General features: G+C 35.4%; 16 protein-coding genes across 30 annotated transcripts; 5 read left to right on the top strand and 11 right to left on the bottom strand.

Annotated features, from left to right (window-relative positions):
* Window positions 1–16,726: 16,726 nt before the first annotated feature.
* LOC101901103 (B-cell receptor CD22) lies at window positions 16,727–549,866 on the bottom strand. Of its 7 annotated transcripts, XM_059123997.1 has the most exons (28): window positions 549,802–549,866; window positions 449,360–449,492; window positions 385,600–385,746; window positions 224,292–224,405; window positions 210,151–211,248; window positions 127,309–127,480; window positions 123,929–124,077; window positions 120,159–120,329; window positions 117,305–117,463; window positions 117,053–117,129; window positions 113,600–113,698; window positions 113,274–113,433; window positions 113,058–113,169; window positions 96,642–96,823; window positions 96,401–96,576; window positions 96,087–96,218; window positions 91,537–91,652; window positions 90,197–90,575; window positions 85,591–85,720; window positions 84,968–85,063; window positions 84,568–84,726; window positions 77,457–77,539; window positions 69,037–69,223; window positions 58,748–58,777; window positions 48,949–49,089; window positions 35,044–35,141; window positions 28,798–30,831; window positions 22,204–26,341 (listed from the first exon to the last, which is right to left on the bottom strand). In XM_059123997.1, exons 5-28 carry the CDS (start codon window positions 210,242–210,244, stop codon window positions 24,017–24,019), a joined length of 7,461 nt encoding a protein of 2,486 aa, XP_058979980.1. In that variant the 5' UTR covers window positions 210,245–211,248; window positions 224,292–224,405; window positions 385,600–385,746; window positions 449,360–449,492; window positions 549,802–549,866; the 3' UTR covers window positions 22,204–24,016. The 7 variants fall into 7 exon arrangements, 5 of the variants coding, with proteins under 5 accessions (XP_058979981.1, XP_058979982.1, XP_058979980.1 ...); XR_009342470.1 differs by lacking the exons at window positions 22,204–26,341; window positions 28,798–30,831; window positions 385,600–385,746; window positions 449,360–449,492; window positions 549,802–549,866 and adding exons at window positions 16,831–16,970; window positions 18,145–18,289; window positions 18,597–18,631; window positions 261,627–261,975 and having other exon boundaries at window positions 35,044–35,138; XR_009342471.1 differs by lacking the exons at window positions 22,204–26,341; window positions 28,798–30,831; window positions 385,600–385,746; window positions 449,360–449,492; window positions 549,802–549,866 and adding exons at window positions 16,831–16,970; window positions 18,145–18,289; window positions 261,627–261,975 and having other exon boundaries at window positions 35,044–35,138.
* A 104,501-nt stretch (window positions 549,867–654,367) lies between these two features.
* Window positions 654,368–655,135, bottom strand: LOC105261992 (RUN domain-containing protein 1). The gene has a single exon (XM_011295267.3). It carries the CDS (start codon window positions 655,004–655,006, stop codon window positions 654,416–654,418), a length of 591 nt encoding a protein of 196 aa, XP_011293569.1. The 5' UTR covers window positions 655,007–655,135; the 3' UTR covers window positions 654,368–654,415.
* A 6,471-nt stretch (window positions 655,136–661,606) lies between these two features.
* Window positions 661,607–680,358, bottom strand: LOC101890044 (myb-like protein AA). Of its 2 annotated transcripts, none has more exons than XM_005185979.4 (3): window positions 679,592–680,358; window positions 678,967–679,267; window positions 661,607–663,307 (listed from the first exon to the last, which is right to left on the bottom strand). In XM_005185979.4, exons 1-3 carry the CDS (start codon window positions 679,833–679,835, stop codon window positions 662,179–662,181), a joined length of 1,674 nt encoding a protein of 557 aa, XP_005186036.1. In that variant the 5' UTR covers window positions 679,836–680,358; the 3' UTR covers window positions 661,607–662,178. The 2 variants fall into 2 exon arrangements, with proteins under 2 accessions (XP_005186036.1, XP_005186037.1); XM_005185980.4 differs by lacking the exon at window positions 679,592–680,358 and adding an exon at window positions 679,337–679,353.
* Window positions 680,359–751,680: 71,322 nt separating this feature from the next.
* LOC131803138 (uncharacterized) lies at window positions 751,681–765,519 on the top strand. The gene is made up of 3 exons (XM_059124213.1): window positions 751,681–757,111; window positions 757,340–758,008; window positions 765,422–765,519. The coding sequence occupies exons 1-3, from the start codon at window positions 751,681–751,683 to the stop codon at window positions 765,517–765,519; spliced, it is 6,198 nt and encodes a 2,065-aa protein (XP_058980196.1).
* Window positions 765,520–816,136: 50,617 nt separating this feature from the next.
* Window positions 816,137–827,943, bottom strand: LOC101901002 (uncharacterized). Of its 4 annotated transcripts, none has more exons than XM_005179192.4 (3): window positions 827,765–827,943; window positions 817,344–817,972; window positions 816,137–817,272 (listed from the first exon to the last, which is right to left on the bottom strand). In XM_005179192.4, the coding sequence occupies exons 2-3, from the start codon at window positions 817,646–817,648 to the stop codon at window positions 816,384–816,386; spliced, it is 1,194 nt and encodes a 397-aa protein (XP_005179249.1). In that variant the 5' UTR covers window positions 817,649–817,972; window positions 827,765–827,943; the 3' UTR covers window positions 816,137–816,383. The 4 variants fall into 4 exon arrangements, with proteins under 4 accessions (XP_005179249.1, XP_058980181.1, XP_058980180.1 ...); XM_059124198.1 differs by having other exon boundaries at window positions 827,768–827,943; XM_059124197.1 differs by lacking the exon at window positions 827,765–827,943 and adding an exon at window positions 821,416–821,598.
* Window positions 827,944–832,423: 4,480 nt separating this feature from the next.
* On the bottom strand, window positions 832,424–840,133 carry LOC105261538 (G-protein coupled receptor Mth2). The gene is made up of 8 exons (XM_011292475.3): window positions 839,602–840,133; window positions 837,446–837,599; window positions 837,191–837,376; window positions 836,902–837,138; window positions 834,388–834,520; window positions 834,191–834,323; window positions 832,706–832,767; window positions 832,424–832,636 (listed from the first exon to the last, which is right to left on the bottom strand). Exons 1-8 carry the CDS (start codon window positions 840,073–840,075, stop codon window positions 832,585–832,587), a joined length of 1,431 nt encoding a protein of 476 aa, XP_011290777.2. The 5' UTR covers window positions 840,076–840,133; the 3' UTR covers window positions 832,424–832,584.
* Window positions 840,134–842,899: 2,766 nt separating this feature from the next.
* On the bottom strand, window positions 842,900–844,015 carry LOC101899518 (uncharacterized). The gene is made up of 2 exons (XM_011292471.2): window positions 843,920–844,015; window positions 842,900–843,860 (listed from the first exon to the last, which is right to left on the bottom strand). The coding sequence occupies exons 1-2, from the start codon at window positions 843,920–843,922 to the stop codon at window positions 843,057–843,059; spliced, it is 807 nt and encodes a 268-aa protein (XP_011290773.1). The 5' UTR covers window positions 843,923–844,015; the 3' UTR covers window positions 842,900–843,056.
* A 14,383-nt stretch (window positions 844,016–858,398) lies between these two features.
* Window positions 858,399–883,561, bottom strand: LOC101899672 (cationic amino acid transporter 3). Of its 2 annotated transcripts, none has more exons than XM_020035286.2 (6): window positions 883,448–883,561; window positions 861,602–862,037; window positions 861,277–861,537; window positions 860,935–861,209; window positions 860,635–860,872; window positions 858,399–859,267 (listed from the first exon to the last, which is right to left on the bottom strand). In XM_020035286.2, exons 2-6 carry the CDS (start codon window positions 861,954–861,956, stop codon window positions 858,609–858,611), a joined length of 1,788 nt encoding a protein of 595 aa, XP_019890845.1. In that variant the 5' UTR covers window positions 861,957–862,037; window positions 883,448–883,561; the 3' UTR covers window positions 858,399–858,608. The 2 variants fall into 2 exon arrangements, with proteins under 2 accessions (XP_019890845.1, XP_005179240.1); XM_005179183.4 differs by lacking the exon at window positions 883,448–883,561 and adding an exon at window positions 872,295–872,447.
* Window positions 883,562–890,875: 7,314 nt separating this feature from the next.
* LOC101901177 (general transcription factor IIH subunit 2) lies at window positions 890,876–892,461 on the bottom strand. Its single transcript, XM_005179193.4, has 3 exons — window positions 892,048–892,461; window positions 891,840–891,979; window positions 890,876–891,784 (listed from the first exon to the last, which is right to left on the bottom strand). Exons 1-3 carry the CDS (start codon window positions 892,315–892,317, stop codon window positions 890,923–890,925), a joined length of 1,272 nt encoding a protein of 423 aa, XP_005179250.1. The 5' UTR covers window positions 892,318–892,461; the 3' UTR covers window positions 890,876–890,922.
* A 1,060-nt stretch (window positions 892,462–893,521) lies between these two features.
* Window positions 893,522–898,477, top strand: LOC101899847 (AF4/FMR2 family member lilli). Of its 3 annotated transcripts, none has more exons than XM_005179185.4 (8): window positions 893,522–893,815; window positions 894,551–894,620; window positions 894,677–895,084; window positions 895,143–895,395; window positions 895,460–896,189; window positions 896,253–896,405; window positions 896,476–897,889; window positions 897,954–898,477. In XM_005179185.4, the coding sequence occupies exons 2-8, from the start codon at window positions 894,563–894,565 to the stop codon at window positions 898,049–898,051; spliced, it is 3,114 nt and encodes a 1,037-aa protein (XP_005179242.1). In that variant the 5' UTR covers window positions 893,522–893,815; window positions 894,551–894,562; the 3' UTR covers window positions 898,052–898,477. The 3 variants fall into 3 exon arrangements, with proteins under 3 accessions (XP_005179242.1, XP_005179241.1, XP_011290776.1); XM_005179184.4 differs by having other exon boundaries at window positions 894,548–894,620; XM_011292474.3 differs by lacking the exon at window positions 893,522–893,815 and adding an exon at window positions 894,312–894,431 and having other exon boundaries at window positions 894,548–894,620.
* On the bottom strand, window positions 898,459–900,909 carry LOC101901350 (tRNA (cytosine(72)-C(5))-methyltransferase NSUN6). Its single transcript, XM_005179194.4, has 2 exons — window positions 900,739–900,909; window positions 898,459–899,905 (listed from the first exon to the last, which is right to left on the bottom strand). Exons 1-2 carry the CDS (start codon window positions 900,802–900,804, stop codon window positions 898,664–898,666), a joined length of 1,308 nt encoding a protein of 435 aa, XP_005179251.1. The 5' UTR covers window positions 900,805–900,909; the 3' UTR covers window positions 898,459–898,663.
* Window positions 900,910–901,081: 172 nt separating this feature from the next.
* On the top strand, window positions 901,082–908,351 carry LOC101900134 (ADP-ribosylation factor 1). The gene is made up of 5 exons (XM_005179186.4): window positions 901,082–901,222; window positions 906,035–906,382; window positions 906,443–906,552; window positions 906,620–906,745; window positions 907,124–908,351. The coding sequence occupies exons 2-5, from the start codon at window positions 906,235–906,237 to the stop codon at window positions 907,286–907,288; spliced, it is 549 nt and encodes a 182-aa protein (XP_005179243.1). The 5' UTR covers window positions 901,082–901,222; window positions 906,035–906,234; the 3' UTR covers window positions 907,289–908,351.
* A 1,943-nt stretch (window positions 908,352–910,294) lies between these two features.
* On the top strand, window positions 910,295–911,185 carry LOC101900650 (ER membrane protein complex subunit 4). The gene is made up of 3 exons (XM_005179190.4): window positions 910,295–910,453; window positions 910,516–910,645; window positions 910,706–911,185. The coding sequence occupies exons 1-3, from the start codon at window positions 910,401–910,403 to the stop codon at window positions 911,018–911,020; spliced, it is 498 nt and encodes a 165-aa protein (XP_005179247.1). The 5' UTR covers window positions 910,295–910,400; the 3' UTR covers window positions 911,021–911,185.
* Window positions 911,186–911,865: 680 nt separating this feature from the next.
* LOC101900829 (short transmembrane mitochondrial protein 1) lies at window positions 911,866–915,522 on the bottom strand. Of its 2 annotated transcripts, none has more exons than XM_059124190.1 (5): window positions 915,426–915,522; window positions 914,746–915,010; window positions 913,769–913,822; window positions 913,633–913,703; window positions 911,866–912,028 (listed from the first exon to the last, which is right to left on the bottom strand). In XM_059124190.1, the coding sequence occupies exons 2-5, from the start codon at window positions 914,758–914,760 to the stop codon at window positions 911,968–911,970; spliced, it is 201 nt and encodes a 66-aa protein (XP_058980173.1). In that variant the 5' UTR covers window positions 914,761–915,010; window positions 915,426–915,522; the 3' UTR covers window positions 911,866–911,967. The 2 variants fall into 2 exon arrangements, with proteins under 2 accessions (XP_058980173.1, XP_005179248.1); XM_005179191.4 differs by having other exon boundaries at window positions 915,304–915,440.
* Window positions 915,523–916,303: 781 nt separating this feature from the next.
* Window positions 916,304–918,091, top strand: LOC101901515 (uncharacterized). The gene is made up of 3 exons (XM_005179195.4): window positions 916,304–916,475; window positions 916,545–917,773; window positions 917,869–918,091. The coding sequence occupies exons 1-3, from the start codon at window positions 916,460–916,462 to the stop codon at window positions 917,977–917,979; spliced, it is 1,356 nt and encodes a 451-aa protein (XP_005179252.1). The 5' UTR covers window positions 916,304–916,459; the 3' UTR covers window positions 917,980–918,091.
* Window positions 918,092–918,308: 217 nt separating this feature from the next.
* LOC101901681 (protein O-mannosyltransferase 1) lies at window positions 918,309–922,797 on the bottom strand. The gene is made up of 4 exons (XM_005179196.4): window positions 920,641–922,797; window positions 919,574–920,163; window positions 919,327–919,513; window positions 918,309–919,268 (listed from the first exon to the last, which is right to left on the bottom strand). The coding sequence occupies exons 1-4, from the start codon at window positions 921,923–921,925 to the stop codon at window positions 918,541–918,543; spliced, it is 2,790 nt and encodes a 929-aa protein (XP_005179253.1). The 5' UTR covers window positions 921,926–922,797; the 3' UTR covers window positions 918,309–918,540.
* Window positions 922,798–990,774: the final 67,977 nt, after the last annotated feature.

The following is a 990,774-nucleotide window of genomic DNA, read 5'->3' as shown; positions in this document are numbered from 1 at the left end:
CCTCCCGCCAAAAGGGTAAGAATTTTCAATAATCATAGCACTTATAAAATGGGTTGTAAATTTTAGATTGTCCTCAAATTTCAAACATCCCAATAATTTGATTAACTCAAAGTTTGATTTAAAACTGGAATATATCGGTCCACTTCTTCTAGTAACTCCCCCACAAAAGGTCGAACTTTTCAAAAAAATATATTTTCTGCACAGAAAGAGAGACGATAATCCAATTTTGATCCAACTTTGCAAATCCTAATATTTTAGTCAGTGTTAGGTCAGGTGAGAAAACGGACAATATCGGTCCACTACATCAAGTACCTCCCCCGGAAAAGATCAGAATTTGGAATAATTATAACTCTTATAAAATGTGATGTAAGTGTCTGGTTATCTTCAAATTACATGCATCACAATATTTGTATTAGCCCAAGATCTGGTGTAAAGGTAGAATATATTGGTCCACTCCTTCTGGTACCTCCCTCACAAAGGTCCAAAATTTTGAATGTTTATGAAGTTCATAAAAAACGAAATTAATATTCGATTCCATTCAGATTAAACACATCTCAATATTTCTACCAACACACGATTTCTTATAAAGATGGCAGAGATCGGACCATTCCTTCTGGTACCTCTCCCACAGAGGATCAACGTTTTGAATAACAACAACGTTCATAAAATGCGAAATAAGCATCCGACTCTTTTAAAGTTACACACATTGCAATATTTGTAATAACCCGAGGTCTGGTGTGCAGGTGGAATACATCGGTCCACTCCTTCTGGTACCTACCATCCGATTCCATTCAGGTTTGGTACATCTCAATATTTCTATCAGCACAAGATTTGTTATAAAGATGGCAGAGATCGGACCATTCCTTGTGGTACCTCCCCCGCAAAAGGTAAACGTTTTGATTAACCAAAATGTTTATAAAATCCGAAATAAGCTTTAAGTTCTCTTCATATTTCACACATCCCATTATTTCTAATAAAACAAGATCTGCTGTGAAGATGGAATATATTGGTCCACTCCTTCTGGTATCTCCCCCACAAAGGGTCAAAATTTTGAATATCCATGGAGCTTACAAAACGCGGAATTAATATTTGATTCCATACAGATTTGGTACATCTCAATATTTCCATAAACACAAGATCTCTTGTATAGATGGTGGAGATCGGATCATTCCTTATGGTTCCTCTCCCACAAAGGATCAACCTTTTTTAATAACAAAAATCTAAGCTATATCGGTTTACTCCTTTTGGTATCTCCTCGACAAAGGTTCAAAATTTTGAATACCCATGGAGCTCATAAAACGCGAAATTAATATCCGATTCCATTCAGACTTGGTATATCTCAATATTTCCATCAACACATGATCTCTTATAAGGATGGTAGAGATCGGACCATTTCTTTCCCCAAGAAATGCTCAGAGCAACCTGAGATGAATATGAAATTTTCCGATATCACAAAAAATTGAATATAAATTTTCGATTTTCATGTAATTTTGTCCATACTAATTTTTTTTTATCTGCATTGGATGAATTATGAAAATGGGATACTTCGGTCGACTATGTCTGGTACCTCATGCAGATTTTAATATTTTCCAAAAATCACATATCTCATATAAAATGAAGGAGGCAGCCACTATAGTCCTAACCTGACACGGCGCAATATTTATATATTTAGGTCCGATACGAAATTGACAATATTGGCTCATTCCTTCGGAACCCAGCTCCATAGAGGGTCAACAATTTGTATAATCATAACAGAAGTCAAATTATATTTAAATACTCGAACATTGGGAACTGAGGGTATACATCTGTCGGCAAAACCGACTGACACTTTTTATACCCTCCACCATAGTATTTGTAACACGTCGAAACATACACTTTTGACCCCACAAAGTACATATATTCTTGATCAGCATATAATTCTATGTCGTTTTATCAATGTCGGGCCGTCTGTCCGTCTGTGGAAATCACTCTAGCCTCCGAACGAAATGAAGAAAGTTTATAAAAATGTACTCAAATGTGTATTATGTCTGCAGGGCTTTTGGTATTGAAAATGGGCTATGTAGGTCCACGTCTTCGTATAGCCCCCATATAACTGTAACCCCCGATATTCGGTATTTTGATGATTTTAGCGACATTATTTACCGGAATTATTTCAAATTTGGTATTTGAAGTTCGTAATGAATACTACAGCCTATATCAGAAAATTGTCTGTGCAGGTCCACGTATGGTACCTCCCTATATTTTATTTATTTTAGCTACATTATAAACACATTTTTTTAAGTTTAGCATTTGAATATTATAATAGCTTATGACAAAAGTTGCCTATGCAGGTCCACGTCGTCATATAGACCCTAATATACGGCTACATTCGGTATTGTGAAGATTTCAACAGAATTTTTAATGGATTTGATTTTTTTTTTGAAAATTGTTTACAACTTTTTTACTTTTAACTTTTAATTCTTATTATTTCAAAAATAAAATTTCAATATTTAATCATAAATTCATTTCAATTTTAATTTTTTTCTAAAAGTTTAACGTCATTGCGGTTGTGGTTCCCATTGAACGTTTTTTTTTTTTTTTTTTTGAATTCCCCTGGATTTATTTGTGCGGGAACACAAACAGTGTTAATGGCCAATTTGTCTTTTCAGTTCTCCACGAAGCATATGTTGTTGTCATCTTTACAAAAATATTGTTTACCAAGTTTAGCTCTTGGTGTCCAGTTGTTATTGTTTTTGTTTTTTGTTGTTTTTTTGTAGTTATTGTGCTCAATAACAATAACATTGCCACATAAACACACACTTAATCATCTTTTGGATTTTGTTGAGGGGATTGGAGTTGGCGATGGCAATGGCGTTGACGCTGGCATTTGTTAACGTGGCATATCTCCCGTAATTCTCTTCTACGCTGCTACTTCATGGCGAACACACATTTGTGCATTCATTCATTTATTTATGCTGTGGACACAACAGAATTCACATTCCAACAACAATAGTCAGCTGGTATTAGTTTAACTATCATAAAACATAGCCACACACATAAAGGTATTCCTGCTCATTGCCACGAGGATTAGCCGGGTAGCTTTCCACATATACACACACACATATATCATTAGACAAGCGAACAACTACAGCTGCAACAACAACAACATCAACAACTACTAAACAATTGAATGATGAATGAATTGTGCAAATGATTTTGACATATAGAATTTTCTAACTAATGATTGTTGCAGGAGCTGGAAAAGCAGTCAACGAACAAAAAAGTTAGCAAACAGTTCCAACAAAATAATGGTGGAAAACAACAATAGGTGAAAAGTCTGTTTATGAAATTTTCTGTATATATGTGTGTTCGTGTGTGTGTGAAATTGTAGAAAATTCTCCTCAATAATAGCAATGATGCAGAGAAAATTGTTTTAATATCTTTGAATCGAAATTGTGAAGAATAGCAGGGAAAACCATTAATTCAAGGCGTAGACAAATTAACACAAGCATTGTTGTTGTTTTGTAAATTAAATGCTGGAAATGGGAACACAACAAATTTACAAAAAAAAAAAAAAAAAAAAAATATATATATATATATATATATATATAAAAATAGAAATATTTAAAACAAGTTAAAAAGTATCAGTCATTTTAGCCGACAGATGTATAGCCTCAGCTAATGCTAGATTGTTATACCATACACCATAATATGGAGGATATATTAAGTTTGTTATTCCGTTTGTAACACCTCCATATATACATTTTAGACCCCATATATATAAGTATATATTTTCTTGATCAGCATAAAATTCTATGTCGATTTAGCGATGTCCGTCCGTCTGTAGAAACCACTCTAGCTTCCGAACGAAATGAAGTAGGTTAATAAAATTTTGCTCAAATGTGTACTATGTCAGCAGAACATTTGGTGCAGGACAATGTGCCATGTAGGTTCACGTTTTGGTATAGCCCCCATATAATGGTACCCCCCAATATTCGGTATTTCGATGATTTTAGCAACATTTTTCACCGGAATTGTTTCAAATTTCGTATTTAGACTTCGTAATGGATGCTACAGCCTGAGACAGAAAATTGCCTATGCAGGTTCACGTCTTCGTATAGCCCCCATATAATGGTACCCCCCAATATTCGGTATTTGGATGATTTTAGCGACATTATTCACCGGAATTGTTTCAAATTTGGTGTTAGAAATTCGAAACGAATGCTACAGCCTGAGACAGAAAATTGTCTCTGCAGATCCACGTCTTCGTATAGCCCTCATATAACAGTACCTCCCGATATTCGGTATTTGGATGATTTTACCGAAATAATCCACCTGAATTGTTTCAAATTTGGTATTTGAAGTTCGTACTGGATACTACAGCCTGAGACAGAAAATTGCCTTTGCAGGTCCACGACTTCGTATAGCCCCCATATAACGACACCTCCCGATATTCGATATTTTGACGATTTTAGCGACATTCTTCACCGGAATCGTTTTTGAAGTTGGTATTTGAAATTCGTAATGGATACTACAGCCTGAGACAGATTATTTTCTGTGCAGGTCCACGTCTTTGTATAGCCCCCTTATAAGAGTACCTCCCGATATTCGGTATTTTTATGATTTTAGCGATCTTATTCACCAAAAATGTTTCAAATTTGGTATTTGAAGTTCGTAATGGATACTACAGCTTATGAAAGAAATTTTTCTGTGCAGGTCCACATTTTGGTATAGCCACGGTACCTCCCTATATTCGGAATTTTGATGATTTTAGCGACATTTTTCACCGATTTTTTTTGAAGTTTCGCATTTGCATTTATAATGGTTTTAAGTTGCTAAATTCGGTAGTTTTAAGATTGTTTTTCAAAATCTTCAACCCTATGTGGGGTAGGTACCAGATAAAGTGGGCCGATTTCTACCGTCTTTACAAGTACCAAGTCTGAATGGAGTCGGATGTCAATTCCGCGTTTTATGAGCTTTATGAATATTCAAAATTTTGACCCTTTGTGGGAGAGGTACCAGAAGGAGTGGATCGATAACCCACCTTCACACCAGGCCTCGGGTTTTTCCAAATGTTGTGATGTGTGTAATTTGAAGAGAACCTGATGTTTATTTCGGATTTTATGATCGTTTTTGTTATTCAAAACGTTAACCCTTTGGGGAGGTACTAGAAGAAAACGTTCGATCTATACCATCTTTATAACAGATCTTGTGTAGATGGAAATATTGCGATGTACCGAGTCTGAATGGAATCGAATGTTAATTTCGTGTTTTATGAGCTTCATGAATATTCAAAATGTTGACCCTTTGTGGGGCAGGTACCAGAAGTAGTGGACCGATGTATTCTATCTTCACACCAGACCTTGGATTAAGAAAAATATTGTAATGTGTGAAATTTTAAGAGAGCCGGATGTTTATTTCGGATTTTGTGAACGTTTTTGTTATTCAAAACGTTGATTCTTTGTAGGGGAGATACCAGAAGGAATGGACCTATCTCTACCATCTTTATAACATATCTTGTGAAGATCAAAATATTGAGATGTACCAAGTCTGAATGGAATCGGATGTTGATTTCCTGTTTTATGAACTTCATGAATACCAGAAGAAGTGGATCAACATATTTCGTCTTCACTCCAGACATTTGGTTAATAAAAATATTGTGATGTGTGAAATTTTTTTAGAGAGCGGGACGCTTATTTCGGATTTTAGGAACGTTTTTGTTATTCAAAACGTTGACCCTTTGTTGGGGAGGTACCAGAAGGAAAGGTTGGATCTCTACCATCTTTAAGTCAGATCTTGTGTTGATGGAAATATTGAGATGTACCAAGTCTGAATGGAATCGGATGTTAATATCGTGTTTTATGAATTTCATGGTTATTCAAATTTTGACCCTTTGTGGGGGAGGTACCAGAAGAAATGGATCGACATATTCCATCTTCACACCAGACTTTCGATTAATAAAAATATTGTGATGTGTGAAATTTGAAGAGAGGCGGATGTTTATTTCGGATATTATGAATGTTTTTGTTATTCAAAACGTTGACCCATTGTGGGGGAGGTAAAAGAAGGAAACGTTGGATCTCTACCATCATCATATCAGATCTTGTGTTGATTGAAATATTGAGATGTACCAATTCTGAATGAAATCCGATGTTAATTTCACGTTTTATCAGCTTCATGGTTATTCAAAATTTTGACCCTTTGTGGGGAAGGTACCATAAGGAGTGGACCGATATATCCCATCTTCACACCAGGCCTCGGGTTATTACACATATTGTGATGTATGTAATTTGAAGAGAACCACAGGCTTTCGAATTCTATGCTCGTTTTTGTTATTCAGAACGTTAACCCTTTGTGGGGGAGATACAAGATGAAGTGGTCCGATCTCTATCATCTTTATAACAGACCTTGGGTGGATGGAAATGTTGAGATGTACCAAGTCTGAATGGAATCGGACGTCAATTCCACGCTTTAAGAGCTTCATGGATATTAAAAATTTTGACCCCTTGTCGGACAGGTACCACAAGGAGTGGACTGTTAAGTCGCATCTTCACACCAGACCTTGAGTTAATAAAAATATTGCGATGTGTGAAATTTTAAGAGAGCCAGATGTTTATTTCGGATTTTATGAACGTTGTCGTAATTAAAAACGTTGACCCTTTTTGGGGGAGGTACCAGAAGGAAACGTTGGATCTCTACCATCTTTATAAAAGATCTTGTGTTGATTGAAATATTGAGATGTACCAAGCCTTAATGAAATCCGATGTTAATTTCACGTTTTATCAGCTTAATGGTTATTCAAAATGTTGACCGTTTGTGGGGGAGGTACCAGAAGGAGTGGATCGACATATTCCATCTTCACACCAGATCTTGGGTTAATAAAAATATTGCGATGTTTGAAATTTGAAGACAATCGGACTCTTACATCACATTTTATAAGAGTTGTATTTTTTCTAAAGGTTGACCCTTTGTGCGGGAGGTACTTGATGGAGTGGGCCGATATTAACCATTTTTGCACCTGACCGAGAATTGAGGCAAATATTAGGATAGGAAAAGTCGGATTATAATATTTTTTTAAATGTGGACTTTTGTGGGTCAGGTACCAGAATGGACGGGCCGAAATGGTCCATTTCCGAACTCGATCCAAGTTTGACAATAATATTGCGATGTACCAAGTTTGGACCAAATCGGATACTCCCTTCAAGAGATACCGCGCGTACCAGATAGACGGACGGATGGACATCGTTAGATCGACTCCAAATGTCCTGAACCGGATTTGATCCAAAGAATCCTTGGGTCTAAAATCATTATTTCGATGAGGCACGTTTTGGTCGTATCAAATGATATATGAATTGTTCCTGGTTCCAAAAAAATAGTCTTTTAAATTTTTAAAAATTTTATCCTTAAAGAAGAAATGGTAGTAGATCTTTTCAAATTATTCTTTAAGGAACAAAATTCTCTGATGTCAATTATTTCTAGCATTTAAGTCTTGCAGCAAATTTTGAATGTGCTCCACTTCCCCAAAACCCCCCCCCTTTGCAAATTCCCTTTATTCCCCGAAATTTGAATGGAATATTAATCCTTTGCAAATGTTGGTCATCTTAGCAACTATCCATCATCTGCTGAACGACTGACTAGGTGACCGGTTGGCTGGCTACTTCATGTCCAACTTTATGATCCATTAACATAGTTTTTGTGTCTGACACACACACACACACACATACATACACGCACATATACGCTCAGACAAAAAGTAATCTGAGACATTTGCAACGCATCAGGTATACTTGCAAAATTTCTTGCTGCCCTGAGTGTTATTGTCCTGGCGGTGGTAGCAGTGGTGCCTGCTGTCATTGCTGTTAAAGTTGTTAGTTTCTCCCCATGATGTTGTTGTTTTTGTTGTTTGTTTTATTGCTTGCTGTTGCATATAAAATAATAACACAGTTGTCTGCAAATCTATGCTAGGTCATTAGGGTGTCTCTTTGGAGTATTATCTGGAGGGGTTTGCACGATGAAAAAAAGAAAAAGGAGAGAGAGGGAGGGGAGAGGGAAAAGAGAGCAAAGAAACTTTCCTCTGGCACACATTGTCTGAACCAGCTAGCCAGCCAGCCAACAAAGGAGCCATATATCATTGGTATATCTTTCTAGTTAAGTGAAATTGAATGGCTGGGGCTATTAACAACAAACAGTGGCAAACAACAACAACAACAACAAAACTGGAACTCTGGCAACATTAGCAAACAAAAATGTTGAGACAATACCCCAACCATGGCTGGGGATAACAACATAAACTTTCTAGAAAAAAAATATACCAAAAAAAGTACCAGGTAACAGCTGCTGGCCAGGAGCAATCTGAGGCTAACACATTAACACAGACACACACAGAAAATATTTAGGGTGCAAAGCAACAAACTAACTGCATTGGAACGAGTGGCAGTGACAATGACACTGTCTGAAATTTAGAATTAAAGGTAAGTAGTTGGGTTGTGAGAGAAGAAAATATGAGGGGTAAGAGAGAGAGAGAGATGGGGGGGGGTTTCCTGCAGTTTTCCTGCAGATATTAAAACACCATGGCCATGGAAGACAATGTCATTTGGTTATGGTGTCAAATTAGTTAAGAAATAGAACAAAAAAGCATACCCTGCTCTAGGCTTGCCACTGGCAGTCGGAGATAGTGCAACTGCAACTGAAACCATAAACAGTTTGTCTACAGCGGCAAAATGAGAGGGAGTAGTTATTGCTTTTGGGTCAATTTTGCTCTACATTTTTCAAGTGTCCTTGTCTCGTTTTTTTGGTGTGTGCGTTATATGGTACCTGGAGGCTCCACAGATAACAATAACACAAAGGCTACTAACCAACCGAGCAAAGCTAATGCTTGGCATTAAGGGACGGAGTGGAGAGCGAGAGCGAGTAATCAGCCGAAGATAGTTGTGTTGTTTTGATTCCCTCTCCTGGTGTTAGACACTACTTTAATGGCTGCTTGGGTGTGCCAAATTTAAGTAAAGAGAGGGAGAGAAGAGAGTGGATAAAGGGGAGAGATAATGGCTACCTTGGTTGGCCAAATTTAAGTAGTGAGAGGGAGAGGAGAGAGTGGAGTAAGGGGAAGAGATAAAGTCAAAAAGCTTTGCCTAGGAGATGCATTTGTGGATGGTTGAATGTGTGGGTGTGTTTTGATATTTAATTACTACATCCAGGCAATTAATAGAGCTCTTGCAACATGGACCTAGTTCGCTCTCTACCTCTCTCTCTCCCACTCACTCTCCCTTGCTCTCGGTGTAAAGTGACCAAAATTCTCTTCCGGAGAGCAGTAATTTTAAATAGTTTAACCATAAAAAATAAGTCATTTCCTAAAACGCACACACACCCCCAATGGAAGATAACAATGGTAGGCGAAAATGCAGTTAGTTCTGTGAATAGTGCCCTGGAGTGTGTGTTTGTTTCTTCCTGGTCCTTTTGTGATCCTGGGATCCAAAAAATTAAAACTTTCCTTTAGATAATTATGAAATGAAAAATGGAAATTTTATTAAAAAAGGATGTAGCTAAGTGTTGGAAGAGAAAATAAAGTCATACATAAAAGGCCAGCGGGGGATCTTTCGAGACCAAAACAGCAGAATTTATGGAAGGACTCAAGAGGGACTCAAGGATTTTGAAAGACTATGGGATTGTGTGTACGATATGAATTTTTTAAAGCAATTTTGGGACCAGAGCATTACTGTAAATGATCTCTAAGTCTCTATAGTCAAATTTAAGTTCAGGGTTTTATTTGGAGTAGGTACAGCGCAAGGAGGTTATATGTCAGCCATACATATGATTTAAGCTGGCCAGAGTGTTATTGTAAAAGGCTACAATAAACGATGATTCCCAGGAAGTCTGAAAGGACCAAATAATCTATGGAGATGAGCTGAAATGCCTAGGAGTCCATAAACGAGCTGAAGAGCCAGAGAGTCCACATTGACAAGCTGAGAAGCAAGCATTATATATTGACAAGGTGAAGGACCAGGATGAACAGAACATAAACAGAACAACTTTGGAGACTGTAGAGACCAGCTGAAAGTATAGAAAGTCTATGTAAATTATATATTATTATAGAGCCCATATTGAAAACCTAAAAATCGGATAGTAACTATAGGCAGGGTGGAGGACCAGGGAATTTATAGGACGAACTAAAAGATCATGGAATTTATTAGACAAACTGGCCGCCTAGCTAAACCTTCTTCAGACGAACTGGCTGTTCTGCTGGTTTTCAGGTAGACTAAGTGGCTGACAAGGTGGTCTGTAGATTGACAAGCTCCCAACCAGCTGGTTTCTAAATAGATTGATAGACTAGCTGGCTGACATGCTGGTCTTTAGAAAGACTAGCTGGCTGGCTAACCAGCTGATCTGTAGATAGAACGACAGGCTGGCTGGACAGCTGGTCTATAGATAGACAGGCTTGCTGGCAGGCTGGCCAGCTGGCCTGTAGATGGACTTGCAGGCTGGATAGCTGGTCTATAGATAGCCAGATACGCTGGCTGGAGAGCTGGTCTATGACCAGATAGGCTGGCTGGAAAGAACTGGTTTATGGCCAGATAGTCTGGCTGGACAGCTGGTCTATGGCCAGATAGGCTGGCTGGATAGCTGGTCTGTGATAAGTTCGCTGGACATCTGGTCTATGGCCAGATAGGCTGGCTGGAGAGCTGGTCTATGACCAGATAGGCTGGCTGAAGAGCTGGTCTATGGCCAGATATGCCGGCTGTACAACTAGTCTATGGCCAGATAGGCTGGCTGGACAGCTGGTCTATGGCCAGATAGGCTGGCTGGACAGCTGGTCTAGGGCCAGGTATGCTGGCTGGACAGCTGGTCTGTGGCCAGATAGGCTGGCTGGACAGCTTGTCTATGGCCAGATAGGCTGGCTGGACAGCTGGTCTAGGGCCAGGTATGCTGGCTGGACAGCTGGTCTGTGGCCAGATAGGCTGGCTGGACAGCTTGTCTATGGCCAGATAGGCTGGCTGGAGAGCTGGTCTATGACCAGATAGGCTGGCTGGAAGCTGGTTTATAGCCAGATAGGCTGACTGGACTGCTGGTCTATGGCCAGATAGGCTAGCTGGGCAGCTGGTCTATGGCCAGATAGGCTGGCTGGAGAGCTGGTCTATGGCCAGATAGGCTGGCTGGATAGCTTGTCTATGGCCAGATAGGCTGGCTGGACAGCTGGTTTGTTGATAGACAAGCTGGTTGGCGAGCTGACTGGCTAGTTTATCTCTCTATAAACGAGTTGTGTAACCAGCTGGTCCTTCTAGAGTCGATATGGCTGCTTATTCTAGAGATGAGCTGGTCTGCTTACTTGTTCTTCTGTAGACGAGAGACCTGGCCATCGTTTCTGGTATAAATTATTTCCCAGCCAGCTTGTCTGAACGACCATATCCGCCCTTTTATATTTTCCTTCATTTTTAGTAATTTTTATACACTCCACCTTTAAAAGGCACCCTCCTTATTAACTTTGTCATTCCATTTGTAACTCCTCGAAATATGTATAATAGAACCTACAAAATATATATATTCTGGATCAGCGTAAAATTCTAAGACGATCACGAATTGAAATAGAAGGCTATATTTTTGCATACAAGCATAGGCAGGTTAAGTCTGTAAATGGGCTATTGCGGTTCACCTTTTTTGTACAGCCCCCATATAACGGTACCTCTCGATAATCGGTATTTTGATGATTTCAGCAACGTTACTCATTGGAATCAGTTCAAAACTTCGTATTTAAAGTTCGTAATGGGCACTACAGCCAATGACAAAAAATTTCGTAAGCAGGTCCACGTCTTCGTATAGTCTCCATATAACAGTTTTCAGTTAAGTGATAGTTTCTGGAATTTTTTTTTTTGAAATTTTTCAAGTTCCTTCCAAATGGTGGAAGGTATTAAAAGTTCGGCTTGGCCGAACTTAGCTGCTTTTCGTTGTAATATTAACGAATAACACATTTTCTTTCTATTTACATGCTCGCATATTGAGCTCCTGGGGCGTATGCTTGTTGCCATACAACTGTTTCATTTAGACAATATTGCTCATACGCACCGATGTCCATTAACTTACCTTTTATTGTGCTTATTTCTTTATGTTTTAATTTGTTTCCTTTCTCCCATAATACCAAGAAAAAACTACCAACAAATATTATTTTTAATTATTTATTTCATTCTTTTTGTTGTTGTTTTTGTTTCTTTAAATACTTGTATCTAAAGTGCGTTCCTTGTATGTTTTTTGTTTTCTTCTTATTTTTTTTTTAATTTTTTTATAATAATTTTTATACAATGCAATTAAGTGTTTTTAATGCATTAAGGGTGTTTGTTTGTTTTTTTTTTTAAATTTTTATAGAGGGGGATTTGTTTTTTTTGTATTTAATTATATATCATTTTATTTGGTTTGTTTGTTTTGTTGTATTTAAATATATAAATATATTTTTGCATTTAGTGCTAAATGCCATTAGTTTTGTTTTAAATTATTTTTAAGTTTTGTTGTTGTTGTTGTTTATATGCAATGTTATTTGTTGTTGATGGTTTTAATTGGTTTTTAATTTGTTGAGGGATGGCAAATGGGGATGGGGGAGCGGAGGATATGGGGGCTATGTGAAGATTCCTATGCTTGTTATATAAAAACCACAAATTCAAAGAGTTGTTAATATTAATTTTCTCATCGTGTTTTTTTTTAATATTTACTATTTATTAATATTTATTGTTATCGTTATTATAAAATTATTAAAAATTAATTAATTAACATAATAGCTTTAATGGGTTTATTTATATATATCTATGTGTGTGTGTGTGTATGGTATGCGCGAAACTATTTGTTGTGTTGTTGGCATTATATGTTGTTGTTGTTGTTTTTTTTACAAAATTATGACTATGCGGATAAACATTAATACGGATTTGTGGTTTAATTTGCTGGCTTTGGTTTAATTCTTTGTCGGCTGTTTGTTGCTTTTGTTGTAGTGTCTCGTTTTAAGGGCTACTCAAAGATGTGTTGCTATTTTTTTTCGTTACTAACGGCGTTCGAGGTTTGTATTTTATTAATTCCATGTTTTATGATTTTTTTAATTTCAATTTTTATTTTGTTAATTTGGTTTTATAGGGGATTTTATTTTGTATTTTTTATTATTTTTTAATTCGAAGTAGAAAAATGTTAATTTTTACATAGGTTCTGTTTTTTTTTTCATATATAAATTTGTTAATTATTAAGCCACAGGGCTTAATTGCTGCATTAATGAGGGTGAGTGCGTTTTTTCATTTTAATAATGTTTTTGCTAAAAGGAATTCGAAATAAGGTAAAATGGAAGTCCAAAGGGAATTGTTTAGAATTTAGTAGTGGAGGGGCAAATATTAAAAAAAAAAATATTTTCCCTTGAATCAAAAATAATTATTTTTTATCAAAAGAATCAAAAAAAAAAAAAATAATTTTATCTAGCGAGTCTCTGAAGGGTCATTGAGCCTCAATAGACGAGCTGAAGGCGCAGAGAGTCCCCATAGATGAGCTGAGAGCGCAGAGAGTCCCTATAGCCGACCTGAGGGCGCAGGGAGTCCATAAATACGAGCTGGAGACCAGGGAGTCTTTACAGAAGAGCTGAAGACGATGGGAGTCCAAATAGACGAGCTGAAGGACCAGAGAGTCTATATAGAAGAGCTGAAGGCGCAGGGAGTCTCTATGGACGAGCTGAAGGGCCAGAGTATATAAACGAGCTAAAGGGCCAGAGGGCCTATATAGACGACCTGCAGGGCCAGAGAGTCTCTATAGACGAGCTGCAGAGCCACAGAGTATCTATAGACGAGCTGCAGGGCCAGAGAGTTTCTATAGACGAGCTGCAGGGCCAGAGAGTCTCTATAGACGAGCTGCAGGGCCAGAGAGTCTCTATAGACGAGCTGAAGGGCCAGAGAGTCTCTATAGACGAGCTGCAGGGCCAGAGAGTCTCTATAGACGAGCTGCAGGGCCAGAGAGTCTCTATAGACGAGCTGAAGGGCCAGAGAGTCTATATAGACGAGCTGCAGGGCCAGAGAGTCTATATAGACGAGCTGCAGGGCCAGAGAGTCTATATAGACGGGCTGCAGGGCCAGAGAGTCTATATAGACGAGCTGCAGGGCCAGAGAGTCTCTATAGACGAGCTGCAGGGCCAGAGAGTCTCTATAGACGAGCTGAAGGGCCAGAGAGTTTATACAGGGTGAGATGAAAAAACTTATGTCATTTCTAAGCCACTCGTCCGACAGCTGTTTAAATTATTCCAGTGACAGCTCATTATATTGTTTACAAGCGTACAAAAGCATTTTGGTCTTCGGCCACCAGAACTCAAGCGCCGGCCATTGTGATGGTGTGGACCGCTATAACAACCGATGGTCGCTCTCCGCTCGTATTAATCGATCGTAGCATCAGAATAAATGCCGAATATTATCGCGAAAATATTCTGGAGGGTGTATTAAGGCTTTGGGCACGCAAACATTTTGGCCGCAGACCTTGGACATTCCAAGAGGAAAGCAAGGTTGGCGCTTAGAAATACCAAAGTGTCGATCACCTCAAGCAAACGCTACGCCGGGAATGGGCCAAAATACTGCAGTGCAACATTCGGACAGTGTATGTGAATCATTGGCCGTTTGAAGGCCATAATTCGTGCCAAAGGTAACCAATTCGAACAAATCTAAACTTATTCTAAAATTTAATGCTATTTCCGACATTTTGAGCTTTTACTCAATAAAATTAAAAACAAAATGTAAAAATTATGGCATTTGATTTTGTTGCAGTTTTTTTATCTCATAGACGAGCTGAAGAGCCAGAGAGTATGTACAGACGAGTTATTCTATATACACGATCTTTTGAGCAGGGATATAGTCTAGGAAGCTATTAAAAAGGGTGAAAGGCAAAAGAGTCCCACTCTGGTGTGGGCGAGTAATACTATACAGCGATATATTTTGGAAATATGGGCCCAGTTTTACAAAATTTGAATTTTGAATGAGACTCATGTTAATATTTAAAAATGTAAAATATCATATCCCTTTTTTAATTTTATTGAAAATTTTTGAAACTTATTTGAATTTAAAAAAAAAAATCATTCCATTTTACCTTATTTCCCAATTTCCTGGTATACATATTTGGCTTTTAATCTTGTCCTATTTTTTATTTGCTTTGAATTACTATTTTTTACAGGAATTAAAATGAAAATTAATTTTAAATAAATATAACAGAAATTGGTGCTTCTTCTTATTTTGATCGCCTGTGTTGAATATTTATTTTCAGTTAATGTAATGGTTGAGTGACAATTTAATTTTGTTTTTTTTTTAATTATTTTTAATTTCATTTATTTTATTTGATTTTATAATAAATTTTATTGACTAATTTTAGGCTTAATTAACATTATTTATAACAACAGTTTATTATTATTATTTTTTTTGTATTTTCATTATTTTTAATTTCGATTCTATTTTTATTTTTTTTTTTGTTTGGTGAAATTCGTATAATTTTGTTTTCAAAGGAGATTTTATATGTTTTTCTTTACAACATAAAAAATATTAAAATTAAAATTATAAGATATTACAAACATCTTCTAAAATGTGTGTTCTTTCTCTTTTGAGTTGAGGAGTGTAAGAGAAATTTGCAGTGGATAATCAAAGAGATGCCATACACCAGTGCTGCTCAAGAACAAAAGCCCGCTCAGCAGACAATTTCTCTTTATCTTTCTCTTTCAGAAATCATCAATGATACACGCACCATTTTGTCAAGAGTTTAGCGGTTGGTGAATGGCTGGTATCTCTTTCTCTTCCTCTCGCCTTATTTCTCTTTTTCTGACTTTCTCTTTTTTATTCTAAACTCAGATCATTTAACCAAGGCTGCTCAAAAACACGAACTCGTTTACCAGTAAAATTTCTCTTCTATTTTTTCAATCATCGATAAATGAGGTATGTTTTAAACCTAAATTATCGACAATTAAATAAAATTCGATTAATCGATGATTTATTAATTTTTGAAAATGTGTTTCTTAATCAATTTTGGGCAGCATTCACCTTTAAAAAAAGTTAAAAGGAATCGTAAAATAGAAAGTAGTATACAATATTTGTCTTCTCTTAAATAATTTCTTTTTTGGACAGCGACTCCAGTGGGTGCTCGTAAACACGATTGCATTGAAGCAGCAAAACCGTGTTCTAGAACATGAGCCTAAAAAAGAGTTAATTTAAGAGAAAATTAAAATTCTGTTTTTCTTTATATTTTACGATTCCATTTAATTGTTTTTAAACATGAGTGTTTGCTAAAATAATTTATAAAGCAAATGGATAAAAAATATTTTTTTTATAAATGATGACTTAACACTGTTTTGTTCTTGATTTAAATATGCAAAGAGAAATTTGATTGAAAAGAGAATTTTTTTCTTGAGCAGCGCTGATTAAACTCATCTCAAAAGAGAAGCAAACCAAGAAATTAGATGGTATGACTTTATAAATGACGAAAATGATTTTTATGGTTAAACAAATATTAATAATAAATTTAATAAAATTTATAATAATTATTGATTTTTTTAAGAAATTATATAAAATTTATTTTTTTATATTATTAAAAATTTTATTTTTAAAAACGTTTATAAAAAAACAAATTAAAAATTTAGAAAATATTTTTTTATTAAATTATTAATTATTTTTAAATTAAATATATATTTTTTTATTTTATAAAAAAGATAACAAAATTCATATATTCATATATTATTAAAAATTTACAAAACAGAAAAGAACAACATAAAAATAAATTCTACATTACAAAAAAAGAACTCTTAAAATGCAATTATTTAAATTTGTTGTTGTAGTTTGTTTGTTTGTGGCTAAAATTCGTTTCGTCCATTATTTTTTGGCCTCAACTAAGGCTCCATCTTTGTTTTTCGAAACTTGAGCATAAACAGTGGAGGCCTTCTTGTAGTTGATGGGGCCATAATGTTGGCTTTCTAAATCGGCATAAATGAATTCGTCGTCGAAAATTTGGGTGTTCAATGGCTAAGGGGGAAGGAAAAAAAACGAGGGATGAAATTAAAGAAAACAAAAATAATAAAAATTAAAATTAAAGAAACAAGGTCTTTAAAAAAATATATAGGGAAAATTATAAAAAAAATAATAAAGCAGATATTGAAATTGTCAAAGAAACCAAAAATTTGAATTTGATTTTTATTATTATTATTATTATTATTATTATTATTATTATTATTATTATTATTATTATTATTATTATTATTATAATTATTATTATTATTATCATTATTATTATTATTGTTATTATTATTATTATTATTATTATTATTATTATTATTATTATTATTATTATTATTGATATTATTTATTATTATTTTATATTAATTTTAATATCTGTTATTACCCATTTGATTTTCTCTCAGGAGGATCCGTATAAAAAAGGGTATATTTTGTTTACGAGCTCTTTTATTTTGACTTTCCCTAAAAATGCTGCTCTTTGTTGCCTCTTTTCCCAGAGAAACCCACATTGACACCTTTGGCATTGTTTTCTTTGACATTTCAGTCGTTAGTAATTGGTTAAAAACACACACACATATACTTACTGTTCCGTAAATTTTTTAAATATTACATTCCAAAGCATTGAAAAAAAATTAGTCGTTTGAGTTTACAAAAGCCATTCTTATTTTTTATAAAATTTTGCATTAATTTTTGTTTAATTCATGCAAAGTTAATAATTCATAAAAACAAACTGTCGTGCGGTGTTAAAATCATTTGCACCATGGACGTTAACAATAACAACAAAAAAACATCAACAACAGCAACAATATTACAAAACACAACAATGACAATAAAGAGAGAGACAGCTCTGTATATGCAAATAACAGAGAGCGAGAGACAAAGAGAGGAAATATGCAAGAGAAATGAATGAAATGCATTTTAATGAATTGAAATTTGCCAATGGGAAAATAATTTGCAATAACAATATTTTTTTTGTTCAAAATAATTAATTTCAATATTTAAAAAAGATTTCAAATTTTTTTTATTTCTTTATTTTGTTTATTTTTTTTTTTTAGAAAAAAAAATAATAATCCGACAGTTTTTTCTTGCTTTATAAATTATTAACTTTGAGTCATTCCAGAGGCAATTGAAGTTTGTGCCATTTTCGTATTTGCTGTGGAAAATTATTGAAAAATTCATTTACCTTTGTAGTCGTTCAAAATCGTTTCGAAACTCAATTCGTTTTCTAAAAACTGTTTGTGACACGTTTTGTGTGTGTTTCGTTTCAAAAGTAGTAGGAATTAAAATATATAGGTATTACTGCCTTTGTACGGATCCACAAAATCTTGCTAAGGGAAATTAAAGATTAAAATTTAAAGAAATATTTTTTTGTAAATATTTAAAAAAAATTATAAAAATATCAATAATATTTATGGAAAAAGCATAAGCTTTAGAGATGTGTTGTGAAATTTAGAGAGAAAATTCTACGTGGAAAAGTAATGTATTTGAGAAGTAGTATATGTGAAATCCATGGGGCCTTACTTTTCAATTCCAATGAGGGCACTGCATGTTTTTATTTCGAAATATTTAAAACTAACCTCATTTACATTTTTTTATTATTTTTAGCGTTTTTTCTTTTGCCCAAACTCAACTCACCCATGTTGTGTTGGCTGATCAAAATTGTTGCTTCCCTTAATGGCCAAACAAAATAGAAATTAATTTTCAAAAATAAAATCAAAGAATAAATTCACTTTTGGTCTGTTTTTTTGTTGTTGTATAATTTTTGTCTGTTTGTATTATTGAAATTTATTTCACATTGGTATTTGAGGTGAACATGAATTGCCATGAGATAAATGACAATGAAAATGACGAAAATAATTTTTGATCATGCAAAAATTCTAGACGAGAACCTTAAATGTAATAATCAATCATTAAAATCAGGCATGTCACAAAAACGAATTCCCAAACGAAAGTTAAAGTAATTCCATATTTAGCTTCTTCATAAACGATTTTTTTCGGAATGAAAACACTTTCGATTTTCAAGTAGAATTGTATTTCTATAAGAAATTTGTACTCTCTTGAAACCCTTTAAATTAACAAAAACGTTGTTTTAATAACAGATACATAAATTCATCGGAATCTGAAGTAGCTTAAATAAACACGATCGAAATTATGTTACTTAATTGAGACCATTACGATCGGTATCTGAGATATGCCCTTATATTTCTATTTGTGTGGCAAAAGACTTAGGACACAAACATGCCTTATTACAATTTAACCTCTCTTTAATTATTTCATTTCAAAGAGAAAATACGGAGAGATGTACTCCAATGAACTCTTGATCAATTTCAATGATATATAAACAGAGAACTAAAAATGCAGTCGTTGTTTTATGCAGCAACTGAGGCTCTCTTTAAATCTCAACTGAGATGAGCGCAATACGAGAATCTCTCATTGCTTTTCTCTTTCAGCAGCACCATGTAAACAAAAGACTTAAGATACAAACCTTATGCCGTATTTTATTAATCTCTTAAATATTTCATATCATGAGTTGAAAGCATAATTGAAGAAAATAATGAAAGAGAAAATCTAAAGAGAATTTTAAAATACCTTTTCTGCGTTAGATTATTTATTTATTCCAAGATTTTCAAACAAAAGTAATATCAAAATTTAATATATGTATTTTTTTGGAAAAAGTTGAACTTTTGTATGGGAGGTATCAGAAAGAGTGGACCGACATATCCCATATTTACATTGGATCTATGGAGGATAGAAATATGGCATTGCACGAATTTTTTTTTTTATTATTCAAAATTTGTAAATTTCAAATTCATATCAGATCGCTGTTGATAGAAATATTGGAATATGTTATGTTTTAAAATATGAGGGTTATGGGTATTTAAAAATTTGTTTATCATTCAAAATTTTTACCACATTTTCGGGGGAGGTATCAGAAGTTGTGGGCCAATGACTGTCTTGTGTTTATATATTGGGATATGCATGTTTGAAAAGAATCGGAAGATCATTTTGCATTTTGCATTGCAAAAGCATTATTATTATTTAAAATGTCAACCATTTGTGGTGTAGGTCCCAGAAATAGTGGTCCGATGTATCTCATCTTCACACAAGAAATATTGGTATGTGCGAAATTTAAAGACAATCGAACTCTTCTTTTATATTTTATAAGAATTATATTTATTCAAAAATGTGACCCTATGTGGAGGACATATCAGAATGAGTAGTCCTATCAATCGAATCTTCACACAAGATCGTTTGTTGGCGGAAGTATTGAAATGAAAAGAATTCTCATTTTATGGGTATACAAAATTTTGACCCAAATTTTGGGGAAGGTATCAATCGGAGTGGTCTGATCAATTCTAACTTCATGCTCGATTTCGAGTTTAAGAAAATATTGGGATATACGAAATATGAATTATTTAAAACTCATATTTCGTACAATTTACAATTATTTGAAGTTTGTATCCTTTGTGGGTGAGGTACTTGATGGAGTAGGATATTGTCCATTTTCCTACCAGACCAAGCACTAAAAAAAATATTAGTATTTACAAATTTGCACCAAATTTGATGATCATTTCTTCTTCTATGAGGCAATTTATTTTGTGGGGGAGGTACCAGAAGGTGTGGAATGATATTGCCCATCTTTGAACTCGATCTATAATATTTGATAATAATAGCACAATCTCTTCGAGAGTTAACGATCTTAGCAACCAGACACTCGTCGGACACCCCTAAAACGACTCAAAAAAAAAAAAAAAAAATTGTCGATGAGGCACGGCTTTGGCCGTATTAAATGAGATATACCCTCTATTGCCATATGACTGAAGGTATAAAAAACAAATTGTTGTTTTTGGGTTTCCATATTTAACTATACAATACATACATACTATATATATTTATAATTATAACTAAAATTGCAGAGAACGGCAACCAAGACAGTGGTATCAGCATACCGCACAGGATCAGCGGCTATGATTTGGTAGCAGCTGAATTTACTTGAAGCAAAGCGTTCCCTATATGAAGTCTCAAAATTTGCTCAAATAAAAGAGGAGACATTCGAAAAATGACTGGCGCGTCGGAATCGTGAGACGTGGAAATATCTGTTCAAGCATGGCATTAGACTATGATGCCATGCATTCTCCTCATGCAGTCGGTGAGTGAGCCAAAATTTCAATCGTCAATATCGTCGTTATAAATTGTGGAAACGGAAAACAACTGTAAATTCTCGAATTCTGCGAGAAGTTATAAAAAGTAAATAAAGAGGATCTTAGACACCCCTCTAAGACCTCGAAACGAATAGCGGATCTTGGAAGCCACCTAGAAGAAGAAGAAGACCTTAGAAACCCACGAGTCACCCCTAAAGAATATGAAAGTGGGGCTGAGGTGGTAACTTCCAGAGGTTGGCAAATGGATTTATTGTCGGTACCAAAATCGAGCCCGACATACCACAATAAGCGAGGGCATTTTTCCAACTGCTCCGTAAATATGAAAAATATTTTATTGTTATTTACACCATTATACTTTATTATATTATTATTTTTTGTTATTAAGAGTTGTATTAATTTAATAATTTCCTATTAATTGCTGCCTATTGTTAGGAGCTGCATAAAAACTAAAATAAATAATTATGCCGATTTTTATTGGTTAATAATTTTTTCTGTTATTTATTGCCTGCTATTAAAAGCATTTTACAACTAATATAAATAATTGCCATAAAATTATGAAATAAATAAATAAATTGAATAAATAATAAATACTTATAAGGGTTTTTTATTTATATATAAACTTAATTAGTATTCACTAAAAATAAATATTCATTGTCTTCATTTGGTTTTTTTGTTTGGGAGGGTTTTTTTAGGTTCGGGTTTGTTTGTTTTGCATTTGAACTTAAGAGTATCCTAAAACTTAGACTTAATCAATAATTCAAATATATCTTTGCAAGGAGAAACAAATATACACATACACGTATTCCTATATATATGTATAGAGTACCTAATTTTTGTGTGTTCTGTATAATACATACGGACATAAAGAATAAATAAATGTTTATAACATACACATAGACTTTATGAGTTTTTGGGGGTTGGGGGAGGGTATTTTTTGTGATTTTTTCCCGTTTCTGGTAATTTTTTGGTTTTATTTGCAATTTTTTTAAACTACTCTCTAATCTTAAATGCTAGTTTTTTTTCTTACAAAATAAAAATAAATTAATTATAACTTTAGTCTAGTTTTTTTTTTCTCACGGTTTTTTTGGTTTGTAGTATGCTTATGTGTTTAATATCATTTAAGTTGCTAACAAAACTTACAGTCATTTGTTCTTTATCATCATCGTCGTCTTCAATTAACTTTTTCTTTCTTTGAGTGTATAAACAAAATATAATCTATAATACTATTATCAATATGTTAATGTATTTTGTTTTAATAAAATTTTGGGTTTTTTTCTCTTTGTGGGGGACTTTTTTGCAAGCCATATGCTTATCTGTTTTTTTCCAGTGTTTAGTTGCTGAGTTTGTGGTTTTGAAGGGGGTGTGGAGATAGGGGGGGGGGGGGGTTATTTTTCTTTCTATGTGTTAGTGATTAGCTCTATTTAATATTTACAATTAATGTTTTGAGTTTGAGTGTTTTTTTGTTGGGTTAATTGCAAGTTTAACCTGATTTCCTTGACCTTGATAGTTAGCCATTCTTTGAGACACATGGGACTGGTGGGGTTCCGAAAATATTTGCCCTGCATTACTTTTGGGAGATTTGGGCATTTTTTAACGCTAAAATCATTTATTGGTCATTTTTTAATGATTCTAAACAAAAGACTTAAGAAACGAACGTTATTTAATCCATTTAAACATCTCTTCTCTCATTTTTTTTTCAAAAGAGAGAATATTAACAGATTCTCTCTGAATATGTCGTTTCTTGTGCCACCTGTTAAATATGTCTAAACAAAACAAAGAGTTTAAGAGACGAGCGTAATTTTATACATTTAAGCCTCTCTTCTCTCAAATTTTTTGAAAGAGACAATATTAACAGAAACTCTTGGAATATGTCGTCTCGTGTAGCACCTGCTAAATATGTCTGTGAACAGGGGTGCTCAAGAAGAAATATCTGTTTTCAGTCAAATTTCTCTTTGCTTATTTAAATCAAGAACAAAACAGTGTTAAGTCATTATTTATACAAATATTTTTTATCCATTTGCTTTATAAACTATTTTGGCAAACATTCGTGTTTAAAAACAATTAAATAGAATAGTAAAATATAAAGAAAAACAGAATTTTAATTTTCTCCTAAATTATCTCTTTTTTCTCTTCATGTTCTAGAACACGGTTTTGAGCACCCCTGCTGTGAATGACAAATATTTTAAGAAACGAGCGCTCTTTTATACATTTTATCCTCTCTTCTCTTACTTTTTTTAAAAAGAGAGAATATGAACAGAATCTCTTTGAATATGTCATCTTCTCTACCACCTGCTAAATATGTCTATTTATTTTTTTCATTTTCTCTTAAATAATCTCTTTTTGTTATTTTGCTCTCAGTTCTGGTCTGTACATAACAAAAGTTTTACGGAAGGAGCCTTAATTTATACATTTGAGCCTCTCTTCACTACGATGATTGCAAAAGAGAAAATATTGAGAGAAACTCTCCTAAAATCTCGTCTAGTGTATCAACTGCTAAATATGTCTACACAAAACAAAAATTTTAAGAGATATGTACTTATTTATAAATTTGAGCTTCTCTTCGTTTAATTAATTCAAAAAGAGAAAATATTAAGAGAATCTCTCCCAAAATTGTTTGTGTTGTGTCACCTAATGAATAACCTTTGCTCTCTCCCCCTCTCTCTCTTCTCTTAATGTTTTTTTTAATGTCTATATTTTCATCTCCGAGTGAGCTTCAGTCATTTTAAACTTAACTTGGCTTTCTTGGATCTTAAGGTCTCTTTTCGTTCGAATTATTCAAAAAGAGAAACAATTAATAGAATCTCTCCCAACATTTCTTCTGCTATGTCATCTCTTGAATAACCCTTACTCTCTCTCCTTTCCTCTCTTCTCCTAATGTTTTTTTCAACATTTCTATATTTTCACCTCCGAATGAGTTTGAGTCAATTTAAATTTAACCTGGCTCTCTTGGCCCTGTTTGCTGGCCATTATTACCGTAACATTGGGAGAGGATTGGGTTTTCTCCCCCTGATTACTTGGGAAATTCTCTTTTTGCAGTTCTTCCTCTTCCTCAATATCATCCTCACAATATGAATAACCCAAATCTTCCTCATCATCATTGGCAACCTTTCCACCCGGCTTTGAATCCGTTTTATTTAAACTCCTCGCCTTTTGGAGAGTATGAAACAATTCCAATTGATGGAGATTTTGACGACTTCCGGCCTGATTGGATTTCCATAACTGGGGTTGGGACTTGGTTAACATTTCCAATGCCTCTAATGAGGCGGCAGGATTGAGAATTCTTTCCCTTGTCAGATGCTGGTCTTTGGAATCAAATAATTTCCTTTGAACTTTCGGCCCACTCAGGCAATCATCTTCGGAATTCTCCGAACTAGAGAGTCTATAAATTTTTCCCAACTGCAGTAGTTTGGCCTGGGAATTTTCCTTGGCCTTTTGCTGTATGGCCTTGAGCTGTTGCGGTGATTCCAGCTGGGGAGGATTTTTGTTTAAATCTAAACTAAAAAAGGATTTCTTGGGGTCTCCATCGGTTCTAAGGGGTTTTGGAGACTTTTCACATACTGCAGTAATATAGGCCACGCCCAGATTTTCTAGACTACGATTTAGTGGGGGCTTTACAAAGGCGGAATTAGGAGATTTTTCAAGGGACAAGGACTGAGTGACTGGATTGCCATTGGAGTCGGAAGGTTTCCCCTGGTTTCTCAAAAAGCTCACATTTTTCGATTTAATCTCCAAGGGAGGTAGAGTCTTGGGTAGCTCAGGAGGTAGTTCCTGATTACCATTTCCATCTTGGTTTAAGGCGCCCTCAGGTGCCACCGAAAGCTTGGTGAAATTGGTAAAATCTCCTGAATCCAAATACAATTCCCCCTGGGATTTCCCAACACCTACCCTGGCCTCCCGATGCAAATCTAAGGAATCCTCACTTTCCTCCGAAGCCTGTATGGGCTTAAAGGTTACCTCCTTGTTTAACTCAAAAGGACGAAATACCAAGGGTCCCTTTTGGCCATACAACTCATGTTGTTCCTTTAATGGTGGTTTCTCTGGTTGAGCAGAAGTACCCCCATATAACTCTCCACTTGTTATAACTTGTGACAAATCATAAACCCCTTGTTGTTGTTGCTGTTGCTTGGCCCTTAATTGCTGCAATTTACACAACTGCTGGCCAGCCACCATCTGTGTGGGCTGGAAATGGAAGCTATGATATTTACGCAGCGGCAACTTGACGGGTCGACCCACACAGCCCAATGTCGGATTGTAATGGCTTTGATTAGGTGCTGCAATTGTCATGGCTAATTTTGGTCTATTCGAGAGTTCGGCTATACAAGGATCCCTTACATCTGGTTCTACTCGTTGTGGTTGTTGTTGTTGGTGGTGGTGGTATTGCAATGACCCTTTATTATGTTTCCCATTCTTCGTCTTCTTTGTCTCATCAATGTCAGCAACATCACAATTTAAGCTCTTGTGTGGTGGCGAGAGGGGTGTGGGCAGGCTAAACGATTGGCTGCGATAGGGGAGGCCAATAACTGTAACAGCTTTTGCCTTAACCAGACCAGTGTTGCCACCCACCTGATCATCAGCATCATCGGCATCATTATCTCGGCTGGCAACTGTTTCGGTGTTATGGTTATGCGGTCGTTGCTTGTCGTCATTGTCATCGTCGTCGTCGTTGTTTTTGTTGTTGTTGTCAGTGTCATTGGCATTTCGAGTGTCAATATTTTTGTTGTAAAACATTAGCATTTGTTGTTGATGGCGTGTGTGGCCGGTGTTGTTGTTGCTGCTGCTGCTGCCACCACTGATGAATTGCTGTTCGCGTGACCGTTCATCAGACCGTTGCTGGACATTAGGGAGGAGGGTAGCTTTGCCGAATTGTTGTAGGCCAATTTGCTCAGACTGTTGTTGCTCAGACTGACCATGTTGTTGGTGTGATTTAGTAGCGACACATGCTGATGATTTGTCTGATGCGCCGACTGCTGCTGCTGTTGCCGGGAACGCGTTCGGGGATTGGGGGCAATAATTGTGGGCTTGCCCGCTGCCGTTGGCATTAAGATACTGCTGCAGTTGTCTCCATTGATGTGTGGCGTGGATGTCTTTGATATGTGCGTAGGGGTCGCAGATAGTCTGTCGTCGAAATTTCTTAGTGCAGGTGGTGGCGGTGGAGGCGGCAGGATTTGTTGCTAGAAAGGGATTATGAGCAAGCAGGCGTTTGTTAAGCTGGTTAGTCTGTGTTTTTGAGTCGAATCAAATTGAACGGAAAAAATGGTTGTGTGCCGAGTTGTGGGTGTGTGCGGGTTATTTGTTTGTTTTTTGTTTCAAAAGCAAAACATGCAGATTTTCCAGTATTTCAAATAAAACATGAAAATAAAATTAAGAACAAAAATTAGAAAAATTGAAAAAAAATAAATATTAAATAAAATTGGAGACTTGTGTAGACTTTTATTTTTCTCTAATTAAACAACTAAATGTTGAATACTTTTTTAGACTTAATTAAAAAAAATAATTTTTATTAAAAATTTCTTTGGAAATTAATGGTTTAAAAAAAATGGAGACTTTTGTAGCTTTAAAGAAAATTTTGAAAATTTTAGGAATTTTTGGTAAATTTTTTAATAAAATTTTACAAACTTTCATAGACTTGAAAATTTGATAAAAAATAATATTTCACGGAAAATTAAAAAAAAAATGTTTTTTTTTTTTTTTTTTTTTTTTTTTTTTGGGAGACCTGGAAAAATTTATATATTTGTGGGCATTGATCTGGAACAGTTACCTACTGCAAAATATGTCTATTTCGAATAAATTACAAATGTATTACAAAATATTTTTTTTTTTTGAAAAATTAAAGAATTAATATTTTTGGAGACTTTCTAGAGTTTAAGAATTTTTGGAAATTTATTGGGAATATATTTAATTCGAATAATTTTCAACGAAATCGAATATTATTTTATGGAAAAATTTAAGAAATAATACTTTTGGAGACTAATTTTCAACTAAATCAAATTGTAAGCCATCATCCACACCAAATATGCCTGATGAGCCGCTTAACCAACGGCGAAACGCGTCGCATAGTGGTGAGTGTGTGATAGTGTCTATCTGGCTTTCCTTTTCACTGCAAATTTCAGATCATTAAGCTCGTCTCGAAGGAGAAATCAAACACATAAATCAAATATTATTTAATGGACAAATTAAAAAAACAATATTTTTGGAGAATTTGTAGAGGTTACGAAATTTTTTAAAAATTTATTGGGAATAGTTATTTTGGTAACAATTTGTAACTAACTGAAATATTCATTTTTAATGAAAGAATTCACAATTTTGGAGACTTTGTAGAGTTTTAGAATTCATAGAAAGTTATTGCCTTCTGCAAAATTTATTCATTTTAAATGACTTGGAACACGTTCCTTTTTTGGAAAATTATAAAATTAAAATTTTTGGAGAGTTTCTTAAGTTTGAGAATTTATGGGAAACAGTTGCCTACCTCTGTGTAATATTTTCAAAAAATTTGAAATAAAATAAAATTTAAGAATTAATATTTTTTGGAGACTTTTTGGCGTTTCGGAAATTTCTGGAAAGTTATTGGAAATAGTAGTACTACACAGAAAAATAAATTAGTTCTTAACCGATAAAAAAAAAAACATTTTTTTTTTGTTAAATTAAGGAATTATTATTTTTTGGAGACTTCGTAGAGTTTCTAAATTTATGAAAATTGCTTGGGAATAGTTTCATACTATAAATATATTTTCAAAAATAAAAATATATATACATTTTTTTGCGATAACTCATGAATTTAAATTTTTGGAGACTTTGTAGAGTTTCTAAATTTCTTAAAATTTATTGGCAATAACGGCCTAGTGAAAAAACGTTTATTTACAATAATTTATAACGATTTAGAATATTTATCTTTGGAAATTTGGAAATAAAATTTTGGAGACTTTTTGATTTTTAAGAATTTATGGAAATTTCTTGGAAATAGCTAGCTATTGGTAATAAAGGCCTACTGCAAAATACGTTTATTCACAATAAGTTATAACAAATCAGAATATTTGTCCTTGGAAAAGTTAAATAAATTAAATTTTGGAGACTTTTTAATTTTTAAGAATTTATGGAAATTTATTGGAAATTGCTACTCACTGTATAATAAATTAATTTTCAACAATTTGTTAGGAATAAAAATATACTTTTTTAGAAAAAAAAATTTGGAGACTTTAAGAGTTGGCGATTTTTTTTTAAATTTATTGCAAATAGTTTACAAAATTCCAAATATATGATTTTTCAACAATTTGCAACGAAATTGAACATTTTTCCGGAGAGAATTAAATTATTAAAATTTTGGAGACTTTGTAGAATTTATGGAATTTCATTGCAAATAGTTTTCTAATTCAAAGTATGTTAATTTCAAACAATTTGAATTTAACTGAAATGTACGGTTAGCGAAAATTAAAGAAATAACGTTTTTGGAGACTTTGTAGAATTTAAAAATTTATTGAGGTAATGTTTTGTAGACTTTAATGAAAGTGAAATTTTTTTTTTTTTTGAAAATTGAAGAAATGGTCCAATTTTGGAGACTTTTTCGAAATGTTTTTAGTATTTTTCGATCCCAAAAGTCTCCAATTGTTCTCGATTAGTATTCAAATAAAAATCGCTCTTGTGAAGCATTAGTATAGCATTTGTTAGGCCACACTTACCTCCATTAGATTAATGTTCGCACCCCCTCCCCCTCCAGCCAATGTTCTCTGTTGTTTCTTACATTTCGTCGCTCTCCCCACCGCAGAGCTGCCCACACCGCTGGCACTTATGCTACTTGCCACCGACAGCGATGATGCCGAATGGGCATGGCTGTGATGGCCCAATTGATATTGTTCATACTCCTCGGGTGTGGTCAGTTCGGGGGCTGGTTGATGGCGATTGCAACGCATACCGGGCGGTAGCATCTTAGAGTTGGGCGTGGCACCGCCGCCGCCATTGTAGAGTGACGTTGTCGAGGACATGGATGTTGGATCGTTGCACGTCGTGTCATTTTGTGACGAGGAGGCTGACTCATAGGCCGATGTGGCCATGTTGGAGTTGGGCGATGAGGGCCGTTCCAAGTTGTGTATGGCCTGATTCGACTGATCGTTGACATTCATGTATAGCGGTGTGGGTGGTACTCTGGGCGCCGGCTTCTTGTGGGAGCTGTTGAAACTGGCCGTAACGGCGGAATGGGCCAAGGTGGAATTCTTGTGGCCCTTGGGCGTCTTTGGTGTCTTGGGAGTGCGTGGAGTCTTGGTGGCCGGTGATTGGCCCCGCTGCGTTCCACCACCATTGGGTATGGGCGTGACACATTCATACGAGGAGTTCGATATGCCCGAGTCGCTGCGATAAATGCTTAAACGTTCCGGCTCGATTAGATTTAGATCTTCCTTGGGCTGGTGCTGGCGTTGGTGATGTTTTTTCTTTGGACCCTGGGATCCTCCGGTGCCACCGCCAACCGCACTTGCCGTGCCATTGTGGCCGGTATAGGGTGGCAAGGGGTGCAGCAGCACCGTTGCTGTGCCGGCCGAGGACATGGGATCTGGCAACTCCATGTCACTCAGGGCGGCAGAGGCATGCACCTGGACCGCATCATTGACATTTTCATAGGCCGGAGGATCGTAGAAATGCAGGCCATTTCTCAGACCAGGGCCCTTGGATTCAATATCGCCAAGGCTACCACCAGCAAAAGAATGATGACGTTTACATTTGTTGCCGCCCACCGAAGCGCTAAGCAGCGAGGCCAACATACCGGCATCGGTGGCCCGGCCACTGCCACTGCCCGTAAAGACATCCTCATGGACGCGTCCACTGCTCACCCCATTATTCTCGGCAATGAGGGCAGCATTCAAATGCAAGGGAGCATTTTTGTTCGAAGCTTTGTTGTGTTTGTTGCCGGCAAATTTCAGGGAATAGAAACGTTTATCTTCCAATTTGTCCACAAATGTTTTGCGTTTGCCCTGGCGTTTCATGGAGGTGGTCTGATAGTTGCCACCACCACCAGCCCCATTTGAGGCACCTCCATTTTGCAGATCCTCATCACCGGAGGTATCGAATTTCTTGAAATTGCTGACTGCCAAAAATGGATTTGTGGTGCGGCCCACACCCATTGACGATGAGGACACCGACGAGGCAGGGGTGTTGTGGGGACGCTCCACCACGGCATACGTGTTGAAATCATGTTCGATGGCATTAAGCTGACTGGGATTGTTGGCGCCCAACGATGCCGAGGGACTGCTGCCGTACTTTTGTTGGAATGGATGATGTTGTTGCTGCTGCTGTTGCTGTTGTTGATTCTGATAGTATTCGGTGTAACTTTTGGGGAAGCAATTATTGAGATTATATGCCATTTGATGAGGATTTGGACTGCTGCCCCCACCACCACTACCACTTAGAGCCGAACCGTTTTGATTGTGTTGCAAAGTGTTGGCTGTCAGGGTGTTGTTGTGGACAATGATACCGCCATCAGGGCGGGCGTTGTTCACCGGATTGACTTGACGGTTATAGGGCATGGTGCTGTATTGATGGTGCTGTTGTTGTTGCTGCTGCTGTTGATAATACTGTTGTTGTTGCTGTGAGTCTGTTTCTTGTTCATCGTAGTAGCTGGGGGCTGTTTGGCTGATATTTCCATTGAGTCTCTTGGGTCGTGGCACACTGCGCACCACATTTGTGTTGTTATTAAAATTTGTAGGAGTCGTAGGAGTAGTAAACTATTTATTTGGCGATTTTTTTGTTGGATGTTGTTCGTGGTGGAGGAGATTTTATTTGCAAGCAGTTAAAAGGTGCATGGTATTTTTTTCAATTTGGGTTTTGAGGGGTATTCAAGTTTGAAGTTTCGAATTTTTTGCCAGAGATCCGTTTTATTTTTTCACATTTAATGGATGGTAGTTTAGCACAAGCAATTCAGGCATTAGTTTGGTATTTTTAGTACAGCATTATTCGTTTTTTTGTTTTAGGGGGTTACACGCAAAAAAGAGACACAAAAAAGAGGAAAAACATTTTTTATTAGAATTTGGGTTAGTTCCATTATTTTGCTTAAAAAATAAGTTTTTGAGTTATATGTGTTGGTGTGTTTGTTAGGGTTAGGAAGATTTTTTTTAAAAAAAGTTTTCTTTAAAAATTATACAAAAAGTGTGAGGTGTTGAGGAGGGAAAAGTGCTAAAATTGTAATATTGAGATTTCTTATTTTCAAAATTTGTTTTCAAATATTTTACAACACCTAATGTAGTTTTGAGTTGTTCGATTTTCGGGTGATGTTGAGACATTGATATTTTCAAAAGGGGTTTTGATTTATAGTTGTTAGGGCATAACTTAATAAATAAAAAATATTTACTTAAAAAAATTCATTATATGAAAAAATATTAAATGAAATTAATATTTGGATAAGGTTTGAAAAATGAACAAGAAACATGTTTTACTCAAAATATTGGAAAAAATAAAGAATAAGTTGCTTATTAAAAATGTATAAAAATTTCGAATTTTTTTTTAAAAAAGTATAAGTAAGTAATTGTATAAGAGGACAGCTACGGGTTGAAGTTCGAATTGCCAAAATAACCTGTCCATTGTTCTCTTCTACAAATCCCTCGGTTGGCAATTAAAGGGGAGTCCCTAAGATTACAGAATTATTAAAAATTTTGAATGTGTGTGTGTGGGAGAGTTATCGAATGAACCATTTAATCGATATCCATCCATGTATGGTGCCGTAATAACAAACTAGAATTGTTCTCTCTTTCTCAGAGATTGTTTAACAAGGGAACATTTTTCTCCCACAAACTCTCTATCTCTCAAATTATGGGGTACTTATTGTCCATATCTATATTCTATCTTCGAGATTAATGGAATGAAATATTTGATTGTATGTGAGAGTTTCTCAAGCCCGTGAGCGAGAGAGTTTCATGTTGCATACATTTAGGATTTTATATTAAATATGAATCGAAATAAGCATTGATAAAAAAAATGATAGTTCGTCAATGGGGTATATAATTCAAAATATCTGAAAATGTTGGCGTCAACGCTTTATACCTTTTTTACCAGATTTTATTCAGATCACATGGCATATTAAAAAAGGGACATTTTGTTGCCAGTTTTGAAAAGAGAAGAAATATTAACGCTACTTCCAACATTCAATTGGCGGAAATACTAATATAAAGCGCGTAGCACAGAAGATCGTTCTTCGTTATTTTTTCTGTTGTAGGATCTTTTAAGTAGAAATACTAAAAATCCAAGGAAAATATAATATATCAGCTATTTGAGTAATTTTTTTCCATTAAAAATACTATTCATATCACTCTACTACCACTGCCAAATTTTGATGGAGTTTCATCACTTACAGTACTCCTAAAAAATTAAACTATAAAATAGTCTCATAAACTTTGCTCTTCTCAACTGAAACAAATTTCTCTCCACTGCGACCGATAGTCTTTCAAGCTGGGGGGCTGAATTCTCTGTGCTTGACCCTTGAGTAATCAATAACCGCAATTTTATTTTTTTTTTAATTTTATAGTTCTTATGTGCAGTACATTTAGCGCCATCTATAATTGGGAGAATAAATAAGAGACATTTTGAAATATAATTCCCCGGTTATGTTACTCGTCCTACCATTTCGACCATTTTAGCTTAAGATCAGAAAATTTTGCGCTATCTATAAATGGGAAAACACAACGAAACTTTTAGAAGCTTAAAGTAGCAAGGCACAAGAAAACTATCCACTTGATTGGCAGATTTTTTTTATCTAACCCCATCCTGAAATTAAACAATCTTCATAGTATTGTAAGCCTAACAGGTCTTTTAAATTCGAATTTTGAATTTTTTTCCAACATTTTCAGGTCTATCAACATCAATTGGTAGTGCGGAACTTTCACTGCCATCTACACTTGAAACTCAGAAACTACATGTTTGATCGCCCAGATCGTTAAGGAGCCAATGCATGAAATGTTGCCGTTTTTGCAAGAAGGCCCTACAATCAACTAGAAGTTTTATTCTATAATTGGATGACGTCACATGGAGAATATTTTCTAATTTTTTGGTTTATCAACATTAATTGGGAATCTATAATGTTGGCACCATCTATATATGGAAAACACAAAGAAACTTAGCAACTTTTAATCGCACAAAAAATTAAGGAAATTTATAGCTCCGGCACAATCGGACAAACATCACATAGTTAATATTTCCGATATTTGAGGTCTTAGAAGCACCATCTATGCATGGAAAACGACAATAGAACCCAAAATTATTTTTTTAATCTTCAATACATTAAGGTACTGAAATCGAGAGATCCGGTTCACCATCATTTTGTGAAATTTCTCCACATTTGCCGACTTACAAACATTACTTGACAGTTCCGATCGCATTGCGCCATCTATACATGAAAAATCAAAACGAAACTTATCTGAAGTATGTTTAGGACTAATCTATGCTTCAAAAAGCTAAACAAAAATTAGAAATGAATTTTTTATTCGTTATAATCAATGCTTCGTCCTACAGGTAAATGTTAACAGTACTCTAAATATAGATGGCGCTCAATGTGGGTAGTTTTGTTTTTAATATAATTGCGATGGAAATTGGAAAAGTTACGGATTTACAAATACGCCCTAGTATTTGTTTTAATAACATCGTTTGGCAGTTCAGAAAAATTAGTGCCAAGGGGGTCTAAACGAAAGTTGGAAGCCAATTTTAATCGTCCGCGCCATCTGTATATGAGAAATTACAACGGAACACCAAAAATAATTATTTTAAGGCGGACTTTACTTAAAATTTGACAGTAATCTATTAATAGGTGTTACATGATACCCATCATATTGTTTTTGCTATAAATATAATTACTAGGGATGTTGAAAAAGTTAGAGACTTATCAATACGTCCTGGTATTGGATTTTGTTACACTTTTATAACATAATGATTATTTTACAAATATTATTTTTCACTGATTAATTGTATTATTTTTTAATGTTTAATTGCTTTTTAATACATATCAGTTACACCTCCTTTTTAAAAATATCAATGTCTTGGTGATTTATAAAAAATCTATAACAAATTACACAGAAATGGGAGAAAAATCTTAAAAATAAGAAAATACACAATTAAGAAATACTAAATCAATACTAGAAAAATTAAAATATTTTTAAACGAAGTAATAAAACTAAAGTCAATAAATACTTAACCAAAAGATGTAAATAGAGAACATAGAAATTTAAAAAAAAAATAATAAATATTATGACATACAAATAATTTACAACCACATTAGCTTATATAAGAATATTTTGGCAAAGCAAATAAAAATTTATAAAAAAGGAAACCCAAAATAGACAACAATATTTGCTTAAAATATATAGAAGAAAATAACGATTGGGATATGCATATTTTAAAAAAATATATATTTTTGTTTATAACATACAACAACAATACTGGTTTGGATGTAGAAGAAAGAACTCATACTGCAGTGTAGAAGAGAGTGTGGTGTGTTTTTTTTAAACAAACCGCCTACGAGTTTCAACAACCTAGCTAATTAAATAAAAAATTAGAGAAAAAGAAAGTAATCGGCAAAATTACATAGATAATGACAACAAAGCCACATTACAAAATGACCACGAGGAATGCATGATGTAAGGTATGATTTCAAAGCTACATAGAATGGGCTCAAACATTGAGTGACGATGAGTGGAGAAATAAAATTGAGGCTATGACGATACGGCAAATTACCAAGAAAAAGAGAGATGATTAATGTATGTATGCATGTACGTGGGTGTTCATGTAATGTATGAAAGATATATAGAGAGAGGTAGACAATAAAAGCTTTCACAGGAAATAAAAAATAGAAAGTGTATTTAATAAATCAATATTAAAAACAAATTTAATTTAAAAATGTTTTGGAAAACTAGTTGTGTAAAAAAACGAAAAATGAAATAAAAAAACATAAGTACCTTATTAGGGGCCGTTTGCAGGCCATGGAACGGCAAATTCTCATACTCTCCAGGTTCCGTTAATGGATCCGCCATAGAAGATGACTTCTCTTGCACTGCTAAATGGCAAACAGGTGGTTGAAAGGCGGTCCAAATTTATTTCAGACAGCAGTGAGACATTTTGTGTTCAAACGTTGATCCAAAAGAGGAGGGCAAATGGTGATTGGTTGGTTGAGGAGATGGTTGAAGTTGTTGTAGTAGTAGTAGATGACAGAGTTGTATTAATAAGGTATTTAAACACAACGTTTGAGTTTTTTTTATTTTTTTAGGGGAAGAAGGATTTTCAGATTTTTTGGAGGAGGAAAAAATATAAAAAAGAAAAATTAATTAATAAAAAATTAAAAACACATAAAGTACACAAAATTATAGAAATATAAAATAACCTATTACATTAAAAACTAACTTAAATTTATTACTCCAAAACATATAAGATAAAAAAGAAAGACCCTAAGAAAAATTGTTTTTTGTTTATAAAAATATATATAAAAAAAACATTGAAATATTCACAAAGTTAACGCAACACACATGCTTTGGAAATTAATTGGTTAATTCAAAATAGAAAACACACTTCAAAACACTTGTTTACAGGAGAGAGAAAAAAAAAAAACACAACACTGCAAAGCTTGGATTTTTTTGTTTGGCATTTTTTGATTTTGGCAAATTATAAACATTTAGGGGCTCAGGACAACATTTTGTTTTGGGTTAATGAATGATTGAAATTTTTTTGCTTTTGGTTTGCTTACTTGTTTTTGTTGTCGTTGTTGAACAATATAATATATTCAATTATAAGTTTTTGTTGATTTTGAATTTCGGTTATTTTTTCATTGTTCAGATAAGTACTTCACAGGATGAAGCATTAAGAATTACTTACATTTATAGAAAAAACATTAAATAAAAAGTGTTTATAAAAGACAAATAATTATTCTATGTGGAAGTAATGAAAAACACAACATCGATTTGGAATTTATGAGAGTTAAATGGGCATGGGGGCAAGATTCGTTGTTGGAAAAATGTAAAAAAGGCTTGAGAGACATATGAACATATGAAGGACGCCATAATTAATTGTATTATATTTCCGAGTTTTTGAAGCGAAATTCAACTTCTCAAAAATTATTCAGAACGATTTCTTCACAAAACATTTTGGATGAAGATTTTTTGCCTTGAGAGCTGCCGACAGAGAAAACAGATTTGTCGAGACTTAATACCTTTAGGTGAAATAGTTTTAAATAAGTCGGAGCAGAAAAAGTCTCCAATAAAACTTATTAAAAACAAATAAATAAAATAGAAAAATGGTAGTGAGTTTATGGGGAAAAAGGCGCAAAACGCCCATACCATATACTATGAAGAACAAAGATTTGCAGATAAATAAAACAGTTGCGAAGCGAAATTAAACTTTTACAAACGAATTCAGGGTATATGTTTTTCGCAATCAGATCAAAACCTCAGTAAAACTTGATGAAAAAACCAAGGTTCAAAAGGGAAACTATTAGTAGGGCGTTAATGGGGAAGCAGGAGCATATGAGCATAAATGTCTTATATTTCAGAGCTTTGAGGCGAAATTCAATTTTTCAACGATTTTTTCACAGAACGTTTTAAATAAAAGTTTTTTTCCTTGAGAGTTGCCGACAGAAAGCACGGATTTAATGAGATCCAACAATATATTAAATTAAATTAGAATATCCTATATTATTATCTGGCATATAATGAACAGAACAAGTTTCCACAACTTGATTTATTTTTGAAAGAAATAAAATAAAAAATGGAAAGTGATAGTAGGAAGTATATGGGGAAACTGGGGCAAATATATTAAGAAGAACGCCATCTATGCCTCAATTTATTAAATAAGTTGAGAAGTGAAACTTATCTCGAATAAACGTATTCAGGGAATGATTTTTTTTGCAAAATGTGCGGCATATAACAATCAGATCAAAACCCCAATAAATCTTGATGAAAGAAATGAACTTCAAAAGAGACACTGATAGTAGGGTGTTTATGGAAAAACAGGAGTATATGAAGAATGACACCTATTCTTAATTTTTTGATATTTATCTATGAGTTTTTAAAGCGAAATTCAAATTTTATAAAATTATTCACAACTATCTAACTATTTAAAGATTTTGTCCTTGAGAGCTGCTGACGGAAACACGCAGATTTGGTGAGAAGTTGGGAAGTGTGATTTAAGTTTTAAAACCGGACCGAGGGAACGACTTTTTTACAAAACGTCGGGCATATAATGGTCGTAATAAATTCCCAATAAAACTTGTAGAAAGAAATGAAATGCTAAAGAGAAATTGATAGTAGGGAGTTAATGGGGAAACATAATTAATTTATAATTACTATAGGCTCTGAAGAATGCAGCCTATATTTAAATGTATACTATTTTTTTAAATGGTTTAAAAGCAGAATATAGCCATCTTTAACATCCAGAGAAGGGTATTTTTACAGAACGTCTTAGGTGAAGGAACTTCCTTTGATAACTGCCGACAGGAAGCAATGATAAATCATGCTTAAGCAATTTTTTAAGAGGTCTACGATAGGAATGTGATAAACGAAGATAGTGTCTTCAACGGAACAAGAATAAATCAAATCTGAAATACAACGAGCAGGAGCAAGTTCTCAGTAAAATAAGTTAAAAGAAGTATTATTTAGGAGAATAAGGGCTGATGGGAAAGTAAATGGTTATGGGGGAAAAGAAGAAAATCGTTCATAACACGTTTTATAAAGGACGCCATCTATGATCGAATTGAATATAATATGAAGCAAGTGGTTTTTAATTTTAATGAAGTTCAGATGGCGCTAATACTAAATGATTATATTCTTCTAGACCTGCTTAATAAAGTATGAAGTAAAGATGGCGCTAAAAATAAGTGGTTATATTCTTCTAGTCCTGTTTAAGAAAATATGAAGTAAAGATGGCGCTAATATTAAATGGTTTAATACCAGAAACCATTTTGCCAGCTTTCTTACTTATTGTCTAACTGCTAATAATCTTGGGCTAAGTCATCGAATTATCTTTAATAGCTGGGATTGTTAATTCATTTTTTATGGTATACTTTTAGGCGATAATGGAATATGCTTGCTGCTTTAATTAAATTTTGGGATATGGTTTGAGATGGTTAAAAATATGTTGGAAAATATATTGCAGATTTGAATGCTTACTATTAGGCGTAGAAGAAAAAACTGTGGTAGAAACACGGAGAGGATTAAAAATCGGAATGTAGGGTTTGAGAATAGACTACCAAAGTTTAGACAAAATCCACACTTTCTGAGCTTGGAATAAAGAGAGATTAGCCACTCTTTTTACATTTTTCCAACAACTGATATTTCAAAGCGTTTTGCTTTTGATTTTCTAAAATTTTCATGGCTAGCCTAAATATGAGTAAATTATGGATGTGACCTCTCTTCAATGAAGACCTACTTGCAGATGAAATGATTTGGAACTGAAAGTGAAAATGAGAAATCAAACAAATGATAAGAAAACCCAAAAATCTTACTTTGTACTCTTTCGGTTTTGGGGCCGGGGCAGACCAGACTGACCGAACGTTGAACCAATCGTTTGGCCAAGGGACGCGCTTGTTGTGGTTGGGCCTGGGATTCCCGGCGCGACACAACCACCCGCCGTATTGGTGGTGGCGGTCTGGGCGGTGGTGTGGGTGCCTTTAAAATACCCTTGCGGGTGGAGCGCGTACTCGAATTTAGGCTGATCGTGTCTGCGGGTGTGTTCCCCGGCCGATTCAATGCTGTAGATGGTGTAACGTTTGTTGTGCTGTTGCTGTTGGTGGTGTTGATGACGACTGCTGCTGTTCGTTTGACGTTGGTAGTGGCGCTGCTGGTGTTGCGTACGTTTTTGGGGTCGGCGTATATAACCGGGTGATTGGTATTTAAGGAAGGCCCCGTTGAGATCATCGATACTGGTAATGGGCGTAAGTGTTGTTGTTGAGGTTGTGGCTGAGGTTGTGGTTGTGTTCGAACCACTTGTGGACTCTGTGGATGTTGAGGTGTTAGTGTCTGTGGCTGAGGTATTTGTTGTTGGCTGATGGCCGTTGTGATTACTGGAGTGGTAGTGATTAAATTTGTTGTTGTATTAGTGTGATTTGTTGTTGTTGTGCTATGACTCTCTAGAGATCTACTGCTCATCGTTGTGGTGGTGGTTGTGCTAATGGTGTTTGTTGTACTGGTGTTGGATGCTGTTGTCTTAGCGCATTTCTTATAGGTAACTAAATACGTGGCAAAAAAAAAAAAAAAACGAAAATGTTTGGCAAAATGAAGAAGAAAAAACATAAATAAAGCAAAAAATGAAAAGAAAATTGTTACAACAACAAAAAATGGAAAATGCAAATCAAAAAAGAGAAATAAAAAAAAAATTATTTAATTACCACTGCCACTGCTGCGTATGCCCTTTAGTCTATGCTCTGCGGCAAAGGGCGATGCGGCCTCGGAACGTTTCCAAAATTTCCCACCCAGGAGGCCAACATGACTGCGCTGGCTGTCGCGACAGGTGTTGGGCGCCGTAGAACGCCGTTTAAAGAAAATATTTACAAAAAACTGCTCAACTCTCTGGAGGTGGGATTTGCGTGCCAGGATTTTGTTGTCCGCTGGTTGGTTGGGGGTTGTCTGTTGTTCGGCCGCCACACGTATTTCCGTTTCCGTGGCCCCTGTCAGTCTTTGAATTTCGGTCACACCATCCTCAGGGGAATTTGTGGCCCTTCCCTGGTTGGATGTTACATTTTCCATGTTGTGTAGTTCCGTAGATAAATCTGTGGAAATTCCAGCACCCATCATTATTTTGGTGTCATTGGATGGCGATTCTCCCATCCCCTCTCCTTCGTGTGCATGATTCGATTCTGTGTTATTATTGTTGTTGTTGTTAGTTGAAGCTATCACCTCCACCTCTGGCTGGGTTTTGCCCACCATCATCCTACCTTGTCTGTTGCCCATGCGGCCCAGTGTGGCCGTCCGGCTGCCATTGCCACCGGTGACATTGAGCAATGTCGTCTGGGTGCCATTGCCGGCACTGTTATTTAGTGTCGTTGATGAAGACACCGAACTGTCATTTACTGTCGAGCCTGTCAAATTAGCCAGTGTTGCATTCGGTTTTAGTGTCATGCGATTTACGGCTAAATTCTCTTTGGTATCACTGCTGACATGCACCATAACACCGGGCCTCAGAGGCCAGCGGGGTGGTGATTTGGGAGCCTGGTTACTGTGGCGTACAGTGAGTGTGGGGGTTTTCGTTAGGGTGGTGGTAATGGTAGTTGTGGGGGTGGGGGTGGTGAGGGAGATAGCTGTGGAGGTGGTGTTATTACTGTTCCCATTAGCTGTAGTGTTAGTTGTGGGTGTAGGTGTGCCTATCGTTGGTATCGATGTTGTCATCATTGTTGTGACTGTGGTTGTGCCTGGGTTCGGTATTTGTGTTGTGGTCTTATGTGTTAATGTTGCCATATTGCCAACATTTTCTCTAAGTGTATATTGCTGTTGTTGTTGCTGCTGCACATTTGCATTAGCGGCTGTTGTTTTTGCCTGAATTTGTTGTGACTGGGGCGGTGTCATGACGGCGGTAGCATTGGTGCTGGTGGGTATAATACAAGGTATAACTGGCTCTTTATGGATGATGTTGCCTGGCATTAAAACGCCCGGCATTATCGGCACTTTCAATGTGCTGGGCAGCACCGAGTTGCTCTGTATCAATTGTGGCATATTTGGTTGATACGAGAGGACACTAAGAATACCAAAATGACGGGGAAATTGTTGTTGTGTCGAAAAAATATCATTTCGAAATGATTGAATGATGAAAGCGTGTGAGTGGAGTGTGACGTTGATGAAATGGTTTTCGATTTTTTGTTTTGTTCGTTCGTTCGAATTTAGGTAAATAAGCGTTTTGATTTTTTTACACAAAAAAGTGTGTGTTTGGAGAAATAAAACAAGCCATAATATTGTTTTACAATTACATATACAAATAATTACGCACACACACATTGATATATACAGTGTTGATACACAAACACACAGACAAAAATATAAGCAAAAGTGCAAAATACATTCGACATATGTGGCAATAATGCGTGAAACGAAATGAAAAAAATAAGAAAAATAAACAAAGGAAAATTAAATAAATATTTTTGTTAAATAAATAAGAAAATTATAAAATTAAGAATAATTATTTTTTAGAAAACTTGAAATTTTTATTGGAACATTAGCTTTATTTTAAATAAGTCAAGGAAAAACTTATTCCCATGAGCTGCTAAGTCAGGTGCGAAAATGGGATCGGTCTACTCCGTCAAATACCTCCCCCACAGAGGGTCAATATTTGGAATAATTATAACCTCTATAAAATAAGAAACCAATTATTTTCATATTTCGCACATCCGAATATTTTTTCACGACTCTGGATTTTGTATGAAGATGGAATATATCACACCCCTTCTTCTGGTACCTCCCCACAAAGGGGTTAACATTTTGAATAATCATGACGCTCATAAAAGGCGATATGAACTTCCAGTTATTTTCAAATATGCCACATCCTAATATATCATCAAACTCATAATCTGCTAGATAGATAGGATATATAAGACCAGTCCTTTAGATAGCTCCCCCCACAAAGGGTTTGCAATTTTGAGTAACCATGAAGCTCATAAATCGCGAAATAAGCTCAGAAAACGCGAAATTATCATCCGATTTCGTTCAAACTCGGCACATTTTAATATTTTTATTTACCCAAAATTAGGAGTGAGTATGGAATATATAGGCCCACTCCTATTGGCACCTCCCCCAAAAAAGGGGTTAATATTTTAAATAATAATAAACCCTCATAAAAAGCGAAATTAGCATTCGATATTCTTCACATTTCGCACATCTCAATATTTTTACTAACACAAGATCTGGTGTGAAGATGGTAGATATAAACTCACTCCTACTGGCACCTCCCCCACAAAGGGGATACATTTTTAAAAAAATTAAAAGCTCATAAAATGAGAAGTAAGCATCCGATTCCCTTCAAATTTCACACATCCCAATATTTATTTCAACACAAGGTCTGCTGTGAAGATGGTAGATATCGGTCCACTCCTACTGGTACCTTCCTCACATAGGGTCAACATTTTGTATGAACAAAACGGCTTATAAAATGCAAAAGAAGCAACCGATTTTCTTCAAATTTCGCACATCCCAATATTTTTACTAACACAAGATCTGGTGTGAAGATGGTAGATATAAACTCACTCCTACTGGCACCTCCCCCACAAAAGGGTTAAATTTTGAAATAACTTATACGCTCATAAAATGCGATATAAGAATCCGGGTTTTTTCAAATTTCACACATCCCAATGTTTATTTAAAGACAAGGCCTGCTGAGAAGATGGTAGATATCGGCCCACTCCTACTGGTACCTCCTCACAAAGGGTCAACATTTTGCATAACCTAAAAGGCTTATAAAATGCAAAAGAAGCATTCGATTTTCTTCAAATTTCGCAAATCCCGAAATTTCTTTCAACACAAAATCAGATGTAAAAATGAGGGATAACTGTCCAATCCTTCTAGTACCTCCCCCACAAAGGGTCACGATTTTCAATTTTATATATCTTATAACTTGCGAAACAAATCATAGAAGGTATATAAAAATCTGAGCTGATCTCGATAAAATTGGGCAGAGGTATTTTCGAACAGTATCTTATGTCCGGAACAGTATCTGATGTACAGTATCTGATTTCCTTGTTGTGGAGTGCATATTACCTATGTGAGAGAGATTTTAACACCAAATCGGATAAAACATATAGATATGGAAGCTATAGCTATATCTGAACCGATTTTCAGAAAATTTTAAGTACTTATTTCTAGGACAAATTCAGTCGGAATTGCCCTAATTCACACCATGTGGACTGATATTAGCCATTTAGTGCACAATATACCAATGATAAATAATGATTTTTCTGGTCTGTATCTGATATCTGGTACCGAATATCACGGATGTGCCAAAATTCAGGTTATTTGGACTGATATTGGCCATTTGGTTCACAATTAATCTGAAATCGGTTGACGAAGCTATATTTACATTTGAGTCGATTCTCATTAGGGATTCTCAACAGGGTTGGTCTTTGGGACAAACAAATATAGTTTGGAAAATTGAATGTCAATCGGTTAATAAATCCGACATACATTTTTTCACAAAAAAAAAAAAAAATAAAAAACATGGAAATACAGATGGACGGACTGACATGCATAAATCGACTTACAAAGGTCGTATACGTGTTGTCACAACGTATACGCCACCCATGGCCATGCAATTTAAGTTGGCTAATATTCAAAAAATTTCAAGTTTTCTTTTTTTGTTTTTTGCAAATTATTTATAATTCACATTGATAATTCATAAAAAATAGCAACAAATTAGCAATAATGTATAATACACAATATGTGAGTTATTTAAAAAAAGAGAAACAATAAACTTACCTGTGGGTGGCACTCATGGAAACATCGGTACGATCTTTTTTTTGATATAGATTTTTGATGTTAAATCGAATTTTGATGATGTTCAGGAGAAGACATTTAATGTTTGTGTGTGAAGTTCGAGTGTGACAGTTAGATAAAATGATGATATTTGCCAAAAAGTAATTTATTTATTTTTTTGTCGGGATTTTGTGTGAGTTGGTGACAACATTATGATGTTAGGTATTGTTTTGTTTTTTTTTTTTTGTTAATTTAAAATTTAAGAGAAAAAACACAATTTATGCAATTTACAAGAGTTCAGCAAAAGAATTCGAAACGCACAACATTTCCAAGAACGAAATAAAATTTCCAGTCACACCAAAAAAAAAAGCCCAAAGGCATACAGACAAGCCAGTGTTGAGGTTTGATGTTGCGTGTGTGTGTGGGTGTGTTAATGTTTTCGTTGAGTTTGAGTTTGACAATGTGTTGAGCATGTGTTTTAATGTTGTTGTTGTTGGTTTTTTGTGTGTGTTTAGTTTAATTTAATACATTTTTAATTAATATCATTATTTTTATTTAGTTTTGTTTAGTTTCGTTTTAAAAAATAACACATGTTTATTTTAATGTTGTTTATTATTATTTGTTTGTTTGTTGAATGGTCAACATTAATGTGGTCATTGGTGTTTTTTTTTTTAAACCAATTTGTTTATTAATTATTTTTAACGGAGTGTCAAAGTGTGTGTGTGTGTGTGTGTATTTATGTTATTTTATGATAATATGGATGTTGTTGGAATTTGTTATTTTTTTGTTCAATTTTTAATTGGAAATGATTGTAGGGATTTGTTGTCATCGATTAGTTTTCAAAGGCATGTTTTTTGGAGCATTTAATTAGATGGAGTGTTTTTGTTTTTTTTTTTTTTTTTTTTTTTTTTTTGTAAATGTGATGATATGCAGGTTTTTGGTGTTGTTGTTACAAAGTTAATGAGTTTTGTTGCGAGTATTTTTTTGTTGTTATGTTATGTTTAGTGTTCAGGCATTCCCACGCACGCACACACACATACATATTTGTGTTGTGTTTTTTTAGTTAATAACATTTAGTTGTGTGTTTTTGTTGTTTCGAGAATTAGTTGTTGTGTTTTTTATCAAAAGCATTTGCATTGCATTTATTTTTATTGTTTTTGTTGTTGTTGTTGTTTATTTCATTGGTTGATTATTTACATTGGCACAAAAAAAAAGCATAACACAAAAAATGGCATTTGAAAAGAGACAAAAAACATAGATATTTGTATTTAATTAATTGTTGCAAAATTTTTTAGTAAAATATTTACAATATATGTATATAAAATGTTTTAGACAAATAAGGCGAGTGAAAAAAAAAACAAGAAATGATATAAATTAAAAGTTTATAACAAAATTTGTTTGATTTATTTGATATGGGAAACAAAACAAAAAGAGAGAGAGAGAGAGAGATAGAAAGAGAGTGATAAATCAAGGGATTTATGAAAGCCAGCCTTCAAATATTTGTTTTAGATATTTACATAACCGTTGTGCCCCCCCCCCCCAAAACTCAACTTAGTAATTGAAAAATTATCATAATTAATATTATGTATACGCCCAAAGCAACATAAATCATTGAATTTTAATTGGAATTTATGTTTGATCTTGTTGACCTATTTTGGAGCTAGTTTTTTTTTTTTAATAAAAAATACAAGATATTAAATACTCTAGCTCATTGTTTCGTAGCTGAAATTAGTTATGGCAAAGGGTATTAGGTATAAATATTAGAATCATGAATGTGAGATATTTTTTTATAAACCATTTGAAAATGCTCTTATAGGTGTGGAGGCGTATACGTATTGTCATAAAGTATACGCTCAACGGCCTTATATCTAAAAAGAAGGTTTAACACCAACAAGGTGATGGTGGATTTTACCCTCTCTTCACATTTTCTTAAAATTCTCTCTTCTATTGCTATGGGTAAATATATACCAACTTATACCCATAAAACTAATAATTATCAACAAATATTTTTTAATGAACTTTTTTGGTTGTTGTTGCAAAATGGTCAGGCTTTATCCCTTTATTGTTGTTTTTATAAAAACAACGTTTGTTTATTAGTGGAGAACGATGGTAATGTTTACCAGGGGGTAAAGCAGGGAATAACTAGGTTTCGGAAAGAGCCAGCAATCCTCATCAGTTCCCTTGTTTTTTGTCTGGGATATTCTCCCCAGAAGTTATTTTAAAAATTCCCAAATTTTCACCTCGAAAGTTAAAGGTTAATAATACAATATTTCCTATGGGCAAATTACCCGAAAAAATTTGAAAGTTTTTAGAAACATTTTCAATGCTTAACAGCTCAGAAATTTTTTTTTTTCAGGACAATTATTTCCAAGACTAAAAGGCCGAAAACTTTAACTCTTCAAACAGTGTTTTTTATAACCTGTACATAACCGATTATTCGTGCTTATCTATCTTTGGTAGAGGTTACAGAGGGAGGGTTCTGGAAAAGCCAGCTGGGAATCGTCAAAATTCTTCGTGGCCTCGACTACTTTGTTTTTCGTTTTTACTTATATTCTTACTCAGTTCAGGGTATTTGTCCCTTAAGATCGCAGTTCCCAGATATAGACGTGAAAGAACGGAGAGAGGAACAAAGGCTTCAATATTAGTCTTAGAGGTAGACCAGATAATGCGTATAGGAGATCTATGACAGCAATATCATATTTTGAGTTGACTCCCTCATTTTAGGAGGTATTGTGAACTAGCTATTGGTTGGCGGACAGTTTTATTAAAAATATAACAAATAAACAGGCCAACAGTAAAAACGAACTATTAATTCTTTGGTGGAGGCTATTAATAGTTCGACCCGGCAGAACTTAGCGTCGAAAAATACCGCTGAAAAGAAAACCGTTATATAAGGGCTTTACGAAGACGTTATCCGGCAAAGGTATTTTTTTTGTCATAGGCTATAGTACCCATTACGAGCATTAAATACGAACTTTGAAACAAATCCGCTAACAATGTAGCTAATATTATCAAAATACTGAATAAAGGAAAGTGCCGTTATATTTGGGCTATATAAAGACGTGGACCTATCTAGATAATTTTCTGGCATAGGTTGTAGTACTCAATACCTACTTCAAATATTAGATTTGAAATAATTGCGGTGATTAATGCCCCTAAAATCATTAAAATACCCAATATCGGGATTTATCGTTATTTGAGACCTGTACGAAAATGTGGACCTGCATATGCAATTTTTTGTCATAGGCCTGTACGAAGATGTGCACCTGCATATGCAAATTTTTGTCATAGACTGAAGTACCAATTACGAGCTTCAAATAAAATATTTGAAAGAATTCCGGTAAATAATGTCGCTAAAATAGTGAATAGTGTGGGGGGGGGGGGGGGGGCATCCCGTTGTATGGGGGCTATATATGAAGAATTTTCTTCCAGGTGATAAAGTACTGACAAGGAATTTCACACAATTCAATTGAAAAAAATCATCAAAATACCGAATATAGGGAGATTCCATTACATGGGGGATATATGATATCGTGGACCGATATAGCCCATCTTCGAAGTTAATCTGTTTGAAGAGAAAATGCAGATCTGTGCAAAATGTTAGCTTCCTATCTTAATTCGTTTTGACTCTAGCGTTCTTATAACAGACGGACGGACAGGACTAAATCGTATCTACTTCGATTGGAATATTCTTTTTTACATTTTTTATTTAGTTTCGTCAAAATCTGGCATTTTGAGATTTTTTTCTGTGAAACGCTATTTTTTGAAAGAAGGCAATATAGGTCCAGCTTTTGGTACAGCCGCTATATAAAGATACCTGTGTGATTTTAATTATTGGAAAGGTCTTGGCCAGCGCCATCTATATTTAATGACCACCAAATCTCTCAGAATTAACAAAAGTGAGAATAAAGTGAATATTTCATAACTCAAATGAGTCAGAGTCTTTTGTTAAAAAAAAGAAAAACGATAAAAGACCACTCTTAAAAAAAAAAAAAAAAATACCCCCTCATCATTGAAATATTGGCTTCAGGGAAAGCAAGATTCCAAAAAAAATTCAAATTTTTTTAATTCAAAATTGAAAGAAAAAGGTGAAGTTGATCCATAAATGAAATTAAATATTTGGAAATAATGATAGTGAAGAAATATTGTGAGGTTTTGAGGGAAATTTTTAGAAGGAAAAGTATTGGAAATATTTTCAAATTTTGGAAATTTTGTTCAAAAATTTCTGAAAAATGTATTGGCAAAATTGAAAATGTTTGGGGAGCATGGAATGTGTCGATTTTTAATGACATTAATATGGACTTTTGGAGATATTTGGAATAAATAAAAAGGTTTAAATTTTTTTTTTTTTTGGGGTGAGCTCTTAATGCCTTTAAGAGAAAAAGGGGTACAGGCCTTTTTAAAAGGGTAATAAATAGGAAAATCTGCTGTTTTAAACAGCCAATTAGGTCAAAGGATTTTTGAAAACTACATGTCACTATTAAGATTAATACAAGGTGTCGGAAAAGTAATCCTCCTATCAGAAAATTGTATACATTTTTCGATTGGCCCCTAATGTCTTAATTACAGGCAAAAAACATTGGAAGTTTACTTCTGCGCCACCTTGTACATGCATGTGTACTAGACAGACATTCCGATTTTTTTTTGGCTGTAATTAAGAAATTAGGGGCCAATTGTACAATTTATAACAGTATTGTATCTGATAGGAGTGTGTTAAGTGTGATTTTTATGGGATTTTTGAAATGTGAAATTATTTTTTAATCATCCATTTTTTTTTAATTAATTAAAAAAATTTTTATTTTTTGAAATTATTTTTTTTTCTTTCAAATTTGTCTATTTTGCACTAAACTCAATTTCATGTTTCAATTTTAACAGTTCTTGTATTAAAATATCACAATTAAATTTTGGAAAAAAATTACATTTATAGAAAAAAAGTGAGGAAAGGGGAAGCTCATGCAAAAACATGCATTACATGCCCACGTTTCTTTTTTTTTTTTTTTTTTTGATTTACTAAAGCATTTGTGGCATAAAAAAGAGGCCATGCAAGCGTTGAACAAAAAAGAATAGTTTTTTTTCGGTCAACAAACAATAACATAACGGACATAATAATTAACGAGAAAATAGTTAAAATAAAAATAATACTCTTAAAAATAAATATTTTTTTCTTAATAAATTAAATTATATTTAAATATATAAAGAAAAATATAATAAATAAATTAATTATAAGAAATTAAACAACCCTAAACCTTAAATGTTTTGTTTCTTTTTCCTTAGGATTTTCTTTTCTTTTTGTTACTTTTTGCATATCAGGGAAGGGAGTTGTAGTTGATTTTTTTATTTCTTTGTGGTTTCCTTGCAAATCTGTTTTGCATTTTTTTTTTGTTTTTTGGTTTTTAAAGTTAACAATAACAACAGAATGGTACTTACATTTATCCTGACGTCTGCGGCGACGACAAATGCAAATGATAATACAGCAAATGATTATCACGGCCAGCAGCAGGACCAATATGCTGGCAACCAAAATGATGAGGGCTGGCTTGTCCCAGCGCTGCCACCAGGCCAGTTGTTCTGTTTGAGAATGATGACAAAAATAAGGCGATTAGCAAGGAATAAAATTTATTTTTAAGACATTGAAAATAAAATATTAAAAAAGTAGAAAACATTCAATAAAAAAATTCTCAAAATTATGTTTCAAAAAATCAAAAGTGGAATATTTATGGAAAAAAAAATTATTGAAAAAAATATTAAACATTGAGGTCATTTCATGCTTGGTATATTTTTTGTGTGAATATTTTTTGTAGTGAAAAAGTATAAAAATTTTTAAAAATATATAGCATATAGTGGTTAATAAAATAAAATAGTGTTATTTGGTTTCAGAATATAAAATTGTCGCACCATATCGAAATAAAAATAGATTTTTGATATTAAAATGAATTAAAAAAATACATAACCAGTAAGGAAGGGTCAAAAGTCGGCCAGGGCCGACTATATGATACCCTACACCACTATGCGTATTAAGTAGAGCTCTCGTAACAAAAAAGTGTATATCGGGAATTTATGTTACGGAATTTGGAAATTTATGTTTGGGAGTTTATGTAGTCACAATTTGGGAACTAAATCCAACTCTTATCCGATTTTCAAAAAATTTGACGGAGACCCTTGTACATGATATGTACAATAGCTATACCGGACCGAGCTATACCAAATGGTTAAATTCGGTTAAATATGAAAAAATCTAATCAATTTGGGCTTATATAACATATATGGTGAGCAATAGCCATTAAATCGGATAAAGTAGCCGAAAAATGACTCGTGAGCTGAACATATCGCAATATTCCATTCGCCAAATATTAAAAAATGGGGACGAGGTAAAGCCATTGAAATTCCAAATTCCAAAAAGTACAAGAACTTACACCGCTACAGAACGAAAATAGACTCAAAAGAGCCAAAGAGTAGCTTTGCTGGCCGAAAGTGGTGAACTGCCGAATTTAGTTTTCTCTGTCTCCGATGAGAAAAGGTTCGTTGTCCAGCAGCTGGTAAACAAACAAAATGATCGTGTTTACTTGCCAAAGAGGTCAGCTGAAAATGTGCACTTCGGTTGGCCATCAGGACTAAAGCGCCGGCCATGGTGATGGGGTGTGAGCCGTCATAACAGCCGATGGTAGCTCTCCGCTTGTATTAATCGACCATGGCATCAGAATAAATGCCGAATATTTTCGAGAAAATATTCTGGAGGGTGTACTTAAGTCTTGGACCCGCAAACATTTTGACCGCAGACCAACAGGTCTCAGCACCATCGCACTCAGCACGAGCGCTACCCAAGAATGGTTACAAAATGAGGTTCCTCGCTTGATTTCCAGCGCACAATGGCCACCAAAATCTCCGGATACCAATCCGTTGGACTATTTTGTGTCTGGAGTATTTTGGAAAGCAAGGTTGGCACTAAGGGTGGGAATACATAAAGCCCTTATTTGGGGGGTTTAGGTCATCAGCTGACTTCTTCGTAAATAAACAAAGGAGCCTAGGACCAAAATCGAACTAAGTTAAACTAAAACTCCTGAAGAAGCCTTCCGATGACATAAGCCAGCCAAATTAGCACTTTATGGATTCCCACCTTAAAAAATACCAAAGTATCGATCACCTCAAGCAAGCGCTGCGCTTCGAGAATGGGCCAAAATATCGCAGAGCAACATTCGGGCAGCGTGTGACGGTTTTAAGGTAGGAATACATAAAGCGCTTATCTGGCTGGCTTAAGTCATCGGCTGGCTTCTTCGGAAATGAACAAAGGAGCCTAAGGCCAAAATCGATCTAACTCAACCTAAAACTCCTTTGTTCTTCTACGAAGAGGCCAGCCGACGACTTAAGCCAGCCAGATAAGCGCTTTATGTATTTCCACCCTTATTGTCCGTTTGAAGGCCATAATTCTTGGCCACGGTGATCAATTCGAACAAATCTAAACTTTTTCTAAAATTTAATGCTATTTCCGAATTTTTTTTTATCCTTCAATAAAATTTAAAAAAAAATGTCAAAATTATGGCCTTGACTTTGTTGCAGTTTTTTTTTATCTCGACGTGTATATGGGAGCTATATCCAAATCTGATCCGATCTAGATAATATTTGTCGGAGATATTTCTCGGCTGTATCGGATATCTGGTACCATAGGTTTTTGTTGTGGAGTGCAAATTACGCATTTAAGGACTTAAACTCCAAATCGGATAAAACATATATATGAGACCCACGGCTATATCTAAACAGATTTTCATTAAATTTGAAGTACTGGTTTCTAGATTGAATTCGCTCGGATATGCCAAAATTCAGATCATTTGAACTGATATTGGCCATTTGGTGCACAAAAAACCTGAAATCGTGTAAAGTTATATATATGTGGGGAATATATCCAAATCTGGTCCGATTCCGATGAAATTTGTCAGAGGTATTTCTGAGGTATATAAGTTATCTTGTACCAATTATTATTTTCGTAGGAGCTATAGCTATATCTGAACCGATTTTCAACATATTTGAAATACTAGGTTCTACACTGAATTTGGTCCGATATGTCAAAATTCAGGTCATATGGACTGATATTGGTGAAAAAAACCTGAAATCGGATATGGGGAATATATGTCCTGGTCCGATTTCGATAAAATTTGCCAGAGGTATTTCAGAGGTACATAAGTTATGTGGTACCAAATATTATTTTTGTGGGAGCTATAGCTACGTCTGGACCGAATTTCACTAAATTTGAAGAATTTGTTTCTAGAGTGAATTCGTTAGGATGAGCCAAATTTCAGGTAATTTAGACCGATATTGGCCATTTGGTGCACATTTATCCCGATATCAGTTGAAGATATAAATGGGAGCTATATCAAAATTTGAAACGATTCCTACCAATTTTAACAGGGTTAGTCCTTGACCCAAACAAATATTATTTGGAAAAATTCTTCTCAATCGGAGAATAAATGCGACCTGCATTTCGTTTATAAAAACACATGAACAGAAGGACGGACAGGCGGCCTGACATGCATAAATCGACTCAGATAATGATTTTATAAAGATCCCAAAAAATAACTGTGGGTCTATCTCGCTTTCTTTCTCCATGTTACAAACAAATGCAGAAAGAGAGAATACCCTTACCTAACCCATGTGGTGTAGGGTATAAACATTTTGATGTGTAAAATTTGGAATCTCTATTGGCATTTTTTGGCAAATCGGAATCACTGTCTATATATCCAGACAATTTAAAATGCGTTTTTCGTTGTTAAATCCCTTAATTATTTATTATTATTTTATATATATTTTTTTATAATTATTTTCCCTTCTTTGCAACCTAAAATCGGTTTTTTGGTTTCACTTAAATAAAAAAAAAAAATAAAAAAAAACTATATTCTAAAGTATTCCATTACAAATTCCTTGCTTCGTTAACAATTTATGTGCCAGGACATGTTTTGTTTCATTTGCAACATTTCTTGGCATATACACCAGTTTGTCATACCTTTCTTGCATTTTGTCATACCTTTCGGTTTTCCAAGTTTTTTTTTTTTTTTTTTTGTTTTTTTTTTACATAAGCACATTTTACTTAACGTGTTAAATAAAAACCTATCATAACAACATTTCAAATTCCATACATCTTACGAAATGCATGCTTTGTTCCCTTCGCTCTATGTCATCCCTGTTATAACATGGTTTATTTTGCTTTTTTTTTCTTCTTCAGCCATGATTATTACACCCTTAAGGATAATATGTCGTGCTACTTACAAGCACTATTCATTGTAAATGTCTACGAGATATTTTCCAATGAAAAAAAAAAAAAACATAACAAAATGTTGGGTAAAAAAATCACATAACATGTCTTGTCATATTCATAGACGTCACATCGTCGTCAACTGTTGGATTTTTAATGGAGACGATACTGGGTAGAATGCCAAGAAACAAAAACCGAAAACAAAGCAAAACAAACATTGGAATTCTTGCTACCTTTGCTAAGAGTTATTGTGTTCCTAGAAGTATGCAATGGTTTTTGTTGCTTCGTTGGTTGGTTGGTTGGTTTGTTATTATGAATGTACTGTGACAATACTCTGGGTAGTTGTGGTATGAAGTGTTTATTATGGGGCGTTTTTGTTGTTGTTATTGCCATCATTTCTTGAAATCTTACTTGGCTAAGTAGAAATGCCATTGACTATAATGCTGGGTAATGTGATATTCATAAGAAATGACGACAACATTTGCCAAAGGATTCCTTGGAAAGTGACACAACTAACAACTCGTTTTATTGTTATTAGGAATATCTATGTATATATGTATATGTATGTGAGGGTTACAAATAATTTTTAGTTAAAAGATACTTTGATTTTAATGCCTCGTAAAGTGTAAATATTTATGTTGGATTGGATTTGGTGCTTTGGCTAAGTGTGATTGCTGAAGTGCAAAATCTTAGGGGTGTAATCGAAAAAAAAAAAAATAAACAAGAAATCGAGACAAGACAACTAAGGTGTGAACACTCAACAAAATATAAAGGAAATAAACAATAAAAAGAAAAAAATAAAAAAACTCTAGAAAAGAAAATAAAAATTATTATTGCTAGTAGATAATTATATTACAAGGAAAAATGGGCAACGTTACCAGGGAAATATGAAATGTATTTTCACAAAAAAATTAAAAAAAAATCTTAGAATTTTTCACTAGGGCATAGTTTTAAGGCCTTGGATATTTATGTCGATTTTAGATTTGAAAATGCAATATGATTTTTTTTTGTATTTTGTGCTGAACTTTGGTATCGATTTGTGCTTAAATGGGGCATAATCCAGATTTATCGTTTGACATTCGTTTTTCTCATATTTTATTATTTCACATTTTTACAGGACAAAAATTAAGCCTCTGCTAAATATGTATGTCGATTCGTCAAAATAAAAATCAGCTAAGTTCTTCCGGGTCGAACTTTTAATACCCTACAGCAATTGGAAGAAACTTGAAAAATTTCAACAAATTCCGAAAACTATCATATAAATGATGACCTTTATACGGGGGCTATACGAAGACGTGGTCCTGCATAAGTAATTTTTTGTCATAGGCTGTAGTACCCATTACGAACTTCAAATACGAAATTGTAAAAAATTCCGGTGAATAATGTCGCTAATATCATCAAAATATAAAATTAAGGAAGGTACCGCTATGTGGAGGCTATGCGAAGACCTGGACATGCGTAGACAATTTTCTGCCACAGGATGTAGTAGCCAATACGAACATCAAATGCCAAATTTGAATCAATTTGTGTGAGTAATGTGGCAAAAATCATCAAAATGTCGCTAAAATAATCAAAGTGCCGAATATCGGGAGGGATCGTTTTATGGGGGCTATACGAAGATGTGGGCTTGCATACGAAAGTTTTATTCATAGGCTGTAGCACCAATTACAAACTTCGAATAGGAAATTTGAAACAATTCCAGTGAATGATGTTGCTAAAATCACATGAATACCGAATATCGGGAAGTACCGTTATATGGAGGCAATAAGAAGATGTGGACCTGCATACAAACATTTTTATCATAGGCTGTACTGCCCGTTACGAACCTGAAATACCAAATTTGAATCCAATCGGGTAAATAATATCGCTAAAATCATCAAAATACCGACTATCGAGAGGTACCGTTATATGGGGGCTATATGAAGACGTGGACCTGCATGCGAAAGCTTTTGGCGTAGGTTATAGTACCCATTACGAACTTCAAATACCAAATTTGAAACAATTCCGGTGAATAAAGTTGCTAAAATCACAAAAAGTAACGAATATCGGAAGGTATCGTTATACGGGGGCTATACGTAGACGTGGGCCTACATACGAAAGTTTTAGGCACAGGCTGTAGTACCAATTACAAACTTCGAATACGAAATTTGAAACAATTTGGGTGAATGATGTCGCTAAAATCATCAAAATACCGAATAACGGGAGGTACCATTATATGGGGGCTATATAAAGGCCTGGACCTGCACAGACAATTTTCTGTCATAGACTGTAGTATTTATTACGAACCTCAAATACCAAATTTGAAACAATTTGGGTGAGAAATCATTGAAATACCGAAAATCGGGGATACGGTATAATATGGGGGCTATACAAAGTCGTGAACCTGCATAGGAATTTGAAATAATTCCATTCGCTTAAATCACCAAAATACCGAATATCAGGAGGTACCGTTATATGAGAGCTATACGAAAACGTGGACCGACATGGCCCATTTACGAGTTTAACCTGCCTACTATGAAAAATACACTTGTGTGCAAAATTTCTTCGAAAGACAGCGTGATTACAACATGCAGGCGGACAGACAGACAGGCAGGCAGATAGGCAGACAGACGGGCTTAATCGTCTTAAAATTTTACTCTGATCCACAATACTTTGTAGTGTCTATTATGAATATTTCGATAAGTTACAACCGGAATGGCAAAGCTAATATACCCTCCATTGAATGGTGGAGGGTATACAAATTCAAGAACTGAAAAAAGGTGATTTACTATTTTTGGTGTTGTTTTTAGATAAATATAAACAGACTGCTGTCATTTAAATAAATGAAAAAATGAAGTGAAAAATGTTACCATCCCAGAAGGTAGCTTCTAGTTCCATGAAAATACGAAATGATAAATATTTCCTTTCCAGAGGCTAGAAAGTAGTTCCATAAAAATATGAAATACAAATATTTGCTTTCATTGGACATTTCTTTCATTTTTGTGACAATTTTCATAAGACTAGAATCCCGCCTCAGGATATTTTAATTTCCAGCACATACCACATTTTTTTATTTTTATTTATATTTTTTTTTGTGAAAATACATTTCATGATTACTTCGAAATTTTCTAGCATTACATTGACTCCAAAACTTACTTCTAAGGCGCACTGTAGCCATGTTGTTACGAAAGCACCGATGAGTAGGGGGTAAATGGCAGCATTATCAAAAGATACAATTTTTGTAATATTAAAAGCATATTTTTAGGGATATATATTTTAGATTACATTAGCAAAGTTGTCCTTAGAACACTAGCATAATAATTATTAACAGCATACAACGTTATTAGTTACCAGTGAAATGAATTTTGATTTTAAATTTGATTTTTGGGGACATGATAAAATGGGAAATATGTCAGGGGGGGCTAAAAAGGATATACGTTTTATTTAATTGCCTACAACATTTCTCTGCAATTTTCTTTTAGTTCATTAATACGCTTCAATATATTAGCAAAATATTCAATAATATTCAATAAAATATCACGACAGCTTTTTCTATTTTAAATGCCTCATACTGGGAGGGGATATTTAAAAAAGTTACGAAAATATTAAATTGTCTTTGACGTTTTTTTTTTTTTTTAATAATGACTGGTTATAGATCTCTGGAAGTAGTGATAGTGGAACACCTATAAAGGCTAGATTTCAAATGATGTTAATGTCATATGTAAAGTGACTTTTTTCACAAGTGACTGTAGTCTTTTTATAGTATACTTTTAGGAGGCCCTTAGAATTTTTAATCTAAAAATAAGCTCTCTACAATAAAGTATAGATTAAAAGTTTAAAATAAATAACATACAAGTTCATTTATTGTGATGTTAGTACATTTTTTATGTTTTAAAAACTTGTTGGTAGCTCCTTAAAGTATGCTATAAAAATCTTAAATATAATATGTGTAAAAGTCACATCACAAATGTCTTTAACGTAATGTGAAATTGAGCTTTAAAAAACGACGAAGGTAAGCTAATTCCTTCGTGATCTCTTGGATCCGAGCCTTAGGACCTTATTCCCATTCCTGAATCTGAAAAATCTCCCAGATATGTTCATTTTTTAATGAAAATACCTTCTAAGAGCACTTTGTAAATATAATACTATGGATCTAAAATTTTTCTATATATAATACATCAGGGATGTACATGGCAAAGAATTGGGGCCCATCCATCGAGAATAGGGAGCCCATCCATCGGGTCCATCGAGATTACTATTTTTCTATATTTCGAACATTTCACATGGTTGAGAAGTTGAGCCCCGAAAAACATTTTTGTATAGTCGCCTGTTGTACACAGATCTTTTAAAAATTGAGACTCTCTATTTTTCTTCTCTTCTACAGAATACCATGTAATGATATTGTTTATAAGAAATTCATAAATAGTCTTCTATACATAGGATATCCTTAAATGAGAACACTTTTTATGAAATCCCTCTTAAAGAAGTTTTCGATATACCAAAGAAATATTAAAATTCTTTTATATACAGAAGTCCAGTTATAGGTCTGCTCTACACAGAAATCCTTTTTTCCATGCAATGACGACTTTCAAAAGTTCTTCTATATGGAGAAGACCTCCTGATAACATCCTTCACAGAGAACGTCCTTTAAAGGTATTTTATAAAGAAAATAACTTTGAAAGATCATCTATACAGATAGGACCTATCGAATGTCTTCTATGGGATATAAACTTTTAGAAGCATTCTATGCGGATACGATTTTTTAGAGGAATATTTGTGAAGAGTTTGTATTACATAAAGCTCTTTTTAAAAGTCTCCTACCTTCAGATTGAAATGAGTCCTTTGTACAAAAAAATCCTCGGCATGTTTTCTAGAAAAGGGATGCCTAATAGAGGTCTTCGAACCAGAATATATCTATTACAGATATTCTATGGAGAGAATATATTTTAAATATCATTTACAGCTCCTTTATGGAGAGACTATATTTCAAAAGTGTATACAGAAAAACTGTAAAGGAATTCTATTCACAGAGGTTTTAATAGGGGTTTCCTATAAATCGAAATCCTATAACCTTCTATGCAAATAAGGCATTTTTCATGTCTTCTGTACAGAAAATATATTTGCAAGGTTCTTAATACACATACTACTTCTATACATTGGTGAGAGGATGTGACTTCTTAAGTTTTTCTATACCGAAAGACCGTTTAGATGATTTCCATACAAAGAGGTCCCATTTAGGACCTTTTCTAAACAATAGTTCTATCAAAGGACTTCCTTACACAGAAGACAATTGAGAAGTTTTCTATTTACTCAAGAACTTTTAAAGGTCGTCTGTGTGGAGAATACATTTTTAAGGTATTCTACTATTGAGAAGGCCATCTAGAAGTTTTCTATGCAGAGATGAGCATCCAAGATTTTCATACACAGAGGAAAAACTTTCGTTTTATGACTTTCATTTTTACACAAATGTCATTCTCAAAGACTTCCTTGCAGAAAAGATTATATGAATTATATATAAAAAAATTCATGGAGATCTTCTCTGCTAAAAAGTCCTTTTTAAAGTCCTCTAATCGTTAAAATATTCTAAAGGTCTTCTATGCGGAGACAATAGCTAGAAGTCTTCCATAAAGAGTATTCTTTCTTGGGAACTTCCTTGCGTAGAAGACCATTTAGAGATCTTCCTAGTAGAAAACATCTTGCAGAGGTTTTCTGCTCGCAGAAGGCATTCTATGTAGAGAATATCCTCTCCATACAGAAAAATGTGTAGAGGTCTGCCAGAAGATTTAAATTCCAAACCAATACGGTAAAGTTTAAATGTGTTGAGGATTTTTAGGATAGAAAAGATTGTTGCCAATTGCATGTATGTGTGTTGGTTGTGTTATTACAACATTTCATGCCATATTCACAACAATTCAAAAAAAAAAAAAAAAAAAAAAAAATTAAAAAAATAAATAAATAAAAATTATAATAATTTTCTCTTTTCCTTGAAAAGCTGTATTCTTTTACCTTTCCACCATATAATGAAAAACGGTGTGGCTGTGGAATACATGAAATAAAATTTGATAAAAGAAAATAATAAACTAAAAAAAGTAATAATAAAAATATGAATAATGCAATAAAAAATTGGATTTATATTAGGAGTTAAAATCTACATAAGGAATAAAATATTAACAATAAAAATTAATAAATAATAAATAATAATAATATAACAAAAGTTAATTTCTTACATAAGCCGTATTGCCAAAAGTATTACCATTTCTAATATAATTTTTAAAAATATTCTATATCCTTCTCATCGCCCCGTAAAATTCGTGGCAATTTCCTCCTTTTTTTCTCCTACTCCCATTTTAATCTCCATTGCCATTTGAATTCATGGAAAACGTATTTTTCCACCTCCAAAAAAGAAAAAAAAAAATAAAAAACAGCAATTCCACTTCTTTTGTTTTCAAATCTTTTTTTCCACACCACATTTCAATTAGGATTCCCTTGTCTGGCCAATGCCATGGTTTCCATAATCAGCAGCTCGTTGTTAATTTATTCAATTTCAATTTTATCTTGAGAGGAGTGAATGACAAAAAAAAAACGAAGTTTCTCAAACCCCAAAAACCGTTAAGAGTAAACGAAATGAAAATCCAAAATCCAAAGAGTAATGGAAACCAGCCAAACGAAAAACAAACGGCCACAATCAAATCCAAAGTGAGAGAATAAAGTAAGTGAGAGAATGAATGAAACAACGAAAAAACTTGCAAACTTTATATTATAACTTTATATCATTGTCAGCTGTTGAAATTAGCTTAACCTCGCGCTGAATCAATGTCAGGAAGTGGAATCCGGCAACCAAACTTTGGTGGTGGCCACACTTCTTTTCGGCTGTTGTTCATGGTTTTTGTTTTTGTTGTAGCAAAATGTAAAATCCTCAAACAATTTAGATTGCAAGTTAAAGGGGATTTCAGTTTTTTTTTGTTCCGCGAGAATCAAAGTAGTCCAACATTGAATAACCACAATCAAGTGGAAGCAGATTTATAAACTTCACACTCCCACACCAATATCAGTACGCTCTCTCTCTCTCTCTCTCTCCCACGCACTCTGGGATTTTGAATTCACACTTAGACAGTTTTGAAGATATTGGAAGTTTAGCAGCAGAAACAGCAACAACAATGCAATGAATGTACGAACCAACCGGAAACTGATTACTGTCAATATTTGTTTCATTTGTATGTTTCAATACCAAAAAAAAAAAAAAAACATCAACAATGCAGTTGTATTGGTGTTGCTGAGAGGAGAGCTTTGGGGTGGGAGTATGAATTGATGGTGTTGCTACGACTTGGTGTTGGCACTGCGTTTCCTGTTGTAACTGGCAATTGAGTTCGTTTGATGTTTCAAGGCTGAGAGAGGGAGTTATGGTTTCTCTTTGGTTGGTTGTGATTTAGCGCTATATGGCATGAAATAGGAGACTGGATTAGAGATGGACCGTTGAGCGTGATAGGATGTCGCATAAAAGGGAATGGATAAGAGCTGGACCCTTGTGAATTTTGAAACCTACTTGACAATATTAAACGTATTTGACACTATTTAAGGACGTAGATGCCGCAAAGAGCGATTGGTATTAATGGGGATCCTGGAGAGTTATAGGACAAATTTGACAATATTTAAGGGGTTAAATTTTGTGGAGAATTAATTTTCTCCCACCTCGTAGAAGACAAAGACCGAATCTGGACTTCTCCAAGGCCAGACGGCTTTAATAGATATGCCTCTAGACCTATTTCGGCTAAAAGGGGTTTTTGTATATTTTAACTAATTTTCTAGACCTTAATGATATTTTTTTATACTCTTCCGAGGGTCAAAGTTATGGATTTTTAAAAAAAGTTTGGACCCCTATAATGCCCAAAGGCGTTGATTTTTTTTTTTACGATTTTTTCTAGAGCCACAAACGCCCCAAAGGCTTAGATTTTTTAAAATTTTTTTTTTTGGACTCCTACAAGGCCCAAAAGCGTGGATTTTTATAGAATTTCTCTAGACCGACCAACGGTCCAAAGGCGTGGATTTTTCAAGAATTTCCCTAGACCGACCAACGGCCCAAAGGCGTGTACATTTTAAAGATTTTCTCTAGACCGACTAACAGCCCAAAGTCGTGGATTTTTTTAAAGATTTTCTCTAGCCCCACCAACGGCCCAATGGCGGGGATATTTTAATGAATTTCTCTAAACCGACCAACGGCACAAAGACGTGGATTTTTTAATGAATTTCTATAAACTGACCAACGGCCCAAATGCGTGCATATTTTAAAGATTTTTCTAGACCCACCAACGACCCAAAGGCGTAAATATTTTAAAGAATTTCTCTACACCGACCACAAGGTGTTCTTCTACAAGGCCCAAAGGCGTTGATTTGTTAAAGATTTTCTCTAGCCCCACCAAAGGCGTGGATTTTTAAATATCTTTTCTGCACTCCTACAAGGCCTAAAAGCGTGTGTTTTTTAAAGATCTTTTATGGACTCCTAAAAGGCCCAAAGGATGAATTTAAAAAAAAAAAAAAAAATCTCTAGACCGACCGACGGCCCAAAGGCGTGGATATTTTAAAAATCTTTTCTGGACTCCTTTAAGGCCCAAAAACTTGGATATTTTAAAGATCTTTTCTGGACTCCCAGAAGACCCAAAGCGTGGATTTTTTAAAGAATTTCTCTAGACCGACCAACGGCCCAAAGGCGTGGATATTTTAAAGATCTTTTCAGGACTCCAACAAGGTCCCAAGCGTGGATTTTTTAAAGGTCTTTTCTGGTCTCCTACAAGGCCCAAAACGTGGATTTTTTAAAGATCTTTATGGACTCCTACAAGGCCCAGAAGTTTGGATTTTTTAAAGGTCTTTTCTAGTCTCAAACAAGGCCCAAAGTCGTAGATTTTTTAAAGATCATTGTTGGTCTCCAACAAGGCCCAAAAGCGTGGATTTTTTAAAGGTCTTTTGTGGTCTCTTACAAGGCCCAGATGTTTGGATTTTTGAAAGATCTTTTCTGGTCTCCTACAAGGCCCAAAAGCGTGGATTTTTTAAAGATCTTTTCTGGTCTCCTACAAGGCCCAAAAGCGTGGATTTTTAAAGATTTTCTGTAGAGCCTTCAACGGCCAAAAGCGTGGATTATTTAAAGATCTTTTCTGATCTCTTACAAGGCCTAAAGCGTGGATTTTTTAAAGATCTTTCCTGGATTACTACAGGGCCAAAAGCGTGGATTGTTTAAATATCTTTTCTGTTCCCCTACAAGGCCCAAAAGCGTGGAATTTTAAAAGATATTTTCTGTTCCCCTACAAGGCCCAAAGCGTGGATTTTTGAAAGATCTTTTCTGGTCTCCTACAATGCTAAAAAGGGTGGATTTTTTAAAGTTCTTTTCTGATCTCCTACAAGGCCCAAAAGGTTAGATTTTTTTAAAAGATTTTTTCTGTACTCCTACAAGACTCAAAGCGTAGATTTTTTAAAGATCATTTTTGGATTCCTTTGGAGGTTTAAAAAATCATCTGATGATACGAAGGGTCGAATGCATTTCAAAATATTAAGCTATTTTAAGGTCGATCGGCTTCTATTATTTTAAGAGTCCTCAATTACAAAATAATGTGGCTTAAAGATACATGTAGCCCCTTTAAAGTCCCCACAATGTCCTTATAGAGGTCTTCTATTTATTCTGGGCGTCGAATTAACAAATTTTGGAACTGCCCAGCTGACCTAGATTCTGATTCTAGTTATACTTTTGAAGTGGGTCTCCTATTATTTTAGGGGTATGGGTTTAGGGTATAAGTTGATCCCTTGAGGGACATTGCCCTAAAAGATCTCCACAATGTCTCTATTCCGGCCAATTTATTTTCATAATCTCTCTTCGATCAAATTTCCTCCTAGACTTAAATTTCCACAATTTTTACATTTCATAGCTATAACTGCCCAGCTGACCTAGATTTCATTCCGATTTATGAAGTGGGTCTCCTATAATTTTAGGGTTATTAATTTTCAAAAAAAAAAAATTTGCTTTAGGATAAAAGTTGATACCTTGAGGGCCCTTGCCTGAGACGGCAATTTATATTTAAAATCTCCCCTCGATCCAAAATGTTTCCTAGCCTTGAATTTCCACAATTTTCAAACATTTTTTACATTTCATACCTATAACTGCCCAGCAGACCTAGATTCTAATCCAATTCAAAAATTTGAAATGGTTCTCCTACTCTTTTGGGGGTATTTTTCCAAAAAAAAGATTGCCTTTATGATATAAGTTGATCGTTTGAGGGACATTGCCCTAAAAGATCTGCACAATATCTCTATATCGGCCAATTTATGTTTAAAATCTCCCTTGAATTTCCACAATTCTCGAATTTTTTTAAATTTCATACCTATAACTGCCCAGCAGACCTAGATTCCAAACCAATTCATGCATTTGCAAGGGGTCTCCTATTATTTTTGGGGTATCTTTGGCCAAAAATTGGCTTTAGGATATTATTTGATTTCTTGAGGTTCATTTCCCTAACAGATCTCCACAATGTCTCTACATCGGCGAATCTACGTTCATTATCTTCCTTCGATTCGAAATTTGTCCTAGGTATAAATTTCCACAATTTTCGAAAATTTTCCATTTCATACCAATTCCCTGTCTTTTATAACTTTGAGAACAACATCGAAAATTCTCCCTGACCCTCCCACTTGACTTGGTTTGGGCTGTCCATTTTGCGATAACATTCTCATTCTGATTTTTTTCCTCTGCGGAAATATCTAACCGACAGTCATGTTGCAACAATAGTTGCGTGCTTGGCATCAAGGCCAACAATAAGTCCGGCCATGCGAATGGTGGTTGTCCTATGATAACTTGTCATGCGAACACTTGGCCACCCACCTCAACACCCACTTTGCCTTTGGGTAAATATCAACTCTTCTGCGTAATACAGAGAGAACTGTGACTTGGAATTAAGGACGTGCTGGTTGAATATCCCCCTCCTACTCCCTACCTCCTTACTCACCATCCAAACAAGAGACGCTTGTTTCCTTTCATTTCTTTGCCAGGCAACACGAAAAAAGCGTTCAAACAGCGGATAGCAGATATCCCCGACATTTTTGGTAGTTGTGTTTGATTTTTGGCCAATGGGCCAATGTTTGAGTTGGAACGGCAACGATTCCCCAGCCATCGAAAAACAACAAAGCAAAAATTTACACAGAACTGTATGGGAATTAGGATATTGTTGAACGCGCTTCTCCACTAATCTCCAGAACCCCTTACCCTTTTATTTCATGCCATTTGAAGAAGAAGAGAGAAATTGTTGCTTATCTTTGGTTGTTTGGAGTTTTTCCGTGGACACTTTTTTCCAAAGAAAAAATCCAGCTGACGCTATTTGTTAAGTATTTTCAATTTGGGTGTTGATTATTTTTTCTCTTTCTCGGTGTGTGTGTGTGTTCCTGTCGATTTTGTTACAAAATTTAATAAACAATCTATATTGCTGTGTTATTTCCCTTATTTACTGTTGATAACCCAGCATGCCGCCACCGCTGCTGCCAACTACTTCTCCCTACATATTTTAGGAAACGGAAATTGATTTCGCTGTACTTACACATCCTTGAGTAGATTTGCTGCTTGGTAGGTGGCTAGCTGCTTTACTTCTATTGTTGTTGTTGCTGCTGTTGTGCACCACATTGTGAACTTGAGAAATTCAAAAGCGGAATTCAGCCAATGGAGGTTGGTTTTTTTTAAACATTCTTTCTAAAGTTGTTTTGCTTCTTCTTGGAAAAAGCCATTCAAGGCTAACCCTGGTGGTTTTTCTGTTGTTCTTCTTGGTATTGGTGTGTGTGTGTGTGAGTGTCTTGTTGTTTATTTTGCAATTTCCATTGCTATTTTGCTTCATTCATATTCTTGGTAAAGCTGCTTACTAATTTAGCACAAAGGTTTACTTACTTTGTTGTACTGTATTTCGTTACGCTTTGTACTATTTTGTATTCGCGAGAGAAGGCGTGAGGTCGAAGAGGGGGCCACGAGTTTTTTGTTATAGTGTTTTAAAATTTAAAAGAGATTTTTTTTCTTTAGATTTTATTTTAAGCTGTTTGCCTGAACAATTATAATTAAATAGCAATTTTAAATAAAAAACCGGGGATTTCAGAATTTTAAATTTTAATTTTATGAAGTCCTATAAAAAATGACAAATGTGGGTTTCGATATTTTAAAGGGGATTGTGAGAATAATCGATCAAAGGACTCTTAAAGCTATTAAAATGGATCTTTTGATGTACATTTTGAAAGAACTGTGGGAGATTGATTTCAGGATTTTTCTTCGAAGGACCAGCAGATTTAAAGGACTATAATCTCAAATTTTCTAGAATATATTTTTTTGGGAATCCTTTTGAGTTCAGGACTTGGATTTTAGTAATTTTTTATAGGAGATAAAGAGAACAAATTTTTTTCGGATTCTTTTTTAGACACGTTGATTTTTTAAGATATTTGTGAAACGATAAGGAGAGCTACAAAGATGGCATCAGCCAACGCTCGCATAATTTTCTAATGTTTAAGGATAATTCAGCAGGGGATTATAGGAGCCACTAGTGCCTATTTCAAGGATAATTGTGGTATTTCGGCATTATCTTTTCAAGGATTTTAGGATAATTATTGGAAGGACGGTTCGAGCTCAAAGATATGAAATATTTAGAAAAAAATTTTTGAAGGACTATTCGAACCATATATGTGTAATTTAATTATTATTGTTTGAAGGATTATTCGGAATTTAGTTATTACTATTCGAAGGACTATATTGGCCACCAGCGTCGATTTCAAGGATAACTTATCCAAAGGCTTTCAGAGTGACCAACGTGATTAGAAAATATGCAAATGAGGAATTTAATGATATTTTGCGGAAGGATCGCTAAACCTGTTTTTTAAAGGACCTGTTTGGGGGAATTTTTTAAAGTACCTGCAAATGTGTTAATAATTTTCAAAAATCTCTAAGCGATGACATTTTCGGAGAGAAATTCACTAGGATATGTTTAAGGACGTATAGACATGAATATTAAGAAAATATTTTCTGAAGGATGCATATTTTCTCAAAAACTAGCAAGCGTATATATTTTGGTTTAGGACCTCTAAATATTCTGAAAGACATAAAAATGTGTGTGAAAAGGACCTGTTAAAAGACATATAGTATGTGTAATTTAATTATTATTGTTTGTTGGACTATTCGAAATTTAATTATTACTATTTGAAGGACTATATTAGCCATCAAAGTAGATTTTTGGAATTATTTATTTAAAGACTCTCAGAATGACCAACGTGGTAAGAAAATATGCAAATATCGACTTAAAAGATTTTTTGTGAAAGGATCGATAAACGTGTTGGTTTTAAGGATATGTTCTGGTGAATTTTTTAGAGAATATCTTCTTAAGGATATGTAAACGTGATAGTTTTTTTCAAGCATCTTCAAATGTAAATATTTTCTGATAGACTTTCACTAGGATCTGTTGAAGGATATTCGAATATGAATATTTAGAACATTCTCAAGGACTTGTAAGCGTGAATATTTTTGCCTAGTACCTCTAAACGTAGATACTTTCTGAGAGACCTGTAAATGGGGTCTTTTTCGAAAAGAATTTGTTGATGGACATTTAAACATGGGCTTTTACATAATACTTTCAAAGGACATATATCTTCCCTCAAGGATCTCTTGAAGGACATGTATAAATATGGATTTTAAGACAATACTTTTCTCAAGGATCTGTGCAGCTGTTTCATTTTTTTTTGAGAATACTTATTCGAATGCGTATGCAACTGGATTGTAAGAACAATAAGTTCTCAGGGAGCTACAATAAAGGACATTTTCCACGGATTTATAAGCATGGATAATTTCTTAAGGACCTGCCAAGGTGAATTTTTTTTCGAGGACCCTTAAGTAAGGATATTTTCTCAAGGACCTTTAAACATGGTTTTTTAAGAAATCGTCTTCTCAAGGACCTTTTGAGATGAATTTTGTGGTGAATATCGACTCAAAAGTTGTGCAAACCTAGATTGTTTAGAGAATATGTCGTGGATATTTTCAAAAGAATCTGCCATCGTTTTTGTCAAGTACATGCAAAGGTGGATATTTTCTCGAGGACATGCCAACTTCAATATATTTTTGTCAAGAACCCGTAATCGTTGATATTTTCTCAAGGATCTGTAAGCATGGATATTTTTGGCAAGGGCCTGTAAAAATGAATATTTTTGTTAAGGACCTGCAAATTTGGATTTTTTTTCTCAAGGACATGTCAACGTTAATATATTTTTGTCAAGGACCCGTAAAGTTGGATATTTTTTCAAGGACCTATCAACGGATCCGTGAAGTTGAATATATTCTCAAGGTCCAGCCAATGTAAATATTTTTGTTAAGATCTGTTAACGTGGATATTTTCTTAAGGACCTGCCGTAAATAGTTTTGTCAAGGATCTGTAAAAGTGGATAAAATATAAATTTTCAAAATTTTGTCCACGACCTGTGCAAGTGACTTTTGTAGAGTATATCTACTCAAACACTTGTTACCGAGATTGCTTAGAAAATATTTTCCCACTGACCTATATTTTCTCAAGGGTACTTCTCAAGGACGTGTGAAAGTGGAAATTTTCTCAGGGACGTGTGAACGATTTGTAGAAAATATTTCAGAAGCATAACTTCAAGGTCTCCAGGATAGTCTTTCAAAGATCCTTCTAAATTAGGTGAGTGGTTGTAAAGAATAAGGACATTCCAATTTATAATTTTAAAATCTGCCTTTTAAGGAGTTAAAAATACTCAAAATTAAAAAAAATTAAGTAGTGTCAAGATAATTTTTAAGGACCAGTGAATGTGGATATTTTATCAAGGATCCGTAAACATATTTTTTTTTAAATATTTTTGTACAGGTCCTTTGAAAGAATATCTAATGAAATACATGCAAACCTTGATTGTTTAGAAAATATTTCCTCCTAAATCTCTATTTTCTCAAGGACCTGTGAAAGTGGTCATTTTTTGTGGACTTTAAACATGGATTTGTAGAAAATATTACTTGAAGGATAATTTCAGGGTCTTCAGAAAAGTTTTTCAAAGATCCTCCTAATTTACATAAGTAATTGTAAAGAATAAGGACCTTGAAATTCAAATGCGGATTTTAAGGAGTATTTAATTCAAACGTCTTCAAAATTAAAAAACTCAAAATTTAGAAAAAAATCAAGGAGCGTCCAAAAGGTGGTATTTTTTCAAGGATGCGTAAACATACATTTTTAAAAATTATATCCGCAAGGACTTGTGCAGGTGATTTTGTTAAAAAATATATTTTCAAAGTTCTGTAAACCTAGACTCAAGGTTCTGAATACCTTCTCATAGACCTATATTTTTATGGACCTGTTAAAGTAGACATTTTCTCACTGACGTGTGAATATGGCGATTTTCTCAAGAAGCTTTAAACATGGATTTGTAGAAAATATTATCTCAAGCATTATTTCAAGGCCTTCGGAATTCAAAATTAAATAAAAAATCAAAACTTAAAAAAAATCCAGGGGCATCAAGCTAATTATTCAAGGATCCTCTGAATATAAATGGCAATTTTTAAAGAAAAAGAACCCTTTTAAACGATGAATATTGAACTCTATAACTTGTTTAAAAATATTAAAATTTAAATGGCAATAAATGTTGGCAATTGAATATTTTGGGCCACCAGATCTCTCTCGGCATAGGAGAGATTTTTCTCTTATCAAAAAAAAAAAAAAAAAATAAATAAATAAATAAATAAAAAATAAAAATATGAATATATAAATATTAAATATTATAATAAATATATAATCTGAAGGGAAAGGTTAGAGATATTTAGCTTAAATTTGTAGTGCCATTATATAATGTTCAGAACTTATACTAAATTTCATTTCCTTCTTTCAATTTGTCATTACAATTCACTCCCTGACAAATTTACGTCAATAAAAAAAACTGTAAAATTGTTGGCTTCCTTGTTATTTTTTTTGCTTCACTTAAGAGACCATGCATCAATGGCTCTTTATTATAATTAAATCGTCGCAGAGCAAAACTTCTCCCCCAAGGGAAAAAACACACTTCAAATCAATGCAGCACACTAAAGAGCCACAATGGCAAAGGATCTTGGCTTCTTTGATTTTTTACCCCAGCCCAGCAACTTCAGTAGGCAAATCACAAAGTGCATTTATTTCCTTTTCCAATCTCTTCCTTCTTTTCATTTTGTTTTCTTTTTTGCATTTTCATTGTTGCTGAAAGCTTTCTCCTGCTCCGTTTTTTTTTTGGTTTTCCCATTTATTTGCTAGCTAGCAGTTTTATTTACTTACCGGCAACTTCGATTTCACAGAATGTGCCCACGCCCACGGAGTTGTTGGCCACACAGCGATAGGTACGTGCAATTTCATAATCTTCCTTGAGCACATAATAGCTTTTGTCCTTAAACGTTTTACTGTCACCGCTGCCCAGCGATTCAACCGATTCATTTTCAGCCTTAATTGACCATGAAAAATCGGCCTGCAATGAAAGAGAAAGAGGAAAAAATGGATAAAAGATGTGAGGTTAAAAGAAAATGGCTTGAATGTGAGTTGCAAAGGAAACAGAAGAGAAGAGGAGGAGGAGGACATGAAGGCCAGCAAAGAAATTAAATCAATGACATTAAATTGAAAAAATAAAACAGAAAATCATAAGGGTATGGCTTTGCAATAAAAGAGCTGATGACATTTCTTTAATAACAGAACCCACTCTCCCCCCATACTCTCCCCAAGCTCTCTTCAAACAAATTGAACGTAAAATGCTGCTCCTGCCATTTATTGTTGATTTTAAGTTGAATGCACTTTTTTTCGATGGGGGAGTAATGCCAAGAGTCGTAGAGAGAGTAAGGGAGAATGAGAGTTTATGTGTGTGAGTGAGGAAGTCTTTTTGTGAGTCATTTAAATGCTGTTTATATTTGTTTTAACCTTCTCCTGGTCGGTCGTTATTTCGTTTTTATCGTGTGTGTGTGTGTGTGTTTGTTTGTATTTGCTCCGTCTTTAATGACATTTAATTGCGTACAAGCCGAGAGCACCCTACGAATCTTAAAATGCCAATCAATTGAAATAAATTGTGCAGAAGAAGAGTGCAAATATTGATATTGTGACTCTTTTTTCGTCACGATTTTAATGAGGAGGGGGTTCGAAAAGGAATACCTCTTTGGCTGAGTGCTGATTAACCTTATAATTGATGGTAAGAGAAAAGAGTTTTTAATGTATAAAGAATTGCCAATACCTCAATCCATCAAGGAAAATGAGGCATAATAAGAGGCATAATGAGAGGCACAATTTTATTTTAAGGAGAGGGGAGTAAAAAAGAACCGTAGGGTCAATCTTGTTTCGTAGATTTGGTTTGATAGAGAATAGAATCTACGAAACAAAATTGACGCTATAGTTTTTTTTTTGAAAGAGTAGTGAAATAACTGACTGATTGAGAATCAACTCCCAGACGAAATGGCTGAAGCTAGAATCTTGAAATTTTGCACAAGGGTCAGTCTTTGCGTGTGGGCCAATGACACGGCTGGGTTTTTGGAAATTCGTACTAAAAGGTTACGAAAAGAACTAAATTGTAGTTAAATTTAAATATTTCGTATTGGTTAAACGGAAGCAGCTGGAATTCTGAATGAAAGAATTGGAATGAGAGTCACTGATGGAGTGCAGAATAGATGGACCAAAGATTTTTTGGGAATCAAAACTTCCGAGTCACGAAAAGTTCTAAAATTGTACTATACTTCTAATATGGTACCATTTGGTATTATGTGAACGGAAAGAGCTTAAAACTTGAAATTTGGTATGAGAATTCAGGTTGGAAAGTAAGATTGATATATAAAGGTAGTTCTGGAAATATGTACGAAGTTTGGGAACTATACGAAATAGTACTACATTTGGAACAGTTTGGTTCAGGGTGAGGGGATGCAGCTCAAACTTTGAAATTTTGTATCGAGGTCCCTGTTATGGTAGATTTGTGATAAATAGGTGATTTCGGAAATATGTACTAAAAGTGCACGAAATGTACTAAATAGTACTATAGTTGGTACAATTTGGTATTGGGTGAACATATATTGCTTGAAATCTAAAATTTTGCAAATATGTCGTGTTTTCGGAAATATGTACTATAATCGTACAAAAAGTCCTATATGGTACTAAATTTGGTATTGGGTGAAGGAGTAGAGATAAAATTCTGAAATTTGTTATTTAGATGACTTATGGTATCTGTGTTTCAGATTTGGTGGTGGTTTGGAAATGTGTCCCATTTTTGTGCGAAAAGTACTAAATGGTACTAAATTTGGTATTGGGGGAAGGGATACTTCAGGAATCCTCAAATTTGATACTGAGGTCTCTTTTGGTATCTAGAAATGAGATATGAAGGTGGTTTGGAATTGCATCCTATATTTGTACGAAAAGTACTAAATGGTACTAAATTTGATATTGGGTGAAGCGATATGGCCGGAATTCTCAAATTTGATATTGAGGTCTTTATTGGTATCTGTGCTTGAGATTTGGATGTGGTTGTGGAAATGCGTCCTATAGTACGAAAAGTACCAAATTGTACTAGATTTTGGATTCATTGCGGGAATAGAGCTGATATCCTGGAATTTGACATTGAGGTCACTGTTGGTGTCTGTGGTAAAGATATGCATATGGTTTTAGAAACGCGACCTATGTTTGTAAGAAAAGTACTAAATGGTACTTAATTAGTTACTGGGTGAAGGGAAAGTTTTGGTACCCTCAAATTTGATATTGAGGTTTCTGTTGGTATCTGGTATGGAGATATGGCGGTGGTTTTTCAAATGCGTCCTATATTTGTACGAAAAGTACTAAATGGTACTAGATTTGGGATTGAATGAAGTGATAGGGCTGGAATCCTCAAATTTGATATGGAAGTCTCTATCGGTAGTTGAGTTTGGGATTTGAAGATGGTTTGGAAATGCGTCCTATATATAAGGGATAGGGCTAGAATCCTCAAATTCGGATTTAGATGTCACTGTTGATATCTATGGTCAAGTCATGGAGGTGGCTTTGGAAATGTGTCCTATATTGGTACGAAAAATACCAAATGGTATTAAATTTGTTATTGGGTGAAGGCATACTTCTGGAATGCTCAAATTTGACACTGATGTCGCTGTTGGTGTCTGTGGTGCAGATATGGTGGTATTTTTGGAAATGCGTCCTATATTTGGACGGAAAGTGCGAATTGGTACAAAATTTGGTATTTAGTGAATGGATAGGGTTGAAATCCCGAAATTTGATATTTAGATCTTTGCAGGTATCTGGAATTGAGATATGGAGGTGATTTCGGAAATGTGTATTATAATTGTACGAAAAGTACAAAATAGTAATTAATTTGGCGAAATTTGATATTGAGGTCTCTGTTGGTGTCTGGGATTCAGATATAGACTAGTTTTTCAAATGCGTCCTACATTTGTACGAAAAGTACTAAAATGGGTATTGGGGTAAGAGATAGGGCAGGAATCCCGAAATTTGATATTTAGGTCTTTGCAGGTATATGGAATTAAGATATAGAGGTGATTTTGGAAATTTGTACTAAAATTGTACAAAAAGTGAAAAATAGTACTTAATTTGGCGAAGTTTGATAGTGAGGTCTCTGTTGGTATCTGGGATTGAGATATGGAGGTGATTTTTCAAATGCGTCCTATATTTGTACGAAAAGTACTAAATCGTACTAAAATGGGAATTGGCTGAAGGGATGTGGCTGGAACCCCGAAATTTGATATTGAGATCTCTGTTGGTATCTGGATTTGAGGTATGGGCCAGTTTTGCAAATCTGTACTGTAATTGTTCGAAAATAGTAAAATTGTTGGGTCACTGCTGGTGTCTAGGATGAGGAGATGTAGATTTTTTGGATGGTATTGGATGAAGGGATAAACATAAAATTCTGTTTCTAGGGTTTACATATGGAGACATTGAGATAGTTTTGGACAGAAAAAATTGATGCGTATCCATTGTGCAAGGGTTTGAAGAATTTTTGTTGTAGAAGGTTAACATTATATTATTACTTTTTCAAAAAAAAAAAAAAAAACTCAAACAATATATAAAACCTTGGATTAAAAATGTTGTCAAACTGAAGAAATCGTGTATTTTGAGTACTAAAGAAGCCGAACATGAACGCTTGGAACGAATATAAAATTTTAAGGTTATGTATTCGCTGACGAAATTGCAGGCACTTGCTGGTATATATGGGCTCTCATTCGAATATTGTGTAATCCGTAGAGCATATTTAAAAAAAAAACACTCCTCTATTGCCATACCTCCATCAGGTTAGAATTATGGTTTACAAAATCGCCGAATTTTTTTAAAAAAAAAAAAAAAAAAAAAAAAATTCGCAGCAAAAATATTCCATTTAAATATTTTCCATGGCAATTAAATTAAATTTTCATTTATTTCATTTTTAATAAAAAAAATTATTTTCCCCCAAATAATATCTCATTTTCAAGTTATACCCCTTAAATTACATTACACACACAACAAGTCAAAATGTTATTACACGAATGTTTTTTATTTTTCTATTTTTTTATTTATTTATTTGTAACTTGCAACCAGCAACAACTTGTTTCAGAAATTTCGTGATTTTTAAAACCAGACATGGAATTGGCTCCACTCCCCTAGACTACCTAGCTAGCAAGCCATCCAGCCAGCCAGCCAACTTGGAAGCTAACAAAATATCATAAAAATTGAAAACTCTTGTTAAATGTTGTACATTTTTGGTTTACTTCGTCATTCGTTCATTCATTTATTCATTCATCCGTTCGCTTATGGTTGTCGAAAAAATCGCTGGTTCTGCTTATTTCTCAAAGGTGTAGAATAGAGAAAAAAAAAAACAACAACTACGAATCCACACAACAAACTTTTACTGCAACTGAAAATAAAACCGAAAATTGATGTATGGTTTTTCGGGGCAACATCAGGCACTCCCACACCCGCACAAATGTAATTTTCCCCCTGTTGCTATTGCAGTTTGTTGTTATTGTTTTTGGTTGTTGTTCCTATGACTTGGCTATGAATGCATTTTTGGTTTAAATGTGAAATGTGGCAAAAACACGCCAACAGCATCAGCAGAAAAAAACAACAACAAGAACATGGGGGTTACTACAAAACCAAATGATATAAGTCCGGGCAATGTATTTATGGGAAGTTGGAATGTATAGCAAATAGAGGTGGAATAGAGAGAGAGAAGAACTTTGGAAAAAACGGCACGTCCTTTGGTCTCATAAACAATCATATTAAACATGTCTTGTAGTTTATGTGAAAAAAAACTAAAATTTAAGGTGTCAAGGGAGTTAAAGGAAAAATTCAATTGTTGAAATACCATCAGAAGAAAAATTTGGATTTAAAAAAAAAAAAAAAAACTTAAAAATATCATCTAAGCTGAATGCGTGGGGTTTTAAAATTATCTTTGAAGATTTTTATTGAAATTCTTTTTTTACATATCTTTGAAGTCTATAGCATATTCCTTAAGCCTTAAGCATATTTCCCAAGCACCATCAGGACTACAATCGTTATTTCCTTGGAGGTATTTAATCAATAGAATAAAAGTTTTCTTTTGCTGAAAATTTTTGAAAAAATGGCGCCCAATATAAAATTGTATATAATTTTTTCTATGGCGCCCAACGTGAGATTTTTTGGGTGTGTCTTTTAGTTATGGTTTTTTTAGAACAGTGTTGGCTTTTTTGTTCGGGATACCATACTATTTTGTTGTTGCAAAATGGTCAGGCTTAATCCCTTTATTGATGTTTTTATAAACAAAATATGGTTTTTATACCCTCCACTATGCATGCTATGGAGGGTATATTAAGTTTGTCATTCCGTTTGTAATTCAACGAAATAATAATGTTAGACCCTGTCCATCCGCCCGTCTGTCTCTCCGTCTGCTGTAATCAAGCTAGAATCAAAACGAATTAAGATAAGAAGCTAAAAATTTGCACAGAGCTGTCTTTTGTCGACAGGCAGATCAAGTTCGAAGATGGGCTATATCGGTCCACAATATCGAATAGTCCCCATATAACGGTACCCCTCGATATTCGACATTTTGATGATTTTAGGCACATTTTTCAAAGGCATTGTCTTCAATTCTACACAAGAAGTTCATTGCGGGTACTTTACTCCCTGGAAGAGAATTGTATATATAGGACCACAATATCGTATATCACCTCCCGATATTGGGTATTTTGATGATTTTAGCCACAATTTTCAATGGAATTGTCTTAAAATCAACAGGAGTTCCTTCTAAGTACTCCACCCCCTGAAAAAGAATTGTCTATATAGGTCCAAGATATCGTATATCTCCCGGCATTCGGTATTTTGATGATGTTAGTCACAGTTTTTAATGGCATTGTCTTCAATTCTACACAAGAAGTTCTCTGCGAATACTTTACCCCCCGAAAGGAAATTTTTTGTATAGGTTCACGATATCGTATAGCCCCCATACAATGTTACCCCCCGATATTCGGTATTTTGATTTTTTTAACCACATTTTTCAATGGAATAGCCTGAAAATCCACACAAGGAGTTCTCTCTGAATACTTTACCCCTGGAAGAGAATTGCCTATATAGGTCTACGTTTTAGTATAGCACCCATATAACGCTACCCCGAGATATTCGGTATTTCGAGGATTTTCGCAAGACGGAACCTATGACGGAAATTTTTCTATGCAGGTCCACGTCTTAGTATAGCCCCTTATACAAAGGTATCTCCCTTTTTTCGGTATTTTGATGATATTAGAGACATTATTCAGCGGAATTGTTTCGAATTTCGTATTTGAAGTTCGGAATCGGTACTTCGTCCTATGACGGAAAATTACTTATCCAGCACCACGTCTGCCTATAGCCCAAATATAAAGGTTTTTATTTGAACGGTATTTTTCGACAGATTTTTTTTTCGAAATCTTTTAAGTTTCTTCCGAATGGTGGAGAGTGTAAAAAGTTCGACAAAATAACGCCAACCAAAAATATAGTATTGCTGAAAATTCCTTTAAATGCGCCAAAAGTAAGAATGTTTTTGTCGTCCCATTTATCATTTGAATGACTGTTTCTCATGGTTTATTAATTTTGATGAAGTGGCGCCCAACAAAAAATTTCGTTTTGTTGAAAAATGTTTTTTCTAATGGCGCCCAACATAAGGCTGTTTTGGTCGTTCATGTTCAAGAAGGCTTTTTTAGGTCTGCGTGTTTTTTGTTCAAATATAAATTTTGTGAAAATGACTCCCAACATTAAATTAAGTTTTACTGCAAATACTTTTTCTTGATTTAGTAATTTTCAATCTTAGAGACTTCTCATCACAAACTAATTTTGGCGAAATTACATTTTCTTAAAATGGCGCCCAATGTAAGACTTCTTGGGTCTTCCTTTGCATTGATATTGATGGTAGATTATTTTTTATTTTTAAATTGAAAATTTCTCATCATCCCTCAATTTTGTGGAAATGGCGCCCAACGTAAAATTTCACGTTATTGAAATTGTATGCATTTTATTGGCTTTTTCTTTAAATATTTTTGTAGCGACTTTTTGATCAATAATTCTGGAATTTTTAAGAATATCTTTGAAAGAATTTCATATTTTTCTAGTAGGTCTTTAAAGGAGATTTATGTCATAAATCCTGGATTTTTAAGAATCTGTTTTAAGAACTTTCATAGGAATTTGCTCTTAAATTTTTAATAAAAGTTTAATAAATTTTCAGGACAATAATCCTTTTTTTAATCTAAATTTTTAATAAAATCAAATCTCAAAGTTTCGTAGAAATATTTTTTTCCAAAAATTATAGTTATATATTTCATTGATGATAGAGATCATAAAAAATTATTGCAAACCTGTCAGGCTGGGTTGAAATGGAAAAAAAAAACATCTACCCCCATAAAACTAACACACGCACAATTTCCCCAGGTAATATGACCAGTAATCCATGCCGCCAACACCATCCCCCCCTTCATCAGTTATCTCTTAGCCATCAGTCGCTTTAAACACTCACTTAACAGTCTATGGCTTTGGGTATCAATAACTTTGCGTAACGTTGTCTACATGTGTGTTTGTTTTCATATAACACACACTCATACACACATGAAACCTTAATATTGGTTTCTATCATGTGTGCGTGTGTGTGTGCAAAGCCTAAGGACCAAAAACCAAAGATTGTGGTTTGAGTTGGTTGTAATGTGTCTCCAGTGAAGTGGTGGATGCGATGGGCTTTCACAGCAACCAGTAGACAACAATAACAACAACAACGATGGCAGTAACGAAAATATTGCATAGCTAACATTTTGATAAAGGACAATGAAGGATGACGTCGGTTGCTATGCAATATGTATGTGTACATTTTTTTGTGTAACGGATATATTTTTAAATTGTTTTCACCGGAACAATGACTCTTTAACTGCTTAACTGCAAGGCAGACAACCTGGCAGCCATGTCAGTCCAATAAACAAACAAATAGACGGACAGACTGGCGGGTAGACTGAACGATAACCGCCATGGCATCAGACCCTTGTAATGCATTGAACCCTGCAAGTAATAGGTTATCGATGGCCCATCATCAGTTGTGTTATTATGGAGAGGTGATGTATCGTCTCGTTTTTTGTTGCATGTGGTTGGTTTCATAGTGTGTGTGAGGCAGTATGTCTGTGTATATGTTTTTGTTTTATGGTATGGTAACGTCCTACAAAACCATTTTCAATTGTTTGTTTGTCTGCATGCTCTGTTGTGCTTACCTCTTCCGGATTGCCATATGCTGTACAAATTAATGTATCCTGATCATCGATCTCTACTCTTTCGATTTCACAGCGGGGTTTGTCTGCAATGAAAAGGAGAAGAGATGTGGTTAAAATTTAAATAAAAAAAGGAAAATTTAATTCCTAAAAGATAAAAAATAAAAGATTAAAACTTGAGAAAAAATATATTTAACGATTAAGGCATTTTTTGGAAATGGCGCCCAACGTCAAAATTTGTTATTTTTTGTGAACTTCATTGTAGACTTGGATTATTAAAATAAAGTAGAAATACATGAAGGCCTTGGAACACCAGTTGTTCAATTTTTAAAAATTTCGCAGTGGCGCCCAAATGAAGGCATCTGTCTACTATTAAGGCATATTCTACTATTGAGGCATTTTTTGGGAAATGGCGCCCAACATCAAAATTTGTTATAGTTTTGTAAACTCCATTGTACACTTTGATTTTTGGAGTCAAGCTGAAATAGATGAAGGCCTTGGAACACCAGCTTTTCACTTTTGTAATAAATTTCCTTGTGGCTTCCAAGTGAAGGAAACTGCTTCATAGCCGTTGTTTTGATCAAATATCAAAGTGTAGACATATTCCTCACATTTGATTCATTTAAAAAATACTGCGTATGGTTGTGTAGTAAGTTAACGTTTTCTTTTTCAAAATGGCGCCCAATGTGAAGTTCTTGATATTCTTTATTAATAATATTTAAAAGAAAAAAAAAAAAAAAAAAAAAAAAAGAAAACAGAAAAAATTTAGACATGGGGACGCTGTTTTGTTTTATTCTCTGTCATTTGAAGATTTTGAAGAGGAAGTCTTCAATCTCTATACAACATGAGAAAGTTTTTTTGTCTTTAAGAGACCTACTGGAAATATTCTGGTTATAAATCACTTATTAAATATTTCTGCCTGAAAAAGGTTTGGAAAAGCCTTCAATCGACAAAATTCCACCCCGATGTTTTTGAGGATGTGGGCTATTTTTCGAATAGTGGTGCCCAACGTACACATTTTTAAAATTGGTATTAATAATATTTTTGGGGTTTTGAGAAAATAAAATCATGGCTAAATTTTTGATACAAATTTTGGATTTTTTTCTGTAATTTGAAGGTCTATAGAAGGTCTTTTGTCTCTAGACAACCTTGAGGGGACTTTGGTGTGAAGAAAACCTTCGGAAAATAGGCTATGCCCATACAATGCTCTGTCGAAAAAAGATATGGGAAAATGTAAGAAACCCTTCCTGATTATTTTCTATTAAAAATAAAGGCTTTTTTCAAACAGTTTGGGAAAAATAAGGTCTTAATATCAATAGTTGGTCATATTCCCCGAATATTCGCCATATTCCCCAATAAGATTTAGATCATAAACAATAAATATTGGGATCATTTTTTTTTTTTTTCACATTTTTTCCAAACGGAGCCCAAATCTTTAATATTTCGAATGACAATTTCCCAGTGGTTCTTTATTTTGGGAAAGGTTGAATTGTCTTTGGAAGTTCTTCGGAAAATCGACGATGCCCATAAAAGGCGTGGGGAAATAATTTATAAGTCCTTCTTGATTATTGTCCAATTTAGGAAAAAAGGGCTTAAGATCAATAGGTGGTCACCTTTTCTACCAAGTTTTTTGGTGGCGTCCAAGTAAAGGCTTTTGCACATTTATTAGTTTCATAATATCACCATATTCCCGAATAAGATTCCGTTTATAAAATATAAATATTGGGATCAAATTTTGTATTTTTGAAAATTAAAAATTTTAAATGGAGCCCAAATCTTTAATCTTTCGTATGACACATTTCCAGTGTTTCTTTATTTTGTGGAAATGGCGCCCAACGTTGAATTGTCTTTAGAAGACGTTTGGAAAATCGGCTCTGCCCATAAATGCTTTGTCCAAAAAAGGCCTTGGAAATCATTGAACAGCCCTACCTGATTATTTTCCTTTAAAAAATGGGGTTTCTTTAATAGTTTAGGAAAAATAGGGCTTAGAAACAATGGTTGGTCGCCTTTTCTGTCAAGTTTTCGTTGGCGCCCAAGTGAAAGCTTTCTTCATTTAAAGGCATTAATTTGATTAAATTTATAATAGAGCCATATTCCCGAATTAGATTCGGTCCATAAAATTATATTTGGATCAAATGTTGTATTTATGACATTTTCTTTCAAATGGCGCCCAACGTAAGATTTGTTTATTTCAAGATCAGGTCAAGTTTTAATCTTTTGAATGACAATTTACCACTATTTCTTTATTTTGTGGAAATGGCGCCCAACGTAGAAAGTTGTATTTCTGATAATTTTCTTTTGAATGGCGCCCAACGTAGAATGTTATATTTCTTCTAAATGGCGTCCAACGTAAGTTCTTTGGTAAGATTTCATGTCAGGCTTTATAGATTTATTTTAATTTTAATGATGTTAATTTATGAGATACGAGTAATTCTTCGAATTTGCAATTTTTGTGAAAATGGCGCCCAACGTAAGAAAGTCGTATCGATTTTTTCAATGGCATCCAATTCCTTTTCGATTATTTTTAATTGAATATAAATATGTTTTCATTTAAGGAATGCTTTTTTTATTTGCTTAATAATTTTGAGGCAATGACGCCCAATTTAAAAATTTATTTACAACGTAAAATTTTTTTGTGTTACTTTTTAATAATGCTTTTCTGGAGAGAAAAATTTTATCCTTAGAGTGAAAGTTCTCATTGTGTATTGATTTTGTAGAAGTGGCGCTTAACATCGTACATTGGGCGCCACTTTTTTTGCTGGCCATTTTTTAATTGGTGCCCAGTGTTTGGCTATTTTTGGAAACACATCTCGAATGATAATTATTCGGATGTATGAGCAATTTTAAATTTTTTTTTGCATGAGTAATTTTTAAAAAACAATTCCTGGAAGTGGCGCCCAACGTAAAAAATTGCATTTAGGAAATTGTCTACTTTACAATTAGTTATTTTTAGGCACCGAACTAAAGACTTTTGTTTCCAAAAATTGGGCCTAAGGATCCTATATGAAAATTTTCATTGCGGATTTAATAGAATATTAAAATATGGATCTTCCAGACATGCTTTGAAGGCTGTTTTGTCTCTAGAAAACCTTTAGTAAAACTTCCAGCTTTAGAAATCTAATAAGGTCTGTTTTGCCTATAAAAAAAATCTGAAGAAGTTTATCAGTTATCGATGTCCTTTCGAATCCAATTTTTACATTAAATTTTATGCTCTGATACTTTTTGTGCCTCTTCAAAAATTTAATCCTTGGAGTCTCTTAAAGTTGACCTCAAATCTCCACATAAAAAATCTCCATAAATCGAATAGTTAAGTCTCTCCCCACAAAAAATATGCTTGCTTTTTATTAAACCATTATTGGTAAATTTGTGGGTTTATTAAATTTTATCCTTTTCAATACCAAATGTCCCTTTCACAACCCTACCCTGAGCCATGACAACCAAAAAATAAGAAAACACAAAAAAAAATCACTGTCGCATCACACTCTTTTTGAAGCCTTTGACAAACGAGATTAAACCTCAACTTATTTCCTTTTGTAAACACATGTCACAGACCCATACATTCACACCAAAGCCTTATTAATAAAAACCTCAAATAACAACAACAAAAAAACAGGATCTTTTGCCATAGAAATGAGAACAATACTTAGCAAAAAAGCAGCAAAAACAACAAACATTTGGGCATCCCATCCAACCGACCAACCAACTTTATGCCATAATCATAACAATCAACACCAAATGTTACCAACAACAGGTTCAATAACCAGAACCCATTGACGAGACACGAACAACAACAAACCGAAACCATATCAAAGCGAAAAATATAAACCGGAAAAAGGACATAATCAAAAACATACTCAACAATATCCTAGCAAATTTTTATAAACCCTTTTTTTCGTAGTTGTTGTTTGGCCCCATCACCACAACCACAACTGTTGTTATAGACTGGGCGTATTGGCCACAGCTTTGATGGAGGCAACTCGTTTTTGGCCTATTGATGATGTCTAGATGTTGGCTGCCTGGCTATGGATAAATAGATGACGGTTTTTTCGATGACTGTTTTGTTAACTAACCGGCAAAAGCATTGGTCACATATGGAGGACAGCCCGGCGCAGAATACAAAAGGTCACAACAACCGCAACACACAACTTATTTGACGAAATGAAACAATGTTTGTGTCGGGAATTAAAAAAAATACAAGAATGAGTAAAAAAAAAATCAAACGAAAAGGAGAAAATTGAAAATCTATAAACATTGTTAAATGTTGCCATGTTGACAAATGAAAAAAAAAAAAAAAAAGAAATTAAACGAAATTCATTGAGGAAAAATTGAAGGAGGAAGGTATAACATTTGAGGCAATTTCGGTGCAAATCCTAGCTTAAATAGTACGGAGATTATTGTTCGAAATATATCTCTACTAAGTTCAATTTGTCATAGCTTTTCAAAATTGTTGAGGGTTCCATTGTTCTTTTTTTGGATACGATAACCTCTGATGGGTAAATTAATTATAATTCATATAATTTGATTATAATTCATGATATTTGAAAGAAAAACTCGCATTCTGTGTATTCTTTTTTTTTAAATATGGCGCCCAACGTAAAATTATAGTTTTTTACAGTAATACATTGGCTATTTGACTTGTTTGGAAAATATAGGATGATATGATAACTTGGGAAAACCATTTGCTTTCTTTTGCAGCTAAAGGTGTTTAGGCGCCCAAGCAAGGACTTCACATGCTATGTCAATTATTGATTTTATTTCACAAGTAGCAAATTTTGCGAAACTATAGTTAGTTTTCCCAATTTTAGTTAAGAAATTAACATTTTTCTTGTTGTATACATTTATTTTAAAATGGCGTCCAAGGTAGGATTTTTTTTGGTTTTCTGCTTTCTTGGTATTTATTTAAAGATTTGGGTTATTTGAATAATTTTTAATAAAAAACTTTAAAAATGAGAAATATTTTTAAGTTTTATTAGATATTTTGGGACTCTTTATAAAAAATCTCAATTAGTTTTATTAAAGTGGCGCCCAACGTAAGATCTAGTTTTCTGTATTTTTTGACATATTTCAGACATTTGGTTTATTTGCGGAAGTAAAGAAGCCCAAACCGCCTATGAAGACCTGTTGTCGACATTTGTAATACATATAATATTTTGGCGCCCAAGTAGAGGCATTTGTTGGTTGGCTATATTTAAGATTATTTCTAAAACTGCACATACTTCTGCCATTCGTTTGGAAAACTGTATAACTTTAAGTTGAAAAAATGTCGTTGCTGATTTTTTTTTTTTTTTGGGAATGCCTTGCAACGTAAGGTTCGTTCGCCTTTTTTCTTTCTCAAAAATCTCAATTGGTTTTATTAAAGTGGCGCCCAACGTAAAATTTATTTTTCTGTTTTTTTGTGACATATTTCAGACATTTGGTTTAATTGCCAAATGTCTGAAATATGAACCGAACCGAATAAGAGCCGCACATAATTTTCCAATTCAATGCACTTTCCTTTCCTGTGGAGCCTTAGGAAGTTTTTTTTTTTTTTTTGTAATTGAAGCTCTGGAAATGGCGCTCAACGTAAAATTTGTTCCCCTTTCATTTTCCCACAAAAAGCTTGGGAATGTAAGCTTTTTCGGATTAGGTTTTAAAATTTTATAATTTTATGCAGTTTCTTAATCTATAAAGCCTTAGGTTGAAAATTCCTTGTTTTTGATGTTTATTTTTTTTTGTAGAAATGGCGCCCAACGTAAAATTTGTTCGCATCTCTTTTTTTTTCAAAAATCTTGGGAGTATAAGCTGTTTTGGATTATGTTCTCAAAATTTTATAATTTTATGCAGTTTCTTAATCTATAGAGCCTTAGGTTGAAAATTCCTTGTTTTTGATGTTTTTTTTTTTTTTAATGGCGCCCAACGTAAGATTTGTTCGAATCTCTTTTTTTTCCTCAAAGAGCTTGGGAATAAAAGCTTTTACGGATTATGTTCTCAAAATTGTATAGGTTTTTTAATGCGAAGCCTTGAAAAAATATCCTTATTTGATAATGGCGCCCAACGTGAGAATATATATTGTTTCTAATTTAAGTGAAATTCATTGGGATTTTTTTTTTCAAATTATCCACTGAGGACAAAATAATGGCCTGTAAAGGCAAATTGTATAATTTTGCAAAAATATATCCTTTCCTATAGTGGGCTTATCAAAGTGGCGCCCAACATAAAATTTGTTTTGTTTCTGGTTGATACATTGCTGATATTTGGCATATTTGTATTAAAAATGAAGGTATAATCTCTTGAGATAACCAAAGGTAGACATTCGCAAAAAGTTTTATTTTGGAGTCCGACGGCAAGAGCGCCAAAATAAAATTCAATGGCCTTTGGTTTTTTATTGTATTTCCATAAATCCAAGTTATTTTCTCTAACTTAGAATTAAAATTCCACACCCTTGGTGCATTTTTGAAAATGGCGCCCAATCAAAAGTTTTTGATGCTTCCTTTAATAACATTCACCAACCATGTGAGTTATTTTGACAAATGCTTGGATAAATTAAGATGTTTGAGCTATAGTTGTATACTTTAGAACTTTTATTCTTAGGAATTTTACTAAAATGGCGCCCAACGTAAGATTTTTAGATTTTTTATTTATTTATTTATTTTTTGTATTTTTGTTAGAGGATCTCATTTTTATTAGTTTTTCGAAAAACTTTCGGGATCGAAAACAGTTTTTTAAATCTAAATGATTTTTTAAAATAATTTTTTGAGCACCCGAGATTATTAAAAATGTTTTTTGGAAAGATTTATAAACTTTTATTTTTTTATCGGAGGTCATTAAAACATTTTTTGGAAAGATTTAAGAACTTTTAATTTTTTTTTATCGGAATTTTTATTAAAAATGTTCATACTTTGGCAATTTTATATATTCGGGAAGCTAATTATGGAGTACATAAAATTCGTTTGGGGTTGTTCCAGCGTTTTAATACTTTTTGCCTAAAATGAAATTTTCCATACCCAAGCTGAATGTGTTCTGTGTTTTCATACCTCCCTCGAGTGAACGATATTCGGAAAACAAAATTCATTTATTTTTATATTTCGTTGATGTTTTCGTTTTTTTTAATTTATATATATTGGTTTCTACTTACATTGAACATCAATGACAGTTTCGGCGGAACTGCGTCCATGTTTGTTGTAGGCCACACAAGTGTAACGACCGCTATCGTTGCGGGTCATGGGTGTATTGATGATTAAAGCATTGCCACGAATAACAGTTTTGTCATTGAAACGCCATTCATAAGTGGGTTCTGAAAATAAAAAGATAACAAGGGAAAAATGGAAAATATTGAGAACACTGACACACGCCCACAGACAAAGACAAAAAGAGATTGGGTATCGGCATAAGCCAACCATTAAAGTCATAAACAATAATATTTTTGTAGTGGAACAAAACAAAAAAAAAAAGCTCTGCGACCCATACTATCACAATTAAGTGGGAGGCGTTTTGAGTTGCTTTGTTTTGTTTCGTTTCCAGCTAGTGGCACTTACCAGGATTAGCTCTCGATTTACATATGACACGTCCCGGTATTGTTTCCTCTGGTACATAAACAACTTCTTCGGATACAGTGGTATTATCGGGTGCATCTGTCACATGGAAAAGTGGGTGGCGAAACAATTCAGCAAATATTTGAAAAAAAAAAAACGGAAAATAAAGAGAATGAGGCCATGATGGGCTTAAAAGTCACAAAAATATGTACATTTTTATATTTTTTGATAAATCCTTTTTTTTTTTTTGCCTTTGATGTTAACCCACAAAACCAAACAACAACTGCAATCAACTATTATACAAGCGACACATATGTCAGGGGTATTTTAAACATTTTTTTCTCTTTCTCCCCAAACCGATAAATGGAAATCTCCATTCTGAGTTTTTTTTTTATAAAGTTTGCTTCACATGATGGAAGAATATTATCTAGATTTTTGCCGGGCGTTTCGTTTGGTTTGTTTGCCATTGTTGTTTGGTTTCCAGCCTTTATGGGATTTATTTTGTTTTTTTGTGGAGTTTTTATTTCTTTTGCTTGACATGCCATCACATCGATAGCAGCAGGCAAAACCCCAAAGCTTTCTTTCTCATATTTTTTTTTTTTGGTTTCGCAAAAAATAAAACTTACATTCGATACTGAAATAAGTGGCACTTTTGATGCCCGGTCCCACAGCGTTGCCAGTCGAAATGCATGTGTAATTGGCATTATCTCCTTCAATGTCAAATTTGTTATTTGGCCAATTGGACATATTAAAATGCTGCAAGCGTACATGGGGGAGAATGGCGGAGAAAACAAACAAAAGGATTAATATCATAAAGAGAAAGAAAACAAAAGTTTTCAAAAGAAAATGGGTCACATAGTGAAGTGTATGATTGTCTGGCTGAAATTGAAACTGTAAAGGATTTGAATATGAAACTCTTGAAGAATATTTTTTTTTTTTAATTTAAAAAAATGCAAAATAAAAATAGAAGGCAGGGGAATCTCATCGCCATGGAACACTGGAAATCGAATCAAATGTATTCAATTTTTTACAAAAATTATTATAAGTCCAGAAAAAATAAGATCAAAATAGACGGTTGTCGATTGGAAAAAATGGTCAAGACCCTTGCAAAAAATAAAGTTTGGAGGATAAATCGGAAATATCGTTACAAGGGTACTTTTCCAAGAAGAGGACCGATATGTCTCATTTTTAGTAGCATTGCCTCTGGATATAACTCGAAGATCTCTTTAAAATTTCAAAGCTTTATCCTAAGTATTACGAAATATGTCTCGAACTATAAGGCATCCTTTTTTATATAGAACTAAAACAATATAGACGCCTAAAAAACATTTGGCCTTAGAACCCAAAAATGGTCAAGACCCCTGCAAAAAAATAAAGTTAGGAGGATAAATCGGAAATATCGTTACAAGGGGACTTTTCAAAAAAAAAGAGGACTGATATGCCCCATTTTTAGTAGTTTTGATATTGGATATAATTCGAAAATTTCTTTAAAATTTCAAAGCTCTATCTTAAATATTGCGAAATATGTTTCGAACTATAGGCATCCTTTTATATAGGACCAAAACAATATATACAACATTTGGCCTAAGAACCCAAAACTCCTTAAGGTTTTTTGATCCACAAACGGGTTCTATCAAGTCCCTTTGATCCCCTTTTTCATAACCCAGACTGACTATTGTACAGTGAAATTATTAGAACATTTGCAGCGATTTCGAAAGGAGTTATATATTTTTCAGAAATAATGAAATTTTTTTTTTTTAACAAAAATTTATGATTTTTTTCCATGGTATGTATTAATTATACAAATTTCTGTTGTTCCGAGACCAACAATAAAATTTGATCTAGAATAATTATTCCTTTGACACTTTCTTCAAAAAATGAAGTTTTAATGGAGATTTTGGCTCGTAAATTTATAGTAAAATAGGCGCAAAAACATAACATTCACTTTTAGGACTTACATTTTGAATGTGATTTTCATAAAAATCTATTATACTTAGGTATATGATTTATTCAGAGATTTATAGTGAAATTTTGTGTAGAATATTTATTCTTTTAGTAGATTTTACCTAAAACCAAAGTTTCTGTTACTTTGAGGCCTTAAATCGATAAAAGTCCTATAGAAAATTTATCAAACATTTTTTGATATATTTTTAGTTTTTTTTTTTTTTTTGTCAACATTGATGGAAACATTTTTTTGATATGCAATGAAAATAGAAACTTCTTTTCTTTGGTGGCTCATCGTAAAATTTGATGTAGAATAATTCTGCCTTTGACACTTTGACTAAAAAATGAAGTATAAAGGGAGATTTTTGACTCGGATTGGTTCCGCAGTAAAAAAGCAAATCTACCTAATTTTAATTTTTAGTTCATACATTTGGAATGTAATTTTCATAAAAACTGTTGCACATAGATATGTGATTTATTCCGAGATTTATCGTAAAATGTTGCGTAGAATATTTCTTTATTTGGCACCATCCGCCTAAAACGAAATTCGATGGTACTTTCAGCTTCAACTCGAAAAAAGTGCAAGGAAAAATTAAATAAAATGAATTAGGCAATATTTTCATTTTTTTTTGCAGCATTGATACCAATTTATTTTTTTTCTTTGATATGCAATGGAAATAGAGACTCCTGTTTTTTGGTGACTTATGATGAAATTCGATATAGAATGATTCTCTCTTTGACACATTTCCAAAAAACTGAAGTATAGAGGGAGATTTTGGCTCGGATTTGCTACGTATTAAATTCGCAGTAAAAAATTTTTAGTTCATAAATGTTGAATGTAGTTTTCTTAAAAAACTATTGTATAAAGGTAAATGATTTATTAGGAGATCTATAGTGAAACCTTGTTTAGAATATTTCTTCTCTTGACACCTTCTGCCTAAAATAAAATTTTATGTCATTTTCAGCGTCAACTCGAAAAAAAAAAATATTTTCTTGATATGCAATGAATATTGAAATATGAAGAACTGAGGCCTTTCAAGCTGATGTTGTGCTGCAATTTGAGACATTAAAAAAACTGAAAGAACTGAATCTTATTCTTTTTCCTGGGAATATTTGAAAGGACTATCAGAGCCAAAGAACTTGGATAATTCTGAGGAGACTACTATTTTTTAAAGAATTTTTAAGGATTATTTTTGAAGCACAATGGGAAATGGTGAATGTTTTCAAGTACTGTCAATCCCACAATTTTTCTGGATTTTAAAAATTGTGAGATGTAGAACCCTGGAATCCAAAGGGTTTTTAAGGACTATAACTGCTAAAATTGTGAATTAGGTCATGAATATTGCCAAAATTGTGAATAAGGTCATGAATATTTTTCGAGGACAATGAGAGCCAGTATTAGGTATTTTCATGGAATATATATATATATATATATATATATATATATATATATATATATATATATATATATATATATATTTTTTTTTTTTTTTTTTTTTTTTTGTAACGACTAGAGCTCGTATCTTGGACTTCAAAAGAATTTTTAAGGATAATGATATCTAGAATGGTGGTATATGAGCAAATATTTGTTCAAGGACTAGGAGTGTTCAAGGAGTTAGAATCGTGGATTTTAATGCGATTTTAAGCCAAGGTTGGGCGTTGGGCTATAATGGGATCTTTTATAGAATATTTTTCAAGGAATATGAAAGCTAGAATTATTTATTTTTAACGTACAAAATCTCGTTTTTTAAATCCCATTTTGTGAAAATGGCGCCCAACCTAAAGTTGGTTTTCTTTCTGTTTTTTCTGATATACTTTAGTGCTTTGACTTTTTTGAATAAAAAGAAAAAATACTAAAGGAAAGTATAACACCAGTTGCCTGCTGTAAAAAATAGTCTTGGCGCCCAACGTAGGATAAATGATATAACCCAAATTATTTTATAACAAAACTATACTATAAAAACACATTTTTGAAAAAAAAAATATTGGGTTTTTTAAATTTGGGATAAAAAATATCATTTTTTGGAAAACTCATTTCTTAAAAATGGCGCCTAACCTAAAAAATGTTTTTTTAATGAAGTGCATTGGTTGTTTGACCTATTTGAAAGATACAGGGCAACATGAAAACACCATTTGTATATCTTATTTCTTAAAAATGGCGCCCAAGAAAAAAATATGTTTTTAATGAAATACATTGGGTTTTTAAGTTATTTGAAAAATACAGGATAACATAAGGACTTGGAAACACAATCTGTCTACTTTCCTAGAAATATTGATTTGGCGCCCAAATAAAGCCATTTTATGGCTACTACTGATTTAAATTGCATTTTTGCCCAAATTGCATTTATTTTTAACAATTTTTCCGAAGGGCAATGAGATTTAGGATCATTTATTTTTAAGGCATGTTTTTTTCCCAAAGCAGCATTTTTAAACTTAGAATGATTTGTTGAAGAACTTTAAAGAAACGGAAATTTAGGAATTTAAATTTTGGAATTTTTTATGAGAAATTTAAAGGACTAAAGGAGCTGCTATCATAGTTTAAAGAGTTATATTTTCTCCAGGACTTTCGAAACTATTATTTTAAATTTTTTAAAATATTTTTCAGGGACTATGAGAATTTCCCAGTAGGAATTTTTAGGCAATTGTTTAACAACTTCTGAGCTGTTTTCACGTGCTTTGTTAAGGACTTTATAATTATTTGGATATTTTTTCATTACGTTTTAAACCAAAATAATTTTTACGTTTGACAATATCGTAATAATTTTCTTTGAAGGCCTATTAAAGACAAAGCGATTTCTTTTTCTTTGGAAAGATATAATTGCAAAAAATGACTCTATTATCCTTTGTGAGATCCTTTGTCCTTTCAAACCAATTTTTCTCTTTTTCTAAATTGTCCCCCCTACCCCCAACCCATTGTTTAATAACTAAATTTGTCTTATTCAATGGAAATCCCATTATTTTCCATTCAACAACTTCATAAGCATTGAACTCCGCATCGTTTCATTGATGGCTGTTCGGTTTCCCCCGTGAGTTTCTATGGTTTCTTGTAGTAGAGTAGATCCTTGGAACTCTTTGACATACAATTTATTACTTTAATTGATCTCAATTACAGTTTTCAAGTCAAACCAAGTGATGCCTTTTCAGAAACGGAACGCGCTGGCAAAGACAGACTCCGATGGTGGGTTTCTTAATAAAAACATCGGCTTCACATCATACACTGCATTAGTGTGTGTAACTGTGTATCAGTGTGTGTGTTTGTGTGCTTTGCAATTTCTCTTCTCTACTTACCAGCACCGACAGCATACTCTCAAAATCACCCGTTGCCGGCGAGGCATCCATGTACTTGTCTTTGACAAAATAACGTGTATCATTTTTCTCAATGGCCACACCGTCCTTCAGCCAGGAGATCTCACAGCGTGGCACACACTCGATGCGACAAGTTAGATTGGCATTGCGCGACGTGTGCAACATTCCGGTGTACGGTGGCAGATTCTTGATGAAGAATGGTGGGGCATGCACCTCCAAATTGACTGTGGCCATGGCACCTTTGCCGCCGGCATTGAAGGCATAGCAGGAATAGTTGGTGCGACTGTCGAGGCCCACCGGTTCGATGGTATAGTCCTTGGTGTCGGAGTTGGTTGGTCGGCCGCCACGCAGCCAACGGAAGCTGGAGGGTGGTAATTTGGTGCGTGCATTAAACGAAAATTTACCCATTTTGCGATAGAATTCAATGGTGGATGATGATGGAGACGATGATGGGGATGATGACGAGGAAGATGACATGGAGACGGATGTCATTGCATCGTAGCCAACAAAGTCATTGCCATTATTATTTCCATGGTCGGGGTGTTGTTGGTGAGGCAATGGCGGTCCATTTGTTAGCAATGTCAAGATTTGTTGTTGCGGCGAGAATGTGGTCAAGGTAAGGAGAGAGCAGGGAGAATTGTTTGTTAAATCAATTAAGACATGGGTTTCTTTAAGCACATGCTGCTGTTGCGTAGCTTTGTTGCTGGCAAAGGGATTTGCAAGCAGACCACCAGATTTGTGACCAGACAATTGTTGTTCATGTGTGTAGGGTTGTGGTGGTGGCAATGGTGATGGTGATGAGGATGATGATGTGGTTGTTGGATAATGTTGTAGGTGCTTGTGGTGTGATCCTTGTTCTGGTCTTTGTTGTTGGTGTTTTAGAAAATGTTCGCCAATTAAAGCTTCATAAGCTTCTTCAATTTCTGAAGCCGTTAGAGCTTGTACCGTGTAAAAGTGAATTTGTGGTGGTATTGGTGGTGGTTGTGACGATGATGATGTTGATGGTTGTGGTGGTGTTGGTGGAACTTTGATTAAACTTTGCATTTGGCAAACCATAAAAACATGAACAAAAGCAATGCGTGGCCAGCAGGACAAATGAGGATAACAACGACAACAACAACGATAATGGTGATGGATATGGAAATAATGATGTTGTTTGGTTGGTAATGAAATGGAATGGAATGCGGTTAGGTTTGTGTTGCAAATGTTTAAAATTTCAATTATGTATGGTTAAGGATTTAAATATAGGTATATGTGTATGTAAATATATTCACATGTTGGTCTTTAGGCATGCTGGAGGTATATAAAACGTTCGAACTTACCTGTTGGTTTCAGGATAACCAGGATCATCAACGGAACACGAAAAGGTGACACTCTTCTTTTTCACAGCAATCAAGGGGAAATGGGCAATACTGGCTGGACCGGGTTCATACAAAACCTAGGGAAGGAAAAAGATTCGGAAGAGAAAAAAAAAATAGTTAAATTAAAAAAAATTGAATTAATTAAGAAAAATATATTTTTTAAATTAAATATATTATTAATTATAATTTGGGAAATAACAACAAAGTTTAAGAATTATCAAGATTTTTTTTCAACAAATACTAGAGGCATCTTCTTCAAAAAAAACAAAAATGAATAAAAAGGTTCATACTTGTGAAGACTATGGAGAAAATCTATTCAGATTTCTTGAGGATATTTTTCAAGGACTATTGTGTGTTTTTTCTGGGTGTAAATTTTCAAGGATACCATAATTATTTTTTATATTTTCTAAGGTTTTTTTTAATAGATTTCCTCGGTTAAAATCATGAGGTTACTGATTTTTATGAAGCATGATAAATTATTTATTCGTAAATAATAAATTTTTGTTTTATTAATTTTTAACTAGCCATAAAAGTGCATTTAAAAAAAAAAAACATTTTTTGAAGGCCCATATATAAGGATATTTAAGAATAATTTGAGGGCTGTTCGGGCCATAATTATTGTTTTTTTTTTGAAGGACTTTTAAACGAAAATTTTGCAAGAATTAAAAAGCCAAGAAACGTCGAGTTTTAAAAGATAATTTCCAAGGACCAATAATCTTCGATATTTAAAAGTTTTTTTTAAGCAATAAGGCCAAGAATCGTGGATTCTGAAAATAATTTTTGGTAAGGACCTACGGAGCAAAAATTTTGGATATTTAAAATACCTTTACTCATTCTATTTTTTTAATAATTTCTTCAAAGACCATAATATTTTATTTAAAGTATTAGAGCCACAAATGTGGATTTTTTAAAGAATACTCTTTGGTGGATCACCCATGCAATAATCCTAGAATTTTCAAAAATATCCTCGAGGATTATTCATGCAATAATTCTGGAATTTTAAGGAATATCCTTCGAAGACCATTTATGCAATTATTATTATCCGTGGACCATCCACAAAATGACCGAGAATAGTTTAAATAGTTTTTAAAGGCCAAAATGTCAGGAATAGTGGGGTTTGAAAAAGATTTTTTTAAGGTCAAGAATTGTGGATTTTTAGAAGAATTTTTATCTACAACAATATGGCCAAAAATCGTGGATTTTTAAAAGAAACTTTTCCAAGGACCAAAAGCCCAAAATTCGTGGATCTTTTTTTTTTTTTTTGGGTGCCAAAATGTCAAGTGTCTTGTGTTTGTAAAATAAGCCTCTAAAAGGACGAAAAGCCCAAGGATCGTGGATTATTTTTTTGAGGGTCAAAAGGCCTAGAATCGTGGATTTAAAAAGAAATGAGAACCAATAGGCCAAGAATCGTGAATTTTTAAACGAAATTTTTCCAAGTACCAAAAGACCAAGAAACTTAGATTTGTTAAAGAAAAATTTCCAAGGACCATCGTAGCAAATATCAAGGATTTTTAGAAGATTTTTTTTTTTTTAAAACAATAAGGCCATAAATCGTGTATTTTTAAACAAAATTTTTCCAAGGACCAAAAGGCCAAGAAACGTAGATTTTTTAAAGAAAAAATTTCTAGGACCAACATAAAAAAATATTGAAATATTGAATATTTTTGAAGATTTTTTTTCTAAAGCGATGAGTCCAAGATTCGTGAATTTTTAAACGAAATTTTTCCAAGTACCAAAAGACCAAGAAACGTAGATTTGTTAAGGAAAAATTTCCAAGGACCAACATAGCAAATATCGAGGATTTTAGAAAATTTTTTTCTAGAGCAATAAGGTGGATTTTTAAACGAAAAATTTCCAGGACCAAAAGGCCAAGAAACGTCGATTTTAAAAGAATATTTTCCATTGATCGACAGAGCAATAATCGTGGATTTTTAGAAGATTTTATTTTTCTAATACAATAAGGCCAAGAATCGTGGATTTTCAAACGAAATTTTTCCAAGAACTAAAAGGCCAAGAAACAAAATTTTTTTAAAAAAAATTTCGAAGGACCGGCAAAACTTTTTTGGGAGATTTTTTCTAAAACAATAAGGCCAAGAATCGTGGATTTTGAAACGAAAATTTGTCAAGAACCAAAGGGCTAATATACGTAGATTTATTAAAGAAAAAAATCCAAGGACCAACATAGCAATTATCGAGTTTTTTGAGAGATTTTTTTAAAACAATAAGACCTAGAATCGTGGATTTTAAACGAAATTTTTCTAAGGACCAAAAGGCCAATAAACGAAGATTTATTAAAGAAAATTTTTCCAAGGACCAATAATCTTTGATTTTTAAAAGTTTTTTTAAGCAATAAGGCCAAGAATCATGGATTCTGAAAATAATTATTTGAAAGGACCTATAGAGCAATAATTTTGGCAATAGAGCAACATAGCAATTATCGAGTTTTTTTGGGAGATTTTTTTAAAACAATAAGACCAGGAATCGTGGATTTTCAACGAAATTTTTTTAAGGACCAAAAGGCCAATAAACTTAGATTTATTAAAGAAAATTTTCCAAGGACCAATAATCTTCGATTTTTAAAAGTTTTTTTTTAAGCAATGAGGCCAAGAATCATGGATTCTGAAAATAATTTTTTGAAAGGACCTATAGAGCAATAATTTTGGATATTTAAAATACCTTTATTCATTTTATTTTTTTAATAATTCCTTCAAAGACCATAATATTTTTTTTAAAATTACCAACAGAGAAATAATCGAGCATTGCTAAAACCAGCAATGCATTTATCGTCGACAGAATCGCAAGGACCTGCAGGGAAATTTTCGTGGATTTTTTAATACATTTTTTTTGCTAAAAATTGTAGGGCAATTATAGTGAATATTTAATAATATTTTTTCTAAAAACCAATTACACTGTGCGACATGGCATTTTGTGTTTTCAATAATTATGAGGAAAATGTAGCAGATTATGAAAGTAGAGCCATCAGAAGAAGACACACGTATCGGCATTTTGAAAGTTTACATGGAAAAGAAGCCTAAATAGAGGTGGCGAATTCCAACCCCTTCCAAACATAGGGAAATTTTCAGATTAAAATTTTGGAATACGTGAATTTTAGGTTTATAGTGTCTTTGACAATATTGCAGATGAAACTACGGGGAATATTTTGGTTAAAAAGTTTAACCCTCAAATTGACTCGCTTGGTGTCTTTTGGGTGTTTTTTTTTCAAAATATGGCTAAAAAATACTTTTAGAACTTAGAAAGAATTGAAATAAATAAATAAATACCTTAAAACGGAACCATAGGAAGTCAAAATATTCTACAAATGTATTTGTCATGAAATTCTGTTATAGGTTGTAGAAGACGTCAAGAGTCTAAATTTTGTGTAAACGACAGGAATTCATATATATTAAAAACCCAATTTTGGATTAAAACAGTACTTTGTGTGACTTTGTGCCAAAATCTCCTACAAATGGTCATTTTAGGAGGATAACATTAGAGGCAAAAATATTCCTCATCAAATTTCACTATAAGTCGCCAGGGAAAAGAAATATCTATGTTAATTGCAGATCCAAAAAAATATTGGCATCTATGTTGCCAATAACACGGAAAATATGTCCTAATTTTAAGATCGATTTTTTCTTTGACTTTTTTCGAGTTGATGCCTGAAAGTCACTTAAAACTTGGTTTTAGACGAAATATGTCAAGGGAAGAAATATTCCCCACAAGATCCCACTACTAATTTCTGCATAAATTATATATCTAGATACAATAGTTTTATATTAAAATTACATTCAAAATGTGAAATACTAAAAGTGAAAATTATGTCTTTGCTTTTTCAACTGCTAATTTAACACGTATCTATTATGAGTCAAAATCTCCCCTTATACATAATTTTTTTGGGTAAGTATCAAAGGCAGAATTATTCTAGACACAATTTCACCATGAGACACCAAAGACAAGAAATCTGTATTTCCACAGAATATCAGAAAAATATTCCCATCAATGTTCCCAAAAAAGAGAAACCGAAAATATTCCCAAAATTTTTCCGCGGAGTTTTTTTTTTAAATTGACGCCCAGAAGTAATATAAAATTTCGTTTTAGGCAAAAGGTTTCAAAAGAAGAAATATTCTACACAAAATTCTGCTATAAATCTCAGAATAAACCATATATCTGGGTTCAATAGATTTTATGAAAATTACATTCCAAATGTATGTACTAAAAATGAAAATTATGTTTTTTGCTTTTTAAACTCTTAATTTAACACGTCTCCAATCCGGGTCTATTTTCATTGCTTTTTCAGTGTCAAGTTTTAAATCGACGATACACATGTCTCCTGTTTTAGCTCTGCTTTTATAATCTGCTGGATTTTCCCCAATTTTTTGTGTTGCACAGTGTAAGTGTTCTTTACAATACAATTTTTTCCAATATTACAATATGTTCTATACTTCAAGTTTCTCATAAGAAGTCCCATAAAAACTCCGCCCCCCTCCCATCAATAATGTGTTATTACTTACCAACAATTCCTTATCATCGCTGCGTGGTCCCCAGCCGGCATCGTTATAGCCCTCACAGGAATAATTATAGAAAAAGCCACGTCCAATACTTTCCAATAGCAATTTACTGGGATCAATGTGACACAAATCCTCCTACAAAAATGAACAGAGAACAACAAGAAGAACAAGAAAAAAAATAATAAAACAAAACCATAACAACAATGAGAAAACAAATGCCAGGACATTAAGCTTCTTGCAAAGGACAAGATATAAAACACACTCACTCACACATGCATGTGTGTGGAAAAGGCTCAAGGCCAAAAACAAGAACTTACTTTAGTCTCTTCACAATCCGGCAATTCCTTTAGCAAGGTTGAGTTGGCATACCAACGGACTTTGGTCAGGACCGGGGGATTGGCATCAATAATTTTGCATATCAATGTGACATTGGCCTCCTCACTTTCCTTGACCGAGTCGACGGGTGTCATCAGGACCTCAACGGTGGGCACGTCTGTAAAATATTTTATTTTAAATATTTTAAATTTATTTCAATTTCTTTCGATTTAATTGACTTACACAACACATCCAAAAAAATCTGCTGCTCGGAAGTACCCTTGCCAGCCTCATTGGTTAATTCGCATGTATAATTGCCAATATCCTCTTTGTTGGCATGGCGTATGGACAGGGCAACGTGCTCGGAATTGCCACCTTTGTAATGATCATTATCGCTAACATTTAAGCTGACGCCATTGCGATACCTTTAAAGAGAGCGAGAAAACAAAAAAAAAAACATCAAAAGTTATAAAATATTTAATGGGCATATGTACGGCATACTTTTAGGGGTGGTGGTGGTGCTTGCTTTTAATTTATTACAACCATATCTTAAATATATTTTTGGGCGCCAGACAATATCTCTTGATTTTCTTTGTTAATTAACACATTTGTTTATGACTTTGGCAGCCTCACTTTTCATAGCCCCCGACTGCCATGCTCACACAAAAAAAAATTTAATTTAAATTCTCCCCAAAATGTGAAAACCAGAAAAACAATATCCTCAAACCATCATTACCCAGCCGGCGTTGCCAATAAATACCTGAACGGAAGGATATAAACTTCCTTTGGTCGCGGCAATTGTTTTCCAATGCCTTTCACAAACACACACTCACACACATAGCAGAATGCAAAGCAAATGTTATAATAATGCCACTGAGAGCCAACACAATCATGTAGACATGTTCATTTTTCGCTCTCTGCCTTATCCCTTGTTTAACACATTTTTTGTGGCATATTTAAGGGCGGCGCAACCATCGATATGAACAACATTATCATATACACAACAGCAGCGGCAACATGGTTTGTTTACACTACCTGCACGACCGACAAGTGTTTTTAATATGTCTACATTATTAAGGTCGTCGTATGTGGTTAAAAGGGGGGAGGACGTTGGCAAGCCAGGAGGAGGATGGATGAATGTGTAAGTGGTTTGAAAAATATGTAAATAATTTAATATTTTATTAAAAAAAATTAAATTGAAGATGAAGAAGAACTGTTCCCTGAAGAGTTATCTAGTCTATAGTATAGGTAATCGGAGGTCATTTATTTCACAAACGATGTTCACCGAGGTCTCCTCTCTAGAGTAGATGCCACCAGATCCTGTCTACTTTATAGTATATGCCACCAGAGGTCATTTACTTTATAGTAGATGCCACCAGAGCTCAACTACCCTACAGTAGATGTCCTCTAAGGTCATCTACTCCACAGTAGATGCAATCTAAGGTCATCTACTCCACAGTAGATGTCCTCTAAGGTCATCTACTCCACAGTAGATGTCCTCTAAGGTCATCTACTTGACAGTAGATGTCCACTGAAGTTATCTACTCGAGAGTAGATGTCCTCTGAATTCATCTATTCCACACGAGATGTCCACTGAGGTCATCTACTTCACAGTAGATGTCCTCTGAGGTCATTTACTCGACCGTAGATGTCCTCTGAGGTCATTTACTCGACAGTAGATGTCCACTGAGGTCATTTACTTCACAGTAGATGTTCTCTGAGGTCATCTACATCACAGTAGATGTTCTCTGAGGTCATCTACTTTACAGTAGATGTCCACTGAGGACATCTACTTGACAGTAGATGTCCACCGAGGTCATCTACTTGACAGTAGATGTCCACTGAGCTCATCTACTTAACAGTAGTTGTCCACTGAGGTCATCCACTCGACAGTAGATGTCCACCTGAGGTCATCCACTCGACAGTAGATGTCCACCTGAGGTCATCTACTTGATAGTAGATGTCCACTGAGGTCAACTACTGGACAATAGATGTCTACTGAGGTCATCTACTGGACAGTAGATGTCCACTGAGGTCATCTACTTCACAGTAGATGTCCTCTGAGGTCATTTACTCGACAGTGGATGTCCACTGAGGTCATCTACTGGACAGTAGATATCCACTGAGGTCATCCACTCGACAGTAGATGTCACTTGAGGTCATCTACTTTACTGTAGATGTCCGCAGAGGTCATCTTTTTTACCGTAGATGCACGCTGGAGTAATTTGCTCCACAGTAGATGCTCACGGAGGTTATCTATTCCAGAGTAGATATCCATTGAGATTATCTACTCCAGAGTAGATATCCACTGAGGTCATCTACTCTACAGCAGATGTCTACTGAGGTCACGTACTCTACTGTATATGTCTACTGAGGTCATCTATTGTACGCTAGATGTCTACTGAAGTTATCCTCTGCACAATATTTGTCCTCTGAGATCTTCTATTCCTCAATAGATGTCCACTGAGGTCATCAACTCCACAGTAGATGTTTACTGAGGTCATCAACTTCTCAGTAGATGCCCTCAGATGTCATCTACGCTACAGTAAAAGGCATCAGAGGTCATCTACGCTACAGTAAATGGCAGCAGAGGTCATATACTGAACAGTAGATGCCACTTGAGGCCATCTACTGCACAGTAGATGCTGACTGAGGGCATCTATTCTAAAATAGATTTCCCCTGAGTTCATCTACCCCACAGTAGATGTCCCCTGAGGTCATCAACTTCACAGTAGATTCCCACTGAGGCCATCCATTTTATAGTGGATGCCACATGAGGTCCTCTACTCTAGAGTAGAAGTCACTTGAGGTCATCTACGCCACCGTGGATGTCTGCTGAATACATCTACCCCACTATAGATGTCTGCTAAACACATTTACTCCATGGTAAATGACCATCTACTGTAGAGATGATGACTGCTGAGGTTATCAATTCGTTAGAAAAAAAACGACCTCTTTGCTCCCCCTCCTATAGAGCAGTTAAAATGTTCCTCCATTAAAATATTTTCCTGTTTCTGTTGAAAACCCAACCATGTTTTGGCGGGTTTTAAATATGCCTTTGTATGTGTGTGTGTGCGGGAGCTACAAAATCCGTTCGGCTTGATTGTATGAGAGTGTAATTAATTTTAATTATTGCAATGCAATAAACCGAATTGCTCGTAAGTTAATGACCTCACACCATATTTCAACACATAAATACATATCCGAAAGCACACACACACACACACATACAAACACCCACACACACACAAAGAAGAATTGCTGTATAAGATCAATGGTTGGGGTTGGAATATTTTATGCTGCACGAGAGGAGACCATGGAATAAGCCAGCTGAGTTACCCCACAGCAATCCAACATCGAGTCAGCCAGGCAGCATTTCACTCAGCCAACCATTGCAATCTCATTACAATCGAATTTTATTGTAATTTTTTATGGCTCCATGCCTTATTTTTGAGTTCTCCGTTTTTTGAGTTCTCAGTGTGTTCCATACCACCCACCAACCCACCCGTAAAAGTCATTTTCATTTGCAGGCCAATGCGTGGCATTCTGTTTTCAGTTGTAGCTCTTTTTTATTGTTTTCTGTTTACCACTCTTGTAGTATTTAAATGCCGGGGATGTGGGTTTAATAGCAAACGGAAAAGTATTAAAAATATTTTCGAACGGCTTGCCTTCGGATATGCTGGAAAAGGGGGGTGGGTGTTGTGCAGTGACGGTCTTTTTGTGCGTTCGCCCCCCAAAAAGTATGCTTCAATTTTAATAGTATTATTATGTATTGCCATTAAATGTATTAAGATAATGACGCTCCAGCCAGGCACAAACACCAAAAGCTGAACATTTCCAGTTGTCGTTGTTGCTGTTTTATGCTTGCCACTGCCATTTTGCTTTGGCCATTGTTATTGGCCTCGTTAATGCAAATGGCCGGAGAGTTACTTGCAGCGCCAACGAATGACGGAGCGGTAAGTAATGTCCCATAATTATTGTTTAATTTTTATTTCAATAAAGACCAAAAGGATTTCGCCCACTTGCCATTTTTATTGGGAAAAAGTTATGATTCGTCTGTGTGTGTGTGCATCGAGGACCATAAAAGCTCGCCATGCGACAACTGAAACTTGGTTTTGCAATTCAATGCCAATTCAAGAGGTAATAATTAAGCAACAAAGTGTTTAGTGTCGTGGCGCATATAAACCCGGCTGAAGTAATGGTCGTTTGTTTGTTTTTTTTGTTTCTTTAACAAAGTAAGTGAAGTTGTAAAAATTTGTTGCTGTTATTGTTGTAAGGATAACATTATAGTTGGCCATAATGACGGCTAAATGATGTGAAATATAAAAGGGCAAGGGTTATGCGTCGCATTATGGTCAAAAGGGTTTTCAATAAGGCGAAGGGTGTAATGGTTAATATAAAAGGGTATTAGGGGGATTTTTAATATTTTGGATAATTGAAAATTATGGAGAAATTTTTAGAGGGGGCAAAGGAAAATCGGGATATAAAAATATTTTCGAGGTGTAACTTAGAGTGGTCATTCAACTTTTTCCTTGGGGTTTACAAAATCTTTGGGTCCCCTCTTGACAAAATTTCAAACACCTTTTCAGACACCTTCTGTACAGGATATCTGTGGACAGGATATCCTGTGGTATTTCACAAAAGGGTCCTTACAAGCATACTTTTCCTAGATGGGATTCTAGAAGCGCTGCTTAAAAATAAAGGGCAGTCTTGTAAAAGATAGATATATTTAAAAAAAATAGCTCTCAGAAATTTCTGAGGAAGGGTTCTTAGAAAAAAAAAAAAAAAAAACAATTTTCTAAAGGAGGGACTCCAAGAAACAGTTTTCCCTTAAAATTGGATTCTGAAAGGTTTGAGGTATTTCCCAAAAAAGTTGTCTCTAGAAGCACATTTGTCCTAGAGATCGCTGTTTCTCTAGAACGGACATTTAAAGGAACCTAGAACTACTTAAAAAAAGGACATCACTGGACTGGTTTTCCTTAAAATAGGCTTTCGGAAAGGCTTGAAAATACCCCAAGCATAGAAGTTGTCCCTAGAAACACTCGTCTTTTCTCAAGAAGGGATACTTAAAAGGAACTTAGAACCACTTTAAAAAAAGGACATCGCCTGAAGCGCTTTTCCCCAAGAAATGAAGTAAGAAGGACATTTGTCCCCAAGAAAGTGTCAAGAAAATCGTCCTTTCTCTAAGAATTGATTATTAGATGATGATTAGAAGCAGACGTTCCCCGACGAAGAAATATGCATTAAATAGTCCCTTCTCTATACCTTCTCTCATTTTTTCTCCTTGAAAAGGTCCTTACAGGCATACTTTTCTTAGGCGGGATTCTATAAAGGACATGTATAATTAGCATTTCTTCAGGAAAAATCTAGTAAAAGAAGTATATCTAGATTCTAGAAAAAGACCTCCTTAAACTCTTTAAGGAAGGGTCCCTAGAGAAAAGTATCCATTTTCTAAAGGAGAATCTTTAAAGAAACTTAAATGGGCTTTCGGAAAGGTTTGGGGTATTTCGCAAAGAAGCACTCATCTTTAAAAATTTGTCCCAGGGATCGCTGTTTCTCTTCAAAGGATATTTAAAGGAACCTAGAACAGCTTTAAAAAAAGGACATCGTCTGAAGCACTTTTCCCCAAGAAGTGTAGTTAGAGGGAACTTTATCCCCAAGAATGTGTCAAGAAAAGCATCCTTTCTCTAAGATTTTGCCCTTAGAAGTAGACGTTCCCCGATGAAGAAATATCCATTTAATCATCCCTTCTCTTGAATAAATGTACTTCTAGAAGAACTGTTTAAAAATAAAGGACACATAGAATTAGCATTCCTTTAGAAAAAATCTACTAAAAGAGGTATATCTAGATACTAGAAAAAATAGCTCCCAAAATTCTTTAACGAAGGGTCCTCAGAGAATAGAATTCATTCCCTAAAAGAGTGCCTTTAAAGAAAGTGGTTTTCTTTAAAATGGGATTTCGGAAAGCTTTGGGGTATTTCGCAAAGAAATTGTCTCTTGGAGCACTCGTCTTTAAAAATTTGTCCCAGGGATCGCTGTTCCTCTAGAAAGTATATTTAAAGGAATCTAGAACCACTTTTAAAAAAAGGACATTGCCTGAAGCACTTTTCCCCAAGAAGTGAAGTTAAAAGGGAACTTTGTCCCCAAGAAAGTGTAAAGAAAATCATCCTCTCTCTAAGATTTTGTCCTTAGAAGCAGACGTTCCCCGACGAAGAAAAAATCCATTAAATTATCACTTCACCTGAATATATTCTTTTTCCTAGAAAGTGTCCTTACAAGCATACGAAAAATCTACTAAAATAGATATATCTTGATTCTAGAAAAAATACCTCCCAAAACTCTTTAAGGAAGGGTCCTTAGAGAAAAGAATCCATTTCCTAAAGGAGGGCCTTTAAAGAAAGTGGTTTTCCTTAAAATGGGCTTTCGGAAAGGTTTAGGGTATTTCGAAAAGAAGTGGTCCCTAGAAGCACTCGTGTTTAAAAAATTGTCATAAGAATCGCTGCTTCTCTAGAAAGGATATTCAAAGGAATCTAGAACCGCTTTTAAAAAAAGGACATTCCCTGGAAAAAATACCTCCCACAACTCTTTAAGGAATTTAAGAAAGAAGGACCTTTGAAGAAACTGATTTTCCTTAAAATGGGCTTTTGGAAAGGTTGGGGTATTTCGCAAAGAAATGGTCCCTAGAAACACGTCTTTAAAAATATTTCCTGTTTCTCTAGAAAAGATATTTAAAGGATCCTAGGATCGCTTAAAAAAGGGCATTGCCTGAAGGACTTTTACCGAAGAAGTCTATTTAGAAGGACATTTGTCCCCAAGAAAGTGTCAAGAAAATTGTCCTTTCTCTGAGAGTTGGTCCTTAGGAGCAGACGTTCCCCGACGAAGAAATATTCACTAAATCATCCGTTCTCCTGAATATATTCTTTCTCCTATAAAGGGTCCTTACAAGCATACTTTTTTTAGATGGGATTCTAGAAGAACTGTTGAAAAATTAAGGTCACGTAGACTTGGCATTTATTAGGAAAAATCTAGTAAAAAAGGTATATCTTTAAAAAAGGACATCACCAAAAGGACTTTTCCCCAAGAAGTGCAGTTAGAATGTAATTTGTCCCCAGAAAGTGTCCAGAAAATCATCTCTCTTTCTCTAAGAGTTGGTCCTTAGAGGCAGGCGTTTCCCAACGAAGAAAGAGCAAATAAATCATTGCTTCTCCTTAATATGTTCTTTTTTTAGAAAGTGTCGGTAAACCTATCTTGTTGTGATGGAGCCGAATTTTCTCCAATAGAACTATTAAAAAACGATTTTATATACCCTCATGTTAGGACATCTGAGAATAAAGATCCTGTGGTATTTCACAAAACGCAACCATCATGACAAATTTTTTAAAATTCTACCTCTCATTGATAGCTTAATAACAAACGTTATATCTTTTAGTAACTTTCGAACTCCACACACAAAAAATTCCGTGACATCCCCTTCCCCACATTCTGCGAAAAAAAAACTCACACAAAAAGGAAGTGAAATGGTTAAGGCCTATGCTTAAATGTAAATTTTTGTGCCATTTTAATTTTACGTTTCGTTGGCATTGTAAGTGCCAGCCACTACGAGGAAAGGTAGCTGCTGCAAGGTAGGTGTCGCTGGTGGTGGTACGAGGAAAGGATGTTGCATTTAACATCCATGCCCAACCCCTTATCCCCACTCTACATTTACATATAGCTAAACAAGATTTTTACGCAAACAGCAACAACAATGTTGTTGAGAGCTCCTTCACACACACACACGCACATGACAACGACACCACATGAAAAATACTTGGCATATTTTAAGGCTAAGGATGAGTGAATGAATGATTGTTGCACAACACACACACAGTGGAGATGTGCAAGTAAATATGCAAAGGTGGGGGGGGTAAGTTTATGAACCTGAAGGGGGTACAAGGGGACATGACAAATACTTCAAAACACGAAGAAAAAAAAAACTGACACATAAGTTCTTCACAAAAAAAAATGCATATACATGCCCATATCCCCATATATGTGCAACCCCAGTACAGGCCCCTCTCATTCATACGCAATGTGTGCAGTTTTGAGTTTTTTACATGTGTGAGTGTATTTGTTTGGCAACAGATAAGACTTGTCGAGTTTTTTTCTTTTGGCTGGCTGTGCATATGTAATGCCGGGAATTTCGTTAGTTAAATGTGGGAGTATTTGTATGAGTGAGTATATGTGTGTGCTTTTTATGCATACGTATTTATTTCATTATAGAAGTTTGTATCCTCTTTAGTTTGGCTCTGATTTTTTTCCCAACGACTATTTTTGTTGTTATTTCTGGTGTCCTCTCTTGTTCTTCTCTCATTGCTGCCTTCTTGGCAACATGGTACACGGAATGGCATAACACAATTTTTCAAGTACCTCTTAAAAGATATGGCCTGCATATGTATAAGTTTTGAGGAAATGTGACGAAAAAAAAATTGCATAAAAACGAGGATGGGTAAGGAAGGGATGGAAATGATTTATTTGTGAGAGGTGATAAAAGTTTAAAGATTGATTGAAGCGAATTATGGGGAAAGAGAAATTAAGCGGATTTAATGTATCTTGAGGCCAGGAGGATTTTAAAAAAATGTCTACGAAAAAGTCCTCAATAATCCTTAGCTTCATTAAAGTGTCCCTAAAATTGTTTTATTTATTTTTTTAATTTTTATTTTATTTTCAGGACTATTTATTTCGTTATTTCAATACTAACTAAGGACTTTTTTAAGTCCTTAAAGAGGTCTTTTTGAGACCGCTTTTTAGGAAAAGACGACTATAAAATCTATAAGAAAGGGAAGCATATGCGATATTTTCCCATAAAAGAGTCCTTGAAGAGGTCTTTTGAGCACGTTATCTCTACAAAAGTGTCCTGAAAATTAAATGTCCTTTGAAGCAGCCACAGTCGAGCGAAATTTCTCCATTGTAAGGAGAAGGAGGTTAATTAAAAAATATTTAATTTTCATTTATTCGTTTTTTTTTTTTTCACAAAATGTAACGAAGGATGATCGGCGGACACCTCTTTACAATGGACAAATTTTGTTCGGCCGTCGCAGGTCACTGTTGAAAGTTTTTACGGTATAACCAAAACGATTTTCGGAGATCCTTTTGTGATGAAAGTACTTTTCAAATTAAAAGAAACATATTTTTGCTGCATAATTTTAGGCGTCTCAAACATTTTTTTAAACTAAAATTCCTAAAAGTCCTGAAAATTAAATGTCCTTTAAAGCAATCTTTCCCTTAGAAAATTACTACGAAAACAGATTAAACAATTGAATTAAAAACGCACATTGTCGGTGGGAAAGGAGTTTTAGACCTACTTCTGAAACCCTACTCTTATCAACAATATTTCTTTAAAAAAAGTCTTTTTAAAATCGCTCTCTTTAAGAAAGGGTCCTGACAAGCACACAACTCTTAGATGGGTGATAAAAACTCTGTTTCAAAATAAAGGCTACGTAGATGCTCCATTTCTCTAGGAAACATTTAGTAAAGGAGGGATATATATCTAGAAAAAAATCAACAAAACTCTTGAACTCATCTTTAGGAAAGGTCCTTTAAAAGACCTGTTATCACTTAAAATGGGCTTTCGGAAAGGTTGTGGTATTTCGCAAAGAAGTAGTCCCTAGAAGCACTTGACGTCAAAAATTTGTCCTAAGAATCGCTGTTTCTCAATGGAAGTATATTTAAATCATCCCTTCTCCTGAATATGTTGTTTCTTTTAGAAAGGGTCGGTAAACTCATTTTTTGTCATGGAGGATTCTGAAAAAAGAAACTTATATAACTATCAAAAAATGATTTTCTGTAAAAACACCTTCAGAGAAGCCTTTTTTTTAAAAATTGACCGCTAAAACAATTTTTTTTTTGGAAAAGGGGGTCCTTGAAAGTCGTCCTTGCTCCGTTTCATTGTATTTTCGATGAATGGGTTCTTAAAGCATAATTTTGTTAGGAAATTATATTCAAAATCACAATTTCATTGAGAGAGTATCCTTGTGCCCCTTCTGTGAGGAAGAATTCGTAAAGGCAGTATTTCTCAGGTGACGGATTCCTCAAAACATCCCCTTTCGAAAAACGAATCCTTGAAAGAACGTACTCTTTGAAAGAAGTTTCATTAAATAAAACTTTTTTCCTAAAAAGAGAGTCTCGAAATATTAGATCTTTGAAGGATATTTTCTATTTTATCCTTAAAAGCGTCCTTTTTCGAGGACAGGATCCTCGTTCCTTTTCTCCGGGAGAAGACATTATACATTCCTTTTATTCTCCAAAAAAAGCCCTTTAAAGGATCCTTTTTCTTAAGAAGTTATTAAAACACCCTTGCTTTTTTTAAGGGAGGTCCTTAATAGCACCCTTTCCTTAAGATGAGATAATAATATGTTCACATTTTCAATTGTTCCTTTTAAGTATCCTTTCCATACTAAGAGTCTTAAATCGCTTTTTTGCAAGAAGATATCCTTGTAGGTATTATTTCCTTGGGCATCCTTGTTCAAAGATCTTTTCACTAAAAATGAAATACTTTTTTACCAAAAAAGTCCTTGGAAGTACTTTTTTAAAGTAATTTTTTATCGAAGAGGGGTCCTTAAAGGATCCATATATGCACCCTTCTCTAAGAAAAGTTTATTGGAGTTATCCTTTGTTTTTGCATCCTTTATGTACATTCAAGGTATGTATATGTATGAAAAAGGCAACACCTTACTGAGAAAGGGTCCTTAATTGTATCCTTTCCCAGAACAGGAAAGCACATATCCTTCTTAGCATACATTCGAAGTACTTTTCCACATTTCCTCTAGAAAATGTTCTTGGAAAGATTTAAGATCACTGTATCATGAAGAAAAGTACCTTAAACGCACCCTTTCCGAAAGCGGTGAAATGTTTGTAACAACTGGTCCTTAAATCCTGATATCCTGTCTCTATTAACGGCTCAATTTTTAGATAATGCACGATTTCCACAAGAAATGAATTTATAAAACTAAAATAAAACTTTAAAGTTCAGTTCTTCCCAGAAAAAGTCAATATAGATATTTTTTTATCTATAAAAGACCCTTGAAGGTAGAATCCTTTAAAGCAAGGATCTATGGAAGCACCCTTCTTTAAAAATAAGATTATTGGAGTTATCCTTCCTTTAGCATTCTTCACTAAGAAAGCATTTAAGGATATTTTCAGAACAGGGAAACACTGATCCTTCAGGGCATCCTTTTCCCATAAAGAGTGCCTAAAAGCAGAAAAATCTTCGGTTCGGTTCGTGGAGTTTTTCTAACATTGGTTCTTCCTTAAATTTTTTTGAAATAAGGCTCCGAAGAAGCGCCCATTGTCCTCGAATGAATCCTTGAACAGACTCTCCTTCCATGCTTCCGGATTTATGATTTTGTTTGAGCCATATTTTTTCTCAAAAGGGACCTTAGAAGAATTTTTAAAGAAAGGGTTCTTTCTCCCCTTAAAATGCACTCTCTCTAAAACGAGTCAGTAGAAGAATCCTTTTTCAAAGAAAACATGATTTTTTCGCCTCATAATTATTATCCCCCCTCTGAACCAAATTTCCCAGTAATTCCCCTCCCCATCCTCGTTACACAAAGTACTTAAGCCAGAACTTTTACTTCCTGAAAAATATTTAACTAAAATAAAAAGCGACTCTTTATGTGTGTAACAATTTTCATTCTATCATTAGTGAGAAGGAAGGAAGAGCAACAGCAACAATGACAACAGTTGAAGGACGTATATAAAAACAAAGAACAAGAGATGAGAAAAAACAACTAAAACTAAAGGCTGGATGGTAACGTATGGCATGACACACCAACACACATTCACACATACGAAAGCCAACTTATGGTGATGACTTTAGTTTGCAATCTCTTCCATAATTAAGACTCAAAAGAATCCTTAAGACTCTTCTTGCGCTGTCTTCCACATTTGTCGTTGTTACTGCTTCTGCTATTCTGTTGTGGTTGTGTTCAACGCTTGCATGTTGTAATGCCGTTACATAAGTTTGGTTAAAAATGTCCCACAACTAGACATTTAGACAGTCAGTCGGACATATTTGTGTCAAATATATTTTATTATCGCATGATGTTGCATGCAATGAAAATACATGAAACCGAAGGCAAATGAGTTGTGTCATACATGTGTGTGTGTGTGTGTGTATGTTTTTACATACACATGTCCTGGACGGAATGACACACATCTGCTGCTGCTGCTGGTCTCAAATGTGCATTTTTGCAAATGAAGTTCCAAATCTTGGCGTAGACATTTTGATGGAAATGTTAAGATTTCCCTGGGAAAAATGCTACATGCATTTTCCTTTAGATTTTTTTTTTCTTGGTCTTGCTTCCTTTTGATTTACATGTGAGGATTGAGCTTGTCTTCCACAAAAGAAGTGAAAAAAGTCACCAAGGAAAACTAAAGACTAAAATGTTATCATCATATTTGTAGCCACCATTTGTAGTGGCTGCAAGTCTTCCACATCATCATCTGTTAAAGAGAATGATGATGACGTTGCAAGGAACTAAGCCAGAGTTGGCAAAGTATTCCAAGTGTGTGAAATAAACACACATGTGTCTGTGTGTGTTTCGTTAGTTTCTAGTCCTTGTCACCGGTTGCTGTGAATGAGTGAATTCAATTTTCTCAAGGATTTCCAAAAATGTTTGTCAATTTGTGGAGTTGATTGTGGGCAGAAAGTTTTCGGTTGCCGTTGCCACTGCCACTGCAGCTGAAGCAGCAGCTGCTGCTGCCTCGGCCTCTGTTGGTGATGATTGCTGGCAGTTACTGTCTTGTCTTTTAACTGCCTGTGCAATGTGCCACATGCTTTTGTGGCATTTTCAATTAGTGTGCACATGAGTGTTATTGTTGTAGTTGCTGTTTTTATTGCCGGCAGCCTGACAAAGCCAGTGGAAAAAGAAAGAAAGAAAAAAACTAACTTGTTAAGAATCTAACGTTGTTCACACATAAGTGACACAAAACGAAAAATGGCAACAACAACAAGTGCATGTGTTGGTTTTTTAACTATTTCATATTTTGACTTTTTTTCTGAGGTATCCTCTTCTTCCTCCTCTTCTCCATTTGACTTCCTGTTTTGAGGCTTGAAACAAATGTTGAAGTTACCCAAAAAGAAAAAAAACCAGAATTACTAAATTTTTAATTAAACTTTTTCGTAGAAGGAAAATTGACTTGGTTTGCTGGGGGAAATTTATTAAAAAAAAAAATTGATGGGGAAATGGGTAAATTTGGAACCAGGACACATAATTAAGAATATTCTTTTTGAGAGTAAATAAAAGAAAAATTAAAAATTGAAGGAAGCGCTCTTTAAAGCTACCTTTTTCTGCAAAATAAAACATGGAATTTCAGATAGCATAGCATACTTTTAGAAAACTCTTTCAGGTATTAAAAACTAGTTCCATTTTCAGTAAAACCTCCCAACAGTGAACAGAGACGTGGTTTGCCGAGGAAAATTTATTAAAAAAAATTGATGGGGAAATGGGAAATTTTGTAGCAGGACACAGAAGTTACAGTTTTCTCTTTGAGAGTAAATTAAAAAAATGAAAAATTTAGGAAACGCTCTTTATAGCGACATTTATCTGTAAATTAAAACCTGGTATTTTAGATAGTATAGCATTCTTTTAGGAGACTCTTAAGGTATTGAAAACTAGTTCCATTTACAGTGAAACCTCCCAACAGTGGCCAGCGACAGTCGAGCGAAATTTGTCCATTTGAAGGAGGAACGGACCTCAGTGGGAGGTTGAATTAAAAAGTTTAAAAATTCTTATTTATTTGTTTCTTTAACAAAATGTAACAAAAGGAGATCGACGGACACCTCCTTACAATGGACAAATTTCGATCGACCGTCGCTGTTCACTGGTGGAAGGATTCACCCTAGAACCAAAAACCCTTTCGAGGTATGTGGGGATAGTTGCTTTTCAAATTACAAAAATAAATTTTTGCTGTATTTTTTAGGCGTCTCAAACATTTTCCCAACAAAAAGTCCTACAGGTTTATGTTATCCATTAGAAGTATAGCCTTAAGCTGTCATATATATCTTAAATGTATTTTGGCAGATTTTAATACCAAAGGCGGCTCCTGTCATATAGCGGACCTATAGAATGTTTCTGTAAATTAAAACCGAGCATACTTTTAGGGGTTTTAGCTGAATTGGCATACTTTCAGAAAACTGTTTAGGCATTCAAACCCCTTCCAGAAAATAAGGCGATAGCGGTATACCAAAAATTACAAAAATTTATTTTTACTGCATATTTTTAGGCTCAATAATGAATTTAAACTAAAAGTCCTAAATGTTGATGAAATCCATTAGATATTATTTATATTTACTATATCTTTGAGCTGCCATATATTTCCAACATGTCTGATGGCAGATTTTAATTTCAACAGTGACTCCATAAAAATCTTTATAATATCTTGTAAATTAAAACCGAAAATACTTTTAGGGTTTTAGCTGAATGTACATATTTTAGAAAATTCCCGAGGTATTCAAATGTGGTATTTTTTTATAACCAAAACCCCTTCCAGGAAATGAGGCAATAGCTGTATCCTAAAAATTACAAAAATTGATTTTTGCTGCATTTTATTTTGATTTTGAAATTAAAAGTCCTAAATAATGATGAATTCGATCAGACGTTGTTCATATTTACTATAGCTTTAAACTGTCATGTATTTCGAACTTGTCTGATGGCGGATATTAATTTCAACCGTGGCTCTGGGCATATGTCCCATAAATATTCTTATAAGGTTTCTGTTAACTAAAACAAAGCATACTTTTGGGATTTTTGATTACATTGCATACTTTTAGGAAACTCTTTAGGTATGTTAATCTAGCAATATTTCCAACGAAACCGGAATTTTCACTAATAGAACTATTAAAAACCGATATTCTATAAAAAAAGGTCCTTCAGAGAAGTGTTCTTTGAGAATAAGCTCCTAAAATAAGTTTTTTTTGGAAAAAGGGACTCTCAAAGGTATCCTTACTACGATTTATCGTCTTTTCGATGGTTGGGTTTCAAACCCATAATTTCTTTAGGCAATTATCTTCAAAATCATCAGTTATTTGAGAAAGGATGCTTAAAAGCGCTCTTTCTTAGAGAAAGAATTCTTAAACATTTCGCAGGCGATGGATTACTTAAACCCTTTTCGGAGAACGAATCCTCAGAAAGTAGTTCCATTAAATAAATTTTTTTTTCATAAAAGGGATTCTCGAAAGATAATATCTCTGAAGGATATTATCTATTTTATCCTTAAAAGGGTTATTTCAGATGACTGAAGATCACTGAAGGATATTTTCTATTTTATACTTAAAAGGGTTATTTTTCAATAAGAGTATTCTCTTTGATTTTCTTCAAAAAAAAAGTTTGTTAAAAGTATCCTTTTTCATAAGAAATTATTGAAAAAGCCCTGTAAAAGTGCCAAACAAAGCACTTTCCTATAAAAGATCCTTAAAAAAAATTAAGGACGGTCTTTAATAGCATCCCGCTTGTTTTTAGTAAACGCTTAATAGGATCCTTTCTCTGAGGAAATTATTAATATATAATGCCATTTAAAAGCTCTGTAAAATGTCTAAAAAATACCTTTCCCTATTAAAGATCCTTAAAAAATTTTAAGGCAGGTTCTTAATATCATCCTGCATATTTTTAGGAAACGCTTTAAGTATCAAATATAAGTAATATTTGCAACCAAAAATCCCTTTCAATAAATAGACGATAGGAAATTACAATAAACAATTATTGCTGCATATTTTTAGGCTTCTCAAAAAAAAAACTAAAACACCAAAATATTAATGAAATCCCTTCTTAGTAGTTTATTTTTTACTCTAATTTTTATCTGTCATATATTTCTGATTTGCTGATAATTGTTTCAATATTTAATTTCTAAAGCATACTTTTGGGCGTTTTGAATTATTTTTCCAAAAAAATGTTAACTTCTACATTCCCTTTCGCATATTACCACAATCATGCACTTTATTCATCAGTTTCCGTGTCCATGGTAACATTGGCCAACAACTGTTCTATGCACCTCTCTCTCTCTGTGGGAGAAATTGACTCATGTGTGTAGGTGTGTGCGTATGATTACCACATGCATGTGTGCATTCCAATACCAATGCAGTAAAAATCCTGTCTAACAATTATAATAGATGATGATAGCCCGTTTATGTGGAACAATCGTTATTGTTCCCAGAACTCTAGTTGCCGTAGAGCTGTAGAGTAAATGTCCAATGTGGTTGTTGAGAGAGCAAGAAGAGAGAGGCAGGTGGGTTGAGGACAGTTAGTCCTACACACACAAATAATTGTTAGTTTTGTGCATTGTCATCTGTTTGGGAGAGTGTGGGCAGCTGTTTAAATGTGTGCGTGCGGGCATCCCACATGCTAGTGTTTATGTTGTGAGCCATGTTATATTTGCTTTTAATTAGAATTTCTATCTCTACAACTGGCCCCGAAACCAGCAGCAGCAGCACCTCCATCACCACCACTGGGAAATGAGCAGTGTGGGATTTACAGAGACCATAGAAGTTAATGAAAAGTAATTTCGAAGTTTTGAAAAAGCATTTTGTAATTTTCGGAAAATATTTAAAATCTAAACAATTTTTATAAATTAAAAAGAGCCCCCACCCAAGCCCAAACACACATAATTGCCTTGTGAGCTACTTACCAGACAACACTTTTCAGAGTGGCCGGATTTGCCACATAATCACAATAGAGTAGAACACTATCTCCGGTGTTCACTGTGGCATTGAGGGGATTGAGCGTTATGACAGGGGGATCTACAAGTAAATGGTTAGGAAAGTGGGTTAGATTTACATTCTAATCATCTGGGATTATTTGAAAGGAATAAGTTGTAATAATTAGTAATTTTCAGAAAACTTACAGAACACCTCCAAGCCCAGTAGGGCCTGGAATGGCTTTTCACCATTCATTTTGGTAACAATATTTTCAGCCTCACAGCGAAACTCTTTGTCATTTTCAAAACGTGTGGCATTGAAGAGCAGATCTGATTGGGTATAGAATGTGCCGTCGGCTTGTTCGATCTGAAAGGAGATTTTAAATTTTCAAAGATTAGTTAAAAAATAATAATAAAAAAATAAATAAAAAATATAATAAGTTAAATATATAAATTATATGAATTATTTAAAAAACAAAATATATAAATATAAGTAAATGAAAAAATAAAATTAAGATTTAAAAAATACTCACCGCCTTGGTGCGAATTTCTGTCAAATCATTATCGGCTGGATCTATGGTCTGTGTGGCATTCATCCATGTCAGGTTAACTGGGGGACGGGCTCCATAGACCTAAAAGAAAACAAAAAGAAATTTTAAAATATTATTTAAAGGATTCTCACTGGATTTTTTTTTTAATATAATTTTTGAAGGATTGAGTTTCCATTTTGGGTAGGTTGAAAATCTTTTCGAAGAAATATGATTCATTTATACAGCTCTAATTACAGTCCTGAATTGTAGGCGATTTTTAAAGGCTAAAGATGAATGATTGTCAATTATTTAAAGATTTTTCAGGGAATTTATGCAAAGTTGTTATCAAGTATTTTTTTGGAGAATAATCTAAACTGCAATTCATTTATTTATTTCTAAGGGACTTTTAATTTTATTGAAGGTCTATCAGATCCATTATTTTGGATTTTTTAGTACTTTTTATAATGGAAAAATCTTCTTGAAAAATCGCTCTAAAAATCTGCTTTTACATCTCTATAAATAGTTTAAAAATCCTTAAAAGTCCTTATTTTTTTCAAGAGTTTTTCTTAAGGACTCTAGGGCGAGAAATTCAACATTTCTACAAATTATTTTTTCAAGGGACCTCATTGAAATTGGTCAGGATTATTTTAAGAATGTATTTTAAAAGGCCCTCCAGGAAAACTTTCAGAAATTCTCTCCCGAGAATCCTTGAGAAAACCCCTCTTATCCGCTCTTACTTTTCTAAAAATCTTTTAAAAAAATCCTTAAGAGTCCCTTTTTTTCAAAGAACTCATAGGAAGATAACAGGGGATTTTTTTAAGAGTTTTTCTCAAGGACTCTAAGGCGAGAAATTATAGATTTTTTTAAAACCTAGTTTTAAAGAACCATTTTCTAAAATAGCTGGATTTATTCTGGGAATAAGTTTTAAAGGACCAACAGGAAAACTGTCAGAATTTCTTGCCCGAGTGTCCCCGAGAAAAAATCTCTTGAAAAATCCACTCTTACATGCCTATAAATCATTTTAGAAATCCTTAAGAGTGCTTATTTTTTAAAGAACTCATGGGGAGGGAAGATAGAATTTTTTAATGTTTTTCTCAAGGACTATAGGGCGGATAATTTCAGATTTTTTTTTAATATTGGACCCTCCTTATTTTTTAATGAACTCGTGGCGAGGCAAAAGGAGATTTTTCCAAAATTTTCCCCAGGGATTCTAGGGCAAGAAATTATAGATTTTTTAAAAACAAGTTTTAAAGGGCCCTTTTTTAAAATAGCTGAAAGTATTTTAGGAACGTGTTTTAAAGGACCCTCAGGGAAAACTATCAGAATTTCTTGCCCGACTGTCCCCGAGAAAAACTTTTGAAAAATCCACTCTTACATGCCTATAAATAATTTTAGAAATCCTTACGAGTACATATTTTTTTAAAGAACTCATGGGGAGGTAAGAGAGGATTTTTCAAGAGTTATCCTCAAGGACTATAGAGCGGATAATTTCAGATTTTTTTGAGTTTTTCTCAAGGACTATAGGGCGGATAATTTCAGATTTTTTTTTTTGAGTTTTTCTCAAGGACCATAGGTCAATTTTTTTTTATTTTGGACCCTCATTAAAAATATGTTGTAAGAATATGTTACAAAGGACTCACATGCGAAACCATCAGGAAAATTTACTCTTACATCCCTAAAAATCCTTTAAAAAATCCCAAATCCCTAAAGAACTCATAGGGAGGTAACAGGGAATTTTTCAAGAGTTTTTCTCAAGGACTATAGGGCGGATAATTTCAGATTTTTTTTTTAAAATTTGGACCCTCATTAAAAATAGTTAGGGTTATTGTAAGAATATGTTACAAAGGACTCTCGGGGAAAACCATCAGGAAAACTTACATCCCTATAAATTCTTTAAAAAATCCTTAAAAGCCCCTCTCTTACCCTAGGGCGAGAAATTCAAGATTTATTAAAATTCAGTTTTTCCAGGAACCCTAATTTTAAATGACATGTGTATTTTAAGAATATTACTCAAGATTCTCAGGACCAAATTACTGACAACTTTAATAATATTTTTTGAAAAGCTTTCAAGGAAAATATCCTTTGAAATTCTTGTAAAATATTCTTAAATTACCAAGGCTTTTTTTCATGAGAGTACTTGAATAGAATTTAAAAAAAATCTTGATCTTCTCACCCGAGAGGAAAAACCTTTGAAAAATTCCCTCTTATATCCCTTTGAATACTTTTAAAAAATAAAGACTCTTACGAATTTTTCAAAGGATATTTATTGATGTACGATTGTATTTTTCAAGAGTGGCGAAAACTAATAATGAGTTGGTTATTTATTAGATATTCCTCTTCAGGATGTTCTTGTTATGAGCTTTGATTTTTAGAGTACTTTTTTTTAAATATTTTTTATTAAAAAAAAAAAAAAAATATTAATAATATCCAGTTTTTATAATCGATTTTTTTAAAAAGGATATGATTGGTTATTTTATAATAAATATTTTGAAATTTTCTGGGGCCTATTTTGTAGAAAACTGTAGTTTAAATTAGTATAGTTTAGTATAAGCCGCCTAAGAAACATTGGATTTTGAACAATTTTTTTTTGTTTTTTATATTATCTTTATTTTTTTATTATTATTTTTTTTATTTTTATTACTTCATTTTTTTTTAATTTTATTTATTTTTTTTTTTTGTATTAATATATTATTTTTTTGATGACCTCTCTAAATAAAATTTCTGGAATAAATCTTGGGCGTATGTTTCATTAATTAACAATTTTTCTAATTTTCAATTAAGCCATCAATATTCCTTCCACCTGGAATTTAATGAAGCCCTTAAAATTCCAATTCAATGCCATTACTTTGGCTTTAATGTCTGCCTAGAAATTCCTTGGCAAATGTAAATTATACCTCCCTCCTTCCCCCCGACTTAAAAAATTATTTACACTCTCCAACAAATACCATATTTTGTTTCCCTTTTGATTTCTAGAATTGTGTCACTCTTGATGAGTCCCCGGTATGCCATTGTCCCCCCTCCCACTTTGATGGGACCCAGTGGCTTCGTCGTTTTTAAAAATCACAAAATAATTGGCACTTAATTATTGTCAATTACATGTTAGCACGTACGATGACCAAATCATTGTCAACACACCGCCAACAACAACAACAGTACCTTACGGGCAACACCACTGGCTGGCGGCGTAATCGTCCAACCTAACCTGACCTGACCTATAAGAGGATGATGTCATTATGGCCAATAAAGGTGAGCCAATGGATGGAATAGAAAATAGCAGAAGAAGAAAAACTAGAAACGAGGAATTGTATTAACAGGAAACGTGGGTAATGGTTAACTGTTAAGTGAAGTGCTGACTGACTGACTGTCTCCCAGACAGCCGGACTAAAGGATTCTCGGAAACTTCATATAAGAAAAACAGAAAACTACGAAAGCCATTGAAAACTTGTCGATACTTACACTGCAGGTTAACACCACTTTGCTGCCTTGTACGGTGTACTTCTCCACGCCGTTGATGTGAATGTTGGTGGGACGAACTGCAATTAGCACCAGAGAAAATTGGGTGAGAAAAAAAATCGAAAAGCAATTTGTTATTGTTGTTAATTTGTTTAAATATATAATTGTATAATTGCCGGAGCAGAGAGTACATTTTTTATTAAATTATTTCCCTCTTCCTCTCTCTCTCTCTCTCTCTCTCTCTCGCTCACTTACCTTGTAAATCCAAACTAAAATGGGTGGACATGACATTATCAATGGCGGCGGACTCGGCCCGACACTCTATCTTGTGGCCTAAATCTTCTCGCGATAATTGCAGGGATAATTCCACGGTGACATTGTAGAGACCATCCTTTTCGTCGTAATGGGGATCGACTGTAATAAAAAATGGGTAAGAAGGGGGAGAGGGGTTATAAAAAGCAAATTAAATGTTTATTTCTTTGTATTTTCGATTTTAAGTTTCACAGAAGTTTGTTAAAGAAATGATTGATTTCGAGAAACAAAATAATTGAAACATGATTTTGTCATTAAATTCCTTTTAGAAGTCATAGGGTTTTAATGGTGGTTGTAAAAAGAGGTAAATTGTTGTTTAATATATTTTTAAGAATTTTTTTATGGCATTGATAATAAATTTTTAATTGCCTTTACTTAATATTTAAAGAAAATAATATTGGAACTTCTGTCGGAGGGGCAAGAAATTCCTGCCCTGATTCATGACATTCTAAACATCGAACGAGTCCCAATATTTATTCATCACCACCGCAGTGGTGGACAAAATTATGGTAAATGGTGGATGAAATGATCCACAGTGGTGTATAAACTATGCATTTAATCCACAATGGTGGATCTATCTACGATAGAGGATAAGATTTTCCTCTGTGGTGGATAAAATAATCCACTGTGGTGAATAAAATTATCCCTACTCGTGGATAGGATTATCCCAACTCGTCGGTAAAACTATCCACAGTGGTAGATAAACTTATCCACACCCGTGAACAAAAGTATCCACTGTGGTGAATAAAATAATAGATTGTGGTGGATAAAAATTATCCAAAGTGGATACAACTATCCCCACTGATGGATAAAATTTTCCACAGTGATGTATAATATTATCCACAATGGTTTATATTATTATCCACTGTGGTGGATAAAATTATCCACAGTGGTGGATAGTATTATCCACTGTTATAAAAGTAAATTATCCAACGTGGCGGAGACAATTATCAACTGAGGAGAATAGATTTATACGTTGTGGTGGAAAAATTATCCACTGTGGTGGGAAAAATTATCGACTATGTAGGATACATTAATACAGTGAGGTGGAAAAAATCGTACACTGTAGAGGATAAAATTACCCACAGCGGTGGATAACATTATCTGCTTGGGTTGAAAAAATTATCCACTGTGGTGCATAAAGTTATCCACTGTGGTGGAAAAGATTTTCCACTGTAGTGGATAATATTATCTATCGTGGTGGAAAAAATTATCGACTGTGGAGGTAAATTTATCCACTGTGGTGTATAAAATTATCCACTGTTGTGGTGGATAAAATGTCCACTGGTGGAAAAAATTATCAACAGCGGTGGATAATATTATTTACTTTGGTTGAAAAAATTATCCACAGTCGTGGATAAAATTATCCACTGTGGTGGAAACAATTCTCCACTGAGGCAGACAAAATTTTCCACCGTAGCGATGGAAAAAAAAATTTTACCGTGGTGGGAAAAATTTACGTCTGTGGAGGATAAATTTATCCACTGTGGTGTATAAAATAATCCACTGTGGTGGACTCCGGTAACCTCTATTGTCGACACCGTTAACCGCTGTGGTGGATAAAATTATCCGCTGTGGTGGAAAAAATTATCCACAGCGGTGGACAATATTATTCACTGTGGTGGATAAAATTATCCACTGTGGTGGATAAAATTATTCACTGTGGTGGAAAAGATTCTCCACTGAGGCGGAGAAAATTATCCAATGTAGTGGATAATATTATCTACCGTTGTGAAAAAAATTATCGTCTGTGGAGGATAAATTTATACACTGTGGTGTATAAAATTATCCACTGTGGTGGATTCCGGTAACCTATATTTTCGACACCGTTAACCGCTGTGGTGGAAAAAAAATTATCCACTGTGGAGAATGATATTTTTCAATGTGGTGGATACAATTGTACGCTGTGGTGAATAGAATTATCCATTGTGGTGGATAAATTGTCTACTGTGTTGGATTAAATTATCCACTGAGGTGGATAAAATTTTACACTAGGTCGGGAAAAATTCTCCACTGTTGTGGATAATATTATCTACTGTGGTGAAAAAAATTATGCACTGTGGTGGATAAAATTATCCACTGTGCTAGATAAAATTATTCACTGTGGTGTATAAAATTATCCACTGTGGTGGACTCCGGAAACCTCTATTGTGGACACCGTTAACCACTGTGGTGGATATAATTTTACCCTGTGGTGGATATTATTATCCACAGTGGTGTATAGAAATATTCACTGTGGAGAACTCCGGTAACTTCTATTGTGGACACCTTTAACAACTGTGGTGGGAAAATGTAACTCCTGTGGTGGAAAAAATTATCCACAGTGGTGGAGAAAATTATTCATTTTGTTGGATAATATTGTACACAGTGGCGGATAGAATTTTCCACAGTGGTGGAAAAAATTATTCATCGTGGTGAAAAAAGTTATTTACTGTGGTGGGAAAAAATTTTACACTGTGGTGGATAAAATTAAGAACCGAGGAGGATAAAATTATCCACTGTGGTGGAAAAAATTATTCACAGCGGTGAAAAAAAATATTCACTGTTGTGTAAAAAAATTTACACTGCGGTGGATAAAATTTTTAGCTGTGGTGAATAAAAATATTCACTGTGGTGGATAAAATCGTCTATAAGATTATCCACGTTTCTGGATAAAATTAAAATTGTCCGCTTGGCCAGATAAAACTTCTCCACATTTATGGATAAATATTTTGATTCTTGATTATTTGGACTAAGACTAATATTGAGATTTAAATTTATTTAAAATATATTAAATTTTTTTTCCAAAAACACTCACCTGTTGACAAGCGTTTATTCCCCCGATACCAGCCGACCTGGGGCAGCGGCGTGGTATTCAAAACGACACACGTCAGATTCAGCATTTGACGTTCCTGCATGGGTCCAATGACGCTGCCATTTGTGATGCGATCACCTTTCTCGTCCCAAATAATCATCTCCGTGGGCGGTACTGTTTGCATATTTTTGTTGTTGTTGTTGATGATGATGGCGGTAGAGAGACAGCACAACATTTTGGTTTTTTTTTTCACACATACACACACATTGAGAGACATTGTTTAGTTGTTGGTATTGGTTGGTTGGTGGTGTGGTGGTCCAGTGGCGAGTGTGTGTGTTGTTGTTACAGTGTTGCAAGAAGTGATGAAAAGGTGATGTGTCAAAATGTTGTTTGGTTTTTGTTTTTTTGTTGTTGGGGGGGAAATGTGGTTTGGTTGTTGTGTTGTTTAATATGTGTATGTGTTTTTGGTTTTTTGTTTTGTCGATTTCCATAATAAAAAATTGAAAATATAATTTATTAATTTTTGTTAATAAAATATGGCTTAAACTAAAATCTAAAAGCTAAATTCTAATTCCATTAAAAATAAAATAAAGTCAAGAAATTAAATGAAATTAATAAACCAAAAAATGCTTTCATTAGTGATTGCTTAAATATTCTTAGTATTTGTTTTTTTTTTTTTTCAAAACCAAAAAATTTTATTGTTAAAATAAATCAAGAATTTTTTCCATTGTGATAATGACAAACAGAAAAAAGAAAATAATTTACCCAGGTTTTCTACGGTATTTTTTTGGTGGATTTATTTTTAAATGTTGTTTCATTAACATTTTTGATAGATGACAAAATATTAGTTGTTAGGTTTTATTGATTTTTTTTTTTTTAATTTTTGTGGTGGTGTTAAATTCGAATTTGTTTAGTTTTACGTTCCAAACACCATTCATGGTTTTTCATTCATTCAATATTTTTTTTTTAAGAATATATATTTTGGTTTTGCACATAAATATATTTGAATATTTGAAGTAAGAGAGATAAGGGTAAGTAAGTGGTGGCAAATGTGTGTGTATTGGTAAGTAATGATGTATGTGTGTTTTTTGGTTACAATTTTTTTATTTTATTTTAGGAAATTTTCAATTTATTTTATTACAATCCACATATATTTTTTTTAATTTTTTTTTAATTTTAAAATTAGTTGCATTAATCCATGATGATGCGTTGTTGTGGCGAGCGATTGTTATAAACGAGCGAGCGATCGAGCGTTATTTTTTATTGCGGATTTCAATTGTTTTCGGATTTTTTTTGGTATTTTTTTAAGAGAAAGGTTTTTGTTTTTTTATCATTATTATTTTTTGTTGTTTTTTTTTTTTTAATTTGTTGAAATGGAGGGAAAAGAGGGGGAATTGTATTAAGAAAACAATCAGTTAAAATGTTTTGAAAATGAGTTTCAAAAATTTTGTTTGGTTTTTTTTATCAAAATTATTAAATTGTTTTTTTCGTTATGAGTGAATTAGTAAAAGAACAAGAAGAACGAGGGAGGGAAAATTAGTAGATATTTTTGAGAAAAAAACAGGGGAAAAACTTTTTGAGACAGGCAAAGAACAAATTGTTACCAAATTAAAGGGGTTGTAAAAAAGCTTAACAAAAATGCTTACAGGCAGACATGATGTTGGAAAAAAACGGCGGATCCCTTAAAAAAATCGAAAACAAATAAAAAGGCACTGTATCAATCCAGGGTGAGATGAAAAACTGGCAACCACCAATCGAAGAGAAAATATTTTTCTGGTCTTCAAGGTTAGAAGACCCTCTCCAGTTCTTCTATTGATAGAAGATCTTTTTCAGGTGTTTTTCGGCTCGATGACCTTCTTCTGTCCTTCTAAGAACTTTTTTAAATCTTTTGTAAGTTAAAAGACCTTTATTAGATCTTCTATGACTAGAAGAATCTTTTTGGGTCTTCTCAAGAACGTAGACTTTATAATCGAGGCCTTCTGTAGAGAGAAGTCCTTACTTAGGTATTCTATGACTAGAAGACTTTCTCCAGACCTGCTATTACTAGAAGACTTCCTGCAGATCTTCTATGGTGTGAGGACGTTCCCCATGCCTTCTGTGGTTCAAATATCTTCTTCAGGTCTTCTATGGATAGAAAATCTTCTCTAGGTCTTCTATAGACGGAACACCTTCTCTGGGTCTTTTTAAGGTATAAGACCTGTTCTAGGTTTTCTTAAGCCAGAGGACCTCTTTTAGGTCTCCTATAGGTAGAAGAAATTCTCTAGGTTTCTTTATCAAGAATACACGCTGCAGGTGTTCTACAGATCCATGATCTTCTCCAAGTCTTCCTTGACTACAAGACTTTCATCAGTTCTTCTAAGGCTGGTCTTCTACAGATAAAAAATATTTTCAAGGTCTTCCTTAGCTCGTAGACCTTCTTCATGTCTCCTTTGACTAGAAGACGTTCTTTAGTTCTTCTATGACTAGGCTTTCTTCGGGTCTTCTTAAGAAGTAGATTTTCTCATCCAGGTCTTCTATGACTAGAAGATCTTCTTCATCTCCAAGTATTTTATGGTTCGAAGAACTCACTAGCTTTTTCGGAAGATAACAACTACTTCGGGTCTGCCATGATGAGAAGACCTTTACCTGCTCTATTTTGGCCGACCGTGGCGTCAGAATAAATGCCGAATATTATCGCTAAAATAATAAATATTAAAGCCTTGGGCATGCAAACATTTTGGCTGCAGACCTTGGACATTCCAACAGGACTCAGCACAATCGCACTCAGTATTTTGGAAAACAAGGTTGGCACTAAAAAAGAACCAAAGTGTCGATCATCTCAAGTAAGCGCTTCGCCGGGAATGGGCCAAAATACCACAGAGCAACATGCGGGCAGCGTGTGACGGTTTCATTGGCCGCTTGAAGACCATAATTCGTGTCAAAGCTGACTAATTCGAACCAATCTAAAATTATTCTAAAATTTGATGCTATTTCCGACATTTTATGCCTTCATTTAAAAACAATTAAAAAAATGTAAAAAGTATGGCGTTTGAATTTGTTGCACTTTTTTAATCTCAACCTGTATTTAGGCTCTTCTTGGTAAGGGGATTTTGTCTTTTGAATAATTTTGGATTTTTTTTAATTTTCTCGGATGGGCACTAGTATCCGAGTAATTAAAAAAAAAATTCAAAATTATTCAGAAGAAAAAATTACTTTACTGTATGAAAGTATTTTTATAGTGCCTTTTTATTTGTTTTAAAAAGCTTAAAAAATAAAAATAAATTTTATCCAAAAAATATAAATGAGGAGCAGAACAGACAATCATGGCGGGGGTAAGGGTACCGATTCAGGGACTTAAAAAAATTCTTTAACGCAACATGCAATTTTTTTTATTTTTTTTTATATAAACGATTGTATGTACAAAGTGACAGGCCAGGGCTGGGAGACAGACAAAAAAAGGGGTGTGTGACAGGCAGAATAATTTTTAATTTGTAATAATTTTTTTTCCGATAAAAAACAGGACTCATTGGTGTTGTTTTTTTAGCATGCAATTTTGTTGATGATGGCAGTTAGATGTTGGTAAAAAAAAATTGGTTTGTGTAGATGTGTTTTGGTTTTGGGCGAGCAGCAAGACACTTTCACATTAACAATGACATATTGAGATAATTAATTTATGAAATCGGTTTTTTTTTGGTTCATAACAAGCATTCCACATCAAGCTCACAAGCACAATACAATTACACAAATATTTGTTTTTTTTTTTTTTTGTTTTTATAATTAATCTTTGAACTTACCTAAAACTCTCAGATCCACACGATGCCCATTGAAATTATCACACGTTTCAATTGGTATAAAATATGTTGTATCACATAGGTAAATGTCCTGGTCGGCAATTTGTAAATTCCTAATTATTAATCTAAATGGATTTTGTTCAACGGAAACTCTGCAAAAGAGAAAAGACAAAGGGGGAGAATTTGTTAAAAATAAAGTAATAAAAAATCAAGGTATTAAATTTGGAATTATTTATAGAAAAAATAATAATAAATAAATTTTAAAGAAAAAAAAAAAAAAAACAGCTAAGTTTGGCCTGGTCGAACTTTTAATACGCTCCGCCCTTTTGAAGACACTTGAAAAATTTAAAAAAAATCTGTAGAAAAATACCTCTCAAATTAAACCCCTTATATGGGGGCTATACGACGACGTGTTCTTTCATAAATAATTTTTTGTGATAGGCTGTTGTACCGATTCCGAACTTAAAATACAAAATTTGAAACAATTCCGGTAAATATTGTCGCTAAAATCATCAAAATACCGAATATCGTTAGACTTCGTTATATGGGCGCTATAAGAAGACATGGCCTTGTATAGGCAATTTTATGTCATAGGCTGTAGTAACGATTCCAAACTTCAAATACCAAATTTGAAAATAAATTCTGGTGAATAATGTAGCTAAAATCATCAAAATACCGAATATCGTAGGGTACCGTTATATGGGGGCTATACAAAGACGTAGACAATTTTCGGTCATAGCATATATTATATATTACGAACTTTAAATACCAAATTTGAAATATTTCCGGTGAGTAATGTTGCTTAAATAACCAAATTACCGAAAAAATGGAGGTCCAATTATATGGGGGCTATGCCAAAACTTGGACCTACATGACCCTTTTACAATACCAAAAGTCCTGCATATATAATACACTTTTAAGTAAAATTTTAGCAACCTACTTTATTTCGTTCGGAAGCTCGAGTGATTTCCACAGACGGATGGACATCGCTAAATCGATAGAGAATATTACGCTGACCTAGAATATGTATACTTTGTTGGGTTTGATATGAGTTAATATACTCCACGAAGTTGATATACCTTTATAACCTTTACCTGGTGTAGGGTATAAAAATATTAATTTGGCTTATGGGGCGTATGAAAATTATAATTTTTTCTTTAAAAAATAAATCATACGCCAAATCAGCTACCCAGCAAACATACTCATTAAAATTTACACGAAAGGTTATTGCCACTAAAAATTGATAGTAAATCTGTCTATATATAAGAAAACAGAGTGATGACTGACTGACCGATTCATCAGCACTCTGATGAAAGGGCTGAAGCTAGGATATTGAAATATTGCTTGCGGGTTACTGATGGTGCGTAAGCGTGTGATAAGGCTCGATTCTTGGAAATTCGTACCAAAATGGTACAAAAATTACTAAAAATTTAATATTTTGTATTGGACAAACAGAATGAGCTAAAATTTAGAAATGTATATTGAGAATCACTGAAGGAGTGCATCGTGGAAGCACCATAGGGTTTTTTGGAAATTCGAATTTTATGGGTACGAAAAGTTCAAAAATGGTACTTAGCCTCTAAAATGGTAACGTTTGGTATTATGTGAAACGATAGACCTGAAAACTTGAAGTTTAGTACGTAAATCAATGTTGGAAAATAAATCTGACATACAGGGTGAGATAAAAAAACTTCAACAAAGTCAAACGCCATAAATTTTATTTTTTTTTTCAAAATTTTTTTGGATGAAAGCGAAAAATGTCGGAAATAGCATCAAATTTTAGAATAAGTTTAGATTTGTTCGAATTGGTCACCTTTGACCTGAACTATGGCCTTCAAGCGGCCAATAAAACCGTCACACGTTGCCCGAATGTTGCTCTGCGGTATTTTGGTCCATTTCCGGCAAAGCGCTTGCTTGAGGTGATCGAAAATTTGGTATTTTTTAGTGCCAACCTTGCTTTCCAAAAAATACTCCAGACACAATAGCCCAACGGATTGGTATCCAGAGATTTGGTGGCCATTTTGCGCTGGAAATAGAGGGAGGAACTTCATTTTTTTACGATTCTTGGGTGGCGCATGCTGAGTGCAATGGTGCTGAGTCCTGTTGAAATGTCCAAGGTCTGCGGCCAAAATGTTTGCGTGCCCAAGGCTTTAATACACCCTTCAGAATATTTTCGCCATAGTATTCGGCATTTATTCTGATGCCAAGGCCGATTGATATGAGCGAATAGCGACCATTGGATTCTATGGCGGGCCGCTTGAGTTCTGCTGGCCAACCGAAGGTGTACATTTTCAGCTGACCTCTTTGCCAAGTAAATGCGGTCATTTTGTTTGTTTACAAACTGCTGCACAACGAATGTTTTTTCATCGGAGAAACCAAAATTCGGCAGAGCGAAGCAACTCTTTAGATGAGAGAAGATGAGAAAACCAAATACGGCCAAGCGAAGCAACTCTTTAGCTCTTTTGAGTCTACTTTCTCTCTGTTGCGGTGTAAGTTCTTGCACTTTTTTAGATTTTGGAATTTCAATGGCTTTACCCCGAGCTCATTTTTGAATATTTGCCGAATGGAATATTGGGGATATGTTCAGCTCACGAGCAATTTATCGGCCACTGCGACGCGGGTTTCGATCAAGTCGCTTCTTTACTTTTCGAACCATTTCTGCTGATGTTTGCTGTTTTCTTCCGTCCACTTCCTTGACGTCGGTCGGCTACGGTACCAGTATCACGGTAACGAGCGATGTTACGAGACACCATAGATTTATTCACATTTAAATGCTGGAGTGCTCGAACGATAGAAACTTGTGATCTTCCAGCCAAATATAAAGAAATCACATTATCACGTTTGAATTCCATCACGAATAACTTTTTTCCGGAAAATTCTCACCAAAATGCTTTGGTACGCTTGTAAATAATATAATGGGCGGTCAGTGGAATAATTTTAACAGCTGTCGGACGAGTGACTTAAAAATGACAGCAGTCTGAAGTTGCAGATTTTTCATCTCACCCTGTACAATATATGAGATGACTTTTTTCAACGGAAATCATTTTTGACAAATAAAAATATTTTTTAAAAGTATAAATTGGCTCATGGGGCGTATGATTATTTTACCACGAAAAATAAAGTATACGTCGTATTACCGCCTATAGCTGGCTGCTAGTAATCTTTTGCCAATCGAGATTGTTTTTTTTTTGCAAATTGAAAAATAGAAAAGGACCCATAAAAAATATAAAATTTGCTTTTGGGGCATATGATTATATTTCCACGAAAAATAAAATATAAACCCCGCAATGTAATCCCCTAAAAAAATATAAATAAATTTGCTACCCTTTGATGTAATCAAAAGAGAAAAAATCCGGAAAAATATTTTTAATATATTCACTCACCTATCTTCATATCCATCTGCCACACTCGTGACATTACTGTCATCCAATAGCATGGCCGCTATCCGATTGTCACCCTTAAACCAATTCAGCGAATGTAATTCGCCGCATTTTTCTTTGTTCACCGGACATGGTACGTACACGGTTTGGCCCTGTTTCTCGCGGATAATATCATCTGGAAATAAAGGAAATAACAGAGAAAAAATTAATTTCAAATTCAAAGCCGGCAAAGACATAGCTAGACAATTTTCTGGCAAAAAGGCAGACCTAACATACACATATGTTTATTTTGCAATAAAACGAATTTTTTTCCTCTAACGGAATTTCATATTTTTTTTTTATTTTTTTTGTTTGTTCCTCTCCCAGCTAACCTTTTAAAGGAAAGGATGTTAACCCTTAACAGGAAATATGCACATTTTTATCTTTTTGTCTGGCAGAAGGTCGCCATATCCGGCATACCTATGCGAAAAAAAGCCAAACATGGCATTCCATGTTGTTCATTATAAATGTATCTTGGCGAGTTTTTCCCCGTACCATTTTCATATTTGTTTTTTTTTTTCATTTCTCGGAAAATCCACTTGGGAATAGAGGAAACCCAAGAAATATGGAACCACCAAAAAGGCAAACAAATAAGATTTGAATGCCAGAATGGTAGGTAAAAAAAATACTCAAAACTGATTTGCATATTTTATGCTACTCCAACAATCCGAAAGGGGGAGAGAGAGAGAGCTTTGTTTATTTGGTTATGGCCATATCCTTGTTCCATATAATCTATACGTGTATGTATGTGTGTTGTGCTTTTGTGTTGTTGTTAAATTTAAACAGGGATAATATTTTGATATGTATGCATAATAATCTGGAAACTAATATTTTTTGGCATCTCTCTTTTTGTTGGAAGGTTGTTTAGTTGGATACGAAAAAAAGGGAGGAACTGTATAAACTCATAATAAATATCGGTTTCTTGGACGACTACAAATCTACTTTTTTTAAATTGATATTTAAGAGGATATTAAGGTTTTGAAAAATGACTTTTTATCTCCATGTTCCTTTTCCACCCCTCTCCCCCCTCTCTCCCTACTCAGTGTCTTGCAAGGTATTTAAGAGGAAATCTTTGCCATAAAATATTCATGAAACTTAAATTGAAAGACAAAGATTTGTGAGTCAATTTAAAAGGGATATTTCATACAAATGGGCTGGGCAACGAGATTAGATGGCAAAATATGGAAATAATAAATTTATTGCAATTTTGAGGCCCAAGGTAAAAAATAAACAATTCTTTGGTGTATATGACATATGTTGGACTCTTTGCATATAATTCGGAAAGTGGAATCCCATTGGGCGTATGAGTTGTGACATGAATCATACGTTGCCTACGTTTGTGGATAATTTGTGGGGACACTTCGAAATTTAACAGTTAAAGCAGCCCTTAGGCAATGCGGTTTTTTTTTTAATATTTTTTCGAAGGCCTTCAATCAACGTGGATTTTTTTAAATATTTTTTTTCACAGCCCCCAATCGCCATGGATTTTTTAAAGTATATTTTCAATGGCCTTCTATCAAATGGGATTGTTTAAAACGTGATTTTTATAATATTTTTCCAATATCCTCCAAACACAAACGACTTTTTCTAAATATTTTTTTCAATGGCCCCCAATCAACGTAGTTTTTTTTTAATTTTCAATGCATTTCAATCAAAGCGGATTGTTGAAATATTTTTTCAAAGGATGCGGATTTTTTAAAATTTTTTTTTACAGCTCTCAATCACCATATATTTTTTTAAATATATTTTTTCAATGGCCTTGAATCAAATAGGATTTTTCAAATATTTTTGAAGGAATTCCAATCAACGCTGATTTTTAAAATATTTTTCTAAAGGCCTTAAATCATCGTAATTTTTTTCAATAATTTTTTCAAAACCCTCCAATCATTGTATTTTTTTTAAATATGTTTTTAAAAATTGTTATGGACTTTCCACAAAGAATCATCTCAGAGCTGAAAAAACATTTTTAAATATCACATAAGAATTGTTTCTAATATTGCCTTAGATTTGATTGAGAGACAAATTGTAGCATACTTTCAGGGGCATCCTTATAAATTAAATGAAATCAAAAAACAAACCATAATCCCCCGACATTAAATAGTATGATTTTACCTCCAAACAAATTTCCTTGATTTTTATTTTCCGTTTTTGTTTTGCTGCTCGAACTTATGATGGAACATAAAAATAAATACGCTCATATTTTTGTCCACAACTTATTTCTGGTCATGGTTTCATCAGAGCAAAACAAAATAACAAAAAATTAAATAACATCGAGAACCAAAAAAAAAAGAGAAAAACAAACAGCAATAAAAACATTGTCTCATAAAAATAAAGTTACAGAAATTAGTGTTTCTAATGATGATGTTTTCCTTTGGTTTTTCTCGTCCACTCTCTTCCCCTCTCTTTCTCTCTCTCTTTTAATACGCTGGGTGCCATAATAAAAACAAATTCCATTTTATAACCTCTCATAATAAAATTATGAGTTATATATTTTTCTGTGGGTGTGTGGGAATGTTTTCTGGGCAGCTGGATGGGCAGGGGAGGGGGAAATTGCCAAAGCCATAATAAGCTGGCAAACAATTTTGTAGAAGACCTTAGGCCGATTATGAAGACTAAAACAATAGCAACAACAACAGCAAGCCCTGGGACTGAGACATTTTTGTAACAGTTTTTGATGATTTCATTAAAATAATTAAATTACCTCCTCTCCACCACCCCTCCCTCCCTTCTTGAGAAATATAACTAGACTACTTTTGGGTGACACTGAATGTCAAAATGGCCAAAGTGAAGTGAGGCATTAAGGTATATTAGTAAACCCTTTCTTCTTTCCTTTCATTATACTCCTGTTCCTTAATAGCTGGGAGGGGAGGAGGGTGTTGTTATAGAAAATAAAATAAAAATTCATAATATTCCACAAGCTGTTGCATGTCATTCATTTCATTAGGCCTCACAATTGCCGGCAGCTTGACAGCTTTGCCATGCCTAGCCTAGGCTAGCTGCCAAAGGAAACCTGGTTTTCTTCTCGAAATAATAGTTACCCTGTAACATTGTTAGAAATGGAACATTGCCAATGAGTGTCATAATTAATTATGTTTTTTTTTTCTTTTAGTTTGCTTTTGAAATGTTCATTAAAATTAAGGGCAATACCATATGTCCCCCTGTTACGGGGATCATTTTAAGTATAGGCTTTCCGGCTTAATTACCTTAATCAAGGAGATCCGTTTCACTTAACTGCAAGTAAGTTGAAACTTTAATATTGCCATTGGAATCCATAACAGGTGGTCGGGGTCAGGGCATAAGGAAAATTGTGAGAGCCATTGAAGTTTTATGGGCAATTTTGAAAGTAATATGTTTGGAGGGTCGATTTTGGCTGACTTATGAGCCATTATTTTACTTGAAGAGAGATTTTTTTTCTCTCCTGTTTTAGAAAGGCTTTAATTAAAATGCCAATATATAAAATAAATTACAGAAAAAATTAAAAATGGAAAATTGTTATATTTGGTCGTACCCAACATGACGTATAAGCAATATTTGCGGAAGATATAAAGTATACGCAGCGATAGGCCTATACCAATGAATATTTATAATAATAAGACAAGAGAAGGGAGACCTTAAGGTCTTCAATTTATAGGGAATTTTAAGGGAAGTCTATATTTTGTAGAAGACCTCCACTTGGCTAATAGGGTCTTAATGTCTTCTACAAAAAATTGATTTTGATTTGATTTTTTAAAATTAACTTTCGAGATTTATTTATGAACTTAGATTCTTTGAAAGTGTTTTTGTAGGTCAGAACGTGCTTCTTTTTGGAAAGACCATAAAAATAAATATAGTCTTCCAGCATCACTGAACAATGTGGATATAGTAAGTTTTTCAGTTATTTATATAGTTATTATTTTTCAAAGGCCTCCAAAGATACAAATTTTTTCTAAATATCCCCCAAATCAATGTGGAATTCCTAACATTATTTCCAAAGGCCTTCAAAGATTTTCAATCAACGCCGATTTTTACAATATATTTTCAAAGGCCTTTAATCTAATAGGTTTTTTTCTAAACATTTTTTCAAAGGCCTCCAGTCACATAAGATTTTTTTAAATATTTTCAAAGGCCTCCAGCCATGGTGAATTTTTTAAAATATTTTTTTCAGAGGCCTCCAATCCTCCAAACTTTTATATATATTTTTTATAGCCCTCAATCGACGTGGAGTTTTTTAAATATTTTTCCAAAGGCCTCCAATCAATGAGGATTTTTTTAAATGTTTTTCAAGGGCTTCCAGTCAAATCGAATTTTTAAATTATATATTTTTTTGGCCTCTAATCATTGTCAATTTTTTTAATATTTTTTTCAAAACCCTCCAATCAAAAGAATTTTTTCCAAAATATATTTTCAGACCCACAATCAACGTGGATTTTTTGTAAATATATTTTCAAACGCCTCTAATAACTTAGGATTTGGATTTTCTAAAATATTTTTTAAAGGTATCCAATCAAAGTGGATTTTTAAATATGTTTCAAGGGATTCCATTCAACGCTGATTTTAAAATATTTTTTAAAGGCCTTTAATATTTTTTTCAAACCCCTCTAATCTTATAGCATTTTTTTCTAAATATTATTTTTAAGGCCTTCAATCAAATAGGATTTTTTCTAAATATTTTTTCAAAGGACTCCTATTTTTAGAATATTTTTTTCAAAGGCCTTCAATAATATAATATTTTTTAATATTTTTTCATAGAGTATTTTTTAACATAAATTCAAAGGCCGCTAATCAATGTGGATTTTTTAAAATATTTTTCAAAGGATTCCAATCAACGCGAATTTTTTAAATATTTTTTTTCAAAGGCCTTCAATTAAAAAGGATTTTATCTAAATATTTTTTCGTAGCCCTCAATCGACGTTGAGTTTTTAAAATATTTTTTTCAAAGGCCTTAAATCCCTGTGGATTTTTTAAAAACATTTTTCAAATGCCACCAACTAACCTGTATTTTTTCGAAATATTTTTAAGGAATATGAATCATTGCTGATTTTTAAAGAGTATTTTTCCAACGGCTACCTACTAACCTTCTTTTAGTTTTTTTAATGTCCACAAATAAGTTTTTTAGCCACTAATTAAATATTTTTAAGGCCAAAAAACAACATGGTTTTTATTTCATGCCACCATTTTACCTGTATTTTTGTTTTTATTTCCTTAAGGACCTCCTTTTGATTTGATTTTTTAAATATTTCCACCTATGTATGCGAGTTAAATTTCTTTTATTTATGGCTAAGAATTTATGGTAGATCTTAAGGATATTCATTAATTAGAAGGCATTAAGTTCTTCAATTCATAGAAGACTGTAAAGAGCCTTCCTTTACTTAAAGGTGACTTTCAGGGTCTCCTATTTGTAGACGACATTGAGGACTTTCCATTTATAGAATACCTTAAAGATCCCTCGAAAACTTTTCTGACTTTTCTTGTACATTCATACACCTAATGTTTTTGGGTCTCGGGGAATAGTTTTGAAATCCATTTCTTATTGCAGATTTTCCATAATAGAAGAGCTCTTCCTTTGATATGAAAACAAAAAGCCAAAATGCTGGCTTTAAATTGGTGCATTAAAATTTTATTTTTTTTAAACAATAAACATATCTTTCAAATAAAATTTAAAAATGTTCTTAATTTTTAGATCCTAAATTAAAGAGGAAGTCCTCTTTTCTTGCAAAAAAAAAAAAAAAAAAAAAAAAAAATCAAGCAATTTGCTTCCTCCTCCAAAAAGTAAACTTTATCTCCAACATTCAGTGAACATTACCTTTATTTGTTGTCAGCTATACCACAGGAATTCGGAATTTTCTTTATTTTCATTCCCTCTGTTTATATTTCCTCATTTTCTTCGACATTTTTCTTTCCTGTGTGATGCCATCAATTTCCAATATTTAACTTGTCTTTTTATGTTCGCTTTTTACGTTTTTTTTTTGTTATTTTTATTTTCTCCTCAGCATTCACCACAAATTCTATTAGACATGTGAAATATTCAATTTTTCAATGTTAAAACCAAATAGAAGCCATAACAAAGGTGGTGTGCAATAAAAATAAATTAGTGTGATAGATATTTTAAAATATTTATTTTTTATTTATTTATTTTATTAATTATTTTATTTTTATTTATTTTTAACTTTTCTTTTAAAATAGGAATAAAATATTTAATTTTTAATATTTCTAAAAATCACAAAATTCTCATTCATTCCCTTCCGCAACACCCTTTTCTACAACATTCTTAACAAGCAAACAAACACTTAGGTGTAAAAGGTAAACACCCCAGGCAATGCGATAAGTCGGGGAGTAACAGAAAATACCCTGTTTTCTACTTTCTGTTACAATTCAATTTTCTTTCCAATTTTCTCCTTTGGCATTCCCTCAGTCCTTAAAGTACCCTTTCCCCCTCCACTCCTACCCTCCCGACAACGAGTTTTTATCTTCATCACTTCTCTTCACACAACCAGACTGGACAGGAAAAAAAATACACTCTTCCACTGAATTGATTGTGTGATGGTCTTGTGGTTTTGTGATGTTTTCTTTTCATTCGACCATATTGAAGTCAGTGGTTTTTGGTTGAATTCTATATAAAAATTGTTTGAGTTTTCTTTTTCACCCCAGCCAGACCCGGTACTCTGACTGTATGTCTGTCTAGCTGGCTGGTTGGTTGGTTGGCCGGTATTAAGCATACAGAGTTGAAGAAAAATTGGTTTGTTACATTCATGAGCAAATGAAGCTGTTTCCGGTTAGACTGTCTCTCTGTCTGTGTGTGTGTGTGAGTTCGAGTTTTAGTGAATGGAGATTGACGAAGTATCATTATCGATATTATTGGCCATTGGCTAAAGAACATGAGGTTTTCATTTTTGCGGTTAAATAAATGAGGTTTTCCACCATTGTAGACATTGGCGAGGCGAAAAGGAGAGAATAAAGAGGAAGAGAAAATTGAAGCAAATCCAAATCTTAAAAAAAGGAACCAAGAAAGAGTTGGATTTAAACAAAGCTCTTTTGTGTGCCTTAATATTATCACAATGACTAATGACCTCGGGGTTTAGTTAACATTTCAATTTCATAGGCCAGCTCCTAAAAGTAGGCAAGAGAAATGATTTTTTTTTTTAACACAATGATGTTGCAAATTTTGGGCAAATTAAGTTGGAACTTAATATACAACTTAATTACAAGCAGGAAGTTGAAGATGTTGTCTTTAGCCAGTGGAAAAGAAAGCGAGTTATGTTAATTTTAAGATTTCAAATAATTAGAATAATGTGGCGTATACTTAATTTTCGTAGAAACGTCGATCATACGCTCACAGTCCCCTAAATTTTTTCCTAGATTTTTGAAGATGAATTTAGTATATTTTGCATGTATAGAAACAAATAAAATGCGACTAGAATGAAAACCATCTCTACAAAAATTGCGGTTTGAAAAATATTAAAAAAAAAACTTTATTTCGATAGACGCAACCTGAAGAGAAAATTATCAGCAACAGAACGAAAGCTTGCAGAAATGGATATTGAATTTATTTTATAAAAAGGGTGAAGAAGAGAGTTGGAGGGATGCCATGGAATCAACACAGAAATTCTGGCCAGCTCGTCTATAAAGACTCCAAGGTCCAATATGTCCTTAATACATATCAACATACAATATCGCCTATAGAAAATCCAGGTGTAAGGATCGTGTATAAGACTCCCATCTCCTAAAGTTCGTTGAAATGCATATCATTTAGCTCTCCAGCTCAATATATAGACACTTCGGTCTTCAAACTATATTAGATCTGCATTCATCTGAACAGATAGCCTAATTCATGTCCATCCTCCTAATATAAGTAGAACATATACGTTTCAAAAAAATTGGATTTTGAGGATTTTGGAAAATATTTGTTTAGGACCTACAACCGTTTTAATAGTGGATTTTTGGAAACAATTTTTTGAGGACAAAGAAGAGTCCATCAGATATAGTTCAGAAAATAAATTCAAGGATTAATGGCTATGAAAATGTTCAAGCGAATTTTCAAAGGAGGATTTAAATTAATTTTTTTTGGCCGTTTCTTACGGATCTCATCGAATAGAGATTTATAAAGGGTTCTATTGTAAGGACCAACGGCCGCATTCAAAATAGATTTTAGAGTAATGTTTTTAAGAACATACAAACAATTTAGGAGTGGACTTTTAGACGGATATCTCAAAGACCTCCAGATCTTTAAAATAGAAATTAGGGTTTAAATAGTTTTTTTTTCAATGACTAACAGCCTCATGATAATGGTCATTCTGAATGAGGACCAAAGACAAAAATTTGGCTGTCAAGTGCCACAATATTAACGGTGATCTTTCTTTATCACTGCCGGATTTATTGAAAAGTCCCTTAGGGTCTTCTAAAGATAGAAGGACATTGAGGAATCCTTTAGGTTGTTCACAGATAGGAGGCCTTTAAGGTATTCTTTCAAGAAAAGGACTTTGTAAACGGAAGACCCAAGAAGTTTCATTTAACAGAAGATCTTTGAGGCCTTCAATGCAGGTTTCAATAGATGGTCGTAATCCTGACCAAAGAAGCTAGCCTTATTGGGCATTTTATATAGGACTTTATTAAAAATCCCTTAAATTTTTCTTCAAAAAGAAGACCCTGTAGGTTGTTCACAGATAGGAGAGATAGAGATCTTTACGGTATTCTTTCCGTAACAGGACGGTTTAAATAAAAGACCATATAATTTTTTTTCAAAAGGAGATCTTTGAGGTCCTTAATGAATTTTTCTACAGATGGGTGAGATTCCAGCCAAAGAGAGAATTCTTTTTAATTCTTTCAGATTTCAGATGAAAGACCCTTGATTTTCTTAACATATCGTAGACTGTGGAAGAATATTTTAAATGGAAGACCGCAAGGTTTTTTTCTTCAAAACGGCCTTAAAGGTCTTTTATCTACAGAACAATTTGAGGTCTTTGATAGAGGGATCGTTTATGATATCTGCAACAGTTATGAGTTCTGCTGACCATATAAGACTTATGGTAATGTCTTTAGAAAGTATATCTGTGGTCTCTTTTACAGAAAGAGGACATATGAGTTACTCTAAGGGTAGAAGCTGTCTGATTTCTTCTGACGACATATGACATTTGAGGTCTTCGTTAAGCTGAGGACATATGGATCATCTCCTGTCAAAAGATATTTCAGTTTTTTTTTATGGAAAAAAGACCTTTGACTTGTTCTTTTAAAGACTTTCCTAAGAAAACTGAAGTCTAAGGTTTTTAAGGCCATCCAACGATAGGAACGTTTTGTTGTCTATTATGGAGGGTTTTTCCAATTTAGGGACTTTGCAGTCTTCCATCCATGAAGATCTTAAAAGTTTCTATCAATTCGAGAGTCCGAAACCTGTCATCTTCAACAACAAGGCCATAGGCCATCTGTCTTTTAAATACTTCAAATCTCAATAACTACCCCCATATCTCTGTTATTAAAGCACTCCAGCCTCGAGATTTAAAAAAAAACAATATCACCTCCTGTTTTTTAAATGAAATAAAATTCAATAACTCAGTGACTTGGCAATTAAAGCAACGTTTCATACTTCAAAGCAATATAACGAGAACAACAAGAAGCGGCAACAACAAATATTATATGTCATTGCAGGAAGAAGAAGAAGAAAAAAATATGAAAACAACAAGACCTCGATCTCTAATACAATCCACGTTTCGTTTATATTTTTTGCAATTTATTCTAGTCGCCTGCTTGCTTCTTGGCTAGGAGGCTGCGCTGTGCGCCTGCAAGTATGCTTTAGTTTTTTTTTGTGTTTTCGTTTTTATTTCATCTCCCTTTTTTTTCAATTTTGTGCTTGTATGGTATAAAACTTGCATTTCATGCTCTATTAACGTGAATATAGAAATTCATATAAACTTATTTATGCAATCTCACTAACACCGCTTCAGTGATTTTTCATATTTTTCAGTATTTTCTATTTTTTTCTTGTGCTTTGCTTTTTATCCGTTTGCTTGCAACGATATAAACGATGTGACATCGTAAAGTATTAAAGTGGGGTTGGGCTGGGAGGAGGGGTTCGGAGGGAGGGAGAGGTGGCTTAGTTGGCATACGACAATAAAACAAGGGGTAGTGATGGCTTTTAGCAGGGGTAGAGAAGGGAGAGGTATATGTGAAGAAAACTAAAGTGGCATTTAATTCTTGGAAGGACGAAACTTAAAATTTTCCGTAAAATAGGCTACAAAAAAATTTTTTTTGTTAAAAAGAAAATACTGAGATATTACTAATTGTGAAATTCGGAAACATATCGGAGGACGAAAATTGTTAGCAATAAAAAAATAAAGAAATTTCAAAGATCATTCAGAGTAAAAATTTGATATGTTTTAAGGATATTCTTCAGAGGACCCCCAAAGCAATAATCTTTAGGCTTACAAGGACATGTTGTTGAGGTTAATCCAAGCTTTTTTGGGAAATAGCTACAAGAGACAGTCAGATAAAAGAGCCAAAAGTTAATTCAGGCAGTTTTAGGAAAGGACCATCCGAGCAATAATCATTGTTTCTTCAAGGATATACTTCGTAGGTTTGACAAATATTCAGTCGACTAGTGAGTTGAACATATCGCAATATTCCATTCGGCAAATATTGGAAAATGAGTTCGGGGTAAAGCCATTGAAATTCCAAAAAGTGCAAGAACTTACACCGCAACAGAAAGAAAATAGACTCAAAAGAGCTAAAGGGTTGCTTCGCTTGACCGAAAGTGGTGAATTGCCGATTTTGTTTTTTTCCAATGAGAAAACATTCGTTGTCCCGCAGTTTGTAAACAAACAAAGTGATCGCGTTTACTTGCCAAAGAGGTCAGCTGGTCAGCGCCTGCCATGGTGATGTTGTGGGCCGCCATAAAAGACGATGGTCGTTCTCAGCTCGCATCAATCGATCATGGCATCAGAATAAATGCCGAATATTATCGTGAAAATATTCTGGAGGATGTATTAAAACCTTGGGCACGCAAACATTTTGGCCGGTGACCAAGGTATTCCAACAGGACTCAGCACGCGCCAACCAAGAATGGTTCCAAAATGAGGTTCCTCTCTTCATTTTCAGCCCACAATGGCCACCAAAATCTCCGGATACCAATCTGTTGGACTATTGTGTCTGGAGTATTGTGGAAAGCAAGGTTGGCACTAAAAAATACCAAAGTGTCGATCACCTTAAGGAAGCGATTACCGGCAATGGGCCAAAATACCGCAGAGCAACGCTCGGGCAGCGTGTGACGGTATCATTGGCCCTTTGAAGGCCATAATTCGTGCCAAAGGTGACCAATTTGAACAAATCTAAACTTATTCTAAAATTTTATGCTATTTCCGACATTTTTTGCCTCATTCAATAAAATTAAAGAAGAAATGGAAAAATTATGGCGTTTGGCTTTGTTGCAGTTTTTTTATCTCACCCTGTTTCATAGGGATATTATTTTGAAGGGCTATATCGGTTAATCAAAATAATGGGTTGTTCGAAGTACTGTTGGGCAATTTAAATGATATTTTCAAGAGGATTATCAAAGTAAGTATTTTGGAAAGTTTATGGAGTTCTAACTTAACTAAGGTGGGATGCATTTTAGAGGCCTAACTTTGCCATAAAATTTCAAAAATGTGTTAATTTGAAACATAAATTATGGCAAATAAATTTCGTCAAATTCAGGTTTCAGTATTGTGCTCTCTTTGGCAATTTGGTGACCACTTTCCAGTTATTAACAGCACCATAAACTTTAACCACAATCGACAATCTAATTTTCCCTAGTCTCCATAAATTGCTGCTTAATTTTTTGGCTCTTCAAAATAAGTTCCAAATTTCACCCAAACCTAGTGGTCACCAAAAACCTAAACTTTTCTGCAAAATTCAAATTAAAAAAGCCCTTAAACTTCTTGACCAGAAAACCACACCCATCTAGGAGAAATTTCATTCACAAGGATCATAAAGTCAAAAAGAGTCCGGAAAAATAAAAAGCTTAGCCAAAAAACCCAAATACAAATGTTAAGCTTAACCAAAAGCAATCATTATGAGCAGCAAACTTTGATTTGTACTTCATTTTGTGAGAATTTGTTTTTCAAAACTACACCAATACAAATACGATAAAAAAAGCAAGCAAATCAAGGATTTGTCCAAAATGGCATTAACACTCATAAGTTTGTCGTTAAACTTTTAGTTTTCCATGGGTTTGTATATCATTAGATTTTCTCCTCCACTTTCTTCTCTCACGACAACAAACTGGAGAAGAAGGAGAAAAACCAACACCGGACACTCAAGATTGACGACAGAAAAAAGGAGCCAGCAAAGAAACGTGTATAACAACCAGTTGTCCAGGCATTATGAAGCACCAGAAATTGGGTGCGGTTTCCTGTTCATAAATTTTCCAAAATTTCCATTTTGTCCTTTGGTGTTGTAGCTGCTGTTCTCCAAAGAAGTAGCAGAGTAGGTTTACAAGTGTTCCACCGGCTCATAGGCAAATGTGTTGGTGTTTGAGGAAATGTTTGGAAAAAGAGTAGGCCAGGATTTAAGGGTCTAGTTAAGGTCTAGTTTTGTGTAGGTTCTTCATCTTGGTTTTTTTTTTTTTTTTTTTGGTGGTAAATGGTCTAACTAGAAGTTAAATCACTTTTGGAAAAGTTTCAGAAAAAAAGACCATGGATGATTTTGGTATTATGGTTAGGGGATTGTGAGTCGAAATGGAAAAAAATGAAATGGAAAAAGATTAAAAAATATTCATTTTAGAATAGTTTTCCTTAAAGAGAACATTGGTGTTATAAAATTTAAAAAAGTCAGATAATAAAATATTCAAATTTTTTTATGTAAAATTTTGTTAACTATACAGTGATCACTTTTCAGAATTAAACATCACAAAAAAAAACCAAAAATAATAATAATAATAAAAATAAAATAAAAAAATAAAACTTGTTACATGCAGCAACTTCCGAACAAAAATTTCTATACCAAATTTTTTGAAAAATTTGGTGTTAATATATTTTAAGAAAATTGCAAGGATAAGAAATTATATATTTTATAACACTATTTTTCACGAAAAGGATGAGAGACTTATTATTGGGAAATAAAATTGAGGGAAGGTTTACGGGCGTATAATTACTGACGCTACTCATACGACCCATGGAACATAATTTAGTACGCCTTAAAAGAAAGTTTTTAAATATGCGGTCAATTTAATGCAATATTTCTTATCAAAGATCTCAGAAATGGATAAATTAATGATTAAAATTAAAAATATACATAATTTTTATAAAATAGTTTTTGTAGAAAATTTCTTAAAAATTTTACGTTAACATTTGCTTCGACAATTTTTGAATTAGAAATTATTTTTTGTGGCAACATTTTCCATGGAAAGAATGAGCAATTTACTATACTGATCTAAGTTAGCAGAAAGTTTTCGGCCGTATAACTACTGTCACTGCTCATACGATCCATGGGAAGTGAATAAATATTATTTAAAAGAGGATTTACATAATCTCCAAGAAATGTTCTTGTTTTAAAGAAAAGACTGAAATATGAATAGCTGTCAAATTTTCACAGACACATTTCGGAGGACTGAAATAGTTAACAATAAAAAAATAAAGAATTTAAAAGCTCATTCAGAGTAAAAATTTGATATTTTTTAAGAATATTTTTCCGAGGACTCCCAAAGCAAAAATCTGTAGGTTTACATGGATATGTTGTTGAGATTAATCCAAGCATTTTTGGGAAATAGCTACAAAAGACAATCAGATTAAAAAGTCAAAAGTTAATTCAGGCAGTTTTAGAAAAGGACCAACCGAGCAATAATCCTAGTTCCCTCTCGGATATATTTCGAAGGTTTAACAAATATTCAGTCGACTTCAATGAAGTTCATTTTGAGGGACTACAGTGTGAGATGAAACAAATTGCAACCTATTTCAGACTGCTGTCATTTCTAAGCCTCTTGCCCGATAGCTGTAAAAATTATTTCAGTGACAGCTCATTATATTGTTTACAAGCGTACAAATGTATTTTGCTGAGAATATTCCAGAAAAAAATATCCGCGACGGAATTCAAGCGTGATAGAGTGATTTCTTTCTGATATTTGGCTGGAGAACGACAAGTGGCTATCGTTAGAGCACTAGCATCCAGCATTTAAATGTCAATAAATTGTTTTGTGATACTGGTAGCGTAGCCCGACCGACGTTAAAGAAGTGGACGGAAGACAACAGCAACAGCATCAGCAGAAATGGTTCGAAAAGTAAGGAAGCGACTTGATCGAAACCCTCGTCGCAATGGCCGAAAAATGGCTCGTGAGCTGATCATACCGCAATATTCCATTCGGCAAATATTGTAAAATAAGCTCGGCGTCGGGTAAACCCATTGAAATTCCAAAAAGTGCAAGAACTTATATCGCAACAGAAAGAAAATAGACTCAGAAGAGCTAAAGAGTTGCTTCGCTTGTCCGAAAGTGGTGAACTGCCGAATTTAGTTTTCTCCGATATCCGATGAGAAAGCATTCGTTGTCCAGCAGTTTGTAATGATCGTGTTTACTCGCCGAAGAGGTCAGCTGAAAATGTGCAACTTCGGTTGGCCACCAGAACTCAAGCGCTCGCCATTGTGATGGTGTAGGCCGCCATAACAGCCGATGGTCGCTCTCCGCTCGTATTAATCGACCGTGGTATCAGAATAAATGCCGAATATTATCGCGAAAATATATTGAATGGGTGTATTAAAGCCTTGGTTATCATTTTAAGCAACAATAAATTCTTAAGACAAGATGTGTTACCCAAACACAGCAAGAAGCAAAAGCCTTACAAAATCCGCCAATAGATATCCTCGAAAAAGAATAATGATAAAAAAGTCCAAATAAATTAAATATTCCTGAATAATACGGGATATATCTCATGTCAAATAAATTATTTTTATATCCCTGAATAATAGGAGATATGTATCATAAGTCGGGTTGTAAATACAGAAAATTTCAAGAGAGTAACATTCAAGGGTCTAACTCAAGTGGTCAAGTGTTTTCCAGCAACTTTGGTATATTACTCATTTTATACCACTGGAGCGTATACGTGTTGACAAAAATCATACGCCTGTAGTACAAATATCTCAAAATGTTCAAAGCTAATGGAGCGTATACACATTGACAATAATTATACGCGACGAGTTCCCATGGTTTCATTTAACATTTTAATGAGCTTTTTTTAGAGAGTTCTCCGCGAAAGGAAAAATGCGTTTTAGTAAAAGAAAAAGCTATTTTCTTCTGGAATTTTCTGAGCATGAAGGATGTTGTAGATTTAATTAGCTATAAAGGAGTTAGGGGCGTATGATTATTGTCAATATTTATACGCTTAAATCAGCATCGAAAAAATGAGATAAAATACTGTTTTCTTGGAATTTTAAGTGCCAAGGTCATCGTAGATTTAATTGGATATAAGGGAGCTTTGGGCGTATGATTGCTGTCAATACTTATACGCTTTAATACCCTTGATAAGCATCGATAAAAATTGAGAGAAAGAGCTGTTCTCATGTGGAATTTGATGTGCCAAGGTCATCGTAGATTTTTTTTTATTTAATGGAGTTCAGGGTGTATTATTATTGGCAATACGTACACTTCTTAATACCTTCGATCAACACCGATAAGAAAAATGGTAGAAAGAGCTCTTCTCTTGGGGAATTTCCTGTACAAAAAGGACTCGGTTTATCAACTATTATATAAGTGAATTTTGGGCGTATGATTATTATCAGTACGTATACGCCTTAATACCTTTGATCAACATAAAAAAATTATTTGAAAACCTGCCTTTATATGAGAAATTTTTGCTTTCCTTGCCCCATTATCTTTCACCATCCACTGCCTGTGCACCATTTTCCTAGTAACTAACCTTGGTGACTTCTTCACATGATTTTCTTCGAGATTATCTCCAGATAGCATGATTTTTTCCTGCTGTGATTCGAATCTCTATCGCCTGGCGCAAGCACAGGCACACATTGTAAATATGTCAAACATAAATTGTGTAAATGGCCTTGTTGGGGATTATGGACATGCATAAGAGCTCATCTATATATGTATGTGTGTGTGTGTGTGAACGAAAGAAAGTAAGGCGGTTTTTCTGATACTATTTCCGTTTCCGTTTATCGCACTGGCAGCAAACGACAGATGTTGAGTTAAGTCTACTGACCTTTTGCCGGATGGTCTGGGTAAAGGTTTGGGGTACAACATAAAAATCTTTTTCTTGTAGATTAGAATAAAGGTAAAGGTGTGGGTGATTTCCCTGAGACATTTATATTTGTAGAGTAGGTTTTTTGTATGTTGCCAGGATTGACTTAATTTTTCCTGGTTTATTTACCTAGGCAACAATCTGCGTTATATTTGAATATACTTGAGGAGGAGGAGGACGAGGTTAACAGTATACCTTTTGCGTTTTATGCTTGGAAATAGGTTTCAATATCTTAATCGGCTTTAAAAATTGATATGACTTTTTGATATAACGTTTATTTGAGGGATTATTTGTGGAAAAAAAATTGAAAATCTCTGACAATCCACGACATGTGGCTTATTCGTTTCTTATTTATAAAAAATCAAATTTATTTCCTTAATCAAAAATCTTTGACGTTCCTATTGCTTTCCGGAACAATTTCTTTTACAGAGAAGTAGTTCGCATAAAATTTCCAAAATCTTCAGAATTTTCTTATGTTGCGTATAATTAACATTAATCAATTCCCTTTCATTTTTACCCCCGGGTGGCGTATGAGTATGAAAACTGAAACAAAAAAAAAAGTATAGCCTACAATTAGGCTCATTGAAAATGAATGATATTTTGCCATGTTGTTCTCCATTCGTTTGGAAAACTTTTAATTACGCCAAATCATGTACTTGATTACAAAGCAATAAAGTTTAGCATTTCCTCTTCGCCCAATTGAAATGGTATTATAACTTTCTTTGTGTTGTTGTAATACAATTTATTATTTGCAGAATACTTTCAATTTTTCCCAAATGGCAAAAATAACAAAAGAAGAGTGGGGAGGGGGGTGAGAATTGAAATAAGCACATTTTTTCCAGTTTGCACTTAACAAATAAGCCAAGAATGGCAGAAAGAAAGTTATATGGATATGCCATGGAAAACTAATACCGGAAAGTGAAAAGTGTTATCAGACAAAGTTGTTGCCAACAATGGTGAGGGGGAGGAGGTGCATGGGTGGAAATAAGGCTGAGTACACAAGCTGATAATGTTTTTTTTCTGCTTCATCCTACACATACCCTTTTATTTCACTTACATGGTTACTTTGTTGCTGCTACTAACGCGAATGCTTTTCCTGTTTGTGTGCCGAGAGAGAGAGTGGGAGAAGGAGATGTGTGTTCTTTTCTATTTATGCGTGAATGTGTTGGCAGCCGTGGTTTCACACTTATATTTATTATTCGCTTTTGAGTTATATTTCCTGCCGTACTTGTCAAGATTTATTTCAATTTCATTTCAATTTCCAGAACATAGCCCTAGGGTTGGGTAAGGCAAAAGTTTTGCTTTTTTTTCGCATGTTCATTTATACTTTTCTTCTTCCTCCCATGTTGTTGTTTTTTTTATCAAACTAGTTACACACACATGAACCGCATTTAACCACGTACACCTCATTCCCGCAACTCTATCTCTATATATTGGCAACAAGTTCCTTATAGAACTTTTACCATGTTTCTTATTCTTTTACCCCATTGCTCTAAACTAGAAGCTATATTTTCATTTCATTTTCGTTGGAGGCTTTTTGCAAAAAGTTGGAATGGGGTAAAAAAAACCAGAGGAAACATAAAAAACTAAATCAAGGCATACGTAGCGGAAATGTGTGCGTGAGTAAAGTTTATTGTTAACTTTGCATTCACTCACCCGCACACACACACTCATCCACCCACACGCAATGGAGTAGACACCAACAACAACCTGGCAAGTACAAATATCCCCAAGAAACTCTTAAAGAATAGCAAAATCTCTGACTGTGCCCTGGCGCTGGTGTGAGCCAAGAAGGGAAGATGCTTACAAATGAATTACAAAAAAGTGCTGCGTAAATGTGTGAAATTAATACACTTCTGCCGTTGTAGGAGTGTGTGAATATCTTCCCTGCAAGTTCAAGTTGTATTGAAATATATGTGTGTGTGGTACTTGACGTACAGTACAAGGTCACTGAATAGTTGTAGGTGAAGAAGTAAATATTGAAACTTTTAAAAAAAATATTATTAAAAAAAATATGTAAAAAAACCTTTAACTGAGCTATTTAATTAGAATTTAATCCTATGAGCGCATAAGTAATGTTATTATAACGTCCTATGATGCGTATGATTTATTTTGTTGAAAAAATTGCTTATACGCAAATTTCTAATTTTTCGCAATTTTCACAAAATCATGGTGTTCTATAAAATTCTTCGTGTGAAAAAATTCAAAAGGTATTCATCATTCATATATATTCAATTATTTAAATATAGGATATCATGGATAGAAATTGCCAAATTTCCACGTTAAGGTAATAAATACTTGGGTTTTCAATATAAAATTTAGTGTTTTGAAAGGTGCGAATAGATGAGTGGATTCTTCAGCATTCCATTTAAAATATTAAATCAAAAATATTGATGATGTCAGAAAAAATCCATAAGTTTGTACTGATAGTCCTTCATAAAAAAATCGGGAAAGGACACACGTTTCGGACTAAATTCTTCGGATAATATTTTGAAAAATTAATGTGTCAAGGTTTAATAATCAGTATGGTAAATAACAATCGGCACTATGCTCTCCAATAATCCTGTAAAAAAATAGCTTGGAAAATACACTTTCTGGCTGTAAAAGTCAGAAAAGTGGTGAAAATCTAATTTCTTGAGCTGTACCTGTGAATTAGAACATAAAAATCTAGAAAATTCACAATTTAGTATCTAATGGTTATTTAAAATCAGAAAAATAGATAAGGATCCACGTTTCAGCTATAAATAGCCTTTCTGAAAATAATGGTACAAATTATTCAATTTAGGATCTAATATTCCTTCCACAAATCGTAAATACTGTTACATCTCATCCTCTAAGGACGCTTCAGAAAATATTCTTGACTTAAAAATTATCGGTAGAAATTGTCCTCTATGCTAAGTATGTGATAAATACATTTTAGTCCATAAGAGAATATTCGAGTCTCCTTCAAAAAATATTCAGAAACATTCAGGTTTCATACCACATAATCCTTAAAACGTCTTCTCTTGCAACTCTGCAAGTCTCGTTGATTTTTTCTTTTTTTTTTTTTTGAAATTCCACATTTTGTTTTTTGAATGTCCTTTAGAAATATCTTCTAAAAATTTCCTGTTTCGCACTTCAAATCATTCAGAAAATATTTTTTTTAGAAAATCTTTCTTCTTTTTGTCGCATTGGAACTACTTCAAATTTTTAGAAAATCCTTAAAAAATTATTCTTTGAAATATCCATGTTTATGGCCCTGAGGGTCCTTTGAGAAAAAAATCTCCAAAATTACTACTATTCTTTGACATATCCAAGTTTATGGCTCAAAAGGTACTTCAAAACTATTGAAACAAAAAAACAAAAATAAATAAATAAAAAAATAACATTTGTGACTTTAAAGGCCTTTAAAAAATGTTGTTCAGAAAATCCACTTCTGTGGCTCAAAAATTCCTTAAAATATATTTTTTAAAAAATCCACGTTTGTGGCTCTGAATGTTCTTCAAATATATTTAAAAAATCCACGTTTGTGGCTTTAAAGATCCTTGTAAAATATTCAAAAAAAAAAACGTTTTTTCGTCGTGAAGGTCCTTCAAAAATAATAAAAAAATAATCCTAATCCAAAAATTATTCTTTGAAATATCCACGTTTATGGCCCTGAAGGTCCTTTGAGAAAAAATCTTCAAAATTAGCATTGTGGCTCAGAAAATCCTTCAAAAATTATTCTTTGACATATCAAATTTTATGGCCCTGAGGGTCCATTATGGAAAAAATCTCCAAAATTACCATTGAGGCTTAGAAAATCCTTCAAAAAATATTCTTTGACACATATGGCTCTAGGTTCTTCATAAATATTGAAAAAAGAAAATAACATTTGTAACTTTAAAGGCCTTTCAAAAATGTTGTTCAGAAAACCTACTTCTGTGGCTCAAAAGTTCCTTAAAATATATTTTTTTAAAAATCCACGTTTGTGATTCAAATGTTTTTCAAATATATTAAAAAAAATCTACGTTTGAGGCTTTAGATATTCTTATAAAATATTTAAAAAAACACGTTTTTTAGTCGAGAAGGTCCTTCAAAAATAATAAAAAAATCCAAATCGAAAAATTATTCTTTGAAATATCCACGTATATGGTCCTGAGGGTCCTTTGAGAAAAAAATCTCCGAAATTACCATTTACACTTAGAAAATCCTTCAGAAATTATTCTTTGACATATCCACGTTAATGGCCCTTAGGGTCCTTTGAGGAGAAAAATATCCAAATTTACCATTGAGGTTAGAAAATCCTTCAAAAATTATTCTTTGTCATATCCACGTTTATGGCTCTAAAGGTCCTTCAAAAATATTGAAAAAAAAAAAAAAAATAATAAAAAAATAACATTTGTGACTTTAAAGGCCTTTCAAAAATGTTGTCCACAAAATCCACTTCTGTGACTCTAAATGTTCTTCAAATATAATTAGAAAAATATCCACGCTTGTGGATTTAGAGATCCTTATAAAATATATTTTTTTTTAAAAATAAAAAATACACGTTTTTTCGTCGAGAAGGCCCTTTAAAAATAATAAAAAAATCTACATTTCATGAAAATTTTTTATCAACATTTTCTAAAAAAATCTACGCTTGTGGCTCTAAAGGTCCAAATTATTTAAAAAAATACACTTTTGTGGCATTGAAGGTACATCAAAAATATTTATTTTAAAAAATCCAAGTTAGTTGCCCTGATTTTTTATAAAAAAAATTTATAAAAAGCTCTGTTTTCCTGCTGAAAGGATGCTTAAAATATATATTTACAAAAAATCCGCGTTTGTGTCCTTCATAAATATTTTTAAATTCCATGTTTGTGGTCCTGAAGGTCCTTCAAATATATTTCAAGAAAATCCACTTTTGTACCTCTGAATGTCCTTGAAAAAATATTGTAAAAATTCATGCATGTGAATTTGAAGGTTCAGAAATACTCTTATAAAATATCTGGAGTAAAAGCCCTGGAGATCTCCCACAGAAAATATGAATAAAAAAAAAACATTATTATGTGCTGCAATTCTTCCGATAAATATTATTGAAAATTTCAAAAATATTACACTTATCACATATAAAAGGTTCTGGGAGTGTTCTTTTTCAAATGCCGGACAATATATTCCTCGAGAGAGAGGCTTTCCCCTGACGTAATGTTATGTAAAAAATTTGTTTTTACTTTTTAGGGTTTTTAGTTTCGAACCCTATTTTTATAACTTCATAACATTATTTTTTTCTTTCCTGTCCCTTTTCAATGGTCCATGGCTGTATGTCATATTCATTACACAATACTTTATTATTGCATTAACAAAGTTCGTTCGTTCCTTGTTTTTTTCCACGCTTGCTCTTGAGTGTTTGTTATTTAGCTTCTTTACTTTTTGTTGTGTTAGCTTGTTATTGCCTTCCTTATGCCCTTTTTAGCATTTTTATTTGCTGCTTCTACGTATTCAAGCTTATTTCTATTTTTTTTCTTCGTAGGAAAGAAATTTCACTCAACATAACCTTCTTTTAACCTCTTATCTATGGCACAGCAATGTCTTGCTGGCTGGTTGGCTGGCTGGCTGTCTATCTGTCTGTCCGTCTCACTCTGTCTATCTGTCATGGTCCCCTATTTATGCATATGGAGAGTCGTACATCAAATAGTCCCAGCTGGCAATCCCAGAAAAAATATAGAACGCAAGGAAACCAAACATGGAAAACATAATCAAAAACACTACTCAGAATCTGGCGGTTGCGGGGTGGTGTTGGTGGTGGAGATTCATGTTCATGTTGTGTGTGTGTGACTGTGATATGTGTAATTTTTAAGAATTTATAACTTTGACTTTCTGTTCTGCGTGTAATGCAACATAAATATTTGCTTATCGTGGCTATTGAAATATGTAAAGAGATTATAATTTGTAAAAGAGCGAAAGAAATACTGAGCGCAATATAATTAATGTGAGGGCCTATCAGGTAGAGATGGCAGTGGCAAACAATACAAATGGGAAATTCAGCTTGGCAGCAATTAATAGAAGAAATTTATGAAAGCTGCAAAGAATGATAAACAACAAGAAATAAGGATTGGGAATCCTCACATTTTGCCTTAAAGAAAAAATATGTTTTTTTCCTAACATAATTTTCGTTTGGTTTCTCCTTTGTTATCGATTCATGGAAATTCCATCAAATTTGTGTGTGTGTTATTAAATTTCAGAAACCTAGAAATTTCAGCAATCATTCCTAATGAACAAGAAATTCCCAGAACGTGGAACAGAAGATTGCAAGGATAAAGACAATTTTATTTTAAAAACAAATTCACACACATGGTGCTAATAAGATTTAATATTTAATTTAATCTAATCACTGGCAAAGAAATTTTATTTAGAAATGTGAAAAACATCAGAGAATGTGCAGAGAATTTCCAAGGGACAAATAAATAAAAAAAAACCTAGAGCCTGAAAATATGCAAATAATCATAAAGTACTCGGCATGAACAGAGGCAAATAAATAGGTACTAAATTCAAAGATAAATGGAATGGAGGATTCTCTATGGGGACAAGAATGAACGAAAATGAAAAAAAATCTGTAAAGGGAGACTCTTGGGAGTAGCTTGTAATATAAAGAAATTATTTTGTTTTGTTAAATATTAAAGATGCCAAACAATTTTTCATTATAGAGAACATTTTTCAAATTTCCATTTCGGTAAAATAGGGACAATCTGTATAATGCGTACGCAAATTGTATCAGGCAACAGAATACATGATCTTACGGGAGAAGAGAAAAATTTGCAATTTTTTAAGAAAATTAATATCGAAATCACCAGAAAGGTTTTATGACCCACACAAATTGATAACAACATTTCGAATGTCAGGCAATATATGTCCTTTGGAAAAATTCATTTTGTTCTCCTATGCGAAAAAAAATCCTTTGATCCTATATTGTAGAATACCTTCTTGCTCTCTAAAGGCAAGATATTTCCGTTTTTATATGATTTTATGGTCTGCTGTGGAAAAAACTCCAGATTTTTAAATGGAGAGTTTTGCAGGTCTTTAATTCAAGAAGTCTTCTATGACTTCTATAAAATGAGGGCACTAAGTTCTCTATACAAAAAAAAAAAAAAAAAAATTGTCTGTGGAAGAAGATCAACCCGTCTTCAATAGAAAAATATTATATTGTATTACAGACAATTTTTGAATCGAAAAAATCGCCACTGTTTAGAAGAGAACGGCTATAATATCTATTATTATTATAAATGCGGACTCATTACTCCTTTATAAGAAGACCATTAAGTCTTCTATACAACAAAAACTAACTGTCTGCTACAGAACGAGAGCAATCGTTTCCCTGAAGAAGGCAAGAAGACTACCAACTGGTTGTCTATGGAAGAAGACCCCAACGGGTCTTATGTAGAAGTCCAACATTTGGTCCACTTTGGGAGAAGGACAACATCTTGTCGTCTATAGAGTCTGGTCTTCTTTAGAAGGCTATCATCTAGTCTTCGTTAGAAGAGAACCAGCTGATATTCTATGGAAAGAAAAACACCATCTATGGACGAAGACGACCATTTGGTCTTTTGTGGAAGAAGACCAGCATATGGACTTCTATGGAAGCAGGCCACCATCTGGTCTTCTCAGGAAGTACACCACCATCTGGTCTTCTCTGGAAGAAGGCCACCTGGACTGGTCTTCTATGGAAGAAGATCACCTGGACTGGTCTTGTATGGAAGAAGACCACCTGGACTGGTCTTCTATGGAAGAAAACCACCTGAACTGGCCTTCTATGAAAGAAGACCATCCATAGATCTGGTCTTCTATGGAAGAAGACCATCCATAGATCTGGTCTTCTATGGAAGAAGACCATCCATAGATCTGGTCTTCTATGGAAGAAGACCACCATCTGGGCTTCTGTAGAAAAAGACCATTTGGTCTTCCATAGAAAAGGACCGTTTGGTCTTCTATAAAGGAGGTCTTCTATCGAAGAAGACCACCATCTGGTAGCCTATGGGAGAATATCACTTGGTCTTCAAAGGAAGAAGACCACTTGGTCTTCAAAGGAAGAAGACCAGTTGGCATTCAATGGAAGAAGACCAGTTGGCCTTCAATGGAAGAAGACCGGTTGGTCTTCAATGGAAGAAGACCACTTGGTCTTCTATAGAAGAAGCCCACCTGGTCTTCTATAGAAGAAGACCACTTGGATTTCTATAGAAGAAGCTTGACATTTTGTGGAAGAAGACCACTTTCTCGCCTATAGAAGAAGCCCACCTGGACTTCTGTAGGAGAGACCTGACATTTTGTAGAAGAAGCCCACCTGATCTGCTATAGAAGAAACGCACTTAGCCTCCTATAGACGAAAACCTCCAGGTTTCTTATAAAAGAAGACCACCTGGCCTTCCACAAAAGAGAACCTCCAAATCTCTCTCTCTCTCTCTTTCTCTCTCTCTTAAAAGATGGCCAGGAAAGTAGACGATCACCTAGTCTTCCTCATAATTGATCAACTTGTTTTCTGTAGACAACGACATTCGGAGAAGAAAACTATTTCACCGTCGCCATCAGAAAAAGTTACTTGATTTGCGGATGTTCTTTGGATTTTTTTTTTGGGTTCGGAATTGGACTTTGGCAAAAGAGAACTTGACATTCGGAGAAGAAACTATTTCACCTTCGCCATCAGAAAAAAATCACTTGACTAGCCGAAAAAAAATCACTTGAGTAGCCGACGTTCTATGGAAATTATTTTTTTAGGTTCGGAATTGGACTTTGACAAAGGAGAATTTGATGTTCCTCTAGAATTCCAAAAATAAAAAAATAGAAAAGAAAAAGCCATGAGATCCTAAGAGTCTTAGGGCTCATCGTGGATTTTCATAGGTTTTCGTGATTTTCATTGGAGAAGTTCTTTGGACTTCAATGTAAAATGTCATTTTTTCTCAATTTTTATTTAAGAAAATGTTTCGACATTCCTTTTAGATAAACCGCAGAACTTGAAAAAGGAAAAGTTTACAGTTTTTATGAAAGGAAACCTTTTGTTCTTTTTGACTTTCTAAGTAAAAAAAAAATCCTTTTAGTGTTCTATAGCCATTGTCCTTCAAGTTTTGATGTTCTACAAGATAACATTTTTGATTTTCTCTATAAAAATATCTTCCACTAATAATCCTCTTCTCAATGAGAAACCCTTGATATATTTCAATTTTATTAAGCCTTCTGGTCTAGCTTTTGAACTTAACTCCGATTATCTCAAGGAAACAAATTTCTTATTTCTCAAAAAAAGTTCTGATCTTCCATGGCAGAAGAAGACCTATGTGCGTCCCAAGCGTCCCTTGTTTTCCGCCCCTAACAAAACGGCCCAATTATTCTGATTGCCATGTAAAAATGAAGTGTTTCTGTGTGTGTGTGTGATGTTTTTTAATTATTATGACATAATTATATGAAATGGGATCCTGGAAGGCATATCACTGTTTGTTTTTTCAAAAATATTGCTGGCTGTTATGGGGCCGAACAAATTGTTTGAATATCGTTTATACATTTTGTTACGCCTAAAAGTATGCAAACGTTATCATATGTTGTTGCTGTTGTGCTGTTGATCGCCTCTTGTCTAGCTGTTTATACACTTATGGCTATTATAACATATAATTAAATTTTTCCATTAACATTTAACTGGAAACAAAAAATACAAACTGAAATACAAAAACAAAGTCAACTTCAATGGCTGGGCAAAGAAAACAACGCACACACACAGAGAGATACACATACATATGCGTCTTGTGTGCACAAAGGAAATGTTGTTAAAGTACACAACATATTGAGCAGTTCTGGAGAGCCACACACACGCACATCCTCATTGTTATTATTGTTATTGTAGGAAATCTGGTTCTGGCTCTGCTTTGCTCGCTTTCTCTCTGCCGTTTTGCTTTTTGGTGTCGGTAAAGACCATATTGTCAACACTTAATAGCACTTGTGGTTTAACACAAAAATCACTTTGTTTTAATATTAAAAAATATATAACCGTATACAAGAAGTTAAATTACATCAACACACTCTCAGACACACACACATACATGTGTTGGTACACACACACACACAACTGCCAGAGGCTGGCTGTTGGCAGCTGGAAATCTGGCTATGTGAAAATGCCAAATGATTATGATGACAATAATGGTATATGGTTGCGTATAAGTGATTGCAATATAACCCATAAAACCGCAAGCCCAAAAGTATGCAGCACTTTTGGCTTTAAGGGCGCCCCGGAAGTTGTGGTAGCCACATTTATGCCATGTCAGATTAAATCTACACGATTAAAGGCAACAAAACTTTTAAGCAACCTACCAAAAGGAAGTTACTCTTTAAATTTGTCTTCCTTGCAAGGCTTTTAATCTGGCCGCCCTTCCCTTATCGAGTATATTAAATTTTTCCTGGGAATTCCTCAAGTGCTTTTTTTATCTCACGGTAAGAAAAAAGGTGCCTTTAACTACGTGTTTCAGTTTTAAGTATTCAAGTGTTATTTTTAACGCAAACTTAAGCATGGCCTTTGAACTTGATCCCCTAAGATATGCTTCACTTTGGTATTTTTTTTCTCTATGAAGGGGAGGTAACTTAAAGTATGCCGTTGTTGTTTTTATTATTTTTTTCTTGTCATGTCTTTTTATTTCTTTTGGTGTAATACCTCAATGAAGTTGTTATTGTTTTGTTGCCAAAAGTTCACGGAGCCTCGGCCCTAACCCTCAAATGACCTTTAGCCGTGATGGTTGACAGTTATCCCAAAAGAAAAATAAAAAAAGAACACAATCCCAGGCGTGAGGGGCTGGCGTACATCAAAGCACAAGCAAAACAAAATTCATCAGGTCATCAAAATGTATGAATCTGTTTCTGTCAAATAATGAATATTTCCAGTGGGAGGCAAAATTCCGAAATATATGACAAGCTGTGTTGAAATGTCGTTTGTTGTGAGAGATTTACATTTGAAATTATTTGGAAAGATTATTTTTTTATTGTTGTTTTTGAAGTTCTGTTAGGATTTTTTTTATTTTCAGAATTTAAAGAGATGAGGGTCATGAGGGTATGACATGGAAAACCTGTAGGCCTGCTACGATAAGTTGGGTAAAAAGAACTCCAATGGCGGAAAAAAAGAGCAAATGATCCCAGTGGCCATATACGATAGAGTAGATGTTCTCAGTGGTCATCTACGATAGAGTAGATGACCCCAGAGACCATCTAAGGTAGGGTAGATGACCACAGGGAAAGATAGGTAAATTCTGTAGGTCTGCTACGATAAGTTGGGTAAAAAGAGCTTCAGTGGCGGAAACAACAGCAGATGATTCCAGTGGTCGTCTACGATATAGAAGATGTCCCTTGTGGCCATCTTCGATAGAGTTGATGACCCCAGGGACCATCAACGATAGAGTAGATGACCACAGTGGTCATCTACGATAGAGTAGATGTTCTCAGTGGTCATCTACGATAGAGTAGATGTACCCAGTGGCCATCTACCGCAGAGTAGATGTCCCCAGTGACCATCTACGTTAAAGTAGATGTACTCAGTGGCCATCTACGATACAGTAGATGTATCCAGTGGCCATCTACGAACAGTAGATGTACCCAGTGACCATCTACGATAGAGCAGATGTCCCCAGTGGTCATCTATGATGAAGTAGGTGTCCCCAGTGGCCATCTACGATACTGTAGATGTACCCAGTGGCCATCTACGACAGAGTAGATGACCTCAATGGCCATCTACTATAGAGTAGATGGTCCCTGGTGACCATCTACGAAAGAGTAAATGTCCCTAGTGGCCATCTACGATAAAGTAGATGTCTCGAGTGTCCATCTACGTTAAAGTAGATGTACCCAGTGGCCATCTACGATACAGTAGATGTACCCAGTGACCATCTACGTTAATGTAGATATCTTTAGAGGCCATCTACGATAGAGTAGATGATCTCAATGGCCATCTACTATAGAGAAATTGACCCCAGTGGCCATCTACGATAGAGTAGGTGTCCTTAGTTGCCATCTACGATGGAGTAGATGTCCCTAGTGGTCATATACGACAGAGTAGATGACCTCAATGGCAATCTACGATGGAGTAGATGACCTTTCGTGGTAGATTACATGACCGAATTGGCCACCTACGATCGAGTAGATAACATCAGTGACGTAGACTAGATATTCCCAGTCGTCATCTACCCTACAGTAAATTATCCCAGTGACCATCCACGCCAAAGTAGATGTCCCTGGTCATCTATTCTAATACAGATGATTTCAGTGGCCATCACCTGTGGCTACACCTGACCTCCTTCCCCCCTCTGCCATTTTTCTGTTTTGTTTTTAAAACAATCAAATTTTTTTTTTGAGTACTTTTGTCAAAATGAAATAAACAAAAGTTTTTGTTGATTCAATTTGGATTTTGATGAGATATTAAATTTATTCTTGTTAAAAACAAAAACAACAACAGCAACAACAACATTGACAACATTATGGCGTTAGCAAATTTTGTGGTTATTACAAAAATTCCGCACATAAATTATATTACTGTCCATATTAATAAACATTTATTAGCATATCTGGGATGCGCGTCCACATCCGAAGGTGGAACAGGTCGGGGTGGTTGGATAATGAAATTGGTATTGTCATCAAGCTGACAACAAATGCTGGACCAATGCTTGTTAGCATATTTGGCAGCGTTTCAACGCAACTTGATTTGTTTCGTTACAAATTGTAAATAGATTTTATGGAGCCTCCCCCCAACCTCTCCTTGCCTCTTTAAAATGACATTTTCACATCACACTGTTATTGTTGGCAACAAATTATGTGATTTCCTAGGAAAGCAGAAACCTGTCATTTGACACCAAAAAAAAGGGACCAGCACAGTTTTTTAGCGTGACACAACAAAAACAAACAGCACTGTAATACCCTTAAAATATGCAACACATTTTTCATACTTTGTAACAAACTTCAGAGAAAAATAATGTAATCGCATCATCTAACAAACAAAAATGTCAAAGTTATTAGAGTTGTGGGTGTGCGTGAGGCGGAGAGAAAGAGAGAGAGAGAGGGAATGATGTTGGCTGGTCTGAGCACTGGGCTGATAGTGTTCTTGCCATCTGCCCCAGAGCGGCGAGTGATGAGTTCTCTGAACAAAAATATTTTTTTTTTTTTTCCACAACATACTTATTATAAATTATAATTCATATTTTTCCTGTTGTTGCTGTTGCTGTTGCCGCTTATTCACACAAAATAACTTTGTTGTTGTTTATACAACACAATGCAAAACAACATAATTTTTCATTTGCAAAGTTGTTTACTTTGTTGTTGTTCTTTGGGGCGGAATGTTGTTGATGCACAGAAAGAGAGATGCAGATTTAAAGCCTCAGCAGTGTGGCAATGTTGATATGAAGATTTGTTTTTTTTTTCCTTTTTGCTGTCGCATTTGACTCATATATATATGGCGGCAGGAAAAAGTTCTCCGCACATCTATTTACTGACTGAGTCCTGCATTAAGGTAAACAGAAAATTACTATATTTGTGTTGTTGTTGCTGTTGTTCGTTTGTTTTTCCATTGAAATAAACAGTAAAAATGTAAAATTCATATGCAACCGCCTCAACATTGTTTCGTATTTCCATATTTTTTCCCAGTTTTGAATTATTATAATGTTGTTGCTTGGCATTCCAGAGCAGAGGAAAACAAGTTGCTTTTTTGGCATATGAAATTACTTTTTGTCATTTGTTCATCATCATCAACAAATAGTTGGGGGAGTAAACTCCAAACTTTGCGAACATCATCAGCAAAAGGAGTTTTTCACGAAAGAAGTTCGTTTTTGTTTGTTAAAAATGTACACAAATTGCAAACTGGAGGAGTTTCAGTTACACATTGCCGCGGGAGGTTGATTTTTGCGAAAAAAATTACAGTTATGGAAAATATTTAATTTCAATATCATTAAAAAATCCTGGAACAAATAGGGCGGTGCGTGTTGCTTTCCGGAACGAAGGACATATCGTTGGAATTAATTTTAAAAAATATATACTTTAGTAATGTCCCCAAATCGGAAATGTAGCCTTGTTTTCCATAGGAAAAATTAAAACAGTTGTCAGGGGTTTTCTACTTCGTTCTAGATGACTCAGTAGTCATCAACTTTGGCGTAGATTATGTCAGGGGTAATGTAGTCTAGTGTAGATGCCATCAGGAGTCATCTACTTTAGAGTAGATAACGTTGGGGGTCATCTCCTCCAGAGTAGATGACCTGAGATGACCCCTAATGCCATCTTTTCAGGAGTATATGACCCTTCAGGTCACCAGGGGTTATCTACTCCAGTGTAGATGTCACCAGGGGCCATTTAGATGTATATTAGGACCTGAGGGTCTATCTTTCCCAGTTTACAGGGTTGCCCATATTCGACGAACCCATCTGGCAACGCCATAACTTTTGACAGAGATGTCACATCGCTTAATGACATACCGCGTTTGAAGCATCAGTCCAAGTAGATTTTTACCATGAACCAATACACGACACGCGAGCGCTCTGAAATAGTTGAAATTTACATTCAACAGAAGATGTCAATTGTGAAAAAAAAATGTGAGAAGTGCGCCTTCTAAGAACACCATTAAGCGTTTATACGAAAAACTTTCGACTGGTAAGGCTCTTTCTAATCCGAAGAGGCCATATAAAAGTCGACCAAGGCGATCGGCCAAGAATATCGCTGCCGTACGAGCCAGTGTTGAGAGGTCCCCAAGAAAAAAAAAAAAAAAAAAATCAATTGACACAAAGAATGTTGCCTGCGGACAAGCCTCGTCGATTGGAATGGGCCCAAGGAGCCCAAAGGTCCGTCGAATATGGGCAACCCTGTAGATGAACTGAGGAGTCACCCACCCCACTTTAGATGGCCTGGGGGGTCATCACCTCCAGTGTAGATGACCTGGTGGTTAATCGCCAAGGGTTATCTACTCCTGTGTATATGACGCCAGGGGTTCTCTACTCCTGTGTGGATGACGCTAGGGGTCATCTACTTCGATGTAGATGACATCAGAGGTCTTCTACTCCAGAGTAGATAATGTCAGTGGTCATCTACTCCTGAGAAGATGACATTAGAGGTCATCTGCTACAGAGCGGATGACGACAGAGGTCATCTACTCCAGAGAAGATGTCGCCAGAGATCATCTACTCCAGAGAATATGTCACCAGGGGTTATCTACTCCAGTGTAGATTTCGCCAGGGCATCTACTCCGGTGTAGATGTCGCCAACGGTCATCTACTCTAGTGTAGATGTTGCCAACGGTCATTTACTCCAGTGTAGATGTTGTCAACGGTCATTTACTCTAGTTTAGATGTCGCCAGAGGTCATCTACTCCAGTGTAGTTGTCGCCAGAGGTCAACTACTCCAGTGTAGTTGACGCCAGGGGTCATCTCCCCAGTGTAGATGACGCCAGGTGTCATCTACTCCTGTCTATATGTCCTTAGGGGTCATCTACTCCAGTGCGGATGTCCTGAGGGGTCGTCTACTCCAGGGTAGATGACCTGAGGGATCATCTACTCTAATGTAGATAGCCTTAGGGGTCATCTACTCTAATGTAGATAGCCTTATGGGTCATCTAATCCAGTATGATGTCGCCAGGGGCCAGGGTCAGTATAGTTGACCTGAGGGGTTATATACTCCAGTAAAGATAACCTGAGGGGTCACTACACAAGTGTAGATGTTGTCAGAGATCATCTACTCCAGTGTAAAGGTCGCCAGGGGTCATCTACTCCAGTATACATTAAGGCCCATGTACTCCTGAGTGGATCACTTCAGGGTTCTCTGCTCCATGACCTGATGATGACATGCACGATTACCTCAGATGATATCTACCCTAGTGTAGAAGACCTCAGATCCTATTAACTCTATTGTAGACGATGTTTTTGACCTCACATTTCATTTACTTTATTGTAGATGATTTCAGATGGCATATACTCTAATATAGATGTCTTTTCATTTCGTATACTTGACTATAGACGACCTCAAATTTCATCTACTTCTCTGTTGGTGACCTCAGGTTTACTCTCCTCAATCGTAAATGACCTTTCCTCTGCTCTATTTTAACCACAACCTCAAATTAGGCAAACATCTAACCGCATTTTTTCACCTTTAAATTTTAAAAAAGATTTCTTATTCCACCATTAACCTCCCTCCCCACCCCCTATAAATTGTTCATTAAATCCCCCAACACAATTCGTTTCTCAAATTAATAATTAGGATATCTCGTCTAATTGAAAAAGGATAAAGTTCTAACACTTTTTGTTTAAATATTCACTCAGGTTGGGTAATCCATGGCTTACATTTTTAATGACATTCATCCCAAAAAAAAAACCTTTTTTAACACCCCCCACCTCTCAGAATTCGAAAAGTAACAGAAAATAAATGTTACATATATTTCAAAACCAAAACTTTTTTGTTCAGAAACCAGAAACCTTTAATTTTTAATCTTTTTTTCCTTTCAGTTTTTTGGGAAATTGTTATTCTATTCCTCAGCTCACCCGGGGGATATACCAACAAAAAAAAGCGGAAGAAACATGGCATGGAAACAAGAAAAAAAGAAACGTTCTAGCCGGTACATAAAAAATTAACATTTGACATTAAAGCTTAACGGCAAATATAACGAAAGTCGGAAAGTCGTGAAAAACAACAACGACAACTTTTCGCCCCCCAAAAGTATATAACAAAGTCAATGGTTAATTGCGCCAAAAAGTATGTTAACATTGGTCATAGTCATTTATTATAAGGCATGGCACACACACACACACAGCTAGCTCATTCACCTCAGAGTACAGAAACGAAAAACACGTATGGGATTCGGATAGGGTGTGTAAGAGTGTGTGTTTGGTGGAGACCATATGGACACTAAACATGATATAAATATTTAAAATACGAGGTAGGTATGTTTAAGTTGGTAGCTCATTATATAATTTCAAATTTTACACAACATAGGGAAATTTGTATTTTTCTCGGTGTGTGGGGAAATTTCCCCTAAATTTCCAGATTCTTTGCCTGGCAATCAACCTCATTGAAGAGGGCGACAAAAAAACTTCTACCATTGGCCAAAAAAAAGAGAAACAAGTACTTTTTGGTTGAGGTCATAGTATCAACACATGCAATATTGTGTATGTGTGTATATGTGTATGTGAACACACACACACACGTGTATACGTTTTTTCTCCAACTACGACCTCTAAACGGAGCAAAATCCAACAAAACTCGACAAAAAGGTGAATATTGAATAGTTTATAGCTGTGACCATGTGTTTGTTATTTGGGTAAGACCGCAAAAGTTACTGTTTTGTGACAACAATAACAACAACTAAAAACCCAATAATGTTATTTGTTGTTATTGTTTTTGTTGTAGGTCTAATATAAGTTTCGTTTTTTTTCCTCAAATTTACTTGATGACACTAACTTTTCACTATGAGGATTTTTGTGTGGCATTTTGCAAAGTTTTTTTCGTTTTAGTGTGGAAATGTGTTGTTGTTGTTGGTGGTGTTTTTGTTTTGCTGTTGTCGGTCAGGTGGAAAATTTATGTGAATGAGGTCAAATGTGATGACCATTAAATTTATGGTCTTTGCATATTCGAAGTGACATTGCGAAGCGTAAGGCATGTCCAGGGCTAATGTTGGCTTGAAGATTGGTGGATTAGGGAAAATGTCTTCTTTTGTATAATTTTAAAGGAAGAGGATATTATATTAAAGAGATAATTGAGAGAAAAGATATGCGGGATGTTGGACAAAAAATTTTAAAGTTTCGACGAAGTAACCAGGATATTAGCAGAATATACCCACGACATCTCAATGAAATATTGAGATTTTTTTTAGGGATATTTTGAAAAAAAAAAAAAAAAACTTAGAATATTTGGAAAAATATAAATAGGGCTATGACCTCATATTTAGAGGACAATTGAGAGAAAATATATTTGGGATGTTTAATAAAAATTTTTAAAATTTAGAAGAAGTAACTAGGGTATTAGCAAAAAATACCCACGACGTCTTAATGAAATATTGAGATTTTCTAAGGGATATTTTGAAAAAAAAAAAAAAAAAAAAAAAAAAAAAACAGAATATTTGGAAAAATATAAATAGGGTGTTATTTACAGAAGATCCACGACATCTGACAAATGTTGTTGTTTATTTACGATATTGGCATAAATATTAGATTTTCTTTTTTTTAATTTTAAGAAACTTATAAATGTTCTGACATTTACTATTTTTTCATTCATGGAAATTACAATTTTTTTTTTGGCATTTTATCAAAAATTTTTGCAATACAGGGTGAGATGAAAAACCTGCAACCAAATTCAGACTGCTGTCATTTCCAAGCCACTAGTCCGACAGCTATTAAAATTATTCCAGTGACAGCTCATTATATTGTTTACAAGCGTGCAAAAGCATTTAGGTGAGAATTTCCTGGAAAAAAGTTATTCGTAATGGAATTCAAGCGTGATAGTGTGATTTCTTTATATTTGGCTAGAAGACCACAAGTGGCTATCGTTAGAGCTCGCCAGCATTTAAATGTGTCTCGTACCATCGCTCGTTGCCGTGACACGGGAAGCGTAGCCCGACGTCAAGGAAGTGGACGGAAGAAAACAGCAACATCAGCAGAAATGGGTCGAAAAGTAAAGAAGCGACTTGATCGAAACCCGCGTCGCTGTGGCCGAAAAATGGCTCGTGAGCTGAACATATCGCAATATTCCATTCGGCAAATATTGAAAAATGAGCTCGGGGTAAAGCCATTTCAATTCCAAAAAGTGCAAGAACTTACACCGCAACAGATAGAAAATAGACTCAAAAGAGCTATGGTACGAATGGGTTTCTCCGATGAGAAAAACATTCGTTGTCATCCAGTTTGTAAACAAACAATATAATCGGCTTTACTTGCCAAAGAGGTCAGCTGAAAATGTGCACCTTCGGTTGGCCACCAGAACTCAAGCGCCGGTCATGGTGATGGTGTGGGCCGCCATAAAAGCCGATAGTCGTTCTCCGCTCGTATTAATCGACCATGGCATAAGAATAAATGACGAATATTATCGCGAAAATATTCTGGAGGGTGTATTAAAGCCCTTAAAGAGGTCAGCTGAAAATTTACACCTTCCGTTGGCCACCAGAACTCAAGCGCCTGCCATGGTGATGGTGTGGACCGACCATAACAGCCGATGGTTCCTTTCCGCCCGAATATTATCGCGAAAATATTCTGGAGGATGTATTAAAGCCTTGGGCTTGCCAACATTTCGGCCGCAGACCTTGCACATTTCAACAGGACTCAGCACCATCGCTCTCAGCACGCGCCACCCAAGAATAGTTACAAAATGAGTTTCCTAGCTTCATTTCCAGCGCACAATGGTCACCAAATCTCCGAATACCAGTCCGTTGGACTATTGCGTCTGGAGTTTTTTTGAAAGCAAGGTTGGCACCAAAAAAATAACAAAGTGTCGATTACCTCAAGCAAGCGCTTCGCCGGAAATGGGCCAAATACCTACAGAACAACATTCAGGCAGCGTATGACGGTTTAATTGGCCATTTGAAGGCCATAATTCGTGGCAAAGGTAACAAATTCCAACAAATCTAAACTTATTCTGAAATTTGAATGTCGGAATTTTTGCTTTCATTCAATAAAATTAAAAAAAAAATGTAAAAACTATGGCGTTTGACGTTGTTGCCGTTTTTTATCTCACCCAGTGTATCAGCCGACCCCTTTTGGGACCTCCCACACTGCCGGTCAAAATATTTGAATAATTATTACTCTCATAAAATGCAAAATATGCAAGCGATTACTTTTATGGTCGATACATCACAGTATATCTACTAGCCCAAGATCCACTGTATGTATTGGATATATCAGCTCACTCCTTCTGGTACCTCCCCCATAGCGGATGAAAATTTTAGAATTATTATACCACTCATAAAAAACGAAAAAACCATCCGATTATCTTAAAATTTTACAAACACCAAGATTTATACTAGCTTAGCATTTGCAGTAAAGATGGGATATATCGGCCCACTCCTTCGGGTACCTCCCCCATAGCGGGTCAAATTTTGTGAATTATTATACAACTCATAAAGGGCGAAATAAACATTTAATTCTCTGCATATTTCATTCAAATATCGATATTTCAAACATGTATCCTCAGGCACCGAAATGCCTTTCGAGTCCGTTTTTAGAGGGTGGCGGAGGTGAACCCCCCCTGGCTACGTTGGTGTCCCTAAAAATTTTGCCTCACACACCAAGATTTATACTAGCATTATATCTGTAGCGTTTCAAATTTATATTTATTATACCACTCATAAAAGGCAAAATAAACATTTAATTCTCTGTATATTTCAATCAAATATCAATATTTCAAACATCAGGCACCGAGATACCTTTCGGGCCCGTTTTAGAAGGTGGCGTGGGTCATAGAGTCAAAAACTGAGAAATTCTAGCAAAATAACCCAAAATATATATAAAAATTTATCATTTCGGAGGTGAACCCCTCTTTGGTTACGTTGGTGTCCCTACGAATTTTGCCTCAGCATGTTGATGGAACAAAAATTTTCTGCTTCATAGACATCTTCATCAGACATATTTATCGGGAACATATAATCGGGGATTCAATGTGGGTATAAGATCGTTGATAGCTCGATAAGTTATGTTTGGAAGTTATAGGTTTTCAGAAAACCTTCCTTCATTCCTCATTGAGTTTTTTCCTTAAATTCCAATTTTTGGTTATTTTTACATTTTTGTAGGATTTTGGACATATTTCGGAAGGATAATTTTCAAATTTGAACAAGACAATTAAATTAACAACTGTTGCAAACGAATTATCAAGAATATCGAACAATTCCTCGTCGCCTTTCACCCATTCCACCATTCCTCTGGACAAAGTCAATTCAGTTTTTGGTATTTTTTTGGTTTTGGACATTTTTTTTTAAAGAATATTTTCAAATTTAAATAAGACGTTAAAATCAACAGCTGCCCTTTTTTATCAAAAGAACCAGCAAGAATATCAAACATTTCCTCATTTCCAAATATTGCACTTCACCCATGCCACCATTCCCCTGAATAAAATGAGTGCAACACCAGCATAACAGCTTGTCTGATTAAGACCCGCATCATTGCTACAGTTTTGAATGACCAACTAGATGTCATATGCATGACTGACTATTTGGGGTGTATCGGACATATTTTTCACAGGCATAACACAGAACAATTGCTGTGTTTTAGCATATTTTCCCTACAAAAACAAAGAAAATGCACAAGAACAAAGAGATATGGAAAAAGACTTTTTTCTTTTGAAAGAAAAAAATGCCTGGCAAAAGGTCACAAATGTTTATGTCTGTTAGGAGCCGATGCCACACAACAAACAATGGTTGCACCTTGTTCCACAAGACAAGCTCATGCAAGTACACCCAACACGTGTCGCTTGTGGTGGTGGTGCAACAAGAATGGTTGGTTCTCCGGGTTACACTGTTACGCTACACTGGCAACCTGATCGAAATAATTGTGGTGGAAATGCAAAAAAAAAGAAAACAAAAACAAGAAATATGTGAACTAAATACAACAACGGCGGATGTGGCCAAAAGGTTAATGATATGTAAAAGAAGGAAAAAAGGAGACATAAATGCTAATAGGAGAAGACCCTCAAAGAGGGGTGGAATAGTGAATAAAAAGGCGGTTCAATAACAAAAAAAAAAAAAAAGAGATTGAAAAAAGAAGCCAACCTTTCAATAAACAAACGCCTGCAGTATTCAATATTTATGAAAATGCCGAGAAAAGGAAATTAAAAATGTTTTCGTATTTTTCCCTCGCAGCACCTGTTGTTTGTTTGTTTGTTGTTGACTCGACAAGGTTGTACGACCACCGACAACATTTCCTCTCTTGTGGAACTGGTGGCCAGTTTGATATTATATTTAACTCTGATTTCAATACAAGTGGAAGATTGGATTGGGGGAGAGAGGAGAGAGAGAGAAACCTCCTCAAAAAGGAGAACGGAAATTTACATCCCAATTTCCTTTGACAACCTTATTGGGTTACCCAAAAAAGCTCACCATTTTTTCCTCTCTCTCTCTCTTCATTTCTTTATTTTTTTTTCTTTGTGCCAGTGGTCGGTTTTGTTGGCTCTCTTTGCTTTTTGGCAAGTTTTTTAATAAAACTCATTTTTTATGGTGTTTACGTGGTGCTACCACCTTCATGTTCCCAAAAAAAAAAGTACTCATCTCAAACTTTGTGCTGGGTAGCGTCGTTGGTGGTGATGGTGGTGGTAAGTCATGATAACCTCAAATAAATCGCAAAGTTAACATAACTTTTGTAAAGAAGTTTATATACACTTTTTTTTGCAATAAAAAAAAGAAACCCAAAAAAAAACCTTTTTCTAAGATCCACAAAACGCCGTGGGTTCGTCTGTTTGTAAGTTGTGTTTTCCTTGTTTGGCTGGAAGCATATTTAAATTTTCGCAATGAAGAAACTTTGGAAAACTAAAGTTTCGTTTTGTTCCGCAATTTTATTTTCTGACCTTCACACAATGTGACAAAACAGAATTTTGGCAATTTGTCAAAACGATTGAAAAAGGAAAGGAAATTTAGGAGAAATAAAAAAAGAAAAAAAAAATACTTTTTAATATTAAATGTGTGTGGTCATAAGTAGTCGAAGTTTTCTGAGATGTTTTCTAATTTTTGCAGGGAAAAGTTCTTCTTTTGTGATTGACTACAATTTTTGATGTTTGAGAGGTTGTTTGAATTTAAAATTTAATTTTATATAAAAACCTGTTTGTTTTTGCGGTAGTGTATTAAATTCGTGGTCCATCAACTTACCTAAAAAGAGAAAAATAAAAGTAATATTATATATATATTTATGTTTAATTATAAATTTTAAAAAAATTGTGAAAAATGTATATTACTCTTAGAAGAGGCGGACAGCAGAGTTATCCTGAACCTTTGGAGGTATTTATTTGAGAGCCTTCGAACCATCATTCATTGATTATATGGTGTTTTTTTTTTGGAAAGATTTCTGACAAAATATGGAATTTTCAAAGGTCCCTCAGGTCAATAATTCCTCAAACCAATTTTCTTCGATTTTCAGGAGTAATTCTCCAAAAGCCTATAACCATAAATCATATGAGGATATTTTTCCCGAGGGTTTTGAGAACAATTAGGAATTTCCAATAACTGGGCCCTCAGTCCACTAACATTAAATCTATTAAAGATAATTTTTCCAACCATCAGACTAATACAGGAGAACATTTATAGCGAACTTTTAAAAGTAATATTTAAAAGACTTCTGCCAATCAAGCGTTGGTATTTTGGATTATTTTTTCAAGGTTCCTCAAACTAATTTTTTTCTGATAGTCTCGGACCCATAATAATGTATGTATGAATGATAGTATTTTTCCAAGGGGTTTTAGAAAAAGCGTGGCATTTTGAAGCATAGTTTTCAAAGGCCTTCAGACCAATAATCTTGAATCTGTTTAAAATTCATTTTTCAAACCAACAAAAAAATACTAGTGAATTCATTTAGTGGATACTTCTGACCAAAAATCGTAGGATTATTTGGATTATTTTTTCAAGGTCCCTCAAATTACATAATTTTTGTTCACATTTTTTAAGATAAGATTTCAAGGAAGTTCGGACCCACTAACACGTTTCTTAAAAGTTTTTTTTAAGGTCTTTCAGGCCAAGTATCGTCATTTTCTAAATTTCAAAATATTTTTTACTTTTTAAAAAATATTTTTGAAGAACTTTATAAAGGGTGAGATCAAAAAACAGCAAAAAAATCAAACGCCATAATTTTTACATTTTTTTTAAATTCTGAAAGCAAAATATATCGGAAATAGCATCAAATTTTAGAATAAGTTTAGATTTGTTCGAATTGTTCAACCATTGCACAAAACGGCCAATAAAACCGTCACATGCTGCCCGAATATTGCTCTGTGATAAAGGGTGAGATCAAAAAACAGCAAAAAAATCAAACGCCATAATTTTTACATTTTTTTTAAATTCTGAAAGCAAAATATATCGGAAATAGCATCAAATTTTAGAATAAGTTTAGATTTGTTCGAATTGTCCAACCATTGCACAAAACGGCCAATAAAACCGTCACATGCTGCCCGAATATAGCTCTGTGATATTTTGGCCCATTCCCGGCAAAGCTCTTGCTTGAGGTGATCGACACTTTGGTATTGTTTAGTGCCAAACTTGTTTTCCAGAATACTCCAGACATAATAGACCAAATGATTGGTATCCGGAGATTTTGGTAGCCATTGTGCGCCATTAAAATGAAGCGTGGAACCTAATTTTGTAGCTATTCTTGGTCGGGCCATGCTGAGTGCGATGATGGAATGTCCTGTTGGAATATCCAAGGTCTGCAGCGAAAATTTCTGCGTGACCAAGGCTTTAGTACACCCTCCAGAATATTTCCGCGATAATAACCGGAAATTATTCTGACCACTTAATACGATCGATTAATACGAGCAGAGAGCGACCATCGGCTGTTATGGTGGCCCACACTATCACCATGGCCGACGCTGAAGTTCTGGTGGCCAACCGAAGGCGCTGATTTTCAGCTGACCTCTTTGGCAAGTAAACACGGACATTTTGTTTGTTTACAAACTGCTGAACAACGAATGTTTTCTCATCGGAGAAATGCATATTCGGCAGTTCACCACTTTCGGCCAGGCAAAGCAACTCTTTAGCTCTTTTGAGTCTATTTTCTTTCTGTTGCGGTGTAATTTCTAGCTCTTTTTGGAATTTTAATGGCTTTACCCCGACCTAATTTGTCAATATTTGTCGAATGAAATATTGCGATATGTTCAGCCCACGAGCCATTTTTCGGCCACTGCGACGCGGGATTCGATCAAGTCGCTTCTTTACTTTTCGAACCATTTCTGCTGATGATGTTGCTGTTTTTCTTCCGTCCATATCCTTGTCGACGGGCTACGCTACCAGTATCACGGTAATGAGCGATGGTGCGAGACACAAAGATTTATTCACATTGAAATTCTGCAGGGCTCCAACTATAGCCACTTGTGCTGGTTTCAGTTTTTTCATCTCACCCTGCAATGATATTCGCTATTTTGATGAATTTAGCGACCTTTTTTTACCGGAATTATTTAAAATTTCATATTTAAAGTTCGTAATGACAAACCACGTCTTCGTATAGCCCCATATAATGAGTTTGCTTTGAGGAGATTTTTCGACGGATTTTTCTTTTTTTTTTGGAAAATTATTATTATTGTTGTTTATTTTTATAAAAACAACAATAAAGGGATTAACCCTGACCATTTTGCAACAACAAATTTTCAAGTCTCTTCAAAATGGTGGTGAGGATTAAGAGATCGGCCCGTCCGAACTTAGCTGTTTTTTACATGTTTTATATTAATGGCAGGTCACATAGACCCGTTGAATTCTGTATTTTTAAGATTTTTACAGAATTTTTAATGAATTTTACTTTTTGAAAATTACCAAATTCGTTCCAAATGGTGTAGGGTATTCAAAATTCGGCCCGGCTTTTTAAACAGTTTGATGCTATAATTGTGCATTTTTAAAGATATTTTTTAAAAATTTAGTATTTTTTTGGGTACTCAATATTTTCGAAATCAATTTTCACTTTTCCTTTTTTTCAAAATTTTTCTCACAAACTCATTATAATTCAATTATTATGGAAAAGCTTTTTTCAACAATTTCTAAAAGAAAACACTTTCCCATTTCCAACAAAGAAATTGGAATTATTCCCATTACTTATTCAAACCACAAATTGTCAACAACATCACCGCCATTGTTTATGCTAATCCCAACAATAACAACAAACAAAGAAAAAAACAGATTGTCATTAACAGTTAAATGTCATTAATCTTCAATTGTTTGCAAAATTCTATTGCAAAATGACAACAACAAAAAAAACAATATTTCCTAAGACGACTATTAGCTGGAAATGAATGGCTGAATGAGCGAAATGAATGAAAATACGCTTTACAAAATTTGGGAATTTCTTGGGAATTACAATACGCTTGCCACCATCAGCCCTAGATATGGCTGGAGATAACGCCGCCCTGAATGTGTGTGCTGCAGATTTTGTGGCAACAAGCTGGGAGTTTTCTTTATCATTTAACATAAATTAATTTCCTTAAGTGCTTTTACTGAGCTTTAAGTATGTAATCCTATTAACAAAAGCAGCGGGGCTGAGATGTGGTTGTTGTTGTTGCTTATTTTATTTTAGTTCTGTGCGGTGACGATGATGTGGATGATAATGATGCTTCGTTCACTTTATTCTGTAGATTCATTACAGCACCCTGTCTATGAATCTTCTCCCCCCTCCCAACACCTGAAATAGGGGAAAAAATGAAAAAAAGAAATCATTTCCCTCTAATCATTGAATTTGTGTTTAGGGTGAGGGAGGGGAGCTGAAGAGAGGGGACGAGTGGGAGTGTGAAGTGTGGAAACCCCCTTAGCACTTGGCGCCTTCATGTTATTGCCGATTTAACACCTGATATGAATTACAAATGTTGTGAATGGCAAATGATGAATTATCAGGCTTTTGAATATGTTTTCGCTTTCGCCTTCCTCTCAAATTCCTGGCAATTTGAAATCAAAATGATGATGAAGATAAAGCAATTAATTTCCCCCCAAGAGTTATTCAATGAATTTTTTTTGTAGTGGTTGTTGTTCGTTTTTCGATTTCGATTTTCCAGAGGTTAATACTTGAAAATCTAATTTATTAGAAAAACACATTCAATCACTTGGCACATCCAGCCGTTTTTGAATGGCAAGCAATTCTATGGCAACAATTGAGAAGAAATTTCATTTCCTCCTACCCCGCTTGGATTTGGCCAACAGCGGGAAGTCTAATTTCCAAACAAATCACATCTGTCTTTTTTTGCTGTTTTTCAAATTTTTTTTTCTTCTTTTTTCCCATAGCATCGGCTGTTCCATATCAGCAGTGAAATCTTTGTGAAACATATTTTAAATTGAATGTCATCAAAGCTGTAGGCACACACACACAGACAAATGTCAATAAACAATTTTGGGGCAGCTGTGCTGAATTGTTAACGATTTGTTTTATTATTTTTCCAAGTTGTTTAAATTTCTAAAGAAATCATTTTTTTTTTTAATTTTAATTTTGAATGATGGCATTTTAAAAGGTTCTCTCTTAGGAATTTTCAGGAGAATTCTAGTGGTCCTGTATTCAGGTGAGTCAAAGATTTCATGGCCATAAACGAGGAAAATAATTTCTAAATTCTCTGAAGCTGGAATGGAACACAACGGCACACTTAGATTTTGTTGCGAGGGGCTATACAGGGTGAGATAAAATAACTGCAACAAAGTCTACCGCCATAATTTTTACATTTTTTTTTAATTTTATTGAATGAAAGCAAAAAGTTCCGGAAATAGCATCAAATTTTAGAATAATTTTAGATTGGTTCGAATTGACCACCTATGGCACGAATTATGGCATTCAAACGGCCAATGAAACCGTCACACCCAGCCCGAATGTTGATCTGCGGTATTTTGGCCAATTCCCGGCGAAGCACTTACTTGAGGTGATCGACACTTTGGTATTTTTTAGTGCCAACCTTGCCTTCCAAAATACTCAAGACACAATAGTCCAACGGATTGGTATCCGGATATTTTGGTGGCCATTATGCTCTGAAAATGGAGCGAGGAACCTTATTTTGTAACCATTCATGGGTGGCGCGTGCTGAGTCCTATTGGAATATTCAAGGTCTGCGGCCAAAATATTTGCGTGCCTTAAATTTTAATACACCCTCCAGAATAATTTCGCGATAATGCCACGATCGATTAATAAGAGCGGAGAGCGACCATAGACTCTTATGGTTGCCCACAACATCACCATGGCCGGCGTTTGAGTTCTGGTGGCCAACCAAAGGTGCACATTTTCAGCTGACCTCTTCGGCAACTAAAAACGATCCTTTTGTTTGTTTACAAACTACAGGACAACGAATGTTTTCTCATCGGAGACGGAGAAAACCAAATTCAGCACTTCCCCACTTTCGGCCAAGCGAAGCCACTCTTTAGCTCTTTTGAGTCTATTTTCTTTCCCTTTCGGTGTAAGTTCTTGCAGGTTTCAAAGAAATTTCAATGGCTTTATTCCGAGCTCATTATTCAATACCTGCAGAATGGAATATTGCGATATGTCAGATCACGAGCCATTTTTCAGTCACTGCTGCGCGGGTTTCATGTCGATCAAGTCGCTTCTTTTTACTTTTCGAAATTATTTTAACAATTTTTGGTTTTGTTATTCGTTTTTCAGATTTTTTAGATTTTTTCTCCTTGCATTTGGCATACATATTAGGCTGTCAATTTTACAACCAAAACGTAAAGCATACTTTTAGGATTTTTCACAATTTCTGCCCACGTTTTATTATATTTTTCTATATCCCCCTGCAAAACATTGGAAATTTGCATAAAACTATAAGAGAAGACATAACAACACTATAAAATAAAAAAACTTAAAAAAACTTTTATCTTTTCCCAACTAAACATTTATATACCAGGCCATAAACTTATAGCAGGTCTGTCTTTCAAAAAACCCTAGTTATGAAATAAAAAACCTTACCCCTTCTCTGCTATTTCTCTCCCATTTTATGTTTATTATTATTAGATAGACAGACCATTCAGCTCATAAATGTTGTTTTGGGGGGGAGAATGTCAAGGCTGCTGTTACGCCCTTCAATACCACAACAACTCTTTCAGATATAGCCTTTTGTTTTTTGTTGTTGTTGTTGCTCATAACACAAGCCCCTTAAAGTTGGCCATAAAAGTTTTTGTTTTCTAGCAGCCCTCCCCCCACATATATTTTAAGAAGCAGGACCACCATACAAATACATGTGTGTGTGCGCGCTCATGTGTGGGTGTATTTGTGTGTAAAATCCCTGAGTTTTATTTATAATCATATACTATCATTGTTCAATGAGTTTGAGTTATTTCGATTAGTTTTTCAAACTTCTCTAGTTTTACTACGAGTATAGAAGCGGAGGAGGGTAATCTAACATCATAACATCAGTATGCTTGTTGAGTGCCTTGAGAAGGCCGGGCAGAGTGGCTGTTTAACGGCTGTGCGTGTGTGTGTGTGTGTGAGGAGGGGTTATAACGCTTGAGACCTCTTGACAGACAATAATGCCAGATATAAGTTTAGATGAGAGAGGGTTGTTTCTAAACATCAAAAAAAAATGAAATATAAACTTGAAAAAGTTGTGGATTAAGTTTTCGAAGGCTGGTGATGAGAGGTTGTTGTGGACGGTAAAATTTTTATTGTCTCCTTTTTTTAAAAGGACGAAGTTTATTTTTTTTTCTAAATATTTTGAGTACCCTTGATATGGATTTTTTTTTTAATAATTTTTTTAATCATTAGACCTATGATAGTGGATGAAAAATTATATTTAAAGCTATGATTTTTGAATATTTTCCTCTTTTTGGAAGAATCTGAAGAACGTAGCAATTTTTTTAGATGTAATTTGAAGTATTAACTGTCTTGAAATGTATTTGAAATTATTTTTAGACAGAAACACAGAAACTATTTTTTATTGGAGCAATTGAAGCCTTTATCAAATTTCGAATTTTTTGATTTTTTTTTTAATATTTTTGTTATAATTTTTTTTTTTTTTTTGGATTTCTGCAAAATATTTATTGACCCTTTTTGGGGAGCTTCCGAAGGAGTGGATCAATATTATAAATTTTATATATGTCCCAATAAGTCAGTCAAGGCTAAAGTCATCAGAGCCCATCCATGTGATACCCCACAACACCATAATACATTGGAAAGCACCTTTAGGTCCAGCCCCATTTTCCTCGATTTTGGTTCTGAAAGTTCTGCAAAAATTTTAACTTTGATTTTTGATCGGTGTCACATGCCCTATATTTACGCCCTCTGTCGATCTGATAGGTACTAAAAACAATTGCACGCAAAAGTTATAATCCATTTTATGCACATAACGTATGCTCCTTAAGTAAAGCTTTATTTTCTACATTTATGTCTAGAATTTCTATAAAATACTTCAAGGGGCTTCACTCAATTCCACAAAAAATTATTTCGTGCGCTATAAAAGTTTTATTGTAAAATATCTAAAAAACACTTTACAAAGGACTCTAAAACTATGTGGAAATTAGCCGTTTATATTGACAAACATGACAAAAATTTCGTAAGGATTAGACGATAATTGGGACTTGTATGTTATATCCCTGGGTATTATAATAGGGCACTTCTCAAAAAATATATAAAAACCATGGCCTCAGTAAAAATTCAAAACTGTAGGATTTCTCAAAAATGTTTAAAAAATAAACCACTGGAAGGCTCTTTCATTCCAAAACATTAAGTGAAAGGACCTTGAATATATTTTATATTTTTAAAAAATTGTAAATTTTAAATATTTAAAAAAAAAATATGAAATAATCCAAAATTGGGAATAAATAGAAAATCGCCAGTAACCTGGGGTAATAATGTTGTTAAAATCACTATTTATTTATAATATTTTTATAAAATCCACATGAAAAATCTTTCTGATCCATAGTAGTACATGGAAGGTCCCTAATTATATTTATAAAAAATCCTCCATTTTAAATAGTTTTTAAAAAAATATTCTAGAAATAATCCAAAATTTGATAAATCGCCAATTTAAAGGTTTTACGAATCCCAGGATTTAAAATATTTTTTTATAGGATCCCATATATATTTTTGATATATATATTTTTTATAGTATCCACATTAGAGAAAATCCTTTTAAATATTGCCTAGTTTACAAACCGGCATAGGGGCATGTATAAATTGACAAAAGAAAATTTGATGCTAATCGAAAATATATAGGGTCTTCGGCGAATATTTCGAGCCTCTATCCTATGGTGCAGAATATGTAGGCAGGGAGCAGAAGGCAGAGGCGGGTACCCTTCAAAGTGATACGGAATTTTTTCTTCAATTGCCTTAAAAGGTTTATATTTTTTCTACCTCACCTTTCAAATGATTTCAAAGGTATTGGTGTCTACGTCCATACCCATATCCCCTCAGAAAGTCCTTGTCTATAGCCGCTTTTAATGGACTTGGAATCAACCAAACACTTAAAGAAGGTCATATATTGGGTGTTGACTTAACCCTCCTTTAAAAAAAATTGAAAGGCATTTTTGGCCATGCCTGTGCCTATATTCCTCCCCAAAATTTCCTTGCCCAAAGAAACCACTTCAAACTGACTTTAAATCAACCATAACAGAGAAGGCCATTCTCAAACAAACTGAAAATTTATGCAATAACCTTCTGTCAATCAAAAAATCACAACAATCCAGCTCCCCTTCCCCTCAGCGCTTATGCACTCCTCAAATATCACAAAAAAAATTCTTTAGCCAGCAAAGCTCTTGAAAAACAACAACAGCAACAACAAAACATCCCACTGAAGTATGTGAATGCGTACGTCGAGTGCAGAATAAATGAATAAAAACAAAAGGCAAAGAGAAACCAGAAGTGAGCAAAAGTAAAGCCAAAAAAATTGAAAGTGTAATTTGATACTTTGGCAATATACTTAAGCTCTTATTTATGCACATGATGACAGCTAACTACTTAAATTTTATACACAACACACACAGATACACTAATCTATACATGCACGTATATGTGTATGTGCAGTAAGAGAGAGATATAGCCAAAGCTACTACACCCTAGAGGAATTTTGTACACAAGAAATACTTGTGTAAATCCGACAAAATAAAAACAGCAACAGACACACTCTCACACATACATATGAGACATACATACACTTGCAGACAGTCACACACACACATGCACACAAGTTGGAAACAAATACCTTTTGTTGGATGTTTGATGCTCTGCTTTTGTTCAGTTATTGCTAAGGTTTCATTTTTAACAACAACAGCAGCAACAGCAAAAATGAAACAAGTGTCTGCTGGTGTTTTGAGGGGGGAAGAGGAGAACCAAAAAAAAAAAAAAAAAAAAAAACACAAAAGAAAGGAACTTCCATATAAGTGGCTGGGATCAACGACTCCAATACTCTTGACTACAGAGAGTGCGAGAGAGAGGGAGATTGGAAGATTTTGCTCACCCAGAGAATATCCAACAAATTACAAATAATTTAGTGTCAAATCCCCTAAGACTTCATAATAAAGCAAGCAACCAACAACAACAAACAAACAAACTCTGTCACATAACTGCCAACAACACCTGCTGTGATTCACTTAAGGTATTGTGCAGTCTCCCCCCTCTATTCTGCCCACAATTCCCTTTCATAACAACAAAGCTTTTGTAAATGACCCCTTAGTTTTGTTTTTTTTTTTTTTGGGGGGGGGGAGGGTATGTATTTAAAAAATCATGTTTTGTGTCATGTCTTGACGGGCCGTTGCTTCCTTTTTCAATTAACAGACAATTTGGGAATTAACCGCACACTAAGACTGGCGAAAAAAAAACCTGGAGAACAAAAACTTGAAATACCACAACTCCATGGCATCAAGGCCGGCTGTCTGTTCATAAAGCATTCAGCAGTCCATAAAGTTTCACGTCCTGCCACCGGAAATTATATGTAATTTTTTTGGTTAAGTGTGATATTTTTTACAACAAATTTATCTTCGGCCATCCTTACCGGGCCACAAGGAAGAACCTTTTTTCTCTGCCGTTCAAAGGACATGAATAATGTTTAATTACAACAAATGTTATTCATTAGTGTTTGGTGTCAGTGTTAATTAAAGTAGCCAACAACAAAAGCAGAGCATGAAATAAATTGAAAGGACCTTTTTTTTTGCTTGTGAGATGTAACAAAATATTTACATACAATTTGTAGGTACAACAAAAAGGAGCTTAATTTTAACAGCAACAAAATAAGGCGAGCTAGAGGATCGAAAACCCAGGTGATTCTTTTTTTTATTAATTGCAACCGAGAATCAAAAAAAACTTTATCTTAGGACCCAATGTCCTTAAAGGTGTAACATGACACCCATCGATCATGGTGGCAAAGTTTGTCAGCTACCAATTACACGTTTTTATGTTACGACGTACATGTATGCATATATGTATGTATACGTTCTGCTTTAATTATCAACAAAACACAAATCTAAGGATATTTTTTCATCAATCAACCAGGTGTTTGAATGCTTGGATGAAACACGAACTTAATTGAGCAGATATGTCCCTACAAAGTTTGAAATTCAAGATATACGAGGTAGTTTGTAAAGGGCAAAAACTTTGGGATCTGCTTCGAAAATTTTTATTTAATTCAATTTCATCAATCAATCAAAAAAAAAAAAGTAAAAAAAAACTGTAAGTTCGACCGGGCCGATCTTTGAATACCCTCCAAAATTTGGAACGAATTTGGCATTTTTCAAAAATAAAAAAATTAAATAAATAAATAAAAATAAAAATAAATAAACAAATAAATGTATATAATAAAATCCATTAAATATTTTGTTAAAATCTAAAAAATACAGAATATAGCCGTTATATTAGGTCCGACGACGTCGAACCTGCAAAGGCACCTTTTGTCATAAACCATTACGATATTCAAATGCGAAACTTGAATAAAAAAATCGGTGAATAATTTAGCAAAAATCATCAAAATTCCCAATATAGGGAGGTACCGTAATATTGGGGCTATACGAAGACGTGGGCCTGCACAGACAATTTTATGTCATAGGCTGTAGAACCCATTACGAACTTCAAATACCTAATTTAAAACCATTCCGGTGAATAATGTTGCTAAAATCATCAAAGAACCGAATATCGGGAGGTACCTTTATATGGGGGCTATACGAAGTCGTGGACCTGCACAGACAATTTTCTGTTACAGGCAGTAGTACCCATTACGAACTTCAAATACCAAATTTGAAACAATTCCGTTGAATAATGTCCCTAAAATCACCAAGATGCCGAAAATAGGGAGGTACCGTCATATGGGGGCTATATGAAGACGTTGACTTGCACTGACAATTTTCTGTCATAGGCTATAGTACCCATTACGAATTTCAAACACAAAATTTGAGACCATTCAGGTGAATAATGTCGCTAAAATCATCAGAATACCGAATCTAGGGAGGTACTGTTATATTGGGGCCATACGAAGAGGTGGACCTGCACAGACAATTTTCTGTCACAGGCTGTAGTATCCATTACGAACTTCAAATACCAAATTTGAAGCAATTCCGGTGAATAATGTCGCTAACATCCTCAAAGTATTCAATATAGGGAGGTACCGTAATATTGGGGCTATATGAAGGCGTGGACTTGCACAGACAATTTTCTGTAATAGATTGTAACTTTCGTTACGAACTTTAAATACCAAATTTGAAACCATTCCGGTGAATAATGTCGCTAAAATCATCAAAGTACCGAAAAAGGGAGGTACCTTTATATGGGAGCTATACCAAAACGTGGACCTACATGGCCCAGTTTCAATACCAAAAGTCCTGCAGACATAATACACATTTCAGTAAAATTGAAAAAAAAAACAAAAAATCAACCTACTTCATTTCGTTCGGAAGCTAGAGTGATTTCGACAAACGGACAGACATAGCTAAATCGACATAGAATTTTATGCAGATCAAAAATATATACACTTTGTGGGGTCTAAAATTTATATTTCGAGGTGTTAAAAACGGATTGACATATTTAATATACCCTCCATACAATGTAGAGGGTATAAAAAACATGAAAACAATAGACACAAGTTAATTAATATTTATTAATTGTTGAATTTTCCTAATGTATTTTGAAATTGTAAATTTTCCAAAAATCTTCTAGTCCGTAAAAATTTATTTACTTTTATTATTTTTTTATTATTAATTTTTTTATTATTTTATCTACCATTTTTTATTATTTTGTTTATTTTATTTTTCAAAATCAATTAAAACCTAAACCTGATCCCTTTTTTTTATAAATTTTAACACTAAATTATTTCATTGCAAAATTTCCTCGTCTTTTCCAGCTCCTGAACTTTTCATTTCTTCCCTTCCAGGAATACCATAAAAATCCTTTTAAATTAAATCTACAAACATAAAATTTTATTCGAAATGTAATTCACAATATGTTCAAATTGAGTAAAGCGCACACATACACACCTAACGAAAGCCATTAACATGGCTTGAACTTTGTTCAATGGCAGCTTTTTATTATTATTGTAATAATGGCAAATGCTAGACATTTGTTTCAAGAAAATTGAAATAAACCATTTGCACATGAAGAGGATAAACGAATTACTTATGATTTAAGAAAAAAGGGAAAACAGTAACGAGGTATTGATTTCATTTCGAGGAAATGTAATTACGAAAGGAAAAACAGAAAAATGTTTTTTATGTTTTACTCTTTGATGTGATGATGTAGGGTAAGAGGGGATAAAAGGAAAAAATATAAATAAATTTAAAATAATTTAAATTGCCTATTTGGGTGTCTTAAAAATAAATTAAAAGAAGAAAATATTTGAGTTTAGAAAAATTAAAAAATTAAAGTTATTCATGTGCCTTTGACAAAATTATCAAGGCAATCCTCAAAAGACATTCCTTGAGCGTTTTGTTTTTCAAAATCTTGAACCCTATGCGGGGGAGGTAGAAGAAATGGTCCACCAGAAGGAGACGGTCCTTCTGATCCTTCTGAGGTACCAGAAGGAGTTGACCGACCCATTTTCGTATCAGACCTTCTTCAAATAAAAAAATTGAGATATGTGGAATTTGAAGTGAACTGGATGCTTATTTCGGTTTTTATGATCGTTTTAGTTATTCAAAACTCTTTGTGAGCGAAGTACCAGAAGAAATGGTCCAATCTCTACCATATCTATAACAGATCTTGTGCTTATGGAAATATTGAGATGTGCCAAGTCCGAATAGAATCGGATATTCACTTTTCGTTTTATGAGCTTCATAAGTACTCTAAATTTTGACCTCTTATGGGGCAGGTATCGGTGGGAATGGACCGATATATTCCATTTTCACAGCAGATGTTGGGTTAATAGAAATAATGGGATGTGTGAAATATAAAGAGAACCGTAGCCTTATTTCTGATTTTAAGATCGTTTTGGTTATTCAAAATTCTGACTCTGAGGGAAGTACCAAAAGGAGTGTATAGATGTATTCCATCTACGAACCAGACCTTGGGTTAATAAAAATATTGTAGGGTGTGTAATTTGAAGACAATCGACTCTTACATCACATTTTATAAGATTTATAATAGAAGAGAGGAGAAGGAGAGGTAATTGATGGAGAGGATCGATATTGTCCATTTTCGCACCTGACCTAGAAAATTTTTTGGAAATATCATCCTTTTGTAGGGGAGGTACCTGAAAGTCTGTCTGAGTAAAATTTTGACACCAATGAGCCCAAATTACTCTAAACAAAAATCAGTTTTTTTTTTATCAAAAATAAAAATTAAATCTGGGTTAAAAGTTTACATTTTTGTAAAATTGGGACTCAAATCGACCCAAAATGAGAACTTATGAATCCGAAAGGATTGGGTGTTTTTAAGTAATTTTAGTGATCCTCGAAAATCCCCACATAACCTAATTATCCTAAAAACAAACAATTTTCTTTTCCATCCTTTACCGAATATTCACCCCTTTTTATTACTACCAACAAATAAAGTTTTATTGCTCTCTTTCATATATACATATATATGTGTGTGTGTGTGTTTGTGCGTGAGTGTCCTTTATGGCATTTCTTACATTTTCTCCAGTTAATCGATTTGCAATTTTCAACAATTTTTATTGCTGTCTTCGAATTTACAACTAAAATCAACTATTACGACTCTGACATAAACAATCATTTGACATATGTTCTGGTCAAATGGCAGACACACATGTAAGTATGTATGCATGTGTGTGTGGCAAAAACTTTTCACACAAATACACACACACACACAGAATAACTCCAAGAGCTTGTCTTTGGCAGAAAAGTTTTCGATTTGAAACTAATTTACATATTCAATTGATGATGACCTAGAAAAATGAACTTTTCGAAAAGATACAGCAGAGATAGCAAACGAACAGAAACAACAACTGCAACAACAACAACAAAAAAGAAATGGAGAAAATGCTAAAACAAACACTTGAACCAAATGTTATTTTAACAAGAAATCATCTGTTCTTTTCAGTTTTTTTTTTTTTTTTTGGGGAGATTGTGGGTGGAGTGGAGTGGCAGCAAAGGGGTCTTGGTTTGTAAAAACATTTCTTTTTTTGTTGCCGAAACGATTTCGCAACGGAAGAAATGTTACAAAATATATTTTAGTTAATTAAAAAACATTTTATACTAAATAAATATTTGGACAGTTGTTATTGGCAAAATTGCGAAAAAGATTTTGTGTTCATGTGTGGGCGGTGAGGGGAAATAGATTTTCTATTTTTCTGAGAATATAAAATATCATAGAAGGGGATTTGAAAAAAAGAGGGAGGGAATACAAAGCTGAAGTTCAAAGTAAATATTACATATTTTCAAAGAATTATAACATGTGATTGGCAATGGAAATTAAAGTAACCCCTAGAAGTATGCTTTGCAGACATGAAACTATTAAACATATTGAGTATGGAGAATTTTGTTGAAGAAATTGGAAAACATATTGTAAATATAGGAACAAATACATAAATTTTAATTAAATTAAAATTATTTTTCCAATTAAAAAATGAAAGTGGATCTTGGAAAAAATATTGTAAATATATGAAAAAAATATAAATTTTAATTAAATGAATTTTTTCTAATTAAAAATGAATGTGGGCCTTGATGCATAATTTTTGCCAAAAAATCATATTTAAAAAATTGTCAGTTTCAAATCAATAATTATTTCGGAAGCCTTGAAATATATCAAAAGAAGAGAAGAAAGGCCAAAGTATAATTAAATGGGTTTACCTACACAATTTTAGAAATGAATTGATCTATTTCATTGTCTACATATTTCTAATTTTTCTAACACTGGAGAAGCTCCTAAAACTATACTTTGGCTGCAATGAAAAATATTTCAATACTAATGCATATTTTCCCCCACAGCCATATGACTAGAGAGGATATATAACATTTGATACGGCCAAACTAGGCTCATCGAAATAATGGTTTTAGACCCTAGGTCTCTTTGGACCAAATCCGCTTCAGGACATTTGGAGGTGATCTAACGATGTCCGTCTATCCATCCACATGACAGTCTGGCTGGTGCGAACGATAACTCACGAAGGGACTTTCCGATTTGGTCCAAACTTGGTACAACGTAATAGAATTATCTAACTTAGTTTGAGTTCGGAGATGGGCAATATCGATTCACTCCTAATGTTACCTTCCACACAAAAAGGCGACTTTTTCAAAAAATATATATTTTACAGTACAGAAAGAGGAAGGATAATCCAATTTTGCTCCAACTTAACAAATCTTAGTATTTGCATCAGTGCTAGGTCAGGTGAGGAAATGGACAATATTGGACCAAGTACCTCCCCCAAAAAGGTCAACATTTTGAATACTTATAACTCTTATAAAATGTGATATAAGTGTCCGATTGGCTTCAAATATGACACATCCCAATATTTATATTAACCCACGGTCTGGTGTAAAGATGGAAAATTCCGGTCCCCACCTTCTGGTACCTCCCCCAAAAATGATCGAAATTAAAAAAAAAATATTTTTTTTTCTGCACAGAAATAGAAAGGATAATCAGGTTTTGCTCCAATTTTGCAAATCCTAATATTTGCATCAGTACTACGTCAGGTGCGAAAATGGACAATAACGGTCCACTCCATCAAGTACCTCCCCCACAGTGGGTCAAAATGTTGAATAATAGCTCTAATAAAATGGGATGTATATGTCCGATTGTCTTCAAATTGCACATATAACAGTACTTTTATTAAACCACGGTCTGGTGTGAAGATGGATCATATTGGTTCACTCTTTCTGGTACCTCCCTCACAAAGAGTCAAAATTTTGAATATTCATGAAGCTCATAAAGCACGAAATTAATACTCGATTACTTCCAGACTTGGCACATTCGAATATTTCCATCAACACAAGACTTGTTATAAAGATGGTAGAGATCAGACCATTCCTTCTGGTACCTCCCCCACAAAGGCTCAACATTTTGAATAAACAAAACGTTTATAAAATACGAAATAAGCATCCGGTACTCTTCATATTTTACACATCTCATTATTTCTACTAACACAAGATCAGCTGTGAAGATGGGATGTATCGGTTAACTCCTTCTGGTACCTCCCCCCCAATGGGTCAAAATGTTGAATAACCATGAAGGTCATAAAACGCGAAATTAACATCCGATTCTGTTCAGACTTGGCAGATCTCAATATTTTCATCAACACAAGATCTGTTATAAAGATGATACAAATCAGACCATTCCTTCTGGTACCTCCCCCACAAAGGGGTCTAAATTTTGAATAACCAAAACAATTAAAAAATCGGAAATAAGCATCCGATTCTCTTCATTTTTCTTACATCCCATTATTTCTACTAAAACAAAATCTGCTGTGAAGATAGGATATATTGATGCACTCCTTTTGGTACCTCCCCTATAGAGGGTCAACATTCGTAAAATGCGAAATTATCATCCGATTCCATTCAGACTTGGCAGATCTCAATATTTCCATCAGCACAAGATCTGCTGTAAAATAGGAGATATCGGACCACACCATCACCATGGCTGGCGCTTGAGTTCTGGTGGCCAACCGAAGGTGCACATTTGCAGCTGACCTCTTTGGCAAACAGGTGGACAATGAATGTTTTCTCATCGGGGAAAACCAAATTCGGCAGTTCACCAATTTCGGCTTTAGGTCTTTCTGTTACGGTTAAGTTCTTGCACTTTTTGTAATTTCCATAGCTTTACTCTGAGCACATTTTTCAATATTTGCGGAATGGAATATTGCGATATGTTCAGCTCACTGCGACGCGGGATTCGATGAAGTCGCTTTTTACTTTTCGAACCATTTCTTTGATGTTGCAGTTTTCTTGTGTCTCCGTCCACTTCCTTGTCGTCGGACTACGCTACCAGTATCACGGTGACGGGCGATGGTACGAGACACAAAAGATTTATTCACATTTAAATGCTGGAGTGCCCTAAATTTAAAGCCCTTACGATAGCCACTTGTGGTTTACCAGCCAAATATAAAGAAATCACGAATAACCTTTTCTCTGGAAAATTCTCACCAAAATGCTTCTGTACGCTGGTAAACAATATAATTAGCTGTCACTGGAATAATTTTAACAGCTGTCGGATGAGTGGCTTAGAAATGACAGCAGGCTGTTTGCAGTTTTTTGTTATATCACCCTGTGTTCGAATAATCGAACATTGGCTGAGGGTATACATCTGTCGGCAAAACCGATTGATTTCCCATTGTCAAATTTAAAAAGGGTTTTTACGACAATTTTAGAAGTCGGAAAATCTTTTTCATAATTTGCACATTTTTCTAGTTCAACTTATGTTGCAAAAGCCCCTAAAACTATGCCTTCTTTGGCGTAATGGAAATATTTTAATTTTCTTTTTTTTTAATTTATTTCTCATTGTCCCGCCCTGTTAGTTGATCTGTCCATAAAATTCAATTATATTTTTAATCCATTTTAATTGTATTTATTTTAATTTAATTTGTTTCCACTTTGTGTGCAGTCATAACAATAAATATAAATTATATTTATTTCCTAGCCTATATACGTCCCCACCCCCTCTCTCTCTCCCTCCCTCTCTCTCGCTCGACTCCTCTATTTTATGCGTGGCATTATCATTTGTATGTAATTATGGCATTTGCAAATATTCACAGCAATAATTATGATTTTTGCATTTGCCAATAAAAATAATAACAAAAATCCATATAATAAAGCCTAAAGGTATGCCACACAACGACTGACTATTTATTGTTTATACACATCTCGGAGTGGAGTCGAGTTGTGCAGTGTATGGCAAATGATCAGTACATTTATTATTTACTGGTTTCTATTAAAATCCACGCACACACACGCAATGCAATTAAGCAATTAATTATAAATATGTTTTGCATTGAACCCAGCAAAGCAAAAAAAGAAAAAAAAAACAGAAAATAGTTTTATGCATGCCAATGTCATGTTGGAATTCGATACAATCAATAATGGTATATTACACAGAAGGGGCTTTGTAACAAATATATATTTGTATAGTATTTTCAATAAAATATAAATTATTTTTGATTTTAGTCATCTATTGCGTGTGAATGGAAAATATATTTATCGCTGCCATAACCAACACCGCCGCTAAATATGCAATTGATTTATCATTTAAGTAATTTAGTTGTGGGGCAACAAATATTCCCATGTCATGCCAATGAACTCAGTGGGGTGGTGGGTATTAATGGGGAATTTTTGGGTTTCGAAAGTATAACATACTTTTCGGCTGATTTTTTATTACACATATTTGCATACTTTTAGTTAAAATAAAAAAATTGTGACATATTTGAACATTGAGGGAAAGCAAAATATGAAGAGGTATATTCTTCTGAGGAGCTATTTCGAATAAAGTATTCCTGAATTTTAAGGGAATATAGGGTGAGATAAAAAAAAACTGCAACCAACTTCAGACTGCTGCCATTTTTAAGCCACTCATCGAGCAGCTGTTAAAATTATTCCAGTAAATGCTCATTATATTGTTCACAAGCGTACAAAAGCATTTTGGTGAGAATTTGCCCGGAAAAAAGTTATTCGTGATGGAATTCAAGCGTGATTTATTTATACAGGGTGAGATAAAAAAAACAGCAAAAAAGTCAAAAGCCTTAATTTTCATTCAATAAAATTTTAATATGTAAAAAAGTATCGGTCTGTTTTGCCGACAGATTTATACCTCAGGCAATGTTGGATTATTTAAAAATATTTTGACTTCTGTTTTGATTATTCAATTGTTTAACCCCTTCTGCAGCAGGTTCCGAAGGAATGGGCCAATATTGGCCATTTCGTATCGGACTTAAATAAATATGATATAAATATTGCAATGTTAGAATCGGATATCAATTTCGCTTTTATGGCGGAGGTACCAGAAGGATACATCCCATCTTTACAACGGATCTTTTGTTAGTGGAAATAATGGGATGTGTGGAATATAAAGCGAACCAGATGCTTATTTCGGATTTTATAAACGTTTTGGATATTCAAACTTTGACCTTTTGTGGGGGAGGTATCAGAAGGAATGGTCCGATCTCTACCGGTTTCTTTTTAACAGATCCTGTTTCGATAGAAATATTCAGATGTACCAAGTCTAAACGGAATCCGATATTAATTTCGGGTTTTATGAGCTTAATGTATATTCAAAATTTAGACCTTTTGTGGGGGAGGTACCAGAAGGAGTGGACCGATATTGTCCATCTTAACACCAGATCCTGGGTTTATGAAAATATTGGGATGTGAGAAATTTTAAGACAATCGGATTCCGACATCATATTTTATGAGAGTTGTAATTATTCAAAATTTTGACCCTTTGTGGGGGAGGTACTTGATGGAGTGGACCGATATTGTCCATTTTTACACCTGACCTACCACTGATGCAAAGTTGGAGCAAAATCGGATTATTCTTTCACTTTCTGTGCAAAAAAATATATAATTTTTCGAAAATTTCAACTTTTTGTGAGGGAGGTACCAGAAAGATTGGACCGATATTGCCCATCTCCGAACTCGATCTAAGTTTGACAAAGATATTGCGATATACCAAGTTTGGACCAAATCGGATACATCCTTCCAGAGTTATCGTACGTACCAGCCAGACAGACAGACGTACGGACGGACATTGCTAGATCGACTCCAAGTGTTCTGAAACGGATTTGGTCCAAAGAGACCTAAAAACATTATTTCGACTAGGCACGCTTTGACCGTATCAAATGATATATACGCCCTTTAGCCATATGGCTGAGGGTATAAAAATATAATTAATATAAATTTCAATCTCCCTTTCGAAGTTATGATTTTAAAAATGTTTATGTCCTCCATTGCAGAGTTCTCCCATCTTTCCTCCATTACAACCACGGATCTTTATAGACTACCATAAGTTTTGCAGTAAAAACTAAAATTCTTTGCTAAAACTTAAAGCCCAACAATGGCAGTCCCCTCCCAGGAAGACGTCTTGGAATTTTCCCTAACAAAAGAATTAAAATTCAAAAAAAAAAAAAATGGAAAAAAAATGAAAAAAGAAAAATCCCAACAACAAGAAATAACAACACGGATGTATGCTATTATTAACCATATAATACAATAACAGACATGGGAAATGCTTTCATGGAATGTTACATACACACACACACAAACACACATACTTGAGCTGTAACGAGACTAACGATTTCTTGGCTGATATTCTAAATATGGCCACAAATAAACATATCTAAGGGCTCTTTGGGTATCATAACATTAAAGTTGAAGTGATATGGTAGGAGAGAGAGATGAGAGGAGAAGAGGGGGGAGAGCAAGAGGTTGGCAGCGGGTGTGTGTGAATTGAACAAAAGAAAAGTAACTAACTTAACAAAAATTCCCACAACCTCAAGTTCTGGCTTTGCAAAAAAAAATTGCAGAAGACGAAGAAAAAAAGAACCAGCACGCCAACGATAAAAGTTGAAATTTAAAAGCAAAAAATCAAATTCTTATGCTTGGCTGCATGTGAATATTGCAGAACAACAGGCAATGCCGCTGCAGTACCATGGCAAAGCAAAATGCCAAAAGGAAAACATAAAAATTTAGCCAAGAAATGCACAAAATGGCAACATATGTTGTTTGGGGGGAGGGGGTTTTATGTAAAACTTGGATTAGCAAAATTGGTTTAAAGGCCAAAGGAAAAATGAAAATCACTCAAAAAAATATGCATCCAAATTTAAAGAGGAAAACTTAAGGGAAAAACCTTGTAACCTTTGTTACAAGATATGGTTCTATAGCCATCACACTGGACACCAATGAGTAGTTTTATGGGAATTAACACCTGGTCATGGTCATTTGTCATTTGAAGTTGTCTTCATGTGAGTTTGTGTGTTTTGGATTTTCTGCCATAAAATTCCCATTAAAAATTAATTGCAATTTTTTTTTTGCTGCAAATCCAAATTCCCCCCTCAAACCCAACAAATTATAAAAACCAAATTATGTGTAAAATGCATTTTGCGGTGTTTTTGTTAATTTGCCAAAAACAAATCTCCCCAAAACGTTATTACCGCGTTTCGGTGTAACCTAATGGCGAATTTATAATAAAACATAAATTTTAATTGCATGACTTTTTAAATAGGCTCAAAATTTTTGTAATTTGCATACATTTAGTGGCAGTTAAATGCAGCTACGCACCCGCACACACACTCACCTCAACATATGGCCAAATGGCCACAAAACGTGAACAAGAGTTCAAATAACATACAGAATTTTTGTTCGATAATTGTCACACTGAGGTTTTAGCGTCGTTCTCACTCACGGATAAAATGAGTGAGTGAATGATGTGTGTATATGTGTGTGTCGAACAATTATTTGCTTTGTTTGTTAGAATTTCACAAAAAAAAAAGACAAAAAATTAACACAAGCGTTGATTTTATGGAATGTTATTAGAATTACCCACACAGTCATATATATATTCCTATATCTATCTAAGTTTGTCTGTATGTGTGTAATAATATAAATACGTTTTTTTGCTAATCACCAAATGTAAATTTCAATCAATTTTTAATGAAGTTTTGACCAAATTATTTGGTTGGAGTGCCATATAAATTTAGTTGGAGTGTTGAAGCCTGAATGTATGCTTTAATTTTTGTTATTATTTCGGAAAATATGATAATATAATAAATAAAAATTATTATTAAAAGGATAATAACAAGCATAAATCAATCAACATTTTTGAGTTTTATATTGAGTTTTTTTTTCGATTAAAAAAATATTTTTTATATTAAGCATTTTTGAAATAGCGTATTTTTCAAAAAGTTTACGAAAAATTATGGCGTCTTTTTAAATATTTTTATAATTGTATACCCTTAGCCACCGGGGTGACGATCCAGGCCCCCTCCGAAATGGTAAATTATATTTTTTAGGAATTTTGCTTGAAAATCTATTTCTTCATTGGGCACTTTTATATTTTCGAAATAGATCTCTGGCTACGTTGGCGCCCTTAGCTATATGGCTACAGAGGGTATATATCATTTGATATGTTCAAAATATTCCTCATTAAAATAACGGCTTTGACCCTAGGTTTCTTTGGACCAAATTTGTTTCAGGACATTTGGAGTCGATCTAGGGGTGTCCATTTGTTCCTCCTGCTATCTACTCTAACTTTCCAATGAAATATTTGATTTGGTCAAAAATTTGGGACATAGCAAAAATATCAAAATTAGATCCAGTTCAGAGATGGCAATATCGGTCCATTCCTATTATTACCTCTACCAGGTACGGAAGTGGACAATATCATTATCAAAATTAGATTGAGTGCAGAGATGGGCAATATCTTTATATTTTTACTGATACCCCTCACACAAAAGGTCGACACTTTCACAGAAAATAATTTTCCTTATAGAACAAGGTAGGATCATCCAATTTTGTTCAAATTTCGGAAATTCCAATATTTATATCAGTACTCGTACTATGTCAGGTGCGAAAATGGATAATATCACCTCATCCCATCAAGTTCCTACCCCACAAAGGGTTAAATTTTTAAATAATTATTATATGTATAAAATGTGAACGAAGAGTCTCTGATTGTCGCAGATCCTTATATTTCTACCAATACAATATCTGGTATAAAGAAAAAATCGAACGGATCACTCTTTGTGATACCTCCCCCACAACGGGTCGAAATTTTTAGTATCCGAAATTCACATAAAATGCTAAATAAGCTTCCGATTCTCTGCAAATTTGACACGTAACAACATTTCTACTAGCACAAAATCTGGTGTGAAAATGGAATATATAGGACCACTCCTTTTGGTATCTTCCCCGCAAAAGTGTCCAGATTTTGAACAATTGCAACTCTTTTGAAATGCGAAATAAACATTCAATAGGCTTTAAATTTCACACATCCCAATATTTCCGCTAAAACAAGATTTGATGGGAAAATGGAATATTTTAGCTTACCCCTTCTGGTACCTCCCCCATAACGGGTCAAAATTTTTATTAAATATAAGTCTCCATAAAATTCGTATTAAGCATCCGACTGTCTTCAAATTCCTCACATCACATATTTTTATTCTCTCAAGATCTGGTGTGAAAATGAGATATATCGGTTTACGCCTTCTGGTACCTCCCTCACAACGGGTCAAAATTTGGAATAACCAAAACTCTCACAAAATTCAAAATAATGATCCGATTCCTTTCAAACTTAGCACAACCCAATATTTCTACCAACACAAAATTTGCTGTGAAAATGGGATATATCGACCCACTCCTTCGGGTACCTCCCCCACAACGGTTCAAAATTTTGAATAATTATAACTCTCCATAAAATGCGAAATAATCATCCAATTCCTTTCAAATTCGACACATCCTAATATTTCTATCAACACAAGATATGTTATGAAGATCGGATCGAACGGACCTCTCCTTCTGGTACCTACCCTACAACGGGTCAAAATTGTTATATATCGGATCAGATCTTTTGGTACCTCCCCCACAACGGGTCAAAATTTTGAATAATTACAACTCTCCATAAAATGCGAAATAAGCATCTAATTTCTTTCAAACTCAACACATCCCAATATTTCTAGAAACACAAGATATGTTATGAAGATCGGATCGAACGGACCTCTTCTTCTGGTACCTACCCTACAACGGGTCAAAATTTGGAATAACCAAAACTCTCACAAAATTCAAAATGAAAATCGGATTCCTTTCAAACTTAGCACAACCTAATATTTCTACCAACACAAAACTTGTTGTGAAAATGGGATATTTCGACGCACTCCTTCGGGTACCTCCCCCACAAGGGGGCCAAATTTTGAATAATTGTAACTCTCCATAAAATGCGAAATAAGCATCCAATTGCTTTCAAACTCAACACACCCCGATATTTTTATCAACAGAAGATATGTAATGAAGATGGATTATATCGGTTCAATCCTTCTGCTACCTCCCCCACAACGGATCACAATTTTCGAATAACTAAAACTCTCATAAAATGCGAAAAAGGGTTTAATTCCTTCCAAACCCAACACACACCAATATTTCTATCGACGCAAGATCTGTTGTGAAGATGGGAAATATCGGCTTACTGCTTCTGGTACACTCCCCACAAAATGGTCAAAGTTTTGAATAAGAAAAAACGCCCATGAAAAACGAAATAAGCATCCTTTTCTTTTCAAACTCAGAATTTCTCAATGTTTCAACTAACACAAAATCTGTAGTGAAGATAGGTTTCGGCTTACGCCTTCTCTTACCTCCCCCCACAAAGGTGCTACCATTTTGAATAACCAAAACGTTCACAAAATACAAAATAAACCTTTGTTTCTTTTTTCAAACTTCACACAATCCAATTTTACTACTAAGCCAAGATTTGAGGCAAAGATGGTGAATATCGGCCCACATCCTTGTGGTACCTCCCCCAAAAAAACGGTTACAATTTTCAATACTAATATCTCTCATAAATATTTTTTACTTACTTAGCCTTTTTCGAAGTATATTAAATTTAAATTATTGAGATTTTATACCAAATTTAAAAACAAAATATCATCTCCCCTTTACAAACATAGAACCACCGGAGGCCTAATATGCGTTTAATGACAAAGTTTTGCAAAATCACTCAAATACGATTCCTAATTCCCCACCATTTATCCCACATTTATCAATGTGCGTGTGTTTTTGGGCTTAATTAAAATCCCCTTTTCAAAATAAATTGTGTCTCTTGTCAGGAAATAAAATCACTAACATAAATTCTTGATACCCTCTACCTACCTCTCCCATCACTCTCTCTTTCCCTCTCTCCCCTACAACATGTTCCCATTAATACCTATTAATTATACCAGTGAGTACATCTCATTAGTAATTTTCGTCGTTTTTTGCCAAACAAATAAGGATATGAAAGTTTACTAAATACAGAAGGGAAAAATGAAAAATGTTTTTCACTCAAATCCCATCAACAGCCATCACAGCCAACACCACAGCCACTACCACAAAATCCACAACAACATTTGTCACCAAAAAATTTATTTTTCCATTTCCAAGAATGATATGGTTTGTGATTTTGTTATCTTTTCGATTTTTGATGGTAGCTGAGGAGAGGTGGGAAGAGAGGGGGTGTGGGGGAGAAGGGTGGTTTGGGAGAGGTGAGTATGTAACTCACACAGAGCATTCGTTGTGATTGCAAACAGTTATATGGATGTCAAACAGATTTTCAAATTGCCAATTACATTCACACACACTCACACACTCGATCATATGTACACACACATATACAAATGCCAAGCCAAAGCCTTTAACTCATACTCAGTTGCAAAAACAAACAAACAAACATAACCTCATCATTATCGTTGGCAAAACATTATTTTCATTAACAAATATACACACATGTTGGTGGGGGATGGGGGAGTTGGAAGGAGAGTGATGGCTGGGTGAGGGGGATAAAGGACACAGCCAAAAGCCTTTGGCCACAAATACACATTGACAAGTAAAAATGTTGTGTCTCTGCTGTATAATCAACATCATCAACATTTAGTTACTAATCATTACTCCAACCAAGTTGTAGCATCACCCTCCCCCACCACCACCATGACTGCTACCAACAACATCAGCAGCAACAACAACACCAACAACGCAAAAAACCAACAAACTGATAATTTATCTAAACCGTTTCTTTCTGTGGCCTGCCATCATTCACATTTTGGTTTTATTTCTGTCAGTTTTGTCTCTAACTCTTCATGGGAGAGAGTAGCATGCGATTGGGAGAGGGTGGTTGTGAGAGAGGTCATGGAAGTTATAAATGAGACAAAAACAAAACAAGAAAATCATTTAAGTTTTTGGTAAAGAACTATCATGGCATTTAATCATTGTCACAGAACTCTTAAAACAACTAACGCACACACACACCAGCACATAAGAAAGTTTTCTATTACCACTACTGGTGTCACTAAGAACATAAACAATTTTGTAACAAATAATAAGAAAACTCTTGTATGTTATAATAGATTTGTATTTGTGTATGTGTGTGCGTGAGTGAGTGAATAGTAAATATTTTTAATGTAAATGATTATGGTCTTAATCCGGAGATGAGAAGGTTTTTAGCCAGTAAAACAGAGATGGAGTGAGAGTTTAAGAGCTGTGCGATGAGAGCTTAAGAGGTTCATAAAATTACAGGTAAGAGTAACTTTGAAATGCTCTTAAATTAATATTCTTTGAATGTAAATAAAGGAATACCAGGGATTTTCACGGAGAATCTTATTAGGGTTCTCAAGAATAATTTTAAGAAATTATTAAATTCAATCCTGGATTGTAAAAATTGTGACTTTTCAAATCCCGATAAAATTGTAAAGAATTTTCCTATGTTAATTTTGAAATCTAAAAATAACATAACTGATTTTTTTTTTTGGTATCTAACCTAAGTTCTTGTAATAATATATATTTTTTCCATGCTGCTCCCCTTCATAATAAACGGTGCGATGACAAAACTGCAACCAATTTCAGACTGCTGTCATTTCTAAGCCACTCGTCCGACAGCTGTTAAAATTATGCCAGCAACAGCTCATTATATTCATTACAAGCGTACAAAAGCATTTTGGTGAGAATTTTCACGGAAAAAAAGTTATTCGGGATGGAATTCCAGATTTCTTTATATTTGGCTGGAAAACCAGAAGTGGCTATCGTTAGAGCACTACAGCATTTAAATGTGAATAAATCTTTTGTGTCTCGTACCGTCGCTCGTTATCGTGATACTGGTAGCATAGCCCGACGTCAAGGAAGTGGACGGAAGAAAACAGCAACGTCAGCAGAGGTTCCAAAAGGTTCTTAAGTAAAGAAGCGACTTGATCGAAACCCGCGTCGCAGTGGCCGCTGAACATATCGCAATATCCAATTCGCAAATATTGCAATATTAGATCAAGGTAAAGCCATTGAAATTCCGAAAAGTGCAAGAACTTATACCGCCACAGAAAGAAAATAGACTCAAAAGAGCTAAAGAGTTGTTTCGCTCTGCCGAATTTGGTTTTCTCATCATTCTCTCATCTAAAGAGTGGCTTCACTCTGCCGAATTTGGTTTTCTCCGATGAGAAAACATTCATTGTCCAGCAGTTTGTAAATAAACAAAATGATCGTGTTTACTTTGCCACAGAGGTCAGCTGAAAGTGTGCACCTTCGATTCGCCACCAGAACTCAAGCGCCGGCCATGGCGATGGTGTGGGCCGTCATAACAGCCGATGTTCGCTCTTCGCTCGTATTAATCGACCGTGGCATCAGAATAAATGCCGAATATTATCGCGAAAATATTCCGGAGGGTGCATTAAAGCCTTAGGCACGCAAACATTTTGGCCGCAGACCTTGGACATTCCAACAGGACTGAGAACCATCGCACTCATCAGGGGCCCCCCAAGAATGGTTACAAAATGAGGTTTCTCGCTTCATTTCCAGCGCATAATGGCCAACAAAATCTCCAGATACCAATCCGTCGGACTATTGCGTTTGGAGTATTTTGGAAAGCAAGGTTGGCACTAAAAAATACCAAAGTGTCGATGACCTCAAGCAAGCGCTTCGCTGGGAATGGGACAAGATACTGCAGGGCAACATTCGGGCAGCGTATGACAGTTTCATTGGCCGTTTGAAGGCCATAATTCGTGCCAAAGGTGACCAATTCGAACAAATCTCAACTTATTCTAAAATTTGATGCTATTTCCGACCTTTTCATTCAATAAAATTAAAAAAACAATGTAAAAATTATGGCTTTGACTTTGTTGCAGTTTTTTATCTCACCCTGTTTACTCCTCCAGGGAATTCTGTGAGAAAACTGATGGTGCCTTTCAAGAATAATTTTGAAAAATTATTGGTTTCAATTCTGGATTGAAAAAATAGTGATATTTTAATCCGCGATCAACATTTAAAGAAATTTCCTCTGTAAATTTAAAATTTAAAAAAAAAATATAATTGAATTTTAAGAGGCTGTTTCTCATCCTTAACCATAGTCCTTCTATTAATAGTTGTTTTCTTTCATCCCTGTTACGTCCAAGGCTAGACCGTGAAAATGTCCAAACTTCATAAATACATTTACATATTTAATATGATCTACTTTAAATAAAAATTATTACCTGCTGCTCCCCTTCACAATTCACCAGTCAACTAACCTCATTGTTCATTCTAATTCCCATTAAACAAGAATCCATTGCCACATGGAGTTTCATTTTCTATTGTGTCGTATCTCACACACCAACACACCTGTTCACCACACAGAGGAGGTGCATTAATGAATTTCAAATTATAATTTTTAGCCTTTTGCAAATGGCAAACCATGCAGAAATATAATTATAAGCATATGTGACTGAGAGACACTTGGGTGCAAAACACACACACACAAACTAACTTACACACATCCATACAAACATACATAAATCGAGAATGCAGTTTCCAAATCCCTGAAGATGCTAGCATGGTTTGTGTTTAGTGGCCATATTTTTTAAAATATATATCAGGCATGCAACAACTGTGGGAAATTGCCAACATAAAATGCTTTTACCAGCCAAGATGATTTAATGGGGGGAACGATGGATGTGTGTGTGTGTGTGTGAAATAGACTAAAGATGGTGTATTTGTAGAAACATAAAGACAGGTGCTCTAAAAATATTAAATTTAATTAACCGGATTTTGTTTCAAGAAGGAGTCTATTGAAAAATGAAGTATGAGAAAATCGAAATCCACAACACTTTCCTTGCCAGAAGGGGACCTTATTTGTTTGAAATTCTTGGGAATAAAATAAAGTTCTTTGAAATTGAATGAAAATTGAATTCTTATTTAATTTTGGAGCAGGTAATTGGAATATAAATTCCTGGTAAGTGATTAAGGAAGATTCAAAATAAAGGCTTGTTCAAGATTCAAATTATCTATCGCTAAGAGTACTTTCGATTTTTAGCCATTTTGGATAAAATGGATAAATTCTAAAATTTTAATATTTTTGGATAAAATAAATAAATTCAATATTTGTATACCTTGTTACCAGAATTTTTTTTTTAATTGATTTTCACTTAAAATTTTGTCCATTTGGATCATTTTTGATATAAAAATTCTCAATGAAAGGTTTTAAAGGGCTCCAGGACGCCTGTTTTAAATCTATATTGGAATGCCGAAGGATGATAAAAACTCACATTTTCCGCCATAAAATCCTTAAAAATAATTGTTAATCATTTTGTGATAAAGGGTATCTGTCCATAAACGGTATGATAGCAATTCGGATAAAACGGATAAACTCATAATTTTTTATCTACTTTATCCGAAGTGAGTGAAAATTATAGTCAAATATAGTCTTTCTCTAATTTTTATGTATTTTAACATTAATTTGTTTTATTTGAAGCTAAATATTAAAAATGAAAGCTTGAAAGGGCCTTAGGAGAGAGTTATTTTTCTTTTGAAACATGAACTTTAAAAAAATGGCAAATTTAGCCCTTTAAGCCCGTCAAATATGTTATTTAATCATTTCATATGTGTATTATTCGTTTACATTTGATCTGAGCCCATTTTGGATAAATCGGATAAAATCAAAATGTTTATCTTGTTTTTTCCTCCCAAAATGTGGATCTAGATATTAATGATCCTTCTTTCCGAAGTTACTCAAAATGAATGCCTGATGAGTGTTAACTAGTTTTTATACATTTTAAGATTTATAAAAGCATTTTCAAGCTAATATTTAACTGGGAAACTTCTAAGGATCCTTAGAGACTTGTTTCTCTCCTAAAATGTGGATCTAGATATAAATAAAACATTTTTCACTTAAGGACCAATAAGTATGTCATTTAATTCGTTGTAAATATATATTATGTGTTTATAAGTGATCTGAGCCCATTCCGGATAAAACGGATAAAATCCAAATTTTTATCCGTTTTATCCAAAGTGACTAACATTTAATGTCTGATGGATTTTAACTAGTTTTCATATATTTTAAGATTTATAGGAGCATTTTTAAGAAAATATTTCACTTGAAAACTTCAAAGCGTCCTAAGAGATTGGTCTTCCTCCTGAAATGGTGATATTTAAGATTCAAATGCCACATTTTTCACATAAAGTCTATTAAATGTATAATTTAATTAGTTTTAAATGTATATTATACGTTTATAATTGATCTGAGCCCATTTCGGATAAAAAAAAAAAATTATCCACTATATCCGAAATGACTGAAATTGAAAGCCAGATGCCTTTCAGCTAAATTTATATAATTTAAGATTTTTTTATCACTTCTCTGGCAAATAATTTTCAGGAATGCTTCGAGATCTCTACTTGCAATGCGAACCTTTCGGGACCTTATGCTAAATTCATCCTATAAAAGACTACATGTACGGGTTCTGATTTCGTTTGAAATGAAAGAATTCCGTTTATTAGTGATTTGATAACATTTCGAATAAAACGGAAATAATTTCAGGCCATTTCGGTTAAAACGGATAAAAATTAAAATCTTATCCGAAGTGACATCAAATAATTCAGCCGATTAATTTTTCGGAGTAAATTTTAAATTTTTCCAGTTAAACTTGACAAAAATATGTTTTTTTTATTTTTTTGTAAATGATGAGTGACATTTTGGATAAAATTATTTTTATTTTATACATTTGATCCGAAATCATATAAAATAATTTTTGAATGTAATTTACATTATTTAAGACACTTAGAATTGTTCGCTGTCCATTTAATATGTAAAACTTGAAAAAATTTAGGCTCAAGGGAATTAAGGTAAACTTACAGAGTATTGAACATCATTTGGATGGAATTTGGAAATTTTCCAAAACTAAAATCTAATTATAGCCGCTATATTGGGGTCTATACGACGTGAACCTACACAGGATTTGTTTGTCATAAGCCATTTTAAATTCGAAACTTGAAATAAACGGTGAATAATGTAGCCAAAATCATCAAAATACCGTACATAGGGAGGTACTGTTATATCGGAGCTGTGCGAAGACCTGGACCAGCATTGAAAATTTTCTGTCATAGGCTGTAGCATCCATTACGAACTCCAAATACGGCATCTCAAACAATTTCAGTGAGTATTGTACCTAAAATCGTCAAAATACAGAATATAGGGAGAAACTTATATATGGGGCCCATACGAAGACGTGGACCTGCACAGACAATTTTCTGTCATAGGCTGTAGTATCCATTAAAAACCTCAGATACCAAATTTGAAACAATTTCGGTGAGTAATGTCGTTAAAATCATCAAAATACCGAATAATATCGGGAGGTACCGTTATATTGGGGGCTATACGATGAAATGGACCTATGTAGACACTTTTTTGTCATACATTGTGGTACCCATTACGAACTTCTACTACGAAATTTGAAATAATTCCGATTAATATTGTCGCTAAATTCCACAAAAAACCGATTATCGGGAGATGTCGGTATATGGTGGCTATACGAAGACGTGGACCTGCACGGATAATTTTCTGTCTTAGCCTGTAGTACCTACTATGAACTTTAAATACCAATTTTGAAACAATTCCCTTAAAAAATATTGCTAAAATCATCAAACTAGCGACTATTGGAAGGTACCATTATATGGGTGCTATAGAAAAACGTGGACCGACACGAGCTTTTTACGAACGTAACCTGTCTACTGGCAAACTATGTATGTATGCAAAATTTTAGCCTTCTATCTCAATTTGTTCGAAAGATGGCGTGATTACAACAGACGGACAGACAGACAGACGGACGGCAGACAGACAGACGGACATCGCTAGATCGTCTTAGAATTTTACGCTGATGCACAATATATATCTTTTGCAGGGTCTATTATGAATATTTCGAGGAGTTACAAACGGAATGACAAAGCTAATATATCCTCCATAGTATGGTGGAGGGCATAAAAATATTGACTGCTTTGGACGTGATTTATGCTCTTCGAAGGGGATATATTTTTGAAGAGTAAAAATTTGGAAAGAGTTCTTCGGAGTCCTTAAAACAAATTTAATTTACCACTTTTGGAGTCTGAATTGATTGAAGCTGTCTTTGTATTATTTTTTAGCAGAACCGAATTGACTTATTTGTTCGGGATACCATAGTATTTTGTTGTTGCAAAATGTCAGACTTAATCCATTATTTTTGTTTTTATAAAAACAACGTTTGTTTATTAGTGGAGAACGATGGTAATGTTTACCAGGAGGTAAGGCAGGGAATACCTAGGTTTCGGAAAGAGCCACCAATCCTCATCAGTTGCCTTGTTTTTTGTATAGGATATTCTCCCCAAAAGTTAAGTAAAAAATAATTTCTATGACAAAAAAAAATTTACCCAAGTGACGAGATCGTGAGCTCCACCCACCCTCTCTCTAAATTCAGGAAGAATTTTAAAGAAGAATTCTTCTATAATTCGTGGATTCCGAATTGCTATCTTGAAAGTGTTATATTTCATGTAATATTATTCTCTCTCTCTCTACCTCTCCCTCTCTCTAGTTTCATTTTCCATTGTCTACGCAAAAGGGTTCTCCGCCATTCGCACAATTCATTTGTGGGTAAGTACAATTTGATCACTTTATCTTATTATCATTTCTTTTTTTATTTTTCAGTTTTAAATTCGAGTATTGCGTGTCTGCATTACCCAGACAATGAGTAAGCTACGTGCTGGTGGCTGCCACCAAAACTCCCACAGTCAGTAGCGCAAACCCTTGAAACAATCTAAAATCTGTAGCACTCACACATACACACAAATTTTCATCATCCACGACGTAATATGGCGAGCGAGTCTATATAATTTTTGGGTAATTTTAATAAGCCAAAGTTGTTGCCGGGGTATTGCCACGAACAAGCAAGCGTTTACCACCAAAAGGTGATGTGCTGAAGTCAATTGAGCTTCTGCTTGGCGGTGGTAGAGGTGGTGGTGGTGTTGCTGATGGTGTGGCCTGCCATCACCTTTGTGTGCACTGCCGCTGTTCGTGTGTGTACGTACGTTTTTTTGGCCAGACTTCTGCAGTAAAAGTTCCAAAGCAAATGAAACTAGCACGTCATCTAATTGTGAGAAAATTTTCAGTTTCGTTGTTTTTATTTGGCGTGTTTTTTTTTTTTTTTTTGTTGTCGTTTTACAACAACATGTGTTTCCATGGCTTATTCATTTACCACCTTTGATGTTGGAAAATATGCTGATGGTTTTTTTTTGCGCTTCTTCTCTGGTTTTATTTTTGTGTGTGTTTTTATATGGCCAGGTGAGGGGGGAGAGTAGTACATATGTTTCGAAACTTAGTTCCGAACTCCTAATAGTCCACCCTTGTGAGGTCAGTGATTTCGTGATTAATGGCCCTGCTGTGTGAAAATCATAATGGAATGTTTTAAAAGTTTTATGTTTCCTTGTTCGGTTCGGTTTGGTTTGGCTTGATTGGTGGTTGGCTGGCTGACTGGCCCCTGTTTAGAATTTTCACTATTAAAACTATACCTATGCGAATCTCTTGGTTCGTGTGTGTGTGTAGTGGTTTGCCATTTAGCCTGAGCAATTTTGTAAATGATTAATTACTGGCCATACATGTTGGAGAGGAAGTTTTTATTAGTTTCTCTCTCTTTTGATTGGTGGGGGGAAAATGTTGGCAATTTGTTGATTGCCAACTTGGAAAAGCTGGGACATAATTTTCCAATTAACAAGGTAATTTAGTTACATATGTCAGTTATTAAGATTGTTTTAATTGAAACTTTTCCCATTGTGTTATTTTAAATGTGCTGCTGGCGAAAATAAAGATTTTTTTTTTTAAAGAATGTATTTTTATCCTTGCACAACATTACTAGTGACACACAGATCCTAATGAGTAACAGACCATGGCCGGCAGGCAGGCAGGCAGACATGAGACAAAACAAGGAGTACAATTTCATTAACATAAACATGTCCTTTAAGCTTTCATAAATTATAATTAAATGTGATTAATATTAGATGGGTGCGAAACGTAAAGGAGCAAGGAGCAAAAGAGAGAGAGATAGAGAGAGTGGTCCAGAGAGGGAGAGTAAAAGATGAAAGTATGATTGTTGTGGAAAATAACATATCTTGAGAATAACAGCGACTCAAACAAAAGGGTTGCCAAATTGGGATAATTAATTTAAAAATTTTTAGGTCAATTTTTTTTAAATTAAAAAAATTGAATTAAAAATGCATTTCTTGTTTAAAAAAAGTAATAAGCCATATACATTTTACAAATAAACTCTTGAAAACACTTGTAATGATGTCTAGGATTTGTAATCTTTATTGGAAATATTAATGAATTACATATAAATGTTGTCAACATTTTCTGGAATTTCTCATTTTTTTAGTGCACTTTTAGTCAGTTTTAATCAATTTTTCAACATTAAGAGCTGTTTTCAGGACCCTTTTATAAAAAAAAAAAAAAAAAAAAAAATAATGTGACTTGTCAAGAACCCATTTCTACCATTTGTTATACAAGTAGAACGTCAATAAACAATTCTAAGCCATTTCGGATAAAACGGATAAAAATCATAATTTTATCCACTTTATCCGAAGTGAAATAAAATAATTTCTCATGTCACCCAGTCGACTTACAAGGATTTTTTTGGGGCATTTTTTGCACGATTTTTTTATGTTTTTCTCCATTAAAAGTGATTTTTGGGATATTTTTCCGAAGTTATCCTCAAAATTTTCTGTTAAACTTGTCAAAATCTAATCTAGCATAATTTTTACATTTTTTTTTTACATTTTATTAAATGAAAGTAATAAATGTCGGAAATAACATCAAATTTTAGAATAAGTTCAGATTGGTCACCTTTGGCACGAATTATGACCTTCAAACCCCCAATGAAACCGCTGCCCGAATGTTGCACTGCGGTATTTTGGCCCATTCCCCGGCGAAGCGCTTGCTTGAGGTGGTCGAAACTTTGGTATTTTTTAGTGCCAACCTTGCTTTCCAAAATACTCCAGTCACAATAGACGAACGGATGGGTATCCGGAGATTTTGGTGGCCATTGTGCGCTGGAAATGAAGCGAGAAACCTCATTTTTTAACCATTCTTGGGTGGCGCGTTCTGAGTCCTGTTGGAATGTCCAAGGTTTACATACAGGCTTTAAGGCTTTAATACACCACCAGAATATTTTCACGATAATATTCGGCATTTATTCTGATGCCACGGTCGATTAATACGAGCGGAGAGCGACCATTGACTGTTATGGTGGCCCACATCATCACCATGGCCGGTGCTTGAGTTCTGGTGGCCAACCGAAGGTGCACATTTTCAGCTGACCTCTTTGGCAACTAAATATGAGCGGATCATTTTGTTTGTTTGCAAACTGCTGGACAACGAATGTTTTCTCATCGAAGACGGAGAAAACCAAATTCGGCAGTTGACCACTTTTGGCCAAGCGAAGCAACTCTTTAGCTTTTAGAGTCTATTTTAGCGGTCTTTCTGTTGCGGTGTAAGTTCTTCCACTTTTTGGAATTTCAATGGCTTTACCCCGATCTCATTTCTCAATATTTGCCGAATGGAATATTGCGATATGTTCAGCTCACGAGCCATTTTTCGGTCACTGTTCGCTTCTTTACTTTTCGAACGATTTCTGCTGATGTTGCTGTTTTCTCCCGTTACTTCCTTGACGTCGGGATGCGCTACCAGTATCAAGGTAACGAGCGATGATACGAGACATAAAAGATTTATTGTCATTTAAATGCTGGTGTGCTCTAACGATAGCCACTAGTGGATTTCCAGCCAAATATCAGAAAGAAATCACGCTTGAATTCCATCGCGAATAATTTTTTTTCTGGAAATTTCTCACTAAAATGCTTTTGTACGTTTGTAAACAATATAATGAGCGGTCACTGGAATAAATTTAACAGCTGTCGGACGAGTGGCTTAGAAATGACAGCAGTCTGAAGTTGGTTACAGTTTATTCATCTCACCCTTCAATTGGTTTTTTTTTTGTTAATTCAGAATTTTAATATATTCAATTTTCTTCTTAATAAGAACTGATTCCGACAGACATGGAAACTGCTAATACATCCTTCTAAAATATACAGTTCTTTCTATAATTTTTTTAGTTATGCAGCATGGGACTTCATTTTGACAGGGATGGGAATTGTTAAATAATCTTTCCGATAAAAGTATTGATTTTATTTCTATAAGTGTTGTTTTTAAAATTTTTTTAATACAACATTTTATTATTAACATGAACTCATTTTGACAGGGACGGGAACTCTGTTGAGAAAATATTGATTTTTTCTATAAATATTGCTTTCTGACATTTTTTTTTTTTTTTTTTTTTGTAAAATGTTTGTTAGTTCTAATAATTTGTGTGGTATATCCTTGGATCCAGTCTCATTGAAATAGGAAAACCTTAAAATCCAATCTGGCAACTCTTGCTGCAGTGGCAGTCCATTGCATCAAAACACGTTCACACACATTCACTCACACTTGGAAACAAAAGACTAATTTAAACTATTACTAACATAATGGTTTGTGTATGGCTACTTGTCTGTCCCCAGCCTTAATACTTGGCAGGCACAATAATAACATATATCCATCCATATTTTCTGAGAGACAAAATATAAAAAAAGACCAACAACAACAACAGCAAAGACAAGGACATGTCCCATGTAGCCTTAATGACAATGTGTGAGTGAGTGAGTGTGTGTCTACGTTATGAAATAATACCAGCCTGCCAGCTGAAGTGCAATTTCAACATATTTTCTAGGTTTCTTCTTCCTTCTTTTTTTCTATGATGTTTTCATAACCTTGTTAGTAACCCAGCAAGCCATAAAGCCCTTGGTCCTTTACTGGTACTACCAAAAATCCAAAGATAACCAACCAACCAACCAAAAAAGAAAGTAAAGGGAAACAACAAGCATACAGTATGGCCTTAAGCAAAAACCAGTTGTTAAGCTAAGAAGGAACGAAAGGAAAGGAGTTTTTGTTGTGAGGTTTTCCTGTCCATGTTGAGGAATAGCGGAGAGGTGGGAGAGAGAGAGAGAGCAGAGGAAAGATGAGTCGTTGTATTTGGCTAGGAATACATAAAAATATTAAAAGTTTCCGCCCGGAACATCATCCATGATGTTGTCAAACAACTTAAATTAAGACAACAACATTGCCCACATCCTTTTTGGAGTATAACGAGATGAAATGAAGAGATTTTTTTTTTTGGGAGGGGAGAGAGGAGAATGAGGATAGAGGGGGAGGGAGAGATAGAGAGAGAAATATATGGGGTTTTGCAGAAAATTCCGAAATTTGTGAGTGTTTAAATTTAATAGAGATCAGCTGAATTGGTATGAGATTTAAGGACTTGGTATCACTGAGACCTTGAACAGGAATCAATTTTGAATTATTTTTCAAAATCATGTTATTTTGACATTTTTATTTTCGATTGGAGAAAAACGTTCAATATTCAAAGAATGCCATCACAGGAAATTAATTTTGGATAATAATTTGATAGTGCCTAATTTTTAGCCTCTGTACTCAGCGGTATCCAAGGACATAGTTCTAGGAAGAAGAATTTTAGGATATTAATTTGAAAGTGACTGAACACTTTTTCAATGGCATCTACGGGGTAAAGCGTGGGAAAACTGTAACCAACTTAAGACTTTCTCCGACAGCTGTTAAAATTATTCCAGTGACAGCTCATTATATTGTTTACAAGCGTACGAAAGCATTTTGGTGAGAATTTTCCAGAAAAAAAGTTATTCGTAATGGAATTCAAGCGTGATAGTGTGATTACTTCATATTTGGCTGGAAAACCACAACCGACTATCGTTAGGGCCCTCCAGCATTTAAATGTGCATAAATCTTTTGTGTCTCGTACCGTCGCTCATTACCGTGACTCTGGTAGCGTAGCCCGACGTCAAGGAAGTGGTCGGACGGAAAACAGCAACATCATCGCATCGCAGTGTCCGAAAAATGGCCCGTGAGCTGAATATATCGCAATTTTCCATTCGGCAAGTATTGAAAATGAGCTCGGGGTGAAGCTATTGAAATTCCAAATTTCAAAAAGTGCAAGAACTTACACCGCAACGGAAAGAAAATAGACTGAAGAGAGCTAAAGAGTGGCTTGGCTTGGCTGAAAGTGGTGAATTGCCGAATTTGGGTTTTTCCGATGAGAAAACAAAATGATCGGGTTTACTTGCCAAAGAGGTCAGCAGAATATGTGCACCTTCGATTGGCCACCAGAACTCAGGCGCCGGCCATGGTGATGGTGTGAGCCTCCATAATAGCCGAAGGTCGCTATCCGCTCCGTATTAATCGACCGTGGCATCAGAATAAATGCCGAATATTATCGCGAGGATATTCTGGAGGGTGTATTAAACCTTGGGCACGCAAACATTTTGGCCGCAGCCCTTGGATATTCCAACAGGACTCAGCACCATGGCACTCAGCACCCGCCAGCCAAGAATCGTTACAAAATAAGGTTCTCCACTTCATTTCCAGTGCACAATGGCCACCAAAATCTCCGGATTCCAATCCGTTGTACTCATGTGTCTGGAGTATTTTGGAAAGCAAGTTTGGAACTAAAAAATACCAAAGTGTCGATCACCTCAAGGAAGCGCTTCGCCGGAAATGGGCCAAAATACCGCAGAGCAACATTCGGTGACCAATTCGAACAAATCTAAACTTCTAAAATTTGATGCTATTCAATTCAGCAGTTTTTTGTTGCAGTCTTTTTATCTCACCCTGTATACAAAGAAATCTTCCATATTTGAGATATATTCCTCAATATTTATGATAGAGCCTTGAAATTTGATGGAGATCTTTGGATGACATCTGGAATCATTGGCACAGAAAATGGTCCACTTTTTATAATAGTCCCCTGGTAACTCCGATTTCAGGGATTTTTTACATCTCGGCCATTTTTAATTGTCCAATCGATATGTCTTTAACTAGGAGTCTTTGGCCTTAAAACCACTTTTTCGCAAAAAAAAAAAAATGGAAAGCAAGGTTGGCACTAAAAACTTCCAAAGTGTCGATCAACTCAAGCAAGCGTTTCGCCGGGAATGGTTCAAAGTACCAAACGCCATAATTCGTGCCAAAGGTGGGCAATTTGAACAAATCTAAACTTATTCTAAAATTTGATGCTACTTCCGACATTTTTTGTTTTCATTTAATAAAATTTAAAAAAAAAATTGTTAAAATTATGGCGTTTGTCCTCGTTGCAGTTTTTTTCTCACTTTGAAGTTAATTTGTAGGGTCTAATGAGTTTTTTATTACAATTTTGAGACTATGTTTGAAACATAGAGGAAATTTGATGAAGAGGCCTTACAAAGCACACCTTCCCCTCCCCCTCTCCCTCTCAAAGTGGTCAGTCTTTAAAAACGAAAGTTGGTTTATTTAAACTCATGCTTCTCTCTTTTACTTCCTTGGATTTTTTTTATTTTTCTTTTCTTCTCTATTTTTTTTTAATTTTTTATTTTCTCCTCTATTAACTTCCCAATTTTCCACCTCAAATTCCAACCATTTGTTTCTTAATGTCCAACACATTTCATTAACTTTCTTTACAAAAAATAAATAAAAAAATTAAAATTACAATATTTTGTTAATCACAAAAAAAAAAAACAGCTACAAGTACTTAAATATCCATTACAACATGTTACAGCAAACCTAGAAGCTGGCTGGTATTAAAGCTTTTTTTTTTTTTTGGTTGGAAGGAGAGAACACAAATCCATGGAAGAATATGTACAAAAAAAAAAAATACAGAAAATTTATAACGAGATCTGTCATCTGCACCAAAGAAGAAAAAACCCACACACACATAATGCCCGTACAAACAAATTAAGAGCGACAACAACAAAGTGCCGCCATCAACACCCAAAGCTCCATACAGCTGTATTCTACAACAACAATAATGCTTATGGCGCCACACGCATTCATGTCGTTCTAGACGAGGGGCCATACGGCCGAAGCAACAGCAGCAGCAGTACAACACTCATTGGCCCCATGTCCCATTTATCCATTTCGCCTGCCGCTGGCACAATGTGTACTCTTCAGAGAACGCATCGCATCTACATAATAAACCCGCGAGATGGGCTAGTTTACAATACAATTTTGCTCTGCTTACGGATAAACAGCTCAAACAGCTGTAGCTGTGAAGAAAAAAAAAACGCAAACACACACTCCCACACACACACACACTGAGAAGCGGAAAACATTGCGGGAAACGCACTGAACTGATTGATGAAATGAAATAAAAAAATATGGGCGAAAGAAACAAAAAAAGTGAAAACATAAAAATATTACCACCCACCTCTTACAGATGATCCACCTCCCCCTCCTCCCCAACGCCCTCAGTGTGTTCTGTAATGTGGTTGTTTTTCTTTGGCCCGGTCCTATGACACACTTTTATGACAAAATATTTCTGCCACTTGTAAAATGAGGAAACACTTTTAAATATAGCCATGGCAAACAGCAGCAGCAATTGCAATTTGCAGGACAATGTGGGTGAAAATAAAAAAAAGAAAGACATAAAACAAGGGCGCCAAAATGGCAAGTGTTTGTCCCCTTTTTGGGAATTTTTATAGTTTTGAAAAAAAAAAACACTTAAGTGGTGCTCCACAGTAGTATCACTTAAGATTTCAGACAGATTTCAACTAAATTTCTTCAAGACGTAATTTTTTAAATTTCATAAAAAAAATTGATAAAAAAAAAATTTATAGATATTAAATATTGTACCAATGCTCCACACGGTTGCCGCTAAAGAAAATTTCTTCAAACCACATTTTTTTAATTTAATTAAAGGGTTTTATTTTAATTAAAAGATTTTAATTTAAATAAAAGATTTTATAAAAAAAAATAAATTTTCAAAAGTTGATTTGAAAAAAATATAATTTTTTTGAGCGATGGACTTTTGAAGAATTCATTTCGAAGGATTGTCAGTGCTATAATCGTGGATATTTCTTAGACGTTTTTTTAACAAACTGTAAATTTGATTTTTTTTTCAAATATTTCGTGAAAATAATTGCAATTTCCAAACATATTTTTCAAAACTTCAAATCGTCAATTTTAATCTTCATTGGTCCATAGAAAAATTTAACTACAAACAATTGAAGCTAATCCTCTCATTTGCCCTTGGGGAGCAACTAACTAGAGATACTACAAGACCTCTCTCTCTCCCACTCTCTATCTCTCTTTTCTGTCTGCTGATGCACTTCTCATGTTTTATTGATTCCCTTAACAAGAATATCGCAACCTTGTTCAAATCCATAGCCTAAGCGGCGTCAAGAAATTATTCAGGCAATAAAAAAATACAGTTACTCAAGTAGCCATAACACATTTTTTTTTGCCACTGGCCTCTTCTCCAAGGAGCGGAAAAAAACATTCTATGGCACACAAAGGGGATGGCTAAAGAGAAAAGTGAAAAGAAAATCGCCAAGGTGCTATCTATCTAGCCATCGCTGCAAACTGTTGGCGTTGAGATTAGTCATCAGTGTCATAATCATCATCATCATCATCGCCACCAGCTGGACGCTGTAGATACTGAGCAGAATGATGATGCTGGCAATGATGCGGATATTTTATGTCTTGCTTTGCCAATAAAAAGTGATTTCCAAATGTTATTAATTAAAATGAAAAATAAAAATCCATAAATCTGTGAGATTTTGAAAATTTACAGTGGAAACAAAAATTGATTTGCATTTGGACCTTTTTTTAAAAAAGGCAGAAAAAAGAAGAAATTTTCCAAAGAAGATTAAAAAAAAAAAAAAATTCAAAACTTCAAATCGCCAATTTTTAGAACATATTATAATTCATATATTGCTGTCACACAAATTTAAGATTTTTTGCGTTGAGTTTTTCCTTAGCTTGAAGTGGACTTCATAACCTACATGAGCTCTTTTACAACCCTGAAAACCTCTGAGAACTCTTTTATATTCAGAAGGCATCTTTGAGGCTGTTTTGTGGCCTCCTATAGCAGGAGAATATCATTGAGCTTTTTTATGACTAGAATATCTCTCTGAGCTCTTCTATGGCTCTTTGAGCCCTTCTATGGTTAGAGGTTTTTTATGTTCAAAGAAGTGTTTTAGGCTTGAAAGAGCTCAAAGAGATCTTCTAGCCATAGAATAACTAGGAGATCTCTTTCAGCTATTCCAAGCCTAGAAGATTTCTTTGAACTCTACTGTCACTTCGACTTATTTCAGCTTTCCTATGGCTAGAAGCTCTCTCATTGCTAGCTCTTCAATGGCTAGAAGAACTTTTTGAGATAATCTATGGCTAGAATACTTCTTTGAGTTCTTCTATGGCCAGAAGATCTGTTTGAGCTTTTCTATGTCTAGTAAATAATTTTGACCTCGTCTATGGCTAGAAGATCCCTTTGAGCTATTCTATGGCTAGAGAATCTCTTCGAGCTATCCCATTGCTAGGATATCTCTTTGAGCTCTTCTATAGCTAGAATACCTCATTGACCTCTTCTATAGCTAGAATACCTCATTGACCTCTTCTAAAGCTAGAAGACCTCTATGAGCTCTTCTATAGCTAAAAGACCTCTATGAGGTCTTCTATAGCTAGAAGACTTCTATGACCTCTTCTATAGCTAGAAGACCTCTGTGAGCTCTTCTATAGCTAGAAGTCCTCTTTGAGATCTTCTATGGCTAGAAAATCTCTTGAGTTCTTCCATTGCTAGAAGATCTCTTTGAGCTCTTCTATGGCTTGAAGACCTCTTTGAGCTCTTCTATGGCTAGAAGACCTCTTTGAGCTCTTCTATAGCTGGAAGACCTCTTTGAGCTCTTTTATAGCTGGAAGACCTTTTTGAGTTCTTCTCTAGGTAGAAGACCTCCTATTCTATAGGTAGAATACATCTTTGAACTCATCTTTGGTTAAAATATCTCTTTTTGACTACAAAATTCCTTTGAGCTTTTCCACGGATCTGCTGGAACTCTCTCTCTCTTAGTCAGATTCATTTGACTCTTCTATAGCCAGAAGATCCCCTTGAGTTTATTTGTAGCCTGATGACTTTTTTGAGTTCGTCTATTAGTGAAAGGGCTCTTTGAGCTCTTCCCTATTTAGAAGGCCTATATGAGCCCTTCTATAGCTGAAAGATTCTTTATAGCTTAACCATAATAAGAAGATCTTATCTGTATTTTTTTTTTGTAAGGATAATGTGCTGGATCCATTCTTCAGCCAAAAGACTTTTTTGAGCTCTTCTATGACCAAAAGACCTCATAGAATGCTTCTGATACCGGAAACATTTCTGGAGCTCTTCTTTTGTGTGTGGAAGACCTTCTTGAGTTTTCCTGTCACTAAAGAGTTATTTTTGGCTCTTCTCTAGAGACAAGGGGAAATGTACTTAACATGTTATCATTTTTGTACTTGATGCCTCCACCTTACCTGTTGTTGTTAACTTCTTGTATTTCCTTTCCTTTTCTTCCTTCTCCCACCCAACCCCCCTCCTTTTTCGCCCTACTCTCCAATAAATTTCCATTTTTTTATCAAATAACATTTTTCACATAATAATAAATTTTTGTTAATTGTATTAAATGGCAACGGGCGAAAGTTTTCGTTTCTTAAAACCATTAGCCTACTTTTGGGCGTTAGCTGAATTTTGGCCTAGTATTTTCGGCATTCCTGGAGAACTAATTTATTTCTCTTATTGCCAACTTCTCAAAAGTACTCCAAAAAAAAAAACGGAAAATATATTTTTGGGAGCAAATACGAAAGGAAATATTTGTTGTGGTTGTTGTACTCACCCACTGCCAGAACATTTGTATATCCTTGTAAGCTATAAATTAACAATGTAAATCCGATTAGTAGGCTGCCATGCTGATATTGTCGTAGCAACATGTTGCTGCCGTTGTGTTTTAATGCCGCTGCTGTTGCTGCCGCTGTTCGGCGATGATGTTAAGAACAATGTTTGCTCCGTTTCCAGAGAGAGAGTGTGAGCCTAGAATCTTAGGGCAACTCTTTGGCTGCCACCAATTGTGCAATTGTTGTCTGTTGTTTGAGCCCCTAGAGGGGGCTGTTGTAGTTGTTGCTGGGTTTGGATGTATGTATGTGACGGCGATAATCGTTAAGCAATGTTTAAATGCTCACACGGGATGATAGACAACAATGTGTGGAAAATTGCTGCACGTTTCTGCTGCTGCTCCTGCTGTTGCGTGTGGTTGTGTTTGAGAGTTTGAATGGGTGTAGATGTGTTTGTGTTGTTGTGGTTGTTGTGATGATTGTTTGCTGTACATGTGCATGGAAATTGCATTGATGTCGCCTGTTTATAACATTGTCATCGACTGCGGCTGCTGTTGTTGTTGAGTTAGGAGAGTTGTTTGCCCTGTTTCGTTTTTCTCCTTGGCTCAGATTGCTCCTTAAGATGGCTTATCTTAATGTTGTAGATTTTTTTTCGTGTCGCAACAATTGCTGGATGTTGGATATTATTGCTTGGTTATTTTGTTGCCAAGTTCTGCTATCATTTGAATTGTTATACTTCCACTTTTGTTGAAGTTGTTGTTGTTGCCAATTGTATGAGAATACAATTTAAGTTTTATTTGTTTGTTATTTTTTTTATGTTTGCTGGATATTTATATGATTTTTATTTGCAGATTATTTTTTGGTGAATTGAAGTGGAGGCGTTTTAAAGGAAACAAATAAAATGCTTTATTTCTGTTTTTTTTTTTTTTTTTTCAAATTCTATTTTCTAAATCTTGGCATAATTCCTTTTTTATTGCATCTTTTGAAGTTGAAGTTTTCATTCAATTTTCTATTTCTTCTTCTTCTTCTATTTCTTTTGTATAACTTAATTTACAATATCTTTGGTAGTTATTTATGGATTTATTATTTAGTATGAAAAATGCCTGCAATGAAAGGAAATAGAAAAAAATCATGAATATTTAGTTTGTCAAAGTGGTTATTGATAGAGAGATTTCTTTTGTGTAAACAGATAGATGTCTTTGTGCAATAGAATTTAGTTTTTTTCTTTTTTTGGTTTTATGAGCTTAAACAATATGTCCATATGGAAAATATTCAAAATGGTTATTTGCTTTAATATTATTTTTTTGGAGATTCTTTTTAATGTCACCTAAAAAGATTTTAATTGATTGTTCAAGGATATATAAAACATTTGCGTATTTTTTTATAATTTAAGGTAATAAATATGCAATTTTAATGAAAAACAAAAAAAAAATAAATAAAATAAATAAATTAAAAATTTATTAAAATTTATTAAATTTAAATAAATTTTTGTGAGACTAATTTTGAGTATGAAATTTAAAAACAAAATCAAAAATGTTTCTTATTAAAAAATAAAAAGCATTTAGGACCAGGAATCGTAAATTTTAAAATTTATTTACTAAGACCATCCTGACCACCAATCGTGTATTATGTTGAGCTATTTACGATAAGGTTTTCCTCTTTAATTTTGTAATTATATTTGTGACAAAGTCTTGCCTATAATTTTTACAAAAAAATAATTCTTTTCAATTTTATTTTTAGGGATTTTCAATTTTTCTTTTCAAAAATATTTTCAAGGATTACCATAGCAAGAATAGAGAATTAAAAAAGTTTTTTAAGGACTTCCTGACAATGAATCGTGGATTTTTATACTATTTTTTTTTCAAAAATTTTTTGGAAATTTTAAAATATTTTTCAAGGGTTTCCTGGGCAGGAGCCATCCATTAAAAACTTATCGAGGAATTCGTAATCTAGAGTTGTAGATTTTTAAAATTTTTTTGAGGACTTCTTATTCAAGATCTTTCGATTTTTAAAAATAATTTTTTAAAGCACAAGATCCGATTTTTTTATAAATACTTCCGGACGTTCCAGTCAAAGGCATTAAATTTTTAAAAGGACTCTCTGGACAAGGATCATCTCTGAACAATAATAGTGGATTCTTTAAAGCATTATTTTTCAAGGACTTCCTGATTAAAGATCCAGGATTCCTTCAATAATTTCAAGGATTAAAAAATTTAAATGTGAATTTCGTAAAAAATATTTTTGAGGACTAAAAATGATGGATTTTCTAAACACGGGTTTAAAATGTCCTGGTCGTTAACTGTGGACTTTATAAGATAAAATTTTAAGATAAAAAAATATATATATATATTTTTTAGAAAAACTTTCAAGAAACTTATGAGTGAAAATAGTTTATTATTTTAAAATATATTATAACAAGTTTTTTTCTGGAGCAAAACCCTGAACTTGTTTAAAAAATTTGAAGCACCAATAGGTCTATAATGTTTTCTGAGCAATAATAGCAGATTTAATTTTTTTTTTACATTTTCTGACCAGGAATCGTGGATTTCTTCATTAATTTTTTTACGTACCTCCAAGGACTAAAACATATAAAATAAAAAAAATAACCAAAATTTTGAAATATTTCCTGGGACATTCTCATTGTGAATCGAATACTTTTCAAGGACTTCTTGACATCGTATTTGGAGTTATTAAAATAACTCAGATAAGCTTTCCGGCCACAAATTTTCCGCCTTAAAAAATATTTTGCACGGACTTTCTAGCTGTTGAGTTTCGAGACACATTTTTGAGGACTTCATGCCAAAATGGTGGATTTTCAAAAAACAGTTTATAGATGTCTTTTTCAAAAATCTCCCAAACAAAAAAAAAAAAAAAATCATTTTTTTAGAAAACCCATTCAATGACCTCCTGAGCGAAAATCGTTAATAGTTTTTAATAATGTACTTACAAGCCTTTCCTGGTGCAAACATTTATTTTTAAATTTCCTGACCAAGAATTGTAAATTCCTTCACTGCCCTATTAAGGACCTCCTAAAACTTTCAAGGGCTAAAATATATAAAATAAATAAATGTTTTTAAGGACTTTCATTGATATGAAAATGACTTCCGGACCAAAAATTACGAACTTTTTAAATATATCCAATCAATGAATGCAGTTTTTTAGGACTTCATGACAAATGAATATATTCCAGGGATTACTTTGCCACGTATAAAATATTTGCCATATGCTTTCGGGCCAAGAATTTTGATTTAAAAACATTTTACAAGGAGTTTAAAATTTTTGACCTTTTGAAAATTTTTGTGGACTCCGTTTCCAAAAACTGTGGAGAAATCTACCAATTAAAAAATTTTAATTTTTTAGAAAAAAAAAACATACAAGGACCTCCAGAGCGAAAATCGTTGATAATTGAGAAAAAATATTCGTAAAATTTTTCAACTTTTTGAAGAGATTTTAAAGGACCTCCTGGTCCATCATCATGGATTTTTACGAGTTCTTTCTATAAAAAAATCTAAAACTTATTAACAAAAATCGTCAAGGATATCCCGACCCAGAAGCATGTTTTTTTTCATTTTTCAATCAACACCTCTTGAATAAGAATCGTGAATTTATTAAAAGATAAAAGATTTCAGGAACTTCTTAAAAAAGAATTCGATTTTGAACAGATTATTTTTAAAATATACTGGACAAAATCTGTGGATTTGTTTTTTTTTTTTTTTTTTGGAACAAAAAAACCACGGACATCTCTCCTCAAAACTTTGGTTTTGGAAATTTTAAGGACTTCCTGACCAAGAATCTACGGATTTTAAGAATACCATTTTTAAAGGTCTTTCGTCAAAAAAATTGTTGAATTTCTGGCAGATCTATTTGAACAAAAAATCGAAAAATATTTATGAACATTTTAAGGGAAATAAAATCGTAGATTTTTTATGAACTTCTTCTGGATAAAAAAGTTAGACCCAGAAAAGGACCTAATTACCAACAATAATTGGTGTTTAGAATTTTTTTAAATTTTTTTAAGGATTTTAAAGGACCTCTTGGTCTATCATCGTGGATTTTTAGGAGTTCTTTTTAAAAAGGAGTCTTTTTTTTAAAACTTGTCAAAAATCGTCAAGGATCACACGACCAAAAATCTTGGATTTTCTTTTAATTCGCTATCAAGACATCTTTACCAAGAATCGTCGAATCATTAAAAGAACTTCGTATCCAAAAATCGTGGATTTTGAGCAGATTATTCTAAACATTTACTGGTCAAAATTTTTTGAGATTTTTTTTTTTTTGGATTTTAATAATCTTTTTTATTCAGATCGATTTGAACAAAAATCGTTGAATATTTGTGAATATTTTAAGAGATCTCCGGAAATAAAATTATAGATTTTTATGAACTTATTCTGAATAAAATTGTTGAATTCAGAAAATTATCATCAATTTTTGGTATTTAGAATTTAGAAATCTTGAATTATTTAAGAAAAGTCTTCAAGGACAAAGCGAAATTTTCGGGAATATAAGAATAAGAATATTTTTAAAAAGATTTTTTAGGAATTGTTTTTTCAAGAGCTGTTTAAAAATCCCGCATTGTTTAAGAAAAGTCGTGAAGGACCTTTATGCGCGACAAAATGAATTTTTAGGGTTTTTTTAATGAGCCTGATATAAATTTTTAATTTTTGGAATATTTTGATAAGTTTTTTAAATTATTTTTTATGAAAAAAATTGCAATGGAGTTACATAGTTTAAAATTTTTAAAGAAATTATAAAGGGTAAAAACATCGTGGATTTTTCAAGGACTTTTTGATAAAAATCACGAATTTTTTTATTTTTTAAAAATTTCATGAACAAAAGCCTTTAATTTTCGTCGGAGCAAAAATCGTACCTTGCAAAATGTTGTGAATTTTTTTTATTAAAATACCTTTTCAAGTAATTTTGTCCTTGAAGCTGACTATTTTTCTAAGAAACCTTGTACTAACATTTTCCCCAGAAAAAATCTTGCCAACCTCTTCGTTACATGCAAAAAAACTTTTCTATTCATTGTGACTACCTATTCATGATTCCTATTCATATTTTCCACTTTTCCCGAAAAAATGTTTACTTCTCCTTTCTGTCCTGTGTCCCTTTCGATTGATGGGACATATCACCTTCATCACTTATGAATAGAATGGACCATTTCTCATTCATTCAGTCATTTGTTTGCTTGCTTTCTTTTTCCATATTTGTTTTTCCTTCTGGATTTCTCATTTCAATGGGACCCGAGGCTCAAAACATGAAAAGCTGGAAATTATATTTGGACACTTGTGTCCAAGGAAAATAAACAAACAAACAAACAACCTTAATGAAATATCTCTACATCTTAGCTATTCAGATAGCACGTCAATGACACATTTCAATATATTCGGAGGCCATAGATGATGATGGGGAAAGTTACAAGGAAAAGTGTAAAGGAAATCAGGGAACAAGAAACAAACACAATACAACTAACGAGTGGAGCCAAAATTTGTGATCTGTTACCAATTTCTTTCATTTTTCCTTCCCATCTTTGCTTCTAAGAATGAGGAAAATCCAAAAAAAAAAAAATGTTTCTTTATGTATGTATATGTAATTCCCCAACTATTTTATTATGAATAAAGACCAGAATTTTGGCAAAAAAAGAAAAACTGAAATAATAGAATTTCTTCGCCTTTGAATCCATAAAATATGCTGCTAATTTATCTCCTAAGCCAATAATAGAATATTACCAATTTCTCATAGGCGCAAATTTCATTTGAGACAGCATTTTCTCCTACCCTATTCTCTGGTGGCCAGTTGATTGAAAGGCTGCTGTTTTTTTTTCATTTTTTTCTTTTATTCACTTATTGCTTTGTTTTATCTGCCTTTCTTCTTAGACTTTTTTCCGTTTTTGGGGAGTTGTTGATAGCAGAAGAAAAAAATCAATGGACCCTATAAATATATTACAAATTTCATAAACATTATTTAAAGATAATATTTTCATGGCTGATTAGATTTCTTTTGCTTGAATGGAAATCAATTTTTTTCGGACTTTATATTGGCCCAATATTCTGCAATTGGGGAGAATATTAGAGGGAAAAAATTAATTGAATTATTTTGGGAGAAATAAAGAAATTTCAGAAACTTATTTCCGGCAAAAATTTAATAAATTTTAAATTGCAAAAAAATATTTAAGAAGATAGCATTTTGGATGGAGGATGGGCCCTCTGGCTACTTCGGTGATAAGAAAGTCACTATTTTTTCTAATTGCACAGATCTTCTATTAATTTTTCTCTCTTTAGGGGAGAAAAATTACTCTTCCATTTAAAAAAAAGTTATTTCATTTTTATACTCTCAGCCAGCATGATGTTTGGAACAAGGCCAGCAATGTACTTTTATTGGAAAATTCTGTGTATTGGTCCCTGTAGATGATACGTTTGTGGTTTTTATACCCTACACCACAAGGTGGTCAGGGTATTAAATATTTGTGCCTTTGTTTGTAACAGGCAAAAGGAAACGAGATAGACGCATAGTTTTTTTTTTTTTTTTTTTTGATGATCTTCATAGAATCACATTATAAGTCGATTTATGCATGTCCTTCCATCCGTCCGTCTGTCCATGTATCTTTGTGAACAAAGTACAGTTCGCACTTATTACCCGATCCAGACGAAATTTTGCACAAATCATTTGTTTGGCCCAAGGATAAACTCTGTTGAAATTGGAGATAATCGGTAAAAATTTAGATATAGCTCCCATATATATCTTCGTCCGATTTGCCTTGTATTGTGCACCAAACGTGTAATATCAGTCCGAATAGTATGGAATTTGGCACATACAATCAAATTAGGCCTGAAAATAAGTATGCCAAATTTGATTGAAATCGGTTCAGATATAGCTATAGCTCCTATATATATATTGTTCATCCGATTTGTTACTTTTTATCCTCCGCAGCCGTAATATGCACTCTGCAACAACAATATTTGGGGAAATATATCAAATGCAGCTCAGAAATACCTTTGCTAAATTTTATCGAGATTGGTTCGGATTTGGATATATTCCATTCCGAAAATATTGAAAAATGAGCTCGGTGTCGGGGTAAAGCCATTGAAATTCCAAAAAGTGCAAGAACTTACACTGAAACAGAAAAAAATAGATTCAACAGAGCTAAAACGTTGCTTCGCTTGCTCGACAGTGGTGAACTGCCGAATTGGTTTTTTTCCGATGAGAAAACATTCGTTGACCAGCAGTTTGTAAACAAACAAAATGATCCGCTCGTGTTTACTTGCCAAAGAGGGTAGCTGAAAATGTGCACCTTCGGTTGGCCACCAGAACTCAAGCGCCGGCCATGGTGATGGTGTGGGCCGCCATAACAGCCGATGGTAGCTCTCCGCCCGTATTAATCGACCGTGGCATCAGAATAAATGCCGAATATTATCTCGAAAATATTTTGAAGGGCACGCAATCACTTTGGCCGCAGACCTTCCGAATTCCAACAGTACTCAGCACCATCGCACTCAGCACGCGCCACCCAAGAATGGTTACAAAAATGAGGTTCCTCACTTCATTTCCAGAGCACAATGGCCCCCAAAATCTCCGGATACCACTCCAGTGGACTATTGTGTCTGGAGTATTTTGGAAAGCAAGGTTGGCACTAAAAAATACCAAATTGTCGATCACCTCAAGCAAGTGCTTCGTTGGGAAGGTGCCAAAATACCGCAGAGCACCATTCGGGCAGCGTGTGAAAGTTTCATTGGCCGTTTGAAGGCCATATTTCGTGCCAAAGGTGACTAATTCGAACAAATCTAAACTTTTTCTTAAATTTGGTGCTAGTTCCGACATTTTTTGGTTTCCTTCCGTTAAATTAAAAAAAATGTAAAATTTATTTGACTTTGTTGCAGATTTTTTTCTCATCCTGTATACGTAGATATAAGTTCTCCATCTGAGGACCCCTTATGGATCTTTTGTATTAGGGAAACCCTTCCATAGATTTCATAAATCAAAGAACCTTACATCGATTTGAACACTCCTTCCATGGCATTTCTGTCAATACAAGAACTTCAATTATTTTCCGAATTACAAATAAAAAAAATCAAGTTTTCAATGAAATTCAATGAATTAAAAATTATAATTTCTAAAATAGAAGACCCTCCGTCTATCATCAAGATAAAGCCCTGAATGGGCTTTAAGGTGAGAACGCACAGAACAATTATTTTATTGTCTTGAGACATCAGCAGTCTTCTTCACAAAAAAAAAAAAAAAAACGCTGGGTGAACAAGTATCAATTATGGGCCGAAATAGCTTAAAGTAAACCTACAACTCATTTGTTCCTCATTTTACTAAGAAGCCGCCTAAAGGCTCTCTATGGTTATTTCCTAATAGATATTCTATGGATTTTCTAAAAAACGGACAATTTTCTTTCGATCTTCTATTGAAACTTCCATTGCATAATATCTTCTATGGATCATATTTTTTATAAAGAATATTTCGAATTACAACTAGAATTCTATATGCAATGTTTCGAATTACAAACAAAATATTTCGAATTACATCTATTTTGAAAAAAATCAATTTTTCTTCTCCTTTCTTGCCCAACTAAAAATATTCCATTTTCAATGTATGCTGGGTCCATCACAGACACACACACATATATATAAAACAAATTTCCAATATATTCACCAACACGTTTGCATGTCAAAAATTCCAGCTCCCCCACACACACACACACACACGCACAAACACACAAAGATTTGTTGCCATTTGTACACACGGCAAATAAATTGTTATAAATATATATGACAGTTGCTGTTGCTATTGTTGTTAAAGATTCAATCATTTCTTTACCTACAACAACATGTACAACAAAGTGAAAAAAATGACAGCAAAAGCTTTGACATTTACATTGGCCAAGAGAATGGAACGTGACTTTTCATAGTTATGGGCCACAATGGGGGGAAAGAATCAGCTACAAATTAGAATCAATATCAACAGAGCAACACACACAAAGATAGAGAGAAAGAGAGTATGAATGGGCCAGAGAGAGAGAGAGAGAGAGTGACAATGGGAACATCATTTAAATAAACGAACTAATAATACATATATTGAACAAAATATTAGACGGAATGTATGACACATTCTTTATATATGTTCCATAGATTTGATGTGAGATGAAATCCATCTTTCCCTTCTCTCATTTCCCCTCTCCCTCCAACATTTGAATAACTTGGCAAACGTATTCACTTTGTAGTTTTCTTTTTCAACAGCCTCGTCTTTATTGATTGTGAATGGAAAACATTTTCATACTTTGTGTCTGCAAAAATGCCCTTTGGCCTATGAAAACTTTACCCCTCCCACCCGCTCTTACACCAACACCCAATCTTCCATTATGTTGTTGCTTTATTTGTAACATCCTTTGCCTTTTGTCACTTTTACGGCATAGAAATAAATACAACAATAATTGATAGTTTCAAACCTCATAAATCAATTTTAAATTTATTTTCTCTCCTTGAGATACGTAAACCTCATATTTATTTTTTTATATTGATATCATTGTTGTTGTTGTTATAGAAATTTTATGAATTTTATGAAATCGTAAATTCAATTGAATTTTTATTTTATTTCATTTATGCCTTGGCTGGACACAATCTTTGCCAATGGCATTTTTTTGTTTGGTTTGTGGGGGTCACCCAAGAATACTTGAGCCTTTGTAAGGCTTTTGTAGAGGTCGTTGTAGTCGTCGTCGCAAAAGGAAAACAATCACGCCTACCGGCCCATATTTTTCCAAGGAATATTGTCTGGCATTGTGTTCAGGTAATTGATATTTTTTTCATGATTTGTTTAAAGTGTAAATACAAAAGAAAAAAAGAATATGTATAAAAATAATTTTTGTCAATTGCTTTTTGAAAACGGAGATTTGAGGCAAACAATTGAGGGACAGTCTGCAGCAGAGATCAAAAAGAAGTTTAGTGAAATTTGGTACTTGAAGAAATATTTAAAATTGATAATATTTATGTCGAGCAAAAATATACAAAATTAGGGAATAAATTATTTAATAAAAAAAAATTTAGAGAAATAACAAAAAAAAAATTAATAATTCACAATTCTAGAGGAATAGACGACTATTTGAAATTTTTATTTATCATTTTTTTTTTATTAATTATCCAGTGTACTTCTTAGTTGAAAATCAAGGAAAATTGTTTGAAAGAATTTAAAAAAATTGAGACTTTTGTCGAACAGGGCTTCCTTAAATTTCCAAGTAATTTAATTAATTAATAAATGATTTTATTTTCTAGATTTAAAATACCTGAGATGTCTCAATTTTAAGGTTCAGAAAATAATTATTTTGACCTTTTTTGGGGGAAATGTTAGAAAAATGTTTAAATTTCTTTAAAAATATTATTATGTACGAGATTCTGAAGAAAGTTGAATAATATTTTTTTCCCTTTAGGAGGAGTTAGCAGGGGAAGTGGGTGGATAGTTTGCATTCGAATATCCGAAAAAATAGTTTGATAAAACTTTTTTTGATTTCGAAAGTTCGCATATAGTCGTCATAGTCTTCAAAATCTATCATTTTGAAGTTTTCCGTGGAAAATATTAGTAACATTATTGCACAATGGACCCACGATCAAATTTTCTCTCCAAAACTCTTTCAACGTCTACATAAGTAAAACCTAGAAACCAAAAGAAAACGCAATTTGAAGAATTTCAGCTCTATCCCTTCACTCAATAACAAATTTAGTAACATATAGTACCCATGTCCAAACAGTCTACATCTCTCCATCCTAATCATCCAAGAATTAGAACCATTTAGTACTTTTCGTACTATCATAGTACACATTTCGGAAATCACCTCCATATCCCAATTCTAGATACCAACAGAGACCTCAATATAAAATTTCCGATTTCAGCCCTATCCCTTTATCCAGTACCCAATTTAGTACTATCTGGTACGTTTTCTACAATTAAAGTACTAATATCCAAAACCACCTCCATATGTCAATTCCAGATACCAACATAGACCTCAATATCAATTTGGGGATTCCAGGTGTATCCCATCGCTTAATATCCAATTTAGTACTTTTCGTACAAAATAGTACACATTTCTGAAACCACATCTATATCTCAATCTCTGATACCAACTGATACCTCATTATCAAATTTCAGTATTCCAGCTCCATCCCTTAACCCAATACCGAATTTGGTACAATTTAGTACTATTCGTACAAGATATCTCAATTCCAAATACCAACAGAGACCTGAATTTCAGATTTCAGCATATCAGCTTTTTCCCTTCACTTAATATCCAATTTAGTACCATTTAGTACTTTTCGTACAATTATAGTGCACATTTCTGAAATCACCTCCATATCTCAATTCCACCTACCAACAGAGAACTCAATTTTAAATTTGGGGATCCCAGCTCTATCCCTTTATTCAATACCAAATTTAGTACTATCTGGTACTTTTCGTACAGTTAGAGTACACATTGCCAAAATCACCACCATATCTCAAACCCAGACATCAAGGGAGACCTCAATATTAAATTTCGTGATTGCAGCCCTATCCTTCACCCAATACCAAATTTAGTACCATTTAGTACATTTCGTACAATTCTAGTAAACATTTCCATAACCACTTCCTTATCTCAATTCCAAATACCAAAAGAGACCTCAATATTAAATTTCAGGATTCCAGCCCCATTCCTTCACCCAATACCAAATTTAGTACCACTTAGTACTTTTCGTACAATTATAGTACACATTTCTGAAACCACCACCAAACCTCAAACACCGATACCATCAGTAATTTAAACATCAGGTTTCACAATTATGTCCCTATATCTGCACCCAATACCAAATTTAGTACCATTTAGTACTTTTCGTACAATTATAGGAAACATTTCCTAAACCTCCTCCACATGTCCAGACTCTACATGAACAGCGACTCTAATACCAAATTTCACATTTCAAACCCTATCTTTTCACCCTAAACCAAATTTAGTACCAAATATAGTACTATTTAGTACTATATGTGCACTTGTTGTACATGTTTCCAAAACAACTTCTTTTTTACAAACCTGCCACCAACAGTGGCGCCAATATAAAATTCCAAAGTTCCAGCTTCATTCGTTTACCCTAAACCATGCTATTCCCAATTTAGTACCATTTAGTACAGTTCGCACACTTAGTACACATTTCGAAAACCACCTTCATGTATCAAACTTATTTTACAACATTGCTTCCCAAAGCAAATTTCAAGTTTTTAGCCCTATCCACTCACATAATTCCAAATGTTACCATTTCGAAAGTTTTGTACCACTTTAGAACTTTTCGTAACCTAAAAGTCCGAATTTTTGAAAACCCTTGGGTACCACTATCCTGCACTCCATCAGTGAATTTCATTCATCAGTGACTCTCATTTCAAAATTCTAGCTCATTCCATTTGTCCAATGCGTGATATTACATTTTTAGTACACTTTAGCACTTTTCGTACCCTTTTAGTACGAATTTCCTAAAACCCAGCCCTATCACACGCCCACGCATCAAGACTTGCCCTCGAGCAAAATTTCAAGATTCTAGCTTCAGCCGTTTCGTCTGGGCGTCAGTCATTCACTACCCCGTTGGGAGGGGCTTAAAAGTATACTATAAGAAAAGCTAAATATAAATATGGACATGTTAAGCCAGATGCTGAAAATACGCTTCAGTCATTAAAACAAAACATTATAGATTAAAGCATTTCTTTGATCATTTCTAAATTGTCAATTTTCGTGTTTAAAGCAAAGACTCAAAAAATTTGAATTGAATTGAAAAACTTTGAAAGAATGACGCTATCTCTCAATAAAATTTTGAAAAAAAAAAATGAATTCAAAAATGTTCAAATATGACGGTATCTCTCAATAAAATTCACAAAAATATTTGAGCGGATTGGCTTTCACGCAATAGCCATGATTTCGAATTTATTTCTTAATATTCGCCTTTTGTTTCCTACTTCCAGGTCCTCACTACTATTCCAGGGCCTCATTCACTACACTTCTACATTAAAAATTTCTAAACCCTTTCCCACATCCTTACCAATAATTCCTCATTTACCAAACTAAATCATGAATCATTTTCAAATCACTTTGAGGGGTGGCATGACAAACATTCAGATTGGAGTGATTGGATGAAATCAAAAATACCTCAAATTCACATCAAAGCCATTAAATCACAACGCGGGAGATTGCAGTCGATTTCTGGCTGATACCAGAAACGCACGCACTTTTTGAGCACATGTGTATGTATGTGTGCGTGCGTGTGTGTTTGTGACTCATCCGTAATCAAATTTTGTAAATTGAGAAGTTAGTAGGGTCAGGAATTCCAGACCATCCAACGCACACACGCACACAGCACACGAATGCGCGCTCTAAATATCCTCAAGGTATTTACAAAATTGGGTATATTCATATGATTGTGCGCCTAAATGTAGGCAAACATTATTTAACAAAGTTTATTGCTTAACGATATGTTAACTAATACAAATATGTGCCTGGGTCCGAAAGTGGTCAATGTGTATGTATGGTGGGCAGTGGGAGAGCAGAATGTTTCATTCTGGAGTGTTTGTTTGCTTGCATGTGAAATTTTTGTTAAGTTTATGGCTTATGTTAAAAATATCTATAGTATACTTTGGGGAGGACCGGTTTTTGCTTGGCCGAATGGTTGTAAACTCCAAATACTACTATATATAAGACCACTTATTTTATTATGGCCAACATGATTATTTGGACAGGTACATGGGCTTTAAGCAGTGGCCCACAAGGGTGGCCCGACAAAATAATTGAGCTATTTTTTCGTAATATTTACTACAGCTATTAACAAAACCTGAAGCCCACGAAGCCATATCGTTTATATTCTTTTGAGATTTTATGGGTTTCCTTATGTTGTTTCTTGTTTTCTCTTTTCTTTTCCATGGGCCAAGTTAATACAATCAAGGATTTGTGGCCATAATAAACAAATATGTATTTGTTTTTCGTTTTGGTTTGTGTATTTTCAAGGCATACTTTTAGGGGGGGTGCAAACAAAACAAGTGTTTCGCTTGGGTTTTTTCCAAGGCAATTTGTTTTTTTTTTTTTTTGGCTGTTTCTCTGATTCCTTTTTAGCATTTGATTTTTTCTCATTCTTTCAATGTTTATCTTTACATTTTTGTTTCCTCAGACGATGTAGAATTTATGGTCATTTGCCCTGTGTGTGGTTGCTTGGTTGGCTGTCTGTTTGTCTTGGCCGAAAATCAAAATCGATTTTTATTCAGTCATCTGGAAAGAGAAAAAAATGATATAACAAATTATTATTTTTGCTCGTTAACATTTGCTGCAATAACAACAATAATGAACAAATTTTCTGCCTATTTGCAAGAGATAAATTTATTTTTTTTTTTAATTTAATAAGAAATTTTGAATGGGAAGTTATTTTGGGTGTCAGACTGAGATATTAATTTCTTTGGAAATAAAATCTATGAAAATGTAAGCGCCCAAAAATAGGCCTTGATTTTTAAATTATTTGAATATGTTTTAATATTCCCTTATGATAAAAATAAGATATCCTATCTTAAATCTTTAGATCCTTAATGTGTATTTGGCAGAGCCTGAAGGTATGCCTTGATTTCTTAATTAAACAATTTCTCTTTATCCTCAATTTAGGGTTTGAAAAATCATTTTAGAAACATACGTTAAATAACATTTTTCTATAATATCCTTACCATTTTTATTTCATACTTTTCGGAGTTCTTAAAAAAAACGCCTAATATTATAAATTATATATATTTTGCACAGATATATAGTTTATAAAGTACATATTTCTTTGAAGTTGAAAAGTTCTTAAGAGCGCCTAAAAGTATGCAACATAAACCTTTCATGATTTTAGCGACATTATTTACCGGAATTATTATAAGTTTCATATGTAATTTTCGTAATGGGTACTACAGCCTATGACAAAAAATTCTGTAATTAACGGTACCTCCCGATATTCGGTATTTTGATGATTTCAGCAACATTATTCACCGAAATCGTTTCACATTTCGTATTGGGAAATCTTAATAGCTACTAAAACTTATGGAAAAAATTTTCTTATGCAGGTCTACGTCTTCGTATAGCTCCCATATAACGGTACCTCCCGATATTCGGCATTTTAATGATTTTATGGAATTTTTTTCACCAAAATTGTTTCAAATTTGGTATTTGAAGTTCGTAATGGATACTACAGCCTTAAACAGAAAATTGTCTGTGCAGGTCCACCTCTTCGTAAAGCCCCCATATAACGGTACCTCCCGATATACGGTATTTTCATGATTTTAGCGACATTATTCACCGGAATTATTTAAAATTTCGTATTTGAAGTTCGTAATAGGTACAACAGCCTATGACAAAAAATTGCATTAGCAGGTTCACGTCTTCGTATAGTCTTCATATGAGACTTCGTAAAGCGGTAGTTTCCGGAAGTTTTTGGAAAATGTTCATGTGCCTTCCAAATGGTGGATGGTATTAAAAATTCGGCCCGGTCGAACTTAGCAGCTTTTTACTTGTTTTTAATTTAAATTAAAATATTAATATCCCCTTAAAATATGCTATAGATTTCGTTTCAAAATTAATTAGGACCGGACAATTTTTTTTTAGTATCATGATGTGAAGTCTTTCCCTTCATTTTAGTATGCTCTAGAAATAAATTATTTGTCTTGTAAATTGATTTTTAATAATAATTTTAAATTCGAATTTTTAGGACCAGACCGAACTATTATTTATTTATAGAGCAGATGAAATTAGGTGATTAACAAGAAGAAATTATAATAGCCTACAAATAGGCTTTGATTTTTTAATTAATAATATTTTTTATTTAGAACCACAAAAGCTGCTAAAAACAACAATTACTATTGTAATAGTACAATATGGCATTAAATTTAACGTCATTTTTATAAGAGATTTAAATCAGACTGAAAAATAAACTTTTGGCTTCTGATCATCCTTAAGGTATGCTCTTATTTTTCAATTTTAAAAATGCTATCTACAATCAATTGTGATTTTATATTTATTATTCTATTAACTTTTAATTTAAAAAAATCCACATCCCTTTAAGTATGCTATAAGAAAAAACATTTAAAATAATTTCCTTATAAATTAGCTTCATAAAAAAATTTTTTTTCCACCCGAAAACTCTAGATTCCACTTTATCTACTTAAACAAATTTGTCTGAGTACAAAATATTCCAGCTACACACACACAATTTACAAACTCAAATAACACATATGACTGATTGCCCCTAAAAAGATGCTATAAAATCATGTTGCTACTTTGTAGCCAAAGTCGTCATAAAAACAGTTTGACTTGCTTCATGCGACTTTTTATGGTCACAGCTAAAAGGCAACAAACAATACTATTTCCTGGTTAACGGCCGCTTCAAACACCCACTCCTTCACCCTCTCCCTGCACTCTCTCCTAGAGTTCCAAAGAAGAAAGAGTGTTTTTGTTTGATATGTTGTATAAAAACGGCTTATTTTTATTACAGGCAAAAAAAGAAAGCAAATAAGAAGCCAAGAGACGTCTACATTTTATGTGGTCATGTTATTTATTCGTGTCATAAAATATACTGAATAGAAAAAACAAGCATTTGCATAATTTTAGGCGCAGCACCAAAATATACATGCCATGAGTAAACCATTATACTTAGTAGATATTTGTTATTCTATCAAGGAAGAAAAAATAACAAACGTTCCTTAAGATGATTTAAATTGTGGGTTTTAGGTACTATTATCATAACATAGCATATACACATTTACCATCATAAAATTTAGGACACTTAGACCAATGAAAACGGAATACCGGAGACATAAAATCACCCAGCCAAAGGTGTTTAAATTTGCCATAGAGATATCTGTAATCAGCGCCGAGGTGGGGATGGGGTAGGAACATAAATTAAATATCTCTCCCCCTTCATTTTTACAAAAAAAAAGTATTTCTTCGAAAGCAAAGGGCAAATTTTTAACATTCCATCAAAGTCGAAGAATTTTAATTTGCTAGGCTATTTAAGGCTGCTAATAATGGCTGCTAAGAGTATAATGTTATGTAAATTATGTAGGCTGTATGCTATTCAATTTCCCTTCTTTTTTTGTTGTTGTTCGAATTTCTGTATCAAGTTTGGTTTGTTACTCAATATCCCAAAAAAAGTTTATTTTTATTCAAGCGAGTAAAAGTTTTGTTAATAATGAAATCGAAATAAAGTTTCTCAGACATGGAGCAGGCAATTCTTTCTCCTTCAAACTATTTCCCCATAATTTGTAGATTGATAAGAAACAACTTTTTTACAAATAAATATAATAATAGTGAATTATTGCCTGCATTTAGGCTTTTCATTCATGATGCAAAATAAGCAAGCCCCAAAGTATGCTTTAAATATTGATTTTCTAGTAGCTAATTAAATGGAAATATTGTAATGGTGTTGAATAGCATGGTTTAAAAGGAATTTTTTTTTGGAAAATATTTTGCAACATGACTCCTGAAAGTATGCTTTATAATTTATTTATTTAAATTTAGGATTTACAAATTTGGATTGCTAAATGGCAATTGTGAAGACGGGAAAAATATTTTTTAGGGGAGAAACGAGAATCTAAAATATTACGTTCTATAACAAATCCTGAAAATATGCTTTAGATTTTGTCAAATTTTCTAATTTGATAGGTAGACAACAATTCAACCCGAATTCTAAGACGGAGGTTGTTGGTAACTACATAGATTAGATTTGAGATGAGAAGGTTATTTATTTACATTTTTATATTTTTAATTACATTTATACCCTGAAAATATGCTTTACATTTTTGGCTTTTTATGTAATTGCTTGGAAAATTGTCAGGAAGGGTATTTTACTTAGATGAAAGTTGAAGAAATTTTATTTGATTTCTTTTTTTTAAATATAGCAGATATTTATGAACGGAAAACTATAGGCAGCATTGTATCCATGAACGGCACTTTAAAGGTATCCCACCCCTGGTAGATATGTAGAAGATATTTGGGTATTAAAATACCTTTTGCTGGCCATTTTCTAAATGATCCCATAACATACTTCAAAGAGTCTAATCTAACCTCTCTTTTTGTCTGGACACCCTGCATTCCTCCACTGCCTCCTTGTGCCCTAAATGACCTCCCAGCTATGCAGACCTTTTAATTATTGTCTATTCAGAAGTAATTAAATACCAAAAAACACGAGTTATCCCAAACACTTGGCTACCATGCCGTTGCAAATGAAATAATTTCTTTTGTCTACGTAGACAACAAACCATTGCTCTCTAAAGTATGCAAATTAATTTAAATGAATTATTTGCAAATTTATTTTTAGATTGTCAAAACACAGGCACAGCTTCTTAAATAGACAAAATACGAAAAAGCAAAAAAAAAAAAATGACAAAACAAAAGTTTGTACCAAAATAATATTTAAATATCAAAGTCTGTGTTTAGGCGTATTTATGATGTGATTTGTAAAATTTTTAACTTCAAAACAATATTTCAAATGTCAAAGTATGCTCTTAGGAGCAGTTATGATGATTTGAATAATTCCTTAAGTCTTAAAGTTTTATGACATTGTACTTAGCAAAGTTGAAGTAGAAAATAAAAGAACGGCAAACGTCACAGTAATGAGTAGACGTAAATGAGGCATACTTTTAGGGGGGAGGTTTAAAGCTGTTTAAAAATAGAAATAATGATGTAGCCTATCTTGGAAAGAAATGCTAAAAATAGAAGAGATTAAGAGATTGATATTGATTTTTTAAATTTAATTGGTTATTATGCCACATAAAAAAATTAAATTGGTGCGTTGTCAGAAAAATGTATATTAATTTGGAGAATTCCACTAATTAATTTTTTTTTTATATAAACACAAATGTTTGAAGTGCATACGTTTGAACATTTCGTTTGCAGGGTGAGATGAAAAACCTGCAACCAACTTCAGACTTCTGTCATTTCTAAGCCACTCGTCCGACAGCTGTTAAAAATATTCCAGTGACAGCTCATTATATCGTTTACAAGTGTACAAAAGCATTTTGGCGAGAATTTTCCAGAGAAAAACTTATTCGTGATGAAATTCAAGGGTGATAGTGTGATTTCTTTATATTTGGCTGGAAAACCATAAGTGGCTATCGTTAGAGCACTGCAGCATTTAAATGTGAATAAATCTTTTGTGCCTCGTACCATCGCTCTTTACCGTGATACTGGTAGCGTAGCCCGACAGATGTCAAGGAAGTGGACGGAGGAAAATTGCAACATCAGCAGCAGAAATGGTTCGAAAAGCAAAAAAGCGACTTAATCGAAACCCGCGTCGCAGTGGTCGAAAAATAGCTCGTCAGCTGAACGTATCGCAATATTCCATTCGGCAAATATTGAAAAAAAGCTCGGGGTAAAGCCATGTGAAATTCCAAAAAGTGCAGGAACTTACACCGCAACAGAAAGAAAATAGACTCAAAAGAGCTAAAGAGTTGCTTCGCTAGGCTAAGAGTGGTGAACTGTCGAATTTGGTTTTCTCCGATGAGAAAACCAACAAAATGATCGTGTTTACTTGCCAAAGAGGTCAGCTGAAAATGTGCACCTTCGGTTGGCCACCAGAACTCAAGCGCCGGCCATAGTGATGGTGTGGGCCGCCATAACAGTCGATGGTCGCCCTCCGCTTGTATTATTCAACCGTGGCATCAGAATATATGCCGTGAAAATATATCGCGAAAATATTCTGGAGGGTATATTAAAGCCTTGGGCTCGCAAACATATTTGCCGCAGACCTTGAACATTCCAACAGGACTCGGCACTATCGCCCTCAGCTCTCCACCCATAAATGCTTATAAAATGAGGTTTCTCGCTTCATTTCCAGCGCACAATGGCCACTAAAATCTCCGGATACCAATCCGTTGGACTATTGTGTCTGGAGTATTTTGGAAAGCAAGGTTGGCACTAAAAAATACCAAAGTGTCGATCACCTCAAGCAAGCGCTTCGCCGGGAATGGGCCAAAATACCGCAGAGCAACATTCGGGCAATGTGTGACGGTGGTTTCATTGGCCGTTTGAGGGCTATAATTGGTGCCAAAGTTGACTAATTCGAAAAAATCTAAACTTATTCTAAAATTTGATGCTATGTCCGACATTTTTTGCTTTCACTCAATAAAATTAAAAAAAAAAAAAACTAAAATAAATAATAATGGCGTTTGCCTGACATTTTTAGCTTTCATTCAATAAAATTAAAAAAAAATGTAAAAATTATGGCTTTTGACTTTGTTGCTGTTTTTGTATCTCACGCTGTATATTGTTTCATTTGGTTTAGCAATTGTAAGGGGCGCCTAAAAGTATGCCTTGCTTTGAAAAAATTGAATTTGTAAGGGGCGCCTAAAAGTATGCCTTACAAAATGCAAAATTTAAATAAGAAAAAGTTAATTTGCAGAAGACTGGAACAAAATCTATAAACTAGCCTTTATTGAAAATATTTAATTCCATGCCCAATTTCCCACATCCCTAAAAGTATGCTGCAATTTTTTTCTAATTTACTCCCTTTTCTTTTGTGATATGTTTACTTTCTTCAAGTCCTTATAGTTGTCATTGTTTTGCGGTCTTATCTTGGAAATCCCAAGCTTTAATAATTTCCCATTGCAAATATTTACAATTCTTCGAAAAATCTAAGCCTATAAATGTTGGTTTTTTTTTTCATTTATTTAAAAAGGACTGGGGAAGAGAATTGTTAATATTTTTACATGTCGTTTTTGTGCTCTCTGTTTATATTTGCTTAAGTATTTTTCTTGTGTTATTTTATTTTGAGGGGTGTTTGTGGTTATGTTTCCCAAGAAAGGAGACAGACACACACACATCCGCTCCCTCATACTACTTAGGACCACCAAACAGATAATATATCTACAAGTAAATGTGTATAAATATCCTGAGGTTATAAAGCAATTTTGAACTGAAATCCCCTCCACCACCCGCCACTCCACAACAATATTTATATGTGATAAAGTGGAATATTTACTTGTCATGTTTCATATGAAATGTGAAGTTTATTTGGTTTAACTCCTCTCCCCCCTACGCAAAAACCAATATGTCACATTCATGCACACAAAGGAAGCGTGTATTTTGTGATAACATCACACACTCACACAAACACACACGAACACACTTATATTTATAACCATATCACGGGGAATGGTTTGGTCTGGTCTGGTTTGGTTGGACGATTTTATTGTTATTTGTGGAATATTTGTAAAAATTATTTATTGTCTTAAATGAAGTGTTGATATTTATTTCCATTTTATATTTATTTATTGGAAACGACTCACAGAGGTGTGTGTGTCTCTCCTGCTGATAGTGGTAGGGATGGGTGGAGGGGGCGGAATGATATTCATTTTAATATTCATCATGACAATTTTATTCATAATAAATTATATGTAAATTTTTAGCAAATAGCCAAAGGCGAATATAATGTAATTATTTATAGATGTTGTTTTTTTTCAACTTTAATTGTCATTGACAGTGTCTTGCTGATTTTTTCTCTCTCTCTCCCAATTTTTTTCATTATCCATTAAATATTTATAAACTCAAAGTGGGAAAAATCTATTCAAAAGCCAACCACTGGTTAGGGTTACTGAAAGATGAAAATGTCAAAATGCATTTGAAATGCAAATTATTGATCATAATGTGATTATAGATAAACATAAATGCAAGCCAATGCCGGCTAATTGATGATGAGTTATTGAGGTTAATGACTTTAGCTATGCAGAGCTGTTGTTGCGTTGTTATTGTTTTTCCCCCCTTTTGTGATAAATTATTATTGTTGTGGTCATAATTATTGAATTATAAACCAAAATGACACACATGGCGCCTGCAGCAAAATGAAAAAAAGAATTCAAGTGTTAAATCGCATTAAAAATATGAATTTTACAATATTTTTTTAATTTTGTGCAAAAAACCAAATATTGAAAAAAAAAACTTTGCATACTTTTAGGATATGCCCAAAGAAAGGGACGACGTAAGAAAATGTCTAAAATAATCTCAAAAACATTTTATATTTCAAAATCAAACTATCTCTTTAATTAAGCAGCTCTTAGAAAATTCTTAAAATTACCTAAAAATATGCAACGTTTTTTAATTTTATTTCAATAATATAAAAAATAGTCGAAAATCGTAAATACAATTTTAGGAATGGAAATTTTACAACCTTTTTATTATTACAAGGAAAATATAAAGCGTTGCATACTTTTAGGCAAAAATATAAAATCCTTGCGCTAAGATGTAGGAGAAGGGGAAAAAGTATATCATAAGTATATAATTTTTTCCTACTATTTTCTTACGTGTTAGAATAAATTATTACCCTATATAGCCTAAAAATATGCAATTTTTTTTTAATTTTCTGTTAATATTAGAAAAAAATTAAAAATTTATAGCTAGAGTATTGAAATCATAAATTTTAACTAATATTTGTAAAAAATAATCGATCTTCTTAAAATAACATATTTAAAAATTTGCATATTTTTAGGCTCAGGGAAAGTTTTTTTTTTCAAGATGTAAGCAAATGGGAGTTAAAATTTCATAAAGTGTTTTATTTTTCAAAATCCGACTGCATTTTTCCTTATAGAAAATTAAATTTCCCAAAAACATCCTGAAAGTATGCAATTAATTTTTCCAATAACATAAAAAGATTGCATAGTTAATTCAATACCTAAACTACGGATTTTAGTATGAATTTGATATTTTTTTTTGATTTATTTAAAAAATATTAAAAATTGCATAATTTTAATTTTTTTAAATTGAATTGAAGCAAATAATTTCGGAAATAGCATCAAATTTTAGAAAAAGTTGAGATTTGTTCGAATTTGTCACCTTTGGCACAAGTTATGGGCTTCAAACAGCCAATGAAACCATCACACGCTGCGCGAATGTTGCTCTGCGGTATTTTGGCCCATTCCCGGTGAAGCGCTTGCATGAGGTGATCAACACTTTGATATTTTTTAGCACCAACCTTGCCCTCCAAAATACTCCAGACACAATAGCCCAACGGAAAATACTCCAGACACAATAGTCCGGAGATTTTGGTGGCCATTGTGCCCTGGAAATGAAGCGAGGAACCTCAGTTTGTAACCATTATTGGGTGGCGCGTGCTGAGTGCGATTGTGCTGAGTCCTGTTGGAATATCCAAGGTCTGCGGCCAAAATGTTTGCGTGCCAAAGGCTTTAATACACCCTCCAGAATATGTCGCCATAATATTCGGCATTTATCTCTGATTAATACGAGCGGAGAGCGACCATCGGCTGCTATGACGGCCCACTCCATCACCATGGTGGTGAGTGTTGGTGGTGAGCTCTGGCGGCCAACCGAAGATGCACATTTTCACGATCATTTTGTTTGTTTACAAACTGCTGGACAACGAACGTTTTCTCATCGGACAAACTCAAATTCGGCAGTTCACCACTTTCGGCCAAGCGAAGCAACTCTTTAACTCTTTTGAGTCGATTGAGTTCTTGAACTTTTTGGAATATCAATGGCTTTACCCCGAGCACCTTTTTCAATATACGCCGAGTGGAATATAGCGATATATTCAGTTCACCAGCCATTTTTCGGCTCCTGCGACGCGGGTTTCGATCAAATAGCTTCTTTACTTTTCGAACTGTTTCTGCTGCTGTTGCTGTTTTCTCCCGTCCATTTCCTTGACGTCGGGCTACGCTACCAGTATCACAGTAACGAGTGATGGTGCGAGACACAATAGATTTATTCACATTTAAATGCTGGAGTGCTCTAACGATAGCCACTTGTGGTTTTCCAGCCAAATATAAAGAAATCACACTATCAGGCTTGAATTCAATCACAAATAACTTTTTTTCTGGGAATTTATCACCAAAATGCTTTTGTACGCTTGAAAACAATATAATGAGCTGTCACTGGAATAATTTTAACAGCTATCGGACGAAGGGCTTAGATATAACAGCTGTCTGAAGTTGGTTGCATTTTTTTATCTCACCCTGTATTGAGCTATGTTCAGGTTTTCTGTACCGAAACCAAAAATCAGAATAAGAATTTCGTTAGAATATTTTTTTTAGGGCAGCTGAATATGGTTTTTAATATTAAATACCCCATTTAGCCCATTTGTATGGGGTTTATCATACAAAATTTTTATATATGAGTCCTTAATATGGTGGTGTAAAAAATTCCCCTATTTGCATTAATTTTCTAAATTAACATGAAAATGTCGCATATTTTTAGGTTCGCCTTTTAATATTTTCAATATAAAATCCAAATAAACTTCTTCATTAAAAATCGTTTGTGACCTCCTCGTTTTATGTCTTTTTTTATTTTCGAAAACAAGGAATTAATTACTCTCAGGCCCTTAGCTAATGTTTTTCAACTTTTGGCTTTAATCTTTTTTCGGTATTTTTATACCTTTTTTGGTTATTATTCTTTGCCGGATTTTTTTATTCCCAGCTCTGTACAATTATTGTTAATTTAAAATGCTATTTGCCACCTATACCATATTCTCTTTCATAGCCTGGCCCCATTTACTTTGGTGCGATAATGAAAAACACATAATTTGTAGTATATTTTATGACGTTATGAAAATGCAAAGGAAGAAGAAAATAAGCAATGAAAACAAAAAATAAGAACCATGGGCTCATAAAATATTTCATGACTTTTCCAATATATTAAAATACCAAACGAAAATGTAGGAACAATTTTTAAGGTTACTCATAAGACTAGTACTCATTTTCCATCAAAAAAGGATCTCCCCTCTCTGCTCCAGAATTCCCCTCTTACATGAGATTCCAATAAATATCCAAATGTGAGTTTGAAGTTATTTCCCTCTCCATCAAACCATTCCATCGATGGTTTTCTCATGTCATTCGTTTAACAACACCAACAAATTTTACAATTACACTTGCCTACACACATAGACACGCGCAAGACTTCTCTCACACACACACATGTCGCCAAAAAACAGAGATGAACGAAAAAAAAGCCAGTCAGCCAGCCTACCAAGCCTGTTAACATTATTGTTTTTGTAACACACATTACTTATGGATTACAAATACATAAACACGTCTTTTTTGCGTGGCAGCATTAAATGAAGGCCTTAAGATGGGGGAGGGGGAAAACTTTTTTCCTTCCAAAAATGTGTTCAATATGTGATAGGCAATATCTGCAGAAGGCACAATAAAAAAACCAAACTAACAGCTGTTGTTGGAAAATTAAATGCCACTACGACTTGAAAAATACCTTACATTAGAAGAAGAGAAAGTGAGAGTGAGAGAGAGAGAGGAGCACATTTGCCTTAGCTTATTTTGTGAATATTCCGAATAATCAGCGACAACACGTAAGGTATTCGAAACTTCTATGGAACACCATTACCAACTTTAGTTCATTACGAACTTTTTAATATCACACCGGAAACGTGTTGTTGTAAAACACTTGTATTATTCATTTGTAGCAAATCAAGCATACTTTTAGGAAGTTAGAGCTTTAATTATGCATACATTTTGGGAGGTGGTGGAGGAGGGGAAAATGATTGAAAAAATTGAAAATATTTTCTGAGGGACTTTCTAAGTCGAGGATTTTTGCACGGAATTTTTTTCAAGGGTCGAGTCTTTAAATTGAAGACTTTTCCAAGACCTATCGAAAGCTCTCTGGAGAATGCTTGTTTTTGGATATTTTTATTAATTACCCAAGCCTCCAGGAAGGTGACTATGTCAACCTGCAATACGTAGATTTTTAGAGAATTTTGCAAGGACTATCTTATCCTCTACTTTTTAAGAACCAAATATGCCAATAACGAGGATTTTGAAAGACTTTCTGAGAATTTTGCATGGACTTTCTTATTTGGTTTTTGGACATTCTTAATAACTACCCATGCCTCCAACAAGGAGACTATGTCAGCCAGCAATATGGATATTTTAGGATAATTTTTGAAGGACTCTCTTAGCCTCCATTATGCAGAGACCAATTAAGCAAATAACGAGGATTTTTAAGGACTTTCTGAGAATTTTGCAAGGACTTTCTTAGCCCCCATTATTCAAGGACCAACTAAGCCAACAACGAGAATTTTTAAGGATTTTCCAAATCTTCCAGAAGAGGATTTTTAAGGTCTATCTAAACCCCAAATGTGGATGGTTTTTGAGAGAACTTCACAAGGACTATTTGAAGGTCTAAGAAAAAGGTAATTTCAAGGACTATCGAAACCTACAAGTAAAATATTTTAAGAATTATTCAAGGACTATGTCAGCCAGCAATACGTAGATTTTAGGAGAATTTTACAAGGACTCTCTTAGCCTTTACTTTGTACGAGCCAACGAGCAATAACGAGGATTTTTAAGGACTTTCTGGGAATTTTGCAAGGACATCCTTTTTTTCAAAGACCATCTAAGCCAACAACGAGAATTTTTAAAGATTTTCCGAGTCTTCAAAAAGAAGGGGTTTTCAAGGTCTATCTAAACCCCAAATGTGGATAGTTTGAGAGAACTTCACGAGGACTATTTGAAGGTCAACGAAAAAGGTTATTTCAAGGACTATCTAAACCTATAATTAAACTATTTTAAGGATTATTCAAGGACTATGTCAGCCAGCTAAGAATTTTGCAAGGATATTCTTAGCCGCCATTTTTCAAAGACCAACGAGGATTTTAAGGACTTTCCAAGTCCTCCAGAAGAGGATTTTTTAAGGTCTATCTAAACCCCGAATGTAGATGGCTTGATAGAACTTCACGAGGATTATTTGCAGGTCTAAGAAAATAGGTTATTTCATGGGCTATCTAAACCTAAAAGTAAAATATTTTAAGGATTGTTCAAGGACTATGTCAGCAAGCAATACGGATATTTTATAAGAATTTTGCAAGGACTATCTTAGCCTCCATTTTTCAAGGACCAATTATGCCAAAAACGAGGATTTTTAAGGACTTTCTGAGAATTTTGCAAGGACCTCCTTAGCCCCCATTTTTCAAGTATCAACTAAGCCAAAAAACGAGAATTTTTAAGGACTTTGCGAGTCTTCAAGAATAACGTTTTTTCAAAGTCTATCTAAACCTCGAATGTGGATGGGTTGAAAAACCTTTACAAGGACTATTTGAACTTTTAAGAAAAAGGTTATTTCAAGGACTCTCTAAGCCTACAAGCAAAATATTTTTAAGGACTATCCAAGGCTCTAAGAAAAACATTCCGGCAATTACTTCTTATGTCAACAATAAAATATTCTTCAAGAAAATGAGTTATCAAAGACCATCTAAGGCAGTATGGATTTTTCTAAAAAACTATCTGCAAGGACGATCTATGCCTGCGAGAAACATTTTTTCAAGGAATTTCTAAGTCCCTTAAAAAGGAGATTTTTCCAAGGAATATCTAGGCCAATAAAATGGATTTTTTTGGGAGATTTTTTCAACGTGGATTTTTTGAATTGATATTTCAAGGACCTCCAAGAAAAAAATTTCTCCAAGGACTATTTAGGCCAACTGCATGGATATTTTGGAGAAGGAGCAGATTTTTTTCAAGGACAATCTACGCCTCCGAGAAAACGAATTATCTTAGGCAGCATGGAATTTTCTAAGAAACAACCTTCATGGATGATCTATGACTTCAAGAAAGATTTTTCAAGGACTTTCTATGTCCCTTAAAAAGCAGAATTTTCTAAAGAATATCTAGGACGATAACACGGATTTTATGGAAGATTTTTCAACGTGGATTTTTTGAATTGATATTTCAAGGACCTCCAAGAAAAAAATTTCTTCAAACACTATCAAAGCCAACTGTATGGATATTTTGGAGGAAGAGAAGATTTTTTTAAGGATCATCTATGCCCCGGAGAAAATGAATTATCTAAGGCGGCATGAATTCTTCTAAAGAAAATCTTGAAGGACGATATATGCCCACAAGAAACATTTTTTCAAGAACATTTTAAGCCAAAATTTAAGAAGTTTTTAGGATCTTCAAAGGAAAGAACAATTAAATTCCCCAACAACACCAAGAATAAAAATCGACGAATATATCTGTCATATTTTGATTCCACGGAAATCCCATAGAAGGTCTTGTGTATAAACGGACCTCCGAAAAAGAAAATCTCTTCAAGGATCATCTACACCTCCGAGAAAACGAACTATCAAGGACTATCTAAGGAAGCATGGATTTTTCTAAACTAATTCTTCAAGGACCATCTATGCCTTCAGATAACATTTTTTCAAGGATTTTCTAAGCCAACATTTAAGATTTTTTTTGGATCTTCGAGGGAAGTACAATGAAACTTTCCAAGAACGCCAAGAATAGGCATCGACAAATACATCTGAAATATTTTGAATCCACAGAAATCCCATAGAAAGTCTTGTGTATAAAAATTTAAAAAAAATTTAAGAAATTTATCAAAAAAATAATAAATTCATAGAAGGCCCCTGAAATTTTTTTTTTCACCAACGTTATTTCCTTTTACATTCTTAGCCTAACAATTCGCTACGAAAATCCATAATATTTTCACACTTTTCCATTATCATCTCTTTTTACCTCCTCTGCCACCCGCTTTTGCCTTAAAAAACACTTTGCATTTCAACATTTATGTTTGCGTTTAAGAAAATGTCTTTCATAATTGACATAACTTGAGGGGTTTCTCCCGGCACATGGCATACTTTTAGGCCCAAGAAGTTTTTTCTTCTTCTTTTTTTCATTTTCTTCATGCCTACTCAACTATAATAAGAACAACATCAATTTCAAATTACTTCGCATGAGAACAAAAGCTGGCAAAGATGAGGAACAACAACAACAAATATGGCAATAAATCCCACTTCTCACCCCCAAAAGTATACTACACATACGTTGCCGATTTGCCATGTGTGAGCAACATTTCATGTCATTTAACAAATAAACTATTTTATTCTCATTGCCTTGCCCGTCTATGTAGATGTCACATGTCAATGTCATCTGTGTAGACAACACACAAAAATACTACATCCCTCTGCTCTGTTCTGCTCTCTAAAAAAATAAACAGAAAAATGTCTTCGACGAACAAAATAAAAGACAACTCAGAATACACATTTCTCCAGCGATGTTTGTGTTTTGCAGCTATGCGTATCCAAAAAAAAAACTTAGGTCTATATCCAGCTTTCTTAGATACAGAATCATCAAAGAAGAGGAGAAAAGGAGAAGAAACATTCAAAGGAGAAGGCAAGCCGTAACATATCCCTGAAAGTCACGCATTGTTTTGGGGTTATAAGATTTAATTCAGCTCATCCATCCAGCCAACCAACCAACCACCCAGCAACATAGCCCAACCAATTTCCTCCAGACAATCATCTGTGGCCAGACGGACATAACTATACGCACATCACGCACTCACGCACTAACACACACACACACACTCATATCCAAAAATCTAAGTGCGGATGTCAAATAATCCAACACGTTCGCCAGCAAATAAAATAACAACTGACAAGCTGATATATCTAAAAGCGTCTAACATTGCTAAACTATTAGCTGATAAGTCTTTAAATGAAACCAACCAAGACATAGGTATGGAAGTGGAAAACGAACGAAAACGGATAGAGAAAGTTGCAGGATGTTGGTGGGTGTTTGGGGGGAATGGAACAACAAGTTTTTTAGACACTTTTTTCCTGTTTTAAGATAGGATCATGCCTTTAGTTACAGATGAATATCTTTGGCACGCACACAGCCATGCCATTACCACCACACTATTATTATTGTGAAACAATTTTGCGGAAGTTTTTTTAGTTGGTACAGGAACATGTAATCGATATTGTTATATGGCCATTTTGTTTTTTTTTAGTAATTTCCTATAGAGGATTTTCTTTAAATGGTATCTAAATGTGGAGTTAGGAATGCCAGAAATTATGTATCAAATTATCAAAAGTGTTGCCTATTTTTAGGGGTCTATTATTTGATGGAATGATTGTTTTGTTTTTTTTTCATAAATTTTAAATGTCCTTTCAACATGGAATTTTAAATCAATAGAAAATTTGATATAACAAAAATGTTGCCTACTTTTAGGGGTTTGTTATTATTTAATTTTCTCGCATATTAAAAATACTTTTAAATATTGAAGTGTAATTTTACTAATGATCACTTCGAAGGAATATCGGAGATGAAATTGAATAGTTTTTCTAAGGACGATTAGAGTTCCTGGCGCCAATTATGAGAGATTGCATTCAGAATTTCAGTCAAGGACAAACAAAAAATAATTAATGCGAAAAACCCTACAGGGTACTTAGGGGGAGCTCTTCCAAGAGCCCATATGGGAATCTCCGGTACCTTAGGGGAAATTTCCCGCGACCCTTAGAGGAATCCCCCAGGGTCCATATGGGATCCCTCGTGATCCTTAGATGAATCCGACGGTATTTTTAGGGGAATCACCCGGGAACCTAATGGGAATCGCCCCGGGTATTTGAGAAATCCCCGGGATCCTTAGAAGAACCCCTCGAGACCCTAAGGGGAATCCCTCGAATCCCCTAGACCCTTAGGGTAATCCCTCATTAGCCTTAGAGGAATTCCTCCGGAACTTTAGGGGAATCCGACAGGACTCTTAAGGGGAAAGACTCGAACCCTTAGGAGAATTCCCCGGACCCTTAGAGAAATCCCTCTGGAACTTTAGGAGAATCCCACGGCCCCTTAAGGGAAAGCCTCGAACCCTTAAATAATCCCCCCGATCCCAAGGGCTCTCTGGCCTTTAGCTCGCAAATATATAATATCAGAGGCCTGCAGTTCGTCTATACAGACTCCCTGGCCTGCAGTTCGTCTATACAGACTCCCTGGCCTGAAGCTCGTCTATACAGACTGCCTGGTCTGCAGCTCATCTATACAGACTACCTGGCCTGCAGCTCGTCTATACAGACTCCCTGGCCTGCAGATCGCCTATACAGACTCCCCGGCCTTCAGCTCGCAAATATATAATATCAGAGGCCTGCGGTTCGTCTATACAGACTCTCTGGCCTGCAGTTCGTCTATACAGACTCCCTGGCCTGTAGCTCGTCCATATAGACTCCCTGGCCTGATGCTCGTTAACAGAGACTCCCTTGTCCTCAGCTCGTCTATGTAGACTCCCTGGCCTGCAGCTTATCTATATAGACTCCCTTGCTTTCAGCTCGTCTATAGAGACTCCCTGGCCCCCAACTCGTGTGTAGGGACTCCCAGGCCTGCAGCTGTTCTATATAGACTCCAGGGTATGCAGCTCCTCTATATAGACTCCCTGGCCTCTACATCCACTATATGCACTTAACGACCTACATTCCCTTCATATGGAGTTGCTGGCCTCCAGCTCGACTGGCCCTGGCCTCCAGATCGTCTTTATGGACCCAACGATCTACAATCTCTTCATATGGACTCCCTGGCATCCAGCTCGTCTATATGGACTCCCTGGCATCTACATCCTCTGTATGGACTGAACGGCATACATTCTTTCAATATGGACTCCCTGGCCTCCAGATCGTCTATATGGACTCAACCACCTGCATTCCCTTCATATGGACTCCCTGGCCTTCAGCTTGTTTGTATGGACTCCCTGGCCTTCAATTCGTCTATCTAGACTTCCTGGCATCCAGCTTATCTATATAGACTCCCTGACCTCCATATCGTCTATTGTTCTTATTTTTGACATATTTTTTTTAAGTTCTATGTGTAGCTTTAATTGCTCTGTTTATGGTCTTGTTTTGCTCTATTTCAAGTACCCATCCGCTACAAAGACAAACCTAGACAAAACAATAAATACAAAAAAAAAGGTAAATACTTTCACCTTTACTAGACCCAACGTCCGCCCTCTTTGTTAAATAAGGTCATCATATATGTCCATGTATATATGTGGCAATCTGCAAGAATATATATAGAATTTCCCTTCGGTGGTATATTCCAACCTCTGGACATTGTATATGACTCATGGCCACAAAAATAGACAAAGACACACACACATACATACACACACACACAGCAAGAGCTTACACTTGAGAGACCATGTTTTATTAAGGCACATAGAAATTATTAATGTTTAGCAATTTAGGTAAGTATTTTTCGGTATGAGTGTGTGGTCACTGGCCAGTTATGTGTGGAACATTGTTGTTGTTGTTTTTTTTTTTTTTGCAACAAAAACCCAGCAGGTTAAATGCCAAAAGAAAATTATAAACAGAAAACCACAATAAAATACAAATATATTGCTAAATTGTCTATGTGTGTGAGTGTGTGTGTGTGAGAGAGTGAGTGAAAGTGAGTTTGGAATATTAGCAAGACAAACCCATAAAAATGTCACATTCATCATGACTGGTGCAAGGAATGCTGGATTTCATATGATTTCCAGCTACCAGCCAGGATAGGTTCATATATCTTGTGAAGCTTCATTTAATAAAAATGAAATTAAAAACAAATGCAAAAAATATGTAATAACAAACCATAAAAAGTTTAATATATAAAATGCATGCCCAAAAGTATGTGATACATATGGAATAAATAAAAAATAGCATTTCATGTATGTTGTAATTGTTACTGGTTTTATGTCAAGAGGATATTTTATTTTTGAAAAAAGTTATTTTTTTTATAAAAAAAATCAGTCTCTCCAAAAAAAAAACACCACTAGCCTTTAATTTCAAAACCTTTGACCATAAAATATTTAATATGCCATATATTTTGCTTTGATAAGTACCTAGAAATATGCTTTATTTCACAATTTTATAGAAAATGACGTTAACAACAACGAGGACAACAAAAACGAATGCAAACAAAGTGTGGAAAAAAATAACATTTACTACAGCATTATTATTAATTAAATATCATTGACACTGCAGTTTTGTGTCCAATAGTTTGTTTTTCATACCCCTCCACCTCTCCCCGCTCCCTTCGAGGCCGTAACTTATCAACCAATAATTTATTGTGTTATTTTTTTCATATATTTTTCTCTATTTACTTTTTAGCTGCTAAACTAAATATAACATTTTTCAACAATGGCGTAAATTTTGTGCCGTCGAAGTGTCGAAGCGTAAATGTTTGAAATCATTGTTTATTTAAAATATTGATACTATCATAATTACATTATAAATTTTGCCACTTTAGTCCGCTGAATTTCAATGTTGGATGTGTGAGAATGTGTGTGTTTTTGTTGTTTTGTGATATTATTTGTTTACAAGTCATAATTCTTTTTGTTGTTGTCATTGGTGTGTGTGTGCGAGAGTTAATAAATGATTTATAATTATTTGTGGAAAAAAAGTGTTTGCGTGTTGGATTTTTTTGAAAGATACCACACAGAATAATGGGATATCAGCAGCAATAATTGTTTTTTTGTTGCCTGAAAGTATGCTTTATTTTTAGAAAACGAAAAACACTGAGGAATATATGAAGGGAAAGTAATATATATTTTTTAATGGACGGATTGAAATATATAGATAAGAAATACTGTTTTATAGGTCTATGGGGCGAAGTTCTACAAATTTTTAGAGGAAAAAAAAATATTTTTTTAAATTTCATACAATTTTTAGTAGAAAATTGAAATTACAAAATTTTTATAGAACTTACTTCTTTATCGCTATTTTGAAGCAAAAGTGTGGGTAGGATGCGAATAGAGGGCCTACGTAAACTGTAGTTCAGGATATGAGTAGCCACATAAGTAAAATGCAGATGGCGCTTTACTAACACCACATTCATCTGCTGTACATTTTTAGACTACATTGAAAGTTTCCAATAATTAAATGCAATAGTTCCAGTTCAGTTATGTAATTTTTTAAACTGCTCAATTAAACTGTCCTTGAAAAAGAACATTTGAAAAGTTACAGTTTAAGTCAAGTGCAGACAGTTATACCTTCATTGGAATTGAATAATAGATGGCACTGCATTGATGGGATTACTGTAGTTAGATTACCATCAGACTGGCAACACAAAAAAATTTTTCCGATAAATAAAGGCAATAATGTTTAGAAATATATCGTTACGACAAGAAGTATTCGAATAATAGATGGCGCTTGGTACCACATGCATTTAATATCTGTTTGAGTAGTATCAACAATGTGGATTAATATCATGACAGGCCAAACTAACTATGACATAAAATGGAAGAATGAACTACTACTACAATTTTTTAAAACTCCATGGAAGGAGCGCCATCTTATTGGTAAAAATAATAACGATTTCCGACAATGCATAACTACAATGTAGATGTCGTTCCAAAGAAATTGGAATAAATTAATAACTATTTCTGATAATACATAACTACAATGTAGATGGCGTTCCAAAAATTTAAGTTAGAAATAGTATTACCAATAAATATATGTATCATCATTTCTAAAAATTGCTTCCATTTATGACGATTTAATATAGAATTCTTCCCTGTTCAAGAATGAGTTGCGTTCTTATTTTTGAAACTTCATTGTAGAAATGCCCTCTTCTTGGCAATCCTAATAAAGACTCTCGACGACACATAACTGCAATGTAGATGGCGCACTACGAAATTAATCATTAAAGCTTGGTTAAAAAGTATCACTGCTGTTAAAGAATAGGTAAAGCTATAACAATGATTATGACAGGCACATCCAATCCTAGGATATAGATGGCGCTGTAAATATCATTTTATTAATTTAATCAAGAAAACATCTCGTAAATTTATGATCTCATGATTAAAGAAGCTTTTTCAAAGCGAGGTAAAAATTTAGAAAGAATTGGAAATAAAAACTTCTAAATTAAATAAATAAACGCTAACTTCCGATCAACACTAATATGGCCATGATATATAGATGGTAGATCGTAGAATCTAATATATAGCCGCATACCAAAACCAGGGGTTATTACAAGTAGCCACTGATATCTGGAATAATACACTAGAGTCATAAAAGTCTCAAAAAAGCTCGCATAACATTTACAATTATATGAAACTAGTGCATAAGCTTCATCTTCATGTGGGACTAATAATGACTTTAATATAAGCTCACATTATTTTGATGACTATTTTAGAAATGTTAAATACAGCCTCATACCAGTAAAATGTGCTTTTGTCACTAGAATCTGTTGTCAAGGATTAGCACTACATTCAAAAATTAACGTGGAATTCCACATCCAGGTGACGATTGTGTGGAAGAAGAAAAATAGGTGTCACCCTCATGTCAAAATTACAATTATGGTTTCTAATAGATGATAATAATATGAAGGTGACACTCAGTTAGAAAAGTGGGAAATAACGTGGAACTAAAATACGAAGTTACGGCCAGCCAAAGGCGGCAAAATTGCAGTCTAGAGTCATCTACATTCAATAAATTCCCATAGAATCCACATCCAAAATTATATGGAGAATCATCTTCAGCTTAGATATTTTAACGATTTTATCCAATATATTATCGCTATATGTGTTAATGACACTCCGTAGAAAAATTGGAAAATTGCCTTGAAATTAAAATACGAGGCAATAGCCAGTACAAGTGGCTAAACTGTAAAGAACTTCTCTAAAAATCCAAATTAGTGAAGAATTTTTATGAAACCAGAAAAAAGCGCCATCTTCATGTCAGACTCACAGCGATTATATTAAACATATGAAAACAATATGTAGGTGGCACTCTGCAACATCTGAAAGATAGTCTTTTTATTTGCGAGCTATTAAGCTATTAAACAGTGAAAACTGCCACATATTGATATTAAAGTTTAAAACATCCTGAAAAATTATATAAATATAACAATTATATGAAACTACAATATAATCTTTCTCATCTTCAATATATGAATATCGAATGTAGATGGCACTGTGTAAATATTGGAAAATAGCCTTGGAAATAAAATACGAGGTTATAGCCAGTAAAAGTGGCAAAAGTGCTACCAACCAACAACACTAAAGAAAAATTTTCCCTGAAACCAGAAAAGAGGCGCGATTTTTATGTCAGACTTACAGCGATTCTATCTAATATATGAATACAATATATAGATGGCACTTTGTAATGTCTAAAAGGTCGCTTTTTTTGCGAGCTATGAAATAGCGAAAACTGTTTAATATTAAAGTTAAAAACATCCATGGAAAATGATATTAAAACAATTACATGAAACCAGAATATAATCTTCCTCATATTCAATATATGAATATAGATGATACTTTGTAAATTTTGTAAAATAGCTTTGGAATTTAAATACGAGGTTATAGCCAGCAAAAGTGGCACAAGTGCTGCCATCAGTTACGACTACAGAAAAAAAAAAATCTCTTAAACCCCACATTAATGGAGAATTTTTATGAAACTAGAAAAGAGGCGCCATCTTCATATCAGACTTACAGCGATCCAATATATGAATACAATATGTAGATGACACTCTGTAATGTTTGAAATGTAGTCTCTTTTTCCGAAATTAAACTTAAAAACATAGTTGGGAAAAGATATTATTGCAACAATTACAACAAACCAGAATATAATCTTCCTCATCTTCAATATTTTAAAATATTCTCTGCAATATATGAATATAGGGTCTAGATGGCACTCTGTAAAATTTGTTCCACGGATTTTATTTCAAAATTTCGGAGCTTTTGATAAAATATTTATAGACTTCCGTTTGGGTTTTTGTAAGGTGCTTTTGTCATTTTCATTGTTTGATTTTTTCATTATACCCCATAAGTATATATATTTTATGTGACAAGGTCTACAACAAATAAAGTCCTAATCTTAAAGGTGTCCTTCACAGGCAAAAGCATATTAATTTTAATGTTTACGATATGGCTTAATATTCTATTTCCATTACTTTGTTTGTTTTCGAGTTGGGTTTTTTGTTTAAGGATTTCTTCTTAAGCATGGCATTATTGTTTTGTGTTCAAGGATAATCTCCCTGTGGCAGGATATTGTTCCAAATGGCTTTGGGAGAATGTGTTTGTTTTTCTTTATTACAGTTAATGATTTGGCACACGAAGAGAACTCTTTTGTTTCAATAGGCATTTTCCTTCTTCCTGCAAGATTGCTTACAATATTGTTATGATAAAAAATATTGCATACTTTTAGGTTTCATGGGGTTTTTTCTCAGAGAGAGATATTTCAATGCCTTACAATATGAGGAAAAAAACGAAGCCTGTTATCATTTCATTACCATGGCCTTCTAAGAAACAAAAAAAAATCCTTTGAATAAACTGCCAAAAACAAAAAAAGGAAAACATATCCTGGCAATCACAAAATACATTCTATTATACAATGAAATCTCGAAAAAAGCAAGTATTTTGTTTTCCATTTACCCATCACAAAACAAAACAGCCAGCCAGGCTGGAAAAAGGAAATCGCCTTAGCCATTGTTATAAAGGATGTTATCTTTTCATTTTTGATTCCTTTACAAAATCAAGAAAATAAAAAAATCATTGCATTGTGAATTCAAAGAAATATATTAGATAAACTTTGTCTTTGCGTAATGTTGTCATAAGGCCCCCTCCAAATTAATGGAAGCAGTGGGAGCCTCCCCACCAAAAAACAGAAAGAAATCATAAAACAAAGAATGAACACAAAAGATAAACAATAAATTTGAAAGTACAAAACACAAACACCTGTAAATGAAATGCCATTGCCATTCGCTGTGTGGGAATGGAAGAGAGGGGGAGAGAGAGCCCATGGGGGAGAAGAAAACTTAATAAGAATCTGGTGCCCAAGTTGGTTTGTTCTCCCGCCTGCCTTTGGACAAATATCACCAAGGTTACTTGAACAGAATTGAGAAGAAAATACAAAGAACCAAATTCACCCCCCCCCCTCTCCAAAAAAAAAAAAAACCTGCCAGACAAACAATGAATTTGGCCAGTGCCCAGTTTGTTTTTGGGGGAAAAAACGAAAGTTGCAGAAAATTTCATAAAAGTCAGTTGCTGATGCCATTGGGTTCATCACTCTTCCACCTTTATAACAAATCAACTTACTCCGAATCTCCTCTAAGTTTCTTATGTCTAAGCCAATTTGAACATTTAACATGATTTTTTATCCACTTTTGTGCTTTTTGTTTGGCCTGTCCGGCAATTCTTTGTGTTTCTGTTTTCGTTTTTGTGATCCAGCTCTCGTTTTCTCCCCCAACTGAAAAAGGTGGACAGAGTCGCCCCCCTGCCGCTAAATAAAATTATCATATTTTTATCATCTCTTTTGTTGGCCGTTTTTTATTTTCTTATTTTTCTTAGATTTATTGTGGGAAAAAAATGTAAACCTCCCTTCTGCCTTCTCCTTGCGATTCAACAACAATCAACAATTGTTTATGTCATTCCGTTGCTTCTTGCTTTATTTTAAGTTTTTTTTTTATTTTTTTAAGGGAAAATACTTGCCAAGAAAAGGTTTGTAAAATTTTATGGCGAAAAAAACAATCCATTAATATTTATATAATTATGAGAAATACAAAAGCCGTTAGAGAGCAAAACAAAGGCATTTTGCCCTTAGGCCCTTTTTTTCCTCCGAGATTTCAAGTTTTTTTTTGCTAATGAAAAATTTTCTCTTGCATTTGAAACAGAAAAAAAATCTTATGAAAAACAATTATAAAACAAATGTTAAGTGTTATTATTAAAAGAGCGAAAAAAAAGAAACAACAAAAAATACTTACATTTTTCTTTAACAAATGCCAGCATATCTTGGAAATTGCCTTGTTAATGTAAATCCATTTGGGAAGTTTTGCACATCCGATGGAAAAATTGCAGCATGGGAAAAATTTTTTTATACACTTTGGCTGTGGTATTTTAATTCGAATTTTTATTTGAAACCGTAAACAGAAACTTTGTTTTCAATTAATTTCTCCAAAGGTATTTTTAAATACATTTAGAGTCGGTTTTTAGCCAGAAAAAAGGATTTTTCTGGGAAAGTTAATTTTGCAAAAATTTTAGAAATTCCTTGGAATTCAATTTAAATTAAATAAATAATAACAACATTTCCAAGAGATAGGAAGTACAGCCTAAAGATAAGTCAATGTTTACAAAATATTAATTATTAAGGAATTTTTTTTAGATCCACAAGAAAAAGCCAAACAAACATATAATTATAGATCCTTGCAAACAAAATTGTTCAAAACTCACATTAGGACTTCTAGACCCTCCTTGAAAATATAAAAAGTAGCCAATAAATAATATGTGCAATATATACCCCTTAACTCCGAGGTATCCACGTTGGCGGCCCGGGCCTACTAAAAAATTGTAAAATGTGGCATATTTTTAGGCAGTTCAGCTTAAAAATCTAATTTTTGGTAAGGTGTAAACCCCCCCCCCCCAACAATTTTTTCGAGAGAGATTTCTGTTACCGCTCCATGATCTTCCAAAAATTATGTCTAAAATTCAAGTGTGTGGTTTTAAATACTGCCTACACAATGGAGCATTGTTTCTCTGGAAAATGTGAAATAATTTAATATCTTCAGTTCCTAGGGAATATTTCTATGTTGAGAATGAATCCGTCTAAAAATTTGCAATAAATTAACCATTTTCATTAACAAACGATTCTTTGAAAAAAATACCAAAAATAAACAGGGTGAGATAAAAAAAACTGCAACATAGTCAAACGCCATAATTTTACATTTTTTTTTAATTTTAATGAATGAAAGAAAAAAAATTCCGGAAATAGCTCCAATTTTTAGAAAAAGTTTAGATTTGTGCGAATCGGTCACCTTTGGCACGAATTATGGCCTTCAAACGGCAAATGAAACAGTCACACGCTGCCCAAATGTTGCTCTGCGGCATTTTGGCTCATTCCCGGCGAAGCGCTTGTTTGAGGTGATCGACACTTTGGTATTTTTTAGTGCCAATCTTGCTTTCCAAAAATTCTTCAGACACAATAGTCCTACGGATTGGTATCCGGAGATTTTGGTGGCCATTGTGCACTGGAAATGAAGAGAGGAACCTCATTTTGTAACCATTCTTGGGTGGCACGTGCTGAGTGCGATTGTGCTGAGTCCTCTTGGAATGTCCAAGGTCTGCGGCCAAAATGTTTGCCTGCCCAAGGCTTTTATACACCCTCCAGAATATTTTCGCAATAATATTTGGCATTTATTCTAATGCCTCGGTCGATTAATGTGAGCGAAGAGCGACCTTCGGCTACTATGGCCGCCCACACCATCACCATGGCCGGCGCTTATGTTCTGGTGGCCAACTGAAGGTGCAAATTTTTAGTTGACCTCTTTGGCAAGTAAACACGAGCGGATCATTTTGTTTGTTTACAAACTGCTGCACAACGAATGTTTTCTCATCGGAGAAAACCAAATTCGGCAGTTCACCACCTTCGGTCAAGCGAAGCAACTCTTTAGCTCTTTTGAGTCTATTTTCTTTCCGCTGCGGTGTAAGTTCTTGCTCTTTTTGAAATTTCAATGGCTTTACCCCGAGCTCATTTTTCAATATTTGTCAAAATGGAATATTGCGATATGTTCAGCTAACGAGCCATTTTTTCGGTCACTGCGACGCGGGTTTCGATCAAGTCGCTTCTTTACTTTTCGCAGCATTTCTGCTGATGTTGCTGTTTTCTTCCACCCACTTCCTTGACGTAGGGCTACGCTACAAATATCAAGGTAACAACCGATGGTACGAGACACAAAAGATTTATTCACAATAAAATGCTGGAGTGCTCTAACGATAGCCACTTGTGGTTTTCCTTTCAAATGTCAGAAAGAAATCACACTATCACGCTTGAATTCCATCACGAATAACTTTTTTTCTGGAAAATTCTTACCAAAATGCTTTTGAGCGCTTGTAAACAATATAATGAGTTGTCACTTTAAAAATTTTAGCAGCTGTCGGCCGAGTGGCGTAGAAATGACAGCAGTCTGAATTTGGTTGCAGTTTTTTCATCTTACCCTGTATTTATTATATCTGTCGGATGAGTGGCTTAGAAGTTACTGCAGTCTGAAGTTGGTTGCAGTTTTTTGTCCATAACCAACTCTAGCTAATATGGGTGCCCTTAAATCCCTTATCAAAAATTACAAAGTTTTTTCTTTTTCGACTACATGACTTCAAAATAATTTACAAAAATTACTTGGAAAATATTAATAAAATATGGAAAAAAAATTGTTTCAACCACTTCATGAAATTATTTTTTTGTTATTTCAAAATTGCAAGTAAAACTTTTTTTAACGGTTACTCAATAGAGTCATTCGTGGCAACTAGTATGGAATGTCTTGAGTTTATAAAAAATGAATGCATAATTAAATTTTTAACGGAAATTCCTTAAATAGCCACCACCACCACTGGCACTGCCAGAACAGGTAATATTAGCCAACAACAAAACAATAACAACTGTTCTAAACTATTTAGTTGGACAACCAAACATCAACTTCCACCCTTAAAAAACAAAATTTTGTGGAGGAAGGAGAAAAACTTTGGCGTAAGCAAATGTGCCAGACTAGGGCATAATGGCTGCCTGGCTGGCAGGTGTGGGGGTAAGGAAACCAGCAACCTGTTCTGGTAACTTGTGGTCAAACTCTGGGCATTATCTGCAGCAGCACTTAAATTCAGTTTTGAAAAATAAAATGTGCGGCTGCCAGCCACCATCTGTCATTATGACAAAGCGTTACGCTAGACTGCATTAACTTAAAAAAAAAATAACAACAACCAGAAGAAAAAAACACCCCTCTTTTTCAATTATTCTACCAAAACAAGGACCTGGCTAGGTGAAGGGAACAAGACAAATAAGTTCTCACAAAACGCGGAAGAAAGAAGTCGAAAAAAAAAAAAAAACAGTAACAGCCCATATAAACATATGTTAGTGAAATTTAAATAATGTTTGATATTTGTTTAGAATTTTAAATATGCTCTTCTTCTTCTTCGGCAATCCTTGGTGAGCATTTTTCGGCTGTAACCGCCAAAAAAATTGTGTGTGGCTAAGCCAATGTTATTTGTAGACGTACAAACACACACACTCACACACAAATACACGCAAAGAAAGCCAAAACAGAAAACAAATTCAAATTGCAAATTACACGCTTCGCTAATCAACAAATACAAGTACAGCTAATACACACACTTATACATACACAAAAATACATAACATTTAATGCCGGATGGAGGCATCATTTAACGCCCCCTCCCCTCTCACGCTTCGTCATGTTGCAGAGTTCTCGTTGTTTTTTTTTTTTCTTTCTTTGCAACTCCTACACACACTTTATTCCAGACGATTACATTCCCTCTTTTTTAAATACCTTATGATTCCTACTTTTCCGACTGGCAGTCAACCAGGAGCAACACTGGAGCTTAATTTCCCAGCTAAAACGACGACGGCATGTTAGGCATTCAAGATTAGTGTATGGCTGTGTCTCGGTGTGAGTGTGTTGTTGTTGTGTATGTGTTGACGTATATGGTAATGGAACGTAAATGGAAAATTGTTAAGATTTCTCGTTTTGGTGATTCCTTTGAAAATCATCTTCAACATCCTGACAACATTTTAAGTAAACAACAACAAAAAAAAAATGGAGAGGAGAAGAAAAAAAACTAAACGTAAACAAAAGTCATGCCCTGAGAAAACGTAAAACGTTCCACATAATGATAATGACAAATGGGCAAATTTACATGGATTTGCCAATGGAATTAAATAACATAAATGCCAGATAAAAATTGTGTAAGCAGCGGAATCAAGAACAACGTTCGTAGAATAATTGTTCAGAAGAAAATGATTTTTTTTTGAAGGAAAGAGAAATAACGAAAAATTGAGAAAATAATGAAAATTATGAATTAAAATTTTTTTGGTAGGAATGGAAAGAATTCTCAGTTAAGAATTTTTCCTGAGCAGGACCTACAGAGTGATAAGCTTGGTATAACAATAAAATATTATTTTGAAGGCAGAAAATTATCCCATTCAACATTTTTTAAAATGCATTAGAAAATAAATAATAAATAAATAATTTTTCATCGGTGGAATACAATATTTGTAAAAGACTATCTCATTTCTTTGGAAGACTATTGAACCTGATTAAGTGATTTTTTAGAGGCTACACTTGGAGGACTATAGAGGATAAAACTGTGAATTAAAAAAAAATTAGGAAGAGAATCGAATTTATAATAGAAATTTGTAATTTGTTTGTTTTATATATTTTTTATTGGAAAAAAATCGGCGCCCTTGGTAGATTTTATGTACTATTTATAGAAGACCAGAATCGCTCCTCAATCCGATAATTTTTTGGGGTTTTTAATGAGTATTCTTGTAGAACTATGGAAGCTAAGTTTATTGAGTTTTCGGACATATTTCTGAAAGAATATCAAACTCATAAGTTTTTTAACAGAGTTTTTAAGGGCTACGGAAGTTAAAGAAATTGTGTGGATTATTGAAACTTTTGTGGTGGATTTGAAAATGTTTATCAACGATTTGTAAAAAATATTTTTAAAGATCTATGAGAGCTATGCATGTGGATTTTAAGGGAACATTTTTTTAAAAGGCCTATGAGAGTAAAATTCTTGTGTTTTTAAAATTACAAATAAAAAAATAACTGTAAGCTCGGCCGGGCCGATCTTTGAATACCCTCCAACATTTGGAATGATTTTGGCAATTTTCAAAAAAAAAAAAAAAAAAAAAATAAATAAATAAATAAATAGATAAAATCTTTAAAAAATTCTGTTAAAATCTTAAAAATACCGAATGTAGCCGCTATATTAGGGTCTATACGACGACGTGGACCTGCATAGGCGACTTTTGTCATAAGTCATTACAATATTAAAATGCAAAATTTGAATAAAAAACTTCGGTAAATAATGTAGCTAAAATCATCAAAATACCGAATATCGGGAGGTACCGTTGTATGGGGGCTATACAAAGACGTGGACATGTACAGACAATTTTCTGCCATAGGTTTTAGTACCCATTTCGAACTTCAAATATCAAATTTGAAACAATTCCGGTGAATACTGTCGCTAAAATCATCAAAATACCGAATATCGGGAGAAACCTTTAAATGGGGGCTATACGAAGACCTGCACAGAAAATTTTTCCTCTTAGGCTGTAGTATTCATTACGAACTTTAGATACCAAATCTAAAACAATTGCGGTGAATAAAGTCGCTAAAATCATCAAAATACCGAACATCGGGAGGTACCGTTATATGGGGGCTGTACGAAGACGTGGACCTGCACAGACACTTTTCTGTCATAGGCTGTAGTACCCATTACGAACTTCAAATACCAAATTTGAGACCATTGAGGTGAATAATGTCGCTTAAATCACCAAAATAACGAAAAAAAGAGGTACCGTTATATCGGGGCTATACGAAGACGTAGACCTGCACAGACAATTTGCTGTCACAGGCTGTAGTATTCATTACGAACTTCAAGTACCGAATTTGAAATATTTGCGGTGAATAATGTCGCTTAAATCACCAAAATACCGAAAATAGGGAGGTACCATTGTATGGGGGCTATACCAAAACGTGGACCGACATGGCCCATTTTCAATGCTGAGAGTCCAGCAGACATAACACACATTTGAGTAAAATTTTATCAATCTACTTAAATTCGTTCGGAAGCTAGAGTGATTTCCACAGGCGGATAGACGAACGGACATCGTTAAATCGACATAAAATTTTATGCTGATTAACTATATTTATACTTTGTAGGGTCTAAAATGTATATTTCGAGGTTTTACAAATGGAATCTTCTTACTATGTTGGAGGGTATAAAAATTTCGAAATCGTAAAAAAGATTCTGAATTTTAAAAAAATTTGTTTAGATTCTTGAAAAAATAATGAATTAAAATTTAGTAAAAAATTTATTAATTTTATAATAAAAAAAATACTGAATTCTTAAAAAAATTAACAAAAAATTCTGGATTTTCAAAAAAAAATCTCGAATTTTTTTCAAAAAAATTTTTCTTAATTTTAACAATTTCAGTTTTTTTAAAACTGAATTATCCAAAAAGAAAAAAAAATAATTTCAATTTTTTTTTAAATTTTTTTAAATTACAAGTCTTATTTTTTTTGGAAATTTGTAGTCCTTCGAATCCTTTTACGTCTGTGTTATAATAATATTCCAATCCATTAACGTTTAAAATAAATATTTCCTCAATTAAAAAAAAAACTATGTCTAATATTTTCACTTGATTTCATTATCATTTCAAATATTCGAGCAATAATAAATTCATAATCGTCAATTAAGTTTTCAAATATTCTAATGGCACTGCCAAAATATATTTGTCTATGTCTGAAGTTTTAAAAAATTAATAGTGGAAGTAAAAAAAATTGATATAATTTTATTATCTCAGCACTTTATAATGAAAATTTAAATGTTTGTTTATATTAAAAAATATTTATATATATAATAAATACATATATGTCGGTTTTGTCCAAAGGCTATTAGATGAGACATATATCCATACATGTGTGTGTGTGTGTGCAGGTATAATTTATGCCATTTAAACCAGGTTGATTTGTATGAATTTTCATTAAAGTTTATTTGGCTGGCTGTCAGTTTTGATGCTCTCCATGTTTTTCTTTTTTTTTCTTAGTTTAGAACTGTCTGTATTTATGTATTCATTTAGTTTTGAAATTTTTTTCCCAATATTTTTATTTTAACTTTTCACAAAAATTTGTTATTTTTCACAATTTTTGTATTTTTTGTTTTCTACATTTATCTATGTATAGTTGTATATGAAAATCGTTTGAACATAATTGCATTGCCAATTCAGAAAAGAGAGAAATAAAAATTCAATATTTGATTTGATACACCACTGACAATTGAGCCGGATACGGAAAATCCATGGTATATTTATGATTGCAGAGATTTTGCCATTGTCTGGGTTTTTTGGTGGACCTGTCTGCTGTGTGTGTGTTGGTGTGTGAGTGAGTGCAATGAGCAAATTTATCGTGTATGTTTAGCGTTTTGTTATGTATAATAACACAGCGAACTCAAATGTATGGTGGGTGGACAGAGAGAGAGAGAGAGTGAGGAGAGGAACAATTGCCATCCAAAAATTCATGGAAATTGTTTTGAATAAATCGCCAAAATCAAAAGTAATTCTCACATTTGATGTATACATGGGTCGGCTGAATTTGGAATTGCAGATGCGGCAATATTTAAATTTTTCGTTGGTTTATGGAGATACAAAACATATGGAAAAAATAAATATGAAATGTACAGAGTGAGAGGAAAAAACTGCAACCAATTTCAGACTGCTGTCATGTCTAAGCCACTCCTCCGACAGCTGTTAAAATTATCCCAGTGACAACTCATTATATTCTTTGCAAGCGTACAAAAGCATTTTGATGAGAATTTTCCAGAAAAAAAGTTATTCGTGATGGAATCCAAGCGTGATAGTTTGATTTCTTTATATTTGGCTGGAAAACCGCAAGTGGCTATCGTTAGAGCGCTCCAGCATTTGAATGTGAATAAGTCTTTTGTGTCCCGTATCATCGCTAGTTGCCGCGATACTGGTAGCGTAGCCCGACGTCAAGGAAGTGAACGAAAAAAACAGCAACATCAGCAGAAATGGTTCGGACATATCGCAATATTCCATTCGGCAAATATTAAAAAATTGGGTTCGGGGTAAAGCCATTGAAATTCCAAAAAGGGCAAAAACTTACACCGCAACAGAAAGAAAATTGACTCAAAAAAGCTAAAGAGTTGCTTTGCTTGGCCGAAAGTGGTGAACTGCCGAATTTGGTTTTCTCCGATGAGAAAACATTCGCCGACCAGCAGATTGTAAACAAACAAAATGATCCGTTCGTGTATACTTGCAAAAGAGGTCAGCTGAAAATGTGCACCAGAACTCAAACGCCGGCCGGCCATGGTGATGGTGTGGGCTGCCATAACAGCCACTGGTCGCTCTCCGCTCGTATTAATCGACCGTGACATCAGAATAAATGCCGAATATTATTGCGAAAATATTCTGGAGGGTGTATTAAAGCTTTGGGTACGGAAACATTTTAGCCGAAATCGGTTGGCCACCAGAACTCAAAATGATCGTGTTTACTTGCCACAGAGGTCAGCTGAAAATGTGCACCTTCGGTTGACCATCAGAACTCAAACACCGGCCATGGTGTTGGTGTGGGCCGCCATAACAGCCGATGGTCGCTCTCCGCTCGTATGAATCGACCGTGGCACCAGAATATATGCCGAATATTATCGCGAAAATATTCTGGAGGATGTATTAAAGCCTTGGGCACGCAAACATTTTGGCCGCAGACCTTCGACATTCCAACAGGAATCAGCACCATCGCACTCAGCACGCGCCACCCAAGAATTGTTAGAAAATGAGGTTCCTCGCTTCATTTCCAGCGCATACTGGCCACCAAAATCTTTGGATTCCAATCCGTTGGACTATTGTGTCTGGAGTATTTTGGAAAGCAAGGTTGGCACTAAAAAATACCAAAGTGTCGATCACTTCAAGCAAGCGCTTCGCCGGGAATTTGCCAAAATATCGCAGAGCAACATTCGGGCAGCGTGTGACGGTTTCATTGGCCGTTTGAAGGCTATAATTCGTGCCAAAGGTGACCAATTCGAAAAAATTCAAACTTATTCTAAAATTTGATGCTATTTCCGACATTTTTCGCTTTCATTAAAAAAAAAAAAAATGAAAAAAAAATGTAAAAATTATGGCGTTTGACTTTGTTGCAGTCTTTTTTTATCTCACCCTGTATTTTGCCTTTGAAAATGGAGAAGAGGGTTTAAATCAGTCTATATGTTCTGAATCTTTTCACACTATTCAATGATTTAAATCGTCTCCTCAACTAAAATATGTGAAAGGAATATTATTTAAAATATGGCCAGTAAAAACACACACACACTGGCTACATGAAACTCACATATGTGCAGCAGACGTCAATAACAATAATTGTTCAACGAAAAATACAGAATTTTTTTTGGAAAAACCAAAAAAAAAAAATATCGAAGAAAAAAACATTTTAAAATTGTGGTGATAATTTTTTCCATTTCGTTAGCAATGATTATTATTTTTGTGCAGAGAACGAACAATTAAAAAAGCGGTTTGCTTTAGTTTTGGCCAAAAACAAAACAATTTAATGGCTGCGAAATATGACCACATCCGAATGGCATTTAAAATTTAAAAATTTCGACAAAATGGTAAAATTCAAAAATTAGAATTTTTTAGTTTCAAAATAATAATAATAATAAATAAATAAATAAATACAATAAAAAAATGTGTTTTTAAAAATTCACATTTCATTAAATATTTAAAAATATTATGCCAGAAATTTTCCTCTCGACGACACATATTTTTCTTTATTTTTTTTTATAGGCCAAACCACCTAGAGGCCTAATGTTCCAATTTTTTGGTTTCTTAATTTTTTTTTTCAACCATATATTTTTTTTTAAATCACAAAATTGTGTTGCCATTCCGTTGTCTATTTTTAAATAGATTTTGTAATATTTGTTTTTTTTTCTCTATTTTTTTTGTAGTCAACGCGCTTTGTGTCGATTGATTTTTTCTGCTTTTGACAAAATATATACAGTCACAATCATTAGCATCATCATCATGATTATCTTCCTTGACGCTGAAAATGTTTTTTTTTTTTTTGTAAAATTTTGTATTTTACATTTTTTAAACATTTAGTCATATTTGACTTTTTTGGTTGTATATCTATGTGTATCAAGAAGCATTTCATATGTGTATATCTAGAGATATTTTGATTATATTAGCATTTTCGCTGATTTCTTTTTGAGTCGAACACTCACACACGCACATGGATTTTATTTGTTAATATCTATATTTGAGATTTTCAAAATAAAATTTTTTGTTTGCATCACTGTTTTGTTGATATTTCAAAGGAAAATGTGGAAATTATTCTAATTGATTTTAAATAAAACAAATAATTTTTGGAAAACTATTTTTTTAAATGTCTTATTTAAATAAATTAAAATAAATAAAATTTAAAAATATTTTTTTTCATATTTGAGATTTTGCAAATAAATTTTTGTTTGCATCACTATTTTGTTATTTTGTTATTAATTTTAAATAAAAAAATCATTTTTGAAAAAATATTTTTTTTTTTGAAAAAGGTTTTGTTTGAAGAAATTATAAAATTAAAATAAATAAAATTTAAAAATAATTTTTGGTTAATGAATTAAAAATTTAGCAATTCTATATATAATAAGAATGCAGGGAAACTTAAAATATTTTTTTTAATTTCAAGAAATATTCCAGAAAAGAATTTTATGAAATCTCATGACAATAGGTGAATAGACTTTTATGCAGCAGTCCTTGGAAAATATAGCCATTCTTTTACAATTAACAAATTTCTTTTAATTTTATTTTATGAATTCAGCAATACTGATATACAAGCCTGACAATATTGTAACTATTTATTTAAAAAAGAATGTGTAAAAATAACCTTCAAAAGCCTAGGAATGTAACACCATTCTAATTTTTAAAATCCAATAAATTCGAATATTTTGTTGCTCCACAATAGTTAGACTTAATCACATTATTGTTGTTTTTTTTTATTAAAAAAAAACAACAATATTTTTATTTATTTTAAAATAACTCCTGGGGAGAACATCTCACACAAAATGCAAGGGAGTTGATAAGGATTGGTGTCTCTTGCCGAAACCTAGGTTTTCCCTGTATTACTCTATGATATTAATTATGGAGATCCTTTGTAGAATGTTTTTAGTTATGGATTTTGAAAATTCACGAAATGATCATAGAAAAAACTATAGAAATTCTCAGTACCACTTCGGAAAAAATTCTTAAACAAATTTTCTAAAAAATCGACGATTATAGCTCTAAAGAATTGAGAAAATTCAGAATTTGAGATACAAAACTCCTTTGAAAAATTTCGTCTTCAAATGTAATCGGCCCTTGAGAACCTCCGCTTCAAATTTGGATCTGGCAAAAATTCAAAAACAAAAAAGGAAAAAAATAAGGAAAAGTACCAAAAATCATTGTTGTCGACCGTGGCATCAGAATAAATGCCGAATATTATCGAGAAAATATTCTGGAGGCTGTATTAAAGCCTTGGGCACGCAAATATTTTGGCCCCAGACCTTTGACATTCCAACAGGACTCAGCACCATCGCTCTCAGCACGCACCACCCAAGAATGGTTACAAAATGAGTTATTTCACTTCATTTCCAGCGCAAAATGGACACCAAAATATCCGGATACCAATCCCTTGGACTATTGTTTCTGGAGTATTTTAGAAAGCAAAGTTGGCACTAAAAAATATCAAAGTGTCGATTACCTCATGAAAGCGCTTCGCCGGGAATGGACCAAAATCCCGCAGGGTAATATTCAAAGATTTCCTTAAATTTTTGCAACTTTTTTGCCAACCTTCAAACCATAGAGCGTGTTTGGACTTATGGGGGTATTAACTAATCGCTGTCCTCTTGGTGAACATGGAAGTTATGGTATATTTTCCATACAATAGCTACATGAGAAATACCCCATTAAACACACACATTGTGTTAGTTGTAGGTCCCATATTAAGCCAGAAACTTGTCAAATTTAGGATATATATTGAGTTTATAGTCCACATCTACAAAAACCTATAGACCAGAAGTCAAAACTCCTATAAAGCACAAACGTTTGTGGTAGAACCAATTTTCACTTCATTAGGGATCTATGCTGCACCATTTTTTAAGCAAAATCGCTCAATCTTTCTAATTTGAGAGCAGTTTCCACTTCCAGACTAAAAGCCCAAAAAGGTTCCTAGTCGGCCAGAAATAAGCTTTTTCAAGCCTCGTGAATCAAGTTTTAGAGGAATCAAGTTGTATTTTCTTGAGTATCCCAAAATAGGGGATTCTTTGTATATACCCCCAAAACGGCATTTCTCTATTTCTAGCCCTTGAGACCAAGGTTCGCCAATAATGCAAATATTCAGCGATGTATCCAAACTCCTACAAAACCTAACGTTCGTGTGAGATGCTATTTTCTCTGGGGTCGTTCTTTCTAATTTTTTAACCAGTGGAAGTTTTAGAGAAATCATGTTTTTATTTTTAGTATTCGCAAAATTGAAGGTTTCAGTATCCATTTTTACTAAAAATACAATTTTTATAGTTTTTGCTATTTCGCCTTTGGGACCTTACACTCCGAGGTTCTAAAACAGCTGATGCTTTATGACTTTATTTTGCTTAAAAAGCCCTAAAATAGGAATTTCCGTAAATTTTCTCCTAAGACCGTTGAATATTTTTAGTTAATTGGCCTTAGGTAACAAACACCACAAGGTTTTCAAAGCCTAGAAGTTATTTTAATTATATTTTCAAAAAAATCCCAGTTAGGACCTTTTTCATATTTAAGAAATTCGGAATATGGAAAAAACCATTCTTTGAATTTCAAATTCGTTGAGTTTCCTCATAAATTAAAACAAATATTTCCAATTGACAATAGGATCGACGAATGATTATTTCTTTTTAAATATGTTTTGTTTCGCTTTTCAGTTTGAGAAACATTTTAAATATTTCCATATACATTTTGTGTTGGATTTCCATTTTGATTTTTTCCATATCATTTTAGTGTTGGGTTTTTCATTTTGAATATTTTCCATATATATTTTGCACTAATTAAATTAATCACAATATTTATGACACTTAGTTGTTGTTTCTTGTTTTTCTTTCAAAATTTCATAGTATTTTTTTTTTAAATATATATTTTTTAATTAAATGTATATTTATTTTTTTACATTTTCGTTTTCATCTTGCTCTTACTTTTGCACATTGAGAATTTTATACGAATTTAATAATTTTCTTTTTTTTCTTTAAGTTGTCAACAATATTTTTTCAAAATTTTTATTTTAATATTTTTCTTCTTTGGAATTGTTGTTGTTTTTCACATATATTCCTTTTATTTAAAAATTTGTGATTGGTGTTTCATTTTCTTGCTTTTTCGTAAAATTAGATTTTCACGTTACGTTTGAATATATTTTTCTGGTTGACGTTAATATTTTTGCCGCTTTCGGGTGCGAAACTTACAGATTCGTTAACGGAAAAAGACGTACACGCGTCGTGGAACGACAACACGGCACAACGTTTGAAATGAAACTGAAATTTGTTGTACGGCTGGTGATGTTGCTTGGCTAGCTGGCTGGTTGGCTGGCAGACAGTCATAAGCCAGGAGACGACATTTGGCCAAAATACTCACACGAAACCACACACAGGCACTCGCACGCAGGCACACACACACTCACTCTCATTGGCAAAGACACCACCAACAGGCAGGCAGGCTAGCCATCAAGCAAACAGGCAACAACAAATGTCAGTCAACATAAATATGGCCAAAAGGCATAGAATGACAAAACACAGAAACATGTTGAGACACAATTTGCAACATTTGTGGTCCTAAAGAATAACTTAGAAAATATCAAAATCTGCTATCAATAATAAAAAAACTCAGGATAATTGTATCAAAGATGAATGACAAAATATATTCCTTGGCAAAACAAGCCTAATTGAAGAACTTCTTTCGATATCCTTTGTACACCTTGACATTATAGCAACTTGTGAACGTATGGCTGGCAACATGTTGCCAGACTCTCGCTCTCTTTTGAGTTTTTGTTGGGGACGACAACAATCATGTGTTGCTTTTATTTCTTTTAGCCGGTCTCTTTTTTCCGGTGGAGACTTTTTAGACATTCAATTGAAGGGGTTTCTTTTGGTCAACACAAGTAAATTACGGCAACATTTTCCTTTCGTTGCCTATGAGCGTCTGTATGTGGTCGGCAGCGCCCCCACATAGCAAGCACCATAGTATGTGTTTTGAAAATGAGATATTAATATTATTGTTATTGTCTTATGTGTTTTTAGTTTTTTTTCTGTTTTTGCATTTATTTGTCTCTATAGTTTGCCTGATATTCTAAATTTCTGTACAAAAATGTGTGTTAGTTTTGAAATTATGTTATTTTTGGGAATCCGGAGATGACGTAAAGTCTATGACACAATTTTTTCGATTTCGGTTTTCTTCAAGAAGGAAAAAGTTTTTTCTAAAGAAAAAACATTGGAATAGATGAAATTTGAAATTGAAAATACGTTTCTAAGGTCTTTGGGTGACATTTGTTAATTTTTAAATGGAAAATTAATTTATGAATCGGGAAATTATATAATAATAATAATAATAATAATAATAATAATAATAATAATAATAATAATAATAATAATAATAATAATAATATCAATAATAAATTTATATTTTCACAGGCATTGTGTATTATTGAAAATGTATTGAATCCAAAATATTTAAATAAAAAAAAAAAAATAATATTGCTCTAGGTATTCGGGCTCATGTGGAGCCAAATATCATGGCATAAAATCTTGAAATATGAATTATCAATGTGCGGTCCCAAAAAACAAGCATATAAAACAGTCGGACATTTTCATTGATGGTAATATATTAAAAGCTAAATTTCGAAATTTTTGGAAAACTATAACAAATATTTTTCTGATGAGAAAATCCCAAATAGACCCACAATTTTGACGACGAAGCTTTGCTTTTTTTGCATAGGAAATATTTTAGTCCCACCACGTTTGGTATAGAATTTGTATATATTGGGCCGTTTTTATCGTTAGTAGCCATATTGGGGTACCTAATGATTTTCGAACTCTAATTTGCATTATCCTTGGATGAAGGATTTTCTCAAAATCCTTTTATACTTTGATATAAGTTCAATGTTCAATGTAGGGCCAGTTTTCGAAATAGCTTCATATAAAAATTGATCCCCAATCATTGGAGTTTCCAAGCTATTAGGGATTTTAAAGTTCACCAAAATCCTAGCCGCGGTCTAGTAACGAAACTAGAGACTAAACTAGTAACGGAAATGTTTAAAAATATCACCCTTTACATAGCTGAGATTTTATGAAATTTTAGAAATCTCAATTTATTCATAAAATATTTTTGACAAATGTAGGAAAATGGACTATTTTTAAAAAGTCCACGAATTGTGGCTCAAAAAAATTCTGGATTTTTGACCTAAACATCCTTGAAAAATGTTTTTAAAAACAATCATGCTTCTTGGCCGGAAAGTCCTTTTAAAAGTCTACGAATTTTGGCCACCTAATCATTGAAAAATATTTGTAAAAAATCTTACCACCAGGTCAAGGACATGCTGCCGAGTCAAAAATTCTTTATAGACGAATTGGTGGGCCAGATAGTCTCTATGAGCGAGGAAGTCCTTAAGAAACACGATTCTTTGAAAAAAGTTCCTTTGAAAATTCCACTACATCGACTTCGACATCTGTAAAATATATTCTTAGTATGGGATCTATATAGGCGAGTTGGTACGGTTAAGCCTAGGAGTCTATATAGACGAGCTAGTCGTGCCAGACCTAGGAGTATTTAAAAACGGTCTCTATGGAAGATTTAGCTGTGCCATATTCGTCATGAAGTCTTTAAAAAATAGCCTTACATTTTAGACAGGGAGATAAGCTGTTAAGATCAGGTCAGGAGAATCTACTTTGTGGAAGACTTGGCGGGCCAGGGATTCTTTATGAACTTACTAGTCAGCTAAGGCCTTGAAGTTGTGCTGAGCTGGTCAAGCCTGGGAATCCACATACTCGGGCTTTTCAAGCAGGACCTGTGAGTATTTATCCATGTCAGGCTTTGGCGTATCTATAGAGGACGAGCTAGCAAGATTATATCTGGAATTATCTATAGACGAGCTGAGCATATCAAGCTTTTACAGACCAGCTGATGAGGACAGGCCTGGGAGAATATGTAGACGAGGTGGACCGATTAAGCCTGTGATCCATATAGGTGAGCTGGTCAGGTCTGATCTAAAAATCTTTATAGACGAGCTGGTATGGTCAAGCCTGGGAATCCATATTGACGAGCTAATCATGCCAGACCTGGGAGACGAGCTGAGCATAAGAAGTCTCTACAGACCAGCTGATCAGGTCAGTCCTGGGAATATTTGTAGACGAGCTGCCCAGGTTAAGTGTGGAAAAATCTACAAATGAGCTGGGGAGATAAGGCCAAGGAATCACAATAAACGAGTTGAAAACCCTAGACGCCTTTACATATAAGCTGGAAACCTAGAAACCTAGCAGTCCAGCAAGTATTTAAAGAGCAGGGAATTATAATTTTGAAAACTTGGACTAAATTAAGATAATTAATTAATATTTCATCCTCAAAAAGGAAATTTGATTATGTCAATAATTAACTTATGGCAATAAGGGAAATGAATAATGACTGGAGATCCCCTTTCTCTTTGGATTGAATCCGTTTCACTATATTTGAAATCGATTTTTCCGAACCCGGGAGAGCACAATCAATCTCAAATTGAGTTCAAAATTCCGTCTTGGACGTCTTTTCTCCTCTTATCTTCTTTTTCCCCTTCTTTCGAAGTTTCGAAGAAAGAAAAATGAAATATGTCAAAGATTAACTTGTGGTAATAACGATTCTGAACAACGGCTGGAGAACACTTAGCTCTTTGGACTGAATCTGTTTTTTTATTAAGATATTTTAAAAAAATTTACAATTCAATGAACCCGCGAAGCTTTGGGCTTGTCTGCAGTATATTTTAAGTCGATTCTTCTGATCCCTCCTATCTTCTTAGTTAGCTGGTGAGCACGATGAAATTCAAAGACCTGCAACATCTTCACCTTCCCCCTCAGAAAAATCACTCAAAATTTACACAAAAAAAAAAATGATATACCTCACATTAGGTATCCAATGTTTTACAAATTTCAGACATCGAACAATATGTATCAAACTTAGATCAAGCCACGAAAATGGACATAGGATGCTTTTCTTTCCTATACTTTGCCAAAAATAGGATACAATTTCCAATTCGGTCCAACTAGCAAAAAAAAATAAATAAATAAATAAATATTTAAATAAAATAAAACAAGTAAAAAAACATTAAGTTCGGCCGGGCCAAACTTTTAATACCCTCCACCTTAGGGTAAAAGAAACATTAGAAGAAATGTGGCAAAAACCATTAAAATGCCGATTATGGGGAGGTACCGTTATATGGGGGCTATACCAAAACGTGGTCCTATAATTACAATGTTTCGCCACCGGAGCTGGAACCCATTATGACCAACAAATACCGATTTTCAGACAAATCCGTGAAAAAATGTGGCAAAAACCATCAAAATACCGAATATCGGGAGGTACCGTTATATGGGGGCTATATCAAATCATGGACCCATGCATGCAATGTTTCGCCACCGAAGCTGGAACCAATTATGACCAACAAATACCAATTTTCGAACAAATCCCTGAAAAAATGTGGCAAAAATCATCAAATTACCGAATATCGGGAGGTACCGTTATATGGGGGCTATACCAAAACGTGGACCTATAATTACAATGTTTCGCCACCGGAGCTGGAACCCATAATGACCAACAAATACCGATTTTCAGACAAATCCGTGAAAAAATGTGGTAAAAAAACTAAAATACTAAATATCGGGAGGTACCTTTATATGGGGGCTATACCACAACGTGGACCTATACATGCAATGTTTTGCCACACGCTCAGGGACCCGCTATGACCTACAAATACCAATTTTAAGACAAATCCGTGAAAAAATGTGGCATAAATCATCAAAACACCGAATATCGGGAGGTACCGTTATATGGGGACTATACCAGAACGTGGACCGATATATCTCATTTTCAATACCAACCATCCTAGATACAATGCAAATAGCTCTGCTAAATTTTGGAGCTCTACGTCAAATAATGTGGGCTGTATCGTGATTTCAACAGACAGACAGACGGACAGACAGACAGACAGACGGACAGACAGACAGACGGACATCGTTAAATCGACTTAGAATTTTATGCTGATTATGAATATATATACTTTATGGGGTCTAAAACGAATATTTAGGGATGTTACAAACGGAATGACAAAGTTAATATACCCTCCTTTCCAAGGTGGAGGGTATAATAAAATAGAACAGGAAAAAAATGTTTTGGAGGGGGTTCGAGCCCCCAGGGCCTATATCTGGTGTGTATCTGTCTACAAACCGTCTGAAACATTCCAAGTTTTTTTATTTTTTTTTTTTTTTGTTCTTTCCGATTATCCAAATACCTAATTATGTATCAGCCCACCAAATGTTTACTTTTAATACCCCCTATCGCTACCCCCTCAATTATCCAGCAATTTTTGCCACTAATTAAATTTGTTATCCATAATGTTTAAAAATTATCCGCTTTGTGCAATGACCCTCTTAACGTGGCGTCCATTGTCTCGTTGTATTCCATTAACATCCACCCTTTGTTTTTTTTTTTTACAAAACCACATCCCTTCATAAAGAAAAGCATAACATATCAACATTGACCTTCTTGGGAAAACAATTTTCAACCGATGGTTTCTTTTTAAGGTCGCTCCTCCGCCACCCATTTTTCCGGCCAACAACTTTGAAAATATTGATGACTAATTAAGAAGCACTTTTCAAGTTCAAATACAGAAACCATATGTTGACGTAAAAGGAAAAAATACAAAAAAAAAATGAAAGAAGAAAAACAGCGAAGAAAAAGACATAAATTCAGGCATGGCAATGCACCGCATCCCCTGCTGCATGGAGGTTTGTTGGCTGGCCGGCCATCAACACAGTTTTCACAAATTTATGTGTGAAACAAACCCCACCCAACTGCAACAATTTGTTTATTTTTTCCGCCGCCAACTACTTTCAGCAATTTTTCTAAATATTTAGAAAAGTTGCATATTTATGACCCAAAAAAATATTCCATTTTTAGCCAACAACCTAAAGTTTGGGATGACACTATAAAATGTTGTGGTGCTATGGCTAAAGAGCCAAAATTAAAAAAAACGAGAACTATGCCTGAAGTTGGAAGCAACTCACACACCGAGGGCAGAAGAAGAGCAAGAGATTTTCTCAAATAATTTGAAAAAATGATTTCATGTTCAGGGTGTATTTTTAGTTCACGCTTTCCGCTACGATCCGAGCGTAGAGATCTTCTGCATGGCCCACAGCGTCAGTCATCAGGCAAACGACAATATCTCTGACATAGCTTTGGTCGAACAACCAATTTTCAATGAAAATCGAAGTGAAAATGTGTTTTCCCCCCTTTTTTTTGTTTTGGAATACGTATGGCAGGCTACCCATTGTGTGTGTGTGTGTTTCAATCTTTTTTTCGCCTTCACACACACACACACACACGCTAAATAAATTTTCTGAAAAAACACAGCGAAAAAATTGACAAAAGACCGCAAAGCGACACTATCTGGCAGTTGGCCAACAAATAATGGATGAGATGATAAACTATAAGAGAACATGGCCGAAAAAACAAGAACAACATCAACAACAATAAAAAGCAAAAGCACACAAAATGAAAACAAAGTTCGGTGGGGCTGAAAAGATACAGCCTATCTAGAGGAGAATGCGAAATGGCAAAGCAAATTGTTGCTGCCGCACGCAAATAATGAGGCATTGCGGGAGAGAATGTTGCGAACATCATTTGGGGGGCAACAATAACATTGTTTGCAACATAACAAAGTCTACACACAGAGTGGAGAATTGTGAGAACGGATTTGCAACATTATGGCAACACAATGTTGCCAAACTCCATGCAACATGTATCCCCCTATTATCCTTTGGCAACATGTCCCCAAAGCGCAAGCGCTTATCTTGAATCTCTCAAAAGAATTGTTTTTTTTTTTTACAAAACCTGTCAAAATTTGTATTCGTTTTCCTAAAACGAAAGAAAAAAAAATGCTGATGAATGTTATTTTTGTTTGAAGGTTAAGGGTTTAGGTCACAAATCCCTTAACGTTGCTCCTCATATCTTGACAGACGCAATTGGGAAGGTAAGTGAAACATTTTCAGCACATTGTTGTGGCTCGTAAATGAAGGAAATAAAATTAAATTGAAAATTAAGAAGCAAAGTTTTATTGGTAACTTTTTGGGGGAGGGGAGGAGGCTTTAGAGAACGAACAAATTAGTCCTAAAAAGGATTTTATGCTGAACAAAGGTATATGGGGTAGAAGTGGGAACAGGGATGAAATTTTCCCAAAAAAAAGGAATAAAGAAAGATATCATGGTAGGTGAGTAGAAATCTGGAAGTTTTATTAAAGACCTAGAATCCAAGGGTTCTTTATAGACGAGCTGAGGGAGATGAAAAACTTTTTGGAGAAGCCGTAGCCAAAGTGGCTTTATATGCGAACTGGCAGGCCAAAAAAGTACTGAGGTCAAATGAGAAGAAGTACTGCGGTCAAATTAGTTTTTATTTACGAGCTTAGAGCGATGGGCTCAAAACGGAAGAGTTGGAAGTCCATGTGATTTTTATAGACGAGTTAGAGGAGAGTGGCTCATAAGCTTATTATGCTGCTGGGCTAAGAAGATTTCGAAATTAGACGATATAAAAGCGATACAGTCTTTGAAAGAGAGCTGGCAGCACAGGTTTAATTTATCGAGGAATAGGAAAGGGAAACCTCAAAGGACGTGGTCAGACTTTCGATTATGGGTGAGCTGGTCAAGGCAGGCCATAGAGTTTATTTTATGTAGATTGGGAAGCTATTTTCACCAGGTTTATGAGGGAGACTTGTGACATCGAGCTGGCGATTACCGGTGGGATATCTATTTTATAGGAGGACGGGCCAGAATTAAGCTGGTGGATCCATTGGAGACATGCCATCCCGGTCAGCTGAGAGCCTTATTAAATAGGCTAGCTGGCCGAGAACCGCTGAAGAGCCTATTTTGTAGACTAGGTGGCCGAGGAGACCTGGAGAACCTATTTCATGGACTAGCTGGCAGAGGACATATATGCTAGCAGGCCGAGGGCAGCTGGAGAGCCTTATTTTATAGGAAGTCTTATCGATGATAACTCGAGAGCTTATAATGTAGGCTAGCTTGTCAATTGCAGATGAAGATCCTATTTTATAGGCTAACTAGCTGAGGGCATCTGGGAAGCCTAAGCCAGCTAAATCTATTGTAGCCAGTCCTGGAACCAAACAAGGAAGTCCCTTAAGGAATTGTTCATGGAGGTATGAAGAAAAGCAGCAATGTAGTGCTTTAACGCGAGCTTGCCATGCCAGAGAGTCCTTATTGAGGAGATAGCCTGACCAGAATTGTCTGCTAGCTGTGGTATATTAACGGCAACAGCTGGAAGAATTGTTACATTAGAGGAAAGATAGAGAGGTCTTAAAACGGAGCTAGCCAAAAAGTCGGAAAGAAGCCGGCCAGGGAGCAGAAAGACCATTATAGAGCAGGGAGACGATTGTGCAGAGTTGAATCTGGCCAGGGCAGATAGTCCTTAAAGGCAAGCATACAAGGACAAGGAGTCCCATTTGGGGAGCTAGACTATGGAGGCCAGGGGCCATTAGAGAGGAGGTTAGACCTTAAAAACAAGCTTACTGGAAAAAGAAGTTCTATAAGTGAGCTAAACATACCAGGAAGTCCTTATAGAGGCATATGGTATATGGAATAATAAAGAATCTGGATGTGTCAGGGGTCCTTGCTAAAAACCAAACTCTACTAAGGTCGCTATATGAGAGCAGTCATGGCCACATCAGACCGGAGTGTATTTTCGGAGAAATCTTTATCTCTGAGTTCTATTTAGGACAAGTGGCTGGCGCAATGAGGAGTTGTTATAGAAATAATTTCTAGGCCACGACCGGGAATCTTGAGGGAGAGTCATTCAGACCAGGAATTTTTTATATTTAAAAAATGACCAGAAAGCCTTTAGAATCAAGATATCCAAGGAAGTGAGTTCCCATATAGCAGATCGGAATAACAGATGGGTTTGAAGGTTCCATGAAGCCATGATGATTAGTCTAGGAGGCTAGTAAAAAGTCTAGAAGGCTAGTAAAAAGTCTAAGAGGAATTTAGGTCCAGCTGTCAGCTAAATTCAAGAGTTATTTATAGAAAAACGGAGGTTAAAAAATCCTTTCTCAAGAAGAGCTGAAGATAAGACGAGCCGACAGACGAAGGGGTCTTCAAAGATATACTGAAAAGATGGAAATATTCAATATAGCGTCCATATAGCTTTTAAATGTGAGGCCATTTTAGGAAGCAGTTTTAGACAGCAGAGTCTATATCAAAGGTGTATTTAGGCGCATTCTCTAAACCTAACCTAACCTATAAAAAATTATTTGGTACTACGTCTAATTGATACAGTCTCATAGATATTTGTATTAAATTTTTGATTTTATGTTAAAAATTTTAAAAATAATCTTATTATTTTTTTTCTTCTTGAATATCCGAAACCATCAAATTTCCTGAATATTTGACTCAACAGCAGTTCACTGCATTTTTCACATATGCTCATGTCTGTGGGTGGTGCCAAGGTTAATTTTAAACATCTGTTTTGAAAATGCTAAAAATAAATATCACAGTAAATCAAGACGGTGCTAGACCACATTCAATTTGTTAATATAAAAATCAAATCGATGCCAAAAATCACAAATTATCGAAAAAACTGACCAAGTCAATTTAGGTCAAAGACTTCCTGAGAAAAAAAATATAAAAAATGAACACATTTTTTGGAAAATTATACCCAATGCAATTACAATTTTTTTTTATCTCAACTCAAACAAATGTCACTTCACAGCCCATAAAAAATTCCAAATTCACAATTTTACAACTTTCATTAATGTCTCGACATCCTGTGGTCGCTCTGATTATCTTTAACGGAATGTCATCCAATATTTGTGTATTCATTCCATAACAAAATTATGTATTTCACAATTTTGGTATACAAACATTATGTCCGTCCCAATGACGAATGGATGGAGCAAAACAAAAACCTCGAAAATGCAAACATCTTCGTCAACATCAACTTCATTATTGCGAAGCGCAACCCACAAAGGAGGCCAATATTCTTAACTCATCGCGAGTAATGATCATTATCTGGTTAGAATTACTCTGGCTGAGTGAAAGGCAAACAGACAGAGCTACATATACTCGTACATCATCAGCTACCTATAGGAAAGAGTTTTTTTTATAGTAACAACAAATGCCACCTGTAATACACATCTTGTACAACTGCCGTAAAACAAGAGGAACAGTGGCAACAGCAACAACGAAGGCGATGATGATGAAGTAAAAGACTACGACACGCCAACAATGTAGTGTTAAATTCACACACTGTCTGTTGGCGTGTCGTACACTCTGCTTCTTCTTTCTCTTCTTCATGAAGAGGAGAGAAGAGAAGAAAAGGAGAAGAGATGACAGGTAGCCTATCAACCAGCCAGCCAGCCAGTAGCACACACAGAGTATGGCAACGCACAAACAGCAGCAGCAACAGAGCGAAATATAAAAATAGAAAGCCTTTTTATGTTGTTGTTGTTATTTTTGGCGTATCTTTTCATGTTGTTGTGGCGGTCTAGAATATCATCACCATTGTGTCACATTGGGTCCATAAAATTTCAAAATAAACAAAGCATATTGCAATGCCTTTGAAACATTGGATTAGGTTATGAGAGAGAAAAGTGAAAAATAGGATATTTTTCCTATTTGAAAGGTTGAGGAATGGCAAAGCATTTGCGGCGGAATTTAAGCAATATTTTTTAACTATTTCTTAAGGACCGAAAAGCCTTTGAATGATAAATTATAAGAAAATCTTTACAAAGTAGAGAGTTTTTGAGGTCTGAGCGGACTTTTTTAAAGAGTAAAGTTGACTTTTTATGAAAAGTGAATAATTTCCCTTGTTTGCATTTTTAGGGCGTAAACATGGGAAACCTAAGCCGGAAGTCGTTTTGGGGAACTGGTCAAGGAACTGAAAAGGCTAACCCAAAGCAGATACTTAAAAAGTGGGCCGGAAAAGTCAAGGCACTTAGATTTTTTTTTGCCCGGTTGGCAGGACTGAAGTTAGCCATGCTAGATTGAACTTAAACGCGAGTTTGCTATGACAAGGAGTCCTTAAGAGGAGAGCCGCACCAGGTGGGGCCTATTAGAATGGGGTTAGGTAGGCCCCTAGGAGACATTAGATGCAAAATTGACAGGTTCTTAAGTGGAGCTTGCCAGGACGTTTTTTTACGGAAGCTTGTCAGGGAGCTGGAAATGCCAGACTAGAGCGTGGAGTCTTTTCAAGAAGAGTCAAACAATGAGACTTTATAGGCAAATGTGCAGGACTGCAGTTGGGCAGGTACTAGAATTTCAACTAAAGTTTAGCTTACCAGACTAAGAGCCTTATAGGTTTTGTCAGGAAAATGTTATAGAAATTTAGTTCAAACATATATTCTTTATCATTAGATAAAGACCTGTAAATATACAAGGACTCTCAAATCTGGTTTTTTAAGGAACATTTTGCTGGGATAAGCACCCCTCTCAACCAGACATGTGCAATAAAAAATTATGCAGGACAAACAGCTAAACCAAAAACAGGTTATTTTAAGAAAAAATATCTAACGACATGAAATTAAAAAGTATAAAAATAATAATAATAATAATAATAATAATAATAATAATAATAATAATAATAATAATAATAATAATAATAATAATAATAATAATAATAATAATAATAATAATAATAATAATAATAATAATAATAATAACAATAATAATAATAATAATAATAATAATAATAATAATAATAATAATAATAATAATAATAATAATAATAATAATAATAATAGTAATAATAGTAATAATAATAATAATAATAATAATAATAATAATAATAATAATAATAATAATAATAATAATAATAATAATAATAATAATAATAATAATAATAATAATAATAATAATAATAATAATAATAATAATAATAATAATAATAATAATAATAATAATAATAATAATAATAATAATAATAATAATAATAATAATAATAATAATAATAATAATAATAATAATAATAATAATAATAATAATAATAATAATAATAATAATAATAATAATAATAATAATAATAATAATAATAATAATAATAATAATAATAATAATAATAATAATAATAATAATAATATAATAATAATAATAATAATAATAATAATAATAATAATAATATAATAATAATAATAATAATATAATAATAATAATAATAATAATAATATAATAATAATAATAATAATAATAATAATAATAATAATAATAATAATAATAATAATAATAATAATAATAATAATAATAATAATAATAATAATAATAATAATAATAATAATAATAATAATAATAATAATAATAATAATAATAATAATAATAATAATAATAATAATAATAATAATAATATAATAATAATAATAATAATAATAATATGTCAAATTATAAGATTTTTTTTCAGATAATAATAATAACGACAAAGGAGCTGAGTACAATAGAATCTGGCTTCTTTTAGAAAATTGTCAGGAACCAACAACCCTTGGAAAGTAAATTTTTGGAAATTTCAAACACTAAATGTGGCTTTTTAAGAAAAAAGGTTAGGTCAAAACAATGTTTCAAAGTCTAACATCCGAAAACAAGAGAATTAAACACTCAGAGACTAAACTTGATTTTTAAGAAAAAATTTCAAGGACGAATTCTGATTATTTAAAAAAGCAGTTTCATTTATATATACATACAAAATTTTAAGGACGAAATGTGATTATTTAGGACAATTTTCAGGAAGCTACAACCCTTGGAAAGAAATTGTTTTGGGATATTTCAAATACTAAATGTGGCTTTTTAAGAAGATTAGGGCAAAACAATGTTTTAAAGTCTAACAACCCACTACAAGAGAAATTAACATTCAGATACTAAATTTGATTTTCAAGAAAAAAATTCAGGCACGAATTCTGATTATTTAGAAAACAGTTTCACAGATCAACCGCCTTTAAAGAAGGATTTTTTGAAAGGTTTTCAAGGTCTAAGCAGATATAAAAACGTGTAAGGGCGAACTGTTATTATTTAGGAAAATTATTGAATCAACAACAATTTTTTGAAAAAGATTTCAAAGACTAAATTTGGTTTATAGAGAATAAAAATTTAGGATACACAGCGTTTCAAACGTTGATTTTTATGGAAAAAAACTGTTAAGACATAAGCGTTGCATTTTTAGGGAAACAATTTTAAGGAGCACTAGCCTTCCAAAAGTTGTTGATTTTTTAAGAAAAATAATTTCAAGGACCCTTACCCTTTTAATATATTTTTTTTAATCTTTCAAAGAACTAGGGCTAATGTATCAGGGAAAAATTTCAAGGAGTAAATATAAATTTTAAGGATTACTAACTGTTAATAGCTCTCCAAGGACCATACTTGAGTTTTTAAATTAAAGTTTTTTTTTTCAACATCAGTATCTTTATCGTTTGTATGGTTCAGCATATTAAGGAATAAAAATCGAATATTCGGCAAAAAAAATTTCTAGGATTATTTAAGAAGAAGTAAACAAATGATCAAGGACTAAATGTTGATTATTTCGACAGATTCTAAGGACTAGTGGATTATTTGAAAACCTGTTTGAAGGATGAGGAACATTCTTAAGTAACCGATAGTGCTCCAAGCAAGGATTACAATTTCAAGGACAAAAAATGGATTCTTTCAAACTAAATTTTCAAGGATAAAATGTGGATTATCTCAAAAAAGTTTTCAAGGTTTGTTTAAGGACCTTCCTTAGGGGTCGATAGAGCTTCCAGCGAAGGATTATATTTTCTAGGAAAAAATGGAAGAATGGATTATTTCAAGAAAATTTTTAAGAAATATTTTTGTTTTTGAAGGAATTTAAATAATATTTTTTTCAGAATGAACTTTCCATTTTTAAAATTTTTTATCAATGATATTTTTGATTCTCTTTCTCAGTGACAAATAGCCATATTTCTGAGAAAATGTTTGAAACCCAAATGTGAACTATTTTAAGAAAAATTTTCAAGGAAAATCAATTGCACTTTTTCAAGGACATAACGTTGATTGTTTTTGAAGGAATTTAAAGAACATTTTGTAGAATAAATCTTTTATTTTTAAATTTTTTTCTCAGGCAGTTTTTGGATGCTCGTTCTCAAGGATATATAGTGGATGATTGGGAAGATTTTGTAAAGATTTTTATATAATTTTTTTTGTCATTCAGGACAAATCTTAAATTTTTAAGCATTATTTGCAGGGATTGTTTTGATTGTGTTAAAAAAAAAACTATTTCTGATTCTTTAAATTAATCAAATAAAGACAATATTTTTAGCATTTGGCCACAAAAACTACTTGTATTAATCAGTCCTTTATTCTTTTTTTATTTTCAAATCTTTCAGTTTCTTGGACCATGCTCCTAAATTTGAAAAAATCTTAAACTTCCACAACTTGGCAACTCTGCCTACAACCAGACTGCTCACAATGTTGCCAGCGCCACCAGTAACAAACACTTGTCCAATCCTTCGCCTCCCGCAGACTAAGTCAGTTACGCCAAATTTACCTTTTCGCCACATGACTCAATACTGCATGTTCCTGTGTTACCTGAGCTCCCCCCTCAGACGACTAAGTCTTCTTAACTTTGTGTGTGGTGTGTTTTTTCCCTCAAATTTTCTTCTCAACTAAAGGATAACAAGAGAAGTGGCTTCATATCGCATAACAGGTGTATTGGCAGTTAGTAACTCATATGCCGTCTGGGCTAACCTGCTAGAAATGGACGAAAACGATAAGAAGCAAGGCAAAGGATAATGAAGTTCCCATTGCGTGGATGATGATGATGATGTTGAGAGCACAGGCATACGTAAATCTGTAGCTAAACAAGAGAAAATTTACTAAGATTTTGGTTTGGTTGGGTCTACTTCATCATCGCAGGATAAACAGCTGTTTTATGGAGACACAGAAGGTGGGCTGGCTGTGTGAAGCCATGTTGTTGTTGTTGTCTTACTCATTGTTGTTTTTGTGGCTGCTGTTATCCTGCCTGGTTGGCTGGCTGGCTAGCCTGTTGTTGTGTTGATGACGCTGCTCATTTTGTGTTGTGTGAAGGCTTGACTTTTGATTTTTTTTAGGTTTTGCTTTTTTTTTGGTTCTCAGTCTGTCTGTCCTTTTGTCCTGTATCATTGCATAAAGGGCACCTTGCCGCACAGAACAAGAAACGTCCTTTTACAGGATATCTACAACACTCCCTGCCGACCCCCTTTAAATGAAGTGAGTGGCTAAGTGTGCCGTGTTTATCCTTTTTTTCTTGTCGATGGATGTTGGCAAAGGATATTTAATCGTGCATGCAACATAAGCAGTAAGGATTTGTTTCAAGGATCTTTTTTTATGGATTTTTATGTTGTTGCCATTTTTTCATTTCATAAAAAAAAACAGAGAGAAACCAAAAATGAGTTTGTAATAACAATAACAACAAGATTTGATGTGGAAGCCGTAGTCATAAGGAAAACAACAAACATCGACAACAGCAACAACAACAACGCTTAACACGTTTAAAACAACCTTTTAGAGATTTTAATTTGCCGGTATTCGGTTAAGGAAGCCAACAACAAGAGATTTGTAATTTGAAAATAAAAGGTCTTAACCTTTGCAGGTGATGTTGGTGGCTGTTGGAAGAACGGCTGGAGTGTTTTCGACAGATATCAAAATTACAGCAATTTAAGGGATTTGTTCTGGATTTGGGCTTTAAAATCGAGTCAAGTGAAAGCAGAGGAAAATTTATGGAGACAGGTGGTGTTTTTGTTGTTTCGTTTTCTGCTTAATGGTTTGAGTCTTCTAATGGTATCAGCTGCCAGCACACAGCAGCAGAAAAGAAAGAGAAATGCCAAGAAAATTGACTTACGAAACTCAATCAAAGGTGAAATGTTCTGACAAATCTCTTTACATATTATCCTTTTCATTATCATCAAATGACCATAAAAACCAAAAAAAAAACCAAAAGGATTCTTTATAAATTGCATTTTAATCAAAGGGCAATTATCTTGTTTTTTATTCCTCTCCATTCGTTTACAAACAATAATTTATTTTTATGACTTATTTCACAAGGATGAAATATCCTTTCTTTCTCTTAGATGAGGCAATTTGATTTGTAGACACAATTTGATGGGTTAACAAATAAGATTTGTTTGGGCACGAGGATAATTTCGAAAAAAAAAGCGGGGGCAAGGGTAAAAATTATCATTTATAAATCAGAATAAATCGTAATAAAATATTTAAGAAATATACGGAAGAAGCTGTCCTGAAGTCATGAAAAATATTCTGAAATATATATACCCTTATTAGCTTTCGAAAAATATTGCAGAAAATCATGCCAGAGGAGCTGAAGGACGTCTCTACTTCATAGACGAGACCGGCCGAAGGATGTCTTTAAAGGCGAGCCGAAGGACGTTTTAATAAACCAACTAGAGGACGAGGAGACCAGCAGAAGGACTCTTCACAGACGAGCTGAGGAAGTCTTCATAGATGACCTGAAGTAGTCTTCATAGACGAGCTGAAGTAGTCTTTATAGACGAACCGAAGGACGACTTTATAGACCAGCCGCAAGATATCTTTATAGATAAGCTGAAGGACTTTTTTTCACACGAGCAGAAGAAGTCCTCGTAGATCAGCCGAAGAACTCTATTAAAATCGTCCTGAAGGAGTCTTGAAAGGCGAACGGAAGGAGTCTTCATAGACGAGCTGAAGTAGTCTTTATAGATGAGCTGAAAGAGTCTTCATAGACGTGCCGAAGGACGTCTCCATAGATGAGCTGAAGGACGTTTCCATAGATGTACCGAAGGACTTCTTTATAGACGAGTTGAAGGGCGTCTCCATAGATGAGCTGAAGGACGTCTTTGTAGACGTGGGGAAGGACGTCTTTGTAGACGTGGCGAAGGACGTCTTTGTAGACGTGGCGAAGGACGTCTTTATAGACGTGCCGAAGGACGTCTTTATAGACGTGCCGAAGGACGTCTTTATAGAGGACTTTTTTTCACAGCTGAAGGACTTTTTTTCACACGAGCAGAAGAAGTCCTCGTAGATCAGCCGAAGGACGCTATTAAAATCGTCCTGAAGGAGTCTTGAAAGGCGAACGGAAGGAGTCTTCATAGACGAGCTGAAGTAGTCTTTATAGATGAGCTGAAAGAGTTTTCATAGACGTGCCGAAGGACGTCTCCATAGATGAGCTGAAGGACGTTTCCATAGATGTACCGAAGGACGCCTTTATAGACGAGCCGAAGGATCTCTTTATAGATGAGCCATAGGATGTATACTTAGATGAACCGAAGGTCGTTTCTCATGGACGAGCTTTGAAGGTTGTCTCCTCTCCGTAAACGACCTTTGATGGTTGGCTTTTATAGATAAGCTCTGATGGTTGTCTTTTATAGATAAGCTCTGAAGGTCATCTTTTACAGACGAGCTGAAGGTCGTCTTTTATAGACGAGCTTTTAAGGTCGTATTTTATAGACGAGCTTTGAAGGTCGTATTTTATAGACTTTAAAAGGTCGTATTTTATTGATGAGCTTTAAAAGGTCGTCTTTTACAGATAAGCTTTGAAGGTCGTCTTTTATAGACGGCCTTTGAATGTCGTTTTTCATAGAAGAGCTTTCGCTTCCATAACCAAGCTGTGAAGCTGTATAGACGAACTTTGAAGGTCGTCTCTATAATCGAGCTTTGAAGGTCATCTCCATAGACGAGCTTTGAAGGTCTCCTTCATAGATAACCTGACACACGTCTGCATCCTTATCATACCTTACCGTTCATCCATATCAAATTCCATTCAAAATCATTTCATGCTACTAATGACCTTCATATTATCCCAATTTTAATTAGGATACAATTCACAAAGCCCTTTTTTCGAATAATACTCACTCTCTGCAGTGGGACATGAAACTCTCCAGACATTTACAAATTCCAATTAAAATGTGTCAACACAAAAACAAAACTCCTGAATAAAGGTTCATTAGCATTTCGTGTTCAATTGACAATTGTGAAAAATATCTTCTTAAATGCTCTCGCACCTAACAACTCAAGCTGTTCGACTGTGCGCCCGGCCCTCAGCCCTATATCCATTGGCAAGCGAGCGCCTTTATGGCATGCAATAATAACACGAGCCACAACAATATCATCCCGCCAGCCAACATTCATCCCAGCCAACGACAAGCAGCCATCAGCACCTATAGAAGCAGCGGCAATGGCAGCGGTGCACATTGGGAAAAGTAAAACAATTGGAAATTCGGTACGTGCTGCATGCATATCCTGAGGCGTTAGAAGCGAGTAAATAAACTAAACCTGAGTTGTAAAGCAATACCAGTGAAGCTCTCGCCTCCCTCCTGGCCAACACGAGAAATGGGTACCACAAACGTGGAGGACAATGCCATGCCAGCCATGAGGATCCTTAAAACAAAGTTCAGCGTCGACGGCAACAGCATCACTTGCAGGGTTCACACCGACAATCTATGAAAGCGCCAAGCTGTGTCATCACTGTCAAAACTTTTGGCTGAAAAGAAAATGAAAACAGGGAAAACCAAAAACAGAAGAGAAAACCGAGAAACACAAAAAACACGTTTCACAAAAGAAAATGAAACACGAAATTTTTCCAGATAATAAGTGAAAGGCGAAGAGCGAAAACAATGGCTGACAATGGCAAAGAGTTGGTGGTTGGTTGGCGAGAGCTGTCCTTTGGCAAGTTTATGATTAGTTGGGTTGTTGCTGGCGAATTATGAGCAAAGATGGATTTGCTTATAATGAACTTAAAATTTAAATGTGTGTTTTTGGCGTTGTTGTATTTTTTCCCTCTTAGTTAGTCATTATTTTGTTCGCTTTTATTACTGCTAAGGTACAGCCAGAAAGTATGCTATGGTTTTTTAGTTACTACCACTTGCATAAATGGTTTTTTGGTTATGTAGCTGTGTGTTTCCTGAAGGTTTCTCACTTGTTCCCCACTTTCGTTGTTGTTATTCTTTTGTTATTTTCTTTTTTTTTCCTCTCTAGCCATCCATGTTCTATTCTCTTTATTGTGTGGTTTATTACATTTATCCCTGTGGCCATAATGCTTAATTATATCATCATTATCTTAAGCTTTGAAATGAGACACGTTTAAGTTATTATTTTTTTTTTTTTAAAGGACCTCATTTTATTATTAACTTAACTTTGATGAATCTTGAATTGCTTGTCGAATTTTAAATATTTATTGGGAAGACTTTATGGGCAGGATGTGAATGAAATTAGGGAATTTGTATAGAGGAGGTGAGGAGGTTGTTCTATATTTGAGAGATAAGATAGGAGAGGAGAGATAGACGAACTCCAGGGAGAGAGAGATTCTTGGTAGACGAGCTGTAGACAGAGTCTTTATAGACGAGCTGTATAGAGAGTCTTTAAAAACGAGCTGCAGAGAGAGTCTTTATAGGCGAGCTGCAGTGAGTCTTTATAGACGAGCTGCAGAGAGTCTTTATAGACGAGCTGCAGAGAGTCTTTATAGACGAGCTGCAGAGAGTCTTTATAGACGAGCTGTAGAGAGAGTCTTTATAGACGAGCTGCAGAGAGAGTCTTTATAGACGAGCTGCAGTGAGAGTCTTTATAGAAGAGCTGCAGAGAGAGTCTTTATAGACGAGCTGCAGAGAGTCTTTATAGACGAGCTGCAGAGAGTCTTTATAGACGAGCTGCAGAGAGTCTGTACAGACGAGCTGCAGAGAGTCTTTATAGACGAGTTGGAGGGAGTCTTCATTGATGAGCTGGAGGGAGTCTTCATTGATGAGGTGCAGAGAGTCTTTATAGACCAGGTGCAGAGAGTCTTTATAGACCAGCTGCAGAGAGTCTTTATTGATGAGCTGCAGAGAGTCTTTATAGACGAGTGAAAGGGAGACTTTATAGACGAGCTGCAGAGAGAGCCTTTATAGACGAGCTGCATAGAGAGTCTTTAAAGACGAGCTGCATAGAGAGTATTTAAAGACGAGCTGCAGATAGTCCTTATGGATGAGCTGCAGAGAGCCTTTATAGGCGAGCTGGAGAGAGTTTTAATAGACGAGCTGAAGAGAGTGTTTTAATAGACGAGCTGCAGAGAGTCTTTATAGACGAGCTGCAGGGAGTCTTTATAGACGAGCTGAGGGAGTATTTCTGGGCAAGTTTGAGAGAGTATTTCTGGGCGAGTTGGAGAGAGTCTTTAAAGACGAGCTGGAAGCAGTCTTTCTAGCCGAGCTGAAGGGAGTCTTTCTAGGCGAGTTGGAGGAAGTATTTGTGGGCGAGTTTGAGGGAGTATTTCTGGGCGAGTTAGAGAAAGCATTTCTGGACGAGTTTGAGGGAGTATTTCTGGGCGAGTTTGAGGAAGTGTTTCTGGGCGAGTTGGAGAAGTATTATGTATCCAGCTCGTCTAGAAAGTTAGAGGAGGAGGATTATAAAAAGGAGACTTTCTAGACGAACTGAAGAGCAACTTTCTAGACGAGCTGTAGGTGGTCTTTCTAGACGAGCTGAAGGGAGTCTTTCTAGACGAGCTGGAGGGGGTCTTTCTGGCGAGTCTGTTTAGGCGAGTTGGAGGAAGTATTTCTGGGCGAGTTGGAGAAAGCATTTCTGGGCGAGTTTGAGGGAGTATTTCTGGGCGAGTTTGAGGAAGTATTTCTGGGCGAGTTGGAGGGAGTATTTCAGGAAGTCCTTTCAGGAAGTATTTCAGGAAGTCCTTCCGAGTTGAAGGGAGTTTCTCTAGGCTAGTTGGAGAGAGTCTTTCTAGTCGAGTTGGAGGAAGTATTTGAGATTGACGAGTGAAAGAGAGACTTTGTACACGATCTGAAGAAAGATCTAGACGAGTTAGAGGAAGTATTTCTGGGCAAGTTGGAGAAAGCATTTCTAGGTGATGTGGGGAGAGAGTATATCAGAGCGAAGTGCAGGGAGTCTATCTAGGAGAGAGTATTTCTAGTCGAGTAAGATAGAATCTTTTAGGCGTGTTATACAGGGTCTCTCTGCGAGCTGATGGAAGTCTTTCCAGTCGAAGTTGAGGCAGTTGTCTTAGACGAGTTAATGCAGTCTGTTTTGATAAAGCGAATGGTACTTGAATATATGCTCGAAAATGTTAATGGGAATTAACCTCATAGACAGCTAATTTTAATTTCAGAGAACACTGGCTAGGTATTCGTGGTCAAATTTTAATTTTCAGAACTTTATAAATGACATTCAAAATTAGAAGTGCTCCAAGAATATATTTTTCATACATTTTCTCCCCAGAGTTCAATGACTCAAACTGCAATTTATACAATATGCATTCATGTTGACCTCTTGACAAAGCGCCCATGTTAGAATTTCGAAATTTTTCCATCCCCTCACTCCCCTTGCCGAATATAGAAACATAAAACTATCGATTTAGTGCTGATACTCTATTATTAAAAGTTCCATTTGATTGCAACCTATTTATGTCGAATTCAGCTAAAAGCATGAATTCAGTAGAGTAGAGGACAGGACAGGACAGGACATAACGAAGAAGGCATCGACATCAGCAGCAATAGCAACAGCAACAAATGCATTGGCCAGAGTATACAAAATTCGATTACTCTCGACATTAGAAATAAAACTAAACAGCAAATGTAATTTTCAATATTCAATGAGAACAACAAAAAAAGAACAAGAACAAGAAAAAAATGGGAAAACTCAAATGGAAATAAATAAAAATGTAGTTGGGCAAAAATGGAATCAAAAAAAGAAAAAAACAGAAAACGATAGAATGAATGTTCAAATTCACAGGATATCTTTGCCATAGCCGAATGACGACACACTCCACTAACATACATTAATGCTGGCTGGCACTCAAAAAAAGGAGAAGCAGAAGGAAAGGAAATATTTTAAAGCATATCTGTGAGGCAAAGCTCCCAACGACTCCGACTCCAACTCAAACACTTTTCCTTTGCCGGTCTCATAGGAAATGTAAATAAAATCTGAAGACAGACAGAAAGACAGGCGGACGGACAGATAAAAATGTAACGACGAAATAACGAAACATTTGCAATTACAGGAACAACTTGAGTTTTTGGTCATTAAATATTAACCTTGTGAACTGTTGTTGTTGTCATTGCTGTTGTTGGTGTTGTCGTTGTCCTTGTTGTTGCTGGCGACAACTCAGCGAAAAGCAGTGATACATTTGCCAGCAACATTTACTTTTTCCCCAAGTCAAAGTAAATGACTTCCTTCGCAGGGAATGCCCTTGTGTGTGTGTGCGTGCAATGACTGCTTCCCTGCCTTAGCGTCTGCTCGTCAACCAGGCAGCCAGCCAGCCTGTCTCACTGTCTTTGGGGAACATTTTTAACTAAGGAATGAAGCAAAGTCACCACAATATCCGTTTCCCTCGAAATATTTACCATCCAACTCCAGCACCAACTTCTGCTATTACTTTGCCATGGTGCGTCTAGGGAATGCCACCTTGGCAAACGGGACAGATGTGTTGCCTTTCATTTAAGGCCTGGTGCAGGTTCTTTCTACCTCCAGAAATAATGAGAAATTGCAACAAACTTTAATGCAAAGACTTCAAACCTTTACGCAGTTGATTTGTATCGACAAATCGCCGTGTTGTGAATGACAACCTTTGGGGGAGTAGGTGGAGTGGAGGGTGTAAGGTTGATGGGATGATTTTAAGGAACAAAATGAAGGAAGTTCTTTGAAACATCGGAAAAATTAAAATGCACAGTGGTTAGAAGGGAGGAAGTCTTCACAGAAGGGAAGTCAAGTTAAGTCAAGATGAGTTGATGGGAGACTAGCCATGGACTATTTTGAAGGTAGTGTTTTTTGGATGAGGTAAAGTGAGTTCTACTAGATGAGGTGTAAAGAGTCCTACCAGACGAGTTGATGGAAAATGTTTAAGACGATTTGAAGGAATGCTTTCCGGCGAAATGAAAGAGACTTATTCTAGACGAATTGGAGTCCTTTTAAAAAAGAGGAATAGTGTATTTTTAGAAGAGCTGTAGGACATCTTTATAGAATTTATGATCAATTAAAAGATTCCGTTTGGGGCAGTTTATGGAAGTGCTTTTAGTTTCAGGGAGTTGTGGGACCTTTGAGAAGAGTTGAATGTAGTAGTTTTAGAAAAGTTTCAGGGAGTTTCTTTAGGGATGAGCTGAATATAGCCCTTTGGGCGAATTTATGGGAGACCTTCTATTGAGAGACCTCTTTTAGACGGATTGCAGGAGTTCCTTTTGTTGGAGTTAAAGGAAAACCTTAAGGAGGATTCTTTTATATTTATTATTTGTAGGGAGATTTTAGTCGATTTTGGAAGGTGTCTTTATAGACACGTACATCTATAAGTGATCTACTAATGTCGGAGGGCAAAATTTGAAAAAAATGGCAATGTCTTTTGAAAAGGAAGAAAGATATGGTTTTAGGAGACTATATAGTCGAGCTGATGCAAAATTTTTAAGGGGGTTAAGGAAGGTTTTTGGAATAAGCCAAAGGCGGTTTTTAGAGACGAGCTCGGGGAACGTCTCTCGGGAAGAGTTATAGGAAGTTTTTTTTTCTGATGCTTTAAAGGGTGTTTGTTATAGTTGAAGGTATTTTTTATCGACATTCTGAAATATCGTGGAGCTCCTCTATAAAAATTCGCTTGAGGACTTATATCGCGGAATTATTTCTTAATAACATTTTGAGGAGAGCCTGCATTTAATATCTGAAAGCAGTGTTTACAGACGAGGTGAAGATGTTTTTAGACTAGGAGATGGTATTCTTTAAAAACGAAATGGAGGAAAATTTATAAAAAAAATAAATTTTAGCGACGTGGAGGACGTATATATGAAGCTGGCTAAATTTTTTACAGATGAGTTGAAAATTGGGACTTTAGAGGAAGTGAGAGAGCCAGGAGAGCGAGAGAGACGAACTGAGTGGAGATTCATTAGACAAACCCAATTGGTGGTCCTTAAGTTTTTATAGATGAATGGAAAATTGGTTCTTTGGGGTGAGTGTGGGTGTCAAGAGAGAGAGAGAGAGAGGGAGAGAATGGAAGCACTAATGGAGGTTCTTCATTTCATTTGTAATTCAGAATTTCCATTTGTAATTCGTAAATTTCCATTGTAAATTCGCAATATTTTATTTGTAATTCATTTATAAATGGAATGTTACGAAAAACAAATGGAGTTCTCGAATCACAAAATGCTTTTGGTTAAACTGAAGTTGTTTTGAAAAGTCCTCTCATGGCTATGATTATGCATCACATCTCCAGATCAATTAATTTTAATCTGCCATCTAACTGTGATTACATAAACATCAGTAATTCAGGACCTATTTTCGATTACTACAAAAAAAAAAAATTAAGTATTAGTTATTTATCTCTTAGGCGCCCTCTTTATGTATAGTTTGATTATTGATCGTTGGTTGTTGTCTATACTAGTATTGTAGCAAAGACAATAATCTCCAGTTGTCAACATTTTAAGGGTGCTTTAGATTTTGTGGGTTTGTGATTTAAATTATCATGGTCTACGATTATTATGAAAATACAGGGTGAGATGAAAAAAAAAACTGCAACCAACTTCAGACTGCTGTCATTCTGAGCCACTCGTCCGACAGTTGATAAAATTATTCCAGTGATAGCTCCTTGAACCCACGTCGCAATGGCCGAAAAATGGCTCGTGAGCTGAACATATCGTATATTCCATTCGGCAAATATTGAAAAATGAGCTCGGGGTCGGGGTAAAGCCATTGAAATTCCAAAAAGTGTAAGAAGTTACACCGCAACAGAACGAAAATAGACTTAAAAAAGCTAAAGAGTGGCTTCGCTCGTCCGAAAGTGGAGAACTGTCGAATTTTGGTGTTCTCCGTTGTCCAGCAGTTTGTAAACAAACAAAATGATCGTGTTTACTTGCCAAAGAGGTCAGCTGAAAATGTGCACCTTCGTTTGGCAACCAGAACGAGACTCAAGCGCCGACCATGGCGATGGTGTGGGCCGCCATAACAGACGATGGTCGCTTTCCGCTCGAATTAATCGACCGTGGCATCAGAATAAATGCCGAATATTATTGCCAAAATATTCTGGAGGGTGTATTAAAGCCTTGGGCACGCAAACATTTTGGCCGCAGACCTTGGCCATTCCAACAGGACTCAGCACCATTGCACTTAGCACTCAGCGACATCCAAGAATGGTTACCACATGAGGTTCCTCGCTTCATTTCCAGCGCACAATGGCCACCAAAATCTCCAGATACCACCCAAGAATGGTTACCAGATGAGGTTCCTCGCCTCATTTCCAGCACACATTGGCCACAATAAACTCCGGATACCAATCCATTGGACTATTATGTCTGGAGTATTTTTGGAAAGCAAGGTTGGCACTAAAAAATACCAAGGTGACGATCACCTCAAGCAAGCGTTTCGCCGGGAATGGGCCAAACTACCGCAGAGCAATATTCGGGCAGCGTGTGACGGTTTCATTGGCCGCTTGAAGGCCATAATTCGTGATAAAGGTGACCAATTCGAACAAAACCTGAACTTATTCTAAAATTTGATGCTATTTCCGACATTTTTTGCTTTCATTCAATAACATTTAAAAAAAGGATAAAATTATGGTATTTGAATTTGTTGCCGTTTTTTTCTCACCCCGTATAGTGCAAGAAGTCCAAAGAACTTTAATCTAAAAAAAATACACACAAAAAGTGGAAAAAGGCGATTCTACACAGGTTACCTTGAGATGTAAACTTTCAATACGCCTATACATATGCCTCACATTTTTACCTCCACTTTCATATTTTAGGCGTTTTTTTCTGTATTTTTCGAAAAATATTAAATTTTGTCTCAAAATGTTAAGGATCTCCAAAAATGTTTGCCCCTTTGGAATCACTGTTCCCTTGAGCTAATGCATCCCTGCGTTTGCCCTTAAATTAGATTTACAAACAACTCTCGAGTGTTGTTGCTGCAAGTAAATACAAGCGGAACTTGTAATAGCCGAGACGTGCAGTGGTTAAAGTGCAAAACGAAAACGCAGTTAACGTTACAGGATAACACATTTGCTGCAAATGATTATCCTTCGACATGGCCGACCTTCGCACAGAGGTGGTTTGGCTTTGATGCCGGTTCTCATTCTCCTTCCAGTGCCACAACTAACTATTGACGTACAAGAAAATTACTAAAATTAAAGTTAACGAAGCGCAAATGTTGCCAACCTCTTCGCTCAGATGGTTGTCATGCCATGTCCGATGGATGCTATTGCGAAGAACTCCATCAGGTTGTTTTGTGTACATCTTGGAAATTGTACAAAGATTTTCAGTGAGGCGAGAGGTTTCTGTTTTCAAGACTATACAGTTTTTCTTTTTTTTTGTGGGGTATAACTTAGCCACCCCCATTACCTAACTATCTGCCAAAGTCGCCTAGACTGATGTGTTACTGCCAGGTGTTTCTTTCTTTTCATTGCCGGGTTTTGTACTCCTCTGTCAATAGAAATACGCATCCAACTAACGAAGCATTCCTTCACGATGACTACTTCTTGGCATGCACAAATACAAAAGCCAGCCAGCCAGCCAAGAACCCAGGATCCAGGATCGGAGTAGGGAGAGGAGAGAGAGAGAGAGGGTGTGGTGTGCTTGTGCGTGGAATTGCAACAAATGAGGATTAAAAGTTAAATTCTTGTTTTGTGGAAATTAAATTAGAGCTAAAATGTTGGTGCGGAGTTTGTAGCCACTAGCACTGCCACCATCATCCAGAGCAACACTGCAGCACCAATGCAAACATCTCCAATAATGTGTTTTATATTGCATTTCTTCGCAAAGAAACTCTTTTGAGACAGGAGGAGGAGGAGAAGTAGCAGCAGCAGAAGAAGATGATGACGAAAAAAGTGGAGAAGCTAAATGCCAAGGGCCATTGCAAAGGGAGATGGGCCATAATTGAAGGATTCTGCCAGCTTTGCTTAAACGTTGTCTTCAAGTCATTTCGCACTTTACAATGATAGAGGAGATGTACAGCTTTTCTCTTCCCTCCCCCGCCCTCCTTTACGTTTTACGCTCGTTTGTTATTTCGAGGTTTGCTGTTTAATTCGAGGCATTTGGCAAATAGAAAAAGTTTCTTTGCTTTTGTGTTAAATTGAAGTTGAAGGAGTTTGTTAAGGGGTAAATTGTAAAATTCTTCTTCTTCGTTTTTTCTTTCAACATCCCTTCGTTCCTTGATTCCATTAACAAAGTTCAGAAAATTGCAATAAGAAGACGAAAAAGCAGAGGTGGAAAATGCTGGAAAAAAAAGTAAACAAAACACCAACATAACCTCCAGCCATTTGGAAAGAGGGTTGCAATGGAGCCTCCATTAGATGAAATACTCTTGAAATCTAAGGTCATTGTAAAGATGAAATGCAAGAAGAGAGAGGGAAGAGGCAAAAGAAGTGGGGGTAAAGGATGCTGGAATTTATGGTAGCCATATCTTGTCTCGAATGCATAAGATATTACTTCATAAAAATTGGTAGGCAATTCATTTTGAAATAATTGAATATGATGGAAGGGGGGAAAAGGACCAGCAGAACCAAAAAAGAATGCAATTTAAGTTTGTTATTCGAAAAAAAGTAAAACAGAAACAAAATTTTTGAAAGTTGGCAAATTAATGGCAACACTTTACATCAGTTAAAGTAAATTTCGAATTGGGGAAAAGAAAGGGACTTTGGAACCAAAAAAAGGGCTTCCATTTGGAAGATCAATCTGGAGGACCTGTAGAAGGCATCCTATACTACAAAGGACCTCGATGTTACCGTACAGAGTTATAAGAGGTCTTCTATTCCAAAAGTGGTAGATCTTCCTCCCACCCTAATAAGATTTAATACCTCCTTTCACATCCATCCAAAAACACATTTTTTGCCTGAAAACTATTTAAAAGACTAAAGAAAGCCTACTGAAGGACTTATAGAAGACCTAGTGAAGGACTTATAGAAGGCCTACTGAAGGACTTATAGAAAGAATGCTGAAGGACTTCTTTCCATGGCAGACATGTAGAAATCATTATCTCCAAAGAAGATTTGAAGGAAAAAATGTGGATGTTTTCTAAAAAAGAATTCTTGAGGTCTTCAATAGAAAAAGACAATTTATAGGAAGGTCTATCACAGGAAAAGATCTTTGCAAGTTTTATATACTAAGAGGAGCTCTGGAAGAATATCAATACAAATAAGTCCTTTACTAAGACTTCTATACCAAGAAGTTCTATTGGAATATTTCTAACGAAAAGAGCTTTGAAGGTCTTCTATACAGAAAATAACTATTACAATTATTTTATACAGAGAAGACATTCCAGAGGTTTTCTATCCAATGAGGACTTTCTGAAGGTCTTCTCTAAAGAGAACAAATCTTAAATTTTTTTACTGAAAGAAGACATTTTGTCGATCTTTCCTACAGAGAGCATTTTTTAAAAGACTTTCATACAGATGCGGCCTATGGGGGTTTTCCAAACAGGGAAGGCCTTCCGATAGTCAGGAGCCGTAGGAAGGTTTTCGGTACAGGGAACATTTTTTGAATGTGTTCTATAAAGAAATGCCTTTTAAACATATTCGATATAATGGATCCTTGGAATGTCTTCTACAGAGAGAAGAGCTCTTAAAAGCCTTCTCTTGAAGGTCTCCAGACAGAGAAACCCTTTTCTGAAGGTCAGTTATACTGAAAACACCGATTGGATACTTTCTGTAGAGAGAGAGAAGGCCTTGTAGGTGTTCCCTATGAAGAAAAAACCTTTAAAGTTCTTAAAGAGAGACATTTTTTGGCTGTTCGAAAAAAGAAGGCATTTGAGGTCTTCTGTACACAGAAGGCTTTTTGCAGGTTTTCTGTACAGGGAAAAGCTCCATGAAAAGTCGACTTTATAGGGTTTTCTAAGGAAATGCTCTTTAAACTTTTCAAGGGAGGGCTTTTAAAGATCTTCTAGAATACTAGAGAATACCTTTTAATGGTATTTCGTACAGAGTCCTTGGGAATGTGTTCTGTAGAGAAAAGGTACTGTGATCCTTTCCATATAATATAGATCCTTTGAAGGCTATCAATACAAAAATACCTTTTGAGGGTATTTTACGGAAAGAAAATAGATCGAAGGTATTCCATTGAAAGAAGAGTTTTCAAGAGCCTACCTTTGAACGTCTCCAAAGAAAATATATTTAGATGGTCTTTGGGAGAAAACCTTTTTCATGAATTCCATATAAAGGAGACTTTTCAAAGGCCTTCTGGGTAGAGAAGACTGTTTGAAGGTCTTCATTTTAAAGTTTTTTTGTTTTTTTTTTTTTAATAAAAATAAGATCTTTTGAAGCTCTTCCATGCCGGAAATCCTAAATTGAATGTCTCCTATACTGAGTAGTCCTTCCTTACTTCTTTCGTTCATAAGAAGCCCGTTAAAGTCCTTCTATACCGACAAGGGGTCTTTCAGATCGCCATACAGAAAAGGCCTTTTGAGGGCCGTGGAGGCGAAATTTAGGGTCTAAAGCATCAGGGAGTCGATACAAGCGAGCTAAAGGCCCAGGCCAAGTCGATAAACATATAATGAGGGGCTAGGAATTCAATATGGGCGAACTGATAGTTGAGAGATTTCATATAAACGAATTGAAGGACCAGTGAATCAGTAAAGGTGAAATGAAGGACCTGGTTGTTGATATATTCAGGATGATAAGCCAGGGATCCAATATAGACGAGCTTATGTGCCAATGTCTCGATAAAACGCCAGAAAAAGGGTCAGGGAGTCGCGTAGACGAAATAAAAGCTCAGGGAGTCGATAAACGTCTGATGAAGGGCTAGGGATTTGATATGTTAGGGAGTCGATATATACAAATAAAAGGTCAAAGGAATCGATGTAGGTCATATGAAAGACCACAGATTCGACATAGATGAGCTGAAGGCTAAGTACTCAAAAAATCCTGATGAAGGGCCAGGAACTCGAAAAACCCAGATGAAGGGCCATGGACCTGAAATAGACAAGATGAAGGGCCATGGACTCGAAATAGACCTGATGAAGAGCCAGGGCGATGATATGGATGAGTTGAAGGCCCAGGGACTTGATAAAGACGAGCTAAAGTTCGAGAGAATCGATAAACACAAGATGATAGGGTAATGATTCTGTATAGACGAGCTGATAGTTGGAGGATCAGGGTATTTGTATAAGTGAAATTATGTAACAGGGCATTGATATATTCAGGATGATAAGCTAGGGATCTAATATAGACGAGCTGAAGAGCCAGTGACTCGATAAAAGCCAGACGAAGGGCCAGGGAGTCTCGGAGACGAGCTAATCGCCCAGGGAGTCTATACACCCTTGCGATGATATGGATGGGTTGAAGACCCAGGGACTCGATATAGACTAGCTAAAGTTCGAGGTAATCGATAAACACAAAATGAGTTGAAGGACCAGGAATCGGTATAGTGAAATTAAGGACCAGAGCATAGATATATTTAGGATCATAAGCTAAGGATCCAATATAGACGAGTGAATATAGACAGTGACTAGATAAAAGCCAGACGGAGGGCCAGTGAGTCGATAAACGCATGATGAAGGGCTAGGGTTTCGATAAAGTCGAGCTGTTACCTATCAGGGAGTCGATATATAAAAATTAAGGAGCAGGTAATCGATGTAGATCATGTGATGGGCCACGGACTTAAAAAAAGTCAGATGAAGGCCCACAGATTCGATGTAGAAAATCAGAAGAGCCAGGGAGTCGAAATAGACCAGATAAAGTGCCAGGGCGACTATATGAACAGGTTAAAAACCCTGAGATTCGATATAGACTACCTGAAGGGCCAGAAATTCGATATAGTGTAGCTGGAGGGCCAAGGAGGCGATATAGAGAAGCTGAAGGATGAGGGATAGACGAGCTGAAATGTCTGGAAGTTTATGTTTAAGATTTCTGCAGCAAATATCTCCAAAAATCCAAATAAATGCTCTATACCCATCGAAGTTCCTCGGAATATATTTTTTATGAAAAGTTCTCCTTTTAAGTCCTTAGTCCTTATACAGAAGGTCTCCTATGCAACTAAGGCCTATAGAAATTTATAAATCCATCACAAAAAAAAAAAAATATATAGAACTTCTTCCATTTCCAAAAGGCCTGTATAATATATAGAGAAGCTGAAGGATGAGGGATAGACGAGCTGAAATGCCAGGAAGTTTATGTAAAAAGATCTCTGCAGTAAATATCTCCAAAAATCTTAGTAAATGCTTTATATCCATCGAAGTCCTTCGGAATATATTTTTTATGAAAAGTTTTCCCTTTAAGTCCTTAGATGATGTACAGAAGGAAAATAAGACCTGTAGAAATGTATAAATCCAAAAAATCCACAAAAAAAACATGTAGAACTTCTTCCATTCCCAAAAGGCCTGTATAAGGTCTTTGGTCCCTAGAAGACCTGTGGAAGAATTTTTCTGCGTTGAATATCCCTAAAAAGTTTTCAATTCATAAAAGTCCTGCATAAGGTCGTAAAAAGTTTTCAATTTATTAAAGTCCTGCATAAGGTCTAATATCTATGGAGGACGTAAAAGAAACCTGGAATGGTCTTATATACGACCTGCAGGAAGTTATTTCATTCAAAGAACCTCGGTAGAAGATCTCCAATACGACTTCTACATTCAAAGAACCACGGTAGGCGATTGTCAATATGTCTTCCACATTCCGTTAATGATTCCAACACATTCTTATATAAATTCCAAAACTCCATTCTTTTAACATTCCACATTGCCTGAAGATATGTCTAGCATTATCCTTGCGCTGATTTCCTTCTGTATTTGTTTTGTTTCGTTTTGTTTTGTGTGCTGCAATTTCATTTCTCCTCCCCTTCCACTGCTGCTGATGATGTTTTCATTCCCATAATTATTTAAATTCAGTCAAATGTCAGGGGAGTCCTTATGTGGAGGTCTAATTAAAATCAATTGTTTTGCTGCAGCCAGACACACACACGCAAGCACTCAAGATGAGGAAATTAAAAGCTGAGCTGGTAAAAGGGCAAGCGAACAGTCATCGTCATTGGAGTCATCATCATCATCCTCATATGTGGAACAAAAAGTAATGAGTTCAGAGAGACATACAAACAAAACAAACGCAGACAAGGAAGAGGACCAGGACCAGGACGATGAAAGGGAAGCGGAAGCTATAGAGAAAAACATTAACACAGCCAAACAATTGAGACACGAAAAGGGTCTTGAGGAGTAAAGGATGAAGTTGAAGGGTGAAAGTAGAGAAAGAAAGCAGCAGAAAAATACATCAGCATTTGCCCGGTTGGCGGTGCCGCCGGTGGTGATGATGATGATGATGAGGATGATGCTGATGCCGATGATGATAAGGGTGATGGTGTTTTGTTACTTAACTCTGTTGGAATGCTGTTGAAATTTCGCTAATGAATCTCATTGCTCAAGTGGCAGCAAAAATAACAACATCAGCAGCAACAACAACAACAACAAGGGAAGCAATAGCAATGGCATTAACAAACTGTATCACCAACGAAAAAACCATTCAGCTACTGCAACAACTTTTTACCGGCAATGAAACAAAAAAAAAAGAAACATGGATGAAGGCAGCAATAACCCAGTAAAAGGATTTGCAAAGGGACAAAAAAAACAACAACGACAAAACACAGAGGTAGGGGACAAAAGTTCTATAAATAGAAAAACATAATAATAATTGTTAAAAAAAAAAACACACGAAGTAACCGAGAAGCTCTGCCAATGCATTGGAGAGTTGTGGAATGTAGCCAGCAAACTGGATGAAAACATAATCCCCAATGTCAGAAATGCAAGGGATATGACTCGGGGAGAAAAAAAAGAGAGAGGGGGGGAGTATAGAAAAACGGCAGCAACACAACAAAATTACATCTGTAAAAACCCTTTGTATTTGCTCGCTTGCTAGCTTTCTCTGTTTCTATTTTCTGTTTTTTTTTGTCAGACCAGGGAATAGCTGAGTGTTGTTAATTTTTTCCACGTATTTGTATCCCCATTTTGTTTGCTGCTGCTGTTGTTGTTGTTTTTTTCCCCCGACCCTTTGTTGTTATTATTATTATTATGTTTTGTGCTGTTTACTTTTTATTATTGTCGAGTTTGTTTGCAACTCTTTTGCCATGAATGAAGTTAGTTAAGGATATCCCTTTTGCACACAAATACACAATAACTCACACATGCACACACACACAACTAGACATGGCAACATTGACATATCAGCTAACATATTTTCATCAATGGACCGAGGACAAAATGCATTGGAGAAAAAAAATTGGAAGAATGAAATGGGACTTGAATCAGTTTTAGTGAGAGAAAGAGAGAGAGTGAGTCTATATAGACTGAGAGAGTCTATATAGACCCTAGAGTCGGTGGAAAAGAGCTCATAAGCCAGAGAATCGATATACTGGAATATATTAATCAGGTACTCCATATGGATGAGATACTGGGCCAGGAAAGGTCAGATAGTATATTTAGGTGATTATATTTTAGGTAATGTAGATTAGTTCAAGGACGAGTTAAAGGATTCAATATAGAAAAACTAAATGTTCAAGAAGTCGATGTAGGCGAGCTAGAAGCCAGGGAGTCAATATGGGCAAGCTGAGGGACAACAGACGAGTCGTAGCCCAGGGAGCCAATATAGATGAGCTGGAGCGATAATAAGTAGATATAGACGAGCTGAGGGCCATTGTTCGATATAGACGAGCAAAAGAGCCATGAAATCTACATGGACTCGCAGAATGAACATATACGAGCTAAAGGGCCATGGAATCTAAGTGGAATCGCAGAATGACCAGAGAGTCAATATAGACTAGTTGAAGGTTCAGCGAGTCGATATAGGTGAACTGAGAAGTCAGTGTGTCGATATCGGTGAGCTGAAGGGCCAGCGAGTTGATATAGGCAATGCTGAAGGAAAAGTGAATCGATATAGGCGAGCTAAAGGACCAGCGAGTTGATATGGAGAAACTGAATGGCCAGAGAGTCGATATTGTCGGCCGATATTGTGGATCTGATGACCAGAGAGTAGAATACGACGAGCTTAAAAGCCAGGGAGCCGATATATATGAGTTGAAGGACCAGGGAGTCGATATAGATGAGCTGGAAGGTGATACACCGAGCAGAAGGGTAAAGGAGACAATGTTGACTGATGGCTTGAAGTAAATAAAGACGAGTTGAAGGACCGTGGAGCCAATATAATAGAAAAGGCCAATCGGTCGACATAGACGAGTATGAAGGCCAATGAGTCAATATGGTCTGGCTGATGTCCAGAGGTTTAATGTAGACTAGTTGAAGGGGCAGGGAGCCTACATAGACAAGTTGCAGGGCCAGGGAATAATACAGACGAGCTGAGGGCCAGGAAATCTATGTAGACGAGCAGAAAGGCAAATGAGTTGAGGGTAAGGCTGAAAAGCCATGTAGACGATATTACCGATCTGACGGCCCGAAGTAAATATAGATGAGTTGAGGAGCCATAGAGTCGATATAAACGAGCTAAAAGGGCTGTGGGTAGATAAGAGCGAGTTGAGGGTCAGAGAGTGGATATAGGTGAGCTGAAAAGCCAGGGAGACGACATTGACGAGCTGGAGGGCCATAAAGTCGACATAAACGAGCTGGAGGGCCATGAAGTCAATATAAACGAGCTGATGGGCCAGAGAGGCGATATTGGAGAGCTGATGGGCAGGAAGTCGATGTAGACAATATGAGGGTTTGGGGCTAGATATAGACAAGCTGGAGAGCCAAGAAGTCGATATATACGAACTTAGACCTTGGAGTCGATATAGACGTGCTGAGGTGCAGGGAGTCGATATAAGAGAGATTATGGTCAGGAAGTCGATATAGACGATCGGAGGTTCTGGGGGAAGTCAAAGGGGTTGATATTGACAAGCTGAAGGACCAGGGAGTCGATATAGAGATGCTAACGGACCGGGAGTCTGCATAGAAGAACTAAGGGCCAGGGAAACGATATAAGCGAGCTGAAAGGCTGAAGATTTGATATGTATGAGCTGAAGCGTCAAGGTGTCTCTATAAGGCGGAACAACCAGGTACCTTTTGAGGATCTTCCATAGAAATAAGACTTTGTCAAGGTCTACTTAACAAATATGATTCTAAAGATTCTCCATAAGAAGAAGATCATTTATAGAAAACAGACTTGTTGAAGATCTACTGGGGGGCCTGATGAATGATACAGCAGATTTAAGTGAAATGAGTCGATAAAGAGACTCATTTCACTTAATCGCATCACTAGCGATATAGACGAACTGATAGATGAGGGAGTCGACTTATAAAAATTAAAGTCCAGGGAATCGATATAGGTCATATAATGGGTCAGAGATATGATTAAGACGAGATAAAGGGCCAGGGACTTAAAAAAAAAAAATAGATGAAGCGCCAGGTTCTCGAAAAAGCCACATGAGGGACCAGATGTGCCACAGAGTCGAAATAGACCAAATGAAGGCCAGGGTAATGATATGGACGAGCTGAAGGCATAGAGATTCGATATAGACTGCCTGAAGGACCAAGGGGTCAATATAGACGGACTAAGGGTCAAGGAAACATTATGGGATCATTCTGAAGGTTCCTTATGTAGAAGATTTTATGGTGAAGACCTATTGAAGGTCTTTTATACGAAGATGACCTATTGAAAGTCTTCTACACGGAGAAAACCTATTGAAAGACTTTAATACGTAGAATACCCATTAAAGGTCCTTTTTAAGGTCATCTTTACTGAGCAGAACTTAAAAAGGTTTTCTACACGAGGAAGACCTCTTAAAGGTCTTTTATACGGAGAGGACCTCTTGAAGGTTTTATATATTGATTCTTCTGTAGAGAGAAGACCTTCTGTCCGTAGAAGGAGGACCGTTTGAATATTTGTTACACAGAAAAGGTATTTTTAAAGTATTTAATTCGGAAAAAAATATTCAGAAAATCTCCTGTATGGAGAGGACTTTTTTGTAGGTCTTCTATATTTAGAAGACCTGACGAAGTTCCTTTAGACAGGACCGTTTAAAGTTTTTCTTTAAAATAAAACCTTTTTAAGGTATTATATTCAGATCCAATCATTCGATTTCCTTCCGTTCGGAGAAGACCTTTTGGAGGTTTTCTATATGGAGACCTTTTGAAGGTCTTTTGAATGAAGGAGGGCTTTTAAAGTCTCCTCTATTTTGGAGGATTTTTTGTAGGTCTTCTATATTTAGAACACCTGATGAAGTTCTTCAAGACAGGATCATTTGAAGGTTTTCTATGAAAAAACTTTTTTAAGGTATTATATTCGGATCCAATCTTTCGAAGGTCTTCTGTATGGAGAATACCTTTTAAAGGTCTTCTGAATGAAGAAGACCTTTTAAAGGCTTCTTATATTGAGGAGGTCCTTTGAAGTACTTTTTAAGGTTTCCTTTGAAGTCATTTTTTGGGTTTCCTATACCGAAAAGGCAACCTAAAGGAATTTTTAAAATTCTCTATATGGAGAACAGCTTTTAAAGGCTCTCTATATAGAGACGACCTTTTTAGATGTCTACTGAGAAATACTATTGAAGATCTTCAATACTGAAATATATACTAACAAAGGTCGCCTTTACGGGAAAGAAGGCCTTATCTGCTTAGAAGATCTCTTGAATATTTTCTCTTCAAAGAACACTTCTTGTACGACTTCTAAATTCTGAAAAGCTCTTCTGGAGTTTTCTCTTTTAAAATGAATATCAGTTACAGATTTTCTCTGCAACACAGACCTATTGAAGATCTCTTCTCTCTCTTCCTAAACCGTCTCTTGAAGATTTGGTTTGATCTACCTGGAGAACTTTTGACTATTTTCCTTTACTTCTCGCTTCACTCGCCCTTGGCTGTTCTGACACCATATCATGCGGCAGTTGCATCAACCAAAAGTGGACAACAAACAAGCAGCAGCAACAAAAACTTACAACCTCATTTATTTGAGATGACTTGCAATTGGAATATATACGCGTGTCTCTAGAGAGATGTAGTAAGTTGATGGGCCAAAAACAATACGTGCTATATACATATTTACAATTTGCGGAATGTTCTATATTGCAGCATTTGTAATTGTTGCAGTTTTTTTTTTTTATTTTGGGGCATACGATTTGGAATTTTTCAAAAATATTTTACAATGTTTTCCTGGTCCTAGAATTTTGGTTTAAAGATGTCTTTGATTTTTTTCAAGTAAAGTAATCTTCATCATTATCGTCAATTAATTGGATATGAATATCTCAGGCAAACTGGCCCCTTATAAAACCTGAAGTACGAATATACTCAGTGGAAAGTACCGGATTTCTGGTTGGACACTTTTTTTAAATCCCCTTTTTCTCTTCTCCTTTCCCAATTTAGATGTTTCAGGACCTGTGTGAAAAACACGACCCGTATGAACAACATCACCTCCTTTACATTCCCATTGCATGACATGTCTGAACACAACATTGTAAAAAAAAAGCAAAATCCCCATTGAGTTGTTTATTTAATTAAAAAACAGAAAACTGCGGAATTCCGGGAGTGTGAATAAGTGAGCGGCCAAGCATTTCGTTGATGCCTTTGTTTTTCGCGTTTTCAATTTGTATTTTTTTGTTTTTCTTGTTAGCATTCACATTTCATTTGAATATTATTATCGCTTGTGTGTTTGGCGAAGGACAGACGGTTGGAACCACAACAACAATAATAAACAAGAACAACTGTCCGGTCACTAAAAGCAAGCCCCCACTTTGTACAAAACATATTGACCCTTGTTAACGCATGGCGGTGGCGGTGACGGTGGCGATGGTGGCAGCAATAAATGCTACGCTTTGCTGTTGTTATAGCCACAACCAAATATCATGGCAAAGGGCAGAGTTGGGGGGGTCAGATTCCTCACATTGGTTTATTTTATAATTTTTTCCCCCCCGACCATGTTATGCCAACAAAATTACTGTTGTTGTTGCTGGTGTTTTCAACGCATTTGGGATTCCCATATTCGCTGGATGTTTACTTTTTCGTGTTCTTTGAGCAGAATTATATATTGGCTCATTTGCTTTTTTGGCGAGAATTTTCATATATTGGTGCTCAATTTTGTTAGAAGCGAACGATAAGTTGGCCTTAACATCATTCCTCATCTCGGTGTTTACTTTTCTGCTTCCCTTCTTTGGAGATTTTTTCCCTGACTGGCTTCCATTGCTCCTCATAATTTTTTTTTTGGCTTCTTCCTACTTTTATTGTTTTTACAAATTAATGAGCGTCCAAAGGAAAAAGTTTTGATTGCGAGGTCCCTACCAACTAAGCTCCAAGTTTCATTGGGTATTTAACATTTATTGTCTTGTTGTATCTGAACAAATCATTGTTGTAAAGAAGAAGAAGAAGAAGCTGGAAAACAACAAACTTTTGATTTGCTTTGCCAAAGTTCTTTTGCAGTTCATAATCTTTGACAATATTTTGTTTTCGCAAAAAAGCAGATTATGAGTGCTTTAGGGGGTGGAGGATAGATGGTCCAATCAAAAAATACAATCAACATGATGCGATAAGGAAATCTCAGAAAATACCAGTAAGTTTTTGAAGGACTTAATGACAGAAGAGCCAAATGGCCACGGTACCTATGTGGAGATCTGGAGGCCCTAGGGGTCCTTGAAAATACTTCAACGATCCAGAGGTTATATAAATAGATATCAGCTGGCCTGAAAGAAAATTAGGCAACATAAATTGTGAGTCTTTTCCAGGAGGCTATATAGAGGAGCTCAGGTCCTACGAAGGCTATCTAGGCGAGCTAGGAAGGCGGAGATTTTTATGTTGACGGTCCTAAGGACCCATATAAACGATCTGAAGAGGCAGAGTGGAGATCTGGAGGCCCTAGGGGTCCTTCAAAAATGCTTCAACGATCCAGAGGGTCTATAAATAGACATCAGCTGACCTGAGAGAAAATTAGGCAAAATAAATTGTGAGTATTTTCCAGGAGGCTATATAGAAGAGCTCAGGTCCTACGTAGGCTATTTAGGCGAGCTAGGAAGACAGAGATTTTTATGTTGACGATCCTAAAGACCTATATAAACGATCTGAAGAGGCAGAGTGGAGATCTGGAGGCCCTAGGGGTCCTTGAAAATGCTTCAACGATCCAGAGGGTCTATAAATAGAGATCAGCTGGCCTGAGAGAAAATTAGGTAACGTAAATTGTGAGTCTTTTCCAGGAGGCTATATAGAAGAGCTCAGGTCTTACGAAGGCTATCTAGGCAAGCTAGGAAGACAGAGATTTTTATGTTGACGATCCTAAGGACCTATATAAACGCTCTGAAGAGGCAGAGTTCCAATACATACAAGTTGAAGGCCCAATGAGTCTATGTAAAACAGCTGAAGGGTTATTTAGGCAATCTGGAAAAGTTGATGATCCTTAGGGGACATTTAGACGATACAGACGAGCTGAAGAGCCAGGGTGTCCAATAGAAGAACTGAAGGAAAAGGGGGCTAAGCTAGTAGGCCAGAGAGTCGTTAAAGGTGAATTGAGTTGTTAGGCATTTCAAGCGAGTTGAACGGCCTGTGAGCATAAATTGAGGATCTGAAGGATAAGGAAGTATTTGTGGATGATTTGAGAGGCTATGGAGTCTATACAGCAGACCCTGGGGCTTCGATGTCTCTACAGACAAGCTAAGAGAATGAAAGGCTAGTGAGATTATATAAAGTAGCTTGAGAGCCAATGAGTCTATGTAGATTATACCGGGCGTGAGCGTTACAAAGATGAGCTACAGGACCGGAATGATTGGCCAGCGATTGGATAAAGCCTAGTCCATCAGTTCGGGAGTTGATTAAAGGAAGTTATCTAAAAAGGCTATATAAAGGGATCTCTATGGCTTAGCTACAGAGTTAGTCCGAATAGGAGAGCAGAAGAGCTATGGGGTCTTTAGAATCCATATGGAAGTTGGAGAGCTAGAAGGTTAATAGAGGCCCTGGCGCCCAATTTATCTGAAAAGTTGTCACAGGAGTTGATTAAAGGAAAGTATCTAAAAAGGCTGTATAAAGGACTCTCTATGGCTTAGCTACAGAGTCAGATAGTCTGAATAGGATAACAGAAGAGCTATGGGGTCTTTCGAATCCATAGACAATTGGAAAGCTAAAAGTTCTGGTAATCTTAATAGAGGCCCTGGCGCCCAAGTTATCTCAAATGTTGTCTGACTTAACCGACAGGCTCTCTCTTTTAAGAGCAGCTGGCAGAAAGGGTATCTTTTTCTGTGAAGAGTTTCTGGATGGTCAACCTCTCCATTTCAAGAGTAACTGACTGTCTGGCCAGGTTCTCTACTCATAGAGCAACTGACTGGCTGGCCAGGTTCTCTACTCATAGAGCAACTGACTGACTGGCCAGGTTCTCTACTCATAGAGCAACTGACTGGCTGGCCAGGTTCCCTACTCATAGAGCAACTGAGTGGCTGGCCAGGTTCTCTATTCATAGAGCAACTGACTGGCTGGCCAGGTTCTCTACTCATAGAGCAACTGACTGGCTGGCCAGCTCATCTACTCATAGAGCAACTGGCTGGTTGGCCTGGTTCTCTACTCGTAGGGCAACTGGCTGGCTTGCTGGCCAGGTTCTCTACTCATAGGGCAACTGACTGGCTGACCAGGTTCTCTAGAGTAGGTGGCTGCCTGGCTATCCAGGACCTCTATTCATGGAGTAGCTGGCTGGCTAGCCAGGACCTCTATTGATAGAGTAGCTGGCTAGTTAGCCAGGACCTCTATGCATACATTAGCTAGCTGGCTACCCAGGATCTCTATTCATATAGTGGCTGGTTGGCTGGCTGACCAGTCTCTCTATTCGGAGTTACTCGCTGGATGGCCAGGATCTCTGTTTATAAAGTAACTGTTTTTTTTATAGGCAGGACGAAGGTCATGAGCTGGTGTCACAATTTCCAACAGAAGGCCAGTGAGTCGTCAAAGATTGAAGACAATAAGGATCTTACCGAAGGGTTGAAAAGGCGATTTTAAGGCAGGGCAATATGCTATCTAATCTGAGGGCTAGCGAGGCTTTAAAGTAAGGGGAGCAGGACATTTTTACCGCACAGCTTACGAATGGGCGTTTTATAGGCGCTCAAACGACCCAAAGACTTTCCAATGTCAGGCGGAGGAGAATTTAAGGTATCCTGCATGATTTGAATGAAGTATTTCTGAGCAATTTGAAAAAAGGTTCTTTTCCAGAATTTTATAATGTTATCTATCAAAGGATCTAGCAATTCAACCAGCCTGGTGGTCCCCGACGCTTTTCAAGAAATATCCCAATTTCTTAAAAGCTTTGAAAAAAATGTTTGTGGAAAATTTGGGGAAACGTCAATAGGGTCATTTTTCAGATCCTTTCTGGATCTCTCTTCTGGATGTTTCATAACATCATCTATTAGAGTAATCTACAATTCTGGCCATCCTATTTGCCTCTGCCCGTTTCTAGACATTTTTCCTGTTTCCAAATTAATTTTCTTGCCCTTTTTCCAAAATTCCTTGTAAAATCCTTGAGATATTTTCCATTGTATTCTCATCCCAAATCCTCCATCTCGATCTCCTCCAACAAAACCCTAATTCCCCCCCAAAAACAAATGTAATTCAATTAAGTACATGCCAAGCTGAATCCTATCGACGCACTTAATTATTTTTGCTAGCCACTTGAACTTTGATTTATTTACTTGGCTCTTGATAATTGTCTGCTACCTTTTTTTCGGTTGCTTTAATTGTTTGACTAAATTGTTGTTGAACTTGGATTTGTAACCACTTCATATGGTTGCTAGTCGTCGTTGTTGTTGTTGGCGTTGTCTTTGGCTCCCTTGAGAGACATGAAAACGAAAATGTTCGCTATTTCCAAGTGCCTCCAAGTGGGGGGTGTTTGTTTTCATAGCTCTTCAGTTTACATTCAGCCAGCCAACATTTTTACTTTTAATTTTCAGTTTTTGGGTGAGCTTTTCCACTTACCTCTCTCTTTCTCTCTTTCGCTACATTTCTCTACCTCTCTCCCAAATGACAATTATTTCCAAGTGTTTACATGTGCTAGATTGTGTGCACACACAGATGGGGGTGGGGTGTGAGTGTGTAAGTTTTTATTTTTATAATTTGGTAACTGAATCCAGTCTGAGTGTTTTGAATGTTACACACACACATGCTCATGACATTTCATATCATTTTCAGATAATCATTGACATTGTTTGGATACATACATGTGTGTGTGTGTGTGTTTGAGTCTCCCTTCATGCATTGTAACACATTCTCTCTTTCTCTCCCATTATTTTGTTTGTGATCTCTCAATGATACTCTGCATTTAGCTGGAAGTATATCACCATCATTATCATGATTGTCATCGTCATCATCATTATCCTCATCATCACACCAATCAAAGCAATCATTGTTCGGAATCATGACAATCGTCGTCAGTATCACCAGCATCTGTGGCAGTAGTAGCATCACAGAGCCATTATCAGGGCATGAATGAGTACTGATGCTACTCCTGCTGCTGCTGTCGCTGTTAGATTGAGTAAATGAACGAATGTCAAAACGTATGAATTGTGAACGAATGTAATTTGTTGTTTTCTCCTCTCTACCACCACCCCTCTCGGAACAAAAGAGATGCTACTGCTGATGATGATGATTGCAATAATAATCCTTCTGAATGATGATTATATGGAAATTTCAAGCATATTGTATGGAAATTGAATTAAAGTTGTTTGTTTCCTTGGCAATATTATTTTGTATTTTACGAATGCTTGAAGTGTGAATGCTCGAATGTATGCATACATGTGTAAATGAGGGAGAATGAGATGTGTGTGTGTGTGAGTGGGGACTTTGTTTAAGACAGACATTTACCAAAATTTTTATGAAAAACAAATTTCATGGTAATTTAAATACACTACTCGGAGAGTGAGCGCCGAGAGCTGGGATAAAAGTAAACCATGTTTGTCCAGACAGCCAAAGGTATTTGCCGAGTAAAATATTAAATCTGACCAGAAGAAAAAATATTAAATGGACAAGATGTACGACTACGGTAAAGGCAGAAAGACAGAAAATTACCAAAAAGTATGCAATGCAAAAACACAAAGAAAGGAAACAAAAAAAAAATTAACGTAAATGTAAATGTAAAACAAAACCAAAAGGATATCAACATTCAACAGACATTCATAATTAAGAAGGCAGGTAGACAGACAGCCATGTGAGGGGAAAATGCTAACCACTAGTTTCTGCTGGCAAACCGGGATTTAAACCAAAGTAAATATTTAAGAATTTTTACAGAAAAGAGGTGGGAAAAATTAAATTAGCAAATTTATTAAAGAAAAATATTCTATGGAAAGAAGAAGTTTTAAAATATGTAAAAAAAATTCAAAAAATGTGTAAAAATATTGAAAAAATTTATAGGAACAGGACAGAAGACCTTTAACAGATCTCCTTTCATTGGAGAGAAGACCTTCAAGAAATATTCTGTGGACATGAAGAGGAGCCCTTCAGCAGATTTGTCAATGGAGAGAAGAACTTCTGCAGGAGAGAGTGCATTAAACAGGGTTTCTTTCGAGAAAGCCATAAAGCAGGACTTCTATGGGGAGAGAACATTCTGTAGGTCTACTGTGGAGAGAAGAAATTCAGAATACCTTTAACATATCCTCTTTCATTGGAGAGAAGACCTTCAAGAGATATTCTGTGGACATGAAGAGGAGCCCTTCAGCAGATCTAACATTGGAGAGAAGAACTTTTGCAGGAAAGAGTGCATTAAACAGGGTTTTTTTGCGAGAGAGGACATTAAGCTGGACTTACATGAAGAGAGAAAATTCGGCAGGTCTACTGTGGAAAGAAGAAATTCAGGAGGTCTCATGTGGAGAGAAAACCTTGAGAAGGTTACCAATGGACAGAAGATATTCAAAAGATCTTCCATAAAAAGACTTTTAGCATGTCTCCCATTGAAGGAAGTCCTTCAACAAGTCTAAAATATCTTCAGCAGGTCTTCTGTGAAAAGAAGACCTTCAACAGCTCTTCCATAGTCAAAAGACCATCAACCGTTCATCTATGGAGGTCTTCTATTAGATCTCTATCAAGAGATCTTCTAAGGAAGAGAGAAGACCTTCAACAGTTCTTTCATGCAAAGAAAATATCTGCAGGTTTTCTATGGAGAGAGAACCTTTAGCGGGAATTTTGTCGAGAAAAGACATTCAGCAGGTCTATTGTGGAAAGAAAAGAGAGAAGATCTTCAGACTGTTATCGATGGAAAAAATGATATTCCATGAAGAAAAGACCACGTCTCCCATGGAAAGAAGACCTTCAACAGGCCTTCTGTGGAGGAAGATTTTCGACAAGTCTTGTGTGACCCTATGGACAGACGACCTTCGGAATGTTTTCTTTGTTCAAAAACCGTAAGCGGGTCTGAAGAAAATACCTTCAGCAGATCTCCCATTGTAAGAAGACCATCACCAGGCCTTCTATGGAAAAAAAATACCTTTTTCAAGTCTTCTACTGGACCTCTACCAGCAGATCTTCTATGGACAGAAAACAATTAAGAGGTGTTCTATAAATGTAAGACCTTCAGCTGGGGTTTCATTCGAGAGAAGACCTTCAATAGGTCTCCATGAAGAGATAAGATCTTCAGCAGTTATTCTATGGAGAAAGGATATGTCTTCTATAGAGAGAGAGAGGATATGTCTTATATGGAGAGGGGAGATGTTTTCTATGGAGAGAGGACACATCTTCTGTGAAGAGAGGACATATCTTCTATGTAGAGTGGAGATATCGTCTATGGAGAGAGGACATTTGAAGATATAAGACTTTTAGCAGTTCTTCCATAGAGAAAGGATATGTCATGCAGGTAAGACCTTTAGCAGGTCTTCTATTGACAAAAGATTTTCTGTAGGTCTCCTAGGGAAAAAAAACTTCCGCAGGTCTTCTTGAAGAAGAAACATTCCAAGAGAAGATCCTAAGCAGGTCTTTCATGGAGAGAAGCCTTACAGAAGGTGTTACGCGGAAGAAATTGTATGCACCGTTTTAGTTTTGTTACTACACTGTTTTTATTCATTTCAAATAATTCTTAAGTACTACTTATGATATTTTTTCTTAACCTAGTCTAGTATAAAGTGTAAGCGAGAGAGAGAGATATACATCTACAATGCCTGTGCACCATGAGTCATAAATTCTAAGGGGAGGTCATAAAAGATGCATAGCTATCTCAGTTGTGGCAAGCAAACATGCTACATTTGCTTATCAGTCTGAGTAAAGATTACATCCCGTAATCTAACTCAAAAATACCACATGCAGCAAATAGAATTATTTTACAGACATCGCACTATGCTTCCTTATCACACTGTATTACTTTATTCAAAATAGATTTTCTTCTCTTCATTACCTAACTGCAATAATCTTATAAAAAATGTTCACTTATCTGTGAACATCTTCCCCGGCGGCTTAATAACACATATTTAATATTTATTTAATCTACTCTTCTGCTTTCGCCAACGGACACACTTTTTGCACTGGCCGTTTCAAGCAACCATTCTGCAGTTTTATAGATACTACACGCACCTTTCCATCTTTACCAGGAAATACCTCCTCAATTAAACCAAGAGGCCACTTTGCTGGGTGCGTTGTTTCATCCTTCACTATCACGACATCTCCTTTCTGTAAATTATCTTGAGGTTGGGACCACTTTCTTCTGTGTTGTAATGTGGTTAAATATTCATCCTTCCATTTGTTCCAGAAGTCCTTTTTCATCTTCTGAATAAGCTTCCATCGATTTAAGGACCCAATCAAATTTTCCGTGTGCTCTGGCTCGTCCACAAAGGACCTGCCTATTAAAAAGTGAGCCGGTGATAAAATATCAAGTGATTCGATATCCTCACTTTCTGCATACGTTAGGGGTCTTGAGTTTAACATTGCTTCAATTTGGCATAGCAACGTACTCATTTCTTCGTACGTTAATTTTGACTCTCCAATCACTCTATTAATATGATATTTAATTGATTTGACACTTGCCTCCCAAATCCCTCCTTGGTGAGGGGCTCCAGGTGGAATAAATTTCCATTGCACTTTCTCCTCCGTCAAAAAACTCATTGCTGAGCTGTTGTTTTTAATAGCTGCTTTGAAATCTTTGTCCAATTTGCGACTAGCGCCCACAAAATTAGTGCCATTATCACTGTAGATAACCGCACACTTTCCTCGCCGGGCCAAAAATCTCTTCAGGGCAGCTATAAAGGCTTCGGTTGTCAAGTCACTTACTGCTTCCAGATGAATGGCTTTCGTTGCCATGCACACGAATACTGCAATATAGCCTTTGAAAGTTTTTTGCCCTCTTCCTCTTGAACATTTCATTGATATAGGCCCAGCGTAATCCACGCCAGTGTGTAGAAATGGGTGACTTATTATCACCCTGGGTTCTGGTAGATTTCCCATCAACTGCTTAGACGTCTCTTGCTTGAAACGAATGCATTTAGAGCAATTTCGAATGTGCTTTTTTATAATTCGTCGTACTCCAATTATCCAGTATTTCCGCTTAATCGCTGTCTCCGTTAACCTGTTACCTCCATGGAGTGTTGATGTATGATAACCGGCAACTAATATCTCCGCCAGGTGTGATCTTTGCAGAATTATTGGATGTTTCTGGTTAAATTGCATACTTGCATTATGTAGCCGACCTCCAACTCTTATAATGCCGTCTTTATCAATAAACGGATAAAGACTTGCAATTCCGCTGTCTCTGCTTACAAACTCTTTGTCTTTCAGCGCTCTTCGTTCTTTCGGAAACAATAATTCTTGGTGGCGCTGAATTATTGCCTTTTCTGCCTTCTCCAATTCTACGACTGTGGGTGTTAGCGAATTTGGCTTCCTTCCTCTCAGCATTTCAACAAATCGCAAAACGTAGGCCACAATTCTCCTCAGCTTACCAAAACTTGAGCATTTCTCCGTTATTTCGTCCAAAAAATGAGTTTTATTATTTTCTGCTGTATTTACCAATACTTGTCGCTTTTGTTGTGGTATTGACGGCCATTCATCCGATGTTTTCTGTAGCCATGTGGGACCCTTCCACCAAATACTGTCTCTTTCTATAGATAATACTCCTCTAGAGCCAAGATCAGCTGGATTTTCTTTTGTTGGTACATAGCTCCATTGTGTGTTAGGCAGCTCGCTGATTTCACTCACCTTTTTTCGGATGAATCTATTAGAATTCTTTCGGTTATTTATCCAACTCAACACTATTGTAGAGTCGCTCCATGCATAAATTGTAAAATTATGTTTCATATTACATCTAACCCTCTTCAAAAGGTTTGCCAATAAATGCGCCGCACAAAGCTCCAACTTTGGCAATGTTTTTCTGTTCTTAATTGGATTCACCTTCGTTTTTGATGTCAGTAAATGTACGTTACCATTGCACTTAACATAGACCACAGCCGCATAAGCTTTCTCTGACGCATCTGAGAAACCGTGCAGTTGAACGGACTCATTTCTTGCTGTTGACACCCATCTTGGCATCCGGAGTGTATTCAGGGTGGCAATTGCGTTGACGAACTGTTTCCATTCTGCTACTATCTCTGCTGGAATTGTTTCATCCCAGCCTAATTGAATCATCCACAACTTCTGCATCAGCAGTTTTGCTACAACAGTCACTGGTGTCAGCCATCCCAGCGGATCAAAAATTCTCGCAATATGCGACAATATTTTCCTTTTTGTAAGTTCTGACGTTTCCTGGAACTTCATTTCAAATTTGAACTCATCTCTGACTGGGTCCCATAAAACGCCTAACGTTTTTATCGACTCATCGTCCTCAATCTTCAGCAACTCATTGTTTCCTTTATCTGACACGAAATTTAATATTTGATCTTCGTTTGAGAGCCATTTTCTGAGGTTGAACTTGTGCTTCTTTAATTGACTTGAAACTTCGGACACAATTCTTCTGCATTCGTTGATTGAATCAGCACCAGTCATCAGGTCATCCATATAAAAGTTTTCTTTTAATATATTTTTTATTAGCGGCTCTAATTCTGGGTCGTCTCCAATCTTTAGCAGTGTCCTCACTGCTAAGAAGGGCGCTGCTGTTGTTCCATACGTCACTGTGGTTAGTTTATATTGTTGAATTTGATCATTTTCATTTTCTCTCCATAGGATGTACTGATACTCCTGATCAGCTCGATGTACTCCTATTTGACGATACATTTTTTCTACGTCCGCCGTTACAACGTAGCGCCACATGCGCCATTGTAACATGATATCTAATATATCTCTTTGCAGTTTAGGCCCCGTATACATGATGTCATTAAGACTTCTTTTATTTGATGTCTTTGCTGATGCGTCAAAAACAACCCGCACTTTCGTCGTCAAGCTTCCTTCGCGTATGACAGAGTGGTGAGGTAGGTAATATCTTCCCTCAGCATCAGCTGGCACCTTTTCCATATGACCCAATTCCTCGTATTCCTTCATAAATTTTCTGTAGCAGTCTTGCAGTTTAGGATTACGGCGTAGTTTCTTCTCCATTGAAAGCAGTCTTGCTAATGCCAGGCCTTTTGATTCACCGAGTGATGTGTCCGTTTTTAGCGGTAATTTTACCACTATTCTGCCATCGTCTTCTACCACGGTTGATTCCTCATACAACTGCATACACCAGTCATCTTCAACTGTCATCTCTGCAACTCTTTCCACTTCCTCTAGCTCCCAAAACCTTTCCAAATTTGTCACAGCTGTATGATATTTTCGGCATTTATTTTTAAGTTGTACTTTTCCAGACAAAATCCAACCAAGTTTAGTTTTTTGTGCAAAGGGTCCTTTGTCTTTTCTTTGTCCTTCTTCCATGATCTCCGAATACAGATCGCCGCCGATAATTATATCCACTCTGTCAGACTTATTAAACAAAGGATCAGCTAACGAATAGTTGCTCCAATCTTCAGTATTTATATCAAATGACTCTTCGGGCTGGGCACTCATGACCGTTGGCAGCACTAAAGCTTCTGTGCAGAAGAAATCGTTGCTCAGAAATCTAGGTTTGATCTCTATTTTTAACTTATATTTGGAAACTCCAACGGGCGTACTGCCAAGACCATGAATCACTGTATTGGTTTTAATTCGCGGAAGTCCAAGAATCTGAGAAGCTTCCTCAGATATAGAAGTAAGTTGAGATCCTTGGTCTATTATTGCTCTCATTGTTACGTAATCTCCTGTTATAGATCGAACTTTTACTTGTGCTGTCGCTAGTAACACGGTCGAAGAACTTTTTTGCGTGATCATCGTTGCCTTTAGACCGCTTGATTCTTTCTTTGAAGTCATTGTTTTACTGCCTTTTTGTTCGTTTACATGCAATAGCGAATGATGTCTTCCATTGCACGTCTCACATCGTCGATTGCTGAAACATCTTCTGTCTGTTCTATGACTCAGACAGAAGTAGCATAATCGATTTTCCATAGCCTTGCTTTTTCTCTCCTCCGGTGTCATGGATAAAAATTTTCTGCACTCTATCATTTTGTGGTTTACGCCATTACAGACAAGGCACGCCTCTTGTATTTGATTGTACCTTTTTTCGACCTTTATTTCATTGTTAGCCGTAAAAGATTCGCCTGCTGCTTCCAACGCCAAATATTGTTGTTCCAAAAACTGAATAACGTCAGTTAAATTTTGTATTTCTCTTGGCTTTCTTATTTGCTGTTCGTACAGCCTTAATCCATTTCTGTCAAATTTCCTCAAAATGACTCTAGCAAAAATATTTCTGTGTTTTCCAAATTTATATTTATGGACTTAAGCCCTTGAATGCTATTCTTTGTTGTGTCCAGCATCAGCTTAACGCTGGTAGTGGACTCACTATCCATTGTTGGCTGATCCAAAATGGCATCCACCATCTTATTGAATAACACCCTCCGATTCTCGTATCTTTCTTTCAACAACTGAAACGCCTCTTCATATGTGTTATCCTGCGTCCTTAGGTGTTGAATTATGTGACTCGCCTCTCCTTTTACCGCCGTCTTTAGCCTATGCATTTTTTCCACGTTGGTGTAGTACGGTGCATCGTGCACTAGGCTCTTGAAAAGATCATGAAACGATTCCCATTCACTTATATCACCACTGAATGTGGGAACTTCAATTTCCCTTTTATTGATAATGCTGTACGGCTGTTCCACCCTTTCTGCTATTTTTGGCTGAGTTGCTCTGATCGCTGCTGACTTTTTGGACTTCTTCATTAAACATCGTCTCCATTGTTCCTGAATTTCTGGATCGGTTAGTATCTCCCTATCCGCGTTCTTCACAAGGTTTGCGATAAAACCAAATGCTATCTCTATATCATTTTCCGTCTCTAGGCTATCCATCAGTATTATGGTACATTCTATTTCTCGTATGATCCCTCTAGCCTCTAACTCGATTTTGGTCGATGCCGAGCTTCCAAACGAATTGTCCTCCCGGGAGTATGACCCCACAGTCACATCCCTTTTGTCTGACGCCCTTTTGCCCAGATGTGAGGCCCCCTCATCGTGTTTGCTCGCCGTCACCGCCGTTTCTCTTGCCGCAATCTCCTTTTGACTCCGCATACTAGGGAAATTCCATTGAATGCTCCTTGCACCCAATTCTTCTCTTTCCTCTGTTTCGGGACGTAGGTTTTGAGTCTCTATTCCTTTATTATCCTCGTGGTCTGCCGCCATCAATTTATTGTCTGCTCCAGTTTCTTCAGCTTCTGTTGAGTCTTCCGAAATCAATTTTTGGGATCTTAATTCTCCGGTTTTAATTTCATCAATTGCTTTTTCGATTTCCTGCATCAATTTTCGGGTGTAGCCGTATACATCTTTTTGTAATAGTCACCATATTTAAAAGGTTTCGACATTAATATTTCGTGGTTTTTTAGGAAAATGTCCCATTTTCCTCTAGCAGTTTTTTCCACTACGGACACTCTACAAGTGCGCATTGGATCTTCCAGCTGCTGTTTAATTTTTACCAGACAGTCGACTATGTCTCTTTGGTTCTCAATCATGGTTTCTGTTTTGCCCATTTTATTATGCTTCTTTTTTATTTAGCTGGTTCTTTTATTATTTTTTTTTTGTTTTACGTTTAGGCTCGATGGACCAGATGTTACGCGGAAGAAATTGTATGCACCGTTTTAGTTTTGTTACTACACTGTTTTTATTCATTTCAAATAATTCTTAAGTACTACTTATGATATTTTTTCTTAACCTAGTCTAGTATAAAGTGTAAGCGAGAGAGAGAGATATACATCTACAATGCCTGTGCACCATGAGTCATAAATTCTAAGGGGAGGTCATAAAAGATGCATAGCTATCTCAGTTGTGGCAAGCAAACATGCTACATTTGCTTATCAGTCTGAGTAAAGATTACATCCCGTAATCTAACTCAAAAATACCACATGCAGCAAATAGAATTATTTTACAGACATCGCACTATGCTTCCTTATCACACTGTATTACTTTATTCAAAATAGATTTTCTTCTCTTCATTACCTAACTGCAATAATCTTATAAAAAATGTTCACTTATCTGTGAACAGAAGGCCTTCCTTCAGAATGTCTTCTTTGTTGAAAAGACCGTCAACGGGACTTTGGAAGGTTATCAATTGATAGAAGACCTTAAAAAGATAATCCATAGGAAAAGGCCCTCAGCATGCCTCCCATGGGGAGAAGACCATGAGCTGGTCTTCATTAGAGAGCAAACCTTCTATGGTAAGAAGACCTTCTATTCTATGAACAGAAGTCCTTCCTCTAGTGTTCTTTGGTGAGGCAACCTTCTAAACGTCTTCTATGAAATGAAAGGTCCTGGGATAGATAACCACAAGAGATCTCTTACTTTCCAAATGCCTTCTGTGGAGAAAAGGCCTTCTATAGGTCTTCTACTGGAGTTCTTTACTAGACTTTTTCTGAGAAAAAAAAAACTTTCATCGGTATTCGGTGGAAAGGAGACCTTCAACAGGTCTTCTATGAGGAGAAGACATTCAGCAGGTCTTCTATGACGAAAAATCCTAAGAAGACCTTCAGCAAGTCTTCTATTTGGAGATACCCTTAGCAGATCTCGGGTGTTCTTTGGTTAGAGAACCTTCTAAACGTCTTCTATGAAATGGATGGTCCTTCTAAGCATACATAACCACTAGAGATTTCTTATTTCCCACATGTCTTCTGTGGAGAAAAAGCTTTTTATAGAGGTTCTACTGGTTCTAATTAGTATTCGGTGGAAAGCAGAACTTCTACATGTCTTCATTTAATAGATTTTCTCGAATAGCAGGTCTTGCAAAGCTATATGAATAAATTAACTTTTGGATATCTTTTATAGACACGATCATGGCCAAAAAACCTGTCACAGCTGGAAAACTTTCCAGAGGTCTTTCTGGACTGGAACACCTTTTAAGGATATTTTTTGTGAACTTTGTGATATTTTTTATAGATATGATCATGCCCGGAAAGCCTGTCACGGCTGGGAAACCTTCTGGAGGCCTTTCTTGACTGAAAAATCTTCTAAAGATATTTTGTGAATAGAAGATTTTTCACAGGTTCCTTCGAAGAAAAAATATTTAATCAGAAACATTTTAAGAACTTTTCAAGGACCTCTTTATAGTTCTATGTAAAACTTGTTTTACACGTCCTTATAAAAACATCATGCATTCTCCGAAATCTCATGCATTCTCCGAAATCTCCTGCAAATATATTCCTTCGTCAGCCTATCTGTCGCCATTACTGTCTAATTAATTTTCATTGCTGATACGTCTTGATATCAATCAACATTTGAATAATAAATGATATGCGTGTCTTGTTAATTTCCTTTAAGATTATCATTGGAAATGATACAGATTATGGCATTTTACATATGTACATACATATATGTTATTCAAAACATTAGGAAAATACATATGTGTGGAATATGTTATGCCCTAAGCCCTGATCAATACCAAGAATATTTTCCTTTATGGTCTCATTTGCACAAAAAAAAAAGCCACAGAAGAAAATTGTTAATCATTTTTTCCCCGAGCGGTGTGGATGAATGTATGTCAAATGTAATTAAGCCTTCAATCAATTAAAGCCCAGCCATAAATTTGTTCGTTGGCATCATTTGTGGTTTCACAAGAAAAAAGAATACAAATTTAATCAATTCGCCAAAAAAGAGAGAGAGAGAGAGAGCTCTTGTAATGAAGTCTTGTTGTGGTGGTGGGCGAAACACATGTGTGTTTGTGTGAGAGTGTGTGTTAAAATATAATACCAAAGACATTTATAATCATATTATACAATAAGTTCTGCCAACCACCCACCCGCCGGCAATAGACATTCTTAATCGGTTTTAATTTAGTCCAAAGGGCTCAACCAGCCAACTTGAAGTATATGCCCCTGGGGCAAAAGTGAGAGATTTGTGAAAGAAAATAACCGACATCGCCACAACCAAAGCCAATAAATTGAGCGGGTTTTTAAAAACCTTGACGTCTAGCTTGATTTTTGCAAAAAAATATATAGATTTAAATCAAGAGAAGCCATAAAGCCATTAGTAACATTTTCCCTGGTTATGGTGGCCGAAACTCAGGCATGAGAGGCAATGTGAAGGAGCAATTTTCTCTCAATTTTCCCATTGAAAAGAAAGTGTGTAAATAACAGATTAACCATTGTGTTGTGGTGTTCAATGTTGAAAATAAGAAATCCTGCATTTGGATACACGTGCAGACATGGCCTTTCAGGCGCATTTGAAATAAGCTGTGGCCTTGGCCTTTATACATGCGGGATAAAAAAACTTCAAGAAAATCAAACGCCATAACTTTTACATTTTTTTTAAAATTTTTTTGATGGAAAGCAAAAAATGTCGGAAATAGCATCAAATTTTAAAATAAGTTTAAATTTTTTCGAATTGTTCACCTTTGGCACGAATTATGACCTTCAAATGGCCAATGAAACCTGCTGCCCGAATCTTGCTCTGCGGTATTTTGGCCCATTGCCGGCGAAGCGCTTGCTTGAGGTGATCGACACCTTGGTATGTTTTAGTGCCAACCTTGCTTTCCAAAATACTCCAGACACAATAGTCCAACGGATTGGTATCCGGAGATTTTGGTGGACATTGTGGCCTGGAAATGAAGCGAGGAACCTCATTTTGTAATCATTCTTGGGTGGCCCGTACTGAGTGCGATGGTGCAGGGTTCTGTTGGAATGTCCAAGGTCTGCAGCCAAAATGTTTGCGTGCCCAAGGCTTTAATAAACCCTTCAGAATATTTCCGAAATAATATTCGGCATTTATTCTAATGCCATGGTTCGATTAATACGAGCGGAGAATGACCACCGACTGTTTAGAATTACTTTAGATTTCTGCGCATTGGTCACACTTGGCACGAATTATGGCCTTCAACCGGCACATGAAGACGTCACACGCTGCCGGAGTGTTGCTCTGCTATATTTTGGCCCATTCCCGGAGAAGTGCTTGCTTGAGGTGATCGACACTTTGGTATTTTTAGTGCCAACCTTGCTCTCCTAAATACTCCAGACACAGTAGTCCAACGGTGCGCTGGAAATGAAGCGAAGAACCTCATTTTTTTAACAATTCTAGGGTGAAGCGTGCTATGTGCGATGGTGTTGAGCCCTGTTGGAATGTCCAAGGTCTGCGGCCAAAATGAGTGTCCAAGTCTTTAATACACCCTCCAGAATATTTTCGCGAAAATATTCGGCATTTATTCTGATGCCATGGTCGATAACTACGAGCGGAGAGCGACCATCAGCATGACCGGCGCTTGAGTTGTGGTGGCCAACCGAAGGTGCACACTTTCAGCTGACCTCTTTGGCAAATAAATTTCAATGGCTTTACCCCGAGTATTGTTGGAATGTCTAAGATCTGCGGTTTAAGGCTTTAATACACCCTCCAGAATATTTTCGCGATAATATTCGGCATTTATTCTGATGCCATGGCCGATTAATTCCAGTGGAGAGCAACCATCATCTGTTATGGCGGCCCACACCATCAGCATGGTTGGCGCTTGAGTTCTGGTGGCCAACCGAGGCTACACATTCTCAGATGATCTCCTTGGCATGTAAACACGATCGGATCATTTTGTTTGTTTACAAACTACTGGACAACGAATGTTTTCTCATCGGAGAAATGTAAATTCGGCAGTTCACCACTTTCGGCCAAGTGAAGCAACTCCTTAGCTCTTTTCAGTCTATTTTCTTTCTGTTGTGGTGTAAGTTCTTGCACATTTTGGAAGTTCAATGGCTTTACCCCGAGCTGAGATTATTTTTCAATATTTGCCGAATGGAATATTGCGATATGTTCAGCCCTCAAGCCGTTTTTCGGCCACTGCGACGAGGGTTTCGATCAAGTCGCTTTTTTACTTTTCGAACCATTTCAGTTCACGAGCCACTTTTTGGCCACTGCGACACGGGTGTCGATCAAGTTGCTTCTTTACTTTTCGAACCATTTCTACTGATGTTGCTGTTTTCTTCCGTCCACTTCCTTGACATCGGGCTACGCTACCAGTATCACGGAAATGAGCGATGGTACGAGACACAAAAGATTTATTCACATTTAAATACTGGAGAGCTTTTACGAAAGCCACTTGTGGTTTTCCAGCCGAATATAAAGACATCCACTATCACGCTTCCATCACGAATAATTTCTTTTCTTGAAAATTCTCACCAATATGCTTTTGTACGCTTGTAAACAATATATTGAGCTGTCACTGGAATAATTTTAACAGCTGTCGGAAGAGTGGCTTAGAAATGACAGCAGTCTGAAGTTGGTTGCAGTTTTTTCATCTCACCCGTATATTTGAATTCAAAATGAATGGCTAATAATCCTGCATTTTTTTAAATATTTTTTTTTCAAATAAAAATATTTTTTTTTTTCAAAAAATTATAAAAATGTCCTTTCAAAACTTAGAGTTTTTTAAAAATACTTTCAATTGTTTCTTGCATCGCAAATTATGTATCCTTTAACATTTTCATTTACTTGTTGCTAAAAATGAAAAAAAATGCGAAAGAAATATGCCACCAACAACAATTACCCGCTGCTGTCTTTCAATGTCCTCTAAGTGATAATAACTGACAATATATTGCAGCGTCCACGACAGAGACATCTGTCACCAGTTTTTCTCGCATTACCAAAGCCAGTCAAGGCAAATGTCAGTTTTAATTAAGGACACTGATGCAAAAACGCCAACGCTTCCTGGAGGAGGACTGGCTGGCTGGCTGGTTGGCTGACTGGCTTCAGCCACGACCAGTAGCTGCATAATGCCAAAGCCGATGATGACAAGTTACAAAATATTCAAAGGCTTAAAGCATATCCAGGGCAAAAAAAAAAAAAACAACGGGATCCTCGATTAAAGAAGCGAACCATAAAGCATCGCAGAACAATGCCATAAATACAAAGTTGGCTTTAACGGGGCAAAAAAAAAAAAAAAGGAAAGCCAACTAAATACTGAGAGGCTTGAACAGGAAAAAGCAACGGAATCTAGGCATGGTTGTGGCAACGGCATAGACAATGTGGGAGAGGGAATAGCCAAAAACAAAGCAAAAGGCAATGGAGACTATTGCCACACCAAGAATGCATTGTAGCACCAGAGGGGAGGACACAACGGGAAAGGAAAACGGAAACATAGCTTGCCAATAGCTAAGTAGTGTATCCGTATCCTGTCATAAGAGCCAAACAAAAAGACAATTTTTTTTCGTCGTTGTTGTACACTGTTCAGCCTTTGCACTTGCTTCTATTTTTTCTGCCGACAAATGCCTACTCTTCTAATATACACCACGTTTAATGTTCAACAACTAAAGGGGGATAAATGTTAAACCGGCATTAAGAGACATTCTGGAGTTAGACTGTTTGGATGACTAGCTGGCAGACTCAAGCATACACACAGCCATAAAACCTTTGCCAAACAGTAGCAAAACGGAACATTGACTACACCACAAAATGCTCATAAACATAAGGATAATATTGTTGCTTGCTTTGCCGACTTTCCGCTGCTCTTGCTTTTTGTTTTTCTCTGTCGCACTTTCTGTCTATGGCTTCAGGTTCGGGAAGTAAATGTTGCGCGTTAGCCTTGTAACGACAACAATGTTCATTTGCACGTTCCTTCTGTCTTTGATGTTGGGCAAAGGACATTTTGTTGCGATATTAACAAACTTTAAGAGGGGGTTGTAGGCTTAAAGGAGAAGCGAAAGTGAACAGATAGAATCCCATTCCAGGGAATTTCTACGTAGAGAAAGTGACCAAAGATGCATTTTTTGATTACCCAAATGCTGTCAATACCAATTTTTAAAAAAGATAATTTTTTCGATATTTTTTTCATATAAAAAAAAAACATCATCTACTATAAAAATTTCCAAAAAAAAAAAATTTATTTATGGGAAAATTAATTCCTGAACAACTTTTCCAAAGGAAAAGCCATTGAAGAGCCTATTTACAGGAAATTTCATCTTCGATGAGCTTTTCTATAGAAAAAATATATCAAAAATGAGTTTTAATTAGGAACGGCATTAACGATGAGCTTTTCTTGAGGAAATGCTGATAAACTTTATGTCTTTGAGTTTTTCTAAAGGAAAAGTAGAAGTTCAAGTGGAAAATTCTTCTACGATAGTTTTGTCTATCGACGAAAGGTGAGGCATCGATTATAAGTATCCCAAAAAGAAAAGTCTTCGACAATGGGAAAAGTCATCTACATTGAGCGTTTCTATGGAAAAAAGTAAATTTAGATGAGCTGTTTTCTATAGTAAAATTAATCGACGATGAGCTTTTTTATATGACAAGATAACGAAGATGAGCTTTTGTATAAGAATCAGCTTTTCCTTTACAAAAAGTCGTTAGCAATGAGTTTTTCTTTAGGAAAAGACAACGGCAATGAGGTTTTCTATAGCTATTCAATACGAAAGCTCATCGATGTCGATCCTCTATATGAAAAGTAATGATGGTGAGCTTGTCTATTGGGAAAGTCATCGACGATAATTATGTCTCTCTCGGAAAAGTAAACTTCGATGAGCTTTTGTATAGGAAAATACATCAGCGATAAGCTTTTCTATGGGAAAAGTCGAGTACCAAGAGCTTTTATTAAAAGAAATAACGACGATAAACTTTTCAATAAAGAAAATGTCATCGACGAAGAGTCTTTCTATAGGATGACGAGCTTTTCTACGCAAAACGTCATGGACGATGAACTTTTCTATAGGAAGAGTCATCGATGATGCGACTTTTCTATAGGAAACGGTATCGAAGATGAGTTTTTCCATACAAAAAGTTTTGACGATGAGCTTTACTATTCGAAAAATGTTTAAAGATGAGCTTTTTAAGCGAAAAATCATCGACGAGGGTCTTTACTGTAGGAAAAGTCAACGACAATGAGCCTTTCTATAGGAAAAGTCATATCCGATGAGCTTTTCTATAGGAAAGAAGTTTAGACGATGAACTTTTATATGCGAATAGTTATCGACGATGAACTTTTGTATAGGAAAAGTCATCGACATATACAGGTAAAGTCATCTACGATAGGAAAAGTCATATATTATGAGCTTTTCTATGGGAAAAGTCATCTACGTTTCTATAGGATAGTTCTATTAAGATGGGCTTTTCTATCATCCACGCTTAGCTTTTCCATAGGTCATGGCGATGACCTTTTTATGGAAATGAGCTTTTTTATAGGAGAAGTCAACGGCGATGAACTGTCAATAAAAATGTTCTCTATGAGGAGCTTTTCTACAGAAAATCTCTTGGACGATGAAATTTTCTTAAAGAAAAGTGAGCTACGATGAGCTTCTATATATTTTATATAGGGCGACTATAACCTCTTCTAAGCGAAAAAGTGTTAACCAGCGATGAGATTTTCTATAGGAAACAAGTAAAAAAGCTGTAAGTTCGGCCGGGCCGATATTTAAACACCCTCCACCATTTGGAAAGATTTTGGCAATTTTCAAAAAAAAAAAAAAAAAAAAAAAAAAAAATCCGTTAAAAATTCTGTTAAAATCTTAAGAGTACCGAATGTAGCCGTTATATTAGGGTCTTTACTACGAGGAGGTGGACCTGCACAGACAATTTTCTGTCATAGGCTGTAGTATCCATTACGAACTTCAAATACCAAATTTGAAACAGTTTCGGTGAAAAATGTCGTTAAAATCATCAAAATACCGAATATCGGGAGGTGCTATTATATGGGGTCTATACGAAGACCTGGACCTGCGTAGGCAATTTTCTGTCACAGGCTGTAGTATCCGTTACGAACTTCAAATATCAAATTTGAAACAATTCCGGTGAATAATGTCACTGAAATCATCAAAATACCGAATATACGGAGCTACCCTTATATGGGGGCTATAAGAAGTCGTGGACCTGCACAGGTAATTTTCTGTCGTAGGCTGTTGTATCCGTTACGAACTTCAAATATCAAATTTGAAACATTTGCGGTGAATAATGTCGCTTAAATCACCAAAATAACGAAAAAAGGAGGTACCGTTACATGGGGGCTATACGAAGACGTGGACCTGCACAGACAATTTTCTGTCATAAGCTGAAGTATCCATTTTGAACTTCAAATATCAAATTTGAAACAATTCTGGTGATAAATGTCCCTAAAATCATTAAAATACCGAATATCGGGAGGTACCGTTATATGGGGGCTTTACGAATACGTGAACCTGCACAGGCAATTTTCTGTCGTAGGCTGTTGTATCCATTACGAACTTCAAATATCAAATTTGAAACAATTCCGGTGAAAAATATCCCTAAAATCGTTAAAATACCGAATATTGGGAGGTACCGTTACGTGGAAGCTATACGAAGAGGTGGACCTGCAGAGACAATTTCTTATCGTAGGCTGTAGTCTCCATTACGAACTTCAAATATCAAATTTGAAACAATTCCTGTGAATAATGGCGCTAAAATCATTAAAATACCGAATATCGGGAGGTACTATTATATGGGGGCTATACGAAAACGTGGACATGCACAGACAATTTTCTGTCATAGGCTGTAGTATCCATTGCGAACTTCAAATACCAAATTTGAAAAAATTCCGGTGAAAAAATTCGCTAAAATCATTAAAATACCGAATATCGGGAGGTACTATTATATGGGGGCTATACGAAAACGTGGACATGCACAGACAATTTTCTGTCATAGGCTGTAGTATCCATTGCGAACTTCAAATACCAAATTTGAAACAATTCCGGTGAAAAAATTCGCTAAAATCATCAAAATACCGAATATCGGGAGGTACTGTTATATGGGGGCTATACGAAGACGTGGACCTGCACAGATAATTTTCTGTCGTAGGCTGTAGTACCCATTACGAACTTAAAATACTAAATTTGAAACATTTGCGGAGAATAATGTCGCTTAAATCACCAAAATAACGAAAAAAAGGAGATACCATTCTATGGGGGCTATACCAAAACGTGGACTTACATGACCCATTTTCAATACCAAAAGTCCTGCAGACATAATAAAAATTTCAGTAAAATTTTATCAACCTACTTCATTTCGTTCGGAAGCTAGATTGATTCTCACAGACGGACAGACGGACGGACATTGATAAATCGACATAGAATTTTATGCTGATCAAGAATATATATTCTTTGTGGGGTCTGTTCGAGGTGTTACAAACGTAATGACAAACTTAATATATTCTGCAAGCCATGGTGGAGGGTATAAAAAGAAGGTACCATTCTATGGGGGCTATACCAAAAGTCCTGCAAACATAATACACATCTCAGTAAAATTGTATCAATCTACTTTATTTCGTTCGGAAGCTAGAGTGATTTCCACAGACGGACGGACATCGCTAAATCGACATAGCATTTTATGCTGATCAAGTTTATATATATTTTGTGGGGTCTAAAATGTATATACAATTGTGGAGGGTATAAAAATCACTGATCTTTCCGGACTGAAGTTCGCTTTACTTTTATATGGGAGAAATCATATTCCATGATTTATTTTCTTTTTCTTTAGGAAAAATCATCTCTTCATAACTTTTATAATGAAAAAGTCCCTTAAACTTTTTTAAATAGAATTCATCTCGAATAAAGCTTTTTATGCTGCAGAATATATATGCAGGAAAATTCAATTTCTATGAATTTTTCTTGACGAAAATGAATGTCTGATGAAAAATATAACTTTCCATAACTAAGATATTTTTATTAAATCTTTATGATCCTATCATTTCAACTTACAGTAAATCATGTTCCAATATTGAAATCCACTTACCTGAAATTAAAGAGAAAGAGAAAATATTTACTATTGGTAATTTAATAATAGTTTATTTACTTAAATTATGCATTTGATATTTATATCAATATCACCCATAGCTAAAAATTGAAATATTGTTTAAATTTTCCATTTGACCTTTTGTTGTCAGCCAACAAATTAACCCAAAATTTATAAGGAATTTTTGGCAAGTTGAATTCTTTCGGATGCTACACTTGCACTAACACAGAGACAAAAGCAGAGAATTTGATAAATATAATATCAGTTCATCAGATGCACTTTACCATGATGACGATGATGACGACGACGACAATGAAGATACAATCTTTTGTCATTTTTGCTTTTGTTTTTCATAGAATTTTACTATTTACTTAAGTAAAATTTATATATTACTTATCATGAGAGAGAGAGAGGGGTGGGGCAAATGGAGGGAGAGAGAGAGGGTGGATAACAATTTGTATGAATCTGCTTTTCAATTTTCTATTGAAGGAAATATAAAATTCTTGTAATAAATATTCAATGGGCAACATAAAAGGGGGCGAAGAGAAGAGAGTTATAAGTAAAGAACAATGAATGAATTCAATGTATTTCATTTCAATATCACACAAATGCATGTACTCATATAGACAATACGCACTCACACACGCACACACATACGCAGTGAGATGCCCCAGCCATAGATGACAAGGCTCCTACATCGCACACACACTCATTTGCACTTTGCCAAGTTAACAGTAAGTCCCTAATGTGCTGGCACATCTACAAATTATTTCACTTACACAGATACAGGATGCAGATTACAAACAAATATATCCGTCTTTCTTACACTCTCTCACACGCATACACTCACACTTTCCACTCCGGCATGAACAACACCACATATCCTGCCATTTACTGCAACTAGTTGGGGGTTTATTTACAGTCACAGTTGCATCGTTAGAAGGCGAGAGTCCTGGGGAGGGAGGAAGGGGGTGTCCTGCCTTACATTCATAAGTATTGTTGAAATGTTCTGAGTAAAGGATATGCAATATTTTATTAAGCATGTTTAGAGCATGCAAAGCATTCCCTACTTAACAATGTCGAATCGACGTTGTATCCTTGTGAACTGAAATCTTGCCAGTATGTGGGCTAGGGACATCCTGTGCGTGTGTGTGTCAGTGTGTGAGTAAGTGCACTTATTATAGGCCGGTTTGAAGCTGAAAAATGGCAACATATGTATGGTTAAAAGTATTTCATAGTCATTCACAGGGAGTGAGGATATTGCCAAGAAAAGAAAAATGTAGAGGAAAAGTCATCATTTCTATGGGAAAGGGATCCCGGATGAACTTTTCTATAGAGGAAAAGTCATCCCGGATGAACTTTTCTATAGAGGAAAAGTCATCCCGGATGAACTTTTCTATAGAGGAAAAGTCATCCCGGATGAACTTTTCTATAGAGGAAAAGTCATCCCGGATGAACTTTTCTATAGAGGAAAAGTCATCCCGGATGAACTTTTCTATAGAGGAAAAGTCATCCCGGATGAACTTTTCTATAGAGGAAAAGTCATCCCGGATGAACTTTTCTATAGAGGAAAAGTCATCCCGGATGAACTTTTCTATAGAGGAAAAGTCATCCCGGATGAACTTTTCTATAGAGGAAAAGTCATCCCGGATGAACTTTTCTATAGAGGAAAAGTCATCCCGGATGAACTTTTCTATAGAGGAAAAGTCATCCCGGATGAACTTTTCTATAGAGGAAAAGTCATCCCGGATGAACTTTTCTATAGAGGAAAAGTCATCCCGGATGAACTTTTCTATAGAGGAAAAGTCATCCCGGATGAACTTTTCTATAGAGGAAAAGTCATCCCGGATGAACTTTTCTATAGAGGAAAAGTCATCCCGGATGAACTTTTCTATAGAGGAAAAGTCATCCCGGATGAACTTTTCTATAGATGAAAAGTCATCCCGGATGAACATTTCTATAGAGGAAAAGTCATCCCGGATGTAGTTTTCTATAGAGGAAAAGTCATCCCGGATGAGGTTTTCTATAGAGGAAAAGTCATCCCAGATGAAGTTTTCTATAGAGGAAAAGTCATCCCGGATGAACTTTTCTATAGAGGAAAAGTCATCCCGGATGAACTTTTCTATAGAGGAAAAGTCATCCCGGATGAACTTTTCTATAGAGGAAAAGTCATCCCGGATGAACTTTTCTATAGAGGAAAAGTCATCCCGGATGAACTTTTCTATAGAGGAAAAGTCATCCCGGATGAACTTTTCTATAGAGGAAAAGTCATCCCGGATGAACTTTTCTATAGAGGAAAAGTCATCCCGGATGAACTTTTCTATAGAGGAAAAGTCATCTCCGATGAACTTTCTATAGCGGAAAAGTCATCTCCGATGAACTTTTCTATAGCGGAAAAGTCATCTCCGATGAACTTTTCTATAGCGGGAAAGTCATCTCCGATGAACTTTTCTATAGCGGAAAAGTCATCTCCGATGAACTTTTCTATAGCGGAAAATGCATCTCCGATGAACTTTTCTATAGAGGAAAAGTCATCCCGGATGAACTTTTTTATAGAGGAAAAGTCATCCCGGATGAACTTTTTTATAGAGGAAAAGTCATCCCGGATGAACTTTTCTATAGAGGAAAAGTCATCCCGGATGTAGTTTTCTATATAGGAAAAGTCATCCCGGATGAAGTTTTCTATAGAGGAAAAGTCATCCCAGATGAACTTTTCTATAGAGGAAAAGTCATCCCAGATGAACTTTTCTATAGAGGAAAAGCCATCCCAGATGAATTTTTCTATAGAGGAAAAGTCATGAACTTTTCTATAGAGGAAAAGTCATCCCGGATTAACTTTTCTATAGAGGAAAAGTCATCCCGGATGAACTTTTCTATAGAGGAAAAGTCATCTCCGATGAACTTTCTATAGCGGAAAAGTCATCTCCGATGAACTTTTCTATGGCGGAAAAGTCATCTCCGATGAACTTTTCTATAGAGGAAAAGTCATCGACGATGAACTTTTCTATAGAGGAAAAGTCATCGACGATGAACTTTTCTATAGCGGAGTAGTCATCTCCGATGAACTTTCTATAGCGGGAAGGTCATCTCCGATGAACCCTTCTATAGCAGAAAAATCATCTCCGATGAACTTTTCTAAAGCGGAAAAGTCATCTCCGATGAACTTTGCTATAGAGGAAAAGTCCAGAATAGAAAAGTTCATCGGAGACGACTTTTCCTATAGAAAAGTTCATCGAAGATGACTTTTCCTATAGAAAAGTTCATCGGAGATGACTTTTCGTATCGAAAAGTTTATCGGAGATGACTTTTCCTATAGAAAAGTTCATCGGAGATGACTTTTCCTATAGAAAAGTTCATCGGAGATGACTTTTCCTATAGAAAAGTTCATCGGAGATGACTTTTCCTATAGAAAAGTTCATCGGAGATGACTTTTCCTATAGAAAAGTTCATCGGAGATGACTTTTCCTATAGAAAAGTTCATAGGAGACGACTTTTCCTATAGAAAAGTTCATCGGAGATGACTTTTCCTATAGAAAAGATCATTGGAGATGACTTTTCCTATAGAAAAGTTCATCGGAGATGACTTTTCCTATTGAAAAGTTCATCGGAGATGACTTTTCCTATAGAAAAGTTCATCGGAGACGACTTTTCCTATAGAAAAGTTCATCGAATATGACTTTTCCTATAGAAAAGTTCATCGGAGATGACTTTTCGTATAGAAAAGTTTATCGGAGATGACTTTTCCTATAGAAAAGTTCATCGGAGATGACTTTTCCTATAGAAAAGTTCATCGGAGATGACTTTTCCTATAGAAAAGTTCATCGGAGATGACTTTTCCTATAGAAAAGTTCATCGGAGATGACTTTTCCTATAGAAAAGTTCATCGGAGATGACTTTTCCTATAGAAAAGTTCATCGGAGATGACTTTTCCTATAGAAAAGTTCATCGGAGATGACTTTTCCTATAGAAAAGTTCATCGGAGATGACTTTTCCTATAGAAAAGTTCATCGGAGATGACTTTTCCTATAGAAAAGTTCATCGGAGATGACTTTTCCTATAGAAAAGTTCATCGGAGATGACTTTTCCTATAGAAAAGTTCATCGGAGATGACTTTTCCTATAGAAAAGTTCATCGGAGATGACTTTTCCTATAGAAAAGTTCATCGGAGATGACTTTTCCTATAGAAAAGTTCATCGGAGATGACTTTTCCTATAGAAAAGTTCATCGGAGATGACTTTTCCTATAGAAAAGTTCATCGGAGATGACTTTTCGTATAGAAAAGTTTATCGGAGATGACTTTTCCTATAGAAAAGTTCATCGGAGATGACTTTTCCTACAGAAAAGTTCATCGGAGATGACTTTTCCTACAGAAAAGTTCATCGGAGATGACTTTTCCTACAGAAAAGTTCATCGGAGATGACTTTTCCTACAGAAAAGTTCATCGGAGATGACTTTTCCTACAGAAAAGTTCATAGGAGATGACTTTTCCTACAGAAAAGTTCATCGGAGATGACTTTTCCTACAGAAAAGTTCATCGGAGATGACTTTTCCTACAGAAAAGTTCATCGGAGATGACTTTTCCTATAGAAAAGTTCATCGGAGATGACTTTTCCTATAGAAAAGTTCATCGGAGATGACTCTTCCTATAGATAACTTTTCTGGATTTTTCCTCTATAGAAAAGTCGATGAATGTCATCTCAGTCGTCTCCGATGAACTTTTCTACAGAAAAAATCATCTCCGATGAACTTTTCTACAGGGGAAAAGTCATCTCCACCACCATGTTTGCTGGGTTATCCCTGCCACATGGCATTATTATCACACATTTACAAGTGGAATATTTTCCTCATTTTGTTTAGATACATTTTCATCTAAACAATTGTCTCGATTTGCAATTGTTGTACTTGTACAATGGCATATGCACATGGTTGGAATTAAATGTGAGCATGTGTGTGTGTGTGTGCGTGTGTGCATCCATATGTATATTAGGATTTATATTGAAGTCATTGTGTTGATGGTTTACCATAAATGTTTCAATAACATTTGGGGGGTCCTCTCGTGCATATATAAATATAAATAGGCCATAAGTTTACTAATATGTAGGTTGAGATAATGGAAGGAAAATGGAGAGGGGGGGGAATTTAATGTTTAAGGATTAGATGTTAAAAATAAAAAAATATATAAAACATATATTAATTATCATTGGAAGAGTGGACGTATGAGGGGTCACTGCAGAATTAAAAATTATAGATTAAATATTGGAAAAAAAAAAATAAAAACCAAAATTAACAAAAAAAAAAAAAAAATGAGAAAAAGGGTTGAAATTATTATTTAACCCTTAAAAAATATTAAAGTCGGAATATTTTAAAATTTGCTCGGGAAATTTATAATCGATTATAATATCCATCATAAAATCCACAAACAATCCAATATTTTTAATAATTCTTTTTCCCCCTAATATTTTGGATCTGAATATAGGTATTGCGAAGTAGGGTTCATTTTGGAAACTTGCCTCCAAGTACTGTAAGCGGAATTTGATTCCATATTCGGATTGGATTCCATATTTAAACATTGATTTTGATTATCTTTAAATAGTCACGAGTTGTGCCAGCTTTTGAAAAATGTTAAATATGCAGATACTAAGTCTCCAAACTGCATTAGACATTTAACAGCTGTTACCACATAAATATTTATTTTTATTTTTGTTTCTTTAAGATTTCCATAACTCTCTGCGACTCCTACCCCCACCTCATTTAAAATTTTATGCTTAACATTCACACTTAGTTCCTCAAATAGATATTTCATTCCTTCAAGACCTGAGAAAAAATTCTTCATAAAACATTAACATTCGACAAGCCGTTGCCATTTCTGATTTAACTTTGATTGTTTACATAACTTTTTGGAAAAATGGAAAACAGGTGACGTTCGGAAAAAATTTCGTGAGGAAACTCTAGGCATAATGTATTCTGTGTTACAAAATCTCAACACCTGTGTTCCAGTCAAAACATTTAACAAAATATTAGAGAAAATTTATCTTACATCCCCCCCCACACACACATCCATACAACAGACACAACACTCCCCCATTTCCTTGGGAGGCAAGATTTGTTTCCCAATCTTCCAAGGAAAAATGAAAACAACATTCAGGAACAGCTTTGTCACCATCTATAAAACATTAACTCCGAACAAGTGTTCGAATATTTCAAGAATATTTAAAGCGGAAAATTTCCTTGGAAATTGTTCATGTTCTGTTACATTTCACTGTCATTCTGTTACAAAAACAACAAAATGCTCACAGACAATACGAGTACTACCCCCCTCCATTCAAAGCCCGCAGAAAAAAAAAACGAAATAAAATCGTTTAAAAAACACAAGTAAACGTCTACAACATTAACAACAACATCAGCACCATTACAAATGTTGCTGAAAATTTCAAAATAAATTGTTACAAATTGCTTGTGTACGCTAGTGATTTGTGCTGATGAGCAGCCAGCTATTCCGAAAAAAATCTCCAACCATTATTCCCCATAGCAAACAAAGCAAGAAAATATTAAAATTCAAAGAAAACAGCTCCCTTTCGAAATTACGGTGGCGAATATAACTAAGATCATTTTTAACGATTTTCATATTTGTAAATATTAAAATGCTATTCGATTTCAAAGCCCAGGCATTAGCTTAAATTAAAACATGTTTCATATTTTACATAAATTGGCCATTTTTAACGATTTTCGTTAGGCAGGCCAATATTTTCAGATAACGAAGGCAATCAATCAAGAAATATAGATTTATGATGCAAAAATTATTCTCAAAAAAAAAAGAGAAATTACGGAGGGGGCAAATATCACACCATTATCGTTGAGAAGTTTCCTTTATAGAAAAGGTCATCGGAGATGACTTTTTCGCTAAAGAAAACTTCATCGCCGTCGATGACTCTTTCGCTATAGGAAAGTTCATCGCCGTCAATGACTTTTCCTCTATAGAAAAGTTCATCGGAGATGACTTTTCCGCTATAGAAAATTTCATCGGAGATGACTTTTCCGCTATAGAAAAGTTCATCAGCGATGACTTTTTCTCTATAGAAATGTTCATCGGCGATGACTTTTTTTCTATAGAACAGTTCATCGGCGATGACTTTTCCGCTATAGAAAATTTCATCGTCGATGACTTTTCCGCTATAGAAAATTTCATCGTCGATGACTTTTCCGCTATAGAAAAGTTCATCGTCGATGACTTTTCCGCTATAGAAAAGTTCATCGTCGATGACTTTTCCGCTATAGAAAAGTTCATCGTCGATGACTTTTCCGCTATGGAAAAGTTCATCGCCGTCGATGACTTTTCCGCTATGGAAAAGTTCATCGCCGTCGATGACTTTTCCGCTATGGAAAAGTTCATCGCCGTCGATGACTTTTCCGCTATGGAAAAGTTCATCGCCGTCGATGACTTTTCCGCTATGGAAAAGTTCATCGCCGTCGATGACTTTTCCGCTATGGAAAAGTTCATCGCCGTCGATGACTTTTCCGCTATGGAAAAGTTCATCGCCGTCGATGACTTTTCCGCCATAGAAAATTTCATCGGAGATGACTTTTCCGCTATAGAAAAGTTCATCGGAGATGACTTTTCCGCTATAGAAAAGTTCATCGGAGATGACTTTTCCGCTATAGAAAAGTTCATCGGAGATGACTTTTCCGCTATAGAAAAGTTCATCGGTGATGAATTTTTCTCTAAAGAAAAGTTTTTCAACAGTAATGAAAAGTTTTTCAAGAGGAGTGAAAAGCTTTTCAAATGTGCTATATCGCCCTCTTCTTCATTCAGAACCTTTTACTTTAATTTTCCCCTATTTCTACATGTGGAAACAAAATTTTGGAAGTATTAAATGGAAAAATTCCTGTTCGTTAAAGTTCTTCATGGAAAATATCATCAGGTCATCAGATACCTTTACCTCACATTTTTTTCTGAGAACCATACATCTCTCGGATTCTCTTGTTATTAAATCCTTTTCGAAATTGAAAAATGATTCAAGTTTTAATATAAATTGTTCGAACATCATTTGCCATGTGTATTTCTGTTTTCTTCCTCCAACTAAAGAGCAAAGGATTCCATTGAAGTAAATTGCAAAAGAAAGGCCTTTTGTGGGAAAAGAAACGTAAGAATCTCAATGTTTCAACAGATGTATGTTGCGGGATAAACCACAAGAACAATTTGCATATAAAAGACTTTCAACTATTTTTAATTAATATCCCATTTCAATTAATGGAATCCTCAGAGGTTGGTTGGTTGGTTCGATGCCTGGTCGGTCGGTCGGTTGGTTGGTTGGTTCTTTGGCTGCTGAATGCTTCAATTCATTACTTGTCAGCGGCAATATTGTCCTTATTGTCCTCACAACCGTTGTCGTCGTTGTTATCGCCGTCATCATCATCGTCGTTGTCGTCGTCGTCGTCGAGATGCACTTTGTTGCTTCCACCGACTTCATATGGAATAAAATCCATTATCCTTGCATGGCAAATATGCCGCCAGCAAATGCGTAGCAATAACAGCAAAATCACACTCGACTGAAATTCTGGCATGGATTCCAGCAACTTAACTCGAAATTGAATCTTGTAGCAATTGTGAATAATAATCGCAAACTTGTCGTGTGCTCCTTCAAGGTGTGTGCGGCATGCACTCATCGTGCGGGGAGTTTTTGGCACCAGAGGGGGTGGCAGGCCAGCTGGCTGGGTGGTGGTGCATAGATGTGATGGTGATGATGATTGGTGGTGTCACTTTTATGCAGGTCATTAATGACTCGCTGCAATCAGAGTGACAGCCAGCATGGCGAGTCGTGCACCGTGTCATTCTCGAGAATCCAATGGCTTTTGTCCTGACGACGGTCATTCTGTTTCCAATTTAATGCAAATAACATAAAAATTAATTGCACTCCCATAATTTGTCTGTGCAAATCCATGGCCAGCCAGTCGGTCGTTCAGTCAGTCATTGAATCAGTCAGATCAGACGATATTCAATCAATTCATATCATTCACCTTCCATCCACGACACACAAATACAATTTCACACAAACGCACACACACACACACATACACTCTCAAGAGCTTTAATATTTATCGCTTTCACACATTTCTCCTTATAAGGACTTCGTAATTAATGCCTGGTAAGACAAATAAAACAAATAAAGTTGTCGATATCACGCTGATGAAGAGGATAATGCGGGTGGTTGGTGGAGGGTAGTTTTGTGGAGTTCTGGGAGGGGGGAAGTTTCTGTGGGACATGCTTCGATTGTATCTTATTATTTTGTCGATGAATGGCGATAATAAAAGCTTGAATGATTAATCCAATGTTAAATAATTGTCAGATATGAAACACTTAAGAAGTTTCTGGAAATCCGTATTTTAATTAAAAATGCAGACAATTTAATGTGCAGCGATAAATTTTACATAAAGGATACTTTTCTAAAGAAAAATTTAGCAAAAATGAACTTTTCTATGGGAAAAATTTTCGACGACATCATTTTCTATTGGTGAAGCTATTGAAGATGTCATTTTCTAAAGGTAAAGCTATGAAATATAAAATTTTCCTTAGGAAAAATCAGAGAAGAAAAACCATTTGATATAATTTTCCTATAGAAAATATCATCCTCTACGACTTTTCTATGGGAAAAGTCATCGAATAGATTGTCCTTGTGTCTTGTCTCGCAATGTACAACTATTGAAACATTGAGATTCCTACGTTTCTTTTCCCACAAAAGGCCCTTCTTTTGCAATTTACTTCAATCGAATTCTTTGATCTTTAGTTAAAGGAAAAAAAAATACACATGGCAAATGATGTTCGAACAATTTATATTAAAACTTGAATCATTTTTCAATCTCAAAAAGGATTTAATAACAGGAAAATCCAAGTGAGGTATGGTTTTAAAAAAAATGTGAGGTAAAGCTCATCAGTGATATTATTTTCAATGAAGAACTTAAATGAATAGAATTTTTTCCATTGAAAACTTGGAAAATTAAGTTTTCAATGCAAGAAATCCTATTCTATAGTAGCTGACCATAGAGGTCACTATTGTAAAGTAGTTGGCCATAGGGACCACTACTGTAAAGAAGCCCCTGAAGCTACGCAGAAGATCTTTTATCGACAATAAAATATCCTGAGAGGGAAAGAGGATAATACTCTTGGCTACTGCTCCTTTTGAGTAATTGGATACAGAGGACGCCACCGCAGAATAGGTGGTCATAAAGGTCCCTACTGTTAAGTAGCTGGCTATAAGGCCCACTATTGCAGAGGATCACCGGGCCTCAGAGGCCACTACTGTAGAATATATGGCCTCGGAGGCCACCACTGTCAGTTGGTGGCCGTAGCTTTCACTGCTGTATAGAAGCTGGCCATAGGAACCACTGCTGTACAATAGTTGACTATAGAGGTCACTACTGTAGAGTACTTGGCCATAGGGACCAGTATTGTAAAGAAGCCTCGGAAGCTACGTGGAAGATCTTTTATCGACAATAAAAGATCCTGAGAGGGAAAGAGTATAATACTATTGGCCACTGCTCTTTAGTAGCTGGTCATGGCGGCCTTTTGAGTATTTAGACTCAGAGGACACCACCGCAGAATGACTGGCCTTAAAGGTCACTGCTGTTAAGTAGCTGGCTATAAGGGCCACTATTGCAAAGGAATGTTGGTTTCAGAGGCCACTTCTGTAGAGCATTTGGTCTCGGAGGCCACCACTGTCAGTTGCTGGTCGTAGCTTTCACTGAACATAGAGATCACTACTGTAGAGTGGTTGGCCATAGGGACCACTATTTTTAAGAAGCCTCGGAAGCTACCACTATATTATAGCTGAATAGTAGCTGACCAAAGGGGACCCTGCTGTAAAGTAGCTGGTCTAAGAAGCATCAACTTCACTTCCGATGTCATTGCTGTAGAAAATTTGGTCTCAGAAGCCGTTACCACAGAGTAGAACTGTGGAGTAGCTGTCCATAAAGGTCACTTGTAAAGAGTATCTTGCCATAGAGAATACTACTGTAGTATAGCTGACCTCAGAGGCGCCCAGAGGCCACTACCCCTCAAAAGACACTACTGTAGAGTAACTGGCCTCAAAGACTGCTGTTCTAGAGTACTTGGCCACAGAGTCCTCTATTGTAGAGTAGCTGGCCCTAAAGGCCAAGCTACTGCAGACAAGCTGACCCCAAAGCAAGAGTAGCTGTCTACAGAGGTCACTTGTAAAGAATATATGGCCATAGAGGATACTACTGTAGTATAGCTGAACTCCGAGCCCCCAGAGGACGCTACGCTAAAGGAACGGATCTCAAAAGGCACTACTGTATAGTAGCTGGACTCAGAGAACACCGTTCAGGAGTACTTGGCAAAAGAGACCTCTACTGTAGAGTAGCTGACCCCAAAGTTATTGGTCATAGAGTACACTACTGTGGAGTAGCTGTCAATAGAGGTCACTTGTAAAGAGTATCTGGCCATAGAGGATACTACTGTAGTATAGCTGAACTCAGAAGCCCCAGTGGCCATAGAATCTACAACTGTTGAGTAACTTTCCATAGAGGTCACTGTAACAGAGTATCTTGCCGTAGAGGATACTATTGAAGTATAGCTGATCTTAGAGGTCCTTAGAGGTCGCTTTGCTAAAGAAGCTGACCTCAAAAGTCACTATTGTAGAGTAGCTGGCCTCAGAGACAACTGTTCTAGAGTAATTGGCAATAGAGCCCTCTATTGTAGAGTAGCTGACCTAAAGCAAGCTACTCCAGAGTAGCTGACTATAGACGCCACTATTCGATATGAGTTGGCCATAAAGGCAACAACTACAGTATAGCTGAACTTTGAACTTGAACGGGAACCGGACTCAGAGACCTGCTGTAGAGTTCATGAATAACAAATTTCACCAAAAAATGAGGCATTTATTTATTTATTTTAATAATATTCTGTAATTTAATCATTTCAAAAATTAAATTTTCTTGGAAAAACTTTACATATTTTCCAATTCTCATCCCCTTCATTGTCATATCATATTTTGCTCATCAAAAAATTGATTAGCTGTCAATTCATGTTCCTCCACATTAATATGCCCATATGATGTGGCCATTACTGCAAATAATTTCCTGGCATGTTTATTTCATTCCCTTTTTTTATTAAATTTCCAACACCATAATGATAATTTGCCACAATTCAATTTTCAACAAAACAAGGCCAAGAGACCCCTCTTCTGCACAAATTCCCATCCTTGTTGCAAATTAGAGAATTATTTAATATTTCTCCTGCCAACGGCATCATTAACATTGAAATCCCTTCACAAACATTAGCACTTACTCAAACTCACACAGACACAAGAAGATACACTCACACATATGCTCAGGCATTCGTTATATGCTTGTGTATGTGTAGATAGGGCTTGCATGTGTTTAGTTGGTTATCTTCCTTTTTCAATTTTGTTCTTTCATTCTTTCTTTTTTTTTCTCTTCCTTTGGTCCATGAACAATGAACGAGCCTACAATACCGGAAAGATTATCCATGCAGGAAATCATTAAATTATGATTGATATCTAAGCAAGTTTTTCTTTGCCTCTTCGAGAGTTAGATTTCAATGAGAGAGGAAGGATGCAAGAGAGCCCATGGAAAATTGTCTGATATGATGATGAACCATCGTCAAGGAACGACAATGATGCCGATGATAAAAATACAGATTGTATATGTGTGAGGTAGTGGGTGTGTGTGTGTGGCATCATGATTGAGGTAAGTTAGGTAAAAAAGTGAGGGTGTGTGTGCCCACTTTGCCCCATAAGAGGTTAAGTATTAATATATTTTTTTCTGCCTCTTCTAAACCATAACGGAAATGTGTAGAGGAAAACAAGCTAACAAAATACTTAAGCTGCTTAAATAAAATATATTTATATTATTGCCAAAAGAAATAAAGGGAGAGGGGAGTGGAGTGGAGTGAAGAGAAGAGAAAGCTGAGAACTTGAAGCATAATTTTGAAAAATGAATGATCAGCAGATGATGGATGACGAAGTTTGTGCCATTGAAACGGGGATAAGGCAGCTCAAATTGGTTGGTTAGGTTGGGTTTCCCTATTACGTTTTGTGTGTGCTCTGTAGGGTCATACGTGCATGGTGATGGTCGGGGTTTATTAATGTCAATTTATTTTTTTGCTATTGGAAATGACAGAATTGGTTTTCCTTGTCATACGTGAGTGTCTTCCATGGATATGGAATAGATTGAAAACATTCCACCTTTTTTCGGAATGTTAAATATGTGAGGGTGTTAGATGAGGTGTGGGGGCGGAATAGAACAAATGCAGAAAACGTGTTATTCTTAAAAAGAAGGAAGGTGATTAAAGATAGAGAGGATTTTTTGAGAATGTGAGATTTTTATAAAAAAATGGAAATTTTCATTCTAAGTTTGGAATGAAGCTTTAATAGATCCAAATCAAAATTTTTATAGAACATGTCATATTTAAAAACAAATTTTTAGAAAATTAATTTCAAAACCAAAATTTTAAAATTCAAAAATAAAAAAAAAAATAAAATAAGAAATTAACGTTTAAAAATCAAGTGGTACTCAAAAGCGATTTTTGGATAATCACATAAAAAAGTGGTTAGTCCATCAATGAAAAATTTAAAATCAGCACATTCACCAATCTGTGGTCCTCAAAATCCCGGAATTTTTTAAAAATGCTAAAAATCGGGAGTGCATAAAAGAATAAAATTTTCTTGATTAAAGCCATCACATTTGAAGATCGGATGGATCCCAAAAAACTTAAAAATTTAATATTTGAAAAACCATAAATGCTAGAAAAATTAAGGAAAATAATCACATTTTAAAAAGGAATGATAATTTAATAATTTTAAGAAGAAAATTACCTTTAAAAATCTTGTTGAACTAAAAACTATAAATTAAAAATCAAATTGGCGTTTTATTTCAAAAAATTTAAAAATTGAAGGTGTGGTGGCTCATAACAAATTCTTTTTAACCAACTTACCTTAAAGGTCCTGAGCCTCCTTAATATAGTGTGGAAACAAACAATATGGACTTTGAAGATATTTATTTAAAAATGTATTATTTGAAGGTCAGTTGGTTCCTGAACAACTTTCCTAAGAATGTTGATGTTATCCATGAAGAAAATTCGTTAAGGCAGTCTTAAATATATCATTAAAAATCCTCGCTGAAGTTCCTTGAATAAAAATTATTTAAAATCAAAATTTTTTGGGCTTTTGGGTCTTGATATAATATATCCCTTAAAAATTACACGTTGGAAACATAATTGGTCCTTGAAATATATGTAAGAAAAAATATTTTTACTCCTGATAGATACTCTTAAAAAACACATTTGGAAGATATTTGGTCCTTGAAAACCCCACGTTTTCTGGACTGTTCGTCCTTAAAATATATTTTTAATAAATCCGAATTTAGAGGACTATTGGTCCTTAAATTATTCGTAAAATATATTGTATATTTGAAGGGACGTTGATCCTTGATTTTTTTCTTAAATTTTTTTCTTAAATTTTTTTCTTAAATTTTTTCTTAAAAAACAGGTATTTTGAGCATTGGGTCCTTGAAAAATTATTTCAAAAAAATCCTTTTTTGAAGGACTGTAGATCCTTGAGAAGCTATTATAAAAATTCGCGATCCTTGGAAAACAACTATTAAAAATCCATCATTGGAAGACTTGAAAACATATTCTTAAAATACTGGTTTGGAGGGATGTAAATCCTTAAAGATTTTTGTTTTCATCCGGGACAAAATACTGTTGCTTCTTTAAGAAATATGAAAATATACGATTAAATTGTTCTTAAAAAATCCATGTCTGCAAGGCTGTACATCTTTGAGAAAATATTCTCAAAAAATCCACGTCTGGAGGGCTATAAATCCTTGAACACATTTTTTTATACCCATGATTGGAAGCAAGTTGAAATAATATTCTAAAAGTCCATTTTGTGGTCTTTAGATCCTTGAAAAAAGGGCTATAGATCCTTGAGGAGATAATTAAAAAAAATACATTTGGAGGGGTGGATATCCTTGAAGAAATATTCGTAAATTGATGAAATTAATTAAAGAAAATAGCTAAGGTTTGGAAGGTTAAAAATTCAGAATGAAAATGTTCTAAAAATTCATCTCTGGAGGGCTTTAGATCTTTGAAGAATGGGCTGTAAATTCGAGTGGAGATCTTCTTTGAAAAAACACAGGTGGGGGGCTCTATGCTTTTGAAGAAATGTTCCTAAAAAAATCTACATTTGACGGGTTATCGACATTGAGGAAAGAGTCTAAACATTTAGAAGGCTATAATCCAGAAGGAAATATATTAAAAATCCATATCTGTCGAATATGAGGAAATAGTTAAAAAAATATCTCTGGGGAGGCTATAAATCCAGGAAGCAATGTCCGAAAATCTGATATTTGGAGGAAGAGTTGTATGTTTGGAAATAATTTAAAAAATCACGTTTAAAAAATCCTGATTTTTGGTCTTTAAAAAATATTCCTCCAAATCAACAATCCAAGAACTAAGGGTCAAGGAAATGATGTTACTAAAATCCACATTAGTCCTAGAAAAATTATGTTAGAGCCTTCATTTATGTGATCCTTGAAAATATATTCTTAAAAAATCCATACAAAAATATTTTAAAAAAATCAATGACTGAAAAAATTCTTGAGAAAATATTCAAGAATTTTTGATTCTTAAAAATATATTCCAAGAGATCTATAATAGATCCTTGAAGAAAATTGTTGAATTAGATTAGTCCTTAAGGAATATTTCTAAAATTTGAAAAAATTATCTTAAAAACTCAGGATTGGTTCCTTAGGAATATCTCAAAAATTACTCCATAAAAATTCGCAACGAACTCTTACAAAATTCCAATATTTATGTTAATTTGATCCTTGTCAAATATTATCAGATTCCTCGCTTGTATTCTTGAAAAATTTAAAATGAGGACTTTTTCGGAGTTATTTTAAAAATATCTACCATTGCATTAATAATTCTTAATAAGATAATAAGACTGTGGTTCTTTCAAGAAAATCCTAAAAAATACAGTTTAAGCTCTTTTCAAAAAACATCCTTCATTATACCTCTCGACTGTTATTACTTTTTTATTTTTTTTTTTAAAATCCTCCAATACAGCTTTAGAAAACTACTCTTCTTTTTTTTTTTGTCAATAATAGGCTTTCATTTTCTAAAGCAAATTAAACTGTTTTAATTTAAAATAATTTTAAATGGGAAATCCCCATTTATGAATATTTGAAGACCAGCCAAGAGCGTACTTTCCATGAAATTCACCTCCAACCTCAGTTCTGAGAAGTGGCTGAAGGTAGTCTGGCTTTGACGTTCGACGACAACATTGTTGTAATATTTATTTATTTATATGGTCAGTATGTGTAAGCACATGAAGATTTCATTTCAGTAACAGTCATATGCATAAGCCCATTTGCAGAGAGAGACAAAAACAACGAGAGAAAAAGAGGGGCAGGCATAGCAAACGGAATACATGCAAGTATGTATATGTGTGCAGCATTTTTCTCCTAGGATTTCATGCGTTATTCCCTTGTTTCCGCACCAGCAAAAAAAGAAGCTATGCATATTCATGTAACCCTGCGTATGTATGGGGCTGCATTTCATTTGACCATTTCCACACAGAGGAATTCTCATTCTTTTTACTCTCTCTCTCCCTTGTCCTCATTCCCCTAATACACTCTGTGTCTGTGGTTAAGCTTTCCTTTGGATTCACAATGGTGTTTCGTATTTTCAACTTTGAGTGAATTTTTTTCGGGGGATTTATTTTTAAAATATTTCGTTTTGAGTTTTTTTCGTTTTTGTTGGAAAAAGGGTCTAAAGCCCTATGATGCATTTATATTTTTACACGTGCAATGTCAGTTGTCGTTGTTTTATTTTTTTGTGGTTTTTTTTTATCTTTACAAAGAGAAATGTGTGAGGAGGGAAGGAAGAACAAGTAATGTGGTTCTTTACTGTCATTTTCAGGACATCATATATGGCATGTTACAAATAGCTTTGTGTGCCTGAAGAAAAGCAAAGTGAGATAAGGTATATATTTTCGAATCTTTGGCGTGGATGGAGATTTGTAAATAAGAAATTAAAATAAAAATAAAATTTAAATAAAATAAGTAAATACATTATGTTCTTTTTGGTCTTCAAATTTCAGATGGCGTTTATATAAAATATTCCCGAAATTCCACGTGTAAAAACCAGACAATTTAAAAAAAAATGCTGAAAATTTGCGTTAAAAGGGCTGATTGTCCTAAGTAAAATATTTAAAAATGTGACTTTAAAGAATAAGCAGTTTTTATCTTGAAAAATATTTTTGAAAATACACCGAGGACCTTGAGTAATATTTTTGAAAAAATCCACATTTAGAGGTGCTTAAAAATATTTTTAAAAAAATCTATATTCAGAGGTCCAAAGGTCCAAAGGTCCTTAAAAAATGTTTTTAAAAAATCTACATTTGGAGGTCCTTGATAGCTATTTATGAAAAATCCACGTCAGAGGTCCTTGAAAACTATTTTTGAAAAATACACGTTTATTAAAAAAATATGATTAAAAAATATTTTTGAAAATTCCGCGTTAAGAGGTCCTTGAAAAAATAATTTTGAAAAATCTACCTTTGGAGATCCTTGAGAGTATTTTTTTAAAAAATCCACATGATTGAAGGTACTTCAATTTTTTTTTTTTTTTTTTTTTTGAAACTCTAAATGTTTCTTTGTAAACAATTTTTGAAAAATCCGCATTTAGAGGTCCTTGAAAAATCCAAAAATATTTTTGAAAAATTAAAAAAATATTTTTGAAAAATACAATAATATTTTTTGAGAAATTAGAGGTCCTTGAAGAAATATTTATGAAAAGTTAGAGGTCTTTGAAAAAATATTTTTACTAATTAGAGATCTTTGAAAAAATATTTTTGAAAAATTAGAGGTTCTTCAAAAAATATTTGTGAGAAATCCACATAAAGAGGTCCTTGAAAAATATTTTACAAAAATCCACTTCCTTGAAAATTATTTTGAGAAATTAGAAGTAGTTGAAAACTTTTATTGAAAAATTCACATTTTGAAGTCCCTGAAATTTTTTTTTGATAAATCCACATTTTGAGGTCCTTGAAAACATTTTTTGAAGAATCCACGTCTGGAGGTCTTTGTTAACAATTTTTGAAAAATCCAAGTTTAAAGGTCCTGAAAACTATTTTTGAGGTCCTTGAAAAATATTTTCGAAAAATCCACATTTAGAGGCCACTGAAAAATAGTTTTGAGAAATCCATGTTTATATGTTTTTGGAAAATAAAATTTTTTTTTTTTGAAAAATTCCACGTTTGGAGGCCCTTGAAAAATATTTGTTTGAAAAATTCCACGTTTGGAGGTCTTTGAAAAATATTTTTTTGAAAAATTCCACGTTTGGAGGTCCTTGTAAAATATTTTTTTTTGAAAAATTCCACGTTTGGATGTCCTTGAAAAATATTTTTTTGAAAAATTCCACGTTTGGAGGTCCTTGAAAAATATTTTTTTGAAAAATTCGAAGTTTGGAGGTCCAAGAAAAAATATTTCTGAGAAATCCACGTCCTTGAAAAAATATTTTTGAGTAATCCACGTCCTTGAAAAATATTTTTCAGAAATCCACGTCCTTGAAAAAATATTTTTTAAAAAATCCACGTCCTTAAAAAAATATTTTTGAGAAATCCAAGACCTTGAAAAAATATTTTTGAAAAATCCACGTCCTTGAAAACAATTTTTGAGAAATTCGCGTCCCTGAAAAAATATTTTTCAGAAATCCACGTTCTTCAACAAATATTTTTGAGAAATTAACGTCCTTGAAAAAATATTTTCGAGAAATCCAAGTCCTTGAGCAAATATTTTTAAAAAATACACATCCTTCAAAATGTTTTTGAAAAATCCACGTCCTTGAAAAAATATTTTTTAAAAAATTCACGTCTAGAGGTCTTTGAAAAATATGTATGAAAAATCCATGTTTAGAGAAGTCCTTGAAAAAAAAATTCCTGAAAAAATCCACGTTTAGAGGTCCTTAAAAAATATTATAGCAAAATTCAAATACCCCTGAAAATCACTCTCTCAATGACTTCTCTCAATTTTTAAATAATATATCAAATTTACCCACTAGAGTCCACAATATGTGAGAATGATGAAAAAGGGAGAAAACCTACTTTCAGGTCTGAAATAGTTACCCAGGATGTTTGATAAAATCGTCTCCTACAAAAAAGAGGTCAGACATCTAAAACTCCAACCTGCGCTATTTGTCTCTTAGACTACTTGGCTTTTTAGGTGATTCTTTTTTTAGTACATGTGTTGAGTATTGCATAAGCGGTTTAAAACAAATGAATTTCATTTATAGTGGTCTTTTGTAGTTTCTTTTCCTCTCTCTCTCGCTCTCCCCTCCCTCTTTCTAGATTTTTATGATGATTTCTGTTTTCGTTGTCACTTTTCTGTTCTCCACTTTTTTCTGTTAACTCATTTTTATGCTCTGGCATTCTTTTTCATAAAATAAAATAAGTGCATTCGTTCGTAGGTAGTAGACCGTACAACTTCACATACGACTGTACAACTTTTACGTATATGTGTGCATATGTGAGTGTGTGTGTGATATATCTATATTTTGCTGGACTTCAGTATAAAAATATATATATCAGTATTTATTTTTATGGCAGCAAGGCAAAGGAGATATGAAAAGGAATTGGTTTTTCTGTCATTCCCCTCTTGTCTCTTCTCCCCTCTCTCTCTCTCTCTCCGCCTTTCTCTTGAATAGAGGTTAAAAAAGTAACAAGTTTTGTTAACAAAAATATTAAGGGATTAGTCTTAATGGAGATATATTTCAACTAGTTCATGGAAACCAAATAAAAGAGCGTGATGCCGGGAAATAAGATTGCAGAACTTTGACACTTATTCCACAAAAAGAATGGATTTTTCTGTGAAAGAGTATTACAAAATATTTTTAAAAATTGCCGAAGGATAATAAAATTTGTACCACCACTTTACAAAGGCATTCTTTTCAAATGAACAGCAGGTCCATTTTTGCTTTTGCTACTCTATGTTTGGAGGGCGTTTCGTGCTATTTGAATGGAAATGCCTGAAACCTGTAGATTTTAACCTCTCTGGGGCATTATTGCCCAGCTATTGAAGGGCTTCTTTGTTGTATTCAATTACCATACAATCGGAAAATTAAATTTATAAAATAGACGTTTTATTGCAAACAACAAACGCACATAACAACGCTCACGCCATCAGGCTTTAAGGAACAAAGGCGGTAAATCGCATCTATACAAAATGGTACATAGATATTTATGTATGTAGCAGGGTAATATTCTAAACAAGGGTAATAGGATGGAATGGGAAACTGAGTACCATTTCCAAATAAAATCTTAAAAAAATCTTCCTTGGAAAATCTGTAATACAGCCCAGGGTGGTTGGGAGTTTTGATGGGGTATCTGGCCAAAAAGGGATTTCAAGGGAAAATTTTATTCAGTTCCCCCTGAAGATCTCAAATTTAGTCCTTAGAATAAAAAAATATTTTTGAGAAATTCACGTCCTTTAAAAAAATATTTTTGAGAAATCCACGTCCTTTAAAAAAATATTTTTGAGAAATCCACGTCCCTTAAAAAAATATTTTTGAGAAATCCACGTCCTTAAAAAAAATATTTTTGAGAAATCCACGTCCTTTAAAAAAATATTTTTGAGAAATCCACGTCCTTAAAAAAATATTTTTGAGAAATCCACGTCCCTTAAAAAAATATTTTTGGGAAACCACGTCCTTTAAAAAAATATTTTTGAGAAATCCACGTCCTTTAAAAAAATATTTTTGAGAAATCCACGTCCCTTAAAAAAATATTTTTGGGAAACCACGTCCTTTAAAAAAATATTTTTGAGAAATCCATGTCTTTTAAAAAAGTATTTTTGAGAAATCCACGTCCTTTAAAAAAATATTTTTGAGAAATCCACTTCCTTTAAAAAAATATTTTTGAGAAATCCACGTCCTTTAAAAAAATATTTTTGAGAAATCCACGTCCTTTAGAAAAATATTTTTGAAAAATCCACGTCCTTTAAAAAAATATTTTTGAGAAATCCACTTCCTTTAAAAAAATATTTTTGAGAAATCCACGTCCTTTAAAAAAATATTTTTGAGAAATCCACGTCCTTTAGAAAAATATTTTTGAAAAATCCACGTCCTTTAAAAATATCCGAGAACTTAAAAAAAAATTTTGAACAAATATTTTTGAAAAATCCACGTCCTTGAAAAAATATTTTTGAAAAATCCACGTCCTTGAAAAAAAATTTTTGAAAAATCCACGTCCATGAAAAAATATTTTTGACAAATCCACGTCCTTGAAAAAATATTTTTGAAAAATCCACGTCCTTGAAAAAATATTTTTGAAAAATCCACGTCCTTGAAAAAATATTTTTGACAAATCCACGTCCTTGAAAAAATATTTTTGAAAAATCCACGTCCTTGAGAAAATTATTTTGAAAAATCCACGTCCTTGAAAATATGTTTTTTAAAAATCCACTTCTAGAGGTCCTTGAAAAATATTTTTAAATAATCCATGTTTAGAGATCCTTGAAAGTATTTTTGTTAAATACACGTTTAGATGTCCTGGAAAAATATTTTCCCTAACAATCCACGTATAAATGTCCTGGAAAATTTAGTCCTTAGAATTTTTTTTTTTTCAAAATTTTATTTCGACCCAACCTAACATCCAATTGAGTGCTTATGCCAAATGCATGTATGTTTATTCCAAATAAGTGGTACAAATACCAATTTACAACGGTAAATCACAACATGTCATTTGCACACAATGCCAGACACTTACGGGACTAATCTTATGCAAACATCACATACTCAGACTCACACTCACACACACATACATACACTTGCACGACACGACTCACATTGCAAATTATACCGGCTGGATGTGAAAACATGGTAAAATTTATCGCAAAGAGACCCTAACCCCAAATTGCCGGCAGAGTCATCAAATGAAAAAGTGATAAATAGAAGAGGCAACGCCGGCATTAGAACAAATGTACAGAGCAACCGAACAACAGACCGAGCGACAAACAAATGCACATTCATTTAAATCATTTTAAAACGACTACAAATTTCCGATTCCTCCCCTCTCCACCCCCTTTCCATGCATACAACCCGATTAACCACCTCTCGCTTAAGGAGTGGTGGTTTGGTTGCCCAATATATCTGGCAAATACAACGACAATCAATCTCTGCTGGAGCCAAGGAGCAGGGCATGAGAATGCGAAGATTTAAAGAGACAGATGGACAGACACTTAGATAGACGACAGCCAAACAATGGCACTTATATCCAGGCAGGTATCTAAAGCGATTTATCAGTACAATGACACTTTATGGGGCCAGTGATACTCGGGAACCACCTGCCAGCCGGCCAGTCAGCCAGTCGGACAGTAAAACGCCCCATTATTGTTTGTAAAAGGAAAAGGTCATTTTTGTGAATGTGTGTATTTTAAATACAAGAGAGAGAGAGAGAGAGGGAGAGACACTAAAGGGCAAACCCCCTTAAATGTGCAACAGAGTATTCAGTGTTCAAACTTACTTTTTGTGCAAAACATTTCCTGGAGTGTGGCAACACTTCGTAACATTAGCTAATGGGAAAGAAGTTTTGCTGCTGACTTTGGCGGAAACGGAAACGTTTTACATACAACACCCAACACTTCTTTAGTGGGGTATGTGTGTGTGTACGAGTTAATAACAGTTGTTGTCACAGTAGGTGAAAATCAAGTCACTAACTTGACGTTCCATTACCCGGAAACAGCAATTGCACGGAGAAAAACTTAAAGTCCATTGTCAGCCATGGCCATGTTGGAACATCACTGGTAATTGCTGTCAATAAGTGATAATTGCATTAGACTCCCCCCTATTTCACGATTTTTCTCTTGTTTGTTATGCCGTCACATTTTTTATCGATTTCAACGAAGGAGGTAGATGTAGAATGGTCTAACGCTTGAACCTGAATAAATGTGATATGAATATTGCGAAGTGCCAGGTTTGTTTCCTTTGTCTCAAAATCTTAAACCCCATATGGGGGACGTACCAGAAGAAATGGTCCAACATCTACCATCCTTGTAGCAGATCTCGTCTTGATGGAAATATTGAGATGTGCCAAGTCTGAATGGAATCGGATATTATTTTCGCATTTTATGAGCTTCGTGGTTTGATCCTTGTCACCACCCTCTTAACACCAAACGTGGGGTAATAAAAATATTGTGATGTGTGAAATATGAAGAAAATCGGAGGCATTTTTCGAATTTTATAATAGTTTTGGTGTGGGAGGTACCAAGAGGAATGGTCCGATCTCTACCATCTTTATAACAGATCTTGTATTGATAGAAATATTTAAATTTGTCAAGTCCGAATGGAATCAGATGTTAATTTCGCGTTTTATGAGCTCCATGGATATTCCAAATGTTGACCCTTTGGGAAGGAGTGGACCGATATTGTCCGTTTTCGCACCAGACCTAGCACCGATGGGTATATTAGGATTTGCAAAGTTGGAGCAAAATCAGGCTATCTTTTTCCTTTCTGTGCACTCCAGAAGTAGTGGAGCGATATTGCCCAGCTCCGAACTCGATCTAAGTTTGATAATAATATTGTGATGTCCATGTATGGACCAAATAGAAATTGAACGAACGGACGAACATCGCTAGATCGACTCAAAATGTCCTAAAACGGATTTTGTCCAAAGAGACCTGGTGTCAAAAACCGTTAATTCAATGATACACGTTTTGGCCATATCAAATGATGAGGGTGAGATAAAAAAAAACTGCAACAAAGTCAAACGCCATAATTTTTAATTTTTTTTTAATTTCACTGAATGAAAGCAAAAAATGTCGGAAATAGCATCAAATTTTAGAATAAGTTTAGATTTGTTCGAATTGGTCACCTTTGGCACGAATTATGGCCTTCAAACGAACAATGAAACCGTCACACGCTGCCCGAATGTTGCTCTGCGGTATTTTGGCCCATTCCCGGCAAAGCGCTTGCTGGAGGTGATCGACAGTTTGGCATTTTTTAGTGCCAACTTCACAAAAAACTCCAGCTACAAAAGTCCAACGGATTGGTATCCGGAGATTTTGCTGGCCATTGTGCGCTGGAAATGAAGCGAGGAACCTCATTTTGTAACCATGCTTGGGTGATGCATGCTGAGTGCGATGGTGCTGAGTCCTGTTGGAAGTTCCAAGGTCTGCGGCCAAAATGTTTGCGTGTCCAAAGCTTTAATACACCCTCCAGAATATTTTCGCCATAATATTCGGCATTTATTCTGATGCCACGGTCGATTAATACGAGCGGAGAGGGACCATTGGCAGTTATGGCGGCCGACACCATCCCCATGGCCGGCGCTTGAGTTCTGGTTGCCAACCGAAGGTGCATATTTTCTGCTGAGCTGACCTCTTTGGCAAGTAAACACAATCATTTTGTTTATCTACAAACTGCTGGACAACAAATGTTTTCTCATCGGATTTCGGAGAAAACCAAATTCGCCACTTGTGATTTACCAGCCAAATATAAAAAAATCACAATATCACGCCTGAATTCCATCACGAATAGCTTTTTTTCTGGAAAATTCTCACCAAAATGCTTTTGTTCGCTTATAAACAATATGATGGGCTGCCACTGGAATAATTTTAACAGCTGTCGGGCAAGTGGCTTAGAAATAACAGCAGTCTGAAGTTGGTTGCAGTTTTTTTTTATCTCCCTCTCTACCCATATGGCTGTGGGTATAACTAGCCACATAGCTGAGAGTATAAAAAATTCCTGGTCCCAGAAAATCGTTATTCCTTCTGTTGGTCCCTGAAAAAACACTTTTTAATAACATCCACCTCAATTCGTCCTTGAAAAAAATTCTATTAAAAATTTCAGCAGGGCTAAATAGAATATTTCCTAAAGAAAACATCTATTCAGCCCGGCTAGGAAATTCTTATTTAGCCTGAGCAGAGTAGAAAATCCCCTAAGGTAATTCCCTATTCAGCCTAGGCTGAGTAGAAAATATCCTAAGGGAAATTCCTATTCAGACCGGGCGGAAACGAAAATCTCCTAAGGGAATTTCCTATTCAGCCTGGGCTGAGCAGAAAATCTCGTAAGGGAAGTTCATATTCAATGCGGGCGGAGTAGAAAATCTCCTGAGTGAATTTCCTATTTAGTCAGGGCTGAGTGGAAAATCTCCTAAGGGAAATTCCTATTCCGCCCGGGCTGAGTGGAAAATCTCCTAAGGGAGTTTCCCATTCATCCTAGGCTGAGCAGGAAATCTTCTAAGGAAATTCCCTATTAAGCCCGGTCTGAGTAGAAAATCTGCCATTAAGCCCGGGCTGATAGCAAAAACTCTTAAGATAATTTCCTATTCAGAGATCTCCATTCGGAAATTTTCTACATAGCCCTGCCCTTATGCATTATAAATCTGTCTGTATTTTATTTTATTTATTTCCCAAATTCTTTGTCGTGATTTAAAGATTTAAGGTCTGTTTTCCTAGATAAAAGGATTAACCCATTTATCGTTGAATTGGATTTTTTTTAATTTACTCAAATTCCGAGGGGAGACCGAGTGATGTTAGCTGCCACCTCCAGGAAATCCCCAGACTGGCGCTGAACCATTTCTTTTTTTGTTGTTTCTTTGGCTTTGCAATTTTCATTAATGTTGCAAAGTAGTTAAATGGATGTGATTAACATTCGTTACATTTTTGTAATGGCATTTCTGCCATGTCTGGCTATTCTGGTCTGCGTCAGTCTTCTTTGTCTTGCTTTCCGATTTTTAGTTTTTTTTTTTATTTTTATGCAACTCAATTGCAGTTCAATACAAAATCAAACTCGGAAAAAAAAGCTGGGAGGATTTCAATAATGCTACTGTTTTCCAACTGTTGATTACGCTGGCGTTGAATTGGCCAGGGCCAGAATGGTCTAGTCTTTGGTCTAGGGTTATTGTCATTGTTGTTGGCTTTTGTTGTTGGTGCCGATGATATTTATTCCATTTTGTAATTAGAGTTGCGGAGGTTTTTTTTTCTCTCATTCACCAGACTATTGTTGTTTGCAGAAGCCCCAGCCATGCTGCCACCCCCTCCCTACATCGGTGCATGGACGGAGGAGCATTGATTTTAATTAGTTAATTGATCCAATTTGTGATTTAATGCCCTTTGATATCCCAGTAGTTGTTGTTGTATTAATTGCCATTGTTATTGTTGTTGTTGTCGTTGTATGATTTGTTGGACCTGCTGTTTTTCTTCGTTTCACTCATAGCCAATTATCATTGATATTGGCTTTAACAATTATGGAGTGATTTGAAATATTTTCCAATTACAACTACTACAACAACGACGACAACAACAACAACAAATCAATACATTTCAGCTGACAGAACGTGATTTGCATAATTTACAGCTTAATTTATGTTTATGCCAGCTAACAAGGCAAATGGAAATTCCTTAAGAATTTCAAATAATTCTGATCGTCGGCTGCGTCCTGGTGTCAATGTATTTTAAATTGGGTTAATTGCCATTCATTATGGCTGTGATAAACACATGCATGTTTATGTATGTGCGTGTGTGTGAGTGGTTGTATGAGAGGTTGTGTGTCTGTGTGTGTGCGTCCATGCTTAAGAGTATCTGCAAGAAATTTACTGGTAATTTGATAAATAATTTAATTACGCTTAGTTATCATTTTCAAATCGTTTTCTAATTGAGGCCAAAATTATGTCTTTGAAAAATTTTGAAATAAAATAAAAGACAAATAAAAAATTATCGCTAAGTTTTGCCGACAGATGTATACCCTCAGCCAATATTCGATTATGTAAAAATTTTATGAATTCTGTTATGATTAATCAAATGTTTAACCCCTTATGCAGTCGGTTCCGAAGGAATGGGCCAATATTGTTAGTGGAAATAATGGAATGAAATATAAAAAGAACCTGATGCTTATTTCGGATTTTAGAAACGATGTTAATTTCGCGTTTTATAAGCTTAATGGATATTCAAAATTTCGAATATTGGACCGATATATTCCATCTTAACACCATATATTGGGTTTATACAAAAATTGGGATGACTGAAATTTTAAGACAGTCGGACTCTTGCATCACACTTTATAAGACTTATAATTACCCTTTGTGGGGGAGGCACTTGATGGAGTGGACCAATATTATCAATTTTCACACCTGACCCAGAACTGACGCAAATATTAGGATTTGCAAAGTTGGAGCAAAACCGGATTATTGCTTCTCTTTCTGTGCAGAATTTTATTTTTTTTTTTTTGGAAATTTCGACCTTGTTTGGGGGAGGTACTTGATGGGGTGGACCGATATTGTCCATTTCCACACTTGCCCTAGCACTGACGCAACTATTAGGATTTGCAAAGTTGGAGCAAATTCGGATTAGCCTATCTCTTTCTGTGCAAAAAATATATTTTTTGAACATTTCGGCCTTTTGTGGGGGAGGTACCAGAAGGAGTGGACCGATATTGTTCATCTTAACACCAGACCTTGGGTCAATATAAATATTAGAATGTGTGAAATTTCAAGACAATCGGACTCTAACATCACATTTTATGAGAGTTGTATTTATTTAGAATTTTTACCCTTTGTGGGGGAGGTATCAGAAGGAGTAGACAGATATTGTCCATTTTCACACCTGACCTAGGACTTACGCAAATATTAGGATTTGCAAAGTTGGAGCAAAATCGAATTATCATTTCGAACTTTTGTGGAGGAGGTACCAGAAGGAGTGGATCGATATTGCCCATCTCCGAACTCGATCTAAGTTTGACAAAAATATTACGATGTACCAAGTTTGGACCAAATCGGATACTCCCTTCGAGAGTTATCATGTGCACCAGCCAGCCAGACAGACAGACAGACAGACAGACAGATGGACGGACGGACGGACATCGCTAGATCGACTCCAAATGTCCTGAAACGGATTTGGTCCAAGGAGACCTAGGGTCTAAAACCCTTATTTCGACTAGGCACGTTTTGCCCATATCAAATTATATATAACCTCTGTAGCCATATGACTGAGGGTATAATTACCAATATTACCATGGGAGAGGAAGACGCTGCAACAGTGAAAACAATACACAGAAAGCATAATTAAGGAAATTTTCTTTATTTAGGAAATATTTTTTATTTGGCCCGGCTATGCAAGGATTTCTCTAGGACCCTCATTTGGGACATTTTCTAATCAGCCGGTTGAATAGGTATTCTAAAGGAGATCTTCCAGTCTTCTTGTATGTTGATGAGTAGAACTACATTTCAGTTGACTAAATACATCTATCTGTGTATGTTTGTATCTATGTTGTTTGTATATTTGTATGTGTGTGTGAGTTACTCCAATGTATTGTTAAAAATTTGTTTTCAATTTAACAACACAAAAAAGAAAAACTGCAGTTATTTCTCCGTTTCCTTTGTAATCCGAATACATACGAGAGTTGAGCATAGCTTTGTGTCCTGTTAAGCCTTTACATTGTTTGCCGGTATTTGTTTGTACACATTTGCCTTTCGTGTCTGTGTATGGGTAAGTACCAATGTTTTTGTGTGTTTTTAGGTTAGTATTGTTTAGTTACATTTAGTTGTTGTTGTTTTTTTCTTCCTCTCAATTCATTGTGATGACAATGTTTATTTTTGTTTCTACTTCATCTCTAATGCAGACATATTAGTGCCACGGTGGCTTTGCATGAGCGTATGCAGCCTAAGAGTATGCAACACTTTATTGTTTCTCTCTTTTTTTTTCTCATAGTTAGTAAGTAGGAAAAGTGTTTTTGTAAGCAACAAAGAATACACACAATAAAGTAATGCATTAGTGTGCATTATTGTTATTGTCGTTGTATTGTCAAAAGATTTAAAAGAACAAGAAAAAACTACAATAACAACAAAAGTTGCAACAAAGAACACAAATGTAATGTAACACAACATGTATGCCGAACAATGCCATAAAGAGACCGATATTGTTTTTCTTGTTGCACAATTGTTTTGTAGTGGTGCCGTTTGTGGGTCATTGAATCATAAAAGGGTTAAAGGTTTAGGGCTAAATATAAATAAATTTTCCATAGGAAAACTTTAATTCCTAAATAGAGATTTCCATAGGAAACCTTTCCTATCGGAAATCTTCAGTTCAGGCTGAATAGGGGATTTTCCATAGGAAATCTTAATCCCGGGCTAAATGGAGGATTTCCCTATATGAAATCTTCTATTCAGCCGGGGCTGAATGGAGGATTTTCAATAGGAAGTCTTCTATTCACCCAGGGCTTTATAGAAAATTTTCTGAGGAAAAATCTCCCATTCAGCCCGGGGCTGAATAGAAGATTTCCTATTGAAAATCCTCCATTCAGCCCTGGCTGAATATAAGATTTCCTATTGAAAATCCGCCATTCAGCCTTGGCTGAGTAGAAGATTTCCCAGGATCGAATGGGAGATTTCTCTTTAGGAAATTTTCTATGCAGCCCCGGGTTGAATTAGAGATTTCTCTTTAAGAAATTTTCTATTCAGCCCCTGGCTGCATATGTTATTTTCCATAGGAGATCTTCAGTTCAGTCCTCGGGCTGGATGGGGGATTACTCGTTAGGAAATTTTCTATTCATCCCCGGGCTGAATGGTGGATTTCCCTATAAGAAATCTTCTATTCAGCACGGGCCTCTATTTAGCCCAAGCTGAATGGGGGATTTCACTTTAGGAAATTTTCTATTCAGTCCCGGGTAGAATGGGAGATTTCTCTTTAGGAAATTTTCTGTTCAACCCCGGGTTGGACGGGAGATTTCTCCTTAGGAAATTTTCTATTCAGGCCCGGGTTGAATGGGAGATTTCTCTTTAGGAAATTTTATATACAGCCCCGGGCTGACACCACTCTGTCTGAATGGGGAATTTCCCTATAGGAAATTATAGGAAACAGTCCAGGGCTGAATATGTGCTGAGTAGGAGATTTTTTTGAAAGGAAATCTTCAGTTCAGCACAGGCTGAATAAAAATTGCCAATACAGGGTGTTATTAAAAACTGCTGTCATTTCTAAGCCACTCGTCCGACAGCTGTTAAAATTATTCCAGTGACAGCTCATTATATTGTTTACAAGCCTACAAAAGCATTTTGGTAAGAATTTACCAGAAAAAAAGTTATTTGTGATAGAATTCAAGCGTGATAACGTGATTTCTTCATATTTGGCTGGAAAACCACAAGTGGCTATCGTTAGAACACTCCAGCACTTAAATGTGAATAAATCGATGTCAAGGAAGTGGACGCAAGAAAAGAGCTACATCAGCAGAAATGGTTCGAAAAGTAAAGAAGCGACTTCATCGAAACCCTCTCGTCAAAGTGGCCGCAAAATGGCTCGTGAGCTGAACACATCGGAATATTCCATTCGGCAAATATTGAAAAATGAGCTCAGGCTTCAAGCCATTGAAATTCCAGCAAGTGCTAAGACTTACACCGCTACAGAAAGAAAATAGACTCAAAAGAGCTAAAGAGTTGCTTCGCTTGGCCGAAAGTGGTGATCTGCCGAATTTTCTTTTCTCCGTCTCCAATGAGAAAACATTCGTTGTCCAGCAGTTTGTAAACAAACTATCTGATCGTGCTTACTTGCCAAAGAGGTTAGCTGAAAATGTGCACCTTCAGTTGGCCACCAAAAAAAAAAAAAAAAAAAACTCAAGCGCCGATGGTCGCTCTCCGCTCGTATTAATCGACCGTGACATCAGAATAAATTCCGAATATTATCGCGAGAATATTCTTGAGGGCCGCAGACCTTGGAGGACCCAGGCCTTGATCATTCCAACATGACTCAGCACCATCGCACTCAGCGATCGCACGCGCCACCCAGGAATGGTTATGAGGTTCCTCGCTTAATTTCCAGCGTACAATTGCCACCAAAATCTCCGGATACCAATCCGTTGGACTATTGTTTCTGGAGTATTTTTTGGAAAACAAGGTTGGCACTAAAAAAAAACAAAGTGTCGATCACCTGAAGCAAGCGCTTCGCCGGGAATGGGCCAAAATACGGCAGGGCAATATGCAGGCAGCGTGTGACGGTTTCATTGGTCGCTTGAAGGCCAAAATTCGTACCAAAGGTGACCAGTTCGAACAAATACGAAAGTGTTGATCACCTTAAGCAAGCGCTTCGCCGAGAATATATCAAAATTGTGCGTTTGAAGGCCATAATTCATGCCAAAGCTGACTAATTCGAACAAATCTAAACTTATTTTAAAATTTGTTGCTATTTTCGACATTTTTTGCTTTCTTTTAAAAAAATTAAAAAAAAAATGTAAAAATGATGGCGTTTGACTTTGTTGAATTTTTTTCTTTATCTCACACTTTATCTAGCCCGGTCAGAAGCGGATCTGAGCTTGAGAAATTTTTCCCTTTGGGTCCTGATTTCGGTTCTATATTGAGAATAGTTTATATATTCCTCCCTTTGATAACCCTTTAAAAATCCAATATTTCTTTCTTCCATGCCACCCCTAAAAGTATGCCTCGTTTTTGAATCGATTACATATTTGTTGCAGATTAAGGTCAGTGGTGTTTCAAAAGGTTTTCTGTTTTTTTTTACCAAAAAACATTTTTTCTTTTTTCCTGCTTTCCATAGAACAATATGTAAACCCCCCCCTCGATTTCCCCCCTCTACCCCATTTTCTTTCCTAATGTTTAGCCATTATGAAAATTATAGACATTTAAAACGAAATTTTCATATTGACCTTTTGTTTGAGCTTTGAGTGCCATTTAGTTAGGGGAAATTATTCTCTTTAGAATATTTCCGGCACTGAAAGGAAACCAGGATGTCATAATACTTGAACCTAAAGCTGGCAAATAAATTTTACCATTTGTCAATGGTTATGAAAGGTTTCTGTAGTTTTTGTTAAATGTTTTGTTTTGAGGATTTTGGATTGTTGTTTTGATTTTTCTGAAATAAAAGCCTTTTCACTTTGTGCCATCTATCCTTGCCGAAAATGGCAAAGGAAAAATTGTTTATGGTTTAGTATTTCTTGATGGCCTCATTAGTGGGAGAGCCTATAATCGATCCATGGCCTTTGACGTTAGTATTTTTTTTTCGAATATTAAGTTTTATTGTAATGTCGTTCAATAGCAATTGCATTTTGTTGAGAATCGGCATCAGAAGCATTAAAACAAATGGCTTTCTATGGCTGGAAGCCATCAAGCTTTGATGTTCATTTGCTGAAAAGCCATTTTTGTTTAAGTACAAAGGTATTAACAATTTCATTGAAAATTGCAGACATTTCTTGAAGTCGTTTTGGAAAGAAGATCAAACTAATTCATTTTTCTTTGACATACCCCGAATTGGCCATGACGACATTGCTACTTTTCCCCATTGCTAAACTAAAAATGTCTTTTAGGTCACATTTTTTGTTTGGTGCTCTTAAATTATGCCCATATTATTCCTCCAGAATTATTTTTATTGCCCCGAAATAAAAATGAGATAAAAAAAACATTCCGAACAAATATTCATGGCTGTAGGGGCTAAACAAAACACTGCATTTGCACAACATCAGACCATAAACGAAATACCGTGACTTTTTGTTTTAATTTTGGCACACCGTTGCTGGGGAGGGGGTGGAGGGAGGATGGTGTTCTGAAAAATGCCATGAATTGATATTGGCTTTTACGAATATTGCCAATACTGACAATTGGCTTTTGCACTTATATTGTCAGCTCGTGTTGCCGGGTATTTCTCAGTCTCTTAATCCAATGCAATTGTTCGGCTGTTCCGGTTTGCATTTTAGCCTTAACACTTAAAGTGGCAATACATATTTTGTTCAAAGCCAAAGAACAAAAGGATGGGGGGAGGGGTTGGCTCAACAATTTTCATTTCCACCAATAATGGAAAGTGTTGAAGAATTACCCATTTCCCCACATGGAAATTCGTTATCATGTTCCACTTTCCATTTTACCGAAGATAAGGAAGAAGAAGAACAGAAAGTATGAAAACAAATTCTTGCTATCATTTCTAGCTTTTTATGATTTTTTTTTCCAAACATGTGTAATCATGAAAATGCCTGCAACATTTGTTACACGATTTTCTCATTCTACATTCAACTGGGCTTTTTTTCTAATAAAAAATTGCATCATAAATTAAAATGTTGTAATATCAAAGGGAAAATGCTTGAAAATACCTCCCGCCTCTCTCCAGTAGGGAAGGGAAAACTGGTGCACAATGAAACACAAAGGCCATATTAAATGGAAATTGTTGCATTTAACACAAGTGCTTTTTATGGGGCAGAACTTCGTACAAGCAAACCAACAATTTTCCTACAAGCCAAATTGAAGAAAAATAAAGGGAATAATTATCGTTTTTGAAATGTTAGTAAAAGAGAAATGGGAAAAAATGTGGAAAAAATTATCTTCTAAACGATTTCTCTTGAAAAAATTCTCCAAAAACTCTATAGGATATTTCGATAGAAATGTATAGGATTTTCAATGGAAAAGAAGATTTAAAATGGAAATTCTTATTCACTCGAGCTGAGCTGGAAATTTTTTATGGGAGACTTTATTCCCCGGGGCTGAAAAGAAAATTAGCTGTGGATAACTCCATTCAGGCGGGGCTGAGTAGAAGTGATCCATGGAAAATCTGAATAGAAGAATTTCATTTTCTGGTCTTCTGTGAAAAAATCTTCTGGTCTTCCATGAGAAGACCTTCTTCTGGGCTTCTATGACTCTCTAGTCTTCTCTCAGAAGACCTTCTTCTGGTCTTCTATGAGAAGAAGACCTTCTTCTGGTCTTCTACGAGAAGAAGTCCTTCTTCTGGTCTTCTGTAGACTTTCTTCTGGTCTTCTACAGATCTTCTTCTGACTGACCCGGCTGAATAGCAGATTTCCTATTGAAATCCCTATTCAGCCCGGCTGAATAGCAGATTTCCTATTGAAATCCCTATTCAGCCCGGCTGAATAGCAGATTTCCTATTGAAATCCCTATTCAGCCCGGCTGAATAGCAGATTTCCTATTGAAATCCCTATTCAGCCCGGCTGAATAGCAGATTTCCTATTGAAATCCCTATTCAGCCCGGCTGAATAGCAGATTTCCTATTGAAATCCCTATTCAGCCCGGCTGAATAGCAGATTTCCTATTGAAATCCCTATTCAGCCCGGCTGAATAGCAGATTTCCTATTGAAATCCCTATTCAGCCCGGCTGAATAGCAGATTTCCTATTTAAATCCCTATTCAGCCCGGCTGAATAGCAGATTTCCTATTTAAATCCCTATTCAGCCCGGCTGAATAGCAGATTTCCTATTGAAATCCCTATTCAGCCCGGCTGAATAGCAGATTTCCTATTGAAATCCCTATTCAGCCCGGCTGAATAGCAGATTTCCTATTGAAATCCCTATTCAGCCCGGCTGAATAGCAGATTTCCTATTGAAATCCTTATTCAGCCTGGGCTGAATAGCAGATTCCCTATCGAAATCCCTATTCAGTCCGGCTTAATGGGGATACCAATAGGTAATCTGCTATTCAGCCCGGTTAAAAAGGAGATTTTCTATCAGCCTGGGCTGAATAGCAGATTTCCTATTGAAATCCCTATTTAGATAGGGATAGGGAGATAATAGATATTTTATCGAAATCCATATTTTGCGCCGATTTTCTTTTCAACCATCTTGATATGGCTTCAGAGATCCTAAAAAATCCAATTATCTCCAAAACCCAAAATCGACACCATTCCCACTTCAGCCAGAGTTCATTTCAAAAGAACTCCAAATTCAGCAGCATAAAAATCATAACAGTAAATGAAAACAATGGCATTTTAAGTAAATGGCTGAATATTAAAAGTGGCCACTAAGCGCCAGAAAACCCCTCCAGAGAAATCTTCGAAACTGCAACAAGCCATGGTATTTCACTTCATTTCGTTGTTGTTTTTGTTTTCTTGCAAAGTTGCCGCAATGCTGGCTGCTGCTGCTGCCATCTAACCGCAATAAACAATAAAATATTACCAGCAAAGTGGCCGCAAGTATTGCCACATGGCGGAGATTAGCACAACAATAAACAACTTCAAGTGCAACCAGAATCCCATAACCTTTGAGGCAATTCCGAAACAAAAGAATGGGGCAAAATTTAGCTTTTTGCAAACAGCAACAATGCCATATCGTTACAGTAGCAGCAGCAGCATCGCACACACACACACACACCCTAGAAGGCACTGCGAAACGGAAACAAACTAACACAGAAAGCTATAACGGGTCAGGCACAAGACCACTCATCTTTCGCTCTTCTCTGCATCCATGCAAAAGTAGGCAAGCATGGTGGAGCTTCCTGGCTGTCCTGTTTCGTTGGCCGTTGTTGCCGGTCCATAAATTGTGGATGATGTGCCGGGGGTTTCACTTCTCCAGGCTGCTACTGCTACTGTTCATTTCGATGCCAGACAAAGTCACAACAGTCCGAAAATAAAAATGTTGAATTGGGACAAATCATAGAAGCGAGGTTTCTCAAGTGGCCTGACAATGGTGGGTTATATTCTCAATACTATCGCCACCACCAGTACCAGAATATGGCATTGTTTTGTAAACAGAATTTTTATGAAAATTTAATAAAGTCCTGGACACGAGAGCAACAGATTTTGGGCAAAGGAATTTCAGAAAAAAGGAGAGGAGAAAGAGAAAGAGGGAGATTCGAGATTAAGTCATATTTTAATGAAAACCAATTTAATTTTCGTCAGTTACATTGTTATGAAGAAGGATACTTTTCATTCTGTGACCTGCAGCAGGAAGATAAATTTGTGATCTGAGGATTTTTTTTGTGTTTCTATAAAAAGTTGGACTCTCTGAGGACTCTTTTTTCTGTAGAAAAAAAACTTCCATAGGGACCCAATGAACTTTTTTCACTTTTTTTATCGGAAAATCCTCAGGTCACTGAGGACACTTTTTTATACGAAAAAATATCTCAGGTTCCTAATCACACTTTTTTATACAGAAAAAAATCCCTCAGGTCCCTGACGATATCTTTCTATAGAAAATTAAAATGCCTCAGGTCCCTGAGGACTTTGTTTTCTATAGAAAAAAAATCCTCAGGTCCCTGAGGACACTTTTTCTATAGAAAAAAATTCCTCAGATCCCCGAGGCCCTCTTTTCTATTGAAAAAAATTCCTCAGGTCCCGGAGGACACTTTTTTCTATAGAAAAAAAATCCTCAGGTCCCGGAGGACACTTTTTTTCTATAGAAAAAATCCTCGGGTCTTTGAGGTCACTTTTTTCTATAAAAGAATCCTCAGGTCACTGAGGACACTTTTTCTATAAAAGAATCCTCAGGTCACTGAGGACACTTTTTCTATAGCAAATAATTCCTCAGGACACTTTTTTCTATAGAAAAAATTCCTCAGGTCGCTGAGGACACTTTTTTCTATAGAAAAAATTCCACTTTTTTCTATAGAAAAAATTTCCTCAGGTCCCTGAGGACACTTTTTACTATAGAAAAAATTTCCTTAGGTCCCTGAGGACACTTTTTTCTATGGAAAAAATTTCCTCAGGTCCCTGAGGACACTTTTTTCTATAGACAAAATTTCCTCAGGTCCCTGAGGACACTTTTTTCTGTAGAAAAAATTTCCTCAGGTCCCTGAGGACATTTTTTTTATAGAAAAAATTTCCTCAGTTCCCTGAGGACACTTTTTTCTATAGAAAAAATTTCCTCAGGTCCCTGAGGACACTTTTTTCTATAGAAAAAAATTCCTTAGGTCCCTGAGGACACTTTTTTCTATAGAAAAAAATTCCTTAGGTCCCTGAGGACACTTTTTTCTATAGAAAAAAATTCCTTAGGTCCCTGAGGACACTTTTTTCTATTGAAAAAAAATCCTCAGGTCCCTGAGGATACTTTTTTCTATAGAAAAAATTTCCTCAGGCCCTGAGGATACTTTTTTCTATAGAAAAAATTTCCTCAGGCCCTGAGGACACTTTTTTCTATAGAAAAAATTTCCTCAGGTCCCTGAGGACACTTTTTTCTATAGAAAAAAATTCCTCAGGTCCTTGAGGACACTTTTTTCTATAGAAAAAGTTCCTCAGGTCCCTGAGGACACTTTTTTCTATAGAAAAAAATTCCTCAGGTCCCAGAGGACACTTTTTTCTAAAAAAATTCCTGAGGTCCCTGAGGACAATTTTTTCTATAGAAAAAAATTCCTGAGGTCTCTCAGGACACTTTTTTCTATAAAAAAATTCCTCAGGTCCCAGAGGACACTTTTTTCTAAAAAAATTCCTGAGGTCCCTGAGGACACTTTTTTCTATAGAAAAAAATTCCTGAGGTCTCTCAGGACACTTTTTTCTATAAAAAAATATAGAAAAAAGTATCCAGAAAAAAATTTCTCAGCTCCCGGAGGACACTTTTTCTATAGAAAGGAATTCCTCAGGTCCCCGAAAACACTTTTCTCTATAGAAAAAATTTTTCAGGGCCCTGAGAACACTTTTTTCTTTTAAACAAAAATTCCTCAGGTCCCTAAGGACACTTTTTTCTATATTTTTAGCAATGTTTTTATCTTTGCAGCCTTCCATCCTGCTCCATTACAAATATCTATCAATCACACTTTAAGTACTTTACAGATACTTAACTGCTCAACAGTCCATGTGTGGAGAAAACTTCCATTTGATTGCACTGCCATTGAGTGGCAAGAGGCGAAAGCGAAATACGGAAATCAAAACAAACGAAGAATAGCGGAAGCCATTGTGTTATTTGCTCAAGAACAGACCTACTCCTACCATTACACAAACATTAAATGAAAATCACAAAACTATGCCCACATATCAATCGGAATATATGAGCTTGCATGCGAGTGTGTGTGTGTGTGCGTGTGGAGTAATGAACGAAACTTACAATATTATTTACACCTCCATAACAGACGAGTACCTCGACGACAACATCGATGACATCGACATAATCATCGTCGTCGCCGTCGTCGTCATCAGTCTCGTCATAATGCCGATAATGAATGTCTTAAACGTCAGCGATGTCATTATGTCTGTCACCTTTTATAAGAAATACATAAAGGAACATGGATTGCTACAACAACAACAACAACGACGATTACAATTACAATAACGAACGTATCATTAAAACACACGCATACAAGAAGTAACAACAACATCAACACCATTAAATGCGTTAAGAAGGTGTGAATGTGGGGGGAGAGGTGGTGTGATACACGTTACAAGGCCTGGAAGTACTTCCTATCAACTTGTAGTCGTACGCCTCTCATTTATTCCAATTGTCTTGGATATCAATGAGAAATGTTCGTAAAGGAAGAGACCATTTGGAAATTGGAACAGAGGGAGAGTCAACATTTTTTTCGTTTGAATCAAACAAATCGAAGTAATGTCAAGAAGAGGCAGAAGGTGGTTCCATGGCTGACACCACGACAAGGAAATGAGGTAGAGGTGTTAACATGATGGGATCACCTGCAATGTACTTAATTCTGAGATGGGGGAAAGATATTTCTCAGTGATGGCAAATGTAAGTAACAGTGGCCTGTATTGTAGACCCCACATTATTTACGAGTAATGGAAGTAGTTTTTTACGAATAAAATAAAATTGTTATTCAAGGGTATTAAAATGGGAAAATATGAATTCAGGAGATCAGCAATTTCTGAGGTCCCTTTAGAAAAAATCAATTCTATTTCAAAAGCAAGTAAAAATGCCCTAAGCCCTCCTGATTGGAAGTATATAGTCCACTACCATGGAAAAGCTTTATTACACTGTGTAGCATGAAAAATAATTAAAGGAAAAATCTAGTAGATTATGACAGTAGAGCTATATAGAGAAGATACGTTTGTTGACGTTTTGAAAGTTAACATCCACAAGTAACCTCTGAATAGAGTGGCATGTTCTCCCCTCCTCCACAATATTTTGAAATTTTCGGAGATGTATTTCTTGGGATGCATTCTTTTTATGTATATTGTGTCTCCAGCAACTTTACTTATAACAATATGAGGATTATTTTGGCGGTACATTTAAAACCCTCAAACGAGTCATGAAAACTGTTTTCCTGGTACTTTTTTGTTAGTCAAAACCTTCTACAAAAATTATTTATTAGAAAATTCTACTTCAGATCCTAGAAGACATTTAAAGACTAAACCTCACCTAAAGAAGTTAAGGAAATTTTGGAGTTAGAGTCGTAGTTTATGAGAGATTATGAAAAATTCTCCAACAAAGCATTATTTCTGAGGGATGACGCTAGAGACAAAAATGTTCTACATCAAATTTGACCATAAGTCACTGAATATAAGTAATCGAATTTGATACTACTTATAAAGAAAATATCGAATTTAACTTAGCTAAAAAAAAATTAAATATTCAAATTTTTTCATGTTTTTTTTTTTTTTTTTTTTTTCTTCCAGTTGATCCATGAAAGTAATATATAACGGGAAGTTCCAAAGAAGACAACAATCGGCATCAAATTCTACTATGGAAAGAGAAACCAGATTTCTGTTATATGCCAAGAAGATACCGAAGTTAACTTAGCAAAAAATACTCCAAAATATTTGTAATTTTTCCATAGATTGTTCTTTGTTTTTTTGCAAGTTGACGCATGAAACTAATACAAAACTTCATTTTTAACCGGAAGACTCAAAGAAGGATATATTCTATATCAAATTTCACTATAGGTCTCAGAATAAACTATACAGGGTAAGATGAAAAAACTACATTCAACTTCAGACTGCTGTCATTTCCAATCCACTCATCCGACATCTGTTAAAATTATTCCAGTGACAGCTCATTATATTGTTTACAAGCGAACCGAAGCATTTTGGTGAGAATTTTGCAGAAAAAAAGTTATTCGTGATGGAATTCAAGCGTGATGGTGTGATTTCTTTATATTTGGCTGGAAAACCACAAGTGGCTATCGTTGGCGTACTCCAGCATTTAAATGTGAATAAATGTTTTGTGTCTCGTACCATTGCTCGTTACCGTAGCCCGATGTCAAGGAAGTGGACGGAAGAAAACGGCAACATCAGCAGAAACGCTTCGAAAAGTAAAGAAGCGACTTGATCGAAACCCGCGTCGCTGTGGCCGAAAAATGGCTCGTGAGCAAATATTGAAAAATTAGCACGGGGTAAAGCCATTGAAATTCGAAAAAGTGCAAGAACTGACACCGCAAGAGAAAGAAAATAAACTCAAAAACGCTATAGGCAGTGGTGAACTGCCGAATTTGGTTTTCTCCGTCTTCGATGATAAAACATTCGTTGGCCAGTAGTTTGTAAACAAAAAAAAAAATATCGTGTTTACTTGCCAAAGAGGTCAGCTGAAAATGTGCACCTTCGGTTGGCTACCAGAACTCAAGCGCCGGTCATGGTGATGGTATCTGGAGTTTTTTTTTGGAAACAAGGTTGGCACTAAATACCAAAGTGTCGATCACCTCAAGCAAGCGCTTCGCCGGGAATGGGCCAAAATACTGCAGAGCAACATTTGGGCAGTCTGTGACGGTTTCCTTGGCCATTTGAAGGTCATAATTCGTGCCAAAGGTGACCAATTCGAACAAATCTAAAATTATTTTAAAATTTAAAATTTTTATCCTTTGTGGGGAAGGTACCAAAAGGACAGAACCTGTATCTTTTGTTAGTGGAAATATTAGGATGTGTGAAATATAAAGAGAGTCTGATGCTTTTTTCGGATTTTATAAACGTTTTGGTTATTCAAAACTTATACCCTTTGTGGGGAAGGTACCAGAAGAAATGTTCCGATCTCTACCGTTTTTATAACAGATTCTGTGTTGATAGAAATATTCAGATGTACCAAGTCTAATATTAATTTCGCGTTTTATGAGCTCATTGGATATTCAAAATTTCGACCTTTTGTGGGGGAGGCACTTAGACCGATATTTTAATTTTTGCACTCGTCCTAAAACTGACGCAGATATTAGGATTTGCAAAGTAAAAACAAAATCGGATTATTGCTTCTCTTTCTGTGTAAAAAATATTTTTATTTATTTTTTTATTTATTTATTTTTTTTTTTTGAAAATTTCGACCTTTTGTGTGGGAGGTAACAGAAGTGGACCGATGTATTCCATATTGGCACCAGACCTTGGGTTAATAAAGTTATTGAGATGTGTGAAACTTGAATACAATCGGACTCAAAATATTGACCCTTTGTGAGGGAGGTACCTGATGGAATTGGACCGATATTGTCCATTTGCACACCTGACCTAGCACTGATGAAAATATTAGGATTCGCTATGTCGTAGCAAAATCGGAATATCCTTTATTTTTCTGTGCAATAAATTATTTTCTTTGAAAATCCGAGCTCGATCCAAGTTTTACAAAAATATTTCGATGTACCAAGTTTGGATCAAATCGAATACTCCCTTCGAGAGTTTTCGTGCGCACCAGCCAGCCAGACAGACAGGCAGACGGACATTGCTAGATCGACTTCAAATGTCTTGAAACGGATTGGGTCCAAAGAGACCTAAGGTCGAAAATCGTTATTTCGACTAGGCACGTTTTGGCCGTATAAAATGATATATACCCGCCGTAGCCGTATGACTGAGGGTTTAAAAATAGCCAAATCGTAACCATAAATTTCCAAATTTTAACTGGAAAATCTTCTGATATATGCCTCTTCTTTTCTCTCTAAAATATCATAAACCCCAATATTATTCCTTACAAATAACTTACCAATATACCTCTGAGAAACTTTACCAATTCCAAAGTTTTTCCTTCACATAACTTCCAATTATATAACTTAAACCTTAAACATGGCAGCCGAATAATAAGAAGCCATAAAACTCATGTTGATGGCTTTTGCATAGTTTGATAACTAACCCACCTACCTAACCAAGCAACATGTATGTACAACACGTTCAAAGCACACATTATGACCTGCAATTACACACACGTCGTATTCTCACCTAAGTCCCTGGACAACAGTAAACAAATATCCAAACCATAAAATCTATATTTACTATCATTGGGTGAAAAACAGCTCGAAATAAGAATATTATTATTATTGCTCTATCAAGCTATGAGGATATAAAACGATATTAATGTCTCCCACCTCCTCTATCACCACACATTTGACATCTACTGTGACAGCAGTATACACCTACTAAAAATTATAATATTATCATTTTAATGGCAATTCCAATACCAAGAGCAGCAACAACGACAGATGACAACCACAATATTTGATATTTTTCCTGGCTAGGGAGCATTCCTCCAACTCCAACTCCAGAATGTTCCAACGGTCCTTAATGATTTCCCCAAGTATTTAATAAAGTAATACGTGCATAGCAGAGTGTCATATGTGTCGATGTGTGTGTGTCCCCATATGCAAAAGAGATCAATGACAATATCCATTACAGCCTGGGCTGCATGATATTTTATGAATTGACTTTAACATGAAGAACATACATACAGTTAGGACCCAGTACATGGAGAACATCTGTACCACCACCACCACTCCCATAATCACATCCTGACATATGCCACTGTAAATGTATTTCAGTTCTGCTCGATCATGTGTGTGTGTGTGGATTTTTATTGAAATTGCCATCTAATGATGATATCTTTATAATAAATTGGAAATTTAAAACCATATCAGAGGAATTGAATTTGTATTATTAACAATGAAATATGGATGGTGATGAGAATGGCGATGGTGATGGTGTTGATGACAACGATGATGATGGTGATGGTGACAGTCAGCCAGTCAGTCAGTCATTTACCCAAACATTCACCCATTTTTATGCAATGAGCTTGTCTCCTTAGCATATATCGAAAATTGAAGTTGAATTGAGATGACAAGAGAAATGGTAATGGTATTGTTGGAATTAAATATTTTCAGGATGGCTTTCCAAATATATATGCTGAAAGGTGTGGAATTGTGGGAATATTCTATGAGTGTGGATATATATATATATTTTATTTTTGATCAGAACCAAGTTAGAGGGGAAAAATATATTTTTTTACATTTAGGTGTTAAAAAAGTCCTTAAAAGAATATCCCAGTTCAGAATTTTAGAAAATATTTGAAAATAAAACCGTTTACAGGTAAAAAAATATAAAATATTAAAAAAATAGTTTTTAAAAATTTAACCTGGTTTTCTCATCGGCTGGGGTAGTCCTAATCGCTGCCAGGTTCTTCATTAGGACCCTCTAAACTTTATGAAATAAAAACAGTAGAATTCTCCCTTTCCGTGGGGTAAAAGTCGAATATTTTTTTGATTTAAATACTTATTTACTAACGACTCCAGGTTAAATGCCATAAAGAGGTATATTGGTGTTCTCTGAGTTCAAAGATACTCGGAAATTCAATATATAGCTGTTCAGGTGCAATTGATGATCTGATATTCGATGTTACGACGATCGAGAATGGTAGTGCTTCAATTCGATTTCTTGACGATTTGTAGGAACTATGATATAGGGATGTCAGATTGTCGACGATTTGAGGCTAATCGAGTGTAATAATGTTGATGTTCGGGATGTAGACGAATTGTAAGTGATCGGAGATAGCGTTCGGGTTAATCCCATTTTAAGAATAATCGATCGATGGGTGGTCGTCGGATGTTGACGAGTTGTGGCTTTTCGGAATTTACGATGTTGACAATTTGTAAGCAATCGAGGATTACGATGATCGGCTTGTAGGGGATTTGAAGGTAATCGGGAACTTTGATTAATGGACGTTGGGTGTCCGGGTATTGGGACGATGGTCTTCAGGTTGCTGCCAATTTGATGATAAATGGACGTCAGGTGTCCCGGGATTACGATGATGGTCTTTGGGTTTTAGATAATCAGGAAATTTGATAGGTAAGCTTCGGGTGTCCGGGGATTGCGATTATGGTCTTCGGATTGTAAGCGACTGGAAGATGAACGAGAATTCGGGTAATTGTTCGTAGGAATCACGATTTTTGGGCTACGGGTGAGCCGAGGATTATCAGGATATCTGGTGATCGGTCATAGGGGACCACGATGATGACTTTCGGCTTAGGGACGGTTTCAAGAAATTCTGGAACTCTGATAAATGGACGTCAGGTGCCCTGTAACTGCGATGATGACATTCGGGTTGTAGACGAATTGAAGTAATCGGGAACTCTGATAAATGGACGTCGAGGGTCATGGGATAACGATAATGATCATCGGGAACTCTGATGGATAGTCATCGGGGTTCACGATGTTCGGGTTACGAATGGTGCGATGATAATCAGGATTTCTGGTAAAGGGTCCTCGGGGACCACGATGATGACGTTCGAGTTGTAAACAATTTGAAGACTATCGGAAACTCTGATAAATGGACGTCGGGTGCCCCGGTTTTACTATTGCGATATTGATATTCGGGTTATAGACTATTTGAGGATCAACGAGAACTCTGTTGAATGATCGTCGGAGATCACAATATTCGGTTTACGGATGATCCAAGAATAATGGAGAGTTCTGATGAATGATCATCGGGAGCTAGGATGGTGACGTTCGGGTTGTAGACGAATTGAAAATAATCGGAAACTCTGATAAATGGACGTCTAGTTTCATGGGATAACGATAATGATCTTCGGGAACTCTGATGGATTGTCATCGGGGTTCACGATGTTCGTGTTACAGATGATGCGATGATAATCAGGAATTCTGGTAAAGGGTCGTCGGGAACCACTATCATGACGTTCGGGTTGTGGACGATTTGAAAATAATCGGGAACTTTGCTGAATTCTCGTAGAGAATCAGAGGATAATCTGATGGCCGTTTGAATTATAGCCGATCCCGCTGTTCGGTTTTTGATCGGAAACTCCGATCGGGGAAAACGATGATGACGCTCGGGTCATAAATGATTTTGCTGCTCGGATTGTAATGGGGAACTCTCGTGAAAAGCATTATCCTCATAGATGTTAGGGTAGTGTGCGACGAATAGATGATCGAGAACTTGTATCGGTGCTCAGAGGTTAGTTAGTCGGACTACGCTCTACGACTACCTCTACGTTACTACTCTAGATTTCGGTTGGGACAGCGTCTCCGAAGCTCCTTTTTGGATAGCGAACTCGAAGCTCGAGTGGGAGCTCAAAGCTCTTGTAGGGCAGGGAGCCTGAAGCTTCAGTTGGGACAACAAGCCGAAACTCTTGTGTTAATTTATTACCAGCCACTCAGGTTAACGAGAATCAGCCAAAAAAAAAAAAAAAAAAAAAAAAAAAAGATATTCCCAGCTAACAATTCTCGATAGTCGGAGGACAGTAAATGCTTTCAAAACCAAGTACCATTTAGGCAAACCTGAATTGTCCACCGAAATGAAAACTCTATATGTCACCACAACAGCCAAGTGAATGAGAATTATTTCTTGAGTGTTGTTGTTAATGATCGCTATTGTATGTTAGTTGGATCTTGTTGCTTTTTTTCAGGATGTTCTTATTTTTATGTTTTAAAGGATATGCCGTCCACCAAACTTGGATTTTTAAAATTTTTTTTTCTAGGACAATATTATTCTTAAACGTAGAATTTAAAAATGTTTTTTTTTTCAAGAACTTAAATTTTCGAACCGTGGATTTGTAAAAACTATTTTTAAGGACCAGTTGTAAACTTAGTTTCTTACAAATATTCTTTCAAACACGACCTTTCCACAAACATTTAAAATCTTTTTTAAGAAAAGCATCATATGTTTCACGTGGATATTAAAAATAATGTTTTTGAAAGTCCTGTCATCCGCTATACTTGGATTTTATAAAAATTTTTTTTTCAAGAACTATTTCATTTCTAAACTTTGATTAATTTTTTTAAAGGTCCAGTGATCCCTCCGATTTAATTTTTTACAAACATAGATTTCAAGGACGACCCTTCCTTAAAAATGTAACAAAAACCTTTCCACAAACCGTCTTACCCCTATCCATCAATATTTAATAAAGCTATTTTAAAGGACCACTTGACACCTTAACTTCGTTTTTTAGCCAAGGAGGACTTCTTTAAAAATATTCTCTCAAGTACGAACTCTTTTCAAAATTTGAAAACATTTTTTCAAGGACCAACAGATATTTCACAGTGGATTTTTATTTAAGATACCTTATTTTTTTATTTTTTTAAATTTCTTTTCAGGACTTGCCCTTATGGAAGATTGTTGTCCTTAGAAAAAAATCCACATTAAAACCCGTATTGCTCACCCAGTCCAACTTTATATTTCTCTCCAATAACAAAGAAAAATCCCCTTTCATATCTCAATTTAATCCAGCACAGGATGCTAAATAATATCACTGGTAAATCACGTAAGATCTATTATTTTTTTTTTTGCGCCAGCCATAAAGTTTGCTTCACGCTGCTGTTAAAGCTCATCTTTTGCTGTCACAAACACGTAACGGCGAGCTCACTCTAATGCATGGCCAAACAGAGGAAAAAACAAAAAAAAAAAAAAACTGAAATATGCGTTGTCAGCTGGCGCTGTATTGACTCAGTTAATGGCAAAGCAAAGCGGCAGATGTTACACACAGCTAGGACAGCTCTATTGCATGGATGGCACACTAACACACACACAGCACACACACTCTCGCATACAACTCGACACGAAACTGCGATGTGATTAATTAGAATCACTAAAAGTGACACATGGACATGCGGCGTTGCTTATGTATTTTATAATTCTCAACAGGATATTGAAATTGAAAATATAACGGCAACATGAGAAAGCAGTTAAACTGAACACATACACAGAGACGGAGAGAGAGAGAGAGGGGAGTAGACGACCAACACAAATGAGTCTTTCGCTCGCCAGATAAATTAAGCAGAAATTTTTCTGTCACGTTCATACAATTATTTTAATATGTACAAATGAGTTGTGCCTTGAATGTCAAGGATGTGGTTAGTTAGCTGACCCAGCGACCCACCAGCCATCCATTGCACTGCAATATGTGTGTGTGTGTCAGAGTGTATGTGTGTGTGTTTTTGTTATATTTGAACTTTGTTTATGTTCCCAGCTCTTTAATGATGACCTCTTCATTATAATGCCAATAATGGTCATAATAATGATGGCATACTAATTTCAAATGTTATATTTCTCCACACACACACACACACTCACACCCATACACACCGTGAGTTGCTTAACGTACACCACACATATGAACACATGTGTAACATTCGTTGAACGTGAGCTAATATGCACATCGACGTTTGAGAGTGTGTGAGTGCCAGTGCCTGTGCGTGTTCCAATATTTGAATATTGGTTTTTGCCCTGGGACACTTTCGGTCAACGGTGTCCAATTAAAATGCCAAAGTGCAATCATGAAATCAGGCTCTTCAATCATCTTTGCACAATGGGATGGGTTAAATTTTTTTGGAGGGTTGTTGGGGTAGAGGGAGTGTGTTTATTTTTATTCTTTCGAAAGTATCAATGAATTTACGAATTGCAGAAAATCAAAAAAAAAAAAAAAAAAGGAGTAAGTTCGGCCGGGCAGAACTGTGAATACCCTCCACCATTTGGAAAGAATTAGAAATTTTTCAAAAAAATAAAATCTATTAAAAATTCTGTTAAAATCTTTAAAATACCTTATATCGGAAGGAGCCGATATATGGGGGGATATACGATATTGCGGACCAACATAGACAAATCTATGTCTGGGGGTAAAGTACTCACAAGAAACTCCTTGTGTGGATTTTCTGTTAATTTCATTAGAAAATGTGACTAAAATCATCAAAATTCCGAATATCGGGGGGTACCGTTATATGGTGGATATACGATATTGTGGACCCATATAGACAATTCCCTTTCAGGGGGTAAAGTGCTCACAAAGAACTCCTTGTGTAAAATTTAAGATAATTCCGTTGAAAAATGTGGCGCAGGGTGCTGTTATATGGGGGCTATACGATATCGTGGGCCGATATAGCCCACCTTCGAATTTGACCTGCCTGCAGATAAAAAAGAGATCTGTGCAGAATTTTAGCTTCCTATCTAAATTCGTGTAGACTGTAGCGTGATTACCACAGATGTACAGATTATTTCGATGAGTTACAAACGGAATGACGAACTTAATATACCCTCCATACTATGTATGGTGGAGGGTATAAAAAAACAAATCGAAGAAGAAAGTTGCTGCGACCGCAAGCCATATGCCGTTGAGATCGAGCGATTAGATGGAAGCATTTGTGGATGGCTTGATAGCGGGCGTCCATTTTGCAACAAGTGAGACAATCCAACATTTTTTGGCTAGCAGGCAATTCACGAGGATATAAATAGACTATGGACGCCTTAAATCTAGACTAATACCCCTAATTCCCAGTTTGTGAGGAGATTTGAAAAATATAAGTTTCTTTTTGGGCAACATGCAAGAAAAAAGGCAAGATCAAATGCATATATTTGCCATTTCGAAGGGAGGCAAGCGTATGTCCAATTTTCTACTAGAAACCTTGATAAAAGTCACAAGAACAACCCTACACTAGCAACCATAGCCAACAACCCTCAATAGCAGCCTATTACACCATATCACGCTCTAACAACACGTAGCCATTTCACCAACCTATAGCAACAAAATAGACCGAAGAACTCAGCTCAACACCAAAAGCATTGCTTGCACCGGTTATTGAGGAATAATCGCTCATTTGACATCATCACCATAACAAACGTAAGAAATAATTCTCATTTACTTGGCTATGGTGGAGGCATATAGACTTTTCTTTTGCGTTGACAGAGCAGGCTCGCTACTGCAGGTGACTTGCCTGAAAGGTACGTAGTGATTTTGAAAGAATTAATTGTCAGGATTTGTTAGTTGAGAATATCGTTCTTGACAGCTCTGATTATCTTGAGTGGTCGGTAATGTATTGACAATAGAGTTTCGAGCCCGCTGTCCCAACAGGAGTTTCGGGTCGCTAACCCACAAGAGCTTCAGGCTCGCTATCCCAACTGGAGTTTCGGTGTCTCGGTTCAGCAGGAGCTTTGGACTCCCTATCTCAAACGAAATCTAGTAACGTAGCGGTAGTTGTAGACCGTAGCATAGTCCGACTAACCACATAGTACGTAGTGGTTTGAAAGCATTTACTGTCCTCCGATTATTAGCTTTGTTAGTTGAGAATATTGTTCCTGGAAGCTCTGATTATCTTGCGAATATATTGACTAGGGAGTTTCGGGCTCACTGTCTCACTGGAGCTTCGGGTACGCTGTTCGAACAGTAGTTTCGGGTCGCTGTCCTACAAGAGTCTCAGGCTCGCTCTCCCAACTGGAGTTTCGGGGTCTCGGTCCAACAGGAGCTTCGGACTCGCTGTCTCAAACGAAATCTAGAGTAGTAGGTAGATGTAGTTGTAGACCGTATCATAGCCCGACTAACTAACCTCCAAGCACCGATTCGAGTTCCCGATAATATACTCCTCGTTTATGACCTCGAATACATGTAAGATCAACGTCATTCACCAGAGTTCTTTATTATAACCCGAACAGCGAAAACATCTACAACTCGAGCGCCATCATCGTGGTCTCTCCATTCATCAGAGGTCCCGGCACTCCGCTATAACCCGAAGTTCATCATCGTGTTCCCCTGACACCCGACGTCTATTCATCAAATTTTCCGATTATCTTCAACCCAGGGAGTATATACCCCCAGGGGGTATATAGCAACAAAAGCCATATATCATTCTCTTCCATCCGTCCCTCCATCCATCCGTCCGTCTGTCTGGTGTAAACGACAACTCTGGGACAATCCGATTCGATCCAAACTTGGTATTTCGTAATATTATTGTCAAACTTAGATCGAAGAAGACCTTCTGGTCTTCCATGTGAAGACCTTCTGATATTCTATAAGAGGACCTACTGGGCTTCTAAAGGAAGACCTTCTAGGCTTCTATGAGAAGACCTTCTGGGCTTCTATAAGAAGACCTTCTGTTCTTCTACGAGAAGACCTTCTGTTCTTCTATGAGAAGACCTTAAGCTTTTTTATTAGAAGACTTTCAGCTCCTCTATGAGGAAGCCTTGTGGTCTTCTATGTCAAGACCGTCTGGTCTTCTAGAAGAAAACCTTCTGACCTTCTAGGAGAAGACATTCTCGTCTTCAAGGAATGATCTTGTGGTCTACTAGGCGAAGACCTTGTAGTTTTCTATTAGAAGACCTTCTGGTCTTCTATGAGAAGAGCTTCTGGTCTCCTATGGGAAGATCTTCTGATCTACTATGGGAAGACCTTCTGGTCTTCTATGAGAAAACCTTAAGGTCTTCTATGAGAAGACCTTCTGGTCTTCTATGAGAAGACCTTCTGGTCTTCTATGAGAAGACCTTCTGGTCTTCTATGAGAAGACCTTCTGGTCTTCTATGAGAAGACCTTCAGCTCTTCTATGAGAAGACCTTCAGCTCTTCTATGGGAAGACCTTCTGCTCTTCTATGGGAAGACCTTCAGCTCTTCTATGGGAAGACCTTCAGCTCTTCTATGGGAAGACCTTCAGCTCTTCTATGGGAAGACCTTCAGCTCTTCTATGGGAAGACCTTCAGCTCTTCTATGGGAAGACCTTCAGCTCTTCTATGGGAAGACCTTCAGCTCTTCTATGGGAAGACCTTCAGCTCTTCTATGGGAAGACCTTCAGCTCTTCTATGGGAAGACCTTCAGCTCTTCTATGGGAAGACCTTCAGCTCTTCTATGAGAAGACCTTCAGCTCTTCTATGAGAAGACCTTCAGCTCTTCTATGAGAAGACCTTCAGCTCTTCTATGAGAAGACCTTCAGCTCTTCTATGAGAAGACCTTCAGCTCTTCTATGAGAAGACCTTCAGCTCTTCTATGAGAAGACCTTCAGCTCTTCTATGAGAAGACCTTCAGCTCTTCTATGAGAAGACCTTCAGCTCTTCTATGAGAAGACCTTCAGCTCTTCTATGAGAAGACCTTCAGCTCTTCTATGAGAAGACCTTCAGCTCTTCTATGAGAAGACCTTCTGGTTATATATGAATAGACCTTCTGGTCATATATGAAAAGACCTTCTGGTCTTTTATGAAAAGGCCTTGTGGTCTCCTATGCGAAGACCTTCTGGTCTTTTATGAAAAAATCTTCTGGTCTTTTAAGAGAAGACCTCTCAGCATTTAATTTCGCTCCACTGTTTCTTCCCTCACCTGAAATCCTTAGCAAGTACCACCTCCGCCCCACACATGCAACACGTACGAACATTAACATATATGACCCCATTTAAATTTGCAGTTTGACACCTGACAGACAACATTTTATCATTATCATCGGGATCATCATCATCGCCATCGTCATCATCAACACCAACACAAAATATAAATATAGCTCGTGAGAGCTATTTTTTTCGGATGGCCACTTCTTTCTTTGCCGCCTGCCTGCCAGCCTGCCAGCCATTGAAATTGGTATTGGCAAAATGTGTAGCCTGCTTTTGGGCTGAACACCAAATATGGAATATCATGAACAAATAAAATATATAATGTCACGTAGATAACCGCTTTAACCACTATAATTGTGGCCAAAAAGCAACAGCACAGCAATGGCAACATCAATAACAAAAGCAACAACAACAAGCACAAGCAAGGAAGGCAAGCGAAACTAAAGTGTCAGCAGACATTTGTGTACAATGTTTTGTGATTGGGTTTGTTTTCCATGCCTTTTTCATATTGTATATGAATATGTATTGGCATATTGTGTGTGTGTGTGTAGGTATGTGTGTGTGACTGTGTGTTGAACTTATGAAGCCCATGTATATTTGAAATATTTTATTTTAATTGGGTGCCATGTGTCATTGATTGAGTGTACAAGGCGCGTATTTATTTATCCGTCCTGGGCCCAGGGTGCGGATGTGTGTTGTCATACACATACACCGACACACACCCACAATCAATGACATTCAGACTCATTTGATATGCACGATATAGGATTACACCAAGAATAACACACATGGAGAACGTGTTATTGTCATAAATTGATTCCATTGCAAATATTCACAAATAAATGCTGACACGAAAAAAAAAAAATAAAACAGCAACAACAACAAAAATAACAACAACAGCATATGGTGTTTGTAAACATCGCCATTAAGGATAAGGGCAAAGCCAACATTTGCCAAGGTAATCTAAACATTAGTTCCGACATCAAATCAAAGTGGAAATTCAAAACCAAAAACTACTTCGTTCGGCAAAGCTGGTGGTATTATTTTGAATATCGTAAAAGAGGATTACCGATATTGACATATTTTTTATGGCTCCAAGTTGCCAGGAAAATTTTCTAATACCCTCCAAACCTGGAGAGCTACGTGAAGTAACTCGTATAAGACCCAATGGGGAAAGAATTATACTGATTTCATTGTTTGTCAGCTTAAATCTCTCAAAACAAATCTACTTGACTTTTAGAGGGATACTCCTTCCCCCGCTATTGAATTACAAAACTAAACAGGAAATAACAGAGCCAGAACAAGCAACAAAAAAAAATAATAGACGGACAATCAGAGGAATAGAAACGGAAATCACAAATGCACTTCAAGTACTTGGGATTCTGGAATGGCTGAGAGTAGAGATGGGTTAGTAACCCACAAGGAATAGGGAAATACAAACAAACGGGCATTATGCTCTACACGACGATGAAGAGGAAGATGAGAAAGAAGGCGGCAGGCTACAATCCACGTTAAAGGAGAAAAAAAAAAACTCACAAAGAGAAAGGTTATAGAAATGCCATTGTATGGAGAAATGCAATTTGATTTGATTCGCTGCAGGCTCCCCAAGGCAACACAAACAAACTCTGAACTCCTGGCAGCCAGCTCCACCCCACCCCACTCCCTGCCTCTCCTCTATACAAGCCAGCGATCATCTTATTAACCATGATATGTGCAGCATGCATACATGCATGTAACAAGCAATAACATGCTTAAGGCATCATCCCGGGCACACACACACACACTCATCTGCACCCACGCAAGGATGCAGTAGGTTACTTGCATGCACATGCCTCCAAGCGGCATATGTATAAAATAGAAGGGTATTAAAATTTAAGTCGCTTGTTATCCTTTTAAAACGATGGCAGACATGTTTACCATTCGCAATGAGTGGCAGGCGCAACATATTAACAAATGTGTGAGTGTGTGTGTGAGGAACATCCATCTATCCATCACGCTGGAGTTAGGAAATACATATGACCGTACAAATGAAAATCTAAAGTAAAAAGACAGGGAAACATAGGATACAAGTAAGTAATTCAAGACCACGGATAGCTAACAAAGAGGTTTACAAAAAATATGAGAGACTTAAAAGGGAGAATAATAGAGAGATAGAGAAAGAGGGAGAGAGAGAGAGAGAGAGAGAGATAGAAAGTTGGACTCGTATTTCAAGAGGTAAAAGACAATTTTTGCACCGCGTCTTCATCATGCCAGGTATTGGAATCTTCATCAAAATAATTCTCTTTCAATGAGCACGTCGTATACGTTATGAGCATTAGTCTTTTAGGTTTCTATTTTAAAAATGAGAAACCGATTTTTTCCAAAATGCAGGGTCCGCCATATAACATTTTAAATGGTTCTCTTCTAGGCTTCTATATTAACCAGTAAAGAAAGTTCTAAAGTCCCTACGCAACTTTGCTAATTTAGTAGAGCTCCACATAACAATTTAAAGTTTTTATGGGAGAGTTCAATCCTACACGCTATGTACGCCCATTTGGTGGACAATTAATTTGAAATCGGTTAAAAAATATATGGGAGCTATATTCAAATCGGAACCGGTCCGATAAAATTTGGCAAAGATATTTCTGAGCTGTATTTGATATATTTTCCCAAATATTGTTATTACAGAGGGCATATTACGGCTGTGGAGGACAAAAATAACAAATCGGATGAATAATATATATTGGAACTATAGCTATATCTGAACCGATTTCGATCAAATTTGGCATACTTATTTTCAGGCCTAATTTGATTGTATGTGCAAAATTCCATACTATTCGGGCCGATATTACACGTTTGGTGCACATTAAAAGGCAAATCGGACGAAGATATATATGGGAGCTATATCTAAATTTTTACCGATTATCTCCAATTTCAATAGGGTTCGTCCTTGGGCCAAACAAATGTTGTTTGGAAAATTTTATCTCAATCGGATAATAAATGCGATCTGCATTTTTTTCATAAGGATACATGGACAAACGGACGGACATGCATAAATCGACTCAGAATATGATTCTATGCAGATCATTAAAAGGAACTATGGGTCTATCTTGTGTCCTTTTGCCTGTTACAAACAAATGCACAGAGACATAATACCCTGACCACCTTGTGGTGTAGGTATAAAAATAGGATAGCGATATACAGGGTCCGCCATATAACATTTTATTCAACTAATGTTTATTTCTCGTCTGATTTGAGAGATCATAAGTTGTATTCTTCCGCCTTATGAGTATGGTTGAGTTTACGTATGAACAAGGCTAAGAGATATTGAGACATTACTTTGAAAACCTTACTGTGTTGCAGAAGTATGCAGATATTGTGTAAGGATTTTGGAAGAAGAGAAGTATCGTTAGCTCCGTATGAAAATCTGCCGCTGTATTTCACCAATGGACCAAATGTCTCTGGCTTTGTCGGAATAACACTTATATTTACGGGTGAGATAAAAAACCTGGAACACAGTCAAACGCCATAATTTTCATTTTTTTTTTAAATTTTATTGAATTAAAGCAAAAAATGTCGGAAAAAGCATCAAATTTTCTAATAAGTATAGATTTGTTCGAATTGGTCACCTTTGGCACGAATTATGGCCTTCAAACGGTCAATGAAACCGTCCTACGCTGCCTAAATGTTGCTCTGCGGTATTTTTGCCCATTTTCAGCGAAGCGCTTGCTTGAGGTGATTGTCACTTTGATATTTTTAAGTGCCCACCTTGCTTTCCAAAATACTACAGACACAATAGTCCAACGGATTGGTATCTGGAGATTTTGGTGGCCATTGTGCGCTGGAAATGAAGCGAGGAACCTCATTTTGTAACCATTCTTGGGTGGCGCGTGATGAGTGCAATGATGCTGAGTCCTCTTGGAATATCCAAAGTCTGCGGCCAATTTTTTTGCGTGCCTAAGACTTTAATACACCCTGCAGAATATTTTCGCTATAATATTCGGCATTTATTCTGATGCCACGGTCGATTAATACAAGCGGAGAGCGACCATCGGCTGTTATGACGGCCCACACCATCACCATGGCTGGCTTGAGGCTTGAGTTCTGGTGGCCAACCGAAGGTGCAGATTTTCAGCTGACCTCTTGGCACGATTTTGTGGTTTTCCAGCCAGATATAAAGAAATCACACTATCACGCTTGAGTCACGAATATTTTTTTTTTTTTTTTTTTTTGGTAATCAATATAATGAGCTGTCACTGGAATAATTTTAACAGCTGTCGGACGAGTGGCTTAGAAATGACAGCAGTCTGAGTAGATATACAATCTAATCTTAGTTCATGGAACTTCTTCCTAGATCAGGGATTTCTCGGGTATTTTTAGAGGGGGTATTCTTCCTAATATTTTCAGAAGCAAGATCGTATGCTTTAGAGTTCGTTGAAAAGCGTAAATATTTCAAATGTTCTTTCAAAGAAACGGAAGTATGCTGATCTGGAGGGTATGTTCAAAGAATTAAAGACAATATTTTCAAAACGTGGGTTGTGGATTTTTTTTAAATAATTCTTTCAATCACAAAGACAGGATTATTTTTTTTTTTTATTTTGAAGGATGCTGATTCTTTCAAAATTGGATATTTTCACTATTTGTTCGATTTATAAACGAGACTATAGTAGTACATTTTTGGGATTTGTGCTTTGGAATGAAATTTTATGAAGATAACAAAAGATTCTGAAACAAATTTTGTGAGTAGACTGGCTTTTGGAGGGTCCTCTGGAATCATCAGGGTGGAAATTTAAAGCTATAACTGTGAATATGCTGTATGTGAGAGGCAGCCATTGAGTGCTCTGTTCTAGAACCTGCAAAAAACTACTAGTTTTGCATTTTTTTAAAGAAAGCGACTGTTATTGAGTAACAAATTTTACATTCTTGAAGTTCTGAAAAGGGCCAGAGGTCTGCATTTACGTCTGACTCTTGAATTGCTTATAAATCAAGGAGAAATTTAGCATTTTAAATTTGCATTGATTTTTTTTTTTTTTTTTTGGGTTTGAAATTTCATCACATTTTTCAGACACAAACGAAAGCTCTCGTCTGCTGCACTTAAAATCATTTTTAATTCTGACCGCTTTTGCAACTCTTTGGCAAAGGACTTCGGTTGTCTCTAATCAGACATCAAGTCATTTGCAAATACCCAACAAATCATCCATGGAATATATATTAGACTCAATCTCTCAATTGCAGGGGGGTTGAAGGTTTGTTGTGATGTTGGCTATTTCCGCTTGTTTATTTTGCATCTTGTAGTTTATGCGTACCCGTCTTTCTTCCGTTCTCTTTCTCTTTCTGGCTTTATTACTTATTCAAATATTTATATTTTCATTTCAGACATAACCAACTGGGCTATGTTTTTTTTTTTCATTCTCATTCTTCAACGTAAATCGTTTATCCTCTCTGGATTTATGTTTAAGGCGGGCGGTTTTTTTCTTCTCCAACTCTAGAGCTGGGGGTGCTGGTTGTTGTGGGGTTGGTGTTGTTATTGGTGGCCTATGGAATGTGGCAACGTACAATTGCAAAGCACTTACATATTCCATATATTTATGACCAAACACACACACACATATATACTCACCAGTATAGACTCAACAAATATTTATGTTTTTGCCCTTGCGGAGTGACTATGTGCCAAAGGAAAGGAATTGGAGGAAAGATGTCCAAACTTGGTGACGGAAAGGGCATATATATTTTAGTGCTCTTGGAAAAAAAAAATATAAATGTTTTTGAGACATTGCGAAAAGAAATAAGAAGATGTAGAAGATCTTTTGAACTCTTCTGGGATTTACTCAATATTGGTATTCTACCTAAATAAAGGAAGTCCTCTAAAAGTAGGGTTTTAAAGATTATATTCCCAAATACTAAAAGCCCTTAAACCTTGGACCTTGAATATTTGAGTTTTGGATCGCATTTTTCTTCACCAGTTTAATTGCGATGGTCTCTGAGGTAAGAGGAAGAAAATTGCTACAAATTTGTGATGGATAGAATGTATTGAGGAAGGATCGCACTAGAGGTGGTGGTGAAGGACTAGCGTTCCTATTGCAATACTCTGTCTATTGACTCATATATGCCACATATGGGGGGTATCGGTCAATTCTTTCTGCAATTTCCTTAACCAAAGGGACGTAAATTGGCAAAAATTCAGAAAATATATCAATCGCCGCTTCAGACAACTAACCAACCCATCCGATTTCCAGGTAGCAGATAGGTTTTTCGGTGGCATCATCAATGTTGCAGCTGATCGCTATTTATTGCTGGTCAAATACATGAAATAAGACCATATTTCCCGCCAGAAGCAGCGGTAATAGCCAATGAGCGAATTGGAGATCCTCAAGTCTCTTTCCGGCAGCATTTACGGGGCTGATAAGGAAACTGTTTGACTTTCTACAACGCGATATACCGGTCTGTGGTAAACTACGCGTCTTCGGTGTGATCCGGTACAGTTAGTATATTTAACCCTGCTAGAACGCCTCCCTTAGAACCACAAATTGTGACTCCTCATGACACCAGACGACCATCTACATGAGGAGGCGGTGTACAAATTTCTGTCACATTTAGGTATTTTTAACCTAATTGCGGATAAATATATTCTTGTGGGGGTTTACTCCGTTAGTCAATTCGAAAGTTCGGATACAAAATCTGGTGTTTATCCGGTTCTACAATACTGAAATTTGAAAGCTTATGGAAACACCTATCCAACTTAATACCCCATAATGGGTCCAAAAAGTTTCGGTATAAACTATTAATTTTCTTGTCTTACTCCGTAACCGTTTCAAACCCCAACCTATTACCACTTGTTGGATAGGTGTTTCCATAAGCTTTCAAATGATATCCATTTTTGTATCGGTTTTGTAAAACCGGTTCAGACCCGGATTTTTTACCTGAACTTCTGGATCAAGTAACCAGGTATTTCCCCCGCGAAAAATATTACTTGCCGTAGTCATGGTAAAAATACCTACCAGTTTTAAAAAGATCTGATTATACCCCCAAAACTCAACTTGCACCGCAACCTCCGTCCAAGCACATAAGGATAGACCTTTATGTCCCAGAGAGAGAGAGAGAGAGACATAGAGAATTTGAACAACAGGACTTCCAAGTAGGACTGAATGGTATTCCCTATGACGCGGTCACAGAATTTATGAGGAATATAGAGTGAATAACGGAGACCATAACCCTCCATTTGGTCAATTAAAATCTGGATGGTGTAGTTTTCTTAATTCGTATTCGTCCAGCTTGTGTCACATTCCCACATGACATGCTGCACATCTTTCACTGCCAAGCCAAGCCTACTCATCTAACTCCAGTATCGTTAAGGACCCAAACTATATAGGTAGAACCTGTTTGAGAAGAATCAGAAGGGACACAGAGATAGGAGCTGCTACAATAACGTCGATTTTTTTATATTTTTTGAGAATATTTTATTAAAGGATTTTAAGGATATTATATTTGAAAGGATATTCTTTCAAGGACCAAACACTCTCATTTTTTCTAAAAACATCAATTGTAGATTTTTTAGGAAAAAAATTAAAAAAATGTAGATTTTAGAAGAATGTGTTTCTAAGGATCAACAACCTTCCAAATGTGATTTCTTCAAGGATAAGAGCCAAAATGTAAAAATTTTTTTTTGCGAATATTTTTTTCAGGACCAAAAGCCCTTTAGTCGACAATTTTTTAGAAAATTGTTATAAGAACTGGAGGCCTTGCATTTTTTTTATTATTTTTTTAAATATCCTTTTAATATTTTCAGGAAAATTATCATGTAAAACCATGTAACATGTAAAAAATATATATTTTTTGCGAATAACTTTTTTCAGGACTAAAAGCCCTTTAATCAGAAAGGACAAAGAGATAGGAGCTGCTACAATCACGTCGATTTTTTATAATATTTTTGAGAATATTTTTTTTAAGGATTTTAAAGATATTATATTTGAAAGGATATTCTTTCAAGGACCAAACACATTCATTGTGGACTTTTTAGGAAAAAATGTAAACAAATGTAGATTTTTAAGAATATTAGTTAAGAATGTGTTTCTAAGGATCAACAACCTTCCAAATGTGATTTTTTTAAGGATAAGATAAGAGCCAAAATGTAAAAAAAAATGTTTTACAAATATTTTTTTCAGGACCAAAAGCCCTTTAATCGACGATTTTTTAGAAAATTTTTTAAGAACTGAAGGCCTTGCATTTGTTTACTATATTTTTTTAATATCCTTTTAATATTTTCAGAAAAATTATCCTGGGTAAAACGTGTAAAAAATATATTTTTTGCGAATAATTTTTTTCAGGGCCAAAAGCTTTTTAATTGAGGATTTTTTAGAAAAATTTTTAAGAAATAAAGAGCTTGCAATTTTTTTATTATTTTTTTTTTTTTCTAATATCTTTTTAATATTTTCAGGAAAATTATCCTAGGTTTTTACTATGGAAAAATCCAATATGTGTAGCCTCCTCTTTTACCAGATGCGCGTTTGACTGTTTATCCACGTTTGACCATATAAAGTTTCCATTTTTCATTACGAACCTCAGCTTCCTAGGTAAATGGTTGTGAAAGTTTGTCCTTCCCTGTCGAGGAAAAATAATATTCATCTATTTTGTTATTTTTTCCCCTCGTTCGCCCAACATTCTCATGCGGAATCTAAAACAATACGAAAACATGTGAAGTATTGCATATTTATAAAGCCTAAGCCTATTTGTGATTCTTTCTTGATGTTTGCTTGTTATTTTATTTTTTTGGTGGCTTCTGGGCTTCCATATTTTTGGCCTCCAAGTTAAATGTACATATGCCGGGAACATGTTGCCGAGACATGGCTGCAAAAAGGAATGGGAAAAAAACTGGAAAGCTTCAAAGGGAAGCAGTCTAACAAATTTTCGCTACCAAAAACTCTAGTTTCTTTCCATGAGAGTGTCTGTGTGTGAGAGGGAGTGAGAGAGACGCAGACATTTATAAATAGAAATGTCTACACATGTACACATATGAATTTTATTTGAATAAAATTTGTTTCTTTTCGTTTTTTTTTTTCTTTTTTGTGGAGCGTACATATTTTCCTTTCAAATATTTGAATTGTGTCTAGAAGGCAAACTTTAAAAGCCGTAGCCCTTTTGAATATTCCATTCCCAGCTTTTTTTATTCACATTTTATTTTTTTAGTCTGAAGCGTCTACAGTGTCTATTTGCTTTTGATTTTAATGCAATTTAGGTTCATCCTGCCATGGCAACAGTCATTAACACCACCATACGACCTCCCCTCACAGCCATGGAGCCAACCATTTTTGCTGTAAATTTTCACAATTATTTGAATGCTTAATTATAACCTCAAAATAGTGTAGCCAAAATAAAAAAAATCGCTTCTAACACCTTTATATAATTCTGGAACCGTTAACATTTTTTGCTAACAACGCCGAAACTTTTGTGTTATCTTATTTACATACACATATATACCTAAGCTAACCTCAATATTTAACTTGGCAAATAAAGCAAATGCTTGCATTACAACAAGTTCGGTATAGTAATAACACAGTGGAACCTGTTTGTTATAAGACTAGGTATGGGTTGGCTGTTTCAAGTCATTGCTATAAATACTATGGGCCTCCCATATTCTTATTTAGAATTTTTTGGAGATACTCATTTGACAAATTTCTTACGGTCAACAACTCAGCAACATGACTAATGGAAAAAAAATAAGGCAGATCCGTTTCAAGCATTTCTTTACCAAGTATATTTTTTAAAAAATTATGTCAAATATTTTTCTAAAAACCCTTTCAAGGCTATTGCAAAACAGGATTTTTTGAAAATATTTTTTCAAGGAATTTTAAAGTTCTTATTTTTATATCCTCCGCCATATAGCTACAGAGGTTGAAGCCGTCAAGGCGATAATCATGTAAAACCCCTCGACATCATCATCATCTCGATATTTAAATCATCTCAAAATGTATTTATCAACTCCTCGATACCTTCCCAAGGCCAGGGAGTCTTAACAGAGCAGACAGACGAGCTGACGACCAGGCCATATTTATAGAAGAATTTCAAGCCAAGCAGTCTCTGTAGACGAGCTTAAGGGCGGTAAGTTCATATAAACGAGCTGAATGCCATCGAGCCTATAAATACGAGCTGTAGGAGAGGTAGTCCATATAGACGAACGTGGCTGGAAGCCAGGATGTATATATAGTAGAGACGAGTCCCGGAGAGGGACGAGCTGAAGGCAGTCTTTCCCTCTCCATCTCTTTTTCTATATCTCTGTCTCTTTATACACATAGTACATATAGTAGAACTGGGGGACGAGGACAAACCCAAGGTAGTCTTTCTCTCTCTACATCTCTTTCTTTCTTTCTATCTCTCCATCTCTATCTATCTCTCTCTATTGAAGCTAAAGGCAGCCTCCCACTCTATACGAGCTATGCCAGTTACTTACTCTAGATGAGTTAAATGGGGGAAGCAAGCTGATATGCCATCGAGCCTATAAAGACGAACTGGAGGCCAGAATGTCCATATAGACAAACATCTGACCCGGATTCCATGAAGACAGAGACCAGAAAGTCCACATAAATGAGATTAATGCTGGGGATTCCATAAATACGAAATGGAGGCCAAGGAATCTATGTCAACGAAATAAAAACCTTGGAGTACCATATAGACGAGCTGGAAGCCAGGATGCCCATATAGTCGAATTGGTAGACCAGGACGAGCTGAAGGCAGTCTTTCTTCTTTCTCCCTCTCGCTCTCTCTCTGAAAAAGCTAAAGGTAGTTTCTTTATCTTGGCGAGCTGAGGCAGTTACTTACTCTAGACTAGTTAAAGGGGTGCTCTGTGAAGGAGCTGAAAAAACTGAAGATAGGCGCCCTTGAAAGAGGTGATGGAAGACTCCATTGATGAGATTATCAAGAAGACAAAGAGAGATCCTTTCGACGACTAAGGATAGCCTCACGAACTGAGCGCGTCTCAATAAACTTGGACCTCAAATGGATCTTCAACGATCTCTGAGCTGAGTTCATATTTTTTACCGATAGAGGATAAAGTGGGATACTTTGGTCCACAAATCTGGCACATTGTTAATATTTACAGCAGATTTATGTTAGACACTAAACGGAAAATATTGACCAACTCCTCTGTAACTGCCCCCATAATAGGGACAAGAGTTTCAATGAGGGTATACCTCTGTCGGCAAAACTGACTGATATTATTTAATTTATTTTTATTAAAAAAAACAAGTAAAAAAGCTAAAAGTTCTGCCGGGCCGATCTTTGAATAGCCTTCACCATTTGGAAAGATTTTGGCAATTTTCAAAAAAATAAAATCCTTTAAAAATGCTGTTAAAAGCTTAAAAATACCGAATGTAGCCGTTATATTAGAGTCTGCACGACGGCGTGGACCTCTAAGGGATTTCAGATTTTGCTAGAATTATATGCATACTAACATTTTCTATATTTATTGCTATAATTTTTATAGCATACTTTTAGACACTCCCAGAAATTTTTAAACTAAATTAAAAGGCTATAGATCAGACTATAAATATATTTACAGTATAAATATGATATGAATATGGTTTAAGTATATTACATAATTGGATTCTGGGGAGCGCCTAAAAGTATGCTATACTAATATTATAAAAAAATTTACATAAAAAATAATTTTCATAAAACTCTGACTCGGATGATCATATGATTGTTTGATAGTTACCAAGGTCCATTTAATTTTTTCTAGAATATTTTTTTGTTCAAAGTAATTTTCTCTCTAGTCTCTGACCCGTTTCCTTAGCTAACCACTAACATTTCATTTTTAGTTGCGATAATGTTTTCACTGAAGGAAGGCTTCACTGTTCTCTCATACATACATACAATTATTTACTTTGTATGTATGTATATACGGATCAAGTTACTATGTATTTGATATCATACATGTATGCATGTCTACTTATATACAAATATGCAGATTTTTTTCAAAATCACACACACCCATTTGAGTAGAAAGAAAAAATTACAAGTTTGCCTTTACTGCCGCTAAAAGTTACCTTTCGACTCCATTCATGTTTTATATTCATTTAACACTTGGCCTCCATGTCCATAGACAAACACGTCCTCCATACATGCATGCTTTCGTTCATTCATTCATTCGTTCGTTCAGACGCCCATACATTCATACTGCGACGGCTACATACCTGCAATGAAAAATAAAAAAACAACGAAACGGATAAAAATACAAAAGTGAAAAGTTTTGCAGTTTTTAGTTTTAGTTTTTTTTCAGATTTTGTTGTTTGTTGTATGTTGTAATTGGTGTTGTTGTAGTAGTAGTAGTTTTTTTTCTTTACTTTCTCATTGCCACCTCCCCTATGTAAGTTGTTAATTAACGCATTATTAGCTAAGTAAAGTTTAGAAAATGAAAACAAACATTTGAGCAGACATTAGCATAGAAAATTCCATTTAACGACATGTCGACTAGCTGCCGGGCAGGCAGGCATTTCACACACATATCAAATATTAAACGTGTGTATGTATGTGTGTGTGCGCACATTTGTGTTTATTTTGCGAGCGCAAAAAAGTAACAATTAAATACGAGTTGAAATTAATTGAGTTTTGAAAGGGTGTTGCAAATAAAATAAAAAATTAATAGAAAGTCGTGTGCAACTTGGATTGCCTCATGTGGGGAAGTAAGGGTCGGGGTCGAGTATGATACCCTATATAACCAGACATATTTAGGGGAGCTACCGATAACAAATATAGATCTATAATCCCAGCCAACTATAATTATTATTGAATGAGAATTAGGATTTTTAAGGGGGTTTACATTTGAAATCGGATGGAACTAATATATGGGAGTTATATTTGAATCGAGGTTATATAAATTTGATAAAGGTAATTGTACCCTACACCACAAGGTGGTCAGGGTATTATGTCTTTGTGCATTTGTGCAAGCAAAAGGAAACAAGATAGACCCATAGATCCTTTTGATGATCTGCATAGAATCACATTCTGAGTCGATTTATGCATGTCCGTCCGCCCGTCTGTCTGTCCAAGAATTTTTGTGAACAAAGTACACTTCGCATTTATTACCCGATCCAGATGAAATTTTGCACAAATCATTTGTTTGGCCCAAGGACGAACCGTATTAAAATTGGAGATAATCGGTAAAAATTTAGATATAGCTCGCATATATATCTTCGTCCGATTTGCTTTTATTGTGCACCAAACCTGTAATATCAGCCCGAATACTATGGAATTTTTTGCACATACAACCAAATTAGGCCTGAAAATAAGTATGCCAAATTTGCCAGAAATCGATTCAGATATAGCTATAGCTCCCATATATATTGTTCATCCGATTTGTTATTTTTGTCCTCCGCAGCCTTAATATGCAACAATATTTGGGGAAATATATCAAATACAGCTCAGAAATACCTTTGCTAAATTTTATCGAGATCGGTTCGGATTTGGACATATCTCCCATATATAACTTCGTCCGCTTAACTTTTTATTGTGCACCAAACGTCTAATATTTGCCCGAATGGGATGAAATTTGGCACTTACTACCGAATTGAGTCTAGAAGCTAATATCTCCAATTTGGCGAAGATCAGTTCAGATATAGCTATAGCTCCCATATATATTGTTCATCCAATTTGTTATATTTGTTACCCACAGCCGTAATATGCGCTCCGTAACAACGATATTCAGGGAAATATATGAAATACAGCTCAGAAATATCTTTGCCAAATTTTATTAAGATCGGTTCAGATTTGGATAGGGCTCCCGAATTTAAAAGATACAAATGCTTCGACATATTTAGTCTTTTGAACTTTAAATTATAATTTTAATCATAGCGTGTATAATTGAATTCTCCCATAAAAACTTTTAATTGTTATGTGGATCTCTACTAAATTAGCAAAGTAGTGTAGGGGTGGTGTAAGTCGGCCCGCCCGACTTTAAGACTTTCTTTACTGGTTTTCAGTTGTATGTTGTCATAGAGTCTACATTATGACATTGAGAGGGCCTACATATATATTCATATATACAGGGTGAGATGGAAAACCTGCAGCCAATTTCAGACTGCTGTGATTTTCAAGCCACTCGTCCGACAACTGTTAAAATTATTCCAGTAAGAGCTCATTATATTGTTTACAAGCGAAAAAAAAGCATTTTGGTGAGAATTTTTCAGAAAAAAAAGTTATCCGGGATGGAGTTCAAGCGTGATAGTGCGATTTCTTCTTATTTGGCTGGAAAACCACAAGCGGCCATCGTTGGAGTACTCCAGCATTTAAATGTAAAATAATCTCTTGTGTCTCATAACATCGCTCGTTGTCGTTTGTACACTGGTAGCGTAGCCTGATGTAAGGAAGTGGATGGAAAAAAACAGCATCATCGCCAGAAATGGTTCGAAAATTAAAGAAGCGACTTGATCGAAACCCGCGTCGCAGTGGCAGAAAAATGGCTCGTGAGCTGAACATATGCATTCCGCAAATATTGAAAAATGAGCTCAGAATAAAGCCATTGAAATTCCAAAAAGTTCAAGAACTTACACCGCAACAAATATAAAATAAACTCAAAAGAGCTAAAGAGTTGCTTCGCTTGGCCGAAAGTGGTGAACAGACGAATTTGGTTTTCTCCGCTCTCCGATGACAAAACATTCGTTGTCCAGCAGTTTGTAAACAAACAAAGAGGTCAGCTGAAAATGTGCACCTTTGAAGGTCAGCTGAAAATGTGCACCCAGAAGGTGTGGGCCGCCAGAAGAGCCGATGGTCGCACTCCGCTCGTATTAATCGACCGTGGCATCAGAATAAATGCCAAATATTATCGCGAAAATATTATGGAGGGTGTATTAAAGCCTTGGGCACGCAAACATTTTGGCCGCAGACCTGGGACATTCCAGCGAGGTCGCACAATCGCACTCAGCACGCGCCATCCAAGAATGGTTTCAAAATGAGGTTCCTCGCTTCATTTCCAGCGCACAATGACCACCAAAATCTCCCGATACCAATCCGTTGGACTATTGTGTCTGGAGTATTTTGGAAAGCAAGGTTGGCACTAAAAAATACCAAAGTGTCGATCACCTCAAGCAAGCGCTTCGCCGGGAATGGGCCAAAATACCGCAGAGCAAAATTTGGGCAGCGTGTGACGGTTTCATTGGCCGTTTGAAGGCCATAATTCGTGCCAAAGTTGACCAATTCGAACAAATCTAAACTTATTCTAAAATTTGATGCTATTTCCGAACTTTTTTTCGCTTTCATTCAATAATATTTAAAAAAAAAGTGTGAAAAGTATAGCTTTTGACTTTGTTGCAGTTTTATATCCTCCACCATGCTATGGAGGGTATATAACGTAAAACGATATAAAACGATATATATATATATATATATATATATATATATATATATATATATATATATATATATATATATACATATATATATATATATATATATATATATATATATATATATATATATATATATATATATATATACAGACAGACAGTCCGTCTGTCTGTCCGTTCGTCTGTCTGTTGTAATCACACTATCTTTGGAACGAATTGAGATAGAAGGCTAAAATTTCGCACACGTGTTTTTTTTCCCAGTAGGCAGGTTAGGTTCGTAAATGGGCCATGTAGGTCCACGTTTTCATATAACCCCCATATAACGGTACCTCCCGATATTCGGTACTTTGATGATTTTAGCGACATTATTTATCGGAATTGTTTCAAATTTGGTATTTGAAGTTCGAAATAGATACTACAGCCCAATACAGAAAATTGTCTGTGCAGGTCCACGGCTTCGTATAGCCCCCATGTAACGGTACCTCCCGTTATTCGGTATTTTGATGATTTTAGCGACATTATTCGCCGGAATTGTTTCAAATTTGGTACTTGAATTTCAAAATGGGAACTACAGTCTGTGACAGAAAATTGTCTATGCAGATCCAGGTCTTCGTATCGGCCCCATATATCAGTACCTTCCTATGTCCGGTATTTTTACGAGTTTAGGTACAAAACCCACCGAAATTTTATGAGATGTCGTATTTGAAGTTCGTAATGGATGCTACAGCCTGTGACAGAAAATTGTCTATGCTGGTCCAGGTCTTCACACAGCTCCGATGTAACTGTAGCTCACTATATATGATACTTTGATGATTTTAGCTACATTATTCGCGGTTTATTTCAAGTTTCGAATTTGAATATGGTAATGGCTTATGACAAAAAATGCCTATGTAGGTCCACATCGTATAGACCCCAATATAACGGCTATATTTGGTATTTTTAAAAATTTTAACAGAATTTTTTAAGGATTTTATTTTTTGAAAATTTTTAAATTCGTTCCAAATAGTCGAGGGTATTCAAAGTTCGGCCCGGCCGAACTTAATGCTTTTTAACTTAAAATTAAAAAAAAAAAAAACTTTTTTTCTTTAAATAATTAAAAAATCACGAATGTAGTACATCTTCCGAAATTTGATATTTTCCTCTTAAATTCTACAACAGACCACTCCGAACTCCCATCACTCATCTCGTCTTCCACTCACATCATTTCGGCTTAATTTTATCCACCAATCAAAAAATAAATGAAACAAACAACGTCATTCAAATTCATTTACAGCGATAAGCTTCGCTTTAACATCTCCCGACCACAATTAAAAATAGGTCAATTATTTAACACCGCATGAGCCTATCATTTCAATCTGTCACCGCGAACAGCAGTAGGTCAGCTATGGGCAGGTGTATGTGTGCGTGTGTGTTTACAAAAATTTCAATTATTATTAATTTTTTAAATGATGTTAATCCCTGCTGCTACTGGTGCTGCTGCTGTTGTTGTCTCTCGTCTGATTGAACAATACAATGTGGTTGAGCAATTAAAAAGACAGCAACAACAACAACATATAACGATAAAATTACAACGGCAACATGGAAATTAATTTACAGTTAGCTAGAAGTACAATTTTATTAAGAACAGCAACAAAACAAAAAAATCAACAACAACAATCCGGGTGCCGACACACGATGATATTCACAGCCATGGCAAAACTATGTAAATATGTCAATAATTATATGTGTGTGTGTGTGTGTGTGTGTGTGTGTGTGTGAGTGAGTGTGTGCGTCCATACTATAATTATTAACGTGGAAACTACTGACCAGATTTACAACTTTACACGAGGCTTGTGTTTAGTGTTGTTTACCGAAAGAGGCGTTACTGGTCAAGCCCCCAAAAACGGAAAATCCGAACAGAGTCATGTTTTCGTATCAAAAAAAAAAAAAAGGACGTGTTGTAAAAATACAATTTTTAATAGAAAAATAAATAGATATTTTGTGAAATGTGTTATTAACTTTTCTCGAGTAAAGGAATTGGAAATTAAAATTGTAAAATAAAAAGTACAGGGTGAGATAAAAAACTGCAACAAAGTAAAATGCCATAATTTTTACATTTTTTTCTATACTTTATTGAATGAAAGCAAAAAATAATTCTGAATATTTGACCCGCCATAGAGGAGGTACCCAAAGGATTGGGCCGATATATCCCATCTTCACTGCAGATGCTATGCTAGTATAAATCTTGGCGAAAGTAAAATTTGAAGAGAATCGGATGCTTTTTTCGTTTTTTTTTTTTTTTTTTTTTTGGTGGGTGGTATAATAATTCTAAAATTTTGACCCGTTATGGGAGAGAAACAAGAAGGAGTGAACCAATATGTTCAATACACACAGTGGATCGTAGGTTCGTGGAAATATTGTGATGTGTCGACCATGAAAATAATCGGTTGCATATTTCGCATTTTATAAGAGTAAATAATATTCAAACATTTTGAAAAAAATAAAACTGCAACAAAGTCAAACGACATCATTTTAAAACTTTTTCCTATATTTTATTGAATGAAAATAAAAAATATCGGAAATAGCATCAAATTTTAGAAAAAGTTCAGATTTGTTCGAATTGGTCACCTTTGACACGAATTATGACCTTCAAACGGCCAATGAAACCGTCACACGCTACCCGAATGTTGCTCTGCAGTATTTTTGCCCATTCCCGGCGAAGCGCTTACCTGAGGTGATCGACACCTTGGTATTTTTTAGTGTAAACCTTGCTTTGCAAAATTCTCCAGTCAGAATAGTCCAACGGATTGGTACACGGAGATTTTGGTGGCCATCGTGGGCTGGAAATCAAGCAAGTAACCTCATTTTGTAACCATTCTTGGGTAGTGCGTGCTGAGTCCTGTAGGAATGTCTAAGGTCTGTGGCCAAAAAATGCAACAAAGTCAAACGCCATAATTTTTAAATTTTTTTAACTTTTATTGAATGAAAGCCAAAAATATCGGAAATAGCATCAAATTTTAGAATAAGCATAGACTTGTTCGAGCTGGTCACATTTGGCATGAATTATGGCCTTCAGACTGCCAATGAAACTGTCACACGCTGCCCGAATGTTGCTCTGCGCTATTTTGGCCCATTCCCGGCGAAGAGCTTGCTTGAGGTGATCGACACTTTGGTAGTTTTCGGTGCCAACCATGCTTTGCAAAATACTCCAGGCACAATAGTCCAACGGATTGGTATTCGGAGATTTTGGAGGCCACTGTGCGCTGGAAATGAAGCAAGGAACCTCTTTTTGTAACCATTCTTGGGTGGCACGTGCTGAGTGCGATGGTGCTGCTTGGTCCTGTTGGAATGTCCAAGGTCTGCGGCCTATATATTTGCATGCCCAAGGCTTTAATACACCCTCCAGAATACTTTCGCGATAATATTCGGCATTTATTCTGATGCCACGGTCGATTAATACGAGCGAAGAGCCACCATCTGCTGTTATGGCGGCCCACACCATCATCATGGCCGGCGCTTGAATCCTAGTGGCCAACCGAATGTGCACATTTCAGTTGACCTCTTTGGCAAGTAAACACGATCATTTTGATTGTTTACAAAGTGCTGGACAACGAATGTATTCTCATCGGAGATCAGGGAAAACTAAATTCGACAGTTCCCCACTTTCGGTCAAGCGAAGCAACTCTTTAGCTCTTTTGAGTCTATTTTCTTTCTGTGGCGGTATAAGTTCTTTCACTTTTTGGATTGGAATTTCAATGGCTTTACCCTCAGCTCATTTTTCAATATTTGCCGAATGGAATGTGGCGATATGTTCAGCTCCGGAGTCATTTTTCGGCCACTGCGACGCGGCAGGTCTCGATCAGGTGTTTTTTTTAACTTTTCGAGCCATTTTTCGGCCACTGCGACGCGGGTTTGGATCTAATCGCTTCTTTACTTTTGGAACCATTTCTGCTGATGTTGCTGTTTTCATACGCCCTTTTCTTTGACATCGGGCTACGCTACCAGTATCACGGTAACGAGCGATGGTACGAGGCACAAAAGATTTATTCACATTTAAATTCTGGAGTGCTCTGTTGATAGCCACTTGTGGTTTTTCAGCCAAATATAAAGAAATCACGCTATCAGGCTTCAATTCCATCACGAATAACTTTTTTTCTGGAAAATTCTCACCAAAATGCTTTCGTACGTTTGTAAATAATATATTGGGCCGTCACTGGAATAATTTTAACAGCTGCCGGGCGAGTGGCTTAGAAATGACAGCAGTCTGAAGTTGGTTGCAGGTTTTTTCATCATTAAATGGGAATTTAAATAGTACCCTTATGAAAATTGAAATTTTGTTTTAAAATAGAGTTAAGTGGAAATGCATGGCTGCCGAATTCAATTTTGAAAATACCGGGGTTGTAAAGAAAGCCTGATTTGTTGCCATTAATTATCAACCAAATTATGTCTTATTGATTTTCCTCGCCACCCTCCCGTACTTTAACAAACAATTTTATTGACAAATATTTAATAGTTATCCTTGTTAACATATGGTTTTAATGCAGTATTAAATTCATATCATTAAAAACGCTTGACGGCGAACAAAACACAACAAAAAAATAATAAACAAAAAAAAACAAATAATAATAATACAAGAACAACACAAAAAACCAATTTAACATACATTCAGGCTATTTGCATTGCAATGCATAAAATTATCCTTTAGTTGTACAGGCTGATGATGATGATTGTCTCTGTTTTTATATCTCTCCCGCTCGCTCGCCCTCATGGTAGGCTCAACAACATAACCTGCCTACTGCCTACCATCTGCTGCCAACGTCGCTATGATATGCTGCACCTACAACAAATGTTCGTATTACTCATATAAAGTTATTTGCCAGGCATATGAATATTGTCTGTCACACACACACAGACAATTAAATATCCATCGAAATGGACTTTTAATAAGTAGTAACATGACAATGTATTTCAAAAACGAAAAAAAAAGAAAATTAAAATAAAATAACAAAAACAGAAATTCTCATTTTGGGTTTCAATAACACAAAGCCAATTTGTTTCCAGGAAATTGCTTTGCATTTCAAAAGGAGGGGGTGGGTGGCAGAAAAATACGCAGTGATAATCATGCAACAATGAGGCAGATAGTAAATAGTATGAAATAATGGAATTTATTGAAATGTTGAAGGGAAAATACTTCGTTTTAAATGGATTTAATTATAATTGTTAGGGAAAAACAATAAGTGTTGAATACATTTCTTTACAAGTACCAGGTGGCGTATGATTATCAGTTATTGATCATACGCTCAGATGGACTATCTTCTGCAAAATGAAAATTAATTACAATTATACTCCGAGGAGAGAAGATAGGGCCCAACTAAAAATTTAGTGGTTATTGTAACAGCCCTATTATCGGGCTGACTTGACAGTACTTAGCAGAGTAAAACCGAGATAGCTTCAGATCTTCACAACGACTGTCCTATGACAAGTCCCGGGTTTGAATTATTGAGGCTTTTTTTTAGAAAACCACGTCATCGTTTTGTTCTATCTGCGCTTATATCCCTTTTTGGTTAGGTGGTCTCCCAGAGCTATTTCTGTTTTTACGCCAAGAAAAATCGAACTACATCTTTGCATGGATTTTCAGGTATACTTTGGAAGAATTAGTGAATATTTAAGATTATAATTCAAAGACGATTTTTGAGACCATAAACTTGTATATTTTTAAGGTTTTAACTCCACGGCTCGAAACCATTTAAGTGTCACATTTTTTAAAATTTATATAAAGACAAAGGCATGGGTACTTCCTACAAGTTTTTTAAATCCTTTAACCAAGACTACAACAATTTCAAATTAATCTTCATTTTTTTTTTACCGGGATACAGATAGTTTTGATTCTTTTTAATGAAACTTCCTACCAATACCCTTACAAAGGCTTGTTAATTCCAAAGCCAAAAAAGGTTCTTCTGTAGTGCATTTTAAGGATATCTAGTACATTAAAGTCCTGCAAAGGCGCTAATTATAGTAAATATATTTATGAAGATTTCTCTAAGGGTTCATAAATTTTATAACGCAATTTTCATCACTCTTTCTCAACGACTCATAGATTTTTGTGATTCTTTACAAACTTTCTGAAAAAGGTCGTTGATTTATGAGTTATTTTTCCTAAGACTTTGGTAAAGGCTTTTAAGTTTCTGATATCCCTTGAAAAGGCTCGGGATTTTTTTTTTACCAAGTCTTATTTTCATTAAGGCTCCTGGTTTTCTAAAAATATTTTATCAAAATTGTTAAAAAAAATTGTAAATATTTAATAATATTTTAACAGACTTTCAAAAAATTTTATGGGTGTGTTTTCAAGACTTCATAAAAATGTTAATAAATGTTTATCCCTCCACATAAATCTCCTGGATTTTAAAGATTATTCAGGACTCTTCTGCTTTTTAGAGTAAAGATTGTTTAAAACTCAGAAAAGCAACTCGATTTTTAATAAAATTTTATCTTGACTTTAAAATTGGTCCGCGAATTTTTATACCCTCGCCCATAGAGCAACAGAGGGAGTATTTCATTTGATACTGCCAAAATGTGCCTCATCCAAATGACGGCTTAAGACCCTAGGTCTCTTTGAAATAATTCCAATTTAGGAAATTTGAAGGCCAAATCCGATTCAGGAAATTTTGGGGGCCCATCTTTTCGTCCGTCTGTCTGGCTGGATAATGCGCACGATAACTCTCGAAGGGAGTACCCGATTTGGTACAAACTTGGTATATCGTAATATTATTGTCAAACTTGAATGGAGTTCTGAGATGGAGAACATCGGACCACTCCATTAGGTACCTCCCCCACAAAGGGTCAAAATTTTGAATAGCCATGAAGTCCATATAACTCGAAATGAGAACTAAAAGCGCAATTCACTCACTCTGGTATATCCCCTACAACGGGCCAAGCACTGATACACGTGACCAAGCAGTGATACAAGTATTAGGACTTGCAAAGTTTGCACAAAGTTGGATGATCCCTTCCTTTTTTTAAGAGGTAAATTATTTTCTGAAGGGGGAGTACAAGAAATAGTGGTCCGATATTGCCCATCTCGGAAATCGATTTAATTTGATAATAATATTACGATTTATAAAGATTGGAACAAATCCCTTCGAGAGTTATGGTGCGCATCCAACAGCGAGAGAGACAAACGGACGGATGGACACTGATAAATCGACTTCAGATATCCTGAAGCGGATTTGGTGCAAAAGAACCAAGGGTCTAAAACCGTTATCTCGATGAACAGGTTTCGGTCGTAACTGCAGCCATATGACTGATATTATAAAAATTAAAGGCTTAGACTTTTTTACGGATATGATCCTTAAAAGGTTCTTAATTCCATATTTTAAGGGCTCTTGCTTCTTAGGCAAAATATATAAAAGTTCAAAGGAGGAATGGCTTGAATAATTGTATTATGAGTGTATTTTTATTCCCCTTATTTGTGGTCATTAAGTCTCTGGCAAAAAACCCGGTCCTTCAAATATTACGTTAAAATATTTCGATTTAGGGTTTTTGCGCCTGGTTTGAAAATTTATATGTGTTGAAATCTGTTGGTTCTGCAAATAATTTGCTATATATGCTTGAAAAACTTTTTAAATTCTATAAAAATCCTTGCTTAAAGGACATTTGAACCATAAAGAAATTTTCTCAAGTATCCACGATACGAAGGCTACTAAGCCTTGAAATATCATCCATTAAATTAAGATTTATTTAAGGGTTTTAATCTTGGAGCAAAAATACCTTAAAAAATCGTCGTTTTAGGACTAGTTTTCCTTGAAAAAAAATATCTTTAAGTGTCCTAGACAAACTAACATTTGGCATCTCTTAGTACGGAAAAAAAATCCTTAAAAGTCCAATAGTTGGATTTTTTCACTTAAAAACTCAACTCGAAATTTCAGGGTCATTTGGTCCTTAAGCAAAATATATAAAAATCCCGAAGGTTGTAAGGGTGTTGGTCCTTGAAAAAAAAAGAACTCTACAACAAGAGCCAATACAGACTACAAATTGACCTCCTCTTTCCCTCTTTTCTTATATATAGTCCTTTGGTCCTTTTGGTCCTTTTCTTCTTTAAAATGACTCCTGTTGGATTTATGTTGAACAAATACAAGCAAAACGAGGTAACATTTTTGACTTAAAAAGGAATGTCGGTTTTTAAACACTTTAAAGGATCAAGAGCACATAAGGTCCTTAAAAATAACTTTAAAGCAATTTTTTTAAACATAAAAATGTCCTCTCCTTTCCTTGATTTTGTGTTAAAATAATCTTTAAATACACAGAAGACATTTTTTAACAAAAATGGACAATATATTCTCACTTCACAGAATAACAGTAGAGGAGCTAAATTTGCGGTATTCTCTATTGGGATGACCTTCAATAATTACCTTAAGATTTAAGGACATTTTTGCCACATTTCATGTAAATTAACAAATACAACCCGAAAAGTGTTATGTTGAAATTGCTTACCAAATTAAGCTAGATTTAAAATCATCCCCGAAAAAAAAACCTTTAAATAAATTAACAACAACAAAGGCTAACAAAGAAATCTGGGGATGTTTAAAATGTGAATTTTTAAGTAATAAGTGAATCCACCAATAGCATTCACTGGCCTATTTTGTCTGCATTGCCCAGGCCATGGCCTAATTCAACAGTTTAGAAAGATAGAGCAATTTGTGTACCTTCCTTTCTCTAACCTTATTTTTTCAACAAAAAATTATCTCTGTTTTACTTTCGTTCGCCCCCTTCATTTCGTCTCTTCGTCCAACATTTTTAAGTGTCTGCACCATTGTTGTGAACATTTGATAATTCAATTAAGATTATTTTCATTTATGCCATGTCGAAGGACCCTTTCCTTTTGGTCTCCCAGCCAAGGAAGTGTTGCTTTTGAAGTTGTTGATTTTTATGTGGTTGAATAGTCTTTTTGTGGTTTCCTTAACCATGGCCTTTTGTGTTGTGTTGTGTTTTTTGTTTCATTTGCTCCTTCTTCGTTTTGGCCGGCAAAATTCAGGCCTAAATATTTTGTTTATTTAAACAATATTTCCGGCTGGCGCAAGTGAAAGTACAAACTCCCCCAGTCAGACAGACAGACAGGGAAGAGGTTTTCAATTAACTTTCAACAATATTTGAAATTCTACACCAAGGCCTACACTCAGAGATAAGGAAGGAGAGCCAAACAGAGATAGAGAGAGGGAAGAGAATGGAAAATGGTGTGGAGGACATGGACACTGAGTGTATGAAAATGAAGCTGTTCATTTTATCTTTATTATTTCCAAGATAAGAAACCGGCTAGAAATCCTATCTCACACACAGACGTACTCTCACACACCACTACAAGTTTGGCAATGTTTTACACTCTATTTGAAATCATTATCATAATGTTGTGTCATATCTTTGGGTATTTTTTTTGTTGTCGTCCTTTAGCTATCTTTTTCCTCTGTTGCTTTAAATTCTTCTGGTTGATTTTTGCCACAAAAGTTTTTCAATAAAACTGCTGCTATGTGGTGGGTTGCTTGATTAAAAATGATAATAATCATTGTCTAAGTAAAAAAAAAAATATACATAAATATTCAAAATTAAGAAGCAGAAAAAGGAAAATAAAGGGTTAGAGCAAAAGTTAAGGGAAAAACCAAAAATGGCATGCATATTAATGGCTTGGAACAGAACCAAAGGCCAAGGGAGTTTTTAGAGCCGTGGCGGTAACAAGGACCATGGCTATAATGTCAAAATGTTTGGAAATTAGAAGCCAGGAAATAATGTGCTAAATATTGGTTAGGCAATAAAGAACTTTAAAAAGTGACCATAAAATATTCAGGCTATTAAAAAAGACAAAGAAAAAAAAACAGTAAGGGAAGATCAAAAATCGGGCAGGGCCGACCCTATGATAGCCTACACCACTAGGCGTATTTTGTAGAGTTCTCGCAGCCAAATATTTTATATAGGGAATTTAAGTGAAGTAGATCATACCAACTGTGATCCAAATAACATAGCTGTATAGACCATGATATAACTTCGATGAGGATTATTTTAAAAAAATATTTATTGGAGCATTAGATATACCGAACCAAGTATCACCAAATGGTAAAATTCGGTTGAATATTTTTTGAATATGAAAAAATCTGTTCAAATTAAGCTGATATTACATATTTGGTGAGCAATAACCGCAAAATCGGATGCAGTTGTATATCGAAGCTGTACAAAAATCTGAACCGATCTCGATAAAATTTGGTAGAGGTATTTTAGAGTTGTATCTGATGTCCGGAATCAAATATCATTCTAGAGGAGTGCATATTATGCATGCGAGGGACTTCAACACCAAATCGGAAGAAACATGGGAGCAACAGCCAAATCTAAACCGATTTTCACCAAAATATGAAGACAAAATTCAGTTCACCTAGGCTGATATTAGCCATTTGGTGCTCAAAAAAACCTGAAATCGGATAAAGATATACAGGGTGAGATAAAAATAACTGCAAAATGTCGGAAATAGCATCAAATTTTAGAATAAGTTTAGATTTGCTCGAATTGGTCACCTTTGGCACGAAGTATGGCCTTCAAGCGGCCAATGAAACCGTCACACGCTCGAATGTTGCTCTGTGGTATTTAGGACCAGTCCCGGCACAGCGCTTGCTTGAGGTGATGGACACTTTGGTATTTTTTAGTGCCAACCTTGCTTTCCAAAATACGCCAGACACAATAGTCCAACGGATTGGTATACAGAGATTCTGGTGGCCATTGTTCGTGCTGAGTGCGATGGTTCTGAGTCCTGTTGGAATATCCCAGGTCTGCGGCCAAAATGTTTGCGTGCCCAAGGCTTTAATACACCCTCCAGAATATTATTGCGATAATATTCGTCATTTATTCTGATGCCACGGTCGATTTATATCAGCGGAGAGCGACCATCGGCTGTTATGGCGGCCCAGAGCATCACCATGAGTTCTGGTGGCCAACCGAAGGTGCTCATTTTCAGATGACCTCTTTTGCATGCAAACACGATAATTTTGTTTGTTTACAAACTGCTGGACAAAGATTCGGCAGTTCACCACTTTCGGCCAAGCGAAGCAACTCTTTTTGAGTCTATTTTATTTCCGTTGCGGTATAAGTTCTTGCACTTTTTGGTATTTCAATGGCTTTATCCCGAGCTCATTTTTCAATATTTGCCGAATTGAATATTGCGATATGTTCAGATCACGAGCCATTTTTCGGCCACTTCGACGCGGGTTTCGATCAAGTCGCTTCTTTACTTTCGAACCATTTCTACTGATGTTGCTGTTTCCTTCCTTGACGTCGGGTTACGCTACCAGTACCAGTATCTCGGTAACGAGCGATTGTAGATTTATTCATATTTAAATGCTGGAGACCTCTAACGATAGCCACTTGTGCTTTTCCAGCCAAATATAAAGAAATTACACTATCACGCTTGAATTCCACCACGTATAACTTTCTCACCTAAATGCTTTTGTACGCTTGTAAACAATATAATGAGCTGTCACTGGAATAATTCATATATATGGGAGCTATAGCTATATCTGAACCGATATTCTTCAAATTTGATGTACTTGCTTCTAGATTGATGTTGGTCGGATGTGCAAAAATGCAGGTATTGGAGCTATATCTGAATTTGAAACGATTCTTACCAATTTCAATAGGATTCGTCCTTGGGCCAACAAAATATTGTTTGCAAAAGTTCATTTCAATCAGACAATAAATGAGACCAGATAATAAATGAGACGGACTGACATGCATAAATTGACTCAGAAAGCGATTCAATGATTATCCTCAAGAGAAACAATGGGTCTATCTCGCTTCCTTCTCCCTATCACTATGTGGCGTAGGTTATAGAAATCCAAGAATTGTTTGTGTTCTTAGAAACCCCACATATAAAAGGAAATTGGCTGAGATGTCTGAAAGCCCTTGAAAAACAGCGGTATATTTATGGTGTCTTCACTTTGCTTTAATATCCTTGACAATCCTTTTCGAAGCTTATTGAAGGCAAACCTAATAAAAAATGGCAATATAAATCTCAGCGTTGATTATCTCTATGAACCTTTTATAATATCACTTAGGGGAATAGTTCTTGGTCTTCCTCATCTTAGATGACGGTTATGACCACGCCCCATAGTTGTGTGCGAGGGGTGTGAGGGCTTTATTAGTAAATGAAGTTTAACTAAATGTTTTTATAATTTATATAAATGAAACACGCAAACACTTTAACTTTGCCCATCATAAGCGAACTTTGCAACAGCAGTTAAAAAGCTCGAAGAAAAATTATTCCCTTGGCCATGGAATTATGAACTGGTGAAATCGTGGGGGGAATGAAGGAAATGGTGCTCTGCACAAATATATCATGAACTTCCTTAGACATTTGAAAGTTTCGTTGCCACCGCTCGGTTATGTTTTGTATATAGCCAATAGCCAAGTTACAAGAAACAACTTAAATGTGGCCAAAATATAATTAATTACTGCAACAATATCTACACTTATTGTGGTTGGCCAGGCCATCAAATTTAACCCCTCTCTTGGCATTAACTCTTTCTTTTTTACTTTTCTGGTTTTGGGTTCTTCGAATAGGGTTGCCGTATTTTACATTTCTTGCTTGAAGGTTTAAGAATGTTTGGAAAATTTTTTTGAAGCCTTTTGAACGAGGCTGGCTAATTTACTCTAAGGATATTCGAAATGTAATGAAGGATTGTCCTTGTAAGGATTTTTTTAGCTATTGGTAATAAGGTTCTAGGTGTTAACTTTAATATAAAGTTTAAATTTTTGAAGGTTTTGCAATTCTCAACAGACTTTTTTCGTTTTTTTTTATAACCTCCACCTTGAAAAGGAGGATATATTAACTTTGTTATTCCGTTTGTAACATTCGTAAAAATGAGATATATCGGTCCACGTTTTGGTGTAGTCCCCATATAACGGTACCTACCGATATTCCGTATTTTGATGATTTTTTCACGGATTTGTCCGAAAATTGGTATTTGTGGGTCATAATGGGTCCTAGTCCACATTTTTGTATACCATATAAGGGTACCTCAAGATATTCAGTATTTTGATGATTTTTGCCACATTTCTTTGCAGATTTGTCTAAAAATGGGTATTTGTGTGTCCCAATGGGTTCTAATGTTTTCCTTACCTTTAGGTGGAAGGTATTAAAAGTTCGGACCGCCCGAACTTAATTTTTTTGTAAAAGTGTATAAGAAATGAATTTCTATTGATTATGAGTACTGAAATTTTTCACTTAAAAATCGCCCTGTGTGGGTAGAGAATAAGCGGATTCTTCTCGAATTTTTTTTTTTAAAATTTCGTCCATATTTTTGTAAAAATATTTCAATCGATAAGGCAACACTACACCTAAGCTTCCTGGCTTCTGCCGATAGAATGAGGAGGGGAAATATTATTTGTTGCTTTTTGCACCAACAACAATATATCACTAGTTTTGCAAGCCAAGGGGTGCAAAGTAGAACAACGCTTTTAATTTACGATATCACTGTAAGGAAACTTTTTCGAAAAGGAAGCCCTGAAACCCCTTTCATTGTTCCAAATAAATTGTTTAGTGCGTGTTTTGTCGTGTTAAAAGTATTATTTACTCCTTGCGAGGTGTGTTCGAATATTTATTCAAGTCTTTATTCCTCTTTTTGGTAATAAACTTTTTCTAACATGTCAAACTTAATTTGAGGCTTACACTTACACTGCGGTGGGAGACGTGGGCTGTTATCCTTTTTCTCTGCTGACGAAATGTTTGGTGGTAATGATAAATGAAAATGCCGGTAAATTTGACAATGACAACAATATTGCCGTTGGCAAACAAACATTAAATTTGACATAATTCAAGAGTCAACAATTGAAAGTTGTGGCGTTTCTTTGGCGCTCAATTTTCCCGGTGGGGAAGAAATGCGAAAATTAATGAAGAAATAAATGTCACATTTTTTGACATAATTGTTAGGCATATATTTTATGGGGCTTAGGTAATTTAATGAGGGGAAGGGGGAGTGTAAGGGTTTCTTAAGAAATGAAGACTGAAGAAGGAAAGCAAAGGGTTTCGTGGCAAAAAAAAAAAAAAAAAAATTGAAATCTGCCCTACGGACTGCCCTGAACGAAAGCAAAGGGTTTCGTCGCAAAAAAATAACTTGAAATCTGCCCTACGGAGGACGGCCTCCTGGAGCCTCTACCCTACAGAAAACGGTACCCTGACATCTCTAATTCATAGAGTGGACGTCTTCCGGGCCCCTCCACTCTAGAGAGTAGACGGCCTTCTGGCCCATCTACTCTAAATAGTCCCACCCATAGGCGGCCCTTATGGCTTCCTCTTGACCTCTCTCTACTCCTCCGGACCTCTCTCTTCTCCTCCGGGCCTCTCTACTACTATTCTACAGAGTAGACGGCCTTCGGGCCCAACTACCCTACAGAGTATACGGTCTCCGGCTCCATCTGCCCTACAGTAGTCGACCTCCGGGTCCATCTACTCTACAGTAGACGGCCTCTGGGTCCATCTACCCTACAGTAGACGATCTCCGGGTCCATCTACTCTACAGTAAACGGCCTCCGGCAGCATCTAACTCATCCTCCGGGTCCATTTAATCTATAGCAGGCGGCCTCAGGGTCTATTTGCTCTACAGCAGACGACCATCTACTCCACAGTAGACGGCCTCCGGACCCATCAACTTTACAGGAGACGCCCTCCGGGTCCATCTACTCTACAGTAGGCCGCCATTCACTATACAGTAGACGGCCTCCGGGCCCTTCCACTCCACAGTAGGCGGCCTCCGGGCCCATCAACTCTACAGTAGACGGCTTCCGGATCCATCAACTCTACAGTAGACGGCCTCCGTGCCCATCAACTCTACAGTAGACGGCCTCCGGGCCTATCAATTCTACAGTATACGGCCTCCAGGCCCTTCAACTCCACAGCGGACGTCCTCCGTTCCATCTACTTTTTTCTTTCTGACCCATCTACTCTATAGTAGACCGTCATCTGGCCCATCTAAGCTTGAGAAAATATCAGCTACTCTGAAAGAGCATCGGACTCTAAAAGATCATGTATTGTACATCGGAGAGCTTAATAGGGAAGAACAGGAGGAATTTCTCCATTGGCCCTGGGGGATACCACCTATTACCCCTAGGGTGATCCTGGCATCTTGCTCATCCGTATGGGCTCCATGTTCTGCCACTCTTCTATATGGTCCCCCTATCCCCCAGTTCGTTTACATAGATACCCTGACCTCTAAAGCGCCTATATGGAATTTCTGGCTTATAGGTGGCCTATATGAACTCCATGAACTCTGACTCGTCCATGTGGACGAATATTCTTTATATCGAGGAGCATCTTTATAACGAGGATAAGAACTTTTCAGAAATTGTTCGTATTCAGAAAGGCTAGAGGAAAACACCCCTAAGAGCGCAGTTAACGTAAAATCTCTCTCTCTCCCTCTCTCTCTGCAACAAAGTTTTATAATCTGCCTTACGCTGAACTAGATGATGTACTAAGTTTTGGCGTATGAGTTTTGACAATACACATACGCCTTACGATTTATTATACACTCCACCTTAGAGGAGGGTATAACTTTGTCATTCCGTTTATAACATCCCTAAATATTCGTCGTAGACGTAGATGTCCGTCTGTCTGTCTGCATATCGCATATCGTCAACATTTAGCAGAACAATTTGTATTGATATATCGGTCCACTTTTTAGTATAGTCCCCATATAACGGTACCTCTCGATATTCGGTATTTTGATGATTTTTGCCACATTTTTTCAAGGATTTCCCGGATATTGTTTTTGGACCTAATTTGTTTTAATTTTTAAATTTATTCAGTAAGGCGTTGGCATCCTTCTTCAAATTATCTGACCCCTGAGATGAATAAAAAAACCCCCTTAGCGGAATTTTTAGTATAGAAGAAATAAGCCAGGACCACTTAGGACGATCATGTAGACCTCTAAAAAGTCATTGTTAAGATTTTTTCATTCAAAGTTTTTTCTAGGGCTCTCCAGAAACCAAAAGTAATTACTTTCGGATGTCACATCTATTTTTTTATTCATATTTCCATTTCCACACCAACACTTAAAAAATCTCCTCAAATCTTTTCATCCCTCCATAAAACAAACATCCAAATTTCTGTGGCATAAATTAAGGCTTATCAAAGCCCCATTTACTTAGTTCCCCTCCATTAAGTCTGTCAGTCAGTCAATCAATATTCTGGCAACGCATTATCGAATTATTAAATTAGCCATAGAAATGCCATAAATACGTTTGGCAAAATCTCTGGGACCTCTAGGAAATGTTGAGCGTTTCTTTTTTTTTTTTTTCTATTCTTTCTCAAACTACGTTGAGTGGTGTGGAATCACAATTTTACGGAATTTTAGCCAAAAGATTTTCGTTAATGTAGTTTTTGTTGTTTCCTTTGACCCAAATAGTATGCAAACCTGGCCGCCTCACTGGCCCCAACTGGGACAGTGTTAAAGTGTTGGCTGTAAACGTGATCGCATGTGGGTGTGAGTGTGTTTTTATTACCGCTATCGTTGTTCATGTTGGCTTTGTGATTATGCGAAAGCAAACATGTTGTGCATATAAATTATGTGGCCTAAACACCAAGAACAACAACAACAACAGCAATAGCAATGGCAACACCAACAAAATGGTGGGAAGGCCGCAAATGTTTGATGCGGTTTTCGTTATTTTGGCCGCACAAAACTCTGAAGATGAATTGAGGTCACATAAGGCTGACAAACAATTTCGAAATCATGGCAAAAGCCTAAAAGTATGCTATCATGAATTAAAAAGCCATAACATGACAAACACTTGAAATGCCAAAGCTTGTTGGTGGGCTAAGGGTGGGTGCTTGCATGTAGGTGTCATAGGTCAACAAATCATTACTGGCGAATGTCATAAACATCAGCCACAGTTTCCACTGCGTTGAGAAATTTCTTTCAAGGACGAGAGCCGAAGAGAGCAGCCTCATTTTTAGAAATCTTTAAAACAAAACTAAAAACTGAAGTCCCACACCAAAAACTGAGGATTTCCTCTCAATTACAGTTGGTGCTTTTGTGTGTCAATTACAGGCCTGAAATGCAATTCCTTTTAGTTTTCGTTTTTCGGTTTTGGAAATAAAAAAAAACATATCCTATCAAAATTAGAAAGCTTAACACGTAATTACTGCAGTAACAACTGCAGCCAGGGCATTTGGAATTTTCCAACTATAAAGGAATGGCGAGAGAGAGAGAACAAAACTTGAAAGTATTCCCAAAACAAAAAATAAATATACCCTGACATGTACCAGTTTTTTTATTCCGTATTTTATTTTGGCAGAAAAAAAGAGCAAAATATTTACATGGTAACTGTAAGCCATTGGAGAAAAGGACAAAGAACGTTATTTTTGTAACTGACCACCAGACAAGCTCAAGTAGCGGCCGTTATAATTGAGAGGCAGGCGAAGTAGGGAATTCAAGTAATTTTTACTTATAGAATAAAGTTAGTAAAAAGAGGAGGGGTCCATGAATGCTTATTGGCCTTCCTTTTAGAAGAATAACATTTGCATGGTTTGGCCCTTCTTCCATTATTCATTTGAATATCTTGCATGTAGTAGACTCACATAAGACCTACACTAGATTGGGTTAGGGTCAATCCTTGAGATCTGATATTGATAAATTCTAACACCTTTTCGCTTCTCATAGAAAATAATCAAAAGGAATTTCATTGTGTAAACATGACCCCTTATAGACCCCCTTCCAGAAAAGTCCTTTAACAATTCAAGATTCATTTTCAAGACATCTTGAAGAAATCTCTACATGATTCCAAAGTTTAAATATCAAAACTAGTTCTTTAAACAAAAAATAAATAAAAAATAAAAATTCTTTTTCTAAAAAAGTCCTTGGAAGCTCCATTCTCCATTCTCCCTATAAAAGTGGTTCTGTTAAAAATTTTGTTTTTAAATTGTCACATTTTTTGATAAATGACGCAAAAAAATATTCTTTTCATAAAAAAGTCCTTGTTCTCGCCATCTGCTTTTAATAAAAGAACAGTTCTTTAAAGGTTAAAGAATTTTAGCAATAGCGAAGGGTCTTTTAAATCATGCCATCTTTACGAATTGTCAAAAGGTCAACAATTTCTTCAAAAAAGAGGCATTTTCGTCCCTCTCTCTTCAGAAAAGGATCCTTACAAGTGAACTGAATGATCCACTTTTACATTTTTTTTTTTTGATAAATGCCGCCAAAATACCCTTTTCTTAAGAAAAATCCTTGTTCTCGCCATCTGCTTTTAATGGAAGAACAGTTCCTTAAAGAGTCCATTCTGTAAAGAATGTTGAGGAATAGCGAAGGGTCCTTAAAATCATGCTTTCTTTACAAATTGTCCTAGGTCAACAATTTCTTCAAAAAGTGGAATTTTTGTTTATCTCTATTAAGAAAAGGATCCTAACAAGTGAACTGAATGATCCACTTTTGCATAAGGTCCTTGAAAATATTTTTTTCCAAGAAGCTTCCTCTATGATAAGGGGCCTTTAATAGAGAATTTTTGTACAAAAAGCCCCAAAAACATAATTTCTCCGAAAGAAGTTCCTTCTGAAAGCACCTTCTGTAAACCTGACTACCATAAAGCACCTTAGCTCCGAAAAGGGTCCTTACAATAATCACTTCCCAAAGATGTTTAAAATTACCCTTCCATTAGAAATTGTGCTATTCTCACTCTCCCTCTTCTCTTCTGTAAAGTCCTTTAAACCAAGATTTTACTATGGAAGGTCCTCGATGAGAATAGATCCTTAAATTATATTTTTAAAGGAAAGGGGGTTTAGAAACTAAAAGAATCACTTATTAACAAAGGTCCTCTATGAGAACAGATCCTTAAATTATATTTGTAAAGGAAATGATTCTTAGGAACTAAAAGAACCATTTAAGTCAGTCTCCTGAGAAGGTCGGCCTTAGAAGAATTATTTCTTGCAGATAGGCTCTTTAGAAGAATCAATGGTCCTTGAAGTACCATTTAAAAAAGTAGGATTGTTTTTTTTTTTTTTTTTTTTTGGAAAAGTGCCAAGAAAAGACCTTCAAACCCAAAATATATTTACAAAAAGTTCCAAATAGGTTTCCTACAAAAAGCGCCCTAGGCTAAGTAAACTAATCCTGGCTACTTGGAAACTTAAAAAGCGGCTTTTAGAGGCTTTAGGCTTTTCGTAAAAAGTTTTGGAGACATCAGACATTTTCATAGAAAGGCTTACTTACTCTTATAAGAAAAGGACATTTAAGAATTATTTCTCCATGAAAGAGTCCACGGATAACTATTTCTCCAAAATAGGGTCCGTCAAGTCACATTTTACCTTAAATGAAGTCTGAGAACTATTATTCTGGAGCAAACGGTTCTGAAACACCCTTGCTCTGCGAAAATATCCTTAAGAGCTCCTTTTTTTAAAAAAGTTCCCTAAAGCCTTTCTTTCCTTATTAAAATTTAAGACTTCATATCTCTAAAATGTTTCCCTTAAAGCAATCTTTCTCTAAGAAAGGACCAAAAAAAATGCGCGAACTGCCCGGCCCGAAATTTGAATACCATTTATACCTCCACCATTTTGAAGGAACTTGAAAATTCAAAAAAAAAAAAAAAAAAAGAAAAACAGTCCATTCAAAGGAACACATGACTGTGGGGGCTATATGATGACGTGGCCTAGCATAAGTGTTTTTTTGTCATAGACTGTAGCACCCTAGAGAATTTAAATATGAAATCTGAAACAATTCGGGTAAAAAGTATCGATAATACCATCGAAATACCAAACAAAGGGATATACCGAATATAGGGAGGGATATACGATATGGTGGACCTATATAGAGAATACTCTTCCAGGTTGTAATATACCCAAAAGGATCTCCTTTTGTGCATTTTAAGACAATTCCATTGACAAATGTGGCTAAATCACCAATATACCGAATATCGGGAGTTACCGTTATATGAACGCGTACACGACATCGTGGACCGATATAGCCCATCTTCGAACTTGACCTGCCTGCAGACCAAAAGACTGATCTGTGTAAACGTTTAAATTCCTATCTTAATTCGTTTTGACTTTAGCGTGATATCAACCGGCGGGCATGGCTAAATCGTCTTTGTTAAGTCTAAAATTATTACTTTGATGAGTTACAAATGGAATGAAGGACTCAATATATCCTCCATACTATGTATATTTCTCTTCTTCATGAATCGTGCATCGAATTCCGCTATTCTAAAAAATTACACTTAAAAATATTGAAATCGTCCTTTCCTGAGTAATTGGCTTTAACCTATCTATAATTTTTTATATAATACCTCTCAAAGGTCCAATGGACCGTATGTTTCATATAAGATCACTGCATGTTTTCCATTTGAAGGAAACCCGAGGTTATCTGTACTTTGGGAGATTTTTACCAATAGAAGGTCATTGATCAAAGTTCTGATTGAGAATACCCCTAAAGCAACTCCTTTTCTATAGATTCTCTCTCTAAACTGCTTCTACTTCATAAACGCTTAAATTTTATTCCACAGAAGACTTCTTCAGGACGAAATTCAAAAATTACTTTCCTCGCAACCCCTACAATGCCACGCAGTTCGATTTTCAACCAAAGAATACCATACCGCCATAGCTGTGACCACAGTTTGTTGTTGCTATTGTTGATGTCCTCGTCTCATTTCGGTGGAATTTTTATACTTCCTTAGTGCACACGGTCACGTAGCGCTCTACTTGCAATGTGCTTTTCATGATGTTGTTTTTTTATTTTTTGCTTTTTGTAGGCATTTTTGTATCGCGTTCTCCAACCTCCAATTCAGGCATAAAGACTTAGTCACACACACACATACACTCACTCACTCACACAGCTAAACACATATTTGACTAAGATGGACTTAGAGGAACTCCCCTGTTGTTTTGAAAGCAATAAAAACTATAAAAATTCTTTTCATAGTTTCCGATTTGCTACTCCTCCCCACCTCTCCTACCTACGCAGTTGATGTTGCAATGGCCTCTTTGGCCATGTTGAGCCTCTAGTTGGGTTGCCTCAATCGTTGTTTGGCGTTGGCATTGATGACGTTGATGATGGCTGTGATGCTGGTGGTGATGGTAGAGGTGCTGCTCCTACCACTAACGCCTTGACTGTTTTTATTATTGTTCTCGTTGTTGCTGCTGTTCGTTTTGTTGTTGTTGTTGTTGCTGCTGCTTTTTGGTGTTTTACAGTACGTGATTTTCATACCAAATTCCATTTTATGAGAGTTGATGTCTAACATAGGTTTCATGCCTAGCCGTAGCCATTGTCGTCGTAGTTACAGTTTACAATTCGTTGTTGTTGGTGTTGTTGTTGTTGTCGTCGTTGTTGCTGCTGCTGTTGTTCGACTACATTTAGTGTTTGTTGTATGGCCATTCTGAGCCGGTTATTGTGCCATTGTGTGCTTTGCCCGTCGTGCTGACGTGCTTTCGGCCTGTTGTCCTTGTTTAAGGCTGAGTCAAAATAGACACGGCAAAAATAACATTAGGTTTGATGTTTGCGGTTTTTATGTCCACTCTCTGGCACCACACCTCCTTCCCTTGGGTTGTCCTTTCCTCCTCAGAGTTTTAGTTAAAGTTTCGGCATTCGTTTTAGAGCAAAAGAAACAAGAACATGCCATTAAATGAAAAAAAAAAAAGAAAAACAGAACAGAAATACCTATTCCGTGCCGCCACACTAAATGCAAAAGTGAAAGGCCATTATAAGTTCCGGAAAAACATATTTTAGAAAGTCATCTGATTCTATGGCCAAGTCAAGCCGGCCATAGTCGTGTAATAAATTTGTAAGAAATATGCCACAAGGTTTGGGAGGGGGAGTAAAAGGGATTGGGTACGGGGTTTCTTTATTAAAATGCCAAAAAAAAAAATCGGGTTGGAAGGGAATTAAAGGGAGAGACACAATTTTCTTATCAAAATATATTTCACCTGAAAAATCAAGAAGTTTAATGTCCACTAAGATCTTAAACAAAATTGCAATTTTTTTGATTTTTTTTTCAAAAAACCAAACTGCAATTCAAAAGGTTAATTCAGGTGGAAATAATAAGAAATAGCGGCTTAAGGATCTCTTTCCATACATAATGTCTTATGATGCAAATTTCCTATACAACCGAACTTTTTCAGAGATCTTTTAAAGGACCTATTTTTTCAAATTTGTAATTTCAAGGACCTTTTTCAACAGAAGAAATGATTTAGAAAGAGTGGTTAAAAAAACACATATTTTCTTAAGGACGAGTGATTTCAAGGACATCTTTTAGGAAAGGTGTTCCTAAAAACAAGTGCTTTTAAGGAAAGGCTTTTGGGGAGAAAATGAACTCTTAAAGGAACTTTCGATAAAAAAAACAAACTTTCTAGTACCCTTCTTGGAGGGAGGTTACTTTCAAAAAACCCTAATATCTGAAATGGAACTCCTTAGAGAAATTTTGGTCGTCGGTCCCTTAGAATAAAAAAGCGTTCAAGGACCCCTTCTTCAAGAATGGAACATTTCTTTAGAGGAAGGATCTTCCGGAAAGCCTTGTGAATTTTGTAAAAAAAAACTTTTAGAAATTGAAATTTTTTAGGATCCCTTCTTGGAGGGATGTTACTTTCCAAAAATCTCTTGCGGAGAAATGACATTTCCTAGGGAAATAGTTGTTTACGAACTCGATCTTTAATGATAAATGCTTATGGGAAAGTTTTCTTTGAAGTGATCTTTCTTAGAATAAGAGAGCTTTCAATTACCTATCATTAAAGAATGGAAACTTTCTTTAGAGAAAGGATCTCTTTTTAAATTTTTGAAGTGGACATTTTTAGAATTCCACCTTGGAGGGAGGTTAGTTCCAAAAAAAACTCTAATAGAAAAAGGGCCTTTTCCTAGAAAAATTTTGCTTACGGACCCGTTTTTAGGTGCTGAATGCTTGTGGGAAAGGGACTTTAAAGTAACCTTTCTTTGAATAGAAGAGCTTTCAGGACCCCTTATTCCGGAAAAGAAATTTTCTTTAGAGAAAGGGTATCGTAAAAGGATCTTTTCATGGAGAATGGACGTTTTTAAAGACTCTATCAAGAATATGGATATTTCCTAATGGAATTATGCTTCTAAGGACCGTTTTTCGAGAATTTTTTTCTCATGCTTCTAAAGGATCTTTTCATGAAGAATTGATGTTTTCAAGGACCCTATCAAAATATGGATTTTTTCGTAAAGAAAATATGTTTTTATGAACCATTTTTTGACAAATTTTTCTCATGTTTTTAAAGGATCTTCTCATGGAGAATGGACGTCTTAAGGACCCTGTCAAGAATATAGATATTCCCCAAAGAAATTATGCTAATAAGGACCTTTTTTGGAGAAATTTTTACTTATGCTTTTAAAGGATATTTTCATAGAGAATTGACGTTTTCAAGGACCTTATCAAGAATATTTCCCAAATATGAATATTTCCCAACGGTCTAAGGACTCGTTTAGTAATTCTTTTAAAGGAACTTTTATTAGAAAATCGGATTGTGGACGTAATTTCCCAAAAAAATTGACTTTTTTAAGGAAAACTTCTCTAAAAAAGTTTTTAAGGACCTTTGGTTTTTTGGGAAACCTTCTTAGAAAAAGGATTTTAAGGACCTTTGCTTTTGTCTTTTTAGGAAAACTCCTTAGAAAAAAGGAATTTAGGGACCCCTTCCCAGAAAAGTTATTTTTTAAAGGAAAACGTTTCTTTTGAATGTTCTTCTTAAAGGAAAGATGATTTAAGAGTTCTTTGTTAAGAAGAATACAGCTTTCAAGTAGTTGAAAAACGATAGAATGCTTTAAAGGACTATTTTTTCAGAAACTTTTTTTAAAGCCATTTTTAGAGGTAGGACCCCTAGAATACATTTTATGAACCCTATCTTAGACAACAAAAATGTTTCCAAGGACTTCGGTAATTTTAAAACCACTTGAGAAACCCTTTTCTTCCAAAATGATACTTCTAAGGCCTCATTAGTTTGGAAAAGAAATATTCAGGAATTTTTTATTGGAAAAGTAATATTTTTCGCATGTCTTTGACAGAAAGTGTGGACTTCAATAGCCTATTTAAGAGCTCACTTGACTCTTTTTTTGGAGAAAATGTTATTTATATTTCCCTTTGTTTGAAAAATGGATATTTTCATAGAGAATGGACATGTCCTAAAATTTTTTTTTCTGGGATGGGGTCCTTAAATTTTTTTTCTAAAAAGGTTTCCTAAAAAGCCAAAGGTCCTTAAAATCTTTTTTTCTAAAAAGGTTCCCTAAAAAGCCAAAGAGCCTTAAACCCTTTTTTCAAAGAAGGTTTTCTAAAAATGGAAAACTTTTTGTTAGGAAATCTCGTCCACAATTCAATTTTCTAATAAAAGTTCCTTTAAAAGCATTACTAAACGCGTCTTTAGAAGCAAAATTTCATTGGGAAATATCCATATTCTTGATATGGTCCTTGAAAACGTCCATTTTCTATAGAAAATATCCTTTAAAACATTCACCATCCAGAAGGATTCACCATGCAAGAGGGCTCTTATTTATGTTATGAACTTCAATGTCAGAACCACTTCTTATGGAGAAGTTGCTTTTAGGTCACTTTTTTTAAAAAAGGAAGTACCTTAAATGACTTTTTTCATTAAAAATCAAATTTTCAAAAGAATATCCTTTTAATGGAAATTTTTATTTGAAAATCTCTTGGTTTTTTTAAATGCAATAAATTTCCATACAAACATTGAACTTGACTTTTGCCCAAGTATATCTCTTTTGGCCTGACTACACACCCGCTCGATTTTCCACAACCGCATTGGCTTTTAAAGCTGCAAGACACATATTTTTCGAAACTCACAAAAATCCAAAAAACAAAAAAATATAAAATAACAACAACAACAGCATAAAACACATGTTTCATAAACTGTCTAGACTTGTTAGCATTCCATCACAAGTCAAAGTATTTTTCATAACAGTGGAGCATTTAAACTATGTTCGGAAAAAAAGTTATACCATACTCTTGAAAGCAAAACAACAACAACGGCGGGGCAAAATAATAATAAACACAGAGAACGGAACCAAATACTCCATCCAACTCTTTATCGCCGATTCCATATCATCTGTTTTCATATTTTTACTGAAGTTTGTTGAAAGTTTGCCACGAACATTAAAGTTGAGCTGAAATTAAACTTTATTATTTTTAGCATTCTCTGGTTTTTTTGTTGGCAAGCTTTGCTTAGCAAATTATTTTCCGATAATCAGTTGGTGATTACTTTTCAACGCCACAAAGTATGCAATGGAAATAAGTTGCTTTGGCTGTACAACGTTCATCATTGTTATTTGTTGTTGGAGAATTTTGTTTATTCCTCTTTTTACAATTGTTTTTTTATTCTCATCAACTTTCCAACTAAACTTGAACTTTATTCGCTTCACAGTTAGTAAAACTACGCTAGTGTTCTACATTTACAGAGATATGAGGGAGCGGAGTGTTAGTGGGTTCACATACACATTTTCAATGTTACAACACACTCACACACACAGCCACAACAATATCGGCGCAAAAACAAGAAACAAGATTCCATAAATTCAGTTCAAAGTTTTCACAAATGTTTGTAAAAATAAGTATCTCTTTTGTTGTTGTTCTTGTTCTTGTTGTTGCTTTTAATATCCGTTAAGTATATAATCGCCTTTTTCCAGCGGTTAGGCACGTTCTTCTATTTATGCTCGTTGGCTGCTGCCAGAGGAGCAAGGCATTCCGTGCCATTGGAACAGCTCCTGCTGCCGCTTCTGCTTTGTCTCTAGATTCATAAACTGATAGGCGTCGTTGGTTTAAAAGCAAAACAAAGAAAAGTATTGAACAGTAAACAAAAATTAATTGAAACAAAAGTGTTGAAAATAAGATGAAAGCAAAACAGAATCATCGGGGGAGTAACTGCTCTATTGAGCAGGAGGTTCTCGATTGTGGCCCATGAATGGAGGAGGTTCAGGATAGTATTCAATGAGTGTAGATCTAATGAAAGTGATTTTTATTTATATGAAATAATGGAGGAAGTGCGTAATCTTCAACTTTTTCAATGTTAATGAAAATCATTTGTTCTACGAAAAAATAGAAACAAAAATTAAAACAAAATTTACCTTACATCACGGATCTCTTCAGAAAAAATGGTGCCAAAATTATCCTTTTCTAAAACATTTTTAATTTTGAAGGACAAAGTTTAAAATTGTTTTGCGTTTCCTTTGTCCCTTAAACGTCTATTACATATTCTCTTCCTCTAAGAATTTTTTCATAGTTTTCAAATGGTTTCCTTTCTGTAAAGGGTACTAAAAAAGTGTCCTTTAAATTTTTTTTTTCTATTGAGTGAACCTAGTTAAGATGTATTCATTAAAAGCACTCTTGCGGTCCTTTGGAACGATCTTCTTTAAAATTGTCTCCTTTAGAAAAGGGTTCAAAAGGCATCCTTTTTTTTAAAATGTCATCCTAAATATGTACAGGGTTGCCCATATTCGACGGACCCATGTTTTTTTCGGCCATTTCGATGACTCTTTGGGCCCATTCCAATCGACGAGGCTTGTCCGCAGGGAACAAATGCAAATCAATGCGAATAATTCGTTGTAAAGTGGATCGAGCCATGCCCAACTGCTGAGAACGGCGTTTTTGGGATGTTCTTGGGGACCTCTCAACATTGGCTCTTACGGCAGCGATATTCTCGGCCGATCGCCTTGGTCGACTTTTATATGGCCTCTTCGGATTAGAAAGAGCCTTACCAGTCGAAAACTTTTCGTATAAACGCTTAATGGTGTTCTTAGAAGGCGCACTTCTCACATTTTTTAATGTTTTAAAAGCACGTTGAGGTTTCACAATTGACTTCTTCTGTTGAATGTAAATTTCAACTAACTCACGATGTGACATCTCTGTCAAAAGTTATGGCGTTGCCAGATGGGTCCATCGAATATGGGCAACCCTGTAGTTCTTGTAGGAAATAATCCTCAACAGTAACCTATTTTTAAAAACAACTTTTCTAACAGAATAATTAAAATCTAAATCTCCAAACAAGAGCGTAGTCAAAAACGACCTTATAAAAGAGATTGAGCTTTAAACAGCCATTTCTGGAGAAGGATACAGAAAGCAAACTATTCCTAAAAATAAAGTAAAAAAGGGAATTTTTGCTGAAGAAACGACCAAGGAGACTTTGTGTTCTTAGAGGCATCTTCTCCAAATAAAGTTTCGTTAACATCATCCATTCCTCAAAAGAGACATTGAAACTTGTTATTGAAAAGCACCTTGTCTCTGTTAATGGATTCTAAGCGTGGCTAAAAAATTCCACTCAGATAAGGTTCTTGAAGGAACATCTTCTCTAGGAAAAGATCCTAAAAAGCCTTTAATAAAGTGTCCTTAGAAAAATCTTTCTTTACCTTAGAAAGGATACTTTGAAGCACCTTAATTCTGTACAGGATCTTTACAAAGATTATGTCTCTAAGATATGTAAGAAAGGTTTTCCTAAAAGCTCTCCTTTGTCAAAGAAAAACAGCTTACCGAAAAGCAATTATTCTCTACTAAGGCATCAGTAAACGCACCTACCTTTTCATCATGGAAAGTATTTCGTAACCTTCCTCACAGTATATCCTTGAATCCTCCCTATACTAAGAAAGGTTATTAGAAGCACGATTGCTAGACGTGAAATGAACATTTTCTCTACTAAATGGATCTTATGGGCGGACATTCCCTTATAAAGGGTCATAAGTTGCACTTTCTCTGAGAATGAGTCCAAATGCCTTTCTCCTAGAATAATATACTATTTTTTAAGAAAAATTTCCATGAGGAACCTGAAGTTTTTTCCGAAAAGTGTCCTTGAGATTGCATCTTAGCTGAGAAATAGTCCATAAAAACAAAATTTCTTAACCAAAGGTTCATGGCACTTTTTCTAATACAGAGCACAATTTCTCTCAAAATGGTCAATGAGGGAATGGAAATGAGTCCTTGGAACTATTTCTTAAAATGCGCCTTTTCCAAGAGAACGTTTCTAAAATATGCTGTCCTAAGTGTAAGGACCGCACTTCTTTGGGAATGGGCTCTAAAGGCGTAGTCCCTTCGAGAAATGTTCTTAAAACCGCTTTTCTTTTAAAAGGTATTCTTCCTTAAAACACCCCTTCTCCAGATGAGGTCAATAAAGGCATACTTTCTCTAGGAAAGGTCCGTCTAAAATTAATATCATTAAATTCAAATGTTCCAAAAAAAAGTTTTCCTTTTTGAAAGAAATTTTCTGTTCTAAAAGGTCCCAAAGCCGAACCCTATTAAATAAAGAGTTCTTTAAAAAATCTTATCTGAAGAAGAAAAGATGTTTCAAAATAAATACAGAGCATAATTTCTCTTAAAATGGTTACTGGGAAAATAGTTACTAGAAAAATTTCCTTAGATTTACTCTAAAGGCTCACTTTTTCGAGGAAATGGGTCAATGGTCAAACCATCTCACAAGAAAAAAGGTTTCTTAAAACTGAAGGCCATCTACTCTTTTACCTGATTTAAAAATAGACGTTTCCCGAGCTCAAGAGCTTAGAAGCTCTCTCTCTATCTATCTAGGAAATATTCCTTAAAAGTACAATTTTTCTGAGAGAGAATTTCAAATTTTGCTCTTGGATTTCAAATTTACCCTTAGAAGCAATGTTTCTTTCTTTTCCCGCTTTCCTTTTCAGAAAAAAGTCGCCAAAAAGAAAATTTACCTGGAAGATGGTCTTCAAATGCACCCTTTCTCGAAAAAAATACCATAAAATTCCTTTATTTAAAATCAAGATCTTAAAAGAATGCTTGCACTCGAAAAATACGCTTTAAAGCATTTTGTATCTCAGAGAGAAAAGGTATTTTTTCTCTGTGAAGGTAGTCTTAGATTCGTTTCTTCTGTAGAAGTTAGTATAACACTTTTTTCCTGAACGTTTTGATATATAGGAAACTCTACATTTAAAATATCCATGGGAGATTGGAGATTTTAAAATAGCACTTTCCCTCACGAAATGCTCCATAAAACTTCCAATCTTTAAAAATTGGACCCTAAAAGTTTTTTTTTTCTCTCAAAAAGAGCCTAATGGAAGTATCTCTTAATGAAAGTATCTGAAATCCCTCGTTCTGTGAAAAAGGGTCTTTAAGATTATTTTTCTGCAAAAGAGTGACTAAAGCAAATTTTCTAGAAGAAAGAACCACTGGAAGCCCCCTTTTAAGGGATCAAGTACGAACTTATTGATACCTTAAATAAGTTCGTACTTTCTCTCGTCATAGCGAAATTTCTATATAAAAGCATAATAAAATCTCCTTCGTGCCATTTTATTTATTATCCTCTTTTAGTATTGAATTTTCAGTTCCCTTCAATCCTCACACCTTCATGGCCAAACAAATATGAGGAATAATTGATGGACAAATTTTCCAAAATATTTATACAAACAAAATGAAACTGGTGTGTCAATCAAAAACCAAAGTTTTATTCATTTGGCTATTCCTTAATGTTGTTGTTTTTTTTCGCCGTATCTAGGCCATTTGTAGTTGGCCAAATGAAACAAATGTTGGTAAATAATTGAGAATTCCAGAATCGAATCGAATCGATTCGAATCAACAAACTGACACTCTGGTGTAATTAAATAATTAATTGTTATACAAATACCGGGCAATGTAATCGATTACAGACTGAGTGTTATTGATGACCTTCAGTGTTGAGTGTAGTGGGGAAACCCCCCACCACGAAGTATGCCATGAGAGACTAGCACCCATAAGTATACTTTAATGTTTTATGATAAATTCCAAATTGTTTTTATTCGTAATTTTTTCCTTAGTCCTTATGTCATTTAAGGTGACAGGCATTTTGATGTCTCACGTAACATTATTACAGGATCCATTAATGAACAATTTAATTAAAACAACAAACGCCTTTCTTTTTGCCATGTGGCTGGCTGGCTGACTGGCTGACTGACTACCTATCCGATGCCGCTGGTTGGACTTTAACAACTCTTTAATTTTTCTTAATTATTATTTCTCTTTGACTGCCGCCTTCATTTATTGCCTCAAAATGCCATTGTTGCTTTTTTATGTCTCATTACCCCTTTTTGTTGGTTCGTGGTAAGGCTGGAAAAACAATGGTCCGTCATTTTGATATTATCCTGCCTTACTCACACATTTCCTTCCGCTGGTCCTTGCAATGACGTGTTATGTCATGTTTACGTTAATCATTATTACAGTTTTATTAAATTCATTTACAAAAACCACCCCTTTCCCCTTCTTCTCCGATTGGGAAGAGAAAAGGGTTGCATGGGCTGGCGTAAATGAAGCAGCTTAATTTATATAAATGAGCAAAGTTGTGGCGTTCTTGCTTTTCTTTTTTATCGCTGCTTGGCCAGGTGGGAAATTTATAGTTCCGAATTGTCTTAAATTTTATTCGCCAAAATACAATTTAACAACAATTTACTTGGCGAAAGAGTTTGAATGGAAACGGCTTATAGATTGCCAGCTGGAATGTCATGTTTTGGAAGTTAAACACGAACCGACGGACCAACCAACCAACCAACCATCACTTCCCAAAATTGTCCATTATGCAAATGAGTTATTTGATATTTTGTTAAACCTGTTCGGGGTAGCAGCAAATTTTCTATTTGCTTTGCATTTTTTCCTATCCCGATGGGCTGCTACTCCCCTCCCCAGCGCCACCACTACACGTGGGTAATAAAAACGACGCGCTTGGCCAGAGAGTCATTAAAGCCACCTTGATGGTCACGAACATGAGTAAATAAAGAATTAAGCACTTCCTTGCCATTTGTTGCTAAAGTGTCTGATAGTGTGATGAAATTTATCCGTTCGGCAGTTGAAATATTTTTCAGGAAGGACAAAAAGTTCATTTGAAGTGGATATTGGGTTACGGGGAAGTTGTGAGCGGTGTTAGGTGAAAAAATTACGTTGGCAAATGGAGGAAAGGGGTTTGGTAATTGGAGAAGATGAGGGAGGGATTGAAAAAGGGTTGGAGTGAAGAAAAATACACGAGATCTTGTTAAAGAAAATTTAAAAAAAAAAATCAACAAATTGTTTAGGAAGTTCTTTAAAAAAAATTAAAAATCATTGGCATTTGTACGGTTTTTGAAAAAAAAATCAAATCCCAAAATTTCAATGGTCAAATTGGCAAGGGTCTGGAAGAAAAATAGAATTCTAGGAGCTTTTGTGGGAGTCTTGCTTAAATATTCAAGGGTCAAATTAGTAAGGGTCTCGAGGAAAAATAGAATTCTACGAGATTTTGCGGGAGGTTTGCTTAACTATTCCATAAAAAACAAAGTCTGGGTGTTTTTGTAAAAGAAAAATTAAAAAAATATTTTTAAAATCTACGAACCCTTGTTATATTTTAGGCAAAATACTTAAAGTCTAGGAGTACAGGATTTTTTGGTAGAAAATCCATCAAAATGTCCGAAACCAGGCGGACTGGAAAAAAAGAAAAATTCCCGAACTCCAGTCGATGTCTTTGGTAGATACTCTTAAAAAAATCCTTTGCTTTCTACGACATCCTAAATATTTTGTGAGAACTTGGACGAAAGAGGTTGGTAATTGGAGAAGATGCGGGAGAGATTTTAAAGGGCTTTATTAATTTTCAGTTAAAAATACTTTTCAAGTAATTAGGTGAAAAAATAATAAAAATTACTGGCATTAATAGACGTTTGAAAAAAAAATCGAATCCCTAAAAAATAAAAAATCGACGAGCTTTTTAAGGAATCTTGCTAAAAAATTCTCAAAATATCAAAACCTTAGTTTGTTTATAAAAAAAATTATTTTGAAAATGAACCCTCGCCTTTGGCAAAAAAAAAAATTGAAATACATGTCCGAAACCTCACAGCGAGGCTGGGTAAAAAATTAATTCCCGAGCTTCAGTCGGTGATTTGGTTAGTTAGACTTCAAAAAATCCAACCCTCTCTTTCGAAGCCAACTTAAATATATGAGTACATGGACGGAAGTGGGCTAATGATTGGAGAAGATGCGGGGCAGATATTAAAAGGGCTGCATTGGAAAAAAAATCCACAAGCTCCAGGGGGTTTTTGTTAAAAATATTTTTAAAAAATCCGCAAATCTTTTAGAAATGTTGGTAAAAAATATTGAACATCACAGGCTTTTGTAGGAGTTTTGGAAAAAAAGTTAAATCCCCGATAATTAGTGGGGGTCTGGAAAAAATAAAAAAAATCTACGAACATTTGTAGGAGTTTTGGTGAAATATTCCTAAAAATTTTTGGGGGAGCTGCTAGAGGTAGTTGACCGATATTTCCCATCTCCGAACTCGATCTAAGTTTGGCAATAATATAACGATGTGCCAAGTTTGGATCATATCGGATATTCCCTACGAAAGTTATCGTGCGCACTAGCCAGACACACAGATGGACAGACGGACAGACTTCGCTATATCGACTCCCCATTCCTGAAACGGATTTGATCCGAAGAGACCTTGGATCTAAAACCGTTATTTTTATGAGGCACGTTTTGGCCTTATCAAATTATATGCATCCTCTGTAGCGATATGGCTGAGGGTATGAAAAAATCCAGAGGTCTTACTGGAAGCTCGGTAAAAAAATGAAAATCACAAGGTTTTGCAGGAGTTTTGGAAAGAAAATTACAAATTGGTAAGGATCTGGAGAAAAAGAAAATATATAACTCTACGAGTTTTTGCGGGATCCTTGGTTAAATATTCCTAAAAATACTCAAAGGAGTACTTGCAATACTTTGGCGGAAAAATTGGAAATTTAAGAAATTTGTTAAAATAAAATCTATGAAATAGCTTATCTGAGGGCCTTTAAAAAATAGATTCCCGACCTCCTGTCCTTGTACTGGTGAGATAGACGTAAAAAATCTCTAGACTTTTCTAGTGGCTTTCTAACACATCTTAAACACCAATTCCTTAAAAACAATGCGTTTTTGTGAGTCTTGTAAAAAAATATTAAAAACCAAATCTAGGCTTCTGATCCTGACCTACAAACCTTTTTAAAAGGGGAAACTTATTTTTCAAAATCGAAAGAAATTTTGCAAGAGAAGCAGAAATATTTCTCAAAATCCTAAATCCTTATCACAGTCTTAGTAAAAATATCCTTTAAATCGACTAGCCTTCCTAAGGAACTTGATAAATATATTCTAACAAATCCGCTTCCCTATAAAGGATTCATTCTCAAGAAATCATTGGAAACCTGAAAGATTTTTTTTCTGATTTCAAAAAAAAAAACGTTATCATGAACATTTTTAAAACTCACTGCGATTTCGTATAGCCCTCAACTCCTTAGGGGCACATGGAAAATCTCTCCTTTAAATAGCATCTGCCATAAATGTTAAATATTTGTTTAGCAAACTATTCAAAGTTCTATCTATAAATTAAAGAAGTGATTTCTTTGACATGTAGTATTAAACACATAATATTATATGCCAGACAATGAATGATTTCTTATCGGACACCCCAGGTACACACACACACACACATACACATATCGACAATATTGGGGATCCAACTCTTTAATACCCCATACGCCCACCAAAAAAAAATTCAAAGACCCAACCACCAAAATTACTATCTTCCTAATGACAATGGAATCATCAATTAACCCCAGCAAATGACCAAAACACAAAAGGGTCAACAAAAATACTACTTTTTTCTAATTATTTATAACTCATAGCGCATAACAGGTTATTAGGTAAATTGAAGGTATAATTAATTCGTCTGCCATACAACCCTTAAATTTATATTCGAATAAAATATATATATTTATGGCGAACATATTATCCAATAGAATATGCACCCTTAAATTATGCTACAATTATGTGAGACACATTTGAACAGCCATAAATTAATTTCGGTCTTTCAATTAAACTAATAGGCAGTTGGGAATTGGAGCATGCAGTAATTTTCTAATTTAGTTGCCACAATTAATTTTGGGAACCACCCCTACGCGCTGTTGACTTTAAAGAAAACCATTGAAATTTCTATTTAATTGTTTAGACTAAAAATAGATCAACAAAATTTCTATTTCCACCTTCGCCTTTAATTAGGCAGCCCCAAAAGTATGCAACAATTTTTACCTTGACCTTTATTTTTCTTATTAATTTTCCAATTTTCATAATGGCCGGCCAGCGGAAACGTTGCATTTCCCTCAATGTTTAACTTATTAGTTGTAATGAAATATTGCATTTGTTTAACGTAAATCCACAAAATTTACATGAATATCAAATTCAATTTGCTTCATTTGTTTGTGTGGATTTGTGCGGCTGTCAGCATAATAGCTTGCCACAAATATTCATGGTTTACTAACTGACATTTTACAATAATGACTGACAGCCATTTAAATTTTTAGAATTTATAGTTGGTTACTGCACTGCACTCGCTTCACTGCAGCTGTGCGCATAATTTGTTATGATGTGTATGATGTGAGGGGAGAATGGAGAGCGGAGCTTACCTGCCAAAAACCAACAAAACCCTAAATGGTATACTAATGTTGCAAAATATTTTAATGAATGGATATCATTACTGAAATGTAAAATAGCGAACAAAAAAAAAACAAACCATTGGAAATTTACACAAAGAAAAGTGCCTCTACAGTCTCGAATACAGAAATTATGGAGGGTGAATAGGACCTCTGAAGCAAGATTTTTAAGGGAATTATGAAAAAGGCTTAACTAAGCCACTGATTCTACATGGGACGCACTTTTTTCGTTTAGCAAAATCCATGAAGATATTTCAATAACAATTTTGGATTTAAGGTCTATAGGTTGTTGAAACTATATTTTTTGGAAAATCTAAGACTACAGAACACTAGATTTTGAAAAGTTCCAAAAAATGGCCCTTTGACATCAATTGGTCCTTGAAAAAGGAATCAAAAATTGAAGGACCTTTCGTCCTTGTATTATATTCATTAAAATCAAAAGTTTTGTACCACCGAAAGTTAAAAAAATATATTCGTAGAAATGCTCGATTTGTAGACTATAGCGGTTTTTGGAAAAAGTTATATCTTAAAAGTTCTTGAAAGAAATTTCGAAAAAGTTCTCAAAAATATGTTTCCTTTTACTTTAATTTCAGTGCAAATAGTTCCCAAAAATAGATGATGTGAGGTACGATAATCCAAAAATATGAAAACATAGATTTAGGACTTCTTGGTCATTCAAAAACTTAAAATTTCATAAAAAAGTTACGATTCGGGTCAGGTTTGAATAAACATATATTCTAAATAACACAATTTGAGAGTCGTTAATAATTGAATAAATAATATTTATAATTGTACATTTGTAGTCCGATAATCCTCGAAAAATACACAGAAAATGCAAGGGTTAGAGGCCTTTAATTCTAAAAAATTATCTTAAGAAAATCCAGAACTAGGAGTCTGTTGGTGGTAAAAAAATCTTAAAAATGCATGATTTGAGACTGCTGCCCTTAAAAGTATTATCTTCAAAAATTTAAGATTAAATATCGAAATGGCCCTTGAAACCTCTTCGTATAAAATCCAAGATTTGAGAGCTGTTATTCCTTGAAAAAATAATGTTTCCAATATCAAAGAGTTCATGGTATTTGGAAAATATTCTTTAAAATCAAAGATTTAAAGTTCTAAGCTTAGAGCACTCATGGATCTTAAAAATATATAAACAAATTAGATTACGGGAATCATGAATCTTCTAAAATCCATTTTTAGAAAGCTATAGGTCCTAGAAAACACATTCCTGAAATTCCATATTTGAAGAGCTGTGGTTATTGAGAAAATCTTATCTAAAATCCAAAATCTTTTTCTAACGATCCTTCAAAGATGTGTCCTTAAAAAACTCAGAATGGAAACCAGTAAGCCTTGAAAAATATTCTTAGAATTACACGTTTGTTAGTCCATCAAAAGCATAGTTCGGGTATTAGCTAGTTTTTGAAAAATCCTTTAAAATAGTCCACCATCAAAGTCCTCTTGATCCTTAAAAATCCATTAAAACAATCCGCGATTCAAACTTTTTAGTCCTTGAAAATATTCTTCGACGTTGGAAACCCTTTTAGTCCTTGAACAATATTTTTATACAAAACAGTTGAAAAATGTTTCAAAATAATTAAAGACCGATTATGGTCCTTTTAGTGCTTGACAAATCCTTTAAGACAATCCATATTTTTACCTTTTTAGTCCTTTGAAATATTTTCTAAACAGACCGCGGTTTAAGCCCTTTTAGTCCTTAATAAATCCTTGCAAACAATTCAATTTTAAGGTCTTTGAAAATCCTTTAAAATAATTAACGTTCAAAGCCTTTTTACTCCTTGAAAAATCCCTCTAAATAAATGAAGTCGGATTAAAATCCCTTAAGTGCTTGAGAAATCCTTTAAATCAATCCCTGTTTCAAGCTTTTTAGTCCTACGAAATATTTTCTAAATAGTCCGCGGCTTAGGCTTTTTGAGCACTTGACAAATCCTTACAAACAATCTACTTTTAAGGTCCTTGTACTCCTTGAAGAACCCTTCTAAATAATCCACGTATCCTTCTACACCTTGGAAATCATTCAATATAATCCTCGTAAAAAACCCTTTAAGTCCTGTTAATGATAGCTGTTGGTCCTTCAAATATATCCTTTAAAATGCACTCCCTGAAAATTCCTTTAAAATACTCCGCATTTTAACTACTTTTAGTCCTCGAAAAATCCTTTAAAAGTAATCCACGTTTAAAGTCTTTTTAGACCTCGAAAAATCTTCAAAACATCCTATGTTTAAAGTCTTTATCGACCTTGAGAAGTCCTTTAAAACAATCCATGTTTAAAGCCCTTTAATTCTCGAAAAAAAACCCTTTAAAAGAATCCACGTTTCGTCCTTGAAAATCCTTTAAACAATCCACGCTTAAAGTCATTGAAGAATCCTTCAAAACAATTCAAGTTTAAGGTCCTTTTAGTTCTTGAAAAACCCTCTAAAACAATCCATATTTAAAATCCTTGAAAAATCTATTTATCAATCCACGTTTGAAGACTTTTTAGTCCTTAAAGCCTCCACACTTTTAGATCTGCATATCGTAGAGAAATTCAAAATAAGAATCATACAAATCCTTCAAAAAATATTTTCTAAAAACCCACGAATGTTAGTCCTTCAAAAAAATCCAAGTATAGAAGTCCCTTGTCTATGACAAAAATTCTAGGTTGGAGCCTTGATAGTCCTTAGAACTTGTTATCCCTCAAAAAAAAAAAAAAATTAAAAAAAAATAAATAAAATTAAAAATCCAAAATTAGAGGCTTGTTATTCCTTCAACAAAATAGAGCTTTTGATATCTATTTTTCCTTAAAAAAAAGTATAAAGACCTGTTAGTCCTTGAAAATATCTACGTGTGGATAGCGTTAATTCAGCGTTAATCTTCAGAAATTATCTTCATTTCTTTCAAGACTTTTCGTCCTTAAAACATGATTTTTGAAATTCCATGTCTCCCTACCACGACTGTTAGCTCTAGAAAAAAATGAAAGTTTTATGCAGAAAAAATCCACGTTTAGAGGCCTGTTATTTCTTGAAATGAAGAAATATGGCTAAAAATATTCATTAAAACATCCAAAATATTCTTTGAAAAACTCATTTGGTCCTTGAGAAAATAAATATAAGATCTATCTTTGTTACTTTTAATATTATACCTTGAGGAAATACAAGTATATCCTCGGTTGGTTGTTTAAGAAGTATTCTTATAAAGTTCACGTTTGGTCCTTTGGTCAATATTCCCAAAAATCTATTTTAAGTCTCTTAAAAATATCCTACAATTCGCCTGTGTCAAAATAATTTGAAAATCTTCACTTGATCCAAATACAAACAATTGAAAAAAAAAAATCCTGATATGGCTTTCAAAATATCTTTGAGAAACATTAGGTCCTTATTAAGACATTCTTGAAAAGTCTAGTTTCAGTCTTTGTACAAATATTTTCAAAAAAGGACATTCGGCGCTGTTTAAAATCCTTGAAATACAAATCCTTGTTTTTTTTAATAAGGACAGTCTTGAAAGAATATTGTTAAAGATGTACTTTTGTGGGACTTTTTACCATTTTTTCAGGTCTGCATATCAGTGCTGTCACAACGTATACGCCCTGAGGTCCACGTCTGTTAAATATTGTGTTTTTAACTTCAGTTAGAAATAAGCTTTCCCAATATTTCCCTCGCATACTGTCTTCCTATTACTATTTGCATTTACTTTTACCGCCATTCTTGTAACTGGCATGCATACCTCAACATTTCTATTTACATTTATGGTTTTGCGAATAAAAACCAACAAAACAAAATTGTTGTAGTATTGTTGTTGTATTGGAAAAAAGCTGCAGCTACAACATATAAATGGTGGTTCTGGCAGTCTGACTGACTCGTAGTTACTACTGGCAGCACCAGCACCGCATTCACTAACAATAATTGTCAATGGAAAGTACCAACAATTCGGCTAACTTGGCCACCACCACAGCGACTGCAGTGGGGCACAACAAACCCCAAATAATGGCATTTCAAAATGAAAACTGAAAACAGAATTCGAAGTTGTATTACTAAATGGGGTTTTATGGGTTTTTGTTAACTGCTAATGGCCATGTTTTCGACACACCATCAAAAGTGGTCGCCGCTCGGTGACACGGCCCGAAATGGAGTCTCAGTGGTCATGGGGTGAATATTTAGAGTTATGGTTAATGTAGGCGAAAACCAAAGGGGGATACACACATATATACACTCACTTGTATTGGTTTTGCTTGCAGGTACTGTGACCTGTCCAGATTGCTATTGATATTTATCTGGAAGTAGGGAAAAATGGACCCTTACCCCCTTTCTCCTCCTCCCCAATCCTTTGGCTGGTTGTCCTTCGTTCCTTGCGTGTTCATTTAAATTAGTTCGAATTTATAATGTAAACATGCAATATATACCCGACTTGCAATGATATATGACCAAAGATTTTTCTATTCAATGTTCTGACCAAGAAGAATGCCAGAGAGAGAGAGAGAGAGAGCGAGACTGGAAATGGGGAAAAGCGGCAACCAAACGATAAATTAAATTGAGGAACTTTGTTCGCTCAGTTCCTTTTTTTATCCACTTTCCTCTGGTTAGTGGCGTTTTTTCTTGAAGAGAGATTATAGTTTGGCTTTTGTGTAACATGCAACAGTAGAAAATGGAAAAAAAGACCCAGAGGTTTAAGTAAAAGTGTTATGAAGTAGAAAAAGAAATATTGCCATGCTTTCTTTCGTTTCTTAAGGAATTGAGATAATTTTGGCTTTGCAGATTGCGAAGCATGTAATTTTCAACTTTTTGTATTTGAATTTAAAAATTACAATTATTTTGCGAATTGAGTGGTAGATTTGTGTTTTACCAGGTCAGTAGTTTGTGATAACAACGGAAGCTAACTATAACAAAGGGAATTTAAAAAAAAGGTTAATATTTCAAATATTTTGTTGGGTGGACTACAGAGCGTATGATTGTGGTCAAAACGTATACGTAACATAAATTACAGCCAAATTTAAAGTTGAGTGATAATATTACACAGTGCAACACAAAAAAAATAATTACGGAGAAAATCCAGCAGATTATGAAAGTGCAGCTAAAAATAGAAGACACGTGCATAGGCGTCTTGAAATTTTTCATCCGAAAATAACCTAAATAGAGAGGGCATATTCCCTCCTCTTCCGCACTTTTGGATTAGGGTTCCCCGAAATCAGTTCGTTTTAGGTATATAGCGTCTTCGGCAATACTGCAGATAAAAATACGAGAAATATATTGGTGGAAAATATTAAACCTCAAGCGAGTCAAGAAAGAGGTGTTTTTGGTCCTCTTTTAAATATGGCCCTCCATTTAAACGGGATCGTAGGTATATAGCGTCTTTGACAATATTGCGGATAAAAATATGAGGAATATATTGGTGGAAAATATTAACCCTCCAGCGAGTCAAGAAAGGAGTCTTTCTGGTCCCTTTTTAAATATGGCTCTACCTTAAAATGGAACAAAATTTTCTACAAAATTATTAGACATACAATTCTACTATAGGTCCTAGAAGATATCAAAAGTGGAAATATTACCTAGAAGCCAGGAATTCATATACATTTATATCAAAGCACATTTTGAGGTTAAAGCCTTACTCTGTGTGAATTTGTGGAAAAATCTCCAACAAAACACCATTTAAGAAAGATAAAGTCAAAGGAAAAAATATTCTTCATCAAATTTCACTATGAGCCTCCAAACAAATTAAATCTCTGTTTCCTTGGTATATCAACAAAATATTTGCATTAATTTTTTTCAAAAAAAAAAAAAAAAAAAACACCGAAAATATTACCAAATTGTTTAGTCTATTATTCCTGGTGATATTTTTTCAAGTTGACCCCAGAGAGTAAAGCCAACTTAAATTTAAAACGAAAGACGTCAAAGACAAGTAAATTCCCCGCCAAATTTCACAATAGGTGACCAATTTTACTATAGGTGACCTATTTTCATTTTTCAGGGTGAGATGAAAAAACTGCTACCAACTCCAAACTGCTGTAATTTCTAAGCCTCTCGTCTGACAGCTGTTAAAATTATTGCAGTGACAGCTCATTATATTCTTTACAAGCGTACAAAAGCATTTTGGAGAGAATTATCCAGAAAGAAAGTTATCGTGATGGAATTCAGGTGTGATAGTGGGATATTTGGCTGGAAACCCACAAGTGGCTATCGTTAGAGCACTCCAGCATTTAAATGTGAATAAATCATTTGTGTCTCATACCATCGCTCGTTACCGTAATACTGGTAGCGTAGCCCGACGTCAAGGAAGTGGACGGAAGAAAACAGCAATATCAGCAGAAATGGTTCGAAAAGTAAAAAAGCGACTTGATCGAAACCCGCGTCGAAGTGGCCGAAAAATTGCTCGTAAACTGAACATATCGCAATATTCCATTCGGCAAATAATGAAAAATGAGCCCGAGGTAAAACCAATGAAATTCAAAAAAGTGCCAGAACTTACACCGGAACAGAAAGAAAATAGACTCAAAAGAGCTTCTCTAGGCCGAAAGTGGTGAACTGCCGAATTTGGTTTTCTCCGATCTCCGATGAGAAATCATTCGTTGTCCAGCAGTTTGTAAATAAACAAAATTATCGTGTGTACTTGCCAAATAGGTCAGCTGAAAATGTACACCATCGGTTGGCCACCAGAACTCAAACGCCGGCCATGGTGACGGTGTGGGCCGCCATCACAGCCGATGGTCGCCCTCCGCTCTTATTAATCTACCGTGGCATTAGAATAAATGTCGAATATTATCGCGAAAATCTTCTGGAGGGTGTATAAAAGCCTTGGGCACGCAAACATTTTGGCCGCAGACCTTGGACATTCTAATAGGACTCAGCAATAGCGCACTCAGTACTCGCCACCCAAGAATGGTTACAAAATTATGTTCATCACTTCATTTCCAGCGCACAATGGTCACCAAATATCCCCGGATACCAATTCGTTGGACTATTGTGTCTGGAGTATTTTGGAAATCAAGGTTGGCACTAAAAAATACCAAAGTGTCGATCACCTCAAGCAAGCGCTAAGCAGGGAATGGGCCATAATACCGCAGAGCAACATTCGGACAGCGTGTAATGGTTTCACAAGCCGTTTGAAGGCCATAATTCGTGCTAAAGGTGACCAATTCGAACAAATCTTAACGTATGCTAAAATTTGATGCTATTTCCGACATTTTTTGCTTTCATTCAAAATAGTTTTAAAAAAAATTAAAAATTATGGCATTTGACTTTGTTGCAGTTATTTTATCTCACCCTGTTTTTCTGAAAAAATTTGCACTTTTTCCAATTCCATTAAAATTTTCTTATAATTTATCTGTACCATAGCCAGCCTTGATTGTGGGGAATTCTATGTTGACATGATGCGGATCAACATCCCAAAAATTGTTTGGGGTTCTTGGGAAAAATTTAGTTAGGGCCTTTATATTGTGTTGCCTATATTCAAAGGGGACTCCTATAGTTTGAGATATATTTCGCAGCAATTGGGATAAAGCTTGAAATTTGATAGAGATATTTCGAATACATACAGAATTTTTGGTACAAAAATGGGTCAAATCGGACCACTTTTTGTGATAGTGAGCATTTAAGGATAACTCTCAATGAAATTATTTTTTAAAGGGTTTGCCATAACTTCCATTGAAAGTATTTTGAAGTTTTTGCCATTTATTCCAAACTCGAAATTTGCAAAATTGGCGTATTTTAAATTCTTGCGTAGAATCGTTTTTTAATAAAGTATCAATATAGGTCCGCATTTTGGTACAGATTTTATTTAAAAATACACCCTGATTTTAGTTATTTTAAGGCTCTTGGCCAATATTTTCCAATCCATTTGGTTTAATTTCCCAAAAAAGGCCTGAAGAAATTTCTAAGGAAATCTAAATTAATCCTCTTGAAAATATATTCTTAAAAGAATCAACGTTTGGTCTTTGAAAAATGTTCCTAATCAACTCAGATTAATCCATGAAAAAAATATCTTAAAAAATTGTCGGTTTTTCCTGGATCCTGATCCTAGAAGAAATATTTAAAAACATGTTTATCCATGAAAAAAATTCTCAGTTATTCTTGGATCCTGATCCTGGAAGAAATATTTACAAACATGTTTACATATCCATGAAAAAAATTCTAAAAAATTCTCTTTTATTCTTGGATCCTGGTCCTGGAAGAAATATTTAAAAAATGATAAATTTGATCCTTGAAAAATCTTTTAAAAAATCCACGCCTATTGGTCCTTGAAAGAAGTTTCTTAGAGAATCCATTTTTGCTCGTTAAGACTTGGAAAGATTCCCCAATAACTCAGATTTATCCTAAAAAATATTCTTGAAAAAAAGGAAGAAAACGATATGTTTCTTTGTTGTCCAAATTTGATTTTGGAAGAAATTTTTTAGATGTGGTACCTGAAAAAATATTCTTAAAAAATCCACGTTTATTGGTCCTTGAGAGAATATCCTTAAAGTAAACAAGTTTAGTCCTTGAAAAAATATATTCAAAAAATCCAGGTTTGGTTTTTGTCAAAATATTATCAAAAAATCCAAGTTTGGTCCTTAATAACAAAAAAAAAACCTTAAAAAATCAAAAAAAATCGAAAAAAAATAAACATATTTTCCAAAATAATCCTGGTTTAGTTCTTGGAAAATAAAAACCATTAACAATTATAAAATTACCTATTTTGGCTCTTAAGCACATTCTTCAAAAATCTATTTCAACCCTTGAAAAAAGTTCTTCTAAATCCATAATGGTCCTTAAAATATAATTCCTTTTACAGGACACCTACATACGTATAATACCCTCTCCACCTTATGTCGCATAATCCGTAATAATTATTAATCATTAATCTCTTAAAGAAAAAATACTATCAGATAATTGCTATTACGTACAAAGTTTAATAGCTGACAATGATACGATAGTATTTCTCTGAACCCCTACCCCTCTTCCTCCTCATCATCATCTATTCTTCCTGAAGATTCATCTTTACCATTGCAACAATTTATCACACACAACTTTATGGCAGCACAAATACTTTGTCAAGCATTAATAAATGTCATGCGGAATAGCTGCAAGGACAAATATGATGACAAACATGGAACTTCCATCAAAATCCACATCAACGAACGAAAGTCATTGATTTCTGGAAAAAAAGGCAATGAGGCAGGCAACAACAAAATTGGCAAACAGATGGACATAAAAGTCATTTCAAACATCAAAATTCACTCTTTCTTTTTCTCTCTCCGAACCCTGAAGGTCATAAAATTTTTGAAAAAAGGGGAAACCATTAAAAAGGGAAGAGCTCATAAATGGCAGAAGAAAAAAACTGCGTTGAGAAAATCCTCATAAGAAAACTAAAAGTTTTGACATTAAAATTAAGCCGGCAGCAAGGGTGGCATCAGGCAACGGCAAATCAAACATCAATTTTGGCAATTTGTATTACAGAAGTTCTGTAAAAGGATATCGAAAAAAAATCCTTACACATTACTTGCCATGTCCTTTTTTTTTTTTGTCGAAGCCTAGGCCATAACCAATAAAAAATCCCATTTAATTGCTCGAACTTTCCGTTTTTATTTGATTTTATGTTCGGTAGGTGTTTTTCTTGGTTTTTATTATTTCCTTGTTCTCAACTTTTGTTGGGTCTCTTTTTTTTTTTTTTTTTTTTGTTCGTTTGGAGCTAGGTATGAATGAAATACCCTGCAAAGGACTAAGAAAATAATTGTCAAATATGGTTGTTTGGCCATTCTTTTCGTTTGCCTTTTATCGGTGACAGCAGACATATCTCAATGTATCGATGGCACAAAGAGTGTTTACACCACACTTGAAGAAGACTCGCCGAGATTTGTAAAGGTTCGAAATATTGGAATGGAACGAATTGTTACGAGTAGTGATAGGAGGACAATTGGACTCACATATTTTAAGATTTTTTCAATTTCAATTCAATGTTTCAAATGTCCTAAATTAAGACCCAACTGTAGAATTTTAAAATGAAGATAAAAAAGCGATTTTGTTCGAATTATTCAAGGCTCAAATTTGGATTTCTAGACATTTTTTCATAGGAGCAAATATTTTGAATAAATATTTTTTGGAAATAATATATAATGGATCATAGCGTTCCTATAGGAGTAAAATGTCTATTTTAAAAAAATCACGAAAAATTCAATTGGGAATTCATCTTCCAGGACCAAAAAGTTTTTTTTTTAATCTACCTTCTTAAGATTTTTTTTCAAGCTAAAAAGTGGGGTTCCTGGGACATTTATACGAACCAAATCGTAGATTCTTACCTATATTTGTATGGACCCATCATGCATTTTTAGGACTATTTTTTAGGCAAAAAATGAAGATGTTTTTGAAAATATTTTTTCAAGGACAAAATGAAGAATATTTTAGGAACATTATTTTAAGGTCCGAATTTAAACTTGAAGAACAAAAATTGGATTTTTGCATGGATCCATGCTAATTTTCAAGGATGAATCTAAGAGAATTTTATGGATAATTTTTCAAAGACTAAAGTGTTTTGTTTTAATGTTCTTCGGGTCCGGGTTTTTTTAAGAATATTTTTCTAGGACGAATTTTAAATTATTTTCAGAAATTTCTTTCACCTCCAAAAATCCTTTGAAAATTATTCAAATTACTCATTAAAATATCTCTCCAAAAATCACAAGAAAATCTACTCTTGGTAGACCCCAAATCCATTAAAAATTCTTAAAAAATCCTCATCTGATGACCTCAAAATTCTTCTCAAAAATTCTGTAAAAAATCCACATCTGGTAGTCTCCAAATATGTTTCTTAAGTTTTAAAAAAAAAATCTACGCCTATCCTATCGAAATAACCCCAAAAAAGCTTTTAATAGCCGTAGAAAAGCCTGGTCTCGTATATTGTAAATATCCTTAAAAAGTCTTAAAAATATGAGTCTGGCAGTTTTATGTTTTTCAAAATTTTTTAGAAAATCTAAATTCAAATGTTTTTTTCAAATCCCTCCAAAAATCCCTTAAAATCCGCCTCTGATATTCTTCAAATATTTTTTCTTAAATTCTACAATATATTCCCGCCTGTTATCCTCCAAATAGCTCCAACAAATCCTGTAAATAGCCTTAGAAAATCCTCGTTTGATAAATTGTGAATATCCTTGCAGAAGTCCTAAAAACAAAATTTGAGTTTGGAGTCTTATGTTCCTCAAAAATTCTTAAGAAAATCCACGCTTGGTAAACACAAAATATTCTTGAAAAAACCACTTTGAAATTCCCAAAATCCTCAAAAATTCCTCAAAAAAATGCACTGTTGGTGGACTCCAAATATTCTTGAAAACCCACAGCATCCAGGTCTAAAGGTTTTCCAAAACCCACATATGATGACATTCAAATATTCCTATAAAATTCCTTTAAAAAACTAATAATAATTCTAAAAATCCACATCTGATGACCTCAGAATTTTTCTCAAAAATTCTGTAAAAAATCCGCATCTGGTAGCCTCAGAATATTCCTTAAAAATTCTGTAAAAGATCCGAGTCTAGTGGCCTCGAAATATCCCCATTCACAATTCTTTAAAAATCCACGCCTTTTAACCTCCAAACAATATCCAAAAACTACTTAGAAATCCTACTCTGTTGGCTAACAAAAAAATCCTCGAAAATTCGATAAAAGTCCACGTCTAAAAGTCTCCAATTTTCTCTTAAAAATTCTAAAATTTCCGAGGAAAATAACTAAAAAACCGACGTCTTTAAAAATTCACATATGATGACCTCCAAATATCCTTCCAAATTATTTTAAAATAGCCCCCAAATATTCCTCAAAAATTCTGTAAAAGATCCGAGTCTAGTGGCCTCCAAATATCCCCTCCACAATTCTGTAAAAAATCCACGCCTCCTGTAACCTCCAAACAATATCCAAAAACTACTTAGAAATCCTACTCTGTTGGCTAACAAAAAAATCCTCGAAAATTCGATAAAAGTCCACGTCTAAAAGTCTCCAATTTTCTCTTAAAAATTCTAAAATTTCCGAGGAAAATAACTAAAAAACCGACGTCTTTAAAAATTCACATATGATGACCTCCAAATATCCTTCCAAATTATTTTAAAATAGCCCCCAACTATTCCTCAAAAATTCTGTAAAAGATCCGAGTCTAGTGACCTCCAAATATCCCCTCCACAATTCTGTAAAAAATCCACGCCTCCTGTAACCTCCAACCAATTTCCAAAAAAATACTTAGAAATCCTGCTCTGTTGGCTTACAAAAAACCCTTGAAAATTCTTTAAAAGTCCATGTCTAAAATGGTATCCTTTTCTCTTACAAATTCTCAAAATTCTGAGAAAAATAACTAAAAATCCGGCGTCTTTAGAAATTCACATATGGTAGTCTCCAAATATCCTTCCAAAATTCTTTTAAAATATCAATTCTGGTAATCTTGAAGTGGTAGTCTTTAAAACGACCATGTGTAGATTTTTTTGAAATTTTTTTCAAGGACTTTCAGTACCAGATATATATTTCAAGAATATGTTTGAAAGGTCCAATAGCCCTACAAACCTGCATGTGTGTATATGGGGGCTATACAGCGACGTGGAACTGCATAGCTAATTTTTTGTCATAGACTGTAGTACCCATAAAGATCTTCAAATACGAAATATGATTAATGCCGCCAAAATTTATAATGTCGCAAAAATCATCAAAATACCGAATAAAGCTACAGTACGAAGACGTTGACATGAATACAATTTTTTTTCCATAGGCTATAGTACCCATTATAAATTTCGAATATGGAATTTGAAACAATCCAGGTGAATAATGTCGCTAAAATTATCAAAATACCGAATATCAGTAGGTACCGTCATATGAGGGCTATACGAAAGCGTGGACCTGCACAGACAATTTTCCGGAATAGGCTGTAGTATTCGTTACGACTTTCAAATATCAAATTTGAAACGTAGCTAAAATCATCAAAATAGCGAATATCGGGAGGTACCGTTATAGGGGGGCTATACGAAGACATGGATCTGCACCGACAATTTTCTGTCATAGGCTGTAGCATCCATTGCGAACATCAAATACCAAATTTAAAACAATTGCGGTGAATAATATCGCTAAAATCAACAAAATACCGAATATCGGGAGTTATATTGGGGCTATATGAAAACGTGGATCAACTTGGCCCATTTACGAACTTAACCTGCCAACTGGAAAAATTCAGATTTGTGCAAGATTTTAGCCTTCTATCCCAATTCGTTTGAATTTTATGCTGATCCAGAATATATATGCTTTGTAGGATCTATCAGAAATATTTCGAGGAGTTATAAATGGATTGATAAGGCAAATATACCCTCCATAGAATAGTGGAGGGCATAAAAACAATTCCGGAGGAAAAATCCTATTTTCACCGTTTGTTTACATTCCACCCAAATAAATAGTTGTAGGTAAAATAGGTCTCCTCATTCTCGATCACCAACTACATGTCAACAAATGTTTTCAATGTATGTGTGTAAATATGTAGGTATATCCCAACAACAAGAACAACATCGAAATCTATGTGTAAATTAATGTTGAGAGTCGTTAGTGGAATTACTCGAATTGTTTGGTTAGTCGTTGTTGAAAGCTGCTTTACGAGAATGGCTGTCTTGATATATGTACACCTATTTGGACACACATACATACATACACACTCGACTCCACAACTGGTGGCAGCAGCAGTAACATCAGCAGCAGCCGGAACTCTGTTGCCCCATTAAAACCCAACGAAATCAGCAATTCTATTTTTTTTTTTCAATGCCTTTGCTTTCATTTGTTTTTCGTAGAGGTTTTATTCATTCGCTTCGATTCGATTCGAATCGCATCGATTTGTTCGTTTCATTTCATTTGCTAGTATACTTGTGTTGTTGTTGTTTTTGTTCTTGTTGTCGTTATTGTCATTTCATTTCGGGTTTGATAGTATTAATCTCCAAAGATTTGAAGTGGTCATTGAATGACAGTTGTTATACCTATTTGAATGAGCCATAAAAATAAAAATAATTGTTTTCTTGTGTTCTCGCAGGATGTTGGAAATATGCGAGAGTGGGAGAGGAGTGGAGTGGGGAACATTGGTATAGAATTTGTGAAGTATGTCAATGATACGGGAAATGGATATCTATGGTATTGTAGAGAGACATTTCCCCGAAACCACATACTTGACTCAACTCCCAAGGACACACCTCTGTCTCTCTCTCGCTGTCTCCCTCCCCACTTTGTGTGTCATTTCTCTGCTCCTTGGCCGGACATGCAGATAAAGTTTTCGCCCATTGTTATTACAGGGGATGAGTAATGACTAAACGTGACTTATTGAGAATTTATTAAGGATAATTAGTACAAGTTTCCTTTTCCACTTCTTCGGGTGGCATGCTTTCTTCTTTTTTCTCCTTCCAACATTGTAAATGTATTTGAATGCAAGTGTGCGTGTGTGTGCGAGTGTGCGAGTGAGAGAGTAACTGAATATTTGCTGCTGAAAGCAGATGAAGTTTCCTTATCATGAATTTTATTGATACTTAAATTCCCACTAGAATTTGCAAAAGGACATGTCTTATACTTGGAATAATATTGGATTGGGTTCCATTAAATTTGTTATGGCCTTATTTAATTAGAGGCTGGAGGTGGCCCTGTATGGTTGGTAGGGAAATTTAATGTTTTTATACTTTCGATTGGGGAGGTGGCAAAAAGGTCTTTTATTGGCAACATAAAATGTCGAGTGGATAAAGGACATGTTGACATGTCATTATTGTGGTGGGAATAAGGTGGAGTGATGCCAAGGGATTGGATGTATTTATAGAATTTCCATAGACGGAAAAATATGCATATGTGTCATAAAGTTAAGGCCTTGAGAGAACAAAAATGTTGAAGGATTCTATATTCTTGTGTAAAACGTACATTTTTTTTCAATTTTCCGTAGAAATCATTCTTTAGGACATTTGATTTACAAAAGAAACTCTGTAGAGATTCCTTTGAAGATTCGAGAGTTTTGCGACCCTTGTTTAGAAGGAGGGTCTTAGGTGATCTACAAAGCATTTTTTTCTAAAAAAGGCTTGTAAAAATTTAAAATTAAAGCCCCAAATAAAATTGGTTGCCTTTATAGAATTTCCATGGACAGAAATATTTGCATATGCATGAAAAAAACATAAGCCTTAAGAGAACAAAAATGTTGATGGGTTTCATAGATCTTCTGTAAAAATTACTTTATTTTTGTTTAATTTTTCATACAAAACAAGTAAAAGAGCTGTAAGTTCTACGGAGCCGATCTGTAAATACCCTCCACCTTTTCGAACGATTTTGGCAATTTTCAAAAAAAAAAAAAATAAATAAATAAATAAAATCCGTTAAAAATTTTGTTACAATCTTCAAAATACCGAACGTAGCCGTTATATTAGGGTCTATATGACGCAGCGGACCAGATTCAAATGCGAAACTTATAAAAAATCAAAATACCGAATATCGGGGGGGTGGGGGTACCGTTTTATGGGGGCTATACGAAGACGTGGACCTGCACAGACAATTTTGGCGACCTGACTTAACGCCCAACGGACATAAAGCCAAAAATTGATTTTGGGCGTTATGTCCGCCCAAATCCCGGACATAAACCCCAAAATGAAATTGGGCATTATGTCCCCCAATGCTGCGGACATAATGCCCACTGGGCGTTATGTCCGTTTTTATTTAAAGTAACATTTTTGCAGTTCAATTGTAGAAATTAGAAGTTTATTCAAATCAAATATAAATTTCTTGTGTTTGACCCACAATTTGTCTACAGAATGGACATAATATTAAAGTACCTTGATTATTATGTTTATCTTGTATTCCTTCAAAACAAGGTTTACAAAGTTTTGCATGCCTACATGGAAGCAGAAGCATACATTTTTTGTTTTTAAAACATATTTCACATAACAACCCATCCTGAAGGATAGGTTGACTTTCATCCTCAGTTTCGCTTTCATCAATAGGTGTTCGGTCCAAAACTACTGGGGCGAGATTATTTATTTTATTGGTCATCATCTGGAGGAACATTTTGGGAGTAATCTGTTTATTTGCCAGTTGCTCTGTGAGAATTTTCACTTGCTCATTGCGGTCTCTATTTCGTTTTTTTGGTGGTTGTGAAATTTCCGAAACGCCATCTAAGATCTGTTTCAGATCAACATATTTCTGAAACTCTTGCTGTCTAATTATTTGTAAAAAGTCCCAGAATGAGCCATGCATTGGAATTTGTGCACACAAAAAGCTGTTATATGATTCCACAGCGCTCGTAGTTCGTACACATTCACCATGGACAGAAAATTTGAGTGGACTTTCCTATGGAAATATATATACATATTTAAAATTTTCTGAATATATATGTATGTACTCACTAAATCTATCCATTGTCTTTGAAAATAGTCGAAGAATTTCTCAAATACATTCTCTGATTTGTAATAACAGTTCATGGATGCGTACGCTTCTTGTTTGCACAAATTGAATGCGGTTGGTATATCGTCTGGAGGAAGCAGTGGTAAAACAAGCATCTTTTTAAAAATTCGCCTTGCCGCATCAGTGGTTTTGACAAATTTAGCCAATTCTGAGATGTTGGTTAATTTTCTTCTTAATGCTTGGCAGTAATGGAACCAGCATCCCTTTAGTTGCACCTCAGGATATACCTTTAATATTCCACTTCGTAGGGCTTTCTCAAAGTCTGTGGTAAAAGAGGCGGGTTTAAGGCGAAACACATTTGCGTCTATGAACCGCAGAACGTGTTCGCAGGATTTCTGGGTTTTCTTCGACATAAGTATATATGCAAAAGGGAATACCTGCAAAACTCGGTTCTGAATGTACCCATACGGAAAATGTATGCCTTATTTTAAATTAGAAATTGAGTAATGAATCAAGCCGAAAGATGTTGAAAGCTATTGATCAATAGTCATAGACGGCTTTATATAAGAAAATCGCGCGATTTTCTTATATAAATCCACCGTCTATGACTATTGATCAATAGCTTTCAACATCTTTCGGCTTGATTCATTACTCAATTTCTAATTTAAAATAAGGAATACATTTTATACACATAATAACATCTAACTCAACAACTTACGTGGCGCTCATACCCGATGTATATAAGAAGTAATTGTTTGTAACCGCTTGATGGCACAACTGCAAATGTAGCATCGACAAGATAGTGACGAGAGTCATCATCCATTGTAGAAATTAATTTCGTCATTGGTAAGGAGCAGAATAGGGTGTAGCTAAAGTCTATTTCCAGGATAGTTGTTTGATAAAATGGTTCGTCCGGCGCGCTCTCACACATGCCGTATTGCTTCATGTGTTCGCTGTTTGCAAATAGGTTTATAAATTCCTGAGGAGTTTGTGGAGATTTCGGCATAGCTTGGCTCTTTATCCGCCTCAAGAGCCTCTGCATTTTGTTAAAGACAATTTGATCAGCACTATCCTTAGCATTTCTGCATTCAGCGTTAAAAACAACTCGAACTTTGTTTGCTACCAAGCTCGGTTTGGAAACACCTTCTTTTATTGCAGCTTTTAATTTAAATTGTTTCATTAGGCTTTCCTAGTCGCCATGGTCAAAGTGTCCATTATTTTCTTTTGGTGAAATTCCTACTTCTCTGTTAATAACTTGAAGAAATGCTTTGCAATTATTTTGATAACAAATGTATCGCCTTATGCACTCTCCTTTTTTATTGGTGTATTGAGTTTTAAATTTGTACAATTGTTTTTTCGTCGGCGTATACACTAACTCACAATTGCGGCGAGCGCCTACAACAAACTCAAATTCAACAATTTCACCCATTCTTATCACTAGTTTGGAAACAACTGAATGATGATTGCTATTTTACGCATCAACAACTGATCTTTTACAACTCATTCTTAATAGCTAATATACCGTTATTTTGAAACCAGTTCTGCATTACAACATACCTAGTCCCCAAAATATTACATTTAATTCATTAAATTTTGAAAAAAAAACCCAAAATATTTTTTGGCCGTTATGTCCATTTCGTATGCGGACATAACGCCCAAAAAAATTTGGCGTTATGTCCTATTATTTTTGGGCATTATGTCCGCAGCATCGGGGGACACAACGCCCAATTTGATTTTGGGGGTTATGTCCGGGGTTTGGGCAGACATGACGCCCAAAATCAATTTTGGGCTTTATGTCCGTTGGGCGTTAAGTCAGGTCGCCGACAATTTTCTGTCATAGGCTGTTTTGTTCGTTGAGACCCTCAAACACCAAATTTGAAACAATTCCGGTGAATAATGTCGTTAAAATCATCAAAATATCGAATAATGGGGGGTACCGTTATATGGGGGCTATACATGAACCTACATGTCCCATTTTCAATACCAAAAGTCCTGCTGATATAATACATATTTGAATAAAATTTTATCAAGCTACTTCATTTCATTCGGAAGCTAGAGTGATTTCCATAGACGACAGACAGGCGAGCATCGCTAAATCGACATAGAATTGTATGCAGGTCAAGAATATATATACTTTGTGGGGTCTAGAATATATATTTCGAGGTGTTAAAATCGGAATGACAAACCACATATACCCACCGGACTATGGTAGAGAATATAAAAACTTCAAGATACATGATTTACAAAGCCATTTGTACAGATTCCTCTAGAGCTTAGAAGGCTTTACGAAATTTGATTAGAAGGAGGTTTTTAGGTGACCTGCTGGGCAATTTTGTTTAGGAAGGCCTTTCAAAAGGCTGGCGAATAGTCCGCATAAGGAGAAATAGCCTAAAATCTTCAGAGGATAGAAAATATTCTATGGGACTTCTTCAAAATAAAGTACCACCCAGGTTTTACTTATGCGGATTTTAGTGACCATGAGTGCTGCAAACACGGTACACTTTTAAATGTGATCTAGAAATATTTTCCATACTTTAATGTATTCCTCTAATCGACTTCCACAATGCCTTGGAAAGCCTTCGTAAGGACAGAGACCACTTATTCCTATCAACCCTCCCAAAACAATTTTATAAACTCCATCATTTCTCATAGCCTCAAAAGTTTTATTTTTAAAATTAAAAACACCTCCTTCCTCTCTGTCTGTAAAGTTCAATACATAAAAATGGGGTTAATGGCTCCACTTGAAAACAATTACCATTCAATGTTATCGAATGTCATAAATATTTGAAACACATAATGTAATAATACACCAAAGTTTAACGCGGCAACTATTTAGAGCCATTTTTATTTATTTTTTTTTTTTTTTTTTTGGTTTCTGTATATTTAAAAATTCCTAAACAATTTTCAATAATTCCAATTTTATTGTTCAATTGTCAATTGTTATTTCATAAGCCTCCTTGAAATATGGGAAAAGCAAAAAATAAAAACCTTAAATCAAATGATGGTTGTGGAGATTTTGACTTGAATTGGAATTATATTTTTAAGGGTTGTACGAGAAAAAAAATAGGAAAAATATAAATGTGGGTAGCACAGGAAAACAAAATTTCCAAAAAAAGTTGAAGCCAGTAAAGATTTCACAGATAAGAACGGTTACAAAATGTAGTTCCTCGCTTCATTTCCAGTGCGCAATGGCCACCAAAATCTTCGGATACTAATTCGTTGGAGAGTTAATATTCAAGGTAGAGAATATAAAATTAGAATGATTCATAGTACTGTTTGGTATAATTTTTTTTATACCGAAGTATACACTGAAGGATTCTTAACAAAAATTACTGTTCCTTGGCCGAAAATAGCTTTTTTGGTAAAGAATGTATTTTTAACTTTTTTCCCATGGAGCGAATGAGTGTTGAAGTGAAGTATACGCCAGAGAGACCTTTTTTATTATCAGAAACAATTCGAACAATTTAAAAATTTGCTCCACGGAAGTACGTTCCGCCTTAAATATATTTACTACACGTCATTCTCTCCTACTCTCTGAAAGGCAAAATATAACATTTTTATTACAAAACCCTGTGGTAACTATCTTATTTATTAAACAATACGCCATGAACTCCCCTAAAGAGAACCGATGTCAATCTCGATCCGGCCAAGCCAAAAATTAAACACATTTGCAAGTAAAAAGTACAAAATGTCTACTAACATTCATATAATGTTCGTAAAATTTACTACCAGAAAATATATGAAATCAAGGCCACTATCAAAGCCCCGTTTCTTGCAGACTTTGTCCAAACCTCCTTCTTTTTGTGGCGATAATTGGTATTCTTTTATAATCCTCTGCTACTGAAACTTCTATAATTATTGTAGTTCCATACGGCGTATTAGTGTTGACATAAACAATACGCCATGAATGCCGCAATAAAGAACAAGTTAAAAAGCAGTAAGTTCGGCCGGGCCGAATTTTGAATACCCTCCACTATTTGGAACTAATTAAAAAATTTCAAAAAATTAAATCCATTGAAAATTCTGTTAAAATCTTTAAAATACCTATTATCGGAAAGTTCCGATATATGGGGGGATATACGATATTGTGGATCTATATAGACAAATCTATGTGTGGGGGTAAAGTACTCACAAGGAACTCCTTGTGTGGATTTTCAGATAGTTCCATTGGGAAATGTGGCTAAAATCATCCAAAATCCCGAATATCGGGGCTACCATTATATGGGGGATATACGATATTGTGGACCTATATAGACAAATACCTTTCAGGGGTTAAAGTGCTCACAAGGAACCCCCATGTGTGGAATTTCAGACAATACCATTGGAAAATATAGATAAAATCATCAAAATACCGAATATCGGGGGTTATATGGGGGCAATACGATATCGTTTACCTATATAGAGAACTCTATGTCAGGGGTTAAAGTGCTCACAAGGAACCCCCATGTGTGGAATTTCAGACAATTCCATTGAAAAAAGTGTGGCTGAAATTATCAAAGTTCCGAATATCGGAGGGTACCATTATATGGGCTATATACGATATCGTAGACCTATATAGATAATTCTCCTCCGAGGTATAAAGTACCCACAAGGAACTCTTTGTTTGGATTTTCAGAAAATTCCGTTGAAAAATGTGGGTAAAATCATGAAAATACCGAATATTGGGGGTACCGTTATATCGGGGCTATACGATATCGTGGACCGATATAGCCCATCTTCGAACTTGACTTGCCTGCAGACAAAAGAGAGATCTGTGCAAAATTTTAGGTTCCTATCTTAATTCGTTTAGACTGTAGCGTGATTACAACAGACGGACAGACAGACGGACGGACGGATGGACAGGGCTAAATCGTCTTAGAATTTTACGCTGCTAAAGAATATATATATACTTTATTGGGTCTGACATGAGTATTTCGAGGAGTTACATACGGAATGACAAAGTTAATATACCCTCCATAGTATGGTGGAGGGTAGAAAAAAGAGTTCCGCTATCTAGAACCCCAAAAGTGGATTCAATATTAATTTAAAATTTGTATGTATTTTTTACTTAATTAATTAAATATTTTTCAATTTATTTTAATTTTGAAAACAAATTTTTCTTCTGATCAAAATTAATTTTTAGGACTCTGGTTGGTATAAGTGTTGTCGTTAAGTATACGCTCTATGAAACCAATTGGTACAAAACAATTGTAGAACTCATATCATATTAAACTTATATATCCTAAAAAATATATTTCGAACCTGCTATCTTGAAAAATTGTACTATTGTATTTTGAAAAATTTTAAGTAGATTCCGATGACATATTTCAATGGACTTTTAAAACACTTCAAAGCACCCACTTTCATGTCGTCATTCAATATTCAAATCAATATGGATATTTAGTTTTTTTTAACATTTATTCAAAACGATTTCGTTTATAACAAATCTAAAGGTTTGGAATACCACAAACCAGACAATAACGAAATAAATACCAAAAAAAAAAAAAAAAAAAACTAACGAAAATAAACCAAACTATACAATATCATACATTGTATAAATTCCAATACAAAAACAAGAACAACAAAAAAAAATAAAACAAACAACACAAAAAAACAATAGCGTCAATCGTGTATATTAAAGCTTTAATATCCTTTTTATTACATTTTTCAATTTAGCCGGTATTGCATGTCGTCGAATCGTTTTTAAACGAAAACAACAACAACAGCAGCGGCAACAAAAAAACATGTAATTGCCGCCCATTAAAATCATGTCAACTAATGCAAACGCTTTAGGGCAAAACCAGATAATGACACAAGAACCCAACAACAACACACACACGGAGACAAACGAAATCACACACACACCCGCTCACAACGGAATACCACAGCAAAGGCAAAAACAAAGGGATAAACCATACACTTTGTTGATGGAATTTATGCAGGTGGAGAGGGTGTTGGGTTTTAAAAAAACGAGTCCCCTTAAATGATGTCTGCATACCATGCCACTTTGAGTTAATAAATATAAGTTGTATACGGTTTAGACATATAAATATACAAACTTATATACATATATTAGTATGTACTAACAGAACTTATGGGTGACCAGATGGGGGGGTTAGGAAAAATTTTATTTTAAAATATAAATAAAAAATACTCTTTTACAATGTGGCGTATAAGTTGTGTCACAAAGTATACGCCAGAATATCTTAGTTTAAAAAAGCCTTTGGGTACAAAAATGTCTATAAAAACACATAGTAAAACTGTAACAATACAACCTAAAATACATGATAACCCAACGTTATAAGTGACCACTTTGAGAAAAGGAAATCCTGTCAAAATTTGTTGATATTTAATAACAACATGGCAGAAACATAAAACCAATTTGAAATCTGAGCTACTCTTTTATGGGGCCTATTCCAAAAAGTGGACCAGTATGACCCATTTTCCGAACCACTAATTCCGGATGTAACCCAAAGATCTCTATCGAATTTTAAAACTCTATCCTAAATATTGAGAAATATATCACAAACTAAAGAGACCTCTTTGTAGAGGGTGCGATGAAAAGACTGCAAACAACTTCAGACTGCTGTCATTTCTAAGCCACTTGTCCGACAGCTGTTAAAATTATTCCAGTGACAGCTCATTATATTGTTTACAAGTTTGGAAAAGCATTTTGGTGAGAATTTTCCAGAAAAAAAGTTATTCGTGATGGAATTCAAGCGTGATAGAGTGCTTTCTTTATATTTGACTGCAAACCCACAAGTGGCTATCGTTAGAGCACTCCAGCATTTAAATGTGAATAATACTTTTGTGTCTCGTACCAACGCTCGTTACTGTGATACTGGCGGCGTAGCCCGACCTCAAAGAAGTGGACGGAAGAAAACAGCAACATCAGCAGAAATCATTCGAAAAGTAAAAGAAGCGACTTGATCGAAACCCGCATTGCAGTGGCCGAAAATGGATCGTGGGCTGAACATATCGTAATATTCCATTCGGCAAATATTGAAAATGAGCTCGGGGTAAAGCCATTAAAATTCCAAAAAGTGCAAGAACTTACACCGCAACTGAAAGAAAATAGACTCAAAAGGTGAACTGCCGAATTTGGTTTTCTTCTAAGGAAAAACATTCGTTGTCCAGCAGTTTGTAAACAAACAAAATGATCGTGATTACTTGCCAAAGAAGTCAGAACTCAACGGCCGGACATGGTGTTGGCGTGGGCCGCCATAACAGCCGATGGTCGCTGTCTGCTCTTATTAATCGACGGCATCAGAATAAATGCAGAATATTACAGCGAAAACATTCTGGAGGGTGTATTAAAGCCTTGGGCACGCAAACATTTTGGCCGCAGACCTTGGACATTCCAACAGGACTCAGCAGCATCGCACTCAGCACACGCTACCCAAGAATGGTTACAAAATGAAGTTCCTCGCTTCATTTTCAGCGCACAATGGCCACCAAAATCTCCGGATACCAATCCGTTGGACTATTGTGTCTGGAGTATTTTTGAAAGCAAGGTTGGCACTAAAAAATACCAAAGTATCGATCACCTCAAAGAAGCGCCTCGCCGGGAATGGTCAAAAATACAACAGAACAACATTTGGGCATTTTTCCACGGTTTCATTAGCCGTTTGAAGGCCATTATTAGTGTCGAAGGTTCCAATTGGTACAAATCTAAACTTATTCTAAAATTTTATGCTATTTGCGATATGTTTTGCTTTCATTTAATAAAATTAAAAAAATGTAAAAATTATGGAGTTTGACTTTTTTGCAGTTTTTTTCATCTCACCCTGTATATATTATCATTTATATTATTTTAGAAAGAAGAAGAGACTCTTTCTTTGGATGATAGCTGATATTCTCTTTACAATCCTCTCAGATTTATAATTCTATAAATATTGTAGTTCGATGTGGGGTATAAGAGTTGTCGTAAGCAATACGCCATCAACGAAGAAGTAGCTTATTCGCAATCTGAATCAAAAAGAATTGTCAATGAAACATACAAGAATCGTTTTAGCTCTAAGGAAGACCTAACTGGCAATCGCCCTGAAAAAATGGTCAGGTGAAATAAATTATAGTAAAAAGAACTGAAATCGTTCTCCATTTGGGTGGATAACAATAAAAAGAGATCTTAAAATCTACCAATTCAGTAGATGTTATCCAGGTCAGTATATACCCCTTTTCCATAGCAGATGTTTGCGACATTTCCTATGAAAACACCATTTTCTGTTTTTTGCTCTTTACCTTCTTTTTCTCTGGCCAGTGGTTGATATGATTTTTTACAATCCTCTCCCATTTTATATTTGTTAATTATTAAAGGTCCATGTGACGTATTAGAGTTGACATGAACAATACGCCATGACTTCCTGGAGAAAAAAAAACGGAGTATTTTTGCAGACTAGGAGCACAAATGTTCTTTAAAGACCGAATTTGAAATATATATGACCCTTGTTCAAAAATTCCGAAAATAAAAATAGTTCTGCAGCAGTTGTTAATTGTTTAAGGTCCATGTGGCGTATTAGTGTTGACATGAATAATACGCCATTGCTTCTTAGAGAAAAAAACGTAGCATTTTTGCAGATTGAAATCCAAAATGTTCTCAAAAACCGTAAAGATGGGCTCTGAAGTCCAAATTTCGAATATATATGACCCTTGTAAAAAAAAATCCGAAAATAAAAATAATTCTGCAGCACTATGTAACGTATTAGTTTTGGTATACAGTATACGGTATGAAAGCTATGTGCCGTTACTGAAGAAGACCAAATGTACTCAAAGGTATAGCAAAATGTACAAAAACATGGTTTTCTCAAAAGATGTTTCGATGTCCCTTTGTAAAAATTGGATGAGATTAAGGTAAGACATACGCCATGGAGGTCGATATGAGCCCTTAATTCGTTTGTTTTTTTTTTTTTTTTTTTTTTTTTTTTCATGGAAACACCTATTGCATATTTATTTCTCCCCTCTCTCTCTCTCTCCCTTTCTCTCCCTCTTTCTTCATCTCTCTTGCCTCTCTCGTGGCTCGTATTGTAATATTTTGTATTGCATTCCTTTTTCAATTGTAACAACTATAATTATTACCTTATCTAAGGTGGGAGTTAAAGTCCTTTGTTGCAAAAAAAAAAAACATTCAATTCCAGCAAATCTTCATAAAACAATTTTGCCCCATAGTTTTAGTCACCATGACCTGTCATGAATTATACATATTTAAGAGGAGTTCTTTTGTTAAATTTAACAAATGCCACAAAAAAATTCTTTGAAAAAAATCTAGGCGGTGTGAGGGAGAGTTTAAATCATTTCCGTAGTATGTTTGGTATAAAGGGTGGCAGCTACCGGAACATTGTCGTGAAAAGTATTTAAAGTCTAAGTTCTACATAAATAGCAGCCATAATGACTCTGGTGTTAACATTAGTAACAAAAAACTAAAATTGGTGTTTCTCTATGGGAATTCGAAAAAAAAAATAAATAAATAAATACAGTGGGTTAAATTTTTTAGGATTTGGAAAAAATTACAGCCGGATATTTATTACAGTTTGGCCAAGATGACTATTTTTTTATGTCTATTTTTCTATGTTCTATGTTCTATTTTTTTTCTCTTTTCTTTCTTTTTTTTTTTTTTTTTTTTTTTGATTTTCAAAATGTATATTCAGAAATCCATTGGGTATCACAAATCAGAGATGGTAAACTGTTTTTGCAATTGAATTTGACAAAGTAAATTTCAGAAAAAAAGACATAGTTGGATATTATTATCTGAAGTGGAGTTACCTTGAATTAATTGTACCATAGTATGTTCTTCACTTCTCTAAGTCTTCATATTCACATTCAAATCGTCATATTTTTTATGGTGTTAACTTTTAGGAGGACTTACTGCTATCAATTTTATGTAGACACAAAATACCTGCAAGGAGAAATAAGAGAATAAAGAATTATTAAAAAATTGTTTTGGAAAAAATTTCAGATTTTTCATTAAACTGACTATTAGAAAAAACAAGTAAACCTTCACCATTTGGAAAGATTTTTCGCAATTTTCAAAAAAAAATTAAACCCTTTAAAAATTCTGTTAAAATCTTAAAAATACCGACTGTAGCCGTTATATTGGCATCAATACGACGACCTGCATGTGGACCTGCACAGACAATTTTCTGTCATAGGCTGTAATATCCTCACGAACTCCAAATACCAAATTTGAAAAAATTCCTGTGAATAATGTCGATAAAATCATCAAAATACAATTTTCTGCCTTAGGCTGTACTATCTATTACGAGCTTCAAATACCAAATTTCAAACATTTCCGGTGAATAATGTCGCTTAAATCACTAAAATACCGAAAAAAAGGAGGCACCATTATATGGGGGCAATACGAAAACGTGGTCCTACATCACCCATTTTCAATACCAAAAGTCCTGCAAACATAATACACATTTGAGTAAAATTTTATCAACCTACTTCTTTTCGTTCCGAAGCTAGATGACTTCCACAGTCGAACATATGGATAGACGGACGGACATCGCTAAATCTACATAAAATTTAATGCTGGTCATGAATATAATACTTTGTGGTGTCTAAAATGTATATTTCGGAATCAGAAAATTAATATACCCTCCATACTATGGTGGAGGGTATAAAAACACATTAGTTTTACTTTTCAAAAAAAGAACCCACTGTGCCACCTGCCAGGTATTTGACCGGTCAGCCTACCAGTCGGTCACTCAGTTCATTTCGAAAGTCATTTATCGTTGTTGTTAACGTTGCCACCCTCATTTTTTTCCATCGCCGTTTAAAAGCCGGAAAACAAACTTTTAACATTAGGTTAAGGTGTTCACCTTTCACCACTGCTCCACCCTGCCCTCAAACTGGCCCCTCCCCCTCAAACTATGGCCACTGAAACCGACGACGAACGCCCACATTCAAATGAAATATTAATGTCAAAAGTGATTTTTAAGTAAGGTTTATGATTACGTTGACATTTTTTGTTCTTGTTGTTGTTGCTGTTTTGTTTTCCAACATTTTGAAATGTGTGGCAAGCAACAAACTTCATTTGCTGGTGGACGACCATGCAACACAACAAAGTAACCACGGCCAGCCGCGTGGAGCAAGTTACGCTACCTTGGTGCGCTAACGTGTCATTAAATTGTCATCAGAAATTTATTGAAATTCTTTACATTTTTTTTTGGGTTTTCACGAGAAATAAGGTAATACGGAAACTGTAAAAGTATTTAAATGTACCGCGGGTCCCAGAAAATGCAAAGTAATTTAGAGTTTTGTTCTTCCTTGTTTTTTTGTAATGAAGATACTAAAATTGCTAAAGAATTACAAGTTTTAAAGATATTCAACGGAAAATACCCTTAATTGCTTTAGTAACATTTTGAGAATTAATTGCGGAACTTGTTACATACATTTCTTCATAAGCAAATATTAATATTAATTCCGAAGGTCATATGGTGTCCTTACGCCATTGCCATCAATTTTACGCAATTAAGCATTCCTTTGTAATAAATCAATAAAATACTAAATTTTATGCCGTCATAAATATTTGTATTAATTTTCAGGGTCAGTGGGTGCGTATGATTGTTGTCGTAGAGTATACGGCATGGTATGTGCGGGGAAAGAAATAAATAAATACCAAGGAAATAGAATAAGAGTAAATTTGGCACTGAAGGTATATTTGAGTAAAACTTTCACATATCAGACATCTTTGAAAAAATAAATAAAAATCTTCTTGATTATTGTTCGATGATCCTTGACAAAAACTTATATTTCCTATGTTGGTCCCCGGAACCATGTTCTTAATATTACGAAATTTTTGATTCGCTGGTTATTAAAAATATGTTAGAAAATTAGTCTATTAGTCCTTAAAAATGTTTTCTGCAAATTCTGGCTTGCTATTTGATAGATTATATAAATACTCTAAAAATACACAAATAAATATCTGTTTGTCCTTGAAAAAAATGCAGTGATTTGATAATTGAGCCTTTACGCCTTCAAAATAATTTTAAAATATTTTTGATTTTCTGCTTTTTATAAAAAGTCACCCAAAGGTCTTCATAAAAACACACGATTTATTTTACAGGTCCCAAATTAAAAAAATCGACGAACATTTTATCTTGATCCTTAAAAATGGTCTCTAACATCATTGTTTTTTTGTATATTATTTTTATATATCCGATGATCACTGAAAGTTTTCCAAATTTGAAGAAGTCGTGGTCCGTGTAAGACATTAAATTTGTTTTAAAAGTAGTCTTTGAGATACTAAAAAATTGTCTCAAAAATTCTTCTTTGAAGGGACGTGGGTTTTTGAAAAATTGGCTTTCAAATCCATTTTAAAAAGGCTGTTGGTCTCCAAAAAATCCATAATATCCCCGTCTGAAATACAGTGAGTCTTTGAAAAAATGTCTTTTTGACCCACATCAGAGAGACTGAGGGTCCCTGAACATTTTTTTTTTTTTTTTTTTTTTTTTTTTGTAAAAAAAAATAATTCTTTAAAGGGCTTCTTAAAAACTCATCTTGAAAAATCCACTCTCAGTTCTTAATTATTCTTTAAGAAATCCAACCTTAAAATACTATGGCGACTCAGAAAAATTATCTTAAAAACATTTAGAAAGAGTTAGCCTCAAAAATGCACCCTTTAAGCTCTTTCGGTCCCTAAAAAAATGTCCTAACATCATCGTCTGAAGAACGGTGAGCTTTTCAAAAATCTCTTTGAAGTCCATACTAGAAAGACTGAGGGTCCTTGAAAAAATGTTTTAAAAATGGGAGGGACTTTTTGTCTATTAACAATTTTTTAAACTTTTTTTGAAGGGCTCTTATTCCTTGAAAGTATAATCTTGGAAAATTCACTGTTGGTCTCTGATACAATTTTTTTAAAAATCCAACTTAACAGGACTCAGGAAACTCAGGAAAATTATCTAAAAAATATTTTGTAAAAATCCACATTAAAGTTGATGTGGGCCCTGCTAGTCTTCAAATGCACCCTTTAAAGACTGTGGGTCCTTAACAAAAACGTCTTAAAAATACTTTGAAGGCCGTTGGTCTTTAAAAGAAAGCTCCAAAAACTCACGTTTATAAGCCTGTTGGTCCTTGAAAGACTGTGTGTCTTTGAAAAAATTAATGTAAAGCCCAAGTTTGAGTAATAAGGTAATCGAATTTTCCAGGTTTTTAGGACTCATGATCCTTAAAAAATACTTCCATAAGAATCCAGGCTTGTCCTTCAAATATTTTGTTAAAGAATTACTTTTAGAGGACGTTTAGTCCACATTCGGAGGGCTGTTGGTCTTTCTAATATTTGCCTTGAAGTGTATATGGTGAGGAGGTTGTTGGTACTTGAAATATTTTTAGTAAATAATATAGTCCTGATATCAAAAATCCAAGTTGAAGACCCTTGTTGGTCCTTCAAAAATATTTCTAAGATATCCGATTTTGAAATATTGTGAGTCATAGTTGAAAGGATTGTTTGTTCTTCTGAAACATTATTATTAAAAAAAATCGGTTTGGGGTGACTGTTTTCCTTGAGAAATCAAGGTTTGGGGAGTTGTGTGTTCTTAAAAAAATGTCTAAAAAATCAATGTTTGGAAGAATATTTATTCTTGAAATATTATCAAGAGATCAACACTCGGATGCCACTTGGTCCTTAAAAATGTTCCGTAAAAAATCCAGGTTTGTAGGGCGTAAGCCCTTGAAATATTTTGTCATAAATAAAAGAATAAAAAGCATACTCTGGAAGAAATCCACATTTGGAGGGCTGTACGTCCTCGATTTTAAGAGCTTTTGTTCATTGAAAAAATATTTAAAAATAATGGATGGGAGTACTGTAAGAGAGATACATTAAAAAAAACTGTATCTAAGGAGCTCATGATCCTTCAAAAATTTCTTAAAGACAAATTCTTAACAAATCCAAGGATAGTAAGTCCTCAGAATGCTGCTAACTCTTGAAACAGTATTTAAAAAAATAAACATTGGAAAAGCTACTGGCCCTCGAAAAAAAAAATCATTTCCAGAAAAATTTAAAGAAATCTACATTGGAAGAGAAAAAATTTCCAAACAATTCGCATTTTATTTTCAATGTCCTTCAGAAAATATCCCTAAAACTGCGCATTTGTACCCAAAAAAATCCACTATTGATGAATGGTATGTCCTTCAAAAATATCCTTCAAACCGCAAAAATGTGAAGATGAACACAAAAATCATGTTCGGAGAGCGGTTTGTCCTTTGAAAAAATATTTCTAAAAAATCCGCATTTGATAAGTTTTATCCTTTCAAATACACTTCATTTTTTAAAAATTTTATCTGAAATTCACATATGAATATCTTCTGGCTCTCATAAAATATTTTTCAAAATCTTTGTATGAAGTGCTAATGATCTTTGAAATTATATGGAGAATTGTCCACATTCGTAAGGATGTTGGTTTCAAATAGATTTCCCTATAAATTATGGTTTGGAGAGCTGGTTGTCCATGGAATTATACTAACAAATCCTAGTTCTTAGGGACGATAGATCCGGATAAAAATCCCTAAAATTTACATTCAGAGGATAATCCTCGAGGCCTTAAAGGAAAAAAATTTAATATATTAATTTTAAGGGTTTGATAAACATGCAAAAATATTCGTTAGAAATGTAAGTTTTTACAACTTTTGGTCCTTATAAAATATTCTTAAAAAATCAGTTTGACAGAGTGTAAGTCTTTTGAAAATATTCCTAAAAAACCAGGAATGCTTTTTATCCCTAAAAAAATAACGATTGGAAAGCCTTTATTCCTTAAACATTATGTTTTAAAAATTGTGCAAAAATATTAAAATGAAACACTTGGAGGGCCGATGGTCGGAAAGGATATTTTATAAAATCCGCCTTCTTAAAAATCACTATATAATGTTTTCGGACGTCCATTAGTCCCTTGTTTATCGCGAGTTTCCATTCCAAAACTGTTGTTTTTAATTTATTTTATCTTATCTAATATTATCTATTCCATTCCATCATTATATATGAATATGATTTTAAGATTTATGGTTACATTGATCTCTCGCTCTCTCTCACCAAACATGATTGCAGTCTTTGTTTATTCAAAGGCATTTGTCTTAATAGAAGTCATAAATTCTGACTTCACTTACACAGACACACGCACACACAAAGGCAACTTGATTCATAAGATTCATTTCATTACATTTCCTTCCTACTTCATTCTAGTTCCTTTGCCTTTCCTATTACCAAGATACACACACACACTCTCATTTATCTCTCTCTCTCTCTCTCTCTCCCAGCTCAATAATAACGAATTAGTACTTATACATATAATATCAAAATAAAATCTAACAACAAATAAACCAAAACGAAATCGAAGGAACTTGAAAGGAAAGAAAAACAATGGCACTGGCGTTAAACTGAGAATGGGACTAAGACAATTTACAACAAGCAGGAGCGGTAGCAGAGGCTGAGGCAGTGGTAGCATCATGTGAAAGCATAATTTGATTGCTAACAAAAGATGTTTTTTGGCAAAGCTCTGGCCAACAAAACCGAAAGCAATATCGGAAATGACAACATTTATTATCAGATACCAAATTGCAGAAAGAGAGAATAAAAAATAACAGAACAAATTCAATGGCATCCAATTTCAATGGTGTTGAATGCGAAAACAATAACAAGAACAACAACAACTGCCACCAGACAGAGTGCGGTCACAGTACAGAAGGGCTAAGATTTAGAGGAGATCAAAAAACTCAAACTTATCTTTTTTGGAAATTTGTTTTATTATAGAGAGAGGGAGAGAGAGAGGGAGAGGGAGAGAGAGAGCAAAGACGGAAACGGAAATAGCAGCGAATCTCTGTTGTTTCATGAGAACAGTCAAAGCAATCGACCGTTTAAATGCTTTTGTTGCTGCTACACATATCGGCTTTATGAGCTGTATCTTGTCTGTGCAAAACAGACGGCCGACGACAAGTCAAGTGAAAATTTCTTGTCTTGGGGTAGGGAACGCCAGTCACACTAAGTGTAATAAGTGGAAAAGAATTAAAGTCATAAATTAGTTTATTTAAAATGTTTGCATTTGTTTTTCTGGGGAAAGGGGAACGAAAAAGATACTTTGTTGAGAAAAGAGTGACAGAAAATGGGAAATGTTGAAGAAATTGGGAATATAATGAAAAATATAAAATAGAAAGTTCTACAGGCTCCAAACGTGATTATTAAAAAAAAAAAAAACATAAAATAGTGGTGGATCTCTTTAATATTTTTGCAGACCGGATATAGTCCACATTGCAATTATGGGGTATATGCCCTTTTTTCTGGCCATAACCGCCATAATAAAGTGAAGATTATGTTCGCTTCCAAGAAGGATATAGTCCCCATGGGGAGTATAAGCGTTTACCGTACGGATTATGTCCGAAAAATAATCGGATATAATTCTCAAAAAAATAAAAAACGGCTAAAGTTGAGTTTAGGTGCTATGATCGGAGTGACATAACATTTTTATCACAGGCACATATAAGAGTTTTAAAGTTTAGTAGAATTATGGACAGCGGAGCCGTTATTGGACATACCCCAGAGGAGAAATTCTCAAGACCCGTTGAAGGCTGTCCGCTAAAAATAGCAATAAAGGTTAGGTACATATTAGTGGAGAAAATCTGAATGTTATGATTTTTATCACTAATATCTCCGGAACTACAAGAGATATCATCGCACTTAGAAAGAAGTAGAGAAGTGTATAGGCCACAATGAATTATATAGTTCTTAATACGCCATAATGGGTTCATTTTCGATATATGACTTGTTTTTTAAGGGTTTCTTCCTACTAATATTAATACTAATATTTCCAGAACTACAGGAGATATCATCATATTTGGAACCATTTTGAAAATGCAAGAGTATAGGCCACAATAAGGTCTGTAAATCTTAACACCCTATAATGGGTTCATTTTGAATTATTAGGGGTTTTTAAGGGGTTTTTTATCCGGTACAAAATACCAATTGTCTTGTATTGCTTCGGAACCGGTTCAAACAACCCACATATGACCGCTTTTTGGGTAGGTATTTAGATAAACTTGATACCCATTTAGATATCAGTTATGTAGAACCGGGTAAAATCCGGTTTTTTATCCGAACTTTCCGTCGAGTATTTCCCTCACGAAAAATGACTTTGTCGTTATTAGGTTCAAAATACGTACCGATTTATGTCCCCAACCGTTTTTGACCCAATTCCCATTATTATGGTCGGTACTTTCTGGGGATACTGTAGGCTACAAGATCTTAATGCCCCATAATGGGTCCACTTTCGAATTATTAGGGGTTTTCAGGTCTTTTTTTCGGTAAAAATACAAATTTTCTTGTATTTCCCCGGAACCGATTCAAACGACCCACATATGACCACTTGTTGAGTAGGCTTTCAAATGATACCCATTTATATATTAACTTTGTAGAACCGGGTAAACCCCAGATTTCTTATCCGAACTTTGAATCTAATTACGAAAATATTACCTTGACGTAATTAGATTCAAAATACGTACCCCACAATGGGGAACCCAATAATGTCTGCAATCGTTTTGGATCCAATCGCCATTATTATGGCGATTATGTCCCCTACTTTCTGGGAATTTTCACCGATTTTTTCCCCAGAACACATAGTGGATTTATATACCACCCACCATAGTATGGAGGGTATTATAAGTTTGTCATTCCGATTGTAACACCTCGAAATATACATTTCAGACCCCACAATGTGTATATAACCTTCTTCAGCATAAAATTCTATGTCGATTTAACGATGGCCGTACGTCTGTGGAAATCACTTTAGCTTCCGAACGAATTGAAGTACGTTAAGAAAATTGTATTTAAATATGTGTTTCGTCTGCAGGACTTTTGATTATAGCCCCCCTATATAACCTTATTCGGTAATTTAAAGACTTGTGTCACACTTTTCACCGGAATACTTTCAAATTTCATAATGATAGTTCGTAATGGATATTACACCCTGTGAGAGAAAATTGGCTATGCAGGTCCAGGTCTTCGTATAGTCCCCCTATATAACTGTAACTCCCCAAATTTGGTATTTTGATGATTTTAGTGACATTATTCACCGGAATTGTTTCAAGTTTCGTTTTTGAATATTGTAATGACCTGTGACAAAAAATGCTTATGCAGGTCCATATTATCGAATAGACCCCAATATAACGGTGTTTTTCGCTATTCTTTAAGATTTTAAGGGAATTTTTAACGGATGTTATTTTATTTTCATTTATTTATTTAATTATTTATTTATTTTAATATTATTATTATTTATTTATTTATTTTTATTTATTTATTTATTTATTTGTTTATTTATTTATTTACAAAAAAAGCCCATTGAGATCTAGTTTAGAAAATGGATTTTTAATTTTGTTAGCGGCTAAAGTGGATTTAACAAATATAGTTCTCAGTATCCCATTTCTATGATTAAAAAATCCTTTTTTTTAATCCGAAAATCTCCTTTTTTTTATTTATTTATTTTTATTTTTTTTTTTTTTGGATTTCAACTTCCTTCATCTTCCATCACACCAAATCCACTTCTAAATCCCTTTCATCATCCCCTAGATTTACAGGCATTTTAAGCATCTTAGACTTCTGTGCATTTTTTTTTTTTTTTTTTTTTGGCGATTTGTTTCCTATCTAAATTCAGGAGACCCTTGCCATTTGCTTGTCTCACCGCACTTTATATATTTTCCGGGCATATTTTTGGATTTGCTACTGTTGTTGACTTTTTGTAACAGCATATTTTTAGGCTGTTGACATTTTTCATAATAGATTGCCAAAAAAAATCAAATCTCTCCCTTGCTTTTAAAGGAGACACTATCATTTATTCATTCGCGTTTGTGTGTCGGCATTCGCCAGTGGTTTTTGGGGTTTTGCTTTATTTGTCTGCCATTTTAGACGCTGGAGCGTCAGAGCAAAAAAAAATTTTGGTTTTTATTTCGAGAAGTGAAATATGTTTTGAATTTCCTTCCTGCCGGAGATATGTGTTTTAAAATAAAAAGGGGAGAGGGTAGAAAGTGGTGAGGATTTGAATGGGGAAGGAATTATCAGAAAAGGTCATTGTGGAAAGTAAATTTTAAAACTGTAGTTTCCGAACGAAATTAAGTAGATTGATAAAATTTCACTCAAATGTATTTTATGTCTGCAGAACTTTTGGCGACATTATTCACCGGAATTGTTTCAAATTTGGAATTTGAAGTTCGTAATAGTTACTACAGCCTAGAACAGAAAATTGTCTGTTCAGGTCCACGTCTTCGTATAGCCCCCATATAACAGTACCTCCCCATATTCCGGAATTGTTTCAAATTTGGTATTTGAAGTTCGAAATCGATACTACAGCCTATGACAGGACATTGTCTGTGCAGATCCACGTCTTCGTATAGCCCCCATATAACGGCACTTCCGATATTCCGTTTTTTGATGATTTTAAAGGCATTATTCACCGGAATTGTTTCAAATTTGGTATTTTATGTTCGTAATGGAAACTACAGCCTATGACAGGAGATTGTCTGTGCAGGTCCACGTCTTCGTATAGCCCCCATACTACGGTACCTTCCAATATTGATGATTTTAGCGCCACTATTCTTTGGAATTGTTTAAAAGTTGGTATTTGAAGTTCATAATGGATACTGGCAGGCTAAGGCAGAAAATTTTTCTGTGCAGGTCCACATTATGGTATAGCCCCCATATAAGAGAGTACCTCGCTATATTGATGATTTTAGCTAAATTATTTACCGATTTTTTTTTTGCAAGCTTCGCATTTGAATATTGTAGGTCCACGTCGTCGTTTAGATCCTAATATGACGGCTAAATTCGGTATTTTTTTGATTTTAACAAAATTTTTAGGGGATTTTTTTTTTTTTTTTTTGAAAATTGCCAAATTCATTCCAATTGGCTCCACCATTCAAAATTCGGCCCGGCCGAACTTATAGCTTTTTTATTTATTTTTAATTTTGTTTTTCCCCGTTTTATCATACCTCCCCTCCGTTTGGAAAATTGTTTCATTTTTTTGGCCCTAGTGCCAAAAAATTAAAACCCAAACAATGTTTACACTTCTCTTTTGGCATTTTGCATTTATTCTTCCATATCCACCAGTCTTGAGCCTTGCCAAATATTTCCCCCAAAATATTCTCGCAAGACTGGGTAAGGAAAAATCCTTTGAGAACACAAATATTTATTGTCCATTTCTTCTCATAATCATATTTATAATCGTAATTCATTTTATCATCAGATCATTTGCGAATTATGTTAATGTCTTTCGTTTTAAGGATGGTGCGTTTACATATGTTGTTGGAAAATAAATGGCTCAATGTCTGCGTTTGAAGGACTCTCAGCAGGAAGGCAAACAGAAGATATGCGGCAAGGCCATAGAAGGGTGTACACGCAGACACACACATGTCGAAATGCCGCCTAACTACATGTTATTTGTCTAAGAGAGGAGTTTTTTTTATTGCCAATGTGCGTGTCTGTTGTTAAGCATTTATTTATCATTCCCTCCCCTGGAGCCCTTTGGTCATGGCTGGAGATTTTGGTTTTTTAGCCACCCATTTGACTTGACTTTTTTCATGGCATTTGGCTGCCATAAATTATTGATTGTATTTTTGCTACACAATTTCGAATGTCTGTTATTTTTTTAACTCCATGGTCTGCTGCCGAAGCTGTCGGAGTCCTCTAGACAGCCAAACCAGACACACAAAAAATGTTAAACAATGATGATTGTTAAACGTGTTTAATGGCGTGTTAATAGATTAATAATCGCAATAAAATAAATCTTAAAAAATAAGATCTTTAAGAAAATAAAATAAAACCAATAAACTTTTATTTAATGCAATTCTTATTACACCCTTTCAGCAATAATCCTTCCCCTCTGGCCACACTGTTATTGTGTTATCTTCTCATACACACCCTGGAGAATATATCGTCAGGTCCCAGGGAATAAAATCGTCATGCAATTTCCACATCGTCAATGCCATCATCAGTTTTAATCCGACCTGTCTTTCACAAACAATTTCATCAATCCATCCGGCCATTTATCCATTCATTTTTGGCATCACTCTCTCTCTCTCTCTCTCTCTCTTAGCATATATTCATGCATGTAATCTGTCTCAATTACTTATACACACGCACTCCCATTCATGTGAAGGCCTTACAAAATAAGCCAAATGGATAATATTAACATTTATGACTATATCCGACAGAGGATATTGCCTTAAATAGGGATATTGCCTTAAATAGGGAGATATATGTATGTATTTAAATCCAACTTTTGGCTAATCAAAGGTAAACCGTGGAATTTCAAGGAATCCAAACACTTTGCTTTTTGAGCAAAAATGTGGTGGCTCAAGAGACAAGACCATTCGTTTTGAGAACCAAAATTAGAACGGATTCACAACTTACATGAGATCTTAATTTAAAACTAAAATACAGGGTGAGATGAAAAAACAGCAACCATCTTCAGACTGCTATCATTTCCAAGCCACTATATGACTATATCCGAAAGGCGATATTGCCTTAAATGGGGATACTGTAGATATATATGTATTTAAATCCAGCTTTTGGATAATCAAAGGCCACCTGCGGAATTTCAAGCAATCCAGATACTATATGCTATTTAATAGATAATCTTCCCTGGAGGTAACCCAAATTAGATAGGTTTCACAACTGACACGAGAACTTAATTTAAAACTAGAAAAATAAGTTAAGAAATCAAAAAGGAATGGGTATCACAAAGAATATTAATATACAGTGAAACCTCCCAACAGTGGACAGCGAGGTTCGACAAAAATTATCCATTGTAAGGAGGTGTCCGCAAATCTCCTTTTGTTATATTTTGTTAAATAAACAAATAAATAAAAACTTTTGAAACGTTTGTATTTAACCTACCACAGGCGAACACCTCCTTACAATGGAGCAACTTCGGTCGACCGTCGCAGTCCACTGTTGAGCAATATTAACACTGTGTAACACAAAAAAATATATAAAGGAAAAATCCAGCAGATTATGAAAGTAGAGACAAAGACTTGTCTATCGGCGTTTTAAAATTTTACATCCCCATGTAAGAACAATAAAGAGAGAAAGTAACACCTCCCCCCCCCCTCATCGACAACTTTGAAAATTTCTGAACCAAGATCCCTTGAAATCCGTGCATTTTATTTACACAGTATTCTCGGCAATGCTGCAGATAAAAATTAAATTCAAAATTAACCTTTAAACGAGTCAATAAAGGGCTCTTTCTGGGCCTTCCCTTTAACTATACAGGGTGAGATAGAAAAAAAAACTGCAACAAAGTCAAACGCCATAATTTTTACATCTTTTTTTAAATTTTATTGAATGAAAGCAAAATATGTCGGAAATAGCATCAAATTTTAGAATAGTTTTGGATTTGTTCGTATTTGTTACCTTTGGCACGAATTATGGCCTTCAAACGGCCAATGCAACCGTGAAACGCTGCTCGAATGTTGCTCTGCGGTATTTTGGCCCATTCCCAGTGAAGCGCTTGCTTGAGGTGATCGACACTTTGGTATATTTTAGTGACAACCTTGCTTTCCAAAATTCTCCAGACACAATAGTCCAACAGATTGGTATCCGGAGATTTTGGTGGCCAATGCGCGATGGAAATGAAGCGAGAAACCTCATTTTGTAACCATTCTTTGGTGGCGCGTGTTGAGTCCTGTTGGAATGTCCAAGGTCTGCGCCCAAAATATTTGCGTGCCCAAGGCTTTAATACACCCTCCAAAATAAGTTTAGATTTGTTCGAATTGGTCAACTTTGGCACGAATTATGGCTTTCAAACAGCCAATGAAACCGTCACACGTTGCCCGAATGTTGCTTTGCGGTATTTTGGCCCATTTTTTAGTGCCAACCTTGCTTTCCAAAATACTCCAGACACAATAGGCCAATGGATGGGTTTCCGGAGATTTTGGGGGCCATTGTGCGCTGGAAATGAAGCGAAGAACCTCATTTTGTAACCATTTATGGGTGGCGCGTGCTGAGTGCGCTGGTGCTGAATCCTGTTGGAATGTCCAAGATCTGCGGCCAAAATGTTTGAGTGCCCAAGGCTTTAATACATCCTCCAGAATATTTTCGCGATAATATTCGGCATTTCTTCTGATGCCACGGTCGATTAATACGAGCGGAGAGCGACTATCGGCTGTTTGGCGGGCGGCCCACATCATTACCATAGCTGGCGCTTGATTTCTGGTGGCCAACCGCACATTTTCAGCTGACCTTTTTGGCATAATATTCGGCATTTATTCTGATGCCACGGTCGATTAATATGACCAGAGAGCGACTATCGGCTGTTATGGCGGCCGGCGCTAGAATTCTGGCAGTGCATATTTTCAGCTGACCTCTTTGGTAAATAAACACGCTCATTTTGTTTGTTTACAACCTGCTGGACAACGAATGTTCTCTCATCGGAGAAAACCAAATTCGACAGTCCACCACTTTCGGCCAAGCGAAGCAACTCTTTAGCTCTTTTGAGCCTATTTTCTTTCTGTTGCTGTGTAAATTCTTGCACTTTTTGCAATTTCAATGGCTTTAAGCCGAGCTCATTTTTTAATATTTGCCGAATGGAATATTGCGCTATGTTCAGCTCACGAGCCATTTTTCCGCCACTGTGACGCGGGTTTCGATGAAGTCGCTTCTTTACTTTTCGAACCATTTCTGCTGATGATGTTGCTGTTTTCTTCCATCCACTTTCTTGACGTCGGTCGGGCTACGCTACCGGTATCATGGTAACGAGCGATGGTACGAAACACAAAAAATTTATTCACATTTAAATGCTGGAGTGCTCTAACGGAGGCCACTTGTGGGTTTCCCAGACAAATATAAAGAAATCACACAATCACGCTTGGATTCCATCACTAATAACTTTTTTTCTGGAAAATTCTCACCATAATGCTTTTCTACGCTTGTATACAATATAATGACCTGTCACTGGAATAATTTTAACAGCTGTCGGACGAGTGGCTTAGAAATGACAGCAGTCTGAAGTTGGTTGCAGTTTTTTCATCTCAACCTCTATATTAGAATTTAATGACAAATAATTTTATAGAATATTTTGTCATCCTACGATCCCATATGAATAGATTTTTTCGTCGTACTTAAAAAAGGACCAAAAAGTTCCCTTTCTGAGATCCCTAATTTTTTTATCAAAATAATCCTTATATTGTTAGCTGTAATCTTGTCCCAAAAGATCCCTTTCCAAGATCCCTAAAATTTTTTACCAAAATAATCCTCGTATTGTTAGCTGCAATCTTGTCCAAGATACAATTTACCTAAAATGCGCGTATTCCGAGCAGTCTTGATCCCCTAGTTTCCAAAACCGTGGAAGTGGGGGAATTTGGTCCCCCATTTATATTTCTTTGCGATGTGAACTTTCCCAAAGCCGATACATGTGTCTCCTATTTTTAGCTCTGCTTTCATTGTCTGTTGGAATTTCTCCGGAATTATTGATAAATTTTAATTTGTCGCACAGTATTATTAGCATTGGACACACAGGGATTTTTGCATGATTTGAGTAGATTTTTATAAAAAGTAGACCCAAGAGTTGATATATTGAGAAAGTGGTTATATAATCCAGGACATGTTCTTAAGTATAGGCAAAGTATTCTCCACAAAAATAGGGCAGGATATGATCTTATTTATAAGGATACGAAGTAATGGCCCAATTCTCCACAAAAGTAAGCCCATAAATTGGTAAAATTTCATTTACTTTTTATTTTTCCACCATTACTTTTCCATTTTCTTGGCTACTGGGAATGAAGCGAACCTTGGAAGGAGAGGAAAACTTAACATCGTCACTATCTTGTCAACAAACCGCATGTTAACCGGGCTGTTTATCCGCCAAAGTATGCAACATTTTATAGCTTTTTCTCTCTTTCTTTGCCTCCAAAGGTAGGCTCTCTCTCCACATGGAAGCAATGAAATCCGACATACAAAGTGAAGGACCCATGTCTCCCTGCCCACATCCTTGCCATGCAACCGCCAACATACATGCATGTAGCATATCATCCGACCTGATCTTTATATTGGGAAATGAATGTAAATGTTTGTCGATGAGTAAATGTGGGAATCAATGTATCTCTATGTGTGTGTGTGTGTGTGTGTGTGCATGGCATCTTCCTCTCTCTCTCCAATATGGCTGTGCGTGTGCAATTACATTTTAAGCACACAATCATTATCATAATCCTTAATCGATATTATGGCTTACAGCAGCATAAAGATACCATAAAAGCCGGCATGCACTCTTTACACTTTGGCAGGGAGAGACAAACAGGGAGATGGGCAGACAGTGGCTTCGGCAGGAGTGAGTGGCAAAATATCCTGTTAATTTTAATAAATGTATGGTATATAAATAGCAGCAGACCCACTGTAATAATATGTTTGCTTAAGTCCTTCTCCACCTCTTTGCCTTTCCTTCCCCCCTCACACTCCTCGTTGTGGCCTTGTCCTGCAAATATGGGTGTAGCTCTTTCAATGGTTTGCCGGGTGTTTGCTCAAATACTACTTATCCATATGTAGGAATATTTCACGTTATGCCTTTGTAAACATAATACACTCTGCATTTCCTTCATCTTCGTTGATAATAAATACATTTGAGAGGAGGTGGGTGTCCGTCCGTTCTGTCAACCAAACCATTGACAACATGTCAATATGAGTTTTATATGTAAAACACGACTTACTTGCGTTTATCCTTTTTACGTTACAAGACTCCGAAGAAGGAAAACAAAACTGCTGTGGCTGACGATGGCGACGACGGAAAACAAACAACAAAAAGAATAAGTCAAACAGACAGGATACGGATACGAACTACGTACTCCAGTATATAATTGTGTATGTAAATCAGGATGTGTGTGGGTGATGGGATATGAGTGCTTTCCTTCGGTGCTGGCGGTAACACCTTCAGCCTTTATTTCCGCTGTTGACTGACTGTTTGGCAGCTCGTGGAGCAATTTAGCTTTCATCAAGAGGTTTGTGTGTTTTTTATACCGGTTAGCTTCTGTTGCCACTGCCATCACCACTACCTTCCTGTCTTGTTTTAATTAGTATGATATAATTATGATTTATCTAAGGATTTATTTTTTTGGTATTTGTTTGGTAAACAAGTGAAGAATCTTTTTTAAATAAAAAAAATAATACGTCCTTTCAGGTCCTTTGTAGATGAAAAGAAGTCATCTTAAAAAAAATCAGGTTTTCTGGTTAATGAAGATATTTGAGGGATTTTTGGTTATATGATATTTTATGTTGTTAAAAATAAATTGTATAGACCATTTTGAGAAGAACTTTGAGGTCTTCTCAAGATAGAAGAAGTTCGAAGTTTTCTGTAGACAGTAGATCATTGATGTCTCACATAGGAAATTCCGAAGGTCTCCTTTGGCACATCCCAAATCTACCAACACAAGCTCTGGTTTAAATACGGAATTTATAGGACCAGTGCTTTCTGGTACCACACCTACAAAAGAATAACATTTGGAATAACCATGAAGCCCAAAAATCACGAAATGAGCATCCGATTACTTTCACACTCGGTACATCTCAGATGTGAAGGTGGAATATATCTGTCCAGTCCTTTTGGTAACTCCCTCACAAAGGATCATAAAATGCGAAATAAGAATCGGATTCTTTATGAACTGCACTGTGCATTCCAATATTTCCGTCGGTGCACTCCTGCTGGCAATACCCTCTCCCACCAACCCCAACATTTGTTGTAATCTTTCTTCTTCTATAAGCGTGGATTTCTAAAGTTTTTCCAATAAATAATTTTCGAGGAGAAAAAGATTTTTAAAGTATGAATTTGAAGGTTTTTTTTTCGCAGGACTCTCAGTCCTTCAAATTTGGATTAAAAACACCTTTTCAATCACTAACAGTTCTTTTTACGTGGATTTTTAAATATTTTTTTCATGAATTGCCTTGGTATAGATTTTTATTCATTTTTTGCAAGGACCACAAGAGTCATATTCGAGGATTTTGAAATAATATTTTTCCTATGACCAACAGTATTTTTCAAGAGGATTTTTAAGAATATTTTTTAAGGACCAACAACCTTTTAAACTTGGAGTTTTAGAGAATATTTCTCAAGGATAATTTGACCTTCCGAGAAGAGCTACAATCGTGGATTTTAAAAATTGTTGAGGACAAAAAATTTTAGGATTTTTGAAGGTTTTTTTACCAAGGACTCTGAGTCCTTTAAATGTTCTTTAGACTTGGATTTTCTAAGATTTTTTATTCAGGAACCAACACTGTTTTAAATGTTGATTTTGTAATATTTTTTCAAGTCCTTTAAACGTTGATTTTTAAAAAATGATTACCCTAGTAGCAGCATTGCTTTAAGTATGAATTTTTATATATATATTGTTTAAGGACCACCAGAGCCATAGTCGTAGATTTTGAAAGAATATATTTCCTAGGACCAACAGTCCATTAAAAGTGGAATTTTGAACAATAATATTTTTAAGGACTAAGAGTCCTTTAAACCTGGATTTTTAAAAATTCAAGGACTGACATTCCATTTAATGTGGATTTTTAAAAAATATTTTTTAAAGCACTATGTGTTCTTTAATCCTGGATTTTTAGAGATTCAAGGACTAATATTACTTTAAACGAGGATTTTTAAAGAATATTTTTTTTTTCAATGGACAACGAGTCATTTAAACCTGATATTTTAAAGATTTTTTCAATGACCAACACTTTTTTAAACTAGGAATTTTAAAAGAATACTTTTTTAAAGGACTAACAGACCTACAAACATGGATTTTAAATGAATATTTTTCCCAGAACCAACAGTGCCTTAAGTATGTAATTTTATTAATTTTTTCAAGGACTGCCAAAGTAGTGGATATTGAAAGAATATCGTTCCTAGGACTAACACTCCTTTTAACCTGGATTTTTAAATAATTTTTTTTTTTCAAGGACTAAGAGTCCTTTAAGCTTGTTTTTTAGAGATTCAAGGATTAACATTCCATTCAACGTGGATTTTCAAAGAATATTTTTTTAAAGACTAAGAGTCCTTTAAACTTGGATTTTTAGAGATTCCAAAACTAGTATTCCTTTTAACATGGATTTCAAAAGAATATTTTTTTCAAGGACTATGAGTCATTTAAAACTGGTATTTTTTTTTTTTGAACTTGGATTTTTAAAATAATCTTTTTACAAGGACTAACAGACCTATAAACATGGATTTTAAATGAATATATTTCCTAGAACCAACAGTGTCTTAATTATGTAATTTTATTAATTTCTGCAAGGACTACCAAAGTCGTAGATTTTGAAAGAATATTTTTCCTAGGACTAACAGTCCTTTAAACCTGTATTTTTTATGAATATTTTTTCAAGGACTAAGAGTTCCTTAAACCTGGATTTTTGAGATAAAGGACCAGCAGTCCTTTAAACATAAATTTTTAAAAAATATTTCTTCTCACGGACCAAAAGTCGTTTAAATCTGGATTTTTAAAGATTCAAGTACTAACATTCCTTTTTACGTGGATTTCTAAATAATATTTTTTTCAAGGATTGAGATCCCTTTAATCCTAGATTGTTAAAGATTCAAGGACTAACATTTCTTTTTACGTGGATTTATACAAAATATTTTTTTCAAAGACTAAGAGTCCTTTAAACCTGGATTTTTAGAGATTCGAGAAATAGCACTCCTTTTAACATGGATTTTTAAAGAATATTTTTTTTTCAAGGACTAAGAGTCCTCTAATCCTGTTTTTTTAGATTCAGAACATACATTCCTTTTAACGTGAATTTTTAGGGAATATTTTTTAAGGACTTTTAAAAAAGATTTTAAGAAAAATTTTCCCACGACTAACAGTCCTTTAAACGTGTATTTTTGAAGGATAATTTGTCCTTCAAAGGTAATTTTTTAGCAACACTTTTTGAAAGACAATTTTACTTCAATATGTGGGTTTTTCTTAAAAAACCTGTTCTGAACCCGATTTTTTGAGAATATTTTCTCAAGGTCCACAAAAGACTTTAAACTTAAATTTTTAAAAAACATTCTTCAAGGACTATCTCATCTCCAAAATAAATTTCCAAAAATATTTTAATTAAATATATTTTCAAAGGACGAACAGATCCTTGAGTCGTAGAATTTCCCTTTTATTAAATTTCATCTTACAAAATTCCTTCCTTCTTCGTCAATGACAATTTCCAAAATTAAATTTTCAAATACATTATTATGGTGGCCTACAGCTATAAAATTGATTAAAGAATTGTTTGCAATTTCCCTCGACATGAGAGAGGATGTGTGTTGGTGCCAAATTTTCGGGGGCTGCAGATGAAGCAAGATTTATGCACTCAAGTGTATAACCGTGAACACAGTAGCTGGTGTGGTGTGCAGCAAATTAAAACGCCAGCCGGAAGATTTAACAATACCTTGCAACTAGAGATGATGCCTCCCCCCCCCCCCACACACACACTTTTCTGTAGAGGTGATGTGGGTATAATAATGTCGCCGCCAAGGACAATAGTTATTGCAAGCAAGGCGGCAATGTTAATAATATGCCTGGCGATGATGATGATGATGCTCACAATGATGAGCTGGTTACCTGTGTGTGAGTATTTCTCTTTGTATGTGTATGTGTGTGTTGGTGTTTAACCATAATATGCCACTTATTTCAACAATTACCATAGCCAAATGCATGTCATACCGCCACAATCCAACATTCCGGTTGGCGGAAAATATACGTAACTAAATTGATAGTCAGGATGAGACAGGATGTTCCATGAACCTGATGATGGACAGGACACCCAGCGACAATTCGAAGAAATCAACACAATGGCCAAGACACTTGTCAGACGCCTTGCTTCCCACTCAGGCGCTGGGTTAATGATATGTGGCAGGGAGTGAGGTAAGAGAAATGCTAATGATTAGTTGTCGGATGGTCAAGAAACCGCAAAACATTGGCCGCAAGGAAACTTAAACAAAAGAGGAAATCTGATTTGTTGGCTAGCCAACTGAAGATGATGGTGACAATGATGACTGGCTGAGTGAATAGGTTTTCGTACGAAATTATTTGGAATTTCTCAAGGAGGGGAAATGACACATGGCTGGCACACTCTTATGATGGTCAGGGCTAATTACGATTAGATGTTGGGATTATTTCAAAGAGTATAGAGTACTTTAATAATATTTAAATTTTCAAAAATTTAATTTAAACTTGGCGACCTTTTTCATTTATGTTCAACATAATTAATTTCTTAAAGGATTTAGTTTATCAGCATTTAAATCTAAAGAAAGCACACACAGACATACATACTTTTATGCCATATCCATGTTATAAATACTAAATACAAAAAAAAATTGCTCACCATACAAAAGGATCTCTAATACCGAAATTGAATGTCAGCTTGGGTAAATACTCACCGACACACACACACATCTACCGCCTTTAATACAAACATCCAAACATAATCCTTTCAAAATGGAAAAACATATAAATGTACATAATACAAAGTGACACGCATTTAGCGACTTAATTATAATTGTATAATTAAGCCTTAAATGCAAACTCTCACACATACACACGCACGCACACAGCCACAAACATAGCAACCCGTATTTGGGTACATAGATATTCGCATGTGTGTGTGTGTGTTTGTGTACTTGTAATGGTTTGTTTATATAGACTTATGTATGTGGGATATTTCATTGGAAATGGAAAGAAGAGGCTGATACAGAACTCCACCAAGGTATGTGCTATGTATCCTTTTCTAGCTTATCTTCCCAAGCTCTTCCAGAAATTTGTATGTGTTGGCCCATAAATTTACTGAAAAATATTTAAGCTGATTGATATACTAACCGATTCATCTATACCGAGGCGAAACTGCTGAAATTACAATCTTGAACCAGTATAGAAAGCCTAAAAGTCGGGCGGGTCCGATTTTATGATACCCTACACCACTTTGCTAATTTAGTAGAGCTACGCATAACAATTAAAATTTTTTATTGGAGAATTCCATCATACACGTTATGATTATATTTATAATTTAAAGTTCGAAGGACTATATATGCAGAAGCATTTGTATCTTTTAAATTCGGGCTTGTATTGCCCATTTGGTGCAAAATTAATTTGAAATCGGATAAAAATAAGTATGGGAGCTATATCCAAATCTGAACCGATCTCGATAAAATTTGGCAAAAATATTTCTGAGCTGTATTTGATATATTTCCCTGAATATCATTGTTACGGAGTGCATATTACGGCTGTGGGTAACAAATATGACAAATCGGATGAACAGTACATATGGAAGCTATAGCTATATCTGAACCGCTCTTCACCAAATTTGACATACTAGCTTCCAGACTCTATTTGGGCGTAAGTGCCAAATTTCATGCCATTTGGGCAAATATTAGACATTTGGTGCACAATCAAAAGTTAACCGGACGAAGTTATATATGGGAGCTATATATTCAAATTTGAACCGATCTCGATAAGATTTAGCTGTATTTGATATATTTCCCCAAATATTGATGTTACAGAGTGCATATTACGGCTGCGGAGGACAAAAATAACAAATCGGATGAACAATATATATGGGAGCTATAGCTATATCTGAACCGATTTCGATCAAATATGGCATACTTATTTTCAGGTCCAATCTGAACGTACGTGCAAAATTCCATACTATTCGGACTGATATTACACGTTTGGTGCACAATAAAAGGCAAATCGGACGAAGATATATATGGGAGCTATATCTAAATTTTGACCGATTATCTCCAATCTTCAATAGGGTTCGTCTTTGGGCCAAACAAATGATGTGTGCAAAATTTCATCTGGATAGGGCAATAATTGCGAACTGTACTTTGTTTACAAAAATACATGGACAGACGGACGGACGGACATGCATAAATCGACTCAAAATGTGATTCTATGCAGATCATCAAAAGGAACTATGGGTCTATTTCGTTTCCTTTTGCCTGTTACAAACAAATGCACAAAGACATAATACCCTGACCACCTTGTGCTGTAGGGTATAAAAAGAGGTACAATAGTACAAAGTGGTACACAATGGTACTCTATTATTTCTGATCTATGGCTAAGATCTTGATCTTCTAAGCTGTCCATGGAACCCACTTTCTTTGTAGAAGGGTGAATTTCGTAAAGATTTTCGGAAGGTACAAAACGCACCAAAAGGTACACAATGGTACTAAATTTTTCCTGAGAAATCGATAAGAACTGAAACTTTAAAATTTGATATAAGGGAGACTCTTAGGCGACATATGAAGAAAATTTGAAAGTTCGTACTACATGTGCATGATGCAAGAACCAAAAAGTTCTGCATATAGCTAATATTGAAAAATGAGCTCGGCAAATATTTAAAAGTAAGCTCGGGATAAAGTCATAGAAATTCCAAAAAGTTCAAGAACTTATACCGCAACAGACAGAAAATAGACTCAGAAGAGCTAAAAGTTGCTTCGCTTGGCCGAAAGAGCTGAACTGTCGAGCGGTCGAATTTGGGTTTCCTCGATGAGAAAACATTCGTTGTCCAGCAGTTTCCAAACAAACAAAATATTCGTGTTTACTTGCCAAAGAGGTCAGCTGAAAATGTGCCTTTTCGGTTAGCCACCAGAACTCAATCGCCGGACATAGTGATGGTGTGGGCCGCCATAACAGCCGATGGTCTCTCTTCGCTCAATCGACCTGACATCAGAATAAATGCCGAATATTATCGCGAAAATATTCTGGAGGGTGTATTAAGGCCTTGGGCACGCAAACATTTTGGCCGCAGACCTTGGACATTCCAACAGGACTCCGCACCAGCGCACGCGTAGCTCGCGCCACCTCTCGCGCGAAAGGTTCCTCGCATCATTTCCAGCTCACAATGGCCACCCAAAATCTCCAGATACCAATCCGTTGGACTATTGTGTCTGGAGTATTTTGGAAAGCAAGGTTGGCACAAAGTGTCGATCACCTCAAGCAAGTGCTTCGCCGGGAATAGCCCAAAATACCGCAAAGCAATATTCAGGCAGCGTGTGACGGTTTGAAGGCCATGATTCATGCCAAAGTTGACCAATTCGAACAAATCTAAAGTTATTCTAAAATTTGATGCTATTTCCGATATTTTTTTCTTCCATTCACTGAAGTTTAAAAAAATTATGGCGTTTGACTTTGTAGCATTTTTTTATTTCACCCTGTTGAAGTGTATGAGGATACGGCGCCCAACAATCCGTTCGCGAATCCGAACCATAAGGAGAATATAGTCCAGACCAGTCCCTTCTTAGCAATGAGTCCTAATGGGTTCCTATTTCGTTGTAAATGGCACTCACCCAAACTAATATTGTAAAAGTTGTTCCAGAGTAGAGCCAATTTTATTGAATTTGAGCCTGACCTGAAAAAATAATCCTGAAGGGACTAAATCTCAGAGACAATGATCCATACCGGTTTTTCCGACAGAGGAAGGAGTGCTTTAATCTTAAAAAAATCAAGGGACCGAACACTACGTCAGATAACAATTTTCGAGCGGGATATATTTCAGACTCGGGCGTAGATATAAAATATATTTTGAAGTACTAATACACAGGTCCTAAGTCTCAGAGAAAGGCTCTTTATTACATTTAATAAACGAAAATGTGGCGAGCCAAAACTTTAGTCCCGAGTATAGTAGGCCTGACTTGAAAAAATGGTCCTGAAGGGACCTAATCTCAGAGACAATGAGATTCTAGCCTCAGGAATACTATGTCAGATAACAATTTTCGAGCGGGATATATTTCAGTGGACAATATTTAGGACAATATTTTCCGATATATGTTCCAGAAGGCGCATTTACTAAAGAAAGGTTTCAAACATGTATCGGAAAATATTGCCCTAAACGGGCGTTAAAGTCCGACAAAAATATATGTGCTGTCTTAGTGGAAATTATCCAGACTCGGTCGTAGGTACAAAAAAATATACTGAAGTATTCATACTCAGGTCCTAAGTCACAGAGTATGGCTCTTTAGGACCTTTAATAAACGAAAATTTGGAGGGCCAGACTCTTAGTCAGCGAAACTTCTACTAAGCAGAAGATATTTCTGGAATATGAGTTCTGATTATACCACGTCTAAGAGTAAATGATTCTGTGAGATACACCCAGAGAAAGGGTACTTGCTGAGTTTACTCAATTCTAAACCCAACTCCAAATCTCAATTCCATTTACAAATAGAGACCGTAATACAAAATTTCGGTATTTCAGCCCGTACTCTTCACACAATACAAAATTAAGTGTCGTTTAGTACTTTTCGTACAAATATAGGAAGCACTTTCAAACCACCACCAAATCTCAAACACAGATATCATAAGTAATATAAATATCAAATTTCAAAATTTTATCCCTATCCCTTCACCCAATTCCAAATACAGTACCACTCAGTACTTTTCGTACAATTTTAGTATCTAATATCAGAAAAATAGGCCATAACGCACTTTTCTTATTTCACATTAAATACCCCATATGTATGTGTGTGTGAGGGAGTATGCGTCACCCCTTTCCAAAAAAAAAAAAACACCCCGTCATCAACGCTTTTGGGACGACATTCATCTGGAGAAAAATTGCTCACAAAAGAAAACATTGCGTGTTGCTAACACATTTGCATAAAACTAATTATAAATTCAATTACTGTATAAATTTAAGCTATGTGTTTGTACAAACAACAAGAAAAAAAAAAAACATCGAAGAGAAGAAGAAGAAGCGAAAAAACCATACAGGTCCATACATAAAGAGCCGGCACACCCACACTTATACACATGTCCATGTTAAAGACCGAGCAAGATTTTTTTTCTAAATAATTTCTTTTTGCCTTTTTTTCTATTATGGAAAACTAACTAAGAACTACTTATGTGAACTCGGCTATAATGTTAGTTTGACCATGATGGGCGTTGTATAAATGTTGTATTAACTTGCCTACTTTTAGGCAGCAAATATTTAATTACATAGAGTCGGAGTGGGACACCACCAGGATATGTAATTGTCCACCCTTGTTGTTTCATTTTTCAATTTTCCTTTAGAAATTATGCCAAGTCTAGAAAAAAGTATGAAATTATTTGTGTGACAGCTCTAAGTGATTTATGACATTTAGCATAAATATCCAACACGCCTTAAAGTATGCAATGTTTTTTCTTCATGATATCGATTTAATGAATGCAATTTAAACGGGGAGACATGCAATTGCTTAAAGTGTAAAAAGACTATAGAAAATACCTATCAAGGATTATACTGTCCACAAATATATGTACAGGGTGAGATCAAAAAACTGGAACCAACTTCAGACTGCTGTCATTTCTTAGCCAGTCGTCCGACAGCTGTTAAAATTATTCCAGTGACAGCTCATTATAGTGTTTACAAGCGTACAAAGGCATTTTGGTGTGAACTTTCCAGAAAAAAACTTATTCGTGGTGGATTTCGGGCGTAATGTTGTGATTTCTTTATATTTGGCTGAAAAACCACAAGTGGCTATCATCAGAGCCCTTCAGCATTTAAATGTCAATAAATCTTTTCTGTCTCGTACAATCGCTCGTTACCGTGATACTGGTACTGGTAGCGTAGCCCGACGTCAATGAAGTGGACGTAAGAAAACAACAACATCAGCAGAAATGGTTCGAAAGGTAAAAAAGCAACTTTAACGAAACATGCGTCGCAGTTGTCGAAAAATGGCTCGTGAGCTGAACATATCGCAATATTCTATTCGGCAAATATTGAAAAATGAGCTTGGGGTGAACCCATTGAAATTGCGAATTCCAAAAAGTGCAAGAACTTACACCGCAACGGAAAGAGAATAGACTCAAAAGAGCTAAAGAGTTGCTTCGCTTGGCTGAAAGTTGTGAAATGCCGAATTCGGATTTCTCCGATGAGAAAACATTCGTCATCCAGCAGTTTGTAAACAAACAAAATTATCGTCTTTACTTGCCATAGGGGTCAGCTGAAAATCAGAACCTTCGGTTGGCCACCAGAACTCAAGCGCCGTATTAATCGACTCCGCCATCAGAATAAATGTTGAATATTATCGCGAAAAACATTTTTGATGACCAAGTTAGCAAGTTGAACGAGTGGATGAGCGGAGTCAATGACGAGCTCCTTGGTAGACGCCGTAAGGTTAAACCAAGTAAGATCAAATGGTGGACCCGTGAGCTAAGTCTGATGCGGAGGAGACTCAATCGCCTTAGAAAGAGATTCCAACGGGCTAGACGTACCAATGCTGAGGACTTAGCTCAGGGTAAAACTGAGTTTCTTGATTTCCTTAGGACGTACAAGGACGAGCGGTTAGGAGTAAAGAAGACAATTGGAGGCGATTTATCCAGGACAATAAAGACGATCCGTGGGGTAAAGTATACCGTGTGTGCCGGCATGGTGGATCCAGTAGTCAGGGCGACCTACAGGCATTGCGTAGCAGCTCTACGACAATGACCTCGGGGTGGAGGAAGAGCGTAGGGCTTTTGTTGGGATCATTATTTTCCAGTTCGGACACTCCGCTTGTTGATGAATTGGCTGAGCCTCCGGCAGTGGAAAGGTTAAAAGTTTCGGACAGTATCTGCCGGATTAGAAGCAGAAAGTCGCCTGCTATCGACGGTATGACTGGTCGGACGTATTAATCCATCTGGTAGGTCATGCCTGAGTATATCGAGTCAGTGTTTAGCCGCTGCATGAGCCAAGGGTACTTCCCGCGTGCGTGGAAGATTGCTAGAGTGGTGGTGCTACTTAAATCGCCAGATAGAGTAAGGAGTGATCCAGACCTTGGACATTCCAACAGGACTCTGCACCATCGCACTCAGCACGCGCCACCGAAGAATGGATACATAATGAGGTTCCTAGCCTCATTTCCAACACAAAATGGCCACCAAAATCTCCGGATACCAATCCGTTACATTACTGTGTCTAGAGTATTTCGGAAAGTAAGGTTGACACTAAAAAATAACAAAGTGTCGATCACCTCAAGCATGCGCTTCGCCGAGAATGAGCCAAAGCACTGCAGAGCAACATTCGGACATCGTGTGACGGTTTCATTGGCCATTTGAAGGCCTTAATATGTGCCAAAGGTGACCAATTCCAATAAATCTAAACCTATTCTAAAATGTGATGCTATTTCCGACAGTTTTTGCTTTCATTCAATAAAATTAAAAAAAAATTAAAATTTATGGCGTTTGACTTTGTTGCAGTTTTTTGTCTCACCCTGTAAATTGACCCAGGAGATATTTTTTTGACAATTGAAGTGCTTTTTTCAAGATTTTGTTTATTTTTTGGCTCAAAATATCTTTCCGATTTTAAAATCCACTTCTGGCATATTTTTACACGCCTTAAAGTATGCAATGGTTTTTCTGCATATCGTCATAGTGAATGCAATTTTATGTGGAGACATGCAACTTGAATAAAGAAGCGGAACACTCAGACAAAGACTTCGTTTAAATACTGGTGAGAATTTAAAATACCTGAAAGATCCTATGCCTTGCATTTAAATACCCTTTTTAAAGATTGTTTTTTTTTTTTTTGTTTTTGCTTCAAATTTCTGCCGATTTTAAAATGCATTTATGACACATCTTTGTAGCATGCCTTTAAGTATGCAATGGGGTTTTTGTTGGATAACGGCTTAATGAATGTAATTTTAGGTAGAGACATGAAGCATTAAAACAGGACAATCTGATTAAAACTTCTTTAAAATACTAGAGAAAATACAAGACATGGACATGAAAGTGCCTTTGCATGGTATCTGAAACCCCCTTTTTAAATTTGTTTTTATTTTCTTTAAAATTTCTCCCTGAATTCAAAAATCCATTTTTGGCATTCGATTGCAGTCGAAGTGCACAATTCTGCCTGGGAAACATTAAAGCCTTGCGGTGCATGCCTGCCAATGAAAACAAAGATATTACTCTCCATGGGTGGGTAAATATGTTCCAAACCTCCTCACGACTCCCCCTCCCCCACATATGCAATGGAATGCGTGAGTGAGTGAGTGCTTTTGCCAAACGGAAGTTATTTCAGACATTTTTATTCACTTGGTTTAATCTGGTCAGCCAACAACAGCAACAAACATACTCTTTCTGCTGGAACAGCAAAATATCCTGGGACCCCGGGCCACACACTAAAAGTCCAGAGAATTTCTTCATTTTCTCCTGCTCCAGTTCCTCTTTGGCCAGGTATTTTTACCTTTTCCCATAGAGTGGGAATTTTTACTCAACGTTTGTATTTACTTTACGTTTGCAACAAAGGTGGGAGTGTGTGGGTGGGTGCGTGAGTGTGTGAATGTTAGCCTTTCTCAAATGCCTATGAAGTCGTGCTGGACAAGCTTTGCTGGAGTTGTTAGCTACTATTGGTGTTGCTGTTGTTGGTTGTTTGTTTGTTTGTTTGAATATGCGTTTGCATTTTAATTTATAATCGTGATAACGTATCTGCTAAGCTTACATGTGAGTTGTGTTTATTCGTATATTATGTTGTTGTAGTTGTTTTTGTTGTGGATGATGTTGGGCTTTTTTTCCAGCCCTTAGACTCTCGCATTGCTTACCTGAAAAGAGGTGCGAAAGAAAAACAAATGTTGCCTTAGTATTTATTTTGCTGCAGGACTAGAGGAGAAATTTTTAGGAACAGTGTTAAGGAAATAAAAATGGAATAATATAGTACGTGGTCTGGAGAGTATTTCATTTAAGCTACCTCAGGCACGGGACATTTCACAGAGAAATGGTCTTATTTTACCTTTTCCAAGAAAAAATTAATTTTTATGATTTTTACGGATCCTAACCAAACGGTTTCTTAGGAAAAATGACCTTGGTGCCGACCTTATTCAAGAAAACTGGTCTTGAATGGACCTTGTCATAGTGCAAACAATCTTGGCAGGATTTTATTTCAAAGAAAATTCATAAATTATATATTTTAAAGATGAAATGAGTGATTCTGTTATCTCTGAGCATATTGTCTGGATCGGACCTTCTCTCTGATAAAAGGTTCTTGACTGAAATTTAACTCTAAATTGAATTCTGAACGAATCTATAAACGTTATCTCTGAGAAAATGACATCGACCAAACTTTTCGCTGGGAAATGACTTAATCTTATCCGAATTTTACACTAGTCTAGACCGGAAATTTTCCTAATCCAGATTTTATCCCAGAGATAATGGTATCAAATCTAGCCTAACCCAAGAGAATGGGTCTGAACTAACTTCATACAAAAAAAAAAAAGATGTTGACCAGATTTTTAAAAGGCTCTGAACGTTTCTCAAAGAAAATCGTTTTAATCCGAATCCTATCTGGAGAAAATGGTCCTGAATTGGCCTTGTCTCTGATCAGATGATGTCAAAAGGACCTTACCTCAAAAGAGAATCCAATTAACTCAATATCTCGGTGAAAATGTTCATGTCGCAGGTTAAATTATCCAGATTTACCCTGAAAATAATTGCTTTCAACCAATTTTGAACAGAAACAAGATCTTGCCAAGTCCCTAATCAAAAACAAAAAAAAATAAAAAAAAAAAATAGACCAGACCTTTTTAGCAAATAGTCCTTAGTGTGCCCTGTTTCGAGGTAAATGGCTCCACAAGAACCTTATATCGGCAAAAAAAATCCTGGACGGACGTCCAGCAACAATGACCTTTTATCAGAGGAAATGGTACTGGCCAGAATTTATTTATTTTTTTTTAATTTTTCCCAAGGTCCTGACCAAACCATTTCTTACGGAATATGATTATAATCCGAATACTATCTGAGAGAAAATTATTCTCAACGGGGCTTATCTCAAAGCAAATAATCCCGACAGGACTTTATCTCAAAGAATAAACCTATTAACCCGATCTCAGAGAAAAAGACCCTCGCTTAAATTCTTGCAGGAAAAATTAGCCTGAATTGGTCCCGGATATGAAGACCATGTCAAAATAGTCGTTTTAAGCAAATTTCAAAAACAAGAAAGCTTGGCTGAGTCCTGAATTAAAGAAAATAGTCCAGGTCAGAACTTCTTTTTAGAAGAAGGTATCAGAAGGTATCGAAGGTATTAGAAGGTTATCGAGACCACGTCTAGATAGTCGCTTTAAGCCAATTTCGAACGGAGGAAAGCCCTGGCCGAGTCCTGAATTTAAGAAAATAGTCCAGATCAGAACTTATTTTTATAAGAGGGTATCAGAAGGTATCGAAGGTATTAGAAGGTCATCAAGACCACGTCAAAATAGTCGTTTTAAGCCAATTTCGAACAGAGGAAAGCCTTGGCCGAGTTCTGATTTAAAGAAAATACTCCAGGTCAGAACTTCTTTTTGGAAGAAGGTATCAGAAGGTATCGAAGGTATTAGAAGGTTATCGAGACCACGTCAAGATAGTCGTTTTAAGCCAATTTTAAACAGGAGAAAGCCCTGGCCGAGTCCTGAATTAAAGAAAATAGTCCAGGTCAGAATTTCTTTTTAGAAGGAGGTATCGAACGTATTAGAAGGTATCGTTTTCTAAATTACCTTAAAAAATTGCTCTTATCAGAACTGCCGCAGGACATCTGACCTTTTTTAAAATTTCTCAAAAAATATGTCCTGAAATGAAATCTGTCCAGATCTGCCTTTGAATAAATGGTCCATAGAAAAATTTATATTAGACAATTTGGTCATGGCCTGATTTTTTCTATCGAAGATTGTCCTGAATGGTGAATGAACCCGACCTCATTTACTGTTCTTTTTCACAGGAAGTTTATTCTTAGAGGAAGATTATGCGAAGACCGGGCCTTCTCTGAGAAAATAGTACAAACCGGCCTGTATTTCGGAAAAATGTGTCTAAGAGAAAACTATTGCTGGGGAATGGGACCTGACCGGATTCTGTCTTGCAATCAACTGTAAAGCGAAAAACTTTCTATAGATAATATGGTCCTGACCCGAATTTATCCCAGAGAAAATCGCCCGGTTTGGTTAGTGACCCTGACTTTACTTTTTCAGGGAAAACTATCCCTAGGTATTTACTGGTCCTGACAAGAACATGATACGAAGAAAATCCTTCCGATGGAACTCTTTCTCAAAAAAAAAAATGCTTATAAAGGGACTACTTCCGGGAACAGTACTGACCGGACTCCTTGTCAGGGAAAATTTTCTTGAGCGGCAAATATTTCTAAGAAATGAGATCAGTGCGAATTCTGGGTAAAATGGGCAAAGAGAATTTTTTCTATGAGAAAAGGTATAAATTTTATTTTATCTGATAAAGAATATGGCTCTGAGTGTCCGAATGGAACTTTTTATCAGTGAAAGTGATATTAACTGGGCTTTATCTTACGAAGAATATGGATCTGACTAGAACCTATGCCGGGGAAAATTATCATGACGGACATTAAATAAAATTTAAAGAAGTTTAAACAGATCCTGCAGCGTATACGTTGTGATATCACTTATACGTACAATGGCATGAAAAAATTAAAGAGTGATTAAATATATGAATGGGAATTACTAATTCTATATGCTCCTTATACATGGCACTTAAAGTTGTAGCGAAGAATATATAGCAATGATTGAGATAAAACTAGATTTCAGTAGACCTCAATGTATATATCGTATAGATATTGAATATTGTACTGCAATCTTTTTCCAATGGCTGTAGAGATTTAAGCAAAAAAATATTAAAATTTAAATTATATGGCTGCAACTCATTAACCCTCCAAATATCACTCATAATTTTCAGAATTCTTCAGCGTATACATTACGATAACACTCATACGCCTATTGCTCGACATATTTATTAAAGATAGTACCCAGGAAAATAATCTTCGCTCTGAGTATGATTCCAAAACACTGTGACCTACTCCCTCTTAAATGGCCCTTCACCTCTTACACCGGGTGACCTCAAGAGGCTCTTGCAATGCCTAACGAAAAAATTAACCCAACACTTTGGAAGAGTGATTACGACAGAGAGAGAGAGAGAGAGAGAGAGCTAGAGTGTTACTGGCTTTGATAATCGCTTTGATTTCATTTTTGTCGGCATTTAAAGTTCACCAACGGAAACGGAAGTGCACTACCGGTACGCTTTTATTGTGCGGTAAAACACTTCAAATATTGTTGGTATTTCGAGAGCCTTCGGGGGAATCCGTTGGTATTTCGCAAAAAAAAACAACAACAACAACTGCCTAGATATTTTAGAGTTTCATGTTTCAATTTAAATTTAAATTACAATTCGAGCCGGGAAATTGTGGTGGTTGTTGTTGTTGCGGTGGTCGTTGTTTAAAGCATAGTTGTCATTGTTTTCTTTGGGGGCAATTGCAGTTGCAATTTGCAAGTGGCTCAAAGGCAAACATCAGAATGCCAATGAATGAATGAATGAATGGCAACTGGAAAAATTAAAATATGCACTTAAGTGTTATTTATGGCAGCAGTGGCAGCGGCAGAGGCAGCTACAATTGCTACGCAAACACAAAACAAAACGAAACGAAAAAAATGAATACAACAAAAAAGACAACAACACCACAACAACAAGCAAGAAAACCAGCAGCAGCATCATCATCAACAGCAGCAATTGCAACAAAAATATCGCCAACACCATCAACTATTTTAATGCAAATATTTGTATTGGCAAATGAAATCGATGAAAATTGATTGCATTAAATTTCAGCATAGCGAAATAGGGGAATAAGAGAGGGAGAGTAGGGCAAAGAGATAGAGAGAAGAGCGGGCAACCAACCAACCAGACCACCAAATCACCACCACCACTTAGCCAGAAATAACCAACCTCCAAATGGAGAAATTTATTTTAGCTGTTAGAGAGCATAAATTGAATAAGTCTAGACGGCATTTTGTTGAATTGCAAATGCCGTACCGCACCGCCACAGCAAATTTGGTTTTGCTGTTTCAATTAAATGAAAATTTTTGAAATGATAAATTTAGTATTTTTTTTTTCGAAAATCATTCAACGATGAGTGGCGAGCAATGGCTAAATAAAGAAAATATCAAAGCAAACAACAAATATTATTTCTTGGAGGAGTAAAAGGTTTGCAAAGGAGGGCTTTTTGAGTCTGATTTTAAGGATCGAAACCCTTCTAGGGTATTTTACATGGATTTTTAAGAACACTATTGAACCATGAGCCCTTCATACGAGGATGTTCAGAAAAAGGAGGAAAAACAGCCCTTCAAACTTGGATATTTAAAGAATATTTCTCAAGCTCAAACAAACCTTTAAAAGTGGATTCTTGAAAAATATTTTTCAAGGATCTAAAACTATTGTCAAGTGTAAATCTTAAGAATATTTTTTGCAGGAACAAGAGACCTTCTAACGGGGATTTTCAGGGATATATCTAAGAGCCAACGATTCTCTAAATTAAATTTGTTACAAAAATATTTTTCAAGGACCAATGTAGAATTTTTTTGAATATTTCCGAAGACATATCATGGATTTTTTAAGATTATTTTTCAAAATATTTTTGACAGACCTTAAAACACACTTTTCCAAGGCCAAAACTGAATTTTCAAAAAAAAAAAAAAAATCAAGAATCCAAAGTGGATTTTAAGAACAATTCTTATGGAAAAGACATGGATTTTTTAAGAACAGTTTTCAAAATATTTTTGACTGACCTTAAAACACACTTTTCCAAGGCCAAATCTAAATTTAAAAAAAAAAATTAAAACAAATGAAGAATCCAAATTGGATTTTTAGAACAAAGACATGGATTTTTTGAGAACAGTTTTCAAGGTCCTAACGTGGATATTTAAAAAAATTTCCAAAGACAAAAAGTGGATTTTTAAGAAATTGTTTCAACGACCAAAAGTAGACTTTTAAGAATCTTTCCAAGGAATCCTTCCATAGACCACATTTTTTCGTGGCCCAAACTAGAATTTTTTTAAGGACACAAGGTAAATTTTTTGGAATTCTCCCATCAGGACTAAACTTGGATTTTTAGGAATGCTATCACATGGTGCCAATGTGAATTCAAATGACAAAGCCAGAGTGAATTTTTATCAAGAGGCAAACGTCATTTTTTCAAAGTTTTAATATGCCTCATTAAAAAAAAAAAAAAAAAAAAAAAAAAAAAAAAAAAAAAAAAACATATGGATTTTCTTAATGACCCGTAGATCTTCACACTAGGAGCAGCAGTTCTTCGAGTTTGAAAAACAATTTTCCCGAAGACCAAATGAGTTCCATATTTTGGTTTTTTAATTCTTTCTCCTCCTTATTTTTCCATTATTTATTTTTAAGGAAATTTATTCGAGGGGCATACAGGCCTTGAATTCTTTATTTTCCCAGAAATTTAAATTTCTATATCCATGGGATCACAGTCTGTTCTAGGCATCCGCACAAGCCGGTCTGTGGCTATGCGGCTCCAGTGTGGTCTGTGAATACGAGTGAATGGAAAATTATTCAGACCTTCCAGAATGCTGCCCTGAGAACTGCAACAGGATGCCTTTTTATGACTTCTGAGAATCATTTACATGAGGAACTGAAGGTTCTTTCCTTATGTCAGAATAATCATATGCTTTCTTTGTACCTGCTTGGGCGTAACCGTATGAGTCATCCTAAACATTATATGGTGGACAGAGCTTCCCCACCCGGACGTGTAAGGAAGGTCCTGCATGATGTAGAGAGAGAGAGAGATACAACGATACAAAAGAGAGGGTATCTAGGTCAGGAAGTCAGGGAAGCAGTAGCCGATGTATTTAACCATTACTGTCCATTTTTTAATACTTTTAAGGGCCCACATTCCTTCAAACGTGCATTTTTTGTATTCTCATCTAAGCGTGCATTCATGAAAGACTTTTTATGAATAAAAATCCCTAAATGTGGATTTAAAACAGAAATGAAGCATATTTGTAGGGGCGTACTCGTCAATAAAAGTTGACGTTTTACAAAATATATTTTACGGACCGAATGTGGACTTTTAAAATGGATTTTTTTAAATATTTTTTAAGGGTCATGCTACCACAGTCCTCTAAACGTTGTCTTGTGGAATTACCTCACAGATATGCTCTGTTAACAAAACTTTTCTCCAAGATCAAGTCCACCGGCGACAATAATCATTACGAATTGATCAGCAAAATACATTGCAGTAAAAATCCAAATGCCTCTAACATGAGATCAATTAAAGAAGATTTTCTCTGCAATACTTTCACGAAGAAAGCACTTAACATTTCAGAATATCGGTATATGCGTATAAGTGATATTGTTACGTATACGCTACGTTTACACGTGGATTTTAAAATGTATACTTATCTATTTTTCATAGAACCACTGACCTTTAAACATGGTATTGTCAGGGTCATTATCTCGTGAATATGGCGTTTTTTATAGCCTCCACCTTGGAAAGGAGGGTATATTAACTTTGTCATTCCGTTTGTAACATCACTAAATATTCGTCGTAGAGCCCATGTCCGTCTGTCTGTTGAAATCAAGATCCAGCCCACATTATTTGATGTAGACCCTCAAAATTTAGCAGAACAATTTGTATTGTGTCTTGGATGGTTGGTATTGAAAATGAGATATATCGGTCCACGTTTTGCTTTTGTCCCCATACAACGTTACCTACCGATTTTTGGTATTTTGATAACTTTTGCCACATACTTTTACGGATTTGTCTGAAAATTGGTGTTGGAGGCTCATAATGGGCCCCAGTTCGTGTGGCAAAATATTGTATGTATGGGTCGACGCTTTGGTATAGCCCCCATATAACGGTACCTCCCGATTTTTTGGAATTTTGATGCCTTTTGCCACATGTTTTTACGGATTTGTCTGAAAATTGGTATTTATAGGTCATAATGAGCCCTAGTTCGTATGGCGAAATATTGTATGTATGGGTCCACGTTTTTGTATAGGCCCCATATATCCGTACCTCCCGATTTTTGGTATTTTGATGACTTTTGCCACATATTTTTACGGATTTGTCTGAAAATTGGTACTTGAGTGTCATAACGGGTCCTAGTTCGTGTGGCGAAATAGTGTATGCCTGGGGGCACGCTTTGGTATAGCCCCCATATAACGGTACCTCCCGTTTTTTGATATTTTGATGATTTTTGCCACATTTCTTCGCGGATTTGTCTACAAATTGATATTTGTATGTTCTAATGGGTTCTGGCTTCGTTGGCGAAACATTGTATGTATAGGTTCACCTTTTTGTATAGTCCTATATAGCGGTACCTCCTGATATTCAATATTTTGATGATTTTTGCAACTTTTTCCCAAGAATATGTCTAAAAATTGGTATTTGTGGGTCATAATGGGTTCTAATGTTTCCGCTACCATAAGGTGGAGGGTATAAAAAGTTCAGCCCGGCCGAACTTAATTTATTTTTACTTGTTTTAATGTATTATTTTAGATAAAGTCAACCTTGAACAATGACTACTGCAACTTGGTCATCAGATTTAATTTTTCCTAACAATGTCTAGAAAAATAGAAATTTCCATCGAGGACGATTTTATGAGATTTTCAATTCTAAATATTGAAGCACGGCATCTTCAGGAAGCAAAAAGTTAATATTTCATATCAATCAATGCGTATGAGTGATGCCGTTATGTATACGCTACATTTACATCTTGGACTTAATCACTTTTTGGCCATAACGGTGTGGTATTTTAACACACAATCAAATAATTCTTTTCACACTTATTTCCCTTTTTTTCCAGCACTTACACAATCACCCAAACCAAATCGAACCGACCCGCAGTCGGACGGATCGCCAAATGAAACATCAACCAATACATAGACCGCAGTGTGAGGCAACAGCAACCCTTTTGCAGCTGCTGAATCATCAGCAGCATTTGCAGCAACATCATCATCAATATAAATAACAAATAAAAGTGCAGCTAAAAAGTTATTTTTGTTAATAAACAATTTGTTGAAATGCAAACAAAATGCGAAACAACACAGCCAACCAAACAACCAACCAACCACACAGCCAACAACGACCAGCGAACCAACGAACCGTACCAGTCAATGCGAAAGTGTTGTTCCGTGCTACATTTTTTTAACGCTCAATTTTTTTCCACTTAATGTGAATGTATTAAAGTGTGACTGTGTGAGTGTGTGTGTGTAGATTTTTGTTTTCTGTTTTTCTTTTTTTTTTGTGTTTTGCTTACCGCAATTTTTCTTCTTGCAATAACTGTTTATTCATTGATGTAAAATGCACTCAAACTCTCACATACACACACATAGACACACACTCCGACACAAACAATGAATTAATCAATTTTAAATTGATATCAAATTGCTTGTTTTACGATATTTAATCGAACACAAACAATGAAGCACCGCACTACTCTCCGGGAAATTGATATTCGCGATTGGAAAATCAATTAAACCTCAATAAACCTCTATTCTGCTCTCAAATTGGCTTAGAATGAAATTATTGAGTGAGTGGCTGTTTGTTGTTGCTGAAAAGGTTAAACGCAGCAATAATAACAACAATAATATTCGCAGTAATGTTCAACAAAACGCCAATTGATTAAAGAAGAGGTCGAGTAGAGAGCGAAAAAAAGTGTAACAGAAATAATTTACATGAATATGAAATCTAAATATTTATTTAATGAAAAATTACATTATATCAACATTTGATTGAGGGGAAAAATTGAGTTTAATTGAATGCTATAGAACCATGTGGCTAAAAAAAAGAAAAATTATTAAAAAATTCAATAAAAACATTTACAAAGAATCGACTTTTTCATGCGATATTTAATTAAGGCCACAAGTGGTCAGAAAATAATAAAAAATATATATAAAATTAGGAAAATTGACTTGATTGTATTTTTTCAAAGACAAAATTATCCAAACCGCTTCATATCTCTTAGAAAATGGATATAACTGGATTTTATATCTGAGAACATTTATGTAATCATATTTTATATCACAGAAAGTACACCTGGACTGGACTTCATCAAAAGAAAATTATACCAGCAGAATATTCGCTAAAAAAAATATCTTTACCGGATACGTAAGAAATAATGCTGGTCTACCTCCAAATTAAGGGTCGGAATGATTTTATTTGTATAAATTTGTATGTTGGAATAAGGTGTGAAAAAATGTATTTGATTGTATGCTGAAATTCAAAATCGTTATGGCCAAAAAGGGACTAAGTCCAAAATTTAAACGTTGCGTATACTTTACGACAACACTCATACGCAATGATTGAAATTCTAAAATATTGAATGTTTAATTCATACCATTATTCCACTTATACTGTTAAGAAATACAACAATAAATTCCAATTCAATTTATAGAAAATCGTCCCCAATGGAACTTTTGATCGAAAAACATTGATTTTTCACTGGACTTTTAACAAAAAAATGTTAATTTGCTAACCTAAGCACTGTGATTATTGTCCCCAGGTGGGCTTGATCTCAGGAAAGATTTGTTGGTGATCAAATCATATCATAATAACCCTGACAGGACCACGCTCAAATCACTGTGGGCCCTATGAAAAATATGTTAATATTTAAAAAAAAACCCCACTTCGAAATTTTGGCTCTTGAGAGCATATCCTTATAAAATTCATTTTGTGTGATCCAAAAAAATATATTCTTAAAACAGGTATGGTCTTTGAAAAAATAAGATTGACATTTGAAGTTTTGAAATTCATGCTTGGCCTATCAAAAAATCCACGTCCTCAAGAAAGCAATGCGTAATATATCGACTCTTGGTCCTCGATCAAAAAGTCTTAAAACCTCCTTTTTTGCCCTTGAATATATTCTCAAAAACTCACATTTATCCTTGAAACCCCGTTTTGAAAGAGTCCATGATCGGGCAGTGCCAATTTGTTTAATCTGTAAAGGTTTATTAGAAATATTCCTATAAAATCCTTGTCTTGTGTTGAAAAAATATTCCAAAAATCCAGGTTGGGCCCTTGAAAAATTGATCTAATTAATCGGCACCCGTTCAGGTCGTGCCAAAAATATTTTTTCAAACCTGTAAAGTCCATTAACTATATCCCTATAAAATCCTTGTCTTGTCGTGAAAAAATATTCTGAAAATCCAGGTTGGGCCCTTGAGAAAGTGATCAATAGACACATTCTTCGGCCAGGCAAACCAGTGTATCATGTGTGAACAGACAATCTGATTCATGATGGTGCCAGTCCGTCCAGTTCACACTCTTTGGCAAACAAGCTCAAATACTTGCTTGGTTCAGGGCGTATGATAATTGTCGTTACTTATACGCCAAGTGGAGGAAGATTTATCAACAGTTTAACGTGTGTGGACAGATTATCTAAGATTCCAAATGTCGATGGTCGTATGTGGGCAGACGCTCACACCAGACAGGCAAGTTGATCATCTGTCCATAGACTCCTTGGCAAACAGTTGGTTGTCTGTGGACAGACTCTCTGGCCAGTCATACCAGTTGGCCGTTTTTGACAGATTCTCTAGCCAGCCAGCACAGTTGGCAATCTTTGGGCAGACTCTCTGGCCAGTCAACCAGCCCAATTTATCGACTGTGGACAGACACTCTGAACAGCCAGCCCAGTTGGTTGTCTGTAGACAAACTCCATAGGTAGCCAGTCCAGTTGAACGTCTATGGATAAATTATCGGAATAGCCAGCAAGTTTGGCCATCTGTCGAAAGACTCTATAGCCAGCCAGATCAGTAGGTCGTCTGTGTCTACAGGCTCTCTAACCAGCCAGCCCATTTAGTCGTCTTCCGACACACTCTCTGGCCAGTCAGTCCAGTTGGCCGCCTGTCATCCGGCTCTCTAATCAGACAACCCATTTAGTCGTCTGTCGATGGATTGTCCAGCATGTCAGACCAGTTGGAAGTTTGTGGACAGACTATCTAGCAAGCTAAATAAGTTGTTCGTCTGTGGGCAAACTCTCTGGCCAGGCTGCCCAGTGGGACGTCTGGGCAAACTCTGGCCAGGCTGCACAGTGGGACGTCTATCGACAGTCTAGTTGGTCGTCTTTGGATAGGTTCTCAAGCCTTCCAAACCACTTGACAATTCCGTTTGCATACTTTCAAAATACTAAATTCTGAACTTGTTTACTTGTCACACACACTCATTTACTCCAAACAAGCTCAATTCACATCACTCAATTGGGCAAAGAAATTGATGTGTGTGGCCACGACCATAAAAAACCGAATGAAATAAAAAATTAAAAACCGAATGAAATAAAAAAAAAAATAAACACATAATTGTAAGTAATTTGTTAAGCACAATCATGAAAAAAAAATTAAGGGCGTATTATGGTTGTCGTTACTCAAACGCCACAATAAGAGAGAATGTGTATTGATCTCTCTTACGGGATTTTTCTCATTAAAACATTCCAAAAACGGCAGAATGTTTTTTCATCTCCTAATGATACCTTAGCTCGCAAGGAAATACGTGTTTCTTATTTTAAGAACTTGATTGCGATAGTATCTGATGAAAAAATATAAGAATTCAACACCGACAAAGAAGACATAGAAAAATGATTTTACTACAAATAAAAAATGATTCTATTACCACTAACTTAGGAAATCTAAAAGAAACTATTTGTATTTAAGCTCCTTAAAAATACACAATCCTATACTTTTAATTGGTACATCAGGGCGTATGATGACTGCCAATACTCATACGCCATGTGGTGAGATAAAATATAAATTGATCTCTTTGCAGGGTCTCTTATTATAGAATTCCAAAAACTCCATTTTTCAGTTCATTTACTAAGACTCATTGGCATGTTTGCTTGGCAAAATAAATGTATTCGTGGTCCTCGTCCTGACGCTATGTCTGTGGTTGGACATTGTATCAGAAAAATTTATCCAAATTGAGTTTTAAAAAAAATCTTAAAAAACAATAATTCCGACAGATTTATTCTACCATCCCTATTGTAAATACTCCCGCTGATATCACTTAAAAATACTGATACTAAATTCTAAACATTTCACCAATATTAAGAAAAAGAAAAAGTTAAGAAAAAGTTATAGAATATTTTATATTTTTGGAAAATGACTTTCACGAGGGGAGATTTTTTAAATTCTCTACCAAAATACTTTTGTAATACTAAATTCTACAATTTTCAGCAGCACCTCAGAGCGTATGAGTGTTATCGTCACTCATACGTCATCGAGAGATAAACTGGCAAATTGATCTGTTATTCTATAGTTCCTCAGGGTGTATGACAGTTGTTGTTATTCATACGCCCTTCAGAGAAATATTAGAAATTTGCCTTTGTTCAGGTTTTCTGGTTATAAAATATTACAAATATTAAATTTTAAACACTTTATACTTTTCCAACTATAAAATTCTCCATAAATATATATTTTTTTCATTTTCCTAGAAAATCCCCACCAAAATTTAATCAACTCTCAATTTTTCTAAGTGGGCCAACAATAGTTTAATTATGAAGTACCAGCATTTACCAAATTACTTCTTCCATTTGTTGCTCCCTCTACATTTTCCCATTGTTTTGTTTCAGCGTAATTTTCATAAGTAGTCTCGAAATATTAAATAGCAAATAGAAAAAAAAAGTCCAGATATAATCAAAAGTTTGAAAAGGGAAACAACAAACATTTAGTTGATGGTAGCATGTTTTCTTTTTCTCCTCTCCAAAAAAAAAAGAATAAAAATAAAAATAATACCATTAAAAAGCGATGTTTGGGAAAAAAACCAGCAAGGAATCATGAAAACAGAATCCGCTGAAATTTTCTCAATAGTCTACCGTTGAAATGACCAGGCAAAAAAAGCCAGCAACGACATGAAAATCATTGGGAAAACAAAATTTTTCCTATGAAATCCAGTTACTACCACTTCAACTTCTGGCCAACCGACAACCTTTTAAATGTTTTATGTTGTTGGAGTTTTTTTACTCTTGTTTTTGTGGCTGATGATTTTTGCATATCATGCTGACGTTTTACAAATTTGCTAAACCTAACCCATGTAAACGTGAACACAAAAATAAAAAAAAAACGAAACAAGACAGCCCACCATGGTGGTCAAAGTGAATAGGTAAAGGTCCTGGTAAAACAAAGCCCTACCTCCGTCAGCCAAAAAAAAAAGTTCTCTGTTTGGCGAAAAGTTTGTTTTTTTGGCTTGTTTTTGATTTTTCAATTACCTGAAATGTTAAATAATTTTTTTCTCATCGCCAGGCTGTAAATAATGCCAGGCGAATAAGTTAAAAACAAAATTGACCAAGCAAAAATTGGCGAAATATAATCACAGCCATAGCGCCGAAGTGTTGGCCAACATTTGGAGAGGTATCATGGCGGCGGGCAAGTTAATGAATCTGCTTGAATGAATATTTAAGAAGCTGGGCAGTGGCAGATATTTTTTCGAAACTCATTTGAATTCAATAAAATAAAATAGAATAAAAAAATCCGGCATAAAAGATTGTTGAGAAGGGGATATGTCTGGTGCGAAAAGAGGTCGTATACATTACGACAACAGTCATACGCATTGAGGTACTTTATTTTTTTATTGTGATTGGGTTATATTTCCAGAGTAAAGATATTGGGCAATAGCAAATATGCTGAAAATTATTTAAACCTAATGACATAAGTAAAACAATCTGAAATTTTAAAGTGGGAACGGAGAAATGTCTTCTGTGAAAAGAGGAAGTCAGAGGAAGAAATGTTTTCGGCGAAAAAAGGAAGTCAGAGGAAGAAATGTTTCTGAGAAGAGAGGAAGTCGTATTACCGACAAGCATAGACTCCTTGGCAAGCCAACTCGCCCTCACAAACTCCCAGACCGATCAGCTTGCCGACTATACTCCATAGTCAGAGAGCTTTTCACTCAGAAGCTCCCAGGCCGAACAGATTGCCTTTATAGACTCCATGGTCACCTAGCTCACCAACAAATATTTCCTGGTTGGTCATCTCCCAGACGAGGATTCCTTGGCCGCTCGACTAATCGCCTATAAACTGCATAGCCGAACAGATTGCCATCATGGACTTTCTGGTCAGTCAGCTTGGCCAAGTCGCCGATATAGAATGCCTGGTCAACCAGCTAGTCGGCTTAGAATCGGCCAACCCTCCGCCAAATATTCTCTGGATCTCGCTGGCAGAAGCTACCTGTTTAACCAGCTCCCTGTCGTAGACTCAGCTTACCGACATTAACTCCCCGCCCAATATTTCGCAGTGAAAAGAAGACAGTCATCTCGCCGACAAATATTTAATGGCCCGTCAGCTCACTTGGCAAGCCAGCTCACCATCACAGACTGTTTGACCGACCAGCTTGCCAGATATACTCCATAGTCGAAAAGATTTCGACTTAGGAGCTCCCAGGCCGAACAGAGTTCCGATATAGACTCCATGATCAGCTAGCAATTTTCCGCTTATAAACTCCATAGTCGAACAAATTGCCGTCATGGACTCCTTATCCAGTCAGCTTGGCCAATTCGCCGATATACACTGTCGGATGAGCCCGCTTGCCGGTATAGAATACCTGGTCAACCAGTTAGTCGACGTATAATCGGCCAACCCTCCGCCAAACATTTACTGGTCCGTCAGCTCCCTGTCATAGACTTCTTGGCAAGCCAGCTCGCCGTCATAGACTCCCTGACCGACCAACTTGCCAGCTATAATCCATAGCCAGCATACAGCATTCCAATCAGGAGCTCCCAGGCCGATCAGATTGCCATAATAGAGTCCATGATCATCTAGTTCGGCAAAAATTATTGCCTGAGCGATCAGATCGCGGACATAGATTCCTTGGCCGCGCAACTTACCGCCTAGAAACTCCATAGCCGAACAGATTGCCGTCATGGACTTTCTAGTCAGTCAGTTTGGCCAACTCGCCGATATACACTATCGGATGAGCCAGCCTGCTGGCATGAAATTCCTGATCAAACAGGTAGTACACGTAAAATCGGCCAAACATTCTCTAGATTTCCTGTCTTATCTCACTGGCGAAACTACCTGTTTAACCAGCTCGCTGTCGTAGACTCATAGACTTCTTGGCTAGCCAGCACCCCCTCACAGATTCCCAGGCCGATCAGCTTGCCGGTTAGTCGGAGAGCTTTCCACTCAGGAGCTCCCAGGCCGAATAGATTGCGGGTATTGACTCCATGGCTAGCCAAAATATATTGCCTTGTCGGTCAGCTCTCGGACGTAGATTCCTTGGCCGCGCAACTTGCGCCTAGAAACTCCATAGCCGAACAGATTGCCGTCATGGACTTCCTGGCCAGTCAGCTTGGCCAACTCGCTGATATACACTGTCGGATGAACCAGCTTGTCGGCATAGAACACCTGGTCACCAGTTAGTCGATGTACAATCGGTCAACCCTTCACCAGATATTATCTGGATTTCCTGCCTTATTTCCCTGCAGAAATGATCTGTTTAACCATCTCGCTGTCGTAGACTTAGCTTGCCGACATTAAATCCCTGGTCAATATTTCCTGCAGCTATTTCTGTCTAACCCCTCGGTTAAACAGCTCGCAGTCACGGAGTCCCTGGCTAGCCGACTTTTCCCTTTAGAAAGAATGCACGGCCAGTCAGTCCATTGATCAAGATTTCTGGTGCGTCAAGACGCCGTGACTAGTCAGCCAGCCATAAAAGAGCTGGAGGTCTTGGCCATAGAAGATCTGGAGTTCTTCGCCATAGAAGACCTGGAGGTTTTCGCCACAGAAGACTGCAGGACTCCGTCATAGAAGACCTGGAGGTCTTCGCCATAGAAGACATGGATATCTTCTCCAGCCACCTTGCTGTTGGAAAGAGGATATGGCTGCTGCAAGAAGAAGTCGTATAAATTATGACAACATACATACGCACAGATGTACTTTGCACTTTTATTGTCGCTCGTATTCCCTTATTGAAAATTGAAGAATCTGGACAATAGCAAATATCTTGAGTCATTTGAAGTTAATGAAATAAGACAAAAAATCTGATATAATAATGGGTAGAAGCCTAAAAGTCTGAAGAAGGGCGTATACATTACGACCACACTCATACGCGTTCACGTACTTACATTTTTTATTAGCCAAATATTCCGAAATTGAATTGGCTTGTATATTTCAGAAGGTGGAAAATAGCATGTCCTTTTTTGGAACTCTTTTAAATTTGATATAAAAAATGTAAATAAATTGTTAGGAAGGAAATGTGTCTACCGGGGTCGTATACATTACGACCACACTCATACGCATGGAGGTACTTCGAATTAATTTCAATTCCCAGAATTTTTTTTTTGCCTCCACTAATTAGCAGATCACAAAGCGGTTGAAAATAATAATTAATTTAATTTTTTCTTTACAGACATGTCAGCAGAATTTTTCTACCTAACCCCTTTTCAAAATGATAAAGGGAGGTTGTCTGTGTGTGTGTGAGAGAGATTTTTTTATTTGGTGGCGACAGCGACAGACTTTAATTAGCCTTAAAAGCCTTTTCTATCAGCCACCAGCCAGCCAAGCAGCCATGTGTCAGCGGTATTTGAAGTCAACAAGTCGTTGACTTTTATTACATTTCACGTTCCACCATTGCGCCATGGTTTCGTATCAAGGAATCTAGTCACCGAAACTAGTTTTGTGTTCCAGGGAAACTACGCTTTAGCGTGGCCAGGCCTTAAAAAAATTAACTGAACTTTTGCCACATTCATTTCAAAGTCAGTTTTTCATTTCTTCAGTACAAAAAAATCCCCAACTTCAACACCAGCTCCACCATAAGGCAACACATAGCCTCGAGTCTACTCATATTCTCCCACACCATTCATTCACTCCTCCACCACTCTCTGTTACATGTCGCCTCACTCACTGACTCATTCCAAAGACAAGTGACAAAAGAAGCTGTCATTCATTGTCAAAGCCGCCCGGTGAGTAGTTTGCCACTACTCCAAGCCTCTTTTCAACGCAGGCGGCTGGAAAATGAAATAGAGCAGCAAACAACAAAAAGAAATTAAAAGCCCAACTACTTATTGTTCGCTGTCCTTCAAAGCAAAAAAAAAAACTAACAGCAGCTGCAGGACACACTCGTTTGCAACACACATATGTGTCCTTTTTTTGTCGCAAGACTCTCGTTGAAGTAAAGCCTACTGTCTGCACCGCTTCGTTTTTTCCTTCTCTCTTCGGAGTGTTGGCCTATCTGCAGCTATAAAGTCAGCCTGGCAATTTGGTTTACCTATGCCATTTTTCTTTTCATTCGTCACTCAATGCTTTCGTACATATCATTGTCGAGTTTTCCAGGCAATGTTTCTTTTTTCGCAAGGCTAGAAGTTCTTGGGAGGAAAAAAATGTTTCATATCCACACACCCATTATTGTGGAGGAGGCAAAGTAATATTTACTGCAAATATGTTTCATTGTTACTGTGTTTTTGAAGTTTGAAAAGTAACGGAGGAATTACAGTTAGGTAGATAACGAATTGTGTTCTCCTTACGGGATCTTTTACTCATCTGTGGAGATCCATGGCCAGCCAAACTTTTTTTCTTCGTTGCGGTAATATTGCCAGTACAGGTTGCCTCCGCTGTCAGCTGTCTCGGCAATGTATACACCTGGCCATATCGTCACAGAGACCCGAAGGCCAGCCCATCTACATGGATCAAGGCCATCAGTTTGCAGTAACAGACTACCTGGCCAGTCAGTTTGAAGAAAAATACTCCCTGGCAAGCCAGCTCGCTGTCAGACTCTTTAGACACTATGGGACTTCCTGACAGGACATATTTTCGGTGTAGACTTCCTGGCCAGCTTGATCCCCACCAAATTCTCCCTGGTCCATAAGCTCGAGGGCGCAGACTCCCTGGTCGATGTAGACATTTATATCGTCGACAAAGATTCTCTGACCGACCAACTTGCCAACATATGTTCAATGGTTCATCAGCTCCATCAGCTCAGCAATGACTTGGTAGAAAGCTGTCTGTCAGGCATAGACTCCCTTCGATAATCATATCGCCGACAAAGATTCCCTGTCCGAACAGCTTGCCCCCTAGGGAATCTCTTGCCCCCTAGGGAATCTCTCTTTGTTTCTGGGCGGCAAAATGTCCGGCATACACTCCCTGACAATCCAGTTTGTCGGCTAGGTCCAGAAAAGAGTTTTTGGCTAGCCAGCTCGCAGGAATCTGAGGTCGTCAAACTCAATGGCATAGGCTCTCGTGTCGGCCTGCCTATCGTCACAAAGTCCCTGGCAGCTCAGCTTTCCGGCTAAAAATTCACTGGCCGGACAGCTCACCTACATTGTCGCCTTAGCCTGTCAACCCTGTGCATAAAAGTTCTGCTCGTCCAAATCGCCGGCATAATTTTTTTGGTCAGCCAGCTCTCTCGTACGATACTCCCTGGATAGCCATCTTGCCGGCATATAATCTCAGGTCTGCCAACTCTGCGGAATAGATTTTCAGGTCGACCAGCTTCCTGGTACAGTCTCTATGGCCGGAAAATTTACCGACTAAATACTCCTTTATCGGATAGGTCATGGACATAGACCCCTTGGTCAGTCTGCTTACCGGTACAGAATCTTTGGTCAGCCAACTCACCGACACAGAATGCCTAAGCCGCCAGGTCGCCTCGTCGAGCCCCTCCCAACTGGCTCACCAACAAAAACTCCGCGGCCAACCAGTTCGTTCGCCAACACTACCTCGCCAGCCAGTTGCTCCAACGAGGCTCTTTGGTAAGCCAGAACATACCATCTGATTCCCAGTCCGGCCAACTCGTCCTCGAGATTTGCCAGCCAGCCAGCCAGGCTAGTCAAATCTTCCAAAGAAACCTCTTGGCCAGCCAGAACATACCATCTGATTCCCAGTCTGGTCAACTTGCCGTCGAGGCTTCCGAGAGAGCCCCATCACAGATTGCAAACTGGCCAGCAGAGATTCTTCAGCCAATTTCCTAGTTTGCCAAGAAGTCTAGGCAAACCAAATTGTTTGCGAGAACACCTCGCCAGTTACCTAGTCGCAGTCAGATAGCTTTCCAGCACAAATTACAAAGCCTGTCTCATTTTCTGAACAGACAGAGATTTACAGGTCAATCAGCTAAACCGTCAAGACCCCCCAGGATAGCCTACTTGCTAGCTCTTCCATTCAAACTCTCTGGACAGCCCACTAGTTTGGTCTTAATTCCCAAATGCATTCTTCCTTTTATGCTCTCCGGTCAGCCAGTCAATATACTTGGCTGGTCAGTAGGAGCTCTGCTTCTCTTCACCTCTAAAGAACGGCTGGCTCCTAAATAATTTTTGAAGGTTCACCTGAGTCCTTGTAGACTATCCACATATTCTCCACGGCGTATCCATCCTATTAATTACCACAACATATACATTTCATGAAGTAATAAACGACATAAGGACTCCAGGATGCCCATGCATAACATACCACCACCACATAATAAAGGATATGGAAAAAAGTCGGCAGAAAATAATTAAAAACTTTTACTGCAATAGCAGAAAAAGCTCTAGTTATTTACTATGGTACCAGACAACAAAAATAACAACAACATAACAACTTATGTGTTATATTAACTTAACAAAGTCAAAATGTTGTTGAAAATGTTTGAAATGCGATAAAAAACACAAACGTGGTAGCTTGACAGAGCCTGCCTGCTTGCCTGCCAGTCAGGCAGCCAGTCATCCTGCCTGCTTGTCGTGCATTACTGAAAGCGTTTAATATAATTAAGGTCTTTAGATGCAAAGCAGAAAAAAAACTAATGACAGATAGTAAAATGAAAACAGAGACAAACAGTATCATCAGGGTTTTGTCCAAAGTTTCGTTTAATGACAATTTTTAGAGTTGTCGTGGTGGGGGTTTTTATCCCTAGTTTTTAAGTGGCTGTCAAAGTTATGACAGTCGGTATATAAAACTAATTTTTAAGATATTGCTTTGAGGGCTAGCGCATTTTAAATGGAAATATTGTACTGGGGTTTAAAAAAAGAGTTAAGAATAAATTCTGAGGAGAAATGAGGGAATGCAGGTCGTATACGTAGTGACAGCAATCATACGATCCATGGTACTCCATTTACAATGCAAATACTTGCTGGAATTCTGACAACCTAGAATTCTAACAAATATTGCAGATAATCAGGCAGCATGGGTATTATCCACAACTGAAACATTCTGAAATCCCCCAACCACAAATGAAAATGAGATGAAAAAACTGCAACCAATTTCAGACTGCTATCATTTCTAAACCATTCGTCCGAAAGCAGTTAAAATTATTCCAGTGACAGCTCATTATAATGTTTACAAGCGTACAAAAGCATATTGGTGAGAATTTTCCAGAAAAGAAGTTATTCGTGATGGAATTCAAGCGTGGTCGTGCGATTACTTTATATGTGGCTGCAAAAGCACAAGTGGCCATCGTTAGAGAACTCCAGCATTTTGTGTCCCGTACCATCGTACCGACGTAAAGGAAGTCGACGGAGACGGAAGAAAACACCAACATCAGCAGAAATGGTTCAAAATGTAAAGAAGCGACTTGATCGAAACCCGCGTCGCAGGGACCGAAAAATGCCTCGTGAGCTGAACATATCACAACATTCCATTCGGCGTATATTAAAAATTAACTCGAGATGTAGCCATTGAAATTCCCAAAAGTGCAAGAACTTACACCGGAAAGAAAATAGACTTAAAAGAGCTAGAGAGTTGTTTCGCTTGGCCGAAAGTGATTAACTGCCGAATTTGGTTTTCTCCGATGAGAAACAACATTCGTCGTCCTGCAGTTTGTAAACCAACAAAACGATCGTGTTTACTTGCCAAAGAAGTCAGCTGAAAATGTGCACTTTCGGTTGGCCACCAGAACTCAACTGCCGGCCATGGCGATGGTGTGGGCCGCCATAATAGACGACGGTCGCTCTCCGCTCGTATTATTCGACCGTGGCATCAGAAAAAATGCGGAATATTATCGCGAAAATATTCTCGAAGTTTCGGGCACGCAAACAGGACTCAACACCCTCGCACTCAGCACACGCCACCCAAGAATGGTTACAAAATGAGGTTCATCGCTTCATTTCCAGCGCACAATGACCACCAAAACCTCAAGACAACCAATCCGTTGGACTATTGTGTCTGCAGTATTTTGGAAAGCAAGTTGGCACTAAAAAATATCAAAGTGTCGATCATCTCAAGCAAGCGCTTTGGCGGGATTGGGCCAAAATACCACAGAGCAACATTCGGGCAGCGTGTGACGGTTTCATTTGCCGTTTGAAGGCCATAATTCATGCCAAAGGTGACTAATTCGATCAAATCTAATGTTATTCTAAATGTTGATGCTATTTCCGAAAATTTTTGCTTTCATTCAATAAAATTTAAAAAATAAATGTAAAAACTATGGCGTTTGACTTTGTTGCAGTTTTTTTTATCCCACCTTGTACAGTTCAATAGTGTGTCGTATGAGTAGTATCATCACTCATACGATCTGTCGTACGTACCTCCTTAAGAAAAATGTTATATGATTTCTCTGAATATTTTTTTTTTTAAATTTCTTCCTTAAGAACTATGCCGAAACCATCATAATATTTAGCCTATACCGATTCCCATATTTGTTCCAAGCTAATTCCGAAATGCCTAATTCTCCGTTTACAAGTGCCCAACCTAAATTCAGTCAATGATTTTGTAAACACTTATAATTCTTGGCATCGTTTCGGAGGCCATTCTGCTTCTCTAATAATTCCAAGCACTTGAGGTTGCTGACAGACCACTTCAGTATGGCTGTGGAGAAGAGTGATTTCATTATTTTAACAATTTCCTTTTTTCCTTTTTTTGTGGATGAATATTGTTGCAGCTTCTTAAATCGTTTTCGGGTTCTTTTTCATTCCAATATTAACATGATTATGGCATGGTTGTTGTTCATTGGCTTGTGTAATATTCTTAATTCGTTTATTTTTATCTTTTTTCGTTGGTTTTCAATTGTTGAAAATCATTAATATTTAAATTAACCCCTCTTCCAAATGGAAGAAGCCGCAAATAAAGCAGAGCCTGAAAATAAGATCATAATAATTTTCTCGCTTACTGACAGGCATTTTCTGCTTGTCTGCAATTGAACAAATGAATGAGTGAATGAATGGTGCGGTTGAATGGAAGACAGCTCATTTCTGCAACGTTGATGAAGTGGCAAACAATAAACTGCAGTATGTGCCTTGTGCAGCTCTCGTCATGCCACAAGGTGGTTTCCTACATCACTGTCTTGTGGGGAGCGTAATGTGGGTTGATTTGCAAGAATATCAGGCATCTTAAATGTGGCATTGGCTGTCTTCTTCTATGTTCGGTTGCATTTTCTGCAAATTAGAAATTCAGCGCAGACCTCAGTTTATTTTGATGCTCTAGTTTGGGGTTTTTTCTTTTCTTTTTCTTTCCACTTCCAACTCCAAATGAGAAAAGCAGAATTTTTAAAAACCCAAAACTTAGCCAAAACCCCAAAAGGAGGGCCGAAATCCACAAGGAGAGGAAACCAAGAAATGCCACCAATGACAGCTAGAACGGTAACCGTATCCAAAAAACCTTTAACAAGAAACGTGAGCCAGCCAACCAGTTTTTGGCTTGCTCTACACTTGGCCAAAAAGCTGGTGACAAAGAAATGTTAAAAGCCAAACCACATTGCAGCAGCAGCAGCAGTGGCAGCTCAAGCTGACTTAAAAATGCTGGGGTCGCTACCTCCCTCATTCACAGCATCATCACCATCATCATCATTTGAAGCCGCAACTTTGCTTTGAAACCTAAATAAGCAGAAAATGAAATGCTTGTCGACAAAATAGAAAAAAAAAACAGAAACCAACGAAATTTAAATTAAAACAAGTCTCCTCTGTTCTCCCCCTCTTACTGACTTGACTTTTTTGTCTTTCTCTCTCTCGCAGAACCGCCTGGGAAAGGCAAATAACCTCAAAATCATTTTGTAAATGGAAATGAGGTTGGTTGGTCGCTGGTTACATTAACGGAAAGTAGAACTCAATGTTTGAGGAAAACTAACTATTTTTGAATAAACCCCAAACGATGATGCTCCAAATGCATTCGTACAGCCATCTTTTTTAAGAAAATTTTCAAGTTTTTGGACAAATAACGATCTTTGGTGTATTTTCCAATTCATTTCATTCTTTCTAATGACCATTGGAGCACAATGCGTATGAGTGTTGGCAATAATCATACGGCACAGTATTTAATTATTTATTTGTACAGGGTGAGATAATAAAAAAAATACAACAAAGTCAAACGCCATAATTTCTATATATTTTTTTTTTAAATGAAAGCAAAAAATATCGGAAATAGCATAAAATTGTAGGATATGTTTAGATTTGTTCGAATTTGTAACCTTTGGCACGAATTATGGCCTTCAAACGGCCACACACTGTTGTCACACCCTGCCCGAATGTTGAGCTGCGGTAATTTGGCTCATTCCCGGGGAAGCGCTTGCTTGAGGTCATCGACACTTTGGCATTTTTTAGTACCAACCTTGCTTTCGAAAATACTCCAGACACAATAGTCCAACGGATTGGTATCCGGAGATTTTAGTGGCGAGGAACACCATTTTGTAACCATTCTTGTGTGGCGCGGGCTGAGTCCTGTTGGAATGTCCAAGGTGTGCGGACAAAATGTTTGTGTGCCCACTGCTTTAATACACTCTCCAGAATACTTTCGCGATAAAATTCGGCATTTATTCTGATACCACGGTCGATTAATACGAGCGGAGAGCAACCATAAGCTGTTTTGGCGGCCCACATCATCACCATGTTCGGCGCTTGAGTTCGGGTGGCCAACCGAAGGTGAAAATTTTCAGCTGACCTCTTTGGCAAGTAAATACGATCATTTTGTTTGCTTCTCATCGGAGAACACCGAATTCGGCAGTTCACCACTTTCGGACAAGCAAAGCGAAGCAACTCTCGAGCTCTTTTGAGTCTATTTTCTTTCTGTTGCGGTGTAAGTTCTTGCACTTTTTGGAACTTCAATGGCTTTACCCCGAGCTCATTTTTCAATATTTGCCGAAAGGAAAATTGCGATTTGATCCAACTCACGAGCCATTTTTCGACCACTGGGACGCGGGTTTCGATCAAGTCGCTTCTTTACTTTTCAAACCACTTCTGCTGATATTGCTGTTTTCTTTCGTTCACTGCCTTGACGTCTGGCTACGTATCGGCTACCAGTATCACGGTAACGAGCGATGATACGAGATCCATAAGATTTATTCACATTTAGATGCTGGAGTGCTCTAACGATTGCAACTTTTAGTTTTCTAGCCAAATATAAAGAAATCACACTATCACGCTTGAAATCCATCGCGAATAACTTTTTTTCTGGGAAATTCTCACCAAAATGCTATTGTACGCTTGTAAACAATATAATGACCTGTCACTGGAATAATTTTAACAGCTGTCGGACGAGTGGCTTGGAAATGACAGCAGTCTAAATTGGTTGCAGTTTTTTCATCTCGTTCTGTACATAGCATTTTATTTTTGCTTATGGGAAAATACCTTCCACAGTTGTCTATAAGTACAAATCGTCAATGACTTTTGCCTTTAGATGACTTTTAAAAAGCGCCTATATATTTAGAAGACTCTTTTTTGAAGATATCATTCTTTTATAGTAGAGTCCTAATACAGCAGATTTGTAAAATTAGAAGACTCATTAGAGGTCTTCAAGATCGTTTATGGAAAGAGGAGTTCTAAAAACTATTGTAGTTATATTGTCAACCTTTCATTAGCCCAAAATATGAAATGACCCGATGTCGTATAAATTACGGCAACACTCATACGCCCTGTGACCTCTGAGATTTTTTTTTTTTTTTTTTTTTTTAAATAAATCCAAAAAAAAAACAACCTTTGAGATGTCAGTCTCAGAAATTTAAATTCTAAAAACTATTTTAGTTAAATTTTCAATCTCAAAATATGAATTGACCAGAGGTCGTATACATTATGGCAACACTCATACGCCCTATGACCTCTGAGTTTTTTTTTTTTTTTTTGTTTTTTTTGGAAATTTTTTAAATAAATGTCATTTTCAGAAATTTAAGTTCTAAAAACTATTTTAGTTAAATTTTCAATCTCAAAATATGAATTGACCTAAGGTCGTATACATTACGGCAACGCTCGTACGCCATGTGACCACTGATATTTTTTTCGAAATTTTAAAATAAATTCCAAAAAAACAACCATTGAGATGTCATTCTCAGAAATTTAAGTTCTAAAAACTATTTTAGTTAAATTTTCAACCTTTCTTTAGCCGAAAATATTAATTGATCAGATGTCGTATACATTATGGCAACACTCATACGTCCTGTGAACTCTGAGATTTTTGGAAATTTTTTAAATAAATCCCAAAAAAAGTAAACCTTTGAGATATCATTCTCAGAAATTTAAATAATATTTCTCCATTTGCTTCTCCTTTCCCCGCTTACATTCGTTTCACACATCATTGAAATGAAATATTTCAATCCGAAAACTTTGTTGCACATGGCATTATACGAAAAAAAAAATGGAAATATTTTTATTGTTGATATTTTTGTTCTTGGTGTTGTTACTGCTGCTGCTTCTGCCGTGTAATACTTACATGCCACAATTTTCAATTTATACACCTTGGAAATGGATTTTTGCCATAAAATTGCAAAGTTTATGTTAAATGGCTGCTGCTGCCTGGTCGCATAACTAAGCCAAAATTGTTGGCAGTAATGTAAATGTCAAGGGGGGATTAGGAGGCATCACCCCACTCCCCCTGCCCCACTCTTCTGAGGGCCCAATTCTATTTACATGCATTTCCCCTCACCTTCACCCACTTTCCGAGCCATAACATCATGGCAAGCTTTTAAAGAGTTTTGTGTTTTGTTTGCGCCATAAAACTGTCAACTGCAATTTTTTTTACCTTATAGTTGTTTATTTAGCACACCTTTACACACACACACCATTATGTGTTTGTGTGATTTCAATATATGCATGTGTGTGACCTTAGCTTCTCTTATACGAATTCCCCTTTCACGCTGTCAACCTCTGTCGCCCCATATCTCCATTCATCTGTTCACACCATTAATTCCATTGTCTAGATGCAAGTTTCCGTCTCTGAGGGATTTTTCCAAAAACAAGTGAAGAGAGGGTAAAGAGAGAGATTTCCTCTCCCCCTCTCTCGCTCTCTCTCACTCGCTCAATGAATAGCTTTCACTTTTGCCGAAAAAACCTGTAAATTTAGTGCACATTTCAAATGCAATTTTTTCCCATTCGTTCACAAAACTTTGTATTATTAAAACTTTTCTTTTGCATACACACATGCATTTGCATGTGTGTGTGTGTGTGTGTTTGAGTGTGCAAATATAGTTGTTTCCACTGATGTCTGTAAATGATTTTAACTATGATAAATTAAATATGTGTCATTTCCTTAAACGAAAAACTAAAACTAAACTATTTACACAACAATAATTAGTGAAACTAAAAAAAAAAATGATTTCATAGAAAGCTAATGGATATAATGGGAATGTGTTTGAATTGAATAATAAATTAAAGTAAAGTTTAATTAAAATAATTTTAAATAATTGTTAGAATATTTATGGGGCGTATGAGTGTTAACGTTATGTATACGTCTAATGCAGAAAGCGAAAAAAGGGTTGAAAAAAGAAAATAAAAAAGGACTTCCTTTTGAAGAATAGCTCAAAATTATCGAGAAATTTAGTATCTCTGGTTTCAAAACCAAAAATCACTCAATATGGTCACTTTTTGTAAATACGAAAACACTTTAAAAATCGAACCAGACTACAAAATACGAATATATATTTAAAATATAACAATCGAATAAATAACCTGACCATTAAAGCCCAATAAACCCATATTAGATAATTTGGTTGGTCAAAAGGTAATGACGGCACAAGTTTTTTCTAAGGATATTTCAACATCCCTAGAACAAAAACAGTCACTTTATGGGGATATTGCCCAAGGACATATAGACTCCTAACATCTAGATATTTTATAGTGAGCTTTAAAATATTTAAATATCTCACTGACTAACTGACTGTGAACGATTCATCAATCTTGGTGAGGTGGGAAATTAGGCTGGGTTTTTGGAAAGTCGTATTAAAGGGGTTCGATAAGTACTGAAAATTGAATACTGTGTTTTGAACAAAGGAATAAGTTAAAATTCTGAAATTTGCATTGAGAGTCCCTGATGGAGTGCAAGATAGATGTACCAAATGGTTTTTGGAAATTCGATCTTTAAGGCTACGGAAAATTCTAAAATATTACTTAAGTTGTAAAATGGTACCATTTGGTATTTAAGTTTAGAAAGTAAGTTGGATATATAAAGGTGGCTTTGTAATTTCTGTACTAAGTGTGCGAACTGAACTAAATTGTACTAGATTTGGAAAATTTTCGTTTAGGCTGAACAGATTGAGCTGGAATTTTGAAATTTTATATTATATTCTATGTTGGTGGTAGGTTTGTGATAAAGAGGTGGTTTTGAAAATGTGTACTATACGTACCCGAAAAGTACTAATAATAGTAGTATATTTGGAAAACATTTGTATTAGGCGAACATAAAGTGCTTGAAATATAAAACTTGTTATTACATCGCTTTTCATGTGTAGCCTGTACATATGGAGGTGGGTTCGGAAATTCGTAATATAATTAATTGTACGAAAAGTACTGAATATGATTGGGTGAAGGTATAGGGCTGGAATCTCGAAATTTGATATTAAGGTCTCAGTTGTTATCTAGAATTAAGATATGCTGATGGTTTTTTAAAAACGTATATTAAGTGTATGAACTATACTAAATTGTACTAAGTTTGGAATCGTTTGGTTTAAGCTGCACTTAGCATTGTGGTCTCTGTTGGTCGTACAAGTGCACGAAAAGTACTAAATAATACCATATTTGGTACAATTTTCGATATTGGGTCGCTGTTCATGTGTAGCCTGAACTTATGGAGGTGGTTTCGGAAATGTGTACTAGAGTTGTACCATAAGTACTAAATAGTACTTAATTTGTTAATGGGTGAAGGGATTGAAATAAAATCCTGAAAAGTGATATGAATTGTGTCTGTGGTAGGTGTTTCTGGAAATGAGTACTTTAATTGTACCATAAGTACTAAATAGTACTATATGTGGTACAATTTGCAATTAGGATAAGGCTGAAATGTCAAAATTTGATATTGAGTTCTCTAATGATTTGTTGGGTTATATGGAGGTGATTTTTAAAATATGTACTATATTTGTACGAAAAGTAATAAATAGTACCAAATATAATAACGGGTGTAGGAATAGAGACCAAGTAATGAATTTTCACATTGAGTTCTCTGTTGATATCAGGAATTGAGACATGAAAGTGGTTCTGGAAATGTGTTCTATAATTGAACGTAAAGTACTAAATTTGGTATTAGGTGAAGGTGTAGAGTTGAGATCCTGAAATTTGATATAAATGTCACTGTTGGTGTCTAGGGTAGAAAGAGGGATTTTGTGTCGGAAATGCGTACTTTAAATGTACAAAAAGCACTAATTAGTACTAAATTTGGTATTAGGTGAATGGATAGAACAAATATCCTGATGGATGTAACTGTTAGTGTCAGTTAGTGGTGGATTCGGAAATGCGTACAATAAACGTACGAAAAGTCCAAAATGCCACAAAATATGCCGTTGCGTGTAGAGATAATTTTTTTTTCGAGGTCACTTTTTGTGTCGTACTAAATATATTACATTTTGGAATTGAACGTAGGGATGGAGTCAAATTTCGAAAATCTGATATTGAGGGCACTATTAGTCTCTAGGATTTACATGTGTAAGAATTTTGGACAGAAAAATTGGATGTGGATTCATTGTGAAATCCGAAAAACTTCAAAATGACAGATTTTACAGACTTAAAAAAAAATTCTGTTATTATTTTCGAAAAAGAAAAAAACGTGGATAATACATAAATACTTGAAAGCCTGAAAATCTAAACGAATTGTGCATTTTGGGTATTAAAAAGGTCTAACACAAAGTAACGAAGTAACAGGCATACAAGTGCTTTTCAAATTATTCACTTTTAGAATTATTCACTATCTTTTAAATTCTTTTTTCATATTCGATCCAAAATTTTTCCTTAATTCTTTAAATATTTCTTAAAATGATTTTTATTTTTTTTTTATTAGTGCTATTTCGTGGCGAAGCTGCATATCGGTATTTTCATTCGGCATTTATCTACAGTTTCCTTAGCAAGTGCTTCTACGATCCTCCAAAGCCATCTGTGTCCTCCCTGCTGTGTTCTGAAAAATTAATAATTTTCAAGTTCCTGAAGACAGTTTTGTGTAAAGGCACTCAAATGGGCTATTCAGGCCATTTAAAAGTATTTTGAATACCTGAAAATATGCTCAACTACTCTAAATGTGCCCCTGACGTACACTTTAAAAGCTTACCTAAACGTCCTTTACTTCCTTAGCACTCTAAATATGGGTCACAGAGAACCATTCGATTTTCCTCATTGCTTATGATTAATGTCGGAACACAATCTATGCAACATCATTTTAAAATAGTTATTCCGAATAGTTACTTTCTCAAAAAAAAAAAATGCTATCACGCTCCGTGCAAATGCAAAAAAAAAGGGACCAAGTAAATAAATGTGTCAACTTCTTGCACAACTTCATTTTATTGCTTGCCAAAGATAATGTTGCCAGATAACCGTGACCTAACTTCGAGCAGTTATTTTTGTTCAATTTTTTTTTTTTTTCAAATTTTATCTTTGCAATAACTTTTTTTTTTTGCTGTATTTCTTTATAAAATATTGTTTTCTATTATTTTTGCGAGCAAAACTAAACTGAAACAATAGATTTTTTTGGAAAAAATATAAAAAACTCGGCAAAATATGAGAAAAACTTATTTGAATAACAACAAAAACCACAACAACAACTAGAAATAAAAAAAATCAAATACAAATGCAAAACATTGGGCAGGTCGTCTATATTCCAGCCAAAAAAAAAAAAAAACGAAAAACAAATATATATGGAGATATAGACTACAAATACGATTGCACTGAATTTAAACATACACTGTAACAAATCATTCAGCAGCTTAGCGAAAAAAAAATACCAAAAAAAATATGGACATCGAAAAAAACTACCCGATGAGAAGTGAGAAGGGTGGGCGATGGGGTATGGGTTTGAAGTGAACAACCACAAAATTGCATTTGAAATAAACTCAAAAATGTGGCTGACCCAAATCAAAATCCCACCATAATGCTCAATTGCCAACAGTAGTGCTTTATGCCACTCAACGCCAACGTCAATTCAATTCCAAGCACCCACACACTCTCACACTTACATACACATACACACCACCCACCCGCACAGAATGCAATATGCCACGACTGGACGGCCAGACACACTCGAAAACAAGTAGCAATTGGTGGCAGACTTCGCGTCAGCCAGCCAGCGCTCCACCAACCAACCTACAGCCATCCGCCACTGCTCCATGGCCAGCGAAATCCTTTACTTCTCTAATCTATAGTTTTTTTACAGTTTGTTTATGTTGGCAACAACAACACCAACAAGAATAAATATAACCAAATCTGAATATCCCAGATCACTTCGTACTCTCCCTCCCTCTCTCTACCTCTTTTTTATGATGGCTGCTGGTGAATCAACAATGGAAGGATGAGAATTGGAAAATAAAATAAAAAACTATCTCCTCATAAAAAAGGACATTGCATTGCAATTCATTGAATGAATTTGAAATTTGAATATAGAATAACTAGTAATGGCTTCTGGATGGAAGTGGTTTTGCACTTTGCAATTTGCCCGGGAAGAAAATTCTGAATATGAATGGGATGGAATACGTAGGAGGAATTTTAAAATGAATGACCATGAAAGGCGAAAACAAAAGGGTGATACGCTAAAAGTCTGTCAGTATAGTACCTGAAATAATATACCTGAAAATCCGCGATTATTGGTCTGATAGTCCTTGGAGAAACATTTTCAAAAAATCCGGGGAAAAGGGCTCTGTTGGTCCTTTAAAAATTTTTCCTGAAAAATCTATCATAATTAGTCCGACCGTCCTTGAAAACGTATTTTTATAAATCTCAGGATTATCGTTCTCTTGGATTTTGAAAAAGATTCCAAAAAATAATTTTCCTCAAGTCCAAATAAATAGGTTATGGACCATATTCTTGAAACATCCTCTGACATTTGTCCTCTTTACACCTTCCTCCATACATTGTATGGAGTATGTCTTCCCTTTTATAATACCTCGAAATAGGCAATTTATACCCAACAAAGTATATATGTTCTTGACCACCTTAAGATTCTATGTCGATTTAGCCATGTCCGTCCGCCTGTCCGTCCGTCTGCGGAAATCACTCTAGCTTCCGAACGAAATTCAGTAAATTAATACAATTTTGGTGAGATGCATTTTAGGTCCTTTGAATTTTTGGTATTGAAAATGGGAGGAACATAGGTCCACATTTTATAGCATTTTTTATAGCCTCCATATAAGTGAACCGCCAGATTGAAGGTGTTTTAGCAATTAAAATAATATTTTTGGGCTGAATTTGCTTTAAATTACCCGTTGCGACCATATATAAAGCAAACATTCTTGCGGAAAACAGTTAATATGGACCCAAATATAGATATAGTCTCCATACTGAAAAAACTGCAACCAACTTCAGACTGCTGTCATTTCCAAGCTAATCGTCCGACAGCTGTTAAAATTATTTCAGCGACAGCTCATTTTATTGTTTACAAGCGTACAAAAGCATTTTGGTGAGAATTATCCAGAAAAAATGTTATTCGTGATGGAATTCAAGCGTGATAGGATGATTTCTGGAAATTGGCTGGAAAACCAAAAGTGCCTATCGTCAGAGCACTCCATCATTTTAATGTGAATAATTTTTTTGTGTCTCGTACCATCACTCGTGATACTGATAGTGTAGACCGACATCAAGGAAATGGACGGATGGAAACAGCAACATCAGCAGAAATGGTTCGAAAAGTAAAGAAGCGACTTGATCGAAACCCGTGTCGCAGTGGCCAAAAAATGGCTCGTGGGCTGAACATATCGCAATCTTCCATTCGGCAAATATTGAAAAATAAGCTCGGGGTAAAGCCATTGAAATTTCAAAAAGTGCAAGAACTTACACCGCAACAGGAAGAAAATAGACTCAAAAGAGCTAAAGAGTTGCTTTGCTTGGCCGAAAGTGGTAAACTTCCGAATTTGGTTTTCTCCGATGAGAAAACAAACAAAATGATCGTGTTTACTTGCCAAAGAGGTCAGCTGAAAATGTGCACATTCGGTTGGCCACCAGAACTCAAGTGCCGGCCATGGTGATGGTGTGGACCGGCATAACAGCTGATGGTCTCTCTCCACTCGTAGTAATCGACCGTGGCATCAGAATAAATGCCCAATATTATCGCGAAAATATTCTGGAGGGTGTATTAAAACATTTTGGCCCCAGACCTTGGACATTCCAACAGCACTCAGCACGTGCCACCCAAGGATGGTTACAAAATGAGGTCCCTCGATTCATTTCCAGCCCACAATGGCCACCAAAATCTCCGGATTCCAATCCGTTGGACTATTGTGTCTGGAATATATTGGAAAGCAAGGCACTTAAACAAAAAAAAATACCAAAGTGTCAATCACCTCAAGCAAGCGCTTCGCCAGGAAAAGGCCAAAATACCACAGAGCAACATTCGGGCAGCGTGTGATGGCTTCATTGGCCGTTTGAAGGCTATAATTCGTGCCAAAGGTGACCAGTTCGAACAAATCTTAAGTAATTCTACAATTTGAAGCAATTTCCGATATTTTTGCTTTCATTCAATAAAATTAAACAAGTAAAAAAAAACATTAAGTTCGGCCGGGCCAAACTTTTAATACCCTCCACCTTGGCTCATTATGACCCTCATATACCAATTTTTAGACATATTCATGGGAAAATGTTCCCAAAATCATTAAAATACCGAATATCGGGAGGTACCGTTATATGGGGGCTATACCAAATCGTGGACCCATACATGCAATGTTTCGCCACCGGAGCTGGAACTTATTATGACCAACAAATACCAATTTTTAGACAAATCCGTGAACAAGTGTGGCAAAAATAATCTGTGAAAAAATGTGGCATAAATCATGAAAATACCGAATATCGGGAGGTACCGTTATATGAGGTCTATACCAAAGCGAGGACCGATATATCTCAGGAGGGTATAAAAAAAAATAAAAATTATGGCGTTTGACATTGTTGCAGTATTTTTTATTTCACCCTGTAGCTATTAAACCCATATACATATACATACTTTATCCGATTTGGTGTTTAAGTCCCTCACATTCTTAATATGCGCAACAATGATATTCGTTACCAGATATCTTATAGACCTCAGAAACACGTCTGCTAAATTTTATCGATATGGGTTCATGTTAGGATGTAGATTCCATATATATCTTCATACCACTTTATGGTTATTGTACCACAAATGGTTAATATCAGCCCAAATAAACTGCGCATATAAGCAATTATGCTTCGCTTTAGATATCAGATACCGGTCAGAAACACCTCAGCTAAACTTGATCGAGATTTCTTCAGCTTTGGATATAGCTCCCATACATATCTTTGTCCGATTACACATTTATCGCGCGCCAAATATGTAATAGCAACGCAATACCAAATGTATCCTGGAAGCAAACGCGACAGTTAGTAAAATTCGGGTTTCTTATAACTTTTGTTCCGATTTTTTTTTTTTTTTAAATAATCCTTCTTGATGTCATAGCATGCACTATTTTTTGGTACGAGAGGTACAAATGTTTCTATCAAATTTGGTGGATTCAGAGTTGGTATGATCCAGTCACAAAAATTCCCAATATTAACTTTTATTTGTCACGGGTACCTCTTATAAATATACATACTGGTGTAGGGTATCATGTAGTCGGACCAGCCCTATTTTTGGTTATTCTTTACTGGGATTTTGTTAAGTTAAAAAGTGTTTTTAGTCCTTAACAACGTCTTAAAAATCCACTATTATATCCCATCTCCTCCCTTATAAACCCTATTTTTCTATAGGGTATTTCGAAAAAAATATTTCATTCAAGAGGCCCAAAAACATAAGAGCGTAACTTGTTGTCACTACTAAATGTCTATTTGTATTATGACTTTAGCTTCATCCCTTACATGTGTAAGTGTAACACATCCATTCTCATTGTTTGTGAAAGTGTGTAATATGTTTATCTCCCTTTGTGTGTGTGAAGGGTATGTGAAGCTGTCAGTGTCACACCAAAACTAATATAAATGCATCCATATACAAATGCCTCTCTGTATGTGTGTGTGCAAATGCCGCTGAATATTTATATAAATGTAACAGCATAAAAATAAACACTCACACATACACACACACACACACAGTTACAACCAAAACAAACACATACTACACTTATGCCTTGTGTGTGCTTTAGAATATTTCTAACAATAACAATCAACAATAACAGCAGCAACACCAACAACATGGCGAAACTGTGAGTTTATTCGCATTATACGATTACAACACCGTGGGTGTTCGACCGGCCATCAGTTATAGACATGGAGGATGACAAATAAATAAAAACAATACAACTATAACAAAAAAAAGATGGAATTTACATAAATATTTTATTGCTGTACAAACGTCAGTTTTTTGGACAAAACATGCAAAATAAAAAAAAAAACAACAAAGACTGTCACTCATTGTTAGATATGACGGATAGGGAGAGAGGACTCGTGTGTGTGTGGGTGTACATCTGTTTGTTTGCTATGGATATTTTGATACATTGCTTTTATAAATAAATGATCCCAGTCACGATGAAAGGACCTTGGGTGACACCATGAGTTCGGGGTTTTGCTAAATTTTATTTGGGTAGTCCCTACCAAAAAAATTAATAGAATAATAAATAAATTCTAAGCTAAATAATATAAATGGGTCATAAAAATTAATTATGCAATGAGTTTGTTATAATTCGCATTGTGCTGGTTGTATTGTTCATGAATTAGAGAATTAATAATAATTTTACTACAAATTTGTAAAGGAAAATAAAATTGAAATGAATGTGTTAGATGCAAGCAGGCAGCATAATGTGGCGTATACGTAACGACAGCACTCATGCCCCCTGTGTACTCTCTTTCCAATGCGCTATAATCTCTTGAATAACTGAAGTGTTATGTATTTTTTTGAACAGATTCTTGGAAAAAGAAAAAAAATATAATGGAAATTACTTAAATAAACCAGCCCAATTGTAGTTGTAAAATTTGACTTCCAAAAAACTCTTAAAGGAAAGATCCTTGAAAAAGTCTACAAAGCTCGTATTCTATCTACTCACCAGCTGTTATAACTCGACTTCGTATTTTCACTTTCTATATGAAAATGTCCTTAAAGCACCCTGTCCATAACAAAGGATTCTTTTATTTCCTATAGAAGAAGAATGCCTGCAAGAGTCCCTTTTTAAAATGAAGACCGTCAAAAATTCATAAAATAAGCATGAAAAGGTGTCCTCGCAGAAAGGCGTTTGTTATTTGTGGCTTTTGCATAAAGGGAAAAGGTCCTAAAAAAACTCATCCTATAAGCATCCTTAAAGTTACCCTCTCTAATAGGAATGCCCAACAAAGGTGCCCTTTCTAGAAGAAGGGCCCTTATAGGTTCCCTTTTTAAGAATAAAGAGTCCTTGCAGGTACGATAACTATTGCCATTTTTTCATATACCCTATCTATAAAGAAGAACTCTTCCAGATACGGTCCTTACAGACAAGGTAGATATGTGCAACCTTTCTAAAAATAAATGACCTTTCGGAGCCCTTAAATAAAGGGCTTAGTAGACAACCTTTTGAAAAAATGGTCTTCAACACACCATTTTTTTTCCTTCATTAAACAAATCCTTGAAGATCCTTTTAAGAATCAGTAATCTTGAAGTCTAGCCTTATTTGTCTATCTTTATTTTTGTCTTAAAGTCTATCTTTATTTATTTATCTTTCCAGGCCCTTTTTACAAGAACAAGTCCTTCCTGGCACGCTTTACATAAAAAGGTTCTTGCATACACACCTTCTATATAACAGACCACCTGTAGAGTATCTACAATAGTAAATTTTTCATATATTTTTTAAAGGAAAGGGACTTTAAATTAAGTGGAAGGAACCTTACAGATGCCCTTCTCAAGAAAAGGCCCTTACAAATATCCCTTCATTAAAGAAGGCCCTCAGGGAACAGTTTCTTTAAAGATTTTTATCGAAGAAGAAAACTTTTCTTAAAATAGGATGGTTGTAAAAACACCATTAATAAAAAACATCCAAGGTTTCTAGAAGATCAGCTCTTTAAGGACATTGATAAAAAATGTTTCCCTAGCTTTCTAGAAATTCAGGTCCTTATATTACAAACTGTTCTAGAAAAATAACATTTCAGGCTCCCTTTTTATAAAAACGAATCTTTATGAAGCTTCTTAGTGTAAGACGTATCCTTTCTGTAAGAAACCTTCCAGGCACAGGTAAAAAAGGGCCTTGCAAGCCTCGTATTCAAAATAGAGATACTTTTCAATTCCCTTTTTATTGAAATCATCTCTAAGTTATATAGGAAGCAACCGTTCCGGACACACTTTCCATAAGAACGAGTCCTTCTAAAATTTCTTTTTTTTAAAGGAACTGACTCGACGGACTTTTCGGGCTCCTTTTCAATAAAAACTAATCCTTAGGAAGCTCCTTGGTGTAAACAGGCACCCCTTATGTAAGAAACCTTTCAAGCACTGATAAACTTTATATAAAAAGGTCCTTGAAAGCCTCCCATCCAAAATAGAAATACTTTATTCCTCCCTTGTTATTGAAATCATCCATAACTTTTATAGGAGACCATCGTTCCATACACGCTTTTCAAAAGAACGAGTCCTTTCAGAACGTCCCTTTTTAAAGGAACTTCCTCCAAAGACACCTTTTCTATAAAGAAGAGTTCCGTTTCGGGAACCCTTTCCATACTAAACAGTCCTTTCAAAACTAGTCCTTTTTTAAAGGAACGCCCCTACGACACCTCTTCTATAAAGAGTCCTTGCCCAACCCCATTTTATTTAAAGACAATCTTTCCATAACATAGAAACTTTCATTTGCATCATTGCTTTCTACCAAAGGGTTCTTTCAGGCATTATTTTCACAAGACAGGGATTGCTTCTTTAACAAGGATCCTTATACATTCTTTCTAAAAAAAAAACGGCTCTTCTACAAAAAGTCCTTCCAAGCGCCATTTTCGGAAGAGAGGTATCCCTTCTATAGCAAGGATACCTTTCTACCTCCCTTTTTATAGAAATCACTTTTATAAGAAGCGATCGTTCCGGAAACTCTAACCATAAGAACGATTCTTTTCAGAACGAGTCATTTTCTTAAAGGAACCGCCTCTAGAGACACCTTTTCTATACAGATGAGTTCCGTCTCAGAAACCCTTTCCCTAGGAACCAGTCCTTCCAGATCTACTCTGAAAGGAGTCTCTTCTACAAAAGGGTATTTTTAGAAGAGAGATATTCTTTCAAGAATCCTTGTACATTATTTCTAAAAAAGGCACTTCTACAAAATGGTCCTTTTCAGCACTATTTTCTTTCCTGGCTTCCTTTATATAAAAAATACTCCTTACAGACTCCTTTCTTAAATGGCATTATCTCTACAGCTACAGGACCTCTTTAGTATAAAGGACTACAGGCACATTTTCTACAGCACCACCAGCTATCCAAAACAAAACGATTTTAAATATAGTTTGTCAAAGGACCTATAGTCCCTTAGCCTCCCAAACATGGGTATGAAAAATGTTTTTTCAAGTATCAAACAGATGTCCCTTATAATCTCTAGGACCTACAGCACTCCAAAGGATGATTTATCACGAATACTTCCCTATTCAATTTTTTATTTTTTTTTTTAATTTTTAAGGCCCAAGATTAAAAGCTGTTTTTCAAATATTTTAGCCCCCTATAGCCTCGATTTTTATGCAAAGTATGTCCATATAAGTTTAAGCATACAAAAGTCTGATAGTTTTCCTATTTTCATGAACAAAAGTACCTCCTCTCCTGCATATTCTCAAGATCATTATCATTGCCATGATTACCACATGCCTGAAAAAGTTTTAGCCTTCATATTTTTGTTTTGGGCAAATGTTGAACTTCCTTCAAGGTTTTCGTTTTTTTTTTTAATTTTCCAAGGATTTTCCCACCTTCTTCAATAAACAAGAAGTGACAAAAATTTCTTTTGTGAAGTTTTTTGTTTGGTAGCCAAGGGGAAAAATTGCAACAGCTGGCAATGACATTAGCAGCAGTGCCAGCGTATTGCAGAAAATCATTCCAACCTAGACAAGCAAGAAAATCTTCAAATGTTTTTCTTTCAAATTTTCTCCATGACTTTTTTCCAAAAATAAAACGTTTTGTTTGCAATATGGCAATAAAAGTTTTGAAGACCACTTTTTCCTTAAATCCTTACCTTTTTTTGTAGCCCGCTTGAAATCTGAAGGATGGTGGGATTATAGATCTGTAATATCTCAAACAGAAAACTAACAAATCATCACGTTTCATATTAGAGTGCAAACTTTTCTTGTGTGCAAGTATCCTGCTGTCTACCACTACGCCTGAGGGGAGAGGAAGAAAACGGAAAACTTTCCGATGCAGGTGCACACATTTGCTGCTGGCTGTCAGACAGACACTCTGATATGACATGAGTAAGGTCAGGGGATTTGAGGTTAAGTCTCTTCATTTTTTGTCCAAGAAAATGTAAATATTTAAGACAAAGGATTTAAGGTCCTTTCAGCCACATACGGCAATGAAATGGTAATTACTTTATTTGTATAAATGAAATGCAATTAAAATTTTACAATTCTATTTGAATGCAAGATATCAGATAACGCTGAGGAAAAACACAACAACTTAAGTAGATGTAAATGAAAATTCAATTGCACATAGGCTCACTCACACACACACACCCATAAACAACTGTTGAAATAATTCACACCAAACCCAAGAAACACACGTCTCAGAAAACAACTTGACGATGATGAGGATGACGGCAGGCAAGAACATGTTCAAATTGAAATGTAATCCTGGTGGCAAACAAGTGGCTGCCAGCCAACATTTAGACAATGGCACATCTTCGCACACACACATACATATATAAAGAAGCACACACATACCGGCATCATAAAATCACGGGCAAAAATGCAAAACTCGTACACTTAGATCCTTGCAAGCAGGATTTTCTTGTAGGCTTCCCCACACACACACAGACACATTTACACAGCCTTAGTAAAAATATTTCCTATCGCACAATTGCATCTTAAATTACCAACAATTGAATGCCACACATAAACATAGGTATATAGAGACAAGAGTTGTTAGCAGCGCCAGACTGACAAAAACCTACTTTTTTCGAGCCCTCTGGCTGAGACTTCTTTGAGCCATTCCTGGCAGCTTTTTTCCTTCGTTAGCAAATCTAGTTCTTCTACTCCTGCTTCTTGGCATTGCTTGACATTGTTTCGTTCGACAAAAAAAGAGAAAAAACTCGAACTACAATTGCTGCCAATATTTGTTTATTTAGTAAGATGCGATTGTGTGATTGTGAGCTACTCACTCACACACGCACACATACATGCATATATATATTTTTATTCAATTACGAACACATATGCTTATTCAGGATATGCAATAAAATCTATGGGGGATATTGGGGTGGAATGAAAAATATTTTTCGAGGATCAAACATGGTTTATTCTAATGTATATTTTTTAAGGATTTTCAAAGATCAAGGATCTGACGCGGATTTTCAAGAAACATGGAAGCACAAACGTGAATTATTTACATAAAATTTTGAGTCGGAAACATGATTTTTTAAAAATATTTTTTCTCAAGGACAAGGGAGAATTTTCCAGGAGGAAATATACAAAGGATATATTTAAAATATTATTTCAAGGACGAGAGGAGGGGAACCAAACGCGGACTTTTTGAAAAATATTTATTCAAGGACCAAAGTGAATTTTCAAAGGAAAGGACCCTTGAAGATACCCTTTCTATAAATCAAGATGCTTGGAGACACCTTTTCTATTTAAAATAACGATTTCCGGATTTCTACAAGAAGATGTCCAAATTGACAGAATTTCTAATAAAAAAGGATAATTCCGATTACCCTTCCCATTATTCAATGACCAAAGTGAATTTTCAAAGTCAAGGATCCTTAAAGATATTTTTTCTATAAATCAAGATCCTTGCATGCACCTTTTCTATTAAAAGTAACCATTTTAGGAATTCTACAGGAGATGTCTATTTGGGACACAATTTCTATTAAAAAGGATAATTCCTAGTACCTTTCTCATAACAGCAAGTCCTTCTAAGAAAATGTCCTTATGGACAAGCTTTCTATTAAAAAGGAATATTACAAGCACCCTATCTCCAAGAACAAGTCCTTTCAGAAATGCCCTATGTTCAACGGGTCCTTGGAGGCACTCTTTCTAAAATATAGAATAAAAGTGGGCAATGTATAAAAAATAACCCCTCCGGGCAAATTACAAAAAAATACAAAAGAATCAAAGCAAATTTTTAATGACGAAACGTGAATGACCCAACTTGTGTTCTTTTGGAAAATTTTGGCTAGGAAACATGGAGTTTATAAAATTTATTTATTTAAGGACAAAATCGAAAGAATCGTGAATTATTTAAGAAAAATTCTAAAAGGACGAACAGTTATTTCTCTAAAATCATGAAATGACCACAAATTTTATTTTAAAGGATTTTTTAAACATATATAGATCAAGGACAAAAAATGATTTTTTAAGAAAAAAATTTATGGACTAAACAAATATTTGAGAACTTAACAAGGATTTTGCGGAACACTTTTTCGCGGACCAAATATGGATTTTTTTTCCTATATTTTTCAAGCACTAAAGGATTTTAAAGGATATTTTTGGATATTCTAAAAATATTTTTTAAAGGACTTTATTGGGATTTTTTGAGAATATTTTTTAAGAAAAAAATATTAATTTCTAAGAATATTTCTCTAGGACCAAATGTGGATCATTTCAATATTATTTTTTATCCAGGACCAACTATAGATTTTTACGAATATTTTTTCAAGGATCAAACGTGGGCTTTACACTATGTTTTTCTTTATATGTTTTTTGGTACCAAAAGGATTTTTTTTAATATTTTCCCAATGACTCAGGTATAATTTTTGGAAAATATTTTCAATGATCAAAGGATTTTTAAGGATATTTTTGGATTTTCTAAGAATATATTTTTCTAGGAGTAAATTTGGATTTTATAAGAATATGTTTTCAAGGCCTAAATGAAAAATATTTTGAATATTTCTCAAGGACCAAATTTTAATCTTTTCAATGTTATTTTTAAAGGACCAATTATAGATTTTTACGAATAGTTTACCCAGGATCAAAGGTGGAACATACACAAATGTTTTTCTTAAAACGAAAATATTTTTTTTTAAATATTTTCCCAGTGACTCAACGATAATTTTTGAAAATATATTTTCAAAGATCAAAGGATTTCTAAGGATATTTTTAGATTTTCTAACATTATTTTTTCAAGGACTATATTCGGATTTTAAGAGACTATTTTTTCAAGGACCAAATGTTGATTTTAAGTATATTTCTCAAGGACCAAATGCAGATCTATTAAATATTATTTTTCAAAAATCACATGTAGATTTTTACGAATATTTTTTCAAGGACTAAACGTGGAATTTACACAAATATTTTAAAAGGTATTTTTTTTAAATTTTCTAAATTTAAGAGGATCAAAGGATTTTGGACTTTCTTAGAATATTTTTTCAAGGACTACATTTGGATTTTATGGGAATATTTTTTCAAGGACCAAATGATGACTTTCTCAACATTTCTCATGGACCAAATGTGGACCCTGTAAATGTTATTTTTCAAGGACCAAATGTAAATTCTTACAAATATATTTAAGGACCAAATGTGGAATCTACACAAATGTTTTTCTTAGAACAAAAAGTAATTTTTTTAGATGTTTTCCAAATGACTCAACAATGATTCTTGAAAATATATTTTCAAAAATCAAACGTGACCTTAATTTCAAGGTGTTCTAAGAAAATGTTTCAAGGCTAGAATTACAGTTTTTTTTTTAGGAATATTTGTTTCAAGGACAATTCAAGGATTAAAAAAAATGTTAGGGTCATTCAAGCATTTCGAATAAAACCCTTTCGAGGATCACATATGGATTGTTTAAGAATAATTTTTTCAAGGACTAGACAAGGATTATTAAGACTAATTTTTAATATCAAAACAAAGGAATGGAACCTGAAACATCATCCAATTTCGTGCTAGGTCAGTTGGGTGAATGGATAATATCGACCCAGTTCATCAAGCGCTTTCCCCACAAAGGGTCATATTTTGAATAATTGTAATTCTTTTAAAATGTGAAATGAGATTACAACCATCTTCAAATTTGGTACATCTCAACATTTCTACCAACATAATATCAGGTATGAAGAACAGATAGCATGGGCCACATCTTTTGATACCTCTTCTACAACACGAAATAAGCTCCGATTACGTTCATACTCGGCAATAATCCCTGATATTATGCTAATACTTTTCCAAAGACCTACTGATCAAAAAGGAGGAATTTGTAAATATATGATACTGTTCTTTGACATATTCCCTGGACTTATAGAGCTAAAACATGACTCTATTTGAAAAATATATTCTCTTTTCCTACGCCTTGCATTACATTCCAATACAAAAATGCTTCACCACATTCCAACCTGCCCTACAGCAATTTCTAAACCAGACAATGAAATATATTTTTTTTATTTCAACTGTAATGCGTGAGGATTTCTCTAACCATGTCTCGTCAGATACAATATTATTTTCTTTGTGTGTGTATATGTGTCTATACGTTTGTGTGTTTCGCCGCACATTTTGTCGTACATGTTTAACAGACATTTTTTGTAGTTTTGTAAGCTTCGCTTCCGTTTTGTAACGGAAGTTGGCTGGCAATTCAATTCAAGACGGCAATGACTTGCAATTGCAGCAGCGAAATCGGCATCGTCTATGGCATCATGCTGATTCTCATTGCCTTCATCATCAGCATTATTGTCGACGACAACGACGGCAGCGGCTGCCTGCATTTTTCAATTTTCCAAACATATGCTCGAATATCAATTTGTGTCACAATTGTTGTAAGCGTAATGGTGTGAGTGGTTATATGGGAAGGATATTTTTATGGTGGTTTAAAACTACTGACGAGGGCGGGATTTGAAAAGTAGAATTTTTTTAAATAATATGGAGGAACATGGTTCAAAAAGTTTATTTCAAAAGAGGATATCAGATTCATAGCCTAATGCAAAAAAAATATTTTTCGAAAATTCATGATTTCATGACTGATAGTTCCTGGATGAAACAAGGTCAGGATTGTAGATCTGATGGAACTTAGGAAATTTTAAAAAATCAAGATTAAAGCCATAAAGTTCCTCCAAAAAATTTTTAAAATTATCGATTATAACTCTGATTTTCCTTCCAAAAAAACGGGTTTAAAAATGTATAAAAATATTTTTAAAATTCTTTTATTCCATAAAGGTACATCTTGTTAAAAAGGCTGGAGTTCTTAGAAAAGTGGATTTTTAACCACATTCAGAAATCTGTCGATCCTTGAAAAATATAAATGAAAATTCTAAATAATTTGACAATTGATCCTTGAAGAACTATATATAATAATCCAAGATTAGTTGTCTCTAGATCCTTGAAAACAATATTTAAAAAAAATCCATTTTTAAAACCGTTGCTGGTCCTTAGAAATTATTTTTAGAAAATTAAGATTTAAATGCCGCTGACTTTCGAAAATATATTCCCAAAAAATTCTACTTATTCTACAGGCAAAATTCAAAAAATCAGCGTCTGAAGGATAGTTTGCCCCTGGAAGAACATTCTTTAACAAATCCCTCCTCACCGAAAACTTAAAAATTCAGAGTCAAGGTTGTGTTAAATTCCATTAACAAAAAAGGCTTAGAGCTCCATTCAGAATATTTCTTCATGGACAAAAGAGGATTTCGAAGAATAGTTATTCAATGAACGAAAATGGATTTTTAAGGAAATTTTTTTGAAAATATTTTTTTCAACGACCAACCGACCACAAAAGTCGATTATTAAAGAATATTTTTTAAAGGGCCAACAGTCATTCTTAACTGGATTTTTAAGGATTTTTTCTGAGGGAGGTCTATTGCTCCCTTCTTAATTTTTTTGAAATATTATTTAAAATTTAAATTTATTTTTCAGTTGATCCTTGAAGAACTATTCAAAATAATTCAAGGTTAGTTGTCTTTTGATCCTTGAAAAAATATTTAAAAATGACCCGACTTGAAATAAAAACTAAAAAGAACTAAGATTGAAAAACTGTTGATCTTTGAAGGTATATTCTCTAAAATTTCAGGTTTCGGTGAGCTGTTGATCCGGGCAAATTCTCAGTAAAATTCCGAAAAACCGAGGTTTGAAGGAAAATTTGTCTCTGGAAAAAAATTTACCAATCCCTACTCCCTATGGTAGAAAATCTTGGGAATCAGAATCTAGTTGGTGGTAAGTTCCACTAAGAAAAAATTTAGAGCTCCATTTAGAATTTTTCTTCATGGACAAAAGAGGATTTCTAAGAATAGTTATTCAATGAACGAAAATGAATTTTAAGGAAACTTTTTTGAGAATATTTTTTCAACGACCACCAAATTCGATTTTTAAATAATATTTTTTAAAGGACCAACAGTCATTCTTAACTGGATTAGTAAGGAATATTTTTCAAGGACCACCAGTCCTCCCTTCTTAAATTTAAAAAAAATAAATAAAATTTAAATTTACTTTTCAGTTGATCCTTGAAGAACTATTCAAAATAATTCAAGGTTAGTTGTCTTTTGTGTAGTGGCGCTTGCGTTTAATTTTGGGAAAATATTAAAAACGTTGTTTTCTATGAAACCTACATTTTGTTCTTTTGACATTCTATTAACATTGTTTACAGCGCCATCTCTTGGTTTCTGCTAGCAAACATTGCTAACTTGTTCTTTTGTTGTTGACGTTTTTCTCTTCATATTGATTGTCATCTATTATGTTTTAACTGGAAGGATTTAGGGCAGTTAAAAGCGTCACCGAGGCTTCGATAAACCTAAAGAACTTTTGTTCTGCCATTTTGTCAACTTTGATACCAGCGATTAACATCCACAGTGTACTTAAGTTCCTTTATTAAAAATAGTGAAAACTGTGAATTTACTGAAAGTATTTTCCTTTCATTTAATTAAAATCATTGGTTCTAGATTAGATACGAATATAATAAATTTGTAAGTATTAACAAGCAAAATAAAAACCAAGAGGTCTTGTGATAGTTGTTAAAACACATTAATTCTAGAAAATAATTCCCGGCAATATTATTCTCTGTCGCGAAACAACAATTTTTATAATTTGGAATTGCCGTTGGATTAATTTCCAAAACTCCTACTATAGATGGTAATGATCAATATTCTCTTTAACAACTTTCTGTCATTGATTCTTGGTGTTGATTTTTTTATTAGGTTTGCTGCTTTGATTGCGCATACGATTTTTACAGCGCACATTTGTTTGCCTCTCTCACATCAGTCAAGGTTTTTTTTCTTCAACAAGGCTATTCAGTTGTCATTGGTCTCCGCGATTTGAACATCGTTCTGCTGATCGCACCCCTTGTGTGAAGAATTGCCGTAAAAGTCATTGGTGGAAAAGAATATTAAAGACAGGCGGAATCAAAGATTTCTTTTTCTCAAGAGTGCTGTAAAACATTGAAAAGGAGCATTTATTTCTAAAGAATCCCTACTAAGTATTGCCAATAAAATCCGCTAAAAGGCAGGTGTAAATTCAAGTGGATCCCCTAAATATCAAGGAGAATAAAGTTGCATGCTTGAAATGGTTTGAAATTTTCATGAAAAAGTGCCATTAAATTCAAAATAGTACATATAACTTTGTCATATAACATTTGTGTTCCTCGATTCAGTGCTTATAATCCATTTCTTAAGATTAGTTTAAATTATTTCCATAGTAATTATATATATATATATATATATATATATATATATACGGTTTGATTTGTAGATTTGCCTTTGAACTTATTTGAAATAGAAAACAAAACAATTTTAAAGAATCATATAAACAGTGAAAAGTGCAAAAGAAATCATATGAAAAAGAATTTTAGAAAAAAAATACCGTTTGTTCTGAATAAGACCATTACCCAAGTTAAACAACAACAAACACTGCGTGTTTCAAAAACAAAAAATATGTATAATCGTAATTTACATTTTGTGTATATTGGGTAATGATCTTACGGAAATGTTGCTACTGTAAACATCATTTTTCGATGGCAACAAAAGTTTCATTTCACCACACACAAATGTTGTGAAACATTCGTGAGTAGATTCGAGAAACATTTTGCTAGCAACATTTCAGTTCTCTTCAGCTACATTTCCTAGTCTTTCTCAGCAACATAATAAACAGTGCACGCAACATTGCCCACAATAAAAGGAACGATAGCAGCTGCGCAGCCGACGTACGCATGAAAGCGCTTTCAGCGAGGGACGGTGAGCGGTGAGTTGTTGTTTTAATTCTTAAATTTTTATTACATCTTTTTCCTTGTTGTATTTTAAAGTATATTAGAGTGACCATGTCAACTGAATTGTAAATTTTACAGATTTTATTTTTTTTTTTCAAAATATTAACTATACCTTACAGTGGTTATTAGCTGTTGGTTTTATGTTCTCTTTAAGAAGATATTAATTTTAGCTGCAGAGCTTTAAGTTTAAATTTCTTTTGGTATGGTCACCCTAATATTGGTTGTTGAGAACCGCAGTCAAAGTCTGTATTATGAATTTTAAACAAAAAGGAAAACAGCAATAGTTCAATGATCTTTGATGGGTTCTAATGTACTTTCGCTGGACAACATATGTTTTAGATTTATTTAAATTCGATTTTCCAAAATTTTTATTTTCAAAGGCAAATTTTAAACTTCAATATTATTACTTTTGAAAGTCGAAATTTAATTAGTATAATGTTTACATTGTTTTTTTTATTTATTTAATTTTTTTATTTTTTTAAATATTATTTCTACTAAATTTATAAAGAACAAGTTTTGATATTTGAATTCTAATATTTTTTTCTTGTGATGGATACGATCCTAGCTAACGTTATATTCCATAATGTTTATTATTGAATTTTGCATGAAATATATTATAATGGATAGCGAATAAGTTTAAAAACTTGTCTGTTTGATTCCATGTAAACTTGGTAAGGCTTGTTGGTGACGTCATAGGGGTTGAAACACAAATGCAGATGGCTAATTAGCATGGATCGTTTCGACCATGGTTGGGAGGGCGATGTTGGCAACAAAAACAGCATGTTGTCTAAGTCTTTTGTCATGGTTTGATTCTATCAACTTTTCTCAGTATTTCCTCAATGTTTCTATTCATTTCACTCTCTTTGTCTCTTGTTGTTGCTACGACATTCACCTCAATTTTCCGTTTCCTGCTCGGACACCGAATCAACCTCTTTCCGTTTCCTTCCTTCTCTGTCTATTACTTATACGGCACGCATACAATTTAAGAATTTATTCGTTGCGTTGTGGTATTCATGGCATTGAAGTATATCGAACCCTACCCACCGACGAGTGATAAGGCCGGAGATATTGCGTGCTGGTGCTTCAGAAAAATGCCTTAGTAACATCGACCACACATTAACAACGTTGTATGCTACAGAATAAATTTAATGGCGCCCATACGTGGAGCCCGAACTAAATCTTTTGAATTTTATACCATCTTGCATTTTGCTCACATAAGTTCGGCTCTAAAACTTATTTGTTGTGTTTAATTTCTATCAAGAAAACAATTAGGATTTCTTGGATATTGGTTTTGGTCATATTACAAATCCTCTACCAACCAGAAATCATGCTTGTTTTCAAATTCGACTGTATTAAAGTGTATTGTGTTTTAGTCCTTGTTTGAATAGGAATTCAGTTTCTGGATAGATTTTATACTAGTACTGACCACAGATGAAAGATTAGGACATAATTATACTTCTTTTTATTTCTTGGATTTTTAGGAATTTGTATTTCTATACCAAGGAATATCGGATTATCTTCTTCTCTATATTTTCTGTACCATGATGAAAGACGTAACATTAACAAGCTATTCTAATTTGCAAGGAATCAAACAGACATAATTTTGAAATAGAAGTGTGGTAAACCAATATCTATTTGTTATATAGTTATTAATTATTTAATTCAAAATAGCTACAAAAATTCAACTTTTGCTTGAATTTATTGGCTATAATTTAAAATTAAAATTTCTATACTATTGATTTATTATATTTGTTGATTTCCTTTTTTTATTTCAAGCATATTTTTTTTGGTTTTTTTATTCTTAAATTTTCAAGTCTTTAACATTTTCATTCTACAATCCTTTGGTTGTGTTTTTTTCATTTGAAATTTCCATTGGTTTTTATAAACCTTGTTTTCAAAAATTTTTATAGGAAGTTTCAAAATTAGATTTTTGCATTTAATTTTCATTTTCTTATCTTGTTAGTGTTTATTTCTATGAGTAAATATAAAATTAACTAATAAATCCAGTTTTCCAGTTATCCTGCTAGGATTTAGAGATTTTAATATTGTTTTTTTTTTCATTTTTTGAAATTTTCTATCATATAAAATTGTTAATAATTTAAAATTTGTCGTTCACTTTGATCAAATTCCGTAAACTTTCAGTCAGTGCCCCTGATAATTTCAAGGTCTATTTATTTCAGTTATTTTGGTTATTTTTCTTTTGTCGGTGTATATTTTTTTTGTGTTTTGAATTAGTGTGATATTTTGTGAAGATGTCTCAAGAGGCAGGTAGTGATGTTGTTCATTCTGAGGGTATGGCTGAGTCTCAGTTGACTTGTGGAGCTTGTGCCGCTTCGGCTACCTCCAAGTCTCAGTTGCATAGAATTAACTGTGGACATCATTTTCACAAGACATGTTTATCACAATGTATGAAAACTCGTCCATTTTGTCCAGTGTGTAACGCTCGTGTTTTATCTGACCAGATAGCTTCGAATGTGTCCGGAATAACAACTAGGTCACAGGCAAGAGTTCAAACCCCCCAACCCACAACATCTCATAATGCGGATGGACAGTCGTCTTCTGTATGTCAGCCTCCAGCTGATGTATCAACACGTTCTGAGGATCTTCAAGGTATGATTGCGTCAATTGTTTCAGCTCAACAGGCACAATTGTTGACCAATTTGAGCGACCAGATTGCGAGATTAGTTCAAACGAATATTGAAGCGAGATTTTCACAATTAAATTTGAATGGCAGATCAGAATCTCCTGTTGCAGGAAATACCCAAAATACTTCTCCCAGAGGAATGCAGACTTTGCCCGCTGTGGAAGAAAGGACATTCAGGGAAATGTTTGGATTATCCTTGAACACTTCAGGTGGCCAGAATATCCATAACACTAGTCGCTCAGGTCCTTCGGTTTCTGGTACAGTTGGGTCACGAAATACCTCATCTTCGGATCTCAACGCAAGACCGGATAAAGTTTTACATATAATGACCAACTGGAAATTGAAATTTACGGGAAGTTCTAGTGGTTTGTCAGTTGAGAATTTTATTTATAGGGTTAAGGCGTTGACAATCCAAACTCTTCAGGGTGATTTCGAGCTGCTGTGTAGGAATGCAAGTTCCCTCTTTGAGGGAAAGGCTGCAGACTGGTTCTGGCGCTACCACCGTTCAGTTCCGTCAGTTTCTTGGACAGAGTTGTGTAAGGCCTTGAGACAACAATATGCAGATTCGAGAACTGATATTGATATAAGGGAGTTAGTCAGGGATAGGAAACAAAACCGGGGAGAAAGTTTCGACAGTTTTTATGAGGCTGTTGTAGATTTGACGGATAGGTTGAAAGAACCACTGTCCGAAAGTATGCTGGTCCAAATTTTACGTCGGAACCTGTTGCCTGATATTCAGCATGAGATTCTCAATCTAAAGATCAATTCGCTGCAGGAGCTCAGAGATGTTTGTAGAAAGAGGGAGATTTTCATGCAAGAAATTCGGCGGAAACATAGTGTTCCTTTTACCAAGCCATTTTCGGGGTCTAAACGGGTATCAGAATTAGTCGATGTTGAGGATGATGTAATGACTGAGGGGCTAGAGTCCATGAATGATGAAGTTTCTGCTTTGAGCCTAACTTGCTGGAATTGTAACCAAATGGGGCACAGATATCAAGACTGCCTTTCGGACAGGACCGTGTTCTGTTATGGTTGTGGGGCTCCAAATATGTACAAACCTAATTGCGCCAAATGTAATCCAAAAAACGGACGTTTGGGTGCACAAAGGAGTGCGCCAACACAGGGGAAGTCATTGGAGTAGGGTCGGAAATAAAAGTTTTGAAAAATAAATCAGAAAAAGATGGAGAGAGTATGAATGAGAATTGCGATAGAACTATGAATTTAGTGGGGAAAAATGTTAATTTTGAGAATTGTAATTCTAAACTGAGAAAAATAAAACCATTTCATGTTCGTCTAAAAGAGTATTACATAGTTAGAAATAGAATTTTTAATGAGGATAAGAAAACAACGAGATCATCAAGAAGAATGCGAGAGTTTTGGGGAAAGGTCCGGAATTTTAAAAGGAAATGTATTTGTTCGGTGTTAGATCGACCTTCAGATGTGAGACCATACGCTGAGGTAATCCTCTTTGGTAAGAAATTGCTAGGGCTGCTCGATACTGGGGCTTCTTTGAGTTGCATAGGGTCAGATGTGGCGAAGATTTTCTTGGAGTCCGGTCAAACTTTCAAGAAGTTAAATACATCCATTAAAACTGCTGATGGTACATGTCAGAAAATAGAGGGTTTCGTTGAGACCAATATCATTTTTAAGGGAATAGAAAAACCGATTACCATATTTATTGTACCTAGCCTCGATAGGGACCTGTTTCTAGGCATTGATTTTTGGAATAAATACAATTTGCTTCCCACAGGCTTGTTATCCGCTGATTATAGCTCAGACAATATAAATGTTGTTTCAGAAATAGCTTCCAAAATTCAGCTTTCAGACCTGCAACAGCATCTCCTAGACCAAGTCATTGATTTGTTTCCATCGTTTGCTAAACAGGGCTTAGGAAGAACGAATGTTATTCAGCATGAAATAGACACGGGCTTAGCAAAACCTATCAAACAACGTCATTTTCCGGTTTCTCCAGCAGTGGAGAAACTAATTTACGCTGAACTTGATAGGATGTTGGAGCTTGGAGTGATAGAGGAGTCAAATAGTGCTTGGTCCTCACCAGTAGTTCTGCATAGAAAACCGAATAAAAACAGACTTTGCCTAGATAGCCGTAAATTAAACTCTGTGACGGTAGGTGACGCATATCCGTTACCAAATATCGATGGGATCTTGAGTCGCCTTCCAAAAGCACAGTACATAACCGCCTTAGACCTAAAGGATGCCTTTTGGCAAATCCCTTTAGATCCCAAATCTCGCGAGAAGACGGCCTTCACCGTTCCTGGGAGACCGTTGTATCACTATACCGTAATGCCTTTTGGATTATGCAATGCTCCGCAAACCATGTCCAGGCTTATGGATAAGGTGATACCACCCTCTCTCAGGACGGAGGTGTTCGTATACCTCGACGATCTATTGGTTATATCTGAGTCGTTCGAAAGACACCTTGAGGTCCTAAGATTGGTTGCTCGTAGAATAAGGGAGTCAGGTTTAACTATTAATGTTGAAAAAAGTAATTTTTGTGTATCCGAAGTCAGATATTTAGGTCATTTAGTCGGAAATGGGGTAATAAGAACGGATCCAGACAAAGTATCCGCAATAACAGAATTTCCAGTCCCAAAATCAGTACGACAGGTCCGTAGGTTCCTGGGTATGACAGGCTGGTATCGAAAATTTATAAGGGATTATGCTTCGATAGCCACTCCGTTGACCGACTTAACAAAAACAAAGCGAAAATTCGTTTGGTCGGAAGAAGCTACCAAAGCATTTGAGTCTTTAAAAACCCACCTGAGCACCGCCCCGGTTCTACATAGCCCAGACTTTTCACAGCCATTCTATATACACTGTGATGCTAGTAGAACGGGGATAGGAGGAGTATTGGTGCAAAAGGATGCGGAGGGTGCAGAGTTTCCCATCGCCTTTATGTCGAAGAAACTCAATCAAGCCCAACGTAACTATTCTGTCACCGAACAGGAATGCTTAGCAGCGATGCTTAGCATTAAAAAATTCAGAGCTTACGTGGAAGGACATGAGTTCACAGTGATCACTGACCATGCGTCATTGAAGTGGCTCATGTCCCAAAACGATCTCAGTACTAGGTTAGCTCGGTGGGCACTAAAGCTTCAAGGCTACAAATTTAAAATTGAACATCGGCGTGGTTCTCAAAATATAGTCCCAGATGCCCTTTCCCGGGTTAATTGTGACGACCTATCTTCTTTAAGTTTAAGTGGCCAGTCCGTTCTTGAAATACAAAATCCGTCTGAATTAGGAAATGTAGGGTTTTTCATTGATATCGATTCTGAGCATTTTAAGTCTGTAGAATATAAAGAATTGTTGGAAAAGGTAGGAAAAAGTCTAGACACTATGCCTGATTTGAAAATAGTTGATGGTTATCTTTATAGAAGGATGGAGCATGCTACTGGTGAACAAGTACATGATGACCTGGCGTGGAAATTATGGATTCCGCGGGATATGATTCCTGATGTCTTGAAGCAGGCTCATGACGATCCCTTAGCTTCTCATGGAGGCATTAACAAAACGTTGTACAGAATCCGAAAATTTTATTTTTGGCCTAACATGGTTGTGGATGTGAAAAATTATATAAATAACTGCGACATATGTAAGTCAAGTAAACATCCAAACCAACCTCTTCGTCCTCCATTGGGTAAGACTTCCGATTCGCAAAGATTTTTCCAAAAGATTTATATAGATTTTCTTGGTCCTTACCCTAGGTCTAAATCTGGCAACATTGGAATATTCGTGGTGTTAGACCACTTTAGCAAATTCCCTTTTCTGAAGGCCGTAAAGAAGTTTACGTCAGAGGTGGTCATGGATTTCATGGAAAAGGAATTGTTTCATATATTCGGTGTCCCAGAGACCATTGTTTCTGATAACGGATCCCAGTTCAAATCCAAAGCATTTAGTCAGTTGATGACACGGTATAGAGTTAATCATATTTTTACAGCTATCCATGCACCTCAGGCCAACGCTTCTGAGCGAATAAATAGATCAATTTTGGCAGCAATTAAGTCCTATATTGCTCCAGATCAAAAGAATTGGGATAGTCTGTTGAGTAGCATAGGATGCGCCTTGCGATCTACAATACATTCGGCAATAGGAACCTCTCCCTATTTTCTAACCTTTGGTCAGCATATGGTAACTAATGCTTCTATATATCCTGTTTTACGTCAATTAGAAATGCTCGAAGACAGAACAGTTCGTTTTGATCGCAACGATTCTATGGCCATCATGGGTAGTAGGGCCAGGGAATTAATGAATAAGCAACATGAGAGGAACGAGCGAGCTTACAATCTTCGATCCAGGGACGTAGCTTATAACGTAGGCCAGGAAGTGTTTCGACGAAACTTCAAACAAAGTAGCTTCGAACATGGCTATAATGCAAAATTGGCTCCGACATTCGTTAAAGCACGCATTCGTCGTAAGGTAGGAAATTCTTATTACGAATTAGAAGATCTGAGAGGTAATTTAGTAGGTGTATATCATGCCAAAGATATTAGGCAGTAACTTGCTGCAAGCGTTATCAGCCTTGTGTTCAAATGTTGAACCCCAAGTCAGATTTTGGCTGGGGGGATTTGTAGTGGCGCTTGCGTTTAATTTTGGGAAAATATTAAAAACGTTGTTTTCTATGAAACCTACATTTTGTTCTTTTGACATTCTATTAACATTGTTTACAGCGCCATCTCTTGGTTTCTGCTAGCAAACATTGCTAACTTGTTCTTTTGTTGTTGACGTTTTTCTCTTCATATTGATTGTCATCTATTATGTTTTAACTGGAAGGATTTAGGGCAGTTAAAAGCGTCACCGAGGCTTCGATAAACCTAAAGAACTTTTGTTCTGCCATTTTGTCAACTTTGATACCAGCGATTAACATCCACAGTGTACTTAAGTTCCTTTATTAAAAATAGTGAAAACTGTGAATTTACTGAAAGTATTTTCCTTTCATTTAATTAAAATCATTGGTTCTAGATTAGATACGAATATAATAAATTTGTAAGTATTAACAAGCAAAATAAAAACCAAGAGGTCTTGTGATAGTTGTTAAAACACATTAATTCTAGAAAATAATTCCCGGCAATATTATTCTCTGTCGCGAAACAACAATTTTTATAATTTGGAATTGCCGTTGGATTAATTTCCAAAACTCCTACTATAGATGGTAATGATCAATATTCTCTTTAACAACTTTCTGTCATTGATTCTTGGTGTTGATTTTTTTATTAGGTTTGCTGCTTTGATTGCGCATACGATTTTTACAGCGCACATTTGTTTGCCTCTCTCACATCAGTCAAGGTTTTTTTTCTTCAACAAGGCTATTCAGTTGTCATTGGTCTCCGCGATTTGAACATCGTTCTGCTGATCGCACCCCTTGTGTGAAGAATTGCCGTAAAAGTCATTGGTGGAAAAGAATATTAAAGACAGGCGGAATCAAAGATTTCTTTTTCTCAAGAGTGCTGTAAAACATTGAAAAGGAGCATTTATTTCTAAAGAATCCCTACTAAGTATTGCCAATAAAATCCGCTAAAAGGCAGGTGTAAATTCAAGTGGATCCCCTAAATATCAAGGAGAATAAAGTTGCATGCTTGAAATGGTTTGAAATTTTCATGAAAAAGTGCCATTAAATTCAAAATAGTACATATAACTTTGTCATATAACATTTGTGTTCCTCGATTCAGTGCTTATAATCCATTTCTTAAGATTAGTTTAAATTATTTCCATAGTAATTATATATATATATATATATATATATATATATATACGGTTTGATTTGTAGATTTGCCTTTGAACTTATTTGAAATAGAAAACAAAACAATTTTAAAGAATCATATAAACAGTGAAAAGTGCAAAAGAAATCATATGAAAAAGAATTTTAGAAAAAAAATACCGTTTGTTCTGAATAAGACCATTACCCAAGTTAAACAACAACAAACACTGCGTGTTTCAAAAACAAAAAATATGTATAATCGTAATTTACATTTTGTGTATATTGGGTAATGATCTTACGGAAATGTTGCTACTGTAAACATCATTTTTCGATGGCAACAAAAGTTTCATTTCACCACACACAAATGTTGTGAAACATTCGTGAGTAGATTCGAGAAACATTTTGCTAGCAACATTTCAGTTCTCTTCAGCTACATTTCCTAGTCTTTCTCAGCAACATAATAAACAGTGCACGCAACATTGCCCACAATAAAAGGAACGATAGCAGCTGCGCAGCCGACGTACGCATGAAAGCGCTTTCAGCGAGGGACGGTGAGCGGTGAGTTGTTGTTTTAATTCTTAAATTTTTATTACATCTTTTTCCTTGTTGTATTTTAAAGTATATTAGAGTGACCATGTCAACTGAATTGTAAATTTTACAGATTTTATTTTTTTTTTTCAAAATATTAACTATACCTTACAGTGGTTATTAGCTGTTGGTTTTATGTTCTCTTTAAGAAGATATTAATTTTAGCTGCAGAGCTTTAAGTTTAAATTTCTTTTGGTATGGTCACCCTAATATTGGTTGTTGAGAACCGCAGTCAAAGTCTGTATTATGAATTTTAAACAAAAAGGAAAACAGCAATAGTTCAATGATCTTTGATGGGTTCTAATGTACTTTCGCTGGACAACATATGTTTTAGATTTATTTAAATTCGATTTTCCAAAATTTTTATTTTCAAAGGCAAATTTTAAACTTCAATATTATTACTTTTGAAAGTCGAAATTTAATTAGTATAATGTTTACATTGTTTTTTTTATTTATTTAATTTTTTTATTTTTTTAAATATTATTTCTACTAAATTTATAAAGAACAAGTTTTGATATTTGAATTCTAATATTTTTTTCTTGTGATGGATACGATCCTAGCTAACGTTATATTCCATAATGTTTATTATTGAATTTTGCATGAAATATATTATAATGGATAGCGAATAAGTTTAAAAACTTGTCTGTTTGATTCCATGTAAACTTGGTAAGGCTTGTTGGTGACGTCATAGGGGTTGAAACACAAATGCAGATGGCTAATTAGCATGGATCGTTTCGACCATGGTTGGGAGGGCGATGTTGGCAACAAAAACAGCATGTTGTCTAAGTCTTTTGTCATGGTTTGATTCTATCAACTTTTCTCAGTATTTCCTCAATGTTTCTATTCATTTCACTCTCTTTGTCTCTTGTTGTTGCTACGACATTCACCTCAATTTTCCGTTTCCTGCTCGGACACCGAATCAACCTCTTTCCGTTTCCTTCCTTCTCTGTCTATTACTTATACGGCACGCATACAATTTAAGAATTTATTCGTTGCGTTGTGGTATTCATGGCATTGAAGTATATCGAACCCTACCCACCGACGAGTGATAAGGCCGGAGATATTGCGTGCTGGTGCTTCAGAAAAATGCCTTAGTAACATCGACCACACATTAACAACGTTGTATGCTACATTTGATCCTTGAAAAAATATTTTAAAAATTACCCAACTTGCCAGGGTTATTGGTCCTTGAAAAAATCTTAAAAAAAAAAAAAACTAAGATTGAAAAACTGTTGATCTTTGAAAGTATATTCTCTAAAATTCCAGGTTTGGTGAGCTGTTGACCCGGGCAAATATTTTCCAACCAGGACTAATTCTCAGTAAAATTCACAAAAATCAGCGTTCGAATAATGGTTCGTCCCTGGAAAAAAAATTACCAATCCCCACGCTGGAAAACCTTGGAAATCAGAGTCTAATTGGTGGTAAGATCCGTTAAGACAAAAAAAGTATAGAGCTTCATTCAAAATATTATTTTATGGAGGAATAAGGGTTTCCAAAAATAATTATTCAATGACAGAAAATGGATTTTTAAGGAAACTTTTTTGAAAATATTTTTTTCAACGACCAACCGATCCCCAAACTTCGACTTTAAAAGAATATTTTTGAACACCAATGGTCATTCTTACCTGGATTCTTATGGAATTTTTTCGCGGACCAAGAGACCAATATTCCTAGATATTAAAAAAATTTGTTTTACAAATAATTGTGGTGGGACCCAAGGACCAATAGTATCTCCTTTTTTGGAGAAGTTACTGGTTATGTCCCTTTAACAAAAAAAAAATTAAAGCTCCACATGAGATCTTTGACGAAAGATTCATAAAAAATGTACGCTTGGTTCATAAAAAATTTAAAAAAAATTCCTGCTTAGTCTTTCCAAAATTCTTTGAAAAAATACGACAAAACTTTATTTTGGTCTCGAAAAAAATTCTTAAAAATTCCACATATGGTCCTTTGAGAAAAATGTCAAAAAATACAGCCTAGATACTTGAAGAAATATACCTGCAAAAATTACCTTGAACAGTCCTCGATTGGTCTTTGAAGAGATATTTCCAAAATATACGCAAATTTTGTCCTCAGGCTAATATGCCAAGAGAATCACATCAATTCTATTCTCAGGGCCGAAAAAGAAAATTATTGAAAAAACTTCCGTTTGGCCTCAAAAACAAAAAATCTCAAGAAACCCAATGTTTCTTCAAGAAAAATCTCAAAAAAAAAAAATACAGCCTGGGTACTTGAAGAAATATCCTGAAAGAAATCCATATATGTCCTTGGAAAAATCACCACAAAAATCCACGATTGGTCTCCGAAGAGATATATCCAAAATATCTGAGTCAATCAAATCAATCTATTAAAAATTCAGGACAGGAAAAAATTATAAAAATTCTTGTTGGGTTCTTAAAAGATTTTTTTGTTCTTTTATTTTTAACTTATTTATTTATTTTTTTTTTAAATTTACTTATTTATTTATTTTTTAAGAACCTTTTTTTGACCCGGAAAAATGTTTTTTTAATTTGGTGCTACTTGAAAAACATCCCAAAGGATAATTCATCTCAATAATGCCCCCAGTCCATCAAATCAATCTATTAAAAATTCAGGACGGAAAAAAATCACAAAAATTCTTGTTGGGTTCTAAAAAGACTTTTTATTCTTTTATTTTTAATTTCTTTATTTATTTTTTTAAACTTATTTATTTATTTAATTTTTTTTTTTTTTTTTTTTTTTTTTTGAAGAACCTTTTTTTGACCCGGAAAAATACATTTTTAATTTGGTGCTACTTTAAAAACATCCCAAAGAATAATTCATCTCCATAAAACCCCCAGTCAATCGAATCAATTTATTAAAAATTCAGGACAGAAAAAAAATCATAAAAATTCTTTTTGGGTTCTTTTAAAGGGTTTTTTATTCTTTTATTTTTTTTTATTTATTTCTTAATTGTTTTTATTTATTTATTTAATTTTTTTTTTTAAGAACCGTTTTTTGGCCCGGAAAATACTTTTTTAATTTGGTTCTGCTTTGAAAACTCCCCAAAGAATAATTCATCTCAATAACGACCCCAGTCAATCAAATCAATCTATTAAAAATTCAGGACGGAAAAAATCATACAAGTTCTTGTTGGGTTCTTATTTTTTTTTATTTTTAATTTTTTTATTTATTTTTTTATTTTAATTATTTTTTATTTTTTTACAATTTATTTATTTATTATTATTTTTATTTTTTTTTTTTTTTTTTTTTTGTTTTGAAGAACCTTTTTTTGACCCTGAAAAATACTTTTTTAATTTAATTCTACTTTTAAAACTCCCCAAAGAATAAATCATCTCAAAAACGCCCCCCCAGTGTCGTATTCGTTTTGTCAGCACTCATACGCTCCATTGGCCTTCTAAAACTTCCAATAAAAATCAAATTCTTCCCAAAAATTTTATTTCCCTTATCATACCACCTCCCTATCCTCCATTTACTTGGTTCCAACCATCATCCATCCAATATTAAATCCATTCCTAGTTCCTCTAACTAATGTGGCATCATGTATTTCAATTGTACAACAATTGCAAACGCAGTTTTCCCAGCTAAGTTTTGTTTTAGGAACTCATCTTCATCACCATTTGCAATTTAAGTTTCTTCTTTCCCCGTTTTATTACACCCCCTTCCTCACCACTCTTAACGTCGATTCAAATGCTTTTTGTGTGACACAAACATGTCGCCATTGTCTTCACAGGGCGCTGGCAATTTAATTTTCTATGCCACTGTCAGGACAACGGCAGCCAGCAATCAGCATTCGTAGCGCTAACCAACCAGCCAGGCGGATGGTCTTCCACGAAACCAGAATAAATCTTCGCTCCTTTTTGAAAAATTATGAAGATGGAACTTCAGCTAACCGCTTGAGTTGTGGTAATGGTGGCGTATTCTTTCTTCTCCTCTCATGTGTGTGTGGTTCGGCGAAGTTCATGTGGATTCTACTTGAACTTTTACAACTTCCTTGTGGCCGTATTTACCAAGAAAGGAAATGCAGGCAGCAACCGCCACCACCACCGTCGCCGTCTTAGAGAGGAAAACAAACAATCACTTTTTGGTCTATGTTTGTACTCGAGACACTCTCACATGTACACACACAAAGGATCCTGGCCAAGGATATAGTAAATTTGAAGTGCATGCCACAACACTCACAGATGTAAAGGTGTGTGCGTGTGTGTGTGAGCATGAGTGTGTCTTCTAGAGCATGTTTACATTTAAAGCTTTTAATATGTTTGTTTTCAAAGTGATTTTGCGTTTTTCTTGCCCGTCTTGCAACTACTTTTTCGTAGTCCTGTTTTCTAAGAGCACGTCTCAAGTTTTAATCGTTTTCTTATGATGTAATCTTTTTTATTGTAGTGTTGTCGTTGTTGGCTGTTGTTGTTATTTCAGGCTCATGTTCGTTGGGTAGCTGTTTTTCTTTTATTTGTCTCCTCCGTAGCTTGTGCGTGTGTGGTTGTGTTGTTGTTGTTCTTCTTAAATTTTCTCCTCGATAATCGTTTTATTGCACAATACCATTTACAAGATATCTATGGCATCCTTGCAACATCACGGCTGTCATTCCTTTGTGTGTATGTGTGTGCGTGTGTTTGATGTACAGGATGCTTTGTCTCTCAGGGTGTCCTTTAACGTATTTATTTGTGTCGTTGACATCTGCTATTTACTCAGAGGCAAAACCATGAATTAGAAGATGCATCTTCTTCTCCTCCATGGAAGAAACCGTTCTCTCCTCCCCCGTATGAAATACTAAAAGTTCACGTGAGTTTTTCTTGTTTTTTTTTTCTTTTCATTTGTTGTTGTTTACATTTTCCCCGAGTGCAATGTCTTTATCAAATTTCATTTCATTCATTGTGGTTATTGTGGTGTGTGTCTGTGTGTTTCACATTCGCAATTCAGTCTCGTTAGTCGTTACCTCAAGTGGGAATGCTGGTATTTGTCTCATTTTTGAAGTTCTCATGGAACAATGGAAGTGAAAAGAAATCAGAGATCAAGTTTATATGGTAATATTCAATGTCTGCTATATAAAAAGGATAAAGAGAAAGCCCTTGGGCCTAGAAGACCTAAAGTACTTGATTTTATATTAAGGAAACTTCTTCAAGATCGTTTATGATAAGAGAATCCATACTGAAGTCTCTTCATCTACATTTTGAGATCCTTTCAATACCCTATATCCTTATTCCAGGACAAAAAAATCTCTAAATTAGGGTTTTAAAAATATTTCACAAAGATCAATAGCCCTCCGAACGTATTTTTCTGAAATCCATTCAAGGATAAACAATCCTTAATACTTGTATGCATAAAAAAGGATTCAAGGACCAATTTTTTTAAAAAAATCTGCTTTTTAATATTTCCTTAAAGACCAATCAAGATCCGTTTTTTGGGGAACATTTTTCAAGGATCAAAAGTCCTCACACTTATTTTTGTCAGATATATTTTCAAGGACCAGCAGCACTTCAAAATCTAAAAAAAAAAATGTCGAAGCACGTGTATTTTTTTGAGAACAATTCTTCAAGGGTCAACAGTCCTCAAACTAATTTTTTTTTAATATATTTTTTTTTTTTTTCAAGAACCCACAGCCCTTTAAAATATAACTAATTTAAGAATGATTTTTAAGGACTCCCAGTCCTTTAAATTTCTTAACAATATTTTCTCAAGAATGACCTGCAAGTATTGTATTTTCAAGGAAAAAGTTTTTAAGGGTCAACTATCCTTACACTTGGAGTTTTTAGAAATATATATTTTTTTAAAGACTACCACTTCTAAATATTTCCTCAGAACGAGATATTTTCTGCTCCCAACTTTTGAATTTGTTTCAACCCTTTACTTGAAAAAACACCTCTCAAGAACCAAGAGTCTCTTTGACAAGAAAACACCCTTTAAACACGGTATTTTCAAGAATATTTTTTCAATGCGGGATAGCCCTTTAAACAAGGATTAAAAAATTGTTTTTCAAGGAGACAATTTTTTCAGAATTGTAAGTCATTTACACCGGATGGCCTGTCCCCAAAAGGTCATCTGGCGTATTTTATTCCTACCAAAACTTATAAAAGTCGCCCATACCAAGAAGAATATTTTATCTATTTTGCTTCTTTTACCTGGAAGATCTGCAAGAAGCCTTTCACTTCTTGAAGAAAATTGAAATAACTTTTTTATACAGAAGACCTTTTACAAATTTCACCTTTCGATTTCCTTCTAAAGTCCTTTTATTTCTGAAGGAGTTTTTACATTTATTCTATACCTAGAAGTTCTTCGGTAGATCGGTACTTTTTTCCTATCAAAACTTACAGAGGTCTTCTCTCCAAAAAAAAAAAAACAAAACTATATATTGTACTTAAAGGACCATTTAATATCCTTATGTAAGTAGAAGACCATCGGGAGTATTTTTTCCTACCAAAACTAACAGAGGTCTTCTCACCAAAAGAAACTAACTGGTAGACGTAGAAGACGTCTTCTTTTCTTTTAAGAACTTTAGAATAGGATTTCTGGTTTCCTTCTAAAGGCCATTTCTTTCCGGATAATTTTTACTTCCTTATATATATATAGTCCTTTCATAGATCTTCTGAGGTCCTTTACAATTTGAAAGACCATTTAAGGTCCTTTTGTACCTAGAAGACCTTCTGGGGTCTTATATTCCTACCAGAACTTACAGAAGATCTACAAGAAGTCCTCATGTACCTAGAAGAACATGGGGGTGTTTTTTCCTACCAAATTTTCTTCTCCAAAAAAAATATCTGTTAGGCGTAGAAGAAATCTTCTTTTCTTTTAAGAACTTTAGAATAGTTCTTAAAGAACTATTATTTCATTTATTTCCGGACAATTTTTACCCTATACCCAGTCCTTTCATAGATCTTCTGGGGTCCTTCACAATTTTAAAAACCATTTAAAGTCCTTTTGTACCTTAAAGACCATGCGGGGTCTTATATTCCTACCAGAACTTACAGAAGATCTACAAGAAGTCCTCATGTACCTAGAAGACCATGGGGGGTGTTTTTCCTACCAAATCTACTTCTCACCAAAAAAAATATCTGGTAGACGTAGAAGAAGTCTTATTTACTTTTAAGAAATTTAGATTAGGATTTCGGATTTCCCTCTAAAGGCCATTTATTTCCGGACAATTTTTAATGCCCTTCTATACCTAGTCCTTTCATAGATCTTCTGGGGGCCTTTGCAGTTTGAAGGGCTATTTAAAGTCCTTTTGTACCTAGAAGACCATCTGGGGTCTTATATTCCTACCAGAACTTATAGAGGTCTTCTCATCAAAAGAAATTTTAAGAAGGTCTCCTTTATCTGGAAGACCTGCAAGAAGTCTTATTTTCCTTAAAGAAATTTTTATAACATATATAAACAGAGAACATTTCAAAGGTCATATATGCCATGAAGAGCTTTCTTTAAGATACATTTTCCGATTTCCTGCTAAAGCACTATTATTTTTTGAAAGATTTTCTATATATAGAGGTCCTTCCTTGGATCTTCTTGAAGCATACAGTACTTGAAAGACCTTTTAAATACCTTCTTCTCCAGAAGCCCATCTGAGGTCGTATATGCCAACACAAATTTGCAGGAGTATCAATGAAGACATTCCTACCTTTAAAAGGATTTCTAAGAGGCCGCCATTATCCAGAGGAGCTTCTGCCACACATAGAATGACTGCTGAGGATTCTTCTATATGAAGATGTTTTTCCATATATTCTCTGGGAGCCTTCAGCACATGGAGGACCTTTTGAAGATCTTTTTATCTAGAAACCCACCTCAGAGGTCGCCACTACCCAGAAGAGCTTCTGTTCTATATAGAATACCTTTGCAGCAAGATCTTCTAGTACATAAAATAAATGTAATACACCCTCTTGCGTAGAAGAATTACTTCCCAGAAGTTATTATAACCCTTTTCTGACTAGGAGTAATACCAGAGCTAAAAATATTTTTCTAGGATGTATTTTTCTGAATTGTAGCATTTTTAGCAACTCTTTCTTGGTTCTTAGCCAAAGAGAATCCAAATGGTACATCGGGGCGTATAAGTATTGATGATACTCATACGACCTGATTTCCCCATAAAATTTAATTTAAACGCCTTAAATTCATGGTCTCCAAGTTTTTGTTTTATTTTTTCTCCTTCTAGCTTTTGCAAATTACTTAAATACTTTTTATAAAACTAAAATTTATTTCCTATATTTATCATTAAAAATTCTAGACAAGCAACTAAAAACTGCGAGAAGGAGGAAGAGAGCGAGCGAAAAAATCGCTTCATTTCCTAACACATTATCTGTCATCAAGCACGTAGAAATCTTTTAACACTTTCTTACATAAACGTCTAAAAACATGCGAGGTAGAAAAAAAATCCTCGAGCCAGGAGAAAATATACTTCATGCCAAGACAAGCGATGGCAAACACCTTCTCAGGGCAGACACACACCACGGCTGCCAGCCAGCCAGCCACCCAGTCAGCCATCCAAGTCAAATAGAGTGTTATATAGCTGCTAGACGTAAGGAAACTTTTCTTATCTCAAGTGTTATTAGGCGATGATTGTTTTCAGTAGTTTTTTTCGAAAACACCTTTTCCCAGCTTTTTCGCTGCTGCCACTTCTGCTACTGATGTTCATTGCTTTCTGGAGGAAAAATTGTAAGATTATTTATGTCTGCACATGGTTAACCCGACATTTATAATTGCCACAAACATGATGCAGCTAAAATTATACATGAACGGCAGCAGCCACAACAGCAACAATACAAATTTACGGGGAAATGGCTGCAGCAGTAACTTCCGTTTTTTTGCTGCAGCTGCTGAAAGAGAGAAAGGAGACAAGAGGACGAGAACGAAGAGGATGAGAATATAAATGCTGATAATGACGATGACGTTGATTATGACCATTATCCTGTTCTTAAAGAATTTTGTTTGTTTGCATTTTTTTCTGGTTGGATTTTCTTTGCATCGCATCAGCTTTTCTCCGGCCATGACATCGAAGGAAATGAAACACAGCAAACGCCTGAGTGTCCTTAGGGAAGATATATTGCCTTTTTGTTATTGTTGCTGCTGTTTTTCGAAAAATTATCCTTTATTTTGGGAGTCACTTTTTTTAATTTATTTTTTAAAGGACTTGTTCTTGGTTCCTGATGGCCCTTGTGTGCTCGCCATCGCTGGTCCTTATTTTATGGCCATATAATTTTGTTGTTATCATTTAATGGAAATTTTAAATCAAATAATGACTCATGTGTTGTGATTACTAGATGGGAGGTTTTTTTTTTATTCTTTACAACGAAACAATGAAAGGAATGAAAAGGTGGAACATGGGGAGAGGGGGAACCCGTTTGATAAAATAGCTTCCCATAGGTTCAATACGTGATTTAAATAAAAAGACCAAAATTATTTCTTAGATCCAGTAAAAAATATAGTTTTTTTCACTATGTCCTTATTGGCGTATGATTAATGTCATGATGTATACGCCATATTTTATATTTAGGAATAGAACAGTGTTGGCTTGTTTGTTCGGGATACCATAATATTTTGTTGTTGCAAAATGGTCAGGCTTAATCCCTTTATTGTTGTTTTTATAAAACGTTTGTTTATTAGTGGAGAACGAAGGTAATGTTTACCAGGGGATAAGGCTGGGAATACCTACACCAATCCTCATCATTTAGTAGTAGGAATATTTAATATTTTTTTCAGGATTCCTCCATATACTTTAAGATACCTATTGCTATTCAGATTTTCCCATTCGAGATTCGAATATATCGTGAAATTCTCTTGGTCGTATGAGGATTGACGTTAAGTATACGTTACAATTTGAAAATTGGGGTATTGAATAATTTTATCAATTGAAAACCTTCAAAAGGTTGTGAGAGGGATGGGGTTGTTCTTTTTGTATCCTGCCTCAAATTATTCTTCCATCACCTTTTATTAAAAGGCATTTTATAAATAAGAATAGCGTTTAGAATACCGCAAAAAAAGGTTTTTTAGGATTGCTTTCCTTTTTTTTATAAAAGAAATACACTTTGACAACAAATTTCATTTAAGGTTAAATCAGTGGTTGGATCGCCTTGCAATGCTGCAATCATTTATATACCCCACACCACATAGTCGTAAGGATATTATGTCTTTGTGCATTTGTTTGTAACATGGAGAAGGGAGCGATATAGACCCATAGTTACTTTAGAGGATATTCATGGAATCACTTTCTGAGTCGATTTATGTTTGCCACTCTGCCGGTCCGTCCATCCATGTACTCTTGTAGACAAAATACAGATCGCATTCCTTATCCGATTAAGACGAAATATTCCAAACACTATTTGCTGGGACCCAAGGACGAACCCTATTAAAATTGGTGAGAATTTGAAATTGGTGAGAGTTCAAATTTGGATAGAACTCCCACGTATATCTTCAAACAATTTCGAATTAAGCACACAATTAAGCACAAATCAACTGAATCTTGGCGATTTCGGCTGAATTCATCATAGAAACAATTACTTCAAATATGGCGAAAACAGGTGCACAAATAGATATAGCTCCCAGGGTGAGATAAAAAAAGTTACAACAAATTCAAAGGTAATAATTTTTAATTTTTTTTTTTAATTTTCTTAAAAAAATGTCGGAAATAGCATCAAATTTTAGATTAATTTCAAATTTGTTCTAATTGGTCCTTTGGGCACGAATTATGGCCTTAAACGGCCAATTAAACCGTCATACGCTTCCCGAATGTTGCTCTGCGGTATTTTGGCCCAATCCCGGCGAAGCGCTTGCTTGAGGTGATCGACACTTTGGCATTTTTTAGTGCCAACCTTGCTTTCCAAAACACTCCAGACACAATAGTCCAACGGATTGGTATCCGGAGATTTTTGTGGCCATTGTGCGCTAGAAATGAAGCGAGGAACCTCGTTCTGTAACCATTCTTGGGCGGCACGTGCGATCGCTGAGTGCAATGGTGCTGAGTCCTGTTGCAATGTCCAAGGTCTGCGGCCAAAATGTTTGCGAGCCCAAGGCTTTAATACACCCCCCAGAATATTTTCGCAATAATATTCGGCTTTTATTCTGATGCCACGGTCGATTAATGCAAGAAGAGAGCGACAACCGGCTGTTATGGCGGCCCGCACCATCAGCATGACCGGTGCTTGAGTTCTGGTGGCCAGCCCAAGGTGCACATTTTCAGCTGACCTCTTTGGCAAGTAAGCACGATTATTTTGTTTATTTACAAACTGCTGGACAACGAATGTTTTTCCATCGGAGAAAACCAAATTCGGCAGTTCACCACCTTCGGCCAAGCAAAGCAACTCTTTAGCTCTTTTGAGTCTATTTTATTTCCGTTGCGGTTTAAGTTTTTGCATTTTTGTTTGGAATATGAGTGGCTTTATTTTTCAAGCTTTGCGAATGGAGCTCAATTTTCAATATTTTCCGAATGGAATATTGCGATATGTTCAGCTCGTGAGCCATTTTTCGGCCACTGCGATGCTGGTCGCTTCTTTACTTTGCGAACCATTTCTGCTGCTGTTCCTTTTTTCTTTCGACCACTCATTATCAGTATCATTATCAGGGTACTGAGCGACGGCACGAGACACAAAAGATTTATTCACATTTAAATGCTAGAGTGCTCACACTGTCACGCTCGATTTTCATCACGAGTCACTTCTTCTAGAGTCTTAAGTAGAATTTTATGTTAAATAATTTTGTAGAATATTTTGATTTGCTACAATAACGTTTAAGTGAAGTTTTTAACCTTTTTTGAAAAAAGGACAAAAAACACCCCTTTGTTGACTCGCTTAAGGGTTAAAATTTCTGAGCGAAATCTTCCTCGTAATTTTATCTTTCATATTGTCGTAGACACCATATACCTAAAATCAACGGATTCCTAGTAATCTTTATCCGATTATTTTTCAAAAGTGTTGATGAGGGGGGAACGTGCTCCCTCCCCCTTTATTTAGTTTACTTTTGGTTGTAAAATACAATAACGTGTAAATAAATGCTTTTACCTTTTTTATAAAATCACCAAAAAGACACCTTTGTTGACTCGCTTGAGCGTTAACATTTTTGACCGAAATATTCCTCGTAATTTTATATGTCATATTGCCGAAGACACCATATACCTAAAATGAACGGATTCCAAGTAATCTTTATCCGAAAAAGTGTTGATGAGGAGGGATCGTTGCCCCTCCCACTTTATTTAGTTTACTTTTAGCTGTAAAATACAATAACGTGTAAATTAAGTTTTTTACCTTTTTTGATAAAAGGACCAAAAAGACCCCTTTGTTGACTCGCTAAAGGGTTAACATATCTGTCTTATCGCTGAAAACACCATGTGCCTAAAATGAACGAATTCCAAGGAGTCTTAATCCGAAGTGTAGGAGACAGGGGAATGTTCCCCCATTTATTTAGTTTACTTTTTGATGTAAATTTCAAAACGCCGATACATGTGTCTTCATTTTTGGCCCTGTTTTCATAGGCTTAATTATTGAAAAATTGAATATTACCGCACAGTGTATTATTTCTGTTGTTCTTCCATTAATAATAACAGGTGGTACACTGAGAGTATGAGTGCTAACAATACTCATACGTCATGGTGCTCCACAGTATTTTATTTTCTGTTTTCTTAATTTTCGGAGTTACATCAGGATTTAAGTTATCCATGACATTCTTTTAAGAAAACTTAAAAAGAAACCTCTTTACAAACCTTCTTTTTCTCCTGACTTAAGTCTCAAAGGAACTAAGTTCCTCTCCTTGAAATTGGAATTTTAATAATTCCTTAACTTACTTCGTAACATATTTTATTGGCAACAACAACAAAAAAAGGAAAATACTTCCGCATTCGGAAAATATACTCTCAATGCAATTCATTTATCCCCTCACACACACACACACACACACACTTACAAAACAAACATCGAGCAATTTAATTTCTTGAACAGTTTAGTTTTTTTCTCTCTTTTTTGCGACTACTTCAAATTAGTAGTTACTTTGTTAAGCACGAGCTTTGAAAGAAGATGAGTGAAGAGTGGAATAAAAAACTAAGAAAGTTTTCTGACAAAATGCCTTTAAACTATATTTTCAATCAATTTTACTTATCAATGCAACAATTTATCCATTGATATGCTTCGAAAAGTAGAAGGCGGACAACAACAACGACAAAAATACAATATCAATGGAATGGAAGCCAAAACAGGGAAAAAGGGGTAACAAAAGCGGAAGGGGAGAAGCAGAGAACGACAACAACTTAAGGCGAGGCGTTGAAGTGAAAAACTTTCAGACTTTATTTTTTGCTGCTGCTTCAATCAACAAATATTTCCCCATCCCCCAACCCCTCCCCTCCTTACACCATATAACACAGCATTCCCTTGTTCTTGAAAAAGAAAAAAACGAAGGGGTTTCGGAAATGCTAAATAAACAACATACTTTTCCTTTAGCAACTTGTGTGGATCCAAACTTACTTAGACCCTTACTCACTCACAGCACTCGCTCACTCTCTCACACATCTCTGTGAGCTTGCATAGCTTTTCCATTACTACAAAGTGATATGCAATTGAATATTTCCATTGAATTGAATTGGAAAAATTCTTTACAATTTCAATGGAGTACCCAGGGAATGCCGGCACCCATGACTTATTCCGGGGGTGTGGGTGGAGGTTGATATACAAACGCTTCCAATGGCATCTGAATTGTTGACTATGGTATTTTTGTAGGATACATTTCATTACAAAATAAGGGAAATTTAAAATGGTCATGGATATGGATATTCATTTGATGGTGGATAACAAAATAAAATTGAAAATTAAAATAAATAAAAATTGAATTTCAGTATTTTTTTCTTTTTTTGAAGTAGCTTCAAATGGGACGAGATAAGCAGAGAGAATGGACATGGTCATGGAAAACATACAGAGAGAGAGTTCTAAACAAAAAGCGAAATTGGAATTTATTTCAAATTAGAAAAATATTTTCTAAAAATGAGAATTATGTACTTTTTCTCTCCCTTTCTTTTAATTAACTTTTTCCATAAGCCATTAGAATATTCAAAAGCGAAACTAAAAAAATCGGTGAATATTATAGCTAAAATCATCAAAATACCAAATACAGGAGGATATAGGCTGCATACGAACGTGGATCTGCATACGAAATTTTTTGTCACAGGCTTAAGTACCTGTTACGAACTTCAAATACCAAATTTGAAACAATTCCGATGAATAATGTCGCTAAATTCATCAAAATACCGAATATCGGGATATACAGTTATACAGGGCTAGGTGAAGACGTAGACCTGCACAGACAATCTCCTCTCATAGGCTATAGTATCCGTTACGAACTTCAAATACCATATTTGAAACAATTCCGGTGAATAATGTCGCTTAAATCACCAAAATACCGAAAAAGGGGAGGTACCATTATATAGGGGCTATACGAAGACGTGGACCTGCACAGACAATCTCCTGTCATAGGCTGTAGTATCCGTTACGAACTTCAAATACCAAATTTGAAACAATTCCGGTGAATAGTGTCGCTTAAATCATCAAAATACCGAATATCGGGAAGTAGCGCTATATGGGGGCTATACGAAGACGTGGACCTGCACAGACACTTTTTTGTCATAGGCTGTTGTATCCACTACCAATTTCAAATAGCAAATTTGAAATATTTGCGGTGAATAATGTCGCAAAAATCATCAAAATTCGGAATATCGGGAGGTACCGTTACATGGGGTCTATACGAAGACGTGGATCTGCACAGACAATTTTCTGTCATAAGCTGTAGTATCCATTTCGCACTTTAAATGCCAAATTTTTGCCAAACAATTCCGGTGAATAATGTTGCTGCAATCATTAAAGAACCCGAATATCGGGAGGCATCGTTATATGGAGCTATACCAAAACGTGGACCTACATGGCCCATTTTCAATACCAAAATTCCTGCGGAAGCCTGAGTGATTTCCATAGACGGATAGATGGACATCGCTAAATGGACATAGAATTTTATGCTGACTAAGATGAGATGAAAAAACTGCAACCAACTGCGGACTACTGTCATTTCTAAGCCACTCATTCGACAGCTGTTAAAATTATTCCATTGACATTGGTTGAAAACCACAAGTGGTTATCGTTAGAGCACTTCAACATTTAAATGTGAATAAATCTTTTGTGTCTCGTATCACCGTGATACTGGTAGCGTAGCCTACCAGAATTTGGTTTTCTCCGATGAGAAAGCATTCGTTGCCCAGCAGTTTGTAAACAAAAAAATGATCGAATTGACCTGCCTAAGAGGTCAGCTGAAAATGTGAACCTTCGGTTGCCCACCAGAACTCAAGCGCCGGCCATGGTGTGGTGTGAACCGCCACATCAGAATAAATACCGAATATTATCGCGAAAATATTCTGGAGGGTGTATTAAAGCCTTGGGCACGCAAACATTTTGGGAATGTGACGAGTGGTTTTATTGGCCGTCCGAGGGCCATAATTCGGACCAAAAGTGGCCAATTCGAACAAATCTAAATTTATTCTAAAATTAGATGCTATTTCCGAAATTTTTTGCTTTAATTCAATGAAAAAAAAAGTAAAAATTATGGCGTTTATCTTCAGAAATAAACCTACCTTATTTTATTGCTTCCTTTTTAAAAAATTAAGTTGGACGTATACTAAACATCAACACTCATACGCATGGGAGAACCAACAAAAATTATTTTAAATTTCAGAGAAATTTTTATATATAAGTCCATAATTTCAATAATTATTTAAAAGAAATATGAATTTTCACCATCTCATAGGACTACCAATCCCACTTCTTAAAATCGCTATTTCGGAAACTAAAACCATTTAATTTAAAATCTATGAAAAGGAACAAAAATCTTAAAATTTCAAGGAATCGCCTCAAATCTGCGAATGTCTTCATGTAGTTAACGGGTGAACCACTGAACCAGTGAACAATTAATTACTGCATCAAAAGGATCAGTTACGCCACACCTAAGTAGCTTATAGTTTGCTCTCTATTGGAGCATAACGCGAGGGCTTAAAATCAAATGTTTGCAAATTCAAGGAATTCTCAATTCAACATTCTTAATTCAACTTACCTTTCAAAATCTCCTTGATGAATGTGTAGATGAGATAATTGCGAATATCCAGAAATAAGAGGATTCTGCAAAAGGGAATAATAATTTGAAATTAATATCTAAATATGTATTCAACAAATTTTAAATTTTAAATATTTTTCTAAATTCGGTAGTATAGCTAAGTCATTGAAAAATATTTTAAAAATATTCGAGTGTGTCCTGAACTTTCAAAAAAATATTAAGAAGACCATAATGTGGACTGACTTGAGAAAAATTTCTAAAAACCCAAAAGTGTTAATTGATCCTTTGAAAAAAACTTTGCTTAAAAAAATATTCTTAAAAATTAATTTATCTGGCGATCCACAAAGCACGCTCCCTTTGTAACCCAGGGCGTATACTTGATGGCAGTAGTTAAACGCCCACCTATTTCCAACAAAATTCTCTTTTCTTTTCAATCGTCTATTAAAGCTGTGTAAATTTTAATGCATAATAACTTGCCGTATGCCATAACTAAATAGCATTTAGTCATATCCTGATTTTAAGAAACTCCTATCTCTTTTTCTCTCACCTCCCTCCTCCCTTCCCCCTTCTATTAAAATTTAAAATCTTAAGTGCAGCACTTTTTCGCACCACATTTTCATTGTCTCTAATACAATAACAGGCATGTGTATTTATGCTGCTCGACTGTATAACTATTTCCGCGAAGATGCTTTTATGTGGTGCTGCATTTAATATGGTTGTGCCGAGCATATACTAGTGAATCTCTCTCAGTGTGAGTGTGTGTGTGTGTCGGTGACATTGTTTGGAATTTTTGTAATTTTGTGAATTTTGGCTTTTGTGGTATTTTAACGTAGCAAGAAATTTTCCATTTCCGCATTTTTGGCATAGAATGTGGCCGAAGCTGTGGTAAAGGCCAAGGAGTGGGGAAGGAGAAGGCAAGGCTCTTTTGGTTATTGCTTTTAAAAATGTTGCCTTACTTGAGGCAAACATTGTGAGCAACAAACAACCTCACTTCTATGGAAATTTGTTGTTGTACTTTTCATTAGTTCATTGCCTTGTTGTCTACTTTCAGGCGTGTTTAATTGTTGTTCATGTAAACAATGACTTAAATATGCAATGGAATTTTCAAATTTAGCTTTAAGGTGTTAATCAATTTTGGTGGGAATATTTGGGTGAGGAAAGATTTGACAATGACGAAATATTTATTTGTACCCAGGCTATATGTATGTCCACAAAGTTCTCCCCTTTTCTATACCTTGAAATTTTTTTTATCAAAAAAATGGAATTTTGCCTTTAAAATAATTTTTTGTAATGAAATTTACCTTCACACAAAATTAAAATGAAATCTAGCTTTAAAAAGTAAACAAAACAATGTCAAAAATTTTTTTTCCTGCGTATACGTATTGTCACCACTCATACGCCCCAAACATAGTTGCGTATACGTTTGCTTTGGAAAAGATAAAAATTATCTTTGGCTTATATTTCGTCAGCTATTTGAAATTTTCATTCGCATACAAAAGAAAAGTTGTATCTTGTATCTCGAGCTACAATTTTCCCGAACATATCAATTATAGAAAACTTCGCATTCATGGTCAAAAAGACAAAACGTAGAAAATTCAAATTTCTATTCTTTTTTTGGAAATATGATAATATTCTCGGACTGATATCTCATAAACTGCCTACATCTTTCACTTACTTTCAAAGGGTGGATTTTAGCAATTATTCCGGACTACAATTTTTCTGAACATGCTAACTGTAAACAACTTCATTTTCATGGTCAAACGCTCAAAAATGTAAAAAATTCAAATTTCAATATTTTATAATATTTTATTTAAAATGTGCACTTTTACAAGGCAGGAACTGCCAGAACAAGCATTCCAAAGCCTTTTCAATGTTTCAGAAGTTCTTTGCCATTGTCGTGGCTACAATATTTGTTTTAATATTGGATCGAAAATCTCAGTTTATCGGCGTTTTTATACAAACATTTCTTAAAGAGTTGAAAAATGCTAAATTCAAATTTTTGCTAAAGAAAACAAATTTTTTTCTTTATAATATGTTTCAGGAAATTGTAGCCTGCGATAATCTCTAAAATTCCTCTTTTGGTAGTAATTGAAAATTTTAAACAGATAACGCAATATGAGCCCAAGAATATTCTCATATTTTCCAAAAAACAATTGAAATGTGAATTTTCTATGTTTTCGACTATTTTCTTATTTAATTTTGTACGGCTTTTATTTCGTCAACTATTTAAAATTTTGATTTGCATCCAGAAGAAGAAATGTAGGTACTGTCTCGGTCTATAATTTCTCTAAGCATTTTAATTATAAAAAACTCCGTTTTCGTGATCAAAAACTCAAAAGTGTGGAAAATTAAAATTTCAATATGTTTATAATTTTTTAATGAAAATGTACACCTTCTCAAGGCAATAACTGCCAGAATGAGCACTCCAATGCCTTTACAATATTTTAGAGAGTTCTTAACTATTGCCTTGGCTACAATTTTTATTTTGACATTGGAACAAAAATCTTAATGGATTTGCTTTTATAGGCCATAATATTAAAAAAAAAACAGAAAACATTAAAATGATGAATTTCAATTTTTTGACCATGAAAACAAAAATTTTCCTTTGTAATATGTTCAAAGAAATTGTAGCCCGAGATAACTGCTAAAATTCTCCATTTGAAAGTAAATGGAGGTTGTAAACAGTTTACGAGATATAGCCCTAGAATATCTTCCATTTTCCAAAAAATAATTGAAATTTTCTATTTTCGACTTTTTGACATTGAAAACGAAGTTGTTTATAATTAATATGTTCGGAGAAATTGTAGCCGGACTCAATACCTACAAATGCTCTTTTGAATGCAAGTCAAAATTTCCTATAGTTAATGAAATATAAGGCGAAAAAAATTTGCATCTTTTCTAAAACAAAATAAAGTCGGAAAAAAAGGTCAAGTCAAAATGGGGAGGGGGGCTCGATTTTCACCATAGACATATGGTCAAGTGGGCTTTTTTGCTCAATACAACCCCAGGAATCAGAAATGCGACGCTTCCATTAAAGTTCTCAAATCACCCCCACCAGTTACCACTCATACGCTTAGTGGGATTTTTCAGATATTTAAGTTTTGTAATCAAAAAAAAAAATGTCATTCAACAATGAAAATTTTTAAATCTCTAAAACTTTTTCTGTTTTTTTGTACTTTTCTCACTCCTCTCAATTCGCTCTTCTCTCATTTTTATAAAGGAAAATTTAATAATTTTTCATGAAATAGTTCAAGGCTTTGTACGACTTGTGTCTCATACGTATTGCTACCACGTATACGCCCGAAATATGGTTGCGTATACGTATTGTCACCACTCATACGCCCCCATTATATTGTAGTTTTTTTTTAGTTTTTGAAAAAAATTTTATTAAATATTGACTTTTTTAAACCTCTCAAACTTTTTTTGCTTTTCTTTTTTTTTTACTTTCATCACTCCTTTTAAATAGTCCTTTTCTCCTTTCTTTTCTCTTAAAGCGGAAATGAAAATTTGTTCCTGAAATAGTTCAAGACTTTGTACGACTTTATGTCTCATTTAATGATGTAAGCTTGATGCGGAGATGCAACAACAGCAACAAAAAAACCAACGCAACAACGCAAATCCCCAGATATTTGCCAGGAATATAAAATGACATTGTAGAATCTTAAGATTGTGCACGGCATTGTGGTAATTCCTTTGTGAATATTCCTGGCAATGGCAGTGTCTTTGTCCGGGCCTTGTTCCTGTCTGTCTCGTTCGCTGGGTCGGCCAACAAAAGAAAAGGATAATGTTTTGTCGTTTAACATGCAATTTTTCGCCAAAGCACAATCCCTAATTAAATGTAAATTACAAAATACTCCAAAGAAGAAGAAGACGATGAAGGATATGGCAGGAGAGGACAGAAAGGACTAAATGCATTGCTGTGACAATGACTTAACGGCGACAATATTCCCCGTTTTGTCTCTCTGTCCTGGCATTAATATTGAGTGAATACTTCGTTTTTGCTTTTTAGGAAAATTTGAAACATCTCTGCCATGTATTCTACCCTGCTATGTCGATCCATCCGACCGTCCGTCCTTGAGAACCAGGAAGTCTTTTGTAAGTCGTGGCATTTTAACTTAAGACCAAGGAATTACGTGTAGGTGCCCGGGACCAACAATGTCACTTGGCTGGCTGGCTGAAGAATGATAATAATGACAATGTTGGCGATGACATTGTTAGGTTCCGCTCATGGCCAAGTAAAGTGCACTTTAAGCCAAAGAGGCAGGGCCAGCACCTTCTTGATGGCTTCTAATATTGCTGGTTTTGCATTTCAAGAGATACTTTGTAAGTCTTCCTTCCCCCTCCCCCAACCCACTTTCACACTTGAATTTCTAATTTTAATGCTTGCTCCATACTTGAGAGGGAAAGAGAGGGGAGTGAGAACGACTGATGATGATGAAAATGACAAAGGCATTACGTTTATAATCCCAACGGTATTATTGGGTGTTGAATATAATTTTTACATTTCCCTGGGAAAAACAACACATTTTCGCTCTGCCCGCCTTCGCATCCAGACCACTGGGTTAATGACGGAACAACACAGCCTCTTGAACTTTTTGTTTAATATTTAAGGTTAAGCATTTCTTAACACCTCGGGTCAGACAAATTGCACAATTTCTTGTTTAATCACTGGCTAGCCTGGTTTTAATCCTTCCTCATTTATGGTGACCTTAATGTTTTGTCATTACAAACATTTACCTTTTGTACTCAAGAGACAGACAGAGTGACGGAGGACAGACAGAAAGACACACACACCCCCACAAATGGGCAATCAGACCGGATGCCAGTCAGGCTGGCTGGATGGCTGTGTATTGTCATGAATCAGCCATGAAGTATGCAACAAATTAAGTATCATAAATTTAACCACTGCCACCTCGTCATCGTCAACATCATCTACCATCACCAACAGCATTATCATTATCAAGAAAAACATCCAGCATCACAGGCATTGTGGGTAAATGCCACCCATTGTGAAACCGGCAAAAGAACAACAACAACAGCAAAAACGACCACTTGGCCCAACATGACAATAATTATAACAACAAACAAACAAAACAACAAATAAAGTGATATATATTTTCAGTTGCAGACTTTTGCCTTCATAAGCCGAAAAACAAAGAGGCATTACAAAATGAAATGGCAAACTCGGGCCAGACCCTCCTCCCGCTCCGACGAAGAGAATGAGACTGAGACAACAGCCAACCAACCATAAAGTTTACAACTATTTTGTGGTTTTTGCATTAGAAGACAAATTGACCACTACTGACTAACCAAACACCCGAAATGACACACAGACAAATGCATGGAAGAGAGTGGAAGAGAAGAGAGAACAAAGGAATGTGATTGTGGTAGACAGCCAAGACAAATAGTAGTTTACCAAATATTTTATAGTCGAAAACTATCTTTTTTTTTTTTTTGAGCACAAAATCTAAATAACAAATAATTTATGGAAATTAAACAATTTAAATATTTAAGAAAATAATTGCAAAGAAATTAAAACGAAAAGTGGATTACAAGTGTCACAAATAGGTTGATAAAGACTTCATAATTTGGTACACCAGTTCTCAACGTATGAGTAATATCATATATACTTCATATTACTCATACGCAGAGTTGTCATGCATTTGACCGGAGTCCACGGAACAAGATATGAAACTAGTTGGCTCAATAGAACTAGATTGGCAAAACTCTGGGCTGATATTACTTGGAATCCTGGGTGCGTATGAGTGCTGACAATACGTATACGCAACAAGTTCCATTTTTTACCTATCTTCTCATAAAGAATGTTTGTAAAGGACCAGTTGAGCAGTAATCGAAGATTCTTAAGCAGATTCTTTTAAAGACCAAAAGTCCTGGATTTTTGATAAAAATTGTTGGGAAAAAAAAGCTCCGCCAATATGGGCTTTTAAGAATATTTCTCGAAAATATTTTACAAGAACATCTTATAGTCCCTCAAACCCTAAAAAGTCAATTTTTTTAAAAGATTTCTCAAACAAGAATAAATCTTCAAACGTGGAGTTTTCTAAGGGCATTGTTTAAAATAATACTCCGGTTTTTCTTTTAAAGAATCCTTTATGCTTGGATTTTTAAGACTATTTTTCAAGGATTTTTGATAGGATCGAGTATGTTTTTTTTCAAATTAGGTTTAAGGACTAAGTGTAAATTTGTTGCAAACCAAACGGGGATTTTGAGGAATATCTTTCGAGGACTAAGAACCCTAAATAAATTCACCTTTTTTGTCAAATTTACTACAGCTTTACAACTATGGAATTTCTTATTATTTTTCCGGGACTCACAGTCCTACAAAAGTGGATTTTTAGAAACAATTTCAAGGAACAACAAATTCGGTATGGCAGTTTTTTTCGGGTTAAATTTTCAAGGACCAACAGATCTGTAACTGAATCACCAACACTTAAAGACCAACAGCTTTGCCAATGTCAATTTTTTAAATATTTTCTCAAGGACTTTAGGAGAACAACTTTAAAGAATCAAAATTCCCAGGAACGTTAATTTTTAAAATGAAGGATATTTTGTAAGACACAAGAGCCCCTGACGAGTGGATTTTTTAAAATATTTTGTCAAGGAACTTTGGAGAATATTTTGCAAGGAAAATCAGTCCTATAAACGAGGATTTTGTAAAATATTTATTTAGGAATACTGGAGGGTATTTTACATGACCGTACCCAAAAGGTGTTTTTTTTTTTTTTTTTTTTTTTGTGGAATATTTTTTAAGGAATTGCAAGGATTTAGTCCTAGAAACAATGATTTTTTTAAGGATTTACAAAAAAAAAAAAAACGTAAGAACCATAGAAATAGTGTAGAAAAGCCGGTGTCAGCGATTTTTTCGAAGATTATCAGAGAATGACGAAGATTAGAGAGGAATATCTAAGAACCACAAGTTCAGAAACATTGATTTTTTAGGGATTTTTTTCAGGAATTTTGCAAAATATTTCATGAGGTCAACATGTCTTAGAAACATGTATCTTTAGGAATATTTTGAAAGGAGAATATCTTTCAAGGATCGCACTCCTAGAAGCATGAATGATCATGGAGATTTTTTGGAAAACCCATAGCAACGTTAATTTTTAAAGACCACGGAGATCATCCATCGGAGAAGGATCCTAGGAACGTGAATTTTTTATGGATTAATCCTGGTCCAACAGTAGACTTTAAGAATACTTTTCGCCAGGCCCTAGGAACGTAAAGTTGTAACAATATCGTTGTACGATTGTTGGAGCCTATTTTGAGAGAAATCTGCCTTAGGAATCTGAGTTTTTTGACTATATTTTTCAAGGATTTTTAGTGAATCTTTCGCAAAAACAAGGAATCCTTCATATGTGGGTTATCAAAAATATATTTTGAAAGGTCTTTTAACTCTAGAAATGAATATTTTTTTGGAACTACTAACACCCCAAGGAAAGGTGATTTTAAGAAACCTTGAAGATTTTTAGAAGGACCAACACCCCATGGAAATTGAAATTTCAGGAATATTTTTTCGTGAACATCTTGCAATTCCCAAATGCTCCAGAAACATGGTTTTTTATAACACGTTTTAGGGATTTGTGAAAAGTATTTTACGAGGATCCGAAAGAGAATAATTTGTAAAATAAACAAATAATCTCAAGAAACCTTCGTTTTTAAGAAGAATTACTTCAGGGATGTTTATATCCTCAACAATAGGGATATATCTTTTCTCTCTTTTCTCTAGGTCTCTTTGGACTAAATCCTTTTGAATACATTTGGAGTTGATTCATCCGTCTATCTGTCTGGCTGGTTGGGGCGCACGATAGCGCTCGAAGGGAGCACCCAATTTGGGATAAAATTTAAAACATCATAAGGTTATTATCAAACTTAAATCGAGTTCGGAGATGATAAATATGGGTCCACTGCTTTGGTACCTCCTCCACAACGGATCGAAAATTTTGAATTATTATAACTTTTTTCAAAATACGAAATAATTATATTTCTTCTAAAATATTTCTTCCCATAAATGATCTGATGAGATGATGATAGATATCGGCCAAGACTATAAAAATCATGGCTCCCACCTAGAATGCCAACTTTGGAACAAGCGTATGAGTTATGTCACAAAGTATACGCCACATAAATCATACTCCCTTATACCAGAAATTTAGTAAAATTTCCTTTTCATAGAAATCTTTTTAGGATACATTCTCGCTCACCTCCTCCCCCCCCCCCCTCCTTTTTAGTCCCACCCTCACTTACATTGTTGTTAACACTTCCTAGTTGGAGTTGTTGCTATTGTCACAACATTCCGTGTTGGCATCATCAACACCGCCACCACCACCACCAACAACAACAACTCCAACAACAGTAGACAATGCCTTACATCAGAGTTGCAAAACTAGAACAATGACTTTTCGTAGCGGGGTAAACGACTTAATATGGCGTATTATGGCCGACAATAAATTGTCTTCCGCTTTTTTATGACACAAGGATAGCTGCACACACACACACACATAAATACATGCATGCATATGTACAAACATTTACACCATTGTTTCACCAACAACAATGTCTTGGCGAATTTTTATTGTCTCTTAAGCCAAGGCAGACCTGCATTCTGGCTGATGATGCTTCCCATTTTACTCCTGGTAATTTATTTCCTTGTGAGTTTTCGTTTTTGGCATCTCCAGGTAACCCAACAATAAACTACCAACTATTAACATACCGTTTCATAGCTCATACTCATAGCCACAATCCCATCTCTGGTTGTTGTCTTTGTTACGAGAGGTGATAAAGCGTTTATTTGCTTTGACAGTTTTTTTTTTTCTCTTTTTCTACGTTTTTTTTCGCCTTTTTCCGAGGCACATCAAACGTGACACAATGCAAACAACAGAAATTTTCAAATACTTTTTCTTTTTCAATTCTCGAGACGGCAATGAATGAAAGTCAGAATAATGAAGTGTTTGTGTCTCACACCAAAGCTCTCAGGGCTCAGGCTAGCTAGCAACAACAACATTAAGCATTCATCAAATATAAAAAACAAAGATTAGAAATATGGGAAAACAAAACGAAATATAGATACATATATATGTGAGTGTGTGTGCGAATGCCACCAAAGCTATGGAGATATTTCAATAATGTATGGAATATTTTATTATCATATTCATGGCAGAATTGAAATATGAAACATATTTTCACACATAATGAAGTCCTTTGATCATGAAATAATATATCAGCTGCCGGTTTCTATTTTCAAACAACAATAATATCAAGGTTGGCCTACATGTGTTGTGAATAAATTGATATCGGATGAAAAGGAGTTCAATAATTAAGGATGTAGAATTGAGAACGACATTTGGCCTGAAGGGAACGAAGCCAATGTGAAATTAAAAACACGTGTGTTGAAGATTTGCTGTTTTGTCTATAGTACTGACCTGGAAACCTTTTTCTGGGCAAAAAAAATGTGGATTAGGAGGCTACAAAAATAAAAAAAGAAAAAGAATAAAATTTTCATTTCGTGTTAAAACATGTCGTGTCGTATACGTTATGTCAGCAAGTATACGCAACAAGGCTCTAAAACTCCGGATGCAAATGGGTTGATTTTCATTGGGACCCTTGGTGCGTATACGTGGTGACATTACGTATACGCAACATGGCTATAATCGAGAATTCTTAAATGGATTTCTTAAAGGACCAAAAGTAAGGAATTATCCTATTTATGCCTAAGAATAGTTTTAAAGGACAAGCAGGACAGTAACCAAGTTTTTTAAGCAGATTTTCTCAAGTGCCGAAAGTTCTTTATATATGAGAGTTTTTACGGGGACCAACAACTCTATCCATATGGGCCATTGAAATATTGCGAACATGTTTTTAAAATCTCTTATTAAAAACTGTTCTGGTGTATACTTTATGTCAGCAAGCATACGCACCAAGGCTCTAAAAGCTCGGGATGCAAATGGGCTGATTTTCATTGGGGCGCTGGGTGCGTATACGTGTTAGCAATGCGTATACGCCACACGGCTATTATCGAGAATTGTTAAATGGATTTCTTAAAGGACCAAAAGTATATGAATTATCCTATTTATGCCTAAAAATAGTTTCAAAGGACAAGCAGGGCAGTAGTTAAGTTTTTTAAGCTGATTTTTTTCAAGTGCCGAAAGTGCTTTATTCGACCCTTGAAATATTTTCGAATATATTTTTAAAATCTCTTGCTGAAACATGTTGTGGCGTATACTTTATGTCAGTCTGCGTATGCACCAAGACTCCATTAACTCGGGATGCCAATATGTCGATTTTCACTGGGGCCCTAGGTGCGTATACGTGTTAACAATGCGTATACGCAACAAACGTATACATTACCCAATATCTTCCCCATGAGAATATTTTTAAAGGGGCAGCTGGAAATAATCTAGGATTCTTAAGTAGATCCCTTAAGGGATCAAAAGCCATGATTGTCCTATTTATGTCTAAGAATACTTTCAAAGGATTTTTAAGCAGATTTTTTCAAGTGTTGAAAGTCCTTTATTTATAAGAATCTTTTTCAGAGACCAACAGCTCTATCCATTTAAGATCTCTTTCTAAAACATGTCGTTGTGTATACTTTATGTCAGCAAGCATACACACCAAGACTATATAACCTCGGGATGCCAATGGGTCGATTTTCATTGGGGCCCTAGGTGCGTATACGTGTTAGCAATACGTGTACGCATGAAGTCAAATTCCCTGATATCATTCCTAGTACAATGTTTTTAAAGGGCCAGCTGGATGTAATCGGAAATTCCTGAGTGGATTTCTTAAAGAACCAAAAGTACATAATTGTTATATTTATGCCTAAGAATATTTTTAAAAGAACAGCTGGGCAGTAGTTACTAGCGGCTGTTGGCAGGTATCTATTATCTTCACAACAGATTTTGCGTTAGAAAAATGTTTGAATGTGTGAAATTTTAAGAGATTTGAATGCTTATCTCGCGTTTTGCTTTAAACCCTTTGTGGCAGAGGTACGAGAAGAAATGGTCCGATACCTACCCATTTTTTAACAGATCTTGTGTTGACGGAAATATTGAGATATACCACATCTGAATGGAATCGGATCTTAATTTCGCATTTTATGACCTTCATGGATGTTCAAAATGTCGAACCTTTTGTGGGGGAGGTACCAGAAGGAGTGGACTGATACATTCTATCTTCACAGGAGATCTTGTATTAGTTGAAATAATGGGATGTGTGGAATGTGAAGTGAACCGGATGCTTACTTTAGAATTTATAATCCTTTTGGTTATTCAAAATGTTAACCCTTTGTGGGAGAAGGCATGGTCCGATCTCTACCATCTTTATAACAAATTTTGTGTTGATGGAAATATTGAGATGTACCAAGTCCGAATGGAATCGGATATTAATATCGTGTTTTATGAGCTTCATGAATTTTCAAAATTTTGACCCTTTGTGGGGGAGGTACCAGAAAAAGTAGACTGATATGTTCCATCTTCACATCAGACCTTGGGTTAATAAAAATATTGTGATCTGTGTAATTTGAAGAAAATCAGATTCAGATTTTATAAGAGTTATAATTATTCAAAATTTTAATTATTAAAATTTTTTAAAGTAGGTACTTGATGGATTGAACCGATACAGCCTATTTTCATACCTGGCCTAGCACTGATGGACATACTAGGATTTGCAAAAAACCAAACCCTACTGACAATATATTAGCATACTTTTAGGCAGCAGCAAGCATTTTATGTAAATTCACACATAGACAAATTACAGCATATGCAGATGAGAGACAGAGAGAGCATAGATTGTTAAAGCATAATATTAGAATTAAAGCACATTGTACATGTAGTACAGGCGAGATGAGGCTCGTTGTTGCGACTGGGGCAACATATGGCAGGCAAAACCAAAGCAAATATAAATGAAAGTATATATTTTCCATTTTTTCAGGAAAATAGGACTAAAGAGGTAAAGACGTGTGGGGAAAATTGAAAACATTTCCTGTTTTCAATTTGTCGGTTTGAATATTTTGAATTTTCTGGTTAAACATTTAAATTATTATTCCCTGTTCAGGGCGGAAAACCAACAAGGTCTCCGGGGTACTATGGGACTGAGAGGAGAGTGTAAGAGAGATGAAAACAATGAAATGTTTATTACATTGTGTTTTTTTTTTTTTTTTTTTTTTTTGAAATATTTAAAATTTTCCCAGTGTTATAATTCCTATATTTTTCCAAACATATTCCTATGTGTGCCAATATGTCTGCTGATTGTCCTGCATTTCTGTGGGATTTTTTTTTTTTTTTTTGTATTTCCTACCATTGTCATTTCCCTAGCATAGATTTTCCATTCAGCTGAGAGCAAATCCATTCATTCATTCGTTCGTCCTTTTTTACATTTCATTTTCATTTATTCTAATTTTCATTTATTTTAATATAAATTTTATATGACCAAAAAATATTGCATATTTTATGGAGGAGATTTTACATGCATGGCTTTACCTGGGCAAAGCACTCCTCTACACACACATTTGTATGTGTATGTAGGTATGTATATGTGCCACATAAACACAAGATATTTCCATTGTTTTAAAAACCACTTCCCCTGGAAAATTTCCCTCTGGCTGTTAGAATGTGGCTGGTACCGGCGTGCGTGTGTGTTTGTGTGAGTGAATTTATTTAACAGGCATATGTGTATTTGCAGTTTCATTAAATTAAATTAAAAATGTGTGTATGTGTGTTTATATATTATTTAAATCAGTGATGTGCAAATGAATCCAAAATGTTATTTTGCGGGGAAATTTGTTCGCGGAAAATTAGTTAATTTTCACGGTTTTTTAGGGAGTTGGGGAAATTAAAAACAAAAATCGAGAAAAAATGTAGACATTTAAAGGACTTTTTAGGCAACCATATAATGAGGCAATCAGAGTCAAAAACAAATTAAAAATCCTCATTTATATCCCTGAATGTCTTTTCAAAAAAATTTAATAAAATCCACGTTTATTTCCTTAATTGTCATTTGAAAAAATATTTAAAAAATCCTTATTTTTATCTCCGAATATCCTTTAAAAAAATATAATAAAATCCACGTTTATTTCCTTAATTGTCATTTGAAAAAATATTTAAAAAATCCTTATTTTTATCTCCGAATATCCTTTAAAAAAATATAATAAAATCCACGTTTTTATCCCTAATTGTGCTTTGAAAAAATGTTTAAAAATACTCATTTTTATATCTGAATATCCTTTAAAAGAATGTAATAAAATCCAAGTTTATATCCGTAAATGTTCTTTGAAAAAATATTTTAAAAAATCACATTTATATCTCTAAACGTCTTTTGAAAAAATATTTCAAAATATTTAAAAAAATCTGCGTTTATATCCCTGAATGTCCTTTGGAGAAATATCTCTGAAAAAAATTTAAAAAATCCACGATTATATCCTTCCATGTCCTTTTAAAAAATATTTAAAAATCCCTAAATGTCCTTTGGTAAAATATTTAAAAAACCCACTATTATATCCCAAAATGGTCTTTAAAAATATATTTTAAAAATCAACGTTTGTACCCTAGCATGTCCTTTGGAAAAATATTAAAAAAAAAACAATTTTATATCCTAAAATGATCTTTGAAAAAATATTTTAAAAAATCCCCGTCTGTGTCCTTGCTCGTCCTTTCAAGAAAATATTTAAAAAACCCCCAAATGTCCTTTGGAAAAATATTTAAAAAATCCCTAAATGACCTTTGGAAAAATATTTTAAATAGCCACTTTTATATCCCATAATGATATTTGAAAAATATCTTAAAAATCCACATTTATATTCCCGATAGTCCTTTGAAAGAATATTTAAAAATTCCACGATTAAAACTATGAAAAAGTATTTTAAAAATCCACGTTTATAGTCCTGATAGTCCTTCGAAAGAATTTTTAAAAATTCCACGATTAAAACTATGAGTGTCCTTAAGAAAAAATATTTTAAAAATCCACGTTTATAGTCCTTATAGTCCTTTGAAAGAATATTTAAACACGATTAAAAGTATGAGTGTCCTTAAGAAAAAATATTTTAAAAATCCACGTTTATAGTCCTTATAGTCCTTTGAAAGAATGTTTAAACATTCCACGATTAAAACTATGAGTGTCCTTAATATTTTAAAAATAAACGTTTATAGCTCTGAATATCCTTGAGATAAATATTTAAAAAATCCACGTTATTATGATTGTAGGTCCTTTAAAAAAATATTTATTTAAAAAATCCACGTTATTAGGTGTGTAGGTCCTTTAAAAAAACATTTATTTAAAAAATCCACGTTATTATGATTGTAGGTCCTTTAAAAAAATATTTATTTAAAAAATCCACGTTATTAGGTGTGTAGGTCCTTTAAAAAAACATTTATTTAAAAAATCCACGTTATTATGATTGTAGGTCCTTTAAAAAAATATTTATTTAAAAAATCCACGTTATTAGGTCTGTTGGTTCTTTAAAAAAATATGTATTTAAAAAATCCACGTTAATAGGTCTGTTGGTCCTTTAGAAAAAATATTTAAAAAATGCACGTTTATAGGTCTGTTGGTCCTTTAGAAAAAATATTTTAAAAAATCCACGTTAATAGGTCTGTTGGTATTTTAGAAAAAATATTTAAAAAATCCACGTTTATATGTCTGTTGGTCCTTTAGAAAAAATATTTAAAAAATCCACGTTTATAGGTATGTTGGTCCATTAGAAAAACTGTTTGAAAAATCCACATTTATAGGTCTGTTGGTCCTTTAGAAAAAATATTTAAAAAATCCACGTTTATAGGTCTGTTGGTCCTTTAGAAAAAATATTTAAAAACCCCGCATTTATAGTGCTGATAGTCCTTAAGAAAAAAATATTTTAAAAATCCACGTTTATAGGTCTGTTGATCCTTTAGAAAAAATATTTAAAAAATCCACGTCTATATCCCTGAATGTCCTTCCAAAAAATATTTATAAACTCACTTTTACAGTCCTGAAAAAATTAAAAAATCCACTTTTACAGTCCTGAAAAAATTTAAAAAATCCACGTATGGATCCTGAATGTTCTTTAGAAAAAAAATATTTAAATAACCCAAGTATGGATCCTGAATTTCCTTTAGAAAAAATATTTAAAAATCCACATATGAATCCTGAATGTCCTTTAGAAAAATATTTAAAAAATCCAGGTATATATACCTGAATATCCTTCAGAAAAAATATTTTAAAAATCCACGTTTTTATCCCAGAATGTCCTTTCCAAAAATTACAGACGTGAATGCTCTGAAAGAAAAATAATTTAAAAAATCTATTTTTTCAAGTTTGTCCATCTCTGCCTCCATTAATTTAAATAAACCGAAAGTAAAATAACATCAACAAAATCCATTTTTTTTGTCTCTCCTACAAATAATAACAATAAACCATTTCAATGTTTAGTTTTCATTACAAAAATTTTGTTGTTTTTGTAATTGTGGAAATCCCATGATTTATTTGTAATTTTGTAAATAGTTGCTATGCGTATGCAGGCAGGCATGCACATGCATGCCTGACAGCAGCCTGGATCTATGCTTTGCTATTTGAACATTTTAAAAAAAAATTTAAACAATGTTGCATATTTCATGGGGGAAATGGCAAGTTTTACAGGAATTTCACATAGAAATGATGAGAAAAAGAAACACCGAACTGGGTCATTGGTGCAAATGCTGGTGTTGTTGTTGCTGTTGCATGCCAAAACCAAACACAATGGAAAACTAAGCCAAATTCAATTTGAAAAATTGAACAAAAAACAGGATGTTGTTTAAATTTTCATTTTTTAAGGTGAAACGAACAATACAAATAATGGGAAATGCAGTAGCCTAAAAATATGCAAATATTTTTCATGTTTTTGCCATTTTATGTTAATTAATATAATTTAAATAATACAACAGCATAGATTTAGTAAAAAAGCCCTTTAAATACCAAAAATTATGTATAGCAAAAAGTATTGCCTACTTTAAGGCTGCCTTCAACACTTCATCGAGAATTTAATTACAAAATCAATAGATAAAAAAAACCTCTCCCATTCAATCGCTTAGTTTTTCTCCAGAATGAACAAAAACCAAACAACAACGAACAATACAAAGCAGAATTCTTAGACAAAGGGCAGCAAGAACAACAAACAAGAATATTAGATAATATCTAACAATTATTTACACTAAATGAAGCCAATCGAACAGTAATGAATGAAGACAACAAGAAAAACTTTTGCCTTGAACTCGTTTCTTGGTTTCAAGAATGAAAAAAAAAATAAAACACATAAACAACAACAAAAACAAATAAAATGTATAAAGAAAGGCCAATACCTTTGGCAGGGATGGGAGACCGGAATTGAAAACAATTGGATACACAATAAAATATTATAAATAAAATTAAGTTTATAGTTTGGTTGATCCTTTACAAGTAGAATTATAAAAACCCTAGACAATCCTTTGAAAAAATGTTTAAAGAAGTTTACGTTTACAGCTCTGAGTGTCCTTTGGAGGGAATATTAAAAAATCAACGGTTTTGGCTAGTTTTTCGTTTAATCCTTTACTTTTTATCCTTAAGAAAAATCCACGTTTAGAAGTCTCTAAATCCTTTCAAAAGTATTTAAAAAATAGAAAATAAAAAACACATTTTAGAGTCCTGTTAGTCCTTGAAGGAAATACAAAAAAAATACGTTTAGAGGTCTGTTAACCCTTCAAAAATATTTTGAAATCCACGTTTGGAGGTCGGCTAATAGTTCAAAATAATATGAAAAAATATCCTAGCTTAGAGGTCTGGCAGTCCTTAAAAAAGTACTTAAAAAATTGAAGTTTAGTAATCTGTTAGTCCTTGAAAAAAAAAATATTTAAAAAATCCACGTTATTCCTAAATAGCATCTAAAAAAATCACGTTTATTGTTCCTATTATCCTTTACCACTTTAAGAGGTATGTAAATCCTTCTCAAAATATTTAAAAAAGCTAGGGCAAGAGGTACGTTAGTCCTTGAAAAAAAAAATATATTCAAAAGATCCAGTTTTAGCAGAACTCTAAAATTTAGTCCTTGAAAAAAATTATTTAAAAAAACTAAATTTAAGGGTGCGTTAGTTGTTGAAAAAATGTTTTAAAAAATCCACGTTAGCCCTTGAAAAAATATTTAAAAAATCCAATTATAGAGTTCTGTTAGCCCTTGAAAAAATATTTAAAAAATCCAATCTGTTAGCCCTTATTTTTTTTCGTTTTTTTTTTTTAATTCACGTTAGTCCTTGAAAAAATATTTAAAATTTCCACGTTTAGAGGCCTGTTTGCTCTTTGCAAATATTATTTAAAAAATCCACAATTGTAGCCCCGAATGTTCTTTGAAAAATTATTAATATATGCTATAAAAAATATTTTAAAAATCCAATTTTAAAGTTGTGTTAGTCCTTAAAAAAATTAAAAATATTTAAAAAATGAAAATGAGGATACATGATAGTCCTTAAGAAACATTCAACAACTTCACAATTATAGCCCCGAATGTCCTTCAGAAAAAATATTTCAAAAATCCACAATTACAACTTCGATGTCCTTAAGAAAATTATATAAAAAAAAAATCCACAATAATAGCTCCGAATATCCTTCAAACAATTATTTAAAAATCCACAATTATTGCCCCGAATGTCCTTTACAAGAATTATGTGGGCAATCTATTTTAAAAGTCCACAATTATAACTCCGAATGTCCTTTAGAAAATTCTATGAAAACTTCACAAAAAAATTCCCAAATAGCTTTTAGAAAAAATATTTAAAATATTCACAATTGTAGCCCTGAATTTTCCTTAAAAAATTTCTCAAAAAATCCACAATTTTAGACCCGAATATCCTTAAAAAATATTTATAAAAAATCCACAATTACAGCCCCAAATGTCTTTTAGAAAAATTATTTAAAAAATCCACAATTACAGCTCCGAATGTCCTTTAGAAAACTTTAGAAATGTTCTTCAGAAGATTTATTTAAAAAATCAACTTTTTAAACTATGAATTTCCTTTAGGAAAATTATTTTAAAAATGCACAAATACAGCCCCGAGGGTTTTTTAGCAAAAATATTTGAAAAATCCACAATTATTGCCCCCAATTTCCCTTAGAAGAATTAATTCACAAACCTACAATTATAGCCCCGAATATCCTTTAGAAAAAATATTCAAAAAATTCACAATCTTAGACCCAAATGTCCTTTAGGAAAATTATTTAAAAAATCCACAATTACTACTCCGAATATTCTTGCGAAAGTTATATAAAAACTTCACAAAAAAGCCCAAAATTTACTTTAGAAAAAAATTTACAAAATCCACATTTACAGCCTCGAATATCCTTTAGAAAAAATAACCAAAAATCCATAATTTTAGCCTCGGATGTCCTTTTAAAAAATATTTAATAAAAATCCACAATTGCATCCTCAAATGTCCTTCATAAAAGTTATTTAGATAATCCACAATTATTGCCCCGAATGTCCTTTAGAAAATCAACAATTTTTAGCCCCGAATATCCTTCTGAAAAAAATATTATGAAAACGCACAAAAAAGCCCCAATCGGTTTTAGAAAAATTATTTTAAAAAATCTACGATTCTATCTCTCAATACCCTCAAAAAATTATTTTAAAAATACAAGTTTGTAAATCCCGGCAAAATTTGAAAAAAAAGTTTATAGCTCTAAATATCCTTAAAAAATATCTAAAAATCCAAGTTTATTCAGAGCTATCCTGGAATATTAAAAATATACGTTTACAGCTCTGAATATCCTTGAAAAAAAAAAATAGCTCTGATTATTCTCGAAAAAAATCGTTTAAAAATCCACGTTTATAACTCTGAATATCCTGAATATCCTTGAAAAAAATATTGAAAAAATCTTCGTTTATTGGTCCGACACTACTTCAGGTGACATTACCCATCTCTGGCCTACAAATATGTGGAGCAAACATCTATGGCAAAGAAATGAATGATAAAACCAAGCCTCACATAGGCAATCGTGGGGACAGACATACCAAAGAAGAAATGGAAGAGGAAAAAAACACCGTCGCCTTGCAACAGATATACCCACAGCGACAAGACTTTCAACACTTTGTAAAATAATTCTTCTTGTCTTCTTTTATTCTGTCTTTGTGCTGATTGTGTTTTGTTTTCATTTTTTTTATTTTTTAACAGCACAAAGATAGTTTCAGATATGCATAGAAGAAGAAGAAAAAACAATACAAAAAAACGATGTAAACAAAAGAAAGCAAAACTACGCTATAATTGAAATACTGAGACAAAAATAAACAGCAAGAAACGGAAGTTGGTACTACTTACACTGCAAATACACACACCACTACAAAGGCATAAGCAAACAATGACATTGAGTTATACACACACACAAACGTATTATTACTGCAGAGAATACCAGCACACAAATGAACTTTGTTAATAATTTAACACGGCTAAAGAAGGAACAAGCGAGCCACCAAGTTACCAAGACCGGCAAAAGCTCCACAGAGCCTCGCCGCTATGGGGTAAACTTTTCGTTCGACCAAATGCGTATTGAATTCCAATAATTTTATAGATGTTTATTGTTGTTATTGAGCCGCACAGAAGATGGCATAGCAATCCCTAAGAGACAACCCCCAACCCTGGCCGAAAAGTATCTGGAAAAACCACAACAATATTACATTGATTACAGCTCTGGCATAAATACCCATGAATAAGAAACTACTTATGCTCGACCACGTAGCTAGCTGCGGCCATGCTACTACGTTCTTGTCAAGAAAGTTTATGGCTTTTAAAGGCAAAAAAAGAAACGAAATTTGTTTTTGTTTCAAGCCTTTACTCTCCGTTGCTGTGCTTCGACAGCCAATAACAAAGCGCATTTGGCGTTGAATGCGACAAATGAGACAGACTACTGCAACGAAAGTAGTTTGTCATATTGACAATGGCTGGGACAGTGGTACGAAAATTTAAAAAAAAAAAACATTTAGAAATTTTCAGGAAAGAAAGAATTTGGAAAATACATTTAAACATTTTCAGGAAGATGACACGTGTATTGGCGTTTGGAAAGTTTATATCGCCAAGTAACTTAAATAGAGGGGGTAAGCTACCCTCTTCACCAATGGTCCAAAGGTTAATATTTCCTGTTATCCGTTGATTTTAGACATATACCTCCAGATGTCCTTTAAAAAATAGTTTTAAAAAAATTTGGCGACAATATCTCTGAATGTCCTTCCGACATTGTCCTCTTTAACTTTTTTTTCAAATATTCGGATTAAGATTCCGTGGTATCTGTTGATGACCTTTAAAAAATCCACGTTTATACCTTCAATATCCTTTAGGAAAAATATTTAAAAAAATCAACTTTTATATCCTTCAATATCCTTTAGGAAAAATATTTTAAAAATCCACGTTTATATCCTTTAATATCCTTTAGGAAAAATATTAAAAAAATCCACGTTTATATCCTTCAAAATCCTTCAGAAAAAATATTTTAAAAATCTACGTTTATATCCTTCAAAATCCATTAGAAAAATATTTAAAAATCCACTTTTATGTCCTTCAATATCCTCTAGAAAAAAAATTAAAAAATCCAAGTTAATATCCTTCAATATCCTTTAGAAAAAAATATTTAAAAAAGTCCACATTTATATCCTTCAATATCCTTTAGAAAATATATTTAAAAAATCCAAGTTTATAGCTCTGAATATCCTTGAGTAAAATATTTGAAAAGTCCACATTTATATCCTTCAATATTCTTTAGAAAAAATATTTAAAAAATCCACGTTTATAGATCTGATGGTCCTTTGGAAAAAATATTTAAAAAATCCACGTTTATAGATCTGATAGTCCTTTAGAAAAAATATTTAACAAATCCACGTTTATAGATCTGATGGTCCTTTAGAAAAAATATTTAAAAACCCCACGTTTATAGCTCTGAATGTCCTTAAGAAAAAAATATTTAAAAAATTCACGATTATAGCTCTGAATGTCCTTAAGAAAAAAATATTTAAAAAATTCACGTTTATAGGTCTGTTGGTCCTTTAAAAAAAAAATATTTAAAATATCCACGTTTATAGGTTTCTTGGTCCTTTAGAAAAAATATTTAAAAAATCCTCGTTTATATCATTCAATATTCTTTAGGAAAAATATTTTAAAAATCTATTTTTTTAAAAAATCCACGTTTATAGATCTGTTGGTCCTTTAGAAAAAATATTCAAAAAATCCACGTTTATAGATCTGATGGTCCTTTAGAAAAAATATTTAAAAAATCCACGTTTATAGATCTGATAGTCCTTTAGAAAAAATATTTAAAAAATCCACGTTTATAGATCTGATGGTCGTTTTGAAAAAATATTTAAAAAATCCACGTTTATAGATCTGATGGTCCTTTAGAAAAAATATTTAAAAAATCCATGTTTATATCCTTTAATATCCTTTAGAAAAAATATTTAAAAAAACACGTTTATATCCTTTAATATCCTTTAAAATAAAATATTTTACAAATCCACGTTTATATCCTTTAATATCCTTTAGAAAATATATTTAAAAATCCACGTTTGTATCCTTTAATATCCTTTAGAAAATATATTTAAAAATCCACGTTTATATCCTTTCGAAAAAATATTTAACGTTTATATCCTTTCGAAAAAATATTTAACGTTTATATCCTTTCGAAAAAATATTTAAAAAATCCAAGTTTATATCCGTTAATATCCTTCGGAAAAAATATTTAAAAATCCATATTTGTATCCTTTAATATCCTTTCGAAAAAATATTTAAAAATCCACGTTTATATCCTTTCGAAAAAATATTTAAAAATCCACGTTTATATCCTTTCGAAAAAATATTTAAAAATCCACGTTTATATCCTTTCGAAAAAATATTTAAAAATCCACGTTTATATCCTTTCGAAAAAATATTTAAAAATCCACGTTTATATCCTTTCGAAAAAATATTTAAAAATCCACGTTTATATCCTTTCGAAAAAATATTTAAAAATCCACGTTTATATCCTTTCGAAAAAATATTTAAAAATCCACGTTTATATCCTTTCGAAAAAATATTTAAAAATCCACGTTTACATCCTTTCGAAAAAATATTTAAAAATCCACGTTTATATCCTTTCGAAAAAATATTTAAAAATCCACGTTTATATCCTTTCGAAAAAATATTTAAAAAATCCACGTTTATATCCTTTCGAAAAAATATTTAAAAAATCTACGTTTATATCCTTTAATATCCTTCAGAAAAAATATTTTAAAAATCCAACTTTATATCCTTTAATATCCTTCAGAAAAAAAATTTAAAAAATCCACGTTTATAGGTCTGTTGGTCCTTTAGAAAAAAATACTTAAAAAATCCACATTTATAGGTCTGTTGGTCCTTTAGAAAAAAATATTTAAAAAATCCACGTTTATAGGTCTGTTGGTCCTTAAAAAAAATTTTTAAAAATTCGAGTTTATACGTCTGTTGGTCCTTTAGAAAAAATATTTAAAAAATCCACGTTTATAGGTCTGTTGATCTTTTAGAAAAAATATTTAAAACATCCACGTTTATAGCCCCGAATGTTTTTTCAAAATTTTTAAAATAGCCCACGTTTATTGCTCCGAATCCTTGGAAAAAACCTAAAAATCCACCTGCATTGACCTTTAAAGAGAATATTTAAAGAAATCCACCTTATAAGGTCTGATATTCCCTTCATTAAAATCAGGTTGTTCTCCACTGTTTAAATCTTCAAAAAATTCCTTGAATTCTCATAAAACAATTTCAAATACCACTGTTAGAGAAATATCCACTACCTCCCCCGCCCAAAAATCGAAAACACTCACAACTCACTTGTATTCAATAAACCTTTCCAAACAAAAACTTTCCGAACACAAAGCGAAACTTCAAGTATTTCTTATTTTCCTTGGGGGCATTGCTTTGGTGACCGTAGCCAGAAAGTACCTTAGGAAAGGCACCTTACCATCTCCTGACACCATGTCCTTTAGGCCTCAAAGAAACTTCAACTCCAGGACACAATGAACTGAAAATGTTCTGCTTTTTTTCGTTTATTTCGGTATTTGTTGGGAAATTCCAAAGGAATCAAAACATTTGAGAAGCTGTGTGCATTAGTTGCTGTTTCCGCTTCGGTGTTGCTATTTTTGCTTTATTTAGCCGGCGTGTTGTTGTTGCCATCTCTTTTTTTTTTCTTGGCCATAGTGAAGTTAGTCCAGCGGAAAGTTAGCATACCTTAAGGGCTTTTAGCGTAAACTTTACCCTACATTACGTGTCGATGTTGTGTTTAGTTGGAGGATTTTGTTTTTGTTGTTGCCTTTATGTGACAATTGAAATAGAGAAGTATCCACAAAACAATTGTAAACTTGGGAAAAGGTTTTTAATACAAAAAGGATATTAGAGGATATTTGGAAGAAGATGCTGGGAAGTGAGATAGAAATTGGAAGAAGATCTTGGAAAATGATATAGAAAATCAGATGATGGATTTTTGAGGAAAAAAGGGATGACTTCCATGCTACTATAAGATCCCAAAGCAAAAGGTTTTTTAATCTTTGGCAGATCCTAGGACCTTTGGAAAATACTGCATCTGGAGCAGAAGACATTCCAGAAAACACTCCATAAAAGACAGCTTTTTTAAGGAGGAGTTAGTTTGGTTTAATTTCCCAAAGAGCCTAAATTTGATAATTCTAGTCCTCAAATAACGTGGCGTATAAATAACGGCATCTCTCATACGCATGGAAGAACTTCATACTCTGAAGGGGCAAACCACTTGTTTTGTGTAAGAGATTCTTGAAAGTTTATGTGAATGGAAACGAATTCAACTCTTTTCTGCAGAAAATGTAGGAAAGTATTTTTGAGAATAAAATGAAAAACATTAATCAACGAAAGAGGAGCATTCATTTTACGAAGGTTCTTCGTCTGTGAAAGATCCTTAGACCTCTAAAAGATATTGCATCTGGACGTGATGACCTTTTAAAAGACCCTCTCTTAAAGTCTTCCTTCCTAAATAGAATAAGCCAATGTCTTAAGGGTGGAGAGAGAGCCCTATAGAATTTACATCTGAACTTACAATTCTCCAAATGTGGCGTATACATAACGCCAGCAATCATACGCATGGAGGAACTTCATTTGAATACTATTTTCAGCAGAGACAATACAAATTTGCCTACTTTAAATGGTTTTCCCTTAAAATCCAAAAAAATTAGGCATTTTTAAAAAATTTCAAACCAAAACTGTGGCGTATAAATAACGTCCCTCTCGTCTCTCATACGTTTTGTGGAACTTTTTCTCCCTTCCAAAATATAATTTTCAACTTTTTTCTGCAGAAAATAAAGAGGTGCATTCATTTTACAGGACATTTAAAAAGGTTCTTCGTCTATGAAAAATCCTTAGACCTCTAAAAGATATTGCATCTAGACTTGATGATATTTTAAAAGACCCTCTCTAAAAGTGTGCCTTCCTAAGGAGAATAAGCCAATGTCCAAAGGGTGGAGAGAGAGAGAGATCCCTAAAGAGTTTATAACTGACTTTACAATTCTCCAAATGTGGCGTATACAGCACTCATACGCATGGAGGAACTTCATTTTAATACTATTTTCTGCAGAGACATTACACATTTGCCTACTTTGAATGGTTTTCCCTTAAAATCCAAAAAATTTGGGTATTTTTCATATTTTCAAACCAAAACGGTGGCGTATAAATAACGTCGTCTCTCATACGTATTGTGGAATTTCTTTCTCCCTTCCAAAATATCATTTTCCCCAGCAAATCACAAAATTGACTTCATTATTCAATTTTTTTGTTCGCTTTCCTCTCACAATCAATTAGGCAATAATTTAATTTTATAAACATAAAGTGATTTCTTTTGCACAATAAATATTTTACACATGTCACCAGCATACCCTTCCAGTTCTCCATCCAATGTCCGTCTAGCCCGGGGTGCACAAAATGAGTCCGGGTTTTAATTAATTTACTTTACGATAGTGATCGGCATAACAAAATTTTCGCCAGAGAGTGGAAAAAAAAACTTTTTAATTGAATTCAAAATCATAAATTACAAGGAAGTGTAGTCGTCTACTTAAAGGCTACATGTTTGGCAGCTAGAGAGAGAGTATGGCATACTTTTAGGCCAAAAGAAACATACAACGGAATCTATGCGAAGGCCAAGTGTCAATCTCAAAGAACATCAACAAAAAAAAACAACAATAAATCATTGAAGCATGTGTTGTGTGTTCGAGTTAATAAATCAAATTAACATCAAACAAAATTCGAAAAAAAAAACCCGTCCTAAAAGTGACAGCACCTAAAAGTATGTGGTGGAAGACAATGTGTAATTTTTTGGCCAAACCTCATGAAACTTATTAAATTTCCTTCAAAATTTTTGGGTTTAAGGGTTTAATTCAATATCATGTACCCAAGTTAAAGAAGGAATCTAATTTTTTGCTTGGTGTCATTGTGGGTTTTTGGAAAATATTTCAATATGCGTGGGTGTGTGTTTGTGTGCGGAGCCAAACATCTGAGCACCAAAAACATATTTGCCACCACCAATGCCACCTAATGACAGCTATCAATCAATCCCGAATCGAGAGAGAGACAGACAAGTTGTGTCACCCACCCAAAAGCAATCGGCTCCAAAAAGGTTCTTGTAGTTTTCCTCCGTTTTCTGGTTTGATAATGGTTTCATGTCCAATCTAAGCCAACCTTAAATAACATGCCATATAAATATATACACACGCACATGTGTATGTATTTCCAAATGGGGTGGTTTATTTAAAATGTCATTTTCATTCTTCTAGGTACCAAATTGGGAAATGGGACATCAAATGCCCGAACACTGCGAATATCTTAAGCATATGACATCAATCGCTCGGTTTCATTTTCCCAAAATTTTCCAGCATTCTATTGAGTTTTGTAGAGGTTTTAAATGGTATTTTATGTTAAATCATCTCGAACGATGATGGTGCCAAAATACAAAGGAGGGAGGTGTAGAAAATGTTAGAATAGGGGGAGTATAAGTAATGGCAGCACGTATACGCCACCAGGGAGAAAAATAGAATAAGGGCCGAAGGAACCCACAAAAAGGGGATTTAACTATAGCAAACCTCTAAAATATGTTTCAAGGAGCAACGACGCTACAAATACTGATTTTTTAAAGATATTATTCAAGGACTAACAGCTCTTCAAACGTGAATTTTGGAAAGAAAAAATTTCAAGAACTAACAGCTCTTTAAACGTGGATTTTTTTAAAGAAAATTTTCAAGGACTAGCACCTCTTCAAACGTGGATTTTTGAAAGAAAAACTTCAAGAACTAACAGCTCTTCAAACTTGGAATTTTTCAAGGATTAACAGCTCTTCAAACGTGGAATTTTTAAAGAAAATTTTCAAAGACTAACAGCTCCTCAAACGTCGATTTTTGAAAGAAAAAATTTCAAGGACTAACAGCTTTTCAAACTTGATTTTTGAAAGAAAAAAATTCAAGGACTAACAGCTCTTCAAACGCGGATTTTTTAAAGAAATTTTTCAAGGACTAACAGCTCTTCAAACTTTGATATTTTAAAGAAATTTTTCAAGGACTAACAGCTCTTCAAACGTGGATTTTTTAAACAAAAATTTCAAGGACTAACAGCTCTTCAAACGCGGATTTTTTAAAGAAATTTTTCAAGGACTAACACCTCCTCAAACTTTGATATTTTAAAGAAATTTTTCAAGGACTAACAGCTCTTCAAACGTGGATTTTTGAAAGAAAAAATTTCAAGGACTAACAGCTCTTTAAACGTGGATTTTTTTAAAGAAAATTTTCAAGGACTAGCACCTCTTCAAACGTGGATTTTTGAAAGAAAAAATTTCAAGGACTAACAGCTCTTTAAACGTGGATTTTTTTAAAGAAAATTTTCAAGGACTAACAGCTCTTCAAACGTGGATTTTTTAAAGAAAAATTTCAAGAACAGCTCTTCAAACTTGGAATTTTTCAAGGATTAACAGCTCTTCAAACGTGGAATTTTTAAAGAAATTTTTCAAAGACTAACAGCTCCTCAAACGTCGATTTTTGAAAGAAAAAATTTCAAGGACTAACAGCATTTCAAACTTGATTTTTGAAAGAAAAAATTTCAAGGACTAACAGCTCTTCAAACGCGGATTTTTTAAAGAAAATTTTCAAGGACTAACAGCTCTTCAAACGTGGATTTTTTAAACAAAAATTTCAAGGACTAACAGCTCTTCAAACGCGGATTTTTTAAAGAAATTTTTCAAGGACTAACACCTCCTCAAACTTTGATATTTTAAAGAAATTTTTCAAGCACTAACACCTCCTCAAACTTTGATATTTTAAAGAAATTTTTCAAGGACTAACAGCTCTTCAAACGTGGATTTTTTAAAGAAAATTTTCAAGGACTAACAGCTCTTCAAACGAGGATTTTTTAAAGATTTTTTAAGAACTATCAGCTCTTCAAACGTGGATGTTTTAAAGAAAATTTTCAAGGACTAACAGCTCTTCAAACTTGAATTTTTTAAAGAATTTTTTCAAGGACTAACAGCTCTTCAAACTTGGATTTTTTAAAGAATTTTTTCAAGGACTAACAGTTCGTGGATTTTTTAAAAATAAATTTCAAGGACTAACAACTCTTCAAACGTGAATTTTTTAAAGAAAATTTTCAAGGACTAACAGCTTTTCAAACGTGGATTTTTTAAAGAATTTTTTCAAGCTCTTCAAACGTGGACTTTTAAAAAAAAATTTCAAGGACTAAAAGCTCTTCAAACGTGTACTTTTCAAAAAAAATTTCAAGGACTAAAAGCTCTTCAAACGTGTACTTTTCAAAAAAAAATCAAGGACTAAAAGCTCTTCAAACATGGACTTTTTCAAAAAAAATTTCAAGGACTAAAAGCTCTTCAAACGTGTACTTTTCTTAAAGGTTTTTTTTTTCAAGGACCAAACGTGGATTCCTAAAGGATGTTTTTCACGGACCAAACGTGGATTCCTAAAGGATGTTTTTCACGGATCAGACGTGGATTTCTAAAGGATTTTTTTCAGGAATCCAACGTAGATTTCTAAAGGATCTTTTTCAAGGATCAAACGCGGATTTACAACGGATATTTTTTAAGAATCAAACGTGGATTTCTAAAGGATATTTTCAAGGATCAAACGTGGATTTCTAAATGATATTTTTCAAGGATCAAACGAGGATTTCTAAAGTATATTTTTCAAGGATCAAACGAGGATTTCTAAAGTATATTTTTCAAGGATCAAACGTGGATTTCTAAAGTATATTTTTCAAGGACTAAACATGGATTTCTAAATGATTTTTCAAGGACCAAACATGGATTTCTAAATGATTTTTCAAGGGCCAGACATGGAATTTAAAAGATTTTTTTTTCAAGGACTAAACATGGATTTCTAATAGATTTTTTCAAGGACTAGACATGGAATTTTACATCTTTTTTTTTTCAAGGACTAAACATGGATTTCTAAAATATTTTTTTCAAGGACCAGACATGGAATTTTACATTTTTTTTCAAGGACTAAACATGGATTTCTAATAGATTTTTTTTTTCAAGGACCAAACGTGGATTTCTAAAATATTTTTTCCAAGGACGTGGATTCCTAAATGATATTGTTCAAGGACAAAACGTGGATTTCTAAATGATTTTTCAAAGGACCAGATATGGATTTCTAAATAATTTTTTTCAAGGGCCAGACATGGAATTCAAAGTTATTTCTTTCAAGGACCAAACATGGATTTTTAAAAGCTTTTTTCAAGGACCAAACTTGGATTTGTAATAGATGTTTTTCAAGGACCTAACGTGGACTTCTAAATGATTTTTTCAAGGATATTTTTAAACATTTTAAGACAAAGGGCTCTACCAACGTCTCTATAATTACCAATATTTTCCTAGGACCAACAGCTGTCGACTTTTTTTTTTTCTTTACCAACCTGATCATACCCTCCATTTTCTTTCAAACTTCCAATATATTGACACATTCTTCTTCCAAAAAACGACACTCCCTTAGCATGGGCACCACAATAGCCAAGAATTTCCACCATATTCCAGCACACTGCCATATTGTCCCCTCCAGGCTAATCCTTTTTCCTTTCCTTTCTCCGTCTTCTTATTTCGATTTTATTTGACCAATCCTGGACACTTGAGACTTGAAAATTGTATAAGAATTTCAGTATTTTCTTTGCACTTTGTAGCGTTTGGAAAATGTTTGCCCAAGGAAATTTTGTGTTGTATTTGCTTAAGCCCTATACAACGATGTCCTTTGGTTGGATGGACGGATAGATGGATGCATGGATGGATAGACGGTTGCTAGATGGATGCTAAGTGTATTTCAATATTTGCTGGCCAGGATTTTTATTTGCTTGACTTCATTTAGACCCTCAAAAAACGAAGAGAATGAAAAAAAAAAACGAAACGAGAAAAGAAACGAAATATTTTCAACATTTCCATGTGCCAGCAGAGACGCCAATTGGGATGGGGAATCAGCTTAAACATTTGACAAAACACATTGTAGTCAGGCGACAAATTGATGTGATTTCGTTTTTTTCTATTTTTACGCAGACAAATGAGAAAAAAGGACGCCTCGTTTCATTAAATGTGGAGCATGTTTTATTTTTTTCGGCAGCTTCCTCTCCTCTTCCGTCGTCGTCTTGTTGTTGTTCTGATGACCAGCAAAACAAATTAAATTGATTTGATTGATTTATTTTGGATTTGATTTCATCGTCTTTGTCCAGGGCATGTAGCGTGTGCCCGATTTAGCCGGGATGATATGGTCGTGATTTATATTCAAATCGTTGGAAAATTTCATTAGGCTTCATTTGAATATTTTTTTTTTTTTTTTTTTTTTTTTGTTGTGAATCCTCCCCTTCCCAGTAATCCCACACCACAATGACATCAATTCGTTGAAGCCTAAAAATATGCTACAATTTATGGTTTATGTTTAATGTCGATGGAGGATATGCTATCCAATTTGATTGTGTCAATGTATTTTGAATTGAGGGATTAATTTTTAGGGGGTAGGGGAGAATTGAGGGGTATTTAGTATGGGATAACTTTTAATCCTTTGGGGTATTATTGGGAAGAAATAATAGAAAAAGTAAAATGAAATAATAGAAAGCTGGTATTTCAAAAGGATTATATAGGCCTGAGAGACTCTCGGACATTTAATTAAAGGACCCTATTTCATATCGGGATAGCATACTTACAATTATAGCAAAGGAAACCTAATTGGATATTATGACCGTAGAACGCTTTATGGTTCTAAAATAAAATTTCTTGTAATTCTATCTGTTGAGAAGAGAAGTCCTGGAGTGCTCTTTACATCAAAGAATGCCTCATCTCTCGAATAGATAGAAATCATGTGAGAATCGCTGTTTTCCGCTCTCCTGATCCTTACAAAATCAATAACCGTTTCCCGGTCTGGTTATGCTTGAAATAAAAAATGCAAGTTTTTTTGGTCGTCCTTGAAAAAAAAAAATAAAAATAGAGGTTTCGAAGGCAATTTCTCCTTAAAAAAAAAAAATATTTATAAAAATCATCGTTTGAGAGCCTGAGAGTGGTTCCAAAATATTGCCAAAAATCCATATTTTATGAACTGTTGTTCCTGAAATAAATATTCTGAAAATAAACACCTTCCGGTGGGCTTCAGAGCTTTGAATACTATTTGTAAAAAATCCTCGCAAAAAAAATATTCTAAAAAATCAAAGTTTTTTGGCATCTTGTACCTTGAGAAAGAAATCTTAAAACCCCCAAATTTAGAGGACTCTTGATCCTTATTATTATTTGAGAAAATATTCTAAAAAACTCAAGCTTATAAGTCTTGAAATAATTCAAAAATATTCTTAGAAATTCGGGAGGACTTTTGATTCTTCAAAACACATCCTCAAATATTCACGTTTGGTGGGATGTTGCTTGCTTCTTTAAAATATATCCTTCAAATATTCAGGTTTGGCAGCTTAAAAAAGTATTTATTAAAAAAATCCTGATTTGGATGGCTGTTGATCATTTAAAAACATTTGTTCAAACCCAATGCAGGGATGTCCATTGGTCCTAACTAAATATTCTTCAATAATCAAGGTTTGCAGGACGTTTGGTACTTGAAAAACCCATTTTTGTTAATCATTGAAAAACATTAAAAACAGTTAGGATCTCTTGTTTCTTAAAAAATAATATTTTTTTTAAAGAGCCTTGTTTGGGGGATCTCTTAGTCCTTGATTAAAGGAGCTGATAATAATTTAAAAACATTAGTAAAAAATCCTCGTTTGAAAGGCTTTTGATTCATGAAAAAAATATCCTGAAAACCCCAAATTTAATGGTTCGTTGGATTTTCAAATATCCTTCCTTAAAACCCCAGATTTTGAAGAACTAATGATCCTTCAAAAATATAAGAACCAGTATGCTGGTTAATCTTTAAAAAATAATTTAAAAAATTAACGTTCGCAAGGCTCTATATTTTTTTAAGGACATCGAAAAAATATTCTTTAGAAATCTAGAATTATGAAGTTGTTGGCCCTCGAAAAAAACGATCCAAAAAATCCTAATTTAGAAGCCTAAAGGCCTTAAAAAGAAATATTCATTGACTTTTAACTAAAATAGAAAAAAATCCATTTTTGGAGGGCTGTTGTTTCTTGAAAAATATTTTTAAGAATTTCATGCTTGGTAGGCAGTTGGAACGGAAAAAGTTTGAGAAACTCAACCTTTTGAGCTGATAATACTTTAAAAATATTAGTAAAATCCTTTTGATTCATGGAAAAAATATCCTGAAACCCCCAAATTTAATGGTCTGTGGGATTTTTAAAATATATTCTTGCTTAAAACCCCAGGCTTGAAGAGCTAAGGATCCTTGAAAAATATAAGAATAAGTCAGCTAGTTAATCTTTAAAAAATAATTTAAAAAAATAATGTTCGTAAGGCTCTATATATTTTTAAGGACATCAAAAAAATATTCTTAAGAAATACAAATTTAGGGAGGCAGTTGGTCCTCAAAAAAAGTCCTACTTTAGAATCCAAAAATAATATTCACTTTTTCAGAGCTGTAGACCCTTAAATAAATTAAAAAAAAAATTTTTGGAGGGCTGTTGTTGCCTGAAAAGTTTTTTAAAGAAATTCACGCTTTGGAGGCTGTTGGACCTTAAAAGGTTTTAGAAAACCAAGTTTTTGAGGCTTTTGATTCATTAAAATATATCCACAAAAATCCTTGAAAATATATCTTTCGGGCATTCAGACTTCGAGAATTTTGATCCTCCGAAAAATCCAGATTTGAAAGGCTCTTGGTCCTGTAAAAAAATATTGTTATAAATCCTGGGCTTGGGATGCTTTTGATTCATGAAAGCACTCAAGGTTCGGAAGCTGTTGATCCTTGCAACAATATTCTGGTAAAAAAATATAGGGCTGTTGGTCCTTCAAAAATCGTAGAAAGTCAACGTTTGGAGGACTGTTAGTACTTGAAAAATGTCCACAAAAATAGCTCTTGTTAAGAAGAAAAAAAATATAATCCTTTTTATTATTTATTGGGAGTCCTGGAAAAAATACGTTTTGTCATTGGGAAAATATTCTATAACACAGATTGAATTAAAGGTCTACTTCCTCAAAATGGGTCTACATACACCTCATATGTAACACAGATTATCTGCATTTTATAAATGCCTTCTAGCTAAATAAGACTTAATGAATCTTCTCTTGTTAAACTTGTCTCTTCTACCTCTAGAAGGCATTTTTGTGTGCATCCATTTCTGTGCTCTATCTATCTGTAAAGAGCCTCATTATTGTACAGGAGATCCTATGGTTTTTCCAGTTTTAGAATACGCGGACCAATTATTAAAATAACCAATATTGTCTACTCCACATAGGAGAGGTCCCACCGTGCGTATGAATGATGTCGTTACTTATACGCAAATAGGGCATATGTTTTCAAGCCACAGATTTTACCTTCTCCCCTCCCATGTAATATCTTCAAAACTATAACAACAATAAAAAATTACAAGAACGTATACATTTCACCGAAAAAAGAAAACAACAAGCGCAATTTGGCAATATTGTTTTGCCAATACCCCAATGAGCGTTTTTCGTTTTCTTTCTCATTTTGTTGTTGCTGTTGTTATTTCCAACTGTTCCTCAAACATTATTTTTGTAAATGTAATTGACAGCAACTCAAGGAAATTCTTATAAAAAAGAAACAAAAAAGAAAAGCAGCAAACGAACAAAAAAAATATGCCAAATTGTTCCCCGAACACATCGATATTTGTTGCGTTTGCCATTTTCAAGCTGAAGGGTGATGGCGGTGAAGGTTAGCTTGGCTTGGCAGGACTCGAATAAAAAACGATGTGTCTAAAAATCGATAGCACTTGGCACTTTTTGTGCGTGTGCTAACAAACAACAATATGTGTTCAATATATTCTCTTGTATTCTATGGCTGCGAGAGGGTGGTTGCGGAGGGCTAGAGGCTGACTGGTGTTGCGATTGCGGCAAGTGCGTGTCATTGTCAAATGTTAAAGGCATTTACTGTTGTATTTCCAAAGATTACAAGTGGTTTTTGGATGGGGGGAGGGGGTCAAAAAGAAAGCCACACAAAAAACAAACCAAAATTGTTGCTATTCCTCCGAAAAAAAAACACTTCAATTCTGTGGCAGTTGTTGGTTGTTCTTGTACTCCCGCCCTCGATACGTCCACGGGCCTTATCCGATATCCTTGTGGCGTAAAAACGAAAATTTATTAGACTTTCATTGTTTGCTTTGTGCGTAGATTTTGGTTGCCTGTCTTGTTGGCTGTGGTGGTGTTGTGCCTGAAAGTATGCTTTTATTTATGGCAAATAGTGTTGGTATTTTTCTAATTTCATATTTCAAGCCTCGGGGGCCTTGATATATCACTTGCCATGTCAATAATTCACCATTGTGGTCTCAAATTCTTTTTCTGACAGCGGATAAACTAGAATGTCTTAAATGTTGTTGGTATTTTTTTTTCTTCTCTCGTCCACTGATCTACTTCCCGCTCTTCCCTCACCCGCTGTTTTATAATCTGAAATGCTTGTGTTTTCTTGGCTTTTGTTGTTCTTATTATTCTCATTTTTTTTTTTTTTCATCTTCTTCAAGTATTTACACTTAATCAATTGAAGAAAATGTGTGAAAAAATATAAAGAAGCAAAAAAACGCCTGACGTTTAATAAAAATGAAACTGAGAGGAGAGGAGAGGAGAGGAGGAAGGCACAAATAAATGCTGCTGGTAAATAATAAACTTAAGAAAAATATGTCAAGTGCTGCTATGGCTTTTTGACATGACTCAACAATGAGAAAATAAACTGAATATTCTTCGTTCGCAGGCATGGGGAATTGCAATTGACATAAAAGGCAAATTAATGGAAAGAAAAACAAGTAGGAAGAAGACAACGCGAGGACAACAAGAAAATTATTAATGTTTGCGTAATTAAAGAAAAAACATACACACACACAAGCAGAGATATTGGGAGAAAAAATAAAATAAAAAAATGAAGCATACAGTTAGGGGTATAAAAATAAAATGTAGGATATAGAGAGGTGTTAAAGGTATTATATGAATGATTGTTGGTCCGACGGTCTTGGATGGTATTAATAAAAAATTAGGAAGTTTTGCAAGGCTCGCTCTAGGATTTGGTTATTGTTATGGAAAGTAAAATGAAGTTAAATCAATGGGGGAATACTCCAGACTTATTCAATAATTTGTAAAAAAAACACATAATGACAAAAATCATGTTCTATGTGCTTCTGGCCTATAAAAAATATGTTAAAAATATCGAAAAATTGAAAAAGCTCAGTTCGACTCGTATGGATCATTAAAAATTGCTATTGAAAGCCTAAGAAATAAATATTTTTAACAAACACATCCTTAAAAATTAAAGGGGGTATTAAAAGAATTTTGAATTTATTTTCCTTCGTTTATATTAAAATATTAAATAAATCCATTAAATAAAATATTCCCGTTCCTATGGTTCCCTAAAAACAATAATAACAAAATCCACTCTTTTAGGATCTGATTTTTTTTATTTATTTTTTTAAATTTCCCGTTTGTAGATACTTTGATCCTTCTTAAAAAAATCCCCGTTTGAGGACTGTTGAATCTTGAAAATATCCCCGTTCAATGGGCTCTAATTCCATGAAATATGTTCTTTAACAAATCCGATTTTCTTGGGCTATTGGTTTTTAGAAAAATATTTGTAAAAATCCACGTTTCTTGATCAACGAAAACATCCAAGTTTTGAGGTCTTTTATCCCATGAAATAGGTCCTTAAAAATCTACGTTGGTGCGACTGTTGGCTATCGGTGGGTCCGTAACATGTGGCGCTTAAAAAGATTTAGGTTTGAAGGGTCCTAGGTCCACAAAAAAATTACGTTTTTCTTTCACGTTGTGAGGGCTGTGGGTACATGAAAAAGGTTATTTAAAAAAAACTGCGTCTTCCAGAAGTCCATGCTTTGAGGACGGTGGGTTCATGAAATTTCCTTTAAAAAATCAAGGTCATGAAAGCTGTTCCTCCTTGAAAATGTAGTTAAAAATCAACGTTTGGAGGCTGCTAGTCGATCCTACTTCTTCAAAAAAAACCACGTTGTGAAAGTTGTTGGTTATTGAAAAATTTCCTTTAAAAAATTCCAGATTTTGAGAGCAGTTGGTCCTTGGAAAAATATTTTTTTTTTAATTTTTGAAGGTTGTTTGTCCATGAAAATATTCAGATTTTAAAGACTGATGCCCCAAGGAAAATATAATTTGAGACAACGATTTTATAGCTGTTGGTTCTTGAAAAAGGAATGTAAAATAACCACATTTTGAAGGCTGTTGGTCCTCGATAAAATACTCTGAAAAAATCAACATTGTAGAGCTGTTGATCCTGGGAAAAATATTCAGGACCAGGACCTCGAAAAAATATTCAGGTCCTTGAAAAAAATTTCTCAAAAATCAACGTTGGGTCCTTCAAAAAATATAATCACTTTTCAACCTTGAGAAATGTTCATGTTAAACAATGTTTGTAATTCTGTTGGTTTTCCTTCCAACAAATCCAAATATGGGAGGCTGTTGGCACCCAAAATCTACTTTTTTCAATAATGTTTGTAAAAAATCCACACTTTGTATTTGAAAGAAAAAAATAAAATCTATTTTTACAAGACCTACATTTGGTATTTGAAAAAATATCATAAAAATACATGATTCGTCCTTGAAAGGATGTTCTTAAACCAAACATATTTTGTCATTAAAAAAGGCTCACATTTTGACCTTCAAAATATTTTCTTAAAAATCCAGGTCTAGTCCTTCAGTATATAATCTAAAAAATCATGTTTGGTTATAGAAGCCTCAAAACCCTTTTGTCTTTAAAAAAATTATTAATGAGTCAACGATGGGTCTTAAACAAATATTTCTAAAAATATTAAAAAAATATCCACGTATGTCCTTGAGCCAAATTTCTAGAAAAACACACACTTGGGCCCTGAAATATATTAAAAAGAACATTTCGTTGAAAACATATCAAAACCTTGAAAAAAAATATTCTTAAAAAAAATCACATTTGATCCTTGGAAAATTTTCTTAGGAAGCTCTCAATTGATCCTTAAAAATTATGCTTCAGAATCTACATTAGATCCATTAAATTTAGTCCTTTAGTCCTTGAATAAATGTTTTTAATATATACACATTCGGAGGACTATTGGGCTTAAAAATGTTTTTCCCAAAAATTTTCTGAGGTTTGGTTCTCCATGAAAATATATTTATAGTCCTTCATTAGGTTCTATATCACATTGTTTTTTTCTAAGCCATTTTGGCCTTTATAACCTACTTTTTAAATGCCAAAAATTACTGAGATATTCTTCAATTAGTTTACCATCTATGGGACTTTTTCTTTCTTCATAAAATCCTTAAATAATAATTTCTCCATAAGTTCCTTAATGTCCTTCCTGTGAAAATTACTTAAAAACTTAAACAACTTTTTGTTCCAATCCCATGAAAAATAGAGTTAATTTTTTTCACAAAGTTTTGTTAATATTACCATAACAATAACCAAATCCTAACGCCTTACCTATGTATTTTCTGAGCAAACTCGGGGTCCAACCATGGCACGCATGTGGAACTCTCACCCAGTTCATGGTTAACTTTTTTTCCCAACCAATATGGCCATAAAAGTACAAATCACCATTTAATCGGTTTATAAAAACTTGATTTGGCTGCTGAAATATGGTTAGGCCAACAACAAAGCTTATGCCAACCCATTCCAGGACGGATAGGATGGAAGGCATGGAGAACCCGGAACAAAAAAAAGGATCTACTTAATGTTGTAATATTAGTTTAGGTAAAGCTAGAAACTGGCTTTTCTACTTTTAGCATTAAATCTCTGCACCCCCGCCCCACACACACATTCTCATATTTGCCATTTCCGATAACTCCCTCACCTCTCTGCCCTTCTCCCACACACTTGGAACTGTAATGAAGCAGTGTGAAATAATTGATTACCCAAAGCTCTTCAAATATCCATTCTAAGGCTTTCGCACATTTGTGTGCAAACTGAAAGGTGGCTTTACGCTTGTTATAACGAGCTACTGCCGCTGCCGCCCGCTACTGCCAGGCTAAGGGGGTAACAAAGTTTAATAGAAAAACTTTAAAAACTTTGTTTGAATTGAGGGATTTAAAATAATTTAGGGAGAAAATATTGAAAAGAAAAAAACACACCACCTCATGGCATGACAAAAACTAATTTTATCAGGGGGGGGGTGGGATTGGGGGGAGATACAACTGATTAGGTTCACTTGAACATGTGTTTAAGATTCCGTAACGTTTTTAAAATAAATTTAATTTTCCAATATTTTTTTAATATCACAAAGCCCTGTTCTCGTAGAAGCCTTTAACTTCGGAAAGGCCTTGCAAAAATCTTCCTTTTGAAAAACATTGTTAAGGACCTCTCTCCTAGCGCAAAGTCCTCCCATTTTATAACGAACCTTAAAAAGGTCCTTGCCGACATTGGGAAATGCCAGCTACTCACCAAGGACCTCGTAATTTGTCTCTTTTCAAGCAGCACCTTGCAAAGGACCTATTCTCACAGAAGACAATGTAATGGACTAATTAGGATTAAGGATTTTGTAGGCCATATTTTTATATATTTTATTTTTCATAAAGGATAGCGGAAAAGTAAAGAAAGTCTTTTCACAAAAGAAATGCAAGTCACTTCCCTGAATAGGACCTTATGAAGATCCTTTATTTATAGAATATAGATAGATGTCCTTTTTGCTACAGGAATTTGAACAAATCATTTTTTTCATAGGTCCTCCTTAAATGGTCCTTATAAAGATTCTCTCATAGAGAACCTTGCACCTCACAGAGGTCCTTAAAAAGGACGTTTTCTTATACAACACCCAGTAAAGAGAATCTTTTAATAGAAGACCCAGAAAAGGATATATGTATATTCATTAACTGCAAAGGTAGTTCTGTCATACAGGAGCTAGTGAAGAGTAAAATTTTCTTCTTATGTCCTTTTTATTCAAGAGGACATAACAGGATTCCTTTTTTCATGAGAGACCTTGTAACGGCTTTTTTTCTCATTCGGAGGACTTTTTGTAATATACCTTTTCTCATAGAGGATCTTGTAGGTCCTTTCTAGGTACGGGAGAACTTCATTTTTCTTAGTGGAGGGACTACAATATACATAATCGTTCTTCAAGGACCTTGTAATACTTCCCTTTATAGAGGATCGTATAATGTCTCTCTCTATAGAAATTCTTGAGTAAGTTCCCTTGGAGGACTTCTCCAGGTCCATTTTATATGTTTGAAAGGTTATCTTCTCCTGAAGAACTTGATATTTTTTGCACTTTCGCAATCAACTTCCACCTCCTCCAATTTCCATTTGAATTGGTCACGGCAAAGAGCAACAAAAACAAATCACTTTTCTCCACCACTTTCTGCCATAATCATAATTTCTTAACTAATATTACAAATCTTTCATTAAGCCATCAAGAAATTTAATTAGTTCTATAAATCTTTTATAAGTTTGCGATTTTCTTGCGTTCTCAGCGTACCTCATTTTCGCTGTATTTTTTCTCCTTCAAATCTATTTTTCTTTTCTCCATTTTTTTTCGTTGTGCTTTATGGTTTTGTGACCATTTGCCTAGCTTGAATGATTGCAGGCAAGGGTAAATGGATTGAATTCCACTTTTGCGAGAGTGAGGAAGTGAGGGGTGGCTGAGTAAAGGAAGGGAAGGAGGGAGGACGCTCTTAAAAATGATTTCCTTGCTTCATTTCTTCCACTTTATCAGAGTGCCACTGAAAAAGTTTCGTTTGGAAAATCATAACCTCAAGCTTTTAAGTGATGCAAAGTTGCAACTCATAAATCAATATTTACTGAGAAGAGAGAATATTTACTGGAAAAGAAGAAGAAGAAGAAGAAGCACAAGTAGGAACAGGGTAGTGGCAAAATTTCTGCGATAGAGATGAAGTCTCGGAAATTTTCAGAAATGGGGAAATATATTTTTATATTTCAGGGCAGCAGCTCCTTTTGGAATAGAGCTTTTTGGAATAGAACAAGGACAAGTATATCCTTTCTATCTCGTTCATTTCTCTCTCTCTCTCTCTCTCTCTTCCCTTCTCTCTCTCTCTTTCTTTACGACATTTCTCAAAATTTAGTTTTGGAGTTTTTGGGTTTCCAGTTCATTCTACAGAAAATCTTGTAAAAGTCCGATCTTCGTGGAAGATTTTGTCAGTCCTTTTGGATATTCAGTATCCTCCTAAGATTCTCTCCTTCGACATCCCTATCCATAGTAGCATGACTGAATGCAAAAGTATAGAATATACCCGAGCAAAATTATGATGATGATGTTGATGCTGGCAATGTCAGCAAAAAAAAAAGGATGAGGTCCAAGAAAATCTCTTAAATTATGCACCCAGCCACCACCATCAGCAGCAGTAGCAGTGGCAGCAACAACAACCACAACACTGACAAAAGAAACTGTTGCCAAAGAAAATACAACGGAACAATATTTAAACAATTTTACGCGTTCTTCTTCAACTTTTATATGCCATAAAATGTTTTCAAACTCTTTATTGCTTTTCCGTGTGTATTCAAGTGGCAGCAGCCATACCCTCCGCTCTGGGGCGAAGCTGGGGTGACAAGAGCCACAGGGAAGTGGGGGAGGTCGCCAATCCCCATTTGCTGTGGCTAACATAATTGCTTGCATATTGAATGCTAAGTACTCTGGCGCCATGTTAAGCAAAATGCACTTCCGCTGTAACGCCTACGATTTGTTGAGGGGCTGACAATGGCCGGCAAATAGGCCTTAGGGACAATTCGGCAAAGTGGAGAAGAAATCGAAGAAGACGACGAAGAAATCACAAAGAGGTGCAACTATTCCCTGGGTATTGTAGAAAAATCGTATTTCCTGTTGCTGCCAGGCGGCCTGTCATAATTATAGCTCAGCCCAGCCATTATTCGTTTTTGCAGCAACAACAACAGCACTATTAAAGCGGGAGAATGCCGCTGGAATGCTGTTAAATTTCTCGGGAAATTCCTTCCACACAAAAAATTGCTATTTCTTTTCCTTAGTCTACCAGACAATGGCATAGGGATGGCATCCCTCCTCCGTAGCTCCGTTACTCCGCTGTCTTCCGCTGCTGCAAATCATTGAACTTTCTCAGACTTAAACAATTATTGGTTTAATATGCTTTTCATGATGTTGAGTAAATACAATTCACAAGAAAATGAATTATGGCAAAATTATTTGCTGTCATTTTTCAGCCAGGGTTGGAGGAAGGGTGGCGGAGGTCTTCCAGCATTTATTGTCTTGGCAAGGAAATTGTAGCCAGAAGAGAAAAAAACGAAAATGTAAAAACAAAAAAACACGAAATGAAAATCCAATTAAAAGATAATCCATTATGACTTATTGTGCCCCTTAAAGTATGCAATAATTATTGTTAAATGCTCAATGATGCCAAAGAGGCAACTACGTGTTTTTGGCGTATGAGTAGTAACAACCATTGAAATCAATTTTTTTCAAGATATTTTTAAGAGACTATCAGTAACTCAATAGGGAAATTTAAGGAATATATTTTCTGGGACATCGAAGAGATTATTGTTTTAATCGTCAATTATATAAGGATATAGAAGACCTAAAGATCTGCTACGGACTATAGAAGACATGTAGATCTTCTACTGGCTATAGAAGACCTTGAGGCATTCTACAACACACATGAGGGCTTCTATTTGATATAGAAGGAATTGAAGGTCTTCCATAGCCTAGAGAAGGCTTCATATCATTCTATCTTCTATTGGCTAAACAAGGAGCTAAAGAGCTTATATTAATTGTAAAGGGGCCTAAAGGGTTTCTATTGGCTGTAGGGGCCGGAAGGAATTCTATTGACTGTGGAACGACCTGAAGGTCTTTTATTGGCTATTGCCATGTAAGGAGCTGAACTGTTTTATTGGCTATAGAACTACTTCTATTGGATATAGAAGGATCTGAGGGACATATATTTGCTATAGAAGGACACGAAGTACTTATATTTGCTAAATAGAAATAAGAGGACCAGAATATCGTATGTTGTCTGTAGAAGGACCTGAAGGTCTTCTATTAGCTAAAAAATCATGTCCTTCCTTAGTCATCTATAGCCAATAGGAATCCTAAGAGACTTATATTTGTTATAGAAGGACCTGAAGGATTTCTATTGGTTATAGAAGGATCTAAATGACCTCTATTTGCTACAGAAGTACCTGAATGACGTCTATTATCTATGCAATGACTGAAGGTATTCTCTTGGCTAAAGAAGAAGAAGGACATGAATGACATCTACAGCGTATAGAAGGACATGAAGGTCTTATATTTGCCATAAAAGGACATAAAGGTCTTCTAATGAATTAAAAAAATCTGAAGGCTTTCTGTTGTTTATAAGAGGACCTGTAACACTTATATGTGCTGTAGCAGGACCTGAGGGTCTTCTATTGGCTAAAGAAGGACCTGAGGGAATTATATTGGCTATAGAAGGACATAAAGAACTTCTACAGGACATAAAGATCTTCTGTTTGCCATAAAGATCTTCTAATGACAGTAAAAGAACTTGAATATCTTGTACTGGCTACAGAAGATCCTGAAGGACATATATTTGCTATGGAAGGACATGAAGAACTTCTATTTAACCAAAGCCTACTTATACTGGATATGGTCTTTTCTGGATATTTCCTAAAGGACCAAATGTCGATTTTGTAGAATATTTTTCAAGGACGTTATTAAAAATACAACTGGAGCTTTTTAGAACATTCCAAAGATCAGGCATGACTTTTAAGGAAATCCTAACGTGTTTTTTTAAACTATTTTAAGGGTAAAATGTATTTTTAATATTTTCAGGGACTGTAGGTGCTTGTTTTTAAAGACATTTTTTAGGATTATTTTTTATACAGATTCTCTTCGAATAATTTTCGGGAAATAACCGTTTTAGAAAATTTAGGAAGAACCGAACGTAGGCTTTTTTAGAATATTTTCTTAAGCCCGAACGCGGTCATTTAAAGTTATTTTATAAGGATATATAGCCTCTAGTCAAGGAAATTGTTCAGCCATCAAAATTCCTATTTACGGATTTTTCCATTAGCCAATATTTCTGCTAACCTGGATAAGGATATTTTTGAAAAGAGAACAATTATCGACAAAGGCTTTCCAGGAATTTATATGTGTTTCGACTCCTTATTAGAATTTCTCCTACAAATGTGTTTTACTTCTTTATTGGGCATTTCTTTAATAGTAATAATAATTTTTATCGAAATATTTCTCATATTTTCAGACGATGGCCGTAAATACTTCCCCTTCAAAAAAAAAAATAAATAAAAATCATTCAATATTGATTCAAGCCAACAACATAAAAAACATAAAAATTTATTCAATTATTTGGAAAGAAACAACATTTGAATGGATTTTTTTTTCCATGTGGTTATAAACTTTGTTTCTTAATTTATTGATATTTGCTTTTGAAAAGAATGACCGAAAATGTTTGTGGTCATTCAGAAAAATAGGGATTTCGAAGCAATAAAAAATATGAAATCTGAAAAAATTAGTTTGAAAACATGTAAACAAAGACAAGCTATCGAATTTAGCCGCATTTCAAAATATAACTTGATTCTTTAAGGCGTAAATCCCCTTGTTTTAAATGTGTACATGGTGGCGTATGACTTTTATTAATTATGGAATAATTTAGTAAATTGTCCATAACTTAGCAACGAAATGAGTTACAAGGAAAATTCAAATTGATAATAAGAGTTAAGTAAATACAGTAATATTAAAAAAACATAAAATATTTTAAAAAGAAATCAGAACACCTTCTAGGATTTTTATAAACGAAAATTTAATTTCTTTTTCAAATTTTACCACAAAAATCATATTTATTTTAAAAACTAGCTTTTTTACCAAAAAAAATAGTTTTGACACCTGTAAACAAAAAAAAATACTTGCCTTCAAAAGGTTTAAATTCCAAATTTAAAGATTCGTACCTGGTTGCGTATGATTATTATCAATTATGGAATAATTTAGTAAATTTTCCATAACTCAGCAAGTAAATAATTTACAAGAAAAATGTAAACTGATAATGAAAGTTAACTAAATACAGTAACATAAAAATAACTTAAAATACTTTAAAAAGAAATCAGAACACCTTCATGGGCTTCTTATAAACAAAAATGTAATTTCTTTTTTAAATTTTTCCCAAAAAATCGTATTTATTTAAAGACTAGTTTTTTAATCAAAAGTAAACAAAGATGACCTATTAAACTTAGACGAAATTGTAAAAATTACTTGGCTTCTTAAGGTGTAAATCACATATTTTAAATTCGTCCGTGGTGGTGTATGACTGTTATTAATTATGGAATAATGTAGCAAAATTTCCCGAAACTCAGCAACTAAATAAGTTACAAGAGAAATTTAAATAGATAATGAAAGTAAGCTAAATAGAGCAGAATATAAATAACCTATTTTATCCTAAAAAGGAACCCTGGCACCTTCAAAGCCATCTGAGAAATTAATATATTATTTCCTTTTCCAAGGAGGGAATTTGAATCATATATCCATCCATATTTATTTAACGTATGCTAAAGATGTCATCCCTATCTCGATCATATTTTGTTTTTCTCTTTCAATAATCAATAAAATATTTATTGACAATTTTCAAGTTGATTGAATACTAGAAAACCAGAAAAAAATTCTTTCCGCCTGAAAGAAATTTTACAAAAATTTATGAATATTCATAATATTTGCCACAAGAAAAAATTTTTTTTCTCAAACCAAAAAAAAAGTATCAACAAATTGTGAAAAAGATTTCACAAATGCCTTGGCAAGAAAACAGAACTATGCAATATATTTTTAATTAACACAAACTCAGAATATTTCTACATAAACCATAAACTTTGTATTTGTGAGTTCAATACACTCAATGGGTGTATGAGTAAGTGTACTTCAAGTCAAACTAAAATCCATTGCTTCACATACCACATTTAGTCAATTTGTGGTTTTGTCATTGTTGACCGGCCGGCTGACCAACCATCCATTTCTCCATCTCTATCTCTATCTCTATATCCCTACGCACTAGAATTACACTCTAATTACACATTAAGTGGTCAGCTGAGATCCAAACACCAGGAAAATTGCCTTGGCGTTACGTTGAGCTAATTAAATTGGCTTAAATGTCAACATAAGTGTTATAAGATGACCCAAAGACCACTTACATCAAAACCACTAACACTCATCATCTCCAACATCATGGTCGACAACATCATCATCGTGGCATCTCCAACTCCATGTATCTCATCTTAAGCTAAGTTCAGACATTACCAGGACTACCGTTGACCCCCAAACAGGAAAATACAAATTTCGATGAAAATGTATTTGTGTATTGTTCGAATGTGTTTGTATGTGTGAATGTTGAGGTGTGGTGTAGTGTTACACACATTTATAGAGACAATTATTCAGGTGTCATATCATATTTATGTATGGATAATTTCATTAGAAAATTGTTCGGGTTTGGGATTTCTTTAGTAAAGGAAACATAAAAACTAGTTCATATTTTTTGGAATGTTTAGAAGAATTGTACAAAAAGTTCCCTTCACATTCACATTCCTTCTAAGCTAAAGTGTATATAATAAGCCCAATGTGTTAACTTTTAGGCTATTTTTGAATCATCAAAATTAAGCTGGGGGTTTTGAAGTTATCGCATAATTACTAAGTTGCTCCAAAATTAAAAACACTCATACGCCACCATGGACACTCTTTAAAAACCATGTTTCCGGGACATAAGTGTATTAAATTGCAAAGGATCTTTATAGTAGATCTCCATGAACTCAAAACAATATATAAACTATGTTTGCAAGACACATTTTTCTAAGTTCAAGAAAAACTTAAAATTCTATTCAGAACCTTTGGCATGCCTAGTCACTGCCTATACAATGTTTATTTCACATACAATATTTCTATGAGGTGCATATAATAAGCCCAGAATATTAACTTTAAGGGCGGTTTTGAATCGCCAAAAATGATAACATAGTTGCGAAGTTATTGCATATTTACTAAATTATTCCAACATTAAAAACAATCATACGCCTTAATGGATGTCCTTCAAAAACCGGTGACAATTCGGTGACAATGTGGAAAGGATCTTTATAACATCTCGCCCATAGGCATTCTAAAAAACATAATAATTCTTATATTGTATAAAAAACCAATTTTATTTTTTTTTTCACCAAAAAAATTTAAATTTAATTCAAAGTTTTTGGAAGGTCGTAAAATTTTGTATAAAATATTTTCTTTAGTTCCACAATTTTTCTTTACTAAAATACTCCAACATTAAAAACACTCATACTCCGCAATTGGAAATCTTTAAAAAACTTGTTTCTGAGCATGGATTTGGAAAGGCTCTTCATATAAGTTTTCCGCCGGTCATTCAGAAAATCATAAAAATGTTTAAAATATAAATGAAAGACCCAAAGTAAGGTTAAACTTAAATTATGATTTGAATTTTAGGAATATCAAAACAAGATGTATAAAATTATCACTTTAAGCAAATAGCATTTCCAAGCTAAGTAGTATATAATAAGCCTGATTTGTTGGCATTACGATACCTTTTAAATTTCCAAGAAAGACCAGAGAGTTTGGAAGTTATTGCCTAAATATACAATTAATCCGAAATTAAAAGCAATCATACGCCACCATGGACGCCCTTTAAAAAACTTGTTTTCGCGGCATAGGTCTGCGAATTTTGGAATGAGATTCTTAGTATACCTTCCACAGTCCTTCTCCAACTCTTTACATTATTTAAAATCTATTTTCAAAATCCATTTTTGAGGAGTTGAAGAAAAAATTAAAATATACATTTTTAAAATATCCAAAAGGAACTAATCACATTTTCACTTTAAAAGCATAAATTTTCTAATATAAACTGTACATTATAGGCTTCAAATATTAGCTTTCAATTCTCGTTTAAAGCATCAAAAAAGAGTCTTTGATGTTGAAGTTATTAACTGATTAATAAATTATTCCCAAATTAAAATCTATCATACGCCACCATGGACGCCCTTTTAAAAAACTTGTTTTCTCGGCATATGTGTACGAATTTTGGAATGAGATTCATAGTAGACCTTCCACAGTCCTTCTCCAGCTCTCTACATTGTTTAAAATCTGCATTCATGATTCCATTTTTAAGGAGTTCAAGAAAATACTAAAATTTACATTTTTAAAATATCCAAAAGAAACTAATCAAATGTTCACTTTAAAAGCATAAATTTTCTAATATAAACTGTACATAATAGGCTTCAAATATTAGCTTTCAATCCTCGTTCAAAGCATCAAAAAAGAGTCTTTGGTGTTGAAGTTATTAACTGATTAATAAATAATTCCCAAATTAAAAGCAACCATACGCCACCATGGACGCACTTTAAAAAACTTGTTTTCTCAGCATATGTGTACGAATTTTGGAATGAGATTCATAGTAGACCTTCCACAGTCCTTCTCCAACTCTTTACATTGTTTAAAATATGCATTCATGATCCATTTTTGGGGAATTTAAAAAAAAATAAAATTTACATTTTTGAAATAACCAAAACAAATTATTAAAATTTTCAATTTAATCCCATAACTTTTCTAAGCTAAACTGTATATAATAGGCTCCAAATATTAGCTTTCGAGCCTAGTTCAAATCATCAAAAAAGAGTCTATGGTTCTGAAGTTATTAATAAATTACTAAAATATTCCAAAATTAAAAATAATCATACGCCACCATGTCCACTTTTTAAATATGCATTTAAGTGGCAAATTTGTATGAATTTGGCAAGAATCTTCAGGGCCGTTTTCCCAGAGTCCTCGCCAAGCTCCTAAAAAATTGCAAACCGCAATTTTAGTGGCTTGTCTGAAAAGTTATGGCAGTCATTAAAGAAAATTAGTCGTTTCCATATTTTTTTTTTCTTTATCAACTAATTTCTGTTAGCCTTTGTAAACCCCTTTAAAGTTTTCAATTTTAATATATGACCTCCAGTAGGTCTATTCTGTAACTTTTTACAACTTTACTCATTGCTTTTTTTACAAAAAAAAATCAATTGCCTTTGTTACAACAATGAAAAAATTTTATGAACTTTTCAATCTATAAAAGTTAAAGAATAAGCCCACAGGTCTGGAAACATGTTTTAATATTTTCTATCAGAATTAAGAGATTTTGAAGGATTTGGTCATATATACCCAATATTTTGTTTATTTGTCTTAATATCAATCATAGGCCCCGGTACACAATTTGAACACTTCCTAGAAATTAACCTCTGACAACAATATATTTTTTACTTTCCATTTAACTCTTTCTGCCTTTGTACCCCCTTTAGCTGATTTCTGGAGTTAGTATTTCCTTTAACTTTTCGTTTTCAATAGATAAAACTCATACGCCCCCTAGGTCTGGACATAAATCCACAATATCTCTGAAATCTCTTCTCAGATTTAACTGCTTCAAATATTTTAATTTCATACCCCTGCAATCATTCCATTAATCACCTAAAAATGCCTGTCTAAGGAATACATTTAACTCTTTCTTCCCATTTTATTATCATTTCTTAAATACAATTCATCTTATTTTGTATTCTCTTCTCCTAAAAAAAGAAAAAAAAAACAAAAACTTTATCCAATCTCCTTCCGTTGAAATATTGCAAATGTAGAATAGAGCAAAGAAAAAAAGAAATCTGAGAAATCTCCTTCAGTCGTGATAAATGTATTTTTAAATAGACCTGAAAGATTATTCGATGTCCTGTTGTCAGCCAAATGGGAGACAGCTTTTCACCAACCCAGCCAACCAACCAACTGTTCCTGACTTTACAGCCTTGCTTGCTGACGTTTGCTCTCACCGTAGCCGTTTTTTTTTTCAAGCTCCCATAAATTTCAATGCTACTTTACAGAACCAGTACAAAGAAACCGTAAGAAGGTAGAACAAAAACGAGAGTGAGAGTCCCAGGGAGCTGAAATATTAAGTTGGTTTTAAAATTTCCACCATCAATGTCTCCGTGTGTCTGCCGGCAAAAGTGTTAAATTTCACCTGAACTTTGTGGCTAAGTAAGCCAAGGCAACGTAATTTCCCGGAAATTCCTTAGACATGACATTTGTACGGAAGATTTATAACCAACTCTTCCGTTTTTTTCCAATGTGTTTTTGCTTTTGTCTTTCACGGTTTGCAGGTCAAATTGCAATGTCAATAAGTTGAAATTGAAGGCAGCTGAATGAAAGTTTAAGGCAAATTAGTTGGAAGTTTTTAGTTAGAAAAGTGGCATCAAGAAAATGGGGCCAAAGTTTTAAGGATTTGAGGAAAGGAAAAAATCTGAAAAGCAACTCTTACACGTTAGGTGGGCTCATTTGAATGCATCATACACCAAGTAGCCTAATTCACTATTACTTATACGCCAAGAGGTTAAAAATAATCTCTATTAATACCAATACATAGTCAGATGAAAAAACTGCAACCAACTTTAGACTGCTGGCATTTCTAAGCCACTAGTCCGACGGCTGTTAAAATTATTCCAGTGACAGATCATTATATTGGTTACAAGCGTACAAAAGCATTTTGGTGAGAATTTTTCAGAAAAAAAGTTCGTGATGGAATTCAAGCGCGCCAGTGTGATTTCTTTATATTTGGCTGGAAAACCACAAGTGACCATCGTTAGAGCACTCAATCATTTAAATGTGAATAAATCTTTTGTGTCTCGTACCATCCCTCGTTACCGTGATACTGGTAGCGTAGCCCGACGTCAAGGAAGTGGACAAAAGAAAACAGCAACATCAGCAGAAGTGGTTCGAAAAGTAAAGTAGCGACTTGATCGAAACCCGCGTCGCAGTGGCCGAAAAATGGCTCGTGAGCTAAACATATCGCAGTATGAGAAATGAGCTCGGAATTAAGCATTAAAATTCGAAAAAGTGCAAGAACTTACACCGCAACAGAAAGAAAATAGACTCAAATGAGCTAAAGAGTTGCTTCGCTTGGCCGAAAGCGATGAACCGGCGAATTTGGTTTTCTCCGATGAAAAAACATTCGTTGTCCAGCAGTTTATAAACAAACAGAATGACCCGCTCGTGTTTTCTTGCCAAAGAGGTCAGCTGAAATTGTGCACCTTCTGTCGGCCACCAGAACTCAAGCGCCGACCATGGTGATGGTGTGGGCAGCCATAACAGCCGATGGTCGCTCTCCGCTCATATTTATCGACCGTGGCATCAAAATAAATGCCAAATATTATCGCGAAAACATTCTGGAGGGTGTATTAAAGCACGCAAACATTTTGGCCGCAGACCATGGACATTCCAACAGGACTCAGCACCATAGCACTCAGCCCGCGCCACCCAAAATGAGGTTTCTCGATTCATTTCCAGCTCACAATGGCAACCAAAATCTCCGGATACCAATCCGTTGGACTATTGTGTCTGGAGTATTTTGGAAAGCAAGGTTGGCACTAAAAAATACCAAAGTGTCGATCACCTCAGGCAAGCGCTTCGTCGGGAATGGGACAAAATACCGCAGAGCGACATTCGGGAAGCGTGTGACGATTTTCAGTGGCAGTTTGAAGGCCATAATTCGTGCCAAAGGTAACCAATTCAAACAGTTTTTTTATCTCGCTCCGTATATCCTTAATCCGATTTCAGGTTTATTGCGCAAATAATGACAAACATCAGCCCAAATGGACTAAATTTCGGGACGTATGTTTCCATTTGGTAGAACTCGGCATCGATATATATTTTTATACCCTCCATCATAGTTTGGAGGGCATATTAATTTTGTCATTCCGTTTTTTAAACCTCGAAATTTAAATATTCTTGATCAGCATAAAATTCTTTGTCGATTTAGCGATGTCCGTCCGTCTGTGGAAATCACTCTAGCTTCCAAACGAATTGAAGTAGATTGATAAAATTTTACTCAAATGTATGTTATATCAGCAGGACTTTCGGTATATATAACGGTATCTCCCGATATTCGGTATTTTAATGATTTTAGCGACATTATTTACCGGAATTGTTTCAAATTTGGTATTTGAAGTTCGCAATGGATACTACAGCCTAAGACAGAAAATTGTCTGTGCAGATCCACGTCTTCGTATAACCCCCATATAACGGTACCTCCCTATATTCGGTATTTTGGTGATTTTAGCGACATAATTCACCGGAATTGCTTTAAATTTGGTATTTGAAGTTCGTAATGTATACTACAGCCTATGACAGGAGATTGTCTGTACAGGTCGACTTCTTCGTATAGGCCCCATATATCAGTACCTCCCTATATTCGGTATTTTGACAAGTTTAGGTACAATACTCACCGAAATTGTTTGAAATGTCGTATTTGAAGTTCGTAATGGATACTACACCTATGACAGAAAATTGTCTATGCTGGTCCAGGTCTTCGCACAGCTCCGATATAACGGTACCTCCCTATATACAATATTTTGATGATTTTAGCCGAATTTGAATTTGGTAATGACTTATAACAAACAATGCCGGTGTGGGTCCACGTCGTATAGACACCAATATAAAGGCTATATTCGGTATTTTTAAAATGTTAACAGAATTTGTTAAGGATTTTATTTCCAAATTCGTTCCAAATGTTGGAAGGTATGTAAAGTTCGACCCGGCCGAACTTTCTGCTTTTTAACTTGTTCTTCCTGGTTTTTTGTTTCTCTCCTGACCATTATCACCATTTTCCCATTCGTCGGAAATTTGTCAATAAAACTCATTAATGACGCTGACAAAAATTACCAGATAAAATTACAGACTCCCGGAAAATCCTTTACACCGTATCATTTTTATGGCCAACTCATTACAAAGTCTCCCAACTATAATGTAACACAACCCACCGTCTACAATGACAAGGCCAAATGAGAGACAACAAAACAGACCGAAAAAAAACGAAAGAAGAAACATCAAAATGCCGACATTTATATCCTTATTGCCTTTATTTGTCACAGTTCAGTTGGCCATGTCAGGATAATTGCTATTATTATGAGCGTTATTATTTTATAAGCTTAATGAGTTGTTTAGATGTCATCTGTGTCCGATGCTGCTGCTGCCTCGAAAATGTCCTTGCTACTGCTGCTACGAAGATGTGTCACAATGTCGCGGTAATATGCTCCAAGCTAGCAAGGAGCCCTAAAGCTATGTGAGGGGGGAAAGTGGGCGTATTGCGTCTGTGAGGAGAAAAATTAAGGGGGGAGGGGAGGGGGTGTGTGTGTACGTTACTTCCTTCAAATACGTGTTTGTAAGTTCCTCTCGTCTAATGTTACATACAACGCTCTTTTTTATAGTTAAAAAAGAAAGGAAAACATGTCTCAATGGTTATTATCCTGTTTTTTTTTTTTTTTTGGCTATCCGCCCATTAAACGGTTCAAATTTCTTTTCCTGTGTAATTTTTTTGCGATTAATTATTTGGCATTTTCAAAGATTATTAAAGGAAACAGGAATTAACACAATTAGTCCTAAACCCATAAAAATAGTGAGATTCTGGTTGAAAATTGGGGAAAAATTTAATATCTCAAATTTCTGGATATTTTGGTTTAGATTAGCAATGCCGATATTTATCTCCAAAATTTTAAATTTTCATAAAGAACTCTACAAAAAAAGTGAATGGCCAAGCTTACCTGCTGTAATGTAATAGATATTTTAAATTGACCAGAACTGCGTACAATTCTTACCTGAAAAAGGAAAAACAGAAACATTAATAAAATTTTCCGATGTTCGTCTTTATTCATCTGATAATCAATTGCCTTAATTTAATGGAATTTGTCGTCGCACATTCCAAAACACAAACATGGCGCAATGGGTCAAACCTCTCTTGCATTAAAATTGATAAATTTTTTTTTGCAATTTTAAATAATTTTTAATTATTTCACAAATTCCAATATCCACCAAAACGTATACGCAATATCACAACTCATACGCCTTCTACAAAATGCACAATTTTTTTATAAAACAATGAGAACACTAGAAGAACGATGTATTTTTAATAACAATTTTCTCGTAGCTCACTTTTTCTACATTCGAAAATTTTGAAAATAAATTATTTGAAATATTTTCACAAAAGTATACAAATGAAAAGTATATTTACACTGTGAGACAAAATTCATTTTTTTTTTTCATAAACTACAAGGAAATTCCAAAGATTATAAAAGTAGACCTAAAAAAAGACAAGTGTATCCAAATTTTTTTTAAAGTTCAAAGTTTACATTTACCTTACGTAAGCTAAATAGAGGGAACAATTTCCCGGTCTTCCAGACTATCGAAAATTTCGGAATTTAGTTTCCTTCCTTCAGCAATATTGCAGAGAAGAATATGAGGACTATTTTGGTTGAAAATGTTAAGCCTGAAGCGAACCAAAAAGTGGGAATTTCTTAACCTTTTTTAAATATGGTTCAAAATTTCCTTCAAACGGGATAGTAGCACGTCAAAAGATTTTAGAAAATTATTAGCCATTAAATTGTGATATAGGTCCTAGAAGACGTCAAAAGTATAAATTTTATATAAAAGCCAGGAATTTATGTATATTTATACACAGGGTGAGATGAAAAAACTGCAACCAACTTCAGACTGCTGTCATTTCTAAGCCACTCGTCCGACAGTTGTCAAAATTATTCCAGAGACAGCTCATTATATTGTTGGCAAGCGTACAAAAGCATTTTGGTGGAAATTTTCCAGAAAGAATGTTATTCGCGATGGAATTCAAGCGTGATTTCTTTATATTTGGCTGGAAGACCACAAGTGGCTATGGTTAGAGCATTCCAGCATTTAAATGTGAAAAAATATTTTGTGTGGTAGGTAGTATTTTGCGCAGTGGCCGAAAAATGGCTCATGAAGTAAACATATCGCAATATTCCATTCGGCAAATATTGAAAAATGAGCTCGGGGTAAAGCCATTGAAATTCCAAAAAGTTCAAAACTTACACAGCAACAGAAAGAAAATAGACTCAAAAGAGCTACAGAGTTGCTTCGCTTGGCCGAAAGTGATGAACTGCCGAAATTGGATTTCTCTGTCTCCGAGGAGAAACCATTCGTTGTCCAGCAGTTTGTGAAAACAAAATTATCGCATTTACTTGCCAAAGAGGTCAGCTGAAAATATGCACCTTCGCTTGGACACCAGAACTCAAGTGCCGGCCATGGTGATGGTGTAGGCCGCTATAACAGCCGATGATGGCTCTCCGCTCGAATTAATCGACCGTAGCATCAGAATAAATGCCGAAATTTATCGGAGGATGTATTAAAGCCTTGGGGGTGTATTAAAGCCTTGGGCACGCAAACATCTTGTCAGCAGACCAATTTCCAACAGGACTCAGCAATATCGCCTTAGCACGCGCCACCCAAGAATGGTTACAAAATATAGTTCCTGGCTTCATTTCCAGCACATAATGGTCACCAAAATCTCCGGATACCAATCCGTTGGACTATTGTGTCTGGAGTATTTTGGAATGCATGGTTGGCACTCAAAAATACCAAAGTGTCGATCAACTCAAGCAAGCGCTTCTCCGGGAATGGACCAAAATATCGCAGAGCAACATTCGGGCAGCTTATGACGGTTTCATTGGCCGTCTGAAGGCCATGATTTGTGCCAAACTTATTCTAAAATTTGATGCTATTTCTGACATTTTTTGCTTCAATTCAATACAATTTAAAAGAAGTTAAAATTATTGCGTTTGACTTTGTTTCATTTTTTTATCTCACCCTGTATGTGGTGTAGCAGCAGAATCTCATACCGGAAGTAACCGGTAGGTTACTTCCTCAATAATTAAAACTTATCCTACACTTTTCCATTTGGGCTTCTTACCATAGGTTCACATTAAATAAAGGTATACAATTGGGATCAACAGTAACCTTTCTTTCAAGAACAGATCATGCCTTTTTTGCAAAAAAAAAATCTACACAGGTAAATTTTTGAACCTATATATGGTGAAAAACTTCCTTCCAATCTACAAACGATTTTGGTCCACATTCGCCCCAATTTATCTTCCTCAAAAAATGATCAGTTCCTCATATGAAGTTTTATTGGGAACATGGACGCGTATAAATATTGTCCATATGAGGCCGATTATTTACTCAATAATAGCAACGAATCCCACATTTTTCCATGTTCTCTCCTCTGTGCTCTTTTTTATATTGTCGCGTATGACTAATGGTGTTACTCATACTGCATTTTACATAAAAGTTAGTACTATTAAATTATTGCAATTCTACAAATTTGCTAACTATATTTTTAAGCTTTCCATTGTCTACCTCTCCTATATAACCCCCAATTTTATTTTCCCCAAAAAACCGAAAATTCCTAAACTAAAAGTAATTAAAACCTAAAAACCACCTTGTTTGACATGAAATGTCCCATTTAGTTCTAGGTTTTTTTTCTCTCCCTCTCTCTCTTGAGTAAACACATACGACAGACCAAAAAAAAAAAAAAACACAAAATGCGGCCATTAGTTGCAGTTACTCGGCAAAATTGTTTACTTGTTGTCTCACATTGGGATTGTGTGTTTCTCGGTGTGTGGATGTGTGTGCGTGCGAATGAGTGAGTACCCTGGAATGACGTTGTATTTTAAGCATTTCTATGGAAGCTATTAATTTTCAATCAGTTCAAGGTTTTTGCAATGCGAAAACAAACAAAATATCGGCAAACGAAATCATGGGCATGTGGTGTATGTGTATGTGTGTGTGCAATACACCCACACATACACACCAGGAAAGCAATAAATGCAATGAAGATTTTTTTTGCATTTTCCTGGCACTTCAATAAAAGCGAAGAACAACGTCAACATTGTCGATGCCAGAGCACAAACGACCACCTTCTGATCTACATCACCTACACAAACACATATACACACATGCAAGCATGCAAACTCACACACACACACATAAATTCAGTTTGTGTATTTTGATTATATGAAGAATTCATGGTGCAAAATTTGTTTGTATTTTGGCTGTGCAGAGACATACACATGGTTGGGGAGAAGGAGGAGGTCCACCTGCACCCACCTGACCACTGGAAAATTGGGTTGTACAAAAACCAGAGAAGGCCTTTGTTGTCCGAAACAAAATCATCGGTGGCAGCAGCACCAAACAAAGGCGATTTGCTAAAGAAAATTAAAATGTAAACAAAGAAACTGCAAGCCCCCTTCCTCCCATCCGACCCTCTTGAGAGAATTTTCCAGCGGATGTGGGCGAGATATAAAAAAAAAACAAAAGATCTATGGTGGAATTTAAGAAATAAATAATCATGTCAATTTAATTTTTTTGGGAAAGAAAACAGATATTTATGGAATTTTCTGGGCGATGGGGCCGACTCTCAACGCCAGATGTGACGTGGACTTGAAAATACGATTTTTTAAGGACTATCCGAGATACTGTCAATGTTTTTATACGATGTTAAATGATTGGACGAGAATATCTCAAAAATATATTCCAGGACAAATACAGACATTTTGAAGGGTTATAGACAGTTGTAGATTTTTCAAATGGATCTAAAAGCCTTGTTTGTGGATTATTAACAAAAAGAGTCTAAGGACGATTTTCAAAGTCTGCTAGGTTTTAAACACGACGATATATCTACGTTTTGTCAAAGAGAGAGAGAGAGAGTAGCTGTAAGAGGATTGGACTTTTTGAAAGGAATAGAAAAAGAATCAATAAATGAAATTTTTCAAAAGTCTTAGATATCGATTTTCAAGGAATCCTCGAGAGGGTATCTAAACGATTTGGACGTGACATTTTAAAAAGGGATTTTATCAAGGATTATCGTTTACATTTAAGGATAATAGATAAGAATGTATGATACCTTTTATAGACTTTAGACTTTTGCAGAATAGTTGTTTCAAGGACTATTAGAGAATATGGCAAGGATTAAAGGCAGAAAGTCAAAGGGACTATAAGGACGATTTTCAATGGATACTAGTTTTTGAACGTGAACTTTTAAAGACATTTTTCTACGTTCTGTCAGAGACTGTAGCTGCAAGAAGCTTGGAGAAGCTTTTTAAAGGAATATAAAAGACTTCAGAGTTGATTTTTTTTAAGAAATTTTTCAAAAGATTTAGACATCGTTTTTCAAGGACTAATCGAGAAAGGATCTAAACAATTTGGACGTGATATTTAAAAAAGTGATTTTTATCAAGGATTATCGGAGACTATTTAAGGATAATCGCTAAGGATATAGTATACCTAAATCCGGACTTTTGCAGAAGAGTTGTTTTAAGGACTATTAGAGAATTTGTAAAGGATTAAAGACAGGGTTCCAAGTGTGGTTTTTGAACGGGGAATAAAATATTTGGGCATGGACTTTTTAAAAGTATTTTCTCCAAGGACACACATTTTTTAAGTGCATTAACAAGAACTCTTCGGATTTAGTGTAAGATTTAGAACAAAATTTTTAGTTTCATGGGCTATAAAAGAAAAGTTGGGCTGGATTTTTGGTTATTTCTTAAAAGGACTATAAAGGATTTCCTAAAAAAATAAAGGTGAGGTTCTACATCAAGTGTACGTGGACATTTAGCAAAGATTTTACCTTAGGGCTTTCAAAGGCTTTATCAAGAATTAAGAAGAATTAAGAATTTTCAAGGATTACAAAAATGGTCCTACAAAATTTGGAATTTTTTTCCAAAGAATGTCTTCCAAGGACTTGTATAGAAGTTTCTTCTTTTCGGTAAGGGCCTAAAAGCCGTGAGAGAGATCTCTAATTTACTGCAAAAAAAAATTGTGAAATGATTTTAATAAAAAACAAATTAGGAAGGACTTAACTTACTTTCAAGGACTTCTGGATTTCAACGATTTTTTAATAGATTTTTGTATCTGCCTCTTTAAAGGCTCTTTCAAGGATTACAAAAATGGTCCTAAAAAATTTGGAATTTTTTTCCAAGGAATGTCCTCCAAGGACTATAGGGTTTTTTTATTTTCGGTAAGGGTTTAAAGAAGTGGGAGAAATCTCCCATTTACTGTAAAAAAATTGTCCAAGAATTTTAATAAAAAAATATAGGAAGGACTTCACTTTCTTTCTAGGACTTCTGGATTTCAACGGTTTTTAAATAGAGCTTCTAATGAGTAGGACGTGAATTTTGAAAAAAATTGTCTTTGTCTTTTTAAAGACTTTCAAAGGCTTTCTCAAGGATTGTAAAAATGGTCCTACAAAATTTCTATTTTTTTCCAAGGAATATCCTCGAAGAAACTTTTTAAAGCATTTTTACCAAAAAAAAAAAAATTAAAAAGACATTAGAGATTCTCCCAAAAAACTGTCCAAGAGTTTTAATTAAAAAAAAATAGGAAGGACTTAACCTACTTTCAGGGGGGTCTGGATTTCAACGATTTTCAGATAGAGCTTTTAATGAGTTAGGCGTGAATTTTGAAGAATTTTTTCTCCGTCTATTAGTGATCTTTTTTAAGGATTTCTAAACAGGGCTTTCGAATCTTTTTTGTTTTCTAAGGGCTTTCTCAGGGATTGTTAAAATGATCCTACAAAATTTGTAATTTATAAAGACGTAAAAGATTTACAGTTAAAAAATTGTTCAAGGATTCTAATAAGACAAAATTAGGAAGGACAGGGATTTCTACATTTCAACGATTTTTAGATGAGTTGAACGTGAATTTGGAACAAATTATTTCTCTATCTATTAGAGATTTTTGTGAAGCATCTCCAAACAAGGCTTTCAAAAATCTGGACATGAACTTCTTCAGAGAAATATTCCCATGAGGGAGGTTTTAAGAAGGATTTATGCCTGGATATTTTAAGACTTTTTCTAATTACTTTCAACGACCTCCCCGAGGAGAAGATTAATTCAAGTACAACCTTAACTAAAATCGAAAAGATTTTAAGAAAATATTTTGTCTAAAAACCCCCGAAATAATAAAAGACAAAAAGGATTGTATGGGAATTTTCAATTTCCCTTCATAAGACTTTGAATACAGTCAGCCATATTTTCCTTCTCTTCCAAAAAAAAAAAAAAAAAAACTACATTGATGCCCAGACTGCCCTCTCCTGACCCCCGACCCCTTACCTTGTTCTATTGTTGTTGGCTGTGAATAAATTTGTAACTTGTAATCTCTTCATTTCAATTTCATGCCCTTTTTGTTTTGCTCTACATATTTTTGTTAGGTCCCCCCGTTCAACTTTTTTCTTTGCATTCCGTTTCAACCTAACTGTGTCAAATGCAAACGAAAAAAGCAACAACAGAACTAGAGTGTCGCCAACGACACAGCCGTCTTTTCTTTCTTTTTTCTGTTCGTTTGTTTCAAGGTGGCAACCTGGGAAAATATGCATTTAAATTTCAAACAATTTGGCAGTGTAAACAAGTCAAATGGCAAAACGGGAGGAGATGAGAAAAATCTTACAAAGACACACATACACATATATACTGCACCCCAATACACATACATTTGAACACATTCCATTACTGGGGAACAAACGAAAGGATTTGGAAAAAAATCTTCGGTTTGCACCCCTCTCTTTGAATCTGTTCTTGGAACCTGGAAAAAAATCGAAAGGAATCGGAAAAAACTCCCCACTTTGGACACCTCTCTTTGAGTCTGTTTTTGGTACTCGAAAAAAAATCGAACAGGATTCCAGCAACCGTTTGCCATTTTCTTTCCATTTCAGGTACTTCAAAAGCACTTTTCCGAGTTTCGATTTTATTTTTTCTTCCCCTCTTTGGGATTTGCATGCGAACAAAATGAAGCAAAAGAAACAGAAAACACATCATCAATATGTCGAACATATGTAGGTAAGAATTGGTGACGTGGCTGTTTGTTACACACCCACCCATACATATGTATTGGTGTGGTTGAGTGATTTTTTTTAAAGGTTTTCCTGCCTTTACATGGGTACGTCTGTATTTGTTAAAAGTAAGTGTTAAGTTGATGTTTGATTGTGTAAAGTGCACACAACATACAAATACACACTCAGACACTCGCTCATACAAAAATGTAAGAAAATCGAAATGTAATCACTGAACGGAAGTGATGTAAATGCATGCCAAAATGCTTGGCTGTCTTCGTGTGTGAGTGAGTGTGTGTGTGTGTGTATGAGTTACTCCATGTATTTTGTTATTGAATGTTTACTGAATTGATGGTTTATTTAAATATTTAAACATTTTTGCACATCATTCAATGATCATTTTTTTTTTTTTTTTGAGAAGTGGAAGGGTAGGGAGGGGGTCAAGACTATGGCAGGTGGCGATGCTCCAGAGCACGAGATGACAGGCTAATGTCAAGAAAAATTTAAACAAAATACCAATCCAAGTGCATTTTAATCAATTCTTGTCATCGAGGGTTGAAGGACTAAGGAGAGATGCATGCAAGAATTTAGAAAAAAATAAAATAAATGTTTCTGTAAATAAAAATTGTATCTGAATACACTAAAGTTTCGGAATCGTGTGATTTTAAAATTTCTGTAGGGTATATCATGGCGTATAATTGTTGACACAAAGTATACGCCACTGTGGGCAAAGAGCGGCTAATTCCTTAAATCTGGCAGGTGGATGAAGATTTTCATAAGACCTGTTAAAGATTCTTTCAAGGGTTGTAGCTATAGTTCTCATCGTGGGGATTGATAGAAAATCGATTTTTTAAAAATTTTAAAATGGGGTTCAAAATACTTGGAAATAGACCTTCCGAAAAAATTTGCCTGAGAATCACAAATATTTTTGAGATCCTTCTAGGAAGAGTTTTAACAGGTTAGGAGAGGATTTTTTTGGGATTTTTTGAGGAGTGCCTCAAGACGTATTACTATCGACAACATGTATACGCCACTGTGGACATTGAGTGGCATTTTTTTAAATGGACAGATTATACAGAAGGAATATAATTTCTGAAAAGGAAGTTTTACATAAATTCTGTCAAAGACAGAATTAAATAACTCTAAAAATGTAATTCAAAACCTTTAAATATGGTCAATTTCTTTAGAGAAAATCCCACCAAGGTCTTATACAGATTTTGTTTTATAGTCTTTGAGGTTAGGTTCTAAATACTTGGAAGTGAGTTTTCCCAAAAAAATTGTCTAAGAACTATAGTCATGTTTCAAGATCCTTTTGGAAGAGCCCTAATAAATTAGAACGAGTCTAACAGATTCGACTTTTAAGGAGTTATATTATGAATGTGAAGGCGTATAACTATTGGCATAACGTATACGCCACTGTGGACATCGAAATACATCTTTTGAATGGTCAGATTATACAGAAGTATAATCATTTGAAAAATTAAAATAGTCAGTCAAAGATTTCTCAAGGATATTAATTTTTACTCTAAATGAATAAAATGTGGGAATTTCGAAAAATATAGATTTTCAGCCACTTTTTAAAGTGACTCTGAAAAACAAAGTAGCTTCGGAGAAGAACTCACCAAGGTTCTAAATACATAAAATTGCGATTTCCTAAAAATTTGTGTAAGGACCATAGTCATTTTTCAAAATCGTTCTGGAAGAACTTCAACATATTAGGACCAGGATTTTTATTTGGATTATGAAGGCGTATAACTATTGACATAACTTATACGCCACTGCGGACCTCGAGACATATTTCTTTTTAAAAATGAAAACTTGCTATCAATTTGTATTCTAAAAGGATAAAAGTTGACAATTTCAAAAAATATAGACTTTTCAGGCACTATTTAAAATGACTCTGAAAAACATAATAGCTTCGGAGAAGATCTTACCAAGGTCTTATAGAGATTCTTGTTCAAAGTCTTTACGATTAGGTTCTAAATACTTCCTAAAGACTATAGACATTTTTCCAGATCTCTCTGAAAAGCTCTGATAGATTAGGACATAACGATGTATAACCATTGTCATAATGTATGCGCCACAGTGGACATCAAGGCACATTTTTGAATGGTTAGTTCATAAAGGATAAACATTTGAAAAATTATTTTTTTTAACAAATCAGTCAAAGATTTTTTCAAGGATTATAGTTTTTACTCAAAAAGAACAAAACGTGGGAAATTTTAGAAGGTCTTACAGAGATTTTCTTTTAAATATTTTAAGGATATTTATAGGACTTTCGGGAAGATATCGCCAATGTCTTACAGAGATTTTTCAAATATTTTAAGATAAGCTTCTAAAACACTTTAAAGTGGACATATAAAAAATTGTCTAAGGACTATGGACATTTTTCCAAAGATTTCTAGGAAGAGCTCTAACTAATTAGAATGCGGATTTTCTAGGATATATATAGGGTACATGAAGGCGTATAACCTTTGACATAGCGTATACGCATTTGTGGCCACAGAGGATCATTTTTAAATTGCCAGGCTATACAGGAGGTTAATCTTATGAAAGGGTCTGTCAAAGATTTTTCAAGGATACTAAGAATGACTCTAAAAGAATAAATAAAGGGAATTTCAAAAGGCAAACGATGTTATAGACATGGATTTTTATAAGACAGGTATCTTCTTAGAAAGAATTTTTCAAGATTGTCATGAATTTTGCAGAACTCAAAGAAACTAGGATAAAGACTCTTTAAACCATTTTCAGACAAAACCCTTACGGACTACAATGTAGACCAACAGGAAGATTTTTTCCCAAATGTAGAAATTTGACAGGGACGTATACTTTTAAAGATAATTATTTTCCCGCTTTCATAGACAAAGCCTAGAAAGAAAATGACGTCAAAGATTTTTTTAAGAGTTACAGGATTTGCAAATAAGACTCAGTGATTTTTAAGGTCTATTTTTTCAATATTTATTTTTTTAGACAAGGTTCTGCAAGACCCTATCGTAAAATTAAAAAAAAAATTTCAAAAATATTTTAAACAGGGAGTTCTGAAAGACTAGGAAGTCGATTTTGAAAGAAGATTTTTCTTTGTTTTCCGAAATTAAAAAAAAACGAGGAGAACAAATTTTTAAGAAAATTTTCTATGATTTCCTAGACTTTTTGGACAGAGCCCTTGGCCACAAATGAGTTTTTGAGACGATTATGACGTGGACGTAGACTTCGAAACCATTGAACAATTCGTATCCCTTGGATATCGGGTTTTTAGGTATAACACTTTAAGACCGTTAAGTTTTTAGTGTTTTAGGTATAACCCTTAAAGAATTTGTATTCCTTGAGTACTCGGTGTTTTATATATAACCCTTGAAGAGTACGTATCCATTGTTTACTCTTTGTTGTAGATATAACCCTGGAAGAGTACGTATCTCTTGGGTATTCATTGTTTTAGTTATAGCCCTGTAAGAGTCCGTATCTCCAGAGCCCTCACGAATATTAATCCGCTAAGAACCCCTAGAACTTCTCTCTCTCCACACAGAAGGGATATTTAGATAAAAAAGATTGTCTTTTTTCTATTTTCTTTCCTAAAGCCTAAAATTATGCACCAAAAAGTTTTAATAATCCAAAAAAAGTATTTATTAAAGAAATTTGTGATTTTAAAACTTAACATCTCATCTTCTTGATAATCTTCCATTGCCAAAACGAATCTTCGTATATCTTCTGCATGCTGTACTGCGCCTAAAAGTATGTGGCTACATACACTTAACACACACTGGGAACTCCGCATGAGGTAAATGCCATACCAAATGACTGACTTAAAAAATCCTATTTCCTTTCTATTTTTCTGGTTTTTTCTTTCTTTTTAACTGGTTGCCCACCAGTAATGATGATGTGGCATATCACTTAATTTAAAAGAGTAAAACCATTATGCAGCAAAGCAGAACTCTCTCTCTATGTTTATGAGAATGAATGGCAAAAAAATGAAATGGAAAAGAGTAGCCTTTCAACCTTGCCGTCTTGCCCCTCAAAGATTTTGCCTGAATAAGGGGTACACTTGAAAAATCTAATTTTCTTTGCTTGAAGGGAGACGGTAGGAAGAGTATGAAAATGTTAACAAATCTATTTGGTTTCTGAATAATAATATCAAAACCAAAGTTGAATCTTTGGAAATTTTCCCAGTCATAGACAGATTCTTGGGCTGTGGATGGAACGAGGACACTGAATGTGAGAACAAAAAAAGGAAAAATCATTTTTACCTTGCGTAATTAGAGAGAGAAAAAGAGAGAGAGACGAAGAGATTTGGTTTCAAGGGAAAATATGTCCTTCTTTTCTGGAAAGAAACAAGTGAAACCAATAGTGCGATTCTCTAACACAATTTTTGAGTTACCGACAAAAATCGGTAACTTTGAAACCTAAAAATTTGATATAAAAAATGAGTTAAGGTTGAAAACACTGGTATCTATCGGTAGTTCTTAGCGACTTCTTTGATTTCGTCGACAACTTACTGATATATTTCGTTAATTACCGAAATTATAGGCGTTTCAATTTTACCGACTTTTGTCGGTAACTCAAAAATTGAGTTAGAAAAATCCACTAAAGGATTTTTAAAATTCTTGAAAAAGACCGACCAACTAGTCTTCACTGGCTTCTTGCAAGACCACAACAGCGGAGCTCTGGAAAGGCAAGTCAGTTTTGAAATATAGAGCGATGTAACAAATCAAACGTTGGAAGGGCAATTTGCCGATCAAGAACTTTAGAACTCTTCTGGTATACAGGGTGAGATAAAAAAAACTGCAACAAAATTAAACGCCATAATTTTTACATTTTTTTTTTAAATTTAATGTCGTTTAAGTTTTATGCAAAACTGTCGGAAATTGCATCAAATTTTATAATTTTGTTTTGTTCGAATTGATCACCTTTGGCATGAATTATGGCCTTCGAACGGCCAATGAAACCGTCACAAGCTGCCCGAATGTTGCTTTGCAGTATTTTGGCCCATTCCCGGCGAAGCACATGCTTGAGGTGATCGACACTTGGGTATTTTTAGTGCCAACCTTGCTTTCCAAAATACTCCAGACAAAATAGTCCAATGGATTGGTATCCGGTAATTTTGGTGGCCATTGTGCGTTGGAAATGAAGCGAGAAATCTCATTTTGCAACCATTCTTGGGTGGTGCGTGCTGAGTGCTGTGGTGCTGAGTCCTGTTTGAGTGTGCAAGGTCTGCGGCCAAAATGTTTGCGTACCCAATGGTTTAATACACCCTCCAGAATAGTTTCACTATAATATTCGGCATTTATTCTGATACCACGGTCGATTAATACGAGCGGAGAACGACCATCGGCTGTTATGGCGGCCCACAGCATCACCATGACCTGCGCTTGAGTTTTGGTGGCCAACCGAAGGTGCACATTTTCAGCTGACTTCTTTGGCAAGTAAACCCGATTATTTTGTTTGTTTACAAACTGCTGGACAACGAATGTTTTCTCATCGGAGAAACCAAATTCGGCAGTTCACCACTTTCAGCCAAGCGAAGCGAAGTAACTCTTCAGTTCTTTTGGATCTATTTTTTCTGTTCCGGTGTAAGTTCTGCACTTTTTGGAATTTCAATATCTTTATCCCGAGCTCATATTTTAATATTTGCTGAATGGAACATTGCGATATGTTCAGCTCACGAGCCAGTTTTTGGCCACTGTGACCCGGGTTTGGATCAAGTCGCTTCTTTACTTTTCGAACCATTTCTGCTGATGTTGCTGCTTTCTTCCGTCCACTTCCTTGATGTCGGGCTACGCTACCAGTATCATGGTAACGAGCGATGGTATGAGACACAAACGACTTATTCACATTTAAATGCTGAAGTGCTCTAACGATAGCCACTTGTGGTTTTCCAGCCAAATATAAAGAAATCATACTATCACGCTTGAATTCCATCACGAATAACTTTTTTTCTGGAAAATTCTCACCAAAATGCTTTGGTAGGCTTGCAAACAATATACTGAGCTGTCAGTAGAATAATTTTAACAGCTGTCGGACGAGTGGCTTAGAAATGACAGCAGTCTGAAGTTGGTTGCAGTTTTTTAATCTCACCCTGTATACTATTATTATCGATATTTTTCTTCCTGATAGCCAATAATCTTGTCCAATAGTAATGTCCTTCTACTTCAAATTCCAATTGAGATTCAAAAATTCCCAAGAATATTCCCTTTTATTCTCTCTTTTGACGACGACTTTTCCCTCAACTTCTTTCTTAATTTTATTTGTTTATATTCCAACCAATGTTTACCTTACCCAGCTATTCCACAACTATTTTCCCACCCAAAAAAATTGCGATTTCATTATCCTTGAAAGGAAAAAAAAAACAAACTACAAGAATAACAAAAAAACTGAAAACAATTTCCAAAGAAAGAAAAATTCATTTAATTTTAAAATTGTTTTAAGTATTCGAGTAAATATAGACAAAATGTGTGCGCACACATACCTTTAAAACCCAGGGAGATTCTGGCCAAGAATACACACACACAGCTTAAAGAGGAAGAACTAAATCTAACCACACACACACATACTTCAACAAGGATACAACCTAGGTGTATCTTGGGCGTGTGTGTGTGTGTGATGATGATCAGACACAAACAAAACCGAGTAATTGCAAATTGTTTGAAAAGCCAGTGGAACACCAAGGCAAACACACAGACCAACATGGGGACCAAGACTCAAGATGAAGAAACCAAGAACTTTAATAGTTGTAGTTGTGGCATAGTAGTAGCAGCAGCAGCAACCAACACAAAGAACACCAAAAAGGAGGAGAGACAAAATTCTCAGCTCCCCCCAGGCGCTTTTAAATCCCAGCCAAGCTGGCACAAAAAAAAAATCCTCAAAGAGAGAAAATAAACAGAGAGTTTATCAATTTAATTTAAATTTAAAACAACTACCACTATCAGACTCCCACACGAACACCTTTATAAAATTATTCCCTTATCCTTGTGTTTTCCTTTTTTCTTGTTCTTCTTTATCCCAATTTGTTTAGATATTTCAAAGATTTCATTTATTTAGATTACGTTCCTGTTTTGCCCTGCCATATTCCTACTGCCAATTGAAAATTAAACGAATTGATATTATGCCAGCCTAAATGTAGGCAATAGTTTTTCTTTGCTCTTAACAAACTGTAAAAAACCCTTAAAGTATGCCATGGCTTTTTTATTTGTAAAACTAAAATTACATATCATTACAAGCATATGGTTGGTCTATGGCCGTCCCCACCCCCAACTGACGTCCATCCCTTGCCAGCAGGGACCAAGTGTAATACCTGTAATTGATTTGTGGCCAAAGACGGAAGGAAGCCTAACGATATGTGGCCAAAGTAAGGAGAAGAAGATGAAGTAAAAACAAAAAACAGTTGCAGAGCAAATTGCTAACATGAACAAATTTGTTTGCAAAGCCAGAATCGTTAGCCTGTCTAAGACTAAAAGGAAATTTGTGTAGAGGATATTAAATGGAAGTTGGTCATCACAAAAAGGGAATTTTTAATTGAAAAGGATTTGTTAATGGAAAGTGTGCATTCTCTGGGTTATTCAGGAGTCAATCGAACTTAAATTCTGGGGTTTGTTAAAAAAAAAAAAAACTTAAAGGGATATTTAGGACATTTTTTAAGGATCATTGTGGATTTTTAAGAAAAAAAATTCCAAAGGTCCAACCTAAGATATTTTCGGTATACTTTTGCAAGGAAAGGATTAAGATGGAGATTCTTGTTATCCAGAAGGCAACTAATAATTTCAGTTTGTTATAGGATAACCGGACAATTGACTATATGTGTTGATAGTCAAGCGGCCCTCAAAGCCATCCAATCAAATGCCATCAAATCAAGAGTAATTTTCTGACTGCAAGAAAGTCCTTCTTGAAATATCATGGCAATAGAGTGGGGGTTGGATAGACTGACGAATCAGCTCGAGGTGGTTCCCAGTCGACTGATCTACCGAAGAGACTTTTTTATACACATGCAAATGCTTGCATATAAAAATAGTCTCAATATTGTGAGAAGTTTCCAAAGGTTTTGGTTTGTATAACAGTTTTTCCAAGATGTTTTCGACTTGAAAATATGTGTATTCAACTATTTCTGTTTATATTTTTACATTTTGTTGTCATTACAACAATTTGTTACCAGTATAACAGTTTCACATAACTGTTATACACTGCAAAATTTACGTATTTTGAAATAGTGTGAATGCTACTGTTTTTCGACATCATTTAGAAGTGTATATAAGTTGTACAACAGTTCAATAAAAACTGTTATACTTACTACAACATATTATTTGTACGGTGTTTGTCGAATAGTCGAATTTAGGTAATAATTGTTATACAAGAGTAAAAAAATGGAATGACTCGACGTGGTTCCCAGTCGCTGGATCTACCGATTGAAGTGACCTGTTTTAGCACGAATCTATGGTCCAAAAATATTGGAGTTTTGAGAGTGTTTGGTTTGTATAACAGTTTTTCAAGAGCCTTATCTTTACGAAAATGTGTGAATTTCATTGTTTTTGTTGAGATTTTTAAATGTTATTGTCATTATATCAATTTTGTACCAGTATAACAGTTTCACATAACTGTTATACACTGAAGAATGTATGTATATTGATATATTTTGAATGCTACTGCTTTGCGATATCATTAAATATACATAAAAGTTGCATAACAGTTTTACAAAATTGTTATACTCACAAAAATATGTATATTTTGATAGAGATTGAGTATCGTAGTTGGAGTGATGATAGTTGAAGAACAGTAAAAAACTGGAATGACTGAGGAATTAGCTCGCTGTGGTTCCCAGTCAATGGATCAACCGATCGAAGAGGCTGGTTTTATACACAAAAAAATCGTGCATATAACTATAGTCTAAAAAATTTATGGAGTTTTTAATGTTTTGGGTTTGTATAACAGTTTTTCCAAGATGTTTTCGATATGAAATTGTGTGCATTTAACTATTTTTGTTAAGATTTTTAGATTCCTCTATCATCACATCAATTTTGTAGCAGTATAACAGTTTCACATAACTGTTATACACTCCAAATTGCATGTATTTGTGTATATTTCAATTGCTACAGCTTTGTGACATCATTTAAAAGAGTATATCAGTTGTATAACAGTTTTCCAAAACTGTTATACTGACTAAACTATGTGTATTTTAATTGAGATTTGTTATTATATTTGAAGTTAGGATATGTTAGTTGTATAACAGCATAAAAAACTGTTATACACATTAAAAACATTATATTTTAAGAAAATGTTTAAGTTTTTTAAACGTTGGCGTTTTATACGAAACCGCCTTTAAGCTATTACGTCAGACTGATTCAAAAAGGTTCTCATCGAACCTCATCAGCTAGCAGAGCCATCTTATGAGGAAATATGTTGCAAGGTATCTAGGAGCATCTGAATCCCTTCTTTCAATTAATAGGTCCAATCTAAGAATCATAATGGCCATATTGATTGACCAGATATCTGACTTCTATATGGGATAACGGTACCGGTTCCGATTACTGTAAGAATGAGGACTTCGAAGAAATAGAGACAATTAAACATCTACTATGCATATGTCTATCTATATGTGGTAGCTGGGAGAGCTGAAATTATAACGTTTTTCTCAGATGTACATCCCATCAATCACATCCACAGTTTTTCTAAAAGCATATCATAGCTAGGCAAGCCCTCTTACAACTAGATATCTCCATTTCTTCTTTCTTTCCCAATTTATAGCTTTCCTATCAATAATAGTTCTTCCTAGGATAAACACAATAGACCAAAGATGCCCGGGGAACTGCCGACTCCATTGTAACGGCGCGTCCTATAGTCTAACCTAAGCCCCGAGTTTTTCAAAAAAAGCTCTTAAGGAAAACTTTTTAATGTTTATTTTTTTAATACTTTCTTAAATTTTTAAACATTTTTTTGATTTAAGTTATTAAAAAAATATCTCAAATATTTTTCTACCCATTGCATATTTTTAGGCATTTCAATTGTCTAAATAGTTCTTGACAAAATTTATATATTTTTTAAAAAATATTTTTTCAGGGACCATCCTGTTCTTTTTTAAGCCAAATACCGAACTTTTGAAAACCAATTTTAAATTTATTGCATATTTTTAGGAGTTTCGGATTTAAAGTTTTTTCTTATCATTTTAAGTTTTCGAAGGGACAACTGCCCTTTGATTGCCAATTTTTCAGAGTATTATTTGAAGCCTGTAAAAAATGCAGTAAAAAAATAAATATCTAAATTTAAAGTTGTCGAAACATTGCATACTTTTAGGCAACCACTGCATAAATTACTTCCTGTTGTCCCAACACATTTTTTCGGACAAAAATTAATATTTATTTTAACACCAGCCAAACATATTAGTGGACTCTGTTCAAAATTAAATTACCTAAAAATAACCAGGCTGTGATGTGCATAATAGATTTCGGACAAATGGCCGGGACGGCCAAAAAAAATATAGCCTACCCCAATTACTATATGTGTGTGAGTGTGAGTGTAATTTTGTTTATTTTTGGTGGGACTATTTTAAAAGCCATTGAATTGATATCGAATGCTATCTATTTTTATTGGTATTGTGCGCGATTGTGTGTGTGTGGATGTACGTAATACTCTTACAGATGTTAAAATATTCAATGAATATTTGATGACAATTAAATGACAGTCTTACAGTCCGGACAGTAGTTGTATAACACTAACGTAATTGAGCGGAATTAGGGTTGCCGTTTTTATGGGGAATTTTTACGAAATATGAGATGCCAAAATGTGTTAAAATGATTAAAGATGGTTGCTAACTAGAAGGGGTTAGGGATGGCTTTTTCATGGAAATTTTGGAAAAATTGGGAAAATTGAGTTTCAATCACAAATGAAATAGAGTGAATTTTCGGGTTGTTTATTTGAAATTTTAATGAAGGTTGGTTTTGAAAAAGGCTTCGTAAGACCAATACCGGAGGAGATAAAAAAAACTGCAACCAACTTCAGACTGCTCTCATTTCTAAGCCAATCGTCCGACAGCTGTTAAAGTTATTCCACTGACAGCTCATTATATTCTTTACAAGCGCACTAAAGCATTTTGGTGAGAATTTCCTACAAAAAAAGTTATTCGTGATGGAATTCAAGCGTGATAGTGTGATTTCTTTATATTTGGCTTGAAACCCAAAAGTGGCTATCGTTAGAGCACTCCAGCATTTAAATGTGAATATATCTTTTGTGTCTCGTATCATCGCTCGTTACCGTGATACTGATAGCGTAGCCCGACGTCAAGGAAGTGGACAGTGAAAAAATATCAACATCAGCAGAAATGTTTCGAAACGTAAAGAAACGACTTGATCGAAACCCGCTTCGCAGTGGCAGAAAAATGGCTCTTGAGCTGAACATATCGCAATATTCCATTCGGCAAATATTGAAAAATGAGCTCGGGGTAAAGCCATTGAAATTCAAAAAAGTGCAAGAACTTACAGCGCACCTGAAAGAAAATAGACTCAAAAGAGCTAAAGAGTTGCTTCGTTTGGCCCAAATGTGGTGAACTGCCGAATTTGGTTTTTCTCCGATAGAAAACATTTGTTGTCCAGCAGTGATCGTGTTTACTTGCCAAAGAGGTCAGCTGAAAATGTGCACCTTCGGTTGGCCACCATAACTCAAGCGCCGGCCATGGTGATGGTGTCGGCCGCCATAACAGTCGATGGTCGCTCTCCGCTCGTATTAATCGACCGTGGCATCAGAATAAATGCCGAATATAATCGCGAAAATAATCTGGAGGGTGCATTAAAGCCTTGGGCACGCAAACATTTTGGCCGCAGACCTTGGACATTCCAACAGGACTCAGCACCATTGCACTCAGCACGCGCCACCCAAGAATAGTTACAAAAATGAAGTTCCTCCCTTCTTTTCCAGCCACAAAAATCTCCGGGTACCAATCCGTTGGACTACCTAAAAAATACCAAAGTGTCGATCACCTCTAGCAAGCGCTTCGCCGGGAATGGGCCAAAATACCGCAGAGCAACATTCGGGCAGCGTGTGACGGTTTCATTGGCCATTTAAAGGCCATAATTCGTGCCAAAGGTGACCAATTCGAAAAAAATCTAAACTTATTCTAAGATGCTATTTCCGACTTCTTTGTTTTCATTCAATAAAATTAAAAAAAAAAAAATGTAAAAATTTTGGCGTTTGACTTTGTTGCAGATTTTTTATCTTACCTTGTACTCTCTAGGTATAAGCACTTAAAATAGGTTCTCAAAACTTGCTTTTGGAATTCTCTTTATGACAGATGGACCATTAAAAATTGCAAATTTTTACATAATTTTTTCGACCACTTTTTCCGATGGAAATGTTAAGAACCAAAATTTTGGTCGTTAAAAGTCGGCCAATAAATTCGCCCAAGCTTTTTTTGGAATATCCGTAACTAAAACAAGTTAATAAGAAACCGTACAATTTTTATAATATTTCCGACCATTTTTTCCTCTGGAAACGCCATAACCTTAAGCTCACCCAATACAACTTGAATTTTCGGAATTAAAATTCGGGCATTAAAAATCGACCAATTTTTCTTCTGCAATTAAGAATTTTCTGGACCAAATTGTATAATTTTTTCTAACTCTGTTTCCGATGGAAATACCAAAAACTAGAGCTCCTCTAACATATCTTAAATTTTCAATACTAAAATTGGATCCTTAAAAGTCGACCAATTTCGTAAAATTTTCGACCAATATTTTGTGATGTTACTACCAAAATCTGAAACTCATCCAACAAAACTAAAGTTGACACAATGGTCATGGTTGGTTTTATACGCAGTGGTTGGTTTACTCTTCTTCTTCTTCCTTTTTTTGTGTCCTCTGCATGTTAATGTGTTTGATAGTTTGCCTCGCCATGTGTGTGTGTGTGTCCATGTATGTGTGTGTGTACTTACTTAATATTGGTAGACTGTCAATTTTAACGAATTTATTTACGTTTCATTTATTCATTTGTAGTTTTATGCCTTTATCATCCAGCATGCTCTCTCCCCCCCCCCCCCCACAAAAAAAAAAACTACAGAGTAGCCCCTGATGTAATTCACCAGTATTGTTATTTAATCTTATTGTTGTCGTTTTGGTCCTCTCCTGCTTATTTTATTATTAATTAATTATTTACAACAAAAGCTCTTTAAAAACAAATTCGAAATTGTGGACATTGTTAGGTGTATTTGTATGTGTGTGTCTGATGTTAACCCTCTTTTTGTAAATGTCATTATTCTCCACTCCCACTCAACTCTATTTAAATTAAAAATATGTTTTGTTTTGTTGTTTTCCAATGAAAAACTTGATCGGCTTCTGTGTGTTAATTATAGTTATCAATGCGATGTTTGAAAGATTCTGTGGAATATTGAATTCAAACAATTGTTTAAACTTTTCTCGCTATCGTCGTCATCAGCGGCAGTTTCACCAATTATCATTAATACCCTGTCATCGTATGGTAGTCATGTTCGCCAGTATTGATTCATCCACGCTCGCTCTTATGTGTGTGTGTGAGTGGGGGGAGAGGAGGGTTATTATGTATTCAGGGGGATTTTATTATTTTTATTTTCGTTGCATTGTAAATGTTTTCAATAATAAATCATGGTAAAGCATTTAAATGAATTTAAGTGGTAAATTTAATACGAATGCATCCTGAAAATAGGCTGTGATTTTTGGGGTATTTTTTGTGTGGCCATGCATACGTACGTAATAAATTTAAAGAGATAATGTAGTGGGGTAAACATTTGTTAAAAAACAAAACATTTTTTTCCAAATAAGTGGAGAATTGAAGAGATTTTTTGGAAGCTTTTAAAATTACAATTCAGAATTATACAAAAATTATTATCCAAGGTTTCTAGACAGTTCTCAAGGTTTTTATAGTGGATCTTTCGATGTTTCAAAGGACAAAAGAAAAAAATGAAAAGAATGTTTTATCAAGGATCGACAGCCCCTTAGTCATGGCGAAAGATATACAGTTATTTTACAACAATCGTAAATTTTTATAGAATATGTTTTCAAAGGCTAACAAGGTAAACAATACATAGATTTTATGGCCAACATATCAAAGACTTTGAAACGTGGATTTTTTTAGGTAATTTTGGAAGAACTAACAGCGTTGGAAACCAAAACTATTCTGGAAGGACTAACTGAGCTCGAAAAATGATTTTCTCAATCAACATTTTCAGAAATATTGGACGCCAAAATAGGATTTTTCAAGGATAAACCATTTTCATTTTTTTTTTCATTTTTTTTTTTCAAAGACCAGCACAGATACAATTATAAAAAAAAAAAACACTTTTTGAGGCCGTTTTCAATTTTTTTTTTCATTGACAAAACACGGCATTTAAATGACTTTTAAGGGTCAAAGGGGGAATTTAAATAAATATTTTCTCAAGGTCCAAACGTGGATTTTGACGATTATCTTCTTCAAGGGTTAAACGTTGATTTTGAAGATTATTTTTTTAAGGATTCAACGTAGATTTTGAAGATTATCTTCTTCAAGGATTAAACGTAGATTTTGAAAATTAATTTTTTCAGGGGCAAAAATGGGGTTCCGACATTTCATTCTTCAAGGATCAAACGTGGGATTTTTACGGAGGACCATACGAGGATTTTTTAATGAAATTGTTTTTATGGTGTATTTATTTAAGGGCCAACCACCGAAAAAATTGGACTTTAAAGATTTTTTTGGAGGACCAACCGACAGACAATAGTTGACTTTTTCAGCTAAAAAGAACATCCTGGAATTTTTAACATCTTCTTGCAAAGACCAACAAGATTCTTAATATGGATTTGGTACAAATATGTTTTCAAGGACCAAAACCGCAAAAAGGGGATTTTTTAAGATTCTTTTGAAGGAACAAAAGGTCATTTAAGGTCATTTCTCCAATGAGCAAAAGACCTCGAAACCTATTTTTAGGATCCAACAGAACTTCTATTTAAAGATAATTTTCCAAAGAACAAGAAACTCACATCGTGAATATTTTTAAGATTATTTTTTCAAGGACCAGAAACGCTTGAAATAAGGATTTTTACAAAGTTTTTTTAAGGGCCAAGAGATTTCCTCATATGCCGTTCAAGGACCAACAAATCTTCAAGCATGTAGTCTAATTTCTAATATATTTCAAGGATAAATTTTCAAGGACTGACTTTTCCTAAGATTGTTTTCTCAACGACTGGCAAGCATGGATTAATTTAAGTAATATTTTTTTCAAGGACCATCCGTCCAAGAACCATACCATCGTTCTCCACTAATAAACAAATGTTGTTTTTATAAAAACAACAATAATGGGATTAAGCCTGACCAATTTACAACAACAAAATATAGATGATTTTAAATATTTTCAAGGACTAAATCTATTTTTTTAACATTATTTGCTTAAGAAATAAGAGGTCAGAAATCGTGTTTTCCTTTCAGAATATTTGCCAGGTCCCAAAACTCTGAAACGTGTATCTTTTTCGATTTTTCAAACACCTAACAGACCTCAGAACCCTGATTTTCCAAGACTTTAAATATAATATATTTTTAAATATGTTCTCAAGACCTCCGAAACAGGATCTCTCCAAACATATTTTTTCTCGACTTTTTTCTAAATCCAAGAACCCTTAAGACGTAGCTTTTTAAATGTTTTTCAAGACACAATAGCCTCCGAAACATGTATTTTTTAGCATTTCTTTTTAAATTCCGCTTCCCTAGAATCTAGAATTTTAAGAATTTTCTTTAAATATTTTTTTAAAAAAATTTTTTAAGTCTCTGTTGCAATCAAAACCAGAATTTCTCAAGGGTGATTTCAAGATCAATTATCCAGTAAAAATCGACCAATTTTTATAATTTTTTCTACCCCTTTTTTCGGTGGAAATGTCATAACCTTGAATTTTTGTTATTAAATGTCGGATATTGAAAATCGACATTTTTTCTTCCGTTTTTGTTACGAACTGTTACCCACCAAAAAGCCGACAAATTTGTATAATTTATTTTCGATCATTTTTTCCGATGGAAATTTTTAAGACTCCTCTTAAGACTCAAAAGTTCTCAAAACATGGATTTTTAAATATGTTCTCTACACCCAAGATCTCTCAAAAGATAATTTCTCTCGACTACTTTTTTCTATGTCCAAGAGCCCTTGAGACTTATTTGCAAGATCCAACAGCCTCCGGGACTTTTTTAAGTTTTTTTCTTCGTAATTCAGCATTCCCCGAAATTTAGGGTTTTAAGGCTTTTTCAAGACTAAAAAACCCCTGAAATGCCGATTTTTTGTAATTTTTCCAAGAGCTCTCGAAGTAGATTTTCTCTCGACTTTTTTATAGACATTTGTGATCTTGAGACATGAATTTTTAAAGATTTTTGTCAAGACCCAAAAATCTCTGAGACATAGTTTTTTTTTAATTTAAAAAAAAGTCTCCGCAGAAAAGTGGGGACTAATCACCCCTGAAATGTTATTGTTTTTTTTCAATTTTTCAAGAGCTCTCGAAACAGATTTTCTTTTGACTTTTTTACCAAAGTGCCCCTTTTTTCAAGACTAAAAAAAAACCCTAAAATGCAGATTTTTTTAAATTTTTCCAAAAGCTCTCGAAACATATTTTCTCTCGAATTTTTGTCTAGACATTTGTAACCTTGAGACATGAATTTTTAAAGATTTTTGTCAAAACCCAACAGCTTCCGAGACATAGTTCATTTTAATTTAAAAAAAGTCCTCACAGAAAATTCAGGTCTAATCACCCCTGAAATGCTGTTTTTTTTTTTTTTTTTTTTTTTTATTTTTCAAGAGCTCTCGAAACAGTCTTTCTTTCGACTTTTTTAACAAAAGTACCCTTGAGACGTGAATTTTTAAGGATTTCTGTCAAGACCCAACACCCGCCTTTTTACTTTTTTCAAGATCCTATAGCCACCAAGACGAAGAGTTCCTAAAGCCTTTATTTAGAGTAAACAGCCATTTCAATGCTGATTTTTTTAAAGATTTTCAAGATCTTGTAGCCATCAAAACGAGCATATTTTAAAGACATTTTCAAGTTTCTGTATTCACGGAAAATTGAACTTTTAAAAGATATTATCAAGAATCAAAAGCACTCGAAAAGTGGTATTTTCGGATTGTTTTTTTAATTAGAGACCAAAAAAAAGTGGATTTTTAGATAACATCTTCAAGGACGAAAGGGATAATAAGAATGAATTTTGATTTTAAAACTAATCTAAACTCAAAAAACCTCAAAATATTGATATGCCCAAAACATACTGTTTAGAACTAACCGACCAATATTAGACCAATTTTTCCAAGACCAACACCCTCTAGACCTTGGATTTTTTTAAGCACCAAAGAGTCACGAAATTTTAATTTTTAAAAACATTTTTTTAAAGGACCAAATGTGGATTTTTAAAATTTTTTTCAAGGACCCTAGGCAAATGTTTAAGAAATTTTTTGAACGTGGAGGGGTTAAAATTTTCTATATTTTCCATTCTATGTTAAATTCGAATTTTCCCACTCCCTCGTACACATCCTGCTATCCTCAAACCTGTCAAATCATCCTTGTTGTTGTTTGCTATTTTACTATAATTTATGGCAAATTATAGATTTCATTTTCATTCAATCAATTTCCTATTGACATGACAATATCTCATCGAGTCTGGTCGACTCGAACTGATTATTAACTTATAACAATTGCATGTGTAGTTGTTGTTGACAAGTAAATCGTTGTTGTTGCAACAACTTAATAAATGTTTCTATTTAACAATACAAAAATTGCAACAAATCAATGTTCGAGTCTAACAAGAGTTGTGTGGCCGACCCTCCAGCCCTTCCAGAGCACAAACTTTGTTACAAATGAGCGAATGGTTTATCGATTACAGATTGATTATGGTTTTAGTTTCGGGTTTTTTTTTTAACTTCGAACTTTTTGTTTGTAATGAGTTGAGCGGCGTGTGTGTAAGGCTAAATACCATTTTCCGTTACCAAATGAGACTACCAACAACAACAACAACAACGGGGGAACACAAAAAAACTAGGCGTAACTTTGGGGAAACCATTTTTGTGAGGAGGGCGTTTAACAACAATTATGAAAACATCAAAAGAAATGGAAGAGAGAAAGAGAGTGAGAGAGGGGGTTGCAGGGGGAGGGAAGTTACTTGTTTTGAGTTCAATAGCTTTTATTTCAAGTTCCAATAGACAGTCTCAACAAGCTATGGCACCTGGAAGACGAAAGGGAAGAAGTAGCTAAGTTTTTTTTTGAAACATCGCCTGGTCGACCATGTAGTACCCTACCCATTAAGGTCGTGATTTGATTGGAAAACAATGTTGGATTGGTGGAAAAAATTATTATTTTCTCTAGGTCTCCTAGGAGGGAAGGGGGGGCCATGTAGCACCCTACCCATTAAACTCGAGATTTGATTACAAAAAAAATTTTGGCTTGTTGGAAAAAATTATTATTTTCTCGTTAGGTCTCCTTCCAATGGGATTAAACAAATTCTCAATATACCCCACGTTATATTTTATCTTAGGTTTAATTTTAGACATTTCCAAACCCTTGAATGCAACTCAAACTTGTTGTATAGGGTACATGGGACCAACAACTTTGCGTGTTGCCAACTTTCTTTTATTTTTGTTGTTTCCATTGTTTTGAAATGAAAAATTTCTATCCATTTTGTTAGGTTTGGCAAAAGTAGAAGAAATTTGTTAGCCTTGCCAGCCAGCCAACCAGCCGGTGATTCTTGTTGTTCTAGCTGTGAGTTTGATTGTAAATGTTTTTTGTTGATAGTCCAAAATTGTTGTTATTGTTGTTGTTACTAGTGATGGGTTTGCTATATTGTAATTTGAACATCCTTTCAGTTATTGTTGGCATTGTTTTTGTTGGTTATATCCATTTAACATGCAATGCAACTGTCTGCAGTTGGAGGTTGGTTGGATGGTTAGTTAGGCCACAGTTACAACCAGCTATGGCCCCGCAGTCCTGGGCCCCTTTTCGCCCCATGGGTCTTTTGGTACTTGCTTGTCAATATTGTTGTTGTTGTTGTTGCTGGTTTTCCTTAGTAATTTGTTAAACAAAAGCTTTGTATTTTTTCCACAGATCTTTTTTTTTTTTGGTTTTTCCATTGTTTTGTGAAAAATTGTTTAGTTTTTTGTATTTTTTTTTTTTTTTTTGGTTGCAATTGCTGTTGTTGTTTTTTGTTTACAAAAACGATATTGATAATTGGAGGCGTTGTTTTCCCTCTTTGTAGTTTTGCTCGTTTGTGTTTTTTTGTTCTGTTCATTGTTCAAATTGACCTCCCACGCCTTCGACACACACACACACACACTTGGCAACACATGTGATTCCCCCTCTCAAAAAAGGCCAAAGTGAAAATCGGAAAAAAAAAAATGGAAAAATTCTAACCCAACCAGCAATTAGTTGCAGACTAAATGTTTCTGGTACAAAATAATCATGGGTTTCTTTTTAAACAAAATACCACTGAAAATTTCAATATTTCAAAAAAATCAGTGCAGAGGAGGAACTGACCACACATATAGCACCGATATTTATGGCGACACAGATATCGACGTGTAAATGACCAGTTTCGAAATGAAACAAGGTCATAGATGGCTGATTATATTAAAGTTAAGTTTGGGAGAAATTAAGGGTTAAAATGGAGGCAATAGGGGTGGATTTTTGGGTTATTTCAGGCATAATTTCAGGCATGTCAAAGCTCTGATGTTTTCTAATGGAATAATTTTCAAAGCCCAGGATCTCTGATAAATACATTCCGATTTTTCCAAATGGCAACAAATTTACTTCTAAATTAAATGTGTAAAAAATGTCTGCATATTAACCATTTCCAGGAACCCTGGATGCTTTTGATATTCCTGAAACGACACCTATTTTTTTTTTTTTTTTTTGAGTAACAGAAAGCTCTTAATTTAATATTTTCTAAAGCTGACCCCTGGAGAACTCTGGAAGAAAGCTAAGGAAAAAAACAAAAACTTGTGAATACTTTATGTTCATAGAAGATCTCTCTTTAAAAAGGAATTTAGAAAATATTTTTGAATTCAATAGAATTGAATTCCCCTTCGTCTATGGGATATCTTTAGGAGATCTCTAATTCCTCTAACTGCAGATGACCTTTGAAAATTCTCGCCTCTTGAGGGTCCTATAATAATATAGTGGTCTAAAAGTCATCCATTCTTAAGACAAATTTCTCTTAAGTTAAAGGTTACCAACGATAACAGTTCCGCTAAGAATTTTTTTATATGCAAAAAATTTGAGGGAAATATCTTTGGAAAAGAAAGCCCCATTTCCTATAGAAGCAAAACTAGTCTAAGGTCTTCTCAGCATAAATAATCACTGAAATGTTTATATCCAAAAGTTACTTTTGGAGTCGTGTTATCTAGGGAAGCCTCCGGAAAAATATCTTTAAAAAAATCTAGACCCCTGGAGGTTCTATTGAAGACCTCTTAAAAATCATACATTAAAAATGTTCTATTTAAAGAAAACTTCTCTAAGACAGATTAGATAACGTGAAAATCTTAAAAAGAATCTTGAACGTGTTTTTTGAAAGAAGTCTTCTGGAAAAGTCCTTTGGAAAAAAGGAACCCTTTTGAAGACGCAAGATCTCCTGAGGATCATCAAGCGATAGAAAACTTTTTTTTTTTTTTTTTGAGAATGACCTCTGGATGCCTTTTGTTATCTAAAAAAATATCTTTGAAAAAATAGTCCTTTGGAGATTCTGCAAAAGACTCAGGACCTCCTGATAATCATCAAACTATAGCAAAACTTCTGTATGGCTAGGCGCAACCTCTTATGAACTTTTTTTTTTGTTTTTTTTAGGATGACCTCTAGATGCCTTTTTAAAAATATCTTTGAAAAAATGAGTCTTTGGAGATACTGCAAAAGAGCTCTGGAAAATTGTTATCCAAAAGATACCTCTGGGGAGTATTTTATGTTCAGAAGACTGCAGAATAATATCTTTCAAAAACTAATGTCCTCTGGATATCTCAAAAAAGACCACTTGAAAGCCAAACGCTAAAAATTTCTTATTTTAAAAATAAAATCTCTGGAGTCTTCTCGGTATAATGACCGTTCTGGAGTCAAAATGTAATAACCCGGACAATTGTTTTCATAACAAAAAGTTTAGCTCGGAAGTGTAGCTTTAAATTATTCTTAGAAAAGTGCATCTCTAAAAATGGCTTCAAGAGCTTGAAAAGAATAACCTTTATTTTGAATCTATGAATTCAACTCGACAAGATGTATTCGAATTTTTCTAATAAATGTACAAGATTTGCCCTGAACACAGAAATTAAAAGTACTCCTGTGAATAGCAGATGTTAGCTCCGAGAGAGAGTTGCTCAAATTTATTATCAATCAGCTCCGTTGAAGTTCTTGAAATTTGTTTCTTAAATACAAAAGTTGGACTCTGAAAAAAGTACTCAAAACTATCATAATCCAAGCTTTGAGATGGATACTCAAAAACTCTCTTACAATCGACAAAAGTGGCTCTGGGAGAAATACTCAAAATTTTAATTCTCTCTCTCATTTTAATTCTCTCAACATGTGTTGAGCATTGAGAGAGCTACTCGGAGTCGCTCTCAAAGGTAAAAAAAAAAACAAATAACGAGGGGTTTTCTAAAAGTTTTATCAAAATTCCATTGCCTCAACTAAAGGTAAAGTAACAAAAAATATTCCTAAAAATCCTTTCTGAGAAAGCCCTCTTTCAAATCCTCTATGATAGATGTTTGTATATATTCTTAAAATTTCAGTTCGAGTATACTCCGAACTAATCCATATTCCGAGCCCCGAGTGTTAATCTCGGGGACTTGAGTATATTTTTTATATTTCAATATTTTCTTACAAATCCTCTGGTATAGTTCCGAAACAGCGTCTTAGAATTCACCCTTCAGTAACTCTCAAAACTTTTCACACAAATTCTGAAAAAGAGCTGAGAAATACGTGTTTTACTCTCTCCTCACTTACTCCTTGCAGAGTACTCTTTTAGCTTTTATCATATCATTCAGAATTATCATATCATTCATGTCGATACAGAAAATAATACCACTCGCTTTCTCTCTTAGAGTAAACATCGAAAATAAAACATCCTTATTTTTTTCTAAAAATAAATCATCTACTACCCCTATCCCTTTCGATTAAAACTTATTCCATTTCACTCTACGCCTACTCGTACTAACTTCATTAACCATCCATAATATATGGCATTTGACACAACAGTGTTCCATCATAACGGTCATCTCCCATTTCATCCTATCATCTTCAATATTTCCAGTTTAATTATAACCCCCAGCGACGATAGGCTAACATTCAGGGCCACACGGTATTTTTTTACAATATTCCTCCAACATATTTCTCCATCGGACAGGCATCTTCATAAATTTGATTGATTTTTGACATTTATGCTCGTTTTGAGTTCATTCGAGTGGTAGTAGTAGTAGTTAAACAACCAGCCTGAAGTTATGCTACAAAATATCACATCATTAGTTTTCATATTGTTTCAACGAAATGAATGAAGTGTAAAACGAAAATGGAGAGAGAGAAAAAAACAACAAACGAGCGAGATAGTGAGAAGATAACAAATGTTTTCAAAGGAGCCATCATCGTCGTCTTCGGCTTTGTAGTAAGGAATAACAGCAAGGAGAGGAAGGCAGAGAGTTTATTTCTCAAATTGATAGTTTTCCGCCTAGAAGCGTAGCAAGCAACTAAAAAAATAGAAAAATAAACCAACGCAGCCAGCAAAAGGCCATACCCATCGAGGCCAAACATCATTAATCAAAAGTTGGAAATTATTCTCCGAAGGGTGTTCACATGAAAAATTCTGATTAGGTTTTCTTTTGTTGCGTTTCAACTTAAATGGTTATTTATAGTTAAACGGTTTGACTGGCTGGCAAAGTTCCTGCTGTTCGGCTGGAATTAAACGGAGGAATTTAATTTTCTTGGCGGAAATAAATAATAAAGAAATTAGTAATGGAAGATTTCCGTTTTTATGGGTGGTGGGTTTTTTTAATGGTTATCCTTCAAAGGAGATTAAAATGAGTTAAAAAGGATGAGAAAACCCCTATGTGGGGGATGTACCAGAAAAAATGGTCCGATCTCTACAATCTTTATAACAGAACTTGTGTTGATGGAAATATTTAGATGTACGAAGTCCGCAATGAAATCGGATGTTAATTTCGCGTTTCATTATGCATGGATATTCAAAATTTTGAACCCTTATGGGAGAGGTACCAGAAGGAGAGGACGATTAAATCCCATCTTCACAGCAGATCTAGTGTTAGTAGAAATAATAGGATGTGTGAAATATGAAGAGAACCTGATTCTTATATGGCGTTTTATGACCTTCATGGATATTCAAAATGTTAACCCTTTGTAGGGGAGGTATCAGAAGGAATAGGCCGATCTCTACAGTTGTTATAAAAAATCCTGTGTTGATCACACATCTTCATAGCAGATCTTGTGTTAGCAGAAATAATGGGATATGTGAAATTTGAAGATAACCGGATGTTTATTTTGGATTTTATAACCGTTGTGGTTGTGGGGGAGGTACCAGAAGAAATGGCCTCATCTCTACCATCTTTATAACAGAATGGAATTCGACTTTAATTTCGCGTTTCATGAACTTCATGTATATTCAAAATTTTGAACCTTTGTGGGGGAGAAACCAGAAGGAGTGGACCGATATATCACATCTCCACAGTAGATCTTGTGTTAGCAGAAATAATGGTATGTGTGAAATATGAAGAGAACTGGATGCTTATTTCGGATATTATAATCGTTAACCCTTTGTGGACCAGGTACCAGAAGCAATGGTCCGATATCTACCATCTTTTTAACAGATCTTGTATTGATAGAAAAATTGAGATGTGCCAAGTCTGCCAAGAATCGGATGTTAATTTCGCGGTTTTATGAGCTTCATGGATATTCAAAATGTTGACCCTTTGTGGGGGAGGTACCAGAAGGAGTCGACTAATGCATCCCATCTACACAGCAGATCTTATGTTAGTAGAAATAATGGGATGTGTAAAATATGAAAAGAGCCGGATGCCTATTTCGGATTTTTTAATAGTTTCGGTTTTTTAAAACTTTGACCCTTTGTGGGGGAGGTACCAGAAGAAGTGGATCGATATATCCCATCTTCACAGCAGATCTTGTATTATTAGAAATAATGGGATGTGTGAAATATGAAGAGAACTGGATGCGAATTTCGGATTTTTTAAAAGTTTTAGTTATTCAAAAATTTGACGCTATGTGGGGAGGTACCCGAAGCAATGGTCCGATTTCTACGATCTTTATAATAGACCTTTTGTTTATATAAATATTGAGATATGCCAATTCTGGAATGGAATCGTATGTTAATTTTGCGTTTTATGGGCTTCATGGATATTCAAAATGTTGACCCTTTGTAGGAGAGGTACCACAAGGTGTAGACCAATATATTCCATTTTCACACCAGGCCTTGGGTTAATAAAATTATGGGGATGTGAGAAATTTGAAGACAATCGGACTCCTACATCACATTTTATAAGAGTTGTAATTATTCAAAACTTTGACCCTTTGTGTGGGAGGTATTTGATGGGATGGACCGATATTGTCCATTTTTGCACCTGACCTAGAACTGACGCAAATATTAAGATTTGCAAAGTTGGAGCAAAATCGAATTATCGTTCCTCTTTCTGTGCAAAAAATATATTTTTCGAAAATTTCGATCTTTTGTGGAGGAGGTACCAGAAGAATTGGACCGATATTGCCCATCTCCGAATTCTATATGAGTTTGACAAAAATATTACGATGTACCAAGTTTGGACCAAATCGCATACTCCCTTTGAGAGTTATCGTTCACACCAGCCAGATATACAGACGGACGGAAGTACATCGCTTAATCGTCTCAAAATGTCCTAAAACGGAATTGGTCCAAAAAGGCCTAGGGTCTAAAACCGTTATTTCGATGAGGCACGTTTTTAGCCGTATCAAATGATATATACCCTCTCTAGCCATAAGGCTGAGGGTATAAAAATATCAAAAATGTATATTTGATTGTAGGGCAAAATATTGAAAAAAAATAAATAAAAAAAGAATTAAAAAATAATAAAAAAAAAATAATCTAATTTCTCATCTCAAGCATCTACAATTTTTATTTATTTAATCTTAATTTTAACCCCTTCTAAATCCAATTTTCTTGAGAAAATTTGTTTTACATTAGTACATAAAATTGTTACCCTTTCCTACTCTAAACACAGATTTCTAAGGTGAATTTCGCCCTCACTTCTGGAAATCTGCAATGAAATTTTCAATTTTCATTTATTTGTTTTAAGATAAATTTTTCCTTTTCAGCCTAAAAGCATGCTACAAAACGTTTCCCCTTTCAAACATATGCCATAAATACACGCATTTCTGCTGCTTGCCTAAAAGTATGCTTTTAGTTTAATTTAATAACGAAAAGCCATTATGCTGTCTCCAATAAAAGCAAGCAAGCAAGCTACCTGATTTCTTTAATTGCATTTTCATGTTCATCTTTAATGCGGTGCCTGATTTTGTTCTGTCTTTCTCAAACAAAACTTGAAAACTTGAAGAGATTTTGCTGAGAAAATTAAATTTGTTGAAAAACTCTTGGAAAAATGGCAAATATGTTTATTTAAGTTTTTTGTTTCTCATTTTGCACTTTGTGCTTTGTCTTCGATGTTTTTCTTTTTCCCTGTCTTTCTTGTGTTTTTTTTGCGAGTTTCATGCAAACAAAGCCAGCTTTACCAAAAATATTCAACAAATTTGCCCTGCATTTTGTTTTATGCAATGCAATAGCCCGGTTGTTTGTATGTATGTATGAGTGTTAATGTGGGTGTGTGTGTGTGTGCAAGTGATGGAATGTTTCCTTTTTAAACTGAAATTCTTGATTGTTTCTCCCAGCATATTTACCATACAACGGCAAGTGGCAGCTGAGAAAGCTATGACTGCTGCTCGCTAGCTTGTCATGGCATTTAAAGTGCATCTTCAAACACCATGGCCAGCTTGTGTGTGTGTGTGCAATGTGCCAAAAGGACTCAAACAGCTGCCAACCAAACAAACAGACACACACACACACTCTCCCATGCATAGAAGACAAAAAGATGCCTCCATCATTGAATGACTGTTAAAATATCGAAATAAAAACAGGCGAACAAACACAGAAGTAAACAGAGTGGAAAAATAAAAGAAAGCGAGGAACGAGATAAAAATGTACACTTGCATTCCTTAAACTTTTGGTTGTTGTATTTGTATTCTGAACAATCAGAGTTTCAGATTTTTGTATGCAAAGACCCCTTGATATAGAGATATGAAAGTGTTTTGAAAACCAAACATTATTGCTCCGACACCCCAAATATTTAAGTAGGCGTAAAGAAAGAATTTTGAAAAATAAGAAAACAAGAGAAGCGGTATAAGAAAGTCGGCGGATTGAAATAAATATTTTCATTTATATGCATTTACAACCCTTTAACACAAAATTTGAGAAAAATACTTTTAAACCCACTTTTAAGGTAATTTATTACCAACGCCTAAAAGTATGCAATATAATGACTATTTTATACCGAGAAAGCCAATGTCAGCCTGAAGATATGCAATGTTTGATTTCATTATTTTTATGCAATCTAATAACTATTTTAAACCGAGAAAGCCAATGTCAGCCTGAAGGTATGCAATATTTGATTTCATTATTTGTTCATGAATTAACTGATAACAGTATCATTCATCTCAAGAAGAAGGTTTTTGGATCAAGAATTGAAAAGAACAACGGTGTAATGTCTGCTTCATCTAATGGCTATAAAGTAAGGAACGGTGTTGTATCCAGGAAGGAACTTAATTTAATGTATCCTCCCCACATTTAACAATGGCGATGTAGTAACAGTGTGGCTAGGGGAAAATCTGCAAAATAGCCACTCTGCTATCCTTGATTTATATGGCATATGAGGACCCTGACCCGCCCTGAAAATTTCTGTGCGATCTGCTCGAAGAAGCATTGGATAAGAGCAAAGATGTCATCGAATGCAGAGGCCAATGCGAACCACTTTTACTGGACACCCATCCCAGAGATGAGTTAACATTTGATTTTATACTCAAACATAATTTTCCAATATTCAAAGAAAGACCAAGTCCGACTTTTAAGACCAGGAAACGAGAAGAAGTCATTGACCTCACTATAACAACTATGGTGGATTCCCCAATTAGGAACGGGAAAGCAACTGATGAATTCTCCTTTTCGGACCATAAACAAATATAATTCCACATCTCTTTTGAACAGTTTATTCAGAAACACTATAGGAAAAGGTTCGAAAGCCTAACGACATCTCCATTACGCTCACGATTTTGATATGACCGTCAGTAACCTAACCACCAGCCTCCATAGCCGCTATAGGGGCTCTTGTCCGTCCATTTTTCGCGGTAAAAAAGTCGGAACCCGAAGAAAATGGGAAAGCCGCAGTATTGGCTAGGATAGGATCGTAGTCAACAGAACTTGAATTATCATTTAAACACAGGGTGAGATAAAAAAAAACTGCAACCAACTTCAGACTGCTGTCCTTTCTAAGCCACTCGTCCGACAGCTTTTAAAAGTATTCCAGTGACAGCTCATTATATTGTTTACAAGCTTACAAAAGCTTTTTGGTCAGAATTTTCCAGAAAAAAAGTTATTCGTGATGGAATTCAAGCGTGATTGTAAGATTTCTTTATATTTGGCTGGAAAATCACAAGATCACTCCAGCATTTAAATGTGAATAATCTTTTGGGTCTTGTACCATCGCTCGTTACCGTGATACTGTTACTGGTAGCGTAGCCCGACCGACGTCAAGGAAGTGGACGGAAGAAAACAGCAACATCAGCAGAAATGGTTCGAAAAGTAAAGAAGCGACTCGATCGAAATCCGCGTCACAGTGGCCAAAAAATGGCTCGTGAGCTGAACATATCGCAATATTCCATATTCCATTCGGCAAATATTGAAAAATGAGCTCGGGGTAAAGTCATTGAAATTGTAAAAAGTGCAAGAACTTATACCGCAACAGGGAGAAAATAGACTCAAAAGAGCTAAAGAGTTGCTTCGCTTGGCCGAAAGTGGTAAACTGCCGAATTTGGTTTTTTTCCGATGGCAAAACATTCATTGTCCAGCAATTTGTAAACAAACAAAACGGTCGTGTTTCTTGCCAAAAAGGTCAACTGAAAATTTGCACCTTCGGTTGGCCACCAGAACTCAAACGCCGGTCATGGTGATGAAGTGGCCCGCCATAAGAGCCGATGGTCGCTCTCCGCTCGTATTAATCGACCGTGACATCAGAATAAATGCCGAATATTATCGCGAAAATATTCTGCAGGGTGTATTAAAGCCTTGGACACGCAAACATTTTGGCCGCAGACCTTGGACATTCCAACAGGACCACAGCACAGCACCATCGCACTCAGCATGCGCCACCCAAGAATGATTAGAAGCTGAGGTTCCTCTCTTCGCATTGCCAGCGCAAAATGGCCCCCAAAATCTCCGGATACCAATCCCTTGGTCTATTGTGTCTGGAGTATTTTGGAAAGCAAGGTTGGCACTAAAAATACCAAGGTGTCCTCAAGCAAGCGCTTCGCCTGGGATGTGCTAAAATTCCAGCAACATTTGGCCGTTTGAAGGCCATAATCCGTGCCAAAGGTGACCAACTCGAGCAAATCTAAACTTATTCTAAAATTTGATGCTGAAAATTGAAAATTAAAAAAAAAACTGTAAATTTTACGACCTTTGATTATGTTGCAGTTTTTTTCAGCTCAACCTCTATATGAAATATAAGTTACTTTACAATTTTCAGATATTTAACCCACAATCTGAAATTAATACATTTCCAATTGCTAATTGAACGCCCTAACCATCTTTAAAAAAATACTGAAGGTTTATTTATTTTTTTTTTCTTCAACTATTTTTCCTTTCTGTTTCTCATTTATTTTTCTCAAATTTCCATTTTTTATTAACTCAATGATATTTAATATTTTAACTACTTATTAACTCAAATGGCAAAACAAGAAAAAAAAAACACCTCCATTACCTCTCGAAAACCACAATTTCTTAGTAAAATTATAATTAACAAGCATACCCCCGAGAAGTATGCAAAACTTTTTAATTATTCCGGGAATAGAATTTCGCGCAAATATTAAATTACCAGGAAAAATGCTGCTTTGTGGAGAAATCTCTAATGTTATTGAGAACGAGAACGACATTGAAATTATTTAATTATTCACCAGTTTGTTAAGAGTTTTAATTTGTAAACAAATCTGTTTGATTTATCATTACTTTTTGGAAAGGAAAAAAACCGAAAACTTTGTCATTCTTTCAAATAATCAATCAAGAGAATGTTGGCAAAGTTTTTGGGGATTTTTTTTTTTTTTTTTTGGTGTTTTGCTGTTTTTTTTTTTTTATTTTAGCGAAAGAAGTGGAAGTGATGAAACACAAGAAATTTAGGAAATGTGGCGAATATTTAAGAAGCTTGGGGTTCCAGGGAAATATAGAGCATAGTTTTAGGGGTTCAAGAGAAGTTGGTAAAGTTTTTGAGAATTTTTCGGCTGTTTAGTTGTTTTTAATTTAGCGAAGGAAGAGGAAATGGTGGGAAAGTCGAAAACACTAGGAAGTTTGAAGAATATTTACATGGCTTGGAGTTCCAGGGAAATATAAAGCATAGTTTTAGGGGCTCAAGAGAAGTTGGTAAAGTTTTTGAGAATTTTTTCGGTGTAGGAGAAGGAGAAATGGTGGGGAAGACAAAAAAACTAGGATCTGCGACGAAGGTAATTAAGTGCTTCCATAGATGATTTTTTAATTGTTTGTTTTGTTTAATTAATTTGTCTACACTTGTCTTGGAAATGCCTTATGATCGAATGATTGGAGAGAAAAATAAAGTAATGGCATACTTTAAGGCGTATTTGGTGTGCATGGCTTACAAAGGTCTTACATGGATAGATATGAAGAAAATCGAATCGAATAGCGAAAGAAGTGGAAGTGGTGGAAATAGAAAAAATCTGAAAAATGTGGAGAATATTTAAAAAGGTTGGGGTCCCAGGGAAATATAGAGCATAGTTTTAGGGACTCAAGAGAAGTTGGTAATTTTTTCGGCTGTTTTGATGTTTTTAATTTAACGAAGGATGAGGAAATGGTGGGAAAGACGAAAATAACAGGAAGTGTGAAGAATATTTACATGGCTTGGAGTTCCAGGGAAATATAGAGCATAGTTTAGGGGCTCAAGAGAAATTGGTAAAGTTTTCGAGAATTTTTTCGGCTATTTTTAAATTAGCGGAGAAAGAGAAAATGGTGGGGAAGACAAAAAACCAGGAAGTGTGGAGAATATTTAAATAGCTTGGAATTCCAGAGGAATATAGAGCATAGTTTTAGGGGCTAAGTTAATTAAGTGCTTCCATAGATGATTTCTCAACGAATTTTTTGTTGTAGAAAAATTTTTTAATTAATTTGTTTACATTTGTTTCGGAAATGCCTTATAATCTAATGATTAGAGAGAAAAATAAAGTCATGGCATACTTTTAGGCGTATTTGGTGTACATGGCTTACAAAGGTCTTACATGGATAGTTATGAATAAAATCGAAGTTATTGCTGTAAGGTATATGTGAACTCAATAACATGCGTCAAATTCGGTTTTAAATCACTTTGCAAAATCAAATTTTCTTAAACTCTCTCCACATTTGCCCTCACTGCGATTGTTTTTACCAAAAAAAAGTAGCCCCAGTAGTTAGTTAGAGAGAAAAGGACCAGAAATTATTTTCCAAGCCTATTGAGGCAAATTTTGTTTTTTCCAGTGATTTCTTGGTGGAAATGTATGTTCTCCTAAATCGTATTGAAGAACAATTAATTATTGACATATTACCTTTGAATTAACGGGTTCTTCAATGAAGAATTCGAATTCGGTAATTGACATTCTTCTATTAAAATGTTGAATTTTTTCCCCTAACGTCGACTCAAGTATTAAATTCAATTGCTAATTAATTTTTACACTTCAAAGAATTCGAGAAAATATTTCATTTCGATAGCGAGGAGTTACACGCAAATTAAACATTAAGTCAAGCGTATAAATTTCCAAATGGAATTCGAATTCCTGCGCTAAGAAGAGATAAGGAATTTTCTGTGATGATGGCGAGGAAAAAAAAAACAAACGACGATGATATCCAACAATAATGCATGCGATTAGCATTAGATAAATGTGTTGAGTGAATTTGTAAGCACCTAAGAGTATGCTTTAAATTTTCAATGAAATTAAAACTTAATAAAAATTTAAGAATTAAACATATTTCACAAATTTCCCATTAATCGAACAAATGTATGTTGAGCATTTTAACAGCTTGTTTATTTTATATTACCCCTAAAAATATGCTATGGAAAAATATATATTTCCCCCTAAAAATAAATAATTTGAGCAATAATTACATTAGATTTCAAAGGAAGATGTAAACTTACTGCTTTCGTTTACTATAATAAGATTGTTTGGCATTCCTAGAAATCTAATACCCATAAAGTATGCTACAAAATCTATTATTTCACCAGTAAAGTACAAAGTTTTAAGAATAAGAAGCATATGATTTCTGAGAAAAGTATGTGTTTTTCATAAATATTACTACAATTTATTTCTTTTTTTTTAAAATTCTTGGAGGTTCTAAAAGTATGCTATAAGTATCCTACAGAAAAATTGGGAAAAAGTCACTTACATACTCTAAAATGACGTGTAATTTGGTCAGTACTATAATAATATTGTTATGTGTTTTTTTAGAAAAAAAATTAGAATTTACAAGCCATAAGAATTTACTTAGAATTTACAACCCATAAAGTATGCAACAAAAAGTAAATGTTTTACCAGTAAATGTACAAATTTTACGCAATAAGACGCATATGATTTCCAGGAAAAAAATCATACTTACTATTCCTGCGTGCTATAATAAGATTGTTATATGTTCTTCTAGAAATTCTCAGAACCCATGAATATGTGTCATGTGAGATTGTGATAGAACATGAAATATTTGAGGTAAATTTAGTATCTTTCTCGGAAATCAGTTGTATGTGGATTGTCTCTTAAATTTCAAAAAACAAAATACCTCTTTATTTTAACTTTCATAGTTCAGCGCCTGAAAGTATGCTGTTGAAAATATGTACTTTCCTCTGAAGTAAATCACTTTATTTTAGAATCACTTGTATATTTACTATTTCTGTTTACCATAATAAGATTCTTATGTACTTTTGACCAATTTTTAGAATACACAGGGTGAGATAAAAAAACTGCAAAAACTCAAACACCATAATTTTACATTTATTTTTAAATTCATTGAATGAAAGCAAAAAATGTAGGAAATAGCATTTAATTTTAGAATAAGTTTAGATTTTATTGAATTGGTCACCTTTGACACCAATTGTGGCCTTCAAACGGCCAATGAAACCGTCAAATGCTGCTCGAATGTTGCTCTGCGGTATTTTGGCCCATTCCCGGCGAAGCGCTTGCTTGAGGTGATCGACACATTGGTATCTTTTAAGGCTAACCTTGCCTTCCAAAATACTTCAGACACAATAGTCCAACGGATTGGTATCCGGAGATTTTGGTGGCCATTGTGCTCTGGAAATGAAACGAGGAACCTCATTTTGTAACTACTCTTGGATGGCGCGTGCTGAGTGCGATGGTGCTGAATCCTGCTGGAATGTCAAAGGATTGCGGCCAAAATGTTTGCTTGTCCAAGGCTTTAATACACCCTCCAGAATGTCCTGTTGAAATATCTAAGGTCTGCGGCCAAAATGTTTGAGTGCCAAAGGCTTTAATACACCCTCCAGAATATTTTCGCGATAACATTCGGAATTTATTCTGATGCCACGGTCGATTAATACGAGCGGAGAGCGACCATGGGCTGTTATGGCGGGCCACACCATCACCATGGCCAGTGCTTGAGTTCTGGTGGCCAACCGAAGTGGCAAATTTTCAGCTGACTTCTTTGGGAAGTAAACACGATCATTTTGTTTATTTACAAACTGCTCAAGAACGAATGTTTTCACATCGGAGAAAACCAAATTCGGCAGTTCACAACTTTCGGTCAAGCGACGCAACTCTTTATCTCTTTTGAGTCTATTTTCTTTCCGTTGCAGCGTAAGTTCTTGCACTTTTTGGAATTTCAATGGCTTTATCCCGAGCTCATTTTTCAATATTTGCCGAATGGAATATTGCGATATGTTCAGCTCACGAGCCATTTTCCACAGTCGCTTCTTTACTTTTCGAACCATTTCTGCTGATATTGCTGTTTTCTTCCCTCCACTTCCTTGACGTCGGGCTACACTACCAGTATCACGATAACAAGCGAGACATTTAAATGCTGGAGTGCTTTAACGATAGCCACTTGTGGTTTTCCAGCCAAATATTAAGAAATCACACTATCACGCTTGAATTCGATCACGAATAAATTTTTTTGTGGAAAGTTCTCATCAAAAAGCTTTTGCACGCATGTAAACAATATAATGAGCTGTCACTGGAATAAGTCTAACAGCTGTCGGACGAATGGCTTAGCAATGACAGTAGACTGAAGTTGGTTGCAGTTCTTTCATCTCACCCTGTATGATGTCTTGATGTCTTCTTGGACCTATAGTAGAATTTTATTACAACCAATTTTGTAAAATATTTTGATAAGCTCCGATTACATTTGAAGGAAGTTTTTAACCATATTTGGAAAAAAGGACCGAAAAGATCCCTTTTTTGACTTGCATGGGGGTTAATATTTCTGACTAAAACATCCCTCGTATTTTTATCTACAATATTTCCAAAGACCATATACACCTCAAATGCAAGTATTTCGTGGAATCATAATACGAAAATTGTCAAAAGTGTGGAATGGATGCAAGTTCCTACATCCCAGTTTAGTTAGGTAATTTTAAAATACAATTATAAAAATACAACAATTCTTCTTACAATTTCGTCTTGGAACGCTTCGAAATTTGGAAAAATTTCGAGTTGTTATTGCAGTAAAAAGCGCCATCTGTACATGATGCGAATTTGATGTATAATTTTTAACTTGAGAAAATTTCCAAAAATATGGAATAGGGACAAGTTCCTCCCTACAGTTAGATCACTTTGATAAACAAACTTTCAAAACTCTTCGTTTTTAAGTTCTTTATTCACAATCTGCTAGATTTTCCCCGTAATTATTTATTTTGTCTCACAGTGTTATATTCTATTCTCATATTAAAAAATATATATCCCTAAAAATATGCTTTAAAATCTAGAAAAAATATAAAGAACCAACAACCAATAAGTTATATTTTATTGAGTCTTTTTTTATCAATAAGATGACAATTAAAAACAATATAAAGGAATCCTTAAGACTATAATGTATTATCGTAATGTCGGGATACCGTAGTATTTTGTTGTTGCAAAATAGTTAGGCTTAATCCCATTATTGTGGCTTTTATTAAAACAACGTTTGTTTATTAGTGGAGAACGATAGTAATGTTATCAGGGGGTAAGGCAGGGAATATCTAGGCTTCGGAAAAAGCCATCAATCCACATCAGTTGCCTTGTCTTTTGTCTGGGATATTCTCCCCAGGAATTATTTTAAAAATAACTCCTATGACAGAAAAAACTTTTTTTACCCAAGTGACGAGATTGTAAGCTCAAAAGAAGAGGAACCAAAGATTTAAACTAAACTAAAATTCTATTTGAAAATCTTCTAAATCGTACAACCGCACTTTTTTTCTATTTTATGATCAACATTGCTATATTTTTTCCCATATAAAAATTTCACCCCTTAAAGTATGCTTTAAAAATCCACAACAAGAATATGTTTGTGTATGTTTCTAACCAAAAAAAATATATATATATATATTTTAAACATGTCAACCAAATCGACCTATGGGGTATAAACATCAAACAATGCTGGTATGCAGCATCATTTACATTGATTGTCACTTGTGGTATGTTTGTATATGGGTGTGTGTGTGTGTGTAGGGAACAAAGGAAAACAGAAAAAAAAGAAAGAAATTTCCAAAATCCAAAACATTGGATGTCAGTTTCCCTACTTAACTTGAAATACTGATAGGAAAACACAAAGCACAAGTCGGAGCTGGAGAAGAAGACAAGGAAAAACTGTTACATCTATACCCAATAAAACTGAATGTTTGACAACATTTTAAACGTTTTTCCATACAACGTTCGTTTTTTTTTTTTTTTTTTTTTTTGAGCAACTAACACTAACGAAGATTGTCTTTGGCAAACACTCAGACACACACACTCTGTCTCTCTCTCTCCGGCTCTCTAAAGAAGAAAATTGTTCCATTGTTTGAGTTTTACGTTTTATTCTTAAAGCTGAAGATGACACCACCCCCCTTCGCCCCCTCGCCCATGCATTTTGTGCTGTAATAGACTATCACAACAGCAGCTCAGTGTCGGTCTACCTGTCTCCTATAACTAAGGTGAGGGGAGGGTAATGGCGAAGGTGTCTTTGAGTGCCACTTTAGTTTGGTATTCAAGTGTAAATTGAATCGTTTTCGTCTTGGGATAATTTTTTCTTTCTTCTGCTTCTTCTTCTTCTTTTTCTGCTGTTTCGTCATTCAACATCTTTTTACCTGAGCTCAACGCTCAATGCCGGGAGTGTTATTCTTGAAATAAACTTGGCGTTACAAGACGTTTGAGGGGTCAATTCAGTTGTTTAGTGTTGTGTTGTTTTATACGTCTCAAAGCAACACCTTAAAGTATGCTTTACTTCTTATCTGCAACTCCCTCTTGTGTTGGGGAAAACGAATTAAATACCTGTCTTTTGTTTTGATCGCCACCACCTGGATTATTTTCAACGATTATTAAGAAGAAAAAGACACACACAAACACAAAAAAAATGACAACAACGATGATAATAATGTTTGCAGGCGGGACATTAATTTTAAACCTCAACAATAATCTCAACTTGAATGGGTCTTCTTATTATCTTTTTGGGGGCAGGAAAAAATTGCACACACACACACCCACAATTAGGGCAATGCCGTTTTATTTGATAACGAAATCGAAACACGTACAAGAATTTACAATTGAATTGGTCTTTAATACACCCCCCACCTCTTTGTGAATGCCAGAATGGCAGAAAACTGCTATTTCCTCTGGCCAGCAATTTCAGTTCATTTTCTCTCGGCACAAAATGCTTTTCAACTAATGAAGCTTATCACATATTTATGGAATTGCTGGGAGTTGGCAAAAATTATTCTATGGAAAATATGTTTTCCTTTTCTTTGGCTAGGATTTGTACTTACCTTTTGAGGTGTTATTGATGTGCAGTTGAAGGGCAGTTTACTGTTCACTGTGTGTGGAGATTTGATGTTAGTTGGAGTTAACTTCGTTGCCAGATGTTGGAGTTAGAAAAATTTGTTGTTGTTTTTTTTTAAGAGAGAAAAATCAAATGCCAAAAAGGAATGAAGGTATATAAAGAACCTTAATTCGGAGCTCTACCGATTTTAGGTAAAAATTTCTCATCGATATTTTTTCAAATATTTTCATAATAAAGGGACGTTAAACACAACCATACCCCAAATTGAATTAATTTAAGGCCTAAAAGTATGTGTTGTAAAATTGGAGGTATTCTAAACCCGTGGCAAGGTAAACAAATCAAGCCAAAAATACCGAAAGAAGGGAGAAAATTATGGGGCAGTTCGAAATTTTGTAACAATCCCCAGATATAATATAAATAAAATTGTAATATGTAAAATTAAAGCATATCGTTAGGCTTTAAAGGAATTCGATATTGGAGCTAAATTCAGACACAGATTAGAGTGTTATTACAAACTAGTGCCAAGAGAAATATAATTTTCAGCCCTAAACGACAGTAATGAGTTTGAAATAATGAGCACTAGTATTTTTTTTAAAAGAATAGTTGTTAAAGTAGACGAAAGGTAGACAAATTCGGCGCAATAATTTTAGTTTAGAAAACAACGCCATCTACCTATAATGAATGGAAATGGAGTAACCAAAATAACTTAAAATTCTAAGAATACATTGAAAATAGATTTAACTCAGACGAAAACTGAGGCGTCAGTCTAAGGAGGCCATGGGTCTAAGGAGAAGGGTTTTCTTCTCTTTCCAAAAAAAAATAATTTTTTTCATTTCAAGTTTTGGTGGAACACGTATCGATCGAACTTCCGGCCTATAAATATTTATATAAAAAAATATTATAACCATAAATGACTCGACGAAAAGTTACTACAAAATGTCTTTACTGAGGGATTATATTTATTGACTAACGCCACCTACATTTCATATTCAATAATGATCTTCAATAGGGGTGACACCTATCAGTGGTTTGGAAATCGTTGAAAAAATCCTCAGTAGTCACAGGAGTCGTCGTCCATAAATGTTAGTGCAAAACTTGCAAAATGTCTTTACTGAGGGATTATATTTATTAACTAACGCCACCTACATTTCATTTTCATTAATGATCTTCAATAGGCTCGACACCTATCTGTGGTTTGGAAATCGTTGAAAAAAATCCTCAATAGCCAGATAAGTCGTCGTCCATAAATGTTGGGCTGATTCATAGTTACCGGAATAGATAATCATTTTGGGAGGCCAACCTTTTGGGGAAATTAAATGGCCCCCTTTTAATAAATTAATTCATTTTCAAAATAACTGGTCATCCTTCGCTAAATTGTAGATTATCTTGGAGAGAAGTTAAACAAATCTGACCATTTTTTTATATTAAAAATTTAAAAATTAAGTCATAGATTTACTTTGAAATTATGGCCCAATAGTTTCCAGGAGTAAAAAACTTTGTGTTTTGTCTTGAAAATTAAAAAAAAATAGATATTGATTGCGAAATTCGGTAAGACAGTAAGAAAAGACTTCAAAGAAAGAACTTCAATAATACAATACGACATCTGCCTTTCAATTTAAGAGCGTTATTCGAATTTTTGGTGTTTAAAAAATCGTCCCAGAAGAATTCGATAATGTTCTTGGTGCCAGAAAATCGGCATATTTAAATATCATAGAAATACAATCGAGGTTTGCTTTTGAAAGAATGTCGATATTAGTACAAAATTTCCCAAGCCACCCTTGAAAGTAAGAACTTAAGAAGTGGACTAAGAGCTATAAATTACGACATCTACATTTTAATTCAAAAATGATCTTCGAACTTTTGATATTGAAAAATTCGAAGCATCAGATCAGTATGTTCTCTACAGCAAATCTGCATATTAAAATATCTCAGACGAAAAACGTGAGGTTTGAATCTGCTGGAACACTATTGATATTGAGGCGAAGTTCTTCGAGACTCCTTGGAGTATATGCCAGTTATGACATCTACATTTTTATTTAATGACGTTGTTCGAAATGTTGTTGTGGTTGTTGTTGTTGCAAATTGGACAGTAAAATTGGCACCCATAAATATGTGAGAGAAATTTTAGTTCGATGCACAATTCGTCCTAACTTTAAAAATACGTTCAGTTAAGAAGCGGCCTCTACATTTCATTATTACATAAGCATTTTTTGAGGTATGTTAAAATTAAGATATAATCTTCTGTTATAAGTAAATGAAAGAAGCTAATTTTACTTAGAAGAATGTTGAAAGCCTTGGGAATTAAAAATTTCTTATGTCAGGACAAACTAAAAAACAAGAACAATATTCAAATATGAACGGTCCTACTCTATATGTCAATTTTCCATTCGATATAGTGCTGCTTTAATGTGAATAATTTTCTTAATAGAAGATTTCAATCCAAAGTTTTTATTTTTAATCTTGACCTGTATAATAATTCTTAATTAAAAACTTTATCTTCTGACATTGGAAAAAAATTGGATAACACAATGTAAAAAATTTATTGCATACTTTTAGGTTGAGGACATATTTCTATCGCGGAGTTTTATAATTTACATATCTGAAACGACGATTTGATGACACAATATTAACTTACACGTTACTGAACGATTAATAATTCGCAATTTCACAAGAAAATAGGTTTGGAATTTGAAGTATATTTTTAGACATAATACATATTTTTCTTTTCAATATTTGAACTATTTAAGAAGCGTACAGGCAAAATGACTATGAAAGAAATACTTTACCCAGAACTCACATATAAACTGGGGTCTTAAAATAGTCCTGAACTTCTTGTGACACATCTTGAGGCAGATGTATTTTGTAATGTGTAAATATTCTCATCAATGTTTAAAGCAAACTTTAAATTTGAGATTTATAACATTTTTTTTTGTAAATAATTTATCCTAAAATGTAGCACACAACTTCAACGTATTGTGCTGTAATATTCAACCTATTGAGGAAATATTGAAGAAATGGTTAAAATTAAGGGCATACTTTCAGGCCACTAAATTTATATCAATTTTATTGCATTTTAAATTCAGATAAAATCTAGGTCTTATGATCAGCTTGACAAAATGCAGACATGACAAAGGTGTCCGTTCTCAAAAATTTTGAGGATAAAATAATTATGATCATAAGACAAAACTCTCTAGTGACTATTAAGTAGTTTCCGATTTTCCGCTTCTGAAAATGGTTTGACAAATTTATTCTAAAATTAAATAAAGCCTATATTTAGGCTGCTATAAATTCTTACAAATGCAAAAATTATTTTTAGTCATTTGCTGTTAACATTTGAAGTAATAATGTAGCATACTTTCAGGCTAGTATTCGATTCAATTGAAAAATAAATTGATTTCTCACAAGAGAAGAACCTCTGAATTTCGAAATTCATTAAATGTCACCTACTTGTCAAAATTTTTATAACTCTCTTATTGTGAGAAAATCTCTTGGGTATTGGGAGTTAAAACTCCTGTGTAAATATTTGGCACAAGAGAAAGGAATTTCGGATAATTTTTATGGTCCAAATTTCCGAACTGTCAAGAATATTAAAGTATTTCATACTTAGCAGGAGTTGGAAAATATGCTTTAATGGTTTCTAATATTGAAAAGTATTTTAGCACACTTTGAGGCTGTTAATATTTTTTGTTTATTTTTTCACAGATAATCGGACCAGTTTTATTTTGACTGCGATATACCTTTAATAAGAACAACAGCCAAAAAATTAGACAACTTATTTCTATAAATATATCTTATTTTTATAATTCTACGAATAGTAAAGACAATTCTTGACAAATAGTCTTTAATGGTTTCAAATGTGGAATTTTAGTATAGCCTACTTTAAGGCTTTAAATTATATTTTTATTGATTAAAAAATGATACCGGTTTTTATTAAATTTTATTAAAATTAATTTTTAGACACTTAGATCTATATTTCCTAAACACTATGCAGACAAACGAAATAATTATTTTATGAAAATGTTCCTTTCACCTAGAACATCGTTTTCTAAAGATGGCAAAAATCGGCAGACAAATCTAATTTATATGTGATTTTAATATTCAATTATTAATGCCTTGGAAAAATTCTTGGAAAAATATTTTTTCCGGCTGGATTTAATTGGCCCATACCTTATTTTTCAAAGTACCGAATAAAATTCTTAAAAGTTTGATATCTTAAAAGGATATTTTAAAAAACTCATATTGAAATCTTTCCAGCACAGTAAAATAAAACTCTTTAAGAAATGGTTCGTTCCTCTTGATATGCAGCAAACTAGAATACAAAGTATTTCCTCCTCACAAATCATATCCAAATTTAAAAATTCCAAATTTCATATAATTTGCCTTTGAATATCAAGAAAACTAAATGCCCCAACTTCTCATCAGAATTTCGTCTCTTAACGCCCTCAGATTTATGTCGTGTTTGTAAGGAAACCCCATTTTTCATCATAAATTAGTAGTCTATTTTTAGGCCTTTCAAGAGAGCATAGAGCACTACAGCCTTTTAATCAGAGTTTCTATGTCAATTTCCTCAACTATCACCCAAATTCCAACTAACAAAACGATTTACAAAAAAATCCTACCAAAACACACCCACTCGCCTTAATACACATGGAAAACACTTAATTTGTAGCATAATTTTAGGCCTTAATTAAAATGTGTGTGTCTATTACACAGTAGTAGTGGAAGTAAAGAACAATACACACACACATCGACACATACACGTTTTCCTTTCACATTTCCTTGGCTTGTCGTACAAGAGGTTTCTGTAATTATCTGTATCTGAGTCGGAAACTGCACACGAAGTAGCAATGAAAAGTCAGCAAAGATTTTCGATAACGATTTCAAAGAAATTCTCTTTTGTCACAATTTTTGGGTGTCGTTTAGCACTTGTTATTCATTTGAAACGCGGCGCAATAAAATTTAGTGGATTGATGTGTTTCCCGTTAATTTTTCTATTTTGTTTGGTGTTGTTGTTGTTGTTTTTTTTTCTTTCGTTTTCGTTACTTTTGTTGTACTCTCGGCGAAATTGTGTTTGTATGCCATAAAAACAGCAGCCTCAACTCAACGCCACGGCATGCCAAGCATCCCGTCCATAGCCGAACCGTACCCGTGCCACAAATGCTCTATATTTTTGTTGTTCGCGTTGGTATCTGCTGCTCGGTAGGTGTTTCGCATCAAACGCAAATTTCATTTATTAATCAACTATTTGTTTGTTTATTTCTGTTAGCCCCGTCGATGTGAATTTGAACACAGAATAATTTTGTGGGCTAACAAAAATTTTCGTTTTTTTTTTCTCACTTTGCCCTGAAAAACTGAAATCTAATGTTGCTGCTGTGGCCAGCCTGCTGCTAATGTTGTTGTGGAATTTTCACTCGCGTGCGAAAATTTTCAACATTACGCATATGAACGGTTGTTGTTAACGGTTTTAATGTTCGTTTGCAACTGAATTTGGAGGAAACGATTTTTGCAATACTTCCAAGAATGAAACTTTTGCTGCAAATTCAAATAGGGAACGTTGTCGAAAGGGGAGAGGGGGGCGATGTAGGGAACCTACAACACGAGACTCACAGTCCGGCGAATGAAGTGAGAAAAATCAGTCAGAGGAACAGAATGGCATTTTTAGTCGGTTCTAACCGTTTGTCTGTTGCAAACAACAACGTCACGGCTACAACAAGAGAGGGAGAGATTTGTGGCAACAAAATCAAAACACAAACCCTCACACAAAAGTTCATGTTTCAAAACATATTTTTCAAAAACAATTTCTATCCAAAATATTTAAACAATTCTCTCCAATTACTGTTTTATTTCAAATCCCATGTCCTCCTTCTTCGTTATTTGTTAACAAGTAATCTCATTAACTCTTTTTCATAACTGCATATGGTTCCGGTCTTTTTGTCATAAATAAATGTCTCTCTTTCCGTTGCGCTCTCGCTCTCCAATGCATTCCATACAATTGTTTCCCTTTTTTCTAGGAGTATACCGCTATTTTGTTTCATTCCCATTGGAAATGAGCAAGGCATGGAAAGGAGAGACAAATAGAGAACAAGCCAACATGTGAGTAAGGGAATGCACATTGTTTATATTGCCAAAGTTTTGGAAAAAAGCTTTTTGATAAAAGCTTCTGACTCCCCAAATAGAGAAGGCCGGCAGTAGGCATTAGGGTATTTTGGAGAAATGGGAATAAATGGGGAAATTTTTGAGGTTTTTATACCTGCAGCCATATGGCCAGAAAGGGTATATATCATTTCATACGACCTAAATGTGCCTCATCGAAGTAATGGTTTTAGACCCTATGTCTTTTTGGACCAAATCCGTTTTAGGACGGCTGGCTGGTGCGAACGATAACTCTCGAAGGAAGTATCCGATTTGGCCCATACTTGGTACATCATAATATTATTATCAAACTTAGATCGAGTTCGGAGATGGGATATATCGGTTCACTCCTTCTGGTATGTCCCCCACAAAAGGTCGAAATTTTCAAAAAAAAAATATTTTACTGCACAGAAAGGGAAAAATGACCCGATTTTCACACAAAGGGTCAACATTTTGAATAATTATAACTCTTATAAAATGAGACGTAAGAGTCAAATTGTCTTCAAACTGTACACATCACGACAATTTTATTAACCCACGGTCTGGTGTGATGATGGAATATATTGCTCCTATCCTTCTGGTACCACCCCCACAAGTGGTCAAAAATTTGAATGCCCTTAAAGCTCATAACACGCGAAATTAACATCTGATTCCATTCAGACTTGGTACATCTCAATATTTCTATCAACGCAAAATTTGTTATAAAGCTGGTAGATATCGGACCATTTCTTCTAGCACCTCCCCCATAAAGGGTCAAAATTTTGAATATCTATGAAGCTCATAAAACGCATAATTGACATCAGATTCCATTCAGACTTGGTACATCTCAATATTTCCTTCAACACAAGATCTGTTATAAAGATGGTAGAGATCGGACCATTTCTTCTAGCACCTCCGCCACAAAGGGTCAAATTTTTGAATAACCAAAACAATCATAAAATCCGAAATAAGCATCCGGTTCTTTTCATATTTCACACATCCCATTATTTCCACAAATACAAAATCTGCTGTGAAGATGGAATATATCGATCCACTCCTTCTGGCACATCCCCCACAAAGGGTCAAAAATTTGAATATCCATGAAGCTTATAAAACACGAAATGGACATCCGAATCCATTCGTACTTAGTACATCTCAATATTTCCTTCAACGCAAGATCTGTTATAAAAATGGTACAGATCGGACCACTCCTTCTGGCACCTCCCCCACAAAGGGTCAAAATATTGAATATTCATGAAGCTAATAAATCCCGAAATTAACATTCGATTCCATTCAAACTTGACACATCTGAATATTCCCATCAACACAATATCTGTCATAAAGATGGTAGAGATCGGACTATTTCTTCTGGTAACTCCCCCACATAGGGTTACAATTTTCAATACTTTTGTCTTGCGAAACAAGTCAGCGATGATTATTTGATGTTGCGATGATTATTTGATGTTGCGATGATTATCCAGCCTTCCATAAATACAAAAAATAGCAAATAAACTATATTTTTTGAGTTCTAAATAATTTCCCCCAAAAGTCCTGCATTCTCTCAATCCATTAACTGCCGAAAATTTGTTGAAATACCTGACCTACTACTCTTCCAGTTCGGCATTTATTTACATGTGAGAATTTCATTACTACTCACTTCTAACAGTTTTTCATTTTCCATTTCGTTTCGCATTCCAACAAGAGACCCTACCTCAATGCTATTGGAATAACGGGTATTCCAATTCAACACTTCCCTCAAAGTGGCTACAAAATTCCAATACAGCGTAGGCAACTCTGAATGACGAGCTGCTTGCTGTTGCGTGTGCTCTACTTTTGTCCCAAAGGGAGAACAACAAACACATAAGGCAACAACAACAGCAAAAAAACTGGAATCATATCAAATTGACACTTTACCCAAATGTCCAATACCATCAACCATGTCGTCTTGGTGAGACATATCACCATGAACAGAGAAATGCCATGGAGAAATGGGAAAAGAGCAAAGGCATCCCAAGGAGAGCGTGAGAAATTCCAGCACATCTTAAGTGAGAGAGAGAGAGTTCTTGTTGAGCACGAAGTACAAGAATAAATTCTTATTGAAACGATTTGTTTTTGTTTGTATACAAACAAAGCAAACGAGAGGCGCGAACACACGAATAAACGAACGAACCTACCTTAACATAATTAATGCCGGCCGGTGGTTTTTAGTGAGCAGCACACTGCTGTTGTTGTTGGTTGATTGCCATTCGGTTGTGGGGGGAGAGATAATTTTTGAAAACAATAACAATGCGAATGAAGAAAGCAAAACAAATGCAATTTCTTATTGGGAATCTTATAAGTAATTGGTGTTATTGTGAATGGTTGCTTGTCTGGGGAAGGTTAACTCCGAGAAGGAAGTGAATATAGTCATTGAAACGCATGGTGAGGAAGAGAGAGTTGCTCTTCTGTATTTCAAAGAAGTTTTCTTTGTTGTTTTTTTATTTTAAATGATTTATCCATGTCTTTATAAGTGATTGATGTTATTGTGAATGGTTGCTTGTGTGGGGAAGGAAAACTTCGATAAGAAAATTAATTTTAAATCATTTAAAAACACGATGAAAAAGAGAGAATTTCTTGCCCCTTTTTCAAAGAAACCCTTCTGGTTTTTCGATGTTTTTATAAGTCATGGTTATTGTGAATGACCGCATAAGAGGGGAAGGTTAGGTTAGGAAGTAAGTTAAAAGTTTGCATTTCTTAATTTTTTTATTTCAATTTTTATCCTTAAGCGAGAGAGACCCATTCTGTCCAATATTTCAAAGAGGGCTTCCCACTAACTGTTTAATGTTGCGAAATAGAACAATAATGGACGGCTTGATGGAAAAATGATTGAACTTATAGTGTGTCTACATTGTTCTGGATTTATATACTCCTGGGATTTATAGCACATTTACGCTGTAGAGGATTTAGAAAACCCAGTCGGCTTAAAAAATCAAAAACCTCAAAATTTTTTTGATAAAGAAAGTTAATCCTGAAAAAAGTTAGAAGGTAAACCTGCCTTTAAATTTCCAATTTCAATGAATATACCTCACACTTGATATGGATTGTACAATTTTATTTTTTTTTAATTTAATTCAACAAATCATTTTCCCTTAATCGACTCCTTGGACTTAGTTGAGGGCGTTGGACTTTTCACATCCTTCAACGCTGGCTCACCCTCTTTGCTTGCACACTTTTTCGCCTGTTCCAGCTCCCAATCGGGATCGTTGCGATATTCCGTTACCAGACAATCACTCTCCTCCTGTAAATCTGCCATCAGACCCCGCACACGGCATATCATTTGCGATTGTTTCTTCTCAATGTTACCCATTTTCTGATTATCCCGCTCAATGCGTGGCAATTCTTCGGGTTTACATTGGCTATAGGCATCCACCTCTTCGAAGGCGATGCGTTCCAAATCGCGTAGCAATTTTTCACGTTCCATTGGCTGAGCCTGCATCAGCTGACGCAGACGAAATTGTAAGCGGGCAAATTGTGTTGTTAGGCTGAGGAATGCCGTCTGCAGCTGTTCGTAGTCACATTCGAGCTTGCGTACATATTCGATTTGTTGCACATTATTGACCGAAGGATACCAAATGTAGGAATTGGAATTACTTTTGTATTGTTTCGAGCAGAGCGACTCCGAGGAGGGGGCACTTGGTTTGTTGTCGGCGGGTTTTTTGGGGCTAGGCATTGTGGAGAATGGTGTTGGATGGAAGGAGGAGAATCAAAAGAATTTTTAAATTTAGTTCCGCAACTGAAATTTTGATTTTTTAGAAATTTTGTTCGTTTCCAGCCAAAAGTTTTGACTTAAAATTTTTTATTAGAAATTTGAATTAAATTGGAATAATAAAAAAACAAGGCATTCTAAAACTGCAAGGTATTTATAATGGTACGTTTACCGGATTAAGTAAAGCCAGTGGATTTGAATTATCAATTCCATTGGGGCAAATTGGATTGGATTAAAATTGTCATATTTATTAGTAATACTTCAAATAAATACTCATAACGGTGGTTAACCCGGTTAAAAAAAGTCTAATGTTAATAGACTATGAGGTCGGCCAGTTATAGCTACTTCGATATACCTATTTTGGAAGTTAGAGATATAAAGTAAACCTATATTGAACAATTTAATGAGAACCCTTGAATCGAAATCGCATGGAATATGGTTGGAAATTGTCAGTGAAGCCTTCAGAAGACTAAAAGTCCGGAAGTACCATAACGTAAAACATCAAGTACTTCCCGGGGAGCAAAGAACTTATAGAGGTTCTATTTATGAAGGAGACCAAATAAAAAACGATCGATATCTAGAATGTTCCATGGAAAAATACAGTAGAAAACAAGTTAAAAAGCACTAAGTTCGGCCGTGCCGAACTTTTAATACCCTCCACCATTTGCAACGAATTTGGAAATTTTTAAAAAATAAAATCCTTAAAAAATTCTGTTGAAATTTTAAAAATACCGAATATAGCCGTTATATTGGGGTCTATACGGCGTGGACATACATAGGCATTGTTTGTCATAAGCGGTGAATAATGTAGCTAAAATCACCAAAATATCGTATATAAGGAGGTGCCGTTAAATTGGAGCTGTGCAAAGACCTGGACCAGCATAGACAATTTTTTGTCACAGGCTGTAGCATCCATTACGAACTTCAAATACCACATTTCAAACAATTTCGGTGGGTATTGTACCTAAAATCGTCAAAATACCGAATATGGGGAGGTACTGATATATGGGGCCTATATGAAGACCTGGACCCGCACAGACAATTTTCTGTCACAGACTGTAGTATTCATTACGAACTTCAAACACCAATTTCGAAACAATTCCGGTGACTAATGTCGCTAAAATCATCAAAATACCGAATATAGGGAGGTATAGTTATATGGGGGCTATACGAAGACGTGGACCGACATGGCCCATTTACGAACTTACCCTGCCTTCTGGTAAACTATGCATGCATGCAAAATATATGTACTTTGTAGGGTATATTATGAATATTTCGAGGAGTTACAAACGGAATGACAAAATAATATACCCTGCATAGAATTGTGGAGGGTATAAAATGGCAACTCCGTAGTAGAGTATTTTTGTGTCAAATAGGCCTTTAAAGCTGAAGCTACTGATTTTTTAATTTTTCATTTTCCCATAAATTTCTTAAACTTGGAACTATAGTTAAAACATCTTCTAGAGGACATCTATCTATAGACACCATTGCAGGAGCCTTCAATAGCGAGAATACCCTCAAGAAGTATTTAATTGACAAAACGTTCTCTTTAAATATTCGACGGACAAATGACCTTTAAGATGCCTTCTGAAAAGAGGAGTCCTTAAATGGACATTTCAAATGGAAAGAACCTTGAAAAGGTCTACGCAGATGGAAGACATTATTGGCTTTTCAGGTCTATAGACATCCTGGAGTCTTTTAAAGAAATTAAAACATTTTCGAAGTATTATATGAGTAGAATACCTTCTGAAAGTTCAAGTGGTATTCTATGGATACATAATCGTTTTCTATGAATAAAGATATTCTGCTAAAATTGACTTTCTTTAATGTGTCTGTAGATAGAGGATTCTTTACAGGTCTTCTACACATAAAATAATTTTTACAGGCCTTCTATAGATAGAAGAGATCTTTTTTGAGTCCGAAACTTATTTTTTCCACAAATCTTCTACACAAACTCCTATTTTTTTACAGAACTTTTACTTTTTACAATTTTTTAGACATTTGCATGCTTTACAGCTGTTTTACTGGGAGTTAAACACAAATCGACGAAACAGTGTATAAAGTATATGAAACATCTCAAACCATTCTTGACCTTGCACAGAAATTCAGTACTGATATTTAGCACCTCATTGCATATAATTGCGTTTTCCTCAAAACTGATCTATTTTTTAGATGTGACATCCTTTCAGCAAATGAGCGACACGCTCTTCAACAACTTTTCTTCTAGGAGTTCAAGAGTTTCTAGAGCGCCTCCAGAACTAGAAAGTTTAATAGGGGTATTCTGTGGACATCCCAAGAGCCTCAAGAGTTCTTAAAAAAGTTCATGCCCTTTAAAGTTCTTTGAAAAATCCTTCCTTCCATTTCCCAACATCTTCACACATTATTTTAATTTTTATTTCATTTCCTATTTCCAATTCATACTTCCTCTATTACGTTCTATGTAATTTTCCCCCTTTTCTTGCCGCTCACCATCATTTGGCCAGATGTTGAACACACGAACGTGTCTAAATCCCGAAAACCCGCATCTGTGACAATAAACAGCAGACGACGATTACGACCATTACATCACCTTCTAAACGATATTTCTTCACATGGTCATTGTTGTTATTAGTGCTCCCGTTGTTCAAGCACTAAACGCATGCGCCAAGACCGGAACGCAACACACACACAAAAAGCCAAGGCTCTCGTACTTCATTAATCAGACACACAAAATTTCTTGCCCAAGGAGATCAGGCCAAACAATGGGCCCTTTAATGAAAACAGTCAGCCAGCGAGGCATTCAGGCAGTCAATCATGAGCAGAGCATACATTCAGGGCTTATTTCCCAAATGGTTAAGGGTAAGACAACAAAAGCAGATGTGGTTGGCAGACAGCCATCCAGCCAGTCCGCCAACCAACCAACAAAACAAAGATGTTGATCATCAACCAAATGAGAGAAAACACACGTTCGAACATTGAACCGCATTTGCCATGGACCTGGTAAACATTCAATGCAAAAAGATTAACACCAGCAGCAGCAGCACCGAAAACTCATAAAACATCCCCTAAAACCAGGCAGCAACAACAAAGAGAGTCTGGGCAAATATGTTGGCCTGAGATTTATTTGCTGTAAGGGTTCGGAATTCTATCCACATCAAATGTTGGCAAAAAACGAACCAAATCTGTTTGCCAGCCCATTAACATGGCAAACTAGTTTTAGACATTTAACCGTCAGTTTGCCCATGTCCGTCTGATCAGTGCGCCTGTGTGCGTTAGGTTAACAGCAAAACCTTTTTGTTTTGGGTTGAAAAGAGGGCCCAGAAAAAAAATTCCGCTTGAGTTGTTTGGCATTGTTAAGGATGCTTTTGTTTTCCGTGTGTTCCTGCCGCTTTGTCATTGTTTTACTTACTGCTGTTTTGGAAGAGAGAGGTCATTGACATGGCCATATCTAATTGTTGTTATTGTCTTGAGCCTTCGTCTATTCCGATTGGCAATTCTCTGCTAAAGACGTTATTATGAGTGATTGTGATAAATGTTCGAAGACTTCTGTTTTTCTGGGGAGATGAGATGGAATGTGTTGAAAAATTTGGGGATGTTTTACAGAATTTTAATTAATTTTCAAAAAGACTGAAAAAGAAAAAAAAATGGCATGCCAGGATATTTGGAAAAATTGAATATTAAAGTACGTTTATATATATGAGGGTTAACCCACTGGATTTGGATTTAAATTGTCATATCCATTACTTTTACTTCAAATAAATCCTCTCGAAGTAGGTTAACCCTACAAAAAGCTCTAACGTAAACATGGCATAAGCTCTATTTTATAAGGGAGGATACTGCTAGAATGTATTGCATCTAAATATGTCGATGAATGCAGGTGTGGAGATTAGTGCAGAGTTTTGGAAAACATATATTTTGTGGTTTCTGAATTTTCAATCTGGTACCCTTTGTAGCTGAAACCATTATGTCTTAAGACTTGTCCTGTACCGTGAGCCAGTAGGCACAAAAAATAAGAGTCCGTAAAAAGAGGTCAAAACTGTTTCCAATTTGCGTGTCTACGCAACAATTTCAGGCGTTCAGATCAAATTGTCTGTTTGAATTCTGCGTCCATCATTCATCTAATTCTTTCTGACCCTTAACATTCTCTATTAAAGCCGTAATGCGAAAAACATCAAAGTAAAGTGACCTCAAACTCACTGACACTTAGCCCCACTCCTCTTTCAACACAATGTTGGCGCCCAATCAATACCAATTGTCAATTGAATTTCAAGACGTGTCGTTCTATACGATAACCCGGAAAAGATTCGGATCCAGAATGATCTTCTCCTTTCCTGTTAATTTCACTTTCATTTTGCCCTTCGGCGATTTCAAGCTTTATTTTCGATATCAAAAAATTACCACTTGTGGGAGAGGGATTCGTTTACAACAATTCTAAACATTCAGGCAGAACAGACTCCTCGACACAAAATTTACCAAACTACCGTTTTGGGGGTTTGCTGGGTTTCAAACATTATTATTACATATATAGCGTTTAGCGAGGATTATCAATTGAGATTGCGAAACTATAATATCTTAATGTCGCTACGTACGAGAGGTTCTAACAACTCCTTGGCAGAAGATAGGGTACTCTTAATTTATACGGCAGTCTTATTATTATTCATGGAGTGGCGCCCAATCACAACAAATACCGTATTCTTCTAGGTGAAGACGGTCTTTTCATAGGGTTTGCACTCTGGCAAAATAACGATCAGAATAGAATAGTTTTCCGAGAATAATATTCCCACCATACCTCGAATTGATAAGTGTACCACTCCTTCTGGTACCTCCCTCACAAAATGTCAACATTTTGAATATCAGTGAAGCTCATAAAACGCAAAACTGTATCAGAATCCATTCAGACTTGACAAATCTCAATATTTCTACCAACAGAGGATCTGTTATAATGACGGTAGAGATAGGACCATTATTTCTGGTACCTCCTTCATAAGGGGTCAAAGTTTTGAATAACCAAAAGGATTGTAAAATCCGAAATAAGGATCAAGTTCGCTTTATATTTCATATATCACAATATTTGTATTAACTTATGGTCTGGTGTAAAGATGGGATATATCGGTCCACTCCTTCTGGTACCTCCTCCACAAAGAGTCGAAATTTTGCGAAATTATAATCCCATTCCATTCAAACTTGGCACATCTTAGTTTTTCCATCAACACAGGATCCGTGATAAAGATGGTAGAGATCGGATCATTTCTTATGGTACCTTGCCTACAAAGAGTTAAAATTTTAAATAACCAAAACGATAATAAAATTCGAAATAAGAATCCGGTTCACTTCAAATTACACACATCTCAATACTTTTAATACCCAAGGTCTAGTGTGAAGATGGGATATATCAATCCACAGCTTCTGGTACCACGAAGTTTTCCTCATTCACCTGGATTACTTTGCCATAAGTGTCTTCTATTTTTAGTTCTATTTTCATATTTTGATCGTTTTTTCGATTATTTTGTTATTAGTGTTATTATTATTATTATTATTATTATTATTATTATTATTATTATTATTATTATTATTATTATTATTATTATTATTATTATTATTATTATTATTATTATTATTATTATTATTATTATTATTATTATTATTATTATTATTATATTATTATTATTATATTATTATTATTATTATTATTATTATTATTATTATTATTATTATTATTATTATTATTATTATTATTATTATTATTATTATTATTATTATTATTATTATTATTATTATTATTATTATTATTGTTATTATTATTATTATTATTATTATTATTATTATTATTATTATTATTATTATTATTATTATTATTATTATTATTATTATTATTATTATTATTATTATTATTATTATTATTATTATTATTATTATTATTATTATTATTATTATTATTATTATTATTATTATTAGTATTATTATTATTATTATTATTATTATTATTATTATTAATATTGTTATCATAAAAATTATTTTAAATTTTGTTATTATTTTTTATTATCCTTTATTTTTGTTGAATTCCCCCTCCTAACATTTTCAGGCAACACTTTACATTACAGTGTATAAAATTTAAAAATAAATTTATTTAACATTTTTTTGGTATTTTTTTATTTCAATTATTATTTTTTTAAACAAAACTTCAAGGTAAATAATAATTTTTGGTTTGTTCTAGTTTCTGTACTTTGAAAAATATAATAATAAAATATTATATATGTATAGATATGCTATAATAAACATATGTATGTATTTGTATGTGAAGGAAATGAAAAACATAAAACTACAAAAATATAATAAAAAAATATTAAAAATTATACATTAATATTAAACTACATAACTTTGGCACCCTTAAATTATATTTATAAGAATAAGAAAGTAACGAGAGAGCGAAGAGTAATTCATGGGTAAAAAAATTGGTATTTACACATAAAACTTAAAAAATATTCTAAAATAGCATATATGTATGTATATGTATAAATGGCAAGAGGGTAACAATATTCTATTTGAGCCTAGACTTCACAAGGACTGCTTAAGGTTTTATTATTCCTTTTTTATATATTATTGTGTCTTTTTTATTTCTTCCCTAAGCATTGAGAAAATTATGGCAAAACTTAACATTTAATTTCATTTTCTTTAAATCGTTTTCACAAAAGCCTTTATGTGTCTGTGTGTGTGTGTTTGAGTTTTCTAAAGGATTTATTTCATTTTTAAAACTAATTGCAAAAGGAAAGTAAATTAATCTATTTTTGATGTAAAAAGTAAATATTCACAGAAAACAGTTGCTTTGTTTTAGGCAAGTTTTGTGTTTCTCTTTTTTTTTTTTTTGGTTTTTTTGTGTTCATTAAAAATTAATAATAATCTCTTTTTCAGTTTTTATTCTGGGGTTTTACAATTCATTTCTGTTTCTATTCCCATTAATGAATGAATTACAAAGAATGTAACTATGTAGGTAGGTATAAAATATATATTTGTAGGTTTTTTCATTTTTTTGTATAAAATCACAAGTAAAGTTTTCTTTTTTTTGTTTCTTTTGTAAATGGCACTTCTTTTTGTTCTTTTTGTTGTTGTCTTTTGTTCCTTGTTGAGTTTTTGGAAAATTCCTTTTTTCTTCTCCCTCTTCATTTTGCCTCACTACCTCCCATTGGTGTGGAGACATTTAAACTGCTACCCGAAGGTGATGATGAGCCAGTGGTCCCAGCTGTTGCCGTGCTGGCCACGGCATTGTTCATTTGCGTCTGCACCAGCAACATGAGAATTTTATTCATTAAATTATCCGCCTCCGAATCTTCCATGCTATTGAGTTTGGCCGATATGAAACCACAGAATTTGGAATTTAAAACTTCACGCACTGTCTGGGGCTGGGCCATTATATCGCCCATTAAACCGTTATGCGTTAGACCATTGGCCATATTCTGAGCCCGCAAATGACGATGTTGTTGCAGCATTTGGCCATCGTATTCATCCTGATCCTGGTCATCATCGTCGTCGGCATCGTTATCCTCCTCGCCGGTACTATTCAAATGTTTACGTCGGCGTTTCAGCGGTGGTACCCCACCACTGCTGCCATTAATACCCGCCCCACTCGTCGTGGGCGAGTGATGGGAATTCAATATCAAAGGATAGGGGAAATCTGCATCTATGGCTTCCAATTCTTCTACCTCATCTGAGCCTTGATTGCTTAGGGCCGCCCCCTCATCGCCGCTACGCACTGAGGAGTTATCCAAATCATCGTAAGTATTGTTTTGTCCAGTGGAGGAATCATTGCGGGTCGATGAGACACGGCTATCGTTGTGCAATAGTTGTTGGTGTTGTTGCAGCTGGTTTCCCGAATGTTGCTGTTGTTGTTGTGTGGCATTATTATTATTATTAGATGCATGTGATGATGTGTGCTGGTGTTGATGGGCCGGGGCCGGATTGAAGCTGGCTCCCAAAGCTGCTGCCAGTTGTTGTTGATGTTGGTGTACCACCGCATTGGGATTTGTATTTTGATTAGACAAATCCAATTCGGATTTTACGTTATAATAGTAATCATCGCCGCCACCGCTCATATTGAGATTCGATGAACATTTGGAGAGATTCAAGGCGGAATCATTAAACGATGAATGCATTGAATTTAATTTGTAGCTGTTTTTGTTGTTGCTGTTGTTGTTATTGTTATTAGCTGCAGCAGCATTGGAGATGTGTTGGGCCAACGCCGTGAGATTGAGACCTAAGGGGCCACTGTGCTCCAGAGCATGTGAGCCACCTCTGAAATGGAAGGAAAGAAGAAGAAGAAATAAATAATTAGAAAATTTGTAACTTTTTCAAAGTAAAGTTAAGATTTTAAATCAATTTTTATAGGAAATTATTTTAACGGTCTCTACTAAGAAGTAGAGACTTTTTTCAATTATCAATCTTATATTTTTAACTAGTGGAGACTATTTGTATTCGACATATAATGGACATATGGATTGTTGTTATTGACATAACAAAATAGTGGAGACTTTTTGTTTCAATTTTTTTGTAAGTGGAGACAATTTCTTTTTCATAAATAGCAAGTATTTAGATTATACTCTACACAATGACCCCAAAAAAACTAGACAATTATTCGAAAAATAACAGAGTGGTGACTTTTTGATTATTATTATTATTATTTATTTATTTATTTTTTTTTTTTTTTGAGATCAATGATTATATTAGTATACTTTAAACAATGAAAGCAATGACCCCTTCATTGCTCGAAAAATAACAGAGTGGAAATTTTTTGATTCGATTTTTGCTTTTGGAGACCATTGTTTTTTTTATACATATTGATTATTCAGAGCATTCTGAACATATTGGCTTCCGGAACAAGTACGTAGCTCCTACAATGTCAAAGTGGAGACTTATAACATAGATTTTTACTTAGTGGAGACTATTTTTAGTTCGCACATTAAGGATATATCGATTGTTCTCTATACAAATAACTCAAAAATGAGTTCCTAACTCGCAAAATAACAAAGTGGAGACTATTTATTTCGATTTTTTTGTTAATGGAGACCATTGTTTTCTTACATATTTTGAATATTTGGAGATTAATTAACAAAGCAACATAAAAAAACTATTTTCTATCTCTTAAAATGACAAAGTGGAGACTACAAATCTTAAATTTTACTGAGTGGAGACCACTATTTTTTCACATATATTGAATGTTTGCATCATTGCCAACACGATAAAATAAAAAACGAGTTGTTCACTCATAAAATCAAAAAGTGGAGACTCTTAATATCGAGTTTTACTTAGTGGAGAGTATTTTTATTTTGCATATATTGAATATTTGGAGAATACTTAACACAGTAACGTTAACAACTTTTTGCTAGCTCTTAAAATAAGAAAGTGGAGACTTCTAACATTGATTTTTACAAAGTGGAGACTAGTGTTATTTCACATATATTGCATATATACATCATTGCCAACACAATGAAATCAAAAACAGGTTTTTCACTCATAAAATCAAAAAGTGGAGACTCTTTATATCGAGTTTTACTTAGTGGAGAGTATTTTTTTTACATATATTGCATTTCTTGAATTTTCTCAACACAATGATATCAAGAACGAGTTGATAACTCAACAAACAACAAAGTGGAGACTTAATACTCGGATTTCTACTTAGTGGAGACCAGAATTTTTTCTTATATATTTAATGTATATAGTCTTCTAAAGCAAATAAAATCAAAAATTAGTTATTTTCTCAGAAAATAAAAAAATGGAGACTATTTCTATGATTTTTAATACGTGGAGACTATTTTTATTTTACATATATTGAATTTTTGGAATTTTCTGAACACAATGCAATTAAAAACGGGTTGATAATACGGATGAATAAAAAATTGAGACTCTGTAGAGTTTTCAAAAAACACTTAAAATTATCACTGATTACTAAATAAAGAGACTTGGATTAATTTATAAAGAGCATATGAATGTTTTAAATTAAAAAATGACCAAAAAATTTAAAGAAAAATATTGAGTAATTTCTGGAGACATGATATAATATGTGTTGATTTGAAGCCATGTGGAAATTAAGAAGGAAACTCATTTTATGATAAACCAAAAATCCCAAATAAAACCAAAATATTCTGCGGAAGTCCTATAAGAAATATGGTCCCCTTATAATTAAAAGGACATGTTTGTCTCAGAACAGCCAACAAGAACAAATCCACTACCTGAACTTAGGTAGTTTATATGTTTATGGCTTAAATCTCAGCGACTCGTATGCCAGCCAGCCGGCTTTTCCGCTCTGCAATCTAAATACAGGACTCTTCTTATTGTTCGAACCGGCAAATCCTTGACTCAATGTGTGTGTGTGTGCTTGTGTGTTTAAAAATAGTTCACACACACAGAACATGTTCCAGACACATCTGCCAAACAAATGTTTGTTTTACGTTGCTGAAATAAGAGCTCTTGAGAACCATGCATTCGCTGTCTTTCATTTCTGGTCTAAAAATGCCGAATGCCAACCAACATATGTAAAAGAACGAACAAATGTGTTCTTAAAGCGCATGCGTGCCTTTCAAAATATTTTGGGGCTCTATATTTGTCTGTCTATCTGTCCGTCTGTCTTTATGGCTTTCTTTTTTCATTTCAAGTATGGATACAAAAGAAAATCTCATGTAATTTGATATTTATACCAAAAAATATGTCTTCTTCTTGTTGTTGTTGTTGTTGAAATGTTCCCATTTAGCCTGAGTCCAATTAAAGGAAATACATTGTGTAGGATTTTTGTGTGTTTCGTTTTTAATGAATGAACGAACGAACGAATGCAGACATGCGTGAATGACTGAACTAATGTATGTATGTATGTTTGAGTGTTTGCTTGAGGGGTGGGTGTTGTCGTACCATTATTATTCATGGGAAAGTGCATGAAATTTGTTACATTTCCTTTTAAGATGGGTCAATACAATTGACATTGTGCATTATGCGGCTTCCTCTAAGTATGTATTCAAGGGAAAAATCAATGGAAACATTTGAATATTTTTTTTTCTAAAAATATCACGAAGTTGTTAGGATTTTTCGTGGATGTTTGGGAAATGTGTGTACATGTCAAAGTAACAGATTGAATTTTTAGACACAAATTATTTTTTTTTTTTTTTGTCTTTTTGTACAATTTGTTAAAAACTCACCTTTACATTGTTTGTGGAGACCCAGTTATTATGGCTTAGAATGTTTATTCAAATTCCCTACAATATATTTTCAAAGAAAATTATTTAAAATTCTCCGTGAATTTGTTAGTGGAGATCTGGCTTTTATGGGTTGGAAAATTATATTGCAACCTGCAAATTTAGTTTCAAAGGAAAAGTGGTTGATTTTAACGATATTTTAAAAAGTGGAGACTTTTTGAAAAATTCCCAAATGGTTCAAAACCAATGTTTTTTATTGAAATAAATATTTCCAGATGCTTCTATTATTAGCAATTTATTTTATAGCAACTTAGACATTTTTCATTTAATGTTGATGATTTTTAACAAATTTTGGAAAAATTTGTAAATATTCTTAGTAAATATTTTTAGTGGAGACCTCCATTTTAAGGCCCGGGATATTTTTTTGTATCGTAATAAATCTAAATCCAACGACATTTTCTAATTTTGCGAGTGTTTAATAAATGGAGACTTTTTGATTTAAAAAAAAAAACTATAAAATCAATGCGAGTTTGCTAGTGGAGACCTAAATTTTAAGAGCTGGGATATTTTACTTCTTCTTATGGAGCCTAGTTTAAAAGAAAAATTATTGATTTTAATGATATTCAAAAAGTGGAGATTTTTTCAAAACTTCAAAATTTATAAAAAACATATAATTTCCTTCTATTATGTATTTCTGGTGGTTTTAATAAGTTATATTAAAAACCAAAATAGCCATATTTCAATAATCTTTTTGAATATGACAAGTTTTAAACATTTTTATTGAAATTACTGAATGAGTTTGTTCGTGGAGACCTGGATTTTAAGTCATGAAATATTCCATAGCTTCCCATAGAATGCATTTTCAAAGAAAAAAAGCTTAAATTTATGAAAATATAAAAATGTGGAGACCTTTTCCAAATCCCAAATTGTCCAAAACAATATTTCTTATTTTAATAAACATTTCTAGGGATGTCTAAAAACTCAATGAATATAGTTTTTTTATATTAATTTTTAATGATGACGATTTTAAATGATTTAGAAATATTTTATTAAAAATACTCCATAAACTTGTTAGTGGAGACCTGGATTTTTTGAAATGGGAAACTTGACTGCATCCCATAAAATATATATCCAGAAAAAAACCTTTGATTTAAGCAATGTTTTAAAAAGTGGAGACTTTTTCAAAATTTTAAAATTGTCCAAAATCATTGCTTTTCTTTGTAACATGTGCTACTCTAAGACATTGGAAGCCAACATAAATATTTTTCGGTTAAATATTGTTTTATTTTAAATTAAACAATAAAAATTTACAATTTTCGTATGAAATTCTATTGTGGAGACTTGTCATAAAACATATATTGTGTGTATTGAAAACATTTCCCTTACTATTTACAATTAAGAAATCATAACTTTTATGAATTTTTCAAGTGGAGACTTTTGTAGAGTTTTTAAACGAGCTGAACTATAGCCATGGTGAAAATATCTATTTTAAAGGCAGTCTATGAGCATTTTAGAATTAAATGAATTAAAAAAGAAAAAATTATCTCCAAAAGTCTCCACTTTTTATTTATACACAAATTCGAAAATATCCGTGCAAGAAATGGTTAATACACATATGCTTTAAAGCAATATCACTGGAAAAATCCAAGTCTCCACTGCAGAAAACATTAACATTTTTATTTACCATTAAAAAATCGAAAATTTTATAAAAATTCAAAAGTGCAGACTTTTATGGAGTTCTTAAAATCCATTGTACTGTAGCCACTGTAAGAAAATCGACTTCATTGAGTGTTTCGAGGAATTTTAGAAACTCTCCAAAAGTCTCCACTTTTTATTTATGCACAAAATCTGGCTCTTAAGGAATATCAATAATAAAAACCAAAAGTATTCACTGCCAAAAGTATTCACTAGCAAAAACCAAGTATCCACTGCCGAAACCTTTATCTTTAATATTTACCATTAAAAATCGAAATTTTTATGAAACTGTCAAGAGTGGAGACTTTTATAGAGTTCTCAAAATCCATTGGACTTTAGCCACTGTAAGAAAATCAACTTCAGTGTGTGTTTCGAGGCATTTTAGAAACTCTCCAAAAGTCTCCACTTTGTATGTATGCACAAAATTTGAAATTTCTTTGTGGAAAATTGTTAAGACCCAGGCTCTAAAGAAATATCAATAATAAAAACCAAGTCTCCACTACATAAAACATTGAACAAAATGCATTACAAAATTTGTATTATCGATAAATTAACAGAAAACCGCTGATATTAATTTTATGTTTGCATTCATTGTGAAATTATTTGTGTGTGTTTAAGAAAAAACCCACCTTAAAGAACCCTGACCAATCTTATCATCGCTATATTTAAAATTTCACAATAAACCGATTGCAATGATTTATTCAAATCCAACGTTCAAGAACATTTTCACTTTTAAACCATTCCCCTATTGTCAACAAATGACTCATGCCGCACAGGGTAGATTTTCTTAACAAAGACCTTTTACAGCCAGCCAGTCCGCACTCGCTCGATGTGTGGATTTTTTTTTTTTTTTTTGCCACAGCGCCAATGGCGGCAATAAAAACAGATCGTTATTTTTTTCGTTTTTGTATTGTACGTACAACAATCGTATCAAAAAGTTTATAATAATGTACATATATTTCCATATTCTCGGCCAGCGACAAGGCTTGTAGTTGTTTTTTTTTTTTTTTTTTGTTTTTATTGTGAGATTCATTGGTATTATTGTGTTGCTTGTTTCGATTCGTATTGTTTTTAATTATTTAAACAAAGTCTTGAGTTGAGTTCAGAATTATTGTCGACCATAACTAACACCAGCAACAAAACACAATGTAGCGCACATGTGCTGATGTTGGTGCTGTTGCTGTTGCCACTCGGCCCAGCACCAAAACAACCAGAAAATTAAATGATAAGAAAAAGGGGGTTTAAAAGAAACGTTACCATACCCATGTGTGTGTATGAGTGTGTGTTTGGTGTGACCACCAAAACAAATGAAGAATAAACTGCATTTGTGGACGGGATGTGTGGACTGACGCCTTTATATTCACCATGCGCTGGACGTTGATTTTATTTCCATATTTTTCTTGTGGTTTCGATATATAAATAAAAATGCCACCAACAACAACAATAATAATACATAATATTGGTCAACATTTAAGGGAACGGTTGTTGTGAAAAAAACGACAACATGGTGATAAAAAATACCACCACCCCATATGCCTGGCCTGGCCTGTGTGCACCCAAAACAATGTTTGTTTGGCTTTGAAACAAAAAAAATGTGTAAGAAATTCTAAGAACGTCAAACAAATACTTTAAGTGATAAGGATTTCTTTCCAATAAAAACAGCTAAGGGAATTATATTCTTTGAAAATTTAGGTTTATGATAGAAGTTGGCTTATATTTTATCAGTTTTGAAACTCTACACAAGTCTTAGTTTCTATGTTTATGACTCAAATTTGAATTTATTTTGCGGCAGATTGAATTTGAAAACCAATTCAGGCAAAAAATGCAAGTCTCCACTTTTTTAAAGTTAAAAAAAAAATTGTCTCCAGTTCTTGAATTGAATTAATTTGCGGGAGATTGAATTTGAACACCATATCACTCAAAAAATGCGAGTCTCCAAATTTTTTTTAAGATAAAAAAAATGTCTCCAGCTCCTTACTTATGTACGAATTATAAATATTTCTATTTTATTTTGCAGTAAAATGAGTATAAATTAAAAGTCGACAGAAGAATGCAATTCTCCACTAACAAAAAATTGGAGAAAATCTTCGTTAATTCTTTAATTATGACTTAATCGGATTTTTTTAAATTGAATTTCAAGTAACTTGAAAATAGATTCGCAGAAAAGCAAAAAATTGAAGTCTCCACTAATAAAAAATTGGAGAAAAATTTTGAATTATTCATTTATTTATGATTCAATTTCACATTTTCCCCATTTCTTTACTTGTGAATTAATTTTTACTATTTAAATTTTATTTTGCAGAAAAAATACAAGTCTCCACTTATAAAAATTTGGAGAAAATGATTGTAATTTCCTCATTTATGACTTAATCTCAATTTTTTAAAGCTGAATTTAAAGTTTTTCAAAAGAAGATCCCTACAAAAACAAAAAAACTAGGTCTCCACTAACAAAAAGTTGGAGAATTTCTCTCCACTTCTTTACACAAGATAGAATTTAATTTTTTTTTATTTTATTTTAAAGCAAATGAAAGGTAAAGGGACGTGCAATTGAAAAATATAAGTCTCCACTGATAAAAATTTGGAGAAAAAAGTCTTCATTTCTTTATTATTTTGTCCAATTTTAAATTTCTTGCATTTATTCTGCTGTAAACTAAGTATAGATCCTGAGGCAGGCAAAAAATCCAAATCCACTCACAAAAAATGTAAAAAAATTAAGCCAATTTTTTTATTTTTCATTAAATTAATTTTTTTTTTGTTTTCTTCTGCAACAGAATAAAAGAAGTCCTAAGGCAAGCAAAAAAAAACAAGCCTTCACTAGCAAAAAAATCGCCAAAAATTCAAGAGTATATGTATATCTTTTTTTTAAATTAAATTTAAAAAAATGTATTCATTTTCAATAGACCTGCAAACAAAATCTGGCCGATCAAGAAATTATATAATTGTCAAAAATTGAGTTGTTTTTATTTTATTAAGATTTGTTTTCTTAAGATTTGAAAAAAATTAACTACGATTCCCTTGACAATACAAAAACACAAGTCTCCACTGGCAAAAAATTACAAAAAAAGTTTCCAAACTTTGTTAACTTATTTAAAATAGAGAGAAACTTAAGCCAATCAGAAAAACTAAAATCCCCATTAAAATGTTCTCCACAATTCTCTCCACTTCCTTATTCACAAAAAATTAATTTTTTGAAAAAAAAATATCATTTTTATGAAATGAAGATGTATATTTTTTTCGAAGTTATAATTTTTGAAAGCAAATTAAAATTTGCCAAAATTTATACTTTTATTAACTCTACACAAGTCTTCACTCATAATTTATACCTCAAATGCAAATAATTTTGGTACTTTTATGAAGCAATTTATGTGTAAATTTATTTTCAAAGTAAAAGATCTAGTCTCCACTGCTAAAAAAATTATAAGGTTTCAAGAAACCCAAAAAAATGTAAGTCTCCAATAGTAAAAAAAACAAAATGTGTCAAAATAACCTCAGTATAAATATATTTCCAAGAAATTAGGATTTTCTAATTTAAAAATCTTAGCATTTGGATAAAATTAAACTTTAAATTATAAAACTTATAACTCTCCACTACTATATTTATGTAGCCAATATAACAAATTTTGCATTTTTGAAAGCTAATTCCAATTAATATCAAATTTTAATAAAAAATTCCCAAAAAAAATAAATTATAATAACTTTGTACAAGTCTCCAATAATTATTTATGCCTGATATTCAAAAAAATTGACATTTTTGTAAATTGAATTAGGTGTAAATATATAATCAATGGAAAAAATCAGGTCTCCACTAATAAAAAAATTAAAATTTTGTGAAAAAAAACCTGGTAAATGCCAAATTTAAATTTTGTGAACCACAATAATTAAAAAAAAATATTTTTAATTATTTAAATATTTATTTGCTCCAAAAAATGTTTTTGTTTATAAAAAATATGTACCCATCCAAAACAATTCCGCAGATTAACCAAATTAAATTCACTATTTAAATCAATTAGACGATTACCTATCTTAAGCTTTTTATTCATTGCGATGACACAGAAACCTTGATTCCATTTGTTTTCCTCTCTGCCTCTCTTCGGGGCTCTTTTGTTGTTGGCTTAATCAAATCCAACAACGAGCATCAAACAACGACAACAGCCACGAAAACAACAAATACAAATTTGAAAACAAATCAAAAAACAACAGCAACAACAGCAACAAATAACGGTGTAAAGTAAAGTGACATTTCACAGCGAAATTGAAAACAGCAGAAAAAATCCGTTTAAATTAATTGAGGTTGACGATAACTGTACCATCACCATCATTGCCGCCGCCATCATCACCAAAACACCAGAATTGCGTTTATTTCACTTCACAACGCCAGCATCCAGTAGTAGTAGCAGTACCTTGCATGATTTTCATGTACTCGAATGTATGTACGTATGTAGCGATTTATAGATGTTGACATGAATGTGTGTGGGGAGGAGAAACGTAGAACGATAGGAGCAGCAGGCGGCAGTAGCAGCGGCTAAAATACCAAAAAACCTCATACAATATGTACACATACTCACAAATCTACATATCCCCCACATACAAACATACATACACACATACAATTCGTCGGCGATGACATAGATGTATAGATGTTTGTAGTTCTCAACCATATTTAAATAGCAGAAATGTACAAAATATAAAACGGTTTAAGGCTGATAAGCGGACGGGGCAAAAATAATAACAACTAATCAACAACAAACACCCAGACAGACAGACAAACTGGCGAGAATGGTACGCACATACATATGTACATACAGTCAATCAGTCTTGCATCTATCCATTTTATTCGACCATCTCTAGCCAGCACTACCACCAGAGATGCACTCACACTGAACGTACAACAATAAGCCAAGCCGAGACGAGGCAGCCACTCTCACTCTCATTTCACCCGAAACGACAGGGCATAAACAGAGCATTTGCATCCCAATAATTTCAAAGAAAAAGCCCAACAGGAAAGAGAGAATGTGGAGGAAACCCTCCCTACCATATCCACAATTTCAGGGAACAGACTTTCAAGCCATGGCACGGCTAAATAATTGATGTTCGTTCAGCCAATTTTCAACAAACCCGTCATCACAATTGTATGCCAGCTACACTTTTGGGACCATATGTCGGTGGCCCCTCCAACATAAGAACCAACCATGAACGAGGCATGCTTGACATGATGCTGCTGCTGACGACGATCATGCTAACCAACAAAAATTACACATGCGAATGTGCCCACACACACACACTCACACATGTGGACTGGTAATCAGTGAAAAGTCTGAATTGAAATGAAAAGAGAATTAAGCCAAGCAACAACCGCTGCTACCCTCTTCTCTGTGTGAAGAGTACTGCTGCATGTTTTTCCCCCATTTGCCAAGATCTGTCTAACAAAAGAAGATCGGGTAGTAAGCAAATACTGTTAAAGAACCAGGCATACGAGTGCTCAGCTAACGACGAATGAATTCCATACTCACACAAGCATGGTTTACGAAGCGTTTAATCAATTGGCGGAAAAACTCAGATGAGAGGGCAGCGATCATCATATGGGCAGGGTATGGATGATACAGTGTGCTAAGAATGGAATTTTGTGATTATGGAAATAATTAGGAAGGGCTAGGAGATTTTGACATAATTTTGATTTCAGTTATGACATAATTTCGAAAACTCTACACAAGTCTCCACTTGATCAAATTTGGTCCGAATTATAAAAAAAAACATTTAGATCGTTTTAGAAAACCTAAAATAATATAAATCAATCAAAGAATTAAGTCTCCACTCGCAAGGTTTAGAATTTATCCATAAATATTGAATTTTAAGACCATAATTTACAACGATTTAGGAAATATTCGGTAGATTAAACATTACTGACAGCTTCAGAATCAAAAATTTCCAAATTTTGCAATTTTTTAGGAACTCTACACAAGTTTCCACTCATTAAAGTTGTCTCTAAACTATAGAAAAATTACATCAGTGGTTTTACGTAACTCAAATATTTTTTTTATAAAAATAAATAGGTCTCCACTCACAACTTTTCGAATCTGGAATATAATTTGCTAAGTTTATCAGTAAATGATTATAAATTTTAAGTTTTTAGGTAGTTTAAACAATTATGGCAAAATTTTGAAAACTCTACACAAGTCTCCACTCCTTCAATTTTGATCTTAAATAAAAGAAAACTAGTTAAATCACTTTAGGCAACTAAAAGTAATATTTTTTTAATAAAAATAAATAAGTCTCCACTCACAAATTTACGAAGTAAGGATTATACTTACGCATAATGTATCATAATTTTCAATTTTTCTGTTGATTAAACACTAAAGAAAGCTACAAAATCAAAAAATTTTAAATTTTCCAAAATTTTCAAAACTCTACACAAGTCTCCATTCATCAAATTTTGCTCTAAAACAAATGGAAAATACATACACCTTCTCAGGGAGCTAAAAGTAATATTTAACAATAAACATAATTAAGTCTCCACTCGCAAATTCAAAAATTTCTTAATTTTTTATATTTTTGAGAATTCTACAGAAGTCTCCACTTGTTCGAATTGCCTATAAACTATACAAAACGTACATAGATCCCTTTAGGAGGCATTAATTTATATTTTAAGACAAAAAATTATAAGTCTCCACTTACAAATTTTTGAAATTTTGAGTGATTTTATCAACTTATCAGTGAATGTTCAGTTTTGTGTGCCTAAAAAAGCAATATGAGTTAGAAGAATGGAAGAATTCACCCTATTTTTGTAATTTTGAAAACTCTTCAAAAATGGAGACTTTTTTGTTTCCTGCTCTAAATTATTCTAAATGCATTAAAACTACTAAAAATCCATTATTTTATTAAGTTTGACACTGGAAACCAAAATTTATAAAAAAAAAATATTGCAAATATTTACTTCTAGGGCCCTAAAGAAGCGACATGATCTAGAAAAATTAAAAATACACTCAATTTATTAAATTTGAAAAATTCTCCAAAATTGGAGATCTTTTTCTTTTAACTGGAAATGTTTGTATATGCTTTAAATCACATAAAAATGCCAAAATATATTGAAATTAAATTAATAAGTCTCCACTACCAAAAAAATGTTTAAAATCAAGCATTTGATGAAAAATTTGCGATTACTTTTGAAAATGGATCCAACTACCCATATACTGTCAAAGATGGATAAACTTTAAAAATTTTACAATTTCTAATAAGTCTCCACCAACAAAAATCTCTGAAAATCAATCAATTGAATAGAAATTTTCAACAAATATTGTTAAATAAGCAATTTTAGGTAGTAAGTGACAAAAATACATATTGTTTCATGAATTTTGAAATCTCTCCAAAATTGGAGACTTTTTGTTTTAAGCTGGAAATGTGTTAAAAGATCCCAAAACTACTAGCTACCAATGGAATTATAAAATTCAACAACATTTAAAATGTCCCCACTGAGGCAAAATACCTCAAATCAAGCATTTGAAGAGAAATATAAATGGAATTGTTTTACATTTGTGCTCCAGATTTGTCTCAAACACCGATGAACTCATTTTTACCCACTGTGCTCTCACGAACAAACCGTTGGAAATTATGACTTATACCGGCACACATATGTATGTCGATCTTTCCACCAGAAATTCATTTAAAATTGTCCAAGAAAAAAAAACGACGTTTTTAGCAATTTAGAAGCCATGTTTTCCTCAATAAAGACAAAGACCAGGCAAGCCAAACAGCCAGCCAGCGACCCCAAAATCGAAAGTATGTGGCAATAAATGTTTCCACACTTGAACGGAGCCAAACCAACAATTGCCATCATGTCTTACGATTTTTTGTTTTCTCGCATTTGGAGCAATTGTGCGACGATCCGACTGGGCTCAGTGTGATCATTGTTGTTGTTGCTTCTGTTGCCGTAGTACGTCGTGTTCTGTACAATGGTTCAATTACAATCCCAAATTGAAAAATAGCAACAACCGTTTGTCAAAACGACACAAGAAATGGGGGATGAAATTGTTGTGTGTGTGTGTGCGTGTGTTTAATTTTCAGTTTTGCGTTCTTGGTTTGTACGCCTTACTTTGCTTATTGTAAGGGCCTTATGGACGCGTTTAAATAGTTTGGCTTGATTTAAATGGATGATTGGATTCAACAACATCGTCGTCATAATAATCATCAGTTGGTCGAGTGAATTCGGCCTCGAAAGTGAAAACACACACACACGCGTGTTTTTTTATTATTTAATGCGATCGCAATAATGATCAGCCTCCACACAACACGACAAAAAATCGAGCTGTGATGACATGGCTTGGTACCATCAGTCATACATCTGACCATGTGTTGTAGTGGAAGAGAAGCTTCTGAGGAGGAGCACTGAGTGGGAGGAGGTGGTAGTGTGTTTTGTACTCGTCTTTTTTAAGAAGATTATTATTATCAACGTCGTTATGGCCCCGTTGTCGGTCGTTGTTAGCAGAGTGCCATCATGCGAACGAACAGCCGGCCGCCATTATTGAGAACTCACTCATCAACACAATACAACAAAAATTCACGTCATAACTGGGCGTAAACCATTTTGTCAATTGGGATGATGCTCCGTGCCGACTTTTTTTTTTTTTTTGCTTCACATTCTTGGTATTTGTTAAGTACTCTGGCAGGCTCAGTTATTTTTGATGGGGTGGGGGATAAATCTAATAATTAGTTGGCAATTGGGGATTAAATAGATACATATTTTTTAGAGGAATGTGTTCAAAGAGGCATGGATTTTTTTCTATTGTGGAAAGTCGGCAAAAGCTTTTTGGAAGGGTTAATCACAAAGGTATGTAATTTTTTGGGAAGGTGTTCAGTCATGATAAACCTTCAACTAATTAGTGTTATTAAGCTGAATGTAACCAATCAAAATATGTTTTTATAGCATAGTATTATAATATTTGGTGTTTCAACCACGAATATGTCACCAAAAATTCATATTATGAACATTTTGAAATCTCTCCAAAAGTCTCCACTTTTCATTTGTCACTCAAAATGTATAGATTTTCCTATATCGTAACACAATTAGCATTTTGCTAATTTTTTAAACTTATTTCTAGAGTCTCCACTAAGAAATAATTCTCAAAATTTACAAATAACGAAGATTTCTTTCTAGATTTAAAGTCACACATAAATTTGGAACTTTTTGATGGCAAAAGTTGATTTAGTAGTATAGAGTATTAATTTTATATATTTCCATAGCGAATATTTCACAAAAAATTCATATTTTTAAAATTTTTAAATCTCTCCAAAAGTGTCCAGTTTCAATTATTCACTCAAAATACACAATTTTGCCAATAACAATACACAACGATATTTTTTTTATTTTTTTGGACTTATTTTGAAAGTTTCCACAGACAATTACAGTTCAAAATTCTAGCGGAGATTTCTTAAAAGATTTGAAGACATATGAAAATCTGAACTATTTGATGGTAAAATTGATTTAATGGCATAGTAAAGTAATATTTTGTGTTTCAAACACGAATACGTTACAAAAAATTGTAATTTTCAAAATTTTGAAATCTCTCCAAAAGTCTCCACTTTTTTATTTTTTACTCAAAATGCACAAATTCACTAATACCTAAACGTAAATTTAATTTCTTTAATGTTTTGGACCTATTTTTTAAGTCTTAAAAATTAACGGCAATTTCTTGATATATTTGAAGACAAAAAATTGGCACTGTTTGATGGCAGTCTAAAAATACATTTAATAGCATAATACAGTTATATTTTATGTGAATATGTTACAAAAAATTATTATTTTTAAAACCTTTTCACAAGTCTCCACATTTTTTTGAAAAAAAAGAACATTTTAAAATTAAAATACTTTCCCCAATTTTTTTTTCTATTTGGAAAAAAGTTAAGCTGATTTAGAAAAAAATAGAAAACATTTTCTCAGCACTCCTTTTTTGAAAAATATTCCAAAAAACTCTAAAATAGCTAGGATTAGATCGCTAAATAAGAAATTCGCCAAATATCACAAAAATCAGACGTTTTGCAGCATTTTGGAAACTCTCCACAAGTCTCCACTCGTAAAATGTTAATGGGAATCGACTAGAATCCCTAAAAAATAAGTTTTGATTACATTACACAACCATATCATGTCATAAAAATAAGTCTCCACTCTTGAAATTTAAAGGAAAAAGAACTATAAACACTCAAAAACAGCCAAAAAAAAACTGACTAAATTATATTAAGAGCCTGTCTCTTCACAAAATAATTTAGCCTAAAAAATAAATTAATTAATAATTTCCAAAAAGTATTGAAAAATTACTTTGAAATTTTAGCTTTTTTTAAACAAAATTAACTAAAATGGCCGAGATACCAGATAAAACCAAGTTTTTCGGGTTGTTTTTAAATTCGCTACATATTAAATTAATAAAATATTCCAAAAATCAGACGATTTCTAGCATTTTAGAAAGTCTCCACAAGTCTCCACTTTCTATATATTCATTGAAGACGACTAGAATTATCACAAAACTATTATAGTGACATCAAACAAGTATGTTACGTCATAAAAAATAAGTCTCCACTATGAATAACACTCAAAACTGAAGAAAAATTGTTCGATTAAAAAAGTAATTTTCCCGAATTATTGTTTTTTTTTTTTAATTTGAATAAATATAACTCAATTTTTCAAAAAGAAAAAAAATAAATAAAAATAAAGAAAATTTCAAAACTTTCCATTTTTGGACCAATTGTCTCCAAAAATATTTAAACTTTTCAAAAATTTAAGAAATTCCCTAATTTTTTAGCCTGATTTCTATTCGGCTACGTAAGAAATGCATAAAATATCACAGAAACCGGACGATTCTCATGACTTTCGAAACTCTACACAATTCTCCACTTTCGAAATTTTAATGGGAGACGACAAAATCCTTTCAAAACGGTTTTAATTACAACAAACGAGTTTGTTTAGGTCAAAAAAATAAGTCTCCACTGACAACAACACTCAATACTGGTGAAAAATCTCTCCCCAACATATTTTTAAATATTTGAGTTCCTTATCTTTAAATTAATAAAAAATAGTTCTCTTCTACTCACTTTCTCTCGCGTATGACGTCGCGCAAAAAATCCATTGCCTCGTACAGACTCCATTTGGGCTTGAAATTATTACCCATCAGCTTGACATGGGCCAATTCGCGTCGATAGGATTCTCGCAGAGATTTAAAAGCTCGCGCCACACGCCTGCCGGGCGCATTGAACTCCTTTCCAATCATTTCCCATGCCCGATTCTTTTCCTCTTCGGCTCCCTTGAAATTGGGCAGACGTGAGTCCCACAAAATCGGGTTGTCGTGGACCATCTGTATCAGTTTCAGTTTGTCGGAGGCATTGCGTCGAACCACTGCAAGTAAATCGAGGGTAAATAAAAATTGTTCTTTGGTTAATACAGAGGTAGGTGAAGATGACGGACTACTACAACTAGCAGATGATGACAAGATGTTGGCTGTCTTTGTTGTTGTCGTTGTGCTCAAACAACAACAATTGTCTTTACTTGACTTAAGACTACAACATTTACTACATCTAGTGGTGGAGGTGGTGGTTTCTTCTGCGCAAGCCAAGGAGAAGTAACTGGCGGCAGGAGCTTTGGCAAGCTCCTTGGCCAGTTTCTTCTTCCTATTGAGAAGACTACGAGTTAGGGGACGATTTAGTTTGTAGGTCAACGCACATTTTTTGATTTTCTGTTGATGCTGTTGTTGCTGCTGCTGCTGCTGTGGATGCTGTTCCATCATCGATGGCGGCTGGTGCTTGGGCTTCAAATCCAAAGCCAATGCTATAGCGGCGGCTGAGGCGGCGGCGCTAGCACTCATCTCTTGTGAGGATCGCTGATGATGGCTAATGTCGTTGTTCAGATCACTGGTCGTTGAGGTGGGTGATGAGTTCAGAGATTTCAATAACTTTTTATGGCTCATCAATAAAATGTTTCAAAACAAAATCTCAGGAAAATTGTTCAATATTTTTTTTTTTTTTTGGTTTTTCAATTTATTGTTAACATTAAAATTGTTTATTGTGTTTTTTTAAATTATCCGTTCATTGATCTTTGGACTGACTGATTTGGTTTAATTTCAAGTTTGTATTTTAATTTCAATTCACTTTGTTTTCAAAACGTTCTTTTTGTGGAATTTATTCTTTGTGTTTTGATTTTTCACAATTATCACTTGGCTAGCCCCGTTTGCTTTTTGGCTGTCTTCACTCGCCTGCTTGCTGTGATCTACTACCCTCTCACGACCAAGTTTAAAACCCAACTAAAAGCCATCACTGCCAAAGACCAACCACCCCAGCCAGAGCCCGCATTTTTCAAATTTGTTTTTACAGCAAATCAAAAAAACCACGGCAATACAACTACTACGGCCTGGGAGGAGAGAAAGAGCAACAACAACAACGACAACACCAACGACGGCCACAAAGGGAACGCCATTCGCCGGCAGAAGCAACAGCGGCAGAAGAGTAGCCTATAACTATAAAATTCGTCTTAGACACAAAATTTATGCCATAATGCGATGATGACGGACGGCGACGATCAGTTCAGTTCAGTCCATGTCATACACACAACTGCAACAAAACGACAGGGGCAACAACAACAACAAACACACACACACTGTCGTCACAGCCACAACAACGGAGGAATTCAGCTCGGCAAAAACTCAGAACGCAAAACCTCTGCCTGCTGCTGCCACTCGAACTCGGTCGTATAGATTTACATTAACTTTGTCTAAATAGAATCAGTCGGGCGGTCGGTTGTACTCTTCGCCTTGTTCTTCAAACATTTAACAAATACTCGGGCATCGGACGACACACAGGGACAGGGACTTTGCCATTCACACAGACGCACACGTACTCTCGCTCGCACACACACACACACGGACTCACAGCCAGGCCACACTCTGTCGCACAACACAAATCATCTCCTCGAACTCTGAGTGGTGGCGAGAGCACAAAGAACAAAAACAAAACGCGACGACAACAAAAAATCACGCTTAAAATCGCCGTAAATTGAACTCTGGAAGCAAAACAAAGGCCAATGATGGCGGAGAGGAGAAGAGAAGCCTTTGGGTGGGCCTTTTTATGATGGGATGAATTTAAAGAGGAGGCTTTAATGATGATTTGGAGGTTTTAGTGATTTTGTAGCTTGGTATAGTTTCAATTATTTGTTGGAGATCCATTTAACTGGGTCCAAGCGAAAAATATTTAATTAATAATTTTACACCTGGGAGACATGCAACAATTTTACACAATATCATGCTACAGAATGTAGGTCTTTTAAGACCTCAAGTAAATAAATCAAGAACTTATTCACATTCTTTAGAAGTTTTAGTTAAAGAGCAAATAATTTATTCAAACTCAATTAAAAACAGCCTCAATTTGGAACGGGTAGGTTTTTTTATACCCTCCACCATGAGGAAAACTCGAATTGTAGCCATATCGATTGATGGCAAAATTTATAGAATGTTGGGTTACCTTTGCTTAGTACTTAATCCAGAATCTGAAGTAGCACTCCGAGAAGAGGTTTGTTTTTCAATTGGAATTTTCAAATATAAAAAAACACTTTTAGGTAGAAAAATGCAACCAGGACATACAGAACACCTAAAATATGACGGAATCGAGACATGTGCATTTATAACAAGTAAAAAAAGCTGTAAGTCCGGCCGGGTAGAACTTTGAATACCATCCACCATTTGGAACGAATTTGGCAATTCGCAAAAACAAATAAAATTCTTCGAAAATTCTGTTAAAATCGTTAAAATACTGAATGTAGCCATTATATTAGGGTCTATACGACGACGCGGACCTGCATAGGCAACTTTTGTCAACAGCCATTAAAAAAATCAAATGCGAAACTTGACAAAAAAAATCCGTAAGTAATAATCATCAAAATACCGAGTATAGGGAGGTACCGTTATATAGGGGCTATACCTCATATTTCTTTCATAGGCTGTAGTATCCAGTACGAACTTTAAATACAATTTCAGTAAATAATATCGCTAAATTCATCAACATACCGAATATCGAGAGGTACCGTTATATGGGAGGACTACGAAGGCTTGGACCATCGCAGACAATTTTCTGTCTTAGGCTGAAGTATCGATGACGAACTTCAAATACCAAATTTGAAACAATTCTGATGAATAATGTCGCTAAAATCATCACAATACCGAATGTCAGGAGGTATCGTTATGTGGGGGGCTATACGAAGACGTGGACCTGCACACACAATCTCCTGTCATAGGCTGTATACCCATTACGAACATCAAATACGAAATTTGAAAGAATTCCCGTGAATAATGTCGCTAAAATCATTAAAATACCGAAGTTCGGGAGGTATCGTTATAAGGGGGGCTATACGAAGACGTGGACCTACACAAACAATCTCCAGTCATAGGCTATAGCATCCATTACGAACATCAAATACCAAATTTGAAAGAATTCCTGTGTACCGTTATATGGGGGGCTATACGAAGACGTGGACCTGCACAGACAATTTTCTGTCTTAGGCTGTAGTATCCATTTCGAACTTCAAATACCGAATTTGAAACAATTTCGATGAATATTGTCGGTAAAATCATCAAAATACCGAATATCGGGAGATACCGTTAATATAGAGGCTATAACAAAACGTGGACTTGCACGGACAATTTTCTGTCATAGGCTGTAAGTATTCCTCATTGTTTTCTTCTTCTCATCCATTAAGCAAAGATATTTGACAATATATATAAAAAACATGATCGGTATAAATAAGGGCTCTTAGCCCCTATATAACGGAACCTTTTAAAGGATTTTAAAGGATTTAACATACTTTCTTACCATATTAGCTGCAATTCGACCTTTCAGGTTCTATAAGGATGTAAACCTTTCCTTCAGTAAATGTTTAATGTATTTCCATTATTTTCTGTACCCCCATTTGAAGGTACTTTCAGACATTCGGAATTCGTGGGCTTCAGCTCCAATTTTACACCGAATTCCTTGTATATGGGACTTTGGGTTCTCGTTGAATGAATGTTCTACTTAAGAGGTTACTTTAATATCGGGTTGACTTAGAATCTACCTAGTAATAATACACAGAACATATACTCCTAAAATTCCACTTATATGTGTTTTGAAGGTCAGCTGAGTAACTGCCATTATATTGCATAATCGTAATGTGTCCAAAGTATATAAAAGTCCCATATGCAAGAACATATAGAATAACCTCGATCAGGTCCCTCTCTAATTTTATTTATATTATGTCCACTTCGGTTAAAAAAGAAAAGCCAAATTACAGGATAATGGTTAGAGATTAGGTTAAAATTGTTCAAAACCCCGAAAATCTCTTAAAATTTCATCTGGAGGTCCGGATCTGCAAAACAGGATTAGTTTGATTATTTTTCGTTCGAGAGGGTGTTAAACATATGCAGACTCCCTCAATCAACTGGTGGGTAAAAATCGATAAACCTATACAAAAAGGATGGCTTCCAGCTCTTATGTAAGCAAATGAAAAAATTATGAATAACAACTACGTATTTTTCCATTTAAACTCTGTCTATTCTTTAAAAATATTAAAAAAAGTAAAATCTAACCAAAACAAATTTCCTAATACCCACTGAGAATATTGTCCCAAACATGAATGATGTGTAAAGCCTTTAAGGCCCCCCAACATGAACGCCTAGACACTGCAGAAAAAAATTACTTTCCCATCTTTGTTATTATTTTGCCTGCTACAATTATTATTGCTGCGTTTTTTTTTTTTTTTTTTTGACGATATCAATGTTGTGTTTTCGTCATTTTCTCGGCAGAAAGCAAGAACGACAAAAGACAGCAAAAACAATTTAACGGTTGTGAACCTAGTTCGGAACACACAACACTGCAAAACGGCTCTCATTCTTCTTTTCGCCCAATAAGGCTGGCTGGTCGTGTTGGCTATCAGTCTTTTTGTTTTCCACTCTCACTCTCAATGTGGCTTACATACAGGCACATACATTTATACACGTGCATGTAAATATGTGTGTGTGCACGACGTACACATGGTTGTATGCAGGCAGTGTGTAATTGTTGTTGCTGGTCTATTGAAATATTTTCCCATTCTTATTTTGGGGAATTTTTGCAGTACCACGAACCCCGACCGACGGTCTATGGTTTTTACAGTTGGTCTAATTGAAGGCCTTCATGTAGAAATAAATACTGAGATGAGAGCGTGTTTTTGTTTGAGAGAAATGTAGGAAATTGACGGCAATTGTTGTGTAGATTTTGATGATGATCATCATCGTGAGGGGTTTTGCCGTAGAATTTTGTCGTTAAACTTACTTTTCGAGAAATTCCAATTTAACGGGCTCAAATGAAAGATGGGTATTTTTCCTAAATTGTTAACGTAATGCGGCAATAAGTAATGACCATTTAACGAGGGTTGTTAAAATAGGAAAGGGAAATAATCTGAAATTGTACTAGGTTCTTATGAAGATATTATGCAAAGTTGGGCATGGGATGGTTAACAGTCTTTGCACAGCACAAAATTTAATAATTTTTAAGGATGAAGATGTATATCGAAGGTATATAAAGAACTTAACCGATCTCCACAAAATTTGGCAGAGGTATTTTCGACCTGTATCAAATGTTTGATTTCAAATATCATAGTTGTGGAGTGCATATTTCGCACGTTAGGGACTTTTGCACCAAATCGGATGAAACATAAATATGGGAGCTATAGCTAAATCTGAACCGATTTTCACAAAATTTGATGTGCTTACTTCCAGGATGAATTCGGTCGGAAGTGCCACAATTCACTTCATTTGGACTGTTATTAACAATTTGGTGCACAAAGAACCTAAAATCGGATAATGGCATATATGGGAGCTATATCCAAATCTGAACGGATCTTGACAATATTTTGGGCACTTCTTTCTGAGCTGTATCTGATATCTGGTACCAAAGATCATTGTTGTGGAGTGCATATTACGCATATGAGGAATTTTAGCACCAAATCGGATAAAACATGTATATGAGAGTTATAGCTATATCTGAACCGATTTTCTCCAAATTTGAAATACTTGTTTCTACAATGAATTCAGTCGGAATTGCCAAGATTCAGTTCATTTGGGTTGATATTAGCCATTTGATGCTCAACAAGCCTGATATTGAATAAAGATATATATGGGAGCTATAGCTATATCTGAACCGATCTTGATAAAATTTAACAGAAGTATTTCAGAATTTGCTCTACTTGCTTATAGACTGAATTCGGTCGGATATGCCAAAAATTTAGGGCATTTGGACTGATATTGCCAATTTGGTGCACAAAAAACCTAAAATCGGATAATGGTGTATATGGGAGGTATATACAAATCTGAACCGATCTTATTAATATGTATCTGGTACCAAAGATCATTGTTGTGGGTAATATTACGCATGTGATTCAGTCGGAATTGCCAAAACTCAGTCCATTTGTGCTGATATTAGCTATTTGGTGCACAATATACCTTAAATCGGATAAAGATATATATGAGAGCTATATCAAAATCTGATCCGATCTCAATAAAATTTAACAGAGGTATTTCTAAGCAGTATCCGATATCTGGTACCAAATATCATTTTTGTGGAGTGCATATTACAAATGTGAAAGACTTAAACACCAAATCGGATAAAACAGATATATGGAAGCTATAGCTATATCTGAATCGATTTTCAAATTTTTTTTTCCAAATTTGATGTATTTGCTTGTAGACTGAATTCGTTCGGATGTGCCAAAATTCAGGCCATTTGGTGTACAATTAACCCGAGATCGGTGGAAGACATATATGGGAGCTATATCTAAATTTGAACCGATTCTTACCAATTTCAATAGGGTTCGTCTTTGAAAATTTCATCCCAATCGAATAATAAATGCGACCTGCATTTTGTTTCCAAAAATACATGAACAAACGGACGGACGGGCTTATATGAATAAATCGACTCAGAATGTTATTCTTGGAAGATATTTAAAATAACTATGGGTTTATCTCGCTTCCTTCTCCTTTGGTAAGAAACGATGAACTTTTATCTCCTTCAGATTTTACAAATTTCCCTGCCTTTTATCGATTAACATCACCCCAACATTTGACACAAGCCGATTTTCCCTAAATTCTTTGCCAAACCCTCATTATCACACTAAAATGTGTCTGATCGCCCCCATCGTTTAATACGGATTAGCTGCTGCCGATGCGAACGCAACAACAAATTTACGCTATCAACCTCACATAAAGCCCTAATAAACTCATTTAATTTAATTTACTTTTTTAAAATCATTTATTAACCATTTAAAATAAATACAACATTTTATCGTTCCACGGGTCGTTTTGTCAAAAGGAAATTCAGTCTCATTGGCCGGGCACTCTTCCATTAATTCACTCTCACTTTTCATTAAACAAAATCAAGCCAGAGAGTGTATGGGGCTTAAACTGCAGAGAGAAATATGTACAAGGAGAGAGAGAGAGTGTGAGCAAACTGAGATAAAGGCAAAAAAATAATAAAAACTGATTTTAAATTTCTAGGCCTACACTTCTCAGCCGTGGTGACAATTCCTCCAACATGTGATAGTATTTTGGATTGTCGTTGTTGTTCCATCAGTGTGTGTGTGTGCGTGGGGGGAGGGGGTTGGTATTTGCAGTAGCGCCTGAGACGCGCAGCCGACAATAACTCAATTCACAAGCCATGGTTTTTGAAATCAAATGAACCAAATACGTCGTCGTCGTTGTTCTTGTCGCTTCTGCTGTTTTCTGGATTTTAAAACTGTCACATTTCTTGTGTGAGGAATATGGAGAACATACTCATATGTACATACATGAGACATACATATGTAAGTTTGTACATAGAACATGTAAATATGTAGAACCCAGTGTATTGTTCTATGTCCCTATGTAGGTATGTTTGAATGAACCACCATTGGCTTGTCACTTTGGCCATTTCTAAAGATTGCTGCTCTGCTCCAAATGCTCGCCTTAGCTGTTGCTTCTTCGGTGCTAATCGTAAAAGTGGAATGAGTGTTTTTTGGAATATAACGGAAATGACTTCTTAAAGCAATATCTATTAAAATTAAAATAAGAGACTTGGTTGGAGAATATTGATGCAGATGGCTAGTTTTTATGGAAGAGGGAGAAAATATGATCGTACCTTGTAGGTTCAATAATGCATGGAAACTGTAGCTCTGATATTTTCTGATCTCAAACTCTCGCCACCTATGTGGCATGCAATTTTAAAGCAATTCTAGATGGAGTTTTATGAATAAAATGATCATTTTATCTAGGTATGTGGAATGCAATGCTATATTAGAAGGAAATATGGGAATATTCTTCGGATAAACGCATTAAATGCTTTAAAAACAATTTAGAAAGTATTTTTGCAGAGGAATATTTAGTTGTATAGAATCGCTTACTCGTTTCACTAGATATGACAGATAAAAGTATTGAAAATTGTGACCCTTTGTAGGTGAAATACTAGAAGGAGTTCGCAGATATATATCATCTTCACAACAGAAATTTGAAAAGAATTGGATGTTTTTCTCGCTTACTTTGAGCATTTTGTTTTTCAAAATTTTGAACCCAATGTGGGGGAGATACCAGAAGAACTGGTCAGATTTCTACAATCTTTATAACTAAGCTTATGTTGATGGAAATATTGAGATATACCAAATCTGAACATCTTAATTTCGCTTTTTAAAGTTTCATTGATATTCAAAATGTTGACCCCTTTTTGGGGAAAGGCGCCAGAAGGAGTGGACCGATTTATCCCATCTTCACAACAGATCTTGCTTTAGTAGAAATAATGGAATAAGTGAAATATGGAGGGCATCGGATTCTTATTTCGGATTTCATAATCGTATTGGTTATTTAAAACTTTGACCCTGATTGTCCGATCTCTACCATCTTTATAAAAGATCTTATGTTTATAGAAATATTGAGATTTGTTAAGTCTGAATCGAATCGGATTTAAATTTCGCGTTTTATAAGCTTCATGGAAATTCAAAATGTTTTGGGGGTAGGTGCCAGAAGGAGTAATATTAATGGGATGTGTGAAATATGGAGGGAATCGGATTCTTATTTCGGATTTCATAATCGTTTTGGTTATTCAAAACTTTGACCCTGATGGTCCGATCTCTGCCATATTTATAAAAGATCTTATGTTTATAGAAATATTGAGATTTGTTAAGTCTGAATGGAATCGGATGTTAATTTCGCTATTTATAAGCTTCACGGATATTTAAAATGTTGACATTTTGTGGGGGAGCTACCAGAAGGAGTGAACCGATCTCTACAATCTTTACACCAGACCATGGGTTAATAAAACTATTGTAATTTGTGTAATTTGAAGACAATCGGACTCTTACATTAACTTTTTTAAGAGTTAAAATTATTCAAAATTTTGACCGTTTGTGGGGGAGGTACCGGAAGCAATGGACCGATATTGTCCATTTTCGCACCTGTGGCAAATGTAAGGATTCGAAAAGTTGTGCAGTACAATAATTTTTGGAAAATGTTGACCTTTTTTGGGGGAGGTATCAGAAGGAGTGGATCGATATTTCCCATCGGACTCGATCTAAGCTTGATAATAATATTACGATGTACCAAGATTGGACCAAATCGGATTCTCCCTACATTTTCCAGCTTTAAGTACGTAAAAGCTTGAAGTCATGGCTAGGCATATTTTGTGACATTTCATAGAGGAATTACAGTGCCGCACTAAAATTCTGCCGTCATTTTCCATTATTATTTGACATTATAACTTCAAGTATTTTATGTACATACAGCCTTACAAACTCTCAATATCTCAGCTGTCATAGCCTCTTTCTCAAAGCGCTCACTTTTTCGTTAACAGAAGTCTTTCAGGGTAACCAAACATCCCAATTTTTTCTTCAGCATACAAGTCAACTCTCATTCTCTTTTGTGGATCAATCCAGTAAAATTTTGTGGCTGTTGCGAACAATCTGTGATTTTTGGCTAATGGTTTTTGGGTGCATAGGAATATGAAAATGTACATTTCAATATAGGTACCTAAACATTTTTAATACATTGACTCACATATACCCTTGTCTTATACAATTCCCCAAAGATAAAATGCAAATCAGCATAAAAACCCGCAGTGATATTTTTCTTATGTTAAGAAACAACATTTCCTCAAGAGAAAATCTCACCGGTCTAGTTTACATATCCGGATTTAATTGTATTCCAAGACCAGAGATCAAGGTTCAAATTAGTTTCCTTTCAAGACCCCTCCCAACAAACAACTCGTCTTCCTTCCTTCTTCCAACAGACTTTGACACATTCATTTGGCATTTTATGTTCTTATGTTAACCCTTCAAATGCAGTTTCTTCACTGCAGTGCTAAGATGAACAAAATGGTACGTTTGCGTCGATGACGCGTTCGTGTGTATTTTTATTCTCTCGCTTTCAGTCGCTGATGAGACATCAACGGATACACACATGCCTGGGTGGTGCACGCATTGTTTTGCCGTAAACACTCAGAGAAAACAAATTGCAGATTTAATGAGACTGGATGGGTAGGGAAATATGAATATGTTGAGTTCTTATTTTATGCTTTTGAACATGTAAAGTGTCTTTTATTGTCATCGGAAAACATCCCGTTTTAAGTCAAACTGTATATAACATTATTACGTATATTTTTAAACCTCTTGAACCCTAATCAACTGAAATTTACTTCTTTTTGAAACAAATCTACATTTTCACACATTTCTTGAAACATTAAATTACAAAAGAAGTTATTTCATACAAATTCAATGTATTTTTAATTTAATTGATATTTTAATTGGAAAACCTCCATACTTATATTTTCCTAAATAATTTGAATTAGAAACCCAAGTACATAAATATTATTTTAATTTTATTTTCATAAAAAACGTATCTAGTCACACATGTGTTCGCTATCCAAATATCGACCGCTTGCTGTAATCAAAAATTTCTTTACGTGCATTTTTGTTTTCTCTCACACATACAAGCGCAATGTTCATTTTGTGCATCTATGGCATAGATGCACAAAATGAACATTGCGCTTGTATGTGTGAGAGAAAACAAAAATGCACGTAAAGAAATTTTTGATTACAGCAAGCGGTCGATATTTGGATAGCGAACACATGTGTGACTAGATACGTTTTTTATGAAAATAAAATTAAAATAATATTTATGTACTTGGGTTTCTAATTCAAATTATTTAGGAAAATATAAGTATGGAGGTTTTCCAATTAAAATATCAATTAAATTAAAAATACATTGAATTTGTATGAAATAACTTCTTTTGTAATTTAATGTTTCAAGAAATGTGTGAAAATGTAGATTTGTTTCAAAAAGAAGTAAATTTCAGTTGATTAGGGTTCAAGAGGTTTAAAAATATACGTAATAATGTTATATACAGTTTGACTTAAAACGGGATGTTTTCCGATGACAATAAAAGACACTTTACATGTTCAAAAGCATAAAATAAGAACTCAACATATTCATATTTCCCTACCCATCCAGTCTCATTAAATCTGCAATTTGTTTTCTCTGAGTGTTTACGGCAAAACAATGCGTGCACCACCCAGGCATGTGTGTATCCGTTGATGTCTCATCAGCGACTGAAAGCGAGAGAATAAAAATACACACGAACGCGTCATCGACGCAAACGTACCATTTTGTTCATCTTAGATCTATGCTGCAGTGTCAAGTCAAGCTAATGTAAATAACAACAAAAACACAACAAAAAATTATCATATTATCTTTTACATTCGCTCAGACGCTTCGCTTACTCATATCACCCGGCCAGGCCGCTGCTGCATTGACAATAAGGCCAGAACAGCAACAACAACAACTGCGAGAATAGCATTAATATCAGTGAGAACAACTGCTACTGCATTTTATAAGGCTGTTGCTTTCGTTTTTGTTTCTTTCCGTTTTGTTGTTATTTTTTTTTTGTTCTTTCTTTTGGTTTGATCCCACCAACCATCCATATTTACATACGGACAAATGTTTATCAACAACATTTATTGTTCTGATTGACAGTTTCGAAGAGTGTTGTGAGTAAGCCATGCTCAGACATCATTACTGTAAGGGAGGAGAGTGAGAGTAACAAATGAGAGAAAGAGAACGACTGCACTTAGAACTCATGTAATCAGTTTAAATATGTAGGTATCGTTGCTAATGCCTTGTCTTGAATGCATTTGTCATAGAAATTGCATTGTTTCGTATTTTTGTTGTTATTGTAGCTTTCAATAGGTTATTCTTTGTTGAAAATACGTGAAAATATCACTTGAGCAGGGCTTAAACATTGAGTCATGGCTTATCAGTACCAGTCAAAGGGAGAAATGTGACCTTTGCAGTAAAAATATTACGTGCTGTTTACCTTTAAATAGAAAATGTACGAAAAGGATCAATTTCGAATGAGGCAATTGATGGACAATTCAGTACTATAGCAGGGTCTGTTACATTTATACCTCCCAACTTGGAATGGAGGGTATATTAACTTTGTCATTGCATTTGTAACATCCCCAAATATTCGTCATAGACCCCATAAAGTATATATATTCATAATCAGCATCAAATCCTTAGCCTATTTAACGATGTCAAGTTTTTGAAATCACGATACAGCCCACATTATTTGACCTAGAGCTTGAAAATTTGGCACATTAGTTTATATTATGCCTTGGATGATTGTTATTGAATATACATCGGTCCACGTTTCGGGATAGTCCCCATATAACGGTACCTCCTGATATTCGGTATTTTGATGATTTATGCCACATTTTTTTACGAATTTGTCTAAAAATTGGTATTTGTGGGTCAAAATGGTTTCCAGCTCGTGTGACGAAACTTTGAATGTATAGTTCCACGTTCCCCATATAACGGTCATTCCTAAGCCACTCGTCTGACAGCTGTTAAAGTTATTCCAGTGACAGCTCATTATATTGTTTACAAGCATAGAAAAGCATTTTGGTGAGAATTTTCCAGAAAAAAAAGTTATTCGCGATGGAATTCAAGCGTGATAGTGTGATTTCTTTATATTTGGGTTGGCCACCAGAACTCAAGCGCCGGTCATGGTGATGGTATGGTATCTCCGCTCGTATTAATCGACCGTGGATCAGAATACATGTCGAATATTATCGCGAAAATATACTGGGGGTGTATTAAAGCCTTGGGCACGCAAACATTTTTCCGCAGACCTTGGACTCATCCACCAAAAGGACTCAGCACCATCGCACTCAGCACGCTCTACCCAAGAATGGTTACAAAATAAGGTTCCTCGCTTCATTTTCAGCGCACAATGGCCACCAAAATCTCCGGATACCAATCCGTTGGACTATTTTGTCTGGAGTATTTTGGAAAGCAAGGTTGGCACTAAAAATACCAAAGTGTAGATCACCTCAAGCAAGTGCTTCGCCGGGAATGGGCCAAAATACCGCAGAGCAATATTCGGGCAGCATGTGACGGTTTCATTGGCCGTTTGAAGGCCATGATTCGTGCCAAATGTGAACAATTGGAACAAATCTAAACTTATTCTAAAAATTTATGCTCTTTCCGTCATTTTTTGCTTTCAATTCATTGAATAAAATTAATACTAAAATTTAAAAATTATGGCGTTTCACTTTGTTGCAGTTTATTACCTTACACTGTAATGCTAGGATCTGCATACACTCCTAATATATGTATCAAGGTCCTAGCCAAGGCCTATTTTATAAGTCTTAGACGACTGAATTCGCCTTAGTCTTCCGTTTTTGTCAAAAGCCTTTCTTAGCAAAATCCATCAAAAATAAAGAAAACATGAAACAATATTTCATAAATTTTATATTTAATTTTTGAGAAAGAAAATTTTTGAAATCGACAGCCGACCTTACCGTGTCACTTTGTAAATACGTTTTGGTCCAAGCCACTTCTTCTTTATCTATGGGATATTTTGACTTCACATAGAATGGATCAACATCGTAGGATTTTTTTTATATATTACCTTGATTTTATTTAAGATGATTTATCAAATGTTCGGCCCGTCGTCTTTAACTCCTTAATTTTCCATCTGATATCTCTCTTATATGCCATCTCTCTATATTCCTTTTAATTTTTGTCTTGAAAAATTCTTATTACCATAAAAATTCCACTTTAGTGGTTGTTGTTGACTTCCAGAGGAAAACAAAGTCATAAACTACAATTAGAAAAATCTACTTACCTAAATACATACATACATACACACGATTGGACTTCAAAATAAAAATGGACATTAATGTCTCATTTGCATTACATTTTTTGCCTGACTGGCTGCCTCACAGACCGGGAGAGTGCTGGTAGAATTCAATTGAATGGGGGAATTATCGCTCTTCTAAATGAGAAAGAAAAGGTTCCATATGGTAATGTTTGGTCAATAATAAAAACAACAACAACACACATCACTTACTTATTCTGTCAATAATTCTTGGCGATAAGAATGTTTTATTGTTTTCAGTTTTTCGTTTTTTTTTTTTTGGTAAAATCCAATTTCTGTTCCACACATGATGAGTCAGAAATGCATTTTGAAATCCCGTTTCAATTTTGTTTGTTTACCATTTTTGACATTTCAAAATAGGTAGGTACTTTTTGTGGTTGTGATCTTGTGGTTATTAAGTCCCGCTTTATCGCAGTTTTGTAACTCTTTTTTTTTGTTTGACATTGTTTCTCAGCGCTGATAAGCTGTTAGGTAATTACTCTTAATCTCTTTGTATGCTTATTGCAGTAAGAGAGAGAGAGAGGGAGAACTAGTAGATAAACTCTTTATGTCAGTTACTTTTAACTGAGATGTCTCTGTTTGTAAGAGGACAATTGTAGGTACTTATTTTTATAGAAGAAAATAGAGATAAAACTTCTATTGGTCTTCCTGATAAAAATAACATGGAGCGATCTGATGTAAAATTAAGACCTTTTGTATAAATCTAAAGAACGACTTCTCTTCTGAAGACATTCTATAATATTTAGTAATTTTTCATATAGGCATACTACCTTTTCCATCCCCGATCTATGTATGTGGTTATGTATGCCTGTCCAAGTATTCATCGAAGAAATGTAGGTACCCACTTCATATTTTTACATTACACTTCACAATAAATCTGTTTCCCAAAAACCAAACAAAAAACTCTTCTCTGTTACCCCATACATTCCGGTTGATCCCTGGTCAAAATTTGAATATCTTGTCCCATGTCCATCGCAACATGTTCCAAACTACTCAAAAGTCCATCAAACTGTCATATTGGTGTCCGAACCGATGTTGCGTCTATTGATAGCGGTGATGGTTTTGTAACGCAATGTTATGTTGTTGTTCCTGTTATTGTTGTTGCTGTTCTTTTCGTTCACACTTCAAAGGCAAACAGAGAAGCTCATGGTTTGAGAGAAACATTCAGAAGACTATTTTGCATATATTTTTTTTTAAATGGGGTAAGCTTTTGGGTTAAGATAGAGAGATTAAATAAAAAGCAAGAGGAGAAAATAGGGAAGCAGTGTTACGGCATAATAACAAAGACAACATTTATAACAACTGATTTTTGTAAAATGCCAGAATATTCGGTTTTAAAAATACTTCTTCTCGTACATTTCACTGACAAAAAAAGTCTCAGAGAGCGTGCAGTCAAAAACAGAGATTTTCAAGTAACGTGACAGCAACAAGGAAGTACATGACGAAATAACAAGCAACCAACCTTATGATAATCGAACCTAACCGAATTGGCCGAATACTTACTGACATACATATCGTCGCTGTTATGCTTGAGTGTTCCATACGGGATTTTGGACTTTTTGGGATATATGTCATTTGTAAGGTTTTCCGGAGTGTTGTTTCCGAATTTTTTGGTTGTTTTTCGATATCTGCTCCAATTTTCGAGATACCCACTTAAATTGTTAAATTTAAAGATTTTTTGAGTTTTGCCTTATTAAGGCGAAGATCATATGTTTTATGATTAAGTGTTTGTTTTCTCTTTCGAGACGAGCTTAATGATCTGAAATTTGCAGTGAAAAGGAAAGCCAGATAGACACTATCACACACTCACCACTATGCGACGCGTTTCGCCGTTGGTTAAGCGGCTCATCAGGCATATTTGATGTGGATGATGGCTTACAAGGGCCGTTCTCTGAAAAGTAGTATATATTTCGAACTTATTGCAAATTAGCATATGCGAATTATACACTAGAAACTCTCCAGGTTCGACTCAAGTTCTATTGGCAGATCTTTTATACAGCAACGTTTTTTTTTTTGTCTTAACTTTTTAATCAAAATATTTTTAATTTAGAAATGAAGGCTTCCGAAACTCAAGGATAAGAACAATGTTATGTATTCGATTGTATGTTAACATAAACATATATGAAGATGTAATTAATGGATGATTAGAAATATTGAAAGGTAGCATATAAGTATACTGATGTGCATATTTTGATCCAAATCGGAATCTCACATAAATTTCTATGATATTTGGATTTTTGAAAAGTGTCACTGTTTTTGGGGGAGGTGATTTACATAACTTTTTTCTCATTCTAGATTTTGTGGTGGTGGAAATATTGGAATACGCTCAATTTAAAAAAGTAAAAAAGCTGTAAGTTCGGCCAGGCCGAACTTTAAGTACCCTCCACTATTTGAAACTAATTTGGCAATTTTCAAACAAATAAAATCAGCTAAAAATTCCATTGAAATCTTAAAAATATCGAATGTAGACGTTATATTGGGGTCTATACGACAACATGGGCCTGCAACTTTTGTCATAAACCCTTACAATATTCAAATGCGAAACTTGAAAAAAATCGGGGGATAACGTAGCTAAAATCTTCAATATAGGCTATACCAAAACGTGAACCTGCACAGATAATTTTCTGTCATAGGCTGTAGTATTCATTACGAACTTCATATATCAAATTTGAAACAATTCCTATGAATAATGTCACTAAAATCATCAAAATACCGAATATTGGGAGGTACCGTTATATGGGGGATATACGAAGACGTGGACCTGCAGCGACAATTTTTTGTCATAGGCTGTATTATCCATTACGAACTCCAAATACCACAATTGAAACATTTTTGGTAAACAATGTCGCTTAAATCACCAAAATACCGAAAATAGGGAGGTACCATTATATGGGGGCTATACCAAACCGTGGACCTACATGACCCATTTTTAATACCCAAAGTTCTGCATACATATTATACATATGAGTAAAATTTTATCAACCTACTTCATTTCGTTCGGAAGCTAGAGTGATTTCTCCAGAGAGACGGATAGAGGTACAGACGGACGGACATCGCCAAATCGACATAGAATTTTATACTTATCAAGAACATATATACCTTGTGGGGTCTAAAATGTATATTTCGAGGTGTCACAAACGGAATGACAAACTTAATATAACTTCCATACTATGGTGGAGGGTATAAAAAGGGGAATAATATTAAATTTCATGAGAGTTCTGGTTATTTAAAGTTTTGACCTTCAAAATATCAAAAAGTCTAATATTCGCAGTTGAACTAATTTTGAAATAAAGTTTATCATTGATTCCCTCTGATTATAAATGCAAACGCCAGCCTTATCGGATTCTTTACTTAATTTCTAAAAAATATTGAAATTGTTTTTTCCTTTTTTGAAAAATATGTCCCTTGGTGAGAGATGTTCCAGATAGAGCGGACTTATGTGCCAAATCTGGAGAAAACATTGAATAATTTTCCATTTTATGCACCAGTTTTTATAAATTTTGCATCTCATCGAACTCGATCTATTCATAACAAAAATATGGACCCAATCACACACCCCCTTGGGCGCCAGCCGGTCAGGACGACCAACGGAATCGACTTTCAATGTCCTGAGACAGATTTCATCCAAGGAGTTAAGGTTTCCAAACGCGTTATTTCAATGAGGCACATTTTGGTGGAATCTACAAAATTCGAAAGAAAACGGGGAATAATTTCAAATTTCATGGAAGTGGCAATAATTAAAAATTTTGACCTTATTTAGAGGAGATACCAGAAAGTCGACATTCACTCCTGACCTAATTCTAATATAAATATATCGAAGCATATTAATATATCATCCAATCTTCCAATCTAAATTTATCATCCAATCTTATTGGACTCGCCATTTGTAAAAATATTTTTTTTTTTTTTTCGTTGGAAAACCAAAAAAAAAATTTGCCCGGTTATGGGAGAGGTAGGTTCCAGAAGAAGACCCATCACAAAATTTAAAGAAAGATTCAATGATTGCGTATTTTATTGGTCAATATTGATAAGATTTGCCTCTCTTCGAACTTTATGTAAAAAGGGGAATAAATATAGGACCCAATCGAACGCTCTCATCGCTTGGGCGCCATCCAGCCAGGATGATGACTTTCAATATGCTGAAACAGATTTCCTCCAAGAAAATAAGGGGTTCAAGTGCGTTTTTTCAATGAGGCCATATCAAATCAAATATGCCCTCTGAATTGTCTAAGAGTATAAAATCGGTGATATTTTTGGAGATCATATTTAAAAAAATATATTTAAAAAAAATATTTAAAAAAATTTCCAAAATTTAAGTTCTTATCCAACCCTAGGCGAGCCATAAAAACCGTCCATTTTTTTTCACAAAATATATGTTGAATTCCCACAAATTTTTTATTCCCACTTTTAATACCTTAATTTCCCCAAATAATTTATTGAGAAAAAAGTCTAAGATAGCAAATCAAATGTAGTTGGGTTAGAAAAATTGATGAACTTCAAGAGCCTTATCTTCTGTTTCCCCCTCAACAGAAAAAAATATGGCCATAAACAAAATACACATTTGATTTCAATTTACAAATAACCCTAATCGATGAAAACCACAAAAACGACGATCAAAAAAAAATTAAGTCAATATTGACAAAGGTAATCAAATATCCAGCCAATAGCAACAATAACAACAACAACAAAATTGGGAAACATTGGCCATTAGCGATGACACCATCGCCATTCAGGCAAACAATTGCTGCCCGTCTAGCTGGCTGGAAATTCTTGAGCCCAACCCAATCCCATGGCAGGCAGAAGCAACCACAACAACAACAACAACGACGAAAAAATGGTTATGGAATTTATCTGATCAATGAATGAATGAATTATAAATTGTCAACAATCTAGGAAGACCAACAGAAAAAAACGGTATTACCAACAAAATCAATCTTTTAAACTCATATCAGCTCTCTAGTCCCTGATAATGGGAAGATTTTCCAATACCATGGGCACAGCTGTTAACTCAAACACACAGAGGGATACAATCATAAAGGGGTCGGTCACACATTACAGAAATTCCAAAATTTTAACAAACAAATTATTTGGCCACATTTGTTGAAGGGAAGAAGAAAGAAACGCACACACGAGACACATTGTTATTAACAAACATATACATACTCACACAAAGATGCCTGGGTATTGGAATGAAATATGCCAAGCAACAATTAACTCATCAATTACAATAACAACATGACTGAGTATGGCAAAAACTAACAACGGCTGCAACAACATTCATTGAAAGTTTTTTTTCAAAGGCGAATTGTAACCCTGTTTGGGGAGAGTATGGAAGAGTTAAGGCATAGACTGAAATGAAAATGAAGCCCAGACCAGTTGTCGAACCATGTGATATAGAATGAAGACCATGTCGAGGGAAGAAATACAAGAGTGACAACTGATATCTTTGCTTACACGGGCCAACAGCTATGAACAACAACAAAAACAGCTATGAATGCTCGGTCTAACAACACGGCTTTCCATTATTTTACAACTCTTTTCACGATAAGAAAATTCAGAGATTTTGACAAGAAAACAAAAACACGAGGGTACAACATATTGATCCGTTCTTTAAGTGTTGATTATGACCCACAAGGAAAGATACATTTTCTTATTGGGAAAGAGAGTGGCAAGAGAGGTTCTCAAGAGAATATCTCTCTGAAGAGTAAAGCTAGGGTTAGGAATTTGAAAAAAATATGTAGAAAATCATTAGCTCAATTACGGTAACAGTGTCATACTCAGTAGAGCTTATTTTGCAGTGAAGGCATTTTAGTGCTGCAAGGAGAAAATATATTTTGTATTACAAAGAAGGCAGCTCATTTCAAAGCACGATTTATATGAGGACATTATAAGATATTTAATATTTGGAATGAAACCCAATCATTTGTATCTGTAGACGATATATGGAAGTGTTTCCATGTTAAAAATATCCAAAGGAGATAGGAGAGCTAGCATATGATAATTTGGATTTTGGCGTAACATATTGTATCATGTCTAGAACAAATGGATTTGGTATAAAAGCTCCTTATTTCAGGATTTTGAATGTTATATCCTCAGCCTCATAATGAGGGACGGCTACAACGGTATTATCCGATTTGATGCAATCTTGGTATATCGTAATATTATTATTTGATTTAGATGATTAATATCATCAAAATACCGAATAATATTTCCTGTACAGGAAATTTTCTGTCATAAGAAGTAGTACCCATTTTGAACTCCAAATTCTCAATTTGAAGCAATTCCGGTGAAAACTGTGACAATTCATCAAAATACCGGATATCTGAAGGTACAGTTATATGGGGTCTATACCAAAATTTGAACCTTTATAGGGTGGGATAAAAAACTGCAACAAAGTCAAACGCCATAATTTCTACATTTTCGGTTTTTACATTTTATTGAATGAAAGCAAAAAATGTTGGAAATATCATCAAATTTAAAGAAATGTTTAGATTTGTTCGAATTGGTCACCTTTGCCACGAATTATGGCCTTCAAATGGCCAATGAAACCGTCACACGCTGTCCGAATGATGCTCTGCGGTATTTTGGCCCATTCCCGGCGAAGCGCTTGCTTGAGGTGATCGACACTTTGGTATTTTTTAGTGTCAACCTTGCTTTCCAAAATACTCCAGACACAATAGTCCAACTGATTGGTATCCGGAGATTTTGGTGACCATTGTGGGCTGGAAATGAAGCAAGGAACCTCATTTTGTAACTATTCTTGGGTTGAGCGTGCTGAGTGCGATGGTGCTGAGTCCTGTTGGATTGTCCAAGGTCTGCGGCCAAAATGTTTGCGTGCCCAAGGCTTTAATACACCCTCCAGAATATTTTCGCTATAATATTCGGCGATTAAAACGAACGGAGGGCGACCATCGGCTGTTATGACGGCCCACACCATCACCATGGCCAGCGCTTGAGTTCCGAAGGTGCACATTTTAAGCTGACCTCTTTGGCAAGTAAACACGATCATTTTGTTTGTTAACAAACTGCTGGGCAATGAATGTTTTCTCATCAGAGAAAACCAAATTCGGCAGCTCACTCATTTCGGCCAAGCGAAGCAACTCTTTAGCTCTTTTGAGTCTATTTTCTTTCTGTTGCGGTATAAGTTCTTGCACTTTTTGGAATTTCAATGGCTTTACCCGAGCTCATTTTTCAATATTTGTCGAATGGAATACTGAGATATGTTCAGCTCACAAGCCATTTTTCGGTCACTGCGACGCGGTTTTCGATCAAGTCGCTTCTTTACTTTTCGAACCATTTCTGCTGATGTTGCTGTTTTCTTCCGTACACTTCCTTGACGTCGGGCTACGCTACCAGTATCACGGTCGTGCGAGCGATGGTACGAGACACAAAAGATTTATTCACATTTAAATGCTGAAGTGCTCTAACGATATAAAGCAATCGCACTATCACGCTTGAATTCCATCACGAATAACTTATTTTCTGGAAAATTCTCACCAAAATGCTTTTGTACGCTTGTAAAAAAATAATTAGCTATCACTGGTATAAATTTAACAGCTGTCGGACGGTTGGCTTAGAAATGACAGCAGTCTGAAGTTGAATGCAGTGTTTTCATCCCACCCTGTAGCTACATTCAATAGAAAGACTCAGAGTAGTCTTCTATTATAAGAAACTCAACTGAACATTTTCTTTATAAAGCACACTATGACCCAAAAATTTTCAGCTGCAATAACTAGCATAGCATAGCTTCTTTTGCTCTTTCCCACATGACTTGGCATTTGCTTTTGTACCTTTTTCAAAGCGAAATTACTGCAATTCCAGATTTAATAACAAAACTCGTCATTATACCAGTCAAGAGAAGAAATAAAGCAGCGATTAGTGTAGAACACAAAGCAGCAAGAGCCCCTAACGGTTCTAATAACATCTCAGTTATGCTACTGCCAGAGCTATCAATGCCACCACCACTACGACGGCCATGCAACATGGCTACGGCATGACATCGCATGGCTGGCTGGCTAGATTGGGTTGTTGTGTTAACACATCCTCGGAGTCTAGTCGAGTAGCGGTGAGGCCGCTGATCGCCAAAACGACTCAGTTTCAACTTTATCAGAATCATTGTCATCAGCACCGCTGAACGACTAACCGACCAGCCATTTGGGGCCACTCGACAACTATCAAATTAAAAACAACAACAGCAGCAACAACAACAACAACAATTGAAAGTTTCCTGTCTCATTTAGGTTTTGTTGTAGCCACCGCCGGCACCACCACTAGTTCGACATATGCCACAGCAGCCAACCACTCAGCCATACAGCCAATTTAACCAATGTAACAACAACAAAAGCAACAATAATGGATAACAAAAAAGCAAGAAAACAAAAACAATATTCCGGTGGTCATGATAGCGGGGACAAAGCCAACGCATGTCGGCATCATCACCATTACCCCATGGACAATTGATTGTTGCCGTTGTAATGTCAGTCAGCTCTATTCAGTCAGTCATTGAGGAGAAGCGTAGGTCCATTGCAAAGCAGCCGAATTAACGATAAACGCTCTTGTCAACAAATTTATGCTGGTTTAGCAGTCAATGCAGTCCGTGGTGATATGGGCCTCTCACTCTCTGTGTGTATGTACTGCTATCACCAATATGATTGCCAAATTGTGCTACTCACCACCACCACCACTACTGCAACCATAATAATAACGATAGGTAGGGGGAGTGTTCCTTGTGAATTAACCGGGAGCATTGAGAATTCCCTTGGATGCACAGGAAACTATTACCACATCATCGTCAACGCCATCGGAAGTAGAGTCTCAATGGAGAGACAGAGTCAATCGAGCGGCTGTTTGGACAGTCCATTAGGGCATTATCGAATACAATTCCTAAAGCCAGCAAACGCAACCATATGTGTGCAAAAAGTAACACATCACAGCTCGGGAGTTCATTCCGAAAGATTTGGACAATTTTGTAATGTTCTATTTGTTACAAAAACAAAAACAATTATGAAAACTATAATCTCTTGGGCAGCAGATATGGGAGTAATGAGAGAGGAGTTGAGAGAATGTTGTAATTGTTTCGATATTATAAAAGAAGTTGGGAAGAGTAACATTTAAGAGGGTGGTATACAAACCATAGAATACTTAAAGGTACTGAATATGGTACCATTTTCAATAAGATGAAGGAATGTATGTAGAATTCTGATAATAGGAATGACGGGATACTGGTAGAGCTGTACCAAAGAGTTATTAGGAAATTCGAATTGTAAGTGTACGAAAAGTACTTAAAGGTACTAATTTGGTACAATGATGTTTTTTTCAACGGATTGAGTTAAAATTCTGAAATTTTAAATGGGAATCAATGTTGGGAAGTGGTTTTGGAATAGCGTACTTAAGTATACCAATCGTACCAAATGGTACTAAATTTGGTATCATATTGTTTTGGGGTACTAAGGGTACTAATTTTGAACAATGATGATTTTTTTGACGGATAGAGCTAAAATTCTGATATGTTAAATGGGAATCAAAGTTGGGAAATGGTTTTGGAATAGCGTACTTAAGTGTACCAATCGTACCAAATGGTACTAAATTTGGTATAATATTGTGTTGGGGTACTAAAAGATACTAATTTTGTACAATGATGATTTTTTCAACGAATGGAGCTAAAATTCTGAAATTTTAAATGGGAATCAAAGTTGAGAAATTTTTTTGGAAAAGCGTACTTAAGTGTGCCAATCGTACGAAATGATACTAAATTTCATATAGTATTGTTTTGGTAATTGGATAAAGGTAGAATTTTGAAAGTCAGTATAGCGTGTACGGTTTCGATTAAAACGTGATTCTGGAAATGCGTACAGCAAGTGTACGAACTGTACTAAATGGTACTAAATTTGGCAAAGAGTGAAGGAATGTAACTGGAATTCTGAATTTAGTTATTAGGATCACTGTGAGTGTATAGCGTGTAGAAATGGAGGTACATTTGGAAATGGGTACCATCATGTGTACAAAAAGTACTAAATTGTACTAAGTTTGAGATAAAGTGTAGGGAAAAAGCTGTAATTGGGCATTTTACCATTATTATCGGTGTGGAGGTATATATAGAAATTCGTAACATAACATATGCAAAAAGTACTAAATGGTACTAAATTTGGTATAGAGTGCAGGTAAAAAGAGAACTAAATGGTACAAAATTTGGTATAGAGTGCAGGTATCGAAAAGTACAATATGGTACCATATTTAATATAAAGAGTAGGAAAGGAGCTGGAATTAAGCCCTTTGGTATTAGGAGCACTGTGAGTGTATGGAGTCTAGGTATGATTTGGAAAAGCGTACCATAACGCATATTAAAAGTACTAAATGGTACTAAAATTGATATAGAAGTACGAACTGGTACTAGGCGACCGTGGAGAGCTAAATGCCCAAATATTGTACGATTTTTTTTGGAAAGTTTTAATATTTGTTTTTTGGAAATTTGTACTAAAAGTACCAAAAATTGTAACGGGTACTAAATATGGTACCATTAATATTGAATGATCGAAAATAACTCGAAACCTAAAGAAACTAAATGTTGTACAAAAAGCGATCTAGTCAAATATGCACTAGAGTGTACTAAAATGTACCAGAGGGTGCTAAAATGTACCGGAGGGTACAAAAATGTACTTTTCGAATGCGGTCTATCTCACGAACGTTTACAGGAGGTGCAATAAGACTTTCAGTTGATCTTATGTGGTTTAATGACCTTCAGTAGGGCTTCTATTTAAAAATGACCCTTAGGACGTCTAATACCTTTAGAGGAACTTCAAAAGATTTTTTTATAGCGAAGAACTGCTGTTTTTCTTCTACCCATAGACGACCTTCAGAAGAAATCCTTCGGAATGACTTCTATCCATTGAAGCATGTCGGAATGCTGCAGAAACCTTCTATCTGTAGAAGACCTCCGAAGGCATTTTTCCGCCTATGGAAGGTGTTCTTAGTTCCATTGGGATATCTTACTTGTAAAAATATTTTCTGCGTCCAAAGAAAGTCTTCACATATGTCTAAGGAAGACCTTTAGAATGTCAATCATCTAAATAAGACTTCCAGGAGGTGTTGTTCTTAAAAGGCCTTCAGAAGGTCCTGTATCTACTGAATAACTTCTTTTCTACAAAGAAAACCGTTAGGATAGATTCCATCCAAAGAAAACTTTCAATGGGTATCCTTAGAGGCTCTCCGGAGGGTCTTCCAACTCAAGAAAACCTTCACTAGAAGACTTAGACTGTAGAAGACTTTCCGTAGGTCATCTATCTTCAAATCATTTTTGGGGGGCTCTCTATCTATAACAGATCTGCCCGAAGGAAGAAGACGACCGTCAGGGATCTTTTTTCACCAAAAGACCTCATAATGTTATTTTAGAGAAAAAAAAAACACCTCCTTTACTTGTAAATGATTTCCTCCATTTGTCACTCCACCTTCGTTAAATCCCATATGTTTTGCATGCCTTAATGACATCTGTATTGGATTATTATTACTTTTGTATTGTTGGTCATCTTTCTTGCTATTTCCGCTTCATTTATTTACAACATACATACATTCACACACACACACAACACTTGTGACCATTTTGGCTGAGACTCTGTGTGTTGTCATCATAAAATTAATTTCGCCAGCATAAATGAAATTTACCACCTCCCACGTTACCTCCTCTTCTGCCACCATCAGACGACCTAACATTTAAGGCGTTTTAATTTGGCACAAAACAAAAAAAAAAAAAACTTTTGCATTCAGCCGCCGATGGCCTCTTTTGTGTTTATGATTATTTTCAATTTTTAGTTCATTTATTAAGGGTTCCCTCCTCTCCTCCACCCTCCCCAACCGAAAAAAAATGAACAAAACTTTAACGAAGGGCCAAGTAAGAAGATAAAAACGGCCAGTCTTACGGCTGGTCTTGGTATACGACCGTCCGGCCATTCGTAATTGTCACATTAAAAATTGTTTGGGTTTTGAAAATTCTACAGGCTTTCTTATGAAGAGATATGGAGAGTTTTGTTTTTCGTTGAAGAGAGGGAGGCTATTGAATGGAATCACTACTGGTATTGGCATTTGAAAATATTGATGGGTTTCTTTGTCGTTGTCATAGTCTCCGATGTTGTTGTGGGACATTGTCGTTAATGTGTTGATGGTGTTGTTGCCTCATTTGGCTATCTGAGTTGCTGAAGCTGAATATATGACGACTGGCTATTGAAACCGTAATTGGTTTAAATTGTTGAGATAAGAACATTTAATGATCGTTTGGCGTTTATGCTTCAAGTTACTTTTGTTTTGTTTCGTTTTGTTTTTTTGGAAGAGATATGAGGGGAGGCATACAGGATGTGGGTAATATCGTTTAATATATGCACGAAACTTGTTTTTCCGCATTAAAGTACCAATTTTTTTGGAGAATTTTAAAAATAAAAATTATTTTTGAGGAAATGAGAGAACCGTCTGTGAGGGAGTCATTCATAAGAGAGCTCTTACTCTCTGATATTTATTTCGAAGGAAGGAGAAATTTAAGGAGCCGTTACAAGCGAGGCTACTTTTTTTAATATGAACTCCTATAGAAGAAATGAACTCCTAGAGAAATCAGTTGTCAGGAAAGGTCGTGTAAAAAAAAATTTAAAATTAAACCATTTTTGCAGGGAAGGTCTCTTAAAATGTATGTTTTTATAAATAAAAAACGTGGACTTATACCTACTATGTTCCGACACATGAACTAGAATCCATGACGAACTACAAATACAAATTTTTAGACAAATCCGTGACAAAAATGTGGCAAAAATCATCAAAATATCGAGAGGAACTGTTATATGGCGGCTAAGCAAAAATTTGGAGCTATATATACTATGATCCGCCACAGGAACCAGAACCCATTACGGAATACAAATACCAATTTTTGGACAAATCCGTTGGAAAATGTGGGAAAAATCATTAAAGTACCGAATATCGGAAGGACCCGTTTTATGGGGACAAAAACGTGGATCTACGTAAAATGTTCCGCCACCGTGGCTAGAACCCATTATGACCTACAAATACCAATTTTTAGACAAATCTGTGAAAAAAATGTGACGAAAATCATCAAAATACCGAATATCGGAAGGTGCCATTATATGGCGGCAATACCAATATTTGGAGCTATATATACTATGTTCCGCCACCGAAAGTAGAACCCATTATGACCTTTAAATATCAATTTTTAGACAAATCCGTGAAAGAAAAAAAAAATTAAAATACCGAATATCGGAAGGTACAATTGTATGGCGGCTATACCAATACGTGGACCGATATATCTCATTTTCAATACCAACCATTCAGGACACAATACAAATTGTTTTGCCAAATGTTGAAGCTCTATGTCAAATAATATGGGCAGTATCGCGATTTCCACAGACAGACAGACGGACATCGTTAAATCGACTTAGAATTTTATGCCGATTACGAATATATTTACTTAATGGGGTCTACGACGAATATTTAGGCATGTTACAAAAGTGAATGATAAAGTTAATATACCCTCCTCTTCAATGTGGAGGGTATCAAAATCCACGATTTTGGGTTGAAAAGGTCAGAAATTCTTCAAAATTTTGTCAATATTTTTTTTTAAATCCGCAATTTGTTTTTTTAAGGTTCTTTAAAAATGTTATGCTTCAAATTTTTTTTCAATGTTTTTTTTTAAATCCATGATTTTTTTTTTGAGGTTCTTTAAAAATGTTTCAAAAACACGATTTTTTTCAAATTTTTGAAATAAATTCTTTAACATTTTGTCAATATTTTACTTTAAATCCATAATTTATTTTTTTTTAATTTTAAAAAAATACGTTTTTTTTTTTCGAATTTTTGAAAAAATTAAATTAAATTGTTTAAAAAAACGAAAACCTACTTCAAATATGCCCATATATGTAGTTGAAAAGTATGATCGAATCTTTCCACGGATAAAAATCGATGGGAGTAAACCTCTGCCTATGCTTCTCCAAAATCACAAGGGACCCATTCATTGGTGGAGGGTTACAAAAATTTCTTTTATTTTTCTCATTTATGTGTGAACTTTGCTTTCTCTCAACTACGTAATGGCCCAGTTTGAAACACGTATGAAACCCTTTTAAGATCCTTCCTTAATACACACCCTTCCTTGTCTGAAAAATTAATTTTTGTCACGCCCTCTTTGGCATTACACGTCATTCCATCCAAGAAAGGACACAAGAAGAGACATTTCATTTCATTAATTTTCCATGTTTTGCAAAGTACTTTTAAGGAATTTTCCATTTCTAAAGCAAATCGTGTCATTCATAAATGAGCGAAGAACAGAACAGCGAGAATGTATGTCTTTATTTTCAAATCTCCTTTTTTTTCAGCTGCTGTTTTTATACCCTCCACCAAAATATGAAGGGTATATTAAGTTTGTCATATACGTTTGTAGTACCTCGAAATATACATTTTAGAGCCCACAAAGTATATATTCTTGATCAGCATAAAATTCTATGTCGATTTAGCGATGTCCGTCCGTCTGTGGAAATCACTCTAGCTTCCGAACGAATTGAAGTAGATTGATAAAATTTTACTCAAATATATATTATGTCCGCAGGACTTTTGGTATTGAAAATGGGCCATGTAGGTCCACGTTTTGGTATAGCCCCCATATAACGGTACCTCCCGATATTCGATATTTTGAAGATTTTTGCGACATTATTCATCGGAATTGTTTCAAATTTGGTATTTGAAGTTCGTAATGGATACTACAGCCCATGACAGAAAATTGTCTGTGCAGGTTCACGTCTTCGTATAGCCCCCATGTAACGGTATATCCCCATATTCGGTATTTTAATGATCTTTTGATGTCGTATTTGAAGTCCGTAATGAATGCTACAGCCTGTGACAGAAAATTGTCAATGCAGGTCCAGGTCTTCCTATAGCTCCGATATAACGGTACCTCCCTATATACGGTATTTTGATGATTTTAGCTACATTTATTTATTTTTAGTTTTAGTTTAGAATTTTGAATATGGTAACGGCTACAAACAGTGCCTACGTAGATCCACATCGTATAGACCCCATTATAACGGCTATATTCTCTATTTTTAAGATTTTAAAAGATTTTTTAACGGATTTTATTTTTTGAAAATTTCCAAATGGTGGAGGGTATTCAAAGTTCGACCCGGCCGAACTTACTGCCTTTTCACATGTTATTTTTTTTTTTTTTTTTTTTTGCAAATAGAAATGACCTCGTCCGCGACTTAAGTATGGCAGGAATAGCGTCAATATCACTATGCTATTTAAACAAACATTTTTCTGCGTCCGTTCTTTTTTTGCGAATTCTTTCGCTTTCAAGCCATGGCAGCAGGTCATTATGTAAAATATGACAATATTTTTCTTAAACTCCTGATGGCACTGCTGGTGTTTCGTTTTTTTTTTTGCTCACAATCAAAATCAAATTCCTTTTGGAGCAAAAAGTCTAGAGAGAGAGAACTGGAACACACTCCATGATACTCCAAGGGGCTAGAAGTTATTTACGTTTCATTAAAAACATAACAGCACATCAAACAGACGACAGTTGGACATGCCTTCAATTTCTGGTCATGCATGTTGGAATCATCAGCATCATCAGCATCATCAGCATCATCATCATCGGTATCAGCATAGCTACGGCTATAAATGTTGAACACACGCACACACACACACCCATCCAGAATTGCATATGCCATCATCATCATAGGTGACATATCCCAGCATACGCTCCAATGCAAAGCAAAAGGACCCAAAAAAAGCGAGTAGTATCAGTGTAATATTTACTTAACTGCAGAGAAATGTAAAGGTAAAAATGGGAATATTTTTGTTCCACTTGTTTTGGTTTTGTTCTCCTTTCTTTCGCTCTTTTTTGACATTCTGCTCCTTGAGTTTGTGCCATATATCTAGCCAAGCATCCATCCATGGGTTCGTTCGTTCGTTCATTCATTTATACTCTCATAAACGTAGCATAACATTGTTATCCACACATGACTTAACCGACAGCAAAAGTCCTGCAATGCTGTTGCAGTAGTGCTGGAAAGGGGAGAGGGGGCGGTGTGGTCTGGTGTTGGACAAAATGTGTCACCTGAGCATATTTAGTGGTTTCATTGAAAGGGAGAAAAAAAATGGGTTACACAAGATCTATCTGTTCGTTTAATAACAAGAATCGTATCATTCGAATGTAGATATCGGGAGAAAAAAGGGTTGAGGAGTAAAATGTATTGAAGGTATTTTCTTTTGGCATTTTGTTGATTTATTTTATTTTTTACAAACATTTTCGGTTTTTTAGCCCCAAAAACCACAAACGCCCAAATATTGGAAACATATGAAGATGAGTTCGTCATACAGCTTTTTTATATCCTTAAGGTGCAAGAGATGACCAATGTGATTACAAATAAGAGAGGGCCGAAAATACTTGCTCCAATGGTTATCAGTTTAAATTTTGGACCTGTTTCACATTGTTTTTTACTTAAAGTGAAAGGTCTAAGAAGAGACCTCCCGATATTCGGTATTTTGATGATTTTATCGACATTATCCACCGGAAAAGTTTCAAATTTGGTATTTGAAATTCGTAATGGATTCTACAGCCTATGGCAGAAAATTGCAAGTGCAGGTTCACGTCTTCGTATAGCCTCATATAATGGTACCTCCCTATTTTCAGTATATTAACGATTTAAGCGACATTAGTCACCGGAAATGTTTCAAATTTTATATTTGGAGTTCGTAATGGTAACTACAGCCCATGACAGAAAATTGTCTGTGCAGGTCCACATCTTCGTATAGCCCTTATATAACTACCCCTACCGATGATGATTGATGATTCTAGCGGCATAATTCACCGGAATTATTTTAATTTTTTTATTTGAAGTTCGTAATGGATACTTCAAAAAACTGTGAATGCAGGCCCACATCTTCGTATAGCCTCCATATAACGGTACCTCCCGATATTCGGTATTTTTATGACATTATAGACAAGAATTGTTTCAAATTTCGTATTTAAAGTTCGTAATGGGTACTAGAGTCACGTATAACGATACCTGTCGACATTCAGTATTGTTCAACATTTCATATTTGAAGTTCGGAATCGGTACTACAGCCTATGACAAAAAATTAGTTATGAATGTCCTCGTCTTTGTATAGCCCCCTTATAATGTTTTTCATTTAAATGGTAATTTTCTACGAAATTGTTTTTATCAATTGTCAGGTTCATGGCCGAATTTAAGGCGTATTTTTACTTATTATGAAATTTAGGTACATACAGGGTGAGATGAAAAAACTGCAATCAACTTCAGACTAGTGTCATATCTAAACCACTCATCCGACAGTTGTGAAATGGTTCAAAAAGCAAAGGAGCGCCTTGATCAAAGCTCGCGTCGCAGTGGCCGAAAAATGGCTCGTGAGCTGAACATATCGCAATATTCTATTCGGCAAATATTAAAAAATGACCTCGAGGGAAGTCATTGAAATTCCAAAAAGTGCAACAACTTACACCGCAACAAAGAAAAAATAAACTCAAAAGGGCTAAAGAGTTGCTCCGCTTGGCCAAAAGTGGTGAACTGCCGAATTTGGTGTTTCCGATGAGAAAACACTCGTTGTCCAGTCGTTTGTAAAGAAACAAAATGATCGAATTTACTTGCCAAGGAGGTCAGCTGAAAATGTGCACCTTCGGTTGGCCACCAGAACTCATGCGCCAGCCATGGTGATGGTGTGGGCCGCCATAACAGCCGATGGTCGCTCTCCGCTCGTATTAATCGACCGTGGCTTCAGAATAAATACCGAATATTTTCGCGAAAATATTCTGGAAGGTGTATTAAAGCCTTGGAAACCCAAACATTTTGGCAATAGACATTGGACATACCAACAGGACTCAGCACCATCGCACTCAGCACGCGCCACCCAAAAATGGTTACAAAATGAGGTTCTTTTTCGCTTCTTTTCCAGCGCAACGGCCACCAAAATCTCCGCATACCAATCCGTGGGAATATTGTGTTTGGAGTATTTTGGAAAGCAAGGTTGGCTCTAAAAAATACCAAAGTATCGATCACCTCAAGCAAGTGTTTCGCCCAAAATGGGCCAAAATACCGCAGAACAACATTCAGGCAGCGTGTGACGGTTTCATTGGCTGTTTGAAGGCCATAATTTGTGCCAAAGATGACCAATTCGAACAAATCTAAACTTATTCCAAAATTGGATCCTATTTCCGACGTTTGCTTTCATTCAATAAAATTTAAAAAAAATGTAAAAATTATAGAGTTTGACTTTGTTGCAGTTTTTTTTCTCACCCTGTATATAAGATGAATAGAGATATATTTTCTTTGGTGACTTATAGTGAAATTTAATGGAAAATAATTCCGTCTTTGGCATCATCTTTCTAAAATGATGCTTTGTGGGAGAATTTCGGTTAAACGCACATAGAGTGCGCTTTTAACCCCCAAATGTGTTTTTAATAAATATGGAATTAGGCAAAGTTCCTGGAAGCCCGGAATTTATGATTTTGACTTTTGATGTAGATTAGGACCTATAGTAGAATTTTGTAACAAATAATTTCTTAGAATACTTTAACTGGCTACGATCGCGTTTAATAGGAATTTTTACTCATATTTTGAATAAAGGATCAAAAATACCCTTTTCTTGGCTCGCTTGAGGCTAACAAGCCAAAACTCAAAAAGTCATCCAAAATATTTCCCGTATTTTTATCTGTAATATTGCCGAAGGCATTATATACCTGAAATTAAATGATTTCAAGGAATCTGTAAATGAAAATTTCAAAAAATGTGGAGGAGAGTAAACTATCCTCCTCTGTTTAGGTTACTTTGCAATGAAAACTTTCAAACTCGTAGGGTAAGTGTGCCTAAGTTCGGCATGTCCCAGTAGTCGGCACTTTTTATTTTTAAGCCCAAATAAATGAAACTATTATAACTAAATGTATTTTGTTTACTTCAAGTATATTTTCAGCTATCTTTGTGTACAATTTTGCTAAGAAATGATGATTTATTCTAATAAAAATAAAAATTTTGTCTGTGAAGGTCCTCAACAATCCATATTCTTAAGAAAAGTACAATAAAGACGTCGAATCAGTTTAACTAAACAAAAATATTATATTTTAATGAATTTATTTATTATTATTATTAATTATTCTTTCAAAAAAAATCGGTATGCTGACTGTTGGAACATGCCATACCGACAATTGGCAAGTGGTGCCGACTACTGGCAAAAAGGCATTGTTTTAATAAAACTAAAAATTTATGAAATTTAATAAAAAGTTATTAAAACTTTATTTATTATTACAAAAACTATACAAAATTTCGAATCTGAATAAATTAACTTTGCAATAATTGAAAAGTTCCACTCAGAATGTTGAGCGATTAAAAAAGCGAAAATCCTAAAAGTGCCGACTACTGGTACACTTACCCTATCTTCTATTTTTAGCTCTACTTTCATAATCAAATGGATTTTTCCTCTAGGTATTTTCTGTGTAGCATGGTGTAAATATTACTATCCTTAATTTGTGTTATTTTCAAAATTTGAACAAGTTTTAAGATTAAATACGAGACACGAAAGAGATATGAATCCTTTATTCCTTTAGCAACTTTTCTTTAACAAAAACGTTATATAAAACCTACGCCAGAATTATTGTCAATTTCCATTTCAAAATATGCCAAATTATTTTAATTGAACTCTCAATCATGAAATGACCACAGAGTCTTCATTTTGGTTTTTGGCACAGCAGCCAAAGAAGGAATGCCTATAAAAATATTTCCTAATTAAAATGAAGACAATTTCCATTAACTTCCAAAACCAGAAGAAGCCAACTAAAAAAAACGACAGGGCAGGACAGACAAGCAACCGAACAACCAACTAGCAAAATAATAACAAAAACCACAAAGGATATCAAAGTTTTGTTTAGAAGCAAAAAGGAGAGGGAGAGGGAGAGAGAGAGAGGGAGGAAAAGGGAAGAGCACACTCACACACACTCGGTCCTGGCCATTGGGGACACAGCACCAACGGAGATATCAAGTCAAACGTTATCGGTCCATATTAAATGTCATGCAAATTCATAGACTATAAAGATTTTTCAATCGATTTTTTGGCCAGAATAAAAAAAAAATATGGAAAACTCACTAGAAAGGAGAAGCAGAGTGGTAGCTCATGAATAAGCCATAACTTCATTGATTCTCTTAAAGGGTTTCGAAACTTCTTGGCATGAAATCCGGTACACCTGTGCAACTGCTTCTGTTGACCAACAACTTGATGGCCCTCTGTCTGCCTGTCTCACTCACCGACCGAGTGACAAGCAGCCACTCACTCGCCATGGCTGACTTACTTTACATGGCCAAAGACAGACATAGACAAATTGAATGACATGGCTGGCAAAAAGGACGTAAGTGTTGCCACCTGATGACATGACAACGTAGCAGCAGTCGGTGGTGTGATGTGGCTTTTAAAAAAAACGAGCCATAATCATCTAAAAGCCAGAGAATATTGTTGCTGTTGTCGTTGTTGTTGTGGCTCGATGCTCAGCCTGTTAACGAAGATGATAATAACCAAAATTGGTTAAGCATAAAGTCATCGCAGTAGCATGTCTATGTCGACATGTCCAACACAAGGCAAATATGTTTCATATCATCACAAATCCCATGGAACGGAGAGAGAGGGGTAAGAGAGAGGAGAATTTGCTGAAATTCATAGTTGGAAAGGGTTATCTCCTGTCCATCATGCGGTGTTGTAAGTCACTGGACTTTAACGCATTGTTAAATAAGTAATTTACAAAATGTCCAAAACATATAACACTGCACGAAAAGACATCAAGACTGTGACAGGACTATTTCGGGCTGCCCTTTTTTGTGGTATTCGAAATTTTCATAGGGCATAATAATGAAAGGTGGGAATGACGAGAAAATCATTCTAATATGAGATAGGGGGCTAAAATAATTTTGTCCTTGCATTTCCATAACATTTTCCGCCAACAGCCTTCATATGTATTCTACTCACCAACAGTTGCCCACAAAGTAATTATTAAGGTTCAACCTTTAGTTGTTTCGTCTTCGAGGTCACTGAGACATTTACACCAGGTGGGTAAAATTCCCATACTATTTAAACCACTTCCAGATGTAAGCTTATATAAGTGAAAAAGCTGTAAGTTCGGCTGGGCCGAACTTTGAATACCCTCCACCATTTGGAATGAATTCTGCAATTTTCAAAAAAAAAACAAAAAAAAAACTCTTAAAAATGTCTGTTAAAATCTTAAAAATTCCAAATGTAACCGTCATATTAGGGTCTTAACGATGACGTGGACCTGTACAGGCAACTTTTGTCATAAGCCATTACAATATTCAAATGTGAAACTTGAAAAAAAAAATCGGTGAATAACGTTGCTAAAATCAGCAATATAGGTTATACCAAAATGTGGACCTGTACAGACAATTTTTTGCCTTAGGCTGTAGTATCTATTACGAACTTCAAATACCGAATTTAAAACAATTCCAGTGAATAATGTCACAAAAATCATGAAAATACCGAATATCGGCAGCTACAGTTATATAGGGCCAAACGAAGACGTTGACCTACACAGACAATTTTCTGTCTTAGGCTGCAGTATCCATTACGAACTTCAAATTCAATTCCGGTGAATAATGTCGCTAAAATCAACAAAGTAGCGAATATCGGGACGTACCATTATATGGGGGCTATACGAAGACGTGGACCTGCACAGACAATTTTCTGTCTTAGGCTGTAGTATACATTTCGAACTTTAAATGCCAAATTTGAAATAATTCCGATAAATAATGTCGCTAAAATCATCAAAATACCGAATATCGGGAGGTACCGTTATATGGGGGCTATACCAAAACGTGGACCTACATGACCCAATTCCAAAAGTCCTGAAGACATAATATACATTTGAGTTAAATTGTATCAATCTAATTCATTTCGTTCGGAAGCTAGAGTGGTTTCCACAGACGGACGGACAGACGGATGTACATGCTGATCAAGAATATATATACTTTGTGGGGTCTAAAATGTATATTTCGAGGTGTAACGAACGGAATTTTTAACCTTCCTTTCATAAACATTTTTAATTCCCAGTGTAATCGACATAAAATGCAAAGGTGTTATACGAATCTCGTCCTTAAGGCAACTTTAAGTCCTTTACAATTACTCATAACCATATTACAACAGCAACAACAACAAAATTGTTAACTATGAAAAACTTAAATGAATCACTACTCAACATAAACAAACCTTACCTAACCTTACCCTCCCCCTTTCCCATAGTCCCTCCTCTTTTTGGTTAATTTAATAACTTTTGTGACATTACAACTTTTTGAAGACAGCTTATGGCTATATTTTTTTCTTTCACCTTGTCTCCAGCCAAAGCATTTGTCATCTGGCCTCAATCTCCATACCTCAACCTTGCTTGTCCCTCTCTCTCTCTCTCTCTCTCTACCCCCTTATACCCCACAAAGCATCACCTGCTCAATTACCTGTACAAACAGCCAATTAGTCGAGTTAAAACTGAAATACTTTTAGTTGTAATTAATTTTTATAAACAAACTTGATAAAAAATGTATGTGAAAACATCAACATCAGGACGACAAAGAGAGAAGGGAGGGAGAGGGGAGCGGAGCGGAGGAATGAGAGAACTAATGAACGAATGCAATGGAGGAACTTGGCTCTGGTATATTCCCATTCAAAAAAGGCACAATAACTGACTGATGTTGCAAGGCATGAATGCCCAGGATATGCAGGAGAACAACATGCAACAGGCAGTGTTGGGGGGACAGAATTGTACAAAAATGGGTACACAGTGTATAAAACTGAGCAAAACCTTTAAAATATAGAATGCGATAAAATCAATTAATAAATATTAAAAAAAAAATGACTGAAGTTGAAAAAAAGTGGAGGGTATATTAATTCCGTTTGTAACACCTCGAAATATACATTTTAGACCCCACAAAGTATAAATATTCTTGATCAGCATAAAATGTCCGTCCGATCTAGCAATGCCCGTTCGTCTGTGGAAATCACTCTAGCTTCCGAACGAAATGAAGTAAGTTGATAACAATTTACTCAAATGTGTATTATGTCTGCAGGACTTTTGGTATTGAAAATGGGCCATGTAGGTCCAGGTCTTCGTATAGCCCCCATATAACGGTACTCCCCGATATTCTGTATTTTGATGATTTAAGTGACATTATTTACCGGAATTATTTCAAATTTGGTATTTCAAGTTCGTAATGAATACTACAGCCTTTGACAGAAAATTGTCTGTGCAGGTCCACGTTTTATAACCCCCATCGTACCTCCCTATATTCGGTATTTTGATGATTTTAGCAACCTTTTTTACCGGAATTATTTCAAATTTTGTATTTGAAGTTCGTAATGGATACTACAGCCTATGCCAGAAAATTGTCTGTGCATGTCCACGTTTTATAACCCCCATGGTACCTCCCTATATTCGGTATTTTGGTGATTTTAGCTATATTATAAACTGATGTTTTTTCAAGTTTCGCATTTGAATATTGTAATGGCTTATGACAAAATTTCCTATGCAGGTCCACGTCGTCGTATAGACCCTAATATACGGCTACATCCGATATTTTTAAGATTTTAAGAGATTTTAAATGGATTTTATTTTTTTGAAAATTGTCAAATTTTTACCAAACTTACAGCTTTTTTACTTGTTTATTTTGTAAAAATATCAAAATTGATAATTTCCTACTAAATAAAATAGAAAATATTTCTTAATATTTTTATAAAAATAAATATATTTAAATGCTTGGGTATGAGTAAATTTGCCTTCTTTCAAATGATTCTCTGATTAACATTTGTTAATATTAAGAGCTTTCTAAGGACCTAAATGCACCGAATGTATAGGGTCACATTATCATGTTAGTATTTTTTTTATTTTTTATTAAATATTAAATGATTTATAAAAAAAAAAATAAAATTGACATGCTTTTATAGAAGGGAAAGGCAAAAGGCCTTCAATGAGTGTAATTCTTTCCACACTCTCAATCGGACTCATTGAAAAACAAAAAAAAAGTAGAGAGTAACAAAATTGGAAGAACCTAAGCGACTCTCTGCCCGAACCTGTTTTGAAGCCAATATTTTTGTGAGCCTTTTGCAATCGGTTCATTTACATCCTCATAATTTTGAACTCATTTTTGATATCTCATCCCTGCCAACAAATTAAGCATTAAAAACCATTTCTCTGAATGCGTCTCGTTTGTCATTAACAAGGCAATTACGTTGATGACGATGATGATGACGTCGACGACGACGATGAGTGAAAAAGTCTAGCTTGCAAGAAGCACTTTAAATAGTTTCAAAGAAATTATCTTAAAAAAAATGTCTACTCAAATTATGCTGAGTATTGGCATTGTAACCACAGAAATTTACTGAGGAATTATTTAAATGGAAATTTCAAATTAGTTTTGTGCGTTGTTAAAAGGATATTTTGTAATAATTATAATAACAGTGAGATATTCAAGCTTCTTTCTAATTAGAAGGCTGTTTTGAGTGTTTCATTAAAATGACAATAAAAGGGTACTGTTGTCTAAGACTCTTACGAATGCCATCATTTGTGTACCAAATATTTTCCTATTTATATGTTTTTCTTTGCTGAGAAATTTCAATCACAAAAAGGCCAATCTCCATCATAAAACGCCCAATTTCTTTATCCTACTATCACTATTATCACTCTCACCTGTTAGGATTGAAGCATTTATAAGCCATATCTCAATATGTTGATATGCAAAAATGCCATAATTCTATAGGGATACTTCAGTCCAAAAAAAAAAAGCTTTAAAAGCTTTAGAAGTTCTTCAATCTATAGAAGTGTTTTTTATGGATTCGTTTTCATCAGGGCTTTAAAAGGGTTACTTCTATCTATAAAATATATTTAGAAGCCCTCCTACCATAGGAGAAATTCAGAAAATAATCTGAGAATAGAAAAAATACCCTTCTATGTATAGAAGAGCTTCCGAGGTCTTCTACGTATAGACGAGATTCGATTTATAAAAAAGCTTCAGAAGGGCTTCTATTTATGGAAGAACTTCCAAAGGTCTTATATTCATAGAAGAGCTTCTAAAGGTCTTCTTTTCATAGAAGAGCTTCCGAGGGCCTTATATGCATAGAGGAGCTTTCAAAGGTCTTCTATGTACAGAAAATTTTCAGACGGTGTTCTATTAATAGAGTAAATTCCGAAAGTCTTCTATGTATAACATAGCTTCCGAAGGTCTTTTATGTGTAGAAGAAAGGTCTTCTTTTCATAGAAGAGCTTCTAAAGGTCTTCTTTTCATAGAAGAGCTTCCGAGGGCCTTCTATGTATAAAGGACCTTTCAAAAGTGTTTTCGTACAGAAAAGTTTCAGACGGTGTTCTATTCATAGAGTAGCTTCCGAAAGTCTTCTATGTATAAAATAGCTTCCGAGGGTATTTTATGTATAGAAGAATCTTAGAAGGTATTCCATGTAGGTCTTCTATGTATGGAAGGGCTTTCAAAGGTCTTCTTAGCACGTCTTCTATATATAGAAAAGCTTCAGAAGGTCTTCTATATATAAAATAACTCTAGAAGGTATTCTATATATAAAAGAGCTTCGGAAAGTTTTCTATAACAGGACCAAGGCAAATGAAGGCACTTGAGCTTTCAATGAGCATAATTCTCTCCATACACAATCAATTCCGTTGAAAAACAATATAATCAGAGAATATCAAACGTTAAAGAGTGATCCTCTCTTTAATGAGTGATTCTCTCTTTAATGTTTGTTATTATCTGATTATATAGTTCTTCAGCGGAATTGATTGTGGGTGGAGAGAATTATGCTCATTAAAAGCACAAGTGCCTGCATTTACCTTGGCCCTGTTTTAGTTGTTATGGTTCACATAGTTCGATCCGTTCGGGGGAATTAGGCCAATACAATTTAAGTGCAGCTTAAGCTCTTCTACCTTTATTCCATTTTCAGCTCTACTATATATGCAGCTGACATATTCAAACATTTTTATTTGAATATATTTTTTGTTGGTTTTGAAATCCCCAAAAAGTTCTAAACCTGATTATGACATGATGAAAAACCCCAAAAGCTTGATTAGTTAAATCTCCCTAAGAGCCAAGAGCTGTACGCAGCATAGTTTAAAGTTCAGTTTTGGCTTCTGTGACAGCAAATGTTTCCGGGCATTAGGTTTTTGTTGCTATTAGCGTTGTTGCAGTTGTTGTTGCTGTACGACTTCGCTTCACTTGCAAATGATGTTTCTACGTCTTTGCATTATTTCTGGGAAAGTTTTCTGTTTCTTCTCAATTTCTATGAATTCTATTTGTCTAGGTTTCTGGTTTGTTTGCATTTAACTTATCCGCTTGTAATTCATTCTTTCTCTCCCTCCTTTTGCATGAGCATATCCATTCTTGTTTCTCCTTTTTTTATGCATTTTGTTATACTGATTTACAAAGTTAAAGGAATATTTACCTTTGGAGCGTTTCATCCTCCTCCTCCTTTTTTTGAAAAATGGCAATGCTTAGAATTATAAAATAGCATTAACTACAGCACAACTGCTTCCGAGTTGATTTCAAGCTAACAGGCAAGAGCAGCAACAACAAACATTAGCCATTTATTTTTTGTTTCTCTCTCCTCTCTCTTTTCGAAAATGCAGCTTAACAACGTTAGAGCAACTTTAAACTATGAAGTTATGGCACAAAAAGGATAACAAAGTTGATGATTATGAAGATGTTGTAGTTGCTGTTATGAGTGTAGCAGCAGTCACTCCCTATTGCCTTGGGTTGCTTAAGACCAGGTTGCTGCTGCAGCTGCATTTGCTGTCAATTTGTATGCTGCACCAAAAGTCAGTGTTGCATGAAACATGAAATATCAACATCATTTGTAATGTTGCTCTTCATTCATTCGTTTGTTCCTTAACAGAGTCGTTGATTTTTTCTTCTCCAATCTCTGGTCTCCTCTGATGCTAAGTTCAAGCGCAATGAAATCCTTTGAAAAATATCACATAAATTCCCATATTAGCTAGAAACGTCATAATCGTCACCGTCACCGGGGAGCTTGACACAATTGTTTGAGGGATTTCTTTCAAAAATGTAAATTACATTATTTTATAAAAGGTAATGATTGCTGGGAAATTTCGATGTGAGTTCTGGAATTATAAATTGATTCAATTAAATTAAAAACAAGAAAAAGAGCTGTAAGTTCGGAGGGGCCGAAATTTGAATTCCCTCCACCATTTGGAACAAATTTGGCAATTCTCAAAAACAATAAAATCCGTTCAAAATTCTGTTAACATTTAAAGACACCGAATGTAGCTGTTGCATTAGGGTCTATACGACGACCTGGACCTGCATAGGTAACTTTTGCTGATCGCTGAATAATGTAGCTAAAATAATCAAAATTCCGAATATCGGGAGGTACAGTTATATGGAGGCTATACGAAGACGTGAACCTGCACAGACTATTTTCATAGGCTGTAGTATCCATTACGAACTTCAAATAAAAATGTTAAACAATTCCTGTGAATAAAGTCGCTAAAATCATTAAAATACCGAATATCGGGAGGTACCGTTATATGGGGGCTATACGAAGACGTGGACCAGTACAGACAATTTTCTATCTTAGGCTGAAGTATCCATTACGAACTCCAAATACCAAATCTTAAATACCAAATCTGAATAAAATCATAAAAATACCGAATATCGGGTTGTACCGTTATATGGGGGCTAAACAAAGACGTATTAGGCTGTAACATCCATTTCAAACTTCAAGTACCAAATTTGAAACAATTCAGATGAATATTGTCGCAAAAATCATCAAAATACCGAATCTCGGGAGTTACCGTTATAAGGGGCCAAACGAAAACGTGAACCTACATGGCCCATTTTCAATACCAAAAGTTCTGCAGATATAATATAAATTTGAGTAAAATTTTATCTATCTACTTCAATTTGTTCGGAATCTAGAGTGATTCCCCCATATAAAGGTACCTCCAGATTTTTCGATCTTTAGAAGGTTTCTGCTACAATTTATAACAAAATTAGCTGGAACGTGACAATAGGGGTTCTCGGTAAATCTGTACTCTCCTTGCAAAATATGTTCGATTCAGGTACATTAATTGGTATAGCGCCCATATAAACGTACCTGCCGATTTTCGAAATTTTGAAGGTTTCTGCCACAATTTCCAACCAAATCAGCTCAAATTTTACATTTGTAGTTCCTGGTAGGACTGTTCTCTCCTTGCAAAAAAAAAGTTTTAATCAGGTCCACCAATTGATGTGGCGCCCATATAAAGGTACCTCCCGATTTTCAGTTTTTTTTTTTTTTTGTGAGCCATGATTTCCAACCAAATTACCTGCAACTTTACAATTGTAGTTTTCGATAGATCTGTAATCTCCTTGCAAAAAATGTTCGATTCAGATCCATTAATTGGTATAGCGCCCATATAAAGCAATCTCCCGGAATATTGAAGGTTTCTGCCACAATTTCCAACCAAATTAGCTGAAACTTGACAATTGGAGTTCTTGATAGGTCTGTACGATTAAGGTACACTAATTTGTATATCCCCCACATAACGGTTGAAGATATATAAATTTCGGCCGGGATGAACTTAAGGCCCTTTTTAATTGTATAAAAATTCGTTTATTTTCGATTTGGAGCCCCAAGATATTCCTTTAATAATTTTGATTTTTTTTTCGATCGGGATCCCTGAGAATTTTCTTAAAAATGTCCGCTTTTATTGTCGAAATCAAACCCCACAAATTTTTTTCAAATAAAAATATAATTTTTTGGCAATCAATAGCTGGAGATATGTCTTTGAAAAATTCACGCTTCTTGTCGGTCTGGAGTTCTGAAAAAATGTTGAACTGAAGCCCCAATATTTTCTTATTAAATTCACATACATTGTTGATCTGGTATCCAAAAAATATGAAGTCTTTCTAAATGTTTTAAAAGACCTACTGAAAAATTGAACTTTTCTTTGATTGCGGGCCCTGATAAATTTATTTAAAAAAATCACGTTTATTGCCGATTTAGAGTCCAGAGAAAATTCTTGAAAAAATTCTCGTTAACTGCAAATATGGAGCGCTAGTATTTTTTTAAGAATTCGCATTTATTGCCGATCTGGAGCTCTGGTTATCTTGCAAAACCACATTTATTTATGATTTAGAGTCCTGAGAAATTTCAGCAGATATCCTCATCTAGTGCCCTGCGAAATTACTTGAAATCAATCCAGGATTACTCTTAATCTGGAAACGTAAGAAAGATTTCAGTGTTGCCTTGGGAAAAATCCAAGTTTACTGACTAAGTGAACCCTTTACAAATCCATGCTTTTCTCCAAAATATTCATTAAACTTGAAATTATTTCTTCCATTCAACAAATGTCACTGACCTCTTACTGACCTTTCTCCCTCTGCCTCTCCCTCTCTCTTCTCTAAACCATTGTCGCCTGTTTTCCACACTCAGTTAAAAATATCAATTTCAACTTTTAGCATTCACAATGCAATGTAAAGCTGATTATATTCCTTGATCCTGCTGTAGCATAACAACATCCTTGTTATGATTTTGTTGCGAACACACATACACACACACATAGAAAAAACCAACAGAGAGTCGTACAAATTACTTAAAACTTCTTATGCGCTTTTAAAACTTGTTACTCGCCATACAAATTGCGGCCTTTGAAAGCTGGAAATATGACGAGGAACCACCAAAAAAAAAAGGATCCTCCACGAGTTGCAGCGAAAAGGGGAGTAAGTCACAATTTACAGGGAGTTTAACACTTGTTAGTACTACTACTACCACACATCTATGTCTACTACCACAACTACTACTACTGCTTGTCAAGTTGCTGTTAGTGTATCTGTTTGTGTGTGTGTGTGCGCCAACTTGTCACACAATTGCTCATCATGCCAAGCGTTACAAAACTGTAGGCTAAAATGTCACTCAGAATGCATATCGGGATAATGGCGTTATGGATAGTTCCCTGGCAAGACCAGACCAGGCCAGACCAGTGTGGGGCAGGCAGCCGCTGTTGTTGCATTGAGGATGGCATAACAAATTTTCACAGGAAAACTTTCATCAACAACATAACCGTGAAGTTGTCAATGATTTTCCTGCAGTAAATCCCTTAACAGTATCACCACAATCTACTACGGCACACGACAAGAGGAGCCAAACAGTTGCGAGAACTTCCAAACGAATGGGGGGATGAGAATTATGGGTTATACTTTTGCTAAGGAGCGAGGGGGTTCATTTAAAGTTGACTGCATCGCAGCCAGCACTGGGAGTGGTGACCAATACAAAAGGCAGGCAGGCAACAGTCATATATCCTTAAGGGATCTAAGTTTGGAACACCCTTCGATCCTTTCCCTTCCTCCCAAAAACAAGACGAGTACATCAAATTCACAAAATAGAGAGCAAATGGAGTTGTGTCAACGATGTCAACAAAGTTTATTTTGTTGTTGTTGTTGCTGTTATTATTCATTGCTGAAGCTGCAGCAGATTTGAATGATTGACTTGGAGAGAAAAAAAACGCTCGACTGACTGACATATTTATAATGGCAACAAAAGTTGTTCGGTTGGTTGGCTGTTTGGTCGGTTGGCTGTGTTTGTTCGGTTTGTTAGTTTGTCACACCACACTGCCACAATGGCAGCTTTCTGCCACATTTGTTATTTGGCAAATGTTCTTTGTGGCCGTCTCTGTGTGTGAGTGTGTGTGTGCATGTTAAAGAAGAAGAAGAAAAAAAGAAATTATATTGAAACTTTTTAATTTGTTACAACAGTTTATTTGAGGTATCATTTGCAACAAACATCAAACGGCAACAAGAGAAAGAGAGAGAGAGAGAGAGGGAGAGAAACACATTCACCCAAAACGAACTTCCTTTCCATCTAAAGCATCGTCAGCAGCGGTAGTTATAGTTTGTATTTAACAAATTGCATACTTGAGACTTTTTTCATGGGCTTTTTTTTGCGAGATGAAAGGATACAATTCCCCAGTTAACGATTCTGCCTAATGACAATAGTTGTAAATTGGCCTGCCATGTTGTTAATATGTTTTTAATTAATGAATATTGCCATTGAGGAAATTCCACTGCTGGGCCAGAATGGTACTCAACGGAAAAGTTTTTTTTTTGGTAATAACATCAAATTGGAATTATTGAAAAGTTTTGTAAAAATTATTAGTTGTATTATTATTGTTAGGCATAAATCACAATAGTTTTCCGATAATCGAAATTATTTTTTTTATTCAAGGACATATTGCCAATGAAATGGTGGCGATTTGATGGATTAAACAGAAGAGAGAAAGAGAGAGAGATAGAAGGGAGGATACAAAGAATACCACAAAAGAGGATATTTTTGATGAATCTAGGCTGGATAGGAGCTCTTTAAAAATCCTTCTATAGAGTAAAGGATCCTTAACAGGACTTCTAGCCCAGAAAAAATACTCATTACAAAACTGGTTATCAACCCGTTATTTTATAGAGGACATGTCAGGGGACATGTACTTATTTTTCACCACTGACAACTACATACTATCTACATAGCAAGTGAGCCAAAAAAAAAGTCGGGTGGGGCCGACTTTATGATACCCTACACCACTTTGCTAATTTAGTAGAGCTCCGCATAACAATTAAACATTTTTTGGGAGAATTCAATCCCACACGCTATGATTATAATTATAATTTAAAGTTCAAAAGACTAAATATGCCGAAGCGTTTGTATCTTTTAAATTCGGATTTGTATTTCCTATTTGATATATATGGGAGCTATATATACAAATCTGAACCGATCTTGATAAAATTTGGCAAAGATATTTCTGAGCTCTATTTCATATATTTCCCTGAATATGGTTGTTACGGAGTGCATATTACGGCTGTGGGTAACAAATACAACAAATCGGATGAACAATATAAATGGGAGCTATAACTATATATGAACCGATCTTCACCAAATTTGGCATACTACCTTCTAGACTAAATTCGGTCGTATGTGCCAAATTCCATCCCTTTTGGACAAAGTTATATATGGGACGAAGTTATATATGGGAGATATATCCAAATCCTAATCGATCTCGATAAAATTTATCAAAGGTATTTCTGAGCTGCATTTCATATATTTCCCCAAATATTCTTGTTACAGTGTGCATATTACGGCTGCGGAGGACAAAAATAACAAATCGGATGAACAATATATATAGGAGCTATAGCTATATCTGAACCGATTTCGATCAAATTTGGCATACTTGTTTTCAGGCCTAATTTGGTTGTATGTGCAAATTTTGACCGATTATCTCCAATTTCAATAGGGTTCGTCCTTGAGCCAAACAAATGATTTGTGCAAAATTTCATCTGGATGTGAATAGGTAGAAGTTAGCCAGTGGCCCTCAAACATTTTAGGGCACAATAGAAACCCTCAAAATTGTTTGAAAAAAAATTTTTGGCTTTACTGTCAAACAATTTCACTGTCCTAAACAAATTTTTAAGATAAATTAGACGGCCCTTCTGACGACCAACATTTTTTTTCATGTCTTACAAATTTGGGTGGAAATTTGTCCTCTAATGTCTAGAAATTGTGAAAAAATATCGTTAGCCTTAAAACCCCATAAAACTTTACAATTTTTTTTGTCGACCTATGTCTCACAAATTTTATAGAAGATTTTTGGTTGAGCTTTGAGTCTCCCAAAGTATTATCGTAATTTTTTCGTTGGTTCTTGGGGTCCACAAGGCAAAGGTAGCCCCACGTGCCTTCAGTGAGCGTAATTCTCTCCACACACACACACACACACAATCGTAACCCTTGAAGAATTATTATAGAGTGATGAGCATAAAAGAGCAACTCTCAGATTTTTGGGGCATTAAGGGCAAAGTCTTACCGAACTCTGTCTATTAATATTGAAAATTCGTGGCTAAATCCACAGGTATTGATCCTAAAAATTCTCTTCTCTCTAATTTAACATTACAAATCTTTAGACATTCTGCAACTATAAAAGTAATGATGAACGCTTGCTGTTTAAAAATTCAGGTAATAAAAAAGTCAGACGAGGGGTTAGAGAGGTTGGCAGACTTTGATTTTTCAAATTTTCTTCCTCGATTTACAACCAATTTTTCAGTCATAAGTCCCGATTACAAATCTAACATCATGTGTAATCGGATCTTTAAATTGTCTTTAATCAAGGAAGAAATTTTGAAAAATCAAAGTCATATATAAAGTGACTTTTCCATATTTTATATCTTACATTTTATGGCATACTTTGAGGAGCTCCCAAAAATATGGTATATTTTTTATAAATACACTTTTACTATCAATACTGATGCATTTTTTATTCCATACTTTCAAGTATAGCTATATATGGTTTATAAAGCGTTTATTTTTAGATAAAAAACAAGTTGGGCAGTGACTCAATGTAGGCTATAAAAATACTACAGATAATTGAGAAAAAGGTCACTACACAGTCATAGGTAGACTGTGACATTATGCGTAATCTGGGCTTCATCAATAGTTTTTCATGGTAATCAATAAAATTTCTCTGAAGTTCGTTTCACTTCCTTGTGAATAATATTTACTTTCAAATTGTATTGCCTATTCCCAGGCTTCTTCTAAATTCCAAATATTTGCCCACCATTCGACCTTTGTACAAAATGCTATTTCCTTTCAATAATTTCTGTGTGTAATACACCCTTAAATTTCTTCCTCCCCCCTAATTACAAATTCAAACTTCTAAATGATTTTTCTAATGCCAGCTAAACGTATTCGTTTGCCAAAGGTATATAATTTAATCCTTAACCATTGTTTGTGCTAACCATTTGCCGCTTTATCCGCTATACGCTATCCGCTTAGGCAAATGCGATTCGATACATTTCGGGACCGCCATGCCGTGTAAATTGTATTGTTTGGGGGGGACAAAAATTTGCGTGTAAATAACCACAGAGAGACCTATTACCACATCATTATATGACCGCAGGGATCAAATACTATTTTAAATACAGAACTCAAACTAAAACGCTCACTAAACCGTAAACTTGGCCACATGCCTAGGCAGTGGCACAAGCGAGTGCACACCGGCACACACAAACACTCGCATTCCCACATAGAGAGAGAGAGAGGGAGAGAGTGAGACATACATTTCTAGCATTTGGCCACCATGCACACGCACTGTGCATTGGCATAGCAATAAGGGACAAAGACACCAAAGAGAAGGAGAGAGGAGAGTGTAGAGAGAGGGGAGGGGACGGCACACTGCTAATGCTAAACAAAAACCGGAACTACACCACCAAAAGCATCATTAAGTCAATTTGTGACAAGGAAAGTTGCAATTTAATGGTCAAACAATGTGATAGACCAACAGACCGTCAGACACACACACACACACGTACACATGCACACACATTCGCAACAAAGTGGGAAAACGAGAACAATAATCAAACGCAAAACATACACAAAAATACCCACATACGGACTTTGTCCGACCGTTTAACATTAAACTACCAGATTGGAAATCGGGAAATGAGTCATGGGGCCAGTTTGGGACTGCACTCCATTTTGACGTTAGACAAAGAGTAATTTAGAGGAAGTATTTTCGAACTTCTGTGATAATTAAGAACACTTAGCTGTGACTTTTTTGTTGTTTGTTTGTTGCGTTTTTCATTGTTTTGCTTCGGATCTGGCTTTTCAAAAAACGCTCGTTCATTTTGCTAGAGCAAGACATTTTTTTTTTGGTTGAGCTCAGCCAAGAACTTTGGCTATAAATTATCGTTTGCGGTTGGGACAAGTGTTGGTGTTGCTGTTGTTGTTGTCACAACTATTGTATTTGTTACTGATAGGAATGTTTTTGTTACGAAATATAGCCAATGATTTTTGTGGTCACTGTTTTGTAGGAGCATTTCTTGCCATCCACATGAGTTTAAGGTGGCACAGTGGGGTGGGAAGAGAAAAAATGTGATTATATATTTCATGAATATCAAAATATTATGGAAATATTTTCGCTAAATTTGAAGACGCATAAAATGCTATCAAAAATTGTCCGTTAGTCATTTGAACCTACAAAATGTTGGCCCTTAGATATATAACATTTTATAGAAAAATTTTCTTAGCCCCTGATTTTAAAAAACAATTTACTGACAATTTAAAAAAAAATCATTGCCTTTGAGACCCGAAAATCACACCAAATTGCCGAAGAGAAAATGTAGTTAAACTCCGAAAACGAAAATTTTTTATTGATTACGGTTTGCTGGTCCCTGAGGCATAAAGAAATTTGTCGTCTCAGGCTTTTTGGATAAAACTTTTGACTGGCCCACAATTTTTTTTTTCTTAGAAAACAATTCATAAAAAACAATTTACTGACAATTTAAAAAAAAAATCATTGCCTTTGAGACCCGAAAATCATTGATTTCGGGGGCCTATACAATTTTATAGAAATTTCTCTGTTGTCCATGAACCCCACAACTTTTTACCAAGAGTTGGACACTGAGACGCTCAAAAATCAAAAATCTTGAGAAATTTTTCTTTGATCTTATTCAAGACCTTGGTTAGACCCGGATCTACTAAACCAATTGGCAATATATGTATCATTTGAAGATACCTATCATTTGAAAGTATCTATATCTATCCAAATGATTGATTTTTGTAACCCGAATTTTTTATAAAGCCCCAAAAAGAACAAAAATGTCCCATTCTCCATGATTATATAGCTATACTACCGCTGGCATTTGAACCCCACAAAATTTTGTAGTCAAATTGGGAATAACTCTAGTTTAGTAAAAATATTTGGAGTTTTTTTAATTGTTTCCAGATGTAGCTATTTATACCTGAAATATACGAAAAAGAAATTTTTTCTTGGGGGACAGACCCGGATATTTGAAAATGGGACCGAGACCCGGGTCCACTAAACCAATGGATAATATAGGTATCATTTGAAAGCTAATGAAAATTCCTATCTTCTTGGGAGACACACTCGGATACCCGGTTATTTGCAAAGGTCCCGGTGCAAGAACCGGGTTAGACCCGGATCTACTAAACCATTGGACAATATAGGTATCATGAAAATAATGAAAATGCCTATCCATTAAATGGATATATCATGGTGTTATCAAAAAACTATTCGGGATTTATTGATTTTTCATCGATTATCCATTTTTGAGATCTGCATTTTTTATAAGACCTCCAAATAACAAATAAATGGCCCATTATGGGAATCCATAAAATACATATAGCTTACACTCTAACCTTCCTTTAACCCCTGAATCCAGAGATATGGAGTTTTGAACCCGGACAACCCGATTCTGTTCAGCGCGTCGAACCAAAGTTTCCTAAATTTGATACCTTTTAGGGTGGACGGCATTTAGCTTGGAATTTTCCCCTTTGGGTATGTCTAGAAGACCCTATGCGAACCAGATTTTTTTCTAAATTTGATGCTGTTTTAGGTAGACGCTCTTCGTCGGGCCTTGAAATTTTGTCACCTGAGTAAGTCCAACAGCGACTTCACGAACCATTTTTCTTAAACTTGGTGCTATTTTAGTTATCCTGTCTTTGACCACCTGCTACTGAACCAAAGTTTTTATACATTTGATACTTGTTTTTAGTAGGAGGCCTTCGGCTCGAGATTTTCTCCCCTTCGGTGGTTCAAGATTTTCACCACTAAATTTGTCCAACATCGACCCGGTTTATGATTTTTCTCCTCTAGGTATGCCCAACAGCTTCTTCGCGAACCAAAGTTTTTAATTTTTTCCCTTTTTTAGATAGCCGGACTTCGGCAGGGACTTGAGATTATTCCCTTTTCTAAATTTGACGCTGTTTAAGGTAGATGGCCTTCGGTCAAGGCTTAAGATGTTCTCCTCTTTGTAGGTCTATCACTAGCTACTCCAAGTAAAGTTTTTAATATTGAAAATATAACTTCAATGTACTTAACTGGATCGGGTCGACAGGGTTCTTAGACCCATATCTCTGAATCCAAGAAAGATTAAAACCCCTAATGTATCATTTTGGAACGCTTTTAATGTCAACTACAATTTGTCATATATTTTGTGAGCTCCTAAATTGGGGCCTTTTTCCACTTTTGGGGTATTTTTTTGTTTTCCAAAAAATCGGTAATTTTGATATAAATCAACAAACCGTTTTATATTACACCACCATCATGTGGCTACTTGTGGGATAGGTATTTTCATTAGCTTTCAAATGATATCAATATTGTTTAGCGGTTTAGTAGATCCGGTTCAAACCCGGTTTTTGAACCCGGACTTTTGGATCAATTATTCGGGTCTGTCGCCCAAAAAAAAAAAAAATACTTTCCCGGAATAAGGGTAGAAATACCTACCTCCGGAAAAGATAAACAAATCCATGAGACTTTAAAAAATTTGAAATAAGACCTAAAGAGGCTCAGAAAATGTTTTAATAAATTGCCGTTGCGGTAGCCGATAAGTATTTTCTGTTTTGGGCTCCTATATCTAGAAACCAATATTAAAAAGCCCAAGGTGTTCAAAATTTTACAAAAAATGTTGCTGCTTGTGGGTCCTAGATTGCCATCGAGAAAATGTCATTTACCTACAAGAACCAAAAATTTTAGGTTTTGTGAGCCCCTCAAGCCTAAAACAATTTTGGCCTCAGAGCATTTTGGACCCCCAAATTGTTTCATGAGGCCCACAATATTTTATAAAAACACAATCACACTAAACTTCCCTACACTTTTATTCGGTAAATTTTTCTTGGTACCCACTGTTGCGAACCACAAAATGTCAAAGTAATAATGACGTGCTGTACACAATAATTTCGAGTATATCCTGGCGTGCCAGTGCTCGTATGGCCGACCAAACATCTTATGACCATTAACACTTGGTTAATATCCAAAGTACAAATCAAATCCCTTGTAGCCTAAATCCCTATGTCGTCGTACAATTGGTTTTGTGTATAGCTTGCATTCTCTCCGCCACCTCACCTCTCTCTGTCACTCTCCTTCCCATCCAGCCATAAACAGGCTCTCATTAAGGGACATACAGCATAGAGTGTCCAATGCAAATGCATTGTTCTATCCAGTATTTTAAGTGGTTTTCATTTTGAGGTTTTTGCAATGAGATGGATATACGTTTTGCCATTTGTCACAGCCATATCCTGGTTATTAGACGACTGACTAGCTGACTGCTGGGGATGGGATGTTCTGGCTGTATTCTAATCTTTGTGGCTAATATATTTAAAACAATATTGATACAAGATACATGTGACCGCAACAAAAACACACACTCTCACACACATGCACTTTGTCTTTGAAAAAGTGAAGTAAAATGTGACATCTTCCGAACTACTGGACTCTACAGCTCATTTGATTGTTGTTATTTTGCGGTCGAACCAATGTCCAGCCAATTTCTGGTATTTAATTCATTTAAGGACCTTAAAATTAAAAGAGACTAATTAGTGTTAGAATTCGGCAAAGATAATGGTTTTCGATTGTCCATTTCCAGTAGAGAATTATACAAAGGCATTGCTAAGTTATTGTCTGAGTTGTTGGCCTAAAAGTATGCCACATTGTTAGTTGTAGAAATTGCATAGACTGAATGTAGGCTTTTGTAGGGAATAAATTTATGATTTATATTAAATGTATATTTGTTTTTGTTAATTCAATCGTGCAAAATTCTGGTAAAAAATTGAGGATTTAATTGGAGAAAACATTAGAAAACAAGAAGAAAAACACAAAGATTTTATTGAAGGCTTTCAATGAAAAATATTTAATTATGCCGTTCGTGAGACGTTATGTTAAGAATTTATTAAAAAAGGAAGAGAATGCAGATTAAGAAAGTAGAGTTGAAAATAGAAGACACGTGTATCGGCATGTTGAAACTTTACATTGCAAAGTAGCCTTAAAGAGAGAGCAAGGGATGAAGTCCCACTTCCACATTTTTTTAAATTTTCGGATTAATATTCATTGGATTCGGTATCTTCGCCAATATTGAAAATAAGAATACGAGAATTATTTTCTTGGAAAATTTAAAACCTTTCTCCTCATTTCAAATTTTAGTTTAAAAATCCCTTTTATGGATAGTAGCCAGTCAAAATATTGAACAGTTCTATTCGTAATAAGATTCTACTATAGGCACAAGAAGACATCAAAAGTCTAAATCTTATCTAATCGGCATATATATATAGGTTGAGAAGAAAAAAACTGCAACCAAATTCAGACTGCAGTCATTTCTAAGCCACTCGTCCGACAGCTGGTAATATTGTTCCAGTGATAGCTCAGTATATTGTCTACAAGCCTACAATATCATTTTTGTGAGAATTTTCCAGAAAGAATGTTATTCGCGATGGACTTCAAGCGTGATAGTGTGATTTTTTTATATTTGGCTGGAAAACCACCAGTGGCTATCGTTAGAGCACTTCATCATTTAAATGTGAATAAATCTTTTGTGTCTCGTACTATCGCTCGTAGTTCTACGTCAAGAAAGTGGACGGAAGAAAACAGCAACATCAGCAGAAATGCTTCGAAAAGTAAAGAAGAGTCGTAGTGGCCGAAAAAGGGCTCGTGAGCTGAACATATTGCAATATTCCATTCGGCAAATATTGAAAAATATTCTCGGGGTAAAGCCATTGAAATTCCAAAAAGTGCAAGAACTAACACCGCAACAGAAAGAAAATGCTAGACTCAAAAGAGCTAAAGAGATGTATCGCTTGACCGAAAGTGGTGAACTGCCATATTTGATTTTCCGATCAGAAAACATTTGTGGTCCAGCAGGTCTGTAAACAAACAAAATGCTCGTGTTTACTTGCCAAAGAGGTCAACTGAAAATGTGCACCTTCGGTTGGCCACCAAACCACAAGCGACGGCCATGGTGATGGTGTGGGCCGCCATAACCGCCGATGGTCGCTCTTCGCTCGTATTAATCGACCGTGGCATCAGAATAAATGCCAAATATTATCGCAAAAATATTCTGGAGGGTGTATTAAAGCCTTGGGCACGCAAACATTTTGGCCGCAGGTCCTAGATATTCCAACAGGACTCAGCACAATCGCACTCAGCACGCACCACCCAAGAATGATTACAAAATGAGGTTTCCCGCTTCATTTCCAGCGCACAATGACCACCAAAATCTCCGGATACCAATCCGTTGGACTATTGTGTCTGGAGTATTTTGGAAAGCAAGGTTGGCACTAAAAAATACCAAAGTGTCGATCACCTCAAGCAAGTGTTTCGCCGGGATTGGGTTAAAATACCGCAGAGCAACATTCGGGCAGCGTGTGACGGGCCGTTTGAAGGCTATAATTCGTGCCAAAGATGACCAATTCGAACAAATCAAAACTTTTTCTAAAATTTGATGCGGTTTCCGACAATTTTTGCTTTCATTCAATGAAATTAAAAAAAAAATGTAAAAATTATGGCGATGTAGAGTGGTAGTGGAGATTTATTTTCCTTGGTAACTTTAGTAAAATTTTATGAGGAATAATTTTTTCGTTGATGCTATCTTTCTAAAATGATGATCTGTAGGTAGTACAGTACGATTTTAACCCTAAAATGTCTTATATATGAATACCTAGCGTTTGGGTAAGATTTAGACTTTTGACGTCTTCTAGTATCTATAGTAGAATTTTATGTCGAATAATTTTGTTGAATATTTTGACTTGCTACGATCCCGTTTAAAGGTAGTTTTTAAGCATATTTTCAAAAAAGGATCAAAAAGACCCCTTGGTTGAATATCTTGAGGGTTAAATTGTTCAAATAAAATAATACTTGTAATTTTATCTGAAACATTTCCACAGACACTATATAGATGGAATCAATGGATTCCAAGGAATCATGATCTGAAAATTTCAAAAAAAAAAGGATGTGGTAGGGATCGACGGATTGCATGAAATCTTAATCCAAATATTTCAAAAAATATGGATGTGGTAGGGGAACTTTCCCCCTGAATGAAGGTTAGTTCATGGTGAAAACCTTTCAAAACGCCGATGCTACGTGTCTTCTGTTTTAACTCTACTTTCATAAGATGCTTAGAATAAACGGATTATAAGGAAGCTTAATCCGAAAATTAAAAAAAAAAATAGAAGGTTAGAGCTTGCTCCCTCAATTTAGGTTACGTTGCGAACTCGTCTTTTATTCTTAGCACTACTTTCACAATCTGCAGGATTTCCCTCGTAATATTTTTTGGGTGTTGCGCAGTTTTATAGTAGCTTATATTTTTGTACTCAGTCTCCTTGTCTTTAGTCTGGATACATTCTTTTCAGGAAGTTCAAAAACAACTCTTTTGACAAAAAATGGTTTTATACTTAAATCCCAATCGCAAGCTGTATAAAATTGAATACTTATTTTAAAAATTATTTTTTTACAAAATTCCAGACTTCTGCAGTTAATTAAAAAGTTTCTCAAATTGATTTTTTTCCAATTGCTTTCAAATGATAATAGTTTAAAAGTTCCACCACACAATCCATACATTTGGGATTTGAAAAAAGAAAAACACATGCACAGACACACACATATCCACTCCCTGCAAATATCATAATCAATATTTTGAAATTATTATATACTCCTAATGCACATTGGAATTTATGTTTGTCTTATGCCATGCAATGGCAACCAACAAACCTAGCAGCGAACCACAACTCCCCAGTCAAAATGTCCTGTTTGAGTTATCCTAAATGTTATGGCAGTTGGAGCAGAAAAAGCCCTGTTATGAATATATAATCGAAACATTGGGAACAAACTAAAGGCATGCTAGGCAGGAGAGGGAAATGAAGAGATCAGGAGATGAGGGTAAACAGTGCATAAATGTATGGGTAAATACAAACACAAAGTAACATTTGAAGTGCATCAGAATATTGTTAAGGCAAACATAAGGTGAGCATCGGAGCTAAGTTAGATATTTTGTAATGTAAGACCCTCTCCCATACTTATTACCTGGCCCAGACTTTGTCAAAGTTTTTATTTCAAAAAATGTACCCAAGTAACTCGTTCTGGGTGTGTGTGTGTGTGTTTGGGAGAAAAGTTCCTCTGCTACCTCTAAACCTCGAACTCATTGAGAATTGAGAAAATATTTTTAATGGTTTCATGGCAAAAGTGCATCAGGTGCAGTGGCAAACCAAATGGGAGTTGCCGCTATTGCTCCCATACGACACGTACAGATTGAGCGTTGACATCATTGAAGTTTGTCTCCCTCCAAGAGTTTCAGTGTGTGTGTGTGTGGTAACCACTGCCATTTAAGGGGTTGACTTGGTTATCGAGAGAGATATTCTTATTTTATTTTTTGAATCTGTTTTTTTGCTTTGGTTACCAGGAAGCTGTTGTTAAAGATTGTGACTGTTGTTGTTGTTGCTGTTTTTATTGCTTATTTTAAACTGTAAGAAATGTTTATGCCACAAGAAAATTGTGCACGTTTGACACGTTAATGTTGCATCCTTCCGTTGCCGAAACATGCCAAGTGCGAGGTGTAATAAGAAGAAACACCCAAAAATATTGCCATAAAATTTGATGTTCCAGTGGGGAGAGGGTCCACATTTTTGGGTTTCTCGGAGGATAGAGAGAATGTTGAGGGTCACATCATATTTTTCTTGAAAACACACATAAATAAAATATGGAAAATATTCAGATGGGGTATGAATAGGGGCGTAGTTCGTTGGAGGTGGTGCCAAGTTAAGGTCAAAATCCAAAATCAAACCGATGCGATTTTTTTAATTTTTTTAGGGTTCGAAATAAATGTGAGAACTTTAGGAAAGGTCAAATACATGGGTGTCTTTATATTTTTCTGCGGGGTTTTCTCTCTTTTTTTTCAAAACTTTAAAGAGAATTAAAAAAAGTTTAGATTTCTAGGCTGGTATTTTATTAAGAGCTTCCAATTTTTTTTACAGAATTGTAGGAGGTTTAATTAAATGTTGTGATTTACACTATGAATGTTTCGATATTAATAAGATTTCAAGGACTTACTCAAATGTGACTCCTTTTTATTTTCATTTTTTTTTTTTTTTGAAAATTTTGAAAAAAAATACCGAGATCCCTAAACGTAGGTTTCTTTAAGAAGTTTTGAGTGGATTTGAAGGTGATTTTGTAAGAGACAAACAAAATATGGTAAATATCCAGATGGGGTATAAATTGCGGCGTAGTTCGCTGGAGATCGTGTAGAGTTGCCTTTAGGGTCAAGACCCTGGAATCAATCCGATGAGATTTTTTTGGAATTTTTTAAGATTCGAAAAAAATGAGATTATTTTAGGAATGGTCCGGAGATTTTAAGAAATATTGTGATTTACTATATGAAAGTTTCGGTATTTGTTAAGCAATTTTAGGAAGTTCCAAGGACTTCGTAATATTTGATAACTTCCTATTTTTTCTTGGGGATTTGAAAAAAAAATTGGGAGAGCCTTAAACTTACAATTTTTTAAAAATTTTTGAGGGGTTTTCAAGGAGATTTTGTGTGAGAGAATTTTGAAGAATTTTAGGATAGTCAAAGATGCGAGTTTTTTAAGGCCTTCGACCCTGTACTGTTCGTTTTCTAAAACGAAGTTTTCTCTAAGAAAGAGAGAGCCTATGACGTATTTTTCCTTACGAGTTTTTGAAGGGGTTTAAAAAAAAGTTAGTGGTGACTTTGGGCAGAGCCAAAAACATGATTTAAAGGGTAGTTTGTTGGGACTTCGTGGAAATTCCAAATAAATGTTCATTTGCCGTTACGAAACTTTCAAGAGGTTTGAAGAAAAATTTGTGTGGACTCTGAGGAGAGTGTAGGACGTGGCATTCCATAAAAAATGTGATGGACTTTGAAAGATAGCTTGTAGAGACTTAAAGAGAGCCTAAAAATTTGATTTCCTTAACAAATGTTAAGGGAATTTGAAGGTCACCTCGAGCGGACTTTGTGTTTTTTTCTAAAAAATTTTAAGAGGATTTTAAGAGAATTCGCGGAATTTGAAGGGGGTCTTTTTTGAATGGCTTTGAACGGGACGCTTTGGGGGATTTGCACAATACATGGTTAGGAGGATATTTTATTGCGAATTTGAGGATAGCCCATAACATGTGGGATGTATGTATGTATGTATGTGGGATTTGAAAATTGAAAAGAGAACCTCAGAAGAAAGACTAATATGTGACATTATAAGGGATATTTGGTGTTTTAAATTCGTAAGGTTTTATTATATAGGTTTCAAGGGAAGCTCCCAGAAGATTTCCACGAAGAAGTATTGAAAGTTTTAACGAGAGCTTATTACCTCCAATTATAAATATTTTTGAGGTTCCAATTTCAAAGAGAATCCCAAGAGAATGTCTTATATATGACGTTGTAAGGGTGTTTTTAATTCGTAAGCCTTTATTATGTTAGTTCCAAGGGAAACTCGCAGGAGATTTCCGCCAAGAAGTGTTGAAGATTTCAATGGGAGCCTATTGTTTGCAATTATTAAACTTTTTAGACGATTCAATTTCAGGACCTATGATAAATTTTAGGTTTTTTGTTGTTACTTAGCGGAACTTAAAACTTCAAAGCCAGCTGAGAGTTTTTCAAGTTGGGCGCCATGAGCTTACTCTAATCGTCTTCTAGACTACACTAGGTTTTCCACTTTTTTCCTACCTCTACAATGTCTATCCTTTATGTCCTGCCTGATTTTCAACCCACCTCCAGTCATATTAATAGCTGCGGTCTTTTCCTCAGGTTAGGAGTCATGAGCTTACTCTGAACGCCTTCTAGGGTACATTACGTTTTTCACTTTTCCCTTCCTCTACAATGTCTATCCTTCATGTCATACCTAGTTGTTTACCCGCCTCCGCTCCTGTTATTAGCTGCGGCTTTTTCCGCCTTCTAGGGTACATTACGTTTTCCACTCTTTTTCTTCCTCTACAATGTATATCCCTCCAGTACTCCCTGATTTTTAACCCAACTCTGTGTCCTGATAATAGCTTCGGCCTTTTCTTCGGGTTTTGCGCCATGAGCTTACTCTAAACACCTTCTAGGGTACATTACGTTTTCCACTCTTTCCCTTCCTCTACAATGTCTATCCTTCATGCTCTCCTTGATTTTTAATCCACCTCCGCTCCTGTTAATAGCTACGGCCTTTTTCTCACGTTGGGCGCCATAAAAAACCTATTTCTGCCGTTTTTTTATGATGTCATGTCAAATAAGATAAAATAAGACCTCTTATGGAAAGTATCGATGAGTTTAAAATGTCGGGCTAAACTACAAAGGCATGTGCATCATAAACTTTGGAACTCCTTCGTTTGCTTGCCACCTTGAAGCCATAACGGGGTAAACAAAATGTTTGGTTACTTTTTAAGCATTTATTTACCGAGGCGCCAGCCTTCATGTTTTCCCAAAGAATTTCCACAGAAGATAGCTAGGTGTCGGTTCATAAATTGATGGTGTAGTTGTTGTTGTTTAGTTCAAGGGGTTACAGATGTGGCCTAGTAGAAGCCAAGACGGAGGGCTTCACTGCGATTGTGGGTCTTCTGTGTAAATTTGTCTCAATTGGAAAGAACAAATTTTTTGGTTGAGCTTCTTCCTGGTAGTTGTTGGCAGCAGTAGAGTATGTGTGTGTGTATGTGTACTTCAGTGTGTTCATGTCTGCCTATGAGTGTTAGAGAGACATTTGCAAACGACAGACAGTCAGGCCCTTTAACGGTAATTTGTTGGCATTTTCGGTATTTGGCGGAAGTTGGCTATATTTTTTCTTGTCGCTAACTTGTGGCACTGATGGGGTAATAATGGCATATTTGGAATTTCCTTTTAATGCAGCAGCAGCAGCAGCAAAAACTCTCCTTTCACTGCTGAAAATTTTGGTGGGTGGGAGGTGGACAACATTAAATAGCTGGGCATAAACAATTTGTCAACTAATAACGCTAAGCCTGGGAGCAGCAGCTTCCAATTACAAGAAATTATTTAAAATTTATGACAGCATTATTTCATAGATTTAAAAAATTTCATATTCAAATGAGCTTAAGTCTCAGGGTAGGTGGAGTCAATACTCCAAATTTCCTTTCAAATAACTTTTAATTGCCAACTGATTAGTTAAAGAATGTACACTCCCAAAACTTTTTCCAAAAATGTGGCCAATGGCTGACATCAGATTCCATCAATATTTCACAAAGATCTTTGGTATTTCCTTTATGCATCCCTCAACAATAGGTTAGGAAGATTTTGAATAGTCCATGTAAAACGGCGGATGGTAATTGGAAACTTTTCGCTTGGTGTTGTAATAAATGTTTGGCGTTTTAGCTGTAAAGGGTGATCCTTTACCCATATAGGGATGACGATTGAGATTCGTTTTCCACATATCAGAGAATTTTTTAATTGAAGACATAATTCGCTTTATCGTCATTCGAATTTAAAATATCATTTTTTTGATATCGGTATTCCTACTTTGAAAATAAACCAAAGGATTCTGAATATTTCTTGGTTAAAAAAATTTGTGGAATTCTTGATTTTTTTGATACCGACATCCCTACTCAAAGAATAAAGCAAATAAATTTGAAAATTGCTAATATAATACCCATAGTCTTAGCAAAATTCCTCTTTGTCTTAACTTATCTGCATGCAGGGTTAAAAGAAAAGAATTCTGATCTATAGACAAGAAAACTACACGAAAAGTTTATCCATCATCATTTCAAAAAATAAAAAAAAAGGATTTTATTCCTGTTGCCTGCTAGCTGAATTGATTGTAATATAATACCTTATTTTAGTAATTATCGCCTCATTATCGATAATATTCTCGGTTCGTGTTAAGTGGGTGCTAAATATGAATAAAATTTTGTGTGAACTCGTTTTTTCCCTTTTTATCAGCATTTAAGAACTTGGGAGGGCAAATTGATGTTAATAATTTTGAATTTTGGCATGGAAATTAGGTTACTGAAATTGAGATGAAAAAAGGAGGAAATTTCGGAAGGATTGGGTGCTTTGTTACAAATTTTTTTGGAATTTAAAGCAATTTTTTTTTGGAAAATTTCTATCAAAAATTTTCTGAGAACTTTTACGTTAACTTAGCTATTTTTTTTATTTAAGAATCTTAATAATATATCCAAATATGGACGACTTCAAGGCCAGAGGGTTTATACAAAGAGCTGGAGGCCATGAAGTCTATATAGACGAGCTAAAGGCAATGAAGTTTCGTAAAGACAGGCTTGAGACCTGGGATCAAGGGAGTCATTATAAAGGAGATGGAGTTAAGGGAGTCCACATATACGAGCTGATGACCGAACTGGGCGTCTATATGTAAATACAAGCTGAAGTCCCTATAGAGCAGCTGGAGGGTGGTGTGTCAGCGACATATAAGCTAAGTTATCTATGGAGACGGGGTGGAGGCCGGGGAGTCCATATAGACGAAGTGGAGTTCAGATAGCACAAAAATACTAGCTGGATACCTGGGAGTCTCTATTGAAGAGTTGGAAGTCAAGTACTTCATATAGACGAGCTGGAGGCCAGAAAGTCTCTATAGACGATTTGGAGGTAAGCAGGTCAATATAGACAAGAGAGTTCGTATAGACGTGGCAGGGCATTTATATAGACGACCGGATATTAGGGTGTTTATGTAGGTCGAAATGAAATTAAGCATGTCTACATTGGCAAAATTGAGACCTTGGAGTCTATATAGATGAGCTGGAGATCAGAGATTCAATATAGACGAACTGAAGGCCTGATAGTCTATTTGGACCAGCTGGAGGGCAGGGTATCTATTTACACTAGCTAGAGTCCAGGTTTTCTATTTAGATCATCTGGAAGGCTAGAAAGTCTCTATAGACGACTTGGAGGTAAGCAGATCAATATAGACAAGGGAGTCCGTATGGACGTACCAGGGTGTTTATATAGACGACCGGATGTGAGGGTGTTTATCTAGGCGTACTGGAGGCAAGAATTTCTACATTGACAAAATTGAGACCTTGGAGTCTTATAGATGAGCTGGAGACCAGAAATTCAATATAGTCGAACTGATGATCTATTTGACAAGCTGAAGGCCAGGGTGTCTATTTACAACAGCTGGAGTCCACGTTTTCTATTTAGATCGGCTGGGGCAATGCTGTCAATTTACACAATTTGGAGGCCAGGGTGTCTATTTAAGACATCTGCAGGAACTAGAGTCCAGGGCGTATTTAGACCAGCTGGATGCCAGGGTGTCTATTTAAACGAACTGGCGTCTAGAGTGTCTTTTTAGACGGAGGTCAGAATGTCTATTTAGTCGAACTAGAGGTCATGGTGGCTATTTAGACCTTTTGGAGAAAAAATTGTCTGATTAGACCAGCTGTAGACCAGGGTGTCTATTAAGATGAGCTGGAGGTCATGGTGGCTATTAAGACCTGTTGGAGGAAAATGGTGTCTGTTTAGACCAGCTGGAGGCCAGGGTGTGTATTTAGGCCAGCTGGAAGCCAGGGAGTCTATTTAACTGTAGGTCAATCGTCTATTAAGATGAGCTTGAGGTCAGGGTGTCTATATAAACCACTTAAAGACCAGCGTGTCTATTTGGAGCAGCTGGAGGGCAGTCTGTCAATTAAGACCGGTTACAGGCCACGGTGTCTATTTAGACCAGTTAGAGGCTAGTGTATCTCCTTGGACCGGCAGCCTGTCAATACCGACAAGCTTGAGGACAGAGTATCTATATAGACAAGCTGGACACCAGGGTATCTATTTAGGTCAGTTAGATGCCAGTGTGTTTATGTAGACAAGCTGGAGGCCGCGGTATCTATTTAGACCAGTTCGAGGTCAGCATGTATATTTAGACCAGCTGGAGACCAGTATGTCTTTTTTAGCCAGCTGAAGGCCACGGTTACTATTTAGACCAGTTAGAGGTTAGGGTGTATATTAAGACCAGCTGGACGTCAGGGTGTCTATTGAGATGAGCTGGATGTCAAGATGTCTATTTTGACGAGCTTGAGGTCAGGGTGTTTATTTAGACCAGCTGGAGACCAGTGAGTCTGTTTGGATTAGTCGGAAGAATGTGTGTCTATTTAGACCAGCTGGAGGCCAGATTGTCTATTTGGATCAGCTGCAGGCCCTAGCCTTCACTGGAACCAACTAGAGCCCAGTAAGTCCATTTAGACCAGTTAGAGGCCATGGTGTCTATTTGGAGGAGCTGGAGGCCAGGGATTCAAGCTTGAGGTAGGTTGTCTATGTCAAACTGGTGGCCACAGTGTCAATATAAACCAATTTAGACCAACTGAAAGTCAAGGTGTTTATTTACACCAGCTGAAGGCAAGGGTGTATCCTCGCCTAATGTGGAAAACCCCAAAGGAAATACCCCGAGCAGGCGGTCAGATAGTCTTTTTCGATAAACTGGATGCCTGAGAGGTAATATAGAATAGCTGGATGAAGGATTTACATTTTTGGTCGGGGATTTTCCATTCGAACCCGGGATCCGCTCTTTGAATCGGGGATTTTTTATTTGATTAGGGGATTTTCCCTTTTTAGTTGAAGATTTCCACATTAGGCCGGGGATGTCATCTATGGGTGACAGGATTTTTCCTTTGGGCCAGAGATTTTTTTCTCAAACCCAAATCATCATTGGCGCGATGTTCTGACTGATTTCTTAGAATGAGGTGGTGGAAAAGGACGTTTTTTATTTATTCGGATGGAAGGTTTTTCTTCTGACAAACGTATTTTACTAAAATGATGCTTTTTTGACGTTATGCTTTGTTTTTTGATTTGGTACTGCCACCTTCTGATTAAGTTTTTCATAAAAATATACCCGCTCTCCCTAACCTCGTTGCAAACAGCCTCATGTATTATGTTTTCTCTCTGTAAATACCTCATTCAGTTCAATATAACTTCACACCTTTGTTTCTTTATTTAATGGAAAAAAATCTACAGCCTTACATATTAATGGCGAATGCAAGGACTGGGAAATGTCTATAAGGAAGTCAGTTCTTTTCCAACGATTACAAAGACCCAACGAGAAGGAGGCTGCAAATAATGACTCACTCCCCATGCCTTGTTTCATTTCTTCCGCCTTACAACAATTATTGCTGTTCACTTTTGTTCCTAGAAACGGGCGGCCGGAGAAAAACGTAGGAAAATAAGAGAAAAAAACCAAGAAACAAAACAAATGAATAAAAAGTAAGACCAGGCAAAAGGTAAAAGAAAGGAACTGTTGTCCCTTTGGAATCTTCCTTCTGCTAAATATTTATAACTTTTGAAATGCCATTGAAGATTCAATGCATATTAATAACATGTAAGGGGGGCGGAGGGTGAGGCAGATGAAAGCCCGCTTGGCAGAAGACGAAACACAAAAAGACAATTGAGTTGTCCGCGTTGGCGACAACTCAAACGTCTGTTAAGATGAATGCTCAATTCACAATGAGCGTTAAGGGATTTCACAACAGTATCAAAAACAACAACAAGAAGAGGCAGGCGGCCAGCCAGGCATAAGGACGAAACATAAGGCATCCAAAGGAAGAAAATCGTAACAGAAAAACAACAACAAGAACGCGAACGCAATGTTTTGCAATAAAAAGGATAACCGGGAAATGTTGACTATTATTCATAAATAAATGGTAGCTTTTTCCGTTTTCTTCATTCTGCAGCAGGTGCGTCTGGGAGTATTGATAAAACATTATAATAATGCCGCTGCTCAATAAGTGCAGAGGATGTTTTATTTATAGCAAAGTATTCAGTGAGCGGGGAGTGGGAGGCTGGTGTGATGAATGGGAAATATTGGAGAAATGAACAATTGAAACACGTTTTCTGTTTGCAACTGTTACGATTTTCAATTTTTTCGATATTTTCCCGTTAGAATATGGAGAAAGTCTAAAGAGAATTTTATCTAGAACACCAAGTCCTTACATATGTCCGTCAAATTGAATTCTAAGAGTCTGTTTAGACGAGCATGAGGCGGAGGCCCCTATTTTGAAGAATTGAAGGCCTGGTTGTCTATATAGACGAACTTGAGGCCAGGGATATCCCATTTTGACCGAGGATTTACTTTGTCGAGTTCAAGGAAACACTTAAATTAATAACCCTTTAATAGCTTTTCCAGAAGACGTACACAAATTGTCCTTCTGAAAAGAATAAAGATTCTTCCAGCGAAAGCTAAGTGTTTATGCATAGAAAACATACAGCCTTCTTCAGGAAGACCAAGGATCTTAACGAGAATGACTAAATGGTTCATGTAAGATAAATGATTTTTAAAAGAAAACGATTTTCACAAAGACGACAAATGGTCTACGTGAATGAAACCAAGGTCTTTCGTGAGGGAGACCATCGCAATTATGGCAATTTTGAGAAAAGGACTTATGATCTTCATGAATAAGATCGGATAATGAAAGCCAAAGGTCTTGTTGAAAAAGAAAAAGGATCCTATTTAAGGAGAAAAATGGTCTTCATAAGTCTACTTTGGGAAAAGCGAACGGTCGAACAAGTTTTTTCATTAGATGGTCCTATAACCTGCATGAGAAGCATTAAGGATCTTAATGCGAAAGGCCAAAAATCGTCATTAGAAGGTTAAGAATTTTCAATACAAGACCAAAGCTGTTTCCAAGATATACAAAATTCTTCATGAGAAAGACTTCCTGGGGGAGAACAGGGGTCTTCATAAGGAAAGACCGTCGGACCAACATATTTTTTCATTTGGTTGTCTTTTAAGAATTTTAAATCCAAGACCAAAAATGTTTGCGAGACCAAGACCAAAAATATTTTCTAATGGCCTTCGTGAGGAATTCCAAGGCCTTTGACAGAAGGATAAAATGTCAAAGTGAGGAGGTCCAAAGGTTTCGTGAGGAAAACCTACGAGATAAACATCAAGAGTCTTTGTAAGGAAAGACTAGGGATTTCATGAGTAAGTCCGAGGATGGTTCTGAGAAAGTCGGAGTGTATTCGTGAGGAAGATGCATGACTTTTTTCTAGAGTCTTCGTGAGGAAAACGAACGGCCTTCCGGAAAAAAGCAAGAGTTCTTGGGAAGAAGAAAAAGAAAATCTAGGAATCTTCATTGTAAAGTCCAAGATTCTTCAAAAGGAAGGCGCTGGTTTTCATGAAGAAGACCGAGAGTCTTCATAAGGAGTAAAAGAGGTCTTCAGAAGAAATATGAAATGTATATATATGAACAAGCTCGAGGGTATTTCCCAGAAAGGCACGGGGTTTCCATAAGCCTTCTTAAAGATGGGAAAGATGTAGGATCTTAATTTAGAAGACGTACAGTCTTTGGGAAAACCAACAGTCTTAAGGAGGAGATCTTGTGTTTCACGAGAAAGACCTATAGTATTCATGGCGAGTACCAATCGTCTTTTAGAGGTATATCAAGAGCATATATGGCCTGGGTCCTCCATAAGCCTTCTTAAAGATGTTGGATCTTTATACTGAAGAAGAAAATCCGAATGCCTTTGTGAGAAGTACCAGGAGTCTTCTTGAGAAACATTAAGGATTTTCTTGACGACCACAAGAAGGTCCTCGAGACTTCACAAGAAAGACGAATTGTATTCTTGAGAAAGGTTCAGAGAACTAGCAGCAGTCTTCCTGAGAAAGGGAATTCAGGCTGAACGACAGTGGGTCTTGGGAACTAAGGGTCTTGGTAGAAGGTAGGTTCCATTTTTGAAAACCAATAGATCAAAAGGAAGTTCCAAGGTCCTCAAGTGGTAGAGTAAGATGGAAAACCAACGGCACACAGGTCTGGAAGAATAACTATATTCTTGAAGAAAACTAAGGATAATCATTTCAATCACATCAAGAGAAATACTAAGGGCCTTCATGAGAAAGAGGTCCCTGGGGTTTTACAAGGAGGACGAAGGATGTTCATGAGAAAGACCCAGAGGCATATCAGGAGTCTTCTTGAGAAAGGGGAAAGATTGTGGGTTCTGAGAACCATGGGTCTAGGCAAACGTTGACAAACCAATAGATCAAAAGAAAGTTCAAGGGTCCTCAACTAGTAAGGATACTCAGGTTTGGATAAAACCAATTATATTCTTGAAGAAAACCATGGATATTCATTTGAAAAGCAAGATATTTTGTAAGAATATCAAAAGGTCTTCAATAAAAATATCAGGGGCCTTCAAGCTCACCATGTTCTCAATGAAGACCAAGGATATTCAGTAAAAATATCAGTTTTTATTATCAAAGAACAGAAAGTGCCTTATGAAGAGTTCAAGGGTCATCATGATGAGGACCAAGGGTCTCTGCCGGAAGAGCTAGAGTTTTATGGGAGAAGACTAAAATTTCGAATCCAAAACCAAATATCTTCATCTGAAAAAGCAAGGGTCTTTTAGGGGAAATGCCAGGATTTTCAAGGAAAAGGTTTCATACCCGTATGTAAGACGAATTATACATATTATTAATTAGTTTTAAAGCTACTATTTCCCACCGAATTTTCCCCTACTTTACTTTAAATCTAACATTGATTCCATTAACAAAAAAGCTCCTGAAAATATTTTTGATATAACTTTTCTTTTTATAATAGAAAAAATCCCCTAAAACTAATGGCGCCCAACTGCATGTTTATGTTAAAGAAATCTCCCTCGCGAGTTTGTTTTCTGTTTTTTTCTGCCAACATTTTACAGCATATTTATTTTGAGGGATTTTTTTCACTTGCTTCTCCGTTGCTCCCTAATGACCCCAACTATACGTTTAACATAATTCGACACATTTTCAATAAGAAGAAGGGCCACAACCTAAATGAGCAAAAGTTGCCGTCAGGGGGGGGAAAACGTGATAATTAGTGGTAGTTGTTGAAGGAAAAACATTAGCGCGTGCATTACCTCAAAAACCAAACAAATGTTATGGTTTTTCTTTAATATAAAAGCGATGAAGGAAGGGGAGTGGGGGAGAGAGGAGGTGGGGAAGAGTGAGGGCAAAAGGTCTTCATGAATCGCTGGAAATTTGATGTGATATTGCTCTCGTAACGAAATGTAAGGGGGTAGACTACATTAAAAAATAACATGTAATTAAATCGACAGTCAGGAGCTACATGTGGAGGTTCATAAAAACACATACTTGAGTATGCGAGGGTGTTTGTTTTGATGTTTAACCCTTATAACACAGAAATTACAATCTCCTAAAAAATATGGAGACATTTTCAAATTTGCAAAATTCTTTGAAAATTAATTAATTACAAGCCTTGAATATTCCATTTTTACACTTGTAAAACACGACTATTTTAAGTTCTCCTTATATCTCTCACAACTTTGTCCTTTGTTCCCTAAACGTTGCTCCTAAAGAGAGCTAACCTTTTATTAACTGACTTCACGTGTGAATATTTCAGCTTGAAGGGTTAATTCCAGCAAGTGGTAGTAGCAGTAACAACTTTAATGATGTTAAATGCTTTTTGTTAGCAAATTATCCTCCGAAAAAAGAACCCTACCCACCACATCAGCTGCATGGAGGGTCGGTGGGGAGAAAAAACCACAAAATTTATCCATTCTAGAAAAACTAAAACATTCTCCGTTTACATTGTAAACACTGGGAAACAAAAACGAAAAATCGACACAAAAACGAAAACAACGAAACTTTTTAATAGAATTTTGTTAAACTATGAACGAATTAGTTTGATAATTTTTAACAGGTGATTAGAGAGATAATCGTAGCGTCGAAGGATGTAACGGTACATTATGTGGCAAACTAAGACAATTAACTAAAAGTGTTAATATTTTCGTAAAGTATTTAAAACAATTTCATTCGGGTTTCTGGGTAGAAATTTGCCAACAGCCAGCAGCAGAATGTTATGTTAACTGTTTTAAAGGTTTCACAAGCTGCGCCTAAATATAGGCAATAACATTTTGTTTAATCTTAATTGGTGAGAGAGAAATTTGTTGACGTTTTAAAACTGGGAAAAGTTGGGAAGTAATTAAAGTTTTGTTATATTTCCTAGGGCAATTAAAAATCAAGTTTGGGTATAAGCCTGTGTTTTGAAAGAAATTAAAAAGGCTATGAAAGGCCTGGCATTTTCTTATTTCGTATAGAAGACATGGAGCTCTTCTCTAACGTCTAGAAGACTTGAAAGTCTTCTCTTCTCTCAAGGTGAGATAAAAAAACTGCAACAAAATCAAACGCCATAATTTTTAAATTTTTTTACGTTTTATTGAATGAAAGCAAAAAATGTCGGAAATAGCACCAAGTTTTAGACTAAGTTTAGATTTGCTCGAATTGGTCACCCTTGGCACGAATTATGGCCTTCAAACGGCCAATGAAACTATCATACGCTTCCCAAATGCTGTTCTGGGTATTTTGGCTCATTCCCGGCAAAGCGCTTGCTTGAGGTGATCGACACTTTGGTATTTTTAGTGCCAACCATGCTTTCCAAAATCCTGCAGACATAATAGCCCAACGGATTGTGCGCTGGACATGGAGCGAGGAACCTCATTTTAAAACCATTCTTGGGTGGCGTGTGCTGAGTCCTGTTGAAATGTCCCAGGTCTGCGGCCAAAATGTTTGCGTGCCCAAGGCTTTAATACACCCACCGGAATATGTTCGCGATAATATTCGGCATTTATTCTGATTCCACGGTCGATTAAGCGACCATCGGCTGTTATGGCGGCCCACACCATGACAATGGCCGACGCTTGAGTTCTGGTGGCCAACCAAAGGTGCACATTTTCAGCTGACCTCTTTGGCAAGTAAACACGATTATTTTGTTTGTTTACAAACTGCCGGACAACGAATGTTTTCTCATCGGAGAAAACCAAATTCGGCAGTTCGGCCAAGCGAAGTAACCCTTTAGCTCTTTTGAGTCTATTTTCTTTCTGTGGCGGTTTGAGTTCTTGCACTTTTTGGAATTTGGAATTTCAATATTTGCCGAATGGAATATTGCGATATGTTCAGCTCACGAGCCATTTTTCGTCCACTGCGACTCGGGTTTCGATCACGTCGCTTCTTTACTTCTCGAACCATTTCTGCTGCTGTTGCTGTTTTCTTCCGTCCATTTCCTTGACGTCGGGCTACGACGTCATCTCATATAGAAGACCTGGAGGTCTTGTAGCTCGTATAGAAGACCTGGAGGTCTTGTAGCTCATATAGAAGATCTGTAGGTCTTCTAGCTCGTATATAAGACCTGGAGGTCTTCTAGCTCGTATATAAGACCTGGAGGTCTTCTCTCTCGAATAGAAGACCGGGAGGTCTTCTATTTCGTATAGATGACATGGAGGTCTTCTATTTCGTATAGATGACATGGAGGTCTTCTAGTCCGTATAGAAGACCTGGAGGTCTTCTATTTTGTATAGACGACCTGGAGGTCTTCTATTTCGTATAGAAGACCTGTTTGTCTTCTATTTCATATAGAAGACCTGGAGGTCTTCTATTTCATACAGAAGACCTGGAGGTCTTCTATTTCGTATAGAAGACCTAGAGGTCTTCTATCTTGTAAAGAAGACCTTGAGGTCTCCCATCTCGTATAGAAGACCTGGAGGTCTTCTAGCTCTTATAGAAGACCTGGAGGTCTTTCAGCTCGTATGAAAAAACTGGAAATCTTCTCTCTCGTATAGAAGACCCAGAGGTCTTTCTATCGTATAGAAGACCTGGAGGCCTCCAGGTCTTATCTTTCACCTTCTCTTCTCTTTCACCTAGAAGACCTTTAAGTCTTCTATCCCGTCTAGGAAACGTGGAGGTCCTCTATCTCGTCTACAAGAATTCAAGGTCTTTTCTTCGCCTGGAACACCTGAATGTTTTCTCAGACGCCTAGAAGGCGTAGAGATATTATCTGTCGTCTATAAGATCTGAAGCATCTTATTTTTAAGCCTCTTTATCCTGTATAGTGTTGTTAGGCCATTGTAAACTAAATCAATTGTCTTCTTTTTCAAAACCTGTAAAAATTATTACCCGAACAATAACAATTTGTTCCAATAATCTTCTCAGGTTGTCAAATTTATTGCTATCTCGACGATAAACACTTTACAACTTTTCTCAGATTTCGAATTTTTATGGACAAATAATAAATTTCAATTTAGTCCAAAATGTATTAGCACAATACTGTTTACTACAACGAGATTTCTTCTTCTTGAGATTTGTTTTTTTTCCTCTGCTTCCTTAGATTTTAGCCAAGAAAATCCTAATGCCAAAGGAAATGAAACTATGTTGCCAACATTTGGGAGGAAATTGTCATCTTGGTTATTGCTACGACACCGACACAGATGCCAGTGGCATTACTTGGCATAGACTTTGTGTTTATTTTCCAAGCTTACAATATTCTATGACAATCTTTGTAAAATAACGACTTTTTTCCGAAGGCTAACATAATGGAAGGTGTGAATTGTTTGGATATTCTATAGATAACATCTTACCCGCCTGTCAGTCTCTTCGTTGCTTTTGAAAAATTCAAAGCCAAAGTTAACTGGCATTGTTAATAGACTTAGAGCGTACTTAGCTCAACTCTAAACGATAATAGGACAATGTTTAAGGGCCAAACATTCATTTACTTTGTCGGGTTCCTTTTGTGATGTAAAAGGAATTGCCTTAATATTTTATTTCTTCAAATGGAAGTCTATTTAGCCACCTTGCCAATGCACACAAACACTCACAGCTATGTAGTAAATAAACCTCCTTAATTATTCCTTTTCTCAATTCTCAGTAAACACATCCGTTTATCCGACAACGCCATGAGTTAAGAACAGAACAGAGAAGCAAGCAGCCAGGCAAACGTTTGTTCTTCTTTCTAATTAAACGGAATTCGTTGAAACTTGAAATGGCTAAAGAATTATTTAGTTTTTCTTTCGAAAGATGCTGCCATGCAAACTAAGGTTTTGAAATTTATGAAGATAAATAGAGCGACGTTAACCCGAAGATAAGCATGTGAAGATATTTAAATTGCAAGGAGTTGAGTTGTTGTTGTTCTGGTTTTTTTTAAGACGAAGTGGAATTTGGTTAATTAAAAACGGAATTAATTTAGTTGTAAATGTATGGTAGCCCAAATGTATGCAATTAATTTTAATCTCCCAGAAGTATGCCTTGGTATTTTGGGGGAACAATTTTGTAACCAAAATAATAGTAGTGAATTTGTAGGACAAAAAAGGGAAGCCGTAAAGTATGTTTTACGAAATGTTAGTATAAATACTGTCTTTAATGATCGCAAAAGGTCTAGGAGTACGAAATGTTTGAATATGTGACATGGGGTATTTTCGACTTTAGAATATGGCAAAACATTTGAATATTTTTGATAATTGACCATTGTTCAAAAGAACATATTTTACTAACACATTTTTAATTTTGTTTTTATTATTATTTTATTCTATGTCAGCATATAACTGACCTATATAATTATTGTTTGCCTTATGCAGGCCAATAGCCTAAATAAAGAAACACCTCGATTGGTTTCACATTGCATGGGTTATTGGCTGAAGTAATTTATTGCTTAGTTAACTTTAAATGCTAGTTTTAATGAATTCAAAAATGTATAAATAGAAAGCAAAAATAAATTTTCTTGGTAGATTACAAGAAATTGTAAACATACCAAGGTTACACAATTCAAGTGTTGTGTATATCTGCTTTAATTAATATTAATAAACATTTTTTGGTGACCCCGACGTGATCCTGACAAGGATTACTTGATTCACTCATAAATTTCGAATTTCCCCCCACCAGTGGTAAGGAATTTGAAATATTTATTTGTGAAAGGAGCTAGTTACGTACAACTAGTAGCACCATCTAAGAGCCAGAAACATCTGGAGAAGAAGCCAGTACCTACATCAAGAATCTGAATCAACTGATAGCTAATCACCGTAAGGCGGATACAGTATGGATCTAGCTACAGTAATCGAGCAACAACAAGCAGCAATTGCCGAGTTGAGGAAGGCAATTGCGAACGTAAAAAAGGCTCCATTGGAAAGAAGAACGGTGGAGTTCTACAGCAAAAAGCTCAAGGAAATGGAAGCACTCTGGGCAGAGATCGATCGCAATGAAAACAAAATTCGTGCAGATCCTGCGGCAGAGTCACATCTCCATATCACCAATAACGAATACCAAGTCATTGGTGAAGAGTACAGAGCTGCAATCGACAACATCGAGGCAGACATCAAAAGGGGCAAAGAACAAATGCCTCAGAAACCGCTTCCCGCAACAAGGGAGGGGGTGCAAAAACAATCAGGCCAGTTTACTGCAACCAGCAGCGTGACTGCATTAGTGAGACGTCAGAGGGCTCTAATGCAGTCCATACAAACGTTAATAAGGGGCAATTCAGGCCAAGCTGCTCCCTGTCAGACAGTGGCTGCAATTGAAAAACTGTGGACACACGTGGAAGATATCCACTTCAAAATGTTCGAGGACTTTGATGACCCAACGTTGGTGGGGTACGATGCATCAGCCTACGTTCTCTTAGAGGAAGAGACGTTAAAGTTCAAAGAAAAAATATCGACGCTAACACAGGTCGATCATTCGTCGTCTCAGCAGAGATCAGGCGGAAACTTGGCAAATCAAGTTAATCTGCCAAAAATTACAATCCCTCAATTTAATGGGGATTATTCGAAGTGGCAGACGTTTGCTGACATTTTTGGGAAAATGATCAACGAGCAAGCCTTGCCACAAGTGCAAAAAATGTGGTATCTCAAGGCCAACGTGACTGGGGAAGCCGAGAAACTCATAAGGCACCTCGAGTTGACCGAGGCGAATTACGACATTGCCTGGAAGACACTCCAAGACAGGTACAATAACAAGAGAGCTCAAGTGTCAACTATACTTGAGAGAATGCTAAACCTGCCCAACATGTCTGGCGATAGCAGATCAGTGAAGGACTTTCATGATAGTCTTCATGAATCGTTATTGGCATTGGAGGGTCTTGGAGTAAGGCCAAAGGAATGGGATCCACTCTTAATCCACATCCTAACAAAGAGGATGGACAAGACTACTCATGTGTTGTATGAGCAGTCGATTGTAGATTCGAAAGAACTCCAAACGATGGATCATTTCATGAAATGTTTGAGGAGTCGTTTCGAATCATTAGAAGCTGTCAATGGGATTCAGAAGAGCAAACCGTCAGCAACGACTGCTTCCACCACGATCCGTAGATGTCACATGTGCAAAGGTGACCACCCCCTATATTACTGCAAACAGTTCTTGGCAATGACAGTGCCCGAAAGACAGAAATGGGTTGCTAGACACAAGATGTGTCTAAATTGCTTCAAGGATGACCATCAGGCAAAAACGTGTACAAGTGGGAAGTGCAGGAAGTGTCAACAAAAACACAATACACTTTTGCATTTTTCAACGAGGCCACAAGTAGAGAACAAGTCAGCAGATTTGTCGGTTCAACAGCCGCCAACAGTAGCATCGGCGAATAGATCCCAATCATACGTACTTCTTGCAACCGCACGTGTTGCGATCAAGGCAAATAATGGAAGAAGCTATGAGTTTAAGGCGATTCTGGATTCCGGTTCACAAATTAATCTGGTGTCAGAGCGACTAGTGCAGAGGTTGGGTATCGAACCCATTCAAACATCTCTCTGTATCGAAGGTGTTGGAGGTAGATCAAGAACCGCAAACCACAGGGTCAACGTGGAGCTTAAGTCACTCACCAGCAAATTCAGAACACGCCTAGAAGCCTTTGTGTTACCAAATATAGTGCCACCCCAACCAAGCACTGAGATCGACATCACATCATGGCCTATTCCAGAAAACATAAAACTAGCAGATCCCTATTTTTATCAAACGACCAGGATTGACGTACTACTTGGAGCAGAGTTCTACTTCAACCTGATTCTCTCACAAGAACTTCGAATGTCCAAAGAGCTTCCTATATTGAAGAACTCAAAACTAGGATGGATTGCTAGTGGAAGAGTTCAGGCTGAATCAGAAACTGTGACATGCGCCGTTTTCGGAGAAGATGAACATGCTTTAGAAGATTTATTAAAGATGTTCTGGGAACAAGACGATGTTTGTGAAGACCAGAACTTGACAATAGCAGAGGAACAGTGTGAAAATCACTTCAACCAAAATACAACAGTGAATGAGAATGGTCGGTTTGTGGTGCGATTACCGTTTGCAGACGGCCCTGAGAAAATTTCTGAATCCTTGAATATTGCAGCATCAAGATTCTTTGCGTTGGAACGTCGCTTATCTAAGGATGCAAGTCTTCACGAGCAGTATGCTAAATTTATGAAGGAGTATGAGGATCTGGGACATATGACGAAAATACAATCAAGAGAGGTGCGTGGTAATCATTACTATATCCCGCATCATTGTGTCCTACGCCCAAATAGCAGCACAACAAAACTGAGGGTTGTGTTCGATGCGTCTTGCAAGTCATCATCTGGATGGTCACTCAATGATATTTTGCATTCAGGTCCCAGGGTTCAAGGAGATCTGTTTGGAATGCTGTTGCGGTTTAGACTGCCGAGATTTGTGTTTACAACAGACATTGAAAAGATGTACAGACAAGTGCTAGTCGACAAAAGAGATCGCAAATATCAACTAATCGTATGGAGAAACACTCCAGACAAGGAACTCGAACATTACATGTTGAATACGTTAACATATGGTACGACGTGTGCCCCATATCTTGCTACAAGATGTCTGAAAAGGCTAGCAGATACGAACATACAAAGATATCCATTGGGGGCGATGGTATTGCAAAAGAATTTTTACGTTGACGATTGCATGTGCGGGTCTGACAGTTTAACAACGGCAATTGAGATGCAGAAACAAGTTAATATGTTACTACTGGAAGCTGGATTTAGACTACGAAAATGGTGTGCTAACCACTTAAAACTGCTGCATGGAATTCCTCCAGAAGATAGAGAAGTAGATCTCAATTTTGACAAATCATCAACCAAGGTTTTGGGATTAACATGGATTCCTCAAGCAGACCGATTTTGTTTGAAGAGTGATGTGAACGAATGCACCAAGGTCACCAAGCGGAAGGTCACATCTGATTTGGCAAGATTGTTTGACCCCTTAGGAATTGCGGGTCCTGTGGTGTCAGCAGCTAAGATCTTTATTCAGCAACTGTGGAAGAATAAACTTGGCTGGGACGAGGAACTGCCAGCAGAAAGGGCAGCATATTGGCTATCGTTCCGAGAAGGTCTGAAGATGTTAAATGATTTCAGGTTACCCAGACACATGTTTGATGGAGAGAAACCAACAAAAATTGAGATACATACTTTCGTGGACGCGTCAGAAAAGGCATATGGTGCTGTGGTGTATCTTCGAGCTATGCTGCCAGACGGCAGGCATATAGTCAGACTTCTTTGTTCAAAATCAAAAATAGCACCAATAAAGGAGATCACGCTGCCACGGTTAGAGCTTTGTGCCGCTGAATTGGGAACAAAACTTACTGCTAAGGTCAAAGCCGAATTGGGTTACGAAGATCTAAGGACTATTGATTGGTCAGACTCAGAGATTACATTGTACTGGATCAATTCAGAACCATCAGCTCTAAAGACGTTCGTTGCCAACAAAGTAAAAAATATACAAGGCAGATCGATAAACACTCAATGGCGACATGTGGGGACGAAGGATAATCCTGCCGATTATATATCCAGAGGTATGAAACCAGATCGTCTGTCGGGATGTCTGATGTGGTTTTATGGACCCACGTATCTACATGGAAATGAATCTCTCTGGCCGGGGCCCTTCTCAAAGAATAGAGAAAATCAATCCGATCTTGAATTCAAGACAAAATCTACAGTATCAGCAATTGCCTCACAGAGTGGGTTACAGGATATGATCTATGGAATCAACCACAAGGGTTCATTTAGACGATTACAACGTATTGTCGGTTATGTCCTGCGATTTTCAGAAAGGATAAAGGGACGCAAGCATGGAAGTTCGACAGATGTATTGACACCTATGGAGTTGAATCAGGCGATGCAACTAATAGTCAAGACCGTACAGGTGGCAGATTTTGCGAAAGAAATTCAGCAATTGAGGAAACATGGAGCATTGGACAAATCAAGCTCCATACATAGTTTAACTCCGTTTCTTGATGACAGAGGAATACTTAGAGTCGGTGGCAGGTTGGAAGAGGCAACCTTAGCATACGACACAAAACACCCGATGTTGTTACCATACAACGATCCAATTGTGAAACTCATTCTTAGCATGATCCATTTAGAGAATAGCCACTGTGGCTCACAACTATTACTGGCAACATCAAGACAAAAATATTGGATAATCAAGGGGAAGGCTATGGCTCGCAACATTGTGCAAAATTGCGTAAGGTGCACCCGGGCGAAGCCAAAGTTATACAACCAAATCATGGGAAATCTCCCACCGAGCAGAGTCACACCAGCAAGGCCGTTTATTGTCTCCGGCGTTGACTATTGCGGACCGTTATGGGTCCACTACAAAATACGAGGCAAGAGACCACACAAGGTTTACATCGCTGTCTTTGTCTGCTTCGCAACAAAGGCTGTACATTTGGAAGTAGTTACAGACCTAACAACGGAAGCATTCATTGGAGCATTGAAGAGATTTATCTCTCGGCGAGGAAAATGTCAAACCCTATATTCAGACAACGCGACTAACTTTGTAGGTGCTAAAAATCAGCTCGATGAATTCAATAAGGCTGTCTTTGGGGAGAAAGGCAAAGAAATAATAGCGGAGACGTGCTCAAGAGAAGGGATCGATTTCCAGTTTATTCCCCCAAGAGCACCACATTTTGGTGGCTTATGGGAAGCCGCGGTGAAGTCAGCCAAGCAACTGTTGCTTCGCACCACTAATAGTGCATCATTAACCCACGAAGAGTTGGAAACAGTTGTTATTGAAATAGAAGCAATCCTGAATTCCCGACCGTTGACTCCTATTTCTGACGATCCAAATGATCTAGCTGCATTAACACCTGGTCATTTTCTTGTGGGAGAACCGTTAACGGCACAGGTTGACCCATCAGCGAACCAATCGTCAACATCATTGACAAGCAGATGGAAGGTCGTATCTCAAATTAGGCATGAGTTTTGGAAACGTTGGTCCACGGAGTACTTAAATACTCTGCAAGAAAGAAGGAAATGGAGTACACCATCTCCAAACGTGGAACCTGGTCAATTGGTCATTATTAAGGAAGATAACATGCCTGTAATGCAGTGGCCGCTAGGCAGAATAACCCGAACATATAAGGGCAACGATGGAGCCGTTCGTGTAGTCGACGTAAAGACACAAAACGGCGAAATTAAAAGAGCTATAACCAGATTAGCTCCTTTATGGAAAAAGGAACCTCTTCCGCCTATAGAGACCAAGAGTAGGAGTGAAGAGCCATCTCCAAAGCGATTGAAGACGTCAAGCAGCATGCTAGTATCGATGATGCTTGTGGCTTTACTATTTTTACCTCTATGCTTGTGTCATTCGTTCAACATACACAAGTTTGAGAATAAGCCCGGCATCTATTTTGAAGGAATTGGAATCACAAAAGTAGTAACAGCAGAGTGGAAACTGATCACTTATTATGATCTTTCCCCATTTTGGGCAGATATGGATGGCTTTTCTACCGGGATAGGAACCCTTCAGAAGTTGTGTAAGATAGCAGTTGAGAACAGAAGCTGTGAGATACTTTCAGAAAATCTTATTCAAGTACAAAAGCAGTTGGAATCAAATACACTGAACATATTCCCCAGGCGCATCAGGAGAGGAGCTCTAAACATAGTCGGGAACCTCGCACACTCGTTATTTGGTGTCTTGGATTCGGAATATGCGGAGCAAATGACTGTGACAATTGAGAAGGCAAATGAAGACAAGCAACATTTGTTGGATCTTCTAAAAAATCAGACATCTATTATTGATTCAACAATCAACATAATTAGAAAGGACGAAGATACGAGCCAAAGGAACTTCGGCAACATGCAAGTGGAGATGAACCTTTTGGCAAATAAGGTGAAGAAAGAAGAAGATGTTGTAAAGACAACACAATCAATTATGTTTCTCACTTCACAGCTCATGCTACTTTCATCAAGGTTGAAACATATAGAAGATAACTTAATCGACGTTTTAACGGATGCTCATCATGGTCGGATAAGTCCGTTGCTACTTACGCCACATCAATTGCTACAAGAGCTCCAAACCATCAAGGCTCACATTCCTCCATCTCGTGCTCTACCCGTTCGCGAAGATAATGTTTCGGATTTCTTCAAATTAATGAAGAGTAAGGGAAGGGTTATTAAGAACCATATCATATTCGAGATTCGCCTTCCATTAGTGGATCTCCAGCAGTATGATTTATTCAAAATGATCCCCGTACCTATGCTACGATCCGGTCGATTTATTTCAATAGCTTTGAAATCAACATTATTGGCAGCTAACGTCCATCGGGATGAGTTCATATCGCTAACCGCAGAAGAAATGAACAGCTGCATACATACCACAAATGACGTTTTTATTTGCGACAACCAAGCGAAATTTAGCAAAGGCGATCGATCACATTTATGCGAGGTGATTTTCTTATTGAACAAATCGTCAGAAGCGTGCGACTTGCAATCAACCATGCACCACCAAACTTGGAGACAAATGGAACAAAAGAATAAATGGATGTTTACTCTAGCCAATTTAACAGAATTGTCCTTTGTTTGTGGTACAAAAATGACACACCTGGAGGTGCAAGGAGCTGGAACTTTAGAAATTGGGCCAGGCTGCATTTTCAAAGACAACACATTTACAATATACGGTCACTACGAAAACAAAACAACCGTGCACACATCATATCTGAGACTTAAGCCACTGGATTCCATAATCTCAAGCAGTAAGCTTGTCTTGCTCAACAAAACATTAAACAGCACCTATGAAACACATGCTGCTGAACTCGTCACCTTACACCAACAGCTAAAAACTATTGAAATCGGACGCCTTCCACAATTAATGAAATCGACGGCCATTCACCATCATACCATCAGCTATCTAGCTCTTTGCATTGGAATTGGAGTAGCCATATACGTCATTGTCAAGTTTCGGCACCACAGAACTTCCAACAATAACATGAACCCAACACCTACCCCTCGGCAGTCAGTCTCATCATCATACGTCATTGACCAGACAGTTTCTTGAACGTTCCTCGTTCAACGTGGGGGAGAATGTTCAAAAGAACATATTTTACTAACACATTTTTAATTTTGTTTTTATTATTATTTTATTCTATGTCAGCATATAACTGACCTATATAATTATTGTTTGCCTTATGCAGGCCAATAGCCTAAATAAAGAAACACCTCGATTGGTTTCACATTGCATGGGTTATTGGCTGAAGTAATTTATTGCTTAGTTAACTTTAAATGCTAGTTTTAATGAATTCAAAAATGTATAAATAGAAAGCAAAAATAAATTTTCTTGGTAGATTACAAGAAATTGTAAACATACCAAGGTTACACAATTCAAGTGTTGTGTATATCTGCTTTAATTAATATTAATAAACAACCATAGAAGTTTTTAAGGGTATTCTAATGGTCATAGAAGTCATTAAAAGCGTTTCTTTTTGTCATGGAAGTCTTTAAAATTCCTTTATTGGTCGTGGAGGCCCTTTAAGTCCTTCTATCGGCCATAGAAGTCCTTACGAGCCTTCCGTTGACCTTAGAGCCACTTAAGGGCATTCCAAATAATAAATATGCCGATAAAAGCCCTAAAATATACTCTATTGGCCACACTTATACAGCAACGTCAATATACATTATGAAAAAACTGCAACCAAATTCAGACTGCTGTCATTTCTAAGTCACTCGCCCGACTGCTGTTAAAATTATTCCAGTGACAGCTCATTACATTGTTTACATGCGTACAAAAGCATCTTGGTGAGAATTTTTCAGAAAAAAAGTTATTCATGATGGAATTCAAGCGTGATAGTGTGATTTCTTTATATTTGACCACTCCAGCATTTAAATGTGAATAAAGCTTTTGTGTCTCGTACCATCGCTCTTTACCGGATACTGGTAGCGTAGCCCGACGTCAAGGAAGTGGGCGGAAGAAAATAGCAACATCAGCAGAAATGGTTCGAAAAGTAGGGAAGCGACTTGATCGAAACCCACGACGCGGTGGCCGAAAAATGGCTCGTGAGCTGAACATATCGCAATATTCCATTCGGCAAATATTGAAAAATTAGCTCGGTGTAGAGCCATTGAAGTTCCAAAAAAGTGCAAGAACTTATACCGCAACAGAAAGAAAATAGCCTCAAAAGGGCTAAAGAGTTGCTTCGCTTGGGCGAAAGTGGTGACCTACGAATTTGGTTTTCTCCGATCTCCGATGAGAAAACATTCGTTGTCCAGCAGTTTGTAAACAAACAAAATGTTCGTGTTTACTTGCCAAAGAGATCAGCTGAAAATATGCACCTTCGATTGGCCACCAGAACTCAAGCGCCGGTCGTGGTGATGGTGTGGGCCGCCCTACACAGGGTTCTAAGTCTATTCCGCAGGTACCAATTCAAAGATCAACTATATGGTCTTCACTTCCCTCTTGGAAAAGGGTTGAGGACTGTCTTACACCTCTGTTGCTCCATGGGTCGCAGCACCCGGTTGAGAATGCAACACCACGTCGAGGCGAAGCTCTAACCGCGATTTAGGTATAAACCACAACCACCGCGTTGCACCCAAAATAGGGACCTCTCCTTAGTCAGGCTAGATCAACAGATCTAGGGGCTCCTGACACCCACGGCACCAGTATAGTCTCCGAACAGACTTCGTAGTCGAAACTACTACCAGTTTTCGCTCTATACCGCACGGGACTGGTCCCGAAATGAGAGAACATTTAAGGCACGATCAGGGAATAGGACGACTGCAACACAAGTGCTACGCTGATGGAGCAGTCTAATCACCATGTTTACATGGACGTAGCTTTCCCACGGCGAGAAGCGAGACCTATTCACCTCTTCCGCTCTGACGCTGGCGAACGGCAACCGATTGAACTAGAAGGTGCCCCTGACAAGATCTGAAGGATCTATGATGGTGAGGCAGAGAGTTGAGATTCCTTATGAGTCCCCACCACCTGCGGTACCAGAAAAAGACCTCTGATCAGATCTCGTAACCGAGTAATATTGGGCACGCACACATTTTGGCCGCAGACCTTGGACATTCCAACAGGACTCATCACTCAGCACGCGCCACCCAAGAATGGTTTTAAAATCAGGTTCCCGCTTCATATTCAGCGCACAATGGCCACCAAATCTTCATTTCCGGATACCAATCCGTTGGACTATTGTGTCTGAAGTATTTTGGAAAGCAAGGTTGGCACTAAAAAATACCAAAGTGTCGATGACCTCAAGCAAACGCTTCGACGGGAATGGGCCAAAATACCACAGAGCAACATTCGGGCAGTGTGTGACCGTTTCATTGGCCGTTTGAAGTCCATAATTCGTGCCGAAGGTAGCCAATTCTAAACTTATTGTAAAATTTGATGCTATTTCCGACATTTTTTTGCTTTAATTCAATAAAATATAAAAATGAGGAAAAATCATGGCTTTTAACTTTGTTGCAGTTTTTTTTTGTCTCATCCTGTAGAAGTCCTTACGAGCCTTGTGTTGGCCATAGAGTCACTTAAGGGCATTCTAAATAATAAATATGCCGATAAAGCCCTAAAATATCCTCTTTTAGCCACACTTATCCAGCAACGTCAATATATAATGTGCTTCACTGCATCCCTATGGTGTGTCATCCCATGCTAAGATGCCTCTTTAATATTCCCCCATAGTTAAATTCCTCTGTTAATTGAATATAAAAAATTACTCACCTAAAAGTATGCAATAAATTTTGATTTATTTTTTTTTATTCTCATATATCTACGGTCATAACTATCAGACATCAATGTTTTATAATTGTCAATACACATACAGTTTTATTGTCATCGATTGCATTCCTTCATTCATCCAACCATCCATTCATTCATTGCTGAAAACTCGTTATGGTTTTGCCACAAAGTATGCAATAATTTTCACATAAAAATGTCATGTTTCCCCCAACCGCAATACCGATAGTCTGCAACAATTTAACAAATCATCAGCAACAAGCAATCACAATAACACACACACACTCGCAGACAAAACATACCACAACTTTTTTGAATGATTTCGTCAAATGTTATTGCCACATTTCATCGCGTGTCCTCATAACATTGCTCCTGCTTTTTTTTCCTGCTCTTCTCTTCTCCATTTTGGGTTTTGGTGAGTACTCTGATTAGTTGTTAACATTCCATGACAGCTGTCACATCACAAATAATATATACTTCTAGCTCGAAACACAACAAAGCTAACAATACAAATGACATACGGCGTTCGCAAAGAACAATGTGCAACATGTGCAACGCTAATACCCCAAACACACACACACCCTTACACACTCGCCTGCAACAAATCAGTAGTTCAAAGTTTGTCTAACAACAATACATCATCTCCGAGAAGAGTTAGACTAGGGCTTGTGGAAAAAAAACACAACAAAACAAAACAAAGCTGAGGAAAATATATAGATCTCCAAACAATGCAGTTGCAGGACCCTAAAAGCAAAAAAAAAACAGAGAACCATAATAAATTCCAAACGATATGTGAACGAATGAACTACAAGCACAAAGTATGGTGATTTTGTTCCAATAGGATTTTGTGTTACATGCAAATGATGTTTGAATCAACAACAATTGATGGGAGCCAAGGACTAGAGCAGAGGAGGGCAAACCATAGGATATGGGGGCCAAGTGGGAATTTTAATACTTATATCCCGAAAAAGAAAATTTAAGACAATTGGTACAAAAAATCCAAAAACGCCTAAAAGTAGGCAGCACTTTATAACATATATATAAGGAAACGGTTTCCACATCTTTTAAAGGATTTGATAGCAAACATTTACAGGGTGAGTTGAAAAAACTGCAACCAAAATCAGTGGGAATTTTAGGGTTTGTATCCTGAAAAAGAAAAATTTAAGACAATTGGTGCCAAGTAACCAAAAACGCCTAAAAGTAGGCAACACTTTATAACATATATAAGGAAAGGGTTTCCACAACTATTAAAGGATTTGATAGCAAACATTTACAGGGTGAGATGAAAAAACTGCAACCGACTTCAGACTGCTGCCATTTCTAAGCCACTCATCCGACAGATGTTAAAATTATTCCAGTGGCAGCTCATTATATTGTTTACAAGCGTAAAAAAGCATTTTGGTGAGCATTTTCCAGAAAAAAAAAAAAAATAGTCGCGATGGAATTTAAGCGTGATAGAGTGATTTCTTTATATTTGGCTGGAAAACCATAAGTGACTATCGTTAGAGCACTCCAGCATTTAAATGTGAATAAATCTTTTGTGTCTCGTACCATCGCTCGTTGCCGTGATACTGGTTGCGTAGCCTGACGTCAAGGAAGTGGAGAGAAGAAAACGGCAACATCAGCAGAAATGTTTCGAAAAGTAAAGAAGCGACTTGACCGAAACCCATGTCGCAGTGGCCGAAAAATGGGTCGTAAGCTGAAAATATCGCAATATTCCATTCGGAAAATATTGAAAAATAAGCTCGGCGTAAAGCAATTGAAATTCATAATTCAAAAAGTGCAAGAACTAACACCGTAACAGAATGCAAATAGACTCAAAAGAGCTAAAGAGTTGCTTCGCTTGGCCGAAAGTGGTGAACTGCCGAATTTGGGTTTCTCCGATGAGAAAACATTCGTTGTCCGGCAGGTCTCTAAACAAACAAATTGATCCGATCGTATTTACTTGCCAAAGAGGTCAGCTGAAAATGTGGACCTTCGGTTGGCCACCAGAACTCAAGCGCCGGTCATAGTGATGGTGTGGGCCATAACGCCAAAACAGCCACTGGTCGCTCTCCGCTCGTATTAATCAGCTGTGGCATCAGAATAAATGCCGGATATTATCGCGAAAATATTCTGGAAGATGTATTAAATTTTTGGGCATGCAAACATTTTGGCCGCAGACTTTGGACATTCCAACAGAACTCAGCAGCATCGCACTCAGCACTCTCCACCCAAGAGTGGTTACAAAATGAGGTTCTTTGCTTCATTTCCAGCGCACAATGGCCACCAAAATCTCCGGATACCAATCCGTCGGACTATTGTATATGGAGTATTTTGGAAAGCTAGGTTGCCACTAAAAAATATCAAAATGTCGATCACCTGAAGCAAACATTCGGGCAGAGTGTGACGGTTTCATTGGCCGTTCGAAGGCCATAATTCGTGCCAAAGGTGATCAATTCGAACAAATCTAAACTTATTCTAAAGTTTGATGCTATTTCCGACATTTTTTGCTTTAATTCAATAAATCGGCTGAGCCAAACTTTGAATACCCTCCACCATTTGGAACGAATTTATAAATTTTCAAAAAATAAAATCCTTAAAAAATGCTGTTAAAATTTTAAAAATTCCGAATATAGCCGTTATATTGGGGTCTATACGACCTACATAGGCATTGTTTGCCATTACTATATTCAAATTCGAATCTTGAAATAAACGCTAAATAATGTAGCTAAAATTAGCAAAATTACCTTTATATCGGAGCTGTGCGAAGACCTGAACCAGCATAGACAATTTTCTGTCATAGGCTGTAGCATCCATTACGAACTTCAAATACGATATCTCAAACAATTTCGGTGGGTTTTGTACCTAAGCTCGTCAAAATACCGAATATAGGGAGGTACCGTTATATGGGGGCTATACGAAGACGTGAACCTACACAGATAATTGTCTGTCTTAGGCTGTAGTATCCATTTCGACCTTTAAATACCAAATTTGAAACAGTTCCGGTAAATAATGTCGCTAAAATGATCACTATACTGAATATCAGTAGGTACCGTTATATAGAGGCTATATAAAAATGTGGACCTACATGGCCCATTTACGAACTTAACCTGTTTACTGGAAAAATTTAAAAGTTATGGCGTTTGACATTGTTGCAGATTTTTTTATTTCACCCTGTATTGTACTATGCTCCATTCTATTTTGAAAATAGTGGGGAGGAATGCCTAAAAGTATGCAATAAAATGATAAATATATATCTAATCATATCAACTTTATATGTGACTCTAACATGATGTCATAACTAGCCTTTATTTTGATATTTTAAAAAATTGATGGATGCGTTTCTTTTTTGTTTATATTTTGTTATGAACTCCTAAAAGTATGTTACAAAGAAAGCCAAATATTAATGTGAGAGAAGTCACGTTGCACGTAACTTTGACATGATGTGCAGACTAGTATTTAAAAATGAATCTATGTTTTAATGATAGTTGTTCATTCAAAATTTTCCCTCTTTGCAATTCGAAAATTAGTATTGCCTACATTTAGGCATAGGTACGATTTTTCAACCACCTTTAAAATACTAAAATTCTATAAAATTATCTTTTATATCCCTTCAAACCTAACCCCTTCCCCCCATCCCTGACTCATAAATAAAACATTGTAAACAAATCAATGCATGTCACTGTCAAAAAAAAAAAACTAACATACATACATAACATAACTTAAATATTCCCCCAAAAACTTTATGGTAGCTGGGTATCGGAAAAGAAAAGAGCGTGTATTGCAACCAACTAACCGACAACTATTTTTCAATGCTTTTACAAGTTCGTTATTGTTGTTGTTTTTTTTTTTCCAGAGCAACAAACTAGAACACAACATGTTACTAGTGTTGCATTCACCATCATCGGCAGCAGTAGCACCATCAGCCATTGCATTATCTACTCTTCGAAGTAAACAGCAGCATTCCAAGTTTACATCAAAAATCGAATAGCAAACCGAGAAAAAAAAAACATCAACAACAACTTACAATGCCTACTAAATAAGGAAAGTATTACTTACCTTAAACAGGCGTTTGTGTGTTGGTTTTGGTAAACAGAAAAAGGGTGTTGGAAGGGAGGGGTGATGGGAGTTTAAATTGCAATAATAGATTTTGGAGGAAAAATCCAGGTATTGGAGGAAATATCCAGTAAATTAGCTTACCAACTGTTCGGTCTTCTATTAAAATCTGTAATAACTTGGACTTTATGGCAGAGCCGGTCAGAGAGTTGTATTTTTATGTTCTCCCAATCTTGTTACTCTATGATGACATTGTTTTTAAATGGCTCTTTTTGAGAGTGTGGAGAAAATTACGCTCTTTAAACCCACGCGTGTCTACTCTTCCATGGACCTGCTTTATGCGACTTCCAACCATTCTTTCAACATGAGTAGGTTTTATCACGACTTTTCTTCTAACTTTTCTGACACTCTTAACCCCATGATCTACTCCTAATGCTATTGAGCACTCATTTCAGCTTTAACCACGATCGGATGCCTGTTTGCTTACACTGACTTGTACAAAACGGACCGGAATCTGAAAGGACTTTCTAACACATATTTCGAGCTCATCATCCTGTTCCTTGCCTCTATGGAGCTTTTTGTGGCTTACAAGGACCTCTTTTCATTATCTTTGGGTAAAATTCGACAGAGCTCTTCAATACCTATTGTCTCGAGCTCGTCATAATTTAAGGTTCTCATAACTTTTCTTCATAAAACTCCCCGGTACCTATACGGATCTCTAAAAAGCGCATCATTCCAGTTTTAATCACTGTTTTTTTAAACATATTTTCCGACCTTTTTCTTTGGAACCTCTATATAGTCCGTCATCATCTATTTACTGAGAATCACTACTCCCATTCGAGTCTCCATAGAACATCTTTAAACCTCTTTGGACAAGTATAGAGTTGGGCATGACTATTCTGTCTCCTATCGGGGACTTACAAGCTGTTGAGAACCCTATAGAGTTCATCATAGTCGCATCTCTATAAAGCTCTTCACCAATCTCTCTCTATCCAGAGCTCCACATCACCCGATTAGGGCCTCTATGCAGAGCAACTTCACATTTGTTCGGAACTCTTTACGGAGCTTCTTCACATTTGTTCGGAGACCTCTATACAGTACTCCTCCACATTTGTTCGGTCCTCTATACAGAGCTCCTTCACATTTGTTCGAACCTCTATACAGAGCTCCTTCACATTTGTTCGAACCTCTATACAGAGCTCCTCCACATTTGTTCGAACCTCTATACAGAGCTACTCCACTTTTTTCGAACCTCTATACAGAGCTACTCCACTTTTTTTCGAACCTCTATACAAAGCTTCTCCTCATCTATTCGGAAACCTCTACACAGAGCTTCTCCTCATCTATTCGGAGACCTCTACACAGAGCTTCTCCTCATCTATTCGGAGACCTCTACACAGAGCTTCTCCTCATCTATTCGGAGACCTCTATACAGAGCTTCTCCTCATCTATTCGGAGACCTCCTCATCTATTCGGAGACCTCCTCATCTATTCGGAGACCTCTACACAGAGCTTCTCCTTATCTATTCGAAGACCTCTATACAGAGCTTCTCCTCATCTATTCGGAGACCTCTATACAGAGCTTCTCCTCATCTATTCGGAGACCTCTAGACAGAGCTTCTCCACATTAGTTCGGACTTCTATGCAGAGCTTCTCCATATTAGTTCGGACCTCTATCCAAAGCTCCTCCACATTAGTTCGGTCCTCTATACAGAGCTCCTCCACATCTTTTCGGACCTCTGAACAGAGCTCCTCCACATTTGATCGGACCTCGGTATAGGGCTCTTTCATATTTGTGTGGATCTCTTTACACAGCTCCTTCACATTTGTTTGGACCTTTATAAAGATCTCCAGTTTGAACTCCTCGTCAACTATTCAGGACCTCTGCAGAACATTCGTCATCACGAATTCGAGGATTTCTAAAGAAATCTTTCCACCTCTTACTCTCACCTCTCTATAGAGTTCCTCATCACGTATTTCTCATCACTCCATTTCTTAAAGATCTTCGCCTCAATTTTAAATTTTTCCCTTGAAAAGTGCAAATGTCAGTCATTGGTAGTGACTGCTGCTGCTGCTGTTCTTGTTCAATGGCAGCTGATGTGTTGTTATTCCTGCTGAGAGTTTTGGCTGGTGAAAATCCAACACACACTCACACAAATGCACATGCTTATGGAGAAGAGTTATGTTCGGGTGTCGGTGCGAATATGGATGGATGTGTTGATATTTTTGATGTGATGTGATGCTATGCAATCCAATATATGTATGGATGCATACATGCAACGGGCATATCTGCATAAGTTCCATGAAGAAAACACACACTCACACCACGCCAGGAACTCCTTACATGGCCCAGCCAACCACATGTGCAGCAAAAAAAAGCAGCAACAGCCAGCGACTGCATAATTTGGTATGCAACACAACAACCATCGCACAACTTGTGATTCCTTTCATTTGTCAGTCTTTTGTGTTGTTACAACACTGGTGGCTGGTTGGTTGGCGGGATGGCTGTTTGGCAGCCTGTATGAATGGCGGGTTGTGTGATATTTGCTGCTATTACTCCTGCTCCTGTTGTTGATGTAACGGTTAGAAACTGTGATTGTTGCTACTTTTATTGTGTTGAGTTTTTCGCCTCTTAGAATGGTTATATCACGAAAATTTGAATGTTGTCCTTGCACTGATGGGAGGGCTGGCCTCCTCCATGCAGATATTTACAGCTGATTGTTGTTCATCTCGGTTAAGACGGAAGGCATTCCCATATCTGTGTCCTAAGAACGTTACTTGAAATTTAGTCACATCCACTCGTATGGACAGCTATCACTCCTACGTTTTTTTTTTCGAATTGTTGTCAGTTTTTGGAGTTGGGGGGTGTTTTTATGGGAAATATCTGGAATAGCCATTAGGGATATCAAGGCAATATATTAAGAAAAATGTTCTTAAACTGTTTGGGCTTACACCAGAAGGGAATAGTTTTAGAAGGAATGGAATATATTTTATGAAACGATATTCCAAAAATATTTCAAGGATAATTGTCCAATTACCTCGAAAAAATCCTTTTTTATCCTTTTTATATCAACTTTCAAGTTTTTCAAAAATACCCTCCATATAAGAGTTTGAAATATGGAATTAACGGTAGATTATGCACATCATTCTATAGTAACATCTAATCACCAACAGATCCTAAAAGACTTGGAATAGGGATTAGACATTAATCCTTTTATTCCATCCATTTTCCAATCGAATTCCCTAACATTGCTCCTATAGTTCATTTTGTGCTTCTTGTTGTTGATATTTTCCGTAAGATAGCTGATATTTGAATTCAGCTGCGTCTCTATATCACTCGGAAATCTGCAACTTGTAAATTAGTTATCATCTGAAAGAAATATATATGACTACGCCATTGTAGTTACTCTGAGGAGAATTCCAAAGCACAATTGTGTATTGGATGACTTACATTCCTGCTGGTGTCTGGGGAAACACACACCCACACATAGTTATCATATGCTTGTATGTATGTGTAAATTAAAACACTGGATTGGAAAAGTTCTTCAGCAGATATTTGCCATAGTTTCACATAACCTTACAACTCCAAAGAGGCTTTCAAGCCTGTTCGAATCTGTTCGAATCTCAAAAAAGGGTTCATTATCACCTTTTCGAATCTCTATATAGAAATCATCTCAGTCTGTTTGAAACTTTATATGGAGCTCCTCTTCACCAGTTTGCAAATCTATCTATCTGTCACTAACTGTTCGAATTTCAATATAGAGTCTCTCATCACTTCTTCGTATCTCTATATAGGGCTACACATCATCTTGTTGAAGCTCTTTACAAATCTTCTCATCACATGTTAAATTTTTTATATCATGCTCCTCTCCACCTATCCAAACGCCTATATAGAGATCCTCATCACCTGTTCAAACTTCTATATAATGCTCCTCCTCAACCATTCGAACCTCCTAGTCAACTATTCGAAGACCCTATATCAGAGGTCCTCCTCAACCATTCGGAGATGTCTATATAAAGCTCCTTATCACCTGTTCGGAGACCTAGTCGTAGAGCTTCTCCTCATCTATCCGGAGACCTTTTTCCTCACCTATTCGGAACTCTCTATACAGAGCTTCTCCTCATCGTAGCTTCTCCTCATCTATTCGGAGATCTCTATACAGAGCTTCTCATCTATTCGGAGAGCTCCAAACAGAGCTTCTCCTCATCTATTCAGAGAGCTCTATATAGAGCTTCTCCTCATTTATTCGGAGAGCTCTATACAGAGCTTCTCCTCATCTATTCGGCGACCTCTATACAGAGCTTCTCCTCATCTATTCGGAGAGCTCTAAACAGAGCTTCTCTTCATCTATTCGGAGAGTTCTAAACAGAGCTTCTCCTCATCTATTCGGAGAGCTCTAAATAGAGCTTCTCCTCACTTATTCGGAGAGGTCTAAACAGAGCTTCTCCTCACTTATTCGGAGAGCTCTATACAGAGCTTCTCCTCACTTATTCGGAGAGCTCTATACAGAGCTTCTCCTCACTTATTCGGAGAGCTCTAAACAGAGCTTCTCCTCACCTATTCGGAGAGCTCTAAACAGAGCTTCTCCTCACCTATTCGGAGAGCTCTTAACAGAGCTTCTCCTCACCTATTCGGAGAGCTCTAAACAGAGCTTCTCCTCACCTATTCGGAGAGCTCTAAACATAGCTTCTCCTCACCTATTCGGAGAGCTCTAAACAGAGCTTCTCCTCACCTATTCGGAGAGCTCTAAACAGAGCTTCTCCTCATCTATTCGGAGAGCTCTATACAGAGCTTCTCCTCATCTATTCGGAGAGCTCTATACAAAGTTTGTCCTCATATATTCGAAAAGCCCCAAACAGGGCTTCTCTTCATCTATTCGGAAACCTCTATACAGAGATTCTCCTCACCCATTCGGAAAGCTCTACACAGAGATACTCCTCATCCATTCAGAGACCTCTATAAGGAGCTTCTCCTCATCTATTCGTAGGTCAAATGTGCATGTAGTCTCTACATGTAGAGAGAATTGTGTTCACTGAGAGTACGTGTGAGAGGGCTTTAATCAACTGAAGCCGGAGAGAGAGTCACACTTTTAAGTTCTCCCAAAATTTGGTTGATCTCTGCTTACATTGTTTTTAATGGCTCTAAATGGGTGTGAAGAGATTTAAGCTCAACGACTCTGACTTAAATCCATTAAGAATTATTCCTTACCTGCTTAGACTTAGCATCTCTGCTACTATATTTTCTCCTCCGTACCACTAAAGATATCAACAAAGCTTCTTTGTGCCACCTTGGTCGTACAGGGGACATCAAAGGTCGTTTCTGCGATTTAAGTAGGACTTTAAGTCTAATTAAAGGCATTTGCAGGTTGTAAGGCCTGCATATCTTACAAAGATATCTATCCATCTGCTATGAAAAAATCCGTAGATTTTTAATGTCCACTGTACGTCGAAATTCTGCCACTTGTCTGCTTAGCATATCCCCAAAAAATACTCTTAGTGGCTGTGGTTACTATTGAAGAGTTAGTTCTTTGTTTTTAAATTTTGCACCCTCTTTGCCCAATTGTACGAAGCTCTAAGTTTGGGATGATATGTGGTAGAATATATACGTGAGTGAGTGTGTGTGTGTGAGTGCATGTTTGCCTTGGTAAGTGGTAGTGCTGTTGTAGTTGGAGAACCAACAACATAAAAGAGTGTCTACTTGTTTCACTTGCTTTGATTGACGAGTGTTGTTTAGATTTTTCATTTAACTGCCACTGCTGCTGCTGCTGCTGTTGTTGTTTCCGATGTTGTTCCATTTAAGGCCAAGATGAGTGCTGGAGCCCTTTTTACACATGCATGGAATAATATGAGTGTATCTGTTGGCTTATGCTAAATTGGGATTGAGTGGGTGGGTACAGAGAGAGAGCGAGAGGGCGATGAGAGAGATAGGGCAAAAGTAGTTAAAGTTGGTAGTTCAATGCAATTTTCATTACTGGCGTTTGTTAGTTTAGTTTTCAGATTTTTTCTCATCTTCTTATTGTTGTTGTTGTTAGTGGTGTTTTTGGAGGCTGCTGCTTTGTTTATTTGTTTGTTGTTTTCGTGCTGTACGTGTGCCTCAGAACTCAATTCATTATCAATGATTTGTTGTTGCTGCAAGAAGTCTTTCCATTGTCGGTTCGTCTGGCTGCCCAATTGTTTTGTGAGGAGAATCTATGCCCAGAAATAAGATCAAGAATTTTCTTGCGCTAGTCCCAGATTTCTGGTGTCGATATTTGTGTTAATGATGCATTGGAAGTAAATGTTGGATTACAGCATGTCTATGCAAGCATTGTGATGTATTGTTTAAATTCTTAGGAAAAGGGATTTAATGACGAATTGCGATTGTATAAGAGTGTATAGAAATATATGCTGAGAGAGGAGAGGAATGGAAGAAAAATCAGAAATTAAATTTCAAAAATAGAGACTATGGCCTAAGCTAAGCTAAGAGTTACCATTCTAAGAAAAAGTGACATTTTATGATTTATTTATAGCATTGTAGGGGTTCCCCAATGACAGATTAGGTAGTAATGTAATGTATAGACTCTGAATCCTTTCACTTAATAAATTGTTGTATCCTATAGGGCGCTTGCACGCAATTTTTCAAATAATAAGAAACACTTTGATAGGTTTACAGTATATATGGTATACATATTACTGTGTATATTTTAATAAGTAACTAGTAAAAAAGCTGTAAATTTGGCCGAGCCGAACTTTGAATACCCTCCACCATTTGGAACGACTTTGGCTAATTTCAAAAAACTAAAATCCGTTAAAGGCAAGTTTTGTCATAAGCAAGTTCGAATAATATCCATTACGAACTTCAAATACCAAATTTGAAACAATTTCGGTTAATAATATCCCTAAAATCATCAAACTACCGAATATCGGAAGGTACCGTTATATGAGGGCTATACAAAGCCATAGACTTCCATAGAACATTTCCCGTCATTAGATGAAGAGCCATTAAGAACTTCAAATACCAAATTGTAACAAATTCCTGTGAATAATGTAGCAAAAGTCACCACAATACCGAATATCGGGAGGTTCCGTTATATGAGGGCTATACAAAGACTTAGACTTGCATAGAAAATTGTCCGTCATTGGTTGAAGTGCCCATTACGAACTTCAAATACTAAATATAAACCAATTCTTGTGAATAATGTTGCTGAAATCATCAAAATACCGAATATCGGGAGGTCCCGTTATGTGGAGGCTATACCAAAGCGTGGACCTGCTCAGATAATTTTCTGTCTTAGGCTGTAGTATTCATTACGAACTTCAAATACTAAATTTGAAACAATTCCGATGAATAACGTCGCTAAATTTACCAAAATACCGAATATCGGGAGATTCCGTTATATGAAGGCTATACAAAGACGTAGACTTGCATAGAAAATGTTCGTGGACCTATATTGACACTTTTCTTCCAGGTGGTAAAATACTCAGAAGGAACTCTTTGTGTGGATTTTCAGACAATTCCATTTGTAAAATTTTGCTACAATAATCTTAATACCGAATATCCGGTGGTACCTTTGTATGGGGTGGTACGATATCTTTTACCTACATAGACAATTCTCTTCCAGAAGGTAAAGTACTCAGAAGGTACTCCTTGTATGGATTTTCAGACAATTCCTTTAAAAAATTGGCTACAATCTTCAAAATACCGAATATCGGGAGCTACCGTTATATGGGGGCTATACGATATCGTAAACCTATATAGACAATTCTCTTCCAGGGTGTAAAATAAACAGAAGCGACTCATTGTGTGCATTTTCAGACAATTTCATTATAAATTTGGCTACAATCATCAAAATACCGAATATAGGGGGGTAGCGTTGTATGGGGGCTATATGATATCCGATCTATATCTATGGAACCTATATAGCCCATCTTCGATCTTGAACTTCCTCCAGACAAAAGATTGTTCTGTGCAAATTTTTGGCTTCCTATCTTAACTCGTTTTGACTCTAGCCTGATTACAACAGGTGGACTGAGGGACGGCCAGACAGGGCTAAATCGTCTTAGAATTTAACACCGATCAGGAATATATATACTTTGTTAGGTCTGAAATTATTATTTCGATGAGTTACAAACGAAATGACGTACTTAATATGCCCTCCATGCCATATATGGTGGAGGGTATAAGAAATTAGAGCGGAAAATATGAGTGGGAGTCAAAATTCTCAAAATCGAATAAATGTTTACTCCAATAGGAGAATAGAATGAAAATAATAAATTTTACTCCCCCTCGAAAATGAGCACAAAATACTCGTTCGTATTCTTGTGTCATAGGAAAATAGGGTATGCTCGATTTCTTTTTTTACTTGCAGGAGTTCTCCCTGTCAAATTCGAGCAAGGTTTACTCTTTACTCGAATACGAGTAAACATTTCGGAGCTATTGGCAGTACCTAATGATTTTTGGTGTTTTGAACATTTTAGACTATCTTTTCCTAAAAAGTTCAATATAGGTCCAATAATTAGTAGAAGTCCCAACGACACCTTTCGATTAATATTTGTTGAAAGTTTTGGTGAAAATTTTAAATTATGGTACCTATAGAGGATAAAAACAGTCTCTCCTCTCGGAAAATAATATCCCAAAAACGTATTTTCTTTGAAAATTCATTTCAAACATCATTCATACCTGCTTCCATACAGAGTTTCCTTATTAAAATTTTTCCATTGGTAATTTCACCCAATGACCCGATTTCATTAGCTGATACTTGCGCTCTTTTTTGGTTTTTTATTCACAAACACTACTACTTTGGTTTTATCAAAAGTGTTGATGCCAATTAACCTTGATTTGGGTTATAAAAACAAACAGCCAAACTGTCAAAAATGTTAACAAACTCGATTTTGCACACGAAGCCACATCGGGAAGTGGGGTACAATCAACGTAATTTGCATATTCTACTTAGTGGCGGATATCAGAGAACCGCTATCAAAGAAGGAGGAAATGCTTGAAATTCGAGAGATATGTTTCACATTAAGCTGTTGCTGGCAGAAGTTTTGTAGTTTTGCAACGAGAGATGAGCTATGAGTGGGAGGAGAGAGAGTGAATACAACTTTTTCGAGTTGTTGTACAAAGACTTTAATCTAAAATGTCAATAGCAAAAATACACTTTATCATGATTGGGATAAAAGATTTGGCATTTTTCACATATACATATATACCCCCTAATACACTTCCCAATCTCTCTCCCTCTCACTCTCGCACACACACATAATCTCATAGAAGAGATTTAAGCATCACCACCACTAGATATTTTGGCCAAAAAGATAGGGTGACTATTTGATGTCGTTGCTGCTGTTGTTGTATTGCCAATACAAGTGAAAATGCGTGGTTTAAATTTTCAATTAATATGCAGCCGAAAATTGGATTTTCTCAGCAGTGTCGTCGTGCAACAGCAGCATCGCACTCTCGATGTTGGTTATTCACAATTTCTACTGTCACCATCATCATCAGCTTCATTGTCATCACATCAGGACCATCAGCTACCAACTATTACACTTCTTATGCTACTGCTGCTGTGTTTTCCTTCTTTTTTTTTGCGAATCTACCGAAAGTTCACAGGGGGGTTAGTGAAAAACAACTTAATATCCAAAATGTTTATGCAAAAATGCATGTGTTCTTTTTTCTCTCGCTCTCTCTATGCTCCTTGGCGTGAAGGGTAATCTTGTCGTTTTTTATGCAGTTATAAAAGTAAGAGAAGTTGATTTGAAAAATTAGGGGAAAAAATCACCTACATATCTTTCTGAATTTTGATAAAAAAAAAAAAAAAACAAGTAAAAAACATTAATTTCGGCCGGCCCTCTACCTTAGGGTAAAGAAAACATAAGAACCAATTATGACCCACAATTACCAATTTTTAGACATATACGTGGAAAAATGTGCCAATAATCATGAAAATACCGAATATCAGGAGGTACCGTTATATGGGGGCTATACCAAAATGTGGACCTATACATGCAATGTTTCGCCACCGGTTATAGAACCCATTATGACCAACAAATACCAAATTTTAGAAAAATCCATGAAAAAAATCGGGCAGAAATCATCAAAAACCCGAATATCGGGAGGTACCGTTATATGTGGGCTATACCAAAGCGTGGGCCTATACATACAATGCTTCGCTAAACTGGGACCCAATATGGCCTACAAATACCAATTTTCAGACAAATCCGTGTAGAAGTGTGGCAAAAATCGTCAAAATACCGAATATCGGGAGGTACTGTTATATGGGGACTATACCAAAACGTGGACCGATATATCTCATTTTAATACCAACCATCCTAGACACAATACAAATTATTCTGCTAAATTTTGACGCTCTACGTCAAATAATATGGCCTGTATCCTGATTTCAGCAGATAGACGGACATCGTTAAATCGACTTAGAATTTTATGCTGATTATGAACGCGGTATTTTGGCCCATTCCTGGTGAAACGCTTGATTGAGATGATCAACACTTTGGTATTTTTTAGTGCCAACCTTGCTTCCCATAAGCCTCCAGACACAATAGTCCAACGGATTGGTATCCGGAGATTTTGGTGGCCATTTTGCGCTGGAAATGAAGCGAGGAACCTCATTGTGTAACCATTCTTGGGTGGCGCATGCTGAGTGCGATGGTGCTGAGACCTGTTGGAATGTCCAAAGTCTGCGGCCAAAATGTTTGCGTTCCCAAGGCTTCAATACACGATAATATTCGGAATTTTTTCTGATGCCACGCTCGATTAAAACGAACAGAGCGACCATCGGCTGTTATGCGGCCCACACCATCACCATGGCCGGCAGTTAAGTTGCTGACCTCAGCTGTAAGTTCAGCCGGGCCTATCTTTGAATGCCCTCCAACATTTAGAACGGTTTTGGCAATTTTGAAAAAAAAAAATATTGTTATATTCTGGCTATAGGAAGACGTTGACGTGCACAGCCATTTTTCTGCCATAGGCTGTAGTATCCATTACGAACTTCAAATAGCAAATTTGAAGCAATTTCGGTGAATAACGTCGCTAAAATCATCAAAATACCGAACATAGGGATGTACTGATATATGGGGCCTATACGAAGACCTGGACCTGCAAATACAATTTTCTGTCACAGACTGTAGTTCTCATTAGGAACTCTAAATACTTAATTTGAAACAGTTCCGGTGAATAATGTCGCTAAAATCATCAAAATACCGAATATAGGGAGGCAGCGTTATATGGGGGCTATACGAAGACGTAGACATGCACAGACAATTTTTTGTCATAGGCTGTAGTACCCATTACAAACTTCAAATTCCAAATTTGCAGCATTTACGATGAATAATTTCGCTTAAATCACCAAAATACCGAAAATAGGGATGTTCGGAAGCTTGAGTGATTTCCCCAGACGGACGAACATTGCTAAATCGACATAGAATTTTATGCTGATCTTCGTGGGGTCTAAAATGTATATTTCGAGGTCTTACAAACGGAATGACAAACTTAACATACCCTCCATACTATGGTGGAGGGTATAACAAGACTTCTTGATTTCACAAAATTGACATATAGATGGCCCATTTGCCCAATTGTATATCTTTACAAAAACAAAAGTTCTTCTGCTCATAAAATTTATGTATAAATGGCGGTTAATCGCTTTTACTTAATTTCAATTCAGAAACTCAAAATCTAGAGGAGGTTTTGGGAGAAACAATTCAAGAGTGAGACTTCATGAGATCCAAATTGTTATAAAACCCCAAGTTCGTATGCCCATGAAAAATTGAAGCATAGATAACGTTTATTTACCTGTTTTGAAATTACGAACTCAGATGGGTTTTGGGTACTTCAAGCAAAAACAAGGACGGAAACAATTCTTAAGGATAAGAAATCAGATTTTCTTACAGAAATAGAAATAGCCTTTCAATAATCACCAAACAAAAAGTCCCTTCTTTTGAAACCTTTAACCACTTACTGCGACATTTTCCTCCCCAAAATAGTTACTCCACAATTGTTTTCCCTTAGCGAAATAACAACAATACAATTTCTTCCATAAAATGTATTGTACCTAAACTTATCACCCCGCCCCTCGTACATTCAAATCAACTTGCGTGTATTGGCCCCAATATCAATTGCCATGCAATTTGGTGTTCGAAACGCCCGCCACATACAAGGCACACACCAAAGCCACTTTTACAATATTTGTGTACTCAATTTTTAACAAGAACTTTTATCAAGTAAATATTGAAAACATTTCAACTCAAATATTGGCGGATGAAGTGTGACAAATGGTCACATTGAGATCGGAAGGGCAAAAAAAGTATGGAACACCAACATTTTACGGAGGCTATTATTGAAGGGAAAAAGTTTGCATTTTAAAAATTTGCCACAAAAATGTTACGGCCTCATACAAGTCTAACCATTTTGTGTTATTGATTTGAAATCGTTTTTTTTTCTCTGGCAAACTTAGCTGCCAGTATTAGGTAAGTGTTGTTACATATTTGTATGCAGTTTTTTTTTTATTTGCATTTGATTAAGATGCCGGCTTCCATGGCGTGCGTTAGCCTTTTTTTCGTTAGAGAACAAGATATGCGCATACATGCATGTTTTTACACACACACACCCATGCATACATATGTAAATAAATATGAATATGAATTTAGTGCCTTATGGTTTTCTACGCAGGAAAAACTGTTTGGGGTGAATATTGAAAAAAAGACCTCTAAGTGTTGGCACTTGACACACGCCTTTGTTGTTCCCATTATTGTAAGAGTGCAAGAGTTGTCGTTTTTGTTGCTGCTCCGAATTTTGTATTCAAAAATGTAATATTTTTTATAAAATTGATAGTTTAAGCGACTATGGGTGGTAAATCGAAAAGGGATTATATGCAATAAATAAGTGTGGGGGGGGGGGGCTTTTAAAGTAAATCTGCCATTAAATATATGTTTCGTCATAAATTCAATGGCCTTTTAAAGAGTCATTAACGAAAATCCAGGTACTCATATTTTAATTAAAAACAAGTTATAAACTATCTGTCGGTTTTGCCGACAGATTTATACCCTCAGCCAATGTTCGATTATTTAAATATATTTTGACTGACGATGGAATAGGTTTCAAAGGACCACAACAGAAAGAAAATAGACTCAAACGAGCTAAAGAGTTGCTTCGCTTGGCCAAAAGTGGTGAACTGCCGAATTTCTTCGAATTCTCCGATGAGAAAACATTCGTTGTCCAGCAGTTTATAAACAAACAAAATGATAGTGTTTACTTGTCAAAGAGGTCAGCTGAAAATGTGCACCATCGGTCGGCCACCAGAACTCAAGCACCGGTCATGGTAATGGTGTGGGCCGCCATAACAGCCGATGATCGATCTTCGCTCGTATTAATCGCGAAAATATTCTGGAGGGTTATTAAAGCCTTGGACACGCAAACATACCTTGGACAGACCTTGGACATTCCAATTGGACTCAGCACCATCGCACTCAGCAATCGCACGCGCCACCTAAGAATGGTTACAAAATGAGGCTCCTCGCTTCATTTCCAGCGCACAATGGCCATTAAAATCTCCGGATACCAATCGTCTGGGGTATTTTGGAAAGCAAGGTTGGCACTAAAAAATACCAAAGTGTCGATCATCTCAATCAACCGCCGCCGCCGGGAATAGGCCAAAATACCGCAATACCCAATGCAGCATCATTCGGGCAGCGTGTGACGGTTTCATTGGCCGTTTGAAGGCCATAGACAGGCCTAAGACAGAAAATTGTATGTGCAGGTTCACGTCTTCGTATATGCCCCATATAACGGTACCTCCCGATATTCGATATTTTGATGATTTTAGCGACATTATTCACCGGAATTGTTTCAAATTTGGTATTTGAAGTTCCTTATGGGTACTACAGCCTCTGACAGAAAATTGTCAGTGCAGGTTCACGTCTTCCTATAGCCCCCATATAACTGTACCTCCCGATATTCGGTATTTTGATGATTTTTAGCGATACTTTTCCCCGGAATTGTTTCAAATTTGGTATTTGAAGTTCGTAATGGATGCTACAGCTTCTGACAGAAAATTGTCTGTGCAGGTCCACGTCTTCCTATATCCCCCATATAACGGTACCTCCCGATATTCGGTACTTTGATGATTTTTGCGGAATAGTTTCAAATTTGGTATTTGAAGTTTGTGATGGATACTACAGCCTATGACATAATATTGTCTGTGCAGGACCACGTCTTCGCAATTTTTTTTTTTTTTTTATTTTATTTTTATTTTTTTTTTTTTTTTTTTGGTTAAGTTTCGCCATTGAATATTGTAATGGCTTATGACAAAAGTTACCTATGCAGGTCCATATTGTCGTATATAATGTAACAGCCACATTTGTTACTTTTACGATTTTAACAGAACTTTTCACGGAGTATATTTTTTTGAAAATTGCCAAATTCGTTCCAAGTGGTGGAGAGGATTCAAAGGATTGTTTTTCTTCCAAAAGCGGAAAACTGGACAGGATTACATGAAGTCATTTAACTAAAATTATATCTGAACCTTTTAAATTGAAATAGGGTCTAAGTATATTTTATACGAAATTCCAAAAAGATCTCGTATTTAAACCCTTTTTTAAAGGTGTAGGGTATCATAAATTAACCATGTTTTTTTTCTTTTTCGCTTTCCACTTCTTGTAATCATCCAATATTTATTGATAGTCATAATTTAAAAAATTACCAAACATAATAATGTTTTCTTTTGTGTAACGCCCAGTGTGTATTGAACAAAATCATATTGAAACTTCATTAAATATTACACATGGATTTTTTATATATTCAATGATATTAACACAATTTCACACACACACTCACATATTTATGAGCTATCAACAACTGAACAATCAAACTCGGCTTTAATAATAGCCATCATAACTTGTGTATGAGTGTTCGTGTGTGTGTCTCACATAAGTATTGGTATCGTTTACATCAACCAAAAGCTAGTATTCCAACTCATTATATGGTTTATGGGTCTTGTCCAAACTATTACATGCTACAATCAATATAAATTATATTTAATGTTTAAACAATATCAGCAGCAGCAGTGGCAGCATCAGCATCGCCATCATTGACAAGAGTAGCTTCCACATTCATTTCACTACAATATTGTATGCGAACAAAGCTGAATTTCAATACTTTATCATGAATTCGTTAAAATTTATCGTTTGGTTTAAATTATATTCTCTTCGCCCCCCCCCCCCCTCACTCCATCGTTTGTTTTTTTTCAAAATTTATGCAAAAATTATAATTGCAAAATAATGGGGAAAACATCTACACCTTTCTTTTTTTATGCCAGCTTTTTCATAATTTTTATTGCGTTCAATAAGACATCGAATCGAACGGCTGAACGAACGAACGAACCAAACAACACACCATCGCCAGCCACATTAACAAAACAGAAAACATTAAATACGCATTGCAAAAATTATTAATGAATATAAATTGTGCGAATTATGAGCGTAAATTGAGTTTCAATTGAATTCAATATTCACCGTTTTTAATGGTGGGCGAGCGAGCGAACAGTTCGTTGTCAGCCAAAGTGGGCACAAACCCTGACTCCTAGATGTGTGTGTACGTGTGTGTTGTGGATGTTAAAAATGTGATTGTGTGGTGTAAGTGGTTCGTTATTTGTTTGTTGCATTTCATACAGCATACTTTAAGGCGTTAAATGAAAGGCAAATTGCAGGAAGTGATATTTACTTTGTTCATAAATATTTAAAGACATTTTTTAACGGAATTATTAATTTCTAAGTAATAGAACGGGTCTGTAGCAAAATGTGGTAGCCGACAGGATCCCTTATTTTATAGGAACGGTTGTTGAATTTCAAAAAAATTAATTTGAAAAACCCATAAAGCAAGGAATTGGATTTTATTGCTACTTTTTTAGAAAACAAATGGGGGCCCTTTCTTAATCCTTTGGCTGTGGTTTTGTAATATTGTCCGAATTCAACAAAGGTTCGCACGTCTTTTTTATACCCTCAAATTTATACCGTGCGCCATTCTAGGGAGGGTATATTAGCTTTGTCATTCCGTTTGTAACTTCTCGAAATATTCACAATAGACCCTACAAAGTATGTATATATTCTGGATCAGCGTAAAATTCTAAGGCGATCTAGCGATGTCCGTCTGTCTGTCTGTCCGTCTGTTGTAATCAAGCTATCTTTCGAACGAATTGAGATAGAAAACTAAAATTGTTATACATATGCATGCATAGTTTACCAGTAGGCAGGTTGAGTTCGTAAATGGGCCATGTCGGTCCACGTTTTCGTATAGCCCCCATATAACGGTACCTTCCGATATTCGGTATTTTCATGATTTTAGTAACATTATTTACAGGAATTATTTCAAATTTCATATTTAAAGTTCGTAATGGGTACTACAACCTATGGCAAAAAATTTTGAATGAAGGTCCACGTCTTCGTATAGCCTCTATATAACGGTAACGGTATCTACTCGGTATTTTGATGATTTGAGCAACATTTTTCAACGGAATTGTCTGAAATTCCAGAGAAGGAGTTCCGTGTGAGTACTTTATCCACTGAAGGATATCGTATATCCCCCATATAACAGTACCCGCCTATATTCAGTATTTTGATGATTGTAGCAAAATTTGTCAATGAAATTGTCTGAAAATCCACAAAAGAATTTCCCTCTGAGTACTTTACCCTCTTAAGAAGATTATTGTCTATATAGGTCCACGAGATATACGATATATCCCCCAATATAACGGCACCTCCCTATGTATGGTATTTTGATGATTCTAGCCACATTTTTCAATGGAATTATCTTAAAATCCTTACTAGAAAATCGTTTCAAGCTCTTTACTCCCTAGAAGAGAAATGTCTTTATAGGTTGTTCAAACTTCGTACCTAGAACTCATAATGGTTACTATAGCCTATGACATAAAATTGCGTACGCAGTCCCACGTCTTTGTCTATCCTTCATATTACGGTACATCCCAATATTCGGTATTTTGATGATTCACCGGAGTTTCTTCAAATTTCGTATTAGGAGTTCGTAATGGGAGCTACAGTCTTTGACGGAAAATTTTCTATGCAGGTCCAAGCCTTTGTATAGGCCCCATATATCAGTACTTCCCTATATTCCGTATGTTGATGATTTAAGCTGCATTATTCACCGGATTTGTTGTAATGGCTTACGAAAAAATGTGCCTTGCAGGTCCACGTCTTCACATAGACCCCAGTATAACGGCTATATTTGGTATTTTTACAATTTCACAAGAATTTTTAGCGGATGTTATTTTTTGAAAATTTCCAAATTCCTTTAAAATGGTTGAGGGTATTAAAAGTTCGGCACGGCCGAACTTAGCTGCTTTTTTACTAGATACTATTTTTTCTTTTGCATATATGTCAGGAAATTCCATAGTTTCGGGAAAAAAAAAACATTTTTTGAAGAAAAACAGGTCTTTATAAAATTAACAACGAAAACTAAGGATACCTCCTTTGTCTCATGGATGCTGGACTACTTAAGCCAAACTTTAAATTGCTAAACTGGCTCGACACAACCTTAAAATAGGTAAAATACAGAATTCTTCCTTTCACTTATCCTTTTACGCAATGCTGCATTTTATATGTATGTAAGTACATATAACCGTGCACACAAAAAAACCATAAACTTATAGGCATAATCGGATGATAATGTAAATAAAATTGAAGAAACACCAATACAACAACTTTGAATAATTATGAAAAATGATAAACTTTTGTATGCCAAAAAAAAATAATTCTACAAGGAGACGATAAATGCAGTAGGAAATATCATTGGTTGGCAAGGAACAGTGGTGCGATATTATATCATTTTAGGAAATAAGTAAAGAATGCGATAACTTCAGTCGAGCCATATTGTGTATTTCCTCCAGCATGGGAAAACCTCTTTAAAAAAAAATCGATTCTAAAATTTGATATTAAAGTCTCTTTTGGTATGAGGAATTGTGATATAGAGGTAGTTTTTTAAATGTGCACAACAATTGTACGAAAAGTACTAAATGTTACTAAAGTAGTTATTGGCTGAAGGGATGGAGCTGAAATCCTCAAATTTGATATTGAGGTCTCTGTGTGTATTTGGGATTGAGTTATGGGGTTGAGTATCGGAAGTGCATATTTTAATTTTTCGAAAAATAAGTTAGAAGTTTTAATTTTATATTTTCATAGAGCACGAATTGAGGGCCTAATTTATCCATGAAAAAAAGATAAACTTTCCCAATCATTTTTTCTCATTACCTTTTACATATATTTTTCAATATTCCTGCCACTGTTCTTCACATTCTCCACCACTGTTCTTCCTTTGTAATTTGGTTATTGTTTGGTTGCTTTTGGTATTTATGACAAAAAATTACATTGAATGAAAAATGATGAAGTAAAATTCAGCTGAGCGAGCAAAACAAAAAAAAAACAGAAACACATTAAAAAACAAAAGATAAAATTAAAGAATGCCCAAAAGAAATTCACACGAAAGCGGCTCGACAATATTGCTGAATGAATATATAGTGTCGATGCGAGGGTACTAGGTGGAAGTTAAGGTATTGGAAGTTAAGGGGAATTCTCAGAAATTTCTGATAAAATATTAAACCTTCCTCATCTGCATAATAGATATAACTTTACAATTAAAACAAGTTAAAAAGCAGTAAGTTCGTCCGGGCCAAACTTTGAATACCCTCCACCATTTGGAACGAATTTGAAAATTTAAAAAAAAAATGAAATCCTTAAAAAATTCTGTTAAATTTTAAAAATAACGAATATTGCCGTTATATTGGGGTCTATACGACGTAGACCTACATAGGCATTGTTTGCCATTACCATATTCAAATTCGAAACTGGAAATAAACGGTGAACAATGTAGCTAAAATCATCAAAATATTGTATATAGGGAGGTACCATTATATCGGAGCTGTGGGAAGACCTGGACCAGCATAGACAACTTTCTGTCACAGGCTATAGCATCCATTACTAACGTCAAATACGATATCTCAAACAATTTCGGTGGGTATTATACCTAAACTCGTCAAAATACCGAATGTAGGGAGGTACTGATATATGGGGCCTATACGAACACCTGGACCTGCGTAGACATTTTTCTGTCACAGATTGTAGTTCCCATTACGAACTCTAAAGACGTAATTTGAAACAATTCCGTTGAATAATGGCGCTAAAATCATCAAAATACCGAATTTTGGGAGGTACCGTTATATAGGGGCTATACGAAGACGTGGACCTTCACAGACAATTTTCAGTGATAGGCTGAAGCATCCATTACGAATCTCAAATACCAAATTTGAAACAATTCCGGTGAATAATGTCGCTAATATCATCAAAATACGGAATATAGGAAGGTACCGTTATATGGGGGCTACACGAAGACGTGGACCTGCCCAGATAATTTTCTGTCATAGGCTGTAGTATCCATTTCGAACTTTAAATATCAAAGTTGAAACAATTTCGGTGAATAATGTCGCTAAAATCATCAAAATACCGAATATAGGGAGGTACCGTTATATGGGGGCTATATGAAAACGTGGACCTACATGGCCCATTAACGAACTTAACCTGCCTACTGGAAAAATAAACACGTGTGCAAAATTTTGATTTTGATTACAACAGACAGACGGACAGACAGACGGACATGGCTAAATCGAATTTTGTTTGTTAGGTCTGACATGAGTATTTCGAGGAGTTACAAACGGAATGACAAAGTTAATATACCCTCCATTGTATGGAAAATAATTCTATTTTCAATATTTCCCTCATTTTCTCCAAAATCCTGTTCCTGCCACCCTCGCACCTTTCCGTTTTCATTTTCCCATTTTTTGCTGCGTTACGCTTTCACACAATTCATGCATTCACACATAACTATAAACAAGTGATTGTTTGTTTGTTTATTTTTTGTGGGATCTGTTTAATCATTGTCATAATTTTAATGGCCTACCAGCCACCAACGCACTATGGGTTTTTTTACGTTTATTTTGGCATAAACTCTAATTTCAAAGCTATTGAATTGAAATTTGGTTTGTATGCATTTTTTATGCTTCCAAGATGACCTACCAATTTTCATATGATTTGGGGCACTATTTCATATAGCTGCTATATAGCCGATCTGGCCGATTTGACCCAACTTTTTTGTTTATGAAGCTATTGAAGTGAAATTTGGTTTGTATTAATTTTTTATACCCCAAAGATGACTTACGAATTTTCATATGATTTGGGGCACTATTTCTTATGTAGCTGCTATATAGCCGGTCTGGCCTATTTGACCCAACTTTTTTATTTATGAAGCTGTTGAAGTGAAATTTGATTTGTATTCATTTTTATGCCCCCAAGATGACCTACGAATTTTCATATGATTTGGGGCACTATTTCATGTCGCTGCTATATAGCCGATCTGGCCGATCGGCTATGATGATTTTAAGAAACATACTGCTCATTCATTACAATAATTATACTTTTGCTAAGCCATTTTGAATTTTTAGTTTTAAATCGCTCTAGTTTACGGATGCACTTTGGCAAATGCTTTTTTATATAATTAACAAAATCTTTCACTTGTTTTGATATCAAACGCATTTGGTCTTCATTTAAACTGATATTATTGATATTCTGTAACACATATTTCACAAGTGCATCTTCTGAGCGATTGTTGCTTCTCCAAATTTCAATAAGCGCTGCACGGACAAACACATGTTTATCTGCAAAACACGTGTTGGCACAAAATAGAACAAAAAAGGCTAGTTACTCATTAATTAACACACTTTTGTTAATAACTTGGCATTTATACCTTTTTGCAATGCTTTGCCATTCACAAGTTACACTCCACGGAACACAACTACAATTTATAGATTTTATATAAAGCTATACATAAACGAAACAATTCACAGTATTACAACAACAGACAATTATGACAAAAAGGGCACCTCGTCTTAATTTTACATACCTGCACTAACGTTTTCCATAATTACACATTTTATTTTTTTCAATTTTGTCAAATCAGAAGCACTTGAACTTAGCTGATCTTTACCGCCAGTTGTACCAAAACAAAGTGACTTTCAAACAGCTGACTTTAAAAGCTCGCCAGCAAAAAAGGGTTGCCACCCGTATTGATATTAAACATTTTTTTTTCTAATATGGGTATCTACATTTAGGAAATCAGTTAAATTTCAAAATATGAAACCAAAAAAAAATGACTTTATGCCAAAAAATCATGCTTTTTACCCATAGTGCAACGCCAACACTACAAAAAAGAAACAACAACAACGGTAACAATAATCAAAAAAGGTAGAAATGCAGTTTCATTATTTCCCCCACCACACACATACGTACATATATTCTTTCAGTTGTTTTCCCCACATATTGCAGTTGTATCCACTGCATTCTTTCTCGCTCTCTCTATACAGATATAGATACATATGTATATATGCGTTGGCCATGTGCAATGATTTACATGTGCATTGTAGGCGAGGAGAAAAAAATTATATTGCCATTGTTTTGCAGGTTGCCTCAAAACGAAATTACACGTATGTTTTTTTCTTTTTTTTGTTGTAGTTGTTGGCAAAGGAACCAAAATACTGTCCTCGTTTCGTTTGCATTACGGCGTTGTGGCAGAGGTACATCATGGACATGGCCTTCAGCCATTAAATATACTTACTCACTGGCAATGCACCAGCACCACCAACACCACGACGACTACCTTAGCTCATTGCATTTTGGTAATGCATTCCGGGCTATGTACTTGGATTTGTCAAGGTGCATATTTTTTCAAGTTATGTGTTTCATATTTATTTCCGAAAACATTGGGTTTATAAATATTTTTCCTTTTTGCCACAAACTCACGGTTTATATATATGATTTTTGTCTTATTTGGTTCAAAATGTGTTTATAAGAAGTAACGATACTTTATACCAGCAATGGTTCTTAACGGATATTTTTTTTAAAATATGTTGTGTAATCATTAAGCTATTGCAAGCCTTTGCAGTATACATACATTGAGAATTCAGAGAGCCATTGGTCTTAGCCATTAAATATACTTACTCACTGATCGTGGCGTATGATTAACAGAAAATGAACCTTGTTCAACCATGTTCATTGCTCATTCGCAATGGTTATTATATTGGGTTGTTTTTATACTTTTTATCATAAAATGGAAGATCAAACAATTTTGTCCTTCCCTTTGCTACAATTCATAATATTTGTCAGGAACCCCAGAAAAATGTTGAATTCCTCAGAATAATTCAATCATGAGTGGTACATAATTTATTCAAGAGCCATATCATTGTTGTTGAAAAAGGCAAGCATTATACGAGGAAGCAGTGTATTTCGCATCTTGATCATGTCTTCTGCAAGGCTTCTATTAGATTTCTACTTTTGAAAGCAATGCGGACTACTCTCTATTTTGATCTCAGATGACTTGATCAATTTTAGTGGGCATTATTAAAATCAGAGCACACATTTGCTCATTTTCTCATGAGAGTGTAACTTGCTAGAGAGCGGGTTTTTATACCCTCCATCATTCTATGGAGGGTATATTTGCTTTGTCATTCCGTTTGTAACTCCTCGAAATATTCATGATAGACCCTACAACGTATATATTTTCTGGATCAGCGTAAAATAGTAAGACGATCTACCGATGTCCGTCGGTCTGGCTCTTCTGTTGTAATCATGCCATCTTTCGAACGAATTGAGATAAAAGGCTAAAATTTTTCATACATGCATAGTTTAGGTTCACATGCACAGGTTAAGTTCGTAAATGGGCTATGTCGGTCCTTTTTTCGTATAGCACCAATATAACGGTACCTCCCGACATTCGGTATTTTCATGATTCTAGTGACATTTTTACCTGAATTATTTCAAATTTCGTATTTGAAGTTCGCAATGGTAATTTTATTTATGCAGGTCCATATTTTCATATAGCCCCCTTATAACGATAACTCACGATATTCCCTATTTTGATCATTTTAACGATATCATTCAGCCGAATTGCTTTAAATTTCGTATTCGAAGTTTGTAATAGATATTACAGCCTTGCCTAAAAATTTCGTATGCATGTCCACGTCTTCGTGTTGCCCCCATATAACAGTACCTCCCTTCTTTCGGTATTTTGATGACTTTAACGACATTATTCACCGAAATTGTTACAAATTTCGTATTTGAAGATCTTAGTGGGTACTACAACCTATGACAAAAAATTCTTATGCAGGTCCCCGTCTTCGTATACCCCCGAATATAGCTCATCATTTAAACGGTATTTTTCGGAATTTGTTGAAAATATTCGAGGGTATTAAAAGTTCGGCCTGGCCAAATTTATTGGCTTTCTTAATTGTTTTTATTTAGTGGAGTTTGACTTATACTCTTTTATTGTGAGGGGGTGCTCCCAAATAATTCCTATTTGAAAAACTAGAAATTACTCGAAATATACAGGGTGAGATAAAAAAACTGCAACAAATTCAAACGCTAGAATTTTTACATTTTTTTTTTTAAATTTCATTAAATGAAAGCTAAAAATGTCGGAAATACCATCAAATTTTAGAATAAGTTTAGATTTGTCACCTTTGCCACGAATTATGGCCTTCAAACGGCTAATGAAAACGTCACACGTTGCCCGAATGTTGTTGTTGCGGTATTTTGGCCCATTCCCGGCAAAGCAATTGCTTGAAGTGATCGACACTTTGGTATTTTTTAGTGCCAACCTAGCTTTTCAAAAGTCCTCCAGACACAATAGTTCTAAGGATTGCTGTCCGGAGATTCTGATGGCCATTGTGCGATGTAAATGGAGCGAGGAACCTGATTTTGTAACCATTCTAGGGTGTTGGGTGTTTTGTAACCATTTTTACCTAAGTCCTGTTGGAATGTCCAAGGTCGGCGGCCAAAATGTTTTCGAGCCCAAGGCCCTCCAGAATATTTTCGCGATAATATTCGGCATTTGTTCTGATGCCACGGGTGATTTATACGAGCGGAGAGCGACTATCGGCTGTTATGGCGGGGCCCACACCAACACCATGGCTGGTGCTTGAGTTCTGATGGCACATTTTCAGCTGACCTCTTTGACAAGTAAACACGATCATTTTGTTTGTTTACAAACTGCTGGACAACAAAAGTTTTCTCATCGGAGAAAACCAAATTCGGCAGTTCACCACTTTCGGCCAAGCGAAGCAACACTTTAGCTCTTTTGAGTCTATTTTCTTCCTGTTCCGGTGTAAGTTCTTGCACTTTTTGAAATTTCAATGGCTTTAGTATTTGCCGAAAAGTATATTGGGATATGTTCAGCTCACGAGCCATTTTTCGGCCACTGCGACGCGAGTTTCCTTCAAGTCGCTTCTTTACTTTTCTAATAATTTCTGCTGATGTTGCTGTTTTCTTCCGCCCACTTCCTTAACGTCGGGCTACGTTACCAGTATCACGGTAACGAGCGATGGTACGAGACACAAAAGATTTATTCACATTTAAATGCTGGAGTGCTCTAACGCTAGCCACTTGTGGTTTTCCAGTCAAATATAAATAAATCACACTATCACGCTTGAATTCCATCACGAATAACTTTTTTTCTGGAAAATTCTCACCAAAATGCTTTTGTACGCTTGTACACAATATAATGAGCTATCACTGGAATAATTTTAACAGCTGTCGGACGAGTGGCTTAGGAATGACAGCAGTCTGTTTAAGGGCATTTTTACAAAAATAATCCTAAAAATTGATTTTTTTCCAAATAGGTACCGTTTCTCATTATATTTTAAATTGAATGATCACATAGTGTCATAGGCCACCCCTACCGAATTCAGAAATTGATCCCTAGGTTTTGATGATTCCTACATATCAATATACACATACATTTCTCTCATATCAAGTAAATGTACCATTATTTTATTTTTCATTGCTCTATCCTTGTTTTTTCCACTGAAACCAATATTTTTACCCCCTTCAATAAATATGTATGCATTTATGCGTGAGTGATTTTTTCCACTGTCTGTATGTATACGACGAGTATATTTATTTGTAGGCCGGGGAAAATGTAAGTGCATTTCTGCCATGGTAACTACCTGTGTGTGCTGTGTGTTGTAATAAGCGGAAGTAATTACGATTACTTACAGTAAATTGACCAAATTTAATTGTTTTCATTTATAAATGTATTTATCATTAAATCTGCACCAATCGGCATGTAAACGTGGCATGTTGTTTAAATAACAAATGTAGAAAGTTATTAAAAAGTTGAGTAAAGGGAGAAGTTGTGTAAAGGGACACAAATGACAGGAACTTTTAGGAGGATATTTAAAAGTTGATACTGGAACTAATTAATGGTGGATTGATTTATATCAAAATCAAGTACGTTTTCTCAGACATGAGAAATATTTGCTCTGTTCCAGAACCTGCAAGAAGCCAGTATATTGCTTTATTTTCGATATTTTACGGGAACCAATTGCTCTATTCCAGAACTTCAACAATATGCTACAATAACCGATTTCTCCTTTAAAATATCGAAAACAATACACTATACTGGATTCTTACAGGTTCTGGAACAGGATACATATTTCTCATCTTATTTATTTTAATTCTTAAAGTATATTTACACCAAGGTCTTTTATTGGGTTAACCTCCTTAATAAGAATTAATTATTTTCAAATAAATGTCATAGAATTGGCAAATTTAAACTGAATTTACTAAATCCGGAAACTTTAAAAGTTCTATTTTATTCTTTTTATTCAAAAAATAAACATCTTGGAAAATTTGGCACTTTCCAATCTTATGTTTAAATTAACCTAATTTCTTAATTTCTCCAAATACTCCCATTCCAATGAATTTTAAAATGTTTCATCTAGAATACTATAATATTTCTCTCCCTCTTCTTCTCTCTTTGCTGTCTCCCTCCTATCCCAAGTACAATTACAAACCATCCAATTAAATTGCTTATCTCATTGTTTGTGGTTATATTTTTTAGGATTAAAAAATCGAAACAAAAAAAAATTAAATAATCCCCACTAATCACGCAAATGTTTAACGTTGAACATAAACCATACAACTGCTCCAGATAATTTGATAGGTTTTTTCTCCATCGTTTTTTTTTTCTCTTTCTCTCTCTTCCATTGCGTTACATGAAGCGCGAAATCAAAACTTCAGTCCGATGAGAAAAAAAAAATAAAATAAAGAAACAAACTACAATGCCAAGAGAATGTTGTTTATTTACGTTTTTCTTATTTTTTTTAAGACAAATTATTTGAAATCAGTTTAATTTTATGGATAAAATAAGCAGAACACTCGGGGTCCTCCCAGCAGCAATAGCTGAGGGTGGAAGAAATGTATTATAAAGTTTAAGAGGAATAGTTAGTAAAATCGAGGAAAGGAGAGGAAAGTCTTTTAAGGTACACAAAGAGAAACTCCACAAATGGTTCTTCAATGAAAAAGAAAAACTTTCAGGTCTTTTTCAAAAAATGGTTATTAAAAATATCTTCAAAGGGTAAAGGGGTTTCAAGACTCTTGTTTAAAAGAGATCTTTTAAAGGTTTGTAAACCCAGTAAATATTCTTTTATATATCCTAAGAAGGTACCTTTAGGGTTCTTTTTTATTGAAACCTTTTCTCTGAGAAGAGAACAACTTAAATTCTTCTCTATACAGGGAGATATAAAAACTAGTAAAAAAGCAGTTAAGTTCGACCGAGCCGAACTTTTAATACCCTCCACCATTTGGAAAGAACTGGAAAAATTAAAAAAAAAAACTTTCGGAAACTACCACTTAAATGAAAACTGTTATACGTGGTCCTGCTTACGAAATTTGTTGTCATAGGTTGTAGTAATCATTAATATCTCTCAACACGAAATTTGAAACAATTCCGGTGAATAATGTTGCTGAAATCATTAAAATACCGAATATCGGGAGGTACCGTTATATATGGGGTATACGAAAACGTGGACCAACATGGCCCATTTACGAACATAACCTGCCTGATGGTAAACTATGCATGTGTGCAAAATTCCCTCTATCTCAATTCGATCGAAAAATAGCGTGATTGCAACAGATAGACAGACTGACAGATAGACAGACAGACGGCCATCGTTAGATCGTCTTAGAATTTTACGCTGATCCAGAATATAAATACTTTGTAGGTTCTTTTATGAATATTTCAAGGAGTTACAAACGGAATGACAATGTTAATAGTATGGTGGAGGGTATAAAAACTGCAACAAAGTCAAAAACATGTCTGAAATAACATCAAATTTTAGACTAAGTTTAAATTTGTTCGAATTGGTCACCTTTGGTACGAATTATGGCCTTCAAACGGTCAATGTAACCGTCACACGCTGCCCGAATGTTGCTCTGCGGTATTTTGGCCCAATCCCGGCGGCGGCGCTTGCTTGCAACCTTGTTTTCCAAAATACTCCAGACACAATAGTCCAATTGGTATCCGGAGAGAGCGTGCTGAGTGCGATGGTGTTGAATCCTGTTGGAATGTCCAAGGTCTGCAGCCAAAATGTTTGCGTGCTCTAGGCTTTAATACACCCTCCAGAATATTTTCGCGATAATATTCGGCATATATTCTGATGCCACGGCCAAACTCTTTGGCTCTTTTGAGTCTATTTTCTTTCTGTTGCGGTGTAAGCTCTTGCACTTTTTGGAGTTTCAATGGCTTTGCCACCAGCTCATTTTTCAATATTTGCCGAATGGAATATTGCGATATGTTTAGCTCAAGAGCCATTTTTCGGCCACTGAGACGCGGATGTCGATCAAGTCGCTTTTTTACTTTTCGAACCATTTCTGCTGATGTTGCAATTTTCTTCCGTCCACTTCCCTGAAGTTGGGCTACGCTATCAATATCACCGTAACGAGCGATGGCACGAGACACAAAAGATTTATTCACATTTAAATGCTGGAGTGCTCAAACGATAGCCACTTGTGGTTTTCCAGTCAAATATAAAGAAATCACACTATCACGCTTGAATTCCATCACGAATAACTTTTTTTCCGGAAAATTCTCACCAAAATGCTTTTGTACGCTTGTAATCAATATAATGAGCTGTCACTGGAATAATGTTAACAGCTGTTGGACGAGTGGCATAGAAATGACAGTAGTCTGAAGTTGGTTGCAGTTTTTTCAAATTCAAAATTCTGATTTCATTGTTTCATCTGCACACGGATTTTCAGTCACTGCCCTCTATGGCAACCCTATGGCGCAGAAATGGAAATAAAAGTGGGTATATATAAAACGCTTTTTTGACTGGCTTAAGTCGTCGGCTGGCTTTTTCGTAGAGGAACAAACGAGTTTTAGGTTGACTTAGTTCGATTTTGGGCCTACGCTCCATTGTTCTGTTCCGAAGAAGCCAGCCGATGACTTAAGCTAGTCAAAAAAGCATTTTATGTATTCTCACACTAAGATCACTAAAAGAATATGCTTTTAAAGGAATACAATTCAGAATAAGGATAGGAGAACCTCATACGATTTTTCACGGCATTACGACCCTTTCAAGGCTCTTCTAGCAAAACAAGGACCGTTTAAAAGCTCTTTAATGAAAAGTTTTGTCAAAACTCTCCACCAAAAAATTCTCAGTAATATCTCCACTCCCCAACAAGAATATTGTTACAATTTTCCTAAGCACATGATTATGACCTTCATCTCATTTCATCATCCTTGCAGATAATTGCCAAGCATTTTGTCTCCATTTAACATCTCGTAACAATTTTTCAAAACATTCTATTGTCTTGTAATTGTGTCACCACCTCCTTTGCAATCATTTTTGGGGGAAATTCCTATGAGTTGTAGTTTAATTAGTTTGTGTTGTGGGAGTTGTTGCCATTGATGTAGTTGTTGCTGCTGTTGCTGTTGTCGTGTTTTTATAAAATTACACACACAAAATTGTTACAGAGATCCAAGGCAAAAAAAAGGGTACCAATCTAATGGCAACAAAACCCAGTCATAGACACAAGGAAATGCTAGAAAAAAAAAACACTGGCTAATGTTGGGAAAGGAGAAACATTTATAGGACAACAGCACAACAATTGTAGTGTTTCATCTGTTTTTCCTCTCTCTCCCTCTCTCTGCATTGTATTTCATTCGTTCGACATGAGAAGAAAAAAAGGAATTGAATCGAAGGATAAAAAAGTGGTCGTAATAATATAAACTTACAACTATTAGAGGGGCACAGTGGTTTGGGATTAGTTGTAGCAGGAGATTGTGGTAAGGTAATGAGAAGAGGGACTTAAGGGGGAAACAGATTAAAGCTTAAATCATGACTTCTGACACTTGTAGCTGACAACAGTGTTGTATTTTTACGTTTCGTACAGCCAAAAATGCCAACAGTGTTGTATTTTTACGCCGAAGCCTTATGTGACTCAGCTTTGCTAAAAATATACCTTTGAAAAATTAATCGCGAAAATAAACAAAAAGTTGTAAGTTCGGCCCGGCCGAACTTTGAATATCCTCCACTATTTGGAACGAATTTTACAATTTTCAAAAAACAAAATAGTCATTAGCAATTACCATATTCAAATTCGAAACTTGAAATAAACGGTGAATAATGTATCTAAAATCATCAAAATACCGTATATAGGGAGGTACCGTTATATCGGAGCTGTGCGAAGACCTGGACCAGCATAGACAATTTTCTGTCATAGGCTGTAGCATCCATTACGAACTTCAAATACGACATATCAAACAATTTCGGTGAGTATTGTACCCAAACTCGTCAAAATACCGAATATAGGGATGTACTGATATATGGGGCCTTTACGAAGACCTGGGCCTGTATAGACATTTTTCTGTCACAGACTGTAGTTACGAACTCTAAATACGTAATTTGAAACAATTTCGGTGAATAATGACGCTAAAATCATCAAAAGACCAAATATTGGGAAGTACTGTTATATGGGGGCTATACAAAGACATGGACCTGCACAAACAATTTTCAGTCTTAGGCTGTAGTACCCTTTTTAAACTTCAAATGCCAAATTTGAAACAATTCCGGTGAATAATGCCGCTTAAATCATCAAAATACCGAATATTGGGATGTACCGTTATACGGGTGCTATACCAAAACGTGGACGTACAGGGCTTATTTTCAATACCAAAAGTCCAGCATACATAATATACATTTGAGTAACATTTTATCAATCTACATCATTTCGTTCGGAAGCTAGAGTGATTTCCACAGACGGACGGACATCGCTAAATTGGCATAGAATTATAAGCTGATCAAGAATATATATACTTTATGTCTAAATGTATATTTCGAGGTGTTACAAAAGGAATGACAAACTATATATATCCTCCATACTATGGTGGAGGGTATAAAAAGTGTTCGGTCAATTGTTGCTTCTATCTCCGTCAGACACTCAACTCGTTATAAATCGCCACCTATTCTTTGCAACCCTTTTTTGTTTTTCGCTATTTTCTTTTTTGTGCGGGACTTTAGATCAGACTCAGTCTGTAAATAATAATGTCGCTAAGACAAATAGATGTGTTCGAGTGGGTCCGAGAGAAAAAATTATACAGAAATACTTACGATTTCGTTCGCTTGGAGCTTTCTACAATTTTTCGTTCTTATGGATTTTAGTGAGGCGGAAATCAGCTGTATATCGTGTAAAAGGTGGGCGAACGTGTTCTTTCGATATCGTGAAACAGACTGTTAATTTCTCCAACAAGGGTATAGATAGGAATATTTTTTCTGAAATAAGGTCCAATTAGAATTTTTTCTACGAGTTGAGATCTGGCCGAGTCTATATTCTGTGAGATCATATGCGATCATTATCCATGTGATAGACTAGATCTGCGCTCTTATCCCTGAACTAAAGTAAGTTCGGAACATTTTATTACATTACATAACATTTGAGATTATCCTTCTTATGATAGAGGTATGATAAGAAGCTGATGCCAATTAAGGTATAGGCATAGACAAATTAGGTATAGACTAAAAAGTTGTCTCATCTGTTATCTTCGAAAAAAGTGCTTCAATAGATGTCGTTCATGCTGTGAGAGAGATTCAGTAGACTCACTCAATTCTCTCAAACTACAAAATATTGAATATTTTTATGATTCTTTATTATTTATCAATTAAAAACGAAACAGTAACTTTGTTTACATTTACATTATCCAAATATGTCATGAAATATAAAAATATAGAATTTAAATAGCAGAAAAGTGAATAAATTGTTTTCGAAGTCGAGTGACTTCACTAGCCCTGAGTGACTTGACTGGCCCAAAATCAACAATAGTGACATCTGCCGGAAGGGAAAATTTTAAAACTTTTTAGTCTATACCTTCATTTGTCTATGGTATAGATATTCCTGAGACTTATAACTCCCTAATTTCATCTATCTAGGGATATATATTTCACTAGCATTTTTTCTCTTCTTTTCGTGCCTCCATCATTCCACTATCGCATCAAAACATAATGCATCCATTCCCATAAAACCGAACTAAACGAACAAATGAAAACAACAAGTGCTGTCATGTTCATTTGTAATGAGCAAAAATGTTTTTCTTTACGTTTTGTTGTATCCCTTTCAATCGCTCGTTCATTCGTTCGTTCTTTCTTAGCATTAGTACAAGTGAACTTTTTATGCACTATTTTTGTTGGCTGCATTTTTTTTTCACTTGTTTTCTTCCATTCTCTGGCAAGAAGAAATTATATAAAAATTGTGAAATTATTACAGGACAAAGCAATTCGCATGGAAAATAAACAGAAGAGAAGCAAGCGTATTATGGAACAACAACATATTGAGATAATGTTGTAATGATACAAAGTAATTATTAAAATTTCTCTTGTTATTGTCTTGCCATGTTTTTCCACGTTGAGGGGAAAAAATGAAATGAAAATTAGTAAACAAGGGGAAACTTTAAATTAAATGGATAATAGAGGAATATTTAATAAGCTGGATTTTATTTTTATAAAACATGAACACATTTTCCAAATACTATTTCCTTTAAAGGACCTAGTTTTTATAAAATTTTATAAAAGAAAATCATTTAAATCATCAGAGTCTAACATTTATGTTCTCCCCATTTTTTGTTACTCTATGATGACATTGTTTTTAAATGGCCCTGATTGTGAGTGTGGGGGAAATTATGCTCATCGAAGGCACTAGTACCAACTTTTGCATTAAATGATCTTCATGACAGAAGAATACAGGTAGATGCATCAACGCTTGGGAGCATTGATATGTCAAAAAAATTGTAAATGTTTTTCAAATATAAGTGGATTTTTATGTGTTTTCTTATACGACGTCATTCGGAGGTTATTATAATCCGCATTTCTCAACAATTTTTGCAAATTTAAATAACTTTTCATTCAACATTTTCAATTCCAAAATTGGTTTGACAGTTCATTGTCCAAGCAGCTGTATCGATGCGTCTACCTATATTCTTCTACCATGATGATCTTCTTAGATATAAAATCAATTGAGAAAAGCCTTTTTAATGCAAATAGCCAAAGTCGACTTACGTATACCTAACCTAGCAAAAGTCGATTTACATATACCTAACCTAGCGGCAAATGGTTGCATTGCAAAAATACTGCTATTCTTGCAGTAATTATAACAAATTAGTGGCACACTTAACATTTTCATCTTCAAATGCGTGGAACACTTTCAAATTTCAAAATATATCATTAAATTAATAAATTCTTCATTGCTGCCAATTTGAATACCAGTAATTTAAAATTTTGTCACACATAACTAATTGGCTTTTACATATTTACCCTTCTTCCGCTGATACCTAAACCTTTTTATTTCCGAGAATCGAAAAGAGTTTCCTATTTCTCTCAAATGTCCAAAATCACATGGTATAGAATATTAAATAAAAATTTATAAAAAAAAATCTTTTTAAAGATATCCATATTTCTTGTGGCTTTGATATGGCATTCACATGGGAATATTATCCAGCAAATGGAGTGATCCCACAAAAATAAAAAGAAATTATTGGAAAAGTTTTATTTCATTTCAGACCTTTTCCAGTCGACTAGAGTGCAAAGGGAAAAATGGAATACCTTAGAGTATTTAAATAATAGATATTGAAGAAAGTGGTCAATAGAAAGGAAATGCAAAGCCAAGCAAACATTTTAAGCAATAAACAATCAGTTAAAAATCAATTTTCGTTTTAGACTTTGCGTAGTCTTGCCAAGAGATGATAAGGTCGATTTTGCAACTTTTGCTGGGCACAATTAAAAAATAAGAAACTAATAACTAAAAAATACCATCCACCATTTTTAAGGAATCTGAAAAAGTTCCAGAATATTCCGCCGAAAAATACCGCTCAAAGGAAAACCGTTATATGGGGACTATACGAAGACGTGATCCTAGACTATAGTCCCCATTACGAGCTTTAAGTACGAAATTTGAAGCAATTCCTTTAAAATAAAAAAAAAACTAAAATCATCATCATCAAAATACCGAATATAGGGGGAAGGTGTACCGTTGTATGGGGGAAATATGATATTGAGAACCTATATAGACATTTCTTTTCCAAAAAACTCCTTGTACTTACAAAAACTTCTTTGTGTAGAATTTCCGGCAATTCCATTGCAAAATGTGTGTAAAATTATCAAAATACCGACTATCCGGGGGTACTGTTATATGAGGGATATACGATATCGTTGACCAATATAGACAACACTATTCCAGTTTGTAAAGTACTCAAAAGGAACTCCTTGTGTGGATTTTTAAACAATTTCAGGGTACCGTTATATGCGGGCTATACGATATCGTGGACCGGTAAAGCTTATCTTCAAACTTGAACTGCATGCAGCCAAAAGACTGATCTGTGCAAAATTTTAGTTTTTTTCCTTTAATCATTTTTGGCTCTAGCATGACTACAACAGACTAAGGGATAAAAATACTCTCAATAACTTATATATTAACGTAATGAAGGCTTTGGTTCGGTTTTTAACTTTTATATATGTTTTGTGGGAAATTTTGCGTTTGTATGTTACCAATTTTTTTTCGATAACAACAGTTCGAGAATTCCACTACAAAAGTCGACTTAGAGATCCCTAACTCATACATTATGAAAGAGAGTAACATAATGACATATGTTCAGTTAAAATGTCAGTGATGCCAATGCAGTGTTTCTTACTTAAACAGGCGTTCAAAGCGCATTAACATTCAACGATCAAGCGATCACAAAAAAATTAATTTTGTTTTCCGTGTTTGCGATTGGTCAAATAACGCAGATGACAATAAACAACAGATTTTTAAAATCAAACGCAATATCAACAATTTGCTTAGGATTGGTACTATAATCTAATGATATTTTAAAGTCCATGAATTCCGACACTTTACGTGAATATGTTCACTGCACAGCCAAAGCAATAAATTGAGTTAGAATAAAAGCAAATCAAAGATTTTTGTGGTATGAGCTAAACTTTTCTATCAACAAATGTCAATAATTTTTAAAGGGGTTTCTTCGGCAAAAAAAAAAGAAATCCCAAAAAATAAACGGCACTTTGGCAAAACGAAGAAAGTTTTTCTTCTTTTGTTTTTGGTGTTGCTTGGCTCCTTAGTTTTTTTGTTGGCGACACTTTATCTTGGCCAATATCCCTGGGAGACTAACCAAAAAAAAACTGAAAAAAAATAATAGTGAAAGTATTGAAAGAGTAGATTTCAATACCCCATGGATAAGTTTATTTGAAATCGATGATAGGGCTCGTTAAAGTTCCATATTATGCGGGAGTTAAGTTTGAAGTCTGGCCGGGAGTGTGCACTGATTTGGCCATAAAGAATTGTAAATGTCATCTGTTCAACACTTAACTTGGTTATTTGAAAACTTTCCTTTGGGGAAGTAATGGCGGGTAACCCCTGCCCCAGCATATAACAACTTTGTGTGTTTTTCATTTGATGTCTGGACAAGTTTTTAATGGCCCTTTCATTGTCAGTTTGTCGAAAAAAGAATCCTCTCCGAAAAAAAACAGGCCCAAATGTTGTTGATTTGTTGTACAAAGTGAATTATTATTGTTGAGGTGGCATAAAATTGGGATTTTGTTTTGTTTGTGTTTGCAAAGGTAACCAGCCTCGCCGCCAGCTAGCTCTGCAGTTAGCCACCAAAGCCTACCAAATAAACCAGAATTCATGCCAATGTTATTTGAAAAGAGTTTTTACTTTGTGGCGGTTATTCATTGATTGCTTGTTTTTCATTTTAAATTTGAGGTTTTCACACTTTGTAATTAAATGCAACCATCCATTGCCCCCCACCCTTGTCCTCTTTCCCCCCTTCAACCGTTTACAAATGCCCCAAACTCACAATTGACCTGTTGTGTATGTGGCTGTTTTTATCCTCTTTTACCAATTCTGCTACAGACATTGGTAAATTAGAAACAAATATCGAATATTTCCATTTTTGTTGGCCATTCGATTCGAGGTAGTAGTGGTGGTGGTGTCGGTGGTGAGTGTGTTAGAAAAACTTTAATTGGCGGTTGTTTAGCACAAAACCTCAATTGAAATTTATTTTCCAGTTGCAATTTACTACTCAATCGAACTCTAATTTTCCCAGTTTAGTTGCGAAGCCAGTAACAAGTCCTTGGCTTCAAAAAAAGTGCTGGGGTAACGAACATGAATAAGTTTTTCTAGCTGTAATGTGTTTGTGTGTGTGGGGGTGTGGCAAATGAACAATTGTTCCAGTTAAAAAAAAATTAAGGAGAAATGGAATTTCTTTAAATTATTAACAGAAAATCCATGGAGGACATAATTTTTTAAATGGGGGATTTAAAACATTGTAACATGATGGACTACTGAAATCGTAAATCGACTTCGAGTTTTGGCTACAAGAAAAATACGACCTTTCGATTTTGTCCAACCCTTCGATTTTCATCTCTTAAAAATAATAAAAAAAAAGTATCAGTCGGTTTTGGCGACAGATGTTACCCTCAGCAGATTTTCGATTATTTAAATATATTTTGACTTCTTTTATGGTTATTCAAATTTTTGACCCTCTATGGAGTAGGTTCCGAAGGAATGGGTTAATATGGTCCATTTCGTATCGGACCTGAGAAAATATTATATAAATATTGCGATGCGCCAGGTTTGGACTATATTGGTTACCCCTTTCACTTTATATGAGATTTGTGATAATATTGAAAATTTTAAAATGTGGGTGAGGTACCAGATGTAGTCGTGACCCTTTGTCGGTAAGATACCAGAAGGGGTTCGCAAATATATATCATCTTCACAACCGATCATGTGTTAATAAAAAAAATTATATTTCGCTTTCTTTGAGCGTGGGGAAGTACCAAAATAAATGGTCCGATCTCTACCATCTTCATAACAGATCTTGGGTTGATGGAAATATTGGTATATGCCAAGTCCGAATGGAATCGGATGTTAATTTCGCGTTTCATGATTTTCATGGATATTTAAAATGTTGACGCTAAGGGGGGGAGGTACCAGAAGGAGTGGATAAGTATGTTCCAACTTCACAGCAAACCATGTGTTAGTAGAAATAATGGAATGTATGAAATATGAAGAGAGTCGGATACTTATTTCGGATTTTTTTAATAGTTTTGGTTATTGAAAACTTTGACCCTTTGTGGGGGATGTACCAGAGGCAATAGTCCGATATCTACCATCTTTATAATGGATCTTGTGTTGATAAAAATATTGAGATGTGCCAAGTCTGAATGGAATTGGATGTAAATTTCGCGTTTGATGATCTTCATGGATATGCAAAATTTTGACGCTTTGTGGGGGAGGTCCCAGAAGGAGTGGACCGATATATTCCATCTTCACACCATATCATGGGTTAATAATAACATTCGGACTGTTACATAACATTTTATAAGAGTTGTAATTATTCCAAATGTTGACCCTTTGTGGGGGAGGTACTTGGTGGAGTGGACCGATATTGTCAATTTTCCAATCTGAACAAGCACTGATGCAAGTATTAGAATTTGCAAAGTTGGAACAAAATCGGATTATCCTTTCTCTTTGTGTGCAGTAAAATATTTTTTTTTTAATTTTAATCTTTTGTGGGGGAGGTACCAGAAGGAGTGGACCGATGTTGCACATCTCCGAACTCGATCTAAGTTTGATAATAATATTGCGATGTACCAAGTTTGGATCAAATCGGATACTTCCTTCGAGAGTTATCGTGTGCACCAGCCAGACAGACGGAAGGACGAACATTGATAGATCGACTCCAAATGTCCTGAAACGGATTTGGTCCAAAGAGACCTAAAGTCTCAAATTTCAATGAGGCACGTTTTGGCCGTATGAAATTATATATACCCTCTGTAGCCATATGGCTGAGGGTAAAAACCCCAAAAATTTATTATAAAAACACCAAAAGTTGATTGATCCATTGATCGATAGTCGACTTAGAGATCCCTAAAATGAACATATTTAAGTAGAGAATACATAAAACGCCTTGCTGATCGACTTAAGTCATCGGCTGGTTTCTTCGGAAAATAACAAAGGGCCGAAATCGAACTAAGTCAACCTGAAACCCCTTGTTCCTCTGTGAAGAAGCCAGCCAATAACTTAAGTCAGTCAAAAAAGCTTTTTATGTACTCTCCCCTCTTTCGTTAGTATTCAGGTAAAAAATTAGGTAAATGTATCAACGCTTGGGATATGTCAAATTTTTTAAAATGTTTTTTTTTTTTTTTTTTTCAAAAATAAGTAATTCGACACCAATCGGGGGTTGTTATAATCTGCATTTTTCAACAATTTTTAAAAATTTCAATAATCAAAATGTTCAATTTCAAAATTGGTTTGACAGTTCATTGTCTCAGCAGCTGTGTCCATGTGACTACCTGTAATCTTCTACCATTGCAGTATTATAGTCAGGTGAAACATCAAAATGTCATTGCAGGTTCTGGAACAAGGTAGGGGTGGGAATAAATAAAGCGCTCCTCTGGCTGGCTTAAGGAAATGAACAAAGGAGCCTAGAGCCAAAATCGAACTAAGTGAACCTAAAACCCCTTTGCCAGTCAAAAAAGCGTTGTATGTACTCTAGCCTCAATTGTATATTGGTCGTTGGGATTTCCAAATAATAAACTCCTGTAGAAGTTGGAAAAATACCACCAAAACGTTAAGTTGAAATATGAAAAAATTAGTTTTATTTAATTGAAAACCTCCTGAACAACTGAGATCGATAAAACACAACTTTACCTTAAAATCTAAAAGTGTGGTCATAACAAAACATAAACTGTTCATATTTCTTTCAAAAGTACATTTTTACATAATTAACATAAAATATATTACTAACAAAAATCAATATAAAAATAAATTTCATTCCCTCAAAATCTTCCATTCATTGCATTGTTATGACAACATTTCATCATTTTTCCTCACATTTCTTCAATGAATTCTTCTCCTCAGTTTTTTTTCAGACGGAAGTCAATAAAATTTAAGCAATTTTTTGTTTTTGCTATTACTTTGTTCATTCATTCGTTGCTTTAGTTCGTTTACATTGACATTTTATTAGTTGCCACTGCTGGGCTTTGTCTTTGTGGCAAATTGCGTCTCTTTTTTCCTTTTTGTGTGATTTTCTTCTGTTATTATTACCAATGGCAACTAAACAGCCGAAGCAAAGACTCTGCCACAAAAATGCCAAAAGACATATTGGTGTGGAGCAAAAACCAAAAAAAAATCGAGTATTTTATGATTTCGCAGGATATCTTACGTTCCGTTTTTTTTCCAAGTTTGCATTTTAAGTTTAACAAGCCTTAGTTTATATTAGCATCCACCACCCCTAAAAAACCTACACAGTTTATTTGTTTGATTTCAAAACGATTGAAATCTTTGAAAATGAAATAGCGAAATTAAACTTGCCAACATTCGAGGCAAACGTGTCTCCTCATCTTCTAAAAATTAAGGATGGCGGATTTCTAAAAAAACACTGCGTTTTTTATTACATTTGAAAAAATAGCTACATTTTATGAGTATTTTTACATACATCGAATTTAGAAAGTTAAAGTTTATCTTTGATATCATAAAATCGTAGTAAAAATTGTTCGGAAACGATTTTCACAGTCACTGAATAATAATAGAGCATTTACATTAAATTAAAATTCCTTATATCGCACAATATGCTATTGCATTGCACCAAAAGTCAATGCATTAAATTCGACTTAGGTCTCCCTACTTTTTTGTGATTACGAGCGTCTACGGCGGAAAATAGTAATGCTGCAGTAATATACCATTTAGACTAGTAATTTTAAATCGACACGATTTCTAAATCCAACTTTTAAATCCTACTTGTCTATACTAGCTTAAAACGATATAAAATGTCAGTCAGCTGATTTATCGAACACAGTTGCCAATTTTGGCACAGAGAACAAATAGTTGCAATTTTTAGGAGCAAAACGCAGTGTTGTTTTCCAACATTAGTTCCTTACATGGAAGAAGAATACAGGTAGTCGCATCGACACAGCTGCTGTGACAATGAACTGTCAAAAGAATTTTGGAATTGAAAATCTTGAATGAAAAATTATTGAAATTTATTAAAAGTATTGAAAATTACACATCATTACAAACTCCGAATTGAGTCGTTTAAGAAAACGTATAAAACTCTACTTATTTTTGACAAATCACTTTAAAATTTTTGACATATCAATGTTCTCAAGCGTTGTTGCTATATTCTTCTACCATGGTTAATAATATAATTTATTTCGTAGTATTTAACTATAATATTTTAAAACTAAATATTCAGGGTGAGATAAAAATATGCCACAAAGTCAAACGCAATAGTTTTTACATTTTTTTTTTTTTAAATTTTATAGAAAGAAAGCAACAAATGTCGGAAATAGCATCAAATTTTAGAATAAGTTTAGATTTGTTTGAATTGGTCACCTTTGGCACGAATTATGGCCTCCAAATAGCCAATGAAACCGTCATAAGCTGCCCGAATGTTGCTCTGCGGTATTTTGGTCCATTTCCGGCGAAGCGCTTGTTTGAGGCGATCGACACTCCAAAATATTCCAGACACAATAGTCCAACGGATTGGTATCCGGAGATTTTGGTGGCTATTGTGCGATGGAAATGAAGCGAGGAACCTAATTTTGTAACCTTTCTTGAGTGGCGCGAGCTGAGTGCGATGGTGTTAAGCCCTGTTGGAATGTCCAACGTCTGCGACCAAAATGTTTGCGTGCCCAAGGCTTTAATACACCCTCCAGAATATTTTCGCGATAATATTCTGCATTCATTCTGTTGCCACGGTCGATTAATACGAGCGGAGAGCGATCATCGGCTGTTATGGCGACCCACACCATCACCATGGCCGGCGCTTGAGTTATTGTGGCCAACTGAAGGTGCGCATTTTCAGCTGACCTCTTTGGCAAGTAAACACGATCATGTTGTTTGTTTACAAACTGCTGGACAACGAATGTTTCCTCATTGGAGAAAACCAAATTCGGCAAAAAAAAAACTTTCGGCCCAGCGAAGCAACTCTTTAGCTCTTTTGAGACTATTTTCTTTCTGTTGCGGTGTAAGTTCTTGCCCTTTTTGAAATTTCAATGGCTTTACCCCGAGCTCATTTTTCAATATTTGCAGAATGGAATATTGCCATATGTTCAGCACACGAGCCATTTTTCGGCCACTGCGACGCAGGTTTCGATCAAATCGCTTCTTTACTTTGCGAATCATTTCTGCTGATGTTGCTGTTTTCTTCCGTCCAGTTCCTTGACGTCGGGCTACGCTACCAGTATCACGGCACCGAGCGATGTTACGAGACACAAAAGATTTATTCACATTTAAAAGCTGGATTGCTCTAACGATAGCCACTTGTGGTTTTTCAGCCAAATATAAAGCAATCACACTATGACGCTTGAATTCCATCACGAATAACTTTTTTTCTGAAAAATTCTCACCAAAATACTTTTGTACGCTTGTAAACAATATAATGAGCTGTCAATGGAATAATTTTAACAGCTGTCGGACGAGTGGCGTAGAAATGACAGCAGTCTGAAGTTTGTTGCAGTTTTTTTTTTTTTTTCATCTCACCCTGTATACTTACAATAAACCATTTGGGTAAAGAAAAGTGATCTTCATATGTGTACAGTCAGCTATGTGCAGCCTGGAACGTAAAAGTATAAACAAACCAACACGAACTCGCAATGAAAATAAGAATCAGTCGTTGATGAGACACCGACGAATGAAGACGTGTGTGGCTCTACGCATTGCTGGCGTTGATGCACTTAGCAAAACAATGGTTTCATTTACATTTTTTCATTTCAGCTAAACTTTTTATGGTTAAAAACGCTTTTGACAATATTCAATGCATTTTATGGGCCAACAACTTATGAATGCTAACTGAAATTTGTTTGAGTGGACGTTCACTCTCTCGCACCAATACACATTCATTTTTAGTTGTGAGCATAGCTGGCGTACAGTATCACGAAGTGAATGAGAATTTTTTGGGGTTGCAACTATTGATGAATACATCGATGGCAAATCAAACAAGTAAATATACTTAAAATTAGTGTAGATACGATGCATTTGGGCTCAACAGTTAAAATTTTGTAAAATATGTGGCTTCAGTAGTGGAGCATAGAATTGAAAGAAAAATAGAGCTGCTACTTTTTTCTAAATTCTTAATATTCAAATATTTTCTAGCAATACAATATTTTTATTTGAATTTTTTCTTTGTTTGATTTATTGTTTTCATACAGGATTAGCCCTGTCATGCCACACTTCGTCTCTCAGCTAAAGAATATCACAGAAATTTCATGCAAAACGGAAGTAATGTCACAGTTGGCACAATTCCTTTGGCAAATGCAGCAGCGAATATGACAATGCAGCGAAACGAAATTATGAAGATTGGATGGATGACATCGAAGACAAGGAATTGTGTTCGCGCGTGTGTGAGTGTGTATGTATGGATATCAATCAATTTGTCTGAGGAGAAGAATTGTTGAAGCGGGGCCGTCACCGTCACAGATGACAGATGATATCAGCGAAACTGAAGCGTAAAAACTGTAAAATACAAACTTTTGTTAAAACTTTGGTAAGAAAAACATTTTTATTCAGCAAAATGTTTTATTCTTTTTTTTTAAATAGTTGGAAAAAAGGTTTTTCAAAAAACTAACTAAAAATTAAAAACTTTATTTTCAATTGAAAGCTGGTCAGTGGAAAATACAACATAGACAATTTTTCTAATATTTTTTTTAGTTTTTTTTTTTCTAAAACATTCATTTATGAGTTCTAAACAATTTTCCAGTTGGGACTTTAATTTTGTTTTGCAATAATTTCGTTTTTTTTGGCCATTTTTTGCTGTTGTACTTCTCAGTTATATATTTGTCCTTTGGCTTAATCTAATTGACTTTATTCTCTTGTCCTGTTAGCATTTTTCTGTGTATGTTCGAAGCTTGTAAAAATATTCCCAGCAATTCCCATTTCGTGTTATTAATGTTGACCATTGGGAATGAAATCTTGTTTTTTGTTGGCCAGTTGTTTTCTTTTTGTCGCCAAACTTGAACCAAAAAAAAAAAACGAAAATGAAAAGAAATAAGCAATTTATGAATGGCTCGAAATGAATGTTTCTGTGATGAACCAACCAACCAGCCAAGCATCCAGCCAGGCAACCACCAAAGGCTACATGGCAAAAGGGTCTTTGAGTGAGTGCTCCCTCTCCCCCCCCCCCCTCATCTTCATTTTTGGGGTTCTACTTCTGTTTGTCTTTTTTGTTTGTTGCTATGCTGTTGCAGGACAAAGTTTAAATCCCTTAAGACAGAAATCATAACTAAATGCGTGTTGGTCGGTCGGTCTGTCTCTCTGTTGTATCCGAAGGTCCTTAATTTTGTAATAGTGAAGTGGTTTGTTATTAGATTCCAATGCTAGATGGGATTTTCCTTTTAATGCTTCAACTAAAAAAAGATTTATTTCACAGCAGTTGGGGGAGGGGGGTGTGCAGGGCTGTGTGTTCGTTCCATCATCTTCGTTTTTAATAATCTTTAATTCTGCAAACACGTGGAACATTTCCAGTTATTAAATATGCATGACAAAAATCATTAGACCAAGGAGAGTAGACGACAAAAATATAATTTCAAGGGTAACATAATTGTATTACCATTGGATCGTAATGTGTTGGGTTATAGAAATGAACAAATTTATAAATACATGGGATTTTCGTTTGTGCTGAATCAGAATTTGCACCATGTTTGGGATGTCGGTCACATATGCCAGGTTATCATAAATATTTTATTTAAAAAAAATAGACTCAAAAGAGCTAAAGAGTTGCTTCGCTTGGCCGAAAGTGGTGAACTGCCGAATTTGGGTTTCTCCGATGAGAAAACATTCGTTGTCCAGCAGTTTGTAAACAAACAAAATGATCCGCTCGTGTTTACTTGCCAAAGAGGTCAGCTGAAAATGTGCACCTTCGGTTCCTCGCTTCATTTCCAGCACACAATGGCCTCCAAAATCTCCGGATACCAATCCGTTGAACTATTGTGTCGGGAGTTTTTTGAAAAGCAAGGTTGGTACTAAAAAATACCAAAGTGTCGATCACCTCAAGCAAGCGCTTCGCCGGAAATGGGCCAAAATACCGCAGAGCAACATTCGGGCAGCGTGTGACGGTTTCATTGGCCGTCTGAAGGCCATAATTCGTGCCAATGGTGACCAATTCGAACATATCTAAATTTATTCTAAAATGCTTACATTCAATAAAATTAAAAAAAACAAGTAAGCAAAGGCTACAGTCGAGAGGGGCCGACCGTTGAATACCCTACAACACTACAATAAACGATACAGTTAATATAGGCGAGATACTCGAAAGAATTCCACAAGATATTGTGACAAATAATAAAAGAAAACCATTAGGTTTCGTTCTCTAATTTTCGAATAATAGCAAGTTCCTCATTTCCAATTTATTGGTAGATATTTCCCAAAGACCTATAATCTCTCAGAAGTGGCAAAAGATTAACATTTATTATTGGTTTTTGACTGAAACGCATCTATATGAGATACAGACATTTGACTATATTCTTCAACGAAATCAGCGTTAACGAAATAGTCAGAAGTGCGTCTTTCCTGTATTTGTGAATTCTCCAAAAAGTCACTGGAATGGACATTTTCGTATTTTGTCTATAAAAGTTGGCAAACTCCTTCACACATTGAATATTTTTGTATGGCCATCCAAAACTGCTTGGCTTTTGCAATGTCCGGTAACCCCCATAATTACGACCTGCTGACAATTTTGCAGTTTTTTGGTCCATTTCAACCCCTAAATATATGGCGATCATCTCCAAAAAGAATAGGCTTTTATTCTGACCCTCATCTTATCTCCATGCAAAATTTCGTAAGGATCGGGCCATAAATGCGATCTGTATATGATATCCTGATATCTTAACTACTTAGTTTTGTTAGCTGTAGAAATATTACCAAATGTTTAATTCAAAATGAAAATATGCCAAAAATATGACAAAATTGAAAAAATATGAGAAAATGTTACAAAATCAATATTTTCATCTTTAGAGACATATTTTTATGCGATTTTTTAGATGTTTTTTGTTTCCTGCCAAGGCCATTCTGAATTAATGAGAACTGTCGAAATCAGTTCAGCCGTTCTCGACATATAAGAGATATTTCAAGCATATCTTCTTTGATAGACATATATATCGCACATATTTTGCTATATATCCGATTTGTTGTATCTTAACATCAATGTAAAGATCAGAAGTAACCTTGTCATGGCTTTGTGATTTCGCCGGGATTTAAAATATTCGCGGTTTAATGAAAAATTTTGAATTTTTTCAACAAAAAGTTATGGTCTATTTTACCCGCTAAATGTTATCCGATGACCACCCAAATGGGTAGGCTTCTTGCCAGCCCTAAACTCTAGCTACATGCGAAATTCCGCGTCGATTGGTCTATAATTGCGACCTGTAGAGCAAGTGCAAAATCAGGAATTTTTTCAGTTTTTGGTCCATTTCAACCCCTAAATAATATGCGATCATCACCAAAAGAAATAGGGTTCTATTCTGACCCTAGCCCCACCTCCATTTTAAATTTCGTGAAGATCGGACCATAATTGCGACCTGTAGAGTGATTACAAATTAACATGGACAGACGGACAGACGGACGGACGGACATACATAGCTAGATCGACTCAGCTCGGCGAGATAGGAAGATCCATATATACTTTCCTATGTGGGAAATCAATATTTCGTGGTGTTACATAATTTTTGGCCCAATCAAACTTATAATACCCCCAACACATAGTGTTGTAGGGTATAATTAGAAAATTATGGCGTTTGACTTTGTGTGACGGCAAAAATCCTTCGTCATTTTTGCCCACACAAAACGCTATAATAAATTCCAATTAGCCTAGCAAAATTCTTGAGATCAACCACACTCAAGAGAGATGAACCGTTATCACAACAACACACAGCATCACTACCATTGGCGGTGATGATAACGTGTTAGGTTGTTGTGATAACCAAATTTTGTAAACAAGTTCCCATTACTCCACTGCGAACACGTGGTGGAGCTGGGTATAAAAGGCCGGTAGATGGCAGTGAGGGCTAGACCGTAAACGTGACAACACCAGCTTCGGTAAGTGACATCCTCCCTTAGAGTACTTATTAAGGTTTCTTGCAATCATATCCTTGAATATCCTGTAGTGCTTGAGTACTTATTAAGGTCTCTTGTAAACCTATCCTAGATCCTTGTAGTGCTTGAGTACTTATTAAGGTCTCTTGCAAACGTATCCTAGATCCTTGTAGTGCTTGAGTACTTATTAAGGTCTCTTGCAATCATATCCTTGAATATCCTGTAGTGCTTGAGTACTTATTAAGGTCTCTTGCAAATGTATCCTAGATCCTTGTAGTGCCTGATTACTTATTAAAGTCTCTTGCAATCGTATCCTTGAATATCCTGTAGTGCTTGAGTACTTATTAAGGTCTCTTGCAAATGTATCCTAGATCCTTGTAGTGCTTGAGTACTTATTAAGGTCTCTTGCAATCATATCATCGAATATCCTGTAGTGCTTGAGTACTTATTACGGTCTCTAGCAATCATATCCTTGAATATCCTGTAGTGCTTGAGTACTTCTTAAGGTCTCTTGCAACCGTATCCTATATCCCTGTAGCGGAAGATCTCCTGCAGCCGTATTCTTGAATATCCCGCAACCTGCTTGAGTACTTATCCAGGTCTCTCGCAGAGAATCCATCCCGAATCCTGAACACCCTGTTCCTGTATCCTTGTCCCGTTCCTTGAGTACTTATCCAGGTCTCGAGTGGAAAAACCCCCAATCCCGACCGAAGACGGGTAGCATAGTTATTTTAATCTATAGTTATATATAGTTCAAGTTTCATTTAAAATAAAAACATAATATCAAAACGTAAACCACTGTATTTCTCTTTCTGTCTCAAAAATAAAATATCTGTACGAACCCCTGGACCCCGACGAGAAATCCTGTCGTTACATTTGTTGCAGTATTTTTTATCTCACCCTGTATTATTTAGATTCAATTTCCACATTATTGGGCCTCATTTACGTCTTTATAGATACTGGCTTATTATGAAGTAATTGATATTTGAAAAGCCTCCTTTGCTATTGTTAACATCTTGATGGCTTTTAAAAGGGTATATTTTGGAAACGCTGAAGATCTATCTGAAGTCGCATAAATTTCTTCACATCATCTTTTCCATTAGCAATCTTTTACGTTTCCGATATAGTGTAACTTTACAATCACTTATTTTAACATTTTTTTTCACTTCTCCACCAAAAATTTACGACCGTTCAGCCTTTTTGTAATTTTCTCTGCCATAATAACTTCCCAACTCTTTGCGGGAGCTTCCCATGGTAGAGTATAACATAACTTCCTTGAAGAATAGAAAACCAAAAGAAAAAAAGAACTAAAACAAACTGCAATAAGCCTTTGGACACATAAAATAAATATTATTCACACCATGTGAGACAGACACCACGAAGGTTGGACAGACGGCCACATATATTTTTTATTTCTTTCTAGGTATCAGCAATATTTTGCCATTTCAAAAACTTCAGCTAAATGTGAAACAATGAAAAACACATTGGGGCACATTCAAAGCTCAACAGTTTTCGGCTTGCCAAAATGCCACTTAAGAAGAAGGAGAGGAGGAGGACGACAACGAAAAAAGGAAAGTCAAACCAAATAGCTATTTGACTTTGTAAACTAATGGTATCACCATCCATATGCATCCCTCCTTTGAAATATGGAAATTAAACTTTGAAATAATATGAAATAACCTAAAGTCTTCACATTCATATTTTCAATTTTACCAAAAAAAAAAAAAAATAGAAAAACAAAGAAATGAAAAAAAAAGAAGAAGAACTGAACGGAAACTTGGCAAAAGTTTCGACTACCTATTTTTGTTTCATTTTCTTAACTTAAAGGTCATAAAACTTCCTTTTTTGAGAGAAAAAAGAGGAAATCATTTAAAAATGTTATTCCCAACTTTGAATTTACTGGCAAAGTAAGCTGCTGTAGCTCCCCCTTTGACATTCACATTCAACTTAGCTAGCCTAGCCTGCAGACAGTTTGGGAATATGTGACTAACTTTACTAATGATGTTGTAAAGGATTGAGTGTAGACAGGTTTCGGTCCATTGTCACTTTTCCGCTTTTCAACGTTTGTCTGTCATAGTTAATGAGTTCCTTTTGCAGCATTTTCCATAAAGCAACAACTACAAAAAAAAAACGTCATCCAATGGGTGGAACAAGGCAACAAGTTCCAATTTGCCCATGGCTGGATGGGAATACAAAAGGTGGTTGTTTCCCTCTGTTATGCCGTTAAAATTTCAAAATCACATCAAACCTATGGGACATGTGTCAGAGGACACATTCCCACACACACACACACACTGCCACCCACACTTCAGCCAGACTCCTTGATCTACAAAGTCATTGAAGCACATTCATCATTATCAATGGAAATCTTCAGGGAATTGCCTTGACTTGGCCCTTTGCTTTTTTTTGGGTTTGTTGGTTCCATATCATTTATTCATAATCGTTCTTTTAATACCGCCCGACTGTCAGACAGACTGTCTTTGGTCGCTTATCTGGTGATTTGATGTTTTGTTTGTCACACCACAAATCTTTACCACCATTCTCTGTCGTCTTGTATTTCTTCTTCCGAAATGAACGTGATTTGATTTCAAATATTTGTCTCTCTTCCAAAAAAAAGGATATTCCCAAGGAATCATATGTATATATTGTGTCCTATTCGGAGGTTATTTAAAATGTCACTAGAGTTGACAAAATGATTTCGGGATAAATCTTAAAGGGATTGGAAATGCTTCATGCACTAAGGTACGTCATAGCTAAATTTAATTGTTTTGGGGTTAGTGGTGGATTTACCTATTACTCAAATATTAAGAAATACAGCCGCAAGAATAGACTGATATTTAAATGTAATGTAGAGGGTAGAACACACATCGTGTTAGAGTCATATGTAAAGAAAATTTTGTTAACTAAATTTATAACATACTTGTAGGCGCTCTCAGCAATTTTTAAAACAAGTTAATAACTATCAGTTGGTTTTGCCGACAGATGTACAGGCTGAGATTAAAAAAATTGCAACAAAGTCAAACGTCATAATTTTTACATTTTTTAAATTTTATTGTATGAAAGCAACAAAGGTCGGAAATAGTATCAAATTTTAGAATTAATTTAGATTTGTTCGAATTGGTCACCTTTGGCACGAATTATGGCCTTCAAACGGCCAATGAAACCGTCACACACCGCCCGAATGTCGCTCCACGGTATTTTGGCCCATTCCCGGCGAAGCGTTTGCTTGATGTGATCGACACTTTGGTGTTTTTAGTGGCAGCCTTGCTTTCCAAAAAAATACTCCAGACACAATAGTCCAACGGATTGATATCAGGAAATTTTGGTGGCCATTGTGCGCTGAAATGAAGAGAGGAACCCCATTTTGTAACCATTCTTGGGTGGCGCTTCCTGAGTCCTGTTGGAATGTCCAAGGTATACCCAAGGCTTTAATACACCCTCCAGAATATTTTCGCGATAATATTCGGAATTTATTCTGATGCCAGTCAATTTATACGAGCGGAGAGCGACCTTCAGCTATTATGGCGGCCCATACCATCACCATGGCCGGCGCTTGAGTTCTGGTGGCCAACCGATGGCGCACATTTTCAGCTGACCTCTTTGGCAAGAAAACACGATCATTTTGTTTGTTTACAAACTGCTGGACAACGAATGTTTTCTCATCGGAGGAAACCAAATTCGGCAGTCCACCACTTTCGGCCAAGCGAAGCAACTTTTTAACTCCTTTGAGTCTATTTTCTTTCCGTAAGTTCTTGCACTTTTTGGAATTTCAATAGCTTTATTCCGAGCTCATTTTTCAATATTTGCCGAATGGAATTTTGCGATATGTTCAGCTCACAAGTCATTTTTCGGCCACTGCGATGCGGGTTTCGATCAAGTCGCGTCTTTAGTTCTCGAAACATTTCTGCTGATGTTGCTGTTTTCTTCCGTCCATTTCCTTGACGTAGGGCTACGCTATCAGTATCACGGTAACGAGCGACGGTACGAGACACAAAAGATTTATTCACATTTGAATGCTGGAGTGCTTTAACGATAGCCAGTTGTGGGTTTCCAGCCAAATATCAGAAAGAAGTTACACTTTTAGGCTTGAATTCCATCACGAATAATTTTTTTTCTGGAAAATTCTCACCAAAATGCTTTTGTACGCTTGTAAACAATATAAGGAGCTGTCTCTGGAATCATTCTAACAGCTGTCGGGCGAGTGGCTCAGAAATAACAGCAGTCTGAAGTCGGTTGCAGTTTTTTCATCTCACCCTGTGCTGTACTCTATGGTAGGATTTCTAAAGGATTCTCAATCTAAACGTATCTTTAAATTGCTTTTGCCCTATTCAGATTGCAGGGGCTTTTTTTTATATTTTTGAGCTGTTTAGTGTTTTCTTCGTCTACTCGCTCTTATTCGAAATAAAATATATAGAACGTAGAACAATAGAGTGCACTCGATTTCTTTTTTTCTACCCACAGGAATACTCCTGTTCTATGGGTTACCAAAAAAGGTGCGGTCTAAAAAAAATATTTAAATGAGTGATATAATTTACAGAGATTCGGATATTCAAAAAATGCATGATTTCATCTGTAAAAATCAAATCCATTCTCATGAAAATTTTTTGGAGCCAAGAAGAGAACTTTTCTACATAAGGACATCTATAGGTCACTAAACCGATCTTTAAGTACATATCTGCTCCTTTTAACTTCTTGAGACCCAATCACTCTCAAAAACCCTCATTATTCCTTCGAACATGAAATACTCTTAAAAGTATTCGGACTTCTCAAAGCCCATTTAGCCTCATCTCACCTCTCCTCATTACTCTTGGAAACTGTACAAGACTCCCAACACCAGACTCAGTAGTCTCTTGTCATTTATCTTCCAGATATTTCGATCCCTTCACGTAATTTTCATTGCGATAGAAGAGAATAAGAAAAAAAATCGGATTTAAATTTTAATTTGGATTTAAATTTTTGAACATTTCCAGTTGGTAAATAATCATCATCATCAAACTTTTTTTTTAAATATACTTTAAAACTTTTCAAAAATAATTTATTACTAAAAACAAATACAACTAAGTGGAGTCTTTTATGGTTACACAAATTTGTTTTTTTGGCACTAAGGAAAAAATAAAAAAATTGAAATGGAAATCCAAAATTATTAACTAATTCTTAACCTATAAAACAATTCAATTCACTTCAATTTGGAACTCTTGGAGTTGATTTTGATAATAAAAACCCAATTTGGTTGCTAATAAATAATACTAAAATTAATTACTATGAATATTAGGTGGAACTCGCAGACCACTCGTCGCCTACTTCTCGGCAATTAGCATGAGTATTTTGTTCATCAACTCATTGGCCATTGTCTCGTCCAAGGTATTCAGTCGTGCCGCCAGAAATTCACCAAATTTCGTATAGAGTATTTCATGAGCCGAGGGCTTGAGGAAAAGCTGACTTGGTTTGTGGGAATTTTTGCCAGCTCCCCCCGTTGCAGTTTCCTTGGGCAGTGAGACCAAGGAAGTTGAAATTGACAGACGATCATCATCCAACATATCCACATCGGGATCATCATCGATATCACTGCAGTCCCGTTCATCAATGACTAGATTTTGTGTTGAACTGTTGAGATTTTTTCCCGAGGTCACAAGTTTTGAGGGGGGATTTTTATGGGTTTTATGCAGCGGTCTATTGTAGTCTTTGATTTTTCCATTGGTGGTGGTGGCCAAAGATATGGTGTCATCCAACGAATCAGGTTCATCTTTAATATAGATCGATGGCGATGAGGAACAGGAACGTATGGTTAGGGAACGGGCCCGAGAAATCGGTCTAGCTGGAGGTTGTAAATTTGCAGTGTTGCCATTGGCATTGAGTTTTTGCAAAGCTGCCAGGGTACTGGAGTTAAGGTTCAAAATGACATCGGTGGGCACCTGATTGCCTGATATGGTGGAGACAGGAGTGTTTGGTGGATTATTGGGTATTTGTGGTGTCAACGAACCATTTTGGCTGGCAAGGGCATTGGCTGTTGGTGGCAACACCAGAGGACAGGTTGTGGGTACGGTGGCCAGTAGGGGAATGGTTTGGTTCTGTGGATTATTCGGATCATTGGGGGCAAAATATTGATATTCATCAATGCCAGTGGTGGAATTGTTGTTGTTGTTGCTGGGTGTTAGGCCATCATTGGATTTGGCGCGTTCACGTGACCTGTAACGAAAGACCATAAAATTTATTATTACATCCATATCCATTGCTGTAATTGAAAATCCTCTACTTACTTCCTCTCCCTTATGACCTCTTTGAGAAAGGCCATCTCATCATAATACTCCCATTTGGATTTGAAACGGCTGCCCAACATTTTCTCATGATTCAATTCCCGGCGAAATATTTCCCTCAGCGAGGTAAAGGTTCTCTGCACTCTCTCGCCATTTACATTGAATATTCGACCCAATTCATTCCATTTTAGGGCCTTTTTCTTGTCCGATCGTTTGTAGTGGGGCAAACGACAATCCCACAAAATCGGATTGACTTTTACCAATTCAATGAGACGCCTCTTTTCGATTTGATGGCGTGTAAAAGCCATCTCTTTGGTATTCAGAGCCAGTTTGGTGGGTTTTTGCTCTCTCTTAACGTTTCAAACAAATTACCAAACAGAATTTATCTTAAATTCTCTTTTTTGGTGTATTGGTTATTCAGTTTTCTCTCTCTCACTCACTTGCCCACACTCTCTCTTAACGATTTATTTTCTGCCAAGTTAATGCTGCCAACGACGTTGTGGTTGGGTGTCTTTACATGTGTTTGTTGTGCTGCCTGCCAACTTTACCACTACCAATACCAAAATGTTTGTTAGTTGCCGTCGCGGCTCGCAGGGCGCATGTCCGTTTCCGCTTCGTTTTGGCACATTTATCTGCAGGTATACAAACAAAATTGGCTTTTAAAGTTCATTACAATTGTTATGGGATGCTGTTAACTGTGGTAAGGGTCATAGTTTGCAAATGTTGTTAGTGTACTTGAGATAATTCGAATGTCAAATAAATCGAAAACGTACGTAGATATGTACATACATATATACAAATAAATAAAAACCTGCATAAGGTAGACAGCTAAATGGCAAATGAATGAAGGAAGTGTGGGTAATGGGAAGGCGGTGAAATTAAAAATGCATTTATTAAATAAGGAGTTTAGTTGGAATCAAATAATGAGGGGAGGAGGAGGTTTTATATTTCTGCCTAAAAATGACCCAGCGAATGTTTTATGCTATAAAATTAGCAGCATATTTATTTGATGGCGAAATTATAGAAATCTATTTCCTGGCAAAGTGAAGTTGGTAAGAGGAAAAGGAAAAATTGGCTCGATTTCCGAAGTAGCCTAAGGTTTTTTCAAAACAATTTCAAAATTCCCATAGATTTTTTCGCTACAGTACTTCCTAATCCGCCTCATACTTTTAATGTTTTCTTAGATTCTAGTTTTGAGAATAAAACATGGGGTTCATTATTCAGGCAACGCCTGCAAGTATGCTAAACAAATGGTATCCTCTTTCCCTACAACAATAGATGGCGCTGGTTATGCTGAACTATTTTTTGTCCAATTTTTACCAACCTTAATCATAAATTTCTGGCAATAATCCCCATTGAAGCCTATGCAGTATTGAAGCCTACGCAGTATTGAAGCCTATAGTTTGAAATTCAGTTACCCTCTGTAAATACGCCAAAACAATAGACGGCGCCATATTTTTTGGACAATAGGAGGACTCTTTTATTACACACCACCTTGTAAAGGGAGGGTCTGTATATTAACATCGTCAATTCGTTTGTAACATCCCTAAATGTTCGTCGTAAGTTTCATAATTATAATCACCATAAAATTCCAAGTCGATCTATCCGGCCGGTCTGTCCGTCTGTCTAAATCACGATACAGCCCACATTATTTGACGTAGAGCTTCAAAATCTGATGAATGATCTCTGCCACAGTTTTTCACGGATTTGTCTAAAAATTTGTATTTGTAAGCCACAATGGGTTCTAGCTCCGGTGGCGGAATGTCGTATATATAGGTTCACGTTTAGCTATAGCCCCCATATAACCGTACCTCCCGATATTTTAATGATTTTTGCCACACTTTTTGACGGAGTTGTCTAAAAATTAGTATTTGTAGTTCGCAATGGATTCTAGCTTCGGTGGCCACGTTTTCCTATAAGCCCCACATAACGATACCTCCCGGTATTCGAAATTTGAGGATTTTTACCACATTTTATCACGACTTTTTTCTAAAAATTGGTATTTGTAGGTAATAATGGTTTCTAGCTTCGGTGGCGGAACATTGTATACATAAGTTCACGTTTTGATGTAGCTCTCATATATCGATACCTTAGAATATTCGGTATTTTGATGATTTTCGGCACATTTTTTCATGGATTTGTCAAAAAATTGGTATTTGTAGATCATAATAGGTTTCAACTCCGGTGGAAAAACATAGTATATATAGGTCTAGGTTTTGCTATAGCCTCCATATAACGGTACCTCCCGATATTCGGTATTTTGTTGATTTTAACCACATTTGTTAATGGATTTGTCTAAAAATTGGTATTTGTAGGTCATAATGGGTTTCCGCTCCGGTGACGTAACATTGTATGCATAGGACCACGTTTTTGTATACCTCATGTAACAGTACCTCCCGATATTCGGTATTTTGATGATTTTTCCACGAATTTGTCCAAAAATTGGTTTTAGTAGTTAACGCAACTACGATACCCATCGATATTCGGTATTTTTATAATCCTAGACACCTTCACCTAAGAATTTTTTTAAATTTGGTATTTATTTTCAAATCTTGGTAGATGACAATCCTTGAAGTATAAAGTCCCCCTTAGGCCCCCTTATAACGGACTCACCCACTTTATGGTGTTTTGAAAAGTTTAACAGCGTTATTCAAACTGTCTAACTGATATTTGTAGTTTAAAGCGGAACGCATTTGAATTCAAATACTTTTATATAAAAATGTTTTCATTACCCAATGGCGGAGGGTGCTAAAAAGATCGGCCCGGCTGAACTTAATGCTGTTTTACTTGTTTTCTTTTAAGAAACAATTGTGATAGATTTCCCTTTTCGTTAGGGGTTTTTGACCTTTTCTTCTGTGAAAGGTGTTTTAGAATAAGAAATTTCTTCCTGGTAAAAGTAATTTCTCCTACGAAAATTATATTTCTTATTCTCACGATTAACTATTACTGCTTCTAAAAGAAGTCCTCTTTACTATTTTTTTTACTGAAGCAAGCTTTTCAAAAAAGAAAACCTGAGTTTTAAGAACTTTTCCAATAGATTCTGCATAAATCCCATTATAATAGCAGTGACTTCCATCACAAAAACGGCATGTTTCACAACCAGAATGATGCTATTAATTATTTTTGCTACGATTCGTTCTACCACAGTGTCCCTAAAATTGCTTTAAATTGATTCGTACTTTGAAGGTGTTGGTTACGCTTTGATTTAGACACTTAAATTTTAAAATTCCACAATTTCTTGAAAATGGCGCCCAATGTAAACAAATAGACATTGCACTGTTTCAATTCTCTGGAAGTATGTATTTTACTTTTAAGATATTGCTATTATTTTGTAGTTCAATGTGTATTTTTTATAAAGTTTATGCTTGAAAACGAACTCGGAATAAAACGTTAGAAACTGGCGCCCAACGTAAGCAGATAGTTCAATGGACCATGTATTGTTGCACCCTTCTGGGAGTCTATATTTTTCTTATAAGATTTTGCTATTATTTTTGTAGTTCACTATATTTTTCTAATAAACTTATATTTCAAAGCGAACACAAAGTAAAACGTTAGAGTAGAAAGTTAGGTAGGTAAGCCCCCCTACCACTTTTATTAAATTTTCGCTCTAAATTTTTCATTTATTCTTTTCACATGTTAAACATTCGTTCATCACTCACTAAAATTATTTTCTTTTAAATACAAATTCCTTCAAACACTTTTTTTCCGCTACCCCAACTTACCAATTGTTCTCTAAACAACACTTCCAAAACGTCGAAACTTTTTCTTAACTTTGGTATGTCTCTTTTGTGTGTGTTCTATTTTATTTTTGCAAATTTATTTCAATTTCAGAAATTTACTCCTCACCGAACCGCTACGAGATCACAATTAAGACTTCCACAATATTTTCACTTGAGACGAGATACAAAAAAAAAATTGAAAAAAAGAAATGCAAGCCAGCGTGAAAAAGAAACAACACAACTTGTCATTTGATTGAATTGAAATGACAACAAAAAGGAAAACACTGATATGACGGACGACGGCACAGTTTAATATCTTCTTCTCACAATTATTAGTAAATAAATGTCGGTATTACCAACAGTGGTTGTGTACTAGCGTTGTAGTTGTAGTAACAACAGCAGCAGCGACAGCAAACGATAATCGAACAACAAAAGCAGCAGCAGTCACTCAGTCAACCAACCAGCCATCCAACAGCCACAGCATCAAAGTTTTCAATGTAAATTAAACAATTTTGTGTTGTGTTCGGTAGATACAACCAAAATACCAATACAGCAAGTACACTAACACACACGCACGCACCGAAGCAAAATATACTCATCTGCAGATACACAGATACAATGCCCGCTATTATTCTCAGAGGCTGCAAAACAAAATAAAATCAAATTGTTGGTTGTTTGGACGAAATTAAGAGAGAGAGAGAGAGAGCGAAACAGCAAAGAGATTATGCCTTTGAATGGGAATGGTAATGAGAGTGATTTTGAGATTCGGCTTAGTTGTCGTCTGTCTGCCTGCCTGCAACAGGGCTTTGTGTGGGGAGGCAGAAACAAAACAAAAACAACAAGTATCCAGAAAATACCCACATTGTGTTGAGACAAATAGCAAAAAGACACAACAACAATGCGATATATGACCCATATAGGGGTGTCCTGTGTGATGGATATTTTCATAGAAAAACGCTAAATTCTTTTTGGAACTCTTCAACTTGATTGGAAATTTTGCAGACGGGTTAGAATGAGATAGGTCAGTGAAGGTTTTTAATACATTTTTTTTTAAAAATATAGCTTATTAGTACCTTTTCTAAAAAAGAGGGCTGTCCTTAAGTAAACGAGCTCTTTGGTAAAGAGTGAGTAAGAGTATAACACTCCACCATACATTGTATGGAGGGTATTTTAAGTTCCTTATTCCGTTTGTAACTTATCGCAATCATCAGTTTAGAATAAGCAATGTATATATATTCTTGATCAGCGTAAAATTCTAAGAAATTTATGCTCGCTTCGTCCGTCTGTTGTAATCACGTTAGAGTCAAAACGAATAAACATAGGAAGCTAAAATGTTGCACAGGTCAGTCTTTTATCTGCAGGCTGGTCAAGTTCGAAGATGAGCTATATCGGTCTACGATATCGCATAGCCCCCATATAACGGTACCCCCCGATATTCGGTATTTTGATGATTGTAGGAAAATTTTTCAATGAAATTGTCTAAAAATCCACAAAAGGAGTTTCTTCTGAGCACTTAACCCCCTGGAAAAGTATTGTCTACATAGGTCCACGATATTATATATCCCCCATATAACAGTACCTACCTATATTCGACATTTTGATGAATTTAGCTACATTCTTCAAGGGAACTGTCTAAACATCCATACTAGAAGTTATTTACCCCCTTGAAGATAAGTGTCTATATATGTCCACTATATCGTATGGCCCATATACAACGGTACCCACCGATATTCGATATTTTGACGATTTTAGGGACATTAGTGCTTTTTGGAGTTGTTTCAAATTTCGTATTTAGAATTCGTAATGGGTACTACAGCATATGAAAAAAAAAATGCGTATGCAGGCCGACGTCTGCTTTTAGCCTCCATACAGGGTGAGATGAAAAAACTGCAACAAACTTCAGACTGCTGTCATTTCTAAGCCATTCGTCCGACAGCTGTTAAAATTATTTAAGTGACAGCTCATTATATTGTTTACAAGCGTACAAAAGCATATTGGCGAGAATTTTCCAGAAAAAATATTATTCGTGATGGAATTCAAACGGGATAGTGTGATTTCTTTATATTTGGCTGGAAAACCACAAGTGACTATCGTTAGAGCACTCCAGCATTTAAATGTGAATAAATCTTTTGTGTCTCGTACCAACGCTCGTTACCATGATACTGGTAGCGTAGTCCAACGTCAAGGAAATGGACGGAAGGAAACAGCAACATCAGCAGAAATGGTTCGAAAAGTAAAGAAGCGACTTGATCGAAACCCGCGTCGCAGTGGCCAAAAAATGTCTCGAGAGTTGAACATATCACAATATTCCATTCGTCAAATATTGAAAAATGAGCTCGGGGTAAAGCCATTGAAATTCTAAAAGTTTAAAAACTTACACCGCAACAGAAAGATAATAGACTCAAAAGAGCTAAAGAGTTGCTTCGCTTGGCCGAAAGTGGTGAACTGCGGAATTTGGCTTTCTCCGATGAGGAAACATTCGTTGTCCAGCTGTTTGTAAACAAACAAAATTATCGTGTCTTCTTGCCAAAGAGGTCAGCTGGAAATGTGCACCTTCGGTTGGCCATCAGAACTCAAGCGGCGGCCAAGGTGATTGTGTGGGCCTCGCCATAACAGCCGATGGTCACTCTCCGCTCCTATTAATCGACCGTGACATCAAAATAAATGCAGAATTTTGGCCGCAGACTTTGGACATTCCAACAGGACTCAGCACCATCGCACTCAGGTTCCTCGCTTCATTTCCAGCACACAATGCCCATCAAAATCTCCGGATACCAATCCTTTAGACTATTATGTCTGGAGAATTTTGGAAAGCAAGGTTGGCACTAAAAAATACTAAAGTGTCGATCACCTCAAGTAAGCGCTTCGCCGGGAATGGGGCAAAATACCGCAGAGCAACATTCGGGCAGCGTGTGACGGTTTAATTTGCCGTTTGAAGGCCATAATTCGTGCCAAAGGCGACCAATTCGAACAAATCTAAACTTATTCTAAAATTTGATGATATTTCCGACATTTTTTACTTTCATTCAAAAAAAATTAAAAAAAAAATTTAAAAATTATGGCGTTAGATTTTGTTGCAATTTTTTTTTTAATCTCACCCTGTATATGCAATGGAATTAGTTATTCAAGTCTCTTGGGTTTACTATATCACTAAATCACCTACAAACTTACTATAAATACTATATATTACTATGATTTTCCACAACAGTCTGGAAATGGGCCTGGCCGCCCATTCCGTCCCATTCGTCATCCCTATAACTGCAAAAAAAAGAAAAATATCACATTCTTCGAAGAGACGACGCTGGGCTAAATTAATCTGAATCATTGTATTACGAATAAAAAGAACAAAACAAAGTTACAAAAAGCAAAGAAAAAAAAAACAAAGAAATAAAGAAAAGACATAAAACACCAGCAAATGATATGGAGTACGGCAAGAATGCGGGATCTTTGCCATATGAAAGTGCAAGTGCTAACATATGTCCGCGTGTGTGTGAGTGCATATAGATGTGAGTATGTGTGTGTGTGTGTTTGCTGAGGGTATCATCTCATTTGGGATAAATAATAAGGGAAATATCAACGGTTGGCTGATTGCAAGCCTAGTTGTTTGTTAGCTACTAGCCTGACGCTGCCGACAGCATCGTGGTGAATTTGCTTAAGAAAGCATTTTACAGTTGCTGATAGGAGGTACCCATCTTGTGGATAACAGTGGTAGTGGTAATAACGACACAATTGGTGGATGTATGAGTAATGGACAGATTCGGAATGAAATTCACAATCAGTTGTTTTGTTATTCACAACTTGCATTATTTTTGTTTCTTGCTCTTATTCCATAAATATTTGTGTAAATAGGTATGTGCGAGGTATGGACTGTTCTCCGATTTGCTGATATCGCTGGCGTTGGTTTTATTATCGTTGTTGTTGCTGCTGTTGGTTTTTTTCCGGCATGCTGTGAGTGTTGTTTATTAACAACAATAAAATTCAATTTATTTCAATTAACCAAACAATCGTACACAACGTTGTTGGCGGCGTCGTCGTCGTCGTCACATCAGTGTCGTACCACCACCACCACCACGACCAAATGGACGAGCGAAACAAACAACCGTCCAACCAACGAACCAAACAAACATTCCATCCCATCCATCCATCCAACCAAATAACAATTGCCTATCAACAAAACAACTGGACGGTGTTATTATTCTCTCACTTATCTTTGGCTCTGCTCTCGCTGCTGCTAGCCCTCACTTACACCGTAGATGCCCGGTCGTTCGGCCTCCCCCGATGATGGTGTCAAATGAAAACAATTTTGTTAGAATTCTCCGCCATGAATTTGCTTTGATATCATTTAAATGTTGGCGATCTTCGTCTAAATTGTGGAGAATCACAGTGGATGGCAGATTAAATCTGTGCGCCAACAATAACAAGCATGTTATGTATGGTGTTTGACACTTGTGACATTTAATGTGACCAAACGATCTACTTACTGTTGGGTTGAATGGGATTGTGGGTGGAGAGAGGAATAGGTACGTTGGATGAAAAAAAGACAGTTTTTAGACTTTTGCATTTTTCAATTTAACAAAATAATCGAATTTTCCTCCTTTTCATTTTCGAAAAATTGATTTTCTGGGCGATTTCGGTTGACGATTTTCGGTTGAAAAAATTCGGTGAATAATGTAGATAAAAATCATGAAAATATCGAATATAGGGAGGCACCGTTATATCGGGGATACATCAAGACCTGGACAATTTTTTCTCACAGACTGTAGTACCGATTAGGAACTTTCCTTAAAATGTCATCAAAATGCGGGGGGTACCGTTGTTTGAGGACTATACGATATCGGGGAAAAATATATAGACAATTCAGTTCCAGGGGGCAAATTACTCCAAAGGAATTCCTTGTGCGGATTTTTAGACATTCCATTGAAAAAATTGGCTACAATCATCAGAATACCGAATATCGAGAAGTACCGCGAATTTATCTAAAATTTGGAATTTGTAGCTCATAATGGGTTTCCGCTTCGGTGGCAGATGGATGTGTTACAGGGTGAGATGAAAACAATGCAAGCAACTTCAGACTGCTGTCATTTCTAAGCCACTAGTCCAACAGTTGTTAAAATTATTCCAGTGACAGATCATTATATTGATGGCAAGCGTACAAAAGCATTTTGGTGAGAATTTTCCAGAAAAAAAGTTATTCGTCATGGAATTCAAGCGTGATAGTGTGATTTTCTTATATTTGGCTGGGAAACCACAAGTGGCTATCGTTAGAGCACTCCAGCATTTAAATGTGAATAAATCTTTTGTGTCTCGTACCATCGCTCGTTACGGTGATATTGGTAGCGTAGCCCGACTTCAGGGAAATGGACGGAAGAAAACAGCAACATCAGCAGAAATGGTTCGAAAAGTTAAGAAGCGACTTGATCGAAACCCTCGTCGAAGTGGCCGAAAAATGGCTCGGGAGCTGAACATATCGCAATATTCCATTCGGCAAATATTGACAAATTAGCTCGGAATAAAGCCATTGAAATTCCAAAAGGTCCAAGAACTTACACCGCAACAGAAAGAAAATAGACTCAAAAAAAGATAAAGAGTTGCTTCGCTTGGCCGAAAGTGAAGAACTGCCGAATTTGGTTTTCTCCGATGAGAAAACATTCGTTGTCCAACAGTTTGTGATAAATTGTCAAAGAGGTCAGCTAAAAAGGTGCAACTTCGGTTGGCCACCAGAACTCTAGCGCCGGCCATGGTGATGGTGTGAGCCGCCGTAACAGCCGATGGTCGCTCTCCGCTCGTATTAATCGACCGTGGCATCAGAAAAAACGCTAATTATTATTACGAAAATATTCTGGAAGGTGTATTTAAGCCATGGAAACGCAAACATTTTGGCCGCAGACCTTGGACATTCCAACAGGACTCAGCATCATCGCACTCAGCACTCAGTACATTGCTGGCGCTCAGCAATGGTTACAAAATGACGTTCCTCGCTTAATTTCCAGCGCACAATGGCCACCAAAAGCTCCGGATACTAATCCGCTGGAATAGAGTATTTTGGAAAGGAAGGAAGGTTGGCACTAAAAAAGTGTCGATCACCTCAACCAAGCGCTTCGCCAGGAATGGGCCAAGATACCGCAGAGCAACATTCGGGAAGCGTGTGATGGTTTCATTGGCCGTTTGAAGGTCATAATTCGTGCCAAAGATGACCAATTTGAACAAACTTATTATATAAACTTATTTCAAAATTTGATGCTATTTCCCACCTTTTTTGCTTTCATTCAATAAAATTGAAAAAAAATGTAAAAATTTGTTGCAGTTTTTTTATTTCACCCTGTATATGAAATGACTTTAACTTAATGACTTCTCCTTCTCCTATCGAAAAAATTGCAAAATTAGTTAATTCTTGCAGATTCTAGAACATAGCAGTGCCTTACAATTTTGAATCGATCAAACTATTTTAGTCTCTTCCATTCAAAATTTACCAAAAGAGACCAGAAGGGGGCCAGTCCCTTTCTAAAATAGATTTCTACGTGATATTTTATTTGCCTGTCACAGATTTCATCCAAAGAGTCACATAATCTACCATCGTTATTTCGATCATTTTGGGGATTTGAAATTTTTAAACGTTTTGTTGAAGTTATTCACAGAGTGCCGTACAAAAAAGTACCTACCTACCCATTTATTTAAATTTCAAAAATACCATTGGCGTACACTTACCACGAAAAAACACCACCATTATCCACAACACATTGTTGAATATTCTTAAAATTGTCCTCAGAACAATCAGCCACCAGTATCTTAACAATCAGCAACTAAATTCCTCCTCCCCGTCAGCCAGCATAGAATCACACTCTAACTCTCACACACACACACACACACACACACAGAACAACCATTCCAACCCACCTACCAACAGAAACTGCTGTTGCAGTTGCTGGGTTCTTTGCTCCAACATCTATCAAATCAATTGTTTATAATAAAAATAGCCCAACACACAATGTACTCACTCAAAACGAATAAACAATTTCCAGTGGCTATTGTTGTTGAATTGTTTTGCTTTATTGGCAAGCAACGAACGAGCAATCATTTAAATTTTGTGAGATACTCTATTGCGGATAATTGTTTAACGCTAAAAACACTGGCGGACATCGAGTGAAAACAACAACGAAACGACAACAGCATCACAATAATAAAAGGCATTGCAACGAGACGTCAGCAATTCATTCAATGTTTGGCGGTATGAGAGTGAAACATATCCAACTCATCAGCGTTATGGTCTCTTTGCTTTATTTTTTAGATGAGGCTCTCTGACTTTGAATTCTCTCTTTGTTTGCATTTACAACGGATGTTGTTTATTTAGTGCAGGTTTTTTTTGTGGAATGAGCTTGGACGGTTATCAAGCACACCATTTTCTCTTCCATTGCATATTTACTGTTGTTTGAAAACCGCGAAAGAGTATTTTAATATTACACTAGAGCCCCGACTTGCATCGTTTCGTAGTTTCCAATTCGACAAGCATAATTTTCCTTTGTGTGTAATGTGTACAGAGTGAAATAAAAAAAAACTGCAACAAGGCCAAATGCCATAATTTTATTTTTTTTTAATTTTATTCAATGAAAGCAAAAACTGTCGGAAGTAGCATCAAATTTTAGAATAAGTTTAGATTTGTTCGAATTATGGCCTTCAAACGGCCAAAGAAACCGTCACACGCTGCCCGAATGTTGCCCTGCGATACTTTGGGCCATTCCCGGCGAAGCGCTTACTTGAGGTGATCGACACTTTGGTATTTTTTAGTGCCAACCTTGCTTTGCAAAATACTCCAGACGCAATAGTCCAACGGATTGGTATCCGGAGATTTTGGTGGCCATTGTGCGTTGGAAATGAAGCGAGGAACCTCATTTTGTAACCATTCTTGGGTGGCGTATGTACGATGTACGATGTTGCTGAGTCCTGTTGGAATGTCCAAGGTCTGCGGCCAAAATGTATGCGTGCCCAAGGCTTTAATTCACCCTGCAGAATATTTTTGCGACAATATTCAGCGTTTATTCTGATGCTACGGTAGATTAATACGAGCGGAGAGCGAACATCGAGTGTTATGGAGGTCCACACCATCACCATGGATGGCGCTTGAGTTCTGGTGGCCAACCGAAGGTGCACATTTTTAGCTGACCTCTTTACAAACTGTTGGACAACGAATGTTTTCTCAGCGGAAAACCAAATTTCGCAGTTCACCACTTTCGGCCTATTTTCTTTCTGTTGCGGTGTAAGTTCTTGCACTTTTTGGAATTTCAATTGCTTTACCCCGAGCTCATTTTTCAGTATTTGCCGAATGAAATATTGCGATATATTCAGCTCACAAGCCATTTTTCGGCCACTGCGTCGCTTCTTTACTTTTCGAATCATTTCTGCTGATGTTGCTGTTTTCTTCCGTCCACTTCCTTGTATCACGGTAACGAGCGATGGTACGAGACACAAAAGATTTATTGACATTTAAATGCTGGAGTGCTCTAACGATAGCCACTTGTGGTTTTCTGCCAAATATTAAGAAATCACACTATCACGCTTGTATTCCATCACGAATACGTTTTTTTCTGGAGAATTCTCACCAATTCTCCATCACAAATAAATAATAAATAAAAATATATTTTCTTTCTTTTGAATATTTGCAACAATAAATTATATATTATTGTTTTGATATATGTGACTTGATGTGTCATTAATACACCATTAATGACGTAAGCAGGGGCTCCAGTGTATGTCAAATTTCTCTTCAATACCTTTTAGCATCCCCGGTTCAAGTGCATTATATTTGAGATTATTACAATCTCTACCAACCACTTGCTCACAACAATACACCGCCATACTCTTTTCTCCAATGTGTAGTTCTCTCGATGTTTATCAAATTAGCAGAGAATTGTTCATACATTTGTGGTAGTTGGTAAATTGTTGTGGGCGAGAGTTCACACGCACACACACACCAATTTAAGTATATGGGGGGGCACAGATAAAATTGGTTGTATGTTGTATGGGTCAAATACTCTCTTTCAGTCAAAAATATGTGTTGTAAATACAAAAGAGCAAAAAATAAATAAATAAATAAATAAACTGATGTAATTGGTATGAAAACGAAAGATTCTCTTTGGCTGAGTTTTATGGAGAGTTTACTGCAGTTGTTATAATATTTTGTTGAATTGTGGTACTTTGAGTAATAAGTCTAACATGATCCATTAAGTGGTTTTATCCATAGATCGGCAAAATAATGAAAGAGACATTCTTAAGGGAATTTTGAAATAACTTTCTCGCATTGAATTTTAATTCATTTAATAATTTTTAAGCAACGATATAAATAGGCTCAAAAATTATTTTTTAAAAAGAAAATTATTAAAAAAAAACATGTTAAACTGTATCAGTCAGTTTTGCCAGCAGAGTTATAATTATTCTAGCTTTTGACCTTTAATGTTTTAGGGGGTTCCGAAGCACTGGATCAATATTGTCCAATTCGTATCTAACCTAAGTATGATATAAATATTACAAAGTGCCATATTTGGAATATATCGTCAGCTTCCCATGCTTTATATGAGATTTATGTGTAATTTTTTAGAAAATGGGGAAATATGGGTGAGGTACTAGATATAGCGGACCGAAATATTCCAATTCATCTAATACAGATATATATATTGGTATGGCAAAATTTAAAGGAAATCGAACATTTTTATCGAATTTTATATGAAATCATAAATTTCAATATCAGATTTCTGGCAAAGGTAAATATTTAGATAAAGCAAGTTGCATAGAATCGCCGACTTGTTTTGCCATTATGACATATAAGTATTGAAAATAGCGAACCTTTGTGGTTGAAGTACCAGAATGGGTTAGTAGATATGTATCATCTTCACACACAGATTTTGCGTTTGCAAAAACGTGTGGATGTGTGAGAATTTAAAGAGAGAGTTGGTTGTTCATTTCGAGTTAGATTTGATTATACAAAATTTTGAACCCTTTGTGTGGGAAGTATCAGAATTAGTGCGCCGATATATCTCCATTTCACAGCAGATATTGGGTTGGTAAAAATAATGGCATGTGTGAGATTTTAAGAGGACCGAAACTAATTTCGTATTTTATGATCATTTTTGTTATTCCAAAATTTGACCCTTTGTGGAGGACTTACCTGAAGGAATGGTCGGACCTCAACCATCTTTATTACAGATCTTGTGTTGATGGAAAGTCTTGATGGAATCGGATGTTAATTTTGGGTTTTATGAGCTTCAATGATATTCAAAATTTTGACGCTTTGTGGGGGAGATACCATAAGGAGTGGACCGATATATCCCATCTTCACACGAGTCCTTGGGTTAATAAAAATGTTGTGATGTGTGCAATTTCAAAACAATCGGACCCTAATATCATGATGTAAATATTATTTAATATTTTATATAAAGAGGTCAGCTTAATATGTGCATCTTCGGTTGGCCAACAGAAGGCAAGGTTGGCTCAAAAAAATTCCATTTTTTTTTTTTTTTTTTTTTGAAAATCTTGACTTTTTTGAGACCTAGGGTCTAAAACCGTTATTTCGATGACGCACGTTTTGGCCGTATCAAATGATATATATCCTCTCTAGCCTTATGACTGAGGGTATAGAGAGATTTTAGCTTTAATTTCTTATTATCTTACTTCCTACAGCTCACTCCCTCATAGAGGGATCACATACTCTCATTTGAGTACAGCATTGTTGTAGACAAATTTTGGGTAATGTTTCATAAATATTTGACAATTGTGGTGTCATGGCGACACATAAGCCAAGCCTTCCTCTTAAAGGGTTAATTCTTTCTCTTTACTCCATCAGCCAGCACCATGGTCTTCAAGAGCACACACGCACGCTCATTTTTTCATCACAAATACCAAATGCTTTTATGGTCTCCAAATCACCTTAAATATGATGCCATCTGTGGTTACACACCTTCAGACACATTTCTTCAATTACTTGGTTTGCGATAATAATTTCCAAGTGTTTGTACTATCATAATCTCTACAGTAAGCTGGAAGATGAATAATTGAACAAACAGTCCACAGCCAGCTGTCTTCTTAATACCCTCCACCGACCACAAGTTTGTCATTTCCTTGAAGTATGCACTTCAGACTCCATGAGTTTCGGGATCATCATAAAATTTGATGTCGACCTGCCTAACTGATTGGAACATAGCTACTTCGCCCCTAAATTATATTGGGCGCCAGGTGAATACATACAAAGTTGCTAAAGTCTGGTTGAAAGTTCAACAATCAATCTGCCATCAATTAAAATGCTAGTTTCAAAATACACCGACATACACATCAACCCATGATTCCAATTAATTACTTTGAGATAAATTTGTTTGAATGCTTTTTTAACACAATCTCTGTCATGGCTTAGCCGACTGACAGAGAGACTTTTTTTATTTTTTACTTTAAATACATGAAGGGAGGAAAAACGGAACATCAAAATTGTTTTTTTTTTTTTTAATTTTAATGAAATGGCACATTGCCGCAACAAATCACACCACCTACGAACTAACCAGGGTTGTGAACTCGATGGAAGTAACCTGTCCTCTGCGTCTGAAAAGAATGCCTTCTATTAGAGTTGGGAGATATTCGTATTTGACAGCGTCATGTGACACAACTTACCTTCGGTCCATGGCTCTTAGTTTTCGGCGTTGGCATACGCAGAGATAAAAAATAACAATTCCCTAAAATAAATGAAGTAAACAATTAGAAAAAATTATTGAAAAATTTAAATGTTAATGTGAATTCCTAAACCAGCCAGCCAGACAGACGGATGGACGAACATCGCTAGATCGACTCCAAATGTCCTGTAACGGATTTTGTTCAAAGAGATCTAATGTCTACAACCGTTATATCGATGAGGCACGTTTTCGCCGTACCAACTTCAGACTGCTGTAATTTCTAAGCCCCTCGCCCGACAGCTATTAAATTTATTCCAGTAACAGCTCATTATATTGTTTACAAGCGTACAAAAGCATTTTGGTGAGAATTTTTCAGAAAAAAATGCTATTCGTGATGGAATTCAAGCGTGACAGTGTGATTTCTTTATATTCGGCTGGAAACCCGCAAGTGGCTATCATTAGAGCACTCCAGCATTTAAATGTGAATAAATCTTTTCGGTAGCGTAGCCCGACGTCAAGTAAGTGGACGTAAGAAAATAGCAACATCAACAGAAATGGTTCGAAAAATAAAGAAGCGACTTGATCGGAACCCGCGTTGCAGTGGCCGAAAAATGGCTCGTGAGCTCGTTAACATATCGCAATATTCCATATTCCATTCGGCAAATATTAAAAAATGAGCTTGGGGTAAAGCCATTGAAATTCCAAAAAGTGCAAGAACTTACACCGCAACAGAAAGAAAGTAGACTCAAAAGAGCTAAAGAGTTGCTTCGCTTGGCCGAAAGTGGTGAACTGCCGAATTTGGTTTTCTCCGATAAGAAAACATTCGTTGTCCATCAGTTTCTAAACAAACAAAATAACTCTGTTAACTTGCCAAAGAGGTCAGCTTTATATGTGCACCTTCGATAGGCCAAAATAACTAAAGTGCCGGCCATGGTGATGGTGTGGGCCGCCATAACAGCCGATGGTCGCTCTCCACTCGGATTAGAATAAATGCCGAATATTATCGCGAAAATATTCTGGAGGGTGTATTAAAGCCTTGGGCACGCCAACATTTTGCCCGCAGAGCTTGGACATTCCAAAGTTCCTCGCTTCATTTCCAGCGCACAATGGCCACCAAAATCTCTGGATACCAATCCGTTGGGCTATTGTGTCTGAAGTATTTTGGAAGGCAAGGTTGGCTCAAAAAAATACCAAAAAATACCTCAAGCAAGTGCTTCACCGGGAATGGGCCAAAATAAAACAGAGCAACATTCGGGCAGCGTGTGACGGTTTCATTGGCCGTTTGAAGGCCATAATTCATGACAAAGGTGGCCAATTCGAACAAGTCTAAACTTATTCCTAAATTTGATGCTATTTCCGACTTTTTTTGTTTTCATTCAATAACATTTAAAAAGAAATGTAAAAATTATGGCGTTTGGCTTTGTTGTAGTTTTTTTATCTCACCCTGTATACCTCTCTAGGGTATAAAAACTGCATTCACATTTACCTGCATGGCATTCAGAATGTCCGGTATCATGTATAACAGTATGTTCTGCCAAAACATTTTCAAAAAATACGAAATAACATCGCACAACCACGAGGAGCACATCAATATGAATAGGCGAACACTTAGCATTAATCTAAAAAAATGATATAAAATGTATTTTTTTCTCAATGACCATCAATTTCAAATGTCCAACTTACGTATCACGCGAAACTTGTGTTGACCTTTCACACTCCCTCATATAATATAATACATGGACGTAGAGCACAATACTGAATGTCAGTGCAGCAATACAGGGTCCATACAGATAAATTAAAGCTGACCAGCTGCCCGCTAAAGTTGGAGTTGGCATTATGAAAAGGGATACAGTGATAATAGATTAGTTTTTGACAGCATACCAGAACCACAGACCTCTAGCGATCTGTGTCCACAAACATACATATATACGTACTAATAATTTATATTTTGTTCTCTGTTCCAGAACCAACAAAGAATGTAAAAATCTAAGCACGGCAAAGGCCTGTTTTGCATTTTATCTTCAAATCGTGCTAATCGAAATTGACTTGTAAAAGATTTTATGGATTATGGAATATTGAAATCGTATATCCTTGAATAAAAGCTCGGTTTTACAAGCGGCCATACATGGACTGACGCGCTTCTTAAAATGCATAAGAATTATGTTTGTAAATTGTAATAGCGAAGATGTGCGGTCGCGATTTCACTCTGTTTATGTGAGAAACGCTACGGCAGCATCACTGTAGCTTTAACTGAACATACCCCACATATACAACACTGTTCCTTGTTATTATTCCCCTTTTGTTACTCTCTTTCTCTTGTCATGCTAATTGTAGAAAACCCAGTGTTGGTACGGAATACCGTCACTAGCATAAATATGAATAGAGCGAGAATGACAACAAACCATAACAGAGAGAGAGAGAGACGTGAACTTTAAAAGAAACTAGAAGAAGCATCGTGCAAAGGTACTGTTTGAATAGAAGAAATCAATTGTAATTTTGTCATTCCATTCTTGCAACCAAAAGTAGAAGTTCATTGGAACTTTAATAAATACGTTATTGTATGAATAAATACAAATTTATATTTTATTTAGAACATATACTTGAGCGAGTGGAGCCATGGTAAAATAAAGATAATTGGAAGGTGCGAATAATTATTGAAGTCAGATGATGCTTTTGACGTAAGATATTGTCCGTGTCATTTATATGTTGGAGAATATTGCTTGTGGATCAGGTATTACTACAAATTGGAAAAAAATCCAATTACCCTAACAGTAGACAAATAAAATGTTCATTGGCGTATCACGGGTAAGAAGTTTTGGTCGCTTATTAACAACTGAGAAAGAAGTCCGCTATAGCTATATATACAGGGTGAGATGAAAACAGCAACCAACTTCAGACTGCCTTCATTTCTAACCCACTCGTCCGACACCTGTTAAATTATTCCAGTGACAGATCATTATATTGTTTACAAGCGTACAAAAACATTTTGGTGAGAATTTTCCAGAAAAAAAGTTATTCGTGATGAAATTCAAGCGTGATGGGGTGATTTCTTTATATTTGGCTGGAATATAATGAAATGGCGATCGTTAGAGCACTCCAGCATTTAAATGAGAATAAATCGTTTGTCTCTCGTACCATCATACTGGTAGCGTAGCCCGACGTCAAGGAAGTGGACAGAAGAAAACATCGACATTAGCAGAAATGGTTCGAAAAGTAAAGAGGCGACCGCGTTGCAGTGGCCGAAAAATGGCTCGTGAACTGGCAAATATTGAAAAATAAGCTCGGGCTAAAGAAAAAAAATCCCAAAAAATGCAAGAACTTGCACCAGAACAGAAAGAAAATAGACTCAAAGGTTGTGAACTGTCGAATTTGGTTTCCTTCGATGAGAAAACATTCATCTTCCAGCAGTTTGTAAACCAACAAAATGATCGTGTTTACTTGCCAAAGAGGTCAGCTTAAAATGTGCACCTTCGGTTGGCCACCAGAAGTCATGCGCCGGCCATGGTGGTGGTGTGGGCTGCCATAACAGCGGATGGTCGCTCTCCGCTCGTAGTAATCGGCTGTGGCATCAGAATAAATGCCGAATGTTATCGCGAAAATATTCTGGAGGGTGTATTAAAACCTTGGGCACGCAAATATTTTGGCCGCAGACCTTGGACATTCCAACAGGACTCAACACGCGCCACCCAAGAATGGTTACAAAATGAGGTTCCTCGCTTCATTTCCATCGCAGCGTTGGACTATTGCGTCTGGAGTATTTTGGAAAGCAAGGTTGGCACTAAAAAATACCAATGTATCTGAGAATGGGCCAAAATACCGCAGGGCAACATTCGGGCAGCGTGTGACGGTTTCATTGGCCGTTTGAAGGCCATAATTCGTGCCAAAGGTGACTAATTCGAACAAATCTAAACTTATTCTAAAATTTGATGCTATTTCCGACATTTTTTGCTAAAATTTAAAAAAGAATGTGAAAATTATGGCGTTTGACTTTGTTGTACATTTTTATCTCACCCTGTACACATTTCGTTTGGAAAATGCCGAAAAAAATGCTAAACATAAATGTGTAAAAATTCACCGGACACATAACTCTAACATAATGTGTAAACCGGCCTCAATAGATTATTTCTTTATGGCATCGAACTAAGCCGAGGCAAAATTAGTAGATTCTTGCCGATTCTGGAACAGAGCATTACATACTATCTATGCTGCACCGTTCGGCATTGATGCCGGGTAATAAACTCTCCTGAATTTCACTGTTCTGAGCAGCATAAGTCAGTGCCGTCATTGCCAGTGGAACTACTGAACCCAAAATCGAATATCTCAAAAAGCGTGAAGACGCTTTCATCACCACCCTGGTACATTTATACCAAACATCATAACTTATGATGCAATTCCATATCAAATAGGATGTGACACAGAAATAGTTGACGTAACCTAAAATGAAATCGAATCAAAACTAGTTTTCCGCTAGTTTTCCACTACCTACCCATAGTGACGCATTCCAATTCCGGCAACTCCACACTGGAGAGCTTCAAAAAACCTGAGAGTGAATACGAAACAGCCAGGGAGCCCAAGTAGGGTACCATACATTTGGCGTGAACACTGACCCGCATCGAGGCACAGCTGTAGAAGACAATCGATAGTAAAAAGAATGGCACCGATACCAGCATCCCTGACAAGTGAGATTATGCCATTATTATTTGTTGGGGGGATCACACACACACGCCAATATGCCACTTACCACAACCCGTGATCACTTCATCCCAGTAAAACTCTGGTGGGTAACAAACCTTGGGATCCATGAAAAAGTAGGGTATACCGTTCCATTCTTGAAATTCTATGTCAAAACAGAACTCCATGTGTTTGTTCTGAAATTTGTCCAACAGGTCACCATTCTAGAAGGAATACAACAAAACAGATAAATAAACAGGCATTTGAAAAGCAACACTTTAGAAAACACTTTAGAAAAAAAAAGGTGCAACCAACTTCAGACTGCTGTCATTTCTAAGCCACTCATTCGACAGCTGTTAAAATTATTCCAGTGACAGCTCATTATATTGTTTACAAGCATACAAAAGCATTTTGGTGAGAATTTTCCAGAAAAAAATGTTATTCGTGATGGAATTCAGGCGGGATAATGTGATTTCTTTATATTTGGCTGGAAAACCACACGTGGCTATCGTTAGGGCACCAGCATCCAGCATTTCAATGGGAATAAATTTTTGTGTCTCGTACCATCGCTCGTTACCCTGATTCTGGTAGCGTAGCCCCACGTCAAGGAAGTGGACGGAAGAAAACAGCAACATCAGCAGAAATGGTTCGAAAAGTAAAGAAGCGACTTGATCGAAACCCGCGTCGCAGTAGCCGAAAAATGGCTCGTGAGCTGAACATATGGCAATATTCCATTCGGCAAATATTTAAAAATGAGCTCGGGGTAAAGCTATTGAAATTCCAAAAAGTGCACGAATTTACACCGCAACAGAAAGAAAATAGACTCAAAAGAGCTAACGAGTTGCTTCGCTTGACTGAAAGTGGTGAACTGCCGAATTTGGCTTTCTCCGATGAGAAAACATTCGTTGTCTAGCAGTTTGTAAACAAACAAAATGATCCTGTCTACTTGCCAAAGAGGTCAGATGAAAATGTGCACATTTAGTTGGCCAACAGAACTCAGGCGCCGCCATGGTGATGGTGTGGGCCGCCATAGCAGCCGATGGTCGCTCTTCGCTCGTATTAATCGACCACGGCATCGGAATAAATGCCGAATGTTATCGCGAAAATATTCTGGAGGGTGTCTTAAAGCCATGGGCAGGCAAACATTCTGGCCGCAGACCTTGGACATTCCAAGAGGACTCAGCACCATCGCACTCAGCTCGCGCCACCCAAGAATGGTTACAAATTGAGGTTCCTCGCTTAATTTCCAGATATTGTGTCTGGAATATTTTGGAAAGCTAGGTTGGCACTAAAAAATTCCAAAGTGTCGATCACCGCAAGCAAGCGCCTGGGCGGAAATGGGCCAAAATACCGCAGAGCAACATTCGGGCAGCGTGTGATGGTTTCATTGGCCGTTTTAAGGCCATAATTCGTGCCAAAGGTGACCAATTCGAACTAATCTAAACTTATTCCAAAATTTGATGATCTTGCGTTAGCAAAGGAGGAGGTACCAGAAGGAGTGGACCGATATATCCCAATTTTGCACCATACCCTGTGTAAATAAAAATATTGAGATGTGTGAAATGTGAAGAGAACCGGATGCTTTTTTTCGGATTTTATGATTGTTTTGGTTATTCAAAACTTTGAACCTTTGTGAGGGAGGTACCAGAAAAAATGGTCCGATCTCTACCATCTTTATAACGGAGCTCGTGTTTGTGTAAATATTTGGATGTGCTAAGTATGAATGGAATCGGATGTCAATTTCGTGTTTTATGAGCTTCATGGATGCTCAAAGGTGTGGACTGGACCGATATATCCCATTTTTACACCAGACCATGGGTTAATTAAAATACTGTGATACGTGTAATTTAAAGACAATCGGACACGTACATCACACTTTATAAGAGTTAAAATTATTGAAACTTTTGACCCTTTTTGGGGGACGCACTTGATGGAGTGGACCTATATTTTCCTTTTTTGCACCTATATTTCGATCCTAAAAAAAGCGTTTGACACCCCTTCTATAAACGGCCTTCAAATCTTCAGAATGTTTACTTGTTGTTGTTTTTTCTTCTTTACCCAAAGTCTACGAACAGAACTTGTGCAGCAAATTTAGATGTAATTTCTTAGCTTTCAATGCAATTCGTTCGTCATCGCTCGGTACCCAGATATACGACATACCTAATTGTAAATAACACGACAAAAGATATAAATAGCAAATGACTTAGCTATGAAGTACGACCTTACCTCATACAGTGTATAATTAATTTCCTCGCCTATATCGGGATTCAGATATGACCAGTTCTCGTCAGGGCATTCCAAAGGTTTCACAACACGATGAAAATCCGTCATTAGGTTCATCTCGGCGGTGGTGCCGTTATTCAAGGTTATATTTTTCGTACAAACCGCATCGATGTCTTTATCCTTTAATAAGTTATACGTTTCTGCAATGTCCGACGAACAGACCGGTAAACAACGCTTTATCTTACAGATACAAACCCGCATTTCAGTGGTGGCATTTTGCCAAGAAGTTGTGAATACTAAATTTGAGGGTATTTCCGAATCTTCGAATATATAAGTACCGTTTTCATTGGCTGTCACAACTACTGACTGATTAAAAGGACACAGTGTCTGGGGATCTTCACCAATAATCCCTTTTGTCCGACCAAGAAGAAAAATAAGTATGATGGGGAGAAGACCGGTCACAGCCGTTGTAGTCATTTTTCAGGTTATTTTTATGTTGCACTGCTTATCCGTTAATTTGCTCAGTCTTACGATCTCGACAAATGTAAATTAGAAACTGAATTGCGAACGAATGAAACACAGAGTCCACAGCAAACCCTATGCGATCTTCGTTCTTATTTTGGAACATAATTAGAAAGAAAGAGTACAAGTGGGCATTGCTAACCACAGTGAGTGTGTTTTGCACAATGGACTGTTTTGTGCAAGGTATAGATATACCACATGCTAACCGCCCCGTTGAGGGTATTTAGTTTTTTTTTTTTTAAATAACTTACCTACATCAGATAGCAGCGAAGTTGGCCTCAAATATTCAATTGGCAGACTTTTTTCAATTTTCAAGGATTTTAGAGAAATATGAATTATTTAAACAGTCGTTTAACTTCAGTGCATTTAAAGGAGACCTACGAACCACAGGACTATTTTTATACCCTCCACCATACTATGGAGGGTATATTAACTTTGTCATTCCGTTTGTAACTCCGTGAAATACTCATGTCAGACCCAATAAAATATATATATTCTTGATCAGCATAAAATTATTTCGAACAAATCGAGATAGAAGGATAAAAGTTTACACACATATTTATTTTGCCAGTAGGCAGGTTAAGTTCGTAAATGGGCCTTGTAGGTCCACGTTTTCATATAGCCCCCATATAATGTTACCTCTCGATATTCGGTATTTTGATGATTTTAACGACATTATTCACCGGAATTGTTTCAAATTTGGTATTTGAAGTTCGTAATGGATACTACAGCCTCTGACAGAAAATTGTCTATTCAGGTCTATGTCTTCGTATAGCCCCCATACAACGGCAACCCCCTTATATTCGGTATTTTGATGATTTTAACGACATTTTTCACCGGAATTATTTTAAATTTGATATTTAAAGTTCGTAATGGCTACAACAGTCTATGACAGCAAATTTTCTATGCAGGTCCAGGTCTTCCTATAAGCCCTATATAGGATGAGATAAAAAAACTGCAACAAAGTCAAACGCTATAATTTTTCCATTTTTTTTAAGTTTTATTGAATAAAAGACAAAAAATGTCGGAAATAGCATCAAATTTTAGAATAAGTTTAGATTTGTTCGAATTGGTCATCTTTGGCCCGAATTATGGCCTTCAAACGACCAATGAAACTGTCACACGCTGTCCGAATTTTGCTCTGCGATATTTTGGCCCATTCCCGGCGAAGCACTTGCTTGAGGTAATCGACACTTTGGTATTTTTTAGTGAAAACCTTGCTTTCCAAAATTCTCCAGACACAATAGTCCAACGGATTGGTATCCGGAGATTTTGGTGACCATTGAAAGCAAAAAATGTCGGAAATAGCATCAAATTTTAGAGTAAGTTTAGATTTGTTCGAATTGATCACCTTTTGCACGAAGTTTGGGCTTAAAGCGACAAAATGAAACCGTCACTCGCTGCCCGAATGTTGCGCTGCGGTTTTTTGGCCTATTCTCGGCGAAGCGCTTGCTTGAGGTGATCGACACTTTGGTACTTTTTAGTGCCTATCTTGTTTTCCAAAATACTCCAGACACAATAGTCCAACGGATTGGTATCCGGAGATTTTAGTGGCCATTGTGCGCTGGAAATGCGAAGCGAGGAACCTCATTTTGTAATTATTCTTGGGTGGCGCGTGCTGAGTGCGAAGATGCCGAGTCCTGTTGGAATGTCCAAGGTCTGCGGCCAAAATGTTTCCGTGCCCAAGGCTTTAATACACCCTTCAGAATATTTTCGCGATAATATTCGGCATTTATTCTGATGCCACGGTCGATTAATACGAGCGGGGAGCGACCGTCGGTTGTTATGGCGGCCCACACCATCTCCATGGCCGGCGCTTGAGTCCTGGTGTCCAACCGAAGGTGCACATTTTCAGCTGACCTCTTTGACAAGTAAACACGATCATTTTGTTTGTTTACAAAGTTCTGGACAATGAATGTTTTCTCATCGGAGAAAACCAAACTCGGCAGTTCACCACTTTTGGCCAAGCGAAGCAACTCTTTAGCTCTTTTGAGTCTATTTTCTTGCTGTTGCGGTGTAAGTTCTTACACTTTTTGGAATTTCAATGGCTTTATCGCAAGCTCATTTTTTCAATATTTGCCGAATGGAATATTGCGATATTTTCAGCTCACGAGCCATTTTCAGTCGCTTCTTTACTTTTCGAACCCTTTCTGCTGATGTTGCTGTTTTCTTCCGTCCACTTTCTTTGACATCGCTGCTACGGCTACGCTGCCAGTATCACGGTAACGAGCGATGGTACGAGACACAAAAGATTTATTCATATTTAAATGCTGGAATGCTCTAACGATAGCCACTTGTGGTTTTCCAGCAAAATATAAAGAAATCACACTATCACGCTTGAATTCCATCGCGAATAACTTTTTTTCTGGAAAATTCTCACCAAAATGCTTGTAAAAAATATAATGAGCTGTCAATAAATACTGAACATACGGTGGATGACCGTCTCACATAGAAATTCTAGTGTTGCCAATTAAAGGGATTAACAAAATACAACACTGCATGATTATAAGGGCTCCATAGGTTCGAAAAAAAATAATAATTCTGGAAAATCCAAAGAATTTTTTAGTTGAAAAAAGGGAAACTTTACATCAATGGCGCTCATATAAAAGCAGTACCGCGAGGAAAATTCGCCATTAAGAGAATCAGCGTTGAATCTGAATCTGGAAACGATTTTGCCAATATAATAAACGTTCTCAGATTTGTGGGCACACCAACGTCTTTGTCCTGTTTTTTTTCGACTGCGTACCCCAATTTTAAATAAACAAATCCAGTTTTTTTTTTTTTGGAAAAATTTTACCTTCCGTTGCTTTTTTTTTATTGCTCGATTCTTAAAGAGTTTTGCCTAACTAAACTAGAATTAGAATAAATTCGTTAAATCCAATGAGATATCACAAGCCAGTCAGTGGGTCCATATCGCGTGTAATTTGTGCCGTAATTCAATGGCGATGACGGTATTTCAGTTTACGCACTGTCTTATAACGATAGCCGTCCTCAGCCAATTCAGCGCTTTTGGTTTCAGCAGCCATCTCAGCTTCGGCGGGCATTTCTTCGGCTGGTGGCAGGTAAGCGGCCGATGTGTTGTCAGCAGATTCGGCTTCAGCTTCACGACGATGACGGCGAACCTTGAAACGTTTGACGGTCTTGTAACGGTAACCATCATCACCCAAAATGGTTTTTAGATCGGGAGCCAATTCCACTTCAACGGGTGGCAAGTATTCGTTGGATGGTTGCTCGACTTCGCTGACATCACGACGATGACGATGGCGCAATTTCAATTTGCGGACAGTCTTGTAGCGGTAACCATCATCGGCAACCTTGGTCTCGGCCTCCTGGTCAACGGGGGGCAAGTATTCTTCACTGGGTTCATTTACGGGTGGCAAGTACTCTTGGTTGACCTCACGACGGTGGCGGGAACGCAACTTCAGGGTGCGCACCGTCTTGTAACGGTAACCATCATCGGCAACTTTGGTCTCGGCAACGGGTGGCAAATATTCCTCGCTGGGCTCATTGACCGGTGGCAAATATTCCTGCGAAACATCGCGACGATGGCGGGCACGATATTTCAATTTGCGAATGGTCTTGTAACGATAACCATCTTCGGCTAATTTGGCAGCATCGGCTTCTTCGGCAGGTGGCAGATACTCCTGGTTGGGTTCTTCCACGGCGCCATCAATGGCATTCGATTGGGCGGAGACCACGGCGATAGCAAGGCCCAAAGCCAACAAGGTTATGTACAATTTCTGAAAGACAATATTCGCTCATGATTACCAAATCTCCTGTTTTGGCCAGGACTACTTACCATTTTTGCAGAAGTTATTAAATTTGTTTAACAAAATCAAATTGGAAACAATTTCTATTTTGTTTACACTTCTGTTGGCTTATAGGCCAATGATGCTATACTTTGGTTGGCCAAGAGTATTTATAGTCGTAAACTTACTTTTGCCGGAACCATAAATGGTCGACAAGTGTGTTTTGATGTGGCTGATGATGGCCATAACACAAGTGCATACACATACATGTTTGGGTGGGTGATTTCAGGCAAACTTTCAATCATCTGCCCGCCGCCGCCACCGCCCTTCCCTTCCCTTCCCTTGCTGCCATTCTAAATTTCATGGTATATATTTTTTAGGTTTGGTTTGGTTATAATACGACTACGAATTACGACCATAAGTGGGTTACCGAACACTTAATAACAATTCTGAAGTGCTTTAATAACCACCACTACAACCGCAGCAACAACAACAACAACTGCAGCAATACAAGTAACAAACATGGAACTCCATCAGATGTTGGCCACAATTCTAAAACCCAACAACAACAACGATGACTCTTCTGAGAGATTTGTGGGGAGAAAAAATGTTGCTTCTTCTTCTCCACTTTTTGGCAAAATTCTGTTCATATTTGAATGTCTTCCGCCTTTGGGGGTTTGATGTTTGGCCAGTTTTTTGGTTGTTTTGACACGAATTAGGAAAAAAAACAAGTGTTGGCCACTTCAAAGTATTTGACTACAATTTCAATTGGAGTTGTTTATTTATTTTTTTAATTTTGAAATTAAAATAATTTATTTCAATTTGTAGCCGATCAAAGTATTAATGGTTGTGTTCAAATAAATCGGTATCCGTGTGTGGACTTAGTGTATTTGAATTTAATTTCAAATTTGTTACGTAACGCCTAATACGGCGGCGATATGTTGGGGTTTCAACACGTGGCATATATTGTCAGGAGATTCTCAACCTTTCCAACATCAGCCCTAGGGGGTCGAACAATTAAACAGGAAATTAAAAAAAAAAACTACTATCATGACAACGGAACTTGGTGTTGTGGTTCCCACACTTTGTCCGCCAATCCTTGGGCCGTTGATCCCAATAAAAAAAATAAAATTTTAAAGGGTCCCAAATCCACCAACACTTGATATTAATGTGACTCAATATATAGGCAAGCTTATATTTATCTTCGCCAAATCTGGCCATTTTCTTGTCTCTCATCTTTACCTAAAAGAGCTCTCTTAGTGATCTGAAATGGATGTTACCACTTAGTTCCAGTAAGTAAGTTCGGCAGGACCGAATACCCTCCACCATTTGGAACAAATTTGGAAATTTTCAAAAAATAAAATCCTTAAAAAATTCTGTTAAAATTTTAAAAATACCGAATATAGCCGTTATATTGGGGTTCATACGACGTGTACCTACATAGGCATTGTTTGTCATAAACCATTACCATATTCAAATTCGAAACATGAAATAAACGGTGAATAATGTAGCTAAAATCGTCAAAATATCGTATAATGGGAGGTACCGTTATATGGGGGCTATACGAAAACGTGAACCTGCACAGACAATTTTCTGTCATAGGCTGTAGCATCCATTACGAACTTCAAATACCACATCTCAAACAATTTCGGTGGGTATTGTACCTAAAGTCGTCAAAATACCGAATATAGGGAGGTACTGATATATGTGGCCTATACGAAGACCTGGACCTACATAGACAATTTTCTGTCACAGATTGTAGTTCCCATTACGAACTCTAAATAAGAAATTTGAAACAATTCTGGTGAATAATGACGCCAAAATCATCAAAATACCGAATATCGAGGGGTTCCCTTATATGAGGCCTATACGAAGACGTGGACCTGCACAGACGATTTTCTGTCATGGGCTGTAGTATTCGTTACGATCTTCAAATACCAAATTTGAAATAGTTCCGGTAAATAATATCGCTAAAATCATGAAAATACCGAATATCGGGAGGTACCGTTATATGGAGGCTATACGAAGACATGGGCCTGCACAGACAATTTTCTGTCATAGGCTGTAGTATTCATTTCGAACTTCAAGTACCAAAGTTGAAACAATTCCGGTGAATAATGTCGATAAAATCATCAAAATACCGAATATCAGGAGGTACTTATATATGGGGGCTATATGAAAACGTGGACCTGCATGGCCCATTCACGAACTTAACCTGCCTACTGGAAAAATAAACATGTGTGCAAAAATTTAGCCTTCTATCCCAATTCGTTCGAAAGATAGCGTGATTACAACAGACAGACGGACATCGCTAAATCGACTTAGATTTTTACGCTGATCAGGAATATATATACCTTGTTGGCTCTGACATGAGTATTTCGAGGAGTTACAAACGGAATGACAAAGTTAATATACCCTCCATAGTATGGTGAAGGGGTATAAAAACATACACAATTAGTCCTGTCGTAAGGGGGTAGGTAACCTTAAGGTGTGGGTACATAAACAGCTCGAAATCTCGCATGGCAAACTTTGTGATCATAAAGGGATATCAGAGCCACACTCGCAGGGTTACCGACATCAAATTTCAAATCAAGCATCAAATTTTAGTATAAGTTTAGATTTGTTCGAATTGGTCACCTTTGGCACGAACTATGCCCTTCAAACGGCCAATGAAACCGTCACACGCTGCCCGAATGTTGCTCTGTGGTATTTTGGCCCATTCCCGGCGAAGCGCTTGCATGAGGCGATCGACACTTTGGCATTTTTAAGTGCCACCCTTGCTTTACAAAATACTCCAGACACAATAGTCCAACGGATTGGTATCCGGAGATTTTGGTGGCCATTGTGCGCTGGAAATGAAGCGTGGAACATCATTTTGTAACCATTCTTTGGTGGCGCGTGCTGAGTCCTGTTGCGACGAGGGTGTCCATGGTCTGCGGCCAAAATGTTTGCGTGCCCAAGGCTTTAATACACCCTGCAGAATATTTTCGCGATAATATTCGGCATTTATTCTGATGCCACGGTCGATTAATACGAGCGAAGAGCGACCATCGGCTGTTATGGCGGCCCACACCATCACCATGGCCGGCGCGTGAATTCTGGTGCCCCACCGAAGGTCTACATTCTCAGCTGACCTCTTTGGCAAGTAAACACGATCACGATTTGTTTGATTACACACTGCTGAAAAAGGAATGTTTTCTCATCGGAAAAAACCAAATTCGGCAGTTCACCACTTTTGGCCATGCGAACTCTTTCGGCCAACAACTCTTTAGCTCTTTTGAGTCTATTTTCTTTCTGTTGCGGTGTAAGTTCTTACACTTTTTGGAATTTCAATGGCTTTACCCCCAGCTCATTTTTCAGCACTGATACGCCCAAAAAAATAAACAATCAAATTCCAATTCCCAAAGGCTACCTTTGACAATGCAGGTGTAATAACGCATCCTCTATAAATCTACTCCCACAATCATTGTCGTTCACACTTTTTAATTATTGATGCCAGTGTTATTGGTTAGTGATTTGTGATTTTCCTATTATTAACACTTGGTTAAACTTCAGCATGATGACGTTTTTTTCACACACACACACCCGATGAAATCAAGGCTTCCAGGGAACTGTTTCCGAGAGCGATTGTCGAACAAAAAAATTTGGGTATGTGTGTTTGTGTGTGATGTTTTTTTTTCACCACAGTTTACACACAACCTTAGCTGCCGGATTGTCAAGAATTTGCGGGTCAATTAAACTAGGGCCTTTTTTGGCATAAAAATATTCTGCAGGGTGTATTAAAGCCCACAAACATTTTGGCCGCAGACCTTCGATATTCCAACAGGACTCAGCAACATCGCACTCAGCACGCGCCACCCAAGAATGGTAACAAAATGAGGTTCCCCGCTTCATTTCCAGCGCACAATGACCACCAAAAATCTCTCAGAGCAATATTCAGGCAGCATGCGACGGATTCATTGGCCGTTTGAAAGCCATAATTCGTGCCAAAGGTGACCAATTCGAACAAATCTAAACTTATTCGAAAATTTGATGCTATTTCCGATATTTTTTGCTTTCATTCAATAAAATTTAAAAAAAATGTAAAAATTATGGGGTTTGACTTTGTTGCAGTTTTTTATCTCACCCACTTCCAGGCCCCTTTTGACGAAAAAACCCACCTCCCCTTCCGCCCACATTCAAATTACCTTCATTTGCCACCTCCTGGCCACATCACATGCATCGCTGCCAACAAATTTGCAGAAAATGAATCAACGAATGCGGAACCCAATGGGATTTCAGGCTTATTTGAGAAAAGATTGGCCATAAATGCTCAATGGATGGCAACGAAATGACTTTTGGGTATAGCGGCTGCTAAGAGAAATGACAAACAAATCCACCGGCAGCGAACGTTCCAGGGTTGCTTATTGAAGGATGTGCCAGTTCCAAACTTTTTTTCGTTTCTTTTTTTTAATTACGCATACGCCACATATATTTAAGCAAATATTCTCATTCTTGCTGATATCATCACATACATATGTACACACAATCCGCTGGGAAGCAACTTTTCCCTGTGACAATAACTTGCGAAAATAGACAAAAACAAAAGCAACTCAAAATTATGGCAACAAAAATATTCTCCTTTCAACGGCAAAGTTTACTGGCGGGTGAGGGTGAGGAGGGCTCTCATCATCATAACTTGGTCATGTGAAAAAAAAACAATTCAAGCCAGGTATGGTTTATTATGATTACGTTCGAGTTACAGTTGTGAGGATGTCCTTGTTGTTGTTGTTGCTGTTGCTGATGTTTTACAACAATATTTGCTGATTTTATTTGTTGGCAATTGCCATGACTTGGCATGCAATGGGGAGTTTATGGCAAAAATAAAATCGACCAGAGAATCGTTTACTGTTACAACAACAGCAGCAGCAACAACAACCATGATGACAAGCCACCCTTCCAGCCAGTCATCCAGCCAAGTAGCAACCCCTTGTCGACAGTCATCATTAATCTGTAAACATTTTTGCAGATTATTAATTATGAATTAGTGTACGAGTATTTTTGCAACATCCACAGTTTCCAATCAATTAAATTATTAAGTTGCTTGCACTTGCACACTCACACACACAGGCACACACAATGGAACACTCTCAAACAACGAGGCGTTGAATCAGACAAACACACACACACCCACTCGACAACAAGTATCCTTGCACACCACTCCATGTATGCATTTTGAGTGTGTTTCAATGTATGATGAGAGTGTGTGTGTGTGTGCTCATGAACATCTGTATGTGTGTGCGTATGGCAAGTACTCATTCACATCATCGTCGTCATCATCGCATTCGATAATATCATCAAAATTGATTTGCTGCTTGAAACCTTTTGTTTAAATCATAATGACGTTGTTGTTGCTGCTGTTGTTGTTAGTTCAAACACAAACAGCATTAATGTTTTTAACATAATTAAAAACTTTTACCCAGATTCAGTACAAATTTTGTGGGGGGGGATAAATTTCGGAGGAGGAGAAAAAAAACTTGAGCCACATTAATGGTGCAATGGAACGGATAATTTTTTATCTTACTGGATAAAATTTTAAAATTATCCAAAACTTAGTTAATTACATTTTTTACAATTATATATACTGCTATATCTGAGCTATAGCTATATCTGAACCGATTTTCTCCAAATTTTAGACACTTGTTTATAGGCTGAATTCGGTCGGATATGCTGAAATACATGCCATTTGGAGGAATATTACACATTTAGCGCACATAAAATTGCCAACGGAAGAAGATTAATATTGGAGCTATATCTAAATTTGGAATGATTATCACCTAATTCAAAAGGTTTTGTCCTTGGTCCAGTCAAATTATATATGAAAAATTTCATCTCAAACGGACAATAAATCTGACCTGAATTTTGCTCACAAAAATACATGGGCAGACAGACGGACGGATACCCGATATACCCTCAGCCATGTGGCTAGACAGGGTATATATCATTTGCCAAAACGTGCCTAGTCAAAATAACGATCTTAGAACCTACGTCTCTTTGGACCAAATCCATTTCAGGACATTCGGAGTCGATCTTGCGATGTCCGTCCGTCCATCTTCTGTCTGTCTGGCCGACTGATACGCACGAAAACTCTCGAAGGGAGTTTCCGATTTGATCCAAACTTGGTACAATGTAATATTATTGTCAAAATTAGATCGAGTTCGGAGATGGGCAATATGAGCCCACCCCTTTTGGTGCCTTCCCCACAAAAGGTCGAAACTTAAAAAATATATATTTTCTGCACAGAAAGAGAAATGATAATTGAATAACCAAAACGCTCAAAGAAAACTAAATATGCACTCAATATAATATATATCTGCGAACCCCTTCTGGTACCTCGCTCACAAAGGGTCACAATTTTTAATACTTTTATCTATCCCGTTTTGTAGGGAACATAAACTGGTAGAAGTTTCGACTACGAAGTCTGACGGGACACTCTTCTGGAGTTAGCAGCCTCCTGTTTTGGTTGTAAAGCGGTGGTTGGGGTAAATACCCAAATCGGTTCGATGTAGAGTTGCATTCTAAACCGGATGCTGTGACCCAAAGAGCCGTAGGACTCAGCCCCTAACCAAAAGAGAAGTGAAGCCCAGCAGATTTTCGAATCGGTACCTGCGGAATAGACCTCTGGACGGCTACCAACCTCAAAGAGAACTGTGGGTACTTTTAAAGTGGAGCCGGTCAAGACATCGCATCGCGAGCCCAGTGCAATTTTCCATCACAGTTGGAGCCTTCAAGGGAGACTTCATACAAGTTGTTAAATATCTCCTTTGTTAAATTTTTTAACCGCAATGAAAAATATTTTATCCACGTTGGTGGATATTATAAATAGATCAAACCTCCGAAAAAAGAAAAAATCAAGCAAACGTTTTTTTTTTTCGATGTCATGGCCATGTTTTCCTCGTTTTTTTGGGGGGGGGGGGGCTAAACTCATTGGAAATCGAACAGATTCTACACTTGCCTAACACCTAACACATTTGAGTGATATTGCTTCCACGCTCATCTACGTTATTGGTTGAATTATCTACGTCGTGTGATAAAATTTCCATGTTGTTTTCTTGGAGTAGTATTATAATTTTAATTTATATTATATTTTTTTATATTATTAAATATCTAAAAAAGCTTCCTCTTTCGTAGCGTTTTTAGTTTCCTTCTCTTCCCATTTGTGTTTACTGTATTTAAAAAAAAAAAACAAATATTCAAAATACATCATTTACGTTTTAATTTAAACGTCCCATTCCAAACATTGCCATTATTACAATAACAGCCTAAAAGTATGCTTTGAAAAGGCATTACCAAATAACCAACACAAAACAATGCAATCAACCACAGAGTTGGGAGTTTGTTATTGTTTAATTACATACATTTTAAAATGCTACTCTACCTCTCAGTCTCTCTTCCCCTCTTCCTCACTATCTCTCTCTGGTTGTTTCTCTTTGGTCAATCGATGTTTTCATTTAACCAAAATTAAATAAAAAATATTATTTCATTGTAGCCTTTTTGATTGAGGTTGTGTTGTTGTTGTAGTTGTTGTTGCTGTTGCCATTGGTCGCTGATTTTTTGCAAATGATGGTTGATGCTGTTGGTTTATTTTTAATTTATTTTGCATGTTTGACCATTCCCACGAAAGGTGGCGGCCGTTATAGTCAAATAGTAATTAGTTTGTTTTAAACTATCAAAGCCTGTAATATTATTTTCATTTAATAAATACCAGAAAAGAAGGATTTGGTTATCAATGGTTGCTACTGTATTGTTGTTATTGTTCGGGCTCATTATATGCGTTAGCAAATTAGTGAGACTTTCAAATTGTGGTTGCCCATGTGAATATTTTTTGTTATTCCCAACATGCAAACGTGGTTGAATTTAAACTGTTAAGGTTGTTTTTATTAAATTAATTTAAATAATTATAAAATCACAAATGATGCTATAAATCATTTGAATTATTAAATGCTTTCTAAATAAGCCCTTCACATAAAAAACAGGCCTATTTCGGGGAACAGTTGAAAAAGTCATGCTTAAGCTATCTTTATTCAATTACTTAAAAAAATAATAATATTTCCTACTTTATTACACCATTTTCCATACCCATGAGTAAATATCTACTTATTTATTTACACTCAATTTACATTTTGTCTGCAGTATCATCCATACTTCATCGATTACCTATGCAGGATATTTTAACATAATTGCAAACATACCAACATCCATCCTAACACACACATACAGTCATATGAACACACATACATGTATCTTCATTACTATTTCAAGCGAATTTATTTCAATACCTAGCGTCATCTTGTCATTGAGTATTTGTGTTAACGTTTGCATATTTTTTTCCGGCAATTGTCTGACCGTTCAGGCGGAAATGAGATTTTAAACGATTCCCCATTGTAAATGGTACCGTAGTCCGTATATACACACACAGAGATATAAGGGAATATATATATATATGTATGTAAAACATGGATATGGTAATACTTTTTTCGTGTGCCCAATTCATTTCAGTTTCATATGATTATTGGAATTTGTTAATGGGCTTCGCAACAAGATAAGCCCAGAGAGAGAGGTGAAGGTGGTAGGTTAAAATGAAAGCAGCCATGGGAAAATGCAAAGGAAGGAAGGAAGCATTTGGGCCAGCAGACATCGTTGAGCTAGTTATGAAGCTATGAAGAGTTAAATGTTGTATGAAAATATTATTTGAATACAGTGGCAACTCTAATGACACACCATTATACCATGTTCACATGGTATATGATTCGTTCTCAAATCGTTGTGCCGTTCTTAATTATGAAATAGCTGGAAGTATAATTTGAATACAGTGACGCATGGTAGAACAATACAGGTAGATGCGTCAACGCATGGGAACATTGATTGATACGTCAGAGGTTATTATAATATGCGCTTTTCAACAATTCTTACAAATTCGAACCATTTTTCATTCAAAATTTTCAATGTCAAAATTTGTTGACAGTTCATTGTCCCATCAGCTGTGTCGATGTGTCTACCACATAGTGGCAACAGTATTATACCATGGTACCTGATTCGCTCTCTATTCTTTGTATTGCACATGGTAGAAGAATACAGACATTTATATCCAATTTTATGCAATAAATTCCATATTCGTTCCAGGTTTCTGGTAGAGAGAAATATTTAGGCATAGCACGGTGTAAAGAATCGCTGACTTGTTTATAACAGATTTTGTGTTGATGGAAATATTGAGATGTACCAAGACTGAATGGAATTGGATGTTAATTTCGCGTTTTATGAGCTTCATTGAAAGTTAAAAATTTGACCCTTTGTGGGGGAGGTACCAGAAGGAGAGAGCCTATATATCCCATCTTCACAGCAGATCTTGTGTTAGTGGAAATAGTGGGATGTGTGAAATATGAAGAGGATCGTATGCTTATTTCGGTTTTTATAATAGTTTTGATTATTTAAAATTTTGCCCCTTTGTGGGGGAGGTATCAGAAGAAGTGGACCGATATATCCCATCTTCACAGCAGATCTTGTGTTAGTAGAAATAATGGGATTTGTGAAATATGAAGAGGATCGGATGCTTATTTCGGTTTTTAATCGTTTTGATCATTTAAAAATTTGTCCCTTTGTGGGGGAGGTATCAGAAGGAGTGGGCCAATATAATCCATCTTCAAACCAGACCTTGGTTTAATAAAAATATTGTGATGTGTGTAATTTGAAGACCATCGGACTCGTACATTACATTTTATAAGAATTATAATTATTAAAAATGTTGACCCTTTGTGGGAAGGTACTCGATGGAGTGGACCGATATTGTCCATTTTCGCACCTGACCTAGCACTGGTTCAAATATTAGGATTTGCAAAGTTGAAGGAAAATCGGATTATTCTTTCTCTTCCTGTGAAAAAAATATTTCTTTTGACAATTTCAACCTTTTGTGTTGGAGGTACCAGAAGAAGTGGATCGATATGGTCCATCTCCGAACTCGATCTAAGTTCGACAATAATATTACGATGTACCAAGTTTGGATCAAATCGGATACTTCCTTCGAGAGTTATCGTGTCATATGGCTGAGGGTATAAAAACGACATTAGAGTATTTGTCAAACAAAAATAAGTTATTTAAGTGTTTGTTTTCTCTTTCGAGACGAGCTTAATGATCTGAAATTTGCAGTGAAAAGGAAAGCCAGATAGACACTATCACACACTCACCACTATGCGACGCGTTTCGCCGTTGGTTAAGCGGCTCATCAGGCATATTTGATGTGGATGATGGCTTACAAGGGCCGTTCTCTGGAAAGTAGTATATATTTCGAACTTATTCCAAATTAGCATATGCGAATTATACACTAGAAACTCTCCAGGTTCGACTCAAGTTCTATTTCTAGTGTATAATTCGCATATGCTAATTTGCAATAAGTTCGAAATATATACTACTTTCCAGAGAACGGCCCTTGTAAGCCATCATCCACATCAAATATGCCTGATGAGCCGCTTAACCAACGGCGAAACGCGTCGCATAGTGGTGAGTGTGTGATAGTGTCTATCTGGCTTTCCTTTTCACTGCAAATTTCAGATCATTAAGCTCGTCTCGAAAGAGAAAACAAACACTTAAATCATAAAACATATGATCTTCGCCTTAACAAGGCAAAACTAAAAAATAAGTTATGACATCTAAAAATCATTTGTGCTGGGATGTCATGGTATAACCAATAATGTAGTTTAAGTTCGAAGGAAAGAGGAAAGTGCAACTCTGTATTAGAGGCTCATTTTTCGCTCTCTTTTTTTGGCACTTTTGTAGGAAAAGACATCATGCGGTAAATTTGTTTAACTCGAACACATTTTATATGAAAATGAATTCATTTTCTCTTGTGTTTTTCAAGTCACATTCCCATGTCTCCCATAAAGAAGTTCCACTGTTTGTGTTTACAAAAATCTATTTGCCAATGCTTTTAATGTAATGAGATATATTAACATAATACCAGCTTAAATGGCTGCACTTTTGAGTGTTTATGCCAGAGAACTTACAAGTCGTATAGCTAACAAAAAGAGGAAAATAACAGGACATTTATGTTAGGGATGAATACGGCAACAACTTATCATCATCATCATCATACCCGTAATCGTCAATATCATCATCATCATCAGTGTCGTCCTTCTGTCAGTCACACAATCAATTCAATTTCGTATACAAACAAATTATAATGTACACAGTTCAAAGAATCTCCTCTCCGGCCACAGCCCCTTACATCCAAAATGGGCTCTTGTTAAGTAAAACCCTCAAACATGTGTGTCGGAATCCTTGGCATAGTCCAACAACATGATGCATGCAATAATATTCCAATACATATCATGTCAACTTCTTTGCCTTTCAGGATTTACAAGTAATTTTATCAGAAATTTGTGGTCATATTTCATTTACTTTATTTGGGTTGTGGTTAAAGGGGAAATGAGGATAAATAGCAAATGCAAAGAAATAGATTTGAAAATTTGTGGTATATTTTTCAAAATAATGTATTTTTATAAAAAGTAAGGAATAATAATAGGCTGACAGATTGACCATAAAAACCTATATAAAAATTAAAGCTAAAATCTTAAACTTTGGATGGATATCGCTTTTGGAAGAAAGTATAACAAAATTTACTAAAGTTGTTCTGATGGTCCCTGAAAAATATATTAACATACACGTGTATTACTCTGATAAACCTCATGGCAAAAAAAATACAGGTAGACGTATCGACTCAGCTGCTGAGACAATGAACTGTCAAACCAAAGTTAAAATTGGAAAATTTGAATGAAAAATTATTCAAATTCGTAAAAATCGTTGAAAAATGTATATCCTAACAACATCCGATTGTTGATGTATAAGAAAAAATACAAAAATCCGTTTTTTTTTTTTTTTTTAAATAAATAAATGAAAACGCTTGGGAACATTGATATGTCAACATTAATAAAATGTATTTTTAAAAAAAGGTACATTTTTATATATTTTTCTTTTCAACACAAATCGGAGGTCGTTATGATATGCATTTTTTATCAATTTTTACAAATTTCAATAATTTGTCATTCAAAATTCTCAATTTCAAATTTTGTTTGACAGTTCATTGTCCCAGCAGCTGTAAACATTTTGCCAACAGCTGATTGATTTTCGGCAGCGTTGCCATATCAAATTTATTTTAATGGAGTATCAGTTCAGTTTCATCTCTTGAATTAACAGTGGGGATAGGACAAAAAAAAATGCCATCTATCTAAAAATATTATTTACATTTTGTAATTTATGTCATTTTGCATTTCACTAAGGAATATAATATAAATTATATTTTACCTTGCATGTATTGGCATTGTTAGTTTAATTCTATTTTAAACATGATGTTTTGTAAAATTTTAATTAAAATGTTAATGTGGAAAATTAAATTGAAATTGGTAAGCAAAACCTGGATTTATAAACATATTATTATTACATATTTTCATTTCCCCTCCCCAAATAAACATTTTACCACAATTTCCTGTTGACAATTTTTAAATTTTATTACAAAAGTCCTTTGCCATTTAGATGTGTGCGGGTTTAATGCGGCTACCAGGCAAAAGTGTGTCCAACTTCACACCAACAAATTAAATCCTCTCGTTTTAATTCCTCAACCATCTGGCAAAAAATTAAGACATGTGTGTGGAGTTTGCCTGGGAATGTTTTGCTTTTTCTTTCTTTTACGCCATCCTTCATCCGCCATACATAGTTTAGCTTTTAATTTATGCATTCTGACTGGAAGCTATCGCTGCCATCATCAGAAACGCCTAATAAGTCTAAAGGCTTTTCACTCAAAACGTTGATGGTGTTGATGATAATGGAGGAGGAAAGAATGCGAGTGGCATCAATTCTTCTAGGTCTAAAAATCCATTAGTGAGGCAAAAATTAAGAAAGGAATGAAAAAAGCGAATTGAACAAAAAACCCACTCCTGAATTCTATGGACGAAAATGAAGGAAGGCTATGGATATTTGGTGGATTTTAAGTTTGCCGAAACAGCTGCCTTTTTATTTGTTTTGGTGTCTTTTGAAACAAACAACAATTCAGAGAATTAAGAGCTTCAACAAAATCCAATCCAAAAGTCTCTTAAAAAATTTTCCTTGAAACCCTTTAAGGGACTCCAAAAACTTTATTAAACTCTACGACGACCTTAAAAAATATAAAAAAAACGGATCTGCATTTTCCTCCGAATCTGCATTTTCCTGCATCTTGTAATTCCTTTTTTTTAACACAAAAACACATTTTTAATATTTTTTTATTTATTAAAATGTTGTTTCCTTTTTAAATTGTCTTTTATACATAAATTCGTGAAATCTTCGACTTAGCTATACAAATAATAAAAATTCTTGACAAAAACTAAAATTAAACATTAAAATTTACACTTAAATAAAAACAATACATACTTTATACAAAATAATTAAACCTTAAAATTAAAACTAATAAGCAAAAAAACATTTACATTTAATTACAATATATTCTTACTTCTAAATTGCCAAAATTATTATAACTATGGCAAAGTTTTTGTTTCTTTTTTTTATTTTTTACATTATCGTACCAAAATAAAAATATGTATATTACAAATATCACAATGGTAATAAAATGGGAATGTATTTGTTTTGGGCGCGTGTGTGTGTTGTTCGCATAAAATAAATCATATATTTAATAAACAAAAAATAAAACAAAAAATTAAAACAATAAAATTACAGACATGGAAATGCTTGGCATTAAGAGGGAATTAAAATAAACATTTGATATATTAAATTGTTTTGGCATTTACAATAAAAAAAAAATTACTGATAATGGGTAATATTGGAGAAGGCATGCTCCATATTTACAATATTTATTGGTTGTGTTTAAACCCGCCATACCTTTCCAATATTAACCCCGGTTGTTTACAAAACATTGAGAGAAAGAAATTTCCTTTTTGTTGTTCTCTTAATTCCAAATGACATTTTGCGTTAATGGCATAAAACAATAATCATGATTTTTTTATCTTTCTTTTTTTCAATTAATTAAAAGTATTTTATTACAGTACTCCAATGTTATAGATTTTAACTATCATTATTTGGCTATGACACACATACTGTTGTGTTGGCTGTTTTTTGTATCCATAACTTTATATAGTTTTTAATAAATATTAAATAAAAAAACATGTTTTATTGTTGCAATAGATGGCCGGCATTTAATCCCTCACGTGTATGTGACAGCTGGCAAAATGTCATTTAAGTACTTAACGGTTAATACTCTCATTTCATTATACACATTATTCTCTTTGCTTCTTCATCAGACAAAATAAAACAAAAACAAGGCATTTAAATACAAAAAGAAAGTAAAAAAAAAAAAAACAATAAATAAAATTTAAACGAAATAAAAGAGGACTTTTACAATTTAAGATCTTGTTGCTGGCACACACAAATATCAAGGCTTTTAAAGCGGTTTAATTAAATTCAAACACTGACTCTCAAAGCCACAACTCTCTCTCTCTCTCTCTCTTTTACTCTTTAACTTCCAATATATCTAATAACATGTTCCCACTAAGCCTTGATTTTTGATATTTATGTTCACACCAGATCTTAATTTTAAAAGTCCCTTACATCTTTGTTCTTTCCCCTAAATACTTGGTTATTAGTCTTTCGTTAGAGTTACATTCTCATTCTCTTGCCAAAATACTTTAAATGTACTTCTTTCATCACATCTCCCACGCACCTTTACATCTTTATTCCCTTACCATTTTCCACTTTCCAATCGGGTTCGAAGGCCTCATTGGTACGTTGCATATCCAAAGCAGCTGCAGCATGATTTTTATTGCGCGAAATTTGTGTCGAATTACGAATGCCGTACACAAAGTATATAACATAACCGATAAATACCCAAATTAAAAATCTTATCCAGGTACCCAAATCCAATTGGAACATCAAATATAGATTGGCAAATACACTGAGGCAGGGTATGAACGGCACCAGCGGCACTTTGAAGGTCAACTCGATGGACGACACCGGTTGACAGCCAATGATTACCAAAATGAAAAGCAGCACCACACCCAATACACTCAAAGCAATAATCGAATCGGTGGAACCGAATTCAAAAACTTTATCCAAACTGCACCAGAGAATGCACACCACGCCGAAGAGGACAACACCAACTTTTGTTATGGCCGAACTTAAATCGTTTGGTTCCCGGTATGAGTTGCCATTGAAGAATTGCTTAATGACAGTGGGTAGGCGTATTGTGACTTCACGACCGCTCATATCTTCATCTTGATAACGCAAGACCAGTACACAAACAGCCACAATACTGTAGGCCAACAGGGTGCCAATGGACATCATATCAATCAGCTGATCCAAATTGAAGAGCAGGGCCATCACAGCTGGAAAAGAGGGAGAAAGCGAGAATTATTTAAATGGTCAAACAGTTTGCGGAAGTTGAATTTAGAAAATGTATCTAAACCTCAAGATAAGCTATCCAAATTCGTAGAAAAAAATATTTACGTTTGTATCTTATCCCTCACATAAGTTATGCGAGTTTGCAGGACATGTGTCTAAGCCTTCAGATAAGTTATCCAAGTTAGCAGGACATGTATCTAAGCCTTTAGAAATTGTATCTAAGTAATCCAACTATTAATCTAAATTATCCACTTTTGTATCTTATCCCTCAGATAAGTTATTCACATTCTCAGAAAAAGTATCTAGGCCCTTAGTTAAGTTATTCACGTTTTCCGAAAATGAATCTAAGTTATCCACCTTTTCAGAAAAAGTATCTAAGTAACACACCCTTGCAGAAAATGTATCTAAGCTTCCCCATAAGTTATCCACATTTGCAGAAAATTTATCTGAGTTTTCTACCGTCGCAGAAAAAGTATCTAAAACTCCAGATAAGTTATCAACATTTGCAGAAAATGTATCTACGCCACCAAATGAGCCACGTTTGTAGGAAATGTATCTAAGCTTCCAGTTAGTTATCCAAGTTTTCAAAAAAAGTATTTACGGCTCTATATAAGTTATCCACGTTTGTAGAAAATGTATCTAAGTTATCCACCTTTGCACAAAATATATCTAAGCCTCCAGATAAGTTATCCACGTTTGAAGAAATTGTATCTAATCTTTCAGATAAGTTATCCAAGCATCCAGAAAATGCATCTAAGTCTTCAGATAAGTTATCCACGTTTGTAGAAAATGTTTCTAAGTTGTCCACATTTGCACAAAATATATCTAAGGCTCCAGATAATTTATCCACGTTTGCAGAAATTGTATCTAAGCTTTCAGATAAGTTATCTAAGCATTCCTAAGCACCTAAGCCTTCAGGTAATTTATCCACGTTTGCAGAAAATGTATCTATGTTATCCACGTCTGCACAAAATATATCTAAGGATCCAGATAAGTTATCCACGTTTGCAGAAATTGTATCTAAGCTTTCAGATAAGTTATCCAAGCATTCCTAAGCACCTAAGCCTTCAGATAATTTATCCACGTTTGCAGAAAATGTATCTATGTTATCCACGTATACACAAATAGTATCTAAGCCTCCAGAAGAACTATCCACGTTTGCAGAAAATGTATCTAAGTTATCCTCGTTTGAACGAAAATTATCTACGCCACCATATAAGTTATCTACGTTTGCAGAAAATTTATCTAAAGTTTCGAATAAATCCTCAACGCTTAAGAATTTATGTCCAGAGTCCCAGAATACAAAAATGAGCCATTTTTAAATATTTTTTTTCAATATTTTTATACTTACATGCCAAAATACCGGATATAATGGTGGCCAACAATGGTGTCTTTGTATAATTGTTGACCTTCGACAGCCGCTTGAAAATAATACCATCGTTACCCATGGCATAGAGGACGCGGGGCAGGGGGAACATGGCGCCCAACAAGCTGGTGCACAAAGCAAATATGGCACCAATTGTAACAATCCATTTAACAGCTGTCCAACCAATGGCCTCAAAGGCATCAGGGAAGGGGGCATTTTCATTCTGGAAGGATCGAATATTTTTTTAGAAAAAATTCACTATCCACATTTTCATCGAGATCTTACCTGCATATAATATGGCAACATCATGGTCAAGACAGTGGACACACCAAAATACGCCAAGAAAATGATGATCAATGAAATGACAATGGCCAAGGGGATGTTGCGTTTGGGATTGATGGCCTCTTCTCCGGTGGTGGCAATGCAATCGAAGCCCACAAAACCAAAGAAACATTTTGCCGCCCCAGCCATGACACCGGCCACACCGTAAGGCATAAAACCACCTTTACCAAAACCCTCGGGTACATCGGATTCAGGAATGGACCAGTTTTTGGGATCGGCTGAAAACATAAATCATTTTGATAACTTTTTGTTTTTTTCGGATTGCTATAAAGTTTTGAAACTTACCATTCCAGCCACCGGCAACCAAAACAATCAGAATTGTAATAATATTGACACTGGTGAAAATATTATTCAGAAAAGTCGACTCCTTGACACCAAAGGCCAAAATACAGGTCAATATCAGGACCATGCCAAAGCCCAAGAAATCGGGATAGTCACCCAAGAAGCTAACATTTATGGGCAGGGCCTCTGTCAGGGTTGTTGACATGTTTTTGTCAATCAACGAATCAAAATAACCACTAAGGCCTCTGGCCACCGAGGCAGTACCTAAAAAGAAGATAATTTCGAAATAATTTGTTATAATCCCTTTAGGAAATTCTCTAAAACTTACCAATGACATATTCCAATATTAAATTCCAACCAATTGTAAAGGCCACAAATTCGCCAATGGTCACATAACTGTAGACATAGGCACTGCCCGCCTTGGGCACACGGGCAGCAAACTCGGCATAACAAATACCAGCAAAAGCTGAGGCAACAGCGGCAATCAAAAAGGATAGGGTTACGGCAGGCCCGGCAATGTTATATGCCACTGAACCGGCCAGTACATATACACCCAAACCCAGGGTACTACCCACGCCCAGGGCGGTTAAATCAACCAAACCCAAGACTCGAGCCAATTTAGATTCTTCTTCGTGTACATCATCGGTTTTCCGCCGGGTTATGGCTTTCCAAAGATTGACCATGATTTATGTGTGTGCGTGAGTTTTTGTGTGTGGGGAATAAGGTGAGTAAATAAAATTTATTTTTTTGTTGTTGTATGCGGTCTGAAAAGTAAAAGTACAACAAAAACATAAGTAAGCAAACATTTCGAATCTAATTTGAATCTAAACAAAAATAATTCAACGAAATTTGTATGCAAAAGATGTAGCAACCTGTCCAAAACCCCAAAACAGGTAATGGCGGAAGTTTTTCGGTTTATATTTAAATTTTCGGTGAGTCACATAAGGCACATAACCTACTCTAGAGCATAACTCTGTTTAGATGTAGTTCATATTCAAATTACGCTAGGTCAGGTTTTGTCATTATTAGCTATTTTAGGCGATAATCTATTTCTGAAATATTGGCAGATTTCTTCCGGAATCTTAAATTTGAAAATATTTACATAACGAATTATTGTATCAAGGTATGAACTATCACCAATTCAATTTTTTTGCGCAAACCCCATCAGTTGTTGCTAATGCATGTTTTGGCTTTCAATGACTTCATCGCCCGGATTTTCCCTACCACTGCAAAATAATGCAAAATGAAAGTGATTGACAAAAACTAATCTCAAAACCCAAATGTCAAATCTATCAGATACTACCCACAAATACTCGAAGTGTATCTCAAGTACTTCCAAACTCTTTTCAGTGATTTCAAACTTTCGAATTGATAAGAAAAAGAAAATAACAACAACAAAATAAGGCCATTGTCAGATTAAGGTTCGATTAAAAGCGATTATCGGGGACAACAATAATTTGCAGTGAATGACCTCGGACAAGGGTGAAAAAATTCCACTGTGAAGAGGTAACTGAATGCATTTTATGTATATATGTGTGTGGGGGGGGTCTACACACACGTGGACTTGTGATGAAACCTTCTTGTCAAGAAATATCAAATTCGTTGAAATATCTTAAATTTGATGGCTGCTGGAACTGAAGTGAATACAAGAAGTTCCAAGCTACAGTCGAAACTAAGCGGATAAGAAGAATTTTAAATTGAATCATTTTTGAGGAACAGATAGACCCATAATGGTTCGAAAAATATCCAAAACAGATCTGTACCATTCTATAGGTGAGAACAAATTGCTGCCAAGAGAAGAACACATGCTGTCCAAGAGAAGACTTTCATAAAATTTTGGCGGGAACAGATATATACAACAACAATGGCTTGAATATTTAATCGAATATCCTAAATGTCGAAAATAGATTTGAGCCAAATTTCAATAAAAAAGGACCTGGTCGCCATGAGAAGAATACCTGATGTCCAAGAGAAGAGTTCCCTAGTCCCCAAATGAAGCAGGTTTGATTTTCTTTAGAAAAATAACATTTGAAAAGAACTTATCTCGCCTGATCTCCATGAGAAGGCATCGGGGTTCCCAAGAGAGGAACACTTATTTTTTTTATACAATTGACATGGCCCCAAAAATATCTAGGCCCCATCCTCCAGAGAAGTTTTTGAAATAGATCGGTTTCTTTCTATAGATGAAAACCTGATGCTCAATAGAAAATGACCTCGAGGAAAGCTTAGGATATGGATTTAATGGTTAAGTCTTATTTTCAGTGGAAAAATATTTGCTATCCTTAAGAGGAAAGAGAAGACATTGTGGTCCCCAAGAGTGGGAGGCTTCTTTTTATAAAACAGATATCGCCTCCAAGAAAAGTAGCTCAGATTACCTAAAGAAGTTTTTGAAAATTGACCGGCTCCTTCCTCTCTGTGAAAACCTGATCCTCAATAAAAAAAATTGCCTCCTCGAGGAAAAACCCTGCATTTATAGATTAAGCTCCATTTTCAATGGAAAAAGACCTGCTATCCTAAAGAAGGGGTCGTGTTCTGTAAAAGAAGTACATCTAATCTTGAAAAGAAAGTGACCTGGCTTCGAAGGCCTGGATGTTCTATAGGCAAAATCCTGATACTTCAGAGATTTTCTCGTCAAGGAAAAGCGCTAGATTTGGGAAAAAAACCTGTAATCTTCATGAAGGGGTCTTGATCTCCAAGAAAATAACATCAAAAACCGAAAAGAAAAAAATTAGCGCCCTAGAAAAGAAGTCGTCTAACCAACGAGAAGAAGAACATATTTTCCTTAGAAAAACCGCGATTTCCATAGTAATAGATCCGGTCCCCAAGAGACTTCCGGATCATAAAAATTGGCAGGTTCCAATTCTCCAAGTCCCAAGAAAAGTAGATAAGGTCCGTGTTTACTAGTCAAAGAGGTCAGCTGAAAATGTGCACCTTCGGTTGGCCACCAGAACTCAAGCGCCAGCCATGGTGATGGTGTGGCCCGCCATAACAGCCGATGGTCGCTCTCCGCTCGTATTAAACCGTGGCGTCAGAATAAATGCCGAATATTGTAGCGAAAATATTCTGGATGGTGTATTAAAGCCTTGGACACGCAAACATTTTGGCCGCAGACCTTGGACATTCCAACAGGACTCAGCACCGGCCACCAAAATCTTCGGATACCAATCCGTTGGACTGTTGTGTCTGGAGTATTTTGGAAAGCAAAGTTTTCACTAAAAAATACCAAAGTGTCGATCATCTCAAGCAAGCGCTTCGCCGGGAACGAGCCAAAATACAGCAGAGCAACATTCAGGCAGCGTGTGACGGTTTCATTGGCCGTTTGAAGGCCATAATTCCTGCCAAAGGTGACCAATTCGAACAAATCTAAACTTATTCTAAAATTTGATGTTATTTCCGACATTTTTTTTTTTTGCTCTTATTCACTAAAATTTAAAAAAAAAAATTAAAAATTATGGCATTTGACTTTGTTTCAGTTGTTTTTATCTCATCCTGTAGACCTAAATTTTATTATCAGGATTTTATTTTCTATGGGATCGTATTTCATTTTCTAAAGTAGAAGGAGTGGTTCTCTAAAGAAATGACCTGGTCTGCTATTGCAGAACCCTGATATTCTATAACCGAAGACAGGGTTTTTTGAAAATAGATCACTGCTCCTCTCGAGGAATACTGGTATTTCGATAAAAATTCCCGATATTCTACATAAGAGAAATAATGTTCTTCTAAAGGAGACATTTGTTCTGGTATACGAAAATACCTGTTCTTCTTCTTTAGAGGAAACCCTGATCTCACATTAAATATGTCCCTGTTCTTTTTTAAAATCCAATTTTTTGGTCATCTATAGAAAACTTTTTATTATCTTCTGTCAAAGGAACAAGATTTCCTGGCCTTCCTTATGAAAAGACAATCCTCTTATCTGAAGACAATAAAAAAAATTCAATATAAAAATATAAATTTCTCCACACGTTTTGTATCCATAAATTGCCCTGAAATCATTAAGTCGACAATTTATAGCCCTTGAAAACTAAATTATTTACCTATTTCTGATTATCAAAACACCCTAAATCAATAATCACAAATCACACGGGAAAATCGTAAAAAGGTGGACGAACGCCAGTCTCACTTTCTTTTCCGCTAATCTTGAAATTCGAATTCCCAACGTTTTTTTTTTTCACTCGCCTCCACAAACTATATATCATAAATTAATTAAAAAAAAAACGATGGTGGTGGTGGTGGACAATCGAACGGGGAATATAGTGTCAGTTCTATGAATGGTATTTATTAAATCATCGATAATGAGTTCAAATCGAAAGCAATTATTGTTATTTTATCAATGACTGTTTTTTGTACCATTTCTGTATTTTTTTCGCTTTTTTTGCCAACACGAAGTTAAAACATGTACTTTTTTTAGTGGCACAATTGACGTCGTCAAATCGTTATAATGTTACTTTTTTCGATTATTATTTTGTATACACACACACAGAAAGTACAGGTAGATAAGTACATCGCAATTCGAATTGGTATTCGGATTTTAAGTGCAATATTGAAAATCATAAAATGTCCACTGTAGCCATTTCATGCACTAAATGAAACAAGAAAAAATCACATGAATGTTTTTTTCTCTCTCCATGTGTGAGTGTGTGTGTGGGTTTTTTTTTCTTGTTATTAATTTGATACTCATTAAAATTCACATTTCAATAATGTTATTGTTGTTTTTGTTTTTACTCGTACAGATCACTATAAATGAAGTATTTTTACATTATAACACTTGTCGAACAAACGAACGTGTTTTTTCATTCATTTTTTTCTCTATATTTTGTGGGTATTGAAATAAACTGGGATTTTTTCTCCGTGAACTGGATTTGTGTAGAGGAAAAAAAAGGTTTTATTTTTTTATAAATAATATTCAGTGTTACTGCTGTTGTTATTATTATTTTTGCTGCCATTGTTTTCCAATTACATAATGCAGAGCAAATTATTATGAACATTTCATTTGTTGCATTTAATTTTTATTATTATAAGACCTTTAAATATTTTAACATAACCTGGGTTACGTATGGGTCATTCCAAACATTTTTCCATTAAAAAACTTGCTGTTTGTCTTCTATATAAATAAACCGTATAATAGCGTGTTTACATACATCGATTTTAACTAGGTTTTTTGTGATAATTAATCAATCAAAATAAATTTAACGTATATTTACCATGCTATGGCCCGTTCTTATATCTTTCCTTTATAGTCTACTTTTTACCCCTACTTTAGGAAAAGTGAAGAACACAGTTCCCATTATCAGGTTCTCATTATTACATCTTTCCTTTAAAATATATGATTTTTTTACAGAGATATGGCAAGCTTTTTTTTAAAGTAACTGGTAGTCACTGCATTTTTTCACAATGGCATCTTCATTTTAGTTTAAAAATAATAAACAAAACCAATTTGTAATTAATTTCGTGAAGTAAAGTTAAAATTTCGTTCTTCAATATAAAATAAACGATTTGCGTTATACATTTTTTATTTAAATAAAATTTGCCACATTATCAATATAAAATATGGCAACATTAATTCGGTAAACTTTACGTTGAAAGATAAAGGGAAGATGATCTGACCTTTTGCTTATCGGACAGTTCATACTTAAATGAAACTCGTAATAACGAAAAACGTTTCATGTGTCCGACAACAACACTTTTTTATCTATCGTTCAGATGTATTAACCGGCCTATTACTAATTGTGATTGATCCATTATGATCAGGTTAACCTGAAAAAAGATTTGTATGTAAACGTAATTTAAGATAAACATTTTGTCCTGGTAGAAGAATATAGGTAGATGCATCAACGCTTGGGAATATTGATATGTCAAATTTTTTAAAATGTCCAAAATAAGTAGATTTTTATATGTTTTCTTATACGACGCAAATCGGAGGTTGTTATGATATGTATTTTTCAACAATTTTTACAAATTTCAATAATTATTCATTCAAAATATTAAATTTCAAAATCGGTTTGACAGTTCATTGTCACAGCAGCTGTGCCGATGCGACTACCTGTATTCTTCTACCATGCATTTTGTTTTCTACATATGAGCGTATTTTCACATAGACTTTTATCCATATAATAGCAGGTTTACAATTGACTAGAATTAGTAAATCCAGTGGATTTAAAATTGCCAATTCCATTGGATATACGTCAAAAAATCCACACCCATTTAAACTTATTGTTAGCCTACATTATTGGGCTTTATTTCTTATTCCGTATTTATTCTATCAATTTTACCATATATAAATATGTAGACCTTCTCGTTTAGATACAAAATATTAATCTTTTATTTTTTAAACGCATTATTTGTCTTGTGAACGGTCACGGCCTATCTAAATAAACACCTATTTTTCATCATCAACTGTTCCTATATTTGTTGTTTTGACACATCATTCTTGGCTATTTTTGGCATTCTCGGTTGTGTATGTATATGTAAACAAACATCAGCTGAGCGGCATTCATTCAGCCATTATCAGACGGAATGAGTCTTAAGGTGAGAATATATGCATTGCATATGTAAAAAAAACTCCTTTGTGAAAATCTCCAAAGAGTTTTAGCAAATCATGTGATTTAAATCACAACTCGTTTCGATGATCAGCTGTTGTAATGGAGAGTACCCGTTAATTGTGACATGTACAATTCTTTATATTTTATGCTGCAACTATAGTCTCAATTATGCATCTTGATATTCAGTTTAGTAGTAAGCTGGGGGGATCTTATGATTGGGTCATGATTTCTATGTTAATTTCTCGCTACAGGATATTTGGCTGTTACTCGAATTTTTGTCTGGTTGTGTATGTATACATAAACAAACTTCAGCTGAGTACCATTTATATCCTCCTACTGGTGTATGTAAACAAACAAGTTTTAACCACAAGATATATTGAACCCTACGAGTTAACCTTTAAAGTTTTCGGTACTTTAAGAACATTATTGTTCGGTCCTAAATGCTGACACATCCAGTGGATTTAAACTATAAATTTTATTGAATAAGTTTCAATTGAAATCCACTGGGTTTAAGAGTGTACGAACCGACGTTTAAAACGTGTACGCTATGAAATTGACATTTGAAATCCCTTAGACGTATTGTATGTAAACATGTTTATATATAATAGAACTTTGTCTTCTTATCTTCCAAAGTCTTTTACATTTTATTTTTCCGAAAATTGTCTTGTTGTCTTTTGTTTTTTGAAAAGTCCTAAAATATTGATAAATCTATATTCCCAATATACCCTATTAAATCCCAACAATTTGTATTCCAACAAGTTGAAGTGCACATTTGTCTCAACGACTTTTTTAAACATTGTTTTAAAGTGTTTTAAACAAACATTCGCACATACATATATGTGTCGTCAGGCTGGTAATCCCCTTCTATTGTAAATTACACCGCATGCCAACACAGCTTTATCAGATTTTGATAAGGTTTATTGGCCCATATTTCTTATACTATATACATGTGAGAAATATTAGCCATAGTAGTTTAATTCTTGATAGGAAAGGACCTTGACCATATATATCTGTGTGTAAACTACGTATATTTCATATGACCACCTTTCGTTTTTTTAAAGATTTCGTTGTGATGTCATTGATTAGTTTATTGCGCCTAAATATTGATTAGATCTAAATTTCACAATCTATATCATTTGTGGGTTTTTTAATGGAATTCTTGTGAATATTAGGGGGATCTTTTTTTATAAAACAAGTGTTAACCACATTTTAGTAAAACATATATTTTTGAAATAGATATCAAATGAATTCCCAGGGTATTTTTGAGGTTTTCGATGACTGTGCTCTTTGAATGAGAACTAATAAAAATGCATTATCATTAGAATTTATCTTTAAAATTAAACTTGTTATAAACAATTAAAGATGTTTGCACACTTTTCAACCCATAATGAAGGATTTGTTCATTAAAGGTATTCAAAAAAGTAATATTACCTGTTGCAATCATTTTGACATTAATAACCCAACATTTCACAATTGATATTGAGACGTGTGCGCCAACTGACACATAAAGAGGTTTTTGAACTGACGTTTGTTGTCATTGTTATGCGTGTGTGTTTTTAATAACAGTCAACAAGGTAGTAGTCATAAATTACCTTCAATCTTTCAACATGACATTTTAAAGCGAGGGGGGATTTACCCGAAGGAAGTTCATAAAAAATGCGTGTTTTAAAAAACATCTCCAAACGAAAATAGTCGGATTAAGGAAGATAAAAACGATCTGAGAGAGAGGCGAGGGAATGCCGTATACATTGAATGATTAATAGGCTTCTCTGTGATTGTTATGTCGTATGCCACTAATTAAAAGTTCTTATACTCCCCATGTTTGGGTAGGGTGTAATTATAAACATTATTAAAAAACGTTGTTATCTTTGTAAATACACCTTTGGATGGCACTGGGAATATTTAACACAATTATGACTGCACAAGATAAATTGTGCCATCAGGTCTAGTAAAATAATTTATTCAACATTCTTGATATCATGGAAAAAATTTTGCGGCGATAAAGTCACGAAAAAATAAATATTTTAGAAATTTAAACAAAGTCAAATAAATGATAGAATGAAATGTCACATTCAGTTTGAACTCAAAATATGAAATAGCTTTATAGCATGTTTACATAAGAGAAAACGAAGGAATACTTTAAATCGGAAATGCAGTGGCGTTCTTTTGAAGTCTACTGGATTTCGTATGTGTAAACAGACTCTAAGCCATATCTGTGGGAAAATATGTAAATGTATTGTATTTAAAAGAGTTACAAAGGGTGTTTTTATAAAAAAAGATGCATTGTTAGAAGAATACAGGTAGATGCATCGACGCTTAGGCACATTGGTATGTCCAGTTTTGTAATTATTATTATTATTATTTTTGTTTTTTCAAAAATCAGTGGATGTTTATATATATTTTTTTAAATTTTTAACGAATTTGAATATTTTTTAATTCAAAATATTCAATTTGAAAATTGGTTTGACAGTTCATTGTCCCTGCAGCTGTGTCGATGCAACTACCTGAATTCTTGTACCATAGAAAGAGCATAGCGGTTATCTTAGGGATCTTTAATTCGAATTATGTCTGTGTAAGAAAATTAAGAGAGTGGAGACATTTCATCTATCTACAAAAGACCTTCTTCTTTCTAAAGTTGCTATAAGGCGATAAGTGTTTTACATATGTAGTGTCAAATGTTCCATATGTAGAAATTGCACACATCGTGTAATACATGGACGACATTTCAGTTGTGAAATACGTGAGTAAAGTACATATGTACTTTTTCGATCACTGCGAGCTCTATTTTCATCGAAAAAATATAATTTCATCAAAAGCGCCACAGAAAGAAAATAGACCCAAAAGAGCTAAAGAGTTGCTTCGCTTGGCCGAAAGTGGTGAACTACCGAATTTGGTTTACTCCGGCGAGAAAACATTCGTTGTCCAGCAGTTTTTAAACAAACAAAATTATCGTGATTACTTGCCAAAGAGGTCAGCTGAAAATGTGCACCTTCGGTTGGCCACCAGAACTCAAGCGCCAGCCATGGTGATGGTGTGGGCCACCATAACAGCCGATGGTCGCTCTCCGCTCGTATTAATCGACCGTGCCATCAGAATATTATCTCGAAAATATTCTGGAGGGTGTATTAAAGCCTTGGGCACGAAAAACATTTTGGCCGCAGACCTTGGACATTCCAACAGGACTCAGCACCATCGCACTCAGCTAGCGCCACCCAAGAATGGTTACAAAATGAGCGCACAATGGCCAACAAAATCTCCGGATACCAATCCGTTGGACTATTGTGTCTGGAGTATTTTGGAAAGCAGGGTTGGCACTAAAAAATACCAAAGTGTCGATCACCTCAAGCAAGTGCTTCGCCGGGAATGGACCAAAATACCGCAAGGCAACATTCGGGCAGCGTGTGACAGTTTCATTGGCCGTTAGAAGGCCATAATTCTTGTGACCAATTCGAACAAATCTAAACTTATTCTAAAATTTGATGATATTTCCGACATTTAAGATTTTTATGTACTTGCACCTTTATCGTCTGATGACAGCTTAGCCTTAAAAGGACTTTTATGGACAAAAGATCTAAAAAAGGTCTTCCATGAAGACAGTCTCTGGAAAGCCCTCTACCCACAAACGGCTTTCAATTCTTATACCCTCTCAGGAAATTATCAGATCTTCTGTATTGAAGACACATAGAAGGTCTTTTTATAGAAGACCTGAAAAAGTTATTACTTTCATACCTTTAGACGATTTCATGTCATATTTCTGAATTCTAATTCATATATTTTTGCTTAAATATTTTCTCGAACATTACAGTACGTTTACAGGATTTAGAAGACCCAGTGGATTTAAATTCCATTGCATATAAATCAAATAAATCCTCATAACGCTTGTTAACCCGGAAAAAGCTCTAATGTAAACATACCATTAGGGTCTTAGAGTCAAGTGTTTGCTGAATCTAATATGTTTGGCTCTTTTTTTAAATAGCCCAAATTCAAAATAAATTATTTTTAAAATTAAAATTATTTATAAATGTTTCAATGAAACCAAATCTTCATTCTGTTTTCAAATTTTTCCATGACTTCTCAGTTTATCGTGATTATATTTTTAAATTTTCTGTTTTAAATTTTGTTCCCAACTTTCCATAAAGTTCAGCCACCTCTTGTTCCAAGCGTATTTCAAAATAAATATTTCTTTCAATTAATTATACATTATTAATTTTGTTTTCGTTTTTTCGGTGTTGTTTTCTTTAGACCAAAAAAATAAAATATTCATAAATTAGTTTTTAATTACACAATAGAAAAACAAACTTCATAAAAAAAAACAAAAAAACACTTGTCTTTGTCTTCAAAACAACACAAGTTTATTTTAATTATAAGTTCACAATTGGTTCGGCTTGAAGTGTGTTTTGTTTTTAATTTTCATCTTTTTTTCCTTGCTTGAATTTTGCAAAAATTTCACTTAAGTTTCTTTTAATTTTCAGAAAAAATCACCTTTTCACAATATTTGTTTTTATTTATTTCTTTCTTTTTTCGTGCGGCTATTCAAAACTCGACGATCTTAACGGCTCCGTTCCAACAGTTCACAACGTATAGACAACCGCACGCGACACGATCTCAACTCGTTCTGAACGTCGACCAACTGATTTTGTTGGCATTAAAGCTCAGAAGAAAGAAGCAGCGAACAACAAAACTCTACAACAACACAGACAAAAAACAAAGTTAACAACCAATTCAAATGCAATAATTTACCAATAATTCTTGATTATTTCTTAACTGATATTGGTTTATGGCCCAAAGAAATCAACAACAACCAAACACATACTTAGATACTCACTCTCACATACATACTGTCACATATATATTTTAAGACATATACGCTCCCGGCCATTAAACACTGTTAGTTATAAATAACAAATGTTATATACAAAATTCCTACATATGTATGTATGTGTGGATGTATATCGGAAACCCGAGTCAGTTTAGTGCTCTTTGGCGCTAAATATTGCTTGTTTTTTTTTTTTTTTTTTTTTTTTTTTTGTTGGCAGTTCTCACCACCTGAGCTGGCCGAACGCGCTTTTGGCTAAATCACATTGAGGCGGTTTAAACTGATTACCCCCGTTATCATCAGCCCGGCGTCGGCTAATTCACTTGTCCAGTTGGACAACTAAAGCTAATTCATTGGGTCATTGTCGATCGATAAAGAAAAACGCGCGACACCGACGCACTTTACAAATCATGATCATGATCGATTATAGTTTTATTTTACGAAATTTTTGTTAGTACCTACAATTTTTTTATAACTGACATGAGGTTAAGCAGAATTGTTCGTTGAGAAAACGCTGTTCAAACATATCAATTGAACTGATAAGCAATTAAACAACTTTAAATGACGAAATTAATATTTAACACGGGTAAAAAATAAGCAAAGTGCTCTTAGCGGCCACTTTAAAAGATATTCTGCGAGTCCAGACAATTCCCAAGAAGTAGATAGCGAATTTTTTGAACAAAGTACGGCTACACAATTAAAAGTTTTGCAGATAATACGATCACAAGATCGTCGGTAATAAAATCAATATATGTACAACAAGCTAATGTTAGGGTATGTTTACACATACGAAATCGAGTGAACTTCAACTGCTTAGGACTAAGATATGAAGATACGTCATTTATTTGACAAATAATCAATGAATATGACAATCTAAATAACGTGTTTTATTAAAACATTTCCCGTATTAATAAAAGTACGATTAGATTTACGAAATCCATTCGACCTCAAACGTAAATTCCATAGCGTATATGTCAAATAATATCCACTGCATTTAGAAATACGATTTACGTGATGTATACGCCATGGTAGAAGAATATAGGTAGACGCATCGACGCAGATGCTGGGACAATGAACTGTCAAACCAATTTTGGAATTAAAAATGTTGAATGAAAAATTATTTAAATTTGTAAAAATTATTGAAAAATGCATATCTTTACAACCCACGATTTGTGTCGTACAAGAAAACATACAAAAATCTGCTTATATTAAAAAAAAAACATTTTAAAATTTTTGACGTATCAATGTTCCCAAGCGTTGATGCATCTACCTGTATTTTTCTACCATGGTATACGCTATGGAATTGGCATGGGAAATCGGGTGGATTCTTTAGTCTAAACATACTTTAAGACTCCATACGTCACATGGTAGAAGAATACAGGTAGATGCATCAACGCTTGGGAACATTGATACGTTTTAATATAAGCAGATTTTTGTAAGTTTTGTTATACGACGTCAATCGAAGGTTATTATAATATGCGTTTTTTAACAATTCTTACAAATTTGAATAATTCTTCATTAAAAAATTTCAATTTCAAAATATGTTTGACAGTTCATTGTCCCAGCAGCTGTGTCTGTATTCTTCTACCATGATACGTCAAATCTAAAATCCAATGTTTTTTTGACGTGTACACAATGCAATTGTAATTTGAATTCCACTGGATAACGGATATGTTTCAGTTTAGTTTGTTCCTTTATAAAATATAAATCAGCTGTTTTTTATTAAATGGTTATTTATTTTTGTTCCAGTTTCTAAGAACAAATTGAGGCATTCTGTGTAATTTAAGATGAGATACCTTATATTTTTATACCCTCCACCATTGTATGTATGTCATTCCTTTTGTAACACCTCGAAATATACATTTTAGACCCACAGCATAAAATTCTTGATCAGCATAAAATTCTATGGCGATTTAGCGATGTCCGCCCGTCTGTGGAAATCGCTTTAGCTTCCGAACGAAATTAATTAGGTTGATAAAATTTCACCCAATTGTATATTATGTCCTCAGGACTTTTATTATTGAAAATGGATCATGTAGGTCCACGTTTTGATATGCCCCCCACATAATTATACCTCCTTTTTCGGTATTTTGGTGATTATAAACCGAAAATGTTTCAAATTTGGTATTTGAAGTTCGTAATGGGTACTACAGCCTACGACAGAAAATTTTCTCTGAAGGTCCACGTCTTCGTATAGCCCCCATATAACGGTATAAACCCTAATATAACTGCTACATTCGGTATTTTCAAGATTTAAACAGAATTTTTAACGGATTTTATTTATTTATTTATTTTTTTTTTTGAAAATTGCCAAAATCGTTGCAAAAATCGTTAGAGGTTATTCAAAGATCGACGCGGCCGAACTTGCAGCTTTTTTACTTGTTTTACTCCACTTTTTTATTGTTAAGAAATAGGAATTGATTTGTTTTGACAAATCAGCTGATTTCATGTTGGCTTTTTTAGAGGGTAGCTGTCTTTTTACTTCTTACTGTTTTCTTACAAAAGAATATAAATCTATCTTAAGGTGAGAATACATAAAACGCTTTTCTGACTGACTTCTTCGGAAAAGAACAAAAGAGCGTAGGGCCAAAATCGAACTAAGCCAACCTAAAACTCTTTTGTCAAAAAATCTTTTTACGTAACCTTTATTTTCCCCGCATGGATCAAAATCAACAATAACAAGTAAAAAAACATTAAGTTCGGCCGGGCCAAACTTTTAATACCCTCCACCCTAGGGTAAAAGAACATTAGAAGAAATGTGGCAAAAAACATTAAAATGCCGAATATCGGGAGGTACCGTTATATAGGGGCTACACCAACACGTGCACCTATTATTATAATGTTTCGCCACACGAACTAGGACCCATTATGACCCACAAATACTTTTACACAAATCAGTGAAAAAATGTGGCATAAATCATCAAAATACCGAATATCGGGAGGTACCGTTATATGGGGACTATACCAGAACGTGGACCTATACATGCAATGTTTTTCTACACGCTCAGGGACCCGTTGTGACCTACAAATACCAATTTTCAGACAAATCCGTGAAAAAATTTGGCATAAATCATCAAAATACCGAATATCGGTAGGTACCGTTATATGGGGGCTATACCAAAACGTGGACCTATACATTCAATGTTTTGCCACACGCTCAGGGACCCGTCATGACCTACAAATACCAATTTTCAGATAAATCCGTGAAAAAATGTGGCATAAATCATCAAAATACCGAATATCGGGAGGTACCGTTATATGGGGACTATACCAGAACGTGGACCGATATATCTCATTTTCAATACCAACCATCCTAGGGACAATACACACACTTGTGCCAAATTTCAAAGGTCTACGTCAAATAATGTGGGCTCTATCGTGATTTCAACAGACAGACAGACGGACAGACAGACAGACGGACAGACAGACAGACGGACATCGCTAAATCGTCTTAGAATTTTATGCTGATTATGAATATATATACTTTATGGGGTCTACGACGAATATTTAGAGGTGTTACAAACGGAATGACAAAGTTAATATACCCTCCTACCCATGGTGGAGGGTATAAAAATCAGTCAAACATTCCCAGGATACCGCTCAGTTAGTTTTGGTTTACAAACAATTTGAAGTTTATTGTTGTTGTCCGACGCTTTCGCAAAACAGTGGTGAATTCCATTAGAATGTAGATTTCACACCAGATTTAAAAAATCCATTTTTCAATTTCATTGACAAGAAATATTTTTGTATGGTAACAATACGTTTACATATAAAAGGGTTAAGCCACTGGATTTGGATTAAAATTTTCATATCCATTACTTATACTCCAAATAAATCCTCTTAAAGTAGGTTAACCCTACAAAATCTTTTAATGTAAATATGGCATAAATCTAGTTGAATAAATCTGTTAAATTTTCCGATAATCTGGATAAAAATTTGTATGTAAACACGCTATTGGTCTGCAATTGATACCTAATGCAATCAATACCAAATAACTATGTTTTCAGGCAGCATTTACATTGAAGCTCTTTACAATTATAATTGATCTGTCATGATTCATTTGACATATGTCAAATTAGAATAAAATAATTTGTCTGTAACTATAGCAAATTTTTCCTATGTTTCTTTTTCTTCTGATGGAAAATACATTCGACCTTTGGATGTTAATACTGATACCGAAGTATAGGAATTGCAACACAATCTACTGTTTCCTTAAATTTTATAATCCTAACGTACAGAGAGCAAACCAAAGAAACACATTATTTAATTCGTTTGGTCTAATGCAGTAACACTGAATAGCCGATCAAATAGCAAGAATGTGTTATATACTGCTGCCATAATAGCTGTTAAATCATTTCATAGAATGCTAATGCACATTTTAACTGCATTGTTATTATTTCTCAAAAACTGCGTTATTTGTGTTAAATTTGGTAAGTTGTTATTGTTGTTTGTTTTGAGTTGATTTTTCAACTTGACCAAAAGCTCACGTGAATTTTGTTTTGCTTCACTCCGCGATCAACCACTTATTTGGTTTGTTATTGTTTTTTTTTAGTTGGTTTTACTTGACTTCAATTTAAATTGAGTTGTTTTAGGGGGCTGAAGTTTAATATCAAAGCTGAATTCAAATTCGACCGACAACTGTAATGGTCAGTCCGAGTCATTGATCTTTGTTAAGGCCGAAAATAATTGGTATGGACGTTGAGCTGCAATGGAATGTTTTTTTTTTTTTTTTTCAAAATAACTCTGCAATACGGTTTTAAAATCATTTTAAAAAAGCAACAACAAGTACTGGTGTTTTTCTAATTTAAATACAACATTTCACACATCGAAACAGAGTAGTCTTGGGGGCATCACTTCATTTTGAATAAAAATAATTTAATTATAAATAAAATTTCCATCACCCAAGAAATGTGAAATGCAAGAAACACACCCAAGCCCCAATGACTGGAAAAATGTATAAATATACGTATAAGTCATTTAACTGATAAAAAAAAATACGTTCCCTTGGATTTTTAAAATGAATGATACTTATGATCTGGCTTTGTTAATGTTAGAGAATAAAACAATTTAGAGTAATTTAGATCTAGTGAAAATAGGGTTCATAATGTGAACAATACTTGAGTTATGCCATGATTATGTCAGATCTTTTTTCGGGTTAACCTACTTTAGGAGGATTTATTTGAAGTAAAGGCAATGGATATGACAATGTTAATCCAAATATAGATGATTAACCCATTTATATGTAAACGTACTTTTATGCCACAACAAGTCTTATGTGTTTTGTCCTTAAGGTGAGAATACATAAGACACTTTTTTAACTGTCTAAAGTCATTGGCTGGATTTTTCGGAAAAATGGAGCTTAGGGCCGAAATCGAACTAAGTCAACCTAAAAATTCTTTGTTCCTCTACCATGGTGGAAGGATACAGGTAGTCGCGTCGACATGGCTGATAGGACAATGAACTGTCAAAACAATTTTGGAATTCAAAAATTTTGAATGAAAAATTATTTAAATTTGTAAAAATTATTAAAAATGCATAAACAATCAATTGACAGAATTATATTGACTTAAAATAAATTACTTTATACTCTTGCACACATGTATTATCATTATGTGATTCACAAGCCACTTAATAATAATAGACACTTAATTGATAACCTAGTTTGACAACCCAGCCAAACATGTGGACAAATATAATAATAGTGGGTTTACATAGAATTTATTATCTGGGTTAACGCGAATTTCATTCTTCTAATGGGGGACAAATTGGTTTCTTTTGACAAATCAGCTGATTAGTTGCAAGCTTCTGCATGTATACCGTCTGTTTACCTTTCACATTTTCCTTGCAAAAGAAAATAAAACAACCTTACTCTCTCAGAAAGATGTTGCTGAACAATTCCTACAGGAAAAGTAACCAGACACATCTATTGCTGTATTAACCCATTTAGCCCAAATGTAAACATATTTTTCTGCTTATATTTGGATTTATCTTAAACCAATACTAAATTTTGATGTTTTTGAATTTGGAGACAAATCCAATTCACGAAGTACCAGAAATTGCAAGTTTTTTTACAAAACAAATGTACCATGATAGAAGATTAAAGGTAGATGCATAAACGCTTGGGAACATTGATATGTCAAAAAAATTTAATGTTTTTTCAAAAATAAATTGATTTTTGTATGATTTCTTATACGACGCCAATCGGAGGTTATTATGATATGCATTTTTCAAGAATTTGTACAAAATTAAATAATTTTTCATTCAACATTTTCAATTACAAAATTGGTTTGACAGTTCAGTGTTGCAGCAGCTGTGTCGACGCGACTACCTATATTCTTCTACCATGAAATGTACATAAAAATCTATTTTGAAATGCATGTGACCCAATTTTAATCCATTCGCAATATTTAAATAAATAATTTAAATCGCGTATAGGTTAAAAAAAAAAATTGTTAAAAGTCAAACTGGAGCAAAACCTGTTCCATTCCAAACAAAACAGCAATGTCATTTGTGTAAATCTTAATCCAAGTACTTACTATTTACATTTGACACCCTGTCTATCATTGACTTGTTTTCAAACTATAACAAACACGTATGTATAGATGACGTAAACAAATATTTATTTATAATACCTTCTACGGTGACAGATGTGAAGATAGTTTTTTTTCGTTGCTCTCCGAGAAACTCTCTAAATAGCTTTGACAACTTTGCGGTTGTTATACATTTAACACCATCACCGCAACAGATCAGTTAATAAATATTTGTTGAAAATTTGACGTCAAATTACGTCTATGGCAACGGCACATAATAGTTATTGTTAATGATTTTGTTAAATATTTTTACTGCACATAACGAGATTGTTGTGTGTATTTAACACCTAAATGATGAATGAAGAAATAGGCGGTCAAAACAAACGTCACAAGTAAAGAATTCCATTCATTTGTAAAAAATGTCGAGCAATTAGCAAATGTCAAATGAAATTAATGTTAAATAGATAAATAAATTAAATGAAATGTGAAAATCATTCAGAAAAGTATAACACAATTATAGCACCTTTGACGGAAAATACCGGTCATAACAAAAATGACATGTTTTTATTTTCCCTGTATTTATAAATCTTGGAGCTCTGTATAAACCATGTTTTATTGTCAACTGTCAAAGGAAATCCTTTCACAAACAATCGCCAACCTTATATGTGTTTTTATAATCACTCATTTTTTTCTCTTGTATGTAAATACATCAACGCCATCGCTTATCAGATTATAATTAATTAAATATACATGTATAACAACAGCAGACACTACAAGATATCTAATATTTTCCTTACCGCGTCGAGTAAGTGATTAGAAACAGAAATATTAGACGTATTTTATGACATATTTTCAGACACGCGTTAATCTTATCAGCATTTGTGGTCTGCCCGTGATCAGATCGACAGTTTGAAATAAACGTCAAACTTTTAATAACTACTCAAGTGACATTATCTCCATTGAAGTGGGGGAAAAAAATCTAATGTAAGGTGTCTAACTATCGTATACAAATTATGTGCGATTAAGTGGGATTTGAATTTTATTAAATGTAAACGTCGTACGCACTGACATATAAACAACACGTTTCACAAAGATACGTCATATATTTGACGTATAAACAAAGCAATTGACAATTTATATGACACATTGTATTAATATAGAGTTGATTGGAAATATATCCTCCAGCTGATTTGTTTATCTGAAATCCATTGGACTTTAACTGTCAATTTAACAGGGTATATGTCAAATATGCAATGAATTTGACGTACGCGCAAAGGAATTGGCAGTTGACATAATTTTATGTATGTAAACATGTTTTTACGTTGGAATATAAGCATGATAGAATAATACAGGTAGCCGCATCGACACAGCTGCTGGAACAAAGAACTGTCAAATCAATTTTAGAATTGAATGTTGAATTAAAAATGATTGACATTTCCACTTCCGATTTACGATTTTACTATTATTTTTTCAGTCTAGTCTAGACGCCTACGTCACTGAAAAAATTGTTATTTTGATAAATAAAACATGAACTCAGCTGTCCTGTCATTTGTACAAGTATGGTAAGATGAAAACGCCGTAAAGTCCAAACAAAACCAGTGAATTTGAATTATCAATTCCATTGCTTATACGTCAAATAAAATCCACTAAATCTGAGAGTCTATTTGAAATCCATTCGATTTTGTAAGTGTAAACGAATTCGTAGATATGACGTGTTGTATTAAGACATGCTCGGTTTTAGATTATTCTAATTATTTAACCTTTTTCTGGCGAGTAGCTGCTTGTCTATATAACCCGTGTAAACGTTTAACTAAGGTTTGTTTAAATATAAGTTAAAAGTTATGAACTATTTTGCTAATTACATGCACATTTAAAATGTGAATGTCAGCTATAATTATTCTCAACGTTGCTGTTTATAACCTTATTATTCATTGTTGAAACAAAACAGTAGACAATGCAAAATATGGGTAAGTGACTGCGATGATCAGACATAAAAAGTTTAATTCTTTTTAGATAAAAGAGGTAATATCTCGATTGGTATTTACCTAACCATAAATGGAAATTCACCAAGCTGGAATCGGTTGTAAATAAATTTCGACCAAATAACTTTGCACAAACAAGTTCACATTACAAAAATAGGGTTTCACGAGCTTTTCCCTTTTCTATGCTATGCAACGTTGACACATGGTAGAATTAAGAAGGTAAAGTCACGCAATCATATATTTACAATTTTTTTCTAAATTGAAAGTGAAATTTGACAAGGTAAATTACAGAAAATGCAGAGATGGGAATGCTAATTTGAAATGGTTTTACCTTCTTAATTTTACCATGCGCTTACATTAGAGTCCTTATTTGGCCATTGATATTTTCATAAATCATAGAAAAAGACATCAATGTAAACATGCTTTTACCCACGAAAATAATACATGGTAGAAGAATATAGGTAGATGCATCAGCGCTTGGGAACATTGATATCTCAAATATTTTAAAATGTTTTTTTTTTTTTCAAACATAAGTTGATTTTGAAATGTTTTCTTATACGACGTCAATCAGAGGTTATTATAATATGCATTTTTCAAAAATTTTTACAAATTTGAATAACTTTTTATTCAAAAATTTAAACTGCAACATTTGCTTGACAGTTCATTGTCCCAGCGGCTGTGTCGATGCATCTACCTGTATTCTTCTACCATGCAAATAATGCGAGTTTATGGACTATAGATTACTTTTATAGAAGTTTTCAACGTGTGGCTTAAAGCAAAGATAGAAAACGAGTTGCCAGATTAAACTTTTAAAAGATAGTGACAATTCTATAAAACTTTAAAGATTATTCAGATTATCTGCCTGCATTCTTATCTAAGTTATAAAAAACTATTATAGATTGTTTTTTTAATGCAATAAAGATATTGAATGTACATGCATATGCTATTATATTGTGCAATGGCAAATGCTAATGAACGATAGTGCAAAAAGTAATCAGGCTTAACGCTTGTATGTAAATACAATTTACACGTAGAAAGTTTAACGTGAAGTTGGCCGCTTTTGAAGAGGGTTTGTGGTAGAAGAATACAGGTAACATTGATATGTCACAAATTTTAAAATGTTTTAACAAAATTAAGTAGATTTTTTATATGTTTTCTTACACGACACAATTCGGAGGTTACATTTTTACACATTTTTACAAATTTCAATAGTTTTTCATTAAAAATTTTCAATTCCAAAATTTCTTTGACAGTTCATTGTCCCAGCAGCTGTGTCACAATGAGAAAAAAGTTATTTGTTACCTCGCTCATTTATTACTAATAACTCGCTTTTGAACCCAGCAAATTCTTCACGTGAGAAATATGACTTTGTGGCAGTTAATCGTATTCATGCATTGGAAATTATAAATGAAAGTATCAATTTATTGTGTTTATAATGCAGTGTGTTTATAAGTGATATAAAATCATACTAAATGTTATGGACATTTCATGGTATGGGCTGTTATGGACACTTTGCTTAAGTACTTTTATCGTCTTAACCACTTTGTTTTCGAAATTTCAAAAGAATTCTATGAATAATTGGCTTCTAAAGTGGTTTTTTGATAAACTAAATTTAAACCATAACAAAAAAATTTCCAATAAAAATTTGCAAAAATGATAACAAAAAAATTAAATTTATATTCACCAATAAACTAAAATATAATAGAATATAAATTGATTCTATTAATCTCATATTATTAAAACATTTCGTTCAAATCTTTTTTTTTCGAAATATTTTATGATCCAATTTTGTTATCAGCTGTCACAATAAAACTTAAGTCTGAAAATAGATATTTCGCTTTTGATTTTAACAAAAGTATATAAAACTGGTCTTTATGCATTGTAAATTATTAATTCTTCGAATGGTCAAACCAGCCTCGTATATCACAACGATTAAAAAGTCTAAACTTGACATTGTAAAAAAGCGCCACAGCACAGCAAATTAAAACAATTGGCTAATTTTATTGTTTATTGCTGCTGATAGTAGGGCCTGCGAACAATATTTCCCAATGAAGGGAAATAAATCAGAGAACCTGTAACAATGGATTTCCCACCACAACCAACAAGGCAGGTAGCCACAGCCAATTGAGACTATACTCCCCACAACACTTAGAGGCGGTGGTAATCTTATCAAATCACACTCAAACTTTCAAGTGATGAACTTAAATTTTTGACGTAGTTAATGGCTTTACACATAGACTTGGTTAAAATTCAATTGGTAACAAAATCAAAAATTCATGAAATTAAGTGAAATTTTATTGGACTTACACGCGATATGTAGAAGTTTCGAGACACCGTTTTTTTTTTAATCGAAATGCGTTAAAGTAATAAAATAAAATTTATTTTGTTAACATTTTATGAGATTTTCTTAACAATCAACGGAGGAATACATGCTGGTGTGAGGGGTATGGAGAACTGAGGAAAACAGCAATAACCGTCAATGTTTTGTTTTGCTATTGCTTCTTAAGCGAAAATATTAAAAAAAAACAGATTAAAATAACGGATCATAAGAAACCGAATACCAAATTATGATGAGCTGGTACTCAGAAAAGCAAAATGATGTCGAGATCACAGACCCAACTAGATAACTCTCTATAAAACATCGAAGCTGAAGAAGATATTATTTGTGTCAAAGAATTGGGACCATTTAAACATCATGTCATACTTTTCATAATTATATGACAGCTTTTTTGGTAATGTATTAAGAACTGTGGAAGACGCATTTAAATTAGGTCGTACTTGCAACGCAATGCTGAAACGCATCCCATGTCCTTAATGACATATTAGGTCTGTACGATGACAACTGCAAAAAGCAGTTGTCCATAAAATAATTTTTTTGTTAAATATTTGAGGAAATAGATCCAAATTTAATAGAAAAAAATCCCAGTAAGAATTTGCAAAATTCAAGTATCTCAACTGTCAAGATTGTTCTCTTCTCGCTCTCATTTACTAGTGGTTTAGGCTCTCATTTAACCCCTTAATACAAAAACCTGATATTTTTATACCCTCCACCATAGTATGGTCGAAATATACATTTTAGACCCCACAAAGTATATATATATATTCTTGATCATAATAAAACTCTATGTCGATTTAGCGATGCCGTCTGCCTGTGGAAATCACTCTAGCTTCCGAACAAAATGAAGTAGGTTGATAAAATTTTACTCAAATCTGTATTATGTCTGTAGGACTTTTGGTATTGAAAATGGGTGATGTAGGTCCACTTTTTGGTATAGCCCCCAGATAACGGGACCCCCCGATATTCGGTATTTTGATGATTTGAGCGTCATTATTCACCGGAGTAGTTTCAAATTACGTATTTAGATTTCGTAATGGGAACTACAGTCTATGACAGAAAATTGTCTGTGCAGATCCACATCTCCGTATAGCCCCCATTTAACAGCACCTCCTCATATTCTGTATTTTGATGATTTTAACGGCATTATTTACCGGAATTGTTTCAAATTTGGTATTTGAAATTCGTTATGGGTGCTACAGCCTATGACAGAAAATTGTCTGTGCAGATCCACGTCTTCGGATATCCACCATATAACGGTACCTCCCGATATTCGGTATTTTGATGATTTTAGCGACGTTATTCACCGGATTTGTTTCAAATTTGTGTTCTTTGTTTCTATAAAAGATATGCGTTTCCTAAGACTGATCTCAAATAGTTATTCTTCTTCTTCTTCAATAGAAATCCTGAAGACTTTTCTGCTGAAAAGACCCATATATATTGTATTTTCGTAGAAAATATTGTCTCAGATATAGCCTCTTGTTTAAACCAGTTAATACCTACAAAACATGCACATTCCACAGATAGCTTCGACGTGGCTTCTAAGAACAAGTGCATTTGTTCCTAACAACTTGGTCAATCATAAGTAAATATTGAAAAATACTAGTAAATACATTTAACAGTATCCATTTCATTTCACTTTTTCAGTGGAAAGACAAGGCAAGACCAGACGGAAACCTCAAATGGCGGAGCAGACATCAAGGTAAACAACTTGAAGTTGTTTTTTTTTAAGATATACCTAGTAATATGGTATGAAATAATTAAAAAAATAAATCACTTCAAGTGGTAATACAACAACAATGAAATGCTACAAAATAATACATTAAATTAAAGAATGCACATAACAAAATAAAATACGAAAAACACGATAAACAAAATATTCAAACTAAGATTAATGATATTGTCAAATTTTGCAAAAGATAGGGGTTATCAAAATGGAACCTAAAAGGAATACATATGCAATTCAAACAAGAACATCCGACTCAGTGTTCAGATAATGAAATATCTTTTGGGAAAATTTTACATTTGTGGGTGTAAAAGGATGCGAGTGGTTTCATTCGTCTTCAAAAATTTAAAATTTATTTGCAGATCTTTTTATTAAATCGATTTGCAATTCCAATGAGCGTTTGTTTTTCTATTCACTCTTATCAAACTAAGAAATGAAATAGGAGACAAATGGTCTCCTTCATATTTAAATATTCCAACAGTAGTCATCAGCATTTCAATATTTGTATTCTTTTCCATTCATCCTCTCCCCCTCACCAATAAAAATAACAATAATTGAATAATGTCCTCCACGGTCATTATAATTGTTCTTAACAGATAAACTAAAAATCGACAACGGCCATCAAAACATGTTGTGTATTTAAATTTCATTTGTGGTTAATGTGCTGATTTTTAATTGCCATAAATAAACATTACAAATAATTTATGTAATGCTGAGGTTTTTCGGAAATAACTGGCTGGTGTTTAAAGTAGAAATTAATTTAATTGACACATGCGAAATAATTTCAGAATGCAAGCACACAAAAAACACTTGAACACACGTTAAATAGCTGGCTGGCTGGTTGGTTGGCTCGCCAACATCGACGACAACAACAAAAACAGCGAAATCATGTGGTTTACGGTCATTAATTGCATTAGTCAAACCCAACCAACACCTCTAATCGAAGTGGTGACATAGTAGGACGGATCAGTTGTAACAAATTAATGCTTAATTATTGAAACATTTGTTTATTATCAAAACAATGGATATAATCACAAAAAGTAAAAAAAAAATACATTAAGTTCGGCTGAGAACAACAAGTTATACCCTACTTCATGGGAAGAAGAAAGGAAAAACAGATTTCCTTTGTTCTCAAAAAGAAAAAATGTTGAATACCCCAAGGAACATTTTTCAGGAGCACAATTCTTGTCCTATGAAAATGTGAAATGAAACCTGCATAGGTAACTTTTTCATAACCCATTACAATATTCAAATGCGAAACTTAAAAAAATTGGTGAATAATGTCGCTAAAATCATCAAAATACCGAATATCAGGAGGTGCCGTTATATGGGGGCTATATACCATGGTCCATTTTCAATACCAAAAGTCCTGCAGACATAATATACATTTGAATAAAATTTTATCAATCTACTTCATTTTGTTCGGAAGCTAGAGTGATTTCCACAGACGGACAGACGGCAGAGAATTTTATGCTGATCAGAATATACATACTTTGTGGGGTGTAAAATGTATATTTCGAGATGAAAACGTGATTCATGCCAAATATGTTATCCTCAAAACCGATCTAATTTGGAAATTCCCTTTTAAGGTGGCCATACCCAAGTTGTATATTGTTGAGAGGATACGATATATTAAAATTCAGCTGATTTGGTTAGAAATCGGGGTTGAACCTTCAAAATACCGAAAATTAGAACCAAAAATGTCAAACTATAGCAGATTTGGTTGGGAATTAGGACCAAAACTTCGAAATACCGAGAATCAGATAGTTTCACCAAATGGGGGCCATACCAAAAAGTGGTGAACATTTCAAACCTTAGCAACTTTACGATACATTTTTCAGTAAAAATTACATAGTAACAACATCTACTGGGAGAATATGCCCCCCTTATACTTTCGCCTTCACTTTTGCTCTACTTATCTATTTATATTTACTTATTTTTCTTATTTACTTTCTGTTTTTTTTTTTAATTATGTAGTTATAACGCTTTAGGAACTCTTGATATTCTTGGATTTGAAAATTCTATTTAAAATTCATATTAGATTAAATTTATGGACCTTTACTCATTACTCATCGCCACCTCCCGCATTAGTTATTATTCCAATTATAGGCAACATTTAAAATGTGTTTTCTCCTACCAAGTTTGAGTTCCAATAACCAAACTATTTTGTTTGTGATTTTTATCAAATTATATTGGCTTTTCATCGCAACTATAACAATTATTATTATTGACAATAAATTAATATGAGATATGATGATGATTTTGTGGTTTCCATGCATATGGGAATGCAAATTAATCTAAATACACATATGAACTATAGGACAGATGGAGAAATGAGTATAGATTTGATTATTCAAAATCAAAAAAAACACTGACTGAATTATGTTGAAAAATTCGCGGAGATGGGGATATTATGCCTTACGACCTTCAAGGAAATCAACGCACTCAAAGGCAGTGACATACTAGCATAGAAGTAAAAGTCAAAATAAATTCAAAAAATTCATAGAAGTTGAACTAAAACCCCATCATATTTTTAGTCTACCACACATTTGGGTGATATGCCTTCTATAAATCAAATAATTTCTGTATTTGATTAACTAACTCCAAATTATATTTATTTTTGAATTTTTGATACAAATAAAACCTTTCTGACCCAAAAATCCCATGAAATAAAATTGCATTATTTCTCAAAAGTTTACTTTGCTTTACTGTAATCTAAGATTTGGCACAATTTCATGTGACTGTGAGTGACATATTTTAATGTGTGATTTATTCGACAACGTTTCTGGCTGCTAGTCATAACTGACAAATAGTTTTTAAATTTCCAGTATCTAGGCAAACCAAACGTTTAACTAAGTATGTTGGTTGGCTCAGCCATACAAATCATTGCCAAGGTTAATTATCTGTGGAGAACAGTGTTTTTTCCTGATTCTCCGCTAACCCCTTACACAAGAGTCTATTTAAATTGTCACAGAGCAACATCAAACACCCCTTTTTGCTACTTGCCATGTTGCAAGCATGCTTAATTGCCCTGTTATTTTCTGTCTGCCTAATTTGAATTCAGTCGGTCACACCTCCCTGAAGAGAATTTTTTTGCTTTAATTTTTTTGGAGTCTGTCGCTTCAGAACACATTGCCAGCTGTTTTTGCAATAAATTAACACATACCCTCTAATGAATGTATTTTAACATTTAATTTGTATTAATATTTTAGCAACAATTTTATTCAAAAATAATATTTATGCAGTAATTAAAACAAATTTGCCGATGATGATGATGTCGAATGCAGCCATCTGGCTGACAAAAGTTGGTTAAATATTTATGTTATTTATTTTAATTGGCCCTGTTAAATGAAACCGGTTTGAGTTGGAAAGTGTACTTCTGTTTTTTTCGGTGGCCTACTAAGAAAATTTTCTTAATTAAAAATATAAACACTTCTGAGGTCGTGCGTGATATTTTTGAATTCAATAAACGGATATAACACGTTTCTAAAAATAACTAAATTTTTGAATTGTATTTTGGGGTATTATGTCAACATTTTTAAGAATTTGATGAAGGTTGATGTATTTCACATGAGAAGCAATCAATATCTGTCTTTTTATTAAAAATCATCAAATGTTTCAGGCTTTTTGCAATTATTTATATAGTTATATAAACTTCATGGGATCTATACCTAAATGTAAACATGACATTATTTGTTTCACAGTGTCATTGGAAGTCAATAAAGATTTAATGGTCCATCTTAACTTTTTTTAAGTTTCGCAAAAAATCTTGCAAACAAATAACACAATTATCTTATTATTTATTTGCATTTAAAACATTTCCGTTTAGCCATTTAAAAACATATCCATAAATATAAATGATGCTAATCAAATCTCGTTTTGTGTGGGTGGAATTGGAATATACCTCAAAAAACTAGACAGCTGTAGGTGTTAAATTAATTAGATGAACCGAAATGGTCAGTAAACAAGGCATAACGCAAATAACATGACCTACTGCAACAAAAAAGGAAAAGACATGCTAAACAAAATCAAGTTATGGATACAAATATTAATTATTTTTACTTTTTTTGAATATTTGTTTACTTTTAAAACATTATCTGTAGTGGGATTCTCTAACTCATTTTTGAAATACCGACAAAATCGTTAATTTTGAAATTTTGATATAAACAAATAAAAAAACATTAAATTCGACCAGGCCGAACTTTTAATAGCCTCCACCTTAGGGTAAAGGAAACATTTTTATATAAAAGTAAACGTGGGCCTATAAATACACCGTTTCGCCATGCGAGCCAAAACCCATTATGACCAACAAATACCAACTTTTAGACAAATCGGTGAAAAAATGTGGAAAAAATCATCAAAATACCGAATATTGGGAGGTACCGTTATATGGGGGATATACCAAAACGTGGACCTATACATACAATGTTTCGCCACACGAGCTAGAACCCATTATGACCTACATATATCAATTTTTATACAAATCCGTAAAAAATGTGGCAAAAATTATCAAAATACCGAATATCGTGAGGTACCGTTATATGGGGTATGGGGGTACCAACCATTCCAGACACAATACAAATTGTTCAGCAAAATTTTGAAATAATGAAGGCTATATCGTGATTTCTACAGACTGACCGACGGACATCGTTAAATCGACTTAGAATCTTATGCTGATTATGAATATATATATTTTATGGGGTCTACGACGAATATTTAGGGATGTTACAAACGGAATGACAAAGTTAATATACCCTCCTTTCCCAGGTGGAGGGTATAAAAAGTAGATAAAGTTGACAACATTTGTGTCTATCGGTAGTTCTTAGCGACTACTTTGATGTTGTCGCTAAATTACCGACAAATTTCGTAAATTACCAAAATTATAATCATTTAAATTTTACCGAATTTTGTCTCAAAAAATGTGTTAGAGAATTCCACTACTGATTTCATTTATTATATTTTTTTTGTAATTAAATTTGTTTAATATAATATTTTCTATTTATATTTTTTATTTTGTTGTAAATATGTTTTTTTTTTTCTTTGAAACAAAACACACTTGTATACCTGATATATTTAATATTATTGAGCGTTCTTCAGAAACACCACAATTTGATACAAAACTATAAACAGACTCACAGATGTTTTGAAATGTTTTCTCAAATGAAACCTAAACCCGTTTATTTCTACCTCTGCTCATTAGCAGATAGCTAACTGATATTTTATCAAACTGTCAGCCATAGTATAATTCATATTTCATTTGATCTCTCAAAAGGCGAGCAAAATAGTTTACGTTTTGTGTGCATGTGTTGGTTTAATGTGAACATTAGAATAATCCACCTAGCAAATATTGGCTGGACTTGAGCTTGAATTTATTTAAGGTAATAGAAATGAAGAGATCACATATGGTTCTCTTAATATTTCTGTGTGCGTTTTCTCTTAATATATTGCTACTTCTATGGTGGAAAGAGCAATCGCTTATGATATTAGACCCTAATTTAAAAATGCTATAATAGAAAGTTCTAAATACCAAAAACGAGAACATTCTTTCGAATTCATTTGTTTGTCCACATCCCCTAAAGAAATCATTTCATTTTTTGCATAAGTTCATCCTACAATGCATTGCTGATTTAAGTCAAATATCCATTTTTTTCATTAAAGTCAAACATAAACTGCATTCATTTTGGAAATGTTTATTTTTTATTTCAACGTTCATGTCATCAACTAAAACCTTTGACCCAAAGAGGATCCCAACAACATACCCATGGGTGGTGCCTGTGGCTTACGGGCATGCACTTGAGCCGCTGCACCTGGTATCGTAACACATCCTACACACGTGTGCAATGTTTCATGTATAAAAATATCACAATCAAGGCAAAAGATCTGAGAGCAAGCCTCACAACGGTATACATTTTTATCGGTAGCTTCGGTCAAAGGTTTCTGGCAGGCATAACAAATTGCTGCCTGGCCATTGTAAACGAGTTCCGTGAAGTTTTGTACGGGAAACAAATGATGATAGGATCGAGCCAAATGGGGAGCAGAAACCAAAGTTAGGCCACAGGTTTGACATTCCACGGGCAATTCACAGTATTTACTATGACATTGTGGACAATGGAAACCGGCAGATGTAATTTTGCTAGGTTCGTCAGCGTTTTCAATGTGGCACATACACATCGACAAAGGTGGATCCTTTTCCTTGCCCTCATCCTGCCTTGCATGGGGAAATCCCATTTTAATTAGAGAGTTTTCTTGAGTCTGGGCTGCCGGTGGTGGATCAACATGGGAAAGCAATTGATCGCGATAATGAGAATCATCTAAAACAGCTCCATATGTACCACCAGTTTGTTGTGTTAAATGACGGCAGACATGAATTTCAGCAGACAAGGAAATGACCGAACAGCGTATGCTCTCCTGCTTCAGGGCATCAATTGTTATGTTGATATCAATCGGGTCACAAGTGGTCAGGGATCCCATAATAATTAGAACTTCCCTAGAGGCATGCGATGGCACAACCTTCAGTGTCTTCAAAGCCAAATCAAGACCGTTTTGTAAGGAAGGCTCCCCAACAAGGTTTATCTTGTGTAATCTGCAATAGAAAGTAAAATATAAACCAAATTTTACTAACAATTTTGTTTGCATACCCATCCAAGGCCTTCAAATGTAATTTGGCAGTTCCCGTCAATTCCGTGACCTTTTCAGCACGTTTACCTTTAAGCACAATCAATCCCATTTGACTGATTGGATTTTGATCAAAAAATTCCTCAATAAATTTTTCCAATAACTACAGGGACAAGAAAGGGTGAACCATTATAGACACATTAATAAATGGGGAGGCTATGAACGCCTTACCTTAAGGGTACACAAAAGTCTGGTGGGTTTAAGATCGGGCACGGACATAGATTCCGAACAGTCCAACATTAAGTACAGATGTCTCATCATGCCGAGTTTATTTTGCATAGTTTTTTGGGCCTGCCTCTTTCGTTTGGCCTTTTGAATAATGTCCGCAATGGCACCATCCAGCAGGCCGTCATCGTCCTCCTTAATGGCTTCCCATGTTTTCTCATAGCCAGTCTCCCAGCGATATTCCTTGGGATCTTCTTCCTCTCCGTGGTGATCCATGGTATTTAATATGCAGACCAGAAGATTTCTAGATTTCTCGGATGGATTTATGTTCGATCAGGGCAAGCTCACACTTGAATGAGATGGAAGAACAAGAGAATTCCGGTCCAAAGCGAAAATGCATGATAAAGCTAAAAATCAAAACAAAAGAAAGGACCAAATGCAGGGTACTGGAAATCGAAAACACTTTGTAGGGCTCTAGAAATGTCATGATGTGTTTGCTTCATAATGATTGCGTCTGTCGAGTGGCAGAAATATAGTCAAAGTAGATAATCGCTGAAAGCCCTTTTGGTTGTATATAAATTTAATAATTATATATAAAAAAATAATAAAAAAAAAACTCAATAAAATGAGATGCCATTTTTATAAATTCATCATGATTTTTACGCGACCAAATATGTGTAGTAAAACGTTTGTCAAAAGGGTGAGTCAATTACCGCCATTATTGCTTAAATGTTATGCATGTTACAATAATTTAGAACGGTAGGCAACTTCACATCTCTGATTTCTATACATACACATATATTTAAAATGTACGAAATTATGGATAGTTGCGTTGAATAGTTATAGAATCGCATTGCAGCTGTAATTTAATATTGATACTTTTGCGTCATGGCGCGCATTTAAGATTTAAAATTTAATGAATATATATTAAATAGAAATGACGAAAAACTGCATATTTTTCAATGTATTTTAAAAGCAATAAATTTTAGCGTGGTCGCGTATATATATTATTTCAAAATTTGTAAATTTGGCAAACATATGTTTTGCGAGTTACCAACTTTAAAGAATAGTGCGTTCAATTTTGTACGCGGGTTCTTTTTATTCTAACAAAAAGCGAACATAGTTTTAGGGTTGTATTTGAATAGTTTTTTGTACCTTGAAGCTATTTTTTACCTCTGTATTTTAGCGGGACAATTTTTTTCTGTGGTTCATAAAGTAGAAGATAAAGGTGGTAAAGATGGAGATGTAGAACCTGTACTTGACACACATATTTAAAAACATAACACAATTTCTTCTAAACAAAACTAATTTGAAATGTCGGCATTAGATAGTTCTTCTGCGGCGGCGAAGGCCTAAAAAGAGCAGCCGCGCTACGCCGTCAAATCACAATCGACTCGCTTCCACCTCTGCACATGATTGGCTGTGATTGGTTAAAAAACTGCTTCCATTTTGTAGCGAACGGAAAATTTATTCATTTGCTTCCATCTGAATTTTTTTCATTCCCTCTCAAACTTCAAAAGAATATTTCATATTTCGGTGAATTATTTTGTATAAAATAATTATTTAAAATGCGTTAAAGCAAGCAAAACGCGTATACAGTTTTGAGTTAAATGCAGTGTCATAATATGAAATTGGAAAGTGTGCTTAAATGAGTAAATAGATCATCTAAAGTTTATTAACAAAAAAAGCGAAAGGCTAGAGTGAGAAATTTGTAACCAAACTTGAAACAATTTAAAGTAATTTAAGACAAAGTCTGTTGATTCGTAAACTAAAGGTAATCCGATTATATTTCGTTATATAAATTTTCCACGAATTTCTGTAATTTCTGAACCAAATTGGTATTTTATTGACGCGGCGTATAAAGTGTTCGCTAAGTAAAATCTACTGTCCATCCTCATTGGACTCCGGGTAATAGCAAGGCAATGTCTTATCAGTAAAAGGCGCGGAATATGTGAAAGTGTGGAATAAATTCTGCTTATGTCCAAAAAAAAGTGTTCTTGTAGTTTTGGCGCCGCTTTTTCTTGGAGGAGTAGTCCCCAAAAAGTTGGTACAATATTTGTGCATTCATTTTGCGCTTAAAATTTATTGTGTTTTCATGGTTTCTCCACTTTTCCTATTCTTTTCAATGCATCTTTCGTTTCGTTTTTTTTTTGCAATGTGTGAGTGAGAGAGAGGTTTAACTGTACTTCTCCTAGGCATATTACCAAAAACATTCATTGGAAAATGATAACATTCTGAAATGTTTAAAAAATATTTTTTGTTAGTGGGAGTCTGTTTATTTTCGTATTTGATCTACTTTGTGCCAAGTTTAGTTATAAAATGTGTTTTAATTTATCTATGAGTTGAAAATTCAGAAACTTCCTGGTCCTGTAAAATCTGGCTGTATTTGGGTACATAAAATATTTTTAGGTTTTGGCGGCAAAAAGTTTTCTAGATAACCCATATTAAAAATAAAACAAAACAAGCACACTGGTAAACTAACTCTTGCTTGGATTTTCCATTTCAGTAGTTACTTTCTGAGATGGTGGGACGAGAAATATCTCCAACAGAAGTGGGCAAACATGCCAAACTAATAAAAAGTAAGTTTAGAAATACTTTCAAATGTTCTGTATCTAATAACATAACTCATTTACAGGTGCCCAAGAGGAAATGGCAACAATGGATGTTTTAGTTTGTGGACGGTGTCTGAATGTCTTTCATTTCATTGAGGATTTTAAGATGCACAAGCAAAAGACTTGCTATAAGGAAAACAACAACGTTCGTGAGTGCAATGATACCAAACCGAAGATATGGGCATTCTTGCTTTGGAAGGCCACACAGCTCCACAACAATAAAGACAACAACATCACCAGTCCAAATTCATGGGCCCTCTACCAAACATGGGTGAAGATGGATGAAAATCTAAGGGAAACTTGGATTGTGGCGGGAAAAACTATACAATCGTTTGCCAAGGTCTCACAGGGAAATCTGCAAGAAATGCCCGTTAAAATAACAAAGACTGTAGTAAATAACAACAGTGGAGACGGAATATCACCTGGAAGAAGTAAGAAATTAAATTCTGTTGAAACCAGAAATATTTTAATGACCTCTTTGTATTTTAGAACCATTAACCCAAACAAAGCCACAGGTGGCAAATCTCAAGCCACCCGTCAAATTAAATATTAGCAACAAATCGGCAGTAGATTCAGAAAATGAAACGTCGCCGCTTAAAAGCCCTTTAGCAAATAATGCCGTACAAAAAATTATGCCCAAGAAACCAGTGACTGTTTCTCCGCAATTGCCCACCAAACCACCACCAGCTACTGTAACACCAGCAACAACTGCCACCACACCCGGTGCTGCTAAACCTTTGACGTGAGTTGGAATATAATTAGATTAGACACTACTACGATATTATCAATCATATTTTCCCCCTTAGACGTCGTGCCAAGCGATCTGTACCCAATAGTGAAGATATCGTCGAGGAGAATGTTGAGAAAATCGTGGCCAAACGCTTTAATCCTCGTCGAAGAATGCACGAATATCTGGTTAAATGGGAAAATCGTGCTTTGGAGCAAAACACTTGGGAGCCGGCTTCACACTTGGAAAATGTGCCCCACTTGCTAGACACTTTTGAAAAGCAATTGGCCCGTCAAAAGGAAACACGGGCAGCTCTGCAAGCAAAACAACAAGCTGCCGCTGGAACTCCTGTGCCAGGCAACAAACTTGGCGATATAAAAGTAGCTGCTAAGGATTCTCCAACACAACTGCAGCAATCTTCACCTTTAGATACTCAAAGATCACAATTGGCATCGCCATCAGATAGACCACAGCGTTCGTCGAAGACCAAAGCTATGGACCAAGTAAAGCAGTGGGTAGCAGGAAATTCCTTATCATCGGCCCATTCCCCAAACTCGGATGCGGCCTCCCATCAAAACGAAAACGATAAAGACTGGCCCTTAAATACCAGCACGGGTTCCGGTCAAATGGGAGGCCTTAAGCGCAAGCTGGATGATTCTGATTATAACGATTCTAATGCTGAGGACATGCCAGCAAGCACAACAAACACAATGGAAGATTTGGAGGAAGATCTTATACCGTCTCACACACTGAAAAAGATGAAATATGGCAATTCAGTGTCGGTAGAAGTAAAGACTAAAACAGATATGGTAAGTACTTTGGGGTGAATGCCTAAATGGATTAACTTATAATGATATATTTTCCTCTACAAGACTAAGCAAATCAAAGTCAATGGAACTGCGGCAGCCCGTAGCGAGAATCAAACTGCTGTCACCACATCCTCGTCGTCGGCGGAGGTAATTATAACTCAAGACACAAGCGCATCAGGAGTTGTCAAGAAACCAGGTTTCACTGGCACAAGTAGTGTAAGGACCTACCTTTATGGCACTCAAATAAGAAAAGTCTTGTAAATCATTCTTTGCTTTTAATTTTTAGAATAATAAGCCTGAGGCTCAAGTACGTATACTTTCCAAAGGAGAATCCGCCATTTCCAACTCTGGTATAGTTCGTGTGGGTAGTTCCAATGAGTTAAATGCTGCCACGTCTTCTCCCTTACAATCCCCACATACCACACCCGTTTCCGAAAACAAAACCCAACAATTGATTTCTAGAACTCAGCACGTCCGCACTGTTGCTAATACCACTGGACGTTCTACACCCACATCTGGCAGACCAATGGTACAGCAACAAATTGTTCGCACACCAAGCGGAACAACAATACAACGTAAAAGTATACCAGCATCAGGCAATTCTATACAACGAGGTCCCGGTGGTACTTTACAATCGCGAACCATGTCCCAGTCTTCTCCCTCATCGGGTAGAATGATTATACCACGCCAGGGAATGTCAGCTTCCAGTACACCTAGATTGGGCCAACAGAAGGCGGTCACGCCCGAACAAAAAATATTACAACTTTCCAAATCGGGTGACTTGAAAGTGACGAAGAAAGTAATGACGCGTGAAGACGTGGTAGCACAGCGCCAGCAACATCAGCAGCTGCAACAGAGACAGCGACAACATTCTCAAGTACATATACAAAAGGTTCAGCAATTATCTGGTCCCGCTCAACGCAATACGTCCATGGCTCAAAGAAAACAAATCCACCAACAACAACATCAAGTAGTTCATCATCACCAGCAGCAGCAACAACAACAACAACAGCAGCAGGAGGAAGAACATCAGGCGCGTCTTTGTCCCATAACCGGAAACATCATTGGTGGAAGTCAACAGGAGGAACAGCAAAATTTGCAGGTCCAAACCCAACTAGAACAGCAGCAGCATCAAATAACACTGCAGCAGGAACAACAGCAACTGCATGATATTGATCCCAATCTACTTCTTACCCAAGATCAAATGCTTACCAATGAAGATGGTACCCCATTGTTGGTCACGGGTGAAGATGGCACCGTTTATCAGGTTGCTGGTAAGAATGCCGAAGGACAAACGATTTTAGTGACACAAGGACCAGATGGCGAACAACACTTTGCCTATGTAGCTGCTGCCGAAGGCGAAAACGAGAATCAAGCCTTTGCCATAGACAATGCCGCTGTAGCTGAAGCTGTAGCACAGTTACCCGCTGATCAACAAGCTGAAGCACTGGCAGCTGTTGCTGCAGGCGAGGCTGGTAATGGTGGTGGTCAGTATTTGGTTAAGACAACCCAAGAAGATGGCACGACTCAAGTAGTTACCATGACGGAGGCAGAACTTCAGCAGCATCAGGCAGCAGTAGCTGCGGCGGCAAATGCAACTCCTGCAGCAACCAATCAATTATGTATACAAACCGGAGATGGTTCAGATGGACAAGCCAATATACCCGCAGAGGTGGTACAAGCGGAATTACCCTCTCCAGGTATGTTACAAAAACTTTGCCTACCGAAAAAATCTCTTAAATAATCCCATATTGTATGTTTCAGGCGGAACTCGACGAGTTGTATTACTTTTACAGGATGGCACATTTATGATGACCGAAATGCACGACGACGAGTTTAAGGCTCTAAATATTGCAGCTTAATTTGATAGGTACGAGATTTAGGAACCTTACACTTTATAGTCATCACAATTACCACTCTTCCCGATGCCACTAATCTGTGAAGAATCATATATTGTTGCAAGGTCATTATTTTAAGTATACATTAATTACATTTTATATAGAAGGTAAACAATTGTAAACTGTTTAATCTCCTGCTTTTCACTTTAAACAAATACTGTACATTATTTAAATTTTCGTTTCGTCGTTAAGTTGTTTTACATTACCTTTATCGTTTTACTTATCAACTGCTCCTGCAACAAATCGTCATTCTCCCCTAGTAGAAGAACTTTATCCAATTTAATGGATATACATGAATATATCTATGTCGGATCTATCAACATAGATACCCCAAACCCATACACACAAAATAGAAGAAAACTTCGCAAGCATAGAATTACATTTCGTTTATTTTTTAATTAAAATGATTAAAAACCTTAATAAAGATAAACATTATTTATAAGCTAACATATTAAAAAAATGTATGGTTTTTTGTATAGAAATGCAATAATTTAAAGTTATGGTAGTACCCACCTGGGAACAAAACAAGAAACGAGTTCTCCAAGTCGAGAATAGATAAAAATGTATCCTTCAATTTCAACAACTTTTGATAAACTTTGCTATAAAAAAGCCAACCGTGTCTATGTGTTTCTGATTTGAGGGACCAAAGCGTTGTAATTTTTTACGATCGTCTTCTAACAAACCATCACAGTTCCAACCACCTTCGCCATACACTGGTTCAATTTTTACCAATTTTAATTCGGGGTATGTTTTCAAAGCCCAAACCACAATTTCCTCATTCTCTGCTATGTTTACAGTACATGTACTATAAACCAATGTTCCGCCATCTTTTAATAACATAACAGCATTTGAGAATAGCCGTTTCTGGACCTTGGGATACGAATCCAACATCTTTGGAGATATACTGCTCGATAACATTGGTCTATTACCCAAAGCACTGCAAGGGGCATCTAAGAGTATACGATCAAACGTCTTTGCACGAAAAGGTGGTTTAAAATCTATGTCATTTTGCTGAACCTCATCCGAATAGGCCTTTGTGGAATCATAGGCATAGGCTTTTATACAGCTTAAATTATTTTTGCTTATTTTGTCTAAGACCAATTTGATTTTGGATTCTGTCTTATCCATGGCAACAATAACAGCTCGATTTTTTACAAGCTCTGCCAGATGTGTGGTTTTATTGCCAGGTGCTGAGCACATGTCTAAAATAAGTTCATTCTCTTGTGGATTTAGTGATCTGGCACAGACAATTGAAGGTAAGTTTTGTAGCAAGGCCTCTGAACTACTTAAATCACCAATTGAAGGTACACCTGAAATTGTGTTCAGAATTTCAATAGCAATGCCCGGCTGAGGTCCTTCAGACCTGTAAAGTTGATATCTTTGCATTAACACTTTTCCCTGACCCAAATAAACCTTTTGTTCGGAGTCGTATCGGATGTTTGAGCCTTTCTTACATTTTCCCGATAAATCTGCATATACATTTACTATATCACCTACTTGTGTACCCGATTCCATGCCCACCACACCAATGGAATAAATGTGAGCACCTCGAAGTATTGCTGCGCCACAACAACTATCAACAATTACTTCTTTTTGTTCGGAAATGGGATTAGGCGCATGATCAGTGGGGGAAATACAAACAACTTCTGGCAGGTCGGGTAAAGAAAACACTGGTGGTGGATTGTGATAACGTTTTTTGAGCAGTTGCTCGACTTGATTCTTAAAGGCTTCTTGAGTTGTCTTCAAAAGATTCACCCGATATGTAGTGACAGATGGCGCCCGACATAACCAGGGCAACAGATCTTCCAACAGAGTGAGCTATATGATAAAGAAAACAAAATACATTGAGGTGTTTTAGAAAGTCATGTTATATTTTTTATAAAAACAATTTTAATGTCTATTTACTATTTCTTCATAACCCATCATAATGATATACTATGGTACCTATTCAATATTCTAATGTGGTTATTTTTATGTAATGTATTTTAGGCCTACAAACTTATTTCAAACTAAAACTTTGTTTTATGTAATCGTTAATCGCCGTTCAGGCATAATAAAATCCATCGATTTCATTCCATCTACACGCAAAAGTGTAAACATACTTTTAGGATAAACTCTAGGTTATGAAGCCCGCCATCGCCCATTTGATTTCAACAATTTTTTTGATTTTGCTCAGTTTTACTCGAACGCTACTAGTAACTACCGCATTATGATATATTAAGCTTATGGTACAATTGTTGTACCGAGGTACCATATATATAATATAAAGACTTCAGTGTAAACGTGCTTGAAGTAAAACTACAGGAAAGTTATTTGTAATTAATTGGCTATATTATGCTACATATACTTAAATAATAGCATGTATACATATTTATATATAGATATTTTTCCGCTAAAACACAATGACCAATCCATGTAATTTATTTATTGTTTTTTACGAGTACGCTTTACGTCATACGTCGATATATAATCTGGCCACATTCACAATGAAATCCTACTCACAAGCTACACTACAATTTGGCAACTCTTATTAAGCATTGTTCTTTTGTACGTGTTGTTTATTTTCACGGAAGAAAGACACATCCGACAATTATTAAATTAAAATTGTTAATAAATCCTGTGGTGATAGCGACAATAAACAGTATACTTACATTCCCTTTACATAATTGTGATTCAACAAGTGGATAACGTATAAAAGGTGATTTTGGATAAAACATTTGAAAGACTTTGGAGGCGTGTATGTATTTGTAAATGGGAAGAAAAGATTTTTTTGTGCAACTACAGAACTCAGTGTATCGTCGTCGTCGAGGTAGTGGTGGCGGTGTCGTTTTTATTGCCCGAGTGGCAACACTCTTTCGGTGTGGAATCAAACTATTTGTTTCTTTCCAACACTTTTCAATTGTCTTGAAATCTTGAAACACGACGTGGCAGCTTTTTATTTGAGTGTGCTGTGGCTGTCCCTTTCTAATGAATGAATTTTATCGGCGAATGAATTGCTTTTCGTAGTCTCTATCATCGTCGTTTGAAGTTTTTTCACAGACAGTTCCATCATTGCTGTGCGGTTTTTGATTAATTTTTGTAGAGATTCTCATAAAATTTCTGCACAATTGTGTGTGCATTTAATTTGATATAGTGGTGCGTATTGTAATAGTATTAAAAATTATTGCTAAATCAATTAGTGCTGGAAAATTCATGGGTTTTCTTTGAAAAACATGGTTTCCATTTGATCTTTGATTCTTGTTATATTGACGGCATCGGCATGTGGTGAATTTTTCAATTTATTTTATTCTTGATATTCGTAGTCGCGATAGAGGATATCGGTTTGTCTCTTTCTAGCAAAATTGGCAAAATATTTCGCACAGAATGGTAATGTCAGAGTTGTATTTGTAGGTCCATGAACTTAATGCCAGATGGTGGATATTCTTTAATTTATAAATTAATTTGTGTAAAAAATCAAATTACATTGGAAAATGCGTTTTGTAAGATATTTCATAGCTGTGGTATTCTTTTTTGTTTAGTTTGGTTTGGCAATGCCCTAGCTTTCACTTGTTTCATTGTTGCTAGAAAAATATGGCAACATCGGTTCAATGAAACAACTGAATGTCTTTTCATTCGCTGTCGTCAGTCATTTATTCTCACCATTGTTTCTACATAGTTGAAAAAATTAACATTGAAAAAATTGTGAAAAGCGAAAGATTTTTCCTCCAACAAAGTAATTATCAAAAAAGTATAAAAAGTCTGTTTATATATTTTCGAGAGACATGCAATTAAAAGAAAGTGAAGTAAAATACGAATAATGGAAGATTTAAAGCAATTTTCGTTGTCGGTTTTCTTTTCGTCTTGGGAAGAGAAAAAAGTGTTGTGATTGATACGTGTTTTATATTTTTTGCCTTTGATTATTCTGTATTCATTATCATTGTTTTAAAGATTTTCTTTGCGATCTTTTATTATTTTGACCCCCATAAAATCAAAAAATTCAGAGAAATATTAATGGAATTACGTCGCCGTCATCATAAATTGTGGTGAATTATTTACGGACTACTGCTGCCTTTCAATTGTTGTTGCTGCTGTCATTACAACTTTATTTTAAACCTCCGTTTTGTGTTGCTCATTCTCACCACACTCTTAAAGTTTAGTTTCTTTTTTTTCGTATTCGTGGTGGACGGACGTAGGGTGGTGCTGGTGCTGCTGTTGGCAAATAATAATTAAATATTTGTACAAAATTTCTTGGATAATTCCGAAAAAATAGCTAGTGCATTGTGAGAATACGTCATTTCAACGGTAAACATATTGTGTATGGATATTAATAAGGAAACTACTAGAAAATATTTGGTTCTAAAACAAGGTGGCGGCGTTGCTGTGTGTCTCGTTTCAGTTTTCTATTCATAAGCTACGCAAGCAAAAAAGATGAAGAAACTCAAAAGAAGAAATATGCTCCATACTGCCGTGGTTATGTTTCGGCAAAAATGTGATTTTTGCACAAAGAAATTTTATTTTCTAAACAAACACAACCTGTGAAATTGACTAATCTTTTCCTTTTCCTTGTCTATTGATAATTTCAAAATAATACTCTGCTCTGCTGACTCACTTCATATTTCTACTATTTTCGTTCGTCGTATTAACCCCCTTTTGACGTACTTCTTTTTTTCTCCATCTACATTCTATGTACTTCTTTAGGTCTGGTTGGGTCTGGCGGCGGCGGCAGTGTGTGTGTGTTCACTTTTTTTTTTTTTTGGTGTGTAAAATTTTGCTGTCATCTGTATTTTTATTCAACGTCATTCATTGTCATTTTTTTATCTACTTTCTTGATAAACCAAAAATCATCAAAATTCTAAGCTTCCGTATATGAAAATGTTGTTTTAAAACTATTTTTAACACGATTACGATTAGCTTATACCACCTCTAATCTGGAAAAGGTATTCGCACAACTTGAATTTTTTATGCAGATTTTAATACCCATTCACCTGTTTCGTGTTTAACTTGATTGATCAAACATATTCTTCTGAACACAGGAAAAATACGTGGGGGTACTTGGATCTTGGAAAGCGTTTGGATGTCTTGAAAAAAGCCACTGCGCCATTAATGCGATCTACTAGAAACCAAATTTCCAACATTTAAGATTATGTTCAAATTGTGTTAAATGTTAGTCTTCAATATTTTAAATATTTCTTATATATTTTTTACAACTATATGTTGTAAATAGTGCATTCAGAGTTTGCCGGATAAGGTAAACGAAGTGGAATTAAATTGGCAAAGGAGGTTAATATCTAATGTAAACGTATAATAAGTTCATAAAACCTTTATATACCTATATTCTCAGTTTCAGGACCTTTCGAGTAAAAACATTGATGATGTAATTTTGTTGTCATATCTGTATCTAACTCCAAAGGAATTGCTTCATCTTGCGAGAGTTCGTGGTATTTTTCAACTATACCTTGTACCTATATAAAATTAGGTTCAATGAGATATACTGAAGCTTTCGAATTAAGACGAGGCATCTAATTGAGAATAGTAGGGTGCTATTTTGAAAATTAATTGTATCTCTTTCCTTGTTAATTGTCATAAAGTTACAGCATTTCAAATGCTACTGCTAGTCTTTAACTTTCCAAAGGCTTAACATTGCTAGTTAGTACTCATAAGAAATTATTTCTAATGCTCGAAAACCCAAGCTTTTGGTATTTTGCCCCTTTGAAGAAGTTGTGTTTTGAGGGCTTTGATCGCTAAGAAGGCGACTGCTTAATATTCGCATATATATTGTATAACTACTAACAGGCGGTCAGATAAAAAACTGTAACCAAGTCAAACGCCATAATTTTTACATTTTTTTAAATTTTATTGAATGAAAGCAAAAAATGTTGTAAACAGCATCAAATTTTAGAATAAGTTTAGATTTGTTCGAATTGGTAACCTTCGGCACGAATTATGGCCTTCAAATTGAAACCGTCACACGCTGCCCGAATGTTGTTCTGCGATATTTTGGCCCATTCCCGGCGAAGCGCTTGCTTGAGGTGATCGACACTTTGGTACTTTTTAGTGCCAACCATGCTTTCCAAAATACTTTAGACACAATAGTTCAACGAATTGGTAACCGGAGATTTTGGTGGCCATTGGGCGATTAATGGCTTTACCCCGAGCTCATTTTTCAATATTTGCCGAATGGAATATTGCGATATGTTCAGCTCACGAGCCATTTTTCGGCCACTGCGACGCGGCTTTCGATTTAGTCGCTTCTTTATTTTTCGAACCATTTCTGCTGATGTTGCTGTTTTCTTCCACCCACTTCCTTGTCGTCGGGCTATGCTACCAGTATCACGGTAATGAGTGATGGTACGAGACATAAAAGATTTTTTTCACATTTAAATGCTGGAGTGCTCTAACGATAGCCACTTGTGGTTTTCCAGCCAAATATAAAGAAATCACACCATCACGCTTGAATTCCATTACGAATAATTTTTTTTCTGGAAAGTTCTCACCAATATTGAGCTGTCACTAGAAAAATTTTAACAGCTGTCGGACGAGTGGCTTAGAAATGATAGCAGTCTGAAGTTGGTTGTAGTTTTTTTCATTTCACCCTGTATATCCCATTCGAGCTACAAATATTGCTAAGATTGAGACTCAGAAAATTGGCTTTTTAAGACCACATCATTATTATAAATAATTAAGATCCCTGTTTGCGCTCTTAAACATGTTTTATTGAACAATTTCTGACTAAGCTTTTAGTATTTCATTTTGTGTTAGCACATCTAAATATGAAGTGTGCAATAAGAAATTAAAAGTATTAATTAGAGCATGAATGCATCAAACCACCATAGACCGTTGTCATTGCATACCACATCGATACCGAAGCAACACAAGTTTGCACATTATTTTTTTATCACCAGTTTTTCAAGCTTACTTTTACTTTGTATAGAGAGCGAATTGTTACTTTCTAATGAGCATAACAAAAGTTATTATTTTTTATTATCATCCATAAAAACTTAAAGTTGTTTATTTCAAGTTATAACCTTAACATTGCATTTGTCTTTCAATTTACTTTACATTCGCAGTAATTCTAACTTAAGCTCTTTCAATTCTAGAGTTTTGTGCCATGTTATCTCAAATGAATCATCCAAAATTGTAGCAGCACACCATTTCCTTTTTCCACATTTGTTCAGAATTAAAATCTGTGTCACTATGGTTTATATAGTAGTAGTTAGACAGACGACGACGATATACTTGACAACGATATCGTGTTTTGTACATGTGTATGTGTGCCAATATCTCCACGTTGATTTCGAGCATAGAGAAGCAGTCATAATGTTATGAATTCCCCCTGCCCTCCCCCCCACTCTCTCTGAAGGGTTTGCATATAGTTAGCACAAATAGCTTGGTTTGTGTGTGCGCGCCCATTTTGCTATGACACAATTTTATTTATCACAATATTGCTCCCTTATTTCATATTTGTCAATAGAATATGTTAGAAATCTAACGGGTCTCTTATTTATGAATAGAATATGTTACTGAAAGTTATCTTAAAGTTAAATAATTCAAACTATTTAAGTATTCTATTTTATTTGGAACTTGTAGAGAATTGCTGATATTTTTTGTGGGGGAATTAACATCCTTCCCATCAATTATTGCATTTTTTTTAAATCTTGTTTATTCTGGAAATACATGCATTGAGCCATCAGAGTTTCAGTCATATTATCAACATAATTTTGCCCTGTCGTCTATGGCTTGGTCTAATTATATTCTCTGTGGTTTTGTTGATTTCCCCAACTATAAATTGGCATTATTCACGCTGATTATATGTAATCTCTACACAGTGCTAATCTTTAATTTAATAGAAATGGAAAGGTGGAAGAACCAAGTTCAAATTGACCAAAAAATCCATTTTAGTCCAAAAAAATTATAAGCAATATTAACAAATCCATTAATAATTATCCTTTACTACTGTTCTTTTTACAGATATAGATCTTTAAATCCGAGTGGAGCTTCAATTACACATCGGCTAACTCGGAACAGCAGGAAATTACCGACATCAATCTAAAACACTTCAGAATTCCATACATCAATATAAAAAAGATAATCTTTTTTATATTTGTACAATAAATTAATACAGCACTCGACGACAGTACTAATAAAAAAAGAAAGAAAAGCATACAAACATGGGGAATGTATTTGCAAATCTGTTCAAAGGTCTCTTCGGTAAAAAAGAAATGAGAATATTGATGGTCGGTTTAGATGCCGCTGGTAAAACCACAATTTTGTACAAACTTAAATTAGGCGAAATTGTAACAACGATACCTACCATTGGTATGTTATTTGAATTGCTATATAGAAACCGTACAAATTATTAATGATTTGATTTTCTAGGTTTCAACGTCGAGACTGTAGAATACAAGAACATTAGCTTTACAGTGTGGGATGTGGGCGGTCAAGATAAAATTCGTCCATTGTGGAGGCATTACTTCCAAAATACACAAGTAAGTTTATAATTGTAAAAAAAGTTTCAAAGGTCTAAATACTAATTGCCTTCTTCGATATCTCCAGGGTCTCATATTCGTCGTTGACAGCAATGATAGAGAACGTATCGGCGAAGCGAGAGAAGAATTAATGCGTATGTTGGCTGAAGACGAGCTCAGAGATGCTGTTTTACTTATATTCGCAAACAAACAGGTGAGTTTAATGCATAACCAAGTTGCACAATTATCGATAACAGCATTTTAATTTTAATTCCGAAATGCTTTCGGTCTGTTATGTTATACCACCAACAACCAGACCAACGATAACGTTTTATTATGTACTCTTGTTACCTAAAAATTTTTTTTGATAAGATATGTTGTATAGATAACAATGTACAATAGGGGAAAAATCACATAGCTCAATTAATGTTAATGTAATGCAAAATAAACAAGGGACAAAGAAAAATTTCATAGGTCATTTGAATGAAATGTCAGGAATAAGTTTTCAATTTGCAAAAGAAATTACATATATTTTTTATACCCTTATTAATTTTTACTATTATTAATAATTCGTCAATTACTTTTCTTTTAGGATCTGCCAAATGCAATGAATGCAGCCGAAATCACCGACAAACTCGGTCTACACTCACTAAGAAACCGCAATTGGTACATTCAGGCGACGTGTGCAACCAGCGGCGATGGTCTATATGAGGGTCTTGATTGGTTGTCCAATCAGCTTAAGAACGCTAATCGCTAAATGAAATTCTTATTTTTCTTTAACTTAGCATCCGCAGCAGCAAAAACAACAACCACAAAAATCAACAACAACAAATAACATACAAAATAATTAATTTTGATTTAATAATAATAATAAAAGAAACCCGAAAATAAAGTTATTACAAAACAAACATCAAAAACAAAAAAATGAACGTCAAACAACCAATTTCAGTATATACCATCCACCAACACCCACAAACTCCCCTCGCTCACGAGGGATGTTAGAAAAGAGAGAGCCACTCCAATAATTATTTTCTCTTGGGCGCGCATTCAACATCAACAACAACAACAACAACAGCAATTCGAAGAAAAAGTCCACCACCTTTTTCATTCATTATTTAGACTAAAGACAATTGATGAAAACAAAGACAACCAATAAAACACATCCATCGTTTGTAGTCTGTTTTTGCTCGATCAGTAAGAAGAAAAAAAAAACAACAAAAGCAACATTTTAACAAATTGAAATGAAATGCAAAACTATGAAAATAATTGTATGTTAAAGCAAACAAAAAAGATAAATCCATTTACTATAAAGAATTACGGAATTATATAAAAACACACTTTTTCTAAGTATAATTTTATCTCTATACATATAATATATTTTTAATTTTAAATTTTTTAATAATTGTGTATTTTTGTTTTATTTCCAAATTCTCTCGTCGTATCTCCATGTACCACCACCACCCCGTCCGAGAGAGTTTATCGCTTGTGTTGTTCATATCTCATTTCCTATTTTTTCTTTTTATACACTCTCTTATTGTCTATATATTGTTCGTTTGTGTCTATATATAATAATATTGATTGATTGCTTACTTTTCCAACCAAAAAGAAAACAAAAAACCTTCAACTTGTGTATCAAAGCAACAATATAAGGAAAACTCAATATTTTTATTTGCTAAAACAGAATAACATCAACAACATTCTACAACCAACAAAAGAAAAAACAAAAACAACCAACTACAACACATACTTTATATTTAAATATAATTAAAAAGGAGAAGAAACATAAAATTTAAATAAAAAACTGTGTAATAATAAACGAATGCCCACTTTTTTCAAATTGTATACCTAAGTTTAAAAAATAGTAGGAAACTCTTAAACATGAAAGGATATCTTCTTACCTTATACCAATTTGAATCTGACTCTTAGCCAATATTTTTCTGATATTGCAACAATTGCGAATAATGAGATCGGGGAATACATCGTTAAAACACAATTCATATTCGTAATATACGGGCATGTCACAAAATCGTATCGAAATGGTTTGAATTTCGCAATTCAAAATCGTATGTTTTTGTTTTAGCTTCTTCAGATTTCGAACGATTTGGTGAACTACAAATTCAGTGTAAATATGGCAACAGTATATACTCAATATGGTAACATTAGTGGAGTGAAAGAACGTATAAATAAGGAATCAAAACAAAACACATGGTTAGAAAATATTGTAGAAGTATAATTTGTGAAAAATATCCTGCAATGGGAGCATTTTGTGCAAAAAGAAAGTTCATTTCATTATTTTTTACGCAAAGCCGGTAGTTTTCATATTCCAGTTATTTATCTCTTAATGTTTGCTTTGTTTTTCCCTAACTTTTATTCTTCGACAAAATTCGATTCTTTGCAATGGCAAAAAATTGTTAGCATTTACTGTTTTTGAAAATGCTAGGCCATAAGGAAACATTCGGATGTGTATGTGAAAAACTACAACTCTGATGCAAATCAATTTGTTCTGTGTAAACGATAGATTAGTCACCATTAAGGCCATGGTAGAAGAACACAGGTAGATGCAACAACGCTCCGGAACATTGACGTGTCAAAAATGTTTTGACAAAAATAAAAAGATTGTTATATTTTTTCTTATACCACGTCATTCGGAGGTTATTATAACACGCGTTTTTCAACAACTTTTACAAATTTAAATAAAAAAATGTTGAAAACGCGAATTATAATAACCACCGAATGACGTTGTATAAGAAAACATATAAAAATCTACTTATTTTTGATAGATATTTTTGACATATCAAGGATCCATGCCCTATTCTGTCAAAAACATATACGTAGTTTGTATACATTTGTGTATTGTTTTAAATAAAAAAGAAAATAATTTGAATTTTTTTCAAATTTAGGGACAACATGTATACTATTGCGATTAAACAATCTTGTCCCACTATCTTCGTTTCACATTCAGAAACCCCAATGATATAATGATTTTGTGAAAAAAAGTCTATGTGACACAATAAGACTCCCTTGCAGAGTTGCATTTTCCTAGTTTCCTTGAAGTTGAGCAATCTCTCTTATTGAGCCATAGGTTGGACCATGGTAGAAGAATATAGTATTCTCATGGTACAATAAAAAGGTAAGGTATAGCTACCAGCTGATTACAATTTTTTCGAAGTATACCCGACTTCTGCTAATTTTGTGTATGTATTTTTGTTTTGAAAATAAAAACAAAATATTTTGAGAATCAATGATTGGAAGAAACTTATGTTGCAGGGCGCGCATTAATGATATTAACCAGATTTACCATGGAATTGAAAGTTTGAACACTTAGGATCACACTTTTCACGCTATTTGTACCAAATGAACAAATAATATCAAATAAATGAAAACAACTTGTTGCATATAATTTTGAGTAATTCTGACAGGAAGCGGGCAAAGCCTCAGGGCTGAATTTGTCTAGTTTTACGAAGCTGTTCTACCTCCTTATTGCACCATGAGTATTCTTCTGCCATGGGCGTTAAGCTTCATTTAGACCTAAATTGTTTTAATAAAACACTTTATTTAGATTGTCAATTTCATTATTTATACAATAAAGTGAGTCGTAATGAATTGTTGACAATTTTTATGAAAACTGTCCCACATCTTCACTGGAATCTTGCCGGTTCAGGAAGAGAGTGAATACCATTTCCACAGCGTAAGAATTGTGTACGCTTATACGCCGCTGCTTTTATTTCGTTTGCTTCCTGCTGGCACAAATGACAATTGATTAATGACAAGCAGAACTGTCATGCATTTTTGCTGAAAAAATTAACTTGCTAACTTGTCTGCCTTTACAATATAAATAAATTAAATTTAACAAATATTTCAATTAAATCATGTCGAAACAAGCATCAAAGAAAAGTAAATGGGCGTTGGACTTCAACAGCAAGTGAGTTGTTTAAAGTTTATTACAACACCCGCATTAATTAATATTATCTGCATTTACCCCAGCAAATCCAATGATTTGCCTGCACCGATAGGTTACAACCCCAGTGCAATGGTTAATCAAACGGAAGTTGTCAGAGATCAACGTTTGGTGATGAAAAAATCCTGGGATTTGGCATTGGGACCATTGAAACAGGTAAATTATTTGCAAATTCTTAATTCAATGAAATAATTAACACTTCCTTTCCCCATACAGATACCCATGAATTTGTTTATAATGTACATGTCCGGTAACACAATTTCGATTTTCCCCATTATGATGATTGGCATGAGTTTAATACGTCCCATTAAGGCAATGTTCTCCACACAAGTTACCTCTAAAATGGCTGAAGGTGCACAGGGTACGGGACAGAAATTGGTTTATTTTTTGGGAAATTTGGCTAACGTTGCTGTGGCATTATACAAGTGTAATAGTATGGGCTTACTGCCGACACATGCATCGGATTGGTTGGCCTTTGTGGAACCGCAGACACGTTTAGAATATTATGGTGGTGGGGTGTCATTTATATAGACCAAATAAACTATACCGTATAAGTTCTAGTAATAATAATTATGAATATGTACGCATTATGCATTTCTAATATTTTAGAAAATGATTTATTTTGATGAACAGCTAATGGAGATGTGGGATATGTTTTATGAAAATTGCAAATAAAATTTATGATGGATAAAACAACTATTAAGCTTTTTGTTTGCTTCTTCTATAAAGTCACCCGAACTTTATTAAATATATGCTGAATAATATAAAAGACAAGTAATTTTCTTTGTGTGCCAACATATACTCTGTTCCAGATCTGAAGAATGTAAGGTTTTCACTACGATAATAGCTTTTCCCTTTATGATATCGAAAAAATTTCGAAACTAGAAGAATCTAGAAGGTTCGGGAAGAGAGCAATAGTATAGAGCGGGGGAAAAGGTCTTTGCTATACTGACGAATACCTAAACACCTATATTGTCACATTCCTGGATGTCAGCTTATATTTTATTTAAATAACACAGATTGGGAAATATTTTTAATGTTTATAAAAACTCATTGCAGAAATGTGAACTGCTGCAATAATCTGAGGCACACGTTTCTTCAATATTAGTAAATAGTTTTTCGAAAAAATAACAAATGCTAATATGAATGTTAAAACGACAGTCATAGATTCATTATCAGATTATAACAACGGATAAAGAATATCATTAGGGGTATTTTCGAATGAAAGACATCGACTACAGAATTATATCCAATAAAATATACATTGGTTTTTATTAAAAAGAAAAAAAATGAAATAGGAAATTCGAAAATCAAGTTTACATTAAAAACAGCATTTGCATTAAAAAAAATTGTCTATTAAAATTACAAATTAAAAAAAAAGGGTTTGCATTAAAAAAATTGTCTATTAAAATTACAAATTATTGACTGATCTATGAGTACAGCTATATTCTATCTTGTATTGGCAAGCGTTAGCCATTTTAGTCAACAATTTTTTTGGCTCCTTTCTTGACATCGTGTAGCAGCTGCTCAGCCGGTGACCTGTGGACAAAAGAAAACAGATATTTTTAATATAGTAAAAGACAAATTAATGCCATGTTTACGTTAGAAGTTTTTGCAGAGTTAACCTACTTTAAGAGGATTTATTTGAAGTTTAAGTAATGGATGTGACAATTTTAATCCAAATCAAGTGGGTTAACCCACTTATACGTAAACGTACTGTAAGAAATGGTGACAAATTATGCTTTAAAGTTTGCGGCTTAAACATTGATTCGGACTGTCATAGGGATCAAATTGACTTTGCACTGTCCCAAACTCTTTAAAATGTTATTCTTTTATTAGACCTTAATATATACAGGGTGAGATGAAAAAACTGGAATCCACTTCAAACTGCTGTCATTTCTAAACCACTCGTCCGACAGCTGTTAAAATTATTCCAGTTACAGCTCATTATATTGTCAAGCGTACAGAAGCATTTTGGTGAGAATTTTCCAGAAAAAAGTTATTTGTGTTGGAATTTAAGCGTGATAGAGTGATTTCTTTATATTTGGCTGCAAAACCAAAATTGGCTATACTTAGAGCACTCCACCATTGAAATGTGAATAAATCTCTTGTGTAGCGGAGCCTGACGTCAAGGAAGTGGACAGAAGAAAACAGCAACATCAGCAGAAATGGTTCGAAAAGTAAAGAAGCGATTTGATCGAACCCCGCGTCGCAGTGGCCGAAAAATGGCTCGTGAGCTGAACATATCGCAATATTCCACTCGGCAAACATTGAAAAGTGAGCTCGGGGAAAAGCCATTGAAAAAAGTGCATGAACTTACACCACAACAGAAAGAAAATAGACTCAAAAGAGCTAAAGAGTTGCTTCGCTTGGCCGAAAGTGGAGAACTGCCGAATTTGGTTTTCTCCGATGAGAAAACATTCGTTGTCCAGCAATTTGTAAACAAACAAAATGATCGTGTTGACTTGCCAAAGAGGTCAGCTGAAAATGTGCACCTTCGGTTGGCCACCAGAGCTCAAGCGCCGGCCATGGTGTTGGTGTGGGCCGCCATAGCAGCCGATGGTCGCTCTCCGCTCGTATTAATCGACCGTGGCATCAGAATAAATGCCGAATATTAGCGCGAAAATATTTTGGAGGGTTTATTCAAGCCTTGGACACGCAAACATTTTGGCCGCATTCCTTGGACATTTCAAAGCTTCATTTCCGCCACCAAAATTTCCGGATACCAATCCGTTGGACTATTGTGTCTGGAGTATTTTGGAAAGCAAGGTTGGCAATAAAAAATACCAAAGTGTCGATCACCTCAAGCAAGCGCTTCGCCGGGAATGGTCCAAAATACCGCAGAGCAACATACGGGCAGCGAGTGACGGTTTCATTGGCCCTTTGAAGGCCATAACTCGTCCCAAAGGTGACCAAATCTAAACTTATTCTAAAATTTGATGGTATTTCCGACATTTTTTGCTTTCATTCAATAAAATTGAAAGAAAAAATGTAAAAATTATAGCGTTTGACTTTGTTGCAGTTTTTTTTATCTCAACCTGTATAAATTTGTAAAGATACGCATTACAGTAGGTACTTCATATTTATTTTTATTATTGTTTGCTAAGTTACGATTTGTTAAGCTATACACAAATTTTTATTACTTTTTACGGTGTTCATCGGCCAACTCCTTAATTTTATCTATAATTTTGCTTGGCTCATCAACACGAGGAACCTGGAAAGAGAAAGAAGTTCTATTAAAAAATATTGTCTAAGAAAATCTTTATGATTTAAAATTACCTCATAATTTTGACTGATATAAATACCAGTATAGATACCAGCACTAAATGTTAACTGAAATACAGAAAATAATATTATTCGGATGTGGGTAAATAAAAAGTAATAGGATAAGTCAATTTTCTTTTGGGCTCCATCAGAGCACATAGATTTACGATGAATGCTTGGAATGTAAGGAAATATTAAACACAGGCTCCATCGCAAATTTATATTTTTTGGTTTAGAAGGACTGTTCATCGATTTTTTTGGTAGCAAAGTGCTACGGGGAGTGTTAGTACTAATATCCACGTACTTTTGCAGCACTAAAATTATCAGCTGACATTAAGATTTGTTTTTATCTTTATCATTGCAGTCAAAACTTATTTACCAATTTACTTTATGTTAAACAAGACATGCCATGAATTTCTTCTAGAACATATCAATAGAAGATGTGAAAACATTCGAGTGCAATTAATTCTGAAGCACAATGACCGGAAACGGAAGATTCAACTATAATCTATGGTTTTGCCCTTTGAACCTGATGCATGCATTAGCTATTTACATACAAAAACTTGGATGGAAAGATTGTTTTTTGGGGGAAATTCATCATGAACATTTTGACCGTAGCTCCAAAATGTTTGGCAAAACCGACACTCGAAAATGTATTATATAATAAAACTAGTTCTTTATGCAAAATTAACATATAATTCCTTTGTTATTGTTGTTGGAGGTGAAATCTTGCGGAGCAGACAGCGAACAAAAAACAGAATATGAGAGGGGGGCCAGCAAAATATGAAATCATGACACCAAAAATAAAATACGGGCACCAAATGACAATAACAAATTACGCAGGCTTTGGGCTCCGGAGACTAGCAACAATAATTCCAAAAAATTGCAGGGAATATCATCTAGCAAATGTTTTGTATTCATTGCACACTCTAAGATGGTTCAATAGATAAAAGAAATACAATCGAAAGTTCACAATATAAATGTTTGCTTACCAAAAATTTAAGCATGTCGTAAATGCCAGATCCGTCGACCGCCAGTTTGACAATTAAAATGAATATACACTCAGAGGAAAAAAAATCAAAAGCTGCGAAAGAAATACTCTCACACAACACTCTCTCACAAAAACTTGACAAAGTTGTCAAATACACTCGGCAAAAAATAAGAGCAAACTTAGCTGGTGCTCTTTATGGGAAACTTGTATTATTTTATTTGCACAAAAAAGCTAATTATTGTAGATAATAATGATGTTAATTCGTACTGAAAACACATGAAAAAGAGAAAAATAACAACAAATTTCACTTTCTTGAAAAAAAGAAACGACATATGATGTAGAGAGCAACAAATGTTTAATAATAATTAATCTCTTGTTTATTTTTGTTTAATTAGGTAATCAAATCACATATAAGCAAACTCTTGCAATATTATTAAAACTCTTTTTGAAATATTTTTTTAAATAAACAAAAACTTTTGAACACAGAATAAATGTGTATAGGTCCACAACGTAAAACTTTAATATATTCTTTATGGAAACTAATATATTCCTATTTTACTTTTTTGTTTCTAACACTGAATTTTAATGTTAACACTTCTTTAATCACTCAATAACTGAACATTTTTGGCTAGTTTTGCTCAAAAATGTTGATCTTCTGTGTGCTGGCACATTCTTGCATACATATTTAGTTTTATGGTTGGTTTTGTTGTTGCTTCTGTTATTGGCTATTGTTTAAATTTATTCATGTTTTGTACAAATGACCATGAACGTGGACATCGATGTCACAAACATTTGTTTAACTAGAATGACAGCGGAAGAGTTGTATTTGAATGTAACGGCAATATTTTTTTAAATTGTGTAAAATGTAACGAATGAATGAAGTGAAATGAAAAATGAAGTGAAATGAAAAATACCTAATAAACTTAGGTCTTGTTTCGGTATGATGAAACGAAAAAGAACTGCAAAGAAAAACACAAATTATTTGAAAATAGAATCAAACAATCCCCCCTCCAATGGTCTTAAATGGACCATTAATCGTTAATGTTAATGTAATGTAGTTATGGTGTTTTCTATTCTATTTGAAAAACACAACTTGAAACTTTAAATTTACTAAAAACAAATGCAACAAGTTATCTTGTTTATTCAAGATTTTTCTCAAACAAGCATTTGATTTTTTTTTTCAAATAAATAAATAAATTTAAATATTTTTACCAAGATCTGGTGTCAAGGTGACTGTGTATCACTCTTTCTAGTAGCTCCAGCACAAACGATCATGAAATGGCGTCCATGTAACACACGCTACATATACAAAGAACATTCCATCCTTTTCAATCCTTGATTTAATTTAAAAACCTACTATAACCGGTTTTCATTTATGATTTCGAAAAACAAAATGAAAAATATAAATTTGCTATTTTCAGGATCTGGAACAAGAGGAAAGAAATGTCAAATGAAAAATGTTACAAGAATCCAAGAATTTTCTTCCCATTTGATATTTCAGTCAAGACGTATGATTTAAAAGCCTGTGTTATCATTTTCAAGTGACTTGATGGGGAAGGAAACTCATCCAATGTGAATTTCTCAATAGTTGTCAGCTGTTTGTTAATGTAATGTCAACTTTTGCGTTTTTTGTCAACTGACGTTTTTCTTTTTTAAATTGCGACGATTTGGAAATTTTTACACAAACAGAACATAACAAACAAACAACAATTGCAATGGATTGCAAAGAAGGTACCACTCCCAAAATTTACCAAGTTTATTCCGTAAGGATTTATATGAAATTGTTTGTTTTCTATTCAGATAGCTGTACAGCGACAACTTCGACACCATCCACCACCATAAATGACTTAAACGATGACTGCTTGGAATGCATTTTCGAATGGATACAGGATCTACCAAATCAAATACAAATAGCCAAATGCTGCAGACGTTTTCGTAATGTTATGCTAAATTTGTGGCGAAGACAGCCACAGCATCGAACATTGGCCTACAACATCCTACCAACCATTGTACAAAACTATGACCATTTAGCGTATTATTTGCGTCTGATGCAAGGAGAATTCCAGATATTGCAAATAATCGATGACTGCCTGAATGTATTTCTCAAAGAGATGGAAGAGTGTGGCATCGATTGTCTGCCGCGTGTCGAAAGATGTGAATTCCATGACGATGTCACAGAATGCTATCCCAATGATGAGGATATCGAGTGTTTAAGCAGATTAGTGCCTAATTTAAAATACCTCCAAATTACTGTGCCCATTACAGGAAGGAATTTGAGTAAATTCCAATATTTAGAAGAGCTACATTTGTATGATGATCAGACCAAGGCAAAAGAAATTGAAGACGATGCTCTCAGGGATATATTGTTGAATTTGAAACAATTGCGTGTTTTGGATATAAGGAATTTTGAAACCAGCCGCTTGAGACTGATGCCTGAAATCTTACAATGCACCAGCTTGCAGGTTTTAAAGATAAATCTGAACACTTTGAAAGATGCTTTGGAATGTGTATTGAAACTGCCTCAATTGAAACAATTAAAGGTACTGCTCGATCAAGATATTGATGTGTCGTTGATTGGCAATGTCGACACCTATGACTATAAGATATATGAAACTCAGGAGTACTATCATATACTAAAAGAGAAGGGTCCTAACATTAAAGGTTTGGCCGTCGATTTTCATTTTCTGCCAGTAAGCTCTACATGGAATGTAGACTTTCTTTGCTTAAATCCAGAAAAATTGCGAATTTTGGCCCTGTGCAACTATAACTTTACTGCATCAAAATATGAAAATTGTTGCTTTGCCCATTTGGAGATATTGTGTCTTAGACACTCGGAAAACTTGGAAGCAGTTGCGATTTTAGATATGCTGCAGCTGTGTCCGGTATTAAAACATTTAGATATCAGTTACTGCCTCAATTTGGATAAGTCATTGCTGAATGCCCTGACAAGGTATTTGGAAGGCGAAAAAAGATCACATACCTTGTATGTGTACTATAGAATGTCCGGTTTGGAAGTTGAAATTGAAAAGGTAAGGCTTTTGAAGTTTAAAAGCCTCACAAAATAGAGCAAAACCAAACATCCCAAATTGTTATGTTCACTTAACATGTTTTTGGTCTTTTTCAGAATCTCTCATTTTGGTCTAGACAAAAGTACATAAAACTACTCAATGATTTTCCTCCAGACTCAGATTTGGGATTGAGTTATGTTCAAAGAGGTTATGCCTTTTATTTTTAACATAAAGCTCGCCAATTGCTGTCGCTGATGGACAAATTTACATCTGTAACATGTACGATTTTCATTAACATTTATTTGTTTTAAAAATAAATAAAAATACTTTAAGGTTTAACTTTTTTGCAAAAAATACATTTATGAGGGCGATTAAGGTGAGTGGATGTCATAATCGTTTATTAAAACAGAGAACAAACCCGAAGCCAAACTGATTTTAAATCGACTAACAAACCAACCAATTCTTATTTAAAAACGTATATTCTATTGATGAAAAAGAAAAAGCTTAGAAGTATTATTTTATACGCAAAATGAAAGTAGTCAAAAATTATGGATTGAGTATAAAAAAGTTTTAATATCTCATTTATTCGATAACAAAATTTGACAAACTAAAAAAGCAATTATTTTCTAATTTAATATTTATGAGTTAGCTATGGCTTAAAAATATTACATACAAACCTACTTCACATAATTTACACGCCAACATATTCATATCCATTTATATCAACTAACTAGTTACATAGCTATCTATGTTTATTTACAATGAGGTCCACATGGAGCACTGGAATTTTACGGTACAATTGGCGGTCGTATTGTGGCATGTATTACAAAGTCCCATGTATCTTTCCAGCGCAAATCGAGAATGTCATAGAGTGTGAGGTCTTTCCAGCCATAACTAATGGGTAGGAAACGTATATAGACACTAACAACGGCCACAAACCATGTCAGCACCGTCAAACGATATGTGTTGACAATGAATTTTGAGGAACCATAAAAACGCCTGAGTAAATATTCGAGATGGTCGACAACAAAGCAAAACAGTTGAACCTTGTACAGGAATGCTGGCATGTAGTTGTGCAAGAATAGGGTACTGTCCATTGTAAAATATGGTATATAATGCATCAAATAGCCAATGAAGTAGATGTGGCCCACGTTGAGCAAACGATTCCACTCTTTTTCATCAATGTCGAAAAACCTGCGATGGCGCCTTAAGAGATAGAAAATGAAAAGGCCAAAATACACCACAATGCCCAGAGTGCAGGAGTACCAAATTAGAACATTGCCCAAAAGATGGATTTGGGCGTTGGATTTCTTTGAAACCCAATAGGCAATGCCTTTACTTAGCAGTGGCCATTCCCAGGGAGCAGAACTGTACATGTGATTTCCCACATCGGTGTTGTGGCTGAGCATTTTGTGTTGCAGTTCCAGGAATTTGCTGGCGAATGAGAGTTGAGTGGGTCCCATGGGTATCATTTCAGCATTGATGAGTTTTCTTTCACGTTCCGCCCGGTCGGAATCTGAAGGTAGTAAAAGATGAGATTAGTATTTTAATTGTTTGAGATTGTCTACACTTACCCTTTGTATAACGATGCTCTTCAACATTCCAGATAACATCTTTGCCTGTTGTGTCTTGGTCGGCAGCAACTTCTTGCTGACTAAAGGCCCAATCGGGCAAAACCTTATTTGTATACTTTAAGGCAGCACCCGTGGAGACGTGTATCAGACGCACCTCGGATTTAATGGTTTTCCAAATTGGACCCTCCTAAAAAAGGAAAGGTTTTTCTTAAGTGAATGAGTTTATTTTGATGGGCTTGAGTGTTACCTTCTGCCGGTTGGTAATGTCCACTTTCCACAACAGCTCCCCCTTCATATTGATGCCATAGTCTATGTAACAAGAAACTTCCTGACAGGTGGGTGTAACCGGAGCCGCCACATCATGACTGTTTAATGCCCGACTTGTTATGCCATGCACCAGTTGTATAATATCACCATGACGAATATATTCGGGTTTCTCTCCCACAACAATGTCATCATATTTGGGTTTTTTGACGATCCACCAGTTGTTGACATCCTTAAAGGGATAACAAGTGACCTGTTGCTGATGTGAGGAACCCCGACCATCGGGATAACGTACCGGATACACCAAGGCATGGGAGTGTAGCCAACATAACGAACCATGAGTGTGCCTAAGCGTGATTTGTGAACCATGTGCCACCCTGAGAGGTTGATTGCGTGTTATCGAGGCTAGACCTCCTTCCAGTGAGGCTTGAAATGCGCTGGTCAGTACAGCATCGTGTGGGCCCGCCTTGTACAGGGTGCTAAGATGTATGTAGAATATTAAAAGGTATATTGCAATTGGTACGATGGTGAACAGGACGAAATTGGCGATGGTGTGGAGGATTATGTAAAGATCTGAAAAGAAGTGAAAAAGGGTGAATGTTTTGAATGATTTTATTACCAAATAGAGGGGATTCTTTTTTCAATGGAAAATGTAGAAATGTTTATAATATGTACATAAGAAACCCCACGAATAAGAAACTATACAGAGATCTTATTTCGAAGAAAGGTCCTTCTTGAAATTACGTTATAATTCTAAATAATGGTGTTTGCAATAAGGGTTCATTGAAGGTGTAGAGTGAAGACAAAACTTTTGAGCTTTATTTCAACAGATAAAGAATTTTCCTTAAATTTACTTTGAATGGAGGTTATCCTACTGATTAAAATATCTCATTCAAATACCCTGTGAAGATATTCTATTGTTGGAATATCTTTTATATGATCACTGTTTTCATGTTAACACTATCTCCCATTGCTCGACAAGATCTCCTCCCCCCCATCTCCCCTCATTTCACATTATAAACAAACACATTATGTCTCCGTCCAACTCACCAGATTTAGTGCCATCGTACAAAAGATCCCACAGATATTTCAGTATCAAATAAATGGCCAAACAATAGGTGAAAAATCCCACATATTTTATGCTAAACGCGAATGTCAAAAATGCCGACGATGCCAGGCCGTTTATTATCCAGCTGATGTGCATAAATTTTGTCTTTTGGAAACGCATTAGGAAATAGATGCCCAGGGTGCAGAACAACAACAGCATGGACTCCATCAGTATCAAACGTGATTGTATCAGCATGGAATTATCGAAGAGCACTAGAAGACCACCCAACACAGAGGCCCAGCGAGATATACCCGTCTCCTTGATTAGCAAATAAACAGAAGAGGGCAATAGACTACCGCAAAGGGCGGGCAGAAAACGCATCCAAAACAGGGGATATGAAGCTGGATAGGGCGAGCCAATGTTGGTGGCAGTAAAATTCCCACTGTAGCCAATCGAATCGGCCATTGCAGCAATTAACTGTTTGCCCAAAGGAGGTTGGGTGTCAAAGAAGAACTGATTACGCATATAGTGCGACACCGATTTGGCATAGTGCAGCTCATCGAAGACAACATGCCGTGGATAGGTGAGCCGGTAGAAGCGGGTGGCAAATGCCACAACAAACAGCAACCATGAAAAAAGATCGAGGCGGACTTGCAATGTAAACCGTTCATCTTGCTTCTCTGTGGCGGGTGGGATTTCCTCTGTTTCCCCCGGCTGGCTTGAAGGCACTTCCTCTGTAGTTGCTGGTTCTTCTAACACTTTCGCCGTTCCATTTGCTTCCACGAATTTCTCTCGACTTTGACTAGGTTCTCTTGATTTTTCATTTATTGTGGCAGAGAGCTGCTCTAAGCGAGAACTAGAACCGGAGCGAGAACGGCTTAAATCATTAACTGGTGTTGTTGCGGCTGCAGGTAATGTTGTTGTTGTTGCTGATGCGATGGTGGTGGTGGGTATTACTTGGCAGGTATTTGGTGTTTGGCATGAATGGCAAGAATTGGCGTTTAGACAACAATTTACATCGCGACAGCAGTTGATGAATGGAGTAATTAAGCCGCCACCATTGCATAAGCTGTGAGCCCTGGCTTGAATAATATTGAGTGCCGCAATTGTGGCTGTTGCTGCCGGCCTCTCGCCGCCGCTGCGATGGTGCTTGTTGCTTTCTCTGTCCGATTGAAGTCTTTCGTTTGCAGCAGCCGAGTTCATTAGCTGATCTCGGTCAGTGTAGTGATTTGATTTGGATTTGGCATTTTTACGCCTCTGCACGCTTTTGTTTGGTGATGTCGACATGATTTTGGAGAAAGAAGAAGCTTCATAAAAAAGGTTGTGGCTATGAACTTTCTTTTAAGCCAGCAGCATGGGAGAGCTATAAAAAACCCGACTTGATAAAAATTAAAGTTTTAACTTGTTTTTTTGTTTCTGTTTTTGGTTTTCTTGGTTGATCGCACAAACACACATGTACACACCCTTCTTTCTTTCTTCTTGTCGTTTGCGTTAAGTGTTGTTATTTTTGTTGCTGTTGCGAATGACTGGAAACTTGTTATTAATGTATCTTTGATGAAATATTTTGGGTTTTTGTTTCTGCTTCTTGGCAAGTTCACACTTTCACTTTTTCCCATCTACTTTTGAAAAAAAAAATCATTGTAGAAATCCAAGAAGTACACAATCACTTTTAGCTGCTATTTATCAATGAATATTATTTTCTTGTTTCTTTTGCATATATTTATGCAGATTTCTTATTTGATTTTGTTTCACATTTCCGTTTGCTATCGTTAATCTAAGAATAATAACCAGCCAAGCAGCGAACGTTGTGCCACGCCACGTCTTATTGGATTGAAACTAAGCCAGACTCTGGGCACTTTTGAAGAAAACACATTTGCTGTCTTGTGTTGGAGCCACACTCATTCACTCCCTCAATGAAAATGCACTCTCAGTGCTCACTTCAGTTATTTTGTCTTGGTTTGGGTTTTTAACGGACTCTCCCATGTGCAAGTTGGTTTTTTATTTCTTGTTCTTACAAGTCTGGTCAGAAAACTTGTTCTTGTTCGAAATATTGGTCAATCCTTGTTATGTGTTGTTGCCGTTGTTATTATTATATGTTTTACATAAAACCACACACAAAAAAAAATTTAAACGTCTTTCTCCTGGTCTGGTCAACTTAGGAATGGGGCATTTCAACCAAATTCATTTATCTTTTACCTTTGAGTCTGGTTTAACTGTCTTAGCCATTGATTTCAGACGCCGCAGGCGTGTTGTTTATATGCCCAACACATATGTATTGTCTTTGATGTTTTCTTTTTAACCCATATTTTGTGTGAGTGAGAGTTGTGTGCCTTAGCCTCTCTTCTTTTAATGTTGGAGAACATGAAGATGGCTCTTACGCTCGTGAGAAAATCTTGTTGGGAAAAACCATGCGTAACACCTGTGGTTGCAATTGGATTTGTTATTATTTGTCTAGTTGGGGCATTTGTTTACAACACGAAGAACGAGTCGTTAAAACAAATAGAAAAATTGTAAACAAGTCATGTTTGAGAAATTCAAGATGCTCAAAGTGGGGGTACTCTCTCTGTACTTAGAGACAAAGAGAACCGAAAATAATACTGCTATATAATGAAGTAATCAATTAAACCATCAAAGATTATCAATGGTCAAAGACTAGATGGAAGGAGAAAACAGTTTATAGCAGAGAAAGGGAGTGAAAGCGAGAGAAGGGAAGATATTTGGAAATTGTCGTTAAAGAAAAACATGAATATTTTTATAAAAAATATTCAGAATAAAGTCAGATAAAAGACTTTTACATGCCTTGTGTAGAACATGATAACACAGATTTAATAGAAGAAAAATTATGAATTAATCCAATCCGACTTCGATTTCACTCCGGACTCAAAAAAAGTCATTCTGAAGCCTATTAAACGCATATGATGCTGGATAGGACGAGCCAATGTTGGTGACAGTAAAGTTCCCACTGTAGCCAATCGAATCAGCCATTGCAGCAATTAACTGGTTGCCCAAAGGAGGTTGGGTGTCAAAGAAGAACTGATTACGCAAATAGTAAGACACTGATTTGGCATAGTGCAGCTCATCGAAGACAACATGGCGTGGATAGGTGATTCTGTAGAAACGTGCGGCAAATGCCGCAATAAAAAGCAAACATGAAAAAAGATCGAGGCGGATTTGCAATGTATTTCCCATTTTCTTCTCTATATATAAAAATTTAAAATGTCGAACTTGGGGTTGGATTAGTTAAAAAATTTTACTAGAGCCGGAACCTGGTCAAATATGACTCGACTCTGCAACCCTGGCTATTACGAAGACCTGCCAGAAAATATCGTCTCCTCTCCCGTTAAATCTATAATATTTTTTAATAAAGAATTAGTTTACTTAGTATTATCTATTTCACCGTCTCCTTAGTAAAATTGTTTTCGTTTCATTTTTTTCCATTTTAAAGAGGTGGTTGTATATATTTTAACCTCTATCTTCCCAGAAAAAAATATATTTTTTATTTATTTAACATATTCCTAAAACCCCCGTTACTAAATTTTGCACCATTCAACTATGGCTACTTATGGCAACAACTAACTTTAGTCTAATAGCATTGCCATACTAAGTGTCTTTCCACATCATTTCCGTTAAGTTTATTTTGATTCGACAGCCGTGGCCACGGCATTGCCATGCCCTATTTCATTATCTCTCCCTGTCTCATTGTTGCCTTTACTTGTTTTCTTATTCAAAGAAAAAGACATGAATTCAAGAGAAAACAATATAAAGCATGCAAAGAGAGTGAATAAAATCTAGATCATAATATCATCATTCAAAAGAGAATAGGATTTGTTTATCACATATTTTCTTATAAATTCCCTAGCATGTTCCTTTGTTAGCGTTATGGTGTTGCCAGTCTCCATGTCTCAATGCCTCTCACAATGTCCGTTATATGTGTTGTGTTTTTATTCAAAAATAAAAACAAATAGACCTCAAGAGACACTTGTGGGAAGCACGTTAAAAGAAAGAATGGCAATTTATAGCAAATTGATGTTTTTTACTCTTTCGGCATCATAATCTCTTCATATTGAAAAATATAAGTATATGATTTTAAGAGTACAATTATGGTATATACAAGGAGAGAATATACAATAAGGGGTGACATCAAAAATTAATCATGGATTGTAAATAATTTTTTCTAGACTATATTTTACCTGGAATGAACCCCTAATAACAAATTTATGCTCTGTTACACAACCTGCAAGAATCTACTAGTTTTGCTTTCCTTCGATATCATAAGGGAAAATCGGTTAACGTTATAAGATTTTTACATTCTTGCAGTTTCTGGAACAGAAACGTAAGAAAATGTTTTTAGGATCTTGAAAACTTCCATAATTGGGAGGTACGGTTTTATGGGGGCAACACTTGGACCCATATTGACATATAAGCTGTCGGTGTAATACTTAACCCCACATAATCCACATCCGAAAGTAAGCATTTTCATTGAAAACAAAAGAGAAGCGACGAAACATATTGACAACTAAAAACAATTGTGGATGCGTGTGTGTGTGTATGTATGCAAACTTACAAGAATTTGTGACACAATTCCAAAACAGTGAAATAACTTCATCATCATTGTCATTCCCGCTACCATCGTAGCTAGTAAATGTACTCTACCACATCAATGTCTTTGCCATTTTATTTTAGGGTTTGAAATAGTTTGTTTTTTTTTTTTTTTTCTTCTAAACGTGTGTAAGTTTCGAGAGTGTTTAACTGTATTTATTGCACACCAGGGATAAATGTTGTGCTGGGGATTTGGTATTAGTTTTTTTTTTCCCACTGCTACATTGCAACACTTCTTGAGATAATACTCTCCTCTCAGCAATTCCTCGAATAAGATGTCTGATGATCCGAATACAAGTATGCCGGCAATGAGTGGAATGAAGATGAAGTTTAAATGTCACTTATGTTTGAAATGGGAAGCATAGCTTCTTCACACGCTGCGCTTGATATGATGTCGTTTTGCAGCATCCGATAAAAAGACATAAGGATATAAATGGCAAATACTTGAGACAGAAAATTGAAAAACTTGAAACAAAGTGGAGAAAGAAGAGAAGGAACAGAAAAAAAAAATAAAATGACGTTTTGTGTGTGTGTGTGTGATTGTCGAATATCCTTGCTAATGGAAAATATACATTGTAGATTGGGAAAATCCATTGAGTGGGAAGAAGAGCCAGCATTGACGTACGAAAAAGACAATGTGTAACAAATTAGCGCTATTATATGAAAGAGGATATTGGCTTGAAAAGGGAATATAAAAATGTAAATACTTAAATGTGTGTGTACATGCGTATGTGTGTGTGCTGGAGATTACATGGATATTTCTATGGCAATCGTTGAAGAATATGGTTTAATTGATATATTATTTTCGGATTGTTATTTTTTAAAAATTTGCTGTTGAAAGTTTTTTTTTTTTTTTGGGAGCAAAATGTGAATGTTTGTTTGTTAAATTGATGAACAAGGCTAAATTTTAAAACAGAAATGTGGGAAAAATGGTATCTGCTCCAAAAGAAAACATTAGTAGTTCTTTAGGTGTGTTCAGGAACAAAGGCAAACATGGAGATTAGTAGGGGTAAGAATCTCTCTTGCATTTTCAAAGCGACACAAATGAAAAATAAAGAGGTTTTGTTGCCAGGGAAAAGGTAAGGTGGCTTTCATGGTATAAAATATAGAGGAGGCCTGTGGACTCTAGGGTTTTTAAAAAGAAACGTCATTAAATTTATATGGGAATTCTATTATATACTTTTTGCAATAAATTGGTCTGTTCCAGAACTGCAAGAATGTAAAATTTTTTACTATGATGCTACGATTTTTCCTTTATGATATTGAAAAAAAAGAAAAGAAAAAGATTATTACAGGTACTGGTACAGAACAAATATGTTTGTTTTAGAAAGTTGAAAAAATTAGATTTTAAAAAATGTCATTTTATTCTCATTCTCCTGCTTTTATAATAAATATTGTATTCGATATTTTAGCATTTCAAATCTCTTGCAAATTTCATAGATCTCCTAAAACCCCTGAAAAATTCTCACAACAAAAAGAGTGTTTTCCTAATAAAAATAGATTTTTAATTCCAACTCACCTGAGAGTATTGGCATCATAATGTAAACAAATCAATGCCTCCCAGCACCATCACCCTCTCAGAGCACAATAATTGAACAATGTAATTATTAGCTCCTACCATTAAGAGTACACACCCACACATTTTCTCTTATTAGAAACTCATTCAATTGGATCTCTGCCATGTGTGTGTGTGTGTGGATATGAGTATTTTGCCACTTTGCCTTGCAATGCAAGGCTTACATGCATTGTTGTATGTACATGCATGTATGGATGTGGTTGTGTGGTTGTGTGTGTTTGGTTAGCTAGCTGGCTGCCACAATGTAACTTTGGCTCATCCATAACCTATGGTAATTGTGGGTTATAAAACGTATAATTTGATGATGATCACTTTTCACATGTAATTGAGCTGCTGATTAAAGCAATTTGGTCGATAATGCCCCCCAAAACTGAAAAGGGATTTCAAGGGAATTGTTGCAACATATTTGCATTATGCGTAGACACACACAAACACACATGCATGCAAACATATATCCATTACCATTAATGAACCAAGTGCATAGTTCTTGTTTGTCTATTTGCCAACCGTTGAAAGTTTGAAGTTTCATGCAAAAGTCTATTGAGCTCATGGCGAAAAATTCAATGGAAAAGGGGAATAAATATTATAAAATAACATTTTCAAATATTTTCAAGGAAAGTACGGATTTATGAATTGTATGTCCATTAGAGTCTTAAATTAAAAATAATAAAATTTCTAGCTTAAAGGCATTGATGTCTTAAATTGAGGGAGAGAGAGAGAGAGCTTAGGGGAGAGTAATATGCCTTTCATAAACAACGACTAATGAAGGGAAAAAGTTTGGTTGGTCTTTGCGGCAATGAGCATGGGTGAACATTGATGTTAAAGGCAATGGCCAGCTAGCCATTAAAAATTAACAAATGTTTTTAGCCAGTCAATTTCATTGTGATCGACCAGTTGTCAGTGTTAAGTCGGCTATAGTTTTAAATGTAAGTCTTGTGTATTATATTGTATTTATTAAATTATTCTTCCACATCTATGACTTGTCTTCTCGTTAATCTCTTCTTTGTGTATAACCAACCACAACTATCCCCATTATGTTTTCTCTTTTATAAAAAAATGGTGATCATCTCCCCTTGCATTTTGCCATTATTCCTCAGATGCATTGCATTGTGTCATTCTGACAATGTGCTGTGTTTAATGAATTTTACAACATCATTATTTTTCAACATAAACTGACATGTCTTAGTCAATCATTGAAAGGGGTGACAATGCTTGGGTTAAAAAGTGCAATATTCTTTGCCAACACGGACTACCGCTAATGTCGTCATTGTCGCGTAAAACATCAGCAACATGGCCAACGTCACTGCCATCACGGCCACCGTCACCGCCATCATCAACATCATAATTGCCATCAGCCACTCAGACCACAAGTCAAAAAGTTAAAGTGACACTTTTTAACAGAAAGAAACATGTCACTTAATAAACACCAACCCGTGTAAGAGCAGCACGTTCCTGGGTGTTCACGTTCCACAGAAAGGGAAGGGGGAGAACCTAAACCAACAAAGAAAACTGCAACCAACACCATAACCAAACGTCACCGCCAGTGGCAGTTTACATTTCAATACCCCTTCCTGTGTCTAACACAAGTTGGAAAAATGAGATTTTTTTTAGCCAAAGTGTGCCACCACCACCCCTCCGCTCATATGGAAGGTACTATGCAAATTTGGGTCAATGGCGTTTGCATTTTCTTTTAAGTTCTTCCATTAATTGTGCCACAAACGCATTGAGAGGGGTGTTGGGAGAAAATCTGCCTATCTAGAAAATCATTGAGGAACTTAGTGGCGTACAGATTTGGGCGCCTCTCATCCAAAAAGAAATAAAAAAAATGGGGACTATGACCTAGAACCTACTAAACATGGAAATATAGAAATTGCCCATATGGGGGATTTCTAAGAGCCCCTATGGGGGAATCTCCCGGGCCCCTATGGGGGAATCCCCCTGGCCCCTATGGGGGAACCCCCCTGGCCCCTATGGGGGAATCCCTCGGCCCCTATGGGCAATCCCCCTGGCCCCTAAGGGGATCCCCCTGGTCCCTATGGGGATCCCCTGGTCCCTATTGGGAACCCACCTGGTCCCTATAGGGAACCCCCCCTGGTCCCTATGGGGAACCCCCCTGGTCCCTATGGGGAATCCCCCTGGCCTCTATGGGGGAATCCCCCTGGCCACTATGGGGGAATCCCACGGGCCCCTAATGGGGAACCCCCGGCTCCTAATGGGGAACCCACGGGCCCATATGGGCCAATCCCCCGGCCCCATGTGGGAGGATCCCCCGTGCCCATATATGAGAATCCTCCTGGCCCATATGTAAGAATCCTCCTGGCCCATAAGGGGAAATTCCCCGCTCCCGTATGGGGGAATCCCCCGGGCCCATATGGGGGAATAATCCCCCCTCTATATCGGCCCCCTCCATTCCAGCTCGTCTATATCAACTCCCTCACCTTCACCTCGTCTATATTGACTACCTCGTCTACATCGACTTCCTAACCTCCAGATCGTCTATATCGACTCCTTATACTTCAGCTCTTTTATATAGAATTCTTGACTTCCAATTCGTCTACATTGACTCTCTGAGTCCAAGATCGTCTATATCGACTCCCTAAGCTCCAGCTCGTCTATATCGACTGCCTCGCTTTCAATTCGTCCATATCAAGTCCCTGACCTCCAGCTCGTCTTTATGGACTTCCTTACCACCTATATCGACTCCCTCAACTCCAGTTCGTCTATATCGACTTCCTGGTATCCAGCTCGTCTATATCGATTGCCTAACCCCTGTAGCTCGTCTATATCGACTCCCTGACATCTAGCTCGTCTTTATCGACTCCCTCGCCAGCAGTTCGTTTATATAGACTCTCTGCCCTCCATCACATCTTTATCGATGACCTCCAGCTCGTCTATATCGGTTCCCTGCCCTCCAGATCGTCTATATCGATTCCCTGCCCACAAGATCGCCTATATCGATTCCATGATCTCCAACTCCTCTATATCGACTCTCTGACCTCTAGAACCTTTATATCGACTCCCTGCAGACAGACAAGTGGGATGTCTGTACCGACTCCCTGACCTCTTTCTTTATATTGTCTACCTGCCCTCTAGTTCCTCTATATAGTCTCCCTGCCCTCCTGTTCGTCTATATCGACTCCCAGGCCTGTAACACATCTATATCACTCCATGTCCTCCAGCTTGTCTACATAGACTTCCTGACCCTGTATAAGATCTTATGTCTGTAGAAGACCTGTACAAGGCCTTCTTTATTAAAAGGTCTCTAAAGGTTTGAGAAGACCTCAAGAATTTTTTTTTCTATGGTAGATGCCCCAAAGAACCTATTTTTATAGAACATCTTTAAATGTCTTCATTCTAGACCTTCTAGAGAAGACCTTCAAAAAATCTTTTAAAGAGTTTTTTATAGACGACTCTTATTATTTTTTCTATAGAAGACCCTCAAAAAGACTTTTTTCAATAGAAGAACTTAGAAATCCATTTCTTCAATGGAAGACCTTCAAAAGATCATCGACCTATAGCTCATCTTCAAAAAGTCTTTGATGTTTAGAAGACCTCACGGAAGTAATTTTTTAGAAGACCTTCTCTGGACTAAATCTGAAGGGTCTTCGGTCTATATAAGATTTTCAAGAGTTTTTCTTTTTTCGATAGAAGGCCTTCAAAACTTCTTATTTTTATAGGAAACCTACTCCAATGGACTTCGATTTTAAATAACTTTCAAAAGGTTTCGGTCTATAAAATACCTTCAAAAAAGACCTTCGCTTAGTAGAAGAACTTTCAAAGGTCCTCGATTTTTATCTTCGTTCTATAGAATATGTTTCATTAAGTTTCTTCAAACAGACTTCTCATCCTCCCTTCTGCAACCATTAACATGGTTTCGCAGCACGTTGGCGCTATTAAATATTAACTTGATTTATGACACATTTCCTCTACTGCGACAAATTAAAGCAAGAAAATTAAAAGGAGAACGAAAACAGGAGGGTAGTTAGAATACAAGAAGATATAAAAAAAAAAAACAAAAAGCTTTACTGCCCTCAGGCATAACCTATTCTGCTAAAGCAAACAATGCAAAAGGGTGGTAGTTAAAAGAAATGCTGCAATGTTGCAACAATGTACCCCACCTTGTACCGGGGTTGTGGGGGCAGCACCAGTACCGGCTTCATCTCATTATTTTATATTAATAGTCTCTTTTGTATTAACTTATCAGTCTCTTGTTGTCGTGGAATAAGCTTCGGTCATGTTGAACGTGTAACAAAAGGTAAAAGAAAGAGAGAGAGAGAGAGCCCCCATTTCCCTATTTAAAAATGTAAATAAGTTGTAACGTTTTTAATGGCTCATGCAACGGGTGTGTGTGTGTTGGGGTGAGAAGATTGAAAGAGGGAATTTAAAGATTTTTTAAAGTGAAAAATGGAAGTTATTTTAATGTACTCTTTAATCCTTTAATGCGATTTTCAGGAATTATTTTTCAAGAACCATTGCAGATTCGAAATTAAATTTTATACCCTACCTTTGTAGTCCTGACTTCACATTCTTTATACTCATAACTTAGTTATAGGTATAATAATGAAATAATTTTAATATCCTGTACTTTTCTAGTTTTTAGTTCCTATACCGTTTACCTTTTGAAAATCGAAAAATAAGTTCGATATTTATGTGGTCCTTACTTAATGCTATCCTATTTTGTTCATTTCTTTTCCCCAAACTCATATCTGCTCCCTTGATGTAAAGCCTACTCGTTGCTGGTTCCATTGCAACATGTGTTCTCTTAACTACATCAAACCTTTTGTTCTCCGCATTTAATGCCTTGTTAAACGGACTTTTAATGTTGCGCCTTGGTTCTGTTTTTTTCGTCACAGCAAGGTCTGTTGTTGTTTATTCATTCATAAACTTTGTAACAGATTTGCCGGCCAGCTTGGCCCTGTTTTTTTTCTCTCTCTCTTCCCTTTGGTCCTCATTGAGGCATTCATGCAGCAGCTGTTGTGTTTGCATTTCTTTTGTTCCAGCGAAACGCCAGTCCAAGTGGATGATCTCGTCCGCTCATCAGCATCGTGGCCGTAATCATCATCTGGGTTTATTGTTTGTTACTCGTAGTTGTTGTTGTTGCCTCCACTCATTGTGGTGCTCGGAGTTAAATAAGTTCTAGCTACAAGTACGTGAGATACTTGTGACTCAATGTTGAGAATGCATAATTGCTTGCAGAGTTTGTTGTAGTTGTTGTTGGTGCTAGAGCTGTTGCTGTTGCCATTGTCCTGGCCACTGCCGTTTATTAGGAACTCAGCAAGAACATTGCACTTTTGTATTTAATGACTATTAACCAACCTTGTTCGGTAGCATCATCATTTCCATCTCCCTTTTTTAAAGGGATAAGGGAAAATTTGCAGCATGAATGGCATTGGCGTTTGGGGAATTCCATTTGGGTAGCCGTGGCTTCCTTACCCAACAAAAATTATCTTTGATGGAAGAAATGATTTCCATCCCGCAGAGAAAATTATTTTTACACACCACTGGCTGGAAAAGAAAACAGTGGCTATTCAATTTGCAGCGGAAAAAAATTTCAGGAAAAATGAGAGCATTGTTGAATCCATGAGTTTCCTGGTCCTATGTTGCGTATGATTTTTTTTAATCAAAGATCTTGTTTTTGGAAAATTAGGCCCAAAAGTGTTCTCACCCTTTAAGGATATTCATTCTAAAGCAAACCTCCAAGTTAATTTTTAATAGACCAAAAAAATCTTATTTTTATAGAAGTCCTTTATATATTTTTCTATTTCTTAAAAATTTCCCCCATCAAAAATGACCTATAAAATCTCCCTCTCTTCTCCGCAATAGAAGTCAATGCAAACCCATTCAAATAATGGTTACCCATTAAATCTTGTAATCCTCTCTCTTTGTTTTTTTTTTCTCTCCCACAATAACAAATGTTCTCCCATATTTGTCAATGTGGAAAAATCTCCCATTTTCTTTTCCACATAAAAAAAAATGACTAACATTATCAAACGGAAAATGTCATTCCATTTATTGCATTTTATCCTTTCCGTTTGTTGGTTGGTTGTTATGTCGTGGTTGGCGGTTCATCAATCTCTCGCTGATGTGGCACTGCCCGCTGAGCCCGTTCCATTGTCCCTGGCCATGTCATTTCGCACTTTGGTGGGCAATAACTCAGAGCCGGTGACACATTTGTTCTGTGACAAAAGTTCCAAACGTTCGTTGTCCTGTTTATGGATGGTGGCGGGTAGAGAGTACTAAAAATTGGAAGCTTAGTATGGTTTTGGAGGAGAACGTGTTTCCTTCTTTCGATTTTACGGTTTGTTGTTTCGTTATTGGAAAATTCGAGGGGTGTAAATAGACACTTTCATGGAAGTTTCAAAATTCTTAAAGGTAAAATTTATTTAAGGTGAAATTTAGTCAAGCTGCCGAATATATTTTGAAATGAGTTTTTGTCCGGCATACCGACAAATCCTCAAACAATTCCATTCAAAACTCCACAAGTTGGCCAGAATGTACTTCAAAATATTCTTTAAAAATCAGATCTTTTGGTCAGTAAGTCTCCATCGACTAATGGAAGTAAGTCTTTCTCTATTGATATGCTATAGGAAAGGAGCCGGTATCTATAGACCTGCTGATAGTCTAAATAGGCGATCAGAACCTGTCTCTCACAATAGGCGAACTGAAGCCCGTATGTCTCTATTGGCGAGCTGAAGTCCGTCTATCTCCATAGGCGAGCTGAAGCCCGTCTCTCTCCATAAAGCGAGCTGAAGCCCGTCTCTCTCCATAGGCGAGCTGAAGCCCGTCTCTCTCCATAGACGAGCTGAAGCCCGTCTCTCTTCATAGGCGAGCTGAAGCCCGTCTCTCTCCATAGGCGAGCTGAAGCCCGTCTCCCTCCATAGGCGAGCTGAAGTCCTACTCTCTCCATAGGTAAGCAGTAGCCTGTCTCTCACTATAGGCGAGCTGAAACCCGTATGTCTTTATAGGCGAGCAGAGGCCAGTTTCTTTCATAGGAGAGCTGAAGCCCGTCTATCTCCATAGTCGAGCTGAAGCCCGTCTGTCTCCATATGCAAGCTGAAGCCCGCCTCTCTCCATAGGCGAGCTGAAGCCCGTCTCTCTCTCTCTCTCTCTCTCTCTCTCCATAGGCGAGCAGTAGCCTGTTTCTCTCTATAAGCGAGCTGAAGCCCGTCTCTCTCCGTAGGCGAGCTGAAGCCCGTCTCTCTCCGTAGGCGAGCTGAAGCCCGTCTCGCCCCTTAGGCGAGCTGAAGCCCGTCTCTCTATAGAACCAGAAGACGTTTCAAAAATATTTTTTTTTATTCTTTAAATATTTTCTAGAGAATTTTCCATGGATTATTCGATGTTTGCCTTTTTATATGCTCAGCCATATGGCTAGAGAGGGTATACAGGGTCAGATAAAATTATTAAATTCCTTCATTCGGAAATCATCAAATAGCATCAAAATTTAGAATAAGTTTAGATCTGTTCGAATTGGTCACCTTTGGCACGACTTATGGCCTTCAAACGGCACGACTTATGGCCTCCTGAGATTTTGTTGGCCATGTGCGCTGGAAATGAAGCGAGGAACCTCATTTTGTAGCCATTCTTGGGTGGCGCGTGCTGAGTCCTGTTGGAATGTCCAAGTTCTGAGGCCAATATGTTTCCGTGCCCAAGGCTTTAATACACCCTCCAGAAAATTTTCGCGATAATATTCGGCATTTATTCTGATGCCACGGTCGATTAATACGAGCCCACACCATTGCCAAGGCCGGCGCTTGAGTTCTGGTGGCCAACCGAAGGTGCACATTTTCAGCTGACCTCCTTGGCAAGTAATGTTTTCTCATGGGAGACGGAGAAAACCGAATTCGGTAGTTCACCACTTTCGGCCAAGCGAAGTAACTCTTTAGATCGTTTGAGTCTATTTTCCTTCTGTTGCGGTGTAAGTTCTTGCACTTTTTGGAATTTCAATGGCTTAACCCCGAGCTCATTTTTCATTTGTTCAGCTCACGATCCATTTTTTTTGTCACTGCGATGCGGGTTTCGATCAAGTCGCTTCTTTCCTTATCGAACCATTTCTGCTGATGTTAGTGTTTTCTTCCGTCCTCTTCTTTGACGTCGGGATACGCTACCATATATTTATAGCATATTTATTTAGGTCCGATACGAAATGGATAATATTGGCCCAATCTTTCGGAATATATTTCATAGAGGGTCAACAATTTGAATTGTCATAACAAAAGTCAAAATATATTTAAATAATCGATCATTGGCTGAGGGTATAGATCAGTCGGCAAAATGGACTTTTTAACTTCTTAAAATAGGGTTTTCACTTTTATAGATTTCAAATATTAAAAATCTAAAAATTTAGATTTTTAATATTATTTTGGGTCTAACAATTTTTCTTCTTGCGATTTTCGATTTTTTAAAAAAAGTATTTTTTTTTTTACAATTATTTTGAGTCTTTTTTATTTTGTTTTTATTTTTTATTTACTGAAAAATTGTCACTATCGGTCTTAATCTTTTCTCCTCTCCCTTGAAAATATTCAAACTTACCCTCAACACCCCTCCTTCTTTCCAAATGAAAGAAAAACTATAAATCCTCACACCAAACTCTGCAATTCTCACGTAGCTGCGTATTTATGTTAAATGGCAAGGTGATAAATGATTTAACGATGTGGTATGAAATGAAATAAAATGCGGGATAACAACAGCAACAACAAGAAAAATGACTCGCCAATAAAAATTTAACAATAAATTTAATCAAAGTTTACACCTGCTGATTTATACCATTCCACTTCGAAATTTCGAAATGAATGAATAAAAATGGGATTACGCGTTGTCAGCGCGATTTTTTTCCATTTAACAAAAACAATGCAAAAAAGGAGAATTCTCTGTAAAAATATATATAACAATACGTAATGTAATTGAATTGTATAAAATATTTAAATAATTTTGTTTTAAAATTAAATTGAGTTCTGTGTAAATTGCATTGTTTTTTGCTGGTATTTAAGTGGAAAAATTAAATGAGTATTTAAGTGCAGGGCTTTTAACGAACAATGAAGAGCGCACACACACTCAATTGCATTGGCTCTCTGTAATATAATGTTTGCTGTTGTGTACGTGTGTGTGTGAGAGAGAGTGCAAGGTCTGCCATTTTTCTAAATGGCTAATTTTGCATATGTGCTTGAAAATATGTTAAAATCCCGTTATGTTTATTTGCAAATAATTATGCATAATTGGCTGTAATCAGCCAATTTCCGTTCATTGCCATCGCTACCATCACCATCACCACCACCATCGCCCGGGGCTCTTTGTTTGCTCAAAACTCTGGTGGCCACACATAAACCACAAATTAGTTGTTCCATGGACATACACACATATACACTCATACAAACAAAAATGCGTAGAGATGATGATAGCTGGGCTTAGGTTTAATCAGTTGTTAAATAGGTATTGTAGGTGACTTCGGATAAACACACATCTATACAACGATGTATGCATGTATAGAATATATATGTATATATACGTTGTTTGTGTGCAAATGCCCTCGACTAATGTAAAATATGTTGCATTATTGGTTTATCTAGTCATGATGTTATGTTGCCACATAAATATTCGCCATTTAGCCTAAAATTTATTTATATTTTATTTTATTGTATTAATTTATTGTTGAACATATTTAAAATATTGAGGTTAGAAATAAATAAAAAAATCTAGGTAGAAAACATCAGATATATCCTCAGCTTCTTGAGGCCATTTAAAAGTGGTTTCTAAAGATTTTTTCCAAAACCTAAATTTTCTGAATCTATATTTTTAGGATTCTTTTTTGAAACCCACATTTCATTAATAATTTTTGAGGTCAAAAATATGAATGGAAATTCGTAAAAAGGGTACGAGAAGTACTAAAATGTCTTAAAAATTAAAAAAATTGTATTGGACAAACAGAATGAACTAGAATTCTGAAATATGGAATGAGAGTCACTGATGGAGTGCAGGAAAGATGTACCAAAAGGTTTTTTGGAATTCGAACTTTAAGGTTTCGAAAAGTTCTAAAATGGTACTAAACTTAAAAAAATGGTACAATTTTATATTAGGTTTACGACTAGAGCTAAAAACTTGAAATTTGGTAGGGGAATCAAGGTTGGAAAGTCAGTTTGATATACGAGGGTGGTTTGGGAAATGTGTACTAAGTGGGTGGTACTAAATTTAAAACCGTTTTGTTTGAACGGTGGACAGATGAGGCTTTCATTTTGAAATTTTTATTGGGTTCACATTTGGGTGGAAGGTTTGTGATAAAGAGGTGATTTTGGAAATGTGAACTAAAAGTGCCCGAAAAGTACAAAATAGTACTATATTTGGTACAATTTGGTATTGAGTGGGCATATAGTGCATGAAATATGAAACTTGGTTTTAGAATCGCTGTTCATGATTAGTTTGGACATATGGGGGTGGTTTCGGAAATGTGTACTATAATTGTACCAAAAGTACTAAATTTGCAACAGCATGGTTTGGAGTGAACGGATGAAGCTTCAATTTTTATTGAGGTCTCTGGTGGTAGCAGGTTTGTGATACACAAGTGATTTTGGAAATATGTACTACAAGTACACGAAAAGTACTAAATAGTACTATATTTGGTACAATTTGGTACTGAGCGAACAGATAGTGCTTGAAATTTGAACTTTTGTATTAAGGGTCGTTGTTCATGTGTAGCCTGGTCATATGGAGATGGTTTTCGGAAATGTGAACTATAGTTGTACAAAAAGCACTAAAAAGTACTAAATTTGAAACAAGTGCACGATATGTTAACATAGTAATATATTTGGTACAATTTGTGATTGGGGCGAACTGATAGTGCTGTTACTGTTCATGTGTAGCCTGGCCATATGGAGGTGGTTTCAGAAATATGTACTATAATTGTACGAGAAGTACAAAATTGTACTAAATTGGGTATTTGGAGAAGGGATAAAGATAAAATGCTTAAATTTGATATTTAGATTACTGATGGTATCTGTATTTGAGATTCGTCGGTGGTTTGGAAATGTATCCTATATTTGTACTAAAAATACTAAGTGGTGCTAAATTGGGTATTTAGAAATAGGAATAAATGGGGAATTCCGAAATTTTATATTGAGGTCTCAGTTAGTATCTGGAATTGAGATTTGGCGGTGTTTTGGAAATGCTTCCTATATTTGTACCAAAAGTTTTAAATGGTACTGTATTTGGTATTGGGAGGAGGAATAGGGCTGGAATCCCGAAATTTGAATTGAGGTCTCAGTTAGTATTTGGTGTTCGGTGATGGATAAGATATAAAATCCTGAAATTTGGTTTTGGAAATGCATCCAATAATTGTACAAAAGTACTAAATTGTACTAAATTTGATATTGTGTGAAGGGATTGGGCTGGAATTCTCAAATTTGATATTGAGGTCTCTGTCGGTATATGGAATAGAGATATGGAGGCACTTTTGGAACGAAAAGTACTAAGTGGTACTAAATTTGGTATTGGGTATATATAAAGTATAGAGGTGGAATCCCGAAATTTGATATTGAGGTCTCTGTTGGTATCTGGTGGTGGTTTTGCAAATGCATACTATAATTGTTCGGAATATCACCAAATGGTACTAAATTCGGTATTTGGTGAAGGAATACAGCTGGAATCCCGAAATTTTGATATTGAGGTGTCTCTTAATATCTGTTGGTGGAGTTGCATTGGACTATAATTATTTGATATTTACTAAATGGTACTAAGTTTGGGTCACTGTTGGTGTCCAGGATGAAAATATGTAGATTATAGAGTTTTTAACCATATTTTGAAAAAAGCGTTAAAAAGACCCCTTCGTTGACTCGCTTGAGGGTTACAATTTCGGAACAAAATATTCTCCGTATTTTTTTCTGTAATATTGCTGAAGACACTACATATCTGAAATGCTTCTATCTTCGGGAATCTTAATCCAAAATTGTGGAAGAAGGGGAATGTGAGATGTAAACTTTCAAAAAGCCAATACACGTGTCTTCGATTTTTAGCTCTTCTTCTGGATTTCCTCTGTAATTTTTGCACAATTAAAAAAATTGAATTTTTCGTTTAAAATATTCAAAATGGTGTCCTCTTAGGGGGAGGTACGATAAAAATTGATCTGCGCTCAGGGATCTTTATCAGACCTCCCCCAAAAGGACAAAATTTTTAATATTTTAAATAAAAAGTTATTATTCTTTAATTGAAAAATCTCCCAATAAAATAAAAATTGATTTTCGTTGCATACTTTTAGGCTAGAAAAAAAAAATAAATAAATAAAATCGGCGAAAATTCTCAAAACTCAAATCAATTATGAAAGGCGTACCTTGCGATTTTTATGTCAAGTTCGGAGCCTTGTATTGCTCACCACTGGTCAAAGTTGGTCATTATCATTTAATGTTTGTATTGCTCTGAATTCTGTTTTATAAGCGACCCTTAATTTTTTCAGGGTTTCCAGCACATTGTTGATATGTTAAAAAAATATAAAAATTAAAATATTGTGATATTTGCAATTTACGTACGTAATTTGGTTTTTAGTAGCCATCGTAACCGTAAATAATAAATTTAATTAACCTAGATTTTTTATCAATACTCCGCGAGTCATGGATGGTTTATTGAAATCAAAGCATATTCATTCGCTTAACATAGCCATATACTCGTACATATGACGAAATAATGAAATTATTGAACATCAAAAAACACATATTCAATATGGGGTCATGGTTCAATATAATCGAATCGAAAGGACAATGGATGGATATACAGGGGTCAGGTATAAATTTACATCGAGGCTATTTTTAGTGGACAAAAAATATGTGCCAGGGAAGGGGAGGAGGAGGATTCATTATAATCTATTTTGATATGTCTGACAGAATGTTGTGAGCAGATTAAATGGCATGGCTGTTTTGCCTGTTGACCTGGAACCTGGGTCACAGCAGTGAAAACAAAAAAGCAAAAAAAAAAAAAAAAAATAAAAAAAGAACGCACACAACAGCTACCAGAGGATAATCCACTTGTTTTTCTCGGAACCATGAAAAATAGTCAATAGAAAAAACATCATTTCAATTTGTTGTTTGTGTTTTTTATTTCTGTTTTCTAATCCCTAAAACAATTATATTTTTCTCTATTAAATTATGATTATTATTTTTTTCTCCACTTTTTTTTCTCTCATTCAATTATTTTTGTTGAATTCATGGAAATGGGAAAAAAAGGTTTCCATTGTTGTTATTGTTGTTCATTTTGTTGTGAAATTTTTAATTTTCCAAAGAAGTCTGAGATAATATTCGACTAAGTGATTGTTAAAACATTGTTTGGAGATGATTATCCTTTTTTTCTAAAAGAATGGTTATTTGGTCCTTAGAAATTGTTAATTTTTATGTCATGGGGAAAGGAAAAGAGAGGAATGATAACAAATAATAGATTTGTAAAGGAAAAATGAGAAAATTTCGGCGAAGTAAAAATGGCGCCCAATGTTTGGGCGATGAACCAAGTTTGGTTTGAGGATAAACCAAATTCGGTGGTAAATACTAATGGTGTATTATTATTTTTCTTATTTATATTTTATAGTTTTTTTTTTCAATATTAAAAAAAAAATAAAATAAAATAAATAAATAATAATTATTAAATACTCTCTGAGCCACTGTAAACCATGTTATTAGTTTCAATCACCATAAATCGCTTGCGTACAATAAATAACGAATTAAATTATATTCCACCAATTATCTCCGCAATCGATCTGATATGGTTAAAAATAATTAAAATTCCTTTTTTTATTGTTTAACCGATTTAATTTTGTAAAAAATTCATTTCAACGCAACAACAAAACTTGCCATTTAAAGGCTTACAAACAACCACTCTTGGCAAACAAAACATTTAAAAAATTGCATTGACCCAATTCCATTTCGAGGTCTCTGACCTCATACAGTTTGCTGTTCCTCGCAGGGGTCATTGATGTTGCTTTCATAATCTTCTTCTTCTTCATTTCTAAATACTTTACAAAAAGAAATTGTTATTAAGTTTAATTGCTCGTTTAGAAATGTTAATTGAATTGGAAAACGAACGAACCAAGAAACGCAAAAAAATGAAAAATATTGTTGCAAACGGTAACGATAATTGCCCAAAACATACCGAATGCGACCTCCTAATGGTGGCCATTTAAAGGCGAAGTGGTGACATTGCAATGGTCATGCAAGTTGGCCATTAAATATGGCAGCTGGAAAATGTTTGGGCAATATTTTTATCGGGCAATGAAAATTTGTTACGGAATTTTATTGCGCCAAGAAATGCAATGGTCAAGAAGAGAAATATGCTTGAGGAAGATTTCAAAAAGGAGAAAGGTGGGGTTAGGATGAAAGGAGAAAGGTTTGCAATATAAAGGCATTTATTAAAAATATTGTTTCTATAACGTTGGGCGCCACCAGGCTCATAGACGGGAAACTGTGGAGAGAATATTAGGAGAATTCCCATAAAAATGTTACCTAAAATAAATAGACAAAAAATATGCAAATATGCTTAGACCTTTTATTAGACTTCTATTGAGTGGAGACCTCACATTTCAGGGAATGAAGACCTCCTGAGAGTATATACAAGGATAGAAAATCTTCTGAAAGTGCTTCCAATAGAATTTCTACGGAAAGGTAGGGGGTAAGGTTGATAGGAAGAGCTTTGAAATTATTTAATGTTGTGACCCACCAGACTCATTGAGAGGAGACAGTGGGAATAATATTAAGAGACATTGTTACCAATGACAAAAAAATGCAGAATATTTTTTCATGAATCGAAATCCTTCTCAAGGCGATATCTTGGGAGTAGACCTCTTAAATGGCTTCCATGGGGAATGAAGACCTCATGTGGGCATATCTAAAGATAGAAGACCTTATGAAAGTACTTCCAGTATAAATTGTATGAAAAGAAGGATCCCTAAGAAGAAATGGATCTCCATATATAAAACTCTTTATAAAGTTTGTCTGTATAGAGAGATTCAGTAGTTCTTTGATGTTGGGCGCCACCAGACTCATTGAGAGGAAATTGTGGGAAGAATGATATGAGACCTCCAAAAAAATCTAGCGAAAATAAAGATACGAGAGATCCAAAGCCTTCCGAAGATAAAAAAATCATTTCAAAGACCTTCTATTGATAAAAAATATATATTTCAAAGGTCTATTGAGGATATATTGATGGAAACGTTCTGGTCTTCTGAGGATAGACTGCCAAAGGACATCTAAGTGGGATATATTATTATGGGACTGTTTAAATGTCATCTTGAAATAAGAAGCCTAGCTATAGAACGTTTAGAAATTTGAAGAATTTCTAAATTAATATCTTACGGTCTAATAAGTCATCGATGACTAGATGAAGGACCTTCAAAAGGTCATGCAAGGATGGAAACCCGTGTTTTTAATGTTTTTTTTATGCATTGAAAACCCCCTAAAGGTCTCTTATGGTTGAAGGATCTTCCAATGGAAGGCTTCTATCAATGGAAGGCTCATTACAGACCTTCTATACAGTTTGAGGAAATTCTATGAGTGGTGGATCGTCTGAGAATGTTATGAGGTTGGGATAAGTACATTACACATCCTAAGGAAATTTTAGAGATAAAATAGTTTTTAAATATCTTCTAGAGACAGAAAAATTTTTGAAGGACTTTTAGACACAGAAGACCGCCGACATTACAAAAGATGGCTATCTAAAGGTCATCTAGAGAAGGCAGACATTTTATAGGTCTAAAGGAAAATTTAAGGTCGATGGTATAAAAATCATTAAAAAAGTCGTCCAAAGACAGAATACCTTCTTTAGCTTCTATATAGACCAAACAACACCTCAATATCCTCTGAAGATAAAGAACATTCTAAAGAACTTCTACCGTCAAAAGGCTTTAAAAAGTAGTTCTAGAGATGAAAGGTCTTTCACAGTCTTCAAGAGAAAGAGATATATAGACCAAACAACACCTCAATATCCTCTGAAGATAAAGAACATTCTAAAGGACTTCTACCGTCAAAAGGCTTTAAAAAGAAGTTCTAGAGATGAAAAGTCTTTCACAGTCTTCAAGAGAAAGAGATCTCCTATAAGTCTTTTAAGATGGAAGAGCCTCTTAAGTTCACAATACCTCCACTGGAGATAAACGAGATCCTTAGAGTCTTCTAAGAACAAAATAGTTTCTAAGGGTCGCATACAGACAGATGATCTTCTAAAGATTCTCTACAGACCGATAATTTTCTTAAAGTCTGCTAGAAGCAGTATAACTTTAAAGCATTTTCCCTAGACGGAAGACTATTTGATCGTCTAGATATGAAGGACTTTTTAAGGGATTTCCGGCATTTCTAAACATTTTCTAGAGACTAAAGACCTTTCCTTCAGAAGGTACTCAAGAGGCAATATACGTTCCTGAGGTATTCTTGAGAGAGAGAGAGAGAGAGAGAGAGAGAGAGAGAGAACCCCTAAAAAGACTTCTTGAAATCGGAGGCTTTAGGAATTTATTTTAGAGATAAAATGGGTTTTCTAGAGACTCTAGAAGTCTTCGTGATCATATCCATAAATAAATTTTAAAATTGATTTTCTTTCTCAAATTTTAAACACCGTTCAAATTACCTATCATATCCTGGTGCGTATAATTAACGTCAACACGTATACGCCACCATAGATGCCTAATTAATATGTTTTCTTTATAACATGTACGCTATTAAACTTAAAGGCTTTCTTTGGATCTGTAGAACATTTGGAAAACCTTCTAGAGTCTTCATTTCCGAAGATGTTTTCTATTCGCAAAAGTCACTGAAGGATCCATGCAATTTAATTTAAAAATTTCCTTTTCTCTCGCTTTTAACGTAACTCAAGAGATTTAAGCCCCAGCGCGTATGATGAACATCAAAACATATACGCCAACATTGATGCCTAAAACGTCTTCTTGATATAGAAGACTTCTGAATTTTATCCTAGAAAAAAAATTACTTATGGATCAGAGATCCGAAATCCTCGCTCGAATTCATGTAGAGAGTGAAACTCGCTCGAATTTGAACGGGAGTACTCCCAGAAGTAAAAAATAAATTGAGATTACTTTCTGTGCCATTCAAATAATATTCAGAAATTCGGATATCTGGTATTTATTGAGAAAAAGAGAGACTTATATAAGTTCTCTATTGTTAGAAGATTTTCTGGGAATTTTCCATGAACAGAAATATGGCTAATGGTATTTTCTATGTACAGAAGATTTGAGAGGCCCTTCGGAAATATAAGACTTTCCATAGGCGCTCTATGAAATAGTTCAAATAGTTCGATAGAAATAGTTCAAATTACTTGTAATGTCCTATTGCGTATGATTTATGTCAAAACGTATACTTACAAACATTTTTTTGGTCACAAAAAGAAATTAGGGTCCACTACAATATCTTTGTTATCATGTCGATATATAATTTTAAATATTAAATTGCCTCTCTTATTTTAGGTATGGTTCAAATTAATTATCATATCCTAGTGCGTATAATTGTCGTCAACACGTATACGCCACTATAGATGCCTTATTAATATTTTTCTTTAAAATATGTACACTATCAAACTTAAAGGCCTTCTTTGTATCTTTAGACCATCTGGGATATATTCTAAGGGTATCTATTTTTGAAGAAGTTTTCTATTCACTAAGGACCCATGTAATATAATTTAAAAATTTCATTTTTATTCGCCTTTGACGTAGCTCAAGAGATTTGAAGCTCCAGTACGTATGATGAATATCAAAACGTATACGCCACCATTGATGCCTTCATTATTATATTTAGCTAAAAATAATATCAATTTTGGCCTTCTGGAGGCATGTCTGCGCCATTAACAATATTCATTTATTCCTAGTCTCTGCCATGCCATACCATTCTGGCTGGTTTGGCATTTGAAATTCTTTGGCTAACACCATTATTACCATAAACATTCACTTGTCTGATACTTAAACCCCCGGTGCCATTTGGCTGGAAACATGTTTCACAGCCAGTGCCGTCACAGCCACCGGCAGCAGCAAGAGCAATGGCAACAGCTGCAAGTCACAGAAAGTGTCTGCTCGAACACTCATTGGCACTTAATTTGAGCAACAATTTGCAGCTATTTGTTGGCTGGAATGTTTGCTGTTTGCAAGCACGCTGCAATGAATTACCTGCAACACGTTTTCGTTGGAAGTGGGAGAGAGAGAGAGAGAGGGAAAGAGAAAAGGAAGGACGGAAGGACAAACGATGAAGTGGTATAACTGACGAAGTTTTATGATACTGGTAATAGAACACAACCGTACACACACACACTCCGACACCCGAGGGACCAACAGCCACGCCACTACAATCCCCAAATGTATAATGCCAGCACGTCTAAAGAACATTTGTATGTAGTGATTTCATTACAGCTCTCCACCTAAGTCGGAACTTTGTAGTAAATGTGGTAAATGTTTGACTTTTGTGTGGTAACAGCCAAATTGAGGGGTTGCAGGATATATACACCAGGCTCCATAAAGCGCTGGAAATTGAATTGCCATGCCACAAACAAAGTTATGACAGTTTATAAAGAGTCAACAACAAGAATAATGCTCAGAGCTGAACAGAGCTGAGCTGGGTTACGGTTGAATGCACCCTTTGTGCAAATTTGTGTTTTAGTTTGGGGAAATTCGGTTACAACCCAAAAGCAGACACACACCCATCTGCATAGCAAACAATTTGAGGCGTATAATTAATATTAATATGTCAGAAGTTATTACGGGCTCGCATGAATTCTCAAATGTGTGACATCTTCGAAATATGGAAATTGTTTTCTTCGTATCTGATGAATATGTTATGTGCGGATTAATGGGAAATTGAAAATTTACATTGAAGAGTCTGTTTTGAATTTAAGAGATGGTATGGGGGGCGTATACGTTATATTTATTATGTGCATGGATACAGAGGAGGAGGAGGAGGAGGTGGCGTATGATTACTAGGAATTTTATTGTGTCAAGGTTGCGTATACTTTTTTGAAAACAACATGAGTGTATAAAATTGTAAAAGGTGAGTAACATATTTACACATCAAGGTCCTGAAGAAATGGCTGGGGCTAGGATATTGGTGGGTAGGCGGTGATTTATTGGTGTTTTCGAAGTTAGTATCAAAATGTACTCAAACATTTTTATACCCTCCACCATACTACAGGGTGAGATGAAAAGCTGCAACCAACTTCAGACTGCTGTAATTTCTAAGTCACTTGTCCGGCAGCTGTAAAAATTTTTCCAATGACAGCTCATTATATTGTTTACAAGCGTCCAAAGCTTTTTGGTGAGAATTTTCCAGAAAAAAAGTTATTCGTGATGGAATTCAAGCGTGATAGTGTGATTTCTTTATATTTGGCTGGGAAACCACAGGTGGCTATCGTTAGAGCACTCCAGCATTTAAATGTGAATAGATCTTTTGTGTCTCGTGATACTGGTAGCGTAGTCCGAAGTGGAAGTGGACGGAAGAAAACAGCAACATCAGCAGAAATGGTTAGAAAAGTGTAAGAAGCGACTTGATCGAAACCCGTGTTGCAGTGGCCGAAAAATGGCTTGGCAAATATTGAAAAATGAGCTCGGGGTAATACCATTGAAATTCCAAAATGTGCAAGAACTTACACCGCAACAGAAAGAAAATAGACTTAAAAGAGTTGCTTTGCTTGGTCGAAAGTGGTGAACAGCCGAATTTGCTTTTCTCCGTCTCCGATGAGAATACTGCTGTGTTCGATCTGACACTTCTCAATCGGGTTCTGCCTCTAAGTCCAGCCTCAAAAAGGACGCAACCTGTACGAGTTGGGTCCACAAAGAGACTGGATTTTGGTGAGTAAATTTGGCTGGACAGCGAAAAAGGTGCAGCGTGTCATGTGGTCCTGTGCCACAAGCTGGGCGGATGTTCTGCACATCGCTGTCCATCCGGGCCCAACTACTTGTGATGGGAGTGGGATGGTCTCCTAATACAGTATTCACTATATATCCTTCCATAACTTCTGAGACCGCGTAAGAGTGAATAGTAGTCAGTCCCGCTTGATAGGCCTGTTGATCTAGAGGCTCTCTTTTATACCTTTGTACCTTTCTCTCTCTCTAGATCATGAAGGTCTTTCCTTACGTGCATGGGCGGAGGTTGCCTATCCACCAGATGGTGATTCGCATGGCTCTGTCGGTAACACCCAATCATGTATTGCTTAGAGAGCATTTTATTATGCTGCCGCACCGATAAGTGCTTCGCCTCCTCATGTAGATGCTCGACAGGTGTCATGAGGAGGCACCCTGTTATGGTTCTAAGGGCGAATACATGTTTGTGTCCGCCGGCCATGGTGATTGTGTGGACCGCCATAACAGCCGATGATCGCTCTCCGCTCGTATTAATCGACCGTGGCATTAGAATAAATGCCGAATATTGTCGCGAAATATTCTGGAGGGTGTATTAAAGCCTTGGGCACGCAATCATTTTTGCCGCAGACCTTGGCCTTGCCAACAGGACTCAGCGCCATCGCACTTAGCACGCGCCACACAAGAATGGTTACAAAATGAGGTTCCTCGCTTCATTTCCAGCGCACAATGGCCACCAAAATCTCCGGATACCAACCCGTTGGACTATTGTGTCTAGAGTATTTTGGAAGGCAAGGTTGGCACTAAGAAATACCAAAGTGTCGATCACCTCAAGCAAGCGCTTCGCCGGGAATGGGCCAAAATACCGCAGAGCAACATTCGGGCAACGTGTGACGGTTTCATGGGGCCTTTGAAAGCAACAATTTATGCCAAAGGTGGCCAATTCGAACAAATCTAAACTTATTCTAATATTTGTTGCTATTTCCGAAATTTTTTGCTTTCATTCAATAGAATTGAAAAAAAAAAAATGTAAAAATTATGACATTTGACTTTTTGCAGTTTTTTTTATCTCACCCTTAATATGGATTATTCCAATTTATTTTAGAAATAAGATGATTCGCGTACAACACTGCGCATGAGTAATGTCAATACTCATACGCCACCCTATATTTATTTACTTCTTTGTCATTACGGGAAAGAAACGATATTTCATATAATAAATCGTAGCTCCTATGCAGGCGTTTTAAAGCGCCCACCCACCGCCTTTAACACGTCCTTTCAAATCTGAAAAAAATTAACTGACAGGACATTCAATGTGGAAAAAATGTTTTTTTTTGTTGTTTACACAAGAAAATTAAATTCAATTGTTTTATTTCTCCATTTCCCCAGAAGTGGCTTTCAAGCGTAGTATTCCCACACATACAGATGCACACACACTCACACATTTCCAAACGCTAACATAAACTAATGAATGCTGTGGCAATCCATTTGCGCTTACTCAATTAGCAACCACAATTCCTAACACATTACCGCAATGCCCCGACCGACTAAAGGCAAACGGAATTATTCGAATTCGAAGGCGATGTCGGGGTATTGTTGAAAGTCAACACCATTCACTTCTAATCGTTGTCTAGTGTGTGTGTATGCAGTGGTGGTTAGTGGCTTTTCTTTTCGCTAGTTCCCCTACCCCTTCAACAAAACCATTTCACTGGAGCAGCCACTAGTGGTTGATGCTGTTGTGTCGTTGCCGTTGTCTTTGTCGGAACAACAGAAGCACGAAATGCTCAGTGGTTGACCACGCGTCTAGTTTAACTTAAAATCGAACATGAAATTGGTCGAGTGGAAAATGGTTTACAAAACAAACACACAATACATTTGCCATTAAGTTTTCCATTTTTTTCCCAGGATTTTCCGGCAGTTTTGCTTCAAGCATAGCCTGCAAACTGGCGGGAGCATGCTATTTTTTACATATGGAAATTTTGCCGTAAAACAACAATCTTGATAGACCATCTTGTTGAATGAAACAAACACTTAATTTATTGCGAATTTTTGCAATCAAGAAGTATTCACAGCTTGGCAAAACACGCAATTAAATCCTTAAGTGTTGGGAAGGAGGACGACGAATTGGGATTTTGACACGACATTTCGTATGGCACGCAATTTTTATCGATTTATGCTTTTCTTCCGTTGAAACAATTACATGGTCTAAGGCGATTACTTAAATGCTATTTTTTTCCTGGTGACTTATGTTCGGAAAGCATGAAATCATAATAATGGAAAAGGGATAAATGGGCGAAAGCAATCTGAATACCAATATTAAATATATGAATTAAATAAATATGTATTCTACTTAAATTGGTTTTGCTTAATGAATAGATCGAAGTTCCGACATCCTTAGGAATATTTTCCTCGATTTTGAAATTCAAAACTAAAAATAGAGACATTTTTCTCTAAAGTAATATTTTCATTACCCCTTCATGCCAAATTTTAGAATTCAAAATCAACTCCTAGGCATTTAGTAATCTTAAGACCTTTTTAGTACCCAAAAAGCATGAGTTCTTAAGTGTCCTTATAACTAACTGTTTTTAACTCCTTTTTCCAGAATTTTAATAAATTCCCGAATTCTTGTTGTACACCTCTGTACTTAGCTCAATACCCAAAAAGTACTATATTTTTTATCGAAATTCGAACAACTTGCTAACTTTGTTAGAAATTTGTACAGGATGAGATAAAAAACTACAACAAAGTCAAACGCCATAATTTTACTTTTTTTTTTAATTTTATTGAATGAAAGAAAAACTCTTGGAAATAGCATCAAATTTTAGAACAAGTTTAGATTTGTTCGAATTGGTCACCTTTGGCACGAATTATGGCCCTCAAACGGCCAATGAAACTGTCACACGCTGCCCGAATGTTGCTCTGCGGTATTTTGACCCATTTCCGGCGAAGCGCTTGCTTGAGGTGATCAACCCTTTGGTACTTTTTAGTGCCAACCTTGCTTTCCAATATAATCCAGATACAATAGTCCAACGGATTGGTATCCGGAGATTTTGGTGGCGTCATTGTGAGCTGGAAATGAAGCGAGGAACCTCATTTTGTAACTATTCTTGGGTGATGCGTGCTGAGTGCTATGGTGCTGAGTCCTGTTGGAATGTCCAAGGTCTGCGGCCAAAATGTTTGCGTGCCCAAGGCTTTAATACACCCTCCAAAATATTTTCGCGATAATATTCGTCATTTATTCTGATGCCACGGTCGATTAATACGAGCGGAGAGCAACCATCGACAGTTATGGCGGTCCAAGCCATCACCATGGCCGGCGCTTGAGTTCTGGTGGCTAACCGAAGGTGTACATTTTCAGCTGAACTTTTTACAAACTGCTGGACAACGAATGTTTTCGCATCGGAGAGGAGAAAACTAAATTCGGCCGTCCACCACTTTCGGCCAAGCGAAACAACTCTTTAGCTAAATATTTTCAATATTTACCGAATGGAATATTGCGATATGTTGGGCTCACGAGCGGGTTTTGATCAAGTCGCTTCTTTACTTTTCGAACCATTTCTGCTGACGTTGCTGTTTTCTTCCGCCCACTTCTTTGACGTCGGGCTACGCTACCAGCTACCACGGTAACGAGCGATGGTACGAGACACAAAAGATTTATTCACATTTAAATGCTGGAATGTTCTAACGATAGCCACTTGTGGTTTCGCAGCCAAATATAAAGAAATCACACTATCACGCTTGAATTCCATCATGAATAACTTTTTTTCTGGAAAATTCTCAGCAAAATGCTGTTGTACGCCTGTAAGCAATATAATGAGCTATCACAGGAATAATTTTAACAGCTGTCGGACGAGTGGCTTAGAAATGGCAGCAGTCTGAAATTGGTTGTAGTTTTTTCATCTCACCCTGAATAGAGTATGATGGGCTCTAATAGGGAGGAAGATATCAGAGATCTTCTCTCTTATAGATGAAAGTCTCTGAAATCCCCTCTAGTACAGAGGAAGATTTTAAAGATCGCTTTTCATATTGAGGAAGATCTTAGAGATCGATTCCAGCATAAAAGAAGATTCTTGAGGTAAGCACTAATAAAAAGAAACAGATCTGAAATCTACGTACTGATCTCAGCTATCGGTTTTAGTATAAAAGATTATTCCTGAGTAGAAAAAGATCTCCGAGAAAGATATTCGCCAATGTATAGGTCATATACATATATTGGGAGATGTTTATTAAAAATAGAGATTTCAGTACCTGGCCATTTCTGGTAAAGATAAGAATCGGCGTTTGTATACAGAAACAATAATTCCTGACTGGCAACGAAAACTTCTCAAATTAAAAACATATGATACCGAATATGGAAGAAACATTTCAGGATTGCTGTTCGAATAAAGCTAATAATTAATGAACCCATTGGGGCGTATACATGGTGACAATAATCATACGCCCCCATAACATTTCATATATGACAAAAATGCTTTTATTTGCTATCACACATCTGCATCTTTGTTCCCGAGAGAATAAATTTCATCTATTATTATTTTCCAACTTTTGTTTGCCAACTCATTACGAAATAAATTGTTGTGACCCATGGCCTATGGTCCAGTTCAAAGTTTAACCCGACTGCAGGCCTTTTTAAATAAAGTTAAGCACATTTGTCCAAATACGACTGGATTATTTTTTCCTCAATTAAAGATACCAACTGCTGGGCGAGTGGAAGAAAAAAAAAACATGAAAGGAAAAATAAACTTCACCAAGAAAAGTTTTGTATTTTATGGCAATTGATAAGGCCAACACATGCAATCCTTACTTCTGTTGTCGTCGTTATTCATTGCAGAGGGCAGTAGCCGCAGGTTTTTTTGTGTGAGTTGTTGTAAAAGTTTTAAATTTTTTCTCTGTGCAATAAAAATCTGTATTTGCCACTGGAAGTTTATAGTTTTGTTGGAAGATTTAAATTTTTTGCCAGAGTGGGGTTGGGTTAGAGTCAAGAAAAAAAGGACAAACTTAAAAAAAGGAAGTAATTATAAAAAAACCACAATAAAACTGAAATATGAATCTACCACAAAAAGTTCTGCACTGAAACTTTTTTAGCCATCAAAAGCAATAAAATTGAAGTGGAATATCTAATGCAATAAATATTCATTAGACTTCACTTCAAACAATAGGCAATTTCATTTTCCTAGCATACAATAAAATCCTTTATTTCACACTTATATACATACACATTCTCAATGCTACTCATTACCACCTCATATTCCCTAATTATATGCCATTGTGTAAACAGTCTTTGCTCAGACCATATATGTATGTGTATGTCTTGGCAACTTACACACTTAATATTTTATAATGCCAAGACTATTTCGAGAAATCTGTAACATCATTACCATGATTATCTAGTCTGGTCATCCATACGGTTTATTTGCACAGTAGATACTTCCGTCATAGCTACAAGAGTTTCGATGGAATGAATCAGCATGTCGGGCAACCAAGAATATGAACACAATTGAATGTTGAAAGGAGCTCTGGAATACCATTACATATCAATGATATGTCAACCATAAATTACTTTCTTCTATATATATCGTTGTATTCTATATGTGGATACGTAATATAAACTCTGGGAAAGGGGAAAACATACTCTCTTTTTTGTGTATGTGTGAATGATAGCATGTGTTATTTTTTTTTTTTAATTTTGCATGGGTGGTGTGATAAGGAGAGAAAAAAAGATAATGGGAAGAGAGAATAAAAAGAAAAATGAACGCAACTCTCTTCCTTGTAAGAGACTTTAAAGCAGCGATGCTCAAGAAAAATATCTCTTTCCAGTCAAAATTATCTTTGCTTATTTAAATCAAGAACAAAACAGTGTTAAGTCATTATTAATGCAAATATTTTTTATCTATTTGCTTTATAAATTATTTTGGCAAACATTTATGTTTAAAAACAATTAAATGCAATCGTAAAATATAAAGAAAAACAAAATTTTAATTTTCTCTTAAATTATCTCTTTTTTCAGTTCATGTTCTAGAACACGGTTTTGAGCAGGGCTGCTTTAAAGTTACAAGTAGGGAACAATCTCGGAGATTGACTTTTTAAATACGATTCCACAAAGTTTAAAATAATGCCAAGAACAGACGTTGATATCTGCAATCCAATCCAAAACAGGCAAAGTTTTTCTAAATTAGGTTGGTATTGCGGAATATCTGTGATAAACTGGTCTGCGACTCCAGTATTGAAGAAATTCTATAGACCAGTTTTTGTAAGGTAGTAGATCTTTTTTTCTAACAGAGTTATGAGCAGCCTCAAACGAAAAGGTATACACAAGAACATGTATTTCATTTGTCATTGATATGGCAGGGCGAGAGAGTCTCTTAAAGCTACTCACGCATATTTTGTGAGCAAAGCTGATCAAAAATCTATTCTACTATTAAGGAAGATCCAAGAGTTCAGCTCCTCTATAAAAAGTGATATATATGAAGATGTCTGAAATCAGCTCTAATATAGAGGAAGATCTCTGAGATTGAATCTTGAGAAAGATCTATAAAATCGACTCTGATAAGGAGGTTTATGTCTCTAATTTACTCCCTTCGGAAGAATATCTCTGAAATCTTGATATATTTAGAAATATCTGAGTTATCGGCGGAATAAGTCAGATATCGATTCTGGTCAGAGAAGATCTCTGAGATCGACTATTTTACAGGGAAAAAATCTCTGTGTTCGTCTTGGGTATAGAGTAAGATATCTTAGAAAGATTCCTGTATGAAGCCAGCTCTAGGAAATCCTGTCTAGTAAAGAACTAGATGTTTCAGACTGATTCAAATAGAGAAAATTTGAAATCTATTTCAGTACTTAGGAAGATATAAAAGATAATCTGCAGCCTAAAGAAATATTTCAGTGAACGACTCTGGTATATACATAAAGTTCTCTCACATCGGCTCTATGGTAGAGGGAAACATCTGGGATCGAATCCTGTAGACGAATTTCTCTGAGGGGAAGAGAAAATCTCGACTTTGATAAGGATGTAGTTGTCTTAGATGTACACTATCAAAGAAAGGTTTCGAAGATCGATTCAAGTCTAGAACATGATTTCTGAGATCGAATTTAGTAGAGGGAACATTTCTAGAGAGAAGATCTCTGAGAGCGGTGCTGTATAGAAAAAAATCTATGAGACCAATTTCAGTAAGGAGCAGTATATTTGAGTACTAGATTTAGAGGAAAGTTCCCAACAATGACTCTAGTATTGAGAAATGCATCTAAGTTCGTCTCCAGATGTCGGGTAGATCTTAAGGATGGATTTTTGATTAAAGAAAAATCCTTGAGAGGAAAATCCCATAGTTGACTTTAGAATCTGTACAAATTTTTCTATTCAGATCTGTAAGATTTTCTCTATTACGAGGGAAGATCTCTGATACTTCGATTTAGGATAAGAAAAAGAGAAACATCTGTGAAATAAACTCCGTAATAGAGAAGAGTTATAAGAGAAGTATCTCTCAGATCGACTTTCCTCTCCAAGGCTAGAGGAAATCTATGCGAGCAACTCTGGTAAAGAGGCAGATATTTAGGATCAACTCTAATAGAGGAAAACAACTCTGGATAAACTTCAATAAAGATGAAGATCTATGCGATCGACCTTTTTCTGAGAATCCGATATAGATTAAAATACGATTTTATCAGAGAGAGATAGAACTTGAAGAAGTATTTTGGAGATGAAGGCTATATGATCGTCTCTGATCGACTCTAGTATAGAAGATTTTTTAAAATTCCAACTCTGAAATCGACTTTAGCATAGAGGAAAATCTCTGAGGTGCCCTATAGTATAGAGAATTTCTGAGATCAACTTAAGTATTTAAGATCTCTGAAATCTACTTTACTGGGTAGGAAGTCCTTTGAGATCGTTTGAACTATGTACTAAAAAACTAAAATCGACTCTAGTACAAATAAAGATAGAAAAAGGTTCAAGTTAGGTTCCAATATCGACTTTAGTACGGACAGAGAGAGCAGTTTCCAAAATCGTCTCTAGTATAAAGATCTTTTTTACAGACTTGTGTATAAATCTGCGATCGACTATAGATTTGTGGGAAATCTGTAGCATCAACTTTAGAAGGAATGGGAGAGAAGCTGAGGGAGATAGGAGAAGGAGAAGAGAGAAATTGCGCCCCATTCAATATTCCTGTTCAGAGAGAGCGGAGGAGGAAGTGAGGAATAGAAGAGACAACATAATCGCTCCTTTAGAATTGTGTAAAGCAAATGCAGTTACCCGCTCTCTCAGGCGAAATTCTCCCCACACATAACCAGAACGAAATCATTTTGGTGGACAGAAGATTTTCCGGGGATCTTACACAGAAGTAATAACCAGAGGCCAAGATTTTGTTACATGTTTTTTCAATTGTGTATGGGTGGAGAGAGGAATGAATTCGTTGAGACTATTTTTGAATATATTTGCAGCCATCTACTTTATATTTCTTCAGAGAGAGGGAATGTCGGAGAGAGAGAGAGAAAGAAAAGAAATAGCTAGATAGCTGAACTTTTGTGTGTGGAGAGAGAATGGAGTTTTTTGAAATCATTCCTCATGGATATCTCTAAGGCTTAGAATCTAAGTTTGACTCTGGATCGACTGAGAGACAAATAGTGGGCGTGATAAGGAAAGAGGGGGAAATCCAGATTTACTTCCCTTATTTTGTGTATCGCGGGAGTAGGACTTTTCGAAAGTTTTTTTTAGATATCCAAATTTTTAGGTATCTTCTATAGAGGGCCTATAGGAGGTCTATTACAGACAGAAGGCCTATAGGAGGTCTATTACAGCTTTTCTAGAAGAAAAATCCTGCAGAGGTTTTCTATAGAATAGGGGTCTTTCGAGTCTTCCACAGACAAAATAGCTTGTAGAGACCTTCTATATTTTTATCACCATGAGAGAAAGAGAATTTGAAAATTTTTATCAGGACTTTTGTACTGGGAGAATACAATTTTTATTTCTTTTCTTTGAAGATTTTCTGTATGTGTCTATAGACAAAATTTCCAGCGATTGATCACTTTTAGAAAGAATACTATATCAAGTATATCTACTGGAAACTTTTACTGAAAACTTCTGGAAACTTTTACAAGGGAACCTAGGGATAGATTAAATTTTTAAAAACAGTCATAATTTGGAACCTTGCGTTTAAAAGTTCTTTTCCTTTAAGTATCCCCCTCTTTTCTTTTTGGATTATATCTTATATTCCCATCCTTCCTCTCCAGTATCCAAATTTGTGCATTCATACATTCACATGGCGAACCTTTAGCTGAAGATGTGACCATAACTCATTGCAACTGCAACTTGTGCCATGAGGATTTGTATGGATTTATGTATATGTGTGTGTGAATATTTTTCACTATGGTCACCGGAACTTTATACCATCAACATTATTTCTGCACACCCCTCCCTCTACACATGCCATTCAAAAGTGGACAAAATTACAAATTGCTGCAATTTGAGAAAACGTATGGATATTTATTTGTTTCCTTCCCTCTCTGTCTCTCTCCCCGTCCCTCTCCCCCTTTTCGGAAAGATGAAAGGGATATTTTAAGCTTTTAGTTGTAAAAGTTGTTACACAGATACCACTACTTAGATAGCATGAATAAGTAAGCAGGAGAATGATGCCATGTCTTTTGTTTTCACAGCTTGAAAGTGTGAACATGTTGGTGTAGTTGCATGTGTGTGTGAGTGACAGTGTGTGTGCATAGATGTTAAAACAATCTTTTCATCGGTTGACCATAAAAACCAACATGACCATCATCACTCACACACACACACACATTCATTCACTCACTTACTCGTCAGAGCTCTTTCTCTCTCTCTATCTCTCTCCCTTTGTGTGGGTTTGGACTTTGTGTTGGGAATATGGATAAAACATTCATCTTCTCGTAATTACACATTTTTAATGATTTTTATTTCTTTCTCTGATGTTTTGGTTTTTGTTTTTACTATTTGTAAAAATTGTGTGAACACCCGGTTGTCGGTGGTATTTCATCAGATATATGCCATCCATCACTTCTCTTGGGCTGTGTGTGTGTTTCTCTTCGTCTGTTTTTATTTTGTTGTTGTTGAAATTGGATATCCGCATAACTATTTCCCATGTGATGATACCCTGACCACTGGGCATCTGACTGAATTCGAATCATTTTTCAATAATTTCTTTAATTGAGATTTCTGTCCGAGAAATTCACTTGTAGTGCGGAGTTTTGCGTTCGAAATTGACCTTAATGAGTTTAAAGCAATGCAAAATCCTGAACGGGTTGAGTAATGAAAGTTGATCGAGTGGGTGGGTGTGTGTGTGTATGCTCGCATGTAGGTCCTTATGTAAAAATCACGTGGTCTGTTAACCGTTAATACTTTCTGCCATATGTTCGAAGGCATTGTGGGTGGAAGAAAAACACACGTCAATACATGTGTCTGTGAAATATTTATTGCAAATAATTAAAAAAACGTAGTAAAGAAGCCAGCCACTTGCCTTATCTGACTACGAGAAATATGGAAATTAATGTCTCATTATAGGAAGGGTGGGAGAGTTGTGAATGTGTGCCTGCATGTGCGTTAAATGCCTTTTAAGTGCCACAGCGGCAAGCCCGATAGCATTCTTACTTAAGTAGCTTTTCATATCCTGAGGTCATTATGTATGCTTTTAAGGGTATATTAGGGTGTAACGATAGAAATTGTTTCAATTATGAAATGGCTCATGAGTATTGATCGAATAGAACCTTCAAAACTCCTTGAGAAATGTATATGGGAAAAGCTCACTACTAAGACTATAATAGTGGCTTCAAAATCCCTAAAGTACCTTGTCTACGATCCCAGTAAGGAGTTTTAAAAGAATAGAAAATCAAACTAAATTTTGGAATTTTATAGTAAGTCCTAGAATTTCTCCGAATTTCTAATGTGATGCTAGGTCAATTCCCTCTTATATATTAATGCCTTAGAATGAGTACTGGTCTCAGGATTGGTTATATTTTGCATATCTTGATATACAGGGTGAGATAAAAAAAAACGGCAACAAAGTCAAACGCCATAATTTTTACATTTTTTTAAATTTTTTTTTTTTGAATGAATGCAAAAAATGTCGGAAATAGCTTCAAATTTTAGAATAAGTTTCGATTTGTTCGAATTGGTCACCTTTGGCACGAATTATAGCCTTCAAACGGACAATGAAACCGTCACACACTACCCGAATGTTGCTCTGCGGCATTTTGGCCCATTCCCGGCGAAGCGCTTGCTTGAGGTGATCGACACTTTGGTATTTTTTAGTGCCAACCGTACTTTCCAAATAACTCCAGACCCAATAGTCCAACAGATTGGTATCCGGATATTTTGGTGGCCATTGTGCGCTGAAAATGAAGCGAGGAACCTCATTTTGTAACCATTCTTGCGTGGCGCCTGCTGAGGGCCATGGTTCTAAGTCCTGTTGGAATGTCCAAGGCCAAAATGTTTGCGTGCCCAATGCTTTAATACACCCTCCAGAATATTTTCGCGATAATATTCGACATTTATTGTGATGTCACCGTCGATTAATACGAGCGGAGAGCGACCATCGTCTGTTATGGAGGCTCACACCATCACCATGGCCAGCGCTTGAGTTCTGGTGGCCATCCAAAGGTGCACATTTTCAGCTAACCCCTTTGGCAAGTAAACACGACAATTTTGTTGGTTTACAAACTGCTGGACAACGAATGTTTTTTCATCGGAGATCGGAGAAAACCAAATTCGGAAGTTCACCACTTTCGACAAAGCGAAACAACTCTTTAGCTCTTTTAAGTCTATTTTCTTTCTGTTGCGCTTTTTGGAATTTTATGGCTTTATCCCGAATATTGCGAATTGTTCAGCTCACGAGCCATTTTTCGACCATTTCGACGCGGGTTTCGATCAAGTTGCTTTTTTGCTTTTCGAACCATTTCTGCTGATGTTTTTGTTTTCTTCCGTCCACTTCCTAGACATCGGGCTACGCTAGCAATATCAGGGTAACGAGCGATGGTACGAGACACAAAAGATTTATTCACATTTAAATGCTGGTTGGTTGAGTTTTCCACCCAATAAAAAGAAATCACACTATCACGCCCGAATTCCATCACGAATAACTTTCTTTCTGGAAAATTCTCTCCAAAATGCTTTTGTACACTTGTAAACAATATAATGACCTGTCACTGGAATAATTTTAACAGTTGTCGGACGAGTGGTTTAGAAATGACAGTAGTCTGAAATTGGTTGCATTTTTTTAATAGCACCCAGTATATGTAAATGGTTATAGGTTAAGAGAAAAAGATTGAACAAAAATCGGTTCGAAAATTTAGCTAAGACCTCCACTTGGACTAACGGGGTCGTAGATGTTTAGTCCGGGCAAAAATTTATATGTTCTGTGCTATGTCTCCCACGAATATTTCAAGGTTATTTAAAAGTAAACTTTATTTCCCTGCCCTGCGTATAATTATCATCGCTCAATTTATGAAGTATACGCCCCCAAATACTTCCACAACTATGCAATAATTTATTTACTCATTCCTTCTCTCCCCTTATTCACATCACAAATTTACGACATTTGCGTTCCATTCCATTAAGTTGCCGTTTTCTTCTACTTCCACGAATTCTTTGCCATTTTTCACCACCCAGGTGAAAAGTCAACAAACTGAATCGCATCACGTATTTCCCTGACAATTTTCCCGCTCATAATTTGATGCTACTTATTCGGCATGTCTGATTTTGGCAGTAGTGCAGTGCGTGCCATTGTCAGCGAAATTTGACCCAAGGACATTATGGCCGGTGGTGGCGTTGACGCCTCATCAACGCCATCATCGTTTTTGTGGTTCGGCATCGTTTGAGCCGCCAGTAGGCAGGCTGTGGATTTTGCTGGCAGTTTGGGTTGCGGGCTGAGTGCCTGGCTGAGTGGCTCCCGGCCTGTCAGTTGCAGCCATGAATGTGAAAATCAAACGTGCCAATAATATTTTTGTTTATTCATTGAATTGTAAAAAGAGAACAAAAACCGAAAAAATTGTGCGTGTGTGTCTGAACATGTTTCAGCATAAATAAGTTTGCACGAATAGCAATAGTATTCTTTTTCGTGAAAGACGGAGGGAAATGTAAATGAAAATTTGTGCAATTGGGTGGTGGGAAAATCAGAAGGAAATTTTTATTAAATTTTAAAAATAATTTTGCGAAACAAAATGGTCCCTCGTTCCACCCTAGTGTACATATTCATTTAAGTTTTAGGGCATATGAAAATCTGCAATTTTCATTGAGTACTTTTTATTGATGGAAACGTGCAATGAGGTGGTTGGGAAAATGAGAAGGAATTTTTTATTAAATTTTAAAAAGACTCGGAAAAAATATTTTACCCTCGTTCCGCCCTAGTATACATTTTCATTCAAATTTTAATGCATGTGAGAATCTGCAAATATTCATTGAGTAATTTTTATTAATGGAAAACGCGGCAATCTTGGAATACACGTAAGAAATTAAATTTTTAAAAAGCCATAGACAGTCCATAGGCGATCGGAGGGCGCACAGAGTCTAAATGAAGAATCTGAATGCTCAATTTTTCTACATGGACGAGCTGAGGGGTGCCATAGTCTATTTGAACCATATGAAGGCTCATAGACGAGCTGAATGATCAGGGAATCAAAATAGTCGAGGAAATGGACCAAGCAGTCCCCATAGGCGAGCTAAAGTTCAAGTGAGTCTACGTAGGCGAGCTGAAGGCCCAATGAGTCTATAGAGTCGGGGAGTTTGTATGGAAGGGCTTAAGGCTCATAGATATCAGAGTATATATAGATGAGCTAAAAGCCCAGGGAATCTGTAAAACTGAAGGGCTGAAAAGACTCTACGGACACGCTAAAGAATCAGCAAATCTCTAAAGACGAGGCTAAACTGAAGGCTCATAGACAAGTTGAAAGCCCAGAGAGTATATATAGAAGGGCTGATGGCACGGGGAGTCTCTATAGACGAACTGAAGACTATATATGTGAGCTAAATTGTTAAAGAGCCAGGGAGTCTTTACAGGTGAGCTGAAGTGGGAGAGACATTCCACAAAGGAGTTGCAGGGCCTTGGAGTACTTTTAAGCGAGCTGTGTAGTACTTAGAAAAGTTTCAAAGCGAGCTTAAGTGCTTAAGTGATCCGATATATAAAGTTGAAGGGCAGAGAGTTTAAATAGACGATGACCAGTTGACGGAAAGGATAGTCTATATACAGGGAAATTCTTCGTACATAAGTTGATAGAACTGGTGGGTCAGGGAGTCGCTCTAGATGAACTGGAAAGCCGAAAGTCGCTAAAGACTTGCTGGAGGTTTGAGAGTCATTTAAGACGGGCTGGAAGGCGGAAAGTCGCTAAAGACAAGATGGAGGGCCGAAAGTCGCAAAAGATGAACTGCAGGGTCAGGGAGTCGCTCAAGGCAAGTTGGAGGGCCGAAAATTTCTATAGTCGAGTTGGAGGGTTGAAAGTCTCTATAGACCAGCTGGAGAGTCAGGGAGTCGCTCCAGACGAGCTGGGGGCGAGAGTCGCTAAAGACGAGTTAGAGGGACGAGAGTTTCTATAGACAAGCTGGAGGTTCAGGGACTTACTCCAGACGAGATGGAAGGTCAGGGAGTCGCTCTAGGCGAGTTGGCGGGTCGAGAGTCGCTAAAGACGAATTAGAAGGTTTAGAGTCTCTATAGACAAGCTAGAGGGTCAGGGAATCGCTAAAGACGAACTATAGATAGAAAGTGTCTATAGACGTGTTGAAGGGTCGAGAGTCTCTATAGACAAGCTGGACAGTCAGGAGACACTCTAGACGAGATGGTGGACCAAAAGTCTCTAAAGACGAGCTGGATTGTAAAAAGTCGCTAAAGACGAGCTGGAGAGCCGAGAGTTGCTAAAGATGAGCTGGAGGGCCGAGAGTCGCTAAAGATAAGCAGGAGGGCGGAAAGTCCCAAAAGGTCAGCTGACGACCAGGGAGCCTCTATAGGCAAGGTCCAGAGAGTCGATGTAGACAAAATGAAGGCTTAGAGGGACTATGTAGATGAGTTGAATGATTAGTGAGTCTAACAGTCTAGCCGAAGAGATACATAGATAGAGTGAGCTGAAGGATTAGAGATTCTATATAGAAGAACTGAAAGGCCAAATAACCCATGTAGAGGTATTGTGTCTATTTAGAAAAGCTGAAGAGCTAGTGAGCTTATATAGACGAGCTGAAGGGTTGGGGAATCGTGGAGACAAGTTGAAGACCTATGGCGTCCTTTGGGGTTATGTTAAAGGCTAGAATGTCTGTATAGAAGAGTTGAGGAATCAGCGAGTTTACGTTGAGCTGAAGAGCCATGGGCTCTATGTAGTCGAACTGAGAACTTAGATAGTCTATATCTTTTATAAAAAGGTCAGAACCAATATAACCCTCTGAGAGAGAGAGAGAGAGAGAGATAGCCTATGAATGACCAGAAAGTCTATGTTAGCTAAATGAAAATACTGAGAGTCTACGAAAACAAGCTATGTAGTCGAACTGAGAACTTAGATAGTCTATATCTTTTAGAAAAAGGTCAGAACCAATATAACCCTCTGAGAGAGAGAGAGATAGCCTATGAATGACCAGAAAGTCTATGTAAGCTAAATGAAAATACTGAGAGTCTACGAAAACAAGCTATTCAGGTTATTCGGAAGATAACGGAGATTCCAAAATCCAGAGAATTTATCATTGTAGCGTATACATATTTTCGTTAATCATACGCAAACCTATTCCTTAATTCAAAATTTATTCAGTTGCCTTAAAGTCTCAAATTTTCCCAAAAAACATTTGTTAAATATTGTAATTATTTTAATTCCAGAACACTACCAAATCAAGTTCCCCCCACTGTTAATTAGTTTTATTACAATTTGTGTTATTCCATGGAATTAAGCCATCTATTCCCCTCTCTGTATCTCTGTTCTCTCTCATTTTCTCTCCTTTAGTTTGACAAATTCCCATAAAAACTAACGATTGGCCATGGTGGTAAAACTCATTTCAACATCTGTCACAAAATGACAGTTTCATTCGAAAGAAGGGTTAATAAACTTTATCATCCTCCGCACCACACCACTTGATAAGCAGACTTCAGGGTAGAAGCATTGCAATTTTCTTTTAACCAACATTCTGAAGTTTCTCATTCTCTCGCTTTGCTTTTGCTAGCTCTTTTTTCTTTGCCCGCACAATAAAATACCCGCCTGACTAATTGCATTTTATTATGGCCAGAGAACATTTCATTTTCTCTACACTAAGCAGTGTTTAATGTGCCAAAAATATAAGACCGAAAAAATAATAATGGGCCATAATAGTTGACTGTATTTTGGCCATGTCTGGCCATCCTTTGCTCTTGATTTCGGGGGCTTGCTGGTACTTGCACACGTTTTGGCTGTAAACTTTTGGCCATAAGCAATAGCAACAGTTAGTTGTCGTCGCCGTCATCGTCGTCGTTATGGCCGTTAAGCAGAAAATGCTCTTTAAAAGAAAACTATCGCTGTCATCATTTCTTGAACATTATCTGAATTTTCGTCATCTTTGGTGACGAAAAAGATCGTCGTGGCATCTTCATAATTGCTGGAATGGCAGAATATGCTTTTTTGTCTTGTAATTTAAAATTTAATTTTTATTTTTCTTTTGGCGTTAGGTTCTAAGGCAATAATTTAAGTTCATTATTTGAATAGGGCACAATGGAAATTTAAAGAAAATATAAGAATTTTGGTAATATTTAAATTCAAGACCAAAAAAGTTTAATATTTGTGTTTGAGGTATACATATTGACGTAAATCATACGTCATGGGCGGTTATGAAAGCAAAACATGACATTCATGAGAGAATTACGATTTTTTGTCATCATTGAAGTCCAGGGAGTCAAGAAAGACCAAATGGAGGCTAGAGAGTCGATATAGTCGAAGCGAAGGCTTAGATTAATTTAAGTGCCAGGGAGTCTATGTGATCGAACAGCAGAAGCATATATTTTATATAGGAAGTTCACAGAAAGGTATTGAAGTATTGGGTTGTCTATACAGAAAATATGGAATGCTGGGAAGTCAATAAAAATCAATTGAGATCCAGGAGGGTTATACAGATCAGAAGAAATTCTTGGGAGTCTAAGAAGGGAAATGAAAGCTAAGGGGTTTTAGAGGGGAACCGAAGGCACCCCGAAGGCACCCCGAAGGCACCCCGAAGGCACCCCGAAGGCAGTGTTAAAAACGTACGAAAGCCAAATAATCCATATAGAGAGCTGAAGACCAAGAGTCTCCAAGGCACGTAAGGGTGAGGGAGTCTATGTAGACAGAATGAATGGCCATAGTGTCAACAACAATTTTGTAAGACGTAAAATGTATACAGGTGAGCTGAAGGTCTACTGAGTCTCTATAAGTCTGCTAAAGGTCAGGAAGTCTCTATAGGTGAGCTGAAAAGTCAGGCGTGCTGAAGGTCTAGGAGCCTTTAAAGGCGAGCTGAAGGCCAGGAGCTTTTACAGGCGAGGTGAAGGGCTAGACAGCCCTATAAAGGGCCAAGAAGTCTCTACAGACGAGCTGAAAGGCCAAGGAGTTTCTCTAGGCGAACTGAAGAGACATGGAGCCTCTATAGGGTAGATGAAGGGACAGGAGGCTTTACATGTGAGCTAAAGGTATAGGTAGTCTGTATAGGGATATCTCTACAGACGAGCTGAAAGGCCAAGGAGCTTAAAGAGACACGGAGCCTCTAACGGACCAGCTACAGATAGCTAAACGGATAGGTAGCCTCTATAGACGAGTTGAGGGATAAAGAGTCTCTATATACGAGTTGAGGGGTAGGGAGTCTCTATAGACGAGATAAAAGCGCAGTGAGTCTCTGTAAACCAGCTGAAGGCACAGTGAGTCTCTATAGACGAGCTGAGGGACAAAGTATCTCTATAGATGAGTTAAGGGGCAGGGAACACCTATAGGTGAGCTGAAGGGGAAGGGAGCAACTATAGGTTAGCTGAAGGAGAAGGGAGCACCTATAGGTGAGCTGAAGGGGAAGGGAGCAACTATAGGTGAGCTGAAGGGGAACAGAGCACCTATGTGTGAGTTGAAGGGGAACAGAGCACATATGGGTGAGATGAAGGGGAACACAGCACCTATAGGTGGGATGAAGGGGAACAGAGCACCTATAGGTGAGCTGAAGGGGAAGGGAGCACCTATAGGTGAGCTGAAGGGGAAGGGAGCACCTATAGGTGTGATGAAGGGGAAGGGAGCACCTATAGGTGAGATTAATGGGAAGGGAGCACCTATAGGTGAGCTGAAGGGAAATGGAACACCTGTAGGCGCGCTGAAGGGAAAGGGGATACCTGTAGGCACGCTGAAGGGAAAGGGAACACCTGTAGGCGCGCTGAAAGGAAATGGAACACCTGCAGTCCAGACGTATAAATATTCTAGTCCCCTGCGACTAATATATTTTCTATAGAAAAAATATTAGTCCCAATAGACTGAAGAACTGGGAATTTTTTAAACGACCTTCTGTGGGACCAAGACCCTATTCGTTTTCCCAAAGACATTCATCAGGTCTTATTTGGCTAGAAGATCTTCCCAGGCCTTCTATGATTAAAAAGGACTTTACAGATCTTTTATGACTAAAAGACCTTCTCCAGGCTTTTTCTCCAAAAATTAGTCCTCGTTATGGACTCCAGGCTTTTTCTTCAAAAATTAGTCCTTGTTATGGAGACGTTATAGACACAATATTTCTTCTCCCCTTCTCCCTTTAGGCTGATCTCTCCCCTGTAGAAAAATCCCAACATATTTTTTGTTTCTCGGTTTACCATATGCCTCCCCTTCTAAACTCCTCCCCCAGAGATGTGTGTTGTTGTTTTATGTCTGCTGTTAAAATGGCCATTTAGAGCGGCAAATGCTCACGAATTTATGTCTATATTTTTATTGCCTCTACTTTGGCTGGAAAACATTTTCCTTGTTTTATGGCCAGTTTTCCGTTTTTTGATGGCCGGCCAGTTAGGTGTTTGCTTTGGCCATTTCGATGTTGTTTTTAAGCTATTCTCCAGCTGTATATCTGTCAGTTAGTCACTCAGTTGGCCATTAAGTTATAATTTTGCATTGTTGTTGTTGTTGTTCTGCTGCTGATCATTTCAATTCATTAATCATAATGACTTTAATGGTGATGGCTGCTGGTCTAAACATGTTCGGTTTGGTTTTGTGAAATGTTTTAGCACAGATGCGGATACGATTATGCAGGCATGTGTGTTTGACTTTTGGGCAACGACAGTGGTAAGGGAGTTTAGGAAGGGGAAAATAAATTTAATCGGAAGAAAGACCATTAGTTTCGATATTTTGAAAAAAAATCTCAAAGTTCTTTATTCTTTCACGGTATTATATCGTCCGGATTCGTTGCAGATTTCACTGTTTCCCCCCACTTACACACTTTTGTTTATTTGTTTAACGGTGTTGCAAAATAGCTCATCATCATCTCTAATATTCCACTTTGAAAATATAATTTTCAAAATAAACACAAAAACACACCTAGTCAGCCAGCCAGCCAGCCGGCCAATGGACGCTACGTTACGCTGCCATGCGAAGCGATGCGTAAAACTTAACATGACCAGCATCCTACTCCTCATCATCATCTGGCAATTTGTAAGCATACCAACAGCGACCATTAGACCACCGACAAATGGAAAGATGAATGCACCGAAAAACGAGAGAAAAAAAATAGAAAAAAATTAGAAACGAAAACAAAACAAAAATAATAGCCAATCATTGGAACAGCTGGTTTTGTTGCTGCAACTCAAATGCGAAATATTTCAACACTTGGTCTGGATGGTTATGGATGCAATGAAAGTTTTGAAAATCAGGACGAATTTGAAGGAAGATGAAGTCGATTGACAAAGGGAGAGGAGGATTTTCAGGACAAGTTGTTAGTGAGCAGTTTTGGATTAGAATGGTTGGAAAATAAATCAACCCATTCCCAGTCTATTTCCAAATTTTTTATAAAAAAAATTAAAATTAATATCGCCTAATATTTTTCCCCCAAAACATTCTTATTTTCCAACAAAAATTGTTTCGAAATATGTTTCCTTAACTAAAAACACAGAAAAATACTACCTCCTCCCCACAGAAAAGTTTCAAAATGAAAAAGTGAACATTGTTTCAACAACAAACTACTTTTTATTAGCAATGTTAATATTACATTTGAATAAATGAACAAATGAATGGCAGAAAAAGTTCCGCAACAACTTTTGATGGTGCTCATAATCCAATTAAACTCCGGTACAAAACTCAATTAAATATCAGTAGCTCAACAAAAAATACAAAAAATTGAAAAACCAGTACTTGACCGAAGGTCACAATGAACATCATCGTTGTCAGAATAAACGCATTCGTCTAAATCCCATTAACAATTAGCTACTATGATATTCAAGGGTTGCCAAGGAGAAAAATTGGGAAAAATATATTTTGGGGCAAGCAAAAAATATTTTTTTTTAAAAGATTGTACCCAGAACTCTACTAAATATCTCTAACAGGTCTCCGATGAATTAAAAAAAATATCGGCTGGTCTTCTACAGATGAAAGATCATCACAATATAGTCCAGGGACGGAATATTTTCTACAATTTTTCTTTTGACAAAAAGGCCCTTTTCCGGTCCTGTTATGAATGAGGGACCTTTTCATGTTTGTGTCTAAATCCCATTAACAATTAGCAGCAATGATATGGAAGGGTTGCCAGGTAGAAAATTTACATTTTGGGGCAAATGAAAAAAATATATATTTTTTCAAAGATTGCACCCAGGGTTCTACTGGTCTTTTGGTCTTTTGGTCCTTTCGGTATTGAAGACGTTTAGTAGGATTTCATCAACTACTCCAAAAATTAAAGATCTCTAATAGGTCTCCGATGAATTAAAAAAAAAACTATTTGCCGGTCTTCTATAGATGAAAGATCATCACAAAGAAGTCCAGGGACAGAATACCTTCTAAAATTTTTCTTTCGAAATAAAGGCCTCCACAGCCCTCTTATGAACGAGAGACATTTTAGCTTTTGTGTTAAAAAAAAGTATCAAGATCGGATCCTCTCTAAATATTCTATGGAGAAAATGCTTTCTTTAGACATTCTATGATGAAAATATCTTTTTCAACTCTTTTATGAAAGAAATTTAATTGTTTTCTCTCGAGAGAACAACTTCTCAACTCTCTCTTCTTCAGATTTTTCGGCAGGTCCTTAAGGAAAAAAATCGGTTCCGGTCTTCTATGGAGAGTATACATTTTTCGTGTTTCCAAATATTGGATAGATGGAAACTAATTTTTGGGAGTTTCCTAAAAAGGAGGCCACCATCAGGTCTTCCATAGGACTTCAATGTGTAAAATACCTTTTCCAAGCCTTCTACAGATCGAAGTCCCTTTTCACGTCTTCTATGAAGAGAATACCTTCTCCAAATCTTCTTTGGCTAGAAGATCTTCTATAAGTCATATATGGTTAAATGAATTCTTTTAGCTCTTCTTTGACGAAAAGACAGAAACTCTCCAGGACCAGAGGCCCTTCTCCAGGCCTTCTATTTTTAGAGAGCCCTCTCGAGATTTTCTTCAGTAATAAAAGGCCTTCTTTAGGTTTTCCATGGAAAAATATTTCAACAGTTCTCGGGCACAGCATCTTACTAAGGCCATCTATGAAGCCAAGATCTTCAACGAAGACCATTCTATTTTAGGGGCCCTCTTTAGATCCCGCTGCTAAAAGGAGAAGCCTTCTTTTCTTTAGATAAGGCATTTTAAGAAGAGAAGCTCTTTCAAGAATTTTGTGGAGAGAATATCTCTTTAAATATTTCTCACGATAGAAGGACTCCTAAGATCCCTCAATAGATGGGTGGTCTCTTCGTAGTCTTCTTTGGAAGTCCTGAGTATTTAAGTCTTCAAAAATGTTTTTCATAGTTGGAAGACCATTTACATGCCTTCTTTTTCAAATTCGCCATATTTTCTTCCTTCTTTATTCACAAATTATTCGTCCACCCACCCCCCCAAAAAATTTCAACTGGAATAAAACAAAGACACAAAAAAACGCCACGCTGTTAAAACGCTCTCGATTTACTTCAAACGCATGTTTGCGGTAAATTAAGCATGTGGACAAATCCTTTTTACATTTCATTATCCCTTTTTCACGATTTGCATTGTGTGGGTGTGTGTGTGTGACAGGCTTCATTCACACATTGTGTGACAGTTTATCTCCATCTCTCAGCTAGTCTTTTGTTGTATGTCCGCGAATAATTGCCTTTGGTTTTTTGGGTTTCTTTCTTTCGATCTCATCAATTTGTTGCATTCAAAATTGTTGGTGGCAGCGGCAGTAGTAGCTGCTGCAGCACTGGCAACAGCTGGAAGTCAAATGCAACAAAAACAAACAAATAATTAGTAAATTATGTTGTCGATTAACAGATTTCCAGTGAATGTTATGCGATTATCAAGAGGAAGAGAGAGAGAGAGTGCGAGAATTCTGTTGTTTTAACATTGAGAAAAAGAGATGACTGTTATTTGTAACAGAAAGCTTTCCATTTGTTTACAAATTTAACAGTGGGTGGTTTTGTTGGTGGGTTGGATACAAGTGGGCAGTTGTAGTTTTTTTTTTGAATAATGATAGGAATTTCCGTTGGGGGAATTGTCTGCCATGTCTATTAGTCTACATTAGGACACTGGACATAATTAAATGTCTCAGGGGATATTAAATGGACACACCGAAGACAGTGTCCCAAAAATATTGCATGCCAATGTTAAAGACCAAAAAATGCGAATTTAAAACAAATTTAGGCAAATTTTTTGGGGGCAAAAATAGAATCAGAAATATATTACCTCTGTGGAAGGAAGAAAGGGAATCTGAAGAGACAAATATAATGAGGAAATGTTATCTCCATAAAAAAGGAAATCTGAAGAGCCACATAAGAGAGCAGTGGTATGGGGAGGGATATTTAGACTATTTTAAAGGCTATTAATGATGCCTAAATATGCGAGGGGTCTTAAAAAGGCAAATGGAACACCTTCATATACAGGAAAAGAGGAGTCTGTATTGAGTCCTTAATTAATGACCAAAAATACCAATTAATATCCGTGATAAATATATGTCTTTTTTCGTGACTCCAAGGCCCTTTAAAGCTCTACAGGGTGAGATAAAAAACTGCAACAAAGTCATACCCCATAAATTGTACATTTTTTTAAGCAAAAAATGTCGGAAATAGCATTAAATTTTAGAATAAGTTAAGATTTGTTCGAATTGGTCACCTTTGGTACGAGTTATGGCCTTCAAACGGCCAATGAAACCGTCACACGCTGCCCGAATGTTGCTCTGCGGTATTTTGGCCCATTCCCCGCGAAGCGCTTGCTTGAGGTGATCGACACTTTGGTATTTTTTAGTGCCAACCTTGCTTTTCAAAATACTCCCGACACAATAGTCCAACGGATTGGTATCCGGAGATTTTGGTGGCCATTGTGCGCTGGAAATAAAGCGAGGAACCTCATTTTGTAACCATTCTTGTCTGGCTGGTTTTTTGGTGTTGAGTACTGTTGGCCTGCCCAAGGCCTGCAGCCAAAATATTTGCGTGCCCAAGGCTTTAATACACCCTCTAGAATATTTTCGCGATAATATTCGGCATTTATTCTGATGTCATGGTCGATTAATACGATCGGAGAGCGACTATCGGCTGTTATGGCGGCCCAAACCATTACCATGGCCGGCGCTTGAGTTCTGATGGCCAACCGAAGGTGCACATTTTCAGCTGACTACTTTGACAAGTAAACACGATCATTTTGTATGTTTACAAACTGCTGGACAACGAATGTTTTCTCATCGGAGACGGAGAAAACTAAATCCGGCAGTTCACCACTTTCGGCCAAGCGAAGCTAGTCTTTAGCTCTTTTCAGTCTATTTTCTTTCTGTTGCGGTGTAAGTTTTTGCACTTTTTGGAATTTCAATGGCGTTACCCCGACCCCGAGCTCATTTTTCAATATTTGCCGAATGGAATATTGCGATATTTTCAGCTCACGAGCCATTTTTCGGCCACTGCGTCGTGGTTTTCGATCAACTCGCTTCTTTACTTTTCGAACCATTTCTGCTGATGTTGCTGTTTTCTTCCGTCCACTTCCTTAACGTTGGACTTCGCTACCAGTATCACGGTAACGAGCGATGGTACGAGACACAAAAGAGTTATTCACATTTAAATGCTGTAGTGCTCTAACGATAGCCACTTGTGGTTTTCCAGGCAATTATAAAGAAATCACACTATCACGCTTGAATTCCATCACGAATAACTTTTTTTCTGGAAAATACTCACCAATATGCTTTTGTTCTCTTGTAAACATTGTAATGAGCTGTCACTGGAATAATTTTAATAGCATTCGGACGAGTGGCTTAGAAATGACAGGAGTCTGATCATAGTCGACTGGAGGAGACAAATCAGAGTCCTCATAAACTAATTTGAATATCATGCAAAGAACCTTCACTCTTTTAATTTTGATCGCCTTCAACCCTAAATCAAATATATATCTTCATAATTTTTTTTTCTGTTTTTTGGAAGAACTTTCTTAAAATTTTTAATATTTATTTTTTTCCCTAAATCAAATATATATCTTCATAATTTTTTTTTCTGTTTTTTGGAAGAACTTTCTTAAAATTTTTAATATTTATTTTTTTCCATTCCTTTGAAAAAGAAATAATAATAAACATTCCCAGAATCTCCAGCCCCCTTCTACTCTCCCCAAAAGCTGTTAGAACCATATCCTCAACACTCAACATTCTCTACGCATTTGCATCTGGTGGCTGTGTGGTTAGTTTTATTTCATTCTCGGCTATCCTTGATGATTTTGTTTTTTGAGGAAGTTCAGCAAAAAAAAAAAAAAAAAAAAAAAAAAAAAAAAAAAAATACGAAGTAATAATTGTGGTTTATCTTGGATTTCAATAAAATTTTATAATAAAAAAGAAAAAAAAAAACTTTTTTTATTTTATTTTTTGGGCATTTGGTTTTAGTACTTCCCCTCAAAACTAACTGCTTTTGGTTTACAAAACTCTTCGGATGGCAGAGGAGTGAATTTTATTGTTGGGAAAGAGAGAGAGAGAGAGAGAGAGAGAGATACTTAGCTTTCTGGCTACAATGGAGTGATGGACATATTTGCTTGGTAATGGTGTTGATGATGCTCGCAATGATGATGACGATGTTGATGATTATTGCAAGCAATTTGTAAGGATATTAAAAAAAAACTTTTTTTTGGGATTTTTTTTCAATGGTTTTAAGTGTTTAAGTACTTTTTCAATATATTTTTTTTTACAATTCCCTTGAAATCAAACCTGTTTAATTGGAATAGTTTTGAATTCCATGGGGTTTTGTTGCGTCATTTTTTTTTATTTTTGTTGCAAATTCTAGCACCGTACAAAGTTGTTTGTCATTTGGAATTCTGTATTTTTAACGTTCAAAAAAGTAGACATTTGTTTAGACAAATCTATTGTGGGAAATAATAGGGTGAAACATTTTGGCATGATTGGCATAAAAAAGGGGAAGACATCCAAACTAAAAATCCTTCGAATTATTTTCTATAATTGGAGGAAGAGTAGAAGATCTGTCTTCGCAAAAATTTGTGGAAGGTAACCAGAAGTATTCCTCAGAAAGGCATTGTTTCTATAGAATATCTTCGAAGCAATTCCTAAACGTGGGTGACATTTAGACTGACTTCTATATACCGAAGGCCTTTGGGAAATCTGCAACATTTAATTATTTCCAAGGGGCCTTCTATCGGCAATGGCAAATGGTCTGTTAAAACCCCTTTATCTATTTATAGGACCCTAATACTCCTTCTACCTCTCTATAGACCACCTTTAAAAACCTCTTGAAGGTCTCTATACACAAAAATCTTAAAAGACAGATGTAGTCATGTCAGAAATTTTAAATCAAAATAATAATCAGGCGAGGTAATTTTCTCTAAGTTATGATCAGGGCTAGGAACTTATGCAGAGTGGGAGCCTGATCCTCCAACGAAATGGTTATTTTTCTGACATTGATTGTACATCTTAAATTTCATTTTTTTTTTTTTTTTGACTTGACTGTCGAGAATGTTATTTTTGTTAAGAGTCATTGTTTCATAATCAAATTCCGTTTAGAACTTTGGTTCAGGATCATTTTCTCTGAGACAAGATCAAGAGGAAGCTATAATCTTCTCTATCCAAACTAAACGCAGTTAGGACCTTTAAGTTCTTTGAAAATTTGTAGTACCGCCCAAGAAAAATCACTGCTATCAGAGTTAAGATTTCCTAACCGGATCTCTGAGATATGATCAAGCCGGGACTATAATTGAATCCATTCATTCAAAAAACAGAAAAAATGGGTCACGTCAGGTCATTATCTTTCAGATAAGGTCTACTTAGGGCTACTACTAGTTCGGAGAGAAAATCCGGTTGGAAACATTGACTCATTGTCATTATTTCTAAGGCAAGATTATTTCGGAAATGAAGACTATATGATTTTCAAAATATAGTCCGGTTACGAAATTCGACTCCGTAATGGGTGAAAGTCAGGCTTTTTATCTCTAAGATAAGTTTGATAGATGATTTAAGATAGGAAGTTATGAGGAGCAATATCTCTGAATAAAACTCGAGGCATATTCTTTGACAGAAGATATTGTTCGAACTATGATCCCTAAAATAAGGTTTGTTGAGGGCGATTGTTTAAAAGATAAGGTCCAATCAGGACTATTATACCAGAGTTATGGTCCTCTTGGGATTATTATATCTACAAAAATATCCAGTCGTGTGCATTGGTTCTAAACTAAAATCCAGAAAGGACCATGATCTCTCATATAAAGTCAAGTTGGAACCACTATATCTGAGTTAAGAGCCTTGAAGGGCGCATATCTCGGAGATAAGATAAGTCAGGATCATTATTATAGAGTTGACTCCAGTAATTCTAATATACGCTTTAGTTAGGACAATTATCTCAGAGATAAGTTGCATTCAAGACTATGGAGACTAGACGAAAAAATCTAATGTTTGGACCGACGACTCTATAATAAATTATATCTGAAGAAGGGTTCAGTCAGAACCATTATCTTTGTGAAAAGGTTTGTTCGAGGTCATTAGCACAAAATTAACTCTGACATAAGGTCTAATCAGAAAAAGGTCCAATGAGGACCATTTTTCTCAGATAAGAATCATTAGCCCTCAGATCTAAGGCTTAGTCAGGAATATTATTTCAGAGATAGGGCTCATACTCTGGGATAATGTCAAATCAGAACCAATACTTGTAAGAAAATGTTCTGTTGGGATTATTCAAGAGACGCCGTTGGAATGCTTTTGTTTTTGAGACACTGTTCTGTCTGTTCCATTTCCCCGGTAAGGATTTCGTAGATAATGTCCAGTAAGACTCGTAGCTCTGAGGGAAGATCCAGTCTAGGTCATACCATTGAGATGAGATCCAGTCAAGAAAATCATCTCTAAAATAAGATCCTTATGGGACTGCTATATATAACATAGCGACTATTACCTTGGAAAAAGGTCCTGTAAGGATTTTGTTGATAATGTCCAGTAAGACCCGTATCTCTGAGTGAAGATCCAGTCTAGGTCATACAATTGAGATGAGGTCCAGTCAAGAAAATAATCTCTAAAATAAAATCCTGTAGGATACTGAAGGAAAGTCATCTTTCTATAGGCAGGCTTTTGAAATGTCTTTCTCTCTCTCTCTGTAGGGTACTGAAGGAAAGCCGTCTATCTATAGCCAGGCTGCTGAAAGTCTTCTATCTATTGAAGACCTGTCTTAGTTAACCTCCAGCAGAAGAAGTGTTTGAGGTCTTTTGTATTTTTTCAAGTACGTAGAGCCGTGGTTTTCTAAAGGATTGCTGAAGGACCAACAGCTATAATTTTTTAAAAAACCCAATAGTCCGGGTTTTTTAAAGAAAAATGTTTAAGCACCATCCTGCCTGGTTTTTAACAGTTTTTTTAATAATCAAGGATCGGCATAAAAAAGTATTTAAAAAACACAATTTATGGCCAAAAAGGCCTTAACAATTATTTGTTAAAAATCCACGATTATTGTCCAGCAAAGTCAAAAAAAAAAAATATTTTTCAATTATCCAAGATTATTTTTCAGAAAGTTCTTAAAAATATTTTTTAAAAATCGATGATTTTTTGATAAAATCCTTGAAAAATGCCTCGTCTCCGGAGGTCTTAAAAAGAGTTTTTTTTTTAAATCTTTAATACATGGATAGGAAGTGTTTTTCTCTAAAATTGAAATTCGCCTCTTTCACAGAAAATCCTTGAAAATATTTTTAAAACTCCTCTATTGGCCAGGGAAACCAATTTAGTATCCAAGTTTCTTAACCAAGAAGTCGTAAAAACACCACGATCCTTGTCAGAAGTCCTTAAAAATAATTTTAAAATATCTCCAAGTTATGGTCAGGAAGTTATTAAAGATAAAGAAAATCGTTAAAAATATTTTGAAAACCCCTTTATACTTGGCCAATTTAATATCCATGTTTCTTGACCAAGAAGTCGTTAAAAACCCATGATCCTTATCAAAGAGTCCTTAAAAATATTTTTAAAAAAAACATCAACTAATGGTCAGGAAGTTATTAAAGACATTTTTGTTGGAAAATTTCAATATTACTTAGTCAAAAATATATAATTTTGAAAAAATTCACAATTCATGGCCAGAAGTTCCTGGAAAATATTTTTTTCGAAATTTGAAGCTTTTAATATTTTTTTTGGATGGCAATTCCTTAAAAACTTCTACGCTTCTTAATATGAAAGCTCTTGGAAGTATTTTTACAAAAATCTTCTATTCTTGGTTAGGAAAATTATAAAAATATTTTCAAAAAAAAACATCCGCAAAATCTGGAAAAAGTGAATTTCATATTAAAAATTCCAATATCCATCAATCCAAAGTAGTTTGTCCATCATAGCTGACAGGCTTGTTAACAAATGTGTTGGCTCCCATGTTCGAGACATTCGGTGGCACTTTTTTAGACAAATATACTTTTTTTTTGTTTTTGCCATACAAAACATATTCACATTTGAATATCTACACATATGTACGTGTGTGTGTGTTGTGGCATCAAATGTGTGGGGTTTTCCTGTGACAATTGGTCGGTCGATGGAACACCCCTTTTGCTTTTTGCTCTGAGAGCAGAGAGTGAAGAGCGAAGAAGAGCAAGAGCATAGTTTATATGATGTGTCAATCATTTGTCACCAAATGATTGATAAGACCAACTGCATTCGCATGATGTAGATGCTGATGCTGAGGCGGGTATCATGCGGTGCATGGGTGTTGGTGTGTGTGTGTTTGTGTGCAATTCGTTTATGAAACACCATTTATAGACGAGATGGATGGATGGCTGTGATGCATTGTAGGATGTTGGGGTGTGTGTGGCACCATTGCAAGTATTTTTATGCAACATATTGCATATTTTCCACTAGCTATTTTTTATTGTTGTTGTTTTTTTTGTTAAATAATAAACTAGGAATTATGGCAAAGTTTTAGTTAGTTTGCTGTTTTTTTTTGTTGTTATTGTATGGTGTCAGCCTCTATCTGATATTCTATGCAAATAAAAACATCCATAAAAATAAAAATCCAAACTGACACATTCACAAGTGTGGAGTGTCACAATGTTGCCTGGATGTGTTAACAATGATATATCACTCCACAGATTCTCTTCTGTAATTTAGCTTGATGATTGGATTTGGATTTTTGTTTTCTCTTCTTTTTTCTTTTCCTTCTTCATTTCTTAGAAGTGTGTGGCATATCCCATATAACAGCACTTTGTCATTTTACTTGAAAGAGAGAGATGAGGGGTGGGGGTTGTCGAAGAGAAATGCATTGAACTATTTTTGAGTTGTTTTCAAAGTAAACAACTGCAGGTATTAGAAGTTAGCTTTTTTTGCCACTTCTCAGGTGATTCACATCCCAGCCAATCACTTTAAATTTCAATTCACAAGTGTTTTGAATGGGTTCTTCGATTTCTTTCTGTTGCCACTTTTTCCCTCTCTCCCTCTCCCCCTCCCCTCTCCCCCTCCCCCCCCTCCCCTCTCCCTCTCCCCCTCCCCCCTCCCCTCTCCCCCTCCCCTCTCCCCCTCCCCTCTCCCCCTCCCCTCTCCCCCTCCCCTCTCTCGTTCTCTTTTGTTGTAGAACTTGTTCAATTATGGCCTTAAGTTTGTTTTTACTTTGGAATTTGTTTTCCCAATCGAATTGAATTGCTGAAGGTTATGAAAGTGTAGCAGACAAAAGGTGTCTTTAGCCGAACTCAAAATACACTTACAGATTAGAATAACAATTTGAAGTCAGGGAAAGATAAATGGGCGAGGATTTTCAATAAAATTTAGAACATAAAACCTTGAAATTTTTTTTCGGCTAGAAGTGGGATGGCGATGAGAGTAATTTTTAACACTTTTCAAGCAAAGTATACAAATAGGATCCTGTTAGTAGAGTTGTGTCAATCTAGGTCATAAATCAGTACACAAGTTCCAAAACGTATGAGTGATATCATATATTTTATATATCTCAAAGCACTCATACGCAGTGTTTTCATACAAACGACCGGAGTCTACGAAACTAGATAGGGATCTTCGATCGATCTAGATTGGCACAACTCTACCTGTAAGTCACATTGTATCGAAAATGTATACGCCATGGTACATGATTTTTTCAATAGAAGCCCAGGGGAGTGCTTTGCATCCATAGAAGATCCATAGAAGACCATGCATAGATGGTCTTTAATCCTTAAAGATCTTTTTATGATCGTTTTCCATATAGAACATTTTTCTAGTGTTACCATGTCCTCTATGAAACCAATGGTGTCATTTTACAGCATGTAATAAATATCATGTCCTTCCGAACTACTCCAAAGTTCTCTGGTCTAATCCTTATTGATTTGTTGAACATTATATCCAACATTTTCCACTTAGAGTGTGTAAACATTCATCATGTCTGTCAATATGGAATAAAAATGGGAAAATTGGTCAAATGCAAAGTGACTTAACTGCAATTTTATATATTCCAACCAAAATGGTAATGGAGGATATATAATATGATATGACCAAAGGGGGACTCTTGGGGTTTTGGGATCGATCCAGAGATTTTCAAACTTTATTTTTAGGGATATCCAGTCCTGTAATTCAGTTAATTTGATATCGGATCTGAAATTAAATTTTCATTCACATGGGGAATTTTCCAACCAAAACAATCTCAAATGGGCCAAGTGTATTTTATGTTCCAAAATAAATGCAGACAGACTCTTTGCCCATCATCTCTCTAAAGAGACTCTCTGCATCTCAGCTCGTCTATAGAGACTCTCTGCCTCTCAGCTCGTCTATAGAGACTCTCTGCCTCTCAGCTCGTCTATAGAGACTCTCTGCCTCTCAGCTCGTGTATAAAGGCTTTCTATTCCTGAGCTCGTCTATAGATCCTCTCTGCCCCTCGGCTCTTCCATAGAGACTCCCTGCGCCTTCAGCTTTTCTATAGAGACTCCTTGCGTCTTCAGCTCTTCTATAGAGACTCTCTGCCTCCTTAGCTCATCTATAGAGACTCTCTGTCCCTCATCTAGTCTTTAGAGACTCCCGGCGCCTTCAGCTCGTATATAGAGACTGCCTGACCCTACAAATCGTCTACAGAGGAGACTTCCTGGCCCTTCAGATCGTCTTTAGAGACTCCCTGCAATTCAGCTTGACGGTAAAGGAGACTTCCAGCCCCTTAAGCTCTTCTATAGAGACTCCCTGCGCCTTCAGCTCGTCTATAGAGACTCTCTGCCTCTCAGCTCGTATATACAGACTTCGTGCGCCCTCAGCTCCTCAGCTCCTCAGCTCGTCAAGAGAGGCTTAGAAAAAAGTCCTTCAAAAATATTCTTAAAAAAAATAATGCATGACCCAAAATACCATCTCAAAGGCTGATAGCGGTTCTATTCAAAAATCGAGTATATTCTAAAATTTTTTTAAAGTATCGAAAATTTTTAAATATACAAAGAAAATGCTTTCTATCCTTCGATCACGATCCTTCGCATCTCCTATGGAAGGAAGGCCTGTTTCTGTGTTTGTATGGCAAGAAGACCTCCTTCAGGTCTTCTATGGATAAAAAATACAATACAAGAATAGAAAATGGAATAAAATCTTTATGTCTACTGTAAAAGAAGATCTTCTTCAGGTATTCTATGAGGACCTCCTCATTGTCTTCTACGAATACAAGGGCCGACATCTCTTCTCGAGTATTTTCAAATATATTTTTAAGGATTTCAAGGGTATTAAAGATATAAAAAAATTATCGTTCAATTTCTTAACAAATTTCAGGACCAAAAGTACCATGTCAATTCTTGACAGCCGTTCTGGTCAAAAAATCGAGTATCAAGTAATCGCGTAAAATTATTTTTAAGGATTCTAGAATTTTCAAAAATATTAAAAAAATCGATCCTTCAGGTCTTTAATGGAAGGAAAGCCTTCTTCTGTGCTTGTATGGCAAGAATAACTCTTCGGGTCTTCTATGGATAAAAAACAACAGCTCTTCTGAAGATCTGATATGAGTAAAAGACCTTCTTCGGAATTCTTTGAGTAGAACATTGAATACCATCTTTCTGTCTACTATGAAAGTAGATCTCTTCAGGTCTAATATGAGCCGGAGGGTCTTCTTCATATCTTCTACGAATACAAGGGCCGACATCTCTTCTAGTCAAAAATCGAGTATTTTGTAAAATAATATCTAAGGATTTCTAGGATATTAAAAATATAAAAAATTTCTTAACAAATTTCAGGGCCAACCATACCATGTCAAAGGCTTACAGAAATACTGGTCTATTATTAACTATTTTCTAAAATTACTTTGAGAATTTTCTAAAAAAAATGTTAAGGATTTAAAGGATATTAAAAATATAATACAATGTCAAAGGCTGACACCCGTTCTTTAGATCTTCTATGGATAAAAAACAACAGCTTTTCTTAAGATCTTCTACGAGTAGAAGAGTTTTCTCAGGTTAGCTTTGAACATAAATTTTCTCTTGAAAGAAGATCTTCTTCTGGTCTTCTATGAGCCGGAGAACCTTCACCAGGACTTCTACGAATAAAAGGACCAACAGCCTTTGTGGTCAAAAATCGTGTAATTCCTAAAATAATTTTTAAGCACTTCCAGGATATTTAAAATATATGAAATTGTTTCCTTGCAATTTCATAACAAATCTGTAACAAATCCCCTTTTGCAATTGCTGTGTATCCCTGTTGCTACTGAATTTGTTAACATTTTTAATTTCATATCGTTTCGTTTGAATATTGAAGTGAAAAATATTTTTATTGCCATACACTCTACAACTGTATTGTGTGTTAAGTTTCCTTGCAGCTATTGACCCATTTCAGGATACATATACAATATTGAAAAGTTTTCCTTGGAAGGTGTTGATTGGAATTTAAGTTAATATAAAAGTTGAAGTGAAAAGTTGTGAGGAATATTGGAAAATATACAAAAGATACTTTTTGTTAATGAAATTTGAAGAAAATCTCAAAAAAATTTTTTTTTGAAAATCTCAGGATTATTTTCCAAGAATTTCGTCCCAATGTTTTTTTTTTCAGTTTTTAGTTTCAATTCCTTTTGACACAGCGCAGTGATTAATATTTCCCTCTAAAATGCCTCATTTCAACAACCGTTTTAAGCTTTTAATTATTTTCCATTCTCCTCTTCACATTTTGTTAACCGCCACAAACACAAACTTGTTTTGCCCCAAAATTTGACTGACATCGTCGAGTTGTGGTATATGTTTCATTAATTTCTGATCGTTCCTTCAATATTCCGCTTTAATCCCATCCTTTGTCACATTAATATTCATGCCACACATGCTGAACTCGATTAGGATAACTTCCTCATTTGTTTGTTTTCAATACCTCCCCCAATGGCAAAGTAATTGGAACATATTCATAATCCTCTCCAGGTCATTTATGATGTCAGTGCTTTTGTGATAAACCGACTCGAAAAACGAAAAATATGAGAAAAAAAGGAACGAGAGGAAAAAACAATTATTCTTGTTTGTGAAATATACCACCTGCATGTCATTTACTACAATGAAAGGACACTTAAACACTCACACACACACACACACAATCACACTAACAACATGTATGTATCAAAAAATCCTTTATCGTCTTTTGTCTGGGCAAACATAAATGATTTATAAATTTCTGAGCGGGAGAGAGAGGGGGAGAAAGCGGGTGATTGAGCGAGAGTGTTGCCTTCACAGACTTATGATATATGAGATACAGCAGCTTAAAAGATCGAAGATGCTAAAAGCAAACAAAGATGAAAATATAAACAAAGAAGGAAAAAAATGGAAAAACAAATGGTATCCAGAAAACGATTTATTATGTGTAATAGGGTGGGGTGCGGGAAAAGTGAGGAGAGTCTTTACGCAATTCGTATGCAAGGCTGGGTAAATATTCAATGGATAGGAGACATTCTTGGGGACTTCATTGCCTAGAGACGCATCTTCAGATATTCCGAGGATAGAAGAACCTACCCGGCGTACAAGACTTTCTCCAGGTCTTCAAAAGAAAGAAGACCTTTTCTGTGGGTCTTCTACGGAAATAAGATCTTCCCCAGATCTTTTAAGGATAGAAGATCTTCTCCAGCTCTTCCTGGAAATGTCTCCTGGTCTTCCAAGATTCAAAGACATTTTCCAGGTTTTCAAGCATAGAAAACTTCCTTCAGGATAGAAAAGTTTGCCCATGTCTTCTGAAGATGGAAGAACTTTTCCAGGTCTTTTATGGATATAAGTCCTCTACATGTCTTCCATTAATAGAAAACCTTCTTCGGGTCTTCTACAAACAAAAGACCGTCTTTGGGTCTTCTACGAACAGAAGACCTTAAAAGCAAAAGAAGACCTCCTTAAGAGAAAACCTTCTTTAGTTCTTCTTTGAAGAGAAGACCTTCTTAAGAGATGATCTTCTTTAGGTCTTCTATGGAGAGAAGACCTTCTTCAGGCCACCTATGCAGAGAAGACTTTCTTCAAGTGTTTTGTGAATAGAAATGGATAGAAAATCGTATTCGGGTCTTCTACGAACCGAAGACCTTTTAAGGGTCTTCTAGGCAAAAAAGAGCTACTTAAGAGAAGTCCTCCTTTTGTTCTTCTTAGAAGAGAAGACCTTCTACGGGTCTTCTACGAACCTTTTAACTTCTTAAGGTCTTCTATGAATAGAAGATTTTCTTTAGGTCTTCTATAGAGAGAAGACCTTCCTTAGGTCTTCTATGGAACAACTACCTTCTTCCCCTCATCTATGAAGAGAAGACCTTATCTTGATTTTTCCAAGGATGGATAACCTTCCACAGGTCTTTTATGGATGTTAGTCCTTTTCCAGGTTTTCTATGGTTGAGAGACCTTCTCCATGTCTCTTATTGATAGAAGAACTTCTTAAGGTCTTCTAAGTATAGAATATCTTCCAAGGATAGAATACCTTCTTCATGTCTTCCAAGGATAGAATTCCCTGTACAGGCTTTCCAGGGATAGAAAACTTATCCATGTAATCTAAGGACATACGATTTTCTCCATGCCTGTCGAAGATAGAAGAACTTCTTCAGGTTTTCTAAGAAAGAATACCTTCTCCAGGGCTTCTGAGAAAAAAACTTTAGCTCTTCCAAGGATAAAAGACTTTCTGCCTTCCGAAGTTTGATAAACTTTACCAGGTCTTGTAGGGATAAAAGATCTTCTGTATGTCTCCAAGGGATAGAAGTCTTTCTCCAAGTCTGCCACAGATAGAAAACCTTATCCAGGTCTTTTAAGGATAATATACTTTCTACATGTCTTCCAAAGATAGAATATCTTCTCAAGGTCTTCTAAGAATCGAAGACTCTTTTCCTTGCCATCAAGGATAGAAAACTGTCCCTAGGTCTTACTAGGATAGAAGACTTTCTCCAACTCTTGCCACACATAGAAAATCTTCTCTCGGTCTTATCCAAGGATAAAAGGACTTCTTCATTTCTTCAGAGGATAGAAGACCTTCTCAAAGTCTTCTAAGAATCGAAGACTTTTTCCTTATCATCAAGGATAGAAGACTTTCCTTAGGTCTTCCAAGGATAGACGATCTTTATATCCATGGATTGCAGACGTTTTAAAGGTCTACCAAAGTCTTTCAAGACCTTTGCCAGGTCTTCTATGAATGGATGACCATCTTCAGGTCATCTAAGTATAAAAGTCCGTCTCCAGGTCTTTGTGAGTGAAACCCCTTTGTCACGCATCTAAGGGTAGTAATTCTACTCCAGATTATCCAAGTAAGAAGACCTTCTCCAGGTCTTTTATAAGTGGAAGTGGATTTTAAGGATGGTAGACCCTTTCGAGTTATTCTAGGAACAGATGACATTCTTTAGGTCTTCAGAATAAAGAACCTTCTTAAGGTCTTTTTTAGATAGAAGATGTTCTCTAGGTTTTTTATCGATGGAAGAACCTTCTTTGAATCCAGGCTTTCTCGCCAGATCTAGCTATAGAAGGGCTTCTTTAGATCTTCTTCTGTAAAATCTCCTTTGCAGGACTTCTTAATAAACAATGTTTTTTATTGTTCCCCTATTTCTATTTCTTCAGGTCTTTTTTGGGTATAAGATGTTCCCCAGGTCTTCTATGGATAAAAGAGATTTTATCGATAGAAGAACTAAAGAAGGGTCTTTCATCGATAAAATACCTTTCCCAGGTTTTCTCGCCAGATCTTCCAGCTATAGAGTGCCTTCTTTAAATATTCTTTGGTAAAATATCCTTTGCTGGAAATCTCGATAGGCAATTTTTTTTCTCTTATTTTTCCCCTCTTTCTATTTCCACCTAATGTTTTCCGTGTTGTTTTCCATTTCCTTTGTTTGTTTTCCTTGCTTTCCATGTGGAAAAACCACACTTGCTGGTTTCCATTTACCTTTTTGATGTCTGTTTTAGGTGTTACTTTTAGCATGTTTTTCATTTCCCTTTGTTTTGTCAAGGATGCGGGGATTTGAAGAAGGAAAACGGGATGAGAGTGACATTGGCAAGACGTATCTTGAAAGAAACAAACTTGCCTTGAATGGCATGCATGTGAAGAAATGTATAAGGATATGTATGTATGTATTTGTGTAGTCTTCACATATGCGGTGGCAGATTATTGTTTTATTCGCGCCATGATTTGCCTTTTGTAAATGGAAGCTGGAAAAATTCCATCAAACATGAATGACAAGTAATTTTCAGTCACATAAATTACACAAAAAAAGGGTGAAAGGAAATTGTGTTAGTGAAATTTGTGTGAAGGTATGAGGGGAGGGGGGATTTTTTTTATAATGTCTGTTTAACAATTCAAATGATTGAAACATGTACTTAAATTCCATTAAACCTGTCAAGGTAACACGTTAAGCTGCCTAACACCCCTAGAAGTGGATTATGTTTTGCATACATAATCCAAGGGAGCATGAAACGTATTTTAAGAATCCTTAAAGTCATTTGGATTTAGAGAATTTTTTTTTTTGAAAATCATCTATTGAATATCAATTGAGAATTCTACGAATTTTCCTTGGCAACATGATTTTTAGTCCCCTCCCCCTCCCTCTCTTCTTGTGTATGTCATGAGACATACTTTTTTATTTATTTTTATCCTCAATTATTTTTCTAATGAATTACAAGCACGTGTTCAAGATTCGTAGATAATTGGCCATAAACATAGTTGATAGCTGGAATACTAATAAATTTGCTAAGGCCTTTGGGCAGGGGCATCGGAGATGGAATGGAAAAATCACAACGTTTCAAGTGGCTGTGATGAGAATTGTGGCTGAATGGTTGTGTTGCCAATGGAATCTATTTATATTTGGGTTTGAAGTGAATTAATTCAATTGGTGTAGAATTACTGAAAGAAATGTGGAGGTGTTGGAATAATTTGAAAAAAATTACATTAAAAAAATCTGAAGAAAACATGCCCAAATAAATCCATAGAAACCCATTCACATTTTTAACCTATTAGTATTTTTATTTTTTGTAAAAGTTTTCTTGAGCAGTATTTTTTTTTTCAATTATTTCATAAACTTCGCCAGCCAATTATTAATAATTCCGAAATACACACACATTAACGTGTATCACTCAAAAAAAACCCAATAATTACTCACTCCCACATCGACAAACCTAAAGTTCCGGTGGGCGTATAAGTATTATTAATTGAGTGTATGTGGTTGGCGTATAAGTGTTATTAATTTGTGTACACTCCGGCGTATAAGTATTACAAATAAACAATTACATTTGATTGTATTTATTTTGTGGAACTTTTGCCTGCTTGTTTCCCACATTTTTACCTTTTATGTAATTTATTAAGTTTTATCGTCAATTCTTATTTAATAATCAACAGCTAAGTGCTGCACAAAAGCACTTCACCCCCTCCCGCGTATTCAATTGAACACAATATTGACATGATATCAAAGTGTGTTGCGTATGATTGATATTTAAATGCAATTTACCAAAGTAATCAGATTACTCATACGCTGTGATGATGATGACGATGATGGTTGACCTGAATTCGGCTGGCAGGTGGGCGTTGCTGACCACAAATTTCAATCGGGTAGAAAATGTGAAATTAATCAGTTGTAATGCGAGTAGTTGGATTGTGAATGAAGGTATATTTCAGTTTTAAATGAAATTAAAGAATTTTGTTGCGGGGAGTTCATTCATTGAAAAGAGCGAGGCCAGAAATGAATTCTAGGAATACACGTTGCCATAAAAGATCCAATTTGGCTGAAATTCAATTAATTTGGTATGAAATTTAAAGGGGAATAGTTTGAGGGATATATTTTCGTTCCAAAAAAAAAAAAAAAAAAAAAAAAAATACAGACAGACAGGCTCTGTTCCTTGTCTATAGAGACTCTCTATTCTCAGCTCTTCTATGTATCTCTCACATAGGCCAAGCCCATTTTATGTTCCAAAATAAATACAGACACGCTCAATGTCCCTCAGCTCTTCTATAGAGACTCTCTGCCACTCAGCTCTTCGATAGAGACTCTCTGCCACTAAGCTCTTCCATAGAGACTCTCGTCTATAGAGTCTCTCTGCCACTCAACTCTATAGAGATCTCTACTTAGCTCCTCTATAGAGACTCCGTGCGTTTTCAGCTCGTCTATTCAGGCTCCGTACCCTTCAGCTCGTTTATAAAGATTCTCTGCCACTTATCTCGTATGTAGAGACTCTCTGCCCCTTAACTCCTCTATAGAGAGTCCAAGGGTGTTCAGCTCATCTATAAAGACTCCATGGGCCTTCAGCTTGTCTATAGAGACTCCCTGCGCCATCAGCTCGTCTATAGAGACTCTCTGCCCTTTCGCTCTTCTAAAGATTATCTGCCCCTGAGCTCGCCTATAGAAACTGTCTGCTCCTTAACTCCTCTATAGAGACTCCCTTGCCCTTTAGCTCGTCTATAGATACTCCCAGTGACTTCGGATGGACTATAGACTCCCTGTGTCTTCAGCTGGCCTATAGAGACTCTCTGCTACTCACCTTGTCTATAGAGACTCCCATGTCGTTTAGCTCGTCTATAGAGACTCCCTGTGCCTTTAGCTGGACTTTAGAGACTCCCTGTGCCATCAGCTGGCCTATAGAGGCTCCCTTCGCCGTCACCTCATCCACAAATATTCCCTGCATCTTCAGCTCGTCTATAAAAAACTCTTTGGCACTCAGCTCGTCTATAGAGACTCCAATGCCATTCAGCTCCTCTATAGCGACTCCTTGGCCCCTAAATTAGTCTATAGAGACTCTCTGCGGCTTTAGCTCGTCTAAAGAGATTCCCTGCGCCTTCAGCTCGTCTATAGAGACTCCCTGCGCCTTCAGTTCGTCTACAGAAAATCCCTGCGCCTTTAACTCAACTATAGAGACTCTCTGCCCCTTAGCTAGTCTATAGCAAATTCTTGGCCCTTAAGTTAGTCTATAGGGATTTCCTGCGCCTTCAGGCCATCTGTGGAGACTGTTGAGGTTCCCTGGGACTTCAGCTCGTATATAGAGACTACCTGTGCCTCCAATTTGTCTGTAGAGAGTACCTGCGACTTCAGCTCGTCTATAGAGGAGACTCAATGGTCCTCCCGGACGTCTATGAAGGAGACTATCTGCGTCTTCAGCTCGTCCATTGAGTATCCCTGGAACTTCAGCTTCTCTATGGAGGAGACTCTCTGGTCCTCCAGGTCGTCTATGAAGGAGACTCTCTGGTCCTCCAGGTCGTCTATGAAGGAGACTCCCTGCGCCTTTAGCTCGGCCATTGAGGTTCCCTGGGCCTTCAAATCGTCTATAGAGACTCCCTGGAACTTCAGCTCGTCCATTGAGGTTCCTAGGCCTTCAATTCGTCTATTGAGGCTCCCTGTGCCTTCAGCTCATATATGGAGACTCCCTGCGCCTTCATCTCGTATATTTAGCTCGGCTGTGGTCCATATAGACTTCCACCTTCCGAAAATGTTTCTCGTCTCTCTCTCACATTTATCAACTTCTTACACTGAATGTTTAGCAGTAAATATTTTCAAGCAATTGTTAGGCACTTGAAATTATTTCACTTTTCCCATTTCATTAAGCTTCCCGACTCAAAGCTGTTAAAAACTAACACTCTAATCATCTAATCGGTTGAGTAAATATAAAACCAATAAAATTGAATCAACATATATTACGTGCCATTTTGATAACAATTTTGGATTGAGGGGGGTAGGGGAACTCCAACATGTAGCTCCGTAGTTTATCAAGGTATTCACAAAGATTTGAAATGTGTATTGGAGTCACGTCATGTTTCTCAAACAACAAAGGCAACACAAGTATGTAATGCAAACATCACAAACACAACACAATGCTTTCAATGTCAACATATTTAGGTCCTTAGGGATCATGTTGGGACTATCCCTAAGGGGGGAGGGGGAGGCAAATCATCGACAAAAGAAAAGCAACACAACTTGTTTGAGATGTCGGTCTGTCATGTTGTATTACAAACACGTTCCATGTTTTTTGTATAAAGTTTGGTTTTCTTCCATACGATAATTGACCGAAGGCAGGGTACGGGATGTGTGCTTGTGTGAAATATTTCCGGGAAATCCCAATTTTCATTCGTAGATATGTAACATTTGAAAAATCATTAAAATAGTTTTTTGATTTTTCTTTTCAATTTATCCATATCTTCCATTGATGGATATTTTTATGGAAATAAATAACCATTACATTTTGGGATGACTTACCTCAACTACATCGATATCCGTAAATAATTTGTTACGCTTTTTCCGATATTGAACCAACATTGGTGGCTGATAATTGTTTGCAATAAAAGTAGTCAGCCAAAGGTATTTCTTTGGAATTTTCCATTTTATAGTTTTATTTCCTGTTTTCCCCTCAGATAACCAGCCAACCGAAGGATCACAGGGGTATGAAAAAAAAAAATGAATTGCACATAACAACGAAGAGCAAAAAAAGGATATTGAAATACGTGTGTTTTTTTTATTCGCCAAGGTACAGGGGCATACATCATCCGTTTTAATTAAGCCCTCGTTCGCCATGCGGAACGGTAAAGAGAAACCAATATGTAATGGAGGAGGAGGAGGAAAGGCGGGGAGACAACAAGTGGTATTTTATGAATCGCTTGCCATTTCCTCTCTCTCTCCCTCCCAAAGATCAAGGATATTTGAATGTATTTGTGTTTCTCTGAATCCACAAGGGGGGTTTCCCTACATGCACCTGTGAGGATATCTCATCCTTTGTAAAGATGCTAATGAGAGACAGATTGCTGCCTTCGAGAAACATCAAAATAAAGGCTTATTGACTGCTGCAACAATGCTCGGCGAAAGATTAAGGTTTTTTTTCGGATAATTTTTTCTTTTGTGATATGAGGTGTAAGACGGGATGTGAATGTAACAATCAAAATGATGGTTAAAGGTGTACATTAACGCCGAGGTAATGTGTAGGTTCAGAAGTCAGATTAAGAATCTAAGTAGGCAATAAGAACGGGAAAAACTTAAAGAAATGACCGAATAAGACCATAGATTTTCATGAGAGATAGATATGACCTCCAGGACTGGAAAATGTGGCTAGGACCTTCAAATGCAAAAATCGGACCCATAACGAATTTTGTAAGAAATGGTTTAAAGAAAATTTACTGACACCCAAAGATGTTTTTCAGGATTTTCTTAGGTATATTAAGATTAAGATTTGTCCAGGAGGATATCTAAATATTTCACAAATTTTAGATGTTTTTTTTTTTCAAGAGGATATCAGAAAATACCCCGTGTAGGTCAATAATTTGGTAAAGCGCCCCATAAAAAAATACCTCAAAGTTTCAAATTAAACTTGGCTGCAATCTGGAAATTTCGGTTATAGCGAGTATCTGCCCCTCAGCTTGGTTATAGCGACTCTCTGCCCCTCTGCTCGGTTATAGCGACTCTCTGATACTCAGCTCTTCCATAGAGATTCTCTTCTACTCAGCTCTTCTATAGAGACTCCCTGGGCCTTCAGCTCGTTCATAGAGGCTCTATAGGAACTCTCTGCCCCTCAAAAAATGTTTATTTTGCCTATCATGGATTTAGGAATTTTCAGGATCCTGGCTATATCTTCCACCTTACTTGCCTGGAATTTTAAAATTTTGGAATATTATTGGATAGAATATTGCCTTGCAAAAATAGGTCTGTGTTGATCCAGATATTGGAATGAACTTCATTTGACGGTATCCAGTACTTATTTAAATATTGAAGATCCTAGAGACATGATTTGAACTGAATGGGCTACGGTGAAAAAAGGATCTGACAGTATTTAGTATAAATAGGTCCAGCCAGCTTGTTCACTGAGACAATCTGGCCTCTGAGCAGGGACGTACGCAGGGTAGGGATTCTGGCCATAAAACGTAATCGGATTTTTTGAAGAGGACGTTGAAGGACTTTTTTTCTAAAAAAAAGTTGAGCGCCAGGCAAAATAATAATTTCTGAGATATTGACTGGCCTTCAAAAGTGGACTTTTTTGAAAATTATTCAGAGATACTCTCCACTCTTCAAGCGTAGGTTTATAAAACCTATTTGGTGATCTACAAACGTTTTATTGGATTTTATAGGAATATTAACTGGCCCCGCAAACTTTGAACTTTTTGACTTCATTTAGAGATACTGCTTAGAGCTCAAACGCGCATTGTACGCGTTTGTTTCTAGAGACATTATGCGGCCCTAAATGGAGAATTTGAAGAATTTTTTTCTAGTATTTTAACTGGCCCTCAGAGATAAATATTTAAAGCTTTTTTGAGGAATATTGTCAGGCCCCTAACAGTGGATTCTTAAAGGACTTTCACCAGGAGTATTGTGCGTTTCTCAAGTGGCTTTTTTACATGGCTTTTCTAGGGATATTTGCTGACCTCCAGTCTAATGTAGATTTCCTATACTTAGGTATGCTTTTTGTCGTGTTTTATAGTTGGAAAACGTAAACGGTGACTTCTCTACATAGAAGACCTCCAAGACTTTCTGCATACCTTTTTCTCTTTCTTGGGTGTCATTTGCAGTTCCTTCCAGAGGTGAACGTAAGTTAGAATGTCATATGGACGTCTCCTATTCATAGAAAATCTACAAGAGTTTCTTCATACATTTTCTTTATATTGGGCGCCGTTTCTATTCAAGTGGTGGAAAACCACAAGTAGCTATCGTAAGAGCACTCCTGCGTTTAAATGTGAATAAATCTTTGTGTCTCGTAAGAGAACAGCAACATCAGCAGAAATGGTCCGTAAAGTAAGGAAGCGACTTGATCGAAACCCGTGTCGCAGTGACCGAAAAAATGTTTTTTCACCCTGTAGTTCTCTACCGTCTGTCAATTTTCATTTCACCTCTTTCTCTCTCCCTCTCTCTTTGTATATCTTTCTCTCACACTTCTTTTTAATTATCTTTCATAGACTTTCATTGGTCTGAAAAGGGGAATTTTACAGCGTTTTTGAGGCCTGTTGAACAAACCTCAAACGAGGAGTTTTTTAAGTAATCCTTGAGGAATAAGACCACCAAATTCGAATATATAAAGAATTTCCAGGGAAATTTATATGACAATAATCGGATATTTTTGTGGAACTTTTCAGGGATATTTACAAACTACCAACCGAAGTGTTTCTTAGGAGGATTTTCGGAACAATGCTAATTAACATTAAACGTGAATTTTTAAGGCATTTTCAAAAAATCCAGTATTTAATTTTTTTTCTGAAAAAATATAGCCAAAAAGAGTGTATTTTTATGGAATTTTTGTTTGCAGACTTATAAGTTTAGATTTTTTAAATTTTTGAATTTA

The sequence above is a fragment of the Musca domestica genome, unplaced genomic scaffold (genome assembly GCF_030504385.1).
Source record: "Musca domestica strain aabys unplaced genomic scaffold, Musca_domestica.polishedcontigs.V.1.1 27, whole genome shotgun sequence".
NCBI classification, from domain to species: domain Eukaryota; kingdom Metazoa; phylum Arthropoda; class Insecta; order Diptera; family Muscidae; genus Musca; species Musca domestica.
Note: the sequence above shows the minus strand (reverse complement) of the source record. Positions and strands in the feature narration are given on the sequence as shown.

Excerpts from the sequence above, each read along its gene's own strand:
- LOC101901103 (XM_059123997.1), bottom strand. The coding sequence starts at position 210,244 with ATGTTGCTACGACAATATCAGCATGGCAGCCTACTAATCGGATTTACA. Across the intron at positions 85,064-85,590 it reads CACTTATTTCAGTATCGAAT|ATGCACCCGATAATACCACT; the intron begins GTAAGTTTTATT and ends TCCATGTGACAG. Across the intron at positions 77,540-84,567 it reads AACTGTCATTGATGTTCAAT|ACAAACCCCGCTGTGAAATC; the intron begins GTAAGTAGAAAC and ends TTTTCATTGCAG.
- LOC105261992 (XM_011295267.3), bottom strand. The coding sequence starts at position 655,006 with ATGCCTAGCCCCAAAAAACCCGCCGACAACAAACCAAGTGCCCCCTCC.
- LOC101890044 (XM_005185979.4), bottom strand. The coding sequence starts at position 679,835 with ATGAGCCATAAAAAGTTATTGAAATCTCTGAACTCATCACCCACCTCA. Across the intron at positions 679,268-679,591 it reads TCAACAGAAAATCAAAAAAT|TGGTTCGACGCAATGCCTCC; the intron begins GTGCGTTGACCT and ends ATTTACTTGCAG. Across the intron at positions 663,308-678,966 it reads GACGTCATACGCGAGAGAAA|AGGTGGCTCACATGCTCTGG; the intron begins GTGAGTAGAAGA and ends CTTCCATTTCAG.
- LOC131803138 (XM_059124213.1), top strand. The coding sequence starts at position 751,681 with ATGGATCTAGCTACAGTAATCGAGCAACAACAAGCAGCAATTGCCGAG. Across the intron at positions 757,112-757,339 it reads TCCGCCTATAGAGACCAAGA|ATATGGATGGCTTTTCTACC; the intron begins GTAGGAGTGAAG and ends CATTTTGGGCAG. Across the intron at positions 758,009-765,421 it reads TTTCTTCAAATTAATGAAGA|AGCAACAAACTAGAACACAA; the intron begins GTAAGGGAAGGG and ends TTTTTTTTCCAG.
- LOC101901002 (XM_005179192.4), bottom strand. The coding sequence starts at position 817,648 with ATGGCTTTTACACGCCATCAAATCGAAAAGAGGCGTCTCATTGAATTG. Across the intron at positions 817,273-817,343 it reads GAGGTCATAAGGGAGAGGAA|GTCACGTGAACGCGCCAAAT; the intron begins GTAAGTAGAGGA and ends CTTTCGTTACAG.
- LOC105261538 (XM_011292475.3), bottom strand. The coding sequence starts at position 840,075 with ATGACTACAACGGCTGTGACCGGTCTTCTCCCCATCATACTTATTTTT. Across the intron at positions 837,139-837,190 it reads ATTGGAATGCGTCACTATGG|GTTACGTCAACTATTTCTGT; the intron begins GTAGGTAGTGGA and ends ATTTCATTTTAG. Across the intron at positions 832,768-834,190 it reads ACATTCTGAATGCCATGCAG|GGAATTGTTATTTTTTATCT; the intron begins GTAAATGTGAAT and ends CATTTATTTTAG.
- LOC101899672 (XM_020035286.2), bottom strand. The coding sequence starts at position 861,956 with ATGGTCAATCTTTGGAAAGCCATAACCCGGCGGAAAACCGATGATGTA. Across the intron at positions 861,210-861,276 it reads GGTTGCCGGTGGCTGGAATG|CCGATCCCAAAAACTGGTCC; the intron begins GTAAGTTTCAAA and ends TTATGTTTTCAG. Across the intron at positions 860,873-860,934 it reads TGTTGCCATATTATATGCAG|AATGAAAATGCCCCCTTCCC; the intron begins GTAAGATCTCGA and ends CGATCCTTCCAG.
- LOC101901177 (XM_005179193.4), bottom strand. The coding sequence starts at position 892,317 with ATGGATCACCACGGAGAGGAAGAAGATCCCAAGGAATATCGCTGGGAG. Across the intron at positions 891,980-892,047 it reads GACTTTTGTGTACCCTTAAG|TTATTGGAAAAATTTATTGA; the intron begins GTAAGGCGTTCA and ends TTGTCCCTGTAG. Across the intron at positions 891,785-891,839 it reads CATTTGAAGGCCTTGGATGG|ATTACACAAGATAAACCTTG; the intron begins GTATGCAAACAA and ends TTTCTATTGCAG.
- LOC101899847 (XM_005179185.4), top strand. The coding sequence starts at position 894,563 with ATGGTGGGACGAGAAATATCTCCAACAGAAGTGGGCAAACATGCCAAA. Across the intron at positions 894,621-894,676 it reads ACATGCCAAACTAATAAAAA|GTGCCCAAGAGGAAATGGCA; the intron begins GTAAGTTTAGAA and ends ACTCATTTACAG. Across the intron at positions 895,085-895,142 it reads CGGAATATCACCTGGAAGAA|AACCATTAACCCAAACAAAG; the intron begins GTAAGAAATTAA and ends TTTGTATTTTAG.
- LOC101901350 (XM_005179194.4), bottom strand. The coding sequence starts at position 900,804 with ATGTTTTATCCAAAATCACCTTTTATACGTTATCCACTTGTTGAATCA. Across the intron at positions 899,906-900,738 it reads CACAATTATGTAAAGGGAAT|CTCACTCTGTTGGAAGATCT; the intron begins GTAAGTATACTG and ends TTTATCATATAG.
- LOC101900134 (XM_005179186.4), top strand. The coding sequence starts at position 906,235 with ATGGGGAATGTATTTGCAAATCTGTTCAAAGGTCTCTTCGGTAAAAAA. Across the intron at positions 906,383-906,442 it reads AACAACGATACCTACCATTG|GTTTCAACGTCGAGACTGTA; the intron begins GTATGTTATTTG and ends TTGATTTTCTAG. Across the intron at positions 906,553-906,619 it reads ATTACTTCCAAAATACACAA|GGTCTCATATTCGTCGTTGA; the intron begins GTAAGTTTATAA and ends CGATATCTCCAG.
- LOC101900650 (XM_005179190.4), top strand. The coding sequence starts at position 910,401 with ATGTCGAAACAAGCATCAAAGAAAAGTAAATGGGCGTTGGACTTCAAC. Across the intron at positions 910,454-910,515 it reads GCGTTGGACTTCAACAGCAA|CAAATCCAATGATTTGCCTG; the intron begins GTGAGTTGTTTA and ends CATTTACCCCAG. Across the intron at positions 910,646-910,705 it reads CATTGGGACCATTGAAACAG|ATACCCATGAATTTGTTTAT; the intron begins GTAAATTATTTG and ends TTCCCCATACAG.
- LOC101900829 (XM_059124190.1), bottom strand. Across the intron at positions 913,704-913,768 it reads ATATCAGTCAAAATTATGAG|GTTCCTCGTGTTGATGAGCC; the intron begins GTAATTTTAAAT and ends TTCTCTTTCCAG. Across the intron at positions 912,029-913,632 it reads GCCGATGAACACCGTAAAAA|GTCACCGGCTGAGCAGCTGC; the intron begins GTAATAAAAATT and ends TTTTGTCCACAG.
- LOC101901515 (XM_005179195.4), top strand. Across the intron at positions 917,774-917,868 it reads TGGAAGTTGAAATTGAAAAG|AATCTCTCATTTTGGTCTAG; the intron begins GTAAGGCTTTTG and ends GGTCTTTTTCAG.
- LOC101901681 (XM_005179196.4), bottom strand. The coding sequence starts at position 921,925 with ATGTCGACATCACCAAACAAAAGCGTGCAGAGGCGTAAAAATGCCAAA. Across the intron at positions 920,164-920,640 it reads GTACGATGGCACTAAATCTG|ATCTTTACATAATCCTCCAC; the intron begins GTGAGTTGGACG and ends ACTTCTTTTCAG. Across the intron at positions 919,269-919,326 it reads AGAGCATCGTTATACAAAGG|ATTCCGACCGGGCGGAACGT; the intron begins GTAAGTGTAGAC and ends TACTACCTTCAG.